Source organism: Chelonia mydas, chromosome 2 (genome assembly GCF_015237465.2).
Source record: "Chelonia mydas isolate rCheMyd1 chromosome 2, rCheMyd1.pri.v2, whole genome shotgun sequence".
Taxonomy (NCBI): Eukaryota; Metazoa; Chordata; order Testudines; family Cheloniidae; genus Chelonia; species Chelonia mydas.
In genome coordinates this window covers 179050744-180057213 of record NC_057850.1, presented here as the reverse complement: position 1 = coordinate 180057213, position 1006470 = coordinate 179050744, and the positions used below count along the sequence as shown (strand labels likewise).

Below are 1006470 nucleotides of genomic sequence, written 5' to 3'. Positions count from 1 at the left end.
ATCCTGTACATTTTTAATTTTAAAATCTTTAGGTCCTTAACAAACATTCTATTAAACTTTTAAAATCTTTTTGTGCCAAAGGAGAATAAGCACGCCAGTCTGTGGGTGGGTAAAAACAAGATCAGTAAAAAATTCCTTCCTGGCTTCTGCCTCCAAAAGAGGAGTTTGCTACTCTTTTAAAATGCTAAATTGAGGATCATCCATCAGACCTGCAGAATTGAGGTGTTACTTGTTTAGTGTGCTGTTAAGCTTTTAAGTATTCCAGAACAGTATACCGACAGTGATGATTCACATATATAGCTACATGCAAATATACAGTGCTTAAGTGATATATAAGAACTAGGTATTATTATTAGTAATAATAATAATATTAAGGATGTCCCATTGGTAAAGGGCCCTGGCTTGTCTCTGGGCAATGCAAAGAGTCAGATCACATCTGGAGGAAACAAGAAGCTAGGCTTCACTATGTCCTAACACATGCATATTGTTTTATTGTCAAGACATTTTATCTCCAGCACACATCTGTTAGGGCAGTGGTTCTCAGCCAGTGTTACATGTACACTTGGGAGTATGCAGAGGTCTTCCAGGAGGTGCACCAACTCATCTAGATATTTGCCTAGTTTTACAACAGGCTACATAAAAAGCACTAGCGAAGTCAGTACAAACTAAAATTCTATACAGAAAATGACTTGTTTATACTATTCTATATACTACACACTGAAAAGTAAGTACAATATTTGTATTCCAGTTGATTTATTTTATAATTATATGATAAAAATGGGAAAATAAGCATTTTTTCAATCATACTGTGCTGTGTCACTTTTGTATTTTTATGTCTGATTTTGTAAGCAAGTAGTTTTTAAGTGAGGTGAAACCTGGGGTACATAAGACAAATCAGCCTCCTGAAAGGGGTACAGTAGTCTGGAAAGGTTAAGAGCCACTGTGTTAGGGCATGTCATAACTTGTACCTTCTAGCCCTTCTCTCCCCCTTATTGGGCAGCCTTTATATATCAAAACCCTATGATTTTCTCTCTTCCTGGTATAGAATCATAGAAATGTAGGGCTGGAAAGGTCCTCAAGAAGTCATCAAGTCCAGGCCCCTGTGCTGAGGCAGGACCAAATATATCTAGATCATCCCTGGCAGGTGTTTGTCTAACAACCTGTTCTTAAAAACCTCCAATGACAGGATTCCACAACCTCCCGTGGAAGCCTGTATATAGCATTAGTAGCAAAGACATATCTCTTTTGTCCATTGCTAGGAGAAGGTGATCCATCATGTTAAGGTCTTTCTACATGGTGTGGGATGATCTAATCCAGAATGAAAGGTGTCAAAAAATATAATTGTTTCCAGATGGGACTGAAGCTGCTCAATCACCATCTTCTGAATAACCTTTCCCAAAAAGGGAAGATAGAAGGCAAAAATATCAAGAAGACTGAAACAGTTCATTTACTTGGTCATCACTATATTAGTGAATGGAGACCTCAAGAAAGAAGTGACATCAAGAATAGGAAAGGCATCCACAGCATCCACTAAATTCAACAACATATGGACATGAAAGATACACAGTACCAAAACAAAACAGAATTTTCAACTGGAATACAATCTCAGTGCTAACATATGGTAGCAAGAGCTGAAGACCTATTAAAATGTTATCTAGAAAACTAGATGCCTTTGAAAACAAGGGTCTGTGAAAGATTCTAGTCCTTGGATGGAGAGATTTGATCACCAATAGGGTGACCAGACAGCAAGTGTGAAAAATCAGGATGGGAATAGGGGGTTGTCATAACCATACAGCTAAGGGTAGCCTAGAATTCCTCCTTACTTGTAAGGGGTTAAGAAGCTCAGATAACCTGGTTGGCACCTGACCAAAAGGACCAATGGGGAAAGAAGATACTTTCAAATCTTGTGGGCGCGGGGGGTGGGGGGGGGAAGGCTTTGTTTTGTGTGTTCTCTTGGGAAGCAGAGAAGCATCAGGTCAGAAAACTGCTTCTATAAACCATCCTAAAAGTCTCTCATATTACAAAAAATGTAAGTAAAAGCCAGGCAAGGCATGTTAGATTATCTTTTGTTTTGCTTGTGAATTTTTCCTTTGCTGGAGGGAGGTTTATTCCCATTTTTTGTAACTTTGAAACTATGCCTAGAGGAAGTCCTGCTGTGTTTTCAAATCTTTTGTTACCCTGTAAAGTTATTTTCCATCCTGATTTTACAGAGGTGATTTTTACCTTTTTTTAAAATAAAATCCTTCTTTTAAGAACCTGACTGATTTCTCTATTGTCCTAAGACCCAGGGGTTTGGGTCTGTGATCACTTTGAAACCAATTGGTTAGGATATTATTCTCAGGCCTCCCCAGGAAAGGGGGTGGAAGGGCTTGGGGGGATATTTTGGGGGAATAGGAACACCAAGTGGTCCTTTCCCTGATTCTTTGTTAAATCACTTGGTGGTGGCAGCGTACCCTCCAAGGGCAAAGAATTTGTGCCTTGGGGAAGTTTTAACCTAAGCTGGTAGAAATAAGCTTAGGGGGTCTTTCATGTGGGTCCCCACATCTGTACCCTCGAGTTCAGAGTGGGGAGGGAACCCTGATAGGGGTAATAGGAGCCTATATAAGAAAAAAAAAACCAAAATTGGGACTGTCCCTAAAAAATCAGGACATCTGGTCCCCCTAATCACCTATGAGGAGATTTGAGAAATAGTAGTTTTTAGTAGTTAGACAGAGGAATAGAAGCCCGGAAGAGCTGGATTCTATTCTTGATTGTGTCACTGACTCTCAGTGTGACTTCATGTAACCTGTCTGGGCATCTTAATCGATAACTTAGTAATATTACATTGTTATTGTGACAAATTTTTACCTTCTGAAGCCTCCAGCATCAGCAATGCCAGAAACAGGATATGAGACAATATAAAAGTGCCTGGCCTTGGATGGCAAATCTTATGTAAAGGGAACTGAAATATCCAACAGACAATGCAGCATTTACATACAAGCACTGCAATCGTGGACATATGGATCCTAAGGGATGTGGAGCCTGTGTGCCTGAGGTACTCGGAAAACTCTGGTAGTACTGTACAACTATTGTATGCATTGATAGTACTGTATGCTGTCAGCTGAAGGTTTTTTTGCAGCTATATCCAAGCTTCTAACCCCCAAAACCAGATGAGAGGGATGAGGGGGAGAGAAAGAGAGAATGATTTCTTTGTTTATAAAATTTGAATTATTAAGCAACAGCAATGGAGACAAACATTTTTCAGTGTGTGGCAGTCAGCAGCAGTCTGTTAGCCACAGGGAGCTTTTTATTTTATTTATACAGAGTGTTTGCACCTCATTAAATGAAAAGCAGGAACGTGCAGAGGTACCTAAAAGTAATTCAGGGAGCTGCCAAAAATAAAATAAAAAGGCATGTACCCCAGTTTGTGGGTGGTGTGGTGAAAACTGTGTTATGGTTCTGTGAGAATGGGTGTGATTCTTACACTTACATCATGTTGTGCAGGTCAAAGGACATCATGTGACAGGCCAGGACCCACATATAAATCATTGCAATGCAATGTAAACTGTAAAAATCACACTTCATTCCTGGAGGACTGAGCAGACTCAGGGAGAGAAAGCAGAAGATGCCAGGCCAGTAAGCAATAATATTAATAATAATCAATAATTACTAAAAATATAAAGTTCACATGTTTTATTGAGATCAGTTTAATCTGCTGAAGAACATAAATGTACAAGACACTATCAGGGTTATTTTGTTTGTTTGTTATTAGATTTTTACTTTGCTTTCCTCTCCATTGTTTATAATATCCTCTTAGAAGGTTAAAAGAGATGAAAATCATGCAGCGTTTTAAAAGGTACTTTATTTAACCCGATTGTATCCCCTAGTTCTGTGCACCCTCTGCACATGAATTTCCTCCTCCTGTGTGGAGGTTGGAAGGGTCAGCTACCTCTATTTCATTGTTTCCCCCTTCCCTAGGCCCCGGAAAGGGATTCATTGGGTTCTGGGGATGAGCGGAGGCAGCAAGTGAGTCAGACGAGGAGTGGGCAAGTCAAGGGGATGCATTGCATCCTCCCACTTCCCCTGTGTAACAGTCAGGGCAAAAAGGTAATACAGTTTTAGGCAGGTCCCAACTAGAGCTGGTCGGGAATTTTCTAACAAAATGTTGTTTTGTTGGAAGATGCTGATTCATCAAAACCAAAACTTTTTGTGGCAATATATCAGTTTCTGTGGGAGGGTTCCTCAGCTCCAGAATGGAATTTCTTGTCACAAGGACCAAGCGTGAGAGAGAGATCAGAACAGCCAATAACCCAGTGGTTAGGGCACTCACTGAGAAAATTTTTGAAAGGTCTCAGTTTCATCCTGATGCAAAATGGCAAAAAAAATATGAAGAAAACCATTTTTTACCCAGCTCTAGTCCAAGCCTTGCTGGGAATCCCTTTAAAGGGTCTGTGCGGTGTGGGATACGTGGGCATAGTTTTTGATTGCAGTAGTCTGTCTACATAGCACCCCTGCTGCGGCACAGAGATATGGAAGTGACTAGAGACCCAGAGCCAGCATGAAGCCACACCTTCCTCCCTAAACAATTGGGGAGAAATATCTGGGAGGAAACTCTCAAACAAAGTATTTCCAGTTTAGCTCCCTGCAGCTACAGGCTTTCTTGCAAGAGGAAGCTATGAGGGCCTCTGTTACAAATTTGGAAGCAGCATGCTCTAGTGGTTAGAAAATAGGACTAGGAGTCTTGGGGCATAAAGCACGTGCAAGTCGTCTGCAATGGGATGGATTTTTGCCCTCAGTTTCTCAATCAGCAAATTGAATATGAGTACTGTCATGGATGGATATAAACTGTTCAGGAAGGACAGGCAGGGCAGAAAAGGTGGGGGAGTTGCACTGTATGTAAGGGAGCAGTATGACTGCTCAGAGCTCAAGTATGAAACTGCAGAAAAACCTGAGTGTCTCTGGATTAAGTTTAGAAGTGTGAGCAACAAGGGTGATGTCGTGGTGGGAGTCTGCTTTAGACCACTGGACCAGGGGGATGAAGTGGACGAGGCTGTCTTCCTGCAACTCACGGAAGTTACTAGATCGCAGGCCCTGGTTCTCATGGGAGACTTCAATCACCCTAATATCTGCTGGGTGAGCAATACAGCGGTGCACAGACAATCCAAGAAGTTTTTGGAAAGGGTAGGGGACAATTTCCTGGTTCAAGTGCTGGAGGAACCAACTAGGGGCAGAGCTCTTCTTGACCTGCTGCTCACAAACCGGGAAGAATTAGCAGGGGAAACTAAAGTGGATGGGAACCTGGGAGGCAGTGACCATGAGATGGTTGAGTTCAGGATCCTGACACAGGGAAGAAAGGAGAGCAGCAGAATACGGACCCTGGACTTCAGAAAAGCAGACTTTGACTCCCTCAGGGAACTGATGGGCAGGATCCCCTGGGAGAATAACATGAGGGGGAAAGGAATCCAGGAGAGCTGGCTGTATTTTAAAGAATCTTTATTGAGGTTACAGGGACAAACCATCCCGATGTGTAGAAAGAATAGTAAATATGGCAGGTGACCAGCTTGGCTTAAAGTGAAATCCTTGCTGATCTTGAACACAAAAAAGAAGCTTACAAGAAGTGGAAGATTGGACAAATGACCAGGGAAGAGTATAAAAATATTGCTCGGGGATGCAGGAGTGAAATCAGGAAGGCCAAATCACACATGGAGTTGCAGCTAGCAAGAGATGTTAAGAGTAACAAGAAGGGTTTTTTCAGGTATGTTAGCAACAAGAAGAAAGTCAAGGAAAGTGTGGGCCCCTTACTGAATGATGGAGGCAACCTAGTGACAGAGGATGTGGAAAAAGCTAATGTACTCAATGCTTTTTTTGCCTCTGTCTTCACGAACAAGGTCAGCTCCCATACTACTGCACTGGGCAGCACAGCATGGGGAGGAGGTGACCAGCCCTCCGTGGAGAAAGAAGTGGTTCAGGACTATTTAGAAAAGCTGGATGAGCACAAGTCCATGGGGCCAGATGCGCTGCATCCGAGAGTGGTAAAGGAGTTGGTGGATGTGATTGCAGAGCCATTGGCCATTATCTTTGAAAACTCATGGCGATCCGGGGAAGTCCCGGACGACTGGAAAAAGGCTAATGTAGTGCCCATCTTTAAAAAAGGGAAGAAGGAGGATCCTGGGAACTACAGGCCAGTCAGCCTCACCTCAGTCCCTGGAAAAATCATGGAGCAGGTCCTCAAGGAATCAATTCTGAAGCACTTAGAGGAGAGGAAAGTGATCAGGAACAGTCAGCATGGATTCACCAAGGGCAAGTCATGCCTGACTAATCTAATTGCCTTCTATGACAAGATAACTGGCTCTGTGGATGAGGGGAAAGCGGTGGACGTGTTGTTCCTTGACTTTAGCAAAGCTTTTGACATGGTCTCCCACAGTATTCTTGCCAGCAAGTTAAAGAAGTATGGGCTGGATGAATGGACTATAAGGTGGATAGAAAGTTGGCTAGATTGTCGGGCTCAACGGGTAGTGATCAATGGCTCCATGTCTAGTTGGCAGCCGGTATCAAGTGGAGTGCCCCAAGGGTCAGTCCTCGGGCCGGTTTTGTTCAGTATCTTCATAAATGATCTGGAGGATGGTGTGGATTGCACCCTCAGCAAGTTTGCAGATGACACTAAACTGGGAGGAGAGGTAGATATGCTGGAGGGTAGGGATAGGATACAGAGGGCCCTAGACAAATTAGAGGATTGGGCCAAAAGAAATCTGATGAGGTTCAACAAGGACAAGTGCAGAGTCCTGCACTTAGGATGGAAGAACCCCATGCACCGCTGCAGACTAGGGACCGAATGGCTCGGCAGCAGTTCTGCAGAAAAGGACCTAGGGGTTACAGTGGACAAGAAGCTGGATATGAGTCAACAGTGTGCCCTTGTTGCCAAGAATGCCAATGGCATTTTGGGATGTATACATAGGGGCATTGCCAGCAGATCGAGGGACGTGATCGTTCCCCTCTATTCGACATGGGTGAGGCCTCATCTGGAGTACTGTGTCCAGTTTTGGGCCCCACACTACAAGAAGGATGTGAAAAAATTGGAAAACGTCCAGCGGAGGGCAACAAAAATTATTAGGGGACTGGAACACATGACTTATGAGGAGATGCTGAGGGAACTGGGATTGTTTAGTCTGCGGAAGGGAAGAATGAGGGGGGATTTGATAGCTGCTTTCAACTACCTGAAAGGGGGTTCCAAAGAGGATGGATCTAGACTGTTCTCAGTGGTAGCTAATGACAGAATAAGGAGTAATGGTCTCAAGTTGCAGTGGGGGAGGTTTAGGTTGGATATTAGGAAAAACTTTTTCACTAGGAGGGTGGTGAAGCACTGGAATGCGTTACCTAGGGAGGTGGTAGATCTCCTTCCTTAGATATTTTTAAGGTCAGGCTTGACAAAGCCCTGGCTGGGATGATTTAGTTGGGGATTGGTCCTGCTTTGAGCAGGAGGTTGGACTAGATGACCTCCTGAGGTCCCTTCCAACCCTGATATTCTATGATTCTATGATTCTATGAATATAATACTACTCTCCATCGAACCTCATGGATTCTGTTGCATTTGCCAGGGAGTTCACCTCATGCACCAGAATTGTGCTCCAGAATCTCAGTTTTCATTTTTTTAAATAATAGTTTTAGTCCTTTTGGTTGCATACAGAACTTTGAAAATGCAAACAAAGCGTAACCAGTGCAGTGATGCTCACCAAAGTCTGCACACAGCCTGGAACAACAGCCCCACAGCTGTGAGCTGCCCCAATCAGGGCTCTGTGGACTCTGCAATGCCCCGCTTGTGGAATCTGTGATTTTTCTAAGAATTTGTGATATATGCCTCCCCAAACACCTGACATTTTGTTTCTTTGTGCTCCTTCCTTGCTGGACCTTCCTGCAGCAGTCTCTTGCTCTCTAGTTTTTCCTATGAAGGGGAGTTAACCGAATCATAGTGCACGCTCCCTGACTCTGTTCGATGTCCTCTGCTCTTCGGCTCCTGCCAGGGTGGCTCTACCCCTTCAAGAAGGGGTTTCTAAGATCACTAATGCCCTATGGCAGACCCCCTCTTCCTTGGCCCCATCTCTAAAAGGGCCAAATGCAAGTACTTCGTGCCAACCAAAGGGCATGAGAACTTATACTCCCACCCAGCCCCCAATTCCCTTGTAGCTGAGGCAGTTAACCACTAGGAGAGGCGGGGACAACCTGGGGCCACCCCCAAAAATAAAGACTTGAGGAGGATAGATCTTTTTGGATGAAAGGTTTATTCGTCTTCCAGCCTTCAGCTGAGAGTGGCCAACCACGAATCCCTCCTTGGCCAATATGACTTCAATATGTCAGTGAAGCCATGGCCAAGTTCGAAGGGGCGCTCCCTGAGTCTTCCAAGAAGGAGTTCAGAGCGATCCTCAATGAGGGCATGACCTTGGCCAGGGCGGCCCTTCAGGCGGCGTCAGATGCTGTGAATGCTGCTGCCCGCACCATGACTTCTGCTATCTCCATGTGGCGAGCCTCTTGGCTGCTCTCTCTGGGTTGTCTACCGAGGCTCAGCAGTCATTGCAGGACCTGCCCTTCGACGGCTGGGCCCTATTTGCAGAAAAAACAGACAGCAAATTGCATGGCCTCATGGACTCTGGCACCACCCTAAAAACCCTGGGTCTCTACGTCCCAGCCCTGGTGCGTAAGCGGTTCAAACTGCAGCAGCCACGGGGCCAAGGGAGTCAGCCTCGGCAGGACCAGCCCCATAAATGAGCCAAGGGCTACAAGCACCTCCCGAGCCACCCGCCTCCACCCTCTGCCCAGTCGGGCTCGACCTGTAATAATCAGGGGGCCAAACGGTCTCATTGTGCCACAGAGTGCACAGACCCTTGCCTGCCTCAGTGGGATGTGATGAGGAGGCTTGATATTTGTAAATTGTTTTGAAATCTTTTGAAGAAAGGTATTAATAAGAACACTATTTTGCGCTTTTATAATAAATCCTTAAATTATGAAAACTGAAAGTTTTTTAAAAATCTAATTTATTTTCACCCGTTGATTTCTTTTTTGCATTTCACTCAGCATGGGCAATGAAACTAGAGTAACAAATGTTCTTTCAGGTGTAGTGGTTTGCTTTAAGGAATCCTTTACTTCTCTTTAGCAGAGTTAATGCTGCCCTCTAGTGCTGCACAGAGCACTAGGAACCGGGCCTGTATTATAGCAGAAAGAAAAGGAGTACTTGTGGCACCTTAGAGACTAACAAATTTATTTGAGCACAAGCTTTCATGAGCTACAGCTCACTTCATTGGATGCATGCATTGTCAAGGTGCCACAAGTACTCCTTTTCTTTTTGTGGATACAGACTAACACGGCTGCTACGCTGAAACCTGTCATTATAGCAGAGTGGCAGTTGGCTATAGTTAAGATTAAGATTCACTTACTGTTTAAAAGACAACTGTTCTAAGTAGGGTGACCAGATGTCCCTATTTTATAGGGACAGTCCCGATATTATGGGCTTTGTCTTATATAGGCGCCTCTTAATCCCCCCACCCTGTCCTGATTTTTCACACATGCTATCTGGTCACCCTAGTTCTAAGTGTTCTACAAACCACATGCTTTATTTGTCTTGAAATTTACTGTGTCTTATGGGATGTGGGGTAGGATTAATAGTTCAAATGTGTGGTCATTTGAATAAGTGGTTCTTGAGATACAGCTCCCCCGCCACAAATTAGCACTTTACAAAATCACCTGGTTTATATAACATGATTTTGTGCACACCTGGGACTCAAATTATGGCTCTGATTCTCTCCAACCTAATCTGCTTCTTGGGATTTATCTCAGTGTTACACTAGAGAGTTTACAGTGGCACAGCTGTATCGATGCAGCTGCCTCTCTGTAAGATCTCCCATGTAACCACTCTATGCCAACGGGAGAGAGCTCTCCTGTCGACATAATTAAAATACCCCAACGAGTGGTGGTAGCTATGTTGGTGGGAGAGCGTTTTCCATCAGCATAGTGCTGTCCACACCGGCGCTTGTGTCGGTGTAATTTATGTCGCTTGGGAGGGTGTTTTTTTCACACTCCTGAGCAGCGTAAGTTCTTCTTCAAGTGATTGCTCATGTGCATTCCAGTAGGTTCCAATAGGTAGGCATGCGCCATGTGCATGATCGTTGGAAGGTTTTTCCCCTAGCGGTACCCATCAGGTCAGCTGTGGAGACCCCTGGAGCGGCACCTTTATGGCAGTGTATATAGGTACCTGCCAACCTGCCACCTGCTCAGTTCCTTCTTACCGCCAGTGATGGTCATTGGAGCAGTTCAGTCTCTTGCATTCACAAGCGCCTACCTAGTGGTTCCCTTTTCTTCATTGTTGTTCTTCATTCTACATAGTTGTTAGTTCGTTATATAGTAGTTTGTGGCTAGTTGGACTTACTTTGGGGGGCTTCCCCCATGCCCTAGTTTCCCCAGACATCGGGACATGCCTCGGTCGCAGGGATTTAAGGTGTGCAAGAGGTGTGCAAAACCTGTGCCCACAGGTGATCCACACGCTGCCTGTCTCAAGTGTTTAGGAGAGGGCCATCAGACAGATAAGTGCCCAATTTGCAGGAGCTTCAGACCCAGAACTAAGAGAGAGCAGGACTATCATTTGAAGCTCCTCCTGATGGAGTCGGTCCTCCGCCCACAGCCAGCACGGGAAGCGGCACCAGCATCATCGGTGCGCAGCACCCCGGCACCGAGGAAGGACTCCTCCAAGGAGCACCAGTGCCGCTCCCCAACTTGTAAGGCCAGTGCCACCAGGTGGCACCGCTCACATTCCACGGTGCCGCATAAGAAAAAGAAGGCAGACAGGGGACGTTCCCCTGTCAAGAAGCCATGAGGAGACTCCAACAGGGTGCGTCCTCTGGCGGGACACCCACGGTCTGGGCCTCAAGACCCGGCACCGTTGACTCCGGCCCCAACAGGAGGCCCGTTGAGTCTGGTGATGGTGGACTCCCCAGCTCAGGAGGATTTGGAGGAAGAGCTCGACCTTCCCTCCATGCCAGATATCTACGAGGAGATATCACGGCTCCGTCCTGGCCCCGCAGGTGCGGGCCCCAGCACCGCAAGCCCAGGCACTGGCAGCAATACCGGCTGCAGCATCTGTCCCGGCACTGCATGTGGCTCCGCCACCCTTTGCGGCACCTCTGTTTCATCATCGTGGCAAGCCTATGATGTTATGACGCCGCTCACCATCTCCCCAGTACTGCTTCCCTGCACTGTCAGGCTCCGCTGCCCTGTGGTCAGGCACAGACTACTCGTCCGAGTCAGACACCGAATCTTCTGTCTCTTGACGCAGCCACTACCACTCCTGGTCCTGGCACCGGTCCTGGCGTCGCAGACCGGTGGAACCATCGGCACCGGCAGTTGCCTGGCTGCCCCAGTGGCAGGGCCCAGTCAAATGGTCCTTTTGGACCCCTTGGGCCTACCATCAGGCTCAGGGTCAGGGCTCCAGGCTGGCATCAGTGGCATCTGCACCACGTGTCCCGCCCTCAGCAACGTCGCTGGCTTGCCACACCCCCAGGGCTTTTGAGGACCCTGCACAAGACAGGGACTCTGGGCTATCACGCTCAGGTGCAGCACCCAAACCAGGGCCATCAGTGACACTAGAGCCACCTCCAGTCATGGGAGGCTCCGAGGTACCTGATCCAGCCTCCAGAGATCCAGAAGGGCAGGAAGACCCTGTCCCACCAGCCTCCTCCTCCTCCTCGCCAGATGAGGCGGTGGCAGGCACCACCACCACCCTACCAGTGATGAACACCAAGGGACACCAGGACCTTCTTAGGAGGGTGGCCTAAACCTCAATCTCCAGACAGAAGAGGTCATGGAAGAGTCTGACCTAATGGTGGGTCCTTGCCCCGGGGGGTCCTTCTAGGATGGTCTTGCCCCTAATAAGAACAATCCAAAACATCACTAACTCCGACCTCTATACCACCCACCGCTAAAGGGGTGGAAAGACTCTACTTTGTGCCGCAGAAAGGGTACAAACACCTTTTCACCCACCCCCAACTGGGGACTCTGGTGGTCGATGCGGCAAATCACAAAGAGTGGCAAGGACAGCCAGGTCCCGCGCCTAAGTCACGATACGCTAAGAAGCTGGACCTTTTCGGCAGAAAGGTCTACTCAACTCGGGGGCTCCAGCTTCGAGTGGCCAACCAGAAAGCGGTACTCAGCCACTATGCTTTCAACTCTTGGAGCTTGCTGGCAAGTTCCAGGAGTTGCTCCCGGTTGACTTGCGCAAGGAGTTTAGTGCACTCCTTGAGGAGGGGAGGGTGGTCTCCAGAACCTCCCTCCAGGCCGCGTTAGACGTGGTGGACTGGGCGGCTCGGACCATGGCCACTGCTATTACAATGAGGTGCAGTGCGTGGCTCCAGGTCTCTGGGATACCACCTGAGGTCCAGAACACAGTCCAGGACCTCCCCTTTGATTGTGCGGGCCTGTTCGCCCAAAATACAGACTCTCGCCTGCACAGCCTTAAGGACTCGCGGGCAACTTTGAAGTCTTTGGGGATCCACACTCCTGCACCTCAAAGAAAGCTTTTTAAGCCTCAGCCCCCGTCCTGCTTCTACCCTGCTCCTATTCTGGGCCTCCTGGGCGAGACTCGTCAAGGAGATGGGGCAAAAATAATAGGAGGCGCCCGCTACAATCCTCCTCAGGCCAAGGCCAGGATTCAGCCAAACAGCCCCCTGTCCCGAAGCCAAACTTTTGAAGATGCGCCTGAGGATGGAGCATCAGTTTCAGTCTCAGATCCTTATCCTCCCTTTGTGAATCGACTTTCCCACTTCTACCATGCTTGGTCCCAGATCACATCAGATCACTGGGTCATCAGCACGGTAGGGGTGGGATATTCTATCCAATTTTGTTCCCTCCCACCCCCCTTCCCCGTCCCTCTTCAGGGACCCTTCTCATGAACAACTCTTCTTGCAGGAGGTGCAATCACTTCTCGCTCTAGGGGCAATAGAGGAAGTTCCTCAGGAGTTCAGGGGCAAGGGGTTCTACTCCCACTATTTCCTCATCCCCAAGGTCAAGGGTGGGCTCCGGCCTATCCTGGATCTGCAAGACCTCAACACATTCATAAGGAAAGTGAAGTTTTGCATGATCTCTCTGGCCGCCATCATTCCTTCCCTGGATCCAGGGGACTGGTATGCCGCCCTCGACTTGAAAGATGCATACTTCCATATATCCATTATCCCGGCCCACAGACGATTCCAGAGATTCGTGGTCAGTGGCCAGCAGTATCAGTTCAGGGTGCTCCCGTTTGGGCTGTTGGCGGTCCCCCAGGTATTCACCAAGTATATGGTGGTTGTGGCAGCCTTCCTCCGCAAACGTCAGTTGCAAGTACTCTCGTACCTAGAGGACTGGCTCATCAAGGCCGAGTCACAAGCATGGGCCTCAGAGCATGTGTCCCTGGCCTGGGCCACATTCTGCAAGCTAGGCCTCACATTGAATGTGCCCAAATCCACACTGGCCCCAATGCAGAGAATAGAATTCATAGGGGCTCTCTTGGACTCCACGCAGGCCAGGGCATTCCTGCCCGAGCTGCACTTCCAAGCACTCATGGACATTATCGAAAACCTTCGCCGATTTCCCACAACCGTGGCCAGAAATTGCATGAAACTATTGGGGCGTATGGCAGCCTGCACATACATGGTCCAGCATGCCAGGTTATGCCTTCGGCCCCTCCAGGCGTGGTTGGCACAGGTGCACAGGCTGGGTAGGGACCCACTGGACACGGTAGTTACCCTCCCCCCTCCCATCCTCGAGTCTCTCCATTGGTGGCTGCAACTGCAAGTTGTCTGTGCGGGAATACCCTTTGCCAAACCCCAACCTACGTTATCCCTAGTCACGGATGCCTCGGCTCTCGGTTGGGGAGAGCATCTGGGCAATATCAGAACCCAAGGCCTATGGTCCCACACAGAACTATTGCTGCATATCAACGTAAGGGAGCTGAGGGCAGTTCGTCTGGCCTGGCAAGCATTCCAGGCCCTCCTGCAGGGTGCATGTGTGCATAGGCGCCAACTCCGTGGGTGCTCCATGGTTGGAGCACCCACAGGAAAATTGGTGGGTGCTCTGCACACACCGGCAGCTTGCCCCCCGCCGCCCAGCTCACCTCCGCCTCCTCCCCTGAATGCACCATATCCCGCTTTTCCCCCTAGCTCCCAGCGCTTGCGTCATGAAACAGCTGTTTAGCAGCAGCAAGTGCTGGGAGGGAAGGGAGAGGAGGGGGAGGAGGCTGGGCCGGGGCAGAGATTTGGGGAAGGAGTCCAAAAGGGGCAGGGAAGGGGAGGAGTTGGGGCGGGGACTTTGGGGAAGGGGTTGAATGGGGGCGGGGCAGGGGCAGGAGGGGGTGGGGCGGCGGGTGGAGTCGGGGCAGGGCCAGGGGGCAGGGCAGGAAGCAAGCATCCACCGGCGCAGGAAAAAGTTGGCACCTATGCATGTGTGTCGGTGCTACTGACGGATAACACTGCAGCGATGTTCTATATAAACAAACAGGGTGGTGCTCGCTCCTTTCCCCTGTACCAGAAAGCCCTCGAGCTGTGGGATTTTTGCATTGCCCACTCGATACACCTAGAGGCATCGCATCTTCCAGGAGCCCAAAACGAGCTAGCCGATCGTCTCAGCCGCTCGTTTTATGGTCATGAATGGTCCCTCAGGCCGGACATAGTGCACTCGATTTTCCAGAGGTGGGGCTCTCCCTACATAGACCTGTTCTCCACACAGAGCACAGGAAGTGCTAGCAATTCTGCTCTTTCCTGAACCACAGCCCAAGCTCCATCGCGGACGCCTTTCAGCTTTCATGGACAAGTCACCCATTGTACACGTTCCCGCCCTTCCCTCTCATACACAAAGTCCTCTTCAAGACTCGCTGGGACAGGGCTTCCTTGATCCTCATAGCACCAGAGTGGCCCTGCCAGCACTGGTTCACCATGTTGATGAACCTCTCAGTGGAGAGACCAGTAGCACTTCCTGTGTGCCCGACCCTAATCACACAGGACCATGGCCGTCTGCAACACCCAATCTGGAGTCCCTCCTCCTCATGGCGTGGAAACTCGATGGCTGACCCCTCTTGAGCTTCAGTGTTCAGACCCAGTGAGAGAGGTCCTATTAGGAAGTAGGAAACCCTCCACTCATGCCATGTACCTGGCAAAGTGGAAGCGTTTTTCCATCTGGTCTCTGCAGAGGGGAACCAAACTGCAGCTAGTGCCAATTCTCCTTATTTTGGACTACCTGTTATACCTTAGGTAGGGGCTGGCAATATCATCTCTCAGGGTACACCTGGCTGCCATTTCGGCCTTTCACCCAGGGGCAGCAGGTAGGTCAGTCTTCGGTAATCCCATGGTGGGCAGGTTTCTCAAGGGCTTGGACAGACTTTATCCCCAGGTACAATGGCCCGTTCCCCAGTGGGATCTCAACCTGGTCCTGTCTGCACTCATGGGGCCCCCTTTTGAGCCCATGGCAATCTGCCCTCTTTCCTACCTTTCCTGGAAGGTGGTCTTTCTGGTGGCCATAACCTCGGCCAGAAGGGTATTCGAGCTCAGAGTGCTGACTTCCAAGCCCCCCTATACGGTCTTTTATAAAGACAAGGCGCAGCTACGCCCTCACCCTGCATTTCTGCCAAAGGTAGTCTCCCAGTTTCATGTGAACCAAGACATAGTTTTACCTGTGTTCTTCCCTAAACCCCATGCCAATAATAGAATGCATGTTCCATTCCCTGGATGTTAGGCGTGCCCTAGCATTCTACATTGGGCACACAAAGCCATTTCGTAAGTCACCACAGCTCTTTATTGCAATTGCAGAAAGGATGAGGAGGCTCCCGATCTCATCCCAGTGCATTTCATCATGGATCACATCCTGTATCAGGACTTGCTACAACTTGGCAAAAATTCCAGCCCCTCCGCTTACGGCATACTCCATGAGAATGCAGGTCTCATCTACAGCATTCCTGGTGCAGGACCCTATCGAGGATATAGGCAAGGCAGCAACATGGTCTTCCATCCACACCTTCACGTCACACTACGCCATTACCCAACAGACAAGGGACGATGCAACATCTGCCAGCCTGATAGGCAAGGAGCTACAAAGGCTGGGAAGGAGAGGGAGGGAAAAAGCAAAAGCAAGCGGAAGTCCTCGAGTTGGTTACTGACCCAGCCTGTGGTAGGTGAGAAACATATAAGGATTGTATATAGTTAGACGCTGGTGGTGGGAAAAAGCTTAAAGAATAAAGGACACAGGTGTTGTACAGAGCTGAAGTCCCCCTGGACTTATTTGTGAGGGCAATCAGGCCCAGAAGAAGAGGGGCTGGCCCATGACACACTACTACAGCCTAACCAGCTATCCCCCATTTTATATTTGTGCATTTGATTTATTTTCCTTCTTAAGTGTAATGCTTTGCACTTGTCTTGATTGAATTTCATCTTGTTAGTTTTAGACCAATTTGTCAAGGTTATTTTGAATCCTGTCCTCCGAAGTGTTTGCAACCTACAAATTGGTATCCTCCACAAATTTTATAAGCATACTTCCACTCCATTGTAAAAGTCATTAATGAAAATGTTGAATAGTACTGGACGCAGGACAGACTCCCTGGGCGACGCCCTAGATATGTCCTCCCAGTTTGAATGAAAACCATTAACTACTTTTTGAATATGGGCTTTCAATCCATTTTATGGTAGTTTTATCTAGACCAGTGGTTCCCAAACTGTGGGGCATGCCCCCAGTGGGTAATGGAGGAACATTCAGGAGTGTGTGGCAAGGCCCAGGCTAGCCCCCAAGGGGAAAGAGGACACCATCCAGTCCTGCTCTATCCCCTAGCTCTCCTCCTGCTCCACTCCTTGCCCCACCCCAAGCTGCGGCCCCTGCCTCATCCCCTGGCTCCCGGCCTGGCCACAGCTCCGTACCTGGCTGTGGCTCTGCCTGCTGGCCCGGCTGTGCCTTCACTCCTGGCCATAGCCACAGCTCCAGCCCTGCCCCCAGCCTTGGGCCCCAACTGCAGCCCAGCCGCAGCCCCAGCCCTGTTCCCAGCTGTGGCTCTGGCTCCCAGCCCAGCCACAGCTCCAGCCTCAGCCCCTGGCCCCAATTGTGGCCCAGCTCCCAGCCATGGCTCCAGCCACAACCGTGGCCTGGTTCCTAACCCCAGCTCAGGGGCTGGGAGTAGAGGGGTATGGAGTGGGGTAAGGAGGTCATGAGGTAAAAAGTTTGGGGACCACTGATCTAGATTATATTTCCTTAGTTTGCTTATGAAATTGTCCTGTGGGATTGTGTCGAAAGCCTTACTAAAATCTAGATATATCAAGTCAATAGCTCCACACCACCCATTAGGCCAATAGCCCTATCAAAGAAGGGAATAAGGTTGGTTTGGCATGATTTATTCTTGAAAAATCCATGTTGACTATTACTTATAACCCTATTATTTTCAAGGTGCTTACAAATTGATTGATTAATATTTTGTTCCAGTATCTTTCCAGGTATTGAAGTTAGGCTAACTGGTCTATAATTCCCCAAGTTCTCTTTGTTCCACTTTTTAAAGACAGGTTCTGTGTTTACCCTTTTCCAGTCCTCTGGGCCCTCACCCATCCTCCATGAGCTTCAGAGATAATCACTAACAATTCCAAGAATGGATCAGCTAGTTCCTTACATATCCTAAGCCTGGTCTATGCTACAGAATTAGCCCTGGTCTACACTACGAGTTTAGGTCGAATTTAGCAGTGTTAAGTCGATTTAACCCTGCACCCATCCACACAACCAAGCCTGTTTTGTCGACTTAAAGGGCTCTTAAAATCGATTTCTGTACTCCTCCCCGGCAAGGGGTTTAGCGTTAAAATCTACCTTGCTGGGTCAAATTTGGGGTAGTGTAGATGCAATTCGATGGTATTGACCTCTGGAAGCTATCCCAGAGTGCTTCATTGTGACCACTCTGGACAGCACTCTCAACTCAGATGCACTGGCCAGGTAGACAGGAAAAGCCCCAGGAACTTTTGAATTTCATTTCCTGTTTGGCCAGCGTGGCGAGCTGATCAGCATAGGTGACCATGCAGAGCTCATCAGCACAGGTGACCATGGAGTCCCAGAATCACAAAAGAGCTCCAGCATGGACCAAACAGGAGGTACTGGATCTGATTGCTGTATGGGAAGAAGAATCCATGCAGGCAGAACTCCGTTCCAAAAGATGAAATGCCAATATATTTGCCAAAATCTCCAAGGGCATGGTGGACAGAGGCTACAACAGGAACACACAGCAGTGCTGTGTGAAAGTTAAGGAGCTGAGGCAAGCCTACCAAAAAACAAAGGATGCAAACAGTTGCTCCGGGTCAGAGCCCCATACATGCCGCTTCTATGATGAGCTGCATGCAATTCTAGGGGGGGCCCCTACCACTACCCCACCACTGTCCATGGACACCTGCAAGGGGGGAGTCTCACGCAACAGAGATGAGGATTTTGTGGATGAGGAAAATGAGGAGGAGGTTGAGGATAGCGCACAGCAGGCAAGCGGAGAATCCCTTCTCCCCAGCAGCCAGGAACTGTTCATCACCCTGGAGCCAATACCCTCCCAACCCTTCCAAGGCGGGCTCCTTGACCATGAAGCCGGAGAAGGCACCTCTGGTGAGTGTACCTTTGTAAATAGAATACAGGGTTTAAAAGCAAGAATGTTTAATGATTAATTTGCCCTGAAGACTTGGGATGCTTTTGTGGCCAATATAGCTACTAGAAAAGTCTGTTAACGTGTCTGGGGATGGAGCGGAAATCCTCCAGGGACAGCTCCATGAAGCTCTCCTTGAGGTACTCTAAAGCCTTTGCCATGCAGTGGGGGAGGCCCGTTCATGCTGAGCTGTTCGCGTTTGGCTGAGAGGGATCTTCCCTGACACTAGCCATGCAGTGGAGGGGAGGGGGTGAAGCACATGTGCTATGTAATGTGAATCGTTTGATTCAGTGTGAAATAGTCTTCCCTTTGTTCTCCAAAATGTATCTTTTTAAATACTACTCTCCCTTTTTTTCCTTCCGCAGCTGCAAATGTTTCTATGCTCCCACTATCCTCTCCGTCCCAGAGGCTAGTGCAGATTAGATGACGAAAAAAATGCACTTGTGATGACATGTTCTCATAGCTCATGCAGTCCTCCCGCACTGAAAGAGCTCAGCAGAATGCATGGAGGCAAACAATGGCAGAGTCCAGGAAAGCGTTAAATGAACGCGATGAGAGGAGGGAGGAACATGCTGAGAAGAGGAAAGATGCAGTGCTGAGCCTAATGGGGGAGCAAACTGACATGCTCTGGCGTCTGGTGGAGCTGCAGGAAAAGCAGCAGGAGCACAGACCGCCGCTGCAGCCCCCGTATAACGCCTGTCCTCCTCCCCAAGTTCCATATCCTCTTCACCCAGACACCCAAGAACGCGGTGGGAGGCTACGGGCACCCAGCCACTCCACCCCAGAGGATTGCCCAAGCAACAGAAGGCTGGTATTCAATAAGTTTTGAACTGTAGTGTGGCGTTGTCCTTCCCTCCTCCCCGCATCCACCACCCCACCCAGTGCTTCCCTCCTCATGCACCCCTCCTGGGCTACCTTGCAAGTTTTCCCCCTATTTGTGTGATGAAATAATAAAGAATGCATGATTTTGAAACAATAATGATTTTATTGCCTCTGAAAGCGGTGATTGAAAGGGGGAGGTTGGTTGGCTTACAGGGAAGTAGAGTCAACAAAGGGGGCGGGTTTTCATCAAGGAGAAACAAACAGAACTGTCACATCATAGCCTGGCCAGTCATGAAACTGGTTTTCAAAGCTTCTCTGATGCGCAGCGCACCCAGCTGTGCTCTTCTAATCGCCCTGGTGTCTGGCTGTGCGTAATCTGCCGTCAGGCAATTTGCCTCAACCTCCCACCCTGCCATAAATGTCTCCCCCTTACTCTCACAGATATTGTGGAGCACACAGCAAGCAGCAATAACAATGGGAATATTGGTTTCGCTGAGATCTAACCTAGTCAGTAAACTGCGCCAGTGTGCTTTTAAACCTCCAAATGCACATTCTACCACCATTCTGCACTTGCTCAGCCTATAGTTGAATTGCTCCTTACTACTGTCCAGGCTGCCTGTGTACTGCTTCAAGAGCCATGGCATTAAGGGGTAGGCTGGGTCCCCGAGGATAACTATAGGCATTTTAACATCCCCAATGGTAATTTTCTGGTCTGGGAAGTAAGTTCCTTCCTGCAGCTGTTCAAACAGACCAGAGTTCCTGAAGACACAAGTGTCATGCACCTTTCCCGGCCATCCCACGTTGATCTCGGTGAAATGTCCCTTGTGATCCACCAGTGCTTGCAGCACCATTGAAAAGGTACCCCTTGCGGTTTACGTACTGGCTGCCAAGGTGGTCCGGTGCCAAGATAGGGATATGCGTTCCGTCTATCGCCCCACCACAGTTAGGGAACCCCATTGCAGCAAAGCCATCCACAATGGCCTGCACATTTCCCAGAGTCACTACCCCTGATAGCAGCAGCTCAGTGATTGCGTTGGCTACTTGGACCACAGCAACCCCCACAGTAGATTTGCCCACTCCAAATTGATTCCCCGCTGACTGGTAGCTGTCTGGCATTGCAAGCTTCCAGAGGGCTATCGCCACTTGCTTCTGAACTGTGAGGGCTGCTCTCATCTTGGTATTCTTGCACTTCAGGGCAGGGGAAAGCAAGGCACAAAGTTCCATGAAAGTGCCCTTATGCATGCAAAAGTTTCGCAGCCACTGGGAATCATCCCAGACCTGCAACACTATACGGTCCCACCAGTCTGTGCTTGTTTCCCGGGCCCACAATTGGCGTTCCATGGCATGAACCTGCCCCGTTACCACCATGATGTCCAAATTGCCAAGGCCCGTGCTTTGAGAGAAGTCTATGTCCATGTCCTGATCACTATCGTGATCACGCTGTCATCTCCTCCTCGCCTGCTTTTGCAGGTTCTGCACATACTGCAGGATAATGTGCGAGGTGTTTACAATGCTCACAACAGCAGCGATGAGCTGAGCAGGCTCCATGCTTGCCGTGGTATGTCATCTGCAGGAGAGCAGGAGAGCAGAGTTGCAGCGGAAGCGGTGGATGACGACGGATGCCACGAAAATAGATATTTATACAGAACGACGAGAGGACGTGCAAGGTGGATTCATGGGAGCAGGAGAGCAGAGTTGCAGCAGAAGCGGTGGATGATGACGGTTAGCAGTCCTACTGCACCGTCTGCTGACAGCAATATGGTATCTGCACGGGAGAAAAGGCACAAAATGATTGTATGCCGTTGCTTTCACAGAGGGAGGGGCGACTGACGACATACCCAAAACCACCCGCAGCAATGTTTTTGCCCCATCAGGCATTGGGAGCTCATGCCAGAATTCCAATGGGCAGCGGAGACTGTGGGAACTGTGGGATAGCTATCCACAGGGCAATGCTCCGAAAGTCGATGCTAGCCACAGTACTGTGGACGCATTCCGCCGACTTGATGCGCTTAGTGGGGACACACACAATCGACTGTATAAAATCGCTTCCTAAAAATCGACTTCTATAAATTCAACCTAATTTCGTAGTGTAGACATACCCTTAGGTCAATATAAAGCAGCTTACATTGATCTAGCTCTGTAAGCATCTACACTAAAATGTAACTCCAACTAATGTAACTTGCCCATGACACCGACTTAACTCCACTGCCCTGAGAGGCATAGCATTTAAGTTGATGTAGTTAGGTCGACGCAGTGTCAATGTAAATACTGTGTTGCTTACATTGATTGTTGCTGCCTTTCAGAAACCATCCCACAATGCTCCACACTGGCAGTTAACTTGGTGCAAGTGCTTCTGGTGTGGACATGCACCACCAACACAAGAAGCATAGTGTGGATGTGTAAAACTGATTCAGTAACTGAGGTGGCTGTATGTCAACGTAACTTAGGTGTATTCAAATTGGTAGGGCCTGACAAAATTCACCCTAAGGGCAAGTCTACACTACAAAATTAAATCAACCTAACTTATCTAAATATTCTTTAACTTTCTCATTAATATTAATTGTGTTAAGAATCTGATCACAATTAACCCATTTAGTGAAGACTGAAGCAAAATAAGCATTAAACACCTCAGCCTTTTTGATGTCATCCATTATTAGCTCTTCTTCCGCACTAAGTAGTGTACTTACACTTTCCTTCATCTTTTTTTGTCTGCTAATGTATTTATAGAACCTCTTCTTATTGCCTTTTGTCCTTTGCTAGGTATAACTCATTTTGTGCCTTAGCCTTTCTGATTTTGTTCCTATATGTTTGCACTATTCTTTTCTGTGTTTCCATTTTTTTGTAGGATTTCTTTTTGATTTTCAGGTCACTAAAGAGCTCCTGATGGAGAACTATTGGCCTCTTAGTATTCTTTCTATCTATCCTTTACATAAAGATAGCCTTTAATATTGTCTCTGAGAAACTCCTAGCTCTCCTGAACTCCTATTTCCCTTAGATTTTCTTCCTATGGGACCTTACCTACTAGTTCTCTGAGTTTGTAAATCTGTGTTTTTGAAGTCCATTGTTCTTATTCTGCTGTTCTCTCTCCTTCCTTTGCATAGAATCATGAAATCTATCATTTCATGGTCACTTTCACTCCAATTGCCTTCTACTCTCAGGGTACATCTACAGTACGAAATTATATTGAATTTATGTAAGTTGATTTTTCGGAAGAGATTTTATTCAGTCGATCGTGTGTGTCCCCACTAAGTGCATGAAGTTGGCGGAGTGCATCCACAGTACCAAGGCTAGCATCGACTCTTGGAGCGGTGCACTGTGGGAAGCTATCCCACAGTTCCCACAGTCTCCACCGCCCATTGGAATTCTGGGTTAAGCTCCCAATCCATGATGGGGCAAAAACAGTCTCGCAGGTGTTTCTGGGTGCATGTTGTCAGTCACTCCTCCCTCCGTGCAAGCTACGGCAGACAATCGTTTTGCGCCTTTTTTCTGCCATTGTCAACTGTACACCACCGCTTCTGCTGCCACTCTGCTCTCCCGCTTTCCTGCAGCAGACGGTGCAGTAGGTCTGCAAAACTCTGCTGTCCTGCAACTCGTACAGAAGGCCTGAAAGCCATCGTAAACGGTACGCCGCCACTTCTGTGGCAACTCTGCTCTCCTGCTCTCCTTTGTTTCACACCTTTTTTCGTGGATTACCCGTGCAGTCGCCATAGCACGGCAATGCACCTTTCCCGGCCATCCCACGTTGATGTCGGTGAAACGTCCCTTGTGATCCACCAGTGCTTGCAGCACCATTGAAAAGGTACCCCTTGCGCTTTACGTACTGGCTGCCAAGGTGGTCCGGTGCCAAGATAGGGATATGTGTTCCGTCTATCACCCCACCGCAGTTAGGGAACCCCATCGCAGCAAAGCCATCCACAATGGCCTGCACATTTCCTGTAGTCACTACCCTTGATAGCAGCTGGTCAATGATTGCATTGGCTACTTGGATCACAGCAGCCCCCACAGTAGATTTGCCCACCCCAAATTGATTCGCAACTGACCGGAAGCTGTCGGGCATTGCAAGCTTCCAGAGGGCTATCGCCACTCGCTTCTCAGCTGTGAGGGCTGCTCTCATTTTGGTATCTTTGTGCTTCAGGGCAGGGGACAGCGAGTCACAAAGTTTCATGAAAGTGGCCTTACGCATGCAAAAGTTTCGCAGCCACTGGGAATCATCCCAGACCTGCAACACTATGCGGTCCCACCAGTCTGTGCTTGTTTCCCGGGCCCAGAATTGGCATTCCACAGCATGAACCTAGCCCAACGCCACCATGATGTCCCAATCACCACATGCCATGCTTCTAGGAATGTCTGTGTCCATGTCCTTATCACTATCGTAATCGCGCTGTCGTTGCTTCCTCGCCCGGCTTTGCAGGTTCTGCACATACTGCTGGATAATGTGTGAGGTATTTACAATGGTCACAACTGCAGCGGTGAGCTGAACAGGCTCCATGCATGACACTTGTGTCTTCAGGAACTCTGGTCTGTTTGAACAGCTGCAGGAAGGAACTTACTTTCCAGACCAGAAAATTACTGTTGGGGATGTTGAAATGCCTATAGTTATCCTCGGGGACCCAGCCTACCCCTTAATGCCATGGCTCATGAAGCAGTACACAGGCAGCCTGGACAGTAGTAAGGAGCAGTTCAACTATAGGCTGAGCAAGTGCAGAATGGTGGTAGAATGTGCATTTGGCTGTTTAAAAGCGCGCTAGCGTAGTTTACTGACTAGGTTAGATCTCAGAAAAACCAGTATTCCAATTGTAATTGCTGCTTACTGTGTGCTCCACAATATCTGTGAGAGTAAGGGACAGACATTTATGGAGGGGTGGAAGGTTGAGGCAAATCATCTGGTGGCCAATTTCGCACAGCCAGACACCAGTGCGATTAGAAGAGCACAGCAGGGTGCGCTGCGCATCAGAGAAGCTTTGAAAACCAATTTCATGACTGCCCAGGCTACGGTGTGACAGTTCTGTTTGTTTCTCCTTGATGTTACCCGCCCCCTTTCTTGACTCTAATTGCCTGTAAGCCAATTTACAGGAAAAAATAAATTATTTCAAAACCATGCATTCTTTATTAGTTGATTAGAAACACAGGGAGATAAATCACAAGGTAGCCCAGGTGGGGTGGGGTGGGGGGAGGAGGGAAGGACAAGGCCACACTACAAATCAAAATTTAGGATATGCCAGCCTTCTGCTGCTTTGGCAATCCTCTGGGGTGGAGTGGGTGGGTCCCCGAAGCCTCTCCCCCCACGAGTTCTTGGGCATCTGGGTGAGGAGGCTATTGAACCTGGGGAGGAGGGAACGCCATTATACGGGGGCTGCAGCGGCTGTCTGTGTTCTTGCTGCCTTTCCCTCATAAGATCCACCAGACAGCGGAGCACGTCAGTTTGCTCCCCCATCAGCTTGAGCATGGCATCCTGCCTGCTCTCATCGCGCACCTCCTTCCTCTCATTGCGGTCATTGATTGTTTGCCGGGACTCTGCCATGGTTTCCCTCCACGCATTCAGCTGGGCTCTATCAGTGCAGGAGGACTGCATGAGCTCAGCAAACATGTCATCCCAAGTGCATTTTTCCCGCCTTCTAATCTGGGCCAGCCTATGGGACGGAGTTGATGGGGGGCGTTGAAACATTTGCACCTGTGGGAGGAGAAAAAGGGAGGGCAGAAGTTTAAAAGATACATTTTAGAGAACAAAGGGGAGACTGTTTCTCAGTGAAACAAGCAATTCATAGTACACAGCACATGTTATTTCTGTACAAGGTCGCATTTTGCCTTTTATACTGAGTGCCTGCCAGTTTGGTGTGACTGCATCACATGCGGCTGGGCAACAGCATTCAGCTTGCAGGCAGCCATGGTAAACCCGAGGGGCACGCGGGGTTCTGCTTCTTCTGCATTCATTGCCATGCTTTCAAACTGCAGCACCCTCCTTTCCCATACGAAGCAATGCCTGGTGGGTTGGCCATTTAAAAGGAGGGCCTGCCGTCTCTCTGGGATGATCACTTCACACACACACACCACCCCGTGCCCTTTAGGCCAAACACCAACAGGTCAGCGTGGACAGGTTTCCCCGCACTGCAGGGCTCTGACCCTTTAAGCCAAACGCAAACAGACTTTTCCTGTAGCTGTACGGGACATGAATGCATCCCAAGTCTTCAGGGCAAATGAATCCATAAACACACTTTCTTTTAAACCATGTATCGTATTTACAAAGGTACCCTCACCAGAAGTGCCTTCTCCAGCATCATGGTCCCGGAGCCCACCTTGGGAGGGGGTGGAGGGTATTCGCTCCAGGTTGATGAACAGTTCCTGGCTGCCGGGGAGAACGGATTCACTGCTTACTGCCTGTGCAGTGTCCTCCTCCTCCTCCTCTTCCTCCTCCAAAAAGTCATCCTCCCCACTCCGTGAGAGTCCCCCCTTGCAGGTGTCCATGGACAGTGGTGGGCTAGTGGTGGCATCCCCCTGAGAATTGCATGCAGCTCATCGTAGAAGCGGCATGTATGGGGCTGTGACCTGGAGCGCCTGTTTGCCTCTCTAGTCTTTTGGTAGGCTTGCCTGAGCTCCTTGATTTTCACATGGCATGGCTGTGTGTCCCTGGTATAGCCTCTGTCCATCATGCCCTGGGAGATTTTCACAAATATGTTTGCGTTCCTTTTTTTGGAATGGAGTTCTGCCTGAACAGATTCTTCTCCCCAAACAGCAATGAGATCCAGTACCTCCCACTTGGTCCATGCTGGAGCTCGTTTGCGCATCTGGGACTGCATGGTCACCTGCGCTGGTGAGCTCTGCATGGTCACCTGTGCTAATCAGGTCACCATGCTGGCCAAACAGGAAATGAAATTCAAAAGTTCCCGGGGCTTTTCCTGACTACCTGGCTAGTGCATCTGAGTTGAAAGTGTTGTGCAGAGCGGTCACCATGGACCATTCTAGGATAGCTCCTGGAGGCCAATACCGTTGAATTGCATCCACAGTACCTCAAATATGGAACAGCGATTTCGATTTTAGTGCTACTCCCCTTGCCAAGGTGGAGTACAGAAATCGGTTTTAAGAGACCTAAAAGTCGACCAAACAGAGTTGGTTGTGTGGACTGATTTAGTTTTAATTCGATATAACATGGCTAATTTCAATATAATCGCGTACTGTATACCAGGCCTCAGAGTCACAACCAATTCTTCTCCGTTAGACAGAATCAAGCCTAAAATGGCTGACCCCCCATTACTTGCTCCACCTTCTGAGACAAGAAGTTGTCCTCAATATATTCCAAGAACTTATTATAGATTTTGTGTTTTGCTGTGTTACATTTCCAACAGATGTCTGGGTAGTTAAAGTCCCCCATTACTACCAGTAATTGTGATTTGGATATTTCTGTTATTTGTTCTAGAAAAGGATCATCCACCTTCTCCTCCCAATTTGATGGTCTATTGGACTCCCCTACCATGATGTCACCCCTGTTTTTTCCCCCCTTTATCTTCACCCGGAGACTTTCATCTGATCTGCCTCTCACCTCCTTCTGGACCTCAAAACAAGGAAATATATTCTTGATGATGAATAATGCAACACCATCTGCCTTTTCCCCTGCCTGTCCTTCTTGAACAAGCTATACTCCTCTATACCAATATTTCAGTCATGAGATTTATCCCATCAAGTCTGAGTGATGCCAATTAAGTCATAATCTACTCTGTGTACTAAGACTTCCAGTTCTTCCTGTTTATTTCCCATTCTCCTTGCATTTGTATAAAGCTATCTAAGATGTTAAGCAGAGTCTTCCACTGTGGTAAAATCAATGGAAGCTCCTGGGTATTCAGCAGTTCTGAAATTCAGGCTACTTAGGTGCCTCAATATGGATTTAGGATCCTAATTTATTTATTCCTGTTTTTAAAACCTTGATTTAAATGTCCATCCACAAATGTTATGTGTACAATTATTTGTATGTGTAACTACTTCATTTGTCTACACAAATGGTGCTTTACATGTAGAAACTGGGTAGATGGGCACCTCTCTGATTTGTGTATACAAACAGATGTTTGCATGACAGATACAGTTAATGCTCATGTAAATTATTACATACAGCTTTTGGTGAACACCTAGAATCTAGTTTTTGGAAACTTTGTGAATTTTTTTTAAATGCAGGGCAATTCTGCATTTCAATGTTCCTTAAAGTTGCTTAATGTGGTGCTTTCATTTAAATTATGTTAAACTAGTATTCTGATGTCCCCAAATTCTCAGGTACCCCAAGCTAATTTTGCAAGCTTGGAGTTGGTGAACATCTGGAAAAGGATGACAGGAATCATGTAAAATCAGGGCTATCTTTCTAGTTGATAAAGGTACATATATGGTCCTCTTGAGAAAGTTATAAAGCTCTGTGACCCTTTCACCTTCTTTCCCCATTGCCCCCACTCCTGCAGTCCCACCCTGTACTCTTGTATTGCATCAATGAATGTCAGGAATGCAGAAAAGGGATCACAGTGGATTATCCCTGAACAATTGTATAAAATCACGGTGAATACATCATAAAGGGTAGATAAGGTGGAACTCCATAAAAAGTAATGTTTTGTAAATGATGATGTAATTTCAATGAAATACAGTACTTTTTCCTCCATCAAATAAAATAATTCTGTTTGCCATCTCTTAAGGATTTATAGAACAGGGCATAAAATTAATTGTTTTCCTATCACATAAAATCAAAGTATACATTAATATGTAGTATAGTAAGGAAATTACTATGTTTGGCCCCAGTCCTGATCCTACTGAAGTCAACGGTAATACTGCCAGAAATGATACAAGATGGGGTCTCCCGTGAATGGATCTCAGGAGTTTTGCATAGTCATGATATTAACTAATACTGGTAATGGTAGACGATAGACCAGTCAGCTTAACTGTGGTACCCAAAAATATAATGGAGAAAATCATCAAACAATCAATTTGTAAACACTTAGAATATAATAAGGCGATAAGTAATAGTCAGCATGGATTTATCAAGAACAAATAATGTCAAACCAACTTAATATCCTTCTTTGACAGGGTAATAAGTTTTGTGGAGAGGGAGGAACCAGTAGATGTGATATATCTCAACTTTAATAAAGCTTTTGGTGCTCTCTCACATGATCTTTTCTTAATCAAATTAGGGAAATATAGCCTATATGAACCTACTAAAAGTGGGTGCACAACTGGTTGGAAAAGCAAACTTAGAGTAATTATCAATAGTTCATAGGCAAGCTAGAAGGGCATATCAAGTGGGGTCCTGCAGGGATCTGTCTAAGGTCTGATTCTTTTCAATATCTTCATAAATGATTTGGATAATGTCATATAAGTGTACTCTCTAAAGTTTGCAGATAACACCAAGCTGAGAGGGGCTGCAAGCACTTTGGAGGACAGGATTATACTTCAAAATGAGCTTGACAAACTGGAGAAATGGTCTGAGATGAATAGGATGAAATTCAATGAGGACAAATGCAAAGTTCTCCACTTGGGAAGCAATAATCAATTGCATAAATATAAAATGGGAAATGACTGCCTAGGAAGGAGTACTGCAGAAAAGGATCTGGTTCTGCATCACCATATGCATAGTGTCCATGAACTTCTATGAGAGTTCCACACATAGAGCCAAATGCTGGTTTCATCGAAATCAATGCAGTTTTGCTAAGTGGCTTCACGGGATCATGATTTTGCCTGCAGAGAAGTTACAGTATCAGGCCCTTTCAGGTATACATTTTAAGGGTTCATTATATTTTTACATACTGTATATTTGTTGTATTTTAGAAGAGGCCTTATTCATGTAAATTGTCTACAATTTCCCAATAAAAGGCCATCCTCGTACAACCACATATTCTTTAGACATGTGCCAGACAAGTAAGGAATAGCTTCTGCTGGATCTGTTTCCTGAGCAAGTTAGTAGCTAAGCTGAAACCTCCATGACTGTGCTAAGAAATCACTTATGATTGATTGGTTGTCAGTGTTTTCCACATAAAATGTAACTAAGAGAATTTTTTGGAAATTCATGGGCCAAATTCATCCCTGAACTAACTCCATTGACGTCAATGGAGTTATAACAGGGATTAATTTATCTCTGTGACTGTCCAAGAAAGAAGCTGGTAAAGCACAAATATGGATATATTGGCATACCTTTATTATTCTTTTAAATAGATTACAATACCACTGTCTGCAAGATGTAACAATATATTCTGTAGGGATCCATAAATTGTCCTAACAATGTATCCAATCTGAAATTAATGTGATTCCCCTTGTATAATTTATTATACTCTTTATTAATAAGTATTTTAGGGCAGACATCTGAAGAACTTGTTATTAGGACTTTACCAAGATTTAACTTAACAGAAAATAAAAATTATTTTTAGATCCCATGTATTCAATATTTCAAATGTACTTTGTTCCATAAAGATTTGTAGATTATGGGAATTGTTTAAAAATACCGTCTTGGCTTTCATGTTGCATATTTTTCTATGTTGCAAGCATTTTTTGATATGTTGCAATGTTTCCAGTCAGCCATTAGTAACAGATTTAGCAGTTGTTTGTCTTCATAATTCTTGTTCTGTTTGTATGCCATCAGAATAATTTAGAGACCCATCCTGAAAACACTTGCTACTGGGTGCAGTGCTTATTACCACAGTCCTCCTGAAGGCACTTTACCTGGTTATAAAAGTCTGCAGGAGGTTGCAAGCATTCGTTTGATTTTGGGGAAGACATTCTGACATTACATAGTTTTGCACTACAAGTCTATACCACATTCTAGGTTTCTGTGTTCTATTTCTTACACTGCCTCTAACCTGCTGTTACAAGTCACATAATCTCTTTTCCCTCAGTTTACCCTGGTTTAAAACAGATATAAATTGCATACTTCACTGGGGTATTGTGAGGATTGATTAATTATCTTTTGACAAAATGCTTTGAGATCCTTGGATTGAAAAGCACTATTTTAAAGGTAAAATTTTCAGAAACCTTAGCCTAGCCTTCATTTATGCATGCACAATATTTGCACTCGTAAGTATTTTTATTCGCATTACAGAAGTTGCTAGAGGCCCCAGTCAGGTTCTCATTATGCTGAACATAACGCGTAACAAAAGATGGCCCCTGTCCTAGGGAGCATATACTATAACTTGCACATACATGTCATAGCATTTTTATATGTAAAATCCATTTGTGCTTCATTTGTCCACATAACATGGGTTTGCGTGTGTACATTTTTTTCATTTGTGTGCAAAAGCGTTAGTGTACAGAAATTATGTGTCCAAGTGATTGAGTGTTCAAAGTTGTTTGCACACACATACAAATTATGTTTTGAAAATTAGGCCCAATCAATGCAAAGAATCTTTATTTATTTACTTAATATTTTCAGTCACCAAAAGCCAACTGTACAGAACACACTATCATACCACAATAAATAATACAAAACAACCTGTTTATCTAGTTGCTTATGCTACATAGTAGAAGTTACAGTGAGTTTTGTGGTGTAGCCCTATTCTGAAAATACGTAACAGGTAATAAATACCCTTGGGATCTCTGTTATGGAACTTTAAGAATAATTAAACTTGATGAAATATGCAAGGAGATTTTAAAAAAAGAAAGTAAAGCATTTCCACACCGAATGGAAATTATTAATTTGGGAAGCAAACATTACTGAAATGAGCAATGTTTCTGAACCAGTCAAAGCAATGTAACAAACAACCTCCAGGTTATTCCTTCCTCTAGGCTCTCCAGTATGTCCTGTTTTTTCTGTGTTGTCTGGCCTTTGCCTTATCCAAAGCGTAATGGTTTCAATGGGCTTTGGATCAGGACCATTGTGTCTTGTAAAGGTGCTTAAGAAATAATAATGGAAATGGTAGAAGGATAAAAATGTCTGTCCTACCAATGTAATGGCAGGTATTTCAAGCATAGAGGTTTTGCCGACGCATTCATACATAATATAGCTCATTGCCCTCTCAAAAGTCTAACATTTTTCTTCTCTTCCACTTCTATCCAGGAAAGTTTCATCATGGTTTACCTTTGATGCCCAACACAGCTTGATTTTTAGTTTATTTGACCAATGCTTATGTTAAGAGAGATTTTTTTTTTCCAGGAGTAAAACCAACTTTATGAGAGTATTCCAAGTGAAATCAGTCTACGTATTTAAGCACCTTGTTAAACATCAGCTTGCTTATATACTGAGACTGTAAACAAGTGTAAACAAATACAAAGAAGCAAAGTGAGCTGCCAGGCAGGCAGTGAAGGAGGCTGAAGAGTGCCCTAGAGAATTAGTATGCCAAGCTTTTAAACAACACACAGTTGGCTGGCAAAAAGATACGTAGCATTGCAAAAATGAGATGCAAAGAGAAGTATGGAAATATAAATGATGATCAGGGAGACTGCTGGTAACACGTAAACAAGTGAAGGAGAGATGGAAACAATACTTTGAGAGTCTCTTAAATGAGGTAAATCCCTTTAGGGTGGAGTTGCCAACTTGTGATCCTAATGTGGTGCCTGAACATAAGATAAGAGGAGATGGTGAGAAATGCAGTCCAGGAAATGAAAAATGGTAAGAGTCAGCATGAGTCCCAAATATGGTGAGTTCACTGGGGGAGTGAGTGAGAAGGGGAAATGGGCAAGAAGGGACAAAGCGCCTGGGTGGTTTGCAAAGGGGGTTCCTACAAGCGCCTAGAGACATTATTCTGAATATTGGAATCTTTTTCCACAGCTGGGGTAGTTGAACCCAATATCTCACTCCTGAGGATAACGCAGAATGGAAGGGTACATCTCCTGCATGCACGTGGCTTCGGTCCAGCGCCATATGCTGCTTGCCAGTGTGGCGCTCTGGTCCCTGAAGAAATAATCCTGGTTGGTGCAGCAAAGTTTCCTACAGCGGGGAATAAACAAGGCAGTTCTGCCAAGGAACCTGCAGCAGAGGATTGCAGAATACCTACAGGAAAGTTTCTTAGAGTTCTGTATGGAGGATTCCCAAGACATCCCGGTGTACATTAACAAACTGTTCCACTAGGCCCCCACTGCATAGCTGCATTGGCTCTGTTTTTAATTTCTGTTCCTTATCCCTCTTCTACCATATAACAAAGTACATGACAGCTCAATCTCTTCTCACTATGCAGTATCAAAGCAAAATGTGTGCTTACCAGAGCTTGTGTCCCCTGCTTCATGTGCACCAGAGTCGGAGTGGTTAGACCCCTTTGGAGTCAAAAAGAGGTCCTGACACACTGCACCACAAGACGACCCTGTCGTGTGTTCACATCCTCCTCCAACTCCACTCCCTCGTCTAACACTTTGTCCTCAGGGTTGACTCTGCTGGCTGCTGCCTCCAATCCCCTTGAAGTATCCATGGGGCTCTTGACAGTGGAGGTGGGGTCACTGCAAAGGATGGCATGTCTTCAGTGCCGCACCAGAGCGATGGTTGGCCTCCTTTGCTTTGTGGTATGCCTGCCTCAGCTCCTTGATCTTAGTACGGCACTGCTGCGTGTTCTTTTCATGCCCCTTCTCCTGCATGCCACTAGCAATTCACCTGTAAGTATCAAAGTTCCTAAGGCTGGAGCGAAGAATCCTCTCCCCACAGATCCAACAGCTCTGCTGTACTCCACGCTGAAGTGTGTCTGCGGCAGAAAGCCAGCATGGCCAGTTGGGAAGATGGTGTGTGAACTGTCCAGGCCAAGCAAACAGGAAGAGGAATTTCAAAAATTCCCTGACCTTTACACGGGGGAGGAGTGCATATCTGTGTAACTTCACAGCAGTGGAGTTCAAACTCCTGACAAGAAAGGTCATGATGAGCATTGTGGGACACCTCCTGGAGGCCAACCTAAGTGAGTGCACTGTCGACACTGACGCTGTGTCGCTCTAACTACGGGTATGTCTTCACAACCTGCCGCATTGGCGGGCAGTGATCGATCCAGCGGGGATAGATTTATTGCGTCTAGTCTAGACGCGATAAATCGACCCCCAAGCGCTCTCCCGTTGACTCCTGTACTCCAGCACCACAAGAGGCGCAGGCAGACTCGACGGGGGAGTGGCAGCAGTTGACTCACCACGGTGGAGACACCACGGTAAGTCCATCTAAGTACGTTGCTATTCACATAGCTGAAGTTGCGTAACTTAAATCGATTCCCTCCCCCCCCCCCAGTGTAGACCAGGGCTTAGTTGCAAAAATCCCTACGCCTCTCATTGAGGTGGTTTTATTATGTCGGTGTAGTAGGGGAGTTACATCGGTGGGAGGAGCATTTCAGTATGTACACCTCCACTGTATTGTCAATGAAAATTTACTTTTGTTGACAAAACTGTATAGTGTAGACAAGGCCTTAGTCAACTGTGCAGGTCTTTCTTACAGGAGGAGTGAAATAGTTAACAATTTTGACATCTAAATTATCACTGCGTGTCTGAGTTAACACCTCACTGAGATGAATGGAACAGTTCACACATCAGAGCTATTGGTCTAAGGTCTCCTAAATATCTCCGCATCATTTCTACTTGGTTCACATTTCTGAGGTTTTCTCCCAACTATAAGAGCTAGAGACTTTTAAAAAAAATTTGAACCATACAAAATGAACATGGCGTATATTAAATGGATTAAAAGATGGCTAACTGATAGGTTTCAAAATAATACTGTAACAGGGAATGATAATCAAGCAGGTGTGTTTCTAGTGGGGTGCCACAGGAATGCTATTTAACATTATTAGTGACCTGTAAGAAAACAAAATCATCACTGATGAATTTGCAGATGAGAGAAAAATTGGGGGAGTGATAAATAATGAAGAGGGGAGTTCACTGGATCTGGATCACTTGGTAAACTGATTGCACACAAACACTATGCATTTTAGTGTGGCTAAATGTATACACCTATGAACAAAGAATGCAGGCCATACTTACAACATGGGGGATTCTATACTGGGAAGCAGTGACTCTGAAAAAGACTTGGGGGTTATGGGGGATAATCAGTCGAACATGAGCTCGCTGTGCGACGCTGTGGCCAAAACAGCTAATGTGATCCTTGGGTGGATAAAAGGGAATCTTGAGTAGGAGCAGAGAGGTTATTTTACATCTGTATTTGGCATTGGTGTGACTGCCGGAATACTGTGTCCAATTGTGTTGTCCACACTTCGAAAAGAATGTTAATAAATTGGAGAATGTTCAGAGGAGATCCATGAGAATGATTAAAGAATTAGAAAATATGCCTTATAGTGAGCTCATTCTATTAAGTTTAGCAAAGAGACAGTTAAGGGGTGACTTCAGCATAGTCTATAACTATCTACATGAAGAACAAAACTTTAATAATATGTTCTTCAATCTAGCAGTCACAGACAATGGTATAACTCAGTCCAATGGCTGGAAGTTGAAGCTCGACAAATTCAGACTGGAAATAAGGTGCACATTTTTAACAGTGAGGATAGTAAATCATTGGAACAGTTTACCAAGGATTATGGTGGATTCTTCATCACTCACAATTTTTAAATCAATACTGGATCTTTTTTTAAAAGATCTGCTCTAGGAATTATTTTAGGGAAGGTCTATGGCCTGTGCTTTACAGGAGGACAGACTAGATGATCACAATGGTCCCTTCTGACCTTGGAATCTATGAATCTATTAAATGAAAATTCAGATTCTGGAAAACAAGAGATTGGCTTTAGAAAGGTAGCCGTATGGTGTGTGCATGTGTAACCCACGTGCCTAATAGGGAGATATCTCTTTAAGAGATCTATGGTGGGAGGCTGGGTAGGACTGAGTTGTGTCTGGGTCTTTGTTGCTAAGCAGACTTAGCACTCCACACCCAGAAGTTGCTGGAATTGGGTATGTTAGTTTTGGATATGCTCCACTAGGTTCCCTGTTGCTGGAATCAGACTCCATGAGGGCAAGTAATCAAGGCGGCTACTTTGCAAAAGGCCATGTGCCCTGTGCGAGTTGAGAGAAGCTGAACCCAGGAGTAGAAAGCAGGCTGTTTACCTTAACTCTGATGCATTTTGAAGTAGGTTAGTGATTACTGTTAACCCTCCAACAGGAAAGCATGGGCAATGTTAATTATAGAAAGGGGAAATTGGGAGGGAAAATTCATTTTTTATTTTAATTGTACACTTTGAATGTTGTTTGATTTTAGCCAAACTGTTTTAGTTAAATTGTCTCAGCTAGTCTGATTCACCAACTTCTCTTAAATATGATAATGAGGAAAGAGTTGTTGGGGACACTGGGGCATGGCCACTAGGTAACTCGAGGGGATGGAAGACCACAAGTGTCGATGAAGCCCCCTCGCACTAGGCCCAAGTGTCCTTGGCCCACCCGCTCCTGCCTGGAGGCACTTGCAGCAGCTCTGCATACTAGGCCCAAGTGTCGTTGGCCCCCCCAGCCTGGAGGCACTCACAGCAGTTATGCTGAGAATCTGCAACAATATGTTGCAGAATCAGACTGCCTGAAACTAAACAAGGCCAAACAGGGCAGATATGGAAGAAAAATGCTGAATAAAGCAGCTTTATGTATAGTTTAACAAATGATACAAAAAACAAGGGAACTAGCTGGTAACTGGATTGGCTGACTATATGGATACTTAGGGCAGCTGGCTATTGGATAAGTATGCTGAAGAAAGGATGTATAAAAGCCTGTGTAACTTCCTGCTCTGTGTGCAGGATTTGAGATTCTATTCTCCCTGTACCTTTTTGAAGCGTCAAATAAACTTTTCTGCTTCTCCACCCCGTTGTGATTATTGGGTGAAGCACACCGGGTAGCGAACCAACCCCTGCTGTTGTTTTGCCTCTCGGCACTGGGTGCGGGCAACAGAGTCATTTATATTTTGCTACTCTCAGTTTTGTATTTTCTTGTAACAGGTGTTTAAAAAAATATATATACATAACTGAGTGGTTGATAATCAGTTAGCTGACTGGCTAACAGTGATTTCAGCAGAGGAAGTGGAAGAGTCTGCTTGGATTGCAGCTGAAGATTCCTACAAGCAAATGGAGGGAAGATTTTTCTTTTTAGTCAGCAGATTGTATAGATTTAGTGATCAAAGACTCTAACTGAGACTCAAGTGAGCTCAACGAAAACTTTTGGGAACTCTGAGTTTCTTCTCACTGTGTTTCTGTGGGGACTGACCTGTTTAGATTTAGTTTTCTTTAAGTTTATGTATAACTGAAGATAATAGCCATGATATGTTGTAAACATTGTTATTATTATTTGTTTTTTTATGTTAAGATTTATAATGTTGATACTTAATTCTTTTTGTTCTTTTGGAGATTTGAATGTGGGGAGGGAGGTTGACCCTGTGCAATCCTTGCTGAAAATTCTTACGCTGAATTCTGGGTCTGCAGCTGCTTTTCTATAGGAGTTGGATTTAGGGTAGCCAACCCTCCTGGATTGGCCAGGAGTCTATCGGAATCAGCATTGATCTCCCTGTGGCTATTGAAAGCAATCCAGGAGATTTTAATAAGCTGCTAAAAGTCTGGTCTGTGGCGCAGAGGGGCCAAGACAAGCTCCCTACCTGCCCTGGTTCCGTTCGACTCCTGGAAGCGATCGACACGTCCCTTGGGCTCCTAGGCAAGTGGTGGCCAGGGGGTCTCTGTGTGCTGCCTGGAGCGCTGACTCTGCAGTTCCCATTGGCCGGGGAGCTGCGGGGGCGATGCCTGCAGGCAGGGGCAGCGTGCAGAGCTGCCTGGCTGCCCATGAACCTAGGAGCCGGACATGCCGGTTGTTTCTGGGAGCCACTTGACGTAAGCGCTGCCCAGCCAGAGCCCTCACCTCCTCTTGCACCCCAACCCCCTCCCACACTCTAAACCCCTCGGCCTCAGCCCAGAGCCCTCTCCTGCCCCGCAACCCCCAGCATGGTGAAAGTGAGTGAGGGTGGGGTAGAGCAAGCGACGGGGCGGGGGAGTGAATGCGGGCGGGGCCTCAGAGAAGGGGCAGGGCAGGGCCTTAGGCCGGGCAAGGATGTTTGGGTTTGTGCAATTAGAAAATTGGCAACCCTAGCTGGGATTTTTAAGCTCTAGAGAAGGGCAATGAAATGAACTCTAGCCCACCCAAAGGTTACACAGGCTACTTCCCTATGGACTCTGGCCTAGTGTATACAAAACGAATTGTATTGTTAATCAGTGTAAAGGAAATGAATAAAAATCCATTCCTAAGTGGGAATAGTGAGTTCGTGTATTTCTTTTGTGGTCTTTTGTTTCTTAAAAATGTAAAGGTCAAGATGGACCAACACTGCTAAGACCTATTGTCTCTACCAGCCTCATCTCCCAGATTTCAGACTTTAGGCCCTAGCAAGATGCCCGCAAGGACCCCAAATGGATGTAAGGTGCAAGGGTCCTATGGGAATGTTATCATGGGCTTTAATGCTAGTTTTATGCATAGGGTACCCACACTATCCTGTCATTACTTAGCCCTTGAGCCATCTTAAGGTGCTGAGGGTCGGTGAAGTGATGTTTTTGGCTCAAAAGCTTCTCTCTCTCTCTCTCTCTAATAGAAGTTGGTCCAATAAAAGATATTCCCTCCCCCCAACCCCCATCTTTCCTATCGTGGGGGAGACCCCTACACTGTTTATTAGAGGGTCTCTTTCAAATCCTGAGAGTGAAAACCCTTGGAGGGCAGGCGCCTGGAAATCCTGGCGAGGCACAAAGGAGTTCCCAACGGGCCCCCTGCTCTTACACATCTTTGGTACGTGATTACACGGGCACAAGGTGCCAGGCTCACGGGGACAGGGAGAAATCGCCCGTCCGCCTGGCCCGGGAACGCGCTCGCCTCTGGGACTCCCGCACCTCCTTTGCCTAGCGTCTATGAGACGTGGCGCGTCCCCTCCCGCAGCGGCTCATTGTGGCGAGCGGCAGAGACCTCTAGGGGGCGCTGCGGCCAGCAGAGTGTCCGCCAGCCACCCTCCATTCAAGCCGCGTGTCCTCTCCCGCCCCTCCCAACTCCGTCGGGCTCCGCCTCCCCGCGGATACGTGACCTCTGATGTGGACACGTGACACCCCGACCCCACCCCTCTCTCTCTTCCATCTCCGCCCCTTCGGGTCACGTGAAGGGGATGGGCCGAATCAGCAGGGGTGTTCCCGGTCACGTGCCCCACTAGGCTCGGCTGCGCGCGCAGACTCTGCACCTGGCAGTGGCTGCTCTGGGCTCGTTGTCACCAGGACAACCGGCCCCGCCGTAGCGCGTCTGTCATGGTGAGTGTCTTCCCTCCCCCCACTCCGCGACTCGAGCGCCCTGGCTGGGGGGAGGGGTGCGGTGCGAGGGGGAAGGCTGAGGCGTGGGGGGGGAGGTGGGAGGGGAAGGCTGAAGGGGGTGGGGGGAGGTGCGAAGGGGAAGGCTGAGGGGGGAGCGGTACAGTGCGTGGGGGAAGGCTGAAGGGTGGGGGTGCGGTGCGAGGGGGAAGGCTGAGGCGTGTGGGGGGAGGTGGGAGGGGAAGGCTGAGGCTTGTGGGGGGTGGTGCGAAGGGGAAGGCTGAGGGGAGGTGGGGGGAGGGGTACAATGCAGGGGGGGAAGGCTGAGGGGTGTGGCGGGGAGGGGCGCCGTGTGGGGGGAAGGCTGAGTGGTGTTGGGAGGGAGGGGAGGAGCCAGGGATGAGTGAGAAGGGGTTGCGATGAGTGAGTAGGAGGGAAGGGAATGGGGGTATGTTTATGTCCTGGGAGGGCTGTGTGCACTGTGGTATGTATCTCTGTGTTTGAGGAGGAAGGTGTGAGTATGAAGCCCTTTTCCACTGACTCCTGGAAGGGATCCCGAACCTCAGTTGTTTTCACTGTGGTTGCTTCCTGTTGAAGGGGAGCAAAGCTCTGCCATTCTTTGATATGCTTGAGGATACTCTTGTCTTCTAAGGCAGAAGGTTGCATAACGAGAGATCTGTACAGGTTTAATCAAATGTGGTATATGCACAGAGGTCGTATATAATCCTGTAATGTCCTCATATGTGTGAAAAATATAAATGGTAGGAGGAGCTCTAGGAAGAAGAGAGGTGTGGATGTATCTTGTGTGTTGTTGCCTTTGATTCTCTATAGGGCTTTTAGTTAGTGATAACTGGTGAAAGGTTTCTTTCCTTTTCCTCCACACCCAAGCATTTCCATCCTCTCTTCCTTCTCTCCAACCCTGCTACTAGTCTGTACATTTTAAATGTGTATTCATTTAAAAGAAACAAAAAATAAAAAGCTATTGGGGAAAAAAGGAGATTTCCTTTGGCTGCAGTACACTGTTCTTCTGTGTAATCATTTTTGTTTCTGGGAGGAAAACAGTTAATTGTGGAGGCCTTCTTTACACTAGGTTTGATTTGGAAATCTCCATTACACCACCACCAGACAGACTTCAGATGTTTGCTGACACTTTTCCCACCATTTCATGTAGTGCTGCTGAGACCAGTATTCGATGACCTGATGTGCACCCTTTCCACTTCCCCCTCCAAAAATGTGTCCTGTCTACACTGGTGTTTCCATTATCACTTCCAACAGAGGAGCTGCATTGATGGAGTGCTTCCAAATAAGTCTAAAATAGGCACAACTCATCTTCTAAATGTAGGGAAAACTAAGATTTTGAAAATAAAACGTTAACGTTGTATAAATGAATGTATTGTGTAAGTAGATGCCTTCTAGCTACTGAGATTCAATTATAGACTTTCTTTGAAGAATGTCGTAAGGGATTTTCCCTCTTTGGTGGTGTAGAGGTTCTAATTAAAAAAAGTTTTTTGCAGTCTCATTGCAACAGACATGCGATTTGGAAAGTAAACAAGCAATGTAGTTCACAGGTGAAATCAAGTTAATGATGCTAGATAAGCCCCCTTGCTGTTCTAATTTGAGTCTAGTTGTTGGGCAGTCCCATACTTTTAATTGGAAGGCTAATGAAAAAGGTCTATTAATGAATGGAATATATTGTTTTTAATTTTCCAATATTCACTGTGTGAACACTTTTACATGGACCATTCTCTTTATAAAGATTATAACAAGTAAGGCTGTTGTTTCCCCACTTTCTTTCAGATCTGCATAATTTCAATAGTTTGCTGTTAAATCGAATGAGCAAGACATTATGTTGACCAGTTAACACCAGGTGTTAAAATGATGAAACGATGTTCTCTGCAAAATAGTAAAAGGGAAGTAAATTAGGGCTATAGAAGTGCCTTTAGAGTTAGTCTGAGATAAGGTAGGGCTGCTAAATGTGGAAACCTGTGTGTTTTGTTTTTTTTTTTAATGAGAGCCAGAGTCAGATTTCCACTGATACACAGCAGCTCTTTTAGCTTGGTTTAGAAAAGCAACACTAATTTCAGAATTATAGCAGTGTTGTTTTGAATGGTAATCTTGGATCACTCAAGTGGTGAATATTAGCAGTCTTTCAGGTGCTTTGTGAACTAAAAGTCAATAACTTGGTATAACTTGTTAACTAGATGTACAATAATTCTGCCCTTGTTCATGTGCGTTTTTGGATACAGAAAAGGAAGATGACAAAGAGTTGAGTGAGATGGATTTCATAATTAGTGAGTTTTTTTCATAATGATTCATCTTGGAGCTCTTTCAGCCAATTAGCCACTCAGTTCATGTACATTCCTTACAATACATATTTCTCATAGATTTCTAATTTCATTCTCTAGTGAAATGCCACATCTGTTTGTTTCTAATAACCTTTTTATTTCCTATTTAAAATTAATTTCCCTGTTCTGAGAGTACTTACGCATTTTGTAAAACTGATTTTTCCAGTTGTCATCTGAAATAGTGACATAATCCAGCTTTCCTGTTTTAACTCATGCAAAGTTGGAGTTTAGTGATATTTTAAAAAGTTCTCTCTTTTAAAGAGTGCAATATTTTATTGATAGTTTATGAAGAACAAAGCCTGCTCTCTGATCCATTGCTCAATATTGTAAAATGCTATGAATGTGAGAGGATGTGCAAATGGCATGTTTTCATGCAGCTGAAGTTGATGTTAGACTATTTTTGATCCTTGGGATTTGATTATTATAGTCCCTGTGATCAGCATTCTGGTGCAGATTGCTTCTGAAACTGGATACCATAATAAGTATTCATTTTGTACTTATAAAGTTTCTTGAACGGTCAATGGAAATATCTTCAAATATTTGAAATACAGATTCAGGTGTACACAAGTTTTTAATTTTAGTCTACTCAATTTATCATTATTGGTCAGAACAGAAAATCAAACTAATGGAATCTGATAACAGATGCAAGAGAGGTTCTAGAATCATGCAACCCTTGCTTGACTATTAGATGATCAAAATTATTAATTGCAGTTAGTGTGACTTTTCAATTTAATCAGCTGAATCTAAAAAGATTCAAAACATTAACAAATTACTGTTGCTAAAATCAAACCAAATACTGTAAAATGGGAAATTGTTGAGGTTTTGTTATAATTTGAGAATAATTTCCTATTTCAGCTTTTAAAATGGGATATTAAAACAGATTTGTAATTTACGACTCGTTTTTGGTAGATTCCTTGTTTGTTTCATTTGGGGAAGGACAGCCCATTAAAGATATATCTTTGATTTAAAGAACTATAAAACAGTTGAGTGTGTTTGTACATTGGGACTAAATTTTTTGCCATTAGATATGTGCTTTAAAGATACGATTTGTTTTGTTTTGGGGGGGAATATATTAGAATATATGCATAGCAAGTGTGTGAGTTTATATATACACTCTCTCTCTTAGTGAATATGACTTCTCTGCCAGAATTGCTGCTTTTAAATCAATAACAAAATTATTTCAATGGCTTCCAGAGTTCAGTGGCTGTGGAATCTAACCCTAAATCTGGAATAAAAGTTATCATTTTTATACATGGAGTTTGACCTTAACCTACATCACCTTATTGGGAGGCATGAACGTGCTCCGATGTGGAAGACCGCTCACTTGAATAACATGCTGTTATAAGTTAAATACTGAATGCTGCTCTGAGTACTAACTTACTTCATGGGTATGGTTTCTCAGGAGTTGATTGACAATGTCAGATCAGCATAATCCCTTTAAAAGAAAACACAGGTTTTCAGTATGTTTATTGGAGCTCTACTGTAGGGCATTTCCTGATTCTAGATAATAATGCTCCCAGCAGAGTTCTGGCCATTACTAGAGAGGGGCTAAAGTCAGATTCCTCCATTCTTTCTTTGGAGCACAAGGGAAGGTAAAAGCCCAATCAAGACACAGATAAGGACCAACATTTACAAAGGACAGTTTTGTGTTTTCTTCTGCTTTACAGTAGAGTAGTCCAACAGTTGCCAAGTGCCACTTTGAATTTATATTACTTTTTAATTTTTTGAACACTTCTTAAGGTTCAGGGTGCAACTTGTTTTTTATTGTCACCCTGACTCCTCATGTGGTTATGTCACCTCCCATCGTTGTCTACAGTACACTTGCCTTTAGGAAAAAAACTGTGTGGGAGTACACAAGGCTTTAAATATCACTTTCTGAATTTCTGTGAAAAGATGCTTCTTGATTGGGGAAAAATATTTCCTGCTCCAGTGTTTTGTTTTTTTTTCCCTATCCTGTTTCAGACTGAAACAAGAAGTTTTTTTTCTCTGTTGGATTTGATTAGTGATAAACTGGCTAACCAGTTCTGTCCTGAAAATCTAAATCAGTAAGCAGCCATCAGCAGCTCTGCATAATTGCTAAACTCAGTCAGTATTCTAAGGTCTGATTTACACCTGAAAAGTAGATCAACTCAGCTACATGAGTCAGGGCTGTGAAAAGTTTATGCCCCATGTGATGTAGTTAGGTGGATATAATCCCACTATAGATGCAGCTAGATTGACTAAGAGTCTTCCGCCAACATAGCTACTGCTTCTTTGGGAGGTGGATTGCCTACATCGATGGAAAACATTTTCTCTCGATGTAGAAAGCATCCATGCTACAGCAGCACTGCTGCAGCACCATAGTGCTGCTACTGTAATGTAGACATGGCCTTAGGCTTTGTCTACACTAGAGATTTTTTGACAAAAGAAAGCTTTGATGCCAGAACAGTGGAGGTGTAAAAGCTGCAATGCCACTTTTGATGACAAAACTCTCCTGTTTTGCCAACAAAATAAAACTACCTCAATGAGAGATATAGTGCTTTTTGCAACAAAGTTTTGTCCACAAAGTGCCAGTGTAGACACCGTGCATGGTTTTGTCGCTGTAAATAGCTCCAGGAGGTGTCCCACAATGCCCATCCTGACCACTCTGGTCAGCAGTTTGAACTCTGCTGCCCTGCAGCTGGGCAAACAAGCATCTACCCCTCCCCCCTTTAAAGGCTTGGGAATTTTTGAAATTTCACTTCCCGTTTGGTTGGCCTGGAGAGCTCATGTTGCATCTTTCCAGCTGGCCATGGCAGCTCCATGTGGCAAACGCTCTCCCACTTAGACCACTGCAGAGTTGTTGGATCTGCTGGGTATATGGGAAAAGGAGGCTGTCCAGTCCCAGCTCCGCTCCAGCTGTAGGAACTTCAATACCTATGGGCAGATTTCTTGTGGCTTGTGTGAGAAGGGCTATGACTGGGACACGGTGCAGTGCATAGCAAAGATAAAGGAGCTGAGCCAGGCGTACCAGAAGGCAAGGGAGGCAAACCATCACTCCGCTGCTGCACCCAAGAGCTGCCGCTTCTACAAGGAGCTGGACGCCATCCTCTGCAATGATCCCACCTCTACCTCCAAGAGGCCCATGGACCCTTTGGTGGGATTGGAGGCAGAGGACAGTGGACCTAACCCCAAGGATGAAGTTGTGGACAAAGAGATGGAGTTGGAGGACGTTGTGGAGCCCACTGCAGGGTGGTCCGGTACCACGTGAGTCAGGAACTCTCTTCTACTCTGGAGGGGTGTAGCCAGTCCCAGCACTCAGTCTCCGGCAAGCATGATGCAGGAGCGGAGACCCCGGTAAGTAATCTTTTTGAGTTGATGCTGTTTGGTTACATGGCGTACAGCTGTCCTTTGCTCTGAATGCTGTAGAAGTGGGTGAAGGAAGGGATAGAAATTTACAAGACTAGCTGTGTTTCATTGTGCTCCACATTTCCCTGTGCAGCTAAGCAGTGTGGTGAACTGTGTATTGATGCACACTGCGATTTCACGGGAACCCTCCAGAGAGATCTCTAGGAAACTTTACTGGTGGTACTTGGTGATCCTTTGCTGAAGGTTCCTTGGGAAAGCTGCTTTGCTCCTTCCCCCATTGTAGGAAACTTTCCTGTGCCACTCTGCAATCGCTTGTGCAGGGACCAAAGCAGCACACAGGCGAGCAGCATAGGGACTGGGTCTGAACCCAGACACGTGCAGTAGATGTATCTTTGCTCACCCTGAGGAGTGAGATCGGCTTCAGTGACCCCTGCCTGTGGAAAATGGTGGCAGAATTTAAAATATTGTCCCCAGTTGCTTTTACTGATCCCCTGAAAGCATCACTAACACCCTTGCCCCATTTTGAATGCCCACCCAGGCCAAACTCACCATGTTTAGGGTTCAGAGTAGAAGCCGTGTTAGTCTGTATCTGCAAAAAGGACAGGAGTACTTGTGGCACCTTAGAGACTAACAAATTTATTAGAGCATAAGCTTTCATGGGCTACAGCCCTCTTCATCGGATGCATAGAATGGAACATATAGTAAGATATACACATACATGCATACAGATAAGTTGGAAGTTACCCTTACAAACTGTGAGAGCCTAATTAGTTGAGCTGTTATCAGTAGGAGAAAAAACCTTTTGTAGTGATAATCAAGATGGCCCATTTAGACAGTTGACAAGAAGGTGTGAGGATACTAAACTTAAGGAAATACATTCAATATGTGTAATGACCCAGCCACTCCCAGTCTCTATTCAAACCCAAGTTAATGGTATCAGTTTGCATATTAATTCAAGATCAGCAGTTTCTTGTTGGAGTCTGTTTTTGAAGCTTTTCTGTTGCAAAATTGCCACCCTTAAATCTTTTACTGAGTGGTCAGAGAGGTTGAAGTGTTCTCCTACCGGTTTTTGAATGTTATGATTCCTGATGTCACATTTGTGTCCATTTATTCTTTTGCGTAGAGACATCCGGGTTGGCCAGTGTACATGGCAGAGGGGCATTGCTGGCACATGATGGCATATATCACATTGGTAGATGTGCAGGTGAACGAGCCCCATGATGGCGTGGCTAATGTGGTTAGGTCCTATGTTGGTGTCACTTGAATAAATATGTGGACAGAGTTGGCATCGGGCTTTGTTGCAAGGATAGGTTCCTTGGTTAGTGTGTTTGTTGTGTGGTGTGTGGTTGCTAGTGAGTATTTGCTTCAGGTTGTGGGGGCTGTCTGTAAGCGAGGACTGGTCTGTCTCCCAAGATCTGTGAGAGTTTAGGGTGTTCGTTGGGATGTGTGCATGCCAAGGGACGGAGAGAAAGTGATAAGAGGTGTATTTTACTGTAATGATTCAGTGCTGTGAGTGAACTAACAATCATGCTTCTGTGAATTTTCTTGTGCTTCTGCAGATGTGGCCTTCAAGGGAACCCCCTGCACACTGGCAGAGCGCCTCTGCCAGATAAGGAAGCAACCAAGACAGAGCAAGGAGGACATGTTCAGAAAGGTGCTCCAGTCCTCCGAGTTAGAAAAAAGAGAGCACCATGGAACTGAGAGAAATGGAAAGACGGGATAGAAAGTATAGTGAGGAGTGCATTTGAAAGGCCCATGAGCAGATAAGTGATAGAGGAGCAAACAGAGATGTTGAAGTCCCTAATCACACTCCAGGCAGAATAGATACATGCTCCCCCCTCCCCCCCCCCTTTCAGCCTATACAGAACTGTTTTCCATGCCCTCCCCAAACTCCTCCCATACATTCCTTGCAACTTCCCCGAACATCTCGATATCCTGTTCACTCCAGCCCTTGAGACACCTTCCAAAATATTTATGGATTTATGCACAGCTATGAGAGCCTCCACTGCTCAGCACTCTTACCTCCATTCCCACCAACCCTTTCGTGTGAGTTAATTGGTGTTTAATAAAAACAAACTCTCTGAAAGGTAACCAGTCTTTATTTGTGTCCTACATGTAGTGATTGCTGCTGCTGGTAACATATACATGGATTCTAAGGGTATGTCTACACTACGGAATAAGGTCGAATTTATAGAAGTCGGTTTTTTAGAAATCGGTTTTATATATTCGAGTGTGTGTGTCCCCACAGAAGTGCATTAAGTGCATTAACTCGGCGGAGTGCTTCCACAGTACCGAGGCTAGAGTCGACTTCCGGAGTGTTGCACTGTGGGTAGCTATCCCACAGTTCCCACAGTCTCCGCTGCCCATTGGAATTCTGGGTTGAGATCCCAATGCCTGATGGGGCTGAAACATTGTCGCGGGTGGTTCTGGGTACATATCGTCAGTCCCCCCTTCCCTCCCTCCCTCCGTGAAAGCAAGGGCAGACAATCGTTTCACGCCTTTTTTCCTGAGTTACCTGTGCGGACGCCATACCACCGCAAGCATGGAGCCCGCTCAGGTAACCGTCACCATATGTCTCCTGGGTGCTGGCAGACGTGGTTCTGCATTGCTACACAGTAGCAGCAACCCCTTGCCTTCTGGCAGCAGACAGTACAATACGACTGGTAGCCGTCCTCGTCATGTCCGAGGTGCTCCTGGCCACGTCGGCTGGGAGCGCCTGGGCAGACATGGGCTCAGGGACTAAATTTTTGGTGACTTGACCAGGTCATTCTCTTAAGTCCGGCAGTCAGTCCTATTGAACCATCTTATGGTGAGCAGGTAGGCAATATGTCCTTCTGCACCGTCTGCTGCCAGCCAAAGATGTAAAAGATAGATGGAGTGGATCAAAACAAGAAATAGACCAGATTTGTTTTGTACTCATTTGCCTCCTCTCCTGTCTAGGGGACTCATTCCTCTAGGTCACACTGCAGTCACTCACAGAGAAGGTGCAGCGAGCTAAATCTTGCCATGTATCAATCAGAGGCCACGCTAACCTCCTTGTTCCAATAAGAACAGTAACTTAGGTGCACCATTTCTTATTGGAACCCTCCGTGAAGTCAACCCTGTAACCCCTCCCTGCGTCAGAGCAACGGCAAACAATCGTGCATCTGAGTTGAGAGTGCTGTCCAGAGCAGTCACAATGGAGCACTCTGATTGGGCTAAAACATTGTCGCGGGTGGTTCTGGGTACATATTGTCCGGCCCCCGTTCCCTCCCTCCCTCCGTGAAGGCAAGGGCAGACAATCGATTCGCGCCTTTTTTCCTGAGTTACCTGTGCGGACTCCATACCACCGCAAGCATGGAGCCCGCTCAGGTAACCGTCACCGTATGTCTCCTGGGTGCTGGAAGACGCGGTACGGCATTGCTACACAGTAGCAGCAACCCATTGCCTTCTGGCAGCAGACGGTGCAGTATGACTGTTACCCGTCCTCGTCGTGTCCGAGGTGCTCCTGGCCACGTCGGCTGGAAGCGCCTGGGCAGACATGGGCGCAGGGACTAAATTTTTGGTGACTTGACCAGGTCATTCTCTTTAGTCCTGCAGTCAGTCCTATTGAACCGTCTTATGGTGATCAGGCAGGCAATACGGATTGCTAGCAGTCGTATTGTACCGTCTTCTGCCGGGCAGGCAAGAGATGAAGATGGCTAGCAATCGTATTGTACCATCTTCTGCCAGGCAGGCAAGAGATGAGGATGGCTAGCAGTCATATTGCACCATCTTCTGCCAGGCAGGGAAGAGATGAGGATGGCTAGCAGTCGTACTGTACCATCTTCTGCCGAGCAGCCATGAGATGTGGATGGCATGCAGTCCTTCTGCACCGTCTGCTGCCAGCCAAAGATGTAAAAGATAGATGGAGTGGATCAAAACAAGAAATAGACCAGATTTGTTTTGTACTCATTTGCCTCTTCCCCTGTCTAGGGGACTCATTCCTCTAGGTCACACTGCAGTCACTCACAGAGAAGGTGCAGCGAGCTAAATCTAGCCATGTATCAATCAGAGGCCAGGCTAACCTCCTTGTTCCAATAAGAACAGTAACTTAGGTGCACCATTTCTTATTGGAACCCTCCATGAACTCCTGCCTGAACTACTCCTTGATTTAAAGCCACCCCCTTTGTGGATTTTAGCTCCCTGAAGCCAACCCTGTAAGCCGTGTCGTCAGTCGCCCCTCCCTCCGTCAGAGCAACGGCAGGCAATCATTCTGCGCCTTTTTTCTGTGCGGACGCCATACCAAGGCAAGCATGGAGTCCGCTCAGCTCACTTTGGCAATTAGGAGCACATTAAACACCACACGCATTATCCAGCAGTATATGCAGCACCAGAACCTGGCAAAGCGCTACCGGGCGAGGAGGCGACGTCAGCGCGGTCACATGAGTGATCAGGACATGGACACAGATTTCTCTGAAAGCATGGGCCCTACCAATGCATGCATCATGGTGCTAATGGGGCAGGTTCATGCTGTGGAACGCCGATTCTGGGCTCGGGAAACAAGCACAGACTGGTGGGACCGCATAGTGTTGCAGGTCTGGGATGATTCCCAGTGGCTGCGAAACTTTCGCATGCGTAAGGGCACTTTCATGGAACTCTGTGACTTGCTTTCCCCTGCCCTGAAGCGCATGAATACCAAGATGAGAGCAGCCCTCACAGTTGAGAAGCGAGTGGCGATAGCCCTGTGGAAGCTTGCAACGCCAGACAGCTACCGGTCAGTTGGGAATCAATTTGGAGTGGGCAAATCTACTGTTGGGGCTGCTGTGATGCAAGTAGCCCACGCAATCAAAGATCTGCTGATATCAAGGGTAGTGACCCTGGGAAATGTGCAGGTCATAGTGGATGGCTTTGCTGCAATGGGATTCCCTAACTGTGGTGGGGCCATAGACGGAACCCATATCCCTATCTTGGCACCGGAGCACCAAGCCGGCGAGTACATAAACCGCAAGGGGTACTTTTCAATAGTGCTGCAAGCTCTGGTGGATCACAAGGGACGTTTCACCAACATCAACGTGGGATGGCCGGGAAAGGTACATGACGCTCGCATCTTCAGGAACTCTGGTCTGTTTCAAAAGCTGCAAGAAGGGACTTTATTCCCAGACCAGAAAATAACTGTTGGGGATGTTGAAATGCCTGTATGTATCCTTGGGGACCCAGCCTACCCCTTAATGCCATGGCTCATGAAGCCATACACAGGCAGCCTGGACAGTAGTCAGGAGCTGTTCAACTACAGGCTGAGCAAGTGCAGAATGGTGGTAGAATGTGCATTTGGACGTTTAAAGGCACGCTGGCGCAGTTTACTGACTCGCTTAGACCTCAGCGAAACCAATATTCCCACTGTTATTACTGCTTGCTGTGTGCTCCACAATATCTGTGAGAGTAAGGGAGAGACGTTTATGGCGGGGTGGGAGGTTGAGGCAAATCGCCTGGCTGCTGGTTACGCGCAGCCAGACACCAAGGCAGTTAGAAGAGCACAGGAGGGCGCGGTACGCATCAGAGAGGCTTTGAAAACCAGTTTCGTGACTGGCCAGGCTACGGTGTGAAAGTTCTGTTTGTTTCTCCTTGATGAAACCCCCCGCCCCTTGGTTCACTCTACTTCCCTGTAAGCTAACCACCCTCCCCTCCTCCCTTCGATCACCGCTTGCAGAGGCAATAAAGTCATTGTTGCTTCACATTCGTGCATTCTTCATTCATTCATCACACAAACAGGGGGATGACTACCAAGGTAGCCCAGGAGGGGTGGTGGAGGAGGGAAGGAAAATGCCACACAGCACTTTAAAAGTTTACAACTTTAAAATTTATTGAATGCCAGCCTTCTTTTTTTTGGGCAATCCTCTGTGGTGGAGTGGCTGGTTGGCCGGAGGCCCCCCCACCGCGTTCTTGGGCGTCTGGGTGTGGAGGCTATGGAACTTGGGGAGGAGGGCGGTTGGTTACACAGGGGCTGTAGTGGCAGTCTGTTCTCCAGCTGACTTTGCTGCAGCTCAGCCATACACTGGAGCATACTGGTTTGGTCCTCCAGCAGCCTCAGCATTGAATCCTGCCTCCTCTCATCACGCTGCCGCCACATTCGAGCTTCAGCCCTCTCTTCAGCCCGCCACTTACTCTCTTCAGCCCGCCACCTCTCCTCCCGGTCATTTTGTGCTTTCCTGCAGTCTGACATTATTTGCCTCCACGCATTCGTCTGTGCTCTGTCAGTGTGGGAGGACAGCATCAGCTCGGAGAACATTTCATCTCGAGTGCGTTTTTTTTTCTTTCTAATCTTCACTAGCCTCTGGGAAGGAGAAGATCCTGTGATCATTGAAACACATGCAGCTGGTGGAGAAAAAAAAAGAGACAGCGGTATTTAAAAAGACACATTTTATAAAACACTGGCTACACTCTTTCAGGGTAAACCTTGCTGTTAACATTACATACATAGCACATGTGCTTTCGTTACAAGGTCGCATTTTGCCTCCCCCCACCGCGTGGCTACCCCCTCAACCCTCCCCCCTCCCTGTGGCTAACAGCGGGGAACATTTCTGTTCAGCCGCAGGCAAACAGCCCAGCAGGAATGGGCTCCTCTGAGTGTCCCCTGAAGAAAAGCACCCTATTTCAACCAGGTGACCATGGATTATATCTCACTCTCCTGAGGATAACACAGAGAGATAAAGAACGGATGTTGCTTGAGCGCCAGCAAACATACACTGCAATGCTTTGTTGTACAATGATTCCCGAGTACGTGTTACTGGCCTGGAGTGGTAAAGTGTCCTACCATGAAGGACGCAATAAGTCTGCCCTCCCCAGAAACCTTTTGCAAAGGCTTTGGGAGTATATCCAGGAGAGCCGCGAATGCCAGGGCAAAGTAATCCTTTCACATGCTTGCTTTTACACCATGTATAGTATTTTAAAAGGTACACTCACCGGAGGTCCCTTCTCCGCCTGCTGGGTCCAGGAGGCAGCCTTGGGTGGGTTCGGGGGGTACTGGCTCCAGGTCCAGGTTGAGAAACAGTTCCTGGCTGTCGGGAAAACCGGTTTCTCCGCTTGCTTGCTGTGAGCTATCTACAACCTCCTCCTCATCATCATCTTCTTCGTCCCCAAAACCTGCTTCCGTATTGCCTCCATCTCCATTGAAGGAGTCAAACAACACGGCTGGGGTAGTGGTGGCTGAACCCCCTAAAATGGCATGCAGGTCATCATAGAAGCGGCATGTTTGGGGCTCTGACCCGGAGCGGCCGTTCGCCTCTCTGGTTTTCTGGTAGGCTTGCCTCAGCTCCTTCAGTTTCACGCGGCACTGCTTCGGGTCCCTGTTATGGCCTCTGTCCTTCATGCCCTGGGAGATTTTGAGAGAGGTTTTGGCATTTCGAAAACTGGAACGGAGTTCTGATAGCACGGATTCCTCTCCCCATACAGCGATCAGATCCCGTACCTCCCGTTCGGTCCATGCTGGAGCTCTTTTGCGATTCTGAGACTCCATCATGGTCACCTCTGCTGATGAGCTCTGCATGGTCACCTGCAGCTTGCCACGCTGGCCAAACAGGAAATGAGATTCAAAAGTTCGCGGTTCTTTTCCTGTCTACCTGGCCAGTGCATCTGAGTTGAGAGTGCTGTCCAGAGCGGTCAAAATGGAGCACTCTGGGATAGCTCCCGGAGGCCAATACCGTCGAATTGTGTCCACAGTACCCCAAATTCGACCCGGCAAGGCCGATTTAAGCGCTAATCCACTTGTCAGGGGTGGAGTAAGGAAATCGATTTTAAGAGCCCTTTAAGTCGAAATAAATGGCTTCATCGTGTGGACAGGTACGGGTTTACATCGATTTAACGCTGCTAAATTCGACCTAAAGTCCTAGTGTAGACCAGGGCTAATAATTTGCTTACTACAAATCCCAGTCAGGAATCATCACAAGTGCTAGGCCAAATAAGATGACTGAGCTTAAGGATGCATGGCAGATTGCTGTATAGAAAAAGCAGATTACTGGTGCTCATTGTAAGAATGTTGCCTCAAAGCCTCCCTGATTCGAATTGCTCCTCCTTGTGCCCCTCTAATAGCCCTTGTATTAGGCTGCTCGAAATCAGCAGCCAGGTGATATGCCTTGGAACGCCACTCAGGGCAAACTTTTCACCCTTAGCCTCCTAAAGATTATGGAGCATGCAGCTATGACCATTGAAGTGTTTTCCTCACTTAGATCTAACCCGCATGAAGGCAGCACCAGCACATTTTTAATCTGCCAAAGGCACATTCCACAGTCATTCTGCACCTACTCAACCTGTTGTTGAAGCACTCCTTGCTACTGTCCAGGTTTCCCTGTAAGACTTCATGAGCCATGGGAGTAAGGGGTATGCTGCGTATCCCAAGATCGCTATGGACATTTCAGCATCCCCCCAGTGTAATCTTTTGGTCTGGAAAGAAAGTCCCTTGCTTGCAGCTTTCTGTAGAGGCCAGTGTTCTTGAAGACGTGTGCATCATGCACCTTCACAGACTACCCCACATTGATATCAGTGAAACACCCGTGTGATCCACAAGCACCTACAATACCATGGAGAAGTGCCCCTTTCTATTGATGTACTCTGTCACAAATTGGTCCAAGGCCAAAATTGGACTATGCATTCTATATGTTGCCCTGCTGCAGTTACGGAATCCCATTTCCGCAAAGCCATCCATTGTTTCAGAGCACTTTGCAGAGAGTTGTGTGATTAGCAGAATGTGATTAATGGCGCTGCACTCTTGTGTTAATGCAGCCCCCACAGTTGACTTCCTGACTCCAAACTGATTCGTGACTGACTGGTAGCAGTCTGGGGTTGCCAGCTTCCACACTGATCTCTATATGCTTCTTCATTGAGAGGGCAGCTCTCATTTTGGTATCCTTGTGCCTCAGGGCTGGGGTGAGTTTCGCACACAGTTCCAGGAAGGTGGCTTTCTGCATTCAAAAGTTCTGAAGCCGCTGCTCGTCATCCCAGACCTGCATAGCAATGCAATTCCACCACTCAGTGCTTGTTTCCTGAGCCCAAAAGCGATGTCCACTGTGTGCAGCTGCTCCATGAATGCCAAAAGTAATCTGGTGTTGCTTCTTTCCATCGCACAAAGCAGGTCAGGCAACTCTGATTCCTGGTAAGATTGGTAGCTCATGCTTAACTGCATTACCATCTGTGATGTGTTAATAACAGTGACCACAACAGTAGAGAGCAGTGCAGGATCCATCCTTTCACACAGAGATGGCGGGCACACCATAAACAGGGACCACTGAAAAATGCTTTAAAAAAAGTCAGACTGTGGAATGCTGGGACAGAAGATAATGCATCATGGGACGTTGACTCAACATCCATAATGTGCTGTGATCCACTCTGTCTTCCCACAAGTCCTAGCTGCAGAAGGTGGCAAGTACCACACTGGGATAGGTACCCACAGTGCACTGCTCTCACTGTTGATGCTAGAGCACCAAGTGTGGACGTGCTCTGCCAACAGAGAGCGTAATGTGAACATACAATGATAAAATTATAGCGCTTTTTGATGGTTGACAGAACTTCTGTCAAAAAAAACTCTGTAGTGTAGACAGCCTTAGAGGCTGATACTGAGGTCAGAGCTTCACTAAGGAAAAAATCTTCCATTTTATGACTTCAGTTTGCTGTGGAATAGGAATGCTACTCAAATGTAAAGGGATATAATATTTTAGTGTGCTTGCAATTCTGAAACTTGTCTCTATTTATATTGGGGTTAGGGCAAGAATAACTAGGATCTTTTATTTCTAGCATTCAGAGCCTTGGAATTTAGACAAAGGTCAACTGTGTAGAAAGTTACATAAAAGTTGTGCATTTCCTCCAATTCTCAATTTCTTACCTTTGTTGGAGTGTTTTAAAAATATTTTTTGAAAGCTTGAGTCTGATCCTGCTCCCAGTGATGTCAGTCAGAATTTCTATTTTGTGATTTCTCTGTGATTATGAAAAGGTGCCCTTGTAACTGAGGGCCATTATATTATAGGCAGAATGAGTATACCGTTGTGACTGTGCCTCAGTGGGTTACAACTAAGACTACCAAATTCAGGACAAACTGCTAAGAAAGAGGGCAGGCACAACCCAAAACTGGTGGTTATTCTTCCATAAGATATACCACACCAGCAACAAAAGTAAACTTCTATCTCACCACATTGAATTTCTGACTTGTTAGCCAGCCTCCTTAGAGACACGACTTAATGATGGGTGGTTATTTAAAACCAATTTCATCAACCAAGGGGGGGTTCTGCTCTCAAAGGAGCAGCCACATACCCAGGTCAATATATAACTCAGATCTGACCCAATAATCATGCTGATGCCAATCCTTTAGTATCTAATATCTAAAGGTTTATTTATAAGAAGAAAGAAGTGAGAGCTAAAATTGGTTAAGGGACTCAAATACATACAACAATTGCAAAGTTATTAGATCAGGTTTGAAGCAGTGATGCATAAACTGCTGGCTCAAGTTAAGTCTCTGGTTGCTTCAGATGAGTGGAAGGTCCTCAGTCATTTGGTTAGAATGCTCCCATTAGTATGAGTCCGTAGTCCAGAGATCAGAACAGGAAAGAGGCAAAATGGAGTTGTTTCCCGTGCCTTTTAGCTTTTGCCATGTGGAGGGAAACTCATTGTTCCAAGCAAAGCCCTCAGCACAGTTTGTGGAAAAGTACAGGCACAAGATGGAGTTCAGTATCACATGATTTAGTCACATGTCCTTGGATGCTTCAGTGAGTCATAGCAGAGCCATTACCCATATTTTAGCTACAATCCTCCACAGGAAAGCCCATTAGGTGGGGATAGGCTTCTACTATGGCCCATTGTGTTTGTTGATGGGCCATTAACTTGAATACTCCATTCACAATGTGCTGCCTAGACTGTATGTAAATTACCTTGTGGGTATTACCACAGTAACAAACATATTTGAAATGCAGGTACATAGTCAATATTCATAACTTCAGATACAAAAATGATACATGAATACAATCATTCAGCAAATCATAACTTTTCATTGACACCTTACATGACATACTTTGTACAAGAGATGTTGCAATTATATAACAATGATCATATAATGATCTACATGGTCATATTTTAATCAGATAATGTCACAGCTGTGGGTTGTGGGAGTGCAAGGTTCACACTACCCTGCTCATTCAGATTCCTGTTCTGAAAGGACTGCCTCTAGGGGTAAGAGTAATAGGACACTACCAGTTCAATCCTTGCTCTCAGTATCAACAAGGATGTGAGTTACAGTGGTGAATTTGTAAAGTGGATCAGTGATGTTTTGGAGTGTGGTCAGAGAAGCTTCTTCTGAAACCTAAGGGACAGTTGGGATGACTTGTCTGCTTCTGGGGTTCAGTCATTCTCTGGATAGTGCAGAATCATCCCTGTAATGAATGACACTTTTATATCTGGGGCTCAGAAAAAATATTTTTGAAGAATATATGCTCTTTGCTTCTGAAATGTAATAAGCTATTTTTCAAAAAATCTTCTGTGGGAGGGATTCTGCCCCCTCCCTATTGCTGCCTTGACCTTATAGGGACTATCAAGTTGAATTGCATGTGAGCTGCCTCATCCCCAGAGCTGTGCATTAGAAATGTATGGAGGCATGCTGTTTACATGAGATGGGTACAACTGACCATCAACAAAACTCCTGCACTCAACAGCACTTTGTGTAAACAAAAAAAAAATTGAAGAGTTATTTTTAGTCTATTTTTTCAGTCATAATCTTAAGGGTCATTTGTTTAAAGCAAAACAAAACATGTAAATAAACTTTCCAGGTTCAAATGTCCCTTTAATCTCTGCCAGCACACAGCAGATTACTTATATTGAAATTTGTACTTCTTGTTTTTCAGGAATAATGTGTAAACATTTCAGCAAGTATTAAACACGAGCAATACAAGAGTAGAAGAGTAATGCAAGAACAAGGGGACATTGGATTAAATTAAAAAGTGGGAAATTCAAAACAGATAATACAAAATACTTTCCCACAAACATGTAATTAAACTGTGGCTCTCAATGCCAGAGGAAGTCATTGAAACCAAGAACTTAACACCATTCAAAAAACAATTGGATATTTATATAGATATTAAAAATATCCAAAAATCACATTGCAACAGATAAGGAGTACTTGTGGCACCTTAGAGACTAACCAATTTATTTGAGCATGAGCTTTCGTGAGCTACAGCTCACTTCATCGGATGCATACTGTGGAAATTGCAGAAGACATTATTATATACACAGACACCATGAAACAATACCTCCTCCCACCCCACTCTCCTGCTGGTAATAGCTTATCTAAAGTGATCATCAAGATGGGCCATTTCCAGCACAAATCCAGGTTTTCTCACCCTCCGCCCCCCCACAGACAAACTCACTCTCTTGCTGGTAATAGCCCATCCAAAGTGACCACTCTCTTCACAATGTGTATGATAATCGAGGTGGGCCATTTCCTGCAGAAATCCAGGTTCTCTCACCACGAAAGCTCATGCTCAAACAAATTGGCTAGTCTCTAAGGTGCCACCAGCACTCCCCCTCTCCCTGCGAACACAGACCAACACGGCTATTACTCCGAAACCTGTCATTCTGAACTATGAAATTCAGGGAGCTCACTGTGATTTGCACCAGAACAGCAGGAAACTGTTTCCTTCTTCTCACTTTGGGAGCTCATGCAGAAAGGAGTCCTCATGGCAGAGAGGGGAGAGGATTTTGAGGCAAAGTGACAGGTTTCAGAGCAACAGCCGTGCCAGTCTGTATTCGCAAAAAGAAAAGGAGTACCTGTGGCACCCCAGAGACCAACCAATCCATTTGAGCATGAGCTTTTGTAAGCTACAGCTCACTTCATCGGATGCATACTGTGGAAATTGCAGAAGACATTATTATATACACAGACACCATGAAACAATACCTCCTCCCACCCCACTCTCCTGCTGGTAATAGCTTATCTATGGCCCATCTTGATGATCACTTTAGATAAGCTATTACCAGCAGGAGAGTGGGGTGGGAGGAGGTATTGTTTCATGGTGTCTGTGTATATAATAATGTCTTCTGCAATTTCCACAGTATGCATCCGATGAAGTGAGCTGTAGCTCACGAAAGCTCATGCTCAAATAAATTGGTTAGTCTCTAAGGTGCCACAAGTACTCCTTTTCTTTTTGCGAATACAGACTAACACGGCTGTTACTCTGAAACCTGACATTGCAACAGATGTGAGAACTCAGAGTGTAAGTTCAACTACTATATTTAAATGTGCAAGAGAAGCATGGACTTCTGGAGTAATAAGTATAAAATGGGTTTTCTGGGAAATCCCTAGGGACTAGTTTATGCAAATTACACAACTGCAGTTATGCAAAAACCCAGCGCCTTGAAGCTCCATCCTGAGGATAGGGCCATTGACTAGTGATTACCTGTTCCTGGAGACTGGACATCAGCAGCCTGAACTGTATAAAGAAATAGCTGAACTGTCCAGTTGGTGTCTGGTTCCTGATCTAAACACTGATATGAACTTGTAATCAAGGGGGCAAACTCAGTTTTGGGGTTTGAAAGACTGATATCTAGCAGAGTCCTACATTGGACTTAGAGATGACCTCTGGTAATCTTTCAGCATGCATGTAGGTTTTTAGGTGTTTTCTTTGTAATACTTTTGCCCTAAGAATACATGTAATATGCTTTGAAGACTGGTTGGTAATTGGTGTACACTATGCTAGCCCTTGGAGAAAGAGATAACCACAGGTGCTGATACCAGGTCAGACCTGCTTCAAACTCGTATTGAAGTGCAGAAGGATTGCAAGCCTAAACCCCTGGTCTGAAGGAGGAAAGAAATGGGTTTCTGCCCCCAGAGAGGTGATGGCTGGGAAGCCCAAAACCTTAAGTGGGTGCCTTCAAGGAAGACCTGGGGTGTTTGTGTCAAAGATGCACTTAACCCTGACTCTATGACAATCATAAGTAATGACAGTAACTTTAAAACTTGTGCTTTAGGGCTTAAACAAATCCCTAATTATTAGACATCAAGTTGAAATCTTTGTGTGGGGACAGATTATTTCACATATGCCGACTGCAGAGTTTTTATGCTGGTCTCTGGAGACAGGATACTGGATGAAATGGGCCACTGGTCTGATCCAGTATGCTATGTCCTATATTAAACATATGCCCACTTATTTTGCCTCCCTCCTTGTTTATGAGAGAGAGAGAGTAGATTTATAGGTTACGGGAAAATTTTTTGAGAGCCCATTGTTTAAAATATTGGTAACACAGTACTGATGTGGATTCTGTAGTACTAGGAACAGGTCTGAGGTCCACAACTGAAACACATAGGCCACCAAACAGTCAAATGGTACTAAATATTGCTTATTACTGACCTAGACTGCTTTTGAATCAGTTACCTAATTATTCACAGCTCTCTCCTGAAAAGTTAACACAATAATGGTGAAAAATGTATATAACTTTCAGTGTGATTGTTTCATGCCTCTTCAGCTTATATCAATGTGTATAAGGCTAACGTGCTAAATAAGCCCTTCCTTTGCAGTTTAAATGAATTATGGTGCTGTTTAAATAACTTTGTGAAAGTATATTAGATATCTAGAGCAAGTTAAGATGACTGCTATATCTAGTAGTTCTTCCCTCTCTGCACCAAGATTACTCTGTTAAAGCATCTGTTCCTGAGTGCTGGAACCAATGGTCCTGCTCCCTAGCCTGACTCCCTTGTAGCCTAAACACACCCTCTCCCAGAACTCCACCCAAAGGTGTGAACATTCTGGGTTAACTTTTAACACTCTCAGGAGGCCTGTGGTAAGTGTAAAGCATACAGCACATTCTTTGCCCAGAGTCTAACACATTATTGCTCTTTAGTAGGCTGAGATATACACAGGTCCATACAAAATAATAAACCCTATACACACTTCCCTACCTGTTTTCACACCACTCCAGAGCATGCTTTGGGATGGAGGCTCGATCCTCTGGGTTGTTCAGATCCTTCTGCTGCAGAGCATGGTTTGTGTGTTGAAACATGGAGTCTTCTCCCCCAGCTCACCTCCTCTCACTTTGGCTGTCTGTGCGTGCTCTTCCTTCCCTTCCTCCTGCCCAAACTTCCTTCCAACACCTAGCTTTCTTTGTTCTGTGTTTCAGTAACTTTCCACTCTGCCAGCCCTCCTCTCCTCCCTCCCCCAAGACCAGAGGAGGAAGTGTCTTCTCCCAACAAACTCTCTTAGCATATTTGTCGAGCAGTCATGAAGATTCAATTATCCCTCATTGTCCACAGTTTGGTATGTACCTGCAGCAGCTCTTGTCTGCAAAGATGTATACATATACTACTAGGGGAATTCTGCGCCAAAAAATTATGTGCACAGTATTTTAAAATTCTGCATATTTTATTTGTCAAAATAACTGTATATTCACACCAGTTTCAATTATTTTGGTAATTTATTTCAAAATATGTCCCAACAACTATGTCTGTAACAGTACAGACACAAAATAATTCCTCCAGGAATAGAAAGTTAAGGAAAACCCCACGACAACCCAGTTCCTGTTTCTCTCTCCCCAACCCCACTTAGAGCCCAGTAGGGGGCCGGACACCCCTCCCCGTCCCCCCCAGAGCCCAGCTGCTTGGCGCCCTCCAGTCCAGATACTCGCATGCACCCTCTACCCTCCAGATCCCAGCCGTGGGGCCCCCCCAGCCAGACACTCGCATGCACACCCTCCCTATCGGCTGCGGTCCCCCCCAGTCCAGACACTCTCATGTACTCCCTACCCCTGCTCCTCAGAGTCCAGCCACGGGGCACCCCCTAGCCCAGACACTCGCATCCCCACCTCCGCCAGACGCCAGGTGTGGGCGCCCCTTTCCTAACACTCGCACCCCCTCCGCACAGAATGCTTAAATTTATCTGAAATTCTGATTATCAATAGTTTCTGATTGCCACCTCCTCCCAATACATTTGGATAATCTGGTATTATAAGTACAATAACCTTCTTTCCACTATACTGGAAAAGAGAGTCTAGGGGGATATCTGGTCTTGGTTACTGTGGGTGTTTTACATGTTCTAAAATAATTTGATAATCTGAGTGGTATGCATTTTGAGTAGAACTGAAGAAAGAGCTTTCTTGAGCTCTGGTGGCAGTAGATAATTGTGGTTACTGTTAGGTATTTATACTGTATTCATCACCAGAGTATCTGAACACCTGATTTAAACAATAATACTGATGCCATGTGTCATACATATAAAGGGAAGGGTAACAATCTTTATATATGCAGTAACATCAAATCCCTCCTGGCCAGAGGTACAGAATCACTTAACTGTAAGGGTTAATCAGTTCCATTAACCTAGTTGGCACCTGACCAGAAGGACCAATGGAGAAAGACGATACTTTCAAATCTGGGAGGGAGGGCGGAGGTTTTGTTTGCTCTCTGTGTGTTCCCTCATGAGACAAAGAGAGAGACCAAGCAAGTAATCCAGCTTCTACTGAAATGATACATCTAAAATTGCGGTAATTGTAAGCAATGGCCAGGAAATGCGTTAGATTATCTTTTGGTTTAGCTTGTGAATTTTCCCTGTGCTAAGAGGGAGGTTTATTCTTGTTTTTTGTAACTTTGAAGTTTTGCCTAGAGGGGAATCCTCTGTGTTCTAAATCTTATTACCCTGTAAAATTACCTTCCATCCTGATTTTACAGAGGTGCTTCTTTTACTTTTTTCTTTATAATAAAGTTCTGCTTTTAAGAACCTGATTGGTTTTTTGTGTCCTAAAAACCCAAGGATCTGGTCTGTGCTCACCTTGTTTACCTATTTGGTTGGTATATGATTCTCAAGCCTCCCCAGGAAAGGGGGTGAAGGGACTTGGGGGGATATTTTGGGGAAACAGGAACTCTTAAGTGATCCTTTTCCTGAATCTTTGTCTCGCTCACTTGGTGATGGCAGCAGTACCATCCAAGGACAAGGAAGGATTTGTGCCTTGGGGAAGTTTTTAACCTAAAGTGGTAGAAATAAGCTTAGGGGGTCTTTCATGTGGGTCTCCACATCTGTACCCCAGAGTTCAGAGTGGGGAGGGAGCCCTGACATCATGAAAAAAAATAAAAACTATATAAAATATTGTCATAACAGGGGTACGAAAAAGGAGATATTTGTAAATCTGACTAACTAAATGTTTATGGCTTACAAGGCAACTAATCTGAGTCTAAGGCCAGGTCTACACTAAAAACTTAGGTCGACATAAGCCGCGTTAAATCGATCTAATAATTTATGTATCTACACTACTGAGTCCCTTCCGCCGACCTAAGTGGCCTGTAAAGTCGACTTCTGTACGCCACCTCTGCAAGAGGCATAGTGCTTGGTTCGACACCCATGGGTTGACATGGGGATAGTGTAAACACTGTGTTGTGTAATTTGAATGAAATTGGCCTCCAGGAGGTGTCCCATAGTGTTCCGCTCTGACTGCTCTGGAGAGCACTTTGAACTCCACTGCACGTCAGCCAGGTACACAGGAAATAGTCGCTCCCCTGTTAAAGACCCAGGAACTTTTGAATTTTCATTTCCTGTTTAATCAGTGTGGAGAGCTCGCCAGCACAGCTGATCATGGAGACTTAAGGCCGCAAACACGCTCCAGCATGGAGTACACAGGAGATAGTGGAACTTATTGCTGTGTGGGGAGAAGAGTTTGTGCAGGGAGAGCTCCGATCCAGCAGAAGAAACGCTGATATCTATGCCAAGATTGCACAGGGCAAGGGGGAGAAGGGCTACACTAGGGAGACTCAGCAGTGCCGCATGAAGATAAAGGAGCTTTGGCAAGCGTACCAGAAGACAACGGAGGCCAACAGTCGTTCTGGTTCTGCCCCACAGATGTGCTGCTTTTATGAGGAGCTGCATGCGATTCTTGGCAGCGACCTTACCACTACCCCAAAATGATCTGTGGATACTTCTCAAGATTGCCCGGGGTTCTTGGGCAACAATGAGGACATTGTTGACAAGGAAGAGGAGGAGGAGAATCTGAGGCAGGCAAATGGAGGATCGATCCTCCTCGACAGCCAGGAACTGTTTTTAACCCTGGAGCCCATCCCTTCACAGGAGCAGTTGGCAGTGGAGCGTGATGCCGGTGAAGGCACATCTGATGAATACACATTTCCAATCAAGCTGTAGGGGTTATGTGCTATTATTTTTTATGTTAAATCTGAACAAAAAAGTAGGTGTAGTGGGTATTGTTGGCACTCCAGCTACGCAGAGGGTGCTCTTCAAAAAAGACTGTTTATGTGCACAGAGATGACCCAGGAATCCTCCTTGGAGATCTCTAGGAAGATTTCATGAAGGTACTCGTAAAGGGCTGCCTTATTTCGTCCACCATGGTAGGACACTTTCCCACGCCACTCCAGTATTAACTCTGTTGGCATCATTGCAACACACACTATTGCAGCATAAGGACCAGGTCTGTACCCAGACGCTTGCAGCATCTGCTCCCTTGCAGCTTCTGTTACCCTCAGGAGAGTGATATCACACAGAATCACCTAGGGGAAACGGGGAAAGTCTTCATTGCTAGCCCTTAAACCACAAACAATTCAACAAGTAACTGGCCCCGTTTGGTGAAATCTGGGTCACACAACCACGCTTTCTCAAATATGCCATGGTTGTGGTTGGAAGGGATCACTGTGTATTGCAAGCAGCATTTAAAAAAAGGGGGGGGGACTGTGGTAGCGGCTTCCTGTTTGTCTCCGTCACCACCCCCCCAAACCCAGTGCTGCTTCTGTAAAAAACGAACTATTTAGGGGGCTTTATGCTGGTGCCTGTCCTCAAGCACCATCCAGGGGAAAGGGGGCTTTTCTCAAGTTCCAGCCTTTGATTGCAAGGATGTTTTCACAAAAGCAGCAGCAGAAGACCTCTCGCCCATGCCTCGTTGCCTTACTCACCATGGCTAGAGCAGCAAACTGACTCTTGCAATAACCAGCAGTTGTGATTATGTTGTGGCTTGCAGTGAAGTGTACTGAGGGGTGTTTTTTTTAATTAAAAATATTAACTGTGCACCAGAAACAATGTATGCACTGTCAATGCTACCCTTGCGAGTTGCATTCCTTGCAGCTGAAACCTTGTCCGTTGATGCATCCTCCACACCGGGACAGAGACTTTTTGAGATTAGAAGGCAGAAAAAGAAGACTTGGGAGGACATGTTCAATGAGTTAATGCGTGCCTTCGAGAGTGACAAGATGGAGCTCAGAGTATGGAGGATTACAGTGTCCGACAACCTGGACGTGGACAGGGACAGGAGAACATGCAGGGAACAAGAGCATGCCACATGGGAAGAGATTCTGCAGATTATGAAGGAGCAATCAGACATGTTGAGGCGTCTGCTTGAGGTTCAAGAAAGGCAGCTGCTGGATGCTAGAGTCCCTCTGCAGCCTATGCTGGACCTGATGCCATCATCGCCCAGTTCTACATCCTCCTCCCTGAAACGTTCTGTGAGGTTGGGGGGAAGTTCGCTATCCCTTGCACTCAATAGCAGGGGAGGGTCCAAGGACCAGAAGGTGCCCATTCCCACACCTTTGTTATTGCAGTGCATCTGTAAGCAAGCTGTCCTTGTCCTCCCTTCCCCCCCAGTGTTATCTGTCCTTTTGCCCCAGGTTATTTTAGTCTTCTTTGCTGTCTCTGTGTTTTTGTGTGCATAGTAAATCCTAATAGATTGAGGAGAAAAGGCTCTTTATTAATTGAACACATAGTGGTTGATCGGGGTGGAGTTTACAGGGAGGAAAATGCAATAGAGGGGACAGTTTGGTAAGGAACAACACAGATAAGTATCACATTACTCTGGCTCATTGCTGAAACTGTTTTTCAAAGCCGTATGGAGACGCAGAGCCCCTCGATGTGCTCTTCTTATTGCCCTGGTGTCTGGCTGCTCAAAATTGGCTGCCAGGCAATCTGCCTCAACCCCCCACCCTGGCAGAAACTTTTCTCCCTTTGCCTTATAGATGTTATGGAGCACACAGCAGACAGCAATAACAATGGGGATATTGCTTTCACTGAAGTCTAGCTGAGAAAGCAAACAATGCCAGCGACCTTTTAAATGTCCAAAGGCACATTCCACCATCATGCTGCACTTGCTCGGCCTACGGTTGAATGGGTCCTTACTGCTGTCCAGGCTGCCTTTGTACAGCTTCATGAACCATCAGAGCAAGGATTGGGCTGGGTCTCTGGGGATCATGATTGGCATTTCAACATCACCAATGGTTATTTTGCAGTCTGAAAAAGAAAGTCCCTGGTTGCAGCTTTCTGAAGACCTGTGTTCCTAAAAATGCACGCATCATGCACCTTTTCTGACCATCCAATATTGATGTTGGTGAAATGCCCCTGTGATCCACCAGTGCTTGCAACACCATTGAGAAGTACCCCTTTCGGTTTATATGCTCTTTGGCAAAGTGGTCTGGTGCCAAGACAGGGATATGTATTCCATCTATCGCCCCACCACAGTTAGTGGATGTTTTTGCTGTGATCTGTTCCCTATGTCCTGCATGTTGCCCAGAATTTCACTACCCTCTTTGCAGAAGTCTGTTGATGGCCATGAAAACTTGGATCACAACAGATCCCACGGTAGATTTACCCACTCCAAATTGATGCCCCGCTGACGGGTAGCAGTCTGGTAGCTTCCACAGAGCTATCGCCACTCGCTTCTCCGCTGTCAGAGCAGCTCTCATTTTAGTATAGCTGCACTTCAGGGCTGGGGAAAGCCCTTCACATAGTTCCTGGAAAGTGGCCTTATGTATTCAAAAGGTCTGCAGCCCCTGCTTGTCATCCCATAGCTGCATAATGATGCGGTCCCACCAGTCAGTGCTTGTTTCATGGGCCCAGAACTGGCACTCAGCCATGTCAAGGTGATGAGTGACTGTCACCAGCAACTGCGAATTGCTCTGCTCTGTCTTCCAGCAGGGCTACTTGCGTGGCATCACATAGTTCCGTGTGGTGGCTCCTGTATTAGCTGTGTAAATACTGCAGTATAAGGCTCGAGGTGTTTGTAATGGTCACAACAACAGCGTACAACTGAGCAGGGTCCATGCTTTTCATGCTATGGTGTCCACGCGGATAATCCAGGCTTACAGAAAAAGATGTGAAAAAGGCTTGGTTTGTTTGCCGTTGATTTCAGGGAGGGAGGTAAGTGCATCATGGGAGGCTAACGCCATGTTCCCATAACCACCTGTGCCTATGTTTTGGTCCCATAAGGCATTGCAAGCCCAACCCAAAATTCCACTTGGCTACGTGCACTATGGGATAGCTACCCACAGTGCAGTGCTCCGTGCGTCGATGCAAGCCCTGGTAGTGAGGATGCGCTTTGCGGACACAATGAGTAGTGTTGACATGCAAAATTGACTTGCTTAAATTGGAGGCTCGATGTCGACTTACATGCAGTTGACTTAACTTTGTAGTGTAGACATGGCCTAAGGGTAAGACTAGACCTGTCAAACTTGTTTTGAAGCTGGAATTGTTTAATCAGCAATTTAGTGGCAGGCTCCTTTTCCCCAAATAAGTACTGTTTGCCCGAGACCAAACTAATGAGTCTGGCAGGGAATGGGTTTGTAGGGCTTGGGAGATTCTTATAAATGAATAAGAAAGTGTGCATGATGCTTTGTTTTTACTTGGTTGCTAGAACTATGATTCAGGAATTAATATTTTTGTCTTTTGTGTTGGTATTAGAAGTAGACAGTGCCTTGGAGGTTTTCAGCTGCAGCCAACCACCATTTTTTGTGTAAATTTCAGTGTGTGAAAACAATAGGCTGATGTCCAGGTCCTTATCTTACCTGTGCACCTTCCTTTGATATATGATGCATACTCATCCACTTGCTGGCTCTCTTATATATTATATACTGTCCTCCATAATGTTTAACTTAAAGAGCTGTGGTACCCATTCCACTAAAAATGACAAGTTTCAGAGTAGCAGCCGCGTTAATCTGTATTCGCAGAAAGAAAAAGAGCTGTAGCTCACGAAAACTTATGCTCAAATAAATTTGTTAGTCTCTAAGGTGCCACAAGTACTCCTTTTCTTTTTTTAAAAATGACAAGTTATTTGTCTCCACTATCTTTGAAAGGCTATCAGCCTGAATTTTTTTCACATGGTGCTGGTGTTAGAGGTTGTCTTGTTTTCCATAATTTTTTCTTATTGTTTATTCAAGAAGCTTTTATCATATATTCTCATTTAGTTGTAATGAGATTTCATCATGCTCTCAACTGTTTGGGTTTGGTATAAATTACTACAGTTCTGTTTTCAGTATAAGCAATCAGATTATATGTCTGTTCTCTTGACCAGCACTCCTGTTGAAGCCTGGATGCTGTTACATTTATTTTGGAATAGCCTTCCAAGGGAAGCAGTGGGGGCAAAAGACCTATCTGGCTTTAAGATTAAACTCAATAAGTTTATGGAGGAGATGGTGGTATAACATGGGGGGATAACATGATGGGATGGTGGTATAACATGATGGGATAACATGATTAATTGATCTTTAAATATTCATGGTAAATAGGCCAAATGGCCTGTGATGGGATGTTAGATGGGGTGGGATCTGAGTTACTACAGAAAATTCTTTCCTGGGTATCTGGCTGGTGAATCTTGCCCATATGCTCAGGGTTTAGCTGATCGCCATATTTGGGGTCTGGAAGGAATTTTCCTCCAGGGCAGATTGGAAGAGGCCCTGGAGGTTTTTCACCTTCCTCTGTAGCATGGGGCATGGGTCACTTGCTGGAGGATTCTCTGCTCCTTGAAGTCTTTAAACCACGATTTGAGGACTTCAATAGCTCAGACATAGGTGAGAGGTTTTTCGCAGGAGTGGGTGGGTGGCCTGCGTTGTGCAGAAGGTCAGACTAGATGATCATAATGGTCCCTTCTGACCTTAATATCTATGAATCTATCTGTTTATTAATATTATTCAGAATGGCAGGAAATGATTCTGCTTGTCTGCCTAAATCTGCTGCATCATTTACTTGTCAGATTCAAGTGGGGATCCATGGTGTCTGATTTCTAATGTATAGTAAAGAAAAATACTTTCTTTTTTTATCTGTTTGCGAACTTTGTGTATAGACGGTTTCACTATGCTATTATTGGTTAATTTAATCACTCTCATGAACTGCCTTTGAAGGAGCTAATCTACTCTCTTGTCAGTATCTGCAAGTGGTAATTCACCAGCAGCAAAGCACAATTAGAACAGGCAGCAATCAGATAAGTGCACAGAAATGGAGGGGAGAGAGCAGAGAGAGGTTCTGCAGCATGTTTGTTGCAGTTCTGAACATCAACAAAAGAATACTTAACCATTTTAAAGAGGATTTTCAGTAAATACTATTTACAGGGTGCTCTATTTAAATACTTATTTTTAAAAATTCAGTATGATAGTGTCCCTATAAATATTAAATAATATACCCTTCTACTAAAATAGGCAGTTGTCGGGACACTCAAAATACAAACAGCTTATTGCATTGCAATGCTTATTCTACTTATGACTACCTCATAGATTTGATGCTGTTAACATACTGGAATATTTAACATTTAAGTGATTTGCTATGAAGTTTGCTGTTATGTCAATAGCAGGGGAAGGGAAGTTTATGCATTTAATTTCAATGTCCTATCTCCTTTGGTTTCTACTACACTGACCCTTCCCTAGTTTTGTTCGTAACTTCACAACTGCTCTTTCAGCCATGCCTTAGTAGATCCTTTTGCCCCTCCTTCCCTGTCTCTCTCCCACCCACCACAACTGATCAGTCTCCTTCCCTACATGCCCCGCCCAGTGGGTGACTTCTGCTCCTGTAGTCTAATGTCATCTCAATATCAGTGACTCAGTGCCTCTTCTCTTCTCCATACTTTCTCTATCACAGTTGACAACTCCACTCTTTACCTGGTCATATCAGCGGGGTTATCTCTGATTCAAATTGATTACAGTTAATTTACCAATTTGAAAAATTGGCAGGACCAGATGTTATTCATCCAAAGGCTCTTAGGAATTCGAGCTTCACAGAGCTCTTCTTCAGGTCTGGGGAAGTTAACCAGAGTGGTTAAGCTAAATTCAAGTTGGGACAGATTGTTAAGTGCAGGGGGTTCATGCATAATGTAGGTGACCACTTAAAATGAACTGGGCAATTAATGGTTATCAGGCAGTAGTGCGCCTTGCAAATGGTTGTAATGAGCCATGAAACCAGTGGTGCCTCTATTTAGTCCATGGTTTTTAATGTCTGTATACAGAATGAAGAAGACTGAGGGATCTATATCAGCTGAAGTTTGTAAAAGTTACTTTTTTTCTTACTTAATTTTTTTGTATTCCTGTTATACAACAGTTAACTATTACATATGAAAATTTCGAAACATTAAAGGTGACGCTGCACGATCCTGACACCACAAACTGCAAGAGTAATTTTGTGGGTAGTTTTGGCTTTCTTTAAAAAACTGTCTTTTAAAGAAAACTGGTGCTCTAAGTACTTGAGGCCTGTAGGCCAACATTTTCTTACTTGGGTATAGTTTCCATTCTTAATCTTTTATTTTAACAGATTGCATCTGTTCCAAGTCAGAAATAATCATGCACGTATACTGTATTTGTTTATTTCAGTAAGAAAATAGCTGCTTTGACTTAATTGATTTTATTAGGTTTGCAGGACATGTTTACAGAGGCAATATACTTTTTTTCTTCTTCTTCAGGCTTTCACATCAATAAGTTAATTAAATTCTAGTTAAAGAATTCTACCTCACTTGTCCCATGACTACACCTGTAGTATGTATTAGTTGGGGTAGAATTACTGGTCAATGGATGAGCAAGAGAGCGTAACTTGACTTTTGGATATCGGGAACTTGAGGTTTTAAAAAGTTTTTTTGCTTGCAAAGTGAGCAGATTTGATCTTGGTGTCCTTGAATCACAAATGTGGAGCCTTGCATAATACCATTTTTGTAGATCTTTTAAAATATATTTTTCAGAGTAAAAGAGCACTTTAAGTGTTTATTTTCATTCAGCTACGTATTCTGCATCCACAAAAACAATACTATATTATATGACATTTGCAACTGAGGCACACAAGAATACATATTATGTAAAGAAAACTTTGTAACAGAATGACTGAGGTATGACTTACTTTTCATTAACAGATGTACTATATAAGTGGATACTTCACGTGTAGTTGAGCCACTCATGGAGGTTAACTTTCTTATTTGCAATACTAAAAGTTGAACATTTTTTCCATTAGAAACCAGGATTCCTGAAGATTAATGTCTTGGCCACCATAGATGACTTTGGGCTGAAATGTGATGTACAATTTGTCAATCTAGCTGTAAATTTAAAAAAATCCATCTCATAAGTATTTTTTCCTTGCAGCGTTGCCAGAAATTTTGAATGCAGTTTTAGATTTTTAAGATCTAAAAGAGGAATTGCTTAGTTCCCCAAATTTGTAGTATGTCTTTAATAATGATATGGCTTTTTGATACAGAAAGTGATAGAGAATTAAAAATTGCTGAAGTACTGAGCCATGTGTTTTAGCTGCTTTAAATATGTATTAATATTCTGATGCCTTATTTACTTAAATGCCATGCTGCATTTGCATAACAAGTGTGTGCCCATATTAATGGACATGTGGGGAATTATTAGGTTAAAGGGTAAATAAATGTCAGCATTTGCATACAACAAAATAGTGGCACATATATGTAAATTGGTGGTTCGATCCTACATAACAAGAAGAAGTGTCATTCTTTCAGCCTCATTCTTCTTTGGTGTTACAGTTCTTCTGGAAGAATTTTGCAGATATAGAATTATGAAGTGGTGGTGTAGTTAAGGCCCCAGACTGTAAATCAGGCGATCTGGGTTCAGTTCTCAGGTTTTCTCTGTGCTTCAGTTCCCAATCTGTAAGACAGGAATAATACTTTCTTTCTCTCATTCTTTGACTGTCTTGTCTATTTGTATTAAGTTCTTTGCTGCAAGGATTATTTCTTACTATCTGTATGAACTACACCTAGCCTAATAGGGCCTCAGTCTTGTTTGGTTCTTTTAAATGCTGCTATAATACAAATTAGTAGATGATTATGTGTTATGGGCTACTTACCACGTTAGCGGCTAAAAAATGACACTGACATGTGTATTTAATCTCAAGGCTTCTGAAGCAATAAAGCAGCTCAGGCACTGATATTTGAGGTCTATAGTGTTTCAGTGCAAGGAGCTGAAAATAACCACCCAACAGCAGTGATCTGATGGTTAGAAATAATCAAAGATTAGGGTGAGTGTATGGTCAGCCCTGCTGGAGTTGCTCTCAGCCCTGAGAGTAAAATCTACAGTCCATCATTTCCTGGATAGCAGGGGCTGGCCCACTGGAACCGTGATCAATGTGCAGTCTGACATCTGAAAGGACAGTAATTCGTAATAATTCCAACAGCATCTCAGAACTGGAAATCTTCCATGTGACGTTTTAGTCTGTGTACACCCACAGAGTCTTTCTCCAGAGCAGGGGTGGCCAACCTGAGCCTGAGAAGGAGCCAGAATTTACCAATGTACGTTGCCAAAGAGCCACAGTAATACGTCAGCAGCCCCCCAGCAGCTTCCCCCACCCTCTCCCAGCGTCTCCCACCCACCAGCAGCCCCGCCAGTCAGTGCCTTCCCCTCCCCGCACTGCCCTATCAGCTGTTTTGTGGCATGCAGGAGGCTCTGGGCAGAGGGGGGGGAGGAGTGAGGGCAGGCTCAGGGGAGGGGGCGGAAAGGGGTGGAGCGGGGGCAGGGCCTGTGACAGAGCCAGGGGTTGAGCAGTGAGCACCCCCTGGCACATTGGAAAGTTGGCGCCTGTAGCTCCAGCCCTGGAGTTGGTATGTATACAAGGAGCAGCATATTAACTTCTGAAGAGCTGCATGTGGCTCCTGAGCCACAGTTTGGCCACCCCTGCTCCAGAGCCACAAGAAATGGAATGGATGCTTAAATAAACTTGCATCTGCTGTTTGCCCCAGTACACATTGCAAGCAAGAACAGAAAAAAATCATACTCCTCTTCATTTTTATAAGAGTGGTGGATCATACAATGCTTACCTGGCCTGTGTGTGCCAAAATTGGGCTGGCAGCATTGTCTAGCTAGGTCTCAGAGACCTGGGTAACAATCCATGATGGAATCAGGAGTCGTAGCAGCCTTATTCAGACCTAGTAGTGTATGTGTGTGTGTGTGTGTGTTATGGGTAAGGCTAAGATTATGTAACAGAGGTCTCATAAGACATGGAATCCGTGACTTCCAGAGACCTATGTGCCGTTTTCCACTTCAGTCCTGGGGCAGCAGGGCTGGAGCTGTCAGCCGGGGGGGGACTCCACTGCTCCCAGCAGGCGGGGGAGGGACACGGACCCTGGAGCCACAGCAGTGGTGGGTGCTGGACCCCCTTCCATCCCCATTTTGTCACAGTTATTTTTAGGAAAAGTCAGGGACAAGTCATGGGCGTCCATGAATTTTTGTTTATTGCCTAAAAAGAAAAGGAGTACTAGTGGCACCTTAGAGACTAACAAATTTATTTGAGCATAAGCTTTCGTGAGCTACAGCTCACTTCATCGGATGCATAATATATATATATATATAACTGCAGTCATGAGAAATCCCCTAGCTACCACCTGAGCTGGAACAAGAACTGTACCAGGGGAAAGGATTCGACCCAAACTAGGAAGGAGTCCAGTCTGTGATAGAAGCTTATTGAAACATCTCTGAGGGCTACTGAAGGGGGACAACACACCTGAAAGAATCATGGTGAACCAGTGACAGTTATCCACTGACAGGACAACCACAAGAGTATAGCATTGTCTCCATACCCAGGCTGAAAACACAAGTGACCAGGAAAAAGGAAATCCGAGGACACACTGTGATGTCAGGTTTCAGAGTAACAGCCGTGTTAGTCTGTATTCGCAAAAAGAAAAGGAGTACTTGTGGCACCTTAGAGACTAACCAATTTATTTGAGCATGAGCTTTCGTGAGCTACAGCTCACTTCATCGGATGCATGTCAGTGACTCACCAATTCCTCCCCCCTCCCCGCTCTCCTGCTGGTAATAGCTCACCTTAAGTGTTCACTCTCCTTACAGTGTGTATGGTAACACCCATTGTTTCATGTTCTCTATGCATATAAATCTCCCCACTGTATTTTCCACTGAATGCATCCGATGAAGTGAGCTGTAGCTCACGAAAGCTTATGCTCAAATAAATTTGTTAGTCTCCAAGGTGCCACTAGTACTCCTTTTCTTTTTGCGAATACAGACTAACACGGCTGCTACTCTGAAACCTGTTTATTGCCTGTGACCTGTCTGTGACTTTTATTAAAAATAACTGTGACAAAATCTTAGCCTTAATTATGGGTATCAAAAGGAGGCTATTAGATACTAGGTATAGTGATGTCGCCTAAACTTGCAGAATTTGTTGAGTTAAAAAAAAAAAAAAGAGAGACACAATGCATGGATTTTCTTCTTGGCCTAATGAACTAGTGTTTTTTTCATAATGTACTTTGTTTCTTTTTTCAGGTTTTCTCAAACAATGATGAAGCCCTCATTAACAAAAAGTTACCCAAAGAACTTCTGTTAAGGTAATTCTAGTTAACCTGTGCATAAAGAGTTACAATTTGAATGTGATGCTTAGATTTGTGTGGCTTAGTGAAATGAAATATACTGTTCTTATGTAAGTCTATGATTCAAAATAAATAGTTCATCTGATTTTATTTTTTGACAGTCCTTGAACTTACATTTTATTCTGAATGGAGAATGTAGCAAAATATATGGCTTTGCTCCGGAAATCTGTTTTAAAGTATGGTAATTACATTATACTGTTAAGTGCCAATTTATGCATTGGTAATCTGGTCGTATTATCAGATAAAGCAGTAAGAGACTATATTTGGAAAACTTCGGTTGATACAGGATTCTTAAAAAAACAAAAAAACCCAAACTTTTGGGGATCTAACAAAAGTGCAGATATTGTTTGTCTGCTCTGTTAACTGCATATTGAATAGACTAAAAACTTTTCCTTGTCACACAGTATTACCTTCATATTCTATATGAATAGCATTCTGTTCTTAATGCAATTATTCCAGTGGCTGTTTGGGCTTTTTGTTATAAAATCTCTTTTGTTATTAAAAATAAATGAAAACATGAAAGCTTTCAAAAAGTTCTTTTAATGAGACACCTCCTGTAACTGTGTTTTTGTTGCTGTGTGCTACATATAGTTCAAGCAGACTGGGAATGAAAAGAGAGAACAAGCAGACTGAGATTTTATTCATGTTAATTCAGCCAGCCTTAGACTTGCTGGAGTGTTGTTGTCTCTTCTGGACAGGCTCAAAGTGGTCAGGAATTAGCTACAGTGTATGCTCAAAAAATACAATATGTGGTTAAAGAATTGATGGATGTCCCAGCTTTCACACCTGAGTTGAACTTTATTTCAAATAAAACTTTAACCACCTATAATGACAACATCCAGTGCTGAAATATCTGAAGACATTCCATTTTTGTATGAAGCCAAACCTGGCCTGAAACAGACAGCTCAGTAGTTTGCTTGACATGGTTGTAGTTCTCATTACAGCACTTCCTTTATGCTAACTTGTCAATATATACTTTGGTGCAGTTGCCATTCTTTGTGGTGGTGTCACTAGAATTGAGTTCACACTACATCCTTCATACATTGAAGAGAGGCATAGGTTAACCAATGTGTCCTCACGTCCTTCCTAATTTTAAATGGAAGAATGTTTGCAATGCTTTGTATTTTCTATCTTGTTTTAAAAGGACTGTTCCCAAAATTTTATGCATGCTTCAAATGTGTCCATTTGCTAGAACACTGCTATTCTTGTGGCATCAAAGAAACTAATTTATGTTTAAAGAAATTAGACTAATTTTTTTCAAGTAAGCTTGAATTTTCTTTGAGGGAAAAATTAATTCTTCACAGTGAACGTGGTGTAGCTTGCATCTACAGACTTGTTAGAAAATCTCTGGCTGTTATATTAACACACAGCACATAGCACAGTGTGCTATATTAATACGTTTTAAAATATTTCACGTCTGCATATGAACTTTCAATTTGTCAACATTTTTTATTGTCATAAGTATTTTTCACATCTTGAAATTGTAGAGATTTGATATGAGAACAAATTTCTAACAATTTCATTTTGTATTGTTGCATTCCAAACTTGTGACCCAGAGGCCCATTAGTGCTAGCTGTCAGAAGGTTCAAAGTTCTGTAACAGCAATTCCTAACAGGCCTGACAAATTCACTATAGCTAGCACACTGCTTTCATGGTATTTATCCATAAATTATGTCATGTGAAGTCTTTAATAAAAGTTTCTCATACTGATCCTCAGAATGATTGTGACATGTTTGTACAGATGATATTTAAGGAGTTGTGTGTATGTACTGAAAATACAGTTTAAAGTCTATATCCAAGGCAGAGTTGACAAAGGGGTTTCTGCAAAACAAAGGATGTATATTCACCTTTCTGCCTTGGTTCACGTGTAAATTAAACATCGTAAGCCAACACCATGGAAGCCAAGCCTTGTTAGCATACAAAGTCAACATGAGAATATGAAGTCCTCCTGGAGACAGCACACCAGGGAATAGGGGGACTTCTTAACTCTGGGGACAAACAATGACTTTGAGAAATGTAAGGGTAAGGCAAAAAGACACCTCTTTATCCTGTACCTGAGGAAGTAATCAGGGAGTGTGATCACATTCATGATAACCGGATCCCAACCTGCGCTGTTTGAAAGCACTGTGAAAGACTTCTGACGTGAGAGAAACTTCTTTAGGCAGAAAGTTAGCCTGTTAAGTTTAATGTCGAGAAAGTATACACTGATTTTGTTTTATATGTAACGTTCTGTTTCCATTATCTGTACTCACGATCTCTTAAGTCTTAACCTTTGATGACAAACTTTATGATTAGGGCCCTACTTGAATTGCAGGATGATTGCCAAAAAAATTGAGGCTGAGTTGTGGACAAGTAACAATGGACCTTATTATTTGTGATAGTAAAGTCCATTATTACTTTTCCACAGGTTTCTACTGTTGGCCGCCTGGGAGCTGAGAGTGGGGACTCCCACTGTCAAAATTGCTATGGAAGCCTAATATTGTGGAATCCACAATTTCTGCAGTATAGCAAGTTAAGTAGAGTCTTACTTATGATTTGCTTTCACTGTAAATATAGCTCAGTGCTGTGATATTATATAGGAGCTTATCCTCAGTTGAGTCAAACAAGCTGGTGTGTACACTATTCTCTTGAGGATAGCAAACTTGGTATTTCTGTGAGTAGCCAGTGATGGGTTGGATATCACAGGAGAATGCTTCAAAGGGGCTTGGGGGTTGGGGTGTACCTATTGCTGACCTGCAAAGCAAAGTAAGGGCTACCATTGCCCCAAAGAGATTCTGTCCATGGCTAGCAGTTTGGTGGTGTCAGGATGCTGGCACACATTTAAGCATGAGCAAGCCTGTCTCTCACTGAAGGCAGGAGGGTAACAAGGTGACTCTCAGTCTTAGGCACCCTAAGAAAGCATCATAACTGTATATGAACTACTTGTTAAAATATAATTTGTCCTGTCCTCCTTCTAGCAGATACTTACATCTTAAGATCTGTCATGTTCCTGAGATAACTGCACATCTGACCCTCTCATGCCCTTCTTGAGGGCATCCCACGTAAGTCTCAGGCCTCATCTTTCTTGTGGCAGGATCTCACAAGTCTCTCCCTCCAGACCAGGGACTTAAGCAGCAGACTTCTGCAATTCATTATGATTATCTCAGCAGGTCTGACTTTAATTAGCACCTGCAGTCCAGTAATTAGCCATTGTTCACTAAGCAAAGTACTGTTTGTTGAGAACAAAAACATTACAGAGAAATCATGTAATACAAACAATAAACAGTTTACATGTAGGTCTAGCTTACCAGGCAGTCACCCATTTTCCACATGGAGACCCTGATAGAATTCATGTATTTCAGGCCCGTTCTGTAGGGCCTGTCTCTTGTACAGAGTTTTCTATCAGTTCTTGGATAGAGTGGTGAGTGACTTCTCTCCCTAGGTCAGGGCAGTAACTTTATATGGCTTCAGTTTCTCTATCTGTGAGGCCTCTTGAACCAGGTCATACCAGTATATGCTATTTTCCCAGGGAAAAAGACTTCTACAGATTTGTTACCTGCATAAGGGATTTGCATTAATTACCACCCCAGTGATTTTATTTCATTCAGAAACTAATTTTTAGCTTATTCATTGAGCCAGCAATGCAATTATGAGCCCGTTCATAAAGATACACATAACATTTATAAAGTTGATACAGTGATCTTTGAATAGTCCATGTGCCCATTGTATCTTCAGAGTAAGATTCTGAGTCTCATGACTTCCCATTTCCTTTTTCAGTTCTGCATTCCAAATATGGCCGCCTTTATTATGGCAATAACCAACCACATCACTGTACCAGGTATCTTTCCTGATGCCTCAAGACCACTGCTGTCACACCTGGGGGGAAAGTAAGCTGGTACGGTGTATAGGTAAAAAGTGGCTGGCGGTACCGGTCTGTACTCAGCTGATGTTAAAGCGCTGCCGCGGCAGGGCTTTAAGGTCCTAGTTAAAGCGCTGCCCCTTTTGTGCCCCCCCCCAATCAGTGGCCCTGCCCCAGGGGTGGCACAAAAGGGGCAGCGACATTAAAGTGCTTTGGCAGCAAAGGACCATGCTTTAATGTCGTTGACCCTTTTGCACCCCCCTTGGGCTGCCGATGGGGTGGGGGCAAAAGGAGCAGCTGCCCCGGGGCTGCGATTTAAAAGGGCCTGCAGCTCCGGGCCGGCGGCTGCTACTGCAGCAGCTGCCAGAGCCCCGGGCCCTTTAAATCGCTGTTGGAGCCCCGGGCGGTGCGGGCCAGGCAGTGTGGATGGGCTGGCTGGGGGAAGCTAGCCCCCAGTCCCGCCCCTTCTTCCCGAGGCCCCGCCCCTTCTTCCCAAGGCCCCGCCCCTTCCAAGGGCTGGAGCTGGCCCCCATACCGTTAAGTGTTGAATGTTACTTTCATGCCTGGTCACACCCCACTTATCAAAATTCCTTTCCTGCACCTTTTTCCTTGAAAATATTCCTCGAAATAATATTTTCTTAGCTAATCACCTAACAATTAATCAATCATTTCCAGTGTGTAGTCTGCCTGTTTTACAGTATAGATATTGATTTGATGTGCAGTCAGTCATACAAATGTAGTGCTGGAAGGCACCTCAAGAGGTCATATAATCCAGCCCACTGTGCTAAGACAGGACAAAGTAAGCATGGACATTTCTGGACAGGTTTTTGGCTGTTCTTAAACTCCAATGACGGGGATTCCACAGTCTCCCTTTGAAGCCTAGGTCAGTAGGAGAACCTCAAAGATATGGACACCAGAGTTACGAACTGACTGGTCAGTCACACACCTCATTTGGAACTGGAAGTGAGCAACTGGAAGTAAACAATCAGGCAGCAGCGGAGAAAAATACAACCAGGTACTGTACCTCTATTGCATCTTAAAGGTAGGCACATCTGGGCTTTCACGGCGCTCTTGTTAAGAAACTGGCTCTGAGCCTGTCACCTGCAGTCTCTCCAGGTGCACTATCAGCCTCGGGGGCTAAAACCAGCTGCCTGTGAGCCCCCAGTCCACGCAGTCTGCTCTGAGGAGCATCCTGTCCTGCTCACAGTGACACGGGCGGCAGTTCCTCTGCCACCTTCTAGCAGGACTCGCTGAGCCCCCACTGCCAGCGCAAGGCAGCCTGAGCAGGGAGAGCAGGAGCTGCACTGGGGTCTGCACCACTTTCCTGTAATCTGTGGGTACTATTTCCACCCCCCACCCCCCTTCGGCCCGGAGGGGAACAAGCTTGCACAGGTCACTCCAAGCCCGGGAAAGAAGCTGGCACAGACCGAGCTGCTGAGGCGGCAAGGGGCAGGAGCTGCTGCTCTTGCAGCTGGAGCTGAACCTGGCCTGGAGCTTGAGCTGCTGGAGCCATAGGCGCTGACTCCGTGGGTGCTCTGGGGCTGGAGCCCACAGGAAAAAAATGGGTAGCCCCCCGATCAGCTCTCCCGCCACCCCACCCAGTGCCTCCTGCTCGCCTGCGGGCCCTGTGGATCAGTGCAACCCCACCCTACCCACACCTCCCACTCACCGTGATCAGCTGTTTTGTGGCGTGCAGGCAGGAGGCTTGGGGGAATTGGGGAGGAGCGAGGGCATGACGCACTCGGGGGAGGGGATGGAACTGGGCAGGAAGAGGCAGAGTGGTGCAGGGTGGGGCCTTGGGAGAAGGTGTGGAATGGGGGCAGGGCCTGGGGCAGAGCCGGGGGTCAAGCACTTCCTGGCACTTTGGAAAGTCAGCACATGTGGCCGGGGCCTGAGCTGCTGCTGGCACGCTGCACTCTGGAGGAGCATCTCAGTTTTAAAGAGCTGCAGCCTGCACCGTGTGCCCACTGAAGTGACTCAAGCTTTGTCCGCAGCGGTGCTCCTGAGTTTGAGGGGTGGGAAGGAACGGGCACTAGTGGCAGACTCTTGGCCACTCCCTGCTGCGTGCTTCCTCTGGAGCATGGCAGGCAGTGCAGAGAGCAGGGCGAGCCTTGGGGAGAGGTGGCTGTGGGCTGGGGCTTGTAGCACCAAGGGTACAGGGCAGGCCCACCAGGGTGAGCCCAAGGCAAGAAATAGGAGTAGGGGAGGGAGCTGCTTGCTAACCAGGCAGTGCTACCACATTCTTCTTTGGGTGCTTGCACATGTCTTCACCCACATAGGTTTGTGTGCACCCTGAGCACAGTTAACAGAAATTTTTTTGTATTCATCAGGTCGGCTCTAGTGCCCTCTATGAAGGGCCGTCCTGACCCCGTTCCCATTCAGTCCCTTCTTACTGCACGTGATGTTGGCTGGAATCCTTCATTGCTTAGGCAATTCTCTCCTAGTGGTTTTTCGTACCAGTTTTAGTGTAAATAGTTGTTATAGTTAGTGGTTAGAGTAGTTTTTAGTAGTTCTAGGTTTTAGATAGCTTGGACGCCTCCGCACTTAACTTGCAGGCTTGTCTGCCTTCCCGGTGCTGGGGCATGCCTTGGTTGCCGGGTTTCAAGCCCTGCACTGCTTGTGGTAAGCCTGTGCCTTTGAGCGACCCTCACTCGAACTGTCTCAAGTGCCTGGGGGAAAGCTCGTAGGAAAGACCACTGCCAAATCTGCTGGGACTTCAGGTTCCAGACCAAAAACGACCAAGAAGCCTGACTGAAGGTCCTCCACATGGATGCAGCCTTAAGACCGGCTTCGGAGCTGCGCTTGGACTGAACACTAAGTACCTCAGCTTCGGTGTGAAGTGCTCCTCCAGTTACCCAGGACTCTCCGTGCTGATCACCATCCCCGGTTCCTAAGCAGAAGTACCACAAGCAATAAGAGAAGACCAGATTTCCGGTGCTGAAATCGAAGGGAGACAGGGAAAGAGATGTCTGCAACTTCAGTGCCACAGCAAGCTCCTCAGACACCTACAAAAGAGTGACCTCAGTTTAGACAACGCACCAGTCAGTTTGCGGTGCCATCAACTCCTGAGACGTTCACAGTGGCTAGGGACCTTCTCACCCTACTCGTACTAGGATCCCCAGAGGGTCAAGACTTGGCACCGCCGGTGCCACCTGTGGCAGGAAGCCACACCCTGAACCTCACCCAGTGGCGTAACCGCTGTCTAGGGGGGGGAAACCCCTGTTATCAACCACGAGATCACCTCATCAACCATCTCTGGCACCGAGCAGCACAGCACCGACCCTGAGCACCATAGCTCAGGGTCTTCACTGGAGGTCATATTCCCCTCCTCAACATAGCATAACATTTTGTAGTTGTGCATTTGATTTTTTCCTTCCTAAGTGCAAAGTACTTCACTTATCTTTATTTAATTTAATCTTGTTGATTTCAGACCAGTTCTCCAATTTTTAAGGTTATTTTGAATTCAAATCTTGTCCTCCAGTGTGCTAGCAACCCTCCCGGTTTGGTGTCATCCACAAATTTTATATGTATATTTTCTAAGTCACTAATGACAATATCAAATAGTAACAGACCCACAACAGACACCTGTGGGACCCTGCAAGAAACTCCTACCAGTTTGACAGCAAATCATTGATAACTACTCTTTGAGTATGGGCTTTCAGTCAGTTATGCATGCATCTTATAGTATTTTCATCTAAACCACATTTACCTAGTTTGCTGATGAGAATGTCCTGTTAGACTGTGTTGAAAGCCTTAGTAAAATCAAGATGTCTCACATCTACAACTTCCCCCCACATCCACTAGGCCAAGTGTAACCTTGTCAAAGAGAAAATTAGGTTGGTTTGGCATGATTTGTTCTTCGCAAATCTGTGTGGACTACTGCTTATAATGTATTATCCTGTAGGTGCTTACAAATTGATTGCTCAATAATTTGTTCCGGTATCTTTCCAGGTATTAAAGTTAGGCTGATTTGTCTATAACTTCCCAGGTTGTGTTTGTTCTCTGTTTTAAAGGTAGGTAGTGTATTTGCCCTTCTCCAGTCCACTGGGACCTCACCCATCTTTCATGAGTTTTTGAAGGTAATTTCAAAAATATTTCCAAGATTGCTTCAGCTAGTTCCTTAAGTTCTCTGGGGTGAATTTTGTCTGCCAAATTGAATACATCTAACTTATCTAAATATTTTTTAACCTGTTTTCCCCTATTCTGTCTTGTGTTCCTTCCCCCTTGTTATTAATACTAAGTGTCGAGTATCTGGTCATCATTACTCTTTTTAGTGAAGATTGAAGCAAAATAGGCATTAAACACCTCTGCCTTTTTGGTGTCATCTATTGTTAGTTCTCCTTCTCTGCTTAGGAGTGGATGTACACTTTCCTTTGGCTTTCTCTGGTTGCTAATGTGTATGTATAGAAACTCTTCTTATTACCTTTTATGTTTCCTTGTTAGGCATAGTTCATTTTGTGCCTTAACCTTCCTGATTTTATCCTTACATGCTTGCACTATTCTTTTGTACTTATCTTTAGCAATTTGTCCATGTATCCACATATTGTAGGATTCCTTTTTGGTTTTAAGGTCATTAATCTTCTGTTCCACTTCCCAAAATTATATAATGCCAGTGAAACTACAGAAAATGGTCTCCCATGTCAATCTGAGAATTTCCAATTTTGAAAACAGATTTTGGCTGTTCGGTATAAAGAAGTGTGTCTTATTTATAGGGTTTAATTTTTTTTTTCTATGGGGTGTGTCAACTACTAACATGGCCAACATGTACTGTTCTTAAAGAACTGTTTTGATGATGTGGTAAAGAGCATACCTTCTAAAATGTATATAATTATCTGTTTAACCAAGAATAAGCATTTATTTGAAGTCTTATAAATTTATGGACCAAAAATAGTGTAATTAATATTGACATCAACCAGCAGCATTCAGAAAGTTCAGTTAAGATAACTAACGTTCTCCAAAATATACACAGTCTGAAAAACCAAAGGCACAGGTTGTGTCTGTGTGTAGTGTTCAGTTTTTTTATTGTTTTTCGGTATTACTACACCATAAGAGACTCCAAATTGCTCTACAGACTATAATTAACATCCTCATTATTTTTCACTAAATTAATTCTATATCACCTCCTTTAATTAAGGAGTAATTCAATCTTAGTAGAAAGACTTTGCTCACTGTTTAGGAATTAGTAAGTACTGCTGAAAGTAAAGTGATATCAAATGCTCTATTGCTAGTTGTCATAACAAAATTAGTTATTCTCCCATTTATAGTTATTTATAACAATATGATATTGACCCTTCTCTATTTTCCACATGTACAAAAAAAAGTAATGTTTAAAAATAAAAGCTATTGTATTTTCTTACCATATTGATATATTTGGACTGTATAAACAGAAGACAATCAAAATCTTGTTTTTATTCATATTGAATTCTTTTTTCTTTAAACTTAGCTTGTTTCATGAAACTACTTATCTCCCTCTCCTCATGAAAATTTCACGTAAAACTCCACTTCTAACATAGTATTTAGGAGAAGCAGGTGCCAGTTAAAAAAATAGCTTCTAAGATGTTCAGCTACGACAGAGTAACCAAGCGATCTTCTTACCGGATATGTTGTGCTTCATTACCATGCTCCCCTCACTTGTGTCGCATCTGAAATTAGACTGTAATCTTTTCAGGGTAAGGACTGTCTTTATATTTGATTTACAAAGTACCTAGCACACTTTATTGTAAATAACAGAAAAGTTCAGCCTTACTGAGTGGGGGAAAGGTCTGTCTGAGGTGGAAACCAAACAGACCTCTTCAAGTCATTGGATGCAGACAAAGAGGATTGGGCAAAGCAACAAGAAGACATCTGGAGGGAATGAGTGTCTCCAAGAAGACATTCTTTGTATGGAGGGATGTCATAAATATAAAGGGAAGGGTAACCACCTTTCTGTATACAGTGCTATAAAATCCTTTCCTTTCACCGGTAAAGGGTTAAGAAGCTAAGGTAACCTCGCTGGCACCTGACCCAAAATGACCAATGAGGGGACAAGATACTTTCAAATCTGGAGGGGGGGACAAAGGGTTTTGTCTGTCTGTGTGATACCTTTGCTGGGAACAGATCAAGGATGCAAGCCTTCCGACTCCTGTAAAGTTAGTAAGTAATCTAGCTAGAAAATGCATTAGATTTTCTTTCATTTTTTGGCTTGTAAAATTCGTTGTGCTGGAGGGAATGTATATTCCTGTTTTTGTGTCTTTTTGTAACTTAAGGTTTTGCCTAGAGGAATTCTCTATGTTTTGAATCTGATTACCCTGTAAAGTATTTACCATCCTGATTTTACAGACGTGATTCTTTTCTTTAAATAAAATTCTTCTTTTAAGAACCTGCTTGATCTTTCATTGTTCTTAAGATCCAAGGGTTTGTGTCTGTGTTCACCTGTACCAATTGGTGAGGATATTATTATCAAGCCTTCCCCAGGAAAGGGGGTGTAGGGCTTGGGGGGGGGTATTTTGAGGGAAGACGTCTCCAAGTGGTCTCTTTCCCTGTTCTTTGTTTAAATCTCTTGGTGTTGGCAGCGTATCGGGTTTTTAACCTAAGCTGGTTCCCAAGGCAAGAAAGAAATCTGTGCCTTGGGGAAATTTTAACCTAAGCTGGTAAGAATAAGCTTAGGGGTCTTTCATGCAGGTACCCACATCTGTGCCCTAGAGTTCAGAGTGGGGAAGGAACCGTGACAAGGGATATCATTGTTTCAATTCCAGGTGGGAAGGAGGCTGATCTATGTGGAGAGTGGTCTACTTTGTGTACCTTTTCTTGTTTAATGACATTATGATCTTAAACCGATATTTGGGTAGACTTATTCTGCAAAGAGAACAAGCTGCTTTTATAATTGTTAATTGCTGCTTAATGCCATTGTCCAAGCCAAAAGAAAAATTACCACATTTGTCAGCTGTTGTGTTGTTAGTTTGCCACTTAGCCAGGGACATTCTTTTCCTTGTGCTATTGTATTGTTGGGGACCAGACCAGCTAGGGCCAGCTGCCGGCCTGCTCCCTGACTGATTGTCTAGCAGCGCAGTTAGTGAGCCCTTTGCTGCTTTGGACCCGACAGTGGCCTTAACCCCCATTAGTTGCTGGTTTATCAGCCCTACTTAGAAGCCTAGCCCCCACAGCAGACCAGCAGCTGCTGAACACATACCAGGCCCACAGCTGTTCTTGCCCTTGTTTGGTCCCTGCTCCTGCTTATTTTAGTCCCTGTGCCTGCTTTGTTCCACTCCTTATTCCAGCGCCTGCTCCAGCCTGCTTCCAGTCCCTGCTCCCCTCTGGCCTCAGACTTCTGGCTTCAATCCCCAGCTCTGCTTCTGGCTTACGATTCTTACCCTCTAATTCTGGCATTCAGCTTCTGTCTCTCCGGTATTGATCCCTGGCCAGGGCCGGCTCCAGCGTTTTTGCCGCCCCAAGTGACAAAAAAAGAAAACAAAAAATCTTGCTGCCGAACATGGAGGCGGAGTGATGATGTGGCCGCTGAATTGCTGCCGGCGACCGAAGAAGAGTTGCGTCCTTACCGCCGAATTGCCACCGAGCGTGAAACGTGCTGTGACGGAGTGGATGCCGAATTCTCGCTGCCGCCGAGGGCGGATTGCTGCCCCAGAGCCCAACGTCCTGCCGCCCCTTTACATTTGCCGCCCCAGGCACCTGCTTGGTTTGCGGGTGCCTGGAGCTGGCCTTGTCCCTGGCTCTGCCTCTGGCTTAGGACTCTGGTTTACCCTCTGGCTCTGGCATGTGGCTTCTGTCTCTTTTTGGTACTGATCCTTGGCTTATTTCCTGGACTCTGCCTACCTTGGCTCTAGCTCTTAACCAGTAGGCAGAACTCTTGCTGCCACCACCATGCCTGACTGTCTATAGCCTGGTCAGCTACATATATATTAGGAAAAATGAAAGGTTGAATGAATATTTAATTTCATAATTGAGTAAGAATATCGGAGAGGGACCTAATGTCTAATTTAAAAAGTATCTTCATACAACTGTAGTTAGTGCTTTTTCTTTTTCTTTTTCTCTGTATGTATGGTAAAACATTATTTGATTATTCAGTTTATCAGTTATTCTAATATAGGGGTACATCTGAGAAATAGGTTTCTTAACCCCAAAGTATAATGGCAGAAGTTATAAGTCAAATCCAAGACGTTATTGTAAATCTAGAAGCAACTACTTTTCTATTGAGATGGCACAACCTTCAACTGCTAATACTCAAGAAGGAATTAAAGACATCTGAATTGTTAATTACAGGAGATATTTTTCTGTTGGTAATAGTAACTTTGACTTGCTGGAAAAATGAAAGGATTTTTTTAGTCTTAAGCTAAAATTTTAATTAAAGCATTAGAAATTAACCCCTTCAAATAGTATAGTTATAGTAGTCTTGTGAAACTGTTTTTGAAAATATTTTAAAAATGTGATTTGTATTTAATACAATGAATATAACAGTATATGATGGAAAAAGGAAGCATGTCTATTACTTACAATTTTGGCAAGAAAAGAGAGGTGACAAAGGTTTTTTGGGAAAAAAAGTTTATTATTTGAAGTGCTGACATTGTAATAAGACTGAAAACACACTGCCCCAGAAACAAACAATGGACTTGCTTTGAAAGGCCTTTTTGAAAGAGTATAAACCAGGGGTCGGCAACCTATGGCACATGTGCCAAAGACGGCACGCGAGCTGATTTTTAATGGCATGCTGCTGCCTGCCGAGTCTCAGCCACCAGCCCCGCTCAGCCCGCTGCTGAACCCAGGTCGGGACCCAAGCAGGCATTGTGCCATTAAAAATCCTTCCGCCCCGGCCCACTCTTCTCTGCCTCCCCTCACCCCCGGGCAGGGTGAAGAAGCTTGGTCTTGCCAGCTGCTGCTGCAAGTCAGGCAAGCTCCCCCTCCCCTGCCTCTTCTCCCAGCATGCTGGGTTCCTGCCCCTCTTCTTCTCCCTCCCTGCCACCGATCAGCTGATGGCCCTTGTGCGGGAGGGGGAGAAGCGGAGCCGCAGCACGCTCACTGCTCCGGGGAGGAGGCAGAGAAGAGGTAGGGACGGGGCCTGGGGGAAGGGGGGGTGGAATCAGGGCATATCCCTTCCAGCCCCCTGCCATGAGCCACTCAGGGCTCTGCCCTGACCCCTGCACCCCCACCCCAGGACCCCAGCCCTGACTCCAGCACCCCCCACACATACCCAGCCCCCCCACCCCTTGCCCTGACTCCTGCACCCCCCTCACATACCCAGCCCCCCACACTCCATGTCCTGACTCTTGCACCCCCCACATTCCCACCCCCATCCTGAGCACCAAACGGGAGCTCCTGCACCCTCCCCTCCACCCCCCCCACATTCCCACCTGCACCTCTCGCACCAAATGGGAGCTGCCCAGGTAAGCACTCCACCCCCAAACCTCCTTCCCCAACCCTGAGCCCCCTCCCTCATTCTAGCTCCTGGCCAGACCCTACACCCCAACCCCCAGCCAGCTCCTTCACCCCCAGCCCTGTGCTCAGTGCACTCCCACCCTCAGCTCAGTGTAGAGAGAAAGGAAGAGAATGGGCTAGAACCAGGGAGAAGGCAGGTACCCACTCTATGTGGGCAGGGCTGGGATCTCAGACCGGCAACAGGCTGAGCCAGGCCGGCAGCCGGGATCCTGGCTGGCAGGAGCCGGCGGACGGAACCCCAGACCGGCAGCAGGCTGAGCCGCTCAGCGCACTGCTGGTCTGGAGTCCCGGCCGCCGGCCCCACTCAGCCCGCTGCCACTCTGGGGTTCTGGCTGCCGGCCCCTTGCCGGTCTGGGGTCCTGGCCGCCGACCCCGCTCAGCCTGCTGCCGGCCTAGGTGAACAGAACCACAGGCCAGCAGCGGGCTGAGCAGGCCGGCGGCGTAAGATCAGCATTTTAATTTAATTTTAAATGAAGCTTCTTAAACATTTTGAAAACCTCTTTTACTTTACATACGACAATAGTTTAGTTATATAATATATAGACTTATAGAGAGAGACCTAAAAAACGTTAAAATTTATTACTGGCACGCGAAACCTTAAATTAAAGTGAATAAATGAAGACTCTGCACACCACTTCTGAAAGGTTGCCGACCCCTGGTATAGACATATCTATACAGGAGAGAATACCTTTTGAAGTAATTGATTCTGGATACACATAGATTCTAAGGCTAGAAGGGACCACTGTGATTGTCTAGTCTGACCTTCTTTATAACACAGGCCATAGAACTTCCCCAAAATAATTCCTAGAGCAAATCTTTTAGTAAAACATCCAATCTTGATTTAAATATTGTCAGTGATAAAGAATCCACCACAACTGTTGGTAGATTGTTCCGTTGGTTAATTACGCTCACGATTAAAAATGTATGCCTTATTTCCAGTTTGAATATATCTAGCTTCAGCTTCCAGTCATTGATCACATTATACCTTTCTCTGTTAGACTGAAGAGCCCATTGTTAAATATTTGTTCCCCATGTGTGTACTTATAGACTGTGATCAAAGTCGCCCCTGAATTTTCTCCTTATTATAGATTGACCACCTTAAATCACACTGTAAGGCATATTTTCTAATCCTTTAATAATTCTCATAGCTCTCCTCTGAACACTGTTCAAGGTATCAACGTCCTTCTTAAGTTGTGGACAGTGGAACCAGACACAGTGTTCCAGCAGCAGTCACAGTAGTGCCAAGTACAGAGGTAAAATAACCTCTCTACTTCTACTGGAGATTTCTGTTTATGCATCCTAAAATTGCATTAGCTCTTTTGGCCATAGCATCATACTAGGAGCTCATATTCTGCTGATTATCCCGCACAACCCTCAAATCTTTTTCAGAGTCACAGCTTCCAAGGATAGAGTCCTCTATCCTGTAAGTATGGCCTACATTCTTTGTTCCCAGATATATATATTTCCATTTAGCCATATAAAACACACACAGTTTGCTTGCACTCCATTTACCAAGCAGTCTAGATTTCTCTGAATCACTGATCTGTCCTCTACATTATTTACTTCTCCCCCAATTTATGTGTCATCTGCAAACTTTATCTGTGATTTTGTTTTCTTCCAGGCCATTAATAAAAATGTTTAGATAGTGTAGGGCCAAGAACAGATCCCTGTGAGACCCCACTGGAAATAGGCCTGCTTGATGACGATTCCCCATTTACAGTTACGTTTTGAAACCTATCAGTTATCCAGTTTTTAACCTATTTAATGTGTGCTGTGTTAATTTTGTATCATTCTAGTTTTTAATCAAAATATCACATCATCAAGTCAAACACCTTACAGAAGTCTAAGTATATTACATCATTACTTTTACCTTTATCAACCAAACTTGTAATCTTGTCTAAAAAAGATATGAAGTTAGTTTGACAGGCTCTATTTAACATAAACCCATGTTGATTTGCATAAATTACACTAGCCTTCTTTAGTTCATTATTAATTGAGCATCATATCAGCCACTCTGTTATCTTGCCTGGGATCAATGTAAGGCTGACAGACTTATAATTACCCGGGTCATCCTGTTTACCCTTTTAGAAAATTGACACAACAATAGCTTTCTTTCAGACTTCTGGAACTTCCCCAGTGCTCCCAAGACTTACTGATAATCAACATTAGCTGTCCAGTGTGTTCCTCAGCCAGCTCCTTTAAAATTCTTGAATGCAAGTTATCTGGGCCTGCTGATTTAAAAAAGTCTAACTTTAGTAGTTTCTGTTTAACATCCTCTAGAGATACTAGTGGAATGGAAAGAGAGTTTTCACCATATAATGAGACTGCATCATCTGTTTTTCCCTAAATACGGAACAGAAATACTGTATTTATTGAATACCTCTGCCTTTTCTGCATTATTATTGATGATTCTACCATTTCCATCGAGCAATGGACCAATACCATTATCAGGAGTCTTTTCACTCTTAATATATTTTAAAATTCCTTATTGTCCTTAATTCTGCTGGCCATAAATTTCTACTTTTGTCCGTTGGCTTCCATTATACATTTTCTACAATTCCTAACTTCTGATTTATGTTCATTACTATCAGCTTTCTGTTTCTTCCATTTGTGTGTGCGTGCGCACACACACACATACAGAGCTACCTTCACTTCCCCCATAAACCAGGGTAGTTTTTTTAACCAGCACATCTTTCTTCCACAGTTGTGGAATTGTGGCTTTTTGGGCATCTTGTAAGGTGTTCTTAATGATTCCCAATTATTATTCACATTTTTCTGATTGAATTCTTCCTCCCAGCTGATTTGGCTCATAATTGTTTTCAGCTTTGTGAAATTGGCCCTGTTAAAGCACCGAGTATGTATATTACTGGTCTGGACTTTATTCTGCTTGCATGTTATAAGTGTGATCAAGTTATGATCACTTGTACCTAAGCTACCATTCAGTTTTAGTTCTATGATCAATTCCTCTTCGTGTGTTAGGACAAGGTCTAATGTAGAATTCCCCTGTGTTGGCTGCAGCACTTTGAGTTGGGAAGGCAACTCTTTTTGAGTTAGGAAATTATCATCTATCATGTTTAGAAATTCCAAGGGTGTTTTAGTACTTGCAGCATGAGACCTCCAGCATATGTCACTCAAATTGAAGTTCCACATGATCTCAGATTTTTTTGTACACATTGTAGATAAGAAGTGTTCATCTTGTTTCCAAATGTGATTTGATGGTCTGTAGTAGACACCAACTAGTACCCCTGCTTCTGGTTTATTTGTTAGGACATGGATCCGTAAGCATTCAAGATGATTTTCTTCTGAGTTATCTGTGACTCGCAAACAAGTAAGGCCATTTTTGATGTAGAGTGCAACTTCTCCTCCTCTTTTGCCCACTCGGTCCTTTCTAAATAGGTTATAACCATTGATTTTAACTTTTCAATTGTGTGAATCACCCCACCTGGTTTCAATAATACCAGCTAGATCAAATTTATGCTCATGAATGAGCAATTCCCATTCCTACTGTTTGTTATCCATGTTCATAGTATTAGCATATAGGCAATTCAGGAATTTCTTCTCTTCATGTCCTTTTTTAAATTTTGTTCTCAAGATCTGTTTTGTGCTGAGTGTTCATATCTTTCCTTTTTTTACCCTCTCCTGTTGCTATTAGTTTAACCCACTCCTGACTACTCTGGCCAGCCTCTCCCCAAGGAGATTGGTCCCCCTTCTACTGAGGTGACGACCACACAGCCTTCTCTCTTCATAGTAGGTAGATCAATGTTCCACAAAACCAAAGCCCTGCACCCTACACCACTTACCTAGCCAGTGATGAACTTTCTACTCCTGGGGGCATTCTGTGCCACAAAATAAAATATTCTGTATTTTAAAATACTGCAAAATTCTGCAAGTTTTATTTGTCAAAACAATACTACATAATCACACCAGTTTCAATTATTTTGGTAATTTATTTCAAAATACCTGTCACCAAGTATGTCTGTAACAATACAGACCCACACAAAAATTCCCCCAGGAGTAGAGAGTTAAACCCCTATGACAACCCAGTTCCTGTTTCTCTGCCCCCTTCTCCCCCCACACCCCCCAGAGCCCAACTAGGGGGCCAGACACCCACAACCCCTCCCCCTCAGAACCCAGCCCTGGGGGTCCCCTCAGCCCAGATAACTGCACCCCCCCCCGAGCCCAGATAACTGCAATTCCTCCCTCCAGAGCCCAGCCATGGGGTCCCTTAGCCCAAATACCCGCACCCCCTCCCCCCCAAGAGCCCAGCCGCAGGGTCCCCCTAGCCCAGATACCACACTCCTCCCCACCCAATCCCACTGTAGGGCCCCCTCCCCAGCCCAGACACCACCCCCTCCCTCCCAGAGCCCAACTGCAGGGCCCCCTTTGCCCAGATACCCACACCCCCTCCCCACAGAGACCAGCTGCAGGGTTCCCCTTCCCCCCCAGAGCCCAGCCGTGCACCCCAGCCCAGACATCCGCTCTCTACCCCTCAGAGCTTTGGGTCTCAGGCTTGTGTGGAGTTTCCTGCATGCTGCTGTCTCCTTCCCTCTAGCTCCCTCCCCTGCCCCCGGCGGTGTCTTTTGTGTGTAAGTTGGACTCTGACAGGTCCAGCAACCCCTAGTGGCGGCCAGCAGCACTGGAGCCCATTTCTGTGGGGGGAAAGGAAATTCTGTGTGCACAACATTAATTTCTGCAAAATTCTGCATTGCATAGTGGCACAGAATTCCCCCAGGAGTAACTTTCAGAATTTTCTGCCTTCTGTCATCTTTTTCTTGTGGGACAGGAGGGATCTCAGAAAAGATTGCTTAGAGATCCTCCTTCAACATGTTTTTGAGTTCCCTGAAGTCATCTGTGAGATGTCCTGCAACATAGTGTCATTAGTGCTGATATGAACCATCACCAATGGATCCTTGCTTATAGATTTCAGAAGCTTATCCAATGTTAGAGTGACATCTTGTGTCCTACCTCCAGGAAGGCAGCACATTGTCCTGTTGTCCACCTGTCCCTTGCAGAATTTTCTTTCGATTCTTTTGACTATTGATTCTCCAACAAGAATAGTCTGTCTTGGATGATTGGAAAACTCTTTGCAGGTAAGCTTGATTTTCATACAGGTTGGTCTGAGCTGCCATCCACACGTATCCTCTACATTTTATGTTCCCTTAGACCTGTTGGATCTTGAGTTATCATCCATAGTTTCCATGCTCAGGACCTGATATTGATTTAAAACTTCTAACTGTGTAGAATTCCCTGTTCTCTGTTGGCCATAGTCTGCCTAACCTCATCTGTCTCCAACCATGTAGAATGCTGCCATGACTTCTTGCCTCTGGTGGTTACAAATTACCAGGCCTCCTCTCTGACTTCCTCTCTCACTGATTCCTTTGTGGCCAGCTCCATTCTTCCTTGAATCTGAGGTATTGGTGTTTCATGAACTTGGTTGTCTAGGAACTCTTCAGCTTCTTTGATTCTTAGTAGTTTCGCAACTTGTCCCTCCAATTCATGAATCTTTTCTTTCAGCACAGCCCCAACTCACACTTTATGCACAGGAAATGCTTCTGTCTTCAAGCAGAAAAGAGAACATGGGACATCTGTTGTGGGTCACCACCATTCCATCGCTTTTTATACCAAGTTTCCCTTGCTTAGGTAGGCTCCGACCCTGACCACCAAGTAGTGATTAACCACACAGACTTCAAACAGCTGGGCTGATGAAAGGTCCAGGGGCTAGAGTCTCATGGCCTTTAGCAAGGCACTGAACAAAGGTCAAGGGCTTACTAATAAAGCCTAACCTAGCCTGAAGTAGTCTCCCTCAGTTTTCCTAGTTTTCACACTTTATTTTTTTATTTTGACGTGTAAGCTTGAGAGTCAAGAAGGGAAAACCACAGTCAATATCTGTAGGAAACAGCTCTTCCTTTGTTACTTAAATTATGCTTTTCAGTTCCTTCATGACTCCAAGTTACCGATCTTTATAAACTCTGCCAAAAACATAGATTCAGCTACATGCCCTACAAAACATTGGGCTATCCAAAGGTAAGCAATCCAAAACAGATACTTATGCTTGGGTCTCATACCTTAGGCATCAGAGTCAAAATTGGCCTATCCAGCCAGAGGTTTACAATCCGCAAAAGAAATACATCCATGGGACCCAAGTGGGTAGATGGACTCTCCTTTTGACAACTACTAGTGATTTTTCTTGTATGTGAGAGTATACTGCTCTTGAAGTGCCTTACTAAATGGTACATATGCTTCCATGTTCTGTTCCTGTTCATACTCTCATTACTTCAACTTGCCATTCTGTTCAGTTTTTCCTTATTACTTCTGTTATTGGAAAGAGGAAAAATTGATAGAGGCATAAAGTGAGCTAAATTGTAGTGTTACAATTTGTATTTAAGTGGTATATTATCATACTGATGTTAATCATTTTAAATTGTTTCCTGTCTCTTTTCAGAGTGATCTCTGGGGCAGGATACAGTAAGAAATGTCATAATGCACTTAGAGTTTCTTATCTATCTTAGTTACTTATATGGCCCCCATCACTTTAGTATCTCTGAGTGCCTCATTATCTTTAATGTATTTATCCTCACAACACTCCTGTAAGATAGAGGAGTGCTTTTACCCTCATTTTACTGATGGGGAACTGAGGCACAGAGAGGCTAAGTGACATACCCAAGGTCACACAAGAAGTCTCTGGAGCAGGTTATTGAACCCAGGTTTCACAAGTGCTTGAACTGCTAGAGCATTCTGCCTCTCCTATGATCCTCTCTTGTTTTATTCCTTGCACAGAAATAGAAGTTAGTCAGATCTCTGAACTTAAGTGATTATTTTATAGGTTTATGCACTCCAGTGCTGTAGCTAGAAGAGAAACTGTTAGGAATAAAACATTAAATTAAATTCTAAAGGCCTTTGCAAGATCTGACTTTAATGATCAGTTTGCTAAATTCATTTGTCCAATCAAATTTCTTGTTCTCAAGGCCCTAAATGCAACTCTGACCTTGTCTATTGTATTTCCTTTGCTGTCTCTGCTCTCCTTGTGATGTTAGCCAGAGCATCCCTTCATCTTTTGCTACTCCTATCTGTGTTTTTTGTTCCCTGCTCTCATGTCTGAAACACCATACAAGTTCCAGTTCACTAAGCCATTATGCTCTCTTCATTCATATCCAACCTAATAACAGTTCTTCCTTGTCACTTTCAAAAACTGTGTTAAACAATTTTTAAATAGTTAGTGGAACTGAATATGTAACCCTGGTGCTTCCTCATGGTATCATCCTTATTGTTAATCCCATTAGGGTATTTACTGTGTAAAACACCTATTTGTTCTATAAAGCACGTAGTATGTTTTCTAGGGTGCTGTATAAACAATAATAAAGGGACACTGTGGATTTAATATAGTAATTTCAATATATTTAGTTAAGAGTAGCTTCAGAAGCTTTACCTGTCTGCTAGCTTGCCAGTTTTTGTCATTTTATAACCATGTTTTCCTTTAAAAAAAAAAATTACCCCTACCCCCAAACAAAACCATCTCACACTTCCTTGGTGCAGTCTGAAAGACCCATGCAAACAGAAGGACTAAGTAACTGAGGGTATGTCTACACTACGAAATTAGGTCGATTTTATAAAAGTTGATCTTTAGAAAGCAATTTTATACAGTCGATTGTGTATGTCCCCACTAAGTGCAGTAGGTCAGTGGAGTGCATCCTCAATACCGTGGCTAGCATCGACTCACGGAGTGGTGCACTGTGAGTAGCTATCCCACAGTCCCCGCTGCCCATTGGAATTCTGGGTTAAGCTCCCAATGCCTGATGGGGCAAAAACATTGTCGCAGGTGGTTTTGGGTACATGTCGTCAGTCTCCCCTCCCTCCCTCCTTGAAAGCAATGGCAAACGGTCATTTCACATCTTTTTTCCTGGGTTACCTGTGCAGACGCCATAGCATGGCAAACATGGAGCCTGCTCAGTTCAGCGGTGCTGTTGTGAGCATTGTAAACACCTTGTGCATTATCCTGCAGTATGTGCAGAGCCTTGCTAGAAGACGCCTGTGAGGACAATTGTGAAGAGGACATGGACACAGACATTCCTGAAAGCACAGGTTGTGGCAATTGGGACACCATGGCGGCAGTGGGGCAGGTTGATATAGTGGAATGCCAATTCTGGGCCCGGCAAACAAGCACAGACTGGTGGGACCGCATACTGTTGCAGGTATGGGATGATTCCTAGTGGCTGCGAAACTTTTGCATGCGTAAGGCCACTTTCATGGAACTTTGTGAGTTGCTTTCCCCCGCCCTGAAGCGCAGGTATACCAAGATGAGACCTGCCCTGACAGTTGAGAAGCGAGTGGCGATAACCCTGTGGAAGCTTGCAACGCCTGACTGCTACCGGTCAATCGAGAATCAATTCGGAGTGGGCAAATCTACCGTGGGGGCTGCTGTGATCCAAATAGCCAAAGCAATCAGTGACCTTCTCCTAACAAGGGTAGTGACTCTGGGAAATGTGTAGGTCATAGTGGATGACTTTGCTGCAATGAGTTTCCCTAACTGTGGTGGGGCGATAGACGGAACTGATATCCCTATCTTGGCACCGGACCACCTTGCCAACCAGTACATAAACGGCAAGGGGTACTTCTCAATGGTGCTGCAAGCACTGGTGGATCACAATGGACTTTTCAACAACATCAACGTGGGATGGCCGGGAAAGGTGCATGACGCTCGCATCTTTAGGAACTCTGGGCTGTTCACACAGCTGCAAGAAGGGACTTACTTCCCAGACCAGAAAATTACCTTTGGGGATGTTGAAATGCCAATAGTTATCCTTGGGGACCCAGCCTACTCCTTGCTCTCATGGCTCATGAATCCGTACACAGGCAGCCTGGACAGTATTAAGGAGCAGTTCAACCGTAGGCTGAGCAACTCCAGAATGGTGGTAGAATGTGCCTTTGGACGTTTAAAAGCTCACTGGCGCTGTTTAATGACTAGGTTAGACCTCAGCGCAACCAATATTCCCATTGTTATTGCTGCTTGCTGTGTGCTCCATAATATCTGTGAGAGTAAGGGGGAGACATTTATGGCGGGGTGGGAGGTTGAGGCAAATTGCCTGTCAGCCAGTTTTGAACAGCCAGACACCAGAGCGATTAGAAGAGCACAGGTAGGTGTGCTGACATCAGAAACGCTTTGAAAAACAGTTTAATGAATGGCCAGGCTACAGTGTGACATTTATGTGTGTTTCTCCTTGACGCAAAACCGCCCCTTCGTGGAATTTACTTCCCTGTAAGCCAATCCCCCTCCCTCCTTTGACCACAGTTGGCAAAGGAAATAAAGTCCCTATTGTTTTGAATCCATGCATTCTTTATTAATTATTTTTAAAAAGGGAGATCACTGGCAAGGTAGCCCGGGTGGGATGGGGGAGGAGGGAAGGACAAGGCTGCATTGCTTATTGTAGCCACACTACAAATCAAAGGTGTTCGAATGACAGCCTTCTGTTGCTTGGGCCATTCTCTGGAGTGGAGTGGCTGAGTGCCTGGAGCCTCCCCCTTGCGTTCTTGGGCGTCTGGGTGAGGAGGATATGAACTTGGCGAGGAGGGCAGGCGGGGTTATACAATGGATGCAGGGGCAGTCTGTGTTCTTGTTGCCTTTCCTGCAGCTCCACCAGACGCCTGATCATATCAGTTTGCTCCCCAATTAGCCTCAGCATCTCCTCCTGCGTGTTCTGATCATGCTCACTGAATGCTTTCGTGGTCTCTGCCACCAAATGCCTCCATGCATTCAGCTGTGTCCTATCAGTGTGGGAGGGCTGCATGAGCTCGGAAAACATGTCATCGCAGGTGCATTTTTTTTTTTGCCTTCCAATCTGTGATAACCTCAGGGACGGAGTTGATACGGGGAGTATAGAAACATTTGCACTTGCAGGGGGATAAAAAGGGAGAGTAAAATTTAAGAATATAAACTTCTGAGAACAAAAGGGAGACTTTCACAGTGAAACAAGCAATTCACAGCAGACAGCACATGTGCTTTAGGTACAAGGTCGCATTTTGCTTCTTATATTGAGTGCCTGCCGGTATGGTGACACATCACACATGGCTGGGCAACAGAATTCCGTTTCCAGGCAGCCATGGTAAGCCAAAGGGTATGCAGGGTTGGCTTCTTCCGCCTTCATAACATATGGGAATGGTTTCAAACTGCAACACCCTCCTTTGCCATAGCAAGCAATGCCAATTGGGTTTGCCATTTAAAAGGAGGGGCTGCGGATTCGGGTTGGAAGCGCAGCACACCCCTCCTCCCACCGCGTGGCTATTCTCCTGGATGATCTGGAGAATGATCTTTAGCCAAGCCCAAAAAGCACAGCATGAACGGGGTCCTTTACTGTTCCCTCACAAAAATTCCCCTATTTCAACCTGGTGACCATGAATGATATCACTCTCCTGAGGCTGACACAGAAAGATAAAGACCGAATGTTACATGAATGTGACCAAAACCCAGGACCATTCGCTGCCATGCTTTGTGCTGCAATGATTCCAGACTACTTGCTATTGGCTTGGCGTGGTAAAGTGTCCTACCGTGGAGGATGAAATAAGGCAGCCCTCCCCAGAAACCTCTGCAAAGGCTCTCAGAGTACTTCCAGGAGAGCTTCATGGAGATGTCCCTGGAGGATTCCCGCTTCATCCCCGGGCATGTTAACAGACTTTTCCAGTAGCTGTACTGGCCGTGAATGCATCCCAATTCTTCAGGGCAAATCAAACATGAAACACAATTACTTTTAACCCCTGTAGTGTAGTTACAAATGTGCACTCACCAGAGGTGCCTTCTCCGCCTTCAGGGTCCAGGAACCTGCCTTGGGAGGGTATTGGCTCCAGGGTGGTGAAAAGATCCTGGCTGCCAGGGAGAATGGATTCTCCGCTTGCCTGCTGCGCATTCTCCTCCTCTTCCTCATCCAGAAAATCCTCCTCCGTGTTGCGTGAGACTCCTCCCTTGCAGGTGTCCACAGACAGTGATGGGGTACTGGTAGGGTCCCCCCTAGAATAGCATGCTGCTGATCATAGAAGCGGCATATATGGGGCCTTGACCCAGAGAGACTGTATGCCTTCTTTGTCTTGTAGTAGGCTTGCCTGAGCTCCTTAACTTTCACATGGCACTGCTGTGTGTCCCTCGTGTAGCCTCTCTCCACCATGTCCTGTGCGTTTTTGGCATATATATTAGCATTTCTTCTTTTTGATTGGAGTTCTGCCTGCACAGATCTTCTCCCCATACAGCAATCAGATCCAGTGTCTCCCGTTTGCTCCATGGTGGAGCTCGTTTGCGATTCTGGGACTGCCTGGTCACCTGTGCTGCTGAGCTTGTCACCCTGATCAAACAGGAAATTAAATTTAAAAGTTCCCGGGGCTTTTCCTGTGTACTTGGCTAGTGCATCGGAGTTGAAAGTACTGTCCAGAGTGGTCATGTTGGAGCACTCTGGGATAGCTCCCAGAGGCCAATACCGTCGAATTGCACAACGCTGCATCTGTACTACCCCAAATTTGGCCCAAGAAGGTTGGTTTTAGTGCTACTCCCCTCGTCGTGGAGGAGTACAGCAGTCGATTTTAAGAGCCTTTTAGGTTGACGGAACGGGGTTGGTTGTGTAGTTGCATTGCTTATAAAATCGACCTAACATGGCTAAATTCGACCTAACCTCGTCGTGTAGACCAGGGCTCAGTGTACAGGAGAAGTGAAATTGAAGTTGATGCATCTTTAACAGTCCTAGTATACTTACGTGCATCCTATCATCGTTGTCTGGCTTAATTCTTAATGCAGGAAAAGCATTTTAAGCTGTTATCTTAAGCCTGGTCTTTACATAATTTTTGTATCCATTTAATGGAAATACTATTTAGTGATATAAGCACCTTTTATGCTGGTATAACTGTACTCTCACTGGGGAATTGAACCAACTTTACATGTGTTTAGAACTGATAGTTGTTAAATCAGTCCAAAAACTGTGTAGACAAGCCATATAGACCACACTGTTAGGTAAGGTCTTTTTGTGATTTGGTTTTATGCATGTATATATATTCTAAAACATAACGAGTCTTTTCACAAGAATTAAAAATGGCTTTGTTGGGATTTCAGCATTCCCATAGCTCTGTTCACCATTCAAACCAGAACATGAAACAGTGTCTTGTTTTATTTGAGTCTATTGAAGTAGGAAAATGAAACAGCATAAGTGGTTGACAAGTAAATCATCTTTGTAGGAACATTGTAGGATAGTCTAGATGTCAAACACCTATTTTAAACATTTTTAAATTACCACAAACCGCTATGATAAATATAACTGTATGCGTGGTCTGAAACTTACTTGTCTAATACTTACAATGCTGAAAGACTGTGTGCATAGATTATCTTACAAAATGCATAGCTGAAAATATCACTTTAGTCACATTGGCATATGGGATGCTTCTCGGAATATGATTGGTTTATCTATGAAATTCAGGCACTACATATTGTTTCGTATGATGTGCTTTTTTATCTGTTAATCCATATATTGAGAGTCTTCGAAAGTGGTAAAATGCTAGTCTCTTAACCACTCCTTCCTCAATCTTGTGTGGTCAGTGAGAATGTATTTTGTTTTAGTTCCCAAATGCACTAATATTTCCCAGATTTTTTCACTCAGTTTTATTGAAGCCCTGTTTACTGTGTAACATTGTAGAGTAAATTAAACGGCTTTTAAATAGCATGACAAATATTGACTTTTCAGACTTTTCTCTCACTTGTCCTGATGAAGACAATTCACATAATTAACTTTTTTTGATATGAGGTTTTATAGCTTTTTTTTAAAAGCTCATTACTCTTTTCCCTTCCATTGCCATCCCATCATTTTTTTTGGGTCAAATGTACATATTTCAGATAAACTCTTATTAATACATAATATGTAAATAATGCCAAATGGCTATGGAGAAACTTCTGTAGCTTATCAGTTGCTAAAAAGCAATGATCCATTGTCTCTCACCTTTTTTGGAATAAAAATAAATTTATACCCATGGTGATTATTTGCAAAAGATACTGGTTCCTGCTTACATAATCCTCACTTGCCTATTCTGTTCCCTTGGGATTCAGTCTGCTCCCACTGAAGTTAGTGATAAAACTCATTAACTTCAAAGGTGTGATCCTGTACCATTTGAGTTGTTTTTAACTGAAACATCATAGAAAGTTAACTGGCAGCTGGAAACCAGAGCAGACCACTGGCCACAAATAAACTGGTAGTGTTACTCTGAGGAAATCTAGCAAAAACAAAAACAAAATTAATGCAACCAAAAGCTGCACTAAACAAAGACATCATGTTCTCTGTGTGTTCTTCATCTATCTCTGAAGGACACCATACTTGGCCTCAGGTGGACTGCCAGCAAGAGTGATTATCTGACCTGCCAGTAGGAGTGATTATCTACAGTTTAGCTAGTGAGCTTCTGATTAGTCAGGATTGGGTCAAAGTAGGAACATAATGTAAAGAACAAGAATTCCAGGTCAATTTCTTTTGCAGATTTTCTCCATTGCTGTTGAACCCTATCATCTGTCTTAGTTTAGACCCTCTATTTAATTTTTTTTATAAGAGAACAGATTTTCTAATGCAAAAATCTATGAATTGTCTCCATGCTGGAATTCCTGCCACCTTTATACGGAGCTTGTCTGTGTTGGTCTTATTTTCAGTTGCAAGTTGATCAATTAGTGCTTAGCAATTCATGTCCTTTTTTGTTGTTGTTGTTAATTCTTATTGTAAAAACGCTTCACGCACGGTACTAACAAATCTTGATATTAAAACAGAAATCAAAATGAATAAAAAGGAATATACGTAAATGACAAGCTGATACATTAGGTATTGAAAAAACATTGATTTACTCAAAATCCTATGTTTAATCCTATGTCTTTCTATTCTGAAAAGTAGAACTGAAATTGTAGAGATCCATATTTATTTTCCACTGAATGCATCCGATGAAGTGAGCTGTAGCTCACGAAAGCTTATGCTCAAATAAATTGGTTAGTCTCTAAGGTGCCACAAGTACTCCTTTTCTTTTTGCAGATACAGACTAACACGGCTGCTACTCAGAAGCCTATATTTATTTTCCGTTATTTTGGTTAAATATGCTCAGTTAACAAGTAAAGTTTTTTTTCTAACTGCCAGCCTTGAAAATTCTACCTGGGCTCCATGAATCAACCTGGGTTTTTTTTAATCACTGATGGTAAAGGTTCTGTGGGGTAAAGCAGACCCTACTCTACAATTCTGTTGATGATGCAGCTCACTTTCTTATCTTAGTTGGCTCTACAGGCCTAACAGGAATAAAAAGCAGTATAAGCTTTTTTTGGTCATTTAAGCAAGTGAGAAGCTTTTTATTCCTTTTATTTTTAGTTTTTTTAAGAAAGAACGTGCTGGAGCAGAATGGGAGACACAATACAGATTTATAAAATGTAACAGATAGGGATGAAAACAAGAGAAATCAAACACAAATGTGGAATCTACTAACTTAACAGGAGAAATGTGTATATGCATGGGTGTATGTGTAGAAATGATCAATGAAATTGTTTTTAATTGTTCACTTTATTAATGTAACTTCATAAGCAAAGTTTTATGAGTGAAACAACATTAATTCATAAAACCGGTTACCCCAATAACTGGCTAATAGAGTTTCACTTTCAATCCAATTGCTGCTTAAATCACTGAAACTTGCACTGTTTCAACATTGTAACTTCTGTTCACTGTTTGTCATTTATTATACTTGTCTATATTGGAACTTCTGTTCCCTGTTTGCCATTCCTTACACTTGTCCATATTGTAACTCAAACTCCATTTTAACTTGTCCCAAACTCCATTTTAAAATGCTCACTTCATTTTTGCTAAACCCTGCTGTAATCTTATTAGTTTAGTTTAGATGTGTGAATGAAGTATGTATGGTTGATGGAATCAACCTCAAGCCCCAGCCTTTCCTGATGAAATAAAGTGTAAACACCAACGGCTGAAGATGCAGACAACAGCCCTGACAAAGCAAGAAGAGTCCAGGCTAAAAAGAAAAGAATAAAAGTACAATTGAAGAAACATCAAAGCCAGGTCCTAGGCTGAAAGTCATGTCTGCAACTGACGGGTGATCAATCACACCGAACCCAGAGGCAGCATGACACAGCAAGACCTATAGGCTCTGGATTCAAACTAAAGCCTACAAAAAAGGATGGGTGAGATGGAAGACTTTGGAGGGTAACATTCTGCTGCCAACATGGAAGGGCATCAGTGCATGCCCAACAGAGACCCAGTTCTTCCTTGTGCCTGGCTTTCCTGGCCAGTTAGCAGCCACAAGCTACGAACCCAAGCCACGAACTCAAGCTACATTTAGGACTGGTAACTATACAGCAGCTGCAGAACATTTGGGGGGGGTGTGTGTATATATACATAGGTATTAGATATTAGTTATTGGTCTTAAATTGTGTTGTTATAATAAACGTGACATCTTGTCTTGTCCCCTGAAACGATCCTGTGTAGTGTTGTCTGCATAACATATGTGTATGTGTATATATATTAGGGCTGTCGATTAATCACAGTTAACTCATGCGATTGACTCAAAAAAATTAATCACGATAAAAAAATTAATCGCAATTAATTGCACTGTTAAACAATATAATATCCATTGAAATTTATTAAATATTTTTGGATGTTTTTCTGTATTTTCAAATATATTGATTTCAGTTACAACACAGAATACAAAGTGTACAGTGCTCACTTTATATTATTTTTTATTACAAACATTTGCACAGTAAAAATGATAAACAAAATAAATAGTATTTTTCAATTCATTTCATACAAGTACTGTAGTGCAGTCTCTTTATCATGAAAGTGCAACTTACAAATGTAGGGTTTTTTGTTACAGAACTCCACTCAAAACCAAAACAATATAAAACTTTAGAGCCTACAAGTCCACTCAGTCCTACTTCTTGTTCAGCCAATCGCTAAGAGAAACAAGTTTGTTTACATTTACGGGAGATAATGCTGCCCACTTCTTAATTACAGTGTCACCTGAAAGTGAGAACAGGCATTCGCCTGGCATTGTTACAGCTGGCTTTGCAAGATATTTACGTTCCAGATACGCTAAAGATTCATATGCCTCTTCATGCTTCTGCCATTGTTCCAGAGGGCATGCTTCCATGCTGATGACACTCATTAAAAAAAGAATGCGTTAATTAAATTTGTGACTGAACTCCTTGGTGGAGAATTGTATGTCTCCTGTTCTGTTTTACCTGCATTCTGCCATATATTTCATGTTATAGCAGTCTCGGATGATGACCCAGCACATGTTCGTTTTAAGAACACTTTCACTGCAGATTTGACAAAACGCAAAGAAGGTACCAATGTGAGGTTTCTAAAGATAGTTACAGCACTCAACCCAAGATTTAAGAATCTGAAGTGCCTTCCAAAATCTGATCTAGACGGGGTGTGGAGCATGCTTTCAGAAGTCTGAAAAGAGCAATACTCTGATGTGGAAACTACAGAACCTGGACCACCAAAAAAGAAAATCAACTTTCTTCTGGTGGCATTTAACTCAGATGATGAAAATGAACATGCGCCTATCTGCACTACTTTGGATTTTTATTGAGCAGAACCCATCATCAGTATGGACTCATGTCCCCTGGAATGGTGGTTGAAGCATCAAGGGACATATGAATCTTTAGTGCATCTGGCATGTAAATACCTTGTGATGCCGGCTACAACAGTGCCATGCAAATGCCTATTCTCACCTTCAGGTGACATTGTAAACAAGAAGTAGGCAGCATTATCTTCTGAAAATGTAAACAAACTTGTGTGTCACTGAGCGATTGGCTGAACAAGAAGTAGGACTGATTGGACTTGTAGGCTCTGAAGTTTTACATTGTTTTATTTTTGAATGCAGGGTTTTTTTGTACATAATTCTACATTTGTAAGTTCAACTTTCATGATAAAGAGATTGCACTATTATACTTGTATTAGGTGAATTGAAAAATACTATTTCTTTTGTTTTTTACAATGCAAATATTTGTAATCAAAAGTAAATATAAAGTGAGCACTGTACGCTTTGTATTCTGATATTGAAATCAATATATTTGAAAATGTAGAAAACATCCAAAAATATATAAATAAATGGTATTCTATTATTGTTTAACAGCACTATTAATTATGGTTAATTTTTTTTATTGCTGGACAGCCCTAATATATATATCCTAATAAAGTGAAGCATTTGTATTTGTCCTCATGGATGTTTGAGAAATTATTTTATTCATAGTCTAACAGAAGCCTGATTTTTAAAAAAATCCTAGTTATTTTCATATCTGAGTTTCTCCATGTGTCTCAGACTCTTTTAACTCAATTAATATTAGGTGGCTGTTTCCTTTTTTTTCCAGTATTCAGTTAAAGATAATCTTTCCCCAACCAGAAGATAAGAAATTAGTCTGGAGTAGTTTTTCAGTAGGTCAGCTCTTTTCCTACCGGAGTTTGAAAGAGAACTAGTTGGGCAGTCTAGATCAAGTGGTTTCAGAAGCTTAATCTAAGATACACGAGAAATTGGCCATCTTTGAACCTTCCCACCAGGTATGGAGAAAGGTATATTTTCTCATGCAGTTTCTAACAGGCATCATAGGAACTTTAATATATGTTATTTTTTATTTGAGAGCAAGAAGATACCACTGAAACATCACCTTTTTTTTAATGGCAACACATATTCAGCGTAGATGAGGTAACTGCGAGCATATTTTTTCACCAATTTTGTATTACTATGGAGGGAAACTCTCAGAGTATTTTTATGGGAATTTTGGGTGAAAGAGAAAACAGACCATAGGTGACAGGATTTCTAGGTATCTAGCTGTAAACATTTTGATTGCTATGATCCTACAAATACTGGAGAGAAAGTTACAGTCGATGAGATACTTTTAAACTGTATTATAAGGGGTAGAAAAATTGATATCAAATAGATCACTGCCAGGTACATAAGCTCTATATTTAGGTGTTTTATGTTTTACTTTGCCCATTTAAATTTAAACTTAAGAATCTTTGAGTTCACTGGTCAAGGCCTAGTTCCATCACTTTGGAGCCTTAATAATTTACCTTGAAACTGGAAACCACCTTAAAACTCCACAATTTCTGCTTAACAGCAGGTATCAAAACTGAGGTTTCAGATGTCTCCAATAAAACATTATTAGCATATAAAGCTAATTTATTCTCCGAGCCTCTAGTTTATGTGCCAGGAATGCCACTCTTGTTCCTAGTTATCCGTGCAAAGAGTTCTGTCAATACAGCAAAAAGAAGTGACAAAGGATACTCTTGCTCAGTTCCACTGTGCAAAACAATTAATTTGTTTTAGTGCCCAAACTATAACCTTGCCTGTGGAGTGCTGTGTAGTAACTTCGTCTGGTGCATTATATCCCCCAGATTTATGCTTTGAATTGCCCCCTTTAAGTAATTCAACAACTTGATTAAAGACTTTTCTTCATATTAGGGACCTTCAACTGAGCTCAATGGATCATTCCGGCCGACCTCTTATATTGTGTGCCAGTTGATGCCTTGAAAAGAACAGGTCTGATCTTTGTTCACCAATCTAGGTAAGATAGGTTCTATCCTCGTAGCTGGAACTTTGGCAAAAATCTTATCATCCAAGTTAAGAATAAAATTAGTTGAAACATGCAATGTTGTGGAAATTACAGGCTTGCTGTAGCTGTTCTGTGAGCCACAGTAGGCTCATAGCACTGCCCAGGGAGACTGCTGTAAATTTACAGGCCCTCAGGGTTATCAAATTTACACTGTGGGCCTTTCCAGCCCTCACCACAGCCCAGGATCGTGAGGACACAAAGGTGGTTTGAAGTCACCTTAGCTCCTCTACCCTTGGGCTGTGAGTTCTGGGCTGCTCCTCTTAGAGGCACAGCACAGGATCACACCCTATGCCTTTTTGAAAAGTAACACTTAAATGGATGGCCTCTAATAATAAGTTCCATGACTATATTTTTAGAAAGCATTTGTGGGAATTTTCAGTTTTTTATTTCTGCCTTAATGTGTTCCTTTGAATCCTTTTTCTTCTAGAGGCAACACTCCCTCTTGGAAACACTCCCATGAGCTTCCCAACCAATATCACTGGAGGCCATAGGTACTGGAGCTGGGGGTGCTGCTGCACCCTCTGACTTGAAGTGGTTTCCGTTGTATTCAGGGTTTACAGTTTGGTTCAATAACTCTCAGCACCCCCACTATAAAAATTGTTCCAGTACTCCTGTTGGAAACGTCTAAATTTTTTAGTTTGAAATATATTTGAGGTTCTTTTCTAAAATCACTACCTTTGAGCAGTAGGAAATCAAGTATACCTAATTTTTGCCGCTCAGTTTTTCTGACCTGTCTGAAGTTGGATTAAGTATTGCTTTTTAGTTGTATTCCAGTGTGTTTTTACTTGTGAACTGAACAAATTTGAAAAGCCATTAAAAGTCAGTGGAGATGGAACCTATTATAATGCCTTTTGTGCTCAGCTTTCAGACTACAGCTGCACTTCAGCTTTGATCTGCTTAACTTAGTGGGTTTCCATTGTGTGTAGAACTGATACTGCATTCATTTCATATATATATATATATATATATATATATATACAGCATTTCTGATACTCTGTACTTGGTCATAAGATGGACTGACCAGATGGAGTATTAAATCCTTTTCTCAAATATATTGTTAGAGCTTTTGGAACTTTAGATGTTAAAGCTGTAGTTACTGTACATATTGAGGTTTAATGTTACAGTATACATTAATTTTATGAGTAAGCAAAAACATTATTTTAGGGCATTGTAATGTGGAGCTCTGTACTCTTTAAAAGCTGTGTCTGAACTATAAATAGAGACATCGGTCTTACAGTATAAGGAAAAGTTGATTAAAACAAAGGCTTAATGGTATCAATAGGGTCAGCTGTGATGCCCCCTGGAGTTCTGTGCCCATGCGTCGGTATATTATGTGCCACCGGTCCTTCGCTCTCTCACTTCCTTCTTACCACCTGTGACAGTTGGTTGGAGTGCCTGGTCTTGCATAGCAAAAGAGTTAGTGGTTCTTAACAGCCGATTGTTGTTCCCTTTCTGTTTAGTTTTAGGTACTTAATTAGCATTTTAAGTAAGTGATTAGAATTGTAAGTAGTTGTTAGTTTAGTGGTTAGAGACCTGCCTGGGACTTCGCTCTGGAGTGGAGCATGCCCCGTTCCCCAGGCTTAAGCTGTGATTGTCATGCAACAGGCCGATGCCTATCAGTGACCCTCACAGCAGCTGTCGAAGTGCTTGGGGGAATCCCATATAAAAGATAAGTGCAGGATTTGTAAAAACTTTCATCCCAGAACCCAAAAGGAGAGGGACATCCGCTTGAGAACCCTCCTGAGAGCTGTCTTGGAAGCCTTGTGGGGTACCGATGATACCAGTTCCATACTCCCTGTGGCCAACTCGGACAAACCGCCAGCACTGGGCTCGGAACTGAGGAATCCACCGTGGGGACAACTCAACAGGCACAAACGCCCAAAGAGCCATCTCCAGAAAGGAAGGGGGAACCCTCCCTCCTGATGGAGGCTGTGCTGTGCCCAGTGTCGCAGCCTTCCTGACTGGATTCTGCTCGTAGAACCTCAGCATTGGTGCAGAGCACCCCGCCGGCACCAGGATCCTACTGGCACTGCCCCCCCCCTTGCCAGTGCCCAAGAAGCAGCCGAAGAAAAAAGGCTCCCTGGCACCGTCCAAAGAGGGGAAGGGGACTTTGGGCAAAGGACCCAGTTCAGGCCACATGCCCGCCCCAGAGCTACAAGGGAGTACCATTAAGATCGGACCCCCTAGCCCAGCCAAGGATCTGCTTCTGACTCCTGGGAGTGGTAGGGGATATCCTGGCTTCCATAGCGACCTTCGTTGTCTGGGACGGCCCAAGCGGCCAAAGACCTGGTGGTCCTAACAGTACTGCAAATGTTGTGCCAGGTGCCGGAAATGGCTAAGGCCCTGCAGCCCAAGGGCAAGCCGGTCATGGGACCTCGCCAAAGGGCAGGGGAGTACCATTGGTCCCTGGATTGCAGGCATTCATCCCTGTCCCCATAGCCTAGGACACCGGTCCCATAACCCTGGTCACTAGCTATATGGCATAGGTTTCCGGCACTGCACTCTCCTTCCATGAGGTATGGATCACCGGAATCAAGGCACTAGTCCCCACACTCCTGATAACAACCAGCCTCCTACCTAAGAACACCTTGGTGCAGATCTATCACCCAGGAGGTCTCGTAGGTGCCGATCACCACCGTTGTGGGACTACTCACCATTGCGGCACCGATCTCTGCTGCCTCGGTACCACTTGAGGAACAGGCGGCAATCCCCGCCCTCTAGACATTGGTCTCTGGCAAGAGTTAGTTGGCACATGCAGGCCTCCACAGCCCCACCGTTGTCACTGGAAGGGGACTGGTCTGAGTTGGAGCCGGGGTTCAGCCCTTTGCCAAGTGGGGTACAAATCCCTGTCAGCCCATGAGACCAGCATGACACCGGCGGCGTGGCAGCAGGGACAGTAGCCTGCTCAATGGCTGTTTTGGAAGCCTTCGGGGCGGGGGGTGTACCGGTGATGCCAGTTCTATATTCTCATCGCTCCTCTGTGGCCGCCTCGAACAAACCGCCAGCACCAGGTTCAGAACACGGTGAGGAATCCACTGTGGGGACAACTCAACAGGTGCAAACGCCCAAAGACCTGTCTCCAGAAAGGTAGGGGGAATCCTCCTTCCCCCGTGTTGCCCTCATCATCTTCGTTGACAGATGAAACGGTGGCCGGGCCCTCCTGGTCTGGCAGTCCCCCCAACGACTTTAAGGAGCACCAGGCTCTCCTTAAAAGGAGGTTACCAACTTGAACCTTGAAATCAAAGAGCTGGAGGAACAATCAGACGACTTGTTCAATGTCATATTGTCCTCCACCCCAGTCCACATTGCACTACCTGTCCATCCAGGGGTCCTAAAGATTGTTAAAACACTGTGTCAGACTCCATCTTCAATTCCACCCACGTTCAAAAGAGTGGAAAAGAAGTATTTCGTCCCTGCAAAGGGGTTTGAAGATCTCTATATGCACCCACCAGCGGAGTTGTTGGTCATGTCCACAGTTAACGAGAGGGCCAGGCAGGGCCAGGTGAGTGGAACATCAAAAAATAAAGATGCCAAACAACTAGATCTCTTTGGCAGAAAGGTTTAGTCGATGGCCAGCCTACAATTCCGGGTATCCAACCACCAAATCCTGTTGGGCAGGTACAATTTTAATTTATGGGACTCCCTTGTGAAGTTCAGGGAGGCCCTTCCACAGGAACTGGCCCTCAAGTTTGCCATGATCCTGGAGGAGGGCAAAGCGGTGGTGAAGGGTGCCCTCCAGATGGCCTGGGACACTACAGACTCAGCCACCAGGGTGGTTGCCTCGGTAGTGGCCTTGAGGTGCAGCTCTTGGCTACAGTCTTTGGGTTATCCCAATAGATGCAGGCCACAATCCAGGACCTCCCGTCTGAGGGCGCGCGGGGCTCTTTGAGCTCACTGACGCAAGGCTGTATGGCCTGAAAGCCTGCAGTCGCTGGGCCTCCACACTACACAGTAGGCCAGAAAGCAGTTCTGGCCTCCTCCTCCTCTATCTCGGTCCTGGGGATCTTCCCAGCAGGTGTCCTACAGGAGAAAGCGCAAAGGCAAAGGGTTTAAGCGCCGCTGCCCTTCGTCTTCTTGCTCACCGGCTCAACCTTGCCCTTTGAAACACCACGGATGCCAGAGACAGTGTTTTGAAGGTGTGACTGGGGACAGTGCCCCAGTCAAGTACCTGGATCCACCCTCCTGTTCTTTCCTCAACCGCCTACTCCCCTTCCAATTGGCATGGTTGTAAGTGACATCAGACCGTTGGGTGCTCAACACAATATCCTTGGGCTACACCCTACAGTTCTCAACTGCCCCTGCCTTTCCCCTCCCTCTTCAGGGACCCTTCTCACGTGCAATTTGCTCAGGAGGTGGAAAACCTCCTAAGGCTTCGCATGGTGGAGGAGGTCCCTCGGGATATGAAGGGAAAAGGATTCTACTCCTGGTATTTCCTAATCCCGAAAGCAAAAGGGGGCTTAAGACCCATCCTGGACCTGCGTTGCCTCAACGAGCATTTCAAGAACTTGAAGTTTTGCATGTTCCAGGAGACTGGAACGCTGCCCTCAATTTGAATGATGCATTTTTCCATTTTCCCAGGACGCAGCTGGTTCCTGTTTTGTGTTTGGCCAGTGCCATTTCCAATTCACGGCGCTGCTCTTTGATCTCTCGTCAGCCCCGAGAGTGTTCACAAAGTGCATGGCACCAGTGGATGCTTACCTGAGGTGTCGGGGTGTTCAAATTTACCCGTACCTCAACAACTGGCTGATCAAGAGTCGGTCTTGGCATCAGGTGAGGCGGCACCTTGGGCTGGTTTGCTCCATATGTTGCGATCTAGGTCTATTGATGAATGAGAAAAAATCAAAGTTAGTTCCAGTGTAATGCATAGAGTTCATAGGAGCGGTTCTTGACTCTACTCGGGCCAGGGCCTTCCTCCCTGAATCCCAGTTCCGCGTGATGTCAGACCTAATCTCACATATGCAAACCCACTCTCTCACCACTGCTCACATGTGTTTGAGGCTGTTGGGCCACTTGGTGGCCTGCACTTACATGATTCGGCATGCATGGCTCCATCTCAGGCCCCTACAGGCGTGGTTGGCATTGGTCTATGTCCCCAACAAACACAACATAGACCAGTTAGTCAAGGTTCCGGACCACATACTGTCGTCGCTCGCTTGGTGATTAGACCTGCATTGGTGTTGGAGGGAGTCCCCTTTGTGGACCCAACCCCGTCGGTCACCCTGGTTTCCGATGCTTTGGATCTGGGGTGGGAATTCCATCTGGACGACCTCAGCATGCAAGGTCGTTGGTTGAGTCATGATCACTTCGTACACATAAATGTCAATGAGCTCAAAGTGGTAAGCCTGGCCTGTTAAGATTTCCTGCCTCATATAAAAGGGTGGTTCAAGTTCTGATGGCCAATATTGCCACTATGTTCTATATCAAAAAGCAAGGTGGAGCCTGGTCCTCAGCCCTTTGCCAAGAAGCCATCAGGCTCTGGAATTTTCTATGTTCAGCACGCCATTCATCTCATGGCCGCTCACCTCCCAGGGACAGGAACACTCTGGCAGATCACCTCAGCAGGACCATCTTGTCTTGCCACAAGTGGTCGCTCCATCTTGAGTTAGTCAGCATCATTTTCCAAAGGTGGAGGACTCCCCAGGTGGACTCGTTTGCATCCAGGCACAACAGAAAGTGCCATGCTTTCTGTTCGATTCGGGGGAGCTGACAGAGGCACCCTGTTGAACGTTTTCCTTCTCCTGTGGTCGGGGGCTATGGTGTATGCCTTCCTTCCAGTGTCATTAATTCACAGAGTTCTCATGAAGATCAAGCAGGACAGAGCAAAAGTAATCCTCATTGTGCCGGCTTGGCTGCGCCAGCACTTGTTTGGCACATTGCTGGACCTCTTGGTGGCTGCCTTGTTACAGCTACCACTCTGGCCAGACCTATAGTCTCAAAACAATGGCAGACTGTTGCATCCGAACCTGACAGCGTTGCACCTGATGTCCTGGCTGCTGCATGGTTGAATGTGGATGAGCGGCTGTGCTCAGCCGGTGTCCAGGTCCTGGGGGGCAACAGAAAACCCTCTACTGGAGCAACCTTTCTGGCCAAATGGAAACAGTTTGTATGCCCGACTTCAGATAAAGGCATTCGATCCGAGAGGCCCTCAATGCATTTAGTCCTGGATTACCTCCTGCATCTTCAACTCCAGGGTCTGTCTCTTTCATCTGTTAAGGTCCACTTGTCCTCTATTTCAGCCTTTCATCCTCCACTCGAGAGCAGGTCAGTTTTCACCCACAACATGACGGTCAGGTTCCTCAAGGGCCTAGCGTACCTATACCCTCACGTCAGGGACCCCATTCCTCTGTGGGACCTAAATCTTGTGCTGTCGCGACTCACAGGAGCACCCTTCGACCCTCTGGCTTCCTGATCCCTCCTCCTTCTCTCCTGGAAGGTCGCTTTCTTGGTGGCAATAACATCTTCCCGCAGGGTCTTCGAGTTTAAGGCACTTACCTCGGAGCCGCCCTACACACTGTTTTACAAGGACAAGGTCCAACTTCGACCACATCCGGCCTTTCTACCCAAGGTTGTTTCGTTTTTTAATATGACTTAGGACATATTCTTATCTTTATTCTTTCATCAACCTCATAAGTTGGCGGAGGAGCGCAGATTGCACTCGCTCGATGTCAGAAGAGTGCTAGCCTTCTACATTGAGAGGACCAAGTCTTTTCATAAGTCGCTGCAGTTATTTGTCGCAGTGGCTGACAGGATGAAAGATCATCCAGAGTCGGTCCAGAGGATCTCGATACGGATTACTGCGTGTATCTGCTACTGCTACAACCAGGCCAAGGTGCCCCCTCCGGCGATTGTAACTGCCCAATCAACCAGGGCACAAGCCTCTTCAGCAGCTTTCCTAGCCCAAGTGCTGATCCAGGATATCTGCAAGGCTGCCACCTAGTCGTCCGTCCACACGTTTACATCGTATTATGCGCTTATCCAGCAAGCTCGAGAAGATGCTGGCTTTGGTAATGCAGTATTGCAAGCTGTATGACTGTGAACTCCTTCACACAACTCACAGTCAACCTGTGTAACTCGTTGTCAGGGGATGTTGTGACAGCCAAAAGCATAATGGGGTTCAAAAGAGAATTAGATCATTTCATGGAGGATAGGTCCATCAATGATTATGTTGGATCATATTAAAGAAGTTCTGTATTAAAATCACAAATGAGTTTGATTCCCCATAGTTTAAATTCCAGGGTATTACTAATTAAGAGGTCTCTTGGTTTTTGGTACTGTTTCTCTCCCTCTGTGTGTGAAACTTGCAAGCTGCTAATTGTGTTAGTACATTCTAAGACAGAGTCTGTTCTCAAAGCAATTCACAGAGACTCAAAGCAATACTCTAACAACAGAAACAGCACCCAGAGACTCCCCGCCCTTTTGTTGTATTAACAATTGTGATTAAAATAGAGATAGAGGATGTATGTGGATGGATGCTTGGTGTGGATAATAACTGAATGATCAGGGAGGTGCCAGCCTAAGAATCCAGTGTCCATCGGCTGAAGAAGGCGTCAAGTGGAAATAACCAGAGGACCCCCGGAGGGCAGACTGGAATCCACCCAACAGCCTCAAGAATGGGAGAACCAAAGAACAAGATAACATCTTGGAGCCGTCAGGAATGTGCCATCTGCTGATTGATTCAGCAACAGCATGATGCAGCAATTCCCATAGACTGGCATAGGAAGAAATTCCTATAAAAATAGACTCTAAAAAGTGAGAACTTTGGGGTCTGATTCTGCAAACCAACTTCCAGGAGCATCAGATGAGCATCTGACAAGGCCCTGCTCCCTCCTCATGTCCAGGCCACCTGGCCAGTGGCTTGGCATGAGCAACTCTAAGGCTGGTAACTATGATAACAACCTTGCAGAACCTGTGTGTGTGTGTGTGTATATGAATGACTGTGTGAATAAATATGAGATTGAACGGAATGTTATAGCTGTAACTAACTGCTTACTATGATTCTTTCTGTATTCACAATAAATGTGGTATTTTGCCTTTTTCCCTTTAATAAGATCCTGCTGGTTTTTATTTTATTGGTACAACAGCTGTTTGCCAAGATGGGCAGGGATGCAACTCAATGCTCTGAGTGTCCCTAGCTCCTGACTGCCAGAAGCTAGGAGTGGACAATGGGTGATGGATCGCTCAATGATTGCATGTTCTGTTCATTCCATGTGAAACCCCTGGTATTAGCTACTGTCAGAAGGCAAGATATTGGGCTAGATGGAACATTGGTCTGACCCAGTATGGCCATTCTTATGAGATCATGTCATTGCATCATGCTTGTTATAAACAGGCCTATTTCCTGGATACACTAAAAAGGTCAGCATCCGTAGTTTAAAGGTAGATTTAAAAAGATCCCCCGAGAACAGAACAGAACCATATGTTAGGGATTGGTCCTGCTTTGAGCAGGGGGTTGGACTAGATGACCTCCTGAGGTCTCTTCCAATCCTGATATTCTATGATTCTATGATTCATATATTGGAAGGGATGGTGCCAGGGAAGGCACAAGTACAAGTATAATTAAGTTTGCCAAGAAAAGGGAGGGGAAGAGGGAGCTCCGTTGGCGTGTGGAGCTAGGGGTTAGGAAAAGAAGGGGGTTCTATCGGCGTATAGAGCTGTAGTTGTGGGAGGGGAAGAGGAAAACTCTATTGGCCTATACAAATAAGCCGAACTGGTGTGAAGGGGTTCGAAGTATGGTTAAACTCTATCGGCGTATAAAAATAGCCCAGTCAATGTAAATGGCTTCAAAATATGCTTGCTTGTTTAGCCCCAATAAACCCATCAAATTGCCTGCAAACTGAACTCTGAACTATTATTTTCCAGCAAACTAAAAACTAAAAGGGAAGAGGGAGCTGGACCCCCGTCAACACTGCACAGCAACAGTAGCTGCCTTTGATGCTTACTAGGCACAAACTACACAGTATCCACAGTGCCCTATAAAAATGGATATTTATTTTCACCTATCAGGAAAAATTGAGTATACAGTTTAAGACTCAAGGCTGATGTCAGCTTTTTCAGATGCATCTGTACTGAAAATGACATTACCAGGGTAAACATTATAAAAATTAAACCTTAAAAGGTGAATGGCAATTTTCGGTTTCAAATATCCGTATACTTTCAACTTTGATATTTCTCACCATCCACAGTCCAGAGTTCGATTAGTTAGTGAATGGAGTGAAGAGGTACTCCTAAGAGATATATCATTGAAATATACTATGAATATTTGTGTTTTGACTAAGTCAGTCACATCTCACCTTTGCTGCGTCTTGATATTTGGATTTATAGTTTGTGCCATCACTCCAGGCGTAAGAACAATACAGATTTTCAAATGCATTCAAAAATAATAATCCAAATTAATATGGGGGGAAAAACTACTCCCAAATCAGCCAAAGAAAAGAGAAAACTGGTACTGTCCCAATTCAGACCACTTCTTTAGAACAAAACAAAGTAAATAGTTCTTGCATTGTGCCCAGAAAGATGTCAAATTTGGGCTCTCTTAGACCAAAATTTGGGTCGGTGGTGTATGCATGTACATGTTTGATACTTTTGTTTATTTTGTTTTTAAGGCAAATGGTGCACCTATGCATAGCACAAGTTAGCACTAGAAAATCTATTTTTGTAGAGAATGAATAATTACTGTATGCAGGGCTGGTTTTGACAAGTTGCAGAAACTTTGATTTCAGGTGGCCCCAAGTTGAGAGGAGTCCTCAGGGGGCTGGGAGGAGAGGCTGTTTTGCCTATGTTCAACTCAGCTTCTCACTCCATTCCTTACACAGTATGATGTGTTGAAGTAATGTAAAGAACTATCCACCCAGATCAGCCCATTGGTTCAGATATGGAGCTGTCCAGGAGAAAGGAGAATCTATGCAACATGAACTTCATTTCCAGCACCCCTGTGCTAATCCGTGTCCAAGAACTAAGAGGAAATTAATCTTCCTGCTGGCTGCATTAACTTCTGCATAGCTCTGGTTGTGAAGGACAGGTGTGCTGCAGATCTATCAGCTGTCCTATTGTGTATATTTTACATTTAAAACAAACAAAAAAAAACACTTAAGTGCTGGGAAGTTAGAGAGAGTCTGTACTTCTCAATCTTTTTTTCATTCAGACGCCGAAGTCCTTTTTCTGGCTGTCTCTGGCTAATTCTGGTAAGGAATTGTCCGCTAAGGAAGAGTCAGTGTAAAAGTACACGGTGTTTTGCAAGTGCATAAAGGACAAAGCCCTTACTCTGAGGAACTCAAATCGAACTTGAACAAATTTAATATGTATTAAATTCAGATGCAAGATAGCATGTAAACTTTGTTAGTGATTGCATCAGATTTGTGAGGCTTCATGAATGATGTAGATTTTTATGGTAGGATTAGAAGGCTACAAAAGAAATTACTTGGTGTTAGGAATTATAAAGCTCCTCTAGTCAAAAGGGCCTTTAAAATCATTTTAAAACTGCAGTGTGGTAGAGACAAATGGAGAGGTTAGAGAGAACTGGACAGAGGGAAGGAGGAAAAATAGGAGAATAGGCGGAAATGAGAGTAGCTTTTGCCATGGTTGACTGTTGACTTTGAGCACATTGGATTCTGTTCATTTCACGGAGTCTCTTGCTGTCATTCCCAAGACTTTATTTGCTATATTTTGCACTTGAGCTAGGTGAGAAATTACTTAGACTCTGTTGTTGAGAAGGAGATGGCATTAATTGCCTAATTTGGCATTCATTCTGCAAACACAGTGGGAGAAGGGAGTCCCTATTTAGGGTAGAGATTAGCCAACTCCAAGAGGCCTGGAACCTGATCAGAAGCCTACTTGAAGTTACTGAGGGCTTTTCCATTGACTTCAGTGAACTCTGAATCAGACATTTATAGCAGTATCTGCAGAAACAAATTTCTGTTAGATTGGTCAATAATACGGAAGGCAGATAATTGACTTTTCAAGATGATATGAATGAAATAAGCAAGAAGAATTGAAATCTTTTCGCTTAATATTTCAAGCAAAAAGAATGGCAGTGGATAAATTATGGCATTGGTGAAATGACTCATAGCAATTATAGCTAAACATGTCAATGGTATCTCATGCTATCAGCTATAATACATAACAATTGCATAGCATTTTACATCTTCAGAGTGCTGACAAGCATTAATGCCTGTAAAGAAAAGATGAGGTATGATGCATATATTCTGTTGCCATTATTTAAGTTGTCTGTTTCATGGGGACAACTTGGCTGACTTCCAAGGATGGTAGAAAAGTTGACTTCATCAGATAAAACTAAAAACTTCTCCAATTGAGGGTTAAATCAAAGAGAATCTCCTTGTAATGCAAAGCAACTCCCTGTAGAAAGTTTTCTCCGCTAAAATAATGGCCAACTGCCAGAGGAAAAAGAAATAAAAGCCTAACTGTATGTTTGCCCTTTGTGTTCTTTCCTTCTTTTAAAAGAGAATATTGATGTATTAATGTGCACCATCATAAATAGTGATTATCATTAGGACAGACTATTAGACAATTCAAAGTAATGGGATCTACAAACTCCTTTCCCCTTCTCCTGTTCCCAGATCTCTGTATAATGTTACCTGTGACAAAATAAATAAGACTAGTATGAAAGCCAAAACACTCCTCCTCCTCTCCCTTCAAAACAAGAGTGCCCCAAAATGGTTTGTCACCGCCCTTTATTTTTGACTAGATAGAATGTGAAGGCAAATTTACTGAAATAATTTGGAAAACTGTTTTGAAATGCGCATGTATAAATCTGAGACCTTCGAAATCCATTCACATGGTGTTGGTATTTAGTTTTATAAAGTGCCTTGAGCTTCAAATGGGTATTCCAATCACAATAAATATTGTCAAAAATGCTTTTTTTGTAAAATGCAATTCATACCTTACAAGGGTGCTCATTCTTCTGAGTTTGCATGGTAAATGGATTTATTTTAATTCATGTATATTTTTATGCATTGAAAAATAGAATGTGTTCAAATGTGATAATGGAATATCAGGAAAGACCATTTTGAAACCTGGGTGTCTAAAATTAGGCATCTAAGTGGCATTTGTAGATCCTGTCAACTTCCAGGGGTACTGAACTGAACATTTGGCAACTTATTTAGGTTCCTAATTTAGGTTCCTCCTGGGTTTAGGTGCCTTGATTTAAGCTTCGAAGTTTGAAAATGTTGGTCAGATTTTTTTAGATCATTTTTATTAATCATCATCTCTTCACCAACAAGTCAGCTGTATTTACTCATCGGTGTTAAGATTTTAGTACAAGATGATACTGATAGCAAGTTAAGATTTTCATAATTTTGAGCATAAAAAAGGTTGATGGCCTCGTGAGCAGGTAATGTTTTTTAACTTTAGTATATATTCTTGTGAGTGATTGTTGTAGAAAATAGTTTTGGAAAAGAATCTGCATTTTTGTGCTTACACCAATATCCTTTCCTCCCCTAACAACATCCCCTGAGCTGTCTTTATTGATATTTGGAACTTGTGTTCATCTTGCCAGTGCAAATCTCCTTCAGAACTGAACAGTTAGAGTACGCAGGTTTACAGAAATGGTATCGTGTTTAGATAGTAATGGTGAATACTGAACTCCTGTGTCATACTTTCTTATAGAGTAAATCTAATTTTTTTAAATGATTGAATTTCACAGGCTTAGTGAGCAGTATGTGACCTATTAGAAAACTGGACTGTTTTTCTTCAATAGTATTTAGATTTTTCAACTGGGGGCTGATCAAAAATAGCATATGTATCCTATTTCCAAATGATGGTTCTTAGTCAGTGTATATATAACTGTTGTCAGCCTATCCAGTACAATTTTGTAGTATTGCAGAGTTAAATGTAATTTAGCTTTTTATGTAACTTGAATTTTTTCCTATGATTATGAAACTGTGAGCCTGTATATTAGACTGGATTAGTAATAAAACATCAGCATAATTTGATTCTGTTCCTTTTCTTCCTAGAATATTTTCCTTCTTGGATATTGTTACTTTGTGCCGATGTGCGCAAGTTTCTAAGGTACAGTATTTTCTTTACTTGGGTCATTTTGTGCATTGGGAAGGACTATTTTATTAACTACCAGCAAAAAATGAGCTTTAGATTAGGCTCTTAGAAATCAAAGGGAATCTTACCATTGACTTTGAGCAATGGATAAGAAACTGAGCACCCAATCCTGCAATCAGATATGCAGAATGAATCACTGTGTGTCTGGAGTTTTCTCTTAAGGGGTGGCGGGGTCGGGGCAAGAGATGTACAATGATACATGCTTTGTATCTGCAGAAAGAATTAGGCCTTTTTTGGCATAGTGGCATTTGCTATTTAAAGTTTGTGACTTTATAACGCTATTTTTCAGAAGTATTTTGTGCTTAAAAGTCCATGTAGCTCTGTTAATATTCAACATATGTTTAAGAAGTGTATCCATGGTGTTTGCCAAATGCTGAAGGTATTAAGTAAATCTACTACTAATAGAGAAAACGGCACTCATGTGAAGACAATTGAAAAGGCATATCTAAATACATCTTTATGTTTATCTGGGTGGTTTTGCTTGAATTAAAATAAAATAGATTTTATTCTTACATGAAGTGTGTAAAAAACAAACCTTATATGCAACCAAACTACCATAGTGAACTTTTTTCTGTATTATTTCAAAAGGCAGGCTTTTAAATCTTCATATTTTTTTTCAGTGAAATTCAAAACTTTTTTTTCTAATTCAGAACATAACTCTTTTATTCCTGCTTCCATCCCACCCTGAACTGTGATTTAATAAGCTAAGCAGCATCAATCTTGGTCAATAGCTCCAGCTAAAACCTAGGGTGCGGCAGAAAATAATGCTGATGAATCAGTAGGTGGTATTCTTCCCTCTGAGTCAGTATTGAACTGGTTGGGTAACCACGTGTCCCAGCAGTTTCTATTGAATAAGGAACTCCTTTTCACTTTCTAGCCTGGACTGTTGTGTAGAGATGATGTGTGCTGTTTAACAGCTGCCATGTTTCACCCCAGTGGTGATGAAGAAATTTGTGTGCGTGTGCGTACTATATAATAAAATATGGTCCAATCCTGAGAGGGGCTGAATGCCTCCATTCCCATGAAAATAGGGAGGTTCAGAAGCCAGCATCTTGCAGAAGGCATTCTGCTCCTCTCAGGACTGAGCCAATAGTTTGTAAAGGTTATAAAGAATTTTGGAGTTGAAAACCTCTATATAAATACATTTATTTCAGCGTTCCCAGCTCTTCCTTTTTATTCTTTGACTAGAAGCAGCTAAGTTTTAAATTCTTCTTCTTTACATATAGCTCTAATAAAAATAATTTATTGAACAATGAACTTACTAAAATTGCTTTAAATCATGAGGTTAAAATTCTGCCATTATACTCTGTATGCGTGTGGCTTGCATTTAAGTTAATGTTCATGCACGTATCCATGGGCAGAATTTGGCCCTTACAGTCTGAAAACATGCAATCCCAGGATTTAAAAGAATCAGTCCAGCAAAATCTGTTTTTAGCAATCTACTTTTTCATAAGCCTCAATGCCTAAATTACTTTTGATTTACATACAAAATAATGCATTCTGAAGGAATACTTGTGTCATGTCTGTGATTTCAAGACACTCATACTATAGTGATGAGGGGAGGGCTATATAAGTACCTGATAGAGAAGATTTATTAAACATATGTATGTTTTTTCTAGGCATGGAATGTCTTGGCTCTGGATGGAAGTAACTGGCAAAGAATAGATCTTTTTAACTTTCAGACAGATATAGAGGTTAGTACTATAGTTTTTTTTTTTGTCTTTACATTGGATGTTAAAAGCATAAACTGTCTTAATTATCCCAGAGACCTTATTCACAGTACAAATATCTCAGTCTTAAAATACAAGATGGTAATGCTGTGAAGGAACAGATAGAAAAAGCAGATAATTGTATTTGGCTCACTTTTTACCTTGGAATTGTATCTGAGTTTTGATCTTCAGCTAAGTGACAAATAATTTATTTATTTTGGTTTAAGTAATTCATGTGCACACATTGTTCACAAAAGGTATGGGATTGACTGTTCTGGAGACTCAAGACTTCTGTTCATAAAACAGGTATCATACAGACAGTGAAAATGTCCCTCTAAGGTTCCTCAGTCTTGACTGAGACCCTCAGAATTACTTCTGGGAGTGAGAGGGTAGTTTAATTTCCATGTCTGTTGGCTCTCTGGCCTCCCAGCTGAGAGCGCCATTTACAGTACAGACCCGTTTACGCGCGGATGTCGGGAGTCAAGCCATCATGACCGCATGTTAACAGACTGCGGGTTAAGAGGGCCATGCTGAAAAAAGTGTCTATGATTCACCTAGAAAAAAACGCTGTTATTTTCTGCTCTTTCTGGCTCGCACTTTTTTTCTTTCTTATGAAGTCTGTCATTCGCCGCAGATGAATGATTTAGATATTTTCCACATTTTGTGCCTCCATAAATCTTACAACAGTTTCTACAGCACTAAGGGCTTCTGTGGGCGAAATTTTGACCTTTTCAACGACATCCTCACCATCACTTTTGCGGTCTGACGTAGTCTCGCAGCCCATTAATATTTCTTCCTCGGACAGAAATTCTGAAGTTGGGCAATCTTCATCCATCTCCAGCCACTCAGTAATGATTTCCGGCAACGTATCCAAACTAAAATCTTTTATCATTTGAAAGAGAAGTTTACCTTTATCCTCTATTGTCTGTGTGCATGTTTGTAGGACGTCTTCTTCCAAAAATCCTTCAAAGTCTGGCTCTAAATCAGTGCCACTGCTGGAGTTTTCCAAGTCTGAAAAGGCTTTGACAGAAAAGACATCACTGAGAGCCTTCATCATCCCAAACTTTTTTAACTAAATAAATAATTTCCTTCATGTTTAACTGTTTCAGGAATTCAGAAATGCCTGAAGATGTGCATGACACGATCGCCAAAATCAGTTCCCGTCGATAATTGTTTTTAAAATTCTGAATAATGCCCTGGTCTAAAGGTTGAATTTTTGATGTTGTGTTGAATGGTAGGTATAGCACTCAAATTTTTCCATCACTCGATACCAGTGATTTGGCTGGAGGATGGGCTGGACAATTGTCAAATAGCAAAAGTGCTTTGGCTTCGAGTTTCTTCGACTGCAGATGCTTACAAACAGCTGGAACAAAGCTGTTGTGGAACCAGTCATCGAAAATGTGTCTTGTCATCCAAGCATTTTTGCTGTTAGCATATATTACTGGCAGTTTGGCTCTGTTGAGGTGATTAAAGCAGCAAGGGTTATGAAAGCGGCCAACGAGAAGAGGGGCAAGCGTATGGCTGCCCATCTTATTACTAAAAAAAGAAGAGTCACACGATCTTTTATCTTTTTAAATCCAGCTATTTTCTGTGTCTCGTAATTAAAGGCTAAAGTTTTATCAGGTAGCAGTTTTGCAAATAAAGCTGTTTCATCACAATTATAAAGTTCTTCTTCATGGTAGTCTTCATTTTGTAAAATAGATTTTAACTCAGCGGGAAATGCGTTCATGGCCGATTCATTGGCTGATCGGCTTTCTCCAGAAATCGATACCTGCACTATGCCATGATGCTTTTTAAAACGAATTATAAACCCCTTGGTGGCTTGGAATGATTCATCCCCCGTTAAATTTCCAAATTTTGTCGCTTGGGCTTGAAGAATTGGCCCACTTAGCGGCATTCCTTTCAGCCTTTCCTGAGCAAATCACGTGTGCATGGCTTTGTTTATTGTGGGTTTTGCTGAATAGTGCGCACGTTTTTGCTTAAGCCCTGTGGCAGAATCGATATTTTGTACAAAGCCATTCAGTTTAGATTAGTTTTTTTAGCCATCCTCGGAGAGTAGATTCGGCAGTCTCAATATCTTTTGAAACTTTGACCTGGGTTTCTCCGCTATTTACTTGATCTATTGCAGCTAGCTTTTCTTCTACAGTGTAGGAACGCTGACGCGTGCCCTCTGCCATTATATTAGGCCTACGGTTAAAATTTTCTAAGGTATGTAACAAAAAATTACCTCTTTTGAATGTTTTTAGTGTTGAGAGAAATTTAGGAACCAATCCTGTGGAAAATTACTTCACTGACCCATTAATGGTATATTTACTGAGTCATGTTAGGAATTAAAACCCAGAAGAAAATAGTCTCATTCTCCTCTGGCATTCTTGCCCCATATTTAAATTCGTCTTATATGAATAAAATCTATATGGTGATCATTGGATAAATTTTGCTAAACATTGTCGAAACATACAAAGCATAGAAATTCACTAATTTAACTTAGAGGTAAATTCTGTCAACAGCACTTTGAAACTTCATTGTCAGCTTCTTTTTGGTACTTTAAAAGCCAACAATAGATGTTGGTTATTATGAGGATCTGTACTGAAGTGGAGAACGGATTCCAGAGCCTGCAAGCATTTAAACATATCTGTACAGGTTGGGAGGGATTAAGTGCTACTCCTGTTTATTCGCACATAGAAGGCTGAAAATATTTTTGTTTCTTACTTGCTGAGCAGTAATAAATGTATTTTAGAACTATGAGCTTTCTATCTGATAAAAGTGTATGATGCTTGAAGGTTCTGTTTTTTAGAAGGATAGTACTGGATTATTATCCTTTTGGTTTGGGACATAGGTTTTTCATATGCTATAGTTTTTCTAATTCTTTGATTATATAATGGATTTGTAGCATAACCTATGTGCTACAAGGCAGTATTGTGTTCTTGATGTGTCCTGGGACAACCATGTTATAACCTGGTCGCAGGATGTAGTTGATTTTCAGTATAGATTATCCCTTTATCATTTAGATTTAGAACAATACAGTGGCTGCTATACTTTGAATTTCAGCTCAATAGTAATTTAAATTTACCTTTTAATTCATTTATTCACTGTTTATCTAAGGCACACTAAAAAACTTTTTAAAAGTAGTTTTAATAGAATATTAAACAGACACCCACCCAGGGCCAGTGATCTCAGAAGAAGAAATACAGCTCTTTTGATGTCTTTCCATCTCAAAACAGCATCTGTTTGGATTACTGTGTTTGAGGACCACAAATTGCAAAGTCCCTGTACACACGATCTTTTGCTCAGCATGACTTCACAATATGCCCTTGTTGGCATCATATACACCATCGAACAATATCAAAGACTTGAGTCTGCCATTGGGTTAAGATAGTACATTGTTTTGTAATGTATAAAACAAATATACATATTGATCTTGTATACATAATACCAGAGGAAAAAAAATAGACTACCTTACCTTTATAAGCGTCTGTCTTAAGGATTTATCAATCTTATGCCAAAGAGTGTGTGCTGGGGTGTGGTGCTGAATGCTAGCTGGCGATGGTGAGGGAATTGCACTTTGCTGGTCTCATAAACAAACATCAGGAAAAAGGTAAATTTAAAATAATGCGCCAAAATACCTCATGTTTTATTCAGGGCATTTAATTCTTAATACTGAAACTGCCTGTCTGTTTTTAAATACATTTGAAGACAGTGACGGATTAGCCACTGGGTCAACAGGGCCTGTTCCCAGGGGCCCCAGCCAATTGGGGGCTCCGGAAAAATGGGCTCACCTGCACCCCGACCCACTCAGTCTGCCTGGCGCTCCTGCCGGGAGTGGGGGTAAGCCCCCTGTGCCCCAACCCTGCTCCCTGACAAGAGTGCAGTGCAGGTGGGGGAAGTCCCCGCGCGCCCCAACCCCACTCCTTGGCAGGAGCATTGGTTGGGCGGAGCAGGGCAAGTCCCTGTGCCCCGACCCTATTTCCCTGGCGGGGGGACTGCAGGCAGAAGGGGTGGGGAGGGGCAGCCACTTGCTCTGTCCCCGGGCCCCACAAAAGTTTAATTCACGTGTTTACAGATCATCGCTGCAGCATAGTCTTTCAAAGGGGCCTTAATTCATCCTCTAAGCTTGTGCCAAGCAAATTGACTAAAACTGTGGAAAAGAATAGAATTATCAGACACACAGCTGAACACGATATGTTGGGGAAGAGTCAGCACGGCTTTTGTAAAGGGAAATCATGCCTCACCAATCTATTAGAATTCTTTGACCTCTGTGACTTGAGCCTGCGGCGTATGGGAGCTACAAGGCCCCCCGCTGCCCGTGGTGCCTGGGAACTGTGCGGGCCCCAAGCTCCACGCCGCTGCAGGTGGCAGGGTTGCCCCGCAGTTCCCAGCCACCGTGGACGGTGGGGGTGTCCCGAGCTTGGAGCCACAAGCAGTGGGGGACCCCCCTGAGGTGGCGTGGGGACCCCCCAACTCCCCATTTTGTCATGCATGTTTTTAGTAAAAGTCACAGATAGGCCACGGGCTTCCATGAATTTTTCTTTATTGCCTGTGACCCCTCCATTACTTTTACTAAAAATATGCATGACAAAAACTTAACCTTACTCATAAATAAGGATACATTTTAGTCACAGATATTTTTAGTAGAAGTCATGGACAGGTCACGGGCAGGAAACAAAAATTCATGGACCATGACCTGTCCATGACTTGTACTATATACCCCTAACTAAAACTTGGGCTAGGGGGCTGCGGGTGCTCTGGGGGAGCATCCAGGAGCTCCGCACGTTTTGGAGGAGGTGGCCCGGAACCACCTGCTGGTGCTGGGGGCAGGCTGCGGCATGCAGCCTGGGACCCCTGCTGGTGCCGGGAGGCATGGTTGGCAGGGCTGGCAGGTTCCCTGCCTGGCTCCATGCAGCTCCCTGGAAGCAGCCGGCATGTCCCTGCAGCTCCTAGGGGGAGGGAAGGCTAGGGGGGCTCCATGTGCTGCCCCCGTCACAAGTGCCGTCTCCGCAGCTCCCGTTGGCCGGGAACCGCAGCCAAGGGGAGCTGCAGGGGCGGTGCCTGCAGGGACATGCTGGCCACTTCTGGAGAGCCCCTCCCCGAGGTAAGCATTGCCCCGAATCTCAAGCCCCTACCCCAGCCCTGAGCCCTCTCCCACAGCCAAACTGCTGCTGCTGGCCCAGGGGCTGCCTGAGCCCCAGAGCCAGTCACACTGGCTGCTGCAGAAATCACAGAGGTCATGGAATCCGTGACTTCCGTGACAGACACGCAGCCTTCCTCATAAATGTTCTGGAAAAGGGCATAAATAGGGTGTGACGAAGTTTGAAGACAGTACAAAATTACTCCACATAATGCAGTGGTGGTGTAGCTGTGTTGATCCCAGGATATTGGAGAGGGAAGATGGGTGAGGTAATATATTTTATTGGACCAACTTCTGTTGGTGAGAGAAACAAGCTTTCAAGCTTACAGAGAACTCTTCTTCAGGTCTGGGAAACTGACTCAAAGTGTCACTGCCAGATACAAGTATTTGAACAGACTGTTTAGCATAAGCAGATAACTCACATTTCAAGGGATTATTCAAGGTGAAGAGGCCAGTTAACACTCCTCCATTTATAGGGAGGAAAGGGAAGGGAAGGGGAGAGACACAACTGGGGGTGGGAGTTGTTAGTGGGTTACAGTTTGTTGTAGTAAGTCGTAAACCCAGTGTCTCTATTCCGTCTATGATTTTTAGTGTCTAGCAAAGTTATGAATTTAAGCTTTCAGGCTCATCTTTTGAAAGTGTTGAGCAGGTTTCCTTTTAGGATGGGGACTGATAGATCAGGTACAGAGTGATCACTTTATGAAAAGTGTTCACCCACAAGTGACAGTGTTTTTGTCTTTTATCAATTTTCTGTGTGAGTTCATTTGAGAGCATAGTGATTGTCTGGTCTCACCCACATAGTTGCTATTGGGGCAGTTAGTGCCCTGGATGAAGTACACTAAATGCTTTGATAAGGATGTGTCGGACCCATGGATCTTGAAAGGTGTGGGGGCGGGGGGCGGGGCTGTTGATCACTGTAGCTGTGGAGATATGTCTGCAGGGTTTGCATCTGTTGTTCTGGCAGGGTGTGGTGCCACTTTGAGTTGATGTGTCCTGCTCTGGGTGGAGCTTGCTTCTGATGATGAGCTTGGAGAGATTAGGGGTTGTTTGAAGGCCATACTTGATGCAGACCCCATCCTGAAAGAAAATTTTCCCTGAACCCCCTCTTCTGAACTGTTCACCTTAGAAAAGAGACTAAGAGGGGATTTGCTAGAGGTCTATAAAATTAGAAATGGTGTGGAGGAAGTGTTGTTATCCCTTTACATAACCCCCCCCCAAAAACAGGGGTCCCCCAATGAAATTCATATACAGCATGTTTAAAACCAAACACAAGGAAGTACTTCACACACTGCACAGTCAACCTGTTGAACTCGTTTCCAGAGGATATTGTGAAGGTCAAGTTGAACTGGATTCAAAAAAGAATTAGAGAAGTTCATGAAGGGTATGTCCAATCAACAGCTATTAGCCAGGATGGTCAGGGATGCAACCCCATGTTGTGGGTGTCCCTAAACCTCTTGACAGCCAGAAAGTGGGAGTGGTCAACAAGGGATGGAATCACTAAATAATTGCCCTGTTCTGTTCGTTCCTTCTGAAGCATCTGGGCATTGGCCACTGTTAAAAAACAGGATAGTCCACTAGATCAATTAGCGGTCTGACCCAGTATGGCCATTCCGATGTTTTCTTGTCTAAGCTTTTGTGTATCCAGATTGGGTAGTTAGACATACCAGATTTGTGCAGACAAATATGGTTTTTACATATGCAAGTTTAGTCATGAAAATTCATGTGCAAAATTTCAGGTAAGTCTTTAGAATATATTTTTGAAAGTTTGTCCCACAAGGCAGTAATTATAGCTAGTCGTGTTAAAAATCATGTGGATATATTTAAATTTGTAGATCCATAATCTATACTTTGAGGCCACTAATGAAGTGGGACTGTATTTCAAGAAGAACTATATGTTGCCTTTCTCTTATCTGAAAGATATTTTCAATACAGAATCAATAACTGATGCAACATATTTTTAATAACTTTCATCATGAGGCAACTTTTAGTATGAGGTTTATAATTCAATTTAAGCATTGTACACAATGAGCACTCTGGGGCCATGTCATTATGACCCATTGGTTCACAACTCTGTGGCCAACCATATACAACTTAGTTGGTAATATTTTGAACATTCCTAAAACAGTTGGGTTTGGAAAATTTAAAATATATTTTATTTGTGCATCTTTTAACTTTAGATTAAATCTGAAATATTATTGTTCTGGAGCTTTTTCTTCAATAATTACATGTTACAGTTGGCATTTGTGCATTTTCGTGGTTTATGTATCTACACTATATTCCATTTATTTTGGTGATGTTTTTTCTTCTTTTCATTAGAGGTAATTAGCTTCAGTTAGGAAGCAGTTGTGACTAATCAGAGCCTAGATTAAAAAATCACAGCATCTCAGGAAGTGTATTATCAAATTTAGTTTGTCGTCTTTACTCTAGAAATCGCATAGAATTTAAACATTCTGTTACTTAACAATGAGAAATGATGCCTCATAATAGAGCAAAATGTTTTCACATAATGTTAGACAGTACGTTTGGATTAGCAGTGAATAATAAAATATTAAAAATACTGTATTTGGGGAAGTTGTGTGTTTGCCCGTATTTCAGTATAACTTCCTTTCAAGATAGAGAAGGAACATAAAACCTTTGTGTATTTGATCTGCTCTAATTTTAAAATGTTTTGTTTTTAAAAATGCTTGCTTTTCTTGTGCACTTAAGTATACATTTGTTTAATAAATAAAATGATCAATTTTGTAATTATATTTATTTTGGCTTCTATAGTTATTAAAGTTTTAATTGCTCCCTTAAAATTATTCCACTTCGTAAGTATTTAGCAAAGTGGTGGTGTGGTCAACAATATACAATGCTTCTGCCTTTTGGTATAAACTAATGTAGGGTTCTCAAACTTCATTGCACCGCGACCCCCTTCTGACAATAAAAATTACTACACGACTCCAGGAGGGGGGGACCGAAGCCTGAGCCCACCCGAGCCCTATCACCCCAGGCGGGGGGCCAAAGCTGAAGCTCTAGGGCTGCAGCCCTAGGCAGGCAGGGGGCCTGTAACCTGAGCCCCGCCATGCAGGGCTGAAGCCCTTGGGCTTTGGCCCTAGGCAGTGGGGCTTGGACTTCAGCCACAGGTGGTGGGGCTTGGGCTTGGGCTTCAGCCCTGGACCCCAGCAAGTCTAACAGCAGCCCATGCCCATTAAAACAGGGTTGAGACCCACTTTGGGATCCCGAACCACAGTTTGAGAACCGCTGAACTAATGTATCCCCCTCCCCCCCCACTAGAAGAAAAAATCAGGGTGGAAGAGAGGGGTGTAATACCATAATTCTCTTTAAGGGGCATTTTTTAACGGTAATGCTATTTTCAGTCTGCATGTTGAATCATGCCATTCAGTTGAGAGGCATGAATAAATAGCGTTCTGGAGCAAATGCCTGTAAGTTTAGAAATGCAGACAGGTGTATAAAGTATGTGTATCTTTGAGGACTTAAATCTAAGCTTAGCAGTAATAATCAGATTTTGTAAACACAGGTGTGAGCCCCATAGTTAAGCTGACCTAACTCCCGGAGTAGATGTGGCTAGGTCAAAGGAAGGATTCTTCTGTCGACCTAGGTACTGCCGCTTGGAGAGGCGGATTAGCTACAGTGAAAAAATCCCTTCTGTTGCTGTAGGAAATGTTTTCCATATGGCATTACAGGAGCACAGCACAGCACAGTAGACAAATAAATATATAATAACTCAATGGGATGACTAATGTGCATTAGTGTTTGCAGGATTGGGGCCTAAGTGTACAAGTGTCTGTTTCAAAAAACTTTGTTTCAGCAATATATTACCATTGAGTTTTGCTGAAGCAAATAGTAGTTCTTTTCACCAGATTGCCTGAAGTCTCAGTCCAAAACCACTGAAGTGAGCGGGAGTTTGGTCATTTACTTCAATTGGAGTTGGTACAGATCTTTAGTGAGCAAGTACTTTTTTCCTTACATACTTTAGAAATCTCCTTCTGGAGGAGGATGGCAGGGGTGGGAACTCAGCATTGAGATTTCGTATTTGTTTATAATATTAGGTGTGTCAAAACAGCATTTATTAAAACTTTATTTTTATATGGTTTAAGGGTCGTGTGGTGGAAAATATTTCCAAAAGGTGTGGTGGGTTCCTGAGACAGCTTAGTTTGAGAGGATGTCTTGGTGTTGGAGACTCCGCTTTGAAGTAAGTAATCTATCCACAACTTGATTTAGACATCTTTGTATAAATCTTTCTGACTTATTGTAATCACTCAATGTGAATTCCAGTTTGGGCAGAGAATAGTTAATATTTTCTTGAAATGAATTAAGTAATGAGAAGAGTGAGAGACCATTTTTAGTTTTCCCAGCTATTACTGATTTTGAATATTTTAAATGCTTAACAATGGAACATATTTTTGCTGACTAGTTGTTTGCACCTGGAAAAAAAAAAGTTTTCTGGAGTAAGTATTCAACAAATTTGTGGTGAACAGTTTATTTCTTTCCTTTTCATGACTAGTCTTAAAAGATAAACTATGTTTTCTCAATAGAAGCCTTGTTGCTTTTAAATAGCTAAGCCATATATAGAACCAACCAAATTTTCTTTTCAACATAAAAAAAAGAGTTGGCAAGAAACAATGCATTCTTTTCCAAATGAAAAACCCATACTAGTAACAGAATTTCTTTATAAAGAGTAGGGGAAAAAGCAAGAAGCAACCAAATTTTCTGTTTCAAATAGAACATGCTCTGCTTTGTAAAACAAAGTTATTGCTGGAATCAGTCAAAAATTTCCTATTTAAAATGAAAAATTATGTTGGAATCAATAAAAATATAAAACTTACAACAAAAATCATGTAGGAACAAAACAACGTCTTTTAAGGAAAAAAGCCATGTTTTATAAAAGGAAAGCTTGTTTTCCAGAGCGTAAAAAGGAAAGGAAAAGACCAGTTAAACCTAACGTTAATATTCTCTATGAAGATGTCTGGAAACTTTTTCAACCTTTACAACTGTTTTAAAAACTGAATAACTTTATAATTTACTAAAATATTCTCAAGAGGAAACCTTAGTTTTTCCTTATTTTTTTTTTCCAGTGAGAAGCTCTTATCCTTCTGGAATAACTTACTTTACGTCAATTATCTGCACTGTAACTTTGACATCTTAGCGTGCTTCCATTTGGATGAGCCGTGAGGCCCATAGCAGAGAAGTGAGATGGGCCATAATTTCATTTAAGAGTGCTTAAATATCCTCACTGAGTCTCTTCAAATCCTGAGGCTGGTTTAGTCTTTTTTCAAATGTTGGGATTTGTTGAGAGAATCAGGTTCCCTACCATCCCCGCCCCTTCCCTGTTATGAATACTAACAGTGTTGACATTTATAACTGTTTATTTGTGGTTCAGATTACAGGCAGGTGCTGAAAAGATGTATGAGGTTATACAGATAAATTAAACAAGTACACAGAATATTCATGAGCTCATTCAAGTAAATGATGCAAACAGGAAATAACAGAGAGTTAGATGACATGGTTTACATGCTGGTGGCCCGCGTACACTAGTGTTTCCACAGTGACTACCATTGGTGGAGCTGCACTGGTGACAGCAACTAGTGGGAAAAGGCTGTAGTCTGTATACACTCCAAGTCAGAGAAAATCCAGTAAATAGTAAGTGATCTAAGCTTTCTTTAGGGAAATAGTTAGGAAGTGCTGTTCTGTTTTCTGATCTGCTTTCTCACCCCTTTTGTTTTACCATGCTTATGTTAAAAATAATTCCCAGTCACTGAAAGAGGTGTCAGATGCATAAATATTGCTTAGTTGAGGTACCTGTATCCACACATGGGTTTTGCAGGACACAATTTTCCCAATAGGTTTACTATTCCTACAGTTTATTGCAGACTGGAGAAAATGTTGAGAGTAATCTACAGAAGTCTCGTTTGTCTCATAAATGTAAGTTTCCCTCCAGTAAATACTTAAACTTTGGAATAGCCGTTTTGAAGATTCAAGTGGAAACTATCAACCATATAACTACAAGCTGTTTCTTCTCTCCCCCAGCCCCCTTGTTTTCAATCCACATTGGAGAGCCAGCAACTATTACCAGCGGTGTGTGTAGTCGCATCTGTTAACCAAGGCAAAACTCCAGGCAAAGCTGTTCTTGTGTGTGTGCCTCCAACTGTGCCCATAAAATTAATAAAGTTGGAGGAAACCTAAATATAAAAATACTGTTCTCAAATGCTGTGTAGCTGTAAATTTTCTTTTCATCTGTGCAGTCTGATATTTATGTATTTCCTCCAGGTGATTAGGGTAATGTTCTATACAGGTTTTTAACACGATAGTGACAACAATCATCTTTACAATTCAGACCCAGCTGATGGTAGTACTTCATCCAGTTGCATATATTATAGTTTATGAATGACCAAAGTATAGGTCTAGGGGACCTACATGGATAATCCAGTAGCTTCAGGGCCTCATCCTGTAGCCTGCTGGGCATCTTCACTTCCCTTTGACTTAGGAAGGATCGGCCCCTAATGTGACCCATTTGAGGATTCAGTAATACAATAGAAAAATGAGTGATCCTCTGCCCAGCGGCTTAACTAGAGTCAAATATCCAAATGTGGTGATACTTGCTCTCTCCTGTTCCTGTTAATGTTTTGAGTTAATAGGTGTAAAGCAGGACAGATCTAGGAGACAACAGAAGTAGACTTCTCCCTAAAATCAAGTTTGAGGGGAAATGATGGGAACTACATTGGTTTTGCCAGTTAGCAGAGACAAAAACTTACAAAAGAACTCTGGCAAAAGAAAGAAGCAGCCCCTGTGACAATTTGATCTGAAATTTACTTTGTGGCCCACATCTCAAGGTTGTTGGCTGTTTCTGTATATTAGATGAAGAGGTTGAGGGGAGAGTGTGCTCTAGTGGCTGAATTATAACTTGCTCCATATAAAATTTCATTAACTTTTTATTGCTGTTTTAGGACATTTGCACAGAACTGTAGAAACATTGAACATTTAAATCTAAACGGATGTACAAAAATTACTGACAGGTAAGTGAAAGGCTTTTTTCATGTGATAGTGAAATTTGAAAAAAGAAGTAGCTGAAGATATTTTTAGAGTGTCTGCTGTTTTGCAGCACGTGTTATAGCCTTAGCAAATTCTGTTCCAAGCTGAAACATCTGGATCTGACATCGTGTGTATCTATTACAAACAGCTCTTTGAAAGGTTTAAGGTAAGAATATTTATTCATGTTAAAAGACTATTTTGAAGAACATTTACTGAAATCACAAATTTCTCAATATGTCTTGAAACTTAATACTATGTATCAGCCTCATATATGCACTATACCTAGCATTTCTAAAGGTGTAATGTATAGTGCTTATGTGTGGTCTTTTCCCATGTCTTTTCTGTAGAGCCCTGGCACAATTCTCCATCATGAATTTGTAACACCATGTTTCATTTGGGTTTTTCACTGTTATCACCATTCTAAGGTTGGATTTAACTTTATGCATTTTTTTAAATTCTCCCAGTGAGGGTTGCAGAAATCTGGAACATTTGAATCTTTCCTGGTGTGATCAGATTACGAAGGATGGTATTGAAGCACTGGTGAAAGGGTGCAGTGGACTAAAAGCACTGTTTCTTAGAGGTTGCACACAGGTACATAACTGCTTGCGTGTCAAGATAAGCCTTTAGGAGTACACTTTATATTTTGGTATTTTGAAAACCTCCCTGAATTTAGATGATGATGTTTTTGTTTTAGTGTCTTTTTGTTTTTAACACTATAAGGTGTGTACATTTGTAGTGCTACTTTTAATGCCTTCCTTGCTATTTTTTTTTTCATTAAAACAGTTGGAAGACGAAGCACTGAAACACATTCAAAATCACTGTCGTGAACTTGTAATCCTGAACTTGCAGTCATGCACAGTATGTATTTTAAGCTTTGAAAGAGTCCATTCTACTTTTATAGCACCTTTTATCTAAGGATCTCAAAATGTTTTTCAGACATTGATGAATTCAAGTCTTATGCTTTTGAATAGTTGGGACAGCACGTTTCTACAAGTCACAGAATATTTCAGTCACAGTGTTGATAAAATAGCTGAGTGGAACATGGCCTGTGCTGCCTGGAGGCCATAAACCAGCTGAATATTTCCACAGCTGAATAAAGATTTGGAACCTTTGGCTTTCCATTATTTTTAGTTGTAGATAGCTTTAGCTTTTAACTAGTAACTGGAATCAGTCAACTACCATGGACTGTATACAATCAAAGTAACCATGCAGTCTTACTGATGTTATGTTATCCCTGTTCTTCCAGGCCCCAAGCCCCAAAGTCTGTCATCTGTGGTCCATTTTTAATTGTAAGTTCTTTGGGCAGAGACCATGTCTATGAGATGCTAAACACATTCTTGTGTGCTGGATAGTTTAAAAAAAAATCTAGTAGCATTACAGCTGCTAGATTATGCTAGGACAGTCCTTGATAGCAGGAGAGAAAAGCATACATTCTCAACATAATATGGAGGGATTTAGTTGCTCATTTACCTATGAATGGAAATTGCTGCTGTTTATCTAATTCAGTGCATCCCACACTGCACTGAAAATATATTTGTTTTATGGTATCATTTTATAAGCCTGATTTACTCCAATCTAACTCTGTAAGATGCGGGAAGTCTCCTTTTTGCCTGAAATTTCTAATGGTTACTTTCAGAGAAGAGAATTGAAAAAAAAAAAGAGAGAGAGAAACGGGAGGTGAATTGGCCCATCCGTTCTTTGGTTACAGAACTATGAAAAACTGTAGTTTTTTACTTTTGAAAAAGTTTTCTGCTGTTTATTGCAAGAGCATATCACAAAAACTACTTGGTCTGAAACCTTCAAATCTGTTTTATTCATTATTCCTCAATGAGTACTCCAGCATGGGACCATTTGTATTAAGGTTTGATGGGTAATTGTGGACTTATTAGATGCTAAAGTCTTAAATATCTTAGAACACTGCAAACATTACAAGCTATATTAGAAGTCTTGCAGTAGTTAAAAACTCTGTGAATGCAGAGCTTGTGCCTTCCATGAGATGAATGTCTAGGTTGTGACGGTGAGGCAATTTCCATTACAATCCTTACTTCTTTCAGTCTCTAACTTTCTTAAAAAATAGCAAAAACAACTTATCCATTTCTTCTTGAAGTTTTGCATGCTTATTTTCTTTAAAGGTCCAGGTTGGAAATGGAGCATTTCTCCTTTTTTATTTGCCATATAAAGGAGGTCTGAACTTTTTTTTCTGTTTGAATCTGATTTTGCTGTAGGACCTCTGGGAGGTCTCATGGATGTTTATTGTGAACTCTAACATCTTAACTGAAGGGACAAGGGTATAGAAGCTTTTAACAGTCTTTCTGCATCTAAAATGTTAGTCACATAATTAGATGTTACTACAACAAAACCCAAGAAGTCTGACTAAGAATCTGTCCCTCTCAGTTGCTCAGCTGCTAAACATTCAGTGTCTAAACTTTTGTGATATCACCGTTCCACTATTTCTTCAGCCTATATGGGATCTGAATTCAAACTCAAAAATAATTCAGTATTCTTTGGCAATCTGGCTTCTAAAATGGGAACCCTCATAACTGATTTTTTTGTCCTCTGTAAGATTTAATGCATAGGACTATTTTTTTGAGATTGGGTGGCTAATTTGACTATTTGAACTTCTGGAGTTCTGCAGAATGTAGAGATTCTTCAATTGCTGCTTGAAGAGTTGGGATAACCTTTCTAATCCAAGAGGTACGCTTCAAAGAACTTAAAAGCTTTGCATTCAAAAGCAGAATAAATAAAATCTATAAAACTAAATTTGATTGAATGAATATGCATTCACCACAAGTGTTTAGAAGCTTCATGGAATAGTTTCTAAGCTTCATAAATCAAATATCTTTAGTTCAAGTAGCATAATACATCCGCAGAGATTGTAAACCTCAGTAAGACAAATATTCTGATTCAAGGAATTAAGAAGCTTCACAAAACAATGGGCCAGATCCTGGGATGTGGCTAGCCTACATGGAGCACCAGTTTGGGGGCCTTACCTGGTCTTGATGTAGCTCTGTGCAGGCTGGTCCCTCAGCAACTGTTAGACTAGCTCAGTGGTCTCCAACCTTTCTACTCACAAGATCACTTTTTGAATTTAAGTGCAACCCAGGATCTACCCCGCCCCTTCCCTGAGGCCCTGCCCCACTCACTCCATCCTTTCACTCTCCGTCGCTCACTCTCCCCCTACCCTCACTCACTTTCACCGGGCTGGGGCAGGGGGTTGGGGTTCGGGAGGGGGTGTGGGCTCTGCCCTGGGGTCAAGGGGTTCGGCATGTGGGAGGGGGCTCCAGGCTGAGCCTGGGGCAGGGGGTTGGTGTGCAGGAGGGGGTGAGGGGTGCAAGCTCTGGAAGGAGTTTGGGTTCAGGAAGGGGTACATGGCTCTGCACGCTGCCCGTCTCTGCAGGCACCATCCCCGCAGCTCCCATTGCTCATAGTTCCCCGTTCCCGGCCAATGGGAGCTGCGGGGGTGGTGCTTGCAGGCAGGAACAGCACACAGATTCCCCTGTCCCCTCTCTCCCCCGGGGCCGCAGGGGCGTGGGGCTGGGGCAGGCAGGGAGCCTGCCGTAGTGACAGCTCCGCTGCACTGCCAGACTTTTAGTGGCCAGAGATCGTGATTGACTGGGAGAGTCTCCAGGATGGACCAGTCGATTGTGATCGACTGGTTGGTGACAACTGGACTAGTCTGAATTCTGTGCTAACTTACACTAGGTTACAACAGCCACAGGGGGCCCCAATGTGCTGCTGAAGATCCAGGGTAGTGCATGACATTCCATGCCCGCTCATCTTCTCTGCTGTATTAGTACTTGAAAGTATGAGTTTTATAAGAGCCCCTACGTTGACTCTGTCACTGGAAGATTACCTTTACAGTAGGGTAATTCTCCGTAAGCTGGTTGTCAGTTTTGGGGCATATTGGACTGGTGGTTTTGCACTGCTTTGAAGAATCTGGCTCAATAGCTTACTGCTATGAAGCATGTTCTCAGACGTACTGGTGCAGCCTGTTGCTTACATGGTTCACAGGTTAGCACTACGGAGCTTACTAAACTCAGAAGTGCGATCCATCCCTAACAAGATTTGCAGGTTCATTTTTGTGGTTCTTCGAAGTTAGCATGGCATTGACTTGGTAATAAAGTGAACTGGCATAGCCCATGGAGATTATTATTATACCTCATATTCAAGAGGTATTGTATTCAGAATTTATATGGTCTGTGGATTGCAAACATCTTTATGAGCACTGTGGATTTAATTATGCTCTTTCATGAAAAGGATCTAGGTGCTGTGAAATCTTGGATAATTTCAGAGAGAGGGGGGTTTGGTTTACAAATTAATGTAGGATTAATATATCCTTCTCCAGTGGTCACCGAGTCAAGTTCAATTATCTTCTTACTACTGTCACAATAATATCATTTTCAAAGACAAAAATAAGAAAAATTCTAGATAGTTGGCGCCAAGTAAAATAGTAGGAGCCATTCAGTCAAGAATTTAAGATATACGCTCTTGCTACAATGCCAGAAGGTACAGGACCAATATTAAGTCTAAAATGGTTCAGTATGTCTATCAAATTAAAATGGTTCAAGATGGAAACTCTAAAATCTATTCTCCTGTCTGTGGATCCAGGAGGATTTACATCAGGTGTAGCTATGAGGTGTACCTGTTTTTTAATCTGCTAGTATTCTGGAATCATGAAAACTGCTTCAGGTTTTCAGATGGGAAAATATAGTATATTACCAATGCATATCTTTCTGGGCTGTGCTAATCTAAGTTCCAAGACTGTTTTTTGGGGTGTTTTTGGTTTGGGGTTTTTTTTTTGCTACCTAAAGTAATGTTTGTGGTAGTGGTTAGCTTCAGAAATAAGGTCATATAAACATATCTAGATGATAGGCTCATAAAAACAATAAACACAGTCATCTCAAAAGGCGGGAGAAGTCACTGTTTTCATCACATGGGAATAACAATCAAAAGAGGAATGAGCTTGTATTAACACAAAGGATAATTTATTTGGAAGATGTTAAGTTACCAAAGTAGGAAAAACATTTCTTTCAGACAGGAGGATCCAGAAGAACTGACACAATTCATCTTGTTTCTAAATATTATAATCTTTCATTGTGTCCTAGAAGACTATTTATATCATGCGTGCAACTAGTATTGAGGAGCTGTTTTCAATTATGCCCGTTTCAGAAAATGACCATGCAAATTCAACAGCAAGCAATTCAGAACATAAGTTAGTTCTCTCTATCAGAGTGGCTAAACCAGAACACTATAATGAAAGATTAACTCAAAGGACAGGGAAATGAGAGGTCTAGGTTCTTTTCCTGGGTCTGCTGCAGGCTTCCTGGGTAATTTGGGGCAAATCTCTGTATTTCAACATACCTTCTGTAAAATGGGGATAAGGAATAGCTGCTGACCTGTAATTCTGTTTCTTTGAAGATACCATACAATAAGATTCCCACTCTTGGGTTTTGCATCCCCAGTGCAAGACAGGTGGTAATCACTGTTAGTTTTTGGCAGTCTGTGGCATTGGGCATGCGCTCTCCCTCATCTTTCATTCTAACTGCTAGTGCCTCAACTCCCTCTAGACATTTCTTAGTAAATCCCTAAATTTGTGGGAAGGAAAAGCTCCCCTAAAAATACAAACTGCATGTGATTGAAAATTAAAATATTTACCATATGAAAACCATGCCAAGGATGGGAGAAAACCCAGCTTCACACTGCCTTAGAACAGAATCTCAAATCTACAAAAAGATGTGGGTGAGCAGGAATCCTATGTGGTGGTTGTCTCAAAGAAGCAGTGTGTGCTTTCCTGGTGTGTGATTTCCTGCTGATGTTTTGTGGATGAAAATAGACAACTTATCATGGTTGCACACTGTTGATCTGATGTCATATTGCATGGCTCTATTTTTATTCCTAGACAAATTACTTGATAGCAGGATAAACTTCAACCTTTTTTATTTGTTGCAGCAAATTTCAGATGAAGGCATTGTAAAAATTTGTAGAGGATGCCACAGACTTCAGTCACTGTGTGTTTCTGGTTGTAGCAACCTTACAGATGCTTCTCTCACAGCCCTTGGTCTAAACTGTCCGAGATTGAAGTGAGTATGTCACAGTTTTTGTATTCATCATTGGCCTGATCCTGGGAGATTAAGTTTCTCCTATGAAATTCTGAGCACCTTCAACTTCCATTGATTTCCATTGGAGTTAAGGGTGTTCAGCATCAGGGCAAAACCCCAACCCCTGCATATCATGTGAAAAGAGGAAAAAGAATTAAGTCACAGTTACTAACTGACTATTACTTCATAGATAAATACAAAGGATCCTCAGCTGCTGTGAGTTGTCATATGACAATTTCCATGAGTTGAGGATCTGTCCAATAGATACTACATTTTATGGCTCGGTATCTTCTTCTTTTGCCTTACAAATAGTACTGTAAATCATACCTGAAATACTTAACTAGAACTATACTAAGGTGACATTTTAGGTTTGTTTTGCCATTAGTATGCTATGCTGCCCAGCACTGTTAGACTTAAATGCACAATGGGCTAAACTGTCATCTACACCCAGTATCTGATGGGCACAGCTGAGGTGGGGTGGCTCAAAATGAAGCTAGTTGCAACTCCCTGATCCTCTGTCTTGTTCTTTCCTGGCACTAGTTTACTTAGAACAGCCTTTAGGTCCAATATGCCAGCCAAGAATAGCTACAGTATAGTAGCACTTGGGCTACACCTCTCCCTCCTTCAGATTGTAATGCCCTTACGCTGAGGGTTGCAATGGGAATGGCACAGGTGTTGGCCATGCCTGCTCTAAAGCCAGCTGGTGATTCTCCCACAATGGGGCAATGCTCAGCTCTAGAGATGTTTTTGCTTTTGGCCCCTTTACACCACCAGAGCAACACAGAGGGTCTGGAACAAGGAAAATAATCTGGTTCAGTATATCTGAATTTATCTTCATAATGTTATTACGATAAGTAAATTATCTGCCAATTCAGAAATAATATAAATTTGCTATTAACTTTTTATATTATAGTGGTATTAGCTGCCCGCTATATGAACCAAAATAATTTCATGTAACTCTTAATGCTAAGGAAACTTTCTCTAAAGGGTAAGTATTCACTATAGTTTCCTTTCCTTGGGTTCCCTACTTTTCTTAAAGTGATATATGGTATCAAGAGTGATCTCAAGCCACAAACCTCTATGTGCATGTTAGGTGCTGCAATTATGGGCAGTTCCAACACAGATTTTATTTCACCAACCACGAAAATGCAGCCGTCTCAGGAGTGAAATATAGCTATTTGACAGTATATGGTAACACTGCACAGTTAATCCTCATTTCTCAATATTTTGAAGAATCTGTGTAACGCAGAAATGGATATCTGCCTCCACCCTAGTCATGAAGAAGATTTCTGTTATGGGGCAACTCTAATTAAAAGTGTAAGATATTTTCCTTTTAAGGTTGATTTTTTAATACAAAAATATTAAGCTTCTTAAGATGAAGTTAAAACCTTAATTATGACAGAAACAGATTCAAGAGTCATAACAGTTCTTAGAGATGCTGACCAATTAAACTTTAATTATGGACCATTAAGGAAAATATATATATCAGTAAACTTTGTATCAAAAAGAATGCTGACAAACTATATTTGGATGCCAGTATTGTATGTAATTACCATGCACATTATGCCATGTTCATTTTTAACCTGATCGGTAGGTTAAAAAAAAGAGCTTTTGTTTAATTTACAAAGACTCTCCTCAAGTCAATGTCTGTATCTGATTCAAATTTGACTGCTTATGCAAATAGCTATGAGTGCTTATGCATGCTCTTGCTTCAGTCACAAGAGTCTTTTCAAACTGGTTTGTCACACTCCTTAGAAGGCTAAGCCCATTGCCACTAGGTAGGACAAATTTGAGTCTCTCTCTCTAACTGATGTCAGAATAATATAGGTACTTTGAAATCATTCCTGGCTCACTTTCTAAGGCAAAGAAAGAGGCCTAAAATACCTATCAGTCCCACACTCCTCCTTTCAAGGGAAAGACAACTCTCATGAGAAATCTCTCAAGAAAAATGTAAGGAAGCATCTAGCGTGGGGCACCATAAAATGTACTGCTAGCTAAGCAAGCTTGATTTACTATCCTGTAGCTTGTTAGTCTCCCTCAGTGCCACACGGGGACAGGCTTCAGCCATTTCTCATACAGTAACAAGATATTAGCAAGGAAAATGAATCTGACAAAATGATCCCCATAGATCCGTCTCTCATCCAAAGTAAGGATAATGCAAATTGCCATAGACTGAGCTTCAAGACTATGTACTAAAATTGTACTGTATTAAAATTTTCATGTTGGGGAATCAATTGGAGATACAACTCCCTTCTTCTTTGTACCTCCTAAATGACATCTTCTCAAGAACTAGAAAACCTGCACAAACTTTCTAACTCCCTTCCCAAAATTGGATCAGCTGATCTACTCACTGGCCAATTTAGGGGCAGGCCTTATAAGAATATTTGCTATCCAGAGATCAGTCTTACAACTCCGTATGCTGTTCTCAGGCTTTCTGCAGAATTACCATTTGTTAGTGCTCCCCTCTCCCCACTGTGTGGATCTTGTCTCTGGCACATGACAGATCAGATGTTAGAAGTTCAAAGCTCCACCTTACCAGCTGGTGCCACATGACTTCCTGCCCAATAACTTCTAGCCAGTTTCCTTTCTTTCCATATAATGGTTCAGAGCTCCATTCAGCAGCTGCTCTATATTTGGTGCTTACCTGGTTAGATATCCCTTTCCACCTCTCTTCCCTCAGCTAAGTGCTGATATTCAATTTTTTTGTATTTTTTTTCTATTTTCTTTTAAAGAAAATGTTGGTATTTGTCTAAGTTCAGCTGGTTTGCTGATGTGACCCTGCACTAGTCTTCCATAATGCCTTTGTTTGGCTTGGCTTATCCAACGTGACAGTTCAGGTTATTGTTAGTGGGTTTTTTCCCTCCAGTTCAAGTTGCCTTAACAGGAGTGGAGAAACTCCACACTGGCTTCCAGAGATGCCTCAACAGACAAATGCCTGCCAACAGTGAACATGTCTGGTCTTTGTACTGCCTGAGGGATGATCATGACTTGCGTGAGGTGTGGGATCTGCTGTAGGTTATCACTTTGAGCCATCAGATCCTCTGACAAGTGCTTTGGTCTCTGTAACCGGGCTCAGACTCACCGGCGGCACCTCCTGCTGGTCATCTCAGGGAATTAACATTCCAGCCTCCGGAGCGCCCTTTTCAGGCCGGTGTCTCGCCGCCACTGCTGGCCCCCATGTCCCTCTCAGACCCCAGTGCCCCTTTACCTGCTGCCCCCTGGCAGTACCCCCACAGTTCTGGGTCTCCCCCTCCCTGGGGACCCTCCCCCACTATCCCCACCTTGCCTCAGTCTTAGGCTACTGCCAGTCACCAACTAGCCCCTGCTTCCTGGGGCAGACTGCAGTATAAGCCACTCATCACAGGCGAGGGGTTTGGACCTGCTGCCTCTGCCTACCTGTGGCTGCCCCTGCAACTCCCGTACCTAATAGGCCTTCCCAGGCCTGCAACCTGGGGCTTTCCTAGGCCAGAGCTCCCCGGCTCCCTTGGCCTTTCCCCAGCCCTGCTCCAAACTAGGTCCTCTATTCCGGTCTCTGCAGCCAGGTCCCTCCCTCTCAGGGCTAGAGAGGGAGTTCTTCTGCTCCTGGCTTCCCTGGCTTCTATAAGGCCCGCTGGTCTGTTTGGGGCATGGCCCCCAGCTATGGCTGCTCTGCCAATCAGCCCAGCTTTTCCCCTGCCCCAGCCCTCTCCCAGGGCTGTTTTAGGCCCTTCCAGGCAGGAGCGGGTGGCCACCCCGCTACAGTCTCCTTCAGGGTTCCCCAGACGTCTGAAACTGGTTTGGTTTGTAAAGTCTGATGGAAGAAATTCTCAAGGAGAGCAGAGTTGAGTGTGACTGCATATAAGACTGGTACATCAAAGCAGAGCTATGATGAGCTGAAGAGCCCTGGTGATGTTTAACTCCAGTTCAGAGACTGAGGCATTGAAGCATCTTGGAAGCAGAGATAGAGTCATATGTCTTGGTGGGGAGGCACATTAAATCCCCTTGATGCCTGTGTGCCAGGATGTCCTGGATCTCAGCTCTTTCCAACTCCTCTCTCTGTTTGCAATTAATCTAGTTGCTGGGACCACCTCAAGAGGCTGGGAACAAAAATGTACTACGGTGATTAAACGCAGATCATGATTGCCAGTGCCTTGCTTCTTATTCACGCTCTTAGCATCTATTTCTCTCTCTACTTAAGGAAAGAGTAAGGAATCCAATGAATCAAAAAGGTGCTTTGGCAATGCATGCACCCTCTCTTGAGGAGAAAGGGAAGAAAACAGTTCAAGTATTACCAACTCTGCATACTTCTAAGTAGAAAATATCCTATGTACTTAATAGAGTAAAATCAGCATTCAATGCTCTACTATACTTTAGCTGAAAAGGGGGGAATAGTTTGTTTCCTGTTCAACTGCATATGACAATGGCAGGTGTAGCCATATAGTGCTCTCTCTCACACACTTAGACCTTTCATTAACGGTTGTTAACCACCTATGATGAGCTGCTCAAGGTCACAGAACATGGACTTAACAAGCCTATAAAGGATTGCTCATGGATGTTCAATATAGCCCTTTTGAGAGAAGAGGGTTCCTGTATTACAGAGAGTATTTACTCAGTGACCCTACACTGGGTAGACTTGTGAAGGAGATGAGATTCTGAGGCATTTCTGAGTAGTGCTTTATGGTTAGCACTTTGAAACACACAACTACTTAAATCTTACCTGTGTAAGGATTATTTAGAATGATCTCAGTCAAGAATTGTATTAATCATAAATGCATTCTGACACACACGTGACATTAGGCAGCCTTCAGTGATAGTTCTACTCTTACAAGGCAATCATGGCTGCTCCCTATGCAGTGCTATTAGACAAGGTGTCATGAATGAATTAAAATTTCATCTATAATATCTATTTCCAAGTTGAGTTACAACTCTTTCCTCCCTCTGGTTTGTCTTACATAGCTTGGAGTCTCTCACTGTGTCTGTCTGTCCTGGTTTTTCTTCTTCGGTTTCCTTAGCAGAGGTACCTCACTTTAGCTCTGTAGTTTCCAAAGAGTATGACTATTCTGAGGATGCTTACCTTGGAAGAAAGAGAAAATTACTTAACTGTAATTGTAGTTTCCTAAAAACAGTCTTCACCAAGAGTGCACCATAACTCAGTTCCAGTATCTATGTAACTGCCAGTTAAGATGGCCACTCACCTGCATCCCCCTCCAAAACTAGTCACAGTATAAAGAAATAAACAGAGAAAATGTCAGCCACTGCCTAGAAAGGATTTCACTAGACCGCCGCATCAAATCTGGTGCAATCAGCAAAACAGACCAACACCAGAACCTCACTCACCCTCATGCTTATCAGTGCAATGTCTGTGATCAGTATGCCCCAGTATTATTGCCCAACCTAATCTGCATCATGGCTCCCTAGCTGAATGACACAGTAGGACAGCTGTTAGCTCACCTCTCCACACCCCGTCATTAGATCCAGGGACAACAAATCTGAAGGTGGAATTGCCATTCTTTTCCTTTCTCACCCACTGCTGCCCGTGCACCAGTGTTCAGTGCTTTTCAACCAGATGTGTAGCAAGTAAGTTGCGTGATTGCTCTTTCTTTTTAAAGCATATCCCATCACTTTGCATGTTTTTATGTTATGGAGCATTAGAGAAGAGGTTTGCAGGGTTGGTGAGAGGCAGAGGTAACACACATAATTAGAATTGAAAAAAGATTAGTGGTATGCAAACAAAGAAAGGGATAACACATGGGTGATCCTAAAACATGTTTCCCCTTATGCTTGACATTCTAAATAATTTTCGCACCAGTTATGTGTTTGCTCTGTCCAGACTTTCATTAAGGATTGCTAATCACCTATGATGAGCTGCTCAAAACTACAGAAGAGGAGGTTATTTACTGTAATTGGAGCTTTCTTTGAGATGTGTGGTCCCTATTTGGATTCCAAACGTGGGTGTGCGTGTGTGCCCTGTGCTGGAGCCAGAACAGTTTTTTTAGAAGTGTCCATTAACCCACAAGCACATCGTCCGCAAGCTCACATCCGAGGCTGTAAGAGGCCATGTGGGTTGCTGCTGCTCCAGTATCCCTCTTACCGGTAAGCAAAGTACGCCATAGCAGAGGCAGTGGAGGGTGGGTATTGGAAGCCAAATAGGCCCGACATCTCAAGTTGGAGAAGGTAGTTCAGGAGGATAGGAATGGAGATGGAGTCTAGTGGCTGATGTTGTCAGCGTGCCCAGGTGGTGAAACACTTCTGTTTCACCTGATAGCAAACGCTGGTGGGTGGCTTCCTGCTGTGCTTGAGAATGTCATGCACTGGGGTGGAGCGTGCTCTGTTTGCTTGCGAGCTCCATCCAAATACCCTGGGATGGACCAGGCTCAGGTTGCGATGTCAGAGTTGGCCTAGCGTCTGTGTGAGGAGATCTGGGTGAGGGCAGAGGTGGATCCGGTGATGAACAGAGAGGTGGAGGAGGTCCATGAACCAATGTTGGCAAGGCCAAAAGAGGACTATCTGTATGAACGTCACTTGTTCCCATCGAATCTTGTGCAGGAGGAGAATGGGTAGAAAGGCATAGTGGACTTCACTGGGGGGGCAGGAGAAAGTCATCGCCCTGTGAGTCTATCCCAAGTGTTGCTCTGGAACAAAAGAGGGGGAGGTTTTGGTTCTTGTTGGTCACGAACAGGTCCCGATGCCAGGTGCCCCAGCAGTGGAATTCTGAGCATAGTGTGGGATTGTGTAGTTCCCACTCGTGGTTAGCATAGAAGGACCGGCTGAGCATGACCTGCCGAGCATGTCCGCGAGAGAGTTGCTGGCGCCTGGAAGGTACATGGCCTGTATCATGACATTTTATCTGATACATCAGTTCCAGAGTTGGATGGCCTCCACACACAGAGGGGGAAATCTGACACTGCCTTGCTTGTTGATATATAAAATTGCCACCATGTTGTCGGATAGCAGTTGAATGTGATGTGATTGTATAAGGGGAAGGAATGTCTGACAGGCAAAATGGACAGCTCGCAAAACCAGGATGTTGATATGCATCCTGGCCACTCTTGGTGTCCAGAGGCCCTGGGCCGTATGAGCACCCAGGTGGGCACCCCAACCTGTAAGGGGGTGTCCATAGTTAGAGTGGTACAGGAGGCAGGAGGTGTAACAGGGTGCCTATCCGTACCTTCGGCAAGTCTACCAGGTGAGGGAGGCCAGGATGAAACAGAGGAGAGGGACGGACTTGTCCAAGGGGTCTGTCTGCGGTTTGTAGATTGATCTGATCTATAGTTGAAGGCAGTGCATATGGAGGTGGGCATAGGGAATTATAGAGGTGCAGGCTGCCATGTGATCGAAGAGAGAGAGGCATTCGTGAATGCAGGTGTGTGGTTTGTGGCGTAGTGATGAGAGAAGTAAAGATGGTAAACCGATCTGCCAGGAGGAAAGCCTGGCCCACCAGAGTGTCCAGGCATGCCCCAATAAATAAATAAATATCGCAAAGAGTCTGGATAGCTCAGAGGAGGTGGTTGCCTGACGTTGCCAGTAGGAGCCAGTCGTCTAGGCAGGGAAACCCGGAGTGGCGGAGGCATAGCATGTGGGCTGTGACAATGGTGAAGACTTTTGTGAATACATATGGATTGGTGGTGATACCGAAGGGAAGATCATGGAACTGATAGTGGGAGTGACCAACCGTAAAGTGGAGAAACTTCCAATGAGAAGGGCATCTGCTTCCTCTCAGAGAAGATCTCCACAGCCAGCGGGGGGGGGGGGAGGGGAGGGGAAAGAGGAATTCTATAGAGTACCCCTGGTGAATGACGTCCAGTACCCAGTGGTCTGTGATGATCTTGCCCCAATTGTGGGGAAAGAGGGCAAGACGGAGGGGTAGGGAGACATTTACGGATCTTGGTGAGAGTGTCAAAATTGTTGCTTAGACTGACATAGCAGGAGGGTTGAGAGAGCAGAGGTTATAGTGGCAGAATAATGGGGCTATTGAGCATGCTGCTGATGTCATGATAGCACTTGTTGTCTTTGGAAGTAGAGAGGGAAGAGGCTGGGGTGTAAATGCCAAGTGATTGCAGAGTGGCGTGAGAGCCTTTGAGTGGGTGCAGGGACTCTTCCGTCCTGTCACTAAAAAGTTTCTGGTTATCGAAGGGGAGGTCCTCAAGAGAGGTCTGGACAATTGGAGCAAGGATTCACATCGGAGTATGACTCCGGTCACCAGGGAGCGTGAGGTGATGTCAGCAGCATCACCCACTGCCTGGAGGCTCACCTTAATAAACAGTTTGCCCTCATCAAATAGTGTCTGGAACTCATGTTGTTTGTCTGGCAGAAGAAAACCCTGAAACTATGAAAGTTTGGAGTACGTGAGAAAGTTGTACTTTGCCAACATGGCCTCGTAATTGGTGATGCAGAACTGGTCCAGCTTCTTCGCCGCTCTGTCTGGGGTTTCGTGAGTGTGTGTAAGGGTGGACTTCAGGTGGTGTTGGTGAGTGCATTCCATCGCCACGTGAACCGCCAGTGAGTTAGGGGTGGGGGAGTGAAAAGGAAGTCTGTTCCTTTCGATGGGACAAAGTAGCATCACTCTGCTGCTTAAAGGAGTAGGGTGTATACCAGTGTATGCCAGACCAACTGTGCTCGTTGCAGCATGGCTTCATGGATGTGGAGGGCAGTGCGGGAGGGTCCCGGCAGTTTCAGGATATTCTGGACCTGGTTTAATGTGTCCTGATCTTCCTCCACTAGGAGGCCAAGAGCTGCTGAAGCAGGTTGTGGTATTGTTTATGGTCATCCAGCGGGGAGAGGGAAGGCAGAATTAGTGCCTCGTCTGGTGACAACGAGGCTACAGTGGGACCGGTGGTACGGATAGTACCGGCTGTACTGTAGCGTCCTCTGGTTTGTTGTCAACTGAGAAAGGCCTGGTGTGTGGCTGGGGAAGGTTGGTAAGAGGCTACCAGTGGTAGTCCACAGTCCTGGTAACAGTCCCAAGAAGGCCAGTGAGGCCAAGTGTACAGGTTGTCAGGCATTGGCAGGCACCAGGGATAGTGGAACCATGTGTTGGAAGTAAGGTCATACACCAGTAGATAGGATGGTCGGTGCCTGGGATATGTGCAGGTGAGAATGAGGGAATCCAGCTCTGAAAAGTCCTCTGAGTTGGAGGACGGGTCCAATAGGGGCAGAGCCGCCGGTGCAAGGTGGGTGGAAGATATGCATCGTGCTGGGAAAAGAAGGAAGGGTTCATCCACCAGAGAAGGGAGCTCGGTGGTGGCTGGGGGACCAGACAGTAGCGGGGAACCTGGGAACATATGGGAGCAACAGCTCCGCAGTAGGCATCAGTGGTTCCAGGTGTGCAGGGACCTATGCATGGTGGCCTGGAGGGGCCTGGCATCATCAGTGGTGCCAGAAGTGATGAGGGAGCCGGACCAGTGACCAGGGCCGGAAGCGACACCAGCGGATCGGATCGGTACTTCAACTTATGCTCCGTCTGGGGTTTCTTGGGAGTTGGAGCAGTTGGGTCGGTGCATGACTTCTCACCCGACTTGGCATGGCTCAGGAAGGCAACACTATGGTTAGGGGCAGTCCCTGTTGGGGACCCAACTTTACGCCCATGTCCATGTTTCTTAAGCTCACAGTGGGCTGCTGCGGCGGTACCCCTTGGTTTGGTGCCTTGGATGAAGATGGAGGGGCACTCATTGGTGGTGATGGGAGTCATTCCGGCAGATCTGCCAGTCTGGATCTGACTGCGCACGTGTGCACATAAGCTCCTCCATTAGAAACCTGTGAAGGCGAAGTTCTCTCACTTCTCTCATTCTGTGCAGAAATGAGCGGCAGATGGAGCAGCAGGTGATGATGTGAGCTTTGCTGAGGCAGTAGAGGCACTGTTGGTGCTTGTCACTCACAGAGAAGGAATGCAGGCAAGAAGCACAGTTTTTGAAGCTGGTTGCCAGGGCATAACCCCTGATGGGGGAAGGGTCCAATGAGGATACTAATCAACTAGGAATCTAAACAATAATATCTACACTATAAACAACTATATACAACTCTATCTACTGGAAAAACAGCCAAGCATCTCTTTTAGCAAGGCTAGGAGCACTGAGGAACAGGGATTCTGACTCTGGCCATGCGACGATAAGAGGGAACTGGAGCAGTGTCAACCTTCACGGCCTCTGATCGCCTCAGAAGCGAGCATGTGGATGACCCACATTGATGTGCAGGTCAACGCAAACTACTACAAAAACTGCACACCCATGTTTGGAATCCATGTAAGGACCATCACTTGAAGAAGAATGTGGGCCTGAGAAGCCTATGAAGGTCATATGGATGTTCAATATAACCCTATTGACAGAAGAGGTTTTCTGTACTAAGAGAGTATTTACTCAGTGACCCTACTGAGAGGGAGATGAGATTTTGAGGCATTTCTGAATAGTGCTTTATGGTTAGCACTTTGAAAACTAGATATGTAATGCATTATGGTAGAAAGGCACATTTTGATAGCCTACCTCTAAGCTTTGATACCTATGCTAGTTTATACTGAGAAATCTAAATCAGCAGTCTCTTAGTCTATTTCCTTTATCTCTCCTTTATGAATTTGTGTGTCAAACATAAAGGAAATGGCTGTTGTGTTGAATGGGAGAGTTTGTGCACGTGGTTACTCTGTGACATTCTCTCCTTGTTAGTCTTGCTACTCACTACCATCTGCTTAGTGTAAACTTGAACAAGGGAAGAGCGGAAGTACTACAATGAAAACTATACGTACTGGTATTGTTTGTCATAGTTTCCTTTTTTCTCTTATCTTACTTCACTCACACCTCTCCTAAGGGACTGCTTCTCAGGTAATGAGTTTTTTCCCAATATATTTCTATATCTGTTTCTGGAAGATTGAATCAGGTAGGTTTAGCTTTATGTTTTGGCTTTGACAGCTATTGTCTCCTTGCTTTTTGATACCTGAAGCCAAAATGCTTAATGTAAGAACTTGACAATAAATAGAACATTGGAGGCACATTGTGAAGGCTTGATCTGCACTTTCCTAAATTCCTCCCTGTACTCTTTCTGTACTCTTCCACAATATACAAACTCAACAAACTGTCTAATGCATTTATTTCTTTGTGTATCGGGAATAAGATATGCAGTGAAAATGGTATTTTTCCAAATACAGTTTTAGAATTACAATAAGTATATACATAGCCTTAGAAGTGCAAGAATTCACTGTAAATTTTTTTCTTTACAAATGTCCATAGGTATAATTTTTAATTGTACATAATTTAATTGTGCTGTGTAGCCTGAACATCTTTCTGATTAGCTAAATCAAAAATTAGTCCTGCCTTTTTTAAAATTGCAAAATGCTATGAAAATGGACTTATGACTTTGGTTCTAAATCAGTTTTATGTTACAATATATTGACAATATATTGAAATAAAAAGAAATAATTGCTTTTCATTACTGTATCAGTAATATTTTTATGTTGAAAACAATTATTTTTTCAGGATTTTGGAAGCTGCAAGATGTTCCCACCTGACGGATGCAGGTTTTACACTTTTAGCACGGGTAAGAATTATTTTAAAAATGTACAGTTTACCTAATTTTCACTGCTACTGTACATATCTGAATTTATCCAGTCATGCTGGGGAGGATGAGAAGAAAGTAGAGTAGAAGGGAGGCTCCTTACAGGAGGTGGCCAGAAAAGAACCAAAAGAATTGATTTTATTTCTGGAACGTAATTACAAATAACTGGAGCTTGGAATATTTTTTAGAGTGGCTTTCTCCCTTCCCCGCCCCTGCTCTTCTAATTTTTTTCTAAAAATGCATTTAAATGTAGTCACCTGTATTTTTCATACATAGAACAATGATTTTAAAGCCGAAAGCTATAAAATATAATGCAAGCAGGCTTCCTAAGTACAGAAAGTCTCCTTATAGCAGATTGTTCTCTGTATCAGTTATTGCTGCAAAATATATCTAGATAATATTTTCAGTTAAGCCTTAACTCATGCCTATTGACTTCAGTGACACTTCTATAGCGCTTAAAGTTAGATGCAGACTTACTGTGTTGATTTAGGGACTGGATGGAACTGAATATTTAAAGGAAAAAGGTTTCTGTTTTAATGGATCTAATTTTTGTTTCACTCTTTTATAACATTTGTAAGGTTTATTTTTAAATATAACGAAGCACAAAAATGGTTTTATTTAAATAGGAGTCGTGTAACAAACATTTGATATGAACAAGAGCTATTTTAGTTCCATGGACATAGGGGGCAGCTGGGAGGGTACTCTCTAGACCTTTGGAACATGCTTCCTTATCAGGGCTGTAACATCCCGAATTTGTTAGCATGTGCAGGGTTTGGTAGGGCTGGATAATAGTGCTATGTGATCTATATGGGGAGGTCAGTTAGTTCTTGTTGTATTTATGTTGTCTCTGGGTTATTTGATTTTATTGCAGTAATTTTGGGGCCTGTTAAGTATTTCTTTCCCACATTTCAGAGTAGCAGCTGTGTTAGTCTGTATTCGCAAAAAGAAAAGGAGTACTTGTGGCACCTTAGAGACTAACAAATTTATTTGAGCATAAGCTTTCGTGAGCTACAGCTCACTTCATCGGATGCATTTTTCTCCTTTTCTTTCCCACGTTGTGGCTTGTTCCATACAAGTACTCAGACAACACTGCTGCTATGTTCTGCCTTAACAAGCATGTAGGTAACAGATCAGACCTCTTTTGCCAAGAAGCAATGAACCTCTGGTCTTTTTGCATCAAGAACACAATTTTGCTCAAAACAGCTCACCTTCCTGGGTCTCAGAACTGTCTAGTGCACCATTTCAGGAGATTGTTCAGAAGAGATTACAAATGGTCCCCTCAGACCTGACATAGCAGAGTCCATTTTTCAGATGTGGGGAATGCCAGAAATGGACATGGTTATTACCTGACAGAACAGGAAATGTCACCAGTTCTGTTTCAGGATGAGTGTTGGTTCAGGGTGTGTATCAGATGCCTTTCTACTATCCTGAAAGGGGAAACTTTTTAACGCTTCCCTCCCACACCCAAGTCCCTGGCTTCCCTCCCACACCCCCAAGTCCCTGTGGTGGTGAGAGTGGTGGGCAAACTCAGGCAAGATCATGCTGTTTAATTTTGATAGCAGCAGCCTGGCCTTGATAGCATTGGTTTTCAGACCTGTTAAACCTTTCAGTTTGAAATCCCATAATCCAGGGATGGCCAAGCTGAGCCTGAGAAGGAGCCAGAATTTACCAATGTACATTGCCAAAGAGCCACAGTAATACATCAGCAGCCCCCCCATCAGCTCCTGCCCCCCACTCCCTGCACCTCCCGCCCACCGGCAGTCCCGCTGATCAGTGCCTCCCCCACCCTCCCCGCACCTCCTGATCAGCTGTTTTGTGGGGGGCAGGAGGCTTTGGTGAGGAGAGGGAGGAGCGAGGGCACTGCAGGCTCAGGGGATGGGGCAAGAAGGGGTGGAGTGGGGGCAGAGCCAGGGGTTGAGCAGTGAGCACACCTGTAGCTCCACCCCCAGAGTAGGTGCCTATATAAGGAGCTGCATATTAACTTCTGAAGAGCTGCATGTGGCCCCGGAGCCACAGGTTGGCCACCCTTGCCATAATCCTTCCTCGGGTCCCAGACATAGTGTCCCAGAACCATGGCCAAACTGCATCCCAACCCTCTTAGCCTGAACCTGATTGGTTATGTTCAGTGGTTAACTACTCAGGAGTCTACTTGTTCTATTGCAATGTGAAACATTCTTTTGATAGCGGAAAGCCCTCCACTAGGTACACTTCATAAAATGGAAGATGTTTTCTGTGTGGTCCCAGCAGAAAGATACCTTTCATTTATGGGTTCCCATTCAGTTTATTCTTCATTACCTGCTTCACGTAAAGGAGAAATGTCTTTCTATCAGTGCCCTGCAGGTTAATCTGGCTGCTATCTTAACCCTTTCATCTATAGGATAGTGGAATGCTGTTTTCTTCAACCCTATAACTGTAAAGTTCTTGAAAGGTTTGGCTAGGCTTTTCCCATGTATTTGAGACCCAACTCCATCCTGGGAGCTAAATTTGGTTCTGTCAGTTTTAATGGGGCCCCCTTTGAACCTATTGCTACATGCTCATTGTTTCACCTCTTGATGAATGTAGCATGCCAGGTAGCTATTACTTTGGCCAGGAGAACTTTAGGCTTTGATGGCTGACCTTCCTTAGATATTATTTTACAAGGACAAAGTTGGTTTGCATCAACACCCTAAATTTCTTTCGAAAGTGCTTTTGGATTTTCATATGCATCAGACTTTACTTATCAACTTTTTCCCTCCAAACCTCACTCACGCAAAGTTGAGGAAAAGCTCCATACTTAGATGTTTGCAGAGCTGTGGCTTCCTGCCTGGACAGGACTAAAGAGTTTAGGACACTGCAGTTATTAGCCGCCTCTGCTGATAGGGTGAAAGGATAGCCCATTACATCACAGAAGATCTCTTCCTGGATCTCCTCCCTCCCACATCCGTGTAATGATATTGCCAATGGTCCACGACCTCAAAGTGTTTTAGCACGCTCTACAAGAGGTCAAGCAGCTTTGGCTGCTTTCCTGGGTCATGTTCCCATCAGTGACATTTGCAAGACTGTCTCTTGGTCATCTGCTCATATGTTCGTTGCTCAGTATGCTCTCTCCCAGGCCTCTAGGTACAACGCTAAGTTTGGGAGAGTGGTGCTGCAGTCCTTGTTTAAGTAGACTCTGATACGCTCCTCCATCAGACTCCTATAGCCACCTAAAGTGAAATGGACATGTGCAATCACACAAAAAAGAAAACACGGTTCCGTACTTGTTCAGTAACTATTGTTCTTTGAGAACTATTGTTCATGAGTTCATTCCACGACCTTTCCTCCTTCCCTTGTACATCGGAGGTACAGCAAATACTTGGTTCCAGTGTGAAGGAACTGAGGGAGGAGTCAGAGCAGCTCCATATTGTTATACTTTCAGCTAGCAGCACAAGCGTGCAGAGGTCACATGTGCTGCCCTAACAAGTTGTGCCTAAAGTGGTATGGACATGTGCAGTGCATCTTAAAGAACAACAATTACCGAATAGGTATGTAACCATTTTTTTAATGGCAAAAGCATGCATGGATGCCTGAAACACTGTAATAATCAAATGTTCTTTCTCCCTTTGTCTGTGCCCCAGTATTAATGGTGATGCAGTTAGGACCATCTGTTAGAATTCAAGATCAAACTGCCACCCTTCCTCTTACTTGTGGTATTTTTTTGTTTTATTTTAATTTTTTAGAATTGCCATGAACTGGAAAAGATGGACTTAGAAGAGTGCATTCTGGTGAGAATCAGTTTTACAAGGAGTATTCATCATAAGTCCATTATAAGAAACTGTAATGCCATTCAGAACATCAGTGCTTTGTGGATTTTTTTGTTTTTTGTTTCTGATAGTAAATGCAGATAATTATTGGGAGGTCTGTATAAAGGGGAATTCAAAAAAAGGTGATTACAAACATTTATCCATTTCCCAGAGAAGTGTCTAATAAACCAGTTTATTTCAGAACCTTCATCTGGCAGAGAGAAATGCCTAACTTTGATGTAGGGATTGGGTTACAAACCTGTTGTTTATGGTATCAAATGATAAAAATGAGCAAAGGAACAAAATGTGGCAGAGTGTACTGGACCTTTAAGAAGGTCTACAAAACTCACTCTGTTAGAAAAAGGGTGGCGGGTTTTTTTTCATCTCACGTCTTCTCTGACAATTGGCAAGATGAACTAAATCTATCCAAATAGCTTGGTGGTAGACTCAGTTCAATTCAGCATGTAGTGACTGTTTTTCTGAAAGCTACCATGTTTTAAGCTCTTCATCCATCTGTTCAGATAAAATTTGGGAAAAGGGGAAGACTTTGTTTTTTATCCTCTTTATGGGTTTATAGATCAGAAGGGTATGAATGGAATAAAATTAAACCCCAGTGTACATGTTAAGCTACTTGAACAAAGTGGATTTTTTTCAGCTAGTCAGCTCTGTTATTATGTATAAGCCAGTCTATAACTTTGCATTTATGTAGCCAATTGTTTGGTTTCTTCTCTAGATAACCGATAACACATTGATACAACTTTCTGTTCACTGTCCTAAACTGCAAGCATTGGTGAGTTTAACTCTTATAATGTATCTATTAATGAAATATTTTAAAAAAAACATACAAAATAAGGATTAGCTCTCAGCCTGTAGCTACTAGTTTTTTGTTGTGTTTCAACACTGTACAATTTATACTTTTTTACAAAATATGTTTTATATGAAGCTTATTTCTAAGACTGTTTTAAATATGGCATCAAGTACTGTAAGTAGGTTGTCTCAAAGCAACCCATGAATCCCAACATAATCAGAAAAATGGCTTAAATGTTATAAGGAACCTGTAACCGTCCTTTACTTGTGAGCAATTAGTCAGAATAAAAAGCTACATGAGACAGTTTAAAAATATTTAAAGATGCTCTCTTACATATTTTACCTCTAAAGATTTTTCTAGGAAATCATGAAATTTTAATATACAGTATATTTTGAAACAGATCAAATGATTAATTAAAAAAAGGATAATTGCTTAGCAAAAGTATATACAGATATGGCCCAATCCTGTAAACAGTCGTGTGTGATTTTCGCAGCAGTGGGTTTATAGTATCTAATGTCAGTTTTTGTTGCCTACATTTTCAAAAGTGACTAGGGATTTTGGGTACCTCATTTTTAAAGAATCCAACTTGAGATATTTTAATGGATCTGATTTTCATAGGGTGGGTGCTCATTTTCTGAAAATCAGGACACTTAAAGTGACTCAGATTGGCCACTTTGAAATTGAGGTACCCCAAATCACTAGTGGGTTTTGAAAATTTAGGCCTAGGCATTTGGAGCCAACTGTCACACTACCATTTGGCATAAGGAAGGGTGTTGTATTTCATGTGTGGCAGGTCACTGTTCACTGTGATATACTGCCTTAAATCTACCTGAAGAAAATAGATATACTTTATAATCTATGCTTAGGAGGGATTAAGGAAATGTTTACTTCTTCGTTAATTGTGCGGCCATGTCATTGACTTCCTCCGCACCCTCAGCTCGAGGAAGTGTGTTACTAAGGCAGCAGCAGGCTCAGGAAGAGATTTGGCTTTAAAAAGGAACCGAATTTACTACTATATGCAGATTAATCATTCAGTCCCATTCCTAGGTCATAATTCCACACACCGTACGCTTTAGTTCAGTGAATTAAGTAGTCTACCAATCAGACAAGGAACTGTTTACATGTGAGCCTTTATAAGAATATTTTGCCTTTGTGTGCCACGGTATTGAAAATGGCTTCAGTCCAATCTCTCAATCTTCATAGGATCATTTATATCCAAATATATTTTAAACTGCACAAATCTGGGTCAGTCAATCCAAAATATTCGTTGGCTTCCTATTAAATAGTGGACTTGAACATATATTGTAATTAGAAATCACATTCAGTAGAGGGAATCTACTTTTTAAAGAATTATTGTTCCATTTGATATTCTCATTGTAACCTTACTTAGACTGTATCAAATTATCTATTTGGTATGACTAGAGATAGCATTTTATAAAGAACTCTTGATAAAGCCATCTGTCCCTGTGGCTGGGAACGATATGCTATAGCATCACTTACTTGAAATGGAAAAGGAAGTTTAGAAATAAAATGCAGTTTAGGGATCAAAATGAATGGAGAGGAGTAATTACTATAGAAATCACAGCATTGTATTCTTTTTTATATCATAATCCCATTTATAACCAGTCCTCCTTAGGTACATACAGGAATTTTTTGTGCCTCTCCCAGTACTTCAAAGGCGATGTCATAGGAATTAGCAGTCATGGTTTCTGGATGTTATTCCTCCTTTAACAATCTACTTCACAGGTAATAGGATTGTGATATCCATTGTGATATCCTGTGCCTCAGACAACCGCTGCTGACCTACTTGGAGGTCACAGTCCATTGGCTGAGAACCGGTACAATGTTAATATATATTTTGGCATCTTTATAGTACAGAAGGCATGTATTCTGTGATTGTTTAGTAATAAAAATTCAATTTCCTGCCCAATGCTATCCTGTGTGTAGCAGAGAACATTACAAAATGTTCAGGCAGATTGTGTAGCGAACACCACCAGGTGAATTGGGAGTGGGGGGAAACTCACTAATCTTAATTTAAAGTTTTAAATTAATTCACTTTAGCTATGCTGTGAACTTTTTGTGATTGCTTTCTGTGAACATTTATCCAATTGAGCGTTAGTGGCACAAATATTTACAAAGTGCATTTCAAAAGTTGCAGAAATCAAATTTTAAATTCACCAGTATTTATATTGGAAGTGTTTCCTTACAGAGCAAATCAGGGAACAGAGACACACACTTACTTGGCAGAATTCAAACACTCCAATACTTTATCTAATCAATTCGTAGAAGTTCAGAAGCATTTGACAGTTTTATGTGATTTTTTTAAACAAATAAATACACTAGAGAAATTGTAATTGGCCTATGGATATTCCATCAGCAGAAAAATAATCTTATCTCATCAGTTATTTTGTTTATACTGTTTGTTAATAATTCGTTGTTCAGCTAGCTCAACAAATTTTGTCTTAATTTAATTGGTACATAGCATTTATTTCTAAATAGCAAACCAAAAAGTTGACCAGCCCTCTTTATTCTAAGATTTTAAAACTGTAAATCTGACACTTTCTACCTTGTTAACTATGTCCACCAGATTTATCAAGTCTGAAGTATCTTGTGCTTTAATACAGAATATTACATTAGGTATCAGAGTAGCAGCCATGTTAGTCTGTATTTGCAAAAAGAAAAGGAGTACTTGTGGCACCTTAGAGACTAACCAATTTATTGTATGTTTGCCCCATAAATTCTATGAATTTAGCTGTCTATCCTGATTGTCTTATTCAGTTTCAAGTCACTGGAGTACAATCTCTCAGGAAACCTGAATTTTATAAGTTGCTTATTTCATAGGATGTGAAACTCTCTTAATTAGCCAGTAGACTGTTGCAATAGCCAAAAGGTCACATTTGTCTTCATATAACCTTCCCTCCTTCCTTGAAACCACAGGTCTGTTATAAATAGACTTTGCGGTGGGGGACACAAACCCCCATGCTTTTAACCCTTAGATGCCTGATAATTTCCAGGTTGCCAGCCAAATAAGTGCTCCGGAGGATATGTATACAAGTATATACAGAGAGAAGGAAAACATGAGATCCAAAACATCCAAAGACTGAACCGGAGATAAGAATGTAAACACAGACCTTAAGATAAGAGAGAGTTGACAGGAGTAAGCACTTTCATTTTGTGACTTTTAAAAAATAATAATATATGCATATATTACATGATGTGCTAATACAAAACACATTAATAATGCTGCACCCTGTTGGGTGAAGAAAAGGAAAATACAACACAAAGCAGCTGGAATTGAAGAGGAAATGCTGAGATGGTTCCGCTGGAGAAGTGGATGAAATCCCCCTTCGTTCCATCAGACTGATTCAGTGAAAGTTCTAGAGCTGGAGAGTTCTGAGTCCTCCCTCTCTTTCTGGTTTCTGTTTTTCCCCTTTACTCAAAGTTGCAAAGGAAGAACAGATGAGGAGGATGCTACTCACACCAGAGGTGGGCAAACTACGGCCCGCGGGCCGGACTGTCCTGCCCGGCCCTTGAGCTCCCAGCTGGGAAGGCTAGCTCCTGGTCCTTCCCCTGCAGCCTCAGCTCGCCATGCTGCCAGGGCTCTGGGCAGCAGGGCTGCCTGCTCCTGCCAGGCAGCATGGCTGCGAGAGAAGCCAGGTGTAGTGTATTAAATTGCTCTCTGTAGGAATGTGCTACTTATGGTGTACTACTTAACAGCTGCCAGTCCTGGTGCTCTGAGCAGCATGGTAAGGGGGTGGGGAGCGGGGGGATTGGATAAGGGGCAGGGAGTCCCACGGGACAGTCAGGGGACAGGGAGCAAGGGGCGGAGGTTTGGGGAGGGTGGCAGTCAGGGGACAGGGTGGTTGGATAGGCGTGGGAATCCGGGGGGGGCCTGTCAGGGGGTGGGGGTGGGGATAGGGCACTCAGGGGACAGGGACCAGGAGTTGGATAGGAGGTGGGCTCTCGGGGGGCAGTGGTCCCGGGAGGGGGCGGTCAGGGGACAAGGAGCAGTGGGGGTTGGATGGGTCGGGGGTTCTCAGGGGGGGCAGTCAGGGGGTGAGAAGTGGGAGGGGATGGATGGGGACAGGGGCCAGGCTGTTTGGGGAGATACAGCCTTCCCTACCCAGGTGTAGTGTATTAAATTGTTCCCTGTAGGAATGTGCTACTTACGGTGTACTACTCTCCATATAGTTTCAGAACCCCGATGTGGCCCTCAGGCCAAAAAGTTTGCCCACCCCTGATATACAGGCTAGTGTCTGCCTGTTAATGGCCAAGAATCCCTCATAAACCAAAGCAAGTACATAAGGGTTTGCCACAGCAGGACGGATTGATTTAAATCAGAGGTGGTCAAACTGGGGGGCAGGGGACAAGAAGCTTTAGGTGGGAAAAAAAACATATTTTGCACACTTTACCCACAGCAATGAATAACTTGCAAAGCTGATTCTTCCAGACATATCAGGTCCTTATTTGCTATGACGCAGTGTGCACATTTAATTGTAAGTATTGACCACAATCACACTTTTGCTTTTGCTCTTATTACAGTGGATCAATGCTTTACTGTTTTTAATATTTAGTGAGAGCTGCATGTTGAATTTTTTTTAAAACGGTCTATGTATTTGTGTGGTGGGGGGGAGCCTAAACTACTCAGACACAAAGAAGGGGGGAACAATCAAATCAGTTTGAGAACCACTGATTTAAATCAAAAAGTTTCAAATTATCACTGTAAATCATGATTTAAATAAGCAACTACAAATCACAATTAAAATAAATTAAAGTTATTTTGCTAAGCAAAGGTTCGTTACCAATAAAGGTTGGTAACCATTAAAATATGTTTGCAACTATAAACTTCACACTAAATTAGGTACTTCTTTTTGTTAATCAGGAGGATACAATTTATCTATACGCCTTTATTTAAGCAATTATATAGCTTAATTTACCTTTATTCAGATTCTTAATTTTTACAGAAAATGATGATTGGTGCATTTCTTATTTACTAGATGGTGTATGCAGTGTAGTTATAGCCGTGTTGGTTCAAGGATATTAGAGAGACAAGGTGTGGTTGAGTAATATCTTTCAGTGGACCAACTTCTGTTGGTGAGAGAGACAAGTTTTCAAGCCACAATGAAAGAAAGATCTTACTTCACCCACCTTGTCAAGCTCTATTTGGATGGAAATTCAAATTCAGTTAAAATACACCATTTAATTTTTTTAATAAATAAAACTACCTTAAAAGTGCTGAATACATAAGAAAATCAGTTTATCAAAACATGTTTTCCATTTAAAACTGATTTATTAAACAAAGAAAATATCTGTAGTTAGTAACTGGAAACAAGCAGTTCAATTCATTATGTCCTTCAGATTTTAGAACTGATAGATCTCATTCTTTCACACCTAATTTTTATTCATTGATTAGAAGAGGAAAACAAGCTGTTCTGCTTTTTCAGCTCTCAGTTGGTTTCTTAACTTTGAATGAACTAGACCTTGAACTGAACTTGTTGAATAAACTGAAATGAAGCAAATATACTCTCTGTATCCGCAGAAGAGACTAATTGCTGTCAAAAGTTGACTAGCACTTTAATAAACTCTCGTTCCAGGTGCTTAGCCAGAGATTTCCCCGAGTTCAGTGGTTTGACTTTCTTTAAATCTTGGCAGAAAACATACTGCTTAATATTATTTTTATTTAATTTAAATTATTTTAAGATTTAGTAAATTTAGTGCTTACAATAGGTTGTCATTTCAAAGTGGATTTTTAATAGGTTTATTTTAAATAACCTTATATTTAATTTAAATTAATAAAATCCCATTTTTATTTTTTAAATACATTTTTATCCAGCCAGTGCCAGACTAGTAGTCCTCAAAATTTGTTGTCCTGCTGGAGTAAAAGGTCTAACATGCTGCAGGCTGAGGTAAGGATACAGGTAGCCCATAGCTCTCCCAATTGTTGGATCTGAACTTTCAGTGGGAGGTGGCTGGATCTAAAGGACTGTTAAGAGCTGCTGTTTGCCTTTGGTGAGGATTTTGAAAGTGTACCCACTTTCCATTCACTGCCAAGGGTCTCCACACCAGAGTTGCTCTGACAGAAGCTCTCTCTAGACAAGGAAAAAGGCACACAGAGCAGATAGCTGGTAGTCTATGGACAATTCATGGTGCTGAGCTGGGTCAGAGCCCAGAGTGAAACATGGAATCAACTCAACACATCAAGACTTTCTGCAGAGGTGATGACAGTGCAGAGCATTTGTTTTATAGGTAGCTGACAATGGCCTCAAAGTATCTGCAGTGAAAATTCAAGGGTGTCTTGTTATCCTGACAATGCTTCTGTGAAGGTCATGAATCCTCTGAAAGAGGCAGGAACCAGCTCAGCTTGAAATGGTTTTCTGGAGTGGGGGACTTGAGGCTTTTTCCATTCTCTTCAAACATGAGAGGTAAACATATGCAAGCTGGCATCTTTTAAGGGAATGCCAGTGCTTTGAATGCTTGAAATACAATTCTTAAACCTACTCTTACCACCTTCAGTATAAGGCCTGTGTCAGTAAGTCCTTGGTGAAAAAACTATAGTTTTATAAGTAAATAAAAGCTAAAACAAAAGGCTGAGGAGAAAACTCTCCCAAAAGAGCAGTAGTTCTTTGAATGCTTGCTCATGCGTATACCACAGTAGGTGTGCATGCGCGCCATGTGCACCGGTGCCAGAAGTTTTTCCCTTAGCAGTACCCATGGCAGCCCTCGGTCTGTCCCTATCCTCCCCCACCCCCCAGGCTCGAAATCTCTGACTCGTGCCGAGCGGAGTAGCCTGGCAGCGCCGACACACGCCTCTCCCGCGGTCTGGATGCCATAGACGCTGGAGGCTCTACAGGCCATACGTGACATTCTGAGCTTGCTGGTGGCAGGCGCCTGGTCCCGAGGCAAACCACTGCTGGGCGCTCGACAGGCCTCCCCAGCACAGCGCAGCTCTCACTCTGAAGACCGCTCTCTGCCTTGTTCAGTATGCAGCAACTGGTCCACGCGCAGCTCACGTCCACCACCCTCGATGCCAAACAGGGTTCCATCCGGGCAGGAGTCCCCGGGTCCAGCGTAAACACTCCCACTTGAGCTCCCGCTCTGTCAGGCGTCGCACACGGGGCTCCTGCCGCACGTCACTGGCATTGCAGCTCCAGGCGCCAAAGCGAGTCTCGGGACAGTACTTCCTGCGGGTACCAGTCCTTGACGTCGAGGTCCCTGTCCCATGGAAGACAGCATCGTAGGCACCGCCGCTCCTATGGTACTGTTCGGTCGGTGGTGACCTCCGCCTCGGCACCCAGCTGCCCCTCACTGGGCCGTACCGCTCAACCGGAGCGGATAGCGCCACCGGGCCCGCAGCATGGACAGTGGCAAGGAGCCCCATGGCAGGGACAATGGTGTCAATGGGCACCGTGGCCGCCGATGCCCACCCAGGCAGGAACCCAAGGGCGTCCGAGGCCCCATTCGCCTTGCTATCTAGGCAGAGGGACAAGTGGACAGGTCATGAGTCGTTGGCTCCGCGCCTGGACTCCGACGTGGGGGTTGATCCCCCGGCACCGGCTGAGGCCCACAACCCCGTGCCGGCCTCCTCTCCTGCACTGGATGACACCATCACATTACCGCTGCCCTCTGCTCCACAGGAAGACTTCAGGGCGCATCAAGACCTGCTAAAGCGGGTGGCATCAAGCCTCCAGCTGCAGGCCAAGGAGATGGAGGGCCCGTCTGATTCCCTCTTTAATGTACTGTCCCCTTCGGTTCCTGGCTGTGTGGCTTTACCCCTTCACCAAGGAGTAGCCAACATCTCCAACGCCTTGTGGCTAACTCCTGCCTCTCTGGCCCCCATTTCCAAGAAGGTTGAGAGGAAGTATTTTGTGCCAGCCAAGAACCATGAATACCTCTACTCCCACCCAGCACCTAACTCTCTGGTGGTGGAATCTGTGAACCACCGGGAGCAGCAGGGCCAGCCCGCACCCATTCCCAAGAATAAAGACACCAGGAGACTAGACTCTTTTGGTAGAAAACTTTACTCCTCTTCGAGTTCCAGCTCAGGGTGGCCAACCATCAGGCCTTACTGAGCCGATATGATTTTAATTTCTGGGAGTCCCTGCCAAAGTTCGAGCCACTCCTCCCAGAGCGGGATAGGAAGGACTTTAAGGTATTGGTGGACAAGGGGGCGATGACAGCCAAAGCTGCCCTGCAGGCAGCATCGGACGCGGCGGATACAGCAGCTCACTCGATGGCCTCCCTAATCTCCATGCGCAGGACATCATGGCTCCTCCTGTCCAGGTTTTCGGCGGAGGCCCAGTCCCTCATGCAGGACCCGCCGTTAGACAGGAAAGCCCTGTTCGCCGAACAGATGGATGTCAGGCTGCATAGGATGAAAGACTCTCGCACCACCCTGCAGACCTTGGGCCTATACGTCCCTCCGGCTAAGGACAATGCCAAACCGCAGATGTCAGCTCTTTACAGAGCAGATATGAGCCCCCTTACAAGAGGCCAAGAGACCAAAAGAGCTGGCTTCAGTGACAGTCCCGCTCTGCCCCACAGCCTGGGCCCTCTAAGGGCAAGAGTCAGGAAAAGAAGCGGTTTTGACTATTTGCAGGGGGGCACCAGGGTAGTTGCCATGGAAACCCCCCTACTAATAAAGTTTGTGTTCAGCAACCGATTTTCTGCCTTCCATGGGGAATGGTCACGAATAATCTCGGACCGCTGGGTCCTCAACACCATTTCCAAAGGCTACATGTTGCAGTTCAGTTCACCCCCGCCCAACCACCCCCCATCCCTGGCGGGCTCAGGGGACCCAGAGCACATTCACCTCCTAGGTCAGGAGGTGGAACGACTACTACGGCTGGGGGCGGAGGAGAGAGTGCCAGTAGAGTTCCAGGGCAGGGACTTCTACTCCCAATATTTCCTGATCCCAAAGGCGAAAGGGAGTCTCAGGCCCATCCTAGATCTGCGGAATCTCAATTGGTTTATGGTCCACTCCAAGTTCTGCATGGTGTCCCTGGCTTCTATTATCCCCTCCCTGGACTCGGGGGACTGGTACACGGCCCTGGACCTTCAGGACACGTATTTCCAGATCCATGTTTTTGAAGGGCACAGGCGCTTCCTCCGTTTCCTGGAGGGGCCCGACCATTACCAGTTCACGGTTCTCCCGGTTAGCCTATCCACGGTGCGCAGGGTATTCACAAAGTGTATGGCGGTGGCGGCAGCCTACCTCAGACGAGAAGGGGTCCAGATGTTCCCATATCTGGACGATTGGCTTCTCAAGGGCAACTCACTGTCTCAGGTGAGGGCCCGTGTGGATCTGCTCCTGTCTACATGCGCCAATCTCGGCCTGTTGGTAAACGAGACCAAATCAATGCTGGTCCCGGTGCAGCGCATAGAATTCATATGGGCACTACTGGACTCCTTAAGGACCACAGCCTCTCTCCCAGTGGGCAGGTTTGAAACCCTCAAAGGTCTCATTGCCTCGGTCACGGCTTTTCCGATGACAACAGCAAGGGCATGCCTTCAGATCCTAGGACACATGGCGGCATGCATGTATGTGGTCCAGCACGCCAGGCTCCGAATGAGGCCCCTCCGGCTATGGCTAGCCTCCCACTTCTCTCAAGCACGGGACGGCCTGGACAAGGTCCTCACAGTACCGACCCTGGTAACTGCCTCCCTACAATGGTAGTCCTCCCTGGGCAACATGCTTCAAGGGGTTCCTTTCTGGGAGACGGCCCCGTCAATAGACCTGGTGTCTGATGCGTCGGACTTGGGCTGGGGAGTCCACATAGGGAACGTGCAAACCCAAGGGATGTGGTCAACCTTGGACGTGTGCCTCCACATAAATGTCAGGGAGCTCAGGGCGATACGGTTCGCGTGTGTGGCTTTCATCACGCAGCTTCACGGCAAGGTGGTCAGAGTCCTTACGGACAACACCGCTGCGATGTTCTACATCAACAGGCAACGTAGGGCACGGTCCTCAGCTGGGAAGCCCTGAGCTTATGGGAGTTCTGTATAGCCCATGACATCTGAGGGCTTTCCACCTACCGGGCGCCCGCAATGCACAGGCCGATTGCCTCAACAGGGTTTTCTCCCCCCATTACGAGTGGTCGCTCCACTCGGAGGTCACTCACTGGCTCTTCCGAGAGTGGGGAATTCCCCACGTGAACCTGTTTGCGACCCGCCAGAACCGGCGTTGCCCCCTGTTTTGTTCCGGGGTGGGGTTGGGAAGGGACGCGATCTCAGATGTCTTCCTCCTGCAGTGGTCAGACCAGCTTTTCTATGCTTTTCCACCATTTCCCCTTATAGGCAAGGTTCTAGAAAAGTGAAAACAGACAAGGCACGTATCATCCTTAGCTCCCCAGCCTGGCCCCATCAACACTGGTACTGGACCCTACTGGACCTGTTGGCGGCCCCTCCGAGGAGGTTGCCGCTTCGCCCAGACCTCCTCTCCCAGAACGGGGGCCGCCTCCTTCATCCCAATCTGGCCACTCTTTACCTGACAGCGTGCCTGCTCAGTGGCTAGACGAGGAGGAGAGGAGGTGTTCTGAGGAAGTCAGGCGGGTCCTCCTGGAAAGTAGGATGCCGTCCACATGCTGGACGTACCTGGCGAAGTGGTCCAGATTTTCCAGGTGGGCGAGGGAGCGAGGAGTCTCCCCATTGTCCACACCGCTCCAGCTTATCCTTGAGTACCTCCTGTCCCTTAGGACCCAAGGGCTGGCACCTGCCTCTGTCAGTACACTTGGCGGCCGCCGGTGAAAGGGCACTCTGTCTTCTCCCATACTATGACCTCCCGCTACCTGAGAGGTTGACCATTCATTCCTGTATGCTAGATCCCCTGTACTGCAATGGGACCTAAACCTGGTGGTGTCCTGCCTCACGGGGCCTCCCTTTGAATCCTGAGCCACGTGTTCCTGGTCTCACCTCTCCGAGAAGGTAGCCTTCCCTGTAGCAATCACGTCGGCCCAACGTGTCTCAGAGCTCAGGGCCTTGACCTCGGAACCTCCACGTACAGTCTTCCACAAGGATAAGGTCTAACTTCGCTCACACCCTGCATTCCTCCCAAAGGTAGTCTCCGCCTTCCATATGGAACAGGACATCTTCCTTCCCATGCTCTGTCCCAAGCCCCATTCCTTCAATGAGGAACGCCGCCTCCACACACTCAATGTACGCAGGGCACTGGCCTTCTACCTGGATCGGATTAAACTGTTCTGTAAATCCTTGCAACTCTTTGTTGCCTCGGCCGAGCATATGAAGGGGCAGCCTATTTCCACCCAGCGCCTTCTTGCTGGATCACCTCATGCATACGCATGTGCTATGATCTGGCAGGGGTTCCCCTGCCACCAATCGTCAGGGTGCACTCAACGAGGGCTCAGGCCTCGTTAGCTGCCTAAGTAGCCCATGTCCCTATCCAGGACATCTGTAGGGCTGCCACCTGGTCTTCAGTTCACACATTCACTGTGCACTATGCAATAGTCTCCCAAACTAGGGATTACGCTGGGTTCGGCAGAGCAGTACATCCGGGAAATTGGGAACTCCTACCCACCTCCAACAGATATAGCTTGGAATCACCTCCTGTGGAATACACATGAGCAAGCACTCAAAGAAGAAAAGAGTTACCTGTTCCATAACTGGTATTCTTTGAGATGTGTTGCTCATGTCTATTCCACATCCCGCCCTCTTTCCCCTCTGTTGGAGTTGTCCGGCAAGAAGGAACTGAGGGTGGGGGGAGCTTGTAGCTCCCCACTCGCCTTATAGCATGATATAGAGGCACCACTCCAGGGGTAGCAGCGCTGCTTCCCCTCCTCACCCCCCCCCGGGTTCTGCTAAGGGAAAAACTTCTGGCACCGGTGCACATGGCGTGCACAGACACCTGCAGTGGAATAGACATGAGCAACATGTCTCGAAGAACACCAGTTACAGAACAGGTAACTGTCTTTTACTTCAGCATAGTAACTGGGTCTTTGAGGTGATCGCTTGCATGGATACACAGAGTATGCACGAATACATGCATGCAGTGTTCATGTGGCTTATCACAGACACCCAACTGTGCAACAACCTAAATAGAATTTCTACATCTCTAGAGAGCAAAGGGGGAGTGCTGAGTTTGGCCGTTGCTACAAAGTGCCTTCCCTGGGTCTGTAATGATGAAGTCAAATTATGATTTAAGTGCGTCTTTCTGACTGCTGCGACCCTAAGCTGCTCATTTTGGCAACTGCTTCTCCTGCTCTTCAGGTTTAAGGAGATAGCATTTTAAATATGCCTCTTAGTGCCATTTCATTACTAATCCTTTTGCAGAAGCTAACAGTACAAGTATTTTGAACAGGGTAATCCAAATACAGAGTCGCTTGAGGTTTTTCCTAGTCCTGATCATTACCACTGGACATAATAATTAAAAAAAAAGTGTGGACTGAAACATTACATTGTCCTTTTGTCTTGTAGAGCTTATCTCACTGTGAACTGATCACAGATGATGGGATTCTGCATCTGAGCAACAGTACCTGTGGTCATGAAAGGCTCCAGGTCCTCGAGTTAGACAATTGTCTTCTTATCACCGATGTGACCCTAGAGCACCTGGAGAACTGCCACAGTTTGGAGAGAATTGAGTTATATGACTGTCAGCAAGTCACACGAGCAGGAATCAAAAGAATAAGAGTATGTGTTGTGTTTTTAGAGGTTCAGCTTTGGGAAAGAGAGTCATTTGTGCAGTCAGGGGAGCCTGATCCTATCGGATACACTTACAGTAGCTTAACAGAGTTTTCATCCTACCTTCCCTTGCTTTGGACTAATGATGTTGATTAACATACTTTATAAGATCCCCAACTTTAGGCATTAGAAGTACCATGGGTATATGATCAAAAATCACCACCCAGTGCCTAATTCCATTTTTAGTCCAAGCTACTGTTGGTATCAGAATAATTGTCCATGCTGATCTTTTCTCCCACTGATGTAGAGTCCAGCTGTAGCTCTTTGTTTATTTTCTAATGTTTGTTTCCCATTCCCTCAGGGTTTTGTTAAGTGTCGGTTGTGTTTTTGTAGGACTGTAGAATTCTTTAAATTCTACCAACCATGCATACTCATTACAATGCAGATATAATGAAGCATAGGACATTTGGATAGTAGGGGCAGTTAGGCCCGTGGATCTACCTAGTAACAGCAGACCTAACATCCCCTGCCCTTGCAGTATCTGTCTCCCCTCCTCTATGTAACTCCCCGTGTTTTAAGCACAGGAATTTTTCTGCTGAGCATGTGGCAGCATTTAGGGCATAGTGCTGATCCATGGACACAGTAATGCTGTGCTAATTCACTTTCAAATTAATCAGTTTGCACCGATGAAGTCTGCCTCTCACCCTTGCAGGAGCTGCTAAAGGTACCACCACTCCCTCCCCTGCTGATTTCTGGGCTGAGGTACGCATGGTTGTAGGGAGACATAATTAAAAGTCTTGCTTCTGTTTCTTCACTGGCAAGAAATCCACCCTCTAGTGATTAACAGCAGAATGAAAGTTAGCCAGCCCACATCTGCAGTGTAAATACCAGTTCAACAGTCACTGATACACTGAGATTTAAGATGATAGCTTTTGGATGAGTGAATGGCCAGGTTCTAGATTATTACAGTGCCTCAACTTGTCCAGTTTTACTGGACGTAAGCACTGGGATTTGGCATCCACGTAATGCAGGGTAAACCATTTTTTAAAACATGGCTTGCCTGGATGCACTATCTGTAGATATGAGCAGGAAGAAAAGCCTTGACAGTAGTGTGTCAGCAATAGTTTGGTTTTGCCCTTCATACTTTGTGGTTACATTTTTCATTTGAATTTTCATCTACAGGCTCATTTACCTGATGTGAAAGTTCACGCCTACTTTGCTCCAGTCACCCCTCCTCCTTCTGTAGGAGGTAGTCGACAGCGACTCTGCAGGTGCTGCATTATTCTTTGACAGTAGGAGCATCAGCAAAGGAAGATTGTGGAAACAAAATCAGACTGCAAGTGGCTTGCAGAGTGTCAGTTTCTTAACTGCCATAGGAGTGATGTTGCCGTCATCCAATTTTGTGCTGGTACTGACTCAAAGGTGTTTTCACAGGTAAAAAGTCTTAATGTTACTTGCGGATGTGGAGTAACTGATGCTCTCTCTCTTTTTTTTTTTTTTAATTACATCTACTCCACCATCCCTGCTGTCGATAGGACAATCCAAGTACCATTTGCTAATGTGGACTGGGGTATTGCAGAGTTGTAGATGCTCAGTGAAAGCCCCAACCCTGTACACCTCACTAAACTGGAATATTAGTTCCTATTTGTAAGCATAATTCAGGGTCTCAATCCAGCATGAGAGTCCAAACTGCTGTTGTACAATACACACAACCAATTACATCATCAGGTTTAAGGACAAATCAGCTTTAGCAGAAGTTGACCAAAAAAGGGAAAGTAATCATGAAAAATAGCTTCCTATTTTGCTACAGTTTTTAATTTCTACCAAAACTCCCCATCATGTTAAGAGGTAGTAAACCTCCAGAAAACTATTTAATTTAATTTAAACTTTGTTTTATACGAAAGAGCACTCCTCAAATTGTTGAATATTTCTCTAAAGAGTCTTAAGTGTTACCAAGTAGGTTAGGCTAAGAAAGGTATGGCAGTTTGTGCCCTGTACACAGGTCTTTTTATATGCTCTAGCTGAGTAGGTAGAGCTGTTTACACTATAGTGGCTGAAAGAATATTTGTGTATGGTACTTATACTTCCCGCATTGCATCTTCCCATTTAATATATTTAGTCCTAAACAGCAGCTTGGGGAGGGGGGGGGGGTATTACTGCCTTTTTTACAGAGTTAACTTAATTTGCCCTAGGTCATATCCTAAATCTGTGACAAAGCAAGGAACTGAATGCTAGGCTCCTGCATCCCAGGCCCGTACCCTAACCAATGAGCTGAGTGGTTATCAACCTGTGGTCTATGGACCCCCTTTGGGGGCCACAGACTATTCAGATTTCCAAAGGGGTCTGCAACTGAAAAAAGGTTGAAAATCACTGGGTTAAGTAATTTAATGTAGTTGACATGGCTGAGCAGATTGAGAGCCCAAACAAGCAGTGGTTTTTGTTTCCTTAAAGAAGGAAAGTTTTGAAGCCAAACTTTTCAGAAACAGAGAGCGTTCAACATGACAATTACATTAATACCTTTAACCTTTTTTTTTAATCTGGTAGGGTGACATCATGGCCTCATTGACATCAGTAGGCCAGAATTTCAGCTGTAGATTTAAGCCTTCTACAAAGGAGAGTGAAATCTGAATGTAAAACCACTAGTCTAAGGGGGAAGCTACATTTTTAGTGTGAACGGCATCTCTCTATATAGTCACTTAGGTATCCAAGTTCAACATTAGCCCTTGAAAGGAAAATATCTTGGGCTTAAAAAAGACTGGTCAACTGATATAGTGTTTAAGTCCTGAAAATGATGTAATGTCATTTGACAAAAACTCTAATAGACATTCCCCCCCTTAATGGTAAGGCAATATTTCCAGTATGTGTAGCCTAAGTTGTTGGCAAAACATAGCTGAATGCAGTGTGTACATTTACACCTCACCCTTAAAACTGATCTTAATCTGGAATGTTTAGACCTATGTTTTAAAACGTTAATGTGAAAATTTAAGGCAGCTTTTGACAGCTGCACTTCTGTTGTATGCAGATCTGTGAACTTAAGATACTGACATAGCTGAAAATCTATATGAATATGGTATAAAGACCTAGTATTAAACTTTGGGGAGTTCAGCTTTGCAGCAACAGCAAAAATTCCTGGATTAGTTTTCATATTATGTATATACTTGTATTATCAAGATTCCCATTTATGGAATTTTCTTAGCAGAACATTGGGGGAAGACCAAAATTAAATGTGAACTCGGTGCAACTTGTCAGAATGAGTAGTTGTGTGTTGCCTTAGGTTTGGCTCATTTTTATGGATCTTATTGTGAGGGCATTAAAGTTGTACAAAAACCAAAATTTAACATATGCCTACACTAAGAAAAATGATATAGGAAACAAATAAACAATCAGCTGATAATTTACTTGAACTTCTGTTTCACTGAAAGCCATTAATATTTTACTCTTTTTAAAAAAAAGTATGTGGTTTTGGTCAAGCTGAAATTAATTAGTTCTTTCAATTTGTTTTCTAAAATATTGCTGGGGAGCTGAATTATCTGCTCTGAAGTGCATTGCTCCTACTAACAATGTTAATTCTATCTCAGCAGAAAAATAAGCACATTTACAAAATTATTGAAAAACATTTATTATACTTAAATTGAAATGTGTACATCTTAAAATAAAAGCAATTTGCTGGTGCCATAATTTAATTCCAATTTCAAGTGAGCTGGACAAACTACTATACACTTCCTTTAAATTTAGTTGGATACTTTCCAATCAAGGATTTTTCCACTCTTATAAAACATTTGGGATTTGAAAATGGTGCTGAGGTGAAATGACAACTGTCAGTTCAATAAACTACCAATACCCAAAGATGAACAATTTATAGGCAGAAGAAACTTGAACTTAAGTCCACAAAATTCCATTTTATCAGTGTAGAAAAACATTTAAGTTTGCAGAATTGCTACAGCTTTAAAAAGGCTTTCTTGGTAAGCACTTAACCCAGCTAAAGAAGGAATTAAATAATATCAAAGTAGCATTTTGCATGCTGTAGTAGTTTTTGTTCTCTATAAATGATTTCGCACTACAGCATTCAAAACTTTCAAATTGATTTAAAGGGAGGGAGGATACTGTGAGTAAAAGGGGGATTTTTCTGCCTTTGAAAAATCTTCCCCAAAGTACCAAAATAATAATATATACTCATAAGTGGACATTAATATTAAATGTTTGAATAGCAGTGCCATACATTTGACAATTTCAAGGAAAAACTCAATTTTGAAAAGCACATTGCCTGTTTCAAAAATAAGTATTTGGTCATATGGAAGAGGCACTGTAAGAAAAAAAATTTACAGTATCAATCTGAGAATAAAGAAATCACAGAAAAGGTCAAGATACCTGCCCATAAAGAGTGATTATAGCAAGACATACCTGCTACTAAAGAGATTAAGTGGTGTATATTTAGTGTTTCTTGAGCAATGTAATTGACAGTACTTAAAGCTGTGTTGTAGCCCCTTGGTGCCAGTGGGTCACATTTCCCCCCCCAAAACCAACCTCCCCCCCCCCCATCATTACTGGCAGTTTGTTGTTTTTAAATCCACCATTTTAAAAAGCAAAAAACAAAAAACAAAAAAAAACAACCACCCTGCAGCACTGCTTCTTAGAGAAACTGGAAACTAAAAATTAAGGATGCATAGGCAATTATTTTTCCATTAAATTTGTTAAAAGCAAAACAATTACTTCGTACCCCACAGGATTTATGTTAATCCTTTCAACAAGGTACTGTCAATAATGCAGTTTGCTGCATGCATATATTGCATCTGGCTAGGACTTATTAAAATCCTGTTCTGGCATTTACATTTCTTACATACACAATTTACACAGGGAAGCTGTTTTGACAGCTTCCCTCTCAAAGACCCAACAACCTGATCACTATCATCTTAACTACTCATCTCCACACAGATTACTATGTGCTCTGCTAACATCAAAAAATAAAATCAGCATAAGATACAAGCAAGTAATAGACAAACTGGCACAGAAAGGTAAATGCCCCAGAATAAGTTTACATTCATCTCCAAACTGGACACAGTATAATAGGAAAGCAATACTGCTTCTAGAAACTGTATCTACTGGCCATAATTTGCCTTATTTCAGTAAAGGGCAAGCACCTTTGCTTATATTGTCTTCCATGCCTGTACATAGGCTGTCATGGCATTATACCTCTTATGAGGACACTTAGCTATGGCAGTGATAAGAAAGTTCACCTATCAAACAACTCATTAGAAAGGTCTTGTGTTTTCAATATGAAACATTTTATATGGTGAAGTCCAATCCTAAGAGTTTTTGGATGTTCTTCATCGTCATTAAGCATGACTTCATTCTGCATTGGAATATCAGTCCAGTATATATCCTCTCTCTCTATATATATATGACATCATTTCAGAATTATATGGAAACCTTCACCATTTTCAGCTGCAGAGAAAAAAAAGGACAGGTTTAGATGAAAGAATGGCATCCCTTTACCCAAGACCCCAGCCACTGAAGATACTAACCAGTGTATTAAAACAGTCTAAAATTCATGTAAGTTATTGACACTCATATTGAAAAGCAAACTTTTAACTACTAATCTGATACTGTGTTATCGTATGACCTGACCATTTTGGGAATAAAAACAGCAAACTTTCCCAGCAAACACATTCTGCACCACTTTCCAACAATATTGACACACTAATAACTTAAGCTCAAATTATCTGGAATGTAATTTTAAATATCTAGACACTTGCTTTGCTACTTTTATTTCTAGAACTTTTGTTCCCATTTCAATGCATGCAGTCCTCCTACTTTCCTGTTTTTGATCTCTCTCATCAGTTCTGGGTTAGTTATCCTAAAATAAAGCAGGTAAATTAGCAAAACAAGTGTGTGAATATATAGAATAGGAAACCCATTTGCCCTGTAGCCCAGAACATCAGGATGCAGATAAAGCTGTGGGCCTTTTGAAACAAATGCAGTAGATAGTTACTGAACTTCTGAAAAATATTTTTCAAAATAATGTTAATATCCGTAGAAGAGCGCAGATTCACTAGGAGTAGAAATTAGTGACTGAATGTATTTACAGACACAACACCACAAAATTTTGGGGGAAAAGCTGGATTTATGACAGATGCCTGCTGCTATTTTTTATTTTTAGCCAGAAGATCTAAATGTAAGAGAGATCTGATTAATGACAAGCCACAGAGACAAACCTCCTGGTATGATGTTAAGAGACCCCCTACAAATAAATTTTAACACCTTGTAGATGTAAAAGTGATGAATCCAAGGCATTTGGATGTGTTATGTATTAGCTGTAAGACATTGTATATAGTGCGCAAATATGGAAGGAATAGGGGCTGGAAAACACATCTGAGGCATGTAAGCAACACCAGGAAGAGTGAGACCACCAAGCTAGGGATAGTGATGAAGCAAGCTGGAAAGCAGGAAGAAGTATGCATGTAATGCCAGCCTAAGCATGTGCAGCCACTAAATGATTTTTTTTTTTTAGTTTTATACAAATGTGAATTGGGACAGCCAGCTAGAGTAGCATATATACCAAGATCACAAGAGGGATTCGTAGCAACCCTACCTAAAATAATGCTCTATCTGTTGGCTCTCTAACCTTTGTAAATTTGTTCTGCATCAGGCTGCAACCTTCAATTTTTATTACCCACTGTGGTATATTTCCATCTTTGAAACTTTAAAATACATCCCTATATAACTTAAAGTACTGTTGGAGTATCTCGAACACCAGTGAGCACTGATACAACAGTGCTTTAGAATCACACTTAAATCCTGTGAACTGTTAGTTTTAAAGTGACATTTGGGGATTAGATTTGGATCAGGTTACTTCACTCAAATTTTCAGGACAGCTATACTGGCATGAATTTATATCTCTAGATGAAGGTTTATCTAAAAGAAAAAACATTAGACCTTTCATATTATAAAAATCTCTTAATTTGGAGTTGAAAGCAATAGTTTCCACCTCTTTCCCTCAAGTCATTTTACTTGGCTGCACTGTTACTTGTCTGTAGAAACAACACTGCTGGCATGTCTATGAGCAAAACTCTGCCTCTTAGTTAAAATCTAGAAGCTATTTAGACCAGTTATCTCCATTATTACAAACAATAATATACCTTTTATTGCGGTGACTAAGAAGCAACTCTCATCTTGAAAGTTCTGAACCATCTAGAAAGAAAAAGGAGATATTAAAATCCCAATTTTGTACCATCTAGGACAGCAGTGGGCAAACGTTTTGGCCTGAGGGCCATATATGGGTGGGGAAATTCCATGAATGTAGGGCTGGGGCAGGGAGGGAGTACAGTGTGCAGGAATGGGCTCAGGCCACAGGGTTGGGGTGCAGCAGGGGTGCAGCAGGGGGCTTAGTGCAGGGGGTTCGGGCGCTTACCTGGAGCAGCTCCAGGGTGGCAGCGGTGTGCAGCAGGGCTAAGGCAGGCTCCCTGCCTGCCCTGGCCCTGCGCTGCTCCCAGAAGCTGCCCACACCACATCCCTGCCACCTTGCAGGGGGAGGGGCGGGGTGGAGACCGAGGGCTCCACCCACTACCATTGCCTGCAGGTACCTCCCCCGAAGCTCCCATTGGCCGCAGTTCCCCCTTCCCAGCCAATGGGAGCTGCCAGGGGCTGTGCCTACAGGCAAGAGCAATACATAATGCCCTCTGCCCCCCGAGGGGCTGCAGGGACATGGTGCCAGCCACTTCTGGGAGCGGTGTAGAGCCCGCGGTGCCACAGGGATGGCAATCCCATGGCCCGGATCCAAAGCTCTGATAGGCCGCATCCAGCCCACAGGCCATAGTTTGCCCACCCCTGATCTAGGAGGCCAGCAAGCCAGTTAAGCAATTTGAATACCAAAGTGATCCATAAATATTTCTAAACAGGCACTCTATGCAACTATTTTCATAATATTTTTCTCAGTATATGTAGTTAGACAAAATATATTAGTACAACGTACTAGATTTCCCCAAAAGGAGCTACTAAAATGTCAAAGTATAAGTACAAGCATAATTTTTTGATATTTCATTTACAACATCACTACTTAAAGGGCTCCAGCATTATGTGGCTAGGATCTTTGTCTGCATGAACTGCTTAAGTAATTTGCAGCTAACAATAAACCTTGCTACTTGCATACTATGTTTCTTCAATATGTATCTAGACAAGACGACAAATTGCATCTCATAATTAACTGCCTACATAGCAAATCTCATTCCCATAATCTTTCAGTTCTTAAATTACTAATTGTGAGGAAGAGATAAATTACACAAACCAAAGTGTCAGTTAACTCTTCAATTTTTTTTTTTTTTTTTTTTTTTTTTTTTTTTTACTGTTGCAAGGTAAAGACTTCATATTATTACAATTGATGTACATGCAACATCATGAAAATATTAATGTTCAAATATTATATACTACTGGGACCTTCTCTCAGATCCCTTGTGCCCTAGTCATTACTATACTGCCAGTAATGAATTCTGTACTAGGATAACCGCTCACACCATAATCTGGTTAAGCCACATTCTACTCTGAGTTTTATGGAATGTCTTTTTGACCTTTGGGAGTGAAGAAAGGAGAACTTCAATCTTTCGTTCCAGTCACACTGTTGCTATGAAAAACACAAGGTCTAAGTATCAGAAGACATTAAGGGTGTGCTATATACTCTGCAAGAGAAAAAAGCAGTGCTGCTCAGAGAAACCTGCCTAAAGAAAGTGTGGATACAAATGCGTTTTAAAATAAACCACAACTCTTAACTTAAAACTTACCAACTTTTAATTTGTAAACTTGTCAGTTTTGAAATAACAATTTATTTTAAAAAGCAAATGAAACAATGGAAAAGTTTTTAAAAACAAAAAAATTTCGTTACCTGATCACTAACGAGGATGTGGATACCAGTAGGACCCTGTCTGTAAACCTGATTAATCTGATGCAAAGGAATATTAAACACCAAAGCAAGCTTGCGAGTGACTTCTGAGGCTGCCATTTCTTCTAAGTAGATTGCATGATAAACTAGAAGAAAAAAGCTTTTTACTTTTAATAAGAATTATACTGTCATTGATAATCATTTAGGTGAAAACACATTTCTGTAAGGTTGTAAAATTTACATCCCCCCACTTTAAAGTTCACTTTTTTTTTGGTTGGTTTTAAACTGTTCTTGGTCTGCAATACCTTCTTAGAAACTTGAATACCTTTTTCTACAGTGCTGTCCTTTGGCAAACACTGATTCTTCCCATTCTCTAGTTCATTCATGTGCACAAACCACCATGACTTTTCCTTCAATCTCGTCAGAGTGATCAATTTTCAGCACAGTTCTATGAATAGGGCTAGTTTGCGTTTGTTTTGATACTGAAACAACCTTCAAAGCATCCGTAGGACAAATTTTACAGTATCATGTATAAAATTACCTTTAAAAAATCCATTTTAGTTCTGCTACAAAAATTACTGGAAAACTTTTAAACCATCACATTATCTACCATATTCTATTTTTAAGTCAGATAATAAATTTGGCCTGAGCTACAAGACTGTAATCACTTTGCTTCATGAGTTTTCTTGCAAAGAAAGCTCTCTATGGAGTCCACCCAGATGATTTCCCCCTTAATCTCCCCCTTCAATTTTATATAACTTGATATGGTAAAAGTGAGGGTGTACAGCAAAATAAACCATGGTCAAAGTTTCTTATTTTCCAAACAGCAGCATGGCTGTGGGCAGTTTAATGCTTGGTTTTGAATGTTACAGATTTATACAATTGTGGGTTCCCAGAGATGAAAATTAAAAAAAACTTTATACCAATGTCACTTAACAACTGATATCAATCTTTGGTCAGATTTGTTGTACATGTTGCTTGGAATGCTCTAATAAATGAAAAGAGGCAGAAGTGTCTAGCAGTTACATATTTGGATATGCCCCTCCCCCCCCCCCTTTTTTCACAGCAATTTTGAACCTTGGATGTGTTAGCCATTATCAAATTTAATGAGAAACTACACTTATCCAAGAGGAAGTTCTAGCTTATTTAACATAGAACATACAGTAGAACCTCAGAGTTACAAACACCTCGGGAATGGAGGTTGCTTGTAACTCTAAACAAAACGTTGTGGTTGTTCTTTCAAAAGTTTCACAACTGAACAGTGACTTCATACAGCTTTGAAACTTTACTATGCAGAAAAAATGCTGCTTTCCCTTTATTTTTTTTAGTAATTTATGTTTAACACAGTACTGTACTCGCTGCTTTTTTGGGTGTGGGGGGTGTCTGCTGCTGCCTGATAGCGTACTTCTGGTTCCAAATGAGATATGTGGTTGATTAGGTAGTTCGTAACTCTGAGGTTCTACTGTACTCCATACAGATACTGCCTCTCTCTGCCCCAGTTTCCTGGCTGGGAAACATTTAAGTGCTGGTATACGATCTTCAGTCAGTCATACCAACCCCCCCTCTCACCCCCCAGCCCCACCCCCAATCAGATTTCCTGTGGAAAGTCTCCACTCTCTCCAAAAAGTTGATGTAAGTGAAAGAGAAGTGTAGCTTCAGGTAGTTCCAGTGACTAATAATAGAAGCAACATGGATTTACTTGTTCTTTAATGTGATTGCTCTGTAATGTACTCAGTTACATTCTCAGTAGTGGTGGAAACAGAGCCGTTACCTGCCAGACAAACACTAGTAAGATCACATGCTTTAATACACACCTCAGCTATTTTTCCTTATCCAAACCACACTAGTTTCATTTCAGTTATATAAAGTCCTATCAGTTTGAAATGGATATGAACATAAGTTCCTTCAATTACAGTTGTACATTCACCTGAAGTGAATTTCTTGGCAGACCACCATGGATCATTTGAATGCTCATTAACTACAATATCCATGCAACAAAAACAAAACCTTAGATTTTTTTTCAAGCCACTTAAAAGCCTAGTTTATATTAAATTTTCTGTTCTTGAAGGTGTGATATGTACCACCATAGAAGCACATCTACCACTTCTGGCTTATAGTCTTAGGAGTGCAGTCATCTCTGCAATGCTAAAACTGTGTGTCACCATTAATCCACTTTCCTCTGCATATTCACTTTCTGCATACGTTTTTATTGATGCTATGCACATGAGTAAAGCCACAATTCTAGCAGTTTATAAATTAGTCTAAACTATTATATTTAATTGAAAATCTATTCTCAGCTCCTCTTTTTCCTCTCCTCATGTTTATTTCAAACCTTTCATTGCTTAATAAGTTATAAAGAGAGCACTGTATGATCATACCATATATTGCACCATTGCTGTTATCACCATTGGCTGCATCTTGCTGCCTTTCCAGTTGTATGCTCCTCAGTGGCTCCTGGCAGACATAGATTGTTAAACGGGGCCTAACAGACCTGCAATTTACAAAGGATACATATAATTTTAAAAACAAACACACTTGCCCAAAAACGGTGTGAAGGATTTATATCCATCTTATTTCAGTTTCCTTGCATTAACAATGTATTTAAAATTTCGCTGCTTTACAAGCTATTTAAAAACAAACAAAAAACACCCCATACAAACTGTCACCAGTGGCTTAATCTAATGATCTAGTCTCAGAACCATTGAGATGCCAGATGCTGGTAAATTTAATTTTAAAAATTAATTCAACAATTTAAAATCAGACACAAGACTTGCTTACAACGGAATCCTGGAACACAGCTACTGAATAGCAATAATTACAGCTCTTATAAAGACAGTATGTTACTAAATATGTATTAGCAGTTTCATTTGTCATTAGAATTCTGTATTTGTTAATTATTTAGCAGCCATGACCTCAAAAAATTTAGGTTCTTTATAGCTCACCTAAATGAGAAGTTTTGTCTCTTGGCAACAAACCCATCCGTCTTCAAGAAATCAGTACTGCCCAACTGCATTGCTACCAGTCTTACAGTCTACCTTTGAACTCATCAGTGCCTGCATCATATCTGTAGCCTGCCCTGAAGGTGTACACAAAACAGTCTTCTTTTGAGCACATTACTGCCAACTCCTGAGACAGCTAAACAGGCATATGCCAACCTAATTCTCAATTCATATCTCCCAAATCCCCTATTCTAGGAAAGGCACATTACTGTGATTGGACAAAAACACTTAAATGTAAACTTGGCATTTTACCTGGATTTCAGTGCATTATATAGCCGAATACCATCGGCTGGACCACAGATTTGTACCAGGTCCTCTCTTGTCAGCTTTAATAAATCAGCACCTGGAGAAATTCAGAAGAGCAGGATTTAGCTAGTTTCTTTTAGGACAAGGAAGCTCAAAAGAATCCAATATTCATTAAAAACAAGTTACAAAATTGGCCCTTGAAAAACAATGCAACTCTGCAAGATAAACATCAACAGCAAAGACTAAGATGATTTTGATAACACTGCAAAACACACAAGAAATAATTACCTGATTTTCAGAGAAAGTAGCACCCCAAGCTCCAGCTTAATTCAGCACCCTTGAAAATCAGGTAATATGACTGCAACATGTCACCGGTTTTAGTAAAAATGGTTTTAAAATACTAGACTGCTCTATAGATAAATCATAGTTTAACTGGCTTAAGAAAAGGTTAAGAGATTTACACCTGGGCTAATGTTTCAGTCAGATGCAAAATGGAGGAAAAAATACACCAACAGAAGTATTGTTTTATCGCGGCCTGCTGATCCTTATATTGTAGTATAGCTTTTGTGATACCATTTATTTTAGACTGTGTGCACTGAAAATGCTCTGGTTACATTGCTGTTCACTAGAAAAATTATGCAGCTCAGAAAATTTGGATGAAAAAGAAGTTCCTCTGACACCCACCACAGTCGCTAGATGTCCATGTGTTAACTGTATCAAGAACCTCAGAGAGCAGGGCTTCAGCATATATTTACCAAATTCTGGCAACATGTAATGCTATGCCACAAGATCAGCTGCTCTCTACTTTACCTCCAACCTTCTCTAATTTGAGTCAGTTACCAAAGAACAGTCTCACAAATGGTATCAAGATCCACATTTACAGAGGAATAACTATTTCTACCATCTGCCAAACAATAAAAAGACCACAATATTAAGTGCAGTTCTACTCTGAAAAGTGATTATGCAAAAATGGCACCTTCCTAATAGACACAGCTGCATCCTAGGGTGTATTCAGAGTCAGATCATCTTACATGACAATTCCCCCCCCCCCCTCCATTTTTTAATCCTATTAGCCTTGCAGAGCCAACACAGCAGTAACATAACATGTTCAATTCCATTTCTTTCTTGTGCAACAGAATTGTGTATTGAATTCTGATTTTAAGGCCTATGTCCCTCTGCAAATGTACTGAAGAAGAGGTTACGCAGATGTCACTGAGGGCATAGTCTGAAAATTCAGCTCCAGCTTGGCAGAGGTACTTCAGGGTCTTGATGTGTAGTGGAGAAGATGGTGCAGAAAGGTCTACATTTATTAGACACTGGGGATTTTTTTAGCCAAGGGAAACTATACAGAAGGAGTGGCTCCATCTTAATCAAAATGGAACCAGACTGATGGCACAAAATAAATGAGGTTTTGACTGAGTTTTTAAACTAGGAGCTTGGGGGAAGAGGACAGGAGCCGAGCAGTACAGAGACATCTTTCAAAGATATCAGTAATTATAAGGAATAGTACTATGTAGCCAATAAAGGTTAGCACAAAATGCAACTGATCTAGAAGAGGGACAGGAAAACCAGAGGAAACTTTTGAGAAATAGAATAAGAATAATAATAAAAACAAAATGTCAAAAAAACCCAAAAACCCACAACCTTACAAGCTAAAAAAGCAAAAGTAAGTCAACTAGAATTCCTCAGAACAAAAGACGATTCCGATATAATAGATATTAGAGATGTGGAATGACAAAAGTTAGTAGAATACTGTAATACCAGGCTATAAACTATGTAAGACAGACTAGGCCAATTAGGTAGAGTAGTCTTGCATCTTAAGGATTCCCTAGAGTCTAGTGAGATAATCATTCTAAGCGAGAGGACCATGCATTTGAATTTGTATTGATATGAATCCTAAGCTTTAAGAATGTAAATATATTAGTACAGCTATGTTATTGGCCTCTGGATCAAGAAAGGAAACTAATGCAGAATGTTGAGAGAACATAGAGGCAGCAAAACCTAAAAAAAATAATAAAGTGAGAGTTCAACTATTCACATATAAACTAAATGGCACAATGGGGCAAAGTTTAGAGAAACACTTCCAACATTTTAAGCGATTGCTTATTTCTGGAACGCAAGAGGAGAGGGTATTCTCAGCTTACTCTCAAATAACACACAAGAGTTAGTTCGAAAGTGTCATTAGCTGCGCTGCTAAGTAATAGACTGATCACAATAGAATTAGAGTCAAAATTCTAGGGGGATGCAAGATACCAAAAAGTGACACACTGACAGTTTCAGAAAGACCGATTTTAATAGAATGAGAGTAGTCAAAAAGTCCCTAAAGGCAAAACTTAAAGAAAGTAAAATCCTTTGAAGTGGCATGCATACTACTTAAGAAAACAATAGACTCGGAGGACCTGCATGCCACTGAACAAAAAGGGAACCAGGCAGTAAAGTGTAAAGCAGCATGGTGAAATTATAAGGTTCATGAAGTTACTTGAACCAAAACAGCTATCCTTCAAAATTTGGAAATTTGACACTAGTCAGACAGCAGCATAAATTACAGCAGGCAAGAAGAGCCAAAATGGATTTCAAAGAGCAAATAGCTAAATATGTAAAAACGAACAAAAAGTTTAGTACATCAGAAGCAGAAAGATTGCAAAAGAATCAGTGAGGTCTGCTAGATCACTACAGACTAAAGGGAACAAGAAGGCATATACGAGTCAGAGACCACCAGAGAAGAAAGGCATCCAGCAACAAGCCTGGGTTTATATTTTCTCTGGAATAGAAGTTTGTGCATTTGGTATTGTCTTCTGTGAACAATGAGGGGTTCTTAATTGATGGAATATGAGATCTAAAACATACTTCAGCTACCACTCAGATTTGACCACTGCATGCCTCCATAAAATGTCTCCCAGGTTGAGGACGACCTCTGGGAGGTGTATACACAATGGGATAATCCTGTAGTGATGGCACTGTTTCTAGAGCCTGATGGCTTCCTGGTAGAGAGGGGATTACCACATTCCTCCCTGTTTGTATATAGTGCATAGCAGACATGTCTGTGAGGATTGGTACCATGGAATTCCAAAGGAGGACAGGAACACTATGCAGGCTAGACTGTTGGCCCTCAGCTTCAAGATGGTCAAATATAATCACAGATCCTGGACCCGTGTGTCTTGCACCTGCAGGTGGTTCATGAGGCCATCCCACCCTGTTCCTGGATTGTTTGTGATAAATGTCAGTCAGGGAGGGGACAGCGTCAGATCCCTTTCTGTATGTTCACTGGATCCAGCCACATCAGCTCTTGTAGGATGTGGGACAGGACTGCGACTTTTTTGTTCACGTGGTGTCCAGACAGGGCATACACAGACCTTAGCCACAGTTGTAAGGGCTGAAGATGAATTCTGGCAAGCAGTGTTACATATGTACATGGCAACATAAGGCCTAAGATCTCCAGACATGCACACACAATCATAGTTGGGTTTGACTACAGGTAGTTTACCATCAACTGGTGACACTGGACTCTGCTCTATGGCAGGTAGACTGACTAATAGGGAGTTGATCACAGCTCCTATAAACCCTCTCATCTGAGATGTTGTTGGGGATTATTTCTCATTACTCATGTGGAGTTCTAGTTGGGGGAACAGAGAGAAAACTTATCCAAGGCTGTTGCACTCTCCTGTTGGGATCTGCATCTGATCAGCCTGTCATCCAAGTAAGGATAGACATGGATTCCCTCTCCTCAAATATTTTCCTACTACTGCCTTGCACTCTAGCTGCCACAAAGACACTGAAGGGCCATGGTGTCTGTATTTGTTGAGTCTTCTCAGGTCTAAGGTAAGAAGGGGAAGGTCTTCATCCTCTTTGGAATTAGGAAATACTGAGAGTAGAAGCCTCTTCCCTTGCATTCCTTTGGAACTTCCTCTATGGTTCCTAAAAGCAATGAGGCCACCTCTGATTGCACGAGAGGGACAGAGAAGTGGTGGGTGGGGTCAAGAGTGGAATTAGATGGGGTAGCCATGGAAAGGATCTCTGACACCCATCTGTCTGATATAATGGCAGACCATGCCCAGTTGAACAGGGACGGTGGCTTTGGAAGGTAATGCTCATTTGACCAGTTCTGATGTGGTTCCCAGCTGTGCAATCAAATTTGCTGGCATGTCATAGGAGTGGTGTGCGTTGCTGAAGAGGAAGAAGGTTGGCACCCCCCCTGTCATATTGTGGTATTTTCTGTGCCTGGTATTCAGGATGCCTCTGCTGGTATGCAGGCATCCAAGGCCTCATCTGCAGGTGAGGACTGTATGGCTTGTGATATGGGGCTGGGGTGCAATTCCCCAGGGAATTTAAGGTGGCCTTTGAGTCTTAATGAGTACAGAGCACTCTGCTGGCTAAAGGGCTCTGTGCCCACAAAGGTTAAGTCTTCATTGTGACTTTTACCTCTCTCAGGATACCCAATACTTGGAGCCACAAAGTTCTGCACATCACTGTGGTTACCACAGATCTCACCACAGTGCTGGAGATGTTCATTGTGACTTGGTGTGTCATCCAGGCTACCAGTTGACACAACCTCAACCCTTGATTATGTTTCTTACCACCTCTCTGGCATCTTGTGGAGCACCGCAAGAAGGGGGGCGGGGGGTCACCTTGTACTACGTTAAGTTATATTAGGCCAGTAAGACCTGGCAGTTGGCTGCATGCAATTGTAGAGAGAGGCAGAAAAGTGAGACTTTCTCCCAAAGAGGTCAAGCCTTTTCAAGTCCAGGTCTTGGATGGTACTCTTGCTCAACTTAGATTTTTCCTGTACCACGAACACAACTAAGAAGCCTGGGTTGGAGTGAGTACAGAAATACTCAAACCTTGTTAAAGGTATTTGGTACCTCTTCTCAACCTGTTTCATGGTGGGCATTATTGTGGCTGGCACCTGCCACAGGGCCTGGTTGGGTCAAGCAGCCCCTTCTTTCTTGGGATGGTAATATTATCCAGGCCAAGAACTGATAGGATGTCATATAATTTGGTATTTCTCTTCTACCACTGCTGTCTCTATCTCCAGAGGGAGTTCCTAGAACATTTGAAAGTCATTAGGCATTGGTACCAATGCCAAGGATACTGCCTTTTCAGGAGATGAAGCTAAGAGGTTCCTTAGGTGGCAATATGGGGTGCTGGTGTTGCTCTACCCTAGGATCTGGTTCCTCCCAATATTCCAGCATACATGGTCTAGCCAGAGATGCTGACTGGGAACGTGACCTCTTCCTCTATTACAGTGAAGACCGGTTCCCCAATGCCTGAGATGGTGGCATTACTGTTGACTCTTGGGCATTGACCAGTCCACTGCCAGTCTTGTGGTGGTGGCTGATCCCTGTAGGGGATTCTGGCAAGCCACTCCATGGTATTGACCTCCAATCTGAGGAGAGGAGGTTCTCAGCTTGAAGATGGGGAGAATGTATGCTCAGGTTATAGTGAGGAGGACACGACCTCCTCTACAAGCAACAACGACTTACATGGCACTCTCAGTACCACGGTCTGTACCAGTAGCAGCAGGTGCTTCGGCACTGGTGGTTTTTCCAAGTCTACCTTGGGCTCATTCACCATGGTTGGTGTTGATGCTGAGGGGGTAGGTCCTGGAGCCAGGGTCAGTGCTAGTGTGGTCTTGGGTGCCACAGGCTGCTCCATTTCCCTAGCCCTCAATGCAATGCAAGACCTGGTGGATTTCTCTGCAGAGGCTTTGCATTACCTGTCTTTATTGGAGGACACCAAAAGTTCTGTCTGGAGTCTCTACCACTATGGTTTAAGCAACCTGTTGGTGCTAGACTTTGTTAGACGCTGTAGTTGGTGGTCCCTGTTTTGATGCTGATATGTGCTTTGCTGCCATAGCAGCTGTGCCCTGTTTCTTTTGTGGTGCTGTTTTGTTCGCACTGGTATCTTGTCTGCTGCAGAGGGTGCTGAATGAGCCTGACTTGTCCTCTAGCAGGATTTGGAACTCGTCTCCTCAGGCCCTAAGACAGACCTTTATGGATTGTTCTGGAAAGTGGCATTTGAACCTTGTGTCTTATGACTTAACATAATCTAGCAAGAAACATCAGGCACATCGAACATCTTCTTGGTATGTGTGATTCTCCAAGGCAGAAGAGACACCTACTGCATTAAATCTTCTAGGGGGACTAGTCCAGCGCAGCATGAACAGGGCTTGAAGCCTGCAGGTTTCAAGTCTGTCATGTTAAGGAGCTCTTTAGAGGGCGGGTTGACCTCCAATATCCCAGCAGTTGAAGAGGAAGGTAATCAAAGGAGTTCTGAAGAAGTTCACAAGATTTGAAGAAGGCTGAGCCACATCTATGGTCAGACATTCACCATGTTCCATTTTGCTGCCACGGGTGGTAAGAACGGACTGGCTATTCCATTCTTTATGCGCTCACATGGGAGCATGGTGTGGCGCACGGTGTACATGAAGCCCCAACAGACACTGCTACTCAAGAAATTCCAGTCACATGCATGTCTACAGTGGGATCTACACTGACACATGCTCTAAGAACAAGGGAGATTTCAATAAAATGGAGAAGTAGCAAATTCAAAACCAATAAAAAAAAAACTTCTTCACACACCATACGAAACTAGAACTCGCTGCTACATTGTGTTGTTGAAGCCAAAAATATTAACATTCAAAAAGTGATCAGCTATACATATGAAGAATAATAATATCCAGAGTTGTTTTAGTTAATGCTAACAAATTTTGGGAAGAGATTAAGCCTCATGCTTTAGGGCTTAAACCAATCTGTAACTACTGGGAATTAGGAGGAGACCTAACTGGGGAGAAGAAGGGCCTACATTATCTTGCACCTTCCTCTGAAGCACATGGTGCTGACCAATGTTAGAGACAGGACACTGAACTAGACAGACCACGGATCTAATCCAGTGTGTCAATTCATTTTCTTCCTAAATAAGGAGTGAATCAGCATTTAATTGAGTCTGTGAACCATTATTACAGGTGGTAATGCAGAAGAAAGAACCCAGTTTCACTTTCAGTGTCAGATGGAGTTTGTGGAGCTGGCAGTTAAAGGCAGTTTTTTCCCTGTAAACTGAATGTTTGGCCTAGAAATCAGAAAGACAGTAACTATTCAACCCCATTTTTACAGAGTAATTTTTCAAAGAAGACTCTCACTCAAAACTTGAGGGAAAACTCTAAATAGACATTAAAAAAAAATACCTGAGAAATTTGAAAAAAGCCTTGTATAGGTAGAGAACCTATGTTTGAGTAACCACTGCTGAGTTTCCTGGATTGTGGCTGAAGGATGAAGTTGCTGTGAGAAACAGGGTTGAAGATGACAATTTTGATGTTAATTTTTTTTTTTAATAAAACAAATAAAATCAACTATTTTTTTACATTAAAAACAATTAAGTATCTAATTTCCTTTCATCAGAACACAGCAATAATGAAATCAGTATGAATCGCCTCCACTTCACCGATTATTCCGCAATTAGGTACAAGGTTTGCATTGTGTAATGAAGACCAAACAGGAAACTAGATACTCACATCTCCAGACCCTTGAGAAGTTCCATCTCCTTGATGATTTGGGGAGGAAGAATTGCTATGGTGGAGAGGTGGAACAAAAATAATGATATTACTGGATTTTTAAAAGTTAAGAGAATAAAACCATTCAAGCATTATTGATAAAAGTAACCTTCAATTTCCAAAATGATAAAAAAAATCCCTATTTTATGGCAGCAGCATGATTCCTAGGTTAAAGACCACTTAGGGAATAAACTGGTCTGGTGGAGATATGCTGTAAGAAAGAGGAATATCATCACTTAGACTGTGCAAATCACTTGGTTCCTAATCTAATCCCTGCTAGTCAACTGAAAAAGCAGCACCCATAATAAACTCACACATCCAACCATCTATCTTAAAAGGAAGAAATGAATAGTGGTCACAGGATTGAAGAGGTAAGAGAGGTGCTGTCCATCCTCTGATGCACAGGTCAGTCACAAAAAAGGTAGAGATGCCAGGATCAGCTTTCTGAACACCCTGAAAAAAATTAGTGGTTCTCCTGAATGTTGCATTAGTGACAGTAAATTACACCAATATTTTACATTTATATAGCACCTTTCAACCCAGTTGCTTGTATTTTATACATATGGCACCACTGCAGAGGCCTCTGACAAGGAGGGCATCAGTCAACCAGAGCAAAACATGAGACAGAATAGTAGGCTAACCTCTACTCTTACATAACATTCAGCTCAGATAGGTTCCGTTTTTAAAGTCTAATCTGAAAGACTGATAATAGATACTGGCCTGGAGTTCTATTCTGAGGCTTAGACTTAAGGATGTGCCAGCCATACCAAAATGTGAAACACATGTCTACAAGACAAATGAAATATTTAAAACCTGATATTTAGATTACTAAGCAATCCTTTCCAGCAGAGCCTATAGGTTTCAGAGCTAATGTGTGTACTTTTTAAAGCTTTTCTCTGCAGAAAACACTTCTGTCAAACATTCTTCTTCCCCCTCCCCGACACCCCCATTAGCCAGGTCTGAAGGGTAAAATCTGTAATCTGTCACTGTCATGGCGTCTCCTTCCCAAACACCATCATAAGCAAAGAGATGCATATTAAATGTTTTCTGTAAGTGCTTCAACTACAGCACCTACTGCCAGTAAGCCACCACCCTTGAAGATAAAAAAGTAGAAAGACAAAAGAAAAACATGGAGAGAAAGACAACACTCTTGATCATAAATCTTCCCCTAGGTCCCTCATCTTTAGTTGTGCTATCTCACCTGACTCCCCTTGGTTTAAATGAAGGAAGTAAGATTGATTAACTACTTAGCAGCTATTCCTGGTATTTCACTTTGAATTTCTTAGATTAGATTTACTGTAATATCCCCCTTCTCTTACAGGAATAAGTTATAGTGGTACAAGCACTTTTATACCAATATTACTGTCCACACGAGAGGGGGTTGTACTGCTATAACTTCACTGATACAGTTTAAGTGGTCTGACTTTTGTGTAGATAAGGCCTTAGCAAGTACTTTTCCTTTTAACTGGGATACTTACTATTAATTGTGCTAGGGTCAATAAATTAAAGTTTCCAGCAGTGGATACTGAGGAGGGAAAATATGATTCCTGGGGCTGGAGGAATAATTTTACAATTGAAAAAAATGCCAAAAGTATCGGAGTTCTGAAAAATGTTGGCCAAAGTTTTACATTCTCCCCCCCCGCCTTGCAGCTTAATTTTGGGGATTGGTAGTCAAGCTTTCATATTTATATATGATCTACATTCAAATGAAAGGAAAATGCTTTAAGCATAAGATTGATTTTTTTAAAAATACCTCAGATTAAACTACAGAAAAGAAACTTACCTGTCTGGGACACTGTAGGTACTATGTTGAGCAGAGGTAAAAGTTGGTGTTGGGGTAGGGCTGTTGTTTACAAATGCCGTAGGAGTATCAGGCCATGGTGAGCACTGATGATACAGAAAAGAATTAAACAATACATTTATTCTAAAACCTATGTCACTTTGGCATGTAGTCCTACACTCAAAAGCCCTGAATTCACTCTTGTAGAATTTTAACCTTAATTTTAATTAAGTTTCCTCCACCCCACTTGTTCCATGCATGTATCTGATCCTGACCAGGAATTTTAACTAAAACAAAGCTTTTTTTTTTTCCTGTTCCATGAAGGAAATTCCTATTTATTAACAACTTGATTATTGCTTTCTAATGACACAATGAAGGTGGTGATGATGGAGCTGATGGAAGGACTGCAGAGATTATTCAGTTAATAAAAATTTTTTTTTAAAATGAACACATCTGAAATCCGCACAAAACCACCCCAGTAGGCTGCAAATGGCTACAGAAGGTTCAGGAATAGTGAGTATAAGCAAAGCAGAGAAACTAGATTTCAGAATGGCACTCAGTCAAAAAGCTTAAAATGTGCCTACCCTGACAGTGCTTACATCAGCTGTTACTCTGAGATGTCTAGCAGTATTTCTTTTTCAAACTATCATTCTTTGGACTGAAATTTAAAAGTTATTTAGTATATGACTAAATTGATGCCCCCATGCAGTTTTGCTTTCTCTTAAGTTTCATGCTAAGCTGAGAGTTTCATTCATGAAGTAACTCATCACAAGCATTTTACTGATAAACCCACTGTCAAGTTAGGTCAATTTTTTAAAAATCTACCAGCCAGGATAAAGGCCCTTTAAAATGACACTGGTTTTAGTGCTCCAAATGCTTTATCATAATCTATTACAAATTAAATTAATTTTTAAAAAAGATTTAGGTTTTAATAAAGAAACGTGCAAGGACAAATGGATAAACTCTAAAACAAGCAGCCAAAGAAAGATTAAATGAACTGAAGGTCAAGACCATGCTAGACATGCCAACACAGGTTTCTGATACACTCTTCATGATTGTCCGTTAACCCAAATATCAGCTAAAGTTTCTTTAAGGCAGTTTTTAAAGCTATTTGTTGAGAAGCAAGAGCTAAACAGTGAGTCCCAGAATTTAACAGGAGTCTACACTTCAAAATGGAAGATTCAGTGAACTTGAAATGCCTCATAGGTTTGAGTACTGAAAGGTCCTTTTATCGACTAGGAACCACAATAACATGAGAAAAATCTTATGCTGCTACACATTTTTTTGACATGCTTATTAATGGTTTTGTACGAGAAGTCTGGCTTTCACTTGCCAGCAATGAGTACACCAAAAATCCTAAAACCGGTTAACGTTCCTAGAGACACTGGCTTGGGGCCTCAAAAGCTGGAAAACTTGGAAATCACATATAAAGTGGACTCACTCTAGAGGGGGTGATCTTATCATTTTATTAATACAAAGAATGTCACATTGTTACCGTGTACAGATATAGCCAATGCTGGCATACTAGACTGCGACTTCACTCATACTAAACATGATCGTTCACTGTTACCCGGTACTCCCCCACCCATTCTGTCATATCTACCTGACGTCTCTCATCATAAACTAAGACTCTAAGCTCTCAGGGACAAGGACTCCATTATATGCATCTATAGTACCTAACACAATGGGGCTTTGATCCCTAATGGTGAGCTCTAGGTACGACCACAATACAAATAATAAAACTAATGAACCATCTATTTCTCTAGCACTAAGAGGAAAGTTTAGAGGGTGGAAGGTTTCTGACATCCCTAAAACATGACATGGCCAGGATACTACCTCCTGCCTGTGCTCTAGTGAGGCAATTTTCTGTATATACTTACCACTGGGACATTGTCTTTTGAACTGTTTTGATTTTAATACAACTTATAGTGAATTTCTTTAGTTAAAGCTGCCAAAGATTTTTTAATTTTAACTTTTTAGCATTTACACCAAATCAGAATAACCTGAGACTCTGGAGTTCTGGAAGTAACATTGCACAGTGGGCTTTTGACTAACTTTAAGGAGAAATAAAAAAACCACTCAGTTCAGTTGGGACAGTGGGGTAATTTCCTTTGAAGATTCTCAAATTCTCAACCCCCAAAGTCCAAGAGACTTCACTACAAATAAGACAAGAATTACATCTGTCTTACTCTTTGGCTGCTTTCCTGAAGTGTTATTGTTCAAAAAACCTGAATTTTCTGACACCATAATTTGTGATAAAATACTATGTGATAGGGCCCTACCAAATTTGTGGTCCATTTTGGTCAATTTCAGGGCCACAGGATTTTAAAAATCTAAAATTTCATGATTTCAGCTATTTAAATCTGAAATTTCATAGTGTGGTAATTGTAGGGATCCTGACCCAAAAAGGAGTTATGGAGGTGGGGTGGTGGGGGGGGGGGGGGCGTGTTGCAAAGTTTTGTAGGGGGGATTGCAGTACTGCCACCCTTACTTCTGTGCTGCTGCTGGCGGAGGTGCTGCCTTCAGAGCTGGGTCCTCAGTCAGCATTGCCACACTCCAGCCACTCAGCTCTGAAGGCAGTAGCGCAGAAGTAAAGATGATATGTATGGTATTGCCAGACTTACTTCTGCGCTGCTGCTGGCAGGGCGCTGCCTTTAGAGCTGGGCGCCCAGCCAACAGCCACCGCTCTCCAGCCACCCAGCTCTGAAGGCAGTGCAGAAGGGTGGCAACGCCATGACCCCCCCCCCTAAAATAACCTTGTAACCCCGCTGCAACTCGCTTTTGGGTCAGGACCCCCAATCTGAGAAATGCTGGCCTCCCCTGTGAAATCTGTACAGTATAGGGTAAAAGCGCACAAAACACCAGATTTCACGGTCCGTGACACGTTTTTCGTGGCTGTGAATTTGGTAGGGCCCTAGTGATACTTACTCAGTCTTTTTCCAGTACTCTGAACATAGTTACAACATTTGTTTTGCTTAAATTTTCAAGGTTCCCCCCACAAAATGAGGAATATTTAGTCAAGTGATTAAAAAAATTAATCGCACTGTTAAACAATAAAATACCATTTATTTAAATATTTGTGGATGTTTTCTACATTTTCAAATATATTGATTTCTATTACACAGAATACAAAGTGTACAGTGCTCACTTTATATTATTTTATTAGATATTTGCATTGTAAAAATGAACAGAAATAGCATTTTTCAATTCACCACATACAAGTACTGTAGTGCAATCTCTATCGTGAAAGCACAACTTACAAATGTAGATTTTATGTTACATAATTGCACTCAAAAACAAAACAATGTAAAACTTTAGAACCTGCAAGTCCACTCAGTCCCATTTCTTGCTCAGCCAATCGCTTAGAGAAACAAGTTTGTTTACATTTACGGAAGATACTGCTGACTGCTTCTTATTGACAATGTCACCTGAAAGTAAGAACAGGCGTTCGCGTGGCTCTTTTGTAGCCAGCGTTGCAAGGACCGTGCCAGATATGCTAAACATTCATATGCCCCTTCATGCTTCAGCCACCATTCCAGAGGACATGCTTCCATACTGATGATGTTCCTTAAAAAAAAAAGTTAATTAAATTTGTGACTGAATTCCTTGGGGGAGAATTGTATGCCTCCTGTTCTGTTTTACCCACATTCTGTCACATTATAGTTGTCTCAGATGATGACCAAGCATATGTTCGCTTTAAGAACACTTTCACAGCAGATTTGACAAAATGCAAAGAAGGTACCAATGTGAGATTTCTAAGGATAGATCCAGCACTCGACCCAAGGTTTCAGAATCTGAAGTGCCTTCCAAAATCTGAGCGGGACGAGGTGTGGAGCATGCTTTCAGAAGTCTGAAAAGAGCAACACTCAGATATGGAAACTACAGAACCCGAACCATCGAAAAAGAAAATCAACCTTCTGCTGGTGGCATTTGACTCAGATGATGAAAATGAACATGCGTCGGTCTGCTCTGTTTTGGATCGTTATCGAACAAAACCAGTCATCAGCATGGACACATGTTTTCTGGAATGGTGGTTGTAGCAGGAACGGACATGAATCTTTAGTGCATCTGGCATGTAAATATCTTGTGACGCGGCTACAACTGCACCATGCTGTTCTCACTTTCAAGTGACATTGTAAACAAGAAGTGGGCAGCATTATCTCCTGCAAATTGTAATCAAACTTGTTTGTCTGAGCGATTTGCTGACGTAGGACTGAGTGGACTTGTAGGCTCTGAAGTCTTACATGGTTATTTTTTGTACATAACTCTACATTTGTAAGTTCAACTTTCATGATAAAGAGATTGCATTAGTACTTGTATTAGGTGAATTGAAATATACTATTGTTTATCATTTTTACAGTGCAAATATTTGTAATAAAAATATGAAGTGAGCATTGTATACTTTGCATTCTGTTCTAATAGAAATCAATATATCTGAAAATGTAGAAAAACATCCAAAAATATTTAATAAATTTCAATTAGTATTCTATTGTTTAACAGTGCGATTCATCAGGATTAATTTTTTTGAGTTAATTGCATGAGTTAACTGCGATTGACAGCCCTAATAGTTACACAGTATGCACATTAAGAGTTGTATGCTGCTCTCACTGTACCACTTTACATTAAGCCATGCTGCAATTACTGTTCATAATATATTAAGATGATCAAGAAAATGAATATATGAGACAGCCAGTCAGAGGCAAGACAAGGATATTTGTGTCCACCACTGCACAGTAAAGTGGTTGCTACTTATCAAACATCTTCTGTTTGATATCAAAATAGTAAAACAAATTATATCCCTAATTTCAACCAATTAAACATTCTCAACCTTTCAATGGCCTAATATTTATTCACCCTTACTTTCTCTTAAGCCACTGACTTCAGACTATAGAGTCTCACATGAACTTCATTTCTCTTTAAAAAGCCTTGTTTATAGAAAGGTTTTTTGTATCAGAATGGATTAAATAAAATATTACATGACAACAGCAAGATAGAGGTCAGCATTGTTATATACAACTGTGTCGTCTTGCAGATGAACCAGAAATATTTTCCAACAAGCCAGAGTTGCTTTAATCATATCTGCAATAACTAAAAATGTTATCCATGGAACAATCCTTCATTATTCCATTTTGTAATATGCCAGGGTGGATAAAAATCAATTATTAAAAAAAAATCAGATTTTTTGGATAAAATGCTTTTTGAGGGGAAAAATCCAATCTAAAGATAGTTTTAACTAAGATACATTATAGCTCAAAGATATCTTGTCATGGAATAGGGACTATAAATTCTAATTCTGTAGTATGAGACAATATATTCATGTAATGAAGAAAAGTTTTGTAAATGAGTTCCAATAGTTCATGGATTAGGGATCCAATCTTATCGGGTTCCAGGGGCTTCTGTATAGATTATTTAGGTTAATCTTTCTATCTACCCAATGGAACTCAGTGCTCAGTCTGGAAGATACCATCAGAGATGCTTAGTTTTGCAGTTTTCAAACTGTGGATTTGTGTCTCCAGAGATAACATGCTTGTTAACAGCAAAAAATGTTTTTAAATAAATAAATAACTAGAGGTGAGAAATAACAGACCTCAACCCTACTGTACCTCTGCAAATTTGTGTACACAGAGTCAATCCCTTACCTCTCCCTAAAAGTGCAAAGTTTCAAAAAGTTCAATGAATAGAAGATTATTGGGGCGAAAGAGATCTGGACAATGAGAAGTCTGGAGAGAAATGTGAGGACGGAGGGACAGGCAGTAAAAACAAAAGTGAAACTGTTTGAGCAGCACATACCAGAAGTCTTGAGGTCTTTCCGAGTATAGCCTTCATTGGATTTGAGATCCAGAAGGGAAAACCTATAATGGTAGCCTGCCGTAAAAGAGACCCAGTTTGGGAATATTTTAATGAAGTTCCTCTACCTGTGGATAAGACAGGCATGCATGCAAAATGCAAACAGTGCAACAAAGAAATGCAAGGCCTCGTGGCCCGAATGAAACAACATCATGAGAAGTGTTCCTTCTCAGGAGGAAGCTGCGTTGAAGATGATGAAAGGAACATGTTTGAACATGCAGGATCTTCAGGTTGGTAAACTTTTATTTCATACTTCTTTCTTAAGGACTGGCTGTCTTCCTTCTGGACTATTCTTGAATTCTCATGTTTGTGCAAAAAATATAGTTGTTACTCTACGGTACAGTTAGATGCAAAACTGTTAGATGTGATAAAAAATAAAAAGCGGACATTGTAAAAGGAAGATCTGCCTATCTCACCTTTAAAGTAGTACTGAGTGTCAGTGAATGCAATGAGTAATACTAAATGAGCAGTATGGGAATAATAATTAAATAACTGCATTGACTTATTTTGTTTAGGAGAATCTATCCTCAACATACAGGATTCTGAAGACTATCCACCTTCACGATCACCACCATTTTCTATAGTTTCAGAGTTATCTGCCAATGATAGTGTTTCAGTAACATCATATATGTCACATAGCCACAGTATATCACTTGTAGCAAAAAATCTCCATCATCCAGAAACAACCATAGATAAGTTTGTGATAAGAACCAGCAGATTACAAAAAGAGGTAATTGATGAAAAAATTGCCCGGTTTGTTTATGCAACAAACTCTTCTTTCTGTATGATTGAGAACCCACACTTCATTAACATGGTTCAGTCATCAAGACCAGGATATAAGCCACCCAACAGAACAGATGTCACAGGCAAATTGCTGGATAAAGTGTATGAAAGAGAAATAGAGCAGTGTGCAAAAGGTCTAGAGGGTGAAATTGTTAACCTGAGTCTTGATGGGTGGAGCAACGTCCACAATGATCCTGTTGTATGTGCTTGTGTGACAACAGAAGAAGGGAATGTCTTCCTTCCAAACAACCGATACATCAGGAAATGCACACACAGCAGAATACTTACAAGAAGTAGCAGTAAAAGCTATAAGAAACTGTGGAAAAAAACCTCAAATGTCTAGTACGCAGCTTGGTCACAGACAAGGCTGCAAATATATCCAATATGAGAAGAAATTTAGAAGACAGTCCCAAGCTAACAACATACGGTTGCAGTGCTCATTTGATGCACCTCCTAGCCAAAGACTTCAGTGTTCCAGAAATGAAGGCTAATGTTGTTGAAATTGCAAAATACTTCCTTAACAACTTTACAGCAGCCGCTCTGAAAAAAGTGGGAGGAACCAAGCTAACTCTCCCACAAGACGTGCGCTGGAACTTAGTAGGGGACTGTTTTGAGCACTATATCAAGAAATGGCCTAATCTGATGAGAGTTGGTGAACAAAAACGGGAAAAAATAAGATGGCACTCTCAAAGCCAAAGTTCTCAACATTAGGCTTCAGAGAAATGCTGAACACATGCCGAGTACCCTGAAAACTTTTTCTGAAGCCTTGAACAAACTGCAGGGAAATAGCTGTTTTATTGCTGATGCCGTTGAAATTTGGAAGGCACTGAGTGAGATCTTAAAAAGAGAAACATGCAATGACAGAGTTAAATTACATGTATTAAAAAAACAAATGGGACAAGCACTATCTCCAGCTCATTTTCTTGTAAATATTCTCAATATTCGGTACCAGGGTCAAACCTTAACTGCTGAAGAAGAGGAGTTGGCTCTGACATGGACATCCCTCCATAATGCCAACAATAATAAATTTCAGAGCTAAGGGTGAACCATTCAAGAAATATAGATTTGCTGATGACGTTTTAAAGACAGTCACACCAGTGAACTGGTGGAAATAACTTAAGCACTTGGATTCAGAGACTGTTGAAGTGATTATCTCACTTTTAACAGCAGTAGCTTCTTCTGCCAGTGTAGAAAGAATATTTTTCTTCCTTTGGACTAATTCATTCCAAATTGAGAAATCGTTTGGGACCTGAAAAAGCAGGAAAGCTTGCTTTACTTTTCCAGATTATGAACAAACAGGAAAATGAGGGTGAAGACAACTGAGTTAGCTGCAGAAGTCAATATTTTCTCATGTTGACCTGGCTGACAGTCAATTTAATTTTTTTTTAAAATATTTCATTTAACTATTTTAGTTAAACAATTTTAACAAAAACAAACCTGATTTAAAAAAACTTGAATGTTTAACTAAAATTCAAAAATTCATATGCTTGTTTTGTTAAATTATTATAGGTTTGATGTTGAAGAAGAAATGCAGAATACATAACACTATTGTTTTAGGTAAAGAAAACAATTTAAATGTCTGTCTGGTGATGTCCTCCTCCTAATACAACATGGCAAGAAAATCCTCCAAATATTAATGATTAACCTGTTGAATTGGAGATATTTATGAAGTCATTGGGAGGTGAACTATCTGCTTCAATTACTTTTGGTAAATGAAATAAACAATCATTCATTTTCTGATATAGCTGTAAAACTAATCTGAAAAGTTTTCAAAATAAATCACTTAAAAATGTATAGTATGTACCTTCTAAAAATGAAACCTACATCTATCTCTGAGTTGTGAAAAATATGTATTAAGGTATGTATAACAACCAACAAGAATGCACTTTTATGTGGAAATCCATGATTCAATCGAGTCTTCCTGACTAGTGATTTAAATCAGGATTTAAATCAAATCCACCCTGTTAAGACTCATTCTCAGTTGCTTGGAAATAGAATTGCAAGAGCATGCTTTAATTTTTGAGATTCTGGGGTCCAAGTATGCCTGACCGAAGAGCCTCAATTTCCTTCACAGGAACATACGGTCCTGTTGAATAAGGCTATCAGAAATAAAGCTGCTTGGTTGACAGTATTTCTTTTAAATGCAGTTTAAATATCAAAGGACATGATAACCAAGCAGCATTACAGAGAATTTTACAAATTACAGGGTTGGGATGTTGATAAGAATTCTCCCCAAACAGAAAAGATATTCTGTGATAGGATCCAGTCTGTGCAAGGAGAGAAAGACCATTAGTCATTTTGAGTTCTTTTCCCACCCAAGCAGTAGTTTGTTGTAAATCTCTAGTTTGGAGTCTCATTCCAGCAATCAAACCCAAATTCTGCTCCATATAGTTAATCTCAGCAACTAAAGTTGCTAGTGAAATTTTGTTCAAGTTTTTGCAGTCTGAAGCTTCAGCAGCTCATCATTCTGAGGGATGAAAATTGTTGAGATACGCATACGGTGATAATTGCCTAATTTTGCAAATGACCGAACTCTCATCTTCTCTGTTGCCCTTTGCTAAGAACTCTGTTTTTTCTCTTGGGAATTGTGGTCTATTAAGTGACCATTCATAATTCCCATTCATAATGAGGGCTTCTAGAAGCAGTGTGGAGTATGTTTTCTGTTTATTCCCAGCTATTGCACAAAAATTTTCCTCGAGAGTTGCATGGAATGTGGCATTAGCATGTTCTGCCTCTTTCATTTTCTCTAGTAGGTTAAAGAAGATAATCTACATATTGAAGAATAAATGTAGATTTTAAAAGATACTTTAAGAGGTAATTCGGCAGAACCTGAACTTGTCCTGTGCCTGTTCTTGTCTTAATAAACTTCTGAACCACTCCAAGGCATCAGTTGCATTCAAATGTTGCTCGGTCCCAGCTAGAGGTCTGACTGCAGACGTCTTAAATTCACTCCTGGGAGAGGGCAGAATATTCCAACCAAGTGTAGCGCCCGCCCGCCCGCCCCCTGTAACTTCTCTTATGTATACATTTCCTCCCTTTGCTCCGCTCCTAATTAACACACCTTACTGCCCATACCATGAATAAAGGTGCCACCAATTAACCATCAGCAAATAACTAAAAGCCAGAATTAGACAATTTAACTATTTTCCAGTCTTCCAATGGGCAGCTGCAGAGCTGCCTTCGTTCCTGTTACCAGATAATACTATACAAATAGAATCATACAATATCAGGTTTGGAAGGTACGTCAGGAGATCTAGTCCAACCTCCTGCTCAAAGCAGGACAAGTCCCCAATTTTTGCCCCAGATCCCTAAATGGCCCACTCAAGGATTGAACTCTCAACCCTGGGTTTAGCAGGCCAACACTCAAACCACTGAGCTATCCCTCCCCCTCTTTCAATCAACACTTAAAAGAATGCTCAGATCTCTAAAATAAGGGCAACTGAATGGACAAGAAAAACCAACTCTGTAGTGTGCACCCTGAAGGTAGGTTCTCTTTTCCTAACCTTCCTTGGAATGTTCAACTCAAAGGGATCGTAATACAGACATAGTGTGTCTATTTAACCCTTCAACAGATAAACCCTTGTGCCATAGCAGGCTGCCCTCCACAATAGATAAGGTAAGGTAATAGGAGAAGAATATTGGCCAGTAAGGGCTTCCCATTGCAGCTGGAGGGCCCCCCTGAGGTTTTCCAGATTAATCAGTCCTTCAGTTTCCTAAAGACCTGGGGTGATGGGTTCACAGCTTTCTTCGGTCATTTTCTTACCATTTGCTTGCATTACAGAATTATGCAAATTCAGAACTACACGGGCATTCTGAAATATTAATTGAAACTGAAGTTAGCTGAACAGCTTTGGCAGGAACATGATGAAATAGTTAACCAAGATCTGAAGTCCCAGGCGCTTGGAGACCAACTTACAAGATGAGACTCAAAGGGATGCCAAGTAAGAGGGCACCTTTCATATTATTCTTTTGATATAAACGTTTCAAATGTTTTGGTTAAGAACTGAGGTTTTTGCCAAATGAAACACCTCCATTCTATAGAAAGTGAAATTTCTAAAAAAAAATAAAAATAAAAAGCAAGCAGCACTGAAGCGACCCTGACAGCAGTCCTGTCTGAACTCAGGATTACAGAGAGGATACTACTGTACAAATTTGGAGATCATATTCTGATGGATTTATTGCAGCCTTGGAATAAGGATGCTGGAATTCCCCTTTGACTTAGGCAATGCACAAAGATACATTTGCAAATGAGAAGGAACATGACTCTAAGACTCTGGTTCCCTTCATTATATCATGGCTCAGACCTTGGACAAAAGGATTAACCTTAAGAGGACCTAGAAGCCCATGCTCAGATTCTTAAATTTCATAATCTGAGCTAAGTAATTCCCCAAAAGTAGTATTCTGCTCAGAGAAAATAGACTGCTCTTGACAAAATCTGGACCAAATCCATTGTCAGAAAAACAAACAAACAGTACTAAGAGATGCTGCCATACTACAGGGGGAAGCCCCAAATACCTCACAGGTAGGGCCTTGAGAAGTTGCCATCTGATCTAAAATGAAGACAGCCTTGGAGAAAGAAGGCTCAACATCATCTTCCAAGGTTTGTAACTACCTTTTTAAAGGTCCAGGATGTGTTAGAGAGCCATTTGCACACAGATGCCCCTGCACACAAACTCTTAAGCACTGCAGATACCTTCTAGTTCATCAGGTCCTTTGGAGCCACTTCCCAGAGCTGTTTTCTCCCTACTCCCAAAACACTGAAATTCACTCTGAATTTATGTTTTGAGAAGGTACAAAGTTACCTAAAAAGTCAAAGATTGTGGGTCCTGGGAGAAGTCCACTCCCTATCCAAAGTATCATAACTACAGCAATGAACAAAGAAAGAATTAGAGGCCTTTTTATGACTACCCTAAATAAGATCCTTATTCTCAGGAACAAAGTCACTTTTCAGATTTAAGAGTGTGTGCTGCTTGATCAGCATGACTATTTATAGAGCCCCCATAATGGCATGTCAAAGAACATATAAAAATATAGGGTTCCTGTCCCAAATAGCTTTTAGTCTAACATGACCATATACAATTAAAAATTCTGTTCGTGTAGTAAGTTACTTTAAACACAGAGCCAGAAAATGAGGAAGTTACGGTCTCCATAATGCTAAATCAGCTATGCTGCACATCCTGTACTTTTGGCATTTAACTTGAATATATTAAAAGATACATTTAAGGACAAACAAGCATAAAGAAGTACGAGGTACATGCTATAGAGCCAACCAAAGGTTACTATGATAACCTTAAAATTAAGTGTAAAACACACACATGCTTTATACTGCATCATTTGGCTTTGTTTCTCCAGAGGAGCAGAAGAGAATGCAGCAGTGTGGAGGAAGGAGATATGGTAACATGGAGGATCTTACTTGGATACTGAGTGTCTGCACATGTGCAGAGAGTAGGGCACAGTAACTCAGAAAGACCCAGAAACTTCCAGAACAGAGTAGTAGTTATCAGACACTCAGTTGCTGTTCTGAGGCTGTATAGAAAGTTTTCACTGTGGGCTGCTCACCAGCAATCATACTCTAGTCACCCTCGGAGAGCTGAGCCAATCATAAAGCATTAGATGAGGTGGTCATAAACAGAGATACTAAAAGTGATTGACACAGAACCAAGAGACTATCTGCTGTGAGGGCTGCGTCCCAAGCCCTGATCCACTTTGGACATGGGCTGCAGATTTCCGTTTCCTCACAACTGAGAGCACCTGTCAGCTATTAACCCAAGGCTTACAATGCTGCTAGCTGTGGAGGCCCACATTGTTTGCTGACAGGGTTCTGAAGTGTTTGAAAGGACTGAAATGCTGCCATTTCTCAAGCTCTGAAGAGTCCAGGTGACATACTGTGGTCACGCTACAAAGAGCGAGAAAGCACCTGTTTGAAGATCAGAGGGGAATGTGTTTTGATAGGTGCACTAATGTACAGAAAACATTATGTTAAAACCTTGTATTTGAATGTTTGTAACAGAAATAAAAGGGGGAAGTCTGTATAAGGAACACCAGCAGACTACGGTTTAATAGCTTTTATTTAAAAATTATTCACAGCATTCCAAATACTATTTACCATGTTATGTGCATTAAATGTTTGTTTTACTAAGAAAAGGTATGGTACTCTCTCTGAAGCTGACTGGGAACTATTCGCATCCATTTATCAAGGTTTACATAAAATAGCCCTGAATTTTAACTGTCATGTTTTTTGAAGTCATTAAAAGACAGAACTCTAGCCTGGGCTTCAGCAAAGAGCTAAGCTGAGGTGCAGTATAGTTAGACACAATATTGCATGAGCAGCCCATGTTCCCCATTACATAAACACCAAGTCAAAAAGTGAAGCGTACTATGAACTGAAGTTTTTGTAGTCTAATTTTGTATTTCAATTAACTTTTGTTTAAAAGAATTAAGCTCTGTACAGTACAAGCCCTACACTTGCAAAACTTAACATTCAGCATATTATAAACTCCACATTTGCAAAGATTATAAAGTTTGAGGAGTATGGCTCATAACGTAGAGCCCTTTAATCATTGAAAGCCTTCAGCCTTTAGTTCTACATGACCTCCCTTGAGACAGACAGGACATGAGTTGAAGGATTAAAACAAGTGTCTCCTGGGCTTAAAGAGTGTTGACTACAAGGGAAGAAAGGGCAGTGAAGACCTAATGAAATCATTATGAAAAGGGCTAGGTCTGTTTTTGCCAAATGTAAGGGAAGTTCTATCTTTCTCTTCTAGAGACTAAGCTCTGGCTTTCCAGCACTTAAGAGGGATGCAAACTGGAGAGCTCCTCCCCACAGGACGACACCTGCCTGACAACTAGCAGCAGCAACATGCACTTAGCAGGAGGCCACATCCAAAGAGAGATTCACTGAGTACAGGGAGAAAAAACTCCCTGGGCATTACCATACTCTAAAATACCTAATTTAGTCAGAAAGGAAAAAGATGAAAAAAAACCAAACACTGGAAGCTGAGCCTTGCCGTCTGGAAGAGCTGCCTCCACCTAATTAGAAATGTTAACATGCTTTATAAGGAGAGACACATGTTGAGCACCAATTTTCTTTTCCTGTATACATCTGCTGATGGACATCCTGCCCAACAGCAGAAGAATGTCTGGGTTGACAAGGATACTGCAGAAGAAATGTAACAGTTTCAGCTAAGGAACTACATATTCCAGGTTGCCAGTATTTTACTATGAACTTTAAGTAATTCCAGACAGCCCAGTGTTTACTACAGCATCAAGTAAAACAAAATTCTCCAAAGAATTCATCCTACTGTTCACAGTGCTCGCTTTATTATAGTGCCTCAGTTGTGTGTGGCATTTCATAATGAAAGAATGAACAGGTCCCTTGCCTTGATAAATGTACAAGCTGGATTTTGAATAGCACACAAAGGGATGACAAAGTGGGGAAGGGAATACTGATAGACAAAAGTCAGCTAATTGTCACAAGTGATTTTGAGGAAGAGGGGTCAAGGAAATACGAACAAAATTTGCTTGTTCAGTGAATTAAGTCAAATAACTGACTTTCATGGGTGGACATTAACATATGACCAAATTCACCAAGAGGCAGATGCAGGACCATGACTTGCCCAAACAAATAAGTTGCTAAGATCTACCTTAGAAATAAAGATATCGGAAAATATTTATCGTTCACCATAAGTGTCATTTTAAACACCTGGCAGGTTAAAACTTGATAGGGAACGTGTAAAATATACATATTTGCCTCTTTTAAGCAGATAGATACAGGATTAAACAGAGGGTCCACATTCTGTGAGAAAAGTAGTGCTCAATAACATTAAGCCTCGCTGTATCTGACTTAAGCATGAGGAGAACAAGATGCAAATGGCCAAAGGAAACAAAGTAATATCACTATAAACAACCTCTCTGCAACAATACATGGGGCTTTAAAAGTACAGATGTATATGGAAACTTACATTAAACACAGGTGGAAATATGGGACAAAACATACATGCTTTAACTAAATTTTGCTATTACCTTTACTTTCACTGATTACATATATATAAAGAAAGCAAATAGCTTTTAAAAAACATCTAGCTATTTCAATAAAGAAATGCAGGTGTAAACTGAAAGCTCTTGGGTTTTTTAAAAAGAGTCACGCAGTCCCTCTGCAACAATTTGTCGTAAGTGTTAGATTTAGGAAGCATTCCTCACTGAAACAGAGTAATTGGTGTAAACAAGAGTGAATGAAATTAAGCCAAGGCAGTCAAAATATGTTTTTATTTTTGATCATGGAAGTTTCTCCTATATCTAACACTGCACAAGGTATCTTGCACAATGAAAAGGTAAGCAGAAGTCCCTTACAGTGCCTCGCTTTGCCAGAGAATCACCGCAGTCTGCTGGCAAAGTCCGCTTGCTGGACTTTTTCTGCTCATGTTCAACTGCATCTTCAATTATAGGCTCAAGCCTCATCTGGACAAACACCAAAGATTTGGATCAATTTCTTTTCATTATACAGTGAGGAAAGATCTAAAAGCCTTTTAAAAACTTTTGCAATCTTTAGAAAACTGTATAGAACTCACTGGTGTTTAAATAAAAAGAAAATGCAAAAACCCAGTGAGGCTCTAGCCATAAACTCAGTAGTCTCTAAAAGTAGGGTTTTGAGCTCAAATTTGACATGTATAAATAAATCCTACACCCCAGGTTTTGTTTTTTAGCTGCAAGGTTTTTAGATCTGTACATGAGACTTGTTTTAGAATTTAGCACAAACAGTGCTCTATCCAAGGGTATTTGAGTACCATATCTACTATACAGCCAAGTGAAATTTATCAGCAGAATCTTAAAGGTTACTTGTGTTTTTCTTTGGGACAAGTTTGTTATATTAAAAAGCCTACCTTTGTCTATATGTTTATGCTGTAATTCTCCCCCCTTTTTAAGAATATACTTTACTGCTAATATTTCATATATTGTATCTAGATAATTTTTCTTCATAAATACATGCAGTTCCATCTTGTTACCTCTGTGAGGATTGTGGTGTCATACGAAGGTTGATACTTTTCTTTTTCATGTGCAGTTCGCTTCTCCATCTTTTCTCTGTCTGTTTTCTGTTTCCTGTCTGCTCCTTTTGGCTAAAAATGAATAGTTACATGAGCAAGCAGACAGAAAACAGCTTTGCAACTGAAATATGGGCCTAAAAATCAGCCATTATAATGTAAAGAAAAAATTTACTTGGGACCATTATTTACAACTATTACCTTAAAAACTTTAATTTGGCAGCTGGCTGAATGCAAATGATCTGTGTATTCTCCATTTTCAGTCTGCTTAAAAGTGTCAACCTGAATCCTAAAAGGAACTCCTTTTTCACCTCCATGTTTACGTGGGGTAAATTCAGTGCTGATGCAATGTACCTGAAAAACAAAGTGAAGCTGTATTCCATTCTGGGCATATTCTTAATTCTTTTGCCACCATCATTATATAAATTTATCTGACAGGATGAGCAACAATTTATGGCTTATTCAGGAAATGAAACTGGAAATCCAAGGCAGGTAAGAACAAATTCCTGTATCTTTGCCAGCCGCACAGGCTTGGAAGTCAGTAAATAGGGACAGGCTTAAACCTATCAATACATCACCTATATAATCCCAAAAAAGTAATACTTTAACTCCTATATCTTTCACAAAATTAAAGAACTGTTGTGGATCCTCATCAAATGTAACTAAAATAATCCCTCTCAAGTTCTCATACAGGCTCTTAAGACAAATATAAGAGCAGAACAAGAATGAATCTTGAATGAATAAATTCAAAGATTTTTCCAGTGTACAATGATATAATTTAGCTAGCCTGAACAGTAAGATTTTCTTTAATATAATGTCTTGCAATTTCTATCAAAACCATTTACTGGAACGATTTTTAAATCTGATTTGAGGCTGGGATTTTCAAAGAGGATGCTAATGGAGGTAGGTGCCCAAGTGTCAATGAATGGCAATGGGAATTGATACCTAACTCCCTACAGCTTTTTTGAAAATACCAGAATAAAGGCATTGGGTTTAATGAGACATGTGAATATCACGGCAGTAAAAAGGTCCAATAAGAACAGAGTGCTATACTAGGAAACAATACAACAGTTACAATGTTGTAGGGCATTAAATACTTAGTATATCACCAATGCCACCACACTGCACACTCCCACCTTCCAAACAGTAAGAGTCGACTAAGCTTTTCTTCATGCTGTTAGCACATCCTGCACGGTTGAAAATATAACTGTACAAACAAACGTAAAATGGATGGCTCATTACACACTCTTTACTCCCTTGCAGCAAAGCCTGACATGGAAGCAGACATTGTAACAATTGTGTAATTCCTTGACAAAAGGAAGAATTATTACTGTCAAGGTACAGTAGCACAACATTATTTACTGCCAACATGGAAACAATCTACCTGATTTAGCAGGCTAAGGAATATTGCCACCTCTCGCTTTGCGCTTTTTCTTCATACCAATGCCTGATTTTTGAGACAAAATTATCCAGAAGGAAGACTATAGCATTATACAAAGGATTCTAATGAAATCTAATTCCATGGAATAAATCACTTAGAAAAAAAACCTGTCTTGAATATAATAAAAAACAAACAATCTGTCAAGAAGCTAACATCTTATCAATCAGGTAAGTAAGAGAACTGAAAATCTGCTTTGAAATCCAGTGATTTCAAATGCTTTCTCTATTGGTAAAGCAGATTCAGTCCTATTTGTGTCCTCATACAGGGGCCCTATTAACTGGAACTGAAGTAACAACAGTTATTTACAAAAACTGCTTTGAAAATACACCTCCCTAAATATTTATCCATACAATATGCAAGAGCTAATCATTAATTTTCAGTCAAAACAACTTTCATATTCATTTTATTGATCGATTTTAAAAAGCTGCTTCTGTTCTAAGCTATGTTTAAAACCCTCATATCAAGATGAAAACTCAGCTAGCATCACCTACAGAAGAAGCAGTTGCATGGATCTAAGTTTCCAAAAATGATGGATCTATAAAGGAAAGAATCACATAGCACAACTACCATCACATTCATGACCTGACAAAGACCAAATCAGTACACATCCAGTAAAGCAAAATTTCAAACCTGAATAAAGGCAGATGTACGCTTTCCAGGATCCCACAGAAATTCGACTGCATTGAGCTGGCTTGGATTTGTCTTTAGATCAATTACTCCAACAGACATTGGAATATCTACATAAAAATGAAAGTATATGCTATAGGAACACAGCGAGGATTTGAATGGTTTGTTTTGAATAAAAACCCATTAATCTGCAAACTCATCTACAGTGAAATGTACTGTAAATTACCACACAAGGGATGACAAAAATTGGTTGTTTAATGACAGTGATCTTCTGATAAAGATGGAGATGTGTACTTAATTTCTGGGGAATAATGTGAGGAGGTCTCACGGGTTTTACTGTAAATCTTATGAAATCTGCAATAATTATATTTTTACAGTATATTAGCAATAAAGATGTTTCTCTCGTGTTCCCCTGACTACCAGAACACATTTTGCTCTCAAAGAACAAAAGGGTTATTAATTGAATTATTTAGTGTTGCTGTTGTTTTCTGTAATGTTAGATGAAGGCCATTAGAGGTTTTCATGGAAAATTCACAATGTAACATTATTGAAAACATTTATATAAATCTCAAGTATCCTAACACAACAAGCAGCATACAGACATTGGTATGTATGCTTTTGCTATCCCCACTGTTGATATATAAATTGATGCTATTCATAGAAAGACTGAGTCTCTTATTTTAACCCTAGATAATAAGGGAACTGAGAGACGTACCTAAGTCAAGAAGTCTGTCCCCAGGGCGATTCCACTTCCAGCCTTCCAGTTGCTGGTGCTCTGTATATTGCAACCTTCTGTCATGGAACACAACTCTTATGATACTCTAGTCAGAGGAAGAAAGTTAAAGATTAGTCTTAGAATCAGTACACATTAAAGAGGAGATTGAAATATTAAAAATATTCTGAAATACGTACCAGTGATAAATACCACACACTTGTAGAACAAAATCAATGGGAAGCACCTAATCTAACTTTATTTAGTATAAAGTCTCAGAACACTTTAGACTAAGTAATACAGAAACAAAAGGTGTAAAGAAGGAACAAGAAACAGAGTATGGTTCAGCTGCAATATGAAGTGAAATGGAGAGCTGAGGCAGACACTGCCTGAAAAGGCTGTTGCAGATTATGTGAACTGCAGAGGATAAGGCTCTCATACAGCACAGTGGCCAAATTACATGGCTAGAGTGAGGCAAGCATTAGGAAAATCATAGAACAGGTCAACCAGAAAAGTTATAACTTCAGTTTCACTCACTCTGAATAGCACTAATCTATGGTTTGAACCAAATTTATAAAAGAATTTCCTGGAAAAATCAGAAATAAAGGTAACATCCTGCAGTAATCCACAAAATTCAATATTTAAACTTAAATGAGTCACCTAAAAATCTGCAAAAAAGCGTTTTGTACAATTTCTAAACAGGAGTGCATTAGTTGAAATATTTAAAGTATAATTGTGACTCCAACAGTTCAGAAAATTAATAAATGGATAAATCAATGTGTTTGTGTAAAAAAGGTGTATTACTAGATAAACATTAAGACCTTGTACTACACAAAGAGGACTTCAATTTATAGTTAGCACTGACAAACTGCCAATTCTAGAACTATTCCCACTCTTCTAGATACAATATTCATCTAAAAGATTACAAAAAGGACACCATTACTTTGAAATCTAAACAATTCTTTAAGAAGTTAAAAATAGGTTTCAAATACTATGCATGCCCCTGAGTAGCCCTGCTAAATTCTGTGGTTTTACAACCACATCTTCTCTCTCTCAAAAAATAAAAAAAAGTCTCTCTCTGCCCAGTTGTGTGAACATGTACAGGAACAGGGAAAGTTACTATACAGGGGGAAAGAGAAATTGGCGGTTCACAAAGGGCTGCCAAATGCCCAAAGCACTCAAATACGGTGTTTTGGTTTAATTCATATCCTTGCCTTGCGTTACCTTCGGCAAGACACTTAGGATCTGTTTTTCTAAGGTGATGAGTACTCACAGCTTCCAACTGACTTCAACTGAAGTTGCAGGTGTTCAGCACTTCAGAAAAAAATCAAGCCCATAAATCTTTGTGCTTCAGCTTCCTCTATCTGCAAAATGCGATAACTGACAGCAAAACACAAAGCTTTATACGGGACAGAGTCAAAGTGCTAATTTCATACTTTCAGACGTTTAGGTTTCTTGAAGTTTAATTTCAGCTCTGAATTCCAAAGGGCTTTTGTCTGTTTTTTGTTTAAACTACAACAGTCTTGTACATAAAAAACAAACAAAAAACCAGTAAGTTATGACGTACTCTCAATATTAATTTTAAACAAACAATGATTGTGTCTGGTTTCCTCATTGTTTTCTTTTTAAATATTTATGACAGCTACAGGGAGGTAAGGAGAACACCCTGCAAAGCTTCTAAGTAAAAGGGAAGTAGGAGCTCATGGAAGCCATCTCGGAATTAGGTCCAGAGACCTGCATGACTGATTGATCCTCTGGTGCCAGAGAAAGTATGCAGAGCTCTGTAAGCTACCTATGCCGGGCTCCTGCTGATGCCTGCTACTTTGCACTTTGCAAATTCCAAAGCCCTTTAACTGGCTTACAATAGAAAGCAAGTCTTCAATCTTAACTATGGAGCAGCTACCGTTCTCCCTAATAATGCTCAACTGTGATTAAAAAAAGTTAAGGACAGATATTACTACTTGTTATTCAGAGCAGACACTGTACAGTCACGATCAAAGTAATCAAAATAATGAAGTCTCTATCCCAAAGAGACTGAATCCTGCAAGATAGAAGATGGGTTGCAATGGAAATCTAAAGAGGTGAGACACCATTTAGGGTTTTTTAAAACTGCCTTCTTATGGGCCTTCCTATATACATATAGAATGTTTTTCTCTTCTGTCAGCAGGGCAGGTCAGTTGAAAGTAAAAACCAAATATGCAGACCAAAAGAATATCTGATTTTTAGAACCACCATCTTGATAGCATTCCTTCAAAATATGAACAGCTTCCATACCAGGGGAGACTACAAAGATTAGGACTGTTTAGTTTAGAAAAAAAGACAGGCAAATAAAATGGGATATGATAGCAGTCTAAACAAATATGACTAGTGTGGAAAAAGTGAATAGACAAATGTTATTTTCCCTTTCCCACAATGCAACAGCTTCCATAACCCTGATCATCTTTGTTGCTCTTCTCTGAACCTTTTCCAGTTCCACTATATCCTTTGAGATGGGGCGACTATAAGTGGACAGAGTATGCAACATGTGTGCACACCATGGATTTAAGATACCACTTAAGTGTTATGTCAAGTCACTCAGATTTGATTTTATCCAGCCATGTTAACTAGGAAAATACTTAATTTTCCTTTAATATTCCTTGGCTCTCAACCAGACTAAGCTATGAGGTTTTCAAACTGCAGGTTGTGACTGCTTCTACTTGCTTTATGGTTAGATTAAGAGGTTTGGGGGAGAAAGGGTTCCAAATTTTTTTCCTGTTGTAATGTGGAGTAAGAGTAGAAAAAAAGTTGAAAACCACTGGACTAACTTGGCAACCAGCAACAATCTCTCATTACTATTTTACTATTATCTAGAGAACAACTCTACTTCACCTTCACTAGCTTTCCACTGGTCTCCGGCATGTCTCCAATCTTCCGATTCTCTAGCATCCGTATTTCATAGGACTGACCTTTAGAGAAAAAAGTTTGTATCAATGATACGGTGACATATAAAGCCTCTCTCTCTGTTTAACGCAGAGAACATTTGGTTTATATTCAGCATGTTGTAGTAACATAAGGTTAAGGAACTCTCATAGGGAGTTTTCAGTTTCTAGCTGGTTGCATAAGAATAAATTGAAACTTTTACAGTATTGCTGAAACTACTGATACTTCCAAACCCTAGGTATCCTACTTTATGTCTAGTGCAAGTGTTTATTCCTATTTGGCAGAAAGGAACATAGACCACACCGAAAGCTGAATTCCTTTTTTATCTGAAATAGCTGAAAGGCAGTATGTTGATGACAAAATAGAATATTCTCACAAGTACCATGTATTCAAGTACCATGTATACCGTTTACAGCTGCATTTATGTACTGATTGCCTGTATTTTAACTTGCCTTAAACACATGCTGCCTATGGGGTAAAACCCCTTCCTATAACTTTCTAAAAGTGGCAGTCTTTAAAAGAGTTATTTCAATAAGCAAGAGCTTGATGAATCATGCTATGCTTTACTGAGTTTTTCTCAGTACAAAAGAAGCTAGGAGCAATTTATCTAAAACTGATAAGGAGCATTTTTCCTCCTAGACTGAAACACTACATATTTGGCAAGGCTAAATTTGTTCCTATTCAAGGAGGCAGGAGTAAACAGAAATCTTAAAAGGTTCACTAGGATGCACTGGATTTGCTCCACCATTTTGAGTTCTCCTAAACTTTCTTTATTCCCCAACATCAACTGCACAAACATATTTGCTGGCTTGTTTTACCAGATACCACCAGCAAAGGCTATAAGCGAAAAGCATCAGCTTTACATCCTTCATAAACAGTGAAAGAGCAGAACAAGTAATTTGAGAATCAATTCCTCATCCCACACTCATGCCGCTGCTCCATAACTTTTAGGAAGAAATTACTCCCGACTATGAGCTTCCAGTTAAAAAAGCATGACACTTAGTGTACACCAGAACCCTTTATTTTTTTATATATTTTCTACACACACATGCTGGTGGTCTTTCACATTGTAAGCACTTTATGATGTTGTGTGTACCAGAGAAGGAAAATGGAAAGCAGATCAAGCATTTGTTACAGTAAATCTAGTACTTTAAAATGTTACAGTATTCAGTAAATTGGAAAATGAATCCATACTATTCCTAAAAACAGTTTCCTTTCTTTCTTAAATACCCTTTGCTACCTCTTCTTTCAATCACACCTAGTAGTCTATTTTTTGTTGAAATCGAAGTCAAATGTATCTTTTTCTTTGTTCTAACAAAATTTCAGGCCAGGTCTACACATACAGCACTGCAATGGTGCAGCTGTACCTATACTGGGGGAATTTTATATAGAGTGTTTTGAGCACACATCCACTCATATAGTTAGAAGGGCACTGGGAGGAGCACTGGTCTTACTGGCTGCCTCTCCCTGTACTCCATCTCCACTCTTCATACCACCAGAGTAAAGGCAACATAACAAGAGGTCCCTGGGTCTATCAAACACACAAAAATCAAACCTTCCTTTGCCTTCACAGAAGCTATTAGGCAAGCAGTGTTAAGGAAGCCAAAGAACTTTGTTTTCATGCGGTATGCTTACCCTTCATAGCATTCACATGAAATCTGTGGATCAAACAACATTCTGGAGTCTATCCATCCAACCCACATCCTATTGCAAAGCACACAACTCAGAAAATTCCCACCTACAGCTCTAAGCCACTACCCTAACAGATTTACTCAGTGAATCTTAATTTTACCTCTTTCATCTGAGCCTTTCAAAATCCCAGGAGGCAATAACCAGGACTGTTTCAACATCTGAGGTTATGTCTACACTACAAAGTTAAGTTGACCTTAGTTCTGTTGACGTACAGCCACCGCTGTAATTAAACTGCTGTTGCATGTCCACACTATGCTCCTTATGTCAGTGGAGCGCATCCACAGTAGCAGCTCTTGCACTGACACAGAGAGCAGTGCACCGTGGGTAGCTATCCCACTGTGCAACTGGCCGCAGGTTGTTTTGGGAAGGGTTTGCAATGCCTCATGGGGACAGGCTCAATGTCACATGATGCAGGTTTCTCGATCCCATCATTTCATGGGCATCCTACTAGGTTTCTAGCTGATTTTCAACTGCTCTGGTAACCTGCAGGCCAGCCATCTCTGCCAGAAAGTACGGATCCTGCACTGTCCTTAATTATTTTGCTGAGTGTTATGAACACCAGGCTATAAAAGAGGAGCTCAACAGGGAGCTATCTGGCTGAGAGAGGCTTTGAAGGAGCATTTTAACAATGAACCACAGTAATATGTGTTGCTGTAGGGTGCTGAGCCTGGTATCGTTTGTTTGCATTGTGTTACCTCCTCCATCCATCAGAGTGTTAACCCTATGCAATTGACATCTGTTTGAAAATGTGAATGCCAGCGATGTCTGTTTTTACTTGTCCAGGGAACGTTAATTCTGTTTCTTTTCATTCTTCCTTAAAACCATGCCTCTTTTCCCAGAGGCAGAGGTTAAGCACCCCGACTGCTCCTCCCATCAACTCCACAACCCTGATCCCAGACTCCTCCTTGTAGGAGCAGCATGTCTGCAGCTCTGCACCACAGTGACTATTTGCCTTCTGCTATGCCTGCCGCAGCTCTGACTTTTTACACAGCGCCGCTGCATGTCCCTATTATAGGGCTTCTCCTCCAGTCCCCGAACAAGTTCCTGCGGCTGGAGCGGAGCTCTGCCTGCAGTGCCGCCTCTCCCCACAGACCCAGGGGATCCAGCACCTCCCGTATACTCCTGGCAGGAGCACGTTTGCTGCATGGAGCTGGCATGCTCAGCTGGGCAGTAGCTATATGAGCTCTCCACACCGAGCAAAGAGAGCAATTTCAAAGCTTCCTGTGGCTTTAAAAGGATAGGGGTGCATGCCTGTATACTGGCTGCAGAGCAGCGGAGTTCAAAACGGTGACCAGAAAGGTCACAGTGAGCATTGTGGGACACCTCCTGGAGGCCACATAGGGCAACATAAGCAACGCAGTGTCTACACTGACACTATGTCATCCTAAGTGCTTCGCCTCTTGTCAAGGTGGTTTTATTATGTCGGCACAGTAGAAGAGTAAAAACTAGCAGGAGGAACATTGCAGTGTGTACACCTCCATAGTTATGTCGACGTAGGCTGCCTTACGTTGCCTTAACTTTGTAGTGTAGGCAAGCCCGGAGAGGTTTCAGTCAGCACCAACTGAGAATCAGACTTGCCTATATCACCTTGTCAGCTGGTTGGGTTGGATGAAGCATTATGTAATTAAGAGTAAAGTCTGGGTTTATCTAAGGATTACGTTAGCAGATGCCATATCTAGCAGATTCAGGGCAAAACTTGCCATGCTTTGGCATTCCCTAACCACATATTCAGGACAACCAGTGATGTATGAAACTAAGACATAACTGACAATCAGCTAAATTCACGGCTCAGTTCCTTTGCTTAGATACTACAGTGACTGGTACCATATTAACACCCAAGATGCACAGAATTCACTTAGATTAATATCACTGAAAGTTTTAATGTATACTCACACCCAGTAATCTAATCAAACATTACACGTTACTACATTTACTCCAAAGAAGTCCAGGAGCAAAGCTTTTAGTGTTTGAATGTTGTTACACAGAAAATCAGACCATGTCGTCAAATACTGAGACTGACTGTGGCCAGTACCAGACGCTTCAAAGAAAAATGTAAGAACATTGCAATGGACAATTATGGAATAATTTTTCCATAGGAAGAAATTTTGTCTGAACCCTTTCAATTAGTGGTTGGTCTATCCCAGAAACTTTAATCAAGTATTTATAAAGACAAATAACTTTAAACATTTGGATTCCAAAACACTAGCTTAGAGGATCAAAAGAAATGTATGACTAGCCAACAAAGCTATTTACAAAACTACACAAAGCTGTAACAATTTATATTTCTTTTAGACTAAGCTCTTTAGGGCAAGGACCTCATATCTACTAACCTTGTGCAACACCTAGCACAACACAGCCCCTTCATAATATTGCCCATTGCTTTTATAATAAATTTAAGTATTTTCCTGAACTATTCATAAAAAAATTACATATATTCTTCATGGAGATACCAGTGATGGAAATGCAATCTGAAAGACCCAGACAAGATAGTCCCACACAAATTCCCTTTCACATTCCGTACTTAGAGCCCAAACAATGTACTCACATGTAAAATATTTTCTTAGAAGCATTTATTTCAGTTAAATCCTTCTTGATTATATGTGGCCCCTTCCATCTTGGAAGATCCAAAACAAATACATGCAGTACACACATACCCCACTCCAAATATTGTAAGGTCAGAAGGGAGCATTATGATCTAATCAGACCTCCTACATAACACAGAGAATATATTATGGTCTTGTATTCAAATCACGTAAAAACTGCTATTACTCTCAAGGTGCTTAAAACAAATACAGAGAGAGTAGGTTATAAATATAAACACCACAAGATGAGATCCATAGTGACCTTATTCATGTGGAAATCCGAAGATATCATCTGTCATCATGCCAGTATTAAATGTAGATACAGTCTACATACATAGATTCTGGCCTCAGACAGTTAAAAACATTTCTATCTACTAACTTGAATTTCAACAGCACAGTCTCATGCTACTTAAACATGTCCTAACACAAGCACTAAGATCAACTAACAGACATAGCAGGAATAAGAAGAACTGGAGCAGGGGATGAAGGCAAATATCAAAAAAAAGGAGAACAAGGAGCAGCACAGTGGTGGGTGTATCAGTCACTCACTTCAAACAAGGTTTCAAAATAAGTTTACTGCATTTATCAAGGTCTTTTAATAGCCTACTAGAAAGGTCATGAAAGGATAACTTTAGGTACACTAAAAAGGATTCCTGAAGGGACAAACTTGAGGGGAGGAGAGGGAATAACCTTGGAACTTACAAGATATTGTGAAGGTGAACCACCACTCAGAACAGTTTACCTTCACCCTTTCCGAAAACTGCAAGAGTAAAACGAACAGTTTACTTAGACCTCACACCAAAGGAAACTTCCTAACCCTGCTTGGTTGTTCTGTTACCCTTTTTAAATTTTAATAGATAGCATACAAAGATAAACTTACTACACAGAAGAATTTAGTAACAGTAAAACTGTCTCACATACAAACACAGAAGGCTGGTATCAGTGAATGGCAAAAAAAAAAAAAAAAAAAAAAGTCAAGACATTTTATTTATATAGAAATGCTGAACTCTGACAATTTGTTCACAGATTTAAAGCCTGTACCAGTTCACGCAGAATATTGGACCAAAACTGCAAAACCAACAAACAGCAAACAAATGGGAATATCACTGGAAACAAATCAAATTCTCCTTGCCTTTTCCTTTAATCAAAACAATAAGCACCAAATCATCATATGATGTGGAAATAACAAAATTCAAAAGGCTACCTTCTTGCAGCAAAAAGCATAAGGTATTAGTAGACTGCTAATGGCTTATATCAGTGGTTCTCAAACTTTTTTTTCACGGACCACTTGAAAATTGCCGAGGGTCTCGGTGGACCACCTATTGATCTTTCCAAATGCTGTTTATAATGTTGGCTAACTATTGTAAAGCGCTTTGGATAAAAGCGCTATATATATATAAAACAACTTTATAATTAACTTTTTTGTTCTACAAATAAAAGCACACAACTCATATTTTATTATCAGTAGTCTTACCTTTCTAATGCAACGGATGTACCCGCTCTCCCCTACTGCGGCAGCCCCTGAGCTGGGGCTGGGAAGGAGGCCGTCTCTCCCTGGCACCACAGCCCTGGAGCTGGGGAAAGTTGCCTCTTTCTCTGGCCGCCGCAGCCCTGCATGTCCCAGATTTCCCCCACTCTGTCTTCTCACCCCACTGCCCCCTCCCACCTACCCTTTATTGCCCTCCAAGGCCACCACCTCACCTTACACGTCTCTTCTCCAGGGTCCAGGCACCTGATTAGTGGAGCCATGCCTGTGCAGCTCCACTAATTAAGTGGGTGGCCCTTCATTCTCTTATGTGCGGCCGCCCAGACATGCACCTTAGAGGGAACTCTCCGTGGACCACCTGAATGGAGCTCACGGACCACAGTTTGAGAACCTCTGGCTTGTAGGTTTTATTTTTAACTTACCCACTATGGCAGCATTTCTTCCCTTAAGCTCAGCAAGAGAAAAACTTCCCAAGTTTGTCTACTCGCTGGTGAAGTTTAGTGGAAAGGCCTTCCCCAGATCTTTCTATCATAGGCTACTAGATAAAATGGCGAGACTCGCATGACAAATAATCTAACTGGCTTCCTATAAGTGAGACAGACAGTAAAGTACTTTATTTTGGTGTTATTGTGTAAACATTTGCCCAGATAGAACATTCTGCATTTACCTTTCACATATACGTTAGTCATAAATAGCTTTCCAAGACCTGACAGTAACCTACATTGTTACACAGATGTTTAAGCCCTGGCTAACTGCCATTTAAGATCACAATGATTTTAACTTTTGAAGTATCTCAAAAAACAAACACTCAATACAAACAGCCAAGTAACTAACCTAACCAACCATATATAAAAAAGGACACCACCTTAAAGTCTAGTCAATTTTTTCAATTTTAATTAAAATTAGTTTCAGATAGTAACATCTGTCCCTATGTCTCCTTCCCCATTTGGGGGCATTTACAAATCACATTTTCATACTCTTAAAAATGATGTCTCTTTCCTTTATTGTTGGGTGAAAAACCACACAAAGAAACTGATCAGCTAGAAAGGGGAGACAATTAAACCTATTATATATAAAAGGTTGTCAAATGCATGAAGTTAAAAAAATTGTGAAGTATCCCACCTATACCAAATCTTTCTATTTATATCCATTTTGAGTGCTACCTACAGGTACAAAAAAATTCACAGTATCCTTTAAAATGTGAAACAGCACTTCACTTTCACATTAGTAAGGTAGCAGGTCTTTTAAGCTTGATTTTCTAGTTCATTACATATAAATAAGCTTGACCTTTGTTTTCCATGAAGCAAAATAATTTCAGTATCTTTTTCCAACAACTTGCAGAGTCTCCTCTCAGTAGTGGTATTTCTTCTATCCCTACACATTCCCCTCCCAGAAGGATTCCCTCCGCCTTTAAACTTAAATTAATATTAAATTTTTAGATTTCTCTGGCTTTAGGTGCTCCTACTGCTTTGTAGCTACCAAAATACTTTTGTAGAGTAATACCTAAAAGATTACTTTACTGTTTTGGGTGCACTTTTAACCTTCTGGATGTTTAGTTACTACCCTCTGAATATATACTGGCTTCTCCAACTCCTCTGCCCCCAACCCTGAAATTTCATGATGCATTTTGTTACCACCTCTTCTTACCTGTTCTTAGATTGTCCCAGTGGTCTAGTACTTGGGCTTTAAGTTTAAGGTAGAAGGAGACTTCCTAGGAAGCCAATGGGGAACAGAACATTAAAATACGATCGGTAGTGGCAAGTCCTATCTGATCCCTATGTAGCGGTTGCGAAAGCCTTATTTTAGTAGCATCCTGTGCAGTCTTGAGTTACTCATCTAATGAGGATTTGCTTATGTATCCCTCCACAAGCAGAAACGCAGAATGACGAATCAGATATCTGTGACATCAATATCAAGATTTTCATAATTGGGTGCCTGTAGTTAGATGCCTGCCTACCTACCTCATTTTCTACAGTGTGAAGCACCAAGCAGCTCCCACTGAAGTCAACTTGAACATTAGACATGCTGTAAACTTTTTAGTAATGTCATAACAAAAGTGATAGAATACAGCCCCAGGCCACTTTCATCATATAACTGCAGACCAAAGAAATGATCCAACTGTAGGTTTTTGTTGTTGGTAAATTCAAGCAATTTGTATTAAACTATCAAAGAATATGTAGATAAAAGCAAATATGATGCAATGCACATTTATTTTTTTAATTAAAAAAATGCATATTTACATATTGCCCTTAGACCATAGTAAATTGCTGAAATGGACCTATGTCACAAGGGTCGGACATACTGGCATGCATGCCGGTCAGGAAAGACATAAGAGGAATACCATAAGCACTGCTAGATGTCACTGAAATTGACAGCCAAAGCTATAAGCTGTAAGCAGAAACCTCCCCCAGCACTCTTGGTCTTTCATTTTCACATGGAAATTCTAAAGATGAAGATACCATCCCTATACTTTCCAGCATCCCAACATTCATCAAGCTACATCCACGGTAAACATATGCAGAAGACGCATACTAACCTTGGTTCAAGTAAGTAAGAGTTTCATCATGCAATTTGACTGCTGGAGATGTTGCAGCACACATAACATATTGAAACGGTGGATGTTTGGTCTCACTGTCTGGTGGAAGGCTGGAATCTTCCTGCTTGAAAATTGGCAGTGCCAAAACATCACTGAAACAAAAACCCGACAATGTCAGTCTGAAAGAAGCATGCATTTATCTTACAAAACAAAGGAAAAATTAGAACCACCACCACCTTAGGAAAAATATTTTCAAAAAGCTGAGTGGATAAAAATCAATTAAAAAAAATCAGAAATATATTTAAATCAGATTTTTTAAAAATTAAATAGAGATTAAATTTTTAAAAATAAATCTATTTAAATGATAATCTATTATAAGGCCTACATTTACCATAATCTAATAATTTAAATTAAAATTAAAAAATATTAAGGCATACATGTCTGCTGCAAAGTTTTAAAGAAAGTCAAACCACTCAACTGATTGAAGTTACTGGCCAAGCCCCGGGAACCAGGGTTTGCTGAAGTGCTAAATCAGCTTTTGATAGCAGTAGCCTCTTGTGCAGGTTCAGAGAAAATGTTTTCTTCATTGCAGTTCATTTAACTAGTCACTGACTAGATTGGGGTGGCTAACCTGTGGCTCTGGAGCCACATGTGGTTCTTCAGAGGTTAATATGCGGCTGCTTGCATAGACGCTGACTCCAGGACTGGAGCTACAGACACCAACTTTCCAGTGTGCCAGGGAGTGCTCACTGTTCAACTCCCTGCTCTGCCCCAGGCCCTGCCCCCACTCTACCCTTTCCTCCAACGCCCCCGCCCCTTCCCCCAAACATGCTGTGCTCTCCCTCCTCCCCCATACCCCCCAGAGCCTCCTGCGCATGCAAAACAGCTGATCACAGCAGGCAGGAGGCATGGGGGAAGGGGGCGGAGCTGATGTGGGGCTGCTGACATATTATTGTGGCTCTTCGGCAACGTACATTGGTAAATTCTGGCTCCTTCTCAGGCTCAGGTTGGCCACCCCTGGACTAGATCGTTCAAAGTTAAGAAACTAAAGAGAGCTGATCCAGTGGAAAAACTTGTTTTCCCCTTCCAATGTATGAATAAAACTGAGGTGTATAGAAGAATGAGATCTGCTAGTTTTAGACTCTGGTGGAGCTGGACAAATGGAAGAGAGACACAGGAAGTTTCCCCCAAAACTACCAATGCAGATAAGACTAGGTCTAGAACTAGGGAGGGAGTCATGAGACCTGGTTTCTATTCTTTCATCTGCCACTAATATACTTTGACCTTCTGAAATCACTGGACTGCTCTGCTTCAGTTTCTCCATCTGGGAAGCAAGGTTAAGAGATTATGCCTACTTGAATGGTTCTATAAGATATATTGCTTATGGGTTCACACTCCTAAGTGAAAAAACTCTAAGCTCAAATTTCTAAAGCCATTATAGTTGGAATAAGAAGAGTTTTGTCACAGCGCCTACAATGCAACTTGTTATCTCAAGCACCTAAACCAACAGTCCCTTTCCTAGTGAAATTACTGCCAAACAGACAGAGACAAACAGAAACTATCTACATTATAAATTGGAAACAGGCTGTAACCAAGTTCCTGGAGGTTCTATTAGAAGTACAGCACAGACAAGGTTTAAAGGGACAAGTAACGAGTGAAACTTCAGCAGCCAAAGACAGTAAGAAGGGTTACTGGAGGAAGTTAGGACGCCAAGCTTCAAAGTTAACATCAAGAAAGAAAGAAGTTTGTGGCCTGCTTTACTGTACGTACACTAAATTGGTAAGATGATTTACCTTGCCAGTGTGGCAATCACAGACAATACGGCTAAGAAAATACAAAAGAATCCAACTGAAGGCTCCTGTTCTGCCCATAATTTTGAACAAAGGTTGGTGGCAGTCACTTAGACACATCTAGGTGAATCTTCCTACTCAGGCCATCTTCAATATGGATGCAGCTACCAAGCATGTATTTTCATTTAAGCGTTTAGTAAATTCTGCTGATTCTTGTCTAAAACAGCCAACTCTAGGTATATAAAGGCTTTCCCAGATCAAGAAAAGGAACAGAAAGCGATGAAAGAAAATACATTAGAATCTCAGAATTACAAACACCAGAACTGCAAACTGACCAGAAAAAAAAAAAAAAAAAAAAACAAACACAGTACAGTACTGTGTTAAACGTAAACTACTAAAAAAAAGGAAAGCAGCATTTTCTTCTGCATAGTAGAGTTTCAAAGCTGTATTAAATCAATGTTCAGTTGTAAAAATTTTTGAAAGAAAAGCCACAACATTTTGTTCAGAGTTGCGAACAACCTCCATATCCGAGGTGTTCATAACTTTGAGGTTCTACTGTAATGGAAAGTGTTTAACTCAAGATATCTTTAGACCATTAGTTTAAAAGCTGAAAACAGATGGAGAGACGCCATCTGCCCCACAATCCGCAAGGATATCCCATAAGGCATGCAATCCTTTTGAGGGGAAATGGAAGGCAAAAACAACAATATCCAGGTAACAGTAACCTCACACTCAGAACTGAAAAAAGTTCAGATAATTTTAGAATCTAGAGGTGCCATATTAAAAAAAATTATTGTTGCAAGGTAGCAACTTGTGCCATTGTTAAAATATTGCTCACATACACATGGTCTACATATAGTGGAAAGCACCTTTCAGGAAAAGATGTATTATTTCAAATATGTTGAAGGCCAGAAGGGCCCATTTATGATACTCTACTCTGATCTGCTGCACAACACAGGTCTCAGAAATTTACTCCATAATTCTTGCAACAAAGCCATAACTTCTGATTAAGCCACAGCTTCTTTTTTAAAAAGACTATTTTGTTTTAAAGACTTCAAGTGACGGAGAATCCACTACACTTTCAGTTATTTGTTCAAATAGATAATTACCATCACTTAAACACATCTTGTTTTCTACCTGCAAGAGATGGCGATTAACAATATACAACTACTGTTTGAGATCTATCAGTTAGCAACTTTTTAAAATTCATTTAATATGTACTACATTGTTTTTTGTGCTGAGGAATTATCAGAAGCCGAGAATCTGGCATTTGGTGCTGACAATGTCAGAATCCAGGAACCAATGCTTACCAGTGGCAAAGAGCTTCTAAATAATTAAAGGTAAACTGGATAAATCCAATGAAAATTTAGTTAAGCCCAGAAAATACAAACTGAATGCCTCCAGCAGCCAGACAGTACAGATGTAGGTTAATAGCTTAGCTTTAAAAATAAAACAAAGAAGATACTTAGAAGGAAGCTCCTTCTCCCACCCCCCCAAGGTAAATTAAATTAATTTCCTTGTATAAGCCTTCCATACTCTGGTTAGTGGTGGCATTCAGTATGCATCCATGCATGAATTGTTTTTGTTTTAGCTTTACAAATCGCCTTTAAGGCTAGCTGCTATTCAAATTTTTCTCCACAATAATTGAGGAAGCAATGCTATTTACCACTCACAGTTTTTATGACTGAATATTCCCACAGGTTTTATTTAACGCAGAGACGGGGTTGGAAACCATGCCCACATGGAAAGAATCCATAACTTCATAGACCAGTAAACCTCAGTTACAATTTGTAAGAGTCTGGCTAAAAAAAAAAAAAATTGCTAACGCTTTTAGGAAGGACTGGTTTAAATCAAAGTGATTTAAATTGCCAATTATAATAATGATTTAAACCAGCAAGCAGAAACCTTGATATAAGCCTTCATTTTTAATCTCTTTTTACATTTGCACTTTTTAATTTTTCTAAAGAAAAGTTCATTCTCATTTGTTAATCATTAAAACGTTGCTTTGCAATTAAATTTAACTAACTTCACACTAAGTTTTATGCTTTTTGCTAACCAGGATACAATGTATTTCTAAATACAATTTAGAACTTCAGTAGTAAACATGTACTGCTTGAACACTGGTCCCTTCCACCCCTGGTATTTATTATGGATGGCAAGATGGATGGATGACTATAAGATGCCCAGATCTATGACAGTATCTTCCTCTTTGGCTGTTAGGCATCTACCCTGGTACTTTGTGTTGTGCATACTAGCAAGAAAATTAGGTGGAATAAATGCTTGCTCCATCTGCTTGCTCACTGACTGCAAAATTTAAATTTGTTGTTGGATATCCTGCAGTGTTGCTTGAAGGTCTTTCCAAATTTCAACAGCATCAGCAATAGATCAACTACCTTTCTGCAATTTGTCCAAGGCTACAAAAACAGGTTTCAGTATATTTAGCATATCTTCTACATTTCTCTGCAGTCTTATGTTCAGTCTTACGTTGATTACTTTTGGCTGCTATAGTTCCATCTATTTTGCCCTGCTTTTCTTCACAAATTTTCATCTGCATAGGCAAGTTTTTAATAAACAGCTCAAAATAGTCAACCTCTGAATTCCATCTTGCATCATTGGGGAGAATTAGTTTTGATCCTCCTCCTGTCTTCAGTGAAGCAGAAGCAAAGTGACTTGCAGAAGTATTTTACAATTTCAAAAATTTGTTTTATTCCTGGACTATGTACATGTTTGACACTACACCCATCTATTACAGGTTTCAGGTTCACTTTATTATCCTCTTCTAGGTTTCTTACCTTAATTCAACATATTTTTATTTATACATTACCATAAGCTTAGTGCACCTAAGTCAAAATTTCAAATTGAATTTTAAACAGGCTTATTTTTTAAAGAAAATAAAACAAAAAATCTGATTTCAATGAAAAGCATAGGTTTTTTTAACCACTCTAGACACTCTACACTTTTCACACAGGTGGCAGTCATAATCTCTACTTTTTGCCAACAAAACTCTCATTTTACAGGCAACCTTAATTCTGACACAGATTCATAGATATTAAGGTCAGAAGGGACCATTATGATCATCTAGTCTGACCTCCTGCACAATGCAGGCCACAGAATCTCACCTACCCACTCCTGCAATAAACCTCTCACCTATGTCTGAGCTATTGAAGTCCTTCCTTACTCTTTTCATCCCCCTTCTACTGAATATTTGCATTTAACTCATTGCTTATATGTAATACCAATTCTTTTAGTATCAGGAATGAAGACTGATCTTTACACAGGCAAATATAAATGTCAGAACAGTAAGCCATAGCATCAATCTTCTAACTTTTGAGTGCAAGATTTTATCACCTTAAAAATGTGGAAGTTTTTATATATATAATACCACTTTTTATTAATGTGCCTATTCTCCAATGGAGAAAATCAGAATGGCTGAGCTCCAAAGAGCTTGAATATTTGCTTCAAGCAAACAATGCCCAACTTTATGCTTCAGACAATTTTGTCTTCACATCCTTCCCACAGTGACCTCTATCTTCTTCTATGCCAGCCCTACACCTGGAAACGTCTTCCTTGCGTGGTCCACAAGGTCACCTCCCTTTCCAAATACAAATCCCTTCTGAACTACTTCCTCTGTGAAGAAAACAACTGTCTACCAAGGCCACAGAGCAATTGGGGAGTTGTCATATTTATATAAACAAAAAATCATTTTATCAAGAATTTTATCATCAAAAGTGACTCTTTATAGCTGACCACTCTTAATTTTGTTTGTTTTAGATCAAATGATCTTTTCAAGCATGACTTTTTATGTAGTATGCAGTGCATTTATATCCAGCTTGTAGTCCAGAGGTCACTTGTGGCCTTTGAGGCTCTAAATTGTGACTTCTGAGGGTGAATGTATGTATTAATGAGTATTTGATAAGGTAAAACTTATGTTCCCACAGCCAAGCTCTGCAATGTTAAAATAAGTGCTTGAATCAGCCACATAACTACAAGAAGGAGGTAGAAAGCATCACATCCCCAAATCCTCCCAAAGCTTCTTTCCCTGCAGCCCAAGGAACAGCTCTGACGAGAGTTGGGAGCACTCAGAGTAAGCAGCCCCTAGCCCTTCCCTGTAGCAGCTGCTCAGAAAGTCCCCTGCTGCACTACAGAGGAGAGGACAATAACACTGGCTACTCCACTGCCTTCTTCCCTGACAGGCTGCGGGAGCTTCAGACACAGCAGGATGGAAACTCAACTGGCTATGACCCTGAGCCAAGGAGAGCACCTAGCAAAGGATGGCTCCCCTTTCTCATACAACCCACAGCAACCCAGAAAAAGGAGCAAGGAGAATCTGAGAATCAGCCACCAGTTAAATCTCCCTCATGCTCTGCCCATCTCAGAACAGGTTAGAGAAACCAGTTGGCTGCCCCAACTTGTGCCAGCTGGTTATGGTCATGGGATCAATGCCATCTGGGGATACTGAAAAGCAGTATGCAACAGCCACTCTGCTCCCCACACACACCTTTCATCAGGGGTTGTAAGGAAGGAGGCATAGGAGCTAGCTAGGCAAGCTCAACAGAATCTGTCTTAAAGTACTAGCTGTGTCTCCTGGGTCTTTTAGAAATGTGTTCAGCCATCAGGCTGAAAAGGTTGGACACCACTGATCTAGAACACAGGGGTCTTTACCATAAATAAAAATGTACAACAGAACAAAAGATGTAAACAAATTTATCATTCTATAAAAAAGGTATTTGTAATATGTAATGCATATTGTTTTATGTATGACATTTTTATACTATACATTTTTAGATCGTAAGTTCTTCAGGACATGGATTGTGTCTATGTTTTGCCAGCACCCAGTACAACGAAACTGCAATCCTAATTGGAGCAGGACTTTTTGGCTCTACCACAATAAAAATAAGGTTATATTCATATAAATTGTGCTTTACATTTGTATGTGGAAGAAAATAGCTGAACACAAAAAATAATATTTAAAGAAAAGAAGTGCAAAAGTTGTTTCTCAAACTGGGGTCCGTGGGCCCCACTGATCAACTCCCCCCCTCCCCCCCCATGCCTCCTGCATGCTGGGGAACAGCTGTTCAGCGGCATGCAGGAGGCACCGGGTGGGAGGGGGAGAAGTGGGGACAGGGTGCACTGGGCAAGGGGGCGGAAAGAAAGGGGAAGAGGGACAGATGGGGTGGAGCCTTGGGGGAAGGGGCAGAATGGGGGCGGGGCCTGGGCCTTAGTGAGGGGCTTGAGGGTCCCCGAAAAATTTAAAATCAAAAGGGGGGTCCTCGGGTTGCTAAAGCTTGAGAATTGCTGACTTAGCAAATTTGGTGTGAGTAACTATACAAGTCTGGACAAAGATTCAAGATTGTTTAGAAAGCGATGTAATGTTACAGGAACTATATTAAACAGTAATTTGATCTGTCAAAAGTAACAGTGCCCACAAGTACATAGGAGAAGAGCGGACTGAATCACTTGCCTATATTTTTTACTTTGTTAGTGCAGAGCTTGAAAAGTTTATCAGGCATCTAAAGAGCTATGAGACAAACATATCAGCCAGACACCAACAAAACTGACAAGGGGAGAGTGGACCCCCAAATGTGAGATCCAAACACACACACGCCATTAGTGGGGAATTGGACTAGGAGTCCTAGCCAGCTAGTGTCCATGGATCTTGTTCAATTGCAAGGCCTCTGCTTAGCAAGGGAATAGATTATTTTTGAAGTTCCACAAATCTCCAACACCCCAGGCTGTAAGGAGCTCCCTCAGATACTGTCAGGGTGAAAGAGTGACTGTTAATTTAAGCTCCCCAACCTCCATTCTTTGTTTTGATTCTTACTCCCAAGAAGAGACCCAGTTCCAACCCCAAGGCCACTCCTAACTTTCCCAAGCTGCAGCAAAGTCAAGATGAACAGATCCTTTAAGGGCTTGTCTACAATTGGAAATACACTGAAATAGCTGTACCAGAATAGTTATTTTGGTATAAACTCTGGTGTGAAGACTCTTGTTCCAGAGTAAGAGTACTTTTTCCTGATTTAGCGTAATCCATTTCTAGAATAAAGATCTGCACATGGGGTTTATACCAAAGTAACTATTTCAGAATAGCTGTTATGGTAAATATCCAAAGGTAGACAAAACCTTAGATTCTCTACCGCACACAAAGTTTTGAATAGTAGCAATTTAACTGACAAGCATTACACTTCCCACATGAATTTACGTGATTTCTTTTTCTAGCCCACTGTTAATGGCTATAGTTGGCTCTCAGTTAAAGCGTTTAAATATACAAATCCCCAAATGGTAGGCCATATTTTGGCAGGTAAGTTATGAATACTGAAAACTGTAGTTTTTAAACAGAATTAGCCAGTTATGAAAAAACTAAGTATAAAACATGAAAAAAACTATATTAGTAATCTGATTTAATTTAAATGAAGGCTCAAGGCTCTTATGATATGGAAAGAAAAAAATTCTCATTCCACCACAGAAACAGTGAGTAGTTTCTTAGATAAACATTTTCTCTCTTGACACAGCCTTCACTACCCGATGCCTTATTAAAAAACAAAACAAAACAGAAAAACCTAACAACAAAAAAAAATACCTCACCCACCCCAAAAGGACCAAATTTATTACATCTGGATTACGTTAACCCTCTTTCAGACTATTAAGCATTTACAGAGGTTATGCAGTTTTCATATGGCTGCAGAACTATACTGGTTTTGGTCATGAACTTTGACAGGACCTGCTTTAAAAGCAGTTAATGTCATGTTTCTGTGAGAGTATCATACCTAGTATAGTTATTTGTAACAGGCAAAATTATCATCACTGAAAGAACTTAGCAAAAAATATTTGATTCCGCCCCCCAGTTCAGGGGGGTGTGTGTGTGTGCGCGCACACACACATTTAACAGCGCTAGGTACATATCAAGTGTCACTGTTTCATATGTAGAGTCAGTTTCTCTGTAGCATAAAAGATGCTTAAACAGATGATCAGAAAAAGATGTTTTAAATATATTTTTAAATTTCATGATCTACTATTTAAAGAGTATCATTAAAACCTGGAAATTTTTAAAATTAGTCAATTTCAGGTTGACAACATCTCTTTAAAACCTACTGTCATTGATCAATAGACATCCACATTTATTATATTTGGATAAATGCTGGACTGGCTGACAACTTATACTTATGGACATAAACTGACAATCAACTTGGGTGAGAATCCCCACATAGAAAAATAGTGTTCAGGTGACCAAATACATAAAGTCCAGCCACGAGGAAGTTTGTGTGGAAGGTTGTTTTTTTTAATGAGAGTATCCATTTTTGAGAGCTCATTCTTTATCTTTCCCTGTTTGCTATAGAGGATGTTTATCAGGTGGTTCCGCAGTTTCTTTGAGAGCGTGTGGCACAAGCTGTCAGCATAGTCTGTGTGGTATGTAGATTGTAATGGATTTTTTACCTTCAGTCCTTTTGGTACGATGTCTATCTGTTTGCATTTGGAAAGGAAGATGTCTGTCTGTCTGTCTCTGTACAAGTTTTTTCATGCAGTTGACAGATTTCCACTCCATACGGCTAAATGCAGTGCCTTGCATAATGACAGGTCTCAGAGTAACAGCCGTGTTAGTCTGTATTCGCAAAAAGAAAAGGAGTACTTGTGGCACCTTAGAGACTAACAAATCTATTTGAGCATAAGCTTTCATGAGCTACAGCTCACTTCATCGGATGTATGTGAGCTGTAGCTCACGAAAGCTTATGCTCAAATAGATTTGTTAGTCTCTAAGGTTAGTCCCTAAGGTGCCACAAGTACTCCTTTTCTTTTTGCGAATACAGACTAACACGGCTGTTACTCTGAAACCAAATATATAATGAAGACTGGCAATGGGACAGGAAGCCCATGCTAGTCTTCCTTTAGAGGGGCAGGAAGCACATGCTAGTCTTCCTTTAGAGGTGCAGAGCATGGACATATGATCTAGAGGCTTACTTCTATATAGCAAGCCTATTTGTCCAAAACATGAATACATTCTTCTGTCACTTCCTTCCAGAGATTACAAATATTGGACTTCTCATAAGAAGACAGGCACAACAGAATGAGACTCATATGGTCACATTCTTTACATTCCATCACTTGCTTTTATTTTTCCATTTATGTCACCATCATTAACCCAAATCATACCCTATGTCCTACTGCAGGTACGACACCTAAATATCTGTTGTTGGTACCTAAAAACCCAGCATATTTGGGTAACTGACTCTGAACTTTACCCAAAGAATAATACAATTAGATAATTCCTTTGATCATATGCTTTGGGATGAAAATTGCAAAATAATGCTAATGTTTTTGCCCATAAGTTATCCAAAAATACTTATTTTGTGCTTTATTGTAACCCTAAAAATATATGCAATATTGACTTTAAATTCTTACATACAACTCACACATTTTTAATTTAAAAATGTTTTAAGTGCTGCTGCTATGGCTACTATTTGAGTGATAACTTCTTATGAGATCATGATTTATATCATCTATAAACAGCTAAATCTCAGGATGGGTACCCAACACGAAGGAAGATGTGGCTGGGAAAAGAGGAGCATTAGCATAGTAAGGAATAGATTCACAGGATGCAGCAGTACTGGAGCTAAGAAACAATACCATTCAATATGAAGCATTAAAATCTATAAGCATGGAAGGAGAGGCATCATAAACAAGGCTCAGATCAGAATTCCTCAGAAAGATAATACAAAGAACCAGAAGAGAACGCATTTTAACATGACTACTCAAAAGTCTGTTTTTTAAACCTATAACACACCTTTTCTTTCAAAGGAAACAAAGAAAATGCACCAAAAAATGGGCATATAAAATCAGCTGACGTTTGAGAGGAAGCATGAACAATAATCTTAAAAAATAAAGAAAAAGGAGAATGAGTTAATGCTAGCCAGACTGGTTACAGGAAATAAGAAGAGTTTAAAAACATACCTGAGAGAAGAGCAACCAAACGACTAATAAGCTACAGGAAATAAATGATTAAAAAAAATAATTTAACTAAGAAAAACAAACAGATGGACAATAAGAAAATAGACCTCACAGAAATAATTTATTACAAAAACAGCTCAGGCATGCGCTGCAGGCCCTGCACCACTTGGCACACAACTTCATCCCCATGAAATGAAGCATCTCAGATTGTGACAGAAAGATGGGCTACTACACAGGAGAGCTGAGTGAATAAATACCAACAACCTCAAGTGGAAAGGAGCTACCTGTGAATTTGATGATAAAAAAAAAAAAAAAAAGAGTATCTAATTTTTCATATTGGCAGACCTTTAACAAAAATTGTTATTTTAAAAGTGCAGGTAAGTGAGTTAAATGAAAATCACCTTAAAAGGTATACACACTAGAATACCTGGACTTTGAAGACCACTCAGAAGCTTCAGCTAATGTTCAGTTTTGCCACACACCTTCTGATTAGGATAAGCTACCAAGAGTACATAAACACCTGTGCTTTACATACTGTATTCGATACCAATTCTTTTGTGGATTAAATTCAAGGTACTTGTTACTTGACAAAACCTTAAACTGACAAAACCTTAAACTGAATAAAATCCAGTTATCACATATGCACCAGTACGTAATCTGTTTTTATCAAAATACTTTGTCTGGTCCAAAGATGGTGTGCACAGAAGGACAGCATTCTCAACAACAGGCCCTCACCTCTGAAATTAGGTCCTACTGGATACATGTCCACGCCTGGTTGCCTTTACTGCCCAATATGAGATCTGTCTCTGTCTAAGCTTTCCCAACCAAGTTCTGGAACCTCTTGGCACTGAGCCTATGGCTAGGTTTTCCACTACTCCATCTTTGCCCTTCAAGGTTGGCTAGATTGGTGTTACTAGTAAAGGGGGGGGAAGATGGAATATAATCTATTTATTCTAAATAAACATTTAAATTTGAAGTGCACCCAGATGCCATCGTGATGGGCACCTTAAACACTTTCAGAGGAAAACAACACCTACAAGCCCATAATGGGGAAATATACCTAATGAGAACAGACTGTAAAACTGGGTATGAATTGGAAAAGTGACTCGGTAGAAAAAACAAAAACAATAAAAGCCATCGCTATTTTAGGTTGCACAGAGACAGTCACTATTATTAAGTAAAAGATGAGCTACCTAATAAAAATACAACTAGATACTATGCTAAAAAAAATGCTATTACAGAGCTCATTTAAGAGGAATAAAAGTTATCAGGGAACTGGAAAAGATAGTTAATGAAACACTAAACAACAGCTTAACTGAGTAACACCTATTCTGGGAAACATGACGGACTACCACTCTGAAGGATGCAAAAAACCAAGAAAGGTAGATTTAGGGTAGACCACAGATCTAAAACTTCACTTTGGAAAGACTTCTTAATAGGGAATGTTCCCAGGTTGCAGAAGTCCCATCCCTGGAGACGTTTAAAGCTAAGCTGCACAAGAGCAACCCTATACTAGTCTCTGCAAACATGGGCTACTCTAGACGGTGCCATCTGCCCATCCGCGTCCCCACCCCAGCACACGTTACTGGGGTATGGCGGTACCGTCTCTGTTCGAAGGAGTAACGCCCAAGGCGGGCTCTGCGCCCATGCTGGAGGAGGAAGGGACTGCGATCTGGCTGCTCTCTGCCACACAGGCGTTTCCTCCCCCCCTGCAGCGGGCACACGCTGCCCTGGTGCCTAACATGTGGCCAGGCACCGGGAGCGCCGCAGCAGCGGTAGGTGCAACACTGACTGCGGAGCGGGGCCTGCCTGGCCGCGACGGGCCTGGGAGCGCAGCGGGGCGGGTACCTCATGCTGTAGGCGCTGGCTCCCAGCTCCTGCCCAATGCCGGAGAGGCTGGCATCGAAGTCGTGCGCCAGCCCGGACTCGATCACTTCATCCATCTTCAGCACCCACGCCATCTTCCGCCGCTCGGCGCGGCCGGAGGGGAGGAGCAGACCCGCCGCCGCCGCTGTTACTCCTGTGGGAGACGATGACTCGGCGGGGGCGGGTAGGGCCCGGGGGAGGCGCCGAGAGCCCGGGAGAGGAAGGGGAGAGTCCGCGTTCAGCCCCGCGGGGGCCCTTTCCCCGCGGCAGCAGCACCAGGGCGCGGGGCCGCTCTCAGCATCCTGCGCTCGCCCGGCCGCCGCGTGGGGCCCGGGGCCCGGCGGCCTCAACCCGGACACAGCAAGGGGCCGCCGCCGGCCGAGCTCCGACCCAGCCCAGCGGCGGGTGCCGCATCGTTCACGGGAGAAGAGGCAGCAGGACCGCCCCCCGCCCGGGGACCCGCCGCCGGCTACAGCCCGAGCGAGGACCCGGCGCCAGCACCGCTTCCCTCCCGGCCCCGCTGCCGCTGTCCCCGCGTCCCGAGCCGGGCTCCGAGAGGCAGCCCTGCTCCCTGTCAGGCGCTCGGGGGCCTGGGCTCTTCTGGGGTCTCCGCTCCAGCGCAGCTACAGAACCTATACTAACATGGCGGTTGGCTACTTCCCCTTCCCCGTTCAGGTCCCCGGGCGGGGCTTAGCCATAGCGAGAGGGAAGATTGGCTGGAGCTTGTTGGCGGGCAGCAGGACTGTCCAATTGGGACCTCCAAGAAAGGCAAAGTAGACGGTAGCCAATCAAAAGGCAGTGCCCCACGCCTCGCGATAAGCCTTCGGGGCGTGCAGGGAACTGTTGTCGCCATGGTGACCAGTATTACAGCCCGCCCTCATTGACGACTCTGATTTGTGACGTATGTGCACGGACAGCGCTTGCGTTAACCCTGCCCTCGCTACTGGTTGGAGCCTAAGACTGACCGCTGCAGAAACCAATCCATGCTGGAAAAGGAAACGGGCGGCAGTAGGCGACACGCAAAGGAAGCTCCGCAGAGCAGCTTGGGTAAGTCATTGCCTGGGGCGGGGCCTGGCTCCCAGGGCGCCTGTGGGCTACGGCAAGGGTGGGGCTGAGAGAGCGTCTAGTTCAGTGCACGGGGGAGGCAGCGTGTCATTTCCCGCCCGCAGGGAGCGCTGTGCCTTGGGTCTGGTGCAGGGATGTACCTCCCCCTCGTCTCCCCTAGGATGACCAAAGAGCAAGGGGGAGGAGGCGCAATAGGCACCTAAAAAGACAAAGCACCAAATATTGTAACTGTCCCTGTAAAATCAGAACATCTGGGCATCTTCATCTCCTGCAATAGTCAACTAGTTACAGGCAGCTATTACCCACTCTAGAATGAAAAGTGTAAACAGTTATATATATATATAAATAAAAGGAAGCAAATTAATAAGAAACAAATGCTTATTTAGAGCTAGGTCAGCTCTCTAGGTATTGGTTTACTGAACACCACTGACAGCCTACTGCTGAGGTACTACTAAAATATACTGGATAAAATACTACTCAAAAATCAAGAGAAAGGGTAGTTCTAAAGCCAACTAATACATAAGCTGTAAAAAGAAGTTGAACTGACAGTAAGCCTTTGGAGAGCTTTGGAATATTGTGCTGGGTTTAAGGAATGACTTCTAAAAATTGTAAGGATAGAGAAACATGGCAAAAGAGGTAGGAATGTTAAAATATCACAGTATACTGAAGTCATGAGGCCTTACACAGATACCAGATTCAGAATCCTTGAAGAAAACAGAAATAAAACAGAAAATGCAAATTTTTATCGAGGGACAGAGGTTGTGATGGCTTGGGATACAATATTCATTTTCCAGATAACTTTGTAAATGTGTGTTCGTCTAGAAAGAAAAAAAATATATAATGGAACTTGCACACATTACTCCAAAACACAAGCCACTACTGCTAATTCAGTTTATTGGGCCAAATGTTGGGTGCATGAATATGCCTTCTCCCAAGGCTCTCCTTTTCCCTCAGGTGGAACGGCATAGATCCCAAACCCAAAATAAGGTTTCCCTTGATTGTAATAACTAGAGCCATCTACAAAGAAATGATACCTTTTGAAGAAATCTTTCTACTGAATCAATGGTAGAAAAAGCTTCCTTTTCGCCTTCCCCCTTAAATTCAATTGGTCAGTATCCGGACACACGTGGCTCCCCTTGGTGCAGTAGGTCAGTTGGTAACACCTATGGTGTTCTAACAGGGAGTGTGTGATGAGTGTAATAGGATTGGGCTGAGGTTAATCAGGAAAGAAAAATGTTGTATGACCCAATTAGTGGCCAGTAAGTAACTTTTCACAATTGTCATAGTGAGCTCTACTGGTGACATTAAATGTGAGGCATAGGCCACAGGTCTGATTTTCCCATGCCTCTCTTGTGAAGCCACAACTGCCAACCCATTAACATTCACCGCCACCTCCAGCTGATAAAGTGTCAGGATTTGGAGTGATCAACACTGGAGCCATGACAATAGCCTTTCAACGGGGACACTGCTTCTGTGCATTGCTCAGTCCATTCCCATTGAACACACTTCTGTAGCACTTGGTACAAGGTACCTAAGTGGAAGCAAAATTGGGAATGAAATCTCTGTGGTACCCAGTCAAACCCAGAAAGGATCTTAAAGCCACTGAATCCTTCGGTTGAGGCAATTTTTGGATTGTATCCACTTTCTGTTGCACTTGGGTTCTACCCCATTTTGTCAGGGTGAGACCTAAGAAAGAGATACGAGAGGCCACTAACTGTGCCTTAGCAGGATTGCACTTCAAGCCTACTTTCTGTATGATCTGCAGGAGCTCCTCCAAGCCTTTCCAGATGCTACTTCTTGGGATGGGTCACTAGACAAAATCTGCGTACTAGAATAGAACCATTATTGGTTTAGAAAATTGTGACAGTACCTGCCTAATTTGAACATGAAATAACGCAGGGGAATTTTTGTACCCCTGGTGTAAATGGTTCCAGGAATACTGGACCCCCTGAAAACTAAACACAAACCAGTACTGGGAAATGTTGGCCAGTATAACATCCAAAAGTTATTACTGATGTTGAGGAAAGTAAACGCTGTTGCCTCTGGATCAAAGGACTTAATGAGATCTGTCAGCTTGCCCACCATAGGGGCACAAGTAGGTGACCTGATTTAGGCATCCCTAATCAATGGTTAGATGCCAGGTACCATCTGGTTTCTTAACAGGCCAAATAGGGGAATTGGCAGAGTAAGTACATCTATGTAGAACTCACTGGGTCAGAAAGGACTCAATAGTCTTGTCTATGTATCCTTTAGCTTGATCTGGGTAAAGATATTGTTTTGGGGCTGGTACATTTCCTCCTTCCAAAACAATAATGACGGTCATACATCCACAGTCAAGTTTGTGTTTGGCAAAGGCATCCGCATGCTTGAAAAGTAAAGTCTGTAACTCGGGTTGGTCTACATGCTCTGCCACTATTTTGTTCAAGTTATATCTCTATGGTTCCGGTTCCTCTGCTAGAGGCATCTTGCCACATTCAGGCATGATCACTGGCGGATAATCCATTGCCGACTCTGTAGTATGACACAAGAGGAAGTTACTTACCTCATGCAGTAACAATGGTTCTTTGAGATGTGTCCTCCTTAGGAAGCGCCACAGTAGATTTTAGGTAGCAGTGTCCCTTCAACCCACTCATGTGTTCTCCTCTCTCATGATCTGCCTTGAGGCTATCTAGCAGTGCACAGGCAAACCCCCCTCAGTTCCTTCTCTACAGCAAAACCCCTTATGGAGAACTCTGAAGTAGAGGGGAGTAGGATAGGTTGTGGAGCACCCATAGGGGGACATCTCTAAGAACCATTGTTACTACACAAGGTAACTTCCTCTTCTTCAAGTAGTATCCCTATGGGTGCTTCACTGTAGGTGATTTCACAGCAGTATTACCCATGGAGGGCTGGGGCTTGGGAGTGGAGTCTGTTACTAAAGAGAGTACTAGGAAGCCAAAGATGACATCAGAGGCCGAATCTCCAGTGATCGCATAATGTTCTGCGAAAGTGTGGGCAGAGGCCCACGTCGCTGCTCTGCAGATTTCCAAGATAGGGACAGGTTTAAGGAATGCAACAGAAGTAGAAATTAACCTTGTGCAATGTGTACAGATTCCAGATGGAGGCAACAGGTTTGTGCCCTTCATAACACTGATTAATGCAAACTGAGACTGACACACTCTGTACCTCGGGGGAACACCGAACACCCCCATGTTCAGCCTTATAATATGATTGTGTACTATTCAATGCAAAGTTTGTCATGTCGGGTGTCTTCGGAAGGCTCATAATGTACTGAGCATTGTTGTTATAGTAATAGTTGTTATAGTAATGTTATAGGTTGTAATTTCATGTATATAATTATGAGGCTGAAAATGCGTCCTCATGGCTTAAAGCAAGCCCAAGCAAAAACTCTCCAAGAGCAGAGGGGAAGTTCACACCTCATCAGGGCATGTATGGGACAAACCCAGTCCAGCCTCAGAGAAACAAAGGATCTGTTGGACTCTCAAGTGAGTCACCCCCCTCCCTTTGGTCAGTTTGGGACTGCGATGAGGTAATGCTCACCTGACTCTGAAGGGGGGGCAAAGCCAAGAGGGAAGAAAGGACATGATAAAAGGGAGAGACATTTGCCATGCTCTTCCTCTCTCTCCCACCTCCATCTACAGACATCACGACCAAAGCGATTGAAGCACTGATCAAACCAGCCAGCCCTTCAGACAGGTTGTGAGAAGCATCTTTAAGTTTGTAAAGGGCACTGAAAGTGTTGAGATCAGCTTAGAATGCTGATCTGACCAAATCTGACTCGTTGGGCTTTAACTTATAATCACTTAAAATCTATCTTTTTAATTAATAAATTTGTTTATTCTACCTGAAGCAGTGTGTTTGGTTTGAGGAGTGTCAGAGACTCTCCTTGGGATAACAAGCCTGGTATATATCAATTTCTTTGTTAAATTGACAAACTAATATAAGCTTGAGGCAACACCACCTCAGGAAGGGACGGGGGTGTAATGTCTGCCAGGGAGGGAAGTGTCCAGGTTGTTGGCTGCCCGCAGGTCGCAGCTGAACTGGAGACAAACCCGGCTCCAGGGAGCACAGAGAAATGTGTTCCAGAGGAGAACCCAGAGAAGGGGCAGGGGATCTCAGAAATAACTGAGGTGGGTGAGGATTCCTGTGACTCTGTACCACAGGGAAGCAGTGTGCTTCCAAGTATGGGAGGGGCTGAGACCAGCTTCTTTCTAGCAGAAGGCAACGTGCCCTCAGGCGCAGGGGCAGGAGAGGTGTTGTCAGTGATTAAGGAAACTGTCCCAGTTCTTAGCTGGCAGAGTTTTGCAGATGAACAAGAGACAGAACCCTTCCAAGGGAGCACAGAGAAAAGTGTCTTAGGAGGTGGCCCAGAGGAGGAAACTGGGGAAGGAGTAATGGGGGTAAGGAATGTCTCCTCACTAGTCACTTGGGGCAGGATGCCCAGGACGCTATGAGGATGGCTGGGTCAGCATCTGTGCACCCAGGCACTCAGCCTGTGACCCAAGTTTTGAGAAGGAACTGTGTAACAAGCCTGCTACATATCAATTTCTTTGTTAAATTTACGATCTAATATAAACTTGCAGAGTCCAGCCGGCATAACTGGACACTGCAAGACAGAGGTTCCTAAGGTTGTGTCTGGGACCGGAGATATTGGCTAGTGTCTTTCGGTTGCAAGTAGCTGGGAGCGGCTTACATGCCAGAGGCTGTGCGTGAACAGCCCAGCAGTGGGGGTTCTCACAGCAGAGTATGGTAAGGCTGGCTTCCAGAGTTGAGGATTGGCCTGACCTAGCAGATCACCGGTCCAGAAAACAGCAGAGGGGAATGTCACAGAGACCCATTTGGATAGTTTTTGAGCTGATATTGCAGAGCTTTTGGATCTTTCTGTGAACAAAAGGAAGAATTATGGGGACTTCCTGAAGTTCTTAGTCCTGTCCGCATAGAATGCTAGTGCTCTTCTAACATCTAGCATATGCAGAATTGCCTCCCTGTTGTCACGATGTGGCTTTAGGGAAAAAAAAACAGGAAGATGCTTCTGTTGATTCATATAGAAAGCGGAGGCAACTTTAGGGAGAAACTTGGGATGCAGCCTCAGTTACTTTTTCTTTAAAAAAGACCATGCATGGTGGGTGTGCCATTAGGGCCCCCATTTTTCCTATGCACCTATCTGAGGTGATGGCAATTAGAAATGCTGTCTTAATGGACAGGTGTGAGAGAGAGACAGTTGCCATGGGCTCAAACGGAGGTCTAGTCAAAACTCTGAGAACTGGGTTAAGATCATAGGTTGGAGCAGGTGGTCTCACGTGCAGGAAGAGATTTCCAATGCCCTTAAGGAATCTACGCATCAGCGGGTAAGCGAACAACAGAGTATCCGTCTATCTGATGGTGGAAAGCCATTACGGCCACAAGATGTACTGTAAAGGTGCTGAGTGAGAGTTCTGACCTTTTGAGGTCTAAAATGTAGTGTAAAATAAGAGGGAGGGAAGATGAGGTTGGATGCTTAGAATGACACCAAACTTTTAATCATTCCCATTTTTGTAGATAAGTACATCAGAGATCAACTTTAGTCTGTACAGCAACACGTCTTTCTCCTCATCAGAGCATTCTATCTCTAAGTCTTGGAACAAAGAAGGAGCCAGGCTTAGAGGTGGAGGATGCAGACAGGGGTGAAGGATCAGCCCGTCACTTTGAAAGTGCATGTCGGGAATGTGCCAAAGAGGAACCAGAGGACATATTGCTATCTGTGTCAATTAAAGGAACCAGACATGTCTTGGCCAGAAGGGGGCAATCAGAATAACTCTCACTTTGGCTCGTCGAATTTTCAACAGGATCTTGGATAGAAGAGGAAATGGAAGAAAGACATACAAGAGGTCCCTGTTCCATAGGAAGATGAGAGCGTCACCCAGTGAATGTTTCCCCAGGCTGGCCCTGGAACAGTAATGAGGACATTTCTTGTTCCGGTAAATAGCAAAGAGATCTGTAGTTGGGGTTCCCCAAAGGGCAAATATGTCTTGAAGCACCTCTGAGTTCAGTTCCTATTTGTAGTCATGAGAAAAGTTCCAACTGAGACTGTTGGCTGTCATCTTCTGTATTCCTAGTAGACAGACAGCTGAGATGAGCACACTGCGATGGATGCACCAATTCCAAAGTTTGAATGCTTCTTTGCAGAGGGAAGGACATCAGGCACCTAAGTTCCCTCTAAGCTGTGCAGCCGGCAATCTAGGGCCGCACAGGTGGGGAGAGGCACCTCTCCCCCGGCCCCAGGCTACTGCAGCGAGAGAGGGCTGGGGGGAGTCCTCTCTCCCTGGCACAGCCCTGGGGCAGCCTGCACCCCAAACCTCTCATCCCTGGACCCCCCAGCCGGAGCACTCACCCCCCACGCCCCTGCACCCTAACCCTCTGCCCCAGTCCTGAGCCCCATCCCACACCCTGAACCCCTCATCCCTGGCCCCACCCCAGAGCCTTCATCCCCAGCCGGAGCCCTCACCTGCTGCACCCCAAACCCATGCCCCAGCCCTGAGCCCCCTCCCACACCCCAAACCCGTGCCCCAGCCCGAGCCCTCACCTGCTGCACCCCAAACCCATGCCCCAGCCCTGAGCCCTCACCTGCTGCACCCCAAACCCGTGCCCCAGCCCTGAGCCCTCACCTGCTGCACCCCAAACCCCTGCCCCAGTCCGAGCCCTCACCTGCTGCACCCCAAACCCCTGCCCCAGCCCAAGCCCTCACCTGCTGCACCCCAAACCTGTGCCCCAGCCCGAGCCCCCTCCTGCACCCCAAACCCGTGCCCCACCCCAGAGCCCCCTCCCGCACCCCAAACCCAAGCCCCACCCGAGCCTACACCCCCAGCCAAAGCCCTCATCCCCCCACATCCCAACCCTCTGCCCTAGCCCTGAGCCCCCTCCTGCTCCCCAAGCCCCTCAGCCCCAACACCGCCACACATTACCTCCATATTTGTGTACATAACAAAATTCATTCCACACATGGATGTAAAAAATTAGAGAGAACATTGTCAGGCACCCTCATGGCAATTTATATAAAACATAAAGAGCATATTATTTATCATGAACTTTGTGTGGGTGTTCTTGATGAAAGGCAGAAAGTGTGCAAAGACGTTTCTGATGGCCCTTAGCTCCAAAAGATTGATGTGGAGGATTGATTTTGTGGGAGTCCACTTGCCTTGAACCTTGCAGTCGTGTAGGTCAGCTTCCCACCCTTTTAGAGAGGCATCCCTCATTAGAGTCCGCGTCGGTGACGGCTGCACGAATGGAACGCCTGCTCTAACATTGGATGGGTCTTTCCAGCAGTCCAGGGAGTGCTTTACTGTGGAGCACAGTGATAGCAGTCTGGTTAGTCTGTCCCTATTTGGGGAATAGAGAGAAGTGAGCCACATCTGAACACACCTCATGAACATCCGGGCATTTGGGGTGATGAAGTTGCATGCTTCCATATGACCTAGCAGCTGCAGGCAGTTCCTGGCTGATGTTTGAGGGCCAACCTGGATGGGACTCATAAGGGCAGTGAGTCTGTGTAGTGGGAGGAATGCTCTCACTTGTACAACGTCGAGGTCAGTTCTGATAAACTCCAGTCACTGTACCGGGGTCAGTGTTGATTTCTGTAAGTTGAGCTGTAGACCCAGCTGCACAAATGTGTGCGTGGTCATCTGAGTGGCTCATATGGCATCCTGAAACGAGGGAGGCCTGAGGAGGCAGTCATCTAAGCATGGGAAAATCACAATGACCAATGTTTGCAGGTGTGCAGCTACAACAGAGAGAACCTTGGAGAATGCTCTGGATGCAGACGAGAGGTTGAATGGGAGCACTCTGTACTGACAATGGTCCTGCCCAAAGGTAAACCATAGGAATCTCCTGTGCAATGGTCATATCAAAATGTGGAAGTAGCCATCTTGTAGGCTGAGGGCCAAAAACCAATCTTGCTCTAGAGCTGGAATAATGGCTGCTGCATGACCATCTTGAACTTCTGCACCTTCACATATTTGTTTAAGGCTTTTAAATCTAGAATGGGCCTCCAACCTTCCTTTGCCTTGGGAATCAGGAAATAACAGGAGTAAAACCCTTTGCCCCTGAGTTGTGCAGGGACTGGTTCTATGGCCAGTAGGCATAACAGATGATCTGTTTCCTGGTGAAGTCAGTTCTTGTGAGAAGGGTCCCTGCAGAGGGATGGGGAAGGAGGGTGGGAATGGGAGAGGGACATGCATTCAGATGTATTGTGGGTTTCTCTCTTCAGGTTGCAGAAACTTGTTCCTCTCCTATCCCCACATCAATTTCAGTCCCTAAGTCCAGATATCACCAAGAGCACTACACCAAGTTGTAATTCAACATATATGAGGAGGAGTACTCGATTTTGGTTGTTAGGGCTGCAACTCTTTATCCCAAACCATAATGTATCAGTACCTCAGTACTAATAGTTTTATCCCCTCAACCTCTTGACCCCTCTCAGCAGAATTACAGCCTTACAGAAGGCACTTGTAAGCATTTACTCACTAGAGTAAACAAAGTAGTTTTCATTTCAAGATTTACACAAAAGATGGGCCAAACAGCCGTAAGCGTCGGCCTCTTGCAGGGTCTCAAGAACTGGGATACACACCGGCTCTTGTCTTGAAAACCAAGTGTACCACAGCTGAGGAAGTCTTGTAGGGGTGCTTAAGCAGCTAAGGCTTCATTGGCCCGAACACCTAGTGGATCCAAATATGCCCTTCCCCAGTTGCTTTCAGGGGCTCTCTGCAGGGCTCCAGACTGTCTGCCTCTGTGACCGCCCTCTCCCAACTACCATGGAGCTCTCCCCCGCTGGTAATCCATCATCCCCTGGCCAGGAGGTCAGGGGCAGTTGCAGAATCTTGTCTGACATTAGCAGATTCACCTCATTAATTCATTATATAACTCAAACTCTTAATTCAGGGCAGCAAGAGCAAGCACACACACCAGGAGCTCATTCACTATATCCTGTCAGGAGAATTTCTCATCTTGCTTTTCTCTCTATTATTCTCTTAGTTTCTTCTTTTGCTCACTCCCTCTTTCTTTATTTTTCACTTTCACTGCATTTACACTTTCCTCACTCTCCTTCACAGGGAGGTCCTGCTGCTATCACTACACTTTAGATTTCTCGCTCACCAACTGCTCAGTTCCAGATGTCATCTATGAAACCTTCTGATACCAACATTAATTTTTTTCCCAACTGTTAAAGGCATGTGGCTGACACAGCTTAGGGACCCTAGTGACTCCTTGTGCATCCCTAATGGTTGGTTACCTATGTGATGTATGTAGCTATGAAACTGTGATGCCTTTTGTTTTCTGTGTATTGCTAATTTAAATGTATATCCATAGACACCGACTCCGTGGGTGCTCCGGGGCTGGAATACCCAAAGGGAAAAATTAGTGGGTGCTCTGCACCCCCTGGCAGCCAAGCTCCCCTCACCTCCAACCCCACCTCCACCTCCTCCTCCCCTGAGCGTGCCGCATCCCCGCTCGTCTGCCTACCTCCCGCTCCCAGTGTTCCTGCCCGGCCACTGCCAAACAGCTGTTTGGCAGCATTAGCAAGCTCTGGGAGGGTGGGAAAGGAGCGGGAACGTGGCACACTCGGGGAGGAGGCAGGGCCGGGGCAGGGATTTGGGGAAGGGGTTGGAATGGGGGCAGGGCAGGGGCGGGAAGAGGCGGGGCCTCATGGAAAGGGTGGAGTGGAGGCAGTGCCTGTGGAAGAGGAGGCAGTGCCTGTGGAAGAGGAGGCATTGAGCACCCACGGGAAAGAGGGGAAGTTGGCACCTATGTGTATATCATCCCCGCTCTGAGAATAGTGAGCAGCAGCCGTTTCGTTTTTTTAGAGCTCAGACCAGACTTTCAGACAAGACACACTGTGGTCTTTCTCCTGGAGACTTTACTTCTGTTCTCTCACATATTGTATTTCAATGTGGCCAATTCTTGTAATGTTACTGTAATGCTTATGATACCTGCTGTGTTTCTTAAATCCTTAGCTACTCAAATTATATGATTTTAAAGAAAGCTGAGATTCTCACAAAGAAAAAATAAGTTTCTAGCCCTCGTTGTGGAGAAAAGTTTGAAAACATGAACTCTAATGGTTCAAAAGGCAAATAAAAAAACCCCCCAGAATTTGTAAACCCGTCTCATGATTCTTGGGGGCCTGATGCATGATTTTTGAATGCCTGGGATTGGCAATACTATTATTTTCTTACTGCAAAAATAAACAGCATTCAGACAAAGAAACTGTTACTCACTGTAACTGTGCTTCTTCAAGATGCGATGCAGACACATACTCCACTTAGGTGTGTGCGCGCCCAGTGTGCGAGAGCCAGAGACTTTTGCTGAGCAATACCTACAGAGGGGTGGCACTTGCCGTAGGCGCTGACTTCCCCTCTGCCCGGTGGGTGCTTGACTCGCCCTGACCCCATTCCACCCTTTCCCCAAAGTCCCCGTCCCCATTCCACCCCATTCCCCCAAGTCCCCGCCCCTGCCCCGCCTCCTCTCCTGAGCGTGCTGCATCCCTGCTCTTCCCCCTCCTTTCCAGAAAATCCTAAGTGCTGCCACAGAGCTGTTAGGCGGCGGGGGTGGAAAGGGCTGGGAGGGAGGGGGAGGAGCAGGGACACGGTGCGTTCGGTGGGGGAGGAGGAGGCGAGGGGGGAGCTTGGCTGCCGGTGGGTGCGGGGCACCAGCTAATTTTCACCAGCTCCAGCCCCAGAGCACCCACAGAGTCAGCACTTATGGCACTTGCGCCTCATGGCTGTCTCCCTTCCCCTGACTATATATGAGGCAGCACCATCCCGACCCCACTCAGTTCCTCTGCAACAAAAGCCCCTGAGAGGAAACTCTGATGCAGAGAGGACAGAGGGTGTGTCATGGAATACACATTTGCATCACATCTCAAAGAGCTACAGTTAGAGTAAGTAATGGTTTCTTCTTTGAGTCGATGCAGATGTGTAGTCCACTTAAGTGACTCGCGAGCATTCCCCAGTCTGGAGGCAGGGCTTGGAGTCTACTGCAATAGGGATCACAGGACCACCCTTCCGAGGTCTGTGTCTGCTCTGGAAGATGCGGTAATAGCATAATGGTCTGTAAACGTATGTATGGACGACCACATGGCTGTCCTGCATATGTCCAATATGGAAATGTCACTGAGGAACGCTGTTGATGTTGCTTCTGCCCTCGTGGAGACAGCCCGTATCCACCAAGGAGGCGTAGCCAAAGCTATCTCATACACAGCTTTGATACAGGATGTTATCCCTCTAGAGATGGTCTGTGCAGAGACCTCTTGGTTCCTTCATGCGGTCCGCATAAGACACGAACACAAGCTGTGGGTGTGATCACAGCATTGCCTTATCCTTGGAGAACTGAGTGTAAGGCGGCTCAGCCATTAGGGCCTGCAACTCTCATACTCTTCTTGCTGATATGATGGCTATCAGGAACATGGTTTTCTGAGACAGGAGGGCCAGTGGGTAGGATGCAAGGGGCTCTAACGGAGGGCCCATCAGAGCTGCAAGAACTTTGTGTAGGTCCCAAAACAGAACCATGTTTTTGGACCGGAGGATGTAAGTGGAGAAGCCCTTTCAGAAATCTGATCACCATGGCATTGGAATAAACTGACTTCCCTTGTATCAGGGGATGGAACACTGATATTGCTGCCAAATGCACCTTCAGTGAGCACAAGGCCTGATTTCTGAAGATGTTACAGGTACTCCAAGATGTCCTGGATGGAAGCTTCTGTGGTTGGGTCCCATTGGCCAATGACCACACCAAAAACCTCTTCCATTTTGCTAACTAGGCCATGCTAATGGAGGACTTCCTACTGTTGAGTAGGACATTTTGGACAGCCTCTGAGCACTGTTCTTCCTCTTCATTTAGCCATGCAGCAGCCATACTGTGAGGTGCAGGGAGCTGACTGCAGATGGAGGGTGCAGCTGTGGTTCTGAGTGAGCAGATAGGGATGGAGAAGAAGCAATATGGGAGGCTGAAATGACAGAGGAAGGAGATCTGAGAACCAGCAATGTCTTCGCCATGCTGGAGCAATGAGGATGAGCTTGACCCAATCTGCTTTGAGCTTTAGGACGACCTCAGGAATGACTGGAATAAGTGGAAGGGCATACAAAAGATGCAGACAACCAGCTGCAGTGAAAGGTATCGGAGAGGGAGCCCCAGCGGAGAGGAAGCCCCAGCTGAGGCCCTCTTGAGAGCAGAATAGTCGACGTTTCCTGTTTTCCCTCGTCACAAACAGATTGATTGTGAGGCTGCCCCATGTTGCAAAGATGACCTGGAGAATACTCTCCTTCACTCGTGGCACAGGGAGAAAACCCTGCTGAGATGGTCCATGAGACTATTTTGAACCCCTGGAAAATGTATTGCTACTGGGATGATGTCTTCTTTGATGCAAAATTTCAACAGGTTGATCACCCTCAGGCAGAGTAACCGGGAATGCACCACCTCTTGCTCGTTCACATAGTACATCATGGTAGTATTGTCAGTGAGTATGTGAACCAATGAGTGTCTGATGTGGTCCTGGAAGGCACGACATGCATTGTGGATGGCCCAAAGTTCCAGCATATTGATATGAAGTGAGGCTTCCTGTTCCAGCCACAAGCCCTGCACCCTCCACGAGTCCAGATGCGCCCGCTAACCCAGAAGGGAATTATTAGTAACCACTGACTTAGAGAGGGCAGAGTGAAGGGGACTCCTTGGCACACATTGCATGGGGACTCCCACCAGCACAAGGAATTTAGGACTGGTTGAGGAAGGTGAATCAATCTGTCCAGGTAATGCAGGGCAGAGGAGTAAACCATCCTGAGCCACATCTCAATAAGGCGCACGCGCAACCTGGTGAACTTGACCTCTTGTGTGCAAGCGGACATGTGGCTCCACAGGCTCAGACACAAACGGACTGAGAGGGGGATCTTGTGCAAGTGCACTGAGTGCACACTGGTTAACCGGGGACTGGCTCTGCAGCTACAATGGGGGGATGGAGTAGAAAGTTTAAGCTTAGTATGTAAATAGTCATAATTTAGAAGTGACAGTGTTCCAATGAAAACTGGATTTGATTTAACCAAATTACAAAATGTAGGAAATCATATACTGTGCACGTGTAGCACATTCTGTGTGCATTTCCTCATAAGATCTCAGTCCTACAAGCTAACTCTTATACCGAGACAGAGTCCCACTAAATTTGTGACACAGGAGGGGTCTGAACTAAATCATATTGCAGGATTGGAGTCTAAACTCAAAGAACTCAGTGAGGCTAAGAACAGGAACAAAGGGGTCGACGGAGGGTTCTATGTACTTTATAAGGTGCACAGGAGGGAACTCCACTCTTGGATACATCTTTAGAACTCTGCAGCACCTACAATTCACAGGAGAGGAGCTCTCTCTTCCAGACCTCCTGTGGCCCAGGAATCACGGTGTTCTGGTGATGACAGTTCAGCAGTACCAGACCAGAATTTATTCACATTATGAAAAAAATGTGTAAGAACGAAATTCCTTTATATGTTTATATTTTCCCCACATTTCATTTCTTAAAAAAAATAAATAAATAAATTCCACATGGAAAAACACAGGGATTGGTCCTGGGCCCAGTTCTGTTCAACATCTTCATAAATGATTTAGGTAATAGTATAGAGAGTACACTTATAAAGTTTGCAGATGGTACCAAGCTGGGAGGGGTTGCAAGTACTTTGGAGGATAGGAATAAAATTCAAAATGATCTGGACAAACTGGAGAAATGGTCTGAAGTAAACAGAATGACATTGAGTATGGACAAATGGAAAGTACTCCACTTAATCCATTGCACACATACAAAATGGGAAATGACTGCCTGGGAAGGAGTACTGCAGAAAGGGATCTGGGGGTTATAGTGGATCAGAAGTTAAATGAGTCAACAGTGTAACACCATTGCAAAAAAAGCGAACATCATTCTGGGCTATAACAAGAAGTTATAACACTAGCAAGAGTGTTATAAGCAAGGCACGAGAAGTAATTCTTCCGCTCTACTCAATGCTGATTAGGCCTCAACTGGAGTAGTGTGTCCAATTCTGGGCACCACATTTAAGGAGAGATGTGGACAAACTGGAGAAAGTCCAGAGGAGAGCAACAAAAATGATTAAAGGTCTAGAAAACATGATATATGTGGGAAGATTGAAAAAAACTGGTTTGTTTAGTCTGGAGAAGAGAAGATTGAGGGGGTGACATGGTAACAGTTTTCAAGTACATAAAAGGTTGTTACAAGGAGGAGGGTGAAAACATTTTCTTGTTAACCTCTGAGAATAGGACAAGAAGCAATGGGCTTAAATTACAGTAAAGGAAGTTTAGGTTGGACATTAGGAAAAACTTCCCGTCAGCGTGGTTAAGCACTGGAATAAATTGCCTAGGGAGGTTGTGGACTCTCTGTCATTAGAGGGTTTTAAGAACAGGTTAGACATACAGGAATGGTTTAGTTATTACTTAGTCCTGCCTTGAGTGCAGGGGACTGGACTAGATGATCTATTGAGGTCCCTTCCAGTCCTATGCTTCTATGATTAAGAGAGCACTGAGGTTGCACAATTAAGCGTGGAGTTGGGAAATTGCACACTCAAGCTGCACTCTGCCTCCTTATGCATAGCCATTACAATTCAGTCTTTAATTACATGATCACATACTATTTCTCAAACATACTTTTTTCCCCTACAACCTTAGATGTAACATGTGTATGCCAGTGAATCAGTAAAAAATATTTAGGAACAGCACACAGCAAACACTACCTACATCACTTATTACATAAAACACATACTAGGAGAACACGGGTCTTTGTCCCACTCTAATGGTTTGCCTATATAAGAGGTTTTTGAGCTTTCCACTACAGGACTTAGTCCTTTAGCTTAAGTGCCAGAGGCTCATGCTTTTTATTGTGAAGGTGCAGGATTCATACCCTGCTCCCCACCAAACTGAGGTCAGTAATATACAGATTAAGCGTAACAATCAAGAGTAATAGTGAAAAATTGCTAGTATACATAGGCCATCTGAGTTTACATCTAAAGGTACGTCTATACTTACAGCAGCATGTAGAGTACAGACCTGCACGCTCAGCTAGCCTGGGTATAAATAGCAGCTTAGATAGTGAGGCATGGCTTCGGCAAGTGAAGTAGAGTGTCCTACATGCCTGAACTCTACAGTATACACACTACATGGCTCTCTACACAGCCAAGCAGGGCCTCCCACGTCTAACTGCTATTTTTAGCAGTGTAGTATCCTGCTGCCTCCCCACTGCCAGAGTCTTTCACTGCCACGTGTAGCTATGCAGCACAGTGAGCACGGATGCAGCTTTTCCTTGTAGTGTGACAGGTAGCTACACAAACCCTACATACCGCCGCCATCTAGTCAGGGTTTGATAGCTGTATAATTAACTACTTCAGCTCGTCAATTGCCCTAAGGAAAGCTGTGCTCTGCTCCTGCATGAAAAGAAAATGTAGAGAGTATCTGGTTGTTGCCTAAAGGCCTGATCCTATTGCCATTGGCTTCAGGATCAGACCACTGATTATTAACATAAGAGAGATGACTATTTATATAAAAAGTAGTAATAATTTAAGATATACTGATAACGTAGATAGCGTAAGTATACAACACCACCACCACCCACCCGCACAGAGTTTAGTAATATAACAGATTGCTACATATGTATCCCTAAGGTCAAAGAAAAGATTTTATGAAATATAATTGAGAAATAACGTGGATCATGTAGTTACAGACTTTCATAATACATTCTCACATGGGAGCAGCCTGAACTTTCAATTGAGTCTGTGTAGCTGCACCCCTGCTTCCTCAGGGAACCCTGTTGACTTCCAGTTCCAGGACTGGGGCCCAACGATTCAGCAGGTGTCTGCCAGTGCAGAGCAACTTGCAGGATTGTAACCTAAATTTGAGCAGGCTGCCTTGACTTTTTCATTTCCTGACTATTTTTGAGTACTTAGCGCTGCAGCTTAGGCCCTGTTTCTAAAAAGATCTATGCATGTGCTTTCTTTAACACATGTGAGTAGCCCTTCTGTACAGGGCCTCACTCATTACATTGTATGTTTATTAATATAGTACAGGAAAACTCTTATTAGCCAAATTCCTATTACCTGAATTTCAGATCCCCTGAAATTTTTGTATTGAAATGAATTTTGATTATATAAAATCCCACTGAATGATTCTGGTGATTCTGTAACAGACCATCTGAATTCCACTTTTTTGTTATCAGGATCCAGATATGGGTTTCTTTTTTACATTTCTAATCATGTAAATTTATAAACACATTTCTAATAGAAACATCTTATTCAATCGTCCAAAAAGGATAAATGTAAAATTGTTGTGATATAAAATAGCATTTTACATGGTCTGAGAATTTTCAGAAACATATTTTAAGATATGTATATAATATAAACCTTTAGTAAAGGAACACTATATTCAACACCACTGTAAATTAAAGTTTATTCCGAATAAAAGTAAACCAAGTTATAAATTGTGATTCAAATACAATAGGCAAGACTATCCAGAGACACTGTACTTATCTGAGTTCTTCTAAAAGCTTTTACTTCTTTTATTAGAAATATTAATTTTTAGTTTTAAACAACTTGAATACCAGAAAATATTTAATTTCTGAAGAGGTAAAGCAAATTCATAGCTTGTGGAAGGATTCTGTTGAAACTGGCTATGTATTGCATCAGAAAATTTCACTATGTACAATTTCCATTGGCATGTGTTGAACTTTACATTATACCCTCCCACACATACTTTTGCTGCAGATCAATTGAATTTCCATAAGTAATATGCACTTCCACAGTAGACATGAAATCTCAGTGTTTTTATGAATTTATAGGGTTATTCCATATACATAAAAACCCACACACTTCATATAAACTGGATATGGAATTAGCCCATATTGTATATTTCAATTGTTGTAAATTAAATTTTACGATTAGTTATATATATACACACACGTGTATAGATATTTATAAATATATTTAGTGGCAAAATATCGATATTCCTGTTACTAGCATATGTATTGTGGTATGGTTTGCAAAAAACAATGAAGTTCTAGTAATGAAAGACTCCACTACAGAGACTGCTATTAAATCTTTTCTGGTAAACGGAATAAAGCCACCAGATTTCTTATATGAATTACTGGATTTGGAGGGTTCTTTTAGTATATATTTCACTTTCTTCTATACATGTACTTTTTTGGAAAAAAAACCCCCTCATTTTTTAAAAATGAAGAACCCCTGTCCATTGTTTCCTTACCGCAGAGAGTTGCTGTTACGGGTGGGATACTGGTGATGATGATAGTGTTCAGGCTGGTTGTGCCAGAAAAGCATTTTAGGATGAGATGATGCACTGTGCTCTACTAAGAGATGGTCACTGCTGTGATGAGGAAGAAGAAAAGCAAAGTCAGAAATAAATTCAGATTAAAGCTGTTGGTTGATTTCCTCTTACACCGTTAAATGCAGCTGTTGCTAGTGAGTTTGCCAGGGGTCACTGTCTCTGGGGCAGGAAGGCAGGCAGCAGTAGTGCGACAGCCGTTTCTCCCTCTACCCTCCTCCCCCCGCTCTCCACCAGTTTGTTTTGCTCTCAGCTGCCACGTTTTATTACTAGCTACGCTGTCATCAGGTGCAGCCCAGACGTCAGCAGCATCCAGCTACTGATCTCCTCCCCTCTATTCCTCACTCTCAGTGCTTCCCTGTGCAGAGTTGCTGCCACTTCACTACGGATGAGGATAAAGGAAAAATGAAAGTAGCTTTTGATCTCTCCCCAACAAGGCATGGGAAGCTGCAGACCCCAGTGTTATATTTGCAGCTCTCCCTTTGTGCAGTCCATTAAAGATACTTGATCAACATAAACAACGAAAGTATTGCTGAAATGAGAGAAATGGGAAGCCTTAGGCATCTGTCTGAGGCAGATGGAATGCACTGAATATTTGCCTAGGATCTGCCTTCTCTATAGTGTTTGATACTTTATCCCTTGTATCTATTCACTGTCTACATGTTTCAATGGCAGGCTACTACATAGTGTAACACGATTCTACCATCTCTTTCCTCTCCCCTAGGGTTAAGCATATTTTTTTTAATCAAAAGTTATCATTTCTGATTATTTAACAAAATAGTTCCTATTTGGAACACGAAAAGTCTCTCGTTTCAATCTCTTAATGCATTGATTTTAGTGGTTCTTCCTCTCTTTGGATCTACATTGCTAGTCTCTACCTCTAATGCTTTTTTCTTATTCGTCTTTTTCACAAATATAGTTTAGAACTCCTGTGTTAGACCCAAAATATTCTAGCCAAAGGTGTAGACAGCCAAGCACCACGATGAGGCTTGGCAGAATTCAGAATTCAATTTTTATTTTTAATAAGTTTGACCAATATATCTGATGCTTATTTTTAACCTTTTTATTTTTATCGATTTAAATGTTCACATTTGCACAAAATTATGGAAATTAAGCATTTCATCTTCTTCCCTCCTTCACAGTTACAGGAAATTATGGGGGGAGGTCAGGCAACTGTGGGGGTGTCAGACAATTATTTAATGACAGTAGATGTTGAGAGTAAAAAAGCTAAAGCTTTATAAGCCATCAAAAACACAAATTGTCAACATCACATGTCAAAATATACAAAGAAACCAGCCTTAAATCAAAATCTAATAAGCTCTCAAGCAGCATTTTTCTTTTATTCCTTATGTATACATTTCAATTATTACCGATGGAACTATTTTTTCATCGGTTTGCGTGTGTCCGGTGAATTCAAAATTTATCGGCATTTACCAATAAAAATCTAATCCTTCCCAAGCCTAACCATGATGTACAGTTTTAACTGCCTGCAGATATTAACTGAGCCCTGTATTAATACCAGGCTAGATCTATCTGCACCACTGTGTAAGACCTTGATTCTGACTTCAACAGAAGTCAGAGGTACTCATCAGCACCTCATATAATCAGGTCATAGGCAAGCATTTATGCACATGCCAACTTTAACCATGTGGTAAAACAACATACTTCAATGAGACGGCTAATGTGCTGGCACTTAAATGTTTGGTTGCATCAGGGCCTCTGTGGTTACACGATATGTAGCAGTGTGCATGTATATTACAAGTGAGGGACGGGGGGGAAATGAGCCAGTGTAGGTAAAAATTTCAAATACTATGAGCCCAACTCCCATTCAAGTCAATAAAGGAATAGATGCTTCAGACTATTATTTACGTATATTACAATTCAGTGAACCATTATATGTTTAGTCTTTTTAAAATACACATGAAAACCTAAAGAGTACCATTGATACATAATATGATGGTCTAAAATTAGAGGAGTATTGTCTAGAGATTATAGTATGAAACCTGGGACTCAGAATATTTAGTTTCCAATTCCCAGCCTGTGTAATCCTTTGTAAAATGGGAATAATTCTTCTTTAGCTCACAGGGGTGTTGAGAGTGTTGATTCATTGTTCATAGTGTATTAAGATCCTCAGAGGAAAGGTATTATAAAAACTGCAAAGTAAAATGCTATTTTGGTACAACAGAACACTGAGCAATAGCATATGGAACAGTTTAGCTGATCAGTGGTTACTATTTCAATACTTTCTTCTAATTAAAATTCCTCTGTTTTGACTCATTGTTATAGCAAAATAGCATAACAATATATCAGCACTTATCGCCAACCAAATGTTAGTTACTTTGTATTGGGATAAACTATTCTGCCTCCAACTTTAATTTATTTACTCTTCTTTGGAGTACTGCGGTATGAAAAACTGCACACACTTCCTATTGCTCTTGACTAACCTCTAAACATAAAGGAAAGCTGTTATTTTTTTATTAACTTTCATTCTTGCCTGTCCTGATGTTTGGAGACAAATAAGAATGAACATACATACAGTAAGTTCTTAGCTTTGTCCTGTTTATTGTTTGAGGACGTTTCTTGTTTTATAGCACTTCTTGGGAAGGCTATAAACCACATACATTTCTTCAAAGGAGCACTGTATACATCAACAACAAAGCATTGTTTATTTAAAACACCTTTAACTATAAAGCTTATGTTTTGTAAACAAAGATTCAGATCCAAGATGTGAGAATGTTTTGTGAATAGGTGGACATGTAGTTCTGTACGTGCTTCAGTGACAGTGTATGAAAGTTTTAATGGCTGGATTTTTCCCCAGGAGTTTGACTCAAATGTGATGCTGTCTATGTATGTGTAAGGCTAAGATTTTGTCACAGTTATTTTTAGTAAAAGTCAGGGACAGGTCACAGGCAACAAACAAAAATTCGCAGAAAAATATTCACCTATCCCAGACTTTTACTAAAAATACCCTGGGTGGGAGTGATGGGGGACAAACAGCGCCGCCGGGGTTTGCAGCTGCTCCTGCGGCAGGGGCTGACAGCAGCTTTTCCAGCTCCAAGAGCACTCATCCAACCTCAGCTGCTGCTCCTGCTAGCCGTGGACTGCTGTTCCGGCAGCCCTGACGCTGGCCGCCAGTCAGCTGTTCAGTCAGCTGCTGCTCCAGCAGCCCCCAGGGCTGACAGTTGCTCCAGCCCTGCCCCAGAAGAAGTCATGGAGATCCCGGAAAGTCATGGAATCCGTGACCACTGTGACAGAACTGTAGCCGTACCTATGTGTCATTCTGAGTCTGTGGAATCCATTTGTATGTGGAACCAGTAGACGACTGATCAAAGCCTTCAGCTGATTAGATTGCTCTTTTTTATGAAACTACAGTTAGAACATAAGAACAGCCATACTGGGTCAGACCAATGGTCCATCTAGCCCAGTATCTTGTCTTCCAACAGTGGCCAGCACCAGATCCTTCAGAGGGAATGAAAACAACAGGGCAATTTTGAGTGATCCAGCTTCTGGCAGTTGGAGGTTTGGACACTAAATACTCACTGAAATTTAAAACTGAATATTTATAACAATTACTGTATTCAAACCACATTGAAGAGCTTAGGAAATGATGTAAATTTCCATCATTAAACCAGTCAAGAGCAGTTTGTAATCCACCTAGCCGTGGCTGGATGATGCAGACATTTTGAAGCTTATTTTTACAATTTACTTAATTGTAATTTAAGCAACTTTTACTGCAATGGAAAGATGTTGGCCTGACGGTCCTAGAAACTTCAGTTCTATTTAAACACAGAACTGGTATGCACGGGCAGCAGCAGTGTGGCACAGTTCTTCAACTGTAATGTGGGGTGGACCAGGCCTGGAGGTGAGAAAGTAGTTCTATTTCTGTCTGTCCCCATTCAGTCTTTGGGCTTTTTCTTGAAATTGTCCGAAACTACTGCCAATTATGATGGCAGTTTTGGATTGGAGATACCTATCAGTTAGGCACTGGTTTGAGACTATGGTCTAATTTCACATATGCTACTGAATAACCATCAGGTAATCATGATATTAGGCATTAGCCTAGACTGGATTTGAATTGGGAATACACAGAAGTAAATGGGATTGTAGCTTATTCCTAGTGGCCTGAAACATCCAGTCCCTCAATTAATGTATTTCTGGATATGTGAATGATGTAGTCCTTTCTCAGTAACTGAAATGTCTCTACCACATAACATTTTGCTAATGTAGTTAGATGGTACTCTATTCTTCGCTACTGAAAAATGCAGAAAGTCCATCTGGAAGATGTATGTCTTTATAAACAGAGCTCCCATTTCTCTTTTCATATGGAGGATTCTGAATCTTTAGCCATAAGGGTTCAAAGTTCAAGAAAGCTTTAAAACATTTCTCTTTTGTGAACATATAAGTCGGGACAAACTCAGAAGTAATATTTTTAAAGGGGTGATTTCCATTAGCGCAGAGGTTCTCAAATTGGGGGGTTTAACATATATTCGGGGGGTGAGAAGGGGTGAGAGATGCATTAGGGAAAAAAATAACTTACTGTGCACGTTCGGAACTGGGCGGCTGAAGAGCAGCGGCTGCTGGCAGGGCACTCACCTCTGAAGGCAGCCACAGGTGGCAACTTTTGGCAGCACTTGTGGGTGCTCACCCCCCGACCCCCATCTGCCCCTATTGGATCCCTCCCCAAATCTCCGCCTCCTCCCCCAAGCACACCGCATTCCCCCTATTCCCCCCTCCCTCCCAGGCTTGCTGCATGAAACAACTATTTCGTGGTGCAAGCGCTGGGAGGGAGGGGGGAGGAGAGGACCCAGCGGCGTGCTCAGGGGAGGAGGCGGCGGAGTGGAGCAGAGGCAGAGGTGAGCTGGGGCGTGGGGGCAAGCTGCCGGTGGCTGCAGAGCACCCACTAATTTTTCCCCATGGGTGCTCCAGCCCCGGAGCACCCACTACTCTCCACTCTGCCTTCAGTGCTGGGCAGTCAGAGAGCAGCGGCTGCCGGCCAGGCACTAGGGGCATAAAGAATTACAGATACAAAGAAAGGGGCCGCGATCAAATATATTTGAGAACCACTGCATTAGTGAACCAAAGATTCACCCACTGACATAGCTTGCATAAAACCCACTAATAAGCTTCTGCCAGGTCCACTAAGAATAGAAGCTTTCTTGGACGGACCGCAGCTTTGTTAGAGTGAGGAACAAATGCTTTGGCTTGTCTCTGTTCATCATGTGTAATCATGTTTCCCCCTTAATTTTTTACAAGAGAATTTTGAGACATACAGGATTTCTCTGAAGAATTAACTGTTGTCTAGGGTGAAAGCCAGAGCTGGTGCCCAGCCATTGAATTAGCTGCCTTGGCTCTTGCTGCCAGCCTCCTGAAATCCATAGATCAACCAGCCACTAATACAGTGCTTAGGGACATCTGATTTACTACAAACTTGAATTCATCATGGTTCTGGAGGTCAATGCTTTTTAGGTAATTGCACCACAACATTATGGCCTACGCAAAGCACGTGACAGCCAGGGAGACTCTAAGGGCTGCTGAAGAAGATTCAGATATCTCTTGTAAGAGTGGCTTCTTCTCCAAGTGCTTGTCCATATGTATTCCACTCTCATGTGCTTGAGATCAGTCATTTGGCCAGCAGTGTCTGTTGGGGGTGCACACATGCACGCAGTGTCCTCGTGCTCCTATACTGCGGGCACAATGGCCAAAGTGGCCCAACCGCCAATCAGTCTCTTCTCACTGCCTGTGGCAGCAAGATGGGGCTCCTCAGTGTCTGCATCTTCTCACATTCCTATTTGTTCTTACCTGTAAATAATTGTGAATATATTGAGTTATAACTGCCCATTGGCAGATGTTTTTCTCTCACTACTTTTGGAAGTTTTTACTTCCTTATTTTATTTTGTTTCTTTTCTGATGGAGTTTTCTGGTACTGGGATTTATTAATGCCCCACCTTAAGTCTCCTGGATTTAAGTATTGATACACGCCTACGAGATGGCAATTCCAGTAAATGAGAGGCACACTAGATGCCTCTTTTGTTTAGAGGAAGCACGTGTCCCTCCAATTCTTAATTCTCCAAAGTACTCAGAAAGGTCAGAAAAAATGCTGGCAGGGTCATGATAGCTCCTGCCTGGTTGAGCCCCTTGTGGTACCTGGAGTTGATGATCTTATCAAGTTGTCCACTGAACCCATTACTCCTTCCGCCAGACTTAACATCTAATGGCCATGGGAATATCTTGCATTCTCCCTCCATCTCATGGCCTGGTTACTGGATGGATGTCAGACAGAGAGATTGTATTACGGTGATGTCCAAAACATTCCACTGCAAAGTAGAAAAGATTCAAACTAGACAAGTCTATGCTGCCAATTGGATAAAATTTGGGATCTGGTGTGGTCAGTATCAACTACCATGGATGGGTTGACTCTCAAAATCTTGCTGTCTTGGTCACTAAAAAGCTCTGGACTATCAGTTAGCTCTAAGCGAGTGCACCTAGCAGCCATTTCGGCATATCATCCTCTCCTGCTGAAAGCTACAGATCTTTTGGCAGGCCTCCCTATACTGTATTTCACAGGGTTGAATTATTACTCAGACTCTATCCCAAGTTCTTACGTCAGGTAGTTATGGACTGTCATTTAAATCAAAATGATTGCTCTACCGATATTCTTCCCTAACCTGCACTCTCACCCAGGGGAGGTTAGACGGCATGCTTCGGATGTTCATAGGGCTCTGTGGATCAAATCCTTTAGCTCTTCACTTAAACTATTTGTAACATTTGTGGACAAAATGAAGGGTCAGATGACATTAGCCCAGGGGTCACCCAAATGGGTTTTGGGATGCATTAAAATCTGCTAAAAATTAGCTTGTTTCGTTTCCCAGATCAGTTTAGGGCTTACTCCACTACGCCCCAGGCATTTTCTGTGGCTTCCTTGACAAGCATACCTATCAAACATCTGCAAGGCACGTACTTGCAGTTCAATACACACTTTTACTAAACACTGCTCCTGGGTAGAATCATTGAGGCCTGATGCTTCTTTTGCCAGAACTGTGCCACGATCTAAGTGGACTCCAAGCACCCCAACCCACCCTCCTTTCCATCACCAGCCTTTCCATCACCCCCCTTTCCATCCTTTCTAGGATTCTGCAAGAATGGAGAATTTACAGACAAGCATGCAATGAAGAGAAAAAAGTTACTTCACTTACAGTAACTGGAGTTCTTTTGAGATGTGTTGTCTATGTATCCTACAACCTGCTCTCCTTCCCTGCTACTTTGGAGTCCTATAATTCCAGATTCTGCAATGGTGAAGGAACTGAGTGGCAATTGGGCCACTCAGTCCTTTATGTCAGATCCTGCTCCAGGTAACTCAATTATCCATTTAATAACCTAGCATAGGAAACTGGCTTTTATTGGATTTGAGGATTCAGAGGGAGTTTGGGATTTACCCCTGATATGTCCTACCAGTTAGTGAGGATGGTCCTACTTTCTGAGTCTTAATCGCTGAAGATGACTGACAGACTCCCCTCTGGGGGGGAGTGTGTGTCAGTCGGGGGAAGCAGAAGCTACAATGAGCCATCTGAGCACCTTCCCATGGCACAGCAAGTGCTCATGGGCTGGGAGCAGTTATGACAACTCCACTTCTTTGGCTCCTGAAAGGTCTCTTTGCAACTGGAGCATCTTTTGGCCTTTGGCTTGCTCTGTTTCTCTTGCTGAGAGGAGCATGGGGCAGAGAGGTGTTCAGTTAGGGAACTTACTCAGAGCGAGGGTGAGAGAGAAGAGGAGAGGTTCTGCTTGTTTTAAGTAAGATTTGCAATGGATAAGGCAAGAGCTCCGAACCATTGCTGTTTGTATTGCTGGAGGCTCATGGACAAGTCTGAACTGCCTGCAGTATTTTCAGGAAAAGAGGTGCAGCTCAAAAAGTCTGACAGACAGATCACGACCAAGAGAGGAGGTTTCCAGCAAGAAGTGAGGCAAAATTCCTGTTTGTAGGCAAAACATTTCCAGAACTTAGATGGAGTTGGCAGTGACGTTAATTACAGATTACACAAGTACCATGATTCACTTACAGAGGTGAATGTTTAGGTTCTATGTTACACTGTTACTTGTAGGTGGATCTCTGTTTATTATCAGCAACAATTTAATAAGAAATCTATACAGATCCTTGATAATAGCATTAATTGAAATTACGTGTTGAGAGAATTTGGGAAAGTAGTTGTCATGTAGACATACCCTTAGACTGCAACAAGCCACCAAGCGATTGCTCTGTGTCAAGGAAGGGCTGAATATTGCATGGAGGAGGATGGGGCAGGTGAAGGGGAAAAACACAGAATGATGAGACAGAAGAGAACTCTATCCCCATTTCTCCTGCCCTCCCTTCTTCCATTTAATGATATTTTAAGGAAACAATGGAGAAAATTCCTACAGTAGTAACTAATAAAAAAATAACAAAAAGCTATCTTCAAAACAGAATACTGACTGAAATCATTTGCAGCAATACTGTTTCCAAAGAAAATTAGAAAGTGCAAAATTAACAATGCCAAATACAAAACATAAGAGTACAACACAGCCTGTAAATGCAGAAGTGAAAATTTAAGTACATAGAAACAATATTTGTACCTTGACTTAATTTATATTGAACAAAAGATATGAAAGAATACATTATGAACTATACAAATGTGAAATAGCTACGTAACATCTATATTTTGCTTTTTACAATACCAACTTAGAATGATAGTTTAGTTTAGTTTCTGACTTGGACAGAAGTACATTTTTGCACCATAAAAGTACTTAGTTCTCAAGCAGAATTATAAGACAATGAATAGTGCATATAAAATGTCAAATTTTGGTTCTTTCAAGATGTGGGGTCTATTTCCCCCAAGTAGGAATGTTAGGTACCTATCAAAAGGATAATAAACTTAATGAGATTCATTAGGGTCTGAATAAAATGTTTAAAAAAATTCAAGTTTAACAATTAAACTCCATATAACAGTTGATAACATTTTCCCTCTCTCTCTCTTTCTCTCTCATGGTAATATAGGGTATATAGTGTTTTATGGAACCTCCTTTAAGGGAACAAATAGGATTGGTGGGTTCCAAAAGGTTTCACTTAATGGTTTCAGGTATGGTTACATTTGTTATTTGAGGGATGAAGAAACTAAAGGCTTGTCTACATAGGAAAGTTATAACTTGCTGTAAGAGTGACTTTTTTTCAGTTTTGCTAAAACCCTTCCCAAGTGGCATAGGCTCAACTGGAAAAGCCTCTCTTATACTGGAATAAAGGTCCACTTATACCAGAATAAGTGTCCACAGGGGGTATTATACAAGCATAACTATATCAGTTTAAATTCACACCTTAGGTTATACTAGTTTAATTTTCCTGTGTAGACAAGCCCTAAGTCCCCAGCCATGTATCAGGATCTACCACCACAGAACCCTAACTTCAATAGGACTTCATGCATGTACAGGGGTCCATGCTTGTGGATCCCAATACAAGACTGAGAGCTAAGAAAATAAATTTGTGACCCTAATTATGCTATATCCATTTAGGAAATGAACAATTTAAAAAAACGGTTACCTACATTTCGTAATTGTTCTTCGAGATGTGTTGCTCATGTCCATTCCATTCTAGGTGTGCTAATCTTTAGTGGCACAGAGAGAAAGTATTAAACACTTGTGTAATTTCCATCAAGTATAAAGTTTCTGCAGATGTTAGTGTGTTTAGAAACCTATGTATCTGTGTATGAACTGAGCCTGTTTCAGAGAAGTGGCAATGGAATAAATAAAGGCTATGCAGAGCGTTCTGGGGAATATCCTAGAGGGAAAAAAATAAAATACGTGCCTCTTTTGGTACAAATTGGCACATCCCACAGAGAAAAAATTTGCTTCTCAAACATATCTTTATCTGGCAAGGGATTAGAAAGGCAACTGAACTCCATCAAACTTAGAAAGTTCCCATGCACTCCATCTCCTTCATTTTGAACACTGCTTTGTAAATAAGCACTATGTACAATTGATTATTTTATGTTCTTATGTATCCAGTTATTCTTCGAGTGCTTACTCATGTCGATTCCATTCTAGGTGTGCGCACACGCACGTGCACGGCCATCAGAGATTTTTGCCCTAGCGGTACCCGTAGGGCCGGCTGTAGCACCCTCCAGAGTGCCGCACTCATGCGACGGTACATCAGGCACTGCCGGCCCTACACCCTCTCAGTTCCTTTTTGCTGACAGCTCCAGCAGAGGGGCAGGAGGGCAGGGAACTATGTTGACTTACGGAATAGTCGCGTTCTATCGATGTAGAAGGCCAGCGCCCATCTGACGTCCAGCGTATAGAACCTGAGCTCCTCATCTGATGCGTGAGGCTTCAGACAGAGAACTGGTAAGTAAATGTCCTGGCCTGTGTGGAACTGGGAAACAACCTTGGGCAGAAAAGCCAGATGCGGGTGCAGCTGGACCTTGTCCTTATGGAAGACAATATAGAGCTTCAGGTGAATGCCCTGATCTTGGACACCTGCTGTGCTGATGTTACAGTGACCAAGAACACCACCTTCCAGGAAAGGAGCAGGAGGGAGCAGGAAGCTCGGGGTTCAAAAGGAGGGACCATGAGCTTTGAGAACACCAGATTCAGGTCCCACGGGAGAACCGGGTCTCGGACATGCGGGTATAGGTGCTCTAGACCTTTCAGGAATCATGCCATCATGGGATGGGCAAAGACAGACCGGCCCTGAAGCAGAGGATAAAACGCAGAAATGGCCGCCAGTTGCACCTTGACCGAAGACAGCGACAAGCCCTGGAGCTTTAGATGCAGCAAATAGTCCAGGATGTCCTGCAATGTCCTCAGGATGAACGCACTTGTTGAAGGTCCAACATGCAAAGCGCTTCCACTTGGCCACATAGGTAGCCCGGGTGGAAGGCTTCCTGCTGCCCAGCAGGACCTGTTGGACCACCGTGGAGCACTCTTGCTTGTCCGTGCTTAGCCATGGAGCAGCCATGCTGTTAGGTGCAGTGATGCCAGGTTCAGGTGCAGCAGATTGCTGTGGTTCTGGGACAGCAGATCAGGATGGAGAGGGTAACTGCACTGGATCGGCCACGGAAAGACTCAGCAGCATGCTGAACCAGTGCTGGTAAGGCCACGCTGGCGCAATGAGAATGACCCTCGCTGTGTCTTGCTTCACCTTTAGCAGGACTCTGTGGATAAGTGGCACTGGCAGAAAGGCATACATCAGTGCTTCCAACCATGGGAGCAGGAAGGCATCCAACAGGGAACCCTTGTCCTTGCCGTATAGGGAGCAGAACATGTGGCACTTCCTTGTTCTGCCATCGGAAGATCAGGTTGGCCATCTCCGGATGGAGTGACCACTCGTGATGAGAGGAGAAAGTCCTGCTGAGGTGATCTGCCAGGACGTTCCTGGTTCCAGGTAAGTAAGTGGCCACGAGGTGGATGGCATTCTGCACACAAAGGTCCCAGAGGCTGAGTGCCCCTTGACACAGGGCCAAGGATCTGGCGCTGCCCTGTCTGTTGATGTAATATATTGTGACCGTGTTATCTGTGAGGACCTGCACCACCTTGCCTTTCAGGTGGGGCAAAAACCCCTGACAGGCCAGGTGCACCACCTTGAGCTCCCTGACGTTCATATGAAGAGCTAAGTCATGCTCCATCCAGCAACCTTGGATGCTGAGCTCACCCAGGTGGCCTCCCCAGCCCAGATTGGACATGTCCAAGACCAAGGTGAGTGATGGAGATGGGGACACAAAAGGAACTCCCCACAACACTAACTTGGGGTCTAGCCACCAGTTCAAGGACAAGAGGACGAGGTCAGCACTGTAACCGCTCAGTCTAGGGGGTGCCCACTGGGAAAGAAGACCGTTGGTAGCCACGTTTGCAGGGGTCGCAGATCATAGAATCACAGAATATCAGGGTTGGAAGGGACCTCAAGAGGTCATCTAGTCCAAGCCCCTGCTCAAAGCAGGACCAATCCCAAACTAACTCATCCCAGCCAGGGCTTTGTCAAGCCTGACCTTAAAAACTTCTAAGGAAGGAGATTCCACCACCTCCCTAGATAACCCATTCCAGTGCTTCACCACCCTCCTAGTGAAAAAGTTTTTCCTAATATCCAACCTAAACCTCCCCCACTGCAACTTGAGACCATTACTCCTTGTTCTGTCATCTGCTACCACTGAGAACAGTCTAGAGCCATCCTCTTTGGAACCCCCTTTCAGGTAGTTGAAAGCAACTATCAAATCCCCCCTCATTCTTCTCTTCTGCAGACTAGATAATCCCAGTTCCCTCAGCCTCTCAAGTCATGTGCTCCAGCCCACTAATCATTTTTGTTGCCCTCCGCTGGACTCTCTCCAATTTTTCCACATCCTTCTTGCAGTGTGGAGCCCAAAACTGGACACAGTACTTCAGATGAGGCCTCACCAATGCCGAATAAAGGGGAATGATCACGTCCCTTGATCTGCTGGCAGTGCTCCTACTTATACAGCCCCAAATGCTGTTAGCCTTCTTGGCAACAAGGGCACACTGTGGACTCATATCCAGCTTCTCGTCCACTGTAACCCCTAGGTCCTTTTCTGCAGAACTGCTGCCGACCCATTCGGTCCCTAGTCTGTAGCGGTGCATGGGGTTCTTCCATCCTAAGTGCAGGACTCTGCACTTGTCCTTGTTGAACCTCATCAGATTTCTTTTGGCCCAATCCTCTAATTTGTCTAGGTCCTTCTGTATCCTATCCCTACCCTCCAGCATATCTACCACTCCTCCCAGTTTAGTGTCATCTGCAAATTTGCTGAGGGTGCAATCCACACCATCCTCCAGATCATTAATGAAGATATTGAACAAAACTGGTCCCAGGACCGACCCTTGGGGCACTCTGCTTGATACTGGCTACCAACTAGACATGGAGCCATTGATCACTACCCGTTGAGCCCGATGATCTAGCCATCTTTCTAGGTAGCTTTCTATCCACCTTATAGTCCATTCATCCAGCTCATACTTCTTTAACTTGCTGGCAAAAATACTGTGGGAGAACATATCAAAAGCTTTGCTAAAGTCAAGGAATAACAAGTCCACTGCTTTCTCCTCATCCACAGAGCCAGTTATCTCATCATAGAAGGCAATTAGGTTAGTCAGGCATGACTTGCTCTTGGTGAATCCATGCTGACTGTTCCTGATCACTTTCCTCAACTTGAAGTGCTTCAAAATTGATTCCTTGAGGACCTGCTCCATTATTTTTCCAGGGTCTGAGGTGAGGCTGACTGGCCTGTAGTTTCCCGGATCCTCCTCCTTCCCTTTTTTAAACATGGGCACTACATTAGCCTTTTTCCAGTCATCTGGGACCTCCCCTGATCGCCATGAGTTTTCAAAGATAATGGCCAATGGCTCTGCAATCACATCCGCCAAGTCCTTTAGCATCCTCAGATGCAGTGCATCCAGCCCCATGGACTTGTGCTCATCCAGCTTTTCTAAATAGTCCTGAACCATTTGATGAAGCCGGGCGTGCCTGACCATGTACGTTCACGCTGCCATGTGGCCCATCAGCCGTAGGCAAGTGTGGGCTACAGTGATCAGATGTCTCCTCACGTGGGCAATGATATACACCAGGGCCTGAAAGCACGCTTCCAGAAGATAGGCCCTGGCTCACATGGAATCGAGAACCACTTCGATAAACTCTATGCGCTGGACTGGCGTTAACGTGGGCTTTTCTGTGCTTATCAACAGGCCCAGGTTGTTGCAAAGGGAGCGTACCATATCGAGGTTTCTCCGCACCTGTACCAGAGACCTGCCCTTGATGAGCCAGTCATCAAGGTACGGAAAGATCTGGACCCCCCCGGTGTCTGAGGTAAGTCGTTACAGGCGCCATGCATTTTTTTAACGCCCTGGGGGCCAAGGCCAAAGGGTAGCGCCATGAACTGGAAGTGGTGCCCTGTCACTAAGAAACGCAAGAACCATCTGTGTCCTGGAAATATGGAGACATGGAAGTAAGCGTCCTTTAAGTCGAGAGTGACGTACCAGTCCCCTGGATCCAGGGAAGGGATAACAGAGCCAGGAGATCATGCGGAACTTCAACTTCTTGAGAGACTTGTTGAGGCCACGCAAGTCCGGGATGGGTCTGAGGCCCCGCTTGGTCTTTGGGATTAGGAAGTATTGGGAGTAGAATCCTCTTCCTTCCATGTCCCAAGGAACCGGCTTCACAACCCCCAACTGCAGGAGCTTGTCGACCTCCTGAACCAGGAGTTGCTTGTGAGAAGGGTCCCTGAAGAGGGACAGGGAAGCAGGGTAGCGGAAAGGTGGGGTATCCACAAACTGTAGGGTATAGCCCCAAGCTACTGTGTCCAGGACCCAGGGGTCTGAGGTAACCCACAACCAGGCCAAGCAGTAGGGAGAAAGGCAGTTGAGGAAAGGATAGGAAGGATCCGGCCAGCTGACTGGGGCTCTCAAGCACACCCTCAAAACAATCTCTTTTGGCCCCCTCGGTGCTTAGCGGGTGCAGGCTGGGTTGGCAAGCAAGAGAAGGAAGGGCAGTGACTGCTAAACCTGGTGTCCCTTCTCCTTGCAGATCCCTGATGTGCTTGCCAAGGCCTCGATGGTGGTGGAGGCCGGAATGGCTTTCTGGCAGACTGCAGGGTATGCATGCCCAATGAGCAAAACGTAGCTCTAGTGTCCTTCAACCTGTGTAGCCTGGCATCCGTTTGATTGGAGAAGAGCCCAACTCTGTCAAAGGGAAGGTCCTGAATTGAGGCCTTCATCTCCTGGTAAAGGCCCGCTGCTTGGAGCAGGAGCTTCGTCGCATAACCACCGCCAATGCGACCGCCCTCATTGCTGAGTCCCAAGCCATTTGCAGGGAACATATGGCTGCCACGGTCCCTTCCTCTACCAGGTGTGACAAAGTTCTTCCTCTGCCTTGGTGGGTCCTGTGCTTATTGGCGGATTTGCTTGCCTCAGAGGTTCGCGGCAGCCCTCAGTTTGGCCACTTTCGTGGCTCAAAACTGCTGTTCACTCACTTAGCCTCATCGCTGGCCATCATGGGGAAAAGAAAGAAAAATCCCCGCAGTCTCTGCTGATCCACCTAGTGGATCGGGGAACAGGCCAGAGACCTTCCCCTCTGGTGGAACCCACAGTCCAGTTCAACTCCTCCGATATCAAGTAGGGAGTTGGAGGGATGGGGGGAACCCGGGCCCGCCCTCTACTCCGGGTTCCAGCCCAGGGCCCTGTGGATTGCAGCTGTCTACAGTGGCTCCTGTAACAGCTGCGTGACAGCTACAGCTCCTGGCCTCCTTCCAATACCTTCTTTATTCTCACCACAGGACCTTCCTCCTGATGTCTGATAATGCTTGTACTTCTCAGTCTTCCAGTAGTACGCCTTCTCACTCTCAGCTTCTTGCACCTCTTGGTCCCAGCTCCTCACACGCACATCACAAACTGAAGTGAGCTCCTTTTTAAAACCCAGGTGCCCTGATTATCCTGCCTGTCTTAATTGATTCTTACAGCTTCTTGATTGGCTGCAGGTGCTCTAATCAGCCTGTCTGCCTTAATTGTTTCCAGAAAGTTCCTGATTGTTCTGGCACCTTCCCTGTTACCTTACCCAGGGAAAACGGACCTACTTAACCTGGGGCTAATATATCTGCCTTCTATCACTCTCCTGTAGCCATCTGGCCTGACCCTGTCACACAGGGTACCACACTCCTGAGCCTGACCCTGACGGAGGGAGTCCTGGAACTTCTGGAGGCTGTCCCAGAGGTTAAAATTGTATTGGCTCAGTAGGGCCTGATGATTCGCCACCCGGAATCGTAAGCTGGCTGTTGAATACATTTTTCTGCCAAATAAATCAAGTTTCTCGGCTTCTTTGTTCATGGGGGTAGAGGCGGTGGGGACCTACTTATCCTTCTTGTTGGCTGCCAACACAACCAGCGAGCCTGAGGGAGTGTGGGTATACAAGTACTCAAAACCTTTGGCTGGCACACCGGAACGCCCCATGCGCCTCAATACAGCCACGGTGCTGGCCACTGGCCTTGCTGCCACTGCGGTGCCGTGGATGGCAGAGTAATTTCTGGTGCCCAGTCCGATCACAGAGACCAGAGCGATGGGCTGAACTGGGCCTCCGCCCCAGAGGAACCACTCTCCAGTGACCAGGGAGGAGCCGTCGACGCCTGGGTCTGCTTACTGTTGTGGCTAGTGGTGAGCGCTGACCAGGTGTGATCAGTGGCTATACTGGGGAGAATGGTCCCGGTGCCAGGGAGATCGGTGTCAGTGGGAACGGTGCTGCGGAGACCGGTAACATGAGGGGCGAGTGGTTCCATGGTGCTGGCGATCGAGACCAACCTCTAGATGTGGATCCGTGAGCAGGCGAACGGTGCCCATCATAATATGGGGAGCATCAACTTCGCACTGGGGAATAACGTCTCAGCATCCGGGGTGGGAGAGTTTGGGCGACTGGTGGCACGGTTGCAACCTGCCACAGGATCGCTTGTCCAGCGACCTACAGCGCTCCCCCACCCCTAGAGGGGTCTTAACAGGTGGCTTGCCCTCTCAGGGCGCCTTAGCTTGGTCCTGTGGCAACGGAGACATCACAGGAGGTGGTGGAGACCTGTGCTTTCTGCGCCTGGGCTTGCGATGACGATGGTGCAGGCAGGATGGTGGGTCCCATACTGCTCACCAGAATCAGTGACAGACCTTTAAGAGTGCTAAGAGCCCCAGCCAGGGAGGCATACTCTGGAGAAGGTTGGTGGACAGGCCCAGTCCCTCTACTGGATGACCCCAGGGGCCTTCTTGCCTGGTGCTGGCAAGTGCTTCTTCGCCTTCTTCTTCAGCACTGGTGCCGGCACCAAGAGGTGCAGGTGCCGGTGGTGCACTGCACACAGAGGCCAAAGTACTCGGTGCAGCCTGCATAGAGGGCTCGGAAGCCGGGAGGAGAGCGGATTTCACCAGGAGATCCCTGAGGCAAATGTCCCTCTCCTTCTGGATGAGAGGCCGAAAGTTCTTACAGATCTGGCAACGCTCCTTGATTTGTGATTCCCCCAAGCACTTAAGGCAGCTATTGTGGGGGTCATTCACAGGCATAGGCCTGCCACAGACTGAGCAGGGCTTAAATTCGGGAGCTTGGGGTAAAGTGCCCGCTGAGAACTTAACTATCAGCTAACTATGCACTTAACAACTACTTAACACTAAATAAAATCGAATAAAGGCCTGAAGTCCAATGGGAGAAACCGCTAGCTCTTGACAAGCAAGAGAGGCGCTCTGACTGACACCATAGACTGTAAGAAGGAACTGAGAGGGCGTGGCCTGGCAGCACCTGGATATACCGCGGCATGAGCACGGCACTGTAGAGGGCACTACAGTCGGCCCTATGGGTCACGCTGAGGCAAGCTGACGGCCGCGCATGTGGGCGGGCGCACACCTAGAATGGAATCAACATGAACAAGCACTCGAATAATAACTGGATACATAAGAACATAAAACAATCAACTGTACATAGTGCTTATTTACAAAGCAATGTTCAAAATGAAGCAGATGGAGTACACAGGAACTTTCCAAGTCTCTGATGGAGTTCAGTTGCCTTTCTAATCCCTTGCCAGTGAGGACTCATTCTTAGATTATAAGGGTACATTTGATAAGCAAATTTTTTGTCTGTAGAACGTGCCAGTTTGCACCAAAAGTGGCATGTATTTTACTTTTTTCCCCTCCAGAAGGATATTCCCCAGAACTCTCTATATTGCCTTTACTTATTCCATTGCCACTTCCCTGAAACAGGCTCAGTTCAAACACAGATACAAAGGTTTCTAAACACACTAACATCTGCAGAAACTTTATACTTGATGGAAATTACACAATGTTTAATACTTTATCTCTGTGCCTCTAAACATTAGCACATTTAGCATACTATACCTTTTATAATATTTTCTCAAAGAATTTGAAGAGCAACTAGCAAAAGACACAAAAACTAACTGGAAATTTTTTTTTAAAGTACAACAGAAGCAGGAAGTCTGCCAAACCATCAGTGGGCCGCTGGACAATTGAGGTGCTAAAGGAGCACTCAAGGAAGACAAGGCCATTGCAGAGATGCTAAATGAATTCTTTGCATCAGTCTTCACTGCAGAGGATGTGAGGGAGATTCCCACACCTGAGCCATTCTTTTTAGGTGACAAATCTGAGAACTGTCCCAGATTAAGCTGTTGATAGAGGAGTTTTTGGAACAAATTGATAAATTAAAGAATAATAAGTCACCAGGACGTGATGGTATTCACCCAAACATTCTGAAAGAGCTCAAATATGCAATTGTAGAACTACTAACTATGGTATGTAGCCTATTGCTTAAATCAGCCTCTGTACCAGATGACTGGAGAATAGCTAATATAACACTCATGTTTAAAAAAGGCTCCAGAGGTGAACCTGGCAATTACAGACTAGTAAGCCTAACTTCAGTACCATGCAAACTGGCTGAAACTATAGTAAAGAACAGAATTATCAGACACACAGATGAACACGAGGTCGGTGAAGAGTCAACACAGCTTTTGTTAAGGGAAATCATGCATCACTAATCTATTAGAATTCTTTGAGGATGTCAACAAATGTGGACAAAGGTGATCCAGTGGATATACTGTACTTGGACTTTCAGAAAGTCTTTGGACAAGGTCCCACACCAAAGGCTCGTAAACAATTATGGGATAACAGGGCAGCTCCTCTCATGGATCAGTAACTGGTTACAATAGGAAAACAAAGGGCATGAATAAATGGTCAGTTTTCACAGAGGAGAGAGATAAAGATTGGGGCCCCACAAGGATCTGTACGGGGACAAGTGCTGTTCAACATACTCTTAAATTATCTGGAAAAAAAGGTAAACAGTGAGGTGGCAAATTTTGCAGACAGTTCTAAACTACTCAAGATAGTTAAGTCCACAGCTGACTGCGAAGCGTTACAAATTAGTGGTTACTACTCCAGAAAGATCTTCAGGTCGTCATGGATGGTTCTCTGAAAATATCTGCTCAATGTGCAGCGGAAGTCAAAAAAGCTAGGACTGTGAGGAACTATTAGGAAGGGGATAGAAAGTAAGACAGAATATACCATAATGCCACTATATAAATCCATAGTACACCCACATTTTGAATACTGTGTGCAGTTCTGGTTGGTCCATCTTAAAAATCTATTAGAATTGGAAAAAATACAGAGGGCCAATAAAAATTATTACGAGTATGGAACAGTTACCATATGAGGAGAGATTAAAAAGACTGGAACTATTCATCTTAGAAAAGAGATTAAGAGTGGGTATGATAAAGGTCTATAAAATAATGGTGCGGAGAAAGTGATTAGGAAAGTGTTAATTACCACTTCACATAAACCAGGAGTCTCCCAATGAAATTAATAAGCAGCAGATTTAAAACAAACATAAGGAAGTACTTCTTCACACAATGCACAGTCAACCTGTGGAACTTGTTGCCAGGGGATGTTGTGAAGCCCAAAAATATAACTGGGTTCAAAAAAGAACAAGAAGTTCATGGAGAATAGGTCCATCAATGGCTCTTAGCCAAGATGATCATCATGGACAAAACCCCATACTCTCTTATGTCCCTAAACCTCTGCCTACTAGATGCTGAGACTGGACGACAGGGGATGGATCATTTGGTAATTGCCCTGTTCTGTTCACGCCGTCTGAAGCATCTAGCATCGGCCACTGTTGGAAGCCGGGATACTGGGCTAGATGGACCATTGGTCTTACCCACCATGGCCATTCTTATGTTCTTATCAGTCACTACTGCTTAACAGTAACAGACCACTGATAGTTTTTTAAAGAATGCTTTTGTAAATATCACTATAGGAATTTTCCAACTAAATCATCCCATAATATATATTTTACTAAAACTTGTGAATACGATCAATTTTCACTGGTGATTTTTTGACAGTGGTCTCTGATCAAAGTTTCAGAATTAATCATTTAAGAACTCTAAAACTAGTTATAAAAAGTGTATACTCTTGCAATAGTTTCTCAGAGGATCTAGCTTGATTACAAACCTCTTTGAAATCTGACAGTATTAAAATAATTGTTCAGCTTTGTCTTATGGTAGTTAAATAATGTGGCACTCACAGTCTGAATAAACTTGGAAGTTTCCCACCTGGAAATTTGCTTCAGTACTTAACAGGGAGTAAGCATTACTGTCCCAATCATCTTCTGAAACTGTTTATATAGCTGGGGTTAGCCAAGGTGTAAAACTTTCTTTGGGACAGTGTTTTCACAAATATACATACAGAAATGCTTTACACTTATAACAAAAGTAAGAGGAAAAGGATTTCTTCTTGCTTGCCTGACTGTCAATTATCTGTTCCAGCTTTCCAAATTCAGGATGGGGTCTCCAGAAGAGGTATGGATGGTAAGAGGAAGAGATTGGCTGTGCTATCTCCTAATTCACTGCAGAGGGAGACAAACCTGGCTAAAAGGTCTTGTGGAGAAAAATGGCACTTGTTAACGTGGGTACCAAATTAGAGCTTGTGTCAGGGAAAGAAGCCAATGTGAAATGCTCTGTTAATCTATAAAACAAATAAGGCCTGGGCCGCCTCAAATGTTCCCACATGACTACATCAAAACGCCTCAGAGTGACTTGAAGAAATGATCTCTAATGGTGAGAGGATATTGCAATTTCTACCCAATCAGTCCATGGCATGTGTACAGAAATTATCAGCACAGGAGCTCAATGTGATGCAGACAGCATTTTTTGAAATATAAATATTTATATGTTGGAGCTAAACAGACTACTAATTTATTTCACAAATACATCTCACTTAGTCACCAAATATCAATCTCTCATCATTAACCTGGAGTGGACTTTGACTGGCAACCTAGGCTCTGTATTCCATTACCAGTCCCCTAATCTATGAAACAGTGATATTTTGGCTATTTTCAACAATTTTAGGCTGAGTTCATCCTGAACTCAACATTAACTTCCATAGTTTTGGAAGGTTTACATGAGACTGAAACAGTCCACAAACACGTATTTGGGGCATTTGTAAATGACAAACATTTATTAAAGGTGTGTAGTGAAATTTTCAGTGTATAAGGTATTAAGAAGCATAAAGATTCAAATGGGGCTTCTATATCCTGTAAGTCCTTCTGAAAATCTTCCCTGTATTTAGGTAGACAAACTTTTTAAAATTATATATCATTCAATGAATTTTAAGAGAACATTTTTGCTCAATGAGGTATATCTTTTCAGTCTACGTAGTTGCATGCCTGGAAAGGTTGGGGGCAAAATTTACACTGGACAATTAGAAAGGTATTTATTTACAATTTATTTCGAAGAAAATTTTTATGAAAACAAACTAATTAAAAATTCAGTGGTACTAGACTATTTTATGATAGTTGCAATTGCAAAACTGGTAAGAGTTTGCTAAAATGGAAAAACACTAGTTTTCATTCTCCTGATAACCTTGCTGGTCACAAATTCCCCACTTTATTTCTTTCTTGCTTAGTTTAATGTTTACCGTATTCTAAGTCTATGGCTCAAAATATTTGACCTTGCCACAACAACATTACCACAACAAACAGAAAATTCCTGTTACCATTAAGCATCAAATACATTTATTGTTGTGTAATTCACCAGACTTACTCCTCAGTCTGGCTTTGCCTTGCATGTATTTGTTTTCAAAAGGAAAACATTATATTTGAAATTTATAATTGAGAATTCTTTTTAAATGCTTCCTTTACTGAAAATTGACAGTTGGGGTTTGTCTTCAATAGACTTTTTACCTTGAATTAATTTATTACCAATTAATTCAAAGTAACTAACATGTTTGTAAAGGCTAGCATGGATATTCCTGAAATATTTTTTCCCAGAACACAAGTATTTAATCCTTATCCTAGGACTCAGCTCTTAAAACACTGAAAACAAATCTGCAGTCTGTAGTTTTTAAAGGAACATTTTAAACAAAATTAAAAATCAACACAATTTAAGTTTACAGTGTGCCTTCAACTAATTACCCCAACTTCCTGGCTGGGGCTTAGGTTGAGCACAACACAACAATCAAATTTTATTTGATGACAATTGTCATGTCAAATCACCTTTACATTTATTATTCTGACTCTGGATATATTGTGGTTTCATTTTTACATTCAACTGCAAAATATAGATATTCTACCCCCAAAATCAAACTCTTTAAGAACCACAGGTACAATACAATGTCTTCCAGCTTAAAAGTTTTGCATTATAATCTTACAAGGAAAGAAAGGCTATTAAGAGATGACATCATCCTTAGAACTGTCTGAACTTTTTGCTGACCAACAACACTGTAAAATTTCTTTTCACTGCACTACATCTTTATGTGCATTCATTAGAGATCTCCAGTTTAACATGTATAAGACACCATTGATTACAGTTGCAATTAAACCGAGCTAGCTTTTATTTACAATATAGGAAATAAAGCCCAAGTAAAGGATTATTGTAGCTTGTCCAATGTTAATGGGAGCAGCATGCATTTTTATTGTAAACTTCCACACTCCTATCCTATGATTAAATGAATACAAAACATCCTTTTCACAGGAAAGTGCATGCTCAGCAATCTGTTCCCTGTGACTAGCAGATATGGTCAAGTTGATATCAGGTTACTATTGATAAATTTAAAATGTTTAAAAAATTTTAAACTTATGTTTAGTTTTTTTAGGACATGGGATGTTTAAATATGGTGTGACACATGACTGTGGTCCAAGCTTCTTATAAAAACAAGATTTCTTTGTCTCTGTGAAGATAAACAATTCCTCCCCACCGCCAAAAAAGTAAAGAATCAACTTTTAGCCTTGCTATCTGTGTACCGAAGATAACATCTCTCTCTCTCTCTCTCTCTCTCTCTCAAAGGGACTGATTTTTATTTTTTTTTCCCCTGTCCACACCATTAAGGAAAAAAAAGAGTTATAACATTAGGCCATAAACATATTTAAAGAGGGTTATTTTTGTAGTGTAAATGGGACAGACTCCATGTTCGGAAAGAATGGAAACAGCAAAGTCCTCCTGAGGTCAAGCCTTAAAAGAACAATCTTCAGAACAAACAGAATTAAGACCTTATACATGCACACTTATGAAGAAGGGTTAAAGTAGAGCTGTTAAACTGTAATCTGAGTGACAATTTTAAAAAACAAGCGTTTTCTGTACCACTGAAATAAAAATCCTTTATAAAAATGGGATACTTAGAATGTCTAACAAAGCAGCATTCTGCACACACAGCAATTATGCAGAATCTTTTGAAATCAATATTGGTGCCTATGACATCTATAATCTTTCATATAACATGATTAAATAAAACAGAAAAATAGCCTGTATACATTGTTAATTTTTTTTTCAAGTAATGTTATGTACATTTTATTGCCAGTATATGCACAATGGTAAGCAAAGAACTATAAATACACAATGTAGTTAAACAGTAGAAAACAAAGAGAATGTTGCACACAAGGGAGGAGAGAAAGGGGAGACACTACTTTCCTGATGCAGCTGCTAAAAAAAAGGGCCAGTGACAAAAAATGAGAATTTTCCTTTTTTAAAGTTTTTACATACATTTCTACATTTCCCCCTGCCCAAAGAAAACAAATCTCTGCAACAACAGTAAACTGCTTCTTTAATAACCATGTCTCAACTTTCTCTGTCAGTTTCACTTCTGATTAAGTGAAAATGACCTCTCAAAGAATGTAATTGCAAGTATCCAGCTCCACTTTTATTCAGTTTTGTCTTTCAAGGTAACTAGCAATTGAAGTACACTAGCAGTTCCTTATATTTGGCTACATGATAAAGAACAGGGCTTTGAATACACAGTAGCAAATGGTGATTTGAAAAAATAATTAAAAAAAGATTTCTATAGACAGTTTTTCCACAAGACACTATGGGCAGCAGCTCAGTCAAAAGTAATCACCCTGAAGAAGTAGAGAGAATTTTAGTCTAGCACAGAACATCATCCTTGGCACTGCTATTTTCTCTCTTACCAGGACACATTTCCTAAAACTAGACCATACCATAGTAAAAAAAACCCAGGTTCCATCATTCCCGGACAGGGTGCTGTTTTACCCCATCTCTCAGCTAAGTAGCTTGTTGATTACATCTGAGAAACAGAAGACATTCAGGGACATATATTTACTTGATTTTTGTTCTCTCTTTCCGTTATCATAAATACAAATTATTATTAACAATAAACTAAAATTTGAAAAATAAAACAACAACTTGAAAACATTTTCACGCCTTAATCCAGATGGGTCTTGATGATGCTATTCAAGAAAACCATGCAAATAATTTGGTGCATCTTTCCCAATTCATCCAAAACATTTTTTTTGAAAAAGTGGCAAGATTCATAGTGCTTGTGATTCTCCCCCAACCCTAAAAATTCAGTGCAGAATGTTGTAGTGCTTTTAAAAAGATAACCAATGAACTGCACTGTTGTCATATACCCCCCCATGTGAGTTACAATACAACACTACTGGTTCCAGCAACTAGGTTGAGAGGAAACATTCTAGTGATAAAGATAAATACATACTGAGCATGCTTGGGCAGAGCACTCCACTCTGAGGCATCCTGCTCAAAGAAAGGATGGTGACAAGGATGCTTCAGGTCCATCAAGTAATTGTTTTCTCTGCTGCTAGAAAGCAGGTTGTCACACTATCACCAGTTCTGCCACACTGGACCCTGAACTGGGCTGTCTTCCACATTAGGATGTGCTAGCTGTACTAGTCCTCTATTGCTCACACTAAATTCTTATTTATGGGACAAACATACAACCAATGGACAATATCACTTTCAAAGAACTGGATCAATCCAGTTTTTTTATGGGCATAATTCTCATATTCCAGAATATCCCAAACAAGATGCAAATATGATGATGTACCACCAACACAGTGACTGAGTCTAGTTGCAGTTCAGACTAGTCCTGCCTTGTTTCATATAATTTCTTCTTTCTAGGAAAGGATAGGATATTTAAACAAAACTGCAATAAAAATGGCATGTTATTCTGCAGCCAAAAATAAAAAAGCAAAACAGTTTAGATTTTAACTTTTAAAGCTTAAAGCATTCCTGTTTAATTAGCATTTTTAAAAATTCTTTTTAAATACAGTCATAACACTGGTAAAAGTTAATGGGAAGACACACAGAGGAGTGCGAACAGGAAAAGTGATGGGTTAGATTTTTAAAATTTATTGTGTTTTGACCAGCTGATATTAATACTGTTTTCTCTTTGGATTTGAATAATTCTACTGCAACAGTTGCATGCAGGCTGAGGGGTAGCCATCAGTTTAAAAAAAACAAAACAAAAAAAAAAACCCAAAACAAAACAAAAAACAAACTGGGAAGGGGGGAAAAAAAAAAAAAAAAAAAAAAAGAGTTCCAAAGGTGTGCGTGAGAATTTTCTTTTCACTGATATCAGAGTGCCTGTCCTTTCTTTAGGAGACCTGGTTCACTGTCGTCAGTTTCATTAGCTTTGTCCAGAAACATCTGCTACTGTGTCACCTGCTCCAGAGCCTGTTTGTGCACGTTTGATGTAAAGGTTCAATAATTTCATCTGCAGATTTAATTCAGAAATGCATTTGTTTAACATTTATCAGAAACAGTTTAATAGTAAAAATTCTAAAACAGTCTATCAGCATGGGTAAGAATACAGTGAAGAAAGTTCTAACTAAAGCTGAGTGAATAATGGTCTTTTTGCTTCGCTGGTAATTCTGAAACACCCAAAAAAATTTTGTTTCAGGTCAAACTGAAAATGAATTTTTTTGGCGAATCAAAAAGTCTGAAAAATTTAGAGTAAAGTTGAAACAAAACGTTTCAGTTTAACCCAACATTTTTCATTTCAGTTTTGGGCAGTTTTACAAAAATAAAGGACTAGAGTCACAAAATGCCTGGGGGAGAGGAGAGGGAAGAAGAGGATCTCTTTTATAACCTCTAGCCCAGTGTACTCCTTGGGGAATTCTGCACCAAAAAATTAAAAATTCTGCCCACAATATTTTAAAATTCTGCAAATTTTATTTTTCAGAATAACACTATATAATCATGCCAGTTTCAACTGGTAATTTGTTTCAAAACAGCTGTGAGCAAGTATGTCTGTAACAATACAGACACACACAAAATTTCCCCCAGAAGTAGAGTGTTCAAGAAACCCCTACAATAACCCAGTTCCTGTTTCTCCACCCCCTCCTCCCCCCTGAGCCCAGCCAGGGGCCAGACACTCACACCTCCTCCCCCACAGAGCCCAGCCATGCCTCCTCCCAGCCAAGACACCCTACAATAACCCAGTTCCAGTTTCTCTGTCCCCTCCTCCCTCCAGAGCCCAGCCAGGGGGCCAGATACTCACATCTTCCCCCGCCCCCCAGAGCCCAGCCATGCCTCCTCCCAGCCAAGACACCCATACTTCCTCCCTCTTGAGCCCCCCCCCGACACTCACACCCCCTACCCCCCAGAGTCCAGGAATCCAGAGGGAGAAACAGCCTGATGCTGGGTCCTAGGCTTGGATGGAGTTTCCCCACGTGCCATTACTTCTTTCCTTCAGGGTGTTCTGGGAACTGCAGCTGCTGGTAACCCTCCAATTCCCCCTTCCTCCCTCTCCCCCAGCCTTGTCTTCTATTTGTGAGCTGGGCTCTGCCAGGTCCAGCAGCCCCTAGTGGTGGCCAACAGCTCTGAGCCTATTTCTGTGGGGGGGCGGAAGGAAATTCTGTGTCCACAACATTATTTTCTGCAACATTCTGCGTTGCACAGTGGCACAGAATTCCCCCAGGAGTAGCCCAGTGGTTAGGGTCTCTCCTGAGACATGGGAGACCCAGGTTCAATTCTCCTGATGTGGAGCAGGAACTTGAACTGGGGGTCTCCCACATCCAAGGTGGATGACCTAACCACCTGGCTATAGAGTAATTCTCACACTCTCTCCCTGGCCCAATGATTACCCATTGTCATTTATAGTAGATATTCATGGTCATTTATGACAATAGATAGTCATTTTGCCAGGGAAAGAGAGTGAGAACGACTCTTGTGTGGTGGTTAGGGCACCCAACCTAGGATGTGAGAGATCCAAGTACAAGTCACTGATCCTCATGAGGTAGAGGGAATTGAACCTGAGTTTCCCACACTCAGCACAGTACCCTAAACCATTAAGCTAAAGATTATAAGGGAGGTCTAAGTAACCAAAAATATTCATCCAACTTTAATAACTGAGATGTTTTCCCTTCACTGAAAGTAAAAATCTTTAGGTGGTGAATTTAAAATAAAGGAAGAAATATCTTTTTATGTACCTGCAAATGAAAACCTCAAAACAGACCAACATTCTTCACAAGGAGTTATTGCTCAAGTTATATTAAACGCACACAAAAAAGGGGGAGCTGAAGTAGTTGAGCTGGGGTTAATGTTGTTTATTCCTCAATTTTAGAGGCACTGTGAATAAGCTGGTGTTATCTGTATCAGAGAAAACCCATTTTGATTCTAGTCACTGGTAGGGTGTTGGGAGCCCTTAATGCTCAGGGTAAGTGGGGTTTTCTATTCCCTAAAAAATCCTCTGTTTTGGGTCACCCTAGGTAAAACCAGCAAAAATAAAACCAAAAATAAAAGCAGGCAATATCCACACAGTTGAAGTTTTGGATCTTATCATGCATCATAATGCATAAAAGTGAGTCATCTTATGTATTTCCGAGGACAAGATCATATATAATTAATGTTCAATTGTCTCTTTTTAAATTAAAATTTTCTGCAAATGTGCAGCCATCCAAAAAGATGCAGTAAAGATTTTCTGTTTTTCAAGTAATATAAAAATAAAATGTACTAAAAAGGTTGTGGCATGCAAATTAATTAAGGAGAACAGAGAGAAGCATAATTGGTTTATTTACTTCTAATGCGTATTTATCTCCCACTAAACAATGAAATTTTCAAAAGGCAACCACCATATGGAGCAATGGTGGAGATGAAAGTCAGCACACTGATTATGTTCACTGTGGAACTACCTACCATCTTGTATAATATATACACAACATTAAGTCAATACACTGATTTTGAAGGTGTACTCTCAACCATCTTAAGGATGTTTATGCAAAGGTTCCTTAATCTAATTTTTCAAGGAGAATTTTTTTTTATATTTTGAGGCACAGTTGTGCTTTTGAGCTAATTTATAATATAACCAAATCTAATCTAACACAGCAAAACATGGGACCTAATTCAGCATTTCTTATAAATCAATGAGAACTTCACTTGCATGAAGATTGGATTTATGATTTGCATATTTTTGAGTCTCGCATATTTTTAAGTCTCACATATGAAAGTCACCTTGATCCTCTCTGCTTGCTAGTAGCTTCAGCAACCTGGGTTATTATTCCTTCAGATATATATTTTCTTAGTTTTAATAGTTACTCACACTGTAAACATATACATGCAATTAGGGACTAGGATTTCTGTAAATGGCATCCTCCACTTACTTTACTGCCTGTGAGTTGACTGAGATGTGGTTTTAGTTCATCACCAATTACTGCATGAATAGCTACAAGGCAGAAAACACAAGCCTTACGAACACTGCTCTCCGAATTATCATAACCCTGGAAAGCAAGGAAATTAACATTAATAGCTAGCATATGATTAAAATTCCAAGAGAGGTTTCTTTTTATAGATACATTCCCCCCCCAAAATAAATCACACTAAATGAACGGTAAGGTTACTAAGAGAAGCACTCCAAAGTTAGAAAATGCCAAAATTAAACTTGCCCAAATAAAGAGACGTTATTTATCAGTAACTGTTGTTCTTTGAGAGTCACCTCTGTGCATTTACACTTGTGGAATATGGTGCCCCAAGCACAGAACCGTGGAACTGCCTTGAAAATACTTGTCCATTGACAGGTTTCAGAGTAGCAGCCGTGTTAGTCTGTATTCGCAAAAAGAAAAGGCGTTCTTGTGGCACCTTAGAGACTAACAAATGTATTTGAGCATAAGCTTTCGTGAGCGCATCCGATGAAGTGAACTGTAGCTCACGAAAGCTTATGCTCAAATAAATTTGTTAGCCTCTAAGGTGCCACAAGTACTCCTTTTCTTCTTGTCCATTGAGAAGCACGAGAGATCTTGCATGCGTGCAACATCATTTTCCTACTCGACAAGAATGCGTCCACCAACCACCTCAATTCCTTCTCTCTAACTGTTGAGTCTGGGTGTTATATAGAACTCTGAGGTAGAGAGGAAGGGAGTACGTAGTATAAATATACAGAGGTGACTTCTGAAGAACAATAGTTACTGGTTAGTAATCTCTTTCTTCATCAAGAGTCTCTGTAAACTCCCACTTGTGGGATATCAGCAGGATGATGGTGGGTGAGGAGTTCTTAGTTAAATATGGACTGTTGTGCTACTCTCCCAAACTGAGCATCTGAATGCAACTCTAAGGGCATGTCTACGCTTACCTCTGGAGCGAACGATCCAGCGGGGGTCAATTTATCGTGTCCAGTGAAGACACAATAAATCAACCGCCGAGCGCTCTCCCGTCGACTCCGGTACTCCACCAGAGTGGGACGCACAGGCAGAGTCAACGGGGCAGCGGCAGCAGTCGACCTACTGCAGTGAAGACACCGCGGTAAGTAGCTCTAAGTACGTCGACTTCAGCTATGCTATTTTCGTAGCTGAAGTTGTGTAACTTAGATCGATTTAGCTCGCGCCCCCACAGTGTAGACCAGGCCTAAGGCTGAGGAGCAGTGCTTTGTGAAAGTGTGCACTGAACTCCAACTTGCTGCTTTACAAATCTCCATGAGGGGATCTTTACTAAGGCACGCCATAGAAGCTGTGTTGGTTCTCATGGACAGGGACTTAAAACCACAGGATACTGATTTTCCAGATAAAATGTAGCAGTGTTCCTTACATCTCCGAATCCAAAGTGAAAGTCTGTTTGGTAATGAGTACTTCCTGACATTTCTTCCCATATGCTACCCATAACCTACTGGATTTTCTAAAGGGCTTGATCTTTTACAGGTAAAAACAGAGCACCCTCTTTACATCTAGGGTATGGAGAAAAAGTTTTCCCAGGGTGGAAATGGGGAAGAACGCAGTGAGAGAAATATACTGAGATTGGTGGCAATCTGAGACCACTTTAGGCACAAAACTGGGATGGGGCTTCATTATGTAGCAGACACAAAAGCACTAAGCTCAGTCCCCTTCCGAGCAGATGTAATTGCTGTAAGAAAGGCCATTCTGATCAATAAATGTTCAAGAGACCCTTAAGCAAGAGGGTCAACCCATCAGTTCTGTTAAGGCAAGATTTATGTTCCATGAAGGTGGGGGCTGCCTAATGGGGGCAAATGCATTTACCATGCTCGTAAGTAACTTAGCGACAACAAGATGAAAGAGGATGTTTGTCCTTAACGTAACCGCAGCAAGTAGATACCTTAAAGAGGCTAAGGATAAGCCCTGAGACATCAGGTATAGAACTCTAGCTGTGCAGGAACCCCAGCTCAGGATGGCGTGAGTCCTCTACCAGTGGCCCAGATTCTAAACCTTTTCCATTTTTGTTTACAGCATTTTATGGTAGAACCTTTCATGGATTGTAGGAGGATGGCCTGCATCCTCCAAGAGGAGAAATGATCCACATAAGTCAACAGGTTATCCTCCACACTGTAAGGGGAGTGTCTGGGTTGGGTTGCACAATCCTTTCTTGCTGTTGAGACAGGAGGGCTGAAGACAGAGGCAATAAGTACAGTGTTTCTCTGACTAGCTTCAGGGGATCAGAATACTAGCGATCATAAGGCCCCATTGTGAGGCCTATGCCAGCTGACTCAGGCTTGTGGGGCTCAGGCTGCAGCCCAAGCTCTGGGACCCTCCCACCACTCTGGGTCCTGAGCCTGGGCTCCAGCCCAAGCCCAGAAGGCTACCCTGCAATTAAACAGCCCCAAAGCCCAAACCTGGGCCAGTCGTGGGTTTTTATTGCAGTGTAGACATACCTCTTGGGGCTATTAACAGGAAGTTGGTGCTGTCCAGCAGAAACATTTCAGAGACAGCACTTATCTGTGTGCATTTGTGCAATATGCTTGCCATTTGTTCTGTTTGCAAGCATACCGGACTATTACCCTGTAGCTCCTTCTGCAAAATATGGCACTGGTTAGTGCTGGTTTCAAGGACCACTCAAATTGATCCTGAGACCTCCTGCTGAGGAAGTCTGCCTTCGTGTTCTCCCCAGCAAGCTGCAAGAGCTACTGGGTGGATTTGGACCTGCATGCACCACATCCAAAATTTTCTTGCCTCCACTAAGAATGCATTCTTCCCTGTTGATTGCTGAAGTATGTGGCCGTGGTGTGGTCTGTAAGCACCTGCACTACATGATGATGCAGAGATAGCTGAAAAGCTTTGAGGGATCACTGCAGTGCACTGAGTTCCAGCACACTCATATGAAGTCTGGACTCCCAGGTGTTCTAAAGGCCACATACCTGATGGTCTAGGCCAGCAGTTCTCAAATTGTGGGTCGGGACCCCTTTTTATTGGGGTTGCCAGGGCTGACTTAGACTTTCTGGGGCCCAGAACCAAAGCCCGAGGGCTTCAGCCCTGGGCATCGGGACTCAAGTTACAGGCCCCCTGCCTAGGGCTGAAGTCTTTGGGCTTTGCCCTCCCTGCCCAGCTGGGAGCTCGGGCTGGCTCAGGCTTCAACCAGGGGGGAGTAATTTTCATTGTCCAAAGGGGGTCACGGTGCCATGAAGTTTGAGAACCCCTGGTCTTGGCAAAATGCACACACCAGTCTAGACTGGAGGCAATGATGGCAACTGATGTGGGGAGCAAAGGATACCTTTCCCCCGCCCCCAGTGGCTGTTGTCCTTGTTTTCTCACCAATCAAGCTGTTGAGCACTCTAGGAAGAACAGTCTCCTTCAAAGGTCATGTATATTTGGTGTGTAATGATCTGTTCATGTTCACGCAAGCAAAGAATGAGATGTTGGTCAAAAAGGCTATCAGCTCTAATAGCCTTAGGAATATTTGTCTACCTATATTGGGACAACTGGCTGCTAAGCACCGCTCACAACAGGGCTTTTCCTCAGTGACTACTCTCAGAGAAGAACTGGTACAGACCACAATTTCCCCTGGATGTCTGAGGAGTGCATCAACTACCAGAAGGTGCTTGGTGAAGACTTTCAGTGTTGTGGACAAGCCAACAGGAAAGACTGAACTGATAATATCACATCTCCACACAGTGCCTCAGGCCCTTGAAGCAAATGTTGTCTGCCACATGAAAGTAAGCACTCTTTAAGTTGACAGTCACACACTAATCTCCCTGGAACAAGGAAAGGATAGCGTCCCCTGGAGTTAGCGTCATGAGCTTGAATTTTCTTATGTACTTGTTGAGGTTTCTGAGGTCCAGAATGGGTGTCAGACTGTCATTCTTCTTGGGGATCAGGAAATAGATGTAAAATCCTTTCCCTTGGTGTTGCGAAGGAACCTCAACTTTGGCTCTCTTCTTAAGAAGGGAATCCGCATCTTACAAAGGGATTCTCTCCTATGAGAGGTCCCCAAAGAGGGAGGTAACCACATGGTTGCTTGTGCAACCCTATTTCTGGAATTTCCTAACCTTTGAGAGCTTGACATCACAACTGTAATGCCCATTTAATGTATGTTTCTTTAAAATGTAACTTCCTAATTCTTTTAAACACTCCCCACCAAATATTGTGGAATCAGACTGACCCCCAACTTAACTCATCAACAGAGTTTGGACCATTCGGTCCACAGACATCTACTACTTGAGCTCACGGAGTAACTGGCAGCAGCAGCAGGTTGGCATCCTCCATGTGGACCAACACTAGAGTAGGATGACACACACTCTTTGCCAGTAGGTTTCACAGCTGACAGCAGAAGAATGCAGACTCAGGACTACCAGATTAAGTTCCAGGTTCTGAAGGGAGTGTTTGCTAGTGGTTAGAGACCCTTTTCCCCGTTTCACTCAGCCTCTCCCTGTCCTCTTCTGTTCTTAGCCTCTCTTCTCCAGCTTCTTCCCCCCCATCCCCATCTGGCTCCTATCCCCCAATTCTGCTCTTATTCCTTCCCTGGCTCCTGCTCTTACCCCCATTCCTCTATTCCTGCCCTTCCCCAGCTCCCGCTGTCTGTATCCCACTCTTCACTTCTATCTTCCTGCGGAGCTGGGCTAGAATATAACGAGTACCGGTGGAATCTTTGGAGAATTTAGCTAAAGTCTAACAAGCTTCTCCAGATCATGAGCAAATAGAAGTGTTCTGAGGTTCAGAACCTGTCCAAATATGGGCAAATTTTCATGGGGATAGCAAAAAAAGGCATCCCTCACAAGAGGGCGACTCCTCCCGCCTCAACAGGACCAAATTTCAAGTCCTTGGTCCAAAGTATGGAGCAAAATAGTTACAGGATTTTTTTTTTTAAAATGGGCAAAACAATGCACTTTCCCCTAATCTATTTCTTGGAAACGGCTGAATCATTTTTACTAAAACTCCCCTCCCTGACCAAAAAAACAAAAACAAAAAACAAACAAACACACATGCCCGAGACACTTAGCACGAAAAATTTCAGTCCAAACTGTTAAGTTTAGCAAAATTATAAGTAACTGAAAACAGGTTCTTATAATGGAAAGTATCTGGCAACCTTACCTGTGGCAACATTTTCTGCACTTCCTATAAGGAGGGTTATGATGGCACTGTAAAAGTATCTTTTGTGCCAAAAAAGTAATATTGGAAAGAAGCACAGCTGAACTGGTACAACATTTTCCATTTTAATACACAGGTTAACATAAAGCAAAGCAAAGTTTAAAAAGTTTAAAAACTATTTAAGCTATACTTCAGTCTGCCCTATCCAAACCTCAGCTCGGCTATGAGACCATTTGGGTATGTCTACAGTGCAATAAAATATCCATGGCTGGCTCGTGTCAGCTGACTTGGGACTCACGGGGGCTTGGGCTGGGAGGGCTATAAAATTGCTGTATAGATGTTTGGGCTCAGGCTGGAGTCTGGGCCCCTCCCCGTCATGGGATCTCAGAGCCTGAGTCAGGTGACACAGGCCAGTCACAGATGTTTTATTGCAGTGTAGACACATGTTTGTGGCCCTGTCTTCTCTTTTCTTTCTCATTTTTAAAACAGTGGATTTTATAAAAAAGAAAATAAAAATTATTTTAAAGGAACACAGAAAAATATTACATGGTATCTAAATATACAAAGCATTTAAACTGAATTAGTAGAGCCAATTTAAGTCACCCAAATGTAGGATAAGATCCTGCAATGTGCTGAGCATCTAATAGGTGATACTCAGAACCTCACTGGATCAAGATTCTTAATGATTTAGCAGAGATCAGCATGTGAACCATAAATATGACGACTGCATAATATTATTTATTTAACATGAACCAGGACTTCTCAAATGTTAATTTCAATGTATATCATCACCGGCCACTAGATTAAGAAATGTGAAATCTTCCTGAAAATAAAGTATCACTAAAATGGTTTCAAATCATCTAATCTATTCCAAAGGCTGAAAACGTGTTGCACCTAGATAAATGTTTTTTAATGTTTCTAAGATCTTAGGGCTTCCGTGCATTGTGGTCTGTTGAAGTAAATGAAAGCCATTTCTAATCAACGGCACAATTAAAAACTGCAAATAACTAAATTCGGTAAGATGACTGCTAGATTATTCTGCACATCAATACAAAACCAGACTTCAGTTGCCCCAAAACAGATTCTCCAATGTTTTCATTCTTTGGTCAACTTTACACAAAAAAAGTCACCTAGTAGACTCTCTTTCCAAAAACCCAATCCTGCCCCCCTCGTTCTTAAAATATTTAATTTTAAGAAATGAAGCGAGAGCTTTACAGGGCAGTTTTGAAACACAGATTGAGAACCACTACTTAAAAGTAATCTAATAATAGCCCCAAAAGCTGAAATTTAATGTAATAGTTTTATTCTTTAGGGACACATTAAATTTTAATGTATCTTCTTAAAGTCCTAGACAGTTATCATTAATTTTAGCTGACTGAGAATCAGAATGACGTTGCTCCAAACAACAAAGATATTTTGGACCTCTCTCTGAGCACCCCATTGTGGTTTCTTTTCTGAGGGTCTCCTGTGTTTGGGACCTGGGCCTCTGGCAGATTCCTTTAAAGTGCTGCTTTTGCCAGGGCAATAATGTCCTTCACCAGCAAACCCCAAAGGCTTCCCTTTCGTCCGCCTTTCCAACAAAAATAGACTCTACACTATAAATACCACTGGACCTGTCTCACCTCTGCTGGGTTTGAAGTTTCAGCCTCTCCATTTCTCTGTTCTTCCCTGTGACTCAATCTCCTGAGAGAAACTTCCTGCGAGTACTGCCCCTTCACTGGGCTCACTACATAGCTAATGCTGTCTCCTGCAATTATACCTTTCTCCCACTCCCCACCCTTCCTTATACAGCCTCTCCTCCCAGGAGATTGTCACACACTCTTTCTTTTGAGTTCCTCCCTCAACCTGACTACGCCCTCTCCAGGTATACCAGATGGAGCTCTCAAGCTCTCTCTAACCATTCCTGGGCCAGCGTGGGCTTTGTATACCCCATCACAGGGCCACAAATGCAACCATCTACTACCCAAATCAAAAAGAAAAGGAGTACTTGTGGCACCTTAGAGACTAACAAATTTATCTGAGCATAAGCTTTCGTGAGCTACAGCTCACTTCATCGGATCAAAGTTTTCCATGAGAGCTGAGTGATATGCTAAAGAGATTTAAACTTCTGGCTTAATTATTTACATCTGCTATGGTTTCTTACCTGTATTAGACCTGGCACAATCTCTGGTAAAAGCTGAGCAAGCGTTTCTTTAGATACTCTCTCTATCACTTTTGTCTGCATTTTGATTGCAGCCAGATTAATGGGGTAATCTGCAGTTTGGATAATGGGACAAAGTACTTTGATGCACTGATCTGGGCTAATGGAAGTCGCCAGCATTGAAGCAGCTTCTTCAGCAGATCTCACCACCTAAAAAAAGATTAAATAAAACAATGGAGAAAATAGTTTTAAAAAAAGCTCGTGCAGTCTAAATTCTGACAGTTCTGCTCTTGAACCTTGCAGTGAAATCAATATATTTTTATTTAGTTTTATTTACAGCTCTACAGTATTGTAAAATGATTTGGACTGGAAGAGACCATTGGAAACAAATTTTCAAAAATCCTCAGCACCCAGCAGTTCCTAAATGGAAGCGGCTCTTCTGAAAATGTGGGTAATAATCTAGGCCTACCTCTGCATTGTGGCAATACAGACATCAGCATTCCCCAAGTCTCCCTGGCAATAGGTGCTGAGTCAAGCCTGGAATCTCTTTAGTGATTGCTATTCCACATTCACCCTGGACACACTGCTGAAGTCTCAGTTAATATTTTTAACACACAATTTCCCTACTGTAACTCTCTACTTCTTCAAAAAGAAAAGGAGTACTTGTGGCACCTTAGGCCTGGTCTACCCTTCGAGTTTATGTCGGATTTAGCAGCGTTACATCGAATTAACCCTGCACTCATCCACACAACAAAGCCATTTTTTTCGACATAAAGGGCTCTTAAAACCGATTTCCGTACTCCTCCCCAACGAGGGGATTAGCGCTGAAATCGCCGTTTTAAATTAGGGTTAGTGAGGACGCAATTCGAAGGTATTGGCCTCCGGGAGCTATCCCACAGTGCACCATTGTGACCGCTCTGGACAGCGCTCTGAACTCGGATGCACTGGCCAGGTGTACAGGAAAAGCCCCGAGAATTTTTGACTCTCATTTCCTGTTTGGCCAGGCGAGCTCATCAGTACAGGTGACCATACAGTCCCAGAATCGAAAAAGAGCTCCAGCATGGACCAAACGGGATGTACTGGATCTGATCACTGTATGGGGAGAGGAATCCGTGCTATCAGAACTACGTTCCAAAAGACGAAATGCCAAAACATTTAAAAAAACCTCTGAGGCCATGAGGGACAGAGGCTACAGCAGGGACGCAACACAGTGCCGCGTGAAACTTAAGGAGCTCAAACAAGCCTACCAGAAAACCAAAGAATCAAATGGACGCTCTGGGACAGAGCCCCAGACATGCCGCTTCTACGCTGAGCTGCATGCAATTCTAGGGGGGGGCCGCCACCACTACCCCACCCCTGTCCGTGGATTCTGATGATGGGGTACTCTCCCCCATGCCTGAGGACTTTGCGGATGGGGAAGAAGAGGACGACGAGCTTGAGGAGAGCACACTGCACACCATTCTCCCCGACAGCCATGATCTTTTTCTCACCCTGACTGAAATACCCTCCCAACCCAACGAAGCCGGAGAAGGGACCTCTGGTGAGTGTACCTTTTTAAATATAATACATGTTATAAAAGCAAGCGTTTTTTAATGATTAAGTAGTCCTGAGAACTTAGGATGCATTCGTGGCCAGTACAGCTACTGGAAAAGTCCGTTAACATGTCTGGGGAGGGAGCGGAAATCCTCCAGGGACATCTCCATGAAGCTCTCCTGGAGGTACTCTAAAAGCCTTTGCAGAAGGTTTCTGGGGAGAGCAGCCTTCTTCCGTCCTCCATGGTAGGACACTTTACCACACCATGCTAGTAGCAAGTAATCTGGTATCATTGCATGACAGAGCCTGGCAGCGTATGGTCCCAGTGTTAGCTGGCATTCAAGCAACATCCGTTCTTTATCTGTCTGTATTATCCTCAGGGGAGTGATATCGTTCGTGGTAATCCGGTTGAAATAGGGGAATTAAGGGGACATTCAGAGGTGGCCATTCCTACTGGGCTGTTTGCCTGTGGCTGAAAAGAAATCCTCCCCGCAGTCAGCCACGCCGGGGGGTGGGGCGGCATTGGCGCTGAGCTGTTCGCATTTGGCGAGCAGGGATCTTCCCTGATACCAGCCACGCGGTGGGGGGAGGGGTAAAGTGATCATCCCAGAGAATTGGATGGGGTGGGGGGAGGGTTAGTTTGGTTTCTGCTGCTGCACGTTAACAGGAAAACTGCAGCACTAAATGGCCAACTCAACGTGCTTTGCTTGGTATGGGAGAGGAGGGCGCTCCTGTTATGAAGGTTACAGAAGTCAAAAGACTATGGCTTACCCTGGCCACCTGCAAGTCGAATTCTGTTGCCCATCACTGCGTGTGTGATCTCTAACACCAAAGCCGCAGGCACTCAATATAAGATGCAAAATGCGATCTTGTACCAAAAATCACATGTGCTACGTAATGTGAATAGTGTTGTTCACCGTGCAAGAGTATACCCATTGTTCTGTAAAATGTATCTTTTAAAATACTTCACTCCCTTTTTTTCCTCCAGCAGCTGCAAATGTTTCAAGCCTCCCTCCTCCGTCCTAAAGGCTATCTCAGATCAGGCGGTGAAAAAAAACGCACGCGTGATTAAATGTTCTCTGAGCTCATGCAGTTGTCCGGCACTGACAGAGCTCAGCAGAATGTGTGGAGGGACACAATAGCAGAGTACAGGAAAGTGGCCGATGAATGTGAGGAGAGGTGGTGGCATGAGGCAACGCTGGGGCTACTGCGGGATCAAACGGACATGCTCCAGCGTCTGGTGGAGGTTCATGAACGGCAGCACGATCACAGACTGCCGCTGCAACCCCTGTTTAACTGCCCTCCCTCCTCCCCAAGTTCCATAGCCTCCTCACCCAGACGCCCAAGAACGCGGGGGTGGAGGCTCCGGGCACCCAACCACTCCACCCCAGTGGACAGCCCAAGCAACAGAAGGCTGGCATTCAACAAGTTTTAAAGTGGCCTTTTCCTTCCCTCCTACCCTCCTCCCACATCCCATCCGGGCTACCCTGTGAGTTATCTCCCTATTTTTATAATCAATTAATAAAGAATACATGTTTTTTAAACGATAGTTACTTTACTTTCTTTGCAAGCAAGCTGTGATCGAAGTGGAGAGGGTGGGTGGCTTACAGGGAATTTAGAGGCAACCAAGGGGGCGGGTTTTCATCAAGGAGAAACAAACAGAAGTGTCACACAGTACCCTGGCCAGTCATGAAACTGGTTTTCAAAGCTTCTTTGATGCACCTCGCTTCCTGCTGTGCTCTTCTAACCGCCCTGCTGTCTGGCTATGCGTATTCAGCGGCCAGGCGATTTGCATCAACTCCCATCCCGCCATAAACGTCTCCCCCTTATTCTCACAGAGATTGTGGAGCACACAGCAAGCAGCAATAACAATGGGAATACTGGTTTCGCTGAGGTCTGAGCGAGTCAGTAAACTGCGCCAGCAACCCTTTAAATGTCCAAATGCACACTCTACCACCATTCTGCACTTGCTCAGCCTATAGTTGAACAGCTCCTTACTACTGTCTAGCGTGCCTGTGTACGGCTTCATGAGCCAGGGCATTAAGGGGTAGGCTGGGTCCCCAAGGATAACTACAGGCATTTCAACATCCCCAATAATTATTTTCTGGTCTGGGAAGCAAATCCCTTCCTGCAGCCATTTAAACAGACCAGAGTTCCTAAAGACACGAGCATCATGAACCTTTCCCGGCCATCCCATGTTGATGTCGGTGAAACGTACCTTGTGATCCACCAGTGCTTGCAGCACCATTGAAAAGTACCCCTTGCCGTTTATGTACTGGCTGCCCTGGTGGTCTGGTCCCAAGATAGGAATATGCGTTCCGTCTATAACCCCACCACAGTTAGGGAATCCCATTGCAACAAAGCCATCTAGTATGACCTGCACATTTCCCAGAATCACTACCTTTGACAGCAGCAGCTCAATGATTGCGTTAGCTACTTGCATCACAGCAACCCCCACAGTAGATTTGTCCACTCCAAATTGATTACCAACTGACCGGTAGCTGTCTGGCGTTGCAAGCTTCCACAGGGCTATTGCCACTCGCTTGTGAACTGTGCGGGCTGCTCTCATCTTGGTATTCTTGTGCTTCAGGGTAGGGGAAAGCAGGTCACAAAGTTCCATGAAAGTGCCCTTACACATGCGAAAGTTTCGCAGCCACTGGGAATCATTCCATACCTGCAACCCTATGCGGTCCCACCACTCTGTGCTTGTTTCCCGGGCCCAAAATCGGCATTCCACGGCATGAGCCTGCCCCAGTAACACCATGATCTCCGAATTGCTGGGGACCGCGGTTTTAGAGAAATCTGTGTTCATGTCCTCATCACCGCGCTGCTGCTGCCTTCTCACCTGGTTTTTCAGGTGCTGGTTATGCATAAACTGCATGATAATGCGCGAGGTGTTTACAATGGTCATAACTGCTGCGGTGAGCTGAACGGGCTCTATGCTTGCTGTGCTATGGCGTCTGCTTGGGCAATCCAGGGAAAAGGGCGCAAAACGATTGTCTGCCGTTGCTCTGACGGAGGGAGGGGCAACTGACAACATGGCTTACAGGGTTGGCTTACAGGGAATTAAAATCAACAAAGGCGGTGGCTTTGCATCAAGGAGAAACAGAATGGCCCCCTCAAGGATAGAACTCAAAACCCTGGGTTTAGCAGGCCGTTGATTTCATGGAAGGAGGAAGAAAGGGAGGAGAAAAAGAATACAAAACAAATCTGGTCTATTTCTTGTTTTGATCCACTTCATCTATCTTTATACATCTTGCTGGCAGCAGACGGTGCAGCACAACTGCTAGCCATCGTCATCTCCTGGGTGCTCAGCAGAAGACGGTGCAGTATGACTGCTAGCCATCGTCATCTCCTGGCTGCTCAGAAGACGGTGCAGTAGGACTGCCGGCAGAACTGAATTGCCATGAGACGAAACTTAAAAGGGAAATGACCTGGCTGAGTCACTCCCATGTTTGCCCAGTCGCCCCTGACCGACCTCACCGAGGTCGGCTAAAAGAGCACCCTGGAGTATGGCGACGATGGCTACCAGTCATACTGCACTGTCTGCTGCCAAAAGGCAATGAGCTGCTGCTGTGTAGCAACGCAGTACCGCGTCTGCCAGCACCCAGGAGACATACGGTGACTGTGAGCTGAGTGGGCTCCATGCTTGCCCTGGTATGGCATCTGCACAGGTAACCCAGGAAAAAAGGTGCGAAAAGATTGTCTGCCATTGCTTTCACAGAGGGAGGAAGGGAGGGCCTGACGATATGTACCCAGAACCACCCACGACAATGTTTTTTCCCCACCAGGCATTGCAATTTCTACCCAGAATTCAAATGGGCAGCGGGAACTGTGGGATAGCTACCCACAGTGCAACGCTCTGGAAGTCGACGGCTGCCTCAGTACTGTGGACGCACTCTGCCGACTAAATGCACTTAGCGCATTTGTGTGGGGTCACACACAATCGACTGTATAAAAACGCTTTCTACAAAACCGAATTCTATAAATTCGACCTAATTTCGTAGTGTAGACATGGCCGTAGAGACTAACTAATTTATTTAAGCATAAGCTTAGTCTCTAAGGTGCCACAAGTACTCCTTTTCTTTTTGCGGATACAGACTAACATGGCTGCTAGTCTCTACTTCTTGTAGGTCCTTGCTGATCAGAGACACAGATTTTCCATTCATTCAAGAAAATTATTTTAGAACAGCACATACATTTTTACGTTGGCTAGAAGTCTAGAAGTTACGCATAAAAGTTAGAAATTAAGTCTAGAAGTTAGGCATAAAAGTTAGAAAAAAAATAGTTGAAGATTCTGGTGCTAATTTTTGCTAATAGAGGATTTAGTAAGGGAACAAAACAGTAATTAGTTGTGTGCTAACAGCTTGCAGATCAAGAGGATGTGGATACAAATGTGGATATTGGACAGGTTTCTACCCTAAAAGGCATGCTTCTGCAACTGTGCTCCCTGCTGGATGGCACTACACACAGCCAGGTTTGTGATGTACAGAGTGCTGCTTGCTACGTGAAGCTCTAGAATGTCCCCCTTCACTGGTTGCTTCTGGGAGGGGGTAGGGTGAGTTTGAACTCACATGCCAGGACTTGCACTTTCCCTGTCCACTTCCAGGGAAGTAGGAGGGGTGAATGCACCAATACTCTCCCTGCCACTTCTGGCGATTGTCTGCAGGGACTCACGGAATGGTGAGGAGGAAGAGTCTACAAAGCTCTCGTTCTGTCCCCAACTCTGCCCCCCTTTCTCCCTTTGTTTCTCTCTTTCATGAACACAGCTAGGGAAAGGGTGTGGAATGGGGAAGTGAAAACAAGTGATGGAGAGAATGTAATAATGAATATAATGTATGGAATAAATGGGGAGGGAAGAAAAAGAGGAAACAATGAGAGACTAATGTGAGAGGGCAGGGGCGTGGGAGAGACTGCAGTCACAAGTTTCAAAAACTTGAGCTCAGGCAATCAATTAGTTCCACACAGTGTAAAAAAAAATTTGGAAAAAAAACATTGGTGAAAGTTAAGTTTTAAAAAATGAGAGGAATGTTTACTTCTTTCTTTGCCTGCCGTCCTCAAAAGCAATATTTATGTGAATTGCTTAATTTTATGTAGGGTTGCCAACTTTCTAATCGCACAAAACTGAACACTCTTGCCCCGCCCCCGTCCCGAGGCCCCACCCCTTCTCTGAGGCCACCCTTCCCACTCACTTCATCCCCATCCCTCTGTCGCTTGCTCTCACCCACCCTTGCTCACTTTCACCGGGCTGGGGCAATGGGTTGGGGTGAGGGTTCTTGGGTGGGGCCAGGGGTGCAGGCTCCAGGAGGGAGTTTGGGTGTGGGGGGGGGGCCTCAGGGTTGGGGCAGCAGGTTCAGGGTGCAGGCTCCAGGTGGCGCTTACCTCAGGTGACTCCCCAGAAGTGGTGACATGTCCCTCAGCTCCTAGGCGCAGGGACAGCCAGGTGGCTCTGCCCACAGGGGCCTCCCCCGCCTCTCCCACTGGCTGCGGTTCCTGGCCAGTGGAAGCTGTGGAGCTGGCGCTCGGGGCAGGGGCAGCGTGCAGAGTCCCCTTGAAATTACTTGTCTCCCCCAACACTCTACCCAGCCACTAATTGGCCAAAGATACCAGGTAGGGAAAAAGCTGAGGTCCCATGCCGCACTGATTCCAGTGGCAGGGCAGCGTTCTTCTGTTTGAAGGGGCATGTTTAAAGCTGCATGACCCCCGGGACTGCACAAACAGTTTAAAACCATGAAGTCGCACTATTCACAGCACATATGTTACAGCAAACAACATGTCAAGGAATTTCTAAAGTGTTGGTATCTTTATGCATAATTGAAAGCATTTCTGTATATTATTAAAATGGATTATCAATGGATTACCAGGCTCTGGATTAACCATGTTGCTACAAAACATTTTAGAATTCATCAATGGACACAGAACCTGGTAATTCTTCTATCTCTGATCATCATATATGATGTTTGCAACAACACCATGCCATACAAATAGATTCTCATAGGGTTTTCCATTGACATCTTTCATTTACTTTTAAAGAGCTGCTACATCTCCAGGTGGCATACTAGACACAACTTGCAGTCAGATTAATTTAGTTGTTTTAGAGACATACTAAAATGATTACAACCACGATATTTGCTCCTTTTCTTCTGTTTACAAAAATTATATCAAGATGTATCTTTTTTCACCTTTCCCTCTGTTGAACTAGATGTAGCATACATTTAATGCTTCTGCTTTTCTGAGAAATAAACTTTGAAAAGCAAAAACATGATGGTGATGATACAATATAAAAACGTTTCCCTGTGTACACATTTCTCCCAGGACCTATAGCTTAAAAGGAAGGTAATCTCCTTTATCCTTCTAGTAGTCCTGAAAGTGATCCATCTGATGCTCATAGTTAGTTGGGTGCATGTGTGTCTCATTTGGGGACAATAGCTAAGTAGGAATCCATTTTATTTGGGTTGCAATTGTGCATTTCAGGGTCCATAAATCAGTAATTCTTCCTACTGTAACATGCCTTTATTAACCAATATTTACTGAATCCTTGACTATCAAACCAATTACTTCCCCACTGGCATCTGAATCATTTATCAAGCATATTCTTTGAATGTTACATTTGATTTGTGCTTTGACATGTGTCACATCCTCAAATACACAAAACACACAGAGCCGCTTACTAACCTCCTTATGAGGATCCTTATGAGCTTCTAGTGTCTTCATAATTGTAAGCTCTGCATAATTTTTAAATCTTGCTGGTTGGTTCCTTAGAATTTCTCTTAAAACTTTCAATGCCAAAGCTCTGATTGCATGCTAAAGGTTAAATATTGTATATAATTGAGTTATTTCTCTTTGAACAAACAATGTGCTTTTAATATTAGCTCAGCAATTGGACACAAACTTGTTTGATAGTGGAAATATAATGTAAATTATAATATGCTCCCCCCAAATGCATACAGTACAAGCCTATTCATTCAAGCTCGAAGCACATGGAACTATCAGAAAAATCTTTACAGCATCCCAACCCATATTCTCACCCCCTCTCTTTACATATATCTTACATGGTGTTATGAAGTTTTTACCAAGCAATGTATGTAGATGCAATGTATGCCTGCAAAATCACAAGCAACATATGCAGATCATCCCAAGCGAGTGCTAATAAAACCTTTACACAACATTACCACCATATTTTGTCTAAACCACTTATTTTACCCAAAAATGGCTTAGAAATATTTTAGTTTTCAAAAATGTTATTGCAATTTTTGAGTACCTCTGATTGAGAAGACACGTCTACTTACAAGTCTAACTATGGCATACTAATTATACAAAACTGAAAGGGACTTGCCAATTATAACAACTACATTTTAGAAACCTCCAAAAGTACTTAAAATTTATTTCCTATACATAATATTGTATGTGTTTTAGGATTTTATACCTTGGAACATAGCAGGGGCCAGCAAAAGCTGTTTCGTATCCTCCCAGAAAGCTAGGGAAACCTCCTTTCCAAAAGAGGAGAATATGGGATAGGAGGGAGATGTATACACTAGGGATGTAAAATATTCAATGGTTAAATGGTTAACTGGTAAGTGTTAGTCTTACCATTAACCCACCGTAACCGTTAATCCGCTTCGTGCAGGTCTTCAACCAGTTCTCCTGCAACAGAGACTGACCCAAGCCCCAGCTGTGCTGGCAGGAGCGGCCCCCAGCCCAGTCGGGGGTGGGGGGGGGAGAGAAGGGGTGTGTAAAGTAGTCCCCGGCCTCCCAGTGCCACTGGAAGGGTTTGGCTGCGGAGGCGGATGGCGCACTGGTCAGTGAAGGGAAGGAAAGCTGCTGCTGGGGTGGCATGGAGTGACTGTGTTGGCCGCATCGGGACAAACTAGGTACCTGGTCCCCTCTCCTTTTAATTGGCTATCTGGTTAAACAATATAATTTTATAGTTTAAATGGTGATCTTTCTAAATGATATTTACGTCCGTATTATACACACACTTCTTATTTAGACATTTTTTAAAGGCAAGCTTTGAATGGCCCACTTAGAAGGTGATCTACAAATAAGAATACTTTGAATTTCATAGTAATTAGCGGAATACCCCCAACCCTAAGGTAAAAAAAGGATGAGCAACCAATTTTAAGCTTCCATAACTCCCACCCCACAGTTCAAATGAATAGTACCCACTGTGCATAATATGCATTATACTGTCATCCACCACAAAAATCACCTGAAACATGAAGCCAGTATAGGAAGCAGGGCAGGGAGAACCAGAGAAATGCCCTTTTGATACGAAAGGGTGTATATTTTTCAGTTATTTTTTATTTTCTTTTTTTAAATTGCTAGCTCAACATAAATATGTAGTATGGAGAAAAAGCCATGTACCTGACCCCTATCCAGTCCATTACCAGATGCTAGATTGTATATGCCTAATGCACAGAACACTGGACAGAGTTGGAGTCAACAAGACTGGACACTGGGAGAACCCAAAAGACAAAAAAACCCTGTAAAGTAAACATGACGACTGCCTCTTTTTACTTTTTGGGGCATTGAGATTATTTGAAATTTAATGGCATTTTCTTAGTCCCATTTGTAGATTGTCATTAAAAAGTATTTTACTGCTACCTGGTACTTGTCTATCCCTTCCTAGAGATACCATTTAAACGCAATATGAATTTCATCCATGTGAAGTGTTATTGAAGAATGGACCCTAATGTCAAAAGCAATTTCCATGCACGGTCAACTTTGGGTTTGTCTGAACTTACCTCTTTGTCCCCAAGAGTTTCAAGTAACAGAAGTAGTATCGTTTTGAAGTGCTCATCCCAAACACCAAAGGACTCTTCTTGAGTCAATTTCATAAGCTCATACAAAGCAGCCTTTCTTTCTTCAACTCTCTCATTATGGTTTGACAATTCCTTCAGTAACTCTGCAACCAGATCAGAATGGTCCATGGGAGGCTCTATTAAAAAGGAATAAATGGACATATTCCTCAAACTGTAGAGGTGATAAAAAGTAACTCCTATCACATAATGCAGTGATACTTTCTAGGCTGATAGCCTTAAAACTATTTTCTTTTCCTCAGCTCTGTCTGCAAGGACATTTTTACTCTCAAAATGAACACAAATACTGTATTTTCAGTGTGGTCAGCATTCCTGAGCAACAAATGTCTGGCATCATGGCAAAAAACAACTTGCAAATGAACTGACTGCAGCTTGAATCTTCCAATGACTGAACAGGTATGTGAAGCTGATTAGACTAAGAATTCCACAGGGCTGCCACTGCTGAGGCTGCTGTCCCTAGGACAAGCTCTCTCTGTGTAGGAGAATTTAAAAAAATATACGGGAGGGATACCATAATGATGAGCAAGGCATGAATAACTAGACTGATACTTATACAGACTGGGCAGTCAACCCAAGATGCCTGCAAAACTTCAATAAAACCTGGTCTCCAATGTGAATTCAAATATCAAGTTGTTGTCTTTACTTCGTTACCAAATAGTAAGACATCTCTGGCCTTTGAAAAGGGAACTCTTCTGCCTGTGTCTTGCTGTCCAGGTAGAAGATTAAGAACCTCACAGTACTTTTGAAGGAAAAAAGGTAAAAGATACAAACAAAAAAATCTCTCTCTCAAATAAACTTCTATTTTACAAGGCACATAATGGAAGGAGTCAAATTTTCTCACATCTGCAAAACATGGCAATTAAGCAGAGACAGTCTTGTACCTTTCTCTAGGACTATTTTATGTTGACACTAAGCTACCAGTGAAATATTTCTGCAACAAAATTTGTTATGACATCACATATAGATAAATCACATGTTAATCAGTCTTTGAGTTTATTATTACATTATTACTCTTTAGTAACAATAAGTCACTTTAGGGAGACTAAACTAGGAAAAAGTGATTTAATTAGAGCTGTGTAAATTTTCACCATCTACTGAATATTTTAGATCAAAACTTTTTCTGCAGTGCACAAAACAGAACTCCATTTGTTCTATTTATCCTCTGTTTTGGATGAATAGCCAAGGACATGGATACATGAAAACAAAAATGGTTTATTCAAGTAGTCCCTTCTCCCCTTCATCCAGAAATGAGTATGTTAGAGTTTTATATGACTAAAAATGCATGCTTGCAAATTCTATAAATAGACCATTAATGTTCATCTAAAGGATACACTGAAACTGTTTTTTGCCTCAACCCTATGATAGTCATTAATTAGTACAGAGGACTGGAACAGAAAATACTTTTACTAAATATGATTATTTTTAGTACCAAGGCCAATTAGTCCTACCACACACACTGAAGGTAAGTTCCCATGCTAAATTTTATTATTGGGAACACATACTGACATTATATTAGGGAAACGAGGCATATACTCTGCCCTGACAGGTTAATTCCACAGTATAAATTTCATCAGTATGATATTCTCATCAACCTTGCTGATGTCACACATTCCAAGGTTATTGCATAAGTTCATGTCCTAAGAAATTTAGCAGTTTTTGAAGGATTGACATTGTATAATACTGCTCTGGGTACCAAACAAATAAATTAAATGCATAGTATGAATTGGTAGTTAATGCAACGCTAATTTTTTTAAAAGGCTCCAGAGGCGATCATGCAAATTACAGTGCGCTAAGCATAACTTCAGTACCAGGCAAAATGGTTGAAACTATAGTAAAGAACATGGGCGGTGGGTGAAGCTTCCACTTGGAGAGGCAGTAGCTCCCCAGACAGCCTCTTCTGCCTGTGGCCCCACCCATACTCCACCCCTGCTCTCCCCCAAGCCCCACCCCCTCCCCACTGTCTCTCTCCTCTCTTCCCTCACCCTCCCTGCTCACCACGTGCACATCCCCTTCCAGCCAAATCCCTGAAACCAAGCAAATGAAAAAAACAACATATCTGAAAAAAGCCCTTCACTTTTCTGCAATTTCTTTCTAAAGAAAATGGAGCATGTTTTCCACTGCGTGACAGATGGCGTTTGAACATGCAAAAGGTACCTAATTAAAAGCACTAAACTTGGGAATAAAAAATGTCAGTCACAGGTTTTTTGATATACCCTGATAGCTGACATGCAGGCAGCCCACAAAACGGCCTTTTCAAGTGCCCTGACCCCCTCATGGATCCTGGAGAACATATAATGGCAAGCAGCAGTTAAAGCTAATTGAGAAATCTGTCCTTTCTTCACACAATAAAACAAGGTGTCAGTCCTCACTCTCAGCTGGCATTTTCACCCTGACAGGAAGAAAATGGCAGGAATCAGACTGCAAAATCTGCCACCTCATTTTCACTTCTTCACACAAACAAGTTTGAGCAGTTCCTATGTTTATTGTTTAAACAGCAGTAAGCACCTCAGGCAATGAATAAGAACTGCCAAGAGGAGTGGCTGCTGCAGCTAGAGATGAATCCTGGAAGTAAAGTAAAAGCTCACTGCTGCTTTAAAAACAATAATACCCGCTTAGCTCACAGAACCAAGGCGGCAAAAAGTCCTACGGAGGCAGCATGGTGGTGCCAGATTTATGGACCAGACCAGCAGATCCTATATCCCCAGGGGTGAAGGAACCAAATCCCCAGTTCCATTCTCATGAGAAACTGGCCACCAGGCAAATGTAATCCATCTCCCATCCCCTGAAAAGAGTTCAGTCTTATCCTACCAATGCCTCCTCTCCTCCCCGTCACCATACCAGTATGGCCATTCTTATGTTATGCTAAAAAAAATCCAGCATGCCTGTCCAATTTTTTGGAATACTAATGTTTGACAGACATTAGGAACATTAACAATGTTACTATGATGGAATGATCAATGCAAGTCAAGTCAGTAGTTTCATTCAATTTACTAAAATTACCAGAAACACCATGTCCTGAGTGGTGAAAGAGGCTCACTCTGTAATACGATAACACCCTGCTAAATAGAGAGATCTGATGTTTTTTTTACTTCTGACAGAATTCCGTGCCCCTGTGGTGGTGCAGAATTCATATGGCCCGCATATTTCTGTGCCCCCCATGCAGAAAAATGCAAATCTGCGGTGGGACACGCGCCTCTTCCCCAGCAGCCCAGGCAGCACTTCTGTTCCAGAGTGCCCAGAGCAGCCTCAGAGATGCAAATCACTGCAGGGGGAGAGGGGCTGGGCGTGCGTCCCTGTGAGGAAGATGATATCTGTCGGGGGCAGAGCTGGGCGTGCATGCCTGCCAACAAGCGAGATAGACTCTGTCCCTCTTGCTAGCTACTGCGGCTCACCAGGGGTGTGCAGGGGTAGGTCTTTTTATTATGGAGGAGGAAGGCTCTTTCCCGGAGCCAGAATGTAGCAGCCTGCCTGCTAGTTAATAGATCTCGTTCTCTGAGTCAGAAATGTAGCAGCCTGCCTGCATAATAACATTGTTAATGTTCCGATTGTTCGTTAACTGTTCCCATTCTTAGTCCATTCCCCCAGGAGCATAAAACCTGTAAATGTTTTAAGGACCTTACATTGCCACAGTGATGTAAAGCCTTATAAATGACAGTAAGGGAATCAGCTAGAAAGATCTATGTGCCTTCTCACATTTTTCCTGTGCCAAAGTGGCACAATGGGATTAGATTACAGCTCAGGATTTATTTTACTTACCCACTAAAAAAAAAAAAAAAAAAAAAGGACTTTGAGGACAAATAAAATGTTTACCAAGCAGTCAATTAAAATGTCAGGACTATCAGAAGAGGAAGTTACTCACCTTGTGCAGTAACGATGGTTTTTCACTTTAGGTGCCTGTGTGCCCTTGCACCTCTAATCGAGATTTTTGGCAGCAGTGTCCCGTTGAGCCCGCACATGTGCTCTCCCTCCCTCATGGTCTGCCTTGAGGCTATTTAGCACTGCATGCGCGAACCCCCCTCACTTCCTTCTCTACCACGCAGCCCTATAGAGAACTCCAAAGTAGAGGGGAGGAGGGTGGGTTGTGGAGCACCCATAGGGACACACATCTCTAAGAACCATCGTTACTGCACGAGTTTCTTCTTCTTCTTCGAATAGTGTCCCTATGGGTGCTCCACTTTAGGGGACTCCCAAGCAGTACCCACCACTGGAGGCTGGAACTTCGGAGTGGAATCTTTTACTACAGAGAGTACTGTGGAGTTGAAGATGGTGTCAGCGGCCAAATCTTCAGTGATCGCATAATGTTCTGTGAAAGTATGGGCAGAGGCCCAAGTCGTTGCTCTACAGATTGCTGAGATAGGGGTATCCCTATGGAACGTGACTGAGGTAGAAACTGACCTCGTGGAGTGCGTATGGACTATGGACAGAAGCAAGTTGCGCCCTTGATAAGTGATTAATGCAACTAGAGACCCATCTGGATAGTCTTTGAGGCACTATCACAGAGCTTTTGGATCTTTCTGTGGATGAAAGGAAGAGTTTAGGGGATTTCCTGAAGTCCTTAGTCCTGTCCAAGTAGAATGCTAATGTCCTTCTAATATCTAGCATACGCACAACTGTCTCCCAGTTGTTACAATGTGGTTTTGGGAAAAAACAGGGAGATAGATCTGTTGATTCATATGGAAAGTGCAGAAAAAGTAGGGAGAAACTTGGGATATGGCCTTAGAGTTACTTTACCTTAAAAAAAAAAAAAAAAAAAAAGGAAAAAAGAAAAAGGCCGTGAATGGTGGATGTGCTATCAGGGCCGCTATTTCTCCTGTGTGCCTAGCTGACGTGATGGCAATTAGAAAAGCTGTCTTCATGGACAGGTGTAAGAGAGAACAAGTTGCCCTGGACTCGGAGGGAGGGCTAGTCAAAGCCCTGAGAACTAGATTAAAGTCCCAGGCTGCAGCGGGTGGTGTCACATGGGGGGGGGGGGGGGAGAGAGAGATTCCCAATGCCCTTAAAGAATCTACACATTAGTGGGTGAGCAAACATCAAGTGGGAAGCCGTTTTCACCACAAGATGTACCTTAAGTGAGCTGAGTGAGAGTTTCAAATGTAGTGCAAAATCAGAGGGAGGAAAGATGAGGTTGGGTCTGTGTGTTTGGAATGACACAAACTTGCAGTCATTTCCATTTTGTAGATAAGTATGTCGGGTGGTCAACTTGTGGTTGTGTTGCAACATGTCTTTCAGCTTGTCAGAGCATTCTGCCTCTAAGCCTTGGAACTAAGAAGGAGCCAAGCCTGGAGGCGGAGGACCTGCAGGTTGGGGTGAAGGGTCAGCCCACTGTTTTGAGAGAGCGGGTGAGGAATGGGCTGAAGAGAAACAGGAGGGCATATTGCCATCTGTGTCAGGTAAGGGAGCTAGACTTGTCATGGTCAAGAGGGGAAATCAGAATAATTCTCACTTTGTTTCGTTGAATTTTCAACAGAATCTTGGATAGAGTGGGAAACTGGGAAAAGACATACAAGTGGGCCCTGTCCCATGCGAAGATGAGGGCAACTGCCAGTGAATGTTTCCCCAGGTCGGCCCTGGAGCAGTAACAAGGACCCTTCTTGTGCTGTTAAGTAGTGAAGAGATCCATAGGCAGGGTTCCCCAAAGGATGGATATATCTTGAAGCACCTCTGAATTCAGTACACACTCATTGTCATGAGAAAATTCCAACTGAGACTGTTGGTTGTCACATTCTGTATCCCTGGTAGATAGACAGTTGAGATGAGCACATTGTGATGGGTGCATCAATTCCAAAGATTGAATGCTATCTTGTAGAGGGAGGGCGATCTGGCAGCTCCTTGGTGGTTTATACAAAACATACAGGTCATATTAAGTCCATCATGACCTTTGTGTGTTGCTTTTGATGAAAGGCAGAGTGTGCGCACAGGCACTCCTGACAGCCCTTAGCCCCAAAAGAGTGATATGGAAGGTCATTTTTGTGGAAGGCCATTTGTCCTGAACTTTGTTGTTGTGTAGGTGAGCTCCCCAGCATATTAAGGAGACATGTGTCCCAGGATGGTGAATGTGGGTAGTGAGAGGAGCGCTCTTGCTCGTACTGCATCAGGTTGGTGCTGATAAAGTCCAGTAACTGTACCAGGGTAAGTATGCCACTACCATGATGAGAACATTGGAGAAGACCCTGTGTGGGGCAGTCTGTACTGATAACGATCCTGCCCCAAAGGTAAGCAGTAGGAAATCTCCTGTACGATGGCTGTATTGAGATATGGAAGTAGGCACCCTGTAGGTTCAGGGCTAGAAATCAATCTCTTTGCTCTAGAGCTGGTCCTAACTGCTGTGAAGTAGGGTAAGGTGACTTCTGAGTGGCGTGACAGGTGTATAGATAGCAGCTGATGCTGTAAGGTATCATTGTTCAGGACCTCAACCAGCTCATCAGAAGTGCTTATAAGAGGCAGTTTGAGAGGTCATGGACTGGGGTGCAGACTGTTCCTACTTTTGAGCCCTGGGCCTCTTACACTGTGGCTCATAACAGCACTGAGATGGTGGATATTGAGAAGATTGTGACCTGTAGTGTGGTTGAGAGGTACATCTTCTCTTCTGTCCCACAGTGTAGATTCCTAAGGAGCGTAACGTGGTCCGAGAATCCTTCAGGATGTGGAGAGAAAAATCTATCTTCTCCGCAAAGAGTATGGCCCTTCAAACTGGAAGTCTGTAGCTCTTTGGGCAATCTAGAGAGGCGTAGCCAACAAAAAAACCCCACAACCCACCTCAGTACCACTGTCATGGAGACTGGGAGGGCAGCTGTAATAGCTACATCCAGTGGTGTCTCTAGGATCAGTCTGGCCATTAACTGACTGTCTCTAAGAATGGTCTGAATCTGTTCTTTTTGTATTTCCAGTAATGTTCCAGAAACATACTGGGTTTCCCATAATTAATAAAATTGTATTTGGCTATGTAAATAGTAAAACATGAACATTGGCCATTTACTTACCCCAACCATCACTTGGCAAAAAGCTATGTCAATAAGTAGAACTGCACTTAGGTTAGATCCAGTACATATCATATCTTTTTATCTTACATAAAATATAATTGAAGACTGACAGTGGCTGTTAATGCTGACAACTAGCTATATAAATGGTGACGTTTCAAGAAAATAAAGCTGAATAAGAGTAAATTTTTCAAGTAGAGAATCTCGTAAATCTCACTCTGAGTGCAATTACTACATCTGAATACAAACAATGCCAGAGAGTGTATGCTTTCTTTCAGGTAGTTCCTATGGCAAATCATTGCTTAATAACAGAACTACAGTTGAGACAGAAGCAAGAAATCCCTTCTCACCAGGCTCTAATAACATAATAAAGATTAGACTATAACTGAATACTCATTTCAAAATATTCGCTATCTCTGAAGCAATACAGTAGCAATCCCCCCTACCAGTTTTTCTGCATTGCCATCACATTTTAAAAGGTTTCCTTGAGATTTTCAGTAAGGTGTACAACATGTACAACTGGGAGTGTCAAGAGGCCAGGGGACTTTTGCTGGTGTATGCTCAATGTTAAAGAAAAGTGAAAAGTTAAGACTTCATTACAAATCTGTGTATTCAACTTAATATGAAATAATTTCATCATGAACAAAATCACAAAATAACTTTTCTACATACTTGAATTTGTTTCTGAGCATGGATAGCAGTTTATAAGGTAAACACCATTAGAATTAGACTTTAAAATCTTTTATAAATTTATTTTTAATGAACATGAGGTACTTATCAAAATGAAAGAGTAATTCAAATAATTTATAATTTTACTTAAGTGTCTCAGGTCTACTTGGTAGGACAGTAAAGATTGTTTGCCAGCCACTAGTAAACTTGTACATGTACTACAAGCTTCCTTCTCCTTTACTTAAAGAGGAATCTCTCCACTGGTCCACAATCCACTGCTATTGCCCATCTACCATTTAGTTGTGCATATTCTAAACTGGAACGGAATACCAAAAGCCACAACTGTTCCCTATCCAGTTGTTAAACCACCATTCCCTCCAACCCAAGCAACTTCAATACAAAAATGGGCACACTGAATATCTGGGGGTAATGTAAAATAAACTGAATATAATATCAATATAAATAAATAACAGAGGATACTATACTGATTGACATGGATGAAAAAGTAGTGATTAAGAGAGGCCAAGGTAGACAAAGCAGTCCTGCATAATCCTGGGGACACTGCTACATATGGACATGCTTCAAACCAAATTCTCAATAGGGTGATATCTTAATGGTCATCATCTTTTTGTTTCAAGAATGTGGGGCCAGATCCTCACCTAGTCATCAGTGTTTTGCCTCAATTCAGACCAGTTAATAATTGGGAACATAAAGTTCACAGCCAGTACCATATCTCTAGAAAATGTTATTATAAGCAACAGAATTGGATAAGAAAAATGAGCAAGAAAGAATGAGTGAAGGAAACAAATGCAAAATAAAACATTTGGTTATAAACATTAGAAGAAAATATACTGGAAAAGATTAAAATTTAGTTTAACAAGCTTATAAAGCAGCAAGCTGAATATCTATGTCAACATGGTCTGACTACAGCCTCCTTTTTCAGCACATGCATTTAAAAAAATGTTTAGTCAACACAAAATACCCCAGACTTGTGTTTCAAATAAAAATATTTCACCACCAAAACTCTGTGCTGTTAATCTTTCATCTGTAGCCAAAACTAGTTTTACATAATGAAAAAAGAAACTGGGTAATCACAAAGATCTTTTTTTCCCTTGACAAACTGAAAAAAATTAGATAAAGCAACATATCTACAAATTTTTTTTCTTTTTGGACTGTCATGCACTAAAATATACTTACTACAACTTAAGTCCAAATATATAGTATACGCTACAGTTAGCAATTCTCTTATTCCAGTCCCTTACTTTTCCTATAACTTTGTATTTATGAGGAAGAACATTAATACTGGAGTATTCCATTACATTGCAATTCTGTCTGATAGCTTTTGTAACACTGCTTGCTTTTCACAATATTCAGATAGGATTTGCTATTCAATAAACCTAGTCCGAAAAACATGATTTATTGCATCAGCAGTCCGGTTCCCTCAGATACTTTTATGTATAGCTAATTTAGCTCAACCTCTATTTACTACATGAAAACCTTAAAGACTATACGCAACAAATGTAGACAAATCTTACGATTTCCCCTCTAACAAAGAATGTAATCTAGAACTTACCATCAGGAAATTGCTCTGCATCATCATCAAACATAGCTTCTTTCAAAGCAGATTTGTTAAAAGAACTGATACTATCCGAGTAATTGTACGGGTTATAATCTCGTGAACGTGGAGAAGAGTGGGGAGGCATTGTGTTAAGTAATGATGTTTTGTTATCAAGAGCTGTTCGGCCTGTATCAATTGCACCACCTCCTGCTCTTAGATCCGCTATTCCAGAGCCACTGCAAATCTGCCAGGAAAAAATAAAAACACCCCTCCCCATAAACATATTTAATATCTCACTCACTTTGTAGTTCACTGTTCCTCTTAGGTTAACAGTAGCAAATAATAGTCTTCTCTACATAGGGAAGTTAGTGTGCAGCAAGCTGGGTGTAAATTTACCACACTCTGGCTACTCTACACTAATTCTTTTGTGGAGACTCCTATTGTGCACTAAAAGTGCTCTTTATACTTTAAAATCCAGTACACTAAAGGATAGTAAGCTAAAGCGCTTGATGGACCTCTTAGCACACAGTAACAGTGTCCACATGTGGGGGTTGTACAGAGTAGGCAGTGTGCTGTAAATGCACACCCTAAAATTGCTGTGTGCTAAGTTCTCATGTAGACAATATCAAAGACAAGCTACAAAGTTTGCAAGGTTCCATTGGTGCCACAGAGTACCAACTAACATCTTAAATTGGCTCATTGTTTCTCAACACTTATGGCTTATGTAAATGAACACTTAGTTTGCAGCAGGCTGAGTTGTAAACCTACCCTATACTACTTTGCCGTTCACTAAGTGTCCATCTGAACCCTGCTGCCATGCATTGAGCACCCTAGGGCAGAGGTTCTCAAACTGTGGTCCATGGACCACCAGTGGTCCGCACGCTCCATTCAGGTGGTTCGTGGATAGTTCCCTCTAAGATGCACGCCTGGGCGGCCGCACACAAGAGAATGAAGAGCCACCTACCAAATTAGTGGAGCCGCTCAGGCATGGCTCCACTAATTAGGTGCCTGGACCCTGGAGAAGATGCACATGTTTGGTGAGGTGGTGGCCTTGGGGGGGAATAGGGGGTAGGTGGGAGGGGGAACTGGGGTGAGAAGAGGGGGTGAGGGGAATTTGGGATGTGCAGGGCTGCGGCGGCCAGAGAAAGAGGTGACTTTCCCCAACTCCAGGACTGCGGCTGTCGGAGAGAGACAGCCCTCCTTCTCAGCCCCAGCTTGGGGGCTGCTGTGGTGTGGGAGAGACCCCCCGACTCCTTCCCAGCCCCTGCTCGGGGGCTGCCACAGCAGGGGAGAGAGGGCACATTCATCACATTAGAAAGGTAAGACTACTGATATTAAAATATGAGTTGTGTGGTTTTATTTGTAGAACAGTAAAAGGCTAATTATTATTAATTTTTTTCTTATATCTTTTATCCAAAGCTCTTTACAACAGTTAGCTATTGGTACAAACAACATTTGGAAAGATCATTAAGTGGTCCGCCGAGACCCTCAGCAATTTTCAAGTGATCCACAAAAAAAAAAGTTTGAGAACCACTGCCCTAGGGAACTTTTAGTGCACAGAAGTAGGGTCCAAACAAACTCCTAGATGCACAGCACGCTAGTGCGGGATAGATTTAAATGCTACTTTGCTGTGAACTAAGTGTTCATTGAGACAAGCCTCAGAAAGCTTAGCTTTCGTCTCAAATGGTGAGTATGAACATTGTCTAAAACGGACTTAGGTGTTTGAACACAAAAACAGCAACATTTTCATAGAGGAAGCCTAAAGTTAGGTACTTAAATCCATATTTAAGCACCTAAATAATTGGCCTGATTTTCAGTTCTGTTGAGCCTGAGTTTCAGAACCATAGACCCAAGTTTGAAAATTTTGCCCACAGCTTTTAGACACTATAAAGCATTTGTTTGGACTTGCTCCTTTTGAGGGACACACATCAAAAGGTGTCTAGAATTCTTTTTACTCAAAGTTTTGCTCTCTGGAAGAGATTTAATGAAGTACATATTTTATTCAAATGATATTATTCAGGGACAGAAATCATACAGTCTCCTTCCAGTACAACAGCAAGAATATAAAGCAGACCGTTCAGTCTAAAACAGGTAACACTAATAAGCAGCTGCAAGTTAAAACTAAAGCCATAGTCCAACAGGCTTTAAAGTGCTGGCATTCTACATAGACTTGATTAGCAGCATGGCTTTTTGTAATTAAAATTTGACATCTCTAACATAAACAAGTTACTTTACTTTAAGACCAGGAGTACAATTTTCAAAAGCACCTAAGTCACTTAAGTAGCCTTAGTCCCATTTTCAAAAGGTTGATAAGCATGGAGAGGCATTTAAGAGCTTGAGTCGCACTGAAAGTCAACAGGATTTAGGATCCTAAAGGCCTACGGCACTTTTGAAAATGGTACTTAGGTGCTCTGAAAATTCTACCCTTGATATACAAATCCATTTAAAGAGATAATTCAGCTGTACTATATCAGCTCCTCGCGTTGGCTGTCATTCAAACACTCACTGAATCACCATCGTCCTTTTTGGAATCCCGTTTCACAGGCTCATTCATATCTTCCTGACTACGGAAACTGAAGTTCTGAATGGCTTCAGTGACTCCACGAAGAGAACTATAAATATCTTCAGAATTCATGTTTTCTGTGTCATAATCGAATGCACTGTAGATCCAGGGAAACATAGAAGAAGGGGATAAAAAGGTTCAATTTATTTTCTGGTATTTTACTGAGAGTGAGCTACTGTGGTGGCTGCCTCTCAATGGCACCCCTCCCCTCCTTTGATAAGGAGACCACCAATGACTGATACTTGGGACTTCTTCAAGTGGTGGAACTGGATGGCCAACAAGGGGTCTGCTTATTTAGGAACAACAGCAGGAGGAAGCAGACTGTTGCTCCATTCTCTACTGCTGAAAGTATTAATGCCTTGAGCTTCTGCAGAGTTTCTCTATTAAATATAAAGTATAAACTACTATAGTGAACTTGCCTACAATTTTAACATTTAAAACTTCAAACTACTAAATCCATCACCATCAAAAACATGACCTATGAAATCCTCTAGAGTGGTAGAAATGGCAGTTAAGCTGTAGAGCATTTCATTGGTTAGTGCCTTTTACCCTCCAAAATTTTAAGTTGTCTGGTGATTAGTTCGAGTTAATAGTTTTTAATAAGTGATTATTCTAAGTATCCAGTGGTTGATTTAACTAGGTAAAAGTCTTTCTGCACTTTTTGATGGGTTTGGAATTCAGGAGAACACACAAAAAACCCATAACACCAAGTTATCATGTAAAAGTTATAATGTAGCCTTATATTACCTTGGTGACAAAGTATTCTGTGATGTATTGGTTGGGGAAGTGAGAGGACTGGACCAACTGGCTGGTGAACGTGGCGTAGGTCTTGTTAAAGGACTTCCCATTGACCCCTATGAAAAAATGGTATTCTAGTAAAAAATAATATTTCCTTTTAAATTTATGTTATATTTAATTTTTAACACCAGAAAAGTTCTGAGATTAGCTAGCTAGATATAAAAACAACGAGGAGCCCTTGTGGCACCCTAGAGACTAACAAATTTATTTGGACATAAGCTTTCATGGGCTAAAACCCACTTCATCAGATGCATGGAGTGGAAAATACAGTAGAGAGGTGTAAATATACAGCATATGAAAAGATGGGAGTTGCCTTACCATGTGGAGGGATCAGTGCTAACGAGCCAATTCAAATAAGGTGGAAGTGGGCTATTCTCAAAAGTTAACAAGAAGGGGTGGAAATCACTTCTGTAGTGCTAATGAGGCCAATGTAATCAAGGTGGCCCATTTCAAACAGTTAACAAGAAGGTGTGAGTATCAGCAAGTCTGTTAGTGAGTGTCCAGGGATATATGCCATTATGTGCCAGCAATGCCCCTCTGCCATGTACATTGCCCAAACCGGACAGTCTCTATGCAAAAGAATAAATGGACACAAATCTGACATCAAGAATTATAACATTAAAAAACCAGTAGGAGAACACTTCAGCCTCCCTAGACACTCTATACCAGACTTAAAAGTGGCAGTTCTTCAACAAAAAAACTTCAAAAACAGACTCCAACGAGAAACTGCAGAACTGGAATTAATTTGCAAATTGGACACTATCAAATTAGGCCTGAGTAAAGACTGGGAGTGGATTGGTCACTACAAAAACTAATTTCTCCCTGCTGATACTCACACCTTCTTGTTAACTGTTAAAATGGGCCACCTTGATTACACTGGCCTCATTAGCACTACAAAAGCAATTTCCACCCCTTCTTGTCAACTGTTGAGAATAGCCCACTTCCACCTTAATTGAATTTTCTCACTAGCACTGATCCCTCATTTGGTAAGGCAACTCCCATCTTTTCATATGCTGTGTATTTATACCTCTCTACTGTATTTTCCACTCCATGCATCTGATGAAGTGGGTTTTAACCCACGAAAGCTTATGCCCAAATAAATTTGTTAGTCTCTAAGGTGACACAAGGACTCCTCGTTTTTGCTGATACAGACTAACATGGATACCACTCTGAAACCTAGCAAGATATAAGTAATTTCAGTAACTAAAGAAATAGGCATGAGATATATTACTGTTTGTGAAAGTTAAGAGCACCAAGAGCTAACATGATCACTTTACTTAAAAGTAATAATGCTGAGAATTCTCAACTTTTTGAAATATATATACACACCTCTTTTTAAAACAACATTGTTAACTATAAATTAAAGGAGACTCCAAATTAGAAGCCACTTGCAAATAAATAAAACCAAACTTAATAATAAAATAATAATAATTATTATTATTATAATAATAAAAAAAACTAGTTACCTACCTTTGCATAACTGTTCTTCGAGATGCGTTGCTCATGTTCATTCCAAGGAGGTGTGCGCATGCCGTGTGCACAGTTGACAGAAGGAGTTTCCCCTAGCAGTACCTATCATGTTGGCTGTGGAGCTTGCTGGAGTTGTGCTTTCAGGGCGGTGTATACAGGTCCCTGCGAATCCGTCGCCTCTTCAGTTTCTTCGAAGTACTCTGATAGAGGGGCAGGCAGGTGCTTCTTGGAACAGACATGAGCAACACCTCGAAGAACAAGTTACGAGAAGGTAGCTAACTGTTTTTTCTTCTTCAAGTGCTTGCTCATGTCGATTCCAAATAGGTGACTCCCAAGCATCTCCTAGGAGAAGGGGGCGGAGCTTAGCGGGTCGCAGACTGCAGCACTGCTCTGCCAAATGCAGCATCGTCTCTGGCCTGCTGCGTAACGGCGCAGTGCGATGTAAAGGTGTGGATCGATAACCACATCGCTGCCCTGCAGATATCTTGAATAGGGACTTGTGCTAGGAACGCCACTGAGGATGCCTGGCCCATGTGGAATATGCCATCAGCGTGGGGGCAGGTATCTTTGCCAGGTCGTAGCATGCCCTGATGCAGGCCGTGATTCATGAAGAGATTCTTTGGGAAGACACTGGAAGCCCCTTCATTTGCTTTACAATCTCAATGAAGAGTTATCTTGATTTCCCAAATGCTTTCATTCTTTTGATGTAAAAGGCTAACACGTGTCTGACATCCAGGGAGTGAAACATTCACTCCCAGTTGCTAGCATGCGGCTTAGGAAAGAACACTGGAAGAAATATATCCTGGTTCACGTGGAATTGTGAAACTAACTTTGGGAGAAAAGGTGGGTGGGGTGCAACTGCAGCTTGTCCTTATAGAAGACAGTATATGGGAGCTCAGAAGTTAAGGCCTTAAGCTCAGACACTCTCCTAGATGAAGTTATAGCCACCAAGAACCCTACTTTCCAGGAAAGGTAGAGAAGAGATCATGTTGCTAGGGGCTCAAAGGGAGGACCCATCAGTCTTGAGAGTACCAGGTTGAGATCCCATGGTGGGATTGGCTGTCTGGAGGGTACAGTCTATCTAGTCCTTTGAGGAAGCAGCCAACCATAGGATTAGCGAAAACCGACCGGCCAGCCAAATCAGGATGGAAAACCGAGATAGCGGCCAGGTGCACCTTTATTGATGACACTGACAGGCTCTGCTGTTTCGAATGTAGTAAATAGTCCAGGATAAAGGGAACTGATGACTGTAAAGGTGGAGTTTCCTTTTGTAATGACCAAATAGATAATCTCTTCCACTTAGCCAAATAAGTGGCTCTAGTGGATGGTTTCCTACTAGCAAGGAGAACCTCCCCAACAAGGTATGAACATGTGAGCTCCAAGGGGTTTAGCCACGGAGTTTCCGAGCCATGAGATGGAGAGACTCTAGATTGGGATGCTGGAGGTGGCTGTGGTCGTGCGTGATCAAGACTGGGACCAGGGGCAAGGTTATGGTCGTGTCCACCAACAGGCCTAGGAGCAAGGTGAACCAGTGTTGATGTGGCCATGCTGGTGCTATTAAGATCATTGACCTTTTGCAGGACCTTGTATACAAGTGGGAAGGGCGGGAATGCATACAGCAGGTGATCCTTCTAAGTGAGGGGAAAAGCGTCCGTGAGCGAGCCCTGGGTGTGATTCAGTTAGGAATAAAACTGCTGACACTTTCTGTTGTGCCTTGTTGAGAACAAGTCTATGTGGGGAAACCCCCATCGTTGGAAGATGTTGATCACGACATCTGGAAGGACAGATTGCTCATGATTGTGAAGAGACCTGCTAAGATGATCAGCCAGCTTGTTCTGAGAGCCCGGAATGTATAATGCCTCGAGATGTATCGAGTGGGCAATGCAGAAGTCCTACAGTTTGAGAGCTTCCTGGCATAGGGGAGAGGAGCGAGCAGCCTGTCTGTTTATATAGAACATCACTGTTGTATTGTCGGTCAATACCGATACACATCTGCTCTCCAGATGGGTTTGGAATGTCTGGCAAGTGAAGCAAACCGCTCTTAGCTCCCTGACGTTGATGTGCAGCGAAAGTTCTGCCGGGGACCAGAGACCTTGAGTCCTGAGTCTTCCTAGATGCGCCCTCCCCCGCCCCCCAATCCCATTGCCGATGCCTCCGTGACTAGAGACAGCAAGCGTTGGAGCCTGGAGAAGGGTACTTCTGCACACACCGCTTGCGGGTTGAGCCACCACAGGAGGGACTCAATAACTGGAGGAGGAATAGTGACTATCGTATCTAGGTGGTCTCGGTTTGGCCTGTATACTGAGGCCAGCCGGGCCTGTAGAGCCAGTGTCTCGCGTGCTGAACTACATACGTACAAGCAGCCACATGACCAAGCAGCTTCAGGCAATTTCTTGCCATAGTAGTGGGGTATCATTGTAAGCCCCCTAATGGCACCCATGGTCAGAAAACGTAATTCCGGAAGGACTGCTGTGGCTTGACCCGAGTCTAGGAGAGCTCCGATGAACTCTATCCTCTGAGTGCAGGTTAGAGTTGACTGTGTCACATTCAGTATCAGCCTGAGCCTGTCAAAAGTCAACCGTACCAGGTTCACATGCTCCTCCACCTGAGCTCTAGTGCGGCACTTGATTAGCAGGTCATCTAGGTATGGGAATACTTGTACCTGTTGCCCCCTCAAGAAGGCATCTACGACCTACATGCATTTGGTGAACACCCAACGGGCCGCCGATAGCCCGAAGGGGAGAACCATAAACTAATAATGGGTGGTGTTGACCACAAAGTGGAGGAACCGCCTGTGGGACAGGAATATCGACACATGAAAGTATGTGTCCTTCAAGTTGAGGGGGGGCGTACCAGTCCTCCAGATCCAGGGGGGAGATAATGGAAGCCAGGGAGACCATGAAGAACTTTAACTTTTTCATGAATCTGTTGAGGTTTCACAGGTCTAGAATAGGCCTGAGCCTGCCCTTGCTTTCGGGATTAGGAAATATTGGGAATAAAACCCCTTGCCCCAGAAATTCTGAGGGACCTCCTCTACTGTTCCAGCTTATAGGAGCGTTTGTAATTCCTGTATGAAAAGTTGCTTGTGAGAAGGGTCCCTGAAGAGGGAAGGGGAATGGGTGGGAGGGATGGAACAGAATTTGAGAGAATATCCCAATTCGACCATGCATACGACACATTGATCCAAGGTGATCTGGGCCCAGGCATGGTAGAAATGGGATAGACAGTTCATGAAATGGAGGAAAGTATCCGGGATTTTGCCTGGTGCGTCGCCCCCAGGTGCGCCTTCAGAAGTTTTGCTTGGGGTCAGAAGACTGCCTCACCGAGCCCTGGCTCTGGGCGGAAGAGGGCTGAGGTGGCCTCCTCCTATTATTTCTGCCCTGCTTCCTGTTGTAATCATGTCTAGGATGAGTTGGGCAGAAGCATGGGGGACGCTGAGGTTTGAAATGCTTCCTTTGTGGGGCTAGTGTATGGTGCCAAGAGATTTTAATGTCGCTTGCAAGTCTTTGAGACTGGAGCTTAGAGTCCATTTGCTCCAAGAACAGCCCTGATCCATCGAAGGGCAAGTCCTGAATTGTTTTTTGGACCTCATGTGGGAGGCCTGAACTCTGCAGCCACGAGCTCCTTCACATGGCTATACTGGTTGACTTCGTGCGGGTTGCCGAGTCTGCTGAGTCAAGTGTGGCTTGCAATGAGGTCCTTGCTACAACCTTGCCCTCTTTGATGATGACCCTAAACTCTGACCGGGATTCAGCTGGAAGCAACTCTTTAAACTTAGTCAGAGAGTGTTCCAAGAATTGAAATTGTAGTCGCTGGTTGGAAATCTGAAGCTGGAGCCCTCTGTTAGAGTAGACCTTTCAGCCAAAGAGGTTCAGCTTCTTTGCCTCCTTAGATTTTGAATCTGATGTGGGCTGCGCCGGCTGAGGATGGAGAGATGACTCTATGAGGAGTAGTTTTAACCTAAAGTCTCTCTCCTTTTTGGTTCTTGGGCGGAAATCTTGGCAAATCTTGTACCTGTTGGTCTGTTGGGCCTTCCCCAAGCACTTTAAGCAAGAGTTGTTGGGGTCACCATGGGCATAGGCTTCTGGCAGGACCCGCAGTGGGGGAAACCCCAACAGAAACATATCTAACTATAAAAACTTCTTGAAACACTAACACTAAGTTAACTATTTACAGATACAAAGAGAAAGACCACTAGAGGATCGAGAAAAACACAGCTCCAAAGCCTGTCATGGGCGGTAAGAAGGAACTGAAGAGACGGCGGGTTGGCAGGGACCTATATACACCACCACGAAGGCACAACTCCAGGGGGCTCCACAGCCGACCCGACGGGTATGGCTAGAGGAAAGTCTTCTGACGACTCTACGCAGCGCACGCACACCTACTTGGAACTGATATGAGCAAGCCCTGGAAGACGAACAACCTATATTAAGATGAAGATGAAAGTATGTATCAGTAACTTCAGAGCCAAAAAAAAAAAAAAGTGTAAATACCTGACCACCATTGCCCGTATTCCGGAGATGGTTGTGGAGAAGCTTTGTTGCTCCATCCTGAAATGTTTTTGGTAAAGCACCCAGTAACATTGTGAACTCTGGGGTATTTAGTTCAAATAGGGCAATCAGCACTGACTGTGCAGCCTAGAGCAAAAAAATATTAATGAAAACTATATGTGAATTTTTGTTTTAAAAATGTTAGATATTGAAAATTGCTTTATTTTACCAGTAAGGATTCCAGAGAAAGGAGTAATCAAAAAAGATGGCAGAAATGCAATGTTGATTACCTAATTTAATTAGATAAAAACTTCAAGAATAAAGGTATTGGCAGACATGATTAAAAAACCAACAATGGACATTTGCTGGTCACACACTGATGACCCTGGTCAGGAATCCTCAGCCTTTTACTTCCCATGATCCTCCTAGCAACAAGTCATTTTGAGATATTCTCCCAGAGCGCTTTGTGCTCGTAACAACAGACAAATTAAATGACAAAGAAAATGGCATAATGACTTATAAGTGACTTTGGCATTAAAACAGAATCATTCCCAAATGACAGAAGACTCATATTTACCAGTATACCTCAGACATGATGGGAGCCAGCTTGCTATACCTGCCTCTTCCCCAGAAACTTTCTGGTGAGCTCTCAGGTGGTTGTGACCCACAATTTATCAACTGAGAATCCTTATTTTTTATTTTAAAATTTAGCAAATAGATGTGTTAACCTGGAGAACAGTAGGCATAGTTCTGTGGTCTGATCATAGGTCTTTATCTTACACAGACTCCCCCAAGATCACATGGGGAGTCATTTAAACTCTTTCTTCCTCAGTTTCCCTTATCTATAAAAAATGAACAATAACCTTGTGAGGTAAATGTCATTAGAATTAATTTAGCAAATTGGAAAACACTTTGAAGATTAAAAGTAAAATTTGAAATATTAATATTAGAGCGTCTGCTTTGCTGCATAATTTTTCTGATTTTAAGTTTTTATTAGTTAGGCAATTTATAGATCCTCCCCACATTTAGGGAGTAAATACTCGTTTTTAAACTGGTGTTTTAAAATTGTTTTCCTTGACTTGTATCAAAAGCACATCTCTTTAATGACAGTAGAATGTAATTAGTTATGCAGTGTATTTTTTAGCTAACTTTTTTTTAGCTGATTTAGTATCATTTACACAATTTAGTCAGTGCTGATTAGAGAGGCCAAAAGGTTTGTCAGTGTGGCAAGAGGCCAGTCACATATCAATGAAAGGCAGGATATTGTTGAATTACACAGACTTATTTAATATTTTAATTCTGGTATGAAGCTGATTCCAGATTAACAACTTAAATCTATCAACTCACCAACAAGGTCTGCCATGCACTGGACAGAACCAGCGCCTAATGTTTGAAAAAATGATAGACAACTTGCTTAAGTACCAAAATATTTAAACAAGTAATTTAGAAAATTCTTTCAGATATTTATTTGTCTCTTTTTCTCTCCAGAGTAATGAACTGTAGTAACTTTAAATTAAGTGGAAAGCTAACATTGAAAACATACATCAGCACACATTCATGGTTGTGTTTAAATATAATTAAGTAAAATATTAAAATCTTAAACATAAATTTGCTGTGAACAACTGCTCTTCACTGGTGAATGGCTACATGTTTAAACCTCTTTCTCATTCCTGTCCTAGTCTCTTCACCTCAATGCAATTTGAGTTAATAAAAACCAAAGGGAAACTGATAGATTCATCAACTCCTAACTGGTTAGACTAGAAGTGATTCATTGATCTCTTTGCCAGTTGAGACATAAATCCCCCCAGAACTCTAAAGTTTCCAGATTGTACCTGTTGCTAATCTTATATGTAACCTTGTGTTATCACTGTCACTCTTATCTTCTCTCTCTTCTCTATTGTATTCTAAGCTTTTACCCCCAGGCATCATTCAAAATGATTTACAATTTAAGCTTTCTGGGGTAGAACTGTATTTTATACTCGTACAGAGCCCATCACTATAAGGCTCGTATCCTGCCATCTCGAGGTAGTGCGGCTTCTAATTATGCACATTTGGCTACTGAAGGCGACTGAGAAGTAGCATGTGTCAACATGTTCCTATAATCGGGGGTCAAATTGGGAAATAAAAATGGTATTCCCAAGGTCTGCCCACAAATGAAGTTTTATTTTGGTGTCTCAGGTGGAGCTACATTCACAGCAGATTTTCATAATGTAATTGTCTGGTTTTTTTTCTTACATGCTTTGACCACCAATCAAAGAGTTATTAATTTTGATGTTTAATTCATCATTATTTTGCTTCATAGTAAACCAACCCTCTCGCAACTATTGTTTCAGGCTGGTTGTATACTGATGCACATATCACTGCTTTGGTTTATGTACTATTGCCCTTAAAAATTTGACCTTTGAAACTAGGCTGCTAGAGACTTTTCATTAAAAAAAACAAAAACAAACCCAAAATAAAACTCAAAACACAACTGAGATTCTGGAGCACAGAATGCTAGCCTCCAGAGAAAAGTCCCAGTTCAACGACCAATAGCAAATGGTCCTTTGGAAATGCTCACACTGGGAAAAGGTCATTTGTACAAAGTATGTGGAAAAAAGCTGCTTTGTTTTAATATAATAGAAAAGTTCATTTAAAAAAGTTACCACCTATTAAAAATAGAGAAAGTTGCTGTGAATGTTTATGATATATCTAATTTTTCATTCAAATCTATTTAAGTGAAAACCATTTAAAAACCATAGTTTAATAATGTCAGGATATCACTTTCAAATATTTATTGGTGTAATCTTGAAGCTCAGGGCAACTGGCTATTGCAAGTGGCTCTCTGATGGTAACAAAAACTAGGATGAGAAAAGGTAATTATATGTAGTGTTCTAGATGATAAAGCTCATTGACAGCTCCTCCATGATTCAGTTAACTATTGACATAAGAACCCATACGAGAGATTTTAATCATCAGATCAGATAGAATGCCACGTGCCTTACGACTTAAACTTTACTGATTTAGGTGAAAGAGACCCCTGAATATAAAGCTCTAAAAAAGTGTTATCAGGTCTTGAAAAATTCACTAGCTCAGGGTGAATATGAAACTTCTCTGGGCAAGTGCCACCAAACCCTACAGAATCTTAAGCTTTCATTTAAAAAAAAGATAAAGTCCAGGTTTTTCAAAAATGATGCCTAAAGTTAGGTTTCTAAATAATTATTTATGGATCTACTGGATGGTCACTACTCCTCAAAAATATCAGGCACTTTAGGTGCCTAAAATATGAACATAGGAACCTAACTTCAGGCACCCGTTTCTGAAATGATTGGCTTATGTTTCTAGGCTTCGGCGGTTTTGAAGTTAAATTCCCAAATGCGAACCAAGCGCAAAGTGAATTAATGCTGTCTTCCTTAGTCAGCAGCCTGCTCCTGTACCTCCCATGCTTAAAACTTTGCCAAGAGAAAGCAGAATGAAAATTGACCAGAGTCTGATCAGTTTCCATTAATGTTATTAAGAGTCCCGTGTGCAGCTCTGAGATCTACAAGAATAGGGTCATACTTCATTCTGCTGGTGCTTGAAAGCTCTGAGCAGAAGCAGAGGCAAGCACTGGAGCTAGCTGATGCAGGCGAGGAATCAAAAAAGGAGACTGAGATAGAGTCAAGTACTGAAAAATCCCACCTAGCCTTGTAACAACTAAGGTTTTGGGGAGGAAGGACAGCGTGGGGGAAGAGAACCAGAGTACGCATGTCTCCTCTTCCCTTCCAGCAGCTGCGGCGTTTAATGACTGGTAACCTAAGCAGCTCTAACACCTAAACAGAGGCAAATCTGAACGATAATTAGCATTATGAAACACCACCCAGGAGGAATACCATCATCAACTTCCCCCTTCCAAGATGCTAGAGGGACTGGTTTCTCATTTGGGCACTGCCTATGGGCAGTAAGACCCCCAGTGTTTTACATTAGTTTGTGGCTAGTATATGTCTGACATTTTCAAACATGAGAAATCAGAACAGAGAAATACTGCAGCAAGATTCTGGAGGGAGAAGCAGAAGAAATGTGGGGAGAGAAAAATACTGAAGAGGAGGTAAAGGGAGAGAGACAGTTGAGGAGGACAAAAAAAGTAAACAATAAAGATAACGCAAGATTAGACACAGTATGATCTACTATAGTAAGAAAAAGCGAAGTTTAACCAGGAATGGAAATAAGACAGGAACCAAAACAAGTGAGACGAAAAAAGTAGACTTGCTGAATACTTGGAGATTATATTACTGTATCTGCATTTCACTGGTATTTGCCAAATAATTTATTTGACAAATATACTGTGTGTCAAACTACTCTTGCAAATATAGTCTTTGAAAAATACCACTGAAACTTGCCAAACATTGTTTAAAAATATTTTTCTATTAATTTTATTCCTTCCAAAATGTGTTAGCATTAAATGTAATAATTCTGGATATTCTTGTTATCCATATAAATGCCCAAGTCATAGAATCATAGAATATCAGGGTTGGAAGAGATCTCAGGAGGTCATCTAGTCCAACCTCCTTCTCAAAGCAGGACCAACCCCAACTAAATCATCCCAGCCAGGGCTTTGTCAAGCCAGGCCTTAAAATTTCTAAGGATGGAGATTCCACCACCTCCCTAAGTAACCCATTCCAGTGCTTCACCACCCCCCTAGTGAAATAGTTTTCCCTAATATCCAACCTAGACCTTCCCCACTGCAACTTGAGATCATTGCTCCTTGTTCTGTCATCTGTCACCAGTGAGAACAGCCAAGCTCCATCCTCTTTGGAATGCCCTTCAGGTAGTTGAAAGCAGCTATCAAATCCCCCCTCACTCTTCTCTTCTGCAGAGTAAATAAGCCCAGATCCCTCAGCCTCTCCTAATAAGTCATGTGTCCCAGCCCCCTAATCATTTTCCTTGACCGCTGCTGGACTCTCTCCAATTTGTCCACATCCTTTCTGGAGTGGGGGACCCAAAACTGGACGCAATACTCCAGATGTGGCCTCACCAGTGCCGAATAGAGGGGAATAATCACTTCCCTCAATCTGCTGGCAATGCTCCTACTAATGCAGCCCAATATGTTGTTAGCCTTCTTGGCAACAAGGGCACATTGTTGACTCATATCCAGCTTCTCGTCCACAGTAATCCCCAGGTGCTTTTCTGCAGAACTGCCGCTGAGCCAGTCGGTCCCCAGCTGGTAGCAGTGCATGGAATTCTTCCATCCTAAATGCAGGACTCTGTACTGGTCCTTGATGAACCTCATCAGATTTCTTTTGGCCCAATCCTCCAATTTGTCTAGGTCACACTGGACCCTATCCCTACCCTCCAGCATATCTACCTCTCCCCCCAGTTTAGTGTCATCCATGAACATGCTGAGGGTGCAATCCATCCCATCATCCAGATCATTAATGACGATGTTTGACAAAACCGGCCCCAGGACCGACCCCTGGGGTACTCCGCTTGATACCGGCTGCCAACTTAGACATTGAGCCGTTGATAACTGCCCGTTGAGCCTGATGATCTAGCCAGCTTTCTATCCACCTTACAGTCCATTCATCCAATCCATACTTTTTAAACTCTTTGAATCTCTCTAATATCGGGCCTCAACAACATCTTGTGGCAATGAGTATTACTGTCTTACTACATGCTGAATGAAAAAGCATTTACTTTTAGCATTTTTTAAATTTTGTACTTTTTAGTTTGATTGAATGTCCTCTTATTCTTGTGTTATGAGACAGAGAGCAGAAGCTCCCAACCTACTTTCTCTATGCCATTTCTTATTATATGTTGCACACAAAAAACTATGTTAAAAGAACATCAGTGTTACAAAGTCAAGTACTCAAAAGTAAGGAAATGCCAGCACAATCTTAATTCTGCCCCCCAGTGCACATGTATTATGACACAATCTTTAATTACATGGTCACATACTATTTTTTCCACAAGGCCCATGCCTCATTCAGTACACGTGATGGATAGTGCTCACTTAATGAGGAGCTATTCAATATTTTGCTTTCCAGTCATTGCTCAATGTGTGGCCCCATGCTTTTACTGCACACTATTCGAACTGCTCTCAAGACAGAATTATTAATTTCCTCATGGGCTTTTCTATGGCACTTAGATACTATAGTGATGAGTGCTTCACATAAACATTAATTTTAACTTCACAACACTCCGTTGAGATGAGGGGATATTACTCCCATTTTACAGATGGGGAACTGAGGCAGCAAGATTAAGGTAAAAAGTTACCACTAATCTGAGAAGACTGGGCTCTGATTTTTCACAGTATTAAGCACTTTATATGGTCAAAACACAGCTTTCCACAGAATTAATCATTGCTGTTAGTGCTCAACACTTCAGCATATCAGATCACAGAGTCTCAAGCTGGGCATCCAACCAAGCTGTGACATCTCTGCTCTTGATTCTAATGCCCAACACCACCCTGGAATGGACCACCTGGGAGTAGCAATTACAAGAAAAGTCCTTTTAAACCCCCACAGCCCTGGGCTGGAGCACATTCTCTTTCTATGAGGATGGTGCATGCTCAGTCTGGTGAGCACAAGGAGCTGTGAGCTGTTTAAGCATGCTCAGCGAGGATGGAATCTTTGGAGATTTTAGCTGCCAAAATCAGCCATGTGCAAACTACAATTTTCAAAGGCTTATAACTTGGCCAAATTTGGGCAGATTTTCACAGGGACAGCAAAAGGCATATCCATGACACAAACAAACGCCCCTGCCAAATTTCAAGCCCCTGCTCCAAAGCCCATGGACACTAATGTTGTTCAAAGAAATGGTCACCAGAAATTTTTAACATGGGCAAAATGTATTTCTGCATTACCTCATTCTTGGAAATGGCTGAACAGTTTTGGCTGAATTTTTCCAAAAATATTCAGCCTGAGGAAGACACCCAGCATGTAAAATTTCAGTCCAAAAACTCAAAGCTTGGCAAATTTATAAGCAACTGGAAAACAGGGTGTTGGGGCAGGAAATGTTAGGAATCTTTAATAACAGAATTTGTTTCCAGCTACTTTTATCATATCCCCCCTAATAATCTCTTTCTTTTAAGGTAAACAATCCCAATTTTTTTCACTTTCTTCGTAGGAATTTATCCATACTCTAACAATTTGTTATTCTCTGAACTCCTTATAATTCTGCAATATCCTTTATGAGAAGGGGTGACCAGAATGGCACACAGTATTCCAGATGAGGCTGTACCACTGATTTGTATCATGGCATTATAATATTTTCCACATTATTCAACATGCCATTCCTTATGCACCCTAACATAATGCTTGCTTTTTTGACCACAGCTACACATTAAACAGAAGTCTTCGTTAAGCTTTACATAATGATTGCCAGTCCCTTTCTTGAGTTGATACTGTTAATTGAGAATCTTGTGAGGTGTAAAAGTAGTTTACGTCTTCCCGCCAGCGTGCACTGCTTTGCATTTGTTAACACTGAACTTCATTTGCCATCATGTTGACCATTCATCAAACTTGGTTAAGTCACACTCTGAAGTTCTTCAACCTTCTCTAGACTTGAATAACTGATTAACTTTGTGTCATCTGCAAATTTTGCTACCTCATTTTTTTTTAAATACACTCTTTCTAGGTCATTACTAAACATATTAAAACACTGAAACTAATATGGAATCTTGAGGCCCATTGTTAACTTTTTACCATGAAGAAAACTGACCATCTATTCCTATAATTTTTTCCCTGTCTCTTAGATAATTTTTGCCCATGGTACTATTTAGCCTCTCATCCCAAGACTAGTTCGTTTTTTTGGTAGCCTCTTGTGAGAAACCTTGCCAAAGATTTCTTGAAAGTCTATATAAATAAGAAAGTTGACCGACAATCCATTACAATTAAACGAAGGACAAAACAAACTTTTATTTCTTTTAAATTTCAGGAGGTATGGTAGCATAAGTATTTTTCACATGGTTAGTATGTTTCATCCTTGGACTTGTAGGTTTGGGTTAAGTTTTCAAACTGATTATTATTTATTATTAGTGTTCCTTAATGGGCTCTAGTTAGTGTTATTATGTAACCAAGTTACAGGAGAATAAATTTCTGAAAATGTTTGAAAAAAATATTTAAAACTGTAACAGACAAAAAGGGTTTACATGTAGTTCATTTAAAAACAACTGCTGGATATCAGCATATATCATACAAAATTAGAAAAGGATTCAAATACCTCATCTTTTACTAAAATGACTCCCTCCCCTTTTATAAAGTTAGTTAAAAAAAGGTGGGGGGAGTGATAAGCAACTTCAATGAAGTCTTAATGGTTAAAGAATATTATGCTTGTCTGGAGAACACCTGCTTGACCAACTTTTTGCCATATACTGCTATACATTTTGATGACTGAGTAGATTGATGAGATCCTCCTCACTATTTTAATGAGCAGTTTAATTCAGCTGATTGTCCAGTAAGCAGGAGCATTTTGTTAGACTCCCCCACATCCTTTGTTTTCAATATCTCCAGATTCTCAGTAGCTTAACAGACTAGGAGTTTCAGCATGACCTGGGAGGACAAGGAAAGCTGAGAAAAGGGATCTGAAGAAGAGTCTGGACAGAGCTGGTGCAACAGGTAAAGTACATGATTTTGGGAGCACTGTTTTGGATGGACTGATGGACAATAAGGCTAGAGTTAGGCAAGTTGGGATTGCTCAGTTGAGGTGATAAAGCCTTGGACAAGACTCAACAATGGGAATGGCAAGGAATGATGGACTTTTTTGAGCAGCTGAGGAAAAAATAGGATTCAACAGTTACTGTAAGTGGAAAGGGGGGGAGAAGTGGAAAGAATGATTGAAAGAGGACACTGAAATTAAGAACATAATTGAATATCATAAACCTATACGCTAATACAATACTCGCCTTTTAAAAAAGTTACTTTCCATTTTCTTGATAAATGATGATCTAGTTCACAGAGAAATGTACCAAGTTTCCTAAAGTTCAGCACCAATTTTTGTTTGCACACAACAAATGAAGTTTCTTTTTACAGACTTTGTGAAATCTGCTCTTTTTGTAAATTTGTATACTTTTACACGCTTATGGGAGAAAAATGATACTAAGACTGTCAGCGCCAGAGGGACAATGATGATGGTGGAGTTTCTAACAGGAACAGAAAAGGGTAGGTTGAGGAGAAATTATTTTAATGTAGGTTAGTAACAGGTCCGCCATGAAGAAAAAGCGAGAAAGAGCAGAGGTAGATCTACAAATGATCAGCAAAGACCAGATAATTGTAATCATGTGATCAGACTATGTCTCCCCAGCAAAAGACAAAAAAAGAGAGAGAGGTGCCAAGCTCTAAGGGAGTGAGAAGCTGTCAAAGGAGGAGTCAGAGAAGTCTCTCAAGTCTGGTGGTGGGAAGTTGGCATAAAATCTCAAGAAGAAAGGGGTCACCCAAAAAGATAAACAACACAGAATAATCTGTTAGTGAAAACCAAATCTCTTCTTTTTAATCAATTTTTTACTGGGAAACAAACCCCCTCTCACTTCCTGCAAAAAAATCTCTGTAGAATGTGTATTTTAGTTTTCCACAGCAAATGTTACCAACAGTAGCTTTTGTATGAAGAGTTCTTTGATGCCAAAGTAGTAGTTTTATTAAAATGTCAGCTTCCTATTGTCACCAGCTCAACAATTACTCTTTAAATCCTTTTGTCAAATACAAAGAATGTGCAAAACCAGATGCAAACATTCAACCAGATGAACTATAATTTTAGTTTCTTACTCACCCCTCCTGCGATCAATGTATCATTACTGGGCTAGAAAGTGGCCTTTGTTGCAGTAATATTAGTTAAAGCTGTCTAGAGACGGCCACTTAAGTAAATTTAACTGTCATACCAAGTGTTTTAAACAATAGTATTCCTTTTACCCTAAGATAGGTTCCTCCCAACCACCTAAAATATAACTAGTACTGTCTAGAGCTTTAAATTGTATAACATTTAAGCTCAAATATTTTAAAAAAACACACCTTTATCTTAGTCTAGACAAGGCTTTATTTTATCTATTTTGACACAACATGCTTTAATGTAATCTGTGTATCGTGAAATGGAGTAGGTTCTCCATACTTTTAAAGAATGAACCTACAAAGAATTTTTTGTAGGATTCTTTTGTTGGAAAAATTGTCAAATTACAAAACCCTAAGAAATTTTTTTTGTTAAAGCATTAGTTAGGAATATGGTAACAACCCACATACAAATACCTCCTAACTATGATAGGACAATCAGAACAAGTTTCAGCTTTAAAAACTACTGAAGAAAAACTGTGAAAGACTAACTACATATTTTAGCATGAATGGACTTACCTTCCTAACATCTGAACTTTTCGGTTCTGTTGTCCAGGTGATGATCCGAGATACCGCCAGCCTAGTTTCACTTGAATTTACGAAATCCCCTGGGTCCATCTGCTGTGCAAGAGTCTCTATGTATTTAAGAATTGCAACTTTAACCTGCAAAGGTAAGCAGAGTCAGGTAAATAGATAAAAACAAAAATGTGCTGCAAATATGAGTGTACTCAAGAAACAGGGTTCTAGTTATTTAGAACAAATAATCCAGAATGGCTAATATAATGGGACAAAATGAGATACTTTTTTAAAGTGAATTAAATATTGGCAATTTTATCAGAAGTCTTTTAGCTGATTTTAAAACCAATTAAATGGAGTCAATGTTTTTGTTTAATATCCATATCATATCTATAATCTGTAAACGAATCTTCTGTACTAACAGACATCTTAATTCTCACTAACATTAAATAAAAATACTAGCATACTGCATGTGCAAGTGTTTAGCCATTCACTTTGTATTTAGTTTGTTTATACTTGGCATAGGGAGCACCACCTGATGAATTGGAGAGGATATATACAGATGTAATTGGCTTCTTCCAGTAAACTGTATACAATTTGCACTCAGAATCCCCTGGCAGTCCCTTTAGCAGCAGAAATCTATGCTGAGCATTAAATATCTTGGTTAGGGGATAAATTTTGTAAAACATCTTCCTATTAAAAACAAACCATAACGGAAATATAACTGTTACAATAAAGCAGTGCCAGTAAGTAAGCAACAATACACATGGCAATCAGTACACATACTTTTCTTTGACGGAATTCATTACATTAATGAATGCCAGTGTGTTTATGAATAGGCAAAAATGAGACAAGGAAACGGGGTGGGTGATTATTTGGATGATCTGGTTTAACTTTTTAGCTGTTTCTATCTCCATTAACTCTGGTGCTAGATCTGAGATTATGCACAGTAAAATCTGAAAGATTTTTTTAAAAAATGTGTTTGTGGCTTGCACTGATAACTGTTCTGAATAAACTTGGATCATTTAAAAGCTTCCCTCGGTCATCCTAATATTTCAGATATATAAAAAATAAAGCGTGTCAATGCACTGAGTGACAAACATGTGAGTGGCAGGCAATGAAACCAGATGTAATTTAGCCATACTAATTTTTTCTCCCTCATGCTGGCTGTTAAGTCTTGCCTTCTTTGAAGTTACACATAACCCAAGAATTGAAGCTTTTTGTGATACATAAGTCAAAGGAAAATACTGCTGAGAACCTGGCAGCTAAAATTTTTTCTTTTTGAGATACAAATCTTAAAACTATTTATATTTTGCAAAATGTAGATTTCAAAACACATACTAAAAACAAAACATCTCCGTTCTAATATCCAATCAAATATAATTGTGTGCGTATACTGTTTCCTCCCCCACAAGGCTAATGAGCATTTTTGTGTCATTTTTGTGACATTGCTGTGTCCATCTGCTAATGATATCTTAAATGTAGATATACCTTTAAAACCAGATGCTGCAGTTAGAAACCAATGATAACACGGTGCAAAAATGCACCCAGCTATCTGTACACAAAAATTCCTAAGAACAAGATATAAGGTTTACTAACAGTTAAAAACTGTGAAGAAAAGCACTCCCAATGGAAGTAGAGTCAAACTGTCTTCAGGAAAGATGGTGGCCCCTATGCGGTCTACAGACCGGGAGGAGTACTGAATAGCAGGTGAGCAGAAGTAGGAACCATCTAAAGGGCAGCTTGTGACCTCAGTCCCATTATGAACAATAAAAGATGGCAGTCATTTTGAAAGAGCTTAGTTCTTCATGAATTTTTTTTGAAAGAGAACATTATTCTTCGGTGTCTGGAAACTTTCTATGTCGAAGAACAAGAAAAGATGACCATTAGAGATATGTTACTTACATTGTACAGTGACTGGAGTTCTTCAAGATGTTTGTCTCTATGGGTGCTCCACTTCAGGCAGGCATGCTCCCTTTGAGCCTTTTGATTGGGGACTTTTGGTAGTGTCAATTCAGTCCGCACATGTGCCCTAGCTAACCTTGTGCCCTCTATTGAGGGTATATAGGACAGTGTCAGATGAGCTACCCTCAATTCCTTCTCTACCACAAAGTCCCGCAAAAGCAAAGACTCCAAAGCAGAGGGGAAATATGGCAGGTAGTCGAGGACAAAAGACAAATGACTTGAAGAACTCCAGTTACTGTGTAAGGTAAGTAACTTCTTCTTTGAGTAATGTCCCTATGGGTGCTCCACTTTAGGTGATTCCTGAGCAGTACTCCCTAAAGGAGATGGGTGCTTTGGAGTGCAGCCTACAACTGCTGAAGAACAGCAGTACCAAAAGCAGCATCTGCCCTAAAGGCATGCATGAAAGTGTAATGTTTTGAGAAGGTGTGAATCAAAGCCCATATGGCAGCTTTGCAGATTTCTGCAATGGGAACATTTAATAAAGATAGCGACAAACACTGATTTTGTAGAAAGGACTATAACCTGAGGAGGAGGACAGACATTAGTCACCTCATAGAAAAAAAGAATGCAACCAGAAACCACTCAGTCTTTGGGGTGAGAGTGGGGTCCCTTTAACTCTGTCCATGAAAGAGACAAATAATCTTGGGGAGACCCTAAAGGGTTTAGTCCTGTCCAAATAAAAAAACTAATGTTCTCCTGGCATCTAAGGTGTAAAGACTGCCTTATTCTCTAGTCTGGTGAGGCTTAGCATAAAAAGTGGCAGCTGAACATCCTGACTGATATGGAAATCCAAGGTTACAATAGGTAAAAACTAAGGATGTGGCCAGAGAAGTACCTTTTCTTTATAAAAACAAAAAATGGTCTGGCGGGCTCAGACATAAGAGTCCCTAGCTCGATTCTACCAATCGAGGTAATAGCCACCAAAACGGCACTCTTCATGGACAACTGGTGAAGCGAACACCTAGCTAGTGACTCAAAGGGTGGTTTCATTAGAGAACTGATTCAAATCCCACATTGGGGTGGGTTCAGTGACATGGGGGAAAAGGTTCATTAACCCTGTGATGAATCAAGATGTGGTACAGTGAGCAAATGTTGAAAACCCTTCAACTGGGCAATGGAAAGCTGTGACAACTGTTAAATGGATGGAACTCAGAGAGACACCTGAGTTCTTCAAACCAAAAGATAATCCAAAATGTCCAATAGGGAATAGTCAACAGGGGACAGATGCCACTGGGTATGCCACTGGTGGAATCTCTTCCATTTCTGCAGGTATGTTTTCCTAGTACGAGCCCTCCTACTGTTCAGCAACACCTCTTGTACTTCTTTCAAACAGGTAAGAGCCATTTAGAAGCCAACCCTTAAGGCGAGTGCTGCGAGGTTGAGATTAATTTTTCCCAAAACTTGAGCCAGCAAGTCATTATTAAGTGTAATGGTGGATGAGAGAGGAAGGGAACCAAAGTACAGGAACAATATTTGTCTTGGCCATGCTGATGCAAATATTTTCTGTTGGTGGCAGTGGTGAAGAGATCTATTCCCAGATAGCCCCAAATAAGTTATCTCCCCCTTAAGTGAGTTCCCATTTGTGATCCTGGCAGAAGTACCTGCTCAGTTTGTCTGTTATGGTATTCTGGAGACCTGGTAAGTATGGCTGAGATGAAGATTTGATGGGCAATGCACCAGTTCCACAGCTTTAGAGCTTCTACACAAAAAGAGGATCTTGCTCCTCTCTGGTGACTTATGTAGTCGATGCTGGTCCTGTTGTCTGTCATAATTCTGATGGATTGCCTCTTGATCATAGCTGGATAATATTTGCATGCATATTTGACTGCTTTGAGCTTCACCAAGTTGATATGGAGAGTAGATTCCTAAGCAGTATATTTGTCTTCAATGGTATGAATGAAGATGCGCTGCCCATCCTATTAGCGTGTGCATCTATTTCTATGGTCACCGTGGGGGGAGGCAGTGTGAAGGGGACTCCTGTGCAGACCACATATGGAACTTTCCACCAATCTAGTGGCTTTAAGTCCTTTCAAGGGATCGATGCTAAGGCTAGGGGAGTGATTCCCCTGCTTGTGTACACGTATTTAAGCTAGCTCTCATTGAGATAGTGCAAGTATAAACATTAGTGTACCCGCGGCAGTACGGGTAGCAACAGGAGATGCATGGCTGAGCCCTGCCAAGTACATATCCACTTTTTTTAGATGGGTTTGTACTTGGCATGGCTTAGCTGTGCTTCTGTTTCCACTGCCCATGCTATCGTGGCTATACTACTATTTATACTTGAGCTAGCTTGATGAGAGCTACCGTGAGTATCTATAATCACCATACATCTAGATCGAGGCACCATGTCAGATGTATCCAGGGAGGCTTGCAACGAAGTCCTTGCCAACAGTTGTACTTCTGTGATGATCACTTGAAATTGCTCTCACTGCTTTTGTGGTAAGTGGTCAATAAAAGAATTGATCTTTCCATAATTAATGTAATTATATTTTGTGAGTATAGCTTGATAATTGACTATTCTAAATTGTAACAACACAGAAGAGCAACATTTGGAGCCAAACAAGTCTAGCTGTTATTGATCCTTGTCCTGTGGGGTGGATCTAGAGCAGTGTTGTCTATTTCATTCATTCACACCATCGATCACCAGTGAGTTCAGGGCTGGGTGTGTGAACAGGAGCGCATAACCCTTGGCAGGAACACAGTATTTCTCATCTGTCCTCTTACAAGTTGGGAGTACAATAGCTGGGGTTTACCAAGTTGTTTTGGCTGGTTCCAGCAAAGCCATGTTTACAGATAAGGCTAACCTACCAGAGGAGGCAGTATGGAGAACAACTATTAGTTTGTGTTCGATCTCACGAGTCCAAAGGGATATGACTTTTTTTCCCATCAGTTCCTGGAACTGCTTGACATTATCTGCATACGATGGCGGTGAAAGCATTATTGCATCACAGGGTGAAGAGGAAGAGATGTTAGTCTGTACTGCAGCTTCCTCATTAGCCCTTTGTTCCTGATCCTCAAAGGATTATTCCTGGAGAGACTGACAGAGAAGAATACATGATGTCTTCTCTGATGCTCCCCACAAGTGGAACTCGGTGCTCTGGAGAGTTGCTCCATATAGGCTGCCCACAGATCCTAAAATGACTATTTCCCTATATAGGAAAGGGAGGGGGCAGGGAGAGTAACTCATGGTTGTTCAAACCAGGAAGAGTGCAAGGTGACCCATGCCTTGAAGTTTCCCTCACAGACCAAGTGTCAAGAGACTGAGCTCTAGGTTGATAACTGAGCAAACACTGGACAGTAATTGGAGGGTCAGAGGAGCTGCCCTCGTCATTTACTAGAGAAGGGGTTCTCAACCTTTTTCTTTCTGAGCCCCTTCCCCAACATGGTATAAAACTCCAGGGCCCACCTGCGTCACAACTATTTTTCAGCCCCACTGCAGCAAGGCTCAGGCTTTGGTTTTCTGCCCTGGGCTGAACCAGTCTCGTGTGGCCCTGCTCACAGCCCCGCAAGGGGGCCATGGACCTCTGGTTAAGAACTGCTGCTCTAGAGGGGAGGAAGAAGATGGGGCATTGAAATATGGAGTATGTTTGCCCTAGATTGTACCACAGAACATGCCATTACCAAGGGGTGATGTGATACTAGAGACACGCAAGGTTCTTGTACCAAGAGTCTTTCCTCACTCATCAGCACAGGGGCTCCATGTTCAGGCATATGAACCTGAAGCGGAGCACCCATAGGGACATCACCTGAAGAAGAATCTAAAATTTTATTGAAGAAGAAAAAAACAAAAACAAAAAAAACATACTACCCATTGTACCATATCTATGCAAGATTCACCTCTCTTCCAATTTTTGATAGACATACAACTCCTGAAATGAGATCATTCTGGACCCCCCCCCCCCCCAAAAAAAAAAAAAAAATGTGTGCGCGTGCGTATATAAGAGTGCTACATTTTGTAAAGAACCCAATTTCAAATTAATTTTATTCTCAGATAATTCATTCAGTACTGAAAGAATTATACACTGTAGGTTTGGGGAAGACACAGTGTATTCTTCACATGCTTGCTTTAAGTACAAAGCTCAACTCAAATTTAAATACTTCCCCTGCCCCCTCAAACAAGTACCTTCATGCTTTTTACCATGCCGCCTCTCAATTGTGGTAGACACTCCCTGTATGCAAAGCTGCCTCATTATCTTCCTTCAAATTCCCCCTTAAAACTCTCCTTTGATGTGATGCCTACAAAAAACTTGACAACTATTACTGGTATTCTGAGACCACCGCCTATCACAATGACCAGTATTGTCTTATTGTTTCCTTGTGCTCCCCCATGATCTGTCCGTATCCATCTGTTGTCTCCTGTCTTATATTTGGATTGTAAGCTCATTAGGGCAGGGACCATATTCTTGTTCTTTGTACAGAATCTAGCACAATGGGGTCCTGGCCCATGACTAATGCTCCTAGGCACTATAGTAATACAAATAAATAATAAATAATAATAATAATCAGGAAGCTGTTACCAGCACCTCCATAATATTGTAATTACTCATACATAAACAAGCCACATTTTAAACTATTGTAGAGCATTTAACAAATAGCTTTCCACATGAGGCCACAGATGAGATGTCATTGGCTCTGTTGCCAACTAAATGCTGGCAGCACTAAGTTGTGTATCTCTTTCTACAGATTCAAAAAATGCCATTATTTATATGTCACAATACCTACACAAGAGGTCAGTTCTTGGATAAAGAGTAGCTGGCTGAAACTCAACCCTAGACTGAGCCCCCACCTCTCAGAGCCCCCTTTCCCCTCATTATGCTTACTATAATGACAATAGGTGGGAATGTGTAATGCTGACTAGCCATTACTTATTTTTAAACAATTAACACACTTACGTCTGGCTTAAGAAATATTGTTACCAATCCCTTCTCATGTGGTCCTCTACATGTCCTGCTCATGAAGAGGACATCTGATTGTGGTCACCAAGAAATTTTGCAAGAAAGCATTCACCTCAGACTGGAATCTTGTACTCTGACCTCCGATTGAGATAAATTATTGGTCCATGATGATTACAGCCAACATGTTAAAATCTCTAACTGAACATGGATGGTCCCTGAGGCGAAGCAAGCGGACACTGAACCCTCAAAAGACTCTAAGAATATGGAAAGAAAGGGAGGGGTGGAGGCTCTCACACGAACGACACCTGAAGTTGTATCCTGCTCTCTTCCCTGGACCAGACAAGGAGAAGAGAAAGACCCTAACCATCAGATAAACCAGGGTTCTCAAACTCAAATCACCATGAGGGTCACATGAGGACTAGTATATTGGCCCGAGGGCTGCATCACTGAAACCTCTTCATACGACGATACAAAAGTATAGTCAAAAATGAAAAAAATGAAGAATAATATAGTATGTTATTAAAAGTCACTGTATTAACTTTTTTAAAACTGTAATGCGAAGAGGGGTTTTAATAAAATATAAACAGCTGTAACTATTCCTTATGTGGTCTGTAACACTGATGATGATCTACACTAACAGTCTATCAACATAGCTGTAACGGCAGGAACTTTTTAAAGTAATTTTTCATACAAAATACGTTGCCACTTTTAACAAATGTTCTTCCCAACTACTCACAGCAAAGAATCAAACATGCTGAACTTCATACCTCAGACTGCTCATCTAGTCCATGAGGCCCTGCCCCTGACCCACCTTTTCCCACCCCCATTCCAACCCCTTCCCCAAATCTCCACCCCAGCCCTGTCTCCTCCCCTGAGTGTGCCGAATCCCCGCTCCTCCCTCCTGGAAAGTTTTAAGTGCTGCCAAACAGGGGGTGGGGAGGAGAGCTTGGCTGCCGGTGGAGTCAGTGCCTATGGCGGGCTGCAGGAAATAACTCTGTGGGCAGCCGCGTCTTTGAGACCCCTGAGTTAAACAAAGCCTGAAGTTACATCCCCACATGCAAAACAAGCTGAAGTTATTTGCAACAACTAATTCTCAACTAAAATCAACCACATGATTTAGAGACTCTAAGAAGCCAATGATGTGAAAGTGTTTTCGTGTAGATTTTTAGAAATGTCTGAATTCTCCAACTTTCCAGTAGAGACAGGGTTGTATGTGTGTGTCACTAGCAGTTTCTACAGGTAGACACTAAAAAACACAAATCTGTTATTAGTACAAAAAGTTAGTTTGGGTTAAAAGCTCCAAAGCTGCTAAGTGCTTGATTTAAGAATCACTTTTGCATTTATGTAATAGTGTCAGGAAGACAACAGACACTATTAGCGTAGAAAGGGGAATAAGCTAAGTAAATAGTTTTTAACATAGGTTGTACGTTCAGAGAAACTTAAGGTGGAACACTAAAGTGGGAAACTACACAGAAATCATTCTAAGTGCTATACTTCCTTAAAACAAGAGTCCGCTTCTGTCTTTAGCAAACTCTTAGCTCAATTCATTGGATTTAAGAAAGGTTTTGTCTTTAAATTTCTTGTGAAGTACTGAAGTTATTCTTTTATTAATCTTATACATTGATTTAATTAATCATTATAGTAACTGGGGAGGAGCCAGATAAATTGAACCACTGATTTATTGACTGTATTTCAATTGTAATCTTGAGCTGATAATTGCACTGTGTTAGATTAGATTAGTTTAGGGAAATAGGAAGTAAATTAATTAGTAACATATATCACTTATTTGTATTTGTTTTCTTATTTTTGTAATAAATCCGTAAAAGCATACTAGAATGGCTCCTCTCTCAAAACTTCAATCTGGGAAAACAACTTACTTAGAGGTAAAGGTAAATACACTGAGTAGTCCTGGTCATGCATTTTATTTATTTGATTAAAATCCTGTTCAAACTACTACATAAGCATGATGCATTTGCCCTACATCATTTATCACTGTCCCTGATCAAGTAATATTCGCTAAAAACCTTCATTTTTTCCTTCCAGACCTGGCCAGTATTTTTTATGTATCTGTCACCTTCAAACTGTATTTCTTTAATTCATTGTATGTGAAGATGAATGTGAAAATACTGTAAAGACACTAGCTGGTACAAAACCTGGCTGTCTGCCTCCTACTTGGACTGGGTCTGCAGAAGCACATCATTCCTGTTTTCTGGATCCCCCACTGGCTCCCAAGTCTACCTCTGAGGCCAGTTCAAGGTCCTGCCTCTAATTTTCAAAGCCATTAATGGGTCATGTCCCAGCTTCAACAGAAACCATATCGCTATGAACCATGGAGACAGCTGTGCTCCTTTGAACAAAACACAGAACACAAAGTCCAGGACACACAGTGTGTGAGCCAGAGTCAAGGCACTCTTGGCTCAGGGAGATGTGTCTGTAAAACAAATTCCAGAAGAGATGAGCTATCCAGAATCTGATGACTAGTAGGTCATGCTAAAAGACTTTCCTCTTTGATATAGTTTTGCCATCATAACAAGAATGATATTTCCAATAAACTCCACTCCCTCTCACCGGTACATAACCATCCCTTCAAGAAGAGTTTCTGAAAACCAGAGAAGGGAGAAGAGCTGGACTCCATCAAGTTCAAAAGGAATCTTGCTATGCCAATCCAATTAACTCTAGGAAGCACTCTGAACTATGGGGATCGGTACCAGTACAAAATACTAACACAGATAGGTAGAATCCTTAACACTATTACTATATTACATTTTTGATTACTTCTAATAAACATGTTCTCTGGCTCTTCAGTGATAGTAGTAAGTTTTAGGAAGAAGTTGAGGGGTAGGGAATGGGGTATGATAAGTTCTTGGATTTTTGAAGACAAGATTATTGCCTGTTAACGGCACACTTAACAAAAAAGGTAATATTTAAAAAATTCTTTAAAAATCTGTTTGAAACTACTAATATTGAGACAATCATTTGAAGCCACAGCTCTAAGAAAGAGGTGGCTTCTCCAGCCAACTTCTATTAGAGAAATCTTATATTTCTCTAACACTGATGAATCTTTATGATAACTGCTCAATATTGGTTCCCTAAATCAGTCTTTTTTTTTTTAAACTTTCTTCTCTGTCATCAGGAGAATGGTCTTGGCCTTGGCTTCCTCGGTCTTAAGCTCTGGCTCCAAGTCTTTAAGGAATTCCACTCTTTGGACCTCATCCTCATACCGGAAGTCCATGCTTTCTTTCAAATCTACAGCATAAACTTCACAAAAGGGAGCATATCGTGCTTTAGTAATTACATCAGAATTTTATGGAGAAAGTAACTCTCAGCAATCGACGCATTAATCTTCCTGCAATAAACCTCTGTCTTAAGGACATGTTACAGAACAAATTGTGTGATTTCATTACTATTTCATCTGTTTTCTTCAACAACTCTGATCAGATCATGAGATAGCAGCCGCTGTTTAATACACCGCCACAACGTAATAGTAGTCAAAGTATGAACTGTCCTCAGAGTGAGTAATAGTATACATTTTATTGTGCTGCAAACAAAAAACAAAAACAAAAACAAAAAATGAGGTATTTGCATGTGACTTCAGCCCCACTGTGTACAGGAAAAAAGTGTAATCTTGTGCATTGTTATGTTGCATAACATTCCAAATTGTGTAAAAAATTTTCGTGCAGGATAGAGCAGAAAATTCCAGTTTCGTATATGCTTGTTATTTCCCCAATTTGCCTTATTTGTAAATCTTATTAGGATTTACAGCATTTATACCAAAGTCAACCTTTTCTCTAATTGTACACGTCCTACAGAAATCAGTTAATTTTAGGTTGTACCACCATTTCTATGTCAACATATTCGTAAGCTGTGAAAATGCGTGCATATATAATGCAACACATTACTTTTAGAAAAACTTAACAAATAAAATAATGCACTAAATATAAAAGTAATATGTTTTTGAATGAAAATTTAGGTACATGTGTTAATATTAACATTATTTAAATTTTAAATATGCCCATAACCTACAAGATGAAGTAGTTTAGGGAAAAACCTTCATTGTCAGAACTACATCCAGAAAAGAAGATTGGGAAATCACAAACATAAAATGAGAAAAGACTTGATAGAGTGAGTTTGCATAACCAGCTTGGTGTTAGGCGGCCATATTTTTGTTGCTTCTGTATTCACTGAAGTGTGGTCTTATCAGGGCTGTTTTTGCAACAAATGCTCTGTAACTAGTATATCACTTGAACTTGAATATCTGCATGCTTAAAGTTTCTTGCAAAGGTTAGTAGCCATAGACGGATGCATACAAATAAAAATTATCAAACATTGTAAAGTTTTTACATAGGGTTAAAAAAGGCAATAATGCAGACAAAAAACCTTGGAGCTCCAAAAAGAGCGAAGCTGGTCCTGCAGCGCTGGCTTGACTGTCTGAAAGTTTATAAAAACAAAATCCACCAAGTGAAAACCTTTTTTGCAATACAAATTCAAACAGTAAGACAAAGCAAATTTCTATCAACAAATATTTCATTTGCAATTTAGACTTGTAAATTCTTACCTTCAAGCTGGGTGTTTGGGTCTGGTCGACAGTGAATCTCATTAAAATACTGAATTGGAGATCGTTTGGAAAAGATTCCCTGCAAAATAAAGAAATCAGGCAAAATGCATTACTTGCACAGGGCATGCATTTAGTAACTGTAGAGGTGGTCGCTCTAACTTAAAGGCTCTCTCTATATTAATTAATCAAAACTTCATCTCCCTTTCAAACTACAATATACGCCTACTTGTTTTAATCACTGGGTAGATATGCTATATCATACTTTCAGAAACATTCAGCTAACGTAGAAAGAACATATATCAAAAGTTCTTACTACTTTCAAGCAATTACATGTGATAACATGTAAGACAAACAAACTCTCTCAAGAGTGTATGGCTTATTAAATCCAATCCTGCTAGGATGTGCATTTCATAATCTACAAAACTGATTCTGTATTCATCTTTCAATGTTAAGCATTCAAAACGGCCGGGACAATTTGAATTCTTTAAATTAGCTGATATTTAGAAAACCACCATTACTACATTTGTTACATTTTAAAGCCATCAACAGATTCTGTTTTGGGGCCAATATCCTTACAGTACAGTAAGAGAGGTGTGGGAATATACTCTGGTGCCAATCAAAATTACATGCACATTTTTGTCAGCAATGTATTACCTTGTGACATCAAGTGCCTTTTGAACTTTTGCTTGTACAGACCCAAGCAAATCAGCACCCATTTTCTTCAACAGCTGTGTCAACAACACAAACAGCCAATCCTGTAGATCTTCTTTATGGACCTGGATGAAGTCGACCAAGGTCTCCAAAAACATGCTGAACACCTAAAAGAGGCAGAGAAGGGAAAAAGAGAGAGGGGTGGGGGGAAGAAAAGGAAATGACATTGACCTGTGTTGAACTCACAAATGATGAAGAAAGCAGTAGGGGAATCAAAGGCAAACAGAGGCAGTGATTTGCAGCCAAGCAGGAAAACAATCTGTCTTGCTTTTCATTGGTCTCCGTGATACAAGAGAATATTGCTATTCAACTTCAGCTGAAGTTTGACAATTAGCTATTCCATGCAGTATCATTGGGTAAAGAAATGTTTACTGTGATGGCTGGCACAACTTTATTTTTTAAATTTAAAATTCTTTCCACTTCAAGCTTTATGTAATTAAGTCAGTTCTACGTTGACAATAAAATTGGCTTCTCTTTTTAAAAAAAGCAAAGAGGCCACAGAAAGCTTAATTAAAATATGAGCTGTGGAGATCTGCATCAAGAGAATGCTTGTTCCTTTCCACAGAAGATTTGGAGAATGGAACAGGCTCCTCCGTTCTTGCAGCATTCTGAAACAAATTATTCACACCAGTAGAGGAAAAACGGCAGTACATTTTTGATTATGATGTCCTTTGGAAATATATGGAATGTTAATCTTTCTAAAAACATATTAGCTACTATCTATGACATTTTGGAACAGTGGTGTTGGGAAGCAAATATTCATGAAAATGATCTATGAGTACATTGATGCTGCATGGTGCCCCTCCCACCCCCCATAGCAGCAATTCTCAGAGTCCAGGTCAACTGACTTGGGCTTGTGGGGCTCATGCTCTGAGTCTAAAAATAGCAGCACAGATGCTCCCACTTGGGCTGGGGCCTGGGCTCTGAAACTCAGCCAGGATCTCAGAGCCTGGACTCCAGACCGAGTGGGAACATCTACACTATTTTCAGCTCTACTAGCCCAAGACCTATGAGCCTAAGTCAGTTGACCCGGGCTGAGAATTGCTGCTGCATTTTTTTATCCAGTGTAGATGCATCCTATGTCAATTTGTATATTGCAAACTGCACCAAATGTAAGTGTGGATGACAATTTTTTTTTTTTTTTTTTTTTTACAAATTTCTAAACTTATAGTACAACCTTAAGATCAAGAAGTATTTTAGGGTTGGGGTTTTTTTTTTTAAGTGTATGTATATAAAATTTACCGCTAGGTGGCATTATTTTTCTTTTTAGGACCTTTCACTAGCTTTTGGATTTGTGTGTGCTTATGCTGGAGTGGAACATACATGTTCTAGATATACAATTTGTATGTATTCTGCCAGAATTCCAGCCTAATCTAGGCCATAACACATACTGTTGCATAAGTTCACTAAAATTACTTTTTAACACCGATGTCATAAGGTCATTAAGGTAAATATACCCAACACACTAAAGGTCCAAATCCATATGATTAGTTTACAAGTGTCCATTATTAGGTATTTGAGGCTGGCACTTGATTAATAGGCACTGGATGCCATATACATTCAAATTCTCTCAGGATCCTACAGACACCAAACAGTATAATCTTCAGGACTACTTTAAATATTTTAACTATTAAAAACCATCTTCCTGTCCCAAATAGGTAAAACGTTCCTCAAGAGAAAACATCTTCTTCCCCCTCTAAAATGAAATATTGTAGGGTGTATTCTCCTCCCTTCCATCTATTGTCCTTGATGTTTCTCTCACTGGGTGAAGGCTGAACATTACTCCAGTGCTGCTCCTGGTCGGGCAGTTACTCAAGAACCACATTAGAAGATCCCCACACCCAGCACTCCTACCCACTGATAATTCCAGGGCACTGAAAACAAGAAAATAAGCTATCAAGCTCAAGACTTTAACTCCGATTCCACATAAGCAATAGCACACAGATTTCTGTGTAGGCCATTCTAAATGTGTTTTGCAGAATTATTATATCTGTACATACAAATCTCCAAACAGTAGTACTGGAAAGTCAAATGATCAAATTATGTCAATTAATCTGTCTGAGTTACATATAACTATAAGCAAACTGGATTTGTAACAGGGCTTTCCAAGTGCCTTTTCTTTGTCCCAGAAACTCCATTAGATTTGGCTGAAATACCAACCGTTAAAATATCACTATTTCCCTGCTGTCACTTGCATTCTTCAGGAATATTTTGGCAACATGTCAAAATAACAGAACATGAGCATTCTAAAGAGCTGGACCCATGCTGCCACCGCAGCAGTGCACACATCCCTGGGAATACCAAAATAGCTGTCAAAATAGCTATAGTGGGGAAAAGGGTGATAAGAGGGCCAAGCTGGTCTCCCCCCAGGCCCAACACAGAGCTCCAGTTGCCCATCTTTACCTTTTTCCTCTTTAAACACAAAACAACAAACCTAGAAAATTACTACAAAAAACTGTTTTAAAGAGTGTTACTTCAATTGAAAAGTTGAGCACGCAAAAGTTCGGAAATGTGATATTTAACATCACCTGGGGAATTCTGCTCCCTGTACATGTACATTATAGTAAGGGTAAAATTGTAATTTGAAATTTTGATAATCCATGGGCCTTAAATTTCTACATAGACTTATAAAAACTCTAGAAAATGGGACTTGGGTGCTTTTGAAAATTTTATCCACAGTCCTTTATTACATGATCCCATACTCCACTCCCCCCACCCCCAGGACCCCTGCCTCAGTGCACAGGATGGATGCCCAAGGAGGAAAAATTAAGGGTTTATGGTTAATCTTACATCAGGCATTTCCTAACTTTTGAGCATTTAACTTTGCAATCTAAATAACACCCTTAAAGCAGCATTTCTGTTTGTAAATATAAATACATATATATATAGATATATCTATATATAGAGAGAGATATAGATATATAGATAGGATGTGCAACATGGCTGAATTAAGATTGCTCTCTCCGCTGTAATATTTGGAACTACCTGACTTCTGAATGTTTGTTTCTCAAACTTAACCGTATGTTAACACTACCTTTTTTTTGTTTTGCATTGTAGAAATTCATTAGTCTACACCAGCTTCCATTGGTCTCAGAAAATGGTTTAACAGCAATGGTTGAACACAACTTTTTTTTTTGCTAGGGGAAACATAGCCAACCCCAAAAAGGTGTGTTGACGTTGCAGACCAGGTATTAGACACTATGATTTGGGTATTTATTGATTTCGTGCATTCCCACTATAGCCAGGGGACTAAATAAGGAACACAGCACAGATTAAAACTATTGTTCCCTAAAGGAGGGAGTGCTTCCATGGAAACACTGCCTGCCTTTCCTCATTGCCACACAAAACTGTTGAGGGCAAGAATTTAGCAAGACTGAAAAAAGGAAAGGATACTGGACATTGCTACAGACAGCAAGAATATCTGGAATTGTCACAGTTTATGATAAATTATAGAAGGGATATTAAATAACATTTTTCAGGACTTAAGCCAGTATCTAACTATAGAAAAGGATGAAACCTAATGTTGGAGAAAGATTACCACACACATCTGCCCACTGCATGGTTCTTATACCTTCCTCTGAAGCTCACTGATCACCCTCATAGAAAGGTTACTGGACTAAATGGACCTCAGGTCTAATGCAGTATGGCAATTCTTATGTCCTTTCCAAGGGGATGAATTTTCCTGTTGCTGTTATGGCCCTTCATGATGAAGGGAGGTGAAATTTACCTCTCCTTTTACCAATGGAGAATTCATCTCGCCCAATTTATTAAATGTGAGGGAAGGGGAAAACTCTGCTAATGTCATGCTTGAGAATTAAATGTACAAAAGGACTTTATGAAGTTATGGTTTCCACAGCAACTATAAATCTGACACCAGCACATACTTAATATTTTATACTGCTGTGTACACATCTATACCATTATATAAATGCAGTGTGATAGAGTTAGAATTGCTGGGGAAATTACAGCTTTCAATTTCTTGGTTTTTGTACATTTTCAATTCTCAACCATGATATTACATTAAGTGTTTTGTCTGAGTTTCCTTCCTTAAAAAAAAAAAAAAAAGAAGAAGCAGCTTGGTTGGAGGGGAAAACTCAAAGAAAATTGTGACTGATCTTTGTGAAGCAAGATCCATGTCGTACAGTGCATGTGAATTTTCAAGTTCAGTTATTCTGAAGTTGAAGAAATAATGTAAAGATAGTCACAAAATTATTTGCTCTGTCTTACTACTTGTAAATACATATATGTACACACACAAGTTTAAAATCAAGCACACTATTACATCAAATGTACTTTCATAAGGACAAGATGCATATTTCAGTTTGTTGGACGTCATAGAAAAGTAAGAAATTAATTTTATAAGGGACTACTGGAAAAAAGTCAAAATTACTGTTTTATTGGTGGATACCTCTTTTGCTACCAGTTAGCAGAATCTAAATTTGCATACTATAATACTGTCACAGGGTACGCTGGCCCTTTAAGAGGATTCTGACTCAGCTTCAACTGTGCTAGGCTTAGGTTACCTCCCCTAAGAGAAAGGCGCAAGGGGTCACCATTAGGGGAGAATCTGACTGGAAACTAGGTTTTCTGGGGAATATCAGGGCAGCCTGAATTCAGTCAGAGTATGGAAAAAAAGCTTGCTGGGGAGGTGACAACTCTTCAGAGCTCCCAGGCAAAAGGCCTAGAAGAGAGAACTGCAAGAACAGTACCAACTTGTTGAGGGACAAGCGTCAGCTGAGGGACCTGCAGGGAGAAAGAAATGTAAAGGATTTAGAACATTGAGGTTTGTTAGGAAGGGGAAGCCCCGGTAAAGGACAGGAAGAACTTTTAAGCCAAGATGGAGGGTTATGTGGATCTCAAAGCCCATTATAAACTGAACGGACTAAATGAACCCATAAAAGAAGGCTGGAAGATTGTGTATATTATTTTATGGTACTAAGCCACACCCAGAAGAAGAAGCAGTATTGTGAAAACATGAGATACGGTGTTTTGTTTGACACATGACAGAAGGGAAAACTGAGGCAGGTGCAGGGCCAAAGCCAGACTTCTCTACACAAAGGCTTTCAAAGGCCTGCAGCAAACAATGGAAGTGTTATGAGCTTCTTAACAAAAAGGTCACAAGTATCTATTATAATGAGAAGTTTAACGCAAATTAAATACAGCGGTCACTACCAGCTCTCCCTATATAATAGTAGTTGTTAATAACAATAATATTCTAATATTTACATTTAACAATGCAAACAGAAATATGAAACACAACATATATAAAGCACAGACAACTATTATGGGAAACCTTAACTTCTGAGTGCTTGATAGTCCATCATAACAATTAATTGTGGATTTTTTTTTGTGGTTTTTAAAGATTAAGAAATTGAGCCAGGAGCTGACAAACTCTGCTTTCTTTGTCACAGGAGCTCATAAATTTCTTGATCTGGAGTTATTTGGTTTGGTGTCTCTTATACTGAAATCTGCAGGCTGAATAAGTTGGTTAAACATTTATATGCTCATAGAGCACCTCAGATTGCCCAAAATAAATGTTCATATTAAATTTAATGAATTATCTTCAAACCCTGTCTTGTCTAAGTCTCCCCCGCCCCGGCTCCCAAAAAACCCTAAAACTAAAAACCCACACACCTCTGAATCTGAGACAAAGCATGGACAATTTGTTTGAGAAACTTATATGAGCATCAAAACAAAAGAGTGAGATTAGAGTGGAAGCTAGAATTCAAACTTTAATTATAGTGGGAACAATCCACACATGCTATAGTTTCTCTAGATACAGTCTTTGTTTTCATGATTCAATTTTAAATTCTGAAATCAGTCATCTTAATCACATGTTGATAGTGGAGAAATAAACAGATACTGTAAGAAAAAATAACTATAATTGAGATCTTTCTTTAAAATGAATTAAGTTTCAGATGCGCCAATCACCACAATGTAGAACAGGAGTGCATAACCAAATAAGGTCAGTTCATTAGTAGAAAAAACACATCTCAAAACATTACCACGCATAATTCTATATGAATTGCGAAAGGCTTGACACTGCATGAACTCTTTGGGGGAGGAAAAAAATAGAGAAAAAGCGTTAATTTCACAATCATGCAATAAGGTTAGGTTTCCAGCAAATATTGATCCAACTTACTCTCTAAAGAGAGTTCCAACACAGGGGACAGCATGCAAAAAGAAAAAAGGGGAAAAAAGATAAAAACACACAAATTAGTTGCCATCAATGCAAAGTTCCTGTATGGAAGAAAAAAACAAAAAATAAAAAAGGTATTTCAAACTTGCACAGTAAATTTAAAATTATGTTTCTAACTGTTCTTAGAATAGTTTGGAAATAAGCAGTTGGTTTGCTCCCGTTTATTTTTCTCCTTAAAACCAATTTTTTTTCTAGAACAACATCACAACATTAATTTTTCCCTATGCAATTCCTTGTACAGTAACTCCTCACTTAAAATCGTCCCGATTAACGTTGTTACCTGCTGATCAATTAGGGAATATGCTCATTTAAAATTGTACAATGCTCCCTTACAATGTTGTTTGACAGTCGCCTGCTTTGTCCACTGCTTGCAGGAAGAGCAGCCAGTTGCAGCTAACTGGTGGGGCCTGGAACCAGGGTGGACCGGCAGCCCCACTATCAGCTCCCCGCTCCCCTAAGTTCTCTGTGCAGCAGCTGCTCAGCAGGCTACCAATTGCCGGCAGTTCAGCTGTCCCTCCCTCCCTTCCCCCCCCCCCCCCACTGCCATGTGCTGCTCCTACCCTCTGCCTTGGTGCTGCTCCTGGGAGCCTCCTGCTTGCTATGCAGAGGGGGGCTAATGTCAGGGAGTCCCTCTCTCCCCTACTCCTGCCCCCCGCTTACCCCTTCTCCATATGGAGCAGGGTGGGGACAGGACAGGGCTCAGGATGGAAGGACCGCATCTGCTGTCTCAACTTCCGGATCTTTTTAAAGGGAATGTACTCAGAGTCAGGTCAGCATACTTAAAGGGGCAATGCGCATCTCTCTCTCCCACACACAGGGTGTGTGTCTCTGTCTGCCATGCTATCTCTCCTCCCTCCATTCGTGCTGCCTTGTAGAGCAGGGGTCTCAAACTCAAATGACCACGAGGGCCACATGAGGACAAGTACATTGGCCCGAGGGCCGTACCACTGACCACACCCCCCTGCTGCCCTGGCCCCGCCCCCACTCCACTCCTTCCCCACCTCTTCCCTGCCCCCATTCCAACCTCTTCCCTGCCCCCATTCCAACCCCTTCCCTGAAATCCCCACCCCAACTCCACCCCCTCCCTGCCCCCAGGGGGTGCAGGAGGGGTGCAGGATGCAACAGGAGGCTCAGGGCAGGGGGTTGGGATGCAGGGTGTGGCAGGGGGCTCAGGGAAGAGGGTCGGGGTGTAGGGTGCAGTAGGGGGCTCAGCTACACGAGGAGTTTGGGGGGCGGGTGCGGCCCAGCCACTCTGGGAAGCAGCCGGGACCTGGGGGAGGGGGGGCCACAGGGGTCTGTGTGTCGCCCTGGCAGCTCCTCCAAGTACCTCCCCTGAAGCTCCCATTGGCCAGGAACGGGGGAACCGTGGCCAATGGGAGCTTCGGGGGAAGTACCTCGAGGAGCAGCCAGGGTAACACACAGACCCCTTCCCCCCCGCCTCCCCCCCAGGTCCCGGCCGCTTCCCGGAGCAGGACAGAGGCAGGGCAGGCAGGCAGGGAGGGAGGGAGTCTGCCCTGTCCCCGGTGTGCGCCGAGCTGGAGCCACTCTAGGTAAATGCTGGAGGGGGTGGGGGGGCCATGGGGAGCTGGCGGACCGGAGAAAATAGCCCAGCCCGCAGGTTTGAGACCCCTGTTGTAGAGTGTGAGGCTACATTAACAACAATGTATTAACTCTTGAGGGCTCAGCTGATTGCTAGTTCTTCATTTAGTAGTAAGACATTCGCTGGGAAATATACCACCCTCTAAATTCACCACCTCAACCAAGCTCCACAATCATCATTGCTGTGTACAGTATTAAATTGTTTGTTTAAAACTTATACTGTATGTGTGTGTGTGTGTGTAGTTTTTTGTCTGGTGAAAAAAATTTCCCTGGAACGTAACCCCTTCTATTGACATTAATTCTTATGGGGAAACTGGATTCGCTTAACATCGTTTCGCTTAAAGTCGCCTTTTTCAGGAACATAACTACAACGTTAAACGAGGAGTTACTGTACTTAGGTTAAAGACGTACTGGAACACATTAAAAAAATTAGACATTCACATCTTTACATACTATAGTTATAATAATTCCTGTAGAAGCTGGGAGAAAAACTCTTGGAAAAGATTTTATATGGTCACCTCACACATAAATATAAAAACCTAATTGTCCATTAACTCTTTGATGCTTAAAGTTGGGGTATCCTGCTGTGAAATGCGCTGCTGGACAATTAATGGTTGGAAATATCCAGTGGTGGCAACACAGTCAGTGATTGGAACTAGGAGTTAATTGTAAATATTTTTAAGTCACTACTGTACAGTTACAAAACTTTGGTTTAGTTATAATATGGATGATACCTCAGTTTACAAAACAAAACGTGTTATTATATCAATGTGTCCAGTAAACATGAAAAGAAGAGATATATTATATACGTATGGAACGCGATAATTTTTTATGACATCTCAGTGTCTATTTTAAAGTAATTTTCATTCCAAAAAAGATGTCATGCATGCTTATAATGTCACTTCTGGTTTTTTTGTACATTCTTGTCATGAAATAATTTGAATGCTATATTTCGCATATACAATTTCAAGCTGGAATACTTTTAATTCCGCATATTTTGCAAAGGAAAGTAAGTTTTTAATATAAAGAAAATTTTCACACATTAGTTCAATATACGAACTGATGTAATGTTTGTAATCCAGCAGCCAAACTCTTATTAACTAGCTTCCAAGTCAAATAGTGACAAAAATCAGCAATATGCCATTTCATCAACATTGGTATATTTATGGAATTTACATAAATGCTCTAGAGATCAATATTGCTAAAAGAAAACTGTATATGCATGACCAAGCAAAATAATGCTTAAGTTTACACAAGATGCTTATCTCATACATTTACTGCTTTGCTTCAGCAGTACCCACCACATTATCGATCTCCTGGAATTCTATATTTTTCACTACTTTTTTGGGGGGGTCATGCTCTCTTCCTCCCCTCTTCTACTTCGGGCTGTTCACTTGATCTCTCTGGGGCATCTATTCTTCAACTTTTTCCATTTTCACTGCTTCCTCCTCTCTTGACTTCCTATGATCCTCAAGGCCTTTACGCTTCATGTTCAGGCCTCTGTTCTCATGTGTACCCCAAAACTCCCAAATTTCTAATCTTGCCACAGGTGGCTACTACTCTGCCTTATCCGTAAAAAGGGCAAACAGCAGACAAACTTTGACAAGTAAATTTGGTGCTTTACTGTTACTTTAAATTAGTCAGGATTTCAGTACAGTTAACGTATCACCCAGGTCTGAAGGTTTATCAAGTGTACATTAACATTTTTATAGGCATTTTTCAGTATTCTATTAGCAGCAGCCATCAGTTGACACATTTATAGTAGAGTTGTAAAATACTGAGATGAACTACTTTCTGTTTTGCTGTGAAACTTTATGAGTGTTTTGCTATCACTTAATCAATACTGATAGATTGATAGAAGTTATCTCAGACAAAATGAGTACCGATTACTTTCAATAGGCAGAATACCTACAATTCAAGATAAGTCCTAAATTATAAATAAACATGAAGTTTTAAAAATGTTTTATATTTATTTTCATATCAGCAACTGTACTGCTGTGCCCAGTTGTCTGAGACATTTCACTTTAAGTTCATTAATGGAGCATTAAATAAGGCACAGTGGTCCATCTACTTGAGAGTCACAGAGAGAGAGAGAGAGAAGGCAAACAACCAAAACTGAAAATATAACCCACAAGTGGAGATTCAGTAAAATAAGCTAGTTAAAATTGCTCTTAGAAACCCAAAAGAATATTATAATTGTTACAGTGTCATCCTGATTTATGAGGTACTGGTTCATATTTGCCTTGTAAAAAGTCATATAATGTGAACAAAACATGATATTGTTTTATTATTGATAGCAATATATTCTTTACGTGTATTTTACTAAATATTATTAACCATATAAACTATCTATAGAGCCTTAATTTCCAACCAGTCATTTATCAATGAGAATAAAGGAAGACACACACTATAATGCATTATCACTCAAAAACATATAAGCTAGAAAGCATCTGAAATATACAGTTGGGGTTGCTAATCAGCCTCATTTTGTACAATTTAACTGAAATATTTCTTGCATCAGATAAACTCAATATATTCCTGAGTGAGAATCACTTTTCATTTTACCTTTGCAAGAAACACTATGAGCTTATAAGAATATTTAAGAATGTTGAACACTCTCTAAATGTTGAATAAATTTCTATTTACATACAATAAATTAGTATTTACTTTATCTCAATTATCCTATATCAATAAAAGAAAAAGAACTTGTTTCAAATCTCAAATTGAGTGGATCAAAGCACCAGTTTCCTTACATTCTACCAATTAACACTATCAGTGAAAATTAAGAACACATACCTATGCCTCACCACCTGTTTGCAAAGAGTTCCTAAATAACTCATATAACTACCTCTCACAATTCAATGCTTATAATACACCTTTATGGCAAATATTTTAAGTGTGCAAATGAATACTTACTAATATCATTTACAGAAATTGTTCTGTAGTATTAATCTACAAGATTTCAATGTGCTGACTACAAGTAAACAGAGGAATATCAAAAGAAAAAAATAAAACATACCTTGCTATGAGGGTCAGCAAACATCCTTGTGAAGATTTCACACAATCTTTTCAATTCAACGCGACTGTTAAAATGATGTAACAATTAATTAGTCAACTATGGGCTACTGTAAGGAATTCTTTTAAAAGGACACAGACTGGATACTTCAAGCCCAAAGTTCAGGTTAAGAGGCTTTGAAAAACACCTTTTCAATAGAAATATTTCATTTTTGCTTGAAATCTAATTTGAAGTTTAACTTCAGTTTAAACATTCTTACGCACTATTTGCAACCAAAATAACATAGCATTGTACTAGTACAGAACAACCAGTGAAACTGACTACAAGCCAAAGTGAAAGTGGTAGCTATTAAACATCTCAAATAATACAAGTCATTTAAAAAATTTCAGTTTTAATAATCTAATGTTAATACAGATAAAATTTATTTTTAAATATGACTTAATCCAATAATGTCCCTTTATAGTAACACTTATAAAACGATATATAACCAAAACATTGTTTAAATTTCCACTTATGACAACTAAAATATGAAACAGGGTATATTTAGACACATTCTTAGTCTTTAGGGATATGTCTACAAAGCAGCTAGGAAGGTGCTTCCCAAAGCAAGTAGACAGACATGAGCTAGTTCTGCTTGAGCTAGCATGCTAAAAATAGCAGTGTAGCCATGAAAGCCATTGATGGAGGCTCAGGGTGTCCATTCTATATACCCAGAGGGACAGGTGGCATTGTACTGTACTCAAGTGGCGAGTCCAAGCCACAGCCTGGCCCGCTGTGGCCACACTGCTATTTTTAGTGCGCTACCTTGAGCAGAGCTGGTGTATGTCTGTCTACCTGTGCTGGGAAGCACCCTCTCAGCAGCTGTGTAGATATACCCTAGAAGTATCAAATAGTTTCTGCTGAATACAGGATTGCATCTCCAGTTGACACAAATTAGGACTCCACAGATTAGGAATTTTTCTGTCTTGTGGAGCTCTTAGTTTAAATTTGGTCTCTAATGCTATTAAATAAGGACTTCTATTACTATTTATTATTTCTTTAGTGCCACCAATAATTTCAACACCGTACAAGGTTCCCAGATAAAAATTATGTTAAACTAGAACATATATCAGTAACTTAAAGATAAAAATATTACCGGGATGTTGTAATTATCCCCCATATAAGCAATACAAACCCAGAAAAATAAGAGTTAAGAGTAAATTTAAAAGAAATCGAAACATGTTAAGGTATGGGAACGCTGTTAAGTAAACAAAAAAACCTTAACTCTGCTTTGTAAAGATATCATTGTGATGACTAACAATTATGAATAGTGCATTACAGCCCCAGATTAAACTAAACTGATTTTTAAAGATATCTGATAATTTTTTTTTAAATGCTTCCATCATGGTGTCATTACAAGGCAGAGATAAGGTTGTTTGGGTACCTTAACTTTGTATTTACATATTTTAACATGTTTGGATTTTTTTTAGATTTAATCTTAAATCTGAATCTCTTAAGTTTCTACTGCTTGTTTTTTGGGATACTTACATGTAAGGTTTTTCCTTACATTACTAATATACAGTCAAACTTAACTACAATTTAATCTAAGTTCTTATCTATGATTCACTTTAAAAAAAACCTTCATACTTGCTCACTAAACAAAAAATCCCACCAATAGTGTTAACCATGTGGTATTTCTACTGATTTGAAGATCTGCAGCATAACCCCAAGATCTATATTTTATTTAAACTTTTCTGACCAGATTAACCAGCATGCGCTGGATGCCTTACTCACTTTGGAGGAGCACAAAACAGACAGAACATACATACCAGCTTTTCCCTCCTTCTTGTTCCTTCCCCAATTTCCCCTTTCTCCTATGCTCCAAATTCCCCTGCACATCGCCCCTCAATACTTCCCCTCCTGCTCTCCTTGTTGAGTAAATCTGGTACAAGGGTATTTAAAAAAAATTTTTTTTTAAGACTAACAGTCACTTTTGCCATTATTTTTCATAACTGAGCATTTCTTCTTTAACAGGAGCTAAAGAATAGTGTTCTTCTACAAATAATTTCTTCAAGATATGCCCTTTTCAAAATGGCTCCCATCTTCTATTGTACTCAATGAAACAACAGCCACAGCTGTCCTAAGCTGCCTTTTTGAAGTAACCACTAGCTCCCTGAAAATAGCATAGTGTAGGCCCAGCTTGACAGAAGTAACTTGCCTCATTTCTTAGTGGGCATGACTGGGAAGGTGAATGGAAAGTTAAGTTGTAAACAGAGGCTTGACAAGCAGTATGCTGGAGTCGGGATGTCTGTGCTAGCTAAAATAAGCAGCAAAACCCTAATGCTAGTGACAATGGACAAGATAAACCTGGAATGTGAAGATCATGTTCTGCATGAACAGCACATGGACAGAACATGCTGCACAGGGATTGGTTCCTGCAAAATAACCAAGCCAATCCAAAAATATGTGATGTGATGTAATGTATAGAAAATGCAATGTAACGTGTAAATGTATATAAAAAGAGGTTTTCTGTGCAACTCTGGATGTGTGGTACGCCCTAAATCCAACCCCTATGTTTGAGTCTGATTAACGCAGTGTAGCTTTGCTGTATGCCAAATACAGGAACCTGAGCGACAAAATCTGGTGTCAAACTGAGTGATTTGGATCCCAGAGAACTGGATGAAGTGTTCTCCCAGAACTAGACAAGGTGTTCTGGATAAGCCAAGTGGAAACACTTTCAGAGGGAATCCCAACACATAAGAATCCTCACTCTTCCGTGAGGGTAGCTTGGCTTAACTCTCCATTCTGAGCAATGGGAGATGGTGGCTATTTCCAGAATTTCAACTCTCGATAGCTTAAGAGTATTGGGATGAGGGACAAGGATCTCTGGTACTTATTGTACAGGTAAAAGGGTTTAAGCATGTTTTCTTCCTGGTTTGAGGCCAGTTTTTGCAGTTTCTTCTGTGTTTGCAAGTACCTTGTCCTCCTCCTTGCTACAAGAATTTGTCACTGGTGAATTTTACACAGTTCATACGGTCTGATTTGTGTGAATCTAATATCTAGATCTACATTCACAGGTTCCTCTAGGCTACGTCAATGAAAGACATGGACCTTGCTCTGGGCATCCACAAATGTGTATGCCAGGAAAGTAGCAGCTAAGAAAATCTTACTTTGGATAAAGTCAACATTTTCAGCAAGTAAAAACTTTAGGTTTTTTAGCTGTGTTTCTGAAAAACTGTCCCAAGAAAGCAAGCAATTAGATACTGTTTTTTACATGGTGATAAGTGATGCACCTAATCTTATAAATATAATACATGCCAAGAAACTGATCATAATCATTTTGTCCATTTACAGGATAATGCAAAGAGATCTCACAGAAACACTGCAATCTGCATTATTTATTCAGAAGAATATACTACTTCGCTTATTTCAGTAATTTGAAATTCCAGTTCTACTTGTAATACAATGAAGTCTACATCAACACATAAAGCTGACTGAGAAAATGAGCGTCAGCTGCAAAACAGTGGCCCTGCTCCTCCCCGCCCCCACAGGAAAACTGTTCTTGTTTAAGAGACATTTTCTTACCTTAAAGTCCTCTGATTTTTTAATAAATTCTGTAGACCTAGAAGACCTTCTTTTCTTTCTGACCAGTTGGAGCTAGCACAGCGATTGAGGACCTCTGCCACATCTTCTGTCTGCCGCATATATGTAGGTATGCTGCCATTGCGAGAGCTGTATGATCTTTCTGAACAGGCACTGGATGCATCACTGTTGGCATCATCATCGGAGTACATTCCATACGACTCGTACCTCCTTCGTACAGGCTTTTTCTATCACATACAGACTCCCAGATTAGCAATGATCACAAAGAGGTGTCAAACTTTGTATTTGCACAAACAAATCTATACAAAGGCTAACACCTTCACTGATCACCTGCATTGACGTTATGGCTCCAATTTCATTGTTCTACAAGTCAAGCAACATTAATATCTTAACGCCAGATTGATTATATAGAATTCCAAAAGTAAAAATGAAGCAAATAGCACATGACAGGTTATCCACCTAATCAATTTTCTTCTGCATAAGTTTTACTTGTGAAAAATACAAATATTTATCATAATAGAGGGAGAACAGAGATATTGAAATTTAGTCATGTCACTCAACCTTACACAACTTCAAACAATATCGAGTTTAAAATGACATTTTCTATTACTTCTTTATTTATATTTAGTTTTGTACAATCTTAGTACATACTATATTAAAATGTTAAACTATCAGAAGTAAGGGGAAAACAGTGGATTTCTATACCTTAGTCCGTATGTCTCCTAAGAGCTGATAGCAGTAAATTATTAAAGAGAAACAGAGAAATTGAGAACATTGAGGATAATTGCCATGTACTAGAACTATAACTAATTTTCATTATGGTATCACCTGTCAGTAGAAACAGTTTTGTTTTTTTTTTAAATATATTGAAGACAATGGCTATTAGCATGCAACTTTATTTATTCTTTGCCCTCACTATCGCTGGTATAAAATATGTAACACTGCCATATCATGCATTACCAATAAGAAATTTTACTCCGGCTATACTTTTCCAGAAAAACACATCATAATATAATTTTTTAGGTCTTCACAAACAAAGATAAGACACACACTTTCCTGCTTAAAGCTTTCTGGCTCTCTTATACAATGGTAATTCATCTTGAGGACCCTGTAACGTACAGTCAACTATCTCAGCACCAACCAAACCAATGTTCCTGGTTTTGGAATTTTTTGTCAACATGTTTTCCCCCCTTTTTCTATTGTGGAAGTTTTCTGACCAGCTCTGCTCTCAGCATCTGGAAACTTCCACCCAATTCTGGAATTGCAAAGACTCCCTATAGAAGCAAATTACAGAATGCCTTATAAGAAGTAATTTTAAAATACAAAAAACAAACAAACAAAAAACAATAAACACCCTCCTCCCCCCCAAAAATAACCAAAAACATGAAATCCAAACAGGCCAAGGGATTAAGAAAAACAGACTTATCACCCTAGAGGAAAAAAACCACACCTCTGCAAAAGAAACCTGGTACCAAACTCTGAATCAGAGGTGTGCAGTGAGAATCCTGGGTTATTTTTTTTTTGGGGGGGTGGGGGGTGGGGAAGGGGGTTATTAAATACATGTTAGAAATAACTTGTTAAAGAGCCACGTGAATCACATGATCAAGCTCTGCAGAGATACTTCTTTAAATTCATCTGATCCATGATAGCCCAAAACAGTTGCCAAATAAACGGCAATGCAATAAACCTGCCTCGTAATTGAAACGGTAGTATAGCAGTTCTGTGGGGTGGGGCAGTGAATTAGGTCCATTTACATTACAAATATTTTATATTTACAAATAGATGTCATGACACTGGAGTTCTACCTTTTCAAGAACCTGAAGAGGGATAGACTCCTGTACTCATCAGAGCAAAATAAACTCAAAGCCAGATTCTCATCCAAATGGATAGTCACTACCAATCAGAGCAAGACTGGGGACCACCCATGCCAGGGGCATTGCTACAAGAAGTTATGGTGGATAGACGTACACATGACATTTCCTTCTCCAGTGGCTGGAGAGGCATTCCTTATTAGTGTGATCTCCTCGTACCAGAAGCACAAAACTGGAAGTTTCTCATTCAGGTGGGCAGCCTTCTAAAACCTCAGTGAGTGAAACAGTAGCAGAAGACAAAATTCAGGAACAGACATTCATAAACCTGACTCCCTCTAAGTCATCACCCTCCCATCACACACACGGACAAACCGAATCTTTATTGTTCTTATCTATGAAGCTGACAGAAAGTTCTGCACTATCAGAGGTACTGGACAGTTTCTGAGTGCAGGTAGCCAGGATTTACCAAACTGTCAGTCACACTGTGAACAGTTTTGCTTGACAGGATTTCAGATGCAATGGAGGAAGGGGAGAAAATTTTCTTGACTTCTATCTCAGCCAAGGTACAGGTATAGGAGTTTTAAAAAGCTATGATACAATAACTTTGACTCAGAGTGGTTTCTGCCAACCTATGTCTCCAAACATTTAATCTATAAAGCACAATGACCGATGAAAGTAATGGACAGGAAAGAAACAAAGCAAGGAGTCACTTAACTGACGACTTTATGAATATAAGTGGCGTACTACAGGCCCTCGACAGAATGGGATTTCAATGCAAATTATTTTTCCTTTGAGAACTCAAAACTGGATCCAACAATATTTAAATGCCCGCAGTTTGTTTGCACATTGTTTAAAACACTATTTAAAAAAACCAACACCAATCTGTCTACCATAAAACTGTGGAAGTTCCACACAGCAGTTAGATACCTTGGCAACAGGTGCCTTAAATACGTATCAACATGCTAAATACCAACTTGAGACAAAACACAGTAGACCTCCTTTGATTTCAGGTTAATCTGAATTTGAACATTTGCTAATGTGAAACTAAGGCTAACAAAATACAGAAACAACAAAAAAGTAAAATATGCCTAGACCTGACTTGATTTAAAAAAGGAAGAAAGTAAAGAAAATCCCTTCAAAATATTAAATCAACTTTTTATTTTTGGGTCGTTAAAGATATCAAAGAAAGGTAAATAAGTGGGACTGGTTGGAAATTCACTAATGGAACTTCTTTCATCAGAAAGCGTCAATTAGTTGAAATTGAGACATCTGTGGGACTGTGTCCATTTTGCTAACATTCCGATGGAAAAATCAGGCACTTTTCCAATAGAAACCCACCTACCTGTTTTTCTGCCAGCTTGTTCGCTGGGCTCCTTGGCAGCCCAGCTGGAGATAATTGTGGAGCCCAGACTTCCATGCTCCTGGCTCCCAGGCTTGCAGCTCTTTGGCAGCTCCTGCTAGCTTGCCTAATCGGGCACTGCAGAGCTGAGGCCTCTTGAGAAGGTGAGCTGCCAGTTCCCTGTCTGACTGATTCACCCCCTGGCCAGCTCCCCACAAAATATTTTAAGTTTTTTTACCCAATTCTGCTATAGAATGGAAATTTTTTCAAAATCTAGAATTCTTCATGGAACAAAAATCTCAATGCTGCTGAGCTCCAGTAAACAGGTTCTTCATTTTTTGTATAACAGGCAAAATACATTTAGATACTAGAAAGCATAGGATAAATATGACGTTACCAAATTTATATGCATATATATTTATTTTCCGCTTGTGTTGTGCTGATCTACAAGGTAAACAGGTGTCCTATTATCCATGTTTTAATAGGTTTAAAGCTGTGGTATCAATTTGACAGTCATTATCATGGCAAATCCCAAACGGATCTCCTTGCAGACTGAGTATCATGTGGATCGGTAAACTTGACAATAGCTGGGATATCAAACTATAGCCAAGTCTGTCTTCGAATAACAAGTCTGCCTTTTGTTCTACAGAGTTACAATGGCAGAGCAACTTAACTTTCAACATTTGTTTTTATTTTTTAAATTTCCGTAGTTAACATAATTCTGAGCCAAGACATAGAAAATGGAAACCAGACCCAAAGAATCTACAATCTAGAGAAGATATTGGAACAGTTTCAGATTTTGGACACATCACTAATTTGCTTGTTCAGAGCTTTAGTTTTTATTCAAAGAGAAACAAATTTCAATCACTCGTCTTGTATTACACTAGCTGTTCATGCTATCATTTAATCAAAATTCCACTTCAATGAGCTAGCTCAGGTAAACAAACGTAATTTCAAACCTAAGGAACTAAAACTGCTTCACAGTTCAGAATGCACATAAACACACATAAATTGTATATTATATATATATCTACATAAGTGATCACACAATTCAAAGTTTATAGTCTACTTAAAATGATAAATGGAGGATTCTTACCAATGCATCTGCTACTGCTTCTTCTACATCAGAACCTGTGTTCAGAACTCTCATAGCACTAACCGATGATGACAATCTACTTGACTGACTGATCCCAAAACCTGTACCTGTCATAACAGAATAAGAAAATAATAAAAATTTCAATCTGAAAAGCAACATGGAAAATAGAATTTTAGTCACTTAAAAAAACCCAACCAGAAGGATAGTAACTGACAAGTGCTCTGATCTACTTCAATTCTTTTTTTAAATTTTCAGTTAAATGAAATTATGTGGCAATTATTTGATTTGTATTTCTGCAGCAAAAGAATGGGAAAAATAAACTAAAATTAATCAATGATTAAACAGAATATTTGATAAATATTTGTACTATGAGAGAAAGGAATCAAGAGACTCAACTGAGGCATTGGGACTGCACTACAGAGCTATTTTTCTTTTGAACAGCACCTGTTAAAATATATTAATCATTTTGGGTTTTTTTAATTATTTTTTAAATAAAAAGCAAATATAAAAGGAGGGCTACCAACAGTGCTATGTTAGAGAACTACATGCATAAAAAGCGCTACAAATACCAACTAATAAGAAACTAAAATAAAATACATCTGTCAGTAAAAATAACTGTAAATACATTGTTGTGGGGGGTTGGGGGGCGCGGAGGGTTGACCTTGGGAAAGAAAAACTTGCAATACGTACACATCTACCTTGATTATCAAAAACACAGAACTCAAATTAATGTAAATAATGGTTTTTAAAAATGGATTGTAAGGAAAACCAAATGGGAAAAAATATCCAGGATGACTGCACAGATGACAGCAAAGTGTACTCATCCTTCACCTGTAGCCCCATATACTTCTGGGGTGTAGAGAGCACCAGTAGATCTGGAGTGATGCCTGGAAGCTGCAATAACAGGATCATATAAACCCTATCTATTATCATGGAAGCAAGATACAGTGATAACTGTACAGATAAAGAGAATACTTTTTAGGAAACAGATGTAGCAATACTGCATGAAATAGAACAAATTAACAGAGAAAACATGAAATAAAGTTTCAGAAAACAAGTCCCTCAACTACATAACAGTGGCTTATTGTACAGAAGCCAATTCATGCTGAAGAAAATTAAAAGCAAACATTCCCTTTTTTAATTCAAAGCAAAACACACATATACACCCCTATACGAACCTTTCAAAACAGCTCACTGAGTCTGTATCTTAACTGCAAAGTTAACTTGACTTGTCTACCCTGGAAGGCCTAGCTTGAATGACAGCAGCCACACTGCAAAATAATACTTGAGCTGCACAGACTAATTAGATTACTGCACAGAGTTATTGTATTAACAGCTGACAAGTTGTGCTAGCTTGAGCTGTAGCCTATACCCTGGAAAGGCTAGCTAACTCAAGTTAAAATTACCGCTAGGCTCAAATTAATGTTTTTTTGGTGCCTGGATAAAAAAAATGATTTAAAAAGTGTTGTGGGTTTTTTTTTAATAAATCACTTTTAATTTAATTTTAAAAAATAAAGTATTAAAAATAAACCTTTCTAAAATTACATTTGAAAATAAAACCTCTATTAAGGCCTAAATTTACAATTATTCTACTTAAATAAATAAATATATCCTAAATCAATTAGTCTCTTCAAACTTTAATGAGATTAAAGAGTGCTGCTTTTTAAATTACATTTAGAATCAGGTGAAAATCTCTTTAATTTCTGAAGTCAACTCAAGTTTTATAAATACGTCACAATGTCAGGTACTGCATTAAGGATCTGTATTATTTTCAGTCTTTACAATGGAGTGCATATTGGTACAGGTTGAACCTCTCTAATCCGGCACTCCCTGGTCCAGCAACATCCGTGGTCCAGCATAGGCACCAACTCCGTGGGTGCTCTGGGGCTGGAGCACCCACAAGGAAAAATTAATGGGAGCGGAGCATTCATCAATGCCAAGCGCCAAGCTCCCCCCATCCCCTCTTGCATGCTGGTGGCCCCACGCTTACCAACTCCTCCTCCTCCTCCCTCCCAGCGCTGACGGAGCGCCACAAACAGCTGATTCAGAATGTTCAAGCTTCAGGAAGGATGGGGAGGACCTGGGGTCGGGGGCTGGGACCCCGGGCGAGGGGCTAGGGGCTGGGATGGGGTGGGCAAACTTTTTGGCCCGAGGGCCACATTGGGGTTGCGAAACTGTATGGAGGGCAGGGTAGGGAAGGCTGTGCCTCTCCAAACAGCCTGGCCCCCGCCCCCTATCCGCCCCTCCCACTTCCTACCCCCTAACTGCCCCCTTCAGAAACCCGACTCATCCAACCCCCCCTGCTCCTTGTCCCCTGACTGCCCCCGCCCCGGAACGCCACCCCCTATCCAACCCCCCCTGCTCCCTGTCCCCTGACTGCCCCGACCCCTATCCACCCCCAACAACCTCCCTGGGACTCCCACCCCAATCCAACCACCCCGTCCCCTGACTGCCCCAACCCCTATCCACATCCCCTGATAGGTGCCCCTCCCTCCCTGCTCGCTGATTTAAATAATGAATAAAATCTGTTATTTAAATCAATCAGTCCTGGTATGGACAGGACTCGAGTTATGGGTAACATTCCACTTATAACTTTACAGTGAAGACAAGCCCCCTTAGTATGCAATAGATGACATTTTTTCCTTGTATTTTTTGTAATCCACTAAGCAATGATTAATATATTTTGCATCAACATAAATATGCTTATGTTATTTAACTATGAAGTATGGTTTCTTCTCCCCCACTAACTATATTATTGGATGCTTGGTTCTTTGGCAATCATATGCCAGCATACTTGACTAGACACTCAGCAGTACAAAAGACAACAAAAAATCAATGGCAGCGACACATGCTATCTGCAGGGCTTTGAACACATGCAATATTGGGACCAATTTCTCTATAATCTTCCACTGAAAATTCAATTCTTCCACTCAAGATATGAATTAAGAGTTCGTAATATCATTAGGAATTCTATTTAAAACAACCTCTCTCTCCACAAATACATCAAACAAGCAAGCCAAAAATATGCTAAAATATGGCTGTAACGTATTATAACAGGTAAAGGTGACTTTATTCCAGGATCTCTTCTTCAGGAGTGTTCTTTGTACTCCTGATATTATAATGGACCATCTCGAATTACTTAATTTGGTTATTATTCTACCAAATTTTTAAAGATTTGTTATAATGATAAATGTTGAAAAGGACTAAAAAATAATGTACTTTCTGGTCAAAAGAAGTTAGAAGGCAATCTTGAAAAACATAAACCTTTAAAATTAACTGTATATAATAAATCAATAATCACTTGTTTCTCAGAGCAGTGAATTAAAATAGGTGCCCCCTCTCACTTCTTTGATATCAGCATCTGTAATCCCACCGTGATGTGGGATTACAAAAAGGTTTATACATAGAGATGGCATAAACTTGGGACATTACACAAACAAAATATTCTTTTTTGGGAGCCATTAACAACACTCTACAGTTGTAGAAGGGTTATATGTAAAACTGTCACATACATTATAAAAGAAAACTAATCACTGAGACAACTGATTTACTTAAATCTACGTTCCATTGGAATCAGTGGAAACTTCGAGAGAGTAAGGTCTGCAGAATTATTTAAAGAAATACATTTTTGACAATAGACTAATTATATGGAAGAAGACAAACTGGCTTAACTAATCACTAGGGAAATTTGAAAACAAAAATCAGGAAATCGAAAGGTAAGAAGTCCTGTGATATTTATTTCAGGAACAGACATTTTTACTAAATGTTGATTTCCATAGAGGTTATTCTACATTCTTGATACAAGCAATAGATACAACCTACTCGTGGTATTTGGCATCTGAACACAGAGGTTAAAAACTTCATTAACAACAACAGAAATAACATTTCAAGTAACAGCTCTCCCAGTAACCCAATGTCTAACAACAACATTATGGAGTTATTTTAATAACGATGTCTTAAAAATATGGAGCATTTGGCTTGGCATAACGTCAATTATATACAACATGCAAGCAATTAAACTGTTCAAATTCAAGCTGCAGAGTAGCAAAAGCAGCATAGAAGTATCTGAAAACACTCTGCTTCTTGAAAACATATATGTAATACACCACAGAACCTATCAGTTGGATTTTAATGAAGAGTTGACTAGTGGATCCTATATAACTTGCTCATTCATTAGGTTTCCTGATTAAATAGCATCTGGTTAAATTAGCATCAGATACTGAGACAGCTTCCATTTATTTACCCAACTCTTTGCCAGTAAAAATACGGCTGACAGGAGCAAACTGCCTTAACAGCCCAAAATAAGGATCAGACTTTCAGATGCTAATAAGGAACATACTGGGGTGCCTCAATTTGAGGCTGAAAATAGAGTAAAGATCTTAATATTTTGGGAGTGAGCTGAGGAATTGGAAGCAAGGTATCTTTGCTGTAGACTATACTGAACTGGGAAGAAATAAAAAAGGAACTAAAAATCTATTATAAATTCATACAAAGTAGGTAAATTTCAAATAGAACCTTCAAGTGATACATTTTCTACCTTACAGAAGGAGCCCAAAACCAACTAAAATAATCTTTTCAAGACAAGTTTGCTACCTAAATCATAGGCAACTTTCATCCAGATGTAATGATTTATGATTAGAATCTACTGATTTTTTTTTTTTTAAAGCCAGCTATGTGCTTCCTGTACTTCCATTTGGGTTTTGTAAAGAGATGTCAGTTTGACACTTGCAAATATTTTAAGTGTCAGGCCAGTAAATTGCAGTATTACATGTGAAAGCTGTGTCATTGTTTACAGTAGCTCAAGGAAAGAAGTCTGAAGTATCTGTGGTTGTGCAAATCTGAAATGTAAAGAAGTTGCTAGCCTCCTCTCCCCCATGTAGCGACCTATGTTAATTGTGCATTATGCTGTTTTTGAGACACTGAAAGTAGGTTTCAAAACTGGATTTAGGTTCACCCACTCTGGCAAGAGCCCTTACTATTTGCTTCCATTTATTTCTAAAAAAATGTAGAGACTATTCTTACAGTAAAAGTCTGCTTTGAAAAATGACTGCATGAAACTGGCATCTTCTAACTCAATGGATCTGCTACCAATTTGCACTGAGATTCATACTGACTTACTTTAGTGACAAAAAATAGAATTTTAATTTTTTTGTTTTACTTCTATTAGCACTAGAGTGACAATATAGCAATATTTTTTTCTTTTCCATCAATAGAATTGTTTAGTAACTGCACTATAATTCCTATTATTCCTGTAATATAAAACCAGTTATCAATCCGCTCTATCTGATCCAGGGACCAGGAAGAAAACCCCAGGTTTTGAGCACAAGAAAACCGAGTCACAGAAAGGATTTTATTTATATGTAAGCATTTGATATTGAAATCAAGACAAAAACCTATAATCTTACAATGCCATTTTTACAGTCACTTTTCTGAGCAGAACTGCTCTTTCTAAAGCCTCAATCTAGGAACTGTGTGGTGAGGTTATCTTCCCGGGTTCTTGGTGTAAAGGATAAGACTAACACCAGTGTAACATTTACTTTTTTAATGTGCATTTCATTCATTTGTTGATTGATACTCTAGCAAAGTAAATGGCAAATGAGTCCAAAGGAAGGGAAAATAATGGTTACCTACTATAAGCTAAATGAAGAAGGCATGGGTTCATTAGATGCAGATAATGAAAGGCATAAATAGGCACAACAAAGTCTCCAAGTACTTACCAAGGGGTGGAAAAGAGCGGACAGGGCTTGTGTCCCTGCTACTTTCACGGCTGGCCTCCCGACTGCACCCCTGACTCACACTAGGTCGAGGAATGCGGCTGCCTCGTGCTAGTATGATTCAGTGTACAGAGAAACAGCAGCACAGAAAGGGAGAAGACACAAGAAAAGTTGTAGTTTTAATGTAATTTTGTTTGTGCAATAAATCAGATCAATTATGTATTTCTAAGAACAGACGTTGCCTCTATTCATGTAGCATTACAATATTATCTTCTGACATTCTATGAATTTGACAAATTGCACTAAATGAAGCCAGTTCAGATGAAGGTATCTTCTTCACAACATAAACTAATGTGAATTTGGAACCTCTCTAAAGAAAGTTGAAAAATGCTTTAAAAGGATGGTAACTTTTTTCAGATTACAGTTGAAACATCGATCAGTACAGCCTGTGAAGAGCATACGAACAGTAGTTCATTCAGAACTTACTCAGTTTAGTTCCAGCTAATCTTTCTTTTTTAATGTGGAAATAAATGTTGCTTTTGCTACACTAGAGTACAGTACAACAATCTATTTAAAAAGGGGGAAATAATTCAGTTTAAGGTAAAGGTAAGGTAAAATTAAATAAAAATACTACAGAAAATCAGGTTACGGATAGCAGTAACCTCAGTTTTATTTACTGACATATTTCAAGAGAGTATAGATAATTGAGTTATACCATGAGGCTGTACTTGGGGGAAATATTAAGCATAATACATTCATTTTTACACCACACACACAATATGAAACAAGTATTTCAAGGATGCTAATTGTCTTGATGTCTTCTTCCCAGTTTTCAGTGTTTCCAGGCTGCCATAAAGATTTTGAGGGTTCCCAACAACGCTGAATATTTATAGGGGCCCGATTCACTTGCTCCTTCCTCTTTTTGGGAGGAGTTTAAGAGTAAGCATGGAGGCATAGATCAGTGCATTTCGAGAACAGCAAACTTCATAGTCCCACCTTAAATATGAAGTGTGTTGCAAATCGTTGGCCTCCCTTGGGAGTTGGCTCTGCAGGTCCCCAGTCAGATTTTATAGTTTCAATTACATGTTTTCCAGCCCCATCATCTGTAACTAGGCACTAAATGCATAAAGTAACATCATCTGTAAAGAAACCTAAGAGGTTACTTGATCGTTCTTACCTACTGACAATCTAGAAGGACTTGCTTCTCTACTGCATCCTTGGCTTCGTGGGATCTTGCTCCGTTTTTGTGCTGTTGCTGGATTGACTAACACTCTCTGAACCCCTGTGTTCATAGTTGAAAGTGCAGTTGTAGTCAAAACTCTTCCAGGAGATCCAGATCGACTACCAGCTGAAGGCAAAATAAGTAAAAATAAATAACTTCAGATAAATAGCAAGGATAAAAAGACAGAAAAACAACATGTTTGAAATGGTTCGAAAAAACAGTTTGGAAGAACTTACAAGATAAAATGTAAAATTTGAGAAAATCTGTAAGATCTACATCTAGTCTTAAAAATAAAGCACCTCTCACAAGGTATAGATAAAAATATCTGTGCAAGTCTGAAAACTTTATCACGGTATTTAGGACTATATGAGCACCATAGCAAGCAATTGTAACCGCACACCAAAAATATTATTCTTTTCACTAGTATTTACAAAAGAATCCAATATTCCTGAATGTGAAGATTGAGAGGTTACTTACCTTACAGCAATTTGAGTTCAAGAGGTTTTGTCGCTATGGGTGCTCCACCCTAGGACATATGCAAGCCCATGCACTCTCGATTGGAGACTGCAAAGTAGCGTCTGTGAGCCCCGCCTCTACAGAGTGGTTCCTCCTGCTCTGAACGAGTGCATTTAGGGAGATGTCAGCCCGCCACCACTCAGTTACCTTGAAAGCAAAGCTGAATTCCACAGCAGAGGGGAAGGAGGGCCAGAGGTGGAGCACATTTAAGGACAAAACGTCCCAAAGAACTCAAGTTACTGTAAGGAAGTAACCTTTCCTTCTTCTTCGAGAATATGTCCCTATGGGTGCTCCATTGTAGGAGACACCCAAGCAGAAGCTCAATGAAGAGGTAGGTCCAGGACATATAAAAAAACTGCATTACTGAATGAGTTATCTCGGGAAGCAGATAAGATGAAGTAATGTTTGGTAAAGCCATGTACAGAAGACCAAATAGCAGTCCTGCAGATTTCTGCTCTGGCAACATCCTTCAGTGGAGTTACAGATCTGGACTGAGCACTAATGGAATGTGCTGTTACTCTGTGAACACCAGCATTTTCAGAGCAGGTCAGGATGCATTCAAAACCCACTTAGACAGTCTGTGTGGAAATTGGTTGACCCTTCATCCTACCTGCAATTGATACAAATAGTCTGGGAGATACCCAGAATGGTTTAGTTAGAAAGAAAGGGCCCTCCTGACATTCAGCGGACAAAGGCTTGATTCTTCTCTGGAGGCACAAGGTTTGAGCAGAAAACTGGTAGGCGAATTTCCTGGTTAATGTCATATTCCAAGGGAGGAATATAACGTCTGGGAGGAAGCAAGGATGGGGATGTAATATAATCTTGTCTTTGTAGAAGGTGGTATATGGTGGGTCCACCAGGAGATCTTCCCACTCACCCATTCAGCTTCCTGAGGTGAAGGCAATTAGGTACAAAATTTTGGGGTGAGAGAGCAGGTTGCCATTGGTTTGAAGGGGGATTTTTTTTAGGGCACTCAAAATCAGGTTGAAATCCCACTTGGGAGCCTGCTGTCGAATGGGCAGAAACAAGTTGTATATGTCTTGAAGAAATCTGGTTTCTGTAGGGTGGGCCAAAAACTGAGAAGCCCTGAATAGATGAGTGGAAGACTGTGATGACGACAGATGTACTCTGATAGAGCTCATTGAGAAACCCTATGTTTTTAATTCAAATAGGTAGCCCAGGATGTTAGAAAGCAGAACTTTCTAGGCTTTAGAAGATATGAGGGAGCACAATGATTGGAAGTGCTTGCACCTTTACAAGCAAGTTTTATGAGTACTAGGCTTTCTACTAGATAAGAAAACTGACTAAACTCTATCCAAAAAGGTCAATTCCATGCTTGAGAGTCACTGAGCAGCCAGGTTTTCAGATTCAGGGAGAAGGGGATGGGATGGGATGGATGAAGACCTGTGTCAATAGGTCTTTTGTAATAGGAAATCTGAGCAATGTTACCTCCAAGAGGTGGATGAGGTTTGAGTACCACACCTGTCTCAGCCAAGCAGGTAATACGAAGCTAGCCCTCACTCCTTGAGAAGAATCTTGAGGATTAATGATATAGGTAGGAAGCACGAAGAAGGGAACAAGGCCATGTTGTTATCAGGGCATTCCCCAGAGAGTCCTGTCTGTAACTTCCATTGGAGTAGAACAGGAAACATTTCATTTTGTTCGGGGTAGCAAAGAGGTCTATCCACCGGTATACCTCAGGTCTGGCAGATCCTGTGGAAGACAGAGTCCTTGAGTTTCCACTCACGATCTTGCCAGAAGTGGCTGCTCAAGGAGTTTGCGATTGTATTGTGCAGACCTGGTAAACAGGCTGCCGATATTTCTATCTGATGAGAGAGAGACCAGATTCCAGCCTTAATGACTATGCACATAAGGACTGGGGTCTTGCTCTGCCCTGGCAATTGACATAATACATCGGTGCCCCTTTGTCGAGCATTACTCCAGCATGACTGAGTGACTTTGTATGGTGAGAGAGAAGTGTTGGCAAGAATATCGATCTGTTTTTAACTCCATGACACTGATTTGGAGCACTGATTTCTGTGCTAAGTCTCCCTGTAGATGAGCTCCCATCCCAAAGATACATATATTACGAGGGTCTTCAAAGGTGCTGGATACAAGAATGGGGTTCCAATACAGACCCTCCATCATGTAAGACAGTCCAACACCTTCTAAGGCATTGTGATACTTTAGGAAAGGCTATGTCAGTCTGGAATATACGCTGTCCTTATCCACGTATAGAAGCAACCTGAGGTGCATCCTCACATGGGGTGTCACATGCCTGGGGGCTGACATGTGGCCTAAGACCTACAGACAAATTCTCACTGTTGTTTGCGGGCTACACTGCAATGTTGAGATTCGGTTGGATAGGGTGAAGAATCTCTCCTCAGTAGGTAGGATCTTGCTGTTGTGAAGTCCAGAGTAACTCCTATAAAGTCTCCTCTCTGTACTGCAGACAGTGTGTATTTTTTGTGGTTGATGCGGAGTCCCAAAGATGGGAATAGTGTTTAATGGTCTGGACATTGCTGCCTGGACCTCTGTTCACCAATTCTTAGACTTCCTCTAGTGGGATTTGAAGTGAATCCACTAGCCTTTTCATGAGATCCAGGAAAGCCAAAATCAGCAGCATGGGAGGGCAGTGGTGGCAACAGCACCTCATTTGGAGATGAAGAGGACTTTAGAGATGGAGGTGAGATCTCCTCAGCCTGAGACTCTTGCTCCTCCTGTACACTTTTTTTTATTGTCCAGGGCTGTAAATCAACTGTGACTGAGGCAGTCTGCAACTTAGAAGCTAATGTCCTGGGACTTGGAGGGGGAGAAGCATACACCTCCATAGCTAGGGCAAGTCCTACTAACAGGAGCTTAAGTCTAGTCCTAGTCTAGTCTTCCTGTCCTCTTGGATCTGCCTTTGAAATCCAGACAAACCTTGCATTTAGAAGGGTTGTGACTTGTGAGAGTCCCCCCAAACACCGCAGGCAGCTGAAGTGTCCATCAATATGGGGAAAGGGCTTGTGGCAAGTCTCAACCCCTGGGGTTTGGGGCATAACAAATTGTGCTCCAACACAAAACAGAAGATGGAAGAAGAGCGGAAGAAGTTCTCCTGCCCCCAACCAACGCAACAGTTGCTACGCAAAATAAAGGTAACAGTGAAAATAGATAACTAAAAGGAATTACTGAAACAAATAAACAAAGTAAAGAATTCACAAAGTGAAGGCAGGAAGCTGAATACAGCAGACTCTTTTGAGTCACAAGTGGCTGAAAAGGAACTTTGTGGTGGCAGGCTTGCAACTCCTTATGTTCCCTGTTTAAAGCACGAGGCATCTCTCTGTGCATGCCCACGGATGCTTCACAGTCTTTGATTGAGAGTCCACAGGTATATGCACATCCTATGGTGGGGCACCCAGAGGGATTATATAGTAGAACAACAACTGTGTGTTCATTTCTAAAATTATATGGGACTGTTGGTCACATATTGCTGTTTTCTGAACCACCAATAGTTAAACCAAACAGATAATTTTGTTCTGTAACATCCCTGGACTGATCACCTTGGTTTTCACAACACAACAAATAACTATTGTATTTTCTAAACATGTAAAAGATGAAGTAGGCCCTGGTATTTCTTCAAATCCTACTCTCTTGGAGCCCAATCATCTAACACTGACTGTAGACAATGGAAAGACTCCCACTGACTTCCATGGAAGTTATTCTAAAAATTCAATTTAGAAAGCTTTTTTTTCAACCTTTGGAACACATTATGAAAAAACACACCTGATCAAGATGTTAAAATTCTTTGTTGAAGTGTCTTAGCAAATTTTATTCATAAAAATTATACATTTATTAGAAATTTGATCTTTGATTTTAACATATTGCATCCACTGGAAGAAATTGGTCACTTTTACCTAGACTATCTTCATCCTTCGAAGTTTCAGCTGTGGGGAACTTACATTTTAATACCTAACAAATGGTCCATTCATATCCCTTACTGATACTCTAATTAAAACTGTATTTTATAGCAATAATCAGTTTAATTATATGTCATTGTTGCCAAATGCAGAATAAAAACAATTTCACCTAAAAATCTTAATTAAAAAGCAAAGCTATTTTTAACCAAAATCAGCTTAGTGAAATGAAGCCTATAATAATTTTTCTAGCCCTGTTTAAAAGAAGAAAACAGTGTAAGCATAGGAACGCTATAAGATGTCTATTAGCTTAAGTACATTTCATAGTACTCTTACATTACAAGGACTACCAGTGTCAACCAAAAAGCAAAGATGCTATAACAATAAAAAGTCCACAGGCATATTTTAGGACCACAAGATGATTAAAGCTTGATAGCAAGAAATGACTGAAAAAATGTGCGTGTGTGGGGGAGGAGACTGAAAACAATGCACCATGCATAAACTATATGATTTGTTGGTTGAATTGAGACTTGAAATGATTATTTAGCAAAATGCCCTTTTCTATCTATGGGCCTATTCAGCAAAAATGAATCATGCAATATTGTGCAGCACAAAGTCATGAACCTAGCTTCTGTTACTGAGATGAACAGATGACATTTCTAGCTTCTGTTACTGAGATGAACAGACGACATTTCTACCAGCTTTGTGTAGTTTTGTGAGAATTAAGAGCTCATGCAGAGCCTCTGCATATCATTCAGACCATCCCAATTGATTCAGAAAGACCTGGCAGAATACAGAATAACGGTCTTCTGTACTAGAGAATTTCCAGCAGATTCCCTGAAGTAGCTTGCAAAACCTGATAATCCTTTACCCTTCCCCTTCGCTAAATGCAAAAAGTGTGCTTGATCAATATAAAGTTATATACATCACTCTGCTGTGTATAGATGTTTGTTACATCTGCTTGACCACTACTGTGTGGTACACTGGACTCTCCTAACATGTTCAGTGAAGTCTGGTATCTTCAGAACTGTCCACCTTACACACAGTAGCATGAGCAGTTGCAGATTTAAGCAATCAGTGCTATTTTGATAGTGGAAGAAAAAAGTTAAAGATGATACTCCACAGTTACAAAGAAGAAATGTTTTTTCCTTCTAAGAATTACATTAAATTAAGTAGTCGTAGGACCATGGAAAGTGAGCTGGAATTTCTGCTGAATAGGGTTCTATGTTAGGGATATGTAGACAAATGATCAAACAACAATGCACACACAAATTTTGAGTCTTACCACCAATGGGGTTAGCAGACTGTGATCCTGAACAAGTGTAAAAGGCAGGATTAGGGTAAAGGTTTATAATCCATGAAGAGGGAGGGAGCAGAGCAGATTAAAAATGGATGGCAAATGGAAACAAGAAAGCTTTAGTCAGTTCACACAGGAGAAAAAAGCCACAAAAGTGTTATGTAAAAAGCAAGGCATTTTAGTAGCTTCCATAACTAAAGAATTAGGTTCAGATGCTTGTGTATAAATCAGATGAAGCAAAGCTGCGAAAGCAAATTACAAGTTTCCATCTTTCTAACTGCATAATACTAAAGAATTACATTATTTTCAATTAAATATGAACTCAACTTTCAGAATATTTTCTAGTATTATTAGACTGCAAAAAAAAAATAAAGATTTAAAAACTGAAGAAAGCAATTTTCATAAAAGGCCACAAATATTTTCTTATTCAAGACAAAAACAGTGATGGAAAATTTGGCTGGGAGTGGGGTGGGTGATCAAAACAGCTCCAAAAGGGGAAGCACAGGTACTGGAACACATTTGTAATCTGACAAGACACTTTCAGATAATTATAAAATGAGTCAAAAAGTTTAAACTTAACTAAATGTTGTCATTCTAACTTTCTATTATTTCCTTTATTATAATCCGTCTGAGGGTTAAAAGCAATTTTTCAAATCAGAAAATTTATTCTTTTTCTCTAATAGAGATAAACATAGTAACACCATGCAAACCCTCATAAATTAGCCGGAACCAAACTGAAAACAAGAGTAGCAACTTTTCTATTCATGACTTAACCGCAGTACAGATCTGTATACATGTATTTAATACGACTGTCTATTTACAAATAACTCTGAGGGTGGGAGTAGGAGGAAAGTTCCTCCAAAATCCCTAGTTACAATTATGTACCCCCCCCCCCCAAAACTACCCAACCTTGCGAGTGCAAGTACGAGTCAAATATCGTAGCCTTTAAACCCATATCCTTGAAACCTGAAGTACATCTCTATCCCTAAATTTGCACAATGGTTTTGGTTTCAAAAGAACTTATCCCACCAGATGAGACAATAATGTATTGTTTTAAAATGATTTTTATTTTTAAAATATGGAAACTTGGTCTAAGACAACAGAAGGGGAACGCTGTACTACAATTGTTTGTAAAAGGTGGGAATCTAAGTCTAATATGTAACCCATTATAAAATGGTCTGACTAGTCTGGAACTTTTCACTCACAGTTTCATGTCAATAATTCTCATTTAAATTAGAATTTTAGAAAAATTATGCCACAAAACGTCAGGCACACTTGTGCTTCAGTTGCCCCTCTCCTGTGAACTTTTATTTATATTGGAATTGGAAAAAGGTTCAGAAAAGGACAACAAAAATTATTAGGGGTCTGGAACGGCTTTCATATGAGGAGAGATTAATAAGTCTGGGATTTTTCAGCTTGGAAAAGACGACGACAAAGCGGGGGGGATATGATAGAGGTCTATAAAATCATGACTGGTGTGGACAAAGTAAATAAGAAAGAATTATTTACTCCTTCTCATAACACAAGAATTAGGGGTCACCAAATTAAATGAATAGGCAGCAGGTTTAAAACAAACAAAAGGAAGTATTTCTTCACACAAAGTACAGTCAATTTGTGGAACTCTTTGCCAGAGGATGTTGTGAAGGCCAAGACTATAACAGGGTTCAAAAAAGAACTAGATAAATTCATGGAGGATAGGTCCATCAGTGGCTATTAGCCAGGATGGGCAGGGATGGTGTCCCTAGCCTCTGTTTGCCAGAAGTGAAGAATGGGCAACAATGGGAATGGATCATTTGATGATGAGCTGTTCTGTTCATTCCCTCTGGGGCACCTGGCATTGGCCACTGTCGAAAGACAGTATATTGGGCTGGATGGACCTTTGGTCTGACCCAGTATGGCCGTTCTTAAGTTATGTTCTTATGTTTATTTGCTTTACTAGTCCTCTTTTACATTGTCTAGGAATTCCTATTTGTCACACTCCTGAGATTTGTAAACAATGAGCTCTGCTGAAGGATTAAGCTCCGAGTGGAAGGACGGCTGCCAGTTGGGGGGGATTTATTTTTCTATACCACCATATGTAAAGCCATCCAATTATTTCAGTAGAACATCAGGGAGTTCTACCCAACTCATCCCTTCAGGCTCTGATCCAGACAGAAAGTGAGTTCTTTTGCAAACCACCACTATCACCAGTAAAATACAATTTAAATGCTTAAGTTTACATTTTATTGAATGTGAAGAATTAATTAGCTAAAACTGAATTAGAATACAAACCTCTTAACAGTGACCGCCTCTGTAGAAACTGAATATCCATCAATGATTTAGGCATAACCCTTTTTTGCCATTTATTTTGAGTAATTTCCCATCAAAATTCCTGGATTAATAAAGCTCTTTTATGGGAATTTATTAGAAGTATAATGCATATGTCTGTTGGTCTTTAGATTTTGTAAAAGCTTGTTTTCACAGAATCTGCAAATTCTGGGCCAAGTTTGACCAGCATCCCTTTGAAAATAAAAAGGCCTTCAGGAAATTGTTACTGAAAAATTAATGCAAACTTATAGTAAGGAAGATTTGATAACCAAATGAATTTGTTCGCTTTTAATTTCGTCTATTCCATGACTATCTAAAGAAGGGTATGTTATGGACTAATGACCTTTTAAAGTTGCTACACTTTCTGTGCATTTTAAAGCATCATTCTACTCTGAAAAGTGGTTAAAATTATATGGGGGGATGTCGTATGTCTCACCATTTTCATAACAAGCTTGCCAACTTTACTCACAAAAAGTTTACATACTGACTACTGGCACCTGACCAGTATTTGTTTGTGCTGTCCTGATAACTGCATAGTGATTAGCCACATATAAGTGCAGGTGCATGTTTGAAAATCAGGCCCCAAATTGTTAATTTTAAAAAAATGTTTAGTACAAAAATGCATACGGAGTGGAATGGGATAACTTTTTTTAAATCAAAACTGATAATGTAAAAAGACCCCCCCCCCCCCCCATTTAATGACCGCATATATTTAGGTGTGGCAGAATCTGATTTTTTTAATAATTTTCATGGATAATATTGTTTATTTTTAAGCATTATTTTTATCAAATTATGTTTTCATAGTTGTGCATAATTATGGGTTTCAAGCATTTTTTATTTTTTATAAATTTTAAATGTTTACAATTGTGGGAAATTAAGGGGGGGGTGTAAGACAATGGGGAGTCAGACAATAATTTAACTACAACAGATGCTGAGATTCAAAAAAGAGATGGTTACTTACCTGTAACTGGACAGGCTTCGAGATGTGTGTTCTCTATCTGTACTCCACTGAGGGTTTTGCATGCGCACCATGTGTCTGGAGCTGGAGAATTTGGAAGTAGTATCTGTTGGTCCGCGCATGTGCCTTGGTTCACCTCATAGTTTCATCCAAGGTGATAAAAGGGCAAGGTGGATCAACAGCATCTCCAATTCCTTCTCCACCACGAATCCAACAGATACATAGCAGAGGGGAAGGAGGGTGGAAAGTGGAATACAGATAGGGACCACACATCTCAAAGAATCTCCAGTTACAAGTAAATAACTTCCTCCTCTTCTTTAAGTGATGGTCCCTATTGTATTCAACTGAGAGTGATTAATAAGGAGTACCTAAATCGGAGGAGGATGCAAGGATGAAGATAGAACTGTTGAGCAGAGGATTGCTGTGCTGAAGGAGGAATCTGCTGTCAAGTCCTGACCTTGAGTTTTTCTGCTACTGCCACCAACAGTCTGGGGGACTTCCTGATGAGGCTTGTCCTCTGTAGGTAGAAGGCCAAGACCCATCGGATGTCTAGGGAGTAGAGTCATCCTTCCTCTGCAGATGTGTGTGGCTTCGGGAAGAAAAGAGGTAAGTGAATGGATTAATGTGAAACTGGGAGATGACCACTGGTAGAAATTTGGGATGGAGGGAGACTCCATCTTTATGGAAATCATGAAAGGGGGTTCCACAATCTTGGACCCAAGTTCACTGACCCTTTTCGCAAAAGTGATAGCAACAAGAAAGGTGACTTTCACTGAAAGGAGGAACACAGAACATGATGCCAACGGTTCAAAGGGTGGTTTTGTTGTACAAATAGAACTAGGTTAAGATCCCACTGGGGAGCGAAGGGTTTGATGGGTGGGAAGGTTCTGATGAGGCCCTTCCAGAAACTAACAGCTAATGGGTATGTAATGACGGAGTGCCCTTCCATTGGGGGAGGGAGGAGAGTGGAAGGTGCTAATCACAGCTAGGTGGACTTCTAGAGAGATGAGGGTGAGATCTAATGCCTTCAAGGACAGGAGGTAATCCAGGAGGAGGGGGATCTCCACCAATTCTGGGGGAAGTTCCTTTTGCTAGGCCCAGCAGGCAAAACATTTCTGCTTGGCCCAGTAACAGCGTCTACTGCATTCTTTCCTGCTGCTGGAGAGGATGTTTTGCACGTCTGCGGAACAGGCCGGTTCTAGAGAAGATGCCCAATCAAATAAAACGCTGTGAGGTGGAGCACCTATGGATTGGGATGTCTATCTAGCTGTTGTAGTGCATCAGCAGATCAGGGACGGTGGGGATGGGAATTGATGGACGGGTGGTTGGGAAACTAGAATTGCCTGGGTCAGCAGGGGGCTATCAGAATGACTGTTGCTCTGTCTTGTCTGATCTTGTGGAACACTTGTGGTAGGAGCAATAGAGGAGGTGAGGAATAGTTATTTTGGTCTGACTAGGACAGTATGAGAGCATTGCTCTGAGAGTGGTGACTGAGACCTCCCCAGAGCAATAAATGTTGCATTTGCTGTTTATGTGAGAGGTGAAGAGGTCTCTGGACGGCATCCCTCATTGGTTGAAGATGTAGAGAGTTATGCAGATGTGGCGTTCCCACTTGTGGTCGATTGCAAACTGCCTGATAATCAAGTCCGCAATCATGTTGTGCGTCCCTGGAAGAGAGTCTACAGACAAGAGGGTGATGCACCAATTCCAGAGGTTGACTGCTTCTATACATAGAACAGCTGACCTTTGCCTCCATTTGTTGATGTTGAAAACAGTGGCAGTGTTGTCCGACATGATAAGAACATGATGGGAACAGATAAAAGGGAGAAAGGCTTTTCTTACAGCCTGGGTGTGTGCTCCCCAGTCTATGAGGGATGCCCTCATTGGTGATGATCATCTTGTCTGGGAAGGAGGGGAACAGCTATGCAGACATGATGTGGTTCCATCCACCACTGGAGGGCTGAGAGTATCCTGGAGAGACTGTCAGCACGAGGTCCATGGTGTAATGGCTGGGCGAGTAAACAGTCTAAAGACAAATCTGGAGGCAGCAAAGGTGGAGTTGAGTGAAGGGGTGACATATGTACAAGAAGCCATGTGGCCAAGGAGAGACAAACAAATCCTGGCAGGGACATAAGGATTGTTAGCGATGCAAGTTATGAGTTCTCTCAGTGTATGGAACCTACCCTTTGGTAGGTTGGCCTGTGCTATGACTGAGTTGATGAGACCCCTATAAACCTGGGGATTGTGTGGGGTCCAAGATTGATTTTTCAACATTGAGACTGACCCCAAGGGACGAAAGAAGGCTGAGCAACATGGAGGTTCAAACTTAGGCTTTGCATCTGGACTGAGCAGCCAGGAGCCAGTTGTCGAAATATGGGACTACCAGGACTCCATGATGTCTGATGTAGGCCACCATGACTGCAAAAACCTTGATGACAACGCTGGGAGCAGTAGTTAGTATGAAAGGGAGAACCCTGTTTTGGAAATGGAACAGACCGTGAACATCAGGAATCATCTGTGGGCTGGTTGGATGTCTATGTGAGAGTGTCTTGCATATTGAGAGCCCACATGCCTTTTTCCAGAGATGGGATGATTGCTGCTAGTGTGGCCATACGAAACTTGGGCTTGCGAATGAAGTGACTGAAAAGCCGGAGGTCTAGAATTAGTCTCCGTCCGCCTTTCTTCTCGGGTATCAGGAAGTAAATTGAATAGAATACGGTCCCGTGATATTCCAGGGAAACACGATCTATCACTCCCCATTGTAGAAAGGAGTTCACTTCTTGGGTGAGGATGCTGTTGTAAGAGTAGTCCCTAAGGAGGGATCGGGGGGCTGTGAAGGAGGCAGCATGATGAATTCGATCATACAGCCATGGTGGACGACATTTAGCACCCATGTCTGTTATTGCACTCCAAGCTTAGAAAAAGAGTGCCTCTGAAGGGGGTAAGATGGTTGCATGGCAGTATGCAAAATGGCTGACGGATCTCTAGAATATCTTAGAAATACCTTTTAGCTGGGGGTTGCATCTGCAAGGAGGAAGCCTGCGAAGGTGGTCCCAGAGGGTGGGATCTCTGTCTTTTGTCTTGTCAGTGGAGGCCCATAAGGCCTCTGGTGGAAAAACTGGGAGGACCTGTATCATTGTGTGGGTGGCAGGTAGTGGAGCTTATACTTCGGAGCAGGCATAAAAATAGCCAGTGAACATAGTGTTGTTCTGGAGTCTTTGAGAGTATGAAAGGAATCATCTGTCTTTTGATTAAAAAGATGGGATTCATTAAAAGGGAAGTCTTCTATAGTCTTCTGTACCTCCTGAGGGAAAACACAGGAGTGGAGCCACGATCCCCTCCACATGACTATGCTTGCAGCAATAGTCCTAGTAGTAGTATCTGCCACAACCACCACTGATTGGAGCATTGTTCTTGCCACCCACTTCCCTTTCTCTATGATCACCTGGAAATGAGCCCAGTCTTGCGGAGGATGTTTGTCAGCAAATGCCTCCAGTTTGCCATAATTCAGGAAAACATATTTGGCTGGTAATACTTGATAGTTCAAAATCCTGAATTGGAGACTGACCAAGGAAAAGACCTTACAGCCCAAAAGGTCCAATTGCTTGCCCTCTCTGATGGATGATGTGGAAGGTGGGTGTTGTTGCCTGGATTGTTCAGTTGCTGCTTGAACCACAAATGGGTTTGGGGGGGTGGGTGAGAAAAGAAACTAAGACCCCTTAGCTGGAACATAACATTGGTTTTCTGCCCCCTCGGAGGTAGGTGTGCATGTGGCTATTGTGTGCCATACCATCCTAAAGGGTTCAAGGACGGCATCGATAGGCAGTGTGACACTAGTTGGTGCAGATGAATAGAGGATATCCAGGAGTTTATGCTGTATATGCTGGATTTCCTCCAACGGGATGTGAAGCTCCCCCACCAGGAGATCCTGGAATTACCTAAAGGCAAAGGGGACGCTGAAGTCATTGCCTTGTCTCGGGAAAAGGAAGGGAATCTCTCTGATTCCAGTGGCACTGTCGGAACCGGGCTGAAGGGCTTCTCTTCCAAGATTGGATCTGAGCTTCTACTCAACGGCCCCTTTAACAGGGAGACAGGTAAAGTCTCCCTTGTGGACCAGGTGAGTTCTGAGAGAGAAGTATTGGGACCATGGCTCCCAATAAGGCCAGTATGCTCAGTCTGGAGGGAATTGAGGCAGATCCCCTGGCATTGGGAACCAGTGGGTCCATAGTGGTTGCATTGTATGGTATTGCACGATCCAGACTGCCTTCTCGAATACCCGTACTGCTATCGGGGATTGATGGTCCCTTTCCATCATCCAACTCTTCCAAAGATGAGAAGGTGGACTACAGTTTCTTCAGTGGTACCATCGGAGTCGGCAGACGTGTGTAGAGCGTTGGAGCAGGAGGCACGGGGTGGCATGTCATGAGGGGGAGAAAGAGTCTCCCTAGAGGTTGAGGGTCCCATCATGCAAGGCAATCTCGGTTCCTCTAAAATGAAGATATCCTGGGGCTCACGTGCTCTTCCCAATCTCCCTGATGTTAGGGGTAAGTGGTGATGGAGTAGTGGACTTCCCTGGACCGAATGGGTCCCACACTTTATGGGGTGCCAATGTTGACAGTACCTGCAGTTTGGTACCTGAGACCATCTGATCCCCTTGCTTCTGGGACTTCTTTTCGTGTTTATGCACTTTAGAGTGCGCGCCCTCCCCATGACTCAAACTCATGGAAGCAGCATCCCCTTTCTTTGTTTTCAAGGAAGACTTAACGCCACGCTTATGGGAACGCTTCCTTACCTCCAGACTAGTCCCTGGTGTGGGGTCCATAGTGGTGGATCTGGACTCAGTAGCAGGAGATGCACCCCTAGCTATTTCAGGCCGATGCTCTAGGGTGGGGCGGGGCAGATTTCCCCAGCCGGAGTCCAAGCGAGGCCTCATGGAGACTTCCATAAGGTGCTTCCAGAGGCAAAGGCCCCAACCTTTTCGGGTACAGCTGCGGAAAGACTGGCAAATATTGCACCGTGATGTAATGTGGGCTTCTCCCAAGCAGTAGAGGCAGCACTGGTGTTTGTCACTGACTGAGAAGGAACACGGGCAGGAGGCACAGAATTTGAAGCCCAGAGTCTTAGGCATTGTACCCGCGTGAGAGTACGGGGAAGAGCAGGAGGGACGGTAGGAAAAACACCCCCCTAAACTATCTATCCTAATCACAAACATTACGATAAACTATGACAAAACAGCTAAACACACTATAAATTGTAAAATTCTAAAACTATGTACAACAATATTTTTAAAGGTGCTTCAGAGACAAGGACACTGAAAGTTCTGATCTGGACCAGGTGGTGATGAGAAGGAACTGAAGGCGAGGTTGCTCCGCCTTGCCTTTTATCACCTCTGACAAAACCATGAGGCAAACCAGGGTTCACGCATGGACCAATGGACACTACTTTCAAATTCTCTGGCTCTGGATGCATGCGTAAACCCTCAGTGGAATACAACAGAGACCATCACTCGAAGAAGTTAAATGTTTATAACTGTTAAAAAACAAACTGTCAACATCACATGTCAAAATATGCAAAGTAAATATCCTTAAGTCAAACACTAATAAATTTTCAAACAGCATTTTTCTTAGTGTCTGTCTAAGTTTTAATCATCATCAGTGGAAATATTTTTTCATTGGTTTATATGTGTACAGCAAAATAGACATTTACTGATAAATATCTAATCCTTCCAAACCTACACATATTGTCGATTTCAAACCTGAAGAATGCACTGTCATTTCACAATTTTAGAAACCATTTAAAGCCTAGATAGCATAAATCACTTTTAAACATTGTATATTTTAAACAACCAGCACCTTTGCTCCAAAATTAAACTATTTCTATTGCTGCTGAGGTAGAAAAAAGTCCCAGTGAAAAACCCTCAGTGAAGAATTTAAAAAGAAACATTAAATGCAAAACAACAGGAAATTTGAGGAGTAAAGATACTGGCGATACTTGGGAAACTAGAGTGCACTCACGTGAGAATGGCAGTGTCTACTTTATCGTGAAAGGTGGAGGGGAAAACACAATTACTGAATTATACTTTTAGACTATTATTAACTAAAAAAATAAGAGGATTTGGGTACCGAAGAACTAGGATTTTCAGGTCATCTATAAGTACAAAAAGACACCACCCACTTTACCTAATTTCTGATATTACATTTCTAAGTATTCTAGATAGTTAGTACAGAAGGTTTTGTTGAGGTTTTTTTAAGATTACAAACTGGCCTCAGTGGTAGATTTAATTTCCTGTTACACAACCTATTTCCCATTAGCCCTAATTTTTCTCCAAAAGAGTATGACAACACAAATCATCAAAGATTTCAAAAGCATGCAAATACTACTGACCCAAAACACCGAAAAAAAAAATACCTTCATTTTTGTCTGGCGATGATGAACCTAAGGCACAGAACAACAACTCAGTATGCGGCTTATGTTTTTTAAATAAGCTTTGACCATAGCCATTGGTCAATGAATGTATGCTAAGCATATGGCCTATCTTTTTATCAAGTATTACTGATAAATGAACAATACATACGCTGAGACTGAGAGACCACTTTCGTTCGACTACGTCCTCTAGAATCGGTCTTTGAATTTCCAATTCCAACAGAAGGTGTTGAAAGCTTTGTTCGTATACGACCTATAAAGTAAAAATGACATTAAGAAAATAGTCTTCGTCATGAACAGAGATCTCATAGTGTTAATGAATATTTTATTACGTTGCTATAGTTGAAAACTGAAGATTTACATACTGGAAAACTCAATTATCCAAACCTCACTTGAAAAAAAACAATTCATAGTAGAAAATTAAATACCGCAATAGATTTAACTGCAAGTTGAGAAACAAACACTTTTCTTTTTGACTGTAAGTACTTCAATACAGAATTTATATACGATCAATTTTTAAAATTAAAACTAATTCGTCTTCATCAACATCAAATTAGATAACACTCGTTTTCTCCAGAAATACACTGATTTTATATTTTTTAAAAGTAAAGCTTATGAAGTGAGAGTCAAGGAAAATATTTTATAATTTAAGAGGAGAGAAGTACCTAATGTAACAAATATCAAACTCTACTCACTACTACTTGAAAGCTATAATTTTACTAACTTTCCTTTTTCATCCTCTAGGTAACAAAACCAACCCTGGCTATCTTTTGAACAAGCCACTGAGGATTCTTGCCAACAATTCTGAGCAGCACTGCTCCGTTTTTCAGAGACCTGCCATCTAATTTCTCTGTACCTCAGGATACCACTATACTCATGACCATGGATGTGGACACAAAAGTAATTCTTTATACTTTATAGCACCTTCCATACAAGGTTTTCAAAAGAACTTTGCAAAGACTAATGAATATGCATTTTCTCAACATCCATATGAGGTAGAGAAATACTACCCTTGTTTTACAGAACGAAGAACCGAGACACAGAGATTTTAAGGACTTGTCTGAAGTTACTCAGGAAGTCTATGGCAGAACCCAAATAGAATTCAGCTCTCTCCAGACTGCCAACCAATAAGATCATCTTTTGTGTGACATCATCTCTACTCCTCAATGTTTAGACAACACAATGAAATTACCAAAGAAGGGAGGATTCCAACAGTATGAATGACAGTTAATAGGCAGATTACTCTTAAAAGTGAATAGCCAGAATTCTGTATACAGGTCCTAAACCAACATGACAGCCCTACACAAAAACAAAACCTAGAAACAACGAGTTGGACACAATTTTGGAAGGTTGCAAGAAGAAACTGCTTGAGAACTGACATTCTAGCACAACAATTTATTCAATTTAAGACTGCATTAACTTTAACAATAAAAAAGTTTTGCAGACATATAGGGTCAATCCTTGACCCAGAAGAATTAGGCACACAGGCTCATTATATCTAGTTTCCAGCCCCTTTAGGCTTTCCACAGCAGGATTTCAAGACCAGCCAAGTTAATATTATTCATCCAAGTAGAGGGAACAGTCCACAGAAGAAAGTCTATGGGAAGAGAGCCAGGATAAAGGAGGTTATTCACTTAGCTACTAGAAAGCAATGTATTACCATTACTGGTTAAATTGACTGGGACAAACTCTACCCTCAGTCACCCCATGCATTGACAATATTTTCCCCACTAATTGTAATGAGGTTTCAGGGTTTCTGTGCAGAATCTGGCCCAGAGAGTTTAGGAATATAGTGCACCACCAATTTGGTTGATGCTGAATTATCACTAAAGGCCTGATGTAATTTCCATTAAAATAAAAAACAAAAATCTTTTTGAATGTTATGAGGCAATGTTTCTGGTGCTAGCTTAGAAGGGTTTTAACAATACATTTTAATATGTTCTTCCATGTTCCAAATAGATAATTAATAATAGCACCTGCTTCCTGAGTGTGAGCACATCTGTCAACAGATGAGTTTTTCCTAATTAGCTTATAATTTAAAAGATCAAAACATAATACTCCTGTAATTTTATAGTAAAATGTTAAGCAATGACATTTTTATTGAAAATGATTGCCTGAGAAACCCAAATCACAATGAAAAGAATTTACAAAAATATACTTCAATAACCAAATATTAGATGTGTAAGCCAAATGGAATGACCCCCAACCACCACAATGAGCTAATTCTACTTCTAGAACTTAGTTTGTATAAATGAAAGCATGAAGATGAAAGTATTTGCTATTCTAACAAAAGATTAATTTTTCTTACCATCTTCAGAAGCTGTTCCTAATAGAAAAAATAATAAAACAATGATATTCCAAACAGCACTATTCTTTGATTTAATTCCTTTTCATTCCTACTTATATGAAATTAGAGTACCTTGACAAAATATGTTTATGTAAGAATGGATCTTAACCTCTGCTCTCTTGCACTGCAACTCCATCATTAAACTACAATGGAAAGCCAAAGGCTACACTGTGAGATGATTGTAGAAATACATAATGCACTGCTAGACGCCAAACTTTCTTTGAAAAACCATGGAATATCAAAGAAAAATTGAAGTTTTAATCATGCATATGAGTTTAAGACAATTAAGTAGCATGTCAAGAACAGACTTTGATATCAAGCATACTATCATAACCAACTGCTAAGGAAAGTCGGTGACATATGCACATGGTGCACATTTGCATATAGAATTCCAATACAAGCTCCAGGTTGAAGTAAGCAATACAGACCCAGTGCATTAAACATTGGGCAGAGAGAAGCTGATGGAAGATGTTAGAAAGGAAGATTCATTCAAACAAAATTCAAACTGATGCCTCAAAAAATGTACACCCTTTTAGACCAAGTCCTGCCTGGAAGAGTGAGCTGTGAGAAAAACAAGGTTACTGAAAATGGGTCACAGTTGGAGTGTGTAGGCTAGGTTAATGAGGCAAAGTATACCAATACATGACAGTTACGACAGAATCTGAGGTAAAACACACATCAATGCCCTGAAAACCAAAGCGTGGGAAGAGGAGAAAAGCTGTCCAAGCACCATTTCTCCACCCCGCACTGAGGCTCCCTTGAAACCATGGTCTGCAGATTCTGGGTGAATATATTCGGGAAGTGACAGGATTTATAAAAATATTCCCACTATTGGTTGGTAATTTTTTTCTAATCCAATGCTGTTTCTAAATACTGAGATGACTATAGTAATCAAAAAAGCCATTCAGCATCTTCACCTCATCTAGAGGTTGTGGGAGGTTAACCCTGTCTGCAAACCTTGCTAGGACTGTGAATGCTTTTGCTGCTTCTAGACTGAGCTACTCTATACACTTTATTTACAGCAGGATCACCACTGAAGCCTCAGAAGCTACAGCTAGTACAAACTGCAACCCTCCTGTCTTTAAAGTGCCACCCTATCCTAATAATGACTTTTTTTAAATCGAGTTTTGGGAGTGTCTCTCAGTTTTCCAAATCAAGTTTGCCCAGCGTGCATATAAATATTTTTTTAAAAAATTGCCAGTGCTGCAAATTCATCCTGGACTCTTATCAAGTTGTGTTTATTCCATCTTGCAAATCATCACAAGTAACAGAAGTCCTGAAGAGCAAATTATGTCTTCAGATATATCTGAGTAGTCCCATTCTCTTCCAGACACCTTTGAAAATCCACTAAAGACCACAGGGTTGCACAGGTCTACCTGACAGCAGAACTTGGCCTGCAGAGCCCAGATTACTTGTGATGATACACAAAATGGAAAAAACAAACAAACAAAAAAACCAGCTTGACCACAAGAGTTCAGGGTGAATATGGGATGCTGCTAATTATAAAAGTTATATGCAACCTAATCAAATTTTGATTTGGAAATCAGAGAAAAGAATACAGAACCGTCCAATATTGTTTAATAGGGCAGACCAATACCTTATGGAATTTGGACTGCTATAAGCAAAAAATGACAGTTACTTACCTGTAACTGGAGTTCAAGAGGGCTCTGCATATTCCCAGTTATAGGTAGTGAACCACCTTGTGGCAGCAGCCTTTTTTAGCTGTATCAGCTAGAGTGCTCTCGCATCCCCCCTCCACTTGGCGTCCCAAAGCACAGAGGGAAAGGCTATAAAGGGGACAGAGCACCCTTTGCTCCTTAGTTCCTTCCACCATACAGCCAGAGAAGATAATTATAAGAACTCTGACAGAGAGGGGAAAGAGGGTGGGAATTGTGAATATGCAGCGCCATCTCAAAGAACTCCAGTGACAGGTAAGTAACCTTCATTTCTTCTTTGAGTGGCTCCACATATTCCAACTTATAGGATAGATTGATAAGCAGTGCTGAGACTTGAGCAGAGTCTGGAGATGGGAACAGAGTCCTAGTTGAATAAAGACTGAAGTATCACCTTGCCAAACCCAGCATCCACTCTAGAAACTAAATTCAGAGGACAATGCTTGGTGAAGGTGTGTACAAATATCTGGGTTGCAGCTCTGAAGATCTCAGCAACTGGCATCAGCCTCAGTCAAGCAAAGGAAGTAGCCACAGCTGTAGCATAATGTGTTCTGATTGAAGCAGGCACAGGAACTCTCACTAGCATATCACTCAAAGATACAGAAGCTTGATTCACCATGAAATAGTCTGGGAAGAACCCATAATGCCTCATAATATTCTTGGCATATGAGAAGAACAGTCTAGAAGTTTTGAATGTGGAAATCAGCTACCACCTTATGCAAGAACTAAGGATCACGTCTAAAGACTACCTTTTCCTTCTGAAACTAGAGTAAAAGGTGGATCAGACATGAGTGCATTCAGTTCACTCACTCTACTGGCTGATGTAATGGCAATAATTAAAGCAGCTTTCAGGAATAAATGATGCAACAAATACTTCAGCTATGGGCTCAAAGAGGGATTTCATCGAAGTGGTGAAGACCAAACCGAGGTCCCAAGAAGGGATGTGTTTTTTAGTAGAAGGGTACACATTTGACAAACCTTTAATAACCTTTTTACGTGAAGCATGAACAAACAGCAATCTATCATCAACTCAAATATGATATGTGGAGATGGACGCCAAAGGAACCTTTATCAATGAATTAGATAGGATCAGGCTTCCTCTTCATCCATGCCTGAAATCTAGACCATTTGGGACAGTCAGTTTCTTGTAGACTGTTTCCTGGATTTAACCACTATATACTGCACAGATGAGGAACACGACTGCTCAAGTGCAGACAGAGTCAAAGTCTGTTCACCCATCCCATCAGATGAAGGGTCTGCAGCTCCGGGTGAAAAATCCTGCTCCCCTTCTTCCACAGAAGATCTGGAGACAGGGGGAGACGTATAAAGACTTTGCCGGACAATTGTGGACCACTGCCGATGTGTCCAAGCCAGGGCAATCAGTATTATTCCTTGCTCTGTCCAGATGTATCTTCCTTGTCACCTTTTGTATCGGGGAAAAGGAGGCATATATCAAACCCCTCCAACAGTGCAGAAGAAAAGCACCCAAGAAAGACAGACTATCCTTACTTACTCTAGAACAGAAAAGATGACACTTTTTCTGATTAATCTTGTCGTGAACCGGTACACAATTGGTTGACGCCATCTGGAAAAAAGGGTCTGAACTAACTGGTCCTTCAGGAAAGCATTCCTGCTGAAGCAATCTGCAACTACAGTCAGGCCGCGATTTACATATTTTTTTTGTTTTGTTTTGGCACGGTTTCATTTATGCATGGTCAATTAATTGTGACCCTTTATATTTGTACACAGTAGGGATTCACTTTTACATGGTGCAGTGCTGTTGCCAAGATGCACAAATCAGTGGCATAGCCAGGACCCTACACTGGGTGGGCCCCAACTTCGGGTGGGTGGGCAATGATGGGGGTGGGGGAAGGAAGGCAGGAGGGATGGGACACCTCCCCCTCCCCCTCTTCAGCCAGCCTTGTGGGGGCCATTGAAATGCTGGCCTGGGGCCCCAGGTGTGGGGTCAAGGTGCAGGGGCTTGAACCGCTCCACCCATCTGGCGCTCCAGCCAAGGAGTGGAGTCCAGGGCTTGCCCCACTCTGCCCAGCACGTCTGCCAGGGAGCGGGGTCGGGAGCTTGCCCCAGTCTGCCTGCCTGGCGCTCCACCTGGGGAGCAGGGTCGGGGGCCTTACCCCGTTCCATCCGCCTGGCCTTCCAGCTAGGAAGCAGGCAAGCCTCCACGCCCCAAGCCCGCTCCCTGGCTGGAGCGCCAGACAGGTGGAGAGGGGCGAGCCCTTGAGCCCACTCCCCAGCTAGAACACCGGGTGGAGCAGTGTAAGCCTCCAACCCCGCTCCCTGGCTGGAGCGCCGGGTGGACAGGAGGAGTGGGGCAAGCCCCCAACCCCACTCTCTGGCAGGAGACCCAGGCGGTTGGGCAGAGCAGTGCAAGCCCCTGCGCTCCAACCCTCTGCCCCAGGAGCATGCCTGGGGGGTTCCTTGCCAGAGTGTCCATGGCCCCCCGCACAGCTGCCTGGAGGTGGTAAGTGGAGGCATCCCTGATCCTTCCTGCCTCTCCTCCTCCATCCCGTCATTGCCCATCCCACTACTCCACACTCCCCAACCTTCCCAGATGAACCCTCAAAGTTCTGACTTCAATACCATGATGATAATACTGATACTGTATCAAGTTCATCCTCAACATGAATAAAGGTTAGTACCTGTATTGTAGTAAGTTTGAATTTCATTAAATTTTTTAAATAAAACCTGTGGTACTATACTGTATGTATAAATTAGGGAGGTCATCTTGTGAGCCTAAAACCTAAACCCTTATTTCCCATAGGCCCTTGGTATCTTTTTTACATGATTTCTATTTGCACGGTGTTTTTTTAAGAACATAACCACAGTGTAAATCGAGGCCTGACTTTAAAGTGTCTTTCCCGGACAAATGTATTGCTACACAAACGTCCTGGCGGATGCACCAATTCCATAGTTTTACTGCCCACGCAGAAGGGGTGGTGTGAGCACCCACCTGTCTGATAATATAATACACTGCTGACATATTGTCCACTACTACTTGCGTGACCTTCCCTTGAAAGTGAGGGAGGAACAATCGGAGGGTCAGATGAACAGCTCTTAGTTCCAGTAAGAAATAGTCTGGGAAGAACCCATAATGTGCAACGTTCTTGAGAAGACAAATGTCCTTAAACCATTAAGTGGTTCAATGTCCCCATAACTTTTGGATGATGCATACGAAATCACTGTCTGGGATGGATCTGAGGGATTGAACTGTATACCTTTGAGCTCATTGGTCCTGTCTGACTACCAGTCTAGTGAGGTTATAATGTTCTGGGGCATCATGAGCAATGTGCAATATCATCTGCATAGATGAATTTACGGGATTATGTGACCAGAATGTCGCTGGTACAAGGACTGAATAGTGCAGGTGCTAAAACAGATCCTTGTGGGAGGCCACTGTTCAATCTCTGTGATTTGCTAGCATATTCACTAACATGTACAGTGAATCTTCTATTACTCGGCATCTTAATGAGGAGAGTATTGTTGATTATCATTAGCTTTCTCATGCCAACTTCAGCCAGAGACCTTTGAGCCATACAGTATTATATGCGGAAGAAAGGTCAATTAATCCTGCAGCTGTTTTTAATTTTAACTGATAGATTTCACAGATTCTGTGCAGCTGGTTAAGGCCAGTACCTGGCCCAGGTTCTTCAGGAATTCTGGATATATTCCATCCATTCCTATTGCTTTCCTGGGCTTAGTGTTGAAGAGACCTTTGTCTGTTTAATCTACTGTTAAGGGGCAGAAAGGGGTGAATACAACTGGCACTACTTTATTGAGCAGTAAAGTTGTTTGTGGACTTGCTGCCTTATGTCTTTATCCACCGGCACATGGGAGCTGGCAATCAACTATGCAGCAATGGCACCTGCACTTACTTGGAGCAGTTTGCAAGCTGCTGGAGCTACCCTGCCTAATTTCTCAAATTCATAATTGGGGATGAAGGTGAGGATCCATGAACTGAAGGCACATGCCTCCCCTCTTGCGTGCCATGCACTTCAAAAATCCGAGACATGCTCCGGAGCCAGAGGGTGGACTAGGGCCATCACCATGGCGGAACTCTTCGGAACTAGGAAGGTACTTGGGGTCAAGACAGGAGCAAGATCTGGCTGTGACACTGAATCCAATGGTCCGCATGGGCTAATCTCCCTCACTGCTGTGACTGGGGATGGGGCTGATCTCCACTTAGGAACCATAGCAGTGCTATCTGAAATAAGCAGAACAATAACTCTGATGCATGGGAACTGGCACTGCTAACATTGGCAGTCTTGGTCCTGTGCTTCTTTTTCCTCAGTGCCACAGCATCTCAGGCTGACGATCCTTGTTCAGAGGTACCACTCATGTCCATCTTCCAGATCCTGGAGGATGCAGTCGGAGCCAATTCCGCAGCTGTGGGGGCCCAGTCAGAGTTGGACCACTGTAAGACATGAGATACTGCACTGGTGAGGGCGGCCAGACTGGTCCTTGATATTTTCTCTATAACCGAGGTGGAGGGATGTGATCACATAGGCCTTGATTTGGACATACATGTCCTTGAAGGTTTGAAGGGGAGAGGCACAGGAACCAGCCCTGTCAGATGATGTGGCTTTTTGAAACCCTGGAGTCTGCTGGAACCTCCAGAGACCACCAGCACAGAGGTCAGTAGTCCTTGGAAGCAAAGTCTGACCTTAAGAAGGTCTAACCTTAAGGGCCTCCTTAAAGCAGTAGTTGAAGATGAATCTTCCCATCCTGGAGGGCTCTGGGGGTAAGGGTCCAGCAAATCAAACACCCAGATGGCGAGTGGCCTTCACATAGACACTTTAGGGACATGTCATCATCTGATACTAGGAAAATGGCTGGACAGAAAGCGCATCTCTTAAATCAGGTTCCTTTGGCTTTCTCGATTCCACCATTCTTCAGAACTGGGGAAGTACCCTAACTGTTAGTAGCTAACTGAAAGCTAACACTAACTAATTTTGAAGAGAAAACTCTTGGCTTCAAGGAACTGGAGAGTTCACAGCCATCCTGGCATGTAATTGGAAGGAACAGAGGTGAGAAGGGCATTCCACCCATTTTATAGCCTCCACCTTCGGTGCATCAGGATGCCAACTGGAGGGATGGGGTGCAAGAGCACTCTAGCTGATATTCCTGCAGGTGGATTCTACCGCAAGGCAACACAAATGGGTGCAACACCCATAAATGGGAATATGCAAAGCCACTTGAAGAACGTCATTTGTACTCCATGATCTTTACTGGCTTACAATTAGCTGCAAAGTGCAATTCACCATGCTGGTTATCCATAATTCTTCAAATGGTTTGGGATTCTGGTATTTTACTAATCTCTTCTCCTGTGTGCCACCTAACTGCATTTTCAATGGAGACCTTGGTTCTGGAATTCAATCCCTCTTGAAGTCTGCTAGACTCTGATGGCCTTTACGATGTGGTTCAGAATGAGCGTGTATTTAATATGATTATTTGCTCATCTGACTCAATAACAGATGAAAAGATAGGGATGACGGTAGGGAATGGTGCCTGCTTTGTTGATGGTAGCTATTGTTCCTCATTTTTCTAAACACTGGGATATAGTTACAATACATGTGGAAAAAGTTTATATAAAGAGCTTTCAGCATCTTTCAAGCCAACATGGCCAATGGTAACATCTTTGAGCAAATATCAAACTCAGCTATTATGGCAAGGCAGGAAGCAGATGAAGCACTAGTTCTAACTATTTATTGGAAGCATCTAGCTGTAGCATAGTAACAATTGCTAGAAGAATTCTGCTTCTCAGAAGGCCTTTTCAATTATGACAGGAGATATAGCGGACAACTAGCTAAAGACGGTTTAATACATAGCTAGAACAAATAAATACTAAAATGCAATTTGAGGGAAAGTCTATAAACCTTTAAAACATTCTGTTAAACATGCTGGAGGCTATGTAATCCATGAATGTAGGCCTACTTAGCAATAATTATCTTTAAAAAGAATTAATTTAATTAAAGTTGACAGTGTCTTGTTAAACGTCTCCTAATTTGACTATTTTAAAATATAGGTACGGACAGAGCACTCTTTACATAATACATCTGATTTTTAAAAGATCTAAAATATTTTACAATAATTTTCTGCTCCCTTATTGATGTTTATAAAGGTCTTCTTCACAAAAAAGAAACTGACTGACAATACAGGAGAAATCGTGAAACCCCTGAACCTCTGAAACACAAGGTACTGCCAAATACACAAACTTTTCACAGTACCATATACAAAACTTTAAAGATTAAGTTTTCAAGTTGATGGTACCCTAGCTGGTAAAGTCAGCATCTAAATAAAGAAGGACAAAAGCTTCTATTCACAATGATTGGTCATTACAGAAATAACATCAGATTTAAGATAAACGAAGTTTCTTTTAAAGCTGGACACCTGACATCCATAATGTCAAGATATATTGACAAATACAGTAATAATACGAAAGACAACCACTTTAAGACTAAAATTAGTGTACAGAGGGGTTAATGAAGACATTTTGCATATTAATCAATAGAGCTGTGCAGTACAAACATCAAGAACTTTACATTAAATGCAATTTCCAAAAATGTTTTAATAGGATTAGAAGAGGGCAGACAAAACAAGTTCTTACCATCCATCTTGTCAGAAGTATCCTCTTTGTTGAAAGAGCAGGCAAAGAAACAGGGAAAACTTAGTGTGTTAGAATGAAGACTTTCATAACAGAGAGTCATAAAACATTCATTAAAGAAACTATATTAACAGTAAACACTGCAAACATCTGTAGATCTAATTCATGTGTGTAAACTCTAGAAAAGTCAGTGGTTCCCAACCTAATGTATGCAAAAATATAAGATAGGGTACAAGACCCCCTCAAAAAGATGTGGAACCTATTTGCATTATCTAGATTTGAGCAAACTCTGGAAGCAAAGGTTATGAACTTTTTCAGGATAGATCAATTGCTTGGTGCTCAACCGTCAATGACAATTCAAATTTACATACATTTATAGTGTTACTGAACCACAATGACCCCACTTCTGAAATTCTGCCACTTAACTTGAAACCTCAGAAGGGGAGGCAGTAGAAATTTAAGAAAAAACAGGCCAGCACAGTAAAGACAGAAAAAAAGGAAGGTTGACTAGTACATACAGCTTAAAAGCAATTAAAGATTTTTCTACTCATTTGGCATGGAGTGTGGTGTATTGCAAAAAAGGAGCACCCAGATTTTGAGTATAATATAAGCAAAATAAAGGCTGAGTACCACTACAATACTTACTAGTGCAGTGTTTCTCAAATGTGGCCACTATGGCTGCATGCAGCCACCAGAGTTTTTTTCCTGCGACCACAACAGCCTCTTGTGAAGAGATGGGGGAGGGGGAAAAGCAGTGGCCCCGCCCTGAAGCGCTCAGGGGTGGGCTTCAGCCTCCCCCCCCGGTTCAGCCAGAGGCTCGGGCGACAGGCTATAGTCCCCCCTCACCTGGCTGCAGCTGCAGGACTCTGGTGGGGGCTTCAGCTGCAGGCCTCCTGAGGTGGGCTTCAGCGCCCCCCCTCCCACCAACTTCAGGGTTTGGGTTTCAGCCTCCCCACAGTAGCAGGGCTCTGCCTGTGGGCTTGGAGCTTCAGCCCACCCCCGACTCCACCCATGGGGCTCTGGCTCTGGGCTTCTGCAGGGCCGGCCTTACCCGGCGCTGTGGTCCAGAGGCAAAAAATGGGGTGAGCCTGGGGTCTGAGACCATGGAAGGGAGCCCAAGGCAATACGGGAGGGGGGGAAGCAATGGGGCCAGGAAGGCAGCGGGGGGCCAGGGGCACCAAATTATAACTGTAAATTATTTTTACTATTGAGTCTACAAAAAACCCTACAACAATCAATTACAATGATTTGGACACATAAATATGCATATTTATTTGTTTTTCCTGAAGTTACTTAAGTATTTTAGGAAAAAAATTGTCAGACCGTCCACCAACCAGAGTTGGTGGCTGCACTCAGAGGCTGCCAAAAAATTTGTTGTGAGAACCCCTGTACTAGTGAGATATGTATAATCCGCTGAATGTTGCTTATAAGGATGCTAGTAATTTCAGGCCTCAAAGCAGAACTAACCTCAAAATGGCTAAAGTCTGGCAGAGAATGTCTTCCTGATTCTATAGCTACAAAAACAAACATATGTTCTAATACAGTAACAGCACAGGGGAGATCCTTTTTCATCAATCATCAACAAGCAATGACAGGTAGAGGTAAGTAGAGACCTGTGTGCTCCGATAAGTTGGTCCTGATTTCTACAGCTACTTTAAATTTAAAAAAAAGATTCTAATTAAATAATTAAATATGTACACGAATAACACTATCAGTACAGTGGCCCTGGTATTTATTTTCATATTAAACTCTCCACATGGAAAGATATGGAAACCAAACTGGAAGCAGGATAAGCACATTTGTAGGACATTTCTGGTAAGATGCTCAGCAATGAAATAATTAACAAATTTGCCCATTTAAACAGTCATTTTAGGTTTCAACCACCCCACTGAGATGAAAGGGACAGTTTACGCAGTACTGTTTCATGCTGCCAGCACATTCTGGCATGCTACATTGCTTCGGTTTACACTCAGTTCATATTTTCAAAGGTATCTTCTTAACTAAGAGTACTAGATTATTTATTTATTTTCAAGAGCTGAGACTCTGGAGCACCTTCCTGCAAGGCAGATCCTACGGTGAATCCACAGCCAGCAAATATATGCATCCCAGGTCACACATCTTTAGAAGGGGCAGGCACATACCACCCACTGTTGCAGTAGTTTACTAAGTTTTAGAATTCTAAATCTTCAGAAATTCTTATCAGTCATGCTGCAAGCATAGACCCAGAAATGGTAATTTCTTGAAAAACATTTTATTTTAAGAGGTTATTGTAAAAAAAAAAAAAAAAAAAAAGTACGATGAAATAAATTTAAAACATAAAAAGTAGACAGTATTCTCTTAATATTTTACAGAAACATAGAAAAGGGGACTTTGAGAGGTTATCAAATTCATCCCCTGCACTGAGGAAGGCCTAAGTAAACCTAGACCATCCCTGACAGTTGTCTGACGAACCTGTTCTTAAAAACCTCCAAAGGCACGGCTTCCACAACCACCCTTAGAAACCTAATTCCAGGGTTTAACTACCCTTATATGGTACATCTACACAGCAACTAGACACCCAGGGCTGGACCATGCTAGCCAACTCAGGCTCATGGAGCTTAGGATGCGGACCTATTTAACTGCTATGTGGACGGTCAGGCTCAGGCTGGACCCTGTGGTCTGGGAGGATCCCAGAGCTCTCAAGTGTAGTACTCAGCACTTGTCTTTACTGAATTTCATCTTGCTGATTTTAGGCCAACTCTCTAATTTGTCAAGGTTACTTTGAATTCTAATCCTTTCCTTCAAAGTGCTTGCAACCCCTCCCAGCCTTGTGTCACCTGCAAATTCTATAAGCACACACTCCACTACATTATCATGGTCATTAGTGAAAATATTGAATAGGACCAGATGCAGGACTATCCCTGCGGGACACCACTAGATACGTCCTCCCCAATTTGACTGAGAACCATTGAGAACTATATTTTGAATATGGTTTATTAACCAGCCTGTGCACCCACCCTCATCTAGATCACATTTCCCTAGTTTGCTTATGAGATCATCATGTGGGACTGTATCAAAAGCCTTACTAAAATCAAGATCTTGTCTACTACTTCCTGCTTATCAGCTACACCGGTAACCCTGTCAAACAAGGAAATTACATTGGTTTGGCATGATTTGTTCTTGACAAATCCATTTATTGAAGGATTCCTTTTAGTTTTCAAGTCATTAAAGAGCTCCTGATGGAGCCATACTGGCCTCTCATTATTATTCTTATCTTTCCTTCACATCAGTATAGTTGGCAGTTATGCATTTAATATTCTCTCTATGAGAAGCTGCCAGCTATTCTGAACACAGTTTAAGACCTATTTACAAGGAACCCACATGTGACAAGGAAAATAAAAAAATGTATAATCGTAATTATATGCTGAGAACAATAAAGAAAAAATATTTTGCAGTATGTGGTACATTTTTCTTACTCTCCCCTCATCCCTTCTTTCCTTCACAATTCTAAGACTGTTACATTTTCAGTTTATAAACACTATATTTTTAAAAGTATAAGGATACCATAATAAACTCAAATACCTCAGCCTATTAGTGCTATTACGATACTACGCAGATTCAGACACACCATAAATAAGAATGTGATACCACAGACAAAAATAAAAATATGTAGAATTTTAAATTCTATTTCTTGTGTAAGTTTTCTCTATTAATTGAATCTATTGTTTGGCACTACCAGAACACAAAGAAAGGGCTGAAACAATCTTTTTACAATTATTTCTTGATTATAAGAACGCTTTCTAATTTGCATTACTAGTTAACACTAATCATTCAGAGAAAGAGAATAAGACAAAATAATAGCTATTCCATTTGGACTAATGTACATTCATATTCTGTTTTACCTTTAACCCCCTAGACCAATGTCACGAACAGTATTATCGGAATTCTTCCACCAAACATACATCTCAATGTTCATTTTTCCATTTTAATCTAAGAAGGTGTGACAGAATGTACCCGTGTCCAACACCCTACACACTATTGTAATAATTTTGTAGAATGTACGCCTTGTGAAGTATCATTTGAAAACTCAATTTGGTGGTCACTATTGTCATAAAATGTTTGTGGCAACACTGCATGTGAAGTTATAAGATTCCACTGTGTGGTGTTATTAAAATGTTCCAAACTAAGGCTGGCAAACAGGTCTGTCTCAAACAAAGGAACGTGTCTCTACTTCATTTTCATTTACGCAGTAAACAGAGCCATCAAGCAGGAAGTGAAACAAAGGAAACTGAAATGCTTCCCCATAGTCTTTTGTCTCTTGTTACCCAGCGGAAAATGGTTTTCAAGAGGGGAAGAGCAACTCCAAAAAGGAGGGACAAACACTCCCAGGCACCCCTCTTTCTCTCTCTGCCCATCACATTCACAGCACCAGAAGTGACAAAAGAAGCATTTGTTGGACACTGGGAGAAGGGGTGCTGACCTAAGAAGTTTGGTCAGTGAGACTGCTGAAGGCATGTGGTGAGAAAACTTGGCTTTGAATTTAACATAGTTTGTTAAGTTAGGCACCAATTGCATTTTATCTTATTTTTCTTGTAAACATTTCTGACTTTTATGCTTCATTACTTGTACTCACTTAAAATCTCTCTCTTTGTACTTAATAAACTTGTGGGGTTGTTTTTTTTTTTATCTAATCCAATGTGTTTAAAATGAAGTGTCTGGGAAATTCCATTTGGGGTGGCAGGTTGTGTGCATATTATTTCTATTAAAGAAATAATGGACTTTATATAATGTGTATGGTCCAGGAGAAGACTGGGCAGTACAGGGCATACATTCCTGGGGGGAAATCTAAGACTAGGAGTGTGTTCGGGAAACCCTGCAGTATAACCCAGGCTGGTAAGAGCCAAGGTGTGGCTGACTGGCTGCAGTAGACAGACAGATATAGCTGGGAGTGACTTACATGCTGGAGGCTGATTGTGAGCAGTCTCTAAGCTGGAGGCTACAGCAGCAAACCATTGTAAAGGGCATCCCAGGTTAGAGGGTAACACAGCTACTCATTAGTCTGGAATGTGCCCCAGGTATGTCACAAAGGGATAGGTTGGTTTGTTTTTTAAAAAGACTCCAAATGACAGTTGCCAGCGAGACAATACTTTCCAGCTAATCAAAGCAAGATTTAAAGAATATGTTGGAACGGATCCCGAATGCATCCACTAAAAGAATAGCTATGAAACTAACAACACGAGTAAATCCTCCTCCTATTCATTCCCCTGCATACAACTGCCAGTATTTACCCTCTTGAAAATTTGTGTGTTCTTTTAAACTCCTATCTAGGAGGTGTTGGAAATGAAATATGTAGTCCTTTATATGTTCTGAAAGCACAACACTGTTCTAACCAAAAAATTTATTTTTTCTGTTTAATTTCGCAGAAGACCAAAGTAATCCTTTCACTTTATCATGGGCAGGATAACGTCATTCTTCTGTATCTCTTCCTCCAACACTATTTTAATTTGACCTTTTCTTTTTCTTTCTTCTGTCTCTACCATGCCTCTTTCCTTTTCTCTTCCCTCCCACAATGCTTGTAGAGTAAGGCTAAATCTCGGCCTTGCCTTGAGCCCTGAAGAAGAATGTGTTGTTGTTGCATCCAGGAGCAGATCATGGACAGATTATGACTCAGAGTTCATGTTTGGAGTTCGCAATACTTCTAGCATCCAACACCAGAAGTGCTATCAGTGATAGACCTCTCCTCAGACAGATATCATGGTAGCACTTCTTACGTCTAACAAACAGAAGTAGTGTTACTCATTGACAAAAATGCAACTTAGGTGAAAATATACACAGAAGTGCTGGAAAACCAACTCTTCCAAACCAACACTGTACACAATTGTATAGAACAGTGAAAAATATGGAATACAGCTTGAAACATTTCACCATGCCTTAGTTACAAAAGTATTTTAGATTTTTTTTTTTAAAATAAAATGGGAATTTGAGATTTCTAACAGTGATTCATATATTGCCTCTAAAATTTGACAGAAACCATGACTGCTCCCTTCTACTGAAAGCTTTTGCAGTCCATTTATCTGCCGCTGGAGATCAGAATGAGAGTGTCTCATATACTTTAAGAGCATAATGAAAACGCTCTTTGCACTGACCTTCTTCTTCAATAATGGAAGCTCTAAAGCAGTGTTTCCCAGACTTGGGACACTGTTTGTTCAGGGAAAGCCCCTGGCAGGCCGGCCAGTTTGTTTACTTGCCGTGTCAGCAGGTTCAGCCGATCGCGGCTCCCACTGGCTGTGGTTCGCTGCTCCAGGCCAATGGGGGCTGCAGGAAGTGGTGGCCAGTATGTCCCTCGGCCCGCACCGCTTCCTGCAGCCCTCATTGGCCTGCTGCAGCGAATCACGGCCAGTGGGAGCCGCGATCTGCCAAACTTGCGGACGTGGCAGGTAAACAAACCAGCCCGACGTGCCAGGGGCTTTCCCTGTACAAGTGGCGTCCCAAGTTTGGGAAACACTGCTCTAAAGCATCAAGAACACCTCCATGCCTCAAAATTAGCTCTCTCTTAAAATCATCCATAGAAACCCAGTTTAATCAAAAAATGGAGCCAAGACAATAACTCCTAGTCAGACAATATTGATGCCTCTTAATTCAAGCACTTGGTGCCTAGGTACTACTATTATGAGTGCACCAAATATCCATACACAGTACTTTCCAATAACGGAAGTATTTTTTCATTACCATTTGCTTTCTATGAACTCCAAGAAATAGTTTACAGTAAAACAGAATCTCTCACCTAGTGAAGCATAGGATCCAGGAGGTAGACCAGCAGCAGACAAGCGCCCAGCTCCTGTTGGCTGTCCAGCAGCATGGCGTGCCTTTGCACCTGCAGCAGCATTAACATCAATGTCACTGCGGGACCTCTGCAGTGTTCCTGGACTTGGAGCAGTCTTGCTGCTACTTCCTGAAACTAAAAAGGGTAAAGATGGTAAAATTAAATCTAAATTAAGCCCACTTATTATCAAAAGTTTGGTTAAGATTTTCCATCTCTATCCACTATATGGTCTTATAAACCATAAGGTTAACTTGATTCAATACATTCAATACAATCCTAAATAATATAAAAAGTAACTATATTAAGAGAAGGCTAAGGTTGCAAAATCAAGCCCACAAAAGGTACTAAAATGACAGAATTGTGGTTGCCTGTGCACCCTTAATTCGGCCCCTCTGTGTGCCTGTATTACGATATAATCTTTAATTACAGAATCACATACTATTTTTTCCAGTAGGACCCCTGCCTTATTCAGTGCATAGAATAGACAGTGCTCACGGAAGGGGGATCATTCACTTATTTTATCTTCCTCATTCAATGCATTGTCACAGGCCTTATTTAATACACACCATTCCATCTTCCTGCCCTGTGCACGAAGTACAAAAGCACTAATTTCCACATAAGCAGTTTTGTGGTCCATTCATCATAGTATCCAAGTGCTTTATAAACATTAATTTATCTTCACATTATCTGTGAGATTAGGTGATATTATCATCTCCAGTTTCCAACTGAAGAACTGAGGCAAAGAGATAAGGACAAATTTGTCCACTGATTTAAAATGTGCAACTTGATGCAACTAGGACTAGATTTTTAAGAGTACTTAGCATTTTTCTAGCACTTTATATATTCACAGCACAGCTTTAGTTCACTTCAGTTATGGCTGTGAGTGTTCAGCATTTCTGCAAATCAGACCACTGGGTCTCAAGTTTGGCATCCAGAAAATGAGAAACAGAATTAATGGCCACCCGTAAAAAAGTGTGGTTTAAGTGACTTAGACAGCATCAAATAGGATCTCTGTGACAGAAACAGGGATAGAATTTGATTTTCCAGGGCACAATTCAACTACCTTGCCTATGAGACCATCCTTTCTCTTCTTGTAGTCTCCTGCCTCACTCAAAACACTCTTCCAATTTCTGCAATAGATTAAGCAAAAGTCCTACAGACAACAACAGTCTCATTCACTACACAACCCTGACTCATTCCCTGATCAGGTCCATCTTGCTCACTGAATGACGCAGTGGTCCTGTATAAAAGAATAGTATAAAGATTCTTATCAATGCATACACAGAAGATGGTAAATTAAGGTAGCACAGGTAACTTAAATTCTTGCATTTAACCACCCTTTGAACTTTACAGTTTCAACCTAATATGGGTGGGGGGTTGTTTTTTTTTAAATCTATTTATTTATTTAGAAAGTTTAACAGGTTTACAAATCACGGTCATGTAAATATCAGAAACAAACAGATAATTACAACAGTGAGTTTATTTTTTTTGTTTAGAGAAAAATTACGCAGCAATATAATCCTCAAATCTCACTAACAGAATGTTACCTTATTACAGAGTGAGCCTCCTTATACAATCCAGGATGTGATATTTCTGGTAACTTTATTAAACTGAGTGAAACTACCAAATGCTCATATTTATCAAATCAGGCACGTCTATCAAACATTAATATTAAGACAATTGGCAGGTGTGCATTTTTTTGGCAGGCAAACATACTTTAAGCATTGAATAAATGGTAGCCACGTATCTAAGGGTCTATTTTTGCTGGGTACATAGATAATTGATGTGTTCATTTTTCTATTACAGAAAAAATAGAGTCTTACAATGAAAAATGATAGCAGTCTAAACTATAGGTGGAACTGGTATCAATGCATATAATAATACAATTCTGTATCCGAATAAACAGAAAAATACAAAAAAAATCTTAAATTATGGCTAAGTCTAATTTAAAATAGGAACATAACTTTCTAGATGGTCAATTTATAAGAAACAAGTCTATTTGTGTGGATTGTATAGCAATGAGAGCATACCTCTGCCAGCTATACTTGCTGGGCTGGCTGTGGACCATTTAGAAGATAAAGGACGACTGAAAGAAAAGCAAACAATAACTATATTAGTAAGAAATGCAAATTACGAAAACACTTTTCAGTCCTTCATCTTTTTACCTCCATTTTCTGTTTCTACTTTCTGGAGCGTTTTCATGTAACACACATACTATATAGAACGACCCATAAAGCATGCTCATCCTAATACATCATCTGCTTTTGCACATTACAAAATTAATTCCTTGCTATAGTATTATTTAATACTTTGGTGACTGCAGACATAATATAAACCCTTTAATATAAACTGCAGGCATACAGAACTATCAAGATCCATCCAGAAGCTTGAGGAAAATATGTTGGGTGCTGAAGGTGGCTCGATTCGGTTTCTCTTGCTTTGCTTTCCACACCTCCTCACACATAAACCCCACTTTTAAAAAAAAAAATCTCTTCTGAACCTACTCCCTGCTCCAACTCTTGTTCTACATTTTCTTCCAATCCTGCCTTGGTGAGTAGTACTGCACAAACAAAATTTTCTGGTCCACTCCTCTCCCTCAATCACTAATTGTCAACTCTCTCCTCTGCCTGACACACACAGGCACAGAGTAAGGAGCCAAAAACCAGATCTCTTGTTCTCAAGAGCAAGGAACACTCCCTTTATTAGTGCTCAGCCTCCAGTTCTGGCTATATGCTTCACAAGTGAGAAAAGGAGAGACTAAAAGACAAAAGGAGACTAGTAGAACACTAACAAAATGAGGAGACATCTGATGGCAGGATATTTGTTCATTGATTCATCTATAGGCATTTCTATGTTAGGACACAGCTTGGAGGAGAAAAACACCAACACAATAATCTGATGAGGTTCAACAAGGATAAGTGCAGGGTCCTTCACTTAGAACAGAAGAATCCAATGCACCGCTACAGACTAGGGACCGAATGGCTAGGCAGCAGTTCTGCGGAAAAGGACCTAGGGGTGACAGTGGACGAGAAGCTGGATATGAGTCAACAGTGTGCCCTTGTTGCCAAGAAGGCCAATGGCATTTTGGGATGTATAAGTAGGGGCATAGCCAGCAGATCGAGGGACGTGATCGTTCCCCTCTATTCGACATTCGTGAGGCCTCATCTGGAGTACTGTGTCCAGTTTTGGGCCCCACACTACAAGAAGGATGTGGATAAATTGGAGAGAGTCCAGCGAAGGGCAACAAACATGATTAGGGGTCTGGAACACATGACTTATGAGGAGAGGCTGAGGGAACTGGGATTGTTTAGTCTGCAGAAGAGAAGAATGAGGGGGGATTTGATAGCTGCTTTCAACTACCTGAGAGGTGGTTCTAAAGAGGATAGTTCTAGACTATTCTCAGTGGTAGAAGATGACAGGACAAGGAGTAATAGTCTCAAGTTGCAGTGGGGGAGGTTTAGGTTGGATATTAGGAAAAACTTTTTCACTAGGAGGGTGGTGAAACACTGGAATGCGTTACCTAGGGAGGTGGTAGAATCTCCTTCCTTAGAAGTTTTTCAGGTCAGGCTTGACAAAGCCCTGGCTGGGATGATTTAATTGGGGATTGGTCTGCTTTGAGCAGGGTTTTGGACTAGATGACCTCCTGAGGTCCCTTCCAACCCTGATATTCTATGATTCTATGAATATTCTATTACTCAAGACAAATATATACAGCTCCTAAGCTTTAAGTTGGCTGGCAGTATGGTAGGGCTTGTACTGTGCTGGTACATGACAGTATGGTGTACTGACACCTGTGTCAAGTTGCTATATTGCTTTTATAAGAAAATCTTTAGCTGTTTCGGTTGCAAAGAAAACCTCAAATATGCAAGTATTTAAGTGATGCAGAGATTTCTATGCAAGTGCGCAGAGCCTGGAATAATAGCTCTGAAAGGTTGTGAATTGACCCATGCATTTGATTCAGGAGATAATTCAGATGTCCAGTGATAATTTAAATGTCAGAATTAACTATTTCATTCCTCATGTGAGAAAGGAAATGGAGATCGCAGATCTGCACAATTTACTGGAAGTGACATCTCATTTTTGTGACACAGCTAGGTGGTGTTTGGAAGATACTGCCATTTATTTTAGCCAACTAAACTTAAGGAGCCAAGCAGAGCATATGGGCATATTCAGCCCCAGTGAGCGGGAGCCAAGCTCAGGAAGCCCAGTGGAGTTTAGTCAGGAGGCCCAATTTTATTTTGAACACTTGCACAATCTAATTTAATGTCTTTTTTTTTTTTTTAAGTGACTCACATGGGTGAAGCTTATTTTGTGAGCAGAACTTAGAAGAGTACTCTCCGCAACTCCCCACACAATTCTACCCCTAACTGCCACGATCATAAAAGTTAAAACAGCATAGTCAGGAAGGTAAACTAGATAAGTGCTGGTCTCGGAGTAGCTTGATTAGTATGTTGCACATCTTCCCTTTCTGAAGTGATCTAATTAATTTAATTTAAATCAGTTTCCTTGTAAGATTGAAGGAATCCATTTACCAAGCTTTGTAAAGCTTCTATAATAACAGACATGATAACTGAAAAAAAGAAAATATTTAGTTCTCAACTCCTTTGGCTACTGGATGAACTACACAGGACTTTTTTTCCATGACAAAAAATTATAACATTAATAGTAGAGGCTAAATGGGGGGGGGGGGGCGCGGGCGGGCAGGGGGCAATGTGACATTTAAAACTAAAAATCCTTCTAACTTTTAAAAGTCTCCTTTTGTAGGTGATCAAAATTTCACATCAAAAATTTACTTTACAATCTTGCGAAGCTATTTTAGTAAGGATGCTGGCAGAAGTAATATCACTTATTCATAGAACAATAGTGCCCACGGTATACTGTACAATTAATCTTGGGCCCAAAGGATCTGTAAGATTTATATTTATTTAAGATTCTTGTAAGTTAATAATGTTGAAAATCACAGAGAATCACATATACTGGTAAAAGGTGACATACTGATTTGGCAGACTCTCAAGCTCAGTGTAGGGAAGAGGGAAGTGAACAATCACAATAAAAGCCAGAGTAGTAACTTCAGGGTAAAAAGGTAAAAAAATCACTCATTTGTTTTTATTTCAACTGCTTTTAATATTCGTACTTCCTCCTCTAGCTCCCAACATTCCTACACAATTTACCTTAAATAGTTTGGGAGCTACATGGCTTCCAAAACACAGATGTAAAGCTACTACCCAGGAACGGTAAGTCCTTTGATAAGATTCTATCTTATCCATAATTCAATATTCAGTCCACATGCAACCCTTCAAGTTTCATGAACGAATTACTAATGAAGTTCCTAGTAGTGATTATGCATTAGCTTAAGCAAAGGGTAAGCAAACCATCTGTGAATGTACATATCCATTGTTGAAGATACAGTGCTGCCAACACCATTTCCTATAAATTTCTATTTAAAAATGTTTCGATAATTACAAATGACATATTCTAGCTAAAATTTGGCATAGATAAAGGGAAGGGACTCAATTTTTAAGGCTACCAGACAAAAGCATTGCTGCCAAAAAATTAACATTTCAGTGTTTGGGTGGGCATTTTTTCTACTCCCCTTTGGCCACAAACAAAATCAGTGAAATCAAGTTAACTCATTTAGGAAATCACTTATCTAGACTAAGGTCTTGACAGTTTCGGTTTCCCAAAATTTGGCACCATTAGCAGATTGGTTCTGAGAACTGAAGTGGTATATTTGTTTTCCACACAGATTTCTTTTGTAGCCTAGAGAAGATGTGATCTAAGAACAGAACCTCATATGTTCGGGATGTCTTCCATAATTTGAAGGATAGAACCGCCACATACTACTCTTTCCATCACCACATGCAGCTTCTATTTATGAAGCAAGGCCAGTCCTTTTCCAATGAGGCTTCTAAATGAAGAGAAGGTGTACCTATTGAGGATAGCAGTACTGTGTCAATTTCAGCTAAGTGCCAATTTCAACTTCATTTTGGCAATTAGAACAATGCTGAAAAAGAAAACTGAAGCAGTAATTGAGAAGATAAAATTAACTCATTTTTGTTCATCATGGAACTCACACTACTCCATTGTTCAGATGAAGTGTAGGCACATTAGAACCAGACAATTTTTATTCTTTCAGACTGGGAATCATTTAAGTGACACTTACTTGAGACTCTCCTGTGAACTTGAAGATGACCTGTCTGACTGAGGGAGAGATGCTATACTGCCAGAATTCTTCAAGTAAGTCTGGAGACTTCTTTGATATGATGGCTCAAGGTTATTGTACAGGGCCTCTGCTTCACCAGGAAAGTGACTTCTAAGACCCAGGTAAGTCCTACAAAACAAAAGAATAGCCAGGTAGAATTGTTACAGGGTTTGTTTTTTGTTTGTTAATTTTTTTTTTTTAAACTACAAAGAAAAAATGAAAATCCAGCTGTGACTCAGGCTAGAAAGGGTTACACAACTATCAGGCTAATTGACCCAAATTCAACCTTTAGAAACACATTAAAAAGTATGTAAATGGTAACTAGGGCCATTTCATGTTATATAGACTAGAGCTTTGAAATGGAAACCTGTATTGTTAGAGAATTAGAGGTAATACTAATTGAATGTGTTTACTTATATCTTGCTAATGTTAACCATGTAAACAGACAGTTTCTATTGATTCAGAGATCAAAAGGGAGTATTAACATTTAGATGAAACTTGGGTGTGACAATGTCATTGCCTATATTTCACTTTGAAGTTAGTCGTAAACCTTCTATGAACTGCTTAATTAATAATTATCTTATACTAATCAATGTAGCCAACAACCAGTGATGCTTAGGAAAGAGAAGGTTACTTCAAAAGACTGTTGTTCACACAAGGACTGCAGGCTGGCAAGAGGCTGCAAAAAATCTCTATAAAAACTCTTGGGACCTGATCCTTTCATCTCAAATTTGCTTATGCTTCATCGGGGGAGCTTGGACCACAAGACTGAGATCTCCAGTGCCATCAGGATCACCCTGACATTGAACATTGGACTGAACCTATGGACTAATTCTAAAAGAACTCTGTACAACTCTAAAGCTCACCATCTCCACTACGAAATTGACCTAACAACAACATTCATGTCTGTATGTATAATGATTTTTTAAATCAGTAGTCTCTCTTTTCTTTGTTAGTAAATTTTAGTTTAGTTAATAAGAAATGGGCTACAAGCATGTGTTTGGGTAAGATCTGAAATATTCATTAACTTGGTGGGTAATGTGTCCGATCTTTTGGGAATCGTAGAACTTTTCAGATGATGAACAAGATTTTCAATACACCTCATCATATTTGACTTGGCTGTCTGGTTGGGAGCCCAAAGACTGGGTTGCTTTTAGGGAACTGTTTTTGGCTTCTGGGTAACCAGTAAGGTACTGCAGAAGCTGTTCTGTTGTTGGGTTGGTAAATCTAAGTATCAGAATAACCACCAGTCTTGGGGATTCTCTGCCCCATTCTTTGCAGTTTGCCCTAATTGAGCAATCTCAGCGTGGCTCCCCTGGGACCCCAGTCACACCAGCACTGAAATATGTGCTGAATGCTTCCCCACTAGCCAGATTATGGAGGCATCTAGCATGAAAGTCTGAACTAATCTTTCCAAAATAACTTCTGTCCTCCCATCACATTCTCTGTGAAACTCTTTTGATATTTCCTGCTCACTGAAGATACCCCAGAATACACCATCAAATATTAGCAGCCAATAGTATCTGTGATGTCACAGAATGATTCAGTTTAAGAAACTTTCAGTGAACCAGCAGAATAAAAAGGGCTTTTCTCAAAAGGGAATGTTTTTTTTAAATGTTAGTTAAGATTTATGGTGATTTAATTTTGCTTCAAAGTTTGCCTTTGAAGTAAATTATTATTTTGGAAAACAGAAGGTGCTTGAGAAATAACATTGAGAAATACTAGATATTGATTCTGCATTTTAAACAGATGTACTTTTCATGTAATTCAGAATTCATTGCACATTACCCAAATGTAAAAGACTGGCCTCGCGGCATAGCAGAAGTGGTCTGCCTTAACGGTCTACAGCCAAACTAAAGCAGCCATCAGAAGTGAATTTAGCCATCCCCAGTTCCATTTATCAAAATCAGGTGAGGATTTCAAATCCTAACTGGGACCATTTGAATGCTAACAATAAGTACTGGAAGTTTTATTTTCACTGCTAGGCAGAGTGGTACAGTGGAGAGGCTACAGGACTGCACTCAGGACACCTGGGTTCTATTCCTGGCTCTGCCACTGACCTGCTGGGTGACCTTGGGCAAGTCACTTCACCTCTCTGTGCCTCTATCAGGCAGATGGGGCTCATCCACCAGCACAGGCAGTTCACCTAGGAGAAGGAAAACTCTGATTTCAAACCAAATGTTCTGTCAGGCCTGGCCAGCTAGTTTGTGAAAATTGTGCCAATCACACATGTTCCATGGGTCTGTACCACCACCGGCTGACAGGCAAAGTAGGAGTAATTTTGTCTTCCCTGCTCAGTGTTCTTTAAATGAAAGCAAGGAAATTAAATGTCACAAAGCTATGTTGATGCACATTATGTTCACAGATTTAATCTACCAAAAGGAAATAAACTTATGGTTCTTTAAGAAACTCTCACATTGCACACACCGTACATTTTTCAGTTTATATTTAACAGTAACTAGAAATTAAAAGTGTGTGCTATGTGAGGTAGTGCTGCAATAAGAATTTTAACTTTTTCACTTACTAAACTTTGAGCATTTAAATCTGTAAACTTAGTATCTGATGAAGGGTATTTTTGTCCATTTGGTTTTAATGGATTTGAATGAGATTATGAAAAAAGTAAGGGTTGAACACTAGCTTTATCCATTAATTTTCAGTTTTATTTCTTATACTTGTGTTTTATTCTTGTGTAACTGTATGACTCCATATATGACAAGCAGTGAACCACCTATAGAAAAAAGAATCTTTTGTAACAGAAAATAATAAGCATTATTGTCACAAAGAAGGGCAGATTCCAAGTTAAAACCTTGCATGAAAAAAGGTACCAATTTTAAATGGTCATTTTCATGCTACTTATATGCTTCCTTATTATATTTCAAAGGACTGTTCGTTACCTTTATTGACAAAATATAGATAAGTATAATTTATTTTATTTTGTTGTCCCTGCAGAAAACAGGCATAGGAGGATGAGCAGAATTATTTTCTGTTTTAACAAAAGAACTGTTAGTTGTTCAATGATTTTTTGTACTATCGGATGTAAGGGACCGATTAGGCAGAAATACTGATCTACAATACTTCCATTTTACTGAAGTCATCAGATTTTCGAAAACAAAAACCAGTAACTGTTCTAAGCTTTACTAAATTAGGTAGGGAGTTTTGCATGGAAACAAATGTTCATTTTCGTATTATATTAAATGATCAATTTCAACCAGATTATTCAGAGATTAACAGTTAAATACCTTAAGAATACTACAATACATAGACTTCCGTCCCCTTGGTATAAAATGTCGAATCTTTCAACCAAGGTTACAAGTTCACTCAAAATTCTTACTTTCTTGCCTCCACTCTTGCCTCAGCATCAGCATCATGAATGCCCTTCTTGATGGTTTCAACCAAGACAGTTGCATGCCTAGAAGACAAACATATCTCACATTAGTTTTTACTATTACAAATTTAATTATATCAAAGTAATTACATACTTGTTAATTCATTTTCTCTAAGTCATACAAAGTACATCTACATTGCAATTAAAAACCCACAGCACCAAGTTTCAGAGCTGGGTCAAATAACTTAGGCTCAAGGGGCTCAAGCTGTAGGGCTAAAAATTGCAGTATAGACATTTAGGCTCGGGCTAGAGTCTGAGCTCTGAGACCTGTCCCCCTCGCGGGGACTCAGAGCCCAGGCTCCAGCCTAAGCCCAAACATCTACACTGCAATTTTTAGCCCCACAGCATGAGTCAACTGACCTGGACCTGCTGCGGCTGTGCCAAAGGTCTTTTATTATACTGTAGACCAACCCACAGTGATCCCGATATTGGGCCTGGACCTTCCTTCTAGCAGATGCAAGTCACGAAAGGCATCAGAGCCATAATGACATAACAATCCCTTTTTAAGATGCACAGGTAGGCTGTCAGGCCCCAGCTATTCCTGCTTCGGAAGATGGAATCTGTGCCTGCTTGCTGACTAGGGCCCATTGTTAAAGACAGGTATGCTTGAAAGTAGCTTTCAACTTTAAGGAGGTGCATGTATAGTAAACAAGTCAATATATTGAACAGTGATAGAAAATAGGCTAATAAACCCTTCTCTTATCTTGAATAAGTACAAAGATAAAGTGTCTGTCCATTGTATTCCTTAAAAATTAGTTTTTGAATAATCAGTCTTTTGAATCAATCAATCAATTACTGCAGAATAAAAATACCATACTACTGGATTGAAAATGATTATTTACTCAAAAATACTGTACTACTAGTTGAAAGCAAAGAATTCTCATTATTTATAAGTTATCACCACAGTATTAGGAAAGGGACAAGAATTTAGGAGGTTAGGTTCAGTTCCCAGCTCTGCTACAGACTTCCTATGTGACCTTAGGCAAATCATTTAATCGCTCTGTACCTCAGCTCCCCATCTGTGAAAAATACTACTTTTCCTACCTCACCAGAGTGTTAATGAGGTTAAATACATTTAAGTCTGTAGATGCTCAGATACTACCGTGATTATGGTGATTAAGTACCCAGCTTAATATGTTTTATTTACATCCTTTTCAGACTGGATTTAAAATCACTGAATACTGTCAGTCAGTATAATACCTATCAAACACTGTCACAGCAAAATAGTGATTTTGTCTTTTCTTAGGGAACTGAGATATATTTTTACCTCTCTGACTGAACATGCTAGCAATACATAGCCTATTGTGTATCACTGAGTAAAGTGTAAAATATTTTCCAGCTCATTTTACTGTAGACTAATCTAGGCCACTGGTGCGTAACATACTTTTCCTTAGAAAAAATATTCAGTCACAGTATTTCCAACATCATGATCCTATTTTGCACTCTATACAAAAAAGTTGTGTAACTGTTTAGTTTATTGGGAGAGAAGATAGAACAAACTTGCATCTATGCAGCCAAACACACAGATTGTACAACAATACCAATCTGGAAAGCACTTCTGGTAATAACAAGATTGAATTTTGTATTATTTCCTTTTCTTTCTAAGGTTAGGATTAAAATTCCAGAGACACTGTATCATCAGAACCTAATTTGTAACCATTATTTATTGAAGGAATAGTAATAATGTTTTAAAGAGACTGCAGGTCCTTCTTGCATCCCCCCGCCCCCCCCCAAAAAAACCATAGCTAACATCTCAACAACCAAATTACAATTAAAATCACTAGAACATTAATACAAACACTAATGGAAGTCCTGAGTTTTCATAATCCGTGTAGGAAAGGCTACAAAAAAAACATGGGCCGAGGGCAACAGAGGCCCCGACCACAAAAAAGGAGGAGGGAACACCCCCCACCCGCCAAGCACACGTTTGGACTATAAAATAAATGAAAAGCTAACTAACAAAAAGAAATACTTCATAAAATAATAAACAAGCTGTGTAGCTATATAGCAGATACCACAACACTGTCTCAAGCTGCAAGCAGTTGAGGAGGACCATCACTCCCTATATATACTTGTAATGGAGCATACAGATGAGTAGGTCAAAGGCACGGTCATGAGAGCATGCTGACAAAAAGTTTGATGTAAAGTGCATGGGTGTGCACACATAGGACATACAACACCTGTAGGGACAATAACTTGAAGAAAAATAGGTTCTCGTCAAAATACAGTTGTTTTACTGGAGCATAAATTTATGTTTTCATCACATTAATGCTAAGAGAAACAATAGCCGGGACATAGGTGAGAGGTTTTTCGCAGGAGTGGCATGCTGTGGCCTGCGTTGGGCAGGAGATCGGACTAGATGATCATAATGGTCCCTTCTGACCTTAGTATCTATGAATCTATGAATACAAAATTTAAACAAACCTTTTAATTTCAGGTAAGTATTTGTATACCAGTTCTAAATCCCAAGGTAAGTTTAAACAGCAGCAATAAAACTCTGATAGGACAATTCATAAGAGCAAATAGACTTTTACTCTGTATAACTATACTATTTCACAAATTAGTTAAGTGGTCTAGTTGTAGGATTCAAATGAAGGATTTTTCTTTTGAAATTCATTGAAAACTTTTCTAGATGACAAAAAGGAACACTTTGCTCCTACCTTTCCAGTGAATGAGTCTGCCACTCCTGCAGTAACAGGTCTAAAAATTCGAAGGAGCGTCTAAAAACAAAATAGAAAAAAAATTTTTTTTAAACCTGCTGTTCTTTACTTTGCTGAAATAATAGGTGATAGCTTTGTTCTTTTTCCTCCTGGAAAATAATAACTGCATATAATAAAATATCTCACACTTAACCATACTAGGAAATTGTTTGGCTTCTAATGTTGTAATGGTAGAAAATTTTATTACTTTGCACATTGCATATAAGTGGTAAAATATAAACAATCACATTACATTTTAAAAAGCAGAAATGGTTCATATGACCACTTGACGTTCAACAGGCATTACTACAAATACATCCGCTTTAACATGTTTAGCACAAAAGGCCCACCAGCTAAGTCAAATGGCAATTCCACAGTGAGAAAAACCAACCACACCAAACCTGTTGAGGAGAAGGAGGTTGGTGGGTTTTCGACAAGATAGCAAGTCCTGTTCCTTGCTTGGTAGAATCATCTTTTGTAACAGTCCGTAGCTAGCTGGTGTCTTATAAATTTAAAAGTCCAATCACCAACGCACTGAAAGATGCAAGGAACTTTCCATCTTTTTGTCCCCCTGCAGAAATTTCTGACTGCTTCAAGTGGAGGAGGGTCTCTGCTACTCTATCCCTCCCCTGCTCCACAGAAGGGCAGGTCTCACTACTCCACTGAAGCCCTTCAGGGAGCTGTAAGAGTGGGAGGCAAAAATCTATAATGCTTCTAAGCTGCCCCTTCCCCCATGAATAACCTCTGTGTCTGCCTCTGCTGCTGTTCACAGATTTAGAAAGTAGTGGCATTAGCACAAAAATGACATAAATTTGATACATTCAGGGTTGCTCAGTGGATTCTGAACCGCAGCAGCAAAACTGACCAGAGTAATGTTAATTTCAGTCTACTGCTGCTTAGGAAATCTATGGCAGCAAAAGCACTGGAGCTCTGCAGTCTTGGAAAAAACTTTATTTATTTACATTTAGGTTCCATTTGGAAGGTTACTTTTGCGTAAAATAAGCTTGAAACTTAAAAAAAAAAAAATCAAAGCTTCAATTCTGCAGAAATTGAAAGTTGAGGCCCCCTCACATATTTGCTAAGGAAAGTTTTTCACTCATTACCAGCATGTGGACAAGTGGCTTACTTTGTTGAATCTCAATTATCTGTAGTGCGTGGTAGCATATTAGATAATAGATTTTCACATTATATCTACAGTGACTGCAATAAAAATATACTATTTTGAAGATAATTTTGCTAGTAGTCTATTATAAAATTAAGGAATACAAACTAACAGTTTTAATAATTTGTTATTTATAAAATACTCACCTCCTGACAGCAACTGATTTTGAAGTACAGTTGCTTGTTATTAAAGGTATGAGTCTGGGCACATGGGTATGCTGAAAAAAATCCATAAATGTTATAACACAACATAGCCAATGCAAAAAACATTCCTGAAATCAGAGTGCTAAATTTCAAATGAACATAGTAAATAATTTTTCAGCAACAGATAAAATAATGATAATAAAATATAGAATTTAAAATGTTAACTGTTTAATCCCAATTTAGAATGTGTGTAAAAGTACACTTTCCTAACTAGGTCATGAACATATGTAAAATTAAGATATAAAAAAAATCTAAGGAAAAACATTTTTGACCATAACCCAATTTTCTCATTTATGTAACATTTAGCCACCAAAAGAAACCTTTGAAGGCTCAAATGTACCATATCTGTTTCTCCACAGAAAATCTAAATTGATGTTGCTTCCATACAATTTCAGATATTATTCTAATCAACACCTTTAATGAAACAGCAACAGATACGACAGTGAGGTATACAAGTAAAACATTAAAGCAGAAAAGTAAATGAAGGTACTTTGGAACGTTTTATGGGTATCATTTTGCTAGAATCAAGAGAGGTCATTTTGTTAAAAGATTAAATTTACCTCATTGCCAAATATATAACTGAAGTAATAACTACATGTAATATATCTAGAGCCCTACCAAATTCATGGCTGTGAAAAACATGTCAAGGACCATGAAATCAGACCCTCCCCTGTGAAATCTAGCTATTGGAAGGGGTGGGGGAATGGCAGGGCTAGGGGTGCCCCAGCCGCGAGCTCCTACCATTCACCAGGCTCCAGCTGCTAGTCCACCAAGCCAGGGAGGGAACGGGACTTCCTCTTCGCCTGCATGGCCGCTCTCGGGGGGAGATCAGACACACCTTCCGGTACCTTACCCAGCTGTAGAAAACTCTGTGGCTGCTGCCAGCAGCACAGGGCAGATCAGACCTCCACAAACTTCTCCCAGCTGCAGAAAGCTATGCGGCTGCTGCCTTCAGAGCTGGACTCTGAAAGCAGCGCAGTCATGGAGCTTCCTGCAGCTGGGGGAGGTAACCCAAAGGTGGGTCTGATCTCCCCCCTAGAGCAGCTGTGCAGAGCTAGAAAAGTAAGAGCTAGAGGAAGTCCTCTCCAGCCTGGCCAGGTCTAGCAGCTAGGAGCCCACAGCATGGGCGCTCCCAGCACCACCTCCACATCCAGGAATCTCCCCCAGCTGCAGGAAGCTGCATGGCTGCTGCCTTCAGAGACCAGTTTTGAAAGAAGGGCAGAAGTGATGGTGGCAATCCGATGATCCCCCTACATCAGCTTTGCGACCCCGCCCCCACCACAACCCTCTTTTGGGTCAGGACCCCCCAGTTACAACACCATGACATTTCAGATGTAAACACTGAAAATGTGAAACTGAACAATTTAAAACCCTCTGCCCATGAAACTGATCAGAATGGACCATGAATTTGGTAGGGTTGTAAATATATCCCATGTAAAAGTAAATTAACCTATTAAATGCATATGAAAATATGCAAGACAGTGCCTAGTAAAGCATGCAGAAGTGTAGCATAAAAAGTAAACTGTTATAAGTAATATAAAGACTGCATGGCCTTTTTTAAACTGTATTATCAGCAACCCATTCAGTGCATGGTATTTTTTTCCTGTAGCTTGTGAATGTGACACATGACCATGTGAACCTCTCATAACAGCAGGATTCTTCTCAGTTTTCAATGCACTGCCTACTTTCAACATTAAAAATATAGAAAATTACACAGACATAGAAAATTCCAGAACAGCAACTGATTTGTTGTATTTTTCACTTAACATTGACTTTTAAAAATTAATATCAATTCATTAGTACTTTGTACTGTTTTCATCAATGAATAAGGGCATGTGATCAACATATAAGGCATGTGGTAATGAGACCCTACTGGGGAAGGAACACGATGTTTTAAATAGAGGCAACAGCCTTGTTTTACAATATTTGGTCTCTAGAGCTATTTACATCATGACACAGGCCTTTCAGAAAAATACATTACAGAGGAACTAGAAAAATGCACAAAATTATTTAGGTAATCAAATATTTCTGAAATACATGGAACATTGGCCTAGGGCTTCCTTTAAATTGGACTTCAAGATTGCATTAATAAGACAGCTTTAATGTTGTCCACAGATACATTTATTTTTAACAAAATCCCACTTCAACAGCTTAAACACTGGAGCCAGTGCTCAACTGCCTGAGCTAAGTCCCACCTCTCTGGTGGTGGAAAAGATTCCTCACCCTGATGTCCACTCTTGCCACGATCTGCTTCTAGTGGTTTTCAAAGGGAAAACAGACTACACTAAGCACTGACAAGGCAGGGAACAGGAAACACAATGAAAGGGCAAACAAGACTGGAGGTGGGAGTAAATCTCCTTAAGCCCATTCAGTGACTGAAGCTGCTGCAGAATAAGTGGGATCTCTCACTAACAGCACAAGACACCAGTACCCCAGCATCTTCGCTGGCAGCCAGCTGGTTTTTAGGAGATGTTCGAAGTGTTAGCTTTGACCTATTATGCCCTAATTAGCCTGGGACCTGCCCCAACAGATCACCTCCCCCACAAGTACCCTACCGCCATGAATAATATCAGTCAAGGTGCTTGACCCTTCGTGATTAGAGAGACAAGCCAGAGGGTAGGGTGTTTTCTGTGAGGGTCCTTTGGCTCATTTCCAGCGTCTGGTACAAAAGAGCTCAAATGTGCTGACCTTAAAGGCAGACTGCAAAAGCTATCTGTTTGATAAGGCTTAGGGGCACACTGGGATGGGAATTATTTGACTGTCAAATTTATTACCTGGTATGTTATCATCCGTTATTCTTATGTGGACGTAAGTTTAAGCACGGTCATAAGCCTTTTCCCCCATCAAATTGCTATAAGCAAATCATTGGTTATATTCACTTTTTGTATCTTATCCCCTGACACCTAACTAGCCTGATATATAGTTTGGCTTCTGTGAGCAACCAGAAATAGTTATTTTGGGGTGTACAGACACCCCAATTCATGCCATTGTAACTGGAAAAACTACTCCCTCCTCCTCTCCCAACTGTGCAGTTAGACATCCCAGAATGCTCTGGAAGACCACCACCCATGGTCCTTAGCTCAAGCAGTTGTTCCTTGGGTTCTAACAGACAGCTGCCCAGGATGTCCCAGAATACTCCATGGTTAGGAAGAGTACTAGGTGTGGATGCCACAGAAGCACTTGTAGCTAGTTAAGCTGAGTGGCTCTCTAACAGTTTACAAAAACAAACAACCCCAGCTCCAGCTGCAGTGTGGATAAGGTCAGTGTAAAACAGTAAGTACTACTTGTAAAAGCTAAAGAGGGTCAGAGCTTTTTATATATAAACTACAGACAGTCCGATTTTTTTTATTTAAATAAAATGGATGTTTTGATTACTAGCGAATCCACAGTTTAATTCACTTTGCCATTCCCTCAAGATAATGTTATTTCTTGGTATACACTTAACAGATAGCGCAGCCTCGCAAAACAGTCATGAAAATGCACTTGCCCTTCACAATATCTCCTCGCCCTCCCTTTACCATGATGGTGGTGATGGATGATGAATAAAGACATTTTGTTCATCTGTCAAAAAGATTACTTGTCCAGGGCAAAGCTTACAGTTCAGTCTTTAAAACAATGACTATGTAAATATGGAATATATATTAAACTGGCAACAGATTTTTGCTAGGAGTGACTAGCTGAGTAGAGTTACTTTTTATCAAACAAATCCATAAAATACCATCAGAGGAATACCTACACGAATGACAAATCTGATTGCAGCACAGCCAGAAGTTGCCATAACTTTGGCGCTGTTAGGGACCAGATTAAAAAGAGTAGGCACAATGGCTTCAGCCCCATGGTCAAACTTGTTTCCCAAAACTGTTGAAAGATGACTGTTCAGGAAATGAAATAAAATTAGTTAATAAAAATAATTTTATGGCCTCAAAATAAGAAATGGAAAGTTAATCACACATTTTTAAGACTGATTTTTCCAAACAATGGCTATAATAGTACTTAATTTACGTTTTTCCAAATCTATGGAAGTTTTCATTCTTCCTAATGATAAAAGATTCACGGAATTCATGAATAACACATTGTTTACCTTGCAGACAACTTGAAAGTTTAAACATTAATAAGTAATTTTCTCTCTCAGACTTAGGCTTCCTCACAATTAAGATTACATATAAAATATCACATTTTAAAAACCTGAAGTTTAAATGTGTACAGTTACTTAGGACTTACAGTGTTATTTTTGTTTCTCACCATACCATGACAGTATAAACTTGGAAAACAAAACATTCATGTGACTATTCTCAAGGACATGAAGCATTCATTGTAAATGCAATATATTAAAATTGAAATCTAAAAGTAATTTAACACAGTATTTATTCTAATGACATCAAGTGATATTTTGAGTTTTACATAATAATTTATCCTGCCATAGGCAAACTATAAAATGTGTCATAGTTACCCATGCATGAAATCTGCAGTCCCTCCCCATCTCATTTATTCAAGGGTTGTGGCCATAAGTTCAGAGTAGATGATGATTTCCATACTCATAGCAATTTAACTCTCCACTGCTCAGAGCAAAGGTTTCACCAGTGCAGAGCAAATGCAAGATGCGCTTGTAATCAGAAGCAAGTGACATGCTGAGTACCAAAGGGTTAAATAACGTATTTTGTGAAGACACATTTAAAAGGAAGAGTGCCTGTCTACTCTGTGGTAAAATATGGATTTTTTTTTCTTAATTTGTTGAGGGAAAGCCCCCAACACCACAGAAAAAAATGTTTATTTCTGTTTGTGCATCTCTGAGAATACCATGAACATTAAATTAGGGCTGTCAAGCAATTAAAAAAATTAATTGTGATTAATCACACTATTAAACAACAATAGAATACTATTTATTTTAAATATTCTCGGATGTTTACTACATCTTCAAATATATTAATCTCAATTACAATACAAAACAAAGTGTACAGTGCTCACTTTATATTTATTTTTGAATACAAATATTTGCACTGTAAAAAAAAACAGAAATTTTTCAATTCACCTCATACAAGTACTGTAGTGCAATCTCTTTACCATGAAAGTTAAACTTACAAATGTAGACTTATGTACCAAAAAATAACTGCATTCAAAAATAAAATAATGTAAAACTTTAGAGCCTACAAGTCCACTCAGTCCTACTTCTTGGTCAGCCAATCACTAAGACAAACAAGGCAGGTTACAATTTGCAGGAGATAATGCTGCCTGCTTCTTGTTTACAATGTCACCTGAAAGTGAGAACAGGTATTCACATGGCAGTGTTGTAGCTGGCGTTGCAAGATATTTACATGCCAAATGCATTAAAGATTCATATGTCCCTTCATGCTTCAACCATCATTCCACAGGACATGTTTCCATGCCGATGATGGGTTCTGCTTGATAATGATCCAAAGCAGTGCGGACTGACGCATGTTCATTTTCATCATCTGAGTCAGATGCCACCAGCAGAAGGTTGATTTTCTTTGTTGGGTTCTGTAGTTTCCGCATCAGAGTGTTGCTTTTTAAAGACTTCTAAAAGCATGCTCCACACCTCATCCCGCTCAGATTTTGGAAGGCACTTCAGACTCTTAAACCTTGGGTTGAGTGCTGTAGTTATTTTTAGAAATCTCACATTGGTACCTTCTTTGTGTTTTGTCAAATCTGCTGTGAAAGTGTTCTTAAAATGAATAACGTGCTGGGTCATCATCCGAGACTGTTATAACATGAAATATATGCAGAATGCGGGTAAAACAGAGCAGGAGACATACAATTCTCCCCCCAAGGAGTAGAGTCACAAATTTAATTCATGCAGTATTTTTTTAATGAGCTTCATCAACAAGGAAGCATGTCCTCTGGAATGGAGGCCGAAGCATGGAAGGGGCATACAAATGTTTAGCACATCTGACATGTAAATACCTTGTGACGCTGGCTATGAAAGTGCCATGCAAACGCCTGTTCTCACTTTCAGGTGACACTGTAAATAAGAACTAGTCAGCAGTATCTCCCGTCAATGTAAACAAACTTGTTTGTTTTAGCGATTGGCAGAATAAGTAGCAGCACTGAATGGACTTGTAGGCTCTAAAGTTTTACACTATTTTGTTTTTGAGTGCAGTTATATAATCAAAAAAAATCTGCATTTGTAAGTTACGCTTTCACAATAAAGAGATTGCATTTCAGTACTTGTATGAGGTGAATTGAAAAATACTATTTCTTTGGTTTATCATTTTTACAGTGCATATATTTGTAATTAAAAAAATCATAATATAAAGTGAGCACTGTGCACTTTGTATTTGGTGTTGTAACTGAAATCAATACTGAAAATGTAGAAAAACATCCAAAAATATTTAATACATTTCAATTGGTATTCTATTTAGTGCGATTGTGATTAATTTTTTAAATTGCGATTAATTTTTTGAGTTAATGGTGTGAGTTAACTGTGATTAACTGACAGCTCTACATTAAATATATTTGACCACTTACATGTATATATGATATGATATTGAAGTTCCTCATTTTACTTCTATTTTCAATCAATTGACTAGACTATTAAATGTAAGAGCCTGCTCCTGAAAATGCTACTGGGCACAGTGCTTGTTACCATGAGTAGTCACACTGAAGTCATGGTAACAAGCATGCAGGAGTAAGTGTTTTCAGGCTTGGAACCCAAGTTTATGAGTAAACAGTGATGACTGTAATGTATAAACACATCCACTTTGGTTATCAAAAGGACTGAAATGCATAACTCAAATGATGGCTCATTTATTTTGGTATAAGTGATTTTCTTTTCTATGGAAGAATTGCACTTATGATCTAAAGAGAACATAAACTTTGTCCCAACCTAAGTGAATATACACTGAAGGTCACGCAAGACTTCATCTGCTGTTCAAAAAAAATAATTTTCACAAGCCATTATCCAAATATAAAGCATATGAATTATTTTCAATAGAAAATTCAAATGAAACGCTAACATGACTATTAATATGCTTAATTCACAATACATTCATGCACCTTTTCAGAACAGCTTTAGTAAATTACTAAGTGTAAAAATATTTCATTTACGAAAATATTCCCCTGCTCTTCTATGTAAACCCTCTCTTTTCAAGCTGATGTCTTATTCAGCCAAGGTATAGCATATCTTCTACATCATGGAATATACCCACAGTTACAATGAAGAGTGCTGCCTTAGATTATATGCATTGTTCTATAGCTTCAGATCCTGACTTCACTCTCCAAACAGGTATCGTACACAGGAACTCAACACAGATATTTAGCTGATGGTGCATTTGCACAGCTGAGACTTTTTTTTTTTTTTAAATCTTGATGTTATTAGCCATATACCTTATTTAGATCTAGTGCCATTTAAAACTGAGGTCATACAAAACTAAGCAAGTACTTACGCTACAGTAATGCATGCTTCTCTAACCACCTGGGATCTGAGATCCTTAGCTGATAATTTAAAAGCTCCATCCAACAACCGTAGATGCTGGAAAAAGCAGTCATATTGTGCAGCTCCAGCAACAAGCAGCGACCGAACCTTCTTGAGCTACAACAAAATTAAGACAGTTATCCTGACTGCACAGACACAGAGGTTTTAAAATATGTAAAGCCTATAGGCAAGTGTCGCTACCTGCAAGGCACATATACATGTGTGTGTGCACATATACATATGTGTGTGCACACAATTTTGTGCATACACACACTGAGACTCAGAAGAGGTCCTTTGGAAAAATTACCACTTAAACACCGTTAGAAATATATTTCTATATATATTCTGGTTATTTTTTTCAAACTGATATTGTAAGAATACACAAACACCATTTAAAAATATGAGAAACAATTCAATCTTTAAAAGTGTATCTAACATGAAAAATTCTTGAATTAATCTTAATTGTAAATACTTCACCATTTTGTGAAAGCTTTTTTAGAACAATGTTTGGACAATCTATTTGGATAAAAAACATACCGCACTGGCTCGCTGATCCCAGTCATGTTTATCATCTGAGAGAATTTCCCTGATTTTGTTTAATGTTTCTTCAAGCTCCCGACTGGAATAGATCTGTTTAAAAACAAATAAAGTGTAGACTTAATATTTCCATAAAAACAACAAGGAGTCCGGTGGCACCTTAAAGACTAACAGATTTATTTGAGCATAAGCTTTCATGGCTAAAAACCCCACTTCTTCAGATGCATGGAGTGAAAAATACAGATGCAGACATAAATACACTGACACATGAAGAGAAGGGAGTTACCTCATGAGTGGAAAAACAGTGTTGACAGGGCCAATTTGATCAGGGTGGATGTAATCCACTCCCAATAATAGATGAGGAGGTGTCAATTCCAGAAGAGGCAAAACTGCTTTTGTAATGAGCCAGCCACTCCCAGTCCCTATTCAAGCCCAAATTAATGGTGTTAAATTTGCAAATGACAGTCCCTGCGTAAAAGAATAAATGGACACAAATCAGACATCAGGAATGGTAACATACAAAAACCAAAGTGGGAGAACACTTCAATCTTCCTGGACATTCTGTAACAGATTTGAAAGTAGCTATACTTGAACAAAACAGACTTAAAAGAGAAACAGAAGAACTAAAATTCATTTGCAAATTTAACACCATTTATTTGGGCCTGAATAGAGACTGGAAGTGGCTGGCTCATTACAAAAGCAGTTTTGCCTCTCCTGGAATTGACACCTCCTCATCTCTTCATGTGTCAGTATATTTATGTCTGCATCTGTAATTTTCACTCCATGCATCTGAAGAAGTGGGGTTTTTACCCATGAAAGCTTATGCTCAAATAAATCTGTTAGACTTTAAGGTGCCACCGGACTCCTTGTTGTTTTTGTGGATACAGACTAACACTGTATCAGCTATCCCCTGATACTTAATATTTCCATGTTTACCTGAGGAAAGAGACAACAATTGAACTATAATTTTGAAAACATTAAGGACAAAATTTCACATAGGCAGCTTGTAATGCAGTGTCCATTTTAGCACAAATTTTTATTTATATACATAACTGTCATTCAAGGCCTTCTAATACAAACGTTTAACATTGATTTTGTAATAAACATTTTATCTCAGGAAAGATTTCAGTCTCAGTCTATAGAACAAGTAAATCAACCCCAGTGACTTACTAATTTTAGTAATTTAATTTTTTGATTCAGCTACAATTCAACATGAGTGAAATGTTTAGGCAGTAGGTCAATATGATATTGTGTTTAAATTTCAATCTAATTTCCCAGTATGAATATAAAATTGTTCTACTATGGAAATAATATTGGGGCAGGGACTTCTTTTTCTTATGTGAAAATAGTACACATATAGAGCCCTGACTGAATTGCTAGGCACTCTACGACACAAATAAAACCAACAATTTGTTTGAAAAATACTTTAAGAATCTCAGTAACATCTATGTGAGGAATATGTATATTAGTGATGCTTAGCTAGAATTGGGTTTTTTTCAATGTTCCTTTTGTACATTCCTTTAATAAATGCATTTAGTACATGTATTACATTTTTTAAAAATACATTTTGAAGAAGGCCTATATTTTCAGTTTGGGTTACCTTTTCACCTTTAAAAAAAAAAGTCTGACTGACCAACAAATGGACAAAACAAAAATCAACTTGTTAATTAATGTTGTCAATTCCATAGTTCACGTATAAGGAAGATTTCACAAGGAGGAAAATTAGAAGCTTAAGAAAATTTTTGTGATGAAAGCACCCACTTTCATATACAACCAAGTTAATGAAGTCCTTCTGATTTCTCTACTCCAGCGTTTCCCAAACTGTATTCCACAGAACACTGGTGTTCCACACGATGCGAATAGGTGTTCCGTGAAAGAATCTAGAATTTAATTTTGACTCTTACACTTGATTTTTGTACTACTTTATACGCGCTTTCCAGTTAGCAATTGTTAGTTCAAGTTATTTTAAATTTGTATTTTTGCTTTGTTTTATAAAATAAAATATATTTGAGCATAAATAACGCAATTTATTTGAAAACCAAAAGACTACAAAATAATAAGTGTTCCGTAATAGGCTAAAAAGTGTTCCATGGCCAAAAAAGTTTGGGAAACGCTGCTCTACTCCATCCCCTACACTCACATACCCTTCTCTACTCCCCAGGATCTAACCAGAACATGCTGCTTTCTACCTTCATGAAACATGCTAAACTGAAGTTCAGGTTTTTCTCCAGACAACAGAGGGAAGTAGGTCAGAGACAGAGCTTTGAGTAAGTTCCTCTTAAGCAACTTGCAATAATTTTTTGACAAATTTTGTTGTTGCTGGAAAATGGTAGTATGTTGAAAACTGAGGTCGTTTACTGTAGTAGAAGTCTAGACCGGGATGGCCAAATTTGCTGACCCTCCGAGCCGCATATGACAATCTTCAGAAGTTCGAGAGCTGAGGCCCACCTCTGGCGATGTGTGAGGAGGACACATGGGGTCATGTGCTGCCAGGCCCCCTCCCTGCACTGCAGCTACTGGAGCTGGCAATCTGGGGGCTTTGCCTTGGGTAGAGGTAACGGGAAACAGCTGGGAGCTGCAGAGAGAGACGCTTCTTTTGCTGCTGCCTCTCCCCAAGGAGCTAAAGCAGAGGCCCCTCCGTGCAGCTCCCAGCTGTTTGCCGCTACCTTTCCACACAGAGCTAACATCTGGGAGCGGAAGGGAAGGGACGCTGAGCGAAAGAGGAAGGTGAAACTGGGGGTGTGTGACTCAAGTTATTGGGATGGTCAAACCTTTTAATTGTGCCCCCCCCCGCCACTCTCAACAGGCAACAGTCATTTCTGTCAGAAGCCCCAAGCTCCCCCCACCCCCTCAGTCTGGTAGGCAGAAAAGGCGGGGGGGGGGGAAGGGGGGAGAGAGGAGGAGCCACACTAACTGTAAAAGAGCCGTACGCAGCTCACGAGCCAGTTTGGCCACCCCGGTCTAGACTAATGCATAATGTCTTGTAAAGGCATGTATGGAGCTCCAGGTTACCCCCCTACATACATCTAGTAAAGGTACGTCTTACAGAGATGCTGCAGAGGTTGCTTGAGCTCTAATTGAATGGACTTTCACCTCCTCCATGCAGCCTGAGATCCATTTAAAGAGTCTCTGCACAGACAGACCTTTACACCTCGATCACTCTACTACAGTAATAAAAAGCCTAGGTGTTTTTCTAATTTCTTTTGTTCTTTGCAGATAAAAGGCCATCAGACATCTAGGGATTGAAGCCTTCTCTCTGCATCAGAGGCATGTGGTTTGGGGGAAAAATTCTGATAACTGAATAGTCTGATACCTGTGAAACTTTGAAATGACTTTAGGAATGGAGGCAAAGACAGACTTTATGGAAGATGGTCTATGGTGGATCTATCATGAGTGCTCCCAGCTTGCTCATCCTCCTGGCTGATGTGATGGTGACTAGGAAGACAACTTTCATCCAGAGATGGGATAAAGAACAGGTGGCTAATGGTTCGAAGTGAGATTTGATGAGAACCAGAAAGATGAGGTTGAGGTCCCACTGAAGTGTTGGTTTCACCATTGCTGGAAAAGTTCTAGTAAGTCTCTTCAGGAATCTAGTCATCATGGGCTGAGTACAGATAATCCTCAATTAGAGGATGAAAAGCTCTGATTGCTGCAGGTGTACCTGAAGGGAACTGATAGAGAGGCCTGATGTCTTACAGGTAAGCAGGTATTCTACAAAAACAGGGATTCCAGAGGATCTGGAGATGGCTGGGTGTTGTTGTAACCAAGAAGAGAAGTACTTCCATTTGGTCAAAGAGCTTCTCTTGGTAGAGGCCTTCCTCTGGTTAAGAATGGACTGAACTGCCACTGAACATGTATGCTCTGCATCTGATCCCTATTCAAATACCACACCTTGAGATGTAGTGGTCCTGGGCTGGGGTGCCTGACTGTAGCATTGTCGTTGTGTCAGCAGACCTGGAAGTGGTCAGATGTTGATGGGAGGATGGGGGTGAAAATCTCAGGAGTTCCAAGAACCAGAACTGTCTTGGCCAGTTGGGCACAACGAGGCTTACCCAAGCCCAGTTCTTCCACAGGGCTTCCTATATTAGGGGGATGGGAGGAAAATGTATCTGAGGTGGTCTGTCCAGGGTAGCAACAGGGCATCGTCCTTTGAGCTGCAGCCCAGAGTTGCTCTAGCGCAATACAGGAGTAGGTCCTTGTACTTTTGCAAGATGTAAAGATCCCAAAATGGTGTTTCCCACTGGTTGGGGATCTTGTTCAGAACAGAATCATGAATCTCCCATTTGTGGCCTGTGAAAAAATGCCTACTGAGACTGAGTGTTAGTGAGTTCCATGCACATGATAGGTATACTGCTGAGAGGGTTATGTGGCTTCCGATAGTCAATCTCTACACACAGAGGGATCTTGCTCCCCCTTGTTTGTTTATGTAGAAGACAGTCATCATATTATCCAGCATTACTTGGATATGCCAGGACTGGATGAGTGACATCCAAAGTGTTGCTGGCTCAATGGACCGCTCTGAATTCTAGTAAATTAATATGCACCGTGGTCTCCTGAAGAGTCCACGTGCCTTCTGCAGTATGATTGTTCATCTGGGCTCCCCAGGGGTAACAACAGTCTTGTCAGGTGAAGGTGTGAGGAAAGGAACTCCTACCTGAATTTCTCCAGTGACCTGCTTTATCAGATCATTAATGGCATCAAATCTCCCAATGGGGAAATAGGCTCTTACTGTAGTCGAGTCTAGGTGGCTCCTAATAAATCTATGGATCTTGTGGGCATTAAAGTAGACTTTTCGTGATTGACAACAAGTTCAGGAAGCAAGAAGACTGAATAGGAATAGAGTTGCCGGCCAGACTTCCCTGGTGGGAAGTGGTTCTCTGGGTAGCTGTATTCTGAAGGAGGCAGACTGATCTAATACCTCTTGTGGGTTCTATCTATGGTTGTTTTCCTCAGAGTGGGAGGGAAGCATCATCTGGAACGACAGATTTTCTTGATGAAATAATAGGCTTCTGCTCTACTGGAGGTGACATCGATACCAATGAGAGGAGGATGTGAGTTGTGGACACATTAGGAGAGGATCCTCTTCCTCTCAAGGTTATTTCTTCATGTGTAGGGATCTCTCCAAGAAGATCCAGGACCAACAAAAGAGGATATTGTGGATACAAAAGAGTGAAAATATCCTCAAATGAGGTAAAGGTTTTGGTCCTCCCTGATGTCTGGGGAACCCCTGAGAAGTGGATTGGGAGATCCAGGTCTAGTACTCAAAGGATCCCACACAGAGTATGTCGGAACCATTGAATGGAGTCCCAAGGTGGAACTCCCAGATGGGTCTGGTTGGTACCCGCCTTTTGGCTTGTGGGAAGAAGCCAAAACTGGGACGGTCAGATCTTTCTTCCTTCGCACTTCGCCTTCTTAGGCAAACCTGAATGGCAGGTTTATGCAGACCTAACTCCCTAGGAGCTGCACATGAGGACTCACCCTTGGACTGAGATGGGGAGGGATCCTTTTTCTTAAGAGGCAGATCTGGATGGGGATCTGTCCTTATATCTATGGTCATGTTTCCTGCTCTCACGTGAGGATTTCTAGGCTTAACAGTCTTACTGTCTACTCCAGATATCATGCTCGGAGCAGCACTGCTTGCAATCTGAGGCCACTATACAGGAGGTCTACTGGCCCGGATACGAATACAGCCTCATAGACTGCTCCACGAGGTGCTTCCATATATGGAGCTCTTGTCTTTCACGAGTTCAAGGAGCGAAGGAGTGGCAGAAACTGCATTTGCGAGCCCCAGATTCCAGTCCCTGCCTCGAATCAGAAAGGGAAGGGACTTGAATATGGGTCATTCGCATCCAAAATGAGTGTCCTAACCACCTGGGTGGCTACAGGAAATGTTAGGAAGGGATGGGTGCTCTCTCAAGTTTCTTCATGAAAAAGTTCAAAGGGCCTTGTTTTTGTTCCATATTGAAACAAAAAATTTCAAAATCCTTTGTGAAATGAAATTCCTGTTTTCCAACTGGCTCTAACAACATAGTCATCCTGGCTTCACTGTAAAAAAAAAAAAAATCAGCAAAATTCACACAGAAGCATACATGAGTTTACAACTGTTCTTTAGGTGAGGTACGGAACAAAAAACAAAGCTAATTTCTTCTAGAGAACAGAAATATAGGAGTGATCAACATTATTATTTGTATTACTGTAGCACTGAGGAGCCCTAGTCATGGACCAGGACCCCACTGTGCTAAGCACTGTAGAACACAGAATGAAAAAAACAGTTCCTGCCCCAAAGAGCTAATGTTTTAAGCATAAGACACGAGATACAGACAGACCAAAAGGAAACTACAACGAAACAATGAGACAATATTGGTCAGCATCATGTGGTCTCAGCACCTAACTGTTGTCAAGTTTTTTGTAGGCCTCTCAGCAAAGGAGAATTTTAACAAGTATTTTCATGAAGGATAATGAGTAAGTTTAGCAGATTCTTATGGGAAGCATTTCCCAGGCACGAGAGGCAGCACGGGAGAAAGGTGCTTGTTTCAAAAACTAACCAACGGGTGATGGAGGCTGAGGATTGTGGACAAATCTGAAAGGGGAGTCAATCTTTGGATAAGGATGAACCAAAACAGCCTGGCCCAAGGTCAGTAAAGTCTAGTGGAGAGATCAAGCCGTGAGACTACACGAGAGACAGAGGCTGCATTGTCTAGCTTTGCTGTTCATTTCTCTCGCGTTTTGTGTGCATTTGTCTTGTTCTGTGTTTTAGGAAACAGGGTTGGACTTTTAGAAAAGCAGCAACAGCTCCAGTCTCTCTCACTCAACTTCTCCTTTCTCCAGAAGGACAGTTATTACTACCATCTTTAATACCAGCTGAGACATGGGTGGGCAATAATTTTTGCAGAGGGACCACTCCACGAAGTCGTCATGGGCTGCACATTTCTACTATATTAATGGAGGGAGTGCAGGGTCTGGGAGGGAGTTTGGGTGCAGGAGGGAGCTCCAGGCTGGTGCAGAGTGTTGGGGAGCAGGAGAGAGTGAGGGGTGTGGGCTCTGGGAGGGAGTTTGGTGCAGGAGGGGGCTCCGGGCTGAGGCAGGGGATTGGGGTGCAGGAGGGGGTTCTGACCAGGGGCAGGGGTCTGTGGTGCAAGAGGGGGTGCGAGGTGCAGGCTCTGGCGGGGAGGCACTTACCACAGGCAGCTCCCAGCCGGCAGCACAGTGGGGCGCTTAAGTGCCTGCCGTGGCCCCATGCCACTCCTGGATGTGGCTGGTTGCTAGCACCATGTCACTTCTCTGTGCGTCCCTTGGGGGAAGGGGGGCAGCGGGTCTCCGTGAGCTGCCTGTGCCCACAAGCAATGCCCCCACAGCTCCCATTGGCCAGTTTTGTGAGGACAGTGCTGGGGGCTGGCACAGAGCACAAAGCCACCTCCCCTCCCTGCCCCCCGCCAGGGGCACGCAGAGACATGCCATCAGCAGCAGCTTGCCACTTCTGGGAGTGGTGTGGCAGCCTGCCTGAGCGCCCCACTGCGCCGTGGGACTTATAGCAGCGTGGAGATCACAAGGGGGCAGCCAAAGAGCTGGCGGGCCGGAAAGAAATGTTAGACAGGCCGGATCCGGCCCGGAGCCGTATTTTGCCCACCCCTGATCGAAGAGACTGTCAAACAGGGTTTTTCCTTCTAAAGACTATCTCCAGCTAATGGGAAAGGGAACAGGGCATGTTGTTAAAATGAAAGCTTTATTTAATGCTTTACATTTCAGATGCTTTAACTATTTTTCCTTCTTTTCTGTATATTTAATAAAAGGTTAAAAGGATTTTTAATGGAGTGTTGCAACGGTACTAAACAGGCTGAGGTCTATGTATACCAAACCTTGTTTAACACTACTGTCCCAACATGTACTGCTTGCTAAAGGTATGTCTATGCTGCAGCTGGGAGTGAGCCGCCCAGCTGAGGCAGACAGACTAGTGTTAGGGGGGGTTCACTCTAATGCACTAAAAATAGCTCTGAGGATATGATGGAACTGGAGGAGACTCTGGCTAGCCACCTGAACTCAAACCAAGCCTGAGCCTCTGCCAGTGTCGGAACGTCCACACAGCTATTTTTAGCACGCTAGAACAAGCCCCACTAACCGGAGTCTTTCCACCTCAGCCAGGATGCTCACTCCCAGCTGCAGTGTAGATATACCCTAAAACTCTCCAACTCTTAGTGTACTGGGAGTACACACATCTGAAGTAGAATATACATGTGCACAAGCACTTGCAGGAGAAAATATTCTTATTTAGTCTGCCTGCTACCATATTACATTCAGAGAGGCATCCTCATTCCAGTCACAATATGCAGTTGTGGGAAATGGTCAATACACATGACACTTTTTTGTCTTTTGGCAGGGAGACCATCTCAATTGCCATGCTAACATCATGAACCGCTATCCCGACCTGTACAACCCATAGAGGGTGATCTGTTTCAATTAGATTCTGATATTTACCATTTGGATACTCCTGAGTCATTAGAAGAATCTGTCTGGGATAGTAAGAGTTATAGAACCAATACAGATTGACCACACCCTGTGCTGCAGAGCATGGCCCTTTCCAACATAGTGGGGATAAATGCTAATAAGAAAGAGTGGTGTATTTGCATTCAAAATCATCCATGCAGTAGCAAGATGTAAATGGGGGGTGGGGGGGGGGGGGACGACAAAAACAAAACACTCTTGCAGCATAAGGGTTGAAATTCTGCAAAGATTTGCTTACGGGTGGGGCCAGGGTGTTATGGAGATACCGGCAATAAACTATTCCCTTCACAAAAATGGGCAGCTGCATCTTTGCCTACAGATATTCCCAGAAGCAAACCTAACAAACAGCTGTGTTGTCATATGGAAAGAACACTGTACACCACTGTGGGTCAGTCATACAGAGGATCCTTTACGGTGGTCACAACCTGCAATGAGTTCTCAGTGTTCTACTATACGTTGGGGGTTTAGGTAATTTTTTTCCAACAAGAGTGCACTTAACAGATGGCCCAACCACAAAAAGCACCAAATACCCATAGTTCAGCATTCTGATAATTCAGAACACTTAATTAAAGGTCAGATATTAGAAAGAACTCAGCACCCCTAATTTAGGCACTCAGGTAAGAGGCTAGACTTTTCAAAAAAGTACTGTTAGAGATGAGCACTTTCGACAATCTGTCTGTGTGCGCTAGATTCAGGTCCCAAATTTTAGACACTCAACTTGGAAAACATTAGCCTTGCTTTTTAAAACCATTTGTCTAGTTCAGCATTTAATAAAGTTAGAACCCTAGATTTTCCATAAAATCATGTCTGTCTTTCATTCACATCATGTATCGGCATTAAACATGTAAAATAACACTTCAATGAGAACAAGGTCACTTCTCTCAGCAGTTACTGGTAAAGATTAGTAAAACAACAATGGGCTTGAACCTGAAAAGGAAAAATAAAGGTTAATTAGTAACTAATAGTTGAAACAAACAGTGTCCAAGAGAGGCTAGGAAATAACCATCAATGGAAAACTTAAGGACTAATTTGACACTATTTACGAGGAACAATGCAATGATGATGGAATCGATCCTACTAGGACGCAAAACTGGACTCAATTATACATTTGCACTTATTTCCAAAGCGAAAATTTCCATGATTAGCTGCTGTATCCACAAAATACATATTTTCACTGTTTTTTTTTTGTTTTTTTTTAAAGAGGGTACCTGTATTCATATGATAGGGATCGTGACACAGAACGTTTACATGTTCATTTTGAATGCAAGTAATGATAGACATATCTAAACACAGGCATTGTATGAGTGTATTAAACAATTCCTAAAGTTAGTGTCTGGGTAAATTGTAATCCACTATTCACGAAGAACAGAAAGGAAATTAGCAATGTGAATCAAACCTCTTGTCAACTTATTTTAAAAATCAAACCCTCCATGACTCAAATTACACAAGAAAGCTGTTAACAAAAATACAAACAAACCTATTTTAGGTTTTTTAATACACTCAGCACAAACTGTCTTTGCCTATGTTAGAAATAATATTAATGCCCTAGACCAGACCAATATACCAAAGTTCAGTGCAGAACAAATCTTATAGCTAACTTCTAATTCTAGCCTAAAAATACAATGGAAGCCAACACCCATTTTTAGTATGTATGTGCAGGCACCTGCAATAATTTGAAGGGGAAATGTTAACAATACCCAGCTAAGGCGGATCATTTCATGATAACAAAGCATAATTAGAAAAAAATTAACGATTAAAGAGGCTTTTTGACATACAGTATTGCAAATCAAAACACACAAAAATAAGACATTTCTTCTGAAAATAAAATTGAGTACGAATGACAATGTCTTACCTGTACAGAAGGAACATCTGTAAATGCCTTAATAAAATCATCCTCATCGACGGCTCCAGCTCCTCCTTCTTTAGATGCACCTATGTAAGTTTTAAAACAAAAAACTGCTTAATGTTGTCTAATACATTTCAAATTTACAAAGATTTTCCAGTTCCAATATATTCAATTTATATTTAACTTTAGTTACAGTGTAATCTTTAGTACCTGGTAAGGCAAGGTGAAAAATTTCATAGAACTGATAAACACGGAATTTCTACTATATAGGAAATTTTAATATTCTAACATCTGTTTTCATCTTTAATCTGGACAGAATCAAAATACCAAAACTTTTCACAAAATACTAAGTTACAAAAAATTTTGATGTGGGAATGTCAAATTTCTGACATTTTCAACCAAAACAAAATATTTCAACATCCTCGAACTGAGACATTTAAATTTGTTAACCGAACATAAAATATTTTTTCCATTTTACCATAGAAAAAAGTTTCCCCACAAAAGTCAACATTTTACAGTGAAAACATTCATTTTTTCTGAAACTACATTTTCTGCCAAAAAAATCCCCTGAACATTTCCAACCTGCTCTAATATTTAATCCCTAGAACACCCATCACCATACAACATGCTTGTACAGAATGCCTCCACTATCTACTGAAATAAAACAGGTTTTCCTTGAACATGTATCACACAATAAACTAATAGTGGATTTAAAAATCCTATTTAAAGTAAATTTGTTAGTCTCTAAGAAAAGGAGTACTTGTGGCACCTTAGAGACTAACCAATTTATTTGAGCATAAGCTTTCGTAAGCTACAGCTCACTTCATCAGATGCATACTGTGGAAAATACAGAAGATGTTTTTATACACACAAACCATGAAAAATTGGGTGTTTATCACTACAAAAGGTTTTCTCTCCCCCCCACCCCACTCTCCCACTGGTAATAGCTTATCTAAAGTGATCACTCTCCTTACAATGTGTATGATAATGAAGGTGGGCCATTTCCAGCACAAATCCAGGGTTTAACAAGAACATCTGAGGAATGGGGGGGGCAAGGGGGGGGAAATAAACAAGGGGAAATAGGTTACTTTTTATAATGAATCAACCATTCCCAGTCTCTATTCAAGCCTAAGTTAATTGTATCCAATTTGCAAATTAATTCCAATTCAGCAGTCTCTCGCTGGAGTCTGAAGTTTTTTTTGTTGAAGGATAGTCAGTTGGAGATCAGAAATCGAGTGACCAGAGAGACTGAAGTGTTCTCTGACTGGTTTATGAATGTTATAATTCTTGACATCTGATTTGTGTCCATTTATTCTTTTACGTAGAGACTGTCCAGTTTGACCAATGTACATGGCAGAGGGGCATTGCTGGCACATGATGGCATATATCACATTGGTAGATGTGCAGGTGAACGAGCCTCTGATAGCGTGGCTGATGTTATTAGGCCCTGTGATGGTGTCCCCTGAATAGATATGTGGGCACAGTTGGCAACAGGCTTTGTTGCAAGGATAGGTTAGTGGTTCTGTTGTGTGGTATGTGGTTGCTGGTGAGTATTCGCTTCAGGCTGGGGGGCTGTCTGTAGGCAAGGACTGGCCTGTCTCCCAAGATTTGTGAGAGTGTTGGGTCGTCCTTCAGGATAGGTTGTAGATCCTTGATAATGCATTGGAGGGGGTTGAAGGTGACGGCTAGTGGCGTTCTGTTATTTTCTTTGTTAAGCCTGTCCTGTAGTAGGTGACTTCTGGGAACTCTTCTGGCTCTGTCAATCCGTTTCTTCACTTCCGCAGGTGGGTACTGTAGTTGTAAGAATGCTTGATAGAGATCTTGTAGGTGTTTGTCTCTGTCTGAGGGGTTGGAGCAAATGCGGTTGTATTGCAGAGCTTGGCTGTAGACAATGGATCGTGTGGTGTGGTCAGGGTGAAAGCTGGAGGCATGTAGGTAGGAATAGCGGTCAGTGGGTTTCCAGTATAGGGTGGTGTTTATGTGACCATCGTTTATTAGCACTGTAGTGTCCAGGAAGTGGATCTCTTGTGTGGACTGGACCAGGCTGAGGTTGATGGTGGGATGGAAATTGTTGAAATCATGGTGGAATTCCTCAAGGGCTTCTTTTCCATGGGTCCAGATGATGAAGATGTCATCTATATAGCGCAAGTAGAATAGGGGCATTAGGTGGGGCCATGAGAGACTGCTGAATTGGAATTAATTTGCAAATTGGATACAATTAACTTAGGCTTGAACAGAGACACCGCATGGCCCCACAGTATGCCAACATTTTTATGACAAACACCTACAAGATCTCAGAAAACCTGGATTTGTGCTGGAAATGGCCCACCTTGATTATCACACACATTGTAAGGAGAGTGATCACTTTAGATAAGCTATTACCAACAGGAGAGTGGTTTTGGGGTGGGGGGGGGAGAAAACCTGGATTTGTGCTGGAAATGGCCCACCTTCATTATCATACACATTGTAAGGAGAGTGATCACTTTAGATAAGCTATTACCAGCAGGAGAGTGGGGAGGGGGGAGAGAAAACCTTTTGTAGTGATAAACACCCAATTTTTCATGGTCTGTATGTATAAAAACATCTTCTGTATTTTCCACAGTATGCATCTGATGAAGTGAGCTGTAGCTTACGAAAGCTTATGCTCAAATAAATTGGTTAGTCTCTAAGGTGCCACAAGTACTCCTTTTCTTTTTGCGAATACAGACTAACACGGCTGCTACTCTGAAACTTTTCATTTTAAGTAATTCCCCTGTTATGAAGATTCAAAATATAGGGCCGATCTTGCAGCCATTCCACAATGCCCACTAAAGTCAAGGGAAAGCTGCATGTAGAAAGACTAGACTAATTGTGATCATTTCAATACACAGCAATAACACACACAAGTGAAAACAAACAAAAAAAGTTTAAGAAACAAGCTAAAACTAACAATCTAACCATGTGCTCAAAAGGCTGTCTGAGCTTATCTACTTATACTTTTGAAATAAAATTTTAAAGATCACATGGTACCATAGTTTATAGAGGGCTTCTGTAGTTTGTTACCAAAATAAAATTATTCAGTAACACTTTCAAACAGTAACTCCATAAGGTTCCTATCAACATTCCTTTTTCAGAATTATGCAACAAATATTGTTTTAACAGCAGAGACAATATCTGATGTCGAGCAGAAAAGCAGCATAGACTCAATAGTTTACACATAAAAAGTAAGTATTATTATTTTGCTACTTGTAACCCAAAAGCAGTAGAGATCCTGAAATAGCGCCATCCCTTTTTCAGCCAGGCAGTCAAAGGCCCTTTGGAAAATGTACATACTTTATTGGTGCAGTGTAGTTCCCTTGGTCCTACCCTACTGACCAATATTGGTGTGATGATGTTATTGGCTGACAAAAGCATCAGATCACTGTATTCAGCATGAGTTGCAATTAAGTGCTTGGCAGAACTGCATTAAGATACAAGAAGTTTCACCTTTCTTTAAATGGGATGAACAATTTTCTACTAGCTTAAGAAGAGAGTTGGAGACTGGTTAATGACTGTGATTCTTATTTCCACTTTAATTTTTCTGGATAACAATAGCTGGTATGCTGGACCAACTGTGAGAAGGGTCCTTACTAAGAGCACAGTAGCTATGCCAAATGGTTGGAGGCTATTGAGGGTGAAAACTGATTGTCTTCAGCCTTCCTCTAATAATATCTACATTTCCTGATCTTCCTCCAGTGGGAGTCTAGTCTTTCTGTTGAATCCTGAGAATGTGCAGGCAGAAAATTATAACAGTTCTTATTCATGAACTGTACTCTTCCTTGTTCAGTATTGGTAATAGGGGACATCGTATCAAATATTTTTTCCTGAATTTCCCCCCTACCACTTTGTCTAAGAAGGACTCCCAAGAAGAGTCCCTCCCAGAAATGGAGTGGAGCTCACTAATTACCCAGACAAGTAGTTTCTCTTTCATGCCTGGAGCCACAAGCATCTCCTAGTTAGTGTGTTAGAAACCACAACCACGGAGGAAAACCTGACAGAATCCATTGTGGCATTCATTACATATTATGCTGTGATTGAGATTTTATTAAGGATGGCCTAAAAGCTTGTCCTTGGGCAGCAATAGTTCTTTTAGATTCTCAAACTAGATCATGATTACCCCTATTTAGAAAATATCTGATGAGGCTTGCACACACTTAGCAGGTGCCTCATAAAAGAAAACCAAGTCAAAACTGTTTTGGCAAGAATTCTCCTTCCGAGAGTAATAATTTCCATGCTTGATGCTGCCAGAGCAACATGTAATTTTGTAAGTTAGGTCAGGGACAGTGCTATATTTGAGTAAAAATTCATCACTACTTTATTCATTTGCCTACCCTTTGCTGGTTGCTCCCATTCTGATTTGATTGCTTTCCTTGGATCATTCTTGTTCCTTCAGGGAAAGTAATCCTGGTTGGAGGAATTTGTTTGAATTTTGCTCAGCGGTTGGTTCACACCCAAGACCAGGGCGACTTGGCTGGTCATCTTCATTCTTACTGGGGAACGAGAATGCCTGTTCTAAGCATTAGCTCCAGATTATTCAGTGCCTGAAAATGGACAATTTCTTTAATTCAGAAGTGAAGAACTAGAGATGGAGGTCCTATGCATCTTGAATTTCTTGCTGCACTTCCTGAGTGTTTGGAGGTTGTTTTTTTTTAGATTTAGGAAAATAAGTTTATTCAGAATAAGAATCCCTTGCCTTTAAGGGCTTGTCTACAATGGCAATTTACAGCACTGCAACTTTCTCGCTTAAGGGTGTGAAAAAACACCCCCCTGAGCACAGCAAGTTTCAGTGCTGTAAAGCGCCAATGTAGACAGTGCACCAGCGCTGGGAGCCGAGCTCCTAGTTCTGGTAGCGTCACCCCTCATGGAGGTGGTTTTTTAAGAGCACTGGGAGAGAGCCGTGACCACACAAGCCACATTAAAGCACTGCCATGGCAGCACTTTAGCGTTGCCAGTGTAGACTAGCTCTAAGGGGGTTTTAGCATTTGGTATTTTAAGGAATTCATTAGCCCTAGTAGTGATGGATCAACTCTAACCCAAATTACATATTGGTAGCATTTGAATAGCAGGCTGAAGCACCAGGAACAAATCCTGCTTTTGCCATAAAGGTTTGACAGCATAATTTAGGCTGTCGTTTAGGAATGGAGATGGCTCCTGAGGTGCTTGGGATCTGACACAGAGCCGAGGAAAGCAAGTCTTACTTCCTGGACAGTACTAGAAGAGCAATCTTCTTCAAGTTACCAGATTTCTTGCCTTCTGTGTGTCTCTAGGACTCTTTCTTTGAAGTATGTTTCACCTGTTCTGCCATCAACATGGAAGGCTTTGAGTTTACACACTATTTTTCAAAGACTCAGTGTACAAAAATGTGCCAAGTGCTATGCAGGAATTTCTGAACCTTTTGTGAGAAGGATGCCTGCTGACTCCACAAACAAGGTAGGATCTCAACAAATTGGGTGCTTCTGTTATATAAAAGCTGCCTTTGATAAGACTGTCCATTCTCTACCAACCTGATGCTGGCTATACAGCTTCCCCAGACAGAGACTCCCTGCTGTGAAGTGAAAGAGGGGGAAGAAGACAACAGTACAGAGGAGGAGAAGGAGAAAGGTGAAAAGAAGTGGGAAGGAGTCTCTTGAGTTCTTCCAAAAGCAAATACAGTCCAAATAAAATGGGAGTTCTAGAGTTGCTATCCCCAGTTCCTGCAGAGAAAGGAACCTCTGATTACTAAGTACTGGAATGAGTTCTATTATTTTTGCCATCATGTCTTCATAGCTCGAGCTGCTTCTAAAGACTTCAGAAATGGAGCTCAATACATGAGAAAAGGTCAGTGGACATGTCAATCCATGAGTGACTTTTTTGGTAACATTTTTGTTTTGAATAAATGCATAGAGTCAATTTAAAACCACACTTCTGACTGAAAATAGTTTACTATTGTTACAATACCTATGAGTACTGTAATAAAAGTGAGAAAAAAGTTGTTTGTTTTTAATTTGCATATATACCACCACTGGATATTAGTTTCACAGTATCCCCTTTATTCAATATCTCCTCTTTGAATGGATGCATCCGTGAAAAAATCATTTTTTTAAAATAGGAAAATGTCACTGAAAAAACTCACAAAAATTGGTAGTGGAATTTAGGGCAGCTGTAGTCCTTGAAACTACTTCTAACTCATTTTTTCCCTCTTAAATGGTCACCCTAAAAAACAGAGTTCCTGGAATCAGAAATATGTTCAATCCAAAATGTAATTCCCAAATGCAGAGATAAGTATGCCAATGAACTTTGCCAGAGAGTGGTATTGGACAATAGCTCTTCATCCCTAAAGGTTTTGTAGTTCCACATCTTATTTCGCCCCCCTTCTTCAACATGTACTTGGAGAGGATTAGTAAGGTGTGGGCTCCAGTGTTTTCACTACCCTTGAAAACACCCAGCTCTCTAACTGTATCTCACCTAACTGAACAAGTGCTGTCAAACATCTGGCCCAGTGTCTGTCTGAGACTGGAATGGGAGCGAAGGCTTTGTCTGTCTGAAGCTCCATCTGGCCAAGATTGTGGTGATACTAGCAGTTGGGATGAAGCAACAGGAAGATATGGCAAAGAGCATATCTAATCTTCTAACTGAATTTATGTGCCTGCCATTTGTCAGTAGTTTGCAGTTTAGGAATTACTTCATTCCTAGCTGCCATTAGACAACCACACAGAAGCAATGACGAGAACGGTTTTTTCCATCTTGTCTGACTTGGAAATTGTACCTATTTCTTTCATATGGAGACCTTGCTACTGGAATTCATGCCTTCCTCATCTCACTAGCACCGCAATACACTCTAAATAACACACCTTAAATACACTTAAAAACTGGTTGAAGAACACAACAGCCAACGTATTAAATAGTTTCTGTCAGTCGCAACGGCTTGATGTCTAGCTGGCAGCCAGAATCAAGCGGAGTGCCCCAGGTGTCAGTTTTGTTCAACATTTTCATTAATGATCTGGATGATGGTATGGATTTCACCCTCAGCAAGGTCGCAGATGACACTAAGCTGGGGGGAGAGGTAGATACGCTGAAGGGTAGGGATAGGGTCCAGGGTGACCTAGACAAATTGGAGGATTGGGCCAAAAGAAATCTGCTGAGGTTCAACAAGGACAAGTGCAGAGTCCTGCACTTAGGATGGAAGAATCCCACACACTGCTACAGGCTGGGGACCGACTGGCTCAGCGGCAGTTCTGCAGAAAAGGATCTGGGGATTACAGTGGATGAGAAGCTCGATATGAGTCAACAGTGTGCCCTTGTTGCCAAGAAGGCTAACGGCATATTGGGCTGCACTAGTAGGAGCACTGCCAGTGGATCGAGGGAAGTTATTATTCCCCTCTATTCGGCACTGGTGAGGCCACATCTGGAGTACTGCATCCAGTTTTCGGGCCCCCACTACAGAAAGGATGTGGAAAAATTGGAGAGAGTCCAGCGGAGCGCAACGAAAATGATTAGGGGGCTGGGGCACATGACTTATGAGGAGAGGCGAAGGGAACTGGGCTTATTTAGTCTGCAGAAGAGAAGAGTGAGGGGGGATTTGATAGCAGCCTTCAACTACCTGAAGGGGGGTTCCAAAGAGGATGGAGCTTGGCTGTTCTCAGTGGTGGCAGATGACAGAACAAGGAGCAATGGCCTCAAGTTGCAGTGGGGTAGGTCTAGGTTGGATATTAGGAAAATCTATTTCACTAGGAGAGTGATGAAGCACTGGAATGGGTTACCCTAGGGAGGTGGTGGAAACTCCAGCCTTTGAGGTTTTTAAGGCCTGGCTTGACAAAGCCCTGGCTGGGATGATTTAGTTGGGGTTGGTTCTGCTTTGAGCAGGGGGTTGAACTAGATGACCTTCTGAGGTCTCTTCCAACCCTCATCTTCTATGATTCTAACATACATCACAAGTTTCTCATGATCTGAACTGGTTGCCTTTTGATTCCAGAGTGGAAGTTAAGATGTTGGTTTTGGCCTATAAAGTTCTAAATGGCTTAAGTTTTGCCTGCTCGAGAGAAACTCCCATTTCCAGATGCCAAACCACCACAGATACAATTAATGGAGGCTCTGGAGTTACATTCTCCATTGGTCTGAAATACACCAAATTTGTAGACTTTTAGAACAAACTGCAAGCCTATTTCACAGGCTTTTGGGAAGTATGGAGTAAAGTTTATACTGAACACAGATTTCAGATTTTCAAAACTTTTCAGTCTTCTCTTAAATAACCACTGAATCAGCTAAATCAACTTGATATACGTAAAGGGCTTGGCATATTCACATAAATTACATGCAAGAACACAACTTTCAAAGAACATTATTGAAGTTGCAAAGTTAATGTTAAGATTCCTTCCCCACTCTGAACTCTAGGGTACAGATGTGGGGACCTGCATGAAAACCTCCTAAGCTTACTTTTACCAGCTTAGGTTAAAACTTCCCCAAGGTACAAAATTATTTTACCCTTGGATTTCCACTGCCACCACCAAACTTTATCTGGGTTTACTGGGAAAACGTAGTTTGGACACGTCTTCCCCCCCAAAATCCTCCCAACCCTTGCACCCCACTTCCTGGGGAAGGTTTGGTAAAAATCCTCACCAATTTGCATAGGTGACCACAGACCCAAACCCTTGGATCTTAAAACAATGAAAAAGCATTCAGTTTTCTTACAAGAAGACTTTTAATAGAAGTAAAGGAATCACCTCTGTAAAATCAGGATGGTAGATACCTTACAGGGTAATCAGATTCAAAATATAAAGAATCCCTCTAGGCAAAACCGTAAGTTACAAAAAAGACACACAGACAGGAATAGTCATTCTATTCAGCACAGCTCTTTTCTCAGCCATTTAAAGAAATCATAATCTAACACATACCTAGCTAGATTGCTTACTAAAAGTTCTAAGACTCCATTCCTGTTCTGTCCCCGGCAAAAGCAGCATACAGACAGACACAGACCCTTTGTTTTTCTCCCTCCTCCCAGCTTTTGAAAGTAACTTGGCTCCTCATTGGTCATTTTGGTCAGGTGCCAGCGAGGTTACCTTTAGCTTCTTAACCCTTTACAGGTAAGAGGATTTTTCCTCTGGCCAGGAGGGATTTTAAAGGGGTTTACCCTTCCCTTTATATTTATGACAGTTAAGCACTCAAAAGTTGAGAAATGCCAGAATTAAGGTTACCTGTGCAACCTTAATTTAGTACTCTTGTACATATGCATTTTTATATAGTCTAATTACATCATTACATACTATTTTTTCCATAGAACCCCTGCCTCCTTCAGTCCTCAAAACAGACAGTGCCCATTTAATGAGAAGTTGTTCAATATTTTGCTTCGTCTTCGACATTCCATATGTGGCTCAATGCCTTTGAATAGCGTGCAGTAACTAACGGTGGGCTGTAAACGGATCTATTAATTTCTTAATAGGCTTTTGCTACAGTTCTCATCACCACAGTATTTGAGTGCTTCCCAAACATTAATTTATCTTCACAACTCACTTGTGAGATGACTGGGTATTAGCTCCATTTTACAGATGGCAAACTGAGACACACAAAGATCAGTGTCAAAAGTATCTATTAATTTTGGGTGCACAACTTCAGACACTTAGGACCTTAATATATTCAAAGTACAGCTTCCACTGACTTCAATTGCAGCTGTGAATGATCAACATGTCTGCAAATCAGACCCTAGAGTCCTAAGTTGAGCAATTAAAAATTATCATGCAATTAGCGATCACTTGTGAAAAGTTCGCTTTAAGTGACTTGCCCAGAATCACAAAAGCTATATGTGGCAGAGGCAGGAATAGAATTACATTCTCCAGGATGGCATTCAACTGACATACCTATAAGACCATCCCTTCTTTTCATGCAATCCTGTGCCTCATTCACCTTACAACTTCCACAATAACTGAGGCAGGGATCCTACAGACAATAGTCTCTTTCAGTACACCACTGTGATTCATCCCCAAAGCAGGGTAGAAAAAATAGCATGTGAACATGTAATTAAGGACATGCACTATCTCAGTCTCCCTCTGAGAGCTTCTCATCCAATCTCTGTCTCTTCACCTCCCCCAGCTCCTTGTCTTTTCCCTGCCAGTCCCAGTTCCCCCTTGGACCATGGCTCCTTGTCAGATCAGTCTCTCTCCCTCCCAATACTGGTTCCCAGTCCCAGTTTCCTCCCTAGCTCCTCAGCTGCTCTCAATTAATTTTCCCCTTCCACACATTGTCTCCCCTCATTTCCCTCCCTGGCCTCCAGACCTAGAATCTGCCCCCCACCAGCTTCCAGTCCCAGTCTTCACCCCTGCCCCCAGGCACCTTATTCCCATCTACTCTCCGGCCCTTCCTTATAATGCCTTATGTCGAGCTCTTGTCTCTTTAGCATTTGAATCAGACTGCTTCCTCTTCCACACTGCCTGGGTACCAGCAGTGGGGATCACTGACAGCACAGTGATGGATGCCTGCTGACTCCACAAACAAGGTAGGATCCCAACAACTGGGGTGCTTCTGTGAGATAAAAGCTCCCTTCTCTCAATTCTGATGTCTGGCCCCAATCCAGCAGAGAGCAGCCATTACTTAGAAGTAAGGCTTTATCCCTCTAGCCCTGGGCTAAAGCATGCTCACTTACTCTATCCAGGGGGGTGTTGCATGCACTGTCCAGTTCGCACTAGGAGCTGTGAGGGGATGAAGCATGCTCAGTGAGGCTAGACTCTACAGAGATTTTGACTTTTAAGCTCTAGAAAATATCTACTGAGCAAATGCTAACTGCAATTTTTCAAAGGCTTGTAACTTGGCTAGGTCTGGGTAGATTTCACAGGGATGGCAAATCATACAACCCTGACAGAGGCCACCCCAATGCCAAATTTCAAGCTCCTGTTCCAAAGCACGGGGCCCCTGGAGCTTTCCAAAGGCAGATACCAGATTTTTTTTAAAAAATATTTAAAAAAAACAAAAGTTTTCCCTATCGTTTTTACCTCACCATCATTCTGGCTGACCCCTTCCCCGCAAAAAAAAACCCAATCAGCCTGACGCAGGCAACTGGCTTAGAAAATTTCAGCCCAAATTATTGAAGTTTGGCAAAGTTATAAGCAACTGAATATGGGGTCTTATAATGGAAAGTGTCTTGCAATCTTAAAAGACGGAGATGATGTTACCAGGCCCACCAGAAGGAGAAGTATGTAGCCACCACATCTGACATACTGTTGTAAAATGTACTTAAAGATGATCTGTGGCCCTGCATTTAAAAACATAAAATGGCAGAATATGGCATTAACCACAGGATACATGACAAAAACAACAAATGTGCTTCAGTCTCAGGTTCTAGGGGTGTGTCTGTGCGGATTTGTTCTTGTGCTTTTTCAGGGAGTTTCTTGAGCAGATGGTGTAGTTTCTTTTGGTAACCCTCAGTGGGATCAGAGGGTAATGGCTTGTAGAATGTGGTGGTGGAGAGCTGCCTACCAGCCTCTTGTTCATATTCTGACCTATTCATGATGACGACAGCACCTCCTTTGTCAGCCTTTTTGATTATGATGTCAGAGTTATTTCTGAGGCTGTGAATTGCAACAAAGTCTGTTGCCAACTGTGTCCACATATCTATTCAGGGGACACCATCATAGGTGGGCCTAATCACATCAGCTACACTATCAGAGGCTCATTCACCTGCACATCTACCAATGTGACATATGCCATCATGTGCCAGCAATGCCCCTCTGCCATGTACATTGGACAAACTGGACAGTCTCTACGTAAAAGAATAAAGGGACACAAATCAGACCTCAAGCATTATAACATTCAAAAACCAGTTGGAGAACACTTCAATCTCTCTGGTCACTCTATTACAGACCTAAAAGTGGCAATTTTAAACAAAAAAACTTCAAAAACAGACTCCAAAGAGAGACTGCTGAATTGGAATTAATTTGCAAACTGGACACCATTACATTAGGCTTGAATAAAGACTGGGAGTGGATGTGTCATTACACAAAGTAAAACTATTTCCCCATATTTATTTCTCCCCCCTCCCCACTGTTCCTCACAGGTTCTTGTCAACTGCTGGAAATGGCCCACCTTGATTATCACTACAAAAGGTTTTTTTTCTCTCCTGCTGGTAATAGCTCCCCTTACCTGATCACTCTTGTCACAGTGTGTATGGTAACACCCATTGTTCCATGTTCTCTGTGTATATAAAATCTCCCCACTGTATTTTCCACTGCATGCATCCGATGAAGTGAGTTGTAGCTTACGAAAGCTTATGCTCAAATAAATTGGTTAGTCTCTAAGGTGCCACAAGTACTCCTTTTCTTTTTGCGGATACAGACTAACACGGCTGCTGCTCTGAAACCTGCCATTACTTCAGTTTAGTATAAGTCAGTAAGGAATGGATTTAAAATAAACCTAGTAAGTCATTCAGACTGATACAGGAGTGTCCACAGAATCTTTTGTATTGGTTTAACTATATTGGTTTAAAAGCCAGTTCAATTTATACCCAAGAAAGTTACACTGGTAGACTAGCCTTTATGTTTGTCTAAAGCCTTGCTTAAGAACAAGCTAGCACTGGATTAGCTAAAGGTACAGTTTTAAATCAATGTTGTTGAAGTGTTGTGTAAATACTTTTTACACTCTGGTTTAATTCTCTAAGAAAAAAATCAAACTTAACTAAAATCAACCACCCTTAAACTTAAGTGAAACAAAATTAAATAGCAAGAACTTGTTGAGCTGAGTTTATACGCATTTCTTCCCCAATTTTGTAATCTTAATTACTATAGGCAATGCAGGTAGCAACACCTATTAAGGTTGCCCAACACTACTCATTATAAGACTATTTTCAGTTCCTTATAACTTTGCCAAATTTGAACCATTTGGGCTGAGATTTACCATGCTGGGTGTCTGCCTACGGCTGATATAGGTTTCAGCTAAAATGGTTCAGCTGTTTCTGAGAATAAGATTGTAGACAAATATATTTTCTCCATGTTAAAAAAAAAAAAACTTACATTTTTACTGAGAAGCTCACGCACTTTCATGCTTTGAAGCATAGCCTTGAAAATTTGGCAGGTAATTGGCTGCCTTTGTGACTGAGGTGTGCTTTTTGCTGTTCCTGTGAAATGCCTCTCAAATATAAGCCTCTGAAAAATCTGATTTCACTCATGCTCTGCAGAGACTTTAGAGGTTGTCAACTAACTTCTCTAAAGACTCCGCTTGCACTGGACATGCCCTGTTCCCTCACAGTTCCCATGTGCCAACCACACTGTGCATGCACCATCCCCACCAAGTGACTGAGCATCTTGAATCCCAGGGCAGCAGAGGCTGAGTAGGAGTTTTCATGCAACTGTTCATCCCAGCTGCTGCAGGAAGCTGTGGCACTGGGCACAGAACCTGAGAGCAGGGGCTCTGTCTATCCTGTGCTCTGAATGCCCCCACTGGTATTCAGCTGATCCCATCCAGTTTAAGATTAGAAATTAAGTAGTGTAAAACTCAGGTATTGCACGTGATCACATTAAAAAGCTACATTATAAGAATATTAAGGTTGGAAAGTCAAGCACAGTGAAGTAAGTGTATGAACTTCATTTTCTTAGTAGAAAAACTAAGGCACAGAGAGATGACTTGGGTCCAAGAGATCTCACAGCTTTACCACGTGAAAAACAAGTTACTTATGGGGCATTAGACATGCAGCCTTTGATTACAACCAAGTGAAGATAGCCAACATGAATCAACTGGAAGTAGTAAAGAAACCTATTGCCACTGGTTCCAATAAAAGACATAACTTGTTGGGACAAGAGTCAGGTCACGGGCATAAAAACTCAAGTGCTCCTGCTAGAGGTTGCTAAAAAAAAATCCCAGGAGTCTTTTTATTTTTATATATATAATTACACATACATACGCACACACACACGGAATTCAGACACAATTTTTACCACTAAAAAATGAAACAAATCGTGTTTAAACTATGTAAAAAATACTTTAACTCCTGTTATAATAGACATAAAATTTCTTTCTAGCCCTCATCTGAATTTAAGTATTACAAGTTTTAAAGTGTTTTCCCGCAGATTACCTCAATCTATTTTTTCTACCCTATCCCACCTGCAACAAAGTAGATTTTACCCGTTCCCATTGTTATGGTAGTGGTTCCTGCGGGATCCCAGTCCTGCTGCAGGGCTCTTCTGTGAACAGATAGGACATAGTTTGCCTACTGAAGAGCTGGTGAATGCTGCCTCACATATGGACCACCACTTTGATTTAGCTTGGTGTTCGCAGGAGAGCTCAGCCATGCTGAAGGGGGATGGGCTGAAGAATCTTGAAAGGGAGGGGTTGCTGTGCCAGAATAAGTGGGCTGACAACCCCCACACTGCTAATTACCCCATCCAGGAGAGGAGGATGAAAAGCAAAAATGAATATAGAAGTAAGCTGGCAAAAGAAGTGGTCAGGAGCAAAGCAAACCAACACTAACTACTGCCATAAAGGCAGAAGATTTGATGGCAAGCTGGAGGAGGAGGCGCGGCCAACATGGGCTACATTAGAACATTACAAACTGTAAAAAGGAGGGCAACAGCTCATATGTCTCAAAATTGTGGGAGACAGTGGGCTGCAGAAAAGAGACTATGGCTATTACTCAGATATTGTTTGACAAATTTAGCTCTTTTTCCATGTCACCAAAGAATAAAGAAAAAGGAGACAGTTACACATATCCTCAGATTAAATCTTCTACTATTACTAAGGGCAAGTCTGCACGACAAAATTAAGTCACCCTAAGCTGCGTCGACACACAGCCACCGCAATAATTAAATTGCTTTTGCATATCCATGCTAAGGTCCTTTTGCCGGTGGTGTGCATCCTCACAAGCAGCACTTGCAGCGAAGCAGAGAGCAGTGCACCATGGGTAGCTATCCCACTATGCAATTTGCCACTATCTGGCATAGGCTGCTTTGAGAATGGTTTGCAAAGCCTCATGGGGGCAAATGAGTCACGCAAGGGTGACTAGGAACATGGTTTCAACAGCCCATGTTGTTGTTTTCTCCATCCCATAATATTATCTGCATCCCATAATGTTTTGCATCTCCTTTCAAAAGCCCCACAAACCCATGCATCTGCCATCTCTGTGAGAAGCATGGATCCAGCACTGCTCTTCAGTGGTTTGTTGACCGTTACGAACACAACACACCTGGTCCTTCAGCATTTTAAGAGTTGCCAGAGAAGCCGCGAGGGCTATGACAACGCCTTGCAGGCTGCCTTGCTGACGGATGTAGAAAGAAACAATTCAAGGTTGTTGTTGGCATTCGGAGCAGTTGCAGATGGTGGAGCACTGGTTCTGGGCCCGAGAAACAAGCATAGACTGGTGCGATTGCATCATTATGCAGGTTTGGGATGACGAGTAGTGGCTGCAGAACTTTTGGATGCACAAGAACACATTAATGGAACTGTGTGCGGAGCTTGCCCCAACCCTCCGGCACAGAGACACCAAAAAGAGCTGCACTCACGATGAAGAAGCAATCGCTGTGCGAAAGCTGGCCACGCAAGATTGCTAACGATCAGTCGGGAATCAATTTGGAGTTGGGAAATCCACCGTGGGGGTTGCTGTGATGCAAATGTGCAGGCCCATTAATTGGGTCTTGCTGTAAAGGACTGTAACACTTAAAGTGTAGTACATTCTGAGTGGTTCTGCAGCAATGGAGTTTCTGACCTGTGGTGGGGCGATAGATTGCATGCTTATCCCTATTTTGGCATCAGACAACCTTGCCAACGAGTACATCAACAGAAAGAGCAACTTTTCTATGGTATTGCAAGCACTGGTGGATCACCAGAGATGTTTTACCAACACCAATGTGGGATGGTCAGGGATGGTGCATTACACATGATTTTTAAAAACATAGGGCTATTCAGAAAGATGCAACCAGAGACTTTCTTTCCAGACTGGCGGATTTCCATTGGGGTTATGGAAACACCAATAGTGATCCTTAGAGATCCAACCTACCCCTCATTCCCGTGGCTCATGAAGCCGTACACCAGCCACCTCGACAGCAGCAAGGAACGCTTCAACTACAGGCTCAGCAGGTACAGAATGGCTGTTGAATGTGCCTTTGGCCGTTTTTAAGGGCACTGGCACTGTCTACTCACGCAATTAGACTTTAGTGAAAAAAATATCCCCATGGTTATAGCTGCCTGCTGTGTGTGTCATAATAACTGTGAAGCAATGTTTCCACCAGGGTGGAGCACAGACGTGGAATGCCTGGCTGCTGATTTTGAGCAGCCAGATATTAGGGTTATAAGAAGAGCTCAACAGGGAGCTATAAAGCAATTGTAACTGAATGAAACTATATAAATACAGGGAAAAGAACCTTTGAAAGGGAAAGAACATTCGTTCTCATTTCAAACAATACACCAACAGTCTCTCTCTCAGGTCAGAGTACGTGTGGCTGTGATTGTCTGTACTCTTTCCTCAGGATGGAGGGGTAGCGGTACTGCAGCAGCCCTGGAACATATGGGGAGGGTGGGATGGGTAGGGAGGTCCCAGAATGCAGTTATCGATAGGCTGCAGTGGGAGATGACCACCACAGGTGACTTAGACCAGAAGGTCTATAAGAGTCTCCAGCATGTCCGTCTGGTCTTGAGAAGCACTGTCATGTCTTGCTGCATCTGTCCTTTTGCAGCACATTTCTCCTCTCCGCACTCTCCTTTCCCATTCTGTCCAGAAGGGTGCTCCTCCAAGCAGAGGCTTGCAGGATTTCTTGGAACATATCGTCCCATGCTCTCTTTCTTTTCCTCCTTATCTGGCTGAACCACTCCACTGGTGTGGATGGCAAGACCCCTCAAAGCCACATTTCCAGCTAAAAAAGACACCATGCACAGAGGTACTATTGAGAGTGTTTTCACTCCCCTTGATCCACAAAAGTTACAAGTACTACAGTCTCACTTGCACTTGGGATTCATAGAGCACGGTGGCAGTTGCAGCCATAGTGAGTACAGCTCAGGGAGAAGGGGGCAATTTGGGACAGTAAGTGTGGGGGAGCACATGGGCACCAGCATATGTCGAATAGGGCAAATGAACTGAATCCTGGCACCGTTTTCCACAGGTGGTGGTGATTTTAGCTGGTATCTCACTCCTAAGGGTAACTCCTGAAAGGGAAAACCCCCTGCACGCGTCTGGCCGCAGACCGGGTCCATATGCTGCTACCCTGTGTGCTGAAATGGTGCTAGCTGAAGTAATTACTGACTGGCTTGGGAAAGTGTCCTACCATGGTGGAAAAAATAAGACAGGCCTCCCCAAAACCTTCAGCAGAGGACTGCAGACTACCTCCAGGAAAGTTTCCTTGAGATCTCTAGTTTCCTTGAGGATCCATGGGACATCCTGGTGCGCATAAACAAACTATTTTTTTTGCCTCTGCCTCACTATATAGGAGAATGAGAAGCAGATAGCAACTCTACCTCTATTGATTATTTCACTACATCTTCTACTCTGATTAAAAAGTAGTAAATGAACTGCAATATCAAAGCAAACTGCACGCTTACCAGAAGTTCCTTCCCCTACATCAGGCTTGCCAGTGCTGTAAGGTAGGGACTGGCTCGACTGCTCCAGCGTCAGAAAGAGTTCCTGGCTTGACACACCACTGAATCTTCCAGTCACCTGTTCCCCATACTCCTCCTCCGTTTCCTCATCCAATACCTCCTCGTCACTGTGCAATACAGGGGCCCCCCCAACGCATCCACAGGGCTCTTGGCAGTTGGGCCTCCCCAAAGGATGGCATGCAGTCTCTTGTAGAAGCAACATGTTTTCAGCTCTGCTCCAGAGTGACCGTTAGCCTCCTTTGCCTTCTGGTACACCTGCTGCAGCTCTTTGATTTTCATGTGCACTGCTGCATATCCCTGTTGTAGCCATTCTCCCCATATCCTGAGCGATCTGCTCGTAGATATTGGCATTTCTACTGCTGGATCAGAGCTATGCCTGCACAGTCTTTTTCCCCACAAACCCAGGAGATCCACTACCTCTGTGTACTCCAGGTAGGAGGGCATTTGCTACGTGGCGCTGGCATGGTCAGCTGGGCAGTTGCTATGTGAGCTCTCCACGCAGTGCAAACAGGTAATGGAATTTAACTACATTGACCTAAGTGCTACGCCTCTTGTGGAGGTCAAGTTATTAAGTCGGCATAATGGTTGAGTTACATTGGCGGGAGCAACATTTTAGCGTAGACGCTTACAGAGGTAGGTTGATGTAAACTGCCTTGCTAATTTTCTTCTTTTAGAGGCAACACTTCCTTTTCGCATAACCACTGTGACAAAAAATCCTTAGCCTGATTACAGTAAACAAGACACAACCAAAGCCAAGAACCTCTGTCATCTTTAGCAGCCTGAAATGAATGGGAACAGTATGTGTGTACTAGGAATATTTTTGCATTCACAGTAATTGTATAAAGAAAAGGAGGACTTGTGGCACCTTAGAGACTAACAAATCTATTTGAGCACAAGCTTTCGTGAGCTACAGCTCACTTCATCCATGAAGTGAGCTGTAGCTCACGAAAGCTTGTGCTCAAATAGATTTGTTAGTCTCTAAGGTGCCACAAGTCCTCCTTTTATTTTTGCGGATACAGACTAACACGGCTGCTACTCTGAAACCAGTAACTGTATAATCTTTCTCTGAGAGACGACTAAGTTATTCCATCAGATATGCCAGCCTACAGTTTTTTTAAAACATATTCAAAACCTTGACTACAGGTATGTGGGGGATAGCTCGGAGGGGGGATAGCTCAGTGGTTTGAGCATTGACCTGCTAAACCCAGGTTTGCGAGTTCAATCCTTGAGGGGGCCATTTAGGGATGGGGCAAAAATTGGGGATTGGTCCTGCTTTGAGCAGGGGGTTGGACTAGATGACCTCCTGAGGTCCTTTACAACCCTGATATTCTATGATTCTATACAGAAAGAGAGAGAAGAAACATCTTTACGGTTTCCAGAACTGAAAAAGGAAGACTAACAGAAAAGACAAATATATAAAGCAAAGTAACTGTTACATTTATTTTTGACGTGTCTCAATTTTGATAAACTAGTGCTATTACTTTTGTACAGTCTAATTTCCTGTAACTTGTTTTTTAAAGTGTGGCAGTCAATCAGGAAAAGGAAGAAAGCAAAATAAAGTTTCAGCAATTTAAAATTTATTATTTTATAGTTAATATTTCTTCTGTGATGAAGTTTTAGATAGTTTAGTAGAGTGGTTAACTGTTTACTATACTAATAGAGTGGCAACAGTTAATAGAATTACAGTTTTAAAAGCTTGGTAAGAACTTTGCAACGGAGGGAATTTGGATCTTAAAACTTCAGTTCTAGTACCACATCTGTGTAACATTTGAAAAGAAAAAAAAAAATAGTCCAATGCTCTTAATTTACAAACCTTTTCCTTTTAAAAATCAGTTTATCATAAAAAGGACCTACAAAGAACCTAAAAAACTAAATTTTTTAATTAAGTTTAGATACCCATATGAAATGTCCACAAGAACCAGCATGAGAAAGGTATTCAGCAAAAAAAAAGTAAATATTAAGCAACTTTAAAAAATAAAACAAGTGTGAAATCCTTTTGTTTACGTACTTCCTGGTTCACTCTGACTTCATCGTAAATTGAACTGTTATGCCAGTACATATGATGTCACCTTTTGGGAATATCTTCAGTGAACAAGAAAGTATTAAGATTATATTGGAAGGGAGAAAATATATACATTAGTTGTATCTTATTGGTATGCTAATGAACCTCACAACTTGGTTGGTGAGTACATGTAAATCATATATCAGTGCTAATTCATTTTCACTGGGCAGTTCACATTTAACAATGTTAGATGAGCAAACTAGAATTGAAAAAAATCTTGCAGACAGGTTCTAGCAAACAAAACAGTGATGCTTATCTGAAAAAACCAACACTATTAAAATAATTAGCTATTCATAGCTTTTAATATCTAAAAACTGGCATATTAAAAAAATTTCACTCTCAGCAGGCTGAAATCAGATCCTTTTAATTTTCAGGTACTTCAAAGCAGAAATGGAAATAAATGTTTTCCCAAACTATATCATTTGCTGAATACATGAGTGGGCAAATATGACAACCGTCATCCTTCTAGCAGTAAATATTCACTTTTATTCTTACATAAAATGGTCGAAAAAAGTAATAATTACGTTTCTGGTTAGATCTTAGATACAGAATTGGAATAAGCTCCATGCAATGAGTCTGATACCACAGATTACAAACAGATTTCTCTAACCGAAACGATTAACTTCCATACATAATAAGAACAAGCTATGTACTGCTTACTTCTATTACACATAAGTCATGATAACAGTTTTGTATATTGCCCAGCTTTTTCTGTTTTTCAATATACTTCATAGTTATTGTAGCCAGTTTAAGAAGGCAAAAAACTCTAAAGGTGTACTAGATACACACGCCCCTCTGTTTTGTTGAGGTACATGAAGGTTCTTCAACCATTTGAAAAAGGTGTGGGCCTCCATTACAACTTGAATTCTACAAATCTACTGCAGATTTTATAAGCATGTTTTTTGCAATAACTGGTTGTCCTGGGAGTTAACAGAGACCCACACATCTATTCAGAGCTTTCATCAATCTGATTTCCACCTTCAACATGTTCATTTGATTTATGACACCCATTCTATGACAGATAAACATTTGTAGCCCTTTATGTGTTAACTGTATGCTTACACACCCACATATATAGCAGCTAAAGTACTGCATCCATTGAACAAGCAAAACCAAGAACTCATTAATAAAGCTTTGTTAATCGTATATAAACAATCATCCTCCAAAGTTATTTGATTTGTGCTCACTATGTCAGGATTGGAGGAAAAGCATATCAGAATGTGAGTAGATTTATATTACCTCCAACCTTAGGCCCACCAGCTGAACCTGGTTTTCTTGCACTGTTTGAAGGATTCCCGAGTTTTTTAGGTGCAGGAACCTTGAAAGCTGAAGCAGCTGACGATGGCCTATTTCCATCCACTGACTCCTCATCATCAAAGCTTTTATCTACAAAAGGATGCATAAAAGAAATTTACTTATGAGAACAGAGGGTTTTTTTAAAAAATTGCTCTGCTGCACTTTTCACAGAAATTTAACAAAAGATCAAATAAAAATTAATACTAATTATTTTGCCCTCTGTCTATGGCATGGGAAACAGATGACAAAGAAAAATAAAAAGCATTTTAATACCACAAGATTTTATACAATACTGCCTTTGGATTCGCAATTATTATAGTATTAAACACAAAAATGAATCCTACATATTCAACATCACAAAAAGAAAAATTCTCTGCACAGTTTAAATGTGTCCTGTCCATCATCTTCCCAAAAATGAATATAATTTTCAGTTCATTCCAGGCTATCCAAGAGCAATGCTTCTCCCTTTTCCTCTACTCATGCATGCATTTTCTGCTACACATCCTCCCATAATGTGTCTACCAACACTCCGTCTTATTCCTTCCACCCAGATCTTGCAACTTACAATCACAGATCCGCTTGCAGATCAACCGCCTCATTCCTCTGATAGCTCTTAATTCCCCTCACACTAGGATGCTCCCAACACCTCACATGACCACACACAATAGATTCTCAATACCAATCAAAGATTCTATCCAAAACTGTCAGAAAACACCATAGCTCCAACACTGAGATTTGTGCCGGCATCTTCCTCTCTCTTCCCTGCACTAGGTGCTGAAACAACCAATCAGCTTCAAGGTGACATCATTTTCTGGTAGCCACTGCCAGATGAAAAGGTGAAAATTCTTCATACATATAAATTCATTCCCCCACACACGATATTTGCAGCCACAATTTCAACCCTTTAAAAATTTCATACCCATACTTTGCTCGAGGGTTTTCACACACACCCCAAAAATACAAGGGCTTGTCTTTTGTTCAGTCAAGTCAGAAACTCATTTCCAGCTAACAGTTAAAATATTCTCAAAAGGATGTGCTGCACTTGGTTTTTAAATTAATTTTTTAATAAAAAAGAATTCCAGAAGCAAACTGGGACCATTTTGTAATTAATTTAGTAGAAAAAGTTGAATTTATCTAGAGCCCTGCAATGCACGTAAAAACAAACCTGTAGTTCATATCATAAACAAGATGGGTGAGGCTGACACACAGCTGCATAACAATGATATAAGCCAATTTAGCACATATTTCTTCACTGGAATCTGCCATTTCTAAAAAATATCACAGCACTGCTTTTATTTCAGGAATTTTAATGTTTATTTAACCTTGGTGTACACTGAATGGCAAACTGTTCCCTATAAAATGAGCTATATTTAAAAAGAATCTCCTGGGGGAAGACACATTCACTATCATATCAAAGCAAACATGTTTTTCCAAATGGCATTTATAGCGACAGCTGATGTAAAAACACTGAACATTCTGGGGTTTACTTTAGTTTCCTAACGACAGTATGACTTCAGAAATATTTTTGTTTAACCAAAACAACTTATAGCACTATTAAACCTCTACTTTCATTTACAATCAAAACCCCAGAAAATATCAGTAACTGTGTATCTGAAAATTTTCTCCAACATGCTTATTTCCTTTCAACCACCATTTAAGAGAATGTGATTAAGAATACTTCTGTGTATGGATATGTAAGCAAATCAGAATGCAAGAGGAAGGGCAGTGAAGAAACACACACTATTCCATGAGTTTCCATGGAAACAGTACTCAGTCCTCACACAAGAACTGGGAGAATACACTTCAGTTCTAACTAAGAAAAGACACTGATTTAACTCTTAGTGTCTTAAAAATGTAATTGTAAACATCACCATTTAAAAAAAAACTTTTACATCCGTTAATCTAATCACAAGATGAAGTTTTATAAACTTAATGCTGCATGAAATAAATGTTAATGGCAGCAATTAACACTGAGGATTCTGACTCAGGGAAACAACGTAACTTCAAAATAGTATTAAAAACAGGCTGTAGATGAAGCCAATTTTTAACGTCTTTTTTAAAACAATACGATGAATAGCCACCTAAAATTTCTTAAATTATGATACCAGAAGTAGCTGATTATTAAAATTTAATTCTAAATTTTTCACTGTTAATACATACATACTGCATTTTTTTCAGTTTTGACTGTGAAAACAGGCTAGACTTTCATATTGTCAGTCAAAAGAACAATACTGCAGTCTGAGTTGCAAATATTGTATGAGAAAGCAATTTTTATAAAAAATAAAACTGTTTCCAGTGCAATTAAAAAGTAATAGTAAGATTTCTGCTGATTTTACATTTGTAAAGGTTCTTATTCCAGGGTATATATGAAGCTGCAGGAACTTTAAAAAGAATATTGGACAGATTTCTACTAAAAATGCACACAAATTACTCTATAATCTTACAAATACATAAATTGAATATGAAACAATACCTAGTTTAATAAGAAATTTTAAATCTAAGATAAAATAATTACATTTAAGATTTTATAATATATGAAGTCAAAATTTAAATTATAGTTTTTTATAGGAATTGCAACTTTCCCCCAGCCTTTTGTGTATTTATGCTTTTGTGTCTCTGGATTTTATTAACAATATAACCCCCATTGATCTTCAGGGAGGCTCCAGTTCTAGAAAGACATACAACAGCATTTGCATATATCCGAAGCTTCAAATCTGTGTTTACAGAAATTGTAACAGGCTTATATAAATGTATTACATTTGCTTCAAGTATTATGTAAAATTCACATTTTTCACACGTATATATACACAGACATTTGAGTACCTAATCATGAAAATAAATACACCTATATATATTTCTGTCTGCAACACTCTGGATTTGGGCATCTTTTTCAGCAGGGCATAATTCCACAAAAATCAGCTGAGTTGAATCCACCTACTCCTGGCCATAATTTAGCCTATTGCGTACAGCTGAAACACTGCATCTGGTCATCTTGAGATTAGCAGCCCTGGTGGAGTCATGTCTATGCATGCAGTTTTCAAATTTATTTCATTATTTTTCATTTCTAAATTAATTTCACTATTTCCAAGTCAAATTTCTTCACTAAGTATAGGAACTTGCAATAACTGGGGATAATTAAGTTGCAAAGGAAATGGAGAATTAATGGGGTGAAAGAATTCAAATTTCAGTCATTTCTCTCACTGCAGTTTAGTGACTCAGCAACTTTATTTTAAATCAATACAGGTGAGCTATTTAAAGAAGAGAAAGGGAGTCAGGGCTTGTCTATACAGTGGGGTAATGCACTCTAGGAGGGTATGATTTCTAAAGCGCAATAATGTGTTATGCAGAGTAGGTCAGTGTAGACCCTGCTGGTGTGCACTAAAGGTTCATTACAGTGCATTAACGTACTACTTCAAATACCACATTCAAGCACACTAGCAGTACCGACATGGATCAATTCATGAGCAACGTGTTAGTACACTTTAGAAATTACATTCCCATACAGTGCATTACCCCATCACGTAGACAAGCCTTTAGGCACCCAACACCCCATTGAAATTCAGTGACAGTTGGGTACCTAATTAAAATCCAGACATGGCAATTAGCATGGACTGACTGTCCTGAATTGTTCTTGCTGCCCATGACTATTATACCATATACAGTATGTAATGAGCCACCTGGCACCTGTGAAGTCCTGTATATTTCTACAATACAGGCTGAACAACTGAAAGCAACAACAAGCGCAGAATGAGTTTGACAGTTTCTAACAGCTGGAGGAAGAGTATGCCACAGATCAAGCACATAATCACAGAACACTAGCTTCTATCATCATGAGATTAAATTCAGGGCAAAGTAAATAGGCAACTGTCTGACTATACCGAAAGAAGGCCAGGAGACACTGGATGTGGTTTAATGAGGCTGCAACATTATTAACAACTGTCTGAGAGTACCTGGCAGATAAAGAGTGTACAATGTCGGTAACTCCATGATCATTTCAATATCTACCCGGGGGGCTTCCATCAGTCCCCCCTTTTTTTTCCAACCAGGTCCCAGCCAACACACTGCTGGGCCCTTACCATTCCCACCCCTTCAAATGAAGGGTAAGGTGGGCTATAAAGGAGGAGGGGAAGGTCGTCTCCCTGCTGTTCCAGTCATAGAAGCCACAAACCTCCATGTTTCTGCCCCTTTAACAAACACCTCCTTTAAATCCTTTACCAAACCATTTATCTGATCACTGTTTCCCTTCCCTACGGAGCACCTGCACTGGATATCTGCCCCTCGTTTACAGAATGAGTTGCGACATCATAGTCTAACCTCCATTCCATGCTCGCCACAAATAAGACCCGCCCAAACTCACAGTGGGGAAAATAATCCCCCCATTTTTCCTTGGCCAACCTGGCGGTGAGGGAAAAATTCCTTCCTAGCCCCCACAAGAAAGGAGTAGGTAAGCAGAGTGCCTACAGCAGATCCTGACCTAATCTGGTATTTTACCACTTTCAAGGGTCAGAGGATGGGTACTGCTCTGCTTGGTCCAAGTAAAAGAGGACTTCCCCTGCCCTGCTTGCATTTACGTACTCTACGTACTCTCCCAGTCAGCTGGGAGGGATGAGTCAGCATCCTCAGGCAACATTTATGCCCCTGCCCTTAAAGAGGTATACCCCTTTCCCCAGCAAGACAGACAATGCCCTTCCCCCACTTAAGGTGTGTTGCGGTCATTGGTCAAGTTGGATCTTACAGGCCAATTTTGAAAATAAACTCAAAAAAGATCAGAGCAAATGTTACAGACCAAGTCCATATGAAGTCTTAAACACCAATTCAAATTAAAAAAAAAAAATCAATGTGACTTCGATAGAAATCAATGGAAAGTTTTTAAAATAAGACTAATATGCTGTAATCTTGAGGTAGTGGTACTTGTGAGCTTTTAAACTGCCAAATTTTGAACATGCAACATGTGATTTAAAAGGCATTCAGATATACCAGAAAATAAGCAGCTACAATTGACCTTGATATTCACAAATAATTCAAGATCTTTCCCAAAACCTATTGTTTCAAAGTAACATTATTACACAGAGCAAGATGATAAAACAATGAGGGATATGTAGAAGTCTGGGGACAGCAGAATAATGAAATCTTTTAATAACAGAATAAAGTATCAACATTGTTTTGTCAAAGGGAACTAACAAGGACGACAGGACTACTCAGCTGTTACCAAAATATAAACTATTCTAGTTGGCCTTTATTTCATATAATTATTTGATATATCTTGTATCAGTCACTATAGCTTTGCAGAGATTGATCTCTTCTGTGCAGAGAGCCGAAGATCTCCCTTCCCTCTTGTTTCTTGATATAGAAAATCGTGGCGGTGGTGTCTGACAAGATGAGGACATGATGAGAGTGAATGAGTGGGAGAGAGGATTTGCATGCCTTTCACACTGCTCGAAGATTCAGGATATTGATGTGCATCCTGGATTCACAATGCATCCACATGCCTTGCCTCGTGTGGTTGTCCATACAAGCTCCCCAGCCTACCACGGTCATGTTGGTGATAATTCTGCTCTGAGAGAAGGAAAGAAAGGGAACTCCCAGGTGCATGTGATGTGGGTCTGTCCATGACAGAAGGGATGACAGTACCTTGGCCGGAAATGTCAAGCCTGAGGTCCACAGAGTGGCAGTTCAGCGAGTGCACAGACTGGAGCCACGTCTGAAGGCAGCAAAAATGAAGTCTTGCAAAAAGGGATCATGTGGGTGCAAGCCATGTAGCCCAAAAGAGACAGGCAAGTCCTGACTGGTATATGCAGGTTGTTCATGATGTGAGATATGATGGCGTTCATCACCCCAACCCTGTCTGTGGGCAGGTATGCCAGCGCCATGATAGAATTTATGGTAGCCCCAATGAAGTCTAGTGACTGCATGGTGTTAAGGATCAATTTTTCAATGTTGACGCTGACTCCAAGTGAAGCGAGGAAGTCGAGTAGTCTGGAGGTTGATACAAGGGCTTCCCGGCAGGGCTTGGCTGCCAGGAGCCAGTTGTCGGGGTATGGAAAAACAAGAAAACCATAGCACCTGATGTGAGCTGCTACTATGGAAAATACTTTGGTGAAGACTCTGGGAGCGGTAACTATTCCGAAGGAAAGTACTTAGTACTGGAAATCAGCACACACCATAAATCTGAGAAAACGTCTGTGGGTGGGATGAATATCAACATGGAAGTAAGTGTCCTTCATATCGAGAGCCGTAAACCACATGTCTTTTTCTAGGAATGGAATTATAACTGCCAGCAGTACCATGTGAAACCTGAGTTTACAGATGAAGCGATTGAGGTGGCAGAGGTTGGTGATTGGTCTCCAACTGCCCTTTTTTTTTTTTGGAGGGGGGGGACACCAGGAAGTAAGTGGAGTAGAACCCTGTTCCTTGAAATTCCAGAGGAATGTGCTCTATTACTCCCCAATGCAATAAGGAGTTCACTTCTTGGGCGAGAATACTGTCATGACAGTGGTCCCCAAAGGGGGATGAGAAGGGAGGGTTTGGAGGAGATAGTGTGACAAACTTGATTGTATGGCCGTGGCCGATGACATTAAGCACCCATCTGTCCATTAGTATTGCACTCCACGAGTGATAAAAGAGAGAGGGGTCGCAAGGTGTTAGGTCTGTGGCTGGCGGCTCTTGAGCTTGTATCAAAAATACTTCTTGGCCTCAGGCTGGGTTTGAGACGAGGAAGCCAGCGAGGCAAGATGGCATTTTTGTGGTGGTTTGTAAGGCCTCTAGTGATAGAACTGAGGAGACCTGTACCTGTGTGTGGATGACGGGCAGTGGAACTTCCTTTTTGGGGCATGAGTGCATATGCCCAACCAGCAAAGGGTAGCCAGAGAATCTTTCAATGTATATAAAGACTCATCTGTCTTGTGGATGTAAAGATGGGATTTCTCAAAGGGGAGGTACTTGATGGTGTTCTGGATCTCCCTAGGAAAACCAGAAGCATGAAGCCAGGATTCCCTATGCATCATGACAGCTGTGGCCATGGCCCCAGAAGAGGTATCAGCTGTGTCTATTGTCGACTGGAGGGCAGTTCTAGCTTTGAGTTTCCCTTCCTTGACAAGGGTTTGGAAGCAGGTTATATTAGGGCATATTCAGCCTATAGTGCTTGATAATTGCCAATCAAGAATTGCAAACTGGAGGAAGAGAAGATTTTCCTCCCCAGAAGATTGAGGCACTTCCATTCCTTGCCCCCAGTAGATGGAGGGTGCTGCTGCTTGGTCCTCTCTGAAGCAGTCTGAACCATCCGCAAGTTCAGAGCAAGGTGAGAGAAGAGGAATTCTGACCCCCTGGTTGGGACATAGTAACATTTCTCAGTTCCTTTAGGCTAGAACATGTGGCTAGAGTATGCCATCCAGCTCTGGCTGGAACCAATATGGCATTGTTAGTTGGGAGCGCTATTCTCGCAGGTGCTGAGGTGTGTAGGATATCCAGGAGCTTACACAGAGTCTTGAATGTCCTCCAGTGGGATGTGTAATTCTCCCTCAACTCTCCTTAGAAGCTCCTGGAACTCTAGGAAGTCACCTGGTGGGGAGGGAGATAATGTAGTTACCGTTTCATTCGGTGAGGAGGATGGGAACCCTAGTCGGCTCCAGTAGAACTTCCAGGACCAGGGTGTAAAATTCTTCCTCTGCTATTGGATTTATGAACCTGTCTGATAGTTCCCTTTGGGGGGGGGTGGGGGGGGAGGAGCAGGAAGTGATTCTCTTGCAGGTCAGGCAGGTTCTGAGAGAGGATACTGTGCCCAGGGCCCCAATATGGTCAGTAAACCAGATCCACCAGAGGTTGCAGAGGGCCCCATGGCATGGGGTAACAGTGGTTCCGAGGAAGATATGGCGGTAGCAGTTCCCTTGGATGTGCATGTCTCAGTGATGGTGCATAGGAGCAGTATGGAAGAGGTTGTTCTTCTCCTGGTTTTGATTCATCAGAAGGGGAGAAGGCGGACTCTGGTTCTAATGGCAGCACTGTTAGAGCCGATGGAACCGAATATAGTACCTGTGAGGAGGGCAAGAGACCCTATATCCTAGGCTAGTGGTGGGCAAACTTTTTGGCCCAAAGGCCACATCTGGGAATAGAAATTGTATGGCGGGCCATGAATGCTCACAAAATTGGGGTTCAGGTGCAGAAAGGGGTAAGGGCTCTGCTTGGGGGTGCAGGCTCCAGGGTGGGGCCAGAAATTAGGAGTTCAGGGTGCAGAAGGGGGCGCTGGGGTGGGGGAGTGGGGTTCAGGGGGGGGTGCGGGTTCCAGCTGGGGATGCAGGCTCTGGGGATGAGGAGTTTGAGGTATAGGAGGGGGCTTTGGGCTGGGACCAAGGAGTTCAGCAGGTGGGAGGGGATCAGGGCTGGGGCAGGGGTTGGGGAGCAGGAAGGGGTGCAGGCTCCGGCGTGCAGGAGAGTGCTCTGAGCTGGGATCGAGGGGTTCAGAGGGCAGGAGGAGGATCAGGGCTGGTGCAAGGGGTTGGGGCGTGGAGGTAAGGACTGCCCGGAACCTGCACCCAAGTGGCTCCCGGAAGCAGTGGCATGTCCCTTTTCTGGCTCCTACGCGGAGGCGCAGCCAGGCGCCTCTGCATGCTGCCCTGTCTGCAGGCACCGCCTCTGCAGCTCCCACTGGCTGTGCAATGTGCAGAGCAGAGCCCCCTGGCTGCTCCTATGCATAGGAGCTGGAGCGGGGCCATGCCTCTGCTTCCAGGAGCCGCATGGAGCAGCCCCCAACCCTGCTCCACGGCTGAAGCGCCAGAGCGGGGCAAGCACCAGACCCCGCTCTCCAGGGGGAACTTGCGGGCCGGATTAAAATGGCTGGCAAGACAGATCTGGCCCGTGGGCCATAGTTTTCCCACTCCTGCCCCAGGCACATCCCATGGAGGAGATATGATCTCCCTGGAAGGGAGGGACCCAACAAAGGAGGGGACACTGGGTCAGATAAGGCAAAGACCTCTTGGGATTCAGCCATGGATCAGGATCTTCCCAAGGTGAGGGGCACTCTTTCCTTCCCAGACATCAGTACTGGCACTAATGACTTTCCCTGAAGTTCTCATGCCTTGTGGGGTGCCAGTGATGGCAGTACTGGCGGTTCAATGCCCGGGACAGTTGGCTCCCATAGTTTCTGAGTCTTCTTCTCATGCATGTGGCATCTGGAATGAGCTCAATCCCCGAGCTAGTGGAGGGAATGTCCATTTTCTTGGACTTAGATGAAGATGTAGCTACATGCTTGTAGGAGTGCTTTCAAACTTCCTGATTAAGCCCCCAACCTGGGGTCAGTGGGGGTGATCCTACCAGCACTGGAATTGGATGTAGTAGCAGGAAGCAAGCTCCTCACTGAATCAAGCCGATGTATACAGGGGGTTCCCCGGCCTAAGTCCACATGCAGTCTCATGGCCAGCTCTTCAGAGATGAAGGTCTCAGCCTTCTCAGGTTCGTCTGGGAAAGGATTAGCAAATACTACCCCTAGCCACGATGTGAGCTTCTCCCAGGCGGTAGAGGCAGCGTTGATGGTCGTCACTGACCAAAAAGGATGGTGGGCATGATGCACAAAGTTTCAAGCCCGGGGTACTGGGTATAGTCCAGCACCCACACACAGGTTCAGTGTGGGGAAAAAAACCCAAAGCTATTTTAAAACTAACGTAACTATTAACTAGGAAAGACAAACTAGTAAAACTGCAGATAAAACTGGTAAAACTAACAACAACTATGATCTTTTTGAAATGTGTCACAGACATGGTCACTGAAAGTTCCAACCAGACCATGCAGCTGTGAGAAGGAACTGGGGATGCAGTCAGTCCACCCCACCCTTTATCGTTGTTTTAGTATCCTGATATCCATTTGGACAGTTTCTGTTTTGAGATGGTTTTGTCTAGATGATTTTCTAAATGTTTTTGTTCTTTCAATGCTCTGCGAACATCTAATGTGTGGAGTGAGGCCTCTTTCCCATCCACATGTGGCTTAGGAAAAAATACCGGTAAGTAAAATAGGTTGGTTTAAATGAAAGGGGGATGCGACTTTGGGTATGAAGTTAGGATGCAGTCATAGGATTACTTTATTTTTAAAGAATGTTGTATAAGGTGGGTGTGCCATTAGGGCACCTAATTCTCCCACCCGTCTGGCAGATGTGATGGCAATGAGGAAAGCCACCTTCATGGTTAAGTGCAACAAAAAGCAGGTTGCAAGGTGTTCAAATAGCTTTCCCATGAGTCCACGTAGAACAAGGTTGAAGACCCACACGGGTGTAGGGTTTCTTATTGTGGGATAAGTGTATTCAATGCCTTTAAAGAAGCGTTTAATCATTGGGTGAGCAAACATAGTGATCCCATCCACCTTGTCATGGAAGGAGATAACAGCAGCCAAGTGTACTCTGATGGAGCTTGTGGATAGCCCCAATTTTTTAAGTCCTAGTATATAGTCCAGGATCTGCGGTAGGGGGGATGACTGTGGTAAGATCTGTTTATCTTGGCACCAGGTGCAGAATCATTTCCACTTATAGATATGTGTCTTACTTATACTTAGTTTCTGACTGTTAAGTAATATATCTTTTACTTCCTCAAAACAGGCCTTCTCGACCCAAGTCAGCCATGGAGTAACCAGGCCTCGAGGTGGAGTACTGCGAGGTTTGGGTGACGGACACGTCCCGCATCTTGTGATAGAAGGTGAGGTACTAAGAGAAGGGTTTGAGGCAGTTTCACTGCCATGTGATGCAAGTATGGGAACTATGTTTGTCTGCGCCATGTGGGCACTATGAGAATAACCTTGGATTTGTCCTGCATAATCTTGTGAATGATTCGTCTTAGGAGTGGGGTCAGAGGAAATGCATACATCAGTGGTGCCTCCTATTTTATGAGGAGAGCGTCGCCTAGGGAGTGGTGTCCCAATCCCGCTCTGGAGCAATACTGTGGGCAACTGGTGTTCTGAGTTGCAAATAGATCTATGTTGGGCAACCCCCATAGTTTGAATATGAATTTGAGAATTCTGGGATCCATCTCCCACTTGTGGGTTTTTGAGAAATCCCTGCTTAGTACATCTACTGTTGTATTCTGGCATCCCGGCAGATAGGATGCTGATATCTGTATGTTGTTGGTGATGCACCAATTCCAAAGGCATAGTGCCTCTGTACATACGGAGTATGATCGTACTCCCCATTGGTAGTTTATATAAAACATACATGCTATACTGTTCATGAGGATCTTAATGGCATTGTTCTTGATTAGAAGGCAAAAGTGCTCACAGCCATTTCGAACTTCCCTTAGTTCCAGTAAATTTACATGCAGGTTGGACTTCGCTTGACCGTACTGTTGAGTAGATGTGCCCCCCCCACCCCACCCTCCAACCTATTAGAGAAGCACCTTTGTGATTGTCATGGTTTAAGTTCTTTGTTGGAAAGGGACTCCTGAGCAGACATTCTTTGGTTTTGTCCACCATGTTAATGAGTCTTTTACTCTGTGTGGCATTGTGAAGCGTCTGTTGAGTGTGTGTCTGTGAGGTATATACACTGTTCAAAGCCAGGCCTGCAAGCATCTCATGTGGAATCTGGCATGTTTGACAACAAACGTAGTCGCCTACATGTGCCCCAAGAGTTGTAAACATGCGCTGACGGATGTTTGTTGGCTATTCCTCACTTTTGAAATTAGGCTGACTAGGGTGAGGATGTGCTGTTGGGGTAGTGTTCCTGTTAGACAGTTGAGACAGGCTCCTATGCCTTCCAACTTTTGGACAGGAACCAGTGTGGACATTTGCACATTTATTTGCAACCCTAGGTTTGTGAAAAGGGTTATCGTGCTCTGCGTGGTGTTTATAGCTTCTTGCCATGTAGGTGCCCGTATGAGGCAGTTGGCCAAGTATGGAAATATCATTACTCTGTGACTGCGTAGGTGAACTGCAACGACAGCGAGAACCTTGGAAAAACCCCTTGGGGCAGTGGATAGGCTGAAGGGTAGTACTCTGTATTGGAAATGCTGTTTCCCTAGGGTGAATCTCAGGAATCTTGTGAGATGGTTGGATGGCAAGATGAAAATAAGAGGCCTGAAGGTCAAGGGCTGACAGCCAATCTCCCTTCTCTAATGCTGGAATTATTGTGGTTAGAGTCACCATTTTGAAATGTGTTCTCAAGAATCTGCTGAATTTTCTTAAATCCAGGATGGGTCTCCACCTGCCAGTCTTTTTCTGCATTAGAAAGTAATGTGAATAAAAACCTCTCCCCCTGTGTTGTGATGGTACGGGTTCCACGGCAATTAATTGTACGAAGTCATTTATTTCCTGTTGTAACAGGTGCTTGTGAGATGGGTCCCTGAAGAGGGACGCGGCATGTGGGTGGGTAGGTGGGACAGAAATAAAGGGGATGGAGTAGCCCTTCTGGATAATCTCTAAAACCCACTTGTCTGTCACGATGGTGTTCCAGACTGGATAGTATGATGAAAGACCATCTCCAAATGGGCCGGGGACCGTTTCTGGTTCTGGAGTAGGAGAGTGTGGAGGTCTCATGCCCTCGACCACGCTTCAAAATGATTGTCTAGAAGTGGATTGTTGAGACATCAAAGTCTGATCTTGGTTCTGCCAGTGTCTGTTCGGTCTTTGTTTACACCATAGGTTGTACTGTCTTTGGGGCTGAGAGTATGTCATAGACCGGAATCTCTGATTGTAAAAGCTCCTCTGTCTCTTTTTGTTTGCAAGTAGGTAAATCCCAAGGGTTTTTAAGGTCACCCTTGAGTCTTTTAGGGTGTGTAACGAGACATCAGTTTTTATCTGGAAATACTTTCTGCCCCTCGAAGGGTAAGTCCTTGACTGTTGCCTGGACCTCCCTTGGGAGCCTGGAGAGGTGGAGCCACAATGCATGGCGCGTAACCACAGATGTCGCGATGGATCGTGTTGCCGTGTCTGCAGAGTCAAGGAAGGCCTGGAGGGCCATCCTGGTGATGAGAGACCCTTCAGAAATGTTTGCACTGTTCTTTTTTGTCATCTGGTAAATTTTCAATAAAAGTTGACATTTTGGAGCACAGATTGTGTGTATATTTGGCTAGAAGGGCCACATAGTTGGCTATGCGGAACAGAAGTATAGCAGAGGAGTAAGCTATCTGCCCGAAAAGGTGTCGCTTTTTCCAGTCCTTATTGTATGGGGTCATTCGAGAGTGGTGGTGTTTCCCCCTTTGATTGACCACCCCTACTACTGAAGAGTTTGGTGCAGCGTGTGTAAATAGGAACTCAGCCCCTTTTGCGGGCACGTAACAATTTTTGTCGTATCTTTTACATGAGGCTGGTACTGTAGCAAGTGTCTGCCAGATTATTTTTGCAGGTTCCATGATTGCATCATTAATTGGCAGAGCTATCTTTGCTGATGGGGATGCCTGGAGTATGTCTGTGAGCTTGTATTGGGCTTCTGGTAGCTGAGCCAACAAAACGTCCACGGATTCAACAACCCTTTTGAAGAGGTCCTGAAAGGATTTGAAATCCTCCCCCATGGTGGTCGCATTATGGTTTTGTCCGGTGACAAAGATGAGAGGTGAATAGGTGACAAAATCTCATGTTCGGCTGTGTCGTCAGGTTCCTCAGTGTCTTCCTCTTGTGTTTCTGAGGGTGCCGGGACAGTTAGTGAAGGGGACAGGGATGTTCTGGACCTAGGTGGGTTAGGGAGCCTGCAGTTTTGGGCCCTATATATTGCCCATGTATCCCAGTATGACCAGTTACGTGGGAATAGTATGGGGGACGGTGCCTAGGAGTGATCATATCATCGTCGTATATCTGCAGATGGTTGGTGATGAGATGGTCGGTGATGAGATGGTCCTGGCTTGGGTGAAGAGAGGTGAGGAGTATATATTACTGCATCATCCTCCTCTTCCTCATCGCTGGAGATTGGCGGGGGGGGGGCTGATCTGCAGTAATGAAAGGGGAGCAGTCATCTGGGTTGGTACTGATCTGGATGGGGTATCCTCCGTGCCGAGTAAAGGAGATTCAGGTGTTGAGGCCATTATTAGGTCTGCATGCCTCATGAATTGCTGCAGAACCATGAAGCTCAGTGCCAGATACAGCTTTGTGGACAGACCAGGAGCATGAGTTGAAGCTGTGAGGCATAGGTACAGCAGGTGGTGCCATTTTAGTGCTCCGTGCCAAGATCTTCTTCAGCTCTTTGGGTGCCAAGCTGGAAGGTTTCACTTTAGTGTGCGAACCTCCATTAGAGCTTGCCTGCATAGGGTCTTTAGCTTTTTGGGAACTGCCAGCGTCGGACGTTCACAGTGCCTCACAGTCCAGCGCTCTCGGAGCGGTCAGTACCAGGGCAGATTTTTCAGTTGGAGATCACTTTCTTTTAGGCGATTCTCAGTGCAGGGATGTCTGCGACCACTTTTGGTAGCTTTTCTAGGAGTAGGCTCTTTGGCAGCCATTGTTCAAGTGAAACACCCCTGTCAGAGTCTGCTGCTGGTGACCATTGGCCGGGGGTGACCCGGACTTTAGGTCAGAGGCTGGCCTGAGGGATTTCCCCAGCATGAGGAGCTTCAGTTGGAGATCTCTGGCTTTTCTTGTCCTAGCTGTTAGTTTTCTGCAGTGTGGGCACTTTTGAGTAACGTGCGTCTCGCCAAGGCAGGAGACACTGAGTGTGACCGTCAGAGACTGGTATGGAGAGTCTGCAAGTCAGACAGCATTTAAAGCCAGGTGAGCCGACCATGCATGAGAGAGTCAGTCTCAGAGGAAAAAAAGGGATAAACTCTGTTTGAGGCTAAGGATGTACACCTGCTAGAGAGGTAAGGGTAGATAGGGATTGTAAAGGGATTTTTTTTTAAAAAAAATTTTTTTAAGAAATTATGGTAAGGCAAGTGGATAGCGAAACTAACTACAACTAAGCTAAAACTATCAGTATGAACTATCTATTATAAATCTTATCAGAGGTAAGAGAGGGCTCTGCTAATCGCTCCGACTCAAACCAAAGACGGTAGAGAAGGAACTGGGGGACGGCTGGCTGTGCACCACTATGTAACCACTCCGAGTGGCGCAAGATGTCTACACCGTGTGCACGACCCAACCGGGCACTGCTACTACAAATCTACGATTACGAGTGCAGGGCGTCAAGACACCTAAAATGAAGCACCCACAAGGACACTCCTCAAAGAAGAAAAACCGATATCCACTGCAAGCCATAGCTGTTGTGGGACATAAGTTAAGGAGGTGTTTGTATTAATTTATCACCATCTTCCTGATTATGTTTAATTCTCGTATGAAGAAGAGTGTGGGAGCAAGAGAATGGTATAATTCTTGCACTGCTTAGACAGTTATAAAAACATCTCATGTATGAAAGCATTTTCTGTTGATCTGTCGAAATTACACAATTTTGTAACAATCCTAGTAAAGAAGAAAAATCGCAGTGGGTTTAACAGAAGAAATATTCTATTACATAAACGTCACGGAGGTCTGCAGGGTCCTAACAATATGAGGACGATTGGAATAGGAAGCATGTGCATGGGGGACCATGAGTAGGCTGAGAACACAAAGGAGTTGTCTCAATATAATCTTCCTGCATTCTCTCTGTTCTCCAGCTGCATCTTCATTATCAGTTTCTCTTCCCCTGGATAGTTTAATGAATATTTTTCCTATGGCATATTCCTATAGTAGTTAAAGGGCTCTGCCCTGTTTTGCCTTGGTCCAGTACAAGGCACTGAAGAGAGGTTACTATCCTTTTCATTTGCTGCATTGAGCATAATATCTGTCTCAGAATGGCCTACTGAAAAATCAGAACAAAAATGGAGGGGGTAGTTAAAGTATGGCTTTGACTGTCTACGTGCTGCAGATCTGGAGTTCAATGCACATATGGATTTTTCATCCATTGTTAATTACAGGCTCTGGGATATTGCTGATGAAATACAATGTACATTTTTCCTGAACTTCACCTTGCCATGCTCATTCTTGCTTGGAGTTCTTGAGGGAGAATGACAAATTACAATACCACTGCTGGAAACACAGTTTATCAAAGATTCTTAACCCAGCTCTTTGGGGCAACTTTACTTTGGTTGGCTTGTAATAGATTTGGTAACACACTATAGTAAATATGTTCTCTCCCCCCTCCCACAGTATATCTTTAATAAATATATCCCCGTCTCCTCCTCGAGTATTTCTTTGCCATATTCCAAACTACTCTGATAAACCTGGATTCAGATTTCACATAAAGATAAGCATGGCTGACACATGCCTCTTTCACCATACTTCAGTTGATTTTGACGGAATGCAGTAAAAATATGCTTTGCCTAATAACCAGGATGCAAATTTGGAGAAGTGGTTGCCACAGAGTAGTTACACAGACAACAGGAACTTGGTGAGATTAAATCCAAGTGTCAATAACAGGACCTGGCATGCTGAATCGCATCTTCCTCCCAAACTCATCAGCACCTTACCAGTACCACATGCTCATTAGCATTAAACACATCATCTCTTCTTCCTCCTACACATCCAATCTTCAACATTCCATCACTTTTCCCTCTATAACAATGGCAAAAAGATAACCTTTCCTCTCTATTCCTACCAAAGAAGTCTTTCTCCATGTCATTGCTTGCAAGTTTACCACACACCTACAACCCCAATTATTAAGCCTGGTAAAGAGAGTGAAGCACGTGCACTACATTCTCAAGCAACAAAAAGTTAAACCCACTGCAATTTTCTGACAAAACAGTTATGTACTGTGTTCTCCTTTCTTCATCACAATAGACAATACTATTACTTTCATTCGGTCTAATCTGGGGTTCTTTCACTCAGCACTTTCAACACACACACACACACACACACCTTGTCTCCAAATCCTTCCACAAAACATCTTTACAGTTTTGCCTTTCCTCAGTCCCCAAAGCTAAAATTCCTCTTGCATCTTGACCAATGTGATCTCCTCCTCTCTTGCTTTGCCAAATGCAATCCAGCCACAACAACTTTATTCAAAACACTGCTAAGAATCTTTCTGGCTTGTTACCCTGACAAAACATCTCATGATAAAATCAGTGTTAATATTTACAAACACAGCTTCCATAAATCATTATTTTTTTTATTACTAAAATTACAAGATGTTTTCAACAATATCTGTGCAGACAGGCTAAATTGATCTTTCACACCCTCAATTAATAGAGTAATTATGGACCATTTCAAAGGAGAAGTTAAATAAAATCAAACTCAAGTTTGCACAGACGCTGAAAGTGTGAACTAGCATATCAATTTATGAATAAAAGCATTCCTCTAATAACAAAATGAATGTTTTTGTTTCCCTTATTTCAAAGAGATATTATAGTATGAGATTTTTTAACATACCCAGCATGCTAAAAAAAAAAGAACAACGAACAAGCTTGAAGAGTAATCTAATTGGCAGTTTGAAGCCATGCCACAATGAACAGTCATGCACATGTTAAAAATTGTTAACCTCCTTTGATCAATGTGGCAGATAGTTGGGAAGGGGAGAAGGAAGGAAGCCAATTTATTTTTATTCGTTTTAATTCACTTTAAATTAGGGATGGGATAAATATTTTTATTCAGTATTGGAATACCAAAATATGAATATCATATAGAGGGAAGGGCAGATTGCTATGGTGTTAAAGACATATTACAATATGGCTGTACCAACAGTTATGGCCTAATTTGCCTTACACAAGCTAGTGTGAAAAGATGTATTGCACAGACACTGGAAAATTCCAGTCCCCGCTGGAAGAACCCAGAAATTAATGTCTCATTCCCTGATTGGATAGTGAGAGAGGATGACTCATTTTAGCTAGACATCTTAAACCTTTGTAAGTATGGATCACCATCTCACCGGTTCACACCAGCACCTCCAAGAAAAGGAACAACTTTGGACCACCAAAACGAAATAGGATAAAACAACCTGTCTCCTTCAGCAGATCACTTTCCAAAAGCTGAAGACACCTGGAACGGAGAAGACTACAGTCCTGGGTGGCCACCTGGGAGTCCTCCTTGCGACACGAAGTACCTATCTCAGACAGACACCTTTAACTGTCTCTTTCTATTTTCCAGCAATTCACATTGCCGGCTAGTGCACAAGAAAAAGACTACAGTCGTGTCCATCCTTCGCTCCACCCGTGTCTGCAGTGTCAACTCCTGCTGTGAAGAACAACTGAGCTAAAAGCTGATGGCTGGAGAAAGTTCTGGCAATAAGTAACACAGAGACCTTCTCTTGGGTAATGACCCAAATCAGTCAACTGATTACTCCCTGAAACTGGGTTAACTAGTAAGGAAGCACACATGCTTGTGTTTTAAAGATTGTCAAAGAGTTACAGTGTATGACCTTGTTTTGTAACAGGTTCCAATCAAGATTGGAGCTTTGAAGCAGAACAGGTTATTGTTAACTAAGATTGTAGAACACTGTACATGTGTATCATAGTTAATGATTTCAAGCTTCCTTTCAAGGTCTAGATGTATACAAATATAAGAGGACACCAAGTGTGTAAGCTTCTTGAACTGTCCTCAGTCTATGCAGTCTGTCAAATGCAGGAGTGTGTCTCCGGTAGTCAGTTTTAATCTAATCCTGGGGCTAATATAATTGGAAAATAAGTTAAAAGGTTTGACTATTATAAATCCATTGGGAAGGAGACCTTGGTAAATTGGCATGTAAGTAATTAACCAAATTGTCTTGTGAGCTGGCCTGAATTGTTTTTTCTCTGTTGTGTTAACGCCACCAGAGATGATGATCAGTTGGCACAAGTGAGGCCCTATTCTGAGGAACTCTTGGTCAAAAATCTAAACAAAGTCACTTTCCCCAGACAGCAACTGAGTACAAGTGTTATTTTCTATTGTGGTTGTGTAATTTAATTCTGAAAACCTGAATGGCTAATATGACCAACCTTTCTGCTTTTCTGTTTATTGAATCATAGACCAATACTATTTTTGTCTTCTTATACATCCTATACTATTAGCTCTGTTAAGGATAAAACTTCACCTTTGTGAACATAAAACAAAAAACTATAGAACTAAATTAAATTTTCAACTCCTTTTTTTCCCAGGAGTTAAGCAGTCAAAATTAAAAGACCCCTAAGAAAGGTGATATGGGCCATCAGATAAGCAGTTGCTTAACGAAGGTTTGTTTTATACCTTATCTTTCTTATACCACTCTACATACAGGGGTTTTCAGACTCAGGCCTAATCTACACTAAAAAGTTTTGGCCTTATGGATAGCTGGCAAAACCCTCCAAGTGTAGGTAAAGCTGATACTGGCCAAAAAGAAAAAGAAAAAAGAAAAAAAAAAGTGTTTTTGCCAATACAGATTATACCAGTTTGGTAAGCAAAATAAACTACCCCGACTAAAGCACCTTTATATCAGTATATCTGCATCTACACGAAGGCTTTTGCCAACATACAAATTTTGCAAAAAACCCCCACACCTCTAGCTAACATTGTTATGCCAGCAAAAGTTTCTAGTCTAGACCTAGCCTAACGCACACCAGTACAATGCCCACTGAAAGATGCCGAACAGTTCAGGCTCTAGTTAACTATTCCCAAACCCAGTCCCTCTTCCCAAAAAGAATCAATAGTCTAAGCTTCTCTGGGTTGGTTTGTTTAAATGAATAGAAAACATTTTAAATGTATAATTTTTTAATTATTTGTAAAGACTTTTTGGTTAACATATATTCCCATTATTTTTAAAAATGAAAGCTAACAGACAGAAGAAAACATGCCAGTGGCCGCAAAAATGCTACCATATGTGTTGCAAACTTGAGACTATTTAAATATTTATTGGTTCACAAATTACAAATACTTGTTTTAGACACACACAAAGTCTTTTTTAAAAAATGTGTCTTAAGAGACTACAAGGACTTGTTCTTCAAAGGAAGCTATTACAGAATGGACCATTTTTGCTTTCCCCATAGCAACTTGTATGCTATTTTGTCTGTTTGGGGGTGGTGGGGATATTCTATAAAAGCCATACAAAATCCTGTACTCAATCCTTTAAAGCTAAAATACTTCTAATGTAATCATGTGGTATGTTCAGTGGAGTTTATGGCTCAGACAGGCAAAGTTGTAAAGAACTTTCACACCTAAACAAGGTATTCTAAATTGACCTATATCAATAAGGACGAAGGGGTCTTACCATCTGATTATTCGATAACTGGGACACTGTATAATAATGGGGAGGCTTGTAAGCTACTCTTATTTCTTAGATCATAAACGACCAGCCTTGCCTTTACACAGCAACTACACAGCTGGTCAGAAGCAAGGCCACTTGAAACAAGTGTCACAGAAAATCCATGCTAGCGTGTGGATGTGGGTTCTCTCTCCATAGATTTGTGGAATTTCCCATGTTTTCTTCAAAATTTAACATATGTTCCTATCCTAAAATGTTATTTAATATCAACAGCAATTTCTTCCTAAACAGATTTGCTCCTTAGTTCTGTACAGCCAGAAAGCTATTGGAGACTGAGCTGGGCCAGACTTCTCTCATCCCACTGGGGTTCCACAAATATAACTGAGGGCAGAACATGGCTCATAGAAACACGATTGCGTAGATTATACATGCGTCAAACAATAGTTGTCAACTTTCAGATCTCATATTGAGTTTGCAGGGTTAGCTATTCAAAATAATCAGATTATATTTTGAAAACAGAGTAAATTTCATATGAAAGTCACTAAAAGAAACAGCAACACCCCAAACACCATTTTTACTGTTATTTTGCACTTAAAATCTAAATTTCTTGTCAGTCCTAAAAAGGACTATTAAACAGGATTTACATTCTGCCTTGGTGAGACTGCAGGTAGAAACACTAGCTCTAGAAAAGTCTGAACTGCCCCATTTTACATAATGAGTGTTGACTTTGTTACCTCATAATAACCATTTAAAACTTAAAATTAGCTATTTCACTGCTGGTAATCTTTGCTAGAGGTATCTAGATGGTACGCATCAGTGTGGCTAAATTAATTGAAAAAAATGTTTCACCGGAATAAGGTAAATTTTAAAATACAAATATAGAGAATGCTGTAACATGTACATGGTGTGTCCTCAATCCCCCTACCCCCCAAGTACTCTGGAAAGGAAGAAGACCATCTAAGAGCACTATAAACTTGCCAGAAGGAGGGGATGGAAAGAGGTACAGGAATTACAAGGTCTCTGCAGGAAAATTTTGAGGAGGAAAACTAAAGCTGTCAGGGTTGAGGTTGTTTGTTTTTTAAAAAACGACAAGATCGAAATATATAAATTTTATTTAGAAGTTATTCAAATACATAGTTTTTGAAGGAAGTAGTTTTCCGTATGTGCTTTGAGTTAATTCGCTTTAAAAATGCTGCAGATTTCTCCCAATTCCAGTTGCCCTAGTTTTATATCACCCCTTACATATTGTACTAGAGAGAATAATTAAACGGCTCCAATTATAATAGATAAAGGCTTAAAAATTAAGTAGGCCCTACCTATAGGAGATGTGTTTTGCGTGAACCATTTCCTATTCTGCTCTAATATCCTCAACTATTTTTTTAATTAAAAGGGTGAGATGCAGAGCAAAACAGATTTTTTCAAAGTTTTTGAAAATTAAAGCTTTGAAATAAACATGGATGTTTTAAGGCTAGAAAAGATGCTAAATAAGGCGAGGCAGAAATTAAAAAATTTTCTCCCCATATAATTTGGCCTAAATTTTCAGAAGTGACTAGTACTTCTCAATGCCCAACTAGACTCACCTTAATGTGGCCTGATTTTCAGAGGATGAGTGTTCAGCGCAATGAAAAGGCAGACTAGAAAACTGACAGCAGAAACAAGGATTTGCCAGAATATTTTAGAAACCTCTAGTTCGGTCAGGTTCCACTGTGTTTAAAAAAAAAAAAAAACACTTAGGAATAAGAAAGATGCTGACTACTCTTATATTCTAGCCCTGTGCTCTTTGCAACATTTCTAGAAGAGAGGTTTCTCAGCACATGCCATTCTGTCCCACCTGCCTTTCTCTCAACATACATACTGGTAAGTGTTCTTCTTGCTACACAACTTGTATATTTACCCTCTGAATGAGAAAGTTAAGGACTTGAGAATAGGGGAAATTTTTCAAACAAAGCCACAGAATTAACTGAGGGATTTCCCCCCTATTTTTATCCTTTTTATTTATTTAAATACAATTCCTGTGCAACTTAGTGTTTCCATAGATAGGAATAAGTAGAATTTGTGATAAAGAATTAAGCGTTTAATTCACTCATCAAGAAATCTTGTATTTAAAACATTATATATACACACCAAAATCAATAATTTTGAATTAGTCTAATTCCGCAAAGATTGTTTACACTTTTATAGTATTCTGAATAATTTCCCTCACTGTATCATGAAATACAAATGTTTTAAGTCTGGAGCTATGGGAACTTGTCAGAATATATTTTCCTTTTTCTTCCAGTTACTTTGCTACTCAGGGTATAATTATTAATTACACATAAAAAATTAGAAAAAGGAAGAAGTTACATTCATATTAATATTTGTAAATGGATATGATTATTTGTTCAATAATTATTTCTAACTAAAATTTTAGCTCACTAAGTCTTCATACTCCCTTTGGTCTCGTTTACACCACACTTTTTTCCTTCAAGTTCTTACACTGTTGCTAGCCCCTGTGCAGCTACATTGCTGGCAGCAATTGTAGGTGCCCTAGTATAGTCAAGGTGCCAGAGGCAACCAGCATTCCAATCATCATGAGATTGATCCTTGTTCCATTAGAGTCAATGGGAGTTTTCTTCTAACTTGTACTCGAGCAGAATCAAACCTGATGTCATCCAGACAGGATGGTTAAAATGCCAGCCACCTTGGAGCCTTTTACAACATTAGTGCTTCCAGCATTGCTAACACTGAGGGAGCTGCAGCAGTGGTAGCAATGGAAGGATATTTTAGGGAAAAAACTAGTGTGTAAGCACAATTAACATGTGTGGGGCGGGGTGGCGGCGGAGAGTGAGGTAGGGAACATCATGTTTATAAAAGAACTGAACTGAAGTGGGAATTTACTGATTTATTTCCATTATCTGCAATATATTTTTTAGAAAGTGGGCTGGGGCTGGTCCTTAGCAACATAGCTATGTCCCATAAATATACTGTAGTACAAGCATGAAGAAGAGATTATTATACCCCTCTTTCACATAAAGTGAAATATGTTGTCTGGGAACTGACTTCTCTCCAAATGAAATAACTTCTAGGCTATGTCCATTTTTGATGTGCATTCCCATTGGATGCTTTTAAAAATTACAATAAAATCTTCAAATATATGTAAAGCTACATAAATCTTTAATGTAAAATATTTACAACCAGAAATAAAATATCATTAAACTGTACAGCATCCAAATTTTACAGAAAGCAGTAAATCAGATTAAGGACTTACTAAAGTCACTGCTGTTTAAGAAAGAATATCAGGATACAGTAAGATAAGAGATAACTGCACTTGTGCTCTAGGATTACGTATGTATTAATACAATAATATTTTTAAAAGTAAGGAAAAGCATAAATTGTTACATATATTTCAAATATATTTAGTTAGATTTAAAGGTAAATTTCCATATTCCCCAAACCAATTGTGCATGCACTTATTTTATACTCAGAGTTCATACATTCTGGCATGTGACAACTGACAAAAGTTAACACTGAAGTATCTTGTAAGCAAGATGGAATTCCATTAAGAAATCCCATTGATCAGCAGATACATTTCCCCTTATATTTTAATTCTTGTGTGTGGCACAACAAAAGTAAAGTATAATAAAATACATTAGAGTGGACAAGTGTGTTTTCTCACAAATCTGATTATGTTTTTAGATAGTCCTCAATGCCCTAGGTCTGTTAGTACAATATGTTTGACCTATTATCTGAGGAAAATCAGAGTGTGGCTTTAATCTCCTCCCCACTTTCACAGATCTAATTTTATCTGTGAATGAATTTTTATCCATATCCCAATTTTTCTGTTCAAATCTGAGCAAGGCAGCCCAGTGCCTTTGAAATGACAAAAACTACTGCACTAATTAGCAGCCAACATTGTGACAAAATCTTGACGAAACCACTGAAGTACAAACTAGGAAGAAGGGTGTGTACCACCCTAAATTGATGATGTAGTACACAACAAGTATATTAGCTACATACTAAAAGCCCTAATCTGGTTACCAGCAGATAAAGACAGCTGTATTATCCTCTTCAAGCAACAGCTCACAAGAAATCCAGTACCAAAAACAGTTCTTGACTTACTCTCCTCAGCAGCCTCAGAACCTGATTTGCAAAGCAATCATGCACCTACAATCACCTAAATATGTGAAATGCCTTCAGAAATAAGACACAATGTTATTGTCATGTTGGCACTCTTTCCATACACTGAAAATTGAAACATTTATGTTGTCTGAGATACACTGTAATTTTTTTTTTAGATTTGCATACAAACAAAACACTGGAGAGCTTGAGACAACTGACTTGAAAATAAACAAAAACCCCTAACTCTCCCCCACATCCATTATGGTGATTAAAACTGTAAATGTAAATAAGATTATAGCTCAAAATTTAGTAATCACATATTTTAAACATACCTTTCTGTTTGTATTCTGGGCAAAACTGCAGAATTGCCAAAAACCTACTACAATAAGCCAGACTGCCCACCAAAGATTCATTTCTGAAATACCAGTATCCCACATAAAATTTGTAAGATAATCACCTTATCTTTACAATATATCTATAGCTGAACTTTAATATCAGATATCGCAGGGTTTGCTTTTAATCCAATTTGAAGCTGATTTAACAGTACAAATTCAGGAAAGTGAATTTAATAAATATTCTCTGTATTTGTAGAACAGTTTCCAGAATTTTAACATAGGTCTTCACAAATTTCAAATAAACAAAATCAATATTCTGACTGACTTAGTGAAATATATTTCCTTCTCTTTCTTGCAAAAGAAAAAAAGTTTATATTCTGTAGCATGAGGATTTAAAACCAGGATTACATTTAGTTTCTTAAAAATATATTCGAAGTGTTTACTAGCAAATAGGCACAAGTTATCTAGAACACACAAAACCAACATGGCAAAATCTAAATTTAAATTATTAAAAAGGATCAAGTTTACTGCAGTTACTAATGTTTTCTTTATCCTAATCATTCCACTATGCAATATCAGAAGACTGAATTCCTCATAAATGTATCAAGCAGTATATTTAAGCAAGACAAACTGGTACATAATCATCCTACACATTGTTAATTGTATCTGACATTATTGTTCAAAGCTCCTACACAGAATGTCAGCTGCCTGCTTGAACAGTACTTTGTTCTTAGTTCTTGTGTTAATGACGAATGAATTTATACAGAAAAGAGCTCCACAACAACCCCCAACTCTATAAACCTGCATTCATCATAGAGCTGCAAAAATCCTGTAGCCTTGTTGAGGGAATATGGTTATTTGTTAACATGCTCCGGCTTGTGCCCTTGAACTGTAAGTTACCACAAACCATTTTTATAATATGCATGAGAGATACCTTACATGAAAAACAAATATAATTAAAGGTACATCATATAAAAACCTGAGTGAAACTGTTTACAATCTGCTGAGTTCCATAAATAAAACCATGATCTTTTTCTGAAGAAAATAATGGAGCTTGCCGGTGTTACAGAAAAGAAGTAAAACAACAGTGTTTAAAGGTCAAAATCAATTTGAATCAATGGTGTGGGGACGGAGGGAGAGGAAGTGTCCCTCATGCTCAAGAAAAAAAAAAATCTAACAAGTGTAACTGGAATAGTTTTTCTTTTATGTTAATAAGTAATAGACAATATTTCTAGAAATATAATACAGCCATTTTAACTGCTATTCTGATTGCAACACTGTACTAGCTGAAAAGGTGAATATCAAAAAGCTCAAATTCTACAGAAAACTTTCAGGGTGACTTAGAAAAGGAGAACATCTCTTTCAGGATTCACGTGTAGACTTTTAGCAAGGTTAAAGTATAAGCTTGTCCTCTAAGACGATTTTTTAAAAGTATAATATGCATATTCACAAACAGAACCACATAAATATTTAAATTAAATTACATTTGAGTATTGAGATATAAAAATTTATTGTAAGTCAGATAAGCCTTTTAAAAGTCTGTCTGAACAATCAGAAGAAGGTTACCAAGGCAATTCAGTTATACAAGCACCTGAGGAAAAACTGCAAAAGTAAACAAAGTCAAGCAATGCCACATTTTTATCCACATGCACTATATCTAATCAAAGTATAACCAACTTATTGCATCTATCTTGTAATACTGGTCCATTCATAATGGTTTATGTAACAATGCTATTATAGCTGAAGAAAATACAGCAGCACTTGCCACTTATTTCCTGTATTTATATTTTAGCTCTAAAAGTAAACCATTGGTTTGGTTACGTTTTTTTCTTCTCCTTTTACATGTTTTTTATTAACACAGTAGATTCAGCAGATGGCACCCAGTTCTGTTAAGATAAACACTTAGGTAGTAGCATTTTTTCTATTTGTTGGACAGAAGTGTCAACACAAAATGCACATGGGAAACATTTAACCTATTTAAAATAACTATTCCAATTACAGAAAATGCCACAAAAGTCCAAAGACCTGATTTTAAAATAAAAATTTACCAAAATATTTTATTAAGGTTAAAATTTTTAGTGTCTAAAGAAACCCTTTAGGTGTTTGTATTATCCTGCATGATGGGACTTCAGCTGATGCTAAGCACATCAGGATAAGATGTCAACCTGCATACTGAAGACTTTGATGCACTTAATATGGTCAAACCTTGCTTCAAAAGAATCGGTTTTTGCTCCAGAAGCTGTCTTCTCACTATAAAGCATTTGGACATTTCCCCATCATTTACATACACACAACACATCCTCTTCAGCCCCATTCCCCCCAACCACCACACAAAATAATGACATACTTAAGTATTTGGCTTGCAAATCAAATTGCTATTCTCTATTTTATCAGTTTAAATACACTAAAAATGGCAAAGCTACAAAAAAAAAAAAAACAATTAGTCCACAGAAAACATACATTATTATTTGTCCAAAATATTTTAAAGATTAAAAGGTGGTTTCAGCTAACACAAGCGTACACAAAAAGTGGACATGTATAACCATAAAATCTTACTCACCATCCCCAACAGCCATTATACAATTTAGATGCTACTGGGAGCTTTCTGAATGAACCAACAGATCAAGTAACAGCAACTATATGAGTGACTGTAGGTGCCTGCGCCACCCTCAATCCAGTGCAGCATAAAGACAGAGTACTGTGTGACCCTGTCAGATCTGCAGTTCTATGCTGCAATAGCCAACAGCTGCTACACCATTTCAAAATACAAGTCCTACCTCTTGCAGAAAACCGCTTTCAAACTAGCATATCCAGTGTCATTCTATCTTAAACAATAATGGTGCACAGACTGGTAGATTTCGGTTCTTTTTTTCCTCCACTATACGAAGGGTCTGGCCTGTTTTTTATTTAAATAAATCTCTTATAGCCAATGAACGTTGTCCCATAGAAAGCATTTAATGCAATCATCAAAACACAAGGCATGTGTTCAGTAATCACCTTCTGCATCTACTCCCTAAAGATGCCTTTGCAGTCAGTGACCATCACATGATCTGATGGATTATCTGATTTGCATCTTTTAAAAGGCATTCTTATGCCTTTATAATTATCTTTTACTATTTACAAATAGAAAACAAGAAGCACACAAATAATATTCCAAATCTTCTCAATTAACCTCTTATTGTGTAAAAATATTTTGGTTGCTGTAAACAAATCACGTCAAAGGCAGTTTGTCAAAGGCTTTTCTGTGTGCACAAAAGCTGTGTCACATTAAGCAAGAATTGCTTCTGGTAGAGACAGACAGAAATTCAATTAACCATGCAGCTGCAGAGAGTCTGTAATATACCTTTTGTCAAAAAGAAACAAAACAGTTTTATTTTCCAGTACCATACAGACAGACAAGTGCTCCCTAGCAGAAAAGATCAAAAATGCATGCAAATCTGCCTCCATGCAGGAAGAACATAGCTATTTGTTTCCTTATTTACAAGAACGCCACTTCATGCTACTCAACTACATACAAAGAAAAAACAATCCGATTTTTATATAAAATTTGTGCCCAAAAAAGTCATACAAGGTTCTTCTAATTTGATATTGAAGTCCCTTTATTAAAATAGGCATTTTTAAGATGACAACTTGCAAACTTTTTTTTTTTTTTTTTTTTTTTTAAAGCAAACTGCTTTAAGAGATATATGCACAATAATCTAATTTGGGGCATTCAAATCTACTTGAAACTTAAGAAAATCTTTCCCTTTCTTTTCAAATGAGACCTGCAACAGATTGCTCGCTCCCACTTGATACATATAGACTGCAACGGTGTCGTATCTACCAAAGAAGTCTACTGGAAAAGTGAGTTATTTCCACTTATTTTCCTTAGTTATTTTTTAATATTCTTACATTCCATATTACATAATAAAAGAATATAATTATAAAGAGTGTAATATTGTAAAAATGTAATAAATGTGTAAGTAGTTAAAGGTACACTACCTATATTTTTTTAAACAAAAACTGACCCCAGCAAACACCCAATTTGTTTCCTATGGCATGGTAGACAAACCTAAAAGAAGAGGTGCTTCAAGTGTAATATGCATTTAACTGTGGAATAATTTTAAATATCTCAAATATGAAGGGAGGGGCACTGATTTGCTGAGGACAGTTCTGAACAATTTTAATTAAAATTACATCAGTGAGAGGTGCAGGTATTCAGCAACTCTGGAAGAAAATAGTTCAGGCCAAGGGTCTTTTTTTATATTTTGTCACGGGGTTACATTAACCTTTCTCAGCTAATGTCTTGCTGATCAATAGTTTTTGATGCCTAAAACTATTAGCTAGCTAGGACAACAATGAAAACTAAAAATCACGTGACTACCTCTTGGCCACTTGGATTGTGTTTGCTAGTCATAAAATGAATGTAATAATTTATATCACACATATAGCCACGACAGTCTCAGCAAATGCCTATATTTCCCAAACCTTTATATAAATGCATTTTGTACCACATTTGAGAGCTTTGCGAATATCAGTAACATCAATGCTTCCACAGCAACTATACTTACAGGGAGACAATAGCAGAGAGAAACACAGGAAAAGATTAAAAATAATCAAAATAAGTGGCAAAACGAATATATTTGTGATGTGAGATACTATAAAGTTTTTATTGACACTTGCTTGGAAAAACCTATATAACTCATCCATCGCCTCTCCACTCATCTCTGTCCTAAAATTGTAATACAGAAAGCTTTAACACACCACCTCATACTATCACATTTTATTTTTATAAAATGGGCATTATGAGTGGAGACATCCTATTAAGTGGGATAACTGCAAAGATTGTGTCTAGACAGCCAATTCAGATTACCCTCAAATCTTTTCGCCCACTGAAGAGGAGAAAGAATAGAGAACGTTAAGTTGGGGTTTGTTTGTTTTTTTAAATTACTTTTACTTTAAATTCCCTCTTCTCAGCATTTACATTTCCCAACTAGAAGTCTGTCAGATCCTCAAAGAAATCATATTTACAAACCTCAGCCAGCAGAACAAGTGTTCTAACAGCTCTAGTGTTGGCTGTCGCTCCTGTTTCCATGGAAATGGTCAATTATTCACTGAAAATGGGGAGGTGCTTTAAATCACCTTCTCCAGCTTGAAGCGATACAACATTGATTTCCATGGGAATGAAGGAGAGTAAAAGCTGGCAGTAAACCTATGAGTTGGTATAACTGACAAAAATTTATACCACCATAGTATTAAGCACAAAACTGCAATATTAATACTACAAATGTAAACAAAAACCCAAATCACAAAGGTAAAGGTTTTCATAGTAGCTAATTCATCCATATTATATATGCTGCAGAAAAGATGCCTATTTCTATCACCTACCAAATAGCTGACTGATAGAAGATAGGAAAGAAACCACTGAATGACTACAGCACTACTGGAGGCATAGCCAGGAAAAGAAAAGCTCAGTTGAAGACAGAATGAATGGTACAACATCAGTTAAGGTTGGAGACAAGTGGGATCAAGACCCTTGATAAAAACAAAAACACTATATATCCCTGCCTCGGCTCTCTTGCTAGTCTATGCAAGACCTTTCATTCTTCCCTTCCTTCCCTTGGCTTTTGAGACTCCGTTCCTTTACCCCAATTATTGTTGCTTCACTGCCCATTTCAGTGGGTCCTCCTCAGCTCTCTCACCTCACGAGGATCCCACATAATTCTGTCCGTGGTCCACTCCTCTTCTCCTGCTACATCCTTTCCCTTAGTGATTTCACCTCGTCACATGTCTGATTGTTGCCTTTACGTCATTAAACTTGTCATCATCCTCCTAACTCTCTCTGTCCAAAATCCCGTCTTGGCTTCTATATAATTCTTCTGAATCATAGCATCAATTTAAAGTTGACAAAACCAGAACTTCATTTAACCACAAAACCCGCTGTGCCTCTCTTTACCATTGACTTCACCACAACACCCATCCTTGAAGTAGAAAAGATGTGGATTGAAATTATATAGGTTATTCAGTGCAAGGGCGTGTGAGAACACTTATGCTGGAATCAGAGTGGCTCGTGTCAACACAGACTTGTACTGAAATAACTATGTAATTTCACACCTTTTGTTATTCTGGTGCAAATTTTTGTGTAGACCAGGCCTCAGATTACTTTTTTAGGCTAGCATTTGGGTTAGGGTGGTTGAAACTGATGCTATCAGATTTTTGCTTTGTTTTTTGTTCTTTTTTTGGAAGGATGGGGAAACAACGTGATAGGGCAGGAGATGAAAGAGAGTTCACATCCACAGCAAAATTATTTTATGTCAGCTCTAACTCTGTTTCTTCTTATTCAATGCAACAGAGATGTTATTTGGTAGAAACACAGCCCATAAGGTTTTAAAAGGGAAAAGACTGGGGTTATTTATTTGGCTTGTTTATGGTTTGATAAAGAAGGCCTGTAACATTTTTGAAAAAAAGTTCAGAGGTTCTTAAAGCAAATTTAATTCTACTTTGTTCTTTGAGATGTGGTGTTCATGTCCATTCCAATACCCACCCTTCTACCCCCCTGTTGGACCAGCCAGCAAGAAGGAACTGAGGGGATGGCGGGTTGACAGGGCCCTATATCCAGCGCCATAAAGGCGCAACCCCAAGGGGTGCCTGAGCCAATGGATAGTGCTAGGGGAAAAACTTTCTGGCTGCTGTGCACGTGGTGCATGCATACCTAATTGGAATGTACATGAACACCACATGAACACTAGAAGAACAGTTACGAGAAGGTAAGTAACCGTTTTTTAATGCTTATGCACCTTGGTGAAGGATTTTGAGATCCTATGGATGGCAAATGCTATATGAGTGCAAATTATTACATTCCTTTCAACTCTGTCATCATGGAGGCAAAATCTCTGCATTAAATATGTACTTCAGCATATTTCTGGTCATGCCCAAAAGTTTTCTTCTCAGTTTAGCAGGATTCAGTACTCTGCCGGATAAGGTCTGAGCTTAACCTAGTCCTTATAGAACACCGTGTACAGAAGCTCAGAAGTTAGTGCCTTGAGCTCCAACACTCTGCTGACTGATGTTATCACTACCAGGAATGTCATCTTGTATGAGAGATACAGCAAGGAACATGGCTCCAGCGGTTCAAAGGGCAGCCCCATCAGTCTGGAAAGGACCACGTTAAGGTCCCAGGCTGGGACAGGCTGTTGTGCATGAGAGTAGAGTCTGTCAAGACCCGTTAGGAAACGACTCACCATCGGGTTGACAAAGTCCGATCGACCCTGCACGCCTGAATGGAAGGCCGAGATAGCGGGCAGGTGTACCTTTAATGATGACAGGGTAAGCCCTTTCTGTTTGAGGTGGAGAATGTAATCTAATATGACAGGTATAGATGCTAGAGTTGGAGATGGAAGGTATTGTGAAGACCAAACTGAGAATCTCTTCCACTTGGCCAGGTTTCCTACTACCAAGGAGGACTTGTTTGGCTGGGTCCGAACATGCAAGCTCCGTCGGATTCAGCAATGGAGCTTCCAAGCCATTAGGTGCAGCAATTCAAGGTTCAGGTGCTGCAGACAGCCATGATCCTGACTTATCAAATCCGGGAAGAACGGCAAGGTGATTGGGGCTTCCATGGACATTTCCAGGAGAGACGTATACCAGTGCTGATGGGCCCAGGATGGAGCTATTAATATCACCGAAGCCTTGTCCCTCCAAACCTTGAGGAGCTCTTTGCGAACCAGAAATTGGGGAGGAAACGTGTACAAAAGATGTCCCTTCCAGAGAAGGAGGAACGTGTCCACGATGGAGCTTGGGCTGTGATTCAAGAAGGAGCAAAACTTCAGGCACTTCCTGTTGCGTTGCATGGCAAACAAGTCTATCTGGGGAAACCCCCACTCTTGGAAGACAGTGTTCACGACATCCGGGCATAAGGACAGATTCGTGGCCATGAAAGGACCTGTTGAGACAGTCCGCCAACTCGTTCTGTATTTCGGGGAGGTACAATGCCTCCAGGTGTATTGAGTGAGTTATGCAAAAGTCCCACAGTCTGAGGGCTTCCTAGCACAGGGGAGAGGAGCGTGCATCCCAGCCTGTTTATATAAAAAATTGCTCTTGTATTGTTTGTCATAACCAATACACACTTCCCTTCCAGATGAACTTGGAATGTTTGGCATGCTAGGTGGACCGCTCTCAGCTCCCTGATGTTGATGTGAAGTGAGAGCTCTGCCTGAGACCAGAGGCCCTGTGTCCTGAGGTCTCCCAAGAGTGCATCCCACCCCAACGCTGACACGTCCATCACCAGTGAGAGGGCTGGTTGTGGTCTGGTGAAGGGAACCCAGGCGCACATGGCCTGTGATTCAAGCCACTGCAGGAGGGAGTCGAGGACAGGACGTGGTAGAGTGACAACCTTGTCTAGACCATCCCGAACCAGGCAATACACCGAGGCCAGCCACGCCTGAAGAGGCCAGAATCTCAGCCTGGCGTGTTCTACTACATAGCTATAAGCAGCCATGTGACCCAGAAACTTTAGGCAATTCCTTCCTGTGGTGGTAGAGAATTGCCTGAGGCTTTGAATGATGTCACCCAGGGATGGGAATTACAATTCCGGGAGGTACCCCCCAGCCTGTGTAAAGTCCAATACGGCCCCTATAAACTCTATCTGCTGCACAGGGTATAGGGTTGATTTTTGTACATTCAGAAGGCGGCACAAGTCATCGAAAGTAGCCCTTATGAAGGTGACTTGTGCCTGCACTTATGCCCTGGAGCGGCCCTTGATTAACCAGTCATTGAGGTACGGAAGATTTCCACACAACGCTTGTACAGGAACACAGCCACAACTGCCATGCACTTGGCAAATACTTGAGGAGCCACCAACAGGCTGAAAGGGATGACTGTGAACTGGTAATGATTGTGGTTCACCATGAACCTGAGGTACCTTCTGTGGGACGGCATGATTGAAATATGAAAGTAAGCATCCTTCAAGCCGAGGGCAGCATACCAGTCCCTAGATCCAAGGAAGGGATAATGGAGACCAAAGAAACCATGCGGAACTTCAGTTTCTCCATGAACCTGTTGAGATGTCGCACGTCTAGGATGGGCCTGAGGCTGCCTTTGGCTTTCGGTATTAAGAAAAACTGGGAATAGAAGCCCTTGCCCCTTAGCGCCTGAGGAAACTCTGCCACTGCCCCCAGCATTGGAAGTGAGTGCACCTCCTGCACAAGGAGTTGCTCATGAGAAGGGTCCCTGAAGAGGGACGGGGAAGTGGGGGTGGAAGGGCAGAAGGGTAGAGAACTGGAGGGACTATTCCCTTTCTACCGTGCAGAGTACCCAGCGATCTCATGTAATACGGGCCCATGCAGGGTAGAAAGGGGACAGCTGGCACGAAAAGGTAAGGCGGGATGGATCCAGTATCCAGACTGGCGCGTCGCCCCGGGCACATCTTCAAAAGTACTGCTTCTGGCCAGAGGACTGCTTTGTCTGACCAGAGCCCTGGCCTGACAAAGGATGAGGCTTCCTTCTATTGTTTCTATTCCGCCTGTGGAAGAAGTCTTGCCTATTTTGCTGCTGGTAAAAATGAGGCAGGGACTGCGGCTTAAAGTGTTTCCTTTGATTAGCCAGAGTATGAAGGCCGAGGAACATGAGGGTGACCCAAGTCCTTCAGGTTATGGAGCCAGGAGTCTGTTTTCTCTGAAATCAGGGCCGAACCCTCAAAGAGGAGGTCCTGTATTGTCTGCTCGACCTCGTAAGGGAGACTAGAGATCTGCAGACAGGAGCTCCTTTTCATGGCTATCCCTGAGGCCACAGTGTGGGATGCTGAGTCAGCCACATCAAGGGCTGCCTGCAGCAAAGCACAGGCAACCAGTTACCCTTCCTCCACGAGTGAGGAAAACTCCACCCTAGAGTCCTCTGGTAACAGCTCCGCAAACTTGGCCATCGCTCTGCAGGTGTTGTAGGTGTACCTGCTGAGGACAGCCTGGTGGTTAGATATATGGAGCTGGATACATTTTCGTCCCAAAGAGGTCCAATTTTTTTGCTTCCCAATTTTTTGTGGACAGGCGTTCGCACTCCCTCTCATTCTCCGCAGTCACCACTAGGGAGTCCGGCCGGCTGTGTTCCCTGTAAGCTGCATGCTTGGGCGGCTGCCCATGAGAGAGTCAAATGCCGCCCAGCTGATTAGTAGAGCACACACAGCTGGCACCATGTGTTCAGGTGCTTCTTCCCCCCACATTGCTCTGTCCTGCAGCTGCTCCCAGGACCTTCCTACTGGCTGTGCACAGTGGGGGAAGTAGAGGGGAGGCGCTGATGTCAGTGTGTCCTTCTCCCCCCACCCCTGTACCCTATCTCTGCAGGGCAGGGAGAGGGGACAGCCTGGCTCAAGACTCAGAGCTGCTGTGGTGAATGCTGAGTGACTGAGCGCCTTTCTTAAAGAGGCAGTGCACTGTTTGAGATTTCCCCAGTAGCATGCCCACACAGTCTCTGGGTCACGCATGCACACAGGGTCTCTGGGTCACAAACTGTCTATGGGTCACGCACGCACACACAGTCTCTGGGTCACACGCACATACACACCCACCACACAGAGAGTTTCTTTCACACTCACCTCCAACCACATACTTGTATTATTACCGTTGTTACTTCTCGGTACTTCCTGCAATGCACATATATTCTCTGTAATTTTATTCTTTCCAAGGGTGTTATTTTTGTGTTTTGACTGGTCTATGGATTTCATAATTTTGTATTTCTTTTACACTTAAATTTAATTTTGAGTAGCGAGTTCTAAAATGCCTAACCTGTCCTGGCTAGAGTAATTATCCCAATGGCAACTTTTTTAAAATATACATTAATTAAGGGTTTTTGTTTCTACTGGTGTCGCCAATCCGGACATATCTTGATGCACATAAAATGTATTCCACACATGGATGGAAAAAATTAGAGGGAACATTGCCGGCAGGGTAAGTGGGTATAAAGGTACTCATAGCCTCTAGAACAGTGGACTCCAACCTTTTTACGCCCCAGATCACTTTTTCAATTTAAGGGCAACCCAGGATCTACCCTTCCCCTTCACTGAGGCCCCGCCCATTCAATCCTTCCCTCTTCCCGTTGCTCGCTCACCCCCACCCTCACTCACTTTCACCAGGCTGGGGCAAGGGGATGGGGTTCGGGAGGGGTCGTGGGCTCTGGGCTGGGGCCCAAGGGGTTTGCAGTATGGGAGGGGGCTCTGGGTGCAGGAGGGGGTATGGGGTGCAAACTCTGGGAGGGTGTTTGGGTGCAGGAGGGGGTGCTGGGGCAAAAGTGAAGAAGGGTCAAGGCTGGGGCAGCGAGGTCAGGGTGCAGGAGGAGGTATGGGATCAAGGCTGGGGCAGTGAGGTCAGGGTGCAGGAGGTGTGCTGGCTCTGGGAGGAGGCTCAAGGTGCAGGAGGGGGTTCAGAGTGCAAAAGGGGGTATGGGGTGCTGGCTCTGGGAGGGGGCTCAGGGTTGGAGTGCAGCCTCCCGCCGGGTGGCACTTACCTCGGGCAGTTCCCTGTCAGCAGCGCAGTGAGGCTAAGGCAGGCTCCCTGCCTGCCCCGGCCCCACACTGCTCCCGGAAGGGGCCAACGCGCCCCTGAGGCCCCTGGGGAGAGAAGAGTGGGGGACAAGGGGCTCTGCGCACTGCCCCTCTTTGCAGGCACCGCCCCCAAAGCTCCCATTGGCTACAGTTCCCCATTCCTGGCCAATGGGAGCTGCGGGGTTAGTGCTTGCATGCAGGTGCAGCACACGGAGACCCCTGCCATGGGGTGCGCTGGCTGCTTCCAGGAGCAGCGTAGGGCCATGGCAGGCAGGGAGCCTGCCTTACTGGCAGCCCCACTGCACTGCCACAGCCAGAGATCACGATCAACTGGGAGACTCCCCATGAAAGACCAGCTGGTCGCACTTGAAGGGCTGGTGACCACTGCGCTAGAGGGAACAAAGTACTTTCACTCATTTCTCTTTGCAAAGAGGCACGAGTCTGCCAGAGAGTTTTAGTGCTGTCACTAATTGTTTTCGTAACAGGAGGGACCCAAAGGGGCCAGTATGTCGACCATAGGGTCCGATGCCTCCACCACCTCCTCAGCTTGGATTGCCAGGTTCTGTGCCACCCTCCTGAGAAGTTGTTGGAGCACTCTGCTATCCTCCAGAGCAGGGGCCGTTGACGTTCCTGTAACTGCCTCATCAGGCGAGGACGAGGCCCTGGCTACAAGCGGGTCCTGTTCCCTGCCCTTGGCACCGAGGGGATCTCGGGGCACTCAGTGTTCCGGTGCGGCACCTCCTGCCAGAGCTGGCGCAGTTGATGGCAACGATGTCAGTGCCAGTGCGGTTGATGTGGACGCTGGTATCAGTGTAGGCGTTGCCAACTGCATCGGTGCCAGTGCAGTAATACCCTGGTCGCGCTGGGATGGTGGAGCAGAAAAAGTAGCTGACACAACGGAAGCCGACTTAAAGTAGGACTGTTGGTTCTGGCTCTGGTGGAAAGCCCCGGGGGTCCAAAAAGGCCACTGAGCGGGGGGCTACCACTGATTCGGCCACGGAGCCAGCTGGTGTCATCTCCGCCTGTCCAATCTGGAGCTCCTGCTTCTCCTGGATATGGACTGAAAGGACTCCACTTCCAATTCTGAGGACTCTGTACAGGAGGACCAGGGAGGAGCGGTGCCACTCGGTTCCGGAAAATGTTATCTAGGGTTAGGTGACCGATGAGGCTCTGCCGTGCACGTGCTCGTCAATGGCATCAGTGACTGGGGTCGAGGGAACGGCAACTGGCGCAGAATTGTTGTGGGTTTACCCCTGGATGGCACCGGGGACCTCACGTCCTGTCCCATCTCAGACCGGGAAGGGGAGGAGGGCAGCACCGTGAGGGCGATAAGGTCTCTTGCCACCTTGAATGCCTCCGGCATGTATGGTATCCATAGATCACAGCCCTCACTGACCAGTGAAAGATTGGGGGCCTGGACTCAACCGGTCCCATGTAGGGGCAGGAGCCGACGTGACCTTTGAAGCCGAGACCGAAGTTGTGCGGCCCGACATGGGTCTCATGGCGGTGGGCTCCTTTTGCGCCCGTCTGGGCATAGGGCAGCAACCCCTTTCAGGTCTATTTTTCTTATGAGGCACCGGTGAATGTGAGCAGTGCTAGCTCCTGTCCTGTCGGTGCCGAGGGTCTCTACTTGAGTCCTTCCTCGGCACCGATTCATGCGCCAGCAGTGCCAGTGCGCTCCACACGGATGATGAGCTGCTCGGGGTTGGCTCCGTCAACCCAGGGTCCAATTGCGGATGGAGAGCTGCCTCCATGAGGATTAACTTGAGACACTGATCTCTCCCCTTCCATGTCCTTGGACAGAAACTTCTGCAAATTTTGCAGCTTTCTTTTTGATGAGCTTCCCCCAAACACTTTAAACAAGAAGAATGGGGGGTCGCTCTTGGGCATAAGCTTGCCACAGGCTTCGCAGGGTTTACAACCCAGAGACTGAGGCGTGCCCTGGTACCAGGAAGAAAGTGGAGGGGAACCCCCAAATGAAATTTGTATGTAAAACTACTCTCTATTATATAAACTAACTACATAGAAGAATGAAACTTCAACTACTAGAGAGATGCCTGCCAAAGCAAGAGCAAGCATTCCGGCTAACCACCACGGGAGGTAAGAAGGAAATGAGGGCGTGGCGGGTCAGCAAGGCCCTATAACCGGCGCTGTAAAGGCACGACCCCAGGAGGCGTCTGAGCCGAGCTGACAGATACGGCTGAGGGGAAAACACAGCGTGTGCGCACCTAATTGGAATGGACATGAACAAGCACTCAAAGAATGCCTGTGTTTTACAGAAAAGATAACCAAGGTTCAGAGATGTTAAACAACCTGCTTAAAGTCAGATAAAAAGACTGAGGCAAAGCTCAGAACAGAATACAGGAGTCCAATAAGAAGTGCACTATAATGGGATATCTACAATGCATACTTGTAGTGGGTTGTGTTGCATGCCCAATGTCACACTCCCCCGCTTCATCGACACTCAAATCCACATAAGAGGTGAGCTGAACCTGAGCTGGTGTGCTCAGCTGGGTGTATGGGGAAAGAATGTGTGTTGAGCTACGATATGCACCTTCCCCACCCACCCACTTTGTAACATGGACCTTCAGAAGTGAGACTGACTAATATACGCCCACATGCGCATGAGTCAGGACATAGGTGCATACTGCTGTGTAGACATACCCCAAGGCAGTGGTTCTCAACCTATTTATCATTGCACGCCTCATCCAATACTACCTATATGGCTCTGAGGACGTCACATGACCACAGCTGCGTACTGATTGGGCTGCAAGCAGCCCATGTGCCACGGATTGAGAACCACTGCCCTAAGGTTATGTATACGCTGCAATGTAAGCCCAGGGTTAGTAGAACTCAAATTAGCAGACCATGGGTTTTGTTAACATGGGGCTTCGGCATCTAGACTCATTTCTAACTCCAGGTTAGGAACTGTTAAACCAGGAGTGGGCAAACTTTTTGGCCCGAGGGCCACATCTGGGTGGGGAAATTGCATGCAGGGTCATGAATGTAGGGTTGGGGCAGAGGGTTGGGGTGCGGAAGGGAGTGCAGGGTGTGAGAGGGGGTGCAGTATGCAGGAAGGGGCTCAGGGCAAGGAGTTTGAGAGCAAGAGGGGTGTGGGGTGTACGAAGGGTCTCAGGGAAGGGGGTTGGGGTGCAGGAGGGTGCTCAGAGCGGGGGCTCAGAGCAAGGGGTTGGAGTGCAGGAAGATGCAGGGTGCAGCAGGGGACTCAGGGCAGGGGGTTGGGGTGCAGGAGGGGTGCGGCAGAGAGTTGGGGTGCAGGATGGGTTCAGGGTGGAGGCTCCGGGGTAGCAGCGGCGCGCAGCAGGGCTAAGGAGGGCTCCCTGCCTGTCCTGGCCCTGCCACTCCCGGAAGTGGCTGGCACCACATCCCTGTGGCCCCTGGGGGGGGGGGACGGGGGGACGGGGAGGGGGACGGGGACGGACGACCATGGGTCAGCGCGATTTGTATGTAGACAGAAGGCTGGTGAAGACTTGAGCTTCGTTTGAACACTAGGCTTACACTGCAGTGTAGACATATCCTAAATGTATTGATATATATATCACTCCCACTCAAGTGCTCAATCTACTAGACTACAGCTCTCCTCAGAAAGGTTGACATTTTCTCCATATTTATTAAAAAAAAAGATATGCAAAATGTAACTCTGAAAACTTCTCAAGCGGTATCTATTTCATAGCAAAATTAATTTGTTTACCACATTAGTGGTCATTTATAGGCCTGCTTTTACAATACAGTTTATGGAAAAGAAGTTTTCCAACAGGGATTTGTTGAAAACAAATTAAGCGATTCCTCTCTAGAGAATATCTTTTACTGTTCTACAAGAGCTTTAAGATTTAGGTGCATCTCATGATGTAGCACACCTAAACCCCTGGGAAATAGAGAATAAGGGGCAGAGGGAAAAGATGTAGATACAATTCATAGGGAGCCAAGTTTTCTAAAGTCTTCTGCTTTCATTTAGACTAGATATGGTAATTCAGAAGTGAATACATCGTGTGGCAAAATGGCCAATGTTGGTATGAGGAGTCGTGCGCTTTTCTTGGTGGGGGGCTAGGACGCCACCCCTTGTCCCTGGTCTTTGGGCGCCTAAGGCCCCGCTAGTGACCCGGGAAGGTGGTAGAGAAGGGAAGCGGGGAAGGGGTCTGGGTTTGCTCCTCACTCTGAGCCCAGCCCCTCTCAACCCCTACAGGTTTCTTACCCTCTGCCCCCTTGGGTAGGGTTACCCTGGGTCCTTTCTCCTTCCTTGTACCAACCCTGACTGCCTGAAGCAGGGGTTTTTTATTAGGTTCCTGACAGGACCTTAATTGACTACAGGTGCTCCAATTAGCCTGTAGTAACCTTTCCTAGTCCACAGGGAACCACACCTTAATTAGCCTACAGCTTATTTATCTCCCCTCTACCACTCTCCCACTGCTCCCTGGCCCTGCTGTATCACAATACTACTTTTTGGAAAATGCATTTATATATAATAAAACAGGGTGAAATTAACTCTAATTTCTTTACTTTTTAAAATTATATTAGAATGCCCTTTTAAGGCAATCTAGGTTTGTCACAAAAAACAACGATCAGAAAAATCCTATAAATATAAATCAGGATTTTCTTTCATCTGAGACACAACAAGAATGATAAAAGCTACAAAAAACAGTTTTATTGAAGCCACTGGTGCAGCACCTTTTAGTTGCAGTATTAATTTTTATAATTGGCTTTCACTTAAAACAGAAAGCTCAAAGTAATTTGTTAATTAAAACAATGAATGATGCTTCTGTTCTTTCACTACAACCAAACACTATTCTAGAACCACAATGTGGAATTTACAACAGGAATTCAATGCACACCAGTTTACTTCACTGAACTGAATCAAAACTAACAGTGAAGTAGTGAAGTAAATTGCTAGTACAGTGAACTTGAGTAACATCACAGAGTCCTTACTTCAACACACACCAAGTTTTCTAATAGCTACAACAGTTTCAAAATGCTCTTACAATTGTTTATAGACACTGAAATTTTTTTCTTTTAAAGAAAAAAAAACTGTCCATATATTTGTGTTTAATTCCTGGAGAGAGACATGATCTAAGTTAAATATATGTAATGTATGAAAATGTAATAAGGAATTACACACACTTATTTAGATCGCTATTCTGAAATCTCCTCATTACCCCTTACTGAGCACAAAAGTAATTATTCTGAACATATTTTGAGGACATAAATTGCTACAGTGGTGCTGCAAAACTAGCCATTTTTACCAACTTCACACTGCAATGGTGCAGAGATGTAAGTAATGAAATTATTGCTACCACTGCCAGACATTTTAACCATTCACATAGTGGGGTACAAGAGTGCTGTGCAGAAAAAGATATTAACAATGACTTCAAGAAAAGACCATCAGTATGAGAGAGTAAGCATTTGTTAGAATTACACTAATGTCTAACTTTAAGATTGTGGCTTAAATGCATATTTCTACAACAGATTAACCTGAACTTCACTTTTATAATGCTAGTAGTTCCACAAAACAGATTACAGTGCTTAATAAAGGTTAAATCTGAGTTACATTAACCTCCGACTTTGAATAGCAATATATAGTTGCATACTTACCACTGATGTTACTTAAAATCATATTTCCAGAGTCTCTCACTTCATCAAATTTTGCAAATATTGCTTGTAACCTGGAAATAAGGGAAAAGATCAATTTTAACGTCTATGTGAATGAAGTAGGGATATTTCCCCAACCCCCAAAATGAAAAATAAAAACTAAACTCCAACTCAGTTCTAACTGTGTTTTCTTCGTGAGCAGATTTATAGATGAATGGTTGAAACTAAAGCTGTTTATTATTCCAGCCAGCAGAAATCTATGGAAACAACGTCTGAACAACTTTTCCTCTTGAATAAATTCAACATATTCAAACAAAAACAAAATTCACTTAGCAATTAACATTGTATATTCCAAACAACATAATTTTAAAAAAATAGAAGTCTATTACTACATTACATTTATATTAATGGCATACATTAGGCTTTATGTGAACATACTAGCATATTTATGTAAAGCTCTAAAAAGTAATTATTTTAAAGTAGAAGGTATACTGTAAAAATTAAGGATAAGATTGAATTTATTTGGAGGCCATTAACAGATTTCTCAAAAATCTCTGTTTTATTTTAATAAAACTACTGTTCGTAAGAGTAGTTTTGCTTTCCATTAGTAGGAAAGAAGTAGTTATATTTCACATTCAAAACATACTAAACATTTTACTCTTATTAAAGTAAAAGGTAACAATATTTTATGTAGGATTACAAAAATAACAGAAATATGCTGAGTGCTCTAAGTGCATGTAAATAGACAGTAAAAGAAACTACAGTAAAAGCTCTGTTATCCGGCACTTTACCAACTGGAAAGCTCTATAAACCAGCATTTCTGATCTTCACTGAAACCCCAGTTTATAGTCCAGTTGGCGTGGGGCCGGAAGGCTCCCTATCTGGCTCCATGTGGTTCCCCAAAAGCGGAGACATGTCCCTGCTGCTCCTAGGTGGAGGAACGGCCACAAGGGGTTCACGGGGGGGGGGGGGGGGGGGGGGGGCGTGCACTCTGGGAGGGAGTTTGGGTGCAGGAGGGAGGCTCAGGGCAGGGGGCTGGTGCGCAGGAGGGGTTTCGGGGTGCTGGACCGGGTGGTGCTCACCTTGGGCAGCTCCCCGCAAGCAGCAACATGTCCCTACTGCTCTTAGGAGGAGGCACACTGCCCCAGTCCCAAGCACTGGCTCCATAGCTCCCATTGGCTGGGAACTAAGGCCAGCAAGAGCTGCGGGGGCGGCACCTGCAGGTGGAGGCAGCAAGCAGAGCAGCCTAGCTGCACCTCCAACTAGGAGCAGCAGGGACATGTCACCGTTTGCAGTGAGCACCACCCAGATCTGGCACCCCACAGCCCCTCCCGCGCCCCAGCCCAGAGCCCCCGCCCAGGCCCAAATTCCTTCCCTATTAACTAACTGGAATTTCTGACTTATTGGCACCCCCATTTTGGCAACATGCCGGATAACAAAACTTTTCCTCTATTCAGTTAGTATCGTCCGTATTCCTCATTTAGTCCAGAGTTCTATGAGATAAAATGTACTTGTATCTATGTATTACTGAAACAGACAAAAGTGAAAGCAATGGATGGCAACTGCAGTTTAATATAAAATAATTAAAATCATATTTACATTTTCCAGGCTTGGAATATATCAGTATAATATGTCAACCTTTTACAAAAAGAATAGAGCACAGAATAATTAGGTACATCTAAACTAGTGACTGTACACTTGTCCATACACCTAGCTGTGTCATAATCCCCTTACGGTCACATCTCAACCCCAGAATCATGTAAGAAGAAGGGAGCAAGGGGAGTAGAGGGCATTAAACTAGTACACCTGAGGGGTAAGTACATGCCTTGGCTGTGAGAGTCGTAAAGGGTAAGAAGAAAACATTCTACAAATACGTTAGAAGCAAGAGGAGGACCAAAGACAGAGTAGGTCCATTACTCAATGGGGCGGGGGGGCGGAGGGAAACAATAACAGAAAATGTGGAAATGGCAGAAGTGCTTAATGACTTCTTTGTTTCAGATTTCACCAAGAAGGTTGCTGGTGACTGGACGTTTAACAGTGAATGCCAGTCAAAATGAGGTAGGATCAGAAGCTAAAATGGGGGAAGAACAAGTTAAAAATTACTTGGACAAATTAGACGTCTTCAAGTCACCAGGGCCTGATGAAATGCATCCTAGTATACTCAAGGAGCTGACTGAGGCGATATCTGAGCCATAAGCGATCATCTTTGAAAAGTCATGGAAGATGGGAGAGATTCCAGAAGACTGGAAAAGGACAAATATAGTGCCAATCTATAAAAAGGGGAAAAAGGACAACCCAGGAAATTACAGACCAGTCAGCTTAACTTCTGTACCCGGAAAGATAATGGAGCAAATAATTAAGCAATCGATGTGCAAATGTCTAGAAGATAACATAAGTAACAGTCAGCATGGATTTGTCAAGAACAAATTGTGTCAAACCAACCTGATAAGTTTTCTTTGACAGGTAACAAGCCTTGTGGATGGGGGGAAGCAGTAGACGTGGTATATCTTGACTTCAGTAAAGTCTCACATGATCTTCTCAAACAAACTAGGGAAATGTAAGCTAGATGGAGCTACTATAAGGTGAGAGCAAAACTGGTTGGAAAAACTGTTCCCAGAAAGTTATCAGTGGTTCACAGTCATGCTGGAAGGGCATAACAAGCGGGATCCCTCAGGGATCAGTTCTGGGTCCAGTTCTGTTCAATATTTTCATCAATGATTTAGATTATGGCATAGAGAGTACACTTATAAAGTCTGCGGATGATACCAAGCTGGGAAGAGTTGCAAGTGTTTTGGAGGATAGGATTATAATTCAAAATGATCTGGACAAAGTGGAGAAATGGTCTGAAGTAAATGAGATGAAATTCAAGAAGGACAAAAGCAAAGTACTCCACTTACGAAGGAACAATCAGTTGCACACATACAAAATGGGAAATGACTGCCTAGGAAGGAGTACTGTGGAAAGGGATCTGGGGGTCATACTAGACCACAAGCTAAATATGAGTCAACACTGTAATGCTGTTGCAAAAAAAGCAAACATCGTTCTGGAATGTATTAGTAGGAGTGTTGTAAGCAAGACACGAGAAGTAATTCTTCCGCTCTAGTCCACACTGATTAGGTCTCAACTGGAGTAGTGTGTCCAGTTCTGGGAGCCACATTTCAAGAAGGATGTGGACAAACTGGAGAGAGTCCAGAGAAGAGCAACAAAAATGATTAAAAGTCTAGATAACATGACCTATGAGGGAAGACTGAAAAAAAACTGGGTTTGTTTAGTCTGGAAAAGAGAAGACTGAGAGGGGACATGATAACCATTTTCAAGTACATAAAAGGTTGTTACAAGGAGGAGAGAGAAAAATTGTTCTCTTAACCTCTGAGGATAGGACAAGAAGCAATGGGCTTAAATTGCAGCAAAGGAGGTTAAGGTTGGACATTAGGAAAACACTTCCTGTCAGGGTAGGTAAGCACTGGAATAAATTGCGTAGGGAGACTGTGGAATCTCCATCATTGGAGATTTTTAAGAGCAGGCTAGACAAACACCTGTCATGAATGGTCTAGATAATCCTTAGTCTTGTCATGAGTGCAAGGAACTGGACTAGATGACCTCTTGAGGTCCTTTCCAGTCCTATGATTCTATGTAGAGGGGTAGGAGGGTGGGTTGTGAAATGAACAAGTGGAACACATCTTGAAGCACAACAGTTACAAAAGGTTAATAATCGCATTCCACTCTAGGTGACTTCCAAGCAGTTAAATAGGCAGAGGAATCAGAGTTCACATACACAAAGACAGCAGTACAGCTCGACCAAATCTGGCTTCATCTCTTGAATGTTGACTGATGGCGTAATGGGAGGGTGTGCACTAAAGACAGGTTGCTGTTTTACACATTTCCTGAATAGAGCTCTGCACTAAAAATGCTTCTGAGGATGCTTGCAATCTTGTGGAATGATCAGTCAGGTTAGTTGGCAGCAAAACACCTGCCTGAACATAAAAAATACATGAAATTATCCAGGACAAAACTGTCTGTGAAGATATTGGGAGACCTTTCATCCTGTCTTCTATAACCACAAACAGTTGGGTGGACCTCCAGAATGGTTTAGTTCTTTTTATGTAGAAAGTTAGAATCTAACATCCAATGAGTGAAGACATTATTCACTCCTATTTGCATGGGGTTTCATGTAAAAGACACGTAGGTAAATTGCCTGATTGCTCTGAAAATGTGAAAGCATTTTCAGGAGAAAACTGGGGTGAGGACGTAAATACATCTTATCTTTAAAGAAGACTGTGTACAGTGACTCTGATGTCAGAACACGAAGTTCTAACACTCTTCTGCCCAAAGCGATAGCAACGAAGAACAACACCTTCCAGGAGAGGCACAAGAAGAAGCACATTGCTAAAGGCCCAAACAGTGGTCCCACAAGTTTTGACAAGGCCAGGATCAGGTCCCAGAAAAGGAGGAACCAGCTTCCTTACTTGAAGGTAAAAACCTTTCTAAGCCTTCGAGGAATCAGTCATTTGAAATAACAGCTTCGTTATCCATCTGAGGGTGGAAAGCGGATATTGCTGCCAGGTGTATCTTGACAGAAGAGAATGCTAAGTCTTGCTGTTTCAGGTGCAATAAATATTTAAGTATGTCTTATATGGCTTAACGCATAAGCGAGACTCAACACTGGGATGCCCAGACCGAGAACTGCTTTCATTTCAAGAGGTAAATAGCTCTGGTGGAGGGTTTTCTACTGCCTAAAAGAACCTTACAAAACTTGCTCTGATCAAGCCTGCTCTCTGAGACTGAGCCATGAAGCTTCCAGGCCCTCAGATGAAAGGAGCTCAGGTTCGAGTAGAGCAGCTGACCATAATCCTGGGAGATCAGGTCTGGGTGCAACAGAAATGGGACTGGAGTCGCCACTGAGAGGTCTAGCAGAGTGGCATATCAGTGTTGGTGGGGCCATGCTGGAGCTATCAAAATACCCCAGGCCTGGTCCCACTTGATCTTTAGCGGCACTCTGTGCATGAGTAAGACAGGTGGAAAACCATAACAAAATTGCCCCAGCCAAGGCTGCAGGAACACATATGTGATGGAACCCATACTGTGGCCTTGTAGGGAGCAGAATTGCTGACACTTTGTGTTGTATCTGTTTGCAAATAAGTCTATTCGGGGAGCGTCCCACTGCTGGAAAATGTCTCTCGCCACATCCAGAAAAACAGAACACTCGTTGTTACCGGAGAAATACCTGCTGAGGTGATCTGCTAGCTCAGTCTGTGCCTCTGAAAGATAAGAGGTCTCAAGATTGATTGAATAGGCTATGCAAAATTCCCATAGCTGCACTGCTTCCTGACAAAGGAGGGAAGAGCGAGCGCCTCCCTGCCTGTTGAGATAAAACATGGCTGCAGTGTTGTCTGTGAGACAAAAGTTTCTACCCCTAATGTGGGGCAGAAAGGTCTGTCTGGCAAGGCAAACCTCTCTGAGTTCCCTGATGTTTATGTGAAGGGAAAGTTCTGCCAAAGACCAAAGGCCCTGAGTTCTGAAGGGCTGTAGGTGAGCTCCCCAACCTAACACTGACACATCTGAGACCAAACTCATTGACAGTTTTGGGTGTATAAAGGGAATGTCCACGCAAACGATAAGATGATCCAACCATCAATTTAGGGACAGGAGAACATGTGGAGGTACGCAAGTACAGTGTCCAGATGGCTATAGCTTGGTGAATACACTGATCTGGAGGGATCTGGGATGCAGCCTTGCGTATTGTACCACATATGTGCACAAGGCCATATGACCTAGGAGCCTCATACAATTTCAGGCTATTGTGATTGGATGACATTTGAGATGCGCTACCAGGGATTGGATTGGTTGGAATTGAATCTCTGGGAGGTAGGCCCTGGCCTGGGTAGAGTACAGCACAGCACAGCCCAAACAAACTCTATCCTTTGCACTGGAAAGAGGGTAGACTTCATTTATCAGAAGGCCTATTGCCTTGAATGTCAACCGGATAAGTCGAACGCTGGACCCTACCTAAGCCCTGGAGCAGCCCTTGACTAGCCAGTCACGTAGATAAGGGTAGACCTGCACCCTTAAGGTCCTCAAGAAAGCTACCACTACTGCCATACATTTTGTGAACACCCAAGGAGCTGCAGACAGGCCGAACAGGGGTACCATGAATTGGCAGTGTGAGTGGTTCACTATGGTATATTGACACATGAAAATTAACATCTCTTAAATTGAGGGTGGCATACCAGCCTCCGAGATCCTGAGCGGGGATAATGTATGCCAGGGTGACCATGCGGAACTTTATCTTGTTGACATTGTGGTTGAGTTGCTGAAGGTATAATATAGGTCTGAGACCTCCCTTGTCTTTCGGAATTAGGAAATAACGGGAGTAGAACCCCTTTCCTCAAATTCCACAGAACCTCTTCCATGGCTCCCACCCAAAGAAGAGACTGAACCTCCTGGACCAAAAGTTCTTCATGAGAGGGGTCCCTGAAGATGAACGATGAGGGACAGTGGGAAGGAGGATTAGAAATAAACTGGAGGGTGTATCCCACTTCTACTGTGCTCGGTATACAACCCAAGGGACTTAACGGTTGCTCTTGAGTCTTTGTCCATGAAGCTTCAAATCCGTCTGCTACAAAAAGTGCAAAGCTCCTTCGAAAGGCGGATCCTGAATAGTCTTGTTGGACCACCTATGAGGCCCTTGCCACTGATTGTTCCTTGTCCACTAGTGAAGAGGACTCTTGCCTCGCCTCTTATGGGAGCAAGTCTTTGAAGTTTTGCATCGAGTCCCACATTAAAATCGTATCTGCCCAGCAGCGTCTGCTGGTTTGTAATTTTGAGTTATAACCCATGACAGAATAAACTTTCCTACTGAACAAGTCTAATTTGTTGAGTCCGTGGTGGTACCCTGATGACCCTCTCTCATTGACAGCAGATGCCAACAGGGATCTCGGGGGGGAGGGAGGGAAGGGGAGGTGTAAAGGAACTCAACCTTGGGTGGGAACATAGTATTTTTGTTCAGCCTTTTCTGAAGTAGGGGGAAGGGATGCAAGAGACTTAATTGAATCTATAACACCCTCACTTTTGAAGGGCCCACAGTGGCTAACATGTCAACCAGGCTCCAGGAAGACAGATACTCTCACTACCTCCATCTGTATGCCCAGATCTAAGGCCACTTTCTAACTGTTGGTACGCCCTTTAGTCATCTGGGGAGACTGTCTTGTCACGAGGAGGCCAGCACTAGATGTGGGTGCTCTTTCTCCATTTCTGCTTCTGTAGTACCAAGGCAAAGAAGTGTTTTGGCTTAGATATTATTCTACTCTGACCCCTATAACTGGCAATCTTTGGTGCCAGGAATCGCCGCCTTTTGGCAGGCTGTTTCTTATGCCTTTTCTAGGCACTAAGCATGGTGATCAGTGACAGGGCTCCGGTACAACAGAAGCAGCACTTCTGACTAGCACAGAGGCACTTGGCACCGAGTCTGACTGGCCTGGCTCAGATGGAGGTCTCAGTGCCACCTCAATGAGCAGGAACATCAGCCTGGCCTCCCAATCCTCCTTTGTGCAAGGCTTAAAATCCTTGCAGATCTGGCAATAGTCCCCAGCATGACCTTCTCCCAGGCACTTCAAATAGCTTGAGTGTGGGTCACACAGGGGCATAGCCTTGTTGCAAGAGGTGCAGAGCTTGACTCCTGGTGACCAAGGCTTTCTCCAGCACCAGGAAACAGACAAAAACCCCCGAAAAACATGGTAACTAATTTATTAAACTTCACTAAAACTATGTACAACAAAGAAAGTCCACTGAAAGAACTTGCGAATGCAAGGAGAGTAGTTCCAGTGACCATCACAGGCAGTAAGAAGGAACTGAGAGGATGCGGGGTCAGCTGGGTGTTTATACCGGTACTAAAGTTGCACGGCAACAGAGGACACTTGAGCCACCGAGACCGGTACCACAGAGGGAAAAATTACGGTAACTGTGGGTGGGCACGCGCACACCTAGAGAAGAATGCACATGTGCAATCACTGGAAGAAGAACTCTGCTTATGGGAGCCACTCATGGGATCACACCATTACTTGCCTTGCAAACCTGCACAATCACGACCCCAACAGTGGACTTCCCAGCCTGTCTGCACTGGTATGGCTTTCCTCAATCAAATGTTCTAGCACTGGAAGTGTGGTACAAGCTCCTCACACAGCTCCACGAAGGTCTGTTTCCTCATTCAGAAGTTCTGAAGCCACTGCTCGTCATCCCAGGTTTCCAAAATTTGATCCTATTACACTGTGGTGATTCTCCTGTACCAGAAGCAACAGTTCATCTGTGGGAAATACTGGAAATCACCATATCTGTTTCAAGGAACCTGAACGGAATGTCACTCAACTTCATGGCCTCCCATCTTTAGCGTGTCAGAAAGTTCTGCCTAGATTCCACCCGGCATCCTGCTGGTCACCTACACTGTTGCATAAACATTAGTCCCACAATAAGGAGCAAGAGTAGAGCCAGATGATCATTCAGTTGCTCCATCTCTTCCATATAGTTTGGCAGGAGGGAAAGGTGAGCAGGAATTGCCACTGGCCAATGTGTGAAGGCAGTAGCCAGTACCCAAGACCACACAGCCAAGTGGTTCCTAGATCATCTCCTGCGATGGACAGTACCCCGGAATACTGGCCCTGAAATGACAGCGCTAACACTGGCTAACAAAAGCAGCAGTGTGAATGTGGGAATACGTGTTTAGAAAGCATTCTGCCCATATCCAGCACAGCATACGTGGACATTTGGTGTGGGTATGAAGAACACGTATGGGTGCGTACATGGTCATCTACCCTGTTATGCACATAAGTGTACATGTAGTCTGAGATTTAAGTGACATTACTGAAAGTATAGCAGTGGCAAATGTCAGGTATACATGAAAGAATGAGACAAAACCCTGAGTTACTACCCATAATAGTATCATACCTTTTATGGAATTTTCACATGTACCATTTGACCTTACTAGCAATTAGTAAATTTAGATATCCCTACGGAAATGCTGGCAACATTCTTGTGAAATTTAATGCCACATGGTATTACTTACCCTCTAAAACTTACTAAGATTAAATAAGGGTGAGATGTTTATGCAAAACAGAAGAGACTTGTATATCTATTCTAGAATAAAACTTCAATGGTTTATTAGTCCTTATACTTCAGGACAGAAATTGATGGCTAGATGGGTTTCGGAAGAAATCTGCCTCCATGGAATAACACTGCACAACTGGAGACTGATTTTTATGCCTTTCTCTGAATCATTCTTCATACTGATAGCCACTGTTAGACACAGTATACCCAACTAAATGGATCAATGGTCTAGTCTCAATATGGTAACTGAGTCTAACATAAGCCTCAATTTTAGATGTAATACTGGTTACCTTGAATCCTAGTTTTAAGCACAACCATAACTTACATGACACCTTGTGCAGCTGTACATTTACACAACTCAGTTACAGCCAAATGTCAACAGTTCCCAACAACATATTACTTCATACAAAACGTATGTTAAAAGAATAAGTACTTCCTAGTCACCAATCGATTTGTGCATTGAATGAGGCAGTCTTATTTAAAAAACAGTATTTTATCATGTAATTGAAAACTATCACCTTGCATACACACATGAAGGCAGAATTAACACTGCAGGAGCAAACTTAACTTGGCATTTCCTGGCTTATGCATGCATCACTTTTCCTCACTGTTCAACATGTGGGCCCATTCACTGTACACAATTCAACCTCTGTAATTCATGATGAAAGGTGCCTTTCGACCCTCACCTCATTCATTGCATACCCATTTCATTCACCATCCAACCTGCACACTGAATAATGAATAAATCACGTGGTTAAAAAAAGTATTCATATACTCAAAGAACATATTCATGGTGTATAAAGAACCAAGGACAAAGTTATCAACACGTGGAAAACCTTAACTTTGGCATTTTCTGACTTTGCAATCTTAACATTCTTTTAACCTAGAATATACCTTTTAAAAAAATCAAATAACTATTAATATTTTTATATTGAACTATTTACTATACAGCAGTGGAATGCTCCACCCTGTCCTGCTCTCCATGTGTACTCACTGAGAAGGCACAATATATGATTACACAGAATGAGGTAGAGACCTGCCACATTTCATACAGTTCTTCACATATATTATATTATATTATATAAGGCAGTGTTCCATATCCAATATTCTTGGGGGGCGGGGAACGCTGTGTGTGTTTTACGACCTTAACTCCACCTTATCCAAAATTTTATCTAATTTTTCTTTTGCAGTAGGTTTGCACAGTTTTTCTGATTTATCCGTACAACTCTTCATTTTGGAACAGTCACTTCACTGTAATCATCAGAACAAGAACAATATGTTTGAGGCAACAGTAATTCACAAAAACCATACATTATGCTGCTTTAATTTTGAACCTCACATTTTTAATTAGGTCACACTGTGAGCTCAAAGAAATTTTTACGAAAGCATTTCAAGCTGCAAGTTCATAAAAAAATTAATACACTATACAGAATAACTACATTCAATTCTTTTCATGTTGGTTCAACCACCTATGCACATTTAAATAATTTTTAAGCAAGTGTTTTTTCCAAGATTCTCTTTACATACATGCACTGACACAACTATTCTATTTTCTTTTGGGTTTAACAAGAGTGTCTACATGGGGAGTTACACCAACATAGCTAGAGTAATAATTATACTGCTAGAATTCTGTTGATAAATATCCCCACATAGATAAGCCCTGAAATATCCCTAATTTCACCTCTGGCAGGCTATACTGGAATGAAAATTTATCCTAGATTTGGCAGCAACTCTTGCTAAGTAAGATGTAATTTAATACTTCAGTGCTGAAGGGTCAATTATTGCCACCTCTTGCATTTTACATCGGTCTTTCCCTTTATCATGTATGTGCTGGTTATTTTTCTTGTCTATATTTCTAGCACAGAAAGTTCACATGCTAATGTTACTATAACCCATTCCAGGGTGGATAAAAATCAATTTTTTTTTTATTTAAAATTGGATTTTTTTGATAAAATGCTTTTTGAGGAAAAAACCTATCTAAAGATAGTTTCAATTAAGATACATTATAGCTCAAAGATATCTCATCATGGAATAGGGATTATAAATTCTAATTCTATAGTATGAGACAATATATTCATGTAATGTTGAAGAAAAGTTTTGTAAATGAGTTCCAATAGTTCATGGATTAGGGACCCAATCTTATCGGGTTCCAGGGGCTTCTGTATAGATTATTTAGGTTAATCTTTCTATCTACCCAATGGGACTCAGTGCTCAGTCTGGAAGATACCATCAGAGATGCTTAGTTTTGCAGTTTTCAAACTGTGGATTTGTGTCTCCAGAGATAACATGCTTGTTAACAGCAAAAAATGTTTTTAAATAAATAAATAAATAAATAACTAGCTAGCTAGAGGTGAGAAATAACAGACCTCAACCCTACTGTCCCTCTGCAAATTTGTGTACACAGAGTCAATCCCTTACCTCTCCCTAAAAGTGCAAAGTTTCAAAAAGTTCAGCGAATAGAAGATTGTTGGGGCGAAAGAGATCTGGACAATGAGAAGTCTGGAGATAAATGTGAGAACGGAGGGACAGGCAGTATAAACAAAAGTGACATTGTTTGAGCAGCATATTCCAGAAGTCTTGAGGTCTTTCTGCATGTAGCCTTCATTGGATTTGAGATCTACCATACCCTTTTCTCACCAGAAGGGAAAACCTATAATGGTAGCCTGCTGTAAAAGGGACCCAGTTTGGGAATATTTTAATGAAGTTCCTCTACCTGTGGATAAGACAGGCATGCGTGCAAAATGCAAACAGTGCAACAAAGAAATGCAAGGCCTGGTTGCCCGAATGAAACAACATCAAGAGAAGTGTTCCTTCTCAGGAGGAAGCTGTGTTTAAGATGATGAAAGGAACATGTCTGAACATGCAGGATCTTCAGGTTGGTAAACTTTTTTATTCCATACTTCTTCCTTAAGGACTGGCTGTCTTCCTTCTGGACTATTCTTGAATTCTCATGTTTGAGCAAAAAATATAGTTGTTACTCTATGGTACTATCATTTTAGATGCAGTTGTGATAAAAAAATAAATAGCTGAAATAGGCAAATCTTCCTTTTATAATTTCACCTTTAAAGTAGTACTGAGTGTCAGTGAATGCAATGAGTAATACTACATGAGCAGTATGGGAATAATAATTAAATAACTGCATTGACTTATTTTGTTTAAGAGAATCCATCCTCAACATACAGGATTCTGAAGACTATCCACCTTCAAGATCACCATCATTTTCTACAGTTTCAGAGTTATCTACCAATGATAGTGTTTCAGTCACATCATGTATGTCACACAGCCACAGTATATCACTTGTAGCAAAAAGAAAAAAAATCTCCATCATTCAGAAACAACCATAGATAAGTTTGTGACAAGAACCAGCAGATTACTAAAAGAGGTAACTGATGAAAAAATTGCCCGGTTTGTTTATGCAACAAACTCTCCTTTCCAGATGATTGATAACCCACACTTCATTAACATGATTCAGTCATTAAGACCAGGATACAGGCCACCCAACAGAACAGATGTCACAGGCAAATTGCTGGATAAAGTGTATGAAAGAGAAATTGAGCAGTGTGCAAAAGGTCTAGAGGGTAAAATTGTTAACCTGAGTCTTGATGGGTGGAGCAACGTCCACAATGATCCTGTTGTATGTGCTTGTGTGACAACAGAAGAAGGGAATGTCTTCCTTACAGAAACATCAATATATCAGGAAATGAACACAAAGCAGAATACTTATAAGTAGCAGCAGTAAGAGCTATAACAAACTGTGAAAAAAAAATTCAAATGTCTAGTACACAGCTTGGTCACAGACAATGCTGCAAATGTATCCAAGATGAGAAGAAATTATTTAGAAGAGAGTCCCAAGCTAACATATGGTTGCAGTGCTCATTTGATGCACCTCCTAACCAAAGACTTCAGTGTTCCAGAAATAAAGGCTAACGTTAAAATTGCAAAATACTTCCACAACAACTACTTTGCAGCAGCTGTTCTGAAAAAAGTGGAAGGAACCAAGCTAACTCTCCCACAAGACGTGAGATGGAACTCAGTAGTGGACTGCTTTGAGCACTACATCAACAACTGGCCTAATCTGATGACAGTTTGCGAACAAAATTGTGAAAAAACAGATGGCACTGTCACAGCCAAAGTTCTCAAAATTGGGCTTAAGAGAAATGCTGAACACATGCTGAGTAACCTGAAGCCTATTTCTGGAGCCTTGAACAAAATGCAGGGAAATAGCTGTTTTATTGCTGATGCTGTTGAAATTTGTAAGGCACTGAGTGAGATCTTAAAAAGAGAAATATGCAGTGACAGAGTTAAATTACAAGTATTAAAAAAACAAATGGGACAAGCACTATCTCCAGCTCATTGTCTTGCAAATATTCTCAATACTTGGAACCAGGGTCAAACCTTAACCGCCATCATCCCTCCATAATGCAAACTATAATAAACTTCAGAGCTAAGGGTAAACCATTCAAGAAATATATGTTTGCTGATGTTTTAAAGAAAGTCACACCAGTGAACTGGTGGAATTCACTTAAGCACTTGGATTCAGAGACCACTGAAGTGATAATCTCCCTTTTAACAGCAGGAGCTTCTTCTGCTGATGTAGAAAGAATATTTTCTTCCTTTGGACTAATTCATGCCAAATTCAGAAATCATTGGGAACCTGAAAAAGCAGGAAATCTTGATTTTCTTTCCAGATTATGAACAAACAGGAAAATGAAGGTGAAGATGACTGAGTTAGCTGCAGAAGCCAATATTTTAAGTTTCTCATGTTGACCTGGCTGATGTTGATTTAATTTTTGTTTTTTAAATTTCATTTAACTATTTTAGTTTAAAAGAATTTTAACAAAAACAAACCTGATTTTAAAAAGCATGAATGTTTAACTAAATTCAAAAATTCATATGCTTCTTTGGTTAATATTTTAAGGTTTGCTCTTGAAGAAAAAAATCCAGAATACATAACTTTGTTGTTTTAGTTAAACAAATTTAAATGTCTGTCTGGTGATGTTCTCCTCCTAATACAGCATGGCAAGAAAATCCTCCAAATATTAATGATTAACCTGTTGAATTGGAGATAGTTCACCTCCCAATGACTTCATAAATATCTGCTTCAATTACATTCGGTAAATGAAATAACCAAACAATCATTCATTTTCTGATATAGCTGTAAAACTAATCTGAAAAGTTTTCAGAATAAATCACTTTAAAAATATATAATGAGTACCTTCTAAAAATGAAACCTACATCTATCTCTGCGTTGTGAAGAATATGTATTAAGGTTATAAAAACCAACAAGAATGCACTTTTATGTAGAAATCCATGATTAAATTGAGTCTTTCTGACTAGTGATTTAAATCAAATCCACCCTGACCCATTCTATACGTGAACAGGACACTATATTCCACAATTCAGCGTGCGCCACAATCTACAGCCTTCATTTTAAAAAGTGGCTCTCTTTCATTCATGGGTGAGAAGATAACTCTCAGTGCAAACTTATACTGAGTTGTCCTCCCAAGTATGCAGATCGCCTGAAACAAAGAGCTCTGAAAGGTTTAAGCTGTGTCATTTATTTCAGTGGGGTAATCTCTGAAGCCTGAATGGTGGAAATTTAAAAACAAAATTATTTCAGCTAAGTACCCAACCTATGTGTTTACCTCATAACTGAAACCACCCAAGCCTTTTTTTGTGTCAAAAGCCCGAACAATGCCCTCAACACATCTGTCAAAATTCCCAGCTTCCCTTCAACTTCTTGGATACAGTTATGAGTTGCCAATACAAAAATCTGTGGCACGCAGAAATCTGTGATGGATTAGTAAAATACACTGCATTTCATATTACAACAAACACAAGAAGGTGTACTGTACTGACTGTATTGGTCTTCAGGTTTAATTCAATAAAAATCTCCATTACTTCATTTCAATGAAATGTTGCAGACTTTCCCATTTGCCTTAGAAACCAGGGTCTTAACACAGAATTTAGATCCAGCCTGGCAGAAGGTGCAAACAACCTTGTATACAAATTACCCTGCAACAACTGAGAGCTGTACTTTACGTGAAAATTTTTAAGTTTTTATAAAGCCCCTCCATATTTAATGCAAAAATGAACCACCAAACAGACATAAAACAAACCCCAAAACACAGATTACTGGACCTTTTTAAATCTAGTGGAATCTTAATTAGAGGTGTTACAAACTTTGTTTGGCATTATCTACATGTGATACGCCCCGTACATTAATGAAGTTACACAAAATTTCTTACAAACTGTGCTTAATTAACTTTCCTGCCTTCCTCAACTTAGGACACAAGCATTGCTTTGCCAGTGCTTTAGAGCAGAGTGAACTGAAGCATCATCTGTAAGATTTTACATGAATAATTTTTTATGCAAACTAAGCAGGTACACACACACTCACAATAAAACAATACGGACATTCTAAACTATATATATGTACAAATACTAAAGGGAAACATTTTCAGTTATGTATTAACTTTACAACTTCATGATCCACTTTGTAAGTCACTGTCATAACGGAATAGTTGAGAAGCTCTGAATGAGTCAATTTAAAGTAGTTGTATTCAAACTGTAGACCATCTATAGTACTTTAAAATAATGAAAGTTACTCATCCACACAGCAGTAAAAATAAGTTTCTATAAGAGTAATGATCAGCTGTCAGACTCTCAATATGATAAAGATTGGCCTTCACCATTTACAAACAGAACTGAGAACCATGTCAGTCTAAACCAGCATAGAACTACCAGGATTATTTAACATTTGTCTTTCCTGAGTTTTGCTACTGGAATAGACAGGCACACAGAAGTTTTGCTTTTTGTCAGTTCCAGAGCAGAAAATGATAGCTTTATGTTGAGGGGAATGATTTCATCTACCCCTCTTTGATCCAGCGACCACTTGCAAGAGCTACTACTGTATTCTCCTTGCATGCCAGATACAGAATGGCTGTAAAATGTTTTGTGGGACAGAGCCAACTCCCCTCCCCTGAAGGGCTTCATAACAAGCACCAGTACTTCTCTGCTAGTTTTTGCAAAACATGATGGTCCAACTGCCTGTTTGAACCAGGAAAACCTTTTGGGAAAACAGGAAGCTGTTGGTCCTACGTGTATCCACTCATCTCAGGTACATTTACATGCAGATGCTGCTCCTGGAGAAACCAAGTTCCCTGAGAGTGGAATATTTGTGTGTGGTTTACCCATTTCAAAATGGACACATCCATAGTCACTACAATTTAAAAGGTAGGAATTCGGAAATACGTTCCTAATTGCAGTTTGTCCCTGGACTGTCACCAGGATAGAGAGACCAAAAGATACATTTTATCTGGGTAATAAATTAAGTCCCTTTGATGTTTGCTTCCACTTGGAACTTAAGGTCCACTGAGGTTGCCTCTCATGAAAATGTGGAGGAGACGGGTACTAGGAATATAGCTGCAGTCATCAGATCCACCATTTGCAGCATAGTCTTAACTGTCACCTATTAGCTTATGCTTATTCTTTCTATCAGAATGGGGATGCCTCGAATCCTGTCTTGACACAGGAAGGGGTTTAGTTGAGCCATGTCTTGCTCCTACCTATTCCAATTACCTGGTGCGGACAAGCTGAGACTTTGGATAGTTTAATCTCAACTCTTGAACTGTTTGGGAATATGAATTAAGCAACTCTTTCAAATCTCTCCAGCTTTTGTACTCTTAATCCTTAAGAAAGAAATCCTTCTGCTAATATGTTAGAATTAGAACAGGTTAAATAATATTTGTAGAATAGGTTACTGGATGATTTCCAAATATTTTCCAATAAATAATTTCTCACACAACTATTCACCCAAATTTACAGTTGGACACAATATATTTGAATAATTTGTTCAAAGTTCATTATGATTTTTTTTATTACATTAAAGGATTTTTCCCCATTATTTGCCCAGGTCTACTTTAAAAAAAATCTGATTTGATTGTTGGATGTAAAGCTGTTTGCATCATATAGGCCATGCATCTTCCAGCAGAAAAGATGAAGTAAGGAGTTTTCAATTCTGGTTACATATAATTTGTTACATAACAAGCAGAATTAGGAACAGCAATGATGTTATAATATAAACAAAAGGAATTGACAGACGGTGTAAAAAATGGCACTGCATATTGAACAGCAGCAGGATTTTAATGCATTCTAGGCACTGATCAAAATAATTAAGTGGTCAAAATTAAAAAAAATTACTTACCTTGCAGAGGGAATTCCCCTCTTATTAAGGTCTGCTCTTACTTTCTCTCCTACATGTCTATAAATCTCCACAATTGCCAATAATGCAGCATCTCTCACCTGTGAATGCATATTTAATTAAGATTTTTAAAAAATTATAGATCATATTTGACATAACACAATGAATAAGCAATCTTCCAGAGCCCCTATGACAACCAAACATGCAGGTTTGCCCCACAAATAGTTGGAAGCATGAGGATGGAAGAGGTGGCTAACAAAAAGTTATTTCAAGGACCTTTCCAGCCATTCCCCATTCAGTTAGCCTACCACACCTGGGATATGGCCTGGGGTTAATTAGTAGAACCAACTGGCTATGAAGAAGTTGATTCTCCTATAAAGATCAGCAGGAAGCAGCAAAGACGGGGGAACGCTTAGAAAGCTGTAGAAAGACTACAAAAAGAGTGAGAAAGGCTTCTGCAGAGAAAATCTTGAGACCAGGGAAGTCACTTCAGTTATGGGGGCGGGAAGGCTGGAAGTGGCCTGCTAAGGAAGGAAGGACCCTGAGACACCAGGGGAGTTTGAGGCTGTGGCCAGCTTAAAGCTGGGGGAAGGCTTTTGTGTTCAGTTTTGAACTCTAAGTTAATAAACCATACCCTAAAGCACGGTTGTTTCACTGGACTCTCAAAAGCCAAGAAACCCCCTTGAAAGGGGGAAGGGGAAGGAGGAGACTGAGGCAGGCCCACCTGCAGAGTGAACTCTAGCCAAGAGGGGGCACCGGGGAGGTGGCCATCCCAGTGACACTACAAACAGAAACACTGGAGGGGATGACACAGATATCAAACGGGTGGGGTGGGGGAAGTAATTTCTTCAAAGTCCTATTACACTAGATCAACAATCCCAAACATTATTCCATATATTCTGATCAAATAGTGCTGGTTCCTCTGTTGCCAGCTGCTTCTAATCCAGTTTTGCTTTTCACCATAAATAAGAACCTGATTGCCTGAAAAAGCAGCCAGAAACAAGCAAGAGCCAGCCTTCCTGCCTCCACTAATAGCACTACTTCAAAGAATCACAGGTAGGGAAAGAATAAGGGGACCAGCTAGTAGAGAAATATATGCAGAGAAGGAATGGGGGAAGAGAAAGAAGAAAGAATATCTCCAAAAACTACATCATACCTATCATATTAAAGATAGATAAAACAATTCCTTAATACTGTATTACTATTCCATGTAAAGTATTAATGTACTTGGTTCAGGAACCCTATTGATCGGTGAACAGAAAAGCAGGTGGTCCACAACACACTCACTTTATTAAGATATGTCCCATACCATGACTTTTTAAAAAAAAAAAAAAAAAAAAAAAAAAAAACAACAAAAGAGCCACAAAATGCCAGAGCTTCTTTCAGACTTCAAAACAACTCCCTATGCTATTAGGAGACAGGAATCCAGCCTAACTGAAAGCAAAAGCATATAAATTAGATGGAAGACCTATTATCTAGTCCAGGGGCGGGCAAACTTTTTGGCCTTAGTGCTGCATTGGGTTTCAGAAATTGTATGGAGGGCAGGTTAGGGGAGGCTGTGCCTCCGCTAACAGCCAGGCGTAGCCCAGCCCCCACCCCCCCGATCCGACCCCCCATGCTTTTCACCCCGACAGCCCACCCGGGATCCCTGCCCCATCCACACCTCCTGCTCTCTGTCCCCCTAAACGCCCCTGGACCCCCCCTGCCTAACTGCCCCCCCCCCCATCCCATCCAACCACCTCTTCTCTCTGACCGCCCCAGACTCCCCACCCCTAACTGCCCCCCGCCACCCCATCCAACCTCCATCCTTCCTCACTGCACCCCCTCCAGGGACCCCTGCCCCATCCAACCACCCCTTCTCCCTGACCGCCCCCAAAACCCCTGCCCCCCATTCAACCCCCCCGTTCCCTGCCCACTGACTGCCCCGACCCCTTTCCACCCCCCTCCCCCCCGGCTCCTGACCACCCCCCGAACTCCCCTGCCCTCTATCCAACCCCCCTCACCACGCTGCCTGGAGCACTGGTGGCACGGCTGCACCAGGACAGGCAGCCACGTCGCCCAATTGGAGCCAGCCACGCACCGCACAGCACAGAGCACCGGGTCAGGCCAGGCTCTGCAGCTGCGCTGCCCCAGGAGCTCGCAGCCCCACTGCCCACAGCATTGGCGCAGTGAGCTGAGGCTGTGGGGGTTGGGCCGGGGGCTAGCCTCCCAGGCCAGGAGCTCAGGGGCCAGGCAGAACGGTCCCGCTGGCTGGATGTGGCCCGCAGGCTGTAGTTTGCCCACCTCTAATCTAATCCGTACCCTATCAAAACTTTTTTTCTCACTGTATTTTCTAGTGCCTTGTCAAGTCCTATTTTAAACAAACCACAAGTGAGGCTTCAACCACTTCAATCTGAAGGCTATTCAATCGTGCAGATGTCACCATTTAGAACTTTTCTCCTCATTTTCATTTTAGCGATCTCTTTGCTTAATTTCATCTCCTTACTAGCTGTAGTCAAAGCTATGTTTATGTCATGGAGGTCATGGAATCCGTGACTTCAGAAATCTCTGTGACATTCTCTGGGGCTGCAGGATTCTAGAGCTGGTAGCCAGCGGGACCCTGGCAGGGTTCCAGGACAGACAACACCAACGACAGGCAACAGGGGGCCCCCTTCAAGGTTCCAGCGACAGGTGACATACACCTGAGGGGGCCCTCCTCAGGGTTCCAGCAACGAGCAAGAGCCTAGCACAGGGAGGGGGACGCCTCGGGCGAGCAGCTGGGGGTGTCCAGTTTTCTCTTTGGGAAATATGGTCACCCCTGCAGCTTCCAGCCGCCGTAGGTGGAGGGGGGACTCCCTGAAGCTTCCAGGGGGAAACTACTGAGCCGCAGCAGCAAAAGTCACAGACAGGTCACGGCTTCTGCGAATTTTTGTTTATTACCTGCGACATGTCCATGACTTTTAGTAAAAATAACTCTGACAAAATCTTAGCCTTGGCTATAGTCCTTGTACCTCCCTAAATATCTCGCCTCACCTGTCTGCATTCTGCAAGATGTGTTCACTTTGTACTTGTTATGTTTCCTTAGTCAATTAGTCAAGCTATACAAATTTCATTTTAATCTTCCATCTGAGGTTAATCCTTCCTGTCATTCAATTATTTTTGTTGCTTTTCTCTGAATATGTTCTACAGAAAATGACTATCAAACAGTGATTTGATTTAAGCTACTGGAGACAGGAAACAAATGAGATGAGAGAGCCAACAGGCCCCACGGAGGCAGGCACACCATAACGGTTCCCCCACAACACTGTGTCCATCTGGCAACACATAAGGCTCAGTGAGAAAAAGCCAATAGGTAAGGCTTGAATAGGTGGAATTAAAAGACAGCATAAAAAAGATCCGTAAAGATTTTTCTTTAAGGACATAACATCAATTTACCATCTTTTTTTAATATCAAAACGCACACTGTATAAGTAATATATAGCAATAAAATCCTTACCTGACTATTGGAGTCTCCAGACAAGATGCATAAGTGTGGTACCAACTTACTGAGGATTAGTGGTTGTGCACCATAACTAAAAATGAAATAAATCAATTAAGAAAGAGAAAAACACTTTTTCCACACCAAAACAGAAGTTTTACTTTGTAGCTTAACATCGTAAATGTAAACATTTTCATGGATCCCCAGCTCTTGGCGCGCATATATATATATACATACACACACATACACACAGAGAGTGTGTGTGTGTGTGTGTGTGTGTGTATATATAAATGTATGTATTGTGACATGGTTGGGCCAGATGGCTACAGGAGAGTAACAGAAGTCAGATATATTAGCCCCATGCTAAGTAGGTCCCTTTTCCCTGGGTAAGGTAACAGAGAAGGTTCCAGAACAATCAGGAACCTTCTGGAGACAATTAAGACAGGCTGATTAGAACACCTGCAGCCAATCAAGAAGCTGCTAGAATCAATTAAGGCAGGCTAATCAGGGCACCTGGGTTTTAAAAAGGAGCACACTTCAGTTTGTGGTGTGCGTGTGAGGAGGTGGGAGCAAGAGGCACTAACAGCTGAGAGAGAGAACGCGGACTTTTGGAGGACTGAGGTGTACAAGCATTATCAGACACCAGGAGGAAGGTCCTATGGTGAGGATAAAGAAGGTGTTGGGAGGAGGCCATGGGGAAGTAGCCCAGGGAGTTGTAGCTGTCACACAGCTGTTCCAGGAGGCACACTAGACAGCTGCATTCCACAGGGACCTGGGCTGGAACCCGGAGTACAGGGCGGGCCCGGGTTCCCCCCAAATCCTCTCAACTCCTGGTCAGACACAGGAGGAGTCGACCTGGACTGTGGGTTCAGAAAAACGGCCAAGCTGAGGGCTGCCGTGAAGCTCCAAGGCGAGCAAATCCGCCAATAAGGGCAAGACCCACCAAGGCAGAGCAGGAACTTTGTCACAGTATACATACACACATGCACGCACGTGCCAAAAGAACATTCTTTCAGCTAACTCCAGAAAGCTTGGACGAGTCAATTGCTCAGATCATCCAATTTAGTAAGAGCATTTTTTAAGTGCATCAGGCACCTTAAAGTATAAATTCAAATGGAAAAGTCATTCAGAAACAAACAGGATAGAATATTAATTTTAATATTTTATGTCTCCATAAAAACAAGATGCTTACATATTTAAGGTTGCAACGAGACACAAACACACTCCTTCTCGGGATCGGTAGTTCTTGTGTTTAAAACCAACAGCAAGACGGTCCCAAATACACTATTAAAACAAAAACAATTGCTTTGAATCACTAGTAGCACAATGCAACCTGTTCACTGTCTATAATGATGTTTAAATCAAAACTTCATCAGAAACTACTGATATGATGAGAATATTCTGAAGTTTTGTTTTGTAAAGTAAAGGAAAGTTTTGAACAAAAATGAGGTTTTTGGGGTTTTTTTTAAAACAGGCTTTACAACATGGAACACTAACCAACTCCGCCCTCCTCTCCCAATCATTGGATTACTTACAATAAGCAACAGAAAATATCTCACACCAGAAACATTTCTAAAATGGTTTGTCTTTATACACTCCCAATATTTCATTCCCCTAATTCTATATATTTTGAAATATTTTTCCTTTTGTAACTCAACTGCAAAGCCAACGCAAAACTTTAAAACTTACTACTGTGGCTTAAAGCAAAGGTTTTTCTTTATTCATTTTGTCCAATAGTTTACTTATTTCCCAATCAAAATCTCCTCTCATTCCCAGTTTTTAGTCTCTTCCAGTACTCATTCTTCTACATTTGCATTAAATTTCTTCTGCATTTCTTATTTTAATTTTTTCCCCATTCATTTATCTTGGTTCTATTTTCTCTCCAATTCCATTTGTCTCTTCTTCTCAGTATGCTTTGTGTTGATCTCTTGCCATTTCTTTTAGTATGAATTTCTTACACTAAACAATCCCTCATCTGCTCTCCTGCATGTCATTTTTCAGTGTCTTTTATCTGTCTTTATTCATTCCCTTCTCGTTTTATCCTCTTTAATTCTCAATTTTCCAGGAGTTCTGGAGCTCTATATCACACAGTTAATGCTGCAACTTGGAGCTTACAAAACTCTGGAATTCCAGTGATATTTAAAAGCAAGTGCATACACTCAAACTGCAAGCCCCTTCAGCTGCAATGCTGCCATCTTTGAGCAGGCATCTGAGAATGTCGCCTAGCAACGACTGCACACTGCCTGAGGAATAGCATATTTTTCAGTGTATGCAGCATTCTATAATTAAGCCTCTCCAAGTACCACAATTCTGATGTAGCACAGTTACACCAAACAGCACACTGTGGCATACCTATGTAAACCATTCAAATTGTATTCGTGTTACTGAAAGCAACAATGCTAATCAAAAAGAGGTAGTGTAAGAAGTACTAAACACTAGATAACATCCTTTTTCATTATTATGTAGCACATTTTAGAATAGCTATAAAAGGTTACAGTAATCAAAATTTTTAAATAAATTTTCACTTGAAAAATCTTACATTTTACCTTGTATAAACTGTAAAGAGAACAAACTAGAGAAGACAAGCACTACTTGCTTGCCAAAATAGCACAGGTGAACAATAAAGCATACGCTGGCAAGAAAGAAAACATCCATCTCCAACTAGCCCATCTTCTGAGGTAAAAGAGAAAATAAGGAAGTCTTCTTGCCAGACAGACAAGAAATAGGCAGAGAAGTAACTGCAAGACATTGTAGGGTAGTAAAACAAACATCTTCAAACAGAAATTTAGGATTATTTAGGCTACCCCCTCCACTACCACTCATCCCTCCAAAAAGGGACTTAATCACATAGGTCTCTGAGAAATCTGCTCTCTAGCAATAGTTAACATCTCCTTCTCGTATTTGGTTTACCAAACCCATGCATTTACTGGCTGTATTTTTAAAATTATGTTACTATATCTTCCCATGTTTTGTTCTCTATTTTATTGCTTTGGGGTTTTTTGTATTTTATTTACTTTTCAGAAATAAGCATCCTCAACATCTCAATGTAAGAAAAGGGGGTTTACGAGCAAGCAACTCAATAGTTCCTAGGGAACAGGCTATTACAGAAGTGATGAAATGCTCAGTAAGAAAAACATGCGACTAAGTCTTTTTTGGTTGAGAAAAAGGGACAGGAGGAGTGCAGGAGAGAACTATGCATTTTTAAGGTTGCTTAAATCACACCAGAATACTTTTTGTCTCACAAATTTTCAAACATTCTCTCTAGTTGTGGATGCGATTTGTAGATCCAAGTTCCCTGCACATTCATCCCCACGTCTCTGAACAAACATATGCCAGTTTTAGAGGTTTAAAGTACCTTGCTCTGGTTTCCAAAACTAAAAGAGTCTCCCTATTCAACTCCATATCTAAACTTATAAAGAGGGTTTCCTTAAGAGCGAATTAGTAGTAGTTGAGTAACAATAGCATTCCTATTGATGACCCCTGTTCCAAGACTCCGCAATAATACTGCTTAAGTGATAAATCCTATTAGGCAATCTTTCATTTTTCAGACTTACATTAATAGGAGTCTTACAGAACCACCCAGAAGACCCAACCATAAACAGAGTCCCGTTGTGCAAGGCACTGCATAAACACGTAGTAAAAGACAGTTTCTGACTCAAGGAACTTACAGACTATGGCTATGTCTACACTGCACCTTCGTCTGTAAAGCTTTTTGTCACTAAGGGGTGTGAAAAAACACCCCCCCCCCGACCAACAAAAGTTTGACTGACAAAAATCACCTGTGTAGACAGTGCTTTGTCGGCAGGTGATGCTCTCCTGCCGACAAAACTACTGACCCTTGTTGGGGGTGGTTTTATTTTGTCGGCAGGTAAGAGCTCTCCTGCCGACAAAGAGCAGCCACACTGTGTACCTTATAGCGGCACGGCTGCAGCGGCACAGCCATGCCACTGTAAGGTGCACAGTGTAGACATAGCTTAAGTACACAAGACAGACAAAAGATGGAAAGTATTTTTAGCCCATTTTATACGTGGGGAACTGAAGCTCAGGGAGATTAACTGCTTTGCCCAAGGTCAGGCAGGAAGTATGTGGCAGATCCAGGAACCCAGATTTTCTGAGCTGTAATCCAGTGTCTTAACCACAAGACTATCCTTATGTGGATGTATTATTCACCCTATAGGCTTTTAATTAATTTGATTTTGGGGAAGTTGAGGGTCAAGCTTATTTCCATTGTATTAATTAAAATTCAAGCCCATCTGGAAGTTTCAAACATGTTTAATTAAAATACTTCTGCCATCCTGGTACGAAAACATCTGCTTTTTATTTATATAACGTAAAAACAGTATGTTTAGTGTCAGAGTTATATCTTCAGTTAAAGCAAAACAATCCAATATTGTTTACACATTAAAACAATGATCCAGCTAAAACTTGCACACACACTTAACAACTGACTTCATTGGAATGACCTGTGTTTCAAGTTAAGATCACATGTAAATGTTTGTAAGATCAGAGCCTAACTCTGAATTTCAAGAAGTGGTCATACCATTGGTGGTGCTGCCTGGTCCATTAATTTCAATATAAGAGTCTGTGCTTGCTCTCGAACTTGGTCTTTGGCATCTCCCATTCGATCAATCAATGCTAGAAGAACTAGAGGGCCAAAAAAAGGATTAACAAAATATGTATTAATCAATTTAAGACTAACAAGTTTATAAGAAATGTTTCTTAGAGAAGAATTAAGATTTTTCTAGTTCAAAAATCAAGACACGACTGAAAACAAGTCCAAAACAAGACCAAAATATTTTAAAGAAAGATTTTTCAAAAAAAATTATTTAAATGAGTTGCTAATTAGTTTTCTGTCACACATGTTTAAGAACAATGAGTTGGACTGGAATTAAGAAGCAGAATACTATCAAAATAACTAAGCCACAGATAATATTTCCCTTCTTGCCAACTATATACATTACTTCAGTTTGATCTTCAAAAAGAATGTCAGACAAAGGCTTCTCAGCCGATATTACTTTATAAGGATAAGGGCTTTGTCTGCAGCCATATTGTAAGGCCTGGTGCCAAAGGTATCCGTCTGCAACCAGATTAAAAGAGCAGCCAAGCAGCAGCCATTAGCTGAGAAGTAGGAAGTCACATCCTCACATTACATCTAAATTACATTAAAACAATGTGATATCAGGCTGTTAAGAAGGAGACCCTGTCCTAGTAGCACCCACTATCATCAGATAAAAAAACAGATCTTAAGATGGTTAAAGAAAACTTAGTCGGATAGCATCCTGTCTGTCAAAAAATCACTTATCAATAGTTTTCAGAGTAGCAGCCATGTTAGTCTGTGTCCGCAAAAAGAAAAGGAGGACTTGTGGCACCTTCGAGACTAACAAATTTATTTGAGCATAAGTTTTCGTGAGCTACAGCTCACTTCATCTGATGAGAGCTGTAGCTCACGAAAGCTTATGCTCAGGAGCCACAAGTCCTCCTTTTCTTTTATCAATAGTTGTGGTTGTGAAATCCTCATTTCTTTATTGTTTTGTCATTATGGTCCCCACTCCCCTATTGTTTATCTGCAGGGTATGTGTCTGGTTCTTTAATTGTTTCTGTCTGTTACATAATCATTTTTGCTAGGTATAAATTAATTACGGTGGTGGGGTAGGATTGGTTAGAGAATTTTGTTACACTATGTTAGAACTGGTTAGTAAAATTTTAGTACAATGATTGGTTAAGGTTCAGCTAAAAAGGACTCAAATTTCACTATTTAAACTGGGGTCCAAAAGGAAGTTCTTTGGGAACCAACTGTGATGTTGGACTCCATATGATTTTATGAAAACATGATAATGAGTGTGAATATAATGTAACTGGAATATGCTTCATGCAAAATCTCTCTTATAAGGTATCACTACAAATCTTATCTACTGAGTGTGGTCATCCTATTTGTATAAATGTATCATTCTTGTATCTGAAACTAGAAATATGAAATATAACTCTGAGGTCCTATTGTAATTATCCAAAGTGTGGGCCATTAATGGTGGTCTGGAATCTTGATGGCTCCCATCAACTAGGGCAACTGGTTGTAAATGACTGTTTACTTGCAAGACTTCCTGTGAGTCAGACCAGAAAGAATGAAGGCTTTGGGTCTCATACGATGTGACGATGGCACCTGGTACTGGAATTCATCTTAAACCTGGTGCTTTTCCATTTAGGAGGAGGGATGGGGATCCAGAGACACAAAAAAGATTCCCGCCTTGTGCCAAAGCTATATAAGCAGGTGAAACAGAACAAAGGAAGTTCCAGTCATGGGAAATCCCCTAGTTACCACCTGAGGTGAGGCTAACAGGAACCGTACCAGGGAAAGGATTGGGCCCAGACTAGGAAGGATTCCAGTCTGTGAAAGAAGCTTATTGGAACACCTCTGAGGGTGAGATTTTCTCTGTAATCAGTTTCTTAATGTATTAGGCTTAGACTTGCATGTTTTGTTTTATTTTGCTTGGGAACTTCCTTTGTTCTGTCTGTTATTACTTGGAACCACTTAAATCCTACTTTTTATGTTTAATAAAATCACTTTTGCTTATTAAATTAACCCACAGTAAGTAATTAATACCTGGGGGAGCAAACAGCTGTGCATATCTCTGTATCAGTGTTATAGAGGGCGGACAATTTACGAATTTACCCTGTATAAGCTTTATACAGAGTAAAACTGATTCATTTGGGGTTTGGATCCCAGTGGGAGCTGGGTGTCTTGGTGCTGGAAACACGAGCACTTGCTAAGCCGTTTTCAGTTAAGTCTGCAGCTTGTCTGAGTCTGTGTTGCAACAGATTAACTTATCTAGCTCAACAAGACAGGGTTCTGGAGGCCCAAACGGGCAGAGAAAAGGGGCTTAGAGGTAGTCTCAGCACATCAGGTGACAGTCCGAAGGGAGTCTCTGTGACCAAACCCGAGACACCAACGCCAGGACACAGCCCCAAAGATCAGAGCTGCCAGACCTCAACAATCTGCCAATGACAGCGTGCAGAAACTGGAGTCCCCCAGATGGACCTGATCCTGACTGACCATCAAGAAAAGTTCATCTGTCTTATTGGGAGTGGTGAGAATTGTGTATGTAGTGTGTGCAGTCTGTTTTGGTGACTGTTAATATAGAGAAGTTATGTAGCATATTACTGTGTAAGGCTCTTTCTCTGGTAAAAGGTCCTGCACACCTAGAGAAGTAGTATACACCCAGAGCTCTATGTATTGGGATAGGGTGTGGGTAACTTAAAATTGACCAAGTTAGTTACACCCTGAGCCCTATGAATTGGGTAAGGGTAGGTGCTTTTTGACTGGAGCCCTACGGACTGGGAAGAGGTGGGGTGCCCTAAGGTATGCAGGTAACACTTCAGAAATAGAACATTTTGCCAGACCTCAAAAAGCTAGCCTGGAAATTGTTTTTAGATGCGGTTTTCTTCTAATTATGCATGCCATTTTCAGTAATTCCCTCAACTTTATATTTCCAGGCATAACAATTATTAAAATATATACAGAATGACAAAATGTATTATTGAAATAAGGTTCTATCTTCCACAAGAATCAGGGTACAAGAAGGCACAATATTAAGCACAAGCATCCTTAATACTATTTAATAGAAATAATGTGACTATCTTCAAGTCCTAAATTCAACAAGCTGTAATGGAAATAAATATCAGACCTGTAAAATCTTTGATTAGCTGTGTTACCTAATTGCAACTTACATTTGATTAAAAGGCAGCAACACAACAGAGTTTTAAGGTTATGCAGCAACCTCCTGGGTGAACTGCTAGACCAAAACTATGCAAGTTATCTTGCTGTGCTGATTCCCAGTACTCTGTTCATAATCTAAATGTGTTCTGTAGCAGACTCATTCTCTCCTATCCAATGGTCTCAGACAACTTCTTCAAAGTCAAAGGGGCTAACACATAGAAGGCTCTGCCTGCAGCTCTCTCTCAAGAGTGTTGATCACAGCTGTGGTGGTATGATTGAAAGAGAGCCAGTCTCTCAGTTAAGCAGCTACCAACTCATCTAGTGCTTTTTAGTTCATATCCAACTCCTGGAACTCCACCTGGAAGTCACTGTGATCTAAAATCTATTATGGGTACCTGGCGAGTTACACTGCTGCTTCTGTGCCAACTTCAGTTTCTGAGCTAAAGAATAGATGAGGCTAAAAGAGACCATTATGATCTAGCCTTACCTTCTGCATAATTCAGGCCACAGAACCCCACCCAGAGTTCTTCTTCAGCCCAGACCTGAAGGAGAGCTCTGTGCAAGCTCAAGTTTATCTCTATGACCAACAGAAGCTGGTCTCTCTAACATCCTGGGACCAAGAGGGTTACAACAATGCTGCATACAACAGTGGGAGATGACTGTTATTACTAAAAAGAGGGGAGATTGCCAGCTGCCTCTTCAGCTTGAGCAGCTACTGCTATTCTGAGTAAGACGCATGGGAAGAGGGGAGGGCTCACAGAGGGCTCTGTACTGCAAAGATCCCACTACCCCACCACAGGGTCTGCTGGGGTGGCTGATGGCAGGGGCCAATACACTTAACCTTCTGCTTGGCAGACTGATCTTGGCAAGGCCACCCAATACAAGAGACCAACAACGTAGCAGGGAGCTTCTCACAGGTCTTCCGACTGCCCAGGACACCACTGCTCCTTAGCCCACTGCTCTTCTTTTGGAAGATAGGGTCTGGGACCGGAAGACTGAAATCTCAGCTTCATGACACCTCAGCAGAGGGTACTATGTGCATAAGGCCTCCTTCCATTGCAGCAGCAGACTCTGTGGTATAAGCGTAAATTCATTTTTGGGGAGGACACTGCCTAGCATTATTTGGGGGGAAGGGAGGATTAATGTATTAAGTAAGGGATGTGTGACCTTTGGGAAGACACACGGTTAGCCAGCACAAGAGCAAGGTCTTCAACCATAAAGTTGATGAGCATGTATCTTACCAGCAGGAGACCAGAAAGAAGGGGGGCACAGCGCAGGGCACAAGTAAATGTCAGCTTTTTGACTAGGCTTAGGGCTTGTCTACACTACCCGCCAGATCAGCGGGCAGTGATCGATCCAGCAGTGATCGATTTATCATGTCTAGTATAGATGCAAGAAATCGACCGCTGAGCGCTCTCCCGTTGACTCCGGTACTCCACCAGAACGAGAAGGGCAAGCGGAGTCGACGGGAGAGTATCAGCTGTCGACTTACCGCAGTGAAGACACCGTGGTAAGCAGATCTAAGTACATCACGTAAGCTATGTTATTCATGTAGCTGAAGTTGCATATCTTAGATTAACCCTGTGCGGTAGTATAGACAAGCCCTTAAACTATTGCAGAAATATTTCAAGCAACGATGGTGATTAGAATCAAATCAAAATCAAGAAAGTCATTCAAGAACATTTTATTTGATGTCATACATTTTTATGCATCATTTGTTTTTTTAATTATCACTACATCATTTGGGCAGATGTCTTCACTGAGTTGTTCATCCACAATAGATCTAAAAGCAGATGAAGTTAGCTGAGAGCCTATCATTCTGGAAGGAAGCATTTCAAGAAAAACTGATTCTCAACAGTAAGAGACACCCGATTGGCAAGTGTAGGAATCTAAGAGCTTTAAAACAACACAGTAAAAAATAGAAAGCAGCAGCGCCCCAGGCTGCTTCCCTCCCGCCCCGGAGCAGAAGCGGCACCCCGGGGCCCCCCTAGACCACCTAAGATTTAGTCAGAGGTATTTTTAGTACAAGTCATGGATAGGTCACAGGATGTGAATTTTTGTTTTATTTCCCATTACCTGTCCATGATTTGTACTATAAATACCCCGACTAAATCTTAGCCTTACTAATAGCCACTGATGGACCTATCCTTAGAGCCCTGTGCGGATACAAAATTTATGTCCACAGATGCAGATATAAATCAGCATCCCTGGAGTTGCAGGGCTGTACTGGGAACCACAATGTCCAAAGCAGCAGCCTGCTGCCACACCCAGGACTCAGCACCCCACACCAGCAGCTCCTCCAGCATGGCTATACTGCCCCCAGCCCCACCCAATGCACTAACGCAACCAGGGACAGCTGCCAGTGAGCAGGGTTGGGGCCAGTACAGCCATGCCGGAGGAGCTGCTGGCTCGGGGCGTTGGCTCCTGGGAGTGGCGGCCTGATAGGCTGCTGCTTTCACCACTGTGGTTCCCAGTAGATCCCTACAGCGCCACACATACTGGTTTATATCTGCAGATATAAATTTTGTATCTGTGCAGGGCTCTACCGATCTTCCATGAACTTATCTAGTTCTTTTTTGAATTCTCAAAAAGAAAAGGAGTACTTGTGGCACCTTAATTGTTAGTCTCGAAGGTGTCAAGTACTCCTTTTCTTTTCATGAATATAGACTAACATGGCTGCTACTCTGAAACCTTTTTGACTTCTGTTACAGTTTTGGCCTTCATAACATCTCCAACAACAAGTTCCACAGGTTGACTCTATGTGGTGTGAAATACTTCCTTTCGTATGTTTTAAACCTGCTGCCTATTAATTTCATTAAGTGACCCCTAGTTCTTGTGTTATGTGAAGGAGTAAATAACATTTCCTTATTCACTTTCTCTGCACCAGTCAAGAATTTATAGACCTCTATGATATCCTCTCTCAGTCATCTCTTTTCCAAGATGAAAAGTCCCAGTCTTTTTAATCTCTCCTCATATGGAAGCCGTTCCATACCTCTAATAATTTTTGTTGCTCTTCTCTGTACCTTTTCCAATTCTAATACCTCTTTTTTGAGATGGGGAGACCAGATGTACATGCAATATTCAAGATGTGGGCATACCATGGATTTATACAGTGGCATTGATATTTCTGTTTTATCTATCCCTTTCTTAACAGTTCTTAACATTGTTACTTTTGACTGTTGCTGCATGTTGAGTAGATGTTTTCAGAGAACTATCCACAGTGACTCCAAGATCTCTTTCTTGAGTGGTAACAGCTAATTTATACCCCACCACTTTGTATGGATAGTTCAGATTATGTTTTCTAAGGTGCCTTTATCGACACTGAATTTCATCTGCCGCTGTGTTGTGAGATCCCTTTGTAACTCTTCACAGTCTGCTTTGGACTCCACTATCTTGAATAATTTTGTACCATCTGCAAATTTTCCACCTTACCGTTTACCCCTTTTTCCACATCATTTATAAATATGTTGAACAGCACTGGTCCCAGTACAGACTCCTGGGGGACACCAAAATTTACCTTTCTCCATTCTGAAAACTGTCCATTTATTCTTACCCTTTGTTTCCTATCTTTTAACCAGTTATCTATAAGGTGGGTAGAAAGCTGGCTAGATTGTCGGGCTCAACGGGTAGTGATCAATGGCTCCATGTCTAGCTGGCAGCCGGCGTCAAGTGGAGTGCGCCAGGGGTCGGTCCTGGGGCCGGTTTTGTTCAATATCTTCATAAATGATCTGGAGGATGGTGTGGATTACACTCAGCAAATTTGCGGATGGTACTAAACTGGGAGGAGTGGTAGATACGCTGGAGGGGAGGGATAGGATACAGAAGGACCTAGACAAATTGGAGGATTGGGCCAAAAGAAATCTGATGAGGTTCAATAAGGATAAGTGCAGGGTCCTGCACTTAGGATGGAAGAATCCAATGCACCGCTACAGACTAGGGACCGAATGGCTAGGCAGCAGTTCTGCGGAAAAGGACCTAGGGGTGACAGTGGACGAGAAGCTAGATATGAGTCAGCAGTGTGCCCTTGTTGCCAAGAAGGCCAATGGCATTTTGGGATGTATAAGTAGGGGCACAGCCAGCAGATCGAGGGACGTGATCGTTCCCCTCTATTCGACATTGGTGAGGCCTCATCTGGAGTACTGTGTCCAGTTTTGGGCCCCACACTACAAGAAGGATGTGGATAAATTGGAGAGAGTCCAGCGAAGGGCAACAAAAATGATTAGGGGTCTAGAGCACATGACTTATGAGGAGAGGCTGAGGGAGCTGGGATTGTTTAGTCTGCAGAACAGAAGAATGAGGGGGGATTTGATAGCTGCTTTCAACTACCTGAAAGGGGGTTCCAAAGAGGATGGCTCTAGACTGTTCTCAATGGTAGCAGATGACAGAACGAGGAGTAATGGTCTCAAGTTGCAATGGGGGAGGTTTAGATTGGATATTAGGAAAAACTTTTTCACTAAGAGGGTGGTGAAACACTGGAATGCGTTACCTAGGGAGGTGGTAGAATCTCCTTCCTTAGAGGTTTTTAAGGTCAGACTTGACAAAGCCCTGGCTGGGATGATTTAACTGGGAATTGGTCCTGCTTCGAGCAGGGGGTTGGACTAGATGACCTTCTGGGGTCCCTTCCAACCCTGATATTCTATGATTCTATGATCGATACGTGGGATACCCTCTTATCCAGTGACTGCTTATCCTACAACATGTTACAGAAAACTTAAATATCCAGCATCTGCTGTCTCACTCTGAAGCAAGCAACAACTATATATAACCTTAAAGGATTATTCTCATCTACTAGCCCATATTAAGCATTTCCTTTTCATTAAAAGTATTAAGACTGTTTTGTTTATCAAAATTATAAGTAAAATGTTATCAAGTAGATTTGGTACCTGGGATGGTAAAATATATACATTTTCAAGCTGTTATAATAAAATGAGGTTTTTACACAGTGCTTAAAATGATTTCTGGTTCATTCTGTTTCTCCCTTACTCAGTTTGCAGATTCTTAAGATGTATTTCATGACAAGTCCTGTAAGGCTGCACATGGAATTTAACAGGAAATATCATATCACAGCCTCAAGAACAATTTAATAAACACAGAAAAGTCTCTTGTAAATTAAAGCTGAAATAATCTAACAGATTCTGGAATGCAAGTGAAGAAGTTTGTTCAAGGCAGGGTTTCATATTTAATGAGAAAGGTTGGATATATTAATTAGTCCTCTATTGTTATTCTTTACTCTCTCCATTTTCTGTGGCAACAACAAAAGAATTCCTAACTATATTTTGATGTTACGTTGGTTCCATATTAACAAATATTGAACTATTAGGTGAGGAAAAGCAACATTCAAGCAGGATATGATTTAGGCCAAGATTTTAAAAAATGGCTAGCAATTTTGAAAGCCTCAATTTTCTGAGAACCTACTCTCTGAAAATCAGGCCCCTTTCATGAGTCTCAAGGTGGTTACAGAAAAATTGAGGCACCCAGAAATTGAGGCACTTCTGCACACCTTAGTCTTTACTTAATGAAGACTATAGCTTTCTAACATACCGTCAAAGTTCTCTCAGAAGAACACTTTTTTTTTCCCCAAAAGGAGGCAAAACCATTAACCTCATCCCTCAAATTAATTCCTACCCCTTCCTCTAACCACAATCACTGTACTGAAGAATCTCAGCAGTTCACAGATGTTGGGACTCTTATTTGATCTTTGGCTGTGAACAGTGCAGCATAGAAAAAACAGAGTTAACTCTGGTGAACGAGGACTTATACAGAGTTTCAAAGCACTATTTTTGTGACATTTCTTCATACATTTATTCTTATTTTTTGTCCTCTTATGTACCACTCCTTTAAAAATACTTCAATCATTTTTGCAAGCCATGGAATGTGGTGGAAAAAACAGAAATGCATGTTTATGTAATCTCTGTATTTTGTTTTAATCACATCTTCATGAAGTAGTTGTTAAATTACACTATAGCCCTACACTGTTTCAAAGACAGACACTTCTTAAAAAATGCTGCTTAATTTGCTTCATTTCCCCAGAACATACCTCTCTGTTCTTATGAATTACCAGGTATCCTTAGACTTCTACAATAATCTCTTTGGTAGTGAAACAGTTCAATCACCTTCAATGAAGGTATTTATAAAAATCATTTCAGCATTTCATCTCTCTCAAAACTCCCAGAAATATCAATATTGATGATAGCTGCAAAGAATGTGTAATATGGTTAATCTGAAAAGAAAGGGTAAAACACACTCACTACAATGCAAGATTGTTGCCTAGGAAATTGAATTCATTCTCCTTTACCCTATGGTATACCTCCATACAAAGGTTACTAATGTGCAATTCAGGTCATATTAAAATGCCTGTGTTAGTGACCCTGGCTAAAACTAATTTATGGGATATAGGTAGTTCATAAAGCTATATAGGTAACAATGCATTTGTTTTGCTTTCACTCCTCAGCAAAACCCTTGTTTATTCTTAAGTGAGCAAATGTCTTAAATGACAGTTATTCCCCTTGCCTCACCTTTAAAGAACTACATTCCAATGTAACTGCAGGCCCATGTTTTGACAGGTTATGCTTAGGTAATGCGTTAGGTCAGTTATTACTGGGAGTGTAAGTATCATGCATAGGAACATTCCAATATCTCAAAAAGACAAGGCATGAAGTGAGAAAATGCAGGATTTTTTTTTTTTGGCATATGACAAACCCTTCAATTTCTTATTTCATTAAAGAAAATAATATATACCAAAAAAGCAGACTGAAATTTCCAGTTGGGATAAGGTGGATTTAAAAAATACCCAACACCATTATATAAAAAATAGTACCAATTTAATCTCACAATAATGGGACAGAATGGTGCTTAATATAATAAGTGATCATACTTGAGTACATTAAGACTGTGACACTGTTTTCGAGTAAGAATGGCAAACCACAAAGACTACTTCCTGGAGTATATAAATGAAGAAAAAGGAGAGGGGGAAGTTAATGGTTTGCATCAGCATTTTCAATTTTCAAAGTAATATTTAAGAGTTGATTGGAAAAGCTCTCCCCGCCTCTAATCTGTATGTATGATGAGATCCAGCAAAGTCATAGACTGAAAGAGGCATATTAGAGAACATATACATTTGCTAAGAAAAAGACTCAGTGTTGCTATAGCCATCTTGTCTTCTATTTGGAGATCTTATGCTCTTCTCTCTCCCTTAATATTCTCCTGTCTAGTAATAGGAGCCCTCCCTCACTCCCCATATCACACTGCCAGCCTGAAGTGTAAATCTGCAATACACAACTGGCCATCAGCCCACATCATGAACTATGACCATAACAGGCAGTGCCATATCTGTTAAAATGTCACAGCTGGAGTTTGCAAAGAATCATAATTTTGATTCTTTCCCACTGCTTGACCATGGGAGCTTTGGGTTCAGCCACAAAGTTTATAGGATGATTTCCTAGTCCTACACCCTCTCAAGTAAGCAGTACTGCTATTCACAGAGCCGAGATATGGATTTGAAATATTTTCTTCTATAACCCAGACTGTTTAAACACAGTATGGTCACACCCAAGAGAGCGTTATTTGATTAGTTCAGGCTTAGTTATGCACAAGTGTGCAAGACGCTTTTAACACTGAATATACAGTGCAACAACATAGCAGTGTTTTACAGAGAGATGGCTGAAAGGAGAAACTAATACTGATACTCTGAAACCTGTTACTAGGGTAATGTAATTCAGGTCTCTTTCCTTCTTCATTAACAACCACAGAAGTGATTTTGCACATGGATGGACTGGAGAAAAACTGGCTCTTGGTTAAACTTATTTCTCATCAACCTGGCATATAAACAGTGAATACACATAAAGGCAAAAGTTCTGTCCTCTCCTGGAATTCCCATGGTTCTCCCAAAGCAGATTTCACATGGCAATTTAAGGCCTGCTCTACATAAAGTAGAAGCGGTTTAACTGAAGCTGCAATTTTAAGTGGAATTAAACTGGTGAAAGTTGAGTTTAGACAAGCTCTCATGCTCAACTTGGATAAAATGCATCACAGGTAGGCTGGGGAAAACTTATCAGCATCTACTTATGCTGTTTGCACCGAGCAGATACGCAGGGTTCACAGCTTAGGGTAGAGTGGCATTATTTTTATTCCAACATAGTAAAATATTTAAATTGTAAACTCTTCTGAGCAAAGACTTGACTTACATATCTGTTCAACTGTGTACACCAAAAGTACAATATAAAAATAAATAAAAAATATTAAAATCACATTAAAGCCCAGGTTTAATCCTGAGATGATGGAAAGCAAGGCCTTCTCCAATGAAGATTTATTGCATAACTCCAGAACACTCCCTAAATGTAAGACAAATACATCTGAGACATCTTTCAGGACAAGTTGCAAGACTTAGTCGTTTCTTACATTAAGCATGTTTCTTATATTAAGTATATTGTGTGTTGTCTTATTGTATGATGGAAGGTGTTCATGCTCTACGATTTAGAAAGCTGCCTTTTTATCATGTTTTCAATTACATTTTAAAGCTCCCAGATGCATGTACTTATAGGCATCTACAAATTAATATTTATACTATTTACTGTTCTGCATTGTCAAAATCGGCAACGACTCAAAATCTTAGTGCAACATTGAGCTCATGACCTTCTGGCCCAGAGGTGAGAGCTACCAACTAAGGGTATGTCTACACTATGAAATTAGGTCGATATTATAGAAGTTGATTTTTAGAAATCGATTTTATACAGTTGATTGCATATGTCCACACTAAGCACATTAAGTCGGCGGAGTGCGTCCTCACCACCGTGGCTAGCATCGACTGATGGAGGGGTGCACTGTGGGTAGCTATCCCACAGTTCCCGCAGTCTCTGCCACCCACTGGAATTCTGGGTTAAGCTCCCAGTGCCTGATGGGGCAAACACATTGTTGTGGATGGTTTTGGGTACATGTCATTAGTCGCCCCTCCCTCCGTGAAAGGAGCGGCAGACAATTGTTTCGCACCTTTTTTCTGAGCAGATGCCATACCATGGCAAGCGTGCAGCCTGCTCAGCTCAGCTCACCGACACCACCGCTGTTGTGTCCTGGGTGCTGCTGGCAGCAGACGGTACAATAGGTCTGCTAACCATTGTCATCCACTGCTTCCCCTGCAACTCTGCTCTCCTGCAGCTCAGGGGATCTGTTCTGGTCCTCCCGCGTGCTGCTAATCGTCGTCATACACCGCTTCCGCTGCAACTCTGCTCTCCTGCTATTGTCTCAATAGCGAATTTCTCCATGTTGTCTGTCATGGGCTCCCGGGTACATGTGTTCTTCCTCGGGAAATGTCATCCTCCACCGCTTCCACTGAAACTCTGCTCTCATGAATCCACCTCGCAGGTCCTCTCGTCGTTCTCTATAAATATCTATTCTCGTGGCATCCGTCTTTAGCCACCACTTCCGCTGCAACTCTGCTCTCCCGCAGACGTCATACCACGGCAAGCATGGAGCCCGCTCAGATCACCACAGCAGTTATGAGCATTGTAAACACCTCATGCATTATCCTGCAGCATGTACAGAACCAGAACCTGTAAAAGCAGGCGAGGAGGAGATGGCACCGCGATGACGACAGCGATGAGGACATGGACACAGACTTCTCTCAAAGCACGAGCCCCAGCAATTTGGACATCTTGGTGGCAATGGGACAGGCTCATGCCGTGGAACGCCGATTCTGGGCCCGGGAAACAAGTACAGACTGGTGGGACCGCATAGTGTTGTGGGTCTGGGATGATTCCCAGTGGCTGCGAAACTTTCGCATGCGTAAGGGCACTTTCATGGAACTCTGACTTGCTTTCCCCTGCCCTGAAGCACACGAATACCAAGATGAGAGCAGCCCTCAGAGTTCAGAAGCAAGTGGCGATAGCCCTCTGGAAGCTTGCAACACCAGACAGCTACCGGTCAGCGGGAAATCAATTTGGAGTGAGCAAATCTACTGTTGGGGCTGCTGTGATGCAAGTAGCCGATGCAATCACTGAGCTGCTGCTATCAAGGGTGGTGACTCTGGGAAATGTGCAGGTCATAGTGGATGGCTTTGCTGCAATGGGATTCCCTAACTGTGGTGGGGCGATAGACAGAACGCATATCCCTATCTTGGGACCGGACCACCTTGGCAGCCAGTACGTAAACCGCAAGGGATACTTTTCAATGGTGCTGCAAGCACTGGTGGATCACAAGGGACGTTTCACCGACATCAACATGGGATGGCCGGGAAAGGTACACGACGCTCACATCTTTAGAACTCTGGTCTGTTTGAACAGCTGCAGGAAGGGACTTACTTCCCAGACCAGAAAATAACTGTTGGGGATGTTGAAATGCCTATCGTTATCCTTGGGGACCCAGCCTATCCCTTAATGCCAAGGCTCATGAAGCCATACACAGGCTTGTACAAATAGAAACTGCAATTAATGCAATTTTAAAGTAATACAATCAAGTTGTCACACAACTTTAGATAATGGAGAACAGTAAACAACTGTGTAGCAAGAAATTAATGACAAAAAATTCTTGGAAACTTGAAGAATCACAATATAGCTGTCTTAAAATATTAAGGTAAAGTATATACGTAATATTGACAAGTTAATATAAGTATGTATAAGTCAACTCCTAATGGGGCATATAGGCCCTCATCCTGCAGATATATGCTTTTTAGCGTGAGTGTGTGTTTACCTGATTAGGGTGATAGTTACTACCAAAAGTTCTCAGCCATTTGTCAGATATAGTTGCTAAAATAAGAATGTTTACTAAGAAAACAGCACTTTTTTCCTACATTTTTCTTTGAAGGAAAAGGAGAATTGACTGGTACTTCACTCACCAGTTGGTACATAGGATTTAAAGTGTCCTGATAGTCTGTCAACAAAGGCACCTAGGACATCTAATCCAACTAACGCCACCTGTAGAAAATAAAAGAAAGTATTAGATATATATAGCATATCACTAGACAGTTCTTTAAAATATATTCTAATCGGTCTATAAATACCTGGGCTGGCAACTGACGTAGTCACCCATATTGAACCATTAGATCAATATTCGAATTAGAGAGCTGACAATTACTTTCTAAAGGTTTTATATAAGGTGAATAATTTTAATACTATATTTAGGCTCGATCTAGTATGTTTACATAATATGCTGCACTTTGGATTTTTCAGTACCTTTTGCATTCTTCAGCCAAAAGGGAGCAATTTTTAGGAATGCAACATTTTCATATTTTCACCTATAATGGATTTAAACTCAAATCAGTCATCTAATTTTTGCATTTGTAATTGACAATGATTTACTTAAAATTCATCTGCTAAAGGAACAACAGATACAGTCAGTAGCAGACGTAGAAACATAATTGATGTAAGGTTCCCAGCCCTATGATCACTCTAGGTCACATGACCTCTGGACTAAAGAGGTCATTTTTAAAAGCATTCTGGCCAGCTGTCTAAGCATTTCACTATGCAGTTGAAAGCACACGTGGACATCCTATCTTTAACCATGAAGATCACTTAGTAATATCTTATTGTACTTGCCAGAACTTTCAAGTACTTTTAAGATTTCTATTCCTGTTTCCCAATCTTAAAATTAATTGTGATTAATCATGCAATTAAAAAAATTTAGCCAAACACTCAGGGATGCCAGGACTAAGGTAAAAAACATTCAAGTTATAAAATACTTCTCTAACAATCACTTTGCTTCAGCAAGCTGGAAGAACCTATAAAGAAGGAGAAGCGATATCATCATTTGGCCTCTCTCCCCCGCCAACTCCATGAAAGCACGTCTGGTAGAGAAAGATTTGGAATGGCGGAGATGGTCCCAGCCTGGAAAGGAGAATCCTAGCTTGTATTAAGGCACTATACCATCAGGGTGAGATACTCCTTGATTCAAATCCTGTCTAGTTTATAGAACTCAGATTGCAATTTTAACTTTTATTTCTTAGGTAACCAACTGATCTGTATGTTTATTACTTATGATCACTTAAAATCTATCTTTCTGTAGTTACTAAATCTGTTTAATATTTTACCTAAAACAGTGTGTTTTGGTTGAAGTGCTTGGGAAATCTGTGTAGCATACAAAAGCTGGTGCACATCCTCTCCACATTGAGGGATGGGCAGAATGGGTACGAACTTACACTGGTCAGGCTTCTGACCAAGGCAGGATGCTACAGCTCTGGGGTCCTGGGCTGGGGATCTGTGGGAATTCGCTGGACTCTCTCTATTGTTAATTCATGAGTGGGTAGGAGAAACATTCATTTAACTCAGCTGGGTGTATCCCTGCCTTTAGATGGCTGTGTATGTGCAGTAGCTGGAGAGGTTTGCAGCTTGTCACAGCATCACAGTGTGAGAGAGCGCCCAGGTTGGTTCACCAGAAGACTCAGCAGTACCCCAGTTTCAGGTTGCACCCCGGGGAACCCGTCACACACTGCAAAAGTAGTCAACATAGGACTTAAGTGAAATGTAGAAGATAAGCTTAATATACTGAAACCTGTTTCCAAAGCTTTGGACAATCTACAGAAATACAGCTGCTCTACTGCTGATGCTGTTGAAATTTGGAAATAATTTTAAGCAACGCTGCAGGAAGCAACACTAAACAAAGTTAAATTTCAGGCAGTGAAGAAGCAAATGGAGCAAGCACTTACCCACCTCATTTTCTTGCCAATATCCTCAACACAAATTACCAGGGTAGATGCCTAACTCCTGAAGAGAAAGATGCTATTATAACATGGACAGCTACACTCAGCCATCAAATCACATCAACCATAATTATTTTCAAGATTGGAGTTGAACCATTCAAGTGGTATATGTTTGCTGCTGAAGTTTTAAAAAGTCAAGGCACTGAACTGGTGTAAGTAATTTGTTATGCACCTGGAATCATATTTTACTGAAGCGCTAAACCAGCTTTTGACATCAGTAGTCTCTTCCGCAGATACAAAGAAAATACTGTCCTGGACATGTAACAGTCAAGATGTAAGGGATGTGGTTTTATTAGGCTGCATCTTTATTAATTTAACTAATAATTCACAGTGTGGGTCATGATTCCTTTCTAATTGTTTCCAGATGGTGAAGAGCTGCAGTCAGCCTTCAGGCACACACAAAACTGATCCCCAACCTGTTGCTTGGACCCCAAACACCCTCCTCTAATATGATGGTCAAGAGGCAAGAGAAAGGGAGTTGTCTCTTCAGAGTACCAGATATTAGGAGCCCCAAATCCATTACACAGCCTCTTTGCAGGATGCCTTCCACTCTAGTTCACTTCCAATTTACCAAGGAACCAGACCACCCATGAAATCAGTACCCGCACTGGACACCTGACATGTGCTAAACTATGACAACACTAACATTACCTTCTGACGTACACCATAGGGTCACTGAGCTCCTGCTAGGAAGGTGAAAACCAGCCATCCAGGCCAATCCAGCAGTGAGAAAAACTTCTCCCCAATCCCAAAAAAGGAAACTAGCACAACTTCGTCACCAGACCAAAAAAACAGGGGTGGGATAGTGGGTGCTGCTAATTTAGGTGTGACATTGGTTCAAGATGGAGAAACAGAGTTTATGTACCTTCCCCCAGGCAGGCGGGGGCCAACAGGTTACATGAGTCCCACCAGCCTACCCACCTAGCCAGATGATTACGTCCTGCCCTAACCATCCCTAGTCTGCAGCCACATCAAGAGGGTGACCCCTTAAAGGGGCCACTACATTTCTTTCCCACCAGCTAAGACTTTTCTGCTTTGGAGCAAAATGTTCTGACCTTCAGCTCAACAGCTTCTTGCGGTGGACATCATCCAGCTAGCATGTCAGCTATCCAACTTCATCTGAACATTGTTCTGTGAGACACAGGCAGGGTAGATAAGATGAAGAGGGGCTGTATTGAAATGATCATCAGATCTGAATATCAGAACTACCTCGGGCTATAATCATAATCATCAGTCCTGTGCTATGTAATATCTTCCTCAGAACCCTCGGTGGTATAGGGATTGGTGGAAAGGCATACAATTAGCTTAGATGTCTGAGGGATGAGAAAATGTCTGCCAGGGAGCACTGGACTTGCACGCCCTCTGAAATAAAATGTGACATTTGTTCTGGTCTACGGGGCAAAGAGGTCTATTGATAGACATCCCCACTTATGAAACATGTTCTGTAAGACTGTCTTTGGGGGCCACTCATGGTTGCCTGAGAAGTGCCTGCTGATCTGATCTGCCAACATATTCTGAACACTGGGAAGGTACAGAGCCACTGATGTGATCTAATTCAGAGTGCACCAATCCCAAAGTCAAAATGGCCTCCTAACAAAGTAGAGACAATCTTGCTGTCTCATCTGCTGGCATAATGCCTAGTTGTGATGATGTTATGTGGATCTGTGGAGTTCGGATAGGAATGCTTTGCATTCCAGGTGGATGGCTCTGAGCTGTAGGTGGATTAGAAGCAGAGAGAGGACCTATGTTTACCTTATGTATCTTGAGTTTGAAGGTGATCTAGATGAACTCCCTATCCCTAAATGGAAGTGTGTGTGTCACCAGCGTCTTAGTAAGTACAGGTACTCCATTCCACACCTGAAGAGGTCTTTCTACCAGTTTTATGAGGAGTTCTTCCTGGTCTGTGAATATCACTGTTCATGTGATGCCTGCTGGACAGACACACTGATTTCAACTGCTCCTGCATAGAGCATAGGTGAGGTCTGGCAAATCACATCACATAGGTGTATCAGGCCATGTGTCCCAAGAGTCTGAGGCATTACTCCTAGTGTCTTGGGGTAATCTTTAAGTTGGTTGATGAGGTTCATCATCATTTGGAATCTTTCTTATGGTAAACTCACTGATCTAGAATCTAACACTGCTCCAACGAACTATGCTTTGAGTCAGAGTAAGCATGAACGTCTCTGTTGATTTTAAAGCCCAGGGCAGTGAGGAGTTTTAAGAGTTCTTGGATCAAGTTGGTCACTTGCTGAGGTGGTCTTCCTCAAATCAGTTAGTTGTTGACACATGGGTAGACCCGGATTTCTTGTCTCCTTAGACAAGCTGCCATGACTGCCAAGCACTTGGTGAATACTCTGTGCTGTGGAAAGATCAGAGACTGTATTGCTAGTGAGATGTTCTTAGTAGTAATCTGAGATATTTCCATTTGGCTGGATGAATGGAGTTGTGAAAATAGGAGCTTGTGGGTTGAGAGCCACAAGCCAGTCATAAGGATCTAATGAGGGAATGAGTTCACAATCCTGAACTTGAAACAGTGGATAATTTGTTGAGACGTGAAAGGTCCAGAATGCGCTGCCCACCCTTTTTTTCTTGGGATGAGAAAATAATGGGAATAAAAACCTTTGCCCCTGAATTCTAAAGGCACCTCCTTTACTGCTCTAAGTTGTAGAACGGCGTCCACCTCTTTTTGTAACAGTACCCTGTGAAAAAAGTCCCTGAAAAGGGATGGGGAAGAGGGTAAGGGACGTGAAAGGACTGAAATTGGATAGAATAGCCCTTGTTTACAATTTCCAGGACACATAGTCATAAATGATCAAATCCAGACTTCCAAAAAATAAAAGGCAGCTGCTGGTTGGGTGAGGAGGGGAGAGAAGGGAATCAATCCTCAAGAGATTCTGCTCGACTCTCAACACAGGTATCGAACCTACTGCCTGGCTGAAGAGCTGCATCTTCAGAGGAATAAACTAAAGGGTTACCTACACTGAACTTTCTTTCTCGGTGGCTCTAAGGTCTTCTGGGTTTGTAATAGTACTGGGCAGAGGGACGTTGCCTGAAGCAAGATTACTGTCCTTGGGGCTGGAATATTTAGGTACAGTGAACATGAAGTAGCCATGGAGTCCTTTAACGAACAGTGGACCTCATTTGTTACAGGGTTCACTGCCCGCAAAAGGAAGGTCCTTGACTGTAATTTGGACCACGCTGAGGATCCCCGACACCTGGAACGAGGAAGACCTCATGGCCACCAAAGTTGTCATAGTATGTATGACCATATCAGGCACATACAACACAGCCTGTAGGAAAGTGCGGCCTATCAACTGACCCTCAGTTACAATGGCTTTCAATTACTCTCAATGTTCCTGTGGTGGCTTGTCTATGAATTGAGACAGCTTTTCCCAGTTCAAGTAGTTGAATCCATCTGGACCCGCTCGTTACGTACACAGGAGGCTAGCCCAAGCTGCCATGCAAGGCTACCCAAGGCTACACTGTTATTATTGGCACACTATCTTAAGAGCACAGCTAGCACGTCTGTCTGTGCAACCTGGGATGCACGCTTCCTGCTGCAATGTAAATGTATCCTTGGAGAATAGGGCTCGATAATTATCCATGCACATCTGGAGGCTGGCCAATGAGTAAACCTTGCTCCTAAAGAGGCCTAGTTTCTTCAGGTCCTTCTTCCTGGATGTGGACATGGGAGGTCCTTGCTGTTTTGAACACTCCTTGGCCACAGCCACTATAAGCAAACCTAGTACTGAGTGGGAATTAAACTTTTCAAACCCTTTGGAAGAGACATTTGGTCTACTCACTTGCATGTGGCCAGTATTGATGATGGAATATGCCATAGGTTTTATGCAGGCTCCAAAAGTCCTTCATTTATTCGCATAGCAGACCTGCTGAGCAAAGAAGCGCACAGAGCCTCTGCAAGGCATCTGATGAGGTCCTGGAGTGCCTTTTTCTCCTGTCTTTTCAGGATCTGAGACTACACTAATTTACCTAGCTGGAATGGTCTATATTGCCTCTTTGGGGAGGAGGAGGAGGATCTAATCCTGGGGACAACAGATGATGTAGGATTGTGTACATAAGGCTGTACATCCCCGGGCATCCAGTAAGGCCAACACTGCTAAGGATAGGAGTACAAAAGTGGGGAACAAATAAGAGGGGTACCAAGAGGAATGCTCTCAGAGTATCATGTCTTGTCCTACTACCCCTTACAGAATTCTCCCTAGATTCTCATCTGTCTTGGATCAGCAGTGCCCATTTATCCATCAACAATAGAGAGAAGATAACAAAATTGTCAAAACAAAAATAACCAGTACAAATACAGGAAGTCAAGAAGCAACTGTGGATCAAAAAATATCCACTGATTAACCCCCTCATACTAGAATTAGCCTGAGATTTAAAAGATGCTACAAAAGCTACTCACATTGTTTTGAACTCAACAATTAAAGGATTTGTTTTTAATGTATATACAACATACAGCTTCATCCCAACAGACAGCAAGAAAAGACAGCAGGCTTTGTCACCCAAAAATTATATCCTAAGAGGATAGCAACTCAAATTTCTAAATGTTTAGAAAAAACACTGATCACCGGGAAACATCCTTGCAGATTTTCATAAGAGCTGACATTTCTCCCTCAAACATTACTCATTCTGTCAAAGATAGTGTACCAAAATCTCAAAGCAGATTCCTAGATTACTTATCTAACTGAAAAACAGAATAATTTGATCCACCTGGCAAAAGAGAAGTTGAAGGGTTTTGTGGTCCTTCCATGTGGCTTAAAACACAAGGCAGAACTTCCACAAATTAGAATAGTTAATATGAAGGCTACAGTGCAGGTTACTCACAGAAAATGAAAATATTTCTCTCACTGGCCAAAAGGCTTATGACCCAAATAAAGGAAAAGAGATCAATTGCTTTTTGCAAAGTTCAGCATTCTAAACTGGGCTTAGTGCAGGAATGGTCTGTACAGATCACTTTACCTACAAAAGTGAAAATAAGAATCTACAATGAAATAGAAAGTCTACAATCCTTTCTCATGGCTTTCACTCTGGCAGGAAGATTACCTCGAGTGTCAGAAAACGGGGAGACACCAGAGACAGCTATTACAGCAGGTCTAAGGACCCGAAGTGTCACTTTAGAACATCCTAACTCCACAACTATTAGTGAAAGATAAGAGCCAAAATTACAAAGGAGTGAAAAATACAACTGAACATGGCAATAGAAGAAAACAGGGTGCATGTCATAATACAGTATTGAGACAAACTGAAGTAAAGCTTTTTAGACTTTGTGAAAAAACCTTGTATCAGGAACTCTAGGATTACTTTCACGGAAACAAAAAGACTACTTGTTTTTGCCCCTCGATTGAGGCTAGAATCTACAAATGATTCAGTAACCCCAGTACTGAACGCTTATTCTGGTTCCAGCAGAGGCACTTCATACAATGGAGATGAGGCAGAACCAAGGGAAACTATTTTATCAGCGATCTGTAGAGTTTAAGACAAGAAAGGACAATTAGATCATCTAGTCTGATCTCCTATATATCACACAGTCCATTACATTTCACCCAGTTACTCCTGTATTGGGGCCCAAAAACTTGCGTTTGGCTAAAGTATATCTTCCAGAGAGGGGCATGCAGTCTTTATATGACTACGTCAAGAGATCCTTGATAATCTGATCCAATGGTCAATTACCATAATTGCTACAAAACTGTGCCTTATTTTCAGTTAGAATGTGTCTGACTATGGCTTCCAGACATTGGTTCTTGTTGTCTCTCTCTGTTAGATTAAAGAGCCCTTTGGTGCTTGATATTTTCTCCCCGTGAAGGTACCTACACACTAATCAAGTAACTAAGGAATTTTTTCCAGCCCTCAAATCTTTTGTGGCTCTTTTCTGCACCCTCTTCAAAATTTGTCAACATGCTTTTTAAAACATGGATACCAGAACTGTCTCACCAATGCCATAAAGACTAAATCTTCTCCCTATTCCTGTTCGCTACACCCCTGTTACACATCCAAATGTAGCATTAGCCTTTTTTGCCATAGCATCTGAGTGGGAACTTACATTCAGTTGCTTGTTCACTATGATCCCTAAATCCTTTTCATAGTTCTTGCTTACCAGGATGTATTGCCCCCTTTTGTAGGTATGGCCTGCATTTCTTGTTCCTAAATGTATAACTTTACATTTAGCTGTACGGTTCCAGCTCTGTATGACTGCCTGTCATCATTATTTACCATTCTGCCAACGTTACATAATCTGCAAATTTTATCCTCGCTAACTTTATAGTTACTTCAGATCACGGATGTAAATGATGAATAGCTTCAGATCCCTGTGGATGCCCACTAGAAACACCCTCATTCAATGATAGTTCCCCTTTGACAACTACTTTTGAGATGTGAGTTGGCCAGTTCTTTATCTATTTAACTTGTGCTCTATTGATATTCTCCTAACATTTTAATCAGAATATCGTGTGATACTAAGTCAAATGCATTACAAAAGTAAGTATATTACGTCCATGCAGCTTTCTCAACTAAATTTGTAATCTCATCAAAACATGAAATCAAGTTTGACAACACCTATTTTCTGTAAAACTATGTTGACTGGCATTAACTATATTCCTATCCTTGAATACTTTATCAGTTTAATCCGTTATCAGCTTTTCCATCATTTTGCCCAGGATTTATGTCAGGCTAACTGGCCTACAGTTATCTGGGTCATCTCACTTGCCCTTTTTGAATACTGACACAACATTTAGCATTCTTCCAGTCTTCTGAAATTTCCCCCATATTCCAAAATTTATTAAAAATTATCATCAGACCAAAGACTGCAGCCAACTCTTAGGATTCTTTGGTGCAAGTTATCTGGCCCTGCTGATTTAAAAATGTATATCCCTATTAGATGTTAACTAACATTCTCAATTACTAATGGACTGGAAAGCACTTTATCATATGATAGGAGTACCTCATCCTGCTTCTTTCCACATACAAGACAGATATTTACTGAACACTTCTGCCTTTTCTGCATCATCATTAGGGCTCCGTGTTTGCCATAGAGCTTGCGGAAGTCACAGATGCCATGACTTCCTGCGACCCTCCGTGACTTCTACAGCAGCCAGTGTGACTGACCCGAGGACAGCCCAAGCAGCTGGTCCTGGGGACAGCCACACCGGACACTGTTGGGAGCGGCTCTGCAGCCAGCTGCTCGGGCAGCCCCACAGCCAGCTGCACTGGGCAGCTGGCTCTAGGAACCATCGGAGCAGCAGAGAATGCAGCTGGCGCCGGGAGCAACAGCAGAAGCCGCAGCTCGGGGGCTTCCCCACACACACGCAGCTGGGGCCACAGGCTTCCCCACAAAAAAATTAAATCGGGGTACAGTAGTGTTAGGATGTAGATATTCAGGCCTGTCTGCAAAGGCCTGTACTTTAAGAATTTAGGGGTATTCTTATCACTTGGCTAGTTCTAGAGGTATAAAAGAGAATCAAAATCACTGTCTGCTGGTGTAAGGGCCTTCTCTTACTGTGACAGTCTGAGGCCCTGTGCTTAGGCTAAGGCCTTTGGCTAAGCAGCAGAGGCAGCCATAAGCTAGGAAGCGACCGGTCACATCCTCACATTCCAAACTAGTCACATTGAAAGAAGATGCTATTGGGCTGTTAGGAATACAATCCTGTCCTGATAATTCCTATCACCTCCAGAGAAAGGGAAGTGCCCAGAAAATGTAAAAGGAAACTTAGTTTGATAGCATCTTGTCTGGCAAGAACTCACTTATCAATACTGGGATGTGAAATCCTCACTTCTGTATTGTTTTGTCATTATAGTTCCCACTTTGCTATTGTTTGTCTGTATAATCTGTCTGGTTCTGTGATTGTTCCTGTCTGCTGTATAATTAATTTTGCTGGGTGTAAACTAATTAAGGTGGTGGGATATAATTGGTTACATAATCATGTTACAATATGTTAGGATTGGTTAGTTAAATTTCAGGAAAATGATTGGTTAAGGTATAGCTAAGCAGAACTCAAGTTTTACTATATAATCTGTAGTCAATGAGGAAGTGAGGGGGCGTGGGTGGAAGGGGGTGGGGGTGGGTGGGAGAGATGAGAACAGGGAATGGGGGTGGAGAAATTGGAATCATGTTTTGCTAAAGGGGGAAATGGGAACAGGGAATGGGAGTAAGGAAATTGGAATAATGTTTGGCTAAGGCAGGAATGGGAACAGGGACACAGGTATAAGGCTCTGTGGTGTCAGAGCTGGGAAGGGGGACACTAAGGAAGGAAACTGGAATCATGCTTGCTGGAAGTTCACCCCAATAAACATTGAATTGTTTGCACCTTTGGACTTCGGGTATTGTTGCTCTCTGTTCATGCGAGAAGGACCAGGGAAGTAAGTGGGTGAAGGAATAAGCCCCCTAACATCTTGGTGCCGTGACTCAGATGCATCGCATTGGATAGGTGAGTGGCAGCCTGTAAGTCCCCCTCCCCAACAGTCCGCGCAGCTGCTTGGAGGGGGTATCGCGAACTCTCGTGATGGTAGTTGCGGGTTCTGGCAAGCCAAGGTAAAGGATTTTTTGGATAAATGGATAAGGAAGAACCAGGGCCCATACCAGGTGCAGGGGTCAACCTGGGATGAGATTAAAAAGGAAATGGAGGAAGTGTTAGGGGACCCAGAGGTATGGGGGTGGCTGAGGAGCCCACCCTCCTTGGTATATGGGTAGTGGAAGAAGGTCCCTGCCCATGGGGACTGAATGCCTTCCAGGGAAAAGAGGCACTTCAGTCCCCTTGTGAGAGGTTTGAAGTAAGGGCAGCATTATGGGAAGCTGCCAGTAATCTTTCAAGTTTGGTGCTGCTTCAGCAAGGGCTGCTGAAGGGCTGTAAACTAGTTAGGGGTAGTGAAAGATGATTTGGCACAAAAGGGTTTATAGTCAAAAACAGAGTTAACAGGCGACCTTTAGAGACTGGAGCTGGGACTTGGTCCTGGGGGAGTGGAGAGAAAGAAAAAAAGTTTCAAAGTGCAACCTGCCTTTCCACACTCTTGTTTTTCTGAAGTTTTAATGGAGGGTACTTTGGATACTTATGTGAGATGTCAAGAAAGAAGTTTTTGTTTAATGATAAAACCCAGTTATATAAATGTAACTGTATGTGCAACTCTGTGCAGCCACACTGGATGGAAGCTTGGTAATTAAATTATCCAAGGGGGTCAGGTCGAGTGGCTACTACCACCACTATGCTTCTGTCCACAGAAGCCTTTACAGCTATTCTGAGGGAAAATGGGCCCTTTTCCTACAGAAATGGTCTATAGGGGACTGCTGCAGGCAGCAGGCAGAGAGAGAATCAAATTTATTTATGAATAAATAAAATATGAATATATTCACAAGTAACTCCTCACTTAACGTTGTAGTTATGTTCCTGAAAAATGCTACTTTAAGCGAAACGATGTTAAGCGAATCCAATTTCCCCATAACAATTAATGTAAATAGAAGGTTTTTTTCCCCTCAGTTTCACTGCTACAAGGAAGATGACTAGTGTCTTGGCAATTCATTCTACTGATGCAGCAGCAACCACACTGAAATTGTGTATCTGTGGTCTCATGAATCCAACACCTTATCAGTTTACATTCAGTTCACAGCTCAAAAAGTCATGAAGGGCACACTTTAAATGACTCTGTACTGAAGGATTAAGATTTTTTAAATGCATTCAACATTGAAAGAATCAAGATGACAGTCCCTTGGAAAATGAATAAAATCATTCTTACACAATTAACCTGTGGAATTCATTAACACAGGACCATCATTCAAGCCAAGAGTCTAGTATGATTAAAAAAACTTAAAACAGTTAAATGGATAACTTCCGCTGTTGCATCAGATAAAATAAGTATAGAAGACATATAAACTCCTCAAGCTCAAGGAGAAAATTCTTAATCTTCCTTTAAAGCATCTTGTGGTGACCATCATCATAGACAGGCTACTGGATTAACTGAGCAATTGGACTAGTCCAGTACTGCAATTCCTACATTCCTACTACCCTTGTGTTGATGTAACATACTTGTTTTATTTTGTTTCTGAAGGGTGGGCTGGGGAGGGAATTCTGCCCTTTGTGTGTATAAAACTCAATGTCAATAGGAGTAATGTGCACGAAGGGAACGCAAAACTGAATTCTAATTAGTCTGCAAGCCTTTTACATTATTAAAGTCTATTAAGCTCTGTAAGAGCCCTATTTGTACAGTACAGTATTTGATCATTTAGAATACTACATATTTCTTGCCTTTCTACCAGTCTTAAACAAGGCACCCAGTCATCTTTACATCTAAAGGAAACAGAACATTCTGATGTGAGAAAGAAATTACACTTTGAAAAGAGCATTATTTATCTGTAGCTAATGGTATCTTTTATGAGCTTTTACATAGAACACACAGAGATGATGCTTGTCTTTGTTGCCTATCTTAAGTGTATACTTTTTTTAAATTACCATCCTGCTAAGAAAAATGTTATCAGTTGCTCATCATCCAAACTGAAAGCATTATCTCTTTCAAACCTACCCAACTTTGTTATGTGCCTATATGAAATATCTCTACCCTAAAATAAGCAATTTAAGGCCAAGAACACAAAATTATGCTAAATATTTAATAAGGAGGCATCTCTACACTAACATGACCTGTAATAATTGATGTGCTTGTGAAAATAGCTGAAACTGATAGTGTTCAGAGCTCAATCCTAAAAATAGGCGTAAATGTTATAAAATAATTCACAGATCTGTAACGTCTATAAATGCTAAAAAAAAGTTTAATTACTGTGCCACCATGACAAACATGTATACTATACTGAACAAACTGCTCTGATATTTGCCTGTTGAGCTGTAATCTTCAGAGAACTATTGAAGCAACAGAACTAATTTGAGAGGCACTTCAAAATGACTGATAAAGTCGAAACTACCCCTGCAAACAAAAACAAAAAACCCTGATGCTCCCTTAACAGACTTGAGTCCAGCACTATGGAGCAACACTGCCACCAGTTGACTGAAGCGCAAAGCAACTGCAGTTAAGCAGAAAAGGAGTACTTGTGGCACATTAGAGACTAAAGAATAAATGGACACAAATCAGATGTCAAGAATTATAACATTCATAAACCAGTCGGAGAACACTTCAGTCTCTCTGGTCACGCAATTACAGACATGAAGGTCGCTATCTTACAACAAAAAAACTTCAAATCCAGACTCCAGAGAGAAACTGCTGAATTGGAATTCATTTGCAAACTGGATACTATTAATTTAGGCTTAAATAGAGACTTGGAGTGGCTAAGTCATTATGCAAGGTAGCCTATTTCCCCTTGTTTTTTCCTACCCCCTCTCCCCCCACGTTCTGGTTAAACTTGGATTTGTGCTGGAAATGGCCCAACTTGATAATCATACACATTGTAAGTAGAGTGATCACTTTAGATAAGCTATTACCAGCAGGAAAGTGGGGTGGGAGGAGGTATTCTTTCATCGTCTCTGTGTATATAATGTCTTCTGCAATTTCCACAGTATGCATCCGATGAAGTGAGCTGTAGCTCACAAAAGCTTATGCTCAAATAAATTGGTTAGTCTCTAAGGTGCCACAAATACTCCTTTTCTTTTTGCAAATACAGACTAATACACCTGCTACTCTGAAACCCGCAGTTAAATAGTCACCCAAGTGGACAATATGACGATGTTGCCAGTGTTTCTCCTGGGTATCCAAAAGCAAGAGAATTGACTACATTCACTCCATGCACCCAGAATTAGCACTTTCTTGTACACTTTAGCTAAAGATACATAAACAAAAATCTGAAACATGAGTCATCACAGACCTCCAGAAAGATACAACATAACTATTCATACTGAGAAAACTATACAAAAGATGGCATGGATAAACTCAAATTTACACTTGGACCCTGAAACAGCAATCACTAGTTAACCCCTATAAAATACACATTTAGTGAAAGATCACTTGTATGGCCTACAAAAAATAAAGGCAACCCCATAAAATATGTACCTGAGTGAATATAGGGCATATGGAATGGGAGGGGTCAAAAATCAGGATGACATAAAATGTGAGAAAAGATAATCAAGAACCACACCAAAAAAAAAAAGATGCACCAAAACATCTCTCCATAAATTACTTTTCTTACTGCAATATGTTAAATGACAAATGCTAGTACTATTTTTATCCAACATGAAAGCAGAAAATATGAACACCTCTTATAGGCCAGAAATATGCTGTAAAACAAATCTTTCCAACTAACAAAATCCACTTTTCTGAAAAACCTCTCTTTGTGGAAGGAAGAAAGAAACGAGATATGATAGGCAAGAAAAACTGGGGTCCTGTTCTGCTCATTTATGATTTAAAGATAATTAAGAGCACCATCCCTTTTTAACATGAAAAATCCTGTTACGCACAACCACTGCACAAAACATTCTTACCTTAAAATTACTAGAGTTGACCCATCCTGTTAATTCGTCAATCACTTTATCAAGGCGCTGCTGATCCTGCTCTAGGTCAGTGGATCTACTGGGGTCAGCCAGATACTCCAGCAATTCTTGGCCGATTTGCATCCTGCGGCTCACATCTTTCTGCTGTACCTGATCACAGAAATAGTCCATATTGCCAGACTCCATCGTGGATTTGAACGAAAAAGTTTATTAGGAGAAGAATCAAACTGCTTCAATACCAAAAACAAGACACACACACACAAAGTGAGGGGTGGCGTGGGGAGAAGTGCCCAGCTGGAAAAGTAGCCACCAACGTTTCACCTTCAACTCCTGCCCAGCAAAAAGGAGGTTTTCTCCTGTTCTTCTCCGCAGACAAACCCGCCAGGTAAATACAAGGCCTTTAACCGAGAAACACACGAACAAAAATCCTTTCAAATGCATTAAATTAAATCTCCAGTGATTCCCTTGTGAGGCTGCTGGTGACGCAGTCGGGGAGGGGATGTTTGCAGGATCCTCTGATTTCGGGGAACTGTTTTTTTTTTTTTCCCAAGTTTTCAGTGTTTTTCACTATTTCCCCCAAGTTTCCTTTCTTGCGAAGTTCCAACTGGGGGCGTCAGCGCCACAGGCACTTTCCGAGGAGATCCCCAGAGGCCGGCGGTGAAGCTGCTGGCGTCTCTCCCCAGCCCGCAGGCCCGGCACGGACCCGCCGCCGCCGCCGCTCAGCGCGGTAGGCAGCGGCTCCTCGTCGCCAATCGCAGCCGGAAACAGCGGCGGGGCCGGAGCGGAACTTTCATGCTCCCTGGCCCGGGGATGGATGCGGCTCCGCGCCCCCGCCCCCGCGGCAGGTCTAAACTTCAGCCGCTCCGGACTCGCCCCGCAGCGGCCCTGGCGCGTCCTCCGCTCGGTCTTCGCTGCGAGGGTGGGGGGCGGCAGCCGCGGGACCCCGCGGGCTCGCTTAGTCTCGTCTCCTGCCTGCGGCGGTTCCTCGGTCCCGTGGAAGGTTGCGTCCCCAGCCCCGGCCCGGCCCGGCCGGCGCCCGCCTCCGGGTGTCACTCACCCTCCGGGCCCCGCCCCGCTCCTCCCCGAGCCGCCGCCAGCTCCTCCGCGCCGCCGGGCTGCTCTCAGGGCGCGCGACACGCCCGCGCGCACGCCTGCGACGGCGGCAGCTCCCAGTACCGAGCCCGGCTCGCTCCCCGCGCCGCCGGCCGCCCGCGTGCCCTCCGCTGGCACAAGTCCAGCTCACAGAAACCCGCGTGCGCGCGAGACAGCGTCCCCTGCCTGACCTCCGCCTCTTTTCCCGCCTCGCGCTGCAGCGTGCGCGCGCTCCGCCCTCTCCCCGACTCGCGCGGCAGGGCGCGCGCGTGGTCTTGCGGCTCCACCTTTACAGCCGTCAGCAGGCGCATGCGCTTGTCGGCTGCGGGCTGCTGAGCTTGCGACTGTTCGGCCACCACCTCCCCAGGAAGAGGAGCGAAGGTCCTTCCCTTTCTTCACGTGCCTCCGCAGGGCCTGTGTACAGCGCTTTTCCTCAATAATCAGCGGGCGGGCTGAGTCGGGGAAGAGAGAAATCGCGGAGTATAAAGCCGGCTGGACCGAGATGAAACGGTCTGAAAGCGGCCGTGGCTGTTAGGCAGTGCAGGAGACAGCCCTTGGGAGGGGTCCTGCGGCTGCTTTAAAAGCCCCGGCGCGCAGCTAGCTTCCCTGCGGCAGCTGTGCGCTCATTGCTGCAGTCCCCGGGGGCCGGGCGGAGGCGTGATAAGAGGGCAGCGCACGCCAGCGAAAGGGGGGGGTGGGGAAGAGGCGGCAGCAGTAGCAATAATTCCCCCCCCCCCCCCCATGAGCGAGCGGGGGACCGAGGGTTAACCGTTTGCATGAGCAGAGAGTCCCTCGAGGGGCGGGCTGAGTGAGCTGCACTCTGGCAGCCCTGCCGCCGGCTCGGCGGACACGTTCTCCAGCTGCAAAGTCAAAGTCATGGAGCGCTGTAGCGCGGGCACGGGTCAGATGGGGTCCAGACAGTCCCCTGGCCCCAGAGCTGAGATTTCCGCTCTCCACCACCGCCACCCTGGGAACGAGCAGCATTGCCGGCAGGGGGAAAAGAAACTACAAGGAAGAATCTGGGCCGGTGCAGGAGCAGTGCAAGCAGGGAGGGGACCCTGATGTTTTATGCATGCGATGCAGTTGTCGCCCTGGCAGTCCCAGGATATTAGAGACGTAAGCTGGGTGAGGTAATACTAGTCCAAGGAAAGCTATTACCTCACCTTGTCTCACTGATGTTTTATATCAAACAGATTGCAGAGCTCTCTCCCCAGTGCTGATTGGCTCTTATCCCCTCCTTTTGTCGTTCTTTCCATCCAGCCGTTCTCAAACTTCCTTGCACTGCTACCCCCTTGTCGACCCCAGGAGGGGAGGCCCGCTGCCGTGGGGGGGATGCTGAAGTCCAAGGGCTTGTCTTCATCTCTAGGCGGGGGTGGGGGGGCTATAACCCCTTGGGCTTTGGCTTCAGCTCTGGACAGTGGGGCTCAGGCTTCTGCTGCAAACCTGGGTCCCAGAAAGTCTAATACCAGCCCTGGTCACCCTATTAAAACAGGGTGTCAACGCACAGTTTGAGAACTGATAGCTAATTCCCTCCTAGTAGAACCCCACTGAAAGACAGGAGCATGGACACTTTTTTATTGGGTGGGAGGGGTGAGCATTAAAAAGTAATAAAAAAAGAGCTGTTGCATATTGCTTTAATGAGTAGGTTTGTACCATGACTAAACTTGTCCACTTTATTAAAGTGAGATAAATGAGCTGCTGTTCCAAACTCAGTGTTTCCTTTATTTATTAATGCAAACCATAGACACCCCCCAGCCCCGAGTTGTCTACACCCATAAGGATTGAAGGACACTCTCCCCTCCCGCCAAAAAAAGCAGGAATGAACATGACAGTTGCTGTCACCACATAGTTCACTCTGGTTATGGGTTCATTCCTATCCTTTGTCTGTCTTGTCTACTTCTGTGATACATTCTTTGGGACAGAGGGTACAATGCCTAGCATAATGGTCCTCTGTTCTTGGTTCGTCGCTAAGCACGATCATCATAAACACAAATAAAAATAGGGTAAGTTCATTTGTTTAAATTAAAGCTGATTGTAATTCTAAATTTGAGAAGACTATGATCTCCCCATCAAGATAGCTTCGCAGTTTCATGCGGTTTTAAGTAGCGCCTAATTTGGGTGTGACTGGGTGTTTGCTATCCTAGCTGTGGAGTTAGTATTAGCTAAGATTAACTAGGTTATGAAAACTTTTGGTGCAATTTTTAAATTGCTTTTATTATTAATGAGCCTTGAGAGACTAATTGATAGGTGCATCTTATCAGTGGATAAAATAAATATACAAACAAGAAAAAAAAAACAGCTCCTGAACTAGGATATTCCTCAGTGCAGTACTTGGGAGTTGTGAAGTTCCATAGTGCTGCACATAATAAAGTAAGTAAAAATAGTACATTCCTTATTTTTTCCAGATGTATTAAAAGATTAGCTGACTAGATTTTGCTTAATTTTCAAAAATGCACTGTTGGGCTACCACTACTTGTAGAATGTTTCAGTCCATCAGACAAATTTTTGGAAAAAGCAGAGTTTGAAACTCAACTTTCATTATAGTCTCACAGGAGCCAAGTTGTTTTCATAGCTGAAAGTATTAGCTTGCCTCCCAAGAGAAGCCTTCTGTGTTCAGTTTGTTCAGTTCAGGGCCCTGTGAAAGGGTCTCATTCTCAGTCAGGTGATTGTCATCTTTGAACTCGAATCTGCCTTTTGATATGCAAACTGTGGTAAAACCTGATGCATTTATGCATCCATGCAGCGTAGCTTTTTTAGAAAACACTTGTCCCGTGCACCTGAGTTCAAGATCAAATTCTTAGTCAGTCTTTCTTTTGGATTGGAGGTACAGATGAAGAACATTATTACAACACCCAGAAGTTAAAAATCATTAGGTAAACCACACTAACCCTATGAGGTGGATTTCCAACCTGAATTGCACATCTATTCCTACTGTACCCACCCCCATCCCATACAAGTGTGTTACAGAACCACAGCATGTCCTAAAAAAAAGGCAGAAAATGTATAGAAAAATATTCTGGGGGTGGGAACAGTAAATGTTGTACTCTTTCTTAGTTTGGGACAAGGGGTGCCACCTGGCACTGGGGTACCTCTGAGCCCCCCTGACCCAGCCTGAGCTCCCTTTTACACTGAGACAAGCTGCCAAGCTCTCTCCAGGCTCCAGACTGCACTTTCACCAGCACACATACAGGTAGGGACACACCCAGCTGCAGTTACATGCAGCCCCTATGACCAGCTACTGCATGGGAAGGCTCCAGCTATGGTATTTCCCAGCTACTCAGGCACGCACCCCCTCTGGAGTGTAAACCCAAAATTATACAGTCTTGTGCAGCACAGGGAACTGTACAGCGTAAGTCATGAAATTCACCCCCCTCCCTCAATGTGGAGAAGAATATGCAACAGTTTTCTGCCCGAGTTATGACTCCCACACACTGGTTTTAGAGAAAACAAAACCAAGTTTATTAACTACAAAAAAATAGATTAAGTGATAAGGAATAGCAAACAGATCAAAGCAAATAAACAAAAATCCCAAACTAAGCTTAATATACTTCATATATTGGATATGAATAGCAAACTCTCACCCTCAGTGATGATACAAGCAGGCTGTATATTCTTAAGGGGCAAGCTGCACTTGTTTACAGCTTGGAATCTCCAGATGTTCCATTTGCAGGCTAAAAATCCCTTTAGCCTGGGTCTAGCACTTCCCCCCAGTTCAGTCTTTGTTCCTCAGATGTTTCCAGGAGTCTTCTTGGGTGGGGGAAGTCAGTAAAGAACCCAAATGACATCACTCCCCTGCCTTCTAGAGCTTTTGCATATGGCAGGAACCCTTTGTTTCAGAACTTGGTTCCCATGCCAGCCAGTGAAAAAATACTGATATCCCAAGATGGAGTCCAGCACCAGGTGATCTGGTCACATGTCCCTGTAGTGCCACAGCGGCCATTCCTTGGAGGCTGGTTGTAGCTTTTTCAGGAAGGCTCCCCAGGTGGGAGATAAGCTTCTCCTAAGGCTTATTGTTTTCCTAATGGCCCTTTAACTTCAATGGGCCCTTCCCAGCCAGCCATCTAGACTCAGAGCCTGTTGCCCAGGAGGAGCTACATGTGCAAGATAGGTTTCAGAGTAGCAGCCCTGTTAGTCTGTATCTGTAGAAAGAAAAGGAGTTCTTGTGGCACCTTAGAGACTAACATAGTCAATATTCATAACTTTGGATATACAAAGTATGCATGCATGCAAATAGAATAATCATTCAGCTAATCATAATCTTTCCAATGACATCTCACATGACTTATCTTGCATAAAATACATCATAACCATGCCATAATCATATAATTATCACTGTGAAGAATATGGGGTGCAGTGTCACCCCTTGACACTGGGGTGCAGTAAGACATCCAGTGTCAAGGGTGTCATACTTCATACTCAGTTTTATCATACTTTCCTTACTAGCAATAGATTAAGTAGCCTGAAACCTTGTGCAAACTAGCTCTTAAACTTCAACTCAGTCCTTCCATTGGGCCTGTCATAATCTTTCCAACAATCCAACTACTTCCATTGACATCCTGTCTCCTTTGACAAGTCAGGCAATTCCTTCCAACAAGAAGCCATTTACAGTACTTCTAACCCAGTCTATGAAAGAATCATTCTGTCATATTTAGGAAGAGCTTAGTCTTCATTCAGTAATACCAAATTAAAATCATTATAATCTGTATTTGAAGGTGCTGACAGACAATAACTTAGAATCACTGTATTCGTAAATTTCTCATAATTTTAAGCAGATACAATATTTGACACTAAGCTTACAGTGATCTATGAGCATGTTTTCTTTTTCCCCCACTTTCCTCTCAGATTCATGAGCAATTGTGATGGTAGTATACAAGAGTCTCTTACTCATAATGATGAGACAAACTGCTTATTTAATATCTCAGATGGTATCCTGGAAACATTTATCACATTCTTTTATTATTTTAGTTAGATATAGCAAAGAGTCCTATCTGAATTCAGGCATCCTTTCTCACCCTGATTTCATGATGTAAAGTACCATGGGAATATTGTGCTATTAGGTTTTAAGCAGAAATTAGTCAAGAGTTCTGCTTAAAAACTGACAGCATGATATGAGCCCATGTGATAGCCTCTCTCGGTAGCTTGAATGTATTCAGTAATACTTTTCACTCAACTCTGTATTTGATCTGTGTTTCTCTCATTGAGTACCATCTTACTTAGCAGCTTTTCCTACTAGTTGCTCTTTTCTTTCATCATTTGTAACAGGATAAAGTTGGATGACTTCAGACTATTTTATCTGTGTTGGAGATATTTAGTTTAAAAACACCCTTTGATATTCTCATTTTCAAATGAGGAGGGACATAATAGAGAATTGGTTAATGCTGTCTTGAGTATAATTTCAAAATCAATGTGCCAAGGAAAGTTCTTTGGATAATGTTTCAAGCTAGTTAAAAGACTGCCAATTCCTTCACAAAATGTTCAACGTGAATTGAGCTGAAATTGTGTTTTCAACTGTTGATATATCATCACTAAGGGTTCATGCTCTGATTTCTAACTCTACCTTCTGAACAGAGGTTTACACCCTGCATGCCACCCAAATACCACAAAAGCACCTGCTTCAGTATGGGGGAGGAAGGAGAAGAACCCTCCAACCATACACCCCTAGTTGCCCCCTATTACCCCACACTGGAACCCATACTGGATGGGAACCATATCCTGAAAGAAATCTTTCCTGAACTCCTTCTTTTGGCCTTCAAACAACTACTCCTGAGGGCATTCTGCACCAAAAAATTAAAAATTCTGCGCCCCGTACTTGAAAATTCTGCAGGTTTTATTTTTCAGTAAATTAATGCAGAGGCTTCAGCATGGCAGTGGGGAGCACAGGCCACTGGCTCCATAAAGGTGGGAGATCACCCTGCAGCCCCTCCACCCCTCACCACCAGGGCACGGACTCAGTGGTGAGGTTGCACTTGACCCTGACACAGCACACGGCCTGGGCCTGCCCCTCTGTGGCAGGTGTACCGGGTGTGGGGCAGACAGGCTCAACCCGGCAGGATTCAAGTGTAGAGTGGCTCATTGTGGGGGGATCCAGGTGTAGGGTGAGAGGATTCTGTGTGGGACAATTTGGGTGCAGGAAGCGCAGTGTGGGGTCTAGGTGTGAGGGGATCTGGATGCACAGAGGCTTGTGCGTGTGTGTGTGGAGGTTCTAGGTGCAATGGGGCTGCAGGGGCTTCCAGGTGGTTGGGGCTCAGCAGAGGGGTCTGGGTGTGGGGGTATCAACAGGGGTGCTGGGGGAGTGGGGGTTTGGGTGCAGCTAGTTGGGGGTCAGTAGCATGGGGGTCTGGAAGTGGGGGCTCAGGGTGGTGCAGGGGGGTGGGACTTATCAGGGTCGGGGTTTGAGTGCAGGGAGCTCAGTGGGGGTCTGGAGGCACGGGATCTGTCCAGATGAAGGGGTTGAGGTTCAGTGGGGCTGGGGTTCAGGTATGGAGGGCAAGGGGAGTTCTGAGTGTATGGGGTGAGGCTTGGCACCAGTGTCTGGGTATGCAGGAATTGGGCAGATGGGGGAGCAGCTCCCTGTACAGTGACCCCTCCCCCCGCAGCTGAGGCGCAATGGGGGAGGAAGCAGGGCAGGATGCTGAGCTTCTTTGCAGGGGAAGAGAAAGTCCCATCCTCTCCTGCCTCCAGCCCAGCTGGGACTAGCAGCTGATCCCGGCTCAGGGTAGGAGCCACTGGCTGAGGTGTCCCCAGCTCTATGGTGATTTACCTCTCCGCTGGCTGCTCCAGGTGCCTGAAATAATGTACCTGCGCAGCTAAGGAGTGGTGTGTGACTGCTCTTGCAGCTTCCCTGTCAGAAAGTCATTTTTCTGCAGGGAAGCAAAGAAATCTGCAGGCGACAAGAATTCTGCGCATGCGCAGAATTCCCCCAGGAGTAACACCCGAACCTCTCCAAGCTCATCAGAAGCAAGCTCCCCCCAGAACAGGACATACCGACTCAAAGTGGCACCAGGCCCTGTCAGAAAAACAGATGCAAAATCTGTAGATGCGTCTCCACTACTACGGTGATTAGGGCTAAGATTTTGTCACTGATATTTTTAGTTAAAGTCAGGGAGAGGTCACAGACAATAAACCAAAATTCACAGAACCCCATGACCTGTCCCTGACTTTTACTAAAAATATCCCTGCCAAAGTGGGAGCTGGGCAGCTGCTAGGGGACCCCCACCCCCGGTGGCTGGGCAGCTGCTGGGGTCCTCCTGCTGCCTGGTGGCTGTGAACTGCGACGGTGGGGGTGGGGTGAGGCTGACAGCTCCAGCCCCATTGCCCCAGGGCTGAAGTGAAAAATGTCACAGAGGTCTCTGGAAGTCACGGATTCCATGACTTCCGTGACAATCGTAGTCTTAAGGATGATCCATACCTCCCACAATATATTTTTCAAGATCCATGGATCCTACACATGCCTGTCACAACATGTAGTGTAGCTCAGTTGGGGCATTTTATGCCCAATAACAACCATGTGAAACAACGCAATCACTATGCTCTCAAAATGTAATCACACAGAAAAATGATAAGACAAAAATGCCATGTCACCTGTGGGTGAATACTTTTCACAAAATGGGCACTTGATATCCGACTCTCCGTCCTCATCTTCGAAGAAAACCTGCACAACAGCTTAAAAAGATGAGCCTGAGAGATCCTCGTAACTTTGCTAAACACTAAAAATCATGAACTCAATAAAGACACTGGATTTATGGGTTATTACAACAATCTGTAACCTACTAATACTCCTTTGTCCTAGAACTGCAGAGGTGTTAACTGCCCACTTCCCTTGAATGGTCTCTTGCAACATGTGTTAACTCCTTATGCTAAACAATCTGTTCCACCTTGTATTTAGCTGTGACACTCTGAGTACCTTTCCCAGATCTGAAGAAGAGCTCTGTGTAACCCCTGGCAGAGGGGCAGGCCTACCGACACCTCGGCACACCGACGGGTTTCCGTGTCCGACAGACACCCGAGGACACCATCCAAGAGATCTTACAGGATGCCTCCCAGATCGACACCTCACTGCTAGCACCGTGGCAAAAGATAAACGCCCTGAACACCTTCCTGATCCCCCACATCTCGTTCGTCCTAAGGGGATCCGCCGTGGCAAAGGTACCCCTCAACAAGGCAGACAAGATCATCCGGCAGCTGGTGAAGAAGTGGTTATTCCTTCCCCAGAGAGCCAGCAACAAGCTAGTCTATATCACACACAGGCATGGCGGTGCTAATGTCCCCCGCATGGGTGACCTGTGTGACATCGCGGTGATCACCCACGCCTTCCGCCTGCTGACGTGTCCCGACGCCATGGTAAGGAGCATCGCAGCAAAAGCCCTCCATGACGCAACACAAAAGCGGATCGGTAGAGCCCCCTCCAACCAAGACACCGCCAGCTTCCTGAGCGGTTCCCTGGATGGCGAATTTGGCTGAGACGGGGGCGACATCGCTTCACTGTGGTCCCGCGCCCGCAATGCCATGCACCGTCTGGGGAAGCGCATTGGCTGCCGCTGGGAGTGGTGCGAGGAGCACCAGGAGCTGGGAGTCCTGGTGCTGCAGATCAGGTCTGAGGACAACACCATCATCACTCCGAGCGCCGGGGCCTGCTGGAGAGGACCCTGAAGGCAGCCATCCACTCGCTGTACACAGAAGCCGTGAAGCGTAAGCTGGACCAGGGAAAAGCCTTCGAACTGACCAGCAAGTGGGACGCCAGCAACCACTTCCTCGCCGGGGGCGGCTTCACCTGCTTCGCCGACTGGCGGTTCATCCACCGCGCCCGGCTCAACTGCGTCCCACTCAACGGAGCCGTCCGCCACGGGAACCGAGACAAGTGTTGCAGGAAGTGCGGCTACTCCAACAAGCCCCTGCCCCACGTCCTGTGCAGCTGCAAGCCCCACTCCAGAGCCTGGCAGCAGCGCCACAACGCCATCCAGAACCGCCTGGTGAAAGCCATCGCACCGTGCCTGGGGGAGGTCGCCGTGAACTGCGCCATCCCCGGTACCGACAGCCTGCTGCGACCCGATGTGGTCGTCACCGACGAGGCCCAGAAAAAGATCATCCTCGTCGACATCACGGTCCCCTTCGAGAACAGGACCCCGGCCTTCCGAGAAGCCCGAGCTCGGAAACTGGAAAAATACGCCCCTCTGGCCGACCCCCTGAGAGCGAAGGGCTACGAGGTGCAGCTGGATGCCCTGATCCTCGGAGCCCTGGGCGCTTGGGACCCCTGCAACGAGCGTGTGCTGCGGACCTGCGGGATCGGTAGACGCTACGCACAGCTCATGTGGCGCCTCATGGTCTCGGACACCATCCGATGGTCCAGGGACATCTACATCGAGCACATCACCGGCCACCGACAGTACCAAGAGGAGTGAGCCGGTACAACATTGTGTACCCACTGTGGGAAAGGGACTGAGATGCTTTCCCCATTGGACCGTATGAACTGGAACCATAAACCCACTGAACATTAAATCCCACCAAATGAGGGTAGACCCATCCCCACCATCGTATCCACTCACTATACTCCGCACCTGAACATAGCCATTATGTGGATAACTTACCCCCATATCTCAATGTTTGTACTCTGACCGATTAAACTTTTACCCCCAGTCGGGGAGATTGCAGATTATTATGTAATCCTTACTCCACCAGCTCCTAAATTGAATTTCGCACCCCTTGATAATCTGTACCTTATCCCCTGACAAACAGAAACTTCTATGCTTGAACTCTGTACCGTTTCTTATTTCAACATTATCTTAATAAAATTATTAAATCTGAAAGCTTGTCTCTTCCACCAACAGAAATTGGTCCAATAAAAGATATTACCTCACTCACCTTGTCTCTTGAATTGAAACTCATATTATAGATGTTTTGACATTTTTGAACACAAATGCTTGCTTGTGAAATGTTCAAAAATTCAAACTTGTAGTCTGATATTTTTCCTCTGTTGCATTAAATAAATTTACTTTAAATATTTGGGGACAGATTAATATCTGGTATAACTCCCCTGTTTTCAGTGGATTACTTCATGCATGAATTTGGCCCTTAGTGTCAAACATTTTTAGACATGTACACAATTATAAGGATACAAACTTGGTTTTGAGGTACCTTTAATTATTTGCTTTTCTGATTTCTCATTTACATGTCAGATTCTTTTTACAATGGTTCAGGAAACTCTCATCACAAAGTTCTGGGTAAAGAAGAGCAATATACATTTGTTACAGACACAAGTATATAGAGCAAAAAGAAAACAATGTCAAGTGGTTACTTGTTTATAAATTCACTCTGTTCTATCTTGTCAATATTTACATATTCATTGTTCAGGGTATTGTATATGTAAATAATGCTGTGCATCACTTTGTTTACTGTGAGAAAAAGAAAAGGAGGACTTGTGGCACCTTAGAGACTAACAAATTTATTTGAGCATAAGCTTTAGTGAGCTACAGCTCACTTCATCTTACCTTGCATAATTACTTAGCCACTCCCAGTCTCTATTCAAGCCTAAGTTAATTGTATCCAATTTGCAAATTAATTCCAATTCAGCAGTCTCTCGCTGGAGTCTGGATTTGAAGTTTTTCTGTTGTAATATCGCAACTTTCATGTCTGTAATCGCGTGACCAGAGAGATTGAAGTGTTCTCCAACTGGTTTATGAATGTTATAATTCTTGCCATCTGATTTGTGTCCATTTATTCTTTTACGTAGAGACTGTCCAGTCTGACCAATGTACATGGCAGAGGGGCATTGCTGGCACATGATGGCATATATCACATTGTTAGATGTGCAGGTGAACGAGCCTCTGATAGCGTGGCTGATGTTATTAGGCCCTGTGATGGTGTCCCCTGAATAGATATGTGGGCACAGTTGGCAACGGGCTTTGTTGCAAGGATAGGTTCCTGGGTTAGTGGTTCTGTTGTGTGGTATGTGGTTGCTGGTGAGTATTCGCTTCAGGCTGGGGGGCTGTCTGTAGGCAAGGACTGGCCTGTCTCCCAAGATTTGTGAGAGTGTTGGGTCGTCCTTCAGGATAGGTTGTAGATCCTTGATAATGCGTTGGAGGGGTTTTAGTTGGGGGCTGAAGGTGATGGCTAGTGGCGTTCTGTTATTTTCTTTGTTAGGCCTGTCCTGTAGTAGATGACTTGCGCTATATTGATGACATCTTCATCATCTGGACCAATGGAAAAGAAGCTCTTGAGGAATTCCACCATGATTTCAACAATTTCCATCCCACCATCAACCTCAGCCTGGTCCAGTCCACACAAGAGATCCACTTCCTGGACACTACAGTGCTAATAAACGATGGTCACATAAACACCACCCTATACCGGAAACCTACTGACCGCTATTCCTACCTACATGCCTCCAGCTTTCACCCTGACCACACCACACGATCCATTGTCTACAGCCAAGCTCTGCGATACAACCGCATTTGCTCCAACCCCTCAGACAGAGACAAACACCTACAAGATCTCTATCAAGCATTCTTACAACTACAATACCCGCCTGCGGAAGTGAAGAAACAGATTGATAGAGCCAGAAGAGTTCCCAGAAGTCACCTACTACAGGACAGGCCTAACAAAGAAAATAACAGAACGCCATACACATTGTAAGGAGAGTGATCACTTTAGATAAGCTATTACCCACAGGACAGTGGGTTTGTTGGGGGGGGGGGGGGGAAGAAAACCTGGATTTGTGCTGGAAATGGCCCACCTTGATTATCATACACATTGTAAGGAGAGTGATCACTTTACATAAGCTATTACCAGCAGAAGAGTGGGGTGGGGGGAGAGAAAACCTTTTGTAGTGATAAACACCCATTTTTTCATGATTTGTGTGTATAAAAACAAACATCTTCTGTATTTTCCACAGTATGCATCCGATGAAGTGAGCTGTAGCTCACGAAAGCTTATGCTCAAATAAATTGGTTAGTCTCTAAAGTGCCACAAGTACTCCTTTTCTTTTTGTTTATATAGTAATTTTCCTTCATTGGGACTGATGAGTTTTGCACCATCATGCTTTAATCAATTGTTGTTTGACAAGTGCTTGTTTTCTTAAATTGTCTTGCTCATCGTTTATCTTGTTCTTTCATCAAGTCTCTCAGGGAGTTATCCCAGGCTGGTTTTGATCACAGCTATCTTGTTCCCATTGATAGGTGCCTGTCTCATCTTTAGAGTCGTCAATCTGCCTTCCTCAGACATTTCTATAGGGGTGTGTTGCAGCCTCCTGGTGCCCTTGCGTCTGTCTCCAGTGCTCCCTAGAACAGCTGGTTCAGTGATGGCTTTCACACTTCTCTTAACACCCATTCCTGATTCACACATAAAACAGAATTAATTTACACAGAACATTTTGAACAGGAACATCAAATTACAATGCAGAAGCCTTCATTCTAAATTAGACAAAATACAAACATAAAATCCTACTACTACAATCTGAGGGGTGAAAGGCACGAGCCAGTCAGTAGTCACTATGCGGCACAGCATTAGGGGAAGTTAAAATTTTCATCAAGGACTCCAGCAAAACCCCTATGCTTGCAAAAAGTATCATGGAATCTTTAACATCTATATCAGTGGTTCTCAAACTCCCCCCTCCCACCCCTGGACTGCTTTTGATAAAAGCACCATGTATTAAAAAAAAGTAATAATTAACTTTTTTTGTTCTATAAATAAAAGCACACAACTCATATTTTAATACCAGTAGTCTTACCTTTCGAATGCAATGATGGGGCTCTCTCCCCCACTGCAGCAGCCCCCAAGCTGGGAAGCAGGGGGCGGGTTTCTGCCCGGCAGCCACAGCCCTAGAGCTGGGGAAAGTTGCCTCTTTCTCTGGCGCCGTAGCCCTGCACATTCTAAATTCCCCCCCACCCCGTCTTCTCACCCACTGCGCCCCCCGGTCACCTCCTCACCTTACATGTCCATCTTCTCCAGGGTCAAGGCACCTAATTGGAGCCACTAATTAGATGGGCGGCCCTTCAGTCTCTTGTGTGTAGCCGCCCAGGTGCACACCTTACAGAGAACTATCTGGAGACCGCCTGAATGAAGCTTGCAGACCACAGTTTGAGAATCTCTGATCTATTTAAAACATTCAGGATGTTAGTTTTTAAGGTCTTGCATACATCATTTGTACAGTATGTGATGACTAACATACAAAGTGATATGGGATTATACATTCTTAATTATGTATCTGCTGTTTTCTGAAACAAGTGAGCGTGCATTGGCATGTATGATACTGATACTTAGGCAGTTCTTGAAACGGAGTAGAGAGATTTATCCAACATGACCAAGTCTCCCCACTGCTGAGAAATAAGAGTGGCGGGGGAAGTGTGTGTGTAATCAGTTTTGTGGGCCAATACCATCGCTTTACTTGTTATACAGGGCCAGATTCTGCAACCCTTGCTCACCTGAGTAATCTTTACAGGAACAGTACTGTTTGAGAAAGGATTACTCAGGTGAGCATGGGTTGCAGGATGAGTCCCAATGAGAGAAAAAGGGTTTTGCTCTAATTATATTGTTGAAGCAATATATATATAATAAATTTAGCAGAATTTTGCTTTAAGCTTCATGTGCATTAACATCTTGCACTGAATTTAAGCTGACAATGAATTCTTTGGGACTTACATAACTTTTATATTCTTTTCCTTGACGCTTTCAACATTCGTGTTCAATTTATCTGGCTGCATGAGAGCTCCCTCTACTGGCTACTGTAACTGTACAACTTTTACAGCCTGCATGGCAAAATGAGGGCAGAGTTTGACCTGCAGTCTATTACTGCTGTTGATGTAGGAGAATGAAAGAATCCAGTCAGAGTTTGCAGGGCTGGCAGTTGAAAGAAAAATAATCTTTTTGCTTATAAATGCCTCATTTGACATGGAAACAGACAATAAACATGGAATCCCATGGCATTCAATGAGATTTCAGAAAAGTGCAGTTAATTAGTCTTGTAACTGAAATTTAGTCAACAACTTTGTACACAAGATTTTATTATTTAATACAAACATTGCATTAGTCCCTAGAGGTCAACTAGATCATGGACCCATTTTACTAGGTGCTCCACAAACATAGTAAATGAAACAATCTCTGCGCTAGAGAGCTTAGTGTCCAGTTCACACTTTCAGCTGCGTTGGCTCTGCAGGACAAACAGGAGCTAATTGCAGTAAAAAACCTATTTTGTCATGGACATAATGTGGTAGGGCCTTCAATGCCTGGGCAGCCTAGGGGCTCGATCATTGGTTAGGGGCTGGAGGGGGGACCTGCCCTCCTTTCCCTTAGCTCCTGGCTCAAGAATCCTGGGCCACTCACACCCCTAGACAGGGGAGATGGATCTTGCTCCCAATCATGGGGGGCATGGAGGAGACTCAGGACCTGTTGTCTGAGCTGCTCCCTACATAAGTCCTTTAGTTTGGGGCACGGCCCTGATAGTCCAGTTTCCCCACAATTGGGGCTTGGCAGTAGATTCCCCTTTGCTGGGGAAGACTTGCTTGCTTGCAGTGGCTGCATAGGTAGGCAGGTTGCATCCGTGTCTTCACCAGACACAGAGAGAGCTCCTACCTCTTCACCAGTCAACCCCTGACTGACCCGGGCTCCCTTCTTTTCTCCCTCTTCCAGGCCTGGCATTGGCTGCAGGTATAATGGGGCGGGGCTAGCTGAACCCACAGGTTCTTTAACCCCTGCTGTGCCTGGCAGCCATCTCTCTGCTCCTTCACACATAAGCAGATGCGACTGAATACAGACAAGGGGCAGATCTGCTGAGTAAGAAAGTGCTATTTTTGCAGTCAATTTTCAGGAAAAAAAACCTCACTTTAAAATTCAGTTACATTAAGCTTGAGTGAAACCCACTTTACCCATGAAACCTCACTCTGTGTGGGAGAAGTACAGATGGGTTGGGGAAGTGAGAGTCACTCCCACCTCCTGGTCAGCAGTGTGATGCCACAGTGCCAGTGGACTGATGTAGCAGCCATAACTCATAGTAGCCCTTTGTGTAACACAGTGGGGCCACTGGGATTTACCTGAACACAAATCCCGTGCCTCACCGCTGGCCCACACATATTGCTATACTTCCCTCTACTCCATGTCAGATAGTGCAGAGACAGTTTTTGCAGCTGGAGGAGGATCACAGTCTCTTAGCCCTCAGGTTCAATCCACAAAGGTAATTAGGCACCTACATCATATTTTTAGGCACCACTGCAATCCACAAAACTGCTTGGCAGCTACCTAAACCTGTAAGCACCTAAATTCACTGAATGCCTAAATTTTTCTGCCTCCTCTGGGAATGCCTACTGCTGCCTCCCTCCTGCCTAAGCCCCAGAGCAATTTGCAAACCAGGGAAGACAAATGTCATGGACATATGTCATATGCAGGGGCCTGATCTAGTAGGTAGCAGATCAGACCCCTTGGGTAAGATCACACAAAACAGCCTGGGGTAAGGGACCCTTTCTTATAACCTTTAGCCAGTGGATAGGGTACTCACCCAGCATGTGGGAGGCCCTCAGTTCAAGTCCGCCCTTCTCTTGAGGGGAACAAGGGATTTGAAAAGAGAATCATTACCTCGCAGGTGAATTCACTAACTACTAGGCTATAGAGTCATTCTAACTCTTTCTCTGGCCCAATTAATATTTAATTGTTAAATTAAAGTGAAACAAGTTCAACAGGAGACATTTCAGGAGATCTGTATCAGACTATCTGGTAGTCCAGTGATTAGGGTACTCCCTGAATGGTAACAAATCCCTTCTCCCTCTTAGGAGGCACAGAACTTGAACTGGACGCCTCCTCCATCCATGATGAGTACCCTATCCATTAGACTAGATGTTATAAGGGAGGACCTGCCTCCCTCCACACTGGGCTGTTTTATTTCAGACTGTGCCCACAACTTAGGCAGCAAATGCATACCTTCCCCCAGTTAATGGATTGCAAGCAGAGATAAGAGCTTCCCTGCAGCCAAATTTAGGTACCTATCTCTAAGAGAGGGGCGTGGCTTAGCAGCCTCCCCCCCCTCCCCCCCAGGGCAGCATTGGCTAGTTTAGGCAGCCCCCTCCTAGCATGCTGGCTCTGTGGATATTAGAGAGACAAGGTGGGTGAGGTAATCTCCTTTATTGGACCAACTTCTGTTGATGAGAGAGACACGGTTTCAAACTTTGTGGATCACAGTCTAAGACATATATATTTCCCCATTCATTGTACAGAAGCGTAGGCATCTCACTCAAGTTTTGTGGATCAGAGTGTTGTTCTTGTGATCTTGTTGGTCAGGGGTGGGCAACATTTTGGCCCAAGGGCCACATCTGGGTATGAAAATTGTATGGTGGGCCATGAATACTTACAAAATTGGGGTTGCGGTGAGAAATGAGGAGTTCAAGGCGTGGGAGGGGGAACAGGGCTGGGGCAGGGGGTTGGGGTGCGGCGGATGTGGGAATGAGGGCTCTGACTGGGGGTGTGGGCTCTGGGGTGGGGCCAGGGATGAGGGGTTTGGGGTGCAGGAGGGTGCTCTGGGCTTGGACCAAGGGGTTCAGAGGGCAGGAGGGCGATCATGGCTGGGGCCGGGGGTTGGGGTGTCAGGAGGAGGACTCTGGCTGGGGGTGCAGACTCTGGGGTGGGGCTGGGGATGAGGGGTTTGGGGTGCAGAAGGGGGATCGGGGCTTGGGCAGGGGGTTGGGGTCTGGGAGGGGGTCAGGGGTGCAGGGTCTGGGCGGCACTTACTTCAAGCAGCTCACGGAAGCAGCGGAATGTCCCTCCTCTGGCTCCTACATGGAGGTGCAGCCAGGCAGCTCTGCGCGCTGCCCTGTCCGCAGGCGCCGCCTCTGCAGCTCCCATTGGCCACAGTTCCTGGCCAATGAGAGCTGCGGGGCCAGCGCTTGGGGCAGGGGCAGGGGCAGCACGTGGAGCCCCCTGGCTACCTCTACGCGTAGGAGCTGGAGGGGGGACATGCCGCTGCTTCCAGGAGCCGCACAGAGCCACAGCATGCACAGAGTAGGGCAAGCCCCTGACCCCACTCCCCAGCTGGAGCTTGAGGGCGGATTAAAACAGCTGATGGGCTGGACACAGCCCACGGGCCATAGTTTGTCCACCCCTGTTCTAGGTCCCTAAAAGTTAAGCTCTCAGATGCTCAGCGTCACACTCCCTAAGTCCCTTTGTGGATCAGGGCCCAAGGGGTTAAATTTAAGTTATTGTACAGCATCTGTGCTGACCCTCTGCCACAAGGTGAATTTTAAACATTAGGAATAAAAGTTAAAACATAAGATATTTGAATGTCCAGCGTATTGCTGTAAATGCTAAATAAATAAATAAAGACCCCAGAGTTTAGTGTAACATTCAGGGCCATTCCTAGGAGGGTGCGGGGCCAGGGACATAGGCACCGAGTTTCTAATCTGCCGATGGATGCTCCCCCCAGCTCTGCCCAGGCCCTGCCCCCCCTCTACCCTTTCCCCCAAGGCCTCACCCCTGCCCCGTCTCTTCCCTCCCCCACCCTCCCTCTTCTCCACCCAGTTCTGCCCCCTCCTGCGAGCATGCTGCGCCCTCACTCCTCTCCCATCTCCCCAGCACCTCCTGACACCACAAAACATCTGATCCATGGCAGGCGGTAGGCACTGAGGGGGAAGTGGAGGTGCTGGTTTGCGGGGCCCGCTGGCGGGCAGGAGGCGCTGGGGGGAGGGGGAGGTTCTGGTAGGGGGGCTCCTCCAAACACCCCCTGCCCACCTGCCGCTCGCCTCCCAGTTCGCCTCCTCACTCCAATCACCCGCCCGCCTCCTGCCACCCCTCCCTGCCTGCCTTCTCATGATTTTATCGAGGCGCAGGGCCCCCCAAAGCACAGGGCCCAGGGCGGTTGCCCTGATTCGCCATACCCAAGGCACGGCTCTGGTAACATTAATAGCACAGTTATCATTTTAACATCAGGAAAAGGGATGAGAAGGGTAACAAAGGTTATAATGGAAGATCATGGGATTGCTGTTTGCATGTATTTTGTTGGTTCCAAGATTTTTTTTAAAATTATATATACTTGAATGAATGGTGTTTGTTTTAGGCTTTATATTGGCTGCTTTTGTAATAGTAAAATTTTTAAATGGTTAGTCAAATAGAATTGTTTAAACCAACCACAATGGGCCCATACCTAAGGCTACAATTATGTCATGGAAGTCACAGAATCCATGACTTCCATTGACCTCCATGAAATTTTCTGCCCTGGGGGCTGGAGCTCTCCGCCAGCCCCTCCACAGCTCCCAGACCCCGTGCTGGTGGAGGGACCCTGCAGCTGCCCAGCCAAGGGAGGTGGCAGGGGAACCACCCACAGATGCCCAGCTGCAGCGGGTGAACTCCCTGCAGCTGCCCAGCCGTGGCAGGCGGAGGTGGGAACCCTGCAGCTACCAGCCTCAGTGAGCGGCGGGGGACCCCCCTCAGCGCCCAGCCACCCTGGGGTATGAGGGGATCCCACAGCAGCCCAGCCCTGATCGGCAGGGAGACCCCAGAGCTCCCACTCACCGCAGTAGTGGGGAACCCAGGAGCCCCAGTAGCAGTGAGTGCTGAACCCACCCCCCCATTTTGTCAGGGATATTTTTAGTGAAAGTCAGGGACAAGGTCACGGGTTTCCGTGAACTATTGTTTATTGCACGTAACCTGTTGTAACTATGCTGGTTCTGGCGAGACCCAATTGAGAGTGCCAATTCAGGACAAATTGCTTAAAGCAAGGCAGTTACAGCCCAAGGCTGGGGTTTCTATGCACACCAAGGCAAACCAAACCAAACAAACAAACAGAGAAGACTTTGGTTTTACCCCACTGGCTAACCACAAGTCACACAAGCAATTCCCTTAGACACTCCAGTTTCCCAGTATCACCACCAGTGCCAGTCGTTATGGGGACAAATGGTTATGAAAACCAATACCCCAGTAAAAGAAAAAAGGTTCTCTCGATCCCAAAGGACCAAGCCCCAGACCCAGGTCAATATACAAATCAGATCTTACCCACAAATCATGCTGTTGCCAATCCTTTAGAATCTAAAATCTAAAGGTTTATTCATAAAAGGAAAAAGATATAGATGACAGCTAGAATTGGTTAAATGGAATCAATTACATACAGTAATGGCATATAAACTTCAAGTCAGTTCACTAGTATAAATTAAAATATATATATACATAGGTGCCGACTCTGTGCGTGCTCCGGAGCTGGAGCTGGAACTATATCAAAGGCACAGCATGAAGTATATTAGTTTTAGCTTTATCCTGTAGCTAAAAAATGAAGTTCCTGGCACTTCTATCAGTTGGCCAATACAACTCTAACGCCTCCTGGCAATGATGGTGCCCATATCTTTTTGGCTGCACTGTGTGAATAGATCTTGGTTTGAGATTGTTTTGGGCCAAAAGATAGGGAGGATTTTTCTGAGGCACGTTGTAGGGAATGTAGACTGTTTGGACTTGTCATACTTTCTCATTTCCCAGCATTCTGGACTATAAAAAAGTAGCGTTGAAAGTACGCAGCTCTGATAAATCTTGAGTTTGGTTTTGTTGTTGTAACAAAAAGTTAATCTGGCCCTGGCTGTGTACATAAACAAACTGCTCTGCATGCCCCCCTCCTGCCTAACTCTACAGGGGAATGAAAAGCAGATAACAAGCCACCTCTCTTTGTTGTACTGCTACCTCTTCAAGAACAAGTAAATTAATGAAAAGTCGATAGCTGTGTCCTGTTAAGCTGGAGGTGCCATTTGTACATCTTTGTCACAGGAAATACAATTACACACTTAGTCGAGATTCCTTTCCCTGCATCCAACTAACCCATGCTTGACTGCTGGGACTGACTGCACTGTGATGGAGTCTCAAACAGGTCCTGGTCCGCAGCATAGCTGGACCCACTGATTGCATGTCCCCCAACCTTCTCCTCCTCACTTTTCACACCGGAGGCCTGTGACTTGGGCTCCTCAGAGATAGCCACGGTGGTCTGAGGGGTGGTGGTGGGGTCTCTGCCAAGTATGACATGCAGCTCCTCGTAAAAGCAACGGGTCTGTGGCTCAGCACTGTTGGCTTCCCTAGTTCTGATATGCCCAATGCAGTTCATTTGCTTTCATGCAGCACTACTGCTGGTCCCCTTCTCCTGCGTCCCCCTGGCAATCTGTTTATAGATGTCCACATTTCCGTTACTAGTCCGTAATTGTGTTTGAATAGCCTCTTTTCCCCACAGGCCCAGGAGATACAATATCTCTTGTCCACTCCAGGCCGGAGCATGTGCGGAGTGTATAGCCAGCATGCTCAGCTGGGCAGCTGTTTGGTGTGCTTGCCAAGATGGACAATCAGAAAAAGGAATTTAAAAAATTCTTTAAAGGGGCTTTAAAGGGGAAGAGTGCCTTCCACTCTCTGTGACCCCTGGGCAGTGGAGTTCACAAATGTGACCAGAGTGGTCAGTATCAGCCATTGCGGGACAGCTGTTGGAGGACTGTTAGGGTTGACATAAGTAATGTAGCATCTACATTCGCGCTGCATTGACCTTAGTCGATTGACCATGGCTCAATGCTGCTCAGGGAAGTGGTATTACTGAGTTGCTGTAACGTGGCACTTACATACGTAGGAGACAAATTTAAGAGTAGACACATGCACAACTAGGTCGATGCAAGGCAGCTTATGTCGACCTAACTTTGTAGTGTAGACCAAGCCTAAGTGCTTGATGAGTGTGACAGTTGAATAAGAATTGCTAGTTCCGTATTAAAAGGAGTGCCATATTGGAGCTTTGTATGTTACTCACTGGAAACAAAAGAAGTCTTTGTAAAAACAAATCATGTCGCTCCTTTAGATTCAGGAGAAGCTCACATCTCAGATAAGAAAATTGAAATATTTTCCTTTAAAGGTTACTCATTTAAGAAATCTTAGTGCACATATAAGACACTATGTAGCATAGTGAAAGTTCAGCTTAAAACAAAACAAAACCAGGGCAGGTCAGACTGCTGTGAGTACATGCAGTAGGCATAGCCTTCCAAGCTCATAGAACAATTTGCATCCTAGCTTCCTTGCACTAACATTGCTAATATTAGCCAAGCCCCATTGAGATTTTCATATGATGTTTATAGGCCAGGATCATAGAATCATAGACATGCAGGTCTGGAAAGGACCTCAAAAAGTTATTTGGTCCAGCCCCTCCCCCCCCCCACACACATATACACATACTGGACCAAGTATACCTAAATCATCCCTGACAGCTGTTTGTCTAACCTATTTTTAAAAACCTCTAAAGACAGGGATTCCACAATCTCCCTTGGAAGCCTATTCCAGAGTTTAACAATCCTTGTAGTTTAGAAAGTTTTCCTAACATCTAACCTAAATCTCTCTTGCTGCAGATTAAGCCCACTACTTCTTGTCCTATCTTCAGAAGACATGGAGAACAATTGATCATTCTCCTCTTTATATTAGCCTTTAACATATGTAAAGACAGTTTCTCTCAAGTGATGGAAAAACCCCTTCCATCATTGTAGGTTCAGTCTACGCTACGGGGTTATGCCAGCAGTCAATCTATACTGCAGTAGTTATTGGTGTACTACTCCCCATGTGGATGCTCTCTTTCGGAATAAAAGTGGCCTTTTTACAGTTTAATTAATTAACTTGAATTTATACCAGTATAACTCCTGCAGTATAGATTCACACCTTGCCTTATGCTAGTATAACTTCCTGATAACTCCCCATGTAGACAAGTCCTTCATTGACTCCATTTAAGTTGGACATGCGTATCAGAGGGAAGAATGTGATCCTTCACTAGTATGGAGCAAATATCAGATCAGATCAGTACAACTAATTACAAATAGGTTTATCCAAATCCTTTGTTTTAAGAAACAGATTTGCATTTTATATGGACATTTGCAAAAAACTACGCTGTGTCTGACAGTACCTGCCTGAATTATTTCTAATTAAGCTGAAAACTGTTGCTGTCCTCCACCAGGTTTTTGGTTTGTAAATTTTGTATGAAAATATGGAGACTGTATGAAATACTGTATCAGAACAGTAAAGATTACAGTACTTACTTTGTTGCTGTTTAAGAGTATGCAAAACAAAACAAAAACAAATTAAAAAAACCTGAGTTTGACACTGTTTCACTACAAATCTTTTGAATAGGTTGTTCTTTTTAAGTATTTTTAAAATAAATTAGATTGTATTAGTTTACAGAGACCCAAGATTACAGCTGGATTTGTGATTTAATGAAGAGCTACTTTTCCTGTATTTTTGAATCCGCAGTACATAGCGAATTTGAATAACAAATGCAGGCATTGCGGTAACCTAATCAGTAATACTGCCTGCCTCTGGAGGCTACTGACGCCTCATAGAACACTTTGAGCAACATTCTGTTTAGAAACAATTCTGTTTATAGCTAATATTTTTGAATTATTTCATGTAAATATCATTGTCAATGTATGACTCTTTGATTCCTGCTCCACTCCATTCAAAATGCAGCAGATAAAATTATTTTCCTAACCCATCTATCTGTACCAGATCATCCCTGTTTTTTGAATTATTCCAATGGCTCCATTGTATCAAATATAAACATCTTATCCTGACCTTCAAGGTGCTGTATAACTCCACCTCTTCCCCCCTACCTGATCTAGTTTTTTATTGCTTCATTCTCCAGTCCACTTTGCTCCCCTTCATTTATATCTCCAACAAGCATCTCTGCACCTTTTTTTCACATCATACCCTATACCTGCAATGCCCTTCATATTCCAGTTAACAAAGTCAGCAGCCTCTCCTCATTTAAATCTATCCTGAAAATTTGCCTTTTGTGCAATGCTCACAATAAACACGTCAAGAATATTTATTACCTTTTTTAGTTTTGAATTGTATAAAAAAGAAAAACTTATCTGAACTACCATGATGTATATGTGCTTAACCTAAATAACCACATGATCATACTGCTCTGATCCCTATTTTGCTACACCCCTGTCTTTCCAACTTGTTTTCCTGACTCAGATCACATCCTGTATTTAGACTGGAAACCCTTTGGAAAAGGGAACATGCCTTATTATTTAGCATTTCTATGGTGGTAGTATGGAGAATTGGGGCCTCATCGGGTATACCTACACTGCAGTTAAACACCTGTGGCTGACCCATGTCAGCTGACTCAGGCTAGCGGGACTCAGGCTGCGGAGCTGTTTAACTGTGTTATAGATGTTTGGGCTGAGACAGCAGCCTGGGCTTTAGGACCCTCCCTCCTTGCGCGGTTCCAGAGCTCAGTCTCCACTCCAGCCTGAGCCTGTGTGTCTAGATCACTACTTTACAGCCTCATAGCCCAAGCCCTGTGAACCTGAGTCAGCTGACACGGGCCAGCCATGGATGTTTAACTGCAGTGTAGACATACCCATTATGCTAGGTTCTGTACAAACGCAGGTAGGCATGGTCCCTGCCTTGAAGAGCTTGCAATCTTATTGTCTCCTGTTAAGTGCTGAGTATACCTTTGAGTACTATAAAAAAATAATAAATATCAATTAAAAATGCAGTGAAAGAAGATTTATAATTCCTTATGGGCAAATCTTGTGTTCTGTGAAAACCATAAGTAAACGGGCTTTATGGAAGAAGAAGTGATAGACTCTTCCTCTGGGCTACAGGTCCCTCATGCTACAGGACAGTAACCTCCTGGGGTTAGAAATAAATTGCACTCATACACTATGAGAATTTTACACCTTCCTCTGAAACATCTGGAGTAGATGGGCCATGGTAGTCAGATCCAATATGGCAATTCCTATGTTCTTATGCTTCTGTAGCTTCAGACACAATCCCCACACCCATCTTCCACAAATGTTTTGGTCAATAGATCTTCATAGTTACAATTCCACTAGCCACATCCCCTTCCCCTATCCACCCAGCTTCCTTCAAATACCAGTTGTATGGTAGTACAGAAGGGGGGAACAAGGTCCCTATGTAATGTATAGATGCCATTTTAGGATTGTCAGGGACAGGTTTAAACATTCTTTCACTCTGAGTAGAAGGAAGAGAGAGATGCGCTCTAAATGCAGGAACTGTCAATATAGTACGGCTGGGCAGGCTATCATGAATTATTGAATAATGTGCAGTAGAAGACATATGCTCTTTGCTGGGAGAAGGCAAGAAAATACCAGGAAGAATCTTATGTAAAAAGCACCCCACCCTATTTTCATTTATTTTCACAGCCTTTTAGAACACTCAGTGTAGAGTCTGACTATGGGTAGCTCATTTTGGTTATTGTGACCAAGCTCCCAAAGGCTTCATGCACCCATTAATTCTGGGATACTGGAATGAATCTGAATCTAGCATGACAGATTTGTCACAATCCCCCAATCTGTCCTGTCTGCAGCTAGGACCCCCTTGTTTGGTGGAAATGTGCCAGTCCTGATGCCTTATTTCTCTTGTATCAGGGGGTAGCCGAGTTAGTCTGTATCCACAAAAACAACAAGGAGTCCGGTGGCACCTTAAAGACTAACAGATTTATTTGGGCATAAGCTTTCTTGGGTAAAAAAACCACTTCTTCAGATGAGAACCAAATCTGTCTTTCAAAAAGGCCAGAACACTTGAGACCACTTTGGTCTGTGGTCTCTTTATACATAATTTAGGTTGGGAGAGGAAGACAGGAGATCTGGGGACATCTAATGATTGATCTACACTAAAATTCACTGTATCTATGGCTCTGGCATAATGCTAAAAACATGTTTAAATCCTGTTTGTGCTGCAAAAAACCAGCACAGTTTTTAATTATTTTAGGAAAAGACTGTGTTGTAACCAGGTCCCATGATAAATTTGCATTTAATTCTAGTACATATAATCTTTTTAAAAAAGGAAATATGGTCTATTGTTTAAAGCATAAGACTCTGAGTCAGAAGATTTGAATTCTGTTTGTAAGTGTGTGGCTTTGGGAAAGTTCTTAATGTCCCAGGGTATGTCTACCCAGCAGCTGGGAGTTGTAATTCCCAGCTTGGGTATACATATGCACACTAGTTCTGCTTGAGCTAGTGCCTAAAAATAGCAGCACAGCCATGGTAGCATGATTGGTGGCATAGGCTTGCTGCCTGAGTATATACTTACGGTCTCAGACAGGATTGTACTTGCTTGGCTACACTGAGTTGCTGCCTGCACTTCCATGGTCAAGTTACCATTTTAGGGTGCTAGCTGAAGCAGAGCTAGCATGTGGATGTCTACCTGAGCTAGGAATTACACCTCCCAGCTTCTGTGTAGATGTACTCCCTGTGTCTTGCTTAACCATATGTAAATTGGGAATAACACTTATATAACACTTTTTTTTTCCACTGAATGCATCCGATGAAGTGAGCTGTAGCTCACGAAAGCTTATGCTCAAATAAATTGGTTAGTCTCTAAGGTGCCACAAGTACTCCTTTTCTTTTTGCAAATACAGACTAACACGGCTGCTACTCTGAAACTTATAGTTTCAGAGGTGTTAGGAGGCAATTGGCAAATCATTGTTTGTAAAATTCTTTGAGATTTTTGAAATTCTTTGAGAAAGAATGCACTACAGAAGTGTAAAGAAGTATTAATAAATCCATGGCAAGGGAGCAAAGCATGTGTCGGTATATAGGTTTGTCTGAAGCTCTAGTGATTTATACTATCATCTAATATAATTTATGTGGTTCTGTCGGGAGGGATTTAGGAATACTAACCACTGAATGGATTAGTCAAGCAATGTCCAGCAAAAGGTCACTAAGGCTCGAAAGCAATGCATGATCTCATTGCTGTAGTTTTTGCCCTTTGCCCTCCACGCCCTTTCAACATTTATTTTTCTTCATCATGGCATATGCTAATTTAAGTCCCAGTCCTGGAAAAACTTACTACTAAGCGTAGAGAGCTACATTACCATGAGTAGTCCCACTGATTCCAATAAAGCTACTGTCAGTAATAAGGCACACTATGAGCATTTGCAGGACTGGGGACTTAGATAGCAAACTCTTTGAGGCAGGGACATTTGGCTTAATCCTACTCCCACTGAAGTCAGTTGTCACGCTGTCGGGAGTGGCTCATGACTGTGAATGCAATCCTCAGGGGACACAGTCAAAAAGCAGGACAGAAACTCCAAACCAGTTGTCCCTTCTTTCTACAATTAGACTTCACCAACCCAGTAACAGTCTTACCATGGGGTCACAGACAGTCCCCTTGGGCTTTCCAGTTTATCTTGCCACCCAGGCAAGCTGGACTGTGTGACAGACAGTCACTTTACACCACAAACCAAAACAATATTCAGGTTACTCCCAGTCCCAAAGGACCAGTCACTTTCCCCAGGTCAATTGTACTCAGATCTCAAACCAAAGACAATGTCTATAGTCAATCCTGTAATAAACTAACTAAAAATTTATTAACAATAAGAAAATAAATAAGGAAGTTATTTACAAGGTTAAAACAGGAACCATACACATACAAATGAGTAGTCTTAGATTTAAAAAGGTAATATAAGCTTTTTTATAAGCAGCTCTGTATGTCCTTTAGGGCTGACCCATGCAGCATGGGGATCTCTTGCTTATGTTTTGGAATCTTTGCCCCCAGAGTTCAGACAGCATAAAGATGCCAGTTTCTCCTTTTTGGAGATTTTTATCCCCTTCAACCCAGAATCTAAGCTGATGGGATGGGGAGTAGGAAATACAATCAATAAGATCTCTGTCCTTTAATGCTACACAGTGCCTCATTTGCCTTCAGTGGTCCATCTTGTGTGCAGGACCAGCACTTTACCTTAATTAATGTTGTTTTTCCTGTATTAATGTATTAAATATTTTTGGATGTTTTTATAAATTTTCGAATATATTGATTTATATTACAATACAGAATACAAAGTGTACAGTGCTCACTTTATATTATTTTTATTACAAATATTTGCACTGTAAAAATTATAAAAGAAATAATATTTTGCAATTCACCTCATACAAGTACTATAGGGCAATCTCTATTATGAGAGTGTAAGTTACAAATGTACATTTTTTTTGTTACATAACTGCACTCAAAAACAAAACAATGCAAAACTTTAGCGCCTACAAATCCACTCAGTCCTACATCTTGTTCAGCCAATTGCAAAGAGAAATGAGTTTGTTTACTGGAGATACTGCTGCCTGCTTCTTATTTACGACACCTGAAAGTGAGAATAGGCATTCACATTGCACTTTTGTAGCCGGCGTTGCAAGGTATTTATGTTCCAGATATGCTAAACATTCGTATGCCCCTTCATGGCTCAGCCAACATTTTGGAAGACATGCTGATGTTCATTAAAAAAATTAATTAAATTTGTGACTGAACTCCTTGGGGGAGATTGTATGTCCCCTGCTCTGTTTTACCTGCAATCTGCCATATATTTTATGTTACAGCAGTCTCGGATGATGACTCAGCACATGTTGTTTGATTTACAAACACTTTCACTGCAGATTTGACAAAATGCAAAGAAGGTACCAATGTGAGATTTCTAAAAGTAGCTACAGCACTCGACCCATGGTTTAAGAATCTGAAGTGTCTTCCAAAATCTGAAAGGGACGAGATGTGGAGCATGCTTTCAGAAGTCTTAAAAGAGCAACACTCAGATGCGGAAACTACAGAACGTGAACCACCAAAAAAGAAAATCAACCTTCTGCTGGTGGCATCAACCTTCTGTGGTGGATGAAAATGAACATGCATCGGTCTGCTCTGCTTTGGATTGTTATCAAGCAGAACCCATCATCAGCATGGATGCATATCCTCTGGAATGGTGGTTGAAGCATGAAGGGACATATGAATGTTTAACGCATCTGGCATGTAAATATCTTGTGACGCCGGTTACAACAGTGCCATGCAAACGTCTGTTCTCACTTTCAGTTGACGTAAACAAGAAGCGGGCAGCATTATCTCCTGGAAACGTAACCAAACTTGTTTGTCTGAGTGATTGGCTGAAGTAGGACTGAGTGGATTTGTAGGCTCTAAAGTTTTAAATTGTTTTATTTTTAATGCATTTTTTTTGTACACACACGTCTACCCCAATATAACACGACCCGATATAATGCGGGTTCGCATACAAAGCGGTAAAGCTCCGACACACTGCTCTGAGCAGCGTGTTAAGGGTGCCGGGCCGGGGATGAGGGGTTGGATAAGGGGCAGAGGGTCTCGGGGGTGGTCAGGGGCTCCCCCCCACAGGATCTGGGAGGCAGAAGCTGGGGGGGGGGCACTTTTGGGGGCCCCACAGTCCCAGAGTGGCCCGGGGGATTAGCAGAGGCCCAGGAGCAGCCCGCTCCTCTTCCCTCGCCCTGGCCCCAGCCGTGTTGCTCGGGGGAGAGGGTTTGGGGGAAGGGATCCCCGCCCACACTCACCAGCAGCAGCGGAAGCAGAGCAGCCCAGCCCCAGCCCGCTTCATTCCACCACGGGGGGTGTGGATAGGGGTCAGAGCAGTCAGGGGACAGGGAGCAAGGGGGTTGGGTATGGGGTGGGGTCCTGGGGGTGATTAGGGATGGGGGTCTCTGGAGGGGGCGGTCAGGGAACAAAGAACGGGGGGGGCCAAAGTCAGTTTTGTCTCCCGAGGACCATGTTATAATTGGGGTAGAGGTGTAATTCAACATTTGTAAGTTCAGTTTTCATGATAAAAAGATTGCACTACAGTACTTATATTAGGTGATTTGAAAATACTCTTTCTTTTTTTACAGAGCAAATATTTGTAATAAAAAACGAAGTGAGCACTGTACACTTTGTATTGTGTTTCAGAGTAACAGCCGTGTTAGTCTGTATTCGCAAAAAGAAAAGGAGTACTTGTGGCACCTTAGAGACTAAATGCTCAAATAAATTGGTTAGTCTCTAAGGTGCCACAAGTACTCCTTTTCTTTTTGTATTGTGTTGTAATTGAAATCAATATATTTGAAAATGTAGAAAACATCCAACAATATTCTATTATTGTTTAACAGTGCGATTAATCACGATTAATTTTTTTAATCGCTTGACAGCCCTAATACTAACCGACAGGTAAACCATTTATGCATTGGGCCTTGGCATGAACTGGCACCTGGTCTGCCAGCATCACATCAGTATCACAGTTCACACTGAATTTAGTAGATGCAGGATTGGACCCATTGTCTTTTACTTGTCTGTAAAGAAAGCATCATGCCCACTTATGGTGCTGGATAAATAACTAATAATAATTGCATACAAAACATATGTTAAAATAAAGTTATTTAGATTGTAAAGTCAAGTGATGTTAAATTAGGAAACGCCAGATTTCTGATTGCTTGTGCATACTTAATTCTGCCTCATCATGTGTCCAACCTTTGCACTGAATTAGGCAGGAGTCCTGTGGAAAAAACTGCATGTGATCATGTAGTTAAAGATTGTATAATATTGCATATGCACAAGGAAAGCAAATTAAAGTTGCATGAGCAACTGGAATTCTGATATTTCCTATCTTTTGAGTGCTTGACTTTGCAGCTTTAAATAACTTTCTTTTAATTTTACATGTAATTTTATAGTTTTTTTTAAAAAGAAAAAATATAACAAAAAATTATGTTACATATCACTGTAACAATCTCCCCCCTTCCCCTATCAGCAGTATTTAAACCATGAACCTTCAGCACAGATAGCTACTACTCAAACTACAGGACTATTAGTTGGGAGCAGAAGAAGACTACTATCCCAGTGGGAGCTGGGGGTGAGCTACTGGTGCCATATACTCCATTCAGTGGTGGTTAAGGGAAGCCCAACCCAGCCCAGTATTTCCCTTCCCTTCAACTAGATAATAGGAGACATCCTGATCCATATGATGTTCCCTGAATGGAGATGAACTGGTGGGATTACATGCTAGGTCCTGGGGGTTATGTTAGGGGAGCCTGGCCCAGCTGTCTCTCCTGATGGGAGCTAGGAGACATTCTGACTCATGTGGTGTCTTAAGCGGAGGGGACGGAATGTGATGGGATGCTGGAATCATAGGCTGGGGTTGGGTTCTGAGAGCCCATTTGGGTTCTTTCCCCCACCATTTGCTACTCCAGCACTTCCAGGTGTTCAAAGTTTAGTGTGCTGGGTAGACAGGGTAAAATGTTTCTGTTGTTATTTTAGTGTGCTGTCAAAATGTTCTCAAAGACAGAAGTGACAGAAGTGAAATGGTGATTTTCAAAAGTTTATAACTCAGCCAAACCAGAATGAAATTTCAAAGGGTGGGGGTAGTGGGAAGGCATATTTCTAACTTGAGGCTTTGTTTCCCTGCTGAATTTTGAAAACAATGGACGGAGTTGTTAGAGTGTCTCAGAAAAAGATTGCAAGAATATTTTTAATGAAAAGTGTTAGACAATCTAAATATAAGTCATTACCAGCTCCTTCTGTAATATAGTAAATAATGTAGAAAAACAAATTTTAAAATAAAAATACCTTCAGTTTTATTAGTTGCATTACACTAGCACTCAACAGACCAAGGCCCATCTAGTAAGAAACACTCAGCTTGCAATCTTATTTAAGAAACATAAAAGTAGATGAAACAAACAACATAGGGGCGTGGGGAGGGCACGAGAACAACCGTGTAAGAATAATGCCAGGGTCCACTTTCCTTTGGCTCACAAAAAAGCGACGCAGCCTGCGTCGCTCTGCTCAGCTCCGCCCGCCCTGGCTTACGGAGAACAGGTGAGCAGAAGGGAAGCGTCACTGCGCAGGCACCTAGCGCTGAATGACCATTGAGTGGTTGGGGCGGGAGGCCAGCAAGGACAGAGAGGCGGGTCTATAGAGGGAGGGAGAAGAATTTGAGGCCCGGGGGCGGGGCGAGCAAGGAGGGGAAGTGGGCGGGGCTGGGAGAGAGAGCTCGACGATGACAGGTTTCAGAGTAACAGCTGTGTTAGTCTGTATTCGCAAAAAGAAAAGGAGTACTTGTGGCACCTTAGAGACTAACCAATTTATTTGAGCATGAGCTTTCGTGAGCTACAGCTCACTTCATCGGATGCATACTGTGGAAATTGCAGAAGACATTATTATATACACAGACACCATGAAACAATACCTCCTCCCACCCCACTCTCCTGCTGGTAATAGCTTATCTAAAGTGATCATCAAGATGGGTCATTTCCAGCACAAATCCAGGTTTTCTCACCCTCCGCCCCCCCACAGACAAACTCACTCTCTTGCTGGTAATAGCCCATCCAAAGTGACCACTCTCTTCACAATGTGTATGATAATCAAGGTGGGCCATTTCCTGCAGGAATCCAGGTTCTCTCACCCTCTCATCCCCCTCCAAAAACCACACACACAAACTCACTCTCCTCCTGGTAATAGCCTATCCAAAGTGACGATGACGTTGTGGGGCGGAGCTAAGGAGAACCGGGCGGAGTTAGGGAGGGGGAAGGCGCGTGACTGACGTGAGGTGCTGAGGTCAGAGTTTGCGCAGATCCCGGAAGTGCAGCGGGTGGGCGCGGGCAGTTCTCTGTACTGCTGCGGGCGGACAGACAGGCCCACCAAGCGCAGGCAGCAGGAAGGAAACATGGCGACCTTTATCTCGGTGCAGTCGAAGAAGGCCTCCGAGGTGGACTTGGCCAAGCCGCTCTGCAAGTTTATCCAGCAGACCTACCCGGCCGGGGACGCGCAGGCCGAGCACTGCCGCGCGGCCGAGGAGCTCAACAAGCTGCGCAAGAGCGCGGTCGGCCGCCCGCTCGACAAGCACGAGAGCTCGCTCGAGACGCTGATGCGGTGAGGCGGGGAGCGCGCGCGGGCTCCACCGTAGCGGGGGAGGAGAGCGACGCCCGGCCCCGGCCGGACAGGTCGGCGCTGTGCGCCAGCCGGGCGGAGAGGCCGGCGGCGGCGGCTGTGCGGGCGGGCAGGAACTGCAAGGGGCGGGTGGGGGGTGGCAGGCGGTAGGGTTACCGGTGGGAAGCCCTTGCAGAGCGGACCCGGTGTTTCCCCGCGAGGCCCCGCGCGTCGCGACCCCCCGCGTCGCTGTGGGCTGGTGGGGTTTCTGCCCCCCACCCCGGCCGCGTTCACAGGGCGGCGGTTTCTTACCTGGGATGTGCTCGCGCCGCCTGGGCGTCTCCTGCGTGACGTCAGGGGCCCGCCCATCTCGCCGGGGCACCGTGGCCGTGCTGGGAGGCGAGGCGGCGTCGCGTCGCGCGGGCGGCCCCACCAGGCCGGTGGCCTGAGCGACGCGGCCCGTGGGCGCTGGCGGCGCCGCTCTCCGCCCGCTGTCTCCGGCCCGTTGCCACAGGCGGTAGTCCCGGACCTTACTGCCCCTTTCCTGTGGCTTGCAGCTCCCCCCGGCCCGCGTCCTCTCGTGCCGTGAGCTGAGCGGTTTTCACGTCGCCGCCTCCTGTTTTCCTGCTCCTCGCTTCTGTCGCGTTTGTTGCTTCTTAACTTTTTGTTGTTATCTTGTGTGTGTTGCGCCCCTTCCCGGCTTCCCAAGCAGCGCGCGCGTGTGTGCGCGCTGCTGGGTGTGAGGGGAGTCTGGCTCTGTTGTGCCGGGACTCTTGCACTCTAGGTGAGTGGCAAAGGAGAAACAGGAACCGTGGGCAGCTGCGCTGCTGCGTCTACCCTGCAGCGCTGTACACCTGAGCTGCTTCTGTGCCCAGCTGTGGGGGATGCTGTGCTGCCCATCTGCGCCTTTACCCATGGAAGCGCTCCATCCCCACTGGATTAGGCACAGTTTGCTTGGGAAACACCGATGTGGGTGTTGATTACAGGTTTCAGCGTGCCAAATGATACCATGCATGCTGGGGCTTGTAGTTTGTGACACAGGTATTGCTAAATTGAAGGAATGATGGGAAGCCCTTTGGCAAATTGTTAGTGTTGCATTAATGGTGCAAAATCCCTGTATTAAGATCTCGGAAATATCCCAAATAGTAAGCTCCTTTGACAGCCAGGAGAGCAAGTTATAGTGTCTGGTTACACAGGCGAAAGGTATTGTAAAAGGGCCTATATGAGCAATAGACCTCTGAAATGTGAATTAGACCAACTTAAGGCTTACACTACAAAATAGTAAAGGAAAAATCAGTACCCCAGAGTGTTTTGTGTACTTTGTTTTGAAAGTACCCAATGAAATCTCAGAGGGAGGGAAGTAAATGAAAGAACCTGAGTCTTTAACTCACCAGACTCTCATGAAGGTGGTAATGGAAAACCAGTGTCTTCTACATGATGACTTAATGTTGAAAGTAACCAGGTGTACTCAGTAAAACATACCACACAAATGGTCAGAATTTGAAGACACTAACTTTTTAGGCCTTGTCTACACTACAGAATTTTGTCGACAAAAGTTATGCCGCTTTAATTAAATGTCTTGAATTAAACTACTGTTGCACATCCACACTATGCTGCTTGTGTCCATAGAGTGCATCCCCACTAACAGCTTTTGCATTAACACAAGAGGAGTGCACTGTGGGTAGTTATCCCACTGTGCAAGGGGGCCGCAGGGTGCTTCGGGAAGGGTGTGCAATGCCTCCTGGGGAAGGTACCACATCACATGATGCAGGTTTCTCAATCCCATCCTTCCATGGGCATTCTAGTAGATTGCCAGCCGCATTCAACTGAAGTGTGTGTGGGGAGAGTGTGACAGGGACTGGTGTGTGTGGGGAGAGACAGAAACAGTATGAGGACACTTCTCCCCCTAGCAGCATCCCTCTCTGCCTGCCTGCTTATGGTTCTGTGATTCCCTCTGAGTTCTCCCACAGTGTCCTCAGCTGCTGGGAGCAACATCCTCAGGAGCTCTGTGAGCTCTCCACTCTGAGAAATGTCAGAGCTTCCTGGAGCTTTGAAAGGGGAGGGGCGCATGTATACATAGCTAGATGCAGGGCAGCTGAGTTCATCAGTCCCCACCTTCCCCCTTAATGCCTGCTGCTGTGTTCCTAGTGGGCGGGGGAGCGGGAGAATTCCATGATAATGATTTGCTCTTTGCTGCTTGAATTGTATGCTCAGCTGTCAGGACTTCCCAGAACTTTGAAAGGGGAGGGGCCAGGCCTGTACAGTCTGCCTGACATTTGGGCGGTGCTGCCGCCTGCGCTGGCTGGTGTCCAGCAAGCTGCTGCCGGCATGGCTGGGCTTCTACATGCCTGCCCTGGTTGCCTTCGCTGCTGCTGGTACCACCCCGTGAGCTCCTAGGGCAGCCGGGCTGGGCGATTTAAAAGGGCCTGCTGCTGCTACTGTGGCAGTGGCTTGGGGCCCTCTGGCCTTTTCAAATGGCCTGGGCCCCTTGGCAATTCCCCCCCCCCCCCGCCGGCCCCCCCCCCCCCCCCCGCCCTGGTCAGCGGGCCTGGGAGGGGTGCAGGCCTGTAGGGCAGCTGAGTGCAAAAAAGTGAGCAGAGCAGTTATGGTGTGCGTTGTGGGATGCTGGAGGAGGCCAGATCTGGCAATATAATGAATGGTAATGTCTACACTGATGCTTTAACTTAGCCACACAAGAAAACCCAATAGCTTCCCAACTCACATAGAAGAGCAGAAGAATTATAGCTAGGTTGAAATACTGAAAAACGGTAGCAGTATTCCTGTGGCATCTGTTAATACAGACCTGCATATTAGCGGTTAGGACATTCATCTTAATCTCTATAGAAAAGGCATTTCTTCATATATAAATTCTTATCCCCTCTGCCACCTTCCTTACAGATCTTTGGGCACAGTGCCACTCCACCAATGAACTTTGTCCACAAAACCTAAGTGACCCCACAAAGATCACACCAAGGGAAACTTTCTCTACAAGGGCTATGAACAGCGTATTGTTAGCAATTACTGCTTACCACAAGCTCTCTCTAAGGAAGCACATTTATTCTTTAGGTAAAAACATTACAGAGAAAACATAATAACAAAAGTTCCTATTTGCATGCTAAAAGCTTTCCAGAGGTTGCACATCAGTCTTATGGGGCCTTTGTAGGCCAAAGTTTTTCCAGACCGTCCACAATGCAGCCTTTTTGTCCCAAAAGTCCATGTTTCTTTGTGTTGGTCTCTGGAAAACCCAGTTTGAGCCAGTGTATGCAAGCCTCCCCACGGGTTGGCATCTCTCTGGAGGTGTTTACAATCAAAATGATTCAGATTAATCACCACCCCCCACCCCCACCCCCCGCTTTTGGTTCTAGCGGGGAGCTGTGAAACCTTATCCTCTGGAGTTGCATACCATTCCTGGCCAACAGTGATACACACACTTGGTACATCATGGTCTCCAAAGATACTGCATGGCACTGCAATATGTGTCACAAGCACCATCCTTCAGCTTAGCCCTTATGGCTTTTTAACAGGCTCAGGTGTTAGCTTATCTAGGCAGTTAATTGAATAGCAAATTTAAGAGGAATGAGCCTTGCAAGGGTAGCCTGGGCCTATGCTTGCCTTAAAGGAGCCAGCAACTCTCTGCCAGGGACGCAACAATTTGAGATTCTCATTTGTCTGAGAATTTTGTGCCTACTTTGGTAACACTTATGATTATTATAACTGAAGAATATAGAAGGGGAGGGAAATCTTTTTTTTCCAGTTGACTTTGTGTATGTCTATAGTCATAGTGTTTTCACTGTATAACATTCACTTTGCTTGAAAAAATGTTTATAAACATCAACATGGAAGCAGAAAGAATAAGAAGTCTTTCAATAGGGATTTTAAAAAAGGACATGCCTATTTCTATCAAACTGGAATTTCTTTAAGTTAATAATTTTAAAAAATCAAGTTGACTGTATCCCTTTTTAATATAACAATTTATTTTCATACTATATTCATCAACATTTTGTAGGGAAATAAAGCAGGCTCTCTGACGGAAGCTAAATTTAAAGGTTTCAGAGTAGCAGCCGTGTTAGTCTGTATTCGCAAAAAGAAAAGGAATACTTGTGGCACCTTAGAGACTAATTCGTGAGCTACAGCTCACTTCATCGGAAGCATTCATCTGAAGCATTCATCGGAATGCATCCGATGAAGTGAGCTGTAGCTCACAAAAGCTTATGCTCAAATAAATTTGTTAGTCTCTAAGGTGCCACAAGTACTCTTTTTCTTTTTGCTAAATTTAAATAAATTCACATCCCACTCCGCTGTGTAGTTGATTAGATTTAGGTTCTAGAAGCCCATAAAAAGGCGTATAACTGTGGAATTCCAAAGGGAGTGTAAGGGTCATAGACTGAGAGATCTACCACAGCCATTCCCAGAGTATTTGACTCAAAGATGGTGAGAGTTGGCCAGTTGACTTTAGGTGCCAGGTTGTAGAACATTTAGGGACTTAAAGATAAGGGTAGCTAGGTGATATATCAACCCTACAGTGGCACAGCTACAGTACTGCAGCTGTCCACTGTAGTGTAGCTGCTTCCTACAATGATGGAAGGGGTTTTTCCATCTATTTTAGGAAATCCACCTCTCCGAGAAGTGGTAGCTCAGTCTAGGGAAGAATTTTTCTGACAGCCAAGTTGAGTCTGCACTGGGCTTAGGTTGTCATAACTACTCCACAGAAGGTGCAAACTTTTTCACAGCCCTGAGCAATGTAGCTAGGTCAATCTAATTTTTATGTGTAGACTAGGCTTGTATTTTTTAAGGATGTAATATAAATTAATTGCTAACGCTTTGAATTGCACCTAGAAGTGAACAGGAATTAAGTACAAATACTTCAGCAGGCTGTGTGATTTTGGAACTTTAAAATCACTTCTGTCATCACCAGCTCATCTCTCTCCCCTCCCCCCCCCCCCCCCCCCCCCCCCCCCCCCCCCCCCCCCCCGTACCATGCACTCACTAACTAGTTTGACTTAAAGATATTTTTAGTAGCTGCTATCTTGAAATGCTAGAAATAACTTGCTTTGTCATCTGCAATCCACCTGGCAATCCAGTTTGCAAATGGTATACAGCATTAATCTTTAACTAGCACTTTTAGAGAGCCTGTTACATTCCTATAATAATGGAGGTGTTATTGAGGGAAAGAAAGAAGCCATTGTTCTGAGTGACTTGGTTTTAAGTTTTGTCACCTGCCAAGAGTGAAATATCGAGAGAGAGAAGCTAATTTCTACCCTTTCCACTTGTGTAAGGTATGTTTCTAGAATTTGTGGATCATGAAATCTAGTGTCTTAAATTTGTGGGTCCCTCATTTTAGAATTGTCTTCCTTGCTTTAGCTTAGTACTAAATATACCAAGTCCCATACCGTGATCCAGTATTTATTGGCTAAGTGAGGCCCTACTCAAAAGTGATGACATTTGTTTGTTGGTGTAACATAACTTTTGAACACTGTTTCAAATTAGTTCCTTCAGGGAGAGTTCTAGGCATCAGTGGGCAGAACCCTATAGATTTTGGTGAAAATTGGGTAAACCAGAAAAGAGGCTTGCACAGCTGTGGGGTGGATGCTTAGCCAGCAGAGGGAGTGGAGAATAAGAGTCTTTATTTCTTCTTTTCTAATGCCCTGCCTCACCAAACCCTGTTCAGTTGGAGTGGAGGGATGAGAAGGAGAGGGCGCCTCCCTTCCAGTTCAAGGAAAAGATGGATACATTAGAGGGGAAGAAAAAGGGGGGAGAGAGAGACCCTGGTCTTGTTATGAGGGAAGGAGGTGGAGGGTTTTTCAAGGAATCCCTGAAGTAGAGGAGAATGTGAGTGTGGCACACATGGAGCTTGCGGGGGTGACTGGAAGGAAACAAGGAGCCCTTGGTGTGTCCAATGAGCTCCGTGTATAGAAGTGTGCAACACTCTCTAGTTTATTTTCATTACAGTAGTTCTGGGAGGCCAGCAGAGAATGGGGCTCCATTGTGCTAGGCAAACATAGTGACCAAAGAGCTTGCAATCAAAATAGACAAATGGTTGCGGGTAGAGAGAGAACATACAAGTTGAATCAGCATAGTGATGGTTATGAAATGTTATGTTAGTGTCATGATCTTTTAAATTTAATTTAATTCTCTGTAACATGATCATGAATGTCAAGGGGAAATTTGTTTCCTTGTCTGTCATATGTTCCTACAGTGGACCCTTTGCATAAGGATCTCTTTCCTCCTTCTACCACATGTGGGAAGTGGGAGGGAAAAGACACATTGTCCTCTGTATCCCTTGCCTTCCATCCACCTCCCCTCGTAGATCCATGGTGGCTGCTGCCACATTGGAGGCACGTTGCATGTTCTAGTTATCTCTCCCAAGATGTTACAGAATTAGTGGGGGAGTTCCGTTATTTAGGTATGGAGGCAACCCTCCCTTCTTCCTCAATGTAAACAAAACCAGTACAACTCTTAATCTGGTATTTAACTCAGTTTTTTTGTCTGTTGCTCTAGATACTACGATCAGCTATGTTCCATAGAGCCAAAATTTCCATTTTCTGAAAATCAGGTAAGGTGTAAAAGACTTGCATTGGCTTCACATATACTATATTGGGACAATGGTTCATGGAAACCAGGATGTCTTTTTTTTTTAATATTATTTCTACTCCTTTTTTTAGGCCTCTGTCTAAGCCAGTGCTTCTCCCAGGAAAGACATTAATCTCTCTTAGCTTCATTTCCTAATCTCTCTCTCCTTACTTGTGGTTGTAGACATGTTTAATCCTGATACTTTGAGATTTCACCTGTGGTAACTATCATTGCTCTCATTTTACAGATGCCCAAATACAGGCTCAGAAAAAATGTGATTTTTTTTCTGGAGGTCACTGGTGATCTGGTCCATCAATAACAGTGGCACTTATTCAGCTAGAGCAGGGGTCGGCAACCTTTCAGAAGTCGTGTGCCAAGTCTTCATTTATTCACTCTAATTTAAAATTTCACGGGCCAGTAATGCATTTTAACGTTTTTAGAAGGTCTCTTTCTATAAGTGTTCAATATATAACTAAACTGTTGTTGTATGTAAAGTAAATAAGGTTTTTAAAATGTTTAAAAAGCTTCATTTAAAATTTAAATTAAAATGCAGAGTCCCCAGACCAGTGGCCAGGACCCGGGCAGTGTGAGTGCCAATGAAAATCAGCTCGCGTGCTGTCTTTGGCACGCATGCCATAGGTTGCCTACCCCTGGGCTATAGGGTTCATTTGCAATCACCTTATTTGCTAGTGTACACTATTTTAAATTCTGTATTTAAACCTGATTTATTTTTAATAAGGGTTGCAAATTCTTTCTTAATGAGCAAAGAGATCTTGAGTTCTTTTAGCTCTGTTTGTTCTGTATCAGTCTTTGTTGAGGTGTAAGAAGACATCAGTCCTCCATTTCGAATTGGTTGTACCAGTGTCTAGGGCAAAAGTCACCATTTCTGCTTCTTTCAAGGCCTGCTCCTTTCGGACAGTGATGTCTTTGGCAAAAAGACTGACATACTTCTTACAAAGAGATTTGTATGACAGCAACTTAATCCTTCTTTTAAACGTTCTAAGTTCTACACGGTTTATTCAAAGAGAGCGTCTACTGACGTCTGTAAAGGGTGCTCTAAGGTAGGATGGCTCAGTAAAGGGGAAATAATTGGAAGTGATGGTAAAGAGAACCCAGAGGAGAATATATTTTTGTATATAGTGCAACTTCTGGCATGGGACTGCCCCCTATGATAAATTCTGTTGTGATGATCTTCACACTTTGCCATGCTGAAGAACTGAAGAACTTTATCTGAGTTTCTCAAACCTTCTTCTCTTCAAGAAGCAAGGTCTACAAATCCCACCCTCCCTGGGGATAAAATATGGCAGGTACCCTTTTCTGCTTTCAGTACTTGCTCAGAGTGGGAAATTCTCAAAGATTTTGTATTAGGAATTTTTGTCATGGTTACAAGGCTAGCTACACCTCTGACCGTTTCTCTGCTCTCTCTGAGAGCACCTCCATTAGGACTAAGGCTTCCTACTTGGCCTTTCCTGGGATGGAATCCCATGGTTCTCCCTCTTTTAGACTGGGTACTAGGATATAGGCCCTATGTACTGACTCTGCTTTCCTGGCAGGTCCAACTAGATACAGGTACCAGTAGAGTTGTCAACCCTCCAGGATTGGCCAGGAGTCTTCTGGAATCGGCATTGATATCCCAGTGGCTATTGAAAGCAATCCAGGAGATTTTAATAGGATATTTTAAGAAAATGAAATTATGTCCTGTTGCGGGGGGGGGGGGGGAAATCTCCCAGAATAGCTTCAGTCAGAGCTGGCAGCCAGTGGTGGTTCTTTGTGGGAGTCTGACCAGTTGAGAATAGGGATCCAAACAACAATCCTTCCTATAACAAAGTATTTTTTGTTCTTAACAGTAGGAACAAAACATTAACATAAGAAAAAAGGATTTATTAAAACAACAAAAGGTCAAGACATAGGTCTCTTACACTCAGACTCCTAGGCAGGCCTAGTTTGCCCCAGACCCCTAACCTCTGGGTGTCTGCATCTCAGTCTTCTAACTCTCTTCCCCTGCTGTTGAGGGAGTGTCCTTTTAAAATCCAGATAGTTTTAGTTTTCTTTTCCTTGAGCTTGGATCTGCTTTGCAAAACCAGTTTGAGTGCAGGAGAGTTTCAGAAGTGGAAATTCAAAGTGAGTGGCTCTTGTGTTGTCTCTGAAGTGTTCGCTGGGAAGCGTGTATCAGGATTCACACATACACATTCCTTCCTGGGTGCATTTCTGAACAATCCTACTATTGAATTAAATCAGTGTATGCACGCATAAGCAGCACAATCATCCAGGCAAGATATGATATTCATAAATTATTGTAGAGCATCTTCAAATCCATCACAGTTCTTTAAATAAAAAGAAAAGTCAGTGTACTTTACTTTGGAGAATGGTTAGGTTTCCTTGTAGCTTTGGAAATTTCTCACATTGGCACTCTCGCTCTCCTGCTGGTAATAGCTCACGTTAAGTGATCACTCTCGTTACAGTGTGTACCATTGTTTCATGTTCTCTGTGTATATAAATCTTTCCACTGAATGCATCCGATGAAGTGAGCTGTAGCTCACAAAAGCTTATGCTCACATAAATTTGTTAGTCTCTTACGGTGCCGCAAGTACTCCTTTTCTTTCTTCAGGGGAAGGAGGTTCTGCCCTGTCATTCACAGGTATAATTCTGCTTCCAAAATGTGAGCATTAAAACTTGTTGTGAGAATCTGTGAATCTTGCTTATTGAAGAAATTTTTTGTAAGCTCAGATAGAAAGTTGAGTAGGAAAATGTATAAGTGAAACTTAAGACTGTCTTAAGGTTCATAGAATTTTTGTAACATTGCTAAACATTATAATGCTTTAATTAGAATGAAACAGATAAAACTGTGTGCTGGATGTCTTCTTAAAATAAGTCTTTCTAAAATGAAATGCAGTGCATTCTCCTTCCCTTTTTTCAGATCTGTGTGACCTTTACATGGAAAGATGCCTTTGATAAAGGGTCGCTTTTTGGAGGTTCTGTCAAACTTGGTAGGTAACTCTAATGAAAATAAAATGCAAGTAATTCTAATAATGAATTTTGAAAATATTCATATATTGATGGTGGCCTGCTTTTCAACATCTCCATTTCTCACTGTGGCTGTTTCAGTGAGTCCAGGCACTAGAACTCCCCTTGGAGATTTTATCCCTTTGGAGCTATGCAACTAGCAGGTGTTTGCAGCAATGCAGGACAGTCTTTTCAAAACAAGGCAGCTTTTATTAGCTGATTGGAATACAGTATTTTTGAGGTCCTTTTTTCATTCAAAAAAAAAAAGCCAAGCTTGTACGTGTTACCATGTTGGCAGCACTACCTTCCTCTCTGGCCCCCACTATCCAGGATTGTGTGTCTGCAGTGGGCAGCAGAATACTTTTTACAGCTCCTGACACATCAGTTCTTTGTTTCAAGCTCTACTCATGCTTTTTTCCTGTGTTCTGCTGGCCAAGGGAGGTAGTTGTTGAAAGTTGTCTGGTGGTTGGCCCTCCACTTTTTCTTCGAGATGATTCAGTGTGTTGACAGTTCTTGGGGGTCCATTCTTACCAACCCAGACGTATGTACATGACCAACACCCATCTTTTATTCCCCTGTCCTAGAGAAGAATTTAAACCCTTCAGTCTTAGAAGGTCATATTACAAAAGTGAAACCAAGTCACACATTTTTTCATAAAAAACAAAAGTTTCCCCCATTCCACTTGGCATTACGTGCAATCACTGTGTTCAGCTGGATTAATAAGACTGACTTCCTCTCTTCCTCAGTATGTTACTTTTGGTTTATTACTGAAGCCCTACAGATGCATTTATTACAGTACTTCTCACTGTTGGGGGTGTCCTGGTGGGCCATACTTCGCCAGTTGATGGAGAGGAAACATTTAAATCCCATGGTCACTACTAGAAGGGAGGGGAAGAAAGGAACCGTATACTCCCTCCTGCTGCTGCTTTGTTCTAACCTTATCACTTTGGACCTCTCTCCCCTTTCCTTTCTCTTCTCCCTCCTGCCCCAGTTTATAGAATGTTCTATTGTGTGGGAAAGGAAAAGTCTTGTTCAGAGCAGAGAAGAGTGCAGTGCGAGTGGGTGGGAGAAAGCACTTCCAGCAGCAGTGAGTTTACCCTATCTCACATCACATAGCAGCAGCATATGACTAATAACTTCTCCAAGGCTACTAATGGGCTTGGCTGCTTGATATTCAGAGCCAAGTGTTTCCCAATGTGTGGGTTAGGTACATCCTCTTGGGCTGTGAAGAACTGCTGGGGGTTGGACAGGCCTCTCAGTTCTCCAGAATGAAGGTTTAATTTAAATAAGGATGTGTCTACCCTGCAGCTGGGAGGTACAATACCCAACTCCGATGACTGACTCATGAGTGGCCATACTGAGTCAGACCAATGGTCCATCCAGTCCAGCATCTTGCATTGGCCACTGTCAGAGACCAGATATTTCAGAGGAAATGAATAGAACAAGGCAATTTGGAGTGATCTGTCCCATCATCCAGTCCCAGCCACCCACAGTTCGAGATTAGGAACGCCTGGGGCATGGTGTCCCTCATGCTAGTTTTGCTTAAACTAATGCACTAAAAAAAGGAAGCGTAGATATTGTGACACAAGCAGCATCTCAAGCTAGCTGCCCAAGTACAAACCCACCAACCCTCTGGGTCAGAGCTCAGGTGGCCAGCCCAAGCCTCTGCCTGCACTGCAATGTCCACACTGCCATTTTTATCATTCTAGCTCAAGCAAAGCTAGTGCGAGTAACTGTCTGTGCTGAGAATCATACCTCTCAGCTGCAGCGTAGACATACCCTAAGTCTCTAGCTGTTATGGTTGCAAAGAGAATCTAGACAACATTAAACCAGTGCAACTAATGCAGAGAGATCTGCCAGAATTTGCAGTGATCGTGAAACAATAGCTCTTAGGTCTGAAATGCTCCATTCATTTCAGTAGGTGCTAACTTAAATGTCAGTGATGATAGTTTAAATGTTAATGATTAACTATTTCACTGATTGTTTAAAGCATCCAAGAGGAAGTATCATGCACAGCTACACAATCTACTCTTAAGCAACTGCTCACTTTGAGCAGGACTTCAACAGTAATACATGCTGGAACTGAAGGTTTGTGACTTCGTTTTTACTAATGGTGGGCTTATCTTTCAAAAGTTGGGGAAATGCTGTGCTAGATGCAAGATTCAGCCTTCTCTGGATAAACAAGGACTCTTCTTCCTTTGTGGTTCTCTTTAACATGCAGGATCAGAGTGATTTGAGTGTTAAAAGTTCCATACAGTTGCTTCCTTAGCTTCTTGTTTGAAACTACTGGTGGCGTCTCCAAATTCGGAAGGTCCTTACCCTCTTTAAGTGTTGGCCTTCTTGTCTTTAGGAGGGCAAAATGTTGAAGCTTATTTTCCGTACAGAATGCTCACTCTGGCTTTTTTGGTTTCAGCTCTGGCAAGTTTGGGATATGAGAAGACTTGCGTTTTGTTCAACTGTGGAGCATTAGCTAGTCAGATTGCATCAGAGCAGAATCTGGATAATGATGAAGGATTGAAAACTGCTGCTAAACATTATCAGGTGTGAAAGTCTCTCTGTACTGACTCAAAACATTGTAACTATTAATGTTTAAAATTAAAAATTTCCAGGTAAGGAAAAAAATCTTAACCTCCTATTAAGAAAAGCTTGAAACTGTTGACCTCTGACTATAACACCAGAACTCTAATTGGCCAAACTCAGAACACCCCAAATAAACATCTTCTATTTTAAGCTGTAAACGTGACTCTACCCCACCCCCAGTCCCTGCCTTTCATTAAATGGTCTGTTGAGCAGCTGATCTTTACTGATATTTACTCCTTTTTTTTAAAGTATGATTTAATGCTATGTTCAATAAGTTACGTTTGCAAGTTCCTTGAGAATCCTAAATAGATAGCCAATACAGTTCAAAGGCTTCAGCAAACACAAAGATAGTTTGCCATGTCCTTAGTAATAAGTTCTTCAAAATCTGTAAGTTGAGTTTGTCAAATCACGCCTCTCCAAAATTAGGAGTCCAAAGAAATCTGGTTATTGCAACAATGTTTAATTCCCCACCACATCCAGAACTCTGAATCTGTAGTAGTATGTTTGAGGACTTGCTTTTACTGTTATGAAAATATATGGGCCATCTCAAGTGTTCTTTCAAAATACTGGGTTTGCTGTCTGTGGTAAGAGAATTCTTTATTAAACTTTGCCTGGTTTTGGGTCAAACAAGGAAGTTTGGGATATTGGAGGATATCTTCAGCAAAAATACAGTGTTGCTTCCAGCTAGGGTCAGCCTTAGACTGTTTTGTAACACAGTAATGACTTGTCAAAGGGCTGGAACTGTAGGTGGTGAATTATAATAGAAAGCTGAGGTGGGGCATAAAAATGGTGTCTGGGAAGCAAGGGCTATGAAAAATGTAGTTTTGTGTTCTCCAACATCTTAAAATACCAATTTACTGCCCATTTAAAAAAAAAAAAAAAAATCCCCCGAAAGTATAACAGCTGTAAAAAACATTAGATTTTTCATAACTTGTTTCGTCAGTTATTGTTAGTTCAAACAGCCCCTTTTTGGGAGGTATGGAGTGATAACAGAGTACAGTCATCAGTATTTCAAAGGAGTGCAACTCTGATTTTGAAGTTTATTTGTAGCACCATTGCTAAGGTGTCAGCCAGATATCAGGGCCCCATTCGTGAAAACACAGCAGACTGTTCCGATTCCAAAGAGTTTGTTCTCTAAGAAGATAAAACCGTTCTAAGGGTGGAAGAAGGAAGAGATGCACAGAGATGGAGGCATGACTTGTGCAGAGTCACTCAGTAGGTCCCTGGCCAATTTGGGGCTAGAACCCCAATATCTAGAATTCCACACTGCCTCTAGACTGAGAAGTGCCTTCTCTAATGTGCATGAGGAATACTTAAAGTAACATGAGAGAGGTGACAACTGGTCTGAAGTTTGTATATAAATTCTGAAGAATTTTAATGTTGGAAAGCAGCAGGCAAAACATTAACTACGCAGTGCTCCTGTCTTCTATAGCTGTATCGTCACTAAAAAAAATTGTGTAATGTCACTTAAGCTGTATTTCTCAAGATCTTTATCATAATGTGGAAAGCATAGGTAACTTCTCTGAAATTCATGTCAAAGGTACACAGCTTTCTCTAGATGTGCATGTATTGTGGATTATGTACACATTAGACAAAAGGTATATGCTGTTTTGTCAACCTATACTTAAGACAATGAACTTGTACTGAAATTGATATATACATGTTCAGTAGTTTGTAAATAGTTAACCTGGCAATTGAATCACCTCAGCAACAACAAAAAAAAAAAACCCTGCAGCCACTTCAATTTGTCTGTTACCATGATTATGGATAGCATATATCTTCTGGGCCTTAAATGGTCTTATTCATAGAATCACTTAAAGAGACAGTAGATTCAGAAAAGTCTGTTTAGGTAACCCAGTTTTAACGTTATTTGTATTTTGGAACTCTTCTCCCCAGACTGTTATTGATACTTCTAACAGAGCTAATCCATTAATTTCCATGTTTCCTTCCCTGCCTCTTCAGTATTTACATGCATCTGTCTCTTATTGTACCACCTCATTTCCTTTCTGGTGGTAGCCCTCTAGGTAATTTTTCAGTCATGGTTTATTATACCATGCTGCTGTAATGCAAACTCAATTGTGCACAACCATGAGAACCTTTCGTTTTTACTGCTTATTTCATATATCTCTAGCATTGCTGTAAGGCCACTTTAATTCCATGTCAGTAGTTTCATTTAGAAGCGTTGACTTTGCAGTGTTAGAACAGACCAATAGTCCATTTACACCAGTATCCTATTTGATCATGACCAGATGCTTCAGAGGAAGTTATTAATGTCCACAGAATGCCCATAACTATGGAATACAATACCATGACAGCAAACTTTTACCTTTATAACCTGCACCTGGAGGTTTAATAGTCTGTGTCTTCGCCAGTATCTCCATGCTCTTAATATAATTCATATTAATCCTAACTTTCCTCTTCATTTGACTTAGGCCTGGTCTACACTACAGCGTTAGTTCGACATAGGGCAGCTTACGTTCACCTAATTATGGCAGTATACACTCTATAGCCTTGCTTCTGCCGCTGTAAGTGGCCAGCTACACTGACATAACTTTACTTCCACGAGAGGCATAGGGTTTATGTCTGTGTAGTTAAGGCGACAGTGTCCCTTTAGATATTGCATTACTTACATCTATTGGCTGTCATTCTTGTCAATTTCATGGCTGCTGCCCAGGCTCTTGGCTCCCTAGTCCACGCCGGGCGCATCTGTGCTTCTGGTGAGAAGTGAGGAGTAGAGAGCCAGGGGTGGCTGGGGTGGGAACCTGGGCTCTCGTCAGGGGGATTGATGCCTGGTGTCCAGTCAGCTGCCCCATTCCTAGTGAGGAGTCGAGAAGCCCGTTGTGTCTGCTCTGTTGCTGGCAGGGAGCTTGGCTGCAGGTGAAGAGCTGCCCATGGAGCTGAGAGCCCTGTCTCTCAGCCCCCGCACCACCACCCCTCTTAAGTTGGTGGAAGCACTCCTGGTGGTGATGCACACCATCAACAGAAGAAGGGCAGTGTGGACATGAACCACCGCAATAATTACAGCGGTGTAAGTCAACCCAACATAGGTTGATTTAAGTTTATAATGTAGACATACCCTCAGTTGAGTGCATTATATCTTCCATATTTATATATTCTTCTCCTTTATAGCTTTGGTGTATAGCCTCTCAGTCAGCCTTGTTCAGCTGTCTTAGTACAGGTGGGATCTCAAGAGTTAACAACACCCATATTCTAAATTTTGTCCTTTCTGGCCTCTACATTGCTGTTAACTATAAAAGTAAGCTTGTTTCTGAGACATCTGTTTGTGCTGTACCTTTTCTATAAGCACAAGTTTGTTTGAAATACAGAAAGAATAATGTGTTCATTTTTGTTTTGGTTCAGTTTGCTAGTGGTGCCTTCCAACAAATTAAAGACACAGTCTTGTCTGCATTGAATAGAGAGCCTACAGTGGACATCTCTCCAGATACAGTTGGAACCCTTAGTCTTATTATGTTGGCTCAAGCTCAAGAGGTTTTTTTCTTAAAAGCAACAAGAGGTATAACTTTACATTTTACAAATGTACTTAAGTGTTCTTCACAACTTCCACAAATGTTTTGATTTTTGACTTATTAATTTGATAAATGAAGTTTAGTATTATGTGGGCTTTTCAGGACTTCCTCATTCATCCCTCAACTGTTCTTTTCACTGTAATGGAAGTACTGATTGTGTGAAAACTTAACACTTCTCTTTAATTCTTCCTCCTTCTGATACCCCTTGTCATAGTGAGTATCAGTTGTCAGGTTGTGACTTGATTTTGAGAAGTGAGATGTACCATTTCATCACCCCTTCTTTCTCTTCCTGAGTCTTACCAGGACTGAGCATGCTGCCTGAAAAGTGACCATGTTCATGCTGGAAATCTATCCAAGGTTTTGCATGTGGCATGGAGCACTATTTACTAGATTACTGGATGATTTGAATTCTGTTTTTCAATTTAATTTTCCTCGATAAAATGCTTCAGTGCCCTGAATCTACAGGAATGACGTTGAGCTAGCTTTTTTTAAAAAAATTGGATATTTCAGAGGCGCAGAGTTGAAGGAAAACAACTAATCTATCCAAGGTTTTGCATGTGGCATGGAGCATTATTTACTAGTGCCACAAGTACTCCTTTTCTTTTTTTGATAATAGAAAGAATGATTGCTTAAAGGAGTACTTGTGGCACCTTAGAGACTAACAAATTTATTTGAGCATAAGCTTTCGTGAGCTACAGCTCACTTCATCGAATGCAGTCAATGGAAAATACAGTGGGGAGATTTATGTACATAGAGAACATGAACCAATGGGTGTTACCATACACATTGTAACGAGAGTGATCACTTAAGATGAGCTGTTACCAGCAAGAGAGCAGGGGTGGAGGGGGGAAACCTTTTTGTAGTGATAGTTAAGGTGGGCCATTTCCAGCAGTTGACAAGAACGTCTGAGGAATGGGGGGGGAAATAAACATGGGGAAATAGTTTTACTTTGTGTAATGACCTATCCACTCCCAGTCTCTGTTCAAGCCTAAGTTAATTGTATCCAGTTTCTATTATGCGCTTTCTCTAAAACAAAGCGACAAAGTGAGTGACATAGTAGCTTTTTATTGGACCCTCTTCTGTTGGTGAGAGAGACAAGTTGGTCCAATAAAAGATATTACCTCACCCACCTTGTGTCTCTAATATTCTGGGACTGATAAAGCTATAACTGCACTGCATACAACATTGGTTCAAATAGATGTTCTAGCTAAATAATCTCATTAGAAGACCTCTGTGTGGCATTCACTTCCAACACAGCACTAAATGGAATTTAAACTAGCAATATAGCCACTTTCAATTGCGATTTTAAACTTATTTGAATATTCTGAACTTGAAAACTTGGTCCGGAGCATGTCTACTTAATCATATTCATAGCAATGCCCCTTCTGTCCCTAGTGGACATTGCTATGAAGCATTTTATTGTCAGAGCTGCATTGCCACCACATCCTGTGAGTGTGAATGTGCAGAGTCCTTCCGGAGCTCCAGTTACAGGTAAGTAACCTTTCCTTTCATGATATTAATGTTTTTTGTATTTTTGTTGTTTTTAATTCCAGATAAAATGAAAGATGCTATCATAGCTAAACTGGCTAATCAAGCTGCAGATTATTATGGTGATGCTTTCAAACAGTGTCAATATAAGGACACTTTGCCCAAGGTTAGTAATGCTAATAAAAAAAATACAAAATACACTAACATAACTCTAGTTCAGAGTATTATATTCTATAAATTATCTCTAAGATGGTTTCTCAAGCATTTTTATGATCACACTTTTGTAGCAAGAGGGAGAAAAAACCCTGGGAATTCTTGAGTAACTGTAAGACTCCGGGGGAAAAAACTTTCCAGTTCAAGTATTGTCAGCTGTCAGAAGCACACTTCAGTTTTCATTGAAAGCTAATCACTTTAGTATTAAAATAATTCTATTTTGAAATACTGTTTTATTAAACTGTTACTTTGGGTTAACTTGTGACAGCGTATTTAGGGATCGCTTGTTTAACACCTTACTAAATTTGTTTTTCAAACTAATGCTTTCTAATGGGGTTTAGAAGAACTATTATTTTTGTGGGTCTACTGATAATTTAAGTACTCTTGGGTCAGTGTAAATGAAAATTAATTGCAGTGGTTTCTGCTGGATAATTGTTTTCTTATCCTTATTAATGGTCATTGGGGGAAAAAGTAGATGTAGAACTATCACTTCAACATCTAAAGTATGCTGGCTTGGTTAATGAAGTGGTCTAAATATTCTTTCATACTTTTTGAAAGTACTTTGTCTTGGGATCTTTAGTGTCCTCTCTACTATTCTTGCTAATGCATATTTGAATTTCTAATCTTTGTAAAGTAAATGTTGTGACTTCATGGCTTTAATTAAATGAAGTGCAATCCCCAAATCAACATAAAACAATTGAAATAATTTTACCAGAGCAATATTTTTATTTTGACTGAATTCAACCCATGCAGTCACATGTCTCTAACATTTACTTCTAATGTTTTAACCTATCTAAACCATTAATTGGGTGATTCTAATTTCCTTTTCTTCTTCCTTTTCCTTCCTGCATCCCATGTTGTCTGTGGTGGTTTATGTGGTTGGACTTTCCCCTGGTCAGTATTTTTATTTCCAGGAGGTGTTTCCTGTTCTGGCTGCAAAGCACTGCATTATGCAGGCCAATGCAGAGTATCACCAGTCTATCCTGGCAAAGCAGCAGAAGAAATTTGGTGAAGAAATTGGGAGACTACAGGTGGGTTGGGGCAGAACTCTTAAGAAATGTAGGAAAACTTTTTTTTTAATTTCTACCTATGACAAGTCTAATATACTCTGAGTTGCAAAACTCAGATAGTTAAGATCAACAGGTTTCCTAAAAAAAAACCCCAAACCCCACACATTAAATACTTCTTGAAAAGTTCTTGGAACTTCTATACTGGAATGGTGAGAAATGTCTGTATTCCAAAGTATATGTTTCAGTCAGATCTTTGGAAGTTTTTTTCATGCCCCTGAACAAGAAAGTTGCAGTGCTGTAAAGTGGCAGTGTAGACAAGGCCTTAGTATAAACTGCAGAGGATTCATGATCCCAGTAATGACAGAACTGTATATAAGGTCAGTGAGTTTATTGCAAGGAGTAATTGTGCTGATCCTTCTCAAAATCCTTCGATGAGGACATTCCCTTAGTAGGCAGGGAGCTGCTAATGCTGAATCCTATGCCTTCGCAGTAACCTTAGTTGGCTAACTAAGACAATTGGCTGTTTTCTTATATATTTGTGTTAAAGAGATGGAGTGCTGCTGGGAAGAGGGCTCGGTGGAGAGACTATTTGAATTGTAATTGTGTGTATTTTGATTTTTAGCATGCATCAGACTTGGTAAAAACAGTGGCATCTCGTTATGATGAATACATAAACGTAAAAGATTTGTCTGACAAAATCAACCGCGCTCTTACAGCTGCGAAGAAGGACAATGACTTCATTTATCATGACCGGGTTCCTGACTTGAAAGATCTAGATCCCATTGGCAAAGCCAGTCTTGTGAAATCTACCTCAGTTGTTGTCCCTATCAGCCAGAAGTTCACTGGTAAGCAAAATATTCAGAGAAGATTTAGAGGTGAAATGTATCTTACCTGTATATCATGTTAATATGAAAAGGAGTACTTGTGGCACCTTAGAGACTAACCAATTTATTTGAGCATAAGCTTTCGTGAGCTACAGCTCACTTCATCGGATGCATACTGTGGAAAGTGTAGAAGATCTTATTATATACACACAAAGCATGAAAAAATACCTCCTCCCACCCCACTCTCCTGCTGGTAATAGCTTATCCAAAGTGACCACTCTCCTTACAATGTGTATGATAATCAAGGTGGGCCATTTCCAGCACAAATCCAGGGTTTAACAAGAACGTCGGGGGGGGGTTGGGTAGGAAAAAACAAGGGGAAATAGGCTACCTTGCATAATGACTAAGCCACTCCCAGTCTCCATTCAAGCCTAATTCATAAGTTAATTGTATCCAATTTGCAAATGAATTCCAATTCAGCAGTTTCTCGCTGGAGTCTGGATTTGAAGTTTTTTTTGTTGTAAAATAGCGACTTTCATGTCTGTAATTGCGTGACCAGAGAGATTGAAGTGTTCTCTGACTGGTTTATGAATGTTATAATTCTTGACATCTGATTTGTGTCCATTTACTCTTTTACGTAGAGACTGTCCAGTTTGACCAATGTACATGGCAGAGGGGCATTGCTGGCACATGATGGCATATATCACATCGGTGGATGTGCAGGTGAACGAGCCTCTGATAGTGTGGCTGATGTTATTAGGCCTTGTGATGGTATCCCCTGAATTGATATGTGGGCACAGTTGGCAACAGGCTTTGTTGCAAGGATAGGTTCCTGGGTTAGTGGTTCTGCTATGGGTACCCGAATGGCCCCACAGTATGCCAACATTTTTATGGCTGATTTAGAACAACGCTTCCTCAGCTCTCGTCCTCTAACGCCCCTACTCTACTTGCGCTATATTGATGACATCTTCATCATCTGGACCCATGGAAAAGAAGCCCTTGAGGAATTCCACCATGATTTCAACAATTTCCATCCCACCATCAACCTCAGCCTGGTCCAGTCCACACAAGAGATCCACTTCCTGGACACTACAGTGCTAATAAACGATGGTCACATAAACACCACCCTATACCGGAAACCTACTGACTGCTATTCCTACCTACATGCCTCCAGCTTTCACCCTGACCACACCACACGATCCATCGTCTACAGCCAAGCTCTGCGATACAACCGCATTTGCTCCAACCCCTCAGACAGAGACAGACACCTAAAGATCTCTATCAAGCATTCTTACAACTACAATACACACCTGCGGAAGTGAAGAAACAGATTGATAGAGCCAGAAGAGTTCCCAGAAGTCACCTACTACAGGACAGGCCTAACAAAGAAAATAACAGAACGCCACTAGCCGTCACCTTCAGCCCCCAACTAAAACCCCTCCAACGCATTATCAAGGATCTACAACCTATCCTGAAGGATGGCCCATTGCTCTCATAAATCTTGGGAGACAGACCAGTCCTTGCCTACAGACAGCTCCCCAACCTGAAGCAAATACTCACCAGCAACCACACAACAGAACCACTAACCCAGGAATCTATCCTTGCAACAAAGCCCGTTGCCAACTGTGCCCACATATCAATTCAGGGGACACCATCACAGGGCCTAATAACATCAGCCACACTATCAGAGGCTCGTTCACCTGCACATCCACCGATGTGATATATGCCATCATGTGCCAGCAATGCCCCTCTGCCATGTACATTGGTCAAACTGGACAGTCTCTACGTAAAAGAATAAATGGACACAAATCAGATGTCAAGAATTATAACATTCATAAACCAGTCAGAGAACACTTCAATCTCTCTGGTCACGCAATTACAGACATGAAAGTCGCTATTTTACAACAAAAAAAACTTCAAATCCAGACTCCAGCGAGAAACTGCTGAATTGGAATTCATTTGCAAATTGGATACAATTAACTTATGAATTAGGCTTGAATGGAGACTGGGAGTGGCTTAGTCATTATGCAAGGTGGCCTATTTCCCCTTGTTTTTTCCTACCCCCCCCGACGTTCTTGTTAAACCCTGGATTTGTGCTGGAAATGGCCCACCTTGATTATCATACACATTGTAAGGAGAGTGGTCACTTTAGATAAGCTATTACCAGCAGGAGAGTGGGGTGGGAGGAGGTATTTTTTCATGCTTTGTGTGTATATAATAAGATCTTCTACACTTTCCACAGTATGCATCCGATGAAGTGAGCTGTAGCTCACGAAAGCTTATGCTCAAATAAATTGGTTAGTCTGTAAGGTGCCACAAGTACTCCTTTTCTTTTTGCGAATACAGACTAACACGGCTGTTACTCTGAAACCTGTCATATTAATATGGGCTCCAAAGTTCAACCGTAGCTCTAAGTGATTTATATGTACAATATTAAAGTTAATGTTCAATTTCCAATAGTGTTTTTTTGTTTTTTTTTTCAAGTGCTTGCTCATGTTGATTCCATTCTAGGTGTGTGCTTGCCCACGTGCACAGTTGTCAGATTTTTGCCTTAGCGGGTATCCGTAGGGTCGGCTGTAGAGCCCTCTTGAGTGCTGCATTAATGCGTTGGTATATTAGGCACTGCCAACCCTATGCCCTCTCAGTTCCTTCTTACTGCCCATGACGGTCGGAGTGCCTTGTCTTGCATCGCAAGAAGGTTAGGGGTTCTTAACAGTCCATTGTTCTGTCTCCTTTGTTGTTAGTTGATAGGTACTTAGTTAGACCTTAGTTGGAGTAGTTGTTTAGGAGTTAAGAGTCCTGGCTGGGACTTAAACTCTGAGCGGGGCATACCCTGTTCTTCACGCTTTAAGCCGTGTTAATCGTGCAGCTGGTCAATGCCCATTAGTGACCCCCAGGAGAGCTGTTTAAAGTGTTTGGGGGAATCCCACAGAAAGGACAAGTGCAGGGTCTGCAAAAACTTTCACCCTTGAAATTAGAAGGAGCGAGTTATCCGCTTGAGGGCTCTCCTTATGGAGGCTGTGCTTTGTCCTATCTCGGAGCCCTCTCGATTGGACTCCACACCTGGTATGTCAGCATGCAGCATACCACCAGCACCAGAACCCTCCCGGTACCGTTCCACCTCCTCAGCGCTGAAGAAGCGGTCGAAGTCAACGGGCCCGCTGGCACTGCAGAAAAAGGGTGCGTCGGGCAAAAGACCTGTGTCAAGCCATGTGCCCGCACTGAAGCTGCTTGTGTGTACCGTTAGAGTCAGAAGTCCTAGTCCAGCTAGGGATCCGACTCCTGGGAGTGGTAGGGGTACTGGCCCCAGTAGGGTCATCTGTGCCTCAAGCAGGCCAACCGGCACTGCAGACACAAAGCCAAGCAACAGACCCCACCAAGGCTCCAGCATCTACGGGCAAGCTGGTTATGGGACCGCCCCCTAAAACAGCAGAGCATACCCGATCCCCAGACCACAGGTGTTGGTCCTCATCACTGTGGCCTCGGTCCCCGATTTAGAAGACACAGGTCCCTGATGCCAAGGTCTTCACCTACAAGGCATGGGATACCTGAGTCGCGACGCCGATCCCCGTACCCATGGTACCATCTGGCCTCCTGCCAAAGTTCACCACAGCGCAGATCACCATCTCCTAGGTGGTCTCCGAGGCATCAATTCTGCCCCAGTGCAGGATCATTCCTGGTCACAGCGCCAGTCTCCGGCTCCCTGGTACACACTTCGGGCAGGCACCAGTCCTGTCCCTCTCCTTACTGGTTGCTGATGAGCATCAGTCAGCAGACTTTGGTATCTACAGCTCCTCCCTGGTCACCGAAAAGGCAATGGTCCAAGCTTGAAGGGGAGTTCAGCCCTTCGCCTATAAAAGGCAAATAGCCACCGGCCTGTGAGACTGGGGTGGCTTCTGCAGCAGCGGTGTGGAGGCAGGGTCAATGGCCCACTCAGTGGCAGTACTGGAACCCTTGGAGTGTACCTGTTATGCTGGTCCCGTGCTCCCACCATTCCTCCCAGGTCGCATCGGATAAGCTGCCCTGGCATGGCCGGCATCCAGGTTGGAGCACGGTGCCGAAACCCACGCCGGGCAACACAGCAGGCCCTGATATCCAAGGAGCTGTCCCCAGTGAGCAAGGGGAAGACGCCCTTCCCCCTATTGTGCAGGATCTTGATTGTCTCTGGATGAAGTGGTGGCAGGCCCCTTGCAAATGAGCAGCTCCCCTGACAACTTCAAGGAGCACCAGGCCAGGCTCAAGGAGGACTTGGAGGTCAAGGAGCTAGCGGAGGAGTCCAACCTCTTTAATGTTATACCCTCCTCCTTGGCCCAGGTCACAGGGCCCATCCACCCAGGGGTCCTTAAAATTGCCAAGTCTGTGTGGGAAGCACCCTCCTCCATTCCGCCTACTTCTAAAAGGCAGAAGAGAAGTACTATGTCCCTGCAAAGGGGTTTGAGTACCTGTCACCCTCCAGCGGGATCCCTGGTCGTGTTAACCATCAGTGAAAAGGCCAGGCAGGGGTAGGTGAGCAGCACACCGAAAAATAGATGCCAAGAGGCTGGACTTGTTTGGCAGGAAAATTTATTTGGCCAGCCTGTAATTTTGGGTGTCTAACCAACAGGCCCTGCTAGGCAGATACGACTTCAACCCGTGGGACTCCATCAGCAAGTTTTTAAGGAGGGCCTCCCACAGGACTGAGCCCAGGAGTTTGCCGCCTTGGTGGACAAGGGCAAAGCAGTGGTGAGAGACTCCCTCCAGATGGCCTCGGATGCTACGGACTTGGCGGCCAGGATAGTCGCCTCTGTGGTGGCCATGAGGCGCCGTCCTCTGGGCTGTCCCAGGAGATGCAGACTATCCTTCAGGACCTTCCATTTGAGGGACCAAGGCTCTTTTCAGAGCTGACTGTTGCACAGCTCCATGGTCTTAAAGACTTCTTTACCCTTCTTCATTCCTTGGGCCTTCACACCACTCGGCAGGCTAGAAAGCCTTTCTATCCACCTTCATCAAGGCCCTGGGTTGTCCCTGGTACAGCTCCTACAGAAAGAAGGACCGAGACAAAGGATTTAAACTGCATCACCCTTCATCTTCCCGTTCCTCCACCTAGACTGGTTCTTCCAGTGGCCAAGAAAGCTAGAAGCAGGCATCTTGAGGACAGCGCCCCAGTCACTTTCCATGATCCACCCCCCTGCTCTTTCCTCAACCACCTGCACCCCTTCCAGTGGGCTTGGTTGCAGCTGATCTCGGACCATTGGGTGCTTGACATATTTTCAGGCTACACCCTGTAGTTCGTGGCCGACCCTCCCTTCCACCTCCCCTCCCCCCCCCCCCACCTGCACATCAGGGACCCCATTCTATCATGGGACCTGAATCTTGTGCTGTCACAGCTCACAGGACCCCCCTTTGAGACTCTGGCTTCCTGCTCTCTTTCTCCTATCCTGAAAGGTCGCATTCCTAGTTGCGATAATATCCGCCCGCCGGGTCTCCGAGATTAGGGTACTTACCTCGGAACCGCCCTATACGGTCTTCTACAAAGACAGGTTGACACAATTGTTCGTTGTGGTGGCCGACAGGATGAAAAGTTGTCCAGTGTCTGCTCAAATTTCTTCTTGGATCACTGCCTGCATTCGCTGCTGTTACGATCAGGCAAAGATGCCACTTCTGGTGATTGTAACTGCCCATTCAACTAGGACGCAAGCCTCCTTAGCAGCTTTCCTAGCCCAAGTGCCTATCCAGGACATCCGTCCACACGTTCACGTCCCATTATGCACTTACGCAACAGGCCCGGGACGATTCTGGTTTTGGTAGAGCAGTACTGCAAGCCGGTAGACTGTGAACTCCGAGCCCACCTCTGAGGATACTGCTTGTGAGTCTCCTAGAATGGAATCGACATGAGCAAGCACTCGAACGAAAAGGTAGGTAATTGCTTTTTCTAACTGTTCAAGATTCGTTGTTCGTGTCCATTTCATTACCTGCCCTCCTACCCCTCTTGTCAGAATTGCTGGCAAGAAGGAACTGAGAGGGCGTAGGATCGGTAGCGCCTAATATACCAATGCATGAGCGTGGCACTCAAAGGTGCAACAGCCAACCGTATGGATACCGCTAAGGCAAAAATCTCCGACTGTGCACGTGGGCGCGCACACCTAGAATGGAATGGACATGAGCAATACATCTCTAAGAACAACAGTTAAGCAAAGGTTGTATTGTGCCTTAAGCCATTGGTTTTAGTGTCAAAAAGATTACTGACAGGCCCCTGTAAAGGGTAAATCTGCAATTTCAATTTAGTTGTTCAAATCTGCGCTAGTTCTGTCTCAAAATGTTTGAATGAAGCACAATCTGGTCTCTGAAGGAGTTTTGTTGAAGAGCTCTTATCGTACAGATTTAACTGGAAGACAGCCCCTACTGTTAATCTTACAGCTTGCCTAACGCAATATGTTGAAATCCTATACATATCCTCTACCATGAGTCTTAAGTGATAAATCTGAGGTTGCAAGTTTTGAATGTTGGTACCAGGCCTATGCAGATGTTAACTTTCCTCATTGGTATTTCCCACTCAGTTTAGAAACTTGGATTTGTGAAATTTCTCTAAGGATACAGCAAAAGGATATAAAGAAGCTGCATGTTTTTTGGTAACCTTTATAGATGCATTAAAATAATTATACTGCCTTAATCACAGATTTGTTTGAGAAGATGGTTCCTCTGGCAGTGCAGCAGTCTCTGAGCCTCTACAACCAGAGAAAGGCAGACTTGGTAAATAGATCCATAGCCCAGATGAGAGAAGCCACCAATCTGGCAAATGGGTGAGTATTGGTTATTCAGACTTCTAATCTTTTTCAAAACATTTTTTAATCATGTCTGTCTGTCTGTCTGTCTGGAATAATCAAAACCTTACTTTTATCCACTTCACTGAAGATTTATTTAAGTATTTTGTTCAGATTTTTTAAATCTCTGATTTAGACAAAAATTAGGTGATGGAGGGGAATATGTGAATACTAATTTAAAATAAAGTTCCAGTCACGCAAAGTTATTAATCACTTCTAATTTCCGTTGGCTCAGCACTTCGCAGTAAGCATCTTACAGGACTGGGCCAGTAAATACTGTAGTAGTTAAACTTCTTCTGTTGTAGGAGGTAAACCAGGTTGCCACTCAATAGGGCTTGGAAATTTTACCAGATACCTAATAGTCAGAGTACTAAAATCCCATTAGCCACATATGGATACAAAAGATTGAGGGCTCCACTGTTTTAGGGGCAACATCCAGGTGTGAAGCCACTTCCTTCCCCTCCTAAGCTTCTGGGAAATGGAAGGTTACTGAGTTTCTGCCATAGTGCTGTCCTTACATTCTGCTTGTGCGCACCATTGATTTTGTATTTGTCTTGTTAGTAGGTGTCTTGTAAACTGAAGCCCCCACCCACCACCTGTGGCTGTTAAGAGGAACATTCTCTGTCCCTCTCTCTTCTCATCCTTGTCACCTCAAAGACTCCTAGTGGCAGCCCTATGCTATATGGCTTGGCTGAAGAGGGATATAGCAGTAGGGACACCTTAATTTTTGCATTAACCAGAGAACCACTTTTTCTGATTGCTGCAAGGCGGGAGTCTCCAATACATTATCCCTTTCCCAAATCTGTGTTTGGTAAACCTCCCCATTAAATAGTTCCAGTGTGTCTGTCTCTGCTTCTGTTTTCCAGAGCAAAGTTGAAGTGAAATTGACCTAATTCTTTAGTCTCCCTTCTTCCTGCAGGCATCTGAATCACAGTAGTGATTGGCAAGCACTCTGCAGTAGTTTGGCAAAACTATGAGAAGCATCAGAGTCATTAGCATTTTTTCTCTGCAGGCATAAGAAAAGAGCAGTTTTACATTTAACTCATGGTTTTAAAGGCTTTCCTCATGAACAAAGCATGAGACTAAAGATTTCATTTTTTTTAAATTTAAACTTAGGTTCTTAGAGGCTGATGTTGCTTGCTCAGGAAAAGTCCCTACTATTCCCCTGCATAAATTTAATATTTCAAGCCCTTGAATATTGTTTCAAGGCATTGAAACTAAGAATTTGCGTTAAAAAGTAAATACAAATTAAATATAAAGCCAAGGTTCTGGATGAAAGTAGATAAACAGTTTGTGTTTAAAACTGTCGTATATTGCTTAAAATGGCTTTATAAGCACTAAAATACAAAGGAAAAATGATAGACAAGTTAAGTTACCTTTTTAAAAATGTTAAAACTATTGCTTTTTTGGGTAAGTATGTTCTTTGAATAATCTTTAGACTTTTCCAGTTTTTAAATTGTTATCCAAGATTACATTATGCTCCTGTTTCCTTTATTTTCTTGTTCTTATGGCCTGTTTAATTTGGATACCAAAATGATTCTTTTGATGCTGTGATTTTTGTGGTGTACTAATTGTAATGCAATACGTGGACCTTCTCAGAGTATTGGCTTCTCTCAATCTGCCTGCTGCCATTGAAGATGTGTCTGGTGATAGTGTTCCTCAGTCTATTCTGCAGAAGTCTAAGTCTGTTGTTGAACAGGGAGGCATCCAGACCATTGATCAGCTGATCAAAGATCTACCAGAACTGCTACAGAGAAACAGAGAGATCTTAGATGAAGTAAGCTTGGAAACAACTGAAATAGTCTTTAAAATGTGCAACTTTATGAATCTAACTCAGCTTCTTTAAATAGTAAAGCGTGCATGTTCTGATAATTAAAAAAAATTAACTTGCATTTGTCTAAAGTAATTTGTCACTTTAGTGACATGATAAAAGCGCTTGATTTTGTGAAGGTTTTAGCTGTTAAGTGTGAAGTCCAAACATGTGCTTGGAGGTTGGTAGACACTTTATCTACAAGATGGTATTGTCTTGACAGATTTTTTTCAGTTTGAGATTATGGTGGGGAGGGAAACTGGTAAAAGTAAGAACATGATTCCTATTATAGTCACTACTACTACTACTACTACTACTACTTCAAGTAGTGTCTCTATGGGTGCTCCATTTTAGGTGCTCCATTTTAGGTGCTCTTGTACCCAGTGTGCCTCAGATCGGAGATTTTAGGTAGCTGTGTCTGTTCAACCCCACGCATGCTCGCCCCAGAGCCTCGTGCCCTGCACCAAGGGTATATAGAGCTGCGTGGGCAAACCACCCTCATTCCTTCTCAGCTGCCTCAGCCTGAGACAGAGCCTCAGAGTCAAAGGTGAGCTTAACTCAACTGTATTTTTCCTGATTCCTAAAGCGTTAGCTCTTAGTTTCCTTTGTTAGCTAGCTATAGTAATTCTTACCGTTCAAAAAAAAAAAAATCTTTTAAAAATTTTTTTACTTGTGCTTTTAGCATAAGGACCATTGTCCCTTCACCTATTTTTCTGTGTTTCTTCCCCTCAGGGGAACTGAAATTCTGGGAGGGTCTTCCCAGTTCTCCCGGGTTTAAACATTGCCTTTTTTGCCAAGAGGCTATCCTGGTCCATGATGGATACTCCTAGTGTGTCCACTGCCTTATGGAGTTGCACTTCCCTACAAAGTGTAATTTCTGCCTGAAATTAAAGTTGAGGGCAAGAAAGAACTGGGAACTTAAACTATACTGTTTTATGATGGAGGGTTTGTGCCAACCAGCTTCTGACCCCAGGCAGCGGCCCCTGCTGTACAACGGTCTCCGAACAGGTCGGCTTGATGCAGCACTCCCCATGAGAATCAAGAGGAAGTCTCTGGAATCCTCTCAAAAAGACCCTAGAAAGCAATCTTCAAGTCCTATGGTAGAGAATCTATCTGAAGGACAGTATCCAATTCAAACACTTGTTTCGGCACCTACTGATATCCAGTTCAGTACCCACGAGTCTGCAGGTTCCTCAAGTACCATGACCATCAGCAAGGGACTAAGGGTTCTGGCTCTTGAAGATCAGCACTATCAAGTCAGAGCAATAGAGAGAAGACCAGCTCTTCTACATCTGTACCAACTGAGTCTACTAGGATCTCAGTACCCAGCACTTCGGTTCTGCAAAAGACCAAACTGACACCTACTGATCATTCAGTACCATAGATGCCTTCTGCCACTGTTACCGCTTCTCACCTTGGCTCATCAGTACCACCCACTGTTCCAATATGCAACAGTTTTGATTTCCGTGGACTTGCCAGTAACAGAAAAGCCTGAATCTCTCCTGATGAGTTTTTGGTACTGACCATCTCTTGTTCCCTGGAGATTTGCCTGGTTCTGACAGGCCTATCTCCACCTATCTCTGACTGCTCCACCTCTACCAAGTGAGGAGGGACCTGTAAGAGGCGGACAAAAAATATTACATCCCCTCCAAGGACTCTGAATTTTTATTTTTGCATACATTCCCCCAACTCCGTTTTGGTTGACGTTGTGCACGAACATGGCAGACAGAACCATGTTAAATCGATTCCATATGATAAAAATTTAAAGCATCTTGATTTTTTTTTTGGCCATAAGTCATGCTCATAGGCTACCTAACAACTTAGATTTGTCAATTATCAAGCCCTCCTGGTGAAATGCAGACATACAAACTATTCAAAGTTGAATACCTTTATTGAGCATCTTCTAACAGGCAGAGGGAGTAGTTCAGGTGATCATCACTGCGGGCCAACTGTGCTCGCAAGAACATCTCTGCAGGCCTTTTTGGACACCACTGGTAGAGCCTTCTAGATTCAGCCCTTGGGTTTTTCAAGGAAAGTCCAAAATGTAGTTGAGGACCTTTCTTTTGGTGGTTCACAGTTGTTTGCAGAAAAAAAACAGATGAATCCCTGCATACTTTGACTCTAGAGCCACCTTGTGCTCTTTGGGAATGTACACCCTTGCACAAAAAACTTCAGTGAGTCCTAGACTGCACAGAGGTCTCATCCCACCCAGTTTCCTGCCTCCCAGAGACATTACAAACCCCAGTGTAAATGACAACACTCCAGAAGAAGAGACCAGCGACTTGTCAAACATCGACCTCACAACTCTGAAACACCAATTTGGATGGGTTAGTTGAGGTACTGAGTTACCATCCCCATTCTTATCTGCTGCAACAGTCTGCATGTCTCCCTTGCTCTGGAGACTGCTTGTCTCATTTCTGTCAGAACTGGGAACATATCACTATGGACAAATAGGTGGTGGAGATCATTTCAACAGGATAATCCATTCACCTTGCCTCCCTCCTTTTCCCATCACCTCTTCAGGGAGCCCTCTCATGACCACCTTTTGCAACAGGAAATCAATTGTCCTGAATCTGAGTGCCAAAGAACCAACAGATAGGTAGGGGATTTTACTCCAGGTACTTCGTGGTTCCGAAAAAGAATAGCAGTTGGAGAACTATTCTAGATCTAATGTTACTCACAGATTTATAAAAGATTCAGAGGTTCAAAATGGTAACTCTTGCAGCAGTGTCATCATTGGACAAATGGGATTGGTTCTTAGCCGTTGACCTTCAAGAAGTTTACTTCCATATAGCGATCCATCCCTCCCACAGAAGGTTCCTACACTTCAAGAGCACTTAAAAACATGATGCTCCCATTCAGTCTCTCGTCTGCACCCAAAGTGTTTTCCGAAGTTCTTTCTGTGGTTGCAGCTCATCTTCACAAACAAGGAACTCTAATTTTCCCATACCTTGACAATTGGTTGCTCAAAGGATGGTCCTTCAACAGAGCTTTAGTGGCCACTCAGGGCAGTACATCTATTTCTCAGAGACTACAATTAAACATTCAAAAGTCCACCTTAGCTCTAGTACAACGTCTGGAGTTCATAGGAGTTGACCTCGATACAGTTGTGGCTGAAGCACTGCTCCCTTCACACAGGTTCATAACCCTACCTAGTTTAGTCACTCTAGTCCAAGTTAGCCCTCAGACGTTGGCCAGAAATTGTCTTCAATTATTGGGACAAATAGCAACTGGCATCTTGGTAATGGATCACTCGAAACTTCACATGCGCTGCCTCCAATGGAGTCTCAGAACTGTTTTCTCACCAAGCAAACAAAGTTTAAACAAACTACTGTCCATGCCTTTGGTAGTCAAAAAAATCCCTCTTCTGGTGGAAGAACACACTGTTTGCACAGGAGTACCCTTTGCTCAACCATCTCAGTCAGTAATAACAGATGCATCCCTCCTGCGATGAGGAGGGCTCACCTAGACACACTCACTGTTCAAGGAAGGTGGTCTCCTCTTGAGTCCACCTTACATATCAGCTTGCTTGAACTTGAGAGCAGGCCTGTATCCATTCCTTCACACTTATTTGGGGCAAATACCTAAAGATAATGACAGACAACATGTGATGCATGTTTTACATAAACTGCCAAGGGGGAATAAGATCACATTCCCTTTCACTGAAACAGTGAGACTTTGGAATTGGTGCATGCGAAACCAGATCAATATCAGTAGCTTACATTCTGGGTATACAAAACACCACTGCAGATGTTTCTTGCGAGATTACAAGTGGAAGATGGATCCCACTATACTTCCCTGCATATTTCAATGTTGGGGTGTCCCACAGATAGAACTTGTCACCACAGCCAAGAAGTACTCCCAGTTCTGCTTGAGAAATGGTCTGGGTCACCACTTCCTGGGAGATGCCTTTCTTCTTCTTTGGAGTACAGGCCTTCCGTTTGCATTTCCCATGCTGTTCAAGATAAAGAAAAACAAAGCCAAGGTTATTCTTGTAGTTCCAACATGGCCAAGACAAATGTGGTTGCCTTACCTCACTCAGCTTGTTGTTGTTTTGTCAACTGATCGCTCTCCGGACCGTCCCCCATCTCCTCTCTCAGGATGCCAGTCAAATCAGTCAGCTCAACCTTGCAGTTCTTCAGTTCAAGGCATGGCTTGCAGATGGGTTGCAGGGTTAGAAACAAACTGTTCTGAGGGTGAAAAGAGTGCTGCTACATAGCAGCAAACAATCTACACATGACATGTATACCAAAAGTGGATTATGTTCGAACACTGGTGTGACCTGAAACATCTTTCAACTACATTATTTCCATTATTGTTTTGTAATAGTTTACATTTCAGACCTAAAAGTGATAGGATTATCTTTAAGCTCTGAAAAATAGCATTTGGCAGCTGTTATGACCTTCCAACATATGGTAGTTTTTTCAGTCTTCGTTTATCCTACAAGGTTTCTTAAGGGACTGGACAATCTCTCCCACAAATCAGATGCCCTATACCGGAATGGAACCTAACTTGGTACTCTGATGTCTTATAAGGCCTCCCTTTGAACTTATGGTCACCTGCTCACTTTTATACCTGTTTATGAAAGCTGTATTTCTAGTAGCCGTAACTTCTGAAGAATGGGTGAGATGGAGCTCTCATGGCATTTCCGCCCCCCCTCCCGCAACAGAATAAAGTCACACTGCAGCCGCTTCCCAAGTTCATGACGAAGGTATCTTTGATCTTCCACATAAATCAACTGTTCATCAACTTCCAGTTTTCTTCCCTAAGCCACACCAGTGTAAAGGAGATGCGACATTTACATACACTCTGTCAGGAAGGCATTAGCCTTTTACTTAGACAGGATTAAGCCGTTTAGGAAATCTCCCAGATTTGTCTCCATTGCGGGTGGAACTAAATGATCTCCAATTTCCAAGCAAAGACTCTAGATGGATATCTGGCTACCTTACCTTCTGCTACCAGTCTTAGGATCTTCAATCTTCCTCTAGAGTATTAACTCACTCCACAAGATCTCTCTCTACTTCAGTAGCGGTTCTTAAGAATGTTCCCATCACAGAAATATGTAGAGTTGTATATTCATTCATAGTTTTGCTGAATACTGTGCAGTCACTCATGCCTCACCCTCTGATGCCATATTTGGCTCTACTATTGTTTCTTCAATCCTAGATTTGACTTCAAAGCCCCACCCTTCCACAGAGGGTACTGCTCCATAGTCACTTAGAGTGGAGCACCCACAGGGACACTACTCGAAGAAGAAAAGAAGGTTACTCTGTGCAGTAACTGTAGTTATTCGAGATGTCTCCCATGGATGCTCCCCTGCCCGCCCTCTTCTGCTCTGCTTCAGAGCTCTTCAACAAGCTCCATAGTAGAGAAGGAACGGAGGGCAGTTTGCCTGCGCAGCTGCATATAGCCTTGGTGCAGGGCATGAAACTGCGGGGGATGTATGTGCAGGTCGCGTGGACACTGCTACCTAAAATCTCTGATCTGAGGTACATGGAGCGGAAGTACACCTTCAGTGGAGCACCCATAGAGGGATACATCTCGAAGAACCACAGTTATGCCCAGGGTGAGTAACTTCTTTTGGCTTTTATTCACTGAAATAACTGTTGGACTGTTAGGTTTAGTAAGTCTTTTTTTCAGCTTTATTACTAGGTTCTAAAATTTATCTTTACAATTTATAGTTAGGAAAAATTATATTGCATGTAACACTTTTTTAATTCTTTAAGTCACTAAGATTATTGGGTGAAGAGGAAGCCACAGACAATGATCTAAGAACAAAATTCAAAGAGCGTTGGCAAAGAACACCATCCAGTGAACTCTACAAACCTTTGAGGGCAGGTAAATCTCACCTTTTTCACTTCTCTGATCCTGGGACTGCTAGTTCCAACAAGATCAATTCAGTTGAAGAAAGGTCTGTGTCTGCTCTCATTACTCCACTAGAACCAAGATTGGGGGTGTAGCTATAGGAGCCTCTTTGCTGGTTCTGTGCCACCAGAGGATTGATTTTCCTCACACCCCCCACTCTCTTTGCACAACGTTAATTCATAGAGCCCTGCAAATCTGCGGATATCCACTTTATCTCCGTGGATCATTTTTGTGGATCAGATGCTGATACAAATTTTGTATCCACGCAAGGTGCTATTAATTATCTGTCTGTATATGCTAGTTGTATAGCCAGATCCCACTAGCGGTGTGAAAAGAGGCTGGCCTTCTAACAGAATATCTGGCTTCTTGTGTCACTTACATAGTCTGTACTCTTGAGTATAACGGACTTCATGTTTCAGGTTTTAATAACTGTTTGCTGCTTTTTATTAAGTTTAGGATGGATTATAAAAAGTCACTTGTTGCCCTTTCTGAAAGAATTTTGTCTGTAAAAATCCAATTTTTAAACAGCTGTTCCTTACACTGAACTTATCACCCATCACCATGTTCTGAGTCCTGATTTGTATTATTTTGAAACTTTGAACTGACATGCAAGCTTTAAAATTTGATGTGCAATTCACACCACAGAATTTTTTAATGTACTTTCTTAGTAATTCCTTAAATAATCAACAAATGGGGATTTTAATTTAGACATTTTAAACCTTCATTGCATGAACAGGACTTCTGTTTGAATGTTGTTGTGTGAAAACTTATAACGAATTGCTGATAGGTACAAATGTTGCTGTAGTATAAGACTTGGATTAAATCACAGCTTTGTACTAGTCTAAATATTTCCTTTGTTTTATTGCCAGAGGGAGCCAATTTCAGTAATATTTTGGATAAAGCTATACAGGCAGATGGACATGTTAAAGAACGCTATCAGACTCATCGGGATACAATTTCACTTCTTTGTAAACCAGAGCCAGAATTGAATGCAGCCATTCCTTCTGCCAATCCAGCAAAAACGATGCAGGGAAGTGAGGTAAGGCAAGAAAATTGAAGGTTGCACATTAGTGGCTACACTGAATGGCAGTGCATTGGGACAACAGTTACTTAGAGACTGTCTATAGTTTCTTAAAGGGAAAAAAAAGTGGATCTATATGAAATTAAATCGGCAATTATCTGGACAACATTTAGAATAAGCTGTCTTGCATAGGATAACACTGGTATGGTGTATGAAACTGCACTATTTTACAGTATTTGGGGTTCCCCTTAAGGGTTAGGAAAAGGGACTGCTAGAACTGACCTGCTTCCTTCCCAGACTAATTCCTCTCTAGAGTATAAAAGGAAGTTTTGCTCCCAGAAAGGACTACAGAAATTATCTTCTAGTAACCTGCAGATCTCATTTTTATTTTGCTCACTCTTTTTTGTTTACCTAAAATCAAAAATTCCAAAACTGATCTGTTTGACAGCATGTGGGAACAGAGCTGATCCGCAGTATGTTTATTAAGATGACCATGGTATGGAAACACTTGAGAGCCCCCAATGTAAAATATTAAGCAATTGGATTAATTCTATTTCCAGAGTAGCCATATTTCAACTGTATCAATATGATCAGTTACCTACTATGGAGCAGTTTGAATGCAGTATGTGTGACAACATTTATGCAAATGTTTGCTGCTATTTGATAGATCCTTAAAAATCCTTCCTAGTACTTTGATATTTAATGTTTAAAGGAGAATGTTGCTTTAAATATACAAAGAAACAAAAATGTTAAAGTATTCTATCCTGGTAGCTCATGCTTTGAAAGTAAAACCTCATTCGATACATAATGTCCATGTAACCTGATATTACTGTCGTGGCTGTAGTGTCATAACTTAATTTAAATTTTATATGCTATGGAATAACTAAGGTTGTTCATCAAGCCATTTGATCCATGTTGAAATTCTCACTCCTGTCAATCATGGAGAAGACTTCTAAAGGAAAATGAAGTATTGCACAAGTGAGCTGGCTTCCCCCATTAACTGGATATAGTAGCGAAAGTTGTTTCAGAATGTAAACTGAATATCAGAGGTCACCAATATTGAATAATCTGAGAAATGCAAGATGAGTAATGGAGTACAGCTTGCCAAAATTGCTTCAAAACTAAGTCCAAATATTAACTTTATTTAATTTTTTCGTAGGTTGTTAGTGTCTTAAGATCTCTACTAGCTAGCCTGGATGAGGTGAAGAAGGAGAGAGAACAACTTGAGAATGACCTAAAATCTGTAAATTTTGACATGACAAGCAAATTTCTGACTGCACTTGCACAGGATGGTGCTATAAATGAGGAAGCCATCTCTGTCACCGAATTGGACCGGATATATGGAAGTTTAACACACAAAGTGCAAGAGACCCTGAAAAAGCAGGATGAACTTCTCAAAGACATTCAGGTACAAAACATTAACAGTAGGTTTCTCTGTGACTTTTTTTTATAAACTTGGCAGTACTAGCTCATTTGCTTTCCCAGACCCACAGGGCCTTCTCAGATAGCAGGACTGCAGATACCTTAACCTTTTATTCTTCACTCTTTCTTTCCTGCTCAGGACTCCCACTATGCTGGAATAATAGCTGATCAAGTGATCTTTGACCGATAAATAGTTCCCAATGAGAATGGGGGAAAAATATAGGTGTTTGTTTTCCAGCAGCCTGTGCCACAGGTCTCCATTGCGAACTCTTCAAGGCCTTCCCTTGCTCCAGTTCAGCAGCATTGTGATGGCTCCTTAAAGGAAGAAGCCTACTGTAACAGGGCTGTTCTGTCTCTACTGTCACTTACACTGTCTCATCCTATCTGGTAAGAGAGACACATTTGGGCTCTGAGGTACAGCTCACCCCTTCTAACCAGCAGCTATAGTTAGACACTTCATCAGACTCTTGAAGCCTACCAAGGTATAAAGTTGCACCAGTCATATGCAAATTAGAGTTCATAACTTTCAAACTGTAATTCACTCTGACAATTCCATCCTAGTTTCATACATCAAAAAGCAGGTGGTGCCAGAAGCAGAACTGGTAAAACAAGCAGAAGGAAACATGTCTCTCAAGAGCCTGTGACAGTTGTTTTCTTGACTACGTCCCATGTAGAAACTACGTTCTTCAAGCATTTGTCCACATGGGTTCCAGTTGTAGGTGGATATACCTCGTGTGTGTCGAGAATATTTTAGCCAGCAGTATCTGAGTCAGCGCATATGCCCTGTATGTCCTCGCACCTCCACTCCCAAGTCATAAAGGGCAGAGCTGCCACGCATTTCCTTCTTAGTGCCCATGACTGTGAGACAGAGTTACATAGTGTCCATCTATTTCCCTGTTGTATCTTAAATAGTGTTAAGATACTTCTTTCTAGTTAGTGTTTCTATTTTATTTGTGCCTGTTGGTTTTAAAAAAAACAAAAACACCCTGTTTTCTGGCTCTCCACTTGGTACCAAGGTGTACGTCATGGCTGAGTCTTGGTCTCTGAGCTTTAAAATATGCTCTACTTTCAAATCACCTTTGTCTGCAAGTGATTGACATACTAAATGTCTTTGTTTAGGGTAGTCGCATATTGCAGGCAAATATTCAGTTCGTAAATCTTTCTCTAAATGTACACAGCAAGTTCATGGTGCCTGTTTTAAAAAGTATCCTTGATAGAGAAGTCAATGAGGAGTGTCAGACTCTCAAGTTCCTCATCGGAAACAACCTGTTTTAAAACTGATGTCTACCAGTGCTCTGGCTACCAGAAATGCTGTTCTGGGAAGTAGCAGGTCTCCTATCTCTTAAGACACTTCATTCTTCTTGGAAACTGGCTTAGCATCCTTGGGTCAATTGTCTGGGGTGTTGCATCTTTATTCATAGATGAAGCAATTATTCCATCTACTCTTTGCACAATAGTTGACTTTAAGGCATTTCAGGATTTTCTTAAACGAATGGTGGAGATACTTTTTGAAGTTACTCAAAAACGTCTTGCAAATTATTTGACATTTTTACATCTAGTCTCATAAGACCACTGGGCTGTGCCAATCAATGAGGGTATCCTCAAATCCTCTAAAGATATGTGACAGAGCCCTGCATTGATCTTGTCAACTTCTTAAAAAGCAAACTGAAAACACCAAGTTCCGCTATGGGGGTTTAAAAAGAAATAGTCACATCCAGAATTTGAGTGGATTGCACCATGGAAATAAGTGTCCTGTAATAACAATTGTGAACCAGTTCATAGGCTCTAGGGATGGAATTTAATGATGGAAAGGGTAAACATCTGAAACTTGGTCCAATGGATGAATATATTGAGAGGTCTGAAGTCCAGTATTGGACACCAACTTCTGTTCTCCTTTTTGGAATGAGGAAGTATTGGGAATAGAGCCCTCAGTTGCAGTACTCTGGAGGCACCATGTTGATTGCAGCCGCTGAAGAAGAGAGTCTGTCTCTGCCTGCATCAGGGTATTATCAGAAGGGTTCATTAAGAGGAATGAGGTCAGTTGTGCGCAATGGACATCATTACCAATTCAGAGTTTGACCTTTTGATCTCAACTTCCTCAAGGATGGTTGCCAGTTGTCTCAGGAGTGTTGCTACTACCTGAGAGGCAAGACTTTCAAATAATACCCCTATTTTGATGCTTGAGTTTTGAGATCACTCTGCTCAGCAAGTTGTCAGAGATTCACAGTGGTGTTCACTTCTCTGTCCATCTAGGTCTCCCTAATCAGCTAGAAGTCCATTCTCCCACCCCTCCCCCCCAACCCCCCATTTCAGTCTACAGTTTATAAGGGCAGAGTTGGATTCTGTATCAGTCAGTCAGTACATACCTTCCTCAAGACAGGCTGTGCACAGTGACTCATATTTCAAACTTATGTACAAAACGAAAGACCTCAGAGAAAGTGTGCCTAAGAATTCTGGCTCACATGACAATTTATACTTTCATGACTCCATATGCAAGATGGCACCTCTGTCCTCTTCAGGGATGATTCAGACTGGTTTGTCACTCAACCAGGTGCAGCTTAGACTTATCGGCAGAAGTTCCTCCAAGGCCTTTATCTGCCATGGTCCAGAACAATTTAGAGGGTCACCTAAGCAGGAGGGGGTTACTTAATCACTGAGTCCATTTGTCCAAACTCATGGGTAAGTATTTTGGGATTGGGGGTTCCTATGAGAGACCTATTTGCCACGGATGTGACCAAGAAGTGTCCCATATTTCGTTCCTTATGAAGAGTCAATCTGGGCTCTCCAGATGCATTTCTGATCTGGTGGGCATTAGAAGCTGCTTTATGCTTCCCCCACACACACTGTTTAGTCCCAAAGACTTTGGGAAGATAGGTCAAGACAAGGTTCAGATGACACTGATAGCACCTGTGTGGGCGTATCCGTTTTCGTTCTCTGACCTAATTCACCTTATCTGACAACCTTGTCTGCTTCCAGTCCTCCTGGACATCATTTCACAGAACCAAGGCCTGGTGCTACACCTGGAGCTAAAATCTCCACAGCTCACAACAAGAAAATTATCTGGCTAATCTGAATCCTCAAGAGCTTTTGATCCAGCTATGGGACTGGCACGGGGGTAAAAGGAAACCCATCTCACTAGGGGCTAATCAGACATACTCAGTTGGTGGAGTATTCTGTTCTGGATTATTTACTGTCCCTACAATATTTGGGTCTGTCAGTTGGCACTATCTCTGTCACCTTCAGGTTCTTCTCACCTCCCCACTCTCCAACCATTTCCAAATTCCTGAAGGGATTAATTCACTTGTTTCTACCAATTTGAAGAGCCCTTTCCTACATGGGATTTCAGTGCAATGCTGATGTCCTTAATGGACCCTCATTTTGAACCTATGTCATGGTCATTGTATCATCTCTTCACAAAAACGTTTTTAGGAGCTATCGCTTCAGCTATCGAGTGAATGATTTACAGGGTTTTATGGTTAGGGGGGCCCCATTTATACCATATTGCAGAAGAACAGAGTTGTTCTTACGCCACATCTGAAATTTTTGCTGAGCATTGTTTCAGGCTTGCATTAAACAAATTTATACATATCTTAATTTTTTTTCTCAAAGCTCGCAATTCTTCTACTGAGATGAAGCTTCATATGCTTGCTTTACTTAGGGCCATGACTCTTCATCTTTTTAGGGTAAAGCTTTTGTGTACATCTTGTAGGCTCTTTTTAGTTTTTGGTAGTAAATCAAAGGGAGTGACTGTTTCCATCCAGAGATACTTATTACAGATAAGGTTTCTTATGTGTTGAATAAACTTCCCCTTCCTTCTTCGGTTAGGGCTCAGGTGACATCTATAGCATGTTTTCAAGGGGTCCCTATCATGGAGATTTGAGTAATTTGGAGTTCTGCCCATAAGTTTGCTAATCACAACTACAGAGTGGCAGTTTCTAGATCAGATGTTGCTTTCCATGTTGTCGTCGGGTCGGTGAACTTGGAGCTATGATGGCAGACCTGCCATTCACAGTATTCCACAAGAATAAGGTCTCCTTATATCTACAGCCAAAATTATCAGAGGTAGTCTCCTAGTTTCACTTCAACCAATCCATTAATTTACCTGTTTTCTTCCCAAAACCACACACACACACCCGCAGAAGAGCGTTGGCTCCATTCCCTCGATGTCTGATGAGCTTTGGCTTCATTCTCTGCAAGTAGAAGGCCAATCAGGAAATCCCCTGGACCGTTCGTTTCAGTAGTAGAGAGGCTTAGGGGACAGGCCATTTCCACCCAGAGAACTTGCAAATGAATTTCTGGCTCTATTAAACTCCGCTGTTGAGCCTACTTGCCCCCACAGAAGTATGGGCTCCCTCCACTAGAGCTCAAGCTACGACCATGGCATCCCTTCTATGTGCCTCTTATAGACATGTGGAATTCTGTACACACCTTTGCCACACACCATGCCTTGGTGCAGGACTTAATGGCGAATGCCTCCTTTGGCACAGCGGTTCGCCTTATCCTTTTATCCTCATTCTCACACCCTCCTCCACTTTATGTACTGTTTGTCAATCACCCTAAGTTGAATTCAGTAGGGACCCTCACTCTGTATTCCATGTCCCGTGCTCCTTCGGATCTGTCAGATTCATGGTGGAGAAGGAACTGGAGACGTGGTCACTCTGCCCTTCACTTTATTGCCTTGGATGGAAGCATGAGGTGAATCAGGGGATATGCTCAGACCCAATGGACACTACTTTCAAATTCTCTGACTCTGGGAGCATTAAGCGCATGTATAACGCTGTGGAATACAGATAGGGACCACACATCTCGAAGAACTTCCAGTTACAGGTAAGTAACCTCTTCATCTGGACATTGATTCAAGCTGTTCTGTAACTTCTTTTGAAGACTTGGGTTGTGAAAGCATCTAAGACTTGGTTCAGTCTCTCAGACAGCTGATGTTCCCTTACATCTGGAAAACCCATTACCTTCAAATCTTACTTTGACATTTAGTTTTTGGCATTTTTCTTTCCTCTTTGAAAAATAAGGGTTTTGAGAGACCCTTCTGTAGGCCTTTCTAGATGAATACCATTAAAAATCAGGCCACAAGAGGTGCATGCTGTTTAGTTGCATCATATGTCCTTCAGATTTGAAGGCAGTTGAAAGGCTGTCCATTAAATTGAGACATGTAGGCACGTACATAGGAGTCTCAGCTTCCTTTGTAGATTATGCAATTTCCAATTTCACTGAGTGTATAAATCAGTTACCCTTCTTACAGAAAAATGTAGCAGGAAATCACAGGCAAAAAATGCTGGGGAAATGATCATTCAAACTCGTTCCATTCTGATTGGTGGAGCTTAGGGCCTGTCAGTGCCATGAGCACAGTTCATTACTACAAACTGGAGAAGCTCGTTGTAGAGCTACAGTTTTTAGGAAGGATAGAAACATTTTTTCTCTAAGCCAGCTCGGGAGAGTCTTGGAACAAGAGTCCACAGTCTCTCAGCCTAGCAGTTTACAGTTGCCTGTCTGCTCTCTTTCGTTCCGTTGATTCCTTCTGGGATTAGAGCAACGCTATAGCTCCTGCCTTTAACACGGAAGTTGGTGCTTGGTGATTGGGAGATGGTCGGTCGAGAGGAGAAATGGTTGGAGTTCGTTTTGCTCTTTAGTCTGAAACTTGTAATTGGAGATGGGAACTGCCCTTTAAAGGAAAAAAAGGAAACTCTTGATTGAGATATAAAGCTGGGAAACTCTCATTTCTGTACTTAATGCAGGTCCTGCCAGGCATCCTTGTAATTACTTCCTTTTATGTGCCCTCTTGTACTTTGCATATGGAAGATGTGTGGGATGTTTGATCTTCAAAACTCCACAACATTTCACTTGGTCATAAGCTTAACTATTTCATGCTTGTTGAAATCTCTCCTTTGGTGTGCAACTAGTAAATACTCATTAGAGTGGTTAGAGAATTCTAATGACAGTTCTGTTTAGTTATTTCTCAAGAAAGAGAAGCTTGAATTTAAAAAAAGTGTAAAATTATATTGTTGGTCTTTATTTACTACTTCAAAAATGTTTCTGTATGAGTACAAAATAATGATGCAAAAGATGTTGAATAAGTGTCCAGAAGTTTCTGAATAACTATTTAAACATGAAGTTATTTGTAACCTAGTAAAAGTTTGTCGAACTTCTGCCTCTGAGAGGGTTATTTGAGATGTTCCTTACTTCCAGGGCTAGGAAACCATTTCTGAATGACAATACGTCATTCATGTTTACATCCAATATTTTAAATGCAAAAGTCTCTTAAGTACAACACACATAATTGCCTTTAGTCCTCAGAGATACTGCTGTGTTTGAATGCCTTGGATTTTAAATTTCAGGAATTTTAGGCATCCCGTGGGACCAAAACTGTTCTTTCTTTTTTTGCAGAATGCACATCAGGAATTTTCAAAGATGAAACAATCAAACAGTGAATCTAATTTAAGAGAAGAAGTTCTGAAGAATTTAGCTGTAGCAAATGACAACTTTGTGGAACTTGTAGCTAATTTAAAAGAAGGCACAAAGGTATAGTAACCCTTACGGAGCCAGAAAGGGTACATTGCTGTGTCCATGCAAAACTGTACCTAAGCAATAAATGACAGCAAACTTTTCAGTTTTGTCAGATGCATTCCTTTCTCTGGCTTACTGTTTTTAGTCTTTTCTCTAAAATGTGTATCTGCATAACTTTGAATTGCTGCAGTTGTAAAACCTTTTTGTCATGTTTGTATAAAGACTAACACGCACAGACTTGTGCCAGAATAACAAAAGGTGTGAATTACACCTTTTTTAGTTAGATTTAGTTAATTCAGTGCAAGACAGTGTAGAGCAGCCCTAGTATTTGGGGCATTTTTTTCCCTCCATCTACAGTGATGTCAGATGTATAAAACTTTTATTTGTATGCAGTGCTCTTTGTGTGGTCTGGAGAGAGATCAGGAAGGCCATACTCAATTGTCTTTTATATTGACTTTTGGTACTGGAAAGTTGTCTCCTGGACAATTTGTCTTGCTTGCTTATCAGTAAGAGATTAACACTATAGTATTGACTACTAGTGTTATGTAATAGTCTGCTTTTAAATTTTATTAAACTGGTATCTCCTGTTTACATATTCTGATCTCTGAGCGGAAACAAATTTGTCTTCCATTTATATAATATATTTGCAGTTGCCGAGACTAGTTGATTAATCTAGTGCAGCAGTTCTCAACCTGTGGCCCAATTAGCATACAGCTGTGGCCCAGCTGTGTGCTAAAGGCTGCAGGGTCTGCATGGCTGGTGTCTGTGCTGCCAGGATGCCCAGCTGGCATGGCGGGATCTTGGGCCCCTGGTGCAGCCCAGGCCCTGGCTGCCACGCCCCACCCGGCGCAGAAGGGTCCAGGGCTGCCATGCACTGCCCCACCCTGCAGTGGGGTCCTCTCCTGGCCCCACTCTTTGAAGGGGTCTCAGGGAGGGCACTTGGCATAGGGGCCTTCAGGCAGGGGGTGCAGTGGTATTCAAGTAGATTGAGAACCATTGATCTAGTGCTTTCCAAACAAAGAGCAAATGTATCTCTGTTTTGTCGTTTTACTAGAATCAGAAGATTTAGGCTATGGAATGTCTCTTCATAACTGAGTCAATTTATAAAAACATGCATAATGTTAAACATTAACTTGTTTTTTAAATGGGGTGTGAATTATGCTTATGCAGCTCTTAAGACTGTATTCATTGCAATGTGTTCACTTTTCTTTGATAGTTTTACAATGAATTGACAGAAATCTTGCTGAAATTCCAAAACAAATGCAGTGACATCGTTTTTGCCCGTAAGACTGAAAGAGATGAACTTCTAAAGTAAGAATCTAGTATTTTGTTTAAGCATTAATGAAAATAATCTATATTAGTCATAACAAGTATAATGGTTGTGCTTACTGTGGTACTTAACTGAGAGTAGGAAGAAAGGAAGGATGGCTCTCTGGATAAAGTACAGTTCTCATAAGAATAAGTTGTGCCTTTCTAACACACATTAAAATTATTTGAAAGGATCATCAAAAGGATGGTAAAGGGAGAGCAGTTGAACAAATTATGAAACTTCCAGAAATCTCTTCACAAGATGCTGTTTATCATTTTATCCTACCTATTGTCTGCATAATTTAGCCTTATTCATATTAGTATCTACCCCTTTTTTAAAATTTTCAGATAAATACCATTTAAAGCTGAAGATCATTGCCCCAGAATTCATTATTTGTTTGTCAGAAACGACAGTTGTCCTAATACTTCGGATGTCCTCTGACAGATATTTGGAGTTCACTTGTACTAAACAATTTTTCTCAATGTATCCTGTTGAAGGGAATTCTCAAGCGGTACTTGGTAAAATGAAAAAGTGTTTCCTATAATCTATTTCATGCTCTACTTTTGTGTAGATTTTTTTTTTTTACCACCCTCATCATAGTGTCTGTGCACATTCCAGTAGCGCATTAAGCGTTGACTACTTTTCTGTCATATCTTTGTGCTCTCATCCTCTCCCCATGGTGAGAAGCATGTGCAATGGAGTGTCTTGTTTAGACAGACATTTTTTAATATGTATGTTGCTATGTATTTATGTCAGAGAAAGCAAGGTCAAAGAAATACCCCTTACACTTGGGGTAAAAGGTGATGAGGGAATTCCTGGGGAGTTGATGCCATGATCTTGGACCAGCCTCTGAGAAAATTCTGTCTTGTTGCCTTTTAACTTTAAGTGACCTTTGTTCTATGATAACCCAATTGGACTTCTCTGTACTAGTCACTTGATACACTGCTATTCCATATACTCTTAAACTAACTTTGTTCACTTTCAGAACACTGCTTCTTCCACAACCCCTCTGTTGCCTCTAGTGGTTTTTCCTTACCTTTCTCTGGATCTTTTTATTTTTGCTATGCTTCTGAAGGGAAGTATTCAAGCTGAAAGCTTCAGGTCATAAGGTGATCATCAGCTGGCATCAGGAAATCCTCCTGCCCCCTGTGTGCCCATTAATGTAAACCTAATGCTCCCCATTCAGTCTAATTCATTGTGGTGATCTTATGTATGGCTAAGATTTTGTCATGGGTATTTTTAAGTCACGGACAGGATGCCGGCCACAAACAAATATGTACACAGTAATGCAGTTTTCACTACAACAATACAGAAGCTTTTAAATTTCCTGTTAAACCATATATAACTTTGACTACTGACAAGATTGTTAGTGTAAAATGGTAGTTTACTAACAGTTAGAGCTTTCCACGTTTCTGAAACAGCTTGTTGTATTTCTCCAGGCTAGCATCTTTGAGTGTCCGTCATCTCTCAAGATACCTTTGTGAGACAAAAATGATCTCTAGCAGTCCGCACTGTTATCGGGCACCGACAAACTTCTCAGAGCTATTATGGCCAAACTTGGAAAATGATCTTAAGTTGCACCAAAATTTTACGTCAGGGCACTTCATTTCAGAAACTGCACTGCTGTAGCTATAAAGCTCTGCTTTCGCCAACTCGTTTTCAAACATGGGAATAGACTCAAGTACATTTAGTGATGCAACGTCAAGAAGTATGGCCTGATGGGGATCAAACACTCAGCAGGCTTTAAAAAAAAAACTGGCAGCTGGTTGACAAAACCATTTAGTACCACTCATGTAGGCTTTCTTAGCTAACAGGTTGTCAGTCATGCCACTGAAGGACTTTGCCAACTGGCGAGATCAGCCAAGTCATTTGCCACCTTACGTGATCTGATTTCTGGTTTTTCATAAGCAGTGCGAGTTTCCATTATTCTTGGTGGCAAACAGTTCTAATGCTACAATAGCTGTGTTTATTTCCATTGATTTTACTGCGTGGCCACATCTTCAACAGATGAATTACAGCTTCGCTCCTATTCCTCCTTTTAAAAAAAAAAAAAAAAAAAAAAAAAAATCCACCTAATCCTGCAGGTGGCTGGTATGAAAGTGGACAGCTTCAAACCAGCTGTTCCACCATATGGTTACCAATGAAGTTGGAATTGCAGGCACTTTCCTTTTGCTGCAACAATTGACTGAACCATGTTTTGTGCACAGGGCAGGAATAAAATGCCCTTTTTATGGCAATGGCAATTTCATTTACTTTTTCCAAATGTTTTTATCTAGGTTTTGGCCACTAAGTTGAGAAGACGTGCCGTGCATGTTACGTGCACTGCATTTAGAAAAAGTGCTTTGAGACTGTGTTCCCAGGTTTTCTTCATGTATGCAGCATTGTCAGTGACAAAAAGCAGTGACTTTTTCAAAAAGAACTCCATATTTCTGAACTGTTTCCACCACTGCGTGACACAGTTTTAAAGTTAAATCTTCAAACACACCCTATTAGTAAAGACTTCAATTCCAAACTACCTTCCCCTTGTCAGCTTGAAGTGTCTGCAAAAGACAAACCGGGATATTCGTTATGTAGCACCCTTCTACATCAGTAGTTTCACCTGCTATGAGACCAATTCCAAAACATTGATTCCGCAGTTCTTTCAGGTCATGTCTTTCAAAAAGCTTTGGCAAGTATGTTTTTTGGAGATGATCCAAGGTAGGTATAGTCTTCATAGAGCTTTCCAGATAGCTTTTCTTAGCAGAGTTGTCTAAGACACGTAGCAGAATGTTAGCAGTGCAGAAAGCCTCTGTAAACAACTGTCCTACGATGCGTCTGTTCTTTGGTCTTTACAGTAAACAGGTCACTCACTATTTTTCATAGTTGAGTTTTCTTGCCCAGACCCAATTCAAGGCCTTGTACCTTACGTTTATGCAAAGCACTTTCTGTATGTTTGTCACAGCTTGCTTTTCGCGTGTAATCTACAAGAATGTTGCATGCGGTACAAAACATCAATCCGCCACTTTCATGAAATGTTCCATTTGGGTATTTTACTCCTTCTCTGCTTAGCAGTTTTGTTTGTTGTTTTGCTCCTCAGTGTACTTTAGCGTTGCCATTTTTTCTCTCACTCAACTAAAGCTCATGCATGTTGTCATAAATATAAAGGGAAGGGTAACCACCTTTCTGTATACAGTGCTATAAAATCCCTCCTGGCCAGAGGCAAAGTCCTTTTACCTGTAAAGGGTTAAGAAGCTCAGGTGACCTGGCTGGCACCTGACCCAAAATGACCAATGAGGGGACAAGATACTTTTAAATCTGGAGTTGGGGGGAAAGGCTTTTGACCGTTTGTGTGATACCTTTGCTGGGAACAGATCAAGGATGCAAGCCCTCCAACTTCTGTAAAGTTAGTAAGTAAGCTAGCTAGAAAGTGCATTAGGTTTTTTTTTGTTTTGGCTTGTGAAATTCACTGTGCTGGAGGAAATGTGTATTCCTGTTTTTGTGTCTTTTTGTAACTTAAGGTTTTGCATAGAGGGTTTCTCTATTTTGAATCTGACTGCCTGTAAGATTATCTTCCATTCTGATCTTACAGAGTTCTTATCTTTTTTTTTTTTTGTTCTTCTAATAAAGTTTTTTGTTTTTTAAGAATCTGATTGGGTTATTTGGGTCTTAAAAATCCAAGACTGGTCTGTGCTCATCTTGTTTATTCTCAAGCCTCCCCAGGAAAGGAGGTATAATGGCTTGCGGGGATATTTTGGGGAAATAGGAACTCCAAGTGGTCCTTTCCCTGATTCTTTGTTTTTGTTTTGTTGTTTAAATCATTTGGTGATGGCAGCGTTTTATCTAATCCAAGGGCAAAGACTTTGTGCCTTGGGGAAGTTTTAACCTAAGTTGGTAAAAATAAGCTTGGGGGGTCTTTCATGCGGGTCCCCACATCTGTACCCTAGAGTTCAGAGTGGGGAAGGAACCTTGACACATGTGCTCCTCATGATTTACTGCTCAGTTAAAAAAAACCTTACTGGATAAGCAACAACCAGATCAGGCATCCAGGGCAGAAACTAAGGAGTGCTCCTCCCCCTCCCTCCCCCCCCGTTTGTATTAATGGAATTTTGAGGAAGTTGTACAGGTCTCATAAAAATCACAGAATCCTTGACTGACTCTTTGCCTTAATCTCTCTCCTTCCGGTGAATAAGCCAGCATGGTCAAGTGCTTGAGACCCAAGTACCAGAGTGGACTGCCGTTTGATCATGTGACAGTTATGTTATGTAGCTTAATCAAGCACACCGTGAACAGTTGGCAACAGCACAGCTTTTCAACCTTCATATGTAGGGTGACAGTATCATGCTGCAACAGTGCTATGTACATGGATAAGGCTAGTGCAGTAATATGCTTTTTGAGGGTCATAATCACTTGGCCTTTTTCTTGCTTAAGAAAGCTTATCAAAGCTACATATGTTCTGTCTTTTTCTAACCAAATCATCTTATTCACCAAAGCATTGGTGAAGGCTGCTTGATACTGAAACTACTTGGGGAATGTATTACTTTAATCAATACACATGCCCCGTTAACACTTAATCCTCAAATCCTATCCTATCCTTTTTTTTTTTTTTTTTTTTTTTTTTTTAGAAGTGCTTTATGTGGAAATTGTGCTTGTAAAGTAAATCTTAACATTTAATAGTGGTGTTTGCTTGCCTGCCCACACCATCAAGCCAACAAAGAGAAACCTAAAGTGTCTCTCTCCACTGTGGTATATTTGAGGTGAGGATTACCAAATTCCCTTTTAAGTCTGACAGTCTCACTTTCTCAGTGTATACTGTTAAAGCTATAAAATTAGTGCAAACAAAATATTACCATTCTGTCAGTAGTTGGTTAGTGTCACTAGCATTGTGGTTGCTTGTACTAAGAATTGATCGCCATCAGAAAGTTGTAGTAGGACAGGGTAAGATGATCAGACTTTTCAGGATGTTTGTGGTACATCTCTACTAAAAACTCTTCTGCATTATGTAAAATCTAAATTCCTAGTTGTCAGTAAAACACCCCCCCGCCCCCCACCACCACCCACCCCGCAAAATCCCCCAGGTAGTTTCTTGTTTGGCACTGGAACCTTTGGAGCCATAGTTTGACAGTTTTCATTTTCATGTTAATCAGGGTATAGGAGGAACATTAAAATGGATTTTACTTTTAGCATTGTTGTAAGAACTTTGTAGTTTGAAAGGCTAGTTTTTAGTCTTTAAATTTGTTTTTAAGATGGCTAAAATATCCTAAATTCTTTTAAGCATAAAGTTAAGCTGCAGATACGCAGGGCTTAACTTTAGAGAAGAAATGCTAGTTAGTTGTTGGATTTCTCCCCTAGAAATCCCTTCACCTAAGATGTTGCATTCTGTTTGTGACACTTTTGGGATGTGGTATTTAATAAATAGTAGTTCCTCTGTCTGCAGCAAATTGCGTTTGGCTGTTCATATAACCTTTTTTTATAAAAACCCACCAAGACAGTATTGATCTCTTGTTCATAAGAGATCTCTCATTCCCTTAACTCCAATGACAATTTTCTTTCTCGCTTAACCAGCAACACCAATAGTTGGCCAGTTTTATCTCTCTCTTCTGAGTTGACATTCATATTTGTCATAGTATGAAACTCTAGTTTATTATTAGCGAGATTGGAGAGAATGATACATTTTTCTTTTTCAGTTTTCTATTTCAAAATGCCATGTACAAATTTCCAGCTGTGACACTTTTGGATTTTACCTAATTTAACACACTTTTATGTGAAGTAGACTTCCCTTAAATGTTAAATGGTTCCTAAAGTCTCTCAGTAGAATTGGCCAAATCTCAAATATTTAGCATTATCCCAACATCTTTGAATATGCTACATTTCTCAGAATACCTGACTTCAATCTCCAAATTTCTGGCTGGAATTCCCAGGAACTCTAATATCCTAAGAAAAGGGTAGTTGTTTGGTGTTACTTTTAGTATGTTATAGTGTCTGAACTCTCTATGTATCTTTTTAAGATGCTTGCTTAGTAAAGTTTAACTCAAGAAATAGAGATTGCATGCTGAAGAACGTGAGAACAAGTGTTCTGAGAGCTGCGAGTTTCTGGCAGTTTGCATTATTCAAGTGTTTTCCCTCTGCCCCAGTTTTCTTAGGGCTAGTCTACACAGGCAATGCTTTAACGTGGCTTGTGTGGTCATGGCAGAGCCCTGTGGCAGGACTTTTCTTTTTTAAAAAACAAAAAAACAAAAAAAACGTCCACGAGGGGTGTAGCTACCCAGCACTGTCTGGACCTAGCTGCCAGCTGGTGCACTGTCTACACTGGCGCATTACAGCGCTGAAACTTGCTGCGCTCAGAAGAGTTTTTTTCCACACCCCTGAGCGAGAAAGGTGCAGTGCTATAATTTACCAGTGTAGACAATGAACCTTGGACTGTTCATTTTAGTGCAGAAGATCATATCCACTGGAGTATCTAGCAGACTAACTTTTCCATCGTACCCTGAAACATGGTCGGTCTTGCCCTAAATTAAATAAAAATGTATGTAATCTGAAATTATTTGTCCTCTGTATGTGAAACAATCACTTCGCAGAGTAAAGAGCTTAAGTTTTTTTTATCAGTATGTCCTAGTCTCGAGGTACCTTTTGTAACCCAAGAGTACATCTACACTGGTAGAGAGATTCTCACTAGCTTAGCTTAAGTATGTTTAAAAATAGGAGTTTTGGACTTGGTGGGCTAGCTACCCAAGTTTGGACGGAGGATGGTGGGGAGTGGTGGTGTCTGAGTTTGAGCAGCTAGCCTTAGCCGCTGCTGCAATCCACACTGCTGTTTTCAATGAGCTAGCTTGAGCCAAGGTTGCGCGCGTCTGTCTGTCTGGGCTAGGAGATAGGCTGTAGACATACTTTCAGAGACTCTCAAAGTTGCTGAAACGTCCCTGATTTTTCTAGGAGTATATTTTTCCCTAAAGCTTGGCTCACTTAATAAACTATATTCTGGGTGGATAAGGGCCCGAATAGGAAATAGCTGTGCAAGTTGTTAAAAGGATTGGCTGGAGGAAGGACTGAACAAGGTGAGATCATTCTCCAGTCAAAAGTGGGTCCAATATTAAGTGTTATGCTTTAAAATAAGATTGACACTGCCAGATCCTGAGTTGTCTTGCCTCAGGTTGTTAGTGAACAGAAATATAAAATCAGCTAAAATCTAAACTATACTTTTACTCTTTTTAACAGAGACTTACAACAAAGCATTGCTAGAGAACCCAGTGCTCCCTCTGTTCCTTCACAGCCTGCATACCAAACTGCAGCAGCTGGAGGAAGTAAACCTGCTGCAGCAACTACTCCAACTCCAGCACCCAGAACCATGGTGGTAAGTAAAGGCTTGTGTTATATACAAGTTGATTACAGATAGGTATTTGATTATCAGAACTTTAGCATATCAGTCTCTGTAATGTATTGGGGTACAGTAGAACCTTAAAGATAGAAACACCAGTTATGGATTGCCCGATCAACTGGACACAAAATGAAACCGGAAGTAACCACTCAGGCAGCGCGCGCGCACACTACTGTACTGTGCCTGAATTGCATCTAAAGGTAGGCACATCTGGGCCTGACCCCACCCTCACATGCACGGGGCACCCACTTACAGCAAGATGCTGGGGCTGCCAACCTAAGGCAGCCAGAGCCAGCCAGCAGAGCAGAAGCAGCTCTGGGGTTTGCACTGGGTTCTCTCTCTCACAGCCCCCCCCCACCCCCATTTTTACCCTTCTCCATGCTGAGAGGGGGACACACTGTTCCCCCCCCCCCCGCCATTTCCCCTCCCACACACACACACCTCTGCAGGCCGGAATGGAGGTAAGCATGCATTCCAGGCCTGAGTAGAGAGCTCAGCTGCTGTTGAAACCTGGCCTGGAGTCTCAGCTGCTGGATCTGGAGCCTGAACTGCACTTTGTTCAGAGTTACGGACAACCTCCATTCCCGAGGTATCTGTAACTCTGAGGTTCTACTGTATTATATTTTAATATCTATTGCCAAATCAAGGAGGGCTGGGGGGGCCGGGAAAGCATTCAGGAAGTGTCAGTGGTTGCAAGTAATAAGGTTTTTAGTTAACTTTGTTTCAATTTCCATTTTATCATCTTTCAGTTGTCTCATAACTTTCTAAGAAGTTTGAATTAAGCAATTATACAGCAACATAAAAGTATAACATTGTGTAAAACCAGAAAAAAGTTATAGAGTTGAACCTGGTGCTTGCCTTGAAAAACTTGGTCTAATTGATTTTTTTTTTTTTTTTTTTTTTTTTTTTTTTAAGTCTAGTAAACCACAACCACCAGCACGCCCTCCACCACCAGTGATTTCTACAGCAAGTACTCTCTCCCCTCCTGTATCAACAGCCACTGGAGCTACTGCTTCTCCAGTTGGTTCATCTGTAGCTAGCACTGGACCATCACAGGCACAGGGACCCCCTTACCCAACCTATCCAGGATACCCAGGGTAAACTATCAGAATGCTTAAGTACTTCATAGATAATCTAATTTACAACACCAAAAAATGCCTATTTTGTTAAATGTGAATTGAATTTAAATAAGCTGCTTTTAGTGGACACTGGGGTTTCCTTTTCTGTGTTAAGATCTGACATTTCTTTGATTTGTCACGTCTACAGTTCAGATACATGTTAGTATAGGACAGCAATTCTTAAACTGGTCTGTGGACTGCTGTGAGGCTCCTTGCTTAACTGACTAGTCACAAAGTGCTTGCTCTCCTTGCTTTTAGTTCTTGCATCATATTAAAGCCTGCTAAAACATATAATGATTGCTAGAGCAATGTCATGTAGTTGCAAATGTGAGGACTCATGATGGTCTACGATGCTGCTTTAGACATGATTAATGCACTTTTTGAGGGGGGAGATGGGTAGAGTTTGAGGGGAAGGAGGGGAGGAGTTTGAGATGCTCTTGTAAAGGCTTATTTGAAGAAGCATAAATAGAATTTTATGGACTTCTCTTCTGTGTGCAATATTGGCTTCTTGTTCTATAATTAGTATTGGGTATTTGTTTTTATATCTTATGTCCCTTCCCTCTTTAAGACTAGTAGCTATACTGTGGGAACCTCCTTACTTGATTTACCCTTACTTGATTTGAGTGCAGGATGGATAAATGTAGCTTATAGCCTTCAATTCTGTCCTCCTAACGTGAGAGCTATGTAGTGAGTTTTGTATTGCTACATGCTAAGGGAAGATTCATGAAGAAAAAATCATCTTTTCCTTTAGGTCTTGCAAGTAGTGCATTTTGCATAAGAACTAAAGAATTGGTATTGCCACCCTTAATGACAGCACACTTATATAATTGGCAACACCCTACACTCTTAATCCCAGAGAGGCTCTTTTAAAAAACATAAATTTATTGTAATTTTGCAATTGTATTTAGCTTTTTCAGATTCTATCTTGGCTTTTTGGTTGACACATGGTCTGCCTATAGAGTGCAGCACTAGCAGTTCTGGGTCAACTGACAGGAAGAGTGTTTGTCTTTGTGATCCTGCTTCTTAAAGACGGCATGTGGCCGCTCTCAGGGTGGGGACTGAGTCTTGTTGGGGAGAACTGTGAAGACACTAGCAAGAGCAGGAGGGAGCCTTTGAAAGCTTGTTCTGGCACTCTGCAAAGCTGCCAGGAGAGCAAAGGGAAGGAGTCTTCATCATCCGAGAACCCCTTACTTTTCCTGTGGTCACCACCAGCAGTATATATATGACCTCTTGTCTGCCTTTCCTCTGGTACCTGCTGCTATGTATGTCCTGTATATCCTCTAACTGCCCCAGACACAAATGTGAAAGGAAGAATGGAGAATTAAGTAGCAACTAGAGCCGACACTGGGGAGAAGAGGCTAGTAAGGGAATCCTGTTCAAACATCTGGATGACCTCATGAGATGAGACTTTTTTCCCTGCACCCTAGGAGCATAGCCAGAATTGGGAGTCATTTGTCAGCTGCAGCTCCTGCTAATGCCTGCCTATCTCCCTGTGGACTTTTCCCACTCCTGTCTCTCTTCCACCTTGTTATAGCCAGTAGATCGAATCTGATATCTCCCTTTCTGAGGCAGACTCTCTTCCGATTAGTCACCTTTGTTGTTGCATTGAGTACTGCCCCTGATTGAACACAGTGCTATCCAGGCAGACCTTGTCTTAACCAGTGAATTGGCACAGTCTAAAAATACTTAATAAATACAATTATAATCAACATTGTTTCTAAGAAGGGGGGAAAAATTGGTTTAGAGCAGGGTCATGGTCTTCCTAGTTATGAAAAGCTGCTGTTTTTTTCCTTTAGCTGAATTTCACTTCAAGGTATTGTGTTGGTTTAATACCTGCTTCCTAGAGGTTTATGTGCAATAGTAAATGCTGTAAAGGGGGAAACAAGTTGCAACTGTCTGCCGTGGGTTCCTTGCCTTTTTAGCTTTCTCTCTCATGCTGCATCCTATTGCTGCCTCAGTATTTAACTTGTAATTTTTGCAATTAATGGGTGCTGTTTTCCACAGGTATTGCCAGATGCCAATGCCAATGGGCTACAATCCTTACACCTATGGCCAGTATAATCTGCCATATGCACCACAAATGTATCAGAACCCTGGACAAGTACCATACCCAGGACCTCAGCAACCTGGATACCCTTACCCTCAACAGCCTTATTACCCACAGCAATAACATGTCTGCAAAGAAGTTCTGCCTGTTAAAAATGAGAGAAACTTGCAATAAGCATACTAAAACTTTAGCTCCAATTAATGTATCATACTCTACTGAATGCAGTCTATAGCTCCTGTCTGTTAAATACTCAAAGCTGTATTCCAGTTTTTGACTGCACTAAACCTCTTGAGAGATTTGCTGCTGCTGCAGTCCAAACACTAGGCCCGATGTGATCAGAATTAAATTACAGCATAATTCAACTGTAACTGCACTTAAACTAAACCAAAATGTTTCTTTACAAAAATCTTCATTTCAATAGTAATGGGAATATTTGAACAGTGCGTGCATTGGGTGTGATATATTTTAAAGAACTACATGCGGTTTCCTTCTATATTCTGTTGGTTTGTATCTCTTTTTGGTTTTGAGTTTAGTTACCAAGTTGCTATTTTGTCTAATCAAGGCCTTGTAAATCATATAAGTAAATAAAAAATAAATGATGTAAGAATAGTTTAACATTTGTTAAACATTTTGCTATTCTCATTACTGTAAAAAAGATGTTTTGTGTGACTGTTGTGAATTTGTCCTTTGACTTCTGCTGGTCTACGAAACTGAAGCAGCTGTTCCATAGTTAAGATTGCAACTGAGTTTCCATTTATTCCACCTGCTAATCGGCAAACCAAGGAACAACCAGCTCAGCACTGGTTAGACTAAGTCTAGTAGAATCTGTCTACCAAACTTGAAGTGAAATTGGCAAGGGATTTGAGTTAGGACACACTCAAAATAGTTGTTTAAGATACTTTTTGAATTGAAGTTTTTGCCACTTCATGGCCTCCTCACTTCCCTCCCGCCCCCTCCCCACTAAACCTCCAGAAAGTCAGGAGAGCTAGCTGCTCACTGCATTCACCTATTCAAGGTCAGGGGCATGGGCATAGGACCAAAGATGGGCTGATCAGAATCAACTTCTCAAAACAAGAGTCAATGTTTCATGGCTCATCTCCAGGCTTAAAATAGGGATCTGATGACTACTGTACTCATCTTCCATATTTTATAAAAAGATTCTACCATTTACATTTTGAGGTCTCTCAGCAAAGAAAAAGGCTAAACAGTTCCCTATGGGAGCTTGTCATCAATGCAATTTTTGTGGAAAAACTTTGTAAATTAAGACATCTTAAAAATAAGAATGGTCACCACAGCTAGATTATTTTTATAACACTTGTTCTAGCATGAGAAAAGAGGAGACTTTTAAAAAGTGAGCTTGCTCGACAGTCTTCAACTCCCTGCTGAGCTGCATTCCTCGTCAGTCCTTTGCTCCCTCTCGAGGTTCTCCAGCCATCTGCACCTGGAATGATCTTCCCAAGGGGCAAGTGTAAATCTGTAGTAATGTGCTGTTCTTGGCTCATGGTTTTGGGTTAGGGAATATTCCTGTAGAGCTTGGTCTACTTGCAGTGTTCTCACCTACCCGTCTAAAGCCACATAACTGAGACCTGAGAGGCTTCTGTAGGCTTTGAAGCAAGGCGGGGACACACAGGTGAAGCAGCACTCTCCGTTTCCTTCCCCAGCAATGATATATGTAGGCTTACATTTCATTTTGTATGAGGAAGTTGATTGTGGTTCATGGTTTTTGTGAAACGTCTATTAACCATGTCTTTGGGACAGCCTGCATTTCTAGAGGTATGTTTGATAAGGGATTGGATAATCTGTATTGCTGTTTAGTCCACAGTATGACAGTATCCTGCAATAGTGCCATGAGTCAACTTATTTTAGATTTTCTGAACTGCCTCACACAACGTATCCCTTCTAACACAAATCTTTCTATTGCCACTTTTTATAACTTACCACTTTTTCAAATTAAATATCTGATATAAACACATGATTAAAATATTAAGGCATGTTTTAGTTAAAACCTTACTGCCTTTGAGGGTACCAGTCACCATGCCATCTGAGTGCAAACATCTTAAATCTTTCCTAAACTTTTTTTTTCCTGAGTAAATTATGCCAGGGGTGACCAAACCGCAAGCCACATGTGGCTCTTCTACAGTTAGTGTGGCATGCTGCGCCCTCCTGCATTCCTCACCCCCATTCTCCACCTACCAGACAGGCAGGGGGAGGCGCCTCAGGGCTTCTGCCAGGGAGGACTGATGCCTGCTGAGAGTGGGAGGACACAATTTAAAAGTTCGTCCCCTTTCCTCCACCTCGCAACACCATGAGTCACGTCTCCCTCTTAACCTCCCTCCCTGCAGCTCCCAAGCGTTCTCTCTGGGTAGAGAAGCAGTGGCAAACAGCTGGAAGCTGCAGTGAGGGGCTACTGCTTTAGCTCCATGGGGAGAGGCAGCAGCAAAAGCAGTGGCTCTTCCTCCAGCTCTCAACTGTTTGCAGTTTCCTTTCCCCATGGCTGCAGCTCCTAGCTTGCCAGCTCCAGCAGTGGCTGTGCAGGGAGGGGACCTGGCGGCACCATGTGACCAAGCAGGACTAGCAAACCCTGGCAAAAATCTGCAGGGAGAGGGGCATGAGAGCCCTCCCCTCCCCCCCTAGTATCACCTCTGGCTTCTGCCCCATGGGGAGGGGGGTCTTGGGCATAGGCACTGACTCTGTGGGTGCTTGGGGGCTCAAGCACCCACTGAAAACAGTAGAGGATGGTCAGCACACACAAACCACTGCTAGATGGCAGGAGCATGTACATGACACAGTGAAACTAGAAGGTAGACAGGATTCACCAGCAAAAACAAAAATCAGTGCCTGTGGTCTTGGGCTTCAGCAGGAACAGGGCTGAAGCCCTGGCAGGCACCCCCCAGCTCTTGAACTTCTGACGATTGCCATATGTGGCTCAGAGGGTTACTAAGTTTGGCCACCCCTGTTATATGCATATATGCTTCCCCCCGTGCTCGCTCGCGCTCTCTCTCTCTCTCCCCCTCCAAGGTTCATATATTGCGTGCAAACGCTCCCACTATGCTGCATCAAGGAATCTGGGCAAAGCCAATCAGAAACCACTAAGATGTCTGCACACCAATGCAAAGAGCCTGGATAACAAAAAGGGTGAATTAAAATGAGTGGTGCAGGAAGTGAAACCAGATGTTACAGAGATAACAAAAACACGGTGGAATAGTAGTCATGACTAGAGTACAGGTATTGAAGGGTATGTGCTGTTCAGGAAAGAAATAAAGGTAAAGGTTGGGGAATAGTGTTGTATATTAATGACTAGGGAGAGTAAAAAAAATTAGAAGTGACAGTATGGATAAAACGGAATCGGTTTTACTGAGGGGGGATGAAAGGTAACGGCTCCACTGGAAAAATGCTTTGGGGTTGCCTACAGAACCCCAGGATCTGATTTAGAGAGAGACTAATGAAATAAATACTATGGGGAATTGTGTGATTATGGGAAACTTTAATTTTCCACATATAGATTGGAGAACAAATGACTGGTACAAAAAGTGGAAGTGTGCTAATAAAATTTGCAGATGACAAAATTGGGAGGTATTGCCAATACAGAAGAGGACAGGAATATCATACAAGAAGATTTGAATTACCTTGAAAATTGGAGTAATAGAAATGGGATGAAATGTAATAGTTAAGGGCATGCATTTAGGGACTCGCAACAAGAATTTTTGCTATAAACTGGGGACGTATCATTTGGAAGCAACAGAGGAGAAAGAGCTAGGTGTATTGGTTGATCATGAGATGCCTATGAGCTGCCAATGTGATGTGGCCGTGAAAAAGGCTGATACAGTCCTAGGACGTATGAGGTGAAGTATTTCCATTAGAGAGAGGGCACAAGAACAAATGAATACAAACTGGCCATCAACAAGTTTAGGCTAGAAATTAGACATCTAACCATCAAAGGAGTGAAGTTCTGGAACAGCCTTCCAAGGGGTGTACTGGGGGTAAAAAACCTAACTTGTTTCAAAACTGAACTTGATAAGTTTATGGAGGGAATGGTATGATGATATTGTCTACAATGGCACATGGTCTGTTCCATGACTGCTATTAGCAAATATCTCTCGCTGCTGGAAATGGGATGCTAGATGGGGAGGACTTTGAGTTACTTCACCTTTCCCAGGTATCTGGCTGGTGGGTCTGACCTACATGCTCAGGGTCTAACTGATCACCATATTTGGGGTTGGGAAGGAATTTTCCCCCAGGTCGGATTGGCTGGGACCCCTTTGGGTTTTTTGCCTTCCTCTGCAGCATGGGGAACCGGCAACTTGCTGGTTTGAACTATAGTAAATGGTGGATTCTCTGTAACTTGAAGTCTTTACATCAGGATTTGAGGACTTTAGTAACTCAGTCAGAGGTTATGAGCCTATTGCAGGAGTGGGTGGGCGAGGAGGTTCTGTGGCCTGAAATGTGCAGGAGGTCAGACTAGATGATCATGATGGTCACTTCTGGCCTTAAAATCTATGAGTCTGTCTAGAAAATCTGAATCTCTGTGTCCTTTTTGCCTAGCTATTACCAAGGGAAAGTGTAAAAGTTAAATGTGAATTGGGTTTCAACTACAGGAAGCACCACTTGCAGATGCTCAGACGCTGATGGGCAACAGGAAAAGTAGAATATGAGTGAAAATCACACTTCCCACACAGCTGAGTTTAAGATGGGCGCTTTGTGTTTTTTCCCCACAAACAGTTGAATGGAGAGGAACATGATTCCTGAATTTAGTTTTTCTAATGAATATACAGTATAAGGCGAAAGGGAGGGCAATGTCTCATATCTGGTTTGCACAGGGTCTTTATAGACCAGAAAAAAGTAGAGTAGATAACTGCATTTTTAAACCAACAATTAGGGCCTAATCCTGGTTCCACTAGAAAATAATGGAAATCTTCCACTGACTGTAGCCGACTTCAGTGGTATATGGGCCGAATGCAATATTTTAAATTAAATTCTAAACTTGTATGTTACAACTGGCCCTAGTGCTCAAATTATTAAATTAAGTATAAATGGTTTTTGTGTCTCAATTTATAAATCTTGTTTTATGGTGGTACAAAAATTAAACTTTTGGATAAATATTCCCTAGAACTTAAATTCCTGATAGTAAGAAATTTCCCTTTCTAGTTTATTCTTGCATTGGTATGTAATTAGAAAGTCTGGGTTCTATATTCAGCTTTCACTTCAATGTTCTTGAAATTTTTCTGGGAAAGAAATAGAAAAATCCATTCATTCTTTTCATGTACATATCTGTTTTTAAGCACAAAGTTGTGTGTTATAACTGTTGGTTAAATGACAGGTTTCAGAGTAGCAGCCGTGTTAGTCTGTATTCGCAAAAAGAAAAGGAGTACTTGTGGCACCTTAGACACTAACCAATTTATTTGAGCATAAGCTTTCATGAGCTACAGCTCACTTCATCGGATGCATTCAGTGGAAAATACAGTGGGGAGATTTACATACACAGAGAACATGAAAAAATGGGTGTTATCATACACACTGGAAGGAGAGTGATCACTTAAGGTGAGCTATTACCAGCAGGAGAGTTGGGGGCGGGGGGGAAGAAAACCTTTTGTAGTGATAATCAAGGTGGGCCATTTCCAGCAGTTAACAAGAACGTCTGAGGAACGGGGTGGGGGTGGGGGTGGGGGTGGGGAATAAACAACAGGAAATAGTTTTACTTTGTGTAATGACTCAACCACTCCCAGTCTCTATTCAAGCCTAAGTTAATTGTATCCAATTTGCAAATTAATTCCAATTCAGCAGTCTCTCTTTGCAGTCTGTTTTTGAAGTTTTTTTGTTGAAGAAGAATAGCCACTTTTAGGTCAGAAATCGAGTGACCAGAGAGATTGAAGTGTTCTCCGACTGGTTTATGAATGTTATAATTCTTGACATCTGATTTGTGTCCATTTATTCTTTTACGTAGAGACTGTCCAGTCTCTTGTATGGACGGGTCCAGGCTGAGGTTGATGGTGGGATGGAAATTGTTGAAATCATGGTGGAATTCCTCCAGGGCTTCTTTTCCATGGGTCCAGATGATGAAGATGTCATCAATATAGCGCAAGTAGAGTAGGGGCATTAGGGGACGAGAGCTGAGGAAGCGCTGTTCTAAGTCAGCCATAAAAATGTTGGCATACTGTAGGGCCATGCGGGTACCCATAGCAGTGCTGCTGACTTGAAGGTATACATTGTCCCCAAATGTGAAATCAACCTCAGTCTGGACCAGTCAACACAAGAGATCCACTTCCTGGACACTACGGTGCTAATAAGCGATGGTCACATAAACACCACCCTATACCGGAAACCTACTAACCGCTATTCCTACCTACATGCCTCCAGCTTTCACCCAGACCACACCACACGATCCATTGTCTACAGCCAAGCTCTACGATACAACCGCATTTGCTCCAACCCCTCAGACAGAGACAAACGCCTACAAGATCTCTATCAAGCATTCTTACAACTACAATACCCACCTGCTGAAGTGAAGAAACAGATTGACAGAGCCAGAAGAGTACCCAGAAGTCACCTACTACAGAACAGGTCCAACAAAGAAAATAACAGAACGCCACTAGCTGTCACCTTCGGCCCCCAACTAAAACCTCTCCAACGCATTATCAAGGATCTACAACCTATCCTGAAGGATGGCCCATCGCTCTCACAAATCTTGGGAGACAGACCAGTCCTTGCCTACAGACAGCTCCCCAACCTGAAGCAAATACTCACCAGCAACCACATACCACACAACAGAACCACTAACCCAGGAACCTATCCTTGCAACAAAGCCCGTTGCCAACTGTGTCCACATATCTATTCAGGGGACATCATCATAGGGCCTAATCACATCAGCCACGCTATCAGAGGCTCGTTCACCTGCACATCTACCAATGTGATATATGCCATCATGTGCCAGCAATGCCCCTCTGCCATGTACATTGGTCAAACTGGACAGTCTCTACGTAAAAGAATAAATGGACACAAATCAGATGTCAAGAATTTTAACATTCATAAACCAGAGAACACGTCGGAGAACACTTCAATCTCTCTGGTCACTCGATTTCTGACCTAAAAGTGGCTATTCTTCAAAAACAGACTCCAACAAGAGACTGCTGAACTGGAATTAATTTGCAAATTGGATACAATTAACTTAGGCTTGAATAGAGACTGGGAGTGGTTGAGTCATCACACAAAGTAAAACTATTTTCCCTTGTTTATTCCCCCCCCATCCCCACTGTTCCTCAGACGTTCTTGTTAACTGCTGGAAATGGCCCACCTTGATTATCACTACAAAAGGTTTTCTTTCCCCTCCCCCCCACTCTCCTGCTGGTAATAGCTCATCTTAAGTGATCACTCTCCTTACAGTGTGCATGATAAACACCCATTTTTTCATGTTCTGTGTGTATATAAATCTCCTCACTGTATTTTCCACTGAATGCATCCGATGAAGTGAGCTGTAGCTCACGAAAGCTTATGCTCAAATAAATTGGTTAGTCTCTAAGGTGCCACAAGTCCTCCTTTTCTTGTTGGTTAAATGTTACTTTGCTCCGGTGTGGTTTATTTAAAAAACAACAACAACCCAATACTTTTATCATCTGTACTTGTGTTTCAGCCTAGAGCTTCTTTGCTGCAGTTCAAAGTGGTTGATTTGGAATATCCCCTCAGCTATTTTGTGAAGTACTTCTCTCTTATAAATCCAGTAAGGCCCTTTTATGGCTAGTAGAAATGTCCTATCAAAATGAAGTTGTTTCAATAGCTCTTGGTGGTCAGGTGTTGACGTAAATAGAGGGAAATGTTGTTAAGCTGGGCAAAAGGGCAAAGACTTGAACGGACAGGGAGACTGGAATTTTCTTATCACAACAGATACTGACCTTCAGAACACAAATTGAACCATGCTGATGTGGCAGTGGTCAGGGAGATGGAGGAGGGGGATGCTAATGTAATTCCTCTGGATATCAGTCCCTTTGAAGCCACCCCCGACATCCAGTGAGGTCTCATATACTAGTTCAGACTGGATTCTCCAGGTACTCATAGACAAAGAAAGGATTTTGAATAAATAGCCTGGTTTTAAAAGGGCCTTTTTCCTGATCCAGCAATTGGACAGGACCTGTGGTCCACAGAGGGCCCCAATCCTTAGGGAAGGATTGGAAGGACTGGGCCCCCTAAAACTGTATGCCTGTTCTGAGTTGAAGCTGTGATGAACTTGAAACTACAAGGAAACCCCTTTCATTGGGTGTTGAAGAACTGCTCCTGCCAGAGCCCATGTTAGGATTGGGGTGATGTCTGGGAAGCTTATTAGTATGCACGTACGTTTTTATAGTTTTTTATGTTTTCTCTATAGTGCATAAAATGAGCAGTGTGGTAATTATAACTATGGGCGTTCACACTGTTAACCGTCTCTGAAGAGAAAGCAAGCAGGCCTAGCTCTGCTGGGGATAATAGTGAAGACAGGGAACTGTGCAGCCCGATCAGAAGGGAGAGAGAGACGTGTCTCCACCCAAGAGAGGTGACAGTTGGGGAGCCAGAGACCTGACAGTCCCCTGGTTACCATAGATGGGGAATACAAGTGCAGTTGCCTTTAACTGTGATAGTGGTTTCTTATGTTTTTAAGCAGACTCTTTCATCTGTGTTAAATGGTTCATTTTGTGCCTTGGTGTAGCTTATTTGTGGCAAAATAATCACCATAAACTTTATAATTAGGGCCAAATTACACTGTTTGATACAAGTTTGTGCATACTATTGGCATCAGTGGCTGCATGCAGGCTTCCCAGGATAGGTCTTGGCTCCTAAAGTTTACCTTGTTGTTACAATCAGTGGATATAATACTATTACAATAGAATTGGAAAAAACTGATTATGACACCATTGCTACACCTAATAGTTTTTCATTGCTAGCCAGTGGTATGACAGTGGAGAAAAGTGATTAAAAAGGGGACTGTGTTTTTAAGTCCTTGTAAGAAGATTAGAGGGAGAACATTTCCTAACAATCTCATGGAAGTGAACTTGCTCCACAGTTCAGTAGTCACTGGGGTGTCAGAAAAATGTCCGCAATAGTTAGTTCCTTTTACTGGCAGTTTCAAAAGGAAAAGGAAACAGATGAGACTTTACTGCCGGTAGCAGGGTCAATACAAGGTTGGCTGAGACTAAACACTTGCAGTATTTATTCTGTGATCTTTCAGTTCATTCTGGGGGTACAAATTTAATCAACACAGCTGTCATTTACAGCTATCTCAAGGTATCATGGGGAAAACTATTAATATCTTGGTCTCATTCATTTCAGTTTTCATGCTGAGAAGTCTAACAGCACAGTTTGTCATGAGAAAGAAATTATTCTTCTACCAAGAGTAATAAATGCTCAAATTCAGCATCTATCTCAACTCTTACATTGTGATATTAACTTTATACTTACATACTTACAATTCGTTAGTGGTAAATATTTTGAAAGGCAACATCACATAATTGTCTTGATCCATAAACTCAAGGAAATTAACTTAATTCTGGGTTATAAACTGTTCAGTTTGCTATAGTGGTAGTGCCCAGGGGCCCCAGTCAGCTATGGAACCTTTAGTACAAATGCATAGGATAACATGGTCCTTGTCCGAAGATCTTACAGTCTGCCACTCATAAAACCAGGAAAAAGGTATGTCTATCTACAAACAGTGTATATGCATATGTAAGTTACTTTCCATATAATTAACATTGGTTGTTTTGCCTTACTATCACTTAAAATATTTCTTTACACACTAATTTTCCATAGATTTCTCCCTCACCTCCCAAAATGGCATTGAATCAAACAAGAGTACAGCTAGAAAAGGCTTCTGAAACAGAGCTGTTACATATTAGTCACCACTGTCTAGTAGGACTAGGGTGACCAGACGTCCCGATAAAATCGACTGTCCCGATATTTAGTTGTTTGTCCCGCGTCTCAACCGATGTCAGCGACACTCTGGCTTTTTTTTTTTTTTTTGCTTCACCGGCCCTGGTTGGGGGGTGAGCCTGTGGCTGCTCCTCCTTGTGTCCCGATATTTTGTTCTTGTCATCTGGTCACCTTAAGTATGACTGCCAATTGATTTTTTTCATAGTTTTAACAAGAACTCCACCAGTTAGTCATGTTGTTCATTTATTGTTAAGGTTTCTGTGTAGTATTTCCATTTAGTCAGTGCTGTTTATTAGGTGAAGTATTATTGCTAAATTAAGGGAAACTAGTGTTTCTGTTAGTAAAGAATTTCTCTGAACATAAAATACAAAGATTTGATACTGCTGCTACTGTAATGTGACATACGCACATGCATTTTTCCAAATAATCTTACAATAATAGTTACATTAGATTTGAATGTTAAGGCCTTTTTCCCAAGTAAAGTTATTATGGAATTCTGGTGCTGTGAGATCACACATTGACTCCTTACAGACTTCTGTTCCTGTGGATATGAAATAACTGATTTGGGAAACTCTTTCTGAAAAACTATTTAAATCAGCATTATCGGCAGAGCAAGATAGTTATACCCATCGTAAAAGTTGCTTAACAGTTTTCATTATAAGTCCCTGTTTTCAATTGCTTATAACTTTACCGGACTTTAGCTGTTTTCTGTACCTCTTCATCAGCAAAAATTGTTTAGCTGATTTCAAGAATGAGGTTAAGGAAAAATAGAATTTTTTCCAACGTTAACATTTTTTCCTAGTGGTTTCATTGGAGAGCTCTAGCACCTCCATACTTTGAAGCAAGAACATGAAATTTGGTAGATGGGTAGGGCTGGGTGAACAGGAGGGTATCTTTGCCTGTCCCCGTGAAAATCTGCTCAGATTTTGTTGATTCATAAGCCTCTGAAAATTGTCACTTGTACATGCTCAGTAGTTGGTTAGAGGCTTGCTGTTAAAATATCCAAACGTTTCATCTGCACTGAGCATTCTCCAGCCTCCAAGTGCTTCTTATGAGTCAACAGCAGTGCATGGTCTTTCAACCCACACTGAATCTCATACCTGGCAGGCACAAAACCAGAACTCTAGACCAGAAGTACAGTTTCTGCCCCCTTTGACTTAGAAAAATGTGTGTTGGACTGGAAGCAATGAAGTCTAATCTCAAGTCTTCTACTGACTAGTGTTAATTCTGTGCGCTTCGTAGCCCTTACTTAGTAAGGTGCCACACTGCTATCCTAGAAAGCATGCATCATTCACCTATTTTTAAAAAATAATTTAACAGAGGTTGCAGAAGATCGTCCCTGGTAGAACTGGTACTAGAAATCAGATCTCTTATATAACACACTCAATTCTTATCCACAGTGCCTTTTGAAATGAATGTGCTGAATCTCTGCACTAGTGCAGAGGTGGGCAAACTATGGCCCGTGGGCCACATCTGGCCCGCAGGACCCTCCTGCCCTGCCCCTGAGCTCCTGGCCCGGGAGGTTAGCCCCCGGCCCCTCCCCCGCAGCCTCAGCCCACTGCGCCGCAGGCGCAATGCTGTGGGCTGCGGGGCTGCAGAGCCCAGCCTGACCCGGGGCTCTGTGCTGCGTGGTGCGTGGCTGGTTCCAGCCGGGCGGCATGGCTGCCTGTCCTGGTGGAGCCGCGCCGCCAGCCGGGGTGCTCCAGGGAGTGCGGTAAGGGCGCAGGGAGTGGGGGAGGGGGGTTGGATAGAGGGCAGGGGAGTTTGGGGGGTGGTCAGGGGCTGGGGGTGTGGCTAGGGGTCGGGGCGGTCAGAGGGCGGGGAACAAGGGGGTTGAATGGGGGTAGGGGTTCTGGGGATGGTCAGGGAGAAGGGGTGGTTGGATGGGGCAGGGGTCCCGGGGGGGCAGTCAGGAAGGAGAGGAGGGGTTGGATGGGGCAGCGGGGGGCAGTCAAGGAGCGGGGGGGGTGGATGGGGCAGGGGTCCTTGGGGGAGCAGTCAGAAATGAGAGAAGGGGTTGGATGGGGCAGCAGGGGGCAGTCAGGTGAGGGCTCTGGGGGTGATCAGGGGACAGGGAGAAGGGGTGGTTGGATGGGGCAGGCGTCTGGGGGGGCCAGTCAGGAAGGAGGGGTGGTTGGATGGGGCAGTGGGGAGCAGCAGTGGGGGACATTTGGGGTGCAGGGTCTGGGGGCTGTCAGGGAGAAGAGGTGGTTGGATGGGGCAGGGGCCCCGGGGGGCAGTCAGGAAGGAGGGGGGGTGTTGGATGGGGCGGCGGGGGGGAGTTGGGGGAGGTCAGGGGACAGACAGCAGGGGAAGTGGATGGGGCAGGGGTCCCGGGGGGGGCTGTCAGTGGGTGAGAAGCAGGGGGGGTTGGATAGGGGGCGGGGGCTGGGCCATGCCTGGCTGTTTAGGGAGGCACAGCCTCCCCTAACCGGCCCTCCATACAATTTCTGAAACCTGATGCTGCCCTCAGGCCAAAAAGTTTGCCCGCCCCTGCACTAGTGTGATCACTGCACACTCTTAATTAATTTAATGGCAGGAATATATGGAAGTAAATTTGAGTTTTGATGTGACCTTAGGAAGATCAATCAACCTATTTGTCTCAGTTTCCCCACCTGTAAAATGGGGATAAGGCATACGCACCTTATGAAATGAATGGAAGAAAAGTGCTAATTATTTTTTATTTTATTCTAATAAGATGATGCTAAGTGCCTGCATTCCAGTGGTAGATAAAGTGATTTGCTGTGTGCAAAGCCTAGTTGTTTTTTCGATTTGTAGCCAGTTAGTTCATTTTATCATCCATTTATCATCGTGTTATTTGGTGTTATGGTCAATTCATATGCTATTTCATATATAAGAACATAAGAATGACCCTATTGGGTCAGACCAGAGGTCAATCTAGCCCAGTATCCTGTCTTCTGACAGTGGCCAATGCCAGGTGCCCCAGAGGGAATGAACAGAACAGGTAATCATCAAGTGATCCATCCCCTGTCATTCATTCCTAGCTTCTGGCAGACAGAGGCTAGGGACACCATTCCTGCCCATCCTGGCTAATAGCCATTGATGGACCTATCCTTATAATTAATGTAAACTCAATAGATTTAAATTGTAGGATTATAGAAGTATAAGATTGAGAAGAATTTAGGAGTGATGAGTGTGTATTAGGTATATAAGTAAACCATGGCTGGAATGCAAAGTCCACAGGCTGAGGCCTGTAAGATTTTAGCTTAGCCATATTAAGCCATAGGTTTAAGAATACTTGACCTGAGTGGGTGACCTAGAAAGAACCCTATGCCAGTAAAATCACAGTTTAGGTGATGTTACAAGAAACTAGATTGCAATAGATGGCAATGTATTGTCCAAGATCACGAGACACCTAATTGTAACATCATGGAATGTTGTCCTGTCCTGACCGCAGGTTACATGTTGTGCGTAAATGCTAAAGAGAATAAGAGGAGCTAAGAAACAAGCTATAAAAATGGGACACCCCAATATTAATGGGGTGTGGAAGAACAGATAAGGAAAAGAGGGTTGAAAACCTCATGCATATGCATAAGGTGTGAGGTATGATCAGAACAACAATATAAGAAAAGTTCCCTGATTGGGTAAAAGTGGGAAGACCCCAAGAAATGACCCCACTGGAAACCCCAGCAGGAACCTTCCCTCTGTTGATCATCTACTGAGAGATCCATCAGACCCTTGAATATCTTTGAAGATGGGAGTATGAATACAGTCTTAGACCCAGTGTGGATTTTTGTATGATTTATATATGCATGGGTAATGGTAACTTATTGCTTTAATAACACTTGTAGTGCAAATAAGACTTTGCACTTGTGATTGTGTCTGTGGTGGCTAACCTTGGTCTTCATGGGTTCCTGGCATCTCCAAATTTGAAAAAAGCACTAGAGGTGATTTTCACTCTGTTAAGCTTGAAACTGTAGCAACAGGAGCTGAACTCATAGTAGTTTAATACAAAATTACTAAATTCAATTTAAATTAAAAAAGCTACAATACAAAGTTTGTTTGTATTACAATAGCACCTGGGAGCAGGACACCATTGTGCTAGGTGCTGTACAAATACAGAACAAAAAGACAGTCCCTGCCCCAAGGAGCTTACAATCTAACTATAAAACAAGAGGCAACAGACAGACACAAACAGAGGAGTTCAAGAAAACGATCAGACAATCATGCTGTGTATCTGCGATACAGAGTGGTATCTGCCCATCAGCAGCCTACAATACAAGTGTTTTGAAGGCATCACAGCAAAGAAGAGTTTTGAGAAGGGATTTGAAAGTAAGTAATGAGGAAGCTTTGTGGATTTTTACAGAGAGAGCCTTCAAGTTTGTGAGGCAGCATAGGAGAAAGAATGATGGTGCTTGTTTGAAAATTTTAAAAGCGGGCAGTGGAGGCTGGCATGATGCCTGATTGGAGGTGAGCATCGGTAGTGAATGAGAGACGATAGGGTGGGGATAGATTGTAAAGGGCCTTGAAAGCTAATACAAGCAGTTTGGATGGAAAGTGCCATATAAATGGAAGGTGCTATTATAACCTGGCAGCTAATGACTGTGTTATCCGTCTAAGGATGTGGCTACGGGTCATTACAGCTCTCATTTGTTGTTCTGTTATGTGTTCACAAAGGATTTCTAAGTCTCAGTGTTGTCAGGTCATGCAGGACCTTTTTTATCTGTGTAAATTAACCTATTTTGGAGTCTGCAAACAGATCATCTCACTATAAGAAATTTATTTCTGTATTATGTCTTCCAATTATACCGACCACAAAAGTTTCTGTCTGGAAATCTATGAAGAAGGGTCATATTTATACATGTTAGATAAGAACTAGTCTTGATAGTTACTAGAAATTTTCAAATACTTGGCATTAACAGATAATGAACCACAACAGAAGTTTTTCACTTGGAAAGATGCTAAGTACTGTATCTACAGTAGAGGGCAGTCTGGTATCATTTAACAACGAAAACTGCTGCACATTATCAACTGGTCTTTTTGGCTTGATGTATGCATAAAAGGGGCAGCTTTGTATGATTTAAGGAGGTGGAAAGGAGGGACTATCACCTTTAATTAAGCAATGCCAAGTTTTATTTAAATGAATGTGTCGTGCTCAGGGAAGCTGCCAGATTGATGGCCCTGGAGAATTGTCTGTTTATCCCAGGGGTGAAAGTTAAGTCGAGTGACTTACCGGTACGCTGGAGCCAGCTCTGGCCCCCGGAAGGGTTGGGGCCTAGGGCGGAAGGGGCGGGGCTGAGGGCATCAGAGCCAGCCCCAGCCCACCCTGTAAGGTAAGTGCCCCCTCCTCCTTCTTCTCCTCCTCCCCTCCTTCCCCACTGGGGTAGCAACAGCAGCAGCAGCCCGGGGCTATGGGGACTATTTAGAGGGCCTGTGGCTCCTCTGCTTCTACCACCCTGGTCCTTTAAATAGCCCCTGGAGCCCTGGAGTAGCGGTGGTGGGGCTCCGGCGGCTATTTAAAGAGCCGGGGCGGTAGAAGCTGGGGAGCCCTGAGCCCTTTAAATAGCCGCTGGAGCCCTGTAGCTGCTACCCCAGGGCTCCAGCAGCGGGGTTCTGGAGGCAATTTAAAAGGTCTGGGGCTCCAGCCACTGCTCTGCTGTACCGAGCATACCAGCTTACTTTCACCTCTGGTTTATCCACAGAACAGCTACAGCACAGGAACCAGTTTAAACTTCCCAGCTCCACTCTACCAGTGCGCTGGAAGCCTGACCTGGAGCATTATCCTCTGTAGACGAGAGGAATGATCAGTCTTCATGCTCATCCTTAACCTCTTGAAAAGCTCTGTATCCCATTACCAAGAGGCTTTTGCGAAACATTTGATGGATTTGAAGTGCTCGAAAAACTGGAGACTGCTAAAATGGGAAATGCAGTAGTGGTAATGTTGACAGTGGCAGGGAGGGGAAAGGAGAGTGTTTCAGAGGAAAGATATGGAGGTCAGTTTTGGCCATGTTTGGGTTGTTAGTGAGCCATAGGAGGAGATGGCGGACCGGCAGAGATGTGGGACTGTCAGAAGTAAGGAGTGTGTTGTCAATGTAGAGATGGCAGTTCAAACCATGTGAGCAGATGATACAGTACAGGGAAAGGGTGAAAAGAGAGAGAGAGAGAAGGACGGGACTAAGGACAGAGACCGGGGAGAGAAAGACCCAGTGAAGGAGTGAGTGGTTAGAGAGATAGGAGGAGAACCAGGAGAGGGCAATGGCATGAAAGCTGAGGGAGGACAGGATGCGAAGGGTGTGATTAACAGTATGGAAGTAGCAGAGAGGTAGAGTAGGATGAGGATGGAGTAGGGATCCTGAGATTTGGCCAAGGAGAATAATAGAATCATAGAAATGTAGGGTTAGAAGGGACTTTGAGAGGTCATGAAGTTCAGTTCCCTGTGATGAGGCACTGAGGTAAACCTAGACCATCCCTGAGAGGTGTTTGCCCAACCTGTTCTTAAAAACCTCCAACGATGGGGATTCCACAACCTCCTTGGAAGCCTATTCCAGAGCTTAGCTACCCTTATAACTTTTTTTCACCCTAATATCTAATCTAAATCTTCTTTGCTGCAGATGAAGCCCATTACTTCTTGTCCTACCCTCAGTGAACATGGAGATCAATTGATTACAGTCCTCTTTATAACAGCCCTTATTAACATATTTGAAGACTGTTATCAGGTTCCCTCCCCACTTCCTTTCTCAAGACTAAACATGACAAGTTTTTGTTAATCTTTCCTCCTACGTCAGGTTTTCTAAACATTTTATCATGTTTGTAGCTCTCCTCTCTAAACTCTCTCTAGTTTGTCCACTTCTTTCTAGAAGTGTGGCACCCAGAATTGGACACAATACTCCATCTGAGTCCTTACCAGTGCCGAGTAAAGCAGGACAATTATTTCACATGTCTTACATACGACACTCTAGTTGATAACCCCAGAATGAGATCAACCTTTTTTTGGCAACTGCATCACATGTTTGACTCTCATTTAATGTATGATTCAGTATAACCCCCCAGATCCTTTTCAGCAGTACTAGCCCGTAGCCAGTTATTCCCCTTTTTGTAGTTGTGCATCTGATTTTTCCTTCCTAAGTGAAGTACATTGCACCTGCCTTTCTTTATTGAATTTTATCTTGCTGATTTCAAACCTATTCTCCAATAGTAATACATAATAAGAAACCACACTGGGAAAGTTTCCAGTGGTGTGAGGAGGGCAGAATCGAGGTTCAACCAGTTTAAGGATGGACCTGGAGGAGAGGAATTTGAGGCAATGGTTGTAAATGGCTCTTTCAGTGAAATTAGAGATGCAGGGAAGCAGGGAGATGGGGCGGTAGCTGGAGAGGTAGGGGTCACAGGTAGCCTTTTGAGGGTGAGGGAAAATGGGCACACGGTTTTATTTTGATGTGAAAGAGTCAGAAGAAAGTGAGGCTACTGAGGAGGGAGGGGCGTGAAAGTGAGGGCCAAAGGAAGTTAGCAGCTGAAGGGGTAGGATCAAATGGGTGGGTAAAAAACCTTGGAACTAGTGACAGGCAAAGGAGGAATGGTCTTGGAAGGAAAGATGATCACAACATATCACATCAGTTTCTATTTGAAACAAATGGCATGGAGGTGGGTTTTAGGAGGGAATCAGAGTTTGAAAATAAGGAATGGGAATGTCCAAGGAGTCAGCTACCATGGTGAGTAGGGAAACTGACCCAGTCTTGAATGTCAACAGTAAGTAAAGTTGGGGGCAAGGAGGCCAGGGACTAGGAGCAATATGAAATTTTAAGTCTGTGAGGAGAGGGAAAGAGGTGTATGTGTCCAGATATCTAAATCTGAAAGCCAGGTGATAATGGGGGAACGTAGGGACTGGTGGTAGATGACAACAACATAAAGAAGAGTGTGATGAAGATTTTTCTTCACATTTCTTTTTCTTTATGCACCCTACCTATTGTTACTAATTATATTTTTGATAATCCACAGAACGCTGCTTCAGCATCATCTGTCAATTAATTCTCCATTAGTCTGCAGATGCCTGCAATTGTTTAGTTCCCTAAGCAGAAAGGGAAATGAATCTACTCAAGGTTTTCGTTAGCAGATGAGAACATGGTGACTAAGCTGCCAGACTGCTGTGCTGGTTTTCAGTGTGTGCATATTGCCAACTTTAACCAATTATTTTCAGTACAGTGAAATAAAAACAACTTTTTTCAGTGCCCGACCCCCTGTTTTTATATACATAGGAAAGAGCCTTTTCATTCCTATGGGCAATTGGTAATTTGCTAACACTAGGTGGCACTATATGGAAAGAAATGGGCTGATTATTATACCGAGTTGTCCAGCATATACTGTACTTCTGTTAAACCTCTATCTCAGTAGCGTCACTGGTTGTGTGGAAAAATTTGAACAGTGTTGTTAAGGGTCAAGATGAAATGATATAGGCTTAAGGAAGAAAAATAAAGGCTATAAAAGGAGATTGTTGGGAACATATTAGCAAAACCTGGACACAACCTATAAATCTATAGAAGCTAGTTTTGCAGAATGAGATATTTGGGCTTTGGCAATTGTTTTACTTTTTGCCTCTGGCTATTTTAAATACGTGGTACCTCACCACAGGATTGTTAGCAGCTAGGTCTGTGGGAATTTATATATATAAAAATCTAATGGAGAAAAAAACCCAACTCAATAGCTCACCAACTCACACAGAAGAGCAGAAGAATTATAGCTAGGTTGAAATACTGATATACTGTAGCAGTATTCCTGTGGCATCAGTTAATACAAGTCTGCATATTAGAGGGTAGGGCATTCATCTTAATCTCTATAGCAAAGCAGTTCTTCATATATAAATTGTCTCATCCCCTATGCCATCTTTCTTACATACCCTGTGGGTCAGCTCTTTGGGCACAGTGCCACTCCACTAATTAACTTTGTCCACAAAACCTAAGTAAGTGGCCCCACAAAGATCACACCAATGGAAGCTGATTGTTTGCTGCAGCAGTGTTCAGCTGGTATTGGGACTTTTATACTCCATCTTTTTCGGTGATGTAGTAGGAAAGTGGGTGTGGTTACTGAAAAGGGGACGTGGTTAGGGTGAATTTACACTATGCAAATCCTGGCCTAGGATTTGGCCTCTTGTTGAAGTATAGGCTGGTATAATTTAGAGCTTTTCTAATACAACATAGAGCAGGGCATGTACAGAGCAGCCATCGGATCAAGGCAATGTAAGTGAAAGGTTATGTCAGTTTTGCACAACACCACTTGTGTTTTGCGTATCTTGGGATTACCTGAGGGATCTACCCTCTGTGCATGGGCGGGGGGTGGGAGGGAGGACAGTGTCTGTGTATTATAATAGCTGTAATGTAGCAAAAATGTGCTGACATTTAGTATAAACTCATGAATTCCTAGTATCTAATTGAGTGTTGTTTGTGCATGGATCCTAAGAAATGGCTGAGTGTGTAGCAGAAGGTACAAAGTCTTTATCTCATAGAGGAGAGTTTTAAAGTATTGCTAAACACCAGCGACAATCACTTAAAAATTATCATAGGTTTAAATAAAGTTACTGTTTACTTTCCTAAAATACTGGCTAGCGCACCTTGTAGTGGTTTTATATGGCTGAACTAGATGATAGAGGCAGTGAGATGTTTGGCTTTTTGAAGTATGTATACAGCAAGTATTACTGTCTTGGTGGCAAATATCCCAGCTCATAAACTAGTTACTAAAGATTTTGATTAACTACTTGTGTTCCAAATTCTTACCAGGTGTCTCATTCAACAAGACCATTTCTGCCTCCATACATGTTCTTAGTAATAATCATTATGGTGGTGTTACTGTGCATGCTTTGTTGTCATGTTTTTCCACACACAAAATGCAAACAGATATTTTCAGTCAGAATGGCCTTGATTTTCAACTGAGAACCACAAAACAAGAAAGAACAAAAATCAAGTCTCCAGGGGAAAGTGCTCAATGTGTCTCTTCTCTGATAGGTTGTAGGGCAGCGAACACAAAAATGGTTGCCACTCCCTGCAGACAGCAGAGTCCTTGCAGATTTAAAGGAGAAGTAAAAAGAATACAAAGGCAAAAATTATACAGTCACGAGCCATTATAGACTATTGAGGTGCAGTGTAACAAAGTTTCATTCTTGTAATTTGATTAACGAGTAATGGGACTAGAGGAGCAATTTGTGAGTGCAAAAGGACTAGGAAGTATGAAGTACAGCAACAGACAGACATTCAGGATTCATGTAAGACATCCCTAATCTTGATCAGTAATCATTACTTGTTCATTACTTAATCCACATAAATTCTAAGACATAGAGTATGTAACAAGTAGCCAATTACGGAAGAGCAAAGAAGACAACATTTGCTGACCAGTCTCATTGGTTTGGTTTTAACAAAATTCCTGATTAGTTGTATGAATGGCAGTTATAAATGTCAGGGTAGGACACGAAAAAGGACTGACAGCCAATAAAGACAGAGCAATCAATTATTCTGTTGGCATCTCTAATTTGCAAGCATGGAGCCTTGCAATTTGCAGTTATTAACTAGAAATCTCAGTAAATGGGCATACAATTTTTGGTGTTAGATATAGTCTTCTAATAAAAAAGTGTAGAATCATAGAAGTTAGAGATGGAATATACTTTTTTAGACTATCCTTTCCAGGCTCCTACCAGTGCCGGATTGCCCCATACAGTATCTTTTGTATGTACATTTACATTGCTTTGTGAAGAAGGCTGTGGCGTTCATTTTTAATTTAGTCATGGTGTGCTTTGATAAACGAAGAACAAACCTTGGCACTAGGCCCTGTCTTTGCTATTTCTCCTAAAGAAAAATGTTATAAAAGAGCTCTTGCCAAATCTTCAGCCTTGCTAACATCATTTTGCACTGCTAGAGCAGCACAGAAGCCTTAAAACTGCCCTAAGTGGGCAGTTAAGGATTCCTTCTACATGGGAGAATCCTCAGTTAGTGTAAAGCTGGTGTAATCAGCTCTGCATTACACCTCATGCCCCAGCCAGCCCTCAGACGAAGTGTTTTGGAACCAAAGGAGGTGGGGCCAGAGTGCAGTGTGCTCTGGCAATCCTTGCTGGCATAATGGTCTTTAGGGGGCCAGTCCATAGACCTCCAGCTAGCCCCAGGATTGGGGGAGGAAGAAAAATAATGTAGAGCCACCTTTACCTGTCCCACCCCTCAGCTCCATCGATCAGTTGCTCAGTGCAATTGAGTATTGAACCCATAATCTATCATAAACAACAGATGCATATAGCCAGGGTCATGCAACGCTTTTAAAACTTGCAAAAGTGCATTTGCAATTTGCATATAAGCAAGATTCTGCACTGCAGAAAATCTTACATTTTATTTCATAAACATAGGCATCTGCTACTAATTAAAGTAGCAGCATATAATTATACCCTTTCTTATTAGTAGATATGGAGTCTGACAGTTGCTTAGATACAAAATAAGCAAGTACAGATTGTCTTTTGCGCTTTAACAAGCACAGGGAGCTGGAACAACAGAACTGGAAACTTCTGTATTATCTTCAGTAAATGTGCCTAGGAAAGAGATGTTTAATCTCATTGGTAGCTTGTAATTTTAGCTGTAAGTTTGTTCCATTACCTCTTTTCTCTCTCTCTCCCATAAAATACTACAGACCTAAAAACTCCTATGGAGAGAGAACATTTCCTGTGGGAAAACATTTAAAAAGAAGGAAGAACAATGCAGTTAATAGCAACTACTTTGCTCAGATCCCATTTTCCAGATTTTTCATTTCCATAAACATACATTATTCTTTCTGTTATTGATGTTTTGGAAACATCAAAGAGTGAGCCATGTACAATTGTTACAGCTATCTACAGATAAATTGTAATTTAACAAACTATGTTCCAGCAATTAGTATAATATTTAAAAGAGACAGATACTGCAAATTTTTGTCGCCAGACTTATGGTTTTCAGCTCTCAGCCAAAATACTGTCGTAATAAGATGAAATAAATCCAGGGCCTCCCCAAGAGAGTCACTGTTAGTGTCATGAATCTCCTGAGAACTGTGTTAGGAAAGCAGGTTACTTTTGCCCCACAGAACTTAGGTCTACTCCATCCTTAGATGCACAGTTCAATAAGTGACCTTTTCTTTTCTCACATTCTGTTAATAATCCCCAATTCTTCTTGCTCCAAGAGTCTACAGTTCTGCTGATACAACTGCAATAATAGTTATCTTGTTATTAAACTGTAGGGAATACAATCAGAGTAGTTAATGCCATGATAATCCTCTTGGGCCATTCACTTATTTTTCAAGATCTTGGGAGGGATGCTGCCTGTACACGCGATACTGTCTGTACTGCATATTTGGTACCATAAATCTTTGGAGAAATATACAGCGCGCACCCTCAAGACACTGCATACTGCAGCACAATGCAATAGAACTTCAAATTACTGTAGTATCAATTGTTGTAATATCGTCCTCTCTTGAAAGAATCAGGTACTTTATTTTTAAATAAGCTGTCCAAGGAAAGATTGGATTTTTCTCTGCATAACGTTTCCTGCGGAGTAAGAGCCATGAACAAAGGGAACACGATTACAGTGAAATACTGTATGGTCAGTAGGGGGTGCTGTCTGAGCACGTCAGTGAGCACTCTTCTCTGAAGACAGAATTGTCTCTGCAGGTGTTCCATTTTTGCCAATTTGGAGAAATGGAGGGAGGGTGGGAAATCTCAATTTTCCTCTTAATTTGGATATATCAGCTTTATCAGAATTTAGGACAATGGTTCAGGGAAATCTGAAGATAAAGACAATAAACAGGAAACTTGTTAAATCTGTCTTCTCAAGACAGGTATTTTAGGCATTTCTTTATGCGCTGCTAGCTGTATAACCATGCACCAGTACAGCATATCGCTTGCTCTGCACAAGGTGATTCAATACAATTATTTTTGAATCAGCTGGATGTTTTCCAAGAGCTGCTAAGTTCTCGATGAGGCTCTTTATGATCGTGAATCATTGCTAGAAATGAGTCTGAGGTGCAAAATCCAGACTCTGATTCCTCTGACCTTTCCCAAATTGGGGATATTTGTATCTTAGTGCTTTGGTGTGGGTCTATCTTTTATTATTGTACTAACTTATAGTGACAAGCAATCTGCACTAACTAGCATGATATATTTCAGTTGTATGGAGCAGATTAGGTCGGAGTCGAGATACATACCAGTTAAACTATTGGTTTTCAAACTGTGGGGCACGTCCCCCTGCCTTGGAGGGGTTAAACTATATACAGCATAACTTAATTTAATGGATTCACAGTATTTTTTTAACAAGTTTATTTCCATGTTGGCACCAAACCTTGCATGACTCAAGGAACAGGCAGGGCTCTCAGAAATTCTGAGTGCGGGGGCTCGAGCTGGTAGTGTTTATTAACTAAGGGTCCCTCCTAAAACTATTTGAACCTGGCCCTTGCTCATGGCAGATGGGTTCCAAAAGTTGTATCCTATTTTTGATGAGTACAATGGCACCAAAATGCCCTCTTCTCTATCGGTGGCTTTCTAGTTCACTGTAATATACACATGATCTGTGACAGGTGAAGCAGAACAATAGAGCACCAACTGGTGGAAGTCTTTGTCTCTATCTGACCAGCTGCAACATCATTTTTGAAAGCTTGTGCCATGGCTGTGCAAAAAGCAAAGACGGGTTTCCTCACTTCCATCACAGCACCAGCAAAGCCCTGATTAGCAGGAACTGTTCCAGTAGTTTTTATCTGATGAGAGCTGGATATATATTGCTGTGAGGAATTTGCAGGTAGCATCACTCGAGACTCTGCTAGCAGAAATGTGCCTAGAGGAGTCAGAGTCTTTTTTGCTGGGGTGATGTCGCTCACTGAGGTTCTGTAAATGTGGAGAGATGTGTGGGCTGTAACATGTGAGTTTGATAGATGCCACTCTGATCAACACCTCCATGTGGAGGAAGAGATGCCAGCTTCTGTTAAAGAAACAGTTGTGTTACCCTCATTGATGAAATCATTCCTCAGGGGGATAATCGGATTAGTTACCAAGACTATCTCAGATCCTTCTTGTTTGGAGGAAATTTATTGAGGTGGGTGTAGTAAGTTAATTCCAGAAATATTTGGGGTCTGTGCAGGTATGTCTACACTGCAGTGTAAGTCTGGGCTCAGACTCAGGCTTGAGCCCAACCCACCCCCTTCCATCTGCACACAAATCTTTCAGACTCGGATTTAGGGTCCTAGGGCCCTGAGGGGGTGGAAGATTTGAGCCTCAGTCAAGCTGGGACCCAGAGTTTGAGCCCTATTGCTTTAAAGTGTAGACACAGCCTCCTGGGAGTCTGCCAGAAGTGCCCTACAGTCCCATGGGCCAGCTTTGTCCTCTCTATCCCAAGAATCATCAATCAACTGCAGGGAAACAGAAGCAACCCCCATTTGAGTAATGCAGCAGCTTGGTGAGTCAGCATTTAACCCTTCCATTGTCTTCTAACCGCTGAGCTGCAAACACATAATCAGAGAACCTTCGGTGTTTGCAATGGAGACTGAACAGAAGAAGTCTTTTGCCAAGAGTGCGGCTTCATGGTCACAGGAGCACAGCCAGATTTTGGTAAATGTCTGCTGAGAGGCCAGTAAACCATTGGCTTTAGTAAGAGTAGCAGGAGTGATCACGCATACCAGCAAATAGTGAAGAAGCTGGCAGCATTGCAAATTTGCTGGACCAGTGACCAGTGCAGGGAGCGGTTTAAGCAATTCAAGACTTAATACAGGAGAACCAGGGATGAGAACTGCACCTTGAGTAACCTGCTGACATCAAGACTGTTTTATGAGGAGTTTGACCTGGGTGCTGGGTCCTATTCTGAGCATGGAGCCGACAGTGGTGCACGATGACCCAGTCACCCGGAATGGTGCCCTGCTGGCCCCAGAATCCAGCATGGGGACTGATGGGAACCAGCAGCAGGCTCTGAATGAGTCCCGCAAAGTGACTCTGTTGCTGAAACTGGTCCCTGAGGAGGTTTTGCCACAGGAGCAGCCGCAGAAGCACATCTTGGAGTCATACTTGAAGGAGCTTTTAGGTGTCCCCTCAGAGGAACAGCCTGCTGCAGAGCCTGCAGGAGAGACAGAAGGGAGAGAAGCTGCCCCAGAGCCTGGTAAGTTTCTGGCTCTATTTTAATGTTTTTTAATTTCAGAACAAGAGGGATTTTCCTTCTGTGAACTAAGGCAAAAGTTATTAGAAACCCTAGCTGGCAGCGTGTATCCACTAATGGTGGATTGTTTCCCAATGGCATGGCTCCCGTATGCAGTTCAAAATGGTGATGGTCGGGAGGGGGTTCATTTCAGTTAAATGTAGTCCATGCAGTCCATAGGTGACACATTCATTTGTCCCAAATTTGACTGGAGTTTGAAATTTTGTCCAGCAATGTGCTGGGGGAGAAGAAAGTTGAGGAGGATGGGAAGGGCATATTCTCCAGGGCCATCTCAATAGAGATATATTCAATATATTGAAGTTCAGTTTGGAAAAGTAACATTTTATGTCCTTGAAATTCCACAAGGATATTTTCTGTGCTCCTGCACTGAGCTGTTTGAGACAATAACACGCTGTGTCTTGTCCTATTCCAGGTCCCTTAACTTCTACAGTCTGCAGTACCCCCACAGTGCAGCAGAAGACTCGGCCTTCATGGACTGTTCCAAGAGATAGTGTTTCCATGATGAACTTATGGTGAAGTTCTGGACAGGGCCAACAAGCAGGTTGAGGACCAAAGACGGGGACTTACAGCTAGAGGAAAGTCATAGCAAGAGGAAAGACTCAGGTTGGCTGAACAGCTTGAGGACAAGGTTCAGCATGGGAAGAGGCATTTGCTTCATAATTCCTGGAACAGGAGTGGCAGCTATGGGAGGAGGGACAGAGCTCAGCAGAAAGAACTGTTTGAGCAGCTGGTGACACTAATGGCTGCAAGAGTACCGGCTCCTGCTGCATCACTCACACCACAACCTGCATCCCCTGTGATGGAGTTGAGAAACAGTTTGGAAAAGTCAGTGGCTAAGTGGCCCATGCAATCACGCCCCAGGAGTGACGAGAGAGGGCAACTTTGCCCCAGGCAGTTCTCAATATTGATCCCTTCCTCTGTGGATTCCTCCATCCCTGTCCCCTGGGTCCAGGCAACACGCAACAGTAGTGGGGTTCTGTCTTGTACATGGTTTCACTGTTTACCCTTGTTTATGCACTTTGATTTTTATTTTATTTTTTTTAAGGTTCTGTTGTTACTGGTGTTTTTGTGTGGTAATGGCAGCTGGCCTGTGTGGCAATGGGTGAATGTTGTACTTTTTCAATACATGTTTATAAATAAAGCCTTTTCTTTTATCAAAAAAGTTTATTGCTATCACTGCATCACCTCATACAAAATGTGTAATTAAAATAATAAAGGTAAACTAAGACATGATATGGGGCAATTAGGAATTAGTACACAAACTATATTTCTCAATATAGTTAGCTACATCAGTCCATACTTCAGTTGCTTCTGTACATTAATCCATACTGTGACTCAACTCTGCCACCATTTGATAAGTGGTCAAGTCTTTCATAAGTCATTGCAGGGCAGCCAACCCCCTCACCACTCCCCAAGCACTGACACCCCCTGCCCCATAATAAATCAGCCCTCTTTCTCCTCCCCCACAAGCACATTAGTAAAGGTATTATTCTCCCTCTTCCATTGGGCTATGCAAGTCCATAAGGTGGGAGCACAAAGCTGACTTCTGTTGTCTGAGTGCATCCAGCTCCAGCCGCGGGAGCTGCACTTTCTGGCTGAGGATACTGATTCAGCAACCCCTTGCTGTCGTACGTCCGTTCCAAGGGAAATGGCTCACCTCTGGCTTCACAAAGATTGTGAAGAGCACAGCAAGCCCTAGTAATGTGGACAACACTGATAAGACTGGAATCCAAACGGGTCTGTAGATACCGCCAATGGGATTTCGTTCTGCCAAAAGCACATTCAACAAGCATTAAGGCCACACCTGCTGAGAGTGTAATTTAACCTTCTTTTTCCAGGGCCATTGAAATAAGGATATGGTTTTATAAATCAAGGCAAAAGGGAGTATGTGGGGTCCTCCAGAAAAATGGTGGGGACAGTAATTCCATTTATGACAATGGCATTTGATGGGAATCATGTCCCAGCCTGTCCATGAATGTAGATTCCCGATTGGCAAAAAACCTTGCCATCATGAACTTTTCAGTGCAGCCCATAATGACATTCATAAATTGGTCTCTGTGGTTCCATGAGGGCCTGCATAACAATGGGGTAGTACCCTTTGTGGTTTGTGTACTCTAGTGCTCCTGGAGGAGGGCAAACTGGGGGCACGTAAGTCCCATCAATGGCCCCAGCACAGTTTGGAAACCCCGTTCTCTCTAAGCCAGCAAATATTTCTGAAATAGCTTTTATGCTCACCAGATTGGGGTACACTACACATCTGATTGCCTCAGAAACCTCTGCCACCACTTTACCCACAGTCAACTTTCCAACACAAAACTAGTTGGTAATGGACCTGTTGCAGTCAGAAGTAGCCAGCTTCCAAAGGGTTATAGCAACCTACTTCAGGACAGGCATGGCTGCCCTTGGTTGTGTCTTTATGCTGGAGGGTTGGGACAAGCTCCTCACAGAGTTCCAGAAATGTAGCTTTTTTCATACAAAAGTTCTGGACTCACTGCTGCTCATCCCAGGTCTGCATGACAATGTGGTCCCACCTGTTTGTGCTTGTGACCCTCTTCCAGAAGTGCCAGTCTACACAGGGGGCATCAGAGGCTGTACCGAGTGTCATGAGCCACCTCAGCCAGGTTGAGTCTGCCATGTCGGTGTCCTCCTCTGCCTCCTCCATCACAAGCTCCATCTTTGGTGGATCAGAAAATGCCACCAAAACATCCACCAGCATCTCATAGAAGCTCTGCCCATTTCTTGACACAGGAGTGAAAGTACAAGCCAGAGAAGTTTTTCAGAAGGCGTCTCCTCCATATTGCTAGCTTTGGTAGTTGGTAGCACACCGACCAAAATGATGGCTCCACAGAATGTGTTGGAGGGCTGTTCAAACTGCGTGTAACATGTGAGGTGGACAGTCAAGTTCTCCCACAGTGCATGACAGTCAGAAGGCTTGAGCGGCCACATTTAAGGAAGGCACTAGGGAGTCTGGGATATGATTGGTTTGACTTGGGTTGGCATGTTGCAGTGTGGACACCAGAGCTGCAGGTTTGAGCCCAGGTTAGAAAATTCTTAATGTAGGGTTAACAATCAGTGTAGACGCTCAAGATCTAGGTTCTCTAGTCCAGGGTCAGCTGGACTCAATCCCACTAATCCTGGTCTTACATTGCTGTGTAGACATTCCCTCTGTCTTTTAGACCCGATTCAATTCAGTTTTTTAACCTAATTTTAGCATGGAGATGGTGCTGGTTGTGTTAATTGCTGATCTCCTGGCAGGAGAAAATTAGGGCTCAGCTCATGTAAGCAGGCATAGCGCCATTCATTTAAAGTGAGCTATGCCAGTTGAAGATCTGGCCAAATCTGTCCATGCTGAGTCTTTAATATCTGTCATCTACCTTTTGATAACATTGGTTTTAATATACCTGTGGATTCTAGTAGAGATCATCAGTCACTCTTGAAGGGCTCTATTCCTTTCATTCTGAGAGAACTGCAAGGGTAATACTGGGCAATTGCTCATCTGCTCTAAATGCACTTTCAAACTGGATTCTGTTTGGTCACCCTCTCTTTTCAAGGTCAGGGCTGTTAGGAAGACTGTTAGGAAGAAGTACAGGCTACAGTGTTTTCAGTGGTATTCCTTTATGTATGTCTATCTCATCAAACTCATCCTGTACAAATTAGTGATGTCTTAGTTCTGAATAAAGGTTGGGGCATGGATGAGAGCTAATTGGCTCTCAACCCAGATGGAAGGAACTGGGCAAGTTAGTCAGAGGCACTGAGAGAGAGAGTGGTATGGCCACAGTTTGTCATTCATATTTGCAGCTTAGGGTCTGATTGGAGCCTCAGATGTTCTGGCTTACAACTGTGAGTGCCTACCTCAGGGCAGCCTGTCAGAACAAGACAGACATCCCAAAATAGTGTTGTGTTCTGTAATTAGAAGTCAGTAACAAATGTGAACTCCTGGATCACTATAACAGTCTTAACGGTCACAGACATTCCTCTTAGACTCTCCAGTCTATCTTGCCACCCAGACAAACTGCATTTAGTGATAAATGATTACTTATGCCCCCTGAAAATCACACAATATTCAGATTGCTTCCAGTCCCAAGAGACCAGTCACTTACCCCCAGATCAACTGGTACCCCAGATCTTATACCAAAGACAATGCCTGTAGCCAATCCTGTAATGGGGGGCATGTATCAGCATTCATGTCGCACTCCCCATCAGTACCTGGCCCAAGCCGGGGAAGCTAATGATCCAACCAGTGGACCAAATTCGATGAGGAATCCTGATCAAATGCCACCTGAGGCATGTTGCGCATATACTAAGAAGAATCCTATAATAAACTATCTAAAGGTTTATTAACTAGGAAAAAGAAATAGTTATTTACAGGTTAAAGCAAGCAAACATATACGCACAAATGTGTTATCATCTAAATCCTAAGAGTGACAGGACAGCATGGATTCACCAAGGGTAGGTCATGCCTGACTAATCTAATAGCCTTCTATGATGAGATTACTGATTCTGTGGATGAAGGGAAAGCGGTGGACGTGTTGTTCCTTGACTTTAGCAAAGCTTTTGACACGGTCTCCCACAGTATTCTTGTCAGCAAGTTAAAGAAGTATGGGCTGGATGAATGCACTATAAGGTGGGTAGAAAGTTGGCTAGATTGTCAGGCTCAACGGGTAGTGATCAATGGCTCCATGTCTAGTTGGCAGCCGGTGTCAAGTGGAGTGCCCCAGGGGTCGGTCCTGGGGCCGGTTTTGTTCAATATCTTCATAAATGATCTGGAGGATGGTGTGGATTGCACCCTCAGCAAATTTGCAGATGATACTAAACTGGGAGGAGTGGTAGATATGCTGGAGGGCAGGGATAGGATACAGAGGGACCTAGACAAATTGGAGGATTGGGCCAAAAGAAACCTGATGCGGTTCAATAAGGATAAGTGCAGGGTCCTGCACTTAGGACGGAAGAACCCAATGCACAGCTACAGACTAGGGACCGAATGGCTAGGCAGCAGTTCTGCGGAAAAGGACCTAGGGGTTACAGTGGACGAGAAGCTGGATATGAGTCAGCAGTGTGCCCTTGTTGCCAAGAAGGCCAATGGCATTTTGGGATGTATAAGTAGGGGCATAGCCAGCAGATCGAGGGACGTGATCGTTCCCCTCTATTCGACATTGGTGAGGCCTCATCTGGAGTATTGTGTCCAGTTTTGGGCCCCACACTACAAGAAGGACGTGGATAAATTGGAGAGAGTCCAGCGAAGGGCAACAAAAATGATTAGGGGTCTGGAACACATGACTTATGAGGAGAGGCTGAGGGAACTGGGATTGTTTAGTCTGCAGAAGAGAAGAATGAGGGGGGATTTGATAGCTGCTTTCAACTACCTGAGAGGTGGTTCCAGAGAGGATGGTTCTAGACTATTCTCAGTGGTAGAAGAGGACAGGACAAGGAGTAATGGTCTCAAGTTGCAGTGGGGGAGGTTTAGGTTGGATATTAGGAAAAACTTTTTCACTAGGAGGGTGGTGAAACACTGGAATGCGTTACCTAGGGAGGTGGTAGAATCTCCTTCCTTGGAAGTTTTTAAGGTCAGGCTTGACAAAGCCTTGGCTGGGATGATTTGATTGGGGATTGGTCCTGCTTTGAGCAGGGGGTTGGACTAGATGACCTCCTGAGGTCCCTTCCAACCCTGATATTCTATGATTCTATGATTCTATGACAGAGTTGTAGTGTTCTGTCAATTCAAAGTGTCTTTCTAGGCAAACCCAGGGGTAACTCCTGGGGATCTCTGCCTCAGTTTAGAGTCTCTGGCCCTGTCGGAGTTCAAACAGCAAAGAGAAAGAGATGGAAAATTTTTCTGTGGCTTTGTTTTATTTCCTTCATTCAGCTTCCAAGTCCACAGGACGAGCTTCCTTTCATGTAGCATTTCCCAGGTGCGATATGGCCATTAACCAATCCTTTGTATTCCAATTTTCCTTATTGGCCCATTTTATTTTGATAGTCTTTCTGCATGTGGGGGTGGGGGTTGGGGTGGGAGGGTGATACCTGTGTCTGGGTTCAAAAATTCAGAGAAAACATTTCCAAAGTTATAAAGCAAAACTAACATATTTTCTTATAGCATGGAATATCAACATCACACATGAGATTAATGCATGCAGAAACTTACAAGCATTTCATAGAGTCTAAACACTAAATACTTTCTTACAGACTAATACTTATTTTGAGCAAAACTAACATATAGGTGAACTGGTCTGGTCTCAAGCTAGCAGTTTGTTCGTTCTTAGCTAACGCCTGCAGTCTTGGCAAGAGATGGCATCTGGCTTGCCAGCGTCATACAGGTAACAGCAGATGCCAGGAGTGCATTTACCATTGGCACTTGTCAACAAGGGTGCAACCTTTTTTTGCCCCTTCAGATGGATTTGAACGTTGCCATGGCCATCCATGCCTTTGCCATCCTCCCACTGCACTGATTCTGTGTATTCTACATAGGGCGACACCAAGCTCAGAGAAATGCAAAAAAGTAAATACAAAGCAAAAATAATTAAAAGTAAATTTGGAGTTTTAACATTCATTCAATTTTAACAATATAATTTGTTACTCAATAAGGAATTTTTGTAAAGTATGATCTTATTTTGTGGGTGAGGTAATATCTGTTTTTGGACCAATTTCTGCTGGTGAAAGAGACAAGCTTTTGAACTATACAGAGTTCTACTTCAGGTCTGGGAAAGGTGCTCAGACAGTCACAGGTAAATACAAGGTGGAGCAGATTGTTTAACATAAATAGTTAACACATATTCTAAGAGACCAGTCCCAAGATGAAGTGGCTTGTTAATACATCTGCAATCATAAGACAAAAAAGATTGTTAGTGGGTGTGGAGAGCTGACTGTGTGCTCTGGGAGAGCATTACCACCAAATGGTGATACTCTGGGGTGTAATGCTAGAGTCCAAAGGCTGCTTTACCTAGCAGGTACAGTTCAGGATGTGTCACCCAGTGGCGAAAGTCCAAAGGCCACTTCACCTAGCAATTACAGTTCTGGATGTGTGGGGGGAGGGGGAGGTGTAGGGGAAGCCAGGTCCACCCTACTCCATCAGGTTCCGACCCAGGGCCCTTCAAAACAGAGTAGTCCCTGTGTTGGGCGTAGGGTCTGGTACCATTAAGTGTGTTCCCTAGGTTGCTTCCTACCCTTGTTCCGGTCCCTCTGGCATTGTCATGCGTTATACTGGGGGTTCCTTCCTGTGTTCTCTCTGGTCTGTCTCTGGAGTCTCCTCCGCTGGCAACGCTGAGTCATCACCCTCCATTCACATGGCTGAAGGGCCTCCCGTGGCTTGGCTGCGAGACTTGGTTCTGGAGGCATGGAATCCTGGTGGCTTTCTGGCAGGATGCTGCTGCACTCCACTGCTTTTCTCCTGGGTCAGCCCAGACTGAGCTGAGCTGCTCCCTTTTGAATGCTCCTGTCAGAGGAAGCATGCCCAGCAGTGGTGAGGGGGTGTGGTTTCCCTCGTCCAGACCAGCTCCTTAACCCTCACCTCACCGGTGTGGGGTTGATGCACCCTGTGACAGTGGGTTACAGATTCTTGTAATACGCCATAAATCCAGTGTCTTTATTAAGCCCATGATTTTTAGTGTCTAGCAAAGTTATGAATTTAAGCTTCCAGGCTCATCTTTTGAAGGTGTTGTGCAGATTTCCTTTGAGGACAAGGATTGAGAGATCAGATATGGAGTGATCATTTTGTGAAAAGTGTTTTTCTGTGTGAGTTCATTCGACAGTGTAGTGATTGTCTGGTTTCACCCGCGTAGTTATTATTGGGGCATTTAGCGCACTGGATGAAGTACACCACATGTTGTGACAGGCATATGTAGGACCCTTGGATCTATAAAGTTGTGTTGTGGGGTGAGGGGGAGGGTATCGATCATCACAGCAATGGAGATATGTCTGCAGTTTTGCTTTTGTTGCTCTAGCAAGGTCTGGTACTGCTTTGAGTTGGTGTGTCCTGGTCTGTGAGCAGTTTGCTTCTGATAATGAACTTGTAGCAAGGCTGGGGGGTTGTCTGAAAGCCAGAAGAAGGGGTTTGGGAAAGATTTTTTTTCAGGATGTGGTGCCCATAGAGCATGGATTTTAATTGTTTAATGATACCTCTTATGGGTTCCAGTGTGGAGTGGTAGATAACAACTAGAGGTGTGTAATTGGAGGGGGTTTTATTTCTGTATTGAAGCAGGTTCTTTCAGGGTATTTGCATGTCCTGTTCCATGATGAAATCTATTTCTCTTGTGGAGTGTCCTTGTTTAATGAAAGCAGTTTTAAGTGTGTTATGGTGCGTATCCTGGATTTTCTCCTGAGAACATATTCTGAATGCCTACTGTAGATAACAGATTTCTTGATATGTTTGGGGTGGTTACTGGGTATGAGAAGGTAAATATGGTGATCTGTGGGTTTCTTGTAAATAGTTGTATGTAGCGTTCCATTTTTGGAAGTTGATCATGGTGTCCAGGAAGCTGGGGTGTGAGTATTCTAGAGAGAGTTTGATGGATGGATGGTCATTATTGAAATTGTAGTGTAAATCTCTGAGGGTGGTTAGGTCATGTGTCCAGAGCATGAAAATAGCATTGACATACCTCCGGTATATCACTGGTTTTGTGGTGCATTTGTTTAGAGATTGTTCCTCAAGAGGTTGACATTGGGGAGCCATCCTACTACCCAGGGCTTTTCCCATAGTTTGGACAAAATGATCGTTGAATGTAAAATTGGTTTGGGTGAGGATGAAATGGATGAGTCTGGCAATGTGTTTGGTGTGGATATCTGAGTGTTGTCCATTGTCTTGTAGATATTTGAGGCAGGCAGAGATGCCGCTATTATGAAGAGTGTTGTTGTATAGGGAGGTGGCATCCGTGATGAAAGGATGGTGTTCTGAGGGAGGTTGTTAATATTGTGGAGTTTCTGGAGGAAGTTGGTTGTGTCCTGGAGGAAGCTGGCCCTTTGTATGGTGAGTAGTTTGAGAATGGTCCAATAACAGATATTACCTCACCCACCTTGACTCTCATATATCCTGGGACCAACCAGGCTAAAACAACACTGCAAAAAAATGTATTTTGTGTCACTTGAATTTTTAAAAAAACTATGAAAAATTAACTTTTAACAATTAATACAGCTTACTGCTGTATTATGTGTTCCATATTTTTAATAGGTAAGCTCTACTGTATTATGGAACAGTGATAGCATGAGTGGGCACATCTTCAATCACCAAAAACCTTAAATGCAGGGAAATAATGTAAGGGGAAAGATCTGTGCTTTTCTTCATATTGCCTAAAATACTGTCGAAAACACACTCCAGTGCTCCCTGATGCTTTCACTTCCATCTCCAACAAATCCTAAAAGCAATACCTACACCAGCTTCATCAAACTTGCCCTCTAATGCAAAACCTTAACAGTTACTTCAGTACTGCTAATGCAGAAAAACTTTCCGATGCACGGACTGTGTGACAATCAGATATGCCTGATCTGTTGATATAATTAATATAAAAGCATATGAGCACTCCTGATTTTCAATCCTCTCCTTTTACAATTAGATATACTCCCTGTATTACTATACAGCATTTAAATGTCTTCCATGGATACCTGGGGACATACATATTTTACACCATGGTGAAACGTTTAAGACATCCTTGCGATACTGTAATTTCACCCATGTCTGCCTAAATGTAATCCAGCAAACTAAATGTTCGTTTTATGCTGAATGATTGGAAACAGTTCACCTTACATATGACTAAAATAACATGGTATATTTAATTACATTTCTTCCAACAAATTGCTTAAAAGTGAATGACTCACATCCACATTGTCACCTCCAGACATGCAAAAATCATGAGTTGGGCTGCAAAAAATAATGAAATTTAAAAAAATATATATAAATATGGGTTTTTTTATTTGCCTTCTGACTTTGAGTCTTTAAGGTTCACTTGAACCTTATTTTCAAGCTTTTATCTGCAACCATGAGGGCTAGAATCTCGCTAATTTTTTAAAAAATGAGATTCTCACAGCTACCAGAAGCTCTAAGAAAAAACCCAAATCCCACAAGACACTCAGTAACACAATGAGAGTTTTCAGCTCATGAAATGGGATAGCTAAATCAAAAACCACACTTTTTAAAAAAAGCAATACCAGTTATAAAAGCTGCAAATGAGTCAATATATTATATGTAAATAATTCAGCTTCACCTAAAATGAAAGATGAATGCATTGTTACTGAGCAAAATACTAGTGCACCAGCTTAAAATTATAGCTATGTATGTACATATATGTGTTTTCTTGATCTCATGTGGGTGTGTATTCAAATAGCATGAAATTTGCTCCTGTGTAGAAGCCCAATATGTAGGCACTACTTAAACCTTCAGAACAAGTAATATGGCTTAAGCAGTGACTTATCCTTTTGCTGGTCCTCTGCACAGGGGTGGAGTAGGGGCAGGGCTGGGGGCAGAGGCGGGTCAAGCACCCACCGGCACCAGTAGAAGTAGGCGCCTATGTCATAGTGTATGGATAAGAAATATTTTTGTGTGTTAGGGATGTCTTTATGTGGTAAAGTCCTTGTGTATAGAAGTACTTTACAAATAGATACCACAGTGATTGGGCACTTTAGATAGATAGGATTTCAGTGCACAAAATCTTCAGAAGACTTCACAGTTCTAGTGGCTTTTAAAACCTATTCTTAATTTAGCAATCCTTAACTGCTGTTGCAAATCCTTTGATATGGAGCTATTCAGTCTACAGAAATTACAAGCTACCCTTAAGTGAAATACATTCCTTGAACTGGAAATATTCAGTTTGTAAAGCTTACAGACTCCATCAGCTGTGTCTGTGCAGGAGGGTGCACTGAATGAGAACATTCTTAACATCATTAGGATGCATTTAAAAATTGAAATACAGATAGAAAAGCTCTAGTGAACATGCAGAAATTGCCATCTTTATGCATTAGTAGTTTAAAAATACTGACCCAGTTTTCAGTTTGATTTTTAAGTCTCATAGGAGACAAGTTTGAAGTTTCTAGCTTCAGCCATCTGAGAAAAAAAAATTCTGATCAGAGCATGTAGGGAACTTAGGCCCTGATCCTACAGTCAGATCCACATGGATAGGGCATTGAACCTGCAAAGAGTAGATTGCAGGATCAGGGCCTGAGTTTTTCCCCATGCTTATGTAACTGAAAAGTGGTTGAACTAACTTTGTTCTAACTTTTTTTTAAAAGCACTTATGGTTTGAGATCAAGTATAATAAATTTAATCTCACACAATTTGAGAAAGTTATGAGCAACTGAGTAGAGGGTTTAGAATGACAGCTGGAGTTCAGCTTTTACTAATATCACCAACAGCCAATGGGAGTTGGGTGCCTAAACTGCCATTTGTGCCTTTGAAATCTCACTCCACACTAATACAGTGGCAGTGAGCCTTTTAGAGTTAACATAACTTGGAAGGACCTGCCAGGTGGAGGAGAGCTTTCTATTTTTGGTGCTTTAGGTAGTCCCTAATTTACCTCTTCTTTGCTTTGAGCTCTTCAAGAAGTTACCTGAAGCTGTCTGAATCAGCCATCAGCTGAAGCCCCTGGGGAAGAACTCCAGTAGTAATGAGAGAGAGCTAATAAGATCCCTGCCCTTGGAAGATACGAATACATACAGCATGGAGACTGTATCTCAGGGATCGGCAACCTTTCGCTCACGGCATGCCAGGGAAAGCCCCTGGTGGGCCGGGCCGGTTTGTTTAGCTGATGCATCCGCAGGTTTGGCTGATTGTGGCTCCCACTGGCCACAGTTCGCCGTCCCAGCCCAATGGGGGCTGCTGGAAGCGGTGCGGGCTGAGGGATGTGCTGGCTGCCCTTCCCGCAGCCCCCATTGGCCTGGGACGGCGAACCGTGGCCAGTGGGAGCTGCGACTGGCCAAACCTGCAGACGCTGCTGGTAAACAAACTGTCCCAGCCCGCCAGCGGATTTCCCTGACGGGCCGCATGCCTAAGATTGCCGATCCCTGCTGTATCTAAACAGTGTCGTGAGGCCAAACACGAGGGGGAAAGCAATGGGGAAGAGAGATGAAATTCTAGGTGTTGTTGGCTTGCCATGCTACCATATGGAACTGCAGTAGCTGGATATTATATAGCCTGGGTGGTTCTGAAGGATAAGATCTGTGCATCCATGTCTCACTGCAAGTTAAGTCTTCTCAGAGTCAACATCACAAACAGAAGTCTTCATGTGCTGCTTTTTCACCTTGCAAGCTGAACGGTATTAGACTTGGCTATGTGAATTATGACTCATAATTTTGTTTTTCACTCTGGACCAGGTTTTTCTTCCAATCCATTTGTTCTTCAAAAAGGGAGTGCAAAGGTTCATGGGAATTAAAAACAAAACTTTAGAAGCTTTCCAGACCGCCAATTTTAGGGGTCTGGTTTGAGTTTTGAGTTCTGGTGGGAGTGGTAGAAGTGATATTGCCATTTACGATCACAAGACTTTCTCCTCTTCAGGATAATGTGGTTGACAGAGTTAAAAAGGAGTGTGATCATTTCCTCAGGCAGGGGCATCATTAACAGTGGGAACCCCTTTCCAGACTTGCCTTTGCCATCCACCTCCTCAGTGTAAAGCTTAAAGGAGCAAAAGTAATCTACATCCTAATGTTTAGCTGTATTTATTTTCCACGGCCTGCAGCACCACTAATCTCCCAGAGCATCTGAAGCCATTTATTTTCTCTTCTGAGCCTGAGGCCATGACAGTGCACCCTAGAAGGCTTTGCTCAAAGCCTTCTGGGGTGTTTTGTGGGTGTTCCAGGCATGCAAGGAAAATAAACAGGGAACTCTGACTGTTAAATCCAGAGTTGGTGTTTTGGCCTCCTACATCTATGCATATGTTTTCAGTTTTATTAAGCATGCACAGATACATCATGAACTATCTGGGGGGAAAACATACTCTACATAGTGGTGTACTTCTGATTGTATAGTCCTTCTAGGAGCTGTTTGAATGACATCAGCTCTTTTATAAACACAACAACAAATGTTAATGGAACAATTTTTCCACGTGTTGCAGTGGATTCACCATCACTGACAATTTTTAGATCAAGATTGGATTTTTTTTTTCTAACAAATGTGCTCTATGAATTATTGTGGGGAAGTTCTAAGGCCTGTGTTATGCAGGAGGTCAGAGTAGATTACCACAGTGGTCCCTTCTGGCTGTGAAATCTGTGAATCTATAAAACAACACTCCCTTTTCCTTAAAAAAAAAATTAGTAATTGAGACTTCTAATATTTTGTAATAAATTAGGAAAATACTTAATGTGCTTATCCAGCTTTATCAACTTTTCAAGCATGAGGTAAACCTGGAAGAAAGCATTACACGCAAGGAGAACACATTTTACTTGTACTACTACAATTGTGATATACTGTTCATGATATGTGTATATGAACATAACAAGTCTTTCAGAGAGGCTGACACAGACACACTTCTGCTTGTGGCCACAGGTGAGTCAGGTGTTTGGGGAAAGTTCAACTCGGAACTGAGCTAGCCAATTGCTTTTGATGAATGATGAGTTCTGGGTGATTATATAATTTACAGTCTCATCCGTAAGAAGACTTCCTTTCTTCTCCTTGACTTCAACATGGGCATTTATTTAATTGATTGGCTGCTTTACAAGTACTTGGTCACCTTCCATGAATTTAAGTAGTGTAGCTTTGTGTTTTCATCAGCTTCTGATAATCTTTTGTAGTTGTAGCTATACTAACATTTTTCTTTAGATTTCCTTGCGTTGCACTACCACCAGGCGGTTTCAATGGTGGGGATAATAGTGTATATCGGCCACCAGCATTGCCACTCCTATGCCAGCTAATCCTATTCTGAGTTGGTCTAGATCAAGGGTTCTCAAACTGGGGGTTGGGACCCCTCAGGGGGTCATGAGGTTATTACATGGGGGGTCGCGAGCTGTCAGCCTCCACCCCAAACCCTGCTTTGCTTCCAGCATTTATAATGGTGTTAAATATATAAAAACATGTTTTTAATTTATAAGGGGCGGGTCGCACTCAGAGGCTTTCTGTGTGAAAAGGGTCACCAGTACAAAAGTTTGAGAACCCCTGGTCTAGATGCCATGGTGGTTAAAATACCAGCTGCCTGTCTACAGTAGCTATCCTACTGTGGCTACCAATGGTGGAGCTGTAAAGGTGGGAATCTGAAGAAAAAACATTAGTGTAAACAAGGTCTAATTTCTTGTCCCGTGGTAGTTTAAATGGACAAACTTCAGGCAGTGTGATTTTTTTCAACATCTCTCTCTGAAAAATCAGAAAGAAGGATTTGACATTTGTCATATGTGATACTTTTTTGACAATCATGTAGACCACATACCCTTCTGTGTCAACTACAGCAATTACTCATATGGAAGCATATTAGGAAACTATTTAGTGTATTTTTAAGCTTCTTTTAGTTCAACATAGCAGATGAAAAGAAGGAGCTAACAACAGGCCATCAGCCCGCTCTCCACAGATCACCAGCAAGTTCTCCATGGAACAACTTTTGAAGACCTCTGTATTAGTGGTTACTGCTGTGGCTTAGCTTTGACTTCTTGTGTAACTTTTTCTTCTCGGCACTTTGGCCCAGATCCTCGATGGCATTGGGGAGCCTAACTCACAGTAGTTTCAATGGAAGTTAGGAATCTAAATACTTTTGCGGATCTTGGCCTCTGGGCCCAAAGACGCAAAGTTCCCTGGAGCAAAATTGAGGTGACCGAAGCAATTTGATCAATTTTATTCACCTTAAAACTAGAGAAGAAAGTGGAATCTCCTCAGATGTTGATACCTCCTAGGATGTACTCTCTCCATCCTATAGGTTTGACTTCTTTGGCATTGGGAGAGAAAGATGTCACTTCAAATACTTTATAGCTACAAATTAGGGAAAAATTGATTAGAAAATTAGTAAACTTTTATCTAAAATTAAAAAATGTGAAGTTCTATGGAACTGATGCATTAAAGTCAATCTGCTATTGTTAAGGAATGAGTTCAAATTAAATTGGACCTAAATAAATGTGTCATATTGTTTTGTAGGTTAGAAGTGCTGGAGGATAAATCCAGACTCAGCAACCTAGGTTTAATAAGCTTACACGAGCTCTTAAACAGAGATTGCCCTGTTTCTTTCTTTGCCAAAGTTATTTGAAGACTTTCAGGTGAAAAATTGGTCAATTCTTATACTTAGTTGTTTCCTATTGATAGTTTATAATTATCACACACCTTTTTGGCCTGTTGGTTGGAATTCACTCATCCCTGGGCAGTGGGCGAATGCAAAAATAATGCACCATCTAAATCCATAATTTGAGGGCTCAGGTAAGACTAAGGTGTTGTACAGGCTCTGTGGTGCCCCTCTGTCCCAAGGTGTATTTCACCCTTTTGTATATACCGCTCTCTTTTAAAATGAGAAATACAAAGTTAATATTAAAAAAAATCTATTATAGTTCCTCAGCATGCATTGGCGGTTTCCCTATTTGTAATGGTTCAGGTTTGTTTATATGTGATATCAGCTGGTCCTTTGGTAGGTTTAAATGAGATTGTCCACATACTGGCAAATCTGAAGAAATGATTGTTTTTAGTAGAGCTTGTCAAGAGACAAGGCACAGCACTTCTATGAACTACACAAGCATTCAGCTCAGTCTGAGTCTGCTGTGGCTTTTGGAAACATCTAGTTTGTAGTGGGCATGCTCAGACATATAAATCAGGTATTAGCATGGGGCTAGATTCTGCTACTTGTACTCATGTCAAGTAGGGATTTACTCCTTGAGTAGTAATCCAACTGATGCAGGAGAAAAAATGAACATTTGATTTTTCAGCTAAATCAATGAGATTACTTGAGGAGTAAGGTACTACTCAACATGAGTACAGGGAGCAGAATCTGGCCCAAAGTCACTACCATACTAATGTTACATGATTTCATTAGAATAGTCACTATGGGTCTGATTTTGCAAGCCACACATTGGTGAGCATTCACTCACAGGAGCAGTCCCACTGAAATCAATAGGACTACATGGGTATGTGGTCATCACATGAGTAAGTGTTGCACAAATGAGCCCTCTGAGACTAGTAACTCAATACCTATATTTATGCCCCACTGCTGACGTTAGCTACTTTAAGTCTGTAACTTTGAAATAGCAAAGGGTTTCAATGGGAATACTCATAGAGTAAGGCAGTGTTTTAGAAATTCACTAAGACCCACCAGTTTGAGCACATTATCTTCTATCTAATGAGCACTCATCACCATAGTAACTAATTGAAATCAATGGGACTATTCACAGAGTAAGATGCTAGGCAATGCCAGTAATGGTGGTGTAATCTGGACCTTACTTATTTAATTTATAGTGTATTTCAATGCTGGGTAGATCTGGCTGATATTCTCAGGATGCAGCCACTAAGATGACTCATTCCCAGTTGATTAATTTGTGGCTTCATCTAAGTATTACTTGGACCTGGTGACTGTGGAGATAGTGGAGTCTGCAGGTGCTCATACTGATCCTCTTTTATCCCCAGCTGTTCTTCATCTGAGAAATCAAGCTTTTTCTCCTGTATCAAAAGATATCTGGGAAGTCTCAAGTGTTTCAAGTAAATCTTGATGATTTCTCTAGTACCTCAGACTGTCTGTTTCCACAATAGATGATTGCGGCATTGCTGTAGGATGACAAGTCTTGCTGTCTTCCAGCTGTTATCTTCTGTCCTTGGGTGGACTGGTGTCCAGCTGTGAGCCTGGCGAGGGATTTTGAATGTCTGTAATAATATAATATTTTTCTTTGCCATTTCTAAAGCTATTTGAGTAAGTAGGGTATTTGATTATCTTTGAGAAACTGAAGTCTAGTGGGAATTAAAATCCTAGCTTGTCTGTCTATTAACTTTGTGCTAGGGAAGATAGTTCTTTGCTTGGTGTATTTAAGATTCGACAGGGCTAGATACAGATCTTTACTGCTATGTTGAGCTTTCTTAACACGATTTTTCACTACCTAAGTAGCTCTTTCGGCCATCCTGTTACTCTGCAGGTATTTTGGTGACAAGCTTAGTTACAATAGTGATAGGTGCTATGAAAAAAACCCAGATAAATAGATAGAATTAATTTGCACAAACTGATAGGTCTTAGCAAATTACTAAAATTCTGCCCTGGAGGACTGGCATTCATAGTCAGTGATCTGGAATCATACTGGAATACTGTACATGCATATTGCAGTTTGATAGGGGTTATCACTGTTCAACTACTTCTGTTTGGTAGGTATGAGCTAGAGTATTAGTAAATGGGTTTCTCTTTTAAATTCAAACATGTTCCCTGCTTAGTTTATGTTATGGTCTGTTTGGGACTTCATGACCTTGCATCAGCTGTTTTGTTTGTACTTTTCATAAGAGATTACATCTATACTGTGAAAAGAACAGGAGTATTGTGGCACCTTAGAGACTAACAAATTTATCTGAGCATAAGCTTCGTGGGCTAAAACCCACTTTGCCGGATGCATGCAGTGTGAGCATTTCAACTAGCTGACCATTTAGCCCAGGCCAGAAAAAATACTTTTCCCTTTGCTTGTGCTTTCCATTACATGGGTGGCTACTATGTATTTCAGACTTGTCTACTCCAGGAAATGGAACCTTTGATGAAAATGGTTTTGGAAAATGGATCCTGCTGAGCCAGTATTGAAAATTGGTTTAAGTCTGAGCTAGTGTAGACTGGACAAAACTGTTATCTGTTCAGAAAAAGTGACTGCAATTGGGTGGAACCAATTCCAGTTCAGAACTTCTTTATCATTGCTGGTGATTTGGCACCACTGGGCCAAGTCTTCCTGACTGAGGTTTTAAAGAATCAAAATGTCTGAAGAAAGCAGCTGGTACCTGGAGGAGGAGATGTGTAGCCAAGCATCTTACAAGATCCACTGAATGTTTTTATTGCAAAATAGAGAAACTGCTGTATTTGGGGATTGCAGAGTGGTTGTTGGGTGGATTTTTTCCCCTCATTGATAAATGTCTGTGTTACAACAAAAATAACGAGTTCAGGGTAAGATGGAGTGTTTTGTGCCTGCATGTGAATTGGGTGCCAAGCCTGCAACTCATATCTTTGCCTGTAGACACTGTGGGGTGAAGGGCACGCTGGCAAAACTGAACATTCACATTTGTTGTGTATAACATCTTAAAAATACACACACCTTAGCCCCTGGGGACCCATCTATAGACCCTATTCCCAAAAATACTGACAACCACAGCACTTGGGGCATAAATAGGACAAGATCCCCAGCTAGAGCTATGCTGGTTTACACGAGCAGAAGATCTGGTTTATAGTGCTTTCAGAGAGGCTGACACAGACACACTTCTGCTTGTGGCCAGAGGTGAGTCAGGTGTTTGGGGAAAGTTCAACTCAGAGGGCTTAAAGAAAGTGTAAATAATGGTATCACCATTTAACAAATGGAAAACTGAGCCACAGCAAGGTTAAATGTCTTGCCCAAAGCCAAACAATGAGTCAGTGGTGGACCTGGAAAGAGAACTTATACCTAGGTACTCTCTACAGTATCCTCTCCTCTGGATTTAACAGTGATTTGGGGATAAACAATGAACAGCCATCAAAAGCATGCTTTGATATTGCAGGATTTCATACTGACATTTTTTGAAGGTAAAACAGATTCAAAAATCAATCCATGTGGGAAGTGTGTGCCCCCCCCGCTTCCATTCTCTGAACTGTGGAGGTGTTTGAAGTTTTCTGCACTGACTGTCATCCCCGAGGATGTGAATTGGCAGCCAGAGGATGGACAGGAAGTTTGTGTTCTGTGGTTTCTTTTTAGGGACATGCCTGTCCGGAGGCAGTTTTCCTTTTTAAGTAGCAGGGGGCCTTAGCAAGTGGAAGAAAGGTGTTCTTGACAAGGCATGATAAAGGACGAGTCTGGTGAAAGCGGCTAGAAAGAAATCTCCCCTATTTTAAATGTTTTCAATTGTGTGCTAATGGGGTTTGTGGCAGTGGGAGTCACATACAGGCATCCCTAGGAAGAAATTGGACCTTGGAGACCGTTGGAATAAAATATGTGGCCTTCTTAGATGCTTCTTTTTTTTCATGTCCTCTTAATTTAGAAGGGCCACTTTTTTGTTTTTGACCATAGCTACAGAGAGAATCAGCAGCTGTGGCTGGTCAAAGAATCATACCTCATTTACACTACATATAGAATAATGTTAAGTGTAACTGGGATCTCACACAGCTATAGGTACGTGGAAATACAGTTTTCTTTGAAAAAACATTTATTCTATTCTGTTCCATTCCTTGGATTGTGCCCATCATCATGGCATCCAAATGCCTGCTGGAGTTAAAATAAACATGGAGACTAGCCTCTGTTATGAGGTTTTCTCTCCATTCCTCTGCTCAGAGGGAAAGATGAGGTGGATATGCTTTCTTTTTCTTTGAAATAAATATATGTTATCTACTGTGCCATGCCCTACTTCATGGAAAAACAAAGATGGAGCAGTGAAGCCAGCGTATGGTGAGATTCCTTGTCATACTTTGGGTTGTCTACATTAGAGATTTTTAACTTGTTTGACCGCCAATTAACTCATGTCAGCTAACACTTTTGTATGTGCTGTCTGGATGGTTTATCCCAGGACACAATTGTTAGTAGTTTACCCTAAATATGCTGTACCAGTTTTCTCTGGGTTGAGCCCTAGTGTACACCACAGATGTTTGTGTCTTGGAACAAATGTTTGTGGAGTTCCAGACTAGTGTGTACAGAGGTGTTAGATGACTAAATCTTGAGTTAAAAACTCTAGTATAGACATACCCTTAGCTCCTGTGCGAGTGACTTCTACAGTCTTGGGCTATCACCCAAGAAAGGCCTGTCACCTGCACATACAAATTTCATTCTTTCAATAGACAGTTAAATGGTTTCTGAGGAGTGGAGCTGTCAAGAGAGAAGTGGTCTTTTAGGTATCCTGGTCCCAGAGCATTTAGAGCCTTGAAAATATGGATTTAGAGATTAACTTTAAACTTGATGCAGTGTTCTGCAGGGAGATAGTGAGGAGAGTGGAGAATGGGGTTTGCAAGTGATTCTAGGCCAAAGAGGTGGAGCAGAAATGTTGCTGTATTATGCACCAGTAGCAGTTTTCTCTGGGCTGATGCTCTGAAGCCTATATAAACAGCACTGCAACAATCTAATCCAGGAGTAACTGGAGCATGTATGATCAAGATCGGGTCATGATCAGTAAGGATGTATTGTTGTGTACTATCCAGAAGTGGTAGGATGCATTTTTTCTTGAATGATGGTATGTGTGAGTCCAGAGCCAGCAAGGCATCTAAAAAACACCTTTGAACTGCAGGGCATCTCGATGATTTGTGGACATAAGTCTTTGGCTAATGGAGGCAGTTCTGTCGTTGCAAGCTATTCAAAGTGTTTTCCCCTTCCTTCTCGTTAGGATTTAACTTCAGCCATATTTTTCTCATCCATGCCATAAGTGATAGATGGCTGTAATCTTTGAACAGATTACCCCAATGTTTTTGAGTGGAAACAATGGCTTTTGGTACCTGCCTGGCTAATTTGCCCAATTTGTTATGGCATCCCAGGAAGATATTGTGTGACACCTGTGTACGTGAGTTCATTGGACTTTTGTAACATTTCCCAATCTTGATTGCATTGAGTATTGTTGGGGGACCCTTTAGGATTTCACTCTTCCCCATTAAAGATGACAACAGGAACGTAGGCTTCTAACTTTATCAGCCACTGAGCAAAAAGGGAATGAAAGAATTTTCTTCAGGTTCCCATGGCTCTAATCTCAATAGGCTTTGATAATACAACAACTGGGAAAGGGCAGCGTGTTGTGATAGACAGTTTAATATTACCTGCCTGCTGTGAAGTACACTGGCCAAGCTAGAGAACTTCAAAGTATAAATTGTCTTTTTAACATTGATAAACAGGTAGGAAAAAAGAAAATATTATATCTTAATTTTAGTTCTCCGCTGGGATCAGCAAATCTGGTTAATCTTTGAGCTATTCCTGTTTAATAAATCTCCTAGCCCCATAATAATTATTTCTTTAACTCTTAGGAGGTTGATACTTTAATCTGTGATAGTAAGACAATTGCACAGCAGCCTAGCGATTCTAGTTTTTACTCAGTTTCATTATGTGAACCAACCAGACAAATGTCTGTCTACCTTCTCCAGTGGTTCTTAAACTTATTTATAGTGTGCACAACATTTTAATACAAAGGTGGTCTTGTGGACTCCTCCCCTCCCATTTGTCCTAGAGCAGACCACTTTCCCCTCCATTTGTGGTCATTTAACATCACTCTGGCAAGTACATGGAAAAGTGATATTAGGAGAGTAGATGGGTGTGCTTTAGCTGTCATTTAATGCAGGATAACATATAGAAATATGGAGGAGGGGCCAAGACCACCAAGCAACCAATCAACTGTTCATGAACTTCCTGGTCCAATGGCATCTTACCTCTATGTTTCTTGCATAGTCTTATGAGGCTGTCAGTCAGGCCTGTCTAAACAGAAAAGAATAAAAAGAACACATCATAGGGCTTAATCAGCTGATGACAGAGGCAATATAACTGCCTACAGGTATTGTATTTTAAGGTTATAAACATCAAGAGGGAAGGAGGATAGTTCAGGATCATCCAAGGAGGTATATGTCTAGGAGTCATGGGATGAAATTAAGTAATGGTTAATTTAGGCAGAATATCAGGAAAAAATTCCTAACATTGAGGTCTATTAGAATGTGGAATATTCTCCAGGGGAGAGTGGTGAAAGCGCCACTGCTCGAGACATGTAAACAGAGAATGTACTGGAGAATGTAATACTTCGTAATAATAAACAACCACATTCACCAGTATGTTCCATCTGCTTTGTGCCGCTCTGGCAACCCAAAGCAGCTATAACCCTGGCTTTGCTGGTTTTGCCAGTGGAGCAGCACAAAGCAGATGTAGCGTCTTGATGAGTCATGCCAACGAATGATATTTTAGATGATTTATCACTTTCCATGGAAGGATCTAAAAATATTTACAGAGGTGGATATTATCACCATTTGATAGATGAGGAGCCTGAGGTTTACAGAGTCTGTAACTTGCCCAAGGCTACAAGGAAATTTAGAAGGAATTGAGGAATAGAAGCCAGGTGTCCTGACTTCCAAGCCTTTGTTCTTACCACTCGACACTGGGCCTGATTCACTAAAATGTTTACTCCAATTTTATGCCAGCATAACTCCATTGATTTCAATGGAGTTACCATGGTGTAAACTGAAGTTATGCAGTGGTGAAACAGGCCCATTGCCCCTAATGCTACAAAGAAAAATCCTGCACTGGCAGGAGGCTGCATTTGATATGATCAATAGACCTGTCAGTAAAGGCTTATTTTTCTATAGCATTTTTCATCTAAAGATTCAGAAGTGCTTTTCGGTATGTATTAAGTTGCATTCCTCTGAATTAGGTAAGAGGTATATAGGAAAAACTTCACTCACCACTGAAATGCAGCTCTCTCTTGGGTGGAATGCAGCAGCTGTTTAGTAACGTACATAACAATTAGGTACGTATAATGACGGCAAATGGTCAGAACATTGTTTTCATGTCTCATTAAAAAGAGAAAAACAACAAAAAAAGGATGTCCCCTTCAGCAGGCTAGTATCTTCTAGCAACAAGGTATACCTCAGAGAGAGATGTGCCACCTACTGAAGCATCAGCACCACTGTCTGGAGCACCTAGATGGTTCCTTGTGGTCTCCCAGTTAGCCTAGCCCTGTGAGATTTGAAAGGATCACAGCACAGTGTGGTATAACTGCATGCTGTCTCTAACTTGTGTGATTATTTTATCCCAGTCTGATGGGGCAATGCAATGCCCCTCTCTCTGTGCTCCGGATTGCGGGAGAATAATAATTTGCCTTAATCAATACACTTGAAATAAACTGAAAGAATAACCCCCAAATAAATATTAGTGGGAAAAAATGCTATTTGCATAATATGCCATTATTAGTAGAGACAAATGGACAAACATTGGCAGCTCTTAATTATATGCACATTAATGATACATACCACTTTAGATGAAGGAACATCGTAAGTCTATTTCCTATCTTAATTTTGTGCTGTGCTGTTTGAAATGCTAATGAAGCCAGAATTCTCAAAGGTCATAATCTGAATACACTGGGTATTTTTTATTTAGTTTCAAAACAATTAAAATGAGGTTCAGTTCCTAATTTTGCTAACAATGTTAGCTTTTCCGTTAATTACTGTGGGTAGGAATGTGTCCTCAAACTGGTCATTTGCAGAATGGAAAGGCACTTTATTTTCATTTAGATCACTCCTTGGTGTTTTCTTCCTTGGGATGTTTTTCCCCCATTGATTATGTGAAAGAATTGGTGCGGGGTGGGAGGGAGAAAAGAAAAGTGCAAATTTAGCAGAACTCAGCATTGCATTTTCCAAGGAGTCATTTATCATCCTTAGAAAGTTTTGGTTCTTCACAAATAATAAAGAAAAGGGTTGTTAATTGCTATATTCAACTAATTGACAGAATTGTGTCATGAAAGAGGGAGAATTTCTGCATTGCCTTTCCTGATGACACTTGAAGGTTGTTCTAAACTTTTTGTTGCTTCTAAAATAGGAAATCATCGCTTCTCTCTGTTCATCATTAATTTGGTGGCTGACTCTTTTTTCATTTGTTTTTCAACTATTAAATGACAGGGAAGTGGCAATTCATGTAAGTGTGAAAAGAGGAAGGTAAAGAACGTTTCCATTGATTTGGTTTGTATGATGTAGTTGTATAGTTTTGCAATACATATTTAAATTTCATAAGGTATTTATAGTACCTGATCCAACTCCTCCAAATCATTTGGAGTCTTTCTATTCACGTCAATGGAAGGTAGCTGATGGCCTAAATATCTGTTGTTAAACCCCAGATAGTGGCTTCATATGCTAACCTTAACTCTGCCCCCTATAGATTCCTCGCATCTTATGATTTGAGACCATCACCACTTGACACATGCAGTTTGTCTGCTCTGTTGAGTATATAAATGCCAATAGTATGGTCTTCAGTTATATGACAATATACCTACCCTTCCACTCTACAAGTGAAAAATGTCAGGATAGGTTAATGCAGATTATTTTATCCATCTGATTAAAGCCTGGTGCTGGGGTGGAAAAACCCTGTCCCAATGGATTTTGCACAAGTAAATTCTATCAATTGCACATGCATATACTGGTGCTAAGCCTGTACATATGCACAAAAGAGGCCAGTGTGGGTTTCTTTGAAGTGAGCTCTTTGTTTCTCATATTTAAGTAGGGATCATCTATTTCCATCTTTACTCCCTAGAGATGTATGGTCCTGCATGTGTCATTTTTATAATGAGCATATGTTTACCTTCACATTTGCAAATTTCCTTAACATTTCCACCACATTACAACAATATTTAAACAGCAACTTTTCAAACCTTAACATCATTCAGTCATGAAGGATATAACCCAAGTCTCTGAACTGAGTTCAGTGTGCAAATAGCACTTAAGTGTTGCACAGGCTTTGTTGTTCTGCTCCTCTGCACAGGGGTGAATTTTACCCTATGATAAATGAAAGGGCGGGGGGTATCTCCCTTTTGTGGACACCCAGCCAGCCAGTTAGCTATAGAATCCCTCTTGATAGTTCTCTACTTGCTTTACCTGTAAAGGGTTAACAAGTCCACAGGTAAAAGGAAAGGGAGTGGGCACCTGACCAAAAAAGCCAATGGGAGGGCTAGAACTTTTTAAAATTGAAACAAGACTCCCCTTTGTTGTGTGTTGTGGCTCTCCGGGGAAGAGGGAAGCAGTTATGTTGTGAGCAGCTGAAGGCCAGGTATGAAAATCATCAGAATCATACCTAGAATTGCTTATTTGGAACCCAAATATGTAAGTAGATCAGAAAATGTGTAGGAAGACATGATTAGGTTTAGTTTGTTTATTTCTTATGGCTTGTGGATTCCTCTGTGCTAACCCCAGATGCTTTTGTTGCTTGTAACCTTTAAACTGAACCCCCAGAAAACTATTTTGGGTGCTTAATTTTTGGAATTGCTCTTTTAAAAATCTAGCAATAATCTGAGTTTTCAGATGTATTTTCTTTTTGTTTTTAATAAAATTTACCTTTTTTTAAGAACAGGATTTGGGTTTTTGTGTCTTAAGAGGTTGTGCACAGGTTTTTTAGTTAGCTGGTGACAACAGCTGATTTCTTTGTTTTCCTTTTCCGTTCTTTCCTGGAGGGGTGGGGGGGTGTGTGTGTGAAAGGGCTTGAGGGTATCCCACAGGAAGGAATTGCCAAGTGTGCCTCCGTGGGTTCCCAGGGGTTTTGCATTTGGCTGGTGGCAGCATCTACCCATCCAAGGTCAGAGAGAAGCTGTGACCGTGGCAATTTAATACCAGCCTGGAGTGGCCAGTATTAATTTTTAGAATCCTCGCGGATCCCCACCTTCTGCACTCAAAGTGCCCAGAGTGGGGAATCAGCCTTGACATGCCCTTTGATGCTCTGTTATCCTGCCACATTGGGGAGGGGAAGGGCTTTGTTACAGATCTTCAAACTCTTAGTAAGACAACAAAATAAGGCTACATATGGTCTCCATCATCCAAAAATGCAGGGCCTTAAAACCACTCTCTGGGGTGATGTGACTGGAAAAAATCAAGTGGGATCTCCATTGAAAACTCCCTAAATCCATGTAGAGAGGGGTGTGCATCTGTGTTTGCAGGAGGCAGAGTGGAGTTGTGGGGGCAGCAGGGGTGTGTTGCTGGAAAATATCTTTATTCAGAGTTCAGGGCCAGATTGATCCAAACATTGATCCCAACTTAATCTGCCACAGACAGACCTAAATCCCCATGGGAAGACTCTATGACCCAACAATGCTGAATGGTAATGGTGACTTTGCTGAAGCAGCACATGTTGGGATGTAATGGAATAAGAGTTTGTTAGTCACAGGGGCATGTACCTGAGAAACAGAAAAAATAGGTAAGTCCGAATTATTTATATTGTAAAATGTACTGATCTTTGCTATTTGCATAACTTCCAATACCAAAGCATCTGAGAATCCCAGACTCTCTAGTATATTTTACTTATAGCCTTTAAGGTCAGAAGGGACCATTATGATTATCTAGTTTGATCTACTGCACATCGCAGGCCACAGAACCTCACCCACCCACTCCTGTAATAGACCCCTAACTTCTGGCTGAGTTACAGAAGTTCTAAAATCATGATTTAAAGACTTCAAGTTACAGAGAATTCACCATTTACGCTAGTTTAAACCTACAAGTGACCCATGCCCCATGGTGCAGGGGAAGGCGAAACCCCTCCAGGGTCTCTGCCAGTCTGACATGGGGGTAAAATTTCCTTCCTGACCCCAAATATGGTGATCAGTTAGACCTTGAGCATGTGGGCAAGACTCACCAGGCAGATATCTGGGAAAGAATTCTCTGTAGTAACTCAGAGCCCTCCCCATCTATTGTTCTGTCTCCAGCAGCTGAGGATATTTGAGGATTCGTTGCCATGGGCCACATGCCATCATCGGCTGTCCCATCATACCATCCCCTCCAACTATCCTCACAAGACCCCTCTGAGGTAGGGAAGTACTATTATCCCCATTCTACAGATGGGGAACTGAGGTGCAGAGAGATTAAGTGCTATGCATAAGTAGAGGTGGATTAAGATTTTAGGGCCCTGGGCACAAAGCATTTTTGGGACCCCCCTATACTCCCCTTGCCATGGGGCCCTGCTCCTCTCCCCATTCCTTTTCTCTTCCCCCAACCCCATTTCCTTCCCCACTGCCTCTTCCCCCTCCTCCCACCTTCCCCACTGCCTCTTCCCCACCTCACTTTCCCACTGCTTCTTCCTCCCATCCCCTCCTCCCCCATTCCCCTTCCCTTCCCCATTGGACCGGAAAGTCCAGTTGAAAAGGGGACCTGGCAGTGTCCAGTCAGCAGTGCTGACACTAAAAGTCTGGTTACCAGAGTAACCACAAGCAGCTCCCCGCCAAGAGGGCAGAAGAGCAGCAGCTGCTGCTGGAGCCTGGAGGAGCTGCCCTCTGCTCAGCGGCTGGGGGAGAGAAGCGGCTGGCTGGCTCCCAGACCCAGCTCCAGCCTCTCTGGCACAGAGGTAGGTGCCAGGCTAGCGCTGCCACTGCCTGGGTCGGGGGGGATCCTGTCCACCTTCCTGCCCCCGCTCCTTGCTCTGGGAACTGCCCCCCCCCCCGCCCTACTGCGTCCCCACCTCAGCCTCTCGCTTCAGGGACTGACCCCCTCCTCTGCCCTGCCATGCCATGATTGGGCAGGCAGGCTCTACCTCAGCTCCGTCCAGCCTGGCTTGGCAGGTGAGTCCCGGGACAGGAGGGAGCGAGCGATGGGGCGGAGGGGGAGTGAACGACGGCGGGAGCTGCGGGGAGGAGTGAGCGGGGGGTGGGGCCTGAGGGACAAGGCTGGCGTGGGACCTCTGGGGGAAGGGCCGGGGCAGGGGTGTCCAGTTTTCAGCAATTAGAAAGTTGGCAACCTCAGGCTGAGCAGAGCTGCTCAGCGCAGGCAGAAATGGGAGGGAGAGTGACACATGACCCCATGTTCATCCTCCACACCTTGCCCTGTCCCCTCCCCGGCTCCTGGCATTGCAACCTCCCCCTCCCCTAAGCCAGGCTCCCTCTACCCAGAACGGGCCTCACCTGCCGCCTATGAGCCGGGCCTGGGAGCTGCAGCCACACACAAAGTCTGCTGGCCCTGGCTGAGCAGGGGCTGGTGCTGATGATGAGGTGCTCCCCACTCTCACCTGTCCCTAAAGCTGGTTTCTTTTATTAAAAGGGCTATGCTCTCCCCCCGACCCCTCTGCCCCTGGACTCTCCTCTTGCCCCGGGGGGGGGGGGGGAAGTGTAGGGATATGGGCTGGGAGCTGCTCTTGGGCACCCCACCCCCCTGCCAAGGGCAGGTGGGGAATCTGGGGCTCCCCACAGTGAGCTGAGCTCCCTGGACAGCTCTGGCTTCTGGCCTGGCCAGGGAGTGGGGTTCCCAGGGCAGGGGAGCAGAGGAGCAATGGGTGTGGTCAAAGTTCTGGCACTCCTGGAGGCCCCGGGCAAGAGCCCATTGGCCCATGCAGCAATCCACCACTGTGCATAAGGATAAAAGAAGTAGAACAGGGAATTGAAGTTAGATAGCCTAAGTACTAGGCTAGTGCCCTAATCATGAAACCATTCTTCACCTCTAAGATGCTCTACACTTATTTGTGTGTTCAGCAACATAAAAAAATTTGATTGTTTAAAAAAACTTACAGATCACTTTAAGGGAAAATTTAGAGTTTTAGCAGATTTGGTATATTTTATAAAAACATGTTTACAGGGTGCATGAAAATGCAAAGGGTAAAGTAATGTTTACAACAACAACATCCAGTTAACTGAGGCAAGGTCCTCTCAGTTTCTTGGCCAAAAAAACCCCATCTTCTTGTCTTCCAAGCTAATTATGGATTTTTGTGAGCACAGTTTGCTAATCAGGTTTAATGATCATACTAAACCCAAATCACATTATTATTTTCCAAGGCTGTGTTGGAGATATGCCACATTAACCCAACAGAACAAAGCACATAGACAACAGCAAAAACATTGGAGAAATAAAACTCTTATTAGCTGCTATGGAACTAGAGAAATATAAAACAACAAAAAACTAGAGCTGTCCTTGAAGTATATTAGAGAGGAGCCTATTCCATTAAAGAGCAACTTCTGTGGGAGATTTAGTCCTGACTTTATCCTCATCCTTATCACAGTGTCCAATTGATTTAGGATAACAAACACAAATAAGTAAAATGCCAATCCACTTTGTAACACATTATTACAATACAACACATGATATTTTTCATAAGAGTGATCAGCGTGTGGAGTTCCTCTCCTATCTCTCCTTTAGGAGGCACAGTGTCAATGCAGCCAAGGTTTATTCACAGACTTGTGATATTTGGTGTTCTTATGTCCCTGGCTCCTGGAGTCGAGTCATGACAAGAGAATCTCAGCTTTCATTTAAAAAAAAAAAGTTTCTAGTCTTTATGCTTGTGAAGAAAAAGCCTGAAAACATGTTTCTGAGAAACCAGAAGGCAAATAAAAAGATAACTTAATAATTGTTCTGTTCCTCCCTGTGAAGCAGCTGTCATTGGCCACTGTTGGAAGACAGGCTACTGGGCTAGATGGATCATTGATCTGACCCAGTATGGCTGTTCTTATGTTCAAATGTATTTTTTAAAATATCTCATGATTTTTAAGCCAAATGTGCTTTTCTGGGGTGTTGCTATGATTTTTGAACACTTGGGGTTGGCAATACTGTAGCTAATCCCCATAGAATATATTAGGTGGAAGGTATTAATGACTGCCATCAAGTAAGCCTTTGATCTGTAAACAATCACAGGCTGAGTTAAAGTCAATGGATGTGTTTAAGCACTGTTCTTTCAGGATCAATGGAAGAGCAATTAAATGCACCCTTATGTAGTGAGAGAGCTGGAACCAAGAGGAGGCTACTGCCCAAGGCAATGGGCTGTATGGCAAGGCCTGATCAGAAGCTAAGCATGAGGGGATTCCCTGCCTGCAAACACAAGGGCCTGGGGATTGTCTGGCAAGCTGTGTGTGAGTGAGAGGAAGGAAGCCAGCAGAAAGTAAAGAGAGAGCCTGCAGACAGAAAGAGAAGCAGTCATGAATGGAGCCCTGAGAGAGCCCTGATTGGGAGCAGAGAGACAGAACTACTTGGGGCACAGAACTAATCAGAGGAGCAGAACTGAAAATTGTGAACAAGGAATCTATTTGCTTCTGTTTGTTTTTTGGTTTTTGTTTTACTGTGCTCAGGGAAACAGGACTCTGTACAGTAGAACCTCAGAGTTATGAACACCGAGTTACGAACTGACCAGTCAGCCACACACCTCATTTGGAACCAGAAGTACACAATCAGGCAGCAGCAGAGACAAAACAACCCTGTGCAAATACAGTACAGTACTGTGTTAAATGTAAACTACTAAAAAAAAAGGGGGGGGGGAGCAGCATTTTTCTTCTGCATAGTAAAGTTTTGAAGCTGTATGAATCCAATGTTCAGTTGTAAACTTTTGAAAGAACAACCATAACGTTTTGTTCAGAGTTACGAACAACCTCCATTCCTGAGGTGTTTGTAACACTGCGGTTCTACTGTACATTCTTTGTAAATAAACAGGATTGCATAAGAATATACCTGATGCTATAATCAATTTCTCTACCCAACAGCAACAACCTGACAAGGCACCAAATGTTGACTAACTACTGGGTCCAAAAAGAGGTGACAGTAGGTCTGGAGAGCTGTGGGAGACCATTTTTGTTGAGACCCTGTGTTTCCATGCTGACTCTAGCCCCTGGAAACCCCTCTCTTCTGTGTTCATAAGGAGAATGGTCCCATTGGACCAACACTAGCAGGAATCACCCTTGCCTGTTGCTGGCCATGAGGGAGGGCTTTGGGGAATTATTACAACCTGAGATTTTTTAGTTTAGGCTCTTTAAAATGGGTGGTCACGGGGAAATGATTTGCATCACCCCTGTCGCAGACACTCTTCCCCGGTCTCTACCATCTTCTTCCATGTGGACCCCCAGATTGATGGAATGCCTTCCTCAGAGTTTTGTGTGTGTGTGTGTGTGTGTGTGTGCCTGTGTGTGTTTGTGTTGGGGTGTGTGTGAAAGGGAAGTGCAGGGAAGGGAATGGTACAGAAGCAGATGGCTGTCTTCCCCCTTTTCCCAACTTCTGCATAAGAGTGGACAGATCCTTGTGTAGTCTTGGATGATCTTAGGCAAGAATTACAACTTACCATTTAAAGGTAACCTGCATAAGAGACAAAACAAATCACAATTTTTTGTTTCTCTATTATGTACAATTTTTTGTTTCTCTATTATGTATGTATTATGTATGTTTCTCTATTATGTATGTATTATGTTCTGTTTATTTTTTCAATTCATCTATCTTGGAAGTGTATCTAGATGACAGGGGCTCTGATAGGAATATAAAATCACAGATGCCACATAAAATTAACTGGTTTAATTGAGATGGGGAGTAAATTTTGGTCAGACTGTTTAAGACTCTTTTCTGGTTGTTAACATCTTAGTAACTAACCCTTGGGGGAAAACATCTTCTTGAAGAGTTGATGATGATAAAAAAACTAATGAAAAAGCTAATGGGATATTTTTTGTCCTTAAAAAACAAAACAAACCACCAAATATTTCCCCTTGTCTGGATATAGTTTTGCAAGGCATCCCCACACAAATCCCCCACTCATTTTTGCTCACACTAAAGTCAATGGGAATTTAATCATGGGCTTGAATGGGATCAGACTATAATACATCTAATATTTATATATGTGTACACACATTTACATACATACTCGCATATACACATCTTTTTAATCATGGAAAGAAAATAAAACTATATATGGGACACGTGTGTCAATCTATCATGCCACATATCCTACAACTAATTAGACTCTGATCAATAGACTAAAGTAGAATAAGATAAATCACGACAGACAGCATTGTACTAAAATCTTCCATTCAGGGAACCTGAAATATACCAGAAAGAACTTACTTCATCTGCAATTTAGTATGTACATTGTATTGTGTGCAGTGTAATAGGTCCTGAGTTGATATAACTGTAGTAATCTACTAGCACTAAACAACTTACACAAGTAGCACTATGCTATAGGATGCTATCAATCTTTTCTCAATAGTTCAGAAAAGGAATCCATTTTCTTTGATAAAAGACCCATTGGTCTTGTGATCTATAAATCATCCTTTCAAAAGAAGCCCTTTGAAATATCAATTCCAGGTATTCTCTCAGAATATCATTTTATAACTTTTTCCAGTGATGGAAGATAATCCTCAAACCTATCAAAAAGGAAAATCCATACCATTTTTCACTGAGTTTCACAACTTTAGCAGAAGCTCTCTAAAAGCCCAATATTCCATCTCTTGTCTTCTATACCCTGTGAATTAAGTCAGAAGCTTGGTGTCAAAATGGCATTTCTCAAAGATGTGGGGAAGGGTGGAGTGATTGAAATGAAAACTGATTCGCATAGAGTAGGGCTCTTTCCACTTGAAAATCCCCAGTCCTTTTCATGTGAACCTGGAACCAATTTATTTTAAGAACTGATTTCCCAGTATTAATGTGCTTTAGGGAACCCTCTAGAATGCTTCCTCTCCAATCTCTTTCAGAGGCCTCATTTCTTATAAGTCAGTTTTACAGATACGTTATACTCCGTTAAATACTTGATAAGTCAACCTAATGCTTTGGCTTCACTCACCTGTACCTGACTATTAGTTTGCTCTTCTGATAACAGTTCTGTATGGTAATTAGAGATGGGCTGAGGAATGTTTCTTTGGAGTAGATTTTTAGTGGGAGTCAAAGTTTGGATTTGAGGTGGAATTAGGGGTAGAGGTTAGGTTTGGATCTGATTGCTTTGAATCATCACAAGCTGTTTTTGAGAGATAATTGCCCTAAAGCTGTGGTTTTCAAACTTTTTTTTCTGGCGACCCAGCTGAAGAAAATTGTTGATGCCAATGGAGCTAGGGATGAGGAGCTTGGGGTGTGGGAGGGGCTCAGGGCTGGGGCAGAGGGTTGCGGTGCGGGAGGGTGGGGCCGGGAATGAGGGGTTCAGGGTGTGGGAGGGGTCTCTGGGGTTGGGCAGGGGGTTGGGGTGTGGAAGGCGGTCTGGGCTGGGGGTGCAGGCTCTGGGCTGGGGCCAGGGATGAAGGGTTTGGGGTGCAGGAAGGAGCTCTGGGCTGGGGCAGGGAATTGGGGTGTGGGCTTACCTCTGGCGGCTCCTGGTCAGTGGCGCAGCTGGGGTGCAGAGGCAGACTTCCCGTCTGTCCTGGCACCATGGACTGCGCTGCGTCCCAGAAGCATCCAGCAGCAGGTCCAGCTCCTAGGCGGAGGCATGCAAGCAGCTCTGTGTGGCTCTCTCCCATGGGCACTGCCCCCACCACCTCGATCCCATTGGCCAGGAGCTGGTGCTCGGGGCAGCATGCAGAGCCCCGTGGCCCCACCCTGCCTAGAATCCAGATCTGCTCCTGGCCGCTTCTGGGGCGCAGCATGGTGTCGGAGCAGGTAGGGACTAGTCTGCCTTAGCCAGGCAGCACCGCCAATGGGACTTTTAACGGCCCAGTCGGTGGTGCTGACCAGAGCTGCCGAAACCCGGTGCCTTACATTCCATGACCTAGTACTGGGTCGCGACCCAGAGTTTGAAAACCAGTGACCTAAAGGGTGGAAACATCATTTTATTAGCTGATACAGCTAGATTTCTGTTATTTTGACTGGCAGAAATTGTCAGATCAGTGACACGTTTTTATCATCTTTTCTAAATGCTTGCAAGAATGGTTATTTTGTGGGGTGGCATCTCTATCCAAACTAGAACCAGAAAGTTGGCCCAGTGTTGCAATTTTCATAGATTCATAGATACTAAGACAGAAGGGACCATTATGATCATCCAGTCTGACCTCCTGCACAATGCAGGCCACAGAATCTCAGCCACCCACTCCTGCAAAAAACCTCTGACCTATGTCTGAGCTATTGAAGTCCTCAAATCGCAGTTTAAAGACTTCAAGTAGCAAAGAATCCTCCAGCAAGTGACCCGTGCCCCATGCTACAGAGGAAGGCGAAAAACCTCCAGGGCCTCTTCCAATCTGCCCTGGAGGAAAATTCCTTCCTGATCCCAAATATGGCGATCAGCTAAACCCTGAGCACATGGGCAAGATTCACCAGCCAGATACTACAGAAAATTCTTTCCTGGGTAACTCAGATCCCACCCCATCTAACATCCCATCACAGGCCATTAGGCCTATTTACCATGAATATTTAATTACCAAAATCATGTTATCCCATCATACCATCTCCTCCATAAACTTATCGAGTTTAATCTTAAAGCCAGATAGATATTTTGCCCCCACTGCTTCCCTTGGAAGGCTATTCCAAAACTTCACTCCTCTGATGGTTAGAAACCTTCATCTAATTTCAAGTCTAAACTTCCTGGTGGCCAGTTTATATCCATTTGTTCTTGTGTCCACATTGGTACTGAGCTTAAATAATTCCTCTCCCTCTTCAGTATTTATCCCTCTGATATATTTATAGAGAGCAATCATATCTCCCTTCAACCTTCTTTTAGTTAGGCTAAACAAGCCAAGCTCCTTGAATCTCCTTTCGTAAGACAGGTTTTCCATTCCTCGGATCATAGAATATCAGGGTTGGAAGGGACCTCAGGAGGTCATCTAGTCCAACCCCCTGCTCAAAGCAGGACCGATCCCCAATTAAATCATCCCAGCCAGGGCTTTGTCAAGCCTGACCTTAAAAACTTCTAAGGAAGAAGATTCCACCACCTCCCTAGGTAACGCATTCCAGTGTTTCACCACCCTCCTAGTGAAAAAGTTTTTCCTAATATCCAACCTAAACCTCCCGCACTGCAACTTGAGACCATTACTCCTTGTTCTGTCATCTGCTACTACTGAGAATAGTCTAGAGCCATCCTCTTTGGAACCCCGTTTCAGGTACTTGAAAGCAGCTATCAAATCCCCCCTCATTCTTCTCTTCTGTAGACTAAACATCCACAGTTCCCTCAACCTCTTCTCATAAGTCACGTGTTCCAGTCCCCTAATCATTTTTGTTGCCCTCCGCTGGACTCTTTCCAATTTTTCCACATACTTCTTGTAGTGTGGGGCTCAAAACTGGACACAGTACTCCAGATGAGGCCTCACCAATGTCGAATAGAGGGGAACGATCATGTCCCTCGATCTGATGGCAATGCCCCTACTTATACATCCCAAAATGCCATTGGCCTTCTCGGCAACAAGGGCACACTGTTGACTCATATCCAGCTTCTCGTCCACTGTAACCCCTTGGTCCTTTTCTGCAGAACTGCTGCCGAGCCATTCGGTCCCTAGTCTGTAGCGGTGCATTGGATTCTTCCGTCCTAAGTGCAGGACTCTGCACTTGTCCTTGTTGAACCTCATCAGATTTCTTTTGGCCCAATCCTCTAATTTGTCTAGGTCCTTCTGTATCCTATCCCTACCCTCCAGCATATCTACCACTCCTCCCAGTTTAGTGTCATCTGCAAACTTGCTGAGGGTGCAATCCACACCATCCTCCAGATCATTTATGAAGATATTGAACAAAACCGGCCCCAGGACCGACCCTTGGGGCACTCCACTTGATACTGGCTGCCAACTAGACATGGAGCCATTGATCACTACCTGCTGAGCCTGACAATCTAGCCAGCTTTCTATCCACCTTATAGTCCATTCATCCAGTCCATACTTCTTTAACTTGCTGGTAAGAATACTGTGGGAGACCATGTCAAAAGCTTTGCTAAAGTCAAGGAACAACATGTCCACTGCTTTCCCTTCATCCACAGAGCCAGTTATCTCGTCATAGAAGGCAATTAGATTAGACAGGCATGACTTGCCCTTAGTGAATCAATGCTGACTGTTCCTGATCACTTTCCTCTCCTCTAAGTGCTTCAGAATTGATTCCTTGAGGTCCTGCTCCATGATTTTTCCAGGGACTGAGGTGAGGCTGACCGACCTGTAGTTCCCAGGATCCTCCTTCTTCCCTTTTTTAAAGATGGGCACTACATTAGCCTTTTTCCAGTCGTCCTAGTAGCCCGTCTCTGTACCTGTTCCAGTTTGAAATAATCTATCAGCAATCTGATACGATTTGTTTACTAGACATACTCATTTCCTTTGAAAAGTGAAAACCTGAAAGTCTCTAAATGTTGTATGTGTCCTATCCTGGGACCTTTTTTAGTCTTTTAGGGTTTGTATCAGAAATCTTCTTGTTGTTCAAAATTCTGCTATAAACATACAGAGTTAGATAGTGGCAGACTCCTGAAAGGGCGTGAGAGAGCACAAAGGGCTGGATACAAGAGTGGGGGTCCTTGCACTCAGCAAGAATGAGGATTTCACAAGAATATAACTGCTAGCAGTGCTGTTCTCCGCAAAAGGGCTGAAGAAGAAAAGGTCCTAGACCGTTGTGTTGGTGGCACCGTACAACAATACTGGCTGCCAGTACCTCTCACTGCAAGCATTAAAAAAAACATGAGCCACGCCCCCAAAATCATGAGATTCAGATTTAAAAGAACGTTGGGATTCTTTTTATTTGGCTGCTGGTGTTGGTGCATTTAGGGTCCCTGTTTTCAAGCTTTTCCCTGCAACCATGAAGGATAGATACTTCTTTTCATTAAAATGAAAGTTGAGATTCTCACATAATAATTGAATCTGATAGCTGGGACTTTATGAAAAACACAAAAAATTGTAAATCTCTCAATAAAATTGTGAGACTAGGCAACATTGCAATTCCATGGTAGCTACATTTCAGTGGTAGAAAAAGAAAATGAACCCTAAATGTACATAGTAGTTTATAATTTGTTAACTTTGAGACTTGCAAAAAGCATTATACAAATCATACAGTAAATGTAGTTGTTTTATGTAAATAATCCTTTCTGCTTCTAATCAGCTGACTATTCCCCCAGTGGCATATTGTTTACAGTATTTAATCTTAAGGTGGTGGTTTTGACCTCTATTGCAATATGAAAAAGGTGAACTCAGCCAAATGCAGCTACATTGTTTTAGAGGTATTCCACAGCATGACTATATTTATAGTTTTCTTCTGTTTGGAGATTATATTTCATCTTTCTTTTTTCTTCCTCTTTTAATTCATCTTCTTTTGTTTGGCTGGCTTAGCGCAGCAAGGTATTTTGTGTGGTTTGTGAGATTAAAATAAAGAAGAATTCGGTGCATGTACTCCAGTCTTACCTTTTCCAGCTTGTAATACATTAGTAGAGATCCTTGATCTTTTAATTTCCCCACAGGAACATCTAAGCACTCTAAATCCATAAAATCATATTCTTAGATGGATTGGAGGGGTCATATGTAATAAACAATGGATCAGGTACTCAGAGGTGTAAATTGATTTAACTGACTTGGACGGAACTATGGCAAATTACACTGAGAATCTGGCACATAGACTCTTAGGGAATCATATAATCTTCAAAATATCCATCATTCTCCACCGGAAGAAGATGTGCCACAGTCCAGTTCTTTCTTCATGTCTATAAGTCAGCATTGCAAAATTGTCATGAAAATCTACCAGCCTGGTCATAAAGTCTGCTCACCCTCTATCATGATGATAGTGAGGAAACAAATGATATTTCATTTGCCTGTGCAAAACCAAAACAAACAACCCGCTCTCCCTTGGATGAGTGGAATTTTGCAAGGATACTTTGTGGCCCCTGGAGCATTTTCTCTGTACATATTATTAACCTATACAATTTATGGCTTTTTAAAAAAAACGATTGCAGGCCTGGTATGGAATAACTTCCCCTCTTCTGACCACCTCTAGAGTATCTCATGTTAAATCAGACAGCACTACCCATTGCCACTTACTCTAATAAACTCTTCTATAATTTTTCTCTCTGTCTAATGAAATTCCAGATCAATATGTACTAAGACATTGTACTAACACAGCAGGGCACAGATTATCCAATAAGTTCTTGGAATGAATTGGAGACAATTTTATATCTCAGAAGGTGGAGACAGCTATTAGGGGAGAGGTTGTTCTAGATGTGATTTTGACAAATAAGGAGGAACTGGTTGAGATTTTGAAAGTGGAAGGCAGCCTGGATGAAAGTGATCATGAAATGGTAGAGTTCATGATTTTAAGGAATGGTAGGAGGGAGAACAGCAAAATAAAGACAATGGATTTCAAGAAGGCAGACTTTAGCAAACTCAGGGAGTTAGTAAGTAAGATCCCATGGGAAGCAAGTTTAGAACAACAGAAGACAGTTGGCAGTTTTTCAAAGAGACATTATTAAGGGCGCAAGAGCAAACTATCCCACTGCGTAGGAAAGATAGGAAGTATGGCAAGAGACCACCCTGGCTTAACCAGGAGATCTTCAGTGGTCTGAAATTCAAAAAAGAGTCCGACAAAAAGTGGAAACTAGGTCCAATTACAAAGGATGAATATAAACAAACAACACAAGTATGTAGGGACAAAATTAGAAAGGCTAAGGCGCAAAACGAGATCAAACTAGCCAGAGACATAAAGGGTAACAAGAAAACATTCTACAAATACATTAGAAACAAGAGGAAGACCAAGGACAGGGTAGGCCCATTACTCAATGAGGGGGAGGGCGGGAAATAACAGAAAATATGGAAATGGCAGAGGTGCTTATTGACTTCTTTATTTTGGTTTTCACCAAGAAGGGTGGTGCTGGTTGGATGTCTAACATAGTGAATGCCAAGGAAAATGAGGTAGGATCAGAGGCTAAAATAGGGAAAGAACAAGTTAAAAATTACTTAGGCCCAATCTACACTGACAAGTTTCTGCACACTAAAGCAGCTTTGAGCACTGTAACTCCCGAGGTGCACACACTGCCAAGTCACTTGGTGTGCAGAAACTGCTGTGCTATAAAAAAACCACCCCGATGAGAGGTGTGCGGCTTTCTGCCCTGGGGCTACAGGACCACGGTGCCAGTGTAGACACCGTGGTAGATTACAGCACTGCGATTGGCCTCCAGGAGGTATCCCACAATGCCTGTTCTCACCTCTCTGGTCATCGGTTTGAACTCTACTGCCCTGCCTGTAGGTGACCAACTGTCAGCCCCACCAAGTACATTCCTTTGCAAATTTGAAAGTCCCCTTCCTGTTTGCTCAGTGATGCGTGCAGTGGTTGCAGCACATCTTTCCAAGTGTCCACGCCTGCTCCACGCACCAGGCCAAGCTGCTGGACCTCATTGGCATTTGGAGAGAGGAGGCTGTGCAGTCCCAGCTGCTCTCCAGCCGTAGGAATTATGATACCTACAGACAGATTTCATGATGCATGATAGAAATGGGCCATGACTGGGACACATTGCAGTGTAGGGTAAAAGTGAAGGTGTGGGAGGCAAACCGCCACTCTTGTGCTGCACCCACGAGCTGCCGGTTCTACAAAGATCTGGACACGATATGCGGTGGCGATCCCACCTCCACTGCGAAGGCCCCTGTGGATACTTCGTTGGCTCACATGCCAGTCGAGAGTGGACTGAGTCAGGAGGAGGAAACTTGAATGAAGAGGGGGAAGGGGACCCAGAGGCAAAGGATGACTCGGATGTCAGAGTTGCATGCAGTCAGGAGCTCTTTTCTACTCTGGAGGAGCCTAGCCAGTCGCAGCAGTCAGAGCTTGGTGAAACGTAAACAGGAGAGGAGGCCCCAGTAAGTGGATCTGATTTTGGGAACTGATGAAGCGAGTTGTTGGGGGCAGGAGGGTTACAGGAAGCAGGCTTGTCTCCCACCACATGCCTAGTCTGAGTGGCGGAACAGGCTGTTGATAAACTCCCTCACTTCACAGGAATCTCCCTCAGAGATCTCCAGGAAACTCTCATGGAGATACTGGGCAATCCGCTGCCAGAGGTTCCTCGGAAGAGCTGCTTTGTTTCTTGCCCCATTAATGATTACTTTCCCGTGCCACTTTGCCATGATGGTTGGGGGTGGGGGACCGTTGCTGCACACAGGCTAGCTGCATAAGTGCCAGGGCGTAAGCCGCAGTCCTTGTAAGTAAGACCCTCCCTTGATTCCCTGCTCACCCTCAGCAGAAAGATATCTTCCATAATGATCACCTCCTGTGGAAAGTGTGGGGACAGAAATTATTATCAGGCCCACACTACAGTGCTGGCTCTCCCCAAAAGCCACATGCCAAGTGTACAGCAGGGTCTGGGAATAGTGATTTACCCTGCCCCTGCAACTACTCACCATTCTGGGGGTCTTGTGGCTCATGTGTGCTTGCCTGGGGTTAGCCAGTTAGTGACAGGTGTGTGAGTACTGGCTGTTTTAAAGCACCGAATCACTGTTGTCTGTGTTGCAAACAATACAGCTTCTGTAAAATGTTGCATTTAAACTTCACAGAGATGACTTTGGGAGGCCACCCTCCCTTACTGGTGGCAGAATGGTTGTGCAGAATTGGAAAGCATCCAGGAAGAACTAAGGAGGAATTTCTGTGGGAGGTTATGATGCACTTGGCCGCCGAGAAACAGGAATTGAAGGAGTGGTGGGACAGTGAGAAGAAGGACTGAAAGGAGAACACAGCACACCAGAAAGAAGCCACAGAGTGGCTCATAACAGTTATGGAGCGCCAAGTGGACATGCTCCAGGAGATACTAGCTCTTCAAACCGAGCAGCTCCGCGCCTGCCCTGCCCTGCAGCCGCTGTCGCAAAACTTTCCCATGAGCCCCCTGCACACCGCCAACACACTCTTATCAACCTCCTGGCTCCACTCTCTACCCACAGTATTCCACTCCTCTGGAGTACAGCACCAGGTGCATTGTACTCCAAAGGAGAAGGTTTGGTATGATCCCTGGACATACACATATCTGTAGCTCTCCTGGGACCCCTCTTCCCCTTGAGAACTTCCCTTCCCCCCATAGCCCCTCCCCTACCCTGATGATAATTTTTTTCATTTGATTCTCTCCTACTGTTCTTTTCTTTTAATAAAAGAATTGTGTTTGTTTGGAAGCAATCTTTATTCTATTAAGTGAAAGCAAAATAGCACTGCAAAGCAACATACAATAATGTTAAGGCCCCTTCATGCATCTTGTGCACCAGTCACCTCCTAGCATTACAAGCACTGCAATCCCAAGCATAGCAACAAATATTAGTGGCTTTCAGCTTCAAATTGCTGTCTCAAGGCATCCCTGATTCTTACGGCCCCATGCTGTGCCCCTCTAATAGCCCTGGTCTCTGGCTGTTCAGCCTCCAGGTGCTGAGGCTCTGTGGTCCAGCCCCGAGTGAAGCTTTCACCCTTCCCTTCACAAATATTATGGAGTGTACAGCATGCGGCTATAAGCATAGGAATATTGTCATCAGCCATGTCCAGCTTCCCATAGAGGCAGCACCAGCAGGCTTTTAAATGGCCAAACGCACACTCAACAGTCATTCTGCACTTTCTCAGCCTGTTGTTGAACCACTCCTTGCTGCTGTCAAGGTGCCCCATGTATGGCTTCATGAGCCATGGCATTAGGGGGTAGGCAGGGTCTCCCAGGATCACAGTGGGCATTTTGACTTCCCCTACTGTGATCTTCTGGTCTGGGAAGAAAGTCCTGGATTGCAGCTTCTTGAACAGGCCAGTGTTCTGAAAGATGCATGTGTCATGCACCTTTCTGGACCAGCCTGCGTTAATGTCTGTGAAATGCCCACGGTGATCCACAAGTGCCTGGAGAACCATTGAAAAATACCCCTTGCGATTAATGTACTCAGTGGCTAGGTGGTCTGGTGCCAGAATTGGAATGTGTGCGCCATCTATCACCCTTCTGCAGTTAGGAAATGCCATTTGTGCAAAGTTATCCACAATGTCACGCACGTTGCCCAGAGTCACAGTCTTTCGGCGCAGGATGCGATTAATGGCTCTGCACACTTCTGTCAACACGAATCCAACGGTCGACTTTCCCACTCCAAACTGGTTAGCGACTGATTGGTAGCAGTCTGGAGTAGCCAGCTTCCACAGTGCAATTGCCACGCGCTTCTCCAGTGATAGGGCAGCTCTCATTCTCATGTCCTTGCACCGCAGGGCTGGGGCAGGCTCATCACACCGTCCCATGAATGTGGCTTTCCTCATGCGAAAGTTCTGCAGCCACTGCTCACCATCCCAGACATGCATCACGATGGGATCCCACCACCCAGTGCTTGTTTCCCGAGCCCAAAAGTGGTCAGCACCTCCATGAATGCCACAAGCAATCTCGTGTCGTAGCTACTACGCATGGCAAGATCAATGTCGCACTCCTCTTGCCTTTGTAGTTTAAGGAATAACTCCACTGCCACTCGTGACGTGTTGGTCAGAGCGAGCAGCAGACTGGTCAGCAGTTCGGGATCCATTCCTGCAGCCCGAAAGAGGCAGGGCGCACAGTACACAAACCGTTGAAAGATGGCACCAAATGCAGACGGAAGCCCAGGGATTGATGGGGTGTGAAGCAATGCATCACGGGCACTGGGACTGGACCCAAGATGCCCTGCGACCCCCTCTGCCTTCCCACAAGTCATAGAGGCAGAAGAGGAAGAGGTGCTCTGTGGGGTAGCTGCCCAGAGTGCACCGCTCTGAATAGCGCTGCAAGTGCTGCAAGTGTGAACACGCTCTTGCGCAGGCAGCTGGCAGTGTGAACACACAACAGCGGTTTCCCTCCTGCGCTCTCTGAGTGGCGCTGTAGCTGCTGGTGCTGTAACTTTGCAAGTGTAGACATGCCCTTAGACAAGTTAGATGTCTTCAAGTCACCAGGGCCTGATGAAATACATCCTAGAATACTCAAGGAGCTGACTGAGGAGATATCTGAGCCACTAGCAATTATCTTTGGGAAGTCATGGAAGATGGGAGAGATTTCAAATATAGTGCCAATCTATAAAAAGGGAAATAAAGACAACCTGGGGAATTACAGACCAGTCAGTTTAACTTCTGTACCCAGAAAGATAATTTAGCAATAATAAAGCAATCAATTTGCAAACATCTAGAAGATAATAAGGTGATAAGTAACAGTCAGCGTGGATTTGTCAAGAGCAAATCTTGTCAAACCAACCTGATAGCTTTCTTTGACAGGGTAACACGCCTTGGGGATAGGGTGGAAGTGGTAGATGTGATATATCTTGACTTTAGTAAAGCTTTTGATACGGTCTCACATGACCTTCTCATAAACAAGCTAGGGAAATGCAACCTAGATGGATCTACTATAAGGTGGGTGCATAACTGGTTGGAAAACCGTTCCGAGAGAGTAGTTATCAGTGGTTCACAGTCATGCTGGAAAGGCATAATAAGTGGAGTCCCACAGGGATCAGTTCTGGGTCCGATTCTGTTGTGTAAAGCTCCATCCCTTTTCTGTTTGATCCAAAAGCAGCATTTAATAAAACCAATATAAGTGTAACCCTGGGTTGGTTTCTAGTGAAATTGAGGTAACAGATTCTGTTCAATATCTTCATCAGTGATTTAGATAATGGCATAGAGAGTACACTTATAAAGTTTGTGGACGATACCAAGCTGGGAGGGGTTGCAAGTGCTTTGGAGGGTAGGATTATAATTCAAAATGATCTGGACAAACTGGAGAAATGGTCTGAAGTAAATAGAATGAAATTCAATAAGGACAAATGCAAAGTACTCCACTTAGGAAGGAACAATCAGTTGCACACATACAAAATGGGAAATGACTGCCTAAGAAGGAGTATTGCGGAAAGGGATCTGTGGGTCATAGTGGACCACAAGCTAAATATGAGTCAACAATGTAACACTATTGCAAAAAAAGCGAACATCATTCTGGGATGTATTAGCAGGAGTGTTGTAAGCAAGACACGAGAAGTAATTCTTCTGCTCTGCTCCGCGCTGATTAGGCCTCAACTGGAGTTTTGTGTCCAGTTCTGGGCACCACATTTCAGGAAAGATGTGGACCAATTTGGAGAAAGTCCAGAGAAGAGCAACAAAAATGATTAAAGGTCTAGAAAACATGACCTATGAGGGAAGATTGAAAAAAATTGGGTTTGTTTAGTCTGGAAAAGAGAAGACTGAGAGGGGACATGATAACAGTTTTCAAGTACATAAAAGGTTGTTACATGGAGGAGGGAGAAAAATTGTTCTTCTTAACCTCTGAGGGTAGGACAAGAAGCAATGGGCTTAAATTACAGCAAGGGCGGTTTAGGTTGGACATTAGGAAAAACTTCCTAACTGTCAGGGCGGTTAAGCACTGGAATAAATTGCCTAGGGAGGTTGTGGAATCTCCATTAGTGGAGATTTTTAAGAGCAGGTTAGACAAACACTTGTCAGGAGTGGTCTAGATAATAGTTAGTCCTGCCATGAGCTCAGGGGACTGAACTAGATGACCTCTCGAGGTCCCTTCCAGCTCTATGAGTCTATGATTTGCATGCCACTGACTGATTTTTCAGTCATCCCAAAGGTGTTAACCAACAAAACTAGAGTATGGTGTCTGCTAGGGCACTCTTTTCAGTATTTGTTTTTGATGTTTTTATCACCAGCAGTGAAGTGTTTTACATTTATGTCATATTTGCTAGTTATCTGTGGGGTGCTCTCTGGTATACTCATCAGAGGGTTAATCTGCAGGAAGGTAGCATGGTCCAGTGCATAGGGTGTGAGACCTCTTGTACTGAGTTGCTGCGTGACATTGGGGAGGTCAATTAATCTGTTTGTACCTTTCTCCATCTATAAAATGGGAAATGCAATGCTTGCTCATCTTCATAAAATGCCTTGAGATGAATGGAGAAAAAGTACTTAATATTATTTATTATTAGGCTTCCAAAAGATGCTGGCAACAGTGTCACCTCCAAAGGATATGATCAAGAGTTTCGTTATATGATGTAATGCTTGCTGAGAGCTTTGGTGCTGGTTATAGAGGTCTAGACTATCTCTTGAACCCAGAGCTGATTATGACTTGCTGATCCTCTGACCTACACAGCTTCAGTTCTGGTGCAACTCCAGATTGCACAGGACCACCCACCAGCTGAGAATTGGTGGAATGCAGCAGCATTCAGGGCATGGTTCCTCTCATCTTCGGCAAACTCCCTACTCTGGGACTGGTGGTCATGGTGACAATTGGAGTTTTACTCCCACCAAAAGCTCCAGCCTCCTGGGGAAATTTTCAGTGGGCCAGATATTCCAGCCCTTCATACAACCTCAGATGACACAAAGGGATCCTATCTAGGGTAAGAACTTGTCCAGAATTCCTGTGGAAGAAGAAACCAATAGAATTCTTCCCCTCCAGTTTACCCATCAGTTCTGTTAAGTGCATATGAATTAATCTCGTTTCTAATAAAATCAACGAGTTGTATAATTGGTTTCTGGATGGCTAAATGCTATGCTCAACACACTGGAGTATCTTGCAGCTTGTGTACTCATTTACATCTGTGCAAAGTACACGTAAAATGATAACCATTCTGGTTTGGTAGAATTTTACATCCTCTTTGCACAGATGTAAATGACTACATGAGGTGCTACTGAGTGGAGAATGAAGTTCTATTTCCACATACGCAACCACCTGCTACTTGTGTTTCTGTGATAAATATTCTCTACTTTATTTTTTCTGATTCCATTTTTTTCATTCTTTGGCCTGGTCTTTTATTGTTCACAAATCTTTTTTTTTGGGTCTCAGTTTTCTGCAGTCATCATGGCTACTTGCTTTCTAAATATCCCAGTTTGTTTCACCATCTGTTCACCTATGAAACCTCCTAGTTTCTTTCTCAAAGGTTTGACCGATAAATTCACCACTTGAATCTTGGAATCAAGACTTTGCTTTTCAATTTGTAAAGTCCATCAGTAATTCTTTTTGTCTAAATTCGCCTTCTTTAGTGGAAGTAGTTGCAGAGCCTAGAATTTCTTATGAATCATCAGATAACCAGGCAGTGCTTGTCTTTCTTTCTTTTTGTGTTTCTTTCCCTCTCCCCCACACTAGTTCTCACCATTCCTTCATTTTTTGTCTTTTCTTTGTTCACTGGATTCAATTTTCTCATACTTTATAGTCTTTGATATTCAAGCCATTCCATGAGAAGTCTGGAAAAGGACAGAGCTCATTCTCAGCATGCCCACTCACATGGAAGCATGTGCTATCTTTCATCTGACAATTTCATATTATAAATTCTTCCCTTGTGCCTTCCTGAGAATGACATCCTGGTAGATCATGCACCTGCCAAAAGAGCTGTACAGAAAGCTGTCATTCACACTCATCTCTCCCAATGTGTCTGAAGGACAGTGGAGCAGAATTTGGATTTCTTACAAGCCCATGAAAGCAGTTTCTTAATGGCAGGTATCATGCAGAAGACTGTTTTTGAGAAAAAGAGAAGCAAATTTCATAAAACGTAATGGGGTCTTTAGCTTCTGTGCTTGCTTCTTTCTTGAACAGAATGACCTATACCATTAGGCACAATGGTCTGTAAACTTAATTTTGGATTGAACAAGCTCCTGAACAATACGTGCACGGATTGTTCATAAGCTCAATGCTCTTCTTAGGTGCTATGAGTGTGAATTTTTGATCAGTTTGATCAGTCTTATTTGAAATAATTGGTTATATATTCCCAGGAACATAGGAATTACAATACTAGATCAGACAAGTGGTCCATCTCATTTAGGGGTGGGCAAACTACAAACCGTGGCCGGATCTGGCCCGCCAGCCATTTTAAGTGGCCCTTGAACTCCCACTGGGGAGTGGGGTCTGGGGCTTGCCCCAGTCTAGTCCTTCAACCGGGGAGCAGGGTCAGGGGCCACTCCACGCAGCTCCTGGAAGCTGTGGCATGGCCCCCCTCTGGCTCCTATGTGTGTCAATGGCCCCGCTCCAATGGCCCTCTCTGGTGCTCCAATGGGAGCTGCAGGAATGGTGCCTGGGGACAGAGCAGCATGAAGAGCCACCTGGCTGTGCCTCTGCATAGGAGCTGGAAAAGGGACATGCCACTGCTTCCAGGAGCTGCTTGAGGTAAGTGCCTCCCTGAGCCTGCACCCCATGCTCCAATCCTCTGCCCCAGCCCTGATCCCCCTCCTGCCCTCCGAACCCCTCAATCCCAGCCCATAGCACCCTCCTGCTCTCCAAATCCCTCATTCCCAGCCCCACTCCAGAGCCTGCACCCCCACCAGAGCCTGCACCCCTTCCTGCACCCCAACCCCCTGCTCCAGCCCTGATCCCCCTCCTGCCCTCCAAACCCCTCAGTCCCAGCCCAGAGCACCTTCCTGCACCCCAGAGCCCTCACCCCCCTTCACCCCACTCCCCAGCCCGGAGCCCCCTCCAAAACCCTGAACTCCTCATTTATGGCCCCACCCTGGAGCCCGCACCCCCAACTACAGTCCTCACTCCCTCCTGCACCCCAACCCCTATTTTGTGAGCATTAATGGCCCGCCATACAATTTCTATTCCCAGATGTGGCCCTCGGGCCAAAAAGTTTGCCCACCCCGATCTAGTTCAATATCCCATCTCTGACTGTGACCAGCACCAGATGCTTCAGAGGAAGGTACAATAAACCCTGTAAGGGACAGTAATGAAATAACCATAGAGGATTTCCTGTTTCCTGACCCAGGTTCTGAAGCTTGAGGCGTGTATATAAGGGATAGAGAGGAGGCTCTATATCCCTTATAAAAAAATTATCCAATGTAACTGTGGATGCTCTCACCAACTTTTTTTGAATCCCACTTAGTGCTTGGCCTCCAGGATTTTGTGGCAATGAGTTTAACAGGTAAATTATTTATTGTGTGAAGTAGTATTTTCTTCTATCAGTTTTAAATTTGTTGCCTGTCAATTTTGTTCAATGGCTCCTTGTTGTGTATTAGGAGAGACTCAGTTTGAGTGTCTGATTCACCTTCTCTGTTCTATTCATTGTTTTACATACCTTGTTCACCATCATCATTTCATAAAAACTAATTGGTTACATTGCATGAAGGCAGCCTAATTCTGTTCTCCCTTACACTGGTGTAGGAAATCAAGAATAACTTAATGTAAATTAGTGGAGTATTACTGTTGCAAAGCTACTCTGCATGTCATCAGGATCACATCAGAGTTGTTTCTCCTAGGAGACCATTCAAACTACCCAGAGTAAATTAATTTATTGAGTTTGGACCCAGATTTGAAGAAATAGTTTTCTTCCTTCCCTTGCTGCATGCTGATCTTCTTCAAGCCCTAATCCTAATTCTTGCCAATCCTCTTTCAAGGGTTTTCCCCACTCTGAGGGGGAAAAAGTTTCCAATATTGTCCAAATGTATCTCTTTCAATATCCATGTATATATGTTAACACGTTAGCTTTCTGTCTCAGCATGCATCACCATGTTACAGATGATCTCTTTAAGATGCTTATGGTTTTAGTGGTGACATTTGTTCAGTTTAATTGAAATAATTTCATAACCTTCTAAAATTAGCTTTTATGACCCATCAATACCTGGAACATTCTCTCTTCAATTATTTATGCACCTTACAAGTTATTTCCACATTCCTCCTAATTTGTTGTTATATAATATGGCTGTTTTTGTGTGGTCACTGAATAATGTGCCCTTCATCTTAGATTAAATCCTTATTTTGTTGCAGTCTAGGAAATATTTTTTTCTAAGTGCTATAGAATGTATGAACAATGCATATGGTTTGGTTGAAACACACAGGGTCATTTCAATCTCTTTTTGTAGCTGCATTATTCCTTTGTTGCAAGAATAAATTCTATTAATATGTCTTCTTCCATATTGTAACCTGCCCATTGTTGTAACTAATCTAATGTTTTGAGCTAGTTGAATGAAAGATGGATTGCAAATGCAGTTGCATTGTTCTGAATGAATGTACAGGCCACATTCTGCCCTTGGTTGTGCTTGTTCCAACCCACTAAAATCACTGAGGTTGAATGGATGAAATAGAGCCAGACTGAGCCCAATTAGCTTAGCTTACCAGTAGGTGAGCACTCTAACACAATCTACCTTCTCAAAGAGTTTATATTAGAATTGGAAGTGGAAGAAAAGAGAAAACGGAAGCAAGAGTTCATAAATATAAAAGTGCTCTGAGCTCAGAGCCTTCACTGAAGTCTTATTTTATCTGCTGAAATGTTGCTTCCCATGCACACAGCTGTCTTCTGGGCCTCTTATACATTTGATATTGTAACATATAACAATGACTTCCAATGTATTGGTAACAGCAGGTCTCAATACTGGCTGGATCTGTGAAAACTCTGCACTTTGCTTCAATTGAAATTGACAGCAAAATCAAGACATAGTCAACATTTTCAAACTTGGGAGCATAAAGTTAGGTTCCTAAATCCATACTCAGGTACCTGAATAAAAGTGGCTTGATTGTTTTCAAAGGAGCACAGCACCCACAAATCCCACTGAAGTCACCTTGGAAAAACAGAAAATTTTTATTTAGGTGTCCAAATGTGGATTTAGGAGTGGGATTTTCAACAACACCTAAATGATCTAGAAGCCCAGGTCCTCCAAATCCTAAATTGCTTAAGTGACTGTTGAAAATCCCACCTTTAGGAGCCTAACTTTAGGCATCCAAGTTTGAAAATCTTTGTTTTCAGTGCACAATTTCTCTAGTTTGCCAGAACTTACTGGAAGTTCCTCAGTTCTTTCATTAAAAATAGAAGATATTTTGGGGTTGTGTGATAAGAGATTGCTGATTAGAACTAAGAGCCTTACTGCTGGGTGGGCAACAGTGATGCAGGGATAGTATAGGGTGGTGGTTATGTATGGGGAGAAATAGCCTTGCCTTCTAAACAAAATAACTTTCAGGAGCGTGAACCAGAGTTCCTGGGAAGGTGACTACATTTTTTATCTTAATCTAAGGGCTAATCATTAGTATTCATTAAAAAAAAAATCTTAGTGCTAATCTTCCTGTTGGTTCTTTTGAAATATAATATGTTTAACTTTTTTCCTTACTCCTATACACGTTTTTAATATGCCTTCTACACCGCTTTTGTTGAACATGCTGTCTTTGATTTATTAATACATAATATATCCTAGAAATCAATTTAACTGACTCCCATCTATCATTTAGCATCTCTTCTTCTCTTATCCTGCAGAATGGATTTCAAAATAAGTCTTAACTGGGACTAATGTGTTATAGAGCCTAGTGTGGGCAGGCCCTGTGCATAGGATGAATTTCACCTAAGCTGGTGTAGATACTAAGCAAGCTTCCTACTCAGAGTTCTGCCTAAGTACCTCAGTCCAAATCTGCCATATCCCCAGTATTTCCGTTATTGGCCTTCCCTGAGACTATCATCTTGTGATATGGCTAACCAGGGAGTAGGTTGAGGATACAAACTGATTTATATTTGTAACCTAAGAGAAGATTCAAACAATACATTCCCAGCAGAGGCAGATTACTGTTTTGTGGGGCCCTGGGCCAGGGCAAGAGGAGGCCCCCCACCCGAGCACTCCTGTCGGAGAGCGGGGTCAGGGGCTTGCCCCCTCCGCCCACCCGGTGCTTCTTCCGGGGAGTGGGGTCAGGGCGCAGGGGCTTCACCTGCTCCCTGGCAGGAGCACCGGGCAGGCTGAGCGGGGCAAGGCCCTGCACCCCGACCCCGCTCTCCAGCAGGACCACTGCGCGGACAGAGCAGGTAGGGGCACAGGGGCCCCCTTTTTGTCAGGAGCCCCCAATTGGCCGGGGCCCCTAGGCATAGGCCCCTTTGGCCCCAGTGGCTAATCTGCCACTGAATCCCAGGGTGATGAACTAATTTGGTGTGCCACTCAGCTCATAAAAGAGACTCAGTATAACAATACAAACTTTTCTGGTTTTGTCTTACTGTGACGAATCAGAAGGGATTTAACAATAAACTTAGAAATATAAAGCAAATGCATCACACAGTTGTAATGGCTGCCATATTGGCTGAATTGAACCAGGCACCTCAGGAACTAAAAGCATTAGTCTCAGCAGCTAGAGCTAAAGAAGCCGCATAACTGATGGGGACATGTAACAGATTCACATTCCTTCTGGTGTGGGAACAGATGAGGATACGTAATAAATGTTGACCATTGGGTTGCACAGCATTAGCAGTTAAAATCAGTAAAAAGTTGGTGAAAACAAAGACCTGAAGTTTAGACTGAAACACAGCGGGGTGGTTAAGGACATTCCTGATGTCCGTTGGTGATTAATTCCACAAAGCAGGTGTGTATTGAGCAGGAAAGTCATCATCCAAATTACCCAATTTGGTGGTGTTGATGTGAAACGTGCATCAGTTAATCTTATTCTGTGATGTGGAGAGTATGAGTAACGAGTGAATCTACAGAAGTCCTTGAAAGTTTGGTTCAAAAGTGCTTCATGATATTTTTTGTCAGAATCAATTAGTGAGCCCTGAGATTAGAAAATTGTTTCTTTACGGTCAAATCGTATTGCTAGCACATGAGCAAGGCTCAGGTTCATGCTTGTTTTCTCTGGTTTACTGCTTCTTTTTGTGTAGGACTAGTGACCATAGAGCATGATCTGCTCTATGACTTCTGAGCACATGGCACAGATTTGAAATGTGCAATGAACAACAGCCTCAAACAGTCTGCTGAGATCCACACAGAGCAAATGCATTGCAAAAAGCTTGAATGAGTAGCTCACACACTCACAAAAAATAAATGAACCATCCAGTGTCAGAATCCAAACAGCTGTATGCAGTATGATTTGATAAGTGTTAACAAACACAACAAAACAAAACAAAATTCGAAATCAAAGTTTTAAACAGTCTAAGCCCTTGTCTGCATTAGAAAATTGTGAGCTAAAGCACTCTTAAATTGAAAGAAGAGTCTTCCCCTTAGGGGAATGCACACAATTTTCTTGTACAGACAAGGCCAAAGACTCCCTTTCCTTCTCAACTGCTCAACTTTCTCTTGGCTTTTCTAGTGTCACTGGTTCTTTAGTCATCATAGGCCATGTCGACACCAGATAATTTTACTTATCACTAATTCTAGCATAGGCAAAGTGGTGGTGATCTCTGGCATTTTTACCACTGGATCAGTTAAGCCTGATGAGAACCAGAATCTCTTCATTTGGCTCATCTGCTTTACAGATATTCCATTGGACGTTATGTGGTGATATGACACATGCATGGCTTACATATCCATTACATGCTTTGAGGAAACATAAGCCACGCATACAGAATTCACACAGAGGTCATGTAAGCCACATAAACTCTACCTTTGACATCTGTGCTCTTTGCCCATGCGCATACTTGGGCCATGTCTCATTACAATATTTTGTCAACACAAGTTATGTCAGCATTCAGCTGCCAAAGTTAGCATATTGCTTGTGCATGTGCATACTTGGCTGCTTGCACTGGTACTGCACATACTCACCAAGAGTGCTTGTATCCATGCAAAGTACAGTGCACCATGGGTAGGTATCCCAATGTGCCACATGCTGCTGTCTGGCACAATGCCTTCTGGGAAGTTTTCGTAATGTGTTGGGGGCAAAAATGAGTCATGCAGGGATCTCTGGGAGCTAGGGGTCAAGTTCCCAGCCCATAAGGCCATCCACAGCCCATAATTTTTGCATCATTTTAAAAAAAATCCCACAAACCGGCAAGGCACTTCTGGGTGTCCACCATCTCTGACAGAAGCATGGAGTCCACACAGCTCTGCACTGTTCTCAAGAACTTTCCAAATACAGGACGCATGATCCTCCAGTATTTGCAGACCTGCAGGAGGAATCACAATAATGGGGGACGTGATGATTTCTTTGAGGAGAGATTGTTAAAGGACATAATGAAAAACAATTCAAGGTTGTTGTTGGTGTTCCCAGAGCAGCTGCAGAAAGTGGAGCGCTGCTTCTGGGCCTGCAAAACAAGCACTGACTGGTGGGAATCACATTGCAATGCAAGTTTGGGATAATAAGCCGTGGCTGCAGAACTTCTGGGTGTGAAAGGCCACATTCCTTCATCTGTGTGCCTGGCTCGCTCCAGCCCTCCAGTGCAGGGCCACCAAATGAGATCCGCACTGACAGTGGAGAAGCGACTGGCAATCACAATCTGGAAACTTGCAATGCTGGATTGCTACTGATCAGTGGGAAATCATTTTGGAGTTGGGAAATCCACAGTGGGGGCTGTTGTCATGCAAGCGTGCAGGGCCATTAATTGTCTCCTGTGATGCAGGACTGTGACTCTCGGCAATGTGCAGGACATAGTGGATGGATTTGCAGCTATTGGGTTCCTGAACTGCGAGGGGGCTACAGATGGCATGGATGTCCCAATTTTGGCACCGTCCGCCTGGTCACAGAGTACATCAACAGAAAGGGTTACTTTTTCTATGGCTATGCAAATGTTTGTGGCTCACTGGGGACAATTCACTGATATCAATGTGAGCTGGTCAGGGAAGGTGCATGATGCTCACCTCTTTAAGAACTGTGACAAAGTTCCTGCTCTACCTTGGTGGGTCTTGCGCTTATTGGCGGATTTGCTCACCTGGGAGCTTTATGGCAGCCCTCAGCTTGGCCGTTTTTCTGAACCCACAGTCCAGGTTGACTCCTCCTGTGTCTGACCAGGAGTTGGGAGGATTTGGGGGGAACCCAGGCCCACCCTCTACTCTGGGTTCCAGCCCAGGGCCCTGTGGAGTGCAGCTGTCTAGTGTGCCTCCTGGAACAGCTGTGTGACAGCTACAACTCCCTGGGCTACTTCCCCATGGCCTCCTCCCAACACCTTTATCCTCACCATAGGACCTTCCTCCTGGTGTCTGATAATGCTTATACACCTCAGTCCTCCAACAGTCCGTGTTCTCTCTCTCAGCTCCTAGTGACTCTTGCTCCCAGCTCCTCACATGTACACCACAAACTGAAGTGAGCTCCTTTTTAAAACCCAGGTGCCCTGATTAGCCTGCCTTAATTGATTCTAGCAGCTTCTTGATTGGCTGCAGGTGTTCTAATCAGCCTGTCTTAATTGTCTCCAGAAGGTTCCTGATTGTTCTGGAACCTTCCCTGTTACCTTACTCAGGGAAAAGGGACCTACTTAGCCTGGGGCTAATATATCTGCCTTCTATTACTCTCCTATAGCCATCTGGCCCGACCCTGTCACAGAACACAGAACTGTTCAGAAAGTTACAAGCAGGGACATTCTTTACCGACCAGCAGATTACCATTGACGATACAGAAATGCCAATAGTGATCGTGGGAGACCCAGCCTATGCCTTGCTCCCTTGGCTCATGAAGCTGTACACATGCCACCTGGAAAGCACCAAGGAAAGATTCAACTATTGGCTCAGCAGGTGCAGATTGACATTTGAATGTGCTTTTGGTAGATTATAGTGATGCTGGTAGTGTTTACTCACAAGACTGGATCTCAGAGTTGGAAAAAGAGCCCAGTGGTTATAGCTGCTTGTTGTGTCCTGCATAATATCTGTGAGGCAAAGGGGGGAAAATTGCCACCAGGGTGGAGGTGGAGCAGCTGTCTGCTGAGTTTGAACAGCCAGACACAAGAGCTCAATGTGAATCTATGTAGTTGTGGGAGGCTTGGAAAGAGCACTTTGATGGTCAGCCACATTAGTGTGCTGTGCTGGACTGCACTCTGGCCCTGCAGGGTGGGGGTCTGTTAGGAACTGTGTAGTGCTTGCTGTACATTTATAATTATTCCACTATCTTAAATTGACACACTGAATTACGTGACGCTAGTTGTACATTTTGAGTTGGTCCACATGAGTGGGTGTTCTGTTGACTGTATGAGCTCTGTGGTGCTGTACACTTACAAGTAGCTTTTGAGTATGTGACACATTCTGTAGCATGTGTGATGAACTAATAAGGATGAGTTTATTTAAAAAATAGAATTTTATTGAGTGACAGAAACCAGTGCAAAAAGTTACAAGTGAAAAAGAACAATATAATACAAACTTCTAACATAAATTAATGGAATGGAACTTTAAAATTAGACAGGCAGCAAACCTTTCTGTCCATTTCAGTGTACAAACACAGTCCATTACTGCTACAGATGCACTAACCATGCCTCTCACAGGTCAGTGTAGATAAAGCTGTGGTTGTCCTTGCTATCTCCTGGCATGGAGTGATAGGGAAGGGATGAAACCTATGGTGCCAAGTGGAATGTTGTGTGGGTGTAGGGAGCTACCAACATAGAGTTCTCTAGGTATTGCAAAGGGTGGAGAGTCTAAGACTGTTGGACCTGCAGGTCAACCAGAGTGTGCAGATTTTGTGTTTGCCGCCTGAGAAGCCCCATTTTGTCCTGGTGCATCTCACTTGCCTTCTCCTTCTTCTTTTGCCGGGATTCCTGGATCTTTCTCCATTTTCTCCTGTCCACACTGTCCCTCTCCATGCCATCTGCCATGCTGGCCCACCAGGCCCTTTGTTTGCAGTCCGATGCAACGCTGGCTTGCAGGATCTCACTGAATCTATCCTCCCTAGTCCTCTTCTTTCACCTCCTACTCAGGATCAGGCATTCTGCTGGTGTGTAGAAGGCACCCCTCAAGTACTGCCTCAAGCAATGGCAGCAGCTACAGATAAAACAGACAGATGTACCATTGGATATACAGACACAAGGGAAAGGGAAGGAAAAGTTTCAAAACTCCCTTCCCTTATCCTATAATTTTTTTTTAAAAGACATGCTTATTGACACTTTGGCAGTGTCAGCACTGCTCTCCAGTCCCAGCCATGGTGAATGTGGCCTGCCCAGGGTGAGGGGGGTGGGGGTAGAGTGGGGAGGGGAAGGAGGAGGGCATTAAAATTTTTGGTTGCATGAAACAATAAAATTTTGGTGCCTATTTCCATGGCTATAAATATAGGGCGATGGCACTGAGCTGCTACTAGCATCCTGAAACTGTCTAGTCCCGTATGCCGCTAGCCTATTTACTGCCATGCTGCCAACCAAACTCATCGCAGAGTGGTGTGGGGAAATGTCCTACCATGGAAGAAGAACTACAACTGCCATCCCTAGAAACCTTTGGGAGAGGATTGCCCAGTATCTCCATGGAAGGTTCACTGAGATCTCTCAGGAGGATAGAAGGAACATTAAGGAACGTTCATATAAGGAATGATATACATTAAAAAAATTGCTCTACATGCCCCCCTCCCCAACACCTAACCCTACAGGGGAATGGGAAGCAGATGCCGTCTTTACCTCGTGTAAGTGAGTAAAACAATGAAAAGTTGATGCCTGTGTCTTGTTAACCTGGGCACGGGTTGGGCACCATCTTTACATTTTAAGCATTGGAAGGGAAAATACATGCACACGTACCCAAGGTTCCTTCCTCTTCATTGGACTCTTCCGTGCGTGGCTGGCAGGACTAGCTAGGCTGCGGTGGAGTATCAAACAGATCCTGGCGGCTCATTCCCCCAACTTGGTCTCCCCCCCGCTCTGCTGCCTCACTGTTCATGGCAGGGGTCTGTGTCGTGGGCTCTCCTGAGGTACCCATAGTGCTGTGTGGGGTTCCGGAGGGGGATCCACCAAGTGTGGCATGCAGCAGCTCATTGTAAAAGAGGCAATGGACCTCCAGGTTGACCTCCATGGCCTTGTGATGCGCCTGGCTCAGGTCCTTTGTTTTCATGGAGCCCGGCTGCTGATCCCTGCATCCCCTGGGCAGTCTTGTCATAGGTGTCCATGTTTCTATGGTGGTCCGTAGCTGTACCTGCAGTCTCTTCTCTCCACAGGCCCAGGAAATCCAATATGGCCTCTCTACTCTAGGCCAGAGTATGTCTAGTGCATGGAGCCAGCATGGTGGGTTGGGCAGTTTGCTCACAACAAAGGAGAGCGGCTAGGTGTGGTTGCCAAGATAGGCAATCAAGAAAAGATATTTCAGAAAGATGGGGGGTGTTTTAAGGGGACTGGGGTGGCTTCCGCTCTCTGTGATCCCTGTATGGTGTTCACCATTCAGCATCGTGGGACAGTTGCTGGAGGACTGTTGTTAAGGTCGACATAGGTCATGTGCTGTTTACACTTGCACGGTGTCGACCTCAGTAGGTGGATCATGGCTCAATACTGCTTGGGGAGGTGGTTTATGTGTTGCCTTAATGAGGTGCTTACGTCTATCACAGACAAATTTGAGTGCAGACATGTGCACAATGAAGTTGACACAAGGAGACTAACGTTGACCTAACTTTGTAGTGTAGACCAGGCCTTGTGCTAAATCCATATCTGGTTTTCTTTACTAAGGCCTTATACTGTATTCACATGTGTGTAGTTTATGTTTATAAGTGACAAACTGTGATCAACTGTGTGCTTACAATTATGTACTTTAAATAAGTAGAGGGTGAAAGAAAGTGTGAGATGAGTATAGTATTCTGTGTAATGAGTGCTAAAAGCATATTTGGTCCCAGAAATCATTTACCAAGGAAACAAAGAAGTGTTCTGAAAAGTGTATGATGCATCCTTTTCTCCTTCAGTGAAAACCATTCCACTCTTCTTTGTCACTCCTGACACACTCCATTCTCAGACTCAGATTTTCCTAGCAATCTGGAAGTCTTTAGGAACATTGACAGAATCAGTGGGTCATTTACACCTGTGCATCTACTTTATCAAACTGGTAGTGTATTACACCCATTTCATACTGGTGTAAATGACTACATAAGGTGAAAGGCAGGGGAGGGATCAGGCCCCATGATTGTATGACAGTGTCTGCAATTTAAAGAGGTTTTTAAAAAAATGTTATTTTGACTTTTACAACCTTTTAACTGTCTTTGACCAAACTGACTGTCAAGTGTCAGTGGCATGTAAGATATCATCCAAAGATATGATTATGCATAAAGAGATTATATTGCATTATAGGTATCCCACCACGAGCCTGAAAATTGACTTGAAGGTAATGCAGTGGAAAACCATTACATTCAAAACCAGAACAGCTAAATGTGACTTTGAAAGTGCCTCTATTTTTACAATAGATTCACCTTCTCATAATGGTTTTGTCTTTAAAACCAGAAATGGTATCCGAGCTTAACTGTAGACCCAAATACCCCCAAACTTTGGAAAACAGAGTAATTGTATATGCAGATAGATAGTTAGCCATACAAATTACCTAGTACATGGGCAAATGCTATTTGTACACTTGCAAATTTTGGTTTATATGGGTTTTATGATAGTATGCATATTTTCCCAAGTGCACTAATTGTTCTTTCCTTTGAAAAAATGACCACTAAAATCTGTCTTGTCTCCTTTGTTTCTCAGGAAAGGATAATTAGGTACACAACATACTTACACATAAACATCTACATAGCAGTCAGAGCAGGTCTTTAGGGAGATGGGTCTGACTACATGGGAATTGGAGAAGATCTAACTGGAACTACCCCCAAATCCTGTAAGAACTGAAGCATGTAATGTGATCAAGATACTATATTTTCCTGTTAGGCTTATAAAGTATCCATGAACAATAGGATAATCCATTGAAATGCAGGATTATTAGCCATATATTCATGGGAAACATTTTGAACTCTAAAGCAGTCAGCTTTAGAGGGTAGTAGAGTCTTCTCCTTCGCAGCTTTTTCATCTGGCACAGCTTGCATGTATCTCTTTGCCTAACTGACTTTTTCAATCTCTTTTCAAATCTCATCTAAAAACATAGAATTTTTCCCTTTGTCTATGGCTCAAGTCCTCTGCTGTTATTTATTGTTTAGCTAAGCTGTATAATTTAACTGTGAAACATTAGCAGATACAATTTGTATAATGGAAATCACTCTAAAGTAAAGTTGTATGAACTATAAAAACTTCTTAGGACACTACATAATGCATACAGCACGTGGTGTTTGCTTCTAATCCCGCTCAGAGACAGGTCACAATCAGGGTCCCTTTGTGGGGTTATTTGTTATGAATGATTTATACAGCTTTTCCAATTACAGTGTAGAAGAACAGAGCTGCAGCTCCTTTGTCTCATATCCACACCTCTCCCCCACATAAAACTCTTGTCTCTGTCTGTTTAGAGCACTTAGTATTATTGCTTAAAAATGTGCAGGAACATTCTGGCCTTTAGAACTAGTGAAATTCAGTGTATGGAGTGTAATAGATTTTGAGGAAAATAATTTGTGCACTACAGCTTGTTATGGCAGCAGTAGCCCTAGCTGGCTTAAGTATTACACGGCAAATACTGTACAGTGTGTAGGAGCACACAGAGTCAAGATAAATTGTCTTAATAAACTCCTTTGTATTTGGTCAAGCAACGATAATAAACTTTGATGTGTGTGACCTGGCAGGCAGGTCAATAATCTGCTTCCTAAACCACTCAGAATTACATTAAACCACTCAGAAGGAAAAAGCTTATTACAGTTAATCTTCAACATACATCTTTAATCTCTCACATTTAAAATCAGAGGAAGATCAAATTCTGGTGTACAGGAATGAGAGTCTCAGTGACATTCCAAATACTTTGCCTAGAAAAATATCATATTTATAAATTTATACTGGATTAAATTAAACTTCACAACACTGGAGTGAAGAGGGGAAAGGGATATGTAAGGAGCACTTAAGCGATGGATAGGGTGGAACACAGTAGCTGTTTAACAGCTGTTTAGGTAATGCAATCAGATTACATATACAACAAAACAAAAAGTTATGGGCAAAATCTGATGACCAGGGGATAGACTCTTGTTTACATTAAGGCCCCTTTACACCACTCTAGCAATGTTAAGCAGCGTTAGTGTAAGGGGGCAGTAGCTCCACTAAGGCTGCACAGGTACAGCAGAGAGCAAAGAGTGGCCCTTTAAGATCATTTTATAGCCAAAGATAGATTACATTTTGGGCCAAATGCTGGTGGAGCTGTATGTTATAGTGTGGGGGCATATTAGCTCTTGACCACTGCTTTTGCCAGTTTTACACTGGCCACTGGCCTGACCAGTCTTAAGGATGGAGGGATAGAAGGGTGGGGGTAGGGGGTGAAGGGTCTTTGTGCCTGCTCTGCACTCAGGACATGCAGAATTTTCAGGTAGTTGGGGAGTTTATGCAGCTGAATTCTCTACCCCCATATAGCCCTGGAACCTGATGGGCTTTGATCACCTGACTTGTTCAGTCTCCATGAATGATTGGCAGCTGAGGAAGAATCAGCCGTATGTGAACTGGGCCTGGGGCATGCATGCTCAGTGCCTGAGAGACATCATTCCTTTTCCCTTGGGTGAGACAGAGTCATGGATTTCTCTGTTGTGTGCAGCTGAGCAGCCCTAGAAGTCTTAGCCCTGGTCTACACTAGGAGTTGAGGTAGAATTTAGCAGCATTAAATCGATTTAATCCTGCACCTGTCCATACGACGAAGCCCTTTCTTTTTACTTAAAGGGCTCTTAAAATCGATTTTCTTACTCCACCCCCGACAAGGGGATTAGCGCTGAAATCGGCCTTGCCGGGTCGAATTTGGGGTACTGTGGATGCAATTAGACGGTATTGGCCTCCGGGAGCTATCCCAGAGTGCTCCATTGTGACCGCTCTGGACAGCACTCTCAACTCAGATGCACTGGCCACGTAGACAGGGAAAAGGCCCACGAACTTTTGAATTTCAATTTCCTGTTTGGCCAGCGTGGCAAGCTGCAGGTGAGTGCAGAGCTCATCCGCAGAGGTGACCATGATGGAGTCCCAGAATTGCAAAAGAGCTCCAGCATGGACCGAATGGGCGGTATGGGATCTGATCGCTGTATGGGGAGAGGAATCCGTTCCAGTTTTCGAAATGCCAAAACATTTGTCAAAATCTCCCAGGGCATGAAGGACAGAGGCCATAACAGGGACCTGAAGCAGTGCTGCATGAAACTTAAGGAGCTGAGGCAAGCCTACCAGAAAACCAGAGAGGCAAAAGGCCGCTCCGGGTCAGAGCCCCAGACATGCCGCTTCTATGATGAGCTGCATGCCATTTTAGGGGGTTCAGCCACCACTACCCCAACCGTGTGCTTTGACTCCTTCAATGGAGAGGGAGGCAACATGGAAGCAGGTTTGGGGAACGAGGAAGATGATGATGATGAGGTTGTAGATAGCTCACAGCAAGCAAGCAGAGAAACCGGTTTTCCCAACAGCCAGGAACTGTTTCTCACACTGGACCTGGAGCCAGTACCCCCTGAACCCACCCAAGGCTGCCTCCCGGACTCGCCAGGCAGAGAAGGGACCTCTGGTGAGTGTACCTTTTTAAATAGTATACATGGTTTAAAAGCAAGCATGTTTAATGATTAATTTGCCCTGGCATTCGTGGCCAGTAAAGCTACTGGAAAAGTCTGTTAACATGTCTGGGGATGGAGCGGAAATCCTCCAGGGACATCTCCATAAAGCTCTCCTGGATGTACTCCCAAAGCCTTTGCAAAAGGTTTCTGGGGCGAGCAACCTTATTCCGTCCACCATGGTAGGACACTTTACCATGCCAGGCCAGTAGCACGTAGTCAGGAATCATTGCAGAACAAAGCATTGCAGCGTATGTTTGCTGGCGTTCAAACAACATCCGTTCTTTATCTCTCTGTGTTATCCTCAGGAGAGTGATATCATTCATGGTCACCTAGTTGAAATAGGGTGCTTTTCTTAAGGGGACATTCAGAGGTGCCCGTTCCTGCTGGGCCGTTTGCCTGTGGCTGAACAGAAATGTTCCCTGCTGTTAGCCACTGGGAGGAAGGAGGGGTTAGCCATGCGGTGTGGGGAGGCAAAATGCAACCTTGTAACAAAAGCACATGTGCTATGTATGTGATGTTAACAGCAAGGTTTACTGTGAACGAGTGTACCCATTGTTCTATAAAATGTGTCTTTTTAAATACCACTGTCCCTTTTTTTTTCTCCACCAGCTGCATGTGTTTCAAGGATCACAGGATCTTCTCCTTCCCAGAGGCTAGCGAAGATTAGAAGGTGAAAAAAATGCACTCGCGATGAAATGTTCTCTGAGCTCATGCTGTCCTCCCACGCTGACAGAGCACAGACGAATGCGTAGAGGCAGACAATGTCAGAGTGCAGGAAAGCACAAAATGACCAGGAGGAGAGGTGGCAGGCTGAAGAGAGGGCTGAAGCTGATAGGTGGTGGCAGCATGATGAGAGGAGGCAGGATTCAATGCTGAGGCTGCTGGAGGATCAAACTAATATGCTCCAGCATATGGTTGAGCTGCAGGAAAGGCAGCTGGAGAACAGACCGCTGCTACAACCTCTGTGTAACCAGCCACCCTCCTCCCCAAGTTCCATAGCCTCCTCACCCAGATGCCCAAGAACGCAGTGGGGGGCCTCCTGCCACCCAGCCACTCCACCCCAGAGGATTGCCCAAACAACAGAAGGCTGGCATTCAATAAGTTTTAAAGTTTTAAACTTTTAAAGTGCTGTGTGGCCTTGTCCTTCCCTCCTCCAACACCCCACCCAGTGCTTCCCTCCTCCACCACCCCTCCCGGGCTACCTTGGCAGTTATCCCCCTATTTGTGTGATGAATTAATAAAGAATGCATGAATGTGAAGCAACAATGACTTTATTGCCTCTGCAAATGGTGGTCGAAGGGGGGAGGGTAGGGTGATTAGCTTACAGGGAAGTAGAGTGAACTAAGGAGGTGGGGGGGGGTTCATCAAGAGAAACAAACAGAACTTTCACACCATAGCCTGGCCAGTCATGAAACTGGTTTTCAAAGCTTCTCTGATGCTCACCGCACCCTCCTGTGCTCTTCTAATCTCCCTACACGTAACCAGTGGCCAGGCAATTTGCCTCAACCTCCCACCCTGCCATAAATGTCTCTCCCTTACTCTCACAGATATTGTGGAGCACACAGCAAGCAGTAATAAAAATGGGAATATTGGTTTTGCTGAGGTCTAAGTGAGTCAGTAAACTGCGCCAGTGTGCTTTTAAACGTCCAAATGCACTTCTACCACCATTCTGCACTTGCTCAGCCTGTAGTTGAACAGCTTCTGACTACTGTCCAGGTTGCCTGTTTATGGCTTCATGAGCCATGGCATTAAGGGGTAGGCTGGGTCCCCAAGGATAACTACAGGCATTTCAACATCCCCAACGGTTATTTTCTGGTCTGTGAATAAAGTCCCTTCCTGCAGCTTTTGAAACAGACCAGAGTTCCTGAAGATGCGAGCGTCATGTACCTTTCCCGGCCATCCCACGTTGATGTTGGTGAAACATCGTTTGTGATCCACCAGTGCTTGCAGCATTATTGAAAAGTGCCCCTTGCAGTTTATGTACTCACCGGCTTGGTGCTCCAGTGCCAAGATAGGGATATGGGTTCCATCGATGGCCCCACCACAGTTAGGGAATCCCATTGCAGCAAAGCCATCCACTATGACCTGCACATTTCCCAGGGTCGCTACCCTTGATATCAGCAGATCTTTGATTGCGTTGGCTACTTGCATCACAGCAGCCCCCACAGTAGATTTGCCCACTCCAAATTGATTCCTGACTGACTGGTAGCTGTCTGGCATTGCAAGCTTCCACAGGGCTATTGCCACTTGCTTCTCAACTGTGAGGGCTGCTCTTATCTTGGTATTCTTGCGCCGCAGGGTAGGGGAAAGCAAGTTACAAAGTTTCATGAAAGTGCCCTTATGCATGCGAAAGTTTCGCAGCCACTGGGAATCATCCCAGACTTGCAACATTATGCAGTCCCACCAGTCTGTGCTTGTTTCCCAGGCCCAGAATTGGCGTTCCACCACATGAACCTGCCCCATTAGCACCATGATGCCCACATTGCCAGGGACCGTGCTTTGAGAGAAGTCTGTGTCCATGTCCTCATCACTCTCGTGACTGTGCTGACATCGCCTACTTGCCCAGTTTCGCTTTGCCAGGTTCTGGTGCTACATATACTGCTGGATAACGCGCGTGGTGTTTAATGTGCTCCTAATTGCCAAAGTGATCTGAGCAGGCTCCATGCTTGCCGTGGTGTGGCATCTGCCCAGAAAAAAGGTGCAGAACGATTGTCTGCTGTTACTCTGATGGAGGGAGGGGCGACTGATGATATGGCTTACAGAGTTGGCTTGCAGGGAATTAAAATCAACAAAGGGGGTGGCTTTACATCAAGGAGAAACAAAAGCAACTGTCACACAAAATGGTCCCCTCAAGGACTGAACTCAAAACCCTGGGTTTAGCAGGTCAATGCTCAACCCAATGCTCAACCCACTGAGCTATCCCTCCCCCTGGTATTTCAGGCAGGACTGAATCTCCATTAAACTTTTCAAGGTGCCCCTGACAGACCTCACCGAAACGATTGTCAGCTGTTGATTTCATAGAGGGAGGGGGGAGCAAATGAATATAAAACAAATCTGGTCTATTTCTTGTTTTGATCCACTCCATCTATTGTTTACATCTTTGGCTGGCAGCAGATAGTGCAATAGGACTGCTAGCCATCCTCATCTCCTGCCTGCTTGGCAGAAGATGATGCAATAGGTCTACTAGCCATCCTCATTTCCTGGCTGCTCACCAGAAGACAGTGCAATAGGACTGCCAGCAGGATTAAAGAGAGTGACCTGGTCGAGTCACTCCTATTTCAGTCCCTGTGCCCATGTCTGCCCAGGCGCTCCTGACTGACCTTACCGTGGTGGCCAGGAGCACCTCAGACATGATGATGATGGTTATCAGGCCTATTGCACTGTCTGCTGCCACAAGGCAATGAGCTGCTGCTGTGTAGTAATGCAGTACCGCGTCTGCCAGCACCCAGGAGATGTAGGGTGACAGTGAGCTGAGCGGGCTCCATGCTTGCCATGGTATGGTGTCTGCACAGGTAACTCAGGAAAAAAGGTGCAAAACGATTGTCTGCCATTGCTTTCACGGAGGGAGGGAGGGAGGAAGGGCCTGACAACATGAACCCAGAACCACCCGTGACAATGTTTTTGCCCCATCAGGCATTGGGATCTCAACCCAGAATTCCAATGGGTGGCGGAGACTGCGGGAACTGTGGGATAGCTACCCACAGTGCAACGCTCCGGAAGTTGACGCTAGCCTTGGTACTGTGGAAGCACTCCGCCGAGTTAATGCACTTAATGTACTTAGAGCATTTTGTGTGGGGACACACACAATCGACTATATAAAAAAGATTTCTAAAAAAAGATTTCTATAAATTTGACCTAATTTCGTAGTGTAGACATACCCTTTAGTTAGCTACCCCTAAGGATGGTGGAGGCATCACTATTTTATGATCTCACAGTAGTGAGACCATAGGTAAGATTGTGTCAGAACTTCTGTTTTACAGGGTCTCACATTTGTTCAGAAGCCTTTCTGGTAAACAGGCCAGGGGGAATTTGAACCAAATTTCAACCACTAATTAACTTATGTGGAATTATCTCCGCTGTGTAGTTTGTGTTTATATGTTGTTGGTTGTTTAGGAAATTTGGAAAAACCAGAAAACTAGAAAAGCCTGATTTTTTTCCCGCTTGGTGCACATTTGCTGCCTCCTCACGGTGCCTGAGTAGAAACATTGTCACATCAGCGATAATCAGCCACTCAGCGCTCCCTCCCTCCAGTTTATTTGCATACTTGGGGAGAGTCACTATGACCCTGGTTGTCATGGCAACTGCTGCTTTTGGTAACTGATTTACCTCAGAGGACCATCACATTGTTGCAAACAAAAGTCACATGAGGAATTGCAATGGAAGCTGTGCTGGGTTTTTATAAGCTGCTGTTGTGCTTCTCTGGGTTTGTACTGTGGTAGGTTACACTGCTTCTTGTCAAAGGAAAATTGTTTGTTACTTTCCTCAAAAGGGGTTACATGAAAATAAGATGCAAAATTCCAGCTCTGTTTGATATATTGTATTTAAATGCTTGTTACAAATTTGGGGCTATTGCTTTCTGAATATTCACCTTTTTAAAAAAATGGGAAATGTCATTAAGTGAGAATATCATTTAGAACTTGCAGTTAAGAGGAAGTTGCATTAAAAATGTTTGGTCTGACTACAGTTTAATTATTTTCAGTAGATTGATCAACATGGCACTGAGTGGTGAAATATGAAGCTTCACAAAGATAACAGTGGTAACAAAGTACACATTGAAGACAACAAATGCATAAGTGCTTTATTATTTAAATAGCAATATAAAATATTATCTTTTTATTAAAAACAAAATAAATTCATAACGATCAGGCCAACTCCTCCACACACGGGGAAGGAAGAGGGGTTTGGGCCAGCTCCTCTGTGTGTGCATGAAAAATATGTTCACCGTATCACAGCTGGGCTCTGGCTTTTGACCTGGTCGGAGGTGGGGTCTCAGGAATGAAGAGGAGGAGCATGGCTGAGCCTGGGGGGAAGAGGAGGAGAAGGGCAGTGAGGCCCTGGGGGGGGGAGGAGAAAGGCAGGAGGCAGGGTCAGAGTTCTGGTGCTCCTGCAGGGCCCTGTGGGTCGATGAATTAATCTGCAACTGTCTGTAGGACCTCTGCCTCATTTGTTGCAGAGGTTGGGGGGGCTTGTACTAGTTGCAGTACTGGGGGAAGTGGACTCCAGGAAGAGAAAGGATGGTCTCCTGGTTAGGGGAGTTGAATTCTGTTCTGGAGAACTTGATGCTATCCCTGTCTCTGCCCCTGAGTTTCTATGTGATTCTGGCCAAGTCACTTACACCCAACTTTTCACAGCTTCTGCATCTAATTAAAGACAGCATCATAGTACACATGCACAAGAGGGTTGAATTAAGCTTGCCTGGACAACATTCATTTTGGTATTTCCTAACCTAAGAGTGCTTGACTCTGTAATCTTGTAATCTTTAACTTTCTGTTTCCTAATTTTTTATGGTTTGGTTTATTGATGAGTGCAACCTTAACTAAGTAATGAAGTTTTTTGTTAGTGACTTGATTAACATTCAGCAAGTTTGGGTGATCCAGCCTGGGCTGTGCAGCTCTGGCAGGCTTGAAGCCCATTACTGCGGTCCAATACCCAAGACCGACACTAGGGTTCTGACTTCACTACAAAGTGAAGGTGTGATTGCAGCCTCGGTAGACATGCCCTTGCTAGCTTTAATCCAGCAGCATAGGTAACAATAGTGGTGTAGATGTGGTGGCATGGGCTTTAGCATCCGCTAGATGGCCAAATACCTAACTAGGGTTCCTGGTGGGCTTGTATGTGGTTGGCTAGCCCATGATGCCATGCCTTCACTGCTATTATTTATTACTTATGCCAGCTAAATTAAAGCTAGCATGGCTATGCTACCCATGCTACAATCGCACCTTCGCTTTCAAGTCCATTCAGTATTCTTAAGATCAGAGTGAGGGGTGTGCGCAGTTTAAGAGCAGTTCATGGCCTTACTTTATACTTATTATGGAGCATATTTTTCAGATGCTAATAGTATACATAAAGTTTGAAAATGTTGAGCAAGCTTACAAATAGAGATAGAATCACAAAAGTGCTTTGTTAAACACAAACAGACTGTAAGTTAGCATACAGTACTTTGTTGAGTATACTCAAGCATGTCCTAATCCAAAAGTTGTGTATTAGGGGCTAGATTCACCTTCACGGGTATGGAGAAAGAGGGAACTTGGCAAATTATACCCCTGCTTCAGGGAGTCAGATACTCAGGGGGATTGGAGGGCAGGAGGCATTTGCATGGTCAAACTCCCACGGAGGTTTCACCAGAGAAGGGCAGGTTTAATTTGTGTGTGTGGGGGGGGCGGGGCGGGGCAAATAGGATCACCACTGGCGAAGATTTTCTGGAAGGTATGATGAGTCAGCTGTGCTAGGTCCCTAGCCGGAGCCTGCCCACTTTGGGGCTGTGCTAGCTGGCTCTGAGCCCTTCATTAATTTGGAAGTTGCAGGTGCCTTGTGCCATTCACTGCTCTCCAGACAGATGTTCTCCTCCAGCTCTGTGATATACCAATGGAACCCAGGTTGAATACAACCTTAATAGTTCCTTATTCTAGCATATTGTCTGTAGCTCCTCCCCTGAGGCATGGCTCAAGGCTCCTCCCTGCAGCTTGCTAATCAGAACAGCTTCTCCCCGCTCCTTGCATGGGGTAGGTGAGTCCTGGCTTCTTTGTTGTAATGGCTGGCGTCTCCACCCAAGGTGGTTCCTCTCTGTGCCTAGGACACAAGGGCTGCCATCCCTTGGGAAAATGACTAATACCACTACTCTGAACAAGGAGTATAACCCAGTGCACAAGAAAAAAAATGCAATAATACAAACCCAACAAATGAAATGCCGCAACTAAAACCAACAAGCTAACAAAGGAGGGCAGGAAACAGAGGCTATTGGGAAGGAAGGGGTTAAGGTTAACTAAGACATGCTAAAAATATTAATGAAATAATAAAATTGCCCATCTCTAAAGATTCACAACAGTTCTCCAACCCCCATCTCCCTCCTTGGCACATTCCCAGGCAGATGGGATATTTAGGATGAGTCCAGAGAGGAGTGTAGCAGTGCTGCAAATGTTGGTTGGGTTAAAGAGAATTAAAGGGGCCCCTTTTAGAGTGTTTTCACCCTGAGGGGGGCAGGGGCCTCTCCTGGCTCCTTGGTCTGGATTGGTGGTCTCAGTTGGCCGTATTTAGCAGGCACCAGGCCTGGTCTCTGCTTCTCTGGATGCTGATCTCCACAGGCCTGGAACAGTCTGACTGCACACTGGATCCCACAGTAGTGCAAAGTCTCCCTCTGTAGGGAGTGGGAGTAAATTAGAAACTTCCTGGGCTGTTCTGCTTCTTTCTCAGCTCCAAACTCAAACAGCCTGGTTCAAACAACTCCTGGTTCATATTTGGCCCAGCCAATTGCCTGTATGAATTACTCCAATAGAAACCACCCCATTGTTTTCTGGAGGAGTTTGCAGCCCTTTCTGTCCCTATCCCTGACTCTAGTGTCCAGTTTTCAACTGAACACCTGGTCGAAAAGGGACCCTCCACAGCCTAGTGAAAATGAACGAGTGAGTGAGGGTGGGGGAGAGCAGGAGACGGAGAGTTGGAGGGAGCGGGGCAGGGCCTCGGAGAAGGGGCGGAGCAAGAGCGTTCGGTTTTGTTTGGTCAGAAAGTTGGCAACCCTAGACTCTAAGTAGATTGGTAAATGGTGTGTAGAGGATCTGGAGCTGCTGCTGTTATAGTTCATGGGGTAGGATCCTTAGAGGCTCAATCCAACAATTTAGGTGCTGACACATGCCAAAATGAGGCTCTAAAGCTGTTTAATTCCTATGAATAGGCAAACCAGTAACCTTTGTACTGAAATCATAGAACCATAGACTCATAGAATATCAGGGTTGGAAGGGACCTCAGGAGGTCATCTAGTCCAACCCCCTGCTCAAAGCAGGACCGATCCCCAATTAAATCATCCCAGCCAGGGCTTTGTCAAGCCTGACCTTAAAAACTTCTAAGGAAGGAGATTCTACCACATCCCTAGGTAACGCATTCCAGTGTTTCACCACCCTCCTAGTGAAAAAGTTTTTCCTAATATCCAACCTAAACCTCCCCCACTGCAACTTGAGACCATTACTCCTTGTCCTGTCATCTTCTACCACTGAGAATAGTCTAGAACCATCCTCTCTGGAACCACCTCTCAGGTAGTTGAAAACAGCTATCAAATCCCCCCTCATTCTTCTCTTCTGCAGACTAAACAATCCCAGTTCCCTCAGCCTCTCCTCATAAGTCATGTGTTCCAGACCCCTAATCATTTTTGTTGCCCTTTGCTGGACTCTTTCCAATTTATCCACATACTTCTTGTAGTGTGGGGCCCAAAACTGGACACAGTACTCCAGATGAGGCCTCACCAATGTCGAATAGAGGGGAACGATCACGTCCCTTGATCTGCTGGCTATGCCCCTACTTATACATCCCAAAATGCCATTGGCCTTCTCGGCAACAAGGGCACACTGTTGACTCATATCCAGCTTCTCATCCACTGTCACCCCTAGGTCCTTTTCCGCAGAACTGCTGCCTAGCCATTCAGTCCCTAGTCTGTAGCGGTGCATGGGATTCTTCCATCCTAAGTGCAGGATCCTGCACTTATCCTTGTTGAACCTCATCAGATTTCTTTTGGCCCAATCCTCCAATTTGTCTATGTCCCTCTGTATCCTATCCCTACCTGCCACCGTATCTACCACTCCTTCTAGTTTAGTATCATCCGCAAATTTGCTGAGAGTGCAATCCACACCATCCTCCATATCATTTATGAAGATATTGAACAAAACCGGCCCCAGGACCGACCCTTGGGGCACTCCACTTGATACCAGCTGCCAACTAGACATGGAGCCATTGATCACTACCTGCTGAGCCCGACAATCTAGCCAACTTTCTACCCACCTTATAGTGCATTCATCCAGCCCATACTTCTTTAACTTGCTGACAAGACCGTGTCAAAAGCTTTGCTAAAGTCAAGAAACAATACATCCACTGCTTTCCCTTCATCCACAGAACCAGTAATCTCATCATAGAAGGCGATTAGATTAGTCAGGCATGACCTTCCCTTGGTGAATCCATGCTGACTGTTCCTGATCACTTTCCTCTCGTGTAAGTGCTTCAGGATAGATTCCTTGAGGACCTGCTCCATGATTTTTCCGGGGACTGAGGTGAGGCTGACTGACCTGTAGTTCCCAGGATCCTCCTTCTTCCCTTTTTTAAAGATTGGCACTACATTAGCCTTTTTCCAGTCATCCGGGACTTCCCCCGTTCGCCACGAGTTTTCAAAGATAATGGCCAATGGCTCTGCAATCACAGCCGCCAATTCCTTTAGCACTCTCAGATGCAACGCATCCGGCCCCATGGACTTGTGCACGTCCAGCTTTTCTAAATAGTCCCTAACCACCTCTTTCTCCACAGAGGGCTGGCCACCTACTCCCCATGCTGTGTTGCCCAGCACAGCAGTCTGGGATCTGACCTTGTTCGTGAAGACAGAGGCAAAGAAAGCATTGAGTACATTAGCTTTTTCCACATCCTCTGTCACTAGGTTGCCTCCCTCATTCAGTAAGGGGCCCACACTTTCCTTGGCTTTCTTCTTGTTGCCAACATACCTGAAGAAACCCTTCTTGTTACTCTTAACATCTCTTGCTAGCTGCAGTTCCAGGTGTGATTTGGCCCTCCTGATTTCGTTCCTACATGCCCGAGCAATATTTTTATACTCTTCCCTGGTCATTTGTCCAATCTTCCACTTCTTATAAGCTTCTTTTTTATGTTTAAGATCCGCAAGGATTTCACTGTTAAGCCAAGCTGGTCGCCGGCCATATTTACTATTCTTTCGACACATCGGGATGCTTTGTCTCTGTAACCTCAATAGGGATTCCTTGAAATACAGCCAGCTCTCCTGGACTCCTTCCCCCCCCATGTTATTCCCCCAGGGGATCCTACCCATCAGTTCCCTGCGGGAGTCGAAGTCTGCTTTCCTGAAGTCCAGGGTCCGTATTCTGCTGCTTACCTTTCTTCCCTGTGTCAGGATCCTGAACTCGACCAACTCATGGTCACTGCCTCCCAGATTCCCATCCACTTTTGCTTCCCCTACTAATTCTTCCTGGTTTGTGAGCAGCAGGTCAAGAAAAGTTCCCCCCCTAGTTGGCTCCTCCAGCACTTGCACCAGGAAATTGTCCCCTACATTTTCCAAAAACTTCCTGGATTGTCTATGCACCGCTGTAGTGCTCTCCCAGCAGATATCAGGATGCTTAAAGTCGCCCATGAAAACCAGGGTGTGCGATCTAGTAGCTTCTGCGAATTGGCGGAAGAAAGCCTCATCCACCTCATCCCCCTGGTCCGGTGGTCTATAGCAGACTCCCACCACTACATCACTCTTGTTGCTCACACTTCTAAACTTAATCCAGAGACACTCAGGTTTTTCTGCAGTTTCATACCGGAGCTCTGAGCAGTCATACTGCTCCCTTACATACAGTGCTACTCGCCCACCTTTTCTGCCCTGCCTGTCCTTCTTGAACAGTTTATAACCATCCATGACAGTACTCCAGTCATGTGAGTTATCCCACCAAGTCTCTGTTATTCCAATCGCGTCATAATTCCTTGACATCACCAGGACCTCCAGTTCTCCCTGCTTGTTTCCAAGGCTTTGTGCATTTGTATATAGGCACTTGAGATAACCTGCTGATCGCCCCTCATTCTCAGTATGAGGTAGGAGCCCTCCCCTCACAGACGTTCCTGCCTGTGCTTCCTCCCGGTATCCCGCTTGCCCACTTACCTCAGGGCTTTGGTCTCCTTCCCCCAGTGAACCTAGTTTAAAGCCCTCCTCACTAGGAATAAATATTTTATGTATCTTATGTTTGTACATGAACACAAGTAGATGTGTTGAATTCTAAAGGTTTCCTAGGGACCTATTATAGAGCTTTCATAAAAACAATACTTTGGCCTTATTTCTTTCTCTGAGGATTTCAAAATGCTTAGAAATGTATGGAAGTATTATTAGCCTCATTTTACAGATGGGAAAACTAAGGCACAAAACGTTTAAGGACCCCAGTTTGAGAAATGCTGGTCTAGGTTCCAGATGTAAGGGGACTGTTGCCCCCTTACTAACATTCAGTGGGGGTGTTTTGGTTGGCTAGCTCCCAGTACTAAAAGGGGAAGGGTCTATGGGAAATCAGGACCCTGAGACTGATAGACCCCAGGAACAATGGGGAGAGGCCAATGCTCCAGGTCAGCCTGAATGACAGGGCGGGCAGGCTAATCAGGGAGTCAGGAGGCCAGGGAGGTCCTGTCCTCTCTGTGAGCTGGAATTGCCTGGGTCAGACAGAGTGGGACCGAGCTAAGGAGAAAGCAGGGGCCCAAGCTGAGCTGGGGAGCAGAGCTGTGCCAGATCCAGAGAGAACAGACCCTGTCCTGGAAGCAGAGCTGCAGCCCCAAAGCCAGAGGCACAGCCCAGAGAGAGCAGACTTGCCCTGGGAGGAGAGCTGCAGCAACCAGAGCCAGAGGGTCCAGAAAAGCAGCCCACGAAGCAGGTCAGTGCTGGGAGCAGAGTCACAGAAGCAGCCTGCAGAGCAGACCAGTTCTGGGAGCAGAGCTGCAGCAACCAGAGCCAGAGGGGCCAAAGAAGCAGCCCAGGGAGCTGGAGGCAGAGCAGCAGCAGTGCTGAAACAGAGTGGTGCAGCTGGGGCTGGAGCAGTCCGGAGCTGGGTGCAGTGAGCAGCTGGGGAGACCGAGGGGGACCCTGGGAAGCAGGCCCAGCACAGGGAGACGCTTCAGCCAAGAGGCTCTGCAGACCAGGCTTGGATCGTAACCCCGACACGGCAGGGGCGACACTGGGAAGAAGGGTCCTACCACTTAGAGCCTGAGAGCATGTGGCCACCACCAGAGTAAGTGCCCAACCCACAGCATCTCTGCAGCAAAGCCAGGGCCTGAGAAGGAGGCCTGGGACTTACAAGGAACAGACTGTGAACTGCCCTGACGTTCCAGAGACACTGTTTGTGATGTTCCCTGCCACAGAGCGGGTTGATGTGTTTCCTTTAACCTTTCCCATTTTTCCTTATTCTTTTTAACATTAATTGTTGATTAAATAACTTGCATTTGCTTTAACTTGTATGTAATGGTCAGTGGGTCAGAGAAGTGCCCAGTGCAGAGAGAGTACCCCGGAGTGGGGACACCCTAGCCCCTGTCCTAGGTGACCACAGCAGGGTTGGGGGTCGAGCCCCCCAGGAATCCTGGGCCCAGCCTTGTTGGGGTTACGAGGACTCTGCCAGACAGGAGAGTGGAAGGGGAGTCCTCAAGGGCAGGGAGGCCACTGGGTAAAGAAAGTGGGAGCGAGGACTCAGATCCTTTCGCTAGCCCACTCCACTGGGGTAGTGCAGAAGCCAGGAAAGTTCCCCACAATAGCGGGACTATTTCCCTGCTTCCCCAGAGCAAATCAGTGGCAGAGTTGTGAACAGACTCCAGCTCTCCTCACTCCCAATCCTTGGCTCTGCTTATTATATAATGCTGCTATTTCAGCTCAGTGGAAAAAGATATTTGTTGTTTCTCTAACTGCCTTGCACTTGTGAATAAAGAAGAGGATTTGTTTGTAATTTCCAAAGTGAGGTATATATTTTTTGTATTTATAACAGACAGAGGATTGTTATGCCTTCACTATGAATAAACTTGAGACGAAGGAGACACGGATGCAAACAAACCTTGATAGTTTGGCATCACAGTGAATCACTAGGGGCATATTCTCAAAAAGTCTCTGCAAAATTGGTAGGTGCATGTTATTTCCAGGCACAAGCCCCACGTTTGTGTGCACAAAATAGGTATTTGTGTATGCACATTGGGCATTTAAGCATGCAGATACCTGCTTGACGTGCACAGCTACTTCTCTGAATGCACAAAACCCATTTTGGGGTTGCATAAGTGGAGGCTGGCTGAAAACATATCCTCTTATGAGTAAATGAACTGGCTGTTTGTTTGACTTGAATTGTTTCTTAACTGAAACACAAAATAGCTTCTGTTTAAGCTTCTGACTATTTCCGTTCATACCCGGTAGGGAATAATGTGAATAAGACTGTATCTTCAAGCAATGGTGTTTTTCAATTGTTGCAATACCAGATTACCCGTGGGCTATTCTCTTTACAGCTGTATTACCTGACGAGGTTATCAAATTCTCCTAAATTAAAGAGAATTTGAAAATGACTCCAATCAGATGTTATTGCTTCATGTGTGAAGTGGATACAGATTTATTAACCCAAATGGTTGTTTGTTATTGTGCAGCTGAGAGTCCATTGCTTCAAGTTTAGCCCTGATTCAGCAATATACTTAAATACTGGCTTAAGTCCTTTTGATGTCAATGGTATATAACTACTTGCTTTGCTGAATTGAGGCTTTAATCTGCATGCACATCTTCCTGACACTGCCTTTCTTTCTTGTCTTTTGGTTTGGTCTGATGTGGTGCAAATTAACTTCCAAGAAAAATTTCTTACTGCAGATTAGATTTCATTAATATCTTTGTTCTCCGTCCCCCTTATTTTTTTAGAGATGAGTCTGAGCTCCAAAATTCAGATCTGGATTGAATTTCCACAACATTTGATGGTGTTTGGATCTTGATTTTTAATTTGGTTTGTTACAGATGTAGGGATCAGTTACAAAATTCAGATCTGGATCTGAATTTCTACAAAGTTCAGAGGTGTTTGGCTCTGGATTTTTGCTTTAGGCCCATCTTGTAATTTAAATGACTGACCTTATGATTGTGTTATGACGGTTAGGTAACCCCTCTGCATGTGGATGTGCCTGGGCTTGATAGCTTTCCTTTTTCACAGTTTTGTTATTTATAACAACAACAGTGTTTCAAAGACTGCTGCCCAGGAAGTGCTCTCCAATGTCTTCCCAGTTATGCTCCTCTTATCACCTGCGATCCCAATAGACAAAAACATCTTGCATGTATTCCCCAGTTTCCCAGTGAAAGAGCAGATCACTGCAATGCCTTTTCAGTCCTTTAAATTTTGAATATTTATGTTTCGTTATGGCCACTTATAGAAAAAAAGAAACTATAAAAAAATCAGTGTGATTTTATGTGAACTTCTAGGCTTTCCATCCACACGCTGAGCTACTTTACAAACATTATTGTATTTTTCAATAATTAACAGGCATGACATCAAGAAAACATATGTCCCAGCTGAATCTACAGTGGAGACTTCAGTCCAATGGGAATGTAAAGCATGGGCAGTGTCACTGTATATTCTGATGGGGGTGAGGTTAACATGGGGTCATAATCCCACTTCCTGTTCTCCTCTGGTTCACCAGCCAGTGAGTATTTGTGGGAGCAAACACTGGAGCCTGTAGGAAGGTGTACCAGTTACTCCTTTTCTGTACACCCATGCAGAGAATCTGACAGCGTGAGGCAAACATAGAAAGAATGCCACCAGCCAGTCCTGCTGGTGCAGTTGTTTCTATACCCTCCCTTATGCAGCAGGGGCTTTGAAAGTCACATCATCCTGGCCCCTAATCTGCTCTGAAATTGCCTCCCTGGGTTACGTAAGGAAACACTTGTGGTGTCAATACAAAGTAGTTCTCATAGAAAACACCCTCAACATCATTGTGTTACATAAATCAAATTCTAAGATTCAGGGTCTTCCATGAGTAGATAGATTTGTGCCTCAACATCAGAATTCCTTAATACTAAAATACAGTATTCAAACATTGTAGAATACTGCATTACTAAAAGCTACCCAGCAAAAACAAAGCAGTCTTTAGGACATGGTCTTAACTTTAAATTATGTCTATGGAATGGGATTGGCAGGGTCTGGGACGTAATAATAGGATATGAGCCCTTGTATCTCTCTAGGTAACCAATTCAAAGCTGGATCAAGTTGGTAGTAATGGAAAGTCCTTTCCTCTTGATGGCTGTTTAGCATCAGTTTGGGGCCTTTATTTACGCAGCTCTCAATATCACAAAAACTACTCGCAGTTATTGGCACTCTCAGCTGAGTGGCCGAGGAATGAATGGGTACGGAGACTATACTACATTCTGATGTGTGGAGGTGGTTTCTGTACGACCGTGTTGAGGTAAGCTCATAAGGCAGGATGGGGTAGCCTGTTGAGCTGTTGTCCATGCAGTATCTGTTCTGTTGGTATACAGATGACTTGAGACCACAGGGTTGTCAGTCCAGCATTTTTTGAGCTCTAAATTCACTTAGCAATTTTTTAAATAGAAAAAAATAATATATAAATAATAGAGTGAGAAAACCAATCTCTTTGTTCTTTCAGGAATTTATGAGCTAGGAACTTTTTGGCATGAACATCCAGGGAGTCTGAGCTAAAGATAGGTTTCAGAGTAGCAGCCGTGTTAGTCCGTATTCGCAAAAAGAAAAGGAGTACTTGTGGCACCTTAGAGACTAACCAATTTATTTGAGCATAAGCTTTCGTGAGCTGCTCACGAAAGCTTATGCTCAAATAAATTGGTTAGTCTCTAAGGTGCCACAAGTACTCCTTTTCTTTTTGAGCTAAAGATGGTGAACATATGAGAAAGCCCAGGAGGAAGCATACAATTTTAGTTTTCAAACCTCACTTTTTGGTTGTTACACTAATGTAATGAAAGGACATTAAATGAGCCGAGGTTATTAAACCCTAAAGGTTACTGAGGTTTATTGGGGATCACATGCAAAATGTAATTAGACCGAGCTCAGATATCTTAATTTGTAGCTGGAGATGCCTCCAATACAACTTGATTCTGTCCCTAGTTCTGAACCATCTTGAAAATAGATTGTTCATTTATTTATTGTTTTGAGAAATAACTTTAACATCCATTGTCATTTCTAATATACCAGTAAGTACCAAAACCATAAAGTCACAGTTCAAATCAACCCAGTGCCCAGAAAGTCAGATGTGTTATGCCATTATTAAAATTCCTGTCAGTTGAAGTTGTTTAGCTGCCAGTGATATGGGTCAGCAAACAGACATCTACTCTGAACTTTAAAGTACATGATAGCCTACACTTCCAGAACTTTCCATGACTGATTTTGCTCTCCATTAATTGTTGTTTCAGAGTAGCAGCCGTGTTAGTCTGTATCCACAAAAAGAAAAGGAGGACTTGTGGCACCTTAGAGACTAACACATTTTTTATTAATTGTTGTGTTGGCCGGGGCAGTGTTCTGAGGTGTTATTTCCACCAGTTATGAATTTGGGATTGTCTCCTAAGAGAGGTTTCAGAGTAGCAGCCGTGTTAGTCTGTATTCACAAAAAGAAAAGGAGTACTTGTGGCACCTTAGAGACTAACCAATTTATTTGAGCATAAGCTTTCGTGAGCTATAGCTCACTTCATCGGATGCATCTGATGAAGTGAGCTGTAGCTCATGAAAGCTTATGCTCAAATAAATTGGTTAGTCTCTAAGGTGCCACAAGTCCTCCTTTTCTTTCTCCTAAGAGAAAATTCCATTTTTTTTACAATAACACATATTCATATTTCTCTTCCCTTTTCTCAGTCTTCACACAAATTTGGATGAAGAACAATGGTACTTCTCTTCTAATGTTTATTGCAGGCAGCAGGATTTTTAACTTTGCTCCACTTCAGCGCTCTAACTCATCCAGAAGATGGCTTGCAGCAGGAATCAGTGAGTGAAATTCTGAGGCCTGTGTTATGCAGGAGCTCAGGCTAGATGATCATAATGGTCCCTTCTGGTCTCAAAAGCTATTAATCATCTTATGTGTGAAATTCAAGGGTCCCAATTCTCCTATCTCAGCCCATGAGCAACTCTCATTGAAGCCATTAGGAGATTTCGATGCCGAAGGCAATAGATGCAACCACAGAAGAAAATTGTGAGGGATAGGTTGACCAAAAGAGAGAATTTTATTCTAGGTAAAAATGACTTAATCAGGAGAGAATGAGGGTAGCTTACAAGGGCTGGACCTATGTCAGTTTCTGTCTTTATCCCAAAAACATATTTTATTTTTAAGATAGTTAAAAAATGGCTATTTATTTTATAATTGTGCATATATCCTTTCTATTAAGTGAAGACTTTTAAATTTACTTTGCCTTCCTTACATTTGTTCTTTTCCATTCTCTTTTAATCCTTTTCTCTACCCTATATCTTTTACTGTCTTTATTAGACCATTTCCCCTTCAATATCATTTCAGCACATGATGCTCCCCTCAGAATCTGCTTCTCCACGCAGGCTCCTTCCCCAACAAATCTACTCACACTCATACATGTAGGCTCCCCCAGTCCCAATCTGTACACACAGAGGACTTGCTGCACTGTCCCTTCCCTCTACCCTGTCCCAAAATGTGTGTACACACACCCTCACATTCCTGATGCATGCAGTCTATCCCTCGCCCCCAGAGTATATGCAGCTTCCTCTCCCCTAGTTTTCTCCTTCCCCTACTATTCCCCTACACAGAGGTTTCATTCTTTCCCCTCCACACCCCTCTCTTTTTCCTCCCCTTCTCCCCAGGCCCTCTCTCATCACTTTCTCTTCCTGTTCCCCTCCACAGACTCTCTCCCTCTTTCTTTATCCTCTCCTCAGACTCCGCTTCTGTCTCCATTTCCCTCTACCTAGAATCTATCCCTCCTCCCTTCCCCAGAGTCAGACTTGCACCCTCTTCCTCCTCCTTTGACTTCTTCTCTCTCCTCCCCTTCCCCTTTATCTCCTGGTGATTCCTACAGTGACATAGCGCTAAATTTTATAGTGACGGAGCCCTGACAAAATGATCTCAAGTTGGTAATTTTGTCACCATACTGAGCATCATTGCTTGGGCACAGTGCCCTGTCCAAGGCAGGGGCAGCCCAGCATGCAGTGCGTGGGGCAGAGATTCATTGCATGGGGATCCCTGTGGCTCACAGCACTTGGTAATACTCCATGGACTGGTAGGGGAACACTTACAATCCATCACCCCAACACCCAGTAGCAGCAATGCCCTCACCTGCAGCAGAGATAGCAAACCACACCAGGGGCTTGCCTGGCTGCTTTACACCCCTCTTTACACCATGGGACTATGGCAGCACAGATGAGGCCTGGGATAGATCTCTCCCGAAAGGCAGCAGGCCAGAACAGACAGTTGGCCTGGGAGTTACAGCTGTTGCATTTGCTGGTAAGCTAAACAACCATCTGAACTTGAGCTCCCAGTGTGATGCTATGCCCAAAAGGGCTAATGCAATCTGTGGATATGCAAATAGGAGTAAGGAGGGTGCTTATACCACTTGTGAGATCGCTGCTGGAATACTGAGTCCAATCTTGGTGTTCATACTTCAGAAAGGATGTTGAAAAATTGGAAAAAAGGTGCAAGTTTTAGTGAAAGCTATTAACCATAGGAAGAAGTAACCAAGAGGATGTGCTGGATTCTCCATCACTTGAGATCTCTGAATTAAGATGGGATGTTTATCTAAAAGATAGACTCCAGTTCAACCACAGGTTGTTGAGCTTGCGGGAGCGTTGGCCTGCTAAAGCCAGGGTTGTGAGTTCAATCCTTGAGGGGGCCATTTAGGGATCTGGGGCAAAAATTGGGGTTTGGTCCTGCTTTGAGCAGGGGGTTGGACTAGATGACCTTCTGAGGTCCCTTCCAACCATGATATTTTATGATTCTAATGCAGGAATTACTGGGTGAAATTCTATGGCCTGTGTTATCTCTAGATGAAATTATGTCTGCCAGGTCATCCCCATAGGGAATCCACTCAAAGGAGTAGACGAGGCACAGGGCCGTGTATTGCCTGCTGGAGACACAGTGCCAGGCACCCTCAGGGACCTTTTCCCTTCCCTCCTCTGCTGAACATGGCCAATGCTGACCTGCAGGGAGGTGGGAATGGCTTCTGATTCAAGTATGGGGTTGCGGGAGGAGAGAAGAAGGGACATGGGGTGGGAAAGAGGGTAGGTCTGTTGGATGAGTTCGGAGGGCAGGGATGGGCCCTTAGGGTTAACCAGTCAGGGATAGATGGGGGGATGGACCCATGAGGTGGGTGGGAGATGGGAGCGTGGTCAATTTGGTTACTGGGATCCGGACCATGCAGGCCCATTAGTGCTTCAAAAAGCAGCCAGTCAGGGGTAGCTGGTGAAGCCTTCCAGCAGCACGACTCAGTGTGGGTCCAGGAGCTTGGTCGGCAGCACCTGCTTCACTGCCAGCTGCACAGCTGAGCCACAGTGTCTCTGGAGGAGCTGCCATCCCTGCTCCCAACTCAGGGCACAGCCTGTGCCCAATGGGGTCTGTCTGGAAGTGCCAGCTCCTGGCTCTGGGAGCCTTCCCAGCTACAGGAGACAAGGACTGGCCTGGCTGTGAGGTGGCCCCAACCCAGCAATGCTCCCATCCCTTCTCAAGCCCCATCTTCTCTCCCAGGAGACCTTGTTCCCCTCCCCGAGCCCAGCTACCCCACCGGAGTGCAGGGGAACAAATTGCTGGCAAGCTGCTGCCACCCTGCTCAATCCTGATCCCTGGCAGGGTGGAGACGCCCATTGATCTGCCGGCTGCGTGGCTAGTGCGTCGGCAAAACCTGCTACCGGGCCCAGGCACTCTGCCTGCCCTGGCCAGCAGACAGTGTGCTCAGGGAGCTGTGTGCCCAGGATGGTGACCGAGGCACAGCACTGATAGCCCTGGCAGAGACAGAGGGTGAGTGGAGCAGTGCAGTGTTGCCCTGCCCTGGAGCCAGCTGCCAGGCTGTATCAATGGGCATGTGAGCAATGACCCTTGTGATTTGAAAAACATTCATTATCTGCCCAGATTTTTATTTCCAAAGTGCCAGAGCAGAGCTCCATGCTGGATTTCAGGTGCTGGAGGGCTGCTCCGGGCCGCTCCAGCAGCACTCCCTCTGGATCCCTAGTCCCCAGTGCTGGTCCTCTGAGTGGATGAAGGGAGCCTATTGCAGGGCAGGAGGAAGAAGTACTATCATATCTGTTCTCCCTTCTCCCCCTGCAGGCTCTGCCTGCTGCAGCAATCCAGGAACCTTCTGGCACCAACAAGAGCTAGGGTGGGAGGCATTAAGTGGGGAGGAGCAGCACTGTAGATGAGTCAAGAGGGAGGTGGTGGAACACAGGGGACAACACCAAGGGACAAGAAGGTCGGGGAGGAACCTGATCTCCTGGTGGTTGTGCCTCCCCTTATATCCCCTCCATCCTTAGTAAAATCTGAATTAAGGACTGAAGTTAATGGGAGTTTTTCATATTCTATAGGTGGAGAACTGGGTCCTTAAAGAGTGTCGTTTCCTCTCTTTGTAATCTGATGTTAGGAGTGGATCTTATGGACCCATATATGAGATCAACATGGAGTTGAGCTATTTAAATGGATAAGAGACTGGATCAAAGTCTGAGGGCAGCAACAGGACTTATGAGAGGGACTCCTTTTGGATGGAGGTGACAAGCAGTGTCACAAGCATCAGTAGGAGGAACATTTAGTTTCCTTTATTGGTGATCTGAAAGGAGGGAAGTGAAGTAAGGAGACAAAATTTGCACCTGACACCAATCTGGTAAGGGGAGGAAGTGTCTGATAATCTGAGTTACAGCAGACACAAAATCTAGAATGGCTCAGGGAGAGACTAGTTCAACAACAGTCCTTATGAAAGTCAGCCAAGAAATGCATTAGTCAATGAGATGAGGGTGAAAATGGGTATTTAGATTCTTAAAGTTCATAGATTCATAGATTCATAGATACTTAGGTCAGAAGGGACCATTATGATCATCTAGTCTGACCTCCTGCACAACACAGGCCACAGAATTTCACCCACCACTCCTGCAAAAAACCTCACACCTATATCGGTGCTATTGAAGTCCTCAAATCGTAGTTTAGAGACTTCAAGGAGCAGAGAATCCTCCAGCAAGTGACCCGTGCCCCATGCTACAGAGAAAGGCGAAAAACCTCCAGGGCCTCTTCCAATCTGCCCTGGAGGAAAATTCCTTCCCGACCCCAAAGATGGCGATCAGCTAAACCCTGAGCATATGGGCAAGATTCATCAGCCAGATACTACAGAAAATTCTTTCCTGGGTAACTCAGATCCCACCCCATCTAACATCCCATCACAGGCCATTGGGCCTATTTACCATGAATATTTAATTACCAAAACCATGTTATCCCATCATACCATCTCCTCCATAAACTTATCGAGTTTAATCTTAAAGCCAGATAGATATTTTGCCCCCACTGCTTCCCTTGGAAGGCTATTCCAAAACTTCACTCCTCTGATGGTTAGAAACCTTCATCTAATTTCTAGTCTAAATTTCCTGGTGGCCAGTTTATATCCATTTGTTTTTGTGTCCACATTGGTACTGCGCTTAAATAATTCCTCTCCCTCTCTGGCATTTATCCCTCTGATATATTTATAGAGAGCAATCATACCTCCCCTCAATCTTCTTTTAGTTAGGCTAAACAATCCAAGCTCCTTGAGTCTCCTTTCATAAGACAAGTTTTCCATTCCTCGGATCATCCAAGTAGCGCTTCTCTGTACCTGTTCCAGTTTGAATTCATCCTTCTTAAACATGGGAGACCAGAACTGCACACAGTATTCCAGGTGAGGTCTCACCAGTGCCTTGTATAACGGTACTAAAACCTCCTTATCCCTACTGGAAATACCTCTCCTGATGCATCCCAAGACCGCATTAGCTTTTTTCACGGCCATATCACATTGGCGGCTCATAGTCATCCTATGATCAACCAATACTCCAAGGTTCTTCTCCTCCTCCGTTACTTCTAATTGATGCGTCCCTAGCTTATAACTAAAATTCTTGTTATTAATCCCTAAATGCATGACCTTACACTTCTCACTATTAAATTTCATCCTATTACTATTACTCCAGTTTACAAGGTCATCCAGATCCTCCTGTAGGATATCCCTGTCTTTCTCTAAATTGGCAATACCTCCCAGCTTTGTATCATCCACAAACTTTATTAGCACACTCCCACTTTTTGTGCCGAGGTCAGTAATAAAAAGATTAAATAAGATTGGTCCCAAAACCGATCCTTGAGGAACTCCACTGGTAACCTCCCTCCAGCCTGACAGTTCACCTTTCAGTAGGACCCGTTGTAGTCTCCCCTTTAACCAATTCCTTATCCACCTTTCAGTTTTCATATTGATCCCCATCTTATCCAATTTAACTAATAATTCCCCATGTGGCACGGTATCAAATGCCTTACTGAAATCTAGATAAATTAGATCCACTGTGTTTCCTTTGTCTAAAAAATCTGTTACTTTCTCAAAGAAGAAGATCAGGTTGGTTTGGCACGATCTACCTTTTGTAAAACCATGTTGTATTTTGTCCCATTTACCATTGACTTCAATGTCCTTAACTACCTTCTCCTTCAAAATTTTTTCCAAGACCTTGCATACTACGGATGTCAAAATAACAGGCCTTTAATTACCCGGATCACTTTTTTTCCCTTTCTTAAAAATAGGAACTATGTTAGCAATTCTCCAGTCATATGGTACAACCCCTGAGTTTACAGATTCATTAAAAATTCTTGCTAATGGGCTTGCAATTTCTTGTGCCAATTCCTTTAATATTCTTGGATGAAGATTATCCGGGCCCCCCGATTTAGTCCCATTAAGCTGTTTGAGTTTCGCTTCTACCTCAAATATGGTAATGTCTACCTCCATATCCTCATTCCCATTTGTCATGCTACCATTATCCCTAAGATCCTCTTTAGTCTTATTAAAGACTGAGGCAAAGTATTTGTTTAGATATTGGGCCATGCTAGATTATCCTTGACCTCGACTCCATCCTCAGTGTTTAGTGGTCCCACTTCTTCTTTCTTTGTTTTCTTCTTATTTATATGGCTATAGAACCTTTTACTATTGGTTTTAATTCCCTTTGCAAGGTCCAACTCTACTTGACTTTTAGCCTGTCTCACTTTATCCCTACATGTTCTGACCTCAATAAGGTAGCTTTCCTTGCTGATCCCTCCCTTCTTCCACTCCCTGTATGCTTTCTGCTTTTTCTTAATCACCTCTCTGAGATGCTTGCTCATCCAGCTTGGTCTACAACTCCTGCGTATGAATTTTTTCCCCTTTCTTGGGATGCAGGCTTCCGATAGCTTCTGCAGCTTTGATTTAAAATAATCCCAGGCCTCCTCTACCTTTAGATACATAAATTCTTCAGTCCAATCCACTTCCCTAACTAATTTCCTTAATTTTTGAAAGTCAGCCCTTTTGAAATCAAAACCCCTAGTTGCAGATTTATTTTTGTTAATCCTTCCGTTCAGTTTGAACTGAATTAGCTCATGATCACTTGAACCAAGTTTATCCCCTACAACCATTTCTTCTATGAGGTCCTCACTACTCACCAAAACCAAACCTAAAATGGCATCCCCTCTTGTTGGTTCAGCAACTACTTGATGAAGGAATCCATCAGCTATCGCATCTAGGAAAATCTGAGCCCTATTATTATTACTAGCACTCGTCCTTCAGTCTATATCTAGGAAGTTAAAGTCTCCCATGATCACACAGTTTCCATTAGTATTTACTTTATTAAAAACATTAAAAAGGGCTCTATCCATATCCAAATTAGATCCCGGCGGTCTATAGCAAACCCCAAGCACTATCCCAGGGGAGGCTCTAATAGTTTTCTTCCCCAATGTAATTTTTGCCCATACGGACTCTGTCTTATCCATTTCATTGCTTCTTATTTCTTTACATTCTACCTCATCATTGATATACAATGCTACTCCACCACCTTTACCTGTATTTCGGTCTTTCCTAAACAGCACATACCCTTCAATACCTGTAGTCCAGTCATGACTACTATTCCACCATGTTTCTGTTATCCCTATAATATCTGGTTTCACTTCCTGCACCAGTAGCTCTAGTTCCTCCATTTTGTTACCTAGGCTCCTTGCATTGGTGTACAAACATCTTAATTTTTGCTGTTTGGCCTCACTCACATTCTGTACCCTATTAGGCATGGTCATTCTACAGCCAATATAACCTATTAGACTGGTATCTACACTGCCCTTCCTCCTACCCACGGCTGTATCCTCTCTTACTTCATTTTCCTTCCTCTCAATGCTAAAATCCGGCGTGGAGATTAACCTGGACATCTCCCAACCATCTCCCCCAAATTCCTAGTTTAAAGCTCTCTTAATCAGTTGTGCCAGCCTCCATCCTAGAAGTCTATTTCCTTCCCTACTCAGATGAAGTCCACCCCGAGAGAACTGGCCTCTGTCCATAAATGCCTCCCAGTGGCCATACATCCCAAAGCCCTCCTTATAGCACCACTGCCTAAGCCATCTGTTGATAGTCATAATCTTGTCACACCTTTGTTGCCCTTCTCTAGGAACAGGCAGAATCCCACTAAAGATCACCTGAGCCTCGATTTCCTTAAACGTCTTCCCCAGCCTAGCATAGTCTCCCTTAATACTTTCCAGCGAGAGCATAGTCTCCCTTAGTACTTTACAGTGAGAATTCACTGGAAAAGATTCTGTACAGATCTAGTGTAGAGTGAAATCTTTTTGCTTAAAATAGGTAAAGAATTCATACTGACAATTCTAGGATGTATAAACAAAGTTACTAAAAACATATTATGGCAAATAATAATAATATGTTAAATCCCAAAGTTCTTAATTAGTTTTTATTCACTTCTCACTCAGGTGAAATTCTCATTGATTTAAATGAGATTTTTGACTGAAAAAGGTTTTGACCTGATGATTATACTGTTGTAAAGGAATTAATGAGGCCTCATTTGGGACATAGTGCTCAATTCTGATCATTTTATAATGATGATTTTTCCTGAGTATGAACTGGCAAAGGAATTGGATTAATGATTACAGATGCTCCCCGGGTTATGCAAGACCCAATTTACGCAAATTCGCTCTTACGGAAAAAGTTCCATAAGCCAGAAATAGGATTTTCGAGTTGCAGAAATTTTTGCGTAACGTACGGGTATATGTTTCCGACTTACGCAAAATTCAAGTTACGCAAGGCTTTCTGGAACGGAACAATTGCGGTAGTTGGGGGGCATCTGTATTATGCTCTAAAGGGAATGGTTCTGGTTGTTTTGTTATGAAAATGATAGATTATTACAGGGATGGTGACTATATGGATATAGTGGTATGCAACCAAAATGATTCAGGAACATTGGCAACTTAGCCAAACAGAAAGCTACAGAAGCAAGATCTTTGGGAAAGAAGTGGCTAAGAAGGTATCTCTGATGTACAGCATACACTGTTTTGAAGATGATAAAGTGAAAAGCGTCTATGCTGGACGCAAGAGAAACTATTTTGGATTAGGTCACATAGAAGAACTAGAGGGCACAAATTCAATCATATTAGGTCAGACCAAAAGGTCCATCTAGCCCAGTATCCTGTCTTCCAACAGTGGGCAATGCCTGATGTCCCAGAGGGAATGAACAGAACAGGTAATCATCAAGTGATCCGTCCCCTGTCCCCCATTCCCAGTGTCTGGCAAACAGAGGCTAGGGACTCTTCAGAGCATGGTTTTGCATCTCTTCCCATCCTGGCTAATAGCCATTAATGGACCTATCCTCCATGAATTTATCTAGTTCTTTTTTGAGCCCTGTTATGGTCTTGGCCTTCACAACAACCTCTGACAAAGAGTTCCACAGGTTGACTATGTGTTGTGTGAAAAAATACTTCCTTTTGTTTGTTTTAAACCTGCTGCCTATTAATTTCGTTGGGTGATGCCTAGTTCTTGTGTTATGAGAAGATTAAATAACACCCCCTTATTTACTTTCTCTACACCAGTCATGATTTTATAGACCTCTATCATTTCCCCCCTTACTCGTCTTTTTTCCAAGCTGAAAATTCTCAGTCTTATTAATCTCTCCTCATATGGAAGCTGTTCCATACCCCTAATCATTTTTGTTGCCCTTTTCGGTACCTTTTCCAATTCCAGTACATCTTTTTTGAGATGGGACGATCACATGTGCATGCAGTGTTCAAGACGTGGGCATACCATGGATTTTTTAGAGGCAATATGGAATTCAGGCAGAATTTCTCTACACAGAGGGCAGTCAGTAGTATAAAAGTGCCACTCGTGACTCTATAGTTAAGTCTGAGTTTTGAATGTAAAATGGAGATTCAACTACTTTATTACATACGAAGAATGCAGCACGTTCTCCCCAAGATTACAGCATGAGTACGGAATGAATTTCCAGTGAATTTACAAGTAAATCAGTAATGAGTTAAAACTAATTAAAAATGGGTCATTCAAGAAATATAGCCCCAAGTGTCAGACCATTATTTTGTCTTGAGTGATCTTAATAATAGAATAATGCAAATACTTCATTTCCCATATGGTTAATACTAACTGACTTATGCACTGGCTACATCTGAAGAAATTATTTTTCAGATTAATGGTAATTTTTGCTCCTATTCTTCCTAAATGAAAGTTTCTTCTTCAGCAGAATCCAATGAATAATATTCTGCTGTAGAGAACTTCAGGAAAAATGACTGCTTTTCAAAATGACTGTAGGGAGGCTACAACCTGCTCTTAGCAAAAAATGCTCTCTTTCAAAATGGCCACCAACTCCCATTGCTCCCATTTAGAGTGAAGCCAAGCTACCTTAAGGAAGATAGTGGCACCTGACAGCATACTCCGGAAACCAGTGTGTGCAGGTGTGCACGTGTACATGTGTGCAAGGGAATATGAGGGAGTGAGGAGAACTGGTGTGTATGTGAGTGCCTAGGAATGTAAACATCACAAGCTGGGGGAAACTGGATAGTACAGTGTCAGCTTTGCACTACCCCAAAGTGGGATAAAGCAGCAGGAGTGTACTTCTGAATTTGACCCTAAAGGTAAAATTAAAAGAAGATTTCTGATTGAGTCTACATATGATCAAATCATTAGAAATATCACATGGTAACATTCTATTTGGGTTCCTTATTTACTGCTCATGTATCATATTTAAAAAAAAGGAAATTCCTAGATAAAAAGGATGTTAAACAGGACTTAATGTTGAAAGTACATTTCAGTAACCTGACGCAGGGATGTTGTAATTTTCCAAAACCAAGCATAACAAACCCAGGAAATTCAAGAGTTAAAGTTAAACATAAAATAAAGCCAAACATGCAAAGATATGGAAATACACATTTAAGGAACCCAATCAACTTTGACTCCACCCTGTAGTAACACAAATGACCAAAAAAATCTAATATGTCTTTAAAAATCAATTTAATGTAACTGGGAGCGTAACCATTTCTATGCAGTAATCATAATGGTGTAAGTATTGCATGCTGTTACTACACTGTGGAGCTAAGACTTTCCAAAGTTTTAATAGTTATTTATGCTGAGATGATTAGTATTCTTCTGTCATTTGTCACTTCTAGACTCAGTTGGTCCAGCCAATCCAGAGATGTACAGTGGAAGTAGTTGCTATGCACAATATATGAATTAATTTCTTGATCCCTGCCTTTTATTCCCAGGGTTGGTATGGATTAGGATGGAGGTTCAAGGTATACAGCGTTGGGGGACAATTGATTACAACTGAATATTTTAAACTAAACTAAAACGCCCTTAAAAACTGAAATTACTGACAAGGCTTTTTAATGATTTACAAACATAATGCTGGACTTTGAATAAAAAGTTTCCTGAAAACCTATGTTTGGAGAACAAAAAGAAATGTTGACATTGAAGGTTATGGTTTTTTCCGTAACTTAATTCAAGGTTATGATGATACATATATACTGAATTGTGGTATTAAAATATAAAGATGAGGAATTGCTGAATGGTAAAAAATAAACATTTTGTTAGTTTTGTTTTGTTTGTTAGTTTAGTTTAGTTTTGTTTTGTTAAGTTCTGCAACAGTGTATACAAACCATGAGTAAGCAACAAGGACTTTTAAATGCATCATGTGAGTTGCTGAAGGGAATTATATCCTCATTGGTGAAGTATGAGTTGATGTTGTTTAGAGAGGAAAACTTGGAAAATCATTGCAAAAACAAGAAATTTGTGTATGCTTAATGTAAAGAAAGGTTGAATTAGAAGCAGCTGTAGATGGCATTTGAAATTTTTTTCGCTGTTGCTGGGGAAAAAAACATAATCGCTATTACTAATGGAACTGAGGGTCTAGACAGGATCCTTGGCCAACCTTCTGATATTACATGCACAAAGGATTGCTCTGCGTGTGTATTTAAACTAACGATTACACTGATTTATGTATGATTTATAGATGCCTACTTTATTTGCAGATCTTATGTAAATAGGAGTTAACCAAGATCTTAAAATGCTTGATATAAGAGATATAAATTATTACTATTTATTACTTGCATCATGCTAGCAGTGTACAGAGACACAATAAGAGATCGTCCCTACCCTGGAGAGTTTACATTCTAATCTGAGACAAGACTCAATAGATGAATGTAACAAAAAATGAGAAGGTTTAAGGGGAGTGAGGACAAAATAACAATAATAAGAACATGCGTTTACATAGTGAAGCTATGCATACAATTAGATTGTTTAGCGTCAATTACTTTAAAAACAAGAACAACAAATACATTATAAGACAAATATCAGAAGTCCCCACTCGACTCTATCTAGCCATCGGCAGGTAGAAGTCGGTCTTGAGGAGGAATCTGAAGGAGGATAGGACTGTGACTTTAAATTATCTGATCTAGTTTGCGTGTTAATGTATGGTTGACATGAGCCCTAGACACAAAGTTTGCATCTGCATTCAAATTCCAAACATCCCAAAGTACAGGGTACAGGAGGCAACTCTGGGGGTTTAGAACTGGAGGTTTGGTTTGGTTTGGTTTGGTTTATTATGAAGATAGAAAATTTGAATTTGGTTTGAGGTTTGGATTTTGAACAGCCCCAAAGTTTGGGGGTGTTTGGATCTTATTTTTAGGTTTGGGAACAGCTCCAGTATAAATGTTTGTAAAACTAACATTGGGCTTGATTGTCCCTGTGTTCCAGCCCTTCTAATAGCACAAAAAATAGACCAGAAAACAGCATGATCTGGACAGCTGGCACAGAGATGTGTAGCCAACATCTCAATCATGCCTCATCTGGCTTAGCATAGGGGGTGTGTCAGGTGCAATAGGGTGTGTAGCTAGAATGCACTGTGCTCCAGCTATCCCAGGATAGCATGCCGTCCCTTGGTATTGCCTGTTGGTGTATGTTAGAGCAGCTCTGGGGCTAAGGCTGATGCAGATCAGCCTAGGGAGTCAAGGAACCATAATTGGCTCCATGACCAGCCTCACCCTGTCTCCTGTACCAAGCAGATCTTTTGTGCGGAATTGAATCTGGTCTATTAAGAATAATTTAACAAACTTTCTTCACTGAGTATCGTGTTCTGAGGGTCCATTTATGGGAGTAAATAGGAAATAATTCAGTTTAATTCATTGAACATACTCCAGCTGTACACCAGTGTAATTGAGATCAAGTCTGGGTCTCAGTGAGTAAGCAATGATTTACAGTAAGGTACAAATCATATGTGACCAAAGGCTGATTGTGCAACATTTTATACCTCTGAGATAGCATGTAAATTGAGGAATTGCACCACAGTACAGTTTACCACCTGCGTATGCATATATGCATCCTTCATTTTTCATGTAGTCATTTAACTGGGTCTGGGCAGGAAATGAATAATTGTCATGCTGTTGTTGTGAATTTTGTTCTGTGTGAGCTTTGCATATTTTTCCTTTGTCTGGAATGTGCTGTTTCAAATGTGACAAAATAAGAGAATGGTCTTCATAGGAATTTGGATGCAGATTGGATCTTGTATTTTTTAAAACATACATTCAAAATAAACAATGGCACCCATGCAGGGTGACCAAATTACCACTGTTACTTAATTCAGTGGCTATAATCACCAGTTTTTCAAAGCCACATTCGTCCAAAGTTCATCCAAAAGCTTGCCTAAACCAATACACCTTATAATGTGACCTGAATGCTCCTAAACTGTGGTTCTGGCATGTTGTCTGAAGGAGCAAGTTACCGCAGCAAGGCCCTTATACAAAAAATGAACCAATTATTGTGCAAACCTGGTTGTCTGAACTCTGTTTAGAAGGAACTCCTACTTAAATGACATTTATTTATGTATCCTCAGGTTGTACCATACCCCAGAATGAAAACATTGGCTGCCTTTTCAGTGTAGCCACTGTAACATGATCCATGTTCCCTGGAGCTGAATGGACTATTATTGATGGGACACAAGGAAAACAGGGAAGGAAGGGAGATAGGATGGAAACATCTCAGACATATGGACAGAGCAGTGCACAGGATTTCATAAAGTTCCACTTGTTCAATTTAACCTGCACTCATCTTCACTCTTTGCATATGAAACAGCAACTTTGAAAGGGATGCCCTCCAAGCCCTACCACTTTAAAGCTGTTTAGCTTGCAAAGCCTACACTCCGGGTTGGGGAGCTGAATGAAGCATTTTCAGGCCTGGTCTACACTACACAGTTAGATTGATGTAAGGCAGCGTATGTCAATCTAATTACATCAGTGTACACACTACAGCCTTGTCCCACCAATGTAAGTGCCCTACTGCACTGACATAACAACTCCACCTCCACAAGAGGTGTAGGGCTTATGTTGGTGTAGTTAGGGCAACACAGTGTCTGTGTAGATGTTACTTACTTCCGCTGTTGGCTGTCCTGTCAATTTCACCGTGAAATTGACAAGAAAGCTAGGCAGCTAGAGCCCATCTGCCCCCAGATCCTCCCTCTCCACTCAGGGAGGCGAGAAGTCTTGGTGGCCGTCCCCCTGCTCCCGACAGCTGGGTTCCGGGAGGGGACCTGCGCAGAGCTGAGAGCCCTGGCTGTCAGCCTCCCACACTGTCCCTCATCAGTCAGTGAAAGCGCTTCTGGTGCGGACACACACCATCCACAGAAGAAGGGCAGTGTGGAAATCAGCCACTGCAGTAATTACTGCAGTGGCTGTAAATCAACCTAACATACATCGACTTAGGGCTGTAATGTAGACATGCCCTCAGTGCCCTCCAACTGGCAGCCCTGCCCCTACTTCTGTAACCCTGTTTATCGGAAGGTTTCTGGTGCCCCTGAGGCTTTTGGATAAATGGAGTTTATGTTGTATTTGAATGATGTTGCTCACTTTCTCTCCTTGTTTAACTTTTCCTAGCTGTGAAAAGCCCTCCAACATATGTACGGTTTGCAGTAATTAGGAATTTAATAGTTGCATTTACAAAATGTTTCAGATGGCATCTGTAAAAGCAACTGAGGATATTTTCTTTAACTGCACTATGCTCCAAACTATAGTCTTTCATCTGAGTTATGTGTATTGATTTTTGTGAGGCTATTTTGATCTTGTGTTCATTTTCTGTTGTTGGGTTTTCTTCCGCAAGCTTTCTCTGCCAAGCATGATCAAATTTATTAGTTTTAAAAAAAGAAGAAAACAAAAACAACAAAAAGAAAACAAAACCATAAAAGCCAGGAGACATATCTAAAAATTCCATCTGGCATCAGCATTGCATCACAGTGTGAATCATGATTCTGACCAGCAAAACATTACAGATTTTTCTTTCTTCTCTGGCTGGACTATCAAAAAACCTATCAATTATGTTTAAGCAATTCTAAAACCATAAGGTTGAACTAGGGACATAAATGTTTTTAATCTGGTAGCGAATACTTCCCATGAATCTACTACACAGAATTTACTATTCACTTAGGTAACAGCGCCTACGTGAGAATTCTCTTCCAAGAGTTTAATAAGTACTTTTAATCTTTAAAGTATTTTATAAACATTCATTTATTAATCCTCATAACACTTCAGAGAGGGAGGTAAACAAGTATTATTATATCTGTAATAGACTGAGAAACTGAAATGGAGAGGCTAAGTGACTTTCTCAAGGCCACAGAGGGAGTCAGTATGAGAGCTGAAATAAGCAGTCAAGAGTCTTTGTCATAGGTTGTAAAGGCCAGTGTCATGCATTTGATCCTTGGCTGATTAAGAGCTATGAACATTAGGTTGAAGTGAAAAGCCCAAATTATTTATATCTTTTTTGAGAGTCAATGGGTATATGTTGTTGCTCTATCTCAAATGCAATGACACTAGTGCAAGATTCAGTAGAATCAATTTGAGAAGAATGCAGGGTATTTGTTACAGACATTAGCCTAGAGTTTCCTATAATGACACCTCTATATAAATGATAATTCAACAATTCTATGTTAGAATTATTTGCTGGTGACAAAATTTTCAGACTCAAAGGTATGGGGATAATTAGGCCTCTTGTTAATCATTCTGCAGTTTTTTTCCTCCTCAATGAAATGAGATTCACACAGATTAATTACTACCTGCTATAAATAAACTCTGAGAACGGCAATCTGCATAGCAGAGGCAGAGGGTAACTGTCATTTAATATATCACAGCTTTCCACGCACCTGTTCTCCCAATGCTGTTACCATGGAAACCACACTTTATAAGAGAAGCGATACACAATTAGCATGGATCGAGGTCTATATCAATCAGAATAATTCGGAAGAATACTAGGAGCCCAAAGGAGAAGGCAAAGGTACTTGTCTCAGTAGGAAGGTATCAGACCTCTGCTGTGTGGTAAATAGGGAGGCAGCTACTGTGGGAAATCAAATCAGCAGAATTAGCAATTCTGGGGTTACTGAATTACACAAAAAGCAATGTTACTTTCACTAAAGGAGAAAAACTTTGTCCCCTTGGTTTTCATTATAAACATTGTTTAAAAAGGAAGGGCACTAAAAATTAACAAATACATAAAAACATATTAATATACTAGCATTAATGCCCAGACACAAACCTGGAAATTCCAGGAATTTCACTGATAAGGCTGTCAGTTCTGCAAGAATGGTGTGACACAGAGGCATGCTGGTAAACTGACAACTTTACTTCCTGGACCTTCAAAAGGGTACAAAGGCACAGTTTTCTGACCTGTGAATTATTATAGTCACAATGCTGTGAACTAAGGATGGAACAACAGCTTTAACTTTATTTTTTCTTGCTTTTGTCAGTTTGTGTCACAGCTACAACTTTTAAGAGAGGGATTTAATGGATTTTTAAAATGTCTTTAAAAATCAAAAGTAGTTTTAAAAAGAAGTGGTAGGTGTGTGTGTGAGAGAGAATGAATCTTTTGCTAATATCGTCTTGGCTCTGAATCGCTGTTGAACTTGATAGAATTTTAATAAAACTGCTACAGTACTGAATCTGCCTCACAGTCTTTGTGGTAGTACATGAGACAATGTCTTTGAATTCTTAAGGGGTCCAATTTGAATGCAAGTGTCAGTGCGTAGCATTATATATTTCTATACTAAATACAATAAGCACTAATGACAAGATCCATCAAAAGGAAAAGATGAACAAAAGGAATTTGAGCTCTTATCTTTGTGTCGGTGTTTCTTGGCATGAGTGATAATAGGAAATAGTTTCAAATACAAAGATCAGTATGCTAGCAACAGTTATCCAACTAAAGTACCCCCACTTACATGTAATATGTCTAGATGTAGTAGGTTGTATTGTCTTGACTCTTAACGATATCTATTGAAATTACATCAGACCTGAAAGATTTGTAGACCTTATACAATGGGACAGTTAGAAGTTCTTTCATGAAACCAGAATGGTCTTTGATTCTATATAATACATAGTTCAAGAGTTCACTTTACATTACTATATAGATTGGACTCAGTGTGAAATGGAATGAAAGTCACAAATTGCTTCATTTTATTTCAGTGGACTTTTGTTCCATGTATTATGAAGGTAAACTCTACTTATCTCAAATATTTTCTTTAGCCATAAGCAGGCTCCACTGTGAAGTGCTGCACTACAAACTGGTTAGGTCTCCTCCTTTGCTCAGTGAAAACAGTGGGAGAAGAGAAGTTTGTTGACCAATATATGCTGATAATATATATTATCCTCAGCATTAAGTACAAATATTATAGCAGTTATGTAGCCTAGATTGCCCTATATCTTTAGTACAATCCTGTTCACTTGCGCTAAATATCCCATAACACCTTGCATTAGCTGAAGTAAGCTTTGGCTTAAGTAGATAGGAAAGCTGTCAGGTTCAAGACATATGAGATTTTTACCATAGCAACAGGTAGGGAGTTGCCTTCATGGCTTTGTATCTGGAATGTTAATATCCAAAACAAAGATAAGGAAAGGAACAGAACAACAAATAAAGGAACTGGGACAAACTGATGGGTTGAATTTTAGTGACTTGTAAAGAAATGTGTAACTTGTAAAATCATCCTATAAATACTAGCAGCTGAAATGTGTAATGTTGGGAGCACACTTTTTGCGTAAGGTGAATATTCCATGAGATCATTTTTCAGAGACTGGTATTGTGGAGAAACTTTGTCCTGTACTATATTATTATTGGCTCAGAACAATAAACCTGACTGATATTAGTTATTTGCTTCCTTGAGTATATTTCATAATGAACCAAAGTGTGGGCAAGCAATTAACTATACAATTTATCAACAAGTTGTTGCTAGTCTTCAACTCCACACACCCCAGGGATTGGAGATGGTGGGGCAAAAAGTTGACATTTTCAGCTTCCACCCATGGAGTGGAAGCTACATCTTGGTTTTTTTCTGTGACTGTGGCAGATAAAGAGATCATGATGTTGGTTCCCCATACATCTATTGGGACTAGTATAGTCTCCAGCTTAAAACATGACTGTCAGAGGGCGAGATGAAGAGACCCTGTCCATTATGCCTGATGCTTGTGGGGAAGGGAAGAGAGAATGCAGCATTGAAAAGCTGGGTTGAAGCTATAGTGAAACATTGTTTATAGGGAATTATTTGTGCCAGATCCTCACCCATGCCAGTTCTGCACCTGTTATAACTGAAGGGGACGGGGAACGGAAGCCATAGGTCATTAACTCTGAAACCTCATGAGTACAGTTTATATGTCAGCCTTGTTAATTATGTCACCGCTGATTATTTTAGCACTAACATCCAGGTGATATGCTTATCTCACAATCTCTAACTGCATCTCATAACTTCCTGATGCCAAAAGCCCTGATTGTCCCCTAAGCAGCTACTAACATTCCCAGTTTCTCCTCTGATAACTTTTGTATCTGAATCCTTTGAGGAAGACACAGGAAGCTTGATAACAGCAAAGGTAAGGCTTATTCCTCTCAGTCTTTCACACAGCTCACACTCTTCTTTTCCTTCTCCTCTCTCACCACCTCTTCCCTTGGTGCATCCTGGGAATTGTCATTTCTGGACCAGAGGCTACAGGAACCACCTAGGAAGAAACTTACAAACACAAACTGTGGTAGCTGTCTGACCAAGTTAGATACAATATCTACACTACAGATGTGTTGTTGGTGCAACAATGCATAGGTGCTGGAACTAGGGGTGCTGCTACATCCCCTGACTTGAAGTGGTTTCCATAATATACAGGGTTTACATTTGGTTCAGTGGCTCTCAGCACCCCCATTATACACATTGTTCCAGCACCCCTGCAACAACATGCACCAGTTGAGTATTTCAGCCCACTTCAGTCACCCTAAATAACTTTTCAGACTGAATCACATATAGATCTGATAGTAATGATCTATCCTGCATGTCTACACAAATTCACTTCATGAAAATAACACTCCCTCTGGTCAAAAAAAACAACCAAACCCCCCAAAACCCCCAACCGTGATCTTGTAAAATATCCCTTTGAAATCTCTAGATCTTAAAAATAAACACACTCCCAAAACCAACCCCCCAAAACAAAGAACCCCACTAAATTATTAATATTTTAAAAAGAACAACTTTGCCCCAAAGTTAGGAACTTGTTTAGTATGATTCAGCCAGTTTCATAAACCTCTTATAATTGGAGTTAATCCTGATTTACACTTGTGTAACTGAGAGGAGAATTGGGCCTCTTGACTCTAGCCTTGTAAAACAATTTGCAGTTGTTCTGATATAATAAGTGAAACAAAACACTTCAGTAAGAAAAGTCTAAAATGTATGAGAATATTCATTTGGAAGGTAATGTCTCTACTGCATTAGGATTGAAGGAGGATGTGTAGATGATCAGTTAGAAGCTCTTTCTAATCCAGACCAAATTATTCTGTGATCCAGTAAAGGAGCATGCTAGATCTTCTCTGTGTGCCTGTTTTTATTTTTTCTAGCACATTTTTTGATTAAAATAGCTATATATTTTGTCCCCTCTATCAAAACCAAGAGTGAAATTATGTATAAAGTTGCCTCGAAACATAACACCATTTGTGCATGTACCGTGCACATATTAGAAGGAAGATGATAAATAGGAAGTTCTGATGAAACAGAGCCACGAACAATATAGCGGGAACAAAGATTATTTTAAGAAATTGTTTTTAAGGTTTGCTAAAGGTGCTGGGTTGACAGGACTGGAAACGGACATCCTGCATTTATCAATACAAAAAATACAGCCTGGGCACATCTGTTACACGACTCCATCAATGTGCTTCAGCACTGACATGGAGGGACCACCTCGCAGGATGAAAGAATAGTTCATTCTCTCTCTCAAGTCTTGGCCTCTGGACTGAGTCTGCCTCCTGTGGTAAGGACACTTGTATACGACGAACTGGATTGAGACCACTAGCTCATTTCATGCAGGTTACCTCAAAAAACCTCTCAAACGATGGTAATCTTTTATGACTACCGACAATGGCCACGTTTGAACCCCGTGAACTCAAGATGAGAGTCTCTGTATCTTATTACCAATCCCTCAGTGCCAGCCCGTGTGTTTGCAATAAAAATTTAATCATGGTCTCTGCCTAAATTTAATATGTCTTTTTGAGGAATGAAAGGAACACACAAAAGTCCTTCACACTCTGACCTTAGTTATTGCAGCAGACCTGTGTGAAGGTGACAAATCCTCTCCCTTCTTAATTTAGGAAATTAGGTACCAAATGTTCCACAATATCGCTGCTACTTTGGAAAGCAGCAACAGCTGAGTGGGCATCATCAGTTGTTCCATATAATTTTTCTGGTGGAGCTTTCCACCCCCACTTGAGATGGAATGTTGGGGGGATACTGTTTTATTAACAATAATGGATGCAGCAGGCAGGCAGAGTTATAGGAATGAGATCTTTATTGATTATGCAGAGGTCAGCATTATATCCTGATAGGCCTGGGTTTGTCTCATAGCAGACTAGCCCCAGAGCCTCATGTGCCCCACTAAACTGGATCCCTCTTGAAGCCTGAGCCTTTTTCTCCAGTTCCACTCACCATAATACCAACACCACCTCTTGTGACCTCATGTAGCATGCTTAAGCACAACTGTTGTCATATTTTCTCTCTATTTTATATCCATTTTTTCCCCTTTCCTATCCTTTTCTGACTCCTCTTAATTCCTTTGTGCCCAAGGCTGGGAAATGGTGGACTTAAATATGAAGAAAAATGGGGAAGTCACATTCAGAGCTGTAAATTACATAATACCGTTTACAGAATGCCTGGGTATAAATATTGTCCCTGATTCCCCATCATCTTTACACCAATATTATGCTAGGGTAACTGCATTGATTTAAATGTGTAACAGAATGGTGACTCATAAGCCATGATTCATATATTTCCCTATCTATCCCATGCATGGCCGTGAAATCTGAGCTCCATATTTCAAAGGAGGTGGAAGAGAATGTGAGCTCACTTGCACAGCCCCCTTAAATCCTATCTTGCCATTTGCAGTGGGGGCACATAAATTCCTCAGCTTATGGGGCCGGCCCCTAAGAGAAATGTGATGTATCATTATCTTGCTTCATTAACAAAAATCTTGACTGATAACTAAAACTAGAAGAAAAAAAGCCATAATTAATGATCATTCTAGAATAACTCAGCATTTTATCCCCCTGCCTTTTACACTTAGGGAGGCTTAGAGTTTTTAAGGTACAGGGGCTGTTTGACTTCTACCACCAACAGAGGCACACACAGCTCTTTGTTTTTATTGCTAATGCGATGCATTCATGCTGATTCCCTGTTACAAGCCCCATGCAAGTTATTTACAATTGCAGCAGAGGGATCAAAACAACACTGTGATAACTAGCCTCCATTGACACTGTCAGGTTTCCTGTTCTGTAAGAAAAATGTTGTTTCTAGCCCACTGCGACCTGTGTGCCATGCATTTTGATGCAGATTTTTATTACACAGTCGGAAGCACAGGAGTCATGGCTTGTAAAGGGGCTTAGATCAATACGTGAAAGTGATGAAGTCATGTGAGCAACAGGATCAGCAGGCAACTCATGTGGTACCTGCCCCTTGGCCTCAATCTCCAGGGAGGAGGAGGAGGAGGAGGAGGAAGCGCCTTTCTAAAGAGCCTCAGACTGTACATGCACTTAATTAGAGCTTTCACGAAGGCCTACAATTAGTTAAAATAATGGAGTGTTTCTGGAAGAGTTGGTGACTAATCCCATCTTGTTCTTATTGTAGGTATCCAGCCGGTTGTTGCTATTCATTATTTGTATTGTGGCAGCACCTAGAGGCCCCAGCCCCTTATGATTATGCACGGTATAGAACAAAGACATGACCTGTTCTGTAGAGCTTAAAAAAAATCCAAGTACTTTCCTTCCTTGATCTCCTGATCTTTGTGCAACAACCTGAACCGCTGCCACTGCTGTTGCAGCAGCTTGGACTTTGTGTGTGTGTGTGTGGGGTGTGTGTGTGTGTGTGAGAATTATAATTTAGGAGTAAATTTTACAGCTCATGAGAATAAGAGACTAACATTGCTGGCAAGGGCAGAGCACAGCATTTGCAGGCAATGGCCAGGGATCCCCACTTAGCTCTGCTCCTGTGCTTTCAGCCTCATCTGGGACATCCCTTGCTCTATCTGGCTTACTCTGTCATTATCAGAGACATCCAGTCTAATCAGCAGCAGGACCCAGTAATCTTCTGCCAGGTCCCACTGATTTGCCATATTAAACTTCAGAAGGTTTTCTCATACTTACCCTGCACACTGTGCCATTGATGTGGCATTGCAAAAATGGCTCAGCTGTGGAATGGCCTCATCAAAGTTTCAGGTCTGATTCAATTCTAGGTTCAGAGAGTTGAACTTTAACCAAACCATTCTTACCATGAAGCATTACCTCTTGATCTATGTCTCTTTGTAATAAAATATGCCAGAACAGCAGCTAGTTCTACAGTTTTCCTGTGGCAGAATCCCGCAAGATGTCTGTAAGCAATTTCTGCATTCTAGTCCCTATTTATATCTGCAATTAAAGAAACAAATATCATTGTTATCTTTCTAATTTCATAATTACCTCTTTGAAATAATAACCGCATTCCAGGTGTTTTCTAAAATAAAACAGCCAGGGAAATTAATTTCAATTAGAAGGGGAAAAAATACAAACAGAAGTGGAGCTGGAAAAAGAAAATACCTGACACTTTTCTTGGAGGGCGCTTCATTTAGATAATTAAATCTTGGCAGTGTGAATGAACCATTGGTAGCGATGCCCTTTAAAGAATGACATTCAAAATACATTAATCTGCTGAATTCTGAGGCTTCCCAACAGGTTAAAACACATCTGGAGGCAAAAAGCCTGTAAATTCTGGGTAATTTTTTGGTAAGTAGTACAGCTACTTTAGGCTCTCTTGCTTAGATGAAATAGTAGTGTTAGGAAACGTGAGTGTACACATGTAAATGTGTATAAAGCAATTACAAGTTTATTGTGTGTGTGTCTTGGCATTCAGAAGAAACATAAGTCTATAAGCTCAAAGGATGGAGGAGAGTCTACCAAGAACCACACTTACGTTTTAATGATCCATTGCAGACATTTCTCCTTTTGTTTTGTATCCCCCTCAATCACTCTGCCTACTCTCTTTGTATTGTCTTGTGAACACCATGCATCCTCTTTTCTTCCTAATGCTTGACAGGGTAGCAGGTGGACACCATTTGCAGTGAGATATGTGGAAGAGAGCTTGTAAAGACCTGCCAGATCTGGCAGCCTTCAGGAGAAAGTCATGCTCATTAAAGCTGCAAGTCTAAAACTGAACTGAATACTAACTCCTCTCTCATTCTTTAGTTCAAGGCCACCCCAAAGATCCTGAAGCAGAGCTCACAAGAACACACAGCAAGGCATAAAAGCAAATTCTGGAGGTCACAACTTTTCTTATGAATATTTCAAAATACATTTGTTGACACTAGATGTGTTAGGAGTTGTCTTTACTGAGGTGTGACTCAAGAGGTTTGGAATTTTGGTTCAGATAAGCACCCAAAAGTCTAGATAAAGTTCTTAGACTTTATGTGAAACTCTTAAAACTGGCCTAGGAATTTCATATGAGCTGGCTGGTAGTGCTACACCAAGAAAATTTCTCGTTGCACTAATGTACTGTACTCCGGGTCCTGATTGAAATCAGGAAGTAGAGAGAGAAAATGGCCAAAATTAAACATAAATGTGATTCTCTGGAATGTCCTCTCCTGTGAGCTGAGTCTACTCCTGTGGCCTCAGTCCAAGGGTAAACCACTAATGTTTGTGTCCTGGTACAAACGTTTGTGTAACGTCGAGACCAGCATTTACTATTGCGTTAGCTACAGTGAGTAAATTGGCAATCCATTAACTCAAATTTAAACACGACCACAGACTTAAGTCTAAACAATTCCTGTGCGTGAACTCATTAAGGGCATGAGTGAGAAACAGAATTCAAAACGGGCAGCTCCAGTAAAAATACTGTACGCCTGGAGAGGGAAATGTTTCAAATGGGGAGTGGTTTGACACACTGATGGGTAGACAGTGGTATATATGAAATCCTTCACATCATGACTTAGAGCGACTTTCCTTGCAGGGAAAGCATTCATAATTATCTCAGTAAGGTATACATTCATTTGCCTTAGATATATTTTTCATAATTGCTCTTCCTTTCTTTGCTAATAGCCAAAGCTACTTGTATTTAAAGACTTGTTCCCTCCTAGCCTGCCTTTTTCTTCCTCTTTGATCCTGCAGTGAAATCATAGTGCTGCGTTATTTGTGATATTACAATCATTTCCATGGCAACAGACTGATGTCCAAAGCACAGGACCATGACTTCAGTGTGGGATCAAGCAGGAGGATATAAAGTCCTTATTAAAACACATACTTTGTCAATAAGAGTAAAGGGAACTCATAAAAAAATCCATTAATTTTATTATTCATTCTCCTTTCCAAGTTAGCACTAGTGCAAATGAAAGTACCCCCTTTAAAGGATCATTTGGCTTTTGTTTGTTGGTTTTGATCATTCAGACTTTGGTTTTGATGGCTGTGGGGAGATATGAACTAAAAGGCAATGCAGCAATGATTTATTCAATAATTTGTTTAAGGGCCTGATTGTGCAGCTTTTTCTTCTATTGAGTTGTACTTACTCACACAAGTAGTTCTGTTAAGGTCAGTGAGACTGCTTGTAAAAAAATATTCAATGCATGAAATTCACACTGGCACAAATGGGTCACGCAAAGACTATGCCCCACTTAAGTACTCAAAATAGGTGGCACTTAAGTGGTGCATAAACCTTGCAACGGCTCTCTGCACAGGGGTGAATTTTACTCTCTGAGAGTCAGAATTGCACAAGTGAGCCCTGTAATGTGGTGCTGCTCTTGGACATGAGTGCATATTCCAATGCCCTCTTCCAAGGCGTGGTTTCTTAAGGCTGAAAAGTGACTGCAGGCTGAAAGCAGCACCTGCTAAAAACAGAAGCCGTATCACTCTGTAGAGAGAGACTCAGGATCAGGGAAGGGGAGCTCTCTCTGCACCTGTCCGGTGGAAGGCCTAAGAGGGAGACACTTGCAGGAATAGCAGTTGGCTGGGAGGACGTCTGAGCTAGGGCTGGTTGTGAAGCTCTGAAAGAAAAGCTGCAAGGACTGTGGAGCCATGGAACCAAAACTAGACAAGGTCTTAAGGGGGCACCGAGGCTGCTTTCACTTGCTTTGTTTTGAAGTTAATACGAGAAAGCTGTGATCAAACAAACTGGGGCTGTTCTGTTGGGAGTACAATTTCACCTACCTGCCCTTGCTGCTCCAAATGTGTATTTGTTATGGTGGCTGATGAGATGCAGCATTAGACACTTACATGGGAGCAGGAAGGGGAGATAAACATTCGGACAGAGTGGAGACTGTACAGGCCTCTTAAAGATTTTTTGTGATGACAAAAATAATGGCCAATGTGGAAACAACATGGGCAACAGGCTTGATGGGCAGATGGCTCCCCGTTCTGTTACAGCGTGGAGTCATGTTCCTGATCAAGACTGTCACAGATGTGCCCAAGGAGTGGGAGTCCTAAGGTCTCTTTTGATCCCAGTTCTCCTACATGGCAGAGAATAACACAAGGCCTTTCTATTATGGTCCCCTCCCTCATTTTAAAATGTTATATTTGTTGCGTGCTAGCTTAAAGGATACTTTTTATGTTGAAGGCGCAATTCTGAATCTCTAAGCTCCAATCATTGTCCCAGTCACTTCAATAGGAGTTGAAGTTGCTATTCCTCTACAGTTTGCTGGGATGGCAGACAGTAGGCTAAAAAAAAAAAAGGCCAAATTTTCAACTGGTGTAGCTCCACCCAAGTTTCTAGCTTAAAATACAAATTCACATGAACTGCATGGACAAACAATGAGCCTTCAGTATCCTGACCTGGCTGGAAAGGTGAATGATATTCCACCAAATTTCACTGAGAGTTACTGTAAAAAACCAAAACCAACCAACCAACCAACCAACAAAAAGAAAACAAAACAAAAAAACAAACCAAACCAAACTGCTGCCTGCCCCCAAAAAGGAAACAAGTCATTTCAGTAGGGGCCTAAAAGCTAGTCTGGAGAATGATTGTGATCATAGCAGCACTGTGAAAAGTCCCCCATTCTCGCACAATGGGCCTGGTTCTCCTCTGACTTATGCCAATGCAAATCAGGAGTAACCCTACTAAGGTCAACGGAATTACCTGGGTGTAATGCTGGTGTAAACAAGAGGGAAAATCAGGCCCTCATTTCAGTGGGTAAAGAAAGCAAGTAGGCGTCAGGATCTCATCTCCCATCAATGCATGCAGTGATTTATGCATAGAACTCCTCATTAGCATCACTGGGGGAACAGATATTTACATTATTAAACAGGGCTTTTTCTCTGATGCCTGAAGTCAGTGAGCATACGGCATATTATTAAAGATTTAGGAGAAGAAATGGCAAAAAAGGAACAGGAGAGAGAAAAAACAATCTCAAACCAAATAACTATAGGAATTTTTAGATTTTTTTTTTTTTGAAGCCAAGAATTGTTTAACAGTTTTGAAGCAGTGGTGCAATCTCATTTTTAAAACTCTGTGTGTGTGTGTGTGTGTGAGAATACATGAATCCTAGCACTATAATGGGCGCGACACACACATAAAGGACAGTAAAAAGTTGAGGGTGCGGGAAATGAGCACCCTTCATTGCTCCCTAGTGGTTGTTCCAAATCCGAAGGAGCCCTAGATTACAATCCAACTTTCAACATTACAGCATTCTGGAAACACTGCCAAAGCTCATGCTATTTCCTCAAGTTAGTTTTTCTCTGTTTTCCTTTTAATGGAATGAGGGAAGATTAATTTCTGATCTGGTTACTTGGCCTCTTCCTTCAAATATATCTAAGGCTAGACTATGTCTGCAAACATCAGCATTTTGCTTTTTCCTCTGAAACACTATCGCAGGATGAAATGGAACAGCCTGTCACTGTAACCCAAAACCAGGAATCGCAGCAAACTGGCAAGAGTTAATCTTCATTAGGTGGATGCCTATAGGCCCAGCACAGACTCTATAGTCCCTCTATATTCTCATGCTTACCATTTCCTTTATTGATTTGCCTGTCTAAATGAGTACTTCTAAACTCTGTGGGAGTTTTCCAATTAGATAAAAGGCAATTCATGTCACCCTGCTGCCGCACTAACAGCCATAACCAAGAGAGCACATTGAGGACTTCTCAGCAGAACAATCTAGTTTAATCAAGGCGACCCCCTTCAGAGCTACCTCATCTGCAGGACATTTCTCTTAATATGCAATGCTTTCTTTATTAGAAGTTTAGAATAATGGGCTGCAGCTAACCTAACAGCTGTGGTTGAGTTTTATAGGCCAACTATATGGTTAGTGGAGAAGATGCATGAGCTTCCCTTCCATAGGCTGTTTTTGGAAAGTGCTGCTTCTCAAATGAGAGAGTGGGTGTTGTGCACACGGCTCAGTGCATTGCTCCAATCAAAGCTGCCAGAGGCATGACCCTTTTTCAAATTAGAACAAAATGTCTCAGAAGAATGTGGCTGTTGCTAAAGGAATGTTGCTGCCACTGTGAAATCTGCCCCTTTGAATCTGACAACCTGCTAATGTACAGAATCCAAAGAAAGTTGTGCTCAGAGTTCTGTATCATCTGGTGCAATATAATTTCTGAATTTTGGTATGGAAAATGTGTCCTCTTGAATGCTCAGAATTCTTTGAACACCCCAATGAGAAAGACAATGTGTATGTGGCAGAGAACTCCTGGACAGGGAGGGGTAAACTACAAAAGAGGTGGGGATTGGGTTCCATTCAATTAAGCATGGAACAATTCTGCTGCTTATCCCAATCTAAATAATTTGAATTTTCCCTGCAACATGCTCCTTTCAACTTCTTCTGCCATGTGGCCTGCCTTCCCAACTGATCTGCCAAGAGCCAGTCCTGGCACTTGGTGACTCACCTTCTGGTCTCTCACAAGGTCCCCGCACTTAGTGGCCCTGGCTTTAACCCCCCAACTGGTTCTGAGAACTCTCCTATTTGTTGTTCTAGTCACCCAACCTAGACTCCTGGCAACATGTGGCTCTTCCTCCCTATGAACACGTAGACAGGTGCTAGACAGGTGCAGCCTCCATTCCCAGTAGGGTCCCAGCAATCCTCCTGTCACACATATCCAAAAGTTTCTTGGTGTTGCTCTACTGCAACAGACTCCAGCAGAGCCTCTCTCATTTTGGGTCAAGCTGTGGTATTTACCACTGGTTGGGGTAGAGGAGAGCGTCGAGTCAATCCCTTCACAGTAGTCTTAGGTGTATAGGACAGCACAGGCTGAACCATCCTTTAGAATGTCTATGGGGAGCAGGCTGCACCAATGTGCTAGGAGGAGGACTGGCTATGGCTCTGCTTCCTCCTAGTCCCCTTTGGGGAACACTGAGGGAGAAGTTCCCAGGCTTCTCTGAGCACAGGGACTGTAATTGTTGTAGGCTTTAGTGCAAATTGTGCCAGTGTGGGTTATAGGGATCTGTGGGCGATTTTTTTAAACTGATAGCAGGAAGCCAGGCAGGAGGAAGGATGGGGAAAGTTCCAAGCATAAACTCTCCAGTGAAGCAGAAAGATACAGAACAGTTTTAGGTGTGTAGTAGTATGCCTTTAAATTGTTTGAGAGCCCTCTAATGGTACTCATTGTGTGTAAGTCTTCTGGCCAAAAGCTCGAGGGGGTTCTCTCTTTGCATCTGTTGATGAACAAGGAAGAATGGCCACAGGGCTGCTTCATGTGCATAAGCTATTTATCCAGAACTCCAGATGGACATGAGCTCCAGAGGGGAAGGAATTCTCTGCTCCATCTCTTGGTAAACAGGGGAAATATAACCACGGAGAGAGTTTTATTTGCACAAGCCTTCTACCCAGAATTCCTCCAGTCCCAATTTGGGAGTCACCATAACTATACACAAACTCAGAATTGGTTGGGTAGAGAAACTGAATTAAGAAAGGGATGAGAGTGTCTATCTTGTGGATTGGGATCTGTTGCAGGGTCTTATATACCATTGGTTCCCTACCTGCAGTGGATCCTATACTGTTGTAAAGGACTTTGCACTGGGAGATATCACAAAGATAGTTCTGAGGTAGGGTGCAGTAGTGAGAGGGACTTTTACTGAAGTTACAGCAGAGGACACTTTCCCCTGCTATACTTTGAGGAGAATACCACCATGACAGCTACAGTACCACCATACACCATATTTATTAGACCAAAAAAAAAACAAAACAGTTAATGAAGTACATCTCATCCATTTCTTTTCAACAACATCAAGCAATTTGCAGTTTGATGCTGTCAGATCAAATTTTTACAAAATTAGTGTAATCCTAATAAAATAATAAATACAAATTCCATTAAAAGCTAGCTTTTTAAATATTCCTCTGCAACGTTTGCAAGCCAAGTATTGTGGCATTCTGTTAGAGCAGGAGATGCAGAAAGTGAAACTGACTGATCTATTTTCATTGGTCAAATTGAGAGAAGTGTAAAAAGTAAATGCCAAGACTAGTAAAGAGTAATGGAGAGAAAATTATTTAATTATAATAGTCTAAAATGTTGTTACTAACAAAAGGTGAGGAAATCTGTTGTTTGAAACTATGATCTTCGACGCTTTTAACAGATATTTTACACAATTACTTAATGACTGTTTATTAACTGTAAAAGTTCTTTTAACCTTGTTTCACATCATCGAAGGGACTTAATCTTGCCCAGGATTACGTAATGGACACTGCATCACAGGGCAAGGTGACTAGAACTAAGGTTGCATTGGCACCTTCTTCTGAATATCCCAACTCCGTGGGTTTAAATCCTAAACTTAAAAGTCCGAGCACTTTGATTTTTTCTTAAAAATTTTGCATTGAACACACACAAATTAATAGCTTACTCAGTGATGCAATGTAGTGATTGCCATTACTATATAGTGTCTAATTTCCTCTGTACAAACTAGCTTTGTTTTATCTAGTTCTCTAGAAGTTTAATTGTCTAATATTTTGCTGTATGACATGAAAAAAAAACCTTTCTAGCTGTATGGGTATGTAGCAAAGCAACAATTCACTGGTGCAGCACCTCCTGCTGGTCAGCTGGGAATTAGCTCTTTTTCCAGCATACGGAGTGCCCTCTTCTGGCCGGCGATTCGCCTGCCTCAGGCACCCTTGTCCCTCCCAGACCCCAGTGCCCTTTACCTCAGGGTTCTGCCCCCAGCAGTAATCCACAATCTGGGTCTCCCTTCCCAGGGGAACCCCCAAACCTCTATCCCCACTTTGCCTCAGTGGCTACTGCCAGTCATCATCTAGCCCCCGCTCACTGGAGCAGACTGCAGTCAGTAATGGCCACTCATCATTAGCAGTGGATTAGGACCTGCTGCCTTTGCTTATCCTCAGGCTGTCCCGCTGCAGCCCCAGTACCTTTTGGGCCCTTAACAAGGCCTGTAGCCTGAGGGTTTACCAGGCTGGAGCTCCCAAGCTCTGTTCCACTTCAGGTACCTTCTCTCAGGTAGCTAGCCCTTCACCCTCAAAGGCTAGAGTGAGATTTTCCCCCAGCTTCTGGGCTCACAGCCCTTTTATAGGGCCAGCTGTGACTGCTTCTCCACTCACCCTAGCTTGACCACTTTTAACCCCTGCCTACTGGAGTGGGGCAGCCCTCCCACTACAGGGTAGTTAAGCTCTGGAAAAGGCTTTCAAGGAAAGTTATGGAATCCCCATCACTGAGGGTTTTTAAGAACTGAAACACTTGGTCCTGCCTCAGTGCAGGTCCCTTCTAGCCCTACATTTCTATGCTTTTATAAAGAGCAGGTGTTCAGAACCTTGTAGCAATAAAAGAAGATCCAGGTTATCTTTTGATCAAGAAATTTGCTCTAGTGTTTGGAAGGAGTGAGGTGGAAGATAAATGAAGATCAGCATTCAATTAGCAGTTTTATGGATACTATTGTAGATTATAAAAAATGGAGGTTTTGAATACAGCTGTGTACATGGTATTGGTCAGGGAAATATTAGATCACATGGCATTTCTGACCAACTGTGTAAAGTTCTGAAAGCTTTCCGTTGTTGGAAGACAGGGATGATGGGTTTTATTTCTGATAGCCTGAGGGAGTTTCATGGGAAGGTTATATTAAAGATATATTTCATGAGCACAGACCATGATTTTGGGATGCTTCAGGTTAACATGAGGATGGGCACTGTGTTAGAATCTAGATAGCTAGAACAACCTCATCATAAGGCCCAATTCTGCCTCTGTTTAAGATAAGTGCAAAATTACCATTGACAGAATCAGATGCATTGCATAGATTCTAGATTTTGCTCTGTGCTTCTGAAACCTGGGGGAAAGAGCATAGGCAGCTTCTTCAGACTTATAAGTATCTAGGTAGTATTCTCATCCTCTGTGGATCGGTCACAGGGGAAGACATGTAACACACATTGACCAGTGAGTCACATGTGCTCTAGCTGAAGGTGTATGCTTCTCCACTTCATAACAGTCCCAAACTGCATCTCTCTGCAAAACTCTTAGTGCCTACCCAACAGAACATTTTCTTCTGGGAGGAGTCCTAGAGCACAGGATGCATCTGCTGGCATCCTGGTTCCCTTTAGCAGCACTGACTGGAGCAGGATTTGGCCCACAGAATTTAGTGATGGAAAGGACCAATTAGGTAATCTAGTCCATCTGCTTGGCTAGTTCATGATTGTTTCCTATAATGTATTTTCTAGTGTTTCGTCTAGTTTAATTGAGTCAAGTGACAGAGCTTCCACTACTTGCCTTGGGGGACATCTTTCAAAATCTAATAGACTTCTCTGTTAGGAGACATTTCCTGATATGCAGCCTAGATTTTCACTTGTTTAACTACCATTGGTAATTGTAAAATGGCAATGATCATTGCTATCTTCATTAGCAGAATACTGTAGCCAATTCTGAATTTAGCTGGCATTTTAGATCTCCCACTGATGGTGGGAAATAGAGCTGGTCAAAACTCAGAATACCCATTCCTTAGGAAATTCCAAGATTTTGAAAAATGTTTTGTTACTAATTGGAACAAAAAATTGAAATTTTTCTGGTGGAAATAAAATGAAATATAAAATAAGTATGCAAATAAAATACTGAATTCAAAAGTTTCATTTTGAAGAAAAATGTTTGTTTTAAACATTTTTCTTCAAAATGAAACTTTTGAATTCAGTATTTTATCTGCATATTTTTAAATTTCATTTTATATTTAATTTAAAAAAATGATTAAAAACAACTGCTCAGATTAGTATTGAGTGAAACATCTTCTATTTTCTTCTTCAGATTGTCTTCTGGTTGATGTTATGACACAGTTTGACACTTTGAATCAAACGGCCTGCAGGATGTTTCGGATCCGTGGAATCAGTATTTCCTGATGGAAGACTGTTCCTTCTGAAAATTTCTGACCCTGCCTGGTGGGAAAGTTGCTCTAGCAAGGTGACAAATAAGTGTGTTGGTTTTGCTATTGTGGTTGGAATTCCTTCTTGTTGCTGAAGATACATTGATATGTCATTCTGCCCATTGCATGCATATGAGCCATAGTTGGGTGGATTTGTTTCTGCGTATAAGGCATATTCTGAGGCAGGATGAATTTTAGATGCTATTACTTTCATTAGAAATGCAGCATGTATAGGTTGGCAAGTGTTAATCTTGATAGAGCGCAGTTGTTATTTCAGCTTCAGTGCATTTTAATCATACTTCTTTTGTCAAACATAGCAACAATTCCAATTTTTGACCAAGGTCTCTGTTTCTTTCTACATACATCTATATATCTCAGGAACATAACAGAACAAAAGTGCTATGGCAGTTATGGATCTCCATATAGGAGTAACTGGGTGAAATGTATGGTTTCAGAGTAACAGCCGTGTTAGTCTGTATTCGCAAAAAGAAAAGGAGTACTTGTGGCACCTTAGAGACTAACCAATTTATCTGAGCATAAGCTTTAGTGAGCTACAGCTCACTTCATCAGATGCATACTGTGGAAAGTGTAGAAGATTTTTTTATATACACACAAAGCATGAAAAAATACCTCCTCCCACCCCATTCTCCTGCTGGTAATAGTTTATCTAAAGTGATCACTCTCCTTACAATGTGTATGATAATCAAGGTGGGCCATTTCCAGCACAAATCCAGGGTTTAACAAGAACGTCGGGGGGGGGGGGTGTAGGAAAAAACAAGGGGAAATAGGTTACCTTGCATAATGACTTAGCCACTCCCAGTCTCTATTCAAGCCTAAGTTAATTGTATCCAATTTGCAAATGAATTCCAATTCAACAGTTTCTCACTGGAGTCTGGATTTGAAGTTTTTTTGTTGTAAAATAGCGACTTTCATATCTGTAATTGCGTGACCAGACAGATTGAAGTGTTCTCCGACTGGCTAATGAATGTTATAATTCTTGACATCTGATTTGTGTCCATTTATTCTTTTACGTAGAGACTGTCCAGTTTGACCAATGTACATGGCAGAGGGGCATTGCTGGCACATGATGGCATATAGTACTGGCCACAAGTACTCCTTTTCTTTTTGGGTGAAATGTAACCACCCGTGATGTACAGGAGGTCAGACAAGGTGATGTAATGGTCCTTTTGGACCTTAAAATCTATGAATCAATGCTAGTAGCCAGAGGTAGAAAATTTAAAATGTGTGGCTATTTTTTTAAGCTTAAGCCTAACTGCCTGATATTCCAGGATACATTTAATACTCCAGTCCACAACAGTATTTAAGGGAAGAAGGCCATCTAGTAACAGAAAGGGAAATTAAACAGTGGCTCTTCTTCTCCAAGCCCTATAGCTGGGAAGATTTGCAATTTATAGTCAAACCATAATATTGGGCAATTTCAAATGCACAAAAGATGAGTATCAGCATGCTCTGCTGAACTGGGGGGCTCAGAGATAGGTATTCCTGAGTTCTTATTCTGCCTCCATGACTGGTGTGTTGTTTAGTCTGGGGCAACTCATACAGCCTCTCTGTTGGCTTTTCCCATCTGTAAAATGAGGACAATAATACTTCTGACTAATGCAGGCTGAGGATTAAAATGCAAAGCACTATATAAGTATGAAGTGTTATTTTTCCAGCTTGAGACTAAATTCAGGACAATCTTCTCTTAGTATATTTTTCTGGAAGCCTTTCCGCTTTTAGAATGTGTATTAGAACGCCTGTGTTTTTTATACATTGGTAAAATGAAATGGCAATAGACACAATAGTGCAGTTCCAACGGAGGACTGAAGCTCACTATTAACTGAGCACTTTTCCCAGTAATAATCACAAAATGACTGCTCTCCAATTTCTTGGTGCTGCAGGACCACAGAGGTGGTAATATTGCCTGTTCCCTCCTGGAGTGGAAGGCATTCTGAACTTTCACTTCGGGTATGTCTACATTGCAATTAAAAGCCCATGCCAGGTCCATGCCAGCTGACTCAGGCTAAAGGGGCTGTTTAACTGCAGTGTAGAAGTTCAGGCTTGTGCTGGCACCTGGGCTCTAGGACCCTATGAGATGGAAGGGACCCAGAGCCTGGGCTGCAGCCCAAACGTCTACAGCGCAATTAAACAGCCCCTCAGCCTGAGCCCAAATCAGTTGGCACAGGCCAGCTCTGGCTGTCTAATTACAATGTAGACCTACCCTTAGAGACATCGAACGTGCCTGTGGCATGCCTCTGGTGTGAAATCCCTTTTACATACTCGTACAGAACCAGAGGGTGCCTCTATCAAGCTGTGGCTCAGAGGGAAATCTTTGAGGGAGCCAGCAGGAAAAAGAGAGGGGATGACAATAACTGTGAGGATATAAAGGGAAGGAGAGGAGCTTCATGCACTGATTTTGTAACTCAGCCAAAGCTTTTCTTGCCTGGGAGAGCTCAGGACAGGTCTACACGGCAATTTAAGGTGTGATTGTAGCGTGGGTATGTATACCTATGCTAGCTTTATTCGAGCTAGCATGGATAAAAATATTAATGAAGATGTGGCATTATGGGCTTCAGCACAGGCTAGCCTTGAGTCCCCTGAGGAGTTGTACTGTCAGCACAAAAGAAGCAGAAGACACCACTAGCTCAGATATGGTGCACACCGGGGTACAATTCAGGATAGCTCAGACTCTTTCACCCAGATCATTAGTTGTTAGAGAGGCAGAATTCAGCCCTTTTTCCCTGAGAGCTTCACCCATTTTTACTATCTGACCACTACTGCACTCCCCACTTTGGGTTTATCATTTTTTAGGAGCCCTTTCTCAGCATGCTTCCTTGGCAGCTGGCCCTTTAAAAGTGGGGTGAAATGGACAGCTTCAGCCCTAAGGAGATAATTTTGCCTGGGACGGTTGCAAGCTTGGAGACCTTCCCATGGGGCCAATAAGTATTTCAGCAACTTTTCAGATATATTTTCCTACCTTCGTTCTCAGGAGGTGGCCCATCTTTGCAGTACTGATAAAGAATAGGAGGAGGGCTGGGTTGAGTTGAGGAGAACTTTCATCTAAGCCAGAAGATGTCAAGAGTGGCTAAAAACAGAACAACAAAAAAATAAAGATACAACAGTAACAATTATGGGGAATTTACTCTTTCCCCGCTAGATACAGAGAATCTTATTTCCAATGAGCAGTCAAGTACATCTTAAAAAAGGCTTTATTTGTATTAGGGAAGCTTCTTTTGTTTATCACCACTTATACTTGATCCTATAAGTGGTTTGTCTTAAAGAGTTGCTGTCTGCTGACATGCTAGCCTTTAAAAACATTCTTTTTTAGAAACTATGCTCCATATGTGCCACACTCATTTCCATATGTCTTTTCCTTCATTAGAACAGCTAGTAAAAATGGAATCACCATCTGAAGTCACTATGACATTTTCTGTGACATAATTTCCACAGTTATATGTCACTGAGGACTGAGGCAAATTCTGCCCTGATTTACACCATTGACATCAGAGGGGATGCATGAGATGGAAGTCCAAATACAATAACTGATCCTTTAATTCCCAGGAGAAAGAGCAGGAGTGGATGAGTATTTTAAGAAAGGACCTGATTCTCATCCCACTTATCCTGATATAAATCAATAGGCTTTCTACTAAGACAACTGAATTACACAACTACAAATGAAATCAGAATCAGATACAAAAATCTGCTTTCTTAGAAATATCCTCTAGTGAAGGGAAAACAGGGAGAGAAATATAGCAGATATCTGGAATAATCTGAAGTATTTCTAGCTCTGTAACTAACTAGGATGGTCATTGCCTAACAATTGGATGGCTTGGTGACTAGTTGGCCTGGGATGCCATCACACAGTAGAGATGGCATCATCTATAGCACCTTAGATTATCCAACTATTTTAATGTTTCCCTTCAGATTGGAATGTTAATGTTTCACATGAATAGCTAACAATATGACATCGCAATTCCCTCAGTAGAGTTTGAAACTAAGTTTTAATACCTTAATAAGAAACAAATTGTTTGTTAGTACAGAAGATTTTGTGACTATTGACTTATGCACACTGAATTAAAAAGAATAAGAAGTGGTTATCTGATATATTCTTTGGAGGATTATTCCATGTAGATGACATTTATGATTTCCTCATAAAGCCATCTTTGAATCATCAGCAGCTGATTTGCAGAAATTTCCACATACACCATTGCTATTAGTCCAGAAGCTATTCTGTGTTTTTCTTTGTTTGACTCCCTTTGGAACATCACGTTTTAAAAAAAAAAAATCTTATTTTCTAAAGTTTTCAATGGGAACAATCAAACAAACTAATAAATTCCAGTCACTAACCCACCATTTCTGTCTTGTCAGGGTTTTGTACAGGACTATTCTTCCCATATATTCTGGAATCTAAAATCAAACATTTTTAAACATATTAATAGAAAGAACAATTTTAATTGGGGACAAAATTCTTCTTTCAGACAACTCCATAACAGTCCTATGGATGTTGGGAGAACAAAATACTGAGACAGAGCAACACCAATTTAGACCAGCAGAGGAACTAGTCCATTGCAATTAAGGAATTAAGATCTGCTATGTAGAACTGAGAAACAGCTAGTGTAATGACACTGACCTAAATCAGAAGATAATAATTAATTACAATGCTCTGAAGAAGTGAAGTGCCATGTAAGTTTTAAGTATTTTCATAATCTCATTTACACTCTTGTCAAGGTTCCTCCCCCACTCTGAACTGTAGGGTACAGATGTGAGGACCTGCATGAAAACCTCCTAAGCTTACTTTTACCAGCTTAGGTTAAAACTTCCCCAAGGTACAAATTAATTTTATCCTTTGTGCTTGGAATATCCACTGCCACCACCAAACTCTAACTAGGTTTACTGGGAAACGTAGTTTGGACACATCTTTCCCCCCCAAATCCTCCCAACCCTTGCACCCCACTTCCTGGGAAAGGTTTGGTAAAAATCCTCACCAATTTGCATAGGTGACCACAGACCCAAACCCTTGGATCTGAGAACAATGAAAAAGCATTCAGTTTTCTTACAAGAAGACTTTTAATAGAAATAGAAGTAAATGGAAGTAAAGGAATCACCTCTGTAAAATCAGGATGGTAGATACCTTACAGGGTAATTAGATGCAAAACATAGAGAATCCCTCTAGGCAAAACCTTAAGTTACAAAAAAGACACACAGACAGAAATAGTCATTCTATTCAGCACAGTTCTTTTCTCAGCCATTTAAAGAAATCATAATCTAACACATACCTAGCTAGATTACTTACTAAAAGTTCTAAGACTCCATTCCTGTTCTATCCCCGGCAAAAGCAGCATACCAACAGACACAGACCCTTTGTTTCTCTCCCTCCTCCCAGCTTTTGAAAGTATCTTGTCTCCTCATTGGTCATTTTGGTCAGGTGCCAGTGAGGTTACCTTTAGCTTCTTAACCCTTTACAGGTGAGAGGATTTTTCCTCTGGCCAGGAGGGATTTTAAAGGGGTTTACCCTTCCCTTTATTTTTATGACACACTCGAACAACAGAATAGGTTTTGCTTTCAATGAAACTTAAAAACAAAAAGTTGGCTTCTCTTGTAAACACACACACAATTTTCCTGATGTGTCCTATTTGACTGTGGAGTCAGAGAAGGAAAAAATTGATTTAATAAAATCTGACTTCCAATATTGGTACAAAAGCTCCAGTGTTTTACCCTGAGAAGTTCTGGATTGCCATGGATATAATTAACCACAGTTTTTGAAGTTCACTAGCGACCCAGGAACAAAGAGAAGCAGCAGCAGTAGCTATGGCTATTTTGTCAGAGGAGGAAGATACTAACAAGTCTTATTTTCCTGAATTCTGTTGTGCATGTGAGAAATCTTATGGGAAAATGTTATTTTCAGGATTCCTTTTTCCTCTTTATTTTAATGTAGTAGGATATTATTTGATTTTGATCTGTTTGATTTCTGTAAGAGGTGGAATCTCTGGTGGACATTGTCAAGAAGAAAGAGTCATTACTTGAACATTGATCTGTCCACTAATGTTGCCCTTCTCAACCGACATAAGCATAGTTGTAATTTTGACCATCTGTCAGAGATCCACATTTGCAATGGACCCAGCACATCAAAATTTGTCAGGTTTCTGCTCTTGACTCTTCCCAGGAAGAGATTTTTAGTGCTGCTACAGACCTTGATAAGATTCCACTGGGCACAACCCCGATGGGTTTTTATTTTTCCTTGAAGCCATCTCAGTGCTTTTGGCCTATCTTCTCTCCAACTGATGTGGTGGCTGGTATCTTTAGCGGTGTAGTCTCTTTGACACCAGAGGAGTATCTTCTACATTCTTACTGCAACAAATCTATGACTTGCCCTGTATAGCCATTATGGTTATCAGCTATTCTACTCACATGCGGCATGTGGGATAGAACCCAAGATGATCATCTCCTAAAATACAGGCCTCCCTATCATTTATGCTAAAGGAAAATCCTCCTTTATTTGTTCTTGTTGTTATATGTAGTAGTAGGGCTTTTATCTTCTGAGAGTCATCTCTGGTATATTATGTCATGTTATGATATGGCAGATCTCCCAATCTTTTCCATTGTGCTTCTCTTCTTTTGCATCCTACAGTGCATTCCAATTTCATATTCAATTACTTTGACCCTGGTCCCTTCTTCTTAAGTGAGTATGCCATTGATGCTTATGCACTTTATTTTTTTTCCCCCAAGCAGTCACCATCTGCACACAGTTCAGATTCAATTAAACTAAAGCAAATCTTCCTGTTTTGTATATTTTCTTCTTGCCATTCTTTGTCCTTCCTAGTGGGACTGTTCTGAATAACCATTCTGACATTCTTGCTATTTATTTTAAGTTATGAATAGACCAATGACCAATAGTGAATGGCACTTTTTAAATAATAGAGCCATTATCCTTGATAATATTGTATGCTGGTGTAGAACTGATAAATGAAATTGTTCATAAGTAAAGCTTTATGAAGGAAACAACATTCATTCATAAAAACCGGGCACCGCAATAACTAGCTAATTGACAATTAAGATGCTTGTTAAGAGCCATAGCTGTTCAGCCAGCTGCCCTTGTAAATTTCACTTTCAATCCAATTGCTGCTTAAATCACTGAAACTTACACTGTTTCAACATTGTAACTTCTGCTCACTGTTTGTCATTCATTATACTTGTCTATTTTGTAACTTCTGTTCACTGTTTGCCATTCCTTACACTTGTCCATATTGTAACTCAAAAACTCCATTTTAAAATGCTCACTCCATTTTGTAAACCCTGCTGCAACCTTCATTTTGCAAAACCCTGATGTAATCTTATTAGTGTAGTTTAGATGTGTGAATGAGGTATGTATGGATGATGGAATCAACCTCATATGGTGTAAAGTCAGGAGAGCCAGCTCCTATGTCAATTCCCCCCCACCCCAACTTAAACCCTGGCATAGAGTGTATATCGGGAGGTATGGCTGAGGAGGAAATATAAGGGTGAGGAGGAGTGTGATAGTGCACCACAAATTCTTAGCTAGCATGTGGTCCCTTAGGCATATAGCCAGCTGTTGTAAATTAAATCAGCCCATATGCTACGTTAACTTAGTAGGGGCAGCTGGAGCTTGAAAATCAGGGAGCTGTAACCGTCTCCCTGAGAATCCTCCTCCTCTCACATGAAGGCAGACAACTAAAAAGTGACAAATTTTATCAGTGCTTGTATAGAAATGCTAGAAGTCTAAATACTAAGATGGGTGAACTTGAGTGCCTGGTATCAAATGAGGATATTAATATACTAGGCATCATAGAAACTTGGTGGGATGATGACAACCAATGGAACACGGTAATACCAGGGTACAAAATATATAGGAATGACAGAGTGGGTTGTGCTGATGGGGGAGTGACACTATATGTAAAAGGAAGCCTAGAGTCAAATATAGTAAAAATCTTAAATGAAACAAACCATAGTACCATAGAATCTCTGTGGATAGAATTTCCATGCTTGAGTAATAAGAGTATAGCAGTAGGAATATACTACCAACTATGTGACTAGGGTGATGATGGTGACTGTGAAAAGCTCAGGGTGATTAGAGAGGCTATAAACATAGAAAACTCAATAATAATGGGGGATTTCAGCTATCCCCATATTGACTAGGTACATGTCACCTCAGGACAGGATGTAGAGATAACGTTTCTAGACTCCATTAATGACTGATTCTTGTAGCAGCTAGTCCTGGAACCCACAAGATGAGAGGCAATTCTTGATTTAGCCCTAAGCGGTGCACAGGATCTGGTCCAAGACGTGAATATAGCTGAACTGCTGGGTACAGTGACCATAATATCAATTAAATTTAACATCCAGGGGGAGGGGGAATACTAAAGAAGCCCGGCAGAGTAGTATTTAACTTCAGAAAGGGGAACTGCACAAAAATGAGGAAGCTAGTTAAAAGGAATAGTCACAAAAGTGAAAAAGTTTCCATACAGCTTGCAGGCATTTAAACACACCATAACAGAGGCTCAAATTAAAATGTTTACTGGAAATTAAAAAAATAATAAGAGGAATAAAAAAATGCAACCATGGCTAAACAACACTGTAAAAGAGGTGATTAGAAGCAAAAGGGCATCCTTTAAAAATTGGAAGTCAAATCCTCCTGAGGAAAATAGAAAGGAGCATAAACTCTGGCAAGTCAAGTGTAAATGGATAGTTAGATGGACAAAAAAGAATTTGAAGAGCAACTAGCAAATGACTCAAAAATTATCAGCAATTTTTAAAAAGTATATCAGAAGCAGGAAGCCTGTAAAACGATCAGTGGATAATTGAGGGGCTAAAGGATCATTCAAGGAAGACAAGGCCATTGCGGAGAAGCTAGATATATTCTTTGCATCATTCTTACTTGAGACCATTGCTCTTTGTTCTGTCATCTGCCACCACTGAGGACAGCCTAGCTCCATCCTCTTTGGAACCCCCTTTCAGATAGTTGAAAGCAGCTATCAAATGCCCCCTCATTCTTCTCTTCTGCAGACTAAACAATCCCAGTTCCCTCAGCCTCTCCTCATAAGTCATGTGTTCCAGTCCCCTAATCATTTTTGTTGCCCTCTGCTGGACGCTTTCCAATTTTTCCACATCCTTCTTGTAGTGTGGGGCCCAAAACTGGACACAGTACTCCAGATGAGGCCTCACCAAAGTCGAATAGAGGGGAATGATCACGTCCCTCGATCTGCTGGCAATGCCCCTACATATATGTCCCAAAATGCCATTGGCCTTCTTGGCAACAAGGGCACACTGTTGACTCATATCCAGCTTCTTGTCCACTGTAATCCCCAGGTGCTTTTCTGCAGACCTGCTGCTTAGCCAGTCGGTCCCCAGCCTGTAGCGGTGCATGGGATTCTTCCGTCCTAAGTGCAGGACTCTGCACTTGTCTTTGTTGAACCTCATCAGATTTCTTTTGGCACGATCCTCCAGTTTGTCTAGGTCACTCTGGACCCTATCCCTATGCTCCAGCATATCTACCTCTCCCCCCATCTTAGTGTCATCCATGAACTTGCTGAGGGTGCAATCCATCCCATCATTGAGATCATTAATGAAGATGTTGAACAAAACCGGCCCCAGGACCGACCCCTGGGGCACTCCCCTTGACACCGGCTGCCAACTAGACATGGAGCCATTGATCACTACCCGTTGAGCCCGACAATCTAGCCAGCTTCCTATCCACCTTATAGTCTATTCATCCAATCCATACTTTTTTAACTTGCTGACAACAATACTGTGGGAGACCGTATCAAAAGCTTTGCTAAAGTCAAGATAAATCACTTCCACCGCTTTCCCCATCTCATCATAGAAGGCAATTAGGTTGGTCAGGCATGAGTTGCCCTTGGTGAATCCATGTTGACTGTTCCTGATCACTTTCCTCTCCTCCAAGTGCTTCAAAATGGATTCTTGAGGACCTGCTCCATGATTTTTCCATGGACTGAGGTGAGGCTGACCAGTCTGTAGTTCCCCAGATTCTCCTTCTTCCCTTTTTCAAAGATGGGCACTATATTTGCCTTTTTCCAATTGTTTGGGACCTCCCCCAGTCACCATGAGTTTTCAAAGATAATGGCCAATGGCTCTGCAATCACATCAGCCAACTCCCTCAACACCCTCTGATGGATTAGATCCAGACCCATGGACTTGTGCATGTCCAGATTTTCTAAATGGTCCTTAACCTGTTCTTTCACCACTGAGGGCTGCTCACCTCCTCCCCATACTGTGCTGCCCAGTGCAGCAGTCTGGGAGCTGATCTTGTCTGTGAAGAATGAGGCAAAAAAAGCATTGAGTACTTCACCTTTTTCCACATCATCTGTCACTAGGTTGCCTTCCCCATTCAGTAAGGGTCCCACACTTTCCCTGACCTTCTTCTTGTTGTTAACATACCTGTAGAAATCCTTCTTGTTACCCTTCACATCCCATGCTAGCTGCAAGGTCCATTAATAACGAGTAGCCAAGATGGTCAGTGATGCAACCCCATGCTGTGAGTATTCTTAAATTTCTGACTGCCAGATGCTGGGACTGGATGACAGGGGATGGATCACTTGATCATTGCCTTGTTCTGTTCATTCCCTCTGAAGCACCTGGCATTGGCCACTGTCAGAAGACAGGATACTGGGCTAGACGGACCATTGGTCTGACCCAGTATGATTGTTCTTATGTTCTCTCCTGTGCCAAGTGGATCTTGGTGCAGGATAGAATCTGGCCCCATATTTTAGGAGCAAATGAAAACCAAGATTAGCTTTGGCCCAACATCCTTAATAGGGATGTTTTCTTTTTTCTGATGTGGCTGCTGCTAATGTTGCTTAAAGCAGACAGAAAAACACAGCTGACTGTGCTGGGAATGGGAAATACTGACTGACCTGAAAGGCAGAAAAAGGAGAGGAAGGAATTAGTGCTGTTATCCAGGCTCAGCTGTTTTATCTCTTGCATGAGGTTATGACCAGGAACCCTACTCAGGAGCCTTTTCTAAGACTCAAAATTCTTCGACTCAAAACTAAGCTTGGTGAGTTAGAGGGTTGAGTTTACCACATACCATAGATCTTCAGCCTTCTACACTTTGGTTTGTGGATGCTTAAAAATAAATGAGGGCAACATAAGAGAATCCAACCAAACCAAAATCCCAGCAGATTCCTGTGTGTGTGGCTAGAATGGGGATATTCAATTTATTTGGGTAAATAGGGGACTTTTCAATACAAATGATGGGTGGGGGTCACAAGCCAATCTAGAATGAGGTTGGTCTGTAATACTCTCCTCAGAATGACAGTTTGTAAGTTCACAAACCAGAAAGCATTTCACTCCATTACATACCTTGTTAGGTTTATTTGAATAAAAAATATTAACATACTTTTTCTCATCATAATTGGCATTTCTGAGTCTCCTGCTGGTGAGGCCCAGCTTCCTTAAGAAAAAAGGTGATATAACTTCTGACATAATGTGAGAGACTACAAGGAAGTCTTCATCTTGATTTACTATAGTAGTAGTTTGACACTTGGATTTAAATATTACACTTATCTGTACTTCCATGCTAGTACTGATAACAGATTTAAGGTGCCTGTATCCACCTGTACCATTTATACCTGAGCTGATATATCTTAGATCATACCATAGATCCCTAGACAGACTAAATAAAGAATGGGTCTGGGAAATTATGGCTGATTGAGGGCTAGTATATTAACCACACTAGTGCTGTGTGGAAGCACATAGCATGCTGTGTGAATCATAGACATTACCACCAACATATTAGGGTTGTTTTGGATAGTAGTAGTAGAAATGGTGGCAGTTGATCGAGGAGAGCTGCTGCTTCCACCCAATCTGAGGCTCAGAGTTTGTAGGGTTTAAACCTCTGAGGTACAAAAATCCAGGACATCTGGGATGATCCTGAGCCTATAAAACTGGACAGATGGGAGTGTGTATGGAGCACCTTTACAGATTTCCCGAGACAGCTACCTAAAAAAATGGATAATCCTGGGAAAACTTCAACAGGTGGTGTCACGGGGTTTTCTGGGGTTTTCTGCTCACTACTTGGTGACTCCTTGTTACTCATCTGATTAGCTGTCAACCAGCCTGACGACCCCTCCAGTTGCTTGCCCTGTGGTCACTCTCTCTGGACTCAATTGTTCCTTCTTTGTGGCTCATGGTGCTTCTTCATGGCTTGGACCTCCAGCTAGGTCACTGTAATTTTATCCTTTCAAGATATCAAAGTCTCACTGGACTGGCTGATGAGGTCTTGTTCTCAGCAGTCCTCTAATTCAAGCCTATGCCACTTCCTTGTGGCTGGTGGGGAACCTGGGCCAACCCTCTACTCTACAGCCCAGGAACCATACAATCAGCAGCCAAGGTCTGCACCATCCCTAAACTCTGCCACCTTTCTCCTGGGCTGCTTCCTATTCTACCTCTACCAGGCTTCTCTCTCCACCACCCCCTTGTGCAAACCCTTCCTTCAGGGCTTGGATCCTGGGGCTCAAATTTACCTCTAGGTTCCCACCTTTCCCTCTCTAACCTCAAAGAGTGACTGCAGGTATCCACACTAGACCCTTTCTGCTCTCATTTCCTGGATTTATATAAGCCCCGCCTGCTCCTACCCGGTTGGGCTCCACCCTCAATCAGTGTTTGCCTATCAAGCCTAACTCTCCTTCAGGTGTGGTCTACCAGGTTACTCAACCCCGCTCTGAGCCTCATTAACTCTTTTCCGGTTCGTGTGGGTTGCACACCCCATCACAGGTGGAAACCCTAGCATGCTGGATCTCACATGACTGTGGTGATTTCATTGTGATACTATTATATATCTCCTTTCTCCTTTCCATTTCTATTCATTTGGGGCCTATCCTAACTCTCAGTGAAGTCAATGAGTCTTTCCATTGACTTCAATGGCATTTGGATCAGGCCTTGGAACAGGAACTGTATATCTGAAATGTCCAGACTGAAGTCACCCCTCTGCAACCTGGGTACTAGGGATACAATTGCAGTGATATAACAGTGCTCACAAGTGGTGTAATTTGCCTCTATGCAAGAGGATCCGCACCAATCCTCTAAAAAAAACGTATGTTCCACTTCATCTCTAATTTGAAGGCTTACGTGGAACTTAAGTGTTGTGTAGGCCTTTGGGATGGATTTCATTCATGGTGTACCAGTACTGTACTAGTACTGTCCTCTTCCTCCCTCTTTCCATTCCTTGTAATATGAATGTGTTTTCTGAAACTATTCTTAAGCTTTGATCCTGGTGCCATTGAAGTCAAATGAAACACTTCCACATAAATGATATTTTCAGGGATGCATAACTTGACTTGTTGCCTTGTGTATTTTTACCCCAAATCCTCCCCCCCAATAGACTATTAATGCTGACTTCCAGTAAAATCACCTATATAAGTAAATTCTGGGGGAACCTTTCTGATCATGCCATTAAATATACACAGAACCGTAGTACAATAAAAACAAACTCCTGGTCTCTGGGGGGAAAAACAAAATGGGCCAGATCTTCAACGGGTATAAAATGGGGTAGCTTAGCTGAAGTCAATGGAGCCATGCTGATTTACACTAGCTGAGAATTTGGCCTGTGGGTAGCCCAGCACATTGGAAAGAGAAGAGTATTATAAAACAATACATGAGCATAGCCATCACAGCACACAATTCCTTAAGCACAAGAAGTGTCAACTACCCTCATTATCACAGGGCTTAAAAGAAAATCTCTCAAAGTTTTAAGAGCATATGTGAACAATGCCCAAAACAAGTGCATGTGGTGGGGTTGCAAGCATATGCCAACAAATGTAGAATATGCAACTGCTCGATGCAAATGCACGCTTCAGGAAAGAAAGGCTAATAGCACTGGCACGTTTTCAAGAAAGAGCTTCAGAGTGAAAAAGGAAATGTGCACCTGGGCATGTGCGCACACACACACACGATTTTAATATACCACTATGCTGAATAAAGAAAAGAAACATATTTTAATTAGCCTCTCACTGAGCTGAGCAGTATGCCTGCTGTGAAAAGGTGGATACGAGAGGACTTTTGCAAAAGAAGAAAAAGTACAGTTGGACACATTCAGGCCAGAGTGAAAATTTCTTACCCATCTCAATGAGAAAAACACAAAGTCAGATAGTTTATGTGAATTCGATCTTGGAGCCAAATCCTGCTCACCTTCCTGTGTGAGAAGTCCCACCGAAATCAATGGAATTATTTTAGACTAACACCAGTGTAAATGAAAGCAGAATCTGGCTGATTGACCTCATTGGGCTTACTTGCATAAGGCAGGCAAACAGGATTTGGCCTTGTGTTTATATATATATATATTTAGAGTAACAATTATGAATAGAAAGCTAATAGGTTCAGGTTTTTAAAATGCTACTTTACATTTGCTGTACTTAAATCTAAAGCTAGGAAATTTATTTGACTTCATGAGCAAACTTTAGTCTTCCTGATGACTACATGTAACAAGGGCAGGAGACAAAAGAAAGAGAACTACCAGGGTGATGCTTAATTGTACTAAATCTACACATTAAATCACACTCCGGTGACGTACTGCAGCATTCAGATGAAATAAACTATGAAGAAGACATGGCAAATATTGGATTGTGGTTTTTTGTTTTTAATATTGGCATATTAAATGTTGTTTTACAGTTGCTTAACACCATGGATTGGATTTCAATACAACGTCTCCTGATACACATCGCTGTGAGAGAGAGGAGAAGCAGGCTAACATCTTGGTTTTATTTCATGTTAGTAAATTATTCACTATTGTTAAAGATGAATGGACAAGCTTCAGTAAAACTTAGGAAAAGTAACATGAGCTGCTAATTTCAAATGGTTAATGGTTGAAAATTAAGAAGTGCTATCCCTTTAGATCTGGCAAAGACAAGCAGCTGCAGCCTTTGTCCATAATCTTTGGTGGCTATAATCTTTTATCATGGGAATGTTTCTCAGGGATTCTCTTTGGCTTCAGTTAATTCAGTTAATAAAGCCAAATATCTCTGTGGTTTTCCCAGCTGCAGAGTATGCAGAAGGTCAGAGATATTTGTTCCTATTCAGGTGCCAGTTTGATTTGCCATAACAGGCCATGAGACATGTTGTACAACAGGGAGCAGCAGAGCTGATGAAGGGAAGAGAGCTCAAGCAAATGTGCTTACCTACCTTCCACACATTCATTACTCCCTCTCCTTGGTCCTAGTTGAGGCAGGTGACATGTGAAAGTGGGTTTTCAAACATGAGACTGACTCAGGGCTATCTTACAGCAGCAGGTAAGAGCCCACTCTAAGCTTTTGATCCTGCATCCTTTGCACACCCCAGACTCTAATGGAAGTCAATGGAGCTTTAGGGCACTACATCTAACTCAAAACCAAGTAGGCACTTGCCCTTAGGAGTCTTTATAATTTTCTGTGACTTTGTTCCTTGCTGTGGCTATGTATTCTGTGGGAATTACTCCAGCTCTGCAGTGTTTTTCCATCAGGAAAGATGCAATAGCTCAGACTCTTTCTAAACACCAGTGTTCTTTTAACTAAAACATGTGCCTGTACTGATGTTATTTTCCTTCTTGGTTATCTTTTTTTTTTAATTAAATCCCATAATATTGTGGATTCAGAAATGCAGAAGGGGATGTATGGATCATTTGCCAAGAAGGACAGCTGGGGTTCCTGGCATCAGCTCATTCCTGATTTCTGATTATTCTGACACTGCATTGGCCTTGGCTGTTAAGAATCCCTGTCTACCTCTTGCTCCAAGCTTTGGTAAACTTGAATTCTAGAACAGCTGGATCCTTTTTGAAAAGCAAAATCTCGGAGTCTCTTGGGTCCTAGATTCAGAAACTTCTTCCTTCTGGCCTTTCATGTCTGAGTGTGGTAGACAGCATTAGACTTTATAATTCTTTCTTTCCAGTCATGTTTGACAAATTTAGGAAAATCTCCTGCTAGGTCTTCAGAGCAGCAGTTTGCCTCTGGTGTCTGGCTGGAGACTTCAGTAAGGTTTTGTAATCCAGAGATATGCTTTCTGTGAACTTGATTATGAATTTAGGTGTCAAATTTTTCTTCAGTCAGAATCACAGTGGGAAATGATTGCTCTACAGGAGAAAAAAATGAATATAACAAGGTAGATGGGGGCCAGCCATTAATGCCAGAGTAGCCAAATTCTGTCTGTATGCAGGTTCAGGTTTTCCATTGAAATCAGAGTGAGCGCTACATGTGTAGAATTTGTTCCATAGTAACAACCCTGAGAGTCTGGCCCCACATAACATCAACCTTGTCCTCGTATTAGGATAACAACAACAATCTGAGTTCCAACTAAAAATGTAACACTGTGATCTAGGTTTTAAGCTTTCCTGAAGGAATGGGATGTGTGCATCTCCTGGATACATTACAGATGGAAAAGAGCTATTAGACTATAATCCAAGTCCATTTCCCTGCCAACTCTACAGTACAGTTTCTAGTGTATTGCCAGTTAGTTTTATATGCCCCCAGTAATGAGGTTTCCATCACTTCAGTTGGGAAACTATTCCACAGCATAATACACTTGACCATAGGAAATATTTTTGGTTATTCAGCTTACATTTTCCCTTTCTAATACCTTTGGTGTAGCTGAACTGGTGCTGACTCATAAGCATAAAAAAGTCAAGATGGGTTTTGCACCATTTCAGCTAATGGGGAAACAGACGGCAAAGAGAAACTGCAGAACTAAAATTCATTTGCAAATTTAACACCATTAATTTGGGCTTGAATAGGGACTGGGAGTGGCTGGCTCATTACAGAAGCAGCTTTGCCTCTCCTGGAATTGACACCTCCTCATCTATTATTGGGAGTGGACCACATCCACCCTGATCGAATTGGCCCTGTCAACACCGCTTCTCCACTTGTGAGGTAACTCCCCTCTCTTCATGTGTCAATATATTTATATTTATTTATATATATATATTTATGTCTGCATCTGTAATTTTCACTCCATGCATCTGAAGAAGTAGGGTTTTTACCCACGAAAGTTTATGCTCAAATAAATCTGTTAGTCTTTAAGGTGCCCCCGGACTCCTTGTTGTTCTTTTAGGATGAAATTCACCATGTGCCAGGGGCTGCGTAGGCCTGCATTGGCCTGGACAGAGGGGAGGGAGGTTATGGAGCAGCCATGCAAGAGAGTCTGTATGATGTCACTCAGTGAGGCTGTGTGCCAGCACCAAACAGGCCAATGCAGAGGTCAAGGACACTAAAGCGGGACAGGGACTAGCTGGAAGAGGGGCTACTGGATCCGTACTTATGTGATCCTAGTCCCCGAGCCCCCTATATGAAGGGAGTGGCAGGGCTGGAGGGTCCATTGAAGCCTTGCAATTGTCCTGTGGGACAAAGGAGCGATTCCATGGTCTCGGTTGAGTTACCTACATAATGTCTGAATACTTTTGTGTTCGTGTGTGTGTGTGTGTGTATATGATTCATCTTTAAAGTGTCGTATCCCTGTGGAATTTTAATGCTTGTTTATATCACTGACAACTATATAAGAAAGAGATTATTAATGAAGTTATAGTCATTTTGTGAAACACTGCTATGATTTGGTGACTTAGAGAAACACGAAGCTTTAGAGTAATGAAAAATAAACTGTGCATTTGGATTTGGTTCTGGACACTTTAAATCTATCATGACTGAGACAGACCCAAGACAACTTTGAGACGTAACATATCATCTTCACTCAGACATGCATAAAAAACACTTCAGTGTGCTCCCAGTAGAAATAAGTTTCTATTTCTTCTAGTAAATATTTATCTGTGTCTTTCTGTTTTGAGCATATTGGTGTAACTATGTGGATAACTGAAACATATGATTTTCTAACTTTTTCATGCTGAGAACCACAATTAAAAGTAATTGATTTTATCTCTAAGGTAAAACACGCCTCTTTTAAAGTATTATACACACTAGCACCCCGGGGACATTGTTATGTCACGTAGAGATGGTTTTCTTGTTTCACTCTTGAGGTTCTCCATCTGCCTATTCTAAAGCAATTGTGTCTGAGAAATGAATGAAGCTATTTCCTGACAAAGAGGCAGTATAAGAGGAAGAAAAGCACAAGGTACCAAGAGGTTAAAAAATATTATATAAATATGATCATTTGTAAGAGAGAAACACTAAACCTACATCAATCGAAAGGCATTTGTGCAAATTGCTCCACAAATATAAACAGCGTAGACTGCTGTGATAAGTAGAGACATTTAAGACTGAGATGTTTTATATACAACTCTGATGTTAATTGTAGATCAAAAAGATTCTGTTGATAAATGCAACTTGCATTGCATTTTTGCTTATAAAATAAAGATACAAATTGCACAGTCTGAAGCTGTTATACCTCTGTAGTGGCTTTGAGTGGTCAGCCTTGGAGGGAGGCCACCCTGTCTCACTACGCCACTTAGCAAGCTATCAATAATCAATTGGCAAGGGATTAGCAAGGTAGACTAGTAGTCAATGGTCTAGGGCCCCGGCCCTTTGGGATGGGGTCTGATAACTAGCAGTCTCGCACCTCAGCTCCCTTGCTTGGGCAGAGGCAACCACCATCAGGCTTTAGCCCTCTGGGTGGGGCAGAACAGTTAGCAATCTTTAGCCCAGCCTCCCTAGCTGGGGCAGGCAGCAAACACAGGCCTTACAGCCTTGGGTGGGTAGGTTGCTCCCCAGGGATGGGGTTGGCGGCCAGGGGTAGGGAGACCCAGTCTCACCCTACTCCACTGGATTCTAGCCCAGAGCCCTAGCAGTGGTGAGTGATCCCGCCACTGGGTTAATGGGGAGCCCACTGCAACATGCTGACTCAACTCCTGGCACCACAACTGGACTAATGTCTGGTTTCCTTGGGCTCTTTCCTACCCCAGTCTGTTCATAGGGCTCCGTCATTCTTGGGTTCTCCATCTTCTTGGGGTACTCGGCGAATGGCAGTCCCAGCAGCTCCTCTGGGTATTCAGCGGATGGCAGCAGAGCAGGGATGTCTGCCTCCTTCACTGGCTCTAGCCCAGCTAAGCTGAAGGCCCAGCCTCTTATACTTCCTGGCTCCTCCTGCTTCCAGTGCAGGGGATGGGCCCGGCCTGGCTCCACCCACCACGGTGCATGGAGTGGTTCTTCCTGGTCAGCCTCGGAGGTAGGCCACTCTCATAGAATCATAGAATATCAGGGTTGGAAGGGACCTCAGGAGGTCATCTAGTCCAACCCCCTGCTCAAAGCAGGACCAATCCCCAATCCCCACTCTGCCTCACTACAACCTCTATCTTACTATGACTAAAGGAGACCCAAACCAGGACCCCAGATCTGAATAGCTTTGAACTTTCGAGGAATGTGGTGGAACAGAGGTGCCAAAGAAGGGCTGAATTTTGCCCTGCGGCTGTAGCTGGAGGAACTAACCCCCCTCCTCTGAACGTCTCAGACTTTGAAATCTCTGAGTCTGAATAATGTAGTTCGAGTCTGTTGGGATGAAGGCCACAAACACGCAACAAACCCAAGCTCAGGTACCACAGGAACAAATTATTGATGTTAAGAGGAGGAGAGACTCCTTGCCTAACTCATGGCTACCCAGCATGAACTGCTGTACTCCCACAGTTAGAGCCAGAGGGAAGCGTACAGAAAGGTCATAGAGGAATCTGCCCCTAAGAAGGACAGACAAGCACAAACAATGCATACAAAGATACTTTAACTACAGAGACTGGGGCAGATTCTTGTGATGTCCAGCTTGTGCTGGGCACAGTGGAGTGAAGTGGGGAGACAGCCTGTTGGAGCCAGTTACAGCTCCCTGATTCGCTGACCCAGTGGCAGTGCAGGTTAGAGAAGTTTGGGAGCTGCTTTAAATGATACCAACTGGTGTAAGGCCCCATGGGCGCTTCCCTGCTGACAACATGTCCTTGTGCTGGACACTATGGGAAGACGCTCTGCTGGCCCATGCCAAGAGTTTCCCAGCTGGTGACATGTGGCAGCTTTGTGCTGCCTGAGGGACAGGAGGAGAGCAGTTTGGGCCAGAGAATCTGCCCTTCCATCTCCAATTCTAACAGTGCTGTTTTGAACTTGGAATTTCTGAAATATAATTTTAATAAACTTTTTTCAATTAAATACAGCATTATGTTGCTTCAACCAGATCTCTTTTAGTTTTGCTAGTTGCATATATGTTTACATTTCATGCACTGTAGGTACAGTGCATACATTCAAATACTTCTGAAATATGGAAATATAGAACTGGATACTTTTAAAGGTAGTAAAAGCCTTGCAAACCTCTCTGTTGTACAGAATATCATCCTAGCTTTTGGTATACCTATGGGGCCAAATTCAGTTCTCATTTACGCTGTGGCATCCCCACTATAACCCTGCCCCACAGATAAAACTGAAGAAGGTACTCAGGTCAATATGTGACATAATGGACCAGATTCTTAAAAGAGATCAGGGCTAGATTTACAGGCTATCATCATCCACAGCTGGGTTCAGATTTTCTAAAGTGCTCAGCATCCCAGGTGTTGAGCTCTCCTAAAAATATAGCTATAGATTGGGAAAAAATTATAGGTAAATACTTCATCGAGAGCAAGGATGGTCCTGTGCTAGCCTAGGATTTGTGAGACCTGGATTCAGTTCCCTGCTCTGTCACAAATTTCTTATGTGACCTTGGGCCGGTCACTTAGTCTTGCTGTGCCTCAGTTCCCCATCTGTAAAATGGCAATAATGGTACTTCCCTACCTCACAGGTGTGTTCTGGGGATAAATAAACTAAAGTCTGTGAAGGGCTCAGAAACTGTAGTGATGGGAGTTGAGATAGACAGATATAATACATATGTTCCCATATTATACAACATGTATAATATATTCATGTACAGTTTGACATTACATTGGGCCTGATTCTGAACTCATTGGTAAATCCATTGATTTCAGTAGGAGCAGGACTGAGCCCACAAAGATTACCACATTCACAACTTGTTAAATATAATTATATTTGAAAATTGGGTCAGTTAGGTAGCTCTTTAATATTTTGCTTTATTGTTTAAAAAACTATGTCAGGTCAAAATGATATGCAGGATTTTAACCCCTCTTCTGCATCTGTTGTCAAACCCCAGAGCTGTGAGGCAACTGGAATAAGCTGCAGCAGCATACAGGGCCATTAACAAAGCCTTGGAGCTACCGGGAGAGAATTTCCCCAGTGCAGGCAGGTAAGGGCCCCTCTTTCCTGCAAGCCCTGTTGTATGGAGTGTGCTACGGCTGGGACAGAGGGCAGGAGGATGTGGGCTTGGAATGCATGGGACTGTGGGCCTTCCCAGAGGTGCCAGAACTTATTAGGCATTCTGGGGAGGCTGCTGTCATTTAGGAAAGACCTCTAATGCCTAAGATACAATTGGGGCTGATTTGGCCTCCAAAGTAGCTTGGAATCAGGAGGTTGCAAATATGGCATGAAGCCACATTTGCCTTCCTTTCCCCAGGACTGTGAGATCTGTGTTGTGTGAGGCGCCGCACAGATTCTCAGCTGATCTTTCTAAAGTAAACAAGAAATGAAATAGAGCAAGTATTTTTGTTTGCAGAATATATTTTTCTCCACACAGATAGACAAAGAAATATCAATTAGATTCTGCTCATCTTCAAAGGTAAATGACAAAAATATGTTGGTCTCTTACCTAAGAGACAATGCTAGGCTTAGGAAGCATATTTTCCTAGGTAGTGGGCAAAGTAATTGTTGTTAATGTGATGAAACTTTGTAACCACTTAAATGTGAGAGTTAAAATACACTTGCTGTTGGCCTTTTTTCCGAGTGTGTACCTGAAAATAAATGCCTAGAGAAAATGGTTTGAAAAGAGTGCAGGATGAGGTACAGTCTGAAGCAAAGGAAGGGGAATAAGGAAGAGAAACACTGTCAGAATGGCAATTGTAATAGCTGGGATCTACTCCCTTAAGGATCTAGAACAACTGGGCTCAACGTGAAGGTGCTTTTTTTTTGGGGTGTGTAATGACATACAAGTCACAGCATAATTACTTCATCTAAGCCTATGATCTTGAGAGAAATCCCAGAATACTCTGTCATGCTCGCAGATGGCGTGACTTGGCATCTCTGTGAACTACTTGGCATATCTTAAATAACTTTTCCCCTTGCCTACTCTCCACATGTCTGCTTTTCAAGACTGAAGAATTATCATAGTATGTCCAGGAGCTAGACGGATTCACCAATCTACTTTTCCCAACCCAAGAGTATGGGGGTCCCTAGGAAGAATTTTTTAGGGTCTAATGAATCCTCTTTTATCAATTTTCTCTATAAACTCCCTCCTCCCCCTCTATTTGTGTCTCTTTGCTATTCCGTCATCCAATTTTCAACCAGTTGTTTTTGCCCACTGTTCTGTTCCTTTTTTCAACTGACTTGAAGCTCTGATGTCTGGCAGTAAATGCTGAAGTAATTTAGCTGCTGATAAAACAATGGAGTAGCCAAGTCATGTAGATTTGCTAAATGACTGTGTGTGATTTTTGCTGGGTGCCCACCTAACCAAATATGAATGCTGGTTAAAAACTGATCACAAGAAAAACAATTAGATTATTCCTTACTGGCTGTATGTTGTCAGGACTTTCTTTACATAGGTCTAAAAACAAAACAAACCGAAAACCTCACACAACAGGTAAAATTTTTCTCTGAGATCCACATGATGGAGCTCAACTGATTTCCTTTGCTCTCAATGTTGTCAAAACTCCTATTATTATATATACCAATGGAAGCTCTGTATATATAAAGCGAGCATAATATCAGTCTAAAACTGCTCAGTGGACCTGAGCTAATTTTGCTGGTAATTAGTTTTCCTACCACTCTTAAAAAAAACTTTGAGTCTAAACAGCACAAACAAGCTTCTTTCCATTTGAAGATTCCCACAAACATTATTTCCTGGCAGGAAAGGTCAGTCCTGAGCAGAGTTTCCAATAGGGTGAGATGAGGCTTCCAAGATTAAACTGGAAGGAAAGAAAGGTGTTAGTCACTAAGAAAATCTAAAAGGAACTTTAATTTTTGTTATTCTTGTCTCTGGAAGTGATCAAGCTAAGGGGCAAATTCTAATCTATACACTCCCCCGAGTGATCCCACTGACTTGCATTTTTTCTTTTTCGTGCCTAAAGTCAAAGACAAGATGATACAGGAATGGATCATATAATGCTCCACCAATGAAAAACTGGTTTATAGGTTGAGGAATAAGATTTTTTTTTTTTAAATGGAATCTTTTGTTAGATAAAATGGCATCAAACATTGTAATTCACTGACAGGATTCTCTGGTTGCTCATGGCTTCTTGCACCGTACTGGTGGTCCAAAGCAGTCTAACTCTGTTTAATGGGCTAGTGGACTGTAGCACACAGTCATTGGCACAGGGAGCATGACCATGGCAAAAAGGGAATGACTTGTGGTATCCCTGTGCCCATATGCTAGAATAACCCTGGTGAGTGGTTGGCAGCTGGCGTAAAATAGAGGCTGCATTACTGTGTTCTAGAGACTGGTCTAGTATCCAGTGGTCCCAGGATCAGGGGACTTAAAATGTGGCATGATCCACATTTGCACTGAGCACAACTTAGCTGGTCTCCTATGTTTGTAAAATCAAAGCCCTGCTGATACTCTTTGTATATTAATTTCAATAAAGGACTCCTTTTTTAAAGTGATCATTCTAAAGATAATGCAGCTGGCAGCTCCTACCCTACTGAAAGGCAGTGTCCTGTGCACGACCAACTGCAGCAACAGCACCTCTTCATTCAGCCTCACTGCGGAGAAATTTGTTATGCTGTTTAACCTCAGTAAAAGAAACAATGGGCCTGGTCCACACTGTGTGTGTGGGGGGGATCGATCTAAGATACATAACTTCAGCTACGAGAATAGCGTAGCTGAAGTCAACGTATCTTAGATCGACTTAGAATCACTTACTTCATGTCCTCGCGTCGCGGGATCGACGGCCGCTGCTCCCCCGTCGACTCCACTTCTGCCTCTCGCCATGGTGGAGTTCCAGAGTCGACGGCAGAGCGATCGGGGATCGATTTATCACGTCTACACTAGACGTGAAAATCGATCCCCGATAGATCAATCACTACCCGCCAATCCGGTGGGTAGTGTAGACGTGGCCTAACTTACATTGGCTTTACACCCAGAACCAGCACTAGGCATAAGCAGACTGAGCAATTGCTTAGGGCCCTGAGCAGTTCAAGGGGGGACCCCAATTCGCTTTTTATTAGGTGTTATGTGTGTGTGGGGGGCCAAAATATAACTGCGTAGGATCTCCACAGGCTGGCACTGCATCTGTTTACATCAGTGGACCACTCCAATGTAGTTATGATTTTCACCAGAGTGTGATCAAGAATGGAGCTCATGGGGGCCAAATCTGTAAATCTGGAGATAATACAGGTGTGACTGAGACTGGAATATGGCCCACTGAGCCCAATTGAAGTCAATGGGAGTTGCAGCTTGTGTCCTTTATCTGAGGTCTGAATTTGGCCCATTACTGCAGTTGTAACAGACAGTTCTTGCATAATAGCGCTGGCACATATAAGAAATTTCATTATCGTTTTAAAGAACTATCTATTCTTGCTTTATTACCCAGCTCTTCCTAATTATTACTCATGGCTCTGCGTTATGTCCTGTTCTTCCATATTCTGATTCAAAAACAAAATAGCCAGGGAAGTCTTAGTATTTTTTTCTGGCAGCTTCAAAACAGCCACTCCTGCTCTTTCAATGGCATCACAAAAAAAAAGGAAAAAAGAAAAAAAAGGGAAAAAAATGCCAAAGTGATGAGATGACAAAAATATAAACACTTGACAAACCTCTTTTTTCCCCAAAGAAAAGTTAAATCCTTGGCACTGCCTAAGGGTAGCAGATGTTCAGGGCCATATATCCAGCAGATACATTTGTGCAGGAGATAATTAACAAAGAAAAAGATTTTGACATCTCAGTCCTTGCCCGGTGCTGCTTTTAGTACTATGTTCTAAAACCTGAATGTCTGCAAAGGGCTCTCTGCCAATAAGTTTTCAACAACTGCTGAACTTTCCCTAATGGAGGAATTTACTCCAATGACTTTTGCACTGGGCAGGGATATATCAACCTGACAAAGACCAATATCTAAGGATACTTGATAGAGACATTCCATCTGCTTTCCTCAAGAATTAAGATTATCCTCATCTTGGAAACTGTTTACATAGTCCAAGGATGAAGTTTGTAGATAGGTTTAAGGTGAAATTAGCTCTGGGTGCTTAGCATGTTCTCTTCAAAATAAAACATTTATCCTGAAAAAATATCTATAACCTTCTTGGTCATACAACTGCAGAAAACTGTTGATTTAAATTTAAATTTCAACTCATTTGCTGTATGGCTTTATTGAATACTGAAGAGAGTGCTTCTACTGCTGCTTTTGCATCTGCTTGTAGTCTTTTATTGAATATTTCTTTGTTTAAGAAAGCAAACTAGATGTAAATGACATTGTAATTTCTCTAACATTTAAACGGAGATTTCATCAGCTCTCTGTACTGAGAGAAAGAACATTCTCTGCTCCAGTGAAATTAGCCAATAATCCCATTATTAGAAGAGGAGAAAAAAGTGAGACTTTTTGTCCCTTAAAATGTTCCTAAGAAAAGTTCAAAGATGTGATGTTGTTTAGAGATCAATGAAAACTAGATGGAATTTAAATATGAAGAGGCAAGAATTTGCCTTCAGGTAAAAGATGACATTTGCGTAATAATGAGAATGACTCCTATGTTGGGAGGTGAATGTCTGACTAGAATCTAAAATTCAAGTGCTTGAATGATCTTTTACCTTAGATGGCAATAGGAAATATGCTAATCTGGGGAAGTTAGTTGTCCATCATATTCAGCATTTTCCATAGGAACTAAATGGAGTGAATTCACACACAGGGTATAATGTAACAAGACACTGAGCCAAATTTTCCTCACAATTACACAGGTGCAACTCTCACTGTTTTTTAATAAAGTCAATGGATTTTACACCACCTTGCCAGATATGCAGTTAGCAAACAAGTAGAGCCCATAAGTTATTTCTGAAGTGCTTACTTAGTCAAAATTCCCACTGAGAGTTTAGACTGAGTGAGAACTCCAAGATCCATTTTGAAAATTCTGCAGTTTTCCCTATTTGATAATATATGCAAACCTAATAACTTTCATTGATGCTTTTGCTTCATCTTTCTCTCTTGCTGTGTTTCCTCTCACTCTTTATAACTCATTCCTCCTTGTTTTTCTTTTCTTCTTCTCTTTACCACACATCTCTCTTCCTCTGCCCAGTTTATTCCCCACCCTTCGGGCCACCCATCAAACATGGCTGTAATTTCCTTTCTGTGTTTTGGATTATAGGAACATATGCAATGATCTATCTCCCTAACCATCTCTCCCATCTGCATGGGACATCCAATTTTCAAAATGGGTCCTTAAATCTATATTTAGGCATTTAATTACTTGTGATAAGCATCTAAGTACTGATCTGTGGTGCCTAAATTTAGGTACCCAGCTCAACCATAACGTACATCTTTAACACCTTTAATAACAATTTTTCCCCAGAGCAGTTGGGTTCAAATATAATTTCCAGGTCCTCACTGTGACGGGTTGGATCATAGAAACCCCCTTGGGAAATGCCACCTGATGTGCCTAGACTACTTCTGACCCTGTTTTCCCTGGCAGCTTGGGACTTCAGTGCCCTGCCTAGTTTGAGCCAGACACACTAGCCTGCTACAAGCACAGACCCAGGTCTGAACTACGTCCCACAAACTGCAGGCTTAACTGAAAACAGCTCAAGAAGTGCTCCTGTCTCTAACACTCAGTACCCAGCTCCCAATAGGGGTCCAAACCCCAAATAAATCAGTTTTACCCTGTATAAAGCTTATACAGGGTAAATACATAAATTGTTCGCCCTCTATAACACTGATAGAGAGATATGTACAGCTGTTTGCCCCCCCCACGTATTAATACACACTCTGGGTTAATTAATAAGTAAAAAATGATTTTATTAAATACAAAAAGTAGGATTTAAGTGGTTCCGAGTAATAACAGACAGAACAAAGTGAATTACCAAGAGTAAATAAAATAGAATAAAACACGCAAGTCTAAACCTAATACAGTAAGAAAATGATTACAGATGAAATCTCACCCTCAGAGATGTTCCAATAAGCTTCTTTTACAGACTAACCTCCTTCTAGTGTGGGTCCAGCAATCACTCACACCCCTTCAGTTACTGTCCTTTGTTCCAGTTTCTTTCAGGTATCCTTTGGGGTGGAAAGGCTATCTCTTGAGCCAGCTGAAGACAAAATGGAGGGGTCTTCCAGGGGCTTAAATAGACTTTCTCTTGTGGGTGGAGACCCCTTCTTCTCTCCTATCCAGAATCCAAGATGGAGTTTTGGGGTCACATGGGCAAGTCTCATGTCCATGCATGACTGAGTTCCTTACCAGCAGGGCCACATTCTCGGGAAAGCTCAGATGTGGATTGGCATCTCCAAGTTCATTGTTAGCTTAAGTGTTTCTTGATTGGGCACTTACTGAGAATAGTCTTTTCTCAGGAAGCTGACCAATTGCTTCACTGAGGCTACTTAAAATTAAACAAGTACATAGCCAATATTCATAATTTTGAATACAAAAATGATACATGCATACAAATAGGATGAATATATCCAGTAGACATAACCTTTGCAGAGATATGTTACATGGCATATCTAGCATAAAACATATTCCAGTTATGTCATATTTACTTTCATAAGCATATTTCCATAAAATCATATAGAGTGCAATGTCACACTCATTTTTTAGTACACTGGGCTGACCTCTTGAGGCACCTGGATATCAGCTTACTCTGCCAAAGCCTCTCATTGGGTCAGTAATTCAGCCAAAATGTGAATGGAACCCTTCTGGCCTGCCATTTGCCTGTAATCATCAAGTCATACTGTCTCCTAATCTGACACCTCCACCTAGCCAAGCAATCTTCAGTTTTCATAGATTCATAGATTCATAGATATTTAGGTCAGAAGAGACCATTATGATCATCTAGTCTGACCTCCTGCATAACGCAGGCCACAGAATTTCACCCACCACTCCTACAAAAAAAACCACCTCACACCTATATCTGTGCTATTGAAGTCCTCAAATCATAGTTTAAAGACTTCAAGGAGCAGAGAATCCTCCAGCAAGTGACCCGTGCCCCATGCTACAGAGGAAGGCGAAAAACCTCCAGGGCCTCTTCCAATCTGCCCTGGAGGAAAATTCCTTCCCGACCCCAAATATGGTGATCAGCTAAACCCTGAGCATATGGGCAAGATTCATCAGCCAGATACTACAGAAAATTCTTTCCTGGGTAACTCGGATCTCACCCCATCTAATAGCCCATCACAGGCCATTGGGCCTATTTATGAATATTTAATTACCAAAACCATGTTATCCCATCATACCATCTCCTCCATAAACTTATCGAGTTTAATCTTAAAGCCAGATAGATCTTTTGCCCCCATTGCTTCCCTTGGAAGGCTATTCCAAAACTTCACTCCTCTGATGGTTAAAAACCTTTGTCTAATTTCTAGTCTAAATTTCCTAGTGGCCAGTTTATATCCATTTGTTCTTGTGTCCACATTGCTACTGAGCTTAAATAATTCCTCTCCCTCTCTGGTATTTATCCCCCTGATATATTTATAGAAAGCAATCATATCTCCCCTCAACCTTCTTTTAATTAGGCTAAACAAGCCAAGCTCCCTGAGTCTCCTTTCATAAGACTAGTTTTCCATTCCTCGGATCATCCTAGTAGCCCTTCTCTGTACCTGTTCCAGTTTGAATTCATCCTTCTTAAACATGGGAGACCAGAACTGCACACAGTATTCCAGGTGAGGTCTCACCAGTGCCTTGTATAACGGTACTAAAACCTCCTTATCCCTACTGGAAATACCTCCTGATGCATCCCAAGACCGCATTAGCTTTTTTCACAGCCATATCACATTGGCGGCTCATAGTCATCCTATGATCAACCAATACTCCAAGGTCCTTTTCCTCCTCCGTTACTTCTAATTGATGCGTCCCTAGCTTATAACTAAAATTCTTGTTATTAATCCCTAAATGCATGACCTTACACTTCTCACTATTAAATTTCATCCTATTACTATTACTCCAGTTTACAAGGTCATCCAGATCCTCCTGTAGGGTATCCCTGTCCTTCTCTAAATTGGCAATACCTCCCAGCTTTGTATCATCTGCAGACTTTATTAGCACACTCCCACTTTTTGTGCCAAGGTCAGTAATAAAAAGATTAAATAAGATTGGTCCCAAAACCGATCCTTGAGGAACTCCACTGGTAACCTCCCTCCAGCCTGACAGTTCACCTTTCAGTAGGACCCGTTGTAGTATCCCCTTTAACCAATTCCTTATCCACCTTTCAATTTTCCTATTGATCCCCATCTTACCCAATTTAACTAATAATTCCCCATGTGGCATGGTATCAAATGCCTTACTGAAATCTAGGTAAATTAGATCCGCTGCGTTTCCTTTGTCTAAAAAATCTGTTACTTTCTCAAAGAAGGAGATCAGGTTGGTTTGGCACGATCTACCTTTTGTAAAACCATGTTGTATTTTGTCCCATTTGCCATTGACTTCAATGTCCTTAACTACCTTCTCCTTCAAAAATTTTTTCCAAGACTTGCATACTACAGATGTCAAACTAATAGGCCCATAATTACCCGGATCACTTTTTTTCCCTTTCTTAAAAATAGGAACTATGTTAGCAATTCTCCAATCATACGGTACAACCCCTGAGTTTACAGAGTCATTAAAAATTCTTGCTAATGGGCTTGCAATTTCTTGTGCCAATTCCTTTAATATTCTTGGATGAAGATTATCCGGGCCCCCCGATTTAGTCCCATTAAGCTGTTTGAGTTTCGCTTCTACCTCAAATATGGTGATGTCTACCTCCATATCCTCATTCCCATTTGTCATGCTACCATTATCCCTAAGATCCTCTTTAGTCTTATTAAAGACTGAGGCAAAGTATTTGTTTAGATATTGGGCCATGCCTAGATTATCCTTGACCTCCATTCCATCCTCAGTGTTTAGCGGTCCCACTTCTTCTTTCTTTGTTTTCTTCTTATTTATCTGGCTATAGAACCTTTTACTATTGGTTTTAATTCTCTTTACAAGGTCCAACTCTACTTGACTTTTAGCCTGTCTCACTTTATCCCTACATGTTCTGACCTCAATAAGGTAGCTTTCCTTGCTGATCCCTCCTTTCTTCCACTCCCTGTATGCTTTCTGCTTTCTCTTAATCACCTCTCTGAGATGCTTGCTCATCCAGCTTGGTCTACAACTCCTGCTTATGATTTTTTCCCCCTTACTTGGGATGCAGGCTTCCGATAGCTTCTGCAGCTTTGATTTAAAATAATCCCAGGCCTCCTCTACCTTTAGATCCATAAATTCTTCAGTCCAATCTACTTCCCTAACTAATTTCCTTAATTTTTGAAAGTCAGCCCTTTTGAAATCAAAAACCCTAGCTGCAGATTTATTTTTATTAATCCTTCCGTTCAGTTTGAACTGAATTAGCTCATGATCACTTGAACCAAGATTATCCCCTACAACCATTTCTTCTATGAGGTCCTCACTACTCACCAAAACCAAATCTAAAATGGCATCCCCTCTAGTCGGTTCAGCAACTACTTTTTTTGTCCCCTGTGAATTATTTTCAAGTCCTAGTTTGGTGTTTTTAATAATAGTTTCATTTCCACTTATTTTTCTCTTTGACATTTTCAGTTGTGTGTCTATAAATTACCTGGTTATTGGATCTGGAACTTTTGCAATACAACTGCCAGATATAACCTAAAAAAAAATAAAATTCTCTCTTAGAGGATACAGGTGAAATATATCACAACTTGTACTTTTAGTTCCTTTTTTTTTTCTTGGACAAGCTTCTGAGTAAACGTGGTGCTCCAAAATGCAGGGAACATGCTGTACAACATTGACTTGAGCCAGGCAGAATGAAAGTTGTGAAATGAAATCTTCCTTTGCACAACTCTGCCAATGTCCCTTGTTGCTGACTTGCAGCATCCCTTGGTATTCCAGTCATGGATTCTTTTTGAGAAAAGGTTGGCCGTTTTGTGATGTGCTCAAATAGATATTAACCTAAGACCAGAAAACTTATTTTTGCTTGTCATCTAAATATAAATACAGATCACCAGCTGTTGTAAATCAGTTGACTTCAGCTGAAGAATCAGCTCCAGGTAAACAACCATTACAAATATTTCATGGATCCCCTGGCACAGTATTACACAGTTAATGCAAATTCTACTATGGCATCAAGACCCTATGGACCTGATTTTGTTCTGATTTCTATCAGTGTAAATCAGAAGCAACTTGATTCTTTACTGAAGTCAACAGAGTTTCAGCAGTGCAAAAGGAAATTAGAATCAGGCTCCATATGAGAGTCTTTAACACCATGTTTATGTGTGGCTCTGATTTTTGCAGCACTGTGTGACAGATGCAGCAGTAATCTTGTGCATTCATTTCTGAGCCTGACTGCCACATTATTTTTCAGAGTGACTAAGATCTCCAGAAATATAAATGATATACTGTGTGTCCTAACAGTGTATATGTCTACTACACAAAATTATTTTGGCCCACAGATTTAATTTTCTGTTGGCAACATACTGAAGGAAGATTTCAATATATTTTTGCAAGATTTGCTTTTAAAACATAAAGATATAAGAGCTGTGCAAGTTATATCCTTTAGATCAACGGTACTCAGACTGTGGGTTGGGACCCCAAACTCTGAAGCCAAAGTCTGAGCCGCACTGCCCAGGGCTGAAGCCGAAGTCCAAGGGCTTCAGCCCTGGGCAGCAGGGCTCAGGTTACAGCCCCCTGTCCATGGCTTAAGCCCTCGAGCTTCGGCTTCGCCTGCCCCAACAGGTGGCTGGTCTTGGACTTGGGCTTTGGCCCTCCTGATGGGGTAGTGGGGCTCAGGCTTTGGTCCCCCTTCCTGGGGTCATGTAGTAATTTTTGTTGTCAGAAAGGGGAGGCACTGTGCAATGAAGTTTGAGAAACGCTGCTTTAGTTAGTGCTCTTAACAAAGGTGATAGCAAAAATGTTTTCTCTCTTTGTCACATAATGGACTATTACAGTGTCTGTGGATGTTTTGATTCACATTATGGAACACTCTAGCACAAAATAAGCCCCTCCAGCTGACTGTTCAGTTCAACATTATTTTAGTGACTTTTTATTGGTATGCAAGGAAGCTTTTTGCCTACCGTATTTTAGTTAGATTCAGTATGATTTTTACTCAGTGCTGTTAATTGGCTCTGAGGATGCCTTTGTCTCATTTTTTCCTACCCTCCTTGAGCTGTCACCAGCCTCCACTTCATTTCCGGGCATAGTTTAACTTTTAAGCATTCTCACTTAATTTTATTTTAATCTGGATTTTTTTGCCAGCTCTGCCATTGGGTCATGGACAAGCCACATAACCACGCTGCGCCTCAGTTTATCCATCTTAAAAAAGGAGATATAAATACTTGGATTGATTACACTTTGAAGATATAAAGTGTTATATAAATATGATGTATTATCATTATTAATGCCTCAAAACTGAGAAGGCTAAAGTATTCTTTAACGAAAGCGAGTGGGTACTTAAACAATTCAAAACAGGAATACTTATTATTTGGATGAGTATGAGAATACATAGAGTATGAATATTTTCAAGAATAGAAAAGCCATGAGTTTGATTTTATTTCATATCAGTGTGGATCAGGGGAAAAGTCTATTAATGTCAGTGAGGTGCACTAATGTAACATTGGTGAAAGTGAGGCCAGACCTGGGTCCAAAGTCTATACATAATGTTAAAGTTTATTCTTGCCTTCAGGTCTGTTAGTAATCTTTTCTTGTGACCTTTCAGAGTTTTTTTCCTTGATCCTCTATAGGCTGCATATTTGATGGCATAAAAGGCTGAACAGGAAGCAGAATTTGTTTCTCAGTATTAATTGCTCGAAAATGTGTTGCTTTTTTTTGTCGATTGTCTTCTAAGTTCATTCCTGTTCAAAGTGCGGGCTTTCTGTTACATTGTGTTAAAGGGCTTTTAGCAGGGGAATGATATTGTTTGTGATGAGGAGGACGTTGGGCTTTGATCAGCAGCTTTTGTGCTTGTTGAACATCCTTGTTCTGTTCTGTATGCTGTGTAGGTGCCTGTGGGTTCTTGATCTGTGTGCAGTGAATTTTGTTCACTGTAGTTCTTGTCACAGTATTATGCAAAGCTTGTTAAAATGTGGAAACTTTTTTCCCTGATTGTTTCTCCTATGTTATTCTAGTGACCTCTGGCTGAGATATAGACTGTATATTCCTTATATACTAATCAGCTTTTGTTTATGCCAGAGATTTTGGTTTGCCCTAACCTGTACTATAAATCTATGTAGGTTACTGCAATATATATTCAGCATTGGAAACTCTCTGTTTCTTTCTTCTCTGCTTTCCATCATATACACGAATAAACAGATATTGAACTGACAGAAAACTAATAACAGCTTCTCTCCCTTGACATTTTCAAAGTTGTCAGGACAAGGGACTGACATTCTCATATAGTGGCAGCCATCCCTGCTGAGTCACATACGTTTCTCTATACTAGACTTTTTGATGCCAATTAACTCAAGATAGTTAATATATTTGTGTGGACATTTTCCAAAGGTTTTGTGTCAGTAGGTAAGCTGAGGCATTGTTCTCCTTGCCAAACAAAGGTATGTTTTTTATCTTTGGGTAACTAATGTGCATGAGCTATCCCGAGATAAAAACTAGAGCTGGTGAAGAATTTTTTTGACAAATTTTTTTTTGTTGGCAAATGGCAATTTGTTGAAACTGAAACTTTTTGTGGAAATGTATTGACTTTGATAAAACTTTCACTGGGGATGTTTCCCGGGTCCAGGATGGAATTTCTGGTCAAAATCAGAGAAAGAGAGAGAAAATGTTTGTGAGAGCCCTGAATAACCAACAGTGGTCAGGTGCAAGTCCATGCTCCGTAACCTGTGTCTCCCACATCCCAGGTGAGTGCCCTAACCACTGGTCTATTACTATTCTGGGGTCTGTCTGTCTGTTTCTCTCTCTTATTTTTCATGAAAAATTTTGGAAGGTCTCAGTCTGTGTGTGGGGAACAAAACCAAATGCTAACACTTTGAAATTTTTCACAAAATGGAATTCTTGTTTTCTGGCTAGTCTTAGTAAAAACATGGCAAAGACAAGGCACTTTAATTTTACCTTGAGGGTAAACTAGGGAAGATCAACTCCAGGCAGGGGCAGAGTGCTGACCTTGCCTAGTTTACCTCATAGTAAAATTCAAGTGTTTCTCTTCACTGTGTTTTTTTAAACCTTGGGATAGCTCATGTGTGTTAGTTCCCCAGAGGTAAAAAATGCCTCTTTTTTTAAAAAGTGAAGTAAGATCTGAGCCCTGGAACAAGCATAAATGTTTGCATCTTGGAACAAATGCTTAGTGAGTGTCCATGCTAGCCTTTACAGATGTGTTAAGTACTTCATGTTAATCAGCAACTACTGTAGTTAAAAAAGCCTCGTGTAGATACCCTTACTGTCTGCCAGCCCCACTTCATGGCTGCACTGAAGCTGATATTTGCAGCAAAGGATGCATTTGCATGTAAAGCGTACTGTTGAAGGTGTTAGTGTCAAACACAGTATCATTACTACTGCTGTCTCAGTATTTTCTCAACAGTACAGCATTGCTTGTCAATCAAAATTAAATTGCTACTGTATTTCTATACAAACTCATTCACAACCAAGCAGTCTGAGAAAGAGAGTGAGAAAGAGACAAGCACTAAGGATGTTCAAGAATGAAAGCCAACTCCATTTCAGCATCAACAAAAACACAGTCAACATAGCGTGCTGACTGTTTTCCAGTTAAATATGCAGGAAGCAGAACTTTCTAACTTGCTAGGCGCCTCAGTTCATGAACTTTGTTCACTGAAACAGAACTTTTATCTCTCAGTATATGAACTATGAATTGTGTTCCGTTTTCAGTTATTCCACCTGAGACAGCATCAATTTAAAACAGTAGTTACTCTGGATTCACACTGGTACCAGGACCGGCTCTAGGCACCAACAAAGCAAGCATGTGCTTGGAGTGGCACATTTCCAGGGGTGGCATTCCGGCCATCCTTTTTTTCCCCCCAGCCCCGCTCCGTCAACCAATGAGCCCCTGCGAAAAACCGAGAGCCGGCCCTGACTGGTGCAACTGAGAGCAGTATCTGGCCCTGTGTGTGTAAAATGCTAGGAGATTCTGAAGGATTTTTCTCTCATTTGAAAATCAGAAGAGATGATAAAATGGGAGGGAAACATGATTTTTTTCTGCATGAGATGGCTGAATTATGAAAATCCTACATTATACCTTTCAGAAATAGTGGGCCTGATTCTGATTTCACTTACATTGGTTTTATATTGGTGAAAATGTATGGACTTCAGTAGAGATAATCCTGATTTACAATTGCATAACTGAGATCAGAATCAGAAGCATTAACTCTTATATTTAGTATCACATATTGATTGATAGAACAATAAATCTCATGTTATGGTTTTTAAAGATCTAGCATTACATGAGCACAAATAGTTAACAATACAAAATAGTCTACCTTAATAATAAAATATCACTCTTCAATTGTATTTTTAAATTACCCATAGAGAACGCAGCACAAATAGTATAGACTAAAGAATTCCAGCAAACAGAGACTAAGCCAAGGCAAGGTATTTAAAAATGGTCCATCTAATCAATCCATCCTTGCACATAATAATAGCATTTATATAGCACTTTATGGGCCAAATCCTCAACTGGTGTAAATCAACACAGCCCCAGTGACTTCACTGGAGATATGTTGATTTTGACCCGCTGGGAATCCATCCATTCATGTTCAAAGTGCTGTACATACATATAAGCAGCCCCACTCTATGTTGAAATACAATCTATTTTTGAAGTTTTCCATATTTCAAGAAGTAAATTTAAAATGAAAGCTCCTGTATATATGTGAATTCTTCTGGAGTAATAGGGGAGAGAGAGAGATCAGATTTGGTCTTGAATGTGGCGAGCCCTTTCCTAACCGACTGCCTTTATTATTGCAGTAGGATCATCGAGCTTGGTCTGCAATGCCTCCCAGCCATGTGAGCATCTTCTCCCTTGCAGCATGCCCCGTTCCTCCTGATTGGTACAGCTCCCAAGAACAGACCCCTTTCATTAGGGGACAGTCCCAATCCCCCCAGCTCAAGAGCAAGGATCCAGGCAGATTCTTTAAAAATAAAAACAGATCACCAAGGCAGGTGGGTATCTGCTTGATTCAGTCTTGCCACGTCCCCCTGGTGCTACATGAGCTTCCCAATACTGCTCACACAGCTGGAAACCAACAGGTGTGGTGAGATTGTGACACTACATGTTTGAAATCTATGAGGCAAAATTCCGCCAGCCTTCATTCTCGTGACTTCAGTGGAGATACTTCTAATTTTTCCTGGTGTAACTCAGAGCAGGATCTAGCCCTTTCCTTTTGATTCACTGCAGTTATATTTTTAAGGTTGATTTTTTTTCTTAGTGTTTGTTTACATGTTGCTCAGAGCTGACCACACACAGCTATGAACCATAAGCCATAGTTAGTGCTCTGTAGCTGTATAGACATGTAGACCAGTGGGGTGTAATATTCTCATTATTTCAGGCTAACTAATAATCAGTAGTTCTATCCTAGTTGCCAGTTTTTAGATTTGTGAGTTGAGACATCTTGAACAAAATGTTACTGAGAACATTTCTGCAGTGTCTTGCTGACTGAATACAAGGTGCTGCCGAGTTTGCCATCTGCCTGCATGCTCACAGTGGTAATTATATCAGTCTCACAAGTGCTGGAACAAGAGGGATGTCAAATGCACTTTCCTTCCTTTTGAAGGTAATTTTCATTTTCTGAGCTCATTTGGAACTGCATATGATTATCAGCTGCTGCAGGTGTGAGAGCAGCACAGAAAAAGAGATGCACAGAGAGAAAGAGAGAGAGAGAGAGAGAGAGAGAGGTCTGAACTCCTAGAGTGCCCAGAGTAAAGTGCATATGCTAATCTTGGCAATTTTAAATTAAGTGCAGGGCTGGAAAAATTCCTTCATTATTACTGCACATATTTTTGACTGCTATCTTAAGGTCTTTTTTATTACTCAAATAGCCCCAAAACCATGACCCTTTGTTTGAGCGGCATTTGGAATAAAAAAAAAAAAAAAAGGAAAGCTATTGAAAGTGAAACTGTACTCAGTTTGCTGCAGATGCAAGGGATTCTTTGTATTGTTTTGCTTGCTGCTTCTGTTTGGGTTGTAGTTTCAAAAGATTATGGGGTTAAGAAGGTTGGTGGGTAGCAGGGGAGGTGATTTAGTTAGCATGAGATGTGACTTAAAATATAGACTACAGGGCTCTAGACAAGCAAGGTCTAGTATAAGGAGGACTGATAATTATCATTTCTCTCACTGGGGAAAGGGGAGATTTCAACATCTGTTTACATCAGCACCCCCTCCTGGCTGATCCGGAAGAACAGAGAGGTTAATATGGACAACTGTGTTGTCTCTTGACGTGACCAAGAGATTTGTCAGGTGGCTTACAGAAGAACAGGTAGGTAGGAATTGACCTTCATTTTAGGAAGTATTTGAAGAACTCTCTGGATTGGAACACTCCCAAACTTTGGGGAAGTTTGGATCTGGCTCTGCAACAGATCCTTATTGCTACAGTTGGCCGATCCAACCCTCAAACTCTGGGAATGATTAGGGTGGGATCAAAATGTTGTAGCTTTAATCCATCTCATGGAACTTGTGGGAAGGGAGCCATGTGGGAGGAAAATTTCATGAGGGTCCTCTTCCATAGTTTCTTCCTGATTGTTCTGTCAGGGGATTTGTTCCTCAGGAGATGAGCTGTGGAAGCTGCCAACAAACTGCAAAGATCCTGGGGGAATCCACTGGGGAACCGGACCATTCATAGCCACTTTGAGCCCACAGCAATCTCTGTACTGCTCTGTGGCAACAGGGCTGTAAGGAAGTTTTGTATCAGAGATTTCTCTTGAACATTGCCCTTTGAATCGTCCTTAGAGGAAATCTTCACTGTCCAAACTCAGCATCTCCTCCAACACAAATACTGCCCACACCCCACTGCAGCCTGCCTGGTCCTGTCTGTTTATATCCCAACCCCAGGGAACATCTTCCATGAGATCTTGAGAAGAAGTTGATACTGTGGAGAAGTGGCTGTGAGATTATGTAGTGAGGGAAGATTCACACACAGAGGATCCTTTCCATGAACGGATTTTGAGGGGCACAGGATCTGGGACCCTCCCCACTCATGGGGTCCAGAGCTCAGTCTCCAGCCTGAGTCCAAACATCTACACTGCAATTTTATAGCCCAGCAGCCCAAGTGCCACAAGCCTGAGTCAGTGGACATGGGCCAGCCAAGGGCATTTTATTGCAGTGTAGACATACCTTCAGTGCCTAAATGTTTGCAGGGTCAGGGCCTAAGTGACTTGCCTAAGTTTACTCAACATGTCTGTGGCAGAGGCAGGAAGAGAAGCTGGCTTTCCTAACTCCTCAGTCCATGTCATAACTGAGGTACTACCCTTAAAATCACTAATTTCTTTTAAGAGCTCCAAATAATTCTGAGGCACCCAAAATTCCTTGTTCTTTCAAGAAATACAACTATGTTAATTCTGAGCGTCTTTCACCATTTAATATTACTTGAATCACATTTTATTTTCTTTCCAAGCAAGACTTCTGCAGCTGTTTATTAATATTTGTGGTAGATTTTACAGACAAGATTACCAGCCAACAAATGGACAGTGCTATGTATGGAGACAGACAAACAGACAGTGCTATGTATGGAGGGTCCATTGAGCCTTAGGAAAATAAGGTTTATGTCTCGGGACTGGATAACTTTTATCTCATTTGAAATTTTTTTAGGGTAGTGGCTTTTTTGGTGACAAACCCATATATTATTAGTGAGTTACAATAGCGAAACAAAAATTGTCACTCATCCTCCGTGACTAAGATGGAGACATACAATTGAGGATGGTTCTGTTCTCATTTCCAGATATAAATGGGCAGTGAATATCCCTTTCTATAAATTAAAGGGTAGGACTATTGGATAATATGTCTTTAGAAAAACAAATCGCTGTAGACAAGTGGCTAGCTAATATTTTCCAATATTTCCAAACTCAGACCCCTCCTAATTGTGTCTTCAGGCATCTTGTGGTTCAAGTCTGCACAGAATTCTAGTTTCAGTTTTCAGGAACTTATTCTCTTTCCAGGGCACTTTTTGGTTTTCTTTCAGTGCTGTAAAAGTCCTCTCCATCCTCCCACAGTTTTTACACTAATCACCACCAAGTCTCCACATCACAGGCACTAGCAAGCTTCTTTCTGATCAGAGGAATGAGCACAGTTCCATTTACAATCTAAATGGTTCAAGCTTTGAGTGACATAAAGCCCTACTTCTCTCTAGGGGGATAAAGGTGCTGGGCCTGATTCATCACTGCCCTCCACCTTGTGTACTCATCATTGCCCTCCACCTTGTGTACTCACAGTGTAATGTGTGTGTGAAATGCAGCCATTTCAGTGTAATGTGTGTGTGAAATGGATCTGGTGGCATTTTACACCCACTTTGTAGTCATGCGAATGCAGGGTGATGGTGAACTGGGCCTTCTGTCACCGTGGAATTACTGGCACCTAGGACAAGAGACCAAGACGAATACTAAACCTATATCTCCTGTATGGTAAATGTCATGGACTCAAAGGTTGTGTGCCACTCCTCAGTTTTTAAATGGTTCCTTGGAGTCCCTTCAGTGTGACAGACCCCCAAAGGGTCCCGCTCTTCTTTAAGCATAGGCCATATGGCCACAGTGCCTCAGAGACTGAGCCTCTAGACTCCAGCACTCCTGTTTCACACTGTGAGCTCTGCCCAGTGAGTCCAACTGAGATATTCTTCTTCAGAGAATGTTTGCCCTCTTCAGGGATCAAGTATGCCAGTATGTGCAGTGACACCAGGCAACCTTTTCAAAGAAGAGTAGGGTTTATTAGCCAACTGGAACACAGCATCAGGAAGTCCTTAGGTTAGCACAGAGAACGGCTTCCCTGAGCCATGCTACCGTGAAAGCATCTTGACTTCCTCTCTCTGTCTCTGTCTCTCAGTCCCAGCTGAATTCCTTTGGCTCTCCAGAGACCCGGTCTTATCCCAGCTGCCTGTCACTTCTCTGTCCCTTGTCCTCCTCCTGCAGACCCCTGCTGAATTTACATGTTCATATGCTGGAGTTTCCTATTGTTAGGTGTCAGTTGTTTGGCTGTTAGGGTTCCAATTGGTTTTGTCTGCTCCATCAATATGGGTGGGTTTCAGCCAGTCTTTAACGATTCATTCATACCACCACAGACAGTTACACAACAAAATTACCTCATGTTTCCAATTCTACCCCCAAAGCAGATTTTGAATTCTTTTTCGCTTGCTGGGTAGCAATTCCTAGTCAAGTCAGTCATTGCCATGCATAGCGTTCATAAAAATATTACAGAAAATTTTCACTTCATCACAGTCATGATGAGCCATACTTCTAGGCCACCAAGCTGGCCAGAGTTTTGCCTGCTTTAGAATAACTGTTATACTGAGACAAATGTTTTATGCTAGATCTAGACCAGTTTTTTCATATTGTGGGCCACATTTTAAAGAGATTGTCTGGTGGACTAAAAGGATCGTACTGTGGACTGCCTACCTCTCTTCTTTGTGACTGCATGTGCCCCACACTCTCGCATTCCTGGTCACACAAGACCCCCTGTTGCAACTTCAGTGATTACACAGGAGAGTATTTAATGCCTTTTTAGTTGATTTGAATGTGATAAGTGTGTTGTGCTTTTTGGAAAAAAATTAGTCGCATTGTGTTTGCTTTTTGCTTTTCATTTAATCTCTCCCACCCATCTCTTCTATTTCTCTTTGATGCAAAAAGGTGATGTGCCAGCACCAAAGCCCACTGAAGTCTATGAAAATGCTCCCATTGACTCCAATAGGCCTTGGATCAAGTCCTATGTGACTAAGCAACTCTCTGTAGACTACCAACGATCCATAGACAAGAGTTTGGGAACCTCTGTTGTATTCATGATGTTAGTTATTATGTAATGCTGTCATTACTTACTTGATATTGTCACCCCCTGTGCTGAGCAGTAGTAGATGCCTGGGGCTTTGCAGAGTTGCTCCCTGCTGAAGGAGAGATCAGTGACACAGAGTCTGGGTATATGCTTAGTGTGACTTTGTTTTATTTCCACATATGCACCACTTCTAGAACAGAAGTTATCACAAAGAATGCACAAGAAATATCTTCTGTCAGGAACTTAACTGAAACACCAATGCTTGGATGCTATGGAGCAACTCCTTTGCAAGAATTGACTTTAGTTAGAGAGATTAGGGCAGAGAGAAAACTCCCTTGCTGCTTGCCACAGCTCCCTCAAAGAATCTCCATCAGAAAAACAACATAAGGAAAACAAAAGTAACACAGCATTTTCTTCCAAGACTAAAAATTTGCTCAGATGCTAAAAAAAAAAAAAAAGAACTTCTAAGACTATGTGTAACAACACCACCTGGTGATCCCAGCTATAACAGAATAGACAGCTCTGATGGAGGTCTGACTGACATATTCAGGTAGACAATAAAGGGGTTGGATCAACAATGTCGGGTGTGATTTTAACTAGATCTGAGCAAACAGTAGAGGAAAAAATTATTTTATAAATATTTGAAAGCAAATTTAGATTCAGCTGTTTGCTACATTTTTATGTTCATTTTCCATGAACATTTTGGTTTACCAGTGCAAATACTTGCAAAAAGTGAATTTTAGCTAATATTCACCACAAGAAAATATCAAATTGCATATTCAGTTGTAAAACCCCCCACAAACTGTAATCAGTGCCTCATTGGCTGATCATCCAAAGAGGGAAACAGAAGCAATTCCCAGCAACTTATGAACCATACCAGTAGCCAGCCTGAATTTTGAATTGTGAGTATTTGCAATTTGCAGTTGTTACTTGATCTGTAGACCAAGAATTAATCACTGAAGAAATTTTGAATTATGAATAAATTCAAGAATTCCACAGCCTGTGGACAGCTATTGATAGGGGGAAAAAGGTGAAATTAATCAAATAAATTATTCATTATGAATTATTCACCCAACTCTAATTATAACAGGGTAGGTAGAAAAATAATTAGGTTCTGAAAAGTGCTGGTCTGATCCCTCTGATAGCTGGCATCTCACACACACACATGCACACACAGCTACATGGAAATACATCACAAGCACACTTCTTAGGGAATACTGCCTATTTTAATTATAGCCTCACATAAGACTGATGGGTTTGAATCTGCTACGTGGAAAACTCTTAACCACATTTTAGTTCTGGCCACTAGATAAACATGAGTGGTAGCAAATGGTTATACTGGCTTTCCCCCCCTCATTTAGTTTAATAGCTTTAAAATGTTTTCTTCATTAGAAAACTGCTGTGTACCTCGGTAGAGGAGTGCTAAAAAAACAACAACCAAACCCTTAGTTCAAACCAAAAATCCATACTAAATTAAGAAGGCTTTCTGACCTGCCAAAGACCTTCTATTTCACTGACTGCAAAATCAGAGTTCTGTAATCTCTCTCTCTCAAAACCAGTTAGTTATTTAAAAATAGTAGCCTCTTTCTTCTCCACCTGTCAAGGCCTCTGTTTCCTACCTCAGAAGCCAGCATTTACTGATGTTCTTTGAGTGACACCCTCCTCAGTTCTGAGATGGAGCAGAGCATGGAAGAATGTAGCATTTCACTGATGGATGCTGAGACCTTATCAAGAATGTTGCTTAGCAACCTCCATGGTGCTGCATTTTGGAAGGGTGAGGGAGAAAGCAGCATAACATACAAATTAAGGAGACTGTATGAACATGTTTCTTAAAAGGTAGCCAGAATAGAGAAACACTGAGCTGTTTATGTCCAAGTTCTTTAACTATTTGGTAGGACTGGATCTGGCAAACCTTACCAGACCCACATGAGCAGTTGAAGTGGAACTACTCACTCCAAGGAGGAGTGCACAAGTGAGTAAACAAGATTTAGTTCTTAGGTGTCTCCTTTATTCCCCCTTACCTAAAAAGGTGAATTCTTTCCCATGTGTTCCCTATAGCTACAAATCAGGTCAGAACTATGTGATTCTTACTTATTACTATATTTAATTTATTATCCATACCATCAAGAGGGCCAGAACCCTCTTCTAGTTGCTGAGGGCCCTTATGCAGCAAGGGCTAGCAATACTGGTGGAGCCTGGGTTGTGGCAAGCTGGGGGTATTAATAGTGAAAGGTCATAAACTGTGCTTTTCAGGCAGCTTCTGGAGTTTTTTGTTTGTTGACTTTTTACTATATTAACTACTTGAGGGCAGTGTTTGGATTGAATGTCAGGTGGAAGTCACTGGTGCAACAAAAACAGAACTGGCATTTGTGTGTGTGATTGCAAGAAAGGGATCTTCAATGCTCTTGTTAATATCCTAATGTAAGTGAGAACTCTATATTAAAGTGTACATGCATAGTGACATTTGTGTAATCTGCACGTGGCAACTTTTGTGGACAGCAAAGAACTAAAGTGTTCTAAGCAAAATGAGTGGAATGGCTATTGGAACTTTAAAATGCTTCATGCCCGGGGATTCATTCCAAGTGTGTGTTCTGTCTACAAGTGGCACACTCTTGTATTTATCTTTGTCATAGATCCCCTCTTCCTCCATCCTTATAGCTGATATTCTAACTCAATTTACTGCAAAAATGCCCATAATTCAAATATAAATAGCCCAAGCTGCTAGTTTCCTCTGCAGTCAAGTTTTAAAGCAGAATGTGACCTATATACAGTAAGTATAAAAGGACTGAAAAGTGAGGAGGAAGAACAGGAAGAATGATGGGGAAAGAGGAGGATTATGTGTACATGTCACCATTGCCTTTGTGTCATCCAAGAATCCCAGCCCTTGGGTTAAGTTGAAACCATATCATATTAATAAAATTCTCACAAATAACACATTCTTACGAATATATTTACATTAGATTTTTATTGTCTACCATCTTAGCAAAATTCACAGTGGAGAAAAATTGTTAGTCATTAATATACAATAAGGCTTCCATTTCTTCCTCTTGAATATCATGTCCCCAAATACCACATAATAGTCCACAGTATGCCAGTGACTCTGGGATTTTATAACGCTAGCAATTTGGAATGTACTCTCAGTGTTTTTGCCAGGGTGATATGAAATCAATCAGCACTGCAGAAAAGGAAAAGAAACCAACATCATGTATTAGTCAACTTCAAAGCATTATAAAACTCGGATTTCCACATGCTGAATACAAATGTGGCTAGAAGTATTCAGATATTGCAATCAAATAGCTTTGAATGTCAAATGAAATTACTTTGGGAATCTGCTTAAGCCCTCTTCTTAAAGCACATTGGTACATAAATCCCCTTATTTCACTTGATTAGTGCAAAAGGCTACAGGATATATTATTACATAACAGAAAACATGACCAAAGTGTTAGTCATTAGCTTCATTGAATGCACAAATTCCCCAAGGTCCTAATTTATTCTAGTTCCATATCTTCTGAATGGAAAGCAGTCAGTGAACTTAATAAATAAAAATATACTTTAGACTCATTCACACTTGTTTATAAATACATTTTTTTCCAAGAAAATCCCTGGAGACATTAGCATCATCGCTATCTTGCTCAAACTGAATGTGATAGCAAAATAAAAATATAGTTATTACATGCATATTAAATAAGCATTATGGACAAAACTGTTTTTGTTCCCTGTTAGATGATAAAATCCTTCTTGCTGACACAAACTCAGATAATAACAACAACGATCAACTCTAAGAGTAGATTTCTTTCTCAACTTAATTAAATCACAAAGACGCATACTCAGTCTAACTTTGACAAGCTGCTGTGGCAGCAGAGCCAGGTAATCAAATGTCGCTATAACCCGAGAAAACGGTCATGAAAAGTGATGGCTTCGTAGTGCAGAGACATTGACACGAACACCGGAAGAAACACAGGCTCCAATTCAGGAAAATACCCTGTTCAAGAACGCTCTTCAGCATCTGCCTAAGTCCCAATGAGACTTAAATATGATCTCCAATTTAAGCGTGGCTTTAAGTGCTTTTCTGAATTGGATCCTAATGTGTTGCCACGGGGATGTATGGAACTCCTGAGTCTCATGCGTGTGCTCTTGTTGGAGAGGTTGCTGCCACCATACCAAACCAGGAAAATTGTAGTGCAGAACCTTTCACTGCAAATCATTATTTGACAGCTTATTAACTGGTCAGTAAACACATCAGGCCAGGTACTGGTATAAAAGTGGCATAGTTCCATTGACTTCAGTGGATCTACACCAGGTTATACCACCAGCTTAGGGATCTGCTCAGTGGAATCTAGAGGAAAACAGATTGGACTCCTTTGAATTTAGTTGTTTAACATAACCATGGCAATTATTCTTTACGATGTGCAAGAACTCTGATAAATAAAACCGGACATAACTCTCCTTTTTTCTGTATGATGGTGGTGATGGGAATATAGTTTTACTTACCTCAACTTCCCCTACAATTTAAGCCTTGAAGTGTAGCTGGATGCTGTTAAGCAGTTATTGCACTCCACCCTGGAGATGGTTACATGTGAATGTTTGGTGAAAAAGTATGTCGCTTGTATTTAGTTTAATGGTCTAATTCTATAACCTGAACTTGGGTGAGAGTGCATGGAAAATTTTTCCTGAACAAATGTGGGGTGAGGCCCTAAGTTTCTCCACATTGAAGTCTCTCCTGAAGACAAATTTCTGTCATGATACCTACAAGAAAATTGACAGTGTCACACTTGAAAGAACAATCTAGTATAATTTACAGCATTTTTCCACATGTATTTGCTCCCCCCATCTGCTTTGTTTGCATACATGTCAATCTTTAGACTGTCAGATATTGGGGGTGGGATAATGGATTCTGGATGGAAAACACACTTTGGATGGGTTTCAGAGTAGCAGCCATGTTAGTCTGTATCCGCAAAAAGAACAGGAGTACTTGTGGCACCTTAGAGACTAACCAATTTATTTGAGCATAAGCTTTCGTGAGCTACAGCAGCTTGCTCAAATAAATTTGTTAGTCTCTAAGGTGCCACAAGTACTAGTGAGTTGTAGCTCACGAAAGCTTATGCTCAAATAAATGTGTTAGTCTCTAAGGTGCCACAAGTCCTCCTTTTCTTTTTACACTTTGGATGCTCTGGGATAAAAATAAAAAACAGTAACCATCCTTACATGAGAATTATTTGCAGATGCTGGGCCTACATTTGTAAAGTACTCTGGGTATAGTTGGGTATAAGAGGCATTGTATATTGTCAGTGCAAGCTACTATTACCATTAAATACAGTACAAATACAATCAAAATACAATATACTCTTCCAGTTTGCAAATAACAGTAACAGGACAGAAGGCAAAACAACAGAATTCAAAGATGAGGCTGGAAAACTGGAGAGGTTTTTGGATCTGTCTAAAGATGTGATTGATTCTCTATTCTACTTCAGTTTATTTGCGCTCAGAAGTCAGCTTCTGTGTTAGAGAAAAATAGAAAGACTAAATCAGCACTTTTCCCTCCACGCAAGATTTGTGTATATGTTGCAATTAGGGTAACAGATTATACCTCCAATTTTAGAAAATTTTCTGTTTTAAATTTGCAAGTACATATACGCCCCTACAATATCTGACATCTGCTCATGCATGCAAATAATTGTTTTGACTCTGTGACAGTTGCAGAGAATGTTTTTTAATTTTTGAAACATGTCAGACTGATAATTAGAATTTAATTCCCATTTGCTAGTGACATAGATTTCTGAGTCAAGGATTTTCTGACTTTTGCAATCCATTTTTCCGAGTCCACACTGGATACTTCAAAACACTCAATGTTTTTCTGTGAGACTCAAGCTCTTTCTTATTCAATAGCCTGCTTTCTGTTTTCCTTACTACTACAGATCAAGCTATTTCCAGTTGTTTATGGATATTTTAATTGTTTTGAGACTTTTTTTTTTTAAAGAAGGATTGTCTTATGGTTCATGTATTGGCCTAGATTTGAGGAGATTTAGATTCATTTCCTGGCTCTGCCACAGACTTTGTGTATTATTATTTATCATTTGAATGGTCATAGTCTCATGAGGCCAAGCACGCCAGAGCCCCATTGGGTATACAAACATAGTAAGAAACATACCCTGCCTCAAAAAGCTTACTAACCAATAGACGAGACAGACAAAGGGTAGGGGGGAAAAGCGTTTATCTTCATTTCATAGATGGTATGGAGAGATTAAGTGACTTATCAAAGGTCATCTTTTCTTTTAGATTGTACACTCTTTTGGGCAAGGACTGCATTTACTATATGTTTGCACAGTCCCTACAACAATGAGGCGAGGGAGCGCAGTCTCAGCTGGGGCCTCTAAGCATTTCTGTAACACATTGTTAGTAATACATTTCCATATTTTTACAGTTTGAGGTTGATAAATATACTGCCTCAAATATATTAAATAAGGGCTCTTCAAAGGGGGGAAGCTGATCTCCTTATTGATCTCTTCCAGGTGTCCCAAGCAAGTGTGGCAATCATCATGATGCAGAAACAACCCCTTCTCTAGAATTGCCTTCCTCTGTGCTGGGGGTTGGCCTCTTCTGGGAACTATTTCCCAGAAGGCTTTTCTGGGGCCTGGTTCCTCTAACTGTGACAGAGACAAGCAGCTGCAGCCATTAAGTAGCCATTTTGCAAGAGAATGCTGCTGTCTGCATCTCCCAGTTGTCCAGATGGTAAGTGTTCTTAGCTCCTGCTGGGTTTTTGCTTTCTTATTTTGGCAGAGATGACACAGCCTGACAGGCCCTGTCTTTACAAATGTTAATGCACCTATGTAACTTATCTCATGTATGCAGTCTCGATAACTCCATACAGGTAAGAATCTGCAAATTCATGGCTCAAAGAAAGCCAAAGGAAACTAGAAAAATAGTTAACTCTCCTTTCTTAATTGTTTTCATTGAGGACTTAATAAACATGGACTCATTATTTGTGCTGAGAATGTTCTGTGGATAGTTTTTAAGTGGTTCTTAAATGGAAATAGGCTAGTGTGAAAGGAAAACATAGAGGCTGTCCTTGTCCATGTGTTTAAAGGATGCTACTAAAAAGGTTCTGTGTTCCCTGAGAGTATGGGGGGTTGTCGGGGTTCCCTCCCCACTCTGAACTCTAGGGTACAGATGTGGGGACCTGCACGAAAGACCCCCTAAGCTTATTTCTACCAGCTTAGGTTAAAAACTTCCCCAAGGCACAAATTCTTCCTTGTCCTTGGACGGTATCGCTGCCACCACCAAGTGAGTTAGACAAAGATTTAGGAAAAGGAGAACTTGGAGTTCCTGTTTCCCCAAAATATCCCCCCAAGCCCCTTCACCCCCTTTCCTGAGGAGGCTTGAGAGTAAACAAGGTGAGCACAGACCAGACTCTTGGGTTTTTAGGACACAAAAAACCCCAGTCAGATTCTTAAAAACAGAACTTTATTATAAAGAAAAAAACTAAAAGAAGCACCTCTGTAAAATCAGGATGGAAGGTAATTTTACAGGGTAATAAGATTTAAAACACAGAGGATTCCCCTCTAGGCAAAACTTTAAAGTTACAAAAAATAGGAATAAACCTTCCTCTTAGCATAGGGAAAATTTACAAGCTAAAACAAAAGATACTCTAACGCATTTCCTTGCTATTACTATTTCTGTAATTTTAGATGTATCATTCAGTAGGAGCTGGATTACCTGCTTGGTCTCTCTCTTTGTCTTGAAGAGAACAAAGAGCACAAACAAAAAACCCTCCCCAGATCTGAAAGTATCTTCTTTCCCCATTGGTCCTTCTGGTCAGGTGCCAACTAGGTTAATGGAACTGATTAACCCTTACAGGTAAAGGAGGGATTTTATGCTACCCTTGGCTGTATGTTTATGACAGGGTATACACATCCACATCTCATGTTCTTCTGGAGAGATTTTCACTGTTTCCTTTTCAATGTTTCCTATCAGTAGAAGCCAAACCATTCCTGTACTTTAACGCAAGGAATCTTCGGACCAAGGTTTCATAAAACTTCATAAGAAACAGAGAGCCAATACACCATTCTTGGTACTACTTGTAAAAATAAAACTAAAATAGTACTATTGAGCACCCCAATATAGTGTAACCCACCGGCGGATGTGTGTTCCCCTCTGCGCCTGATCCTCAGGAGATATGAGTCTGTGAACAACCCCACCCGTGGAGCTTTGGATCAAGTTGTAGCAGCCCAGGCTTTAGATCTGGCAGTCCCTTGTTCAATCCTGTGTGTGTTGGTCCAAATGTCTGCTGTCAGAATAGCACCTGCATCCAAGGATTTTAAAGTGCTTCATGTATATTCAATGATTAAGTCTCACAACATCCCTGGTATGCTAGGATGTATTATTAAGTAATAATAGCTAGGGAGATTAATAAGTGAGGCACGGATAGAGTCTATTAAAACCGTGATCTCTTGACTTCCAATCTGATGCTAAAACAATTAGATAATGCTGCTTTCGTAGTGAAAAATCCTGTATTGAAGGGCTCATTGTAGTAGGCTTCTTGTTTCTTTCTCCTGTCCCAAGAAAGCTCTGTCTGAGGGCTTTCAGAATCGCTACCCTATAAAAACATACAGATTTCACTCAAAAATGTTTCCTTTGACTGACAAGTTTGAGGCTGCATCAATAAAATCAAATGATCTGGATGAACTTGTGACTAAGCCGGGGCAATAGTTGGATAAAGCGACAGTGTCCACAGTACTGGAAGTCTCTTTGGAAGATTTATGTCTATATTACCAATGAAATAAGAAGGTGGGCTGAAGTTCTGGTAATGGGAAAAACATAGCTCTCCCAAGAAAGACCTGTTCATTGCACATCTTCAGCAGTAGCCACTGTAATCACCTTGTAATGGTATCCTCTTGAAAAGTTAACCTGCATCCGGGATTTCCTTGGGAATCTGAAGGGGGTTTAAGGTGCAGGGATTTTTTTTTTTAAAGAAAAGGAAACTGACAGGCACAGGGCTTGAGAGGCATAAGACTAGCTTTATGCCACCTTTACAGACTGTTGATGGTTGAGCCGGACAGAGGTTGGGCAGCCTTTGGCACAATTTAAAGCTATCTCATGCTTGCTCTGAGCTGTGCCTGGTTGCCAGTGACTCAAAGAGTTTGTGCCACCAGCTTGAGATTACTGTGATGTTCTGTTTCCTCACTTTGCCTGCCACACTCCCTCTACACCTCCTGTGCAGACAGATGGGGTGGTCTAGAGCTAGTGTTGCCTGCCTTGCCACGTAAGGGAATCTTTAACTTGCAGTTAAGGTGGCTTTATGGTCCCTTTGTGACAGGGGCTCATAAGCACTTCGGCAATAGAAATAATAATAGATAATAAGGTTGTGGCCAAGAATATGGCCCACAATCTGAGTTGAAACAATATCCACTCTCAGCTGTATTATTTACAGAGGCACCAACAAATTAATTCTGTTCTTTTCCAGTCTTGTCTGCATTCAGTAAACAGCTACTCCTGCATTAAGTTTGCATCTTGTACCACCATAACAGGAAAAGATGAGGGTGGGATACAGAGAAACTTCTCCCAAGTTCCTTTCAAAAGAGTCTCATGGAGTATCTGCTTATACAGTACTAAAGAGTCTGGGATATGATTTGATATCTGAGTTCTCTGTAAAAAAACAATGGTCAGACTTAGGCCCAGGAGGATGCTGGGAGTATGTAATTTTCCTGACATCTGGATCCAAGCCTTTTAGGTTTTCCTCTTAATGCAAAATGTTAGAGATGCTAAATTAAAAATTGACTACTACCCATATATACAGATCTCAGAGTAGCAGCCGTGTTAGTCTGTATCCACAAAAAGAAAAGGATGGCACCTTAGAGACTAACACATTTATTTGAGCATAAGCTTTCGTGAGCTACAGCTCACTTCATTGGATGCATTCAGTGGAAAATTCAGGGAGATTTATATACACAGAGAACATGAAACAATGGGTGTAACCATACACACTGTAACGAGAGTGATCAGGTAAGGTGAGCTATTACCAGTTGGAGTCTGTTTTTGAAGGTTTTTTTTGATGAAGAATTGCGACTTTTAGGTCTGTAATCGAGTGACCAGAGAGACTGAAGTGTTCTCCGACTGGTTTTTGAATGTTATAATTCTTGACATCTGATTTGTGTCCATTTATTCTTTTATGTAGAGACTGTCCGGTTTGGCCAATGTACATGGCAGAGGGGCATTGCTGGCACATGTTGGCATATATCACATTGGTTGATGTGCAGGTGAACGAGCCTCTGATAGTGTGGCTGATGTGATTAGGCTCTATGATGGTGTCCCCTGAATAGATATGTGGACACAGTTGGCAACAGGCTTTGTTGCAAGGAAATAAACATGGGGAAATAGTTTTACTTTGTGTAATGACACATCCACTCCCAGTCCTTATTCAAGCCTAATGTAATGGTGTCCAGTTTGTAAATTCCTGGGTTAGTGTTTTTGTTGTGTGGCGTGTGGTTGCTGGTGAGTATTTGCTTCAGGTTGGGGGGCTGTCTGTAAGCAAGGACTGGCCTGTCTCCCAAGATCTGTGAGAGTGATGGGTCGTCCTTCAGGATAGGTTATAGATCCTTGATGATGCGCTGGAGAGGTTTTAGTTGGGGGCTGAAGGTGATGGCTAGTGGCGTTCTGTTATTTTCTTTGTTGGGCCTGTCCTGTAGTAGGTAACTTCTGGGTACTCTTCTGGCTCTGATTCTCCTGGACACAAAGGCCCCTTCATGCCACTCTGGCAGCGTAATCTTACTTGGCATCCACTTCAATCTCTCTGGTCACTCGATTTCAGACCTAAACTGGACACCATTACATTAGGCTTGAATAAGGACTGGGAGTGGATGTGTCATTACGCATATACCAAGACTCTGAGACATGATTTATGGATGTCATCTCTGACCAAAAGTTCATAAAAACTCAAAGGTCTAGGAAGAGGCTCTAATTCCTTATTCTGTGTATTTCCTGTCTTTGCACCATTCACTCATTCCTTTCCACTGGGTGAATACACTCATTTTATAGTCATTCTTACTCTTTCCCAATGACTATTTAAGCATTTCTTACACACTCGAACAGCTTCAACAGGAGAGATTCCCACCTCAGAATGCCGCTCCTGTCGCTCAGTGGAGAGGGTGCTCACCTAGGATGTGTTCTGTGTTCAAGTCCCTGCTCTGAATCAGGTAGAGGAGGGACTTGGAGCTGGATCTCCCACATCCTAGGCATGTGCTCCAGCCCAGGGCTATTGGGTGTAAGGGTCAGAACCACCACCACTGTGTTTTGTGCACAGCCCAACTGGGAGGCATGTTCTTAGATGGCCTCTGAGCATGCTGACTGGATCTCACCGCAGGTGAGATGCGGATGTGGAACACCTGAAGTGGCAGGTAGGTGCCCGAGTCCCCCATGTGAATCTAGACCCAAAGAAGAAGAGGATGCATAAGTAAAACACCTGCAGCATGTCTTCAGCTACCATTCCACTGCACTTTTTTCTGCTTGCATCACAGCTTTAACCCACTCCCTCTGGCATACCACAGAGCTGGAAGTATTAGTTCCTTGAATAAGCCATTGAACACCGTGAATGTTCCCAGTGTATTACAATTACAGAAATACAGGCACTAAGTGAGTTTATGCTGATCCACTGGGAACATTTTTAGAAAGTTTAATAGCCCTTAAAATTTCTCATTTCTAACCTGTCATGGGGTTGCCTAGAGGCTGCTCATTTTGCTGCACTATAAAACATGTGGGGAATCAGGAATCTGGCTCAAGGCCTCATTAAAACCTTCTTTTTAGGCAGTACTAGTCATATGCCAGATAGGTTGCTGTGTCCATTTCCTGCTGCACTTACAGTAGGAACTCTGCAACATATTGCAGGACTTGAAATGCTTCTGATCTAATTAGAAGGGCTTACAAAAACCCATGTACAGATTAAGTGAAATGTTCAACAGAAGAAATAAATAAAACACAAATCTAATGTTAAAATCTGGGCATATTGCATATGCAAAAGAGAGTCAAAGTATGGATTTTTGTTAATAACACTAGATGTATCATTAATGATTATAGAGGCTTGATCCCCTGATACACAAACAGAGGCAGTTCCTGTGGTTCATAGGCTACGTCTACACTTACGGCAGTATGTAGAGCACATACACTGCATGCATGCCTCCCTATCATCGGTATAAATAGCTCTGTAGACAGCGAGGCACTGCTTAGGTGAATTAAGACACACACCTGAGCCTTAGGGAATGTCCCCTACATAGCTCTCTACATGCCCAAGCAGTGCCTCTTGGGTCTACACTGCTGTTTTTAGGACTGTAGTGTCCTGCTGCCACCCCACTCCTGGAGCCTTTCCCTGCTGCAGAGGGAGACTCCAGCAGTGAGGAAGGGCTCTGGCAGGGAGGAGGCAGCGGGAAAAGGCTCTGCCGGCTCTCCACTGCCTCCTCCCTGCATCACTGCTGCATAGAGCTACACACTACAGTATGAATGAGGCCTGCTTTTCCCTGTGGCGTGTAGCTACACATACCCTATGTGCTGCCAGAAGTAGAGAGAAGGCCACAGAAGACGAGCTTTCAAACAGTCTGAACTAATTCTAGTTTACTAGTCCCAACCTCTTGGTGCTTTATCCTGTGAGGTGTTGAGCACTGTGTACTGGATCCAGCGAAGTACATGCTTCCCATGAAGCATTCGAGATGTCCCATTCCCTTCAGGGCATTACTCACGTGTGTAAAGTTAAGAGCATTCTTAAGAGCGTTGCTGGGTGAGGCCTAAAGTGCTCATCACCTTGAGGATCTAGCCCCTGGTGTATTTATGAAGGAAAGACATTTCACAATATGGTTTAAATAGATTGAACATCTTAATGCTGTGAAGATTGAAGACACCTGTATTATATGAGACAGTGTTCAGTGGTGGAAGAACAGAAAGATGGGTCCCCTCCCTCAAATTCTGATGAGTGTAACACTTATTTGTACTCATCAAGTGTGCTAATTCAACTGTTCAATATGTCAGAACATTTAATTCTGCTCCATTCCCCACCCTCTGCACCCCCCAAGCCAGTCCTGCTCCTCTCCCTCTTCCTCTCTGTCCTCCATCTAGCCCTCCTCCTCTCCCCTGTCCTGTATGCCCCACATACAGGATTGCTGCCCACCTTCCCCATTCCACATCCAGTCTTACTCCCACCCTCAATCCAGTCCAGCTCCCGCTCCTGTACCTGGGGTCTCTGGGCGGGAGTTGCCATCACAATCTGCAGTGGGCAGGAGCACACAGGTGCCCCTGTTCCAGTGGCGGTGGCGTGCATACTCCCCCTCCTCAAGCCCTATATAAATCCCCCCCCCCCCCCCGGCTCAAAGCTTCCTGTAAGTCCCTGGTGCTGAGAGAAGCTGCTGCAGGTTCTGGCAGGAGCGCCCGGCCAGCAGAGTGGGACCTGGGTGCCATCTCTCAGCCAGGTGAGCAGTGCACATCTGGGCCTCATTTCTGTGGATGCAATTGTACCACTGAACCCTGCCTAGAGCCACCAGTGCTCCTGGGCTCCTCTGAGTTAGATGGGACCCTGTGCACTTGCATTGGCTACTCCTCCGCCAGTGCAGTTGGCAGATTAGAGAACGAGCCTAAACAACCACTCTTGATGGAAAATCCAACTGATATTAAGAAAGGAGTTGATTAGCGGTTTCAGTATAGCTGTACAGGAAGGTGGTTAAAGACTTAAACACCCCCTCCGTGAGCGGACAACTTAAGAGAGAGTTCCGTTGCTAGGAGACTGCAACCACAAAGTATCATGCTGATTTATGTTTTTATTTTAAACAAGAAATGTTGATTAATGCATAGATTTAACAGATTCTTTTTTCATTCTCTGATCCTGTATCGATGATAGAGCAAAGCCTGGGGGCTACTCTAATTTGTGCTGGAGCTCCAGCTGGACATAGAGCTGCCCCAGGATTGGGTGGGGGACTACAAAGATAATGTAAAAATGTGCTGGGCACTCCTCAGCTGGAGCCAAGGATCAGGGTCAGAAGCTTGAATTGAGGGGGTTTTAAGAGGAAGAAACTACCTTTTTGTTTTTTCCTTCTGTTACAGTAACATAAAGACTTAAATTTAACTTAACGCCCACAAACAATCTCCTTCAGAAACACAAGAGTCCCACAATAGATGCTATTATCCTTCAGCATGCAGAAACTATTCTAGTAGGTTTGTCCTGTCAACATGAATTGCATCTTGCCAGTTCACGCGCCATTCTTCCTGGAGTAGATGATTCACTCTTTGACATATTGAGACAGATGATTCTCTCGTATCCTACCCCTCACAGATGTATGTTCTGTACTTGGTAGGTCAAATTTGAAAAAAAAATAGGCAATGAGACTCAGCTCCTGCAGTGTGTGCACCTGTCAGACCCTCTGCCCACACTGAGCACCATAGACTTCAATGGAACACTGTGTGGGCACAGGCGTCTGCCCCATTGCAGCTCATTGTAGGGTTTGGGGCCTTAATTTGCAAAATATAAGTGGTGGTGGTTTCTTGATAACTATATGTGCCAAATATGCTGTTGCAACCAATGAGCTTTGCATGCACAAAACCAGCTCCTAAAGTTCTTACTCTGTGAAAAGCCCATGGACATCAATATGAATTTTGTTTAGTTAAGAACAAGTAAGAGCTATGCCATTTGTAACGCACTGTCCCGATTATGCTTCTACATATGTGTATAAATTAGCAACCTATTTTTGGCCTTAAGGATTTGATCCTGCACCTACCTATTGACTTCAGTGGTGCAGGATCAGGCCCTAAATAAAAAAACTCTGGACGTTATGAGTGGGATTCACAAGGGGGATTTAGGCACCTAACTACACATTAGGTGCCTAAGTCCAACATTTAGTGTCATTGGCATTCACAAAACCACTGCTCAATGGTCACCTAACCCTGCATGTGCCAAAATCCCTAAGCCCCTCGGTTTCTGCTGTTGAAGTTCCCAACTTGCCTGCATTTCTGTGGCTGGACACATGCACAGCCAAATCCTGACACTGACCGGTGGCTCAATATTTAACTCACACCTAAGCCACTGCAAGATTCAGAGACTAGGTGTTCTCCCACCTATCTTGCCTTTGGGGCCAATCTGGTAGACATGCTCAGAGCACATCCACATCCACGCAAAACAGATGGGAGAGGTGCCCCCACCCACAACTTTAGCTCAGTGGTTAGAGCACTCACTGAGGATGTGGCAAACCCAGGTTTAATCCACCCCCACGCTGCTTGACATGCATAAGTGTCTGCTACGTCCCAGCAGTGACCTCTGGGGTGCGTGGTACTCTGGAACAGGGCACTCTCAATCTCTCCTGTTGAAGCTGGTCCACATTGTAGAAGTAATTGAATAGTCATTGGGCTGGAGAGAGTGACTCAGAATGATTCCAAACCCCAGTGGTTAAGGGGCTCATCTGGGAGGTGGGAGAGCCAGATTCTGGTCCCCCTCCTTCAATGAATGTTTAATTATTTAGACACAGTAGAATGGCTTCAAAAGGAGAGCTTGAGAGACCACTGCCGAGTGGTTAAGGCCCTCCCCTGAAAGGGGGAAGCCCTAAGTTCAAGTCTCTGCTCCATGACAGGAGGAGGAGAGAATTGAACTGGGGTCTCTAACCACAGGGGTAATGGTTGGGGGAGAGTGGGAAGGCTCGTCTGCCTTAGTTTTTCTTGACAAAGGACTAATCTGGCTGGTTTAGGCACCTAACTCCAGGACAGACCTCATAGCTGTGAATCCCAAATGGAGATGGGCACCTAACTCCCACTGAGGAGTGGGGCTCAGGTCACATCCCTCTCCTCAGCATTTCCTATTGGCTAGTTAGGCATCTCCTTGCTCAGTGTACCAGCTTCTATGAATCCCATTCTTAGGCACCTCACGCTCCCATGCCTTGGATAGGGAGTCTGGGCACCTAACTCAGGGCTGCGAATTCTACCTGGCAGCAGGCAGTCCAGTGCTCAGCAGGACAACACTCCAGTCCCCATTGTGACTTGTACCCTACAGTCTTTATTCTTCCCATGTAACGTTCATGAAAACACAATAAACTGATTTAAAATTGATAGAAGGGGAAGCAAAACCGGCTATGATGTGAATCCACAGTGTTGAAGAGGCATGCTCTACATCCAACCCCCCTGCTCCTTGTCCTCTGACTGCCCCCTCCTGGGAGCCCCTGCCCCAAACTGCCCCCCCTCCCCCAGGATCCCACGCCCTATCCAACCCCCCCTGCTCCATGTCCCCTGACTGCCCCGACCTAGCCACACCCCCGCCCTCTGAAGGCCCCCCCCCGGGACTCCCACGCCCTATCTAACCCCCCCGCTCCCTGTCTCCTGACTGCCCCCCGAACCCCCTACCCAATCCCCTAAGTGCTGTGCACGGCGCCGCCGCCACCACCCCCTTACCATGCCGTTCAGAGTGGCAGGAGCTCGCAGCCCTGCTGCCCATGCGGTGGCATGCCTGCGTGGGCGGGGGAACAATGGGGGCGAGCCTCCCGGGCAGGGAGCTCAGGGGCTGGACAGGATGGTCCCGCGGGCTGGATGTGGCCTGCAGGCCGTAGTTTGCCCACCACTGGCCTAAAGCCTAGCTACTGAGCCGTTAGAATAAGTTTCTGTGCCATTGCAAGCCTCATTTCTTCAGGGAGGGTTTTGAGCATTCAGGAACGCTCTTGGTGTGGTGATAGGTGTGTGCAATTTATTGCACTCTAGTAGAATTCCAAGTTCTGGGGTTGGATTCTCTTTTCACGCTTTGGCTTTAGTGGAGTTTCTGCTGTTTTTCAATGATGTAAGTGAGAGGGGGACCAGGCCCCTCTCCTCCCTGACCCCACAATTCTGCACCACTGGAATCTTTCGTGCTATGTATTAGTGAATCCTAGCATGTTGCCTGCTGCTCACAGATCTGAATATTTTTCCTACTTGAAGAAGTGGATATTTGTAATGAAGCTGATTTGGACACCTTCCTACTCCTTTTAGTCATTATGTCAGAAACGTTAGTACTAAGTGCAAATGCATGTTTCATCTCTATACATCTCACTACATACAGATCTGAGAAACTGTGAGCTTACCACAAAAGCAAGTTTGAGAAGGAAAGATTTATGCTAACAGAGGCCAGTCCAGTTATAATTGGCTCTGATTGGCACCCCCACAAGTTATAATGTTCTTGCAGACGAAAGGCACTCTCAAAGGTGTGAAATTCTTTCCTGGCTTTGGAACATCAAAGAAAATTAAAGCAATTTCTTCCAATCTGATTCATAATCTCAAATGCCTTTCTGGCCATAAGTGAGGGCATGCATACACACACACACACACACAAGTCCCTATATGAAAGAGAGGCTGCTACCCTTCTAAAAATGTGCCTCTGTATATTCAAACATCCACCAGTACCACAAAACCAAAAAAGACTAAATGCTACTATTTGGCTTGGGAATGCAAGATAGGAAGGAAATAGGAGAGAAGAAAACTGGTTTTAAGAGGAGGGAAAAATTCTAAACAAACCTTCTAATGTATTAGTTGTAACATTTAGCAGAGAAGCTCTTTAAAAAGGGTTTAAAAGCTGTTAAAAATATCAGCATCATTTAAAGCCTTTCAAAGAACCTTCAGTCCATTCTTATCTTGCTACTACCTTGTCTTGTCCATTTTATGTTGCTGCCCAAACAGTGCCCTGGGGTACTAACACATGCTTGGTTTGTAGCTCCTCTCAGTTGGATACTGCTGCTGGCATCAGATACAGATCTGAATGTTTCCTGGAAAGAGATTCCAGCCCTTCATTTCAAAGAGCCGTCTCTAAGTCGTGAAGTACTAGTAATGGTTTTTCTTTCTTCTGTTTCTGATAGTTTGATGAAGATTTAGCAGCAAGCGGGTGAATCCATGTAGCCCCTTTAACAAATGCAGGCTTGGGGAAAACTCAAGGTCATGACTGTTCTGAATAAAAATAGTGGCATAGGAGGTAAGAGCTCAATTCTTCTATTTCTAGAAGTTTAAGCACTGCTTAAGTCACAAGATGAAGTGAGTTTGGTGGTTTTATTCTAGTACCACATGGATATTTGTCTGTATCAAAGTACCACCAGATAACTGGGGGGCCATTACTGGGAGTGTCTGGGTAGCAGAGACCAGTGGTGAACTAGCAGCAGGTTATTCTAAAGCAGTGAACTATGGAGCTAAAAGGGCAAGTTTTAACAGTGTCTCCCCATGCTGTGCCTGGCTTTGTCGAGTGCTCTCAGCACCATACTTCATGAGCTCCTAAATTTGTTCTTTATTCCAAAAGAATAAATGTTAACATTACCTTTAGATTTAGTTGTGCCATTTCTGCAAACTCACCTCTCTGAATCACTGACTGAACTCAACAAAAGGTTTTTATCTGCTGATAACTTTTCATTTGAGAGATTTAAAGTGCCAGATGACATTAGCTCTAGTTCAATGAAATAATTAAATTCTCACCTTAAAATCTCACATACAGGAAGCTCTCATCAGGGTCACATGAACAAGCTGATTGTATTAGTCATGCTACAAGAGTGATGTACTCATTCCAGTAAGTTCATATATTCATGCTGAAGTATGATATATGATAGGATACTTCACATTTAATATGATATGGTTTCTTTACTTCAGTGTTTTTACTAGTTATATTCTTGTCACCATAATTTATATCGCTTTTGCTTTGCTGTATGCATTCTGTAGTCTATTTTCATCTTCTTTGCTATGCTATGTTCCACTACAGTAAAGAAGTGTCCTCTGAGTGTATGTAATGTTGAAGGATAGTAATCTGTCCACATTTAAGCTTGAAGCTGAGTTTCCCCAATAACCCCCTCTTTTTAATACCTCCTGTAATTTACCAAAACTAAACCAATCTCATTGAAATTTTACATGTAGAATTTTTCTGGAAAGTCTAAAGCAATTAAGGAATTTGTGAATGACGAGTTATCGAAATGAAGTGTTTGAATGCTTTTAGAAGTCTCCCATCTTCTGCCTTGTCATAACCCAAAAATGTACAGATGGCTTGAAATAGCTACATCTTCAGACTTTACTCTCTCCTGGTCTAAAAATTTGATTGGTACCTGTCAAGGCTGATTCCCCACTCTGGCAGTTTGAGTGCAGAAGGTCCCACAAGGGGGCCCACAAGGATTCTGAAAATTAATACTGGCCGCTCCAGGCTGGTATTAAACTCCCAAGGTCACAGCTTCTCTCTGATCTTGGATGGGTAGATGCTGCCACCACCCAAGTGCAAAAAACCCCTTTGGACCCAGGAAGGTGCACTTGGGAATTCCTCCCTGTGGGGTACCCTCAAGCCCTTTCACACCCCCCTCTGGGGAAGAGCTGAAAAAAAAAAAAGGAAATCAGCTGTTGCCACCACCTAATTAAACAACATATGCACAAACCTCTTAGGACACAACCCTCCCCCCCCCCATCCTGTTCTTAAAAAAGGGAAATGTTTTTAAAAACAAAAAGAAAGAAAATACATCTGAAATTTAGGTTATTGCTAGATTTAAAAAGAGCAAATATAATAATTAAGCATCAAGAATGGTTTTCTTGAGATCCAGCTTAATGGTTACAAGCAAAACAAAAGCATTTGGGGGTTAGCACAGAGGAGTCCACAAGCCAATAAGAAGAAGAAGGAAAAAAAAGAGATAAATATAATCGCGTCTTCCTAGACATTCCCTGATCTACTTATATATCTGGGGATTTCAAAGTAGTGGTCTCTAGGTATGATCTGATGGTTTTTCATACCTGTCTTAAAGCTTCCTATAGTATAGTTCAGCCCTGTTCCTGCTCTGCGTCTCCTCTCTCCAGAGAACAATAGACAGACAGACAAAGGGAAAGTTTTTTCCCAATTTTAAAAAGTTCTAGCCCTCCCATTGGCTCTTTTGGTCAGGTGCCCACTCCCATCCTTTTACCTATGGGCTTTTTTAACCCTTTAAAGGTAAAGCAAGTAGAGAACAGCTACCAACAGGAATTTTATAGCTAGCTGGCTGGCTGCCCATAAAAGGAAGCTACCCACCCCCTTCATTTATCACAGTACCATTGGCTAGCTTTTGGGGATTAGAAGAGTTTATCCATGGATTAGGAATTCTATATGCCAGTTTTAATGGTCTTTAGGAAATGGGCATCACTAGATGCAAAATTTCTGATATATCTATGTGCTTTATGGACCTTATCATAGTATCTGTGCACCTCAGCAACATGACTGTGTCTTAACTCAGCATTACCCAGTGGTGAGCTGGAGCCAGTTCGCACTGGTTCGCTAGAACCAGTTGTTAAATTTAGAAGCTCTTTTAGAACCGGTTGTCCCATGAGGGACAATCGGTTCTAAAAGGGCTTCTAAATTTAACAACCGGCCAAAAGTGGCACCTTCGGCACCGACTCCGTGGGTGCTCTGGGGCTGGAGCACCCACAGGGAAAATTTGATGGGTGCAGAGCACCCACCAGCAGCTTCCCGCCCCGTGCCTGGCCCCAGCTCACTTCCGCTCCACCTCCGCCTCCTCCCCTGAACACGTCGCCCCGCTCTGCTTCTCCGCCCCCACCCCCCAGCTTCCCGCAAATCAGCTGTTCGTGTGGGAAGCCTGGGAGGGCTGAGAAGCAGGCGGTGGCTTCGTGCTCAGGCCCAGGGAGGAGGAGGCGAGCTGAGGCGGGGGGGGGGCGCGAGGAGGGCCACCCGCACCACAGCAGGTAACCCGGGGCGGCGCAGGGGAACTGCTCCTCGCCCCAGGTCGCCTCCGCCTCCCTGGGCCTGAGCGCCAAGCCGCTGCCTGCTTCTCAGCCCTCCCAGGCTTCCCACACGAACAGCTGATTCGCGGGAAGCCAGGGGGGAGGTGGAGAAGCAGAACGGGGTGGCGCATTCAGGGGAGGAGACAGAGGCGAGCTGGGGCGGGGTGCAGGGCGGGGAGCTGCTGGTGGGTGCTCTGCACCCACCAAATTTTCCCCGTGGGTGCTTCCCGCTCCACTCCGCTCCACCTCCTCCCCCGGAGCACCCATGGAGTCGGCGCCTAAGGCGCCACTTTTGATGTGATCAGTGGGGGAGCGGCCGCTCCCCCTGCTCCCCCTCAGTTACGCTCCCCCACCCCTAGGAGCCAGAGGGACCTGCCAGATGCTTCCTGGGAGCTGCCCCAGGTAAGCACCGCCAGGACTCCCCACCTTGCCCCCCGGCAGGTCCCTCTGGCTCTTAGGGGCGGGGTTGGCACCCACTACGGTGGCTCATGAGACCCTCCTGCCCAGTTCTGGGGGCAGTCAGAGGTTTTTTGTTGTGTTTTTTTTTTTTTGCTGGTATAGCTGTGCAAAATGTATTGCTCAGGAAATTGAGGGTCTCATAGCAGACTAGAGCTAAGCTAAGAATGAGCAGGTGTTGTGCAAGTTGCCCTCAGATAGCCCTGCTAATGCATCTTTAGTCCAGAATTGCAGTTCGCCTGTCATGTTTTGAATTACTACAAGGCAACAGCACAGTGTACCCTGGCGTGTCTTAGGCCATAAATGTAACTCAGAAATATGGGAAACAATGTTCTGAATCTGATGGCCTTTTTAGTCACAATTACAGAGACAGCATGAGTTTGAAAACATCTACACAAGGACATATACAATAATCAGACAGTTGGATATTTGCACTATTAATCCAAATGTGGATGAGCTTTTGGCTACAGTTTTTCCCCTCTAATATAATGCTAGTGTTGTAACAATATTTCTGGTCCTACATAATGGATGGTAATGCACATATGTATTGTCACTTTTAATGATCGGAATATCTCACTGTTTTGTATGGGCCCCTACAGACCTAGAGAATATGAATGATGGAAATGTTTTTATTTGGCTGCAGATTAAAACACTTTAGTCTGGAAAAATGGTGTGCTCTAGTGCTTTGAAAATGAAAGAGGGGATGATGAAAGAAGATTAATCCCACCCGAGAGAGAGAAGACATTCAGCCTCCCTCTCCCACATTTCTCTCTTATTTAATTTATTTTGTCAGGATCATACCCTGCAAAGTGCTGAGCGATTCCTCTGGCATGCTGAGTGTCCCTCAGCTCCCACTGATGTAAAAGAGTGTTGAAGGCCTTCAGCACCTTGCCGGAGATGCTCAGCACTTTGTAGGATTGGGCCTGTTGTCAGTAAAATGTCCCCCATCGCAAGGGATAGGTGCCTGCGCAGAAAACATTCAACCACCTGCTTTAGAACAAACTAGATAGACACAACGTCAATTAGTCAGAACTCCCCAAACTGCAAGAAAGCCTCCCACAGTTCCTCAAGCTACCCTTCAGAGAAAAGCCTGAGCAAATATGCAGAACACAGTGTGCCCTGAAGGCCAACCTTCTCTGGCTTTCTGAATGGAGCCACTCACATACTGTCAAGGCTGAATCCCCACTCTGTCACTTCGAGTGCAGAAGGTCAGGGCCCGCAAGGATTCTAAAAATTAATACTGGTCACTCTAGGCTTGTATTAAACTCCCAAGGTTACAGCTTTTCTCTGACCTTGGCTTGGTAAACACTGCCACCACCCAAATGCAAAAAAAACCCCCTTGGACCCAGGAAGGAGCAGCTGGGAATTCCTCCCTGTGGGGTACCCTCAAGCCCTTTCACCGCCCCCTTCCTGGGGAAGAGCTGAAAAAGAAAACAAAGGAAATTAGCTGTGGCTACCAGCTAATCAAACAACATGCACAAACCTCTTAGGACACCAAAAATCCAATCGTGTTTTTAAAAAAGGTAAATTTTATTAAAAACAAAAAGGAAAAAAATACATCTGGAATTTAGGCTTTTTGCTAGATCTTAAAAGAAACAATTACAAAAATTATGCACCCAAAATAGCTTTCTTCGGGGTTCAGCTTAAAGGTTACAAGCAAACAAAAGAATCAGGGGTTAGCACAGAGGAGATCCACAAGCCAAAATAAGAAATAAACCTGATAGCGTCTAACTAAACACTCCCTATCCAAATTATTTCTTTTAGGTATGGAAGATACTTTTTCATACCTGGTTCAAACCTTATACAGCATTTTTGCTGATAGCATTGCTGCTCCGTGTCGCTGCAGCCCAGAGAACAACAGACAAAGGGAAAGTTTCTTTCCCAATTATAAAAAGTTCTACCTTCCCATTGGCTCTTTTGGTCAGGTGTCTATTCCTTTTCTTTTACCTGTGGGCTTGTTAACCCTTTACAGGTAAGGCAAGCAGAGAACAGACCAAGAAGGATTTTACAGCTAACTGGCTGGCTGGGTGTCCATCAAAGGGAGCTACTTCCCCCTTCATCCCCCCCGCCCCTTCATGTATCACACATACCATGGTAAATGGGCCTGATTAAGAAACTAGTTAGACTGCTGGTGAAAACAAACAGAATCAAGAGCCATTCCCTGAGTGCTCTGTCCCTAGGCCCTTTATGTACAAAGCTAGAGGAAACTTTCTTCTTCATGTGAACTGCAGTGTTGGTGCACAAGGAATGCTGGTCCCCAAGATATATTTGGGTTGCTGTTTCTCCTAGGCATTGAAGTGGTTTGAGTGAATGGTATACGAACAAACGTTGACTATCCTAACCTGCTGCATCCTGATCATGCCCATGAGAAGCAAAGTTGTGTTTGTGACAACACAGTCATTTTCCAGGCAGTAAATCATGATACCTTCTCAAAAGAAGGTTCTGGTTTAGGCAGACATTCACCAGCAAGAGACCTTGATGTGTATGTAAATGGTGTTCCTACTACCAAAAGGCAGCTGTTTGAAACAGTACCAGCAGAGAAATGCATCTTGCGCTTTCATTACATATTCATGAGATGCAGTTTAATAGTCATTGTTTTTAGTGTTGATGGAGTGAGAATTTCATCATCTCTCTCAAAGGTTTTTTTGTTTTTTTTTAATTTCATTTTGCAAATAATGTGAGAGAAAATTGCTTTTTTTTTCACCAGTTTAATAATGGTGAAAAGCCACTCCCAGGAGTGGCTTAACTTTAAACGTTTTTAATAGTAGCATATACTAAGATTTACATCTATGGAGACAACCCCGTATTCTTTAGTCTCCAGGAGTGTGGCTGTGTTTTCCTGAAGCTGGCACCTTATTTACTTACTCTTTTTGCAATATTGAGACTCATTTTAGGATGATTTTAGGAGAAGGAGTTTTCTGACCTGATGCTTCTCTGCTTCCCCAGAGAACACACAAAACAAAGAGCACAAACAAAGCCTTCCCCCCACCCCAGATTTGAAAGTATCTTCTTTCCCCATTGGTCCTTTTGTTCAGGTGCCAACAAGGTTATTTGAGCTTCTTAACCCCTTACAGGTAAGGAGGAATTCTAGGCTGCCCTTAGCAGTATGGTTATGACAGGGAGTTTCCAGCTTCTCTTGTTTTAGAACTTTCATAGCACTAAGTGTTTTGGCCCTTTTAAGGCACTGGTAATTAAACATGAGTTTCCCTTCCCTTCTACTTTCCTTCGTGTGCTTCAGCCCTACTGCACCTTCCAGTCAGTCCTTGATTTGCACAGGCAGTGAGCTCTCCTTTGTATAAGCAAGTATAAAAATAGAGTAGATATAGGCAAACATAATAAAACTAGATCTGAGAGCAAACAAAAGCCTAGACAACTTCAAAAACATTAAGTCAATGGGGCTGTGTGAGCATATAATTTGTCCCAAGTTTGGATCATATTTTAAAATGGCTTATCACTGAGTGAAAATCAGGTGCCATTTGATTAAAAATCACAAGAAATAGCGGCAATTTACTCCATGTAGCATTTTGTATTGAGATTTTCAAAGGCACATGTGGGAGTTAGAGTCCACATGGAATTGGACCCCTGCTACCAGAAGCTCCTTTGCAAATCCTGACCTCAAATAATTTGCAGACTTGCTTTTGCAAATGTTTTCCTTCTCCTGCTGCACTGGGCAATCCTAGTGTTCAGATACTATGATGACTGCTACTGTATAAATGACAATAGATGGATCTTGCTGTTCCTAATTAATATTTTTTAATCTGACAGTAATTAATTTTAAAGTCAGGAAGTATAATCTGAGACTTTATCTGAGATCCACTTTCTAGCAAACAATGAATGTACATATTCATTATATCAGGAAATTAGAAACTGGAGCAAGAGTCAATCTATTTGACATTTTGTAAGATGATATAAATTGTCCTACTCAATAAACACTAGATTTATGTGAGGATATGAATGATGTCTGTCTGGGACAAAAGTATAACCTTTCTCATGAGAGTTAGTTTAATGCCAGACATCAATTAAATATAGTTAGTTCATTAAAGCCGCTGGGTAACCTTATTTTTTTGTCTGGATTTGAGGAGCTATCATCAAAGGACTGACGGAAGGGTCATCTCAATAATAATCTCCACTTTTACTCCTTTCATATGCTGGGCTAAGTGAAGTACTGTATCGTCTTGTATTGTAAAGAAAATAAGCTTTTCAGTGAGAGTATATGTAGAAAGAAAAATAATAGGAAGTGATTACATTTGTGGTAGTTGCAACAGGTGTGCCCTCAGATGTGTGAGCCATGATATTAGTGCTGACATGATAATGGTTGACTTATGCACCAACTCCCCCTTCCCATGCATGTACCATTGTTAGTGCTAGATTTTACAGAGTGTTGCCCTTTCATGCTAGATTTCAAGAGGTAAACTTACAAATTGGAACCAGCAAAGTTTGTAGCAGTATTAAAGACAAGGAGGTGAAAAAAAAAATCCCCAGACCTCTGCTTTGGCCAAAATATTGTTTGAAATGTTTTAGGGAGTTCTTTATTTTTAGCTAGCTTCAATTTTAATTCTTTTCCTGTATTTGATTAACTGTCTCCTGCTCACACCTTTTTGAACTCTTTTGCTAGCTAAGGAAGTTCTCCTTTAGCTTAAGTGCAAGAGGCCATATCTTTGCAACTGAAGGACCATATTTAATTAGCAATAAATGATGTGGTGGTCAGGCAGCATTGTAAGAAAGAGGTTATTGTTGAGCATGCATAGAGGCAGAGTGTAACAACCTGGGAAGCCTGTGTTTGTCTGGTAGCAATCCAGCCAACAGCTTGCATTCCTGTCCCATCAAACTATGTCCTCCTGAAACTTGACCCTCTTTCTCCATTCCCTCTCATCCTATTACAGACCAGGGTTCTACCATGGCATCTCAGGTATGCTTAATTTATGTAGTAGTTGTCTGTTTTTGTTTGTTTGTTTGCAGCACCAGGTTGGGAGGACAGGAGGGGAGCACCATTGAATGATGTTATGTTCACGGCATATGAAGAGAAGTTAGATTAAAAAACAAATACTCTTGCTGGAAGGTTGCAGTGTAGCACTACTTTAATTCTTAGAGTTCAGAGTGATAACACACAAGAACCCAAAGCCAGAGCGAGGGAAAAACAGGCTGCTCCCTGTGGCAGAGGGACACAACTCATTCCACCTTGCTTTAAGTTGGCTCTTTCTAGCTGACTCAGATTGCACGCTTAGCTACAGAGCCCTCTTGCCTGCCCTATCCTTAAAGTGGTAGCTTGCAATTCCAACATAGTCCTCAATACACCATAGGGCCAAAGGTGGGTACACTAAAAGTGGCAGAGAGAACATCATCAGTGATTTAGATAATGGCATAGAGAGTACACTTATAAAGTTTGCGGATGATACCAAGCTGGGAGGGGTTGCAAATGCTTTGGAGGATAGGATTAAAATTCAAATTGATCTGGACAAACTGGAGAAATGGGCTGAAGTAAATAGGATGAAATTCAATAAGGACAAATGCAAAGTACTCCACTTAGGAAGGAACAATCAGTTGCACACATACAAAATGGGAAATGACTGCCTAGGAAGGAGTACTGTGGAAAGTATATATGTATGTAACATACAAAAAGCCAGTAGGAGAACCCTTCAATCTTCCTGGACATTTTATAACCGATTTGAAAGTAGCTATACTTGAACAAAAAACTTCAGAAACAGACTTCAAAGAGAAATTGCAGAACTAAAATTCATTTGCAAATTTAACACCATTAATTTGGGCTTGAATAGGGCCTGGGAGTGGCTGGCTCATTACAAAAGCAGCTTTGCCTCTCCTGGAATTGATACCTCCTCATCTATTATTGGGAGTGGACTACATCCACCCTGATCGATTGGCCCTGTCAACACTGGTTCTCCACTTGTGAGGTAACTCCCTTCCCTTCATGTGTCATTATATAATGCCTGCATCTGTAATTTTCACTCCATGCATCTGAAGAAGTGGTTTTTACCCACAAAAGCATATGTCCAAATAAATCTGTTAGTCTTTAAGGTGCCACCAGACTCCTTGTTGTTTTTGTGGATACAGACTAACATGGCTACCTCCTGATACTTCATTCCCGCAATGCCATCCTGAGGTATTCTGCCTGAGTCTGCCCTGTGGAGGTAGAATGCTTCAAGCCACGTCTGCTCATCTGCTAGAGCTGAGCTACCCAGCCGTCCATCGCGAACCCAGAATCTTGCCCATAGGACAAGCTTAATGTATGTCACATCTCCAGCAGCATATGTCAGCTAATCTCTGCATATATTGGAGGTTTTCTGTTTCAGCGGCATTCAGAGTAGAAATTCATGTCAGATGCTATATAATGAGAGAAAATTGGCACTGTTGACTTACTGAAGGGATTATTTCCCATGGGCAACTTATACCATCATGCAGGGGGTTCAGTGTTTGGGTTTCTGTTCCTTACCATGCTCCCCAAAGTCTTTCAGAATCCTTATATATTTTTCCTTGTAGCTATTCCGCTTTGCGTGTGTGTGTGTGGGGGGGTTTATTAGTGTTAATTGGACAGACAATAACACTTCATATCTAAAGGCAAGAAATCATCTGTTGAAGTCTTGGGGCAAGAGGCAAACCCTGGGAATGGCATAAAAGCAAATCTCGTGGATACAACCTCAGCCAAAGCAGAGGTGTTTTTGAAAAATAGTTCTAAACAGCCCTATTAGCGAACCTCTTGAGCTGTACTTGAAGAGCTGGCAGTAATCCATCCGGCTTCAGAGGTATAAAGTTTTATTGTGTTACCTGCCTTGTCACACCGCAATTAGCATGCTTCCTTGTCGGGCCATGCAGCACCTTAGTTCACAGCAGCTGTCAGCTCCTATGGCAGAGCAGATAAGAGGAACATATTTGATGGTGCCAGCTTCAGGAAAATACCCTTTTTTGCAGGGGTTACTCCAATTCAGATTTCTCCTGCAGGGCTTTGATGTAACAGGATCAAAGAAGCAAAGTGTCCGCGGGATGGTGTAACCCCTTCAGAACAGAGGGAAACCAGAGCTTATTGACTTTGGATTTCATGTTTGCCTTTCCCTCATTTCTGGCAGCTTTTGTGCTGGATGTACCTGATGATGATTTTCTGCTCTGCTGGCTGCTGCCTCCATGTGTGAGACACGTGTCCACCATGCCAATGTAACGGCCCTTGTGATAGAGCAGAGAGAGAGCTTGGTTGTAATTAACAAATAGCGGATTCTTTGTTGAGACCAATCGATAGAGACAGACTCTGTAATTCTCCCTGGCTCTAGCTTCCAGAATAAGACAAACCTGTTTTGCCTAGTGTCACCAGCCAGGGTCTCTCTAAGACCTGATTAATTAGTCCAGCTCCACTGTATATACAGTACAGTTTAATCATCAAAGAGAATATGCCAACCTAATATGGTGCAACCCTAAGGTGCAACTGAGATGGGGGAAAAAAGTCAGATGGAGGACTTGTTGCCCCTCCCCCTTATCTTTTTCTGGATGAATTTAAAAAAGGGATGTGTAATAGGAGACCTCACTACAGTATCTGCTATCACATCTTTGCTGTGAGGTTGGGGGAAAAATGCTCATATTTTGTGCAGAGTACACAGGTTGTTCAATGAACTGCAGATTAGTGAATCTACTGTATTATTGCTGCTACAGTAGCTTACATCATACATCACAGGACGATAGGAAATGTGACCATATCTCAGAACCCATTCTTTCAGATGTCTATTTTTAAATGGCTTTCTCCAGATTAGCTAAATGTGCCATCTCAAGGTCTGATCCTATCGCTCTGCTATACCCTAAATTGCCACCGAATGCAGCTTGTGGTTCTCATTCGCTGATGTTTAACTGGTCCATTACCAATTTTGTAAAATCTTCCCCCTTTTTTTACCATGGTAGTGACTATCACTAAACATACCCTTGTGCACTTTATTTAAATCTAAATATTCCCCACATTTGGTTTTTAATTTTTATTTTTGAAATTGTATTACCCTCCCCCACAATTATATAATTCATTTAAGGATATCACAGATATAAAAGAATGAAAAGATGCAGCTACAATATATACCTGAGACAAGACTTGCTGGCCATTAATAGGGTCCCAAGCTCTCTATTTATATGCCTCCCACAACACTCAATGCTTTCATTCATGCTGAGTTTGTCACCCCAATTCTGCCCCTTCATAGTTCCTCAGTTTGTTAATTCACCCCCTCCCCCCAGTGTGGTTTTAAGAAAGAATATGGCTCACCTCCTTTGGTATCTTGAAAAGTGCTAATTGAAAACACCTGTATTTGCAACTGCTGAATCTGTACATTTGGATAAGTACAATATGGCCATAGTTTGTCATCAGTCTCTGGTGATCATATGTTGTTCTTTTCACCAGCTCATATGATTATACTCTGTTATGGCTCTTGGTAATGCCTCGGAATGCAGATTAGGAGACTACTAGGTTGGGAGGTCCTAGGATTCTCACTTACTGGTTTAGGCATGACCCCTGCAAAGAGAGCGGTGTAAACAGACCCATGCACCCCAAAGCCAATGAGGCTGTTTGGGGGCACAAGGGAACTCTTGCATAGTTCTCTTTACCAAATCAGAGCCTTATGTCACCCCTTGTGGTAATGAACAAAGATAAACCAATTGTCCTTTTCTTTAAAATGTGGGGAACATATGGTGGGTGCAAGAGCAAAGGGACATTCTAGCTAAACAAAAAACCATGCGTAGAAAACAACCCTGGTATGGACCCTGTACTGCAAAGGTATGGGTACTAGGACACCATTCCATGGTGTTAGATTTGAGAATAATATATACTAAATATGCCTGTGTTAATTTTATGTGAAAATATGTGGTGATAAATCAGCCTCACCATGTCTTATTTCTTACCCATGGTGGGGCCAGATTTGAGGGTGCAGACTGGGTTGTGAAAAATTACATGCAGGATTTTACAAATGTTAAAATAGGCTTTTCTAAGAGCATCTGAGCATTCTACAGTAATTGTCTACAACGTTACAGCCTGTAATAGCAACCTTGCAATGTTGAGCTCTGTTGTAAAATACTGCATCATTTTTGTGTTAGGGAAGTAGTAGGTGATGCTCTCCGTGAAAAGCAGGCAGTTTCTTTTGGTATCTTAGTGGGCAGACTCAAGCAGCAGGTTCTTCACTAGTATCACTACCCACATAGCTCTCATGCTTTTTGGTGTCATTTTGTTCTCAAAAGGAAACCGAATGATTGAAGAGAATGACACAGTCGTGATACAGAGCTCTCAACATTATTTTTTTTAAAAGCCCCACCACGTATTAAGATTTAAATTAAAATGAGACAAAACCTACATTCAAGAACTTGGCTAATTTCTCCTTTTTCCTGTATAATATATTAGGTTTGATGCAGAAGAGAGGTCACATTCATTCTGCAGTGTTGAGGCTGTGCTGAGCTCCAGATTATCAACAGCATTTTTGTTCTAAAAGCTTTGTACCTCGAACATGAATAATAGTAGGTCACAGACACACAGGCTATATTCTGCTTTCTGTTACATGCAGTCAGTTTATGCACTTAAATAAGGTTATACTGTATAACTGAAGGTGAAGTTGAGGGCAGATTGGGGCTACTAACTTTTAAAAGAAGATTGACAATGGGATTTCCACCTCTAGGCCACTGGTTAGAATCTTGCCCAGGCTGGTAGCGATAGCTATTTGGTGGGTTCTAGGAAATGAGCTGGTGGTCTCAACCCCCTTCCGAGTAGACAGGCCCAAATTCAGCCATCTAGTTGGTAGTGGTAGCAGAGAGGCTAAGGACTTAATGGGCATAGCGAGCGTTCCCTCCAGGACAAGACTGAGTCAGAATGGAGTGGCTTGTGCTGCCCCTCTCTGTGCCATCCCTATGATGTGGCGGAGCAGAAGACTTCGGCTTTTAGTGCTGTTGAACTGGCACCTTCCACACACGTTTTTGCAACCCCCTGTAAGAATTAGTTATATTTTCAGGCCTTCTTCCTATGCGCGGCATATGAACTGCTGGCTGGGGAAGGCTAGCCCCCAGCCCCAACCCTTCCACCCAAGGCCCCACCCCTTTCACCCCCCACCAGAGCCCCGAGCTCCCACACCATGGCCGCCAGCCCCTGCCCAGGCTAGCCCCCTCCCCCCCCCCCCCCGGCTCCCAGCGTCGGGAGAGCAGGTTGTGCAGCCCAAGCTGGGGCCACCACATAAGGGGAGCCACAGCCTTCCCCAGCTTATGATACCTGCTGCCAGTTCTTCCTTATTGTAAGCCAGCCACAGTTTAAATCTTCGCATGGAATACAAGACAACACAAAATTACAACTTCATAGAATCATAGAATATCAGGGTTGGAAGGGACCTTAGGAGGTCATCTAGTCTAACCCCCTGCTCAAAGGAGGACCAATCCCCAACTAACCCATCCCAGTCAGGGCTTTGTCAAGCCTGACGTTAAAAACCTCAAAGGAAGAAGATTCCACCACCTCCCTAGTTAACGCATTCCAGTGCTTCACCACCCTCCTAGTGAAAGTTTTTTTCCTAATATCCAACCTAAACCTCCCCCACTGCAACTTGAGACCATTACTCCTTGTCCTGTCATCTGCTACTACTGAGAATAGTCTAGATCCATCCTCTTTGGAATCACCTTTCAGGTAGTTGAAAGCAGCTATCAAATCTCCCCTCACTCTTCTCTTCTGTAGACAAAACAATCCCAGTTCCCTCAGCCTCTCCTCGTAAGTCATGTGTTCCAGTCCCCTAATCATTTTTGTTGCCCTCTGCTGGATGCTTTCCAATTTTTCCACATCCTCCTTGTAGTGTGGGGCCCAAAACTGAACACAGTACTCCAGATGAGGCCTCACCAATGTCGAATAGAGGGGAATGATCATGTCCCTCGATCTGCTGGCAATGTCCCTACTTATAGAGCCCAAAATGCCGTTAGCCTTCTTGGCAACAAGGACACACTGTTGACTCATATCCAGCTTCTCGTCCACTGTAACCCCTAGGTCCTTTTCTGCAGAACTGCTGCCGAGCCATTCGGTCCCTAGTCTGTAGCGGTGCATGGGATTCTTCGGTCCTAAGTGCAGGACTCTGCACTTGTCCTTGTTGAACCTCATCAGATTTCTTTTGGCCCAATCCTCCAATTTGTCTAGGTCCCTCTGTATCCTATCCATACCCTCCAGCGTATCTACCACTCCTCCCAGTTTAGTGTCGTCTGCAAACTTGCTGAGGGTGCAATCCACACCATCCTCCAGATCATTAATGAAGTTATTGAACAAAACCGGCCCCAGGACTGACCCTTGGGGCACTCCGCTTGATACTGACTGCCAACTAGACATGGAGCCATTGATCACTACCCGTTGAGCTCGACGATCTAGCCAGCTTTCTATCCACCAACTTGTGCTGCTGTTTCGATGCAGTGCTTCTGTAGCTAAAGTAGATGGAAATTTGACTTTTTTTTTCCCTTTTACTACTCTTCTGAATTAATACCCTCTTAGTCTTTCACTTAGTTTAAACATCCCTTTATGCTGATAGCAGGGAATCCATGTCTGTGCCACTTCTAGTGGTTCGTTTGGATTATAGATGTTGAGATCTAACAATCTTTGTTTCATATTCTTAAGAAGGCCTGTGTATAAATTCAATACAGGAGCATTTCACTGTGTTTCTCAAGTGTGTGTAGGCCAAAAAGTAGCAGGAGCCGGCTCTAAAAGACATATTTGGAACTCTAGTGGCAAACACTTTCCTCCTATGCTGGAAAACCTGTGAAAAGCTGTTGAGATGCAGGCATGCATAATAACACTTCCGAGGGCTGGCGGTGTTTTATTTTTTAATCCACACTTCATTTTGGCATTTAGACTAAATAAAACAAACCCCCTCTGACACAGGCTATGAAAATGCAGACTAAGCACTTCCAACTACTTCCAACTACTTAAAACTTGCGGCATTTCAAAGTATTCACTTTAGAGCCGCCATGCTTCAGACAAGTATATGTAGCCCCAAACGGGGCTTGATTCTCACCGCACACAGCCTGTACCCCAGTGTAACAACACTGACTTCAATGGTATTGAAGGCTGACAGGCCCTAAAGGTTGTTTTTACACTGTCTTCTGTAACACCATCTCACTACGGGCCAGATTCTAATATTCTTACTCACCCAGAAGACAACTTTACTGTGGGCCTGATCCAAAGCCATATGAAGTCAATGGGAAGATCACCAGTGTCAACAGTCTTTAAATCAGACCCTAAATGAATAATCCCATTTATGTCAATGAGACTTCTTATGAGGTAAAGTATCACAAAAGGTATTGGAATCTGGCCCTGTGTAATATGTATGTGGAGGGTAAGGTTAGTTTAAATCCAAGCCTTGAATTAAACACAGTGGTTGCCTCTTTTTAAAAAAAGATAACCTGAACATTTACTACAGTATTTGAATTTACTGTGGTGTTTTCTATACTTAGGCTCAGAAAAATTGTTCCTACAAAGCAAATGCCAAGGTGCAGTTAGCGTGTGTGTGTGTGTGTGTGTGTTTTGTAACACTCAGTGTATAAAGCAAAAACAAAAAACAATCAAGTGAAAAATCTAAAAACTCTGAAAATGTGAAATTAAACTGCTGGCTATGGTTCTGCTTCTCCATCTCATGCCTGCATGTCTGGCCCCTCTAGTCTCTGCTTCTTCTTAATTGACTCCACCTGAAGTTTAAATCAGCAGTGGTATCAGGGGTGAGTCCTTTAAAATCATAAGCCCTTAGCTGATCGTAGACATAGCAAAAATAAAATGTAGGAGGGGTGTACTGCACCTAATAGTTAGCAGCTCTCCTCTCGTATTTGTTGGGAGCTCTGGGCTCCTGGTCTGATGCCTGGTTGTCTCCTGCAGAATTTCAGAGCTAGCCATTTCCCCTGTCACTGGCTCCCTCCTGGCTGCTCCAGGGATAGCTGCCTCCACCATGGTTTTTGGCTTCTTTAGTGTCATTGCTAAACTCTAGGAAAAAAAGAACAGGAGTACTTGTGGCACCTTAGAGACTAAGAAATTTGTTTGAGCATAAGCTTTCGTGGGCTACAGTCCACTTCATCGGATGCATAGAATGGAACGTATAGTAAGAAGATTGTGTGTATAATATATATATATATATATATACACACACACATACAGAGAACGTGAAAAGGCAGAGTAAGAGGCTAATTAATTAAGATTTTCATGTTCCACCTTTTCATGTTCTCTGCATATGTGTGTGTGTATATATATGTATAGTGACAAAGTTCTTCCTCTACCTTGGTGGGTCTTGCGCTTATTGGCGGATTTGCTCACCTTGGAGCTTCACGGCAGCCCTCAGCTTGGCCGTTTTTCTGAACCCACAGTCCAGGTCGACTCCTCCTGTGTCTGACCAGGAGTTGGGAGGATTTGGGGGGAACCCGGGCCCGCCCTCTACTCCGGGTTCCAGCCCAGGGCCCTATGGAATGCAGCTGTCTAGAGTGCCTCCTGGAACAGCTGTGCGACAACTACAACTCCCTGTGCTACTTCCCCATGGCCTCCTCCCAACACCTTCTTTATCCTCACCATAGGACCTTCCTCCTGGTGTCTTGTACACCTCAGTCCTCCAACAGTCCACGTTCTCACTCTCAGCTCCTCACATGCACACCACAAACTGAAGTGAGCTCCTTTTTAAACCCAGGTGCCCTGATTAGCCTTCCTTAATTGATTCTAGCAGCTTCTTCGTTGGCTGCAGGTGTTCTAATCAGCCTGTCACAATATCTTCTTACTATATGTTCCATTCTCTGCATCCGATGAAGTGGGCTGTAGCCCACGAAAGCTTATGCTCAAATAAATTTGTTAGTCTCTAAGGTGCCACAAGTCCTCCTTTTCTTTTTTGAGGATACAGACTAACACAACTGCTACTCTGAAATCTAGAAAAAACACAGAGCAAAGTGTTTTCAAAAGAAAGTTTCTAGCCCTTACCATTGTAGAAGGAGTTTTCAAAATGTAACCCGACTGATAGGTTGAAAGCAGACCTACCTGACCTCCAGCTTTTAGCTGAAAGATCAAGCATTTTGCTCCCTTTTCTCTGGCATCTGGATCTGGCTTCCTGGTTAGCTGTTTATAGCTATATCTGTGTGTGTGTGTGTGTGTGTGTGCGCACGCGCACACGTGCAAAAAAGAAAAAAATCTTCAACACTTGCCTGCCACTGAGGGCTGCTTGCCCAGCTGCTGTAGGGCATGTGGGAGGCAGATCAGTAGCTCAAACATTTTCTCCATAACCACTCCGAGTGCCTTCTGTCTCCAAGCTCCTTCTCATCCTCCTGGCTGTGTCCCATTGCCTTTCACTGCAGCGCTGTGTTTGCAGCGGAGGAGCTGGGGAGCAGAAAGAATGCTGCAAGCAGCTGAGAGACAGCAACACAGCACCCAGAGGTGATGGCAGCCACATTCTTCCTTTGTCTAGTGATCTTGGAAGACAAGCAAAAGGGTCAGGACTTTTGGGGAGGTAGAAAATAATGGCAGAGAGTAAAAGACTGGAGTGGGGTGGGGTTTGGGTACAAAACAAAGAGACCTCAAAGGCAGATAGAAGGGACAAAGGGGAGGGAGAGAGAAAGATGGGGAAGGAGAATGAAAGAGAAACAGAATAGAGATGCCACTTGCCTGACACAAGGTAGGGGATAGGGAACTGGCCCCTGAAATTGCTTATGGGGGTGTGAGGGGAATGTGTTGACTGTCTGCTCCTGTAGATGTGGAAAGTAAAACACTTTGTTTTCCTATAGGCAGAGGATGTACTTTTTATACAGATATGTTATCAGGTTTCTTGATAGTCCAGTGTAGGTAAGTGTAGTTGAAAGCTTGTTGTGGGACTATTCCCTGGACACAGAGTGATTCTGCTTCACCCCTTGTTTCTCTGCGCTCTTTAGGGGTTTCACCCATTGCATAAACATCTCAGCTCTTCAATACTTTCACTTCAAAATTCTAGAAACATTCTGAATCTGATTAACCTCTGCAAACAAATGCAGCATGAGCGAGGCATTTTCCTGAGCCTGGCACAATAGTGGAAGTGTTTTTATCTGCTCTGCCATAGGAGCTGACAGCTGCTGCTGTGAAATAAGGCTCAGATGTCAGAAGGAATGCAGGACTTGGACTATTCTACAGTGACCCATGTGCTTGTCAGGTTGATAAGAAACCCACATGAAAATGCTTTTCATATAATCAAGGAAAGGTCTAGTTGAGTCACTTGGAATACAGAAGATAATGATTCTTAGGAACATAAGAACTGCTGTACTGGATCAGACCAGTGGTATCTGATAGTGGACAAAACCCCATTCTTCCATGGAAAATGCAAGAGATGCTGGAGTGGGCAAGTTTAAGGAATAACCTGTCCATAGGAGCAATTCTTCCTGACCCCCATCAGTTAGTGGTTGTCCTTTGCCCTGGAGCATGAAGATTTACATTTCTTATAAACATTGCTTATCCTATCTTATGTAACAGTAGATGTTTTCACTCTCTATATAAATATCCAATCCTTTCCTTTTCCAGCAACAAGTATATGTTGTCCCCCAAGACTGAGAAGGCAATGATTTTGCTCTTATTGTTAGTAGATGTAAGTCCCTTTGTACAGGAATGCACCAGCTCCTCCTCCTCCTGCTGTAATTGTGTTGTTTGTACCAATAGTCCATGTAAACAGTAAACTTTGGAATGTAAAATTCTTGCATGACCGACATTCCACTCCCACTGATTCTTCTGAGCACTGCTTTTTAACATCCGGTAGATGTTAACTGGGAAATGAACAATGTAAGACCGCTGTAGGAGACCTGTCTTCTCAGGCCCTAATTTTACAGATATTATTATACCATTCTCCTCTTCAGTCCATGTACAATTGCCATTTTTCCATACAGCTTGAAATAATGATGTTTCAGTGCAGAAACTGCTGATTTAGTGAGCTTGAAATAGCATTTCCTGAAACACATTCCAAGGTCATGGACATCACATCATCTCATTTCAGTCATTGGTCTTATACCATATCTGTGTTAGGGGATATAGTGGACAATATGGCTTGCAATATACTGGTGACACACAGGTTTCTCTTTTTTTTTTTTTTTTTTTTTCAGCCTGCTCCGACAGCGTTGCTTCTCAGCTATCTCAGTGCAAAGAGGAAATTGGAGCCTAAATGAAGAACATCGATCCTCTGGTAGATAAGGCAGTGTAGCCTTGATCATGCTGGGCTCATTGCTAACTCTGGGTATGCAATCAGCAACAGCCATCAAAGCTTGATGCTGTCCATCTTTAGCTAGCAAGCAGAATCTGTCCATTCCTCTTGGACAATGACCAGGTCACAGCAGTTTGTACCTTTTTGCCCCCCACTCCCCGAATTCACTCTCTTTGGCTCCTAACAAGAAGCTGAAAGACAAGCTACAGCTTGTGCATAACACCAGCATTCATCTCTTTCTTTATTCATTACTAGATCCACTTCAGTGCCAATCTACAAAGCCTTTAATAAAGCAAGCCTATGTTATTGCAGGGACCCTCTCTCTTTCCTTCTGCAACCCACCAGTACAAGTATGATCAGAGCCCAGATATGTACTTGAGGGAGCCAGAAGAAGAATCTTCCCAACTGTAGTTCCAAGGCCCTGAAACACTCACCCAATGGAGGTCAGAAAGAGTTATGCCCTTCGCACCTTCTGATCTGGTTGCAAGACTGTCCTGTTCAATAAAACTTCCCCGAAAGTACCAGAATAGAAGAAAACTTGGCAGTGTGCATAAAATTAGAACCCGGTGTTTAAAACAGAGTCGGACAGAGAACTGGCTTTCCCTTCCGGTTACATTCCACTGTTTTGTGTAACCCCTGGGAAGTTCCTACACGCTATGGTAATAAGCACTTTAGAATTTGGTTGCAAAGGGCTGAGGAATGCAAGTGGGAAACTGGTCAGCACTGACACAGAGAAGTGATGAGGGGAGGGTATGTTCCATCTAAAAAAAATACATGTAACGAGTACTGAAGGGGTGTTGGGACCCAGAGAGACACTATGCCTATTCCTGCCTTCTGCAAGATAGTGCAAACAGGAACCCAAGCAAACTGTGCTCCACCTCTCTTTCCCTCACAGCTCAGGCTTGTGGATCCCATAATATGTAAAGGGCTTTGGTCTCTCTCTGTAAGTCCTTGACGTTCAGCATGCTTGCTGCAGAAAAATATTGTTTTTCTAACTAGCCTGTTCCCAACAGATCGCAAGCAGTGAACTTTGCCTATGGGAGGTCACACCATCCTCACAGTCACAACCACCTTGGGGTAATACTCTTCAATAAACTTCATAATAGGTGTCCCGAGGCGTGACCACAAGTTGGGTTCCACTGCTGAGATGACAACAATCTACCTCTGCTTCAGATATCTTTATTGTGTCTTGTAAAGCAAAGGAGTGAGCCAACTTTTCCCCCCTGCATGCTTTATACTCGTTTGGTGTTTCTCTGGATCCTCATCTCTCATTGTGTCAAAGTGAACAACTCGGTTCTGGGGCAGTGAAATCACATTTACAGGGTTTCACAAAAGAAAACATTTTGTCCTTATCTGGGTCCTGAAGAAACCAGCTGCCCAGGCATGTGTCATTTACTGTTGAAGCTTTTTTCACTTGCCCTATCTTGTTCTGTAAAGGGATTTTTTTTGCCCCTCTAGTGTGTCTCCTTGGCACTGCACAGAGAGAAAGTGTTCAGAGAGATGCAGCAGCTTGCATTGTATTTTTTTTTTTTTGTATAGCTCAGAAGAAAATAAAGGGAGAATTAAGCAGATTTCATGTCACATACAAAAGAGAATTTGTGGAAATGTCAAACAAAAGCAATAAAGCAGCCAACATGTGCAAATCCAGAAAACAAGAATTTTACTTAAGAAATGGAATCAGCTTGTGAAATGAAAATATTCTATAGCTGGAACTTAACTGAAGAGTCTCAGAAACAAGCACAGTTAGTATAGAAAAGATTAATTAAAATAGCCAATGTGGTCTGTGGGCCAAATGAGACTACCTGTGGCCCGCAAAGACTGTATGCTTTAGCAACTAGGGCACTTTGAGCGTGAAAGAGCATTGCATGCTGGGACCTGTAGTTCTGTGGACTGCACCACCATGTCTGAGGATGGGCTTGATTCTGCTCTCACACTGGTAAAATAGCAGTAACTGTACTAAAGTCAATGGAGTAGCATTGGAGTGAAAAACAGCATGAAAGGGGATTCTGGCCTAGAGATGGGCCCAAGATGCAAAGCTCAGATCCATATGCAAATTCTCCAGCATGTGGTGGGGTCAAAACTGGAGTTTGGACTTGGCCCATTTTAGAGATGGGCTGCCTGCAAAGTTTAGATCCAGAGGCAAATCTGGATGCAAACGTCTGCAAATTTAAGGGTTGTGTGGATTCAGAGTTTTGTTACAGGCCTAACTCTAGTTAAAGATCAGGGCAGCTTCAAAATGTTCCATTTTATGCAAATTGGTGTATCTGGCTGGCTCCTTATGGATTTGCCAATATGGTCCTAAAATGAGAGGGTTTGGGGTGCCCTTGAGTTAAAATTTGCAGGCGCAAACCAGCAAATCTACATCTCTGAATATAACCTAGGTCTACCAGGATTATTTGTGGTCTCTTTTCCACAGTCTGATGGTAGAGGATGATGGTGCCATTATACTATGGTCGTGCTTTTGTAGACCATCTAAACTTAGCCACATGTCCCAGAGTAGCTGGTCCCTGGGGATAGATTAAGCCCAGGGTCCCTGTACTGGAGCAGGTGAGCCCCAATCCAGCTAATTAAAAAGGCTAGGCTACCCCTGGGCCTATAAAGGGCTGCTCGCAGGCAGTTAGGGAGGAAGGACTGAGAGGAGGGAAAGCTACAGTGGCGTGGAGCTGGCTGCTGTGATGGGTCCCTGGAGCAAGGGAAGGGAGTAGAGCTGACTGAGCATGGGAGGCTGCCAGGAGGAGACCCCTGGGAAGAGTAGCCCTGCAGCTTGGGGCTAAGAATGGAGTTGAGACTGTTTCCATTTGTTTGTTAATCTCTGTTAAGAAAATAAACCTCCTTGACTGAGACTGGGCGTGGCAGTACGTGCTTTGGAGCCGGGAGAAGCACGGCCCAGTGACAGCACATCACTGAATTAAAGTTATCCTAGGGCTGCCTTCTCAGTACAGAAATCTGAAAGATCACATGGCAATAGCAGGGCTGGGCAAGCTCATTTTGCCTAATTTCAGACTCACTCAAACGATGTTATTGGATTTGCATTTCTCTTAGGCAAATGTGGTGAGAGGTGCCTAGGGTGAATGGAAGGAAGAGCATGGCGAAGGTGAAAGATGAAAAGGAGTAGGGAGGGGAGAAAGTAAAAACAAAGACTGAAAAAGGAGTAGAGAGTCATGAACTCCATGAAAGATATAAACAGTATTGTAAATTTGTGGCGTCCCCGTCCTTCTTCTAACACAGCATATCGACTGCGGGGGTTGGCTAAACTCACGCTGCCCTCCCACCTTTTCCTGGGGATTTACTTTTATTTGTAATGAAAATAACAAAGCCTGAAGGAAGCAGGACTGTAGTGTATTTAAAAACATAAGCCTTAATTCAAAATATCCCTTCTGACTTGGAATATTTAGCATTTCTACCTGTAGGACCTCCATCCTTTTCCTCTAGCTCTCTCTTGCCTGAGGGAGACTTCCTTTTCGCGCCTATGTTTAAGTGGAGCTAATGAGACCTTCGTGGTCTAGCTACCAGGGTGAGTCAGCAGAATAGCTCTGCAACCCCTCTCCTCTCCATACAAGATTTTGTGTACTGTTAGTCTCTAAGGTGCCACAACTACTCCTCATTCTTTTTGTGTCCTGACAGTCAGTTACAAGTATATAAACCACTTGTGCCAGCCTGGCTTTTGAAGATGAGGAGATTCTAGCTATAAAGCATGACACTTAGCTGGAATTTTTATGTAAATTAAACCTTTTTTGGAAAAAAAAATGGTTTTGTATTTAAAGAAGTAAAAGGTTCACTATCTAGGTTTGCACACTGCAAGCCCAAAACATATTTCAGATAGTTTGTCAATCTTCAAAATCCATGAAGTTTGCCCAGCCCTCCTGATCAGCATTTCTTTCTGCAAAATGTGAAAAGTATTTGAAAATAGACTTTTAAAAAGAAAAACAACATTTATGAATTTATTGCTGGGGATGACCATAATTCATTAACTTAGCATTTAACATCTCCAGAGCTCTTGGTCTTCTGTGTGAGATAGGTAAGTAAACATAATCACCATTTTACAGAGCCTAAAGTGAAGCAAAGTAGTTGTGACTTTCCCAAGATCACAGAAGGAGTTTGTCAGAGATAGAGAGACAGGAGTTTCTGGCTCCCAGTCCTGTGCTCAGACTGCTACGCAATTGCTCTGTTTTAATCTTGCTGAAGAGTAGATTGTTAGTAACATAAGCTGTGTGGGAATTCAGAGTAAAGAATTGTACAGCAGTTTTCTTTGCTTTGATGTTGATTTCAGAATCAGACAAAGGATTTTATTGATTGAACATGAACCATTTTGTTTAAATATTAAGCTAGAACATCTGTCTTCTGATTGCTGAAGCATTAGTACAGGGGATGGAAATTTATTTACAGTCTCTTTCATTAAGTTCCTGCATTGCCTGTGTCGCAAATGATGTCACTTTTCAGCAAGATTACAGTCACCAGCAGTATAAGCCATGGGGAATATTACGTACAGTTAAAGTCTTTACAGTTAAATGCAAATAGGTAGATGGGAAGCAGCATCTCCCCATGGTTAGCACACTGGACTGAGTGTTAAGAGATCTGTGTTCTAGTCCTGTCTCTGTCCTGGACCTGCTGGGTAATCTTGGGCAAGTCACTCCTGTCTGTGCCTCAATTTCATGATCCTTACAGTGGGCATAATAATATTTACCTACCTTTTGTAGAGTCTGCATCCTACAAACGTTATGAATAGCATGCAAAGAATGGGACAGCTCACATCTGCAGAAGTGCTTGACAAACTGGGGCCTTTCAAAGCTAAATATTTATTTTAAATTTCTTGTCGCCACTTTTGTAGGGATTGCTATAGTGAGTCTTGCTTTAGCTTTTAGCACAGTGTTGTAAATTCCCATGGCTCTGCTATTATCTCCCTTCTGCGAGGCCTTCGGACAGTCACTGGGGCTCTTCATTCTACTAGCTGCTCTGACAATGTTAGGTTTCAACCAAGACTCTTGTTAGAATGGGGGAAAGAGATGTCATCACTGATGATCACATATCCCTATTGTGCAGAATCCCCCATATGATGTTTGGTCTCACAATGCATGTGCATCCTGCACATTATTGTAACTGAGATTTGGTTCACATGGTAGAATTCCTGCCTTGGGACAATGGTTCAAAAGGGAGCCTCTGTCTGGTGTATTTAGGTGGGGCTGTGCCGAGCTTTCCTCAACTGGAACTTTGTCGCTCTGTATCTCACGCTAGAGGAAAATATGGCAACCAGTTATGGACAAGCCATCCAATGACATATTTTCAGTCCTGACCTGTGATTTTGTATGTGTGCAACTAACTGAGTCCTCAAAAATCGGGATTTAGTCTTCTCAGGCAAAATCTGCTTTTGCATGCTATGCACTAGGATGCCCAAATGCCCAATGTGTTGGCTCAAAATGGGGGAACTCTCACACAAATGGTTGTGCATATGAAAGTAGGTGTGCAAAATCAGAGGCTGGGGAATAAAAATTTGAATTAAGAGTTTGGCTTGCTTTTAACACAAAAATATCATTGTAGGCAAAAACATATTTAACTTATGGATACATATGCATTATATGCTGGTGCTACACATAATGTGTGTGTGTGTTTCACTGAATCTGGAATAATGTCTTGAATGCTGAGAGAATGAATCAATTCTTCTGTTGATTTGTTGCTACTGTATATTCAGTGTGACAGGGTTTTTTTTTTTTTGTTTTTTTTTAAAGTAAGATGTGTAGCACATTAGCAAAGCATTACATACCTCATTATGGACAGACTATATGAATATAATTGTGAAAGGATGGCTAATTACTGATGTTCAAACACAGCACTTCCTACAGATTGGATGGAATAATGAAATTAGTCAAGCCTACATGTTGAATCAGCCCTCAAAGGTCAAGGAAAAATAAGCAGGACATGTGTGAAACTCTGATCTTCTCAGAAAAGCACACTGTGCAAATTAATGTCTGCACTTTGTCAGCAGTTGACAGGCCTTTAACAACCGTGTGCATGTGTCTGCATAGGTGTGTTAAACTTCCCCATCTGTAAGTAACTGATGGTGGGAGTGGGGAGAGATGGTGAAGGAGGCAACTAAACTCGTAAAGAGAGGTTGCAAGGAAAACCTAACCAAAGGGACAATGGCCTCTGTCACCAACCTTTTTGAACAAAATGTGTAGTCTTTTTTTCCCCCCTCCTCTCTCAGAACTGTGCAGAAAGGGCAGCATGAAAGAGTGAGGCTGGCAGGTATGTGTGTGTGTGTGTGTGTGTGAGAGAGAGAATGTAATCTCCCAAGACCTAAGCTGCTCATTTATTTTTATTTATTTATTTATGTATGTGCTGAAGGCAAAAATCTCTGCTACTTTCCAACCTATGTTCAGATGAAAAGAGTTTTTAGGCTAACATGCTTTGTTACTTTGTCACTGCGACTCAAGAACTGGCTGCTGGTTTATTTTGATTAGAAAGAAAACTGTGTGGATTTTTGTAAGTTTTAAAATTATATATCTTGTACGTATAATTTTGCATCCTTTCTCACTAGGATCTCTGCTAAAGCAGAGGACTTCTATTTTGTCACAAAGACAGCTTTACAAAAGTCAAGTTACCATAACAACCAAATGCAGCTTTTAAATCCAGAAACTATGCTCTTCTGCTAGTCTTTTTTTCTTTTTTGTTTTTACTCACACAAAAAATAAAAGACAGATAATATAGACGGATACATACAGATACACACACCAAGGATGGCCAGACCTCAGAAGATACACAGTTTGGATACATTCTGGAGAAATATCCAAAACTTTGCATGCATATATTTGTCCAAACCCCTTGCATCTGCAAAGCTAAGCTGGAAATGTAACAAGAAGAGAGGAAAACATTTTTCTTCATCTGTTCATGTACCAAATGATCTCCCTCTTTTTCTTCATATTCCTTCTGGGAAGCCTTTTAACAATTCTAACTAGCACCATTACCGGGGTATTGTTTACCTTCTGGCTTGGGAATCCTAATTTTCTTGGTCTTTGTGCATTACAATCTCAGGGTCTGACTCTCCACTGCCTTGCTCCTTGTGTGATCATTTATACCAGTGCAAAGTAGGAGTAAAATGCTATCAAATCGGAAAGGCAGTTCTTTATATCTACTTTACACAAAGATAAATGATCACCTAAGGAGCAAGGCAGTGGAGAATCAAGCTATCAAATTTAATGTTGTGTTAGTGTCTGTGATATAACAAGCCTGTCCAACTTTAAATGTGCTGAATATATCTGTGTTTATTAGTCTGATTGTTTTCTCTGATCCATTGCCACCCATGAATTATGCTTATACAAAAGTCATATATGGTTCGCTTTTTCAAATTCAAACTTTAGAAACTTGAAGGCATCCTAAAACACAAAAGGACAGGGAATATACATTTTATGTCCTAGGATGCCTGGTGGCTGAGCAGACAAAACCTTTAAAGTTTGGAACTTTTTGCTAATCTACAGAAGGGCAGGTGAGAACTGTGAGGTAGACGTAAAGACAAAGCTGTGCAAATTCTAGGCTGGACTCTCGGTGCTGTACAGCTGCTTTACACTCTATTGTTGGCAGAATTTGACCATGGAGCAAGTATAACTGGCTAAACGAGCACTTCAGTGTAGGGGAAAATGCTTTAGTAGCACAGAGCCAGTGTATCAGCTTCCACAGTACCCTTACTTTTCTGCTGATGTGGCCCTGTGTCCTCTAATATCTGGCTGTGGTTTCAGCTCCTTGGAGCTGTTGGCAGCCAGTGTAATGAAGAGCAGCCTTCAGGGTGCTATATCATATATGGGGGACCAGCCAGGGTACTCAGAAGGCCCAGAATCAGGGGAATTGTGTGTGAAAAGTTTTCCCACCACTTTTGCTCTGTGCTCCTTGGCTATAACTAAGAATCTGGTCCTATGACTCAATTAAGAAAACACCGTATGGAATGTCTTCTCAGTTTATTCCTAATGTGTTTGCTAAGCAACGTTAGCTTTAGCTTCAGATCCTTTTTGTCTTTAAGAAATACCGCTGGCTTTATTGATAAATAGTCAAATGAAATAACAAAGGAAAAAAAAGTCAAACAAATCTCACATAAAGCTCCCCCCACAACCCCATCTGTTCTCCTCAAGGAAATTATTACAGTGTGGGCTCAACTCAAAGTGCTTCTAGAAAAAGAAAACAAGCTGGTACAAGCGATTAAGAAAATAACCCTATTTTGATTTTGAGTCAAAAGGAAATAAAAATCCGACACCCCCTCTCCAACCTCTATTTAGGGCGCTCACAGATTTTAGAACCAGAGTTGGTTTCCTTGTGTTTTTTCTTTTAAACCTCTCTGAGGAAATCTGTCAGAACTTTAGATGAAAAGCTTTCTGTTGTGTGCCATAATGATTAGTTTGGAATAAGCTGAAGACAGCAGGAGTGAAAACTCTGGGAAAAATTCTGTCCTGAGGGCTGGAGTGTGCTGGGGTCAGTACACAGTCGGCTCTACGTTTTTTGCTGCCCCAAGCAACAGCAAAAAAAAAAAAAAGCACCCCTGCCGAATACGCCGCCGCCGGAGAGAACAGGAACATCGGAGGGAGCTGCTGCCGACAGCGAGACCCAAGTCAGAAGAGTCACTGCCGAATTGCCGCCGGGGCTGCTGCCGGACTGCCACCCCAAGAACAGCCGGAGTGCCGCCCCTTCAGCAGCGCTGCCCCAGGCACCAGCTTGCTTAGCTGGTGCCTAGAGCCAGCCCTGGGTCAGTACACTGCACACAGGTGAGGGTAGCTGTTTCCCCTCTGAAATTCCATAGTGTGTGTGTAAATTTAGAAAGTGAAAGGACATCAGAAGTATCAGAGTAAGGCCCTGATCTATAAACTGATCTGTCATGTGGACCACTGCCCCATTGTAGTCAATGACTGAGGTCTGCCCATATCGATTAGTTTGTAGGATTAGAGCTTTAAGAGTCCAATCCTGAAAAATGTTGTGCACCCTTCGATCCCAATGAAGTAATAGAATTGAGGGTACTCAGCACCTCACAGGATTAGGCCCTTGATTTTGATTCCAGAGTAAGGGTGACTATAGTAACCATGTTAATTCCAAGCCACTTAACTCTGCTTTTATATAGCTGTTGCTAGCATGGTTAGAAACAGTGCTGTTTCTGCCATGATCATGTTTTGGCTGTGTGTTGTTCACACTTACTGACCTGCCAAAATTTGAACCTGTCCCTCGAGTGAGCACACTTAAAAATTCATTCTGGTGTTACAGCTACTGCAGGTTCTCAGAGTTATTTCCTTTTATTAAAATAGGGAACATTGCTAGAACTGGTAATATCTCTAGATCCAGAATGCATTTAAGTGCATCCCCTATACCCGTGCATGACAGGAAGTGATTTGGATAAAATAAAAATAGATCAAAACTTAAAATAAATGAAGCATTTTGGGGAGTGTGAAAAAATAGTTAATTTCTTTCTCCACTATTTTGCATTTTCACACACTCCTGTGCTTCCTGGATCTCAGTGGGAACAGAATCAGAAATCCTGAATATCATGAGGAAAGTGGTTCTCACAGTATTTCCAGCTTATCCAGAAGCTGGATGTATCAGAAATCTTTTATGAGAGCCTGTGTCTGGGAGATTTTGAGCTCCATTTTGCAGATTGTGAGATAGAGGTTAGGTAGTTCAGGTAAAAGTTGGATAAATATTCCACTCCAAATGGAATCTTTTTATTGTTCCACTTGCAGTTATCTCTAGTGCATGTGGAGGCCAGATTTTCAAAAGAACTCTGCTCCTATTTAGGCACCTAAATGAAGAAGCCAGATTTTTCAAAACTGCTCAGCATGCAAGACGGTGAATCTTCTGAAAATCTGGCTACTTATTTAGTGTATAAATGGGAGCTGAGCTCTTATGAAAATCTGGCCGTTAATGTATTGAAAATACAGAGGGAATCCTAACTCAGTTTTTGCTCAGTCATTACTCTTCAGGCCAAACTTCGAGCGAGGCCGGCTTGTCTACACTTAAAATGCTACAGCGGCGCAGGTGCCCTGCCGCTGCTGCACTGCTGTAGCGCTTCAGTGAAGACACCACCTATGCTGACAGGAGCGATTCTCCCAAGGTGGCGTAATTAACCCACCTCCCGAAAGGCAGCAGCCAGGTCAACGGGAGAATTCTCCTGTCAACCTAGCACCGTCTACACAGGGCTTAAGTCTGTTTAACTGCATTGCTCAGGGGTGTGGGTTTTTCACATCCATGAGCAACATAGTTATACTGACCTAATTTTCTAGTGTGCACTGAGCCTGAGCGTAAGTGTAACCCTTCTGCCCGTCACAGTTGGCAGCAACAAGGGCCGGATTCAGTATCTAGGGGTTCCATTCCAATAACACCATGCAAAACTGGCTCGAGCCCCAACCCAGTGACCTGGGACAAATATATACCACTCCCGCTGGGCGCCTCTAAGAGGCAATACTTCCCTCTCGCAAGCACAGAGTCTGAGTGTAGCAAAAAGCCTTTTAATAACAGAGAGAAACAATGTGGCATTATGTTGGGGAAACACCACCAACAGGATTCATAACATGACCCATGAGCAAAAACCCACCCCAAGCAAATTGGGGCATGCCCTTTCCCTTTGGTTCTTGAGTCCAGCAACCCCAAATCACCCAAAGTCCCAAAAGTCCAATGACCCAAAAGTCTCTGTCCCTGGTCAGGGCAGCCCCAGAGTTCGAAAGTTTATCTGCAGAGCTTTACCTCCCAACCTGGGTGGAGATTGGGGGGGGGGGGGGGGAGAGAGAGGTAAGGGGCACCTTACATGATCTGAAGCTGACCGCCCCACAGCTCCATAGGGCTTCGCTCCGCTCCACCAGACGCCCCACGAACTGCTTTGCTCAGCGGCCCACAAGCAGCTCCCGCCGTCCCCATGAACTGCTCCGTGTCCCATAAGCAGCTCCTGCCGTCCCATGAACTGCTCCACAATATATCTTCAGGCTCCCCCACTACTTAACACAACACTCAGTGATTTCAGCTCTTAGTGAGTTCAGCTCTTTTGTGAATTCAGCTTGTAGTAGGGGAGCCTCAGTGCTTGTGCACCATTCGCCCAAAGTGAGCTCAGCAGCCTTTAACTAGATTCCTAATGGAATCAAAATTAGCTCTGATATTCCACAGTGGAGAGAGGAGAAAGTGCAATTAGCATGTAATCACCAGGGGTCCCAAGCCACCAAGTATTAATACCTGTTCCCAGCCTTTCTCCATTCACAGAGTTTTGGAACCCATGACCCTTGCCTAGCGAATGCTACTTAGTTGATGGCAAGTCCCTCCATCATAACAAAAGGCCAAGTACAGTTCCAAGCACAGTTCCCATAATCAGGGTAATAACAATTTATTCTTCCTGCCCCAATAACAGAGACACTGGGGATCCCACAGCAGCCAAAGTGACCATTTGGGCAGCTATGGCCTCATTCTAGGTGGGGTGGGTGTGCCTATGCAAATGAGATCGGCCTCTGAAGTTCTTTTCCACAACTTGCCACACCTCACCACCAGGTGTCAGGGTGGAGCTCATCCTGACTCTGCTTACATCAGGTCTAAGTCAAAGCTCGGTAAGAAATTCAGAATTTGGGTCCAGTGTCCTCTTTTTGGGAGGAAAATAAGAACATAATACTTGGATAAATGTGTAAGAGAGAGAAAGGTTCCATGTAGAGCTTAGTTGATCAAGAAAACAAACACACATACAGTATTTTTTCCTATTACCAGGCACTTTGGAATACTTTTAGTACACAAGGTGCAATGGTATATTAAGCCAAATTGTAATTCTATATTTGTCAGTTTGGTTTTGTTAGCATAATACAATTTGTTTTTATTGTAGCTGTGGAGAGGGAGACATCTTGCTATTAATTTGCTTGCATTATCCTCTGTTTAATGAATGATTCTCCCTTCCAAACATTTTCTTTTTCATTTTTTTTTAAAACTTTTTATTTATTTCTTCCAGACTTGGATCAGATACAAAGAAAAACCACTATTTACTTTTCAGATGACATTACAGCCTAGTGCCATGCCAGTTCCTGGTTCATGAACCAGGAACTGGCATGGAAGCAGAAGTTTAATATCCTTTCATTCTTTTAATTCTGTGTATTATTAGAACAGTTGCTAAACACTCTAATGCTTTAAGATCTGACCTTTTCTCCTGGCCATACAGCTAAAACTCTCATGAAGGCCCTCATCATCTGCCATTTTGATTAATGTAACATTCTCCTCATTTGTCTCCCTGGTACCCATGTCACCAACCTCCAGTCCACACAAAACAGCTGTTAAGACTGTTGTCTTTGCCTGTCCATCTGACCAGTGCCCTCTTTGAATCCTTATACTGCCTCCATCTTCTCCACTTCATCCAGCTCAAATTTTCTGTGATCACCTGCATGGTCCTATATAACACTATCCTTCCCTGTTTATCCATAACCGTATCTAATGCAATTACCACTCTGTCCCCTCTGTTCTGCCATTGTTGGCAATTCCATTACCCCTGCCACAACTATCTTCTCCGCTTTCTCCCATGCAGGTTTCTATGCTGGGAACACTTTGGTTTACTCTAAGTTACATTAAAGGCTGTTTTGGCCCCAAACTGGTCCAGAATTAGGGGAGCAGAACAGTGTCTCAGACCTAGAGTTGGCCAGGAACTGGATTTTCTGTTATATGGGAAATGCCACATTCTGAAATGGAAAAAAAATGAAATTTTTTTGAAATGTCCCATGAAATGTTATTCAGAAAAAAATTCCTGGTCGATCCCAATATTGCTTTGATAAAATTAAAACATTTTGTTCTCATTTTGACCTTTTAAACTTGACAGCTTTACAAAATGTTTTTTATATATTATATACACTCACCAAAAATGGTTTTGAACCAAAAAAAAAAGTCTAAATGTTCTGTCCTGAAACAGGATTTTATCGAAACACTTTGTTTAGATTTTGTAAATGAAACTTCATCTGTATGTTTTCTGAAATATTTTAATTTTGACAAAAATAGCATTTTTGGGGGGGAAAAAACCCAACAAAACCTGTTTTGCCAAAAAGTTTCGGAACAGCTCTACTGAGAGGCACCTCTCTTCCCACTCTCTTCCTTTCAGCATGACCGGACCACAAACGCTTCAGTAGAACTGGAAGTATTTAAAGAGAGAAAATACCTGTCTGTATATCCAGGTTTTTATATTGGTGCCAATCCTTGTAGTCTCAGAACACATCTGAGAATCTGTAGATCTGTCAGACTAGAATATTTCTTAAAGCATCTGCTGTTCATTGTTTTCCCTACCAGTTAAAAAAAAATAAGGCAATTCCTCCCTCATGTGCCCCAAAAAGAAAGAAACCAAACTGCTCTGTTGTACTGGAGTAGTTAGTTACATTTTTTTAGCTATGGTCAGTCATTAAAAAAAGATAGTGTTTATCAAGCTAATTAAAAAGTCTAGCAAAACAATAGACTGCAGCCTTGTACAGGATGTACAATTAACCTTAAATGAGTGAGGAAGAGAAACAGCAAATTAACAAATCAGTGGCCATTATTCAGTTTCTGCTCAGCTTTCCACTCACTATTAATCTAACGGATTGTTACATGCTTTGGGATGTTTAGCTGACTTGCAGTATCAGCACAAATCAGAATCTCACCGAGGAGATCACACTGTTTTGGAAAACATCTGAAAGAATTTATAGCTTGTGAATTACAAAAGCCGCTCTAATTAGCCCCAAGAGGCAGTTACATAAGAAACACCAAGAACATTGTTTAGTCATAGATGCTTTCTTCTTGCCATTTTTATATGAGATTCTGGTAATGAATGTTGTTTAACAATTGGAGCTGAGAGCCCATGGCTAATAGCACTCCTGAGTAAACATTGTTCTGTATTTGCGACCCTGTAAGTGTTAACTGTAGCTTAAACCAGAAGATACTACAGTTACTTGGGAAATTTTTTAACCACCAGCCCCTTCGGTTCCGTAAAATTGGTAGTTTAACGATAATCAGACTGGTCCATCATTGCTGTATCTTTGCATCTGTTGTGATAATTCTCTTAGAAAACATATGTGAGGTTTTCAAGGTATCTTTTTTTCCACCATCCTGCTCCCACAAACTCTAGATGTAGGACTCCCTCTTGGTTCTCCTATTCTGGGGTCTGATCCTGCACCACTAACCACAATGGGAGCTTTGCCATTGATATCAATCAGAGCAGGATCTGAGACTTTAATGATGACCAGATGCTGCCATGCAGTGTGTGGGGGTGGGAGGAAGGAGAGAGGGGGAGAGGAAACAATTTTTCTTTTATAATTCTCAGTCTCAACATCTCCATTTTAATCCCAGATTTTGCTAGATTATATAAAGTGTAAAACGTTTGAAAGGCAATGAACAAACCAAATACAGGGAGACTGAACCTTCAAACTGTATTCATGAGAATAATCTCACTGAAGTAAAGGGATTACTTACTTGCATGAGTAAGGGTCACAGACCAGGGCCAATTGAATATGCTGCATTCCTACGATTCCCTCCAATGACTCTGAAATAAAATTAATTGTAGCTTTGGTATACAGACAGATTTCTTGTGTCCATATGGGTGAGAAAATGTGTAGGTGATATCTCAGAATTTGCTGGCCTGGATATGTTTGAAATAATCGGTGTTCATTAGCAACCTTAGAATCATAGAATATTAGGATTGGATGAGACCTCAGGAGGTCATCTAGTCCAATCTCCTGCTCAAAGCAGGACCAACACCAGCTAAATCATCCCAGCCAGGGCTTTGTCAAGCCGGGCCTTAAAAACTTCAAAGGAGGGAGATTCCACCACCTCCCTAGGTAACCCATTCTAGTGCTTCACCAGCCACCTTATTGCCTTCAACAATTATACAAGGTCTATATAGGCAGATTCCATTAAATATGGCTAGTTGTCTTTTAAAGTCCCTGGGCTGGTATGCATAGTGTTGCAATACCACATCTTGGTATGCTCAGCACTGTACAAGGTATTGAAGACATAATTTCCTTATGTCTCTCCCAGTATGTGTAAATGAAGCCCATAATCTGTTTTTTTACATTTTTCATTTCTTAAATTAATGTAGCAGTTTCTCAATATCTTAATCATAAAGCCAAAGCTATAAAATGTGGATGTCTAAAGTTAGGCACCAAGGCCCAGATCTTAAAATTGTCCTTGATTTCTTGGGAATTAGATGCCTAAATGTCTTGGAGGAGCTGCTCCTAAATAAGTGACAGCTTTCAGAGTAGCAGCCGTGTTAGTCTGTATCCTCAAAAAGAAAAGGAGGACTTGTGGCACCTTAGAGACTAACCAATTTATTTGAGCATAAGCTTTCGTGAGCTACAGCTCATTTCATCGGATGCATGTAGCTCACGAAAGCTTATGCTCAAATAAATTTGTTAGTCTCTAAGGTGCCACAAGTCCTCCTTTTTTTTTTTTAAATAAGTGACCTGATTTTCAGTGGTGCTGAAGAAACCAAAATGAACATGGAAGTCAATGGGAGCTGCTAGGCATTTATGAGTTTATTAAGCACCGAAGTATGAAAACTCTGGCCTTAAGTGTTTTTTGATGTCTCTATTTATTTTACTTAGCCAAAAAAAAAAAAAAATCCACTAAGACCCTTACAGAAATGAAAAGAACACCTCCATTCCCTGAACATCTGGAAATAAATCTTTGGAATTAATAGTCATCTCTTAATATAATCTGACTTTGTGATTAAAGACTTTTGTTGGTTTTACAAGTGACACATAACTTTAGAGACTCAGGGGGAAAGGCAGGAAAGGAAGAGAAAAAAGCGGGGAAATGAGAGACAAGAATTAGGGAGAATGAAATACCATTGATGGATAATAAAATGAGAATAACGTGATTGTTTCTTGTTTAATTTTTGTTTTCTATCATGAAGTAAATAATTAGGAGATGTCTAGAATCAAAGACATTAGTCTTTGTTTTAAGCTCTGCTAACTGCTATCAGTAACTAATCTAACAGCACAATTCCTGACCATCATTAACTGATAACATTTAAAAAGACAAATCAGGTATTCAGAAAAGGTATTTACACAACTGAAATACTCTCCTGCCCATACCTTTATGGATAAACTGGTCTCTGACAAGCACAAAACAGATCGGTCTCAAAGGATGTATTCCTTTTGAGGTGCTAAACACCATCCACTCCCACTGATTTCCTGAGTCAAGAAGTGCTCAGCATCTCACATAAAGGGCACTAAGATAAGAAAACAGGTAAGCAATGGTACATTCAGCAACTGTCACTCTGCTGCCCCAATAGATCTATTGGAAACAGAACAATTGTCTATGCTGAGGATTTGGTACAATAGAAGTTACAGAGCATTATCACAATAACAGAGGCTTTTACTATAAAAGACAATAAATGACACTGTTTCACATTAATATTTATTTGTCCATAAATGCAGCAGCAAATTTATCTATCAGCGGGAAAACATTATCCTATGACAATATTCTAGTCCTGTGGAATTAATTCTTTACTCTGTTATCTATTGGTATTCATCATACTTTGTATATTATGTAAATTCATTAGAACAAGTTTCTTTAAAACAATGGGTTTCAGAGTAACAGCCGTGTTAGTCTGTATTCGCAAAAACAAAAGGAGTACTTGTGGCACCTTAGAGACTAACCAATTTATTTGCAAAAAGAAAAGGAGTACTTGTGGCACCTTAGAGACTAATTGGTTAGTCTCTAAGGTGCCACAAGTACTCCTTTTCTTTAAAACAATGAATACCACAGATCTGAACTAGCTCCCTCTCCTGGACACTCACCAGGCTGTTGTTCAGCCCATGTTAGCAAGAGGTGGATTTCACACACACAGAGAAACATTCCCTGATACAGTAGCTTTATAATAACTTAATAGCATCAATCAGAATTCTCAGCTTATAAAGAAAGATTCCCCCAATCATCACAATGACTAATTCAGAATTATTCAGACCTACTGTCTATGGCTTGCAGGCATCAATAAAGGGGATTTCATGACATCAGTAGATTGGAAGGATGCCTAATTCCCAAATATCCCAATTCGACAGTCTCACACATTCTTCCTACACTTTGCTATTGGAGGACAACATTACCAGTTCAGGCCGTGGCCTTTTGGTGACTGTTTTTTTGATAGTACCGGTAGAATTAATAGCAACTCATAGACAGGAGGAGGGTTGGTGTTTACACCTTCCTGGAGGAACGCCGTTATCTGAGCCTCATGCAGAATATGAGCTGCCATTTTGGGCTTCAAGTTTCAATTTCACATGTAATCCTACCCTCCGAGGCCTGGGAGAACTGCAGAAGCAGCTGCTCATCCCCTGGAGGAAATGAGAAGGGAATGCTGCATAGTGACCAACTCTATCTGACATCAGGAACAGTAGTTCAAAATAGATCAACTCTGCAGTGCTGTGTCGACTGGCTCAGGAGAGAACCATATCTAGCTTTCTTGACTTGACATATTATGTAGGGTTGACAACTTGCTACTTGCACAAAACTGAACACCCTTGCCCCACCCCTTCTCTGAGGTCCCTCCCCCGCTCACCACATCCCCGCCTCCCTGTGTCGCTCGCTCTCCGAACTCCCACCCACTCGCTTATTTTCACCAGGCTGGCTCAGGATGATTGGGATTGGGATGCGGGAGGGGGTGAGGGTTCCGGCAGGAGGTGCGGGCTTTGGGGTGGGGCTGGGGATGAGAGGTTTGGGGTTCAGGAGGCGGTTCTGGTCTGTGGAGTGGAGCCAAGAGGTTTGAAGTATGTGAGGGGGCTCCAGGCTGAGGCAGAGGGTTGGGATGCAGGAGGGGGTAAGGGTTCTGGGGTGGGACCAGAAATGAGGAGTTCAGGGTGTGGGAGGGGGCTCTGGGCAGGGGGTTGGGATGTGGGGGTAGGGCAGGCTCTGGCTGGGGGCATGGGCTCTGATGTGGGGCCAGGGATGAGGGGTTTGGGGTGCAGGAGGGTGCTCTGGGCTGAGATCGAGGAGTTCAGAGGGGGGGATCAGGATGCAGGCTCCAGGCGGCACTTATCTCATATGGCTCTTGGAAGCAGCAGCATGTCCCCCCTCCAGCTCCTACATGGAGATGCGGCCAGGCAGCTCTGCATGCTGCCCCATCCGCAGGCACCGCCCCCGCAACGGGAGCTGCGGAGCTGGAGTTTGGGGCGGGGGCAGCGCGTGGAGCTCCCTGGATGCCCCTAAACCTAGGAGCCAAAGGGGGTACATGCTGCTGTTTCCAGGAGCCGTGCGGAGCCAGGACAGGTAGGGACCCTGCGTTAGGCCCAGCCCCTGCTGTGCTGCTGATCGGACTTTTAATGGCCCAGTTGGCAGTGCTGACTGGAGCTGCCGGGGTCCCTTTTTGACAGGGCATTCCAGTTGACAACCAGACACCTGGCAACCCTAATATTATGGTATGCTGGGCTGATATTAGCTTCTCCCATGTGGCTCTGAAGGGGGAATAACTGAGAAAAATTGGGGTGAATCTCAGAAGATTCCCCAGCCTAGTTTTTTCTTCAGGCTCCTCTGTTCACTTCTAGAAGATAGCTTGCGGGTCGTTATCCCTTGTTGCTATTAGTAATCTTCTCTGCCTTGGGTGGGGTGGGGAGTGGAAGTTGATGGTGCTCACTATTTCATAGATTGGGCTTCAAGACTGTTATTGATGCATCACATGGCCCATTATGAGACTTTGGCTGAATTTTTGTTGCCAGCATACCAGCTTATCTGTTGCTCAGAAGTAGGTGAGCACCATCAATCAGAGATGATGAGCTTACATCAATCATGTTGTTAATGGTAGTGAAAGTGGCAATGATAAGAAATAATAAATTAATTGTGAGAGATGATATTTGAGATGCCCTCAGAATTCCACAGAAAGACTTAACAGCCGCTTTAGACCTTCCAGCATATTAACCAATGAGTTTAATGGTCAATGGGCTTAGAGCATGCTTAGAGTAACTCAAGTGATGAATTGAGAGAATTGTTACCACACGATATAGAATCATTTACCGTACCTTTTATCTCCAAGGCAACAGTTCCTTTGAGAAGAATTGACTTTTTTCTGAGTTGCAAACAGCTGCCATTTATGCAGATCAAGTAAGAGCTCGAAGGGATTGACAGCAGATGGGAGGGATGTGATTTTGATTGACCCCTCCACCATGTGAGGTGAAGATAAGAGTATAGGGTGGTGTGCTCAGTGTAGTACAAAACACAGGGTCCCTACCCTGCAGAGATCCTCAGATATCCTGGTTAATGGTGCACTTCAAGAATCTAGAAAGACAGAGAGAGACAAATACAGCTGCAAGCTACTCTCTCATGAATCCACTTCTACACATAGATTAAATGAGGGCCATTACAGGGGGCTGCTGACATGGCATGACATGATGGTGCTCACGATGGTGAGTCAGATTAACTGGGCAGTGAGCATACCCTGTGAGAAGTGCTCCCTTTTGGTTGGCATAGATCTGAGGGTTGCAAGAGCTGTAAGATTAGACCTGTGTCTGTGTGGATGCACATCTCCAGACTGTGTGAGTGCCGATGGACCTGAGGAAGAATGTGTGGTCGAATGTGAATGGGAGGGGCCAAAGAAAGAGGAGGCACAAATTGGAGCCATGGAGAGTGTACAGAAAGGATGGGGATGAGGTAGGAAGGGAACAGAAAGAAGAGGAGGGGAGAAAGGGAAGGAGGGCAAAGGATAGGAGGAAGGATGAGAGTGCCAAGGGGGAATAGAGCCAGGCAGGAAGAGAGGGAAAGGGTGCTCAGAAGAGTTTCTTTGGGGTCAGTAACAGGGAGGAAAGAGAAGACAAAGAAGGGAGAGGGAAGCAAGACTAGCTTCATTACTGAGGCAGGAAAGTCTGCTGTCAAATAGGAGGGCCAGGAAAATGATTTCTAACTGTTTAACTGTGAGAATGAAAGTGGGCCAGAGGGGTTATCAATTAAATCAGCTAGAGCAAGACAGGTGGTGTTGTACTTACAACCAGCATTCAAATTCACTCTAAATTGAAGGGAGAAACTCAGGAAGAAAAATGGTTGCATAAACTTCTCTGAATCATTAGCCATGTTCCTGTATGTCTCCCCTGCTCCATCCATGCCTACCAGCCCCTCACTTGCCTCTCTATTTATTCCCCCCATTTTGTGTTTCACTCTTTCATGGTCTGATCATGCAATCTTGATTCAGGCAAAACTCCCATTAATTCTCAAATTAATGGGTGTTTTGCCAGAATAATGACTTAAGTTCCGGACTCTTAGTGCTACCATTTAGGGTATGTCTACACAGTAGTGTAAGCCCAGGCTTCATCCCAGGCTCAAGCCAAACTCCCTGCCTTAAATTCACACACCAATTGTGCTAACCTAGGGCTCAGATCTAGGGTCCCAGGACCCTGCAGAGCTGGAGGGTCCGAGCCTGTATTAAGGTGGGACCTAGAGTCTGAGCCCCACTCATTTCCTGTGTGCACACAGCCCTGGTTTGACTTTGGTCCTGGAAGTCCTCCGGATGCATCCCAGAGTTCCAGGCGGCAGAGGTGCAGCACTGCAGGCAGCCAGCTCAGTGGCTGGAAGTGCCATTACTGCCTGGCTGAGAGTGCTCCCCCTTCCTGCTCTGGCTCCTCCTCGCTGCTATGCGGTACTTGCCTGGAGCAGGGAGGAAAGCTGACAGATGGGAGGCAGGTCTCAGCTGCAAGCACGTTGAGGGTCATTCCTCTCCCCATCATGCTGAGCTGGGAGCTTCGCCATTCCCCCTCCCTACAGGGCAGCCACTTGTTCCTGGTCTGCTCTCTGTCCCTTGCTCCCAGGCCCCCCGGCCCTTCGTGGGGCTGTGCGCGCAGAGGCGCTCGTGCAGTGTGCACTGTGATGGCGGTGAGTGGGAGCCAGCCCCAAAACCTCCCCCGTGCCTCCCAGGGATCCCTTATCCCTGCCTTCTGGGCTGCGGTAGGGGCAGAGATAAGGGATCCCCAGGGGGCACTGGAGCATACTGCACCCCAAGCTCTGGGGATGCACTTCACTGCTCCGCTGCCAGAGGCAGCTGGGCTGGGGTGGGTGTGGTTTTCCTTTGAAATCTACATTTATTTCAAACTCCAAAACAGAAAAAAAAAAAAAATGAAAAACCGACCAACTAAAAACCCCTTCATTGAACATCCCAGTTTACCAATTCAGAATTGCAGAGTTTCATTTTAACAATTCGACAGCCCTGGAGACTGATGTCCTGTTCTGAGGATAATTAGGACAATGTCTTGCCAACGTAACTGAGCCTAGAGGTGGAGAACCCAATTCTCAGATTAGATGGTAGTTCAGTGTAAAGTCTTTTCCAACTGAAGTCATTCTACTCAGCCAGCCACTAAAGGAGTTGTTAATGCACTTCATGTGCTTCTTATGGGCACCTGAGTGCCTAGCACCACCACAGTGAGGAAACAGGGCGGGCAGTAGAGTTTTCCCACAGTGCTCTATGTTCCTAGGGCTAGAGTGTCAACATTAGCGGGGGGGAGGGGGTGCTAGGCACTCTGGGATATGGTTATTTTGACTTGGGTCTGTGCACTGCAGTGTGGATGCAAGAACCCTAAGTTTGAGCAAGGGTCAGAACATTCTTAGCCTAGAGTTAAAATGCAGTGTAGATGCTCAAGGTTCCCTGACACGGGTCAGCTGACTCGAGTCCCACTACCCCTGGCTTACATTGCTGTGTAGACTTACACTTAGTCAAGTACCACAGATCCATCAGATAATTGATCTATGCACCTGAATTTGGCTCTACCTACTTAAAAAAAATAAAGACACGTGGTAATAAATTGTAATACCAGAGCCCATTCAACAGCACCAGGATCAATTTTGTAAAGGACTTTGAGATTTACTGATGAAAAGCACTGTGTAAGACGTCATACTAATTATTTATATATTAAACATAGTACAATTAACTTTAATTAAACAGTACTCCCAACATTAAGAACAATTACTATTCATATTTGTTTCACTTAGATTTATACCTAATTTTGTTGGCAGTGGGTGAAACAGTGTATTTTAATTAATTAAATGTTAACTATTTCTCAATTCGGACTAAATTGAAAATGACAGATACTCAAACTGTAAATGCAAACATTAAAACCTTTTTGATCTAACAAACTGATACACAAGAGAAGATATTCAGAGTGACTTTTTGTTGGGTTGCATCACAACTTGCAAAACTTCTTGGGTATTACGATAAAGATCCTCTGCATCTTTTCCCCTCTTTCCAGGTGGATGTGTCAATCTCTACTGCCCTATACATATGAAGTAGTCATCATGATTTTGTCCTTTGCTGAACTTTTCAACTGTGTCACTGGCATCTAAATACATTTCAAAATTCAGGTTAACTCTTTCCCCATCCTATCAAATTTCCTTAAAATATGAGACAGTGTTCCGGAGCTGTGTTATTCCCCATGGATTCCTGTTTATTTAGGATACCACACAATAGACAGTCATTTCCTAACTCCATTTATGAACAAACACTGCATTTCTGCATTTACACAACCTCTTTTGCAGCCATGTGCATTTATCATTAAACATCAGTAATGTGTCCTCTATAACAGTATTTATCTGTACTTTTTATAAGACTGGAGAATGCTGATGTTACAGTGTATTCTGTGATTGGCAAGTGTATGCAGAACCCAACTATGTACAGTATTTTGGAGGGAGATCGATGACAGTAACTTGTCTGACACCTTAAAGCTTTTCCTGCAAGGAGGAGTAAATCCAGTCCTCTGAAGAGTTAGCTCAAATGCTCCTTATTAAACACACACATTTCCCCTCCTCTCCTACCCCCCTCCCATTGTTTGGTGCTATTGGGATGTGGTTTATTTTCTGAGCTAGAAATTATATCAATCTTCTGAGCAATAGGAGACCCTAGGAATTTTGATTACTATCAAAATATTTTGAGACAGCTAATAAAAATAGCTAACATGCCATCTTATGATGGTATTTCACCCCCTCCATATAGTAACCACTTTCAGAACTAATCCAGAGCTGGGGTGTGGGGAGTCCTTCCTTGTCACAAGTCTTAGCAGTCAGTACCACTCTGGTACTTGTGGCTGTGAAATGCATTTCATGCCTAATCTGTTACCTAAATGAGATGTAAAAGCAGTTCACACCTCGTTTACATTTGTGCTGTTTTATAGAACAGGATAGACACAGTTCCACTGAAAGTAATGGAATGAGGTCACCTACCCAGTTCTCTCCTTGGATTGAATCCATGGAGGTCTAATCCTTGCAGTTCACTAAATTGAAAATGAATCTGTGTCTGAGACCAGCTGCAATGAAATACCATCAGTAGTTGTCTATATTTTAGAAGAGAAGTAGGCTGTTTGCTGGAAAGAAAAAGCTGGCTAGGCATTGATATTACATATATGGGAAATGAGGGATGCTGTTTGGATTATAGGTAATGTAATCAATGTGGACAAGCATGAAAAATAACCAGCCTGATTTGGGAGGCTAAAAGAAAAAAAGATGTAAAGAAAATAGTGTCCATTGGTTACTTGCCATCTTCTTTACAGTTGTGTGCGTGTTTGGAGTCTGGACAAATTGCAATAATGCACCTATGTGGCAAAGTTTGGCTCAAGATCAGAACATTTTTAAAGTCTGAGGTGTATTTGGGTCTGGGGTTCTGGTTCAAACCCATCTTAGTCAACTGTAGGTATTTAAGCTCCAGGGACTTAATTCTCCTTTGCCTTGTCCCTTATGTAGTCATTCACACCTTTGCAAAAGGAGCACTGTTCTGATTTTGCCTGGCTTTTTACACCCCCCTTTGCATGCATGTAAATAACTGCACAAGGCAGGGGAGGATCAAACCCTAAGTTTATAATTGTAAAGACTCAACCACCTTCATTCCTTCTTTTTTAGTTTTAAGTAAAGACTTTGGTGTCTGAAAATGAATTAATGAAAAAGTAAGTTCTTGTGATGGTCTCATTATAAAATTCTATTAAGTTAAGAAAAAAGGACTTTTAGCCAGAAAAAGTGAACCGTGAATAAATTATACCAAGGCTACATTAAAACTCCATGTAGAAAGTTATAATGCTGCAAGAGGAGCATTTTCATTGAAGAAAATATGCTAATTCTTGTAGTTTGAGAACAATCCCTCCTCTCCCTCCTTGAAAAATTAAAGTTTATAACTCCTCAAGGAGTCTTCTAAAGCTGGCTGGGGACTAACTTCCTTTGCAGTAGTTTCATTTCTTTTCAATTTATTTCATGTCATCAGCTGAGATGTAGGCCTACAATTGAAGCCAGGACAGAAACACTCTCATGGTGCCTACTAAATCTGACCTCACTGTATACCCTATGGAACCTGGGGGAGAAAATCCTCCCCCCGCCCTTTGAATGTCCTCTGCAAATGTTTGGGGCACTCTGTTTCTGACTGATCTGGGTCACTTGTCTTTTTTCAGTCCATCCCTGTTGGAAGATAAGGGTTGAGATTAGAGAGGGGAATACAGGTGATTCTTCTCCAGAATCAGAGATATTACTAGTTTTTTGCTTTCCCAGGCTCTCAGTGTCTTGAATTGGAGATGTGAATGATTCTCAGTTTATTAACTCATGGTCTGACTCTGAGCCCATTGAAATCAATGGAAACACCCTTTGGCTTCGCTAGGCATTGGATCACCCCCAAAACCATATTCCTCCTTCTGTATAACAAAAGGCAACCAACCAAATGTAGGTTTGAATCTATAATAAATGAAACAGACAAATTTAACAAAAAACTTGACTGAACTGGTGAACTTTTCACAGTGTTGTTTTGGGAACGTACCAAGCGCACCATACAGGGTCAGACCAATGATGCATTTAGTCCATTACCCTTGTCTCCCATAGTAGCCAATAGCAAATCTTCCAGAGGAGGATGTAAAAACTCCATAATGGATAATTTTATAATAATGTGTCTGGAGGGGAATTCCTTTCTAACTTCAGGCAGTTAATGGTTGGCTTGTGTCCTGAAGCATGACTATTCATAGCCTTTATAATTTATGGATAGCATTCTTAATATTCATGTCAATTTCTAATTCTTGCTTGAGTTCTACAAAGATCTTTGAGGTGATAACATCTTGCAGCAGTGACTTCCACACGTTAATTTTGTGTGTGACAGGCACCCTTTGGCCAGCACATTAGGGATTGAACCAGGGACATCCAGAGCTAAAAGCACGAGCTGTTACAACTTGAGCTAAAGAAACAAACCTCTGTAGCTGGCGGTTGTAACTACGCATATCATCTAGATTGGCACTGGGGGACCTGTAACACACATACTCACCAATGGTGGTTTACATGTGCTTGCAATGAAGCTGTCATGAAACCTATGAACAGACTTTTGCTCAGCTATACAAATTATTTTATTGCCAAGAAATTGTAAAGAATTTGCCTTTACTGTATGTGGGAAATGCACACAAAATGTCCCTCTTAGTTTATAATGCCAGCAGAGAAAGTATAAAAATACAAACAGATTTATTTGAGCATAAGCTTTTGTGGGTAAAAACCCCACTTCTTCAGATGCATGGAGTGAAAATTACAGATGCAGACATAAATATTCGGACACATGAAGAGAAGGGAGTTACCTCACAAATGGAGAACCAGTGTTGGACACAAATCGGACATCAGGAATGGTAAGACACAAAAGCCAGTAGGAGAACCCTTCAATCTTCCTGGACATTCTATAACAGATTTGAAAGAAGCTATACTTGAACAAAAAAACAAACAAACAAACAAACAAAACCCTTCAGAAACAGACTTCAAAGAGAAACTGCGGAACTAAAATTCATTTGCAAATTTAACACCATTAATTTGGGCTTGAATAGGGACTGGGAGTGGCTGGCTCATTACAGAAGCAGCTTTGCCTCTCCTGGAATTGACACCTCCTCATCTATTACTGGGAGTGGACTACATCCACCCTGATCGAATTGGCCCTGTCAACACTGGTTCTCCACTTGTGAGGTAATTCCCTTCTCTTCATGTGTCTGAATATTTATGTCTGCATCTGTAATTTTCACTCCATGCATCTGAAGAAGTGGGGTTTTTTACCTACGAAAGGTTGTGCTCAAATAGGTGCCACTGGACTCCTTGTTGTTTTTGTGGATACAACTAACACACAGCTAACCCCTGATACTTGTCTGCTGGCATTGTGGACCAACTGAATTACAAGCAGAGGTGGGCACATTCTTGCTGACATCAGTGATACCAGTGCATAAACAAGGAAGCAACCAAAACTAGTTGGCTTAGAATAGAACTATTACTGGCCAAATGGAAAAGGACAAAATCTGTCAAGGTAGAAGTGTTATTTCCAGGCTTCATAGGGTACTGCAGACAGAAGAGAGTAAGAATAAACAGTGAAAACTAAAAATATTGGTTGGCAGCGTCAGTGTCCCTTTAACATTTGCCTGCTAGTGTTGAACTGCTAGATGAAATGCCAACAGCCTGTAGAAAGTGTGCAAAGCTACCACAGCCAGAAGGGATTTCCTGGGCATGAAGATTCATGGATTGGAGGGACAAGCTGAGATGCAACTGAGAATCAGAGAAGCTGAGGAGTTCCCAGACAGCCAGGTTTGGGAAACATCAGTACCCCAGGTTCAAGATAAAATGGAGCTGGCCAGCAAGGAATTGAAGAGAAAGGAAGTCAGAGAGGAGGACTGGTGGTTTGTATCTGGTGGCAAGAGGTAAAGGTGGCATTTTACATGGCTGGAGACAGATTAGGATGGGCAGGACGTGGTCTCTAGAGCGAAGAGAAACAGGAGGAATACCACACAGCTAGAAGTTTCAAATTGATACCAGGTCCTCAGTATTAAAACTATGAAAGATAGCTCTTGAGATCCAGCAGGTCCAAGGGAATGGAGAGATGTATCGGGGACACGTGGATGGCAGTTCAGCCCAACCTGTAAGAAAATCAAGCTTTCCCACAAAGAGTTCTCTAACCATCCAAGGATGACAAACATGGAGAGTCAATACGCAGAAGAATTGAAAGAACATTCTGCAAGGGACAGGCAGACAACAGGACAGTGCGCTACTTTCCTTGAGCCAAGACACAAGATGTCACTCTAAGATTGGATAGTCTTCTTAAGTCAATGGGAAAGGATCCATTGGTGATGGTTCATGTCAGCACTAATGACACTGTTCATGGGATATCTTGAAGATAATAAATGACTTCAGGGAACTTGGAAGTATGTTGAAGAAAAATAATGTTCAAATGATTTTCTCTGAGATTATTCCTGTCCCATGAGTTAAAAAAAAAAAAAAAAGACAGCACGCAGAAGGTTCTGGAAGTGAACCGCTGGCTAGGTAAGTGGTGTAGGGTGCAGGGCTTTGGTTTTGTGGAACATTAGTCCACCTTCTCTGGGGAATGGTGGCTATATAGTTTGAATGACCTCCATCTCAGTAGAAGAGGAACCAATCTCCTATGGGACAGGCTGGCTAGAGTAGTTAGAGTGCGTTAAACTAATAGCAAAATGGGAGGGTAAAAAGGGATGTTGAGAACAAAATTAATCCAGGAACCAAAGGACATGAAGAGAAGAAATTACTGAATTGCCTATTCATTGGTGCTAGGATCCTGGGTAATAAACAAGAGGAATGGGAATTGCTCGTTTATGAGCATACATTTGCTTCAGATGGTATTACTGACACCTGATGGGATGATTCACGTAACTGGAATGTTAAAATCAGTGCTTATAACCTATTTCGGAAGGATGGAGTGGGCAAAAGGGAGGAGGAGTGCCTATCTATGTCAAAATTGCACTACCTTCTCTGAATCATTGATCGCTCAGAAGAAAATGATCTTGAATGCTTATGGATCAATGTCTAACAGATAAAGACCACCAAATGACACGAGGGAGCAGGATAACCACTTCCTTATGTATATACCTACAACGTGCAGGGGAAAAAAAAAATGCTTGGTCATCGGGGACTTCAATTTGAGTAACATATCCTGGAGGTCTCATGCTGCCAGTATTAAACAATCTTTGCTATTTCTAAACGTTGTAGATGACAATTTCCTAACTCAGAAGGTGTTGCAGCCAATATGAGGGACTTCTTAGACCTTGTCTTAACAGATAAAGAGGAACTGATCAGAGAACTAAAAATTAATGGGAGCTTAAGTACAAGCGATCATGACTTGATTACATTTACAATGTGCAAGCAGAATAAACTACACAGCAGTGGCATATATACTTGGGGCTTTAATAGGGCCAATTGCATGAAGCTGAAAACAGTTATGAGGCAAATCAGCTGGGAGAAAGAATTTAATCAGAAAAGTTTCAGAGTAACAGCCGTGTTAGTCTGTATTCGCAAAAAGAAAAGGAGGACTTGTGGCACCTTAGAGACTAACCAATTTATTTGAGCATAAGCTTTCGTGAGCTTCACTTCTGATGAAGTGAGCTGTAGCTCATGAAAGCTTATGCTCAAATAAATTCGTTAGTCTCTAAAGAATCAGAAAAGTGTGAATGATAATTGGGAATTGTTTAAGAATGCTTTACTAGATGCCCCCAAAATCACAATCCCACAGTCAAGAAGGGCATACTGGTTAAAAAAGACAACCTGGTTAAGAGGGGAAGTGAAGTAAAAAATATATATAACAAACGGAACAAAGGGGAAGTCAATGATCATAAATATAAGTCAGAAGTTAGGAATTGTAGAAAATTGATCAGGGAAGCAAAGGAACACACAGAAAAAAATCTATGACCAGCAGAATTAAGGGTAATAAGAGAGTTTTTGAAATATATTAAGAACAAAAAGAATCCTGGCAATGGTATTGGTCCAATACTAGAAGGAAATATACAATTATCAATAATAATGCAAAGGCAGAATTGTTCAATAAATATTTCTATTCTGTATTTGGGGGAAAAACAGATTATATAGTCTCATCATATGGTGACGTTAACACTCCTTCCATTCCACTAGTATCTCTAGAGGATATTAAACTGAAGCTACTAAAAGGTAGACATTTTAAAATCAGCAGGTCCAGATAACTTTCATCCAAGAGTTTTAAAACATCTGGCTGAGGAGCTCACTGGACAGTTAATGATGATTTTCAATAAGTCTTGGAGCACTGGAGAAGTTCCAGAAGACAGGAAGATAGATAACATTGTGCCAGTTTTAAAAATGTTATACGGGATGGCCCAAGTAATGTGTAGACCTGCCAGCCTGACATTAATCCCAGGAAATATAATGGAGTGACTGATATGGGACTGAGTTAATAAAGAAATTAAAGGAGGGTAATATAATTAATGCGAATCAATATGGGTTAATGGAAAATAGATCCTGTCAAACTAACCTGATATGTTTTTTGAGGAGATTACAAGTTTGGCTGATAAAGGTAATAGTGCTGATATAATATACTTAGATTTTTATAAGGCTTTTGACTTGGTACTGCATGACCTTTTGATTAAGAACTAGAATGGTATAAAACTAACATGGCACACATTAAGTGGATTAAAAATTGGCTAACAGATAGTTCTCAAGATATAATTATAAATGGGGAATCATCATCAAGGAGGTGTGTTTCCAGTGGGGTCTGACAGAAATCAGTTTCATTTAATATTTTTATCAAGGACAAAATAATATTTATCACTGACAAAGTATGCAGATGACACAAAAATTGGGGAAGTGGTAAATAACTAAGTGGAAAGGTCACCAATTCAAAGCAATCTGGATCGCTGTTTAAACTGGGTTCAAGCAAACCATATGCATTTTAATATGGCTATATGGAATATGGCTATATATTGTGGCAAATTGCCAGCACTACTTTGATGGGTCTCACACTTTCTCTTCTTGGGGAGGGTTCAGGGCACCATTTCTCGCTCCTGAACTGGGGTATTAACTTCCCCACTAGTCCTAAAGGAGTGGAGTGGAGTGGAGAGGGAGGGATGGACCCAGGCCCACTCTCTACTCTGGGTCCCAGCTCAGGGGCCCTAGGGATAGCGGTAAACAGCTTGAACTAGCAGTTCCTTCCCCTGGGCTACTTCCCTCTCCTGCCCTTCAGCTTGTGAGGCTTCCTACCCTCCCTCTGCACAAACCAGGTGTCCCTTTACCTAGGGTCTTGGCCTTGGTAGCCCACTGCAGCACTTCTCCAAACTCTCCTCTGCTTCCCTCCAAACTGCTTTCTGCTCCAACACCAATCCACTCTGCTTCAACTTCTTCTGCTGTCTGATTGAAGCAGGGGGGTTTTATCAGGTGACTGGCTTCAGGTGCTTTAATTAATCTATAGCAAACTCTCTTCCCTCTATAGGGAATAATAGCTCCCTTCTAACACTCTCCTGCTGCCCTTTGGTCACGCTGTATCACAATATATAGGAACAAAGAATGTAGGCCATACTTACAGGATGGGGATTCCTATCCTAGGAACAGTGACTCAGAAAAATATTGGGGTGCTTGAACATGAGCTCTCAGTGTGACAAGGTAGCCAAAAGAGCTAATGAGATCCTGGGGTGCATAAACAGGGGAATCTGAAGTAAGTGTAGAGAGGTTATTTTACCTTTTATATTTGGCATTAGTGTGACTGTGGCTAGAATACTGGGTCCAGTTCTGCATTCTGCAATTCAAGAAGGATGTTATAAATTCAAAAGAGTTCAGAGAAGAGCCATGAGAATGATTAAAGGATTAGAAAACAGGCCTTATAGTGATAGACTCCAGGAGCTCACCTAACAATCTATTTCACCTAACAAAGACAAAGGTTGAATTCAATCTATAAGTATCTATCTGGGGAACAAATAATTAATAATGGGCTCTTCAGCCTTGCAGAGAAAGGTACACCACGGTCCAATGGCTGGAAGTTGAAGCTCAACACGTTTGGGGTGGCTTTAATTTGTGTGTCCGTTGGGGTCTCTTTTATAGGCATCTTCCTAGGGGAATAATGCTAGACTGACAGTGTTTCTAAGGGCATGCCCATTCTCCTCCTCCTTTCTAGATGACAATGCCCCCCTGTCAGGGTGTGAGAATTCTGACTCAGTTCCTCAAAGGTATGCAGGTGCCCAATGCCTAATGGGAATTAGGAACCTAAATACCTTTGAGAAGCTGGGCCTCTGTGGCCGGTGGCTTCTTAAGCTCCTATGGGGTTAATGTATCTTGTATGCACTTACCATTTTCATTGTATTTTGCATTGTATTCACTTCATTGCTAATGCAACACACATAGTGGTTTAACACCATGATTTCTCTCCCTCTCCCTTTTCCTTCTGCCCCTTTATCTCTCCACTTTTGCTTCTTCTCTTAATATTTTCCCTTGCAAGGTAAGCCTCATTGGAAATACTGTTGGAACAGAATGTTCTTTCAATATATATTTGGAAACATTGTAAAAACAAGCTTCTTGCAGTATTTTCATCTATGTGGAAAAATCCGTAAGGACAAATTATAGTGGGTGGATTCACTGGATGTGTTTTCAATGAACCATGCGGGATCAAAGGGTGGGAGTTTCTAATTTTAAAATGAACCATTTGCCCGTCCCTGAAACAACTTTTGTAGGTAAAGGAGGATCAAAACACATAGCCTATTTTTTTTTTCATAGAAGCTGAGTTCTTACTATGTTCTGGGGTCTAACTATTTGCACCCTGTGCACCATCAATGACTTATTTCGATAAATTTTCTGAATATCAGTGAAGAAGACTTGAAACTCTGTGTGGCCTGTGAATTAAATTCTTTGCTAATGCATGCCCTTTGCAACCTCATTAACTGTGCAGAACAATTTATGGTACTAAATCAGTGGGGGCACATGGGTGTGTAAGTCAGCTGAGAATTTGTCCACTGGCTACAAACTCTAACTAAGGTCATCCTTCTGAGAGTGATATGTAGAATGGTTTGGAGGTAATGAGGGGGGTAATTTTAAATTAAAACCCAGGATATGGTTCTGAATAATTTCTTTTTATCGCTGAATTTTATTCAGATATTTGTAGGTAGTTATATCTCACCTTAGTCACTGTTCAGCCAACCTATACATATTGAGTTCCTTTAATTTACCCTCCTACAGTATGCTAATCCATTCACAAGTTTCTGACAAATCTTGTCTTTGAAGTTGTTGCAGTTTTGATCTAGTTCACAAAATCAGCTCTGGAACAGTTTATTCCTCATCCTCTCTGCTCTGTTCCACAGTTTAGCGGTTACATATATGTGAGCTACACAAGTTAGTTCAATGTCATGATGGAATTAGTTTGAGAAGATTCTTCAGGTGAGAATGAAGGTCAAAAAGTAACTAATTAATTGCCTATCAAAGAGATGATGTAAGGTCCAGGGTGTGTCACACCAAGAATTTATTTAGGGTCCTACCTAAAGAGTTCCATCGTCTCTTGGTTTCTAGTCTCCAGTTTTCAAGGAGGTCCTCTGGTGTGTTTGGACACAGTGGGGCCCATGCAACGTTGTGAAAGCATTGCTAATGCCACTTTCATGTACCCAGTCTGCTTACTCAGGACTTCTAATCAGTATAAATAGGCAGAGCTGAGATCCACACTGAGAGATTAAAAAGCAGGCTCTTTGGTATAAATTCTATGAGCAGCACTCTGACATCATAGGCTGAGTTGGCAGCTGCAGTATCATGGGAAGAATGGAGTAGAGTGAGGAGACAGAAAAAGGAAGCAAGAGGTGAAAAAGAAGGAAAATATGAAGGGGAAGATGGAGGAGTGGCAGAAACATACAGATATTGGAAGCAAGGGGGAGTGAGCGAGAGACCAGTGTGTGGCCTAGCAAAGGAAGAGAACCTGACTACTGAGCTAAGTAATTCTTAATTCTACCTGGGGGAAAGCTGTGTTTTTCTGTGGTGTCTGGTGTGAAGGACAAAAAGAAGGCAGTTTTCTTTGTACAACAGAAAGATGTGCCTAAAACCTGGAAGAGGATAAGCTTAAGTTGCTCCTAGCCTCTGATGAAGCTTTCTAAGTCTGACTTGGCACAGAAGGCTTCTAAAATGACTCTGAGGTAAAGCAGCCCTCTGGCTGGTCGTCAGTATCTCCTTCCTAAGTCATCGATTTCAAAGGAGCCACAAAAAGTGTATGCTGCAAACTTTTCCCACTGATTCCTATTCATTAGGAGTAGAGAGGGCATGTGACCGCATAACTGAAAGATTTGTTATGTTACCCTCCTTGTGGTCTACTCTATCTCAGAGGTGGATGCTCTGCTACCTAAGAAGCACGGGATGAAAAAAAAACATTTCAAATAAACAGAGAAAAGGATTATTGTCTTTTGAAGTTTCAAGAATTTAAGGGTCTCATTCTAAGGATCGCATATACTTTGGGATCAATGAAAGTCAAGGCCCTGGAAACTGTCCCATCTGTTCTTTTCAGTATCAGCAGCTGCATGTAGGCAGCACCCTCAACTAACATCTGAAATGTCATATCCATTATCCCAAGTCTTGTTGTCCAAATGAATCACGTAAACTGCCAGAATACTGAATAGCAGATTCTTTAGCTTAAAAAAAAAGAAAAGAAAAAAGGTAACATGCTCCATCAACAAGTTGCCTCTTCTTGGATGTGTCAATTTTTTAAATAAGATTAGACTTTATGCTTGGTTTTGTTTTAGAAGAAGGTTGAAGTGATGAGAATTTATTCATGGTGTGAGACAGATATTAATAGCCTTTGAACAAAAGCCCATCAACAGGAGTTGAACAGTTTTTGTCATAAGTGTTGTGTGTAAGCCTGTTCGTTCTGTGAGAGTCAAAAGAATAGGTGGAGTGAGAGTATTATGTAAACAACTGACTCACATAGCCAGATAGACCCAGAGAGGGAGAGAAAGATCAAGCAGTTTCAGCTGGACAGTACAGAGGCTACCGCACTCTCAAACCTAAAACAATTATTTTCAGATCTCCTTACAAATTACCGTGTAATGGTGTGAACGGACTTGGGGGCAATTGAAACGAACGTTTGCATGGAGTTCCAAGACGGAAGGGGCATTCCTGTTCTGGGCTGATCCGATGTCTCTCTTTAAATAATCACTTCTTGCACCGGTCCTTTCTGAATTTAAAACAGCTACTACCTGCTGGTGCTGCTTTAAGTGCCTGCGTTTTTGCATCTGAAGAAGTGGGGTTTTTACCCACAAAAGCTTATGCTCAAATAAATCTGTTAGTCTTTAAGGTGCCACCGGACTCCTTGTTGCATTTTTAAGTACGCAGAGGCCTGGTTTCAGGCCTCCAGCTTCCTATCATTACACCTGAGTGACCTTAATATCTCTGCCTACAGAAGTGATAAAGAAAGGATGTGCTTCTATTGGCCCCTGCTCTCTGAACTGAAATACTGCAGCTTTCATTTTGTTAGTGAGAAAATCCTTGCTACACACTCTGTCATCTCTGACCTCATATTTTGTTACTGGACTGTAATCTCATCTTTCTTGGGTCACCAAAAGCTCCAAGGCCACCTTTGCACCAGGGGAATATGATATATCAATAGAAGGCAGCCTCCAAAAGTTGGAACATCATTCCCTGACAAAAGCTTCCCTTGTATAATGGACAAAAACATGAAGGTCAGCTACCACCAGTGTCCTGAGAGCAGCCCTCTTACCCAGTGTCCTTAGCCAGCTTGCACAGTATTTCTGGTTAATTAGCCCAGAGAGCAGTTTTATAATTAGCAATTTCCATTTTAACACGGCATAGTGCTGAAGGGCACAGTTTTCACTTACAGTTCATTCCCAGTTGAACAGTGATAATTCTGCTATTTCTAAATCGTCATGCCTTTTTATATAGTCCAAAAACACTGCCAGCATTTCATTTAGAGTACAGCTCTGTCCTAATTCATTTAGCCTCCAGAATTAGTTTACTCAGTTCTTTCTTTCTCTTCTCCCTCCCTCCCTCCCACCTTTAAGTCTGGACACACAGAAAGTCATAAATCATGAGCTTTTCACATTAATAAGGAGACTCTTATTCAAACTCTTAAAAAAAAAAATCCATGCCAGTAGTGGATTAGATGTGTTACAGGGATTCCTGCTGTGAAAGGATTAATTAACTTGAGTCTTAGTGTGTATGAAAACAAAGTCTTGAAACAATGGCTAGGTCTTTGACTTAGTGTCCTACAGAGTTTTCAAAGCGCATCTGCCACTCATCTGTACCCTTCCTATTAATATCAGTCTTTCCCTTGCTTTATTTTAGTTACCCTTTTATTTGTTATAATGTTTAGGGGGTTGAGGTCAAAAGCCTCATTTTTGTATAATTTCAAGAATCTGCCTAGAGTATTTGGGCAAAATAATAACAAGAAAATTCCCCTCTTGAAAGCAATGTGCAGTTTATTAGGTTACTAATTCCCTTCTCAGTGAGCCAAATCCTGAAGTCCCCACTCAGGTAAAGCTTCCACTGGAATTTACTTCACCTGAGTCAAGATAGCAGGATCGGGCCCTCTGCTAATGGAAAAAACAGAGCTAACTCGATAGAATGTTTTATTTCTTTGCATAGATTGCGTTTCCTGTCATGTCAGTTGAATTATTCTTCCTGCTTCCTCAGCTGAAATGGTGCCAAGTACCAGGATCTGCTGAATCACTACATGGGTGCACAGTGGGTGAGGGCATGAGGAGACATCCCTCCCTTTCCCTGCTTTGGCTGCTCAAATATCGGCACATACACTTTTCCAAACACCTGTGCATGTAGCTCATAGATTCTAACTGTGGATTCTGCCCTCATGCTATTATTATTTATATTAGAGAGGCCTCAACAGAGACCAGGCCCCCATTTGTGTTAGGTACTGTACAAACACCTAGTAAGAGACAGTCTGTGACCCAAAGAGCTTATACTCTAAATAGACAAAGTCGACAAAGGTTGGGAGGGGAGTGGTGTGTTAATCTGGATGGAATATATGAGCCCAAAGAGTCAAAGGTGTTAACATGACCCTGAAACTGTCCCACATTAAACCGTTTTAAACAAGGTTCGGGGTTTGGTGTAGACACCTCAGCCTGCTTAGTACTATGGCAAACACATCATTAAATATCCTTTTAGTCTTTTATTAAAGATACAGAGGAAATACAAGGCAAAAACAGCTGAAGCATTTGAAACATAAAGTACTAAATAAGCCTTTCACTTTAACCATAACCCTTGTACCCTTTCCCGTTAGTTGTAGAAAGTCTTTATATGGAGAAACCCTCCTATATGACAGTTTTTAGATGATATTACAGATAATAATAGCTGTCCTTTTGGGGCAAAAGAGAAAAGTTAATTGAATTGGGCTGGAGCTGTTGTTGTCGTTGAAGTCTGTTCCAGTTTCCTAGAAGACAAAACTAGACAAACACGCACAAAAGGGAAAAGAAAATAACAGCTAAAACAGACAATCCAGTTTCTGTCTCTGGTGTTGCAATCTCATGGCTGGAAAAACACAGGCATGGCACACAGTCTTATCAGCCACGCCAAGACCTGGCAAACTTGTACCAGCATAGGGCGGTTTAGGGCATTGCTTTTGGTGCCTCTCTGGTCACCGGCTCACAGCAGTGTTGCAAAATAGGCAGTCTTGGCAGGCTAAGCCAGACTCTTATGAAATAAAAAAAATAAGGTGAGGAAGGACAAGGACATGGGAGGTAGAGACAAAGTCTCACATCCCAGGTTGTGTTTGGGATTTAGCCACAACCAGGGGAGGTGGTGATGTCATCTGGTCCCTCGCTTGGTCCAGTCTGGTCAGGACATCTCTCAGGATCAGGAGGACATAGGCCTAATGGTGTTGTGCTAGAATCCAGGGTCGTGGGTGTGGGTGGCAACTACGATGATGAAGCCTGCTCCTTCACTTTCTTTCAGTAAGCTAGTGTTGCATTCACTTTGCCTTCTTATTTTTCCCCCAAAATCCTTTCTTTTCAGGACCTCAAAAGAGAGTAATGGGTGGAATAGGTCATCCTCGCATTATTTGGTCCATAAATTAAGCCTAATTTCTGACCCACTTGTTTTTGTTCATTTAGTTCCAGTCCTACACTTCCCTTGTTTACCAACATGATCTTAACATGGTCCTTGAATTATATCAGGAGGGCTTTTTGTTTGTCTGTCTCCCTTTGGCACCTTTCCCCCTCAACAATTATCATTATATGTGTCTAAAACATTTGTAAACTTTTATCTACTTTCCCACAGTTGAGCTCACAAGTTGGGTAAATTTGTAGGCCCAATTATTTCAACAGGAAACAGAGGCACAGAGAGGTGAAGTGACTTGCCCAAGGTCACAGAATAGATCTGTGGCAGAACTAGGAGCAGAACCCAGGTATCTTAATTCCTGTGCCCTGTCCGATAGCCCACACTGCTGCGCATGTGCCAACGCACATGCTCATGCTTGAAAATGAGTGCACAGGTCTGTTGCTCATTCACCAAAAGCTGTCTGTGCTGAGGCCTACAGACCTGGAAAAGTAAATGAAAGGGAATGTAAAATGGAAAGGCATAAATTGTGGTTACAAAATCTGGGCCATGGTTTTGAACGTCAGTGCAAATGAAATAAAAGATGGAGACATCCCCGGGGAACGAACGAGAGCAATGCTGCGGTTCGTTACATCTCCAGCCATTGTTCAGGGGATCACAGCTGATCAGGTCTTTGTTTCAGGAAGGGCTGCAGAAACAAAGGAACACATCTAGATAAGCAAAGAAGCAATGAGTGTGGGAATAAAATGTGAAGCCCTTCTTGATCCAACATGTACGTTCAGAGCATCATCCTCCCCGCCTCCATTGCACGAGGATGTACAATATGAGGGAGAGGGCCACTGAGACCTGAGTTCCTCTCCCTGCCCCCCACGATAAAACACTTGAAGAAACACATGTACTGCATAACTTTAAGCCAAGCTGTTGTGAAAATTCACAATGTTCAGGAGTCAAGAATATGCCTCAGTTCCTAGCTCTGTGTGCGTGCGTGCGTGCGTGTGCGCACGTGTAGGTGGGCTCGTGGTATCACATTGGGCTGTCGGATAAAGCTTCAAGATACAATAGTGAATCTAAGCCTCTTAAATGAATTGTTGTGTTTTTGCGCATCGCCTGCTAGGTGCACCTGTGCTTCCTTCCCTTCTCCAGATGATATATGTGTTTGTTTTCTTATTTAATATTCAGCACATCAGACACAAGAAGGGAGGAGGAGAAAATAGATGTTTAATGTCCGTTCTGGTCTAAATCTTAAGAGTAAGAGCATTACACACTGGAGCCGTGAAGAGACCGGGGAATAAACACACTTACACTCACATAATAAATGGAGCCAGTGGATGCAAGCAGGCCAGCTTTCAACACAGGGAGTCTCCCATATTGCACCCAAGTTGACTGCCAGCGGCACCACAGATGTACACTGCATGAACAGGTGCAAATTTGCTTCTGAGAAACGGGGATTTTCTGATGGCTCTGTATCCATAATACACTCACCCCAAGGTGCACATATACAGCTGTTATGTATTTTAGGTTCTCATTGTTACTGCTGCCTGTGGAGCTATTGTACTGAAGCAGGTGAACGTACCTAGAAGCTCATAAAGGAAGTCGAGTCCATCATGGCTGCCCAGGGGTTGCATGGGTTGCATTCATACCAAGCGAATCAATGAGTGTTGTGGAGGGGAAGGAAGGGATACGTGGTAAAATGCACCTTCACATCCTAACAAATGGACCCTTTTCCTTTGTTTGCTGGCATGAAGTGTCAAATTGGTCAAAGAACCAAATTGCCTTTTGGCAGCAGCTACTCTAGATACAGGCAGAGACTTTGCCCTCCACAAGGCAAGTTAAGAAATTACATCAGAAACTGTTTCTTAAAACTCAAGCTCTAAAAGGGAAATGAAATAAAAACCTATTATTTTTCCTTTATAAAATAATACCGCAGTATTCTACAGTGATGGCTTTGAACACTAGAGTAAGGGGGGGCCTCAGGTTTAGGTCCATTAATGCAAAGTATTTTTTAAAATTTTCAATTGAGTTTTATGCTATCTTCCCATGCACGGCCCAAAGACCAGGGAATTGAGATGCAAACTGTCCAGCCTCCAAGTGCTTGGAGGGAGAGGAGCCAACATGGCATGCTGTTACTGCTTCTCTTAAGCCCCCCAGATGCCCCTCTGAATTTATTCCATGTTCAGTTCTCCAGGGGGTTCTCATGAGTGGAGGTAGGTGGCAGCAATTCTTTACAGCATGCTTCCTTCAGGACCCCATGGATTTCTGTATGAAAAATGATCAAAGTCATAAAAGCAGCATGGACTCCCATGGTGTCTCCTTCTACTGCATAGCTGGGAGTGTTCATCCATTGCACCCATGGCTCCTGAAGGAGCCATGCAGGCAGGACCCGTGGACAAAGGCTTTGATAGCTATCCATGGAGATGGGCTCTGATTTCTCCAAGAGATCCTGGAGCTCTGCCTGATATGGGATGTGCTTTGAGACCTTTCTGTGAGGCTGATAACTCCTCCTCTGTATGGGAGAATGGTTCAACCTTTTCAGAGTCACTGATGTTTTCATTTTCATCCTCATGAAGTGAGAAGCACGTCAAATCCTTTCCCCAGGAGGATAGCAAAGGGCCCTCTGTCTCTTCCTTTTATTTTTCTGAGGCTGTCCTGCAGTGTTGCCTGCCTGCTTGGCCATCTGGCAGAGGTAAAATACAATGACATTCCGATAACATGGCAGCCAAGGAAGATCTCTTAGCTCAGAAGTACTGAACCTCTCTCTGACTGACCCTTCCACAGTGGAACTCTGAGCCACATCCTCCCTAGCTAGCAATTATGGCTTTCATTGACCTATGATGGAGGGGGCCTTGCAACCCTGCCAGAGGTAAGTGGAGTTCAAGGGAGTGCCCACAGGAGCATGGGAATCCTGCAGTGAGGATGGTGCCAGGGGGAACTTTAAAACATTGTGCTTCTTCAGAAGCCTATTAAAGCTGACCGATGCCACCTCTGACTCATACCAGAACAACTCGTGCTATTTATGTCCAGTCCGTTGTGTCCATCTCTGAACTAGATTGAAGCCTCGCTGGGGCAGGCATCATGTCTTATCTGTTTGTAAAGTGCCAGGAGCACTGTGAGGGGCTTGTTAAATGAATGGTACTAATAGCCAGGCTGTTGGGAAGGAAGCGGAACAGTGTTACTATTGGAAAAGCTAGACTCACCAGCCCCTGTCAAAGGGATGTGGGACAGAAAGAGAGCAGAGCCATCTGAGGGAGGAGTGGGCTCTCTCCTTGGAGAGGAGCAGAGTGTGTCAGCTTGCTCTGCTGTCTGAGCAAACTGCGCTGTCAGGGTGGTCTCTTTCACCAACCCGTAGCGGACACACAGGCTGAATGACAGGGTGCTGCACACTCATTACCTTTATGACTAGGCGTTTAATGGGCCCGATGCTCTTTTAGGGTCCGTTCTGCAGTGACTCTCCATTTATAAGTGAGTACCTCAGTCTTGACACACAATCACTGCTACAGTAAGGTTGAATTGTGCTACTGGAGAAAGCAGCTAGGTCCTGAAGTTATGATATTAGGACATATATCCATCTCTAATTCTGCCATTCTGTCACTGGGGCTGTAAGAAATCCCTTTTCCTCCTTCATGAAGAGATGACTCAAAAGCGTGTGATATTCTTTTTCAGATCACACCACCTCTCCCAGTTCTGCCAGATAAATGGAGGTGGAAAAGCTCTAAATAAGGGTCCTGTTCTTGATACGTTTTCCATACACAAAAAAATCGATAAAGTCTGATGCAAAGCGCGGGGAAGTGGGAGGAAGGGTTCCCTCTCATAGAGATTCCTCCTAAATCTCCTCAATGTTCGTGCCCTTTGCACAGCATCACCCACCATGGTCAAAGCATTCACACGAGGCTGAGAGCCAGCCCTCAGACCATTCAGAGCTGGATCTAGGTTTTGAATGACCCCAAATTCAGGGATCTTAGAGGCTTTGGGGTTTTAGTTTGGGCTGACTAGAAAAATGGGGTCAGCTGCACCACTCAGACCGGGGTTTGAAGTCCCTTCCTCCACCCCCACTGTAGGGGTTTTCTGAACTGAGATTTTTAGTAGAAGCCTAACATTAGCAGATATGTTTTCTTTTTTTCTAGTGCTGGTGGAGGGGGAAATAAGGCCTGCTTAACTCAGCATCTGGCTGCAGCAGATTTCAAAGTCTATTTAGACTGTGCCGGTCTATGGTGATGCTTTATTGACTGCATGGGTAAATTATACAGTGCTCCTGATGAAATACCATCTAGCATCAGTGACAGATTGACACAATTGCAGTCCTCTTGAGTGCAGAGACTAACTCCAGCTAGCAGTCTTTGGCCTCATCTCCCTCATTCTACACATACCAGTAGCGTGGCTAGGCACACACAGGTGTCTTTCTAAGATGTGTTTTCCAGAGCTCCCCCTTGTGGCAGTGTTCCTCTGCATGATTTTAAACAGGCCCGTGTCATAAAGGCACAATCAGGTCTTTGATATCTTATTGTTGTAACGCAACAACTAATATATTGTCAAACATTCAATAGCCGCACATTTCATTGCTCCATAAAGATTCTGGGTCGATCCTCAGCTGGTGCAGAACAACCTAGTTCCACCAGCCATGCTGACATCAGTGCAACTAGCCTGATTCACCCCAACTGAGGATTTAAAAATAAAAAATAGAATATACTTGCCTATATGATCCCGTGAACAGTATCTGTTTTTACAGCTTAAAAAACCAATATAGACAAAAATGATCAAGAATATTATAGGCTGCGGCTTTGTTTCTATGGAAACATGCTCATTCTCTTATCTCTTTCTTTTTTATGTTAGCCAATATAACTGCTCTATCCTTTTAATAAAACTCTTCCTCATTAAATGCACAGTTGCAGGGTTCTTTGTTGAGAAATGTGGGCCGTGAAATATCATCTCTCTCAGCTGTTTGTGGAATAAAACCCAGATCCCTAGAAAAGAATGTGGAGGAGGGTGGGGGCGGAGGGAAAAATCATTTTAAAAAAACCCTCAGTTCTGATACCTGCTACCAATTTAGATCGTGGCTATGCAATCTAGAAATAGGTATCTCTTCTCCCCATATTTGTTCCACTGTATTCTTCTGCACTATATCAAGTTACGATCTGGCCCCTGGGCAAATGACTAGGTGCAATTTAGAGCTGTATGAGATTATGATAGTTACTAATAACATTTAAAGGAAGGATTTGGTTGGCAGGGTGGGTTGAGGAGTTGGTGGTGAAGGGGGAGCTAGGGTTTGTGGCAGCTCTCTCTCATTTTTATTCTTTGAGTCTGAGTTGCTTTCCCAGGCCCAGTGATGGGGCTTCCACATTGAGAACTGCCAATAAATAATCCAATTCTCCTTCAAAAACCTCCTGCTAATTTATTCCTACTCTCAAATTCACCTGAATGACCATGGAGGTTTTATTTGTCATTCCCAAACACGCTGTGCTGTGCCAGGTTGCCCTCCCCATGGGAGGCTCCTCAGCTAGTACAGAAAACAAAACAAAAGTATAGCATCAACACTGTTATAACTTCAGGCGTCACTTATGCCCACCTGTGCTCTCATTAATTTAACAATGTTTTTTAAACACTAATAACAACCATGCCACTGCTAGGTACAACCTCATTCTTTTCCTTTCCCCTACTGTTCTGTGAGTGTCGAGCATTATGTAGCATGCCAGAGATACAGCATTTAAGCATATGGTAGGCAGAGAAATACCAGTCATTTATGACCGCAGAAATTACAACAAATTACAGAAATATTTCCATATTTTAGTATATTTGGATACTGTGTAGCTTTTGGTGCCTCTTACCAAGTAACATTACAACAGGCTTCACCCGCATTTTGTCTTGATCTCAGAAGTTAATCTCCTGATGCTACAATTTGTTCTGTGCAGGCGCAGGAGGGCCCCCTTGTGTGGAACAAATTGCGGGATCAGGGCTGGTGCCTGTAAATTCTTCAGGGAGGGAATGATCTTTAATTTGTCTGTCAAGCACCATGCCATCTCGTGGTGGTGTATCAATATTAATAATAACTAATTATAGTAATTTTGCTGTTTGGGTGTGTATGTGAGAAAATGTATACATGGAAGGATGACCATAGTGGAATTCAAACAACATTGAGCACATAATTTTATTTTTCCTCCCAGCCATTCAGAGCATCAAGGAGCTCTGTCATTCCCCTCCCCTTCTTTCCTTCCCCCCAGTCCTTAAACGTCACTTCACACTGTCTGTCCTCCTGTCCCAAAGAAAGCTGGATATGGCTTCCGAGGGAGATCACCAATGATGCATTTGAATCAGATGCAGGGGTTATTAGAGAGCTACACGCATCCTTCCTACAATGCAGTGGATCTGCTGTAATCTCCAGTTTGAGGCAATGAAGCAGAGTCCCAGGCTTGTTGCCCTTTATGGTAATGCTGCTCCCATCCTCAAACCAAATCCTTTTGAGCACAGATAGCTATGTCTGTTGTGAACAAGATGCAGCCAAGGCCAGGCAGACACAATTAGTGTAAGTTTCTATATTGGTTGCGAAGCAGCAGTAAAAATCATGTATCTGAGTGCTATCCTATCAGGGATAGCAGGCCAGATTCTCAATTGCAATCTAACCACTTTGCTCCAGTCAGAATCTGACCATAAGAGGCCAGCAGAAGATTCCCTTTGTGTCGGAGGAGTGATGGAACAGAACTCTGCTATGCCTAGCTTCCGTTAGTGAAAGGTCTCTTCAGTTGCTCTAGCTTTTGCTGGGACTAGCCACAGTTGGTTCAGGGAGCCTTAACCACCTCCCTGTGCCCTAATGCTTTCCTCCACCCTGCGACAGAGGAGTGCTCGGGCATGGTGTATGCACATGGGGGATGCACGTTCCTTAGGGGCTGGACTGAGACCACTAACTTGTTCCACCTGCTTCAGGTCACTCAAGCTTCTGAATATGACAGCTCTCAATCATTACTGATGTGGGCTCAATTCAAACCTGGAAAGGCTTTGTGTCCCATTGCCAGAAATGATCTGAGCCAGCCAGTCCCCGTGGAGATATTGATTAAATTTTGAAAAAAAAAATTCAGTTAATTATTTCTTGGATAACATTTTAGATGAAAAAATTACCATGGGGTAATCAAACATGTTATTGATTTTGTTCTAGAGCCTTTAATTGACTTAGAAAAAGCGTCCACCAATAATTCTAGATTGCCTTTATATTTGAATGACTGAATTATTCTTCTTTTCTACCAGTGTTCACTTCACTCATAGACCTCTCTGTTGAAACTGCCAACAAAGCTGCCAATGCTAGATTCATAGATTTTAAGGCCAGAAGGAAAAATTATGATCAGCTAGTCTAAGCTCCAGCATAACAGAGGCCAGACAAACTCACCCAGCAATCACTGAATTTCTGTTTAAGTTATATTGCTTAGAGCCAAAGCTATAGAATTATTTCCAGTTGTGGTATTGTTTTCTGAGTTATGAACAATTGTCCATCATGATCGAGACTGAATTGGTAAACTTATTTCATATATACCACTAATCTGGCAGCCTGTGGAAACAACTATCAGTCATTATAGATCTGGTCTGGATTGTGACCAACAACTTTGAGGTAAAAAGCCTGACACCCACGTTCAGACTCCTAGCCCTACACTCCCCCCAAGTGGAGGATTTTTTTTATTAAATGTTTCTCACATATACTATAATTCAGAAAAATACTGTAGAAAAAGAAATAGTAAATATGGAACCCATAATTTTATGGAAATGCACATCTGAGATGAAAGCCTACAGAAAAGGTTAGTAAACAGCAGTAAACCTAGGTCAGTAATCATTTGGGTTAACTGGTAAGGAAACTAGATGCATCTTAATCTGCTAGGCCATTAGAAGCACACACTGAGCATTGGGGCCCAATCTCTTGGTGTCCTGGGCCCCACGCATGCTCTGGAAGTCTCTGATTCTGAGAATATTTTGTTACATATGCGAGTTATAAGATGCACTTTTTGATTTTGCTATCTAATATTCTTGTGCAACAACGTCCCCTCCCTTTTCAATAGCTCCTACCTACAATACAACATCCTTTGTTTGTGTCAATCATTTTCTCCCCGCACAACTCCTCATGGCTGGTGTACCCTTTCTGACCCCTCAAAATGCAGAGCATACTAGCCCATAAATTGATTTGTGTTTGTACCAGATCTTCCTATATGCAGGCACTAGTGCTTGCTGTGTGTTTCTTCCACAACAGCTGAAGCAGTGTGGCCAGCTCTCATGATTCTGTCATGAGTCTCCTGAAGTTAGATGCTTTTCTTGAATCTCTTATTTCTTTATGATATATGAGTATGATGGAGTAGTCTGCCCTTAGCGGTAGTAGGGCCTTATGGTTAGCCCACCCTGTCATGTGCCATAGCCCTCAAAGGGTGTGAAAGGTCCAATATATATATATCTATGGACCTGAGGGGTGTATGGATAGAGAGGAAAAGGTCCTGGGAATAAGTGGTGCTTGGGAGGAAACTCTGTCATTCTCTCTTTAAGGGCCTGAGGCCAGGAGCTTTGTAGTGAGGGTGCAGTAGGCAAAGGCAACACACGGGGGTGGGAATGTGGGGTAATATGCCCTCCCAGATTTCTGCCAGGGTTTGCCAGCCTGGCCCCCTCCCTGTGTGGCAGGAAGGGGCTTCTGAGGCCAGAGAAGGGGGCCGTGCCTGGGAGAGAGTGACTCAAGCTTTTGGGGGGGGGGAGCGCAATCCTTTAAATTGTGCCTCTCACTCTCAGCAGGTACCAGTCATCTTGGTTGCCTCTCTTCCCCCAACCAACTGGGGAGGAGCTGGGAGAAGGGGACCAACATAAAAGCTGCCTCCTCTCTCATAGTAGGGAGGCACTAGGAGATGTTAGTAGGGGTAGGCTGGGCTCCTGTGTACACTGAAGTCTGAGGGCTAATTAAGAAAGAGGTGGTAGCTGAGGGAGAAGCTGTGCAAGGCCCGACAGCGAGCAGACTAACATCTCAGCTCCAGAGAGGAGAGCTGCTGCTTAAGAAGGGACTGAAAAGAAGTAGCCCAGAGAAGAAACCAGGAATGGTTTTAAAAGCAGAGACTGTGTATGGGCATGAGTAAGAAGAGTCTCCTGAAAGAAAGAGCCAGAGATTGCTCGTGGGGCTGAGCCTGAGATGGTGGCTGTTGCTGGGTGTGTCTGAGTAGGCTCATACTTATACAGTACTTATGGCTGGTGTTAACAAATTAGACCTTTAAGAAAGAGGGTGCTCTTTGATAAACAGGTTTGTGTGGGTGAAGGAAGTGAGGCAGGGCTCATTTGTGGTACCATGCCTGGCTGAAAGGAGGTGCACTTGGGTGACCTCCAGGCAGGGGTGAAAGTAAAATTGAACTCTTACTGGTACGGGGGCCGGCTCTGGCCTCCCCGGAAGGGGCGGAGCCTCAGGCGGAAGGGGCGGAGCCTCAGGCAGAAGGGGCGTCCACTAGCCAGCCCATCCGCACTGCCTGGCCCGTGCTGCCCAGGGCTGCAGTGGCGATTTAAAGGGCCCGGGGCTATGGCTGCTGCCGAGGTGGTGGCTAGGAGCCCCGGGCCCTTTTAAATCACCGGCCCTGGGAGGAGGGCAAAAGGGCAACAATGTTAAAGTCAGCAGTATGGGCCAGTACCGGCAGTCACTTTTTACCAGTACACTGTACCAGCCCGTACTGCCTTACTTTCACCCCTGCCTCCAGGCCATTACAGTGAGAAACAAAGCTTTCAAAAAGTAAGTTTCTAGCCCTCATGGTTGTGTAGAAAGCTTGGAAACTTGAACCCTAAGGACTCAAATCAAGAGGCAAGTAAAAAGAATCCAAAAGTTTGTTTGTGGTTTTTTTTAGCTCTCATGACTTGTAAAACAATTGCATGTTTTTGGGGGTGTCTGGCATTTTTTTAACACTTGGGGTTGGCCATTTTGTTGCAAAACAGCATTAACTTTTGTTTAGTATCATTTATTGACTTTCCCTTCTTTTTGGCAATGTTCTATTTTCAGTTTGCCTTCAGTCTTTCCTTAAGTGTAGAATAAGACTTTTAAAAACACCTTTTTAGTCAATGTTTTGCGGGTGGGAAGGCAGAAGGGAGCAAGGGGAAGAGCTCTACCAGGCTGCCTCTGCTAGAATCAATAATCAAACTAAGAAAAAATTAGCAACACAGTTGCTTTGGTATGTCATAAACTGCAGTAATTCTTTCTCTATTATTTTAACTTCATCACAATTAACTCTGTATGGAGTTAATTATGTTAGATGAGTCTAGTTTCTGAGCAAACTTTGACTTGAGGGATGGAGATGAATGTTTCCTGCCTCTGAAATCCACCAATCTTAAAGAGAAATTGATACTACACATCCTAAAAATGTCTCCATCAGTCAAAAGCATGGCAGTGTTATCACATTATGGTGGCACATACACAAATCTGTTTCTCCATGGGGATTAGCGTGGTAACAGATGCAGTTAGCGCCATTTTTGTACAAGGAAAACATTCTAGCTCTGCCCACCCAGTGAATGAAGCTTGCCTTTACAGCAGCAGAAGTTATTTGAAATCAGGCTCAAATGATCAGGGAACAATCTGATGGAGTATTGGGGAAGGGGATCAGGGGACATATCACCCAGGCTATCCCCTGCATGGTCCATAAGGGAGAGTTTCAATTTTCCCCTGGATGGGATTTTACAAGGGTCATAAGGGAGTTAGACACCTGACTCACTGTAAATCAATTGGAGTTGGGTGCCAAGTTCCTTTTAGAAATCCAAGCCATGGTCCCTGCTCCAAATCTTTTTGAGCGCCCATTAACTTCAATGGAAATTGCTTTCCCTCTCCCACTAATTTCAATGGAAGAAAGGTAGAATGTGATGAGAGCGGAGGAGGATGATGAACACAGGAGGAGGAGGAGGGAAGGGCAAGGTTTACAGCGGTAATATCGCACAGTTGCTCTGGTTAGTAATAAATAGCTTTTGGAGGTTCAAAAACTTTTAATTGCATAGCCTAAGATATCTTAACTCCCTGTGTTGTGGTGGTTTAGTTTTATTATGTAGCTTTTAAGTTCTTCATGCGACTGTTTCAGATAAAGCTTCAGCTTGTTTTATTTTCCAGTGCATAGTTAGCAACGTTCCACAGGAAAGTAGCAAAAAAAAGGAGGATTTTATGACTTCCTCTGTTTATCTAGCTATATAAAGTTTCAGATTGTGTCTAGTCCTGTACTGGGGTACAAGAAGAGTGTGCCATGATGTGTGTGGTGGAAACACATGTGGCTTTTTAAAAAGTGGTGCATTCCCTCAGGTTTCTCAGAGAAATTCTGGCTGAGTTAGCTAGAATGTGTGGCACTCTCTTTACTTCCACGCTGCAAGCTGTGGTTTAACAAGCACAATGTGGCCTTAAATTTCCACCCAGGTGAGCCATAAAAGCAACTTCTCCAGCTTTGCTGCTTGGAGACCTTACTACATCCATCCAGGTCATTAGGCCCTCCGCAATTGCATAACCCACTTAATTTCCCCTCAGTGATTGCCTTATAACATACAAAACATCCCTCCAAATTGACTCATTCTGCAGCAGAAAGCCTCCATCTATATGCTGAGTGATGAGGCAGAATCTGACCTTCTGTTGCATTTCTCATCTCAGCTTAGATGGGAATTGGACGAGGTCATGAAGGGCAACAGGTTAATAATGAGCAGCTCAAGGAAACTGGCGCAACTGCTTAACTAACACACAGTACAGATAACTATTTCACTCTTAACTTTCTGTGTTTCTGGTGTTCCTTCATGTATCATACCATGGTTCAGCATTTCTTTATAATTCCATAGTTTGCTCAACCGTTTCCAAAACTCCCACAGTGGATATTTTCTGATACCTAACCTACCTACCTGTGGAACACTTAATTTTTTTCAGTACATCCACAGCTTCATTAGCTTCAGCACAAGAGTTGGTGGCGTGCTGTATGCTTCTGAATTATGATTAAGCCTATAATAATAGCTGAGACATCTGTCCACACAGAGCAGCAGGTATATCAGCTTGGCTGATTCCTTCCTCCAGAAGGAGAGCCATAACAATGGGCTAAATTAAAGAAAATGAGGCAGTGAAGATAATTGCAACTAACCTTGAACAAGAAAGTCAAGTGTTCTTCTAATAGTTCCTCACCTCGGAAGATTTTCTAAAGAAAAGCAGTTAGACAAGTGTTCATATATTATGAGGATGAGGGCCATATAATTATGTGGATACGTAGAGACAGCAAGCATAACAGACAGTACTAACAAACCAATATATCTTCATATATTTTATTAGCACAAAAGCCTTTTGTTTTCATAGTATGGTACCAACATCATATACTATGGGGGGAGGGGGGAAGCTGGGGGGTTATTTGCCTCTGGCCATAGGTAGCATTAAGGTCCTGATTCAGAAGATCGTTAACCACGTCTAACATTAATCATGGGAGTAGTTCTGTTATCTTGAAGTTAGGTGCATGTTTAAATACCGTGCTAGTAGGACTAGCATGAAAGCCATAATATTTCTCAGATGGTGTGAATAAAAAAGCTCAAAAATCAGTAACAGCTACAGACCTCCTGAGACAAAAGGAGATAGGGCTATGAGCTGGGGGAAATGATTGATTCAGGAGAAGACATTTTTTAGTAGGGTAAGTAGTGATTGTGCTAAATTCTCATTTGGGGCTCTATTAACCTGTTCTGCAGGTATCTTAAGGTATATCTTGATACAGACACTTAAACAAGCCAATATTTTCCTCTGTATAAATGATTGCACTTAAACCACAAAGTAATAAGAGCTCAATGTTGGAAGCCTGAAGCCATTAACACTAAACTCACAGACATTCAGACTAAGCTAAAATGCAGGTGTCTCTAGGGTAAATTCTTACTCTGGCAAATCTTCCATCAACGGCAATAGCTTTAGACCCTGCCCACGCTACAGAGAAATAATTCTTGATCAGTACATTTAATGTACTTAGCTACCTCAAATGTATGTTAGGCCATTTAAACACAGCAGTGAATAGTTTTTCTTTATTACTTTTCTCATCCTTCCAAACTAAATAAATAAATCCTGTATGTTTAAATAAGTTTTTTTTTTAATATACCTGGCTAAAACAAATGGAGAGGTATCTGTATTGTTTATTAATCTGATGTATGTCTGTGTGTTTATTATGTGTTACTTGCTATGGAATTAGATCAAAAGGAGTTGTTAAAGGACCTAAGCAGAAAAGACAAAACAATGGCATGGATAAGGTACAGCCGAACACACACTCAGTTGCAATAGTTTAAATGCAATCATTTATAGTTATTACCAGGGGATGACCTCTTCACAGAGCTGTTTTACCAAGGCTGAGGGGGAGAGAGAGCTCAAAGGGGGCACTGAACCATTACAGGACTCTTGATGTAGGAAAGGGTGGAGGTTGAGTGAAGGTATGTCTACATTGCAATTAAAAACCCATGGTTGGCCCATGCCAGCTGACTTGGGCTAAGGGGCTATTTAATTGCAGTGTAGACATTCAGGTTTGGGCTGGCACCTGGGCTCTAGGACCCTGCAAGGTGGGAGGGTCCCAGAGCCCAAACGTCTGAACCACAATTAAACCACCCATTAGACTGTGTCAGCTGGCATGAGCCAGCCATGGGTTTTCGATTGCAGTGTAGACATACCCTGTGGCCAGACACAGCCGGGGGAGAGTCAGTGAAAGTTCACTGCGGGAAGGGGGCACACAGACATACTTAGTTCGTGGTAGGTTTGGGTATAAATCTGCCCTGTGTTATCTGGCTGTGCACTGTATCCCCAGGGACCCTGCTACCATTCAGTAACAGCTCCCTAGTGCTTTTTGACCCTTGTGGCTTTGAAAGGGAGTATCAGAGTGTAGTGTACTATGGAACTGTTAGTGTGTGGCAGCAGGGTCCATGTGGATGCTTAGTATGCTGCAGGCTAGTATGGGGTAGATTTACACCCCAGCTTGCTGAAAAATAAAGGTTGTAGATAAACCCAGAGAGAGCCTGTTGTAAACAAGACAGTAAGTTTCTCCTAGCCAGAGGTGGGGGTTGGCTATGCTGAGGATAAGATGCAAAAGATTAAGGTATAAGTTAGACTCATGAGTATAGGCCTCTAATTATGTGTCCTACTTGTTGTGCACTTTTTGAGGGCGCTGAATAAATAATGCTTTATTTTGAGAGACTGTTATTGAGTCAATTTACTCAGCTTACTGGTCACAGGTCCCTGGAGGGTAGGGCTGCTACTGTCACAGTTCAGGGCAACTGCACCCGTATACCTCCTCTATGGTCCTGCAAGGGCACCCACTCTGAGGCTTTCAGCTCCCCAGCTGTCACCTCCTGGTGACATGTTTCTCCCTCCTGACCAGCATATTTCCAGGCTTTACGGTTCCTTGCCTACACTGTGAATCCCTAAAAAGGCAAGCTGCCCCAGCAGGCCTGCTTTCCCTTCTCTTCAGAGACTGCAAACAGCATAATGGCCTGCAGTAAGTTACCGCCCAGCTGTCTCTAGGCAAGCACACTTATCCTTAAGGTAGCATTACAGCAAAATCATATTTAAAAACAATAAAAGAGGCTATATGCATGCTAATAAGCTCACCAAAGATCATCCCCCCTCCAATGAGGGCTTCTGTAGTGGAACAGTCCTTTTAACCCTACCCATGGTGTTTTTCTGTGGTTATGCGTTCACAACTGCTTGGGCTCAGAGTCACACTCTTATCCAGTTTGGGTGTCTGGTCTTGGCCTTATGTAACTGGTGATCAGCGGACACTGGGTTTCCCCTCATGGTGCAGGTTTCAAAGGATGGGGTCTGGAGGTGAGAAGTTGCCTTCACTTCCTCCCAAGTATTTCTTAGGAATGCCACTTTGTTTGCCTAGCACATTGTTTCAGAGTCCTTAGACGCTCCTAATGTGTCCCAAGGTTTACATTGGCTATATCTCCTAGAGAAGTATTATGAGCTCCTAAGATACTTAATACAACATGGCTTGTTCAGGAAATTGCCATATCTGTCATAATTACCTCTAATGTACAATAAACTGGGACATCCGGGTTGATGCTGAGCCCATAAAACGGTACAGCTGGACATGTGTACTGAGCCCCCTTACAGATTTCCCAGGACAATTACCTCAAAAAAGGGATAATCTGGACTGGTCGCAACCCTACTGTAGTGAAAAGGTTTACAGCTGCCCAAGGAAGTTGGGCGTGTCATGTTAAACACAGTTGGAAAACAGGTGGGCGGCAGCCCAGAAATCTATTCCCAGAATTGTTGGACCACCGGGTTCCATCTGGAGTGAGGGGCAGGTCACCATGCCTTTCACTGGAGGGGTTCACTTGAGAGGCACGGAAAGGGGTCTGAGGTGTAGTTTGCATGCATTAACCCTGATGCTGCTTCTATTGCTTCTGTCCCTTATAAAAAACTACCCTTGATGCTCCACCTGGCTTTCTTTCTGCCAGTCTGATTTCTTTGTATGATGTTCAGGCTGCCGTCTGAGGTTTCAGTTTCTCAGATTGGGAATCCAGAAACGTTAAATGGGGTTAAAGGTATTAATTCCTTTAATAGTGACTGGGGGGAAAGAAAAAAAAAACACTAGAAAATGAGCGACATGTAAAGCATGTATAATACAAGCCCTTGCGCCTGTAGCACTAGGAACTAGAGAGCTCACTATTGACACCTGCTGGTGAACAGGGAGGAGAGCAGCCTAGAGCTGTTTGAGAACTCCGGCGGACAGAGGCTCCATGGAGGGGAAGGACATTTTTTGCTGGCAGCTGTTGATTATCAAGGGGAATTGATTTGACTGAGTGGGCCTGGGCACTAGTGAGAGAGAGTGTGGAAAGGGGTGTTTATCTCCTGGTGGGAGTACATCTCTAGTGCCAAGAACTGGTCAGCTCCATCCCCCTCTGAAGATTTTGTGACAAGACAGCTTTTGTGAGCGAGATGGCTTTGAGGCAGGCAGTGGTGATCAAAGGGACTTTTGCTGAAGATGCAGAGGGCAGCAGCATAGCTGAAGAATTCCAGTGAGGTGCCTGCCCCCCTCCTCCAATCAATAAAGGCTGTAATCACTACAGCTGGGTTAGATCCTATGTAGTAGACTATGCAGCACTTCCCTTAGGTGCTGGAGACAGACCTGCATGAACTCTGGACTCTGAAAACACATGATATGGCAAACAGTGAGTGAGGGGTGAAGGGGAGCAGGAAAGAAGTGGCTACTGCAGGAACAGATTGTCTGTGTTGGATGCTTACAACCCCGAGTGGAGACCTTAGTTAAGACAATTGGCAAGATGCTTTGAGTGGGGGTGGGTGGGAGTCTTAATAGACAAATACAGATCAATTATTATCGGCTTTCCAAAATTTATTCTGTGACCCTCTTCCCCCCAATAAACTTTTCTTGGTACAACATCAGTGGTTGTTCAGAGGAAGTACTGCACTCTGGAAGATATTTGATTTTTCCAGGTTTCTTGGTGGGGTCTCGAGATGGTGTTATTAAGCTTTCAGAAGGAACCCCTCGATAACATGTCTTTGCTGCTGACAACACCTGGCAGAAGGGTTACATACAGGTGTATAGCAATAGAGGTTTAAAAAATAAGTGTCTAGAGATGTGGCTGAGCAGTTTCTGAATGGCTTGTTAACTCCGTTTCGTTAAAGCAAGAGGAAAAGAGTGGCTGCTGAGGTACAGAGGGAGCAGGATGAAAATGGTGCTGTTTAATGTACAGCCCTGCCCTAGATTTTACACACAGATCTCCTAGATGACCCATAAAAGAACAGAATTCATCAGTGGTCCCAAAGCAACTTTACTATCAAAGTGTGAGCATAGGCTTTTCTGGAAAGGCAAACTCTAAAACTGTTCTGTTTGTTTTTTGTCCCAGACAATTCTTTGTGATGTCTAGGGGAAAAAAATCTTCCCAATAACTAATTATTTTCATCATTGCAAGAATGTTGCGTGAAGCCATAAGCCTAAGCAAAGGGAGTCCATGCTGTTTCATAGGATCTTCTAGATCTGGCTGCTGCATAGCTGGAAGAACTGATAACTAGATTTCTTTTATGAAGGTGACCTGAACAGCCTATCCTTCACCTGCCTAATAATTTCACACAGGAGTCTGCTACGTCAGGGTCAAGCTCTTTAACTGTCACATTCCTGGCACAAGTGACTTCCTAACTTCACTCACCAGTTTGCGTCCCCAAAAAGGCCCCACTCCAGCAATCCTATTGCATTGATTTCAATAGAGCTTTGTGCAGGCACTGGAGTCTGCTCACATAGTCATTGCAAGATTGGGGCCAAATGCAGCTCTTCATTACTCTTAATGATACTGAGGTCTAAAAATTCTCTAATCCTTCAGGGCTTAATCCAAGGCCAATGAAGTCAGTGGAAATACTCCCAATGACTTCAGAGGGAATTATTCACTTCAGTGGGAGGTGGCTCAGGCTGATTAAGTACATACACCTTCTTGCAATGAAATGTGATTGTTTTATGGAACAATTAAGTAAATGACACGATTTCTGCTTGCCAGGATAGTTTCACTGTACATGTTAATAGGTTTCAGTAACTATAATCCCAGGGGCTGCCCTCTAAAATAGGAATACTTTTCATGTATATGATACAGTTGACTCCATGTGCTAAATAGGTTTGGCAGAAGTATATGCAGCATTGGGGGAAGAAACCGTGTGTTTTCAAGCAGATGACTCTTCATGATACACCCACTGTCCTGTTGTTAGTGGCATTGTAGCAGGTGGCATTATAGTCCCTCCCCCACCCTGTTTGTGTGCACAAACCAAGCCACACTTAATCAAATGCATTATTATATTTATATATATATATATATATATAGACAAAGTTCTACCTCTGCCTTGGTGAGTCCTGTGCTTATTGGTGGATTTGCTCGCCTCAGAGAGTCACAGCGGCCCTCAGTTTGGCCACTTTTGCTAGTGGTTCAAACCTGCCGTTCACTCAACTAACCTCAAAAAGAAAAGGAGTACTTGTGGCACCTTAGAGACTAACCAATTTATTTGAGCATAAGCTTTCGTGAGCTACAGCTCACTTCATCGGATGCATACTGTGGAAAGCGTAGAAGATCTTTTTATACACACAAAGCATGAAAAAATACCTCCCCCCACCCCACTCTCCTGCTGGTAATAGCTTATCTAAAGTGATCACTCTCCTTTCAATGTGTATGATAATCAAGTTGGGCCATTTCCAGCACAAATCCAGGTTGCCTCCTCCCAACACCTTCTGTATCTTCACCACAGGACCTTCCTCCTGATGCCAGCTAGCATTTGTACTTCTCAATCCTCCAGCAACACACCTTCTCACACCTTGCATGCCCCTCACTGAGGGAAGTGAGGTCCTTTTTAAACCAGGTGCCCTGATTAGCCTGCCTGTCTTAATTGGCTCCAGGTGTCCTAATTAGCCTGTCTGCCTTAACTGGTTCCAGCAAGTTCCTGATTGTTCTAGAACTGCCCCCTTACCTTACCCAGGGAAAAGGGACCAGCTAAACCTGGGACCAAGGGCATTTATAGCTTCATGATCTTTCACCTGCATTTACCACCTATGCTGGTAACTTGTCTGACGTACACAACAAACACCAAGAGCTCTAATGATGCATCTATTAAAAAGGCACATCTGAAAGAACAGCCTGTGTCAAAATTATTATAATATATTATTTGTATTACAGTAGTGCCTAGAGGGCAACTGATTCACAGCTGTTGCAATAAGAAGATAATGAAAATTTATCAACAACATCTCTACCAAATTATGGGAATTTATAGCAGATATTTGCAATCTCGGTTATTGGTGAGTTGAAATTTCTTTTCCTCCAAATATTTGCCATTTTATCAAGTTATAATCTGTCACGCTGTGTGTCATGTCATGTTACATCATGATATGTCATATGATATTATTAAGAGCTTCCACAATCTCTCTTCCAGTTGGTGATTCTGCTCCCCTGGGAAGCATACATTGCAAATACAGCTGCATGAGCTGATACTTCTGAACACCTGGCAGTCCCCAAAGTATTTGCTGAGTAAAATGTTGCAAACAGGTCCTTCCTGCAGTGCTAAAAGCTCCTTGAATAGCACAAAGAAGGTCAAGATGTAGGACTCTGGTTCCAGTTCTAAATCATGATAATGGCACTTCCACTTTTTTCCACAGCTCTGTACTTCATAACCTGTCATGCATTGCAGGGAAATAAGAGGGGAATGTATATATATTATATTTAGCTGCTGATGATCTTGTAACTTCATATGTAGTTAGTCATCCATTCTCACAGATTATGAATGTGGCATTTTGAAAATAGTAAAATGAAATTCACAGCTACACCATCACAGCTTGAAACTTTGTAAATGAACATTCATAGCAGGGCCCTCGACATCCTTTTTATAGACATGACTGCAACTACAATTGTATATACTTTTTAACACCTATTTCTTTCAAAGCCCCAATCTCTGTGTTTTCTCTGCAATATTCTCTAAGGCATGATCCTTCTAATTCTAAACTTCCCAAAACTAAAACAAGAGAAAGCAGGCTATATACTCACATAAGCAGAGAAGTAACTAATTGAAGTTATTAAATTATAATATCTGAGTTATAGGACTTTGAAAAAATATTTTTTACATGTAAAAGTCTTATTTTTGGCATTGCCAACAGCAAAAGGGCATTTAGTTCAAGGGAGCAGCTTTTGTAGCTAAAAGCTTTTATCTCTGAAAAAAGCAGATACAAAAAGAGAATTTCCTGCATTGAAGAAACTTCAAGGCAGGGCTAAGCAGTTCTCTTCCCCTAAACCTTTAATAAGTTTTGCTGACAGGAAGATGGCAAGTGTCCCATACCACTGGACAGTAGACAGGTGTATAGTGATACAGGCTATAATAGACAACTCAATCTCCTTAGAGATACAAAGACAGCTGAAGTGAATGGCACCTCGTATCAATCTTATGCCACTCCAATATATGTTTCTTCTAAATTTTAATTGAGCGTATAATCTCATGACATGTTGTTCTCTATCTATAAAATAAGCTGCGGGGGTGGGGGGAGGGGGAAGCCCTACATGGGGATGATTGTGTTTCAGAAAATATCAAATGAATAAAAAACAAGGAAAATGACAGGTCTAAGATGTCCTGGGTACAGGGCTAGCTGCACCTCTGACCCCTTCTCTAGTCTCTCTGACTGCAGCCCCACAGCCCCGAGGCCTCCATGTTTTTACATCTCCTAGGGTGGAATCTCATAATTCTCTCACTCTGCGGCTGTGTCTACACTACAGAGTTAAGCCGACACAAGTTACGCCAACGATCGCAAACTACTATAATTATGTTGCTTGTGCATGTTCACACGACGCTCCTTGTGTCGGTGGAGCACATCCACAGTTGGTGCTCTAGCATCGATAGTGAGAGCAGTGTACTGTGGGTAGCTAGCCCAGTGTGCTACTTGCCCTCTTCTGCAGCTGGGAGTTATGGGAAGGTGGAGTGGATCGCAGTGTATTGTGGGTGTGGGCTCAATGTCCCATGATGCAGTTTTTTCTGTCCCATCATTCCGTGGGCTTCAGACTAAGTTTCACACCATTTTTCAACAGCCCCTGTATACTTTGCACCTGCCATCTCTGCCTGAAAGCACGAATCCTTCACTGCTCTCTAATCTTGTGGTCAGTGTTATGAACATAACCTGGTGGATCATGCAGTATTTCATGAGCTTTGAATCTGAACAGGAATCTGTGCTGCTGGCCCTGTTGTGTGCCATGGATTACTTTTGGCATTCATGGAGCAGCTGCACATGGTGGACTAAAAGAAAAGGAGGACTTGTGGCACCTTAGAGACTAACCAATTTATTTGAGCATGAGCTTTCGTGAGCTACAGCTCACTTCATCGGATGGTGGACTGTCACTTTTGGGCTTGTGAAACTGAGTGGTCAGATCATATCCTTACGCAGGTCTGGAATGATGAGCAGTGGCTGCAGAACTTTCAGTTGTGGAAAGCCACCTTCCTGGAACTGTGTGCGGCACTCATCCCAGCAATACGGTGGAAGGACACCAAAATGAGAGCTGCCCTTTCAGTGGAGAAGTGCATGGAGATCACTGTGTGGAAGCTGGCAACTCCAGAAATGTGCATGAAATAGTGGATGGATTTGCAGCAATGGGACTCCCTAACTGTGGCAGGGTGATAGATGGCAAGCATATCCCAATTTTGGCCCCAGACCATCTTGTGACAGAGTACATCAATAGAAAGGGGTACTTCTCTATGGTATTGCAGGTGCTTGTGGATCACTGGGATTGTTTCACTGATATCAGTGTGGGATGGCCAGGGAAGGTGCATGGTGCACGCATCTTCAGGAACACTGGCCCACGTAGAAAGCTGCAAGCAGGGAATTTCTTTCCAGACCAGAAGATTCCAACGGGGGATGCTGATATGCCCATAGTGATCCTGGGAGACCCAGCATACCCTTTCCTCCCGTGGCTCATGAAGCCATACACCGGCAATCTGGACGACAGCAAGGACCTGAACAGCAGCTTCAACAATAGGCTGAGCAGCTGCAGAATGACCATTAAATGTGTGTTTCACAGATTAAAAATTTGCTGGTGCTGCCTATATGGTAAATTAGACCCCAATGAGAAAAATATTCCCATGGTCATAGCAGCCTGCTGTGCGCTGCATCACATTTGTGAGCTAAGGGTGAAAAGTTTCCCCGGGGTGGAGCATGGAGACAGATTTTGAGCAGCCAGATACCAGGGCTCTTAGAGCAGCACAATGGGGGGCTAGTCAAATCAGGGAGGCTTTGAGGCACCATGTTGACAGTGAGCACCAGTAATCTGTCTTTCTATAAAGCATTCTGCCAGGCTTTGTTAACTTGCTGCCTAGCATTGAAGCTTTGATGATTGCTTCCTGACCGTGATTTGTAGTCTGCAAATGTGCCAGTTGCCACTGTGTATTAATTTCAGCAGCAAGCACCGCATGCAGGAGGTAAATAAAAATTGATTATCTTTCAGAGAATATTTTTTTAATTAAACAGCAATAACCAACACACAGAAAATGCTTTCTTGAAGGGGACATAGCACTGAGTGGAGCAATCTCTTGATGGAGGCTCTCAAAGTTGTGTGTGAGTCCAGCTATCATTTTGGAAGCTGTCCGAAGGGGTAGAGCGAATGGGGTGCTGTGATGGGCTGGGAAGAGGCAACGAATGTGTGGGAGGAGGTTGTGGCAAGGAATGTGTGGGAGGAGGTTGGGGAGAGTATGGCAAGCATTTCTGATGGGCTGCGGGGAGGTGGGGTGGGGGGAAGAACACGCATGTGTTCTGCCTGTAGCTTGATTAGGGGCTTCAATATCTCTATTTGGTCCTCCATCACTTTTGTCATCTGCTCCTGGCCCTGCTTCCTCTCCTGGATATCTATTTTTAATTTTTCATTAATTATCTCTCTCCATGCCCAGCATCAGAGGATTGGAGCACCTCCCGAAACATGTCCTCCTTGCTCCTTCTGGGTCACTTCCTTATCTGGCAGAGGTGCTCCGCTGGTGTGTAGGGGGTTTCCCTCAAGGCCACATCTGCAGAACCACAAGAAACAATAAACAAAGGCATGATTGTTAGCGCATGCACAGCACTGAATCATAATAATAAAACAGACCTCTTTCTCACTGTCCTTTGGCAAGCACACAACTTGGTGAATGCCCTAAACATGGTGAGTTCAGCCCCTCGAGGATTCCCATGAAATCTTGATGTGCATTAACACACTTTTCCACTGGTAGCTGCACAGGGTAATGTGAAGCAGACACAGCTAGACTTGTACATTTCTATCCCTTAACCCACTTCTAGCATGTAACAAAGCAAAGGACAGCTCTACCTCATATAACCTAGCAGTAGCAGCTCAAAATGAGCACTTACCAGAGCTCTCCTGCATCATGCACACCAGAGCCAGAGTGCTGGGACTGGCTTGAACCCTCCAGAGTCAAGAAGAGGAGCCACGATATCAGATGACCCTGTTGCTTGTCCCAGCTCATCCTCTGACTCCACTTCCTTGTCCATCACTTTGTTCTTGGGGTTGAGTCTGCTGGCTGCTGTTTCCAGCCCCCACAAAGTATCCATGGGGCTCTTGGCACCAAGGTGGCGTTGCCACCAAGGATGGTGTCTAGCTCCTTTTTGAAGTGGCAGATATTTGGCGCAGCACCAGAGCAACGGTTTGACTCCCTTGCCTTCTAGTATGCCTGCCTCAGCTCCTTGATCTTCATACGGCTCTGATACGCGTCCTGTTTGTAGCCCTTATCCAACATGTCACGAGAAATCTTCCTGTAGGTATCGAAGTTCCTACAGCTGGAGCGGAGCTGGAACTACACAACCTCCTCTCCCCACAGAGCCAGCAGACGCAACAACTCCAGTGTACTCCACGCGGGACAGAATTTGCTGCCTGGAGTCGGCATGGTCTGCTTAAAAGATGCGACGTGAGCAGCCTATACCAAGAAAACAAGAAGTGGAATTCAAAAATTCCCAATCCTTTAAAGGCGGAAGGGTGGATGCCTGCGTACCTGGGTGCAGGGCAGTGGAGTTCAAACTGCTGACCAGAGCGGTTAGGACGGGCATTGTGGGACACCTCCTGGAGGCCATTTACAGTGACATAATCTAGTGCATAATCAAGTGCAGTATCTACACTGACACTGTGTCAATCTAACTTTGCTGCAAAAATCTCTGCACCTCTTGTTGAGGTGGTTTTATTTTGTTGGCGTAGCAGGAGAGTTACATCAGCAGGAGGAGCATTGTAGCGTGTATGCCTTTGTTGTTTTGTCAACGACAGCTGACTTTTTCAATAAAACTGTGTAGTGTAGACAAGGCCTTAGACTGGTCCTGGGTTGCAATACTCTGTGTATTGGTCATGCTTCCCCACCAGGTCTGCCTGGGTTCAGAACCTGTGGTTCTTCCCTTTGGGAGTCTGTGACCAGTGGTAAGTTTAGTGACCATTCTTCCTAAAACCAAAGTATTGTTTAATCTTAACTATAGGATCAAAGCATCACATAAGAGAGAGAGGATTTAAAAACAAGAACAGGTCTAAATATGTGTCCATCTACCTAAGCCCTTCCACGTCTGTGAAGGGAGCCTAGGAAGGTCTAGCTTCTTCAGCCCCTGCAGCTGGGTTTGTGTGTTTCAATCTGCTCCCCACCGACAGCTTTCTCCCCTGTTGAGAGACTTTTATCCAGATGTCTTTTGTCTTTGTTTCCTGGGCTTGGATCCACTTCCCACATTCAGTCTGGCGAACTCCTTGGAGGTTAAGTCAACCTCTTTTGGGCCATAGTTCTCCCATAGTTTAGTAACATCCTCCCAAGTGTTTGAGGGATATCTTATCTGGAGTCTTTGTCCCGGTTTGCTTGTTTTTCCAACAGTCTGCTAGATAACTAAACCAGTATAGCCATACAGTACATATTCCAATAACCTGGTCAATGTATAGCATTAATAAATTATTACAGACAAGCCCCACTTTCTTTCCACAATAACTCTTTCTTTCTTGTTGTTCACAGTATCTGGAGTGGCTCACAACTGTGAGGGCCTACTTCAGGGTCAAGGCAGATTGTCAAAAACAGGGCAGACACCACAAACTGGTGGTGTGTTCTATATTTAGATTCCACCAAATCAGTAACAGATGTGAACTCCTGGATCACTGTAACAGTCTTACCATGGAGTCACAAACAGTCCCCTTAGGCTCCCCAGACTAACTTGCCACCCAGGCTGATGGACTTGTGATAAATGGTCAGTTACACCAAAAATCACACAATACTCCAGTACCAAGAGACCAGTCACTCACTCCAGATCCATTGGTACCTTAGATCTTACAGCAAAGACAATGCCTGTAGCCAATTCTGTAATAAACTATCTAAAGGTTTATTAACTAGGAAAAAGAAATAGAGTTATTCACAGGTTAAAAGCAAGTAAACATATGCACACAAATGAGTTATCATCTAAATCCTAAGAGTGACAGAGTTGTAGTGATCTGTCAATTCAAAACATCTTTCAAGGCGAACCCAGGGTAACCCCTGGGGATTTCTACCTCAGTTTAGAGTTGCTGGCCCTGTCAGAGTTAAAACATTGAAGAGGGAGATGGAAAATTTTCCTGTGACTTTAGCCTTGTCTACACTGCCACTTTACAGTGCTGCAACTTTCTCGCTCAGGGGTGTGAAAAAACACCCCCCTGAGCGCTGCAAGTTTCAGCACTGTAATGTAGCAGTGTAGACAATGCTGGGAGCTGCGCTGCTAGCACCGGTAGCTATTCCCCTCCCCATGCCAGCGCTTTAACGTGGCTAGTGAAGACATACCCTTTGTTTTATTTCCTTCAATCAGCTTCCAAGTCTACAGAACGGGGTTCCTGGCATGTAGAATGTCCAAGGTACAATATGGCCATCAACCAATCCTTTGTATTGTGATGTTCCTTGACGGCCAATCTGTTTTTTGATAGTTCCTTCTGGATGGGTGACGAGGACGATTCCCGTGCCTGGATTCACAAATTCTGAGCAAATGTTTTCAAAGTTATAAAGCAAAACTTACATATTTCCTTACAGCATGGAATCCCGACATTACAAGTGAGATTAATGGATGCAGCAATTTACATGCATTGCACAGAGTCTAAATACATTCTTATAAGACTAAGACTAAGATGATAACTCATTTGTGTGTAAAAGTATTTTGAGCAAAACTGACATAGAGGTGCACTGGTCTGGTCTCCAGTTATAAGTTTGTCAGTTCTTAGCTAATTCTTAGCTAATGCCTGCAGCCTGGGGAAGAGCTGGCATCTGGCCTGCCAGTGCTACACTTGTGTGATTGGTGTTACTAGTGGCAGGTGTAGATGAATGGAAGTATTGAGTGTAGTATCATGGGCTAGCATAGCATATATGACTACTGGAGCTGAAGAATCTGATCTATATTACATTGTTACAAGGGAATACGTGTAATCAGCGCTATCAAATACAGTAAGATACCATTGAGGGTACACTGCTAAGACACAGTCTATAACCGGAGTAGGGAGCATGGCACACAAAATAAGGAGGCTGAGTTTGCATTCTTCTGACCTGATTTATAAGCAGTACAGTCCTATTGATGTGTCCCAGTGATCCTGAGGAATACAGTTCTCTAAGGCAAAAAAACCAGTCTGTTCCTGTGAAACCTGAGTGTAAAGAAATTCCTTTTCTAATTGTGAGACATGTTCTGCAGCCTTAAACCATGCAACCATCCCATTCTGTTTCTGTGCTGCATTTTCCAATCTGTAAAATGGGAACAACACCTCCCTACCTCTGTGGGGTATTGTGAGGATAAGTAAGTTCATAAATACTGGGGCAGTCTGATTATGAGTGGGATCGTATAAGGACAGTCCCCTGATTATGCTGTGAAATTGTAGAATATTAGTACTAGAACAGGAGGGAAAAGGAAAAAAATGTTTTTACAAAAAATTCAGTGTTTTGAAGTTGTTTCCATCTTGTAGGGTTTGAAATGGAACCAATTTTCGCTTTTTCAAAACTTTTCACTAAGTATATTTTTTGGAAGGTAATTTTTTAAAAATTTGTCTTCCCTCTTCTGTCACTGAGTGCAAGAAAATGAATAATGTCCAGGTTCATGTCTTTTATTTTGCTTTTTCCTGTTTAAAAATGTGTCCTTTTCTCTCTCTGGAACTTTATTAACTTCAGTAACTTTTAAAATGTAACAGAATGGTAATGTTATAGAATTTTATTTATTTTTTCTTTTGCTACACCCTTTCTTTTCCAAAGTTGAGGATGTTTATAAAGGGTTTAACTGGGTCTGTGGGTCCCACTGACATCAATGGGAGTTCAGCGCCTTGATGCTTTTCAAAATCCCACGAGGCACCTACCTGCATCTTCTGGCACCTAAATACCTTTGAAAATCTGGCCCCAAATGACTCTGGCCTCATCATGGTCCCCATATGTCACTTCACACCCCGCTACACAGTTTGGCACAGCTGGCAGCCTAAGCTCAACAGGTGACTGTCACAGCTGGAAGAGCAGGTCAGCACCAGAGTGCATAGGCAGCTCAAGAAATTGAGGTGCTTTGCAGAGCTATGTGAGGACTAAGTTGTTAAATGTGACCTGCAAAGGGAAAAAATCCTGTGGCAGGATGCTCTTTTGATTCTATATACTGTATAAAGAAGGCCTGAAGGGTTGGGGGATTTGTTTCTTTTTAAAATTCTCTTTGTTTTTCACCTTCCAAGCATCAGCAAGCCCAAGTCTTGGCTTTCCTTTTTTTGTTGGACAACTCAAATGTGCACTGGGGTGGTGAATTCTTAGCAGAGATTTTCTCCCAGCTCTGATAGTTAACAGGGATATTGTTTGTTGTTGTTGTTGTTAACAAACCACTCGCTAAAAATCAAAGTGCTTAACAGTCAGAATAAAAATGGCTTTCCCCTCTCATTAATCAGGTTTCATGTCCATGGTTCTTATATCATCATCTGATTAGTTCTCCATTTGGCCATTGAATCTTCCAGAGCTGACAAGGAATAAAATTTTTCCAAGTGCCTATGGGGCAGATTTGGGAATGTATTTAGGTTCCTAAAGATGCAGATAGGCACCTGCTGGGATTTTGACAAGTGCCTAATCAGGTTAGAAGCCTAACTCCCATTGAAAGATAAGTCTAAGAAATCCAATTTCTAACCATGCTATTTTTTTCCAGACCACGTTACAAAAGCTCTCATCTAAAAAAAGAAAATCTGACACACACAAATACAATATTAAAACACTGAAATAAATGGGAGTTAAACATCTAACCTGCTCAGATACTTTTGAAAATCCCACTAGGTCCTCTGTGCATTTTTAGGAGACTAAATACCATTGAAAAGCTGGCCCTAAGTTCCATTGAAACTCAATGATCTTTAGGCTCCTTAGAGATTGTCATTTTTGAAAATGGAATTTACCCTCTTGTAAGTTACTTAGGGTACATTTATACTGCAATAAAAGACCCAAGGCTCAGCTGTGGCTGGCCTGAGTCATCTGATTTGGGATTGCAGGATTTAGGCTGCAGGGCTAAAAATTGCACTGTAGATGCTCGGGTTCAGGCCGGCATCTGGGTGCTGAAGCCCCATGAGTGGGGAGGGTCTTAGAGCCCCGGCTCCAGCCCAAGCCCAAACATCTACAGTGCAATTTTTAGCCCTGCAAGCCCGAGTCAATTGACCTGAGATGTGGAGACACAGGGTTTTTTACTGCAGTGTAGATGTACCTGTGACACTACGCCCCATATTCTTCATAGAGATATTATGATATGAATATGGCATAACTAAGATGTGTTCTATGCAAGATAGGTCATGTGAGGTATCACTGGAAAGGTTATGATTCACTGAATATAGTTATCCTATTTGTATGCATATATCATTTCTGTATCTGAAGTTAGGAATATTGACTATGTAACAATGACAAGTGGGTTTACACCTGGGGAATGCTCACCAGACAGAATGCAATCAGCCTGGATGGGCCATTAGGGAGAACAATAGGACTTTGAAGATGCTAATTTCCCACCTTCCTGGGATGCTGCTTTGACACTGCAGGGTCATGTGATCATGTCACTTGGTACTGGACTTCATCTTGGACTACTAGTATTTTTCCACTAATGGGGGTGGGGATCAAACTGGAAAACAAAGGATTTCCGCCATGTGTAAATCTTATTTAAGGCAGGGAAGTGAGTTAATCAAGGTTCATTTTCACTGAATCCCCTCCCAGCATGACTGCTGGAAACATCTAAGAAACAAAGACAAAGGGGGTGGAGGGAAAGGACTGAGCTCAGGCTGGAAAAGGTGTCTGGCCTGTGAGAGAAATACGAGGAGTTTTAAGCTGCAGGCAAGAGCAGCTTGTCTTCAGGAACCTCTGCATCCTGCCTAAAGCAACATTAAGGTTGAGAAATTACTACTTGTAACCAGTCTCTTTAATATATTAAGCTTAGTTTGCATGTTTGTTTTGTTTGCTCAGTAATCTGCTTTGATCTGTTTGCTATCCCTTATAATCATTTAAAAACTACCATTTGTAGTTAATAAACTTGTTTTGGTTTATTCTAAAACCAGTTTTTGGAACTCATAACAGGGAGAGAGAGGCAAAAAGCTGTGCATATCTTTCTCCACATTGAGGGAAGGGGTGGATTTCATGAGCTTATGCTGTATAGATTTCTGTGCCATGCAAGACAATACAATTTTGGGTTTACACTCCAGAGGGGTGTAATTGAGTGCTGGGCAATTCCTGAGCTGAGTCTTCCCACGCAGCGCAGTGTCTGTGTCTTTCTGCAGCTGGGTGTGGCCCTACCACTGTGTGTGCTGGAGGGGGCTTGAAGGCCTGGCTCAGCAGGGCAGTGTAAGGGAACTCAGACTGGTGGAACCGGCGAGCTCAGTGGTACCCCAGTACATCAGGTGGCACCCTGGAGATGGGGTGGGCAAAGCTGTCACAGTACCCTTAGCTGCTTTTGAAATTTTTACTCAAGACCTGAATTTTGACTGTAAAAACTGGAGGGAAAAACAACTTTTTAAAAATCAAAATAAAAACTTTTCGGGCTACCTCTATCCATGTCAAAGAAGCAAAAAGCTCTCCTTCCCCCGTCCCCTTTCGTTTGCAGGTCACCTTTAAGAGGCACTATAGATTAGGACTGCAGCACACCGGAAGAACTATGAAGGGAGCCAGGAGGCGATATAGTCCAGGATAAAGTTCATTGGCAGACTATGCAAATAACATCATGACATTTTTGTCCTCTGTGGAAAAAAGTTGCTATTTTAGCTTCTTGTGGCAAATGACTCATATCACGATTTCCAAAACCTGTCACAAATGTAACTTTCTCCATCCCATTGTAGTTTTGACAGCAGCACAAATAATAACGATTCACACAGCTACCCACCTAATGAACCATTGTAAGGGTCTTATTTACAGCTTGGGCTGCAGGGCAGAGATCCTAGGGTTTTGCAATAGATTCTATTTGCTAAGCCTGTGCTGCAATAGCTTCCAGAATGTGCTTTTGTTATTATGAATATTCACTTATGTTTACTCTCTTATCTTCAAACACACATCATGGATTGTTCTGTGTTTCTAAATGACAATCATCTGAATACTGAACCTTCCAACTTCCAAGGAGTGAGTTGCTACTGAAGAACCAAAAGCCCTACCGTTTTTACATTGTATTTGATTATTTGTCCCTAAATTTCTAGTTTGTCCTTAGACTAAATGATGTGAGGATATATCGGCACTGTTTCTTTAAATCTATAGTACGAAGCCAGGAAGGAGACAGCTTGGCAAAGTTTTACAGTGGCAGAAAGAGACAAAAGTATCTATGGGGTAATACCATTTTCCTCGATAATAAAGACTTCTTATTCAGTGTAAGAAGAAAGTGACTCACTATGATTCTTCATTATGGTCATATTGCAAATGCAATTGTGTGTGTGTGTGTGTGTGTGTGTGTATGTATATGTGTGTGTGTATATATAGGGCCTTCTCAGGCAGGTAAATCCCCCCTTGGATTTCAACAGAAGTTTGCCTTTGTGAGGGCTGCAAAATGAGAACCTGATTCTCTTTTCATATCAGTGTAAGTCAGAATCATCTCTGCTGAAGTCAGTGGTATTCTACCAAGCTAAGAACAGTGTGAGGGGAGAGTCGGCTCTGATTGTCCCCAATCAATTTTAATGTACCAAAATTTTCTGAGCCAAACTCCTCCTTTGAAACAAATGGTGAGAACTGCTTAAGATTCAATGGCATAATATGGCCTTATGTTGACTGCTTTTTATGTATGTAATATATTTTATTATTTTGTGAACAATAAAACAGTACAAATAAAACATCACAGATAAACATCAAAACAGAGCCACTCTACAGAAACATATGATGCACAGAAAATTAACTCCAGACTTGTGTGCAGAAGTTAATTACATAGGTTTTAGATCTCATCCGATTCACTGTTTAATCGCACTTCCAAGAAACCAGGCTGTCTCTTTTATCATTTATTTAAAAAACATTTTGAATATCCTAAATGTGCACGTTTCAACTTAAAATGACACTCAGTTGCTATGTCAAGGGCTAAGCTGGCTGTGACACTTTTGTTCCCATATTATTTAAACAGACAATGTACTAATGAAATAGACACTTACAGCCATATCCTAAACTGCTGTAAACTGGCATAGCTATTTAGAAGTCAATGGGACTGAGCTCTTTTACACCAGCTGAGGAGCTGGCTCTTAGAGCAGTGTCACTCAGCACTGGCACCATTCCAATCTGAGAATATTTCAGCTCTAGTGGATCCTGATTGCGTGGGAGCAACAATAGCTTTTACCTGACTTCCACACCAGAAAGTGAATGCTGTAATTAGACTCCATCCGGCACCCTTCCTGAACAGTTGAAAAATAGAAGCAATAGTCCAATGCCATTAAATTCTTCCTGATGAATATGCTATAAAAATATTCCTGATCCCTTACCTCTGCCAGAGGGATCATCTCATTATCCTATTTTAAGCTCTTCTTGGTAAGGACAGACTTTATTCTGTCGTGAGCAACACCATGCACATTGCCAGTGTTTAAGTAACAATGATGATATCTGCCATCCTTAATTGCTGTGTTCTGTCATGGTACTATCTCTGCTGATGATTTCTCTCTCTCTCTCCCGTTTAGTCTGATGAAGAAATATTTGTATAATAGTCAAATTTAAAGCCCGGTAGGTTTTTCCTTTTGATTCAATGGTTTATGTTAATGTTCTCTGCTCTACAGCCAGGAACAGCGACTGGTCTGGGCGGGTTAGCTTGACATATTTTCCTACATTTTCAAAGTGTTACCTCAGGGATTTAGCGGTGTGACTCCCATGAAAGTAGATCGGAACCACACAGCTCCCTCCCTAAGCACCACTTTAAAAGTGTAGATGATTGTTTGGGCAACGGGCTAAGAGATGCTGAAAACACTGTTCAGTACTTCTTTTTCAAACCTCTTCTCAATCGGTTATTTCTGCATTTAACTAATGAAGATTACTGTGGGGAAAAAAAGTGATATACAAGGCCAAATTGTGGGTCAAATCCTGGTCCCACCGTTTTAGATTTCAAACTACTGTGGAGATGGGTCTTCTGGAGAAGTTCTTCTAACAGTGTGTCACCTTGTATGTTGTAAAGATGTAGCAGGGCATCATTATAAACGTTACTTATTTGAAGCTTTAGCTTTGCTCATGAGTTTTTTGCCTACAATATTTCCTCCACCTTGCCCCCCGAAGAGAGTAGCCAGGTAAATGTTTGCAAACAGTGGGGATTCTTTCATTTGCATGCTGTGAATTGTTCTGAAATGCAAACTTATCCTTTTCTTTTTGAACAAACGGATTACAGATGTTTCATTTTAAGTTTTTTCATTGAGAATTATTCTGCAGTTTTTTAAAGGATTAATGTGAGAAGAGAGGTGAGGATCACTTGTGTTTAAACTCCTTTGCCTAATTTATCTTCAATGAAAAAATACTCTGGGATCTCTCCGTGGCTACACTTATAAAAGCTCCGGTGCTCCTACATTTAGTCCTGAATACTTCTGAATGAGAAGTTTCATGGAAAAATGGGAGGATTCGGTGTGGATGAGTTTAAGCATGTCAGGAACAGCTGTTTTTGATTTGTAATATGGTAATCAGGGCTTCATTTGTGCCAGGGTTGAGCCCCAGCACCTCTAGGCTTGGCAGTTCATCGCCCCGGCACCTCTGGGCTTGCTGCATCAGTTGTGAATGTAAAAAAAAAATAAATAAATGCTTGAGCCCCAGCACCTCTTTCATTACAAATTAAGCACTGATGGTAGTGCCCAAAATATGCTTGGTGTAGTACAGTTGTATAGGAAGAACTCTGTCCCAGAGAGCTTACAATCTGAGTAGACGAACAACAAAATGAGGGAAAAATGAAGAAGGAAAGGAAAAGATGCAACATATTTGCAAAGCGGAGGATAACTGAGACATGTTGTACCAGTTCCATTTTTGTCTTACTGCTATCTGTCCTCCACTCCACTCACGAAGGCTTCATGGAAGTGAGTTTTTGGGAGGTATTTCCAATTGTGAGGGGAAGTGGCTTTTTCATCCAAACAGCAGCATTTTAAATTGCACTTGAATGTTTTGAAGCAATTGCTGTGCTGCCTTTGACATCAGTTTAAACATGCTTTCTGTAATGGAATTGCAGGTGACCTATTCTACCTCCTTCCGCAGTCATGCAGTCATTTTGACATGAAGACTTCTTCTCTATTTGCTGGACCTAGAGGAAAAGTTCTTGTAATGATGAAGCAAAGATTCATGGGTCTTGTCTTAGAGAAATCTACTTGCCTAAATACTTTTTGATCCACCTTAAAGTTGGAAATGAGTTTCCATTATAAGTCCAATATTCGCAGTTACATTGGCCTACAATTCTATATTTGCATATGCAAATATGGTAATGGCATATACATAAAAATAGGAGTGTTGTGTGGGCAATTACCCATTTTGTGTGTTCATATGTGGGTTTTGTGGGCATATTTTTCAGGTGAAAACAGGGGCCTGTTTTCCTTGGGGCCTAAGGGAAAATAATTATGCAGGAACAAAATACATTTCTCTTTCATTTACCCTAAGCTGTCTTGAATCTTCCCTGGACATAACTGGAGCCTTCCTGAAGTAGCCAGTCTCACAGATCGAGAACCTGCTTAACATTTACAGAGATGCCTCTTGGGAAAAGAAAAAATGTTCTTCACACTCGGAAATCCAAATGATGCTTTATTTCCTTGGTTGCTGGAAACTCCATAGATTTCTCTTTCTTTCTCCCCACTTCCCTTTTCATTTCCAGTTATCAATACCAACACAGCTAAGATCCAGCTTGACATTTTGGAACCAAACCTTGATCTTAATAGCAGCATCACAGGTTCTCAGAAATACCCAATAGAATGGACAAATGCACTAATTCTCTCAGCAGCTGTGCTAACCTTAAAAGCCTACCCAGTAGGCACAGTACAATCAAAAACTAATCAGTAAAACCAAGCTGGGATTTGATCTCGGGCTAATAGATGAGAAAAGATGACTGTGCAAATACAGCATGGCTTTGTGCCTCTCCCTTCCCGAAAGCCATTCTAAATCATTAGTATCTCCACAGAATGGTGATAGGAAGACATGGCAAAGCCTGTCAGCCTCTGTGTTAATCCATTTAATTAGTGGGAAAGGACAAACTCCTTTGAAAACACCTATGCGACTGGCAGGCTTTCTTCATATTTCATTTCGGATGACTCCTCTCAAAGGTTACAGGCAAACTGTGCCTTTTTGCTGTAGAAGCTTTTCTCTGGTAGTATTATTTTAAAGTTAGAGGATGGGTGGGAAGAACTCCTGGCACCCAGAAATTCTTTCGGAAGCGGTGCGAGAGGGAAGGAATGGCTTGATGTACAACCTGCACAATCTGTACAATTCTCTCCTCCCCGTTCTGCCTGGCTCTTTAAAATAAATGGTTGCAACATGTCACAGAGGAACAGATTGTCAGACATCTGCCTCTTCCCTTATTTATTTATTTTATTTTATTTTATTTTATTTTAAAACCGCATGGGGCCAACTCTCCACCCCAGAGTGCCCCCGTTCCCTGAATAAACCAAATGGTGGCTGTTGGAAGTGTATTGACAGCTCGTTAATGAAGGAATTCTTGACAAAATGACAACCTGTGTGGGATGCTGTGCGAAGCAGAATCCTCCCACAAACCAGCGCTAAGTAATTAGCAGGTGGTGAAAATAGCAACTAACTGCTGCTGAGGAGAAGGGGAGGGGGAAAAAATCTCCTAAACTATAATAAAAAGCAGATCCCCTTTGCACAGTTCCTCTTCCCCTTCACCAAACACACACACACAGTAGTGTTCCTTGTGTCATTTTGTCAAAATTTTTCTAAGTGGTCTGAGGAATCTACTTTGATAATTTGACCCTCAGTGGATGTGAGTCATGTGCCTTTTTCTCGGCAGAGAGGTGCAGCGAGCTGGGCACTAAAGAATCTTAAATGTAACAAGAGACTAACTTAAAAATGAGTTGAGGGGGATTAACCCCCTCCCCAGTCGGTTCAAGTCTACCTAGCTCTTAGCTCTAGCACCTAGCTCTTTCCTTTGCATTTATTTTTGTCTCACCCCTTCAGTCAGGTGGGCCAGCAATAAACCACTGACACCAGTGCCAAGTTTCGGCTCTCTCACGTTAGCTTTAGCGATATATAGACCGAGACACAGTTCTCACCCGAGCCTCATCTGTTACAAAATGGGTTTTGCAAATGATCCATTTTTGAACAGTGGGTGCTAAAAGAAGGCTCAGCATCCACAACTGCAACTGTAGCCTTCCCCAATCACAACCACAGCATCCAGGGCAGAGGAACAATCACAACAGCTATCGACAACAGCAAAATCCAAATCTGAACGTGGATTTAAATTTTGCAAACCGGCACTATCATCCTAATGGGCCAAACCAAATATTCTTGATCTGAACAATCACAGACATAGGGTTATCTGAAAGTAGAACTGGTTTAAAAATAATAAAAATAATTCAAATACTTCTTGAAATCTTTTTACTAGTTTTTAATTTTTGATGACACTTTTCAAAAAATAGAAGAAAATTGACCACATGGTCCATCACCCAAAAATATTGATGAACATTTTGGAGAGTTTTTTTCCCCCCGGTTGTTGGAATTTGAATTCCCAATGAAAAATTACATTGAAAAGTCAAAGTTTGAATGATCAGCATTATTAGTTTGCAGTTTGAATTCATCTCTGCTGGCAGTGATACCTTTCACTGTACCTGGTGTTGATATATATCTGTACAGGCTTTGCTGTGTTTTTAGTTTTGCAACAAACTGAGATGGAACATTTCTATCTACCATTTTTTAAATAACGGGGAGGAGGGAAGCCCTCTCAATCTTTGGATAGTCCTAAAATGATTTATATGAATCTTATAATGTTCATCACTTTTTGACTTCGGATAAGCACACCTCAGTAACCTTTTTATACCTCCTCTATCTCTGTTTGTTTGTGGCTTTCATCGTCATGGCTGCTCTGTTAAAATATTAGAACAATTACTGATAACTAACTAAATACCCATTGCCTCTTGGGATGGATGCAGCAGATGGATGGATGGATAGACTCAGAATCCTCTACAATAGTTCTGTACACTTAATTCTACAAATGATTTCTGACATGAATGGCAGATTGATTTGGGAATGATTTGCTGCATGAGGTCAAGAATGCACAGGGAAAAGAACACTTTTTGTAATAAGAAGGTTAAAGTCTTCTCTTTAGACCTCTTGATAGCTTCCTGTGATGTTTCTATAACCTGCTGCACTATTGAGATAAAAGAGGCAAAAACCAGGTCAGAGATATTTTATTCTCCTTCAAACAGAAGATATAGTAACAGAGCTGTGAAGTAAGAATTTGCACTGTCAATGAAGAATCTTATTTTCACTGTAGTATTGGCCTTTATTTACTTACTTATTCTGATTTCAATGGAGAAAGGTGTTTTTTGTTTTACCGGTTTTTCTGCAGGTGCAAACCTGTCTTTTGCTACAAGGTGGTGACATTTCTCAGTGACGGTGGCCAACCTTTACTTGTGATGCACGTGTGTGTTTCATATTTGGATATTCATCATTTTGGTTGAAGGGAAAAGAAATGTGTCAATAGTAATGGTGAAATGTAGGCTCGATCAAGCTTGTGAATTCTCTCTTTGCAAAAACCTTACTTTGTACACATAGTGTTCAATAACTAATAACAGGGAAAGTGAAAATGAATTGTTTCACATAGCTCTGGGCAAAAGGATTGAGGTCTTGGGGATGCTCTAATGACATACGATTGATGGGCCAAGCAAGTTAATATGTAGGAAGCATCATGAGAAATTGCACAGCAGGTTCAAAACATTGAGGGCCAGACTGTGCTTGAGCACTATGGCACCTTACTAACAGTGACGAGCAGTAACTTCACATTCTGGCCTTATAAAACTGGTATATGATGCAAATGACCAAAATGTAGCCTGAATATCAAGTGACTGATTAACAAGGATGTTTGTTAGACTGTGGAATAAATTCAAAAAGAAAGCAGAGAAAATCCAATCACAGTAGTTATTTAAAGCTGGAATATATTGTTGGTGACAGTCCTGCATTGACATGGGCATGGACCAGATGATTGAATAAGCCTTTCCCATTGCAAATTTCAATGTGTAGGTGTAAAGCCTTCTCCAGTGTTTGTGCTGGCAGTTTTGAGTAGGCTGGCAATAGTAAAATAAGGAGAAACTCATTTGAAGTCAATGGGATAAAGCTTGCAGGGTCAGGTCCTTTGCTTGGAGACTAAGAGACAAATATTAAGGGCATCACTGATGTGAGATTTTTAGTCCTTGTGGGAAGCCAGTGTCTGCACTATTAATATAGCCCAACTTTTCACTTGTGTTACCTGTTTAGGAAGTGGGAACTGGCAGAACAGGTAAGAGGCAGATATAGCAACTGCTAGAGAAGAGGACTGGGAATATGGGGTCAATCTTGTAGAGTACTAAATGCTCTGGTCCCAATCAGCAAAGCATTTGTGTCCGTGTGCTTTGCAGGACTGGTGCCACAGTGCTCAAGCACCTTACAGGTGGAGCCCACAATGAGGAAGGAGTCTCTTATCCTTCTATTGTATCATTTTGTCCAAAATCAAGCTGAAATACAGCAGATAAAAGCTAAGAATCCATGTGGCCTAAGCAGTTGGAGCACTCTCAGCACAGAGATTGAAATGTATTATTATTGTGGACTATACTGAGTCAATGACTGTTCATATGTATGAGATCTGTTCAGCTGTTGTTCAAGGGAGGATTCTGTTTTTGATTGTTTTTTATGAAGGCTCTTAATAAGTCAGTTAAAACGTTTAGAAAACATTTGTGTGTTTTGTTTTAGTTTTTTAGACTTTAACCCTAGCAGGGCTGTCCATAGCTCAAGCATCTGAAAAAAGTATAGAATGGTTTCATTTTTTAATTTAAAATTTAAGCAGCATGTCAACTCCTTGTCTATAAGGAGAAGAGAACTAGGTACAATCCATTTGGGTCTAATTCTAAAACATTCATTCATAGACCTAAGCCTACTGATTTACTGACACTGGGACAGTAAGTATGGAATGAAGATGTCTGGCGATGGCTTTTTTGGCAGCTAAAATATTATGACACACAGCCGTCAAAATAGAAAAGGAGTACTTGTGGCACCTTAGAGACTAACAAATTTATTTGAGCATAAGCTTTCGTGAGCTACAGCTCGCTTCATCGGATGCATGCAGTAGAAAATACAGTGGGGAGATTTATATACATAGAGAACATGAAGCAATGGGTGTTACCATACACACTGTAATGAGAGTGATCAGGTAAGATGAGCTATTACCAGCAGGAGAGCGGGCAGGGGACGGACGACCTTTTGTAGTGATAATCAAGGTGGGCAATTTCCAGCAGATGACAAGAATGTCTGAGGAACGGTGGTAGTGGTGGTGGTGGGGGAATAAACATGGGGAAATCGTTTTACTTTGTGTAATGACCCATCCATTCCCAGTCTTTATTCAAGTCTAAGTTAACTGTATCCAGTTTGCAAATTAATTCCAATTCAGCAGTCTCTCATTGGAGTCTGTTTTTGAAGTTTTTTTGTTGAAGAATTGCCACTTCTAGGTCCCATCATCAACCTCAGCTGGACTAGTCCACACAAGAGATCCACTTCCTGGGCACTATGGTGCTAATAAGCAATGGTCACATAAACGCCACCCAATACCGGAAACCTACTGACCGCTATGCCTACCTACATGCCTCCAGCTTTCATCCAGACCACACCACACGATCCATCGTCTACAGCCAAACTCTACGATACAACCACATTTGCTCCAACCCCTCAGACAGAGACAAACACCTACAAGATCTCTATCAAGCATTCTTACAACTACAATACCCACCTGCTGAAGTGAAGAAACAGATTGACAGAGCCAGAAGAGTACCCAGAAGTCACCTACTACAGGACAGGCCCAATGAAGAAAATAACAGAACGCCACTAGCCATCACCTTCAGCCCCCACCTAATCCTCTTCAGCGCATCATCAAGGATGTACAACCTATCCTGAAGGATGACCCATCACTCTCACAGATCTTGGGAGACAGGCCAGTCCTTGCTTACAGACAGCCCCCCAGCCTGAAGCAAATACTCACCAGCAACCACACACCAGAACCACTAATCCAGGAACCTATCCTTGCAACAAAGCCCGTTGCCAACTGTGTCCACATATCTATTCAGGGGACACCATCATAGGGCCTAGTCACATCAGCCACACTATCAGAGGCTCGTTCACCTGCACATCTACCAATGTGATATATGCCATCATGTGCCAGCAATGCCCCTCTGCCATGTACATTGGTCAAACCGGACAGTCTCTACGTAAAAGAATAAATGGACACAAATCAGATGTCAAGAATTATAACATTCAAAAACCAGTCGGAGAACACTTCAATCTCTTTGGTCACTCGATTACAGACCTAAAAGTGGCAATTCTTCAACAAAAAAATTTCAAAAATAGACTCCAATGAGAGACTGCTGAATTGGAATTAATTTGCAAACTGGATACAATTAACTTAGGCTTGAATAAAGACTGGGAGTGGATGGGTCATTACACAAAGTAAAACGATTTCCCCATGTTTATTCCCTCCCCCTCCCCTGCTGTTCCTCAGACGTTCTTGTCAACTGCTGGAAATCGCCCACCTTGATTAACACTACAAATGGTTCGCCCCCCCTCCCCCCCCGCTCTCCTGCTGTTAATAGATCACCTTACCTGATCGCTCTCGTTACAGTGTGTATGGTAACACCCATTGTTTCATGTTCTCTGTGTATATAAATCTCCCCACTGTATTTTCCACTGAATGCATCCGATGCATCACAAAAGCTTATGCTCAAATAAATTTGTTAGTCTCTAAGGTGCCACAAGTACTCCTTTTCTTTTTACAGATACAGACTAACACAGCTGCTACTCTGAAACCAGACATTAAAATGTTCCTTATAGGAAAACATTTACAATCAGATTAGAAATAGACAAATTGCCCCTGGGTATAATCTACTGAATATATTAAAATGTAACAAAGGTCTGACAAATCTTGGATATGTCAGGTCACTAGAGTTATGTGCATTGTGCTTATGAGTACATTGGAACTGTACAAATTGTATATCCTGCTCTTTATGTGTATGATTCTGGAGTTATGCAGGGCCACACTTTAGCTCTGATTCAAGAAGATACTTATGCACCAACCTGAATTATAACTTTACATATGTAAGTAGTTCCATTGAAGTCAATGGTACAATTGATATACTTAAAGTTAGGCATGTGCTTAGGTACTTACTTTTCTGAATCAGGGCCTAAGTAATTTGTTCAAGAGTGGTAAACATGGGGGAATGGTAAAGGGAAACTGAGGCTTGAAGAGTTGACGTGCACCTTGGAGTATTAGCCATAAGCCTAGTAGTTAGGAGACATAGGGTGAAATCCTGAACCCACAGAAGTCAATGGCAAAATTTCCACTGATTTCCATGGGGCCAGAATTTCACCCTGTATATTTTGTAAGCTTACAGCTATGATGTTTACAAGGCCTGCAAGCACAGTCTGGGATATGCAAGAGCTATAAATGCCCACACCATGCACTACAAAGTTTATAGAGGCAGTCTGTGCCTAATGCTACAGAGTGAAGATGGGGAGATCCAGGGTGACTGCTTGGAGTAGTCAAACTCTAAACGGACGCTTCTGTGGTTTTTAAGGTCTATGCTGCGGCAGGAGGTGTAACTTCCCCCTGGGGCAAATGTACTCACAATAGCTTTGATTGAGCAAGCATGCCATGGCCACCAGGGTGGCAGCACGGGCTAGATGCCAGAGTACATACCCAGGGGAGTTGGGTGCAATTGTACATGGGGCAGCTAGAGTGTGCCACGACCTGTATAGGCAGGGCCATGCTGGTGATTTTAGTGCACTAGCTCAATCAACGTTTGATCTGGAAAATTACTCTACTAGAAAAGTATAGATGTACCCTGAGATCTGTAGCAGTAATTTAGGATTTTCTCTTCCCCAATGCAACCACTTTGAAGATTTTTAGGTTTAGATTGGTTGTAACTATATGTCCTGATAGTTCATAGTATAAATGTATTTTTAAAAATCCATATATCAGAAAATATATAACCTAAGGATATTCACAAATGAGCATACTTAAGAGTTGATTAAGGTGGTAATGATTTATTAATGTAGAGTAACCATTTTAGAAACTGAAAATTCTAATGAAGCAAACAAAATAGCCACCAAATATTTAAAAGCGACACAATCCATAATTTAGGTGCCTTCACCAAACATTCATTCAGCCTCACTATCCTTGGCCGCATTTCTCCATCTAATAGCCAGATATTTGCCACAAACCACCTCTGTCCATAAGTGGTGTCTAATTAAGTGACCTGCAATCTATAATCTCATCTTCTATGGCCCAAAGTACTACCTTCTCTGGTCACCTGGAATGGGCGAGAGAGCAGCTTACACGCTTCACATACTGTGCCTCATCCACCATCCTGCTATGGGTGGGGAAACCTTTCACCCTCCCAAATATTTGTGTTTAGCCTATGCAGATAGGCCTTAACATTCCAATATCTTACACTCACAATCCTGAGCTGAGAGATCCCTGTTGTCTGATACAGGAGAGAAGAGTAGGTTTAACATATATCATTATTATACAATGAAGGACTGTAGTGGTGCATTTCATATTGTGATACAGTGGGGCCAGGGAGAGGGGAGATATATAAACCCTAGGCTAATTAAGGCGTGGTTCCCTGTAGACTAGGGAAGGTTACTACAGGTTAATGGAACACCTGTAGCCAATTAAGGCCCTGTCAGGAACCTAATAAAACCTCCTGCTTCAGGTAGACAGTGGGGGAGTGAGGAAGGAGAGGGGATTGGAGTTGTATCACTGAGAATTGAAAGACCAGAGAACTGGAGGAAGGGAGACTACCTCCTCAGTGTCAAGGACAAAGGGTAACCCTACTAAAGAGGGGCTGGGGCTCAGGGTGAGGTACAAGCCCAGACTGCTTCCCTGGTTCCCTCCTCTACCACCTTCCTGGGCCACTAGTGGGGCCCTTGGCACCCCAAGAGTAGGAGCAAGGGGTGGCATCCTAGCTCCCCTGCCAAGAAAAGCACAGGACTCACCATACCAAGATTGGCCATTTTGTCACATGATGCAACAGAACTGGATGGGCAGAGGAAATATGGGTCTTACACTTCACTTCAAATGCTTTTGTTATAATGACTCTAAAGGTTATCTTTAATTAACATACAATTCTTTACAACTTGGGCATTTATATTCATATTAGTAAGTGCCATGATTTTCAGAGGTGTGGAACTTCCACAGCTCTGCCAGGTTGGAGTCAGGGGGAGGTGCTGAATGCTCAGCACTTCTGAAAAGGAGGTCACTTAAATATTGACATGGGAGGCCAACTGTAAGCAGCCATTTTTGAAAAAGTCAAGCCCAATTCTGCCTTAATAAAGCTCAAGTGTAAGAAGTGCTTTAACTTTGCACGAGACTCCAAATATAATGCTCTCCTAAGTCTGGTTCATATAGCACCAGCTATTTGTCTGTTTCCCATTTGCCCAGCTTCAGCAGACCATCACTGTGTTTTCTCTTTGTGCAGGATGCTGATCTGCTTCCTGAACTTGAGCCTGAAATTTGATTCTGTTGAGATCTAATTAGCTGTGTACACCAAGTAATGAAAAGAACAGCAATCAATAAACCGGCCACTTTTATGGTGCATTCCTGGCTTGTGCTGACTAGCTCTGTGAGTTGGCATCTCTGAATCTTAATGAGGGAATCTGATTTTTTTTCTCCCCTATTTCCATTGCATAAGCTAGCAGAACCCACAGGAAGGCGACACTATCTATTCCCTTGTCAGCCTCTGTCTTGGTACTTGTGCAGATACCATAGTAATAGTTCCTCCTAAAACAATATTGTTACAATGCTTACAAGGTACAACCAGCTGACAGCAGCTATGCAGGTAGTGAGCTGAGGCCTCTGCTTAATGTACAGTAACTTATTTCTCTCTCCTCTCCCCTACCACACCCCCTTTCACTGCATGTCTGGACAGTGCCTAGCACTACAGAGCCTTGATAGGGGCCTCTCAGTGCTACTGCAGTATAAATAATAGTAATATGGATTACAGACACCTTTTGGTTGCAGTGGATTCTAGTGCAACACACATGTACTGCCAGAGGGTAAGGCACATCAGATAAAGAGCACCAGCATCAAAAATGTACACACACACACTAAAATATCTTGGAAGGCCTGACTTCAGAATCACACCCTGTTGCAAATATTTTTGCATCTTCAAAGCACAGTACAAAAATTACCTACTTAAGGGAGATAAATAAAACTAGCGTCCTCATTTTACAGAGTGATTAAATGAGTTGCTCGAACCCGCACTGTGACCTTCTGGAAGCACTAGGATTCGAATATAGGAATTCTAGACTCCATCTCACTCTGTTTGTTAGAGCATGCTGCCTGATCAGATATTTGTAGTACTGAACTATATACACTCATCCACTTTATATCTGCACATCTGAAGCTTGCAGTTTGCCTGTTCCAAATTCCAAGGCTTTTGAGGTTCACCCATCACCATTTGCAGCCTATTTATATTTTGGAAAAAGCATGGCCAAGAAAATCTTTTTAGCTCCCTTGAAGGTCCCATTTTAAACTGATTTACACCGGTTGAGAGTCTGGCCCAATATTGTCAGCGTTCACTCAGTACCTAACTCAGTAATGTAATAGGAACTGCATCTTTTGCAGCATCACTATTATGGTAAAAGTAATGTAAAAATGTGGGGATGTCGGATGTTTCCTTTATCCCTATAGCAATCTATCCATATTCTCAGCATTATTATTATTTATTAAGAATATTGTGTAAAGCACTTCATTTACACAGAGATAGTTACACCAAATAATTACGTTTCTGACCACACACAGGCGTATATATCCTAATAGTCCAAAATCCTCAGCTACAATGCATTTCAGGACTGTGCTGTAGGGATGATAGCATTTTGTGGCATGCTGCCTGCTTAACAATGGATTGTCACACATATGTTTGTCACACATATGTTTTTTGGCTCTGCTAAGTTATAATATGCAGGCTGTGCCTTGAAACTGCTGCCAGGTGGCACCGCCTAGGTGGCACATTGCAGCCAAAAAAATTAAATAAAATTAAAGCATGTGAGTGACGTGCCACAAAATTCTGAAACCTTATCTCAGTTTTCGGATGAATTATTTACATTATGTTATGCTCACACCCTGGTAGTATTGTAAAATACCTACTAGTAAAATAGCCATCTTGCTCATCCAGCAAGTGTGCAGTTTTAAAAGACGATGCTATATGATATGTACTATATAGTAGCCCTGAATTCATTCACGTTTAGAGAGTATTACTTATTATTTAAGTGTTCAGGGTGCTTGACTGAGGAAAGGGGAGTATTTCTCCTTTACACAATATGAATGAGACTCAGTCAAGAGATTAGTTTTGAGCTGGACTGGTTCTACTTGTACAAAACTCTAGTGACTTGTGCAAATGAGTTCTGCGGTATCAGGCCCTTTCCCTGCCTTTTAAAAAATAATTCATAGACCCACGTCATTTAACTGTAATGACTGTATTGCACGAGGAGTTTGTACAGTGTGAGGATCTAACCCTGCACTTACTGTGTGCTTAGGCTCTTCAGCTTGTGCTTAACTTTAAGCACACAAATAGTCAATTGGTCTTCTCACACACCTAAGAGCTCTGCTTAATCAGAGCAATAGTACTACAATAACAACACTGTGGGCTTGACCTACAGCCCGTTGAAGTCCATGGGAGTCTCTCTATTCAGTGGGCCTTGGATTGGACACGGTGGGCTCAGTTTGGGTGTGGTGTGGAGCTGCACCATCCCAGATGGAGCACTGGGTTGCATTCTGCCCCAAGGAATGCCTTTGTGAGGGGCATCTTCCTCCATCCACATGGTCAATAGGCTCTGCTGGCTGAATAAGAGGGTGGAGCTGTGGTCCTGCCCGCCCCTCATCATTCCCTGCCTCCTTTGGGGCACGGCATGTGCACAGGAGAGTAGGGATGAAACAAACTCAGTGGAACTCTCCTGAGTGTAGGAATGGAATTCTGCTTGGCCCTAACCTTATGTGAGCTGTACAGGTCAGAGAAGGCTCTGTTTCCCCTCCCCCTCTAGCTCTCGCCCCTGTGCACCCACATAAAGGGCCAGGCAGAATGTATGCTTGTCAGTAAGTGTTTGCAGGCTCAGACCTGAGGTTAGTACTGTACTGGGCTAGGGTTGTGTGAGGATCAGTGCCACGGCAATCTGGAAACATGACCAAATGATCTAATCAATGGCAAGTCCATTTTTCACCATTCATTCACATGGAAAATACTGATGTCTCACATAATCATTCGTTATAGAAAACAAGCAGGTACCCTGTGAGTTCATGAGAAAGAGAATTCATGGAAGAAGCCATGGTGATGTTTCTATACAACTGATTTGTCCCTTGGTGAAGCTAAATTGGTTATGCATGTTAAATATTCTTTCTCTCTCTCGCATGTGAGCGAGCAAATCCCAGACAGCTAGCAGTTTCCTTCTTGTTGCCATAGAAATTGCAGAATTTTATACTGGCTGCATCACTTTTAGAGACAATGGGTCTGATTCTCCTTTCACTCACTCAGGTGTAAATCCAAAACCACTCCTTTGAAGTCAGAATATAAAATTAGTATAAAGAGAGGAAAATAAGCCCCAGTACACTAGGTCTTTGCATTAACTGCTGCAAATTGTGTAATTTTTTGGCTATATTTTGAAATACGGATACACTACTGGAAGTAATAAATTATACACACTAGTTACCTGCAACATATCAACAGGGCCAATTTTTTAAAATATGGGTGTATTATTACTATCGTTACTGAGGATTTGTATTACACTCGCACCTAGGGTCCCCAGCTGACACTGGTGGGACCATTATACTAGGCACAGTTCAAACACATTGTAAAGACCATCCCTGCTCAGAAGCATTTACAGTCTAAATAGACAGGAAAGACCTCTGGTGAGAGGGCAAACAGCCACAGAGCGGTGAAGGAATTTGCCTAAGATCCTACAGCAGCTCAGTGGCAGAGCTGGGATTAGAAAGTGGTCTCCCAACTTCCAGCCCTGTACTCTCTCTAGTAGACAGCACCCACAAAAATGAGTGTAGTGAAATCAGTAATGGCTAGTTAGGTGCTCAGTTAGCCAGTTTGCATATACTGATATCCATTTGTCAGAATCAGTTTATGGGACTGGTCAGATCCAAATCCCATGGGGGCTTCTCAGTTAATGGCATGTGACTGTGACATTCAGCTTGTTGACTGTGGGTTCTGCTGCTGTTGGAATGCATTAATTGGCAGTCTGCTGGCTGTACGTACTCTTAGCAGAGAGAGAAAGTAGAGGAGGGAAGAAAGATTGAGAGGATTGGGGGAAGAAATGAGAGGTTGATCGGATTATATTGTTTACTTTTAGTATGGTAGCACTTAGATACCAAATAAGATCAGGGTCCCATTTTTCTAGGTGCTGTACAAGCATAGAGTGGGAGAATTTCCAGTGTACATAATGGAAGGTCCCCAAGCATAACCATGATGGGGTTCCCAAATTCTAAAGATACCCTTGTTGCTTAAACAAGCAAAGGTCTGTGTGTTTCAAATCCAGCTGTTGTATTTACATTGGAAAACGTGTCCCTTAGGGCTCATTCCTGCTCTCTAACATGTTGTGTGTTCAGTAAGTGTTATTCCAAGATACAGTGTTGTTTGCATTATGGAGGCGAGTCTGAGCATTCTGCATGGCATGATCACTTCTCAGGGCAAAGAAGCTTCATGATTGCAAACAGCAATATAGAAATTACTGCTGTCATGAGTAGCAATAACTCCCCATCTATAGGCTGAACAGACTGCAAGGGAGTATGGGTGACTGAATGGCATGGGCCTAACCAGATCAGTATGGCAGGGGATAAAACCCATGCGGCTATTACCCCAGCTGGGAAGCCTAAAGAGATCACAAATAGGCTGAAACCTTTGGGATGATTCTTATTTTTGTAAGAGTCAGTGCCCCCACACTCTGACCAGTCTGCTCTGCCAAAGGCCCCACCCCCCAGAGGAGATGTGATGGATTTCAAAAGGGACTGTCTCTCTCTGTATGCTTGTGCTTCCCTTCCACATGTTTATATTTGTTAAAGGGAGCATCTGCCCTCTTGAATTGTCCCCCTATTTCATGCTATGGTGCATGGAATACCTGACTGCTTGTGGGATATTTGGTGGCACCCTAGTCTTGTGTTATTATTTCAGTACCTACTTGCCCAAGTCAAGAAGAATGATGCTATAAAATTTGCACGTTGGCATGTCCTGGTATTTTTAATGAACTAATGGAGGAGCTGCCTGTCAGCAGCGCTAATTGTGTATATTAATGGTGTCCAAAGACATTAAGAAGCTGTCGCCCTGTACGAGCTACATGTTCTGTATCAGCTTTATTGTGAGTGCTGCAGACCTTCACATATGAGCATCTGTAAACAATGCAGCTCTTTGACTCCCTCTTTTTATTTGCTGTCAAAGAAAAATTAATCTGGCCCATCTGCAGCTGGACTTGCTTAGACAATCTGATTGCTTCACAGACACCAGCCATCCCGCCCTAGGGTTGACAATCTTTCCACGTGGCAATTAACCGAGGACAGAAGAAATCATCACAACACATTCCCCTCTTTGTGCCTGCAGCTGTAAATTCAGAATTAGGGTAATTTGTGGTGAAATAGTGTTGTGAAGTGTCACAGAAGATTTGCATCTGCCAATGATTTTAAAAGAACCATGCACATAACTGTGGACCAGATGTTGAATCAAAACGAACACCGTTTAAATGTTAGATTTAAACTGGGGTTGAGTGATTCCCTGGTTCTGCTGGACAAAAGCAACAGAAAAACTGAGGCTCTGGCTAGCATCTTCCTAATTTAAAAACGCCACTCCCAAAATTAGGACCCTGATCCTGGAGTCCTTATGTGACTAGTTGGCACCTCGATGCAATGATGTTGGCTGGGCACCCTATAAATACCTCGGATAAACAGACAGATGGAATATACTTTATTCTAGTCTAGACTACTAGTCCCGATGATTTTCAGTTAGACTAACTTTCATGAGTAAGAGTGGGAGGATCAGTCTCTAAATGAGTTAATTTACTAAAAGGAGCAATTTCTATAACTCCAGGTATTATATCACACCACCTGCATGAGAGAAAAATTTCAGCTATTGTTCCTAAATTAAGAGGAAATGTACACACTGAAGCCTTACATGTAAATAATATAAGGCCTGGATAGGAAAGGGTAAAGGAAAAGGATGATTCTGTGAGGATCCCAGTTTTGCCAACTCTTGTGACTTTTGTCACGATATTTAATGTTTTCCAGCAAGCTCCAGTTCCTGGAGTCCTGATTATGGAATAATCTCAGATTTGATTATTTTTTTTTAAAGCAAGATTCTATCCCTTGTGGTTGTGGAGAAAAGCCTGAAAATATGACCCCCAAATGCTCAGAATCCAGAACTAAATAAAAATAACCTAGCATTTGTTTTAAAACCTAATGATTTCCAAGCCAACCTCATGATTTTTGTGGCTGACTCTCAATTTCTTTTACCCATGGAGTCATCAATACTGGGATCCATTAGGGATGGGTGAAATTTGCCCTCCATTGGAATGAGCTACAGAGCTCATCCCCATACCTGGAGGATCCCCTGGGTTCCCCAACAATGGCTCAGAGTCCCCAGTGTATTTCCCCTCTCTTCCCCCACCCACACTTCCCAACAGAATGGTTCCACGGAGGGAGTAGAGAATTGCATTTAGGGCCTGACCAAATCTCACTAAAGTCAGTAAAAAACAAAACAAAACAAAACGAGGATTACTTGTGGCACCTTAGAGACTAACAAGTTTATTGAAGCATAAACTTTAGTGGGCTAAAACCCACTTTATCGGATGCATGCAGTGGAAAATACAGTAGGAAGATTTTTTATATATATATATACACACAGAGAACATGAAAAAATGGGTGTTGCCATACACACTGTAATGAGACCAATTAATTAAGGTGGGCTATTATCAGCAGGAGGAAAAAAAATCCTTTTGTAGTGATAATCAGGATGGCCCATTTCAAGCAGTTGACAAGAAGGTGTGAGGAACAGTAGGGGGAAAAAAAGCTTCAGACTTCTAGGTCTGAAATTTCAGACCTAAAATTTCAGACCTAAAGGTTGCAATTCTCCAACAAAAAAACATCAAAAACAGACTCCAACGAGAAACTGCAGAACCGGAATTAATTTGCCAACTGGACACCATCAACTTAGGCTTGAATAAAGACTGGGAGTGGATGGGTCATTACACAAAGTAAAAACTATTTCCCCATGCTAATTTTTTTCACCCCTACTGTTACTCACACCTTCTTGTTAACTGTTTGAAATGGGCCATCCTGATTAACACTACAAAAGGTTTTTTCCCCTCTCCTGCTGGTAATAGCTCACCTTACCTGATCACTCTCGTTACAGTGTGTATGGTAACACCCATTTTTTCATGTCCTGTGTGTGTGTGTATATATAATATATCTTCCTACTGTATTTTCCACTGCATGCATCCGATGAAGTGGGTTTTAGCCCACTAAAGTTTATGCCCAAATAAATTTGTTAGTCTCTAAGGAGCCACAAGTACTCCTCGTTTTTTTGCTGACACAGACTAACACAGCTACCACTCTGAAAACTAAAGTCAGTGTGAGTCTTTCAGTTAACTTTAATGCACTTTGGATCAGGGTCATAGTTGATCATTAATAACAAGATTGCGATTTAGAACTTGTTACTCCCTTGGTCTGATTTCCTCAGAAGATTCTCTGTAGTATTCTTTCTGCTGCTGTAACCAAGTCCCTTAAAAGTTCTACTTTTATCCCTATTGCTGAATTTAATGCTTCTGCATGAGTAAGCCATGACAGAAGTGTCTTCTGCTTTTATAACTTTAAAGTATCCTCTTGATTTGGGAATGTCTGTATGATTCTGAATCTTACTCTAGATATTTTGCTAATAAGTTTGAATTCAGTGTCTCCTGAGTATTCTGTGCTGAGTATTTAAAAAATAACTATTTTTAAAAGAGTGACAGATTGAGAGCCAAAGCAGTGCCAGAAGTTTTGTACCTGTTGAATGTGTGACTCGGATCTAGGGTGTCCAGCTGTTTTAAACTGCGTTTGCAACTCTTTCTGTTTGTAGTTCCTAGCTTCTCAGGGATGGGCAACTAAACAACTTGCTGTTCCACTGATATGTATTTCTGGAGGATATGCTGTGGCTGTGTAAACAGCAAAGTCAGAAAGCTCAGATGAAATCTGTAAAATGACTTTGTCTGTTGCAATGAGCGGGCACCATTTAAATATACTTTAGAGTGGTAGCAAAAGGGCAAATCAAACATAAGTCCATTTTCCAATTTACATCAAAAGGACTGTTCCCAAAGAACACGTTTTGGTCATTTTAATTTAAAAATGCAATGAGAAGCAACAGTGTCAGAGTAGAACCATAACCAAGTCTATTAACTTAATTCACTACAGGAAATCTTACTGTAAAGCGAAAGAATGCTACAAAGAGGGATAGTATTAATCCACTGAAATTACTCAGTGCTTCAGTAGAATCACATGTGGAGTAAGACCCGTATTGATACTGAAAGTATCAGAATCTGACCCTTAAATAGCTGAACATCTCTCAGACAGAATCAGTGCTACTAACACTGCTATGGTTGGTTAGTAGGTTATGGCAACTTACCCTATGATTGTCTGATCCAAGTACCTATTACGTGTTCCTTCAGAGAAGAAAACTTAGTGTAGCAGCCTTAAATCTATCCATTTGAGATGACAGAGATTCAGACTTTTGCGGCATTGTCCATTGCTTGTTTCCACAGTTCAGTTGTGGCATGATTCCCCCCAACAATAAGATAAACCATTGAAAGAATAGTGAAGAATATAAAATGTGACTTTGTTCCTGTGCATGCAAGACGTACCCTTCATTAACTACATCCTTCGTCCTGTTTCAGTCCATTTGGTCTTTCAGTGTGCAGCTGCCTTTTATTAACACCAGAATTACAAGAGTATCAACAACTTATCTTGTACAGTACACTATTATGTTGAGGCATCCCAAAATGCCTTACCATACCACAGTATTAAAATAAAAATGGTATTCCACAGCAGAGAAAAACTGCAAAAGGATGGAAAGAAGAAAGTCTTAAGTTTAGGATTAATCAAGGGGAAATTTCTGATGTCAATACTAGAGCTGATCAGAAAATGCATATTTTTTCATGGAAAATGTCAAATTTTTGGTTAAAAATTTAAAACATATCTGAACATTTGAATTCAGAATTACCGCCATGGGGTTCATGGGAATTGTAGTGCCAGGTGTCTTGTGATCCCCTTCTCCTCTATGGTCCAGGCTCTCTGATTGGACCACATTTTTCATGCTGTGGTGCACACTCTTCTCTGGCTGAACTGCTCCTGTGCATCACAGGAAATGTAGTCCAGATAAGGAACCAAGTCCAGAGAATGAAGTCTAAATCACAAATTTTGGTTTTCAGATGTTTGTTGTTTTTTTTGACAAAAAGTCGATTTGGATTTTGTATCCTTAGAAGTCTCTCATGAATCAGTAACTCGTTAAAAGACACAGGGTAGGAATAAATGGTCAGTATTCACAATGGGAAGAGGTAAATAGCGGGGTCCCCCAAGGATCTGTACTGGGACTGTTATTCAACATCCTCATAAATGATCTGGAAAAGGAGGTAAACAGTGAGGTGGCAAAGTTTGCTAATGACACTAAATTACTCAAGATAAGCCCAAAGCTGACTGTGAAGAGTAACAAAGGGATCTCACAAAACTGGGTGACTGGGCAACAAAATGGCAGATGAAATTTGGTGTTGATAAATGCAAAGTAATACACATTGGGAAAAAAAGTAATCCTAGCTAAAATACAGAATGATGGGGTTTAACTTAGTTGTTACCACCCAAGAAAGAGATCTTGGAGTCATTGCGAATAGTACTCTGAAAACATTTCGCTCAATATGCAGTGTCAGGGATAGATAAGTCAGAAAATATCATAATGCTACTATATAAAATCTATGGTACACCCACAACTTGCATGTAGTTTTTGTTGTCCCAGTTTTAAAAAAAATTATAATTTGAAAAGGTACAGAGAAGGGCAAAAAAAAAATTATGATTATCAAACAGCTTCCATATAAGGAGAGATTAAAAAGATTTGGACTGATCATCTCAGAAAAGAGACAACTAAAGGGGGACATACTAGAGGTCTATAAAATCATGAATGGTGTGGAGAAAGTGAATCGGGAAATGTTATAACCAGGAGTAACCTAATGAAATTAATAGGCAGCCCGATTGGTCTACACAATCTCCTATTTGTATATGAATGTGCATATTTTCCAGGCACGGTTTGGGCCTCCAATTTTTTAAAAATCTCTGACACATAGACACCTACCCCATTCCCATTGAGACCCCTAGTCTGGTCTCAACCCTACTGATGCCAATACTATGTTTTCTGCTATGTTTTTGTATGAGACTCTGACTGTTTGTTCAAGAGCTTGGAGCAAGAGAGAACTGTAATTTGACCTTGGCTGAGCAAATCCTGAGATCTTTATAAGAGATAAGTGAGGAGCAGCATCTATTGATGCAAACCATTATTATTACTCTGTTAATATTGAACTTAAGCCTTTGCATGGGGCAATATAAGTTCTATAATTAGGTCCTGGTTTAAACTTCTAGGCCTCTTCAGGGCTTCCTGCTATGAAACTGTTTATGGGAAGTCCCTTCACAAAAAGGGTCAGTTCAGAATCGCCCTACTACCACCACTAAACTTTTTTTTAGCCTGTTGGCACCCGTGGAGAACTAAAAATGTCTCTCTGTATAATTTCACGGACTCACTTCCTTTTTTTCCAGTGAATTACCTTTCTCTCTGGCTGTTACTCTGTCAGTCCTGCCTATCCTTTGCTATTGGGGAAATTGTGCTTATGTAAATTGGGAACTATGTAGAGTACATATGTAGACCATTATTTTTTGTCAGTGTTCTCCCCTACAGTCAGTTTCTCCAGTAAATGAGGCAGAACGCGGTCAGTAGAGGTCTGAGAGAGAGCAGAGAGGCAGAGTGGGTGTGAAGCAGAGAGACTGTTCTGTCACAAATGAAGAGGTCCTAACTTCTGAGGGAAAGATTCAGGATGAATCTATATAATCTCTCATGGCACTACTAGCACAGATGACAGGGAGGACAGCTGTTGTGTAGGATGAAAAGAGCCAACAGGTATTACTATCTGGAAGATTTGTTCCAACAGCAAAATCTACATCCACCCTTTTCTCATTTTCCTACCATCAGAGGCAAAAGAAGAGAATTAAAATTCTCAGCTTCACTTTGTGTCCAGCTGTTTGTTGGATGATGAAGGGCATGGGTCTCACATCTTTATATTTTTACAAATATCATATTTTTACAGTTGTGTTAAATTTCTACAGGGCCCTTGATTAAAAAGTTAAAGATTCCATGCAATGACTGTGGGAAAAACACAGAGAAAACTATCACCTGGAGTAATGAGGGTTAATATTGCCATAGTTGCTGGAATTAATGTATTCATTCATATTGCTAGATCAAACTTTATTTAAATGACAGCAATGCTCAGAAGACCCAGACAAAACGATGTGTGCAAGGCACTGTACATCCACATAGTCAGAGATGGTCCATACCTAATCTAATACTGTAAATAGACAAGACAGAGAAAGTGTGGGAGAAAGAAAGTACCATTATCCCTACTCTATAAAGAGGTATGGAGAGATTAAGCATAAGGTCATACAGGGAGCCTTTGTCAGGGCTGGGAATTGAACATAGATCTCCTAAGATCCAGGCCAGTACCTTAACCACAAGATCATCATCCTTCTCAGCTTCATATGAATTTCTTTGAACCAGTTTGTGGTTTACATGGGATTGGAAATTATTTTTAAATTCTGAAATTACCTGGGTAACATGAGTTTATAGCTTCCTTACTCCTCTCCCACTCTTTTTCATCTTTCACAAACCTACTGCTTATTCAAGGTCATCAAATGATTCCTTTACTCACACTAAATAGCATTTTATTCCATGGGCCAGGTTCTAGCTGGTGGGGCTCTGCATAGACCCATTGACTTCAATATAGTTAAGCCAATTCACATGAGCTATGGATCGGGCCATACAAGTAGTCCCATTCACTTTACAGGACTACTTGTTGGAGTACTCAGCATGAGAAAGTGTGTCAGAAAATGGCCCTCAGTGAAGAGAAAATCTGTGCTTGTAGCTTACGCCTTCAGTGTTGAACCTCTGAGCTATCATTTTCAGTGAAATAGATGCATAGGAAGCTAATAGCAAATATCTCCAATGGCTAGTGATGAGACACTAGATGGGGAGTTACTACAGAGTAACTCTGAGTTACTACCACTGTTCCCTCTAAGCTGTGCGGGTGTGCGAGCGCACACAGATCCTAAACCCCGCGCACACAGCGAAACACCACACGCACAAAAATTTGCACAGAAGAAATTTTTTGCACACACGGCCTGTCAAAAATGAGAGGGAACATTGGTTACTTCAGAGAATTCTTTCCCTGGTGTCTGGCTGCTGGATCTTACCCCCATGCTAAGGGTCCAACTGACTGCCATATTTGGGGTTAGAAAGAATTTTCCCCTAGGTCAGACTGGCAGACCTGGGTTTTTTTCACCTTACTCTGTAGCACAGGTCCTGGGTCACTTGCAGGCTTAAATTAGTGTAAATGGTGGATTCACTACAACTTGAAGTCTTGAAATCATGATTTGAGGACTTCAGTAACTCAGCCAGAGGTTAGGGGTCTATTACAAGAGTGGGTGGGTGAGGTTCTGTGGCCTGTAATGTGCAGAAGGTCAGAAGGTCCCTTCTGGATTTAAAGTCTATGAGCTCCAAATGCTGTAAGCATGGATCACATTCTAGTGCAGAGCTAAGTGAAAAAGAAAAAAAAAAACAACAACAAATGTCACAATGTAGCCAATAAATTCTGTCTCATTATTTTGTTTGTAGATATCCACAAAGAGATCTCGGTTTCCTCAGATTTATTAGAAATTCTTGACAAAATTGTTTACAGTTCTTTTTAACACTGTAAATTTTTTGTAAACAGTTCTCTGCAAGTGTAGAGTATTCCAACTGTGTTGGCTTGCTGTGTATGTCAGAAAAGTCCCATGTTGGCAGACAAGAACCATTGGGCCAAATTATCTGCTGGTGTAAATGGAAGACCATAGAGCTGTACCAATTTAATCCAGCAGGGAATCTGGCCTGTATTATCTCTGGTCCCTAATTGGATGAATGTGCAAGAACTAAAGAGGTGTGAGAATGGCTCATGATAAAATTAGTGGAAATTTTTTCCAGGTATCTCTTTTCAGTATTCACCTGGCTCTATTCTAAAGTGTTTTCCTTCTGATGTGTTTAACTCTTCAATGCTCAGGTGAAGGTGCCCACCTGCAGTACTTCTAGTAGCAAGTATGCAGTATGTGAGAACATGCTTTGCAGTTGCAGTAACTCACTGGGCTGACCCTAGAACTAGCAGAACTCAGTGAGCCAACTGACCATCATCACGCAGCTTCTACCTTGTTTTCTCCCTCTCTTTGAGTTCACTCTGTGCTTCTGCTTTCAGTTTTAGCATTCAATATATTGTGTGTGGTCTGTAAAGTTTCCCATTAGCATGGATTTTCAGCACTATAGCGAGCACCCTGGAGAGTGAGATTAAATTTAGATGAGGATGGAGAGCTGAAACTCAGCAGTTACAGTTACTATTACCCCAATTACAGACACAGGTCAGAGAAGTAATCCTATGCGCTCAGTTCCACTCGCATACAATTTTCTCGTTCAGTTGAAGCCTGTCTTGTTTCTGTTTGAGGTTCATTTGTTTCTCTGATTTTAGCACAGGAGCAAAACAGCACTGGGACAATCATGAAAGATGTTTAGCACTCAGATTAGCTCTGAAATGCAGTCTGATATTACTGTGGGGGAAATGATCTCGCTGCCATCATACAATGTGTTCTCAGATGAGGTTTGGGCAAGTCTAGAGGCTCAAATTGGAGGATATGTTTCAGCTGCTTAAATAACCCAGATTCCTTATTTTGACAGTTTGCCTCAAAGTTTGAGATAGGCCTGAGCTATAAAGTTTGGACCAATCCAAAATTTTTCAAATTCATGGATAATTAGGATCCAGCAGTGTAGTTCAGTCCTTTATTGGGAAAGGGGCTAACTGTGAAGTTTGTATCTGGAATTTAACTTTCCCTTAAGAATGGACTATCCAGACCCTTTAGGATATTTTTTATGCACTGAATACTTTATGCAGATAAATATTCAAGTGCAAAAGACCCAACAGCCTCAGAGCTCAGATATCATTGTGATGAGTGCAGTATAGATGCCTAGATAGGGGGATTAGATTGTTATGAGAATACATATTTAAGGCATAAAATAGATCGCTAGAGTAAAAAAAACAACAATAATTTTGGAGCAATCTTCTCGTCAGGTTAGACATCAGGCTATCTCTCTGGGCACTATTATGTGAGGAATTTGCCACCATGTTGTGCAAAGTCTTTGGGTGTGCATGGGCTAGTGTTGTGACGATGTCGACTATTGCCCTCCAGCTTGCACCGCACCTAGGTAGGCTCTAGCACAATCTGTTAGAATTGTGAGCATAAGCTAAGGCCAAGAGTTCTGTTTTGGTTCCGTTACTTCCGCTTACTAATGATTCTAAGGAGCACAGGGCATTGGTGAATGGGGATTCAACTTTCCATATCATGCTATTTAAGGAAAAGTCTGTGGCTAGTCAAGAATGGGCATATCCAATTGGTTTAAAATACTGAATGGGTTAATAACTTGGGACCAGATCCTCACCAGGTATAAGTTGGTGTAGCTCCATTGAAGTCAGTGGAGCTATGCTGATTTTCAGCTAAGGGTCTGTCTCGTATATTTACCTATATCCACATTTAGGTTTTACTGAGTTCTAATGGGGGTGGAGGGAGGTTAAAACCTGAACTCATGGATATAAAGCATCATTAGAGAATCTTACCATGTATTATTTTTTCACATTATGATATAAAAATGATCTTTAAAGATTATATGGTATCTTACATTTTGGGAAACAGAAATTTACACATTGTTGCAGAAGAAATCCAATATATTACTGGGAAGATAATGCAGCTATATTTTTTATTACAATTTTATTTTTAACCACACTTTTCCAAGAGATATCATAAAAAGTCAGTGTGTCTGAAAATTAAAAAAACAAAAAACCCATCCACATACAAACTCCCCCGGCATATATTCAAAGCTGGGTTCTTCCCCTATTTCTCACACAACTCAGATTTTTCCTTATTAACTCTTCTCTCTAGACACCTTGGCTAGAACTGAAATTAAATTTGCCAGCTCCAAAAGAAAAGTTGTAATAAATGCAATGGTGGGTCTGTGACCTTTTCTCTCTCTCTCGCGCATGCGCGCGCACACAAATAATCTACCAGTGATAGGAAACAGCTTGTGCTGGAATTCTGGAGTGGGTGAGGGAGATGTCCTATTAGCCTAAGTGTAGTATTGTTGTTTTGTGATAAGCACATCCTTTGCATCTAGACGACTTATCTGAATAAGAAAATTTGGGGCTTCTGTTAGTGAGATCATGATGCAAAGGGCTGCTGAGCAATAATTTTCAGTAGGATGAGCAGGGGAGAAGAGTGGGAGGGGGAAACCAGCAACAACAGAGAAAAGCCTCCACTGCATATTTCTTCCTCCCTCTGTTTCCAATACTTGGCACCCTGGGACTCACATTTTATTACATGTCTTATTGGTATAAACAACAGCCAGACGAATAAGGCGCTCCACTCTAATGAGGAGACTAGGAAGGAATCAAAGCCTGCATGGCAGAAGAGAGCTTCGCTAAGCCGTAAGCTCCTTGTGGTTCAATACACCATTTTGGCTTGTGAAAAATAAAGCTGACAGGCTGATGTGTTCTTGACATTTTGATGCATTTCCTGAGATAGCTGAATCATAAAAAAAACCCAGACATACACTGCTTGGTTCTTCTCTCGCTTAGACTGGTACAAATCAGGAGTAACTTCATTAAGTTCGTGGAGTTTCACCAGGTGTGACATCAACATTAGGACACTTTGTGGTGAGTTATTATGTGGGAATTAAGAGAGAGCCTAGGGCTTTGTGTGTCCCTTCACACTGAGATGAATTTGTTCCCCAGCCTTTATATTCTATGGAGAAGCTAGTAGTGATGCTTATAGTTAATACTGTCCAACATTTTCCATTATAAAACCCTTTTTCCTGTTTATAACTTTGGCAAACTTTAAGAATTTGGGCTGAAGTTTTTCATGTCAGCCAGGTCTCAATCTTGGGCTTAATTTTTCTGGAAAGGTCCAGTTGCTTCTGAGAACAAGTGGGGAGGGGAGGGAAATACGTAGTTTTGCTCATGTTAAAAAAACAATTCATACAACTGTTTTGTTGAGAATATCTACTGCATCTATTAGGGATTTACCTTTTGCTGTTTCCTGTGAAAATGTGTCCAATCTTGGCAAGTTACAAGCCTCCAAAAATTGTCTGTACACTCTTAATTCAGCTCACTTGTGCATATGCTTTATGACAGAGACATTAATTACTGTAACAGAATACTTTTTCCACAGGACCCCTGCCTCATTCAATTAATGGGCACTTGTTCAATATTTCTTTTTATCCTCCACACTGAATGTGTGGCCCAGCCCTTATTTAGCACACACCATCCAAACCCTGCACTGAATGCCAAATTATTAATTTCCTCATGGCATTTCGATGGTGTTCCACCACAGCTTCACAAATATTAGTGAATTTATCTTCACAACACTCCTGGGACACTAGATGGTATTCTCTCCATTTAAGCAGCTGTGGAATTGAGGGACAGAGAGATTGAGGCCAAAACTGGTAAACGTCACTAACTTTGGATACCCAACTTGAAACATTTAGAGCCTTATTTTTCATTTTTATAGCACTTTGTGTCCATCACAGCTCCAATCACCTTTAGTTGTAGCTGTGAGTGCCCAGGAGTTCTGCAAATCTGTCTCCAGGTCCCTCACATTTGGCACTCAGAAAATGAGGAACACACAATTCGTGGCACCTGTGAACATTTTGGTTTAAGTGACATACTCAGCATCACGTAGGAACTCTATGGCAGAAGAAGGGATAGAGTCAGATCCAATTATGTGAATAGCTGAGTCCAGATTCTTACTTGATTTTGGAATGTTGATGATATATGTAACAGGACTTGCAACCGCAGTATTTCTTGGGGTTATCGAGATTGTTGTTATGAATGGTTGAATTAGGCTAGACAAAATAAGAACACTCTCCCTCAAACCTCCACTCAAAACTCTATTTAATTTTATGTATTCATGTGTATTATTTTTTTGTGTCCGGAAAATGTTCGGTTAACTTTTTCCCCTTATTTTCATTTAGTGGGTTTTGTATATTTCTGGGTTGTTGACCGATCTTTCCAGCAGTAGGTGCTGGAAATCTCAACAGAATAGGCCAGATTTGCAGATCTAAAAGGTTTAATATATTAATCTAAACTTGTAATAAATAGCCAAATTTTGGGTGCTTAATCTGAACCTTTTGAGATTCTCCCATGTGAAGTTGTTGTTTTTCTCTCTGGGTTATTTTTAAGGAGCCAAAATGCACTGATGATTTTATTAAATCACAGGAACATCCTGTGCGTTGCCATCTTGTAAGCATTCTGCTTATGCCACTGAAGTCAATGGCAAAGCGCACATTGCAGGAACAAGGACTAAATGAACACAGCAATGTTGTAAAATTATACCTAGTGTGTTCTCCTGGGTTCTCTTAAGCAGACATTTAATCCTTGTAAGAGGCAAAGAACAGCAGGGGGTTTTTTTGTTTGTTTTTTTGGCTTTGGTGTGATTTCAAAATCACACCCATTGGTGAAATTGTCCATGTGGACTCTGGGCCAGATTATATCCTCCATTATACTTATGTGAATGTCTTTTGATTTCAGTGGGGTTCCATGTGCATATGTATAATGGAAGTTAGATCTTGATCTACTGGATTTTAATAGTTTACAAGCAGGTTTTGAACTCAAATCTTCATTGAGAAGAGCTGTGTACGTATGAGGTGTGGGGGGAGAGGGAGCTGGAACCATACAAAATTCCTCCTCACAGTTTACATTAAAAATAAATCATTTTTATGTTTTATGCCTTGTATTTTTCTTAGAAATGGAAAGTGATTTCTGTGGGCAGCAAATGCTTTGAATTTATTACATACAAGTACCAGGAAGTGAAAGACACAGTAACTGCTATTCGTTTTGCGAAGTTACCTGTCTAATATTCTATTTGAGCAAATATCCCATGTTTCTCTGATCCTTTATAACTAGCAAAGATTCTTATTGTTCACAACAAATCAGATTTTTCTTTTTTTCTTTTTTGGTGCTCCAAGAGAAATCATTGTACCTTCTGGATCAATAAACAACAGGGCCTTAATTAAAGCTGGAGAATGAAGTTGGTACGAGAAATTAAATTCCTCCAGTATCCTGAAGGGAATAAAATCTCTGTTTTTCACCTGAGTATTGTTACATCATATTATAGCTAAATAAAAGTAGAAGTTAACTTCTGCTTTTAGGGCTTTGGTTAATCCTTCACAGTATCACTTCATGATGGGGGAAATTTGTGGATTATTGAAAAATTATATTAAAGTAGAATAGTATTTGATTCGTTTTAAATACAATAAAAATGCTCATGCACAGCTGTGAGTGCTCTGCAAATTAAGTAAACTCAGAATTTACATAGGGTGGAATTGACTCCTTTGGTAAGGGTCATCACTGGTCCCGTGCATGACCTAAATCCAGGTTAAGTTCAGCCATCAGAACAAATCAGCAAAATAACAATAGCAACTTGCAAAGAAATAGATTAACATAAGCCATTAGTGCATCAAAGCAGCAGAAATGCTCCTATCTCACCTCCCCCTGAACATTTCAGATCGTCAGCCCTCCCCAAAAGCCCTATCAAAAGATGGCTTTTGCAGCAAGCCCAAAAGGTTAACATGTCTGGGCTATTTTGGCATAAGTTTCAGAATCAAGGCGACCTCCTAGAGAATGCTCTGTCATCAGCCCCCTCTGGTACTCTGAGCTCCTACCCTCACTGCAGCTGTGACAGTCTGACATGGCATATTATTTGTATTGCTTTTGATGCATAAGGGTATGTCTACACTAACAAAAACACCTGTGGCACGGAGTCTCAGAGCCTGGGACTACAGACTCGGGCTTGGGGATTCGTGCTAAGGCACTGAAAATAGCAATGTAGACATTCCCACCCAGGCTGGAGCCTGGGCTCTGAAACCCAGCGAGGGGGTGGGTCTCAGAGCCTGTTCTCCAGCCTGAGTGGGAATGTCTACTGCTATGTTTAGCTAGCCCAAGTCTTGGACTTGAAGACTCGCTGCAGGGTTGGTTTTTTGTTTGTTTGTTTGTTTGTTTGTTTGTTTGTTTGTTTGTTTGTTTGTTTGTTTGTTTGTTTGTTTGTTTGTTTTTTGCCATGTAGTCATACCCTAATTGCCCAGCTGAGATCAAGCCTCATTGTGCTTGGTGTGCTGTGTGTGCACAGAAGTGGGTAGGTGAGGTTCTGTGGCCTGCAATGTGCCAGAGGACAGACTAGATGATCATGATGGGTCCCTTCTAGCCTTACAGTCTCTGAGTAAGAGAGAGCACTTTCAGCCTACATAGGGCATAACATGGGAAATAGAAATAAAACATAGCAGAATGTAGGGTGGAACGAAATGTTGGCAGGGGTGGAATATTCTTGGGTTCCTAAGTAAACCAACCCACACTTCGAGCCCATCCAAGTAGCTTTAATGGTCAGCATTTACACTTCCAGCATTGTTCCAATGGAAACAAGAAGGGCTGCATCCCCAAAGTATTTTCAAACTAAACTATATAATGAACTATATATATGAAGGGCCTGATGAAATACGTTAGAATATTCAAGGACCTGACTAAGGAGATATGAGACGTTAGTGATTATCTTTGAAAAGTCATGGAAGACTCCAGATGGCTGGAAAGGGGCAAATATAGTGCCCATCTATAAAAATGGAAATAAGGGCAACCCAGGGAATTACAGACCAGTCAGCTTAACTTCAGTACCCGGAAAGATAATGGAGAAAATAATTAAGCAATCAATTTGCAAACACCTAGAAGATAATGAGGTGATACGTAATGGTCAGCATGATTTGTCAAGAACAAATCATGTCAAACCAACCTAATAGCTTTCTTTGACAGGGTAACAAGCCCTGTGGATGGGAGAGAGCAGTAGATGTGGTATATCTTGACTTTAGTAAGGTTTTTGATACTGTCTTGCATGACCTTCTCATAAACAAACTAGGGAAACGAAACCTAGAAGGGGCTACCAAAAGGTAGGTGCATAATTGGTTGGAAAATCATTCCCAGAGAGTAATTAGTGGTTCACAGTCAAGCTGGAAGGGAAAATCAAGTGGGGGTCCCTCAGGGATTAGTTCCGGGTCCAGTTCTGTTCAATATCTTCATCAATGATTTAGATAATGGCATAGAGAGTACACTTATAATGTTTGTGGATGATACCAAGATGGGAGGGGTTGCAAGTGCTTTGGAGGATAGGATTAAAATTCAAATTGATCTGGACAAACTGGAGAAATGGTCTGAAGTAAATAGGATGAAATTCAATAAGGACAAATGCAAAGTACTCCACTTAGGAAGGAACAATCAGTTGCACACATACAAAATGGGAAATGACTGCCTAGGAAGGAGTATTGCAGTCAGGGATCTGAGGGTCATAGTGGATCACAAGCTAAATATGAGTCAAAAGTGTAATGCTGTTGCAAAAAAAGTGAACATCATTCTGGGATGTATTAGCAGCAGTGTTATAAGCAAGACATGAGAAGTAATTTTTTCACTGTATTCCATGCTGATTAGGCTTCAGCTGGAGTATTGTATCCAGTTCTGGGCACCACATTTCAGGAAAGATGTGGACAAATTTGGAGAAAGTCCAGAGAAGAGCAACAAAAATGATTTAAAGGTCTAGAATACATGATATATGTGGGAAGATTGAAAAAATTGGGTTTGTTTAGTCTGGAGAAGAGAAGACTGAGATGGGACATAACAGCTTTCAGGTACGTTAAAGGTTGCTACAAGGAGGAGGGAGAAAAAATGTTCTCATTAACCTCCTGAGGATAGGACAAGAAGCAATGGGCTTAAATCATGGTAAGGGCGGTTTAAGTTGGACTTTAGGGAAAACGTCCTAACTGTCAGGGTAGTTAAGCACTGGAATAAATTGCCTAGGGAGGTTGTAGTATCTCCATCATTGGAAATTTTTAAGAGCAGGTTAGACAGACGCCTGTCAGGGTGTTTGATAATACTTAGTCCTGCCATGAGTGCAGGGAACTGGACTAGCTGACCTTTCAAGGTCCTTTCCATTCCTACAATTCTATGATTCTATATTGGGAATTGATTGTTTAAATGGTTAATGTTTGCACAGATGTCTTTTGAGATTTGGCTGAAACACACTGTAGAATAGAAAATATTGTTATGGATTTGAAAGTAAACAGCCTTTTCTGTGGGACTAGATAATGGGGCCCTTATTAAACCAGCAACATACATTTAACATAAGAAATTAGACATTTGAATCCAGTATTTGAAATAAGAGAGATCTTTGGGATCACTGATACTATTGCGGGAATCCCACAGCAGACAGGCTGTTCATATTAAATATAATTTCTGTGGTGTTTTATCTATCTTCTGCGAGTCTGTCTGACATGAGTTTCCTTTAGAGAAAATGAAGTGACTTGACACGATGTAATCTGACATAATGCGATGTGATGGTATAAATGAGAGATGCTATGGATAGATGTAGTGGATAATTTGAGACACCACCTATGGTATGCATGAGCTGGCAGACAGTGTACTGTGGTTCACTGACTACCTGATTGCTTTCAGTTAGTCCGGCACACCACCTCCCGATGCACAACTCTCTCCTCTCCCCCCCACAGCAGCTGGGGTGCCTCAGACGCTAGACTAAATAACCACTCCATGCACATATTCTTTTGCCTTCTGAGTTGGGGGTGAGGGTGGGGCTGAAGCATGGGCACAGGTGTTGAACTAGGGAATCAGTTATACACAATCATCCAAGGAAAAGATTGGTCTGTTCACTGAATGTGTTGTCACTGGACCGTATGTATTTACAATAATGACGGAAATAGCAATAGTAGAGTAAGTCAATTCTTGTTGTCAGACGCAGTGCCTGGGGGGAATGAAGCTGGTTCAAGTTTTCCAGCACTGCTTAACCCTCAGAGATGAATTTAGGAGCAGGCCCCGAACCACAGCTGACAGCACCAGCCTCAGTTATATCAAGAATCTACTACTGTTGAGAGTGCATGGAATGACTGACACACGCACCACTAACGTCGTCCAGCCAAAGGCCAGGCGCAGTTCGCAGAGCACTAATTTGTGCTTTTGCTTCCAGGCCTAGCCCAGCTGTGCTAAGTTTGGTTGCCAGACTAAACAGCTACAACCGTTTTGTCTGAAGAGGGCAGGGAAAGACCGGCCTCCTATGGGTATGTCTACACCGCAGTTAGACACCTGCGGCTGGCCTGTACCATTTGACTCAGGCTTGTGGGATTTGGGCTAAGGGGCTGTTTAACGGTGGAGTAGATGTTTGGGCTCAGGCTCGAGCCTGAGCTCTGGGGCCCTCCTACCTCACAGGATCCTAGAGTTGAGGCTCTAGTCTGAGCCCGAACGTCTACACTGCAATTAAACAGCCCTATGAGCCTGAGTCAGCTGGCATGGACCAGTCATAGATTTTAATTGTAGTGTAGACATACGCTACAGCTCCTCATGTTTAAATGGGAGCGTGAGGAAAAGAAATGCTCCTCCTTCACTCAAATATGGGGAAAGGAAAAGCCCAACTGGACTCGGGGAGGGAGTGTGTGGTGAAAAGATGGCAAGGCGTGGGAAGGAACAGAGACTTGTTTATACTTCCCTTTTAGGGGGATGGAGTTGAGGGAAGAAGAAATACCTCTGCTGGGCTTCAAGGCAGAAGTCACTAATGAAAAGAAGACAGTGAGGGAACTTTTGGGGAAAAAACCCTCATGGAAAAGTCCTATAAAGTTTAATAGGGAGGAAACCAAGCAGGTTTTACAGAAATATATTGGGTTATGTAGACATTACTCTAAACACATTCAGAATTTGATAGAGAATGAACTCTCTTTCATTATTTTTTAAAGCCAACAAATAGAATTCTATAGTAGAGGTATAATACTCTAAGTTCGAGAAGACATTTTCTTAAGTCCAGGTAAGTGTAACCGAGAAACCTTCTCGCCTGGTTTCCCATTGAAGGGAAATTCTGGGACATGGAGAGTAGGTATTTTTCTTTATTTACTTTATATATGCTAGGCCTGGAACAGATAGTTAAACAGCATCAAGGCCACTCCCCCTCTTTCAGGTATCTCAGTCCAGCATCAAAGCCTAATTCTTAGGGAGAGGAACTGCCTCAAGAACTGACTCTACTTAGAAAGAATAAGATGGAGAGCAAACTCTCTAGCTGTTGTGCAGTAGTTCTTCTCCCTGCACCAAAGAACCTACATCTCAAAACTAACTAATCACATAAGCATTTTTTCTCCAGTTCTCAGTGCAGACCTTTAATACAGATTCTGCATTCACTTCATAGATTTGAGCTTCCTTTAACATCAGCGGAACATTAAGGCCCTGATCTAAAGCCCACTGAAATTGATGGGAGTCTTTCTATTAACTTTAGGGGGCTTTGGATCAGGCCTTGAGTGTAGAGTAGGAGATTGTGCTTTATGGGGATGGGCACAGGGTTGCGGGGAGTGCCAGGAAACTGCTGATTTCTAATATTGGCTTTGTGTCTGACTTAGGCTGTGTCTACACTACCACTTATGTTGGTATAACTTATGTCACTCAGGGGTGTGAATAAGCCACTCCTGAGTGACATGATTTACACTGACCTACGCGCTAGTGTGGACAGTGCCACATTGGCGGCTTGTTGGGGGTGGATTAAGTTCACAGGCGAGCTCTCTCCCATCTGCTTACACCAGCTACACTAGAGAGCTTACAGCGGTGCAGAAGCATTGGTGCAGCTGTGCCGCTGTAAGCTCCGTGGTGTAGACATAGCCTGAGTGACCCAAGACAACTCCCTGCACTTTGTTTCGCAGCATATAAGCTGGGCTAATAATACATGACTACCATAGTGTGTATGAATGAATTCCGGTTCTTTGCATATATCAACTGCTCCCATGTGATGACTCTTTGTGTCCCTCCATTGATTAGTCCCCATATCGAGATTTATGAGTTGGCTACAGCCTTTAAGCTATGGGGCCAGGGTTCATTATCTCAGGTAGTAGGGTCACATGCTTTCAGAGTCAGAGCCTGGGTTTAATTCCTATTGCCAATAACTCATCCGGGGGCATTGTGTTGCAGTCCATAAGAGCTAACTTTTATTGCTGTTCATTGTGCATCAGAGGTATTTGTTCTCCCTTTGCAAAGTGGTTAAAAAATCCATTGATATTTTCCTCTTCTGCTTTCTTTGGTCCCGTTGGAGACATGTCTGGATATTACATGGATTTATACATGTTTTTCTGACTCATTGGAGGATAGATGCGTTGTTTTCAAAGTTGTAATTATCTAAGTGCGTTATTAAATAAAACAATAATTATTTCAGTACAAATGTTTTCAAAAACAATGGGCATTAGAGGAATTGAAATGTTCCTTCCCACCCCCACCTTGCCCAGTGTTGCTGGTGATGTATGGATTCCTGCCCATACCACAGTGATGTGCATTCATCATGAACATAATAAAGGCTCTACTGTAGGCAGAGATGTGGCAGGCTGGAAACAACTGAGAGGCCATATCTTTGCCTGGTGTAAATTGGTATAGCTCCCTTGACTCTAGTGGAGCTAGTCCAGTTTACACTAGCGGAAGATCTGGCCCCTTGCCTCATGAAAAGACAGAAGAATAATAGCTCCGAAAAGCCAGATTCCTCTCTCAATCGCCCCTCCAGGCTTCTAGTTCCCCTTTCAAAATGATTGAAGATTACGTTTTAGCTCAGAGATTAATTCAGCCTCCAAGCAAGCTCCCTTGGCCCCTTACCTGCTGAATCTTTTGCTTGCCCAACCACCGTAGTTTTGTCTTGCAATCCTTTTTAGCATAACACACTCCATTAATTCCACGTTGAGCTGGGTTTTTCTCCACTTTCTGTCCCTATTAACCCGTGGCAAAAGCCAAAACCAAAGGAAGCTGGTGCAGTTTCCTGCTTGGCTGCCACATGGTGGAACAGCTGTTGTGGAGAGGGAGCCATACATGAGCGTTTCTTCTGCAAAGCCAAGCATTTTCCAAGGGCATGTTGGAAGACCTGGAAGGCTGCAGTTTGGCCACTGCTGACTAGCAAAAAGGGGCAGATCAAAAAGCAAAGCTTTTGTTTAATACAAAGGCCCATTCATGTGCCATGTTGGACTCTGGTAGCTCCTCTGAAGGGTCACATCATACTAACAGGAAGAAAAGACAATAAAAAAAGCGGGGGCAAGACAGATAAATTGGAGACTTTTTAAAAGGCAAAAGCTCTTTGCCAAAGGTGAATAATAACTCCATAAATTAAAATAGCATCTTAACATTAGATAGTTATCTTTACCAATGAAAGTCGACGTCCAGCTCTCCTTACTCCTCTTTCCTACTCCCATAGGCTTTTTTCATGCAGCTGGCTGACCTAGAGATGTGTGTAGCTCTGGCTTCAAGTTTGGCAGCCAACCAGAACTCTACAGACCTTGAATTCAGCATCTGTTCTGAATCTAAAATCTTTTCCAACATTCCCTAAAAACTGGCTGGGCTTTCTAGGCTGATCTGCTAGGCCACCACTGGAACTTGAAGGGATTTGGATTTGATTTGGCATCTACAACACTGTTGGTTTCAGCAGGTTTAGCTTCCTACCTGAAGCATTCACGTAACCCTGCTTCCAAGGCAGCGGCTGTTATTCCTGCATCAGGACCGAGATCTGTTATGCTCACAGCATATGCACAGAGAAAATAGATAAAAACTCTTGCTGGAAAGTTGCAATATAATACTGCTTTATTTTTTAGAATGCAGAACAAGAACCTCAAAACGGGGGCGGGGGGGCGGGAAGACAGGTTGCTCCATACAACAACAAGGCAAAACAACTGAGTGACGACTTCTGGCAGTGCTGGCACACTTTGCTACAGGGCCCTGTAGTCTGCAAGCAAAGCCAGGAAAACTCCCTCCCCCCCGCCGCCTTAAAATGATAGCTTGCAATTCCAACAGAGTCCTCGCTACACCACAAGTCTTTGAGGTGTTCATTGATTCCAGCCTCTGGATGTCTAGGTGCTGCTACCTCAGTGAAGGATGAGGCAGCTGCCCTTTGGCGGCCTGGCTACTGACTCAGTTTTTGAGAGCCCACAGACCTGATTTCCAGGGAAAACCCACAGTTCCAGCTTACTGCAGCTGGATTTTTGGTGCTAAACACCACTTATAATAGGGCCAAGTTGTCTCAGAACTAAGGCATTTCAAGTCAGAGGCCTCTTTTGAAAATGTTGGCCTTTAATCTGCCTGCTCTGCAGTTTGTTCATGTATAAAATAGAGCCAATACTTGCCTCAGAGACTTAGTGTGTGGCACAGCTGGTGTGTAAAACACTTTTAAGATCTTTGCACATGAAATTTTATTAGGAGAGACAAGGGTCTACACAGAAAACTTCTCATTCCCTTGTGCAAGAAGGTAGCAACATATTTTACTCTCCTTCAAGAAGTCACAAAAGAGAAGAATAAAAAGAGATCCGAAGTGGAAATATAAAATAAAAGATTTTCTTTATTCCAATTTGATAACACGTGGTCAGCAAAAGGACCAATATAATTAGAAGCTTGGAAAACAATAGAGTTAAGAAAATCTTGACATTTTTGTCTTACACTATTCTTTACCCTGATTTATGGTTGTAGGGGAGATGAAGTAATACTGTAGTCATGATAGTAATTGTGTGAAATTGTTCTCAAGTAGGATTTAAAAATATCAGTGTAATTAAACTAATTATCCTTTTCTTAAATTCAGGCTGGTGTCACCTATTGTAATTTACACATTCTGTCACAGAAACAAGTGGAGCTGAAAGTTCATGCTTTTGCTAACTGCTATCCATAAATCTTATTTCTTATTTGCATTAATGAAAGTGCCTATTGGGCCCCAGTAATGAACCAGGATCCAACTGTGCTAGGTGCAGTACAAACAGAGAATAGACGGGTCCTTGTCCTAAAGAATATTGCAACTTAATTAATGCGCTCTCTGTCTCTCTCTCTCATCCCCACAAAAACACAGTAACATAAAGGGCCTGATCTAGCTCCCATTGAAATCAATGAGAGTCAGCTTGGGTCCTGAGTGCATGACATTTGTAGTGCATTTCAGTTTGAAAGAACATTTGGCTTAAGGGCCGGCCCACAACATTTTGGCACCTGAGGTGGGGAGCTCAAATGACGCCCCCATATCCCCTCGCTTGGCCCAAAATTTTGAAAGGTCTCAATTCTTCCTTCTTCCTGTTCTGCTCCTCTTATGGTACTGCTCTGCTACCTACCCCAATAAAGGAGAGCTAACAACTTAAAATGCCTTGTTAAAAAATTTTAAGTAACACTTACGTTTGCTGTTCAGGTGTTTGAAAGTTAACTTTTCTTGTCTGCATAGTAAACACTGGCATTTTTATCTGTTTGAATAATCAAAGGGGTGCTTTCCGTGCCTTCTTGGTTGCAAAGATTTGAACTGCTTCCTGCTGAAGGTCCACAGTCTGGGCCAGCTCATGCTCTACTGAGATGGTTGCAAGGCCAACCAGCCTCTCCTGTGTCATTGTGGAGCATAGATGTGTTTATTAACTTCAGCTTGGCAAAGCTGCATTCTCCACTGGCAACGGCTACAGGAAGTGTTAGAAGTATGCGCAGAGCAACAAAAGCATTTGGCAAGAGGGTGGTCATCTTATTTGGGCATGTATATTCCAGAACAGCCTTTGGAGTTGATCCTGCTGAAATGTATCTTGAAAGGGCTTTCAGTTCATCACCTGAATCACTTGCATCAATATCGCTCATGTCATCATGTGTCAACACGGTCTCTAGTGCCCTGCATTGCTGATGTCGGTCGTCTTCAGGTATAGTGAGGAGTTTTGGAATATCAGACAACATCCCAAATATACTGCTGTGTTCCTTGAGCTGCATGAAACATTCTTCAACTGACTGTATTGCACAATCTAGCACTTGGTTAAAGAATTCAACTTTGAATTGTTGTTTGGGGTCTCTTACTGGATTATTCCATGCCTCGTAATCAAAATGTCGTCTTTGGTGACTCTTGTATTCTTGAATGGGTGGGAAAATAGCTTCAGTGTGAAGTTCCTCTGTCAACTTCTGCGCACTCTTCAGAACGTTTTGAAATCCCTCATCTGACCGGTAAGACTGTAGGTATGACTTCGCTTTGTTCCATTGCTCCAGATATATCAAGGTCAACACCTTGGAATCTCTTGCTTTGAACATTTATTTCAAACAGTATGTCATGTCACAACACTAAGCCACACAGAAATTTGAAGTTATGTATGTTTCTGGTGATTCCATTTCCCTCTGCCACTGTTCTCCCACGAACAGTTCCTGTCATAGCATTATCCTCCATAATGGCAACTGTGGCATCATCTATCTTCCCAATTTGGTGTTTGATAGGCTTTATCGCCTCCACTTGACTTTCCCATCATGTGGTACTCAGTGGTTTCAGTGTCAGAGAGGATGTTCTCAGGTGTTGCTTCAAAATTTGCCATCAATGAGCTGATGCAGAGAAAAATACACAGATGCTTTGAATTACATTAAAAAATTCAGCAGCCTCACCAGAAGGTGACGTTTCATCACTGACCACCAAGTTCAATGAATGAGAACTGCATGGGACAAAAAAAGCTTGAGGGTTTAACTCTTGGATCAGTGTCTGCACTCCTCTGTTCTTTCCTCTCATGTTGGCACCATTATCGTAGCCCTGACCTCTCATGTCAGCTATCGCAATTCCCATATCTTCCAGCTTTTTAAGAAGCACATTTGTCATACCAGCTCCTGTAGTATCATCAATGTCAATAAATTCTAGAAAATGCTCTAACAGTCACCATTGCAGGGACATTTTCACTAGGTTCTGTTGTTGTTGTTGTTGTTTCAAAACGCACCATTAAAGTCATTTGTTCCGTACGGCTGATGTCAGGTGTGCAGTCCAGAATAACAGAGTAATATCTTGCTGACTTCAGATCTGCCACAATCTTCTGTTTGACTTTTGTTGCCAGTAACTGTGTGATCTCATTTTGAATTGTTTTTCCAAGGTAGTGGTGTGTGTATATTTCTTGGATGGTGACTCTTCTTAGATGCTCCTGGAGTACAGCATCAAACTCAGCCATCAGCTCCACAATTTTAAGGAAGTTTCCATTGTTTGGCACATAAGCCCATCTGAAGTGCCACGCAGTGCTAAGTTTTGGGTAGCAAGCATTCTCACAATGGCAGTGAGCCTTTTCAGAACATTTTGCCGGTAAAGAGACTCTGATGCAATCTTCTCTTGATGCTGATCATCTATGGTGGCCTTTAACTTTAGTTTCGTCTCAAGCTCTTTCCACCTATGGAATGCTCTCTGGTGATTTGCTGCCTTCTCATGGCATACCAGATTTCTAGCCAGATTTTTCCAGTCCTTTGCTTCTGTAGAATCCAATGTGGCTGGAACATTAGATTGGGAGAGTTTTTGTAACAAAAACAGTATGCAGCATTCTGGGTTTTTGAGTACATAAGCCATGGCCTCTCCACTTTGTCACCATTGGGGATTTCATGCCAGTAATGTGTTGGATGGAAACGTCTATTTTCATTGTCTTTGGGGAACATGAAGTTTTTCACTTGCTGTAGCCCATGCAGTACAAGGAAGTCCCTCAGGCTACTGTTCAAGTGGGTCCACAGTCCTGGATCATCTAGACTTAAGGAACTAAACTTAGCAGCAGCTGTTTCTTGCGCCTCCACCACACTCTTCTCTGGTCTACACTTTTCTTCAGGAATGTGCATGGTTACATCCATTTGAGATGGAGATATGGATACGGCAGTAGCTGCCAGGTCACCTGCACTCTGACTAACTGGAAGATCAGGGATCACATCCTCACTGGGGCCGGAAGGCTCACCGTGAACATTTGCGTCTATGTATCTCAGGAGAGCTCCTTCCTGCTTAGATAGAAAAGCTTCCTTTGCTTGCTTTTTTTCTGAATGCTGCCCCAGAGGGGTGTTTTCTTTTTCACTCATGACTGCTGTTATGTGCCAGCTCTAGTGGCTCTCAACACTCAATTGAAGGGAACAAATAAGCAGGCTGGTAGCAGGGCCTGAGTGAGGGAAGATATCAGTGTCTTAAGGGCCTAACTGGCTCCTACTTCAGTTGACTGCCTGTTCTCCTCAAGTGGGTTAAGGGAAGCAGCAGGAAACAGGAAGCTCCCTGAGAAGCTGGTGTTAATCAGTCCGGGCTCCTGGGGGTTCTAGAGAGGTACATAAGAGGCTCCTCCTCCTCTCTCTCCCTGCAGCTCCTGCTGCTTTTTGTTATCCCCTCTCACCTTTCCTCCTGCCTGCCTGTTATGCTTCTTGTGCCCTCCTTCCTCCAGCACAGCACTCCACCATCTCTGTGCATCTAGAGCAGAGAGAATACATATGCACCAGCAGCAGACACAATTTTCTACACTCTGGGTCCTCGTGGCACCTCCCCTGCCCCCACAGTCTGGCACCTGAGGCAGCTGCCTCAGTTCGTCTCATGGTAAGGCCAGCCCTAGTTGGCTTTGTGATGATGAGACCATGGTGACGAAGGCTTCAATTTGCATTCTAAGGACTAAAGTGCCTAATCTGTGATAGTCAACCCCCCAAAAAGAGAGTGATGGGATTTGTCTCTCTTTATTGTTAGAGTTTCAACTCCCTTCCCCAGAAGTGGGTATGATGGTCACAAGGTAGAGAGGTAGAACTCTCAGCTAGTCAACGTCTCTGGTTCCAAGCTCTTACAGCAAAAGTTCATCTCTGGTGAGCCAAATGTAGAGTCAGAGACATCATTTTTTTTCTTTTCTTTTTTTTTTAAGACCTGAAAAATGTTATGAAAATATGACTTGAAAGACCTTTGGTTCACAGAAGAAAAACATTTCTCCTCTTTTTTTTTTTTTTTTTGTCAGTGGAAATGAATGTGAATAAAGACTTTTATCACTGCGTACTAGCTTATACATCAGTTATAGAAGCAGCTATACAGCTTTCTTATTACACATTCCCATATGTACAAACTTCATCAAAATATGATAGGAAAAAATTATGCATTGATGTATAACATTCTGCATCTAACCTAATCCTCCCAACTGGAGCAAACCGAACATCAGAGTCCTTCTTTTCATTAAAAATACTTTGCACTTAAATGATTTACCCAAGGTTATACAGAGTTAGTGTAAAAGCCAGGAAGCAAACCTAGCAGATCCTCTGCTGTAATTAGCAGACAACACTGTTTCACTTTCCTAAACTGACTTTTGCATAAAGCTTGAAAAAGGCATCAATTTTTGACAGAAAACTGTTAGCCAATACCTATATGTTAGGCATACCACATTAATGGTTTTTATGTTAATAAAATATACATTACATATATAATGTATAAGGGTTAGGAAGTTATATTAGCAGAATATATAATACTCTCCACACAATTCTTTTCGCCCATTTCAAGTATCCCACAACACATTGCAAAGCTGAAAGCAGCTTTGGCATTAGAAAATAGGAAACCTGTCAAAGCCAAGACACATGAATGGCTGGGATGTACCTCTACGACAACTGGTTTGGAATGTAGTATCCAAGATGGAAATGAGAGAATTAAAAACAAAACAAGTTCAGGAACTGTTATGAATTGGTGGGGTCTATTGTAGTGATATAGAAAGTTTTGTAACCTGCAAAAGCATATTATAAACACCACCTGTGTATCTTTGAAGCATGCCTTCTGTGTAAGGTGAACATGCTGCAAGATAAGAATTGCTTCCTGGAAGGAGGGTATGTAAATTGTCATTTTGTACTGTACTGTTTTGTCTTTAGAGAATAAATTTTGGCTAAGTTTAGTTATTTGGTTTCTTAAACATTTTTAAGAGTGACCTTTGAGTGTAGTCAATAAAACGAATGTATACTTATTTGTGGGTAAGAAAAGTGATATTTTTTTTTCAATCTTTTTCAACAATTTGAATGACATCCCTCTGCTATCCCTTTAAGTGAATTTAAAAAAAGTCACTTTTGGTACTCTAGTGTGAGCATTTACATGCAAATTTTCTACACAGAGATAATTGGTGTGAAATCAAACTATTAATACACAAAATGCTAAAATGACTATTTTAAAATAATGCTAAAGGGACACTGTCAAGTAACTTAGGTACACAATTTGATTAAAGGTGAATTTGTTATAAACTGGCAGAAAATATCCTAAAAGGGCTCTTTCTTTCTTCCTTGTATCATTCTCTCATTAAGAACCTTGAAATCCCATAATCTCCTCCAAACAGCAGTCATTGTTTCTTCATGACTCTGCAGTGTTTTTACTTAGAATCTGCAAAGCCAGCCTGCACAGATGGTAACTCCCAACTCCATCGTCTCATTAGTGATGCTGATGAGAACAAAGGGGGCGGAGCCATGTTGTCAGCTTGTGATTTTCATCACAAATCTCATGATGGTTTTTCTTAAAGGTTCTGCTCCTAGCGCCAGAGGATTGTGAAAATCTCAGCTTTGATTTAAAAACAACATTCCTAGCTCTTACAGTTGCAGAGAAAAACTTGAAAATGTGAAACCCTAGAGGCTCAAAACCCAGGAAGCAAATAACAAGAACCCCCCCTTATATCAGTTGTTCCCAAACTCTGGGTCATGACCCCAAATGGGGTCTCACCATCAGCAGATGGGGTAGAAGCGATCCCTAGTGTGCTGAGGACACCATTTCACTCCACACAGTGCAACCTCGCATGTACAGTGCCTGCATGGTCATAGTGCATGAAGGATGCCATTTTGCTCTACAAAATGTCCACTGCACAGCATATCACACACATCATATGTACAAGGTCACATTGTGGAGGAGGCCATTTTTAGACCAAAATGGCTTCCTCCCTAAGGCATGACCGCATAGGTACCACGTGTGCAAGGTCATGCTGTGCAGAGGACTCCATTTTGCTCTACAAAATGACATCCTCCCTGCTGTCTGGGGTTCTGCAAGGAAGTAATTCATTAAAATGGGGTCATGCTGGCAAAAAGTCTTGCCACCCCTGCCCTATTGATGATTTTGTAAATGTTGTGAATTTTAAACCAGTCTTGTGATTTTTTTTTTTTAAACACTTGGGGCTAGCAATATTGTGTTGGCTTGCGCTGAATGAGAAATGGGTGATGGTGGGGTGTATTGTGGGGGAGGGTTGCAGGTTTGGAACAGTGTTTGTCAAATGAAAGGGCATGGGGAAACTAATAAGGGAGAAATTATTCTCATGTTCCATAAAAGGTGTTGCAAATGGTGGAAGGCAAAATGCACACATTAAAAATTATAAGAGGACTGGAGTGTGTCCCTTCATGGCTTTGGCACAATACTCAGTCTGCTACTAGTATGCAGGTCTGGTTTTGTCTAAACACTATGATTCAATTAGGTACTGCAGGAGCCCTTTGCTTCCTCTGCAGATGTGGACCCACATGGAACCCCACGGACTCCAGTGTGGTTTTGGGTGGGTAAAGCCTGCAGAGGCAGTGGTAGGATCAAGGCCTAAGACTGCACATCAGCCACCGAGTGACCAGAGTGGCATCCCAAACAATAACTGTGGACCAGAAAAAATCAAATGTGTGAACGAGCAGTATTTATTAAAAGAAAAAAAGAAAGTACCATAAACATAGAGTATAGTCTCCCCAGAGATCAGAAGACAGCCAGGCATAAGTGAGATATGACTGCGAAGGTTTAGTTTCTGTGGAACGTTCTTTCCACCATCCTGCCTCCTTAAAAGCAAATACCTGAAGTGATTCAAGTATCTGCTGCAGGACTTTTATAGAGCAGAATACCCATAGTGCCTGCTTGCTGATTGCTACACCTGTGATTCTTTACATTAGTCCCAGGTTGGCTGCCTGTGGCCTAATAGCATCCAGTTGACAGGAAGCTGCTTACAGACTCATTCTCCTCTCTAGGACTAAACTGGGATTATTAAACTAATTATTCTCTTCCCAAGGTGATAGCTTTCATCATGTGCTGTGGAAGAAAAGGAGAAACAAGCTAAACTGGATTAAGGGATTGCTTTTTATACCTAGTATTGTTTGCTGAACTGTTGTGGAGCTGCAGCCATGCTGTTCCACCCTTAATGTGTTCAAGCGAGAAATAAAGGCAATTGGACTCTCTCCTGTACTGAGAAAGGATGGAAAAATAGAATGTCACAGCTGATAGGAAGAAAAAAAAAAAGCACAAAAGAGCTTTAATGATCTTTCACAAAGCACCCAGAGCACATACAGCATGAAAAAATAAATGTTCATTGCATTGTTGGAACGAAAAAACTGAAAAGGACACAGACTCAGTCTCTTGAAAAGGAAAAAGAATGGAGTTCCCTTTCATGGGTTCCCTGACCAAACAAAAGTCAAGCGCATGGAAAGATGGGCCACTCTGCCATTGCCTCAACTGTGTAGCTTTCTGGGAATCCTTCCTTCCCTGGTGAGTGAATCAATCAATAAACTAAACAGACAATCCTGCTGAATAAACAGAAGGATTTGTGGCTGTGGAGCTCTATATATTAGTACCTGCCTGAAGCCAACGCCCAGCTGTTTGGAAGCATCATCCAATTTAGGGGGCCATTAGAGCCATAATTATCGCAGGGTCAAATCCTTGGTTATACAGAAGTCAATGGAAACTGCCAGATACTCCTCACTTTGGAAACTCTGGTCACTTATTTAGGTGCCTAATATGCGTGTGTGGAATTCCGGGTACCCTAAATGACTTAAAAGCCCAAGTCTCATCATAAATTGATGGATGGGCTTTTTAAAAGTTCCATGGCATGTGGTTCCCAGATCGTCTAGGCACTTTCGGAAAATACCACTCCATGTATTCCTAATTTAAACACCCACATGTGAAAAATCTGGGTCTTTTTTGTCAACCCCAAAATTCTTTAGAGCCATTCCCCTGACCTAATGTAAGTTTGTTATTACTCTTTTTTTAAAAAAAAAATTGTTAACATAACCAGCATGCAGTTCCAAGAAAACCAGTGCTGGCTATCAAAAGTGATGAGCAAACTCGCAGATGTATATCATAATGGGAAATAAAAGGCCCCAATCCTGAAAACGGTCAAGTTGTGTTTGGGTCGTCCGTTGGCTTTAGCGAGGTTCACTGTGAGCTTAGAAGTCCACAATTTTCAGGATTGGGACCTAATTTTGTAGAGAAAGATTTCAGTCTCAAACTATTCCAAGATTTATTATCATAAGCAACAGTGAGCAAAATATTAAAAAATATAAGTGTGTCCTCTTAGTGGCATTACAATAGTACAGTTAAAGAAAATGGTTCCAAATGCAAGTAGCAGAAAGGGATACACAAATAATGGAATTTTCCACAGTATGGAAATAAATGGAAAAACAATAGAAATTACTTATCTGTGCAGTCTTTAATGTCTCATAAAGCTTAGAATTTTTGATTTACCTTCCCATCTCCATTAGAAGCAGCAATTAAAAAGTGGGCAATGAAACTGTTCAGACATAGAGAATTAAATGAAGCTTTGAAGGCATCACTTTAAGCGTCTTTTAAACTAATTGTCTGTCATCTCTAACTAAAAAAAGAAAAGAAAAGGTGACTCTGTGATGTGCGGCTACAGAACAACGTGAAGGACTTTAGAATAAGTATTTTAGCCTCCTGGAACAATGTTTCAGCTTAATTGTATTTGCTGTTCATTTAACCCCTTGCTCACCGTGTTGCCATATACTCACTTCTTTTCTGCAACACAAAGGCCCCAATTCATGATTTGATCCTGTAAATTTGATCCTGTAGGCACAAGCAGGCCTCCATCACAGGTAATGGGGCTTCTCAGGGGTACAGGACTGATCTACAGAAGGGAGTCCCCCACTCTGTGCTGGAGGTACTGCATTGCCAGTGACTTTGTCTTGTGCCTTTGCAGCACTGACTCAGAGGGAAGAGCACGTCCGGCTGAATTACTGCCATCTCTTTCTTCATTGTCCTGGATGAGAGCCTCACCCCCACGCCATCTCCTTTATGCTGGGTTAAAGGGCTGGAGAGGCATAAAGGGGTCCTAAAAGCCCCAGTTCCGTCGGGAAGAGGATTTCCCAAGCCCCAGATACTGGGGAGGAGAGATGTAAGGCAGTCCTTCTGAGGTGCCTCTCACAAGCCGTAACATAGGTAACATCCTGGGTGGTGGTAGCCTATAGCTTCGCAGAAATTCTGGGCAGCACTGTGGCTTGTAGGGCAGCCCCAGGAGGCTGCCATAACAGGCCTTGGCAGTCCCTGGAGCAGCCCAGGATTGGAAAAGTACAAAGGTGGTACACTGCCTTCACCTACTTTTCCCTGGGGTGTGAATTCTATCCCGTGCCTCTCAGAGGTGCAGCACAGAATTATGCCCTTGTGAGTCTTCCTTGGAAACCTCCGAGCCAAATAATGACTAAGCCTGAGCCTGTCTTCTGTAACTTTTAAAAACAACCTCCGACTGTTTGTGCTGGGGATGCGATCCCTGGGTAGGGGTAATAGACCTGAATGATTTTCACAGTGTTTCATAACTGCTAAATTAACTTCAAACATAAGAACAGACAAAGCATTACATTTGTAGCGACTGAGTCCTGATTACACTGGATATGTAAGCCTGCCTGGAACCCTATGTGTCAAATCTATTTCCCATGTTTTATCACTCTGGATTTTAGACACTCCTTATGTGAGTCCTTCTGATCCCAGACTCACTGCAACCTGTGCGTGAGTAATGCCATTCGACCCCCTCCGGCCCCGCCAAATATAATGGTGCTGATGCCCCGGTAAGTATGATTTGTGGGTGTGTTCCAGCCAATCTTCTTGGGTGGCTTCTATTGTTTTATTCTGGTTTCTTCTGAGTTCTCTGTGGTAGTTTCATGTTTTACAACAGGGGGTAGATTTTTGCTCTGGCTATTGCAAGAGCTAGTTTTTGAGGGCAACAGCAGTAAAATCTTTAAACTATTTTTTACGCTGAATTAAAAAAATCTGTGAAAGTCTCTGTCAACAAAGCCAAGGGAGATTCTGTGTTATCCAAACAGATGGAGATCACATGAGTGCAGAGCTGAGGGCTCTAGGCTGCTGCTGCAGCCATGGCTGATGAGCTGGGCTGAGCCACAGAAGGCAGTGCGTTGCAACCGGACAGCTCAGCCACAGCTTGAAGCCTGAAACAGCAGCTCCACCAGCTTGTTTACATAGCTGCCAAGCTTTGTGCGGCTCCACGGGGGATGTCTTATGCAAATTATTGAACGAGCTAGTGTGCATATTTGTAAAATATTTTTTCACCTAAACCACATTCCTTCCGTTTTTAAATAAATGTGAGGATTTAGTACCTCAGTTGGTCCCCTTGTCCATATGCATCATGATTAGGCTTGGCAGAATTTTTTTTTATCATTTCAAAAGAGAATATCAATGTTTACTTTTAAGCATTTTTTGGACTTTTCTCTATTTAAATGGTCACAATTGTGGGAAATCATGGGGGCGGGGGTGTCAGACAGTAGTTTAATGACAATAGATGTTGAGATTCAAAAAGTTGAAACTTGCTAACTGTTAAAACATAAATTGTCAACATCATATATCAAAATATACAAAGTAAATACCCTTAAATCAAACTCTAATAAAAATTTTCATAAGTTCTCAAGTAGCATCTTTCTTACTTTACTGTATGTAAATTTTTTGATTATTGTTGATCGAAATATTTTTAGTCAGTTTGGGTGTGTGCAGTGAAATTGATTATCAACATTTATCAATACAAATCTAATCCTTCCAAGCCTAATTATGATAGTCTTTAATTACATAGTCAAATAGTATTACTTCTACCCTGCAGTGGGAATGAATCAGGGTTGTGTAATGAAGGATATTCTTGTCTGTGAGAGCCCTGCCTTATTGTTGCAGAAGTTGGAAGGTGTGTAGTGAATGAGGAAGGGGATTGCAGGAAAATAAAGGATGAGCTCATGTTTGTGGCAGCTGAATGCTGCCCTGGAGAACTGGATTCTATCCCTGCTTCTTCCACAGAGTTTCTATGGGATGCTAGGTAAATCATTTGCACCAAACTTTTGACAGGTGGTCATGGATTGTGAATTTCTCATCTTTTGGGTGTCCAATTTAAGACCCTCAGATCTGATTTGCAGAAGTGCTAAGCGCACTCAGCTGTAACCAAAGTCAGTGGGAGCTATGCTTGAATATATAAAGTTCTTTACAAGGCTTGATACTCTGAAAACTCAAGCTCTAGTTATCTCAAATTAGACACTTTTGACTTTAATCTCTGTGCCTCAGTTCCCCAGGTGTAAAATTGGGTTTAAACCACCACCTCACTTCACTGGGGTGTTGTGAAAATAAATCAAGGTTTGATAAGCAGTTGGCTACTACATTGATGAGTTGCAGAGGAAACCTATGAGGAAATTTAATGATTCTGTATTCAGAGCGGGATTTGAATAGTGTGCAGTAAATAAGGCATGGGCCACACATTGAACAATAAGGAGGTAATAAAATATTGAATAGCAGCTCATTAAGTGAGCACTGTCCATCAGTGAGGCAGGGATCTTGTGTGGAAAATAGTACGTGATTGTCTAATTAAAGACTGTATCACAATGCATACCTGGAAGGGAGCTGAATTAAGGCTGCACAAGCAACCCTAATCCTGGTATTGCCTAGTTTGAGTGCTTTACTTTGCAAGCTCAGTAATGTTCTTTTAACTGTGTGTGTGTGTGTGTGATTTTATATATATACACACACAGTAGAACCTCAGAGTTACGAACTGACCAGTCAACCACACACCTCATTTGGAACCAGAAGTATACAATCAGGCAGCAGCAGAGACCAAAATAATAATAATAATAAAAAAAGAAGCAGCAACAGCAAGTACAGTACTGTTAAAGGTAAACTACTACAAAAATAAAGGGGAAAATGGAAAGCAGCATTTTACTTCTGCATAGCGAAGTTTCAAAGCTGTATTAAGTCAATGTTTAGCTGTAAAGTTTTGAAAGAACAACCATAACCTTTTGTTCAGAGTTACAAACATGTCAGAGTTATGAACAATCTCCATTCCTGATGTGTTCATAACTCTGAGGCTCTACTGCAGATGCTTTCAGAACTGTTAATGTTGCAAAGCCAAACATTCAAAAGTTAGGAAATGCGAGAAATAAGGTTATTCATGCAACCTTAACTCTTTCACCTTGCACAAATGCATCATGTTACAATCTCTAATTACATGATAACCTATATCTTTTTCATGGGTCATTACTTGGGTTTGAACCCAGGACTTTCAGATACATAATGCATATCTCCAGTATTGCCAACTGTGAATGGTCAAAAATTATGACTGGCCAAAATATCAGATTAAAAATAAACGAGTAAAATATTTTTTGATCTGTCTTGATCAATGTCCTTCTTTGACTAGGTTACTGGCCTAGTGAATAGAAGTAGAAGTAATATGTCTTGATTTTAGTAAGGCTTTTGACACAATTCCATGTGACATTCTCATAAGCGAGCTGGGAAAATGTGGTCTAGATAAAATTACTAAAAGGTGGCTTCACAACATACTCCATCATTATCAGTGGCTCGTTGCCAAACTGGGAGGACATATTTATGGTTCGCAAGCATTTGGAGGAGAGGATTAGAATTCAAAAGGTCCTTCATAAACTGGAGAATTAGTCTGAAATCAGTAACATGAAAATCAGTAAAGACAAGTGCAAAGTGCTGTACTTAGGAAGGAAAAATCAAATGCACATATACAAAATGGGGAATAACTGGTTAGACAGTGGTAATGCAGAAAAGGATGTGGGGTGTTAGAATGGATCACAAATTGAATGAGTCAACAGTGTGATGCAGTTGCGAAAAGAGCAAATATTCTGGGGTGTATTAACAGGAGTGTTGTGTGTAAGTCTCTGGAGATAATTGTCCTGCTCTACTTGGCACTGGTGAGGCCTCAGCTGGAGTTTTGTGTCCAGTTTTGGGTGCCACACTTGAAGAAAGATGTGGATAAACTGAAGACAGTCCAGAGGAGAGCACCAAATATAAGAGAAAACCTCACCAATGTGGAAAGGTTAAAAAAACTGGGCATGTTTAGTCTTGAGAAAAAGAAGACCAGGCGGCGGGGGAAGAACCTGAGAAGTCTTCAGATATGTTAAGGGCTGTTATAAAGAGGCCTGTAATCAATTGTTCTCCATTACCATCGAGGGGAGGACACGAAGTAATCAGTTTAATCTGCAGCAAGGAAGATTTCAGTTATTAGGAAAAAACTTTCCAACTACACAGATAATTAAGTAGTGGAATAGGTTATCAAGGGAGGCTGTGGAATCCATATCAGTGGAAATTTTTAAGAACCGTTTAGACAAAAACACCTCTCAGGGATGGTATAGATATACTTAGTCCTGCCTCGTTTTGGGAGTTGGACAAGATGACCTCTCAAGTTTCCTTCCAACCCTACATTTCTATGATTCTACGTATTTGCTTTGTGCTGTCAGAGCCTTGGTAGAAGGCCCAGCTGAGATCATGGCTATACTATGCACTGTACAAACTTACAATAAGAGACATTTCCTGCCCCAAAGGACTTACGTTCTAGTGCAAAGTATAGTATGTCAATAAAACATGGGAGTTGGAACGGGGACTGACAAAGTCACCTACTATAGGGCTTACCCAACATGCGTTTGATGGAAACAATTTTTAATCTCTACCGGGGCCTGGTCTGCAGGCAGTTCTTATACTTGTATAAATATGTTGGTTAAGGGTGTACATTTTTCTGATATATTGGCATATCGCCTAGTGTAGATGCAATTATACCAGTATAAAAGTGCCATTGTTGTTGTATCTTCCCCTTCCTATACAGGAATAAACCTCTACCGGTCTAAGCACTTTACCTGTATAACTAAGTCCACACTAGGGAGTTGTACTGCTTTACCTGTGGTGTTGTAGTTAAACAGTACAATTTTTGTGTGTTGGCAAGCCCTGAGCTGGGTTGGAGTCAAACTGGTGATCTACAGGTGAAAAACTCTGAAGCTCATGAGCAATGCCCCGAGGCATCCAGTCCCTCAAAAGTGCAGTGCTAATGTTGTATCTTCAAGAATGAGGCTTGCTTCATGGACAGATAAGTTTATTAAACCAAATTCTGACCCATTTGCATCTGACACAGGCAGAGTCTTCCACTCTCTGGATACACAAGCAAAATCTTCTACACACAGGTCTTTGTCTCTAACACAATAAAGGGTCACCCCCGTCCCCGTTCCTAACAGGAAAGCTTTCACTAGCCACATTTCAAATGCTAAAAATGCAATAAAATAAATGCTCAAAGCATCCAAATTCATGTCTCATTCCAACAATTGCTATAGGGGCGAACTGCTTGCATCTATAAAAGTTATGTGAGTGTGCCTTTGTATAAGCCTGTGTGTGTGTGTGTGTCAATGAATATGTATCTATATTAGCGTTTTACACTTCTGCCCATCATGTAGTATCTGAGTGCCTTCCATGTAAAAGCAATAGCCATAGCTATGTATATGACTGTGAATCTGTGTATTAAAGTATGCAAATGATTGAGCATGTAAGTGTGTATGTATGTGACATTGAGTGCACATGGAGCTGTAGCTCACAAAAGCTTATGCTCAAATAAATTTATTAGCCTCTCAAGTGCCACAAGTCCTCCTTTTCTTTTTGCAGATACAGACTAACACGGCTGCTACTCTGAAACATGGAAATTATTGTGGATCAAACTTTGCTTTTTCATAATTTCCAGAGATTGCAGTTTTTGTTTTGTTTTGTTTTTTTTTTATACGTAGCACCTTAGCTTTGACTTTCCATCCTTTTAAAGAGTGTAGGATTTCAAAGGAACTTATAACACTTGTTTATGCCTTTTTAAAAACTTGGTGGTACACGTGCATAACCTTAAAGTTTTTTTTATCTGGGAACAGATCTGAGTTTTATAGACAGACTTTCATTGAATCAGCCAACTTTTAATATTAATAAAGTGCCTAATCGCTGCAGGAAACAAACTAATCCATTAGAGCTTTCTTTGTAATAGACTTTCTCTAAAATATACTGAGACTTGCGGTGAGAAAAAGAGGCTAAAAAAAAAACCTGCTAAGAAAGCTTTTTAGCGGCTCATAAATCTAGCACATTGCAGTGCCTCTGGGCACCCCAGTCTTCCGTATCAGAGATGCAAACATTAAGGAAATTAACATTTTTTTCTAATATTTTGTTTTCATTTAAGAAGTTATTGGTGATAAAATTACAAGAGAGCTTCTGTAAAGGTTCTGCAAATTTGGTTCTAACATACACCTCCCAACTGAGCAGGGTAGTTTTACTTTGGGTTAGTGAAAGGTGCAGTCTTGTGGAGTGGTTTAAGGTTTCTAAGGCCTGGGATGGCCCTGTACCCAGGTGAATCCACTTGCAGGATCAGGGCCTAAATCTGGGATAGATCAGTTTTATATAGGTTTCTGAACCTAAAACGGTTTGAGCTTTATTCCTGTATATTTGTGCCTGTTCAGATATTGGCAGAACTTATTGTAGTCCTGTCCTGAAAAGTGATTGTAAAAAAACAGCATTGAAGGGTTCCATATTTAAACACCAGCAGACTATAAAGGGAACTGAGGAAACTCTTAAAAAGCTGCTAATTAGAACTACATGAATTCTGACCCCTCCTCCCCTCACCATTTCTGTGTTACCAATTCTTATGATACCTTTTTGTTTTTTTTCTGAAACCTCCAGCCCCTGAAGTCATGTCATTGTTTGAGACTCCCAGGTTTTATTTAAAAAATGGAAGTTTCTAGTCCTCATAGTTGTGAAGAAAAGTTTGAAAACACAACCTTAACGCCTCAAAAAAAAATTAAACATTTTAAAAACTCATGATTTTTAAGTCAATCTCAATTTTTAGAGGACTGACTCATGTATGTGAACGTTGGGGACTAGCGATGTTATGATTTGGCTGCACGGAATGGAGAGTTGGTTGGAACTGTTGGAACTGTATATGTGTGTCACCCAGGAGAAATTGGACATGGCTCAGTACCACTCCAGATCAGGAATGTTAATAACTTTCATCTCTTCCAAATAATTAAAGTTTAAGTCAGAATTTTAGGTACACATTCTTTATGCATATTTCACCTTTTTATAAACAAAGGATACATGTGTATTGCAAGACAAGCCGAAGATGAGAAAAACAGGTTATAAAGTGGTGGCAACAGTTACAATATTAATCTCAGACATTCCCTGAGACTATATCCTCGCTGGCGATGAGTTATCTCCCATCCTTAGAGATTTTTAAGCCCCGGCTTGACAAAGCCCTGGCTGGGATGATTTAGTTGGGGATTGGTCCTGCTTTGAGCAGGGGGTTGGACTAGATGACTTGCTGAGGTCTCTTCCAACCCTGATATTCTATGATTCTATTCTATGATCTGCAGAACTCTATTTTGAGCATAATTTTCAGAGGAAACTTCATTCTATAAAAGTAAATTAAGACTGACTATTGTGCAGCTGTTAGGCAAAGCAGCTCTGTTGGTCTACTATGGGCTTGGTCCTGCTAGACAAATAACTGACCAGGGACATAGCCAGAATATATAGCTTTATTCTATGCAGTCGTCACCTCTATTGTTCCCACCATACTAGCTGATGCCAGTGACATTGTAATTTCACACTAAGACACAAGACAAATCAGGCAATTTGCAAAGTAGTGGAAACCATCTGTTGGTATGACGTCCACATTAATAATGGCTTAATTGAGCTTATTGCATTTTCATCTCTTAAGATAGGAGATAAGGGTAAGGCTATGTGGGAATGCCTCATGTTCTAGCACCCAGGATATGGGAGTTAAAATTGGGAGGGGGCCTTGTTGTGGGAGTCCGGAGTTTTGGATTCTATTCCTGGATTTGCCTCTGACCTGCTGTGTGACCATGGGCAAGTCTATTCACTTGCCTGCGCCTCTGTTTCTCATCCCACCTGTTGGCATTATTGTCTGTTTAGACTGTAAGCTCTTCGGAGTGCGGACGGTCTCTCATAATGTATTTGTATGGTGCCTCGCACAATGGGGCCCCAATCTCTGTTGGGATCTCTAAATACTACCATAATATTAAAAAAAAATGATTGCTGGGCAAGAAGTCCAACCTGATCAGTTCTAAAGACAGTTAAACATTTTAGAACATTGTTTATATCATGAAAGGTTAATATAAAGACACCACAACTGACACCCACCCACATCCACATCCACCTGCACCCCCCACATGCAAAGAGTTTAATGAAGCTTCATGAATATCCTATTTCAAGGAGGGGGTCATTGCTTTAAAAAAATCCATTTAGAAATTTCAAGTGTCTCAAAACACAATCCAAGCTTCCCAATTTTGAGTCAACACAGCTTGTATAAATGCAGTCTTTTGACACAAAAACAACTTGAAATGTATTGAATTCTGTGAGGCTGGCAGTGTTCTTGTGGCAGTTACCTACAGGATACATTGTGCTGGGAAAATCTGACACCTGGCATACAAGGATTAAATCAACCTGGCTTTCTTCTTGGAGCCTTCTCCAATCAGGCTCCTACTAAATGCACAATGCTGCTGGTGACATTACTAACACTCATAATGACATATTTTTCTTGCTGCATTAGATAAAGCTTTTTTTTAAACTCTGCTTGGACTATTTATGGACCTTAATAAGGCCTTTGATGCTGTGAATCATCAAACCCTTTCAGAATGACCTGTTTCAATCAGGCATTTATAGGTTTCTGGCTGTTTTGTACAGGAATGGCCTATTGTGATGGATTACCATTGGTCTTACTGAAATAAATTTATTTTTCAACTGCTTCAGGTTGTGCTTCAAGTCAAGTAGAGGGGCCCCTGGGTCCAATTCTACAAAATGCTGAGCCCCCTCCGTGCTCCTTGAATTCCCTAAGAGCGGTAGTCATTTGGTGCCCTGAATGAGGTGTTCAGATGCATACAAATTCTAATGTTATTGACATGTTATAGAGAATAATTTAGAATATGAGAGTAATTAACCATTGGACCAGCTTACCTAGGACATGGTGGAGTCTCAATCACTTAAGTCTTTAAATCAAGGTTAGATGTCTCTATACAAGATATACTGTAGCTCAAACAGAAATTATGGGCTTGATGCAGAAATTACTGTGTGAGGTTCTTTGTTCTGTCTTATGCAGGTCAGATCAAGTAATGCTTTCTGGCAGTGCGATACTGTTTCAGGGCCAAGAGACAGTAGAGACCTTTGAAGGAAGGCAGTGTGATTGGGTGCGTTTTCGTATTGGATTGAGAATCAGGAACTCCTGAACTGTAATTCTGGCTTGACTATTGGTTCACAATATGGCTTTGGCCAAATTATTTTAGGGCCAGTCCTGCCAGTAGCTGAATGCTCCATAATGTGCTAGGTGCTTTCAGCTCATATGACTTCAGAGGGAGTTGATGATGCTGAGCAACTCAGATAAGATACTCAGCATTTTGCAGGATTTCAGGTTAATTTTTCAAAAAGTGGCTAAGTCCCATTTTCAAAAGTGATTTAGGCACTTGAGAGCCTAAGTCTCCTTGAAAGTCCATGCTTAAAGTCCAGATTTTTAAAGATTCTTGGGCATTGCTATGCTCAACATTGCAATGCCTAACTGATTTAGGAGCTTAAATTTCATCTTCAAAAGGGATTTATGCACTTAGGAGTCTAAATTCTATCAAGAGTCAATGGAATGTAGATTCCTAAGTGCTAAATTTGTTTTGAAAATGAGATTTAGGCTCCTAAATCAGCTAGGTGTTGTGACACTGAGTGCAACAATACCCAAATACCTTTAAAAATCTGGGCCAAAGTCACTTTTGAAATAGGATATAGTCTACTAAATCACTGAGGTGCTTTTGAAAATGTTACCATGGGTTGTTAAACTGTTTCCCTATACATGTATAATGTACTCACCACCTTCACATGAACGTTTTATGGAATAACTCTTTGTGAAGTCTTATATAAGTGCTATGCAGAACTGAATCAATACTGCAAAATTAGTAATTGCAAAGGTATTCCATGAATATTTCCTTCAATTCCTTTCATTTTAAAATGAGTACTTCAGGAGCATAGGAACCCAGGTTTTTTTGGGTTCACGCTCTATGAATGTTGATGAGTTCTTGAACAATAATTTAAATAATGAAATAAAAGAAACCATGATCTGCTTGTAGCTATTCCTTGCACAGAAGAATAAACTCAGATCATTGGATAAATATTTGTTGTGACTTATTTGCTCAGCTCTAGAGCTGAATATTTTGAAAGATATTTCTTTAGCATCACATGTACTACACTAGGTAGAAAAGTGAGAAGGAAGGTTTTCTGTGCTGGAATAAAAACTGTAGCTGATTATCACTTTGAGTTTCATTTGACTTGTGTTGCTATTTTTACCAACTCCTGTATATAGGGTTGCCAATTTTTTAATTGCACAAAACCAAACGCCCCAGCCCTGAGGCCCTGCCCCTGCCATGAGGCCCCGCCCCCGCTTACTCCATCCCCCCTCCCTTCATTGCACACTCTTTCCCCTCCCCCCCAACTCACTTTCTCCAGGCTGGGGCAGGGGAATGGTGTGTGGGCACTTAGGACTCTGGCTGGGGGTGCAGGCTCTGGGATGGGGCTGGGGATGAGGGGTTTGGGATGCAGAAGGGAGCTCTGGACTAGGGCTGAGGGGTTCGGAGTGCAGGAGGCAGTGCGGGCTCTGGCTGGGGCTAAGGGCTCTGGGGTGGGGCCAGGGATGAGAGGTTTGGGGTGAAGGAGGGTGCTCCATACTGGGGCAGAGGGTTGGGGTGTTGTTGGGGTGCGGGCTCCAGGAGGGAATTTGGGCTGAGGCATGGGGTTGGGGTGCAGGAGGGGGCTCAGGGTGTGGGGTCCTGGCAGTGCTTACCACAGCTCCCAGGAAGCAGCTGTCAGGTCCTGGCAGCCCTTAGGCGCATGGGCAGCCAGGGAGGCTCCACACACTGCCCTCGTGCCCACAGGTGCCCCGTCACAGTTCCTGGCCAATGGGAGCTGCGGAGCCAACACTTAGGGCGGGGAAAGTGCGTGGAGCCTCCCTGGCCCACCATACACCTAGGGGTTGCTAGGAGGTGATGGCTGCTTCCGGGAGCCATGCGGAGCCAGGGCAGGAAGGGAACCTGCCTTAGCCCTCGGCCCCTGCTGCACCACCAACTGGACTTTTAAGGGCCCAGCCGACAGTGCCAATTGGAGCTGCCAGGGTCCCTTTTCAATGGGGCGTTCCGGTTGAAAACTGGATGCTTGGCAACCCTACCTATACATCATTTCAGATTTACAGCATTGCAGTTATGAATATATGAATATGAATATATATTAGCAAATAGCGACAGCACAATGACATTTTTAATAGAATTTCGTAAGTAATTAGTACCTAAAATAATTACAGGAATATTTCTGTCTTTTACCCCTCCTAGACACAATTATTGACTCTGAAAACGATTCGGGTAGTGGTGGATAATCAGCTGAACATGAGCTCCCAGTGTGATGCTGTGACCAAAAGGGCTAATTCAATCCTTGGACGCATAAACAGGAGATTCTGAAGTAGAAGTAGAGAGTTTATTTTACTTCTGTAACCGTGTCTGAGTGGGTCACAACTGAGAATACCAAATTTAGGACAAACTGCTGAGAAATAGGGAAGACAAACCCCAAGACTGATGGTTATTCTCCCATGAGATTTACTAAACCACCAACAAAAGTAAACTTCTGTTTCACCTCACTGGCTAACAAGAAGTCAGAACAGCAGTTTCCTTAGGCATTCCAGTCCTTGTATTGCCACAAAAACCACTAGACTTTAAGATGAGTGGTTCTTTGCAACCAATTTCATCAAATGAAAGGTTCTTCTGATCTCAAAGGATCAGCCATACACCCAGGTCAATGTATAACTCAGCTCTTACCCAATAATTATGCTGTTGCCAATCCTTTAGTATCTAAAATCTAAAGGTTTATTTACAAAAAGAAAGATGAGAGTTACAATTGGTTAAAGAAATCAAATATCTACAATAATTGCAAAGTTCTTGGATCCGGCTTGAAGCAGTGATGAAATAAACTGCTGGCTTAAGTCAAGTCTCTGGTTGTTTCTAAATCATTGGAAGGTCCTCAATCCCTTGGTTAGAATGCTCCCATTAGTATAAGTCCATAGTGCAGAGGCTGGAGCAGGAAAGAGGCAAAATGGAGATGTTTCCAGTGCCTTTTATAGCTTCTACCATGTGGAGAGAAATCTATTGTTTCAAGCTCTCAGCACAGGTCATTGAAAATTACAGGTAAAGATGGAGTTTGGAGTTACATGGGCAAGTCACATGAGAAGCCATTACCTATACACCAGACAGAACGTTCACAGGAAAGTCCGTTCAGTGTAAATGGGGGTCTTCCATTGTGAGTTAAATGTTCCGTGATGAGCCACTAAATTTGAATAGTCCCTTCAAGATGTGCAGGCTAAATACCTTGTGGGCGTTACCAATAGGAGCAAACATTTGAAATCCAGGTATAGAGCCAATACTCATAACTTCAAATACAAAAATGATACATGCATACAAATAGCATAATCATATTCAGCAATTCATAACCTTACCATAGACACCTTACTTGACAGCCTTTCTACAAGATTTGTTGCAATTATATAACAGTGGTAGCAACAATGATCTACATGGTCATACTTTAATCAGATAACGTCACAACTTCTGCATTTGACACTGGTGTGACGACTGCTGGAATACTGTGTTCTGTAATGAAATTGTATATTGGAATTGGAAAAGATTCAGAAAAGGGCACCAAAAATTATTAGGGGTATGGAACAGCTTCCATATGAAGAGAGATTAATAAGACTAGACTTTTCAGCTTGGAAAAGAGATGACTAAGGGGGGATATGATAGAGGTCTATAAAATCATGACTGGTGTGGAGAAAGCAAATAAGGAAGTGTTATTTACTCCTTCTCATAACACCAGAACTAGGGATCATCAAATGAAATTAATAGACAGCAGGTTTAAAACAAACAAAAGGAAGTATTTCTTCACACAATGCACAGTCAACCTGTGGAACTTCTTGCCAGAGGATGTTGTGAAGGCCAAGACTCTAATAGGGGTCAAAAAAGAACTAGATAAATTCATGGAGGATAGGTCCATCAATGGGTATTAGCTAGGATGGGCAGGGGTGGTGTCTCTAGCCTTTGTTTGACAGGGGATGGATCACTTGATTATTACCTGTTCTTTTCATTCCCTCTGGGGCACCTGGAATTGGCCACTGTCAGAAGACAGGATACTGGGCTAGATGGATATTTGATCTGACCCAGTATGGCCGGTCTTATGTTCTGATGCCCACAGTTCAAGAAAATGTGTTGATAAATTGGAGATGGTTCAGAGAAGAACCACGAGAATGATTAAAGGATTAGAAAATATTATTGATTCCAGGAGTTCCATCTAGTTAGCTTGACAAGAGAAGGTAAAGAGGTGACTTGATCACAGTCTACAAGTACCTACATGGGGAACAAATATTTGATAATGAGCTCTTCAATCTAGCAGAGAAGGTATAACACAATCCAGTGGCTGGAAATTGAAACTAGACAAATTCCGACTGGAAATAAGGTATAATTTTTTTAACAGTGAGGGTTATTAACCACTGGAACAATTTACCAAGAATCTTGGTGGAGTCTCCATCACTTGCCATTTAAAAATCAAGATTGGATGTTTTTCTACGAGAGCTGCTCTTTTAGGAATGATTTTGGGGAAGTTCTATGTTCTGTGTTATAGAGGAAGTCAGATTAGATGATCAAAATGGTCCCTTCTGGCCTTGCAATTTATGAATCTATTCCATCCTCTTTGTAGATGGAGGAGGAAGAAAAGAAGTGCTCATTTACTTGATTTTAGAGTATAAACAGTTGTAATATTATAACCCTCCATAGAGAAGAACCCAAAATGGGAAGGATGAAACTATTACGCTATCAAATATACAAAGATTTGACAGCAACAGTCCTTGAACTATTTGGCTTTTGTATAACAAGCGGGTACTTGGGTCTCCCCAAAACATCCTTGTTAACAAATTACGGGCCTTCACAGCCATCCTAGAATATCCACATAGCATTCTAATATCAGAAGCAATGGAAATATTTTACTTGCCGTATTACACCACAGATGGAGCAAGGAAATTTAACATCCGATTCCATCTTGCCAGAAGAAGTGAGTCACTTGGCTTTGTCACCCTGCGTTTCAGAAAAGCAAGTTTACACATTCATACAGCTGGATCTATTACAAAGTTCACATCACTGGATACCTTTTTCATCTTGGATCTTCTCGAGCAGATGATGGCCAGATTTATTATCACAGAAAATAAGAGATTGGTTTGGGATTCTCCGCAAAAAGCAAACACATTTTCATTCCACGTGTTAGGAGTGCTTGCTTAGTAGTGTCAGTGAGTCTGTGCCTCATGGTGTAATGCAAAGAAGATCTTTGCAGGGTACTGGCTCACCCTCCAGCACAGACAGAAGGCATCACCACTATGGTACTCCCAGAGCAGTGAGAATCTCAAACCCTAGTCTTTTGCATGGCAACAGCACACAGTGCTGTCCATGAAGGCATCAAATGGACGCTGCTAAATGTAGTTTGAACTAGTATAGTTTTATTGGGATTCTTAAGAAAAGTTTGATTGCACTGGATAGCTAGCTCTGCATGACAAATCCAGAAAACTTAAGGCCCTAGCTGTCTAAAAAGTGCTGATAGTGTGGGAGAGGTGTATAGACTACGTCTTATACCTTTCAAATTCTACTTTATTGTAATACTATATAGCCAAGGATTAATTATTGATGGCATCTCCCTTGCAGTCCATGGTAGACTTTTTAGACTTAAAGTATGTCTACACTGCAATTGGAGGTATGATTGCAGCCTGGGTCGGTACACCTGTGTTAGCTTTAATTTAGCTAGCACAGCTACAAATAGCGGTGACGATGTGGCGGAACAGGCTTCATTGTGGGCTAGCAAGGCACATACATCCTCAGGGGGACCTGTGGCCTTGTACAGGCCATGCTGAACCCTGTGCTGCTGCAACTTCATCTTTATTTTTCGCGTGCTAACTAGATTAGATTAAAGCTAGTGTGGGAATGCCCACCTGAGCTACAAATCACACCTTTGATTGCAGTATGCAGAGATACATACCCTTATTAGTACTGGATACTCTCCAAAATCCCAGGCTAATATCCTAACCACTGGACTATCCTTCCTCTCTGGCCAGAGTCGAAGACAAACAAACATTTAGGAGGATTCCTGTGTAGTATATATCTGCAGTCTCTAAAAGGTTGGAGTATTGTTCTAATCTGAGGAAAGACAATAGGCCCCTATTACTCTTAAAGCAATAAGCTAGTGCCAAGTTTTACAAGAAGTTTTTCTCAGTTCTATGGCTGATCTTTCTAACTGGTATATAGGTCAATAGTTGTCACTCTGTATCCACTAAATGCCACCTCTTGGTAAGATGGGGCTGATGGGTCTCCACAGCTTTCTGTGTGTGCAGATAGCCTTTGCTGATATGTTCGACTTTTCTTCTCCTGAGCTGTCCACACTCACTGTGCTGGAAGCAATACCTACACCTTGATGCGGGAATTACTGGGTGAGGTTTCTTGGCCTGTCTTATGCAAGGGATCACAATGGTCCCTCCTGGCCTTAAAATCTGTGGACCTCCTCTCTTCTTTCTCTAGGTCTATTTTTAGCCTTGAGGGGTTGCTCTCATTAGCAAAGCAATTTCTGCATTGAAAAAGGAGCCTTTTATGAGCCATTGTGGGAAAGAGAGAAGGGGCAAAAAGGTTAATAGAACCAATAACAATAGAATATTTACAGTGAGGTTAAGTCAATCATTTTTTAAAAGTTTTTTTTCCTCTTGAATGATCTAGCTGAAACTGCAGTCTATTACATTGAATTAGTTCTCAGGAGGGGCAAAGAGAGATTTTAAAGGATGAACCATCCTCACAAAATGATACTAAATGTTTTAAAATAATGTTCTGATTCTAAAGGGTTTTTATAAATGTCAGAGGTAACTTATCAATTTAAAACCCAGCTGATTCTTCCACAGTGCCTGAGAGATATCTCTTAGCTTTAAGTAATGGCATTGATTCACACTGACGATATGACCAACTTCTGTGTCCAAAAATATCTCTCTTCCAAAAAGGAAAGAGGAAGAAAAAAAGCTTAGCAGTCCTGTCTGCTGCAAAATAACAACCACAGGTCTTCTAATCTTCTGTGGGGCTAAAACACACGTTGAGTGCTTTGTGAAGACAATATAATAAAAATAAGAAAGCAGCTTTGGAAGCCACCATGCCAGCATCTTTTTGAGTTTCTAATCAATAAGAGCCTATTATTATCATCATCTTTTATGATAGCACCGACCATGTGCTAAGAGCTTCCCAGGCATTTAAGAAAGGACTGCCCCTCGTCTAAGGTGCTCACAGTCTAAGGACATAGACAAGTAGACTGAGGTTAGGGGAATGATAAATAGGGGATTTTTATACCAGTCATCCTGTGAGATGCTGAGTATCTTTAACTCCTGTTGGTGTCAGTGGGAATTGAGTTGCTTAGTACATCATAGCTTGAGCGTGGTATTTTCCAAAGTGCTCAGTAGGAGTCTATCTCTGTTGCCATTGAAGTAAATAGTAAAACTCCCACTGACTTCAGTGGGAGCAAAGTTAAATCAACACTGAGCACTTTTGACAAACAGATGTTTCGGGTGAAATGATAAGGTGGTAGTTTTTTGTTGTTGTTGTTTTTTAATCTTGTAACTCTTTAAGATGCAAGGGCCAGATCCTGCTCCACTGAAGGCCATGGGAGTTTTGCCATTGGCCAGTGAGAATGGGAGCAGGGCCGAAATTATTAACAAAATGTAAATACAGAATTAAGGGTGTCATAAATATAAAGGGAAGGGTAAACACCTTTAAAATCCCTCCTGGCCAGAGGAAAAACCCTTTCACCTGTAAAGGGTTAAGAAGCTAGGATAACCTCGCTGGCACCTGACCAAAATGACCAATGAGGAGACAAGATACTTTCAAAAGCTGGGGGGAGGGAGAAACAAAGGTCTCTCTCTGTCTGTGTGATGCTTTTGCCGGGGACAGAACAGGAATGGAGTCTTAGAACTTAGTAAGTAATCTAGCTAGATATGCGTTAGATTCTGATTTCTTTAAATGGCTGAGAAAATAAGCTGTGCTGAATGGAATGTAGATTCCTGTTTTTGTGTCTTTTTGTAACTTAAGGTTTTGCCTAGAGGGATTCTCTATGTTTTGAATCTGATTACCCTGTCAGGTATTTACCATCCTGATTTTACAGAGGTGATTTTTTTTACTTTTTCTTCTATTAAAATTCTTCTTTTAAGAATCTGAATGCTTTTTCATTGTTCTTAAGATCCAAGGGTTTGGGTCTGTGTTCACCTATGCAAATTGGTGAGGATTTTTATCAAACCTTCCCCAGGAGAGGGGATGTAAGGTTTGGGAGTATTTTGGGGGGAAAGATGTTTCCAAATGGGCTCTTTCCCAGTTATATACCTGTTAGACGTTTGGTGGTGGCAGCGATAAAGTCCAAGGGCAAAAGATAAAATAGTTTGTACCTTGGGGAAGTTTTAACCTAAGCTGGTAAAAGTAAGCATAGGAGGTTTTCATGCAGGTCCCCATATCTGTACCCTAGCGTTCAGAGTAGGGAAGGAACCTTGACATGGTGGCAGAGTGATGGGATTAACTTGAAATCATTTTGAGATCAATTTGAGATTTTTTGAACCAGAAGCACAGATTTGAAAAGGAAATATTTTTTTTTCCTTTGGGCTGCTGGAAAGTAGGTTTTAAGCTGAAAGCGGTTAGAGGTTGTTTTTTCTCTGCTTGGGGGCCAGAACAGAGACAAAAGGAAATTGTCTTTTGTGAGCTGGAGTTTTCTCTACCTAAAGGCAGGGTAGTTAACCTCCTGCAGGGAAATTCACCAGTCTTCACAGACCTGAAGAAGTTTTTTTACCTAAGAGCAACTAGAGGGGTTTTCTGCCTATTTGCCTGGAGACAAAGGTGTTAGGGTTTTTTTTTTTTGTTTTGTTTTGTTGGTTTTTTTAGGATTTTTCTGTAGGCTGACAATCACTATCAGAGAATATAGGTATCATATTACAGCACAGCAAAATTTTACAAGCCAAGTTTTTTGTTTGTTTGTTTGTCTTATTTCTAACTCTCGGGTGTAAAGTTAGTTAAAAACAGAGAGGCAAAGATGACAGAAACCAAGACACAAAACAAATTGGAGTTAGCCAGACTGGAGGCAGCGAAAGAGGAAGAAAAAGCCCTAGAAGCTGCCCACAGGAGAGAAATGGAGGCAGCGAAAGAGGCAGAAAAAAACCAAGAGGCTGCCCAAAGGAGAGCTATGGAGGCAAGGGCCAAAGAACTGGAGGAGGAGGAAAAAGAGAGGAAGCATGCACTAGAGATGGAGAAGGCAAAGGCTCAGCAGAATATACCAACAAACCCTAGCAATCCTTCTCCAGGTACCACTTCCCATCCCAGAAAGTTCCCCTCCTACAAGGCAGGTGATGATACTGAGGCCTTCTTAGAAAACTTCGAAAGGGCCTGCTTTGGGTACAGCATCTCTGCAGACTAATACATGGTAGAGCTGAGGCCGCAGCTCAGTGGACCCTTTGCTGAGGTGGTGGCTGAAATGCCTAAGGAACAAACGAACCGGTATGAACTGTTTAAAACCAAGGTGAGAGTCAGAATGGGGCTAACACCCGAAGGTTCCCCTTGGCGGTTCAGATCCCTAAGGTGGAAACCAGACGTGTCATTTACCCGACATGCCTACCACATTGTGAAACATTGGGATGCCTGGATATCAGGAGCATGTGTTAAATCTCCAGAAGATTTGCCCTTCCTAATGCAAATGGAGCAGTTCTTAGGGGATGTTCCTGAGGAAATAGAAAGATACATCCTAGATGGGAAGCCCAAAACTGTAATCGAGGCGGGGGAGTTTGGAGCCAAATGGGTGGAGGTGGCAGAAAAGAAAAAAACTGGTCGCAGTTGGAGTGGATACCAGAAGGGACAACCTCAGACTACGCCCTACTACCGGAGGCAGCCCAAGGCCCCAACTACCCCCCAAGGAACCCTCCAGACCCCTTATCGTCCCGCCACACCATTCTCCAGCAACCCACCTCGCACCAGTGACCCGTCAGCTGGACGATGTTTTAAATGTAACGAGCCGGGGCATGTAAAGGCCAACTGCCCCAAGAACCCCAACAGAGTACAGTTCATTGCACCGGAATCACACCAGAGGTCCTCAGGCCCAAATACCTCCCAGATACCCTCGGAGCGGAGGGAAACTGTGAGTGTGGGCGGGAAGAAGGTCACCGCTTGGAGGGACACCGGAGCACAAGTGTTGGCTATCCATGCTTCCTTAGTGGACCCCAATTTAATCAACCCAGAGATCCAAGTGACGATTCAACCCTACAAGTCAAACTCTTTAAATTTGCCTACAGCCAAGTTGCCTGTCCAGTACAAGGGCTGGTCAGGTACGTGGACTTTTGCAGTCTATGATGATTATCCCATCCCCATGCTGTTGGGGGAAGACTTGGCCAATCATGTGAAGCTAGCCAAGAGGGGAGGAATGGTCACCCGCAGCCAGGCTAAACCAGCCGTCACGCCTAGCTCTGTTCCAGAAACTTCTACCAGGACTCAGTCAGAGGTGATGGACCCAGACCCCAGGCCAATGTTTGCAACAGCAGCAGTGGATCCAGTCCCAGAGACCGAGACAGAGCCAGTCCCAGAACCGGAACCGGCAGAACAACTAGCACCAGACCCATTGCCAGCACTGAATCCAGTACTTGCAACCCCAACAACAGAGGGCCCCACTGAACCTGAACCGGCAGCAGCCGATAACCCTACCCAAGAGGCTCAGCCGGAGCCTGAACCCCAACATAGTGCACCAGCGGAGAGCGGTTCACCGTCAATGGAAACAGCCCCATCCCCTTCATCGCTTCTAGAGGGACCAAGCCAAGGTCCGCAATCCAATGAGGAACTGATGTCTCCAGCATCAAGGGAACAGTTCCAGACTGAACAGGAAGCAGATGAAAGCTCCAGAGAGCTTGGATGGTGGCATGGAGCAACCCACCGCCTCTCAGCTCTTCTAATCGATCCAGGTTTGTTGCAGAAAGAGGACTTTTATACAAGGAAACTCTTTCTGGAGGACACCAGGAAGACTGGCATCCTCAGAGACAGTTGGTAGTTCCAACTAAATGCCGGGCCAAGCTCTTGAGCTTAGCCCACAATCACCCTAGTGGCCATGCTGGGGTGAACAGGACCAAAGACCGTTTGGGGGGGTCATTCCACTGGGAGGGAATGGGCAAGGATGTTTCTCCTATGTCCGGTCTTTTGAGGTATGCCAAAAAGTGGGAAAGCCCCAGGACCAGGTCAAAGCCCCTCTCCAGCCACTCCCCATCATTGAAGTTCCATTTCAGCGAGTCGCTGTGGATATTCTGGGTCCTTTTCCAAAAAAGACACCCAGAGGAAAGCAGTACATACCGATTTTCATGGATTTTGCCACCCGATGGCTGGAAGCAGTAGCTCTAAGCAACACCATGGCTAAAAGTGTGTGCCAGGCACTAGCAGACATTTTTGCCAGGGTAGGTTGGCCCTCCGACATCCTCACAGATGCAGGGACTAATTTCCTGGAAGAAACTATGGAAAACCTTTGGGAAGCTCATGGGGTGAATCACTTGGTTGCCACCCCTTACCATCATCAAACAAATGGCCTGGTGGAGAAATTTAATGGGACTTTGGGGGTCATGATACGTAAATTTGTAAATGAGCACTCCAATGATTGGGACCGAGTTTTGCAGTTTGCTCTTTGCCTATAGAGCCGTACCACATCCTAGTTTAGGGTTTTCACCATTTGAACTTGTATATGGCCACGAGGTTAAGGGGACATTACAGTTGGTGAAGCAGCAATGGGAGGGATTTACACCTTCTCCAGGAACTAACATTCTGGACTTTGTAACCAACCTACAAAACACCCTCCGAACCTCTCTAGCCCTTGCTAAAGAAAACCTACAGGATGCTCAAAAAGAGCAAAAAGCCTGGTATGATAAGCATGCCAGAGAGCGTTCCTTCAAAGTAGGAGACCAGATCATGGTCTTAAAGGTGCTCCAGACCCATAAAATGGAAGTATCGTGGGAAGGGCCATTCACGATCCAGGAGCAGCTGGGAGCGGTTAATTATCTCATAGCATTCCCCACCTCCAACCGAAAGCCTAAGATATACCATATTAATTCTCTAAAGCCCTTTTATTCCAGAGAATTAAAAGTTTGTCAGTTTACAGCCCAGGGAGGAGATGACGCTGAGTGGCCTGAAGGTGTCTACTACGAAGGGAAAAGTGCTGGTGGCGTGGAAGAGGTGAACCTCTCCATGACCCTTGGGCGTATGCAGCAACAGCAGATCCAGGAGCTGTGCACTAGCTACGCGCTGACGTTCTCAGCCACCCCAGGACTGACTGAACAGGCATACCACTCCATTGACACAGGTAATGCTCACCCAATTAAAGTCCAACCTTACCGGGTGTCTCCTCAAGCTAAAACTGTTATAGAACGGGAGATCCAGGATATGTTACAGATGGGTGTAATCCGCCCCTCTGGCAGTGAATGGGCATCTCCAGTGGTTCTAGTTCCCAAACCAGATGGGGAGATAACGTTTTTGCGTGGACTACCGTAAGCTAAATGCTGTAACTCGCCCAGACAACTATCCAATGCCACGCACAGATGAACTATTAGAGAAACTGGGACGGGCACAGTTCATCTCTACCTTGGACTTAACCAAGGGGTACTGGCAGGTACCGCTAGATGAATCCACCAAGGAAAGGTCAGCCTTCACCACCCATGTCGGGCTGTATGAATTTAATGTACTCCCTTTCGGGCTGCAAATGCACCCGCCACCTTCCAAAGACTTGTAGATGGTCTCCTAGCGGGATTAGGAGAATATGCAGTCACCTACCTTGACGATGTGGCCATATTTTCGGATTCCTGGGCAGAACACCTGGAACATCTACAAAAAGTCTCCGAGCGCATAAGGGAGGCAGGACTAACTGTTAAGGCTAAGAAGTGTCAAATAGGCCTGAACAGAGTGACTTACCTTGGACACCAGGTGGGTCAAGGAGCTATCAACCCCGTACAGGCCAAAGTGGATGCTATCCAAAAGTGGCCTGTCTCCAAGTCAAAGAAACAGGTTCAATCCTTCTTAGGCTTTGCCGGTTATTACAGATGATTTGTACCGCAATACAGCCAAATCGCCGCCCCACTGACAGACCTAACCAAAAAGAAACAGCCAAATGCCATTCAGTGGACCAAAGAGTGTCAGAAGGCCTTTAACCAGCTTAAAGCGACACTCATGTCTGACCCTGTACTAAGGGCCCCAGACTTTGACAAACCATTCCTAGTAACCACAGATACGTCCAAGCATGGTGTGGGAGCAATTTTAATGGAGGAAGAACCGATTCAAGAATTCCACCCTGTAGTGTTTCTCAGCAAGAAGCTGTCTGAGAGGGAAAGCAACTGGTCAGTCAGTGAAAAAGAATGTTATGCCATTGTCTATGCTCTGGAAAAGCTACGTCCATATGTTTGGGGACGGCGTTTCCACTTGCAAACCAACCATGCTGTGCTACAGTGGCTTCATACTGCCACGGGAAATAACAAAAAACTTATTTGGTGGAGTTTAGCTCTCCAAGATTTTGATTTCGATATCCAACACATCTCAGGAGCTTCTAACAAAGTGGCTGATGCACTCTCCCTTGAAAGTTTCCCAGAATCAACTGATTAAAATCGTCCTTGAGATGTGGAAAATATTGTTAGTCTTTATATACTTGGTAGTATATTTAGAAGTGCATGTGTCTTATTAACTCTGTTTTCTCCTAGAGCTCCAGGAAGAAATCACAGCCAGCGTTTCACCCTATCTGTGATTTGGGGGGGCGTGTCATAAATATAAAGGGAAGGGTAAACACCTTTAAAATCCCTCCTGGCCAGAGGAAAAACCCTTTCACCTGTAAAGGGTTAAGAAGCTAGGATAACCTCGCTGGCACCTGACCAAAATGACCAATGAGGAGACAAGATACTTTCAAAAGCTGGAGGGGGAAGAAACAAAGGTCTCTCTCTGTCTGTGTGATGCTTTTGCCGGGGACAGAACAGGAATGGAGTCTTAGAACTTAGTAAGTAATCTAGCTAGATATGCGTTAGATTCTGATTTCTTCAAATGGCTGAGAAAATAAGCTGTGCTGAATGGAATGGATATTCCTGTCTTTGTGTCTTTTTGTAACTTAAGGTTTTGCCTAGAGGGATTCTCTATGTTTTGAATCTGATTACCCTGTCAGGTATTTACCATCCTGATTTTACAGAGGTGATTCTTTTTACTTTTTCTTCTATTAAAATTCTTCTTTTAAGAATCTGAATGCTTTTTCATTGTTCGTAAGATCCAAGGGTTTGGGTCTGTGTTCACCTATGCAAATTGGTGAGGATTTTTATCAAACCTTCCCCAGGAAAGGGGGTGTAAGGTTTGGGAGGATTTTGGGGGGAAAGACGTTTCCAAACGGGCTCTTTTCCAGTTATATACCTGTTAGATGTTTGGTGGTGGCAGCGATAAAGTCCAAGGACAAAGGTAAAATAGTTTGTACCTTGGGGAAGTTTTAACCTAAGCTGGTAAAAGTAAGCATAGGAGGTTTTCATGCAGGTCCCCACATCTGTACCCTAGCGTTCAGAGTGGGGAAGGAACTTTGACAAAGGGTGACGTGTAAATCAATATAAAATAGTAGAAAATTAGTTCATTTTGGACATTCAGGAATTGGAATGCACATCCTCTTTTGTAAACTCTGCTGTGGGGGTTTGAAAACAGGGCTCCTGATTAGAAAAATGTGAACACTAGTTTGTCTGGGGCAGAAGTAAGTTTAAACCTAAAACAAAGTACGTCTCTCAGAGGAAAAGATGCCTGAAGTAAGTGCACAGTTGCTACTTCATTCATAGGAAAGATACATTATTGAGAGGGAAAACATGACACATTAAAATGAGATAGTTGTTCCATTGACACTCTGCTAGTGACCCAAGATGATGTCAGTGGAAGTCTCTTACACATGTGTTGATATCCGATTGGCTTCAAAGATCTGTGACCCAGATCCAATTAGCTTAAAAGGGTTGTTACATTTTTAATGAAGCTATTTTATATAAAGTTGTTATAATGTCACTGCTGCTGCATTATGTCAATGAAAAGTTTTAAAATTAATTTTTACAACTTTTTAATAGGACTGAAAAAATAGAACCTTAAATAGTAGCCAATCTGAGAACATGTAGACAGTCAAGGCACATATACAATCATGAGTAAAAATAGAACGTGTCAACACGGCAAGCAAGAGTGCTTAAAGGGGAGGGGAGTTTGTTTGGTGTAAGAAGGGGGGAATTGTCATCTTAAAATAAAAAACAACAACAATCTAGTCAAGAGACAAAATTAGGTAGGTCATAAGATAGTCATTGCTCCCACCATTCTCCTCCCCAGTCTTAACCTGGTTAGCAAGTCTCTCTTGTGGGGAAAGCCAGGTAATCTGCTACCTATCAGCTAGCACCTAGGTTTGCTGTTCAGAAGAAAATTAAGTGATGTCTCATGATGTATGCAATCACAGTCCATTAAACAGGAGGCATTTATTAAAAGAAACAACTTACAAACAGTTTTCTACACAGCTCAAGTTCCAGCACGCGCTCTCTCTCTCTCTCATTTACCAGGGACTTTATTCCCTGTCTAGAACTTTTTCAGTTTATAGCAAATAGTCATCTTTTGACTGAATAATATTCTGCAAGGAATCATATCGCTACAAGTGGTATCTCTCTTTCTCTGACTCTGAGGGCAAGTCTACACTTCAGCGATACATTGGCACAGCTGCACCGATGCAGCTGTGCTGCTGTAGTGGATCTGGTTACGATGCGCTATGCCAACGGGAGAGCGCTCTCTTGGCAGCATAGTTACAACACTTTGGCAAGAAGCAGCAGCTATGTCATCGGGAGAGTGTGGACAGTGAAAATTGCATCGCTTGAGGACGGGGGGGGCTTTTTCACACCCCCGAGCGACGTAAGTTATATCGACTTAGGCTGTAGTGTAGACCGGCCCTGAGTGCCTTTACTGAGAAGAGGTCAATTTTTCTAGCTTCTTCCTTTCCTGCTTTTTGCTCTTTATTTCTCCTTTGACTTTTTGGTCCTCTTCAGGCCAAAGTTTTTGTTGAAGAGATGGTTTCCTTTCCTCAGCATAGGGCTGAGTGGTATCAGAGTGGGCTCTATCTTGACAGGAGTCCCGGTGATGCTGTAATGATCACATTCTGAGGATTTAGCAACCTTTTGTGGGAACTTAGCTATTGTGATATTTATCCTGGTGTTTCATCGGAAATTTGGAGTTATTTTTCTCCCTCATACATATGTTAATGCATTATTTCACACTTTTTCAAGAAGCTTTGCAGTTGCAAAGCAAACTTTGCATCTTTGGGTAGTGTTTAAATAAATTGGCTTCATGGAAAAAGTATAAATCTGTTCTTAAAAAGGGTAGTGAATAAATTCAGTGTGGCATGAATCTGACATCTGCATCGCAAAAAAAAAAAAATCAGTGCAAGTACATTATACTTTTTTTTGTTACAACAGTTCAGAAAATATACTTGCAAACATTATTGTCTTTAATTATCATCTTTATTGTACTGTTTCTAAATAAGTTTTCCATTTGGCAGTTTAGTACCTGAATGTGATATTATGAATGTTTCCCTATCCCCTGATGTAAGGTATATGATTTGTGATCACTTTCTTATTCTAATTTTCATCTGTCACTCAAACTTGTAATTTAGCATATTGTTTTCATTATGCCTGTGTCAAGACAGATGCATAATAGTACAGTCATCCTCCCTCCCCACCAATCTGATCCTTTGTCTTAGATTTTTGCTAGGGTTTTATTGTTTTACTGATTATTTATCACCCAATTTATTGTTTAATCAGGGTATTTGAGATTTCATATACAAGATACTTTCAAAGCTGGAGGCGGGGGCGGGGGAAACAAAGGGTCTGTCTGTCTGTGTGATGCTTTTGCTGGGAACAGATCAGGAATAAGCTTAGGGGGTCTTTCATGCAGGTCCCCACATCTGTACCCAAGAGTTCAGAGTGGGGAAGGAACCCTAACATTTCTTACCAGCTTAGGTTAAAAACTTCCTCAAGGTACAAACTTTGCCTTGTCCTCGAACCCCATGCTGCCACCACCAAGTGTGTTAAACAAAGAACAGGGAAAGAGCCCACTTGGAGATGTCTTCCCCCCAAAAATATCCCCCCCAAGCCCTACACCCCTTTTCCTGGGGAAGGCTTGATAAAAATCCTCACCAATTTGCATAGGTGAACACAGACCCAAACCCTTGGATCTTAAGAACAATGAAAAAGCAATCAGGTTCTTAAAAGAAGAATTTTAATTAAAGAAAAAATAAAAGAATCACCTCTGTAAAATCAGGATGGTAAATACCTTACAGGATAATCGGATTCAAAACATAGAGAATCCCTCTAGGCAAAACCTTAAGTTACAAAAAGACACAAAAACAGGAATATCCATTCCATTCAGCACAGCTATTTTACCAGCCATTAAACAAAAGAAAATCTAAAAAATGTCTTGCTTGATTACTTACTAACTTAAGGAGTTATGAATAGCATTCCTGATATGTTCCCGGCAAAAGCATCACACAGACAGACAGACCCTTTGTTCCCCACCCCCCCAGCTTTGAAATATCTTGTCTCCTCATTGGTCATTTTGGTCAGGTGCCAGCGAGGTTATCTTAGCTTCTTAACCCTTTACAGGTGAAAGGGTTTTGTCTCTGTCCAGGAGGGATTTTATAGTTCTGTATACAGAAAGGTGGTTACCCTTCCCTTTATATTCATTACATGCCGCATGCCGAAGGTTGCCGACCCCTGATCTACACAGTACTCTGGGTATGTCACAACATCCCAGTACAGATCCCTGGGGGGACCCAGCTGGTCAGACTTGCATATGTATGAGATTTTTTTAATATTATTAGAAAAATAAGTACTTTCAGAAATTGTGTCATAATGGGAGACTTTAACTTCCCAGGTATAGATTGGAGAATAAATGCTGCTAGTACTGGTAGAGCCCAGTTATTTCTGGGTATGATATATGAGAGTTTTCTTCATCAAATTGTCATTGAACCAATAAGAGGTGATGCAAATTTAACTTGGTTTTGGTAGGTAGGGATGACATCACAGAGAATTGGTCGTAGGTAATAACCTTGGATCAAGTGATCACAAATTGATTCAGATTAATTAAATGGAAAGATAATCAAAACCAGGACATCAACTATGGTTTTTGATTTCAAAAGGGCAGACTTGGGGAAATACAGGACATTAGTTATCAAAGTCAACTGGATTGAATTAGCTTAATGACTTAAATTTGGAGAAGGCTTGGAATTTCTTCCTAACAACTCTACAAAAACGATCTGAAATTTGCATCCCAAGCAGGGGGAAAAATACTTGTAGGGAAAGGCTCCAGAATCAGTTGGATGAATAATGACTGCAAAAAGGTTATTAGGAGTAAGCAGAGAGATGATCAGGAATGGGAGAAGCAAAGAAAGCTACATCTGGAGGTTAGAAAATGTAGGAAAAAAGTAAGAATTGCTAAAAGTGACATTGAACTAGCTCTTGCCAAGGAAATGAAAATAAATAATCATAATAAATAACAATAATAAATAAATAAATAATAATTATAATAATAATAAGGAAGGATGAGGTTGGGCTGTTATGCAGTGTGAATAGCTAACATTGTACCTATATTTAAGAAGGGAAAAAAGTGATCAGGGCAATTACAGATATTAGTCTAACCTTAGTTGCATGTAAGGTTTTAGAACGACTTGTGAAGGAAAGAATAATTAAATTCATAGAGGAAAATGGTAAAGGAGATGTCATGCAACATGGGTTTACCAAAGGAATATCATGCCAGACTAACCTGATTTCCTTCTTTGAGAAAATAACTGATTTTTTTTTCAGATAAGGGAAGTGCAGTAGATCTAATATATTTGGACTTCACTAAAGCATTTGACACAGTACAGCATGGGAAATTATTAGTTAAATAGGGAAGATGGGGTTCAGTACCAGCATTGTAAGTTGGATAAGAAATTGGCTCAAGGGGAGAAGGCAATGGGTTGTGCTGAAAGATGAATTATCAGGCTGGAGAGAGGTTACCAATAGAGTTCCTCAAGGATCAATCTTGGGACCAATTTTCTTCAATATTTTTATTAATGACCTTGGTGCAAAAAGTAAGTGTGTGCCAAATTATTTAGTGTTTGTGCATTAACTGAGCCAAGCAATAGCATTCTAAGTGGCCAAGTGGAGCTCTTGGAGCCCACCACTGAATTTGCTTCGCAGGCACTCCTCAACAATGTGTATCATTGTTCAACCTGCGCTGCAGCTGCACATGGACTGTCTTGAAGACCCCAGTGGTGCTTGTTGGCTGCACAGAACACTTGCCCAGTTCAGAATCAGTTAGGAAGGGCCTGACTACGTGGCAGGTCAAAGCTGGGTAGGTGAGCAGTAGAGTCAGTGACAAGGAACTCATTGGTGGTTGAGGTTAAGCACCAGGCTTCCCACCACAGGAATTCTGCTGTCACATCCTGGTGTGGCAGCCTTGACTACAGTGGATATCATCATGAAAGACATGTAGCTGATGGGCTAAAAAAGTCATTGAACAAGGGCAAGCGTGGGTTGGCATGTATCTTCTCAAGCAGCTTGCCAGCTGAAATCTCCCACCCAATGTAAGGGGGAGCAATGTGGCTCAGAACTGGAAGCCATGGAAGATGAGTCGGTTGGAGAGTTCCTGTGATGCACATTGTTGAGTTGAGTTGCACATCAAAAAGTTTGGTGTGTGCTGACTGACTCCATACTAGCGCACAGTACTCTGCTATTCAGTATGAGGTGGTGAGAGCTGAGTTCCTTAGGGTTGGAGCATCCACTCCCCATAAAGAACCTGCCAGTGTGCTGAGAAGGCTGCTGCATGTCTTGACCTTCGAAGCTGTCTTGATCAGGTGACTTTTGTATGTCAGTGGTTGGTCGAGGGTCATGCCTAAGTAAACTGGGTATGCTTCAGCCTCTGGCCATTTGTTATGATGTTTAGTTCCCTCTTAGCATTGGCATGGTGGAGTTGGAATGTTCTAGAGACTGTTTTGCTGGTGCTAGGCTGAAGGCAACATATCTTGCAGTAGTCAGCCAGCTTTGCATCATCATCACACAGGGTCTTCTCCAGCCCAAAGAAAATCAGAACCTGTAGCCCTCATGAGAAGTCATCTGCATCGATGAAGTTCCATGACTGGGTTGGTGGCAGGTCATTGATGTATAGATTGAACAAGGTTGGGGGTAGAACAGACCCCTGGGTAACCTGTTCATCTGTTTTTTTCCAAGCACTTGTTTTCTCACCCATACACACCCTGAACTGTCTGTCTTGAAGTAGCAATTCGATGGCATAAGTAGCCCATGGTGAGTGGATTCTTTATATTCTAACAAGTAGACCTGTGTGCCACACCATATCATACGCTGCAGTGAGTTCAAGGGAAATAGCACCTATTTTCAGGTTTCTTTGAAAACTGCTTTCAATTAATGTGGTTAGCGCAAGTACTTGGTCACATGTGCTTCAACCTTGTCGAAAGCATGCTTGCTTGACATTCAATATGTACTCCACCTCTGGTGGTGTTTGCTGTAAAGTTACATGTTCTAGAGCCTTGAGACATACAGAAAGCAGTGATATTGGGTAGTAGCTTGATGCCTGGTTTGGGTCTTTACCAGGTTTTGGAACGCCAATGACTTTTGACATGACCCTTGTGAAGAATGGAGTCAACCAAGAGTGGGAACATGGGCGAAGATATTTCAGGAACTGGAAAAATGTTGTCATAGCTGGCATCAGTGCCAGGCGTGATGTTACATATCTCTCTGTCCAGCTTTGGAACTGTAAGAGGTTCAGGGCAAGCTTTGGATTTGTACTGCCTGTGGAAGACCCTCCACTCACTCTGGACTTGACTCTTCTCTTCTTTTTCCAGAGGTGTCTTTCCCATGCAAAGCAGGTGGCTGGCTACTTGGTTAGCATTCACAGATGATCGGCTTGGTGTCTGTGGTTGCTGGGCTACTCCAAGGCAACAAAGTAAACTCCAGCATTTCCAGCTGGAACGATTCTTGGTCTTTTCCTCCCATCTGACTTGGGAAGCACAGCTCAAAGCTTTGATTAAGTGGTTGGCCAAGTCTGGGTCACCGGTTGGCTCATACTGCTCGAGTAGAGAGGTGCACTCCTCTTCCAGGCAGGGATGTACACAGGGTGATATCCATGTGGAATGGCTCTGGTGGCTGCTTTGTAGGTGGCTCTACAGAAACACCTATAAGTCTGCTCTATCGGGATGTGGTGGGGAGTATCATTACAATGTTCCAGTGCCTTGCTGTATTTAATCCCAGCTGCCTTTGCACAGGTTCCACTGTTTCTTCTTTGTGCTTGTGACCGTTGATAGCTGAAGACCAATATGGATCAGCGCCCGTCTGTGTTGACAGTGTGGAAAGTTGTGCAAGACTTGACATGATGCTGGATGTTGCCATGTACTGAGCAGACTCAAGATATATCAGGTGAGTAGCGTGGTTCCATCTAGAAGAATAGAATATTCCAAGCTGCTTTGGATCCTGAACGAGGGCAAGGTCATTTCGTGAGGCCCAGTCCACAAGTTGATCTAATGTGTTCACAAGTGTGCTAATGAAATTTGCTGATGATACAAAGTTGAGAGGCATCGTCAACACAGAGGAAGAGTGGAATATTATACAGGAAGATCTAAATGACTTTGAAGACAGGAATGACAAGAATGGGATGAAATTCAACAGTACAAAGTGCAACGTCATGCACTTAGGGGGTCTAATAATAAGAATGTCTGCTAGAAGCTGGGGGCTCATCAGTTGGAAGTCACAGAGAAGATGATAGACCTGGGTGTGTGGTCAATCACAGGATGACCATGAGCCACCAACGTGATGTGGCTGTGAAAAAGGCAAACGCGATCCCACTCTGTGGAAACATGGAATTTTCATGATACATTAGGAATGTAATAGCCTTTTTTTGCAATGGAATGAAATTGGTTTCTCTTCTAAACATGTGATCTGTGATACTTTGAAGGCTGCTTGGAGAGGTAGACAATTAGCTACCTCACTGCCTAGAGAAATAGCTTGGAGATTTTTAGAAGCCTTACACAAATGAATTAGGATATCCTGCAAATTAGTTTCAGTTAGGCTCTAATTTATCTAATTTAATTTAATTATTGGAAAAAGTAAATCTTTGACTTAAAACAAAAAAGGAAACCTGACAAGAGAAGAAGGCAGGGCAGGAAAGGCGCTGGCACATAGATACTGATGGATTTATAGCTGCCATTCATGAAGTGAATGTAAAAGTTCACCCGCAAGGCATCAGTAATGATTTTGTTTTATAAGGCTCTAAATCAAGCAGAATTAAAACCTTAGACCACAGATAAATAATTACTTAACTGAATTAAACTCAGTTACCAAATAAGGCTGTATTCTATTTTAGAACACTGTATACTCAGCTGAGAGATCTCAGTTCTTATGTGAAGTTCAGGTTCTAATGCCAACTACAGTGCCGCCACTTCTTATCCTCACCCATGTTTCACTTAAAGATTCAGGCAAGGATTCCAAGGAACAGGTAGCTGTATGGGGAGGGTATTACCACATGTCCTAGGAATCATAAATCTGCCCTGCTGAATATATTAATTCTGATACTATATTTTTGTGGCTATGTGATACCCAACTTTCTGTCCAGTTTGGTTATGGATGCATCTCTCCCAGTGTTTGGAGAATGACCAGGAGATTTGAGGCAAATAAATGAGCAGGTGGTGCACAGTTGATTGCTGATGGTTCACCGTTAGATGCCTTTTCAATATGCAGAACCCAGACCGAGTGCACAGAGGAAGAGGGAATGCACTGGGAGCACCTCAGCCCTTGCTGTTTGGCTGGCTGACCTGAGAATAGGGAAGGTGGAAGCTGGCTGTCATGTGTTGCCTGAGCTGCAAGAAGGCTGCCAAACTGGTCCTGTATATATGGGGAAAGGAGCATAAGTTAAGACTCTATTATTTTATGGAGGATACACTGGGGTCTGCAACCAGTAAGTGTAAAATAGGTTAGCAAAGAATATTGGGAAAGTGGAGGTACTGGCCATTATCAGGAAGGTAAATAGGTTAGATACAATTGGTACAGCTCCATTTACTTCAGTGGAGCTATGAGGGTTTACACCAGTTGAAGATCTGGCCCAACATTGGCAGTTATAGCGAATATTCCTTTCTGTATATTGATCTGTTAAAAACAGTGGTAGAAAACAAAGGAAAGAGATGTGAGCACAGTCAAAGCAAATTGATTTAACAATATGAATATCTGTTTCTGAATACCTTTTTAAAGAAGTATTTACTCAGCTCAACAAGTATGGAAGATATCCTGATAGTCTGATCTGTCAGTTGGGACATTTCCTCATGAAATCTCTATCCCGCTACAGCAAAATGTTTTGTACAACTTGTAGAGGACAATCATATGCTTGGCAATCTGGAGTAAAAATTTCCTCTTATTACAGGGATTGTCTATTAACAAAAACAAATAAATAAAATGTCCTTAAACCTGTCATGGAAAGTGATATGTTGAGTTACATTCGATTATAGCTTTGGTGCCCAACTTTATTACACAGGAGGGCCACATAAACCTAAGCATAACCTTGTGTAGGCCAAATAGATTCTACGTATTTTAATAAGATTTAAAGTCACCTGTTTTGATTTATATTTTAAGTTCAGCTTGCTTCATATGTATTTAGGTAGATTGTTTCTATGTACAGTATTTTCGAGTTAAAAACAAATAAAGAAACCACTCCATAAAATGTGTATTAGAATAATAAAAAAACAGGACCCCCCCCCCCGGTAAAGAACACGCAACCCTCTCCTTAATCACAGATAAAAAGAGTACTTTCTGAGTTAGTGAGAAATCTGAGGTTGTTTCTCAGCAAGCAGTTTATTGAAGTTTGGCTTCCCGTGGGCCTTATGAAATGCTCTGGTGGGCCATGTATGACCTATGGGCCATAGGTTGGGCTCCCTTGGATTACCGCAAAGGTTCTCAAACTGAGGGTCAGGACCCCAGAGAGGGTCGCAAGGTTATTACGTGGGGGGTCGTGAGCTGTCAGCCTCCACCCCAAGCCCCGCTTTGCCTCCAGCATTTATAATAGTGTTATATACATTAAAAAGTGTTTTTCATTTGTAAGGGGGGGTCACGCTCAGAGGCTTGGTATGTGAAAGGGATCACCAGTACAAAAGTTTGAGAACCATTGGATTACAGCATGTCAAATAACATAATACAGTGTAACCTGATGTAACTTGATTCAGTGTGACACTCGTATTATGTTTTAATACAGGTTAAAAGAAACATTACAAATGGATACAAAGTGGCTAGCTAATCATCAGAATGATAGGTACCTTGGGTACATAGCAACAGTTATTTTCCCGTTACTAACTATAACCCTTCTGTCAGGTGGAGCCAGCAGCAACCAGGGCCGGGTTTAATATCTAGGGGTTCCTTTTCAACAATACAACACAGAAGCGGCTTGAGCCTCCACCCAGTAATCTGGGAAAATTGCACACCTCCCCTGGGTGCCTCGGAGAGGCAATACTTCCCCTCTCACAAGCACAGAGTCTGAGTGTAGAAAAGAAACTTTTAATGAAAGGAGGGAAGTCACCTGACATTAATTAGGGAAAATGGCACAAGCAGGATTCATAATCATAAAACTGTGAGCAGGACACCCACCCCAGAGTGCGGGGGGCAGTGCCTTCTGCCTCATGTTCTTGGGTTCTACACCCAAAAGTTCCTTTTCTGGGCCCCTCTCTGTGCCCCTCACTATACCCCACTCACAGCGGTTGTCCTTTGTCAGTGAGGAGTCAGTGAGGTTGTCCTTGGTCAGCATCTGTGTCAGTTCACCTCCCACCTAGGGAAGAAAGCACCTTGCTTGCTCTGCGATCTGAGCACTTGCTCTGGCTGGCCAACCCTCCAGCCACTCGTTCCTCTCCGCTGGCCACCCTGCCAGGCATGGTTCCTCTCTGCTGGCCACCCTGTCAGCTGCTTGTCCTGTTCCCACCAGCTGCCTGGTCGCCGCTCCCACCGGCTGCTCCTGCTGGCCAACCATCAGTTACCTTCTGCTGTGACCTCTGCAGATCAGTCTCTTAGTGATTGTCAGCTCTTAGGGATTTTCAGTTTTTAGCAGGCTAGGCAGAAACCCCGTCCCACCACAAGTGATTTCAGCTGTCATTTAAGCACTTAAAATAACAAAGGCTACTAATGGAGCCTATTTAGCTCTATCTTTGAAGAGTGGGGAGGAACAGGTTAAATGAGCCATCCCTTAGGGAGACACCACACCTCCTGGCTGGGACACCTGTCCCCACCCCTCTCACTTTCACAGGGGTCTGGCATTTGAGCCTCTGGCTTAATGAGGTCCTTTTAGCTAAGGGTGACCCCCTTGTTTGGGTCTGGTTAAGCACAATTCTGCTCCCCTTTATTCATAAAATGAAGACAACAACATTGATAACAGCATTTTACTACCCCTGCATTCTGTACTAAAGTGATTTGTAACCCAACAGCAGCCAAAGTTGATCACTTTGAGCAACGCACTTCTATCTGCTGGATATCTTGGCAGAGAAGGTGTATTTAGTTAAATATAGTTTGCTCCTGAAGTCTCTCCCCCTCCCAGCCAACTGTCAGGGGAGAACTCGTTCAGACCCTGCTTCCATAATCGCACCCTGTATCTAGTACAAGTGCTGAAGATATCACAGATACCACTTGTGAAAACTCAGCTACTGTAGTTCTGAACCAGGACACCTGTCCATCTGCAGCTAAAGCATTTATTTTGACACCTGAATGTTTAAATGCTTGTTTTCAGATGTCATCCACTAAAGATTTATGTCTTGGGGGTGGAGGAAAAAGGAATTTCAGGAATGAGATCAGAGTGCTGTACAGATGCGTGGGTGGTTTTTTGTGTTTGTGCTCAAGCACTATTCCTGGAGCAATAGGCTTTTGAAGGCTGTATTTCTGGGTGTAATTGTGTATGTGTGGTGAGAAGGTGGTTAGGGTGCATTGACTGGTCTGGGCTGTGGTCCCAGATTTTGTAATATCCATATGTCTAGCACATAATTGAGATACTAATAAGGAAACCGTAACCAGCCAATCAAAATCTTTATTTATTGTGGTTATTTCTGCATTCTTTCAAAATATAAAATCTTTAATTTATTGCTTGTGTATCTCACCAACTCATCCCAGAATCCTATCTACATGGGTGTGGCTTGTATGAAAGATGGGCCCAAACCAAAACCATTTATTGTAACCCTCCCATAGTGCACGCTGATGCTAACCATCTCTGGTTTTGAGTTTTCAAAACTGTAGCTCAGCCAATTTGTGGACTTCAGTGTTGCAGCTCCCAGGGAGCTGCAGCTTTTTGTGGCTTGGACTTTCCATTGTGGAGTGAGGCTCAGGAAGAGGGAGGAGGGGGCTCTGGATTGGCCTCATGACCTCTGGTTGGAAGAGTCAAAATGGTTGCCTATTGCATTTGTGGAGAGCATCAACCAGCCTCCTTCCCTTCTGTCTCTCTCTCCCTGGTCATATGATCCCTAAGACGGAGCCTCTCAGGTGCCACCCCAATATGGTCTCCTCAGGGCCTGCAACTGGTCACCCTAGGATGCCAATCAAGCTCCTCAGAGTGTTGCACAGTCACTGACTTTCAGCTTTCCCTGCGGATGCTCCACCCCTCCCTCGAGGCTCTGCTCCCACTTCACCCCCTTCCCTGAGTGTGCTCCACCCTCGCTCTGCCTCTTCCTGCCCCCGCTTTTCCCCCTCCTCCACAGCGCCTCCTGCCCACCGCCGAACAGCTGATCGGTGGTGGGTGGGAAGCGCTGGGGAGGGGAGAGGGAAAAGCTGATTGGCAGGGCCCACTGAACAACTGATTAGCAGGTGGCTCGTGGGTGTGGAGCACCCACTATTTTTTTCCCTTGGGTGTTTCAGCCCCAGAACACCCCCGGAGTCGGCGCATATGCCCACAGGCATGCAGGCTGTCTCAGTGACTATTAGTCTTTGTCTCTATGCTGCTCCCTGTGGGTGCTGCTGGAAGCTTCTTCTTTGAACCCCCCCCCCAAACTAGCAGTAGGAGTAAAAGAAAGTTATGAAGGTATTGAGTGAGGTGTTGTGCCTGACCCCCTCCACCTCTCCAAAATTTCCCTCATTCTTGCTCATCTCTATTTGATATAAAGATGAAGTCTCATTTCTTTTAGTGTAAAATATTGTGTTGGATCAGTAAAGAATTCATCCACCCTTTGGAGATGTTTGGAGTGATGATACCTGTTCTTCAGAGACAGGAATTACATAACATTGGTAACTTCTTGACATTTTGCCAATCACTTCCACAAAGGGCAGTGTGTCCACCATCGCTGTTGGTCTCTCCTGAGGGACTATAGGAAAAGACAATGAACTCAGCCCTCAAGAAGATATTTAGTTAGACATGGGCAATATTTTTGGAATGAATAATTTATTGTCTGAAAAATGCAGTTTTGTGTCCACTGAAACTATTTGCACATTTGACACAAATTCACCAAATAGTATCAGTGAAAATTATTTTTAGGGCTAGCTTCACAAGGGGTCATGGCACCATTTATTAAACAGGAGAAGGAGGTGGGCCAGAGAGATAATGACTCTATAGCCTGGTGGTTAGAGCACACAAACATTCCACTCCCTGCTTCAATTAACATTTTATTATTTATATGAAGTGGAACATCTTTAACAGGAGGGCCTGTGAGTGGCACTGGAATGGGTTACCTAGGGAGGTGTGGAATCTCCTTCCTCAGAGGTTTTTAAGGTCAGGCTTGACAAAGCCCTGGCTCGGATGATTTAGTTGGGGATTGGTCCTGCTTTGAGCAGGGGGTTGGACTAGATGACCTCCTGAATTCTCTTACAACCCTGATATTCTATGATTCTATGGCTTGAGCATATACCTGCCATGTGGGAGACCCACCTTCAAATCTCTTCCCCAAATCAGGCAGAGTGGAAATTGAATCTGGGTCCCTTACATCCTAGACTAGTGCTCTAGCCACAGGGCTATAAGGTGGCATCATGTCTTCTGTAAATTGTGGTTCCAAACATTTCCTTTGATGTTAACAAAAGAAGTTAAAAATGCCCCAAATTGAAATGAACTTGAAAGTTTTTTGTTTGACCTGAAATGAATTTTTTTCAGTTCTTTGTCTCTCTGAGAAAACAAATAAGCAAACAAACAAAATTCAGTTTGGTATGCGTGGTTTTGCTGTGTTGGTCCCAGGATATTAGAGAGACACAGTGGGTGAGGAAATATCTTTTATTGGACCAACTTGTCAAAAGCTTGTCTCTCTCACCAACACAAATTGGTTCAATAAAATATATTACCTCACCCACCTTGTCTCCCTAAAATTCATTTTGGCATTTCAGGTTGATATGAAATGATTTCCCCTCCTCCAGTTTTTCAGTTGAGCTAGCAAACCAAAACATTTGTTTTTGCATAGCTCTATGTACAGTATACATACCCAAATACCTACTCAATAAAGGGCAATAATTGTCATTGTGCTATAAGTTGTTGTTTTTGTTAGATACAGTCAGCACAATGACCACTGAGTACTCACATTTTTATTGATTGAAATTTCCACCATGTCTTTCTCTACGTCTGGATAGTGCCCACCACAATGAGGACTGACCTGGTCTTTTGGAAGTACAAATAATTTTCACAGGGAGGTATGCACTGTTTCATGTGTACCATGTTGCATGCCTAAGTAACATCCATAGATATCGGATATGAGGAAAAAAACATTGTACTGGCACTACCACCTGGTCAGCTCCAAATTTGCCAGGTGCATTCATAAATAACAAATTTGTTTACACAAGTCAGGCATTTGTGTATAAAATGTAGGTGCATGGGAAATACAGCTCTTTGTGCCAGGGACCATCTTCCATTCTGTACTGTATCTGGACTGATGGGTTCTGATCCTGATCAGGACCTTTTAAGAGCCCTTCTCCATCATTCCCTCAGCACATCCATGCAGGAGGCTACAGATACTGAATAGGCCTTGGAGGTTGAAAATCTGAATTCCACTGTACACTGGAAAACACTGGTAGGAGGCAATTGAGGTGTTACAGGGAGAGAGTAAGAGGCACGTATACCATCTTAAGGTTGGCTCATAAGCCACTACTTATCAGCTGTCTCCCATTAGCTTGCCCTGTGTGCAAGAAGCATGATACCTTATGATGTCCTGGTGCCTCCTGACTTTACCAGCAGGGCCGTGCATCTCCTCCCTTTCCTCCAGTATGTTGATGATTTAGCCCATTAATAAATATCAAGCTTTATTTTCCTTCATGGTAAATATTGACCTGTTCAACTCTCTTTAATCTTACTTAATCTCTGTTCATATTTGCTTCTTCATTCAATAAATATTGAAAGCTCAATGCAATCCAATGTCATCTTTATAGTCGTACCTCTGCCATTTTGTTCTCTATTTCAGTGAAGTTTGTACCAAGCGTTGGGGGTGGGGGGAAAGTAAAGCTGCTGTTGAAATGCTAAGTATTAATGATAATAAGGCTGATAAGCTCTTTCAGTTCTCTTGCTGTGACTTGATATCCTGTTCCAAATCTGTGTACAGGTGTATAAGAGGTGCCACAATGGACCAGATAACTATGCTTTAAAAAAAAAAAAAAAGTTATGCATTTGAGGTGGGTAAGCAGTGAAAACAAGAAACAGTAAAACCTTGGAGAAGATATCTAGTAGTGGAAAAGAAGGCCTAGGAGCCTGTGTAAAAGGTAGAACGACTTAGGACAAAATGAAGGGGGCAATGGGGATAGAGATAATAGTGCGTGGGGTCCACAAAGAAAGTAGAATGGAGTCTTGAAAGCAGAGGAGGAGAAATAGGACAGTGGGACTTTGGAGCCCAGAGCAAAAGGGTCCTGGATAAAGCCAAGTTCAAGGAGCCTTCTTGAAGATTCCTTTGGGAGATTCATTCATTTGAGAGAGGTGTGTGTTTGACGTGCTTGAATTTTCGTGTCAGGAGATGTAAACTTGCGTAGCTAGCAATAACTTCTGGAATGATTATCTCCAAGTAGAGGAAGCAGCACTTAATACCTTCTATGGCCCTGACAGAATGTGCTAGGCCAATGTAATGCTTCTTTACTTGATCCAAGGTTCCTTTACAGTGTGTGATTCCACATGTGAAAAGGCCCATTTTCCTTTTAAGGAAGGTCCTATCCCATACATTAATTAGGACTCTTCTATCCTTTTAATATTGGAGAATTTGTTGAACTATGTTCAAATGGGGTATAGTAAAATGATCATCAATTATGGCTCTGAAGACAAGTTTCTTATAGAACCTGTTGTAGTGGTGAGAGGACATGGAATCAGTGAACTAAGCAATCCACCCCAAAGTGCTGGCAGAGTGGCATGTGTGCCCAGGCATTACATGGGACAAAGATGGAGGTGAATTAGCTGACCACAGAGCTAACACAATGTGGTGTATTTCAGACATTGAGCAGTTCATTAGACAGGGATGGAGTGTCTCCAGCAGACGTGTCTACTGTTAAATCATGACAGCTTCACCTTCAAAATGCTAGACCCTCTGCATTTTCTATATCTGTCCGGATCCCTGATCTGTTGTGACACTTACAGCTGTGATAATCTCCAGTTGTTTGGCGGCAATATGGAAATTTGTGAGATGAACTGGCAAAAGCAAACAAGGATATTTTTTTCTTTACTGTATTTTAATGGACAGGTTGCTTGCTAATCAAGGTAAAGCACATCCATTCTGGAATTGTGGCTGTGCTCGGGATGGACTCTGCCTGCAGCACCCTGTGGACTCACCATGACACTGCTGGGCTCCAGGGACTCCCAGGGCTCATCCTGTGGCTAGGCGGCCGGGTGGCTCAGCTCCAACCTGGCCCTGGCGCTGTGGGTCGTGGTGCAGCTCAGATGACTGGGGGCTGAGCCCTCTCTAGATTTAGCTGCCTGTGCCTGTACTTAATCGGAGTTGATCTTCCCTGGGAGTCGATCTTTTGTTCTTTCTGCATCCCTAAACTTCCCAACTGTACTTCCACAGACAGTGTCTTCTGCTGGGTCCTGTGCAAGGTGTGGAGCCTAGGAGTCATTAGAGTGTCAAGAAAATAACCTTTCAGTTTGAGCATTTCTTGTAGCCACTCATCATTCAGCAACCAGTCAGTCATTTTCTGAGCCAGATCACGAGTCTATCACCACTATAGCTTGTTATGCACATTTAACTCATCAGAATGCCTCTTTTTGTAAGAAGGATTTCATGTTTCAGATGCCTTATGAGGATTTTGACTTGACTGAATCTGACTGATCCAACAGATGGGCCTTGTAGCAGTCTCAGAAAGGGGAAGGATCCTGTGTAGCTGCTGAGTCAAATTCAGTGGTTTGGGAAACTAGGCCTGCTAGTTTGACTTCAACTGTATGCAAGGTCTTGGAACAAATTTTGAAAGAGGAAGTAGTTAAGGATGTAGATGTAAGCGGTAATTGGGATAAAATAAACATGGTTTTACAAAAGGTAGATTGTATCAGACCAACCTGATCTCTTTCTTTGAGAAGATAACTGATTTTTTAGACAACGGAAATGCAGTAGATCTAATCTACCTGGATTTCAGTAAGGCATTTTGATACAGTTCCACATGGGAAATTATTAGTGAAACTGGAGATGATGGGGATTAATATGAGAACTGAAAGGTGGATAAGGAACTGGTTAAAGGGGAGACTACAATGGGTCATACTGAAAAGTGAACTGTCAGACTGGAGGGAGGTTACTAGTGGAGTTCCTCAGGGACTGGTCTTCAGACCAATCTTATTTAACATTTTTATTAATGACCTTGGCACAAAAAGTGACTGTGTGTTAATAAAATTTGTGGTTGACACAAAATTGGGAGGTATTGCCAATATGAAGGAGGATCAGAATATCATACAAGATTTGGATGACCTTGAAAACTGGAGTAATAGAAATTGGATGAAATTAATAGTGCAAAGTGCAAGGTCATGCACTTATAGACTAACAAAAAGAATTTTTGCTATAAACTGAGGACATATCAATTGGAAGCAACAGAGGAGGAGAAAGACCTGGGTGTATTAGCTGATCACAGGATGATTATGAGCCGCCAATGTGAGGCAACCATGAAAAAGGATAATGTAATCCTAGGATGCCTCAGGTGAGTTATTTCCAGTATGTTTCAGCAACTGTTCCACCCCACCCCTCTCTATCCCAACACAGCCCTGCACCAGGAGCTGTGGGGAGGGATGTATAGGAGCTGACTGTGCCAATTCTATGCTCCCAGGGGCCTCCTCCCTTTCACCTTACCCATACTGGGGAAATCTCCAGGAGTGATGCAAAGGGAGCAGAATAAGGCAGAGAATATGTATCAAAGTTTAGATCTTGCCATCTTTATCTTTTTAGTCCTCAATTTTTGGTCCTCAGACTGCAAAAACTGGACGCCACTGCTCTACATGTTTGTACAATGGAGCTTGACCTATTTGGGGCCTGTAGATACTGCTGTAATGTAAAGGAACGCCATACCTTTATCACTCGAGCTAAGTAATAAACGAGGACTCCTTCATCTCCCAGTAATAACAGGTCCTTTTATCCTTTCTGGGCTAGGCCGTAAAAGATACTGCTCAAACACAATTCTTAGTACATTTCACCAAGTTACCACTTAGGAAGCATTTTGTGTTCCACTGCATAACAAGAGCTAGGACCTGGGAAAGCTTCTGATGGGAGCATAGTTCTTGAACCCACTCTTTTAGAATAAGTTCACATTTAGGTGAAGCAAGTTTTCTCTCAGACCTCACTTTTAAAACGGTTCTAGAGTACCATATCCAGCCAGACCCTATTAACGTTCCCTGACCCATATTAAAAACCTACTATAAAAATAAAATATTGCAGGAAGAAATCAGCAGCAGGCATTCGATATCTCCTACCTTCAGCCCCAAGAATGCCACACTTTACGAGTAGCAGGAATTACACACCCTCTGAATTGCTTTAGTTTCATCTGAAATGTCATGTCTTATTAAAAATCTTCCCAGTAGGATTATTGGACTACATTTATACATTTTAAAAAAGAACACAGTAGTTGACTCTCCAGACTCCAAGAACAAATCATTAGCCTGATAATATATTGTTTGGAGAAGTCAATTAGGCTTAAAATAAAAAAGTGAATGGGCAAAATTGTAGTAAGGGCTCTGAGATTTAGCCCTTATTGAAATGTGTCAGGATAAAAGAGCAATGAGGGAGTTGGGGATGAGTGAGTGTTTGGTATCTGCCTGCATGAAGGTTTGGGACTGATTGAATCAACCCCCTTGTGACCATGGCAGACCCATTCTGTTTGTTACAGGTTGACTGGTGTAATTGTTTTTTTCTGAGGTTATCAGCATGTTCAATCAAAAAGCTAATATGTGCATTATTGCTTTGCTCGTTTTTAAGCTCTTTTCTCATTACAGACATCAATCTTGATTAAAAGCTGTTCTCCAAATGTTTAGTTCCTTTGACATGAAGTGATTTCTGCCTTTTCTGACTGCTACCAGAGGGAAGATATCTTCATTCAGGTTAATTGCCAGAGCTGGATGCTAAATGCAAATGTCAGTGCACTGCTTGAGGTGAAAATTTAAACAACAAGAACAACAAAAAAGAGCAGCTGTGAAAAAGTCCTTAACTTCTGTATTTACCAGAACTGCTCTAGTTCCTTTGGCATCACAATGTGACAGAGAAAATGGAATGAAGGTCCTTTGGAAGATGAGAATTTTGCAGTTTCTCAGTTTAAGAATTTCTATTTTCCTAACATTAAAAAAAATGAGTGGGGGAGGGTAGCAAACAGAGACGAGTCTTAAGAAACATGAATATTTAAAATAAAACAGAAGCATGAGGAAAATGGTTTACAATCAATGTTCACATGTAAGCCGAGTCTACACTTATAACTTAGGCTACACTGTTGTCTACACTGGCAAGTTTCTGCGCAGTGAAGCAGCTATTGGTGGTGTAACTCCTGAGGTGCACACACTGCCAAGCCACTTAGTGCACAGAAACTGTGCAGTTGCAGCACTGTAAAGAAACCACCCCGATGAGAGGCGTACAGCTTTCTGCGCCGGGGGTACAGCGCCACGGTGCCAGTGTAGACACCCTGGTTGAATACAGTGCTGCGATTGGCCTCCAGGAGGTGTCCCACAATGCCTGTTCTCACCTCTCTGGTCATCAGTTTGAACTCTATTGCTGTGCCCTCAGATAACCAACCATGAGCCCCACCCCTTAAATTCCTTGGGAATTTTGAAAGTCCCCTTCCTGTTTGCTTGGTGACGCATACAGTGGTCTCAGCGCATCTTTCCAGGTGACCAGGCCTGCTCCATGCACCAGGTGATCCCCCTCTTGGAGCAATGGCGAGCTGCTGGACCTCATCAGCATTTGGGGAGAGGAGGCTGTCCTGTCCCAGCTGTGCTCTAGCCATAGGAATTATGATACCTACAGACAGATTTCACAATGCATGACAGAAAGGGGCATGACCGGGACACACTGCAGTGCAGGGTCAAAGTGAAGGAGCTGCAGAATGCCTACCACAAGGTATGGGACGCAAACCGCCACTCTGGTGCTGCACCCACAAGCTGCCGGTTCTACAAAGAGTTGGACACTATACTCTGTGCTGACTCCATCTCCACTGTGAAGGCCCCAGTGGATACTTTGGTGGCTCGCATGCCAGTCAAGAGTGGACCGAGCCAGGAGAAGGAAATCTTGTATGAGGATGTGGAGTGGGAGGGGTCCCAGAGGCACAGGACAATTCAGAGGTCAGAGATGCATGCAGCCAGGAGCTCTTCTCCACCCCGGAGGAGGCTAGCCAGTCTCAGCTGTTGGAGCTTGGCGAAGCGCAAACAAGAGAGGAGGCCCCCGGTAAGTGGCTTTGATTTTGGGAATTGCTGAAGCGAGTTGTTGGGAGCAGGATGGTTGCAGAAAACAGGCTTGTGTCTGTATGATGCACGTACCACCACATGCCTAGTCTGAGCAGCAGAATTGGGTGTTGATTGACTGTCACTTCACGGGAATCTGCCTCAGAGATCTCCACTAAACTCTCATGGAGATACTGGGCAATCCACTGCCACAGGTTCTTCCGCAGAGCTGCTTTCTTTCTTGCCCCATTAAGGGTAACTTTCCCGTGCCACTCTGCTGTCACTGGGGGAGGGGAGGACCATTGCTGCACACAGACGAGCCACATAAGGGCCAGGGCGGAAGCTGCAGTCTTGGAGATGACCCTCCCCTGATTCCCTGCTCACCCTCAGCAGCAAGATATCTTCCATAACGAACACAGCCTGTGGAAAATGTGGGGACAGGAATGATTAGAAGGCCCCCACTGCCGTGCAGCCTCTCCCAAAGAGCCACATGCCCAGTGTACTGTATGGTCCTGGAACACTGATTTCCCCTGTCCATGCGGCTACTCACCATTTGGGGGTCTTGTGGCTCATGTGTGCTTGCCTCGGGTCAGCCAGTTAGTGACAGGTATGTGAATAGTGGCTGCGTTTTAAATCACTGAATCAGTGGTCTGTGGGTTGCAAACAATACTGCTTCTGAAAATGTTGCATTTTGGCTTCACAGATATGACCTTGGGAGCCCAGCTGGCTGAATGGCTGCACAGAATTAGAAAGTGGCCACGAAGAACTAAAGAGGACTTTGTGTGTGAGGTCATGATGCACTCCGCGGCCGAAAAACAAGATTCGAAGGAGTGGCGGGACAGCAAGAAGAGGGACCGAAAGGAGAACATGATGCACCAGAATGAAGCCACGGAGCGGCTCTTAAATGTTATGGGGCGCAAAGCGGACATGCTCCAGGTGCTACTAGCACTGCAAACCGAGCAGCTCCACGCCCGCCCTCCTCTCCAGCCTCTGTCGCAAAACTCTTTCCCATGCACCCCTCAGACACCGCCAACACACTCTTATCAACCTCCTGGTTCCAATCTGTACCCGTGAATTCCACTCCTGCCCTGTCACAGTCCAGCCCTGCAGACTCCCAGTACCCACTGCACTCAACACCCGTCCCTCTGCAGTTTAGACCTGCTGAAGTACAGTATCCATTGCACTATACTCCAAAGGACAAGGTTGCATATGATACCTGGACATACACAAATCTTTAACCATCCTGGGACCCTCCATTCCTCCATCCCCCTCGGTGCTGATGTGTTTTTTTGTTTCTCTCTCCCCTCTGGTGGTTGTTTTTTAATAAAAGAATTGTTTTGGTTTGAAAGCAATCTTTATTCCATAGCAACAAATATTAGTGGCTTTCAGCTTCAAATTGCTGCCTCAAAGCATCCCTGATCCTTATGGCCTCACGCTGTGCCCCCTCTAATAGCCCTGGTCTCTGGCTGTTCAAATTCAGCCTCCAGGCACTGATTCTCAGCAGTCCAGCTCTGAGTGAAACTTTCACCCTTCCCTTCACAAATATTATGGAGCGTACAGCACGCAGCTATAAGCATAGGAATGTTGTCATTGGCCAGGTCCAGCCTCCCATATAGGCAGCACCAGTGGGCCTTTAAACAGCCAAAAGCAAACTCAAGAGTCATTCTGCACTTGCTTAGCCTGTTGTTGAACCGCTCCTTGCTGCTGTCAAGTTGCCCCATGTATGGCTTCATAAGCCACGGCATTAAGGGGTAGGCAGGGTCTCCCAGAATCACAACTGGCATTTTCACTTCCTCTATGGTGATCTTTGGGTCCGGGAAGAAAGTCCCTGCTTGCAGCTTCCTGAACAGGCCAGTGTTCCAAAAGATGCGTGCGTCTTTCCGGACCAGCCTTTGTTAATGTTCGTGCAATGCCCATGGTGATCCACAAACACCTGGAGAACCATAGAGAAATACCCCTTCAGATTAATGTAGTTGGTGGCTAGGTGGTCTGGTGCCAGAATTGGAATTTGAGTGCCATCTATCGCCTCTCCACAGTTAAGGAAGCCCATTTGTGCAAAGCCATCCACAATGTCATGCACGTTGCCCAGAGTTCTGGTCTTTTGAAGCAGGATGTGATTAATGGCTGTGCACACTTCCGTCAACTTTCCCACTTCGAACTGGTTAGCGACCGATCGGTAGCACTCTGGAGTAGCCAGCTTCCACAGTGCAATCGCCACGCACTTCTCCAACAATAGGGCAGCTCTAATTCTCATGTCCTTGCACCGCAGGGCTGGGGCGAGCTCATCACACAGTCCCATGGATGTGGCTTTCCTCATCCGAAAGTTCTGAAGCCACTGCTCACCATCCCAGACGTGCATGACGATGGGATCCCACCACTCAGTGCTTGTTTCCCGAGCCCAGAAGTGGCATTCCACTGTGGTCAGCACCTCCGTGAAAGCCACAAGCAATCTCGTGTCATAGCTACTATGTGTGGCGAGATCTATGTCGCACTCCTCTTGCTTTTGTAGTTTAAGGAATAACTCCACTTCCACTCGTGACATGTTAGTGAGCAGCATATTGGTCAACAGTGCGGGATCCATTCCTGCAGACCAAAGAGGCAGAGCACACAGTACACAAACCATTGAAAGATGGCGCCAAATGCATGTGGAAGCACAGGGATTGCTGGGATGCGAAGCAAGGCACCATGGGGCATTGGGGCAGGATCCAGGATGCCCAGTGACCCCCTCTGCCTTCCCACAACCCTTAGCCGCAGAAGAGGAAGAGATGCTCTATGGGATAGATGCTCACTCTCTGCCCAGAGTGCACTGCTCTGAATACCACTGCAAGTGCGAACACGCTCTTGCACAGGCAGCTGACAGCGTGAACACACAACAGCGGTTTCCCTACAGTGCTCTCTGAGTGGCGCTGTAACTGCCGGCGATGTAAGTCTGCCAGTGTAGACATACCCTTAGATCGACCTAGCCAAACGACCCTTGGGTATGAAAATTGCACACCCCGACTCGAGATGTAGTTAAGTCGACCTAAGCCCTGGTGTAGACACCACTAGGTTGACGGAAGAATTAGCTACTGCCTCTTGAAGGGGTGGATTTACTACAGGGATGGAGAAACCTCTTTTGTCGCTGTAGCTAGTGTCTCCACTACAGTGCTGCAACATAGCTGCCAGACATATCATAAACAAAAACAATGCTGCAATCTGAACTGTGGGGGCAACTCCCTGTGCCTGTGCAGAGCCCTGTTTACTCCAAAGTGAATGCCCACGAGAATCAGCTTGCCAGATTTGAGGGAACATCACAAATTTTAAATAGGGATTAAAGGACTTCCTGGTTTTGAGGGGCATATGTTAGACTTGGTAAAATTAATAAGCTATCTCCACGGGGCAGGTAGTCCAGTGACACGGGCACTGGACTGGGATTCAGGAGACTTTACTCGCAGCTCTCTTGCTGATCTAGTATGAGGCCTTGGGCAAGTCACTATACCCTTCTGTGCCTCTGTTTCCCCACCCGCACTTTGTCTCATCTATACAGGGCCAGTTTGTGATATCCTTATATTATTTATTTTCATTGTATTTATTTATTTTGATTTAAAATGATAAAAAGCAGCCTATCCAAGGTTCTACGTGCACCTTCATTAATGATGCAGTGTCATTCATACAAATTTAAGGCCAGAAGTATGTATGTAATTCATACATGTTTAAGGCCAGATTATCTAGTTTGACCTCCTGCATTACACAGGCCATAGGACTTCCCTGAATGAATTACTGCTTCCAGTCCAATAGCTGTAGCTGAACCAGAGCATATCCTTTAGAAAAACAGCCAATCTAGATTTAAAAATTTCCAGTGATGGAGAATCTATCACAAGCCTTGATAAATTGTTCCAATGGTTAATTACCCTCCCTTGAATATTTGCACGTTATGTCTAGTATGAATTAGTTTAGATTCAATTTCTAGCTGTTGGACATTATTTCTTTGTCTGCTAGACTGAAGAATCCCCTTTTAACAGATTTCTGTTCCCCATATAGATACTTACAGACTGTGATCAAACAGACCTTCTGTTGTTAAGCTTAATAGATTGAGCTCTGTGAGTCTTTAATGGTAAGGCATGTTTTCCAATCCATTAATCATTCTTGTTGCTCTTTTCTGAACCCTCTCCAATTTTTCAACATCCTTCTTGAATTGTGGACACCAGACCTGGATACAGTATTCCATCATTCGTTGCATCAATGCCAAATAAAGATGTAATATAACCTCTCTACTCCTAGTCCATATTCCCCTGATGGATCTCCTAAGCAGGGGACTAAAACTCCTATCAGTCCCTTTCTCACTGCACTTCCTGTTTTTGACAATTTACCATTTCCATCAAGTAATGTACCAATACCACTGTTAGGATTCCTTTTGTTCCTAATATACTTTTTAAAATCTCCTTGTTGTCCCTAGCTCTGCTTGCCATAGATTTTTGTCCTTTTGTTTCCCCCATCAATTTTCTACAGTTTATAGATTCTAATTATATTAATTGCTATCCACTTCCCCTTTTTTCCATTTGATAGCTATATGTATCTATATATCTATATCAATTTTAATTATAGTTGCTTTCACTTCACCGCTAAGGCAGGTTGGTTTTTAAGGCAGTGTGACCTTTCTCCATTGTGGGATTTTGGCTTTTGGGTATAAATCTTCCTAAACCGTTCCCAATTATCATTCATGTTTTTCTGTTTAAATTCTTTCTTATAGCTGATTTGGTTCATAATTGTTTTCTGCTTTGTGAAATTGAGTCTTTTAAAGCACCAAGTATATATATTATTTGTTTGTTATATATTTGTTATATTACTTTGCTTACACATAAGTGTAATGAAGTTGCGATCATTTGAATCTAAAAAACTACTAATTTTTAGTTCTGTGATCAATTCTTCTTTATCTGTCAAGATCAGGTCTAATATAGAATTCCCCTGTGTAAGGTGCAACACTTTGAGTTAGAAGAAAAGGAGTACTTGTGGCACCTTAGAGACTAACCAATTTATTTGAGCATAAGCTTTCGTGAGCTACAGCTCACTTCAGCTGTAGCTCACGAAAGCTTATGCTCAAATAAATTGGTTAGTCTCTAAGGTGCCACAAGTACTCTTTTTCTTTTTGCGGATACAGACTAACACGGCTGCTACTCTGAAACTTTGAGTTAGGAAATTCTTTTATTAATTTAGTTAATGAAATCCCAGCAGCACTAACATAATTACTGCAACAGGAACTCAGCCTGCTGGACACCTACAGAAACTCCTTCCCACCCCGTTTATCATTCTGGGAATCAGCCTTTTCCTACCAAATGGATGTATTTTGCAGCATGCTTGTAAGCAACAGATTTGGCCTTTTTTGGAAGCAAAATAGAAGTGCAATGCAGGAAAAAGTCCCATAGACCTCACAGAGAATGCTCTCTCAGCTTCCCCCTCTCTTTTATAGTGAGGGGGATCCAACTCATTCATCCTAACTGACTGCAATTGTGGCAGTATGAATGTCTAAACTATTTAGGAACAGATTATGATACCCTTATTCATTCTGAGAAGTACCTTATTCCAGAATTATTCCCTTTGACTTCTGTGGGACTA

The 1006470-nt window shown here is 42.5% G+C and overlaps 4 protein-coding genes and 4 long non-coding RNA genes across 88 annotated transcripts; 4 read left to right on the top strand and 4 right to left on the bottom strand.

Moving 5' to 3' along the window:
- Positions 1-38475: 38475 nt before the first annotated feature.
- On the top strand, positions 38476-214899 carry FBXL2 (F-box and leucine rich repeat protein 2). Of its 24 annotated transcripts, none has more exons than XM_037890188.2 (18): positions 38476-38607; positions 39695-39942; positions 72706-72767; positions 117646-117700; positions 119365-119439; positions 128680-128774; positions 131527-131595; positions 131682-131777; positions 132076-132202; positions 132395-132469; positions 137561-137691; positions 149148-149208; positions 152925-152969; positions 153721-153777; positions 166222-166434; positions 167608-167859; positions 198277-198436; positions 201260-207090. In XM_037890188.2, the coding sequence occupies exons 2-16, from the start codon at positions 39805-39807 to the stop codon at positions 167713-167715; spliced, it is 1407 nt and encodes a 468-aa protein (XP_037746116.1). In that variant the 5' UTR covers positions 38476-38607; positions 39695-39804; the 3' UTR covers positions 167716-167859; positions 198277-198436; positions 201260-207090. The 24 variants fall into 24 exon arrangements, with proteins under 24 accessions (XP_037746116.1, XP_043396655.1, XP_037746114.1 ...); XM_043540720.1 differs by having other exon boundaries at positions 193491-198436; XM_037890186.2 differs by having other exon boundaries at positions 167608-171975.
- UBP1 (upstream binding protein 1) lies at positions 170029-230764 on the bottom strand. Of its 7 annotated transcripts, XM_037890183.2 has the most exons (17): positions 230107-230764; positions 217529-217680; positions 209182-209258; positions 206317-206422; positions 205605-205711; positions 203735-203887; positions 203498-203608; positions 202845-202952; positions 187869-187972; positions 186047-186101; positions 185720-185813; positions 178546-178636; positions 177673-177785; positions 175298-175440; positions 174987-175039; positions 173562-173613; positions 170029-171867 (listed from the first exon to the last, which is right to left on the bottom strand). In XM_037890183.2, the coding sequence occupies exons 1-16, from the start codon at positions 230217-230219 to the stop codon at positions 173577-173579; spliced, it is 1617 nt and encodes a 538-aa protein (XP_037746111.1). In that variant the 5' UTR covers positions 230220-230764; the 3' UTR covers positions 170029-171867; positions 173562-173576. The 7 variants fall into 7 exon arrangements, 6 of the variants coding, with proteins under 6 accessions (XP_037746111.1, XP_007057296.1, XP_007057297.1 ...); XM_007057234.4 differs by lacking the exon at positions 174987-175039; XM_007057235.4 differs by lacking the exons at positions 174987-175039; positions 202845-202952 and having other exon boundaries at positions 230107-230733.
- A 139-nt stretch (positions 230765-230903) lies between these two features.
- Positions 230904-273819, top strand: LOC114018866. The gene is made up of 6 exons (XR_005223964.2): positions 230904-231171; positions 237015-237146; positions 238938-239034; positions 262231-262351; positions 263069-263389; positions 268830-273819. It is a non-coding gene; the product is annotated as an uncharacterized LOC114018866 (long non-coding RNA).
- On the bottom strand, positions 270444-543621 carry CLASP2 (cytoplasmic linker associated protein 2). 50 transcript variants are annotated; one of them, XM_037890139.2, is made up of 43 exons: positions 541968-543619; positions 527686-527764; positions 513690-513793; positions 510342-510433; positions 509168-509243; positions 505696-505793; positions 488397-488467; positions 446723-446869; positions 425872-425951; positions 415521-415613; positions 414955-415100; positions 411291-411426; positions 407498-407568; positions 406151-406210; positions 403437-403514; positions 400067-400234; positions 395934-395989; positions 393865-394038; positions 387105-387128; positions 378768-378785; positions 376611-376712; positions 376445-376471; positions 361018-361188; positions 359844-359951; positions 354958-355020; positions 354127-354233; positions 350586-350609; positions 349863-350107; positions 346302-346365; positions 345899-345901; positions 335428-335591; positions 334774-334852; positions 334596-334646; positions 323362-323505; positions 313073-313216; positions 307059-307165; positions 306255-306408; positions 303764-303992; positions 294470-294663; positions 292401-292529; positions 284196-284402; positions 276911-277027; positions 270444-274023 (listed from the first exon to the last, which is right to left on the bottom strand). In XM_037890139.2, exons 1-43 carry the CDS (start codon positions 542160-542162, stop codon positions 273937-273939), a joined length of 4686 nt encoding a protein of 1561 aa, XP_037746067.1. In that variant the 5' UTR covers positions 542163-543619; the 3' UTR covers positions 270444-273936. The 50 variants fall into 50 exon arrangements, with proteins under 50 accessions (XP_037746067.1, XP_037746076.1, XP_037746071.1 ...); XM_037890148.2 differs by lacking the exon at positions 354958-355020 and having other exon boundaries at positions 541968-543618; XM_037890143.2 differs by lacking the exon at positions 376445-376471 and having other exon boundaries at positions 541968-543618.
- An 11430-nt stretch (positions 543622-555051) lies between these two features.
- LOC114018863 lies at positions 555052-575680 on the bottom strand. Of its 2 annotated transcripts, none has more exons than XR_005223961.2 (3): positions 574980-575680; positions 555989-556154; positions 555052-555391 (listed from the first exon to the last, which is right to left on the bottom strand). It is a non-coding gene; the product is annotated as an uncharacterized LOC114018863 (long non-coding RNA). The 2 variants fall into 2 exon arrangements; XR_006288888.1 differs by lacking the exon at positions 574980-575680 and adding an exon at positions 574105-574125.
- Positions 574286-629756, top strand: LOC102930263 (programmed cell death 6 interacting protein). 2 transcript variants are annotated; one of them, XM_037890136.2, is made up of 18 exons: positions 574286-574670; positions 581166-581220; positions 584155-584224; positions 586654-586781; positions 590181-590334; positions 591901-592001; positions 592963-593079; positions 593681-593903; positions 600538-600661; positions 602282-602459; positions 608219-608330; positions 609227-609396; positions 610538-610786; positions 617197-617331; positions 618533-618627; positions 625817-625952; positions 626892-627073; positions 629099-629756. In XM_037890136.2, the coding sequence occupies exons 1-18, from the start codon at positions 574465-574467 to the stop codon at positions 629262-629264; spliced, it is 2601 nt and encodes an 866-aa protein (XP_037746064.1). In that variant the 5' UTR covers positions 574286-574464; the 3' UTR covers positions 629265-629756. The 2 variants fall into 2 exon arrangements, with proteins under 2 accessions (XP_037746064.1, XP_037746063.1); XM_037890135.2 differs by having other exon boundaries at positions 574345-574670; positions 592948-593079.
- A 127427-nt stretch (positions 629757-757183) lies between these two features.
- LOC122464325 lies at positions 757184-761755 on the bottom strand. Its single transcript, XR_006288265.1, has 2 exons — positions 761657-761755; positions 757184-757577 (listed from the first exon to the last, which is right to left on the bottom strand). It is a non-coding gene; the product is annotated as an uncharacterized LOC122464325 (long non-coding RNA).
- A 48795-nt stretch (positions 761756-810550) lies between these two features.
- Positions 810551-844767, top strand: LOC122464657. The gene is made up of 3 exons (XR_006288887.1): positions 810551-811422; positions 822522-822634; positions 841906-844767. It is a non-coding gene; the product is annotated as an uncharacterized LOC122464657 (long non-coding RNA).
- The last annotated feature ends 161703 nt before the right edge of the window (positions 844768-1006470 follow it).

Excerpts from the sequence above, each read along its gene's own strand:
- FBXL2 (XM_037890191.2), top strand. The coding sequence starts at position 39,805 with ATGTGCACCCTTTCCACTTCCCCCTCCAAAAATGTGTCCTGTCTACAC. Across the intron at positions 131,778-132,075 it reads AGCTCTTTGAAAGGTTTAAG|TGAGGGTTGCAGAAATCTGG; the intron begins GTAAGAATATTT and ends AAATTCTCCCAG. Across the intron at positions 132,470-137,560 it reads TGAACTTGCAGTCATGCACA|CAAATTTCAGATGAAGGCAT; the intron begins GTATGTATTTTA and ends TATTTGTTGCAG.
- UBP1 (XM_037890182.2), bottom strand. The coding sequence starts at position 230,219 with ATGGCGTGGGTGCTGAAGATGGATGAAGTGATCGAGTCCGGGCTGGCG. Across the intron at positions 177,786-178,545 it reads TATAATGCACTGAAATCCAG|GTCTGTTAGGCCCCGTTTAA; the intron begins GTAAAATGCCAA and ends TGTAAATTGCAG. Across the intron at positions 175,040-175,297 it reads ACATCCTCGTTAGTGATCAG|CAACAGTGTGACTGGAACGA; the intron begins GTAACGAAATTT and ends TGTTTTTCATAG.
- CLASP2 (XM_037890139.2), bottom strand. The coding sequence starts at position 542,162 with ATGGAGTCTGGCAATATGGACTATTTCTGTGATCAGGTACAGCAGAAA. Across the intron at positions 510,434-513,689 it reads ACCAGGCAGCACCACCAATG|TGTATTTGGGACCGTCTTGC; the intron begins GTATGACCACTT and ends TTGTTTTAATAG. Across the intron at positions 376,472-376,610 it reads AGTGGTCTCTCAGTCTCAGC|GTTCATCATCGCCAGACAAA; the intron begins GTATGTATTGTT and ends TCTGTGCCTTAG.
- LOC102930263 (XM_037890135.2), top strand. The coding sequence starts at position 574,465 with ATGGCGACCTTTATCTCGGTGCAGTCGAAGAAGGCCTCCGAGGTGGAC. Across the intron at positions 593,080-593,680 it reads AAGAAATTGGGAGACTACAG|CATGCATCAGACTTGGTAAA; the intron begins GTGGGTTGGGGC and ends TTTGATTTTTAG. Across the intron at positions 618,628-625,816 it reads GAAAGAGATGAACTTCTAAA|AGACTTACAACAAAGCATTG; the intron begins GTAAGAATCTAG and ends TCTTTTTAACAG.